Genomic DNA, 1,093,548 nt, shown 5'->3' with positions numbered 1-1,093,548 from the left:
GTAAATTAACCACGAGACAGGAGTCCAGCTCAAATCTGTCCCGTGTGCTGGCTTTCATGCAGTCATTTTGCTAGAAAAGGTTTACGGAGTGGTCTCTGGGATTAATAGGTGATCAGTGGAAGAAAGGAGGTCTGTAAAGTCCTCAGGCATGCACAGTTGTTTTTAATGCTACCTCATGGATCGCACGTGCACATTTGTGGGGAGTTAGTTGAAAACGTGGCAGAAATTTGGGCTGTGATGTCAGCCAGCTTATTCTGTGCAAACTTCAGTTGGCAATATCAACTTTAATCCATTTTAGCCAGTTTTTTAATCTCACAAGCAGGGAGAGTTTTGGCATTTTAGCAAGTTATTGTTGTTGTTGCTGTTGTTTAATCTGCTATCCTGTAAACTGATGATCTGTGTTGGTCATTGGTTTCTTTAACTCTGGGGCATGGTTTCACTAATAATTCATTTTTAACATCTACAAAGTGAAAGTAAGTGTACAATAAATGTATGTAACTAAACTTCAAGGGATCTTGGGGATACATTATAGCACTTATTTTTCTGAAGTTAGTGAAGTTTAAACTTTTCAAGCACTTTTGGAACATACTCTATACACAAACACACATATACATCGACCTAAAAGGAAGAAAGTGAGACAAAATTATCATAAATAGAGAGCTCATCTGGGCCAAACTTGAGGATTGCAACCTGGGAACACAGATGCAAGTCACCCTAAATATACACTCCAATTAGCAGCAGTAACTAGCAGGTTTTTAGTCAAAAAATGGGGCTAGAAGTGGGCTGATACAAAGTTGTTATCAGGAATTCTCATTGGTTTACAAAGTGATATTGATTAGTGTTTGGCTATATATTGTTAAGTTATAGGGTATGGGTTATAGTGTCAGGTGTGGGGTTATTGGGTTAATATATAGCTACATGTGGCAATAGCAAGCAATTTCAAGAGATGAATACACAGCTCAAGGATAAAGTAGGGCTGTGATTGCTGTCTCATCTGAATGTCTGTCTAGGCCTGATAACTTAAAGGACTCACATTCCTCAGATAAAAGTTCTTTTCTTTAAAAACATTCCTACACACCCATCCTGTGACACATCAAGCAGTATTTTCAAATCCAGAATCGATTATTTCCTTCTCTTATTTCAATCTCATATTTGTCATTTTGACCCATTTTCTAACTCTACCTCAAATACAGAGTCCCAGCCCTCTACATCAATTTCATAACAAGTAAGCAACTCCCTTAAACAAGGAATAGATTACCATACACTAAGCTATTGTGATCTAAGAGACCAAATAGATGCCCCTTTATCAACTAAGACAGACCTTAGGGTTAAGGAAACAATGTTCCCTATAGGTCAAGGGTTCAGAGCCTGGATGGCATGGCAAATTTCTAACTTTCTATAACTAAAATCCCTTTAACCATATCAGCTCTCAGCTCTGACTGGACAGAGGACCAGCCTTACAAATGTTCTTTTCTGATAAGCTATTAAAATTACAGATTGCCAGTTTCTGCCAGCTTCTAAGAGGCTGCACACAAACCACCTTTGTATCCTGTAGTTCACCCTTTGTTGTAAAGAACCAAATTCTATCTCATTTTAGTGCTAAAACCCCATTCCAAAGCAAACATGGGATGTATGTTACATATGTTTACTCATTATGGTGAGCTCAGCTCCCATATAAATATGCATACTTTTCCCAAACGTGTTGAATATGTATGAATATGATTATAAATTGCAACCTGTCCTTCCCCTATTCCAACAGAGAGCAGCACCTTCATTCCACACTGGATTCCCTTCCTGGGTTGCAAACTAAGAAAAGCAATGAGGCTCTCCTTTTTACTATTAAGCCATCCTGCTCTTTTGGATGATACTACACATCTCAGCAGTCTTTCCTAGCAAAGGGGGACCCAAGCATATCAAAGCCTTAGGGCAGAAAGTAGTCTTAAGCAACCTCGCCTGATTACACCGTCGACCATGTAAATGTAATCTTTTCCTGAGTGCCTTGGCATCAAAAAAACAAAAAAAAAAAAACCTTGAGAACATCTGCTCTATATTTTATATGATCATCCCTGCAAATGTCCACATACCCACAACCTGTCATACTTTATTTGGGCTCCTCTTGTCAGGCTTAAATAATCCCAATATCCCCCACCGCTGACCCATCTTCCTACACGTCCTTTTCTAAACTCTTTATCATGACAGCTGTCCTCTGAACTGTCTCTTAATTTCTCATGTCTTTCTTAAACTATTGTTAGAGCAAAATAAATATGGCCTGAGAAGGACTCTTTACTTCTATATTTGCGTCCTGGCAGATGAACGGTAACCTAGCTTAATAGCCAGACAACTTGAAAACTCAAAAGTATGCACCTGTAACAATACCTGAGTTCTGGCCAATTCCAGCGGCCATACTTCAACAACTCATAGATTGCTGAATGTTCAAACTGCATTCATATAAGGCAAAGACTGAGTTGTAACCAATCTCACTCTTTCTGTATCTCACTTCCAATTCCTGTACGTTGCTTTACCCTTTTTGTCTATAAATTTGTTCTAAACACGAGGCACCCCTGTAGTGTCTGTGAATCTGCTGTGATTCTGGGGCCTCTCAAGTCGCTAATCATTCATTGATCAGTTAAACACTTTGAAATTTAATTTGGCTGAAGTTTCTTTTAACACTATAAAGCTCTTTATTTGACACCCATGGGCCATCATTGTTACTTGATCTCTTTGAAAGGGTGAGACAGCCTTTAAGCCAGGCCTGGTCTCCTTTCAATTATGCAGGAGCAGGTAACCTGCCTTGAGGTTAAAATCTGCCAAGAGATGCCACTTCCTCATCTCTTTAATATGGAGCCTCAGCCAAGTTTTCATCTAATAAATATTTACTGCTGCAAACTAGGAGACAGAATCATCTATAAGGAATGGGCTCTGCCCTTGACCTCATGGTGTGGTTGGAGCAATTAGTTCTACACAGCTCAAGAGCTACACAAACATAGAATAGAGGTTCCCCTGTTTCCCCGCATTTACAGTTGCCAAGCAATCTCTGGAATAGATACTGTGGAATAGATAACTCCTCAGACACATCATGCTCTTTAGCAAAAAAATACCTGCATGTGCACTCTCTCCAATTTGATTCTTTGAGGAGATGTTCAAAGAACAGCTTCTCTCTTTTAAAATGTTATTCATTGGCTAGTTATCTTTACAAACATATGTGTGCCTACAGTTAAAACCTGCAAGAAGTTTCAGTAAAAATGTTTTTCCCCAAATGTTAATAAGATTCCCTTTCTGAACATGGTTGAAGCTCCTTCAAAATTTAAGAAAACAAGAGACTAGAGATATATTTATTTTCTCTTTTTGCACCACCAAAAGTAAATTCCATTGACATTGAGTGGTAATGCTTCACAGCACTCATCCTTTCTGCACTAGCACCAACTATAAACAATAAATTTGCCCACTTTATAAAGAATTCCACTTCCAGCCATCTCAGTGCATTTTCACAACCTATGAGGTTAGCAGGTCAGGTACTGTGCCGATTCTTCTTCTTTTTCTATTTGTTTCTATTGTAACAGGCACTTAGATCTTCCTGTGAATATTGTGCTACTTTATCAATGAATGAAACCAAAGCCCAGAGAGGGGAGGAGACTTCTCTACATCAGACAGTAGTAAATATTAGAGCTCTAATGAATAAATTCCCTATATTCATGATGCACAATATTAATATGTAATTTCTTAAAGTAAAAAGCATGCCCTAATATTAAAATTACTTGTATCGTTAAGAATATTCATTTTGTCCACTAAATGCTGGCAAATTTGAGAAGTAACAAAAAGCTATCCTTGGTACTCTATCACCACTTAGATAACTTTTCCTTTCCACTCTTAGCATCAGTGTCTTCATAGTTTTTTTTCTATCCCCCTCTTAAAATCTGCTTTCAAGTACTATATTGTATATGACTCCCAGTCCTGTAATGTAAAAGTTTAAAATGTCATCCCTCCCAGGAAAACATTTCACACATTCTACATACATCTAACTCCAAGTCTTGTAATAAGCTCTTACCAAAGCATTTTAGGCAGCCTTTGGGAGGTGGCAGAGGTAGCTTCTGGTAGGGTGAGGCTGTCTCACCACCGGCCCCATGACATCTTCCCAATTTACCTACATCACCACCCGGAAGTCTGGTCTTAGATTTCACACTGCACTTGGTTTTATTATCTCCAGGAGGAGTCTTTTTAAAATGCTCTTAGAGTAATATGGTACCATTTGAGGATACTCAGCACAGATAAACCATTAGTTTAGGACTTTCATATGTTCTCAATTTTCTAGGAAGTTTCCTCAATGCTCACACCCTCACATCCTGACCACTGACCCTGCGATAAGCCACAGGTTTCCAGGATCCCCAAAAGCCTGAATAACAACAGATTTTTAAGGCAAAATCTTTTATAATTGTATTTTTAAATAGTAGTTTTATCCCAGCACTTAAGGATGCCAATGGGGGTGGATCACCTCCCTTTTGCAGATCGAGAGACCTGCAAAAAATACTCCTAGAAGTTATATATTAGTTCAGCGAAGTCAAAGGATACAAAACAAAGACAAAAATCTATTGTTTCTATATATTATCAGTGAGTATATAGGCAAGAAATTTAAAAATGCAATATCATATGCAATAACTAAAAAAATACTTAAGTGTAACTTTAATGAAACATGTACAAGACTTGTATGCTAAAAACTTCGCAATGCCAATGAAGGAAATGCAAAAGACCTAAATAAATGGAAAGCTATAGTATAACATGTTCATGGGTTGAAAGATTTAACATATTAAGATGTCAGTTCTCCCCAGATACAATTGTTTAAGACAGTTGCTATCAAAATCTCAGCATATTTTTTTATATACAAGACTATTCTACAAATTATACAGAAAGGCCAAGGAACAGGACTAGCTCAAATTTTGAAAAGAAGAATAAAATAGAAGAAATCAGTCTACCAAATTTTAAGACTTGCAATGTAACCACAGGAATCGAGACTCTATAGTGTTAACAGAGAGATACACACAAGTAAAACAGAATGGAAAACCCAGAAATAGACCCACACAAATATGCTCGATGAATTTTTGACAAAGTACAAAAAACAATTCAATGAAGTAAACATATTCAATTCAATCCAGTAGTGTTGAGTATATAGACATCCATGGGGAGAAAAAAAACCCTCTGCCTAAGTCTCACACCTTATGCAAAAATTAACTCAAAATGAATTACAGACTTGCATGTAAATACAAAACTATAAAACCATTAGGAAAAAAAAGAGAAAGTCTTTAGGATCAAAGACCAGGAAAAGAGTTCTTAGACATGACAACAAAAGCTTCTTTTCATAAAAGGAAAAATGGCTAAGTTGAATTTCATCAAACTTTAAAAATACTGCTCTGTAAAAGACTGTTAAGAAGCTGAAAAGCTACAGACTGGGAGAAACTCAACAAATCATCTCTCCAACACAGAATTAGTATCTAGAATATATTAAGAACTCTGAGAACTCGATAATACAAAAAAACAAACAATCCAACTAGAACATGGGCAAAAGACTTGAAGAGACATTTTACCAAGAAGATATACAGATGGAAAATAAGCACATGAAAAATGTTCACTACCATTAGCCATTCAGAAAACACAAATTAAAACCATAGTGAGATATCACTACACACTTGTCAGAGCAGCGATTTTTTTTATCCAAAATAGTGACAACACCAAATGCTGACAAAGATGAGGTGAAACTGGATCACTCATACACTTCTGACGGAAATGTAAAATGGTACTGCTACAGTTTGACAGCTTCATCAAAAACTAAATATGCAGCTACCACACGACTCAGCATTCATACTCCTGGTCATTTATCATAAAGAAATGAAGGTTTAACGTTACACAAAATCTGTACAGAAATGTTTATGAAGCTTTATTCAGAGCAGCCCAACACTGGAAACAACCCAATTGTCATTTACTGAGCGGTAAAGCAAACTGCAGTACACCCATCCCATACAATAAACTACTGATAAATGCAACAGCCTAAATGAAACTCAAAAGGTGAAACCCCGTCTCTACTAAAAATATAAAAAATTAGCTGGACATGGTGGCACGTGCCTGTGATCCCAGCTACTCAGGAAGCTGAGGCGGGAGAATTGCCTGAACCCAGGAGGCGGAGATTGCGGTGAGCCAGGATCGTGCCATTGCACTCCAGCCTGGGTAACAAGAGCGAAACTCTGTCTCAAAAAAAAAAAAAAGAATTAAGCTGAGGAAAAATAATTCCCCCCAAATCATGTACTATATGATTCCATATATGTAAAAAACATTACTGAAATGGCAAAAAATGTAACGTTGGAAAACAGATTAGATGAAGCCAAGAGAGGAGGGAAGTGGGTATGTCTGTAAAACGGCAACAATCAAACACCGCATGTTCTCACTCATAGGTGGGCGTTGAACAATGAGAACACATGGACACAGAGAGCGGAGCATCACACACTGGGGTATGTCGGGGGAAATAGGGGAGGGACAGTCGTGGGTGGGGAGTTGGGGAAAGATAGCATGGGCAGAAATGCAGATATAGGTGATGGGGAGGAAGGCAGCAAATCACACTGCCATGTGTGTACCTATGCAACAATCTTGCATGTTCTTCACATGTACCCCAAAACCTAAAATGCAATAAAAAAAAGAGGGGTATAGTTGCATTTTATTGTAGTTTTAATTTATATTTTCCTAAGTATTAATGGTATGAGTATTTTTTCTGGAATTAAATATACTTCTACTTTTATTTCCCATGTATTTCTTCTGTGATTGCCATTTCATGTTTATCCCTTTCTGATTGATTTGTAAACCTTAAAAATTCTTTTCTGGATGCTAATCTATTTGCCCATTATCTATACTAGACTGTAATTCTTTAGCTTTGATTCTGGTTTCTGTCCCTGCAGAAGTTTTTAATTTTCACACAATCAAAACTATCAATTTTGCCTTCAAGGTTAATGGCTTATATGTGTTACTTAAGAAATTATTTCTTATCTTTTTGTCATGAAGATATTTTTCCAGATTTTACTACCAATAATTTAATTTTTCTAATTTAGACCTCCATTTCACCAAACTTAATTTTTATGTGTTATGTTATATAGGTGTCTGTTTTTTTGTTTTCTATACAGAAAGCAACATCTCCTAATTCTGGTTATTCAACAGTGCTTCCTTTCTCACTGATTTGAAAAGCCACTTTTAAAATCTAAGAGTTTCTAAATATCCATGGACCTTCATGGGCTCTTGCTTCTTTCTCATTGGTCTATTTGTTCAGTTCTTTGCCATCTTCACATCATCTTAAAATTATTACTTTATTATATTATTACTTCTTGAAATTGAAAGGCAATTCCTTTTCTTTTTTATTTTTTAAATCTTGGCTATTCTTGGGCTCATATATTTCCATGTAGACTTTGGCATTTTTTCTAATTTTGACAAAACAATCCTATTGGGATTTAAATTTAATTAAAATTTATAGATTATTTTGGGTTCTTATCATATTTTAAATCTGCCTTAAATATTTCCACATCAAATAGCACAAGTATTCAGAAAAGTACTAGAGGTTAACCAACCCATCGATATACAGTAATTAAATTATAAATGCAAATTTATTTTAACTGTGATATGTTGAAAAGGAAGAGACAAGTGGAAAATTTTTGTAAATAGAGACTTGTTTTTGCATTTATTTTTTAAAATCTGAATAAATTAAACATCAGATCTCAAATGTTTCCATCATCTTGGATCTGACACTGGATAGTACACAAAGTCAGAATAATTTTATAATAAGAATTTAGAAGAAAATAATAATTAAATTATATCTGCTCACAATCAATCTACTTTAATCTCAGTCTTGAGCCTTATTCTGTAATACACAGAAGGTAATTTCAGAATTGCTAGCCTATACCATTGTGAAAAACCAAATCTACTGGAGTGAAATACATTTTTACAGTTCTTTTTTCCCTGTTGGCTAGAGATGCAAAGTCAAAGCATTTCTTTCTGTGTCTTGGTTATTTCACTTATCATAAAGACTTCTAGTTCCATCCATGTTGCTGCAAATTACAGGATTTTATTCCCTTTTATGGCTGAATAATATTCCTGTGTGTGTGTGTGTGTGTATACACACACACTTTGTTTATTCATTTACTAATGGACACTGGTTGATTCCATGTCCTGGCTATTGCAAATAGTGCTGCAAAATACATAGGAGTTTATATGTGTTGTACCTACTATTTTTATCTTCAATGTACTAATTTCATTTCTTTTGGATATGTATCCAGTAGTAAGTAGTTCTATTTTTAGTTTTTTGAAGCATCTCCTTACTGTTTTCGATAATGGATGTACTATTTTTATATCCTATCTAACAGTGAACAAGCATTCCCCTATCTCCACATCCTCACCGGTATTTGTTATTTTTGTGGTCCTTTTTGTGATAGCCATTCCAACTGAAGTGAGATAATATCCAATTGTGGTTGCTATTTGCACTTTTCTGATTATTAATAGTTTTGAGTATTTTTATATACCTGTTGGCTAATAGTTTTCTTTTGAGAAATGTCCATTTAGATCATTTGCCCATTTTTAATTGAATTATTTTGGCTTTTGGGGGGTCGTTTAGTTCCTTATGTATTTTGGTTATTAATCTCTTGTCAGATGATAGCTTGAAAATATTTCTCTCGTGCTCTCACTCATATGTGAAGCTAAAAATGTAGAACTCATGGAGGTAGAAAGTAGAATAGTGGTTATCAGAGGCTAGGAAGGGAAGAGAGAAGGGGAAGGATGAAGAGAGGTTGCTTAATGTGTACAAAAAACAAGTTAGATAGCAGAAATAAGTTCAAGTATTTGATTGTACAATATAGAAATCACACTTAACAAAAATTTATTGTGTATTTCAAAAGAACTAGAGAATAATGTTCCCAACACAAAGAAAAGACAAATGTTGGAGGTGATGGATATCCCAATTACTCCAATCCGATCCCTATACGTTGTATAAACCTACCAAAGTATCATATGTCCCCTCAAAATATCAACAACTTTGATACATCAGTTTGAAAAATACAAAAAGTCGGGCCGGGCGCAGTGGCTCAAGCCTGTAATCCCAGCACTTTGGGAGGTCGAGGCGGGTGGATCACGAGGTCAAGAGATTGAGACCATCCTGGTCAACATGGTGAAACCCCGTCTCTACTAAAAATACAAAAAATTAGCTGGACATCGTGGTGCATGCCTGTAATCCCAGCTACTCAGGAGGCTGAGGCAGGAGAATTGCCTGAACCCAGGAGGCGGAGGTTGCGGTGAGCCGAGATCGTGCCATTACACTCCAGCCTGGGTAACAAGAGGAAAACTCCATCTAAAAAAAAGAAAAAGAAAAAGAAAAGAAGAAAAATACAAAAAGTCATCTTTCCAGACAATAGCCATTTTGGATTTCTCTATTTCTTGAACTGTATTTTCTATAATTTTTGCTGATGAATGTACTCAAATGCCTATTTCTGACCGGTGAGGAAGCTTCATCATAAATTATTACTGTTAACCTCACTCCCCGAAAAGTTCTAAGCAATTCTGATTATCCCCAGAAATTGTTTAGTATCATGTAATAAAATTACATATCTGAAGACAAGCCAAAGCATTGCACTTAAAAATTCTTTGAGTTCAGTGTTAACAACTGAACGTTGTGAGGAGGTGGTGACACATCGTCTGGAGAGGGAAAAAGGGGCAGGTCACCATTGCCTTCTGCGCTTTGCCAAGAAGTGTGTACTCTGCTATTCTTTTTTCTGACACAATTGTAATTATACATATTTATCAGATATAATTTGATATTTCAATACATCTATATGTTGTATAATGATCAAATATGACTGTACCCATCACCTTTTGCATTTTCATTTCTCTTTTAGCAGAAAGCCTCTCTTCTGTTTGGTAATATATTATACCTTACTGTTAACTATTGTTACCTTATCATGCAATAGAACACCAGCACTTATTCTATCTAATTCTGACTTTGTGCCCATTGACCAACCTCTCTTAATCCTTCTCTCTCACTCCCCTCTTCAGTCTTGTAACTACTGTCCTACTCTGCTTTTATATCAAGGTGGGTTTATAAAAAATCTACGTATGAATGAGATCACATGGTAATTATCCTTCTATGCCTGACTTATTTCACCTAACATGACGTCCTTCAGGTTCATCTCTGTTGTTGCAAATGATAGGATTTCATTATTTTTGCCTCTGAATAGTATTCCATTATGTGTATACTACATTTTCTTTATAAGTATCTCTGAGAGCAGTAAGGATCCATTAAAGAGTTGTAAGCATGAGACAGACAAGCCAGACTGATGATTTAGAAAGATGACAGTGTGTAGAGGATTCATTGCAGAGGGTCAAGATTGGGGCTGGGAATACCAGAAAGACAGAGATGGGGACAGCAGTCAGTTTACAAAAGCATAATTTCTACCAATGGCTACCAAAAATTCTTAGGTTAATTATGAGTAAATTGGTTGAAATCAGAAGTCCTTCTAAACCAGGATAAGACACCATGTGGAGGAGGAGGGATCAGAGTGGTTTACTGGTGCCACCTTCACAGACATGCAAAAGTATATGTTAATATCCTATTTCTATGAAGGATATTCTTAAAAAATGGAATAAGAGAATGTGTTTTGAATCAAATATAGGGTTATTTAAAATATTATTTCTATCACCAAAGAATTGGGAATTATAGAATCTAATAGAAAAAGAAAAATTTCAGAATCAAATATAAGTTCATTAAAAAAAATATTTCAAAAGACAACCATTTCATAGCCATGTGGATTTGAACCTGTCACATGGTATGATTTTTTTTTTTAATTGAGATGGAGTCTCACTCTGTCACCCAGGCTGGAGTACAGTGGCGTGATCTGGGCTCACTGCACCCTCTGTAGCCTACATTTGTGCCTCAGTCTCCTGAGTACCTGGGACTACAGGTGCTTGCCACCATGCCCAGCTAATTTTTTGTATTTTAGTAAAGATGGGGTTTCGCCATGTTGGCCAAGCTGATCTTGAACTCCTGACCTCAGGTGATTCCACCACCTTGGCCTCCCAAAGTGCTGGGATTACAAGCGTGAGTCACTGTACCCTGCCTGAATTTTTAATTAAAGCCAAATCTATATTGTCAAGACAAGTGTAGAACATTAGAAATCTTTTGTTTATTTGAGGCAAACTAGCTTCTTAAAACATCAAGTTAATCATGGAAAAAATATTGAGTTTATTACTTGCATAACCTGATAATTGCCTTGCTTTCCTCTTGCATTTAGTATCTGAAGATATCACTTTAAAGCCTTTCATAAAGCTCAGAAGTTAGTAACATCAAATAATTTCCTTGGACTCCCATGACTGCTGCTTCATAAGCATAGCCACCTCACCAGTTCTGGAAGAAAAGAAGAAAGTAGGTAAAAATCCTACTCTCCTCAGAAGCGCACTGATGCTTTTAGTGTCTCCAGGGGCAGTTTGATGGAAAAAGAAAAACAAAGCGAAACAAAAACACCTTTCAAATTCTCTTCATTCTAAGCAATGTAGATAATTGTTTCTATTTTCCAAATAATCAACCACCCAGAGCCCTTTTACCTTTTAGTTTGCTGCTGTGTAACATAAAATGCCAGTATATGCCAAGCCCACAACATTTAGCAAAATTGCTTCTCAAACACATTTTTATTGATTGATTGAGACAGGATCTAGCTCTGTTGCCCAGGCTGGAGGGCAATGGCACGATCTCAGCTCACTGCAACCTCTGCCTGCAAGGCTCAAAAGATCCTCCCACCTCAGTATCCCAAGTAGCTGGGATCACAGATATGTGCCACCATGCCCGACTAATACTTGTATTTTTTGTAAATACGAGGTTTCACCATTTTGCTCAGGCTAGTCTCAAACTCCTGATCACAAGCAATCCACGCACCTCGGGTTACAGTGGTAGCCACCATGCCCAGCCTCAATCACATTTAGGAAGGGAGAATTATGACTATTCATGGTTTGGGGAAACTGGCTATCCCTTTTCTTATATAAAGTCTAATCTTTCTAAAATCCAAGAATTGTGTTTTTTTTTTTCGGTGGCTCAAGCCTGTAATCCCAGCACTTTGGGAGGTCGAGGCAGGTGGATCACGAGGTCAGGAGATTGAGACCATCCTGGTCAACATGGTAAAACCTCGTCTCTAATAAAAATACAAAAAATTAGCTGAGCATGGTGGTGAGTGCCTGTAATCTCAGCTACTCAGGAGGCTGAGGCAGGAGAATTGCTTGAACCCAGGAGGCGGAGGTTGTGGTGAGCTGAGATCGCACCATTGCACTCCAGCCTGGGTAACAAGAGCGAAACTCCATCTCAAAATGTATACATATATATATGTATACATTTTGCTTCTCAAACACATTTTTATTGATTTATATGTGTTTGCTTCTCAAACACATTTATATATATATATAAATGAGGCTACACTTCTTCCAGTAATGAGGTAACAAAGACTAAACCTGTAATGTGCTAAGAAAATTGAAAGCCGGGAATTTTTATCCAACGTTTTCTAAAGTAAAAGCAATACTTTAATATGCTTAACATTTAATCTTATAGATTACGTGTTAGTTGGACTGAAATGTTAAAATTGCATCTCTAAAAGCTAACAGTGCACACCAGTTTTATGTAAAGAGCATTTTGACTGTTTCAGGTATCTTTCTTCTCCAGGAGTTTCTAGGAATTTAGAGGTGTTTTGGAGTAGGATATAGGGAAGTCAGAATAAGTTCCTTGTGTTTTAAAGCACTATATAGGTGATACCTCTGCATTTATCGTATTGGAGGAGTCAGTGGTTTGAATGCTGCCCACAAAATGATTTTTCAGTCATTTGTTCAATTGAAAAGCAGGTGCTCTTTTTTTTCTAATATTTTTAAATTGGCCAATTGTCTGATACTAAGGTGGTTTGAATCAGCGGCAACTGATGTCTGGCTGTCATTTGTACTTGGGTTGCAAAAAGAAAAGAATATTTATGTTCATCAGTAAATTCCCAGTTAAGTGTTTATGACTTCACATATAACTGAATCCTGTTTCAAGGTTTCAATTAAATTGGTCAATATCCACTAAACCTTTAACAACAAATGTAATATCAAATATCCATGTTATTCTCTGCATTTCCCAGCTTCCCTTGCAGTTAGATTGGGTCGGGGTGATTGAGCTGAATGCAGTGGGTATCAGTAGAAGTGATGAAAGCTACTTCCAGGCCTGGAATTTTAAAAACATTCCACTCAATATTCCAACTTCTTCTCTTTTCTTGCCTTGGTGTATTAGTTATCATTGTCATGCAAAAAATTACTATGGAATTTAGTGGCTTAAACAATCTTGGCAATTTCTGTGGATCGAGAATCTGGGTATAATTTAATTGAGTCCCTCTCAGAAGACTATCTTCAAGGTCCAAGAAGGGATCTAAAGGTTCCACTGGGGGAAGGTCCACACCCAAGTTTATTGATAGAACTCAGGGCATCACTGAACCTTAGCTGAAGACATAATTCTTTGTTACATAGGTGTCTCCATGGTGCTGCCCCATCATGTCAGCTTTCTTCTCCCACAGCAACAAAAAGGTGAGAGAGGGAAAAAGAGACAGAGACAGAGACAGAGAGAGGAGAGAGAAGAAGAGGGGCAAGGAAGGGGGAGAGGAAGAGGAAGAGAGAGGGAGAGAGGAAGGAAGAGGGAGAAGACAGGATGAATAAAACAGAAGTTAGTCTTTTTGTAACCTGATCTTAAAATTGGCATCCTATCACTTTTTTCACCTTCTATTCATTAGAAATGAGTATTTAGATCCAGCCCATATTCAAAGAAAGAGGCTATGACAAGGGCATGAATATCACAAGATAGGGATTGTTGGGATCAGTTCTAGAGACTGTTGACCGCACATGGTAATCTTTAAGGTCATGTGTTCTAGATGGTGCAACTACAAGATGGAAGCAGCCTGGATTCTTGATACTCTGCTAATTGGAAAGATGCGAAGGACATTTCCCTAGTAAATGAGATTGTGATATGAGCAAGAAATAAACCTTATTGCACTAAGCACATGAAATTTTAGAATTATTTATCACAGCAGCATTATATAAAGTTTGGCTGAATATAATGCATAGATTTTTATTTCCTGGCTCCTTAAGTATATACAGTTCTTCATGGTTTTACAAAACTTTTTCTTCAAGTGTCAGTTTTCATTTTGATCATTGTCATAATGATTAATAAATTTGTATTATAATCTTGGTCTGTGTACATGCTAAGGGTTAAAATGGGTAATGTATTTCTTCTACTAGATTGGAAAACTCTTCATGGCATGGGCTGGGATGTATTTATACATTTATTCATTCAAAAATATTAACTTCATTTGTGTTTTCATATACTCTACATTTATCTTTATAAACCTTACAGCGTTTATAAAGTAGTCATAACTGCTGTAAACACTAAGAGTGTTTACTCACAGTAGATGGGAAAGTTAACTTTATAGAATGAATGAACTTAGAATCCAAGGACGTACTTGTTATCTTTGTCTGTATTTTTCCCCCTTATCTGTTTTAGATAATTATTTTCTTCTCACCCTTAAGGCCTTAGCTTAGCATTTTTTCAAGAAAGTCTTCTGAAAACCTCAAAAACTGAGCTGGGTGCCTTTCAAATGCTCCCAAAGCACACTGAGCTGTGTCCTGTTGTAGGCCATATCACACTCTATGGCCATGGCTTGTCTGCCAGCATGACTTCTTCTCTAAAGCATAAATTGGTGACTTGAAAGCATTCTTGTTTTCCTAGCACCTAGTACGTACATAGTAGAGATGCAATTATTTTTAGTAAAAGGATAAATAAATGAATATGCTGAATAGTAGAGACTCTGTAACTTCCCAAGAATGTCTTTGTAAGTGTCTCAAAGATGAGGACATTGAAGCACCTTGAATCTGACCAATTGATAAATTTTTTAACCAGGCCACTGAGATTGTGATAATTTTTCTGATCACTGAAGTTGATTAAAGGTGGTTTGTGTTTCTATAATTTAAGCAATGGAAGAGGCAGGTAAATGAAAGAAGAGAGGCAGATATTAGCTATTAAGTGGTATTGATTCAAAGGATGAAAGCTAAACCAATACAACATGGACCACCCTGCTCTTAAAGACAGAATAGATATGCATGTAGAGATCTCAGTTTATAATGAACGAAAAGCTGTGTACATATAGGTCACAAGCGTGGGCATTTACATGAAACGTCCACAAGAGGCAAATACATGGCAACAGAAAGTAGTTTAGTGGTTGTAAGGAGATGAGGAAAAGGAATGGGGAGTGATGCTAACAGGTATTAGGTTTTCTTGTTTTTTGCTTGTGAGTATGCATGTTTTGTTTTTGTTTTTGTTTTGTTTTGTTTTTACAGAGGAAGTGTGATGAAAATATTCTGGAATAAGATAGTCATCCTGATGGCACAACTTGTGAATATAAGTATAAATACCACTGAATTGTATATTTACAAGTTGAATTTTGCATGAATTATATTTCAATTAAAAAAACAACTGATATAGAGAGTGATGGGTGGTAAATAAACAATCCAAGTTTTTAACAGCACTCTAAAGCACTTTATAGTTTTCACACTGAAAGAAGAGAAATATCTAAGTTAATAGCAGAAATTAAATACTCTCTGGCAACTACTCTAATAAGTAAACAAGGTTTAGCAGGCTCTGGTTTATTTTCTATAATCTATTTTCAGGCCTGGACTTTGAATTATATCTGGTCTACAGAAATGAATACTTGAAAGAAATTGGCACATAATATCTTATTACAATTGGTTCTTTTTTATAGATATGAGTTAGTTGGTCATCCTCCTTTCTAAGCTTTTTCTCTTACCCTGCCTTTCAAGCATTGAGAATTGCCTTTTTGAAAAGAAAAGTACTTTGTGGCATCTCCCTTCATTTTCTCTTCTCTTTGGAATATTAAGTTTTAAAAAATGGGTTTTTGCTACACCATATTGAGCAAAATCATTTCTGCTATGTTTCAAAGCTGTATGAAATCTCCAATCACTCACCAAGATGAGAGGCCTCTCTGTCTGTGACCCTCTGATGAAGCATCCTTTCTATCATTTGGGAAAACTTAGTTCTTCTTGTCCTTTATTTTTATTTATTTTTTTTTAACGAAAGAAAAAAAAAGGAGTGAAGGAGAGGAAAAAGAGGAAGAAAAAGAGGGAGAGAAAATGGGAATGTAGCTTTATTTTAAAAATGGGTATTAATAATGGCAGATCAATATTTTGTATATTTAAGGTGGAGAATGTATATTTTGTGTATTTAAAGTGGAGAGCTCTATAAATATTGAGTTTACTTGTTTCAGATCTGAGTTCAAGTCCTGGATATCCTTATTAATTTTCTGTCTCGTTGAGTCTAAATCTCTTTATGAGTCGTATGCATCTGGGTGTTAGGATTGTTAGCTCTTATTGTTGCATTGATCCTTTTACCACTATATCTTTGGTGCTTTGAAATTTTTATCAGATGTGAGAATTGCAACTCCTGCTTTTTATTTATTTATTTATTTTTGCTCTCCATTTGGTTGGTAAATCTTTCTCCATCCCTTTGTTTTAAGTCTTTGTGTATCTTTGGATGTAAAATGGATCTGGATGTAGCATACTGTTAGGTTTTGGCTGTATCTTTTGATTGGGAGATTTAGTCGACTTAAATTTAGGGTTACTGCCATTTGATATTAACTGGTTATTTTATCCATTCATTGATGTAAATTCTTCTTTATGTTGATGCTCTTTACTTTTTGGTATATTTTTAGAAAGGCTAATACTGGTTTTTCCTTTCTATGTATAATGCTTCTTTCAGAAGCTCTTGTAAAGCCAGCCTGGTGGTAATAAAAATCTCTGAGTACTTGCTTGTTTATAAAATATTTTATTTTTCCTTCAATTGTGAAGCTTAGTTTGGCAGGATATGAAATTCTGGGCTGAAAGTTCTGTTCTTTAAGGACGTTGAATATTGGCCCCCACTCTCTTCTGGCTTGTAGGGTTTCTGCTGAGAGATCTGCTGTAAGTCTCATAGGCTTCCCTTTGTGGGTAACCTGACCTTTCTCTCTGGCTGCCCTTAGTATTTTCTCCTTCATTTCAACCCTGGTGAATCTAACGATTATGTGCCTTGGGGTTGCTCTTCTTGAGGAATATCTTTGTAGTGTTCTCTGTATTACCTGGGGCTGAATATTGTCCTGCTTTGCTAGATTCAGAAAGTTTTCCTGAATAATATCCTGAAGAGTATTTTCCAGCTTGGATTCATTCTCTTCGTCATATTCAGGTACACTTATCAAACGTAAATTAGGTCTTTTCACATAGTCCCATATTTCTTGGAGACTTTGCTCATTCCTTTTTTCTCTACTCTTGTCTTCTTGTTTTATTTCATTAGGTAGGTCTTTGACCTCTGATATCCTTTCTTCTTCTTGATCAATTCGGCTATTCAAACTTGTGCATATTTCGCTAAGTTTTTGTGTTGTGTTTTTCAACTCTGTTAGTTCATTTATATTCCTCTCTACATTGTCTATTCTTGTTAGCATTTCGTCAAACCTTTTTTCAAAGTTCTTAGTTTCTTTACATTGGGTTAGAATAAGTTCTTTTAACTCCCAGAAGTTTCTTATGAAGCCTACTTCTGTTAATGGCACACAGTCCTTTTCCATCAGGGCTTGTTCTGTTGCTGATGAGGAACTGTAATCCCCTGTAGAGGGAGAGGGGTTCTGATTTTGGGTATTCTCAGCCTTTTTAGGCTGGTTTCTTCCCTTTGTTATAAATTTATCCATCTGTCATCTTTACGATTACCGCCTTTCTAGTTGGGTTTCTGAGTGGACACCCAGCTTATTGATTTCCAGCTCTGGAATCCGAGCCACCCACTGCGCCGGCCAAAACAGCAGCGATAAGACTGCTGGTGCTCTTCTGCCCGGGAATCTCCTCCCATTTACTCTGCATGAAGAGCTGCCACGCCAAGGCGCCAGCAAAACCGCTGCACCAGCCACAGGAGTGGTGCTGGCGATCCGTGGGGCCCCTCCACTGGGAATCTTCTGGTCCATGAGTGACAAAAATTCATCTGAAAGTGTGGCGTCCTCTCATTCTCTGCACTTTCACTGGGAGCTACAATCCCAAGCTGTTAGTGATCAGCCATCTTGGATCTCATCCCTTCTTGTCCTTTAAAGTAATGACTTTGAAACTTGGAGTCACAAATAGGAATTCTATTAAAAATACATTGTGGAAATAATTTATCTATCATAAAATACCATCAAATTTAAAATGTACTTTAAAAGGAAGATGATAGTGTAGTTTCTGAAATTCACCAAATGTTCTCATTAAGAGAGACAGAGGAATAAGGATAGTAAAACAAAAACTCATTGACTCCATCTAAAAGAAAAACTAGTGATAAAGTAACCCCATAAGCCCCTAAATATGGGCATGTAGGGGAAAGAAGCATCCACAAAACCTTCATAGTGTCAGCATTTATGTGTGAGGAAGCCCAAAAAATAACATGAAATGCTAACAAACCCAAGAATGGAAGAGCCCCAATATCTCTGACCAGTATACCAGCAGTTGAAAATTAGAGGGTTTAAGACCAGCAGTTGAAAATTAGAAGGTTTTTTGGTACATTTCACAATATATTTAAGATGAAGAAACAACCAAAAAAACCCTGTAAGTCCTGAACTGGAATTGAAAAAATTGGCATATATTAATGATCCATTTCATCTTAAAATCATCGGTTGCAAGGATCTCCTTCCTGGAAAGGCCTAGAAATACTGAACAACTCAGTAGCGATAAACAGCCTTAAAGTTTTTTACTTCCAAAAACATTTTTCATGAAAAGGAAGTAATTTACATAATATAAATTGTCTGATTCCAGGTTCTGGAGCTGAAAATGTACAAAATAAACCCAGAACATGTTGTCATAATGATAACAAGGGAGTGATCAAAGACTACTGTGTCAAAAGGACTTGGCAACCAATCAGAGGAAGATTCTGCTGAACAAAAATGGGGCAATTTGAGCATCAATAAAGACAGCAACTGCAATTAAATGAAACAAAACAAATATGGTTCAATCAGTAAATTCATATTGAGATACTACCAAAAAGAAAGAAGGTGGGAAGGAGATGTGGAAAGAGAAAAAGAAAAGAAAAAGAAGGAGGAAGGATGGAAGGAAGGAAGGGAGGGAAATGTAATCAACTGCTAGTGAACCTACTTATTACTTGACAACTGCCAAAACATTTTCTTTTTCCTAAATGAACTGTTCCACTGGGTAAACAAATAGTAGATGAGAGCAAACTTCTTTTTATAGAAGTATGCCAGCTAACAGTTGAAGAAGACATAAAAGAATTAAAGTATCTTCATTTCAAAAATGCAGATTAATTAGTGGATCTAGGTATTAATCATCTACAGCTGCTAACATCATGAAACAATATCCAACAACATTTTTTGTGGTAGTACTCAACACTACCTGTACATAGTTGCTAAAACATCAAACCTCAATCTGATTAAGCTTCTAGATCTAGTGACCAGTTTACAGGAATCACAGAGGATAGAAGAACATGTTAAACGATGCCAGGAATATGCAATCAGCAAAATCCAGAATGTAAGAAACTGCAAAACAGGCAAACCAATTTAATTAATAATTACAAGAGAACAGAAAAGAGATGGAGGGGTTATCAATTTATTGAAAGAGACTTAGAAAGAAATATAACTCCAGAGAAATGTGTTTCTTCATTCATATCAACTTAAAATTATATTTTTGAAGGAAGTAGAGATTGGAACATTGTATATTTAATGGCATAACAATTTTTTAAAATTTTTACTGGAGGGGACTCAAGATGGCGCTGTGAGAACAACCCAGGATTGGAGCCCGCGTTGAATTCGCAAACGGTGAGTCAGTGCTGCATTTCCAGACTGATCTTTGTTGCCCACAGAACGGGGAAACTCCCAAGTATAAAAAGACACGGGACGCCAGGCAGTAGGTCTGCCTGGCGAAGCCGGCAGCCGGGGCGGCGGCGGCCGGCCCTACCCAGCAATCCCCACAGGGCGCGCTTGTCCGGGTGCCTTGTTGAACCGGCAACCTGAGACTTGAGAGGGCTGGACTTGAGACTGAACGAGACTTGCACTGTAGCCCAGCCCAGGGGATTGCAGGGACAGATCGCTTGGGATACCCAGTGGGACGAACAAAACCGCGATTTCAAACTATCCCGGGCAGACGGTCCGAGACGCTCTATGGGGGAGGGGCGTCCACCACTACGGAGGCAACCTGCCCCAACTGAGATACACGCCCACTGCTGAGGCAGCCAGCCGTTGCCGAGGCAACCCGCCCCAACTGAGATACACGCCCACTGCTGACGCAGCCTGCCGTTGCCGAGGCAACCCGCCCCAACTGAGATACACGCCCACTGCTGACGCAGCCTGCCGTTGCTGAGGCAACACGCTACAACGAAGAGACTCCGCCGCAGGGCGTGGCGGAGACCACAGCAGAGCCGGCAGGAACAGCGCGAATCACACAACAGCAGGGCGGAGCCTCGGCAGCCAAACAGTGGCTAGTCTGCCTTTGAGCTGGGCAGGACACCTGATCGGACATCCAAAAATAAAGCCCAAACCCCTCAACACAGAGCATTTGAGAAAAAAAAAAAGGTTGTTTAATGAGCTGTGTTGCAGCAGAATCAAACATAGCAGCCTAACAGCCCTGAATGAACAACAGAGTGCACAGCTCAGAAATTAAACCCCTATAAAGTACAAACTGTCTCCTCAAGCAGCTCCCTGACCCCTCTATATCCAAAAGACTGTCATTAGGCAGGCATCATCCTGGGACAAAGAGAGCAGAAAAAGAAACTGGTAGCATCCCTCGCTGTGCCACGGCTACTAGAGGTGCACCCCAGACAAGCAGGGTCTGGAGCGGACCTCAACAGTCGTACGCTAGACTGGTAGAAGGAAAACCAAGCAACAGAAATACTTCATCATCAACATTCTGGGTGTCCACTCAGAGACCCAAACGAAAAGTCAGCAACTACGCAGACGACCAGCGGACAAATCCACAAAGATGAGAAGAAACCAGCGCAAAAAGGAGGAAAACACCCGAAACCAGAACACATCGCCTCCTAGAAAGGACCAAAACTCCTCACCAGCAAGGGAACAAAGCTGGACGGAGAATGACTGTGACGAAATGACGGAATTAGACTTCAGAAGATGGATAATGAGAAACTTTTGTGAGCTAAAAGATCATGTATTAAATCAATGCAAAGAAACTAAGAACCTTGAAAAAAGATTTGAAAAAAGATTCGAGGAAATGATAACAAGAATGGATACCTTAGAGAGGAATATGAATGAATTAAAGGAGCTGAAAAACACAATACGAGAACTTCGCGAAGCAAACGCAAGTTTCAATAGCCGAATTGACCAAGCAGAAGAAAGAATATCTGAAGTCGAAGACCTACTCAATGAAATAAAACGAGAAACCAAGATCAGAGAAAAAAGCGCAAAAAGGAATGAACAAAGTCTCCAAGAAATGTGGGACTATGTGAAAAGACCTAACCTACGTTTGATAGGTGTACCAGAAGGGGACGAAGAGAATGAATCCCAGCTGGAAAATACTCTTCAGGACATCATCCAGGAAAATTTCCCCCACCTAGCAAGACAAGCCAACACTCAATTGCAGGAAATACAGAGAACACCACAAAGATATTCCGCAAGAAGAGCAACCCCAAGGCACATAATCGTCAGATTCAACAGGGTTGAAATAAAGGAGAGAATACTAAGGGCAGCCAGAGAGAAAGGTCGGGTCACCCACAAAGGGAAGCCCATCAGACTCACAGCAGATCTCTCGGCAGAAACACTACAAGCCAGAAGAGAGTGGGGGCCAATATTCAACATTCTTAAAGAAAAGAACTTTCAACCCAGAATTTCATATCCAGCCAAACTGAGCTTCAGAAGTGAAGGAAGAATAAAATCCTTTGCGAACAAGCAAGTACTCAGAGATTTTGTCACCACCAGGCCTGCTTTACAAGAGCTCCTAAAAGAGGCACTACACATAGAAAGGATCAATCAGTACCAGCCATTCCAAAATCACACTGAATGCTAAAGAGCTTCAATATAATGAAGAATCTACAACAACTAACAGGCAAAACAGCCACTTAGCATCAAAATGGCAGTATCAAATTCACACATAACAATATTAACCCTAAATGTAAATGGACTAAATGCACCAATCAAAAGACACAGACTGGCAAATTGGATAAAAATCCAAAACCCATCAGTGTGCTGTATCCAGGAAACCCATCTCACATGCAAGGATACACAAAGGCTCAAAATAAAGGGATGGAGGAAGATTTACCAAGCTAATGGAAAGCAAAAAAAAGCAGGAGTTGCAATTCTCATCTCTGATAAAATAGACTTTAAAGCAACAAAGATCAAAAGAGACAAAGAAGGCCATTACATAATGGTAAAAGGATCGATACAACAAGAAGAGCTAACGATCCTAAACATATATGGACCCAACACAGGAGCACCCAGATACATAAGGCAAGTTCTTAATGACTTACAAAGAGACTTAGACTCCCACACAATAATAGTGGGAGACTTTAACACTCCACTGTCAATACTAGACAGATCAACCAGACAGAAAATCAACAAGGATATCCAGGGCTTGAACTCAGACCTGGAGCAAGCAAACCTGGTGGACATTTACAGAACTCTCCACCCCAAATCCACAGAATACACATTCTTCTCAGCACCACATCACACCTACTCTAAAATTGACCACATAATTGGAAGTAAAGCACTGCTCAACAAATGCAAAACAACTGAAATCATAACAAACAGCCTCTCAGACCATAGTGCAATCAAGTTAGAACTCAGAATACAGAAACCGACCCAGAACCGCACAGCTTCATGGAAACTGAACAACTGGCTCTTGAATGTTGACTGGGTAAACAACGAAATGAAGGCAGAAATAAAGAAGTTCTTCGAAACCAATGAGAATGAAGACACAACGTGCCAGAACCTCTGGGACACATTTAAAGCAGTCTCTAGAGGAAAGTATATAGCAATAAGTGCCCATATGAGGAGAATGGAGAGATCCAAAATTGACACCCTATCGTCAAAATTGAAAGAGCTAGAGGAGCAAGATCAAAAAAACTCAAAACCCAGCAGAAGACAAGAAATTACTAAGATCAGAGCTGAGCTGAAGGAGATTGAGACACGAAAAACCCTTCAAAAAATCAATAAATCCAAGAGCTGGTTTTTTGAAAAGATCAACAAAATAGACAGACCACTAGCCAGATTGATTAAAAAGAAAAGAGAGAACAACCAAATAGATGCAATAAAAAATGATAAAGGGGAAATCACCACAGATTCCACAGAAATTCAAACCATCATCAGAGAATATTACAAACAACTCTATGCACATAAACTAGTAAACCTGGAAGAAATGGATAAATTCCTGGACTCCTGTGTCCTCCCAAGCCTAAACCAGGAGGAAGCTGAAACTATGAATAGATCAATAACAAGGTCTGAAGTTGAGGCAGCAATTAAGAGCCTACCTCACAAAAAAAGCCCAGGTCCAGATGGGTTCACAGCCGAATTCTACCAGACACACAAGGAGGAGCTGGTACCATTCCTTCTAAAACTATTTCAAACAATCCAAAAAGAGGGAATCCTTCCCAAATCATTTTATGAGACCAACATCATCCTGATACCAAAACCCGGCAGAGACCCAACGAGAAAAGAAAACTTCAGGCCAATATCCATGATGAACATAGATGCAAAAATCTTCAATAAAATATTGGCAAGCCGATTGCAACAGCAAATCAAAAAACTTATTCATCATGATCAAGTAGGATTCATCCCAGGGATGCAAGGCTGGTTCAACATACGCAAGTCTATCAACGTAATTCACCACATAAACAGAACCAAAAACAAAAACCACATGATTATCTCAATTGACGCAGAGAAGGCATTTGACAAAATTCAACAGCCCTTTATGCTAAAAACCCTCAATAAACTCGGTATCGATGGAACATATCTCAAAGTAATAAAAGCTATTTATGACAAACCAACAGCCAATATCATACTGAATGGGCAAAAACTGGAAGCATTCCCTTTGAAATCTGGTACTAGACAAGGATGCCCTCTCTCACCACTCCTATTCAATATAGTACTGGAAGTTCTAGCCAGAGCAATCAGGCAAGAAAAAGAAATAAAGGGTATTCAAATAGGAAAGGTGGAAGCCAAATTGTCTCTATTTGCAGACGACATGATAGTATACCTAGAAGACCCCATCGCCTCAGCCCAAAAACTCCTGAAACTGATAAACAACTTCAGCAAAGTCTCAGGATATAAAATCAATGTGCAAAAATCACAAGCATTCGTCTACACCAATAGCAGACTTAAAGAAAGCCAAATCAAGAGCGAACTGCCATTCGCAATTGCTACAAAAAGAATAAAATACCTTGGAATACAACTCACAAGGAACGTAAGGGACCTCTTCAAGGAGAACTACAAACCACTGCTCAACGAAATCAGAGAGGACACAAACAGATGGAGAAACATTCCATGTTCGTGGTTAGGAAGAATTAATATCGTGAAAATGGCTATACTGCCCAAAGTAATTTACAGAATCAACGCTATCCCCATCAAGCTACCATTGACTTTCTTCACAGAACTGGAAAAAACCACCATGAACTTCATATGGAACCAAAAGAGAGCCCGCATAGCCAAGTCAATTCTAAGCAAAAAGAACACAGCGGGGGGCATCACACTACCAGATTTCAAACTATACTACAAGGCTACAGTAATCAAAACAGCATGGTACTGGTACCAAAACAGAGATATAGACCAATGGAACAAAACAGAGGCACCGGAGGCAACACAACATACATACAACTATACAATCTTTGATAAACCTGACAAAAACAAGCAATGGGGCAAGGATTCCATGTTTAACAAATGGTGTTGGGAAAACTGGCTAGCCATGTGCAGAAAGCAGAAACTGGACCCCTTCCTGACACCTTACACTAAAGTTAACTCCAGATGGATTAAAGACTTAAACATAAGACCTGGCACCATAAAAACCCTAGAAGGAAATCTAGGCAAAACTATCCAGGACATAGGAGTAGGCAAGGACTTCATGAACAAAACACCAAGAGCATTGGCAACAAAAGCCAAAATAGACAAATGGGACCTAATGAAACTCCACAGCTTCTGCACGGCAAAAGAAACAGTCACTAGAGTGGATCGGCAACCAACAGAATGGGAAAAAATTTTCGCAGTCTACCCATCTGACAAAGGGCTGTTATCCAGAATTTACAAACAACTCAAGCAGATTTACAGGAAAAAAACAAACAAGCCCATTCAAAAGTGGGCAAAGGATATGAACAGATACTTTACGAAAGAAGACATATATGAGGCCAACAATCATATGAAAAAATGCTCATCGTCACTGGTCATCAGAGAGATGCAAATCAAAACCACATTGAGATACCATCTCACGCCAGTTAGAATGGCGATCATTAAAAATCTGGAGACAACAGATGCTGGAGAGGATGTGGAGAAAAAGGAACACTTTTACACTGTTGGTGGGAGTGTAAATTAGTGCAACCATTGTGGAAGACAGTGTGGCGATTCCTCAAGGCCTTAGAAATAGAAATTCCATTTGACCCAGCAATCCCATTACTGGGTATATATCCAAAAGACTATAAATCGTTCTACTATAAGGACACATGTACACGAATGTTCATTGCAGCACTGTTTACAATAGCAAAGACCTGGAACCAACCCAAATGCCCATTGATGATAGACTGGATTGGAAAAATGTGGCACATATACACCATGGAATATTATGCAGCAATCAGAAATGATGAGTTCGTGTCGTTTGTAGGGACATGGATGAATCTGGAAAACATCATCCTCAGCAAACTGACACAAGAACAGAAAATGAAACACCGCATATTCTCACTCATAGGTGGGTGATGAAAAATGAGAACACATGGACACAGGGAGGGGAGTACTAAACACTGGGGTCTATTGGGGGGAAAAGGGGAGGGCCAGTGGGAGGGGGAGGTGGGGAGGGATAGCCTGGGGAGAAATGCCAAATGTGGGTGAAGGGGAGAAGAAAAGCAAAGCACACTGCCATGTGTGTACCTACGCAACTGTCTTGCATGCTCTGCTCATGTACCCCAAAACCTATAATCCAATAAAAAATTAAAAAAAAAAAAAAAAAAAGAAAAATGGGAAAAAAAAAAAAAAATTTTTACTGTGATCATAATGGTATCATGATCATATATGTATCTGTATATTTAACAGAGTCATATGTTTTAAAGATACACATGGAACTATGAGAGATGAAATAGTAGCTGAGATTTGCTTTGAATAGTATGGAAGAGAGAACTGAAGAGAGATAGAAAGATGAAAAAAGATTGGTCATAATTTGAAAGAATTATTAAATCAGCATAATGATACATGGGAGTTTATTATTGTATTTGTCTATTTCTGTTTATGTTTGAAGATTTCCATACTAAAAGAGTTAAAATACAGTATAATAGAAAGTATACTAAAATGGAATATGAATGATAAGTTCATAAATAGTAGGGTATTTATCAATGCTGTGATGAAACTATTTTATGCAAATTGCTATTGAAAATAGTAGCTAAAGTCATTAAAGTGAGCAGTTGAAAAATTCAATAAAATACCCATTTCCTTCTTCAAACACTGCTGGAAATGGCTTGTCGTCTGGAATACTGAGTCTTTCATCTCTCCCTGAATATTTGTATAAACACAAACAAACTACCTACTGCTCTTTGCTGTGCAAACAATTGGAGGGCTTACTAATGAAATGAATCAACCTCTAGTTAAATAAGTAGTCATATTGTCACTACATCCCCCTAGAAAACTGGAGGAAAAATAAAAATGGAGTTAACAATCAATGATATGGTTTGGCTGTGTCCCACCTGAATCTCATCTTGAATTGTAGCTCCCCAAATTCCATTGTGTTGTGGGAGGGACCCAGTGAGAGATAATTGAATCATAGTTGCAGTTCTTCCCATACTGTTGTCTTGATAGTGAGTAAGTCTCATGAGATCTGATGGTTTTATAAGGGGAAACCCCTTGCACTTGGCTCTCATTCTCTCCTCTTGCCTACCACCATGTGAGACAGGCCTTTCACCTTCCACCATGATTGCGAGGCCTCCCCAGCCATGTGGAACTGTGAGCCATTGAACCTTTTTTGTTTTGTTATTTTGCCCAATCTCAAGTATGTCTTTATCAGCAGTGTGAAAACACTAATACAATCAATAAACTGCACATTTTATAAAAGTAAGGATTGTAACAATTTTATTCATTGCTATATTCACAATTCCTATAACAATGCCTGGTACATAATAAATATTCTCAAAGCTGTGAATGAGTGAAAGGATGGACAGGTAGATACATAGACGGATGGATAGATGAAAGAATTTCATATACAAAAATTTCATGTAAATGTAAATAAATCTCAATACAGTCAGACTATGAATATTTATATCTAAGTTTCAACTATTTTTAGGCAACAGTTGCATTTCTCTACTGGATAAAACAGTGCTTCTCAAAGTTTAGCATACATAAGAATCACCTGGAAGCCCATTAATAGATTTCTGATCCCCACTGCAAATTTTTGAATTTGCCTTTCAAACAAACTCCCAGGTGATACTAATGCTGCTGATCTGTGGGACATACTTAGAGTAGCATTAATTAAGCCAGATTTTCTCACCAACCATCTTTATCAGAATGATTGGAAATTTTTAAAACATTCAGATTCCTAGGACTCCCCTGACACCTACTGAATCATAATTTCTGAGAGTGCGTCTCAGAAAAGTGAATTTTAAGAAGTCATTCCTATGTACACTCAAGTTTTATAATGGCCTAGATGATGCTGTGCACTAGAACTCTCCACAATGATGAAAATGTTCCACATGTGCACTGTCTAACACAGTAGCAATTAGCCACAGGTGGCTATGGAAAATCGAAATGTGGTCACTGTGACTGAGCAACTGAATTTTCAATTTTAGTTTATTTTAATTAATTTAAATCCACACTTAAATTGACATGAGTAACTAGTGGCTACCATATTACATAGACAAGGTCTGGATTTTCAAACTTTCCTTCGTGAATCTAGAGTTATCTTTAGTGGTGGCAGAAGGGGGCACCCAGAGTATAGGGTTCCTAGGCTCCTACTATTTCCACCAGAGAAACTCCTCCTTAGTTACCTTAGGATGTCATTTGACATTCTGGCTTCTTTACCAATTGGAGTCGGTGCCGTATTGGGACATCCCTAAAGCTTCTATGAAAAAGGAATCTTAAGTGTTTTGACACACTTTTGAATGAATTGCATGCAGTTAACTTGATGAAGTCATTATTTATCTGCCAAACAATTAGGCTTTGAGTCAATTTTAATGCTGGCTTCTCAAGAGAGTCTTAGTGCAATCACCATCTTATTATTTCATTAATCCTCATAATGACTTTGTGAGGAGAAAAAAGGAATCAAGCTATTATCCCCATTACACATGCAGAAAAACTGACTCTTAAAGAAAGTGAAGGGCTTGCTGATGCCTCCCTCAGCCACTGCCAGATAAGTTGTTATTTTTCCAAGTACTTATCTCTTTGAATAAGTGATTGAGGTCTCTATACTCGAGGACACTTCAGTAGTACTTTCAAAAGCAATTTGCTTTCTGGGGAAACTACCTATCCATGAAAAGGAAACTTAGGCCCTTGGTGAAATGGAACAAACCAAAAATGGACTCAGACATCTTGGAATTAAAAGGCAGGTCATATACTATAAGTATATCATACTATACTATATTGTAAGTATAGTACAGTAAATTATACTACATATTATATTATATATAGTATTCTATATTTATATTATAGTAGAGTATATTATACAGGTGTAATTCTTTACTATACTGTAATACTTATAAGTATATTGTACCATATTATATCATGCTATAGGCTGCAAAATAAATTAATATGGAAAGATGGCCACATAGGCATAGCAACACACACATTAATTACATTTTCTTTCTGAAAGTCACAATTGGGATAGAAGGAATATTTTGGGTGGAGCAAGAGACAGGAGATTGCAGATGGAATAATAAGAATCCTTCTCCAAATGACAAATTTCAGGTCTTCCCCAGGCGATTTAGTTTTATAGCAAGATTTACTCCTGGGGCACATCTTCAACTAGATAGATTGAGACAAGACCATAGGCCATCACGAAGTCAAAGGCATAAAATTTGTAATTAGCTACAAGTAGCCCAAGGAGACTTGAGAATGCTGTCAAAGTCCACAATTTGCAAAGCCAGCTGTGGCTTTACTTTGCTTTACACAATGTAATTTGAGTTATCTACAAAGCCTAAAGGAAAGGAAAGCAAACATCTCAGAGATGAGTTCACCCTGCTTGGAGGAAAGAAAACCCACTCTGACTCCTCGGTTTCTTTAAACCAGAGTTTCCTCCAAGTAAGAGGTCAGGTGAGGAGATTCTAGTGGATGTTAGGGGGTGGAAAGGGAGAAGTTAGAGGGAGTGGAGTGCGTGAAATCAGGATAGTATCCCTTGTGTTTAAAATGGAGAGCACCTCCAAGAAGAGAGACCCTGGGTAGACTTTATTCGCTTAATAGGCTTTAAGTGCCTGAGGACACAGTACAAACTTGTATCACATTATCAGACAGGCCCCCTCACGGCATCAGTGTCGGCAGAGACTCATGAATATGTAAATACTATATGTATCTTGGAAACATGCTTGACAAGAGAATACCTAAAATGAACTGATTCTAGTTATAAGCCCATCAGCCTGCCATTCTTTATGTTTGAACAGGCAGGCTATTGCTAGGTGACAGATCATTAAGGCTATCTACTCAGTCAGCGGAAATGAAGAAATAATTTGTTCCTAATAACCTTCAGATGACCTCCCAGGCAAAAGGGAGTCTTTAAAGTACTGTCTCTGCTGATACATGTCAGGCGGGAGGGTGGGGTTCTTCAGGCCCTGCAGTCAAAGCAGCGTGGCTGGTGAAACAGATTAATAAACACCTACTGACAGGGACATAGTGGGAAAAGATCTCATCACCTGCCATTATCGGACTGATGAATAATTCAGAGCTCTCCATCAGAGTTGAGAATTTCAGGCTACACTGTGCTCTACACTTGCAGGGACGGGGAGGCATGAAGGCGCTGATTGCTGGGATGAAATGGGAACCCAGGAAATTCGCTTCTGCTCCAGACTGTGTGGGTATCACAAGGGGTGGGGAAAGCAGGCATGAAAGAAGATTTGCCTCTTTGAAATGTAGTCAAGCAGGTTTAGGGGCCAAGAGCCAGCAGGAACCTCCTCAAAGACTCCTGACTGTCATGAAAAGTTTGGTGGCCAGTGCAGACCCCCTGGCACTTGTGTGTCAGAGAAAGAGGCCACAGTTCTTATTTCCTTGCCTGTTGGTGGGTTCCAAAGGAGCAGGTAGGCCAGTCTCTTGATGTGCCCCTCACTCCTCGAGCACTTCATTGTACCCCTTTTTCTGCTCTTTCCCCGTGTATGAGGAATATTTGCACTGTGATCCTTGTGTAACAGATTTGGGGCCAACTGACTTTAATGTGGAATCTCAGGATGGTGTCTAACCAGCAGCTGTGTGATCCTGACCATACTCTCTCCTTTCTGAGACTGTTGCCTTGTCTGTAAAACGGGCTGAATCATGTCTGACTCAGAAAATTATTATAAGGATTAAAGAGAAGTATAAGGCCTAGCAGAGCACTGGAACCAAGCACATGCCCACTTCATGATGGAGACAAATGGCTGCCTCCACCTACCCATCTGTTTTTTGACTTGGGACAAGGCAGGAACTAGACCGGACATGCAAATTTGGCAATTCAAGGAGTTAAATAAAGGAACACACTTTAGCAAACCAACAAGGGATAAGAACATGCCCTGGGACTAATAACAGCAGGGATCATTTAGCCCTGTTAGGCCTCAAGGAGCAGGACAAGGAAAATTTGCTACTTGACAGAGCCTTTCATAAAAGGTCACAGCCAACCATGGTGACCTGGCAGGGAGGGAACACAGGACACATATCCCCACTGTGCTTTTCTCCTGCCCCCAGTCTTCTGCCAAGGCTTCCTTTTGGCTGAACTCAACTGGACGTCAGGCAAGAGGCCTGTTGGTGGGTTAACAAGCCTCCGGGGCACAGAGCAAGGTGAAAAAAGGTGGGAATTGAATCTTGAGGGACAAGTGGAGGAGCTGCAACTTACCATCAGAGTGATGCGACAGTTGGCATTTCTCCATCTGTGGTACCTTTCAAGGTGTGTGCAATGAAATAAAAACAGCAAGAGAAGGGACAGGGTCCATGCATTTTAGGAACCTTTAAACCAGTTGAGAGTAGAGGGGGAAGGAAAAGAATGGGAGAGAGAAAGAGAAGAAGGGAAGAAAGAAAGAATTTGAATAGTTATAATTTTTAAAAGTACTGATTTCAGAGTCAAAAAAATTTAGATTATCACTTAAATCATTGCATATCTTTTATTTACTAAGATGTTTCTCCACATTTCTGGTTCTATCATGTATAAAACAGAAAATTCAGAGGACATGATCTCACAGGCCTTTCTTAGCTTGGAATTCATGACTTCAAGTGTGGTCATAGGGTATTTTCGTCAATACTTTCCCTTCCTCAGCAGCTGAGGCAAGCATGGCATGAAAGATGAAGATTGTCATTCCTCAGAACTCAGAGTCACACATCTCTTTCTAAATTTGAAATTGATTGAGAGCTCAGCATGCCTTTGGTGAAATGTGTATGTCATTCAAAGACTAACAGTCCCATCTAGTCAGCCCAGGTTGAGCTTTGCTGAGCTGTAGCTTATTTGTATTAGTCAAGTGGTAGGAGAAAAATGTGTTACCCCATTTCTTAGATAAGCTGAGAAAAGCCTCTGGCCAAAAGCTAGACAAACTGTGGATCTTATTGAGAGTCGGTCATCTCTTATGGAGCACTATTTTAAAGAGTATTTTTAAGTGGCTTAGAGATAAAGTACCTTTTCAAAAACATTTGGTTTCAAGAGAGACAGTGAAAATTGGGAGGTGTTAAGTAATTGGAGGGTTGAAAGGAGGCAGAAAATGAAAGCAAAGCAGGTACAGAAATGAGCAGAATTGGAAAGGAGGAGGCAGAGCTGTGTTAGAGATAGACCAAGCACAGCAGGAGAGGACCCTAAATAGGATGCAACAGAAAGTCTGAATCATCCCAATTTTTATCCATCTGGATCATTCTCGTTCCTAATTCTGAGTACAATTGATCTACTTTTGTATTGCACCCTAAACTATGAGGAATACAGCATGCTAGAGAAAGACTACCAACAGCTTTCAGATAGCTTTAAAGAATGCCATATTTAGTTATTTGATTCAGGAATAGCATGAAATTCATTCACTCATTACTTTGTATTTTCAAGATCTATTTATTGAGTACCTATTAGATTCCTTAAAATCTTCTGGAAATATATTTATGACCTACATGAATATGATGGTCAAGGGAAGTCTCTGAGTCTTAAATGATAAAGAAGAGCCAGCCATGAGAGGATCAGCAGAAGGAGCATCCCAGGCAAAAGGAGAAACACATGCAAAGGTTCTGGAAGCCTGGTCAAACTTTGCCTGCCATGGTCACTAATTATACTCATTTGAGTATATTTGAAAAAAGTTCTTTCTACATGGTAGAGTCCAGAGGCAAGATTTAGTAAGAAAAAACCCACTCCCAAAGAAAGCAGGTATCTTCAGATAATAAGCAACATGGAGAAGGTTGCATAACCCAAACAGAAATAGCATCTCACCTGCTCACATGGCCCTTCTTTTCTACATGGCTTCTATCTGCATGTGGATTGGAACTTGAAGAGAACACCAGAATGTTTTCTGGGCCTTTGACATTTTTTCTCATGAGTTTGTTTCCAGTACTTTCAAAAACATTGTCTCTCTTCTGAATACAGAAAAGAGGATGGCTTGCTTCTTTATGTCTGAGTCTGGATGAGTGTGTGTACTTCTGGAGAAATTCCACTGATCATTTCCATTTCTGTTTGGGCCATGCAATTTTCTCCATGTTGCTTATTACCTGAAGGTACGTGGTTTTGTTTGTTTGTTTGTTTGTTTTTAAGTAAAGCTTGTCTCTGGGCTCTACTATGTACCAGTAACTTTTTAAAAATACACTCTCATCAGTATAGTTAGGGACCATGGCTCCTTTAAACAAGTCAGTTATTTGAGGGAAATAGTTAAACTTGAAAGTGATAAACAAAGAAGTTTAGCCAAAGAAAGCAATGAGGGAAAAGAATAAAGATGAAGATGAATTTATAAAGGATGTCACAAGGGCGAACTGTTTTTTCTTCTTCTTCCTCTTCTTCTTCTTCTTCTTCTTCTTCTTCTTCTTCTTCTTCTTCTTCTTCTTCTTCTTCTTCTTCTTCTTCTTCTTCTTCCTCTTTCCTTTCCTAGTGACAAAGCTGTGTCATTTGAGAGAAAGATGAAGAGCCTATTACAACAATGGGGTTAAGATGTCTATTATAAAGGAAAGTGATCCAAGGCAGAGTCAGGGAAAACAGATCCTAAATAGGGCTATCGTTTGTTCTGGTTTGCTGGGAAAGTCCTAGTTTCCACCTGTTGTCCTGGTGTGCTTGCTAACAATGTTCTCCCTTTGCTTTCAAAAGTGTGCTTTTTGAATCATAAATAATATGGTCACCCTCACCTTAACTCTGCCTCTTCTACTAAGCAAGAGAAGAGGGTAAATCTGTAAGTTTCTGAAGTCTCTGGACCTCAGTGTCTCAAGAGTCTGCATGACATTGTGACTAACATGCTTTTTAGCCTAATATTCTATCGTTCAACTAAGGCCAAGAAAAGAAAAGTTAGAGCTTGTGGAAAGGGATGTGGACTGTATTTGATTTGAATTAAGGAATATCAGTGAATTCTGAGGGATATATTTACCTCTTTATTTAGACTACTTATTTACACCTGCCTCTGGCTTACCCCATGATCCTGACCCTGTGTAGGCCTAGACTCGTGTATGTCTGTGTCTAAGTTTTTAACTAAATAGTTTAAAAAGTAAAAAACAAGAAAATAGTAATAACAAATTTTAAATATAGAAAGAAGCTTATAGAGTAAGGATATTAAGAAAATATATTTTGGTAAAGTTACGCAGTGTGTTTATGTTTTAAGCTAAGTGTTATTACCAGAGTCAAAAAGTTAAAAAGATTACAAATTTTAAAATTACAGTAAGCTAAGGTAAATTTATTATTGAAGAAGAAAAAATATTTTAATACATTTAGTGTCATCTAAATTTATAGTATTTACAAAGTCTACAGTAGTATACAGCAATGTCCTAGGCCTTCACATTCACTCACCAGTCACTCACCTCCTCACCCAGAGCAATTTCTAGCTTGCAAGCTCCATTCATGGTAAGTGCTCTACACAGGTATACCATTTTTAATCTATTACACCATATTTTGACTGTGCCTTTTCTATGTTTAGATATGTTGGGGTACACAAATATCATTATGTTACAAGTATCTACAGTGTTCAGTACAGTCACATGCTATACAGGTTTATGATCTAGGAGCAACCTAGTTAGATTATGGACCCATCATCTGGGCCATACCATCAAGCCTAGGTATGTAGCAAGCTATACCACTGAAGTTTGTGTAAATACACTCTGTGACAGAATCACCTGCAGATGCATTTCTCAGAACATAATGGACACATCATTCAACAACATGACTATACTTCTAAGCAAAATTTCATAGAATTAAATGTACATTTTGATTACATGTCTTCGCTGCTTCATTAGGCTCTTTGTTAGCCATAGACTTACTAGCTTATCTCTGCAGAAAATGGTTTCTTTCTTTCCAAATAAGCAGGTAGAACAATATGGGTGTAAAATACTCCTAATCCAGTCGTGTCCCTTCTCTCTCTCAGAAGGTCTTTGCTGTATGTACTGTACAACCAGGAGATGACAGTTCAGTGAAGGAAAAGGTGTGTTTACCTCAGGAGAGACTGTCTTTATGACACTGATCTGCTCTGATGAATCCACTAATGTGAAATTTCTGACCCAATAGGCAGTGATTGCACAGCTCTGAGACTCCTCTCATTATTCATGAAATATGTGCCTCATGGCGTCAGTGCTCTCCCTGCAGACTCGCTGCCAAGCAATTACTCATTTCCATCACTTAGCTTTTTATTATTATTATTTTTCAGTGGGTGTCTATATATTCAGCATACTTCAAGAAGCAAAGCACAGTCCCAGAATGAAAATTATGCTTGTCTTGTTTGATTTTAAGTAGAAAAGCACTTTCAAATCCTTAAAAATTGATGTTGTTTTAAACTTACAATGAGCAGTAAGGGAAACTGGTAGCTGCAGAAACAAATGGAAAGCAATCAGGAGTATTTCCACCATCATACATATTTGCTACCAAGAGCTGCTGGAGGGACTATCTATAGGTCCTAATGTATTCCGCTGACTTCTCCTAGGAACCCTGAAGAGGAACAATGAAGCAGGAAGGGCGACAGAGCTCTTAATTGTGCTTTTTTGCCAAAGGCAGAGTACTCCTATGCATTGCAATGTTCCATGCTTCAAAAAGGGACAGGCTCCAGGAACTGTGTCCCCTTCTCATCACAATGTTTGCATGTTAAGTCCTTGCAGAGATGAAGTCTAATGTGAAAGAATGGCTGTCTTCGGCTGCTATGTGATAAGATCTTTGCAGAGCACTTGCCTCCCTGTGATCATCACCGTGGAAGAATAGTCCAACCCTAGAAGTTGTCCCAGAAGATTTTATTTTTTATTTTTTTGGAAACTGACAAAACTTTATTAAACGTAATATCGTCAGTTGTAGACTCCAGTCCTCTTCACAGTCCCTGTGTCCAGCCTTTCCCACGTGAATGTGTAGGTCCTCACTGAAATGGCAAAGTTTCTTTCTCCATCTCTCCAATGTGAAGTGGTCTTATGACGTGCTTGGCCAATAGCATGTGCAAAGGAGATGGGCAATTTTTAAGCCTACACCTCCAAAGTTCTTGCATATTGCCTCTTGACCTATCTTGGACCCTTGCTGTTGCCATGGGAGCATGCCCCGGCCTGCTTGCTAGAAGACAAGAAACATGAAACAGCTCATCTGCTCTAGTTGTCCCAACCAAGACCAGAGAGAACAACTGACCCCCTAAATACATGAGTGAGTCCAGTCTAGGTCAGCAGAGCCACATACCTTGCTAGTCTCCCCAGCTGACCCTAGACATGTAAAACGTGTCTATTATTTATTATTATAAGGTTTCGTGATGAGAAGGTGTCATACGAATAACAAACTTATATCCCACCAAGAAATTATTACTTTCCTTTTTTCACCATTCCCACCACACCTCACCCTGGTAGATTTTGTTTGCTTTGGTTTTTTCATTTTGCTTCAGTTTCTTTAATTTTCTCCACTTACTATTAAGTACATATCACTGTGCTAGACAACATGGTTAATACAGAGACTGGAAAATCAGAGAACTGTCTCTCAAGGAGTTCTCACTGTTACATAGAAATTCTCAATACTTTTTATCTTGACACTTAATGGATGGCATTAATATTTGCAACACATTCTCAAGAGCAAACTTGGAGTTATGAACAATTTCTGATGCATTTGCTTTTTCTATATCCATGTCTCCTGTGCCTAAGAAATTGCACTTGAATGATAGTGAATGAAAGCAGCATTAAGGAATTTGAAACATATCATAGATGTCACCCTGAATCATTTGTATATTGTTATTTTGCCTACTATTAGTTATAAATTACTTACAACCAACTTCACTGCTGATTGCTACATCCTGGGTTTTGATGTCTGGGATGAGAACAACTGGCCTAGTGAAAGGAGAATGCTGACAATCCGAGGCATTAATTGCAATCCACAGCAGATTGAAAGAAGGGTTTAGCAGAAATACTGAGAGGGCATGCAAAAAGGCATAACACATTTTGGCTTGGGTATAGGGAGGCTTCCCAGAAGAACTGACATCCATCCGACCTAAACCCAAGGTTAGAGATTAAATCACTTCATTAGTAAGAGAGCACTCTTTATCCTTTCCTCCAAACCCCAATGTTCCCCAGTTCTTTGACTGGGCTCAGTGGAGGCTGACATTTTAATTAGAGCAAAGAAATTGCATGTGATTGCCACACCTTCCTAAAACAGGTGATAGGAAGGTAACCCTTCAGAATTCAGTTTCCACGACTCTGTCACTGTGTCTCCTCCAAAAGGATAGTCAAAGAGTCAGCCTCCCTCTCTTTCATTTCTGGACAAAAGAATAAGTCAGGCCAGATCCACCAGTTCTCTATCATCTGTCAAATGGCAGACACGGAACAAACACGGTTTGCTTCTCCTGGCCTAATATTCTTTCAACTTTATTGAGTGTGTGATGACCTTTAGAGGTCCCTTCTAACCTCGGCTTCTGAACCGTGTTTTCTTTTGAGGTCTTGACTGCCAGTCTAAAGGAAGGATTTATAGATACCATTCCTCCCATCTCTGCATCTTAGTCAAAGCTGCTCTTTCCAGAGGTCTTACAGATTCCAGAGGACTCTTATTTTAAGAAAAGCTCTTTCCCTGTTTCCTCCTCTCCTGTCTATTCTAGCAAAGTGTGATCACTGGGTTTCATTCTACTGCACGGTTTTCCAGAGTGGCTTTTCCAAATTCTGTGATAGCAGAGGAGTAGGAAACAGCTCCCCACTGAAAGCAATGGTGCCACAATGAGAGCAATAAAGTTCTACAGAATAGTATTGTATAAAGAAGATGGCTTGGAAAGGTGTGTTCTTTCATGTAGGTTGAAAAAGGGAGCTTCACTGGCAGATAGGGAAGTTGTGTGGAGCCTTTGCTTCTGTCTAGGAAAATCACAGTAAAGACTTTTAAGGTTTAGAAGTAAAGCTAGGCCATCCTCTGCAGTTAACTAGTCTTTTGAGAAACAGCTGCTGGCTTGCTGCTCAGCTCTATTAGGGACTAAATGCTTGATGACAAGCTGTAATCTGCAGATTTACAGATTTAACAAAGAATACTTTGTTACCATTACGACATTGCACATCACAGTGCTTCTGACCAGGAAACTCATGAGCAAGGTGCAGTCTTACCCTCCAGCATGTAGTTGGAAAGCCACAGAAGCATCGCATCATCAAATGGAAACAGTGTATATGAAACTGGTCATCAGCTCATGACTCACAGTTCCTACTCTTGCTACATTCCCTCTGTTCTCTTAACTCACCCCAATGGCTTCATTACAAGTTTTCTCTGGCCAGCTGATAACAAAAGCAAAAAAATCCCAGGCCTGGTTTACAGATGGTTCTGCAGGATAAGCTGGCAGAACCTAAAAGGAGATGGCTATTACACTACAGTCTCACTTGGGGGTGGCCTAAAGGCAGTGGTAAGGGGATGGTCTGCCAACAGGCAGAACTTCCAAGCAATGCACCTGATTCTTTATTTTGCCTGGAATAAGATAGAACAAGATATAGAACCATAGTGATGAAAAGTAAGTAACTAATGGTTTGGTTGGAATGCCAGGGACTTGAAGGAATACCACTTAAAAATTGGTAACAAGAAGGTCTGGGAAGATGTATATGAATAGAGCTCTCATAATAGGCACAATGTGAAAAGATGTTTGTGTTTCACAAAAGAGGAACCTCAGCAGAAAAGGAATTTAAGAATCAGATGGGCAAGATGACCTATTCTTGCGGGGCTTAGGTGACCCATGTTTTGGGGTAGATATCTGCCAGCCTCTTTTCTGAGCCACCCTGCCCTTGCCCATTGAGCTGAAAAACACAGTAGTCATATCAACAGACATAGAGGTTATGAATGGACTAAACAACATGGACTTCCACTGACCAAGTCTACAGCTCCCGCTCCAGGCCCTCTTCCCATTGCTGGCTGTGCACCACAGAGGCAGTAGCCATGCAGGGACAATGGCTCTCCGTACAAGTTTCTGGAGTACCCTTTATTGTCCCACTGGAATAGTAGGATGATGTGTGGGCTTCTTATCTTTCTCTCTAAGCTCTGACTTCAAGAGCTTGCCAGCCTGCATCACATATATTAACAATCCTCTTTCTGATTCTTCAACTTTAATTTCCAGATCTTTGCTTCCCCAGCAGGGGGACACGTTTGTATAATGTCTAATTCCCAAAATAATCTCCTAGTTCCATAATATTAGTGGGGGCTTTGTTTCCCTGACTGGAATCATGGCTGATAAAAGGGAACTAGGAGATGGGAATAACATGCATTTTTATCCAAATGAGTTCAGTTACAATTGCTAGTTTTTCAGGATGCAACCTGTATGTGCAATTTGTCCACAGTCTTGAAAGGAAGGAGTAGGATGGAATGGGATCCCTATGCATAGAATGAAAAATAAACGCTGGAAGAAAAAACCTCAAATCCAAAATAATAATAATGACTTCCTTATGGTGGCAAGATTGTGCATAATTTATGTGTTCCTTTTTTTTCTGCTATAGAATGTCCAAAGTTTTATAATATATGTACTTTTTAGCAGAGAAAATAAACTTAATTTTGAAAAAATTTAATGTACAGATTACTTGATGACATATACATAGAATAGATCATAACACAACATCTATTGGTTGACTAGGGTTGAATTAATAACTTTGCATCCAGTGTATACTTATAGCAAGGTTACCCATTCAAAAAAATTTAGTTTTCAGTATCTTAAGCAATAAATAAAACCAATTTGGTTAGTGAGGCTCTTTTGACTACAAGAGGCTTTCTAAGTCTCAAAGTATGGGGATTTATTGTAAGGACACATATTACCTTAAGATTGCTGGCATTTTTAATTGCCCCAAATTTAATGGAGGTGCAGAGTACAGAGGGGCCCCTTAGAGCCCGGGTCTGAATTAAGGGTCACTCCGGCTCTGAAAAGTCTCTAGGGAACTTGAGAGAAAGTTATGGGTCTTTACTCAAATACTGTACTAATTAATAGATGATTTGGCTTTTCTCATGTATTTCTCTGTGTGTGTGTGTGTGTGTGTGTGTGTGTAAATATGTGTGTATTTGCTAATGAAGAAAATTAGATCATTTCTTAGAATACCTTACTTCTTTGCATATTACCAGTACTTTATCTAATAGACTGTGGGGAGCTATGGTGGAGTTCGAAGCAGGAAAGTTAACTATTCAAGTCTGAGGTTGGGATTAATAATTAAACACCCTGGTAGCAGTGTAAAAAGAGAAAAACTCATAGGCAGAAAGTCCACCTAAGGCGTTACTGTGGCAATCTAGGCAAAGGAATAATAGTGAAGTGACTCAAGGAGCCTGCAAGAAAATCTAAGAATTATGCTGGAGAAACTGATGAAAGTATCATATTAGCATAGTCAAAATCATTTGTTTGACTTTAATAAAAGGCTACAATGTTCTGGAGAAGGGCAAAGAAAGATTTGCCTTGCTTTTAGCCAGGCTAAGAACAGATTGCTTCCTACCTATCTGACAAAGCAACTTCATGATACATGATAATATGATTACTACCCTTGGATGAGGGGGACACATTGATTGACTGAATGCATGAATCACCTTAGACTGGATTGCACTGCAGTAGCAAGTAACCACCAAATCAAGGCTTAAAAGGACAAGGCTAATTTTTCACTCACATTATAGTCCATCATGGGTCAGCTGGGAGCACGGCTCTTCGGCAGCCTTGTGCTCCACCATAAGAGCTGCCACCATCTGCCATCATTTGCCTTTCACTATGGTAGTTGGAAAGAGAGAGTGACCAGTCACATGCCAGCTTTTAAAGCATCTGTCTGGAGTGGAATACCCCACTTCCACTTACATTCCATTGGCCAAAGTAAATTATATGGCCATACCTGACTTCAAGGGGCAGAGAAGTGCAGTACTACATGCCCAGTTAGAACCAGAAATCTTTCTGTGAACTGATGCTAATGTCTATTCCCATTGGTTGTAGCCTCATGAGTAGTATTACATCAGCTGCCTTGAATCCCTTGAACTACACAGAGATAAGGAAAAATATTTTGAAGACTCTACCCACAGCAGCAGGCAGTGATGCTATTAATTCCCACAAACTTAGTGAGGAAGCCCCAAGGTCTTAACTATTTATAGTTACAAACCCCCAAGACATTTCCTGATAGATTATGGATATACAGTACACTAACAGCCTTAGTACAGTTTCCGTTCTGGCTTCTGTCTTGTCAGAAATCTTCCCTGCGGTCTACCTAGGGCCTCCCAAGCCATACTGAGGGCTTGTTCTTTACCTTCTGCCCTGCTATGCACAATAAGTATTAAGCAGCTGTCCTCTCCCACCTCAGGGAGGGCTGTGCATCCACAAGGCATTGTTAGTGTAGCAGCATATGTTAGTGGAGCGCTTGGGATGCAGGCTGGATGGAAAACAGGGGCTTAATTGAATTAGATGCACATACTCTGGATATTTTGGTCTGCAATCTTTATAGCCTCCTCTCTGTTTGCCAGGGAAAAATCTGCCTACTTTCACATGATCTGCTAACATTTGGAATTTGTTCCCCACACCTTCTACTAAATGCAGTAGCCATGTCTTATTCCCTTGTATTCTCACATTCTATAAACCCAAGCAAAGAAAGCCTTTAACAATAGCTCTCCACTCTTCATCAGAAATAGACATGAAGTAGTAGTTCTGAGAATGAAGAAGGGCCTGAGGGCATCCTGCATGCTGCGTTCCACCTTGCTTTGCACCTGCCAGCCTGGTAAGCAAGTGGCCTCACACTTTCCCGATGATAGGAGCAGTCGGGGTGTCATCAAAAATCCAGATTACCCAGCCTATCCTGGGGAAAATATAAATCAGAAGGTCTCTGTAGAGCCCAGATATTTATAAACATTTGAAATGAATCTTATTGTTAAGTGCATTTAAGAAACAGTGGCCAGCGTTTGTTCCTTCTTCTTAGAACTCTTGAAAGTCTCCCAACTTCAAAGCTTCAAAACTGGAGAATGATACCACAAAACTACTTGAATAACCTCAACCCAATATACTCTCTTCTGTTAGGAAACTTTTCCAGCCTCTATGCAAATCTGGTGTACTTTCATATACGTTTATATTGTACAATATGGAGCTACTGTCTCCAGTTGTTTCACCATATGTTTAGTTTCTACCTAACAGGGCAAATTCCCTAAGATCAAGCCTGAGGCCTCTACTTGATTTGTCTTTTCCCTTCTCCCACATCTACTTCGGTATCTATCTTGTCCATCTGTCTAAATCTACATATATGTTTGTATCTATGTCTAGAACTATAGCTATATCCATCTTCCTGTTAGAATGTAAATTCCATGAAATCACAAGTCTTGGCTTGTGGGTCCAATTAGAGATAAAGTTTTGAACACCTCTGAGACATCTCACTGTCTATTGAATTACTTTTTAAAATGTAATTGCTGCTGCCTGCCTTCATTGTGCTTTACCAACATGATTATTCCCTGGTTCCTTCTTTTCATTCTCTTTCCAGCCCCTGTTCTGTGTTCCCTGTCTAGACCCCCCTAATGAGCATTTTTCTAGTACAAAGGATAGAAAACAGAAACAGAGCTTATGACACATAGTGTGCAGTTTTTATCTTTGGCTGTCCACATCTATTCCTCCGAGTTTTGTTAACAGCAGCAAAGAACCATCTCAGTGTCTGTATGGCAGGAAGATGGCCCCAGACTTGACAGATGAGCATATTCCTTTGCCTCAAGGCGTTTTTTCAGGACTAAGGATACAACCGTGGTTCTAATTAGGGTTTGGGACTTTTGCCCAGACGTCGGGGAAAACTGGCTTTTGAATTGCTGAGGTTGCTAGCTGGCGAATATGAGCGCAGGCTAGAGTTTCTGGGAACGCTCATGTGGAGACGCCAGCCTGACAATAACAGAAACACAGAGGAACAAAGTGAGGTGCTGGCCAGAGAAACAGGCAGGTATGGAGAGTCAGGGCAGCATTGCTGAATGATGGGACCAGGCCTTGTGGTGCATGTTCTTTTTTGTCCATACATTGACTGTGGACAAGGCTGAAAAAAGGCGGTCACAGCAGACTGAGTTTAAAAATCTAAATGGCAGGGGGAGTTTTCTCTGCAGGAAATATGCTGCCCCGGTGTTCCCTACACACATGGCCAGGTAACCTCTTGTTTCCCTTTATTGATGTCAGCCAGAGGCTTTCCTATATGCCATCCCATTCTCTTTTTATACACTGCACTTACTTTACTATGCTGTCTGCAAGCGACTGTCTTCTTCTATAGTCTGTGAGATCCTCGAGAGCCAAGGTCAGATTTTTCATGCCTTATACCCCTTATACCTAACACCATACCTGGAGGTGCTCAATACACACGGGCTGCATGATGAAGTGAGTGCATATAGTAGATTAGAGAGTTCAACTCAGGGTTTCTTGACCTGCAAATCCAAGGCACATGTCTCCAATAAATATTAGAGCAACTAAGGCAAAAATGCTTCTTGCTTTCTTGACATTGCTCATGCAGGGAAGAGTCTAATATGAACTGAAGTTGTTGGCCCCGCTCCCTCTCCACTCAGATGGCAGCCTCTGGCCAATTTGTGAGGAGACTTGCTGCTGAGAGGCAGACAGCAGCTCTCAAGCTCCTGCCAGCTGGGCCATTTCTCCCCAGGTCTCTAAGAGGCTGGGAGAGATGGGGCATGACATTGAGCCAGTCCCGCTGCTCTGCTTATTGGAGGATGCTAAAGGCAGCTCCAAAGCCCCACTGCACCCTGTGGGAGGAAGAAGGATAGCATTTTTGTCCCCAAAGGGACAGGACAAGAGGATGTGAGAAAGAGAAAGCAGAGAAGGCTTTTGTTTTAATTTTATTTTTAGCATCTACCCCCAAGGTAACAGGCAACAGCCATCTGTCTGTAAGTATATAGAACCACTAGATGGAAATGCGGGCTGAGGCACCAGTACCTGGCTTCCTTCTTTTTATTTTCTTCTTTTTTTACCTCATGCAATAATACTACACTCCAATTCCTAGAATAAGTTGGTAAAATAACTGTTTACATTTGAGAAATATTTTGAAGAGAACAGTCAAAAGGCCAGTTTCCCCCAGTAACCAATTTCTATTACAAAGTAAGATTCCCACAAGGTTTTTCTTCCCAAGGGGTGAAGCTGACCTTACACTACTTTACAGAAACCCAGTTGGCGGCTATCAAATCACCACATTACCTCCTATCTTCTTTTTAGCTCGGCTACCTTTTCATCTGTCAACTTATGTTAAGGTTGTGTCCAAAGTATATATAACCTGTTGCAAACAGGATTGTGGTCATGAAACAAATGTTGTACCTAAAAATAAATGAACACAATTCAGCCAAATGGATGCAAGTTTCTGTCCTTTCAGCAAGCATTTTGATGAATAAGATCTCTTCTTGGGTAAATCCCACTTTCCCCCGTCATCTTCTCAGCTCTACTAGGCTTACTTCCTTTTACTGCCTGTCTTGAGGACAAAATCTAATAAAAGTTTATATGTAGCAAATCAAAATATAAAAAAGTTCATAGGATATGGAAAAAGCCCAGCTCCACAGCACTGAAGAAAGAGGTAACACTTGTGCAAATACAGTGCAAGATCAGCTCCTCTGATCCAGCTCTTGAGGAAGAAAAGATAAATAAGAATCCTATCAAGTGTGCCCGGTACTTAAAGGTCTAGCATCTCCTTCTATTCTCTGGAAAGTATGCTTACAAAATGCAAGCTAATCTCCAAGGGGCACTTGCATGCACTACATGAATGTTAACAATTTTCTAATCATTGCTATGATGTTCATATAATGGCTTCCATTAGCAAAACAACAAATTTTGCAACAGTGCCCTACAATTGTTTGATGCCTCTTGGTATTTCCATCTCATGACAGTGATGAAAAATGGTTGCATATTTTACTTGATATTTTGAGGTAATTATATTCAGTTGCTATAATACAAACAGTTGACTTTAATGGAAATTCCATTAATAATGACAACAATTTGTACCATTTGATCTTGGAAATAAGAATACTGCTTTTGTATGTTAATGCAAAATTTGCAAAGTGGCATTGACATTTACTAAAATGTGCATTCCAGAGATATATGGAATTAAGCTATGTGAAACCTGCAACAAATGGCCAGTTTAGATCATACACGCAAGTCTCACAACTTGAGTGGAAAACAAATGGAAGGTGTTGCTATCGCTGCTGATCTGGTCATATGTATCTTCCTTTCCCTCCCCTACATAAAATGTTCCTCAAATGGGTAAATTGTAGCATTGGCTAAAATTTGTGCTTCACAATCCAACAAATACAAATATCAATGGTAAACTGTACATTTATCTTATTTTTGTCATTTTTACTTTTAACTTTCTTTGTTATTGATGGTGATAATAATAATGAATTTTAGGCAATTATGTAGCAAAATATTAATCCTCATGACACATGATTAAGTAGGTATCATCATTATATCAACCTAATGAATGATGACATGGAAACAAAAAGTTTAGAAAGAAGGCATAGACAGAGATATTGTCTGACTCACACCAGCCTGCAAGAGCCAATCGCGTATATCTCTCTCAACTTTGTGTTCAGTTAAATCATACTGGTAGTTTAAAACAGGACACCATAAAAGTATTTACAGCACAGAAATTGGCAAGTGCTTTAAATCAGCATGTCCCCTGTATTAGCCCACTCTCATGCTGTTATAACAATCTGCCTGAGACTGGGTAACTTATAGAGGAAAGAGGTTTAATTGACTTCCAGGTCTGCATGCCTAGGGAAGCCTCAGGAAACTTACAGTCATGGCAGAAGGGGAAGCAAAGCAAGAGTGACCTTTGCTCCAGTTCCTAAGAAGTTCCTCATCTCCGTCTGAGACCCTCTCAGCCTTGACTTCATTGTCCATATCACTGTCAGCATTTGCTCAAAGCCATTCAACAAGTCTTTAGGAAGTTCCAAATCTTCCCACATTTTTCTGTCTTTTCTTGAACCATCCAAACTATTCCAGCATCTGCCTGTTACCCATATTTTCACACTAATACAGGCTGGCCATATTTTACTGAAGACCCTGCTTCATCCAGGCTGGCCATATGTCTTTTCTCAGAAAACCTAACATGATTTGCCTATTCTCCTCTGGTCTAATGAGAATGTATTAGGAAACTAGAGTTCTCTGGAAATATAGAAAGGATGAAAATGGCCCTGCAGGATAGAGGCACTGAGTTCTATTTCAGAGAGAGATGGGAGGCAAGTGGGAGATATCATAGCCTGTGCTCTGTGCTGAACTGGTTCCAAAGGAAGAGGAAGGTTATCTTTCTTGGGAGACACCAGATGTTACCCCTTCTCAGTGAGCCTATAAATATGGAGCTTTTTCTGTTATGGCATGTTACGTTAGTTGAGAATTTCCTTTACCCATTCTTTGCACACCCCAAGTATGAATGAAAAGTACATGGCCAGTACACTTGAATATAAGATGTTTATACCATTTTTGGTTTGTTCAGCAGATTGTGCCAGGTTTCTGAATGAGCACTGAGGCCAAGTATAATGCAACACGATCTATTTAATCACATAAATCACTGATGCTATGGGAAACTATGACACATTGAGAAATTTCTTTATAATTCTGCATTATAATTCTGCATGAAATCTTAATGTGCTATAGAACTCTAAATGTTTTCTCTTCTGCAAAATATCCACATATAATGTAGGAATTATTGCTTCATTATATCTACTGGGAAATGAAGGCATCGATTAAGTGACAGGCCCATTACTAGTCACTGTATCCCTCATGCATTGAAATAATGCCTCATTGCATGGAGACAAGAGTTGGTTTCTAAGAAGTTTGAAATATTACTTAGTGTTGCTTCCAAAGAGCCACATTGCACATGGTACTCAGCAGGTTTGGGATTTTGGGGGTTTTATCTCCTATGTAATGAAAGCCTGTATTTTAAAGAATCATTTTTATATTTACTCCTTATATTTTAAAATGTAATTCTAGTTATATTAAGGAACAGGTAATCCTAACATGGAATAGTTAATAGCAGTTTTAATAATCATTACTCATAAAATCTCAGCTGGCTTTGGTGGGCAACTGGTCATCATTAGAGAGTTGAATTTATCAGACAAATTATTTTGCTTAAGTAACTAACTGGCAGGGTCTTTCTTACTGAAAAACCATTAAAATCGTCAAGAAAAGTCTCAAGAAGATGTTGATTGGACCATTTTGTCATTGTTTTACCAGGTATCACTAAATTCCCACTTGCAAATCCTAAAAGTTAATTCAACTTCCAAGACCTTCTACAAAGGTCTATAACCAGCTAGTCATGTAAACTGAGGGAAACTTGACTAAAAGTAACAGAGCAAATCTGTATCCTAGGCATTATTTTACATAGGGGAATTCCATGTTTTTTAGTATAATGCGTCTTTAAATATGGTTAGCTCCTCATATCTGTAAGTCTCATCATAGGACAAGTATGGTCTAATAACATAAGAATTCCCATCTAGTAAATGTACTCCAAGTCATCCCTTGGTAGAGAAGAGGCCTCAGAGATTATAACTGAATTTTTAATTGAATGAATACCTACTGTTCTTCCATGCAGACACTAATAAGCTATAATTTGGTGGTATGTTCATGTTTTCATATTATATTAAAAGCAAAAAGAGTGTAACATCCTTAGTCTCGTAGTTTTAAAAAAATGAGTGAATCATTCAAAATATTTACAAAGAGATTAGCCCTAGAGTAAATGGGCAAGGTAAATGATTGGTTTAGTGGAAAATGCTAGGGCAGAAATCTGGAATGCAATATCTTACTCCACAAATACTAGGGGTCCTGACATTTTAATAGGCAGTTCAAGTCTTTCTCTTCTGGTAATGTCCTTTTACCTTATGCCGGGATAGAAAGCTGAATTCCAGTCTTTGAATTCAAATATTCCCCAAGAATCCTGTGGAGGCTGTCCACAGTTCATAGGTCTAACAACTCTATCAGGGAGGAAGAAACAGTGATAATTGGCTCCCATGAGCCTGCACTTGCAAGAGTCAAGGAATGGGAGATAAACCGATTGAGCTCTGTGACCAGGCAACCAGATTTGGGAACACAATTTGGCAGAAAACAACCAGAGAAAAAAGAAAAAGAGTCAGCCCCAGAGACTTCCAAATGCATGGTTATAAGTATGTGTGCACATACACAATGTAGCATGGGAAAATTTCAGGTAGAAAATTTTCAACACACTAATGCTTGCTTGCAATGAAGAAAGATGTTATAACTCATGCCTTAGACAGGCTTTTTCTTAAGACCTGCAGCCTGATGAAGTCACAAACCCTGCTGGCCTCTCCTCATATCACACTATTTTACATAAGCTGCCTTATCCTCTATGTAGCAGAATTTGTTTTAATGTTGTTATTTCCCTCACCAGGGCCTCCTGCAATAAATAAATGAAGTTGACTAGAATCTTGGAGCATCAAATTCTAAAGCCTATCTTTATGTGCAAAAGCAACATGATCCTGGAAGAATGGGAGGTTTTCACGGATTTTAACCAAATCATAATAACATGATTTATTTTTCAATGGCAGGTAGATTCACAAGATATGCTTTGCCACATCATAATCTTATTAACAAAAAAGAAATCACAAAACTTATGGATCTGGACCGAAAATATCTTCTGTGTCTTATTAGTTATATGTCAGCAGATCCAAAGGGAATGGGCTAAGAGTCCTAGTCTCTCATTCAAACTCCCACTAACATTTTTCTGTATTTGGGCATGCTGGAAGTTTTCTGATCCTCAGGTTTTTTGATTTATAAAACGTGGGGAATGGAATACAAAGGAGTTCATTCTGCTGCAACATCTACTTTTTGTTGGCCATAGTTTGCAATATGTTGAAAAGTCCCCTATAGCTGGAGGTGATTTTGTTTAAGAATAAACTTAAAAAGAGAAATTTGGTAGCCATGTTAAATACCAACCACAGAAGAATGGTTGTGAAGTGTGATGAATATAAATTAACCTCATAAATGCCAAATACTCAGCACTTCCCATCATGGGCTTCCATGAGCTTTATTGGTGTAATAGAGCAAGGAACTGTCATTTAAAAACCATACTGTCTTTAACACTGTGCTTCATTCGTATCATGAGATGGTGAATCTATCTATTGTGGCTTTCCTCTTTCGGACACTCGTAGAGGAAAAGACATGAGAAGGTTGATATTTCAATGTCTCTTCCAGGGCTACAAAAGTGAGACTAGTTTAGAGTTATTAGTGCATTGTTAGATAAGTATATTTTAGATTTGCCTTTTCCTTAATTGATATATAATATGTGTAATATTAATGGGGTACAAGTGAAATTTTGTTACATGCATAGAATAGATAATGATAAAGTCAGAGTATTTGAGGTATATGTCACTGAGTATTAATTAATTTATTTAAATGTGTTTATTTGTTTGGAGACAGAGTCTTACTCTGCTACCCAGACTGCAGTGCAGTGGCATGATCAGAGTTCACTGTGGCCTCCAATTCCTAGGCTCAAGTGGTCCTCCTGCCTCTGCCTCCTGAGTAGCTAGGACTACAGGTACACAACACACCTGGCTTATTTTTTTAAAAATTGTAGAGACAGGGCTTTCTACAATTTTGACTAGTCTCTGTTGCCCAGACTAGTCTTGAACTCCTGGCTTCAAACAGTGCTCCCACCTCTGTCACCCAAAGCACTGGAATTACAGGCATGAGCAACCATGCCTGGCCAAGTATTTACTATTGCTATGTGTTGGAAACACTTCAAATCCTCTTCTAGCTATTTTGAAAATATAATACCTTGTTGTTACCCTACTTTGCTATGGAACATTAGAACTTATTCCTTCCATTTAGCTATATGTTTGTATCTGTTAACCAACTTCGTGTCATCTTCCCCACCCACACCCTTCCCAGCCTCTGGTGTCTACCATTCTACTCCCTGACCTAAATGAGATCAACCTTTTTAGCTCCCACATAGGAGTGAGAATATGTGATATTTGTCTTTCTGTGCTTGGCCTATTTCATTTACTACAATGACCACTGGTTTCCTCCATGCTGCTGAAAATGACATGATTTCATCCTTTTTTTTTTTTTTGAGACGGAGTTTTGCTCTTGTTACCCAGGCTGGAGTGCAATGGCACGATCTCGGCTCACCGCAACCTCCGCCTCCTGGGTTCAGGCAATTCCCCTGCCTCAGCCTCCTGAGTAGCTGGGACTACAGGCACGCGCCACCATGCCCAGCTAACTTTTTTGTATTTTTAGTAGAGACGGGGTTTCGCCATGTTGACCAGGATGGTCTTGATCTCTTGATCTCATGATCCACCTGCCTCGGCCTCCCAAAGTGCTGGGATTACAGGTGTGAGCCACCGCGCCCGGCCGATTTCATCCTATTTTTAATGGCTGAATAATATTCTAATGTGTATATATACCACATTTTCCTCATCTGTTAGTCAATGGATGCTAAGGTTGATTCTGTATCTTGGCTACTGTGAATAGTGCTACAATGAACATGGGGATTTGGGTATCTTTTTAATATACTAATTTCTTTTCCTGTGGATAAATTCCCTATAGCAGGATTGCTGGGTCATATACTAATTCTTTTTTCAGGTTTTGGAGAAATATACATACTGTTTTCCACAGTGGCTAGTTAACATTCCCATCAACAGTGTATAAGAGTTCTCTTTTCTCTGCGTACTCTCCAGCATCCATTTTTTTTGACGTTTTAATAATAGCTAAGAATGAGCTATTCTTAAAAAGACAAAAAATAACAGATCCTGGTGAGATTGCAGGAAAATGTAACACTTATACACTGTTGGTGGAAATAGAAATCAGCTCAAACATTGTGAAAAACCATGTGGTGATTCTTCAAATTTTTTAGCTTCCACATATGAGTGAGAATATGTGATATTTGTCTTTCTGTGCCTGGCTTATTTCATTTTATACAATGATTAAAGCTTTCCTTTCAAAGGTCTTTCACCTCCTTGATTAATTTTTTTCTAAGTCTTTTATTTTTATAGTATTATAATTGAGATTTTTAAAAATGTCTTTCTCAACTAGTTTATTATTGGGGTATAAAAACATCCCTGATTTCTATATTTTGCATTCTGCAACTTTACTAAGTTTATTTATTAGATCTAAGAGTTTTTTGTCAGAGTATAGGTTTTTCTAGATGTAATATCATGTCATCTGCAAAGAGGAACAATTTTACTTCTTCTTTTCCAGAAATCGGATGTCTTTTGTGTCTTTGCTTGATTGATCTAGCTAGGACTTCCAGTACTATATTGAATAGGAATGGTGAAGGTGTGCATCCTTGTTTTGCTCTATCTCTTAGAGGAAATTCTTTTAGATTTACTCCATTCAGTCTGAAGTTAGCTGTGGGTTTGTCATATATGGCTTGTACTATGTTGAAGCACGTTCCTTCTATGACTAGTTTGTTTTGTTTTCATCATGAAGAAGTACTGAATTTTATCAAATGCTTTTTGTGAATGTATGGAGATGATGATATGGCCTTTTTCCTTTATTCTGTTGACCTGATATATCACATTCATTAATTTGGACATGTTGAATTATCCTCGCATCCCCGTAATAAACCCCACTTGATTATGGTGTAGGAAACCTTTAAATGTTTCTTGTATGGTTGGTCTAGTAGTGAGTAATTCCCTCAGCTTTTACTTGTATAAGAAAAACCTTATTTCTCCTTTATTTATAAGGGGTAACTCTGCTAGATATAGTATCCTTAGCTAGAAAATTTTTCTTGTAGCAATTTGAATGTATCATTCCATGCTCCCTGAAGTGTAAGGTTTCTACTGAGAAATCCTGTTCGTTTGATGGGAGTTCCTTTATAAGTAACTAGATATTTTTCTCTTGCTTTTTGAATAATGTATTATTTGTCTTTGACTTTTGACAATTTAGAGAAAACCTTTTTGAATTGTATCTATTTTGGGATTCCTGAGCCTCCTGTATCTGGAAGTCTTCAATTTTTATTAGAGTTCTAATATTTTCAGTTATTATTTTGTTAAATAGGTTTTCTATTTCTTTGGGTTTTTTTCTCTTTGACTTCTGGGTTATCAAAAATTTTAATATTTGGTGCTGAAATTCTATTTTCTGCTAGATCTAGTTTATTATTGAAGCTTTTGAATGAATTTTATATTTCATTCAATTAATTCTTCAGTTCTGGAATTTCTGTTTGGTTCCTTTTTTACAATGATATCTATCTCTGGTAAATTTTTCATTCTTATTCTGAATTGTTTTTATAATGTCTTTGTATTGTTTGTTTGAATTCTCTTATATCTCACTAAGCTTCAGTATTATTAATTTGAATTATTTTTCCAAGATTTTATGAATTTCCTTTTCATTGGAATCTGCTGCTGGAGAATTACTGTGTTCCTCTGGACGTGTCATATTTTCTTGTTTTTTTTTTTTTTTGTTGTTGTTGTTAGTTTGCTTTTGTTTTTGTTTTTGTTTTCATGTTTTCCATATCTTTACATTGATACCTGCCAATGTGGTATAATAGCTTCTTCTTCTTTTCAGAATTTGCTTTCAAAGGGGAGGACTTCTTGAAAACGTGTCTATGGTGTTGATTGAGTTGCATATTTTGGCTTTGTTTCTTTCTGTGTGTGTTTCCGTATTATTTATTTGACATTAAGCAGCACCAATGGTTTCTGTGATATCCTCAGTGGCTCAGGGTATGGTTGTTATTGGAGGCTGTGGTGAAGTTTTATGGGGACAGAGACATCAGGTAGGCCAGACCTCAATACCCAGTGGTGGTAGTGGTGAGCCAAGCATAACCGTCCTTTGGCCTTAGGATGGTATAAACTGGTCTTAATGTTAGAGTCCAGGCAGGTCAATTCTTGGGCCTCTAGGCTACTTGTTTCAGTGCTGGCTGTGGCAGCAATGGGCCAGTTAGGCGAGCAGATTCTTGGGCCCCAAGGCAGCAAATGCCATGTGGATGACAGCAGTAGCACTAGAGTCACAATTTTCTGGCTCCCAAATAGTTTGCACTGATGGTGACGATGACAGGTTAAGCATGTCAGACCCCAGGCCTGCAGACAATGCATGTAGGTGAGTGCCAGCTGTGATGATAGTGACAGCTTGTATGTCACTGACCTCATGCTTCCTAAGAGGAATGCTCAGGTGCCAATGGTAGTGGAAGGGACAGGGCATCCACCAGGTCCCTGGATGGTGTGCTTGGGCACTTGGGGATGAAGCCAGGCCAGGTGGTGCTGTCCTCAGGTCACATACCAGGTGGTGCATGTGGGCATTGGCTGTGGTAGGCAGGGGCCAGGTGGGCCTCACGCCCCTAGCAGAATACTCAGGTAGGGTGTCAGCAGCTTCCCTAACTGCAGACACCTGCTGCTAGGAAATTGGAGTTGGCTTTAAGTAGCAGCAGCTATAAACAAGAAACTGGGGAATGCATGCTTTAGCCTCAAGTGATGGCTGCAATCACAGCAGTCTTTTTTCAGTGTGCTTGTAAATGCATGGTAGCCTTGCCACTCGGGGTAGTGGGGTCACCGCCAATGGTTCATACTTTGGCCTTGGTGACAGCAACCAGTAGTAGATTCTGGCTGCAGGTACGGATGTCAATGGGGTGCCAGGAATGTGGAAATTAATAAGCTGTTGGGCCACATGGCAGGATGATCTGGTGGGGACGAGGCTCTCAAAAGGGTAACTTGCTGCAGCTGCTTAGGATTCAGGGAGGGTATAGAGCCTACGGCAAATTCTCTCTGAGGAGCAGTGCTGTCATGCAGTCTCCAGGAAGCTCTATACAAGTCTCAGGGCCCACGTAGGTGGAGGAGTTCTTCCATGGCTAGGATTACAGGAGTCCTCATTGGGAATACAGACCACTGGGAGTCACTCACTTACTCTTTCCCTACACTGGGGAGACTCTCAGGATCCCAGCTGATCCCAGCTGAATAGGCTTCCTTGTTTCTTTCTCCTTCATTGCCCTAGGTATGTCACTTTTCTATTGAATTCCAGCATTCTCTTTTAGGGGATCTATTCAAAGTATGATTATCTACTCATTATTTTAGTTCATCATTGTGAAGGAGGTGAGTACCAGATGCCTCTAGTCAGCCATCCTGAGGCCTTTCAAACCTGTTAGGTAAGTTTCTGATAGGCCTCTAGACCTAATGGAAGGAAATTTAATAAGCTAAGCTAAGGTGTTTTCCAGAAAAATCAAGCTTGAGGGCTCAGATAAGTTAAGTGAGAGGGTGACATAAGGGATAATGTAAAGCTAGAGAGTTTACATTATGGAATATGCTACATATGGAATTTGCTACATATAAATGTCTTGTGTGAGCAGAAGGGTTCACATTCTACAAGTCAGAATGAAGGCCATATAGAGGGTAGACACCAGACATGAGAAATAACTAGAATTCAACAGACACTGAATTCCAGACACAGAATTGACATAGCTATTGTAGCATCACATGGAATTAACAAAAATATTGAGCAAGTCTTTGATCTTCACATACAACAAGGAATTGAAAAATATCCCTTATGTGGGATCTAAAAATACAGGAAAACTTCAAACAACCTCACAATATTTTATTCCAAAATCTTACAACAATCCTGTAAAGGCCATATCATCATTCCCATTTTACATCTTTCTATTCCATCGTGGTTCAGATGAGAGACTAACACCATGGGTTAGGAATAAAAGCAAAGAGCATTTGGAACTTACAATTCTTTTTCATGATGTCAACCAAAAAAGCCACAGTCCTGGTGTCTAGGATTATCATTTTGGGAGATAGGTGACATAATGTTGCCCACCATTGATTTATCAAGGTAAAGGACAGTAATAGAAGTGGATAAGATGCTCTCTCTGTCTTTAACTAAGTGGAGCTAGGGAGTGGGATTTCAAATTAACATTTTTATGTTGTTTTTCACTCCTGTGACTTTCTGACCTGAGCAGCACAATTCTACATGTGGTTGCAGTGTGCATAGTATTGGTGGTATATCTTTGATCATATCAGAGCTCCTTCAAATATCAGGAGAGGGGAGCTTTGTGGTTGATTATAAAACAAAAACAAATTAAAAAAATAATTTTCAGCCAGATGCAGTGGCTCATGCCTGTAATCTTATCACTTTAGGAAGCTGAAGTGGGAGCACTGCTTGAGGACAGGCATTTGAGACCAGCCTGGGCAACATAGTAAGACCCCCATTTCCACACATACACACACAAAAGTTAAAATTTGGTCAGGCATGGTGACTGACACCTGTAATCCCAGCTTCTCAGGAGGCTGAGGTGAGAGAATTGCTTGAGCCTAGGAAGTTGAAGCTACAATGATCTGTGATTGCACAACTGTACTCCAGCCTGGGCAACAGGGGGAAACCCAGTCTCTTGGGAAAAAAAGACATTAAAAAAAACACCACCACCAAAAGTGATTCTCGAGATTTTTTTAGGAATATTTTTTCTTACTCTGCTTTTCCACCAAATAAGAAATAAGTGATTTTGCCCTTTCATAGGATTTATGACCCCATCAAGTAAATTTTCCCTCCAACGGTCAATACTAAATGTGATCCTGATGACTTTAAATTTATTATATTTTATATGGAGAATGAAAGCAAACCTTCAAATTAGTTCCTTACAGTTGTTCTGCAAAGTGTCAATTCTAACACTGAAGTTTGTGTTTATAAAACTCTTTATCATATATACGGATAAAAGTGCTCAGAAAAGGAAAAAGTTTATGTCAATCCACCCCATTTTTACTTTTTCCCATTCTGACTATTTGATCAGGATTCAGGATGAATTCAGTGTTCTTGGGATGAAACAAAACTAAGAAACACATGATGAGCTCAAAGCTGCCATTTAGCATTAATGATTTTTATCCACTCAGTTATCTGGTTTCTAAGACCTAAGACCATCTGATGAAGGAGAGTTGATGAATTCAAAACTACATACTCTTGTGAAAAGAAATATGCAAAATGAAGCCAGTTTCATTTATCTTAGACTCTTAGGGTGATAGATGAAATTAACAGTTTTTTTCTAACCATAAAAGTATTAGAAGCTCACCACAGAAAGTTTGAGAAGTTTTTAATAATTTAAAGCCACCTATTATACAATAACATTTGACATACTTTTCTGTGTGCTTTTAATGTATCTGAGGTCATGATTTATGAGCAATTGAATACACTGTCTTTTAACATATAATTTAAGAGTCACATTATGATGGTTGCCAGGGGCTGCAGGATTGGGGAAATGGAGAGAGGTTGGTCAATGCTACAAAGATTAGATATGTTGGATGAATAAGTTCTGGAGATCTAATATGCAGCAAGCAAACTATAGTTAATAATACTGTATTGTATAGTTGAGATTTGCTAAGAGAGTAGATCTTAAAAGTTCTCACCACAAAAACTAAAAATGATAACTATGTGAGGTGAAGAAGATATTAAATAGCTTGAGTGTGTTCGTCATTTCACCATGTATACCTATGTCCAAACAGCACGCTATACATTTTAAACACATAAATTTTTTATTTGTCAATTACTCAGTATATCCAGAAAGAATAATTTTTAAAAATAGAGTCAAATTAGAAGTTCTCCATAAAGGTAAGTGATAAAATCAACTCTATTGTGAAGGTAAATCATGATTTATGAATGGCCTACATAGAATATTTAAAATTTTTAATTATTTTTACCAAGTGTTACTGTGATAATGTGGATGATATTTAATAGTGTCACATGTAAAATCGGATTTTTTTAACATGGTGATAAAAATTACTTAATTTAGTTATATTGCACTTTCCACAGAAAGACTGGTAGGAAAGCAGACAGAAATGGCACTGCTTTTAAGGCATGGCAATCACATCTTTTGAATATGTATGTCTGCACTTTGCATTTGACCCTAGTTGGAGCAAGTAAAACAAAAAATCATGTTTCTTGTGCTCTAAGCAATAAACATGACCCAGAGGTGAGGAAGATCCAGTTCTGAAAACACACTGCTATATTACTGGCCTCTGAGCTCATAAATAGTCTCTTTTTCTGCTGTTCTTCTAACTTTTACTGTTTCCTATTGTATTCGAGCATAGTTATTACAACTACTGCCTAGGTATTTATATTTCTTTTGGCCTGCCCAGTTCTTGTTGAAAGATTATCGCAATTTTGATTTTTTTTTGAGAAGAGACTTCAACCAACTTCCCACTTCGGCAGCTGTGGAAGTTAGTAGCTGATTTTGTTTTGCTTGTACGCTGCGGAACATTTTCTTATGTTTCATTGTCTCCTTTTCTCTTTGTTTTTTTCTGTGCAACTGTCAGGTGAGGGAGGGTTCATTTTCCACCCAAATCCCCAACATTGTTTCAGTGCTCTGTTTTCTTCTTTACAGATTCTTTTATCAATATTTTAATGGATTCACTATGAAAGAAGACCTTTGCATTGCTGCTGACTCCATCAAAATCTCATAAGTCTTCCTGCATCACAGAAGGGGACCCAGACAATTAGGACATGGAAGGCCCACTTCTTATAGGCACGAGGCCAGAAGACTTGTCCTAATGCCAAAACATTGTTCTGTTAATGTGTATCTGGTGCCCAGTATTTCTTATTAATAAGGCACTAAATAAGGGACAATGCAGTGTTTCCATTGCCAAAAGAAAACATCTCCCTTTTAATTAATCAATGTAAATAGCCTTTTACTGGAAAATAGAAGGAAAGTATTTCTAGAACATAGGATATAATGTTACATTGGAGGATATCATGCCCTCTTTTTATTTTAAAGTGGAGGTTGTTGTTTTTTTTTTAATGCAGAGACACTAGGTCTGGACTAGCTGAGAGAGAGTTCAATCACAAATTATTGCACAACGTGTGCTTTTTGGGTAAACTCAGGACTTTAGTTTTCCTGTCCATTTTGCTACATCTCATTTGCATTCAATCCAGTGGGAGCTCAGATCAGGAAAATTATCTGGATAGAGCAATTTATAAAATAAAAAATAATATATCAAAATCTACTTCTTCCTCATTTCTTTGTATCTTTGCCTCAAGGACCAATGCAATTAACATTCAGTCAGGGACTGACATAAATATTGATCAGAACAGAAACACCACAAGATTACTGCTTGACTTCACTTCACTTCAACTTGCTTCTCCTTATCGTCTTTGCTGATGCAAAGGTTAATTCTTCTTTCATTTCTCAGTTCCTTTTTGCTTCAGGTTTTCTCTGAAGACAATCTAGCTTAAAATTGATCCAGTTGGATTGATCCAAAGCTACCTAATTTTCCCTCCAATGTCGCATAGTCTATTATTTAATGTAGACATTTATATACTATTATACACTATGTAAACCAACAGACATGACTTAAGGAAAACCAAGAGAAGCTACAAAATGTCAGCATTTGTCTCCTTTCTCCCACAAACTCATAATTGCAACTCCTAAGAATGAAGGGAACCAGAATAAAGAAGTCAGTAGATACAAGAGCAAAGCAATTCTTGAAGAATGGGATCTCTAGAAATGTGAATCAGATTGCCATCAGATTTTCTTTAAATCAGAACCAGTATATACTAAAAGGTGATTCTGTACCTCAAATTTTGGAGGAAAAAATCATTTAGAACCTAAAATTCTAAACCTGGCCAGTTTTTAAATTGGTTGTGAGGGCAAAATGAAGTTCTTTTCAGAAAGACAGCATCTTAAAATGCCACTTCTCTGGAACACTGTTTGAAGAGAATACTTGGAGTTGAACTCCAGGAAAATAAATATGAGCACCAAAAATAAGAAATGAGACCAAGAAGCAAATGAGATAACCCACAAGCCCCATGAAGAGAAATCTCAAGGAAGTGGGCTGAAAGTAGAAACAGACAAAATCACCAGAAGGATAATTTGCTGAACAACTGAGAATATTTTTTGAAGCTTCTAATGCGCTCCAGCCATGGCCCTTTATCTGATTGGGTGTGATTTCTGTTAAATACAATTCACTGGGGTGTTTTTGCTGACTTACATTCTTCCCCTCTGCTGCCTTGGTCTTAAATGGATAGGACATAAGTTCGCACAAATAGAAAAGCCAGTAAATAGTGTTAATGGGAAACTCCATTTATTTATTCCTTTATAAAATGTTAAAAGTAAAAGCAAGGGCAAGACAAGAACAAATATTAAGCTTTCAGAAAAGAAATGAAAATTTCCTGAATATCGGCTATTCAATAATTTGAATATTTGGCAAGTTGATCAGGGCATTGGAAAGCAGAGGGAGTGAGCTTCAAGTATGATCACATCATGACTTCACATTTCTGTAATTCCTGCTGCTTTTCCTTCTTCTGCCAGCTGAGCTTTAAGGCTCGCTTCCTTCTCAATTTAAAGATGGCTGCCTGTAGCAATGTAGCCTCATGTTCTTGGGTCATTCCAGAAACAATCCTTCTGACAAGGGTACTATGTCCTGATTGGCTTAGGGATGGATGATCATTCTACCCAAGCCACAGGCTGCTATGCAATGAGGAAGGTTTATGGAGAGGCAAACACAACATGCAACATGTATTAATTTCATGGCTTTTTAAAACTTTGTAAAGAGATATGCCTTCCTTTCAATTTACCTTCAGGATTTAGAACTGCACCATGCAATGCAATAGGCATTAACCATGCATGTCTATTCATATGCAAATTTTAATTAATTACAAAAAAACTTTGGTTTCCCAATTGCATTAGCCACATTTCAAATGCTCAATAGCAGTGCATGGTTAGTGGCTACCATATAGGACAACATACATCATAGAAATGTCCATCGTCACAGAAAGTTCTATTGGACAGTGCTAGGCTAGAGCATAAAATGCATTGATTTGAGGATACATGTGTTCAGTGAAGCATCCTCCTTTTTGGATGTACTTTAACAATGCCTGTCTTCTCCTGAAAGCTTTCAGTAGAAATAACAGACACAGAGGATTTGTATCGTATGTTAATATTTCTTCTTTTCGTACTTACTTCAGGGAAAGCTTTTTCGGGGGACAGGACAAAGATTATGAAACAGACTAAGTTTTTATCCCTTTAGCATCCTTTTATGCTTTTCCCTTTATCCAAATCTTCCTTCCATGCTCCTCTTCCTAGATTGTGCTTTATTTCATATTTTCCCCCTCAAGCAGTAGCTGAAGCTTAGTGGGGACAGTTATCATATCACTTGGTTTTTATATTGACATTGGTTTTAATGTGCTTGGGCGTGTAGTAAGGGAGGGTAATATAAGCAGGGATATAAAACTCAGCTGTTAGCAGAGAAATAATTCAACGGTAATTGAGTTGCTAAATTTAGTAACTGATTGCTAATATAATTTTTTTCCTGATTAGGTACGAATTATCTTGGGGTGCTAGAAGAATCTCATCCTTATAGAATATACAAGAGGGAGCTAAAGATGGTGTGGAGTAAACTGAGTTCTTCGTTGTTTCTATTTCTACAACAATAAAAAAAAGCTTTTAAAACAGTGAGTAATGCGGGTGGAATACTAAAGGTTTACCAGCATTAACAAATCAGCTAAGACTTAATAAGATAACATGACTAGCATTTACTGAGCACTTAATATACACCAGACACTTTTAACTATAATATTCCATTTATTATTCCCAACAGCTCTGTGAGATAACTACTACTGTTATCCCCCATTTCACTGATAAGGAAATTGAAGGGCTGAGAGGTTAATAACTTACTCTAGGGTATCAACGCCATTAAGTGATCCCATATCAGAGAGCCAGAGTGGTGATTCAAACCAAGGCAGACAATTTCTGTAGTTTAATCATGATGCACTGGCTTGAGGAAGCCACCAACAATTTGCAGCATCAGCGGTGGGATTGCATCCTACTATGGGCTTTGAATCTTTGCCATACCTGTCCATCAAGAAGCAAACACAGGCAGGAGCTCTAAGGTTTGTTGGTTAGTTTTATGAATTCCCCAAAGCTGAAAAGATTCTAAATAGCAGGGAGTAGGAAATCAAAGTCAAGTTAAGCAGCAATAGATAAAGTGGAGTTTAGTGGTAAAATGTGTTCAGCATTTAGATGCCTTCATTCATTTAAATCTTGCCCTATATTCACTTAAATTTATTTTATGCTAATAATTAGAGATTGTTAATTATTTTCAAATAGTCCTAACTTTCTAAGAGAAAAAAAATTGACTGGATTATGTGCTTGCCTTGGTGTCTACTAACACAGTGGTTCTTAGTCTTGGCTGCCCAGTAGATTCACCTGAAAGAGCTTTAAAACTTCCACTACTCTCTCTCCTATCTATCTATCTATCTAGCTAGCTTTCTTTCTTTCTTTATCTCTCTCTCTCTTTCTTTCTGCAAGACTTGGGAATCAGTATTTTTAAAGTTCCTCAGGTGATTCCAATGTAGAGCTAAGTTAAACTATGGTTCTAACAGAAGCATTCTTCACCTAGAACAGTTACGAGAATGGTGGGTACAATTTCCAGAAACAAGTAACAAGAATTCATAATTGGGGTTTTAAATCTTTTTAAATTGTGGTGCACATTTGGATATTTAGGCAGCATAGTTAAAGTAAAGTGGACTAAATACTTCCAGTGTTGTTCCTTTGCTTTTCCTTCAATGTTGTCTCACAGTTTACTTCTATAATCTCATACACATAAAGGACAAAATATGTATTTCATTAGGCATGTCATTTTTAATATACCATTACAATAAGTTGTATTCTGCACTGTAACATTTCTCATGACTAACTCAGCTTAAGATCTACCTAACAGGGAACCCCATTCATGTCTTTCTTTCAGTGTGATGCCAACTGACTTCAGCCCATTTAGTCATTCACAATTGTCAGGTGCTTTTGGCAAACTCTGGCTATATTTACTCATTAGAGGTAGATGGAGACTATTTGCAGACTACCATTTCTTTCCCAAACCTTGTTACCAGGAATTCTTACTCCAAATTCTGCCAGTCATACCGATTTTATTAGCAAATGTATGAATGTAGTTGTACAATCTATGCTTTATGCTCAGAAAAGTCTCCCTCTCAGTCTCTGCAAGATTCTTTACAGAAAGTTTTACTCTTACACAGACTCAGGATCAGAGCCAACACTGAGGTTTATGGAATGTGATGGAATCTCCGCAAGCGAACCTATAATCATAAATGACTTTGAACCTAGAAGGCTGAAGATTAGACTGACAAGCTTCTTGGACTGTGCATCACAACCATTATGTGGAGTTCTTGTATGCTGATATACACACCTCAGGGTGCAGATTTTGATAAAAATACTTGAAATGCTTAATTAGATGGTTCTGGAGTGGCTTCCTGAATGGAGAACTTCAACTTCTATCACTAAGACATAGATTAAAATTAATTCACATGTACAAACTGACGACAAATGATAATATGTGTATTCGTATCATCATGAGCAGCAACATTAAATTTTGCAAATTTACACAATTTTGGAAATGCAGATTAGAAGAGATTCTTTGTATCCTGGTTTGGCAGGACACACTCATTAAGAGCCATACTGCTGAAAATGAAAATTAATATTGAATCTATTCACTCACAGCAAATAATGTGTGTGTGTGTGCACGCGCACATGTATGTGCCCATGTGTGTGTATTCTCCCTAAACCCAACTTGGTAAACTTCGCAGACTCTCTCTGACCCAATAGACATTAACTGATTACATTAACTACTCAAATTCAACCTAGTCCCACTGAATATTCCTTATCTAAAGACTGAATTTTAAATTTAACCTCCAGTAGCTTGTATATAAAACTATGAGAGAAAAATGATTACTATATACAATGAAGACACACATATAACCAGCAAAAATAAAATATGCAAATCTATTATATTTCTCATTTCTGTAATTGACCACAAGATCATAAATGATATCAATTGCTTCCTACTTCCACTAATTATTCTCCATTTCTTAACCCTCAGCTAGAGCCTCAGCTTGTCAGAGTTCTCTACTGATGTCGAATTACATTTATAGAGAGTTTGAATCCTCAACCACCCTTTGGCATTATATTTTTTGCATTAGTATTCATCATTGAGCATCAAACACAGAAGCACATCAGAAAATTCACTGGGTTACAGACACAGTCCAGTGGCAAACCAGTTTCTCTTTATTAATGAAGATCAAATTAAGATTAATCTCTCCAGCTAATAGAGTAATTGTTTTATTTTGTGGGAGGGCATGGGCTGTTGGTTAGGTAGCATCAAGAGCCCAAGATAACCAAGTGACTGTCTTGTCTTCCCATGTAGTAGAAACATTTTTGTATCTTTAGGTGGAAGCATTTCCCCCCAGGGAACTAAGACTGCTAAACCAGCAGAGTTCAAAGTTGCCAGGACAAAAAGAAAAAATTTTGTGAGTCGGTTATGAGGTGTAACAGTGGGATTTGCCCCTCTCCTGCCACATCTCAATTCCCAGAGCCATACATAATGGCCTCTGATTCAAAGCATGTACTATATCCTGTAAACCCCATTCTTTTGGGGCATTTTTCCCAAGTGGCACCATAACTGAGTCTTCAGTAGTCTTATATTTTGGCAAGTCCTTCACCTTTCAATTAGGTGAGCTGCTTCCAGGTGATGGGATATGTGATGAGTTCATTTCATAGACTTAAGTACATGGCTTCTCTTACTTTGCAACTAAATTATTTTATCATATTCTGTGCTGTGCAGAATGCCAGGATGGCAGGAAAGCCATTTTTTTGAGTCAATAAATAGTAGTTCTGAAAAAAGTGTTATGGCAAGGGAAGACACTCTACTGAGGACCAATCTCTGTTCCCCTCACAATGAACAAGATCTACTGTACTCATCACTGTGCCACCAGGCTGCTGACTGGGGCCTCTTGGGTTTGTGCTAAGTCTCTGGATGATTGTTGCTCACTGCTCTTGACTGAGTTTCAATTAACCAGGTCAGCCTTGGTGAAGGCAAGTCCATGATAGCTTCCGTCCCTGTCATGATGGCAACTTTGTTCATGTATCCTTGTGCAAGCACTGGGTGGCTGTTACAAGAAGCCAACTGATATTTAGTCAGCATGTCACTTCATCCACCTCATTATTAAAAGCCTCCTCTGCATTGACTGTCATTTGGTAGACATCCTTATGGAGTACAAATATGGACCACAGTCTGTAAAAATTGTATTTTCTCAACTATTTTATAAAATTATAACTGTTTATTGGACGAATTCAAGTCAGATTTTTGGATATCAGAGATAGAATTTTCCCTGTGATTTCTTGTTTTTTTTGCAATACTCTAGTAGGCTGCCCATCTAGTTTCTCAATTATCCACCGAAACATGGCAGAGAAATCTTGATTGCTGATATATTCCTGCTGTCCCTATGATAGGTGTGCCACCTTGTCTTTGGTGATTAAGTACTGCTGCTTGGCCTCTGCTCCTATGGGTTCCCCTCAGCCTCACTGAAATCAGGGAGCCCATAGCCACAGTCATACGAAAGACAGCAATGACCAAACTTTTCAAGGATACAATCGTTCCCCCTACTAACACATTTTTAAACTCAAAAGGGAAGGGCATATTTTCTGGGCTCTCTCATGAAACATAATTGGGGAGTAAATGCGCAGATCACACATAACAAATCCAGTCCATCAATTCCATTATCTCCAAAATCTTTGAGTTGTCTTCTCCACAGCATTTCAGGGAAGGTCTGGAATCTCAGTCTTATTAAATGTAGACTACCATTGCATTCAAGTTTCTGTAAAGCTGTTAGAGCTACCCACAACTGCAAAACTAAAACATAAATCTAAAGTCTCTAGTAAGCGCATCGTACCAAAGAAATTCAGCCAAATCTAGGGTTGTATTTTATCATCTTTGTTCAAAGACCCTTAGAAATTTTCTGCAGATTTTTGCTGATATATGTTCGAAAAGTCAATGCCTTCATAATGTAAGCCATCCCTTCCTGGGCTGTCCTGTTTTCACTGTCTCCTGTAGCGTGGTGATATGTTACCCTAGCCCATAGGTCTAGTAGCAACAGGAGGTGGTTGTGATACATCTGGAGGAGGATATGGTGTCTTCTCCCAGTGAGGTTATCACGGGCTTTTCATGCAGAGTAAGGCTAGTTTCCTCAGATCTTGGAAGGCAAGCTACTTCCACTGATGAAAGAAACTCAGAATGACTTCTGTGGCCAAAATTACTGGGGTTTTTTCTGAGCTCAGCCATATGTACAAATTACAAGATTCAGGACCTCATTATTTTCCAATCAATGTTCTAACATTCACATGAGAAACCTGACCAGACTGCGAAGTCAACTGTTACTGTAATTCAGCAAACTGTACACTAAATTTTATGTTTGGTTTTCAGTAATATTAGTTCTGAGCCTAATAGTGGTTAGACAAATTTTAGGGCCATTATGAAATCTCCACAGTTCTGAAACTGTGACTTAAGCTGAGTGCTAAGGAACCTAAGATTATCTTTTTCCTGTCTTAGGTACTCAGGTTCAATCAAAATTAGTCCCCCCATACCACAGTCCTTGAAGTTGTCATTATTATCATCCTTGTCAACTCAACTGCAGCCTCCTGAGCATCCAAGACACTCACTGTAGTTCACATTTCATGGCAATCTACCACTGGTTATAGTATGATTGATTATGATATCCCTGCATACCATGAATTACTAACATCCCACTTTCTATTAGAGAAGAGCTCAGCTTTGTGCTCATGTCCAAGGGCAAAACCAAACCAATTTCAAAACCCCATCTTTGCAAGTCTATAAACTGGGATTACTCTCCATCTCAATACCAATTCTGTATTAGTGTAGAATATCAGAGTGACCAAACAAAAGGTTGACCTTGCAATTGTAATTTAACAGGAAAAGTTTAATGTAAACAATTATTACCTATAGCAGGTAAGTGACTACACAGGAGTAAAGAAAACTAAGGAATATCTCAAGGTGAAGGAGAAGAGAATACCCAAGAGAAGAACAAATTTGGAAGGAGGGCCCCACTCCAAGTCTGAGGTTCAGATCTTGTTGGAGAAGATACGGTCACAGCTGACTGGATAGTGAGGAATTTCATTGGTGTTCCTGAGCCAGAGCGGGTTCATAATCATGGGGCAAGCAAGAAATATTCTTCCAAATACAGACTGGCCACGTCTAGTGGGTACTATGTGGATGGAGTTAGAGCATGGGGAGCTCATTGACCTGCATGATGGTGTGAGGTCTGCAGTACAATATACATTGTCTGATTCATGAGGGCCATGAGAAACAACCTCCTGGAGTGTAGGTGAGCCGAGGAAGGGGAGCATTGGAGTATCAGTAGTTCACTTATTGGCTGGGTAGCATGAAGCCTGGAAAACACAGTGTTGACCTTGGAAAGATCTCAAAAGCAGACTACTAGGCTAGGGCTGAGATTTCAAACTCACTTCAAGCACACAATTGGGCAGAGCACTCCTGGCTGTCTCCATCTAACATGCCACTGCCAGCCATGCATTGAGAAAAAACACAAATGGAACCAAGAAGAGGAGGAGTCCCATCCTCCTTCACTGTCCCTCCACTGCTCTCTTCTGACAAAGCTTAATACCATGCCCACAGCAAAAGAAAAATGCTTAAAGGGTAAAGCTCCATTATCGCAAAGCATGTAACAAAGGATGACTTTGGAGCTCAGAAGTAATACAGTAATGAGTGGCACAGTTAGTCTTAGAGGGTTGTGCTGAAAATAAGAAAAACGTTTGTAATTGTTTAGTGCAAAAGAAAACCTGAAAACTGGCCCAAAAATATTAAATCAACAATCATCTCAAATTTTCAAACTAAGCTGTTTGCAAAATTCTGCTTGTAAAAAAAAAATCAGCTGATGAAATAGACATTCGGGCAAATTTCCTTTGTTCTTTGTTAGGGGAAAATTGTCTACATTTCAAAAATACTTCAATAGCTTTCTAATTTTTGTGCTGTGACATTGCATTCAGTCAAACCTGAAGTGTTTTTTGTCTTTGTTTTGGGGTGTGACTGTATAAATCTGTGCATTTCACACAGAGAAGAAAGAAGTCTTCATGAAAGACAAGAAAACCTTTCATTACATGCTAATTACCTAATTACCAGTGTGGTCTGCTCACTTGCTGACCCCTGTCACCCCAGGACACATGAATCAATACATCAATTGCCCCTCAAATTTGTGTTTACAATGAAATACATTTCACAAATTGGTGGGAAATGGTAGTTCTATGACTAGATGGTGAAGGAGATATTTTGGGGAAAGGAGAAAGCTTTCTCCCTTTCAGTCTACTCTTCTAATTTACTAATGGATGAGATGAATTTGAGAGTCATACAGAATTGGACTCTGACACAGGCTGGGAAGCATGACTAGGCTAAGAGACCAGTGCAATTATTCCAGTTTTTTTCAAGACATTTCCCTTAGGGAATACACTACTGTGCCTATTTGGTCTTTATCAAATGCTTCCTAAACACTTTAAATGACTAAAATTTTAAGACAATTTTAAAAATAAAAAAAATTCTTATGAGTAATTAGTTTATCACAGATGCAAAACTTAATACCATCATGTCAGTTTTAACAGCTATCATGTATATTGTGGCCCTTAATCCTGAACACCCCCTAGTAACAGAAGTGTTATTATTCTTATTTTAGAGATGACAAAACTGAGATCCAGGCAGGTTAAATGACTTATCCAAGTGAGCAGGTGCAGGACTCAGTCATAAAGCCAGGTTTACTTTCTTTGAGGTTAATATTTTTTCTATTCTCTTTTTGTTGGTGGTGGTGGTGGTGGTGTTTTTTTTTTAACTTTTTTATTTCTAACTTTTATTTGAAGTTCATGGGTACATAAGAAGGACTGTGCTGGTTTGTTACATAGACAAACATGTGCCATGGTGGTTCGCTGCACAGATCACCCTATCACCGAGGTATATTTTTTGCCTCTTAATAACAATAAATCTTCTTAAAACTTTATCACCTTAATAAAATCTTTTTAGAGTCTACACAAGGAAACCAAATCAATGATGGAGGATACTGGAACAAATGAGACCTATGGTAGGAGAGGGATTTACAGTTATGTAGGTTAACTGATTGCCCATTTTACCCAACATATTTTAACAGCTCTGCATTTCTTTCTTTTTTCTTTTCCTTTTCTTTCTTTCTGTGGGGAGCTGGAGAAATATAAACACACAACATCCAAAAATACAATTTCTCTCACAGTATTTATGGCCTCTTTTCTTCTGTGTAGTTTTCTAATTGTAACAGGGTCAGCTTCAATTTGCCATATGGAAACTTAATTGAAAATGAGTAGATAATTCAGTCCACTAAAAGGTCAATCCTGTAAGGAGAGAAAAATAGGTTAAGTTGATAATTAACATCATATAAGATTTATTGCCTTTCTTATTTTCTAGACATTTATACTAGGCTTTCATAAGTACTGGCTGTGACTTTGAGAACTGCAAAAATCTATAAACCACTGAAGAAGTCTGAGGCTATCTGCTTTTCTTATAGGAAAATGTTAATTGAATTTGATGGCATTATTAAGAATAATATTGGTTGAAAAAATGCATTATTATGCATGACCCTAATATATAAAAGAAGTATTAATGAAGACTGGTGTTTCTGTGAGTTTCCTCACTTTTTTAGTTGTATAATATTGGGTAAAAAAAAACTTACACATTCTCAAATCCTGTGATTTATGACTTTTAACAAATGTTTTTCCAGCAATGGACACCTTAAAAGCAAAAATTGGAGACCCGGTGTCTTGAATGCCCCCTTCCTTACCCTCCTTATCCCCTCAGATAATCCCTAAAGAGTTCTTACACACACACACACACACACACACACACACACCCCTCCAAACAGGCTTCAGGCTTCACATACATTGTGCCCGTTAGTCTCCCAGTAACAGAAGTGTTATTAGTCCTGTTCTAGAGATGACAAAACTGAGGTCCAGGCAGGTTAAATGACTTGCCCAAGTTAGTAGATGCAGAAATCCAGGTTTACTTCCTTTGAGGTTAATAGGTATATTTTTTTGTCTCCTTTCTTTTTGTTTTGTTGTTGCTGGTGGCGGTGGTGGTTTTTTTTTTGTTTTTTTTTTTTAACTTCTATGTTCAGGGGTATATAAGCAGGCTTCAAGAAACAGCTCTAAAATCATGAAATGGTTCAGACATGGAAAGGTACTGGGATGTGAAAGCCTGAAAATCAGTTTGGGGTTTTTTTTACAGGTAGAAAGAAGCTCAGGGCACAGATCGAATGCCTAAAATGCCAATCCTTGGACTACACTGCAGGGACTCCATCATAGTGTACTCTCTAGGGGCACAAAGTTACTTTAATATTTTCCAAAGTAGTTCACTTTAATAAGACATTGCAGAGTCACCTTACCTGAAGAATGAAAATTGTTAATTAGATGCCCATCAGCTCAGGGCCAGAAAATAGCTATCAACTCTTCAGAACTTGCTTCCTACCCTGTGTCAACAACCTTCTCTATCTCACCTGCTTTTATGTAGATGCAATTTAGATGAGGCTTCAAAGTAATTGTTCACTAAAGAATCTTAATATTTTGATTGCGAGATGGATCACCCAGACTTATAACTCGTTTATAACAGTCAACTTATTAAATATAATGTGCGGACAATAAGTCACATCCATTTAAGATAGAAGATTTGATGAGTTGTGATGGTTTGAACAACCACCATTGTCGTGAGGCAGAGCACTTCCATCAGCCCCAGAAGACTCCTTGGACGCCTTCATACTTCATTCTTCCATTTGCTCACAGTCCCAGACAGTGCTTGGTCTACTCTTTGTCACTACAGATTCGTTTGCATGTTCTGGACTTTCATACAGTCTGAAGTCTTTTGTGTCTAGTTTTTTTTTCGTCCGTGTTGACAGTTGTTAGTTCTGCTTTTCCCTCAGAGAAGTGTTTCATTGTTGAATGGAGGGTACCACATCTGGTTTATCAATTCAATTGTTAGTGGGCACTTGGCTTGCTTATCGTTTGGGGCCATTACTAATAAAGCTGCCTAAACATTCATGTACAAGTGTTGGTCTGAACAAGTGGTTCATTACTCTGCTGTAAACATCTAGGAGTAGAATGACAGGGTTGTATGGTAGATGTATGCTTATCACATTAAAAAAAAATGTCAAATGTTTTCCAACATGGTTTACCATTTTGTATTCTCATCAGTGGTATATGAGAATTCCATATTTTTGTCAGCACTTGGTATTGTCAGTCTTATTAATTTTAACAAGTCTAATGGGTATCCGTTTCTTATGATGGTTTTAATTATTATTTCCTCAATTACTAATGATGTTAAGCATCTTCATGCTGGATATTTATATGTCTCAATTTTTGATGTGTCTGTTCAACTCTTTAACTGAGTTGGATATCTTATTATTAAGTTGTAAGAGTTCTTTGTAAACGTATGATACAACTACCTATTTTAGGTATATATTTTTTTAATCTTTCTCTCTCAGAGTCCTTGCCATTTACACCATGGAACCACTAATGGTTCTTAGAACACATTTTGCAGAAAGACTATGTCAATGGCAAAGTTAAAAAAAAAACTAACAATACATTATTCCAAAATTAAACTTCAAAAGATGCGTTATTCACTTATTAGTAGTGATTGCCTTCTCCTCAGCCCAGACTGTAACCATGTACTTCACAGTCTTATTATTTTCTCTGAAAAGCAGTACATTAAAGTTAATGTACTGGGCTTTCCTTGCCACAAATATCCCTGCTGTTTTAATATCTACTAATACACACACTCATGTACATACACACACACACACACACACACACACTGCAATTAAATGACCCCAAAGCCATAATTGCCTGTTAAGTATGTCTTCTTATATAAATCGATCTTTTTCCAGATGTGAATATATCTGCTTAATAATAGTCTTATCATTAGCCCACAAAACAGCCCTGAATATTTATTAGGAAAACAAAGTAGACTCAGCTCATCCCCAGCTTGAGATGCTAAGCATCCAGCTGCACCCAGAAGAGATTTTACACCCAAGTGATAGAGCCTGAAAATGGAGTTTTCCACTGGTAATGCTGAGAAACCCTTGAGTATAGAACCAGGCACTGCGATGATAAACATCTGACATTTTCATTTGCAAGTGTTCATGTTTTCTTTTAAATAATGTTCCCCTATTTGCTTCTTCAGCAGCAATGCCTCAGATATCCTACAGTGCAATCCTTCTCTCAGCACTTATCAATGAACTATGAAATAGTACTAAATAGAATTAATTAGAAGTTTTAATGAATCATGTCTGTCCTCATTTATTACACAATGTAATTTTCAAGGAGTGATTAATTACAAGTTACAGATGAGTGAATGGTTAATGTAGTTTGTTAACCTTACTAAGAAATGACTGTACACAGCAAGCTGCTTCTCCTCTGTTTATTAGCACGTGGTTATGTACCACCATCAGTTTAAGTGAATGAAAAGGTTTTAGTAACTTTCCAATTAATGTGCACTGTCAGCTGATAATTTACTCCCTTATTTTCTTTCCTGTGCATCGTGTGAACACTGTTGGGACTCAAAGGTAGAATGTAGCCATCTTCATTTTGGTGTGTCTCTATATAGCTATTAGTTTGCAGCTATGATGTTCACCTGCGCTGCAGAATTATTTTAAGTAGATCCCATTTAATACAAGGTGGCTTGTTGGAAATGAATCTCCCTGCATATTTCCTTGAAGACTATATCAATTTACCACATCATTACTGTCATTATCTAAAAAGTGGCAGCTGGCTGCCCTTCATTTTCAATTTTCTTACATATACCTTTCAGAAGCCAAATAATGCCCATGCTGACAAAATGCAGTGGCTAAATGCAAAGTAATTCTGTGGACAGAAAGTTGAGATGGGAGTATGGGAGTTCTAAAAGCCTTTTTGCCTCACCAACGGACACACAAAAGACCATGGAATCCTTGGGGATAAGTCACCATCTTACAACAAACTAGTCTCTGCTCCCTCCTTTTACAAAGACCAATTACTTTGGTTCCTGGAGGTGCACATTTTTGCTGTGCAAAGCAGAAACTGAGTTTTCTGAAGCTAGATGGCTCTGTGGGGGTCCAGCTAACCTGAGTAGAAAAAATAACCATACTTATATTGTATGATACATAGCAATTTTTAATTTTTTTCAGATATTATCTCAATATATGTATGTAAAACTCCCATGAATGAAGCAACTATTATTATAAAATGGTATCTGACTTATTCAAGCTCCACCAGCAGTGAATGCATAGACAGGCAAAACATCCGTAATACAACAGATATTTATTGAGTGCAGCTGTGGTCTGACTGTTGGCGTTCCCCTACCCCAAATTCATGTTAAAACCTAATCAAGGTGATGATATTAAAAAGTGGGGCCTTTGGGAGGTGATTAGTTCATAGAGATAGAGAGAGAAATTTGTGCTTTTATTTTAAAAAACCCAGAGAACCAGCCAGTCCTTCCAACTATATGAGGACACAGTGAGAAGATGCCATCTGTGAAGCAGAGAGAGCTCTCTCACCAACAGTGAATCTGCTGTTGCTTTGATCTTGGACTTTCCAACTTCCAGAAGAGTGAGAAATAAATTCCCATTGTCTCTAAGTTGCCCAGTCTAAGGTATGTTATTAGAGCAGCTTAAATGAACTATGACAAGCAGATAATATGAGGCATCTCTATTTGGCAGGGAACTGACGTTAGAGTCTGGATATATTCGTCCATTTTTATGCTGCTGATAAAGACATACCTGAGACTGGGCAATTTACAAAAGAAAGAGGCTTGTTGGACTTACAGTTCTACATGGCAGGGGAGGCCTCACAATCATGGTGCAAAGTAAAAGGTATGTCTCACATGGCAGCAGACAAGAGAAGAGAGCTTGTGCAGGAAAACTTTCCTTTTCAAACTACCATTAGATCTTATGTGACTTATTCACTATTACGAGAACAACAGGGAAACGACCCACCCCATTACTCAGTTACCTCCCACTGGGTCCCTCCCACAACACACAGGAATTCAAGATGAGATTTGGGTGGGGACATAGCCAAACCACTTCACCAGATGAGACAAAGTCCTTTCCGTCACGACCCTTCAATATCAGCAGGGGAAACACTAAATGAATAGAGACAGCGATAAGTCCTGTAAAGAAAATAAAAAAGAAAGAGGTTAGAGAGAAACCGGGGCTGAGGGAAGTTATTTTAGACAAGGTAGTCAGAGAAAGCATCTTTGCTTTTTTTGACAAAGAGAAAGAGAAGAGATGTCATATCATATCAACTGACTGATGAAAAGCAGTCAGTTATGTCAAGAGGATGTTCCAGGCAGAGAGAACAACAAAAAAATGTAAAGGTCATAGCCTTTGGTGTGTTTGAGAAAGTGCAAGAGACTGATGTAGCTGGAGAGAAATGAAGTTGAAGAGATAGGCAAGGATGAGATTGTGTAGTTCCTTCTGAGGTCCTGGAAAAGACTTTTAATTTAAACTCAAGAGATAATGGATGCTGACAGGGATTTTCCAATCCAGTTCTGCTCAGAACTTTTAGGACATGAGAAGTGGAAGATAATGTGCTAGAACATCAAGTAGTATTTTAGTTCTCAATTCTCATTATAAGGAAGAAAAGCAGAGAAAAAAAAAGAGTTTCCCCTAGAGCCTAGAATTTGAAGCTATTAATATAAAAGTATACTTATAATGTACTGTCTTCATTAGGGGACTCATCTTACAGACAAGCAATGCTCTTTAAAGTCAAGGGCTATGTCTTACGTACATTTTGTTCTGTACTGCACACAAATCAATGTCTTACGTTTCCAATCAGTGCTTCGTGAAATGAACTGAATGGCCTGATATCTACTGCTCTGTCCAACCCAAGTCTGCAAAATCCTGATAGGAGATGCCATGGTATTTGAAATCGCTGTAACAGAACAGAAGGACTCAGAGAGCAGCCCTCACAAGCACTTGGCTTCACAGAGCATGTGCTATAGATCCAGGCATCCAATTTGTCTGTAGTGGGGTATTGCTAATCCCTGAAGAAAGTGTGTAATAATGCGGTTATTTTTGCAATGCATTTTCTTTGTTTAAATCTACATTTTCCCTTGTACTTCTCCAAAATCTCTAAGGGATCACACATGTTAATCCTCTAGGGAATGCTAAGGAAAATCCATTTCGACTTCTCTAATTAGACTCAGAGGTGACAAACTCAGATTAGCGAGTAACATCAGTTTTTGACACAGGAGTTGGATTTTACCCAAGAATCTCAACTATAAGCTCCTAAGAGAGAAACTTTTTTATTAATGATTTTTTTAATGATCCATATCAAAGTGCATGCCAGTAATGACAAAAGCAAATTTGCTCTAGAATGCTGCATGAAGTAATGGTGTCATCTGAAATGCTAATGATTCTTCACTGACTTCACCATGGCCCAATTTGACAGGAAGGTGGGAGTCCCAGTGAATGAGTCACTGCAAATACAGAAGCACAAGTGGTAACAGTTATTTATTGTTCATATGACTCGGCACATTAAAAAACGTTGTAAATCCTTGTTATATATATATCACTTGCAAATTCACAGACTGAGAAGAGAAAAAGAAAATTGTCTGCAAGATGTTGGAGCTGGGATAATTTTTCCATTTTTCTATCTTTATAATACATCAATTTGCATGTCCAATGTGACAGCCCTAACCATATGTGGCTAATGTCCATTTTGTGTCGCTATAAAGGAATACCTGAGGCAGGGTCATATACAAAGAAAACAGGCTTATTTGGCTCACAGTTCTGCAGGCTGTACAAGCATGGTGCCAGTATCTGCTGGGCTTCTGTTTAGGGCCTCACGAAGCTTTTACTGGCGGCAGAAGGAAAGAAGAGCCAGCGTGTCACATGGTGAGAGGGAGAGCAAGCGAGAAAGAGGGGAGGAGGTGCCAAGCTCATTTTAGTAATCAGTTCTCTCAGAAACAATAGAGTGAGAATTCACACATTACTGTGGGGAGGGTACAAAACTATTCATGAGAAATCCACCCCCATGACCCAAACACCTCTCCGTAGGTCCCACCTCCAACAATGGATCACATTTCAACATGAGATTTGGAGGGGACAAGTATCCAACCCATATTAGCTAACGAGCACTTCACTGTGACTAGTCGAATGGGGAAACAAAATTTTAATTGTATTTAATTTCATTAATTTAAATCTAACAACAAATGCCCAGTTCCATGATTGTAAAACTGTCGGTATGTTTGGAACATCTTGGTTATGTGGATCTACTTTTTTCCACCATTCAACAGACACTTACTGAGACCTATTTTGTGTCTGACTACTAAGCCTTCCAGTTACTAATTCAAGCGAGATCTAATCTCTGCCTTGGAATTGCTTAGCGCCTAGAGGAAGACAGAGAAACAAATGATTATACAGAGATTACATGCGGTTTGTGAACACAGGCTATGAAACAAGATTCTGGACTTGGTTTTGAGTTTACACAGTAGCTGACAAGACTTAAAGGGAAGAAAGAATTTTCAAAATCAAAAGGCATTATGCAAACTCTAGACTGCATTATCAAACATTAAGTTTGTCAAAAGTTATAGTGTCAGAATGGAAGTTTGAGGAGAAAATTCACTGGTCAGTTCATAATTTAATTTTTAAGGGACCTTATATTTTAGAACAGTGTTTAGGTTTACAGCAAAATGGAGTAAAAAGTACAAACCCTCTGCCTCCACAGCCTCCCCCAATCAGCACCCCTGCAGTGGAGTGGTACTTTTGTTACAATTGATGAGCCTACACTGACATATCAGTCAAAATGTAGAGTTTGCATTAATCACTCTTGCTGTTGAACATTCTATGGGTTTGGACAAATGTATAATGACACATGTTCACCATTATAGTATCATACTGTAGTTAAATATGTAGAATCATGTCTCTGCCCTAAAAATCCTCCGTGCTCCAACTATTCATCCCTCTGTCTCCCCAGTCTTTGATCTTTTTACTTTTTCTATATGAGTCTACTTTTTCAACTGTATCTTTATGAAATGTAAAAACAGATGAAGTAGTTACGATGAACTCTTAGCATTCATCATAATATTTGATAATTGATATTTGTTTTAAGTGTAATTACAGATCAGATTTTGAAGACAGTAGGGGGAAAATTTTTCACTTTGATTACATGCTGAAATGATAACAGTTTGGCTATATTAGGTGAAATAAAACATGTCCTTAAAATTAATTTTATCTGTTTACTTTTTTAATGTGGCTACAAAAATTTTAAATTATCTTTGTGGATTACATTATATTACTGAACAGTGTTACTTTAGAGTTATGGTAACTAAACTTCAGAAATATCATTAACAGGAAGATCAATCATTTTCCAGACATTATGAATAAACTGTCTTCCACTCTATTGCATTAAGTTAATATTAGATAGAATTTAAGAAATTTGCCTGAGTAAATACAATTAACTGTTGGCTAACATTAAATCATCATAGGTTGATGTGTGAATTCAGTAAAGCAACATAGGGAAATTCAATATTTTAAGCGTACATCTATAATATAAGTCCCCATTTTTAATGTGATAACCATGGACCTTATAATCGCAAACCCCATTTTGCCCATAAACATTACCCCTCATGTTGTCCCCAGTACTTTGGTGTTCATCTTCCTCCATATGGGTCCTCAATCTGATACAAATGCCACAATTTTGCCCCCAGAATGAAAGTAGGCAGATATTAACTAGTTTATTATTATCCTGAGCTTACAGCACTTTCTCTTCTTTCTACCTGTCAAATATTAAATATGAAATCAGAAGGGAGGGGGGAGGAGAAGACGCTGTAAAGGGTTTTTGGAGAGCGAACAAGTGGGAGGTTATACACCTGCACTCTCTTCCTTCCTCAGTTCTTAGATTCACTGATGCTTCAAGGGGGAAATAACACTTAAAAGTGTTGTATTGGTACTCACGCTCAATCCATAACTCTCCTCTCTCGTCTGTGTTTCTGCAGTGCTGGGACTGGAGGCAGAGGCAGTAATGGAGACTCTAAAAGTGATCTTTTCATGCTTACTCAGCTCTCTCCCAGTTCCTGTATCCTGCATGTGACATGCAGAAGGACATGAGGAAGGCTTCACTGAATTCTGAGCAGCACATTATTATTCTGCTCCAACACAGGCTCTTAGACCAGCTTTGTTTTGGCATGTCAGATGATTTTCATTAGATATTTGAAGTAATCCATAACAAAATAGCAAACCTATTTCTAGATGGGTACAGAGGTTGTCTGCCCACAAAAGGAGAGCTAGGACATGTTCCCACGGTATTTATAATTTAGCTCTCTTGTAAAGTTCTGTTAAGATGTGGGGTCACTTCCTGGTCCTCCAGTGCACTATGCTAGTTCTCGCTTTATGATGGCTCCTTGTCCGGGATACTTTTCCCATCTCATGCTTACAGCTCCTGCTCTAACTCATCTTCATCCTTCAAGTCTAAGTTTCAATGCCATTTTCTCAGCGAGGCTAAATATAGAATAATATAAAGTTAAAATTAAAATAATGATTGAAACTCTAATTTCTTAAAACTAGTGAAAGTAGTAATGCTGAGAGACAGTGATAAAAGGGTTGAGTCATCTATAAGTACCCCGATCTCCAGGGTAACTAGAGGTACCCTTCTAGTGTACCTGAAGACACATTTGCAGATTTGCCTGTACTTATTCATAACACATAACACAATTATAATTACCTGTTCAACACCTGTCTCACTAGATAGACTATAGGTAAAAAAGCAAAGAGGGCCGGGCGCGGTGGCTCATGCCTGTAATCCCACCACTTTGGGAGGCCGAGGTGGGTGGATCACGAGGTCAAGAGATCGAGATCATCCTGGTCAACATGGTGAAACCCCGTCTCTACTCAAAATACAAAAAATTAGCTGGGCACGGTGGTGCGTGCCTGTAATCCCAGCTACTCAGGAGGCTGAGGCAGGAGAATTGCCTGAACCCAGGAGGCAGAGGTTGCGGTGAGCTGAGATCGCGTCATCGCACTCCAGCCTGGGTAACAAAAGCGAAACTCCGGCCGGGCGCGGTGGCTCAAGCCTGTAATCCCAGCACTTTGGGAGGCCGAGGCGGGTGGATCACGAGGTCAACAGATCGAGACCATCTTGGTCAACATGGTGAAACCCCGTCTCTACTAAAATTACAAAAAATTAGCTGGGCACGGTGGTGCGTGCCTGTAATCCCAGCTACTCAGGAGGCTGAGGCAGGAGAATTGCCTGAACCCAGGAGGCGGAGGTTGCGGTGAGCCGAGATCGCGCCATTGCACTCCAGCCTGGGTAACAAGAGCGAAACTCCGTCTCAAAAAAAAAAAAAAAAGCGAAACTCCGTCTCAAAAAAAAAAGCAGAGACTGTCAAGTCAGAACAAAATAGTCTCTGTGAGGGAAAATATCGATCAGGACGACTACTCCCAATGCCTAGCATAGTACTTAGGTACTGAATAAAGATTTATTGAGTAAATGAATAAATAGACGCCAGAATGAAGAAAGTATGTGTCATGTTCATCAGTAAGGTTTTACTGACCACATACCATGTATATCTGGAAAGAGAGAAATCAATAAATAGGGTATCTCATTTACTTTTCAATATAAAGCACTTCAATATCAAAAGTCTGAACTTGTTATTTAACCAGCTGTTAGATATGGTATTGTGAGCTTTATCATTATCTATATAGCAGGAAGTAATTTTAAAATTCCAAAGTTAATAAATCAATCATCCCTATGTGTGTATAAGTAGGATGTACTATTACCATTAGGAAAAAAGAAGCAGGCTGGGCATGGTGGGAGTGTCTTTTAGCATGCTAATGCATTATAAATAGCACATAATGAGCAGTGGGGATTACCAGAGATGGTTTTAATTGCCATCTGGGTTTTGTTGGGTTGTTGGCTGACTTTTTGACCACATCTCATTTTATCAGAGGGAATTTTGTGGCCTGTATCTTGTGAAACCAGTAATGCTGACTTCCTATCTCATCCTGTGACTAAAAATGCCTAACTCCCTGGGAACGTAGCCAAGCAGGTCTCAACTTCATTTTCATCAGCCCCTATTCAAGATGGAGTCGCTTTGGTTGGATCACCTCTGACAAAATGAGCCTTGTTTCTAATTTAATTTTCATTTATCTTTCACATTCTCTAACTCTCTAAAGAGTCCATTATTGTAAACAACCTCACAGCTTTGGGTATTGTCCTAGTTTCTAATTAAGTGAATATCTTAAGAACATATCATCAAGATACAAGAATTAACAAATAATTCTCCGTATAGAAACAGCCTTAAGCATATTGGTGTTCTCACTCAACACCATGACTATGATTCCCTTTAAACATCCAAGGAGTCTACATGATAATCCAATGCAATAAAAATAATAACAAAAATAATAATGTTACAGAATGTTTGAGGCTATCTCAATAGTTACCCATAAAATGCCATACTGTATAATATTATAAAGTCAAAATTAAAATAATGATTGAAATATTTTTACTTTTTAAAACTCATAAGAACAGGAAGAGCCTGGGAGAAAGTAATAAAGTTTTAATTATCTATAAATTCAATGAAAAGTCTGAGTGATCAGGCTATTTGTTGCTTGTTAGAATCATAGTATCGTATAATCATATAATCCCAGAGTTGAAAAGAGCAGAAAATGAGTCATTTTTTCCAATTTCCAGTGCTTCTCAGCTTTTTGCTAAAATTTACCAACAAATAATCATCCTGCCTGTGTTAAATACTCTTTCCTGATAAGATTCATAGTGACTCTGAAATGTCCTAACTTTCAGAAAATTTTCCTTTGTATTGAGACAAAACTATGCGTAACTTTCATGGGTTGGTATGACCCATTAGAACTACCCAGAAAAAAGCCAATCCTCATTTCCTATTAGAGACTTTCTAACATTTGAAGACTTCTTTTGTCCTTCTGAGTCTTATCCTTCCTCTTTACTCAATAAGGTTGCAGATATCCTCCAGTAAGGAAATCTGCCTTTAGAAACCACATCCTCCTATCCATAGTCTCATAAGTACTGTGTTATTTATGTCTTCAAGAATGTCTTTTACTTTGGGTTAAGTTTTAAAAATATAGGAAGAGTTGGAATATCAGACATAGAGATCCTTGTCATAGAAGGAAGCCTAAGAAAAAGAAATCTAAACATTTGTGCTTGGAAGGAAATCCCTAAATGAGGTGATGGCTTCCAAGATTGAGAGTTTGGGAAACAAATCCAAGGAAATCTACCCTTCCTCTATCTACACTAAGTTGTCTGGAGAAGGAAGTTAACTTTTTTTTTTTTTTTTTGAGTTGGAGTTTCACTCTTGTTACCCAGGCTAGAGTGCAATGGCGCAATCTCGGCTCACCACAACCTCCGCCTCCTGGGTTCAGGCAATTCTCCTGCCTCAGCCTCCTGAGTAGCTGGGACTACAGGCTGCGCCACCATGCCCAGCTAAATTTTGTATTTTTAGTAGAGAAGGGGTTTCACCGTGTTGACTAGGATGTTCTCGATGTCTTGACCTCGTGATTCACTCGCCTCGGCCTCCCAAAGTGCTGGGATTATAGGCGTGAGCCACCGCGCCCGGCCATGAAGGAAGTTAATTTTTAAGTCCCACTGCATAGAAGCTCTGAATTACCTTCTAGAGCTATGAGTACGAGATCTAAGCAGCAGCAGCAGACCGAGCAGATGGGAATTGTGCACACTTAAAAAAAAAATCTTTGTCATTTTAATAGCTTATTTTTTGTTCCCCTTATTGCATGACTTAGTTCTGAGGCACCACTTAGTCTTGCACATTTTTATTCTACATGAATTCAATTGTTGACCTTCCATGACCGTTTCCCCAGGCTTTGAATTGCAATGACCCTGTCAGCAACATCACCTTTGCCACCTGTCTGACTGCCACTTTTGCATATGCACTGGGCCAGTGGTCTTATTAATAAGTTCTCCTCCCATTATTTCATTAATACCTTGCCTTCATTAAACTAGTCTCCTCATTTCAAGATAAAGAGGTATCTCATGGGGGAAAGAACAATATTTTGAGTGCTCACGGAAAACTAACTCAGTTTTAAAATTCCATGCAAATTAATTTTTTTTTACTCAACTCATATCATTATTTGTACCCTGAAGATAATCAGTGTGAAAACTGTCAAAACCTTTGCTTTCCCAGCTTCTAATTTTTAGAAACAATGGTCTTTCAGTGAGGGCTTTTTAAAGCAAAGGATTCAAATTTAGAGTCTTGTCATTTTAAAGAATGCAGAGCATTGTATGAAAAAGTCAGTTATTCTTTGGACTTCTATTTCTTATTTTGTTGAAAGCATTTCAGATGTCTTCTCAGAACTAAAAGCATACAGAGACTATTCAAATATAAGAAAAAATTCATGAGCGCTCACAGAAACCTTGGGCTAAACCAAAAGTGGGACTCAAATTGAAAAGTGACATTGATGTCTTTCTTGAAATGACTAAATTAAGCCCTAAAATTTTATTATTCCCAAGTCATCACCTATGTTCACATCCATTTTATTACAGCCATATTCTAGGTAACTGTCAAATTCCAATTTGGTTTGATTTTTAAGGTGGAGGGGGGCTAATATAAAATTTCAACCTAATGGAAAGTACTTGGGAAAAGCGGAGCTATCTTTGTCCGGATTGTATTGATAAAGTGAAAAGTACAGAGCTTTACAAACTACTACACAAGTCATGTGACTGTTGGCAGCACTGATATCAATAAAGACATTACAACCCTTAAGTCTCAGAATGTGGCTCAAATCACCTGCACCTGTCTCTCTGGGGAAGCTTGTTAAAAATCCAGATTCCTAGATCCACCTCAGCTACATGTGAGAAAGAATCCATTCAAAACAAAACCAAGAACTTTCAGATGTGTGACACGTGCAAAATTCTGCCGTGAAACCCCAGTCTTACAATTCCCTTTATGAGTTGGTCATCTACTAAATCTTTCTCTTTTTACATTTGATTCCCAATATTTCAGGAAATGATCTATCCCCACTTCCTTCACACACCTGTCTCAAAGTCCCCTCACAGGTTGCTCTGCAGATGATAATGCAGATGTCAGTGACTTCCCTAAAAAGATCTCAGAATGGATTTTATCAAAAGGTATACGCTCTGGGTTTTAGAAAGGGATTTTATTTCAGGCAGTGGGAAATCATATACTGTAATTTCTGACCCGCATTAGCATCACAAAGTCCAGGATCTATTTCTTCTTACTCTCATCTTTGGCACGTTCAAGTGTTTTTCACTTACTTTGCAATATGCAATCTACCCCCTCTCCATTGCATCTTATTGTTTGCCTCTTGCTGTTTCTTGAAAATGAAAAGAACAATTGTTGATTGAAGTAATAAAGCTCCCATAAAATGGGGACTTACTGACTGATTCTCTCCATTAACATTATAATTCTGACTTGTGATTCAACACTACTGCTTCAGAGTCTCTTCGATCAGTTTCTAGGATGGCACAATTCAGCATTTGAATTCTCAGGAATTCATAAATTACCCAGAAGTACTTAACTTATGTAGATCTGAACAGTGTCTGAAACTGTGCTTTGGCAGACTGTTCAAAAAAGCTAAGTCCAGTGACTTCCCCAAGCCTGGGTCATCCTACTTTGCAACTCAAAGTCTGCTTGGCATATAATCAGTGAAGTCAGGATTTGAAAGCTATCCATTTGCTCAGAAATTTCCATTCTTTTTTTTTTTTGAGACGGAGTTTCACTGTTGTTACCCAGGCTGGAGTGCAATGGCACAATCTCGGCTCACCACAACCTCCGCCTCCTGGGTTCAGGCAATTCTCCTGCCTCAGCCTCCTGAGTAGCTGGGATTACAGGCACGCACCACCGTGTCCAGCTAATTTTTTGTATTTTTAGTAGAGACAGGGTTTCACCATGTTGATCAGATGGTCTCGATCTCTTGACCTCGTGATCCACCTGCCTCTGCCTCCCAAAGTGCTGGGTTTACAGGCATGAGCCACCGCGCCCAGAAAACCATCCATTCTTTTAGTAAGCCTGCCCATAACCCTGGCATCAACTTGGAATTCGAATATAAGTGCAATTTATTCAGGCTCCTATTATATAACAAGTAAAAAGAGAAGATGGTACAGAAAACTCCATGTGTTAATATGTTATCAGATTAGCTTGTCACCTTGTGATAAAGAGGACAAGAGGCAGAGGACTTGGCAATTTTAACAAGGTACCAAGGTGCTGAACATCAGTTTATGAACTCCTTGAAGAAGTGAACACAATTGGTATATCACTCGTATTTAGTGAGTATTTGTTGAAACATACTTGGTGGGAGAGCACCAAGAGGCAAACAAAATTTTTGATGTGCTTCCTACCTTGGCTTCTGTCACTAGAACTCAGTAACCTTGACCTAAACTTATTGCTTGTTTACATTTTATTATCCTGACGTTTATTCCTCTGTGTGTGAGTTTCAAGTTCCAAAAGTTTTGTTTCTGACCATCTTATCCTGGAGATAAAGAATAATAAAGCAAATGCTAGCCTGTGTGTGTTTGTGACAGCGTAAGTTGGGAAATTCTAGACATATTATTTATGATCATCTCCCTTTGGAAAAGAAGGAAAAATTATTCATAATATGCAGAGGTTTAGACTGAATATATTGTGATGTAGTATGTATGGTACTTCATAGAGGCAGCAGTGACAAAGCCTGGGCTTTTAGTGTAATGGCCACCTGAATAATGCACATTGTACTCATTAAGTAATTTTTCATCCCGTATCCCCCTCCCACTATCCTACCCTTCAGAATCCTCAAAGTCTATTATTCCATACTCTATATCCACGTGGACACATTATCTAGCTCCCACTTACAAGTGAGAACATGTAGTGTTCGACTCTCTGTTTCTGGATTTTATACTTAAGATAATTGCCTCCACTTCCAACCATGTTGCTACAGAAGACATTATTTCACTCTTTTTTATGACAGAATAATATTCCATTATATTAGACAAAGAAAATGTAGTATGTATACACACATTTTAGTTTGCATTTCCCTGATGATTAGTGATGCTGGGCATTTCTTAGATGCTTTTTGGCCACTTGTATATCTTCTTTTGAATACTGTCTATTCATGTTTTGTCTGGGGGGCTTTAAGAATAAATAAACCAATGCAAATGAAGCTCCATTTCCAATGTAGCTGTGGGGAACTGACTGTGTTTTGGTTAGGAGGAGTGGGAAGTGGGTGTAAAGGGGGCAGAGGGATGGACATGGCTTGCCATAACAGGAGAATGTCCTGCCTGGGGTCCAGTATAGGAAACTGCTGCAGACAGGATGGCCCCCTCAGAGAATGTGCTGAGACCTCCATCATTCATTTGTGTTTGAATGGATAGAGGTGTGGGATTGGATCAGTGTAGCCAATAAAAGGCCCTAGAGATATCCCCCCTACTGTTACCACACTTTTCTAGGGGCGAGAGTGAATGCTAGGTGTCTATATTATCCTGGCCTGAGTTAGACAGTGAGGCAATGTAAACTGGATCATGTTTTGCCATTTCCATCTTTGCGCACAGTAGTGCCACCACCAACAATAATCAAATATGTTACTGAGTGGTTTATTTGTGACAGATACAGTACTAATAAGTTACATGGATCATCTCTTTTACTACTTGACAGGCTATGAAGGAGATGTTATTTTTACCTTGTACAGATGAAGAAACTGAGGCTTAGAGAGAGACTAAGTGCCTTGTACAAGGCCACCAAGCTACTAAGCACTGGGGCCAATATCTGAATTTGTGTACTGCTGAATCCAGAGGCTGAACACTTAACCTGTACAGCTCTGCCATCCCATAGACCTTCCCTGTTGTGTGTGTTAAATCCTAAGTTGTGTGTGCTTTATTTGCAGAAGTGGACCATGGAAAACTGGAATGACTGTTCATTTCCTGGAGCTGTCTCAACAGCCATCTGGAATCAATATGTCCCTAAAGAAGGATATCACTCAATCTACAGATCTTTGAGGAAAAGAGCAAACCTGGACACATCAGATTTTGAAAATGTGTATGGAGCCCTTCTTAGATCTCATCGATACACCACAATTTCCACAGAGAAGAAAGAAATCATAACTAGCCCAGTTTAACCAGATACAGAGGCAGTGACTGGAGAGTGAAAAGGCATGCTTACTGTATTCTCTTTCTCAGATGTCCTGTATCTCAGATAGTTTTTGACTAGCGCTAGAAAGCGATCAATGGGAAATTGAGTTCTTTGGTGACCTTTAAAAATCAACGTATTTTGTATTAACATTCAACCTATATGTGTTGAATCCTTACCAAGGAATAGTAGGTAACGATTTTAATTTTGTTTGGGGAGTTCTTGCTGTAAAAACAGGATCCTGCATATGTTTCCAGGGTGTCTTTCTAAAGGGCTTGTCTGTAATCTGCTTTAAGAGCTTCCCTGCCTTCAGATTTTGGTTACAATTCCTTGCCAAGGCTCACAAAGCCTTTTTTAAACCACACTTTGTATCATACAGAACTATTTGCAAGCCCCAAAATGTGCTTACCCTCTCACCCTTTTGGTCATGATGCATACTGATCCTTCTGCCCCAAAATGGTCACCTACTTGTCTACTTGGCCAATTCCATTTAACTCCACCCAAAATGTTCATTTGTATTTGCTTGTTCTTTGTCAAGTCTCTGAATCATCTTCTCCATATTGGATGAAAAATATGGGCTCATGCTTTCACTTGTGTCTGCAGCCCCACAGTTCATCAAGAGCTCAGTCCTGCTGCCTTGTAGTAGGGTTCCAACCATCCTTCTGCTACCTCCTGAGTCATTTTCAAGTAAGTTATTGACTTCTATGTGTCTCAGATGGGATGTACAAAATGGGATATGAATAGTATCATACTCAAAGATTATTATAAAAATTAAATAATGTCATAAGTAAAGGACTTAGCATAGCACTTGACTCATTGTAAGCTCACCATAAATATTAGCTGATAATCATACATTAGTAAACTGAATTGTTTTGGCATATTAATTGTCATTATCTCTCTAAACTAAACAGCAGTTTGAGGTCAGGAACTGATGTTTTGTCTTTATTTCTCTTACACTGAGCACATAGCGGGTGCTTCATAAATATTTGTAAAATGAGTGAGAATTAATGATCATAAAGGTGATAAATGAATGAACAAGATGCTCATGCATAAATGTAACAATTGTTTAATTATTACATTAAACAGGGCTTATGGTTTAAAACTCTCCTAAGGACTCTTCACCTGCTGGATTTTTGACTTGCTGCACTGAGTATAAGCACATTCATAACATGTAAGAGTGAAGTGTCCTCTTTATTAAACACTGTAAATCCATTAGACGTGGACGCAGAGGACAGCTTCAAGATTAGAGCCTGTAGATGGAAAGAGATCATATAAACGTGATTCTCAATTATTTTTCTTTTTTCACTGCTCCATGTGAGATGGTTTCTGCTACCACCAATCAGCATGCAGGGCCCCAGAAAAGACTCCACTACCCCTTGTTAAAACTCTACCTCAGATGTGGACTAAAATCCCATTCCTTGCACACATTTACAATAGCTATCCTAAACTTTCAATAACATAAAAATGACTATGTTTCTCAAGCACAAGTTTATGGCAGTGAAACTAAGAAGTCCTAACATCCTGGTTCCCCTTCATCCACACATGGAAGCTATGGTCAATTGGTCCATTGCTTCAACAACTGCTCTAGTTTCTGTGCTAGAGAATGTAGAAAGATACCAACTACATTTCCCAAATGTTCTTGCAGCTGGTTGCAGATGTGACTTGGGTTTTCCAATGACATGCACTGAATTAAATGGGGAGAAAGTAGAGTGAAAGCAAGAGGATAGGGCAGCATCCATTGTGCCAGCAGGGTTCTCATGAGTGTGTGTGTCCTCCCTCAGTCCCAGACTACACCTGGAGGGCTGGTGTCCTACAGTCAGCACTGGGGTCAGCGGTGTTCTGAGTCCCAAGCGCTCATGACAGCAGAGGCAGCTGCCACCCATCTATGCTATTTCTGCAACATTGTGTTTAGAGTTACTACTAGGACACCCAATCTGAAGCTCACTTTTTCCAGCATGACCACAATTCCGTAAGCACCTAAATCTTGGTATTAAATTTTCATCTGCTGAAAATAACTGGATTACTATTTCACAATCTCTTTTCCAGTCCTTCTTTGCAGCTTTGTTGTTGTGCTACGGTTGTGTTATTCTCTAGCCAGTATCTCCCTTGTTCTTGGCTCTCCTTTCTTGTCCCTTCAAATCCACCCATCCTGCTCTGGAAAATGACTTAATAATAATGTTGCCTTTCTCCAAACAGGAAGTCCAGGACCATATTTCTTGGCTCTCAATTCCATATTGAGGTTTTAATCTATCCTGCTCAATTTGCTTGTAAGCCTAAGTGTTCAGCTTCTTATTGGGAGGTACACTGCTCTTTATAAGCGATTTCAGATGTGATGCAAATGGCCTCAGACACCTGTAGAGTCCCAGTGAATAACTGGTTCCAAGTGAGGGCTTCTGGATCTACCTTCTTGGAAAAAAACTTTCCCACTTTCCCACTTTCCCTACTCTCGAATGGCTTTACCCACTACAAGCTTTTCACAGAAGAATACCACAAGAATACAAACCTGAAAGACAGCCCAAGAGCACAAACTCAGTAACAAATAGATCTTGAAAACTGGCACACATAAAACCTTGACATAGCCACAGAAACAGAGCCCCAGCTTGCACATATTACAGTATACTTTAAACAATAAAAGCAAAGACTTGTGCTTCTGTCTTACACCTTACTCCTTTCCTTTCCTTTTTTTCTCCCTTTGATTGCTGTTTTTAAATTTGTCCTTAAAAAAAAAATTTAAATAGAGACAGGATTTCACTACATTGGCCAGGTTGGTCTTGAACTCCTGAGCTCAAGCAATTCTCCTACCTTGGCCTCCCAAAGTGCTGGGATTACAAACGTAAGCCACCACGCCTAGCCATTTTTTCCTCTTCCTAAGAGAGGAAGTTTACTATCTTATGCTAAGATCATATTTTCAAAATGATAGCAAATTACATAACCAGGTCTTGAGCTCTTTGAGAATGAGAACTGTTCTACCCATCTATCTCTTTTTCTTTGAGACAGACTCTCACTCTGTTGCCCAGGCTGCAACCTCCACCTCCTGGGTTTAACTGATTCTCCTGCCTCAGCCTCCCAAGTAGCTGGGATTACAGGCATGCACAACTACATCCAGCTAATGTTTGTATTTTTAATAAAGACAGGGTTTCACCATGTTGGCCATGTTGATCTGAAACACCTGACCTCAAGTGATCTGCCCTCTTCACCTTCCAAAGGGCTAGGATTACAGATGTGAGTCACTGTGCCTGGCCCATCTCTCTATTCTCAGTACCTAGCATTGGGCCTGGCCTACAGTTACCATATACATTCATTTTAGCAGCAATTCTGTGACACAAAATGGGTGTCCTATAATTCAATTATATTCTAACTAACTTCCCAGAGTTAGCACAGTCCCTACAGGGTAAGAGGCTTAGTCTCATAAGACTGCCTCCTTTTCAAATGCCAACTACATGTCCCAGGTATCCCCAAGCTTCTTTTACTTCTGCCCAACCAGCTACAACTTTGGGGGTTCTCACAGCTTCCTTCAGGTTTGATAATTCACTAGAATGATTCATAGAACTAACTGAAAGCACTATACTTACATTTACTGTTTATTATAAAAGATATAACTCAGTAATACCAAATGGAAGGTAGAACAGGTTAAAGTCTGGGGAAAGAAGGATGCAAAGGTTCTACGCTCATGGAGTCAGGGTATGCTACCGTCCTGGTATATCAATATGTTCACCAACCTGGAAACTCTCTGAGGCTCATGTTTCTTCACATAGGTTTCACAACAAAGGCATGACTGATTAACTCACTGGCAGTGTGTTTAAATTCACTCTCTACCTTCCTCCACTCCCTGAAGGTCAGGGGTGGAGCTAAAAATTCCAACCCTCTTATCAGCTGCTTGGACTTCATGGCATGCCCGGATATTCCCTTGAAACTAACTAAGGGCCCACCATGATTCATCTTATTAGCATAAATGTATAGTGGAAAGGAGCTCATTATGTATAACAGAAGACACTCCTATCAGGAAAATTCCAAGGGTTTTTGAAACTCTGTGCCAGGAGCCAGGAACAAAGACCCGCTATATTCTTTATTATATCACACCATCTGAGACACATTTGCCAAATTGAGTTGAGTTGGCTACCTCCAGGTTCCCATTAGTCACTTTATAAAAATTAAATTAAAGGATCTTCTGCAATTCTAGCATCAACGTGCTCCCACTGGAAGTAATGTTCTTTAAGCCCTTCCTTGAATATTCATTTAAAACACAGCTTAAATAACCTCCCAGTTGAAAGCCGGAATTTAAGTCCCTTTTTAACTACAGGTGATAGGAAATGAATCTCACCACCCCAGATGGGCATTTAAGGCTTGAGTATATTTACTACTAACGTTTTTATATCACCTAAGAAGTTGCTATTGTAGGGATATCAGATACCATTATGGCCCAGACTCTGGGTGAATATACTGCTCTGACAGCCAGAGTAAATATCAACCACTTTAAGTTTTATCAAGGTAAGCACACTGTAGAATAAAACACTCCTTTGTGCATCTGACTAGTGTTGTGTTTTACTATGAAAACTGAATAAGAGAATAGAGATGTACAGATACTGTGTTTCAGTGCTTATATCACCTTGCTTAAGAGAAGAAAAGTTGCCAGGAAAATGCTTGCCTTTCTATGAAAGGAAAGTTTTAAGTAAATAGATATACATATTTACAAATATGTATACATATGTACACATAAGAATATGTATTTGTACAAATTTATAGTAGTATAAATATATGTGTGTTTCTACAAATACACATGTTCTTATGGGTACATATGTGTGTGTGTATATATATAAATGCATGTATTTTAATATACAGTGACTCAGAAAGCTTTTTTCTATAAAGGAATAAATAGCAAATATTTCAGGCATTGTGGTTTCTATTGCAATTAATTAATCTGCCCTTGTAATGCAAAAGCATCCATAGGCACATAAAGGAATGGCCATGGCTGTGTTCTAATAAAACTTTATGAACACCAAAATTTACACTTTATTTATTTTTATGTGTCACAAGATAATATTCTTTTGATTTTTTCAACTATTTAAGAATGTAAAAACCGTTCTTCACTCAACTCATACAAAGAAAGGCAGCAGCCATAGTTTGCTGACCCTTGTTATAGACCAGTAACGGCAATCTAGTGATGACGTCTAAGCTTAGGTCACATGATCTGAATGAACCCGAATTAGCTGGGGTTTCCAAGAAGTAAGTTATCTGAACTCCATTGGCTGTAAAAAGAAATCTTTATAAATAGTATCCCTCCATCTCTCAGCCCACTCTCACCCTTCTCTCCTGTCTCCCTCCTCTGTCTCTGTCTCACTTCTGATAGACAAGAATGATTTAATGGGAAATGTGCCCCAGCTACTTTCAACACTGACTGCTTATGCTATTAATATCAAGGTAGCATAGCTAGTGACAGCTTCTTTCATTGATTCATAATTCATGTCTCCGTTAAAAAGTATCTGATCCTATGAGTTATACATATTTCACTCTGAATATGCTAATTTTGTCAGTTTAAATAAAAGTTAGACCACAACTTATTTCTTCCCTGATTGGGGAACTAAGGGAGAAAATGTCTCTGTTGGTAGTGGGGGGAATCCCAAGACCTGGAAAATACCTCTGACTCTGAAAGATCAAATCCTGTTCAAACTACAGTCAAAGCTCCTCTTAGAGATTCTTCCCAATTCGATGGTGGGTGTCCTATGGCAGCATGGCAGTATTTCAGATGTACTAGCTTCATAGAGTTTCTAGAGATAGCTATTCTTGGAAAATATATTTCAAGAAGTAGTTGTATTTTCTAAAGTGTTTTTTAAAACTCTCTGTTTAAGTGAATAGGTTCATCAATCAGAAAACCCAGAGGCAGGTGGGGGGAAAAAAAGGGCAACGATTTTTTTTATTGTTATTAAAGGAGAAATTATATCTGATGCCTGAAGCTCAATTTGTGAAGAGCATGATCCACAGGACTCCTGTTAAAGTTAGGCTGCTGCTGAGACACTTCAAAAGATCATCTTTATTGCAGAACAATTGCCTGACCCAGTTTCCTGGTCAGCAATATACTTTTGTAGAAACTTCAGGAGCTGATGAAAAAGCTCAGCAAAGTTAGCATGGGTACTTTCATCTGTGGCTCTCGGGAGGGGAAACATGAAAAGGTTTTTAGGTCTCCTGGATTTAGCACTGCCAGGTCTACTGGCATAGAAGCAAAGAATGAAACAAAAGATATGAACATGTTATAAAAGGCAGTATCTAACTTCTTGGCAAATGTGCTTGCTATTATGGTTGCTGGAACACAGAGGTCTTTCTGTATTCATAGTCTTTTGCCTGTCAAAATATTTTGATATTGTAATAAAACTCTACTGTAAAATACATCTTGCCCATTGAGTAAGGTTTCACTGCTTTGGTATAAAAAGATATTCTCTGCCCATTCTTAGGTCTCCTTGAGAAGTAACTCTTGGTGCCCAAGCATCTAAACAATATTTAATTTGGAATTCCTACATGCATCGTAAAACTAGCATAAAGAGCAACAATGTATGTTTTAATGATTTCAAAGGGGAAAACACATTTCCACAAATGGCTCTAAGTTAAGTTCCATTCATTGCTTGCTGGAAAATATGACATCTTTAAGCAAAGCACTCTTCAGCTTTTTATTTTAAGCATCTGTGCACTTATATTTATCAATAAGAATAATCTTTCAAAAGAACTATTCAGTTTTATAATTTCCTCTTCCGGTTCAATTTATTTTCCCTTTAGATTTGATTTTTAGAATGTCTTCTTAATTCATTTTTAACCTTACTTCTTGTGTAAGTTTCCTAGGGCAATTGTAACAAGGTAGTAAAGCCCAGGTGGCTTAAAACAACAGGAATCTACAGTCTTACACTCCTGAGAGATAGACCTCTGAAATCAAGATGTTCTCGGGGTCATGCTCTCTCTGGGGGCTCTAGAGGAAACCCTTTCTTGCCTCTTGCTAGCATCCAGTGTTTGCCAGCAACATCCTCTGCATTTCTGTAGATGGATTACTACAGTTACACCCCGCCATCCTCTCCCTGTGGGTCTTCACGTCGTCTTCCCTCTATGTGCCCGTCTTTGTCCAGATTTCCTTTTCTTATAAGGACATCAGTCATATCGGATCAGGGCCCACTCAAATAATCTAATGTTTACCTGATTACCTTTGTAAACACCTTACTTTGAAATACGGTCACATTCTGAGCTACTGGACGTTAGGATTTTAACATATCTGTTTTAGGGAGACACAAACCCATAATATATATACTGTTACGCATTTAATAGAATAAATATGGTATTATTTATAGGGTAAGTAAATAATGCCACTGGCTAAGGAAGTTAAACAGCACCAAAGAAGGTGATAGGATCCTAAAGTTATTTCCAGTCATCTTAGGCCTTCACAACTTGGGGTGTTTTCCCACTTATTCCAGCTTGATCTGGCCCATGCCAGTATAACTGCAGGGGGGAGACAGGTCTGAATCTCCTTCTGGCAGGGCTTTTCCTAGGCACTATTTCTGACTCTCTGTTAGTATTGACTCCAGGAACCTCCAGGTGCCACCAGCCACCGTTTCTTTACAAATGAGGCAGCACCAAGGCAGTAGAGAAGCCCCAGATGCAATCACTGTGCAATTCTTCTGATGTTATCATCACTCCGGGCTGGTGTGACGGCATCGGACAACAGCATGGCTCAAAGACCTCTCAAGCCCTTTGCATTTGAGTGCTGGGAACAAGGGCTTCAAAAAGAGAAAAATGTTAGAGCCTAGAGCAATGGTTCTCAATTTGAATCACCACAGAGATCTAAAAAAATCCTGGCAATGGAGCAAGACTTTGTCTCAAAAAAAAAAAAAGTGGATTTGCCTCTGTCCCTTTAGATGCCTGCCCTCTGCCGATGCCATGGGCCCCTGCAGGTGACTTCTCTCATCTAGGTTCTGTGCTTGCCTCCTATTGATGTATTCCTCATACTCTTTATTCACAATCAGAAGAGAATGCCTTCTGAGGCACAAATGCTCTAGGTGTTGATGCAGGGATGTTCTCCTAAGAGCAGCATGATGCTGCATTAGTCAAGGTTCTCCAGAGAAACAGAACTAATAGCAATACAGAGATACAGTATAAGAGGGTTTATTATAAGGCATTGGCTCACCCTGATTATGGAGGCTGAGAAGTTCTGCAATCTGGAGAACCAGGAAAGTCAGTGTTGTAATTCAGACCAAGTCTGAAACTCTGAGAACCAGAGGAACTGAAGTCATAAGTTCAAAAGCTCAAGCTGTAAAGTCTAAGGGAGGAGAAGATGGACATCCCAGCTCAAGAAGAAAGATCAGAAACAAAAAGAGAAAGATTAAATTCAGCCTTCTGCCATTTTGTTCCATTCACATTGGTGAGAGTAGATTTTTTTAACTCAGCGCATTGATTGAAATGCTGATCTGTTCCAGAAACACCCTTGCAGACACACCCCAAATTAGTGTTTTACCAACTATTTAAGCATCCCATATTATAGCAAAGTTGGCACATAAAAGTATTCATCACAGATCGGGTACAGTGGCTCCTGCCTGTAATCCCAGCAAATTGAGAGGCCGAGATGGGTGGATCATCTAGGGTCAGGAGTTCAAGACCAGCCTGGTTAACGTGGTGAAACCCTATTTCTATTAAAAATACAAAAAATTAACCATGCATGGTGGCATGTACCTGTAATCCCAGCTACTTGGGAAGCTGAGACAGTAGAATTGCTTGAACCTGGAAGGCAGAGGTTGCAGTGAGCTGAGATTGCGCCATTGCACTGTAGCTTGGGCACCAAGAGTGAAACTCTGTCTCAAAAAAAAAAAAAATTAATCATCATAATTGCTAAAGGCATCCTGTGCTGAGATTAGTTGGAAGTTCATCCTGAACAGAAACACCGAGAGAGCTTTTCAGAGCTCTTCCCTGCCTCCTCAGTCCATTGGCAGTTCTGTCAAAAGATTCATGTCCCGAAGCTGCCCTAATTGAAAGCAGCTTGCTTTGGGGACCAGCTACAGCCACGAGTGGCCTCTCAGGCCTGCTCTGCTACCCTGTACTTCCTCACAGTGAACACAACTCTAGAAGGTGTGTCTCTCACAGAGGAAACCCTGAGAGAAAAAATGTTGGAAGCTAGAAATAGCATAGCAGACAGGAACGAGAGTGATTTAAAAACAAATGATTTTTTTGTTGCTATTGTTATTGTTGTTTATTGGTTTGGGTTGGGTCGCTGCCCTCGGTGACACAAAAGAGAGGAAATAGAGAGTCCCAGGCACAATACATGAGAGAGGCATGAGAACTAGAGAAAGTCAGAGAAACCCAGTCAAGCCAGAGGTACCTTTAATCAAGCAGATTTCATCTTTCATCAAGCAGATTAAAAAAAGATTCCATCCTTCTTTCCTTGTTTAACTCATTCAAACACTGATCAGCCTTAGGTGAGAGGATGATTCTCAGAACTAGAATTAACATTTGCAAAGCCTTTTGTAGATAAATGTAGTCAGATTTTTTTGTCTCATTTAATCTTTTTTAAAGTCTGATCTTATTTATTTGTTACTCTTAGAACATCCTATTTTCGACTGGACTTGGAAGCCCTCACTCAGCGAAGACAGCCCCCATCTCCTGGCAATCCATTCCTATTCTTTTATTTTTCTTGGGCCTTCTTTGGTCTCTTGGGCAAAGTTTATCATATTCTGCTGCCTAGTCCTTTTTTTTTAGTATGTTGTTTGTTTAGAGCAATGGGCTCACATCTGTATTGCAGGACATGCTGAGTAACAAGACACTGAATCTCTAGTACTTTGGTCCTGAGTTTCTTACCGTCTTTGTTCAGGAGGTTTCTCATGGCAAACTGGTAGACATCATCTTCTTTAGAGAGATGGAAAATTGGCAGACACTGCTAGCTTTTCCAGGCCCCAGAAGATGAGGCACAGTAGTAAGGCAGTCCAAGAATATCTTCCTCTTTAAAAAAAAAATAAGCAAGTTGAGAACACACAGATTGGCCTCCACAATAAACCCAGAGCAGATTAGCACCTCCTTTCCTCAGCCCTCCTTGGTCTGTTACAGGAATGCCCCTGCTCAGCAGCAGCAGACGTGGCCATGGTCAAGATACCCTGCTTTGTGAGGAAAGCGTGTTTGTTGTTCCCACTACTGATTTTGTACACATAACCCTTCCACTCTTCACTCAGTGTATCAGCAGCAATTTCTGCGGCCATACACTTCTCACAAAGGTATGAGGTTTGCCATCATTATCCACTTCAATGAGCTTCTGGCAGCCGGTAGCTGGGAAGGAAATGTGTAGCTTCCTCCTGAAATAGCTGATCATACCCAAGGTGCCACAAAAAAGAGGTTGCCTCATTAATCTTTACCACAATCTTCTGTGCATTATTTTTCCAAATTTTTATATCTAAGGAAACAGAAACAGAAGAAAAGTGAGATTTTTCTCAAAATTGTTCATTCCATGAACAGTAGAGGCAAGATCTAAATGTTTCCAATATCCCAGACACAAGGAGACCGTTACCTTTAAATAAATAGATGGGGTTGAAACAAAGAGTCTCAACTGTTAAAATGCCCCAAATTCACATAGCTACCGAAAAACAAAGTCCGGATTTGAAGGCCATTCTTTCTGACTCCAGGACCTAAAATCTTAAGCTCTTTGATGCCTCAGGTTTCTAACTCCTTCCAAATAGGTAATATTAAATGTATTATGGGGAGGGTATTATATAGATTTATATCTACTGAGAGAAAATGGAGGAAGAATTATTGATCTTCTTAATTAAAATAAATCCTCCTGGTATGCAGGGTCCCTGGTGTGCATGGCACAAATTACAAAAGAGCCCAGACCCTCTGTGATCACTCCAGCCTTGTGTGTATTGGGGGTGGGGATGGAGCACAGATGCTCTGCTCTGATGGGGACAAAAATGCTGACGTCAGGAGACACGTCTGCCTCTAGTACCTGATGGATGAACACAGGCAGATCATCCCAGTGCAGTCCCATAAGATCAGAAACCAAGAACTGGGTTGAAAATAAGGCAGAAGTTATAGCAATAACCAAAGTTGGGGAGAATGCTTTTTAAACCTTTATATACTATGGAGTAAACATCACAGCCTCTAGTTTATGGATGAAGAAACTAGAGAGAATTCAGACACCTCATCCACGGCCATAGAATCAGGATGTGAGAGCCAAGGTTCAAACCCCAAACGCTTGGGTCCTACAGTAGTAAGATGAGCTTCCATGCATGGGAGGGTTCAGGTGAATCTAGGCTATCTGGAAATACACCAAAGTTCATTGAAGGCCAGTTGCCCTTAGCATGGCCTGAAAGAGGAAATTAGACAGTAAAAGGAAGAAATTTGGTCCTGGCAGAGACACAACTAGCAAAAATCCCAGTGAGCTTCACATGTGGCAACATATTCCCTGCCCTACCATCCTGCCTCCCTTGACAAACTGACTCAAATCAGAAAAAAGAAAGTGGGGTCCCCTCCTAACTTAGCAGAGCAGGTCAAATTTCTAAACATAAAAGGAAAAACTGACTGCTTATGTCCTTGAGTAACACCTTCCCAGGTCATTGAAGTGAGACTCTGGCATAACCTGATAAGGACCTCACCAGGTTCAGCTGCCTGACAAGAGGCACTCCAGCACAGACCTTTCACAGACTTTTACCTCATTATAATCTCATTTTAATACTAAAATCGCCAGCCAAGTAAGGGCTTATCTGCCATTTTCTGTACATGGGATGCATGTTAGGACATGACACCTCACTGCACAGGTGCAGAGAAGACCCCACTCAAACATGCTTGCACCTCACTCCTTTTTCCTGCCTCAACTTCCTTAAAATGACAGGAGCTGAGCCCCTCGGAGGGCAAGCGCCAGGATCCCTTTTCTGCATGCATCTCCCTAGTGCTGCTCCAGCCATAAGCCTATTAAACCTTGCCTGAGAAGACTTCTTCTTGGCCTGGTGTTAATTTACCACTTACAGGGGAGCCAAAGAGCTCGGGACTCAGGGTGTGGTGACTGAAGTACTCAAAACCCAGCATCCAGCAGTCATATTCTGGGAGAGGAGAGATTACTTACTTTTAAATTAAGCCATTTAGCTTTCAGGATGTGAAAAAAGGAAAACAAAACAATAAGTTAAAAGCTTTAATATCTTAGGGAATGCTCAAATAAACAGTTGCAGGAAAAAAAAAGGCAAATGAAAGGTGAAAAGGAAGAAAAGAAGGGAGAGTGAAAGGGTGGTAGAAATGGGAAATATTAAAGAAAGAAAAAGATGAAGGGAGAGAGAAAAGAAGGCAAGGAGAAAGAATGGAATGAAAGAAAGAAAGAAGTTTAAAGCACATGTGATCCACCACAAACTAGAACTTCCAACAGTGAAATCATAGTCAACTGTGACTAAAGATTATTTTCAGATAATGAAATTAAATGCACCAATCTTCTGCGCCCCTGAGGATCATGCGTTCTGGGAAACCATGGTCTATAGTGTATATAATTTTGATAATTGTCCAAAAACTTGGAGAGCAATACTGTGCATACAGTGGGTGTTACATAAATAAAAGGTTGACATTGATTGATAGTCCCTTCCCTAAAGGAAATTGATCTCCAATTCAAATCTCTACATAACACCAAATAAGGTTAATCTTCATATCCCCACTGATGGAGACTAATGGGATGGGTCTACGTAGGCAGAAGTGCATCAGGAAACCAAATTGGGAAATGATAGCTATTGTCACCCAGGGAATTGCTGAAGGTGGGTGTCACTTATGGCTCTCAACCCTAGTAACTGACAGTTTTTCCCCCAGAGTTATCAATAGACTAGTGAAAGAAGACTGATAATGAAAAATGCATGTAAATAAAGTTTTAATAAATTATTGAAAAATGGTCATGAGCAACTCTTAATTAATTGCTTTGAAAAAAGAGTAGCTGCTGCCATGCTTAAGGTAGGGGAAGAACAGATACTTCTCTATGTCCTCAGACCAAGTCTCAGACAAAATGCTGCCACATATGGAGGTCTGCCTTAAACAAATATGCCCTAGCAAAATGGCCCAGGTACTTAGCAACCAAACATCCAGTAGCAAGCTGACACTACACAGTTACCCAACCTGTTCTGTAAAACTGAAGAATCCCCAGCTCTGTGGTCTTTGAGGTACTTCTGAATATTTTAGCCAACCCACATCTCTTAAATGCCATTAATTTTACCAGTGACAGCCCATTTTGAATGCCGATTATGCTGATTATAAGTTACCAGTTTCTACAATAAAAATGTATTTCCAATATTCATTATGCTCATTAACAAAATTACTAGTGTAAATAAGAAATATGGATACAAAACATGACTTTAATAGTTACCTCTGAAGAGTGGTCTTTCTCATATAATGCTGGGTGATTACTCCCAAAGTGTGAATTTCTATGTATAACAACTAACTGCTGCTTAGTAGTAAAACCAGCACATGCATTTATCTTACACTAGTTATGTGTGAGTATCATAAAGTATGTAACAAGCATCACAACATGAATGATGAACCATATTTAAATACTTTTCTCTTTTAAAGTAATGATTTTAACAGTTGACAAATAAATGCATTTCTAGATATATAGAAAATATATTCAATATCCTCTTTTCACTGAATGTGAGAGAATATAAAAGACACAGTTGCTGATTTTTCATATAAACATAAGAAAAACCAGCCAGTCTGAGATAATTTCATACCCTACAATATGATTGATATACTATTTGGAGCTGCAACTATCATGCTTGTCTTTTCAGTCAAGAGAACACATCAGCTGGTCACGCTGCTCTCTAGTTTCTAGGTGTTTGGCTCAAACTGCAATTCCTTAAGTCTTTTGTTCTCCAGATGACTGCTAGCAGTTCCCAGAGGGCCTAAGAGTCACATGTTCACTCAGGTAGAAGGCACATGAAGCTCTAATCCTGGGCTCATCATAGTAGTTTATGGTCTTACCTTCCCATGTGCCCCAAACCTTTCTCTCATCTTCTTAACCTCAATCGGGAATTTATTTCCTTTCACTGATTTTTCAGAACATGCACTCACACTCACTCACTCACCCATTAACTCACTCACTCACTCATTCAAGGTGTGGCAAAATTGAGCACTTTATATTTCCAAAAACAAGAAGAAAAACCCTAAAATTTAACAGAAAATGACTTATTTTGTCCATTCTGCCTCACAGTCAGTGGTCCTCCTGGCTGCTTGATCGTCCTCTGCCACATGGAGTTACTGGCTTCTTGTCATATTAGTCACACTACTTTGTAGAGCAGTGTTAGTTCCTTTCCTCCAACATCTCTTCTTCCTTACCCCTGGTGCTTTCGAAAACTGCACAATTGGATGATTTCATTTTTCCAGCTACACAGGCATTTCAGAATTGAGAGGAACAACAAACGTCAAAGATAATCAATATAATGACCACTTTAAAGCCACACTGTGTGAGAGAAAGAAAGAAAGAAAGAGCAAAAGCAGTTAGATCCCAGCACCTTTACCTAAAAATTTCTAACACTCCTTTTCCAACTTTTGATTTCTGAGTCATTAACATATAAGAACTATTATCAGCAAGGGTCATTTTTCCATTCTTCTCTTCTAATGAAACAGTGTATTATTATTTTTCCTACATCTAATTTTGTGATATATGATCTTTCTTCAGTTTTCTAGAGAAGAAAACACGGTTTTATTTCCTCTATGATGGAGATCCTATTCTCCCAGAGACAACTTTTCTCATTCTATTTGACTCTCTGAAGATGAAAAACTGACCCTTTGAGATTATAAAAATAATCCATGGATATGTTTATATTCCCCCTGAGGTCTGAAATGTAAGGTGCTAGAGAAACAGGCTGGCATATTTATTACCAATAAGCTTCCCATGTTTGTTCCCTTTATTATTATAACAAAGATAAATCTGGAGTCCTTTTTGCCCATGCAAATGCAAATTAAGAAAATGTGGGCCTCAGAGTCTCCTGATGCCTTACTACTACAGAAACCAAAGAGCTTTAACCAAAGTGGTCACATATATCCGCCTTCAGAGCAGTCCTGCCCGAGTGACGTGAGGAGTTTGGGGAGTGTGGATTACAAAGACTTACATTCCGGATGATTTAAGTATGTATAAGGTATGTAAAGGACAAGAAGCAGTGATAAAGCAAATCCATAAATATTTAATGTGTAAAGGAATTGCCTGGAATTTTATTAAAGTACAGTTTCTAATTCAACACATCTGGAATCTTCGTTTCCAACAAGTTCCCAGTTGATGTCAGTGTTGCTGGCGCCAGGTGAGTAGCAAGTCATTAGAGACAAGCAGACGTTGTTGTATGGATTCTACAGGATAGTTCAAATACAAGATATTTTGAGTTTTAGATTCAATATTACTTAAGACTTCTAAATTATATATTTTTAGAGTGCTGAATAAAGGCATATTGTTTTACATTTGTTTCTGTTGAAGTATATAGTATATGTGAAAACTGAGTAAATCATGCTTCATAGATTTTTTTTGCAAAGCCATTTAGCCACCACATAGAATAAGAAATAGAATATATTACAAGCACCACAGAAGCCTTCTCACTCCTGGTCTAAATTACTATGCATTTCTATCACTTTCTTAAAGGCAACCACTATACAGACTCATAAAAGCAGAGATTAGTTTTTCCTGTTAAAAATTGCACTTGTTTTGTTTCTGGTTTCCTTTGTTATTATGTTTTCTGATATTCAGCCACATTATTGTGGGTCCCAGTCATTTGTTTTTCACTCCTCCATAGCAAAGGTTGCCAAACTTTTTCTTTAAAGAGCTAGACGGTAAATATTTCCAGCTTTGGATGCCATAGGGACTTGATGGCAACTACTCAACTCAGTTCACATAGTTGAAAGCAACCATAGACAATACATAAATGAATAGTCATAGCTCTGTTCCAATAAAACTTTATTTACAAAAGCAAACGTGGGTCAAAGTTGACCTGTGAGCCATAGTTTGCTGACCTCTGTTCTATAGTAATGCATTGTAAAGATGTACCATAATTTACTTATCCATTTTGTTTTTAATAAGCATATTTGTTTTATATTACTGCCATAACAAATTACTACAAATTTAATAGCTACAAACAACATAAATTTATTATCTCACAGCTCTGTAGTTCAGAAGTCTGGGTAGGCTCACTAGTTTCTCTACTCTGAGTCTCACAAGGCTGAAATTAGCGTCAGCTGTCCTGGGATTTCATCCAGAGGCTTTGGGAAAGAAAACTGCTTCCTAGCTCATTCTGGTAATTGGCAGAAGTTAGTTCCTTGTGGTTGTGGGACTGAATGCTCTATTTCCTTGCTGGCTGCCAGCTGAAGGGTGCCTTTAGCTCATAGAGGTCTTGCTTGGTTCTTGCATATGATTTCTTCCATCTCAGGGCCAGCAAAGGCACATCAAATCCTTCTCATCCTTAGAATCTCTCTTCTAGAAGTGTCATTGTTTTACATTTAAATATACACTCCTCCTCAAGTGATTTAGGATATGGTCGGAGAGAATGATGAAACATCATTCTTTTTTCTTTTCTTTTCTTTTCTTTTTTTTTTTTTTTTGAAATAGAGTCTCACTCTGCTGCCCAAGCTGGAGTGCAATGGCATAAATGGCTCACTGAAACCTCTGCCTCCCAGGTTCAAGAGATTCACCCACCTCAGCCTCCCAAGTAGCTGGATTACAGGTGCACACCACCACACTCAGCTAATTTTTGTATTTTTAGTAGAGCAGAGTTTCACCATGTTGTCCAAGCTGTTCTTGAACTTCTGACCTCAGGTGATCCGCCCACCCCTGCTTCCCAAAGTGCTGGGATTACAGGCGTGAGCCACTGCACCTGGCCCATTTTTTTTCCATGCAAATATTCAATTGAGCCAGCACTGCTCATTAAGGTTATTTTTCTTTACTATGCAGTGTCAAATTGTCAGCAATCAGTGTGAGATACATATGTGTGTTTACACTCACACACAGACATGCACAAACACACACACATATGAATTTATGCTTGGACTCTACTTATTCCATTGGCCTAGTTCTCTATTATAAGCCATCTGATAGTGTAAATCTTTGAATTTTGCACTTTAAAATTGTGAGTCTGGCAGTTTGACCTGAGATAGATTTTGAATAATGTGCCACATGGTAGGGAGCTTGCAAGAATGGAAAATATAGCTTCCATCTGCCTCTAATTACTGAAACTACCAATGCTCTTTAAAAAAAAAAATCCAGTGCTCACTGAATGACTCAATTGGCTAAGGTCAGTTTACTACGCATTGCTAAATAATTTTGAACTTTATTTTGAAGGCAAATAGGAGACCCTGAAACAATTGAAGCAAGCAACTAAATTTTTGTACCCCTTTTCAGTAAAGAAACCAGGTGGAAACAACATAAACAAGTTTTATGGTTAAGTCTTGTTTTAAACCAACATCACCATCATGAAGAAATGGACTGTGAATCTGGAGTTTATTGAAGTGGTCGAGGCTAGAGATGGCAGAGCCTTGAGATAGACCTGTGACAATGGAGTTGTACAGCCGACAGTAGACTTTAGAAAGATTTAAAAGACGCTACTTGGAGATTAAGATACCTGGTGTGCTGACTCCCAATGGTGAGTGGCTTGATATCTAGCAATAGTACTGACGAAGAATTCAGGAGGAGTTAACTATAAAGATGATGAGTTCAATATTGAGATTAAGGTATGTGCAACTAATTGGAAGTGTTTATCAGAAAGATAGAGGTGCTGGTGCTCAGCAGAGGAATCAGTGACAGAGGTAGGTCTGGAGGAGTTTTCTATATATAGGAGCTATGACTGGATCTGGTCATTCAGGGAATGTGTACAATGCAAAAAGAAAAGAGTACTAGTGGTAGAATCTTGGTGAATTTCACCAAGGGATATTAAGAGAGAGAAAGAGAGAGACAGAGAGAGAGAGAGAGAATGACTTGTAGCAATAGGAAAGGAACCAGCAACAAACAATATCTCTTAGATCTACGTTATATAATAATTTACTCTGCAATAAAAGAATTATCACCATCCCCAAATAGCAACTACTCTACTTAAAATATATAATGTTTCACAGAAAAAATGTTAACCTTGTCTTTGCCCTTTTCTGTAAGAATCCATCAAAATTGTCTTTTCTATAGTTGAGGCATTACTTATACTGTTAATCAAATTATATGGCCACACCAGAGATTAAAATAATAAGAAAGGCCTTCATAAATGATAATAATTTTCATAATGCAGTGAGGTAGCCTCATTTTACTTTAATTAAAAACAGGTAATCATAGAGAAATGGAAAGAAAAACGTCTCAGCTAGAATCACGTGCTGAGGATTACAAAGAATAAAGGGAACTTTTCTTGCATCGTGGAGATGGCTATGGTGAGGTGGTTAGACTGAGAGGAAACTGGTGTATCTTGATCTTTAATCCAGGGTTCCATTGGCAGTTGTCAGATATTACCAGTTTCTGATTGCAAGGTTGGGAATTCCTAGTGATCTACCTGCAATTTTCTAGCAGGATCCATACAGTGAAATGCCTTCAATGTGGATAAAAGTGAAAAGCAAGGCATACTGGGACAGGAAGGCTTGGATCCAGTGTCAGCCCAGCTGTCCTCAACCCGTGAAGGGCCTGTTGCCCTCTGGGCTCTTGAACACAACAACCAAAAGCCATCAGTTCACTGATTCCATGTTCATTTTATCCAGTAAACGAGTTGCTTCATCCACAGGGCAGCAAAACAATATAAAATTAGAGGAGGGAATCAAATCAATAGCCAGTCCAGCAGGAGACAGTGTGTGTTCTCCTTTGAGCTGTTAGCAGGTGCACTGGGTGAATACAGATAAGTTGATAAATGGCTGATCCGATAGACTGGTAGCAAACACATGCTTCGCCAGAGATGACTTTTTAAGTCACCATACATCAAACAGACAGTGTCAGCCTTTGAGGATAAACCTGTGAAGCCTTGTTATGCTCTTTGAACTACCTCTGAGACCCAGAGACTGAAAAGGGGCCTGAGTGTTCCTCTGAATCCATTGGGAGGACTGAAAGCTTCAAAGAGGAGCGCTATCATATCCAAGGGGAAATACATTGATTGAAGGAACCAGTGTGAAATAGTCTTTAATAATTACCAGAAAGCTGGAATCGACTGGTGTTTTGCTGAGCTATATTTTATCTTTATTGGATTAACTGTGACACAGTAGGTTATGTCAAAGGGAATCTGCATGAATATTAAAAGTAAATGTGGTGTGAATAATAGATAACTTACATTAGATGCACCAGCATGCAGTAATTTTTATTCACCTACATAATTAGATTAAAACAAATCTGCTGAATAAAATACATTGTCTTATTATAATCTGGTTTGAAAACACCCAAAAGTTATGGCCATGAGGGTGTTTGCTAGTGCTTTACATATAAATACATAATTAACCCTAAGAAATGTTTTCCGATAGGTTTCTGGTAGTTACAAGAGAGGATGATTATGAATATTAACAGCCGAGAGCCAGTAGGAAATAGCCTTAAGGTCAAATAAGACCCTACAATGTTGATACCATCAACATGTAAGTTTTATGTTCAACTCAAGGAAATTACAAGGGACAGTAAACGACCTAGGGAAAACTTACCCACAAACTGAAAGCACACTGCGATTCTTTTCATTTGTCTATTTTCTTTTGCCTATTTCAGTGCTGCAAAATAAATTTCACTTTTAAGATAAGCTACATTGCTCTTTTAGGCTGGGTAGATCTCAAAGCTTCTCTGTCTTTATTTTCCCACCTCCCACCATCACCTCCCCAGCTGCTGCTGTTTCCCATTGCTGAAGAAATTCAGCTAGAATCTGTTATAACAGGAGGTGGGTTCCAACACAGTCTAATTCCATCCAAGTATGGATGCTGGGGACTCCCCCATCCATATGTCTCTCTCTCCTCCTGGAGGTTTCTGAACGTCCTGGCCATTGACAGAATGTCCATGTGGGGAAATTTGAATGTGGCTCAGCAAAGTCTATGGGACAAGTGGCCACCATGGCTGCTGGATGATGCACAGGCAATATGCTGGCAGATACAGGTGGAAGGCTCTCCTCAGAGGGCTACATGGCTCATCAGGCAGGTGACAAGTGGGGTTGACTCTAGTGTTGATGGATGCCCTGCTGGTCCTTTGTGGTCTCCCACAGCCCTCTGGTGCTGGCAAGAGATGGTGCTGGGCTCTTTCTACTGATCCTGCTTTCCTCCAAGTCATGCTCCAGGTTTCATTCCTCTCCCACATCCAGCTCCTGTTCCCTTTTCCCAGCCCAATGCACCTTGACTAGATGGCCACATGTCCTAATTTGCCCAGGTCAGTCCTATTCTACCTGTTAGGACCCAGGAAAATGATGTATTATGCTTTCTTTCACTCTCAACATGAAGCATTTGTACCTTAGGTTATGTGGTCACCCTAATCCTGTCCATTCTTGGCAGGAAGGGCATTGTCTGAATCTCCCAGTCTTCTTTTGTCATCTGTTGCTACAGCAGAAACTTGCTGCCTTCTCTCCTAGAGGGCTTTATGCTTGGATTCTTAAGAGCACTTCCCTTCTTTTCTCTTGATGTCACTCTTGCAAATGAAAAGTTTTGGCTATCAAAGCTGGTTTGCTAGTTTCCGAGGCTGGCATCCCAACCTTATTTTGGAGGCCCCAGATGGAACATTAGCTGCTTTGCTCTCTCACCTTATGTCCCTGCCTATCCTCAAGACAATGTAGATGACAGAACTCTGGAAGGCCTCCTGTATAGTGATGTTTAGAAAGTGACCCCAAGAATTTGTATTCAATGCTATTTCCTCTGCATTCTCTCACTTCCAAACCCCCATTTGCAACTTGCAAATCTCAAGGCATGCTCTTCACACCTTCTGTGCCTAGTGTAAGTTTTGTAGAAAAAAAATCACGATTGTTATTAATTGCTACTAATTAGTGGCATACAGATTATCTCCTATACCCCCTCTTTCTCCCCAGTTAGCAGATATAGTGCTGGATGCATAGAGAAGTTAACTCACCTGTATAAGATTACAAAAAGTGCCTGAGCCAGAATTTGACTCCAGAGCTCATGCACGTAAAACAAAAAAGCTCCTAAAGGTGCAAAACTTGAAGATCTGTAATTTGGCAGATTAATCAAACTGCAGTCGAAATTTTTGTTCCTGAGAGAGTGGAGGGTATGGTAAATCCAGTCAGAAATGCTTTATCATTTGTGTAGTTTTCCTCAAATGACTCAGGATCTTCCCAAAAGCAGCTTCCAAAGCACCTTTGCATCTTTCCTGCTGACAGGATGGGCATAAAGCCTCCTCTCAAGAATTGCTCTCTCTCCACACTTGTTCACATCTGAATGAGTTTCAACTCTGAGGCAAGTCTCTGCATAGAAAGAATCACCTAAAAGCACCCCCTCGTCCTTCTGAACAGCAGAGTGTGAAGTGGTACCTGAGCTCCACCTACTGTGCTCCTTGAGGTTGCTTTAAACCAGGGAGCCCAGCTGTCCCAGAACCCAGATGGCTCTCCACTCTACTCCCTGTGTGCCAGATGTCGGCTCTGCGACCCCAGCTCAGTGACCGGGCCATCAAAAAGGCTGCCAAGATCAGACAGACTGTCTTCTTTCACCGCTCTTCACAGGAAGCAAAGGAGTTAAAGGAAATAATGACAGAGGTAACCTGCAAATGTAACTAGAGGTATGTATTTTAAAGGATGAATAAAAACAAATGACTACGTTATAGAAATCTATTTCAGCATGTATGTGCGTCAGAGTAGAAATCACTTATTTTCCTGGATCTCTCATGAGAGTTGATATTACAGTGCATACATAGAATAACAGCCATTATAAATGTAGAGTGCTTTAGGACTGTCAAAGCAATCACACTGAAATTACCCCAGTGATATCTAATCTCCATCATGCACTCAATATGTGCATGGACCTATACTGATAAGATGGAATTAATATCTCAAAGGCAAGAATTTTTTTCCCCTGATGGAGTCAGGTGTTTTGCAGTGATGGATGAGGTCAAACAGAATTTGTCGGAATTAACACAGATGTTTCCGCATGTGGCGTTTGGGATGCAGTTCTCATTCATGGCTTTTATTGTTCCCTTCTCCACATTTCAGCACAATGGCAGATGTTTTCTAAGTGTATACCCCTCGTATTACTTTACATCCCTTGCAGGATGATACTGGGCCATGGCCTCCCATGGGGTGACAGGTAGTGAATCTTGTATAAAATATTTTTCCTTGATCAATGTAATGTATGTGTGTAGTAGAAAATAAAATAGAATAAAATAAAGCAAGAGTCTGTCACCTCCCCACTTTCTACTCTCCAAGGGCAATCATGTTTAACTATTTCTGTGTCTAGTTTTTTTGAGTGTTACATACTGATCTTGATGATCTATTTTTAGGGCTAATTCTTGATGTACAGACTTTAGCTATTCTCAGTTTAATGTCTTGCTGATTGAAAGAATACTTTTTAATATCTTCTTCCCCTCTTCTCAATTTTTGATGGCTATATTGCTATGTTGTTGTGCCTCAAATCATTACTTTTGTAGCTAAAAATGAAATCCATAAGCCTCATTTTGTATTCCATACATTTTTTAAAATATAGACTGAATTCCCAACTTGTAAAACAAGAATTTTAAACGCATCTATCCTTCCATCTCCCTCCCATCTTCCAATCTATTTTAAACATTTAAGTGTAGCTCTTGTTGTTACTACATATTGATGATAAAAGTTGATAGGCACTAAATATCTTAGCAGGATTATAACTATATAAATATTGCTCATTGAAAAGTCAAAGAGTATGTCACAGTCACATTTCATTGTCCGTGGCTCCCAGTCACATTTCACTGTCCGTGGCTCCCAGTCACATTTCACTGTCCGTGGCTCCCAGTCACATTTCACTGTCCGTGGCTCCCAGTCACATTTCACTGTCCGTGGCTCCCAGTCACATTTCACTGTCCGTGGCTCCCAGTCACATTTCACTGTCCGTGGCTCCCAGTCACATTTCACTGTCCGTGGCTCCCAGTCACATTTCACTGTCCGTGGTTCCCAGCCACATTTCACTGTCCGTGGTTCCCAGCCACATTTCACTGTCCGTGGCTCCCAGTCACATTTCACTGTCCGTGGTTCCCAGCCACATTTCACTGTCCGTGGCTCCCAGTCACATTTCACTGTCCGTGGCTCCCATACCATCACCCTTCCTTCTGTCATTTAAATCACAATGCTCCTAGCATCAGTTACTGTCTCTAGTAAAAAGTACAGTCCCTGGTGAAATCCCTGTTTCCTTTCCCTGTACGTGCATTAAAATCATTCCATTTGTATTTGGGCCATGATTGAATATTTGTGTCCTGGAATTTCTTACTGTCTTTCTTTATTTATGGATGAAAGAGTTATAACCTATCATGGTGTACCTAATGCTTTTGCAGGCTCTTCTGATGCTCTTTTACTTTATAAACATCTCCATCTTTTAAAGATATTTTACTTGCATTCCACTAACCCCACATTGTAATTTGGACAAGCCATTTGGTGAACCTGCTGCTTAGCTGCTGTCTTGGGTTTCATTTTATTGGATTCATAATTTCCACTTTTCCCCCATTTGGTGCTGGACTATCTGCTTGACTAATATCCTCAGAAAGAGTGAATAAAAAGTAAACTTTCAAAGTTTTGTTCAATTTTGGTTTGCTCAAAATATGACTCTGTGTGCATATGTGTGTGTTTGTGTGCATGTGTGCATGTTTCTTAAATTCATCCTTAGTTATAGTTTTGTTTTGTTTTTTTAGATGGAGTCTTACTCTGTCGCCCAAGATCTGGAGTGCAGTGGCATGATCTCAACTCACTGCAACCTCTGCCTCCTGGGTTCAAGCGATTCTCCTGCCTCACCCTCCTAACTAGCTGGAATTACAGGCATGCCAACACAACCAGCTAAATTTTTTTTGTATTTTTAGTAGAGATGGGGGTTTCACCACGTTGGCCAGGCTGGTCTCAAACTCCAGACCTCATGATCTGCCCACTTTGGCCTCACAACATGCTGGAATTACAGGATTAAGCCACCGTGTCCAGCCGTTTTTTTTTTTTTTTTTTTTTGAGACAGAGTTTTGCTTTGCTCTTGTTGCCCAGGCTAGAGTGCAATGGTGTGATCTCGGCTCACTGCAAACTCCGCCTCACAGGTTCAAGTGGTTCTCCTGCCTCAGCCTCCTGAGTAGCTGGGATTGCAGGCATGCGCCACCATACCCAGCTAATTTTTTGTTTTTAGTAGAGACAAGGCTTCACCATGGCCAGGCTAGTTTCGAACTCCTGACTTCAGGTGATCCACCTGCCTAGGCCTCCCTAAGTGCTGGGATTACAGGAGTGAGCCACTGCCCAGCATTGGGGTTTTTGTCCTGTTATTTCTCTAATAGTTTCCTCCTCTACATTCTCTCTGCTTATTCTCTCTCTGGACTGATCTTCTGTATCTTTTCATTTTTTTCCTAGTGTTCTCTTTCCATTTCTTTTTTGCTTCACATTCTGAAATTTATCAAACCTGTAAATATTATTATACCAATTACGTTTTCAAATTCTAAGAATATTTATGTCTTCTCTGTTCATTTCTTAACAATCTGTTCTTGTTTTATAGGTGACATACCCTTTTGGCTTTCTGAGAATCCCAATCACATTTTTTTCAAGAATATTTAAAAATTAAAATGTCCAAAATAATTTGGATTCATCTGCAATTGTAGGAAATGACACAAAGAGATCCCAAGCACATTTCGTCCAGTTTCACCCCAAAATATTTGCAAAACTGTAGTTTAATATCACAACAAGGACACTGACAATTCACTCATCTTACTCATATTTTCCCAATTTTAAGTGAATGTGTGTGTGTATCTTCAGTGTGTCTTTAGTTCTGTACAATTTTATCACGTGTGGGGTCGTGTATCCACTACTACAGTCACGATGCTGAATCACCACAAGGATCCCTCACGGTGCCTTTTTCAATCTCCTGCCTTCTTCCCAATCCCCTCCATCCCTACCTGACAGCCACTAATCTGTTCTCCACTCTATAACTTTGTCATTTAAAAATGTTATGTGAATGAAAATTGCACATTTGTACATTATGTTACATTTTTGAATTTGTTTTTTTCCCCACTCAGTATAAATTTTCTGGGAATTCATTCAAATTATGTATATTAATATTTTGTTCCTTTTTTTGTCAAGTGATATTCCATGGTATGTATGTAACAGTGTGTTCCTTTTTATTGTTGAGTACTATTCCACAATATGTATGTAGCACAGTATTTAACCATTCACCAGCTGAAGAACATCTAGGGTGTTTCCCATTTTTATTATTGTGAGTACCGGCAAGAACATTCACGTACAGGTTTTGTGTGAGCATGTTTATTTCTTGCATAAACACCCAAGAGTGCAATTGCTAGGTCATGTGGTAGTTGCACGCTTAGTTCTATAAGAAACTGCCAAACCATTATGAGTGATCTCATCAGCATTCTGTGTTGTCACTCTTTGCTTATAGATGTGTATAATATCTCATTGTACTTTTAATTTGCATTTCCTTCATGACTAAAATGATGCGGGGCACTTCTATCTTGTGCATATTTGACATCTGCATATCCTCTTTGGTAAAATATCTCTACATGATTTTTGCTCATTTTCTAATTGGATTGTTGGTTTTTTCCTGCCGAGTTTGAGAGTTCTTAAGATTTTCCAGATATTAGTCTTTTATTGGATAGATGATTTGCAAATATTTTCTCCCAGTTGGTAGCTTCCCTTTTAGCCTCTTTATAGGGACTTCAGAGAGCAAAAATTTAAATACTGATAAGGTCCAATTTATTAGTTTTGTTCTTTTTCCCTTTTTTTAAAATGCTCTTGGTGTCAAGCCTAAGAAATTAATGCTAGCCCTAGATCTGGAAGATTTTCCCTTACGTTTTCATTTTTTTTTAATTGTATATGTCTACATTTTACATGTAAATCCACCATCCATCTCGAGTTAATTTTTGTTTAATGTGTGAGGTTTCATTTGAGGCTTTTGGCGGGGGGGCCTGGGGGAAGACCATACTTCTTTTAGTGCATTGCTTTTGAACCTTTACCAAAATCAGTTGGACATATTCTTGTGGGCCTATTTCTGGGCACTCTATTCTGTCCCGCTCATCTATGGGTCTCTCCCTTTTTCAATGTAATACTATCTTGATTACTGTACCTGTATAGTAAGCCTTAACATGTGATAGAGTGACTCCTCCTACTTTATTCTTCTTTATCAAGGTTGTTTTGATTATTCTAGGGCTTTTACCTTTCCATATAAATTTTGTAATAAGCTCATCTATATCCATAGAAACCCTTGCTTGGATTTTGCTAGGAATTACATTAAATGTATAGATCACTTCAGGGGAGAATTGACATCTTTACTATATCTAGTCTACCAATTTATGGACACCACATGTATCTCCATTTATCTAGGTCTTCCTTGACTTATCAGCATTTCATAATTGTCAGCGTACAGAGCCCATATATAATTTGTTAAGTGTATTTCATTTTCTTTGGAGAGATTGTAAATGATATTGTACTCTCTATTTTGATTCCCACATGTTCATTGTTAGAATATAGAAATACCATTGGTGTTTTGTGTTTATTTCATATACTGTGACTTTACTGAACTTAGTTGTAGGTATTCTTTTGTGGATTCCTTAGAATTTTATATATAGACAGTCGTCACCTGCAAATAAACACACTCTTCTTTTCCATTCTGTATGTCTTTTGCTTCATTTTCTTGATCCACTTCAGTATCTAGAACTGTCAGCACTATTTTGAATAAGAGTGGTGGAAATGAACATTCTCGCCCTATATGTGAACTTGGGGGAAAGCATTTAGTCTCTTGCCATTAAGTCTCATGTTAGTTGTAGGATTTTGGTAGATGTTCTTGATAAGGTAATTCTCCTCTGCTTTTAACTTACTGAATTTTTTTGTATCATTACTCCATGTTGGATTTTGAATAATTTTCTGCCTCAATTGGTATGATCATATGCCTTTTCTTATATAGCTTATTGATATGATAGATTATGTTAATTTTTGAATGTTGAACAAGCTATACATACTTTCAATCGAAGGTATTAGAATAAATTCAATATTCAATTGAATAAGCTCAATTTGGTCATGGTGTACAAGTCTTATTTTATATATAGAGTTGGATTCAGTTTGTTAAGTTTTTCTTTTTATAGAGAGATTAAGAAACATCTTCCTGACCTGGTGCCGTGGCTCAAGCCTGTAATCCCAGCACTCTGGGAGGCCGACGCGGGTGGATCATGAGGTCAAAAGATTGAGCCCATCCTGGCCAACACGGTGAAACCCCATCTCTACTAAAAATACAAAAAAAAAAAAAAGAAACACCTTCCTTCTTTTTAAAAATTTCTTCTTATTATTATTATTTAAATAGATATGAGGTCTTGCTATATTGCCCAGGCTAGTCTCAAACTCCTGGGCCAAGTAGTCCTCCCATCTTGGTCTCCCAAAGTACTAGGATTACAAGTGTGAGCTACTGCTCTCAGCTTTCCTTCTTTTTAAAGCACTAATTGGTAAACTCTTCTACTACTTCATTTATAAATAACATGACACTTAAAACTTTACCTTTATCTCTGTCATTAAGGTCCTCCCTTCCACTCTCACCCATGTGAATCTAGTGCCATAAGCCTGTGTGGTGGCTATGATGGACAGCTAAGTCAGTCCAGCCTCAGCCAAAGGTAAAATGAGACTCAAAGGAGGAATGTGATGAAACTTGAAAAGGGCCCGCAGCAAGGTTTTCAAATGCCAAAAGCCTCATCCATCAGATAGGCTCACAGAGCAGGCAGGACACAAAGAACGCCATTTTCCTTTTAATATCAAAAGGCTTTCTATAGCCAGGCAAGCACCTACTGTGTAAATCTCAGGAAGGAATCCATCTTGTGTAATGGAGTGTCAGGTCAAATTTCCTTGAAGCATACCCCACAACAGGGATTTAAATGCACGTGATGAACTGAGGGAGTGCTCCTAAGGAAAACTCCTGCAAAGCGCAGGTGAAGCAGGATGAAGAAGGGGCAATGACTGAGCATGGATGTGGTCTCACATCCACAAGGACTCTGAGGCATAAATTGTACAACAGAGCCATATTTCCTTATGGCAAGGCTGACCCTGTGTGTGTACTCTCATGTCACTCATCCATTGGTTCTGACCTTCTTTGGGATGGAGGATGATACTTAAGACCTTGTCAAATAAAATCCATTTTGATAGAGTAGAAGGCTATCTGTGAGTTGTTACAGCTGACATTCACAGCGGCCTGCTGGAGGATGTTGAATGGGCACCAAATAATGTCTAACATAGTCCACCCCTTGTACTGCTCAGATCCACTTGTTTCCTTCATTCCGTTCTCCCCAGCCAGCATCCAATGCACAACTGTTCCAAGACTCTGTGTTCATAATTCCTGGGGTAATTGACAGTAGGAGGATTTGTGGGTTAAACTGCCGGACCTGGTAGTCCAAACAGGTCCTGATTAAACTACTAGGACCCAAGACCAAAACCATAGTTGGACTCAACAATAATAGATGATATTATTATTTCCATTCCCTATCACCTATTCTAGGTTTTTCTCTCAGCTCAGACTTCAGCTGTTCCAGTTTGCTTTGTTTGGTGGGATGATCCAGATGCTCATCACTGAAAGAGTCTGAGGCCTTTAAAGGCCATGGTTTCTGCACTTAACCATTTACAGTTAACAGTGAGCATAGTAGTACCAAGAGATGTCCTAGTAGACTATTTTAATGCCAAACATATTCTTCTCTGCCCCGTTATTTATCAGCATTTGTACTACTTAAGCTAATCAGAGCCAATTACTCCTGCCTGTGTGCTAAATCTTTTCTGTACCTTGTAGCAAGCAGCAGACTTCATTTTAAATTGATTTAGACTCTGTGTCCTCTGGTAGAAGTGTCTCCCTGTCTGGGAACTGGCACCATCAGACTGACAGTCTATAAGTTCTAAGAATAAGAAACACAGATTCCCCCAAAAAAGTCTCTGAATGTCATAAAGAGCAGGATGACTTCGACTTCTACTCTTTGGTTCACAAACTTGCATAATCTATCTACTTGGGACTCAGTTTCACACAGGAACCCCCTCCATCTGTGCATTGACATTCTGAGAGGCCATGGAACTCAGATTCAGTGCTGGGGAAATTGGGAACAGGAGTTTCTTAGGCTGGTCCCTGAGATAAGGATCTGAATGTAAGAGGTTTATGTCGGTGGCGAATATAGGAAGCTCTCATACAGGAGTTGGGAGATGAAACAGGGAAAAAGAGAAAGCCAGTACACAGGCATTAATGAACAAGTTCGTGCTGTGGGCAACTTTCAACCAATCCCAATAAGGACCTATGGATAAAGTGGGGGTATACCTTGGTGTTTCCAACCTGGGGGATCAGCAAACTGGAGCATTAAGTGTACAATTCCAACCCAAAATTGGTTGAGAGCTCCTCTTTAGCACCTCCATTTTGCCCTGCATGAAGGTGAGAGAGAGAAAGCCCTCGGGTAGAGTTGTAGACACTGTTGGTAGTACCTGGGAATAGTGAATGGCAAGGGGATGTGGTGGGGGCACTTACAGCACCTACTATAGGTAGTTACTCTAAATACAGTGAAATTATGTTTCTATCACACTATGCAACAAGAGCTTGTAAGATATTTTGCTTGAGTTATTTAAGGAGAAAGATATATCTTATATACTGAATTTTGTGGGTGGACATTTATATACCTTACAATTGCATTCATAGTTCACTTCCCATTTTCATTTGGGAAAATCAATTCAGAACGTTGCTATGTACACCACCAGAGCCATGCAGAGAATGGCTGATCTGGAGCTGAGGAGTCACAATACAGCTCCCATTGGACCCTGTTTTCTTTCTTGGTAAAAAGGCAAATACCTAATTCCAAGTTCAGTTTCTGTAAAAAGCATTAAAGTTCTAGGGTAGGAGGAACCATAAAATGACACCATAAAAGTTGGCAGATCTCAATTTACCAGTGAAGAAGGACAAATGGCACAAATCAGAACAGTATTAGACAGGATCATGTAATTACAGATATCTAATAAAATGAATTTAATGACCAATAATTTAAAATTTTTAAAACACCTGTGAGGATCAAATAAAATGGAATACATTCAAAGAGTGTTTCAAACTTTTGAGAAAATTATGGGGTAAATGATTTCTGCAGCAACCATACAACAAGCAACCCCTGAACGGAGTCTGAAACTCTAAGGCAAACTAGACAGAATATTCCATGTTTAAGGGTATATTAATAATTTTAGTTTGCTTATCGTAGAGGAATAAGCACAAAGAGCTCCAACAAAGACAGTGATATGGTATAATGGAGTGAATACAATACTTAGAAGATCTGGGTTTTTGATCCTATCTTCAGCACTTACATAGCTTGGATAACTTGAGAAGGTTTTTAAATCACTGAACCTATTTCCTGGAAGTAACAATGATACCTTTCTATGTACACGTATTAGTCCATTCTCACATTGCTATAAAGAAATACCCAAGCCTGGTGCGGTAGTTCATGTCTGTAATCCCAGCACTTTGGGAGGTCTAGGTGGGCGGATCACTTGAGGTCACAGTGTAAGATCAGCCTGGCCAGCACAGTGAGATCCCACCTCTACAAAAAAAATATAAAAATTAGCTGAACGTGGTGATGGGTGCCTATAGTCTCTGCTACTCAGGAAGCTGAAGCAGGAGAGTTGCTTGAGCCTGAAAGATGGAGGTTGCAGAAGTCACACCATTGCACTCCAGCCCAGTGATAGAGCAAGACTCCATCTCAAAGGAAAAAAAAGAGGTTTAATCGGCTCACAGGTCTGTAGGCTTTACAGGAAGCATAGCAGCATCTGCTCCTGGAGGGCCCCAGCGGGCTTACAATCATGACAGAAGGTGAACAAGGAACAGGCATGTCACATGGAAAAAGCAACAGCAAGAGAACAAGGGAAGAGGTGCCACACACTCTTAAAAGACCAGATCTCATGAGAACTCACTCACTATCATGAAGATGGTACCAAGTAGGATGGTGCTAAATCATTCATGAGAAATTGACCTCCATAATCCAATCACCTCCCACCAGGCCCCACCTCCAGCATTGGGGATTACATTTCAGTATGAGATTTGGGCTGGGACACACATCCAAACTGTATCAATGCATATTGCAAAGTTATATAAACTGAGATAATATAATTAAAAGTACTTCATCAACCATGTATGTTCAACATGATTAAGGCCTCAGTTTATGTTTCAATGATAAAAGTACAAGTACAGTGTGGGGATAACTCCCAGAAACAACAAATAAAATTTTATAACATGCAATAAGAATATAAAGATGGGTTCTGAGTAGGAAAGGTAATTTTGTGTATACTCTTAATAAAAGGAAGTTTGGTTTGAATCACTGAGGTAGAGACTTCCAGTGCTTAAATCTATCCCTTCTCTTCTTCTCACAGTCATGTAGGAAGATTATCTTTCCCTGATGTCTTGGGATTGAACAGAGCTTTGTGGCTAGTCATAGGCCAATAGGCTGTTAGCAGATATGACATCTAACACAACTAGGCTGCAGTTTGAAATACCAGTGCACAGCCTCCAGAATTCCTTCCCTGCTAAGGTGACTGAGAAGACCTCAGTTAAGATGGAGGGGAAAAAAAGATTCAGGCAACTTGAATAACTGAGGTCCTATTTGGGAGAACATTGTCCCAGAGAGTCACCTGGACCCACGATAGATTTACATGATCAGACAAGAAAGCTCTATGACACCCTGAGTTTATTTTGTTTTTGGATTTTGTTCCTGTAACATAACTCAACCTGTCCAGACTAGTATAGTCGTGGAGATTATCATCAGGATCTCCTATGCTCCTACATATGACACAGTTACAGAGTTCTGCAGACATTTAACTTTGGGCATCTAAATATCATAAATGTTGCTAATCAACATGACTTTTGCTATATTATTTTCATTCAATCAATTCATTAACTTGTCTTTAGGCTATGTCTTCACAATGCTAGAAAAATTGGTTTGTTAAGTCATTAAACAAGAGAAAAAGTTACCTTTCTTCACTCCCACGTGTGCTTCCACAGATGCAATCACAGTCACTACCAAATGTTTCCACTTTCCAAAATTTATTCTAAATTATTTATTAAATATGTATGTGGTAAAATGCACCTGGCTAAATTGCAGTGTGGTTTTCCAAGACAAGAAGATGGCAATGACTTTGTCATTATTTATTTATGATCCCATGTTCTTCCAAAAGAATTTGGAACATAAATGATGAATTATTCTCCAATTTCCTTAACTTGTCTTATTCCACAGCAAACCACATTGCTATGAAACTATCACAAAAATATTGGAGTTAAGTATAATGCATTGGATCTGTCCTTTTATAAATATTATAAAATAATGAATTATATGTCAGTGGAATACATACCCAGAAAGATATCTCCACCATTATCTCAAAATATCAATGACTTTGGGAAGATTATTACATTCAATTAACGTTTCTGTATCTTTATAATTGGGAATGTGTTGGTCATTTCAAACATACTATATTGGGAAAATAAGTAGCATTGGGAAAGGGGAATTTATTTAGGAAAAAGAAACTCCGAAAGGCATTAAGCTCACTAGAAAAAATAAAATAGAGACTTGCAAAATAAAATAAAGAATATAAATTAAATTGCACTAGTGCATCAAAAATCTACATTTGATTTTTAACATATTACATTTTTAAAGAACTGACTCAGAAAGAATAACCACCATGTGGAGAGAATCCACTTATTCAGTTTCTGAAGGGGACACTTTCCTGTGTGGCTTTGGATCCCCTCTTATAAATAAAAAGCACTGTCACTAATTTTTGAGACATGGTTCTGTTGCTTGGAGTTTTGTTTTTGATTTTTGTTCACAGTAAAGACTAAAGGAGTTGCTGCCAAAATGTGGTACTCATACCACCAGCAGCAGCATCACCTAGGAACGTTTTAGAAACATAAACTCTGCCCTATCCAGCCTATTGAATCAGAAACTTGGGGTGTGGTGGGGCAAGGCACAAGGCCATCTGTTACAACAAGCTCTGCCTGCTGTCCAAACACATGCTAAAGTTTGAGAAATACTAGACAAAACTCTTGCCTTAGAAATTACAAAAAAAACCCCACTTTGATCCATTAAATTTAGACAACATTCAAGGATCAGATATAAACAGCACACCTGTAAGACCTTTCCTAACATTGAAAATCTATATTTTCTGACTCTCTTAGATCGAGATATGACACCCTAAGTTTCAAAGTGAGCCAGTTTTTATATTCAAGTAATAAACCCTTGAAAATATGCAATTTATATTGAAAGTGCTGGCGCAATCTTAACGATAGCATTGCAAATGGCGATGCTATAATTAAGCTTCGATCTCTTTTGAAAAAAAGGGAGAGAGAACGTGAAGAAGGAGGTTACTGTTCAATGAACTGCTCTGTCATTTGCCGCGGTGATTCTTAATTGTGTCTCATTACAGCAAGATGATCATTACTCTACTTGTCTGTCTGATTTAGAGACCACTAAAAGTGTCTTGTAACACACAGCCATCTCCCTTGCAACAGTCCTTTGGCTCTCACCCTCATTACTCAGAATCTGTCCAATTATTTGTCATTAAAGTAATAAAAAGGACTGCAGCACAAAATGTGGGAGGTAACTGTTGGAGGTCTGCCCAGAGAGGAAAAAAAATGCAAACTGTTTTCAAGGCACTGGGAAGGTGACATCGTTAATTAAGTGTTAGGGAATATGCAAATCAGTCCCACTCTCAAGAGACTGTAATAAAACTGAGAAAACATTATTATCAGTGCAAGTAAAAGAAGGCCGCATTACCCCATCTGCAAGACTGTGTCATTTTCTGGTGGTGACTTCAGCAAGGAGGGGAGGGAGCTGGGAAAGAGATAAAGAAGGTGGAGTTTTTCCGGGCCATTGAGTGTGCTCCGGTTGTTAAGAGTTCAGAATTGGGCCGGGCGGGGTGGCTCACGCCTGTAATCCCAGCACTTTGGGAGGCCGAGGCGGGTGGATCACAAGGTCAAGAGATCGAGACCATCCTGGTCAACATGGTGAAACCCCGTCTCTACTAAAAATACAAAAAATTAGCTGGGCATGGTGGCGCTGCCTGTAATCCCAGCTACTCAAGAGGCTGAGGCAGGAGAATTGCCTGAACCCAGGAGGCAGAGGTTGCGGTGAGCCGAGATCGTGCCATTGCACTCCAGTCTGGGTAACAAGAGCGAAGCTCCGTCTCAAAAAAAAAAAAAAGTTCAGAATTAAGGTGTCAACATGGAGGGCCAATGGATTGCAACGTTTAATGAGGGATGTTTGTCTTATCTCAGGATCTGCACACCCAATTTCCTCTGCAAAATGACTTACAACTCATCAGCAGGCAGTGTTCTTGTAGGTTACAGGAAGGGGAGAGGAAGTAAGGGGGAGGCTGGCAGCTGGCGTAGCAGGCGGCTTGGGTGTTGTTTTAAAGACGGTAATGAAGCAAAGCACTTAAAGGGCCGTGGATTCTTGTTTATTGATTACAAATATCCCTAGCACAGAGACCACTAGGCCTTTGCTCAAGTTGAAACTTCTGCATGGAATGCCTTTCTCCAGTCCTTCTCCGTCTTGTTAACCTGACCAACTCATTTATCATCTTTTAAAGTTTATAGTGTTAATTCCTCATTAAAACTATCACTGATTCCCACCCCAGAGAAGTATACCAGAACAAAAAATCATGTGCTTTCTATACAAACTCAGCTTCAAAGCAAGTTCTCTTTTTTTTTTTAATTGTATTTGGGCTCTGGGGTACATGTGCATGTCTTGCATCCTGCAGGATTGTTGCATAGGTACGTTACATGCCATAGTGAAAAAGGAACACTTTTACACTGTTGGTGGGAGTGTAAATTAGTTCAACCATTGTGGAAACAGTGTGGCGCTCCCTCAAGGATCTAGAAATAGAAATTCCATTTAACCCATCAATCCCATTACTGGGTATATATCCAAAGTGCTCTTGCTTTCTTTTTCCATCTAGGTTACAGATATTTATACATAACCTTTCTACATAAAAATATTGAAGCCACCTGGGCATGGTGGCTTACACCTGTAATCCCAGCACTTTGGGAGGCCAAGGCGGGTGGATCACCTGAGATCAGGAGATTGAGACCAGCCTGCCCAACATGGCAAAACCCCATCCCTACTAAATATACAAAAAATTAGCCAGACGTGGTGGTGCACGCCTGTAGTCCCAGCTACTCAGGAAGCTGAGGCAGGAAAATCACTTGAACCTGGGAGGCAGGGGTTGCAGTGAGTTGAGATTGTGCCACTGCACTCCAGCCTGGACAACAAGAGTGAAACTCCATCTCAGAAAAATAAACAAAAAACATACTGAGGCCATAAGCGACCCTGAAGTTTCTCAGACAGACTTTTTTTTTGATCACAAGAAAATTAGTCTTCCTCAATAACCTGCAGAAAAAGTCATCTTGCATACTGCATCAGCTAACAATTGGTGCTAAACAAACCTCCCAAAAGTTAGATACTTAAAATAATAGCATTTTATTATTATCCTCGAGTCTGTATGTTTACTGGGCTTACTTATGAACTTTGATCACCTGGAGGTTGGCTTAAGTAACTCTGGTATTGGGTAGACTGGGCTTGGGCACATATTTGGGTGTCTGCTGCCTCAAAGTTGGCCTGGGAAGGCCTTGGTTTGTACATCTTGGCTGTCCTTCATGGGGTCTGAAGCTCTCCAGTAGGCAACAGGGTTCTCAGAGAGAACGCAAGCATGCAAATCCTCTTAAGACAACTTTTACAACCAGGATATGCTGAGAATTTCTCAAACCATTGAGTGTTGGTTGCTTTTTGTCTAACAGTTTCTTCCTCAATCATTTTCCCTCTTGTAATTTACTATAAGAAGCGAGAAGAAACCAGGCCACACATTGCTTGGAAAGCTCCTCAGCTAAGTATCCAAGTTCTATTGCTTAAAAGTTCTATATTCCACACAACTGTAGAACATAATTCAGCCACCTTTTCTGTTACTACGCGACAAGCATTGGCTTTCTTCCAGTTTCTAATAACATATTTCTCATTTCCCTCTGAGACCTCACGAGCAGAGTCTTAACAACCAGATTTCAACCAATAGTCTATTCAGGACAATCTAGACTTTTTCTATCATGCATCTCAAAATTCTCCCAGCCTCTATCCATTATCCAATTCCAAAGTCACTTTTGCAGTTTTTGGTATTTCCTATAGTAGCACCCCACTTCCAGTACCAAGGTCTGTATTAGTTTCCTGAGGCTGCTCTAACAAATCAATACAAACTCCATGGTTTAAAACAAAAGAAATTTATTCTCTCACTGTTCTGGAAGTTAGAAGTTCAAAATCTAGCAGGGCCATGCTCCCTATGTGGCTTTTTGGGAAGAATTCATTCTTTGTGTCTTCTGGCTTCTGTGGTTCCAGGCATTTCTTAGCTTGTGGTCATATCACTCCAATCTCTGCCTCCATGACCACAATGCCTCCTCTTCTGCAGCTTATAAGGACACTTGTCACTGAATTTAGGAATTATGTAGATAATTCAGGATGAAACCTTCATCTCAAGATTTTAGCTTAATTAATTTGCAAAGACCTTTCCCCCCCGCCCCAAATAAGACCACATTCATGAGTTCTGGGGATCAGTATGTGGAAATACCTTTTTTAGGGCCGCCATTTATCCCAAAATACTCGCCATCACCTCATGGTTGTAGCTGACTCAACTGTGCTGCTGGTAATAGCTGTGGTCCTCCTTTTATGCAGATGGAAAAGCATAAGTCTGGGAAAATGGTAAATGCAGGATTCCAAACCAGGACTGCAAAGCATAGCAGCTTGGTTGCTAGTTTCATGTTCTCTTCCATTCCTGCCCTACTTCAGTCAATGGCTTAAACTGGGAGAGGATATAAGGAAGCTGCACTTTACTGCAGTGTTGTGAGAACTCAAAAACCATGGGCAGAGAGTGACTTTGAAATAATTAAATCTTGTCCCACATGGCCCAGCCCACACTAATTCATGTAACTTCCCTTTTAGTTCTCTTTTGTTGCATAACAAGGCAATGAAAAACTTAATGACTTAAACAGCAATTTATCTTTTTCCATAAATTGTTGACTATACATTCTTGTATTTCACTTGGTGTCAGCTGGCTGGCTGTTGACACTGTCTGGGAGCTCAACTAGGGCTATGGCTAGTGGCCACGGTTCTTCATTTGGTGGACCGCTTCTCGCAGCTGCTGTCCTTCCTTACAGCATAGTGACTTGGTTGCAAGAAGAAACGTCTCAAAAGGAAGAAAGGAGAAGCTGATGGGTCTGGTAAGGCCTGGGCTTATATATGTTAGACTATTAGTTCACATATTAGACTAGTTCACAGCATTCTACTAGTCTAAACAGTCAGAAGACCAACCCAGATTTAAAGGGAGGAGAAGTAAACTCCAATTCTCAATAGAAGAACAATATGAATATACAGAGATTGGAAGAATTGCTGACAGCTATCGTTGAAGGCCATTTACCACAGACTTCCTATCTCTACTCTTCCAGTAGAGTTACTGTGATGGCTGCGCAAGGATATATGGCTGGCTGAAATCCAGCTCATGTTCCATTTACCAAGCCCTTGTTTGGCTGTGGCAGGCTGGTTCCATTCAGGAAAAAGAATGCCTTGTCCATATTTTTCCTGTGGAGTCATTGTAGTTCTGTCTACCAGTAGATCCATAAGTTGGCACTATAGTGTCCGCTATTATCATTCAATAAAACCAGGATAGCTAGTACAAGGAATTTGTAAAAGAGATGCTGGCCTTGAGTCCAGAAGTCCTTTGTTTCAGACCTTCATGTATTACCTAATAGCCAAGGAGGTCTAGATAACTCACTTAACTCTTTGCAGTGGAATTTATTAAACTATAGAATAGAGAATAATTCTTGCCCTTTATCACTCCCACGGTGTGGAGATGGTCAAATTAAATACATGTAAGACTACTGTGTAAAATATAGGGTACCATAGAAATGTGAGTATTTATCTATAAAATATGCTCACTCCTACCTTCTTTTGCTGATGTCAGCTTCTATCTTCACTTGGGAACTGAGCACAGATCAAGGGCCATGTCACATTGGCCCAAAGAAATCTTCCTACCAGGAACTACCTACTAGAGAAAATTAGTAAGAATAAGCCATCTTTTTGTGATGACAAGAACTTCAAGTTGAAACGAAGATAGTAAGATATTATTACTTCTGTACCACATTTACTGGGTCCTCTTAACTATCAAAAATGAGGAGTTAAGAATCTGTTCTTGTTCCTACACTATTCTATATTTATTTTCCAAAGCTCTCCAGGGAAAGAATATCACCTGCCCACTCCAAATGAGTGCAAAGCATGTTGAAAACACAAGGCACAGGGTAAATGACAGATAATTACCAAGTGCACACTGACATTCTGGCATTTTTTGGTTCTACGCTCTGACATTTTTTTGTGCTACAGCCTATGGAACTGCAGCACTCTGATGACCAAATAATGAATTACAGTCCATTTATGAAAGCATTGTGTGTTTAATGCTAACCTCCTGTATCTCCTTAACACCCTGACCATGACAACTTGTGCAAGCACAAGGTGGGGCTGAATAAATACAATTTCCCATTTTTATAGCTAATAAATATGTTTTGTAGAATGATGTCTCCAAGAATAGTTTTACAATATTTTTTCAATGCAAAAAGAATGTATCTGCAGAGTGGCCTTGTCATGAATTTGTGTGGTAGAGAATAATATAGGTGCCAACAGAGAGCTACATTTACCCTTGTGGAGTAGAGGTAGAATTTGTCGTTCAGCATCACATTAACGCAACATGATAGGAGCTGAAATACTGCAGTGTTGTACTTATTGTCTTTTGTTATTAATAATAAACTGCTACTTGCTATTTACCAAAACCTGTGCCCTCTATTTATTTATTTATTTAATCCTCACCTTAGCTCCTACAACGTAGCTCTTTCTATACCTGCTTTATAGATGAGGAGTTTAAGGCTAGAGAGTTCACCTAGCCTGTCCAATGTGACTCGGAAAATAAGTGCTGGAACTGGGGTTAGAATCCAGGTCTCCCAATCACATGTCCTTATATAGCTCATTCTGTAGTACTGGCTTCTGGAAAATAATGTTAGTTGTCCCAGTAAGCTTTTTTATGGATTGGTAAACTCCATGATCTTTGGGCCAAAGGAAGTAGTAAATCCCATCAGTCCTATCACCCCACACTCTACCTCCAGAGGAGTTCTGGCTTTTACCTTTCGTATGAATTTCAGAAAGTAAGCACCTGTGACTTAGACTTTACAGTCCAAAAGTACAAAAAATTATTCAGAGAAGTAGTGAGTGTCTAAAATGTGCCAGCCCATTGGAGTTGTCTTTGTTTAGACTACTCAAGCCCACTTTCAAACCACGTTCTGTAGTATGTAATATGCCAGAACAAGCAAATCCAACTCCTAAAGTATTAGCAAGTTGATAATTTTTATGGTGATGGAAAATTCACACCACACATCAGATGGCAATAACACAAAAAATTATTAGACATCTGTTTCCTCCTTATCATCCAATTTATGCCTACCTTCTCTTTTCTCCTCTATAATCTCTTCAAATCCCCTTTATCAAATTGGTTCTTCTCATAGTTTAAATATCCAGCTCAGGAAAATAAGACTTCATTGGAAAGGGGAGCTGGCTAATAAATAACAATTTTGATTTGGTCTCTCTCATGTAAGTTAGCGACAGTGTCAAGGCATTCCAGAAGGCACATTCACATTTATTGAGTGTGTGCTGTATGTTTAGGTGTTTTTGTATAAATCAACAACTAAAAACTAAGACACAAGATCAATACTGTATTTCTAGCCTCATTTTTACATGGGATGGAACTGAGTCTCAGAGAAGTTTATTTGTTCATGTTCACACAGTTAATCAGTTGAAAAACCAGGTGAGGCTCCATCAACATACATTTTTGACTTAACACAAAGTCCTCTATAGAAAATCAAAATATTTACTAACTAAACTCATACTTGGTACAAATGAACTTAAAACCTGTGCTAGAGTATTACAATCACTTAAGTAAGTAGGTGAGTACTTAAGGATAATGAGAAAAACTGCAATTGGGCTGGGCACAGTGGTTCATGCCTGTAATCCCAGCAACTTGGGAGGCTGAGGTAGGCAGATCACCTGAAGTCAGGAGTTCTAGACCAGCCTGGCTAACATGCAAAACCTTGTCTCTCCATAAATACAAAAAAAAAAAAAAAAAATAGCCAGGTGTGGTGGCACACACCTGTAATCCCTGTTACTGACACATGAGAATCACTTGAACCTGGAAGGCAGAGGTTGCAGTGAGCCGAGACTGTGCCACTGCACTCCAGCCTGGGTGGTGGAGCAAGACTCTGTCTCAATAACTAAATAATAAATACATAAACAAACAAAAAACTGCAATTATAAGAGATAAATTGTGTAATATTTGGTAAATGCAAACTCCTTTAAGAGAATTTGAAGGCCAAAACTTCAAAGGGAAAGAAGTAGATCAAGTTTTAAATGTGCAGAATAAAGTAAAAAACATGGCCCTCGTTTTGAACACTTTGAGTAACAGTAGTTATCTTTGGCCTTTCCCCATCACAGACAAAAGGGGTAAGTTCTGTTTGCCTTCCAAAGATACTGCTGTGAAGAATGGCCTGAGACTGGGTAATTTATAAAGAAAAGGGCTTTAATTGACTCAGAGTTCTGCATGGCTGGGGAGGCCTCAGGAAACATTCAATCACGGCAGAAGGGGAAGCAGGCACATCTTACATGGTGACAAGTGAGAGAGGAAGAGTGCATGAAGAAGGAAGAGCTCCACACTCATCAAACAAGCAGATCTCATGAAAATTCACACACAGGAGAACAACATGGGGGAACCACCCCCATGATCCAATCCCCTCCCACCAAGTCCCTCCCTCTACACATGAGGATTATGGGGATTACAATTTGAGATGAGATTTGGGTACGGACACAGAGCCAAACCATATCCCTCCTCCATCCCTGTTTCTTTTTCTTTACGGCTGTACAACTAGGCAGTAGTTCTCAGACTCCCACATGATTGAGAGGGGAAGGCAGTGATATCTGCCACTTCCAGGCCTGCCCATTGACATCGCCCATACAGTTCTCCACACTTACATCTTCTCATGGAGGATTTAGAGGATAGAAAAGCTGTAAGATGGAGTGAACCTGTATCTCTGGATATCTTAGCTTGGGTTTCCTGAAAGTGTAGCCTCTGAAAGGGACTTCAGTACAGGTTATTTAAACAGTGATTTCAGCAAACAGAATGAGGAAGCAGAAATGATAACGTGGATGAAGGATGCTACTATAAGGGTGAGTTATTCAGGTTGCTGCTGTGAGCAAGGAGAGCATAGTACCTGAAATCCCCTGAGAGGCATGCTGAATATCCCAGGAGGGTCTTCCTAAAGATGGAGGTCAGAGCATCTGTGCATCAGCTCTCATCAGCAAAGGTCTGCCTTCAAGGGTGTTAATCCTCCTGTCCTTCTAAGCTGCACAAGCACTAGGATTGCATGGACACCACCTATGCCTCCTTGGGGAACTATGGAGTCCAAGGTGACCCAGGGAGAGAAAGAGGAAGAGAAGCATTGTGTGGCAGAAGGTGAGATGCTGCCAGCAAGAATTGTTCATACCTGTCATAGCTGGAAATCAGAGGTCAGGTCCAAAGGATTTAAATTGGGGCTCACAGTGTGTCTGCTGACAAACAGTGTGAGCAGAGCTCTCCACCCACCCCCTACTCATCAACCCAACCCACAGTGGACCATGATATGAGTGAAGAACAAGCTTTTATGGCAGCAATTCAGAATTTTAGGGCTTTTGTTTTGTCTTGTTCTGTTGAAATGTCTGTTAGCCTGATTAATGTTGATGGAAGACTGGACAGCCCAGAACCTATAAAGTTTTTTGTTTTTGTCTTAACCATGACAGATGTTTATTCATCATTATTAGATATTAGATATTCAGAATCTTAGAGGTAAACTTAAGAAAGTAAAAATTATTTTTCTAAACTCATTGGCCAATTCTAAATATAATATAAATTTCAATTACACTGAAATTTTTATGTTTCAAACAACCAAGGTTTTTAAAGAACAATAATATTCACAATACTGAAAGAAGGCTGACAAAGTAGTTGTATACAACAATGTTATGGGAGGATAAACTGGTAAACGTTTCTATAAATTCATTTGGAAATACATGTCAAAAAATCCTAAAATATCATGTTGATATTCTTAGATTCTGAAGGTACTTAACTAATCTATTTAAACCTTGCCTTACCCAGGAAAGTATTCAACATTACTCCTTTGAGCCTCCCAGTAAGCATTTCCTAAGAAAATAGCCATAAATTCAGACAAAGATTAAGGCATAAGGAAATAATGCACCATTATTTATAATAGTATACAATTGGAAATGAACTAAATGTCCCACAATTGGAGATTCATTAAATTATAGAACATCCATATAACAGACTATTACAGGCTCATCATAATTCATGACTTCAAAAATACTTAATGTCCTTGGGAAGCGTTCATGCATAATGTTAAATGAAAAAAGATACAAATTTGCATATGCAATACAGTATGTAATGCAAAATATATATACATAAAGTAAGAATTGGAGAAATGTATTAAAACATTAACACTATATCAACATTGTAACAATATACCTGCTAGCAATAGAATTAAGACTAATTTTAATTGCATTGCTTTGCTTTATTTTCTAAATTTGCTATTATTAGTATATATTTCCATTACTATTATAAAATTATTAAAATGTTTTAAATTGCATTTCCGCAGTATATTTTATATGTAATGATGGGTCTACTTTGGGTACAGGTTAGGTGTGTTAAAAAAGTTGCCCTGAGACAGCTGGAGCTTTTTGCTAACAAAGCTTGCCACTGGTGGACAAGGTTGTTTAGGCCTGCTCTCCAGCCACAGTGATTCTCTGGCAGCTTTGTGCATGCGTAGCACTACCTCAATGCCCTCAGACAGCTGTGCTTAGAAAGGAACAGGAGTGAGTGAGAAGGAAGCATGAGACAAAGGAGGAAGAAGAGCCAATATGTGGGCACATCATCGTTACTGTCCTCAGCCATGACACTTATTACCCGGGTACCTCCTGAGAAGCCAGCAGGAGGTCTCCCAGATTTTTCTACCCAAAGTACAAGAGGAAAAATCATTTAGCCTTCACTCTCCGTCTTCTTTTGGTTAAGGGTGACCCCAGGGGTGATAACTCCTTTGCATGTCTAAAGTGCACACCCGCTGCAGCTGCTTCCTTTCCCTCCGAATCCCCTGAACTTATTCCTGCTTACCATTTAGGATTCACGTCATAGTTTGTTTAGGAAGATTCCCCTGATCATCCCTCACACCACTCTCCAACACTCTCTTAGGTACCCCTATTCCAAGCACCCTTACCATAATGCCTTCCTGTAATAAAGATAGTATTGATTGCCCATCCTGTAAGTACTGGTCTCCTAAGCTTTCTCTCCCACTATCAGCACTACAAAGGAAGGAAATAGGTTTTTGGTGTTCATTTGTTTGCTTGTTTCCATTTCTGTATTCATGACTGTGTTCTGTATCTACATAGGACCTGGCAATGATAGGCACTTAATAGGTAAATGTCAGTTGAATGAATGTAATAGGCAGTGATATTCTTTTAACTAAGCGTAAATATTATGACAGTGTCTCTTATATTGTCTTCAGATGGCTGACTGAGTTGTTGCTGACTTCCTGAGCCACGTCTTTACAAGCTCTACTCCGATAGGACATCTCGTTGAAGTCTTAGATAAGCTGCAGAAAGCAGAACTATATGAAAGCCTGTGTCATCTGTTATTTGTGTCCCAACATGGACCACATCCTAAAGAGCACTTAAGCAGTAGAGTATGTCATTATTATAAATTCATTCCAAATCTGCCCCTCTTCTTAGCTTTGCAATTGTACACACACACACTCACACACATCTCCTCCTTTCTACCAGCCTAAATTTGTTATCTCAGTCAGTCCTGCTCTCTGACTTCATCAGTAATAATCCTTTTAGATCCCTAACTCTTCAATTCCGAATTTTAAAAGCTACTTTTTTCTTTTATTTTCTTTATTTTTTTCTGAAACAGAGCCTCACACTGTTGTCAGGGCTGGAGTGCAATGGCACGATCTTGGCTCACTGCAACCTCTGCCTCTCAGGTTCACATGATTCTCCTGTCCCAGCCTCTTGAGTGGTTGGGATTACAGGCTCGCAACACCGTTGACTAGCTAATTTGTTTGTATTTTTAGTAGAGATGGGTTTCACTATATTGGCCAGACTGGTCTCAAACTTCTGACCTCATGATCCACCCGCCTCAGCCTCCCAAAGTGCTGGGATTACAGGCGTAAGCCACCGCACCTGGCCTACTTTTTTCTTTTTTTTGACCTCTTGGTGCTCTATAAGGGCCTCTACTCAAAATGGTCTGAGATTTACTTTAACTTCCTCAATATGCTTTACATATTTTGTTTATTAAAAATCCAAAAAGGTATTTTTCAATGTCTTATCAATTTTTATTTGTAAAATGACAGAAAGACAATACTATGTTCCTGATTTTTACCCAGAGTCATTCAGTCATATTCTTAGCAAAATCTGTTAAGTTTCTGTCAGGAATTCTTGACAGGGACCTATTCTCCTCCTCCACCACGCAGCACTCAATCTTTCTGCACAAAACATATTGAAAGCATAGTTAAAGAAGATTCATTTGAAAAGACAACAAATTCTTAGCTTTTTCAGAGTACCCACAGTTGTAGTTCTGAATGAGCACTCTAACTATACTATGTTTTGGTTTTCAGCGAATTTCTACTTTCTGTACATAGTGGCATGACCAACTGTCTTTGCAATCTCAGACATCTTATAGGTCACTGATGACTTACAGAAAGACAATTGCAAGTATCCAATGGCTTTTGATCTTTGAGAAAATGAGATCAAAGTTGGAACCATTGAATGCTAATGCTTTTCTTAATCCATTAAACATTCTTTGCTCATAAACATACTGCTACAAATGACATTCTGTCATCTAGACCACAGGTCAGCAAAGTTTTTCTGTGAAGCATCAGATAGTAAATATTTCAGGCTTTGTGGACCATATAGTCTGTTGTAACTACTCAACTTTGCTGTTGTAGTGCAAAAGCTATAACCACAAATGAAAGGGGCTGTGTTTCAATAAAACTTTATCTATAAAATCAGATGGTGGACTGGATTTGGCCATAGACTGCAGTTCGCCAATCCCTAGTCTAGACAAATAGCTATTATTCTAAAAAAATCTAAAAAGTTAAAAGCAAGACTACTATTTTCAATAATTAAACTTATTTACAAGGATGACATTAGCATGACTATTTCTTTTGTCAAAGCCACTGCATAAAATTAACTTGACCTCCTGCTGTAATATAGAGTGGCCATGGAAATGCATGCAGCATTCAGGCTGCTTGGCTCTTTTGCAGTTCTACTGATTGAGCTCCAGGGTGAGTGTGTGTGTGTCTGTGTGTGTCCGTGTGTTTTCCAGCAACACGCAGCAACCCACAGCAAAATTTATGCTAAGTAAGGAAATCTAATTATGTTCGAATAATCAGAATCTGTATATTTTGATTAAAAGTAACAGGAAAAACTAATTTGATTTCCTAATGTGATACACAAAGACAAACTTCCTGTGTCAGGGACTCCCTAGTAATCCTGCTGAAAGGCTGGGCCACTCCAATTTGACATCTGCTTAAAGTAGAAGGAAATGATCCTCCTGAAAAATACAGCCAGCAGATTGTTTAAGTATCCGCCCTCCTCTACCTTTCCTTGTTCAGGTCATTTCTTGCTGAAACTGGATTTGTACTGATTAGAGGATTATAGGATTATATGTTATAGTTTTCAGAGAAATCAGGATAGAGGCTACTATGCAACCTTACAAGGAATAAAGCTATTTCCTATTCAGAGTTGGTTTCACTTGAAGAAATGCAAATTAAACTATGACTCAGAGAAACTTGAGTGCATGAAAAAATTATACCAAAGGATGGTAGACTGGGGTAACAGAGTATTTGAAGACTTTGTTACTCAGAAGTACACTCAATCATGACAGGTGGGTTCCTCTAGGCCAGATGCTTTCACTTGTCTAAATTCACTGGAATCAGTCCTATTTACAATCTTTTCCAGACAATGGTAAGGAAGAATTAATCTTTTATATCAACTGACACTGAAAACCAGTTTGCAAATGTAGTTTACTTTAAACAGAAGTAATGCATCTGATTCTATTAGAGTAATTCAATTTCGGATTTGCATTCTAAGTTACAGGTTTTTAACCTTATTAGTAGTCTGATGATGACTATGGATCCTTATCAGAATAAGGTTTTTAAATTCATAAAGTAAAATACATTAAAAAATACATGTGAATACAAAGGGAACCAAATTTATTGAAATTCTATTGTAAAAGTGTGTTAGCATCTTTCTCCCCTGCTGTCTCCACTCCTTCATCTCTTCTTTTTTCACCTCCTTGCCATTCATTGGTCCCTGATTAAATAGAGACTGGATAGTTAAAAATAATCTTTTAAAGAAACCAAGAGCTTCTGCCTTTCTATGATCCCAAGTAGCTTTGAAGTGAAACTGCCAGTAACAGAAGAATGCTAATGAGGTGAGTCCATGTTTTACCTAGAACTAGATTCGGTGAAAGACATTTAGCATGTTCTCACCTCACATTCTTGGCATAGAATGCATCCTGTTAGTGTAGACTCTAGGCATTATTTTCTGATTCTTCCAGCCAACACACCATATCTGAGGACCCCTGCCCACACTCTGCATCTCAGCTCAGATAATGCAACACTTCTGGGAACCGTCACTGGCTCCCAGGATTTTGGGCAAGATTGCCATCCTCTGTATGCCAATTGTACATTGAACATTAGAGAACTCTTCAAGCTTTATAGTAATTCCCTATTTATATGTAAACATGTCTATCCCATACATTGGTTTTCTCTCAATTCCTTAACATGTGCAAAAACCTTGAACAAATAAAAACTATTTGTTGGAAAAATCCTAAAAAGGCAGCCCCCAGCCTCAGCCAGCTCTTCATTATCATTCCTTGCTGTTATACCAAATGGATATTCCCAAAAAAACTCTACAAGGTGGGTGGTGTAAGATGTCTTTTTTAGGATAAGAAAGAATTCACATTAATGACTAAGTTGCAAAATTACTGCTTGAAGCCCCAAGGTTTTCTTTTATAATATATTATCACCAGTACTTGGCCTTACACTAAAGCTGGAGTATAAGATAGATTTCAGTCGCCCAACAATTCATGACCTCATGAATATTCATGCCGGGAGAACTCATAATACCTCCAAACTAGATACTACCTAAATGCCCAGTGAAGGTAGAATGTGTGAATAGATTATATAGATTACAGTACATTCATTTAGCAGAATACTAGAGAACCATGAGAATAAAGAAATTGCTTGCAAAGATATGGATGCAATGGATCTCACAATACAATTTGAGTGTAAAAAGCCAGCAAAATATGTACATACTAGATGAGTTAATTAAAAAGAAGATAAGTGGAAAAGAATAGGTTTTTCCAACAAATGGTGCTCCGATTACTACATATTTACATGCAAAAAAGTAAAATAAAATAAATTTGGACTCCTGCCTCACACCATATGCAAAAATTACAATTAAATAAACCACAGATCAAAATATAGGTATAAATACTTACGATCCCAGATTGGGTGATTTTTTAATGTGATACCAAAAGCAGACACACACACAAATAGATCAACTGGACATTATCAAAACTGTTTCAAAGGAAACTGTTAAAAAAGTGAAAAGAGAATCCACCAAATGGAAAAAGGGTTTTGTAAATTATTATCTGATAAAAGACTTGCATCTAGAATATATAACAAATTACTGCAATTCAATAATAAAATGGCAAATAATCTAAATTAGAAGTGGACAAAGTACCTGAATAGAAGAGTTTCCAAAGAAAATATACAAATGACCAACAGCACATGAAAATATGTTCAACATCTTTTCATTAGCCATCAAGGAAAAGCAAATAAAAACCACAGTGAGATACCACTTCACACCCACTAAGATGGCTGTAATTAAAAAGACAGACAATAACAAGTGTGGACAAGGATGTGGAGAAATCTAAATTTTTTTTTTACTTTAGGTTCTGGGGTACATGTGCAGGTCATGCAGGGTTGTTGCATAGGTGTATACGTAACCAGGTGGTTTGCTGCCTCTCTTCCCCCTTCATCTGTATCTGGCATTTCTCCCCATATTGTCCCTCCCCACCCTTCCCAGCCACCACTGTCCCTCCCCTAGGCCCCCACAACTGCCCCCAGTATGTGATGCTCCTCTCCCTGAGTCCACTTGTTCTCATTGTTCAGCACCTACCTACAGTGAGAACATGCATGTTTGGTTTTCTGTTCTTGTGTCAGTTTGCTGAGAATGATGGTTTCCAGATTCATCCAAGTACCTACAAAAAACATGAACTCATCGTTTTTGATGGCTGCATAGTATTCTATGGTGTATATGTGGCACATTTTCTTTATCCAGTCTATCACTGATGGGCATTTAGGTTAGTTCCAGGTCTTTGCTATTGTACGTGGGGCCACTATGAACATATGTGTGCATGTGTCTTTATAATAGAATGCTTTACAGTCCTTTGGGTATATACCCAGTAATAGGATTGCTGGGTCAAATGGAATTTCTATTTCTAGATCTTTGAGGAATCATCACACTGTCTTCCACAATGGTTGAACTAATTTACACTGCCACCAACAGTGTAAGAGTGTTTCTATTTCTCTACATCCTCTCCAGCATCTGTTGTCTCCAAGTTTTTTAATGATAGCCATTCTAACTGGCATGAGAGGATACCTCAGTGTGGTTTTGATTTGCATTTCTCTAATGCAACATATGAAGGGGAGGGAGAAGCAGACATCTTCACAAGGCGGCAGACGAGTGATTTGCATTTCTCTAATGAGTGGTGATGATGAGCATTTTTTCATGTGTTTGTTGGTCTAATATATGTCTTCTTTTGAGAAATGTCTGTTCATATCCTTCACCCACTTTTGAATGGGTTTGTTTGTTTTTTTCTTGTATATATGTTTTAGTTCTTTGTAGATTCTGGATATAAGTCCTTTGTCAGATGGGTAGATTGCAAAAATTTTTTCCCATTCCGTTGGTTGCTGGTTCACTCTAATAATTGTTTCTTTTGCTGTACAGAAGTTCTGAAGTTTAATTACATCCCATTTGTCTAGCTTGGCTTTTGTTGCCATTTGTTTTGGTGTTTCAGTCATGAAGTCCTTGCCTATGCCTCTGTCCTGGATGGTTTTGCCTACATTTTCTTCTAGAGTTTTTATGGTGTTAGGTTTTATATTTAAATCTTTAATCTGTCTGGAGTTAATTTTAGTGTAAGGCGACAGGAAGAGGTCCAGTTTTTGCTTTCTGCACATGGCTAGCCAGTTTTCCCAACACCATTTATTAAACATGGAGTCCTTTCCCCATTGTTTGTTTTTGTCAGGTTTGTCAAAGATCAGATGGTTGTAGATGTGTGGCATTACTTCCCAGGACTCCGTTCTGTTCCATTGGTCTATATCTCTGTTTTGGCACCAGTACCATGCTGTTTTGATTACTGCAGCCTTGTAGGATAGTTTGAAGTCTGGCAGTTTGATACCTCTGGCTTTGTTCTTTTTGCTTAGGATTTTCTTGTGTGTTTTTTTTCCAGTTCTATGAAGAAGGTCATTGGTAGCTTGATGGTGATAGCATTGAATCTATAAATTACTTTGGGTACTATGACCATTTTCACAATATTGATTCTTCCTAAACATGGGCATGAAATGTTTCTCCATCTGTTTGTGTGGTCTCTTATTTCGTTGAGCAGTGGTTTGTAGTTCTCCTTGAAGAGGTCCTTCACAATCTTTGTTAGTTGTATTCCTAGATATTTTATTCTATTTGTAGCAATTGTGAATGGGAGTTCACTCTTGATTTGGCTCTCTGTCTGTTATTGGTATATAGGAATGCTTGTGATTTCTGCACATTGATTTTGTGTCCTGAGACTTTGCTGAAGTTGCTTATAAGTTTGAGGAGATTCTGGGCTGAGACAATGGGGTCTTCTAAATATACAATCATGTTGTCTGCAAATAAAGACTTTTTGACTTCTTCCCTTCCTAATTGAATACGCTTTATTTCTTTTTCTTGCCCAATTGCTCTGGCTAGAGCTTCTAATACTTTATTGAATAGGAGTGGTGAGAGAGGGCATCCTTGTCTAGTGCCTGATTTCAAAGGGAATGGTTCCAGCTTTTGCCCGTTCAGTATGACATTGGCTGTGGATTTGTCATAAATAGTTTTTATTATTTTATGATACATTCCGTTGATACCTAGTTTATTGAGAATTTTTAGCATGAAGGGCTATTGAATCTTGTTAAAGGTCTTCTCTGAATCTACTGAGATAATCATGTAGTTTTTGTCTTAGTTCTGTTTAAGTGATGGATTGTGTTTATGGACTTGCATATGTTCAACCAGCCTTGCATCCCCAGGATGAAGCCTACTTGATTGTGATAAATAATCTTTTTGATGTGCTGTTGCTCTCAGTTTGCCAGTATTTTATTGAAGATTTTTGTATTTATGTTCATCATGGATATTGGCCTGAAGTTTTCTTTTTTATTTGATTCTCTGACTGGTTTTGGTATCAGAATGAGGTTGGTCTCATAAAATGAGTTAGGGCGGATTCCCTCTTTTTGTATTGTTTGGTATAGTTTGAGAAGGAATGGAACCAGCTCCTTTTTGTACAACTGGTAGAATTTAGCTGTGAACCTGTCTGGACCTGGACTTCTTTTGGTTGGTAGGCTATTGATTGCTGCCTCAACTCCAGCCCTTGTTATTGGTCTATTCAGGGTTTCATCTTCCTCCTGGTTTAGTCTTGGTAGAGTGCAAGTGTCCAGGAATTTATCCACTTCTTCCTGGTTTACTGGTTTGTGTGCATAGAGTCATTTGTAGTAATCTCTGATGGTTTGTATTTCTGTGGAATCAGTGGTGATATCCCCTTTATCATTTTTTATTGCCTCTATTTGATTCTTCTCTCTTTTCTTTTTTATCAGTCTGGCTAGTGGTCTATTTTGTTGATCTTTTCAAAAAACCACCTCCTGGATTTATTGTTTTTTGAAGAGTTTTGTGTATCTCCATCTCCTTCTGTTCAGCTCTGATCTTAGTTGTTTCTTGTCTTCTGCTAGCTTTTGAGTTTCTTTGCTCTTGCTCCTCTAGCTCTTTCAATTTTGATGATAGGGTGTCGATTTTAGATCTTTCCTCTCTTCTCTGGTGGGCATTTGTTCCTATAAATTTCCCTCTTGACACTGCTTTAAAGGTGACCCAGAGATTCTGGCAAGTTGTGTCTTCATTCTGATTGGTTTCCAAGAATATTTTTATTTCTGCCTTCATTTTTTTGTTTATCCAGTCAACACTCAGAAGCAAGTTGTTCAGTTTCCAACTAGTTGTGCAGATTTGAGTAAGTTTCTTAATCCTGAGTTCTAATCTGATTGTGTTGTGGTCTGATAGACTGTTTGTTATTATTTTGGTTCTTTTGCATTTGGTGAGGAGTAATTTGCTTCCAATCATGTGGTCAATTTTAGAGTAAGTGCAATGTGGTGCTGAGAAGAATGTATATTCTGTGGATTTGGGGTGGATTGTTCTGTATATGTCTATTAGGTCTGCTCAGTCCAGTTCTGCATTCAAGTCCTGGATGTCCTTGTTAATTTTCTGTCTCATTGATCTGTCTAATATTGACAGTGGAGTGTTGAAGTCTCCCACTATTATTACATGGGAATCTAAATCTCCTTTTAGGTCATCAAGACCTTACTTTATGTATCTGGGTGCTCCTGTACCGGGTGCATATATATTTAGGATCAGCTCTTCTTGTTGCATTGATCCTTTTACCATCATGCAATGCCCTTCTTTGTCTCTTTTGATCTTTGTTGGTTTGAAGTCCATTTTATCAGAGATTAGGATTGCAACCCCTGCTTTTTTTTGTTCTCCATTTGCTTGGTAAATCTTCTTCCATCCCTTTATTTTGAATCTATGTGTGTCTTTGTACATGAGATGGGTTTCCTGAATACAACATACAAATGGGTCTTGACTTTTTATCCAGTTTGCCAGTCTGTGTCTTTTGATTGGGGCGTTTAGGCAGTTTTACATTCAATGTTAATGTTGTTATGTGTAAACTTGATCCTGCCATTTTGTTACTGAAGAAACTCAGTTTCTTCATTGCATTTTTGGTCTTTGCCATTTGGTGTCCATTTGCAGTGACTGATACTTGTTCCTTTCATGTTTCTCTTTCAGGAGCTCTTGTAAGGCAGTTCTAGTGGTAACGAAATCTCTCAGTAATTGCTTGTCCATAAAGGATTTTATTTCTCCTTCACTTATGAAGCTTACTTTGGCTGGATATGAGATTCTGGGTTGAAAGTTCTTTTCTTTAAGGTTGTTGAATATTAGCACCCACTCTTTTCTGGCTTGTAGGGTTTCTGCTGAGAGATCTGCTGTGAGTCTGACTGGCTTCTCTCTCTGGGTGACCTGACCTCTCTCTCTGGCTGCCCTTAGCATTTTTTCCTTCATTTCAACCCTGTTGAATCTGATGATTATGTGCCTTGGGGTTGCTCTTCTTGAGGAATATCTTTGTGGAGTTCTCTGTATTTCTTGGATTCAAATGTTGTGCTGCCTTGCTAGGCTGGGGAAGTTCTCCTGGTTAATATGCTGGAGCATGTTTTCCAGCTTGTATTCATTTTCCCCATCATATTCTCATATACTGGTCAAGCATAGATTAGAGCTTTTCACATAATCCCATATTTCTTGGAGGTTTTGCTCATTTCTTTTCACTCTTTTTCATCTTATCTTGCCTTCTCTTTTTATTTCATTGAGTTGATCTTCAATTCTGATATCCTTTCTTCTGCTTGATTGATTCAGCTATTAAAACTTGTGTTTGCCTCACATAGTTTTCATGCTATGTTTTTCAACTCCTTCAAGTCATTTATGTTCTTCTCTAAGCTGGTTATTCTCATTAGCACTTTGTCTAACCTTTTTTCAAGGTTTTTAGTTTCTTTGCATTGGGTTAGAACGTGTTCCTTTAGCTCAGAAAAGTTTGTTATTATCCACCTTCTGAAGCCTGTTTCTGTCAATTGTCACACTCCTTCTCAGTCATGTTGTGTTCCGGTATTGATGAGGAGTTGTGATCTTCTGAAGGAGAAGAGGCATTCTGGTCTTTGATGGTTTCATCGTTTTTGCACTGGTTTTTTCCCATCTTCATGCATTCGTCTAGCTCTGATCTCAGGGAGCTGCTTGATGAGGTCGCCTGTCTGCCTGTGGAGGCACTACTGGGTTTCTAGGGACTCCTTCAGGTTGCTAGGTAAGCTTCCTGTGTCTTTTTTGTTTACACTGTGAGGTTAGGCCCGCCTCTTCCACTGACATGGAGGCACTGCTGGGTGATCAAGAACACCATCCCATTGCTACTTAGGCTTCCTGTGTTTTTTGTTAAAACATGGAGCCTTGTCCTGCCTCCTTAATAGTGGGTTGTGTCTTTCCTCCCTGCGGAGCTGGATCATTCAGCGTTCAGTTCAGACTGAGGCACTGGCTGCGGAATCCGGTAGAGTTAGTGCTTCAGCCCTCTGGAGTTTGTGGAGGAGGGTAGAGACCCACACTGCCCCATGGTCTGTCTCCCCGCTTTCAGCTCCCTCTCTCTCCAGTCATGGGGGAAGGGCCTGTCCAGCTGCTCAGTCTGTCTTCCGCTTTCAGCTCTCTCTCTTTCCGGGCAGGGGAAGGGGCCATAGCTCTGTCTACAGGCTTTTCCCCAGGCAGCTTATGGGCTTATGCGTTTGCTTAGATCTGTGCAACAATCCAGGACACCGTCCTGAATTATGATTCAACTCTGCACTTCTAAATCCCAGCACTTGACTGGCAAAGATCCCCTGTTCTGTAGATTGCTGAGGCTTTGGGGGAAGCACTGTATCTGGAACTGGGTGCTGGAAGGGGAGCCTCCAATTCACCAGTCAGATGCACTTTCTGGGTGAAGCAGCACCCCCCTACCTGCTTCAGTTTCCCCTGTCTGGGCTTTGCTCACCATCCGACCAGACCCGTTGAAATGCACCTGGTACCACAATTGGAGCTAGGAGATCTCTCAATTTCTGCATCTCCCTCACTGAGTGTTGTGCACCAGAGATGTATCTATTTGGCCATCTTGTTTCCTCCCTGTTTCACAGTTTTTAGAATTCTAAATTTTTATACACTGTTGGTTGCAATATAAAATGGTGTCACTACTTCGGAAAACATTTTGGCAGTTCTTCAAACATTTACATATATAGTTACCATATGATCAGCAATTCTACTCCTAGGAATATGCCCAAGAGAAATGAAGACAATGAGAAGACACATGTACACAAAACTTATTAATGAATATTTATAGCAGCACTATTCATAAAATTCAAAATGTAAAAAGAGCCCAAATATTCATTTATAGATGAATGTATAAATAAAAATGTGATATCCCCATACAACGGAATATTATTCAGCAACAAAAAGAATTGAAGCATACTATGACATGAATGAACCTTGAAAATATTATGCTAAGTAAAAGAAGGCAGTCATAAAGAGCATATATTTTATTATCTTACGTATATGAATTGTCCAGAATAGGCAACTCTATAGAAAATGGATAATAGATAAGCAGGAACCTAGGGCTGAAGGTAGGGTGGAAGAACGGGTTGAAGAGTAATGGTTAAGGGGCATAAGGTTTAAGGTTTTAGTGGGGATAATGAAAATGTAGAATTGATTGCATAACTCCTTGACTGTACTAAAAGCTGTTGGATTGTACACTTTAAATTGTTTAATTGCGTAGTATGCAAATTATATCTCAATAAAATGGTTTTTTAAAATGGTTGAAACTAATTCATGGTGTTAAAAGTCATAAGAGTGGTTACCCTTTGAGGAGGCCAGTGGTGACTTGAAGGAAGCTCAAAAGAGATTTCTGGGATGACAGTGATGTTCTGTTTCTTGATCTGAGTCCTTGTTTAAAAGTACATGAGTATGTTCACTTTGTGAAAATCCATGATCTGTACCCTTACCACTTGTGTGCCTTTCAGTGTGTATGTTTTCACTCAACATTGTTTTAATCTGAAAAACCCTGGCCAGATGTGACGGGCAGCAAAATAGTCCCCAAGACTCTCCACCTCCTAATCTCAGGAAGATGTGACTCTGTTACCTTATATGGCAAAGGAAAATTAAGGTTGCTGATGGAATTCAGGTTGTTAATGAGCTGATATTAAAATAGAAAAAAGATCCTGGATTATTTCTGTGATCCCTATGTGATCACAAGATTCGTGAAAGTCAAAGAGGGAATCAAAAGAGAGATGAGAATGATGTGATGTGATGTGATATGAGAGTACTCAACCTACCCCTGCTGGCTTTGAGGGTGGAGGAAGGTGCCACAAGAGAGGAATACAGCAGGCTCTGGATGCTGAAAAGGCAGGGAATACATTCTCTCCAGAGCCTACAGAAAAACACCTGCCAACACCTGACACCTTGACTGTAGCCCAAAGAGACCCATGTTAGACTTCTGACCTGCAGAACTGTAAGCAAATAAACTTGTGTTATTAAATCCACTAAGTTTGCGGTAATGTGTAAGGGCAGTCATAGAAATGTACATACTGGTAGACATCAACTTCTGAATACCTATTAAACCAGAATGGGGTAGAACTAAAAAAAAAGAGAGAAAGCAAAAGATAGACTTTAAGCAATATAGAAGAATTGCAGACAAAAATCATATCCCCTAACTATGCAGAATAAACGTGCAAATGGGCACAGACCCAGCACTGATGCAGAACTCTCATGTGTCCCATCCATGATCAGTGACAGCAGATTCCACTAAAGCAGAGAGGCAATGGCTAATATGTCCCCCGGTGACCCAAATCTTGGCAGGTGGCCAGCTTAACGAGATGTTAATGAGTAGGCAGATAAATCTGGAGAGCTATAACAGAAAGGAATGGCAGCCAGAAAGGCAAATGAATGCAAAAGTCTTGAAAGTTCTTGAACTCACAGCTTATGGCAATGGGTGGTTGAGCTGTTTTCTCCAACTTTATTCAAAACTTCAAAGCTGAAATCCTTGATGTGATCTTTAAGTAACAGCTAGACTCTGATCCACAACACAAAGGAAAATTAGAGGAACAATTCTTCGAGTATAAGTATACTGAAACCTTGACTCTGGTTCCACTTTACATATGCAAAGATAGTGACTAGAATACAAAATAAGCCTGAATAAATGGTAAGAAAAAATAGTAAAAGGACAGTTATGAAACATGAAAATGATTCGGTGACCACAATTTTAAGTGTATTCAAACAATGCTCCTAAAATCCTAAGACCTCTGCATCATTTTCCTTTCTCTTTAAATAGGAAATATTCAAGTTATCCAGTAAAAGTTATCCTCTCATTCTCTCTCACTCAAAAAACTCAAAAAGGAAATGTGTGAGTGCATTCACGGGCACAGTTTCCTCCTTGATTTTAATGTATAACATTTTACCTAGAAATTAAACAGGATCCCCTATCATATACTCACTATTAGGAGTAAGTAACATTACTGTTTCTCCCCTCAAATTAGAATACTCCTCTACACATTATGAAAGTGCTCTTCTGATTCAGTACATAATATTCCATGGTAAAATGAATTTCTAGATCCAGGGTGTAAACTTAATTCTTATTGCTACCACTGTATGATTCCACAAGAGAATGATTCAGTTTCATCTTGAGACATTTGGCGGATACCAGAACAAAACCCTGGAACCATAAACTTTCCATCAAGGTCAAACCACAAAACTACAAGGGATTTGTAAAACTACAAGAAAGAAAGGCCTCTGTGTTTTTTTCTGAAGCATGTAAGAGGCTCTTCTTGGTTGGAGATATAAATTACCTCCCTCTGTGCACTCTTTAATTTTCTATCCTCATATATTCAGCATGAGAAGGGACCTGAGAAGGTTAACTGAAGAAGGTTAACCCACACACAATATGCATTACCCGTTGCCCTTTTCTGGTTTCAAATTAAGTATATAATTAGTAAAAAAGGAAATCCATGCCTTCTGGTGATGAAAAATTAGGAAATCAATAGGGGGTTGCCTCAGTGGAGACTCCAGGGAATTCAAGGTCGTCATTTGGGGCTGCCAGTTATAATATCTAATATGGCAACACGGGCATCTTCTTCAGGCCTCAAAGCACTGAGCACATGCCCCAGTTCTAGGCTGGCTGGCTCTGAAGATTTGCAAAGAGAAATGCAAAGATGACATTGATCTGTTAAAATGTTGGTAACCATGCAGAAGAAATAAAATTGCCTTTTTTACCGCCAGAAAGCTTGGAAACAAATGATTTTTATGCGTTTTTTTAAAGATTCCAATTAAGAGAAGTGTTTTTCTCTGATTTTTTTCTCCAACCACTACAGATGATGCATTTCTACCGTTGTCTCTGCTTCATACACCACATGGCATGTCTAGGAAGTTGCTATGTGGCTGCCCTCTTAGGTGTTGGAGGATATATGGCAGTTTTTACCCTTAATTGTGTGTTGCATTGATTTTACGACCTGCTTGCACAACCCAGAATTCTTTTAGTGCTGTTTGGGGGATGGATGCATTTATTGATGTGCAGAGCTTTCTGTGTTCATAAACTCCTACATATGGGGACTTGAATCAACCTTTTTGCGTAAATTTCTTCAGTGACACTATCCTTTTCTAAACACTGGAAACCCACAGCCAACTGAAGAAATAAACAGTTGGATTCGTGTGTTTGCATTCAGTCTATCTTCTGTGTTGTAGGTTATGTGTAGGGTACAGTTTCAGCTCTACATAAATAAACCATTGTTGTACTCGTTCTCTAAGGTTTATGAACAGCAGAATACTAGAATTGTTTTGTTTCACTCCAAGCCTCAATTATTGCTTTTAGAGAAATACACTGTTTAATTAGCACCATTGGATTTCCTCCCCAAGATAGATGTAACATCTCATGTAGCAATTAGTATTTTGGAATTGTGTTATAATCTGTGCTATAAAAAATTAACCTAGATTGAGATCACAGGTGTTCTTTTGAGGTATTTTTAACCTGATTTCTTTAAAGTTAAACATAACTGCTGTTCCTTTCAAAGAGCATACCAAGAAATGCTCCTCCTTTAGCTCTAGTTGAGCATTTAAAAGCAGGAGTTTTGGAGGAAGCAGGGCTTGGATTCTACACATAGTTCACTCTGCATAACTCTCTGAACGTCAATTTCACCACGTATAAAAGAGGATTATTTTCCCTACATTTTAGGGTAGTTGTGAGGATTGAATATAATACACTTTGCCAATAGACTGACTTATACTGCCCCTCACATGTCAGATTTATCTCGAAGCCTTTCCATGACCTTATCCCTGGGCAAGGTCCCCACCTATGTGTTTCCATTAAACATTCTGTGTTCTTTATCATACTGCTCTGTATTGTTTATACACATCTGAATCTATTGCCCACCACTTTCCCTCCCCTTCCCCTCACCCCTCCACACACTACTGACTGTAAACTTGCTGAGAACAGAATGAGATCTAGATCTAGTTTGCAACAGTCATTTAAGCAAGTGACCAAATGGGTCCATTTTTTCACCTTTCTGACCACATGGTGGAATAACACTTCCTGACACCTTGTGGGTGTGGTGGACCATGTGGCCATTGGACTAATGAATTGTCAACAGAAATAACAGGTGTTGCTTTCAGGGCAGAGTATGTCATTGCTGGTTTGGTATATTACAAGATCTTTTGCCTTCCATGACTGGAAACTCTCAAGATGGCAACCACTCAGCCTGAAAGATGACAATGAGCAGAGCCCTCCATGTGTCTCTGATAAACACATAAAATCAATGAGAAATGCACCTATGTTGATTCAGCTACCTTAATTTTAAGCTCGTTTTTGTGATTGTAGCATATCTCAGCCCATCGTGACATAATAGATATATATCCAGTCCTTAACATAGTGACTAGCCATAGTAGATTCCTCATAAGCTATTAGTACACATTGTTCCTCATCAAACATGGTGATACTAAGCAGGGTGCACATTCATTAGCATGGTTCATGATACAACATCCTTGCTTTCTTTGTATTGCAAGTTCTCCAGAATTTAGGAGGCTTTTATAGCTTCAAGAATGAATGGCCCATCCTCATGTAGGATATGGCCAGTTCTCCAGGAATCGTTGTCTATAGAAAATGTCTTTTGGGTCCTGCCTTCAACCTTGCAGCAGCAAATCAAATTAGGCAAAAAGTGGTGAGATGAGATGAATATCCAACTACCTCTTGTAAAATAAACTAATATTCCCCTAAACTTTATGCATCAAAAGAGAAAACCCTAGCAAAAGTTAAGAAACAAATTCACTAGTGTCACCACCAAAATCTGAATAATGCATTTTCTTCAAAAACCCAACCTATCAGCCAGGCATGGTGGCTCACACCTGTAATCTCAGCATTTTGGGAGGCAGAGGCAGGAGGATTGCTTGGAACCAGGAGTTTGAGACCAGCCTGGACAACATAGGGAGGCCCTCGCTCTACAAAAAAAAAAAAAAATTTAATTAACAAAAAAAATTAGCCAGGCCTGATGGCACATGTCTGTAGTTTCAACTACTTGGGAGGCTGAGTCAAGAAGAGCTCTTGAGCTCCAGAAGTTTAGGTTGCAGTGAGCCACAATTTCAGCACTGCAATCCATGCTGGGTGACAGAGCTAGACTCTGTCTCAAAAACAAAACAAACAAAACAAAACTAACCCCTCATGATGAATATAAAAGTATTTTTTTTTCTTGATTTCCTGTTGTTTTGAGGACCTTCGTGGGTCTTTAAGCTGCTTAAACACTTGATATACTCAAGAATATTATTGCTAATGATAGAGACTTTAATTAACAATAGTGATTTTTCTTCATCTTATTTCAAAGATTTTATAAACCAATAGACATACAGATAGATGGAGCACTAAATCCATGCAAAAGGCTTTGGGACTGTCATCCTGGTGGTCTTGTATAGATGACCAAAGGAAAAAAGTTCAGGAAGAATAAAAGAGGGAAAGAAAAAGAACATAATATTATAGAAGAAAAAATAATGGCTTTGGGAAACCAAAGCAGAAAACAGGAAATCTGGTGATGAAATTATTAAACAAGTGAGCAATGAGATAGAGCAGGAAATGAGTCATATCCCTTGGATTCTTAAAGTGAACTCTGTTGAAGGTACCAGTTTATGGTGGTCAAATAGGTCAGGCAAGTACAAAAAAAAAAAGCTCTAGAACTGAAGACCAAAACTCAACGATAAAGAATAAAAAGAAGGTAAGTACTACATCCCAGTTAGAATGGTAATTAAGGCAAGAGGGGAGAGATTTTTGCATGAGTTGTATTGAGAATTTGCTTAATTATTTGGTTTTACCCATGTAAATCTATCCCAGGATATACTTATCCCCTCCTCTCTCTCTCTCTCCCAATGCCCACGATCATGGAATTATATTAATACATTTTTGTTATCTTCTACTGGGGATATGCTCTTTGCCTTTGAGCTTGGACTTCTGAAGCTCAATGTCTGCTGACAGACCCAAACTATAACTTAGTTAAAGAATCAATTGAGAAAAAAGAGGAAAAAAATAGCAGGGTACAAGGAGGACCACATACATTTTTGGCTGCAAGATCTTGCTTCCCACCTCCCCACTTTTGAAGATCCACGAGCAGTTTCAGAAAAATAAGCTGCCAGAATATTTTGGAAATTCACAAACCCATGAAGTTCACAGGAGAGTGAGACAGAAGAAGAGAAACAAGACAAACCAAGGATGGTGTGAGTTAAACAGGTTTTCCTTGAGGTGCTCCAGGAGGGAACGCTGTTTGGCCATAAAACAAAGACAGTTCATCTTTATGCATAACTACTCCTGAACAGAGCAGAGTGTTTTTCAAAATCTTTTGAAAGAAGCTTCAAAAAAAGAAAGAAAAGTTGTTAGAAAACTCAGTCACATTGAATCGGAAAATATATGAGACTGAGGTAGAACCAAAAAAGGCTTAGATGCCACACAAAGAGGTGTGGAGAATAAAGCACTAAGCAGAACCAGTCGTCTCCGACTCTAAGTGGTAGAAGATTAGGTTAGCTCAACCATCCCCATATTCTGCTTCTTCAGCAAGAAATTACAACTAAATCCAGTTCTGTTTCTTTTATTTTTAATAATAGTGTATGTATGTGTTTGCATGTGTATGAGTGTGTGCACATGTGTATGTATGTATATATATATGTGTCTGTATATATGTGTATGTATGTGTATACATATACACATACATATACTTTTTTCCCAGAATAGATTAACTATTTTGAAGAATTGTTCTTCTCAGACCTTGAATAACATATTTCACCCAGAAAGAAGCACACATAAAAAGTTTACATTTATAATTCATAAAAATAAACTTGGTAAAGTGAGCTTCATGCAATCAAGGACATCCAAAACGTAGTACCCAATAGGTGCACAATAATTGTTTGTTGACTAAATAACTGGATTGCAAGTTTATGAAAGGAGGTAGTGGTTAGTTATTAGCTGCATATGCAGTGAAGGACTTAAGTGTCTTCAGAAGTCTTTATTTGCTATTTTCATGATCTTCTATTGAAAAGTCATTGTCATAATTTCCAGATTAAAAATTTTTTAAAAATGAAGAGACAGGTTGAAGAGAAAAATCACTGATTCAAAATTATCTAGTAGTGATAAAGCCCAGAGGTGTGTGATATTTGAATATTTGTCCCTGACCAAATCTTATGCCAAACTATAATCCCCAGTGCTGGAGGTGGGGCCTGGTGGACGGTGTTTGGATCATAGGGGCGGATCCCTCATGGCTTCATGTCTTTCTGATAGTGAGTTCCTGTGAGATAGGTTATTTAAAGGTGTTGTGGCACCTCCCCCTCCACTCACTCTCTTGCTCCTGCTTTCACCATGTGACATATCTGCTCCCCCTTCACCTTCTGTCATGACTGTAAGCTTCCTGAGGCTTCCCTAAAGCTGAGCAGATGCCAATATCATGCTTCTTGTAAAGCCTGCAGAACTGTGAGCCAATTAAACCTCTTTTCTTTCTTTTCTTTTCTTTTTTTTTTTGAGACAGAGTCTTTCTCTGTTGCCCTGGCTGGAGTGCAGTGGCACTATCTTGGCTCACTGCAACCTCTGCCTCCCAGTTCAAGTGATTCTAATACCTCAGTCTCCTGAATAGCTGGGACTACAGGTGTGTGTCACCACACCTAACTAATTTTTGTATTTTTAGTAGAGACAGGGTTTCACCATGTTGGCCAGGATGGTCTTAATCTCTTGATCTCATGATCTGCCCGCTTCAGCATCCCAAAGTGCTGGGATTACTGGTGTGAACCACCACACCCAGCCAAACCTCTTTTCTTATAAATTACCCAGTCTTGGGTATTTCTTTAGAGCAATGCAAGAATGGCTTAATACAGTGTGATTTCTGATGCCTATAAGTATATTCTTTATTCTATTCTTCTCCTGAATCTTGTTTGGCACAAGAGCAGTTTGTAACCTCACTGAACTTGACTTCTTATCTGCAAAGTAAAATCGATGACTCCTCTTCACTTTCACTGGAGCCAACTGATAGAAATGTCAGAAGAGGGAATTAGAGGGATTGGAGCTCAGAATACAGGGATTGAGCAAGCCAATTCTACGCCATTTCCTGAAAGCAAAACCTTCTAACTGTGACTCTCCAACAGGCTATTAATGGTTACATTATCCCATCACACATCAGATATTGAGGAGTAGACACAAACTCATGGAGAAAGCAAAAGAAGGACTTCCATAGAAATACCAAATGAGAACTCCTTATTCCATCCTTTTGGGTGGAAAGCAGAGTATTTCTGCTTTAAAGAAACAAATCAATGGGTCTAGTATCATCTCTGCAATAAAATGATAAGGGGACATCAGAAATATTTGTGAATAAAGCATTGGGGCTAGTTTGTCCCCAAGTATCAAAGACAATGTGTCCCTAGAATTCTTGTTAGAGAGAGCTCACAGCATGGAGGATGGGCAGGGGAAAATGAAAATAAGAATCAGGGGATCTGGGATCCATCCCGCACCTTGAAAGGGAGCCAGGCTTCTAAGATGCAGATAAGGGCTAGGGATGATATTCCAGACAGAATAGGCAGAAGAAGAAAAGGTAATAAAGTGTGAGATGCCTTCGTCATGTGTCAAAAGTGGTATTTGAATTATCCACCCAGTTAGAACTCATGGACCTTCTGAGAATGGAGTAGGCAGAGATAAGGCTACAAAAGCAGGGTCTTATAGGGATGATACCAATGCTAAGGTGATTAATTTATTTTTAATTGTCAGAGAGAAAGTCAACCCATGCAAAGCTCTCACATACAAACTCCTAGTCCTGATGGCAATAACTAGACTGCAAGTAATATAGCCAGGATCCAGCTAAGTTAGTTTTACCTATATCATTACCTTGAACTACTCTCACCCCTAAAAGTGTGAAATTTGGAATTAACCAAAGATAATGTGTGATGGCTCGATCCTGAGCAATGAAAGTAAATCCGTGGACTATAACATATAGACACACAGTTTTTTAATGGATTAATTTTCATTGCAAGTGTGCATGTGTTATAGTACTACCACTCATCAAAATTCTACAAGTCATTTTAATATAACAGAAACTAATTGACCCTAGCAGACTGGGCAGGTAGAAATGGGCACCGGAAGTGGCAATGACACAGGTGTGTCATCTTCTCTTCTGCCTTGGAAGAAGGTGTCGTTTACACTGTTAAATGAATGATAGGAAAGAATGAATGGCTTCTCGAGGAAGATAAACCAAATGTTAATTTTATATGTCTAAGATGTATGAGGCTTGTAAAGTGTCTTCGTTTTCTCAAAAATAGAGCTCTTAAAGTCAAACCCAGGGTGAGATCTAAAGCTGCTTAGAGCGCTGATGCCCTCATGTGGGAAAAAAAGCGCAGTTAACAAAAATCTCAAGCTCTAAGAAGTATGTGACACCAGGGGAAATTCTACATGCTAACACTAGAGAAATAAAGGGATAGTTTATGAAATGATTATCAAATGAGTACATCTGGAATTTTCCTTTTTCATTAATGCTCTGTAAGCATCTTGGTTGAATAGTAAAGACTGCTAGGAATTACATGGTTTGGTGTATCCTTCTTATAATCAAATGTATAAGAAAGTTTCAGCTAACTTCCAGTTAACAAAAAGTGTAATATTTAAAGTTTTGGAAAAACAGTATTAAATGTGTACCGCAAGGTACTCTATTCATTATACCTAATTGACCCTAGGTATAATGACCCTAGGTATAATTGACCCAGTTCCAAAATGTTGATTTATTAACACAGGACTATACGTAATCTCAAAAGCTTTGCAAACCTCAAGCTATGTTACAGCCTAAAGAGTCTATAGCCTAATGACCTGAAAGAAAATCCATCTGTAATTAAGAAAATTGACCCTAAATTCAACCTGTTCCCTTCACTGTGCAAAAGTACTATCACAATTTGCTTCACTGGTGAATATTCACATTTTGGGAGCCTGAAAAAAAAAACGAGGTCGCAACAAAGTCAAAAAAGGGAAGGTTGGAGGAGTAGAAGGAAATCCAGACTATTTCTAGTAATCCTTGTTTAGTTATAGACACTCCCACCTAGTAATATGCCCCAGGGTGGAAAGACCCAGAATGTCATACTGATGTTGCAGGCAGACACTACCTTCCCTAGGCCTGCCTTCACAGATGTAGACAGAACTTTGGAAGTGTCATGAGAGAGGAAGTACAGCAACTGAATGTTCTCTACCCAAAGCCCAGGGGCAGCCTCTGCCAGAATGCATGTTTGTTTTGATCATAGAGTTGTTCTAAAACCACACCTCGAATTGTCATATATGAGTGCTGTCGGTTTTTCTGTCTTGAATCACTTTCCTAGCTTTGTCATCTCCTGTTCTAGCCTGTTTCAGGTACGGATGCCCCTCACCATGTAAAACATACTATTTATCAATGATAAACTGTATTTTTGCTGTAGACAGTTCTGTATGGTCTCTTTGTTATTTTCTGATTAGCCATCTTTGAAGGAATTGTATTTTTCTGGACCTGCTATTTGCTATCAAAAACTTTAAGAAAATAGAAAAATAGGAATATTTATTTAAGGTGGCATACCTCAACTAGGGCCCACTAACAGCAAAAATAAGGGAAGAATGTTTATTATTACCATTATTATTTCACTCTTTTGCAATTACTAACTAGTTAAGAAAAATAAAATACTATTTAATCTTGAAAAAGGCAAGGCAAACATTGTGTTATTTTCAAATTACTTTATTACAAGCCTATAAAATCCCAAAAGAATCATCTGAAAAAGCAACACAAACAGAAAGAATTTGATAAGATGTCTAATGTCAAAAAGACTATGGAATCACTATATATTTCTTCCCAGTATGTGAAAAATACCCAACTAACACATTTAAGGAATTATGAGAATAACATTCATTATTTTAATGTAAAGAGAGCAGAGGGTTTTATTTCACAGTGCAACCACTAGTTAACTAGGAACAGATGTCAGTGGCCCTGTGTTGAGAAGAATTCTGAGGTTGCATCCAGGCTCATTTGAAAAATATACTGGAACTGGGTAATAATGCCTCTTATGAGTATATGTGTGTGTGGCTGTGTAGGGTAGGCCAGGGTAGGGCCTGTGGCACTGATGCAGTTCGGATTTTGTTCCTCCGCAATATACACACAAGGCTACACCATTCTCTTAGTTGCCTTAGTCTTTCTGTTTCCTAGTATCTTCTCTTCCTTTCTTTAACTGATTTTTCACCCTTTGAGACTCAGCCCACATGCCCCTGCATCAGTTATTCCCTCCTCTTTATTCTCATAACATGCTGTTTACATAAGTATACTCTTGCTCAAAATTATAACTTTTGACATATTTGTATTTATATGTCTTATTAAAGTTTTTATCTCTGGAGCTTAAAATAGTGTCTGTTGAATAATAGGCACCAAATCTTCCAGGAAGAAAGGAATAGAAAGAATGAAGAAGATAGAGGTGTTCTCTCTCCCAGGAGTATGTGCTACTTTGCTTGGTATCTGAGGAACCAAACTTTTATGTCCCGTGAAATGAATTTCAAACATCAGAGAAAATGGGATAGTTCAAGAAAGAAGCACTTTCTCACCATGGGGTATAACACTCAAGTCCCTTGATCAAAGTGACATGGTCTAGCTCTGTGTTCCCAACAAAATCTCATCTTGAATTGTAATCTAAACTATAATACCCACAAGTTGGGGAGGTGATTAGATCGCGGGGGCAGTTCCCCCATGCTGTTCTCATGATAGTGAGTGAGTTATCATGAGATCTGATGGTTTTACAAGGGGCTTTCCCTTCTTCACTCTGCACTTCTCTCTCCTTCCATCACATGAGGAAGGACATGTTTCCTTCCCTTTTCCCACTATTATAAATTTCCTAAGGCCTCCCCAGCCATGCTGAACTGTGAGTCAATTAAACCTCTTTCCTTTATAGATTACCCAGCCTAGGGTATGTATTTATAGCAGTGGGAAAATGAACTAATACACAAAGCAAGACTGTCTTTCATTTTTATTTTTTCTCAAAATTTTGGTGATCCTGTATTGGTATGAAATCATTGATATATGTCATATTTGCCTCTTTACCCTCAGATCATTCACTGCTTTCCCTTGCTCTGGTTGGAATTTCAGAGAGTGGACACCTATAAAATCGTATTTTCAGTAGGGTTCAGCCAGTGAGAGACAGCAGCAGATCAAAGCAAGAGGAAAGAAGATACCAGGTGCTATGAATGTTTATGTCTCCCCAAAATTCACATGCTGAAATTCTAAGCAAGGTATTGGTGTTGAGAGGTGATTAGTTCATGAGGGTGGAGCCCTCATAAATGGGATTTGTGCCCTTATGAAAGCAGCCAGAAGGAGCTCATTCAGCCCTTCCACCATGTAAACAGGACACAGCAAGAAGACACCATTCTATCAACCAGGAAGTGAAACCTTAGCACATGCTGAGTCTGCTTTTATCTTGATCTTAGACTTCTCAGACTTCAGAACTGTGAGAAATAATTTTCTGTTGCTTAGAAGCTACCCCAGCTTAAGGTATTTTGTTATAGCAGCCTAAATGAACTCAGACACTGGCATATTTCTCTCTCTCCCTTTCTCTCTGCCTTGGTCAGTGTATCCAGTAGTGGCTGTGGCTCTGCATGGCCCCTACTGGCTCTGAGCAATGCCCACTGTGTATCTACTTCTCCATGAATGGGCTTTTCCTGGCTCCTGGACTCTAATCCTCCCACCTTGAGGGTTCTGTCCAGGGACCAAGGAAACAAAAAATGAAAAGATGTTATTTTGATAAGATTAAGGAGTAAGACACAAGAAAAATATGGCACCTTAAATACATATTTATAAAAATTTTCCTATGCTCTATAGGACAAAAAGTTGGGAGAATGGAACAGAAAGGGCAAAAAAAAACCACTTTATTTATGTAAAAATTTCTCAAGACCCCATCCTCCTGCTACAACTTTTTAGAACAGTGGCTTATTACAACCCAAAGTGGACCATAGGGTTCCAAAGGGGGAACTCCAGAAGCATCACAGACCTTTCTCACTTAATTGCACAGTGCCCTGGTATACAAAACAAATTCCAGAAGGAAGTCCTTTATGTGTCTCATGTTTTCCTGCTTGCCTCCAGATCTCTGGGCAGAGGGTCCCTCGGCTGGGAATGAGACAGAGACGGCACCTATTGCTGTGTAGAAGTTGCATAAGGAGAGGGAGATAAAACAACTTAGAGTTTCTGCCAGCCCCCATCCCAACTGACAGTTAAGACGGGGAAGGAGAGAAACCCCGCAGCAGACAGCCTGAGCCCTATTTGATTGCTCATACTAGGTTTCTAGCTGAAGGGGCAGGGTCTGGAAACAAATGTAATTTGCAGCTGAATACCAGAGGTGATTGAAAGGCTCATGCACAAAATGAAAAGCTCAAAAGCTTTAGAACCTCATTCTAACTGAAATCATCATTAATATTGCCAACCAATTCAGGAGCAGTGCAGCTACACAAAATCAGAATAACAGAATTTTGTTTTCTTTTAAATGAAACCTCAACATCCCATTCCACAATTTTTATTTTTTCTAGATAATAGTATTATTATTTCTAGCATAGCTGTAAGCATGCTTATCAGAAAATTCATTCTTTCATCTTTAAAGCAACATTTTTTCTCATATTTTTTATTTTTTGGGGGGTTCCTTCATTGGTCCTCTTTTTCTTTTTTAGACATACCCAGTATACATATTTTGGTTTTCTGCATTGTTTGTTATAATCTATAATTTCCTCCAAAATTTCTTATATATTTTTATTCTCTTCTTGCTCTTATTTTCAATTCTTTTAAGCCTGCATCCACTTTGTTGGTTTAAGTTTTTTGCCATATGGCTCCCTTACTGCTTCTTTTAAGTTCTGTTAAGCAACTATTTTCTCTCTACTTTTTTCTCTTTTGGTTTCCTTCATGTCTCGTTCTGCTGCAGTTTTGCTATAGATAGTTTTATTTGCTCTCTTTGTTATTTTCTGATTAGCCATCTTTGAAGGAATTAAATTTTTCTGGACCTATTTGCTATGAATAGGAAAATCAGAATATAGGAAATAAGAAAATAGGAAATATAAGAAAATAGGAAAATAAGAATATTTATTTAAAGTGATATACTTCAACCAGGGTCCATTAACGGCAAAAAATAAGGGAAGAATGTTTGTTATCATTATTACTTTACTTTTTTTTTGCAATTATGAATTAATTAAGAAAAATAAAATATCTTTTAATTTTGAAAAAGGCAAGACAAGCATTATTTTTAGACTACTTTATTATGTCTATAAAATCCCCAAAGAATCATCTGAAAAAGTAATACAAAGAATTTGATAAGATGTCCAGTGTCAAAGAGATATAGAATCACTATATATAGCTTCCGCAGTATATGGAAAATATCCAACTAACACATTTAAAGAATTATAAGAAGAATGTTCATTATTTCAATCACATTTATTCATTAGTAGCATATGAAAGAAAAACCAACCTTAAACAATAAAGGGAGTTTATTGACTCATATACCCGAAATGTTCAGGAGTAGAGCAGCCTTCAAGTGATGTTCAATATAGTGGCATAATGATAACAATTACCCTGTTTCTATCTGTTGGTTTTCTTTTTCTTTTATGCCCTACAGGAAGGATCATCCCTCTGAAGTTCTGGGCTCTCTAATTGCTTACCTTGGGTCAGAAACTTACCAACAAGTCATAGTGACAGAGGGCATTCCGTGTTTTATTGGCTTTGACCTGGATTATGTGGCCATCCTGAACCTGTTACCATAGCCATTGGGTAGAATTATCTTCCTTTGAAGTCAGAGAGCAATCCCAACCAAACCCACTCCTTCATGATGGGATGAGGTGGAAGGGTTGTTAATGAGGCAACTGTAATTGAAGATGGTGACGGTAGTGAGAGCAGGTTTGGAAAAAAATCGCTGCACCTTTAAATCTGGCTGGCCGGCGCCACGGGTTGGGGCCTGGATTGGCGACCACGCCCGCTGGGGACCTCCGCACTCCCAGTGTTTTCGTTAAAGTTTAAGTGAATATCGGACCCCAAGAATTTTGCAGAAAATGATTTATTTAAGGAGAGAGAGAGAGAGAGAGAGAGAGAGAGAGAGAGAGAGAGAGAGAGAGAGAAAGAGAAATAGAGACAGTGAGAGAGCTCCCATGTTGTCCTGGGAGGGAATCCCCAGAGGGAAAATCCGCCCAAGGAAGGGGCGGGTTTGTTTTTTAAATCTGGGACTGACTTCTGCCCTGTTCAAGTTCTGGTCCATTGAGAGAGTTCCTTTAAATTTCCATTGGATTGACTGATCTTTGAATCTGACATCTGATTGGTTGTTTGGCCCAGAGTCCTCCCATAGTTTTTCTCCAGCTTTTCTAAGCAAAAGAAGCTCATCGGGCCAGTCTACCTTTCCGCAGGTGGGAAAGTTAAACAAAGACCTCTAAGTTCCCAGATGCAGACGTGAAAGAAGGCAGGTCAGGCATGTCGCCATTAAAAGAACGCCCCTTGTGAACCTGGGAAGTTAACACATTTCCTCAGTAGTAATGATGCTTATGATGGTCATGATAATGATGATAGGATGATCATGTTGTTGATGTTAATAGTACCAACAGCAATGACACTGAAACTGTATTGTGTAGTTAACATAAGCTATTGTGCTAACTTTTTTATCAGATTTAAATTCACTAACTTCATTTGGTTCTTGTGTAAACCAAATACTATTATCCACGTAAGGTGCTTTCTACTTAACAATAATAATAATGATAATAATAATATAATAACTTTCATGCAATATTAATAAGATAGTAGTCATAATAGGAAAAAAAATGATAGTGGCAACAATATTAGCAGCAGCAATAGTGATAGTATTGGGTAGATGGGTACTTTCCTCCAAATTATATAGATGGAGAAACAGAATTAAAGAGGTTACATAACTTTTTGGGGGCAAGTAGCAGTTACATTAGTTTAAGATAAGTAGAAGAGCTAAAATTCTAATACTGGTCTACCTAGGTCAAAAGTCAGTTCTAAAAGAAATATGCAGAATTTATATATGGAAAAATCAAGAAATATGGTTTAGAAACAAAGGAATGCTGGACTAAATGAAAATTTGTATCTTGTACTTGAACAGGAAGACCCTATATTTAAAACATTAAGCAATCCTAAGCAAAAAGAACACATTACCAGACTTCAAACTATACTGCAAGATTACAGCAACCAAAATGTCAGAGGCATGTGAACCAGAACAACTCCATCTTGAATAGGAGCTGGGTAAAATAAGGCTGAAACCTATGGGACTGCATTCCCAGACAGGACATTCTAAGTCACAGGATGAGATAGGAAGTCAACACAAGATACAGGTCATAAAGACCATGCTGATAAAACAGATTGCAGTAAAGAAGCCGGCTAAAACCCACCAAAACCAAGATGGCCACGAGTGTGAACTCTGGCTGTCCTCACCCTTACACTCTACTACACTCCCATCGGTGCCATGACAGTTTATAAATGCCACAACAACATCAGAAAGTTACCCTATATGCTCTAAAAAGGGAGGCATGAATGATACACCCCTCGTTTAGCATATCATTAAAAAATAACCATAGAAATAAGCAACCAGCAGCACTCAGGTCTGCTCTGTCTATGGAGTAGCCATTCTTTTATTCTTTTACTTTCTTAATAAACTTGCTTTCACTTTGCTTTGTGGATTTGCCCTGAATTATTTCTTGTGCAAGATCCAAGAACCCTCTCTTGGATGGAGACCCCTTTCCTGCAACATATTTCTCTGTCCTGTAACAAGAACAGCATGGTACTGGTACATAAACACACTCCTGAACCAATGGAACAGAATAGAAAGCCCAGAAATAAAGTTGAATACCTCTAACTATCTGATCTTCAATAAATTTGATGGAAAAAAGTAATGGGGAAAGGACTTTCTATTCATCAAATGGTGCTGGGGTTATCTATTTGGGGTTATCTAAATGGTGCTGGGGCTAGCCTTATGCAGGATATTGAATCTCAGTGCCTTGCTTATACCATATACAAAAATCAACTCAAGATTAATGGAAGACTTAGAGGTAAAACCTACAACTATAAAAACTCTGGAAGATAACCTAGGAAATACTATTCTGAACATAGGTCCTGGCAAAGATTTCATGACAAAGACACCAAAAGTAATTGCAACAAAAAACAAAATTGGCAAGTATAACCTAATTAAACTAAAGAGCTTCTGCACAGCAAAAGAAACTATCAACAGAGTAAACAGATAACCTATAGAATAGGAGAAAACATTCGCAAACTATGGATGCATCTGACAAAGGTCTAATATCCAGAATCTATAAGGAACCTAAAGTAACAAGCAAAAACAACAACCCCATTAAAAAGTGGGTGAAGGACATGAACGACACTTTTTGTTCATGTTTGGGGTAAATTTCAACTATGAATATTACCCTATTAATTCAGGGGCTCTTTTAAACTTTCAAGCATATTTTAGAAACTGACGTTTTTCAAAGTTGTAATATGTTACACTCTTATTACCAGTTTGACAGTCCTTTTTACCAAACCCTCCTCAATCTTGGGTCTTAGTCCTATTAGTCCTATTCATTAGTCTTAGTCCTTAGTCCTATCCATTTAGCATTCTACAGCATTCACTTTTCAAAATTTTTCTACAGTGACACTTTTCAAAAGAAGATATACATGTGGCCAACAGCATATGAAAAAATATTCAACATCACTAATCATCAGAAAAATGCAAATTAAAATTACAATGAGATAATACCTCACACCCGCCAGAATGGCTATTGCTGAAAAGTCAAAAATAGCAGGTTCTGGTGAGGCTGCGGAGAAAAGGGAATGCTTATACACTGCTGTTGGAAGTATAAATTCATCCACTGTGGAAAGCAGTTTGGAGATTTCTCAAAGAACTTAAAACTACCATTCAACCTAGCAATCCCATTACTGGGTATATGCCCAAATGAATGTAAATCATTCTGCCATAAAGACACATGCATATGTATGTTCATTGCAGCACTATTCACAATAGCAAAGACATAGAATCAATCTACATACCCATCAATGATAGACTGAATAAAGAAAATGTGGTACAGATACACCATGGAATACTACACAGCCATAAAAAAGAAAAAGATCCTATCCTTTGCAAAACATGAATGGAGCTGGAGGTCATTATCTTAAGCAAACTAATGCAGGAACAGAAAACCAAATACTGCATGTTCCTACTTATAAGTGGGAGCTAAACATTGTATACACATGGCCACAAAAAATGGAACAGCAGACACTGGAGCTTACTTGTGGATGGAAGCTGGGAGGAGTGTGAGGACCAAGAACCTTCCCATTGGGTACTATGCTTATTACCTAGGTTATGAAATAATTTATACATCAAACCCCTGTGACCTGAAAATTACATTTATAACAAATCTGGAAACATTCTCCTGAGCCTAAAGTTAAAGTTTAAATAAGAAACACAACGAATATCTAAGATAAAAATTTTAAAACTTATAATGGCCATAAGAAGGAAGGAAGTATTGAGTTATGCTACAACTTGGATGAATCCGGAAGACATTATGCTAAGTAAAAGGACTTTAAAGTTCATGCTAATTAAAGTCCACGTATATTATTTTATTTATATAAAATGTCCAGTACAGGAAAATCTAGAGACAGAGTAGACAACTGGTTACTAACATCTAGAGGAGAGGGTGGGGTAAGTAGGAGGGTAACAACTTAAGGGTACAAAGTTTCTTTTTGAGGTGATAAAAATATTCTAAAAGTCAGTCTAATGTTGCCTGCATGTACATGTGAGTATATTAAAAAAAATTGTATTGATCACTTGGTACACAGATTGTAAGGTATGTGATTTACATCTTAATATATTTTTATTTAAAAATATAAACAACTTTTAAAAAAAGATTAAAACATGATTTTGCTAAAATCACAGTGAAATTCCCAGTGGGAATGTGTATGCACATGTACGTGTGTGTTTGGTGTTTTGTTCTGGGAGTCTAGGGGGAAACTGTAAAGCTCCTCAAAAATACTGTTTAATCCCCTCCACTCCCAGCTCCCCTGAGGTGAGGTATGACTAGGTGACAAGTTCTGGATCTATGCTGTTCCATAAGGTAGCCACTAGCCACATGTAGTTATTTATTTTGAACATTTAATTAATTTTTCCCCAAACCTAAAATTCAATTCACGAGTCACATTAGCCACATCCCAAGCAGTCAATAGCCACACATAACAAGTGGCTACTGTACTGGAGAGTGCAGATTCCAGAACATTTCCATTATGGTAGAGAGTGCTACTGAATGGTTCCATGGTAGACAATACATGGGTCTCTTTCATCCACGCACAGTTCTCCAGCTGCTCTCCCACTACTCTGGTGACCCGGCCACTGAGGAGATGACATGTTCTGGGTGGTGGCGCTATAGAGTGTTGAAGTCTAGGTCAGCCTCCTGAGTAATTCTGTGGACAAATCCTCTGTCTTGCCCCACTCACATCCAGCCACATAGGGCATAGACTCTGAGAAAAAAATTAACTTTTGCTGTGTGAACCTGCTTAGACTTGGGAGTTGTTTGCTATCACAGTTTAACCTACCCATTCACAGCTAAGACAGGCAGCCAGTGGTCAGATGGATATTATTCAAAAGTGCAAGTATAAGCAGAAGAAATGATACCACTAAAATTCTAGAAAAGAAGAATAAGATATTTTATTCTGATATTTTAGATATGAAAATACACTGCAAATTTACAACAGGAAAGATTGTAGGAAGAGGCAGACAAATCAATGAAAGAGAAGGGATGTGAGAATAAATGAAAATTTAGTGCGACATAAAGGTGTTGTCTGTAAGTGCCTGTGTTCCTATACGCTAGCCAGAGTCTTAGAGTGAGATGGAAGCACTTCGTCTATTCTCTCCCAGAAGACTTGCCCTGATACAGCCATCCAGGCACTGGGTCCACCAACACAATTTTGTAATCCCTTGGTCCCATGCTCAATGAAGTCTGTCTCCACCTTGTTTTCTCCTTAATTGTAATTGCCCCAGGCATTCTATTAACTTATTGTCTGTTATCATTTTAATTCCTCAGAGCCCCACCCACAAGGCCAATCCTATCTTATCAGCCTCACAGTTGATACTTTTTGAATGAAGCTGGAACTTAATGCCTCACTTAGCACATGCTTAAATTGTAATTTATCCTCTTAAACCTAAATCTTCCTGTCTGTGGTTGCTCTCTTGTCTATACTGCGGAAATAGTTACTGTAGTACATAGATAACATGCTCTAGAGTTTATTATCTTGTTAATAATTTATAAAATCTAAATTTAATGTCTTCTTTCCAGCTATTTCTCATGATCACACACATCTAATAATAAATTTTATATACTAATAAATTCTCCATTACCAGGTAAAATTATGTTCACAATCCCATTAACAATGTGGCTCCCCAGTTTCTTCAGGCATAGTCTAAATCTGGCATCATCTACTAGTTTAACAATATTTTTCAGTTCAAATAATACCTGAATGTACATAAGTCTGCTTCTCCAGTGTTCTTCAGAGAGAGAACAACTAGCCTTTGGTTGAAAAACTTTGAATTTTCACATTATTCAGTATATGCAAACAAGTACTAGATATAGTAATTTCAATGTTAGAAAATAAAAACACTAGAGTTATTAGAAGAGTAAATGAGATAATATTTCTATAATCTAGAGAAAGAACTTCCTGTCACACTGACGCTAAAAGCAGTCAAGAAAAACCTTAATCAATTTGACTGTGTACATTTAAAATATAAAGAACACCAGCAAAAACAATACAACCAAAAAACTCCATAAAGACGTAATATGGTTTAGTACATAAAAGTTAAATCACCCTAAATAAAAATGAGAGAAAACAATTTAAGTACATATGAAAAAGGTTAGATATTTTGTAAAAACTAAACAAAAACTCAGAAAAAAAGATGATCATCTCCATAGATTTCTGGACAAAGGACATAAATAGCCAAGACAGAAGACTTATAAATGACAAGAAAGACAGAGAGAGACAAAGAGAGAGAGAGAGAGAGAAAGAAAGGAGAAAGAAAGAGAAAGAAAAAGAGAAAGAAACTCAAGTACTCAAACAATCAAGGAAATGCAAATTTTAAAAATGATGAGGCATTTGCTTTTCACTTGTCTGCAGAACACCGTAGAATGTTAAGTGGATAGGACTAAGATCCAAGGATGAGGAAGATTTGGTAAAAAGGACTGTCACACTGGTAATAGGAGTGTAAAATATTACAACTTTGAAAAGGTCAGTTTTTAAAATATGTTTGAAAGTTTAAAAGAGCCCCTGAATTAATGGGATAATAACAATAGTTGAAATTTACCCCAGGGAGATAATCCCAGAAGTGTGCAGCAGTACTGTTTACACCGGCAGGAGTTTGTACCCACTCTATCTGTACATCAGAAGGGGGCTGGCACATCAGTGCTAAAAACTTACAATGCACTATTTTTTTCATCATCTAACATGATGATACATGCCTATTTTCATTCACATGGAAAAAAAGTCCAGAACATATTATTGAGAGAAAAATGGGTTGGTTATGTATCTGGATGTTTATACGAATCTCTTTATGTAAAATTGTATATTGAAAGCTATGTGTGTGTATGTGCACAATAAGATGAATAAAGGAATGTTAGATGAGCTTGTAATTTTTATCTCTAGATGGTAGGAGTTCAGATGAACTTTACTTTCTCCTTTCTATTTTTCTCTATTGTTTTTAAAAATCTACAGTGTATCTGTATCTGCTATAACAAAAATAATTTCACAGAAATAAAAAACAAAATGACAGTTACAAAAATTTATATATAGCAAACTGGGAAAATATCTATAATACTTTATGATAAAACAATCACGAAAGTATTACATCTACACTATGCTTGGATCTCCAAAATAGGCTTACTGGCAAGGAATAAAAAGAACAAAAATAAAAGGAAATTACTGATACACTGTTGAATTGACACAGTTGATTTTTCTTTTCTTATAAAAGAGTCAGCTATTGTTCTGTTACTTGCTCAATAAACATATTTGAATTAAATGTAAGTATCTTAATAGGATAATGTTAGATACCAGAATATGTCACCCTAAAATATGCCAAATACTTTGTTATCTTGATTGTCTTAAACCAAAGGCTAAAAACAGCAAATTCAGGGAAAGGTGGATTTCTCTGGACTTCTCTATCTGCCTAAAGACAGATCCTTCAAAGGAAATCAACTTTTCAGGAGTTTCATCAACCAGGTAAAATTAACTCTTATTACAGGAGGAGACTAGAAGTTGACACCATATCCAAACTTTGTCACAAACTATTATATCCCCCACTTATTTTTCTAAGGGTCTATTTCTCTTTCCTAAAAATCATTCATTCTCTTCTAAGTGCCCTGCATTTCTTTTTCCTTCCCTAAATAAGACGCTCTATAAATTCTAAAATCTTATTATTTTGGGGGGTACTCATTTTTCCCTTGTGACGTCCCTCTAAATGTACTATTAAAAATTAATAAGTTCTAATACCTTTACTCCTGTTAATCTGCCTACTGTCAGTTCACCTCTACGGACTCAGTAAGAGAGGAGAGAAAAAAATCTTTTCTACAACAGATAGAACCAATAAAGGAAGAAAGACAGACTACGAGCAGGAATTGGTGGTTTGGTTGTTGAAAAGAAAAAGCTATCAGAAGAGAGTTGCAAAATTCCAGAAATTTGGAAGACAGATGTGGCATAGTTACAAACCGTAAAGCTCCCACCACACCCCCAAATCAGTCTACAGGAAAATTTCATTCTGAGAATATTGTGAATACCATTGATATAGAGCAGAAATGGTAAAAGAAAATCCCAACTTTGTAACCTTTATCTCAGCCTCTTAGTAGAAAATATTCCCAATAATGGGCCGGGCGCGGTGGCTCACATCTATAATCCCAGCACTTTGGGAGGCCAAGATAGGCCGATCACTTGAGATCAGGAGTTTGAGACCAACCTAGGCAACATGGTGAAACCCATCTCTACTAAAAAAATACAAAAATTCGTTGAACGTGGTGGTGCATGCCTGTAATTCCAGCTACTCGGGAGGCTGAGGCAGGAGAACTACCTTGAAGCTGGGAGGTGAAGGTTGCAGTGAGCTGAGATGACACCATTGTACTCTAGCTTGTGACAGAGCAAGACTCAGTCTCAGAATAAGAAGAAAATATTCCCAATAATGATAAGATGACTGAACATAGAGTAAACACTGCATGTACTCCTTTAAGTTTATGTTAACATGAAGCTCTTCAACATAGCCTTGACTTTGCAGTTAAAACTCACCATGGATTTTTCCAGTCGAATTAAACAAGCCCTGCCAAGGTAGTCTCCTGTATGTCCACACTGGGTAACTCTGTTAAGGAATTATCCACAGAATGTCCTTACATTATCTAGTAGCATTTTGAATTCCTTATGTTCAAAGGCACCTTGGGATGGGAGGAAGAGCTTCTAAATTCTCATTGAAAAGATTATCTTGAAGTTTTACAGGCATAGCCTTCAGAAAAGGGTTTGTCCTGGGCATAATAATTCCTGCATATTTTAATCTTAGGAGCCTGGGAGGGTATCTGAGGATGCCTCAGAAAGAATTCCAGGTTCCTATCCCCAGAAAGATGCTCCTAGTGTCATGGGAGCCCAATGAATTGCTGCAGTGAAATGCTAGCAACAATGCTAGGAAAATGCATTCATCTCTGATGGCTTTATCTTTTGCCTCCAAATGTGAAAACCAGAAAATTGCAGAATATTAGCTATGGAAGCAAGGAAAGATCATATAGCCTGCACAGTCCTAGGAGCTGCCTCAAGGGCAGCTGTGGGTGAGCTTTTCTGGAATTTTTTTGGTGGGTTATTGAAGCAAATTGACAGGAGCTCTCTGCCCTCCCCCTGCTTCCATTAAAGCAGTCACACTTTACCTGTCTTATATATTGTACTTCCTGTGGGACTTGGTTTAAGGTGTGAGGAAAAATTGTGAAGAACTGAATTAGACCAAAAGATTACTGAATAGCTTCAATGGGAAACAAGCCATTGTTTAAAACACCCTCTGAGTTATCTGATTCTGTGGGGACTCTAGGCCTTTCCTTATCTTTGAGCTATTTTCCAATTTTGTAGGTTGCAATACAAATGATATTTATACGCACATGCAAATTCTGTCCAGTGGAGGAACAATTCAACAGACCTCCCCCCAAAAGAAAAATCCATTTCTGCATTCCTGATTCAACTATACAGGTGTGATACTTTCAATTCTTTGAACTAGTTGTAACATCTTACTGGTTTTCTCATAATTTATTGAGTTAAATAAAATCTTTGACAAATATTCATTTTATGCTTGTATGAGAGTCATGATTTTACACTTAAAAATCCTTTGAAAGAAAAAAATTAATATATTGATACTGAGTCTCACCCAAATCCCCGAATTCGACAGATGAGAGAATTGACGCCCAGAGAGGTGAAGTGATGAGCCCAGATTCCAGCTAAACTTTTCTCACAAAAAATATACTCCCTGCTAAATGAACATGAGTACTGTGTACCATATTGCTATTACCGTATTGCAGCTTTATCATCTATGCTAGTCTAAGGCACTGTTTGCTTATAAAGAAGTTGTATCTTGAAATGTACTAATATAAAATGCAATGTTTCTAAGAATGTCTACATGTGGTTAATAGTATGAATTATGCGACCACATAGCAAGATTCTTCTGTAATTTCATAACAATTTGGTAAAATCTAGAATGTGTCATTAATTTTCATCATAAAAATTTATTTAATAAATAAGGAATAACATATCTCACCTTTTACATACGACTGTGATACTTAATCACTATGTATTTTACTCCATATTTCACTCTTTAGCATTCCCTACCAGCTTCCACCAGTGCTAACACAGAGTAGGTGTTCAATAAACATTGTAAAGTAACCTAGAAACTGTACATGGCATTTGAATACCTACTGGTAACCATATGCAACTGTGACCTTAAAATGAGAACAGGAGCTCGGCATTTGTTCTTCATGTGCGCAGGGATGCCTAGTGTTCACTTTTAGTTCTTTCATTATTGTTCCTCTGCCCTAAACTCTCATTGACTCTGCAATTCTAGGATGTTCTATAATTAGAAGCCAGTAAGGCATCAACTACTTCCTCTGGGCAAGTTTGTGCCTTAACACCTCTCAGTGACCTTCTGTGCTAATTAAACTACGTGTGAGAATAAAGAACATTGGTACTTAACTGAGATAAAAAGCAATTAAGTGGAAACATTTGGAGATGATTGTATGTTAATTAGAAATCTTAATCAATGTGTATACCTATGAGACTAACTGAAGCACCTTTAAAGAATTCACATTTTCTAATCAAACAAAATACAAACTTCCTTGTTTCCTAAGATATGCATAAGTTCCCAAAGTCTTTGATTTGTTTCACAGACAGAAGGGAAAATTACTGTGCTCTGTTGTTTTCTTTGTAGTTTTCTGGAAATCAGTGAGACATCCCTGAAGCAATTTATTTTCTCTAACATATTAATTGAGAATATTCCAAATTTTATTCAAGAAATCTAGGCTTGGTTTATGATCTTTCTAAATCTTCAAAGCACGTTAGTAATTTATATTCTAGGTGAAGAAATAAAATACATTAAACACAGAAAGTTTAGATCTGGGGTGCAATCACAAGCCAAATTTGACACTGTATCTTTCTGTACAGCCCAAGGCCTACGAATGTCTTTCACGTTTTTAAAGTACTGTGTTTAAAATATACTTAGAAAAAAAAAACAGAAAAATGTGTTATATGGACCTTATGAAGCCCCAAAAACCTAAACTATTAACCATCTAGCTCTTTTTAGAAAAAGTTTGCTAATCTTGCATTTCAATGATAGTTCAATCTGATAATATTAATACTATCCAAGTTCATAAAACAATCCTAATTCCAAACACATGAAGTTAAAAGCCTGGATTAAGGAATTTAAAATTTAATTTAATTTACTCATTAAATAATGAATTAATTCAATTACATATTTCATTTGAATCATGTGCCAAGGAATTTTCACACAGTTAAGTCACTTACTTCTCAATAATGCCCTAAGAGGTACTCCTTATCCCTATTTTTATGTGAGAAAACTACAACCAAAACTAGTTAAGTAACTTGCCCTATGTCACCCCAGGCTTGTGTTACCAGTTGGAAAGTCTTAACTGTGGATTTTCTAGGTTAATGGTGCATTGAACAAAGAATTGAACAAAATGCACAAAAAAAGCAGCAAAAGAATGAAGCAATAAAATCACAGATTTTTTGAAGCAAAAGTACACTCCATAGAGTGAAAGGGGGCTCAGGCAAGTAGCTCAAGAGCCCTGATTGTAATGTTCTTTAGGGTTTTTATCAAACTAAAATAATTTGGTAACACCCATAAGTACCCTTCAGAGGCTGCCAATTGGCTATGCTCTATGCAAATGAAGGCTTGGTTCATGACCAATCAGAGGCTGAAGTGGAGGTGTGGCCCATGACCAATTAGATGCATTTCTCCTTTGTGATGTAGGGGAGAGGGGGTTTTTGTAGAGGGAGGGGCCTCTGGCCTCTTGTCACTTGGGCAAGCAGAGGTGGGGTTTTCCTTTTGGTCCAGTTCCAAGAAGTAAGCCATGGGCTGCCCTGAGGTTCCCTGTCTCCAGACCCGATTTTCCTGCCTCAGCTGAAGCTGATGGGTCTCTGATTTCAAAGCCTGAGAAATTTTAATTATATTATAGCAGCTTTGCTACTGAAAAGAACATTCAGGAATGTAGTTAATAACCACTGGTGTTCAAAGACCTCAAATGCATTCATTTTATGTTTAACTTTTAATATAAAATGAATGCATTTGAGGCACTGAAAATAATTTGATTCCTAAATAAGACAATCTCCACAAGTTTTATACATTATGAATTATATTCAAATATTCTCCCTCTTCTAGTCCTCAGACACTGAGGGGTATATGTCAACCCATTTTACAAGGGTCAAATTAATGCATTTCCTGAATTATGCAATCTAAATTAATGAGGCTATTCAAATAGACCACAAGAATTTCAGCAACTTTTTCTATTTTTTAAATTTGTGCGTTGGCTTAAATCTTTTCTCTTGATCTGTCTTTTAATTCATTACCCCTATTTTCTGGTGTGTTTAATCTGCTGTTAAATCCATTTATTGAGTTCTTAATTGTGGATATTGTATTTTTTCAAGTCAATTACTGCCATTTGATTACTCCATACCGATTTAAACTCACCAATAAAATAATTTATCTTCTGCTCTATTTTCTTGAACATAGTAATCACAGTTATTCAAAAGTCATTCTGTAATAATTCTAATACCTAGCTCACCTATGAGATTGTTTACATTATCTTTCTTATTTTGGTCTTGAATTTTGGTTGTATAGTCCTATCAAATCACAAGACCAGTCACTTTTGATTGAATAATAGACATTGTTTACAACAATTGTAAAAGCTCTGGATGATGTTATCCTTTTCATCTAAGTTCATTTTTTTCTTTTCTAGACAAAGCGAGAGCAAATCCTCTTAATTCAATGAAGGATTGAACCAAGTCAAGGCTGAGTGACTTTTAGCTGATGCTCAGTCCATTTCCAGCTTGCTCTTAATCTACAGTTTCCTGCCCCAGGCCTTTCAGCTCAAAACCTAATTTGTTCACCAGGACCCCAAACCCTGGAAGGTCCTGAAATTTAACTTCTGTGTTCTGTGAAGCTGAAACATTTTGATCTGCATTTCAGATGTTTTCAGATTTGAAATTTTCAAATGTGGAAATTGTCTTGGAAGGAAAAGTGATGTGGGTTTGGAAATTCTCAAGAATCTGGTTTTGTCTCTTCAGCCAGCTTAGACTGACAAATGGTATGATACCTTTGTCCTCCAGAAAGGCCCTTCTCCTGCGCAAAGCTTACCTGTTCTCAGCCCCTTGCCTGTGTCCAGAATCAGCAAGTTCTGAGAACACTAGTTACAGATTGTCATCTGCTGACCTCTCTATAGCTATATTCTTCTCTGGAATCTTAGACCCTGTACCCTAATTTCTTCAGTAGTTCACTGATGCTTTAAATATAGAAGTTTCACATTTTGTCTGGATTTTTTAATTCTTGAAAAGATCATTAGTGTACAGAAAATTACTCCATCTTATCCAGATACAGAAGTCTCACATCTGTGGGCTCTTAAAACAAGAGGTTGATAGAATAGAATTTCTATTTGCCAGATAGATTAAAGAAAAGAAACAAACTGGGCAAGATGGAAGAGACCTAAACCATGCTGGCAGAGGCAGAAATTAATGGAAATATAGAATTCTAATTGTGTTATTTTTAATCTTTATAAAAGCTCCAACGTAGATGTTCTCAGCCTCACTTTACAAATTAATTTACAAGATGTGCATTATTGTATTTACTATCCCCAAAGCCTAGGTGTCTTCTGCGTGGTATAGTGTAGCTTTGTCCAAAATGGCCTTGACATCACTAAGCCTCAATTACTCAGTCTATAAAATGAGAATAACAATATTTATTTCATAACTCTGGCCATTGAAATAAATACATATGAAAGCAACTCATTAACTAAAAATGGGTATATATTTTAAGGGCAACTGGGATACATAGAAATAAATGTCATAAAGGAAGGCATTTTGTTATTTTTCTTTTTCTTTTAATAAAGAAATGGGGTCTCATTGTGTTGACTAGGCTGGTCTCAATCTCCTGGCCTCAAGTCATCCTTTTGCCTCGGCCTTCCAAAGCACTGGGATTATAGCGGGAAGAGGGTCTTTAAAAAAAAATTCGCAGATCCTTGGAAACAAGAGGCACACCACACCACACCACACAGGGCTACCCAGGGAAATGTCAGCATTGGTCAGAAGACAGAGGGAGCAAGGGGAAAATGCAGCAAACAGCCTTTATTGTGATTTCCCAGGGAAGGAACAAGCATCGCAGGGGTAACAGATTTAGGACTGGCAACTTTGGATAATTTTTGCAGGCCCTGGAGCACTGGTCCCTTTCCTAGTTGTCAAGTACCTGGCCTTGGAATGATTAGGGCAGCGGAATAGTGGGTCAGAGTGTGAGACCCAGTAAAGTAGGTGGTTGGGGGTATGGACTCTGGATAGTTTGGTTTACAAATGACAGATACATTCCCTGGAAAATTGTTTGCCATCTCTAAAAATTAGCTAACTCCAGATGAGGTAGTCCCTCTAGTATCAACAAGCCCCCAAAATGCCCAAGCATCAAAACACAGCAGCAAAAGACATGATTAAGACAGTCTAGAAACATAAGTGGTGGTTATCGTTCTTAAATACCAATATTCTACTAATTCTGAGCTCATGGAGAATAGTAAAAGATGCTATCATATTTAAACCCTGCCTTGGTTTCCTATAATGAGATGTATAGAAAGACCCTTAGCTCTTTAGGGAGACACCCTTAGCTAAGGGGTGGCGGGGGGAAGAAATCTTTGTGTCCCCTCGCATAAACATTGTATGTGTAATAGTATCAGTGACATTTCATCCACTAAGTCAATGCTACTTATAAAATCTCTAGAATGTGATGTTAAAGGCAATGGTATTTCAATTAATAATTTCAAAATTCTGAATTTAGATATTTCTAAGTAGCCGTTGCTTGTTATGAGAGTAATATTTTCTAAGAAAAAAGTCGTACCAGAAGCATAATTTTTGAATATACCACATTAGACAGATTATCTCCATCGTTTCTTATTGAATTCGCTACCCAAACTGCAAATGCATTTGTCATTTGGGCAATGCTTAATGGTGTTCAGAACTAGCACATAAACTTCCTTCTCCAATATGGGTGCTTGTGAGGGCAGGAGTTTTGGCAGTGTGGGAATCTGTTAGTTCCAGATCTCTTAAGAGAAGGAAGATCCTCATGCTACACAATCTACTTTTCCTGAAAGGTGGGCAAGTAAATGAGACAGTTTCAGAAATGTGTAATTAATTCATGCAAAACCAAACTAAATCATAACATCAGGAATTCTATTCACATTATTGAATTCATTTTTGCTAAGACTACAACATATTTCCATAGTGGCTTAAGCTATTCTTGTATTGCTATAAAGAATTACCTAAGGCTGGGTATTTTATGAAGAAACTAGGTTGATTTTGCTCATGGTTCTGCAGGCTATACAGGCATGGTGTTGGCATCTGCTTAGTTTCTGAGGAGGCTTACACTCATGGCAGGAGCAGGCAAGTCACACGACAGGAGCAGAGCAACAGAGTGAGGGTGAGTTGTCACATGCATTTAAACAACCAGATATTGCAAGAACGCACTCACTATCACAAAGACAGCACCAAGCTATAGGGGATCTGCCCCCATGACCCAAACACCTCACACCAGGCCTCGCCTTCAACGTTGGGGATTACGTCTCAACATGAGATTTGGTGGGGACATTCAAACTGTATCACATGGTAAACAAATTTATCTTTCTGGCAGGAGGAGTAGAGAATGAGCACCTATTAATACCGCTTATTTCTCAAATATTCCTCTTAAATCTGTGTACTGAGGAGAAATATTTCTTCCATATCTTCTGTTTCTTCCACATAGAGAGGTCATTTAGTAGAACTCCTGGCTTCCCTCTGCACCTTTCCTTATTCTACTCTCTGCGGATCTCAAGGGCAGCTACATTGATGAGTAAATTTGGTAATAATACTTGGGTATTATAAGCTCAGTGCTGCTCTTTCTCCTACTTGGTACTAAGTCTCTGGCAGACAGCCCAGTTCTGCTCCCTCTTCTATACCAAGAGTGTCAACTGGGCCAGCCCCTCCACCAAGAAGGAGACCTGCAACGAAATGTACAGGCTGTAGGTTCTGGGTTTATTCATCAGGCTAGCCTGGCCATGGCTGGTATTAAAGATGGATCTTCATCTTTATTCATTATATCTCAAATGCTTTGGAGCTGGACAGGGAATTGGGATGCTATTCACTTGGAGACCTCTGTATTACTCAATCCACAATGCTATGGTTTGTCTGTGTCCCCACCCAAATCCCATCTTGAACTGTAGTTCCCATAATCTCCATGTGTCATGGGAGGGACATGGTGGGAGGTAATTGAATCATGGGGGCAGATTTTTCCCATGCTGTTTTTGTGATAGTGAATAAATCTCATGAGATCTGATGGCTTTATAAAGGGTAGTTTCCCTACACACCCTCTCTCCTGCTACCATGTAAGATGTGCCTTTGTTCCTCCTTTGTCTATGCCATGATTGTGAGGCCTCCCCAGCCATGTGAAATTGTGAGTCCGTTAAACCTCTTTTTCTTTATAAATGACACAGTCTTAGGTATTTCTTCACAGCAGTATGAAAATGGACAGTACATACCTCCCCATTGCCCTTGCACTATACAGTGCACACACATTTCCATGGTCCAGGGTTTTTTTGTGCTCTGGCACTTACAAATGAACAAAGAAAACCAGTTTGTTCCATTTTTTTCCTTGGACTATTTGTTAGCTTGAATAATAAACTAAGAATGTGTATTTATAGTGGTAGTTTCCTATCGGGGGTCTTCAAAGGCCTCAGGTCCTCCAGAGTTTTCAGATATACTTTAGAGACGATGCTGAGTCGAGTATGGGGTGGGGTCAAGCGTGTGGGAGAATGAGAGGAAGTAAAGTAAGAAGATCAAGACTCCAGGAACCTCATTTCAGTTTCCAAAAGAACAGTTCAACTTTTATTTGTTTATTATGCTGGGCTGCCATAAAAGCGTACATTTAAAGAAAGAGTTTCCACTACTTAAAAAATAAAACAGGCAGGTTAAAAATTACTATTTACTATCATCTTTCCTGATTAGGCAAATATTTAGCAAGTTTATTATTGTACAAATTATTTTATTCGTGACAAAAAGTTGTTTAGTCTAGAAAATTTTCTCTCTTCCTAGTATGAAAGCCACAATCTAAGAAACACAATTCAGGGTTATAAGAAGTCAAGCTGGGAACTAGCACCTTGGGGTCAGAGAACTTCTCCACATAGATGCTCAGTTTAGAAATTCTACCATCCCTTTTAGTGACCATTCTTTTGGTTATTTTAGAACTTCTAAAGTCTGATCACAAGACAACATGGGAGTGAGTCTCCTTTCCTGAAATGTAATGCACAAGATTTCTAAAGTGTTAAGTCAGATCCAATGAAATCTCGATAATTATGGGTTGAATACTAAGTGAAAATCTGGATAATAAAAAACTCTTCTATTAGCAGGAAAACGTTTGCTCTGCCTGATCCTTCCCAGAAGTTGCTTTCATCAGCTTCAGAAACAATCAGCCCCAGTTGCCCACCTGCTGACCACAAACTGTAGCGCCTATCTCCTACTCTCCTATAGGTCATTATGTCTTTAATCCTATTTTACTGCACCACTCACAGCAAACAAACACCCTTTGGCTTCTTACTGGAAGCTCACATTGTAATGTCTACAAGTTTACTATCTTGTAAAACCAATGAGGCAGCTGGAAAAGTTCCTGGCCGAAGAGGCTAGTTAAAAGAAGCGATAATCACTAAGTGACTTTTTCTTATAGCAAGGAAAAGCTAAATTCCAGTTGATAAATACTGCTTCTGCCTGGAATCCACTTGTATCACATGAAACCAATTTCTAAGAACTTAGCAGTATTTTTGTTTTAATATTCTGTGTACCCAACAAAAATAAAGCCGAAGCAGAGTACACCTCAGGGCTGGCTATGTAGTTTGCGGGAGATAGTGCAAGATGAAAATAAGGAGCCCCTTGCTTAAAAGTATTTAAAATTCCAAGAACGTGATAGCAGAACATTAAACCAAGCACAGGCACTTCTTCTAAGTGCAGGACCATGTGTGACTGCACAGACTCAACGCTGCAAAGGTAGTCCTTCCTATGCTCACACCTATCCCGAAAATATCGGAGGCCACTGTCAAGCGGCACAGACACAATGGAGCTTTCCTGATCATCTTACTTCCTTATCTGCCATTTGGTGAACTCTTTCACATTCTCCATCTCAGCCACTGCCAAAGTAGACATTTTATCCTTTATTTGTCCAAAATTTCCATTTTGTATATAAAAAAAGGATTTTCGTTGGTCTCATCATGCTGGTCATGAGAACTAGCAGTCAGTTCACTTTTCAGGGCCCACCACGAAACCAGGTGAGTGGAAGGTTCATTCTTCTCCTGGACACCTTGGTGGGTTTGGGAAAGCAGGACTGAGGGCCAAACTGAGGGTGAGCACAACTGCTCTGTGTGAAAAGGGAGAAGAATTTGACATCTGAGGGATGATCTGGGAAGGACAGATCATGGAGAAGACAAGAGGGAGAAGAAGCAGGGAAGAAGATCTGTGATGTCCATGTGATAATTTCTTTAACCTCCCAGAATGACTGGTAAAATCTGTGTGACTGGGTGTTTTGAGAAACTCAGAGTGCCACCCTGGGTCTTTGGCCCAGAAGAGCAGCTACAAATGCAAAAGGAACAGAAGGAGGCAGAGGGAGGGAGAGCAGGCAGATGGAACCTCAGAAATCAGAATCTTAGATGGCAAAGTGGGGAGGGACCTTGAACTTCACAGGCTGTGGAATTAGAGAAGCAAAGTCATATTTCCTAGTTCTGGAGGCAAGGGGTGTTCCTAACTCCCAAGCTATTCTCACATTAAAAATAATGAGTCTTACTACAGACCAACTACTGTGATCACTATTTTCCACATCAGTCCATCTGGTTATCCCAATTACACTATGAAACAGGTATTGTTTTGCAGACGCTCAAAATAAGATACTAAAAGATTACAGGATTTTTCCAGGCTCTTATCTACTAAGTACTGGAGCTGGGACTGGAAATCAGACACTTTTCAAAACCAGGGATCTTGAGCATTCTAAATTCTATCTTCCTAGATTATCTCATGTAACCCTGTGATCCAGGAAAAGTAAATGCTGTTATTCGGACTTTACAGTGAGAGAACCAAAGGTCAGAAACGTTAAGCAGTTGATAAAAAAGAGACTAGTAAGTGGCAGAACAACAATACAAACAGAATGGAACCAATTCCACATCTTTGCTTTACCTCTAACCCTTATTGCCTCCTCTGAAAATGGAGCTCGATTCAGATTCTAGCTCTACCCTCTACTATCTATATTACCCGAGCAAATCCCTTAACCTGCTGGCTTCTTCATTTCTTCATCCTCAATATTTCAATTATAACTACTTTGAAACATAGTTCTAATGAAATATGAGATACCACACAGGTGAGCTGGAATGCATTATGCAAATATAAGGTATATTTACTGCTGTTATTTTAGAATGCAAGGACTGTACTTCCCATGATGCTTTTCCCTCTCCTATTTCTTAATATTCACCAAGGAGAGAAGGAAGAGATGTATCTTTGGAACAATGTTAATTTCATCCTACGGCTTTTGATTATTCATCCCTCTGAGTGATCCAGTCTCATTACATTCAGTCATTCGCTCTAAATGCTTGGCAGGCATCCAAACAGTTATTTGTTCAACTCAATAATCTAAGTTTATGTCTTAAATAAATCACACCTGACAAATAACTCATGCTTCAAAATGATCTTTAAAAGTGGGTGCTAAAGGGACACCGTCAATTCCAAAAATCAGGGGTGATGTTAAGGCTTTTAACAAAACAACTTAAAAGCTTGACATTTTAATTTATTGCTGTACTGCTTTCTTTAACTGTACTTTGATTGGTTTCCATTCCTTCCTAAGCAGTAATTTTTTTCATGTGAAATATAATTTACACTTTAAAAGAGATCAGCTATGAGCAGTGCATATATGAGCAACATAAATATAAAACTCTTCTTGAAGGACCAAGGCTTTGCTTCATTAAATTTTCACATTTTTAAATGTTAATATCAGTGGTCACAAACATATAAAAAGCTGGATGTACTTAATTTCCATAAAGTTATATTGGAAATTCATTTGTGTAATTTTGGAAGCACATTGGGGAATGTAAAAAATAAATTTCTCATATATTATAAAAATGAAAGAAAAGCAGATTAATAATATGATCCCAATTATCGATAAGTTCTGCACTTCAAAAGCTATACTTCGAGAAGATAAAATAATAAAATAATGTCTAATCAATATACTTGAATAATGGAAGACTAAAATAAGTCAGTAAGTATTCAGGAAATGTTTATCACTTCAATCAAGTCAAAGTTATATGTTTTAGTGAAAAATGTATTGGCATGAGTAACCAAAAAGTATATTATCCAAACAATTTATATTAAATATATTAATGTACACAGAAATTTAAGTTTATGTGTATATTAATAATATTAAGTTCTGGGAGCAATTACATTTTGTGTATGTATATTGCAACTAACGAATGACTATGTGCCAAAAATGTCCAATTAAGGAGAATTTGTAAAACTGAAGCAATTTCCCATTGTATTTCTCAGCTCACTGCTCAGCTTCCTCTATAATAGGAGAGAGAGCAGGGTATGGTTAAGCCAAGGTATTAGCCTAAGACAAGCCTGGCTTCTTCCCTAGATTTCATGCTAACCATCTCCTTATCTGATTAGACGAGGTCAATATAAAGCTTAGTAAGGTCGTTTAAAAGCTTCTTTCTTTGATCTTCCTTCAAATGATCATTACCTTCATGCCCAGAAAATATAGAAATAAAGCAGATTTAGTAGCAATGTAAAGACATTGAAAATAAGCTATTCTGTAGCTTTTATACCAGTAGATAATTGGAAACAGAATGTATTGTAATTAAACATAACACATCCATATAAAGTGTTATGTTTCAGTAACCATATTTTTTAAATACACCAACTTGATGCAAAACGGTAGCCATTAAATTACTTAGCAACCTACTAATAATATTGAACTTTTTGTTAGCATCCAGATAGTGATAAATTGACTTATACTTTGTATTATATTAAAAATCTAATATTAACAAAAAAGATTTTCAACATCTTTCCCCAATCAAAATTTAATAACTAAATTATCAAATACTTAATTGTTTATATAATAAAAATAATTGAATGTTACCTTAATATCTCATATCTATCAACTATTTGATTATTTATATTCAATCACCAACAGGAATGTCTGTATTGTTTTCAAAGTCATAAATGCACTTCTGCCACTCAGGGGTATTTTGGTCACCCTTCAAAAGTCAGATTTCAACAGATGACACAGTTACCTGGTACTTTGGGGACTATCTACCCAGAAAATTGAGATAACTTAGACAAATACATGGATTTCTTCTTTATTAAAAAAATTTTTTTAGCTTGAAATTATCAGGTCAGCTCAGTGCAAGGTTCTAAAGGCATCAGCTAATTAAGCAATGTTCTGCTTCCCTAGGGCTATCTGCAGATTGCATTTGAAAAGTAACCCATGGATCAAATCACATAAAACTACACACATGCACACAACATGCACACACACATATGGGTAAATGAGTACATGTAAAGATGAGTCAAAATGAATAAGATATGGAGTCTAGTTAACAGTATTCTATTAATGTCAGTTTTCTCCTTTTGATATTATACTGGAGTTATATAAGATGTCACCATTTGGGAGAAGGTGGTTGAAGGGCACATGGGACTCTACTATTTTTGCAACTCCCTGTGGGTCCATAATTATTTCAAAATAAAAAGACTTTTTTTGAAAAAGTAACCCATAGACAATTATGCCTCAGGGCACTGATGCACTGCTGTGTGTAAAATGCTGAATCAGTAACACAGAAGAAAGTTGAAAATAGAAATTATTTTAAAATAATGAGACATTAGTTTGTTGTAATTCCCATCATAATTTGATCCAAAAACTTACAAAGAAATAAGTTTAGGGTAGGGTAAGGGTTATAATTAGTGGTATGCTGGTAGATGTTTCACAACCAGTTCTTGAGTATGGAGCTCTGATTGTAGTATTGGCTAATTTGCATACTGTCAATCTTCCAACAGTGGCAAATTTCAAGCTATAAATGTAACATTGACACCTCAGTAAATTCCTGATAATTTAGCAATCAGTTTTCACACAGAATCCATTTCATGAAGGAAGGGAACGGACTCTGAGTGGGTATACTTGTATGGCCCACCCAGCAGAACAAGGCCTCTAGGATTTAGGTCCTCTCTTGCCTGGCCCTAAATCCTCATTCTATATGTCAACCTCATTCAACTAGCTTTCTTTCTTCCATTCACTTTCTATTTGAGCTGGGATTCAGCCAAAATCAGAAAGAGCCGGAAAGGACATGCTCATTAAGCATTTCTGTTTGGGATAATTCTCATTTCATTAGTTTTCCCTCCACATCATATACCCAAATCATGCTATAATGTACCAATTTGTTTATCACTGATTTTAGAGGAGCAAAATGTCTTCTTTTATTAGCACACAGTATATTTCAATAATCACTTCCACAAATGGATGATGGGAGCTTATTTGGAGAATCTGTGCTCCTAACTAAAAATCCCTTTCTCTTCTCTCGAAGAGGAACATGTGTCTCCTTTTTGGGGTGAAACAGCAATGGAGCAGTGGAAGAGAATAAGGCTACTTAACTGGGGAACCAGATTCTTGTTCATATTGATCAATGGTGATTGGTGCCATCTTATAACCCAATCACAGCTGACTGGTCCAGTATATTCAGTACATTATGTTCAATACAAAATTGAATAACATCACCAAAACTGTAATACAGTTCACAATGATTAACTTGATAGCAGATTTTAAACAATAACTCTGAACTTTAAGATAGCAAATTTTAGGATAACTGAGAAAGATGGGATTACTTTAATTTATTTGGACACTTGATTTGCTTGCAGTCATTCCAAACAGTAGTCTTTAGGCAAACTATGAGTGGCCTTATTCTTAAGAAGGAGATCGCATTTGATATCGTTGCCATATTTATCTCTTCCAGATCATGTTGAAATTTGAATCCCAGTGTTGGAAGTAGGGTCTGGTGGGAAGTGTTTGGGTCATGGGAGCAGATCCCTCACTAATGACTTGCTGCCATCCTCAAGGTAATGAATGAGTTCTCGCTCTGTTAGTTCCCATAAGAACTGATTGTTAAAAAGATCATGGCACCTCCCTCCTCTCTTTCTTTCTCTCTTTCCATGTGATGCCTGCTTCCATTTGCATTGTATCATGAGTGGAAACTTCCTGAGGCCTCACCAGAAGCAGATGTTGGTGTCACGCTTCTTGTACAGCCTGCAGAACCGTAAACCAAATAAACCTCCTTTCTTTATAAAGTACCAGCCTCAGGAATTTTTTTATAACCACACAAGCAGATTCAGACACCAGCCTATCCATAACTGGCCTAATTATTTTTGAATTACCCTACTCAAGCTCCCCAGCAATGTATAAACTTTGCTTAAATCACCATGATGGTTTTATATCACTCATTATTGACTCAGTTCAAGTTTCCTGTGGTCTCTGATTAGATTGAGATAAAATTTAAATCCATTTTCATGATAAGATCATAGATTCTTTTGTTCAGACTGTGGATAAAATTAATTTAGTGAATTACAACTGACATTGTATTTTAGAATGCAGTTGAGTGGAATAGAACGGAATGGAATGGAAAGCAATGGAACAGAACGATATGGAACAGAATGGAATAGAATAAAAAATAGTAGAGTGTCTATTTATTAATACTAAGTATTAAATAGGAAGCTGTCATTCAGAGTTGCAATCTAAAAGGTTTTTTTTTTTACTACTAATAGTAAAAATAAAATAAAATAAAGTAAGTTCTGCAGCTCTAATGGCCTACCCTCCTCTCCACCCTCATCACCCTGGCTCTGCCACTTTTGCATCCTTTTAAGTACCTCAGGTTCACTTTGGCCTCAGGATCTTTGCCCTTACAACTTTGTACTTCTGGAACGCTCTAGGTGCAGAGGTATCTCATCCCATTTTAGTCTGATTTTCCTTGATAGTTAATGGTATTGGGCAGTTTTTCATGTTATGCTTGTTGCTCATTTGGATATCCTTTGAAGGTAAGTGCCCCTGTGAGTCTTTTGCCCATTTTGATTTTGAGCTGTTTGTCATCTCTAATGAATTTGTGGGAACTCTTTACACATTTTGTATGTGAGACCTCTGTTGAACATTTATACTGGAAACTCCTTCTAGCTTGCCTTTTAACTCTCTTAATTGTGTCAATCAATCATGAAGCCGATGCGATTTCTTTGCTTTGGTTTGTACATTAGCATCTTCTTTCAGAAATTTTCACCTGCCTAAAGTTATGATAATTTTAACCTTTGCTTTCTTCAAAAAGCCTTATTGTTTGCCTTTTAATTTTAGCTCAATTATGCACTTCAAATTAATTTTTGTATAAAGTTTGAGGCAAGGGCCAATTTACACTGTGGTTTTTTCCCAGGCGGATTTTCTACTGCTCCATGCTCAGTTCTTTCCTTTCTAGGTAGTGGCATCTCTGTCTGACCTGAAGTGACTGTATGTGTGTGCGTCTATTTCCGGGCCCTCTAGTCTGTTCCATTGGTCTACTTTTCTGTCGCTATATGAACGACACACTTTCTTAAATATTGTAACTTTATTAAAGTCATCCTTAACGTCGTTTTTCAACAATAAAAATAAATGAACTATTAATGTATTCAGCGACTTGGATGGCTCTCAAGAAAATTATGCTGAGTGAAAAAAGTCAGTCTCAAAGATTGTATACTGTAAGATTCCATATGACATTTTCAAATGGACAAAATTAGGAAGAATGAGTTCAATCACTATAAGCTAGTAATTGCCAGAGGTTAGAGATGGGGGAGGAGGTGCGCGAGGCAGATGTTAGAAAGAGGCAGAGAAATATATGGGATCCTTGTGGAAATGAAACTACTCTGTATCCTTACAGAGGTGGTGATTACATAAATCTCCATGTGTTAAAATTGCATCAAATTAAATACATAAATACATATACAAACATATACATACACGTACACACATGCAGTAGTACACTTAAAATGGGAAATCTGAAGAAGATTACTGATTTCTGTAAATACCAATGTGCTGATTGTGATATTGTACTAGATTCATATGAAATACTACCATTAGGTTGAACACTGTATGGAGTCTCTATAGCATTTCTTACAAATGCATGTGAATGAACTCAAAAGAAAAAATGGTCTGAGTTTTTGCCCATGTGGATAAAAAATGTTTTAGGATAGCACTCCATTAGTTATTTCTTTAAAATTTTCTTTCAGAGATATTTTATAGTTTTCACTGTAGAGATGTTGCACATTTTTGTTAACTTTCTAGGAATTTGAAGTTTTTTATGTTACTGTAAAGAATACCATTTTAAAATTTTATTTTCTAATTGTTCATTGCAAGTATATCAAATACAACTGACTTATGTATATTGATTTTTATATCCAGTAATCTTGCTACATTCACTTAAGCATAATAGTTTATTTTTAGATTTTTTCACATAAGCACATCTATCATCTAAGAATAATGACAATTTTAGTATTTCTTTTCAAAGCTTATCAGTTTCTATTTTGTTTTCCGATTTATTGAACTAGTTAAGATCTTCAGTACAATGTTGATTAGAATTGGTAAGAGTGGATATCTTTGTCTTTTTCACAAACTCATGGGAACATGTTCACTATTTCAAAATTGAAAAAGTATTAGCTATAACTTTTATCAAATGTTTTAATCTATCTCTTTAGATGATTATATCATTTTTCTCATTTATTTTATTAGTGTGGAGTGTTGCACAAGTCTCTTATACAGTCATATGCCACACAACACCATTTCGGTCAACAGCAAACCACATATACAATGGTGATTCCATGATATTATAATGGAGCATATACAGAAACCTGATATAAGACACATGATATTAGCATTGCAGATGAAGTAAAGGAAATGATTAATATTCGGTCATGGTAACGGGGCATTTGATTTTCTCCTGTGAACTGTATTGTGTGAGTACGCTCTATGACGTTCACAGATGATGAAATAGTCTAACAGAACATATCCTTGTCGTTAAGTCACATGACCATATTTTTTTCTCATATTTCCTGTTGAGTAGTTGTTGAGTTTGCTCAACCTATCTTCTGCTATGTCCAGTCTACTCTTAATCCATCTAACAAGTGCTTAATTTCACAAATTATATTTTCTAATTGTTGATATGCATTTGATTCTTTTTTAAGCAGATTCCAGTTCTTTTACAAGGTTCTCTAAATTTTCATTCATTTTGTTCAAGTTTTCCTCTATTTTAATATACACTTAATAGCTGTATTGAAATACTTATCCCCAACTCCGAGATTTAAATGATGTTCTGTTGATTCCTATTTTTTGTTTTATCAGTCATATTGTCCTCCCTTTTAATGTACCTGGTAACTTTTTATTGTATGCCAGAAATTGTGAATGAAAAATCATAGAAATTGAAAGTGATGTTATTTTCCCACAGGAAGGGTTCACTCTTCTCTCTGTAGGGCAGATTGAGTGAAGAACTGCATTACCTTAATCCAGTGATGAGTTGAGCTCAGTAAGAGTGGGGCTGAAACTTCAAGAAGACTCCCTCCACTTCTGGTCTTATGTGTCTTTAGCATATACTGAGCCTCTATTCTGGGTCTCTCTATCAAGTGGACTGGAGACTGTGAGATAGCTGATCGTGACTTTCTAACCTCTATCCAGCACCCCATCATGCTTCAGAACTAAACAAATTTTCCACAGAGAAACTCGGCCAAATGTTTAGGGATCCTCTCTAGTTCATAATGTCAGTTGACACAAAAATCTCTGCTGGTCTTACTTTCTCCGATTGGAGTCTCTATTTTTATGGCAAGGTCAGTCCTTAGTCTGTGCTTAGACCTGCACATGCCCCAAGGCATCCAAGTCCCAGCTTATCAAAGGAGGGCTCTTCAAAAAACTGGACTAAATGGGCAAAGGACTTCAATAGACATTTATCCAAGTAGGGTATACAAGAGCCAACAAGCTTGTGAAAAGATGCCCAACATCATTAATCATCAGAGAAATGCAAATCAAAACTACAATGTGGTACTACTTCACACCATTAGGATGGCTGTAATTTAGAAAGAGGAAAGCAAATGACAAAGATGTTAAGAATTTAGAACCCTCTTCCATTGCTGGTGGGAATGTAAAATGTCTTAGCCACACTGAAAGGAATTAAATGTGGGTACTTAAACAAATACATGTGTATATATGTAATAGCAGCACTATTCACCAGAGCCAAAATATGGGGACAGCTTAAATGTGCATCAGCTGATAAATGGATGAACAAATTGTGATATATGCATACAATGAAATATTATTCAGCCTTAAATAGCAAGGAATACTTATAAGCTATAATGAAGACGAACCTCAAAACATTATGTTAAGTGAAGGAAGACAAATAAGGAAAAATTATTCTATTCATGTAAAATATCCAGAATGGGTAAATTCACAGAGACAGACACAGATTGGTGGTTTCCAAGAGCTGGCAAAATAAAGGGATGGAGAAGATTGCACAGTGGGTATGAGGTTTTCTTTTGGAGTGGTAAAAATGTTTTGAAACTAGGTAGAGGTGGTGGTTCTGAAACACTGCAGACCTACTAAACACCATTGAATTGTTCACTTTTAAAAGGTTAATTTTGGCTTTGTGAATGTCACCTTATTAGAAAAAGAAAAGACTTTTTCCCCAGGAATGTTTAGCTTATATACCCTTCTGTGTTTCCATAACTCTACAATGTCTTAAACAATTTAAAAATATATCCACTTCTTTCTAGTTGTTGCAGTGAAAATAATGGCCTACCTAGAAGTAAGTTCCTATGAACATTACATTTTTGAGTATTTTAAATCATGTATTACTCTCTGAAATTATCTTGTTGATTTAATTCATTTCCTTCTTTGCTGTCTAGCTATGGCGATCCTCAGCAGATTCTGCTATGGAATCTGTTATAAAATGCTCCGAAGAATGGGGACTTTTGTCTTTCTTCCTCACTGCTATATTCACAACACCTAGCACAGGCCCAGTTTACAGCAAGGTCTCAACAAATACTTCCTGAATATATAAAAAGAAATGTTTTTAGGAGAAGCAATGTACTTGTTCTCTTCTAATAGTAGTTCATGGAAAACTCCTATCTTTGTCCTTTAGCTTATTGATAAGTCTGTGATTGCTGAGGGTTTATTCCTTTATTGTCACTTAAGTAAAAACCAAGGGCAGGAAAGGAGAATAATATTTCAAGTCTGGGACACAAAATGAATCATAAAGGGAAATTCATTAACACCAAAGATTCACACACAAACCAAGTATGCTGAATAGCTACCAGATGCAGCTGCAGGAAAGGTAATTTGCTATTGTGATCCTAAAGTATCATAAGATCCTTGAAACCCGTGAATACTCATTTTTAAAAGACATATTGCTCTGTTGACTAGACCTCAGCATAAACTAAAGAAGTCCATCAGGTAGCATCTTTACCAAACAGTTCTTGAAATCAGAAGGTGATAGGTAATATTTACTTACCTGTTCTCAATGAACTTACCAAGGTCTGAAGTACCAAAAAAAAAGACCATCTCAGTCAATGAATCCACTCTGAGCAGTGGCTTTCAATGACTTCCCAGTGCTCCTTTAGATCAAACTGCAAAATGAAAACAGCACCAGTGATATTCACCCGGCTCTCCTGCATTAAATGTTATCACCAAATTTAGATCTCTCTTCCAGTGTGTGACCTCTTAGGTTTCTAACCAACCTTGACAATTTTAGAATTTATATAACAAAGTTTCATTGACTTAGTGGGAAATGGTACTTAATATTTTAAATTAAGTATGACTTAGTGGGCAAGAAAATGGATAAGGAGTCTTCTTGGAACTCAAATAGCTCTTTTAAAAAATGAAAACAGCTTGCATGAATTTAATCCACTCTTGAAAAAGTGGCTGTAATATAAAATCTTGGTTTTTCCCAAAATCAAAATTCAGGTTTCTGATCTTTATTCATCTTTCTATCTTATACAGCCAATGAAAGCTTAACCAGGAAGCAAAGGCTTTGAAATTGTCTCATATCTTCCAAGATTTGATTTCTATGTAGCTCACACTAAATACATTTTTCTTTATTTTCTCATGCTTTTAGGAATATATTTTACCATTCTCTATGCCAGTTTTACTTACTCCAGGTCTTTTGTACCACAAATACCCAGCAACACAAATATATGTGCCTTCAGAACAGTATAAATAGATTACACATGGTTATTTCTATTTATACCAGCAACGATTCTTTTAGAAGGTGTGTTGCTTTATATGTAACATTTTACACATGAAATACTTATAGTAGGTCAATATATTTACCCTACCATTTTAATATTACTCATTTCTTTATAGAGTTTTTATTTATTTTTATAAAGCTAGGATCATGTCACATGGATAATATGCATAAAAATTATCTGTTTTAATTCAATAGACAGTTCAATTTCTTCACAGGCTAAGGACTTAACATTAAATAAACCCTTGAAATCCAAAAATAATGATAATCATAGAAAATAATAAAATTATTTAGCTTGTTTCTTTCCTTTTCTTAAGAGAGATACACCTAACTGTTTCCCCAAATGACCCCAATGTCTTGTAATCAATATATCTGATTTATAGGTCCTCTCAAAACCATATCCTTCAATATAAGAAAGTACCTTCCTAACACTGGTGCAATTATTTTCTCTTTAACTCCCATGTGTTCCTGGTCATCTTCACTGTGTTAGAAAAAGAGGTATTGATCTTATCCACAGCTTCAAAAAGTAATTGTAAAGTCCCTCAATTTAACCCCTTTTGACACACATTTCTCATTTTAATTTCTGAATGGCCTCTGCATGTGTATAAGCATTGGAAGAAACTAGTCTCAAACTTTGAATATTCCTGGTGGCACCAGTATACTGGTGGAAACATAACTTATAATATAAAACATTATTAAAATTATTTATAAAATGCTCAGCTTGGAATCAGCTCCCAGTGAATTTTGGGTGGACAGAAGACTTCTCAGATGTCTAGGGGCTTTGGAGAACAATGATCAAGAGTATTTTTCACTTCAAAGTGTTCTCAGGTGGGTAGATACTGCAGGACAGGAGTTAGTGAATACACCATCCACCCAGGGGACCACCAAGAGGCCACTGAGACAGAAGGAACAATCATTTCTGCAAAACAGCATGTCGTGGGTGGGAGGGCTTCATAAATCTAATGCACTAATTTTCTCCATTGAGCCTGATAGTCTGTAAAAGGCACTGCATCCCCTCTAGTAAACAGCAAACTTGTTTCTCAGGCACAGAGGCAGTGGGTGCTGAAAATCATGGAATGCCGTCCCTGAGCCTGTCTATCATGAGCCTTTTGTCAATCATGAGCCTTTTAAGGCATACGCTGCTGGACATTGTCCCCCTCTAAACACATGTCGATTTTCCTTGTACCTTTATTTCATCTATGGAGACAGTTTCCTCCTCTGTTCCCTTATATTTTTTTTTATAATGAGTTGATCCAGAAAAACGTTTTCTCCTCCTCCAGAGCTTAAATTTTTGTTCTAATTTCTCTTCTAGAAGCTCTTTTCTCATTTCTGATTTCTTGTGACACTTCTGTTCTTCCAATGCAGAAAAGCAATATATTTGATAATAAGGGACTTCCCCAGACTTCCCTAGAGGTGCCAGGTAATATATGTTTTACTACCTTTCTAAAATTGGAAAAAATTATAAATTTCAAGAACTTAGGGTTCGTGGGGCCTTCTGCTGGTTTGTTTTAGCCTTCTGTCTGAGCAATAAGGAAACCTGTACTTATTCATGTAGATTTACATGTTATTCCGATTCTAACAGATGTGGTTCCCAATCCAAAATCTTAAGTTGTCAAAAACACTGTTTTTTTCATACATTATTAATTTATATCCACTAAATGGCATGTGTTAACTTTGTTAAACAGGCTAAGTTTAAAACCATTTGTTGCTCTTATGAAACATTTATTAAATAAACCTTAAAATGAATTATTTAAAATATGCTAATCCAAAATACTTTTAATTTAAATGATCTAATTTAAAAGGGGATTTAGGCATTGTGTATTACTGGTGAAAAAGGTGAAAGGTGAGTTGATGGTCCCCAAGGTTCCTTGCAACCTTGGTAGTCTAGATGCTGCTCTTTGAAGAATGCCCTGGGCAAAGGGTGCCCCTGGCTGCCACAAGTGACCCTTAATCTAAGAAGTTTGTAAAAGAAGGCCAGCTGGGAGCTTTAAGCATCAGTTTTGTTGCATCCTAATAATTTGCCCTTCAGTGATCTGCCAATGTTATACAGTAATTCTCTCTTTTTTTTGAGATGGAGTTTTGCTCTTGTTACCCAGGCTGGAGTGCAATGGCACGATCTCAGCTCACCACAACCTCCACCTCCTGGGTTCAAGCAATTCTCCTACCTCAGCCTCCTGAGTAGCTGGGACTACAGGCATGCATCACCATGCCCAGCTAATTTTGTATTTTTAGTAAAGGCAGGGTTTCACCTTGTTGACCAGGATGGTCTTGATCTCTTGACCTCGTGATCCACCTGCCTCGGCCTCCCGAAGTGCTGGGATTATAGGCGTGAGCCACCGCACCTGGCCTATACAGTAATTCTTAAGAAAATTACTACCTGCCTTAGCTTATAGCACACAGGAAATTCAGTGGTGGATAAATTCAAAGAGGATTCTCTGTGTAGAAATGTCATTGCTGGTATAAGAAGTATTTATTAAGAAACATCATGGTGCAAATTTGACTACTTCCTTTTAAAAGTGATTATACTGAATGAGACAAGGTAAGTGGAAAGGTCTTTTTTGCTCAGAGTAACTGTGAGATCAAAGGAGTGTTTCAATGCTCAGGTACATTGGCCCACTGATTTCCTTTCCTCTGAAATCTTCCCTGCTGAGCTATGTCAAGTTCACAAGTGTTGAGTCAGCTCCTATTACTTGCCCAGCCCTACAGGGTAGTTGTTTTGAGCACTGCCAAAAAAGTTTGGAAGGCAAGTTTTAATTAGATAGCAATAATCATAAAATATTCATAACTATACAATTTCATGGCTAGAACATTTATTACAATAAAATAAGCATAGATGTGTGCAAAGATTTTACTATCAGTATTTGAAATCACAGTGTTACTTCCTTTTTAACAACAGCAGTGAAAAAACTTAGCATAACTTAAATATCCAAGAATAAGAAATTGCTTAAATTAATTTTCAAGGGAATCAAATGGAGTCAATGATAACAGTTAAATGCAAGGCTTTGGAGCACAATTTAGTAGGACTGGAGTTGCAACTCTAGTATTGACTAGTTTTACAATCCCGGGCAAGATACTTAACTTCTCTAACAATTATTTCCTCACCTGTAAGACAGAGATAATAACTACTTTATATAATGACAATTTGAAAAAAAATCAAACTATGTAATGTAGGTATACTATGTAGCACAGAATCTGGCATATAATAAGTATTCATCATATAATGAACAGTTATCATGGTAACAATAAAACTATATGCATGTATTACATATATGTTGCAGAATATTTTGTTATGAGTAATGCTCATGATTTATTGCTAAATCAGAAAAAGTAGTAATGAAGTAGAAAATAGTGAATAATCTTAATTTTAAGAGACATAGCAGTTATGCAGCTGCCTGTTGAGGGTTAGCGGGAGGGGCAGCCTCAGGATAAAGAGCTAATTCACACGGGGCTTAATCACTAGGTGATGGGTTGATAGGTGCAGCAAACTACCACGGCACACATTTACCCGTGTAACAAACCTGCACGTCCTGTTCATGTTTCCTGGAACTTAGAATAAAATTAAATTTTATAAATAAAAATAAAGAGCAAAGATCATTGTAAAAAAAGAATAAATTACAAGAAAAAAAGAAGAAACTTTAGTAGTATCTAATTCCGGTGACAGAATTATGAGTAATAACTTTTTTTAATTCATGTTTTGTTTCAATGATTTTATTATATATTGAAAACTATTCATATTTTGCAAATGTGTAAAAAGGTGACTGCTGCCATAAAAATAAAAACAAAATAATTTGCTCTAAAAGTCAGGAGAGAGCTAAGCATTATGGCTCATGCCTGTAATCCCAGCTCTTTGGGAGGCTGAAGTGGGAGGATTATTTGAGGCCAGGTGTTCATGACCAGCCTGGGCAAACTGGTGAGACCCTATCTCTATGAAAGATTTGTTTTTAGTTAGCTGGGCATGGTGGCGTGTACCTGTAGTCCTAGCTCCTTGGGAGACTGAGGGAGGAAGATAACCTGAGATCAGGATTAGTGGTTATAGCGACTTTGATTGCACCACTGCACTCCAGCCTGGGCAACACAGCAAGACCCAATGTAAAAAGATCAAACAAGCCGGGTACGGTGGCCCACGCCTGTAATCCCAGCACTCGGGAGGCCAAGGCGGGTGGATCACAAGGTCAACAGATCGAGACCATCCTGGTCAACATGGTGAAACCTCGTCTTTACTAAAAATACAAAAAATTAGCTGGGCATGGTGGCGCGTGCCTGTAATCCCAGCTACTCGGGAGGCTGAGGCAGGAGAATTGCCTGAACCCAGGAGACGGAGGTTGCGGTGAGCCGAGAATGCGCCATTGCACTCCGGTCTGGGTAACAAGAGCAAAACTCCGTCTCAAAAAAAAAAAAAAAAAAGATCAAACAAAAATAAGCAGGATATATTCCCTCCAGGTGGGTGGATTAGGGGAATCTGCATAGAAGATATCGCAAATGAAATAAACCCCACAATATATGCAAGATTTGGCCATGCATGGATAAGAGGGGCACTTCTGAGGAAAAGAATAGGAAGAACAAAATGCAAAGATATAAATGTTTGAAACTTGTTTAGGGAACAAAACATAGAAGTTGAGTTTCCCTGAACTGCAAGGAAGGATTTTCTGCCTCCAGATCGGAGACAATTTGAAGGCCCAGGCTACACATTTGAACATTGTTCTAAGCCCAGCAGCCTGTTAATAAAGCTCCTGGAAGAAATTTTTCTTTTAAAGGATTTATAGTCAAATAAAAAAAATGTTTCACGTTTTACCCCCTTCAGAGATTCTCCATGTGACTTAGTGTATTTAAAGCTTGGTCAAATTATACTTTTAAAAATTATTTAAAAATTTTTTATTACATTTTATTTTTTAATTGACATAATAATCATGTACATTTATGGGGTACATAGTGATGTTTTGATACATAATATATAATAATCAGATCAGGTAATTAGCATATTTATCATCTCGAACATTTATCATTTGTGTTGAAAAAATTCAATATCCTCTTTCTTACTTTTTATTATTTTTTATTTTTTTTTGAGACGGAGTTTCGCTCTTGTTACCCAGGCTGGAGTGCAATGGTGCGATGCCCAGCTAATTTTTTGTATTTTTAGTAGAGACGGGGTTTCACCATCTTGACCAGGATGGTCTCGATCTCTTGACCTTGTGATCCACCCGCCTCGGCCTCCCAAAGTGCTGGGATTACAGGTTTGAGCCACCGCGCCCAGCCTGTTTCTTGCTTTTTAAAACAACGTAATATACTATTGTTGGGCCGGCTGGGCATGGTGGCGCGCGACTGTATCCCAGCTACTCGGGAGGCTGAGGCCGGAGAATTGCTTGAACCCAGGAGGCGGAGGTTGCAGTGAGCCGAGGTCACGCCATTGCACTCCAGCCAGGGGAACAAGAGCGAAACTCCGTCTCAAAAAAACAAAACAATTTACGGGCCGGGCGCGGTGGCTGTGAGTTCCATGAGAGCTAAGAGCAGGAAAATATCTACTTCAAGTTTCAACCAGGTAAACAATGCAGTTCCTGCTCTTAGCTCTCATGGAACTCACAATCTTGTAGAATTACTTTTGAAAAATACGTCCCAACAATATCACATAAATAAGCAATTCGCATTGAAAATAATTTACGGGGCAGGGTGCGGTGGCTCACGCCTATAATCCCAGCATTTGGGAGGCCGACGCGGGTGGATCATGAGGTCAAGAGATCGAGACCATCCTGGTCAACATGGTGAAATCCCGTCTCTACTAAAAATACAAAAATTAGCTGGGCATGGTGGCACGTGCCTGTAGTCCCAGCTACTTAGGAGGCTGAGGCAGGAGAATTGCTTGAACCCAGGAGGCGGAGGTTGCTGTGAGCCGAGATCGCGCCATTGCACTCCAGCCTGGGTAACAAGAGCGAAACTCCATCTCAAAAAAAAAAAAAAAAAAAAAAAATATATATATATATATATATATATACACACACACACACACGTATATATATTATTGTTAGCTATAGCTATCCTATAGTTATAGTTATATAATAGTGTTATAAAACATTTATAATTTATTCCTCCTATCTAGATTTTTTAATTCTTTACCAAATTATACTTTCAAAGACGGGAAAACAAATCATATTTAATATAGGTTAAATTTTACATAGATCAAAACATTATATCTCTGTGCTAACTTAAGAATGGGACAAAGGACAGATGAAAATTATTTTTATTTATTTTTTAACTTTTAAGTTCAGGGTACATGTGCAGGATGTGCAGGTTTGCTACATAGGTAAATGTGTGTTTTGGGGGTTCATTGTACAGGTTGTTTTGTTGCTCAGGTATTAAACCTAGCACCCATTAGTTATTTTTGCTGATCCTTTCTTTCCTCCCACACAGCACCCTTCAATAGGCCCCAGTGTGCTGTTCTCCTCTCCGGGTCCATGTGTTCTCAGACAGATGAACTATGATAGAAGAGAAGGAGAGGAGATTCAGGCCATGGCAACCCTGTCCCTGGAGGAAAATCATGATTGAATCATTTCGGGAATGTTTTGGGAACACAAGAAGCAGAATGTTGGAAAGGAACATGCCAACAAATGAAAGGGAGAGTGCAAGACCCACTTTTCCTCCTTCTCAGTGCTACCTGGGCTGATCTTGTCTGCAACACCATGATCCAAAGACTCAGTGGTGAGAAACTAAGTGAGAAACCTTCATGGAATAAGGTACAATGGGAGGCTTTGAGGCAGTGAGTCTAGGATGAGGCCGCACACATTCTGATCCCAGTTCATCCCCTCATTTCTAGTCACTCACTAAAGGTAATGAAGGAAAGCAAAGTCAACAGCCCTTCCACTGCTGACCAAGCTAAGAAGCTGTGGCTGCTACAACCCACAGAGCTCTTGGTGCCCCTTTTCCATTGGGCCCTCTTTATACAATTACTTTTATTTGCATGGTAGTTTTCACACATGTTAATTCATTTCATAAACATAACTCCATTGAAGCTGGTAGAGCAGATATCCCCAGTTTACAAATGAAGTTTATTGAAGTTATAACTAAAATGAGTATAGTCCTAAGGAGCCCTCTATCACACATAACCACAAGGCCCCATTGTAGATGATGAAATACTGGAAGCATTTACTAATTATAATTAGTAAATACTAGCAAGCATAAACATCCAACATGAAAATACAAACTTAAAAGCCAGAAAGAATAAACATTACTTTAAAGAATACCCATGTTTACCTCTAAGATGAGAATTCTGGGATTACACATATAAAATGTTTAGAAACAGAGTATAAAAAGTATGGAAAAGTTTGGCACACATTAGGAGCAATCATGAAAATGTGTGCATTGATCGCACCAAAATCAAATGATTTCAAAAATAAGCCTAATTATATCTTAAATTTAAAAACATAGTAAAAATGACTATTCTGAAATTACCTCAAATTATAGAAATACTTTATGCATTTTAGCTTTTTAAATTATGCAACTACCACTGTTCTAACATATCTTTCTGGTTTATTTCTCATTGCATGATTCAACAAAGTCAAAATCCATTTTAGAGAAAAAACAGAGACCTGGGAAACCTAACAGTCTTGTATCCCATGCAATATCCTTCTCTAGAGATAAATAGCAATTTATTAGATTAGTATATAAATTATAAAACTGCATAGGTCTCAAAGATTCTTCGCTGAACTTTTTGTGGAAAGAAGCTAAGGTAATACTTTGACTAAGACATAGGGGAAAGGAGAATTTAGGATTTGAATTCTGATTTGTTAAATTATTAGAGAATGACTTATTGTTCCACGGAAGTTATGAAGTTGAATTTCAGCTGATTAAAAACTAAATTTTGCCAAGTCCACTTCTAAAACATTATACATGCTAATCCAGGGCAAGTGACCATAAACTAGAAACACTTAAGTAATGCTTAAAGATAGGGAAACCAAATTTATTAGGCCTCATCATAAGCACATTTTGTAATAACTTTTATAAAGAGCCCTCTAGAGTTTAATGGGCACTTTAAGATGGGATTAATTATCTAATTTCAGGTATCTGTGACAAAGAAAATGGAAAGCTCCCCACAGCTAAAAATGAAATTCAGATTTCTAGACCTTAATCTCTGGATGTGTGTGTGTGTGTGTGCATGTATGAGTGCATGCGTGCATTAAGAGAGACACAGATAAGAAAGAGAGAGATGGAGAGGGAGAAGAAAAGAGAAGTGAAAATTGAAAAATTGGTGGAAACAGTAAAGACATATTTCCTTTTCTTCAAGACACTATCAAAAATCAGTTCAGAAATATATTTAACAGGTTATTTATTACTTCTAAATTCACTCCATCGGTACTTGAAAATAATTCCTTAAGCCATATATTATAGCGTCCATTTTTGTCAGAGTTCATAGAATCTCAGGAGGTTTTAAAAACTCATTAGCTAATAGAGTTGCACTAAATCGGGAGGCTCACTAATAAAATAAAATTCTCTAGTGTTTAACTAGCAAATTGTATTTGATAATTGGTTCTTTGTAAATTGCACTTTCATGGCTTTTGTCCATAGCTTATTTGATGGAGGGGGAAAATATATGCGTGTGTGTAAATTAAAAATCCAGTATCTATATACTTATACTATGAAGTTGCTAAAATACTGTGTCTTCCAGACATGGCAACATTTTAAGTAAAATAGAACTATACAGCACTCAAGTTTGCCTATGTGAAAATGTGTCTTTTAAATATTTGTATGCCAAGTATTTCTTCTCTTAATTTGTATTTTGGACAATTTACATCTCTACTACTTTGGTAAAGAGTCAAACACAAAGGCCTAAATGATCTTGAATGAAGTGGACCTGATTTGATTCTCCCCAATGTACCTCCAATTCTCTCATGAAATCAAGAGATGATTCCTAGACATTTACAAACTTTTATTGACTTAGAGGAAATAAAGCTACCTTTTTGCTATTAAAGAAAATTTGATGTGGTCAAAACACAATCCTCACCCACCTAGCAAGTTTGACTCTTCAATTTTAAGTGCTTGAAAGATAAACATGTCATTTCTGTTTTTTTGTTTGTATGTTTGTTTGTTTTGAGACAGAGTGTCACACTGTCACCTGGGCTGGAGGTCAGTGCCGCAATCTTGGTTCACTGCAACCTCCACCTTGTGAGTTCAAGCAATTCTCCTGCTTCAGCCTCCCATGTAGCTAGGATTACAGGCACCTGCCACCACACCCAGCTAATTTTTTTGTATTTTTAGTAGAGACGGTGTTTCACTATGTTGGCCAGGCTGGTCTCAAATTCCTAAACTTGTGATCTACCTGCCTCAGCCTCCCACAGTACTGGGATTACAGGCCTGGGCCACCGTGCCTGGCCCATTTCAGTTTTTTTACTTTCTCACAATGCATTCTATTTTAACTTGACTAATTTATACAGACTTATCACCTATCACTGAGTATTCTGGTTAATTTTTTATGAATAGATTCTTTTTATCATAAAAAAGAGAGTGTGGTTCTCCAGATCAACATTTACCAAAATTTATTTTCATAATTTCCAAATGATGCAAGGGAATCCACATGTGGAGAACCATTTAAATCATGAGAAAATCCTATATTTAGAAAAATCTAAAGGATGGTTTTCCCTCAGATATTGACATGTGTCAATATTTATAGTTTAATTGTTATATATATGCACATACATAAAAATACATACATACATGTACATGCATATTTACATTTAGGTATATATGAAAATATAATAATCACATGCTCACCCACTGATTATCAATAAAATATGTATATTTTTAAAGATAGAAATTGAAAAGCTTTTTCAGAGAAAATGACTAGCCAACAGTAACATTTGCTTTTTGTTTTTTGTTTTTTATTTCCTGTGTGCAGGCAGGAAGAGCAGGTACAGACTGGAAAAAGGAAGCTGAGGAGATGTAGATATTTGATATGCATTATTGAATGCCATTCAATAAGCATTTATTAAATACCACCCACAACCAATGTAGCAATAAGCTTTACTGTTGCAGAATGTATGAAGGAGATAATATAAAGACTGATTATGCAAAAATACTTAGGAGACTAAATCATTCTTGACATTTAAGATGACTATAGTTAAACCTACTTAAGCCCTCAAATACATTATCTTCAGTCTTTTACTTTTAAAATGCAAACAAAATTTAAGATTTTCTTTAACCTGCCATTATAAACATACTATCTTGTAATTAAAGTGATGTTTTCAGGATTTATTGATACATTCAAGAACTACCTGGCTTTAAATTAAGTAGTCCAGGCCCTCTAAAATATGTGTGTGTGTGTGCCCCCCGCAGGCACACAGGCTTCTTAAAGTTTTTCCGTCTCCCTTCTTACTTTCAGAGTGCTAATTATCATCTTTTACTGCTGTGAATATTCCTGCCTGTTGCAGTCTTTTTCCTGCCTTTTACTTCTTTTAACCTAAGTGGCTTTGGAGACCAGGTAATAAGACTTGCTAATGATGTTTCTAAAGTAAAGGCAAACAGGCTGAAAGGAAGCACCCGAGGTTCTGTTTCATGACACTAAAATAAGTGGAATTGGTTGTCAGATTGGGTGATAAGCTGTAAGGGAACTACAATGAGAAGGTGCAAAAATATCAATCGATTATATTTATTGGCAAAATTTTAATAAAACCACAACTTTTTGTAAACTGGAAGATATAAATTATATCTACTACACTTTTGGAATTGAAAAGGAAGCTTTCCAGACAGAATGTTTAAATTTTCAGCTGGTTTTTACAAGAGGCATACAAAGATAATAACAGAATAGAGAACCCAGAAATAAAACCAGGTACCTACAACCATCTGATCTTCAACAAAGTTGACAAAAATCAGCAATGGGAAAAGGACCTTCTATTTAATAAATAGTACTAGGATAACTGGCTAGCCCCATGTGGAAGAACCAAACTGGATCCCCCTTTCATCATTTATAAAAATTAACTCAAGATAGATTAAAAATTTATATGTAAGACCTCAAAAAATCCTAGAAGAAATTATTATTTTTTTTTTTTTTGAGACGGAGTTTCACTCTTGTTACTCAGGCTGGAGTGCAATGGCGCGATCTCGGTTTACCGCAACCTCCGCCTCCTGGGTACAGGCACGCGCCACCGTGCCCAGCTAATTTTTTGTATTTTGAGTAGAGACGGGGTTTCACCACGTTGACCAGGATGGTCTCGATCTCTTGACCTCGTGATCCACCCGCCTCGGCCTCCCAAAGTGCTGGGATTACAGGCTTGAGCCACCGCGCCCAGCAGCAAGTATTTTTTAGAATTTCTTCTAGGGACCGGGCGCGGCGGCTCACGCCTGTAATCCCAGCACTTTGGGAGGCCGAGGCGGGTGGATCACGAGGTCAAGAGATCGAGACCATACTGGTCAACGTGGTGAAACCCGTCTCTACGAAAAATACAAAAAATTAGCTGGGCATGGTGGCGTGTGCCTGTAATTTCAGCTACTCAGGAGGCTGAGGCAGGAGAATTGCCTGAACCCAGGAAGCGGAGGTTGCAGTGAGCCGAGATCGCGCCATTGCACTCCAGCCTGGGTAACAAGAGCGAAACTCCGTCTCAAAAAAAAAAAAAAACCAAAACCAAAAAACTTGCGCACGGGCCTTGCCAAAGAATTTATGGCCAAGTCCTCAAAAGCAACTACAACAAAAAACAAAAATTAGTAAGTGGAATGTAATTATGCTACAGAACTTCTGCACAGCAAAATAAACTATCAACAGAGTAAACAGACAAACTACAGAATGGGAGAAAATATTCTCAAACTATGCATCAAACTAGGTATAATATTCAGAATCTATAAGGAATTTAAACAATTCAGCAAGCAAAAAACAAATAATGCCATTAAGAAGTAGGAATCACACCTGTAATCCCAGCACTTTGGGAGGCAGAGGTGGGCAGATTACCTGAGGTCAGGAGTTCGAGACCAGCCTGGCCAACATGGTGAAACCTCGTCTCTACTAAAAATACAAAATTAGCTGAGCGTGGTGGTGCACGCCTGTAATCCCAACCACTGGGGAGGCTAAGGCAGGAGAATCACTCGAACCCGGGAGGTGGAGTTTGCAGTGAGCCAAGATCGCACCATTGCACTCCAGCCTGGGCAAAAAGAGTAAAGCTCCACTCAAAAAAAAAAAAAAAAAAGAGACATCTCTAGACAAAAGATACACAGGTTGTTTATAATTTAGAGTGATAAAAGTGACTTAGGCTGTGTGTTATTTTTAAAAAGGATCCTGGCCTCCAAATTTCCTACAGTAAAAATACTATTTTAAAAATTGCTCAAATGGTATATTCTTCAATGCCCTCTTTCAAATTCATAAGGAAAAGGAAGACATCCCAGAGATGTGTGGGCCGTGCTGCTGTCAGTCAGCATAAAAGACCTTACAGTAAAGTAACAGATTGTAGAAAACATAGATTAGATTCAACTGGAACATGATTTGGAAGAATCTCAAGGTGTTCATCTAGTTAGTTTTGTAGCAACAACAAACCACAACAAAAACAAGTTGCTGCAGCTAAAGAGCTCATTAGCACCATACAGAACATATTACTCCGGTGCTCTAAAAGAGAAAAGGTAACATGACCACCCACTTACAAACACAGATTGTTCAGTAAAATTAAACTTTAAATAGCGTTTGTTATTTATGGGCTAAAAAACTGAATGGAATTGATTACATTTTCATCTAATCAGCAGCACAGCAAGTGCCTCTATAGACTGCAGACTGAGCATCACCAATATCCCTACAATAACCCTAAAATGATGCTAAATCCTTTATGAATGTATTGATTATTCTCTTTGTGTCAAATTTAAAAAGCATTGCTACCCAGCTGCCAGAAAATGTTACTGTAGCAAAACATTGCAGAGAGAAAGATGGCTCTTAGCCAAAGTCAGAATCTTCATCATTTGCTCATAGACTTGCCAGAAAAACAACAATAACAAAAGCAGAAATCTTTTGTATTACTTTTATTTTTTCTGATTATATTTAATTTGAGACTTTTAATTATGGGCAATTAAAATTATGGCTTGGGGTTTAATTTCTCCAAGTATAGTGCCTCCCTTCTCTGGAACAACCTTGCTTATGCTTTGCTCACTAAGCCACTTCAATTGGTTGGATATGTAAGTCATTTTATGTTGCTGGATATTTTATATTTCAATAAATTGAAATGAATTTGGGCTAACAACAAACAGATAAAAATATAGTAGCACTTCCAGACATGAATGAAAGTTTGTATTGTCCTAGTCTTCTGACAATTGTGAAAGAAAATGAATCTTGGGACCCCAAAATCACTAAGCCAAGAGAAAAGTCAAGCTGGGAACTACCATCAGGTACCCTCCTTCCCATTTTATTCCTAAGTAAGATAGATGCAAATATTAAAAAAAAATTACATACCTCCACAATTTGCCCACAGGAAAATTCTTTGTCAATATGAAGATCTTTACCCTACAATTGTTCTATTGAATTTGACCCCGGCAATGGAAACTGATAGCTTATCTTCACACGTGTGAGACAGAAAGTCATCTTTCTGCTCACCTAACACAAATGCTTATCTGATTGCTTCCTCTGCCCTATTGTTTATGTAAAATGCAAATTCACTGAGCCAGGCTAAATTGTATATTCCATGCAATACTGATCAGAGACTCAAAAGGAAGCCACTTTTCGTCTCTAACTATGACCTGGAAACTCTTTTGCCTCTTCTGCTTCTCTGCCCTCACCTCCCTTCCCACTTTGAGTTGTCTCATGTTTCCAGAATGAACCAATTACATCTTACACATATTGATTGATGTCTCACGTCTCCCTAAAATATATAAAAGCAAGCTGCAGTCTGATTACCTTGGGCACAGGTTAGGACCTCTGAGGCTGTGTCATGGACACATCCTTAACTTGACAAAATAAGCTTTCGAAATTGGTTGCGCCCTGTCTTAGATACTTTGGGATCACACTATAAACAACTAAATTTTATAAACAACAATTTTATCCAGTTAAAATGTGGATAAAATATGAAGCAGCTATTTACTGTTTTTGATGATAGGCAGCAAAGGACTTAAGTTCTTGAGAAAAGGTAAGCTAACAAGGTGAGCCCCAAAATCTCCCAATTCTCTGCTCAAGCGCAATTTCCTAACCGTAGCATGGAAATATTTAGCAAAAGTAGAGCATGATGATTCCATGTAACTGAAAAGCCCCAGAACAGAGCCTAAAGGCACTGAAGTGACTACTGTCTACTGAATAGGGCCCTGAAGAGAAGGAGCTGTGTGGAAAAGGGAGATTCAGGCTTCCAGGTAAGGTTTTCCAATGCATCCATGACTGAGGACTAAGCTGGCATGTACAGGGCATAAACACACCTACTGGACTTACCTGAGATCTGTCACCATGAGACCTAGAGTAGAACACTGATTCTAAAGGCCAATCAGTGCCAGAAGATACTGGAGTTCTAGGACAGCCTGAGTAGATAGATCTCATTAACACCTTCCAACTAAGACCCCCAAAAGACTATTCCTTAGAAAATAAAACTATAACTGACTGAAAGGTCTATTCTATACCTGCCCTAAAAAATCTTATAACCAATTTAAACGTAATCCACATAGGAGATAGAATTAGGAGGTTGAGACCCACCAAGGTAGAAGAACTTGAGAAGTATCCTGAACTTTATGCAGATCCATTCTAATAAAATATAAAAGTATAACTTAACTTCACAGTTATAACACAGTAATTTAACTGACTACTAGAACAAAAACCAACACACTTCCTCCAAAGAAAATAACAAAACACAATCCAGTATACACATAAAAAATTACTAAGTAGCCAAAGAAACTAGAAATGTGACTCATAAACAAGCAAAAAAAAAATTAGCTAAAAGATGCCAACACCAACGCATTAGATTTAGTAAATAAAGACTATGAAGAACTTATAATACAATATATAACTTAAAAATTAAATGTATTAATAAATTAATAGCATTGAAATAGAAATAGATAGATCACATAAAGGGAATAATAGCAATTATACTTGATTTCCTAGCAGAATAGAGGCATACCTTGGAGATACTGTTGAGTATAGTCCTTATCACTGCAATAAAGTAAATGTCACAATAAAGCAAATCTCGTAAATATTTTGTTTGCCACTACATATAAAAATTATCTTTATACTATACTGTAATCCATTAAGTGTGCAATAGCATTATGTCTTTAAAAAGTACATACTTAAGCCAGGTGCGGTGGCTCATGCCTGTAATCCCAGCACTTTAGAAGGCTGAGGCGGGTGGATCACGAGGTCAAGAGATTGAGACCATCCAGGTCAACATGGTGAAACCCCGTCTCTACTAAAAATACAAAAAATTAGCTGGGCATGGTAGCGCATGCCTGTAATCCCAGCTGCTCAGGAGGCTGAGGCAGGAGAATTGCCTGAACCCAGGAGGCAGAGGTTGCGGTGAGCCGAGATCGTGCCATTGCACTCCAGCCTGGGTAACAAGAGCGAAACTCCGTCTCAAAAAAAAAAAAAAGTACATACTTAAAAAATACTTTACTGCTTAAGAAAGTGCTGACAATCATCCGAGCCCTCAGCAACGTATAATCTTTTTGCTGATGGAGGGTCTTGCCTTGACGTTGATAGCTGCTAACTGATAATCATGGTGGTTGCCGAAGATAGAAGTGATTGTGGCAATTTCTTTTTTTAATTTTTTTTAAAGTAAAAGCAAGTTTACAAGAGAAGTAACAAAACAAAAGAATGACTCCTCTATAGGCAGAGCATCCCAGCTGTGGCAATCTTTTAGTATAAGACAACAAAAATGTTTGCCATATTGATTAACGCTTCCATTCATAAAAGCTTTCTCTGTAGCATACAATGCTGTTTGATAGCACTTTACCCACAGTAGACCTTCTTTCAGAATTGGAGTCAATCCTCTCAAAACTTGCTGCTGCTTTATCAACTAGGTGTATGTAATATTCTAAATTCTTAGCTGTCATTTCAGCAATGTTCACGGCATCTTCAACAGGAGTAGATTCCATCTGAAGAAACCGCTTTCTTAGCTCATCCACAAGAAGCAACTCCTCACCCATTCAAGTTTTATCACATCTTCAGCCTCCACTCCTTATTCTAATTTCTTGCTGCAATCTGCAGTTACTTCTTCCACTAAAGTATTTAACCTCTCAAAGTTATCCATGACGTTGAAATCAAATTCTTCCAAACTCCTATTCATGTTGATATTTTGACCTCTGGTGATTTACACGTTTTTAATGGCATCTAGAAAGGTGAATTCTTTCCAGAAGTTTTTCAATTTGCTTTGCCCAAATCCAACATGTATTCAACTAATAAGACTTAAAAGTTTAATAATAATTTGACATTATTCAACTAATAAGACTTGAAAGTTTAAATTACTTCTTTATCCATAGGCTAGATTTATTAACAGTCTTAAAAACAATATTAATCTCCTTGTATATCTCTATCAGATCTCTTGGGTGACCAGGTTCATTATCAATGAACAATAATATTTTGAAAGGAATATTTTTTTCCCAAGCAGTGAGTCTCAACAATGGACTTAAAATATTCAATAAGCCATGCCGAAAACAGATGTGCTCTCATCTAGGCTCTGCTATTCCATTTACAGAGCACACGCAGAGTAGATTTAGCATGATTCTTAAGTGCCCTAAGATTATTGGAATAATAAATGAGCATTGACTTCAAGTTAGTCACTAGTTACATTAGCTCCCTAACAGGGGGTCAGCCCTTCCCTTGAAGCTTGAAGCCAGGCATTGACTTCTCTTCCCTAGGTACGAAAGTCCTAGATGGCATCTACCAACGGCAGGCTATTTTACCCATGTTGAAAATATGTTGTTTAGTGTAGCCACTTTCATCAATGATCTTTGCTAGATATTATGGATAACTTGCTGCTTCACCTTGCACTTTTATGTTATAGAGATACCTTCTATCCTTAAGCCTCATGAACCAAACTCTGCTAGTTTCAAACTCTCCTTCAGTTTCTTCACCTCCCTCAGCCTTCATACAATCAAAAAGATTTGTTTGGCTTGAGGGAATGTTGTAGCTGGTTTGATTTTCTACCCAGACCACTTAAACTTTCTCCAGATCAGCAAGGCTGTTTTGCTTTCTCATCTTTTGTGTGTTCACTGTGGTAGCACTTTAGATTTCCTTCAAGAACTTTTTCTTTGCATTCACAACTTGGCTACATGTTTGCACAAAAGGCCTACTTTTTGCCCTCTTTCAGCTTTCAGCATGCCTTCCTTACTAAGTTTAATCATTTCTAGCTTTTGATTTAAAGTCCAAAATGTGCAACTCTCCCTTTGACTTGAACACGTTAAAGACCATTAATTGGTTTAATTTCAATATTGTGTCTCAGAATAGGGGAGCCCAAGTAAAGGTGAAAGACAAAGAAAGGAATGGCCAGTCAGTGGAGTAATCAGAACACACATGTTTGTCAATTAAAGTTGCCATCCTCTATGGGCAAGATTGTGGTGCCTCAAAAGAATTACAATAGTAACACCAAATATTACTGACCACAGATACAATACAATAACAATGAAAAATTTTGAAATATTGCAGGAATAACAAAGTATGACACAGAGACACAAAATGAACACATGCTTTAGGGAAAATGGCATTGACAGACTTGCTCAACACAGGGTGGTCACAAACCTTCAATTTAGAAGAAGCACAATATCTGTAAAGAACAATAAAACGAGCTTTGCCTCTACATCGAGGGTCAGAAGACAATGAAGCAACTTCTTTAAAATTTTGAAAGAAAAAAGTGTCAGTCCAGAATACTATACAAAGGTAAAAAAAACTATTTATTTGTTACCAGCCCACCTATATTGCAAAAAAAAAAAAAAAAAAAGCTAAAAGAGATTCTTCTAGCTGAAGAAAATAAATTTCAGAAGGAAACGTGAACATATGGAGAGTAATGAAGATACAAGAAATGCTAAATAAATTAGCGACTTAAAAAGACAGTGTTTCTTTTATTTTTTAAATTTCCTTAAACGATCGTTTAAAGGAAAAGCAACAATATTTTAAGTTGTAATTGATAATACACAGAGAAATACAAGACATAACAACAAGAGCACAAAAGAGGAAGGAAATACATAGAATTATGCTTTGGCTGAGATATTACAGTGTAAATTTGGAAGTGAAAGTGGAAACTGAAAGATCTGAAATGTAAAATGATACAACATGAACACTAACTAGGCTTTGATAAGTTCATAATGTGTATTGTTAGTACTAGTTCAACCAGTAAGGAAAATAATCAAAACAGTAATACCTATAAAGCCAATAGAGGACATAAATGTGCATATAAAAAACTGATAAACCCAAAGATGACAAGAAAAGATGACCATAGAAACAAAAATAAAATAGGTAAAGGGAAAACAAATCGTATGATGGCACACTTTAACATGACTATGTCAGAAATTACATTAAAAATATATATATAAGAAACATCCCTATTGAGATAGAGTGATTGTCAAACTGAATAGCAAACCAAGACCCAACTACATGCTTCCCACACACACACAAAAAAACAAATTTTAAATGTAAAGACACAGTTAGGGTGAAAGTAAAGGATGAAAAAAGATGTAGCATGAAACCAATAGATATAAGAAAGCTGGTGTGGCTATATTTGTATAGGAGGGATTAGACTTCAAAATCAATAGTATTACTAGAAATCAGGAAGATATTTCATAGTGATAAAAAGGGAAATTTATCAGTAAGAAATAACAGTTCTAAATGTGTATACAACTAAAAAATTGGGTTCAAAATACATGAAACAAAAACTGACAGAACTAAGGGAAACATCAAAACATTCAAAATTATTTTACCTATAGATTTGTAAATTAAATGGCAGCTTAGTAAGAATGTAGACAATCTGAACGCTATCAGCTAACTTGACCTAACGGACACTTGCAGAACACAACATTCACCACCTGCAAAACACACATTTCTTTCAAGTGCACATAAAAAATGTTCATCAAGATAGACCATATGCTAGCCCATAAAATATGTCTCAATAAATTTCAAGGATGGACATTTTGCACAGTATGTTTTCTAACCACAATGGAATTAAATTCAAAAATCAATAACAAGGTTTATATAGTAATTCCCAAAATATTTTGAAATTAAATAGCAGATCCATAAATGGTAAATCATTACAAAAATGAAAAGATATTTTATACAAAATATTAACAGGAATATGACATATCAAAATGTGAAGGATGCAGCTCAAACATTGCATAACAGGATGTTTATAGTCTTACAAGAGTATATTAGAAAGGAAAGGTCTAAAGTAAGTGGCTTACATTTATACATTAGATAACAAAAAGCAAATTAAACAAAAATATTAGAAAGATCACAAATAAATAGAAGATATATCAGAATCAAAAATATACTAGCAATAAGAGAAATAACAAAGACAAAGTTAGTTCTTTAAAAGTATTAAGAAAATTGATAAAACATATAAAATACTCATCAAGAAAAAGGGGAAACCACAAATTTTCAAAATTAGTATGAGAAATATCATTATAGATCCTAAGGACACTAAAAGTATAATAAATGAATAAAATAAAGAATGTTATACCAATAAACTTGATAACATAAATGAAACCGACAAATCTTTTGAAAACAACATTTAGTAAAACTAACAATAAAAAGTAAAATGGCAAATAGTCATGTATTTATTAAGGATAATAAACAGAAATTCTTCTGACAGATACAACTCTAGGGTTAGATGGTTTTATTAGTGAATTTTATCAAACATCTAAGGAAATAATACTAATATTACACAAAATCTTTTAAATATTAGAGAAGATAATGCTTTTCAATTTTTTTAAGAGGACAACAGAACACTGATAACAAATCAAAATGCATTACAAGAAAATAAAACTACAGATCATTGTTCATCATGAATATATATGCAAAAATCCTCAGCAAAACATTAGCAAACGGAAGTTGTCAACATCGAAGACAAGACTCCATAATATGCAGTGGGGTTTATCCCAGAAATGCAAGATTATTTAAACATTCAGAAACAAACCAATGTAGTTCACCATATTAACAGAACAAACAACCAAATTAATACAAGAAAGAGAATTCTACAGCTATTTCAGAAAAAAGGTGTGAGTAATAAGACTATGAATTGAAATAGTATTTCAATTTTGGTTCGAATGTGCATTTTCATGATGAAACATTGTTTTATCAATTCTGCTTCTACTGTGCCAAAATTATGTGGTTCTAATATGGTTCAATAAAACATTGTTTCATTCAATTTCACTTTTTTTTAAATAGTGGTAAATAGCTTTCAGTTTTAGAATCATTTTTTTTTTATACTTTAAGTTCTGGGATACATATGCAGAGCATGCAGGTTTGTGACATAGATATGCATGTCCCAGGGTGGTTTGCTGCACCCATCAACCCGACATCTACATTAGGTATTGGTTCTAATGTGAATTTTCATCATAATAATGTTTCATTATATTTCATGATAAAATTGCACATTAGAACCAAAATTGAAATAACATTTAACATCTACTTAAGTAATAAAAATTAAAAGCATAACAATTCTAACTTTTGACTAGGAAGTAGAGCAAATGAGCTCTCATGAAATTCTAGTGGGATTATAAAATTGCACGACTACTTTGGAAAGGAATTTGGCAGTTTTTATAAAGATAAACATACACTTATCACATGATTTGGCAGTTCCATTCCTAAGTATTTACCCAAGAGAAATGAAAATATATGTCTACCAAAAAAAAAAAAACAAGTATGTTCATAACACCTTTATTTATACTAGCACCAAACTGGAAATAAATTACATGTATATGAACAAGGAAATAAATTTTTAAAAACTATACAATGACTATAAAGTGGCATCATAGTCAACAACAAAAAGAAACAAAATAACTGCTATAAGCAGCCATGTGGAAGATTTTTTAAAATATATGTTAAATCAAAAGAAGTCAGACAAGTTCTAGGACACGAAAACAAGTTCTAGAGAAAGAAAGTCAGTGGTTGTTTGGTTCCAAGAGGGAGGTGGAGTCATAGATTGCTAGGGAACACAGGGAACCTTCTAGAACAATAGAAATGTGTGTTTTCAGAGATGTAATGGTAATCTAGGGGCGTGCATTTGTCAAAACTCATTCAACTATACACTTACATGTAAATATTTGTATATAAATTGTAGTCTAGCAAATTTGATTTAAAAAGAAAGAATCACTCTAGCAGGTTTGTTGAAAATAAATAATCAGAGAGCAAGGACAGAAAGAAAAATGTCATGAGGCACACAGTGACGAGATGGAACTTACTTTCCCTCTTTTGCAGGGGACAGGAGAAAAATGTTCCTGTTACTGGAATTCTCCATCCCCAGGTAACAACTGATAAGAATGAAAGACCCTTTCTAAGACCTCAGTCCAGCTCTTGGTAGAACAGACATTTTTAAGTTTCTCATTAGAAATAAGAAGTAGACATGAAAAGGTAAAAAGTCCCCACACTCTTATTCTAGTAGGCACTCAAGTAGAAGCAGGGAAAAGGAAATATTAATTAGAACATTAACATGGCCCATTGGTCTCATGAGAAGTAGAATGCTATTTCCTGCTTAAGTTATGAGTGAGACTGTATAGATGTATTTACTTTTTCTTTCTGTATTTTTTTTTAAACAGGTCCAAAAAAAAAAAAAAGAGCAAGATAGTCACGGTCACCCTCTGTCACCCAGACTGGAGTGCAGTGATGCAGTCATGGCTCACTTCAGCCTCAGACTCCTGGGCTCAAGCAATCCTCCTACCTCAGCCTCTCAAGTAGCTGGGACCACAAGCACAAACCACTGTGCATACTGGTCGTGAACACCTAGACTCAAGCTATCTTCCCAAAGTGCTAGGATTACAGGCGTGAGCCACTGTGCCCGGCCTCTTATATTTCCTTTTTTCAATATGAGTTTAGATTAAATTGTTCTGAAGAATGGGAGAGCTGTGAACCTACGTGTTTAATGTTAAAGAAACAGGTATTCATGCATCTCTAGATGGAGGAGCATTGCAGTCTTGAGAGACTTCTAACCTGGAGACCGAAGTATTCCTGGAGGACCCCTAACCTGGAGGACTCCGGCAGCCCTGCATTAGCGTTTTCCCCACTCCCACTCCTTTTTCTTTTATAGGTAGTAAGAGTGTATAGTCACCAGTGATCCCATCTCCCAAAGTCCAGACCAAATAGCCTAGATTTGTACATTTAGTGTGGAAATGGGAATATTTACAAGTATTTAGTTTCCTCTGAGCTTTGACATGAGGATTCTAAGGAAGTGGGTTAAGATTTGTCAGGAGATGAGAAGCTCAGATAAGGGTTTACAAATGACCACGTACCTTGGGCAACTCACTTTGGACTCCACAGGCTAAGGCATATTTAGCAAGAACTTAATTTATCCTCCTGCCCCATCATTCCCATTGCAAACCACTTCAAATCCTCAGTGAATAGCTGTGCAAATTCCTGCAAAGTTTGATGGGTGATCTTGGAAACGCTGAAGGCACAAAGTCATCCAGGAGAAGTCTACCACTTCTGAACTTCACGTGGCCTCTGATAGGGGACTAGCGTAGATCTAATAGGGTGTCTTGGATTACATGAGTTTCATAGCTAGCTCAGCAAACCTGAAGGGAAAAAGGATTAAAGAGAGAAGTAGAAAGCATGAAAGCAAAATGTCAGCATGTGAAGAATAAAAAGAGGGAAGAAAGATATTCTCAGGCAATAAAAACCAATATATATATTGTGCTCTACAGTGCACCTGTGCTGTTCCAAGGCCTCAGGGCATAAGGGCCTTTTCAGTTTTCACAATTGCCTTAGAAATCGGTATTATCATTCTACTTATAAGGAAACTGACGTTCAGAGGGTTCCAATAAGTTGCCAGAGGCTATATAACTTGTAATGGTTACATGGAGTCAGGACTAAATTCAAGCCTGAATGACTCTGAAATAATAATTAAAACAAAAAAAGGGAGAAGGTTACAGAATTGGAAGGGGAAAAGAACCGAAGCTCACAAAGCAGAAGAGAGGGGATAATGTCTGTAATATTAGCTCGGTAGTACAATGAAACCTCCGAGAAGGACAGCTGCTCACTCATCATTAACATTGTATTTAGCTGGCTTTTCCACATTGTCCTGATTTGATCATTACACAATATGTACATGGGTCAAAATACTACGTTGTACCCCATAAACAGAATTATTATGTTTCAATTAAAAATAATTTTTTTTAAAAAAGATCCTTCATTCTTAAATCTTCAAACTAGCTAAAAGATTTTTTTTTTTAATCTAGGTTCTCAAAGTGCAGTCCCAGATCAACAGCATAGGCATCATCTTCACCTGGGAATTTGTTAGACATCCATATTCTTGGGTCCATCCCCAGACCAACTAAATCAGAAACTCTAGGAGTGGGATTCAACAAGTATGTTTTTTGTTTTAGTCAGTTTTGTTTTGGCATAAAACAACACAGACTGCTTATCTTACAGTTCTGTAGTTTAGAAGTCTGACATGAGTCTCACTTGGCTAAAATCAAGGTGTCCACAGGACTGCGTTCCTTTCTGGAGGCTCTAGGTGATAACGCGTTTTTCTGTTTTTCTAACGTCTAGAGGCTGGCCTGCTCTCCTTGTTTCATGGCCCTTCCTTCCATCGTCAGTGCCAGCACAGCAGGCCAAATCCTTTCTGTATCTTATCACTTTGAACAATGCCTTCCTCTTCCACTTTTGACAATCCTTGAAAATGTATTGGGCCCATTCAGTTAATTCAGAATAATCTCCCTATTTGCAGGTCAGCTGACTAGCAGCCTTCCATCTGCAACTTCTAGACCCCTTTGTCATGAAAGATAACATATACTCTGCTTCTGCACATTGGGGTGTGGACAGCTTCAGCAACTGTGATTTCACAAGCCCTGCAGGTGCTGCTGGCCACTTGAAAGTTTGAGAGCAAATGCAGTAGGCCACAGCATTTGCCATCAGTTTGGACCCCAGGTTTCTCCACACCACACACATTAAAATACCAGGTCCCAGGATCTGAAAGAAATTAGGCCACTGCTAATAGTGCTGTGTACAAATGATAATTTTATTAGGGTAAAAACACAACCAATAGAGACTGCAACAAACTTTTCCAAGCTATTGAAGCTTGTCACCTTCAGAAATATCATCATTAAGAACCTGGATGGTATTCAAGAGCTAATATAATTTACTAAGAGCCTATTAAACAAGGCAGGCCTGTGGAGTTCTTCTGCCACATGCGCATTTTTCACTGTAATGATTAAGCTGAGAAAGAAAAGAAACCAGCTCTCCTATCCAAATAATTTAGCTGAGAGAGGTCTTTTCTCGGATACTTCTATATCCATGACAAAAAGCTTACACCTGCAATATGGGCCCTGGTTCCTGGGTCCCTGAATGTTCCTTTATATTTCTAATGTTAGAAATGACAGAATTTGGATATAGGAGTAGCACATTGAATTCACTGATGATACTCTATCTTGGTGGAAATGTTCTGCCAAAGATACTGTGCACATTTCCAGCAATGAGATTTTCCTGATATATTCTTGTGTACTTTTCTTTCCTTTTTTCCCCCCAAACTTGCATCTGACCTTACATTCACCTTTGTATTTAGTTGATGCCGACTGGCATTTTTCTTTCTTCCTTTCTTCCTTTTTTAATATACAGTGTTCATAAGAACGTGTTTTAAGAGTTACACATGAGCAAAAAGGTTAGTGGAGCCAAATTAAACCAAATTACAAGTAACAAAAGAGGAAATAAAATATTTCATTAAAACGATACATCCTTATTATGTATGATCATGTATTTAATCTACGACTCTCTATATATCAGAAGTGTGTTATTGCTATTCGTATTTGGGGTAGGAGAATAATGAAAATAATATTTCATTCTGTAAAAGTAAAGTGGTTTTTATGAACAAAATTTGAATGGAAAACATTAAAATTGAAAAGCAAACCTGAAAATCTTTAACATAATGTTAGGCTAGGAGGGTTGAGGGGTGGTGATACTTGAAAGAGATAAGGAAAGAGATATGAGCAAGAAAAAGTCAGTTCCCATTTTCTGGCAGTAGGTCTGAGTTTGTGAGGGATCAAGCCAGCCTCACAAACAAACCAGGGTTTACTTCAGCAGGGGAAGAAACAAACAATAGAACACCTACCTATGGTCAACACATGCACATTGGGGAAGATGGCAGTTATGGATAGAAAATGTATTAAAAATAAAGCAAGAAGGGAGGGATGACAGTCTTAAGGGGATTCAGAGCATGGTAGCCAGAAGCTGCAAACCAAATGAAGGTGCTGCACTGAACTCACCCCAAACAAAGCAAAGGTGTCTTGACAAAGCCCATTGCTTCTTCTTGAGCCCTGGGGGCTTCCTTTTCTCTGTGCACATTGGGATAGCTCGGAAAGTCTGTATTTCCAATGCGCCTGCAGATTTCTTTTTACTCATAAATTAGAGCAAAAAGAGCACACACAAAATAGTTAAAGAAACCACAATACAACCATATTAAAGGTGTTTCAGACTTACGGGATGTGTGCAAGACACATAAACACACACAATGTCCACACACCTTAACTAAAATCAAGCACTGCCTGAATCACACCAAGCATGTTAAGCAGAGGTAAGGTATATTGCCTTCATTTGTTCACTTTAAATGACTCGAGTATAATTCGCTCTGAAGTTGCTATGAAGAAGAAATGAGGATAGATTAACCTTTCGGTGCCACACCTGGTCTCTGGATTTCCCAACGTGTTAATGAATTTTCTGAGATGGGAGCGTCAGAGCTGCTGGCAGTACATTAATCTGAGGAAGCACGAAGCAATACATCCTCCAAACTCAAAGGTGGGTGAACCAATTTGGAAAATGTTAAATCAAATCCAAGCCATTCCCTAAAGACAGTTCCAACCTGTAAAGCCCAAAGACATCTGGAAAAGTCACTCTTGCACAGCTCTCTCTAAGTCACCGCTGAGGTTCTAACTTCATGTCTTTATCTGTGTTCAGGAAATAAGGTCTATGCCCCTGCACCTCCTGAAATTCCTTCTGGTAAAGACACCTGCCAGGGGACCTATAAAAACAACAAGCCGTCTCTCAAATGTGCCCACCCATAGCTCAGCATCGCCTATTCTAGTCCGTGTTTCTGCAGAGATACCTATGTTTGAAATGAAAGGACTGACAACAGAGAGGAATTTTTTTTTGAGAGGAATATTTTTAAAGGAGGTATTTTGTTGTTAGGAGTAACATAGTAAGGGTGAAAACCCACTGGGAAGTAAACATATAAAATAATTTTAAGAGATCATTTTAGTGGTGGAGTTAACAAAATGTTTTAAAGCAAAGCTGGTAAAAATGATCAGATAAGAAGACTAGGGATATACAGAGGACTTTCATTCTAAAAATGTTTCCTGGATTCTTAGGAGTGACATGGCAAGATGGCCAACTAGAGTTGCATGAAACTTGTCCCCCACACAAAAGAATCAAAACAAAAACTAAACAACTATAATTTGACTGGAGTGACCGAGAAAGTATGCTGAAGAGCACTGGGGAATGGTGAATTTCCTGTGGAGCATGAAAACATAATCAAACGAGGAATACCCAGTACTTAACAGTGCTACTATGTAAATCTCTCAGTCTTCTAGAATGAAGGTTAAATGTTTCAAAATAGTCAAAACAACATCAGCTATAGTTAGTGGCTGAGGAACAGATAATTGATAAAGATGTAAATTAAGGTAACAAAAATATAAATTGTGCACTATAGGGGAAACGTCTAGGGTAGTACTTCAATGCAAGCAAAGTAAAGTTGTAATCAGCTTAAAATAGTCTACTCTACTACAAGACTCCTTTGATAGCCCACAAAGAAAGAAGTTACAGCAAATACACAACCAAGAAAGAGAAAGGAAACAAAGCACCCAACAGCAAACAAGAGGAAAAGGAACAAAGGAACTATAAAGCAATCACAAAACAAGTACAAAATGCCAGGAGTATGTTCATACTTATCAAGAATGTTCATTGTAAGTTGATTACATTTTTCAATTAAAAGATAGGGAGTGGTTGAATGGATAGAAGAAAAAAAGAAAAAGCAAGACCCAACTCTCTGCTGCCTGTAAGAGACTCCATCATCATTAAAGATAAACATAGACTGAAAGTAAAAGGATGAAAAAGGCTATTTCAGGCAAGAAAAACCAAAAGTAAGCAGAAGTAGTCATGCTTACATCAGATAAAAGAGACTGTAAGTCAAAAACTGTAAAAAGAAACAAGGAGAGTCATTATATAATGATAAAAATCAATTTAACAATAAGATATAATAATTGTAACTATACATGCAGTCAACACCAGAGCACCCAAATACATAAGAGAAATATTATTATATCTAAAGGAAGTCATAGACTGTAATACAATACAGTCTATTTGTAGTAGGAGACTTCAGTGTCCCCACTTTCAACAATAGACAAATCATCATGAAAAAAAATCGACAAAGAAACATTGGACTTTAACTGCTCCATAGACCAAACGGGCTTAACCTTCATTCCAACAGCTGCAGAATACACATCCTTCTTAACTACACGTGGAATATTCTCTAGGATAAATTATATGTTAGGCCACAAAACGAGCCTTAACTAATTTAAGAAGACAGAGATCATGCCAAATATCTTTTCTAATCACAATGGTATAAAACTGCATATTAACAATAATAAAACTTCAGAAACTTTAAAAACACATGGAATTTAAGCAACATGCTCCTAAATGACCAAAGGTTCAATAAAGAAGCTAAAAGAAAAATTAAAATTTTTTGAGGCAAACAGGAATGAATATACATAATGTTATAACTTATGAGACCCAGCAAAAGCAGTTATAAGAGGAAATATTATAGCAATAAGCAGGTACATCAGTAAAGAAGAAAAATATTCTAATAAACATAATGTATACCTCTAGGAACTAGAAAAACAAGAACAAACTAAGCCTAAAATTGATAGATGAAAGCTTGGAGCAGAAGACACAGAGACTAGAAAAATAGCTCAAAAGATCAATGAGATGGAGCGTTGGTTTTCAGAAAGATAAAACAATTGACAAACCTCTAGATAGATTAAGGAAAAAAAGAGAAGATGCAAATAAAATGAGAGATGAAGAACATATTACGGCTGACAGAAATACAAAGATAAGAAATTACTATGAAAAACTATATACCAACAAATATGACCGCCTACAAGAAATAAATAAATTCCTGCACACAAAAATGTACCTGAGTTACACTGCAAATAAACAGAAAGCCTGAATAATGAGGAACAAAATTACATCTATAATAAAAAGCCTTCCAAGAAATTTAAAAGCCAAGGACTTGATGCTTTCACTGCCAAATTTTACCAAACTTTTGAAGAAGAAATAATATAATTTTTTCTCAAATTATTGCAGAAAATTGAAGAAGATGGAATACTTGCATACTCATTTTACCAGGCCAGCATTATCCTGATACCAAAACCAGGTAAGAACACAAGAAAATAAAGAAAACTACAAGCCAGTATACTTGATGAACATACACACAAAAATTCTCAACAAAATACTGGCAAATAGAATTCATCATCAGATTTAAAAGATCATTCACTATTATCAGTAGAATTCATACCAGGGCAGCAAGGATGATTTAATATATGCAAATTAATAAATGCGGTACTCCATTTTAACTGAAAAAATACTTTTAAAATATATAAGCATTTCAATAGATGCACAAATGCATTTGAAAAAATTCAGCATGACAAAAACTATCAACAAATTAGGCATAGAAGGTATGTACTGCAACATGATAAAGGCAACATATGGCAGACTCACAGCTAACGTTGTACTGAATGGGGAAAAGCTGAAAGCTTTCCCTTTAAAATCAGAAACAAGACAAGCATGCCCATTTTCAACACTTTTATTCAACATAATACTGGAAGTTCTGGCCAGAGCAATAAGACAAGAGAAAGAAATGAAAGGTATCCAAATTGGATAGGAAGAAGTCAAATTGTCCCTTTTTGCAGATTACATAATTTTACATATAGAAAACCCTAAAGGTTTTACAAAAATGCTGTTGAAACTAATAATTGAGTTTAGTAAAGTTGCAAGATACAAAATCAACATGCAAAAATCAGTAGTGTTTCTATACTAGCTGAATGTGGACTTATCTAAAAAAAACAAGAAAACAATTCTGCTTATAGCTGCTACAAAAGAAAATAAGATACCTAGGAATAAACTAATCAGGAAGATAAAAGGTCTCTCTACACTGAAAACTACAAAACACTGATGAAAGAAAGTGAAGAAAACACAAATACATTGAAAGGCATTTCATGTTTATGAATCAGTAGAATTGGTATTGTTTAAAAGGCTTATTACCCAACGCAATCTACAGATTCAATGCAATTCCCATCGAAATACTAATAGCATACTTCACAAAAATAGAAAATATAATCCTAAATTTATATGGAACCACCAAAGACCCAGAATAGCCAAAGCCATTCTGAGCAAAAAGAACAAAACTGGAGAAATCACATTACCCTGACTTCAAATTACACTGCAAGATTTTAGTAACCAAAACCACATGGTAGTGGCTTAAAACAGACACATAAACCAATGAAACAAAATAAAGAGTGCAGAAATAAAGTCACTCACCTAAGGCCAACCAATTTTCAACTAAGGTGCCAAGAGCATGCATTGGGGACAGTCTTCAATACATGGTACTGGGAAAACTGGATGGCTACATGCAGAAGAATAAAACTAGTCCCCTATTTCTCACCATATAAGCAGAAAACAACTCAAAATATATTAAAGATTGTAGTATAAGACTCAACATTACGAATCCACTAAAAGAAAACATAGGGAATGCTTCATGACATTGGGCTGGGCAAGAATTTTTTAGATAAGACTTCAAAAACAGACAACAAAAACAAAATAAACAAATAGAATCACATGAAACTGAAAAGCTTTTGCACAGCAAAGTAAACAATTAAAAGAGTTCAGAGACAGCCTATAAAATGGGAGAATATATTTGCAAACTATACATCTGACAAAGGGGTTAATATCTAGAATATGTAAGTAACTTAAAAATTGCAACAGTAAGAAAAAAAGAAACCCCCCAAAATAGTAATTCAATTACAAAATGGGCAAAAACTTTAATATAATAGACATTTCTTAAAAAAAAAAGACATACAAATGGCCAACAGGTATATTTAAAAAATGTTCAACATTGTTAATCATCAGAATGCAAATTAAAAGCACTGTGAGATATACCTTATTCTAGTTACAATGACTATTGTTAAAAAGACAAAAAAAAAAGTGTGTCGAAAGTTGTGTAGAAAAGGGAACTCTTACACTCTGTTGCTGGCAAATTAGTATATCCATTACAAAAACAGTATGGAGGTTCACACAAAATGAAAAAAGAAACTATCCTATGGTCCAATAATGCCACTGCTGGGTATATATTCAAAGAAAAGGAAGTCAGCATATGGAAGAGAGAGATATCTGCACTCCCATGGAGATTCCAGCATAATACACGATAGCTAATATATGGAATCAACATAGTGTCCACTGATGGATGAATAGATAAAGAAAACATGGTATATCTACACAATGAAATACTATTTCACCATAAGAAAATAAAATTCTGTCTTTTTCAACAACATAAACGAGGGTAGAGGACCTTACATTAAGCAGAATAAGCCAGGCTCATGTGCGGGTTCTACAAAACTCATAGAAGTAGACCTCATAGAAGTAGAGGGTAGAAGAGTGGTTGCTGGAGACTGGAGAGGAGCAGAGAGAAGGATGGGGAAAGGTTAGTCAATGGGTACAAAGTTACAGTTACATAGGAGGAATGAATGCTGGTGTTCTATTGCATAATCAGGTAACTGTGAGTAACAGTAAGGAATTGCATATTACAAAATAGCCAGAAGAGAGGTTTTTTGAGTGTTCTCACCACAAAAAAAGTGATAAATACATGACGTGATGAATATTCTTACTACCCTGACTTGATCATTAGGCAACATAAACATGTATCAAAACATCAAATTGTACTCCATAAATATGTACAATTATAATGTGTCAATTTAAAAACTGTTTAAATAACATACAAAATATTTCACTGAATTTAAATATCTGAGGTCAAGTCCTGTGTGATAAAACTGAAGGCCCAGTTGGGCTGTGCTGGAAAATGATTGGGCTGGGGAACCCTCACAGAAATTCTTTGGTATCTGATGTAGAAGATTCCTGTCAGGTTGGAAACGGAAAGGAGGACAGGATCCTTGGGATTTAGGATTCAGATCTAAGTGTATACACCCAGAGAATGAAAAGCATGGGAAAAAACGTGCAGATGGTCCAGAGAAGATCAGAAATGTAACTCTCTCAGGCACCGCTGCAGAGCTTGGATAGCAAGCCAGGTGAATAGCTCTCCAGGACAAACTTTCTAGCCACATCACTTCCTTTCCACATCCATCCCCCTATGGCCTCTGTCCACCATTAACCTGTTTCTCTATTACTATAATTTTACCATATCAAGAATGTTTTACAAATGAAATTTTTTTTTCTTTTTTTTTTGAGAAAGGAGTTTCGGTCTTGTTACCCACGCTGGAGTGCAATGGCGTGATCTCAGCTCACCGCAACCTCCGCCCGCTGGGTTCAGGCAATTCTCCTGCCTCACTCTCCTGAGTAGCTGGGATTACAGGCATGCGCCACCATGCCCAGCTAATTTTTTGTATTTTTTAGTAGAGACGGGTTTTACCATGTTGACCAGGATGGCCTCAATCTCTTGACCTTGTGATCCACCCGCCTTGGCCTCCCAAAGTGCTGGGATTACAGGCATGAGCCACCGCGACCAGCCTACAGATGGAATTACATAATACTGATAGAGGCACGTGGCAGAGAAATCTTAGGCAGACCAGGTGCAGACCCCAACGAAACCCCACCTTCAGGCAGAAAAGCCTAAAACCTGCAGCCCAAAGTGAGAACTTCTTGCCCTGTTTGCCTCACTCTCTCCCAATTGGTTCTTTCTGAATAACGTCTTTTTTACCAATCAAATGTTGCCTTTTCCAAAACTACCTAAGGTCCACCCCATCCCCCTTCCTCTGATTATAAAGACCCCAGACTCAGTAGGTAGAGAGAGAGAAGCAGCTTGACTGGGGAGAGGCAAATTGACTTCAGAGGGACAGCTGGACTTCAGAGGAGAAATGGCTTAACTTCAGAGAGACAGCTTGACAAGAGAGAGATGGCCGGACTTCAGGAGATTACCTGCCTGTCCTGTTCCCTCTCCAGCTCTCCTCTCCGCTGAGAGCCATTTGCCTGTTCCCTCTCCAGCTCTCCTCTCCGCTGAGAGCCATTTCCTATCACTTAATAAAATTCTCTGTCCTCAGTGGGTCCCTAGCTCTTGTCTGGCATCCAAGAAGAAAGACGACAACCAAAATCTTTTTATCAATTACATACCTTTTTCTTCTTGGATGCCAGACAAGAGCTAGGGACCCACCAAGTGCAGGCACCCAGAAAGGCTGTCACGCTGACCCTTTGCCCTTGCAAGGGGGTTGGGGGAGCAGCCGCCCCATGTGACAAGGCAAGGGGCCCACTGAGCTGATAACACACCACTCTCCATGGATGGTGAAGATAAAAAAGCATTGTAACGTGCTCTCTGGGCTTTGGGGGTCACAACAGACACCCCCACCTGGGCTCTGCACAGCACCTGTTCCTGCTGTCATTCAAAGTGGCCAGATCCTGCACTCACTCACCCATGTGTTTCCTCCAGAAAGGGGTTGAGAGCCATGGGCCAAGTAAATGGGGCACCCCAGTCACAAATCTAATGAAGGGGTTGAAAAAATTCGACATCAATATGTACCCTTTTGTGATTGGCTTTTTACACTCAGCACAATTCTCTGGAGATTCATCAAGGTTGTTACTGGTATCTACAGCTTATTCTGTTTTGTGGATGAGTAGTATTTCCATAGTAGGATCCGCCGCAAGAAACAAACCTCTCAAACACCAAACTGAGAAGGAAGTGGTGATTTATTCAGCCAGCAGCAAGGTGGCCTTACTGCCTAACAACCAAGCTCGTCTAACAGAGAAAATCCCTGCCCTTACAATTCCAGAAATTACACATGAAAGGGTCTTGGGTTTAGAGCTTTAGAAGTTACATGTGCAAAGGTCTTGTGCTTACAACTCTAGAAATTACATGTGAAAGGATCTTGGTCCACAGAGTAGGTGTGGGGTATGTGGCTTTGGTAGGGGTTTGATCTTGTTTAAGTACAAACAATGCCTTCCAGAAAGATTCCTCCACACCATGCCTGCGATCTATAGGAGGGCGATTAAGGTGGCGCCTGGTCTGCCAGCCTTTACTCCTATTGAAATGCAACGTGGAAGTCAAGAGGGTGGTGGTCTTAGATGCTTAGGTCTCCTTCCTCAGTACCACAATTTGTTTAGCCCTTCACTCATTGAAAGCCATGTGAATTTTTTCCAGTTTGGGGCTATTACAGCATACAACTACAATATGATGTAGCAATTGCGCTCCTAGCAATTGCAATAAGCCCCCAAATGTAGGCTTATTGGTCACATAAAACTTATTGTTTACATACAAAAATGTTCATGGAAGTTCTATTTGCCCCTCACTGGAAACAAACCTTATGTCCTTCAAGGGGTGAATTTTACTTGAAATTATTTCTTTATTTTTATAATATCTTTTTATCAATGCTCTGCGAGTTTTTTAATTAGTCATTATTAAATAAGTTGGAATTTTATGGACCAATATTTGCAAGGAATTTCCGTAGATAGGGAGGAACAAGGGTAGTGCTCCAGGCTTAGCTGGTTTTGCATTGCAGAGATTCTCTTTACTTCAGCTGCCACAAGCAAGACAGTGTTTACAAATAATACTTATTCCTAATGTTGCTTTTGTAAAACTAAACTTGTTTTTGCATCCTTTACAAATTATTTTACATTCTCTTTTCTCAGAAGATGGAGTTTGTGTTTTTGTTTTCCCATCTCTTTGTTGCTTGCCTTTGGTTGGTTTCCTGGAGAAGATGGGGATTAATAAATTCATATAGTCATCATCCTGGAAGTTCTCCACTAGAAATTATGCATCTTATTGTTAAAGAGATGGTATCAATTGTATAAGCCAGCCATTTAACTGATGCTTGAATCCAGCACTGTTTTATTCATTCCTGTAACTTGGGTGCTGCAGAAATGTGACAAGTTAGGATATGATTAATCTGGGTGCCTCCAAAAAAGCTCTGGGCCAAGAAAATGACGGACCTGATTTTTAGTCTTAATTCTACTACTGTATGAGGAAAAGGAAGACAGTTGTGACATGGTAATTGCCCCATAAACTGCATACCTCGACCACACCTCCGCTTACCATTGAAACTGCTCTCTGTAACCCTAATGTGACAGGCAAGCAGTCCAAACCAACCATTTTGGCTCCTGCGCCATTTTAAGAAAAACTAAGACTGGTAATAATAAGTAACTAAGGTCTGTAAATTCCACCCTACTCAGACAATGTGTAAACTAAGGCTTATCTTGCTTTCTGTGAACCACTTAAGAAACAATCGGAATGTCCAAAGCCCCCTGGTCCTCAGAAAGTCCAAAGCCCCTCGCCCTCACCACCGCCCAGGAGATGGTTTACGGGCATGAAAGGTCTTGACACCCTCCTTTCCAGGCCACGGGTTAGACAGACCCAAGTCCTCCGTGGCCCGGCAATAAAGACCCTGTAATTTGGCCTAGTCTTTGTCTCAGTGGTGGTTTTGGGCTTGCTTGGTTACGACACAGTTATCTGTGTGAGCCTCCAATTCCCAACTGAACTGGTTGAGATGATCACCACCAGCCCCCCTTTTTAGAAAGGCCAGCAGTTTTTGTAAATATTATGACAGATTTGAAGCATAACAGACTTCAGGAAATAACAACCTAGATTGTAAAGATTACATTATATGTAATAATAAATGATTTATGCTAAGCCAAACTTCGGAAAGAGTCCTCAATCATTACCCTTTACTCCTTTATTTTACATCTTGTTAGGTCCAAACCTTTAATTTGGCTTTTTCAACAAATGTAATTTGAAACTGTGGGGAAATGTTTTCCTTTTTGCCTATATATGGCATTTTAATTATTAAATTCTTTTTTAAGTTAAATTTTAAGTTCATAAGTCATGTTACTGTCTAATAATTTAATTTGGAAACCAAATTATATGTAATTTCCTCGACCATCTGAAATCTGTAAACCGCTAAAAGGGGGGCAAATCACTGAACAGCGTGATTATTAACACTTATAAAAAATAATTATATTTTCCACTGGAAATGTCTAAAACTTCATGATGATTCTTCATCTCTCTTTCTGCTTACTGACATTAGGAAGAGAAAACAAGTTTGCTTCACTTAAAAAAATAATAACTGAAAATTTTCTTAGTGATCATATCCCATTGAAAAACTGAAGGTTCTAATATCAAATCTGTAAAAAGAATTGTCCGTCTTAATAAAACTGCTGAGGTTAAGACATAGAGTTGTAAATGTTCTAGATAAAAATGTGACTCTCCCAATGTAACTTAGAGATTGGGGAAGTGATAAGCTTTGTTACTAGTGAACAACTAGGTTTTAGCACACATAACCTGAACATTAGCTACTAAATCCTATTAGTACCTACTTTATATTTGGTTATTAGCTTATTGGCATCATATGTGACTTGTTATGAAATAAAAGACTCTTTACTTTTATTTTCCTTTTGATAAATAAAATGCTATGTCAGATTCTGTTTGCAAATAAAAGGCCTCATATGAAACTTTAAAATAGAAGCCTACTTGGAAAAAATATTCTTATTACGATGAATACGTTAGCCTAAAATGAACAATGTAAAATTTGGCAGGCTGCTACTCCCATTGTTCATTTTAAAAATTCAACTTTGATTTATCTGACTAGTTTGTTTGACAAAGCAGGTACGTAGCATAAACTACTGGGTAAGTCTTGAATATTGTTTCTGCCACTTGTAAAACCCTTTGAAAACAGATATATTACAGGTTGAGCATCCTTAATCCAAAAGTCTAAAATCCTGAATGCTCCATAATCCAAAACTTCCTGAGCACCAACGTGATGCCACAAGTTGAAAGTTCCAGATCTGACCTCATGTAACAAGTTGAAATCAAAACACTGACACATAATAAACAAGTTATTTGGCATCCCCAAAAGAAAAAGACCCTCCCTCAGCCTTGTTTAGCTGTGATGTATCTTTTCTAAGCATGCCCAGATTCCCTCAGACAAACATACCACAAAGGATGATAAAATGGTACATGTGCAGGTTGGACACACCAAGAGCAGGGTCCTCACAATGCCTCCCATGGAGCCAAAACCTACATGCATTACTTACTGTGGGTTTATTTCTGTGTGCATATTCTCTGTTCTGTGGTTCTGTGGTGTAAAAATATTGTTGAAAATGTCTAAAACACCTGCAGATGCTGCAGTAGGTAACAGTGATAAGAAAAAGGGAAGTATTTATATTTCTCTACTTCACAGAAAGTCAAGCTGTTGGAGAAACTAGAGAGTATAGTAGAAGTGTGAAACATTTTATATGGTGTTGGAATTAACACCATGTATGACCTGAAGAAATAGAAGGATAAATTATCAAAGTTCTATACTGAAAGTGATAAACAGAAATTAATGAAAAATGGAAAAGTGGGCCGGGCGAGGTGGCTCACGCCTGTAATCTCAGCACTTTGGGAGGCCAATGCGGGTGGATCACGAGGTCAAGAGATCGAGACCATTCTGGTCAACATGGTGAAACCCTGTCTACTAAAAATACAAAAAATTAGCTGGGCATGGTGGTGCGTGCCTGTAATCCCAGCTACTCAGGAGGCTGAGGCAGGAGAATTGCCTGAACCCATGAGGCGGAGGTTGCGGTGAGCCGAGATTGCACCATTGCACTCCAGCCCCAGCCTGGGTAACAAGAGCAAAACTCTGTCTCAAAAAAAAAAAAAAAAAAAAGGAAAATCACTGCATAAGGCTGAAAATGAAGATCTCAGTCATGTATTGAAAGGATGGCTCCATCAGCTTCTCAGAGGACACTTACCACTTAATGTTATGCTGATCAAGAAACATGCAAAGATCTATGGCAATGAACAAAAATTGTAGGGAACTGAATATTCAACAGGATGGCTGCAGATACTTAAGGAAAGACATGGCATTAAATTTTAAAATATTATGGTAAAGCTGATCACCACAATTTGCTGATCACAAAGCAGTAGAGAAATTCATTGACAAGTAAACCAAGGACATTGCTGATGAAAATCTGATGCCAAAACAAGTCTATAATGCTGATAAAACATCATTATTTTAGTGTTATTGCCCTGGAGCAACATTGACTACAGCTAAAGAGACAACTCCTACAAGAATTAAGGATGCCAAGGACAGAATCACTGTGCTGGAATGTGCTAACGCAGCAGGCGGACACAGGAGTCAACTTGCTGTGATCGGCAAAAGCTTGCGACTTCACAGTTTTCAAGGAGTGAATTTCTTACTAATCCATTATTATGCTACCAAGAAGGCATGGATCACCAGGGACATTTCTTCTGATAGACTTCACAAACATTTTGAACCAATGGCACATGCTTACTGCAGGGAAACGTGACGAAATGATGACTGCAAAATTTTGTTATTCTTTGACAGCTGTTCTTCTCATCCTCCAACTGAAATTCTCATCAAAAATAATTTTTGTGCCATATATTAATACTTTCCCCTAAATGCAACTTTGTTCATTCAACCATGTAACCAAGATATTCCTAGGTCAGTAAAGAGTAAATATAAAAACACTGTCTTGAGCAGTGTGCTACCAGCAGTGAACAGATGTGGGTGTGGAAGGTTTTCCAAAGTTGAGCATGAAGGATGCCATATATCAGGTTGCCAACACTTGGAATATAGTGACTGAAGACACCATTGTGTATGCCTGGCCCAACCTCTAATCTGTGACTATGTTCAGTGATGATAAACAAGGCGGTGACTTTGAAGGATTTCTGATGTCAAGTGAGAAAAAGTGATATTTGACTTGCTTACATATGTAAAAAATGTATCTTCAAACTTCATCAGTCAGTGGGAAGAAGTGAATATGAAAGACGTTTATACCACTGGTAATGAGGCTCCAGCTGTTCATTCTTTGACCAATAGTAAAATAGCTGAAGTGTTTCTGAATCAAGGTGATAATGATAATAGTTATGATGAAGATGGCATTGTTAACACTGTAGAAAAGGTGCCTGTAGATGAGAGGGTGGAAATGTGTGAGGGGCTTATTGGAGGCCTAGAGCATCATGCATTCATAACAGAAAAAGAAACTATGTCAGTTTATCAAAGAGAGACTTATATGATAAAGACTGTTTTTGTTTTGTTTTGTTTTCTGAGACAAAGTCTTGCTTGTTACCCAGGCTGGAGTGCAGTGGTGTGATCATGGCTCACTGAATCCTTGACCTCCCAGATTTAAACAGTTCTCCCATCCACACTCCTCTATGTCCAGTTAATTTTTGGTTTTGTTTATTTGTTTGTTTGTAGAGACAGGGACTCTCTTTGTAGCCCAGGCATTTCTTGCACTGTTGAGCTAAAGCGATCCTCCCACCTTGGGCTTCCAAAGTGCTGGGATTACAGGCATGAGCTACTGCATGTAGCCCCTGCAAAAACTGTTGTTAATGAGGCAGATGACTCTGAAGGAAACATTTTTTTAAAGCCATCCAGCAGAATGCCTCCTCAAACCTGGAGGACTCACTTCCTGGTCACCCAAGGCTTCTGAGGTTTTTCTCAGCTAAAAAAATAAAATTTACTCTACAGTAAAGTTTTAATCAGAACAGCATTGTCGATAGAGACTAAGAGTCTGCTGTTGCTCATTGCTGCTGTTGTTTAACAGCGGGTGTAGGTATTCTGGGGATGCCACTGTGCTCACTGTGCTGCTTAGTTACTTTGAACACATTAGTTCTTCGCCATATTTATGGTATGTTATCTTTTCCATGGTTATTTATGTGTGAACAAGTATAAGAAAATGACTGCCTATCAATAGCATGTAAGTTCACAGTCAGGAATGATGGCGATGCCAAACAACCACAAATTATCCACATGGGTGGCTGAAAGAGTGACACCGTGACTTTCTGGTAGTTCAATGTACATAAGCTTTGTTTCATGCAAAAAAAAATTAATATTTTATGTAATTGCCTTCTGCCTATGTTTCTAAGGTGTATAAAAACCATAAATTATTTTTCTGTTTAGATTTGGGCCCATTACCAAGATAGCTTATTATGTGTATGCAAATATTCCAAAATCTGAAAAAAATATGAAATTTAAAATGCTGTGATCCCAAGCACTTTGGATAAGGGTTTTTCAACCTATACCCCATTTTATAGATGAGCTATTCAAAAGTCAAAGAGAAAAGATAGGAGCTAGAAGTAGTGGAGCTCAGATTTTAATCTAGAGCTGTCTGACTTACTCCAAGCCACAGATCTTTCTATTTACCTTGGTATGCACACATTTAAGCATTTTCTTAGGAGCTCTTGGAAATGCCCTTTCCCGAAGTGCAATTCTACAATTGGAATTCCATAATTAAATACACAATTGAAAAGGGAAGCTAGGTAGGTTTTAAAAGTTTCTGTCAATAGTGACAGATGCCACTTCCTCACATGTGTCATTCACCAAAGCAAGTCGCACCTTCCTGCCATGTGTTCAGAAAAAGGAGGGATGGAAATAGGTGGCTGGCAGTACTAATGCCTGTGGAATTTAGTCTGGCAGTTGTGTGTGGGGGTTATGAGTCTCCTAAAGTCAGTTTGTCTATACTTTGAAAATCAGAAACCATTGAAAGTTTTGAGCCAGAACATACCATAATTGGTTGAGCCACAGTCTGAACTCACTAAACAGATATGGACTGCCAGACTCCCAGACTCATTCCTTGATTATTGTTGCAAACCAACACACCATTCATGCTTTTTCTCACTTCCCAAAGCAGAACCTGCTGCATGCTTCCTCAAGCCAGCTTCTCACTTCTAAGAACGCAGAGGATATGCTCTTTTAACACTAAAAAGAGAAACTATTATCTGGCACTGGGTGAAGGGTCCTGCTGACACCACTTCAGGTGAATTGTAGTTGTATCCAACAGGAGGGAGATCGAAGGCTCTCCTGAGGAGAGCAGCCTGCTCCAGGGAACAGGTACAATCACACAGCTGTATAATTGAACTTGTTCCTTTTATTTAGTGGTAAAACTTTAGAAGCTCCCTGTCTAAAGAGGAAAATACATACAGACTCACACAGAGACCAAAAAAAAAGTCTTTACCACAACTTACCTAGTTCTTTTCAGGGCAAACCCAAGGTTTATATTTATCACTGCAAAATGCAGTTGTGTCCATATCCTTGAGTAGCCATGTGGTTGCCACTTTATGTACTTGACAGAAACATTATTTAGAAACTGGCTGTATACACAGTTCTTTTATAATGTCTAAGACAGCACCATATCAAATAAGATGCTTAAGGCTATGAGACAATATACCTGTATATCTGCCAAAGGATTTGCATGTAAAATATATATAGTCTTACAAGTAAAAAGAATTAATACAATAAAAATGGAAAAAACAAGACTGAAACAGACACTCCATCAAGGAAGATATATGACTAGCCAATAAGTGTATTTTTTAAATGCTCAGTATCACTAGTTATCAGGGAAATGTAAATTAAAACTAAAATGAGATTCAAGCATACCCATAGACAGATTATAAGACTGGCAGTATCAATTGTTGCCAAGGATGTGTAACAACTAGAATTCTCATCCACTGCCGGTGGGAGTACACAGTGTACAACTGCCCTGGAACTTTGGGCAGTTTTTTATAAGGTTATTTACAGCCACACTATCATCCACTCGAAGCACACTAAGCAAATTAAGACAAATATCTATAAAAAGACATACACAGTAATGTTCTACTGGGATTATTCAAAATAGCCCAAACTGGAAACAACTTTAATATCTATGTATTAGTCAGTTTTCACGCTTACAATTCCACATGTGTTTGGACTTACAATTCCACATGTGTGGGGAGACCTCACAATCATGTCAGAAGGCAAGGAGAAGCAAGTCACATCTTATGAGGATGGCATTCACTATCACGTAGAACAGTATGGGAAAGATCCACCCCCATGATTCAGTCATCTCCCACTGGGTCCTTCCCACAACATGTAGAAATTATGGGAGATACAAGATGAGATTTGGATGGGAACACAGAGCCAAACCATCTCAGTCCATCAAGAGGTGAATGAATAAACAAATAATGGTTTATTTACACAATGGAAAACTACTCAGCAAAGTAAAAGAACAAATAATGACTTTTCCCAATAGCATAAATGAACCTGGACTCAGAAACATTCATACTGTATGATTCTATTTATACAAAGCTCTAAAGTAGGCACAGTTACTCTATGTTGATAGAACTCTGAATAATGGTTGCCTATGGGGTAGATGAGTGCATATTGACTGGAGGCAGTGTAAGTGAATTTTCTGGAGTCATGGAAATGTTCAATATTGTGATTAGTGAGTCAGCTACACAGGAAGTATCCATATGCAAAATTCATTGCACTCTACACTTAATAATATGTACATGTCACTGTATAAATGTTCTTCAAAATATTAAAATTAGATATTTAATAAAGGTGTCTAAATAATGACAGCTGGAATTTCTTAGAAAAGCAGAAATCTTGATACAACTGCTGTACTTAGACCTGCTTATTTTGGAAATTTCCAACATGCAATGTGGTGTAGTGGAGGAATCACAAGTTCAAAAACTGCAATAGCCAATAAGCTAATGTAAATCAGTGAAATGACTTGGATACATGACAGGAAGGAGTGGCAGGGCCTCTGGTGAACTGTAGAGAGAATGCCACATCTTGCAAAAGTCGTCAGATATTTTTTTAATCTAGTCATTTTTGCTTCTTGGAGAAGTTGACCCAAAGTCGCCAGATGTCCTGTTTTTTGAAATAAATCAGAATTTATATATGTAAGTGAAATATTTGGCATTTATATTTTGGCAATTAGTTTAATTATGTAAATGTCAAGCCAGCCAAATAGTGTTACCTGTTTTTATGTAAATGCCAAGCCAGCCAAATAGTGTTACGTGTTTTTATGTAAATGCCAAGCCAGCCAAATAGTGTTACATGTTTTTAAGATGACTTAAAATGACACTAGTTTCCTTAACCCTACTACTTAACTGCAGCTATCTCACTGTGCGTTGCTTTCCAAGAGCAAAGGGTACATGGGGAAATAATCATCACTCAGAAACTTAATGGCAGGCACATTTCCTTAACCAGTCAATCCCAGGTTCTTTCTGGTTGGTAACAGAGGGAGAATATCAGTACAAAAACAACGCATGGATCTCATTTTCAATTTTTATTATTCAGCATTTTTTCTTCATCTTGCTAGGCTAAAATCCTTGAATCGGGCCTCACTAAAGTATATAAAGCAAAAAGAATATACAGAAAGTCAATCTCATGCTTGAGTTTCAGTTAACTGAATTGATTCCATGATCTTTGGCTTATGCTGTCTTACAGACCACTGCATCTTTCACTAGATCTTACATTGTCCCCCAGATCAAAAGTAGGATGACCCAACATCCAAGCTTTCTTGGGATAGTCCTAGTATATGCCAGATTTTTTGGCATAATTATTAATGGCTTCACCTTTCACTCTCATAATTGCCCTACTTTGAAAGATAAATTTTATGATCACCCTAGTCAAAAGTAAACTTTTGCTCAAAGCATGGAATAACTATTGAATCTAGACTGGAAGCCTACAACTACTAGTAAAGAAAAGTCCTTTGTCCACTGTCCAAGGCTCATCTTTTATGCCGCATTTTATTATCCAATGAATCTTCAGAAAACAATTCTACTTTGTATCTGAAATGATTTAAAATTTCACCATAAAGTAGTATTGAAAGTTGATGGACATGTGTTTACTTCAAAGCTAGGCAAAGCTTGAGTGTTCAAATCCTTGATTTTAATATGACTAAAGTATGTAAAATTGAAACCATAATAAATTTGGCGAGAAACTTGATATTGTAAAAGCGAGTTTTCTGAAAGCAAATGAAATGGAGTGATAAAATGAAGAAGGGCTAAGGAGATGAAAGCATTGTGGTGTCTTTGAGAAAGGATATCTTGTTCCACCGACAAAGTCACAGCCCTGGGTGAAGTTAGTTGAAGGTTAATGAAAACATTACATAGGTCTCGGGAAGTACCAGATCAGAGAGTGCCTGTGCCTCATATCTCAGGGCATAGCCAACGGAGAGCTACAGGCCTTAGAGAGAAACCTTGTATATCCGCTGTAGTATCAGAACTGCAGAGTATCAAAGGCTAAGGGAGGGTCCAGGTAGGCTGGTGTGGGCAAACTTCAAAGTCTTAGACAACCCAGGTAAAGTGCATAGAACATCAGAAAACCTCCAGGACCCCACAAGAGAGGCTCACATATGTCTGAGAGATGGCTCGTGAACCAGCAACACCTCATGAGTAGCTCAAAGAAGAAACAGATGGCCTGACATGACCAGAGGCCATGGCTGTGAAGTCATCACAGTGGATATCAGTCATAGACAGAGGACAATGAACAAATGACCAGCCAGCATAAGACATTCCTCTGCGGACAGAGGACAATCATGAGCTAGGTGCCCTCTTTTCTCAACACCGTGAAGCACCAAAGCCCCAGGAGCTTAGCTGCTATGCTGGGGAATAGAAATGGGAGTGTAAGATACCTGGTTTTCAGCATCTTTCTCTAAAAAGGTTGAAAAATGAAGTTGACAGTTTGTCTTAAATCAGCATGAACGAGTTTTCTGCTTTCAGCCAAAAAGGGGTATGAATTAGATGCTAAATTTAGTTTTTTTCACATCTGAGTCCATGGCCTGTGAAATTCATACCCCCTACATTTTATTTCCCCAGATGTTCTAAAGGCTGTTTGCTGTTGCTTTCTGTCTGACAACATACAAAGCACAAAAATCTTAAAGAAAAGCAGGTTAGTGACTAGATTTCACTGAAAAAAAAAAAAAGTATTTCAATTCTATTGAACACCTAAACAAGCCATAAATCTGGACTACGGGTAGCATTTCAAGTAGTTGACTCATTATCAATAACAATGGCCCCACAATCGGGAGATCGGATTTTTGTCATTTTTCAAACTTTGTCCCCACCAAAACTTTAACCTGCACCTCCAAGAATAGCAAAATTGACAGATTTGTGATTCAGTTCTCCATATCCCTTTGTTTGATGGATGTGTAGATTAGCAGTGAAATGGCCCAAGACTAGCAAGAAAACGAGGGGGAAAATCTGGTTGTGGTTTCATGACAGAACTTTGCCACTAGGCCTTGCAGCCTCCTCTATCTTGATCTTTGTTTTCAACACACATGTTTGCACAGGCACGCGTGCGCTCACACCCACACCCACACACACACGCATACACACACTTGCCCACTATCTATAGAATCTGTCACAGAGCGAGACTCCATCTCAAAAAAAAAAAGAATCTGTCATATTATCTGCCTAACATTTTTAAAACAACGCCAGTTTAAAATTGGAATAAATGGTTTACACTTTTAACTTTATTTACATCCACCCACTTGTTGCTGCTGTTGTTGTTTCATCTTAGGAAGATTCACCCAAAGAAGAATTATCTTTGGCCTCCAAAATCTTTTTCAACCATGTGTCCACACTGTTCTCATAAAGGCCACATACAGAACCACTTCTGAGCCCTTTACCTTCATGCAACAACTTCTCTAAAACTGTATAGATCTTCCACCCAATCAGTCTTCTTTCTTTCCAAGCGCCCACATCAAGTAACAACCTTACACCTTTGCCATTGCCTTTTGCATGTCATTGTGGATCCTGGAATGCAAAGGCCTCCCATGGCTCAGTTCTAACCCATTTTCACAGATCAGATGCTCACATAACCAGACCTTAGTCACCATACCCCAAGGACACTGCTCCCTCCCTCTTTTCTCTGACCATAGCTCCTTTCCTCCCATTTTACTAATTCCTGCACTTTCAATGAATGATACTGTTTTATTATAATCATTATGACCTCTAGGTCTTTGAACTCTGCTATCTCTCCTAGGGGCTCTCTTCTGGACTCTCTTGACTCTCTGATTGACCTTGACCCAAAGGCCAGTCATTTTTCCGATCCAATCATCACTATAATAAAATAATCCCTTCCTCTTCTGATATTCTACTGCCTTACCTTCAAACATACCCCAACATTTTGCTTCCCCTCAAGATACATCCCCATACGTGCTGACAAGCATTTTATAAAATGCACTTCTACAAATGGAACTCGATGAACCTGAAGTGAGTTCCCAAAGCTGCCTGAAGATCTCTTTGTCCACTGTTGGATCTTTTACATACTCCTTGGACAGGGATTTAAAATTTCTTTATCCTCCTAAACACCCACATTTAACCCTATCAGAGACCCCTCAATTTCACCTTACCAAGATTAATTCAATCAAATAGGAGCTTCTTCAACTTTCCTTTACTTAGTCTCAAACTATTTCTCTAATATGCTACTTAATTCATCCCCTCCTGTTATTCTCAAGAACTTTTTTCCCTCTCTGTATCTCATTTTCAACCTGTCTCCCAAAGCTCTTTCAATGCAGTTTAGCATCAGGCTAAATTTTTCCACATCCTAAAACATTTCCCTCCACTCCAATCAAACTATCATTTCTTGTCTTGCTTTTTGCTTGCTCTTTAGCTTCACCTTCTTTTTTTTAACCTTTTCTTCTCTTTATTTTTACCTTCTCTTTTTAATTATGCGCAATATGAACCCAGAAAATCTGAGACAAGTTTCAATTAATTTATAAAGTTTATTTTGCCAAAAATGAGGATGCACCCATAACACAGCCTCAGGAAGTACTGACCACATGTACCCAAGGTGATTGGGGCACAGCTTGGTTTTGTACATTTTAGGGAGACATGAGACATTAATCAGTATATGTAAGAATTACACTGGTTAGGTCTGGAAACTCAGGACAACTTGAAGCAAAGGCAGGAAGACTAGAAGCCAGAGGGAAGCAATGAGATATGTATCTATCTCAGTGGGCAGAGGGGTGACTTTGAATAAAATGGTTTGCTTTAAGAGGTTTCCAGATTGAGGTTTCCTTAGTGAGTTTGGGGGGGCCCAGTGTATTTTACTTTCACAACACTTTGTTGAACAAGTATTCTAGTTGCTGCCCTGCCTTTCTGCTCACTCCTAAGCCCTTACAATCTGGCACGAGCCTTCTCTTTCAGTGAGCTAATCTCACTGCCTGCCCTCTATCCCTTCTCTGTAGTATCTCATATTGTTGACCCCAGTCTCATTGAAGCTTCTCTCTTTTCACCACTGAAACTGGCTCTCCTCATACCTCTCTGCTCAATCTCTGTTCCATTTGTAGCTCTGCTTTTTCCTTCTGCTCCCTCAAGTGCAGGCAGCTTCCTGACTCTGTTCTCACCCCAGGACTACGCTCTTTACAGTCTTTTCTTCTGTGAATGCATCACTCCTAACAGTCTCAATAACCTAGATATGTTCATCTGAGCATTCCATTTACACCTCAAAATCAGTAGCTGCAAAGTTGAACACAACTGCTCTGCTCCATACATCTTCTTTCCCTGAATTTTCCATTGTGTTAATATTCTTTCCCATCTTTCAAGCCATGCAAAGGAGTTATCAAGCCGTATATCATCTTTTGCTTCTAGGTCCAGGCTTCATCTAACAGCCATTATCTTCCAAATTCTATGGCTCTGTGTGAAGCGACACTTGCAGTCACCCCTTTCCATTTTATTTCAAACTTACTCTCTAACTCTTAGAATTGCGATATTACCTCCCCTCTCATTTTATCCTTTTTCCAAATAATCCCAGATACTTCTATTGGATGACTCTTGCTAAAGTGTAGCTCTAACAATGCAACTTCTCCTACTCAAAACGTTCAGTGGTATCCCAATGTCTAGCTCATTACCTGCAAACTCTCCCATCAGCACTCAAGAACTCCTAAATTATGGCCCCAGCCTGTTATCCAGCCGTCTGCTCTACTTAATGCCATGCTCCAGTAATCTGAAGAAACTGGAAGGGAAATCGTGAGACGAGTTAAAACTGAAAACCATCTTTCTTTCCATCTGTATCCCTTTTATAAAGGTCACTTTACCACTTAAAGTTACCTACTTAAACTGTCTATCTACGCTAATAGATTGTTTTATATTTCAATCTCCTACTCTCTGGGAGGAAGACACATAAACACATTTCTCAAGAAGCCAATACACTCAGTTCCTAAATAATATTAGAGCAAAATTGTGTTACAAAAAAAAAACTTAATTGGGTTAAAATTAATTGTGTTAAAATTATAAGGCAATGCCAGCCCTAAATAAATGGTAATCATTATTATGGCTATTATTTAGTCTAATCTTTCTGTCCTCAAGAAGTCCCATGCTTTGCCTTTTAGTAGGTTACCATCTTGTTGGGGTACAAAGACTGGCACATGAATTATTTACAACCAGTTGTATCTTTCTTTTTTTTAAATGTAGAACACACACACACACACACACACACACACACACACATATATATATATATATAAATTTTTTTTTTTGAGATGGAGTTTCGCTCTTGCTACCCAGGCTGGAGTGCAATGGCACAATCTCGGTTCACCGCAACCTCCGCCTCCTGGGTTCAGGCAATTCTCCTGCCTTGGCCTCCTCAGTAGCTGGGATTACAGGCACGCGCCACCATGCCCAACTAATTTTGTGTATTTTTAGTAGAGACTGGGTTTCACCATGTTGACCAGGATGGTCTCGATCTCTTGACCTCGTGATCCACCCACCTCGGCCTCCCAAAGGGCTGGGATTGCAGGCTTGAGCCGCCGCGCCCAGCAAACCTATACATTTTATAACTGAAAAAACTTTCCTCCTTGCTTTGTTTACTAGGAAACCCAGTCAAATTTGTGGCTTAACTCAGCAACTGTATAGGACCCCATGTATTATATATTTGTTTGTTATTTTTATTTATATATTTATCACATTCTTGGTCTTATTTTTTTATCTGATTCTTTCAATAATTTATTTAATCCTCTTATTTTATAAGTTGCTTCCAATTCTTTGGATATAAATACTATTAAATACTGATACACAAATCTATGAATAATCAAATTAAAGTAGAGAGTTTGGTATTAAGGAACAGTATCAAGATAAAATAAATTCAGACTCAAGTAAGCAGAGATTTCATTTTAAAAGACTATTGCAATGGGGAGAGGGGAGCTCTTGTGATGAGGTGATGGAGGCACTAATGCAATAAGGAGAATGCTCCTTTGGGAAGATGTGCAGGCACCTTAAACGTTACAAAGAAAAGGTTTTCTTTACACAGGGAAGAATGAACAGGCTGGAAAGAATCATGTGTGGGGGTCTGAGCTGAGCGGGTGGCATAATCAGCTAGTTGATATGAGAGTATTTTTTTCCTGAAGACAATAGGAAGTAACAGATCTGGAGAGCTGTTAAGGAGATGTTGCTCTGTGTCCCATGCTCAGGAATAAACCAAAGTTCAGGGACGCAGGACAAAGAATGGCCCTAACCAAAGTTTGGTCAAGTCATATTAGTTTTTTGTCCAGATTGGTCAATGGGGACAAATAATTCAGCTAATCATTTATGAGACAAAGAATAGGAATTTTGAGAGCCTCTCTGGCCTTGTCATGAGTAGACAAGGGGCTCATTTGCAAGTATTATCCAAGTCATATGGGGAAGAATGGTTCTTTGCAGTAAGTTATTTCCTGGAACATGAAAGATTAGGGAAATCTTTTAACCATTGCTGTTTTTCAAGAGCACAGGGCTCAGGTAAAGTTCAGCACTGTCAACAGATTGAAAGTAAAATAGGAATGCAGAATAAAGGGAGACTGGTGATGGAATCTTGGAAGAAATATTATCAGGGTCTTTTGCTTAAAGGACTATTAGGATTTCAGTGGTTGAAACTATAGCTTAAGAAAACTCGGGCTAGAGTGGGAGCACAGGCTAAAGCACAGAGAAAATGAACATGTGTGTAGAGAGGTAGGCACTGAACAGAGTGACTAAAGCAGAGGTCTGGTTGAGGAGGGGAGAGTAGAGGTCACTTAGCAAGTGAATTCAGTGTCAGAATTCCTGAGAGTTCAGTGGTGTAGTGGCATGTGGTGTGTCCCATTATTTCCAAATCTAAAGATGATTAATCAAAGCATAACTGGATATCCTTTCAAGGGAATGTCAGAACACTCCAGGTATTATCTAAACATATAGGGTTATATGCCTTTGTTTTTGGCTAGGCTGTTCATAATTCTGTAGAGGTTAATTTTAACTTTTAAAAACCAATAGCAATGCAAACAATTCTTATCTATAGACATGCAAATTTATTTAAATCCCCACCACTGCAGTTTTAAATGCATTTGAAAATTCATTTCAATATCCCTGATCCATAAATGCATCTGTTCTTTGGGTTTTCCTTTGAACTCGTCCTAACATCTTATTAGTTCCCTCATTTAATTAATGACTTAAAATCTTTGAGATGTGTTCATCTTCTATAAGAATGCTTTTTCCTTTTTCCTTTTTCTTTTTGAAAAGCATTCTTTTGTAAAATGAATGTAGTTCATTACTCATACCACAACAACCACCAGAGAAAAAAGCTTTCAAATCTGGCTGCCACCAACAGAGAGCATCAGCAGTCACTCTGAAATTATAGAAATAAAGCCTACTTAGCCTTCTGGCACCCATTATGTTTGCAAGTAAAGGAGCTCCTGTACTCCTCATTTCCTTGGGAGTTATGATGGGGTGACATCTAGTTACCCTGGAGGTGAATACAATATTTAGGAGGGGCCATATCAATGTCCCAGGAATTGGCACACAGTGTTTCTGAAGCCCCAAAATGTGTGAAAGGAATGACATACTCTGGGAAGAATCTAGCTCAATATGAGGAAAGACTTTACAGATAAAAAGGACTGAATTACAAAAATAAAAATAGCGAGTCTTGCCAACACTAAAAAGCAAGCAGGTGTGAGAAATGGAGTGGTATAGGTTTGTGACTAGGAATGCCCAGCACGAGGTGTGCAGGCCATGTGCTCCACCTGAGCCATCCTCTAGTCTCACTGAAGCAAGCAAAGATCAGAAATACTCACATGGGGAACCCACTGGTCTTTCCAAAAATAGACATCTGTTGGGAAGAGCTGCTGCTGCAGCTGAGCAGAAAAATAAGAAGTCCTACTCCACCAAGACTGAGCAAAGGACGATCTAGATGTTAGTGCTTCCCATTCACCAGTCAATCCATTATCACTTCCATCACTACCCTGGGAAGCTGGGGGACAGGAAGCATGTCTGCATTTGTTCCCTGTATGTCTAAAGGATTTTCTAAACATTTGGCCAGAAATGGGCTAAAGAGAGCACTGTGTACCGGCCACTTAAGTGCCTTAATCTTTACCCTATCAGGATGACAGTGCTCTGGGTACAGCTCACACACATGGCCTCTTCTAAATTGGGCAGTTGCTAAGGATGCTGTCAGCAAGTCCAATTTTAGAAGTTACCCCAGAATGATAACATTTCTGGGGTATAAAAGATAAAATCTTTCATTGCACGTCTCTCAGAGTCACTTAATTTCCCCTTTTTCTTATTAATTCACATTATAAAAACATTGTTTTAGTTTAGGTAGAATTTTTTTTCTGCTCCATTACGCTCGGCTTTTTTTTTTTTTTCTTGGACTTCCCTCCCTGGTATGTGCAATGACTACACACCACCTCCCTTGCAGCCTCTCTGCTTTTAGCAATAATTTGCACATAATGGAACAGCCAGAGGGGGTTTGATCAATGACCTCTGTCTCAGAGATGCTGTTCCTAGGGAAACACATCTGCCAACATAAAGTATTGGAGCAATCACAGCTCAGTGAACGCGGTAATAAGCAACTGTTACTCTGGCGCCATCAGTCATGTTCAGTTACAGACCTGAAAGGAAATGGCACCTCAGGGAGCAATGTCCTTCCATAAATTTGGGCAACAATGAAGAATGATTTGCAATCAAGTAATAAAAGGCCCAAAAAGGGTCCACCATGCATACTAACATCCAGTACAGCTGACAAAGGAAATAAAAAACCTTGGCATTGTTTGCTCGTTATGTAAACTACACAGCTGTCCAAGCAATTAAGATATGATTTTGGGAATTCTCTCGTAAAAATTTGCAAACAGTGCTTCCACTTGTGAAAGTGACATTCTTCTTTATCAGTAAAGCGCATTTCATTAAGGTAATGCAATTTCATCAAGCTTATTAGTAGAAATTGCTTAACCTTATGGCAAGAGTATATAAACAATATAAAATTAATGTCGCTCCTCGAGTGGGAGATAGATTTGCATTAGTGGCAGTAATAAAGAAAGCCTATATAGATTGTTCAGGTCCAGGGGCAAATAGCGGCTCTGTAACTCACATGTTGGGAAACTGTGCTGGCAATAAAACAGTTAAACCTTAACTTCCATGAAAAGCATTGAGCTATAAGGAGAAAACAGATCTAATTACTAAAAATATGTTAGAAAAGTGCTTAATTTTAGGACAAAACAAGACACCTCCCTTACTGAGAAGGAGCATGGGCTTACTTAGCAAGCAAAAGAAAAGGAAAGTTAACTCTTGACCCAAGCCCCAAACTTCACTGGCCAAAGACAAGTGACCTTGTCAACCTATTCTACACCCCATAACCATTATCTTTTATATGGGAGGTCTTCTCTGGAAATAGGGTTGTGGCTGGTAGAAGGAAGTACTCTCTAAGCAGGGTTCCATTTGACCTCTTTTTCTTTCCACCATTTATTTCAAGCCAAGCCAAATTTACCCTCACTAAAACAAATGCTATTATAGAGTTCTCATAGCATTAGTTCTCATAGAACAGTTAGTGCTCAAAAGCCATCTCGACTCCAAAGACATCTTTTATCCTTGACAAGTATTAGCCTTATCAATATATGCTTTCATCGGAATTGTTGATGATAGATGCAATTGATATATTTCAAATCCCTTCCTCTAATCTTGCATCCATAGCAAAGGAGTGGGTGAGGATGGCAAAAGAAAATAGTTTAGAATATCCCATGTTGAATTATTAACCACCAAACAATTGCATATTCATCCTGCAAGCAAGACCATTCATCAGTTGAACACACAGTCATTGTTCCCTACCTTGTGGAGGACTGATTTCCAGATCTGAGTAAGCAGGAAGCCCGCACTCAGGGAACAACAGCCTGATAAGGAAGACAAGCATGCAAATAAGAGGAGAGAAAGTCAAGTGAAATAAGCAATGCTTCGGTATTTAATCTGCTATCAAGAGCAGTGAGGAAGGCGAGTTTAATTTTGACCCTGGGGTGGGTTCAAGAGTCTACATGAACAAGGTAGCCTATGTTGCCCTTGAATGATGAGAAGGACTCATGAGTAAACCCTTTCAGAATATGACTCCATCATGAGGTCCTCTGAAAAGAGGGTAGAGATTGTGAATGAGCTTCACTGACAGATGTGGCTGGATTAAGAGTTTAGAACCACGTCATGGAGAGTCTTGAATGACATAGGGGCCTTAGAAAGTCAGATGATACATTCAAATGAAATAATCAAGGAAAGTTTAGTAAAGAAATATTTACAAAGTTGTGGGCAGGATTAAGGGAAACTAACAAGGAATAGAGTACTGTAGGGCTAGCAACGACGGGGAATTTTATCGTCCTGAAGATTGGGGATGGGGAGGCTCAGAAACCTAGAGAAAAAAATGGTAGCTATGGCTTTAAGATTGGGCCATCAATATGAGCTATGGTCTCAGGTAGAGGGATACAGTCTACACCAAGAAGGATACAGCTCAGCAAGGAGGGAGGCAAAGGAAAAAATACTTTGATCTCTCTTTCCCAAAGGGTAAACTCAACCAGAAGGCAAGGGAACCCTTTGATCCAGTAGTAAATGTCAGCCCCAAGGACACAAAGCTGGGGAGTGGGGAGGGGTAGAGGAGGGGAGGGATGTCAAGGAGCAAACAGAAAATACCTAGCAGCGCTAAATCACCATGATAAGATACTTAGACATGAGTTAACTTTTTGGTTGTATATCTGGTAATAATTCTATGGAATAGGACCGTCAGATACCCCATTTAGATTATGAACTACTTGAAAGCAAGGAATGGGTCTTTATCATACTATTGTGCCTTGCCTACACTAACTGTATCCCTTGTATCTAGCATAGATGAGGCAAATGTCGCAATGTGAGAATTTAAGGGTCTAGCAGTTAAACAAGATTAATATAGTTAGGCCTCAAATATCAGGAAAAATTTTAGATTATGGTTTTAGGAAATGTACAACTGTCCCTTCAATAAGAATATCGGGAGATGGATGTCAAAGTGCATGACTTGAAATCGATACCATTTTAGGTCAGCCCTGAGTAGATGGACCAAATCTTGAATGAGGCTGGAGTTTCACCACAGCCGTAAGACATCTAATTGCAAAAGAAAGACTCAAAATGTGTCACTGGAACTCAAGGTCCACTGAAATTTTAAAATCTATTCTATGGTGTGCTGGGCATAGGTTGGGTTCACCAAGAAAGGATAAAGCACACCATGCTGGCTTCCTTTGCCTGCAGACAGCTGGATACTGGAGAAATCTTTCAGGGGCACTTTACCCTGGGGATAAAAAAGAAGGAATTAGGGTGGCAGCTGTTTTAAGAAAACGAGCCCTGGGCCTGGCATGTGCAGACCTCGGTTTGAGGCCCAGGCACGCTAAGCATGGCCGATGTGACTGGCGACAAGTCTCTACACCTCAGTGAGCCTGAGCTGTTCATGGGCTTGGGGGAGAGAATTTCTATATCTCAGGATTGGTATAAATGAAACGCTGTATGAAGAAGTGACTTATAAAAGGCAACACATATATATATTAGGTGTTATTCTTGCTGTTACTTCCTGGCATTCAACAATTGTTCAGCCCACAAAGCACGCAGTAGTGTCTTTGAAAGTGAGCCCTATGCAATTCTCTTTTCCCTATAAGACATAAAAGGGTAAATCTGAACAGTTTGAGGGATGAACAAGTTATTTTATGACACATTTTTCATGAATTTTACAGCACATAGGGAAGAATAATCAGTTTTTTGAAAGCAAAGTTAATTCTTAAATCTATAGCAAAGCCAGGAAGAGCTTTTATTTGTTTATTTGCTTATTGTTTGCTTTATTCAGGTTACTGTGTCGGCTTTGCAAAAGTTTTTTTCATCAAATGCACACTGTCACTGAATAATCACCTCTTTTAAGTTGATATGTATCTCTATGGAATGTATGACATTAACATCCTATACTAGTCTTCTCAAGGCAGTCAGAATGTTGGAGGTAGACAATACAAATTTAGCCATGGGAGGTAATTACACTGCAGAAATTTCATCAGGTATGCTGAATGATGAGTGCACTAGAATGTTAAAGCTTTGGTGGTTCTTTGTCAGGAGTCTTCAGTCAACTGTTTTAAATTCTTTCCCCTTCATAAACTTCTATCTCCACCATGGCCATAAGCAGTCAACCTTTGATAATGGCCAGATCTGTTGGACTCTCTTTTTTCTTGGTATCTGCCTTTGAGAGACAGCATAATGTAGTTTTAATAACACGATCCCTGGACAAGGATGACCTGGGTTCAAATCCTAGCTCTGCCATTACAAGTGATATGACCTAAGGAGAAGGTTACTTAACATCTTTATGCTGTCGTTTTCTCTTGTGTCAAATGGAATAATGTGTACCAACTTCATCGGGTGTTACAATGCCTGGCACAAGGCTTTATACGTTTTTTTAAATTAAAAGTTAATGGTGATTTCAGAAAATAAATGAGTCTTCTATTTGACAGTGTTCTTGACCTCTATGAACAATTCCTATTTTTCCAAATAAGAACTTGGAAACCACACCTTTTCTTTCTAAATCAGTGGTTTAATGCGTAGTTCTTCAGATAATGTTGCTTTCAAGCTAACATTGCTTCTAAATCTGTCTGCAGATTTTAATAAACATCATAAAAGATTATTTCACCAAACCTAGAGACTACTGTATCGAAAGATCTAGACTTGAGTGCCAAGATCTCTGCAACAGGATGTTGGGCCACTAGCCATTTGGGTTATATGAGAAATGTACTTAGCTTCCTTACGTTTAAGTGTCCCTACTGGAGCTGCAAGAGGACATGCTGGGATTTGGGAACACAACTCCAGTGTTTTAAGGGATAAGGACATGCATGAATGTGTCCAGGGAAGCCAACGGGGTTTTGGAATTCCTTTATACACATTCAGCAAGACATTCCTGCATTGCCGAGACCTGCTAGGTAGAACAACTAGTTCAGCCTCACACCCAGGAATTCAAAAAGGAGTAAAAAACACAGGGCGAGGAAAATGGCCCGAAGAGCCCTCAGATTGTTCTTTGGGCCTCAGCAAGCAAAGAGAAACTATTCACTATGAAATAGGTATCATGACATCCCTCTCTGAAGATCCCTACACTTTAAAAGGATAGAGAAGATCCCAAGAACACTGTAACTGCTTTCAATGATGAAAGCAGTAATGTAGAAGGATGCAAATACCAGAAACTAAGAATTAACAAACATAGATATCTTCAGGTTTGTGCTTCAGCATCTATCTACATTAGCACTTAAGATACCTCTCACTATAGAATCTTGTTCCTGGGCAGCTCAAGCCCACTTAACAAGCAATCGTGATTTAAGAGAAGGGACACTGGGCCAAGGCTCAGAAGACCTGGATTTGAGGCCAGTCTCATAAATTCATAGAGTGGAAAAAGATTTGTTAGAAAATTGAACTGTAAAGACTATGAATAGACAGACCCAGATGTGAAGGTTATGCAGCTGCTTATCTCACAAATATGCCTGAGGATCTGTGATCCTTGCTGGCTCAGTTAATTCAGAGGAATCTGTGATATTGCTAGTCCTACTCTTAATAAAAAATGAGAAACGGAGACACAGAGGTGGGACAAACTACAAGCTCCCTATCACTGAAATCCTGGCAAAGGTGAGAGGCACTCATGGGCTTCTTGTGGCAAGGGGATTCAGGCTTCTCTGGTTTTAAGGAGGCTTGCGAATAAATGTTTTGCATCAAATAGGACCTCCCTCTGGACAGAGGACTTAGATCTGTGCCTGCAGATAGATGAGACATCTTGAAGTTGCCTACACAGTGGCTACCCAGTTGTGTTAGCTTCCTATTGCTTTTGTAACCAAACTGCAACAAACACATCAAAACAAAACAAGTGTACTCTCTAAGTTCTGGAGGTCAGAAGTCTGGGATCAAGGTGTTGGCAGGGCTGTGTTCCTTTTGGAGCTTCAGGCAAGTACACAAGGCCTTGCCTGTTCCAAGAGGCCTCCTGCCTGCCTTGACTCATAATCTCTTCCTCTATCTTCCAAGTGCTTCACTCCACCTACTAGCCTCATCACCCATCACATGTCCTTTCTGACTTAGCCCCTCTTGCCTTTCTCTTGCAGAGATCTTTGTGACTGTACTGCGCCCACCTGGATAAATAAAGATAATCTAGCACTCCCGAGAACCTTAATTTAATCACATATGTAAATGTTCCTTTGCCATGGAAGTTATAGTCACATGTTCTGAGGATTAGGATGTGGATACCCTTGGGAGACCATTATTCTATCATACCCATGGTGCTTTAGGCTGACGGGGACATTTAATTATCTGTCATAGAAGATATAAGAACATGCCCAGTGGGGTTCTCTCCACAAGTCAGGCTACCAGCGGGAAATGACTCTCCTGCATAAGGATCCACCAACTGGCTCTCACATTCCTAGTCAAGACTCTCAGAACCCTATTACTTGCAAAGAATACGAAGAATTCCTAACAGAAGGATTCAGAGAGATTAATATCCTGAAGGTGATAAATCAGGCCACTAGCCTTAGGGGCACATATTGAGTTGGGTTTGTAGAAACTGATTAACTCAAATGACACCTCCTAGGAAATGACACTAGACAAGATAATGGAAGAAGATAATCTAGTCCATGATGGACTGGATTAAAGACTATTCCCTTGGCCTTGTGGTGTCATTGTTAACACTTGTTTTCTTATTCAACAGAAACTATCAAGTGATATCAAATCAATGACATCCTGTAGGGTCATCACAGAACCAGAACTCAATACTCAGTGTTTAATAGATTTTCAATAAGTATGCAAAAGATGCTGAGTCAATGAATGAATGAATGAATGCATGAATGAATGCTATTCTGGAACCTTGTCTCTCATAATTACCCAAATAATTATAATATTTTATTTTACATAATATTTTTATAATTCCAAAAGTAGAAACTTGATTTAAAATGGAGATCAGTGGCCATAGGGTAAAACATATGCTATACACCAATAAAGTTATATGTTCTCATCAAGGGATAATGTATACATGCATGAGGGATGTGTGTGTATACTTTTTGGCATTTTATGGTATCATTATCAGGAACTGAGGAATGCCTAATTTCTGCTCTGCTTTATAATAAGTGACAACCACATCTGCAAATTCACACACCTACAGAGCGCAGACAAGCAACAAATGAGGGAATCAGGTAAAATGAAAAGTCAAATTGGTAAGTGATAATTTCACAACCAGGACCAAGCGAGTCTCAACAGGATTCACTTCACAGACTTGTGGAAAGTGTATGCAACCATTTAAAATGCTCTGGTAGCCAAATAAAATAGCCAAAAGAACATTTCCATGGACTCTATAATAAACAACACTGCACTGTTTCCTTTATTCAGGTCAGGAGAGGGTTGATGTCTGCGATCCTCCCCCAGACATTCTGTGATTCTAAAAAGTAAAGAATTCTGTCCATGCGGAAGGCAGCAGAGTTACAAGGGAAGCTATAAGACAGGTGATTAGTTCTTTTAAAAGCAGTAAACCCACAAAGCTAGGGGAAAACAATCCAATCTGTATTACCTAATGGCCCACTGCTGAAATGGTAGTGATCTATTATATGGGAGTGGAAGTAGAAAATAATGAGACTTGTTTTAATTATGACAATATAATTTCTACAGGGTAATAAAGACCATCAAATAAAACAATTATCAAGGCATGTGTGCACATATACTCAGTGTCATTAATTTGTATAATGATACAACACTAAGAATTACACTTTTCTTGAGGATAGAGACATTTGTTTTTTTCCTATAATTTTATAATTCAGGATATTTACAATCTGGGTTCTGAAGTTAAGTTTTTAAGTTATGGCCAATGCTTCTGTAAATATTTCTAGGCCATATAAATCATAAAGTCATATATTGACTTGTTTTGTAAAATACGTAACTAGAGACCAAAATTTCCCAGGTCTCTGTGTCTACATGAAGGAAGATAGCTGAAGGGTGGGGCGGTGAGAGGATTATTGCAAATTTGCCCTGAAATTATTCATTCACTGAGACTTAATTTTAAGCTACTACTCTGCTTAAAGAATCGAATTTAACCAAAAGGTGGACTTTCTTCCCACAGTATTACCAATTTTCCTATACTATATCTTTTTATTAGAGACAAATTAGACTATAGAAAAATAAAGTCCACTTTACTTAAATATTTGATCCTTCAACAATGCACATGAGTTTCTAGAGGCCTCTCCTTGAGGTACAACGCAGTGTTTTCAACTAACTTGGCATCAACATAAGTTGTGAGACTGGCTGTTGGCTTTTTTCCTATGACAAATTAGCAAAACCTGAAACAGGAAAGTTCTTTTGCTAAGACCCCATTTTGAATTTTAATGCCCACCACTCCAAGGCATTGTGCCATGAGTTCCTCTCCTTGGAACTCACAGCTAAATTTAAAGTACAGCATTTGGAAAATGATTAAAATTATTATTTATATGTTTTCCACCAATAACTGCTTATGACTCACCCTATATCCATGAGATAGGGCTCATCCTGAAAGTAAACAAGAGCAAAAATTAAAACGAAATTAAAAAAAAAAAAAACAAGAGTAATGTGTTAGAAGAGACAGTTTAAAACACAAAGCCTAAACACACACACACACACGCGCGCGCGCGCGCGCGCGCGCGCATGCACACACATACACACACACACACAAAAGAAAACAATTAATACATCAGAGAATTCTGCCGGGGTTTTGTAGCATTACGGGGTTTCTCAGCTATAAAGAAACATATTGAATGTTTAGAGCACAGCCCCTTCCTCGCTGCTTCAGTTGTTTCCTTTTGTTTACAAGTCCCTGCCATCCTTCTTTGTGAATTGAATGCTAAACTATCTCTGGAGAGATGTTATATTGCTTACAGAATGCTTCAGCAGATGGTGCTTCCTGTTGTAACAGAAGGCTGTGATTATACCTGAACTCTTCAAGAACTCTAACACTGAAAAACAAGATAAATGAAAGTCTTCAAAAGTTTTATCTCTTCCATTACCAGCCATCTAGATGCTCAGCTGCCCACTGGCCCCGCTCTGTCACTACAGCCAATAGAGGTGATTCTCCCCACCCTATCCTATCTCCTCCCAACCAAGGACTTTTTAAAAAATGGCTTACGCATCCCATCAGCAGAGTTAGTTTAAGAATTACTGAGAGTATTGCTCATTCGGATGCCTGGTCACTGTGCATTCAGATATTCGAACACCCCATTATAAACAATAAGGAAAAGAGAATAGATCTTCATCAGGAAGTGTCTATAAAAACAAATCGAAATACGGAGTAGGCCACCTGGTGCCAAAAGTTCAGGGTTATAGAGAAATGTATCTCCACACATTTTGAGAGAAATTGTCCCTTTCAAAAGACCCTCCACGCACCCTTCGCAGCATTGCCATCATCTTTGAGGCTGAACAGCGCCTCTTGGTGAGTCTCAAGCACTTGCCACTTTACCCCTGAAGCTCTTTTCTATTTTTCGCTTCCTAAATCTCTGTCCTGCATTTCCTGCTATGATCTGTTGAGTTCACTGTCCAAAGCAAAGGGTAATTCCTTGTCTTATTTTCTCTCTGCATACCAGGGAATCATATAACAGTATAACAGAAGAGGTCACAAAAAATGAAAAAGAAAAAACAACACATACACACGTAGTCCATAAATATAAATGGGAAAATAGGCAGGGTTCCTCTTTACAGCCCTACCATCACACGTGGCATCCTGAAGCTTTAAGTTTTTACTTTCTGTGATCCCCAAATCTGGCCCTCCAATATCCCAGTGATTACACAGAAAGCCAAAGCCTCTCTCCTGTTTTAATATGCTCAGCACTCAGTCATCTCATCATACCATAATGGGTGATAAAGTTTCAAGCAGTTAATAGCCAAACTGATATCTGACCCTCAACCTTTTGAAGAAATCCACAACATGGAATTTTAGAACCAGACTACTCAAACTGCCCTCTAGTTCAAATCCCTCATTTTTCTAGATAAAACTAAACTCAAAACTTTCCTTGAGCTGCTTAAAACCATTAAGTCAACAGAACTCTAGAACTTGAGTCTAGTTATTAAACACATTATCAGCCCTGTTGTTAAATATGCAAATCTTATAAGCACTCAAATAAGTAAAACACTAAAAACTTCATTTGGTCTCTAGACTTGATCTTGGTTGCATCATGATGTCTAGCCACAATATAGCATACAGGTGTTCAGAAAATCAACCAGTGGCAGGTATTTATTAAGTGCTTTACAACCTACCCTGCATCCATGGTCGCTGTCAAGGTTAGGCACTGGGCTACATCTCCATTTATGTACCAGTACCATGTTTTGATTACTGTAGCCTTGTACTATAGTTTGAAGTCAGGTAGTGTGATACCTCCAGCTTTGTTGTTTTTGCTTAGGATTGTCTTGGCTATGCAGGCTCTTTTTTTGGTTCCATATGAAGTTGAAGGTGTTTTTTTCCACTTCTGTGAAGAGGGTCAATTGTAGCTTGATGGGAATAGCATTGAATCTATAAATTACTTTGGGCAGTATGGCCATTCTCATGGTATTGATTCTTCCTAACCATGAGCATGGAAATGTTTTACCATCTGTTTGTGTCCTCTCTTATTTCCCTGAGCAGTGGTTTGTACTTCTCCCTGAAGAAATCCTTCACATCCCTTATTAGTTGTATTCCTAGGCATTTTATTCTCTTTGTAGCAATTGTCAATGGGAGTTTGATCATGATTTGGCTCTCTGTTTGTCTGTTATTGGTGTATAAGAATGATATAGACCAATGGAACAGAACAGAGACCTCGGAAATAATGCCACACATGTACAACCATCTGATCTTTGACAAACCTGACAAAAACGGGCAATGGGAAAAGGATTCCCTGTTTAATAAATGGTGTTGGGAAAACTGGCTAGCCATGTGCAGAAAGCTGAAACTGGACCCCTTTCCAACACCTTATACAAAAATTAACTCATGATGGATTAAAGATTTAAATATAAGATCTAACACCATAAAAAACCCTAGAAAAAACCTAAGCAATACCATTCAGGACATAGGCATATGCAAGGTCTTCATGATTAAAGCATCAAAAACAATGACAACAAAAGCCAAAATAGAAAAATGGGATCTAATTAAGCTTAAGAGCCTCTCCACAGCAAAAGAAACCATCATTAGAGTGAACTGGCAAACAACAGAATAGGAAAAATTTTTTGCAAACTACCCGTCTGACAAAGGGCTAATATCTAGAATCTACAAAGAACTTAAACAAATTTACAAGAAAAAAACAACCCCATCAAAAAGTGGGTGAAGGATATGAACAGACACTTTTCAAAATAATTTACAAATATGAGAAATTAGCTTGCTTGCTTGCTAGTTTATTTTCTGTTTCCTACTAAGCCACATGAGGACAATGGCAGTATCTAAATTGATTACCACTGTATCTCCAGTACCTAACCTTTTTAAATTTTTAAAATTATACTTTAAGTTCTGGGGTACATGTGCAGGTGGTGCAGGATTGTTACATAGGTGTACCTATGTAAATATTCCAAAGAAAATGAAATTGTGAAATAGAGTGACTGGGAAGTAGGCAGCATTGAGCTGGGGTATACAGGGAAGCTTCTATGAAGAGATGACCTTAAGCAGAGACAATAATGACAAGATGGAGCCTCCCACACAAAGATCCAGAAATCAAACAGGCCAAAGAGTCATTCAGATTATTAACAGGTTGCTCTTTTCTTTTTAAACCCACAAGAAACTGTGTGTTTCATTTAAGAGGAGCAAAAATGAAATTCCTCAGTTATCCTTCCTCCAGAGAAATCGATTTCTGGATCAGACATACAAAGCAGCCCAGCCAAACTCTCAGCCCTTTCTTAATATTTAATCTATATAAATAACATTTTCTATATTTATATATGCATAAATAACCTAATATATAGTACATACTCATATATAAATATAAACCACGTGATAGATATCAACTTTCAACTTTCAGATTTATCTCCACCAGCATTTTTCAAAAGAAAGAAAATGTGAGTACACGTGTAATTTAAAATATTTGAGTAGACACATTAAAAACTCAGAGAAATCAGGGGAAGCTAATATTAATAACATTTTATTTAATCCATTATATTCTGAATATTAATATTTCAACATGTAACAATATAAAAAATAATTGAGATGTTTTACTTTTTCTTAACTAAGCTTTCAGAAATCTAGTGTGATTTTAATATTTACAGCAAATCTCAGTTCAAACTAGCTGCCTTTCAAGGACAAAATAGCTGCATTTGGCTAGTGACTTCTGCATTAGACGGTTCAGGTGTGTAGTTTGAATAGCATATTGCCTAAAATCTACAACTTTTCTTTACAATACATTTCTTCGTTAATAATAAAATAGCCAAATATTTTTCTCATGTCTTTTCTCTTTCCTTTGCTTCTCCCGATATGTCCTGGTCTTATGCCACTTCCTCTTTTAATACCATATTGAGAATATTTAGAAATTAAATTATTTATTATTTAATGATACAAAAATGTTGCTCCCTTATTTTTATCATCTCAATAAAATGAAAGGCTTTACATTTCTTTTCTTTTTTTTTTCCGCCGGGGAGTAGCTGAGTTTATTTGGGGCACACCCGGGCTGGAGCCCCACACCTAGAAGAAAGTGTTGGGTCTCTTGGTGGTGAACCGTGGCTTGTGCTGAGGGCGCAGGACGCGGTGGGTCAGCGGAAACTTGAACTTGGAGTCGTGGAACTGCCTCACGGACGGCCGGCGGCACTTGCTGGCTACGATCTCCACCACTTTCACGATCTGGATGGAGTGGGCCTGGGCGCGGTGCCGGGCGCCCACGTCTCGGTAGCACTGGGTGACAGCGCCAGCGGTGGTCATGTCCCAGTATTCCCGGTACATGTTGTGGGTGCCGCTCTAGGAGTCATAGCGCAGCCAGATACCGAAGTTCTTCACCCACAGAGGGGACTTCTCGAACACCTGGCCAGAGTAGACAATCTTCCCTGTAGACTTCTTCGTCTTCTTCAACTGAGACACGAAGTACCAGAAGCGAGACTTGGCGACGACGCGATTAGGCGCAAAGATTCGCTTGCGGTAGAGGGGCGGTGTGTGGCATTTTGGGGTGGGCAGCCATCGCTGCTGGGGTGGGCAGCGACCCACCACCTTGTACTCTCGTAGTGTGCTCGAAGCCTTCATGGCGTTCTCTCCACGCTCGCTGCCACCCGCAAAAGGAAGTCAAGGCTTTACATTTCTAATACCGTGCATTTTACACCTTCTATCCTTAAAAATGTATAGGCCAGGGCTGGGCGCGGTGGCTCAAGCCTGTAATCCCAGAACTTTGGGAAGCTGAGGCAGGTGGATCACGAGGTCAAGAGATCGAGACCATCCTGGTCCACATGGTGAAACCCCGTCTCTACTAAAAATACAAAAAATTAGCTGGGCATGGTGGCGCACGCCTGTAATCCCAGCTACTCAGGAGGCTGAGGCAGGAGAATTGCCTGAACCCAGGAGGCGGAGGTTGTGGTGAGCCAAGATCGCGCCATTGCATTCCAGCCTGGGTAACAAGAGCGAAACTCCGTCTCAAACAAAGAAACAAACAAAAATGTATAGGCCAGGTGTACCTGTGTTGTCAAGCAGATTCTGTGCCATTAGAGACAGAGCCAATAAAAAGAAAGTTTATTAAGAACAAAAGGCAACATGGCAGAGGGTAGAGGCTAGATTCATCCAACTTGGAAACTAAAGACCACAAGGAATGTCTTAAATGTCTCCAAACTATACAAGCGGACTTCCTTCTGCTCCATGGTTCACGTGTGCCGCTGACTGGATGAAGAAAACTCTAGAGTGGTGCATTAGTGAGGGAGCGTTAAGCTAAACTATCTGCATTCATCCAAACTGCAGCATTCTAGAACAAGATGCTGTTAAATATTTTTGTAGTGAAGAGGGAGCAAGGGGGGCGTGAAAAATACGACAAAGAGAAAGGGAGTGAGTAGGAAAGAAAGAAGGAGAAGAGGAGAGGGAAAGAAAAGAAAAAGAAGAGGTATAGAAGGAATCATGGATCATGAAGCAGACACAACTCTAACTTAACCTTTAAAAAAATTCTCTTTCTAGTACTGCCACCAGGCAAGTGGGGGGCCTGCCCTCAGCCCTGATGTTTAGAGGCCCTGCTCTGTCACTTCTCCAAGTGTGACATCTCTACAGGGTAAAAAGTCTGAGGATCTAAAAGGATAGCCCACCCCACCTGAAGCCTGTGCCCCCTTTCCCCCTACAAAGCATGCTGTGGATACTTGGGCACCTGGAATTAATTCCCTGCAAATAGGATGCCTGCTGGCCTGCCAGGCTTGTGAGGACCTCTTCTCCTTTCCATACTTGTGAAAATATGCTGAGCCACCTGAGGAGTGTCCAAAGAACAGCTGACTGGAATGGGGGAACGTAAAGGGAGGTTGGCAATTGCAGGCTGCCCTGTCCATCAGCATGCATTGCAAAGTCCCTCACGGCTTGGGAGAAAGTCAAAAGTGAAAAAAGAAGGGGGATTTGGACAGAGAGCCTCCTGGCATCTTCTTGTTCCAGGCTCCACAAATGTTAGGGTGTGGTGGACTTTCTCATGGAAGGCAGTAGGTTCAGTCACAGCAGCTATTCTACAGCTCACAATAGGCGCCAACATGTTGGATTAGGACATCTGGTAACATCCTCCATGGAAAGGTCATTCTGTCAGTACAGCACTTTATAATCAGTGGTTGCCTAATTCATTGAGACTGCTATTTTTAACTTCAATACACCATGGGAATAGTGAGCACCAACTTCCTTGCTTCTCTAGTCCTTGTTAGTGCTAGAATTTACGCAGAAAGCAGGAGCACAGCCAGGAAGCATTTCTGACTTGAGAACCTGAAATCATAATCAAAGAGCTATCTGAAGTCCAGAAGAGCCCAATCACAGTAGTCAACACTCCTCAGGGCTCCTTCAGAATGGAGCTAGAGGGGAGTAAAAGTCAAAACTCTATGAGGCAAATCTGGAGAAACCACTTAAGAGATTCCAAAAGAGAAAGGACTCTCAGAATGAGACTGAGAAAACTTAAAGACCCTTTTCACTTGGTAAGTTACTTTGGCTTTGGGATACAAAAGTAATCAGAAAAAGAAGCGTTGGTGTCTTCAGCATAGGAAGTCCTGAGACATGCATCCATTTTAGGGTTCCCCACCCCGGTAGTTTTGGAAAATTTTTCCTAGCAATTGCTTGCTTGATGGAGATATGAATTATGCTTGCTGAATAGTGATGAGCACATTTAAAAGGGTTCAGGGCTGAATGCATGAATACTCAGACAGTCAGCTTCTTCTTCCTAACTCATAATTCCAGCTTTCCCAAACATTAAAATCAAACGAGTAGGCTTGAAAGAATAGGGATGCATAAAATAGAGTCAAGACTTCATTCCAATTTGGGTTAGGCCAGGCATATTCCAGAGCAGCATCATAAAACAAAAGATCAAGGCAGAAGGGACCCTCAAAAATATCTCAGGTTAACCAAGTTAAGATCACTGGTTAATGTTTCTTAAATAAGGCTATTAATCACTAAGAAATAGCAGATAATCTACAAACTAATTTGTATGAAACCACTAAAATAGTGTCTAACATTTTCACTCAGTTACTTATTTTTTTCTCCTCTAAGTTTCATATGAATTAAAGAAAAACAGAGGTCAAAGGGAGTGAGAGATATCAATTTCTTTAAATACCAACTTCAGCTTTTTGTTTTTGAGACGGAGTTTCACTCTTGTTACCCAGGCTGGAGTGCAATGGCGCGATCTCAGCTCACCGCAACCTCCGCCTCCTGGGTTCAGGCAATTCTCCTGCCTCAGCCTCCTGAGTAGCTGGGATTACAGGCGTGCGCCACCGTGCCCAGCTAATTTTGTGTATTTTTAGTAGAGACGGGGTTTCACCATGTTGACTAGGATGGTCTCGATCTCCTGACCTCGTGATCCACCCGCCTCGGCCTCCCAAAGTGCTGAGATTACAGGCATGAGCCACCGCGCCCGGCCCCAACTTCAGCTTTTTAATCCAGTTGACATTCAGTCCAAATCGTCCTTACCTACAAAAGAAAATTAGCTTACCCCTTATTGGCAGCCTAAAGACAAAATTTTGAATGTCATTTGTATCTCTCTTATTTTCTGGCAGTGTATGCTTGTGTGAGTGTGTGTGTGTGTGTATGCATGTGTGTATGTGTGTGTATGTGTGTGCGTGTATATGTGCATATGTGTGTGTGCATGTGTCTGTGCATGTGCACGTGTGTGCATATATGTGTGTCTGTATGTGTATGTGCGTGTGATGTGTGTTTCTGTGTGTCCGTGTGTGCATGTGTGTGTATGTGTGTGTGCGCGTGTCTGTGTCTATGTATGTGTACGTGCGTGTGTGTGTGCGTGTGTGTGCATGTGTGCATCTGTGTGTGCGCGTGTGTGTATGTGTTTGTGTCTGTATGTGTCCGTGTGTGTGCGTGTGTATGTGTATGTGTGTGTGCGTGTATGTGAGTGTGTATGTATGTGTGTGAGTGTGTATATGTGTGTACGTGCATGCGTGTATGTGTATATGTGTGTGAGTGTGTGTATGTGTGTGTCCGTGTGTGTGCATGTGTGTGTGCGCGTGTGTATGCACACGTGTTTTGTACATGTTCCTCTACAATCACTTGTGTTTCCTATTTTTCTTAAAGTCTCCAAGAAGGCATGGATGCCTCAATGCAATCAGAGAGCATTATAAACTCTTCTTGTGTGTGTGTGTGTGTGTGTGTGTGTGTGTGTGTGTTTGAGTGTGTATTTTTAGTAGAGATGGGGTTTCACCATGTTGGGCAGGCTGGTTTCAAACTCCTAACCTCAAGGGATCCACCTGCCTCGACCTCCCAAAGTGCTAGGATTACAGGCATGAGCCACCACGGATGGCCAAATTCTACTTCTTATCTTTACACTAATATAAAGGTTTTTTTTCCATTAATTACTAAGTGCTCCAACAACCTAACTGACCTCAAGCTACATCTATACTAACTCCAGGCAACTAAATGTGGACAAATGGGTATTATTGTATGGGTCAAATGACTGACTCCAGTCAGACAGGAAGGAGAAGTACTTGATTTAGGGAATAGGGACAGAATTAAGGAGGCATTACACACTTCATGGAGTTTATTTGGTTTCATTATACACATCTACAGTTAGTCACCCAGGGAGAAAGGAATAAAAGAGGAGTGTGAGTTAGGTGTTTAAATTTGTTCAAGTATTACAGTAATGAGTTCCACAATTTACCCAAAAAAGTACAGTAAAGTGCTGCTCTAATAGCACAGCAAGCCCCATTAGTCACTGTGGGGAAAGCAAAGTGCTTTAATTCCTTCCCAACTGTCAAGAAGACAGGGAAGAATGGAGCTGTTGAAAGTGCCTTTGTCAAGGGTGTGATTGTTAACCCACCTTGTAATAAAGGTGGCATTGGCTGGGGGGACATCAAAAAAGAACCTTTTCTTTTGTACTTCATATCACCACTAACCTCGACCCAGGCACACTTTGGGACACTGTCCAGAAAGTCCTCACTTACCATCATCCATAGGTTATTAGAAGCTGCAACTTTAAGTGAAACATCTACAGCAGGTCCCCAAAGTCCTTTTGTTCAGCATTGTTTAGTTATAAACAATGAAAAAAAGAAATGTTTTTGTTATACATTGTTTTGATTGAAGTTGTAGTTTCCAGGAACCCATCCACGATGTTAAGTGAGGACTTACTATATTAATTTCCTACGCCTGCTGTAACAGAGTACCACACGCAGCTGGGCGTGGTGGCTCACGCCTGTAATCCCAGCACTTTGGGAGGCTGAGGCAGGTGGATCATGAGATCAGGAGTTCAAGACCAGCCTGGCCAAGATGGCTAAATCCTATCTCTACCAAAAATACAAAAATAAGCCAGGCATGGTGGCACGTGCTTGTAATCTCAGCTACTCAGGAGGCTGAGGCAGGGGATTGCTTAAACCGGGAGGCAGAGGTTGCAGTGAGCCAAGATTGTGCTACTGCACTCCAGCCTGGGCAACAGAGCAAAATTCTGTCTCAAAAAAAAAAAACAAAAAACAAAGTACCACAAGCTTAAAACTACATAATTATGCTCTTACAGTTCTGGGGCCAGAAATGTGTAATGGGTTTTACAGGGCTAAAGCAAGTTGTTCCAAGGGCTCCCTTCAGAAACTCCAGAAGAGCATCCATTCCTTTCTCCTTGCACCTTGTAGGCACTGCAGGTTTTCTGTGGGTGGCCACCTCACTCCCATCTCTGCCTCTTCTTCTCTTCTCTCTCTCTCTCCCCCCCTTCTCTCTCTCTCTCCCCCCCTCCCCCCCCCTCTCTCTGTGTGTGTGTGTGTGTGTGTGTGTGTATTAAAGCTTCCTCTGCCTCTGTCTTATAAGCACTTGTGTGATTGCATTGCATTTAGGGCCTACCTGGACAGTACAGGATAATCTCCAATCTCAAGATTCTTAACTGAATCATATCTGCAAAGACCCTTTATTTACCACATAATGTTTGATTCACAGGATCCAGAGGTTAGAATGTGGATATCCTTTTTTTTATTGGGGAGGATGCATTTTCAGCCTATACAGACACGATTAAATTGCATCAATTAGTTTTGAGATTAGTTTATGTCAATAGTCATCAAAGTATTAAAGATAAATGGAAAATAATTACCTTGTCACTGAACCACAATAATCTTAACTGAAAGGATGACATAGGAGAGGGCAAAAACCCAAATTCTTGCTCACCCCGTCCTACTCTGCTTGGCCCAGTGTGATATCTCATGTTGCTCTATAGGGTTTCAAACAAGTTCAGGTTTTCCTCAACTTGTAAAACCACCTCTTGCAATGATGCTCCTTCATACCACTGTCTTACTTCAATCCTCATCTTCAGGGGTTATATTTTGCCAGCACTCACACCTCCTGAGTCTCTAAGCATATCTCCCCCTTGCCTTCATCCCTGTACTGAAATGTTTCCTTCTATGTCTGTGTCCATGAAGAGTGGCAGCTCTTCTCCCTCTTTTCTTTGCACAGCCCTGATCCCTCCTCATTTCTGAAGCTGCTCGTCCCTTTTCTACACTCCTCTCTGGCTCACCTCTCCAGTGTGAGTTGAGATCTCACAGTTCTCTTGGGCTACTGTTTCCCCTCTGACAACTCAACATTTTGTGGCTCTTGAACTGACATCTTTCCTGCCTCGAAAGCTCTAAACCAGCAGTTTTTAAATAGTGACCCAGAGCCAGGGGTGGTGGTTGGGACCTGTAATCCCAGCTACCCAGGATGCTGAGGCTGGAGGATCACTTTAGTCCAAGAGTTCAAGGCTGCTGTGACCCTGTGTCTAAAAACAAAACAAAACAAATAGGGACTCACGAGTATCACCTGGAAATCATATTAAAATGCAGATTCCTGGGTCTCCCTTGGATTTCCTGGCTCAAGTGATTCTGATGCATGTGGTTCCAGAAATTCTGCTCTGAAACCATGTTACCAGTTGCCTCCTGAAGCTGTTGAGATGTTTCATCACCATCAAAAACTAAACTTGCACAAATTCAAACACAGCCTTGTCAGACTTGGACTTTTCCATTTCTCTTGGTGGCATTACCATACTTCCAGGTATCTACAAGGACCATTTGGACTCCTCCTACCCCGCTGCGTCCAGGTTCCAATCCACAGCTAAATTTTCTCATTGAACACCCTTTAGGTCAACTCTTGTGAATCAAAGAATGAGGATTCTGGAGAAAAAAAAATCTAAGAAGTAATCTAGCTCATAACCAGTTTTTTCAATTTAAAAAACAGAAGCCATAGACACCTCGGGCAGCTGTTGGGAGGAGACTGGTGAGAGGTTCATAAAATGAATATTACAGTTCAAGGGTTCCAAACAAGCAGGGACTATGGAGCCAGACTCCTTGGGTTTAAATCTCTCACTCTGCCATCATAAGGCTCTGTGACCTTAGGAAAGTAAACTAACCTCTCTGTGCCACCAATGAAAATTGGGATAATGGTAGTTTCTACTTCAAGACAACGGTTTGTTATGAGAATTAAGGGGTCAACATGTGGAAAATGCATAGAACAATGCATAGGAAATACTATTTAAGTGTTGGATATGATGTTATTATTATTATAAAAGCCACCAGGAGTATCCCTTAAAGCATGACTTCTGTCCCTGATAGCCATCTGCTACCTCTATGCATTTAAGTCACATGTATACTGTCTTTAGCTCTAAAGATATCTGGAGACTCCAAAGGTCTCCAGATTCCCAGGCATCCCAAGTTTTTTAGAAATGAAAAGCCACAGGTGTCAAACACTGAGATGTATTTCCACCATTTGCCTGAAAATAAAGTTTATCTATGACACATACTAGATAGCTGGCATGCAGCTATTATTATAAAATATTTATCGGCCACTACAAAGTGCTGTAGGCATTGCACAAAATATAGAATACAGTCTCTCCAGGCCCTAATTGATTATGGGCCATATATTTTTAGGGGAAGATGCTACTGAATTACTTAACACAGAATGAAAGATTCCAGGCTTTCAGGCAAGGGAAAAATTATATCATTTTAAGGGATGGCGATGATTTATGGTGTTTTCAGGGGTTCTGTCTGTGTTTCTTCTTCGGCAGTGCCACATCTGAATTTTCCACAGCATTTATATGAAGTACATGTGGTGCTGGTCTTTACACTGACCCAGGCACATCTTCCAATAAGAAGATTATTGCATGAAGATCTCTCTTACTCGAGAGCAGTCACAGACATGAGATGATGTTGTATGTTATAAATATCAGACCACAGTCAAGAGGCTCATAAGTTTCAACTATGTTAACTTGAGATGGACTGGAGAAGAAGAAAATTTGCAGTGGAAATGAAATGAAATAAAGTGTTTGAAAAGAGCTGTCTTTTTGGAATTTCAAAGTCAAATGTTTTTACACATTGCATCATTAATACCAGGTATAATAGAATAACTCTTATTTTCTCCAAACAGGGGAAACACCCTCAGGATGAAATTCTGTTTAAATAATAATACAAGAAGACTCAGGATAAGACATTCAAGGCCTAATTTTTTAAAAATAAAATCTATTAGACATGAAAAGAGAGCTTCTTTTAGCTATCCTGAAATGATAGCAACCCCCCAAATGAGAGAAAAATTCTTATTTGGACAACATAGTCTTTCAATAATGCATATATATGCTGTGCTCTATAATCTTAAAAATAGCTGATACTAAAAGAAAGTAAATGAGGGGAGAAATGCTAAATATGAAACAGTGTTAGCAGATTAAAATATTCTCACCTGTCTTCTCTCTTCCTTTTTTATTCTTTCATTCAGTAGAAGTTCACACAGTGACACCTAGTGCAGCTGGCAAGGCTATGACAGCCTGGAAGAGTGAGTGAGATCAGCTGCCTGGCAAATTCCAGTTAAAATAAGCTAATTCAGTAAAGCTGAAAGGCTCACATTTTGTCTCAGACCCCAACGTGCATGCATAACCTAATTATCATTTGAATCTATTTAAAAATGTATCATGCTTATAGACCATAATTCCATCTCAGTTCATTTCCTAACAGTTGGAAATGCTGGATCATTAATATCCATAATGAAGTAGAACTGCAATTAAGGGACTCAGTGAAATATCTGCTCCCCTCTCCTTGCCAAGAGGCTTCCAGGATGGGTTCGGCAGTCTTGGAGCTGCCCTTTCTAAACATTTCTTTGACATTTCTACCTCTAAGGTGACATCTAAAAGACTTCCTATGGATTCTGTTACAAGAAACCTCCAGAGACCTGCAGAAACTGCACATTACTTTCTGTAAAGCATCCTTCTTAAGATATTCTAGTCAAATGATCTCCAATTCAAATGACTTCCTATTACAAAATCGTTCAGAAATCCCTTCAGCTTAATTAGATGCCCTTTAAGAACCAAGCACATGCCTTCCTAACCTTGGTGCTGCCCAAATAGCCACACACTTCCTCACACAGAGCAAGTGCTCAGTAAAGATTCGTTGAGCGAATTTTGTTTTGTTCTTTTTCCACTAAGAGCTGCATCTTTAACTTTTAATGTCTCCCTTTCCCATATGTCAATCTCATCTACAGTATTCTAAATATACTGCTTGAAGACTTGATAAGAATGAAGAGAGAATCCAATGGCAAAGGTGTAGCCCCTTCAGAGACATATATTCCACACCTGTATGCTGAACTTCTGCAGTTGGGCAGGAGCATTAGTCAAGGTTGCAATACTCCTATGGGTCCAAGATGAGACAGTTTTCCCAATTCCTACTTGGAGTTGAGCAGGGAAGAGGGTTTGGCTGAGGAAGATTTATTTTAAAAATATCATTACCCACAGCTCCCCAGCACCAGGCTCACAAGAATTAGCCTGCTCTGGAAGATGAAAAGAACCAAGCTTTGGAACTTGGAGTATTAAAATCCAGTGGGAGTCACTCAGCCTTAAAGAACCAAAAAACAGGACTGTTTTAGAAAGTAAAAGCCATGTGAAAACTGAGGACACCAACCAAGATGTCACTAAGAGCTAACACCCCAGCAGGAACAGAGAGTAAATGGAAAACAGTAATGGAGCTAAAACAGTTCATGTTTACACTTCCCAAAACTAAGATGCTTCTGTAAACCAGTGATATTTATGAGAAACTTTCAATGGTATTGAAAATACTTATATTTATCACAACATAAAATATTAAATGGAAAAGAATGTATTATAGAGATAAATGAATAGACAAATGATAGAAGATAGGCAAGGGAGGAAATATACAGTGTTAACCAAAGTTATCTCCAAGTAGTGGAATTCCTGGTGATTTTATTTTCTTCTCTATAATTATCTGGTATCTATACATTTAAGGCAAGGATATACAACTCCTGAAATTAAAACAAGATGCTGTTTAAAAAAGATCAAAAAGCAAATAAAATAAATGCCAATCTATGTTCTAGTTTTAAAAATATAAACATCAGCCGCACCCCCTCAACCCACTTGCAAACTGGTCCCACTCAGGATGATGACTGACAAACCAGACACCAACACCCCTGAATATCCTCTGTTCCTCTGCTTAAACATCAGAAAAATAAAATTCTCACAGAGACTGCCCATCTATCACTCAATGATTTGTATTAAATGGAATGTTAAAAATAAATTAATTAATGGGGAAAGAGCATCAAAGGAAAATGTCTTAAGCTTCTATTGCATTTCATTAATCATGTTTTGTTAATAATGCAGCCAGTCCTGTGAGGGAGGTAGGAATTAGATAGCAGGCCATTTGCAGAAGGTCTCCATTGAACAAGGTGTTTCAAGCCATTGTGTTCCAAAGACACATTCTTCCTGTGTCTTTGAGAAAACTTAGAGACCTTGAATCCCTCAATCCTAGACACGACAGAAGCAGAACAGTGCAGTGGTTCATATGGACACAGCTCTGGAGTCAGTTCAGCCTGGGTTCTAATTCAAGCTGTTACATGCTGGTTGTGTAACTTGAGGTAAATTGCTTCACTTCTCTGTGCCTCAGTTTCCCCACCTATAAGATGGAACTAATGATGATGCTATTGCTATCTACTCAGATTTGTCTTGTGGTTGAAATGAGTCAACATATTCTTGGAAGAGTATCTGACTCTGAGTCACTGCTACAAATGATCCTTATGGAAATAATTGAACCAAGGACTCCTGATTAATAAAAGATGGTCTATTTGTTTGTTCTCACACTGCTTATAAAAGCATACCTAAGACTGGGCTATTTATAAAGGAAAGAGGTTTAATTGACTCACAGTTCCACATGACTGGGGAGGTCTCACAATCTTGGCAGAAAGTGAATGGGAAACAAAGTCACATCTTACATGGCAGCAGGCAACAGAACATGTGTAGGGGAACTCCCCTTTATCAAACCATCAGATCTCAGGAGATGTGTTCACTATCATGAGAACAGCACAGGAAAAACCTGACCCCATAATTCAGTTACCTCCCACTGGGTGGAACCCACACATAACAAGTGGGATTATGGGAGCTACAATTCAAGATATTTGAGTGGGGACAGAGCCAAACCATATCATTCTTCCCCTTCCCCCTCCAAAATCTCATGTCCTCACATTTCAAAACATCATGCCTTCCCAACAGTCCCCCAAAGTCTTAACTCATTTTAGAATTAACCCAAAAGTTCAAGTCTAAAGTCTCATCTGAGACAAGGCAAGTCCCTTCCACCTATGAGCCTGTAAAATCAAAAGCAAGTTAGTTACTTCCTAGATACAATGGGAGTACAGGCATTGGATAAATACATATGTTCTGAATGGAGAAACTGGCCAAAACAAAGGGGCTACAGGCCCCATGCAAGACCAAAATCCAATAAGGCAGCCATTAAGTCTTAAACTTACAAAATGATCTCCTTTGACTCCACGTCTCACATCCAGGGCATGCTGATGCAAGAGGTAGGTTTGCATGGTCTTGGGCAGTTCCACCCCTGTGGCTTTGCAAGATACAGCCCCTCATCCTGGCTGCTTTCACAGACTGGCATTGAATATCTGCAGGTTTTCAAGGCACAGGGTGCAAGCATATCTACTATTCTGGGATCTGGAGGATGGTGGCCCTCCTCTCACAGCTCCACTAGGCAGCACCCCAGTGAGGACTCTGTGTGGGCACTTTCACCGAATATTTCCCTTCCACTCTGCCCTAGTAGAGCTTCTCCTTGAGGGCTTGCCCCTCTAGCACACCTCTGCCTGGACATCTAAGCCTTTCCACACATCCTCTGAAACCTAGTCAAAGATTCCCAAACCTCAGTTCTTGACTTCTGTGCACCCACATGTGGAAGCTGCCAAGGCTTGCAGATTGTACCCTCTAAAGCAAGGGCCTGAGCCGCACCCTGGTCCCTGTTGGCCATGGCTGGAGCAGCTGGGATGCAAGGCACTAAGTTTCTAGGCTACACACAGCAGGTAGGCCCTGGGCCTGACCCATGAAACCATTTTTTCCTCCTAGGCTTCTCGGCCTGTAATGGGAGGGGCAGCTGTGAAGAAGCCCTCTGAAATGTCTTCGAGACATTTTACCCATTTTCTTGGTGATTAACATTTGGCTCCTCATTACTTATGCAAATTTCTAAAACCAGCATGAATTTCTCCTCAGAAAATGTGTTTTTTATTCTACCACATTATCAGGCTGCATATTTTCTGAACTTTTATGCTCTGTTTCCCTTTTAAACATAAATTCTCATTCCAAACCATATCTTTGTGAACACATAAAGCTAAATGCTTTTAACAACACCCAATTCATTTCTTGAATGCTTTGCTGCTTAGAAATTTCTTCCACCAGATGCCCTATATTATCTCTCTCAAGTTCATGGTTCCACAAATCTCTTGGCAAAATGCCGCCAGTCTCTGCTAAAGCATAGCAAGAGTCACCTTTGCTCCAGTTCCCAATAAGTTCCTCATCTTCATCTGAGACCACCTCAATCTAAACTTTATTGTCCATATCACTATCAGCAGTTTTGTCAAAACCATTCAACAAGTCTCCAGGAAGTTCCATACTTTCCCACTTTTTCCTGCCTTATTCTGAGCCTTCCAAACTGTTCCAGCCTCTGCCTGTTACCCAGTTCAAAAGTTTCTTACACAATTTCAGGTGTCTTTACAGGAGCACCCCCTTCTACCAGTATCAACTTACTGTATTACTCTGTTCTCATGCAGCTAATAAAGGCATACCCAAGACTGGGTAATCTTTAAAGAAAAGAAGTTTAATTGACTCACAGTTCTACATTACTTGGAAGGCCTCACAATCATGGTGGAAGACAAAGGAAGAGCAAAGGGATGTCTTACATGGCATCAGGCAAGAGAGTATGTGTAGGGAAACTGTCCTTTATAAATCCATCAGCTCTTGTGAGACTTATTCACTGTCATGAGAACAGCACAGGAAAAACTTGCCCCCATGATTCAATTACCTCCCACTGGGTTCCTCCCATGACAAGTGGTAATTATGGGAGCTGCAATTCAAGATGAGATTTGAGTGGGGACACCCCCAAATCATATTAGAAAGTTTCCCTTTATCCAAATAATAAACTTTTCCGGTTATTCTCTATTACTCGCTTTAGGGAAGTTCAGTGACATTAGCAGATTTATCAGAGAAAGGAAATTCAGAAGTCATGGGTTCTAGAGCCATACAGTGATTACTGTCATTGTCATACAAGTGACAGAGTCACCACTTAACAGTGCCTCAGTTTCCTCATCTCAAAAGTGTGAAGGGAATATAGTCACATGCCCTGCCAATTTTATAAGGCTGTCAACAGTAGCAAATGAGAAATGCTTTGAAAAAGTACAAAGCACTATATGATACAAGTAATCTGAAGCAGACCAATAATTAAAATATGAGGATAAAATTCAAATTGGTCCTTCCTACTCTTTGGGAAATATCTCTACAAAGGGTTAAACTCTAAATTATATCTGGATTTATTTATTCCATGCTCTTCTACTCCATATTTGCTATTGATAACTCCAAGATGAATACATCTGCTTCAATGAAAGAAAGATATGAGATATAAAATGTCTCATTAACAAGTTTTATATAGGCAACATGTTGATTTTTTACACTGGTTGCATGTGGAATTGATTACATGTTGGATATATTAAGTCAAATACCTGATTTAAATTAATTTGATGTGTTTCTTTTTACTTAAGTACTTATTACTTATATGCTTCTTTTTTAACATAAATAATACAACACTTTAAATTATATGCTTCAATGCTTTAGAACTGTGCTGTCCAATGTGGTAGCCACCAGCAACATCTGGCCACTGATCATTTGAAATATAACCAGTCCAAACTGAGATGTGCTGCATGCATAAAATATACACCAGACTTTGAAAACAATATGATGGAAAGATTTAAAAGTTTTATATAGGCTACATATTGATTTTTTAATGTTGATTGCATGTTGTATTGATTACACGTTGGATATATTGGGTTAAATCAAATTTATGATTTAAATTAATTTGATGTGCTTTTTACTTAATTATTAAGTACTTATTAATTTGATATGTTTCTTAACATGATTAATAGAAAAACTTTAATTACATATTTGTCTCACATTATATATCAGGCATTGCTCCTTTAGACCACAATAAATCCACTTTTAAGAAGGACTTGGAAACACGGTCTCTCTAAATAAGTACCTGGAGGTATGTGAGATGGGAAACAGTAGGTTTCCTGCACTTATATTTTTCTGCATCTTCCTGTTGTTACAAGTTGCCTCAGTCAACATTAAAGCAGACAAGTAAGGTAAATAAAAATTCTGGCCGACCAAAACGTAACATTACATTATATGACCTTTTCACACAACGAGTTGCTGGGAAAGAACTACAACTGCAATAATGAGAGTGTACTTGTGGTTCCAGTTTACTTTCAGTGGGAGCCTGGATAAGACAGCAAAAAAGCCCCCAGATGAGTCCAATGTTTGCCTCAACTGCTGAAAAGCCTGCTTGAACAAACACAAGAGGTTATTTGAACCAGACATTCATAGGCTACAAAAATCACAAGCCCTTGTGGCACTTTTCATAGACAGCATGGTCTAAGAGATGTCTGCTTCATACAACAGAATTAGAAAACTACATGCACTGTGTTCAGTACTAAAAGAAACTTCAGAAAGAGGAGACAGAGAGTGGCAAGAGAGTCCATTTCTTAACTTACTCTCTACCTGCACTGACGTTTCTGAGGTTTCCAAACCACAAGTAAACAGAAAATAAAAATAAATTGGCATTAGTCAACCAAGATCCTATGGCCAAATAGCCAGTCATTTCACAATTTATGGTTACAGTTTATGTTTTGTGCTGGGCCACGTGAGTTCAAAGCATGGCCAATAAATAAGCTGGGGATGCCTTGGCTATTTGCCGTGGATGCATTTGATGCCATCTGCATGATGCATTGATGAGAAGAAGAGAAAATGTTCCATTACAATATGAACCTGTTTTATAGTATTTAATGTTCTGTTCATTTCCATAAAAGCAGCAGGGGGAACTAGAATTAGTAATGAACGTTGATTTTTGAATATTGGAGGTTCGAAGGGAAGAATTTAACAATTAAATGAGAAGGAAATATCACTTTTTACTCCAGCATAGACCTAATCTCAACAGAAAAAAATGCACACAGAGCAATTATAAATATAAATTCAGTATATTTGAATTTCAGTATGTTTTAAATGTTCACTCTTGACAGCCACTTTTTAAATATTTATCAAGGCAACATCTCTCTTGCTCATAATGAAACAGGCAATAAAATTTGAATAGAATTCAATTATACCTTCAAATATTTAGAATGCAAACAGAAATAAGTGACTGTTAAGAAATATATCTGGCCTCAAAACACTGAAGATAAAAGTTTTAAGAATATCTTTAGAATAAAATTCAAATGAAGTTTCTTTCAATACTCTTCTACTTTAAATTCTTAGGTTTCCATGAAAAGCAGATGAAAATAAATTGCAAATATAAGAGTAAACAGGACACCATTGTTGTAGAACTTGCGAGGAGATCATTAAGAAGGGAAAAAAGCTTTGGGAAAGTTATTTGAATTTGTGAAGCTCTTCAGCAAGTTGAGTCAGTCTATTTGTTAGTTTGCCCCAATTTTTCTGCGCGTTTGCCTGCTCAGGATGCATGCAGGAATAGTAAATAGATTTCTCCACAGAGACTGTCCAAAGCTCTGTGTTGAGAAGGACACTGAGGTCATGTCTGAGCTCACGCTCAGCAAGAAGGTGCCGCTGACTAGTGATGTCTGCCTACAAGCGGGAATGGCTATCTTTGTGCACATCTTTGCTCTTCCCATGATAGAAAGTATAGCTGTTGAAACTCTCTTTCCTATCATTCTGCTCAGATAACATTCAAAAGATGTCATCTCACAGGTTATCAGTCAGATTGCTGTACTCAGAACAGTGTAGGAGACATTACTTCCTGGACCCACTTTTCTAGACACCTCGAACCATCTCTTCTTCATATTTGGGGTACTTGTAATTGTTCTTTATTACCCTCTTTTAAGAGCATATTAACCCCTTCCTTCCACCTCCAACACAAAGGTTTCATTCTCCAACATGTGAAAATGTCTGTGCTGTGCCTAAACTATGGAATGACAGAAATTCTGCAAAAGCAAAGATCTTCCATAAAACAAACAAAAACCAGTTTCATTTACCATCAAAAGGAGCCCTATAATGTTCTCCCTCAAATTATTCAGGCTTAATTTTTTTTTTAGACTTAATTAATGCTAACCCTGCCCTTTTAGCTCACTGCCATCTGCCACAAGTCATCTCCCAGGCAGAAAGGTCATGATGTCGAGCTTCACAAAGGCACCAGGGAACACGCTGAATCCAGGATTCCCTCCTGGATGTCATTCACCTCTCTTGCACCAGCACCAGCCAGCATCAACTATCGCTATCAATGTCAGAGAGTCACGTATCATCAATTAGAGATGGCAAAAGCTCAACAACTTCTGAGCTTGGCTTACAAAGAAAAGCGTCCAGATGCTTGTGCCCATTTGGCAAAAACTTCCTAAAATCTCTATGAAGGAAAGCACATTTTTTTGCAATTAAAATGATATCTGTTAATGTAGAGAGCAAAATAATAGGTTGAAAGATCATTAATTATCAGCAATTCCATATGGTTTGAACTACCAGAGTTTAGATATTCATCTGTACAAGAACCGGTATTTCCTTAACTAGGACTTTATGAGTTTGAAACCTGAGACATGTGTAAGAAGATAACTGAATAGCTCGGAAACATTGCAAAGTGTCAATTTCTATATGTAAGGAAGTGTATGTATAAATCATATATTTCTATTCTTGTATTTCCCTTTGTCATCCATTTATTGCATACCTATATCAAAGTCTGCTATGGGAGTTCCATGTAACCCATATTCTGGTAAAACAGACAGACTTGCAATGGGGGCTATAAGAGAGGGAAACTGGTTTCGTGAGTAACAACATATCAGACATCTGCCCAGCTAGACCGGAGGGGTCCAGGCAGACTCTTAGATAAGATGGCATCTTGGATATGTGGAGACAACCAGACACAAGTTCAAGGGTCTGTGGAATGACGGGAGAGGGTGGTGAAGACAGAATCAACTTCTAGGTATTCCTGGTTCCAAAAATGTTTGGCACAAAAAATTTCCACGTGTACCATCCCTGGCATGTTCCCGCTATTCTGATTTATTGTAACACTGTCTTTTTCAACATTAACTAGGGCCAGTGACTGCAATGAATAAATAGAAATCCTAGATTATCATCAGGAAAGATTTATCATATTCAGCATCTAATTGAGGAAGGAAAACATATGAAAGCTCCATAGATGTTTCTATTTAGTCTGCGGACAAATGTCATATTAATTGACTAGATATGTCTTGAGAGGCTCAATCTTGCTCCTAATATTTTAATTCCTTATAGTTTCATGCACATTTTCCCCAATCTCTGGTCACTTAGAACAGTATAAAACAGATCTAAAATCCACCTTAAGAAAGAAAAAGGTATGCAAGTCATGAGGTTCAATCCTGTAATAGCCTTCTTGTTGGGGAGATTGCCATTTAAGATTGCCCAATGTGGCATCTGATTCCCAAAGCATGTGAAGTCCAGTCTTGCTAATTTAGGTGCAGGTCAGCCCTCATTCTGCCTTAGAACAGCATTAAAGGAATTGTCTTCTCTGACTGGTAAAGGCCACTGGAGGCTGAGTAAGAAAAGCAAAGGGTGTCCTCCTCAGAGAAGACACAAAATGCTTAGATCTTTCATGTTGAATTACACTTGTTGCCCTGAGATGTGTGTCGCTGACATTAACCACCCAATCTGCAGCCGTAAAAGCCTCCCCACGCAGAATCCACAGTGAGCATTTGGCTGCAGCAACCCAGGAAGAACATCAAATACTTTTTCTACATCTCACTATCAAAGCAAAAGCTAAACAGTAACTGCCAATTCAGCTTATATATTCAATTCAGTAAGCTACATTGCCATAATTCTTTTTAAAAAAGACACAAATACATACAAAGAAGGGTGCAAATTATATGTGCACAGTGATTAGTCCTGTGGAAACAGCACCTAGAATAAGAAACAGAACATTACCCTAGAATGTTCTGTCCTGACTCCTAACACCATGGATTTGCTTTAACTCAAATTAGCATACCTTTAAAAGTCCCAGTCGTTATGCTGGGAAAACAGGCCTACAGCAAAACTCTGTGGCAAACCCAGATCTATGCTACCCTACATATTAGTCACTTTCATCTGTTTCTCAAGGCACTTTACCTAACCCCCATTCTGATGCTTACCACATTCTGCATAGTTGCTACATTTGCAACAAGGCTACTAGAGGTCAATGTCAAGTCTGAGTCTTCATGCTTTTTTCCCAGTACTGTAAGGTAACTGTCTTGGGCTCCCAGGGGCTAAACGAAGGATCTAATGATCCTATTGGCCAACATTTATGTTTGCAAATTTCACGTCCCTCATTTTCAGGCTGGGCAGAGAGTGTATCCCCTTGTCTCTATCCTGGCTTGATGACGAGATTCTCTGGAGGAAGCTTTTGTCTGAGGAAAATCTCCCAACAGCCAAGAGTCTGTGTGGCCCCTTCCCACAGTCAAACCATCACAAGACCTGTAGTGTTCAGCTAGTCCTGCTAGTTCTCATGCATGTTTCCCCCACCCTCCTGTTCTGTGCAGGGAGGGAGGCACATGTGAATACACATATGTTTTATTCTTCATTTTGCTGTCACTGGTCTATGTTAAAACAAAAGTACACCCCCACCCCCGCCCCTCCATTCCTTGTACCCACCATTTGACCCGCAGGCAAATGAAGCCATTCAAATATTTGTTCATCATGTCATCTGTTCCCATCCGACCTTGCAATTCCTGACATGCCCTGCATGTCAGTTTAAAGCATAACGTCATTAATACCTCCAGTGCACTAATGGATGCTTCACACATGAACGCATTAATGAAATGTGTTATTGTTTTCCCTCACAGGACATTAACAATCTACCTCATGCTGTGTCTCCGAAGCCCCGCAGAGCTGCTGAAAACCACTAGCTATCAAATGAACCCTCAGTTCCGCCTCAGTAACTTTAAGTTCAAGTTTATCACTGAAGCGTCACTCATGTGAGAAGAAGATACAAGCCTCTGAGGGCTTTGGGGCCCAGCTTCAATTACCATAAAGAGAAACAGGAGGCAATAGCTGCAGGAAGTGGGAGAGGGAGAGCACAGCATTGAAACAAAACCCTGTCAAGATGAAATAGGAAAGATCTGGGTGTCACCAGGATGATTTGTTTCTTGTTTCTCCCGTTGTCTATGGGCTGATGGTTTGAATAATGAAGACTGTATTGGTTTTCTTCTCGAGTACACCAGCACAGGAGGTCTGCTTGTCTGATGGCACAGCTGACATATTAAGAGGGATTAAAGTTTCTGTACACAGGCAATGTTTAAATTAGCTTCCTTAAGCCCCAAAGAAATCTTTCCAGCTGATTTGCAAAATGAACCCTGCACAGGCTGCCTAAACAGAGCGGTGGTTCTCCGTTTGGCCAGCTGTTTTGCAAAATAAGAAAAAGGGGAAAGGTAATTCCCTTTCAACGTCGCCTCAGCCAGTATTTCGTCTGTAATTAAAATTGAAAGCTTTCCCCAACAGGTTCTCAAAAGCTCTCCTGGAGAAACAGATTTCTCTTTTCCTGTGTAATTAAACGCAAATTGTAAGGTGCTTGGCTTTACAGCAGAGGAGCAATGAATGGTCAAAGGTGTTCCATCCAAGGCTCGGGGAAGCTTTTGTGTTTGGTTAGCTGTTAGGAAATGCTAATTTTTTTTCTCTTGCCATTAGGCACGAATCCCCACTGTGATGGAAGTTTTTCATAGGTTGGGGCCAGAACGGTGAAGGGAGATGTACAACAGAAATGCCATAAACAAAATCACCTGTACCGGTGAATTGTAGCCTGGCCAGAAACGTGGTTGTTTGCCCAGCATTTGTGCCAATAACACACCCCACAATTCCTTTATTCATGTCTCAGAGAGCAGGCTTAAGAGTAGCTACTAATGTGTCCCTGAATGTTTCAGGTCACTAAGCCTATACCTTAAACATAAGCTTCCAATCACAATTAAGCATCTAATCAAAAGCTCCTGGCTTGGGAACGAAAGTCAGGGCTTAACCCTATCCGTGGCAGCTGATGGCAAGAAGACAGTTGCTGCCTTCCTGTAGGAGCCATGTGCCCCAATCTGCTCCTCTAAAAAGGACAAAACACACAGCTATTTCCCCAACCCCTGTGACACAGCCTTCCCAAACAGCTCAGTGAGGCTGCTCCTTAAAGGGTGCCATTACACTACTCACAAACACAAGGAAAGCAAATGGGGCTGGAGAGACACTGCCCTTGAACATAGGACTCCGCCTGGGTAAGTTTCATCCCAGAAATGTCCCTTACTTTGGAAAGAAATAGTTGGCTGGAATTGTAACCACAGATGACAATTAGTTTTCCATATTCTTTTTGCCCTATGGCAAAGAAACACTAGGGTGGCCCAGTGATTCTTGCCCCTGAACCCTGGTGTTCACAGTCTGTGTAATCCACCCCTCCCTTTTGGCATAGTAGGACCTATGACTTTTTTCTAAACAATCAAGCATGGCAAATGTGAAGGGGTTTTGCTGATGTAAGGCCCAAAGCAGTTGATTTTGAGTAAATCAAAATGGAGATCATCCCAGATGGCCCTGGATTAGCCAAGTGAGAGCCCTGAAAAGAAGGACTGAGCCCTGTATGCCGACTTGGTGAGGGGCAGCGATGTGGAAGGGATCACATGGCGAGCAACTGCAGTAGGTCTTGAGGAGCTGAGGTGGCCTCCAACTGACAGCCAGCAGAAAGCTGGGGCCCTTGGTCATGCAGAGGCAAAGAAATGAATCTGCCAACAAACTGAATGAACTTGGAAGCAGATTCTTCCCCAGCTCGGTGTCCTGATGAAAAAGCCGTCCACTGACACATTGATTGGAGCCTGGTGAGACCCTAAGTAGGGGACCCAGTTAAGCTATTCCTGGATTCCTGAACTGGGGAACCTATGTGATAACAACAGCCTGGGTTGTTGTATGCCACTATGTCTGTGATAATTTGTTACACAACAGTAAGTTATACAATCCCTAAGCATTCAGATCCTCTATTTTGCAGTTAATGGTGATTCATTTATGTTGCAGCCATGATCCTCACCAATAATATCTTTGAATCATCAACCAATGAATCAGCCCCTCAGTGTATTGTCCCTGGGGTCCATCATGCACATTTTTCTAGACTATTGGCTGAGATATCCTGTCAATCATTTTATGTTGCTTCTCAGCCTTGTCTTTTTTGTCACCGTAGCAGCCTTTGTTGCAAAGAGAGATATTAAAGTGAGCAGAAAACTACACTAAACAGCTATGAGTCCTATGCTCAACACACACATTAGAAAGATATATTCTTTCTTAATCAGGCTAAGTGTTGCTTAAAAATGCATGTAGAGCTGGGCATGATGGCTCATGCCTGTAATCCCAGGACTTTGGGAGGCCAAGGCAGGTGGACCACCAGGGGTCAGGTGTTCGAGACCAGCCTGGCCAACATGGTGAAACCCTGTCTCTACTAAAAATACAAAGATTAGCCAGGCGAGGTGGTGCACATATGTTGTCCCAGCTACTTGGGAGGCTGAGGCAGGAGAATCACTTGAACCCAGGAGGCGGATATTGCGGTGAGCCAAGATCGTGCCATTGCACTCCAGCCTGGGTGACAAATGAGACTCCGTCTTAAAAAAAATGCTTGCAGAAATAAAGAGAAAACTGTATTTTATTCCTGTTTATCTCAAGCTTCAGTCTCATGCAGTCTTCAGGTTATAAACTTCCAGAAAACTTTCAAAGTTCTCAAGAAATTTGTCTTCCATTTCAGCTCCTTTTAGAAAGCCACTGCCATATACCAACAGGATTTTGGAGGCTTTGTTTTTCCTCCACTGAATTTGACAAACTGAATCTAAAATGTATACGGAAGAGCAGGCCAAGAAAGGCCAGGATAATTTTGAAGACTTCAAATGCCAAATATCAAGAATTGTTATAAAGTTACACTAGTTCAGACAGTGTGATATTAGCACAATGATTTAAAAAGGTAATAAACCAACAGAAAAAAGGGGCACACAACACAGGCCCACTCCTGTACTGAAATATGCTATATAGAAGACATGATATTACAAATCAGAGGGAAACATTAAATAGTGCCCACATGAGCTTCCCAGTATTTTTTCTTGGGAAGGGTCAGGTAATTAAATTCCCAAATGAAGATTTCTTTAGTTTTCTATTATGTAACTAAAAAGGAAAGAGGAGAAAAAGAGAGATAAACAAAGATAGAAGCCAGTATTTTTAAACTATAAAAAAATACATAGTTATATAAATCGTGTGACTTGATTGTATTTTGACACATTTCTTTATCATTTTTAAATATAGCCAAATAGGGCTGGCTGATTTTTAAAAAATATGTTAAATACTACCAATGATTCAGCTCTTGAACATATTTCCTTAATTTGTGATTGAGAGAGGTGGTTCATTAAACAATTATTCTAACATACCTTTCACCTAACAAAAGCCAAATGTTAGAGGATATGGTATTTGGGATGTATCTCAAAGTAATAAGAGTGAAGAGATTGAATGGAGGTATGAAGCTAACAAGATTGATCATGAATTGACAAATGTTGAATCAAGATAATGGACATTTATGGGGTTATTATACCATTCTCCCCCCTTTGGTGTGTGTTTGAAACTTACCATAATTAATTAGCTGAGCGTGGTTGTGGGCACCTGTAATCCCAGCTACTGGGGAGGCTGAGGCAGGAGAATTGTTTGAACCCAGGAGGCAGAGGTTGCAGTGAGCCAAGATCCTGCCATTGCACTCCAACCTGGGTGACAAGAGTGAAACTCCATCTCAAAAAAAAAAGAAAAAAAGAAAGGCTTTTTTTTTTTTAAAGGAAAATATAGCTAAGCTTTTGATCAACTACAATGTTTGGTTCAAATGTCTCTTCAAGCATCTCAGGGAAGAAGGTAGTTATACAAAATTTGTGTGCTATTACTTGCAAAAAACATACACACATGCATGCATATATATTTATGCATATATTATATAGGTATGCACTTTATATATGCATATATATAAAGCACATTTGGAGCAGACAAATCTGTACCCCCACACCTTCATGTCATAGCTGGGGAGTGATTTCTCATTGATGGTTATCTTGTTTGTCTCTCTGGGTCCACTCTCCATCCCTCTGGTGACCTGCATGGGTGTGATCTACTGTGATCTGGACAACAGGGAGCACCAGAGAGATTTGAAGGAGAAAAGAGGACAGTGGGGTCACAGCATTTGTTTTCTGGTTCTCTCTCTGCAAAATAGCCTCAAAGTGGGCCTGCCATATCTCTCCACTAGGAAGCCGCTGTGCCTCTCAAGAAGACCAGTTTTACAAGACATTCTTCCTTCAGGATTCAGAAATTGATTGCTCTCTGTTTCCCTTTGGACACAGAAGTTGTGCCAGCTCAGCTGCTGCTATCCCTGGATTCCTGTGCAATCCCTTGTGGGAAGATTGTACTCACACCTTTGTAAATAGTTTTGAGTGCCATCTGCTTTCTATTAGAATTCTAGTTCACCACCCTCTTCATTAAACAATAAATGACACATAGTTATTAGAAATAGATATGAGGAGATTATTATACTCTCTCTGTATTTATAAATACTTCTGATGCTGCAGTTACATCTGAGGTGAATTCTATACTTAACATAGCATAAACAGGCAAAAAAAGACAAGAGAGGTGTGGAATGGGGCTTACCAGTTGGCTAGTGGTCCACAAACCAGCTCCCCTTTGCTAATAGACACAGAGGAAGCTGAGAGTACAGTACTTTCTCTGAAAGGCCCAAATTGTGAGAGTAGCTCAGTTCTGCACATCCAAAGCTAGACTCAGTGCTCTATTGCTGTAATATGGCATATCAAACATTGCATTACAATTACCTGAGTACATGTAGTTTATATCATACCAGATACACAAGAAATGCGGTTGAATTAATAAATGCCTGCTTGAATAAACAAACACCAGTGTGTCCAGTATGTTCTATAGCAAAGTCTCTAAACTGAGAGCCTCTCACCTTCTAGTCACCATCTGGCTTCCAAAAGCAGCACTGAATCCAAATATGACCTTGGTACCCTAGAAAGAGTTTTTCTAATCTGAATTGCTCCCATCTGCCTGGCTACAATCAACATAAGGTCTTGAAGCTGAGACACACCTTCATTTGTTAAGGGGGGAAGTGGGGAGCAGATGGTAAATTAAGGTACTAATGCTCATTAATTCCTAATGGAGGCTTCCTCATGGATGTAATTAGAACAAAAAGAAGGAAGAGCCAAAGGAGGGGTGTTTGGGAAATAAAGTAGGCAGCTGGAAGAGGTTTATGAAAGGTATAAACCCTCAGGGAGCTTTCCATTAGAGAGAATAATAACATCCACACTTCACAATTGCATCTTTCTTTACAATCAGCAAAACATTTCTACACACAGTATTCCAGTGGAGCCTCAGAAAATAATTGTGATACATGGAGGAGAGGTCTTTTTTTTCTCATTTTTGCAATGATATGATCACTACATGACTGTAGTTGAAGAGGGTGACCTTCAGACCAGTTGTAAAGATCAAGTGCCAGTCCACCTGGCTGAACTATCACACAGCACATTGTCCTTTCTGCTATTCCCATTACAAATCACTTAAAGCCCCTCCCATGGCCTTCTATTCCTGATTGGCAGGTGGGGCATAGACGTGCTTGTGAGCCTAGGGTTTTTATTTCCTTATGCCCTCATGGAAAAGTGTAAGCTGGAAAGCAGAGAACTCTTCCTGTAAGGTCTGGTTAATGTCATTCTCTTTCTTCCCACTGTTCCCAACACAAAATAAATGTATTCACACATACAGTTCCATAGAAATTGAGAATTAAGTACTGTACTTTGATCTTCTAAGAAGTGTGCAGCATAAATCTGAGATATTAGCATTAAATGTGGAGACTTCATTATTAAGGACTTGATAGTAAGCCTGGGTATTCATATGCAATGTCGGTCTATCCAAAAAGAAGTAAATTACTTGAAAAGTGACTGCATTAAAGTAAACTTGCTCCTTGAAGCCTTCCTCCTCTCTCAAAGGCATATAGCTGACCTAATTCAGAAGTGAGTAGAAAAAGAGTGAGGAAGATATTCTGTTTAACCAACATCAATTGCTTGTAGCTATCTACTTCTCAATATCTTTTTGCCCCCAAGGAAGCATTCAGCTAACATTTTTATTGGACTGATGCCCAGATATGCTCCATTAATTTATGCAACTACCTCTGTTGGAATGCTCCAGGCATTATCATCCATGAATCCATTGAGCATAAATATATTTCTAGAAATATGATAATTTGCATTATATATAATCCTAAAGTACTTTCATAAATTATACCTTCATAGTGAACCAGAGAGTACTGGATGTCTCTTACTATTTTAGTCATCTTAATTTCACCAGATGCACTGTCTTTTACGGCATAGGTAATGTAACAAAATTGATCTTAGCAAACTGAGTATTTCGGTTTCATCAGCATCATCATAGGGCATTTTTGATGATGTGTGATCTTTAAATCTGTATTGAGTGTCTTTCTAATCTGTGAGTTTCATTGTTTCAAACTTGTCTTCCAACTGTGCCTTCCTGAAATGTATTATGGCTGTGATGGAGGCTTTTGGACTGCAGTTTATTTCTGGTATTGTAACTATCAAGAGCCACCCCCCTCAAAAAAAAAACAAAAAACAAAACTAATTCTAAATGTAGCATGAAACCTACTCATTTTTAGACGTTTGGTATAGAAATAGACAGTACTTAATTATCAAATTAGTTGCCTTTTCCTTGAAAAGTATCAATATTCCAGCAAGATAATAAGAGAGTTATTTCTTAAAATACTATTTGATTTCAAACCAATTATAAAGTAACCACTGTTTTCTCCCCAAAGTTTCCAAGAAATCTTTAGTAGAAATGCATGTTTCAGAGGAGGATTTGAATGAATGAAGAATTATTCATAGAAAGGAAAGAAATACTTTGATCTACTACACTATTTTCAAAAGGAAAATAGAACCATAATGCATATATAATGATATCCTGGACTGAAAATGGTTTGGGACACAAAAAAATTACTATTATCTGTGAAATCGTGAGCAAGACTCCTTTCTCTGTTGCCTGCAGACAGAAAGCAAAAATGTTATTCAGCTATTAATATTTACTTGTGGCCCAGATACTGGAACTGATTCTGCTTTCCATGAAGACAAGGTGATCTATGAATAAATATCACTGTGGTCATTATCATCGGCACATGCAGATAACAAGTGGCTTGCAATGAAATAGTGTAAGAAGCAATGTGGATCTGCAGAAAGAAAATTTGTCTAAAGCATGATTGGGGGTAGAAGATTTGCTGTGGATAAATACTCCTGTAGCCTTGAAAAACTTGACAATCCTAAGATGAGGAAAACTTGCAATCAAACATGACACTTTTCATGAGACTTCTAGAACCTTCGAACCTCAGAATATATTTGGGCCATCCTCTTCTCTTCAAAGGTTAGACTGACACAATCTTGGAAATAGAAGCATGAAGCCTACTCTTAGAGATTTTCAGAGAAGAGGAATTTCAGTTTCCTGGGTTAATCATGCTGCTTCTATCTAATTTATTTTGCATAGCCACATTTATCATGATGAGAATTCAGCCCAGGTCCACCTGTTTTTCTTTTAGCAACAGTGCATTTATTCATTCAATAATTTTTATTCAGTGACTCTTCTATGCCTGCGCTAGCTTGGGAGCTGAGATTCAACAAAGAACAAGAGGCAAATATTCCTCCATTTATGGTCTTTATTATTCTAGCAATAAACTGTTAAATTTTTAATAACATTATTATTTCTTATTTTAAAAAGGGGTCTAATTCTTTGATTAAAGCTAGTTTTGGTTTTGTTAGATTTAATTCCTTTGACAAAACAAAATCAGCTGCATGAAGAATCAACATGAGGTTTGTTCTCACAAATTGACAGCGTTATTGGCCAATTCTTTTATACCATTTTTCCTTCCCACATTCCCTGGAAATGTACCTTAAACTGAGGAACAGTTTTTCTCGATCCTGAGAGGACATGCTGTTCAACCACATATGTATCCTTGGAGCGGCACCTAGAGTGTGAAGGAAGAAGGGGACTTAGCCAGCCACACTGCCCAATGCCCAATCAACCCTGGAAAACAACAGAATTGTCCTCACATCATGTTTCCTAGGAAGGAAAGAGAGACCAGTCCTGCTAATTTTTTTTTTTTTTTCTAATATGGAGTCTCCCTCTGTCACCCAGGCTAGAGTGCAGTGGCACAATCTTGGCTCACTGAAACCTCCACTTCCCAGGTTCAAGTGATTCTCCTGCCCTGCCTTGACCTCCCAAGTATCTGGGATTACATGTGCCACCATGCCCAGCTAGCTTTGTATTTTTAGTAGAAATGGGGTTTCACAATATTGGCAAGGCTGGTTTCAAACTCCTAACCTCAGGTGATCCACCCACCTCGGCCTCTCAAAGTTCTGGGATTACAGGTGTGAGTCACCACGCCTGACCAGACCTGCTCATTTTTAACCACTTGCCACCACCACCACTGTACTTTGGCTTCATAGTCGTTAGACCATTTAGTCTCCACAGCAGTCCCAGGGGAACAGATGAGTGAGCTGGAGCTGAAAAAGAATAAGTGGCTTGTCTAAGAGCTCGAGCAAATGGTGATGCAGGAATTCATATTTGGGTCTGTCTGATTCCAGCTATTGTCTTCTTATGAAAAGGATATAAATGTATTGATCTAATGAAATCATAGAAAGGATTTATTCAACATAAGCCATCATTATTTCATATACCACAGAATGGGAGGTAAAGAACGTAAAGGTTTTGAATATCACCCGGGCATTCTCAGTTCCTTATCTGAGACTTACCTTTGGAATAAAGTCATTGTTTTTGTCCTCAAATAAACAGTCCTGTATAAGGAAGACCTTCCTATTCATGCCTGTATTAATGAAAGTTAAAGGAAAGAAATATTCAGTACTATTTAGTGCAGGTGTCTAGTTAGATACTTCAAGAAAGGAGCTTCAGGTGCTTCCACTTCCGAAAACAGAAATAACAGACAGAAAAGAAGTTCACTTCAGTTTGTTCTAGGAGGAGCAAAGACTCACATCTCTTGAGAGTGAAGAAAGAATCAGATCTTTTCAGTATACTGAATTTTAATTAACTATGAAAATGTTTTTGCAACGCAACTATGTACAATTAGCTAGAAGTCATTGAGCTAAAGACGGTCAAAACAGTGATTACAATCAAGATACAATTGTTATTGCACGTCGTTTTGATTTGTTGGAGTGACTTTTTTTTCATGTACTTTTCCTTATTAAACTTTTAGAATTTAATGATTCATCAGTGTAAGTTTGGTCAAAGAACAAGTTAATTTAACATTATAGAAAGCATATTCTTTGTAAAAATGTAAATCCCTGGATCCTTAGTCTTTCAATTTCCCTTTTCCCATCCTAGTCCAAAACTGCCTCTGTCTAATACTGAGCCAGAAATACTGCCTTGCTCTATGGAACAAAACAAAACACAAATTATCTAGTGGCAGCAATTTGAGTCAGGACCTTGACTAGGGGACAAAAAAGTGTCATTGAACCCCAAAATGATAGAACTTCATGCCCTAAACCACTCATTTGATACCATCAATCCCTGAGTAATATTACTTGTCTTTTCACATTAAGTTTCATAAAAGCTTCCTGAACGTTTCCATGTGCGAAGCACTTGTGCTAGATATTTAAGTACAAGAGAGTGAATAGATAACCAGGCTGTCTTCTCTGTGATCTGTCACAAAAGAGAAAGACACATATGCAAATAATCCTGACATAAAGTAGTAAATTCTTGGATAGAGAGAAAAATAGTATGTTGTAAAGAGTAATCCTAACTTGATATTATTATCTTTTATACTTTCTACTTTTCATTGTAAACTTTTGGAAGCCAGAAATTTATCTATTATCCAGAATCTTTGCATGTAATGAGTGTTTTGGTCAATCATCTTTTTTAGTAAGGGGCAGAAATTCAACTTCCATTGGGTTAAAAAATATTGTCTTGTATATTCTTAAGCCTACGAGTAGCCTGATATCAGCTTCAGGCAAGTTGAATCAGGTTTTCTCAGGGGGACATAAGAATTTCTCTCTTTATCACCTGTCTCTGGTTTTCTCTGTATTGGCTTCATTCTCCAAAGACTCTCTTATAGTAGGATTAAAGATGCCTCCAGAAATATCGCACTCAGTAACACCAGCAGAAAGGGAACTTGTCTTCTCCATAATGTTAGCAAAACATCAAGAATTTATTCTTAATGGCCTAGCTTAGGTTGTGTGATCAGCTGATTTACTATATTCAGCATATGAGTCAGTGGGGCCAGAGGAAGAATGGGATGCCATGACGGGCTGCTCTAAGTCATGTGCCCACCAGTGGAGCAGATGGGGACCAACTTATTTTTGTTAAAATAAGTCAACAAAAGGGAGCTGCTTTGGATTATTTGCACGGTTAGTGAAGAATTAGCTGAGTCAGTGATCAGTAAACAATCCTGGGAGCTTGCTCTGGTAAGGGCTGCATTCTTTTTTTTTTTTTTTTTGTCTGCATTCTTTAAAAATGGTGTCAAAGGTATCAGGAAGTGAACATGGTTAACTGTCTATAATCATCAAAAGACAAGAAAGGAAAATAAATAAAATAAAACAGAAATTGTGAAAATTAGCCCTTGAATCACATATTAATCAGAAATTCTTGTATTACAGTTTTTTAAATTTCCCTAAAATGCCACAGGGAAATGGGCCTCTTATTTGAACTATGGAGTGATCTTTATTGCCAACAATATATGTATCCTTTGAATGAAAATAAATTAGTCCTATGAAAACAATGTCTATGCAAACATGCTTAAACTTCATGTATTATACATTAATACATTATATTTTCAAGGTATAGGAACCTGTAAAAACATACCAATATGATTTTTCTTAAGTGCCTTACTTTACATTATTTATTTAAGCAATTTTAATCAACTCGCTAAAAGCTTTGAGTCGTTCTTACTTCACCAAACCAGAGGACAATCATGTTTCAAGAAGTCAGTGAGTGACAAGCCTCCAGGAAGAGCCACACCACAGCATCATAAGCAGCTGTCCTCATGTCTATCTTGGCATCTCACAATTCACATCACTTGCCCAACTCCTGGGAAAAGTCTATTTTTACATGGAAACGAATCTCTATTTGCTCCTGATTACATGGTTAAATAAGCTGGCCATTCCCAAATAATTCTGAGTATGTTCCCTCAAAAAGATTATGCTTTCATAATTGTTACTCTTAGGAATTTTCTAATCATACCAAAAGCAAGGAAGATGGTGTTTTCTATTTTAAAAAGTTGCTACAGACCAATCATTATCAACTGATTTATTATATCTGGTACCAAACTAGGGAAACTACTTTTTGCCATGACAACATTGACAGAACGTAAACATTTTTTCCCAGTATGAGGAGCAGTAGCACTGAAATGAATGTCATCATGAAGAAAAACAAAAAGATTGAATGGGAACAGTTTGTATAAAAGCATACACTGGACATTTCCAGCATAGTCTTAGAGTTTAAGAGGATGTCCATCAATGTAAATCAATTCAAAGGTTGAGTCTGACTTCCTCCTCCCTTGAGGAATGATTTGCCCATATTGGCTGGCCTTTTGTTGGCCAGCCAATGACTGTTACTTCACATTGTACTTGTAATTTGTCTTATGAAATGCTAAAACGTATTTCTTTTCCAGTAAGGTTTATTGAGGTACAGTTTATAGTCAGTAAAATTCACCCTTTCTGTGTACAAGTCCTAGTTTTCACAATTAGATACCGTCATGCAGCCAACACCAAAGTCAAGATTAAGAGTGGTTTCCATCATCCTGAAAAGTTTCCCAGGCTCCTTCAAAGTCAACCACTGGCCCCTGGCAACCATGAACATGTTTTCTGTCCTGATAGTTTTACTTGTCCAGAAAGTTATATAAACATAATTAGAGGCCGGGCGCAGTGGCTCACGCCTATAATCCCAGCACTTTGGGAGTCCGAGGTGGGTGGATCACGAGGTCAAGAGATAGAGACCATCCTGGTCAACAAGGTGAAAGCCCGTCTCTACTAAAATTACAAAAATTAGCTGGGCATGGTGGTGCACGCCTGTAGTCCCAGCTACTCAGGAGGCTGAGGCAGGAGAATTGCTTGAACCCAGAAGGCAGAGGTTGCGGTGAGCCGAGATCATGCCATTGCACTCCAGTCTGGGCACCAACAGCGAAACTCCATCTCAAAAAAAAAAAAAAAACATAATTAGAGAGTATGTAACATTTTGAGTTTGTATTCTTTCACTTTAAGATTAATCTGTGTCGATGGGGAGTGGTGACTCACACCTGTAATCCCAGTACTTTGGGAGGCCAAGGTGGGTGGATTGCTTAAGGTCAGGAGTTCAGGACCAGCCTGGCCAACATGGTGAAACCCCATCTCTACTAAAAATACAAAATTAGCCGGTTGTGGTAGAAGGCACCTGTAATCCTAGCTACTTGGGAGGCTGAAGCAAAATAATTGCTTGAACCTGTGGGGTGGAAGTTGCAGTAAGCCAAGATCATCCCACTGCATTCCAGCCTGGGTGACAACGCCAGGCTCCCTGCAACCCCAAGAAAAGATTCATCTATGTCCTTATGTGTATTAGTCATTCAAGAAGTGTGGATTAGGATATTTTCCTTTAGAGTCTCCATTATTTTCTAAAGTCAAAGTCAATATGAAAAACCTGAGTCTGGCCATTTATAGTGTTGTCCTTAGTTAAGAAGAAAAGAATGTACGTATGGCCGGTTCCTTTGGCATGCCAGAGTGAGTAAGGATAAACACTCAGGACATAATCATAATCTGTGGTTATCGCAGGCACTAAATCTTATGCTCATAAAATCTAAGCCTTTGTTAGTCAAATGATTGGGCACTAAAATTAGGAGACACCAGGCAGAGCTTTGGTATGGTTTCCGTTATTTTTTCTTTATAATGATACTTCCATATATATATGGAATGTATAATGATACTTACATATATATATATATATATTTTTTTTTTTTTTTTGAGACGGAGTCTTGCTCTGTCACCAGGCTGGAGTGCAGTGGCACAATCTTGGCTCACTGCAACCTCTGCCTCCTGGGTTCAAGCGATTCTTCCACCTCAGCCTCCCGAGTAGCTGGGACCACAGGTGTGTACCACCACGTCCAGCTAATTTTTTTTGTCTTTTTAGTAAAGATGGGGTTTCACTGTGTTGGCCAGGATGGTCTCGATGTCTTGACCTCATGATCCGTCCACCTCAGCCTCCCAAAGTGCTGGGATTACAGGCATGAGCACCGAGCCCGGCCAGATACTTCCATATATATTGATGACTTCATAGTACAACACGTTAGATTTCTTATCTGACCTGCCTTTCACAAAATGAATTACTGTCGAAGCAAAGGAATCAGCAGATAGACCTCTTAACAGGAGTAGGGGACAGTGGATAGAGGCTCCTGTTTCTCAAACTTGAGTCATTCAGGTGCCACTTTCATGATTTGGGTTCTACCCACATACTAACTAGTATCATTATTTAGCATTTTATATTATACATTTCACAGTTTTACTATAATGTTTCTTTTTAAAAGGACTTTTTCCCATACTATTGTTAATAGGAAACTACAGCAATTTAAGAGCTCTCCCTGTGTGAGTTCATGTATCACCCCACATCAAGCTGAGTTCTTGAGTATGAGTAGGGGAGTGCATACACACACACATACATGCTTTTGGAAACACTGCAACTACAGTAGATGTTTTTGGTTGAGCAAGGCAAAGGTCAGTGAGATTCAGCAACATTCTCCCTCCATTAGCTTACAGTTGTCACATGGACTGTATCTCCTTACGTTAGACTAAAACATGAACTAAAACTTTAGCCCCAAAAGACTTGAAGATTGTATTCACAAAGGACATATTCATGTATTTGTGCTAGTATAATATAATCTGAGGGCTATTGTAGGAATCAGGACAGGGAATCACTCTATTTTCTAAGAAAATGCATCTTTGGACTCTCTTCTGACCCATGGTCACTGTGCCCTTTGACAACTGACCTTCACAATGTTAATAGTCTCATCTCTTTAAAAGGGACTGAAATTCTTGTTCCATTTATTGTTTAATAAAGCTATCAAAAGGATTAATGAGAAAAAACCTCTAGAATGCTTCAAACTCCAAAAAAGCAGCAGTAAAACAGCAGGTGCCTCTTGTGAACACACATTTGTCTTCTTCCCATAAACTCATCCTGAAGGACATCAGGCTTCCAGCTTCTATTTAATTGGCTGATTATGTTGTCACTCTTGAGGCTCCTTGCCAAGTTATAGGAAAGAGTTTTCTTGGAAACGGTAGTTTCCAAACTTTCTCCAGCTATGCAGTTTAATTACATCAAGCAAAATGACAACAGAGCTCATAATTAGCCTGGAGATTAATTACTGCCGAATCAGCCCAAACATCACAGCTACCAAATTCAACACAGGTGCTTAGGCAAAGAGAAAAGAGTTTTCTCACTACCCAGCAGAAGGTGGACATGGAAGATGTGCTTTATGACTCTCTTCCCATGAGCTTAAACATACAACCTGTGCAAAATGCTTTGTGCCTTTATTGCCAGGATGTCCCTAAGTATTTTTAAAAGAACCAGATCCAAAAACACTCCAAACAGTGATACCATTGATACTGTAATGTACAAGGCCTGAAACAAATCTTTTTTAATGCAATTTCTGCAACCTAGAGCACTCTTTCCCCTTCTCATTTCTTACCTGATTATTGAAGAGTCTAAAAATCCTACATCATTCATCTGCTGCTTTCAGAATTACAAATGAAAGAGCAATAGGAAGATGTGGTTCGATTGGTTTACAGTTTCAGTTATCGAAGATGAGTAAGTTCTAGAGATCTGCTGTACAACATAGTGCCTGTGATTAACAACACTTAACTGTGCACCTTACAGTCTAAGAGGGTAGATCTCATGTCAAATGTTCTTACCATTAAAAAAAAGGACACAATAAAATGTTTGGAAGTGATGAACGTATCTGTTACTTTGATGGTTTCATGGGTGTATGAATATGTCAAAATTCATCAAATTGTATACATTACATATGTACAGTTCTTTAATATATCAATTATACCTCAATAAAGCTGTTTAAAAAAAATAAAGAGAAAAGCCTCGTGTTCATCCTGTGACCCCTGAAAGTGCCTATAAGCCCTAGAGTGAGCCACCATGCTGCCACCCAGAGTGCTGAAGCAACGCCAGATCAAACACTCTCAAGCCAAAAACCACACACCTGGAACCTTCTATTGCCTCTCTGAGAACTGGAAAAGGAAAAGGTTGCGTTACAAAGATAGAAGGAAAAGGAAGCTGCTTTTATTTACAAATGCTCTCCATTTCTTATTTCCTTTTACCTATAAGTCATTTGAAATACCTTTAAATATATACAAACCTAGGATCCAACAATGACAAATTATACCCCCAAGTGATTTTACGGTGTGCCTAGAGTTGAAAACAACTGGTCTGGAGGAGACTCGAAGAGATTGGCCACTTTATATAATTGTATTATATTCAGGGGAACAAGCAGCCATGCAGTGAAGTGGGAAGGAAGAACGAGGCTGGAATGTAGGAGACAGAGAGAATGAAGAGACACAAATCAGGGTCCCAGAAGCTTGTACACAAAAGAAATTAAAGGTGTGTAGTAATACACAAATACGTAATTCTTAAACCATGTAAGAAACAAGCAAACTTGTTTCTGAATCAGAAGCTGATGAGGATTGTGAAGAAGCATGTTAATGGGTTTATTGGATACATGGATTTGTTATTTTGATTTTCAGCTTGCTTATTTATTTGTGCATTTGGAGGAGTGGGGATTTCTTTGTTATTTTTTAAAACCTAATATTGACTAAAAAGTATAAACTGTGTTCATACATCCCAAAGAGAAATCCATGGAAAGGAAAGAGGACACGAAATTTGGAGGAGACCTTGTGGAATGATTTAAATAAATGAAATGTCAGCACATGCATAGGTAGGCCTACTGCTTGTATCCTAGCCTACACGGAGATGTGAGGGAAGCTGCTGCAAAGCCATTTGCTTGCACAAGACTGGAGGAGAGAGTACATGGCTGCCAGGAGAGGAATGTTGTCAGAGCGACTTCAAATGAGCACAGCCAAGCTCTTCAGCGCTGAGAGGCCGACCGCTGTGCAACCAGCCGCACCGCCATCTGCCCAGGCTGCCTTCTCGGTGCTGGGCCAAGCCAAGAGTGGCTCCCCCACCCCACTTAAGAGGAACCAGAGCAGGTAGTGCTCTAGAACAAAGTTCTGCTGAAGGAGTGCAGGGGTGGGAGGCCCCAGAGACAAAGACCTCCTGGGATAGCCTCGCTGTGTTCAGGCACACATCCCCACATCCATGTGTGTCCTTGCTATGGTAGGGACTGATGCTCAGTGAGGATGTGTCCCCTGTCCCCTTCATATTCAGATCTCTGAATCTCCAGGTGAGATGGCTCAGGTCTGCTTGGTGTAGCCATGACATGAAATCTGAAGCTAAGCATTCGAAACTCAACTCTACATCTTACTTGCTGGCTGATCATTGGTAAATCATTTCATTTTTGTGAGACCCAGTTTCCTCACTTGTAACTAGGGCAACGTAGAGTAGCAAGATTCCTCCTTGTCTACCGTATCCTTTTACAGTTAAAAAAAGTGAGAACCAGAGAATACAAAGTGAATTCCCAACTTCATCCGGCTAACTGACTGCTACGCAGAATTAACACCCAAATTTCCTGGCTTGAGTCACTTTCTTCCCCAGCTGTCCTCCTCCGCTTGAATATCTCCACTAACTCCGGTTTAAGAGATGAACTTAGGAGATAGTAAGAGCTTATGGTTTAAGATAGTGGACAGACTACACACATCATCTCCTTTGCCTCCCAAAAGCCTATTGGATTCATGGAAAAGATTTTTAAGAGGAGACAGGATGGGAAGGGGGAAGAAGTCACCAGCTATGAACCACAAAGTTTGAACAAAATGTGGAAGGTAGAAAGAACATTGAGATTGGATTGATGGAGAGAATTTTTTTTTTTTTTTGAAACAGAGTTTCGCTCTTTTTTTTTTTTTTGGGAGGAAGGGAGGAAGGCAGGAAGGGAGAAAAGGAGGAAGGGAGGGAGGAAGGAAGGGATGAAGGAAGGAAGGGAGGAAGGGGGAGGGAGGGAGGGAGGGAAGGGAAGGAAGGAAATCAAGCAATGAGAGAGACATTGCCGACCTGGATCTAGAGGTTTACAAGTTGATTTTTTTTTTTCTTTTTTTTGAGAGAAGGAAAGAAAAAAAAATGAGTAAAGGAGAGGAAGAAAGAGGACGAGAAAGAGGGAGGGTGAACGGAAATATTGCTTTATTCTGAAAAAAATGGGTATTAATAATGGCCAATCAATGTTTCATTTAAACCTATGAGTAGGTGTGATGTGGTATTGACAAGAATGTATATTTTGTGTATTTGAAGTGGAGAGCTCTATAAATTTTTATTAAGTTTACTTGTTCCAGATCTGAGTTCGAGTCCTTGATATGCTTATTAATTTTCTGTCTCATTGAATCTAAGTCTCTATGTATCTGGGTGTTAGGATCATTAGCTCTTGTTGTTGCATTGATCCTTTTACCACTTTATCTTTGTTGCTTTAAAATCTATTTTATCCGATACGAGAATTGCAACTCCTGATTTTTATTTATTTATTTATTTATTTTTGCTCTCCATTTGGTTGGTAAATCTTTCTCCATCCCTTTGTTTTGAGTCTTTGTGTATCCTTGCATGTGAAACAGGTCTGGATGTAACATGCCGTTGGGTTTTGGCTGTGTCTTTTGATTGGGGGATTTAGTTGATTTAAATTTAGGGTTACTGCCATTGGATGTTAACTGGCTGTTTTATCCATTCGTTGATGTAAATTCTTCTTTATGTTGGTGCTCTTTACTTTTTGGTATATTTTTAGAAAGGCTAATACTGGTTGTTTCTTTCTGTGTGTAATGCTTCTTTCAGAAGCTCTTGTAAAGCAGGCCTGGTGGTAATAAAATCTCTGAGTACTTGCTTGTTCATAAAAGATTTTATTTTTTATTCAGTTGTGAAGCTTAGTTTGGCTGGATATGAAATTCTGGGCTGAAGGTTCTGTTCTTTGAGGATGTTGAATATTGGCCCTCACTCTCTTCTGGCTTGTAGAGTTTCTGCTGAGAGATCTGCTGTAAGTCTGATAGGCTTACCTTTGTGGGTAACCTGACCTTTTTCTCTGGCTGCCCTTAGTATTTTCTCCTTCATTTCAACCCTGGTGAATCTAATGATTATGTGCCTTGGGGTTGCTCTTCTTGAGGAATATCTTTGTGGTGTTCTCTGTATTACCTCGGGTTGAATATTGACCTGTTTGCTAGTTTAGGAAAATTTTCCTGAATAGTATCCTGAAGGGTGTTTTCCAGCTTGGATTCATTCTCTCCGTCACATTCAGGTACACCTATCAAACGTAAATTTGGTCTTTTCACATAGTCCCACATTTCTTGGAGACTTTGCTCATTCCTTTTTAACCTTTTTTCTCTAATCTTGTCTTCTTGTTTTCTTTCATTAAGTTGGACTTTGACCTCTGATATCCTTTCTTCTGCTTGAACAATTCGAGTGTTTAAACCTGTGCATACTTCTCGGAGTTCCTGTATTGTATTCTTCAGTTCCATTAATTCACTTATATTCCTCTCTAAGTTGTCTATTCTCAACAGGATTTCATCAAACCTTTTTTCAAAGTTCTTAGTTTCTTTACGTTGGGCTACAACATGTTCTTTTAACTCACAGAAGTTTCTTATTATCCATTCCTTGAAGAGTGATTCTGTTATTGGGATGCACTCGTTCTCCATCAAGCCTTGTTCCATTGTTGATGAGGAACTGTGATCATCTTTAGAGGGAGAGGCGTTCTGATTTTGAGTATTCTCAGCCTTTTTACGCTGGTTTCTTCCCATCATTGTAAATTTATCCTCCTGTTGTCTTTGAAATTACCAGCTTTCAGATTAGGTCTCTTGAGTCGACGTCCAAGTTGTTAGTTTCCAGGGCCAGAACAGTGGCGTTAAGATTGATGGTGCTTTTCTGCCCATGATTCTCCTGTCTGGCTTCCTTCTTGTGTCCGTAATAGGCGCCTCTGGCTTCCCGGGGCTCCAAACCTCGGTCAGAAGGGGAACCAGTCTTGTTTACTCTGCTCCGAGAGCTGCCACGCCGAGGTGCAGTCACAGCCGCTGCACCGGCCTCAGGAATCATGCTGGGGACCCGTGTGGGTCCTCCAAACCTCAGTTGGAAGGGGAGCCAGCCCTGTTTACTCCGCTCCGAGAGCTGCCACGCCCAGGTGCCGGTGAAACCGCTGCGCCGGCCACAAGAGTTGCGCTGGCAACCTGTGTGATTCCTCCACTGGGGTTCTTCTGCTCCGTGAGTGACCAGAATTTGTCTGAAAGTATGGCTTCCTCTAGTTCTCTGCACTTCCACTGAGAACTACAATCCCGAGATGTTAGCGATCGGCCATCTTGGATCGTTCCTCGTGTTTTGCTCTTGTTAGCCAGGCTGGAGTGCAATGGCGAGATCTTGGGTCACCGCAACCTCCGCCTCCTGGGTTCAGGCAATTCTCCTGCCTCAGCCTCCCGAGTAGCTGGGATTACAGGCACACGCCACCATGCCCAGCTAACATTTTGTATTTTTAGTAGAGACGGGGTTTCACCATGTTGACCAGGATGGTCTTGATCTCTTGACCTTGTGATCCACCCGCCTCGGCCTCCCAAAGTGCTGGGATTACAGGCGTGAGCCACCGTGCCTGGTCAATGGAGAGAAATTTTTAAAAGCAAAAAATAAAACAATTGATTTAAGTTAAAAGGGGTAAGCTCATTAATAAGAACTTTATTGATTATATATTGTGTATAGATTATGCATTAAATAAGATATATATTTTAATACTAAATTTATTAAATACATATAGTTTATACAGTACGCAATATTACATATACTATAGTTTATAGATATGATAGACTACCGTGAAGGCTTTGTAATACATAGCAGTGAAAATCTTTATATACTGGCATGAAAGGATGTCAATATAATGTCAAAAGGAGAAACTCAACATTAAAACTATGTGAATTACACAAATATACTTGATGTGTGCATTTGTGTAGTAAAAATACAAGTACTTACAAAGTGCTTGCTATGCAAATGCCTACAACACTGCCATTACCACCATTATAAACAGAAGGAAATTGAGACACAGAGAAGTTAAGCAAGTTGCCCAAGGTGACAGAGCTACGATAAATAAGTGAAAGGTCTAGAACACAAATCAAGGCCATCTGCTCCTGAGTCAGTGACTCCCAGGTGACTCTCAGCTTATCAGCAGAGCACAGAGAGCTCTGAAAGAGTGCACCTGTCTGACTTCCCAGAGAGGTGATGGATGAAGCATTTCTTTTTCCTTTTATATTTCCCTATTGTTTAATGGCCTTCAATAAGAATGTCTTTTTTAATTTTGTTTTTAAAATTATTATACCATGAAATTAGCTGTCTCTGTATGCACAGCTCTATGAATTATTGCACATGTATGGATTTATGTGACCACCAGAATAATCTGGATACAAGGCTGATTGATTTTGCCCAGAAAACTCCTTCTTGCTCTCCTTTAGAGACACACTGCCCTCATCCCAAACCCGTGCAAACACTTGACTTCTTGAGAATTTCATGCAGTATGTAGTCTTTTGAGATTGGCTTCTTTCTCTTAGCATAATGCCTTTTACTTGAAAATTTCTCCAAGTAATTACAGGAACCCATCATGTGTCTCTTTGCATCACTGAGTAGTATTCCATTGTATGGATGTACCAATTTGTTTCTCCATTCACCAACTGAAGGACCTCTGGGCCGTTTCTAGTTTTGAGTGATTATGGATAGAGCTACTATAAGCATTTGTGTATAGGTTATTGTAGGAACATGTATTCATTTCCCTTGTGTAAATGCCCAAGAATATGCTTGCAAGGTGTTATAAGTGAAAATTTAACTTTGTGTGAAACTGCCAAACTGTTTTCCAGAGTTGCTGTACAATTTTGCATGTTCATCAGCAATGGATGAGGCTTCCAGTTGTTCTACATCTTCATCAGCCCTTGGGGTCTTCAGTTTTTTCATTATAACCATTCTTCTAGGTGTGTAGGAAGAATGTATTACTTTTTGAATTTTAAAAAATGTGAAAGAGCTGTACATCATTGGCAAATATAAGGCAGATAGTTTATATCCTAAGCTGCTGGTAGACGGAAATATAAGTAAGAATTATATTAAAAATTTCATTCATTGTTAAATATTTTAAGCATTAATATGTGCCCATTGTGCTCCTCATATGCGTTAATTTCAGAGCTTTCGGGATAGTTCATTGCTTTATAATTTTTCTTTTTATTTTGTCATCCCCATTTTCTATGTATTTACAATGTTCTGTTTGTGCAATGCAACACTAAAATGTAATTTTAAAAAGAGTAGAGAACAGAAAATGTAATATATTTAATTCTAAGTAATTATTATTTATATTAATAATTTGTTATTCAGGAAAACCTTTTCCTCTACGAATATACAAGTCAAGATAAGAGGAAGCTCACATAGAGCATACTCAGTTTTAGAATTTTGGCTATTTGCTCCACCTTGAACCCGTCTTTGTTTTGTCACATATCAAAAGTACTGTAACAGAAAGAAGTGTTAGTTTACTTCCTACAAATGTCTTGTGAGTGCTTGACAATGACAAATTAATTAGAGAAGACATAAAGTCCAATTGATTTTCTAGCTGCCAGTTGTCCACTTTGCAGATTATTTATGGAGCCAGAAAGAAAATAGAAAGAAGAGTAAAGAAGTGTGCCTGGGCTAGAAGGTAGCAAAGGGGCTGCCCAGGAATTCAATTACAGTCCCCCCTGTTGGTTCAGGATTTCCACTGTGTCTTTGCCATATCCTCCTTGCCAAACCTGAGCCACATGGGCCAAGCAACTACGACTGGAATGCATCAACATCCCAAGGACCTCTTTCTCCTGATTTTGTGTAGATATCCAACAGCATCTTCAATGCTATAGAGAGCAGATACAGGAAATCACCATTGCAAATCAAAACCCATAGTACAAACAGGCTAACCAACATGGCCCCAGTCTGAAGAAAAACAGGAATTACTCTCAGAAATTACATTCACCTAAGGAACCATTACATTCAAGGAAAGACTTGCAGTTCTACCCTAGGGCAGAACTGTTAAGACAAAACAATGTCAGGGCAGAATCATGACGAGAAAAAAATCTTTCACGTAACTAGTCCGCAACATGGATCAAATTTATTTATTTCGCATATTTAGTATGCCTCCTGAAGGAAAGTTATTAAAATGCATTGCTTTGGGAGATTACTGTCATCATCCAGGACAAATCATTTTTGTTTTTTTGGTTTTTTTGAAAGGCTGAGTCTCACTCTACCACCAGGCTGGAGTGCAGTGTTCCAATCTCGGCTCACTGCAACCTCCGCCTCCCAGGTTCAAGCGATCCCCTTGCCTCCGCCTCCTGAGTAGCTGGGTCTATAAGTGCGCACCACCATGTCCGGCTAATTTTTTTTTTTAAATTTCATTAGAGATGGGGTTTCATTGTGTTGGCCAGGATGGTCACCGTCTCCTGACCTCGTGATCCACCCACCTCGGCCTCCCAGAGTGTTGGGATTACAGGCGTGAGCCACCATGCCCAGCTGACAAATTATATTTCGTAATGACGTTTCTTGCAGAAATACCACTCAAGAAAGAAAAGGTGGGAAGAGAAGGACAAGGAGGAGGAAGAAAAGGAGGAACAAGAGGAGGCAGAGGAGGAAAACCTTCAAAATGCATATTAAAAACTACTGCAAAGTGATTGGGTCAAACCGTTTTTGATTAAAGTTGTTTTTAAGAATAAGCTCTCATTCTTAATGAATTCCAGCTGATCCTAAAATTTTCACAGTTTCACCATATCTTAATTGTATTCTAGTATTCTTGTCATATGAAACAAGATGCATTATGCAACTGCAAATTAATTTCCATTCCTCCATCAAAGTTTTAAAGGATGAAATTCAGCCACTCTGCTTTGGCTATTACTATTTATCTAGGAACAACTGATGTGAACTTGGCCTTCAAAGTGAGTGAGAATAAAAGAGGATCCAAGAAAATGGCTGAGACTTCTGGAAGCAAAGATAAGTAATGGATTTTCTATTTCCAAAGAGTTCATTTCTTGGCTGTATGAAAATACATTTAAGTTCATTTATAACTACTTAAATCCTATCTAATACCCATAATTAAGGTATGGAGCACCTAAAAATAATACATCCTGATGTGATCTGTCCTCTCTGGGTACTAGCAGAGTGACCTCAAATGCTGGTAAAATTGTCCTGGTTCAGCTACCTCTCCTTAAAATACCTAAATGGATACTTTTAGTTTAGGATTTCATAAATAATAATTAAAACTAGTAATTCTTAAGCCTTAACTTGGTGTCAAGCACTCTTTTAAGTGAATAATGTGTGCTAGTTCCTTTAATTCTTGAACCCTATAAGGTAAGCACTAATGTTATCCCCCTTTTACAGCTAAAGAAACTGAAGCAAAGGAGGCTGAGATACAGATGGTCAAAGCTCACAGCATATAAAGTGGAGCAGGCAAATGAGCCTGTGCTTGTGAAAAAACAAAACCCATTTATGGATGAATAATGTAGAGTTTACTAAAGAGTTAATTTAAGGGCATACATGAATAGATAAGGATTTTCAGTAAATTACAAAGTTTTAGCATGGCTAAGCATGGTCTGGTTTATTGTTAACTTCACTTCACTAGGCTTTTATTAGAGCTATTAGCAAAAAGTGAATAGAAGACAGATTAGAAGACTCCTGTCTTCTCGTCTGGTACAAATTCTATTTCTTCTTCTTCTAGTAGCTCAACATCTGATACTCATTCATGTCACCATTGTTTGCACAGCTCTTTCATATCAAGTATATCTATTGTGAAGCATTTTAACTCTTTTTTATTATTGCACACATTTCAGTCTTTAAAAGAGAGAGCTTTGTTGTCTTAAATCTAAAAATTTCATGTGAATTTCTATTGCATTTGCTGTTAGGTTGGTATATAAGTTATGGCAGTTTTTGCCATTACTTTCAATTTGCACCAACCTAGTATTCACTTCTGTCTTCACCAGCATTACCTGTATAATTCCTTTAACTGCCATGCCCTCCGCAAATCCTGCTGAGAACCTCTGAATCTCTTCTGGGTTTTATGCATCTTCCTGGCTTTGGATACTCCCTGAGTATCACTTAGTTTAAAGGGCATACACATACCAGAGCCTCTTAAACTCTAGCATTTCTGTATCTCACCTGCGGATTTCATTGAACTGCAGATTCTGGGGCCTGGGATTCTGAATTTCTAACAACCTCCCAGGAGAAGCTTATACTACTTCAAAGACCATACTTTGAATAGAAATGACCTAAGAGATTTGTCATTCCTTCCTAACCAGTTTCTTGTATCCTCCCATCTCCTGCCCCAGCTGCAATACCTGGTTATGTTATTTTCACATGCAACCAAGGTTTTCTCACTAAGTTTTTGAAGTTTTTTTCCTCCATATCTATGGTTACTATCGTGTATGTTTCTATGTTTTCCTAAGGACCAGATAATCTAGAAATTTTCTCAAGGTAGTAATTCAGGGTAAGGTATAAGAATAAGAATAATAACACCTCTGTTGCCCTTATAAATCTTTAATCCATAAATAGGATGTGAAGTTGCTCTCACCTCATTTTGTATTTATCCTTCTCTAGCAGCTGAAAGTAGAACTCAGAGGAAATGGAAAATAGATGAGGGGAGGGCTTTGCCCAAGACAGACTTCATCAGTAAAGTACCAAAGTAATTACTGCACCTGACAAATTTCTACTCCTTGTTTTAGCCCAGTTTTAATAAAAGAGAGATTCAACAATGGTTTATATTACCTGGCATTACCTTTAATTTTATCAGGCTCCAATATGAAGACTCGCCACATTTACACTAAAACTGCTTTTTCTCCTGAAGTTCATTTGTGAAGGCAGCCACTGGGGCTTTAATCATCTTTACTTCAATCTTTCATTTCTAACACACTGTGATTGATAATGGCTCTCCCAGGCCCCCCTGTGAACCAGGCAAATTCTCCATCATGTCAGACCCAGGTAGTCAGTGGTAGAGAAAGCATCCACTAATTAAGAACAGAAAGGCCATTTCAAATACTCTGGCTATAAAGAGTTAGCATTTCACATTCACAGTGGGCTGCATTCAAAGGTAAGGTCCTGTGACCCGATGGACCTGGCTATATTTCACCAAGCTTGGGAACAGTAGACAAACCCTTGGCATTTCAAAAGTTCTGTTGAAATCTACGGTAATGAAATGCTACTTGTGTTTGAGAGCTCAAAGCCCTTAGAATAACCTTGTCAGTATTAAGCAGATCACAGGAGTTCAAATCTCAATCACTAAGGTGCCATTGTCTCAAGGAGGACTTAGGAAAACCTTGAAAATGTTTTATGCCTCCAGGATAACTCTTTTAGCATTCATCCTACTTCAAAAGTTCATTTCCTATTACTTTCTCTAAAATCTATAGCTTATCATTTTTGGATGATTTTAAAGGAGTCTAAAAACTGAGTCTAAATTTGTGGGCAAGATGTTTCAAAATCTATATTGCAGAAGTATGAGTCAGTAATCAAAATGCATTTGAAACGTGACTTCCATGTATATGACATAAAAATACTCAAATGCACCTCATTACAAAATACTAGGACATAGTAGAACTGTGCCTAATAGGTTTTTATAGAGCTGCTTTAGGAATTGTGGCTGATTGCTGATGTAAATCTCCTAAGCCAGGAAGCTGGCCAGACCCTAAGGCAATGTTTCAGACCTCTACTTTCAAAGTATTGGGTTCACAACTTTGCACACCAAGGATAGGAATGACCCCTACTAAATGTTCACGTCCAACCAGGCAAAAAAAAATCTCCCTATTCCTGAGGTCTGATACCAGGTGTTTTAGTGAAATACCAAAGAATGAGATAGGAACTAGATACATCGTCTCCGAAAAATCAAGGTGAGCAGGAGCACGGGATGGCCACAAACGGAAATCACCAGAACAAAGAACTGTAAGGATGCTAGCAAAGAAGAGGCAACAGGAGTTGCTTTCACAGGACTGATGACCATACTTTAAACAAACACTCATTGGAGAACTATTTGGATAAGGTCAAGAAATTCAACAGTTGGTATCCAACATATATACCTGGCCAAATACATCCGTCAATTTATAGTGCCTTGAATTGCCTTTGGTTTCTGTTTGCAAGCATAAATAAAAAAACTGTTGGTAAGCAAAAATTTGCTGATTTATTACAGCTCTGTCTTTTTGGAGCACTTTATTCTATTTTTGCACATGTGAAATCTCCCTAGTACTTTCTGGGTATCCTTGGAGATATCTTGCCTGGGTTTCAAACACAGGCTTCATTTGTTCTTCCACTGTGGCAGCCCCTGGAATGTCAGGTGTCACCAAAGCTGTCTGAAGATGGCTCTGCAACCTGGAAGCTGCTCCTGTGCCCTTCTTGAAGACAGCCACCTCCACTAGCTCTTAGTCTTCCAGGAAACCAAGAGTGGTTCATGCCCTGAAGATGACAGAACAGTCCTGCATGCTCCTTCCTCTCGTTTGAGCCATGTGCCACACAGAAATGCAGAGATGCTCTCTCTCCCTTTCCTTAGGACACAGAGCTAGCATCAGGGGCTGAGCTGAGGAACCAAACCTTTTTGCCACCTCCATTTCTGCACTGCTGCATCCAGGTATTTAAGCAAAATCATTCCAGAATCCAAGTGCATTTGTGAAACGCATACATGTGATTTTGAACTTGAAATTAAGAAAGTAGATTAAAATTTTCTTCTTAGAGTTTAAATTTTGGGAGAGCTCACCATAATGGAAACTCATATAAAGATCAATGGACTTGTTTTCAAGGTTAGTGGACAGTTCTATTTGGAGAAGTTAAAAAACTAGTCTTCAGACAGTGTAAAAATGAAATCAATTGAGTACTGTGTAGCAAGGAGCACAGTAAGGCTTAGCAGGGCCACATGCACAACCAGACAAGAAGAACATATATGCTTTTTAATCCTATTTTCTTTCCTTTACAACATGTAGAAAAATTTGCAAAAGAATGTGAATTATGAAGTGTTCCTTGAGGCAAATGTGCTGTACATTTTCATATTTGAATATAATGTTAAATGTATTCTATACTTAAATTCTTTCCTAGATAACTGAACACAAATCCATACCCATGCAAAATGACAGTTGAGAGCAGCTCTCCCAAGACAGACACTAACTCTGGAGAGTGCCAGCACCTAGCCTTCACCTGGGATTGCCATGTACTGACTGGCAAGATATTCAGGAATGAGCAGGGAGTGAAGATGGTAGGGGAGGAGGTGAGACTTCTCCCTCCTGCTCATGACAAAGAGGGCTCACCAATATGTGGGCTTTTCTACAACAAAAACACCTACCTATTTTCTAAAAGGTATTTAGTGACTGAGACAAAACCTAAACATTTCATGTGACCAAATTATACATATTCATAAACAAATCCCTAAGAAGAAACAGGACCCTCTGTAGAGCAAATGCCCTAGCACCACCAGCAGATTTTCTCATCTTCATTTCAAGTGAACACGGTATTAACAGTTGTATTGTTGTATCAAGAATCTGAACATAAAGAGAGTACAGTAATAAACAATGCATAGTCTAACACTTCTCAACAATAGCCATCATGAGACTTTTGGCCTCCTGGCAGCTTGAATCATTAATTGCAATTATTATATATAACGTAATTCTGTGCATCCGTGCCTTTTGCCATGTGACTTAGAATTCTTTCCCTGCTGTAGCTGTGTTGAGCTTGGCCATGCAATTGCCAATGGGTTGTGGGTGACAGACAGTGAGGGAGTTGAGGGGTGAGGCCTCTGGTGGTGCCATTTGTTTCCATTTGCCCTCTTGCACTCCTGCTATTTGTCGTATGCAGGGTAGGCTCTGGATAGTTGCTGATCCAAAGAGGACGAGAAACTCACAGAGCTGACCCAAACCCAACATGTGCCACAGCCTGGAGCCTGGATCCCAGAGTCTAGCCTCACCCAGTCAGAGTGCACAAGAGCCGTAGACCTGTGAGCAAATTTTAAGGATGTTCAAAATGCGAAATTGCTGCAGAAATAGCTGAGCATACACTCCACGTGCCTGTTCCTGGTGTGGACATACGTACATACACATGGTTCTTCACTACAAGTGGTTGAGTTCATAGAGTATAATTGGAATCTATTGATGATCAACCTAAAACAGTCTAGAAGCATCTTTCTCAATTTATGCAGCAGTGGGCAACGCCCTAGCTTCTTTTTTCTACAGCACAAACTTGCAAAGTGGTACAGAAATTTCCCATATAATTGTCTATTTGTTTCTACTCTGTGCCAGGATACAGATTTTCTTCATCTTTCTCTTACTAACTGATCATGAGATTACGTGACCACTTAGCACATCAAGTCTTCAAAGAGGGCAATTTCAATTACATGGAAGCCTCCCAACATTGTCATTAAGAAGGAAACACAGTAGGCGGCCAAATCCCAGGCTAGACATGCATACGGGAGAACTAACGACTACCTCCAAAGTCCACATTTCCTTAATTATAGCATCATGTTCAGTAAAGTTAAGGCTTTGTCAGTCGTCTGCTAGAATCTATGCGCTTGAAAGGTTTATGTATTTATGGGGGAAGGGAATCTGTATTATTTGAAATTGATATGTAGTACAAGGGGCGGCTACCATCAAAACAGAATGAAATAGATTACACAGCAGTCTTACTTTTTCAAATAACACATTCTTTTGAAAGAGAGAAAATAAATAGAAGAACAAATCATCTCTATCATTACATGTTTCTAAATCCTGCACTCTTATGGTACTCAAATGGAATTCACTCTACAGAGTGTACATTCAAACAGGAAGCAGCTTGATTGCTAATCCTGACAATTGCGTAAATTAGTAACCACTCTCCACGAAAAAAAAAATGATCAAATTCAATGATGTTTCAAAACAATGTTTAATTTTTTTTCAGGGCCCAGATAAGACAAAATAAATAACTCCAGCTAGTGTTTCTTGAGCTAGATATGACAAGCTATGCCCTTAAATGAAAAGAAACACTCTTCTGTGATATTTTTTCTCTGAAGGATAAAATAAATCTAATCTAATCTTCTACAAACTACTGTATTAAGCTGGGTTCTGTTGCTCAGTAAGGAAGAGGGTTGATGCATGGGACTGGGGGATGAGAGAAGAGAAGGAGGGAATAAAAGGAAGGAAATATACCTACTGAGAACGATGGGCATGAAAAAATTATTCAGTCATTTTTGGTAGTTCCAGGTGACCCTGTCACTCAAATGGTCTATATTTTCCTTCCATGTTTGTGAACAGAGTAGGAAATGAGAGAAATATTTGCCAGGGAAAGGATTCTAGCTGAAGTAATATTAGACAGTGTAGTTCACTGGAAAAGGATATCAGACTGGGGTGGAGAAATCTTAGTTCTTATCCTAATTTCACCCTTACTTTTCCCTGGAGCTTTGGAAATGTCAGAGCTTTTAGACTGACCAAGGTTATTAGAATGACAGAGGTTCAAACCAGCTTCCAAGTCTCTATTTTATCACCTGTAAAACAAACAACACCTAAACTGCCTATTTCTATTGATTGTAGATAACCAGTGCTAAAAAGACATGTAGGCAATGCTATGCAAACAATATTATTATTTTCATGGCTCTATTTGTATTTATGATTTGATCACGTATTTTATTAATAATATGGTAGGTAATACTGGCCAAGAGGTGAATGAGTTACTCTAAATGGTTCTAACTATTGCTTACCAAAAACTATTTTTCCAAAACAGATGCCAAGTGAGTTTTACAATCTGCCTCTATTTAGCTTTCTGGAGTCATTCTTCCAAATCATTCACCACATTTCTAGTTACCACAGGTGGTTGTTATACCTCAACTATTTACTTTCTGTACTGGTTCATGCTGGTTTTCCTGCCCAGATCCCTTCCCTATCATAGTCTCTGACAAAAGGCACTGACAAAAGGTCATGGGAGGGTATCCTGTCCCATGATACACTTATTGAATGCTTCCTTCTGTCTTACATTCCCCTTGCTCCCCAAATCCTCTCTCAGCTTCTCCTGTAGTATCCTCTTGAAGTCTTCCCTGTGAATGTCACCAGTCCTCTATCGGGACACATCAAACTAACTCCCACCCTGCCACCCACCCACAGAATGACAGAGGCTTAGATCAGCTCATTCCATGTCCCTTATACACAAGTGCCTTTGGCTTCACCTTGTACCAATGGAGGCTTCTGAAGACTTGGTCTGGGTAGAAAGAGTGGATTCTCCTTCGAAGGAAGAGTGTGATTTAACTCTGCTCACCTCCCTCCACCAGCTTTACTAGACGGGTGAAGAGGTGGGCATGGCGAGTAGTAGTTCTTCCTAAGAAACCCAGAGGCAAACACAGCTGATCTCCATGGCAAGTCATCTTCTGGAGTATCTGAGGACTGCTCTCCCTACCCACACCCAACCCAGGGAACAACTCACGGGACTGATCTTATAAACCTAACTTCAACCCAACACGCGATGATAACTCCTCCTGATCATATTATTCTGAAGGCTCATTTGCTGTCTCTCTGAGTCAGCTTTTATTTTACAGAAATCAGTGTAAACTACTGGTGCAAACCATCTCTCCGATTACCAAGTTTCTGCCCTGGTGGAGGGGGTGTGGGGTTCATTTCATCCCACTAATAAGGAATCACTTTGCCACAAATGTGTGTTTCATAAGAAGCACATGACCACAATGAACTGCACATATAAACAAAATTTCCCAAGAGGTAAAAAAAAAAGACCTGCTTGTGAATTCTCATAAGAGTACTTGATGAATTGAGAGTCCCAGTAGGTTCATTAAGGGTGTGAGTATCTCAGGAGAATCTGGATAATGTGATTCACCTTATCTGACTCTTTCCCATCCAATTAATGGAGGATTTAATTTAGATTGTGAATATATAATCAAAATATTCTTATGCACAGACTGATCCAATAAAAATAAATTCATTGCTACATCATACAGATCTGAGATAGACAACTCTAAACCTTTTTATGGACACTGTGCCCATGATCACAGGAAGAAAGAGGGCAAAAGGAATATTTCTGTATCTTTCTCAGAGAATGGAAATAGATGGTTTACACACAGGCATTTCATAAGAAGTACCTTCTTCACAGATATGCAAATGTAGGCTCAATGGTGAAGGGGTTAATTATCTCTTTACTATCCCTGTTATATACTTACTTTGCCTTTCTAACTTTGTCATTTTGTCTCTCTTTTTTTCTACTACAAAAATTCAATCTTTGGAGTCCCAAAATATGAGAATCTGTGAGGCACTGGCAAGTGTCCTGGACTTTCAGGACTCGTTTTTAATGCTTTAGGACAGAATTCATCTGAGATAAAACTCCCCAATCCAGACTTCATTGTTAACCACTTCCAACACGTGATCCTGGGTACATCACGTGCCCTCTTGCTGCCGTGTTTCTTCATCTGGAAAATGAAGACACCATAATAAGGGATCCCTGCCTCATAGGGCTGCAATGAAGGGTCATGATTAATTCATTTTCCACACGCAAAACCAGAATCATACGGCACAGTAATAAAATAGGAGCAATGAAGACACCGGTATTTTAGGATCCTTAAACTAATGAGATTTATTTTATTTATTTATTTATTTAGCTTTCAAATGCAATGGAAGACATATTTCAAAACTTGGGTGTTACTAAACTTTAAACTGGAAGGCAGATACTCATGGAGAGAGCATAGAGTCTGGCATTCTAGGAGTCCTGACCTCACTATTGCCTTCTCATCACCAGCTGACTGGATGAGCTTGGGGAAGATGTTAACCCTGCCAGTCTTTCACTTACCCCATGTTCAGAATGATGAGTTGAATTTACTGTCACTAAGTTCCCTGCCATGCCAGCAGCTCACAAATTTCTATTATGGTGAAAGTTCTCCTTTCTTCCATAAACATCAGTAGACATTGCTTCATTTTACCTTATAGCTCATATTTCACTGTCCAGGTATGCAATGATAGGCCAGAATTGTTTCTATATATACCAAGTTGGGACTCATTTTGAAATAAAATATTTTTTTTCACATTATAAAATAAATTCTAAAATAAAATTATATGAAAATGTTTTTAGAAAGAGGGCAGTAACCTATTATTTTACTTACCTTTTTGACAAAAATTTGGTAGTTTCCTTCATAGTTTTATGAGAATATAAACTAATACATATTATTTTTACCATTAATATTTTAATAAACACAGGTTTGCAGTATATATACTGTATTAGTCTGTTCTCACAGTATCTCCTTAAAAAAAGATATTCGATACTGGGTAATTTATAAAGAGGTTTAATTGACTCACGGTTCCACATCACTGGGGAGGCCTCACAATCATGATGAAAGGTGAAAGAGGAGCAAAGTCACATCTTACATCTTACAGGCAAGGGGACATGTGCAGGGAACTCACCTTTATAAAACCATCAGATCTGGTGAGACCCATTCACCATCACAAGAATAGCACAGGTAAGGCTCTCCTCCATGATTCAATCACCTCTCACCAGCATCCCTCCCTCAACATGTGGAAATCATGGGAGCTACAATTCAAGATGAGATTTGGGTGGGGACACAACCAAACCATATCACATACTTATCATGAGACTGTCTTTGTTTACAGAAATCCTTCCTAGCCAGCAAATATAAATTTATTTTGTTCTTTTTTTAGCAGTTTTATTATATTCCATTATGAGTCTCTACCTTAATATGGGCATCCTTTTGCCACATTTTTGTATCTAATTTTCCTCAATCAAAAATGTTCTGTTCAGGGCCAGGCGCAGTATCTCACACCTGTAATCCCAGCACTTTGGAGGCCAAGGTGGGTGGATCACCTGAGGTCAGGAGTTCAAGACCAGCCTGACCAACATGGTGAAACTCTATTTCTACTAAAAATACACAAATAAGCTGGGCACATTGGTGCATGCCTGTAGTCACAGCTACTCAAGAGGCTGAAGCAGAAGAGTCACTTGAACCAGGGTTACAGTGATCCACTGCACTCCAGCCTGGGTGACAGAGTGACACTCCATCTCAAAAAAAAAAAGTTCCATTAAGAGCTTGGACATAGAGTGTGTAAGGATGGTTACCAACGGCTGGGAGGGTTAGTCAGGAGCTGGAGAGGAGGTGAGGATGGCTAATGGGTACAATAAAATAGAAAGAATGAATAAGACCTATTTGATCACACAACAGGGTGGCTATAGTCAATAATAACTTCACTATACATTTTAAAATAACTTAAAGAGTGTAATTGAATCATTTGTAACCCAAAGGATAAATGCTTGAGGGGATGAAGGCCCCATTCCCTATTATGTGCTCATTTCACATTGCATGCCTCATGCAATGTACCCCATAAATTATCGCATGTAGCCCGTAAATATATACCCCTAGTATGTACCAACAAAAATGTTTTTAAGTTAAAAATATCTGTTTAGAATATCCTTATACCTACATGTTTACAAATGTAAATGACCATTGCAGAATAATTAAATCAAGACAGTAGTTTGAAATCATATTTTGGGATGTGTTTTGGTTTTTTAATAAGCCTACATATCAGTATGCACGACTTATTCAAATATGGCCCAAAACCCCGTCCTAGAAGGCAAATGAGCAATGTATAGAACCTAAGTTATTATATATGATAAAAAATTAGCCATTTGCCTCAAAATGATTGTATCTTTTTAAAAATGTCTTCCTCCTTTGTTTGCTGTAAATATTCATTTAAATACATAAAATATACGAAGCAGCACTTTGTCTGCAAATTCATTGAGGCGTCAGGGCTACATAAGCAGTGGGGCGGAAGACCATGCTATTACATGGATAAATGCTCCAGAGTCACTGAAGCAAGACCGAAACAATCGCAGGAACACGGGGTTCAAAATATACTGAGGCATCCATGTTTGTGGGCCCGTGTAAAGGAAAGGAATTGCTCATAACTAAGAAAGACAGGGATCCCATGATATTCCATAAAATTAAGTTCAAGTGTTTAGTTTAATTCAGATAAATCATTCCTGTTATGCCATCTGCCTATCAGATATTTTATATTCATCAAGAAGCCATGGCTGTTGAACAGACGCATATAATGGAATGCTTTATAGGATGATTTTCTTTTAATCACCCAAAGGTCTAATAGGGTGCTTGGCCTGCTTCCCTAATAAAATTTAAATAGCTTTTGCCTCAGGTCAGAGTGAAGTCATCTGTCCTAAGAGGAGTTCATCTGTGACATGCATAATAGCTGCCCAGTCTCAAGAGGCGATGTGAGATTACTGCTTCTGTTGGGAAAATAAATAATCACACACACACACACACACACACACACACACACACACACCAAAGGCATTGCCAGCAGCAGTTCACTAACGAAAACAAATTGCAGCCTCTAGTCCTGTCTTTGCCCTACTAAGGCTCGAGAGAGCAGCACAATCTGCTTATCTGTCCTCTCGGCCTGGCACACCTCGTGATTCTTTCCTCTCCCACTGCAGAAGCAGAGTTGCCCTGTGAAAGAGACCCCAGCCAGGCTCCAGCAGCTCAGAGACTCTACAGGCTCCTTTCTTAGCCCTCAAGCACTCAGGCTGTGTCCTTAAATCTCTAGTGTGGTTCTGTGGCTTCCCTCCCATTTCCTACTACTCTGCAGCTTCATCCATGCTTCTGTTGTATTTTCTGTTTGGCTTTTAGCACTGGCTTCAGCCTTAAATTCTGACTCGGGAGTCACCCCTCAGCCCCATTCTCCAATGCTGAGCCCAGATTCCAGGTCCCAAGGCCCTTATCTGGAAGGAGATTGGGCCTCCCAGGTGAGGAGCATCTAACTGGCTATCACATAACAGAAGTGTATATTCACACATACACACAAGTTAATACATGTTTCTAATTATTTATGGTTGAGCCTCCCCAGTTACTTTTACAAGTAAAGTTCAAAAGATTTCCCCAGGACTTGCCTCCTCTGCCTCCACATCTTGGATCTGTTTTCTCATTATGAATATCTTTCTACCTTTGTGGCAGTAAAGTTTGATGTCTAAGGCTGCTCTAGTACTTTTGAGTTCAAGTCCAGCATGGAAAAGTCTCTCTGTGTCTGTTCCTAAACTCCAAGGAACATATTTGATTGCATTTTACTGGCTTTACAGCTATCTCATGACACAATTGGAACCATAAAATTCTGAAAATTTTTCATTTTCGGAAACATTGATATCTCTGAATTTCACCTGAAGCACATGGATTTTAAGGATTGGAGAGACTCTCCAGGGAAACTCTAGATGTGTTGCTGGAAGAAGAGAGGTTGACTGATGAATTGCCTTATATTTTTGTGCCAATTATTTAGATTAAGAAATAGTTCAACCCAACAGTTCCTAAGGCCTCACAAAATCAGATAGTGAGAAGCCTGAGCAGTCATCTAGCTCCTGGTTATTCAAAATGTTCCTCATGGACCAGCCACAATAGCATCACCGGGAAGCTTGTTAAAACTGCAGCATCTCAGAAACCCTGAGACCCAGTGAATCAGAATCTGCATTTTATGAAGGTATCCAATATATACAGTAAAGTTGAAAGCTAATGATCCAGATTTAAATCTCAATATACAGCTTCGAAAACTGGAGCGAGGCTAATGAACAGGGTTGCTCAAAGTCATACAACTACTAAGTGGTAGAACTGGCACCAGAAATAGAATCCAGGTCTCCTGTCCTTTAGCGGCGGTTCCACTTTAAGTTGGAACATTATTTGGCACAGTGAACTTTTTTCAATTATGATTTTTTAATAATGTTTTTTTTATCAAGACATGCAAATCAGGGTATAAATCATTATGCATTTAGCATAGTGGTTCTAAAATACAATCAAAGAGGCCTGAATTTGAATCTCAGCTTTAGCATTTGCTACCTCACAAATTTGGGAATGTTATTTGACCTCTGAAAATACAGTTCCCTTATCCACCTGCCTCAAAAATTACTCTAGGAATTGAAAGAGACAAGGCATCTATGTATAATATATACATTTGAAACTTGATTAGCATCAGAGCCCATAAAGCTAAAAAATATTATTATCATTGTTTTCCATAGGATAACATTTTTCATCATTTCATTTTTCTTCATCCATATCTTTTTGGGAATCAGCAATACAAAATAAATAAAACTGATTACCTCCTATCAAGGAGAGTGTATTCTTTCAGAGGAGACAGAGGAGCTACAAATTGAGCTGTGACAAACCTAAAGCCAACAGCACGAACATAGCACCTACAAAGCACAGAGAGGATGCAATTAATTTTGTCTAGAAAAGGAGACTAAGACTTCACAGAAAAAAATTACAAGAGCCGGCCGGGTGCGGTGGCTCACACCTGTAATCCCAGCACTTTGGGAGGCCGAGGCGGGTGGATCACGAGGTCAAGAGATCGAGACCATCCTGGTCAACATGGTGAAACCCCGTCTCTACTAAAAATACAAAAAATTAGCTGGGCACGGTGGCACATGCCTGTAATCCCAGCTACTCGGGAGGCTGAGGCAGGAGAATTGCCTGAACCCAGGAGGCGGAGGTTGCGGTGAGCCGAGATCACGCCATTGCACTCCAGCCTGAATAACAAGAGCAAAACTCCATCTCAAAAAAAAAAAAAAAAAAAAATTACAAGAGCCTGCCCCTTGATGTGAGCTTGGGAGTTCTTCAAGGTATTCCATTACATTTAGTTTTTGAGGAATTAACAAGCATTTGGTGTTAGGAGTTGGAAGCATTAAAAAGTTAATAAGATTGTCCCCACCATCAGAATCACAGAATCCTAAAATGCAGAGCTAAAAGTGACTTATGATGGAGGATGAGATGTCTGCCTGATATTTCCCCACTCCCTTGCAGTGAAGTGAGGACCTGTCACTAGTTGTCAACGATGAGCTGGGGACAGAAGTGATGTGTATGGGTCCCAGAACAGAATACAGAAGAGAAGAACTCTTATTCTAGATGGCGCACTTACAAGATGATAGCACTTCAGTGACAGTGGGCAACGTAGTTACCCACGGCCCAAGTCAGACAGGCTGTGCAAATGAGAAGTGTATTCTGGTGGTGTTCAGTCATCGAATTTGGGGCTCACTTGTTGTCGTAGCATAATGCGGACCACCCTGACTTAACATCTGATGTTAATGTTCATGGAAAGTGACTCTTCATTTTACAGCAGAGGGAAGGATGGCCTAGAAGAAGAGGGGAGAAAGGGACTGGCCTCAGATGAGGTGGAGGACCTGGGTTGTTGCTAAACCAATCTGAATATTTTACTAAGCAGCAATTTATAATAATATTTTACCTACTCACACAACAGTACTTTTTAGAATGTAATCTTGAAATCCTCATAAGGACATGCACTCTGGTGTGGCCCATGACACTTTAGCATGTCATTGGGTCATAGTGCATTTCAGTATTACAAAAACAGCTATGAATGGCCTTAAGCAAAAGAGACCCATCTGTGTGTCTTTGCATGCTACTTCAAAGCCACCCAACCATCTAAAACCAAACTTCTCAGGAATAAATAGGCAACAAGGTTGAGTCCCAGCAAGTGGCATTTTTAACCTCCAGCAAATCTTCACAGCTGAGTGGTAAACTCCTCCCAAACAACAATTCATATGGGAGGCTGACAGACTTCTAACAAAAGCAGTTCCAATGTGCCACTATAATAACCTACTTCTTTTGATTGCATTTATTGTTAATGATTATTTTCCCTGTATGCCAATCCAACCTGTGCTGCCAACCCAGAGAGAGGGGGAGGGGAGGAAACCGAGGACTCAGCACGTTGTCTTGGGCTGCACTGCCACCTAGAGGTACTAGGATAACCAATCTACTGCTGTAAGAGTAGCGGCAGCTGTGGCGTTAATAGCGGACCTGTCTTCCATTGCATGGGGCTGGGTAAAATAACTCAGTTTCACTTAAACAAAACAGATTATGAAATCAAAAAGCATGACCATGGGTATGCTCGTGACAATTATTACTGGCCTTAAAGTGGGAGGTCCTTTAAGGAACGGTTCTAGGGGACAATTGGAAAAGGGTTTTCTCTGCAGTTCTTTTCATTACAGAGGTTAGATCTGATTTGCAGCTTGAACTGAATTGGCAGAAAATCATTTGGAAATGGAATGTTACAAAAGTCTGAATAGGTCCATATGGTCAGAACTGCAATCAGATTGCAAAAATAGAATTTATTTGAAAGTTACTAGGGCTCAACTCATAGGACAAGAAGTATTGTGGGGACAAAAAAATTGACAAGACCATTGACAACTTGTTTCATACTTAAGTTCTGCAGATGACAGAATTGGACAAATATATTCCTGATAATTGTCACTATCTTGAGGGCAAATTCAAAAGGGTTCTTATTGATAAGGTCTTTGACTTTCTCCTCAGGCAATGTCAACTTGTGCGCAAATGCAGACTATTTTAAATAAACATGAGAAATTTTTATTTCATGAAGAAGTGACTTTAACAGTATTAATACAAACACAAGTTCAGGGAAAAGATGATTTAGGCAGGCTTTTGGAAATATAATCATTTAGTCAGCATTATTAATGATACTTACAATAAGAAATAGGTTAAAATTTGAAACGAATCATACCTGACCTCAGGGGTTTTCAGCTGCAACCTCTTCATGACATTTTAAGCCAGTAATGTGGCTCCACTTGAACTTAAGGAGCGCATGTACATCAGTAACACATTCCAGGGACTACAGACCATGTGGCTGCCTTTGTTTGTATAAATTCTGTGCAGACAAAAAATAATGTGGAAAGGACAACAAAGCAAATCCACTAAAAAGGAAAAAAAAGTATTTTGCAGTGCAAAAATTTCAAAGAACAAAATTCAGAACTAGGCAAATTAACAATCCCACTCCTTGGAAGACATGGTCATTTTCAGAAGGGCAAAACTTGCCACAGTTAACTGTTTGTATTTTTGAGTACTCACTAGGGTTCTGGTGCCAACTCAGTGCTTTACTCATTTTGTTGTGAAACAATCACATGTGATGAATCCTATGGTATCCCCATCTTACAGATGAGGATTGTGAGGCACTGAGAGGCTAAGCAAATTTGGAGGTAAAGCCTGGATGCAGACCCAGGTAGGTAATGTGTCTCCGGAGTCTCTATATGTTTGTTTGTTTTAGAGAAAAGTCTTGCTCTGAAAAAAATAGCCAGGCTGGAGTGCAATGGCGTGATTATAGCTCACTGTAGTCTCAAACTCTTGTTTGGCTCAAGCTATCCTCCCACCTCAGCCTCTTGAGTTGCTAGGACTACAGATGTATGACACCATGCCTGGCTATTTTTTTTTTAATGTTTTAATTTTTGTTGAGACAAGGTCTCATATATTGCCCAGGCTGGTCTCCAACTCCTGGCCTCAAGAAATCCTCCCACCTTGGCCTCTCAAAATGCTGATATTACAGGTGTAAGCCACCAAGTCCAGTCTCAAGTCTGTACTCTGAAATACTAAATTTAACACTGTGTCATTAAAAAATATTTTCTGTAGGACGAGTTAAGAGACTGTAATGCTTTTTTCTGTCCAGTTGTTCAAGATGGTGCCTCAGAAAGGTGATTTTATGAAGGTCATTGCTCATATTTGCTGCCACTCTAGTTTCTTTACTTCTTGGATTCCAGTTCAGGTCAGGTTGTCTGGCTGGTAACAAGGGCCATAAACTTTTATCAGTGTTCTTCGGCCCAGTGATTTTTTTTCTCCTGGATCCTTCTCTGCTTAGAGCTGAACTAACCCATTTTTTAGTCATCCCATGAGGAATTTCTTTTTTTCACCCAGAATTCCTGTACACTTCCCCCTCCCAGGCTTGGGCAAAGGTGACTTTTCTGAGGTCTAGTGTACCAGGTCTGAGATAGGTGTTCGATAAATATTTGAATAGAATCAATGGAGGCATTTCCGAAGTTTAATCAAGCCAGAGGCATTTTTCAATATTGATGGGGTGCCTGGCAGCACTTGTAACCTCATCCTGGGTCCATGGTGGTTGAAGATAGAAAGTGGTCAATTGGCCAAAGGCATTCATTGTTCTCCCCAAGGTGCCCTTTGAAAGAATTGAAACCCTGAAAAGACTCAATAATAAGAATTTTACTGATTCAAAAAAAAAAAAAATAAGCCAAGGGAAATAAGGCGCATTTGCACATGTCATTAAACTGAATGCTTCTTTGTTGTACCTTGTAGATCTTTCTAGCTAGTGAAGGTTAAAGAGAGGTCACTATGACTCCTCAAAGTTGCCACTGTTCATACAACATATTCAGTTGGCAAAAAGTTTAATTATTGCCTCATGCTATCAGGATATAATAAAATTAATTATCCATTGGGTTGGAGAATAGGAACATAGAGGAATATGAAATCTGGAGGTATGCTCCTAATATTAATCCCATTGGACTGTAGCTTTTGTTTCTCTCATTCAGAAGTATAGACTGAATCACTAAAAAAATAACTAACCAACAGATAAACCAATAAGGAAACAAGTAAATGAAGAAACCAAGATGTCCTGGGTCAATCAAAGGTAAAATGTTGCTATAGGCAGCCCTGCTTGTACCTCTTTGCAATGGACAACCAAGTAGACCATTTTCTCCTTGTACATAGGCAGTGTCTGGAGCCAGAAGGTGCATGCTAACTAGTGATCTGGCTGGCCTGGCCAGGAGTGGGTGGCTCCAGCAAGCTGAACTCCACAGAGCACAGAGCCAGAGAGCATTCATAGCCTCGTGTCCAGGAGAGAGTGACAGCGAGGGAAGCCAGAGGCACGTGTCTGCAATGAGTCATCAGGACAAAGGAGGCTGGTGGTATTGGAAGTTAACCGAAAAAGCCAAGGTGAGGATCCAAGAGGTTAGAGAGCCACAGAAGGTTAGCCAAGCAGATTAGAGCAGGTGGGCAGTCTGTGTCAGCACTGGAGACCACAAGTATTTTGCTTGACTGGGCTTCTTTTCGGCTTTGTGTTTATTTTTTAAATGGCTAATACATGTACATGGAGTCAATCTCAGAAGTTTCTAAAAGGGATACCAAGCAGTAATCTCATTCTTACTCTTGTCTCCCAGTTCACAAATTCTCCTCTCCTGAATTTCTTCTGTAACCTTCCATATATAGCCTATGCATAACTAAGCATATATGTATTCATATCCTTTATACCACAAACCACATCATAGTATACATATCATTCTGTATCTTTCTTTTTCACGTAAAAAGAAAGTACATCTTAGACATGGTTCCAGAGCAGTATATGTGGAGCTGGTTCATTCTTCCTGATGCTGCATTATACTCCATTGTATAAATGTAACATAATTTTATTTAACTCATTTTTAAATGAATATTTAGGTTGTGTTTCAATAATGCTGCAATGATAAGGCATTTTGGATGTGTAGACATATATGTGCAAGTGAAACTGCTGAGTTCCAGATATGTGCACCTTAAATTATGATAAATATTGCCAACTCATCCCCCAAATGGGTGGTATCTATTAATACTCCAAACCATGCATGTGCCTGTTTCCCTAAATACTTCCTGACACAATTTACTATCAAACCTTTTGCAATTGACAAGTTAATCATTAGGAAAAGTGATATATCATTATAGTTTTAATATGCATTTTCTTATAATGTATGATATTGAAAAACTTCTTATGATAAAAATTGACACAGATGAAAACTGATTAGGACCCATTTGAGAGGTCTCCAATCTAAGGAGCCAGTATTCTGGAAACCAAAAGACCTAGGTTTGAATTTTGAGATACTGTTTTATTGAGGAAGCACCTACAATGTGCAGATATATTTGCTCCTCAAGTAGAATTCTGGTCTTCCACAATGCTGTTATTTATCAGAACAGATCTGATTTACTGATTTTTCTAAAGCTACCTTTCTGATAAGGGGAAGAGTTAGATCCATGTCTCAGTTAATTGTACTCCACGCCCTGTGCTTTTTCCAAGACCTGGTTTTACTAACTACTACCTTGGAACCAAAAGACCAGTGGATCTGAGATCAGAAAACCTGGGTATGTCCACCAGTCTGCTGCTCTTTGGTGGGGTCTCAGTTTTCTCAACTAATTTGTCAAAAACTTGGAGTTGTTACCTTAAAGTTCTTCCATGTCTCAGACTTTAAGACTTTGTAATATGGCAAAAATTTTGATGTCTTATGGGTAAAGGAAAATCAAATGTCCTGGATTATCCAAATGCATCATCACTCCATCTCCTAGAAATTGAGAGCTGATCTATTTAAACACCCCATTTAGAAAATAACTACCGCCTTAATCTCCTTCCTAGATACCATCAGCACTGGGAAGGGAGCATTTTTTGCTTTTGTTCATCTCTTTAGAACTGTTCCTCTATCACTCTCTTTTCTCTTTTTTTGCTTTTTTCCCAGTACTTATGTACAGAGTCACCTTAGGCTAAGGAAACACAACTGAAAAGGAACTAACTTTCTTCTAGATTACAGTTCATCTGAATGTTGTTTGTTTTTAACGTTTTGAGGTGGTCTGCAGCCTCCTTTCCAGAGTAAGGAAAGGCCGGTGAGAAGAAGCAGAGACAGAGCATCCCAGTGGTCCAAGCCTTTCAAGTGAGCATATCCCTTTAGACGATAAAGTTGTCATGCTCTTTATCAGTAAGATTCTTTAAGGAGAAAAAAATATCTGCAAATTAGTTGCTCACATTTGTATCACTCCTTGACCTAACTAGCACATAACTCACTTCATCTGGTGTCTATTTGGTGTTCTATGCGGAGAGGCGGGGAAACAGCCTGGCAAATAACTAGAAAGAACATCCACTCTGATCATGAACAAGGTGTCAAGCAATGTGCAAAGCACTTAACTTTCTTTACTTTTTAATGAGCAAACTAAAACTCAAGATATGTTTTGTGAGTTGCCCAAGGTCACAGAATTAGGAGTGTCGGAAGTGGAATCCAACACCAGGTCTATCAGAGTCCTAAGCCTAGCTGTACACAATACTTGGTACAATGATCTCTGTTCCAACTAGGCAATTCCTAGGTCTTGGAAGTCCTCTAGACATGAATTCTCAAGGGGGGTGATATTGTGCCCAAGGGGGAAACATTGTTTCTCTAAGTGGAAGGTGAGAGGGACCTTACTTTTCAAATGCATAAAACACAGCTATGACTGGGCACAGTGGCTCACGCCTGTCATCCCAGCACTTTGGGAGGCCAAGGCAGGCAGATCATGAGGTCAAGAGATCGAGACCATCTGGCCAAAATGGTGAAACCCCACCTCTAATGAAAATACAAAAATTAGCTGGGCATGGGGGCACACGCCTGTTGGATTTGTATGTTTTAGTTTTGCTTTTACCTTTTCTTGCTTCCTCAGCCAGCATTCATAACTCTAAAAGGGCTAACTAAACCAGAGTGGTTTCAAGGCAGTAACAAGGCAGGAGGTGGGCTGAAACATATTCCAGCAAGGGCCATATTTTACTTGATCTTCAATACTCCTGGCAGGCAAGAATTGCTGGCCACCTGCATTCTTTTTCTTCTGTGACATTTATCTCCCATAGTGTTAGCACCATACTCCCCTTGCTTGGAGCCTTGAGGGGAGTGTACCAGTAAAAAGAGATCAGCGTAGAGTAAGGTGGACAAAGCAGGAGGACCCAGCCCTCCTTCCCCCAGTGAGCTTCTAGGCTGCAGCAGATGATCCGAGCCGGAGGAGTGAGAAGACTTGGCACCACCAAGTCGGGCTTGGCATTTTGATTGCTACATGGGAATCCTCATGTGAATATATATGTTTGCAACTTAAAAATAATATGTTTTTAACTCAGAGAAGATAGGAATTCCTATTTCTATCATGTTTAGGAAAAAAAAATTACCTGTTTATTTTCACTAAACTCTAACAACCTTCATTTAATACGAAAGGCTGGCAACTAAACCTTGGTAGTATTATCAGTACCTGTGACTATGTGACCAAGAGAAATCACAGACACTTACAGTTCACGTTAGAGTCTTGTAGATGTCTTGAAATACTGTTCACCTTCATCCCTATGTCATAATCATGGTGGCTTTAAGACCTATCACCAGATTTTGTAGTTTCATGTGCCATTAAAGCAACAGTAATCCTGCTAGTATCACCAATTTCAAAAGCATTTTGGAAACAGTCTTTCAATATCATTGGTTTGCTTTATAATACTATATTTTATTTTATTCATTCGACAACATGATTCTGAGATGTTCCGGGGCTTCAAACAGGTCTGTGGCATAGAAATCTAGAGGAATCAGAAAATCGTGAGTCTGCTGAAGTGTGTATTCATGGAGGAGAAAGTTTACCCCCTACTCAAAAAATTATAAAGGAAGGCTGGAATCACTGGACATGCCAGGCACACAAGTGAATTGATCATGACAACCCAGTCTAATAAAGTGCTGTGATGGGCACTGGGGAAGATATGCATGGAAGGGAGGATCTGGCTCAGACTTCGGAGATGGACATAGCTGCTGGAAGTGATCTCTGAATTGAGGTGTGCAGGATGTACAGAAGTTGGGTAGGGAAACTCGAGTGGACAGTGGTATTCCAAGCAGAAAGCAAAGCCTAAGTAAAGGGCTAGAGGTGAAAAAGAGCATGGGGTGTCTAACAAAGAGTTTCCTATGCCCCAGTGTAGACTTTTGGTTGGAGAAATGTGGGAGGAGGCAGTATGTGGATCTTCCTTTTGTTTACAAGTTTGTTCTCAAACCACACCAGAATGTAATCTCATTGACACTCTGTCTTATCCACCGTGTATCTCCACTGTCTAAAACAGTACTCAGGACTAGTATAGTTGGGCTCAGTAAATATTGACTGACTTGGCGAGTGAACAGGCAGGAGCCAGATCACAAAGAGCCTTAGACATCATGTTAAGAAGATTTTAGATTTTATCTAAATGGTAAAACATCTGTTTCTGAAATGATTGAGCAAGAAGAAATTTGCGGCAAATTAAATAATTTTACCCCTAAAATCAAACACGAACTACTTGTAAGACTCTCTTTGAAAAGGTAATTATCCAGATCTCAACTTCTACTCCATACCCAGCAATGGGAAAATGTGCAAGAAAACTTGGACTGAAAGATATTCAGAAAGCCAGCATCCTAAGGACAATGAGGAACTCTGTAAATCTTAAGTCAAATGCTGTGAAATGTGGCTCAGGAACTACCAGTCAGACAGATCACAAGTTAAAGGACCTACGACTAAATTCTCACCTCTGCAAAAAATTAGTATAAACTCACAAATAAATCTTATATGTGGATGCAAAAATAATTTCAGGAAAAATAAAGAAAATGCATATTCCTAGAATTTTGCATATGAAAATTTATCTTACCCTGTTACTTCAAGTTGAAGTATTTTTATCTTTTTCTACATTTATAGCTATGGAAACATATTTCAATGCTGATATCTCGAGGAGAAAAGTTTTTTTTTTAATTTTAAATCTTGCAAAATAATATGCTTTCCTAGAGATTCATTCCCATCTTGTGGATTTTGGAATGTATCTACAGGCAATCTTTCTTTTTCAACAGACTATTTGTCACATTATAAACATAAAGGTCAGTTTCCATTTAGTTAAAGAACTCCATCATCCCACTACCATTTTCACTATCATTTAGATTCAAAATCCCAGTCAGGGCCCAGTATTTTCCTTATTCCTTCCACTACTTGATCCTAGCAGCCAATCATGATTCCATTCACACTTTTCCTAATTTTCAGAACCTTCTTTCTCTCTCCTTCTTTATTCCTCTGTTAATCCACCCTACACAATAACCTAACCTATATGATACTCCAACTTTGTGTGCATTGAAACACCAAGAATGTACATGGAAGGTAGTCAATGAATTTATGTCAAAGAGAATCTTCTGAAATGTTCTATCCCCCATGTGACCTGGCATACTCCTGGAGTTCTGTTATTCATTGGTGGCAGTACCCAGGGGTCTTGAACAAGACCAATGCAGCCAGTGGTGCTGCAAAATGTCTGTTTGTTTAATAGAGGGCAATCAAAGGGCCAGGCACTATTCAAGCCCTTTACATAGATTAGCTCATTTAGTTTTCAGAACAACTCCAAAAGAAAAGTACTGATATCCTTCTTATTTTACAAATAAAGAAGCTTAGATACACAGAGGTTAAGTCCCTTGCTCATAGTTACCCTACTAGGTCTGAGGCCAGGTTCAAACCCAGGCAGAGTGGCCTCAGAGCTCATACCCACGGACATTAAAATATACTGCCTCTTATTTACATTGTCCATCATCATCATGTATGTGTGTCTATGTGTGCATTTGAGGGGGGAGTGTTTGCAGAAACTCTTTGCAACACCTTTCTTATTTAACCACTTAATTCTCTGATCATCCATTCAACAATTAGTACTATTAAAGTATCAAGCACTATACACAACAGAAGGGAGGTAGCAGTAGACAAGGTGGCTAAGGGCATCTGTCTATGTAACAAGTATAAGGGCAACAAGGATGTTGACAAATTTTAAAAGGTGCTACAGGAGTGACAGCAGGCAGCCTCAGCCTATTTGGGGGTGCATGGAAATATGAAGGTAGAAAGAAAGGCGTGAGACTCAGAGAAAAGATCTAACTGTTCAGAAGACATGAGGATGGCCAGAGCACTGACATTCTTCCACAAAAGCCTCACTAGTCCTGGCTGTCCTGCCCCAAGCTGGTCTACTGCCGCCCTGTTGGCCAGGATGACTTGTCTGTGCCACAGCACTGAACACTGAACACCAGGCACGCATTCTTCTCTCCCAACACTCAGCTCGCCATGGCCAGAAAAGACAAGTGTTTTAGAGGCAAACACATCCTAGAATTAATATTACTTCAGAGATATCTGCAATAAAGCTGAAGGAAACACCCCAAAGGCCAAAGGAAGCAAGCTTTATTGAATTTACAATGCAGAAAATATTTATAGTCCTTAGACATTTGCATTGCTATAAAATTATACTTTATGGTATAATTATTAATGGTTTGAAGAGAAATAAACAGCATAAACAAAATATGGCCCATACAATGAAAATGTAAACCATATAAATCAAAATCATAAAACAATTATTCAGTACTCAGAGGCCTACTTAACATATACATATGAAATTTCTTTAGACACATACAATAAAAGCCCACAAAAACCATCACTCTGAAGCCGATCACTGTACAAATATGAAAATAAATCTTTATCTTTAACCTCAATTTTATCTTCAACAGGAGGGCTGTGCAACTTGGGTTTATGTGAATCACATCGAGTATTAAATAATCAAATGTCACATGTGTCATATAAAGCAGCAAGTGAAACAAATAAATTATGAAACTGCATGGGCTAAAAGTTAACAGTGAAAAATATCTCCTTATCCAACATTATTTTCCATAATGAAATTAAAATATTTTCCAATGTAGCAGGATGCATTTAAAAATGGAGTGTAGTATAACTTTGATTTTAAAAGCTCTTAAAGAAGAACAGAGACAGGGTAAATAACCTCCATAGTAATATGCAAATGTATCAAGTTAAGTCTAAGGTAAAAATATTAAATATGTTTGTCCTTACTGAAAATGTGCTTTAAATTTGAGAACCCCTTCATAAAATCAAAACGTCGGTAATCACCATGATCTCCCAGCATTGCAGCATACAGAGCTTTACATAGCTTCTCTGATTGCTAACCAGAGCTCTAAGTCTCTAATTTGGATTACATTACCATAATATTTATCAGGGCTCAAATAGTTAAAGACAATTGGCTTGTCTATCAAAGGCACCGATGTAATCTCATCAACTTGGGTATACTGACACGACAATCCAGAGGTAAAGACCACAAAAATACTTCTGTACTACAGGCATACTCTTATTTACAGATTGTAAAACCAATAGAAAGAGACACTTTGGAGAAAATAAATAAAGGCAACACAGTAACATACAAATTAACACAGTTTTGTGCAACTGCACTAAAACCTAAACATGTGTCCCATATATCAGCAGATATATATCAGACCCAATCTCACCCATCTCATCAAAAGATGCCACGAAGGTAAACAGCCATGGCAAAACTTCTGTTTCACCATGCCACATAATACTCCCCTTATTCTGAAATATTTCCCATAAACAAGGCATTCTATATGATTAGAAATGTAATCTTTTCTTTTTCTGGAACCAAGAAACAGGGATTCATGGTAGAGTTACTGTGGATAGATCCAACTTTCCAGCAAAAATATCAGATGTCTTCAATAGGGAGAAGCCGTGTTTATAAAAGTTAAATGATGATGTAGCTACTTAGAATCTTTGCATGTAATACATCGTGTAATGCCCATTTTTTAAAAAACTGAAGCTTGGGGAATTTAAGGTTCTATCACAAACACCATGAACAGAAAAATGATTGCTACATGGAATTGTTTTAGTTCAACAAAAATAAATGTTTTTAGCTTATATAGTACAATAAATAAGTTCCTTCAGCAAACTACTTGGAGCCTGGACCTATATGAAGCAAGATAAATTAGAGTCTTTTGTTGCAGTCCCACCCTTGACTCCTTTGGCTCTTAGAGACATTTCACTGGGGAAGTCTGGGAAGCAATGCAGGTTCTGGAAGAAGAACAAGCCCAAGCAGATCATTCGTGATGATAAGCCACCAGTCACATTAAACAAAGGACCCTGGCTCACCTTTGCTAATAACGATTCTTCTTTCAAAGACATTATTTCCAAATTACGCATAGTATTTCTTTCATTGATTACTACTGAAGGAAGTTAATGTTAGCAACTAGAGAGTTAGGGGACTTGCATTACATTACAGGTTATGCTTCTAAACCATGGGACGCTTTGAAATCAAAGGGATAGATATTTTCATTTTGCAAAATGTTAAATCACTCTCAGCACTAGTATACTTTTTTAGTGAGATAATTCACACCATAAAATTCACCCTTTCAAAGAACACAATTCAGTGGTTCTTAGTATATTCAAACAGTTATGTAACTATTATCATGATTCCAATTCCAGAACATTTTCATCATCTCCCCAAAGAAACCACACACCCATTAGCAATCACTCCTTTTCCTCCCTTTCTCAGCCTCTGGCAACCACTCCATCATGGATTTTTTTTTTCTTAGTGAAGAGTGACAACTTTCCTGGGCATTGTGCTTTCAGTAGCGTGTGGCTTTACATGTTTTCATTAGAATTTTAACACCAAATTTAAACAATGGGCTTTATAAGTATTCTGAGAGTATGAAATACCCTCTTTTATATACAACTATTTTTGTCTCAAACATGTTTCTTTATACATAAAATAATAGATGTTTTCATGTTTTTCTTTATTAAATTCTGTCCTTAATTCAGAAGTGAGAAAAATCAATATTCCAATATTAAAAAAGCAGGAATAACCACAGTTCTTCCTTCCTACTGCTTCCCACAGAATCTGTGAGGTGCCGAGGGCTGCAAGGCCTTGGAGGGCAAGCTGCTCACTTCACAGGTGAAGAAACAGATGCAACATGGGCTGGTGACATCTCCAAGATCACAAGGCCAGTGAAGAGAAAAGCCAGGATGAGAACCCCCTTTTAACAAAACTTTAGTATCAAATATTTAAATGCAGTCTTAGGTTACCCACAAAGTCAGCAACCACGCGAATCTAATTATGACAGTTTCCTCTACAGCTTTGATCTGAGCATGTGATTTCCTTTTTTAAAACCATTTTAAAAACATTTACGTGTTATTTTTTTAAGACCTGTAAGGACATGACTAGTCTATTTAACCAGAGAACCCAAATCAGTCATGGAGACAAAACAAAGAAGAGACAAAGTTCCAGAGCGACCTGAGAGCAGGGTTCAGGTTTCCTGTACTGCAACTCTCCATATGACAGTGTCAGTAGGATGCACCACTCGATTCAGAGCCAAACAAGTCACACAGATTCAGTATGCTGGAAATGGAGACTTCACAGGCCAAGGATGTTTGGGATTTAGCCGTTGCAACAATTCTTCATCTGTGGTGACCTTTTGGAATTGGTCCCGGTCAGATTGGTAATGGATTTGCTGTCATCCTTGTCAGTTCTCTTTTTTACTTCTCTGAGAGAGAAAGGAAGAGAGAGAGAGGATTACTGAGGTATAAAAACTAAGCCACTGATGGCACTGTAGAAAAGAAAAGAGCCATACTAAGTGTCTGCATGGCCTTCTAGACACTATTCTAACTGCTTTATAAGTGTTGACTTAATCTTTATAAAAACCATATAAATACGTTGTGCCCCATTTTGCATGTGAGAAAATGAGGGCAAAAAGAGCTTAAGACAGTTCCCTTAGGTCAGATGACCACAGAAGTGGGATTCAAACCATACAGTCTGGCTCCAGCACCTGTTTTCTGAGCTGTTTCTGAGGACACAGGCACAAACACACACACACACCCCTCGTCCCCTCACTCTCTCCTGAGGTTTCAGGATGCTGTAGAACCTGTGATACACATAGCATGCTCCTTAACACTCTGGAACCTGGTTTCCAGCTTCCTGTAAGGCTTGCTGAGCTTAACAAAAGCAGTGGTGATTTTATAACCATTCTTTAATTATTCATGATCATGGAGGTAACAATGGATTTACCACCATCCTTTTCTGTCCTTAAGTTTGTTCCAGTATTAACTGCTAGAGGCAAGACTCACAAAAAATGTTTTACTCTCCAAGATCTTATGAAAAACCCCTAGGGAAGTATCCTTCTAGGTGTAGCCCCTGCAGATGCTTGTGAAATATGAAGACCTGGAAGTCTTAGACAAGCTGAATGGCTATCTCTGTGGATGACATAAGTGCCTCCCTAAGATGGCTCCAGATAATTCTGCTCTTTTCAGTGCCTGATGCCTCTCCCATCAAGAGGTGAAAGTTTCCCCCACTACCCTCTTCGTCAGGGCTGGCTCTCTACCTGCTTGTAATGGTGTTCTGTGACTTCTAAATGGTGTTCCATGACTTCTAAACCCAAGTGTTTACAATGCTGGGCTGTATCAATCTCTACCCCCTTCAAAGTCCAGGGTTCAAGAAGTCCAGGGTTCGTCAATGAAGAGAGGCCACCAGAATGGCCCTGGGGACTGAGATGCCAAGTGGAGTGAAGCCACAAGGAGGAACATCCTGGTGGCTGACATCCAGCCTGAGCTACAGCCCCAGTGTAGCTGCAATGTAGGAGACACCCACGCATGAGCAGTCCAGAAACTTTCCAGCTGAGATCCAGCCACCTCTGCCACTTGTGAGAAATAAAAATTGGTTGTTGTTTTGGGGAACCAAGTTTTGGGATGGTTTATGATGAAGCACTTAACTGAAACTACCGGGAATCCATGTGCCTCCAGCAGAGCTGCGCTGCTTAACAAAAATACAATGGAATCCATACATGTCAGTTTGAATTATTTAGTAGCCATATTTTTAAAAGGTAAAAAGAAATAGGTAATATTAATTTTATTAATATATTTTATTTAACCCAGTATAGCAGAAATATTGTCATTTCAGCATGTGGTCAATAAAAACACTATTAATGAGATATTTTATAATGTGGAGAAGGCCTTCAAAATCCACTCTATATTGAACACAGTACATCTGAATTTGCATTAGCCACATTGTGAGTGGCTAGAGGCTACCAAATTGGCCAGCACAGCTGCAGAAGGTGCTGATAAATCTTACCTTTTGAAAACCACTGCACTGTGAGTTGGAAATAAGACATCTCAACCGGGAAAAAAAGGAACTAATTCTAGCTGTAGGCTAGCTGGTAAATGCAATATACATGTTTTTCAATATTTGATATATACCCCAAACACCCACACCTGACAGGAGATGGGTAAGTAGTATTATCCTCACCTCACAGATAAGGCATCAGAGACTCAGGAGAAGAAAGAGGAGACACAATTCAACCCTAACACCCAGGAAGATGCATTTGAGACTTCTGATCTCCAAACTTGTCAGATAAGAAATCTGCATTATTTAAGTCTCTACATCTGTGGGAGTTTGTTACAAGGACAACGGAAGATTAATACAACTTCCAATTGCAAAATCTCAGTCATTCTGTCATTGAATAAATACCCAATTTATGCTAGGCTCTGGGACCTTCAGCTAGTGAGTTTGAGGGAAGAGTCAAATGTCTAAATAAATAATCTTGTGGTCCTGAGAGAGCAGCTGCCACACATGCACAGTGTGTTGTGGGTTTCACAGAGATGGGGCTTCTTACAGACTCTGACATTGGAGAGACCTTGTGAAAGAATAGAAAAGAGATTCCAGGTGCAGGGAACAGCATGCAGAAAGGCAGAGGCATAAAAGAGCTTGGCCATGATTGGATGCAGTTTGCTATGTCTACAGATTATCACTCATTTGGGAAAAAGAGCTAGAAATTCAAAAAAGGTAGTTGAGGTCAGACTGCATATTAGTTTATTTACATGTTGCTGATAAAGACATACCTGAAACTGGGAACAAAAAGAGGTTTAATTGGACTTACAGTTCCACATGGCTGGGACACCTCAGAATCATGGCAGGAGGCAAAAGGTACTTCTTAAATGGCAGCAGCAAGAGAAAAATCAGAGCGAAGCAAAAGCAGAAACCCCTGATAAACCCATCAGATCTAGTGAAACTTATTCACTATCACGAGCATAGCAAGAAAGACCAGCCACCATGACTCAATTACCTCCCCCTGGGTCCTTCCCACAACACACGGGAATTCTGAGAGACACAATTCAAGTTGAGATTTGGGTGGGGACACAGCCAAACTATATCATGCTGTGAAAGGCTATCAGCCACATGCTAAGGAGCTGGGACTCTGTGTTGTCAGTAGGATACCAATGTAGGGTTGGATGCAAGAAAGTAAATATTAACTGGATCTTTATTTATAAAGATTATCTGATTACAGGGTAGAGGATGAACAGATATTAGAGAAACTCTGAGGCAGAAATTCTTGCACTAGCCCAGGTAGGGAATTTTGAGGCCTGAATCAAAGCAGAAAAACGGAGAAAGTGAGAAAGATGCATGGATTCAAAAGAGACTGAAAGACTATCTTCAGAAGCCCCTGGAGGCAAGGGATAAAGCAAGAAAGAAAAAGAATCAAGACTAACTCCAGGTGACTTGTTTAATTATAATTTTGGTAGATTCCTGAGAAAGGGAATACAGATTGGGGAACACGTTTAAAGCCACATAAACACAGTAGGATTTGGATATGCAGGGTCACCATGACTATGGAGCTTCCAGTGGAAGGTTCACTCCATGCTTTCAGGATTTTAAAAAGAGGTGGGAGTTAAAAATACAAAAACTGAAAGTCGCCAGCTAGAGATGGTTCCAGAAGTCATGTGGATGGAAGACACTGGGCAGACAGAGAACGAAAAGGAAGAGAGGACGGTAGAGACCCTGAGATTATCAACATTTAAGCAAGCCAGTTATTCAAGTTGGTGAAGAGTCCCCACTTTGCCACTTACTAGATGTGTCACTGAGCAAGCCGATTAAGTAATCTAATTTCTAATTTCCCTAACTGTAAAATGGGCACAATAACTATAGTATCCTTACAGAATGATCTACATCTCTCTCTTCTTGCCAATGGCCTCTATCAGCTACCTACCATATGGCTATATGGCCATCTACTGTCATTTTTTTTGTTTTTCTGTAATGTTAAATTGAAAGGTCAGTCTTTATTCCCTTGATGTCTCTATTGAACATAGTATGGGGCCATGTACACGCTAAGTGCCCATAATGCAGACATTATTGAACCCGAAAGCAAATATTAAGGGGGAAGGTATATACCCACATTTTCATCTGGCCTTCAGCCTCTTTAATCCACCAAAAAGGCAGGCATGCTCCAGTTTAAGGAAATTATACAGATATAATTCCAGACATCTAAAACAGATTTAAGGCTGGGAAAATTAAGTCCCCTCACCAAAAACTACCATATGCTTAACAACTGCAGTTTAAATGACTCAGTCTTATGGACAGAACCCACTGGGCTCAGCTCTGATGCTGAACTGGCATGTTAGCCTAAGTTTTTTGAGGTTTTTCTCCAATTTCAGGCAGTTGATAATTAAATGCCTCTTGAACTTGAATCCGTTGCAAAGTGTTTAAAGGCTGTGGTTCTGGAATGGCAAATTTACTTACTAATGTGACAATGATTATGAAAGATGACCTATCAGCACTAGAGGGAAATTGCATTTCTAGGAGAAACTCTTCCTGGGGTTGAGAGATTTTCTAAGAAAATACAGAGTAATTCAGGTTGTTAACCAAACATTTATGGCCTCCCTTTAAAAATAAATTGTTTCAAACAGTGCAAACCCATACTTTCTTCTAGTTTTATGACATGATATGATCTCAACCTATGAAATCTAAACTGAAAACATACATGTTTTGCATTATACATACATTTCCCAAGGTTGTAAAACTTTTAAAAATGATAATTTTACCTGTGGAGACTATAACATTTCCTTTTAAGGGTTGGGAACTTTGACAAGCAATTCCGAATGCTGGGTATAAGGCAATTAAATTCTTCATATGTTTGCTTTATTTATATATTTTATATTTAACACATCACTAACATCACTAGAAGCCCAAAGCCTGGCCATAATGCAATAACAATAAAACAGAAACCTTTATGATAAATGATTCGCAAGAAGCTTATCTGATTTCTTGTCTAAAGCTTTAAAAAAAACAACTATAACCTGTCCATTATGGAGCTGAAATAACCTAGTTATGAAAATGCCTTTGCACACCAGTTGTTTTAAGTAAACATATAGAAGCTGGGGTCTAAGCTTTACTGTAAGCAGGTCCAATGCCTGGCTGACCCAACATGCCACATAGGAGCAGAAGGGAGGAAAGGCACAGGAAACTTACAGCCTCACCCATCTTTATGACATAATAAAGAGAATCGATTCTTCACTCTGGGTGTGACCTGGGCACTTTGGAGCCATTTAACTTTAATATGACCCCATAAGATAAACAGAGCATTAAACAGTGATTAAGATATTCAGTGGAGTACAGGCTGTCATATACAGAGTCACAGACTGTTAGAATTATAAAGGATCTTTGGGATCATTTCCTTCAGCCCCTGTCCTCATTTCATAGATCAGAGTTGCCAAAAGAAAGACAGGGACTTGTTCAAGACCTCACAGCTATTTGGAAGTATATTTAAAAATCGACTTTGAGCCTCCTGACACCACAATCCTCCAATATGCTGGGCAGCAGCCAGTATCCATATGCAAGGCTTGACCTGCTGCGTCTGTTACTGCTGCATGGGAGCAGCAATAATGTACTCTGCTGACCAAGGCTAAGGCACCCCAGTGATGCTCTGAAGACCGCAGATCCTTCCCTGCCGCCATCTGCCCAGCCACTGTATCACTTCCATCCAGCAGTTCTCAGCAACATATTAATGAAACACCAGCACAACAATTTGAAAAATAAAAACCTGACAATTCAACAGTTATTTGATCTTTAGTAAATTCAACTTCTGCATTTTACTGAACTCTCCCCTCTTTACTGAATGTAGCTCGTTTGGCCAAAATAGCTGGCGATTCCTGTGCACCCACAAGTGCATGGAATCTGTTAGTCAACCCGACACATAAAAGTTTTACTCTGACTCTTTTTTCACAAATGTGATAATGTGATTATCAGCTCATGATTCTCCTACTATTCACAGGCAAAAAGAAACAAAGAAACAAAAAAAAACACATAATTTAGTTGAATGTATACATGTTCAAATATCGTTTTCTTTTCTTTTAAAAGGTGAAATGGTTTGGAGGTTTGTCCCCTCCAAATCTCATCCTTCAGTGTTAGAGGTGGGGCCTCCTGGGAGGTACTGAATCAAGCAGGTGGATGTCTCAGAAATGGCTTAGTTCCATCCCCTTGGTGATGAGTGAGTTCTTGCTCTGAGTTCATAGGAGATCTGGTTGTTTAAAAGATTGTAGCCCCTTCCCTTTCCTTGCTCCCTCTCTTCTCATGTGACACGCTGGCTCCCCTTCACCTTCCACCATGAATAAACGCTCCCTGAGACTTCACCAAAAGCCAAGCAGATGCCAGCACTAAGTTTCCCATAAAGCCTGCAGAACCATGAGCCAATTAAACCTTTTTCTTTATAAATTGCACAGTCTCAGGTATTCCTTTATAGAGATGCACAAAACAGCCTAATGCAAAAGAAAAAATGTTCTAGGTCACATTCAAGGTTAGGACTGTTTTTCCTTTAAATAAAAATGACTCCCAGTGATGTAAAGGGAGATGGCTATCTCTCCTGGACTGATGTCAAAGAGGAAAATGTTCAAAGACTGAGTGTGAATACAGGACATCTGCCAAACCTGCCACAAACTAATGTCACGCAGGCCCCCCAAGTCCATTTCCTGATTCTTTTAAGTGAGGGCAATAGTCTATCCCATAGTCCTAGTCTAAGCATTCTATTAATAGAACTTTATTTTATTAAGCACTATAAATGCCAAATCATTAATGTGTGTGTGTGTGTTTGTGTGTGTGTGTGTGTGTGTGTGTGTGTGTGTGTATCTCTGTCTCTCTTCTTTTTTATTAAATAGAGACAAGGTCTCATTATCTTGCCCAGGCTAGTTTCAAACTCCTGAGCTCAAGTGAACCTCCTGCCTCGTCTCTCATAAAAATGAGTTTAAGGTAACCACTCAGGAATTAAATATCCATCAAGAGTCTGCTTCCTCTTAGCTAGCAGTTAACATACCCTCCACCCTCCTTCCTGCTAACTTTTCCTTACTGGATCCAGCAGCCTCCATGTTGCTGAAACCAATGGGATCTGCTGGGATTACAGGTGTGAGCCACTGCACCCAGCCCTAGGTTATTCATTGAAAAACAGCATTAAAGATATTGCAAAGTATTTTAACTATCAATGTTCACTAGCAGAAGAAGGCAATTATCATACTAAAATTAAGATTCTTATAAAATTTTACAAATAAGCAAAAAAAGAATGACATGCCTAAAGTTATATTTTAACTGTCTGCAATTAAAGATAATTGCTCTGAATTTTGTAATGCACATTTTGATTTTTTTCCTTTTTTGATATTTAATCCCTCTAGGCCAGTAAAGAATAATTTTTCATTTATGGCAGAAAACTAAGCAGAAGGGAAAAATCTAATGTATAATATTATTTCTTAAGAATTACTTCAAGGATTAAAACACATACCTGTATATCCAAGTTCTTTAGTGATTCCATTTTCATTCTATTGTACATCCAAAATGTTATTTATTATTAACACTATTGCCTTAGCTTAATAATTACCTAGGTAATAATTCTGACGAAGTGTTTCCAACTGGCATGACATACAATTTGCTTTGTTTTTTTTCCCCTTTTGCCCGGGAAAATATCATAATAGATAGTTGCATTCATAATAGTCTCTTGTGTTTAAAATCTGGTTCCTGGAAATGATTCATACACATCGACTATTAGCTTTGCGGTGACATTTTTCAGAAATGTCAACACCTCAGAAGCACCTCTTTTCTTTGGCAGTAAAGATATTTTGCCAGTGTTCACAGCAGCACTGACAGTTTTTATAATATACATATATTTATTTCTCCCACCATGACTGAAAGATAAGAGTGTTTTCCCACATACATTCTATCTGTACATTAAGGACAAGAAATGTAACATATGCAACAAGTGAAAATTCAGTCCTCCATCCATTTTCCCAAGCTTTACCGAGCAAGGTGCAGAACGGCTTCCACTATGTTAGAACCATCTTTGGCACTTGTTTCACAGAATAACGCCCCATACGTCTGTAGAAAAGAAATATACACAATTAAAAGAAGCCCTTCATTGAGGTTCCTGGAATTTTAGCTTTTAAAATCAGTAAAATAAAAATATGTTCCTATTGAGCATGCTAAGAGTAACTAATAGCTAAGAAACTGAATTCAGAGTTCTAATACTTACAAAGAAAATGGTTAAAGCATAGGTACTCCAAGAACAGTTCCAAGTTGGAGGATTTTTACTGTACATTTAAAAAATAGATAAGTTCATGTTTTAAGGTTTTTATTTCCAACAGTCAAATGCATGCTACCAAATGTTCTTTATCAAATATTCTGAGACAAAGATGACTTTAAGGTAACCACTCAGGAGTTAAATGTCCATCAAGCGTCTGTTTCCTCTTGGCCAGCAGCTAACACATCCTCCTTCCCGCTAACTTTTCCTTTCTGGATCCAGCAGCCTCCATGTTGCTAAAACCAATGGACATGTTCTAGTCCTCCATCATTCAACCTCCCAGCCATAGTGTATAAGGTACCATGTCACATTCTTGCTTCAAACTTTCAATGTCTCCCATTCCTCCTCAGCGAATGTGTAAATGTTTTTCCAGGGCCAATGAGGCCCAGCTTCACGTGGCCCCAGGAAAGCTCTGAGCTTCACCTCCCACCTTACTCATCCCTCCTCACTCAAAGAGCTACAGGCTACAGTTACCCCAGTCTTCCTCTAGTTCTCCAATGTCCACAAAGCCTTCTTATCTTGAGACCTTTGTACCTGCTCTTCCCATAACCTAGGTTCTCCCCACTCTCCACCAGTCTGACACCTACCTACTTTTGGGATTTTTAGGTAATCCTTCCTTCAATTTAAGATTCAGTAGTTCTTAACCCTGAAAAGTTTATATTAGGATTTTCCATCATAAATCTTCATAGCACTCTGTGTTCTCCCTGCATAGCAGTTACCACAAGTAATTGCTCAAGTTATTTTTGTGTGCCTCTGTCTGACCAGCTGGACACTTTCTCTTAAAAAAGTAGAACTAAGTGTTGTGGGCCTGGGTGTGGGTAAACAGTCCTGTGTGGGATAAGGGAAGGAGGAAACACTTGCTCTAGAACAGGGAGAATGAGAAGAGCCAGGAAATGGGGAAAGACAGCACAATGGGACCTTTACCCATGAGCCCCGAAATCCATGGAAAATCCGTAAACATCAGAAAGCAAATGCATTTCTGATAGAAACAGTCAGTGCTCCCGCTGACTTCTATATCCAGGATGTTATGGGGTGAAACAGAGACTGCCTTTGAGGATGCAGGAGTGTGGAGGTCATGAGATACATAAGGAAGCAAACTTTGGGAACTCTGTAAAATCATGGAGAGGGAATCAAGCCAGCAAGCTGCCAAGAATAACTAGATCTCGAAGTGGCTGTGTTGAAAGTGCCTAGCATGTAGATTTCATGATTTTAACATCTGTCTCCCCCAGATAGTAAACAACACAAGGGCAAGGAATACTCTCTCAGATAGTAAACAATACAAGGGCGATGAAACAATGTTTGTTTCATTCTCTGCTCTTGGTTCAGCACAAAATGAAGTGTTTTTTACATGGTGGACACCAATAAATATGGGTTGAATGAATCTCTTCTGCATTTCATTGCCTAGTTTTGACATTTATCACATTTGGTTTGCAGTTCTAAATTTTAAAACAAGAATGATTATTCTAGCTTAAAATATTAAAACTGAAACTTTTTGAAGTTCACATACATATGCTTCAGAGTAGTCCCTTCCTGGTGCTGACAACAGACAACACTATCAACATCAAATCAGACGGCTGCAATATGAATTTATTTGACCCACGGTGCATCTGACTACTTGTCTGAGTAAGACAGGTCAGAAGAGAGCCAGGTAGCATTCTGACACAATGACAGATGACACTGATGGGAGAACAAACACTGCCCATGACAACAATCTAAATAGGAATGAGTTTATTTCTGTATACAAATGCATATCCCAAAATACATATGCATTTGTATATGGGAATGATTTTTTATATCAAATAAGCACAAATCTTAGAAAAGAAGTCTTCCAACGCCCTTCCACACAGGTGAGACACTGTACCATCTTCTGCCCTTGGCATTGTAACCCTCTGAAACCAAAGCCGTCTTTTCAAACTAGGACACCATTTTCTTCCTTTACTTGGATTCCAGGACTAGAGAAGGAGTCTAGGAAGTAGGTAAGAGGGAGGAGGAAGATTATGGGATTATTTAGGTTCCCATTTGTCAATGATACTCAATGGGAGAAAATGACTATGAGCTTGTTTTACTTTTGTGAGGGACTTAATCCTTGGCATAATTACTTACACTTGTAAAAAAAGGTAGAAGTCATGGCAGTTCTGCCTGTGTTAAGAAGGACAGACGCCTCAAACCGGGGAGGTTTATTAAAGAACCTCTCAAGCAAAGGTAGACAAAAGTGAACGGTACTGACTTCAAAGCCACTAAACCCCTATGTTCTCTTCCAATTCCGAGGCATCTTCACTCTTACCATGGCCAGTTTTTCTCCAAAGTGCCCTGGGACACATTTTTGTCCCTCTCCAGCAGCAGTGTCACGAAGGTCAGCCTTGTTTCCAACCAACATGATGGGAACACTCTCATGGGCAGCATCCTACGAGGAAGGGGAAAAAAATGGGGCACACATCAAATCTGGACAAATTATGATGACCACATCAACAATGGCAACAACAATTACCATTTCCCTTTGCCCCTTTTGTGCCAAATCCTTTATAGAGGATATCTTTAAACCTCAAAGTATCTCTAAAAACAGCCATACATTTTCCCATTTACAGAGAAGAAAACTGAAATTCAGAGAGGTCAAATAAGAAGGTATAAGGGTCAGGGCCTGGGTCCAAACTAACTCCATAACCCTTGCCTCTATATAATGCTCCATCCTTAGGTTAATGAAAAGGTTAAAAGGCACTGGGATTAATCAGTTTTATGGCAAAGGAAACACATACCTGTTAATTTCTTATCTTAAGCACACAGAGCACTACAAGCCAATATAAACCCAGAAGGCATGACCAGAGAATCATATTTGGCTGTGGTGCCCACAGAATTTTCTACAACTGTTACTTCAAACAATAGTGATCACAAGTCAAGTTCATTATTACAGTTACAAAATACACAGTAATTTTTCAGCTATAATGAAACAAAATGGGCATTTGGAAGTTCCACACTCACTGCTCTCCGGTTTACAACAAAAGCAAAATATAAAAGTCCTGAGGTCAACATTTTTCTGAGAAAGTACCAATCTTTCAAAATAATAGATTCTAAGATAAGGCTCCTAAGTCGGCCTATGCAATTGTCACAATGTCCTACAGTCACAGTGGTGCTCATGGAATTGAGATGTCAGTGGCAGAGTCAAGTCTGAGACCCACCCCTCCACCAGCATGACCCACTGGCGGTGTGAGATCAGGCAAGTCTCTGCAGGTTTCTGCTCCAGTCTCCCTATCTGTAAATTGAAAGATTTAATGAGGGCATATCCTATCTCAGCAGGCTATGATGTGAATACAGGAAGATAACCTGACTGGCACAGAAACACAGGTTTCTGGTTCCTAAATAAGAGAAGTTGCAGCCCTGATGAAAATGTGGAAATTACTCTTTGCAGTGACTAAAGATACCTGTGTACTCATTCGGTTTGGGGCTATTCCTGATACAGGATCACAAAACGTGCCTCAACATGAAATTGTAAGTAACTTCCTTTCTCTTCAGACAATTTTCCTTGGACTGAAGGCTCCAGAGTGTAATAAAATCAAAGGAAAGAAGGGAATGAATGATCCTCTCCAAAATTAAGGCCCTCATTAATTGGGTTCTTTGTTGATCTCTGGATGCAAGGGGCATCATCTGAAAGTTATTAGTTAAACATTCATTTCAGTAAGCCCAAGAATCCAGGCATCTAAATGACTTCTCAAAGCCATAGACTTAAGGGACACCTTCTTTAAGTCTCGACTTAAGTATCTCCTTCACTGTGAGGCTGCCCTAATGAAAACTGCAGCCCACTTGCTCACCGCCAGGCCTTTTAACCTGCTCTCTTTTTGTTTCTATAACATTGTCACCTTCCAGCATATTATTTCATTTTGTCTCCCCCATTAGAACATATGCTCCATAAGGATAGGGTCTCTTTTCTTAACAGATATATCCTGAGAACCTAGACTACTACAGAAGAACAGGCTAGGTACCCAAAGAATATTTTTGAATGTGTTAAAATTGGGAAGAGATCTTAATATCTCAAGTATCTCCATTTAGCCTTTTACCCAGAAAATTCGATCAATAAAATATTCATGACAGGTACATAAATGGCTATAATTTTCCTTTATCCATAATTCTATTACAAGATTTTTAAAAACAGTTTTTCATCAAAGTGTACCAATTATTAATTTAGAGGGTCGGTTCACCACTGACAGTCTACTGCTTCTCAATCCTCTGGCCTATTCCAGTGATCGCACCATTCATTTCCACCCATATTTACAGTGGCCATATAAACCGTCCCTGTAGAATTTTCTTTCTCAAATTAGAAACAGTAAGCCACGGAGAACCTTCACTGTGCCCATCCTTCTCCCAAGGTGAAAGTCAAAATGCCATTGGTAGTATCTAATGTAGTATCATCCATAACAAAATTTAAGAATTCATCTCTTCTATAGTTTTCTTCCTTTTCAGACCCTATGAAAAGGTGATACCAATGGTGGAAATGGTGGAAAAGATGACAGCGTGTGAAGAGGCTTTGCAAATTACGGCAGTGGGCCACTTTACATAAGGGTTATTTCACTGTGGCTGACCTTGCCTTTTGTGCCTCCTTTTCTTGAGCATAACCCAAAGATTTTAAATAAAGACTAAGTCCAAAATGTCAATAGCCAGTTCTGCTGTGGCTCTTAAACACTAGTGTGGATGAGTTAGTATTATCTGTTATTTTCTGGACTTATTGCTGTATCTTAGGGATCTCCATTTGTTCACTTCAGTAGCCACTGCTCTTTTATGCACTAATTATATCTTGGGATTCTTTTTTTTTTTTTTTTTTTTTTTTGAGATGGGGGTCTCACTCTGTCACTCAGGCTAGAGTGCAGTGGCACAATCATGGCTCACTGCAGCCTCGACCTCCTAGAACTCGGGTGATCCTCCCACCTCAGTTTCCCAAGTAGCTAGAACTATATGTCCATACTAACAAGCCTGGGTAATATTTGTATTTTTTGTAGAGATGGGGGTCTCACTATTTTGCCCAGGCTGGTCCCAAACTCCTCAGCTCAAGCGATCCCCTGCCTTGACTACCCAAAGTGCTATAATTACAGGCCTTAGAATCCCTTCTTGATATCAGAGGCTTCTTCATGTAATCTGCCGAGTCTGGTCCTTTACCAAAACAGAAACCACTCTTGAATCAGGAGGTTTGGCTTGATCCCCTATTCTACTCCTTACCACTAAATAACTCTAAGCCAGTGCTACCTATGCTTCCTATGGCTCAAGTTTCTCATATAAAGTTAGGATAATATGTTTCTTATTTCATTTCTCAGATGCCAGAGAGAGGACTATAACACAGGGAAATTTCGTGTAGTAAAAATGTTACATAAATGTAAATACACTTTCATTGTGTTTATAATCATTTTAAGTCATAAGTTAATAGAACAGAGTGTATATTTATTTATCACTGTCAAAGTCTTACTGCCAATTGGAGTCAGTCATTTCTCACATTACTACTTTCGTTAGAAAGAGAACATTAATGCCAGAAGCTAACTTGAGATCAGACAGCAACCAGTCCTCTGTTCAGCCACTATTGCAATATAATGCCTGCTTAAATGACAGATAATATGCTTACTCGAAAAGCTGTATTAGCCTCTACTTTATTTTTCAAGAGTGCATGCTGAACCATAACTTGAACTATAGTGTTATGTTAATAACTGTTGACAGTATGCTAAACGTGGTCAAAATCATTTCCTATTTTTAAAAATTATTTACCATGAAATTAGAGGACAGGAAGGTTTCTCAAGTGAAAGACATCACCTTATTTAATCAAAGAAAGCACAGAAGCTACGCCCATGTTTAAAATACCAATTGGTATTTCAGTAGTATCTTGAGACATCTAAAGATCCAGAATAAAGTTGAGAAGAGAGCTCCCATAGAAGCTGAACCTTGACACATGCTCACATCCAGGTGGTGTTTCAGCTGTACTTCCTATGCCCATGGACGCCCCTACATGCCCCCAACCACATTACACACCCAACCACACCATCTCCTTGTTGGTAAGAGCTGATACTCAGGCTACCTGAATTTTCACTTACTTACAATGGGATTCTGATTTTATCTATAAGAAAACCTACAAGTTTTATTCCCCAAAGCTCCCTTCATTAGCGTCCTTGGCTTTGGGGAAATGTGCCCAAATCCTGAGCAAGAGATAAATGCTGCCAGTTCTGCCTGTAGTATCCAATTCTTCCTGGTGGCTTGGATCAATGGTTACTAATCAAGTTCACTCTGACGAAGAAGAACAACATTTTCCAAGATGGCCTAAAACGTCCTAGTGTAATTTTCGGTTTCTCCATTGTGATTTCTTACCTCAACCATATCTACCCATTCTCGTACATTAAGAAAGCTTTTCTCACATGTAACATCATACAGCAGCAAAACACCATCTGCCTTTCTGAAGTAAGACTTGGCAATACTTCTGAATCTGAGAAAGAGAAAACCATACAGTCAGTCAGTTTGTGTTGCCTCATTCTTTTTCTCTTTTATGCTCTTTTCTCATCTTCTAAAATCAACCCCAGTTGAGAATACTCTAATTGCAATATATGCCTGTGAAATAGCCATTTCAAAGGCCTCGAATGACCCAATGAAAGGTAATGGGATAAGAATCTGGCTGACCAACTTAGAACATCCAATCCTTTCTCTACCAAACAACCCAAGAATGTCTACAAACTCCAGAGCATAACCAGGGCAAGATTGAGAGCACAGTTTCCAAAAATTTCAACTTCAGCAACAAGCTACCAGAACCCCCATGTGGGACACAGGAGGCTGGAAAGAGGTACAAACTACAGAATACTTATATTTGGTGGTGGTGTTTAGGGAGTGTTGATGGGTGGAAAAACTATCAATGTGGAATGCTGTAACATACCAGGACTGCACATACATGGGGGTCAAGGGATTCACTTTGGGAAGAGCACACCTCAATGCACATGCCCTAACTCAAAACCCAGTGCAATCTTTTATAAGTATTTTAAATATTGTCAACCACAAATATTTTTTAAATGTCAAAATTCCCAGTCTGCTAGAGAATGTGAGCACCATGGGGGCAGGCATTTGTGCCTTTCTGTTCACCCCTGAATCTTAGCATGCTGAATAATGCCTGGTACAGACCCAGGCACCCCATACTTATAGGTTAAACAATTGAATAGGTTTTGTTCCCAAAGAGTTAGACAGGATTAAAACCTGTGCTTAATGCTCTGCTTATCGGTAATGAACACAAGGTAGGTGCCATCACCAGCTGCAAGTTTGCTATGTGGTTTGTGCCTCTGCCCTTAAATCAAGGGGAGCTGACTGGTTCTCTTCTCCATCATTTATTATTCTACAGCCAGGGAGCTCCTGGGGCTGTCACTGCACTGAAAAGTGCTGCCTCTCTCTGTCTCAACTGAACATCGGCTCAAAAGAAGCTTAAAGATCTTCTCACAGCAGTCATAGGTAAATGAAGAAGGAGAAGATGTGGGAAAAGATAAGCATTTTAAAGTTATAATACTCTTTATAAATATGCATATAATTATAAAGTATGTTATCATTATATAATTTTGAGTATGAAGAACATCAACAGGCCTGCAAGGCTTGTTAATGCAAACCCAGGCAGAGACCGCAGCGCTGTGGAAAGCACTTGCCTCTCCTGGCCAGCTGTATCCCAGAGCTGCAGAACTGTTCGTTCTCCATCCACAATGAGGGTTTTCATTTGGAAATCAACTCCTGAAAAGGAACATGAGAGTGGAGAGCATGATGTAAATAATTCCATTGGATTTTTATTTTCAAGCACTCTTTAGATGAGGCAAAAGCTGATAAGCCACAGCTCAGCCACGGAGGGAGGAATGAACATGACCTTTAAGGAGAGTGACCTTCAAATAGAAATGACAAGTCAGACCACACGTGTGTGCAGAGGCCCCATCTGCAGTTGGCTGACTTGGGGAATGATTTAATTTATGAGCCAAGGGAAAAATCTATGTTCTATTTTCCCTGATGACTGGATAAACTCAATCGTGTGTGTGTGTGTGTGTGTGTGTGTGTGTGTGTGTACGCATGTGTGTGAATGTATGCACATGTACATGTACATGTGTGTATGAGTGGGCATGCATGAATGTGCAGGTGTATATGTGTGTATGTATATGTATAGGTGCATAGTACATATATGTTTTGTGTCTCTGCATGTAAGTATGTGTATATATAGGTATATGTGTATAAATGTATGTATGTATATCTAAACATGTATAATATGTAGGTATACATACACACAGTAGTGCATACAGACATTTACACATATATACGCATTATGGTCTCTGGCAACTGGACCAAATACTGTATGTAGTCTTTTTATGAGTCGAATTGAAGTCAACTTTCAGCTTTATTATCTTGAAGAGTGTATCAGAAAACCATAAACTTGCAAACACACCCATTGGGAAAAGAACAATCAATCTGTTCTAATGTTTCAGGTTATCAAAATAAGAACTCTTTAGACAAAGAAGAAAAATAAATGATAATTTACATATCTTCAACTCCTTTTACTGATTATTATGCAAATTGGGGCAATCAGGATACTACTTGCTCTATTGTTCCGCTGGGAAGGTGGGGAACAGCACAGAGCATATCTGGCAATGATTTTGACCATAATGACAAAGTCGCAATCCATATTGTTACTTTGTCAACATCAAATGATACCTTAGCCAGAAGGGTTCTCCTGGCCACCCTGTGTAAAACTGCACCTCTCCCTAAACCTCTTTTTTGTGCCTTTTTCCTCCATTGGGATGTAAGTGCAGTATCCTTTGCACCTACAACAGCATCTTACTTTTAATGGGACTTGGGAAACACACTCTGAATAAATGAATCTGATATCTCAGGCTCTGAATTTAATTCAATTCATCTGACTGGCTAAACAGATTTTTTTTTTTAAGTGGCAGGGTCTTATTCTGTCACCCAGGCTGAAGTGCAGTGGTATGATCTCAGCTCACTGCAACCTCCACCTCCCAGGTTCAAGTGACTCTCCAGCTGCAGCCTCCGAGTAGCTGGGATAACAAGTGCCCACCATCATGCCCAACTAATTTTTGTACTTTTGGTAGAGATGGGGTTTTGTCATGTTGTCCAGGCTGGTCTTGAACTCCTGACCTCAAGTGATCCACCAGCCTCGACCTCCCAAAGTGCTGGGATTGCAGGCATGAGCTACCGCACCTGGCAAGATATCTGTCCTTTTAGCCTTCCTTTCCTAAAAGTAGGCCTTAGGCAAAACAAGAAGGACCTTTCCATAGACTAGGATACACATATACACACACACACACCTATATATATGTATATATACAGAGAAAGAGAAAACTGTTTATCTGAATATCTGTGTATGTAATCCCCAAAGAAGAGAAAATCAAGCTAAGGAAGGTCATTTTCCCATTATCAACCAAAATAGAAGCCATACCGAGGGTGGCGCTTGTATTTCCCCGAAATTCATTCTTGCAAAGTCTCATGAGGAAACTAGACTTCCCAACTGCAGCATCCCCAGCAAGCACAATCTTGTAAGCCTTCTGTGAGCTAAAAGATGTACCGTTGTCATCTACCAGGTCTGTCTGGGGGGGAAAGCCACAGTGAATGATGAAGGTATTGCCAGTTTTCATCCTAGTAAGTGACATTGCACAGGAAAGAAAGCAGTGTTAATGAGCAGGAGTGTCTCAGAAACCACCTACCTGTGGGGAGAGTGCTGAGATGGGCTTTCTTGATGAACTAACAATGCTGCCTTCACTAACAGATCCTTGGGGCTTCCAGTCTAAGATGGAAGCCACACCTTCTGAACCATAGGTCTCTTCATCCCTTATGTCAGGAACCTATTTTTTTAAAAAAAATGTCAGCAGTAAAATTAACAAATGTAAGCAGTTAAAAAAAAAAAACAAAGTCTAAAATGTATACGTTATGGATTAAACAGAAGAAAAATATGCAGCTGAATCAACAGTCAATGCTATTAATATTAGGGAACAGAGTGGCACTGAATGGCAGTCTATGAGAATTTCTCCCTAACTGTGGAGAAAAAAGCATTTTACTAACTATGCTTTGTATTTAGGACCTTGAAAACAGATTTCCGTAACAGATAGAAGGCAAATATGACAGATTTCATCACGTAGAAGACCTAGGAGAGCAGTGGTTTCTGGGGCTTACATCTGTGTCTGAAGCATCACCTCCAAAACTCTCCTGTACCCCGCGTGACCTCTGAAATCCCCTCTGGTGCTTGTATTCCACTTCTGAGTCATACTCATTGGGATCTCTCAAGGTAGACAAGCCACTGTCAAAGCAGCAGCTTTCAGGTAGGCTGTCAACTTCACAGTTTGTCCTCTGCAAAGGATCACAGAGGGCCAGGGAGTCACAGTCCTCATCCACATAGGAAAAGCGGGATGACCTGGTAACAAAGGGAAGGACCAATTTACCTGAGGACTGGAAATGCTCAAGAACATACAGGCCATAGATCACATGCTATTAGATGGAATCAAGTAGACAAAGATTCTCACTTTTGCTAAGAGCCACATGTATTTCATGACTAGGCATTAGGGAAAATGAAATGCTCAAAAAGCATCAGTTCATTCTATGCAGTGATCAATTAAGAGAAAGACCCTCCGGTGGCTCACGCCTGTAATCCCAGCACTTTGGGAGGCCAAGGCGGGTGGATCACGAGGTCAAGATATTGAGACCATCCTGGTCAACATGGTGAAACCCTGTCTCTACTAAAGATACAAAAAATTAGCTGGGCATGGTGGTGCGTGCCTGTAATCCCAGCTACTCAGGAGGCTGAGGCAGAAGAATTGCCTGAACCCAGGAGGCGAAGGTTGCGGTGAGCCGAGATCGCGCCATTGCATTCCAGCCTGGGTAACAAGAGTGAAACTCCGTGTCAAAAAAAAAAAAAAAAGAGAAAGACCCTCACATTGAACACTTAATAAACAAAGCCATTAAAAAATCACATTCCTTATTTCCTGATACAAAAAGAATTAGAGTACCTAAGACATAAACACAATCTCAAGTTGTATTCATAAAAATGTATAAAGAACCTACAAGCCTCTTTACTCTAATGCGATCAGACCATATTCTGAACATTGTGTCCATTTCTGGATACCATCTCTACTTAAAAGGGCTGCTGAGAGCCCAAAGGGAAAAGGCAACCACAATTTCAGACTCAAGACCCTCAGGTCTGAAAAATAAGGTTCAGTGTACTCAACTTAGGTCTTAATGTTTTCTCTTTTCAAATACTTGAAGAGCTGATACATGAAGAAGACCACATCCTCTCAGGTTGCACAAGACAAAATAAGATAAGCTTTGCTGGGTGTCATATTTCTAATTAACGTGTTGACACACCATCTGGAAACACCCCTTTGGGAGATGTTTCATAGGGAGGGAGGTGCCTCAGATAAAGGCTAGAACTCAGGAGGTCTACAGATCTTACCATTAATGAAACTCTGAAGATTTTATAAATAAGGAAGAAATTCACATCAAATAAGAGAATCAAAAGAAACTATACATTCCTGTTTACTTTTGCTCTTCCATTTGATTTCCATAAGAATCTAAGTTTACCAACGATGGTTATGACTTATTTAGCACCCACTATATCCTGGGCACCTCCTACCCATTTGCTTACATGAATCACTGGAAATGGAGAATGGGCACAATACACAGGTTTTCAGATATGAGAGGTAAGAGGTGGATATGCTTAGACAAGAGAAGGTGAGCTTAATAAAATTATAAGCCATGTAATTCTGAGAAGTCAAAGTATTTTTATGCCATTAGCACATTTTAAACTTAAAAAGATGATTTAACTAACTTTCTCTCTCTCTCAATATACTGATTAATTATAAAGTCTTTACTCTGAACCAACAATTTTATATCATATCTCAATCTATGTTGCTAGCTAGGTGTGCACGTGTGTGTGTGTGTGTGAATATATTTTTGTATTATTTATAAAACTCTTCTTCTGAAACCGATTTTAGGTCCAACTGTAAAGTACATAAGAAAACCATTCTAATTATAATACACTACAAACTACTTCAGCTCCATATCTTCATTACTGGTTATGGTTTATTTTAAGCCTACTTGTATTTTGATAAGGAGCAAATAAAACATGAAGTCCTGAACTGAGAATTCACCTGAATAAACATCTACACTCTGAATTGAAAATATAGGCCCACTCAGTATTATATAATATACCCATGTTAATAAACCTGCACATATACCCCCTGAATCTAAAATGAAAGTTGAAATTATTTTTTAAGTAAAAGTAATAAAAATACAGGTACAGATCAAACTTTGTCAAACTCAACTGAACTGCATATCCTTTTCAAAGTCAACCATCTTGCCAATCCTCAATATTTTCATTATAATTAACTATGTAAAAGTATAAAACAAATTAAATTTTTGTTAGAGTTCTTGCAAAAAACAAAGCCAAAACAAAATTTTTAGTTAAAATCCAATAAAGCTATAAAAACAATAAAATTAGATGTACAACATGCTTTTATTACATTTTTGTATTAGCATCAAAAGGAAAATAAAATGTCAATTTCTTATATCAAATGAATCACCACACCTCCCCAGAAAGGTCATGATGTTGAATTATGGTGGCCTCTCATTACAGCTGAAGGAGGTAGGCACATGAGTGCCATATTCCTGTCACTCAAACATGCTGGGGACGTGATGACTTTGTCCCCTAGAATCTTTTGTTGAGGAGCTGTTAGTCCAGTTCTTCTGAGCCTCTCATCTAATCTTTTCAAAATGAATCATGGTGAAATTTCTAAAATACTTTTCAGTTGTATACTTTTCCCCCATTTGCTTAGAATCAATTTTAAATATTAATCAAAAATGACATCACACATACACATTTTAAAAAATCTATTATTTCTCAATAACAGAATAATCAGCTATCTGTAAATCAATCCATTAAAATTTTTTATTGACCAAATCAGTGAACAGTAGAAACAACTTACACCTGGATAGAATTTTCTTAGACATGATCACCAATAAGCCTTAGTAACAGGTCTTCCTCAATGGCAACCTGACCATTTTCTAACACCAGGATGTTAAGTACATTATTCTTTTTGCCAAAGTTCCTGAATGAAAAGGGATGAACATGAATCTAAAAGTCACAAAGAAATAGAGATTTGGGGTGGGCGTGGTGGCTCATGCCTGTAATCCTAGCACTTTGGAAGGCCAGGTGGGCAGATCGCGAGGTCAGGAAATTGAAACCATCCGGGCTAACATGGTGAAACCCCATCTCTACTAAAATTACAAAAAAACATCCAGGAGTGGTGGCACATGTCTGTAGTCCCAGCTACTCAGGAGGCTGAGGCAACAGAATTGCTTGAACCTGGGAGGTGAAGGTTGTAATGAGCCGAGATTGTGCCATTGCACTCCAGCCTGGGCAACACAGAGAGACTCCGTCCAAAAAAAGAAGAAGAAAAACAGAGAATTGGAAACATTTTGTTTTTGCTTTCAGTTCCAATTTCAATTTTTTGACATATTACAAAATTAACTTTTAACTAGCAACACTGGACATATGTGTATAACATACACATACACTCATGTAATCTCTAAGTGATTATTAGTTCTCACATAATTAAACCTCATATTTCAGTTCATTTGATTAAATGCAGGGCTAAATTCTGACTTTTGGCAAGCCTCTGTGACTCCTTCAAAACAGCAGCTTATGAGGCTCTACTAGCCATATTTATATTTGCTTTGAAAGTTTCCTTTTTCTGCAACATAGCTCACATAATATGATGCTGAGCGATTAAATATTTACAGATCATGCCAACAGTTTCAACATTATACACCAGAAATACTGCAGCATCAAATACCATAATTCTACTGGTTTCCCTGAAATATCTCTTATTGAGTTACTTCTAAGAAATAAGACATGATTAGAGATGAGGTAATGGTGGGCATATATAAAATCAACCCATAACATCTTCAGGAAATAACTTGGCCCTCTCTGATACACTTTTAATTTTTACATGATTCATGTTTCAGAACTTTTAACATCATAGAAAATATAAATCAGTGACCAAAATATATTCTATTATTTTAATCCACCTCCAAGGAAATTTACTTTTCTTTTAACTGTGATCCTAAACTCAAACAAAAAGTGAGGACGTGTTAACATACCTGTCATAGCCTAGAGGTTGAGGGGAATGACCAATGAATTTGGGACTGCTTCTAGAAATTGTATTCCCAGGTGAGATATTATTTATACGCTGTAATAGAGAAGTAATTATTTGTTAGTTCATATGATTTTCATGCAAACATTTTATATACACATAGGCACACACAAACCTACTTTTTAAAACTATAGCACATGATTCAAACTTCTAATGTAACTAAAAGTTTGCTATACTACCTGAGCAAACATGAGCATAAAAATCAAGGGAAACATTGCAACAATGATGACTGCCATAGTATGCTTTCCTCCTCATTCAATCTTAAGTCCAAACCCTACTGCACATTCCATAAAGTTTCAACATTATACACCAGAAATGTTCCGGTTCCCCACATTGCCAGGACCCTGCAACACCAACTTCCTTGAATGTGTCTCTTCTTGAACCATAATTTGGCTTAGTGACTGACTCCTCCATATCCTAATATGACCGTGGAATCGTACACATGAAGCTAACTTCCAAAAGTGGGATAAAAGGCCTTATGACAAATGCAGTCTGGGAGACGACCTTAAATTCCAAATAAGCTAAGCTGATTTCTGTAGGAGGCTTTGAAATCCAAGGCTCCCATTCTGAGCATCTCACTGGCATAAAGAATACTCACAAGTCTAAACTCACCCCTCAGACAGAAGCACCTTCTCCCCAACCTCAAATGGGCAGTATTTTATTTTTACCTACACGGGATTCTCCTAACTATGCGTGTCCATCTTAACTTCCAAATACATGAAAAACTCTTTCAGGCTGAAGATCACATCTTTCACACCTATCTCTAGATTCCTAGAAGAGTTGGTTAACATCTAGACATTTTTTTTCCCAAATCAATAGGTTTTTTATTGCATTATTTAAATATCACAAGTAGGTCTTAGGAATCATCTGACATCTTGTTTCTGTAGCTGGACAACTGCTTAGATCTTATTCATCAGCCAACAGTCTAGATACTTATTTCTTCAGAGGTGTAGCATATTTTTTAATTTGGAAAAACGCCTCATTTTATTTTATGGAAAGCTCTTCTCATTATTATAAGGACTTACATGAAGTTCTCCTTTAAGAAATTAAATAATTTTCATCACCACCAAAATATTCCACTACTAGAAAGAATGATATACGTGATAAAACTATGTGGCATACCAAAGATCTGTTGAACTTGCTGTAACTGCTTTCAAGGGCACTTCTAAGGCCATCATTACTGTCATGTAGCTTCCGGTTAGCTGTTCTGCAGAGTAAAGCAAGCAGAAAGAGAGACAAGGAGAGTATCAGTGGGGGGTCGGTGTCACCACTTTCTTTACTGGCTGTAACATTTAGAGTGTGGAATAACTTATCTTCTTCAACTTTCCACCACTTCCCTTCAAACCTCATAAACTGAGATAAATCATTACTCAAAGCACAAGAACTTAATCGATTACTCATCTCTCTTTAAAGGTCTCAGGGCTTTGTAGGAGTGAATTGCTATGTTATGGAACTCACTCTTCCTTCAGGTAGCCCCGCTGATTGAACAGATTCCATGCAGGTCTTTGAAAGCTCCCTAAATGCCTGAACGTACGCAGCCAGTTCCTGCATCTCAGAGGTCAGGGACGAATGCCATGTGTTACATCAAGCTTCATGCTCCTGGCAGCTCCTGCATTCTATGCATGGCCTGGCACTGTTCTACCAGGCACCATCATGTAGCAGGTAGACATTTGGAGAATGATCTCTGTCAGATCTGGGTTCAAGTCTCAACTCTTATTTCCATATGACTTAACAGAAGTCATTTAAGTTGTCAGAATGCCAGTGCCCTCTTGTATAGCACAGCTAGGATTCCACAGCTCCTACCCCACAGAGTGGCTAAGCTTCCCCAGCTTAAGGCTGATTCACCCTTTGCATCTTAGCTCAATCCTCACTTCCTCCAGAACACTTCCTTGACCTTCTTTGATAGACCAAAGCTGCCCTTAGGGGACATGTACCTTTCTTTTGATGCAGCTCTCTCATTTGGCCTTTTATGTTTATTTCTATAATTAATGATCCATTTCTGTCTTCTTCCCCTAGACTAGCCCCATAAGGAGAAAGAGATTTTTCATCCACTCCCCACTCTATCCTTGGCTTCTAGCATACCTGGCCTGTCAGAGGCGCTAAGAAATCTGTTGAATGAATGAATGAATGAATGAATGAATAAATAAATAAATAAATAAATAAAAGAACTCAAAGGATTAGTAAAATAAATGAACTCTACAACTGCCAAAAGTGAGACTATAATAAGCATTCAAAAATGGTGGGAAAAAAAAGGTCAAACCTGACCTGACTTCATTTGGAGGAACTGAAACCAGAAGACAATATGGCATTGGTGGAAAAGAAAAAAAGGGGAAAGAGAGGGGTAGGTTTTGTGGGGAAGCACCTCAGAGGATGGAACAGCTGCAACCTAGTTGTAAAGCTGACAGATGCATATATTTCTACCTGGGGAGAAGAAAAAAACCTAAGAAAAATATACTTCTAAGTAAACACAACAAACGGAGAAAGAATGATTGTGGAGACAGAGCCCTGTGGCCCCACTAAGAGGAGAAGCCTGAAAAACTCGCGGTATAGAGCCCAGAAAAAGCTAAGCGCTCAGGGCCGTTCCTCTTTATGGAGGCATAATAAAGACACACTGGACAGAGCCTCTGACTTCCAAAGACGTTTAGCAATTTATACTCTATTCCCCACATCCGGATTATTCAGGATTATAAGCATCAGAAAGCTAAGCAGAGATGCCGAGTGCAAGCCCTGAGAAGAAACACATACTGACCTGCAAACCTCATCTTCAGAACATGGCAACTCATGTCATATGTGTTATATCTTTTATTAACAAAAAATAAGTGAAATGTAAATGTAATGAGCATTTGATATGAGAACTTACTGGAGTATTTCAATTTGCCTCTCAAGACTATTTCGATCTTCTGTGTATTCTCGGATTATTTCCAGATCCCTGTAAAATTACATTTTATGTTTGAGTGAGAATTAGGTGTTAAGTCCTGCCTCACCTATACCTACCCTCCCAGCCTCTTTTCCACCTTTTTCAAAGACAAGTGTCCTTGACCATGGTTTTCGACATTTCCCGTGGTCCTCCTCTGGGCCTCTGTGGCCTCAGCAACCTCCTCTCCTTCTGCGACTCCACAAACACACTCACATTCTGTGCTTTCTCCTGTGAGGCTCTGCCCCGCCTCTGACATCACAAGCCTAGAGCTTCTCCTGCTCAGCCCATCACGGCATCCACCAGCTCTTCCATCCCCACCCTCGTTGACCCAGCTTTGTTCTCCATGGGGACTAAAACTCCCAAGTCCCCTCTCTCCTGGGGGTGTCTCAGAAACTGTGCCTTCAATCCTCTGAAACTTCCCTGCTCATTCAAAGCTTTATATAATCCTGCCTCCATCTATTTTCTCCTTTTCTGTGATTCCTTCCCCTTTCCATGTTTCACCTTATTCCTGCTCTCCCTCCTCTCCTTACCCTAAACCACAGAGATCCCCAAAGAACCAGGCTGGCTAAGCTCACTAGGCACTCACCCTGTGACAATCCCTCTGTTGCTTTATGATGGAAGCTCTGGCTTCTTCCCTAAACTGCACTCAGAGCACTGGCCCTTGCCTCCAGCCCCTATCCCCGTAAGCACACAAACCTCACCACTAGCTTTCCAAAACACCGAGGCTGTCAAGTTTTGTCCACAATAACCTGTACATTTGCTCCCTGGATAATAAAAGTAAACATTTCCTAATTGTCTATAGGAACTGAAGTTCCTTAACCCAAAATTTGGGGCCCCTATATTATAACCTTAAACTAGCTTTTAAATTTTAAGATTTTTTTCAACTTTTGCTTTTCTATTTTAAATATTGGGTATATACCCAAAGGATAATAAAACATTCTACTATAAAGACACATGCACATGTATGTTTATTGCGGCACTGTTTACAATAGCAAAAACTTGGAACCAACCCAAATGCCCAAAGATAGACTGGATAAGGAAAATGTGGCACATATACACCATGGAATACTATGCAGCCATAAAAAAACGATGAATTCATGTCCTTTGCTGGAAACCATGAAGCTGGAAACCATCATTCTCAGCAAACTGACACAAGAACAGAAAACCAAATATCGCATGTTCTCACTCATAAGTGGGTGTTGAACAATGACAGCACATGGACACAGGGAGGGGAACATCACACACTGGGGCCTGTTGAAGGTGGGGGGAATAGGGGAGGGATAGCAGACAGTGGGGGTATTAGGGAGGGATAATATTAGGAGAAATACCTAACATAGATGATGGGGGTATGGATGCAGCAAATCACCAAGGCACATGTATACCTATGTAACAAACCTGCATGTTCTGCACATGTACCCTATAACTTAAAGTATAATTAAAAAAAAAAAAAGAAAATGTCTCTTTTTGCCCTGTGGTCTCACCTTTCCCTAAGCCCTATCCTTCCCTATGTTCTGGCCCCTGCTTTGGTTACTTCCTCACCTGGAACATCTCTGAGACTCTCTTTTCCCATCTGTAAAATGGACATAATAAAGTCCCTGTCTCATTGGGTGTTCTGTGGACTGAATCAGTTAATGCTTGTGAAGGACCAGGGCAGTGCCTGGCAGGCAGCAGTGACACTTGCTCTGAGTTGCTGATGTCACCATCCTGGCTGCCTCTTCCCCCTTTCCCAGCACAGAGCTATCTTTCCACCTAGGCTCCCCTCCAGCAGCACCTCTTAAATACAGTTCTTCGCCTTTTCTGAATTAAAACAAAACCTCTTCTGTGATCATACAGCAATTAACCCAAACCATGATTATGTTCTTGGTACTACTTCTGATAGTTTTTAGCTCCTCTGTCGTTAAACCCTATAATCTTTTTGCTTTTTTCTCCAATTAAATTCACGTAACATATATATTATATACATATTATGCAATATATATTATATATAAATATATAAAAAATATATATTTATATGTTACATATTTACATATAATATATAAATTATTATATATATTATTTGGGTTATAATGTATATAATAATATATGACATATATTATTATATATATTAAAATATATACATAATAATATGTATATTTCTACTTGGGGAGAAGACAGAGTGGGTATATTTCTACTTGGGAGAAGAAAAAATTATATATAACATATAAAATATAACATATATTATACTATATATTAATATACTATATAATATATAGTATATATTATTATATATTATGTATATTTATTGTATTATATATTAATATATAAAATATACTATGTATTATATATTAATATATAAAATATACTATATATAATATATATGTAACATATACATATAATATATAATATCTATATACATATATATATACACACATTCTCCACTCATAACTCTTTATCTAGTTCAGAGATTGTATGTAGTAAACAATAAGTATTCCACTGTTTTCTTTTATAAGACCTTAATTCTGATTAAAGTTTACAGACAAACCCAAAAAAAGGTATTTTTCCCAAGTGTGCATGTCCTAGGGGATACACACATACACACATATCTATGCATTTTATATTTACCAGCCAGATAAAAATATACATGTCTATGTTCCTTATATATAAATACATGTCTGTGAGTGTATGTGTGTGTATTAGGTCTTATGGTATTAGCACAATACTGCAAAACTAACACCCACAAAAATAGACTTGTCTACTTTTTCCTTTCTTATGTTTTATGGCCAGGATTCCTGACTTCAAAGCACTTTAATAAGTACTGACCCTTGGCACTGTAGGCATGTTCTAGCTCCCAGTTAATTCAAACATTTATTAAGCCTTGCACTAGCCTAAGCAGACAATAATTAATTATTCTGTTTGCTTGAAAAAATTAAAAACATAAAAAACACTAAGAAATCTGATATTCAAAATAAAATCATTAGAAAGTAAGAAAGATATTAGGAAAGTTACTATCTCTTTATTATTCCATAGCTGAGTTTCTTTTGCCTGATCATCTCAATATTCTACTCAAACTAACAAATAAAATGTAAAGTTCATACCTTTCAGTATTCAGACTCTGATCAGCATAATCACTTTTCAAAGCATCTAATTCACTCTGAAGAAAGGCTATGTTTGTCTGTGCTTCTAAAAGGTCTTTCTTAACTTTCTGATTTTCCTGGATAAAAGGAAAAATGAAGGTCATTAGATTCAGATTTTCCTCTGCCTGGGAGAAATGAAGTAAAGTGTTGTGCCACCCTCCACCCCACTCCCATCCCTCCACAACTCTTCAAATCTCAGTGTTCAAAGAACTATTTGTTAACTCAAGGTAATTTGAAATCATTATAAATTAAGTATCAGAAATCTAAATTCTCAAAGTTGTTCTTCATTTTCTACACTTGGTATCTGATGCCAAACTACAACAGTCCAGAGTTTATCATGACGTATCTCAACACAGTATTGGCAAATTAACTGACAACAAACATTTGAATTTCTGCTTTATTTAATGAGAGCTATATAATTATTGATAAATATTTTGTGGAATCAATAGTACCTGTTACCAGATACACTGGCTACTTTTTACAAATAAATTATATCATTTAATATTTTAAGTCTTGCACTTAAAAATAAAAGAGTGCAATTCGAAAATCTCTATATTTTCTTAAAACAATATTGGAAACATCCCTTTAAGATGATGGATGGAGTATGTGAATTTGTCTCTTATGCCTCTCAAAACCTCATTAAAATGAAATGCCAAAGGAAATGAACCAATTACAATTACAGGAATGGAAAAGGGACCCAGAGCATTCAAGTGACTTAAACACACTTCTGGAAAATGGAAACTAAGCAAAATGTTCTCCCAAAAAGAAGAGTGTGGGGGAAATGGAAGTCTAGAGGAAGTGTGTTCAAGGTTTTGACACAGAACCCGGAAGGAGACAAGTGGCCAGGCTGAACCCCAGAAAGACAGAACCAGATATGGGGTTGGAAAGAGAGATTGAATCTATATAATAAGGCACCCCTCCCACCAAGCCCATCCCATCATTCCCTAGAAAATAATAGTAGAGAGCCAGAGTGGATTCCAAAGACAAAATGGAGGTTATCTTCTTAAAACTGAGTGGCTCCTTTAAGGAAAGCTAAGGCTTCTCTCTGAATATCCCTGTCCCACTCATGCTGGTCCCAACCGGGGTTCCTTTCCAGCTTCACACACAGAGCTCCTATGAAGACATTCTCAAGGGAGAGAGGCCTTGAGGTGAGCAGATCTGTTCACACAGTCCCACAGGACTCCTATGCCAGTTACAAGTGACCAAGCTAGTCCTTCACTTTAAAACATGAACAGATCACCAAGAACTGCCAGGCATTTGGGAAAAAAAAAATGGTACCTAGAAAGAATTAAATTAATAAGTCCTGGAAAAGCCTATTTATTTAAACAAACTTAATAAATTGTGAGGGGGAATGTAGACATTCTCAAATATTCAAAAACAGAAAATTTTTCCCTCACATGTTCTTTCTGAAAAAGTTTCTTAGGATGTGCTATGGCAAAATGAGGATGAAACCCTCTCCCCAGTCAAAAAAATTATAATATGCAAAATGCTGCAATTCAATGAAAGGCCCAGTGAAAAACTGCAGAACATATGGGTAGCAAGTTTAAAAAACAATCAGTCTAATAAGAACTGAAATTTTATAGACTCCCAAATTAATATCTTCAGGGAGAAAAGCTAAATAAAGTTCATGCATTGGAAAGAATAAAGGAGTCTTAAGGTATCAGTGATATCATGAAAGTGGTAGTTTCTTTTTGCAACAAGAAACCAAAAACTGAACCAGAAAATCCAAGAAAAGCAAATAACTCTATAAGGATATCATTATCCAAATAAAAAGCTGACTAAGATGTTGAAAAATTTGGAACTACTGATTCATTTGACCATGAAGCTGGGAAACTTCTTTTAAGTGAAGGAGAGATAATGAATGGAGAGAAAGAAATGCGAGCCTCACTCATTTCTTAGCTCTGCAGTGAAAACATAGAATCATACTAAAGAAAATATTCTTTATTTGCTTTTAAATTTGGGAGTTAATCTAAAATAAAATAAATAAAACATAGCAAAGATAACGGAAAGAGATGTAAAGGTTATCAATTTTGTTGGTACTAAAATAAAGATGTGCTGGCATAAGGTGGAAAAGGGACAGAAAAGAAAAAACTTGGAGGAAGGGGCAAGGCATTAATATCCTCATCACAAAGCCAGGGATACAGACCAGAGCTGATGCTTGAAGAATACAGGATTAAGTATGTTATCTAAAATGTAAGCATTATGCCTTCACTACTTTGTATGAAAAATAAGTAAAAAGCTTTCATAGTAAGTGGCACATTATCGAGGAAAAAAGCCTGCATAAATAGTATCTTTGATCAAAGGTATTTTAAGGAATTTTTCTAACTATAGTATTAATTTCTCTTTAAGCTGCTCTTCCTGGAACACTAAAATAAGAGCATGACTATGCAGTCTAACCGGAAGTGCATTTCTGTAAGTAAAAAGATAATTCTTACCATTGATAAATCATAAATTTGTTTTTTCAATGCAGCCACATCTTCCTTTTGACTTATATGTTTTGACTGTTCTTCAAGCTGAAAGAGCAAATAAAAGTTGTATGCTTACAAACTCACTCTGGATTGCTTTGGTTAAGTTTAGGACTACCCTTGAATATACATATGAGAATTCTAGAAGCCATCAATTTTCAATATTATATGACTTTATAAATCATTAAACTACATAAAATCCATAAGGATTTGAAATTTTGTTCTAAATAATTTAAACATTTGAAAAGGGGGTTTTATTGTGAAATGAACTTTCTTGGAAACAACTGAAAAGCCCTTTCTGGAAACCATTCAATTATTAAGCAATCAAATTCTTGCTTTTTTTAGTCATGCTACATTGAATCAGGATCTTTCTATTCTCCTTTGTATTATCTGCTTTTAACACTTTCCATTCTGCATATAATTATTTAGAAATGTCTTACCTTCCCTCCTTAAAGATTTTTTTAAGAGCAGCGTTAGCGTCAGATGCATCTATGTTTTCTTCAGGGTGCGTTCAATAAATGCTTATTAAATAACTAAAATCAATAAAATCAGAGTGGTGGGATCTCACTATGTCGCCCACGCTGGTCTTGACCGCCTGAGCACAAGCAATCCTCCTGCCTCAGCCTTCCAAAGTACTGAGATTACAGGCATGTGTCACCATGCCCAGCAAGGATACTTCTTTTTTAGTTGTCCATTTTCATTATAGCTAGGGCATTCCCATTAGTTATGGGAAAAACAAAAACAGATGCAAGAACTGTGTCTAGTACAGTGCTGGAGCCAGCCTGTACTAGCAGGTGAGAGTCCACTTTAAGCATCTCTTCTCAACCATAAATTCAGTTTGGTAGCATGAAATCAGTAATGACAGGTGTATTTATACCACAGAAATCGACAAATGATATACATCCTCTTCTCCCCCCACTGCCTACAGAGCACTTGCTAAACAACTGCCAGAGCATTACTGAGTAAAACAGAACCTGCTCATTACAAACCAGAGAAAAGGCCCAAACCCAACCACATTAAAAAAAAAAAAAACTAATCACAACTTTGCTCACACTCAACAAGTTCTGGTCCTCTTCAAAAATTGGTGACTCGTGGTGATCAGGGTACCCTAGATCTGAAATTTTCTACTTAGAAGAGCAATATTCATTTCATTATATAAATATTCCCTGAATACTTACCATGTACTTTGCAATAAGCTAGGGGTAGGGACCTAGGGATACTTGACATGAGCAAGAAAAACAGTCATGAAGCATGCAGTCCACTAGACACAAGGGATTTAAGAGTACTGAGCTGGTGAAGACCAAGGAAAGAAAACTAAAGTTTTATGGACAACAGTTGAAGGGATCAGAAATATTTATTAGATCTGTGCAAAAGACAGGTGGCCCTTGGAAATAGAGGAGGAACCTTAAAAAAGAGCCCCTTAAAAAAGGTCTTTCAGGCTGGGTGCCGTGGCTCATACCTGTAATCCCAGCACTCTGGGAAGCTGAGGCATGCGGATCACCTGAGGTCACGAGTTTGAGTTGATCCGTGTCTCTACTAAAAATCGAAAAATTAGCCAGGTGTGGTGGCATGTACCTGTAATCCTCAGCTACTCAGGAGGCTGAGACAGGAGAATTGTTTGAACCCAGGAGGTGGAGGTTGCAGCGAGCCAAGATCATGCCACTGCACTTCGGCCTGGGAGACAGAGCGAGACTCAGTCTCAAAAAAAAAAAAAAGGTAATTGCAAAAAGTTCCTTGATTCTGAAATCTGATCTATCTGCCAAATGCTTTTGGTTGTTAATAGCTTAGATACACTTAGACGCTGAGGCTGTTCCCAAAGTCCAGGTGCCACTTGCCTACCTTTCTCAGCTTTTTAATGGTCACCTGCAGATCTCCTACTTCAGTTTCATACTGACGTCTGAGGTCACTAAGGGCTTCCTCAGCTTTGCGTTTTTCCTAAAAGGAAAAAAAAAAAGATTTTGTTCATTTAAATAGGTTCACCCTCTTAAACAACCTTTAAAACCCGACAGGTGAAAAATATTTTGTGTCAAATTAAGGCTGACCTCAGTTCTCCTACACAGGGAGGGTGAGAAGGGATATTGGAAAGAAACCAGTGACTTCAAATGTACAGCAGTTTTGGAATTGAAACCTACAAAACCAAAGTGCAGAATCCCACACCTACATACACACCTCACCCGGGAGGGACACCTTTAAGATTATTACTCAAATTGTGATAGAGGCCGTAGCACATCAATCAATTAATTCATTATTGCTATAATTAGTTACAAGACATGGCGCCGTGAAGGGCTGCCCTGCTGGCCGGAATCCTATCATGTCATTAGGACTCACAGAGGCAACCCAGGTGCAACCTTTTCCCTAGAGCTGACGCCTTATCTAAATCCCAATCACATCACTGCAAATTTCTATGCAAAGTGCTTCCCTGTGGACATACTTCTTAAGAAGTGTCCCTTCCAGTTCTTCTGGAGCAGAGAATGGCAATAAGGTATTCCAGGAGGTCAAGGGACTGCCATTCAGAAGCTCCCATGGGCTTAAACATCTTTAAATTTCCTTTCTCTTAGTAAATTATATAATTTTATATCCTACATTCAGTATTCAAATAGTTTTATGTTGATAGCCAGTAAAATTCAGTGTACAAATATTCACTGATCACCTACCAAAGGTTCTAGGCACTGGGGACATGGAGACAGAGGGGGACAATAAAACTGATGTTCTCATGCATTCTAGTGGAGGAGACAGAAAAAAAGAATTTCAGGAAATGATACAAAAACAAAAAGAAAAAACAGGGAGATGTGATGGGAAATCAGTCTGCTAGAGGGTAAGCTAGGGCCTCTCTGCAGCATGCTCCCAAATATGAATACCTGCCAGAGGTAGCCTGTCTTACTGCCCACTCATTGGCTGTGGAGACTGAGCAGGTTGCTAAACTTATCCATACCTCCATTTTCTTTTTTACCTATTGTGAGGATTAAATTAAATAATACAAGTTAAATAATTCATATAATTAAATAATCCATGTAAAATGCTTAGCAGAAGAGCAACATCTACCCTTACGGTCACTTTTTAAAAAGGGGCTATCTTGACTTCATCCAGCTTTATGGGTGAAGCAACAAGTATTGCCTGCCTCACAAGTGGATGAAGACACAGAGGCCTCACAATTAGATGCCAATGAGGCAGCCTTCCTGGCCAGGAAGAGTCTCTTCATTAGGTCCACAGCCACAAACCCAAACATAAACATTTTAGGGTTTAAAAATACTTTATCCAGAGCTCCATAAAGGAAATGATCACTAGCCTATTTCATTCCCAACCTGCGACAGCTAGATGGTGAGAGATCAGATAAGAAATTGTTACAGTAATGCAAGTGAGAAATGGTAGTGGTTCAGATCAACTCTTCACAAACTTCCAGCAAACTGGAATGGAAGGAATATGTCCCAACTCATTCTATGAGACCAGAATTTCCTAGTCGCCAAAATCAGACAAAGGTGTTAAAAGTACAAACCAATATCTCTTCTGCATATAAATGCAAAAATAAGTAAAATTCAGCAAACTATAAAAACGGTAATACATCATAACTAATTAGGGCCTATCTCACATGCAAGTTTGTTTTAATATTCAAAAATCAATCAATGTAATTCACCACATTAACATTCTAAAAGAGAAAAAATATTAACTATAAGTAATGACAGAAAAAGTATTTGACAAAATCCAACATCCATTCCTGATTAAAATAACAGCAACAACAATAATATTCAGCAAACTAGGAACAGAAGGAACCTACTCCACTTAATAAAGGCATCTATGAACAATACACCACTAACATCACATTCAATGTTCTCATCTCCTTTATTCTTCTAACCAGTGCAATAAGGCAAGAAAAATTAAAAGCACCATCCAAATCAGAAAGACAAATAAAACTGTTTTTAGTCATATGTTTCATAATTATCACCGTGGAAAATCTAACAAAATCTACTAACAAAAAGGCACTGTGTATAAGCAATGTAAGTAATGCTACAGAATTCAAGACCAACTAATACTCAAAAATCAAATGTATTCCTATACATTCACAATGAACAATCAGGAATTAAAATTTTTACAAATACTATTTATAATTTCATCAAAACATGACATACTAAGAGTAAATCTAAGATGTACAAGATTTTGTGTTATTGAATAACACAAAACAGTGCTGAAAGAAGACATAAATAAATGGAGAGATAAATCATATTTTCAATATTGTTAAGATGTCAATTCTACCCAAATTGATCTATATATGTAATAAAGTTCAGTCAAACTCCCTGCTAACTTTTAGTTTTTGTTTGCTTTTTTTTTTTTAAAGAAATTGACAGGCTGATTCTATGGAAATTAAAGCAATTAATATAGCCAAAAAAACCTTTAAAAAGTACAGTTTAAGAACTAATACTATTTGATTGCAAGACTTATTATAAACCAATAGGTATCAAGACAATGCAATATAAGCATAATGATAGACAAATCAATCAATGGAACAGAACAGAGAGCCCAGAAATAAACCCACACAAATAGAGAAAACTGATTTTGGATAAAGTGCAGAGGCAATTCAGTGGAAAATGGTTAGTCTTCTGTTTAATAATGGTGCAGGAACAATATGAACACTGATCCATATCTTGGCACCAAATACAAAATGGATCCTAAATGTAACCTAAAACAATAAAACACACAGAAGATAACATAAGGAAAATCTTTGTGGGATTGGGTTAAAGATTTTTAAATACCACATGAAAAGTATGGTCCGTGAAAAAAATTGATAAATTATAATTCATCAAAATTAATAAATTATACTTAAAGATACAGTTAAGAGAATAAAAAAGGTCACAGTGTAGATGAAAGTATTTGTAGACTTGCATTCGGAATATATAAGGAATCTCAAAACGCAGTAATTTAAAGAAAACTGTATTTTTAATGAGTCAAAGATTTTAACAAGATACTTCAGCAAAAAAAAAAATTATACACGTGGCAAATGAACCCATGAAAAGATCCTCCACACAACTAGTCATTAGAGAGATGCAAGTTAAAACCACAGTGAGATTCCTCTACACATCGATTAGGAAGCTAAAAGAACAGGATTATCATACACTGCTGATTGAAACATACAACTGAACAACCACTCTGGAAATCATGTTGGCAATGTCTTATAAAAATACACATTCATCTACACAGATGATCAACCCAATCCACCCCAGGAGTTTACTTAAGAGGAATAAAGTATATGTCTATATGAAGATGTGCCCATGCATATTCACAGCACCTTAATTTGCAATAACCAAAAACGGGAAATAACTCAAATGTCCTTCAACAGATGAATGGCCAAACACTGTGGTACCCCTATATAATGGAATACTACTCAGCAATGAAAAAGAAAAACCTATTGATTACATGAATAAGTCTCAAAATAATTATGCTGTGTGGAAGAAGCCAGACAAGAAATAGTAATATATACTGCATGATTCCATTTCTCTACAGTTCTGAACACTTTAAACTAATCTACAGTGACAGAAGATAGAACAATGATTGTCTGGCAGAAAGGGGCAAAAAAAAAAAAAAAAAAGGAGGAAGGAAGGCTTGTTATACCTTCAAGGGGTAGGAAGAAACTTCTAGAGTGGATAGTTATGCCCATGATCTTGCCTATGGGAATGGTTCCATGGTATAGACATATGTCCAAACTTCACATATTCTGCAGTTTATGTGCAGTTTGTTGCATGCCAATTATACCTCCATAAAGCTGTTACAGATTTTAAAAAAAACTGAAAGAATGCAATATATGCTGTATTATCCCATGGTAGTCAAGGTCAGGAAGAGGTGAATGTGACTAGAGGAGCAGGGGAGGGCATGAAGAACAAAGTGAGGATTCCTCTGAACTTTGCAGAATTTAGGAAGGAGGAAAGGAGTGAGGAGCCCATCATCAAGGCAAAGAAAACAGCTGGAGCCAACGCAGAGTTATGCACAGTCAGACCACTGGGCCAGAGCTGGGAGTGAAGAGCCTGGGGGAGCTGAGGGGAGCTGTGTAGAATGGAAGAAAATTAGGGAAAATCTTAGACTGGCCTGGGCATGTCAGTCCATAGAAGTTGTGTTTAGAAAGATGTGAGGTGGACACGAATGGGCAGGCAAACAAGGTTCCTCACAGTGCCAAAGCTTCTCTGCTGCCAGTGAGGTCCTGGATTGGCATGCTGAGGTTCGGAGACCATGTAGATGTAATGACTGACTGGCCACATGTGTCACTGCTGTGGGATAGAGAAATGATGCCGTGGATGCACAGGTTTGCCCCCTCTGGACTGAAACCAAGGAAACTAAAGAAGATGTTGTCAGTAACAACATGAAGTTATAAAAGGTGGGGGCCATGGTAATATCCCCATTACCAACAACAAATTTGGGAGGCAGTTACCTGGAAGAAGCAATGAGATATCATGACAAAATAACACATGTGCTTGGTAAGTGTTTGATGAATGAATGAGTGCACAGATTAAACACAATAGATGGAGAGGAAAAAAGGCATAAAAATGATTTTACTCTTCCCTTTTTACAAAAAGGAAAGTACTAACAGAAGAAGGGGTTATCCATTGCTCTGAAGCTGGACCATGAACCTTGAGCCATTTATGTGGTTGAATATGATGTCCAGCTTCTATTTAAACTTTTTATGAAGAGACAGGACGATAAAAACACCCCAGAGCATATGTGTGGTAAAGCCATTTAAGGCAAAAAATCTAAAAGGAATCAAGAATACACAGAGCCACAGGAAAGAGCAGGACAGTAACAACCAGGGTGCAGCCACCGCATCGCAGGCACTGTGCCTAGCACTTTACATAGATCATGTTTAACCCTGTGAAGGCATGTAGATCGCAACATCCCATTTTAGAGATGGAATAACAAAGGCTCAGAGGTTAGGTTATTTTCCTAATGCCACCTAGATAAGATCAGGGCCTGGATGTAAACGAAGGGCTCCCAGACGCCGATGTTCAGGCCACTTGCACATTTTGCTGCCGCTCAGTGTTAACAGGGCAAATGAATAGACAAAAGTGGAATTTTTAACCTAACACTGTCTATTTTCTGTTTTTAATAAATAGTAATCACCCACAAATATTTTATAAGAAAAAATTCTTTCTTCAATGGAAATCACTGAAGGTAACATATAACTTTCAATTTTAAAGGGTTCCTATAATGCTGAATAAAGGTAAACAGTCGGCCAGCCCTTCACATCCACAGGTTCTGTATTTGCTAATTCAACCACTGAAGATTGAAAACATTTTAAAAAGCAGTAAAAGTGATGCAGATAAAGATATAGTATAACACCTATTTAAAAAGTATTTATATTATATTAAATATTAGGTATTATAAGTAATCCAGGGATGATTAAAAGTATACTGGAGGACATGTGCAGGTTGTACGTAAATATAGATCACTTGTATAAAAACTTGAGCATGCAGATTTTGGTATGTGGGGTTGTGGGGGGGGTCCCGGAACCAATCCCCTGCGGGTACCAAGTGATGACTATATTCCATTATAAAACACCGAAGTTTGAAGACAGAATTTTAATTTCACTCTAATCTAGATTTAAAATGAGCAGTGGGTGTGGGCAGTGAAACAGATATGGAATGTCAAGCCACCTTCTCTACAGAGGCTGGCTCTGCCTTCTCCCAAGGCCTCGTCTCTGATGTTACTCCTTTAAAGAGGCCTCTAGCCCCCAACCTAAGCAGCCTCCTCTCCCAGTCACTATCACACAGATTGTTTCTTTATTGCAGTTTTCAGTCTGAACTTATATGCTTTGCTTGTTTATTTGATTATTATTTCTATTTCTTGTTACCCCTCCCCCCAAAAAACACCACCAGTAAAAATTCCTTTGCTGGGTGCCTCTGTGAGAACCTGGACTTGCTGTACCCATGTGTGACACCCAGAAGAGTGCCTGGGCCCTCTCTATAGAAAGCACTCCACAGAGATCTGCTGAATAATGGTCAATCCCAGAAACTCACATCTTTCCGTGTCTTATGTTCCGCAGCCTGAATCCTCTGATCCATTTCCTCTTCCAACTCACTCAACTGCATAGCTGCCTTGTCCTGGGCTCTGAAATTCAAAAGGATGCATGCCTTTTCATTATACTCTTGAACTTGAAACATGAAGAGAAACTTCAAAGTCATCTATTTTAAGCCCCATATATTACAAAGTCATCTATTTTAAGCCCCATATATTATAGATGAAGAGAAACACACCATTCAAAATGGTATTCCCCATTCCTTCTACATAATAAAATGAGATTGGCAATTTTACCATTTTGGTGTAAAATGATTTTAAAACTAGATACAGTCATGCATTCCTTAACAACTAGTATACATTCTGAGAAATGTGTCTTTAGGAGACTTTTGTCATTTCGTAAGCATCACAGAGAGTATTTACACCAACCTAGCTAGTAGAGCCTACTATACACCTAGGCTATGTGGTATAGCCTATTGCTCCTAGGCTGCAAACCTGCACAGCATGGAACTGTACTCCATACTGGAAATAACTGTAACACAATGGTCAGTATTTGTGTTACAGCTATTTCCAGTATAATTCCAGATCCAGTATGATCTTACAGAATAGATACACTAAAAATTTACAGTTATATTCTTATGGGACCACTGTCATTTACATAATCCTTATTGACCAAAACATTGAAATGCAGTACCTGATTATATTACATAGATGAATAAATTGGATAAAGTGATATTAAACTAGACTGTGGCAAAGAATAAAGATATCCAGGGCTGAGAGTTTGCTCTCATGACTGAGTTACAACGCTGGATTAAAAAAAAACTCCATGACAAAATGATGTTTAGATATAATTTTGAAATTTCCCTATATAAAACTCACAATGTTATATGTTAAAGTCAGAAGGGAAAAAAGATCTCAATCATTATTTCTTATCTCTCCCCTACAGTTCTAGAATGTAGGTAAGGTTACCTTTTAGAAAAATTCTGTTTCTGTTACGAATGCAATTATAAATCACATCTCAATGGAGGAAGAGCACATTGATTTACATCTAAACCATGAGCTTTAGAGGTGATTCATTTGGACAAATGACATGTTATTAATAAATGATAGGGCTTAAATATAAGATATTCTGTCTTCTAGTTTGATGGGTCTCTGCTATAGCAACCTACCTGCTTTCGACTTATTACTCCCTCACAATACAATTTATTCATGTGCTAGTCCAACTACCACATAAAATTCCAAGGAAATATTGTGGGGGTGGGGAAGACCCTGAAGTAAAATTTTCAGTAACATTATTATCCTCTGTTCCTATTTACTTCTTCCTCATTTTACAGCCTGTCCAAGGTTATGTTAACCAAGCTTGGAAGGTCAGTTCATTTCTGCTTATAAATACCTGCTATTTGAAGTCTAGAAATTGTGTATCTCCATAGCAATGTTTGGTAGTTATTTTGGTCAACTCTGGGACTGTAAATGACTCAGCCACATATCCTTTCTCCCTTTGTTAACATCATTTCCCATCTACTTCTTCCAGATAACCAATCCCAAACATCTGGGACTACTCCTGAACGGACTCTCTCTGACTTTTTCACTTCTGAGCAACATTTTTCCTCTTTTACAAATCAGGGTGATGCATAATGATAGAGTGCTTGCCTCAGCGATTTCTAATTTGTAATGAAATGTCTGCCCACTGTGACCTAGTCTAGGATTCCCATCAGGACACTGGGAACCCGTTCTTCAGGTGCAATACAGAGCAAAATGGCTGAAACCCTCCCCCAGTCAAAAACAGAAGTGAGGATGCATGGCTAAGAATGCAAGGAATGGTTTACAAGCAGTCATTTAAACACTTCCTGAGGTCTTTTATAGCTAAAAGGAGCCTTTAGGAGATTAGGCTCAGCGGAGAGTCTGGCTCTGGATCTCCCCAGTAGCAAAGAAGGGAGTGGTTGGGGACTCCAACACAGCTCGAATTAGTACGGTGTGCTCACTCCATTATGAGAAAGCAGCCTCGCTGGTAATGAGAACCTCAAGCACGCCAGTCTGTTTTTTTCCCTCGTAGGTTTACATGGTATTATCTTTAGATGGGGGACATGTGTATGTATGTGTGTACCCACATATCTTTGTGTGGGTCTTATATGTGTACCTGTGTGTACCTGTGAGTTTGTCTGTTTCAATATTTATTGGATGCTCTGAGGAATCAATGTGTGTATCTGCTTGTCACACCTGAAAGCAGGCCAACTCTGGGATTCAGAGCCACACTCCAGTATGCTCTACAGAATTTGGAGCTGAGGCATTTGGAGCCCTTTATCCTATTGGAAGGCCCCTAGGAGGCTAACTTGAGACAAAAAACATCAGCCAGGTACTGAAAATGTTCATAAGAAATCCCTTGTGAATACATCAACTTTTGCTTGAGTTGTGTAAGAAAGGTCCTATTTAGTATCAAGAATTTAAAGCATTTCCTTTCCTACATTGTAATGTCCATCAGTTATTCCAAAGGTTTAACTAGATAGTTTCAGTATCATGTGGATGGGAAGGATAAAGAAACAGTGGAGTTGAAGATAATTTGGCCTGTAGCCCTCACTTGCCCCTATGCAGACAGGGCAGCCCCCCAATTAAATGGGCTATGTTTACAAGCTCCAGGCAGAAACCAGCAGGGTACATAGTGTCTTGGGAGCTCCTGGTGGAGCACATGGCAGCAAGGTGCATCTGTGGGACACAACACACAAGAACTGTGACAAGTACAATGCCCTCTCTTTCCCAATATATGTTAAAGGAATGTAGTTCTTCCAGAGAGCAGAAAGGCTGATGTTTGAACTGCAATACATATAACTTCTTTTTTTGCATGACATAGCAGTTAACACCAATAGGATATCCTGTGTAAGCTGGCTATGGCTTATATGAATTGTAATATAGTAAGAGTTCAATAGTTTTTTGGCTTTCAGTTCAGAGGCGGGTGGGGCAGGTGAGGAGGGCTAGAGAGTAGAGAGAGCCAAAGCAGCACTGTTGAGCACACACCATGTGGTGGGCAGTGTGAAGGACTCACTCATGACATCGTCCACTAAGTCTTAACAACTGGAGGACATGAAGATGTTCATCCTCATTTTGCAGATGCAAGAATTGAGACTCAGGGAGATTAAGTAACCTGCTTTCAAAATCTCATACATGTAGGTAACAAGGCGAGGCTTCAGTGTTCTATACTCTTCTAGATAAAGTTTCCTGTGTTTTAAGTAGTTGGATGTAAGATAAATCTCTTAATTGTTCTGTATCAATCATTGATCCTGAAGAGTTTATATAATAGGATCATGATGACCTCCTGAGTGATTGGTAGCTGACCTACTTCTCCAGTGCTAGCTTAATTTTGAAAGCTCTAGGCTCCTGAGGCTCAGGAAGTCCACCTATGTCATAGTGTGACAATGCAGTTCAGTCCATTTGCCACCCAGGTCAGAGAGCAAGTTAAAGTACCCACAAGCCACTTAAAAGGAAGGACTTCAATACCTCTTCACTGCAATGGCCAAATTTTCCATTTCTGTGCTTTGAAGTCTGATCTCGCGGATGAAGTTCTTTATAACATGTTCATATGGCTGAATTAGTCTTGGCTCCACAAGGTTGATATTTTGGTACAAGGTACTAACTTGCTCTTTTCTGCCAAATAAATAAACAAAAATTAAGCCAATTACAAATTTTAAAAGGCAACTCTGCAGGGGACTTTTAAGAACGAGAAACATAAATGAAGAAGGAAGGAAAAAAAAACCAGCAATCATTGAATTATATAGCTGGATTTTTTTCCACATTAAGAAAGGGGGAAATTTCATTTCTACAGTGAAAATGCACAGCAAGGGAACAAAAAGGGAGGATTTTGTTGTTGTTCCTGCTGTTTTTTAAAAATTATTTTAATAGGTAAATTAATTTACAGAAAAATTAGGTAACATTAAATCAGTTGTTTAATTCCATGTTTCACCCACCCCTAATAAGACATGTTTCAGCCTTTATGGTCATAACAATGGGTGTATTAGTCCATTTTCACACTGCTATTAAAAAAATACCCAAGACTGGGTAATTTATACATAAAAGAGGCTTAACTGACTCACAGTTCCACATGACTGGGAGGCCTCAGGAAACTTACAATCATGGCAGAAGATGAAACAAAGATCTTCTTCACATGGCAACAGGAGAGAGAAGAGTGAGGTGTGAAGGAGGAAGAGCCCCTCCTTAAACCATCAGATCTCCTGAGGATTCATTCTCTATCACGAGAACAGCATGGGGGAACCACCCACATGATTCAAGCACCTCCCAACAGCTCTCTTCCCAGACACGTAGGGATTACAATTCAAGAAGAGAATTTGAGTGGGGACACAGCCAACCCACATCAATGAATATGCCTATTATGTTATGGTCAGCTAAAAATTACTTCATATAAATTTACATTTTTATATACATTTGCATTGATAGTCACAATTCTTCTGACACCAAATGTGTCGATTTTTTCTTCATACCAACCAATTCTCCAACATTTCAGATACCAACCGAGTGTCCAACAGTCCAATTCCATTCTGACACTGCTCGGAGTTAGCACAGACCCCAAAGGTTAGGGGATCAGTCCTATAAGACTGCTCCCCACTTAGATGCCAGTCACAAGTTCCAGGCTGCCAACTACACTTCTGACCAATCACCTATAAATCAGGGGTTCCTGTGACTCCCTTTTCAGATTCCACACTTTGCTTAAATGGCTCACAGAACTCAGGAAAACACTTGACTTAGGTTTACCAGTTTATCGTCAGGGATATAACTCAGGATGGCCAAATGGAAGAGATGCTTTGGGCAAGGTATGGGAGCAGAGGGTGGGTGCACAGAACTTCCACGTCTCCTCTGGTAACAATATCCTACCGGCACCTCAATGTGTTCCCCAACCCAGAAGCTCTCCAAACCCTATTGTTTTAGGGGTTTTGTGGAGATTTCACTGCATAAACCTGATAGATTACTTCACTGGCCACTGGTGATTACCTCAGTCTTTAGCTTTTCTCTCTCCTCCCCAGAGGTCAGGGATGGGGCTAAAAGTTCCAAGCTTCTAATCATGTCTTAGTCTTTCTGGGGACCAGTCTTCATCTTGAAGATTTAGGAGCCTCCAGCTACCAGTCTTCTCACTACCATACAAGACACTCATCACTCTGGAGATTCCAAGGGTTTTAGGAGCTGTACTGCAGGAAGCTGGAACAAAGACCTACTACATATTTCTTAGTGCATCACAGTATTTATATGTGACAGTCCTCAGAGTTATTATTTAAAACCTTTACTAAAAGATAGATACATATTTCCAGAGGCATTTCAAAATAAAAATTAACCAGATTCTGTAGCTGATCTGATAGAGGATAAAGGAGCTAGTTGGTGAGGCTGGTGGTGTCCTTGACTCATAGTTTAAGAGCTAATTCGCTTAGCAGAATCTCGCATGATCTATGAATAATATGCCTTTTAGGTCTAGTTAATGAAGCCTGTGTAACTCTTCTGTTATGGATGGATGCGATAGCCAGGTGTAGACTTAATAAGCACACTATTCCCCAGCATATCCAAGCGTCTCTGGATTGATGGGCTGCATACTGGCCTCCGTGAACAGCTTCTATCAGAGACCCTGCAATCTGGCCTTCTTCTTCTGACCCTGGTGGATCCCTGCTAGCTAGTATTTAACACAGCCTATGACTTGGTTGTGACAGTAGCAGTAGTTTTTTAAAGCAAAGAAAATTTATACCAGTTGAAACAAGAAATACCAAAAATTCAGAGAATAGTCAATTCTTTGGGAATGAGATGATAACTTACCATAATACCAAAATCAAATAATTCTATCAATACTCGTTAAGTCTAGAAATGTTAGGGACAGCTAATAATTGCAAGAAAGCCAACCACTTTGACATATTGCCTGATTCAAAAATTACCTCCAATGTTTGGATAATTCTAATATTTGGTGATCTGGTTCTGTGATTTTATAGTTACTCCACTGACAATGCAAAAAGACTTCTGTCTCCTGCTCCTGACATGGAGAGATTACTCTTCTCCACATGCTTGTCTAGCTTTTAGAAACTGGGAAGGCCACTCCAGGAACCGGGAAGGCCACTCCAGAAACCAGGAAGTCTGAGAGCATTTTACAACCATCTGTGCTGTGACACCGTAGTGACACCAAAGTGACAGCCACAGAAGACCACTCAGAAATCCTGAGCACAAAATTCAAACCCATCCACTTGACCAATGTTCCTTGAGCTTTTGCCCTATTACTCTGTTGAAGTCACTATTTTAAGATGCTATGAGGGCACAAGAAAGAGGACAATCATCCCAGGTCTCAGTAATTGAAAAGCCATGCAGAGAGCCATCTCACGGCTGGGAAAGAAGACACAGTCAGATAGAATTCAATTTACAATTGTACTAAAAATACTTACATGTAGCAAGTACTCACCATAGTCCAGGTAATGTGTTAGGAAACGTATATGCATCCTATCTTCAAACTCACAACATAATGAAGTACCTTTATTATCTCAGTACTTCAAAATGTGACTGAATTTGGAAATGAGTCTTTAAAGAGGTAATTAAGTTAAATATGGTGATTAGAGTAGGTCCTAATCCAATCTTACTGGTCACTTTATAAAAAGAGATTTGAACCCAGACACACACAGAGGGAAGATCACGTAAAGACATGGGAAAAGAGACAGGCCCTGGAAGCAACCAACCCCGCTGATACCCTTCATTTTAGACTTCTTGCCTCCAGAACTGTGAGTAAATAAATTTCTGTTCTTTAAGCCACGCAGCTTGTGATGCTTCTTACCACAAACACCTAAGCAGCCCCAGCAAACAAATACTGTATAGGGCCCATGGTAACATAGTGGCTAAGTGGCAGAATAAGTATTCTAACTCAGTCTCACGCTGCAGGCCACCTAATCAACCATAAAATCATATTGCTTCCCTATGTGTTAAATAGCTAAACTCTGGCAGAAGAAATGGGATTCAAAATCAATCCACAGACCTAGGAAACACTGTAAAACATAAGGTACATATTAACTCTGAAGCTTAGTTAAGTATGGCCCAAGGTGTGGTCATGCGACAGTAAAAACTGTCCCAGGTTTCTTTGTTTTTTTTGTTAACCTCCACCTCCCAAGTTCAACCAATTCTCCTACCTCAGCCTCCTGATTAGCTAGGATTACAGGTGCCCACCACCATGCCCGGCTAATTTTTTTTTTTTTAATTTTCAGTAGAGACTGGGTTTCATCATGTTGGCCAGGATGGTCTCAAACTCTTGACCTCAAGTGATCCATCCGCTTCGTCCTCCCAAAGTGCTGGGATTACAAGCATGAGCCATTGAGTCCAGCCCCAGATTTGCTCTTATAAACAAACTACTTGATCTATACAGAGGCCAAACAGGATTCAAAAGAATTGCTCAAGAAAACATTATTAATAAACCTGCAGAAGGCAGTCTCTTCATTTGGTGGTATAAGACACAGAAAACTGCCATTATCTTTCCCTTCAGAGCTGAGTACAAATTCTGGTTGCAATAGTGAGCCACATTCATTACGGGGCAGTAAAAGAAAAATCTCTACCTTAGATTGTCCCATGTAATTTCAGTAGATCATTAACTCTTTGCCTTTGTCATTTACTGACAACTAGGAAAGTGCAAAACATAAAAACCTGCTCTTTAATAGAATTCTGCCTGTCAGGGGGTCATTAAGATACCATCACCTAGACCTGGTGTGGTGGCTCAGGCCTGTAATCCCAGTAGTTTGGGGGGCCCAGGTGGGTGGATCAACTCAGGCCAGGCGATCAAGACCATCCTGGCTAACATGGTGAAAACTGTCTCTACTAAAAATACAAAAATTAGCCAGGTGTTGTGGCAAGAGCCTGTAATCCCAGCTTCTTGGGAGGCTGAGACAGGAGAATGGCTTGAACCTGGAAGGCGGAGGTCGCAGTGAGCCAAGATCATGCGATTGCACTCCAGCCAGGGCGACAAAGAGAGACTCCATCTCAAAAACAAAAACAAAAGCAAGACACCGTCACCTAGAATCCTTGTTTGCTGGCTATCTGCACAACATCAAAATGTTCAGAAGTAGATGTCTTAGTAGATTCCCTCACTTTCTGCAAATTTCTAAAATGAGAAAGAAACACAATGATTTATAAATTCTCTTGGGTCATTTGTTGGTTCTGGAATTCATTATGGATAATTTCAAAAATAGTTTATATTGAAGTATACAAACAGAATAATTATAGAAAATGTCTGCCACTAACAGAAAATATGACACATGGTTAACTGTTGTGCCAGGACTGCCCAGAAACTCAACTATCTTGCTTTGTATTATAGGACACATAGGGAGATCTGATTCCCCAGAACTCTTGGTTGATAGGTTGGAGCCCTGTGACTAGTTCTAGAAAATGGAGTGGGTACAGAAATGTTATGTGTTCACCACCTCCATGCTTGACCTCTAAAATTGCTTACAAAAATCTTCAGCACATTTTCTTTCATTCTTTTTTCTTTCTCAATTTCTTTCTCTCTCTCTCTCCCCTTCCCAGCTTCTCCTTCTTTCTCCCTTTCCCACCTTTCTCCCTCATCTTCACTGAAGTGAAGTGAAAAACTCCTATATGGCTAGGCCCTTGGTAGAATGTGCTTGGATTTTTGAATCACAACATGGTGGAAAACTGCTCAGGAGAGCTACCTACCACCTTGATTTGTCAGATACATAAGAAAGAAATGTCTGCATTGCATGAAGCCACTAAGTCTTGGAAGTTCTTTGTTACAGTCAGCATAAGTTTAGAAAGTTGGCATTATGATTTCCTACTGGGGTATTTTATCATCTTCTTCCATATTAAAATACTTCCTTACCTCCTCACTTGACAGCTTCATACATTAACTATTAGAACTTTAATGACCAGGTAATTCTCAACAATCACCTACCCACTCCTTTTTAGAGGGGAACAAAAGGCTGTTTTGAAGCATTTGTATACTGAAGCAGACATTGATTCAGCACTTTATATACGTAGTCCAGGTGCTGATTTAAGCATTTACACATATTATTCCTTTAATTCTCTAGACAACTCTATGAAGACGTTATCACTCACATCCTATTTAGTGAGGAGGAGACTTAGGCAAGTGAGTCTTTTTAGCAGAGCTAGGATTCCCACTCAATCCACCTGGCTCCAGAGTTGGGTTCTCTAGGGAAGAACTACCTCTTCACCCCAAAAATAAGTGCTAAACCATTTTCAGGGGGCTTAATTACATACCTCCATTTAAGAAAATGTAATATAACAAGATTTTTAAAAAATTCCTTTAGAAGAGGACATCTTTTATTGCTACAAGGGTTACCCACATTACAAGAGGACTCCTTAAAACAATGAAAGCATGAATATGATAAAAATGAGATAACCTTATACAATTTAGTTTACTTAAAGCTATTTGGGGGAAGGACAGCTACATGCAATGGGCACAGCCCCACCTTCCACCCCTGCCCCCGTCTGTCTGTGTGCTTCGCTTACTATGGAGATGAAGCACCAACTGTGTTATGGTGAGAGAGACTGTATGTAACATAAGGTGCTCTTGTATTCTCACACCTGATAGAAAAAGCAAGCAAGCAAACAAACAAACAAACATACATCATCATAGCAAGATATAATACCTGGTCTCTCTATGTAAGATTTAAATGCTGTGCCTCTGCTGGGCAGCTAAATACCCATGGATTCTCAACTCAATAAACTTGGCACCATTACTTGGTGCCAAGATAATCTTTTGTTCCCTTCCAAGAGTGTAGTAGTTACTGGCCTCTTCCAGTGTTCTAGTTTCTGACGTCAAAGGTTAAACAAGCAGAAATGACACAATGGCCACACACACAACTCTGATTTCTTCTGGTCCTGACCCAGTTGACACAAGTGAGTGCTGAGAAGGGTGCCTGGTAGGGACAAGGCTTGAAAGCATTTTGAATTCATGAAGGACCCAGGGCCTCATCTAAAGCAATTACAAAATACTTACACTCACAAATACCATGCAGATCTGTTTACAGGTGTACTTGGCAAACACTAGGTAAAGCAAGATTCAGGATCAAGTCCTAAGCATTAGTCAAGACAAAAGCAGTTTCTACTTCTGTGTTGAGAGAGCAACCAATACTAAAAACTCTAATTTGTATCTGAAGATATCAAGTGAAATGCAATGAGGGAAAAATGTACTTGGAATTATCAAATTTTTAAATGTTATTTACCTTCTTTTTTTTTTTTGAGATGGAGTCTTGTTCTGTCACCAGGCTGGAGTGCAGTGGCGCAATCTCAGTTCACTGCAACCTCCACCTCTTGGGTTCAAGCAATTCTTCGCCTTAGCTTCCTGAGTAGCTGGGAACACAGGCATGTGCCACCACGCCTGGCTAATTTTTTTGTATTTTTAGTAGAGACGGGGTTTCACCATCTTGGCCAGGATGGTCTCAATCTCTTGATTTAGTGATCCACCCACCTTGGCTTCCCAAAGTGCTGGGATTACAGGCATGAGCCACCGGGCCAGGCTATTTATCTTCTTATTCAATAAATTATATAAGATTTGTATGAATGACAGTAGCAATGGCTAATTACTGACAAAAACCTCAGAACTTAAAATTTTTAAATGATCCCTGAGAAATAAGAATTGTAAGTGGCAAATATTCCCATTGAAGCAGAGAGGGAAATTATATGTACTTAAAGAGAAGACACGTATACTTAAGATGCATAAACATTTTTTTTCTATTGCATTTTAGGTTTTGGGGTACATGTGCAGAACATGCAAGATAGTTGCATAGTTACACATGTGGCAGTGTGATTTGCTGTCTTCCTCCCCTTCACCCACATCTGGCATTTCTCCCAATGCTATCCCTCCCCAGCTCCCCCCTGCATTGTCCCTCCCCTATTCCCCCCAATAGACCCCAGTGTGTAGTGCTCCCCTCCCTATGTCCATGAGTTCTCATTGTTCATCACCCGCCTATGAGTGAGAATAAGCAGTATTTCATTTTCTGTTCTTGTGTCAGTTGGCTGAGAATGACATTCTCCAGATTCATCCATGTCCCTACAAAGGACACAAACTCATCATTTTTGATTGCTGCATAATATTCCATGGTGCATATGTGCCACATTTTTCCAGTCCAGTCTATCATCGATGGGCATTTGGGTTGGTTCCAGGTCTCTGCTATTGTAAACAGTGCTGCAATGAACATTCGTGTGCATGTGTCCTTATAGTAGAACGATTTATAGTCCTTTGGATATATACCCAGTAATGGGATTGCTGGGTCAAATGGAATTTCTATTTCTAGGTCCTTGAGGAATCGCCACACTGTCTTCCACAATGGTTGAACTATTTACACTCCCACCAGCAGTGTAAAAGTGTTCGTATTTCTCCACATCCTCTCCAGCAACTGCTGTCTCCAGATTTTTTAATGATCGCCATTCTAATTGGCGTGAGATGATATCTCAACGTGGTTTTGATTTGCATCTCTCTGATGACCAGTGATGATGAGCATTTTTTCATATGATTGTTTGCCTCATGTATGTCTTCTTTTGTAAAGCGTCTGCTCATACCCATCTGGAGTTAATTTTAGTGTAAGGTGTCAGGAAAGGGTCCAGTTTCTGCTTTCTGCACATGGCTAGCCAGCTTTCCCAACACCATTTATTAAAAAGGGAATCCTTTCCCCATTGCTTGTTTTTGTCAGGTTTATCAAAGATTGAATGGTTGTAGATATGTTGTGTTGCCTCCGATGCCTCTGTTCTGTTTCATTGTCTATATCTCTGTTTTGGTACCAGTACCATGCTGTTTTGATTACTGTAGCCTTGTAGTATAGTTTGAAGTCCAGTAGTGTGATGCCTGCTGCTGTGTTCTTTTTGCTTAGAATTGGCTTGGCTATGCGGGCTCTCTTTTGGTTCCATATGAAGTTTAAGGTGGTTTTTTCCAGTTCTGTGAAGAAAATCAATGGTAGCTTGATGGGGATAGTGTTGAGTCTGTAAATTACTTTGGGCAGTATGGCCATTTTCACTTTATTGATTCTTCCTAACCATGAACATGGAATGTTTCTCCATCTGTTTGTGTCCTCTCTTATTTCACTGAGCAATGATTTATAGTTCTCCTTGAAGAAGTCCCTTACGTTCCTTATTAGTTGTATTCCTAGGTATTTTATTCTCTTTGTAGCAATTGTGAATGGCAGTTTGTTCTTGGTTTGGCTTTCTTTAAGTCTATTATTGGTGTATAGGAATGCTTGTGATTTTTGCAAATTGATTTTATATCCTGAGACTTTGCTGAAGTTGCTTATCAGTTTCAGGAGTTTTTGGGCTGAGACGATGGGGTCTTCTAGGTATACTATCATGTGGTCTGCAAATAGAGACAATTTGGCTTCCTCCTTTCCTATTTGTATACCCTTCATTTCTTTTTCTTGCCTGATTGCTCTAGCTAGAACTTCCAGTACAATATTGAATAGGAGTGGTGAGAGAGGGCATCCTTGCCTAGTGCCAGATTTCAAAGGGAATGCTTCCAGTTTTTGCCCATTCAGTGTGATATTGGCTGTTGGTTTGTTGTAAATAGCTTTTATAATTTTGAGATACATTCCATCAATACCAAGTTTATTGAGGGTTTTTAGCATAAAGGGCTGTTGAATTTTGTCAAAGGCCTTCTCTGCATCAATTGAGATAATCATGTGGTTTTTGTTTTTGGTTCTGTTTACGAGGTGAATTATGTTTATATACTTGCATATGTTGAACCAGCCTTGCATCCCCAGGAAGAATCCTACTTGATCATGGTGGATAAGCTTTTTGATGTGCTGTTGCAATTGGCTTGCCAGTATTTTATTGAAGATTTTTGCATCTATGTTTATCATGGATATTGGCCTGAAGTTTTCTTTTCTTGTTGAGTCTCTGCCAGGTTTTGGTATCAGGATGATGTTGGTCTCATAAAATGATTTGGGAAGGATTCCCTCTTTTTGGATTATTTGGAATAGTTTCAGAAGGAATGGTAACAGTTCCTCTTTGTGTGTCTGGTAGAATTTGGCTGGAACCCATCTGGACCTGGGCTTTTATTGTGTGGTAGGCTCTTAATTGCTGCCTCAACTCCAGACCTTCTTATTGCTCTATTCATAGTTTCAGCTTCCTCCTGGTTTAGGCTTGGGAGGACACAAGTGTCCAGGAATTTATCCATTTCTTCCAGGTTTACTAGTTTATGTGCATAGAGTTATTTGTAATATTCTCTGATGATGGTCTGAATTTCTGTGGAATCTGTGGTGATTTCCCTTTTATCGTTTTTTTATTGCATCTATTTGGTTATTCTCTCTTTTCTTTTTTATCAATCTGGCTAGTGGTCTATTTTGTTGTTCATTTCAAAAAAACCAGCTCTTGGATTCATTGATTTTTTGAAGGGTTTTTCGTGTCTCTGTCTCCTTCAGTTCTGCTCTGATCTTAGTTATTTCTTGTCTTCTGCTGGGTTTTGAGTTTTTTTGATCTTGCTCCTCCAACTCTTTCAATTTTGACATTAGGGTATCAATTTTGGATCTCTCCACTCTTCTCATGGGGGCACTTATAGCTATATGTTTTCCTCTAGAGACTGCTTTAAATGTGTCCCAGAGATTCCGGTATGTTGTGTCTTCGTTCTCGTTGGTTTCGAAGAACTTCTTTATTTCTGCCTTCATTTCATTGTTTATCCAGTCAACATTCAAGAGCCAGTTGTTCAGTTTCCATGAAGATGTGCGGTTCTGAGTTAGTTTCTGAATTCTGAGTTCTAACTTGATTGCACTATGGTCTGAGAGATTGTTTGTTATGATTTCAGTTGTTTTGCATTTTCTGAGAAGTGATTTACTTCCAATTTGTGGTCAATTTTAGAGTATGTGTGATGTGGTGCTGAGAAGAATGTATATTCTGTGGATTTTGCTTGTTCCAGGTCTGAGTTCAAGTCCTGGATATCCTTGTTAATTTTCTGTCTGGTTCATCTGTCTAATATTGACAGTGGAGTGTTAAAGTCTCCCACTATTATTGTGTGGGAGTCTAAGTCTCTTTGTAAGTAATTAAGAACTTGCCTTATATATCTAGGTGCTCCTGTATTGGGTCCATATATATTTAGGATTGTTAGCTCTTCTTTGACCATTATGTAATATCCTTCTTTGTCTCTTTTGATCTTTGTTGCTTTAAAGTCTATTTTATCAGAGATGAGAAGAATTGCAAATCCTGCTTTTTTTTGCTCTCCATTTACTTGGTAAATCTTCCTCCATCCCTTTATTTTGAGCCTTTGAGTGTCCTTGCATGTGAGATGGGTTTCCTGGATACAGCACACCAATGGGTTTTGGCTTTTTATCCAATTTGCCAGTCTGTGTCTTTTGATTGGTGCATTTAGCCCATTTACATTTAGGGTTAATATTGTTATGTGTGAATTTGATACTGCCATTTTGATGTTAGCTGACTGTTTTGCCCATTAGTTGATGCAGATTCTTCAGTTTGTTGATGCTCTTTAGCATTTGGTATGTTTTTCGAATGGGTGGTACTGGTTGTTCCTTTCTATGTGTAGTGTCTCTTTCAGGAGCTCTTGTGAAGCAGGCCTGGTGGTGACAAAATCTCTGAGTACTTGCTTTACGCAAAGAATTTTATTTTTCCTTCACTTATGAAGCTCAGTTTGGCTGGATATGAAATCCTGGGTTGAAAGTTCTTTTCTTTAGGGATGTTGAATATTGGCCCCAACTCTCTTCTGGCTCGTAGGGTTTCTGCCAAGAGATCTGCTGCCAGTCTGATGGGCTTCCCTTTGTGGGTGACCCGACCTTTCTCTCTGGCAGCCCTTAGCATTTTCTCCTTCATTTCAACCCTGGTGAATCTGACGATTATGTGCCTTGGGGTTGCTCTTCTTGCAGAATATCTTTGTGGTGTTCTCTGTATTTTCTGGACTTGAATATTGGCTTGCCTTGCTAGGTTGGGGAAATTTTCCTGGATAATATCCTGAAGGGTATTTTCCAGCTTGAATTCATTCTCTTCATCACATTCAGGTCCACCTATCAAACATAGATTAGGTTTCTTCACATAGTCCCACATTTCTTGGAGACTTTGTTCATTCCTTTTCGCGCTTTTTTCTCTAATCTTGGCTTCTTGTTTTATTTCATTGAGTTGATCTTCGACTTCTGATATCCTTTCTTTTGCTTGGTCAATTTGGCTGTTGAAACTTGTGCATGCTTCGCGAAGTTCTCGTGTTTTTCAGCTCCTTCAATTCACTCATATTCCTCTCTAATTTGTCCATTCTTGTTATCATTTCCTCAAATCTTTTTTCAATGTTCTTAGTTTCTTTGCATTGAGTTAGAATGTGTTCTTTTAGCTCACGGAAGTTTCTCATTACCCACCTTCTGAAGTCTGATTCTGTCATTTCATCACACTCATTCTCCATCCAGCTTTGTTCCCTTGCTGTTGAGGAGTTTTGGTCCCTTGTAGGAGGCGAGGTGTTCTGGTTTCGGGTGTTTTCCTCCTTTTTGCACTGGTTTCTTCCCATCTTTGTGGATTTATCCACCTGTCGTAGGAGTAGTTGCTGATTTTCAGACTGGGTCTCTGAGTGGACGTCCAGATTGTTGATGATGAAGTTTATCTGTTTCTTAGTTTTCCTTCTAATTGTCTGGCCCCTCTGCTGTAGGACTACTGAGGTCCACTCCAGTCCTGCTTTCCTGGGGTACACCTGTAGCAGCTGTGGAACCGTGAAGGTTTCTACCTGTTTCTTCTGCTATTTTTGTCCCTGAATGATGCCCGCCAAATGTCAGTCTGATCAGTCCTTTGTGAGGTGACTCTTTGGATATACGGGGTCAGGGAGCTGCTTGAGGAGACTATCTGTACTTTATACTTGAGGAGACAGTCTGTACTTTATAGGAGCTCAAGTGCTGAGCTGTAAGCTCTGTTTTTCATTCAGGGCTACTTGGCAGGTACGTTTAAGTCTGCTGCAGCAGAACTCATAAAGCCCCTTTTTTTCCTCAGGTGCTCTGTCCCGGGGAGTTAGGGCTTTATTTATGAGTATCTGTTGTACTGTCCTGCCCAGCAAGGAGGCAGTCTAATCACTGCTTGCCTGTAGTGGCTATGCTGAGCTGAGGTGGGTTCCGCCCTGTTGTCGTGGGCTCTGCCCTGTTGCTATGGGCTCCGCCCTGCTGCCGTTTGTAATTCCCTGTAGTCCTGTTTATATGGGTGTGGTTAGAGCTGCCGTGGTGATGATGGCCCACCTCTGTAGTGGTGGACTCTCTCCCCAGTCCTTTTTTAAGGCTATCTCTGACTGCACAGTGGGGATCCCGCGACCAGCGCACCAGACTCCAGCAGGTGGTCGCCCTAGATGTATAATCATTTTTAAAGGTCAAGCATTTTAATAAGATTAACATTTGACTCAGAAGATCACATACATATTTATGTTTATATGCCTGGAAGGCAGCAGGGCTGGTATGTAGAATACTCGGACACTGTTGATCTCAGAACATCTCTGGGAACCAGTTAAGGACAGACAACTTCACTCCACACTAACAAACACAGTGATCCAGTAAGGTGCTTAGGAAAACTGGCCCTTAATTCCCAAGTCTTGCTAATTTAAGCATTAAAATAGGGAGCTAAATTATTAAAACTGTATTTTCATACATCTAAAATCCAGTTTTTGTAAACAAAAGTACACGGTATTAAATGCCAGTATCTTTATCCTTCTACACTAAGGAATGCCACAAGAAAATTGATGCTAAAATCCTACCATCTGAACAGCAGACAGTAAAACATGCACGCAATCCAAGGGGCACCATGTGAGATCCTGAAGATAAAATGCTAGGAAGCCAACCCAGTTCCTTTCTGCATAAAGCTCACACATGATTGAAAAGTTCTGTGAGTATTAAGTACAAGATGCGATGACAGCATAGAACAGGGTAACCTGACCAGTCCTTGGGGTATTCCCTGAAGCATGCATAGGTGTCAAATAGGCAGAAAGGGGGTACAGTAGGAGGTGATCTTTTCCAGGCATCAGTAGCCACAGGCTGTGCAAAGCCTCAGGCAGGAGAGCTGGGGCTGGAGAAGTTAGCAGGAGGCAGTAAGCACGTCCACAAGGACTGAAAGCACGTTGAAGGGGGTTGGCGGGGATGTCCCAAAAGGATGGTAAGCCATGGAAAGATTTAAAGCAAGAGATGACACGATCAAGTTTGCATTTTCACAGTTCTGGCTGAAGCAAAGAATTAAACAAAGGATTCTGAAATAAATGTGCAGAGATAAAGATAAATCTAAGGCCATTATCATTCAATCCAGAAATGTAGAACTTCAGGAGTTGTCATTAGCTTTTCTTCTAGAATAGGTAAAATTATAGACAACTAAAATCTGATAGTATAATTATTTCTCTTTTTGGGTAAGAACAAGGAGTATATTCTTAGTATGTAATACCAGTTAACCATATTGGTTTGATGACCTGAATGAAATCACAGTTGTTTAGTCAGTAATCGCAAAGGTGTATTGTTTTTCTCCCATACAAGTTAAGTAAAAAGTACTTTTTCAAAAATGTACTTTGATTACATAGTATACATGCTTCCAGAATTAACTAGAAAATAAATTCTAAGGGCCAAATACAGCTATGCTACTAGAACAGAGCAATATTAATTCCTCTTCTGAAGTTTAAGACTTGCTTTCTAGACAGGATGACCTCTTCCCACTAATAGAGTTGCCTAGGACTGGCTGTGGTCTCAATCTCTGTACAGAATGGCTATCTAGCTCTCCAATCTAGATAAAACAAACAATGGTCTCTTCAAGTTGGCCCAGCAGCCAGCAGACTTGGAAAGACAACCTGGTCCAGGGACTGAGGCTTCTCTGGCTTCAGTTTGGCTGCTGTCTGATCAGGGGAGTTTCTAATCCATGTATTAAACTGCCAATGCCCTTACCCAAATACATGTCCTGCAGGTAAAATTCTTTCTTGGTTTGTATCATCTTGAAAAATAATTACTTAACTAAGTACCTACTTGGGTAACATCCCCAAAAGGTATTAAAATGGAAATTTCCTGGAAGATGAGAGAGTTAACCAGATCCATTCAATACCTAGAAACAATCTAGATTGCGAATTGCTTCCTATTTTCAATCACTGATATTTAGTTAGTGGGAGTCCACCAATGGAGGCAGGAAGGTAAAAACAGCAGGAAGCACTGTGCTGAAGGTTTACTGCAGGCACAGCCTCAAAGCAACTAGGGCTTCTGAAGTCATAAATGAATACAGCACAGGATAAGTGGAATGCCTGGACAGATTTAAATGCTTTGTCCACCACATCTAAGCTTTATGATCCAGAGCCAAACACTTTACTTTACAAGCTTCAGTTTCCTCAACCATAAAGTGGATATAACAATAGAACCTATCACCTAAGGGTAGTTGTGAGGTACAGTGCATGGTACAATGTTGGTAATCAGTAAGTGCCAGCCATTGTTTCTATCCATTATTACTCTTGACTCCACTCTCCAACAGAGTTAAAAAGAAATAGATGGTTGTCTCCTGTCCATGACTGTGTGGTGTTTCCAAAGGGGCACAAAGGAAGAAAACCTCGTAGTATTGGAGCCCCATGGACAGAAATGTCTTATGCGTGGCAGTGCTCTGGGAAGTGAAAAGGGATAATTAAATTAGGTCATGTTCAGGGTCAGTCTGCAAAAATTATAGTCCCAAATTACCCAAATATAAGTTACCCAAATATAAGAAAAGATAAGTAATATCTTTTCTGTGAAGCACCAGGTAGAAAATACTTTAGGGTTTGCAGGACATACTATCTCTGTTGCAACTATTTAGCCCTATCACTGAAGTGTGAAAGCAGTCTAGACAATGCATAAATGAATAAGCTTGGCTGTGTTTCAATAAAACTTTATTTACACAAATAGGCAGAGGGACAGATGAGCCTTGCTGTGCTGGCCCCCATTACTGTCTCTCAGCATAAGGACCCAAGCTTAGCACTGTGCATGGGGCAATGAGATCTCACCCTTCCACACTCAGATAAACAGACTCTTAGTACTCCTGTCTCAGGTCCAGATCAAAATTTTTTCATATAAGGAAGTTCATTCTGTTGATATTACAGTATTTATGTGCTATATGTGTATACATGTATATGTAAGAATATACTCTTATATTTAAGAGCACTTGTCTTGCAATGTGCATTTGCTCTCCCAGTATTTCTCTTCTATCAACTTAACCTGAGTCAAAAAAAAAAACCAACACAAACTTAACCTGAGGCAAGTTAAATGTAGGCATAATCTAGTAGTGTTAGCACAAGTAGGTATATTATAGGTATTTTTCATGGAAAAAAATATTTCTACTTTGGCCAAAAAAAAAGACAGGAGCTGAGGAGAAAATAAGCAGTACAATATCAATTTTTATGTAAAATTTCTCTTTAGATAACATCTGTCACCTTCCAAGATTTAGGGCAGTCCCAGTTGATGCTCGTTGTCCTGTATCCTGTCCACGTTAAGCATCTAACTAGAATTTCCCTTTCATTTTAACCAAAAAGTCACAACATTTATTACCTGTCATTAAACTGTGTACCAACTGTGCACTTAAAGTTATTAACAGATGCATTAAACTAATCCCAGGTGAGTTTGTTGTATCTCTATTTTCACCTATTAGTGTGTGAGACATCATGCAGTGAAAAGGTAGAATAATAAGTGGCTAAATCAGAAGATAATCAGGAATAAACCATCTCTCTGATCCTTTCCAGACACAATGTAACTAAAACTTTCCTTTCAGGGTCAGGAAGCAGAACACTCACTGATAAACTAAGCTTGGACAAGAGAAGCCGGAGGCAGAGAACTCCGTCAGGACTCAGATGGTGGTGGAGAAAAATTGGAAGCAGCTGTCTCTGCCAACCACCTGGAAAGTCAGCCAGCTGTGCTCCTACCTGTGAGATGTGTGAAATGCTGCCAGGAAGCCGTGTGGTCGAGTCAGTGGGAAATTGGAAAATTACAAACATAGTGCACATGAAATACCTACAGAAAACACAAATTGGACAGGACTGCCTCAGAGCGATGGAGAGTACCTGGAATGCTCTTGCTACAGCGAGTTGACCTTTTTTATACGGTTTAAGTGTATTCTAGTTATTTTATTGGATGGCAATGTTTTCATATTTTGCAGTAAACTCTTCTGGGAGCAACAACCTCAAAAAACGAACAAAAAATGGTGTGCGCTTAATAAAATGTTGAGTACTCAATTTCCTTTCCTCAAGAAAGTAGATAAATGCATACCTGCTCCAAATGGTTAACTGCCATAGCCAAGAGGTGCATAAGGAGACATGACAACAAAATGGAACATGGTGTCCTAAATGGATGCTGGAACAACAGTGAGAAAGGGACTTAGGGGAAAATCAAGGAAATCCGAATGTCGACTTTATTTAATAATAGTGAATCACTAATCAGTTCATTAATTGTAACAATTGTACTGCAGCAAAGCAAGATATTAATAATAAGGAAAAGTAAGTACAGGTACACAGGAACACTATACTATCTTCTTTTAAAAACAAAAGTTTGTCAATATTATCCTCCACCATGGTGCCCTACAGTGATATCATGATGCCCCATAGTGACATTATTAGCCACATGAAAACCAGAAAAAAGATATCTCCTGAAGAAGCAACAGGATCTATGTCTTTTAAGAAAACCATGTTCTTCAGAGTCCAGAGTTTTATTCATGCAGCTGTAGAAGACTGACTTACATATCACCTGTGAAACATGACTTTTTTCTTAGATTAATACACTGTTGTTCCAAATTAATTCTGCACAAATTTTTATTACAGATTATCTTGTATAAATGCAGAGGGAAATGATAGCAGTGTATAGGTCTGCATTAGCAGAAAAAGAACTCCACAAAGGGAAATGAAGCTAGTTTCACATCAGTGCAATGAGATGCTTAAAAAAAAAAACAGCTGCACCAATTCTAGTAATGGTTTTTTTTTCACATCCACTGAATGGAATCAAAGTTCAGGAATTTCATTCTGTCAAAGATAAAACATCCAATCTTATTATCACAAGTGCTATTATAAATTCAGTGAAAAATAAAGGAATAAAGCATGCAGTAAAAATTATATTTTTACCAAATTAAGAAATCTGTGAAACAGAAATGCACCTGGAATTGGTGGCACATATAACATATATTATGGAAAAAATTAAGCATAATATGAAACATTATTGAAAGAAGATGTATTCTTCAGAAATGTACCAGCAATTTGGCAGTAGAGAGAGATATTGGTAATTAACATTAAAATATTTTAATATGTTCCAGTACTATTTTTCTCATGCAATTTTTAATGTTCACATAGTGGTAAATTTTTTGCTTTACGTACATACACCTTTTATATATTTTACAAATAACTTACTTTTTAAATTTTTTGACTAGACCATTATATAGAAATATTTATATAATAAAAGCAATTTGCCAGATAATAAAATAATATTTTGAGAAAATTATATAATTTAAAGTACATTAGCTCTCCTCATTTTGTTCTCATACAAGTCCTGGTGTGGGGAATCAATTCTATGGCCACTCTAGTTTCCTATCTCATTGCTTCACTCTTTTTCCATCCTTAGGTGCTCAATGTCAAGTATTTTGTAGAGGGCTCAACACGAAATACATAACTTTTCAACAAAGGAGACAAGGTTCAGATGAAGCATGTTTTCTTGACTGATTTCATATCATCCCATATCTTAACTGTTTGGTGTTTGTTTTGTTGTTGTTTTTCAATTTTGGAGACTGGAGGGCTGACAAACAAATTCTTCCCTCCCTGATCAAAGTACATTTTAATCCCAGTCTTTGATCAAAATTTAAGCCCTTCATACACACTATTTAGAAGTCAAATCTGTGCTCACTTCGGCAGCATATATACTAAAATTGGAACGAAACAGAAGATTAGCATGGCCCCTGAGCAAGGATGACACGCAAATTTGTGAAGCGTTCCATATTAAAAAAAAAAAAAGAAGTCAAATCCCACACATCCAGCCAAGGCTTTCCTAAAAGTCACCTCTGAAAGTCAGCCCTGAATACTTCAGCCACAGGAAATCCCTCCCGTCCTATCCCCTGCCATACTTCATCTGAGTTCTGTGTATTGAGTTTTCCATAGATAGATGTTTTACCTTCTCTGTCACCCTATCAGTCTCATATCCCTTGCAACACCCAGCACCTATAAGTTTGACCTGCATTACCTCATTAATGAATGAATGAAGCAGGCAGGAGGTCTGGAGAAGAAGGGCTGAACGTGAGCTGACATGGAGAAGGTGGAGTTTTGTACTGGATCTGCAGCAGGCTCAGAATTCTGACTCAGAGAGAATAAAGAGAGCAATGGCGAGAAGGAGTGAGCAGGTGAGCTTTGCCTGCACAGGGTTAGGGAGAGGACAAACTATGGGAATTTGTCCATATGATTACCAAGCTGAAAAGGATCTCCCCTGCTGAACACAGTGAGAAAGTAGGAGATTCTAGAAAGCACACCAGATTCCATCTGAACTTTTCATGCATGAGCATGCACTGGCCTTCAGTGGGCTGCTGCCTTCTCCACTAACTTTTCCCTTTTCTCCTTTCACATTGTTTTCAATGGGGATGCATCCACTATTTCCTATATAACAGATGCTAAGAAAGCTGAAAATAAGTCCAACTCAAGAAACTGTCTGAATTGCTGATATCTGGAACTACTTCTGGTATGCAGAAGCCCCTTTATTTTGGGGCCTCTGATATGGTTTGGCTGCATCCCTAGCCAAGTCTCATCTTAACTGTAGCTCCCATAATCCCCATGTGTCATAGGAGGTATTGGTGGAAGGTTACTGAATTATGTGGGCAGGGTTCTTCCTTGCTGTTCTAGTGATAGTGAATACATCTCAAGAGACCTGATGGTTTTATAACGGGCAGTTCCCCTATATACACTCTCTTGCCTGCCCATGACGTACCTTTGCTCCTCCCTCACCCCCCAGCCATTTGGAACTGTGAGTCTGTTAAACCTCTTTTTCTTTATAAATTACCCAGTCTCAGGTATTTTTTTCAAAGCAGTATAAAAATGGAGTAATACACTTCACCTCAGATTTGTGTTTTTGTGGGCTGAGGGTGCTGAAATCTCAACATCAGCTGAATGGCTAAACCAATGTATTAACTCCTGAATATATTTTGAATATACTTCAAAATATATTTTTAACAAAATATAATTTTTAACAAAATATAATTTTTAACAAAATATTTTTAACAAAATATAATTTTAAATTAAAATTATTATAGTTTATTATATTATATTTTATATAATATATAAATTATATTTAACAAAATATAATTTTTAACAAAATGATATTTGTATTTGTTAATAGCATATATGAGTTCCAAAAATAAATTAAGTTACATGATTCTATGGAGATCAACAGACATTATATTGCATACATAGATATTTCACCACTAGCTTCTACAAAAGATAAGAATTTTCTTGTCATTCTAAAATTTCCAAATGATTTTTTAATATGCTACAGGATCATGAATACCAGTAAAGAACACATTTTTTTTTCTTCTGAAATCAGTACATTCTGGACTATGTAGGTGCATTCTACTTTTTCATTCAATAGCAAATATATTTCCTGAATTAGCATTTATTATATCTTGAATACCTACCACTGACTATTAAATGCTTGGCATTTAACTCAGAATTTGCTAAGTTTGCTATACAGTTAATGTAATTAAGCATGAAATTATTTTCTATAACATCTTCGAATTATGTTAAAACTATTTCTATATGTGATATTTGTTTAGTTACTGTCCCAAAAGACATGTCACAGAATTTTATAATTTACTTTTAAGAATCCCTGATTTTTACCTGTCTACCTTGCTACCTATCAATCACAAAGGTAAATCAATAACACTGTTCCAGTCTTTCTGTTTTATGAAAAGATACAAAAAAACAGATAAAAAATACCAAACTAAGTAAAATCAGTTGTCAAGATTTTCTTGGGACTTTTCTTAAACACATTTCCCCTTTGAAATAAAATGTTGCTAACAGCTCTAATTTGACATTTCAACAGTTAAGACCCTTTGAGGCTCCTGGTCTCACTCAGTGGTGCTTGGGGTACATTTTCCATAAGGAAAATGGGGGGAGACGGAAGCCTCCTGAGACAGACCCCACTGCCCATCATCTGTTCACTCCACTGCTTTCCCAGCAAACTGCTGTAAAATTTCATTACTTTTTCATTTGATTTTCTGCAGAATAAAGGATGATTTTCTGAAATTTGCTTTAGAAAAAAAAAAGGCAGCCAAAACTCTCATTATAATCTGACTTCTGCACATTATTCAAGGATCAGTTGTCCTGCCACTGGTCTACTTTTGTGCTCCCAGAGCCACAGTTCACTAAAAGGGCAAACAACCTCCAGATCTGCAAACACCATTTGCCAACGGAGTCTGACCTCAACCCCCAGGAAGAGTCAAGAAAAGAAAAATCAGTCTTCCCTTAATTGAGTCATCATCTTAACTCACTGGTTCATCAGATAAGGGAAAAGCAATTTCAGTAAGCTGTATATTTACATTTATCTCAGTTTATATTTTTTTATCCCAAACGTTTAACATTCCATTGGTTTCCAGTTGTTTCTGGATGTGGTATGAACTGAATTCCTCTCTCACCTGCTTGGATAATAACATACCCCTCTGGGCAGCAAAACAAATGCAAAGCTACTACGGGAAATGGAAATAAATGCCTGCTTGTTGCATTAAGTCCAAGTACTGTAACGAAAGTTGTCATACAGTTATTACAACAATTTGCTTGGGTAGACAAGGAGAATCCACAAAGCAGTAGTATTTGTTTACCCTGGTGTGTAGTTTTTTAAGCATTCCCCTAAGACTCAAAAGAGAAAGGATTAAAAATAATTTCAGTGACCAACTACGAGGCTGGAGCCCAAGACATGAGGTGACTGACAGACTCCAGTGGGTTTCTTCAGCGTGAACCATGCCCACTCCTGGCTGGGCACCTATGTATTTGTGTTCAAAATAATATAACTCAATGTTTTGTGCTTATCTCTCTAAGTGGCTGAATTTCTAAAAAGATAATTTAGAACTACAGCATCTACTTGAGGAACCTCCAATATAAACAAAACTGAAAAAGGAGTTAATATATGAATTAAAATGGAACGGGAGTAAAACTACAAATAATATTACAATTTCAAAATGATGGCAGCACTCCAGCTATGTGAAACTCAGGTATCTGACACCAAGGAGAATCCAAAAGGAGGGTGGAAAGTCAGAAAAAAAAAGTAAAACAGCCTCTGAGACAACTCTTCATGGTACAGGAATAATCTACATTCAAACAGGGCCTTTAAAACACAATTCTAATGTACCTGATAATTTGTTTTCCAGAACTTCAACAGACAAAAGACCTAAGAAGGAAGGAAGTACTGAGAATAATAGAACGTCATTTGCAGCCTGACAGCAAGGACAAACACTCTACAAGAGAACTTAAAAAGTCAAGCTGAACTACCAACTCCACAAATCCCTGGGGATATCATTCTACTACTACCTCCCAGGATAAAACTAGACTTCATAATGATGGCCCTGAGTTAGCAAGGAAAGCTTCAGTGATTTTACAATTTTTCTGACCAAAGCATTGCCCACGTCCATATGGTTACCAAAAGACTTGTGACAGATGATTACTGCAGTACTACGTGTGACAGCCATGAAGTCGAAATTATGCAAACGGCCATTAATAGTAAACTGGATAAATAAACTGTGGCATTTTCACACTGTGGAATACTCTACAGCAATGAAAAAAAAAGTTTTAAATTACAAGCTCCGAAACATCATGGTGACTGAAAGAAGCCAAATGCATTTTATGGACCTATGCATGTAGCATCAAAACAGAGGTAAAGGACAATGACTCCTCTGCAAAAGAGGGGTCTGCAGTGATTGAGGGGGGACCCTGGGCTTTTGCAATACAGGAAAATGTTCTGTTTCTTCATTCTGATTTATCCAAGTGTTTCGTCCGAAAACTCAGCAAGCTATATACTTATGCTCTGCTTTATTGCATCTGTTTTTGTCTTTGAAGAATACATTCACAAAATACACGAAATATATGATAGAGTATAAATGACTGTATCCTCAAGGTAAATTCAGTCATGAATGTCTCAAAATTCAGATATCAAATAAGCAGAAGCATCCCAAGGCAAAATTTTGAAATCAGCAAAGTTTGCTTTTTCTATCTCAGTTCAGCATGTTTTTTCTGGGTCTTTTCTGCCTTTTTGAAAACATCTGCCCAGCAGATAAGACATACACAAACCATTCGGGAATTCTGTTAAAATGCAGATACTTCCAGGAGTCTGCAGTGGGACCTAGGAGTTTGCATTTCTAGAAACGCCTTGACTAGTAGAGAGATGTGATTTAACACCAGTGCCTGCTGAGCTGCTGGGAACTGAATTATGAATCAAGCAGCTCTCTTGTGGCTGCGTTGGGACCTATACCTGGTGGAACACTTCTGGCTTCCCTGTGCTCTCATATTATATCCCTGTTAGTAACTTCCAACTCACGGAAGATAACTAGAAGTTGGGCATAGCAGATAAGAACCCATTCCTAAAAAAAAATTTCTTACTGTTCCTCATTAAAATGTCAGCCTTTGGACTTCTTGGCACCATGCCTTCCTTTCACAGAGCACTTGCAGAAGGAGGGAAGGAAGGTGTGAGAAGGAAGGAAAAGAAGAAGGGAAGCCAGCAAGCAGTGAATTTGCCCAGGAAAGTCCAGCAAAGCAAAATGTTTGTGTGGCTTGCTGGATGGCTAAGGCTGCTCAAATCCAAGATGTATCTTCTCCGATGTGCTCAGTTTGAAGTTATGAATATTCTGATGAGAGTGGCATTGTAGGGTGAGGATGGAGGGGTAGGAACAAGGCTGAATAATAAGATCTCTTCTCAGAGCAGGAGCATCTCAGAGCCATAAGCAGATGTAGGGCAAGCCTTTTCTTGAAAGACTAAAAAAAATTAGTAACTTTAAAGTTGCCTTAGAAATTTGGTACTTTTGGGTTGTGGAGTGTTTAGGCATTTGGAAGGTGAATGGATATAACATATGTGTAGGAGTTTTTGCAGATTCAAATAGTTTAAAATTTTTCTGTTATTTATATTATAAGCTATGAGCATTCAAAAATACTCTCTGATCTTCACAAAACTGAGAATATCTGAAAAACTCCCTTCGTGGCTATGATGGTGAATTTTATTTATGTCAAACTGGCTAGGCCACAGTTGTCAAATACTTGCTCAAACGTGTGCGTATTTTGCTGTGAAGGTATTCTGTACATGAGATTAACATTTAAATCAGTAGACTTTGAGTAAAGTAGTTTACCCTCCATAATGTGGGTATGCGAGCCTCATTCACTCAGCAAAGACTTTAATAGAACAAAGACTGACCTCCCAGGAGGAAGAGGGGAATTCTGCTAGCAGATGACTTTTTCACCTGGACTGCAACCTCAACCTCTCCCTCTGGGTCTCCAGCCTGCTATCCCACACTGCAGAGTTTGGACTTACCAGCCTCATGACTTACAGTCACATGAGTCAATTCCCTAAAATCAATCTCTCTCTCTCTTTCTAAATAACATGTAAAAAGATATGTGTGTATATATATGGTATATACGTAACACATATATGTATGTATACATACATGTATGCACACGCGCACGCGCACACACACACACACATCTTATTGGTTCTGATTCTCTGGAGAACTCTTAACAAATATAAATGTCTTAAATCACTGCACTTTCATTGGAGCTAATCAGTGTAAATCAATGTACCAGCTTCACAGTGAATGTATGCTAGGACTGATGAAAGAGCTGAATAAAAACTTTGTTACTGATAAGAACCTTAATTTTAAACATCATTCAACATTGTAGGTCATTTCTCAAGGCTCCAAGTGCTCAGCTATCCCATCATATTTTAATTTTAGCTACGGTCATTAGGACTCTAACAACCTAATAGATTTCTGAATTGTGTGGACTAATGGACTTTTATTGTCCTGAAGATAGCTCATTCGCTATAATCTCTTAGGAGAGAGGTGATGTATCATCCTATTAGACCAACACGAAACCCTGAATCTGTATACACAGAATCAATCTGACATTCATTTCTGCTTTGTGCTTTGCTAGAGCTTCCCATGAGTTCTGGTACTCAAGATTTTTTTTAGTACAATGCAGGTACATGCAGACGGACTGTAACTGTTTTATAGAAATAAGAATTATGAGGTGACTGTGTCATGCCAGGCAATGAATTGGTAGAGTCCGCCATGCCTAAGCAGACGGGCATGCTATCCATCAGGAAATGCCACCTAAACCTCCCATGAGCCCTCACCCTCTCACCAGGTAGCTACTACAGGCAGCTAACAATAGGTGATACTTTCACCACTGCAATCGGACTTCACAATAAGTAACTCCTTTTGTACTGTTTTGCTTTCTATCTAGTTAATTAAAAGGTATACTTGATCAAAGATACCATTATGACAAAATGGCCGTCTGAGCATGTGCCATTCTTTTTTTTTTTGAGACAGAGTTTCAATCTTGTTGCCCAGGCTGTAGTGCAATGGTAAGATCTCGGCTCACCACAACTTCTGCATTCCAGGTTCAAGTGATTCTCCTGCCTCAGCCTCCCGAGTAGCTAGGATTAAAGGTATGTGCCATCATGCCCAACTAATTTTGCATTTTTAGTAGAGATGAGGTTTCTCCATGTTGGTCAGGTTAATCTCAAACTCACAACCTCAAGTGATCTGCCCACCTTGGCCTCTCAAAGTGATGGGATTACAGGTGTGAGCAACTGCGCCCGGCTGTGCTATACTTTTATAGTTAACTGTAAATGATCACACAGGTTACCAAAGCTGAATATTCCCATAAGACATGCAAAAACTAAATTTAAAAAATTGAAATTGTGTAATCCCAGCATTTTGGGAGGCTGCAGCAGGTGGATAACAAGGTCAGGAGTTTGAGACCAGCCTGGTCAAGGTGGTGAAACCCCATCTCTACAAAAAAATACAAAAATTAGCTGATGTGTGGTGGTGGGTACCTATAATACTAGCTACTCAGGAGGCTGAGGAAGAAGAATTGCTTGAACCCAGGAGGCGGAGGTCGCAGTAAGCTGAGATCATGCCACTGCACTCTAACCTGGGCAACAAAGCAAGACTCTGTCTGAAAAAAAAAATTGAAATTGAAGATAGTGGCTGTTCTTGGTGTGCATGTGGTGGGAAGGAGCTCTCAGAACATGCCATTATCTTGAATGTTTTTGCCTGGTCAATTAAAAATGGACAAAAAGGCCACATACATGTGAGAACACTTAAGGAACAAGCTTGACTGAATCTGTATGAGACTACTCCAAAACAAAACAAAAAAAGAAACAATGAAAAAACCAAAAGAGGAAAAGAAACACAGACACACGGCTTTTGTGGCTATTCAAATTTCTTAGCCCTAAAATATAATTTTTGCTTAGTGGACAAAGAATTCCAACAATGAAAGAAAACAATGCTACAATACCAGAAAATATTACCTCTCATAACTAAATTCCCTAATTTTTTTTTATCACAAATCATTCTATTCCAATTGACTTTTTACACATCTTGAAATCTGTGACAGCCAAGTACTTCCAGCTTCAGATGAAGAGAAAGAAAAATATCAGAGTAATAAGTGTTCTGGACATCTCAATGCATTCATAGCTCAGCCCTCCTCCCCTAGGACATACCCATTAGGGCAGCATAACCTGGAAGTAAAAAAATATTATACAACAACATCTGTTGAGCCTGAGCAAGATAACTCTGCAAAGTACAATAACATCTAAGAGCATGAAAGTAAAGATAAAAGGGTTAAAAGGGTATCCCACAAAATTGGAAGGGAAATAAGTAGCGCCATTAAAGTTCTAAGTTAGGATGACATGGAATAACACGCTGGAATCAACAGGGGTCTTCGAAATGAGATCAAACCTAACACTTGAATTAACCAGGACACATTCACAGGTAGGAAACAGGCTTGCACACTGGAAATGCTGCCTCCTCCACCCATGTGCTTTGAACTTCAGAGCGATGCAAAACTGAAAATTTGCACTTAAAATCCAGCATAGCTATCAACATTGAACCTGCATCCTGCACGGCAGCTGCTGTCCAGAGCTGAGAAGTGGCTGAGCTAAGTGGCTGTCCCCCCAGCATATGAAGCAGAGGCTCTTACTGGCCATAAACTCAGTATCAATAGGTTAACATTATCTGACTGGCTGTGGAGGCCTCCATGTTTGTGTACCCTTCTCCATTGCATCAATCACAGCCCATGGTGTAGTAAGAGCAGAAGGAGCCTGGAGGTCATTTGACAAGGACCTGTAGTCCTATTGATGCAGGATTACGAAAGAAAGTTCACTTTGGCCTTGCAAGGGAAGGCATGAAGGTGTCACTTTTCTGTGGTAGAGAGGAGGAAACTCCCCAAGTGTAGCTGGTCTGTTTGATTTCTGACCATCGGTGAAAGCTGGACATGGGCCATCTACCTCGTGATTCTTGCCACTCTATATCCTCACTGATATCGTCATCTTCTGAATACAGAGAAACCAGCCAAGCAACTTTGGCTTTTGGCAGGAGACTATTCTAAGTACTCAGGGCCTCGTGCAGTCCTGGGCATACAGTGGATACAAAAAAAACATGTTTGTTAAGTTAAGGAATGAATGAGTAAATAAATGAATGGATGGATGGATGAGAAAATAGGAAAAAGGGTGAGAAGAGTTTCTTCTGTGGGAAAACAACACAGATATTCCTTGTATAGGATTGGGAAATTTGAGGTTTACTTTTTCTACAGTGTTATGCCCTCAATTTAAATGACAGAAGAGATAAACACACATTGAGAAATGAAACACTCATGTTTTCAATCCTATACAGTTCTTGAGGATTTCAAATATCATTAGAATAATACTTCTCACACTTGATTAACACATAGATCTTATTAAAGACTCCTGTGAGGTTGGTTGTGGTGGCTCACTCCTGTAATGCCAGCACTTTGGGAAGTCAAGGCGGACAGATCACCTGAGCCCAGGAGTTCAAGATCAGCCTAGCCAACGTGGTGAAGCCCATCTCTCAACTAAAAATACAAAAATTAGCTAAGCATGGTGGTGCACACCTATGATCACAGCTACTCTTGAGGCTGAGGCAGGAGAATCACTGGTACCCAGGAGGCAAAGGTTGCGGTGAGCTGAAATTGCACCACTGCACTCTAGTCTGGGCAACAGGGCAAGACTCTGTCTCCAAAAAAAAAAAAAACGACTCCTATGAATTCCAGAGTTGACTTAAAAATTGCTCATAACTCATTACCCTTAACTATGAACAAACATAAATCAGATATAAACTCATACCAACAGCATCAGAACCGACACACGTTTACAAAATCGATGACATCAAAATTAGCAATAGTCAGCTGATCTAACAGAAGATGCAGTTTTCCAAGCTGAATCTCCACAGTCAATGTCAGTGTGGGACTGGCAGCTCATATGTAGCAATCTTGAGCACACTTCTATGATCAAAACCCTATTCTCCCAACTCTTTTCTGTTGAGACCACAGAAAATTCCACACCCTGTCATCAGTCACCTTTGGTTTATGTGAACAAATGGCTCACACACAGAGCCCACCTTTCTGCCTTTCTTGTCAGCCTGTGACAATGCACAGAGTGCTATGGGACACCTCACAAACACAAAGGCAAGTTTTGAAACTGTGTAGCCAAATCAGTAATGCAAGAGTCATCCAAATCTGTAATGCAGGTGATCTGGAATGAGCTCACATCAATTTATTTTACATTATTGCCAAAATGTAAATAAGAATATTTGGTCTTTTAAAACTCCCAAAGATATATGTAAAGAGCCCAAAGGGTCTATGGCTCCCAGTTTGAGAAACATTCTATGTGAAACATCCATAGTCTAGAATGAGTGGCATTTTGGTGCACCGGGAAGAATTTTCTCATTCATTATTTCGCATTCCAGGTCCTTCAGGTGTCAGTAACTCCTGAGTATTTAAGAAGGTGAGAAACAAGGTCAGGGTCAGGTGTGTATAGTGCCTAGTGAGATGTCAAGGCAATGTCAATACTGGATGAACTAGAAAAAGGATCAAAGAAACATTTGCACTCCTGGAGCTGTGTATCTTGTTTTTATAAGACAGACAGACTACGGCCTTAAGGGTTAAAATCCATTCTTCTTTTCTTATGACTCTGACAAAAGCAATTATCATTTGGAAGACCCTGAATATTTACAAGTTGAAAGAATGAACTTGTTTGACAAAATAATTCTAAAGAAATCCTATGTGTCATAGATAAATTCCACCATTAGAACCTTCCTCTGGGAGACAGTGTTTACTTTCCATTTTACAACCTCACATGAGACTAATACTGTCAGGTGAGGCGGCCCTGAACATGCAGAATAAATAATCTCTTCCCATTTCTCCCTTCTGAGTACACACTGCACTCGAGTGCTACCTAAACTGTAATATGTTATGCATGAAGCAAGAATGTATACTGTATATACCCTCTTAGGAGAGAAAAAGGATTCAAAACGCACTTGGAATCACCATGGCACACTAACCTTTCCTGTATATGATACAGCTACTTTCTTTTTACAAGTGAAAAAAGATTGGATAACTTGGGCAGAAAATAAGAAACAGATAAAGATTTTTAAGTGCTTACAGAGAGGGGTAGTACAACTGAATTTAACAGTAATTTTGGAAAAGAGTAAATCACAAGTTCAGGTTCGAGGAAAAGCTAGAGAAGAGTCTGTAGTTCTGGGAATACAGTCTCCCCGAGAACACTTAAGTTTTAAGGACTATAAGGACAGAATAAATCATCTTTCTTCAAATTCTGAGAACAAAGCTCTGAGCAATCAGTGAATTATCAGAGTCACAGCAGGCCACTGCCCAGATGGCTAAAATGGAGAGCCTTCTAAGGACCAGAAGGTCACAATACCTTTCCAAAATCTGAAAGCCAAAAAGAAATTACTAACTTGAGATTAAATTCAAATATCAGAACCAGAAGTGGCCACCCCCCTCCAGCAAGTAGAGCCCATAAAACCTAAGGCATGCACAGATTCACACAAGGCCCAGGGGGAAGGATTGAAGGTTCATTTCCTTTAAGATCTGGAGCAAGGCAAGGACACCCGCTCTCACCATTCCTACTCAGTACAGTACTGAAAGTCCTAGCCAGAGCAAAAGAAAGAAAGAAATGCATCCAAACCAGTAAAGAGGAAGTCAAATTACCTCTGTTGGCTAAGAATATAATCTTATACCTAGAAAACCCTAAAGACTCCTATAAAAGACTCCTAAGCTTTGATAAACTATTTAATTCTCAGGATACAAAAATCAATGTACAAAAAAATCAGCAGCATTTCTATACACCAATAATGAGCTGTAGTTATTAAGAGACAGGTTTCTCCCACTCAACAGAGTAATGATACACATTAACTGTGAAGGAGGACACATTAAAGAGAAAAAGCAAAAAGCTCCACAATAGCAACAGTTAAAAAACAAGGAGATACAGATACAGAGGGAGACAGAGACACAGATGTTAGGATCCCGGTTCAGAATCCAGAAAAGGTAAATAAACCTCCAGAAACCCTACGGTGAGGACACTGTAGATCCCACAGCTGGTACTCAAGGTAAATGTCCCATACAATCAAAAGAGCCCTTGGACCTCATCTAGGACTCAGGTGTAGCCCGCCCTATGTTGTAAGGCTAGAACACGTCTTCTCTTCTTGGATGAGAACCAGACACAAGGCCATGAACACGAAAAAATACATATATATTCATCTTTAAATACCACATACACATCCCAAAACACCAAGATGCTCACATGTGGAAGATACTGAAGAGCTGAGATCAAAGAAAGAAGAGCTGATTTGCCACTCTCATCTCAAGTGGCTCAGGGTCATAGGCTCACTGAGTGGAAAGAGGAGAAACTGAGGCAAGATGGAATCTACCAGTCTCTCTCCCTTTCCCCTCCATCTGATCACTGTGTTTCACTCCCTCTCTGGTGTCCTGCTCTGCCACTCTTATCTCTGGCCTTCTCTCTTGCTCTCTGGCTCACTCCTGATGTGTTTATGTCTTTCTCTGCCTGTCTCTCCTCTCCCTTTTCTATCTTGTCAACTACTGAATCATGTAAATCAAGGGAGCTGTGAAGCAACTACACTATTACTCATTCTCACATGGGAAACTAGAACCCAAGAAGGGGGAAGGGAAAAGCAGCCCTCACCAGTACTGAAACTATGCCTCTGGCTACTGGCAGATACTTGTTTATAAAAATTTCCCAGTTAAATAGGATTGCTGTCCAATGGGTTAGCTTTTCCTCGAGTTTAATAAGGTAAGCCGATTTGCCAATCTGTATACAACTCAAATATGGAAAGGTTTTGTTCCTCTCAGTTAAATTTGTTTTTATATTACCAAATAAAAGAATCCCCTTCAACACTGCGCATGTAGAAACATCATAAACCATGTGAAGCAACTAACGGCACTGATTTTGACATCTCAACAAATCCTGGTCTAGCCCTGCCTGGCAGGTCACCCATCACAGATACCTGTCACACAGCAGGCGCCTGAACTGCAGCTGTCCTGGCTTTGGCCACTTTGAGGATACCTGTGTCCACTCACAGACCCATGATGGTTCCAGTGCCAGCTGCACCCTCAGGTTCCTGTTTGTGAGAATGTGGGGTTCTAAGTTAATTAATTGGCATCAATCAATTCCCAGATAACACTCAAAATTGCTACACATGGAGTTGAGAAAACACTGAAAAGCTTCAGCCCTATCCCTCCTCTCAGTCCTCTATCAAATGCTCAATACACACACACACACACACACACACACACACACACACACCTTATTTCCTTCTCTTGGCAGTCTCTGAACACCAAGATGACCTCACAACAGTAACTGGAAAAAAAGAAAACATGACAGAATGTGCAAAAGAAGTGGAGACAATGCTCACAGCTTAAACCAACTATACTCTCTCTCAAAATGCAGATATATGAAACAAGAATCAAAGAATACTGATTGATTCCATTCATTTGGCAAACATTTACTGAGTGTCTCCTGGGTATGAAACTCCCTTTCACCAAGACAATGACCCTGGCATCAGAAACTAAGGAGGCTCCATTATAAGTTTGCTCTCTGTCCGTCCCTCCACCCTTAACACCCACACATTTTCTTCCTACTTCCGTGACTTTTCTAGTGCTGGTAGCACCTGCCCTCCCAAATTCTCTTAGGTAACCACATCACATTGTCCTGCTGCTTCCACCTGTTGGCTGATCTTACCAAACTGACCAGGAAGTGGTCAAGCCCCATCTTGACAGTGCAGACCCTTCACACCTGCCAGATTCAGCTTTCCAGGTCACAAAACTCCTTGGACACTCCTTCCCCAGTCTTTAAAAGAAAAAGGCCCTCAATTTTCTAAGAGAAAATGAACTCAAGAATGACACACATCCCAAAGGCCACTTTCATCCATCCCTTAATGATGCAATATTATCTTCCCTCTAACATCACAATTATTGATAACTGGGGATTGAACCCAAAATTGCTTAATATTTTGATTGAAAGATCCTTGAAATGAAAGTCCTGTCAACAGTACCATGCTTTGCCTTTATAGGAACCAAATGTTTTCCTATTTAATATCCGTTCTTCTCAAACTGGATGTGAACATTCCCCAGGATAGGCCCGGGGCAGGCTGTCAACAGGGATAAGATGGAGTGCCAGGTGGGAAACAATGCCACAAGTTGGAATAGCACACAATCCTAAAAAGACAATTCTCCCTTCAGAAGAAACTCTATTTTATATTAAAACAAGTTCCCAAATATTCTGTACTAAGATGAACAACTTAATGATTTTTTTTAAAGAAAAGCTCAAGACTTCAAAGAAAATTCTTGCTTGCAGCCATCTGTTGGGCTATGTCCACAATACAGGGAGTTACCTACAAATAACCCTTTTGCCTTTAAATGTTCTTCGATGAAATCATTGGAAAACTGTTTCACCCACACCATGAGCATCTTGAGGACATAAACTACATATCATCCTTCTCTTTGTCCTCAGCAACCTAGTATCTGGCATATAACAGGTAACTAGTAATGTTAGTGGAATAAGTTTGGCTGGAATAATGCCAACAGTATTATCAATAACAAAAGATGTTTTTAAATCACATTTGGATGGCAGGAAAGGAAGTTGAACAGCTGTATGAGGAAGTGAAGTAGAATTAATCCAATTTACCAAAACAGCTGATGGCTGCCATAGCAACAATCTGATGCAGCAACTCAGTTTAGATGTCTTCCACTTGAACATGAGAGAAGACAAATATTGTACTTGTTAGTATCACATCAAGAGGTGAGACTTAGGACACAAGTCTACCACGTGACACCAGTGCCCATTAGAGGTAATAATCTCTGAAGAGTTTGGAAAAGCAACGTGATAATAACAATGCCTCAATAACACCAAGTCCTGGTTTGTAGACTGATCCAGGTCATTTCAATCATTTAAGGCTGTGTGTGAAACATGTTGCTGAGATTAGAGAAGTGCAAAGAACAGTTCCACATGTATGCATACATAACATCCGATATGATGTGGACTCACCCTGCCTCATTCCTAAAATTCTTACTTTTTTTAACCAGCTGTATGCAGACTAAGTTACAGATGAAAGGCGACTAAAAGCAAGAGTATAGGTTGTAGGAATGTTTAAATTTTGCTGCTTCCCTGGTGGGAAGGTAATTCATTTGTAAATGATAGAAAAGATACTTACACACCCACTTTCTCTACACAGTGAGTCACTCTCCATACCCAGTATTCCCCTTACTTTCCATGCTGGTGGGAGAAACTGGGAGGAGGAGGAAGTGAGGACTTCCAGCCCTGCCAGTCTAAGCTGAGAAGCAGTGAACAAGCACACTGACTACCTTCCAGGGATACGTCCTTTTCAGACTTCCCTCTCAGACGTGCAAACTGCTAACCAAAATGATGCCTTTCAGAGCGTCTTAATAACCACAGCTAGCACTCAATAACATTTCAGATAAAACCCAAACATAAAGCAGAAAAACACGTACAGCACTGAAATGTATGTTTCGCTGGGGAATTAAGTGAAAAATAGAAGCTGGAGACGCGCAGGTACCAAGGGATGGACAAATGCAAATGAAGCTCAAAAAAGAAAATCTGAGCCTCTCTCTCTCCAGGCCCTGAAATCCCACCTGTAAGCATCCCCTTACCTCCTGATAATTAAGTCAGTAACTTGATATGTTATTTCTATCGGAGCAATAAGAGTAGAGTATATTGTGTCATTTTATCATTTTATTCCGTCCTATAAAAAGTGAGTTTTTCAGTTCACAAGATGTGGGGTTAACGTTCACATCTTGAACTGGGCAAGTCCCTTAAGGTCTAATTTCTAGGTCTAAGTTCAGAAATAAGCGAGCCTACCTTCTAGGGATGCCCTGAAAATTAAAGGTGTGAACTCTGTAAAACGCCTAGCAGGTGCATCAATGAATATTTGTGTCCAACAATATAAATGCCCAACAAAGCTTCCTTTTCTACAGTCTTAGGAAAACAACAAATCAGAAAACTATTACAGAGGACGCCAAACTGGCAAACAGCCTGGGCCCCAGCCCTGGGGTAGAAGGTGACGTAACCAGGACGCGTTGAGATGGTGGGGCGCGCGCCTAAATCCGCGCGGGCCGCCAGCGGCTACAGATTTCAGGAGGGCTTCAGTATTAACTGGAGCCCGGTTAATTACAGGCTCAGGATTCAACGCTTAAAACTTTCGCCCCAGGCCGGGCGCGGTGGCTCAGGCCTGTAATCCCAGCACTTTGGGAGGCCGAGGCGGGTGGATCACTTAAAACTTTCGCCCCAGACCCGGCGCGGTGGCTCAAGCCTGTAATCCCAGCACTTTGGGAGGCCGAGGTGGGTGGATCACGAGGTCAAGAGATCGAGACCATTCTGGTCAACATGGTGAAACCCCGTCTCTACTAAAAATACAAAAAAATTAGCTGGGCATGGTGGCGCTTGCCTGTAATCCCAGCTACTTAGGAGGCTGAGGCAGGAGAATTGCCTGAACCCAGGAGGCGGAGGTTGCGGTGAGCCCCGAGATCGCGCCATTGCACTACAGCCTGGGTAACAAGAGCGAAACTCCTCTCAAAAAAAAAAAAAAAAACCTTCGCCCCAAACACTGACTCTCTGATTAACTTTTCTTAACTCTAGGAGATCTCGGGAAAGTCAAAGCAAGCACCTCACAGAGAAGAGTAGAGTGCATTGGATCTACACACAGGCAATTAAGTGCCAGAAAGAAAGCAGGAAGCTCCAGGATCACCTCCCGCCCCTAGCCCACACTCGCACCTGGGGATGAACTTGGCTTCCTCCCCGAGTCGCGCCTGGAAATCCTGCCAAGCCCGGCCGGGACTCTCCGGGCCCCACGAGGTGGCCAGCGCCGCCGCCGCCGCCGCCGCCGCGTCCTCGTCGCCCTCGTCCTCCTCGCCGTCCGGTGTCTCCAGCCCCGCCTCGGCCACCGCCGGCGCGGGATCCCGCGGACTGCAGCCCCGGCGGAGGGCCCCGCGGAAGCCGCGCGCGAACTCCTGGAAGGTGATGGCGCCGTCGCGGTCGGCGTCCAGCCGCTGGAATACTGCCTCGGCGTCGGCCGGCCGCACCCGCAGCTCAGCGCACAGCGCCCCAAACTCCTCGCGCTCCAGGCGTCCCGAGCGGTTAGCGTCGCAGGCGGCGAAGACGGAGCGCAGCCGGGCCAGCTCCTCTCCGTCCCCGTCCGCCTCCATCCCGCCTGGCGGGGGCGGCCGAGAGGGCTCCGGAGCGCCACGGGGCGCACGGCCCTCCCGGGAAGTCCGGGGCCACCTGCTGCCGCCTGGAGGCCCGGCGAGTTTGGCTCGTCGGGCTGGTTTGGTCACTTGAGGGAACGTCCGGGCGGGGCCAGAACGTCGGGGGTGGCCGGACGGCTCCCTTCGATGCCGGTGCGTGCAGGGCACGGGAGCCGTGAGGTGCGCTCGAGCTCCGGGCACCTCGAAGCAGCCGCTCCCGCGACTGAGCGCCCGCGCGCCGCGGTAGCCCTCACTACTCTCGCGGCAGGTGCGGCTCCGCCCAGCCAGGGAGGAGGAGCGCGCGGCTCCGACTCTCTGGTCCCCACGCCCCGGAGCCCGCCGCTGCTTTCCGGGCAGAAAGGGGAGACCAGGCCGCAACGGGGGTGCGGCGGGAGCGTTGCCCTTCGGGGTAAGCGCTGCTCGGGTAGAGCCCAGCGCTCCGCTTCCCCACACCAGGCGCCGGCAGTAACCGGACAGAGGGAGATAAGGTAGGTAAGGTTAGGATTCCGAATGGGTTAAGTGCATTTTATTCTCCTATTCCCGAAAACTGGTCAACTTCTTTATATACAATTTTCTTACAAATCAAAGTACAAGATTTACCGGAAGACCCCATTCTCAATTTTACTGGCTTTTGTTAACGCATTTTTGTGCGTCTAATGTTAAGGTCCCACTGCTTAATTAAACACAGATCTTCCAGATCTCCAAATCCACATTTTTTTCTCAATCCTCGTCTCCTAAACCTGAGAAAAAGTAAATTAAATCGCTTGGCAGGCAGCATTGTGTAGACAAAGACTGGGGTGGTTTGGGAGGTTTTTTTCTTTAAACAAACTTTAAATTATTTTTTTGTTGACATCGTTTCTTTAACACTGACTGCTTAATGGATAGGAGATTTTAAAAATCTATCCATTTTGATCCTTTTAAACACTTCTGTCCTTCAGTTTCTAGGAGACCCTCAGTCTGTCATATGGCTTATGTAACCGTGCCTTTAGGTGTTTCTCATGACCTGTAAAGATACATTTGGGTCATTTTTACTTTATTCACATTATCCATTTCCTCCACATTTTAGACTTTCTGACTCTATATTTTCCTTTCATCTCATTCTGGATTCTATTTATCGTTTATTACTTTGATTTCTTAAAAATATGATCATTAAGTAAGGGCTACTACTGACACATTCTCCCCAGGCTACTGGTCTTGCATATAAAGCTAAGTGCTAAACATCTGAGGAACTGTTTCCTCTTGAATTGTACAATAAACATGATCAACGCTAACAGCTTCTATTAAACTGTAACTACTGCTGATAACCCCCATCTGCAAATTTAACTGGTAAATTATGAGAGGCATTCCGTTGGAAGTCCTGGTCTTGGCAACCTAATTGGTAAGTGAATATGGTTTTATACAGTTCGACAGCTAATACATTGAAATGAATCTTATCGGCTGGGCGCGGTGACTCAAGCCTGTATTCCCAGCACTTTGGGAGGCCGAGGTGGGTAGATCACAAGGTCAAGAGATCGAGACCATCCTGGTCAACATGGTGAAACCCCGTCTCTACTAAAAATACAAAATATTAGCTGGGCATGGTGGTGCGTGCCTGTAATCTCAGCTGCTCAGGAGGCTGAGGCAGGAGAATTGCCTGAACCCAGGAGGCGGAGGTTGTGGTGAGCCGAGATGGAGCCATTGCACTCTAGCCTGGGTAACAAAAGCGAAACTCCGTCTCAAAAAAAAAAAAAAAAAGAAATGAATCTTATCATTAGTGCAATGTAAGTTGTTATTGATTTTGAGCTTATGTGCTTTCCTATTTTAAAGATTGGTTTTTCCATATGAATTAAAAGGTGGCCAGCTTGATGATGCCTTTAAAACTTTACAAATATACTTATTAAATTAAATATTTGAACTATTATTATCTTTATATTGTTTGCAATTAATGAATATGACTTTCAAAACAGATGAGTTCTAATGTTTTTAACTGCTTAGGCAGAAGTGCTTTTTTGAAGAATGCTTGCACAACTTTATGCCTAAATTTTCACTCTGACCTTTGTGCTCATTATTTCTGAATTTTTATGTTCTATGACCTGCTTTGCCCTTTCACTAAGCCCCTTCATTGAAGAGTCATCAAGAAACACAAATTGGCTGGGCACAGCAGCTCACACCTGTAATCCCAAGCACTTTGGGAGGCCGAGGTGGGTGGATCACTTGAGGTCAGGAGTTCGAGACCAGCTTGGCCAACATGGTAAATCCCCGTCTCTACTAAAAATATAAAAAATTAGCCAGGCGTAGTGGGCACCTGTAATCCCAGCTACTCGGGACACTGAGGCAGGAGAATCGCTTGAACCCAGGAAACAGAGGTTGCAGTGAGCCAAGATCACGCCACTGCACTCCAGCCGGGGTGACAGAGCCAGACTACATCTCAAAAGACAAACAAAAAAACAGGAATTATTCCAAATGTCTTATGCATGCATTTTCTTATTTCTACCAATATTAATATACTTCAGACCTACGGTATCAGTTTTTTATCACTGCATAATAACAATAGTGATTTTAAAGAATTACCATTTTATTTGTTCATAATACCATTATCGTCAATTTGGACAGGGTTCAGCTAGGTGGTTTGTCTGCTAGCTTACCTGGGATCTCTTAGGTGATTTTCTTGTTGACTCAGCTGGAGCTGGATGCTTATAGAGCCTCACTCTTTTTTTTTTTTTTGAGACGGAGTTTCACTCTTTTGTTACCCAGGCTGGAGTGCAATGGCATGATCTCGGCTCACCTCAACCTCCACCTCCTGGGTTCAGGCAATTCTCCTGCCTCAGCCTCCTGAGTAGCTGGGATTACAGGCACGCGCCACCATGCCCAGCTAATTTTTTGTATTTTTAGTAGAGACGGGGTTTCACCATGTTGACCAGGATGGTCTCGATCTCTTGACCTTGTGATCCACTCGCCTCGGCCTCCCAAAGCGCTGGATTACAGGTGTGAGCCACCGCGCCCGGCCTGAGCCTCACTCATTTTTTTGGAAGTTGGTGCTGGCTGTTGACGGAGCCATGTGTCTTCAGGAAGCTAGCATGGGTTTTGTCACATGGTGGCAGTGTTCCAAGTGAGTTTAAGCACCAGTGCACAAGTATTTTTCAGGCTTCAGCTTGTGTCATATTTGCTGATATTCCATTGACAAGTTTCATTGGCAAGTCACATGGCCAAGCCCTAAGTCACTGTGGGAAGGGACTACAAAAAAAACAGGGATACAGAGAAATAGAGGCTCTTACTGTAACAATAGACAACACCTAGGGTAAAGGGACAGCCTCTGATATATTCTGCTAGACTCTTGTCCTGCCGTCCTCCTGTTTATTCTACACAACCACAACTGGGCAGTCCATCTTAAACACCAGTTATTCTATCTTTCTCCAGCTCTTTAATTCTCAATCAGGTAATAATTTTGTTTCCCAGGAGACATTTGGCAGCCTGATGACATTTTTGGCTGTCTTAATTTGAGAAGGGGGAGATGCTCCTAGCATCTAGTAGATAGCTACAGGGATGCTGCTGACTATCCTACAATGCACAGGCCAGAGCCTCCCCTCCTTCCCATTACAAAGAATTATCTGGCCAAAAATGTAAATTGTGCTGAGGTTGAGGAAGCCTGTACCCTAACTCATAAACCCCCAGTGGTGCTCCAATACAAAGAGAACTAAAGATAAATGCTTCGTCTGAGCATCCAAAACTCTCTGTAATTCGGTCCCACCACATAGATCAAATATTTCACACTTTAGTCTCCATCAGGGCTTCTACTGTCCCCAAATAAGCCACACTTCATCACATGATTAAGTTAATAGCTCCTCATTATCAGGAAAAAATGTAAATATCAAGCAGATCTTTTAGCTTTTCTCTCTTCTGTCTAACCAGACCATTTCCCAGCTTCAGTAAAAGAATTGGATCCTGCTTTTCTACAAAAGTTTGCACAACTGCATTGTGACCTGCCACTCACAAATACATCACTTAGCATGTATGTCAGTTCAGGTATCAGGCAGCAGGAATGTTTTTTAATAACCCCGGCAACATACTCAGGGGATAGCCACGGTCATATAATCTGTCTCTAATTATTTTCAAGAAATAGAAAAGACAGAAAAAAGAAATAGGAGGTACTTCTTTTTTATTTTAGCATTCAGAAGCAGCTAGCCAGGAACTGGAGATAACAGAGCAGCCTTTGAGAGCCAGTGAATTAGTAGGTAAGGAGAGCTTGCCCATGGTTGTCAGCATGACTTAAAAAGATCAGCTTCCTCTCTGGCTGCTCAGAATTTTAAGAATCAGAGATAATCTTGTTATAGCCTGTTTTTCAAAGGAGTGGAAAGGTATCTTTGGAAAAAAATAGTTTTGTCATCAGTTACATTTGTAAAACACAAATAAATTTGAGAAAGAATCCTATATTCTTTTGAAACAAAGCTGTTCGATCGAATACTTCCTAAATGTATTTGACTATGGTAACTTTGACTTTTGGGTTTTGGTTTGGTTTGGTTTCAATTTCCATGAGCTTTCCACAGACTTAGTGCACTTCTTTAGGAGACCTCATGTTAGACAATGACTAGGCTGGTGAGTCATGAGAAGTGATCCCTTGCCACTACACCGTAAATTGGACCAACTTCCCATAATGGGAATGAGCACACCACTTTAACCTGCTTTTCATCTGGTAAGTGGGAAAAGCTTATAGTGGAAGCCTATTGTAATCCACCCTGTAAGATTTCCTTCAGGAGCAAGAGCGTTCCTCAGAGCATGACTTAATACTGCAGTTACTTTGCCCCAGAAAGACCCGAAATGCCATTTAAAATGGAACTAGAGATCTTAGTAATGGCATACCACTGAGGCACCAGCTAGGAGGTTCAGAAACACTCTGAAACGTACATAGCCCTGTAAGACCTTGAGTCTTAGTTTTCTCATGAATATATATACTCAGGACTTACCATTCCTAAGGAGGTTACAGGAAAATTGTTGGAGATTTTGCAAAAAGGAATGTGTCAGCAAACTTGTATCATAGTGATCTACTTTCCCTTTATGTAAAGCATGAAAAAAGAGAAAGTAATAACATATATTCCTATCCATAATTAGCAAGTTTGAACATCCTGTCCTGTTTGCTTCCGATCTATTTTTTTAAAGAAAGCATCATAGACCCAGTTGAACTTCCCCTTTGCTGCATATTGTTTCTATAATTAATATTTAGCATTGTTGTCTATGTGTTGTGTTGGCAGTTATCAGACTTTGGTAAATCTTTCATTTGAGAAAATTATGTATTTCTGTAATGCTCCAAACAATATGAAATACCATTTCATGTCTTGAACCAGAGCAGAGTTGGCATTCATTATTAGAACTGAGCAAGAAGTGTTGCATTTCAAACTTCTGATCCCATTTTGTGATAACTAAGCAAAACTCATGTCATTTTTCCACATGAGCAAACTGTGTGTCTCGTCCATCATGCTCCTCTCAGTTAAGACAAAAGTCTGTGTTTTTAATTTATTAATTATTGATGTATTTATTTTTTGTAACAGGGTCTCACTCTCATGCAGGCTGGAATGCAGTGGTGTGATTACAGCTCATTGCAGCCTCGACCCCCCTGGGCTAGATGATCCTCCCATCTTGGCTACTGGAGTCAATGGGACTACAGGCACGCACCACTATGTCCCAGCTAAATTTTCTTGTATTTTTTTGCAGAGTTGGGATTTCTCCATGTTTCCCAGGCTAGTCTCAAACTCCTGGGCTGTAGATTTGCCTGCCTCAGCCTTCTGAAGTCCTAAGATTACAGGCATGAGCCACCATACCCAGCTGCTATTTTATATTATATATGCAAGAAGTAGAGAAATCAAATCTAATAAAAATACATGAACCTCAGTTCACTTTTGGACAGCAGAAAAAGCAAATGGTGGTAAGCAGAATTCTACCCCATTCCTAGGCACCCCAGTTCCTACCCCTTGATGTACATGCTCTGCATAATCCCCTTTGAAGTGAACAAGACCTGTGAACATGATGGGATAATCACTTCTGTGATTACAGTATGTTATATGATTCCATTTCCCTCCTGGCTTTGAAGAAGTGAGCTGCCATGTCATGAGAACACCAGGTGGCTAGAACCTGAAGATAGACCCTAAGGAGCTGAGGATGTTACCCTGCTGACAGCCAGCAAGAAATGGGTACCTCAGCCCTGTAACTGCAAGGAATTGAAACCTGCCAACAACCTCTGTGAGCTTGGAAGAGGACCTAAGCTTGTGATGAGAACACATCCCCAGCTTGAAATCAGATCTACATATTGATTTTAGCATTGTGAGCTACTGAGCTGAGAACCCATTTCAGCTGTTTCTGGATTTCTGAACTACAGAACTAAGATGACAAAAGGGTAGTGTTTTAAGTTGCTAAGTTTGTGGTCATTTGTTTACAGCAATTGTAAACTAATACAGAAGTGTACGTTTGTTTTCTTAAGGGAGAAGGAGGTAAGTGTTGAAGGATCGAAACTCTGACAAAAGGCTGGTTGCAGAACATGACAGGTTGTTGTGCAGGAAACTATCATGCAAGTTTATGTTAAAATAGAGTAGCTTTTGAGGACTTTCATTTTTGGTATTGTAAACATAAGTCATTTAATATTGTCTAACTGTAACTGATAATACCTTTTGCAAAAAGAAACTGTAAAACTTTCGTTTTACTCAGAAGTAATGGTGCAGCCATAGAGATGGAGAATCCTCAGTTCTAAGAAAAAAAAAAAGATGAAAATAAAGGAACACAGATTATCTGGAGTGGATACAGCTGAGCATGGATTCTAAGCATGATAAATGCATGAAAAGTCTTTCAAATAACCTGGACTATGACTAGTACTTATTGTTTCTTAAAGGAGAAATATAGTATCAAACGCGAAATTACAAGTCTGTTTTTAGAATTTGTCACCTGTCTGTGTTTAGTGAGGGGATGTTGAGAATATCTAAAGTTTAAAACCAGCTGTATTCCAAAGGAAAGGATGTTGGTCCTTTGAGAGATACCAGATGTCAGTAAATCCAGCCCACCACCCACTATTGTAGGGCCCATTCACTGAAATGCTTTTTATGTTTTAAAAAAAGCAAAAGAAACATTTTAGAATATGTGAAATTATATGAAATTCAAATTTCAGTGTCCATAAAGCTTTATTGTAACACAGTCACACTCATTAGCTTTTATGTTGCAAGAAAATGGCTGAGAAGCTGTGACACACATATGGCCTGCATAGCCTAAAATATTTCCTCTCTGCTCCTTTACAGAAAGTTTGTCAACCCTGCAATGTAGGAAGAAGGGAAGGATGAACACATTTCATGTATTCTTATAGCACAAGCTAACTTTATGTATTGGCAAGGAATCTTTTTTTTTTTTTTTTTCTTTTGAGACGGAGTTTTGCTCTTGTTACCCAGGCTGGAGTGCAATGGCACCATCTCCGCTCACCGCAACCTCCGCCTCCTGGGTTCAGGCAATTCTCCTGCCTTAGCCTCCTGAGTAGCTGGGATTACAGGCACGTGCCACCATGCCCAGCTAATTTTTTTTTTTGTATTTTTAGTAGAGACGGGGTTTCACCATGTTGACCAGGACGGTCTTGATCTCTTGACCTCATTATCCACCTTCTTATTTTCAAACCAGTCTTTTACCTGCAGCACCTCTAAAATGTGTTTAAACCAGTTAGAAACATAGTAACCACATCGTAGGGAAAGAAGTGATCACAAGGAAATGGTGGTAGAATGCCAGAAGACTGGAAATTCTATTAATAATAACTTACTTAAAATTTTAAAAATAAGTAAATACCAACTGACCATCATCTGCATAACCTTATGCAATTTTGTCTGATTAAGCTTTTCAGTTTCTTAATATTATAGATGGATCCTATGATCAATTCTCCTTAAGGAGTATTAATTTTGCCTTTGTGAAGTATTGGTAGGCCTCTTTTTGGATGGCAGAAAGGACCGTGATGTTTATTTTGTTCCCCATGTTGCCTTACCTTCCAGCAAATTCCAACTTACAGTCTGAATAGAGTCTGTATAGACGTCTAGTGTTAAACAGCGTTTCTCAGCTTAACCCCAGTTCTATTTATATTCTTTCTCTAACTGGCTTCCAATCAACTTTTTCTTAATATAATTTTGAATTGCTCAGTTGTATGTGGGTGCATGTATATGTTTTTACCTATAAAAAGTCTCAAAGTCTTTTTGAAAGTAGCCAGGGTTTAAACATTATAATTATAAACAACTCTTAGGCAGTTATGCTCATTTTAATATTAGAACTATTGGAATGATAGGCATGGCAGCGTTCCCTTGTTCTTGATTTACTATTTTATGGCTGCTTAGGACACACGCACTCTTTCTTAAGCACATATTCTAACTAAAGACAAATTATATTCTGAGACCACAATAGATTTCTTCTTAGGAAAGCCTATTAATTTGATCAAAACACTCAAAAATTTATTTTAACTCTAGGGGATATAATATATACATCATTAGATCAGAGATACATTCATAGTAATTCAAAATAACGGAGAAATATACATTTTCTATGTGACATGAAAGTAGTTACCAATGCTATAAGATGGAGAGATGTTAAAATAGTCAACTATTTTTTAGACAAAAAAAGATTAAAACTCCTGTTCCCAGAAGTACAAAATGATACAAACTAGGTAAGTCAGAAAGAGATCTAAAAAAATTCTAAAGCCATTCCTAGTCCTTTGGAAAGCATTATATAATTCAGTATTTAAAAGATGAGATATTCAAACAAATCTCTTTTTACCAATACCTTTGAGTCTTAGATTAACAATGAACCAGGACAGTAATTTTTCACTAATGTAGTAATTAGAAATACAGAATCAAGGTTTCTAATGATATTACATGAATTCCTTGATTTTGCAAGTCTTTAATATCAAAGAAGATAGGTGGATAAATGGAGGGCTAGTTAAAAAAATAAAAAAGAGGAAGAGGTCACATTTGCCACAAAATGAAGTCGTAGAAAAAGACAGATTCTTTCCCTCCCAACATATTTTGTTGAGAATGCCACTGATTTTTAAAGACAAGTAGATTTTATTATGTCCTTTCAGTTCTCAGTTGATGTTTTCCAGCAATAAACAAATTATTGGTTAATTTTTCCAGATGACATTTACAATTGACAAACCAAATTTTCTCAAATTGTTCTATTATTTTGTTTGTTTTGAAATCTAGTAAGGCCCAGAGTGCCCTACAGAAGTGTTTGCTCAATGGATTCCCCAATTTTATGAAAGATTCATTACAAAAGCCTCAGATTTTACTCAAAGAGTCTAGATTTCACAGAGCAGAGTAAGACTACTCACATAACTTTTGAAATATAGTATACCTGAAATGCTAACATCAACTTTGACAGGTCCTGAATTTTTTCCCCATTAGCTTATTGTATAATTCTGATAAATGGTATTCCAAAATCAAAAGTCACCCATGACTGACAGGTTTTTAGTTTTAATTTTTTCCAAATATTTTTCACTTTGGAATTTTTACATGAATTCCAAAGTACAGAGAAACTAATGTATTTTATGCTACTGGAAAAGTCATGACAACTTGGTTTATCCTTAAATGAAATACCAGAAGCTATATTCTGGGAAATATTTAATGATTGCTACAACTCTGTGTTAATAAAATGGAAACAACCATGAGGGCTTATGAAGAAACACAAACCAGTACACAGCGAATGTCGGGGATCCTCTTCGCTTTACGATGACATATAAGACTCAAAGGGACACAAGTGGGCACAATCAACATTCTCTTACTGTCTACAATTTTTGCAAAGTTTTTCAACTGCATCCAGGGTGACATTCTTACAGAAACTGAGTTTTACATATTCCAAACAAGTATGACGATAAGCCACTGAACAACCTCTAAATAGGAAAAAGAGGATGAAAAAGTTATTAGAATCAGTCATTAAATATACTTTTTACAAATAGTTTCTTGAATTTTACCCTCAAACTTACCTTAGCCCTGACATATCACAAACCTTCCCCTCCCCTACCAGAGTGAAAATACAAATTGAACTTACTAAATACACGTTTTAAGACATTTGATAAAATGTCCCGACTGCAAAAATCAGGCATAAAAGGAAAACACTGGGGAAAAATCAAGCAGAAAAAGAGACAACGATCTAAAGACATCTGAGTTTCATTTTGAGATTATTAAAGAAATATTCCAGAGAATTATTACAGTGTTATCATTGTGATGTGTATTTAATAACGAGGTGAAAATAATCATTATCTTAACCTCTGGCACCAGAATTACTCATGGGAGGGAACCATCTGTTTTGGATAATACTGTGACACGTTAATTTTGCTCACAAATGAACTAGAAGAGCCTGATTAACATTAACCAGGTAGGAGGGAACAGCAGCCCAGGAAACAAGGGAGGATGGTGGGGAGAGGGAGACAGGAGAACTAAGTCCACTCCAGAATTTGTTAAAATCAGAGACATGGAATTTTGATCCTCTTAAGCAAATGTTTACCTTTATTTCGAGTCAAAAAGGCCTCTTTTGGGATAAGGGATCTCTGTATAACCTGAATCACTAGTTCTCAAAGGATATTTCCTGGGCCAGCAGCATCATCACCACCTGGGAAATTGTTAGAAACTTCGAAGTCTCACCCTCAACCCACTGAATCAGAAACGGGGGGGCTCACTAATCTGTGTTTTAACAAGTCCCCAGGTGATTTTTGATGCAGATAAAACTTGAGACTCACTGACCTCAAACGATAGTTTGCAGCTGTCAAAGTAAGTTAAAATGGAGGCCAGGCCTGAGGAATCCCCAAGCAGGCAAAGCCAGTTAGTCCTCATAAGTGACCTCGGCCTTCCTTGATTTGCGAATATAAGCAAAACCTAACTTGAGCCATTTCTTGTAAACACCTGTGTTAAACAGAAATGAGGCCAGGCACAGTGGCTCACACCTGTAATCCCAGCACTCTGGGAGGCCCAGCACTTTGGGAGGCCAAGGCGGGTGGATCACCTGAGCTCAGGAATTTGAGACTGGCCTGGCCAACATAGTGAAACCCATCTCTATAAAAATTAGTCGGGCGTGGTGGCATGCATCTGTAGTCCCAGCTACCTGGGAGGCTAAGGTGGGAGAATCGTTTGAACCCAGGTTGCAGTAAGCAGAGATTGTGCTGCTGCACTTCAGCCTGGGCAACGGAGCTAGACCCTGTCGAGAGAGAGAAGGGGTGGGGGGAGAGAGAGAGAGAGAGAATGAATAAAACTTCAGGCTAACCAATAAGAAGCTGCCAACTAACTTTTAGCTATAGTACTAGAAATTTCCCAGCGGGTTATATTTGCATTTCTCTAACAATCAGTGATATTCAACTTTTTTTCATATGCCTGTTGGCCACATGTGTGTCTTCTTTTGAGAAGTGTCTGTTCATGTCCTTTGCCCACTTTTTAATGTGGTTCTTTGTTTTTCTCTTATATTTGGTAAGTTCCTTACAGATGCTAGATATTTGGCCTTTGTCAGGTGTATAGTTTACAAATATCTTCTCCCATTCTGTAGATTGTCTGTTTACTCTGTTGTTAGTTTCTTTTGCTGTGCAGAAGCTCTTAAGTTTAATTAGATCATATTTGTCAATTTTTGCTTTTGTTGTGGTTGCTTTTGGTGTCTTTGTCATGAAATCTTTGCCCAATCCTAGGTCCAGAATAGTTTCCCTAGGTTGTCTTCCAGGGTTTCTATAGTTTGGAGTTTTACCGTTAGGTCTTTAATCCATCTTGAGTTGATTTTTGTATAGCGTGTAAGGAAGAGGTCCAGCTTCAGTATTCTGCTTATGGCTAGCCAGTTAGCCCAGCAACATTTATTGAATAGGGAGTCTTTTCCCATTGCTTGTTTTTGTCAGTTTTGTCAAAGATTTTAGATGTGTGGCCTTATTTCTGGGCTCTGTATTGTGTTCCTTTGGCCTATGTGCCTTTGTACCAGTACCATGATGTTTTGGTCACTGTAGCCTTGTAGTATAGTTTGAAGTCGGGTAACACTACACACTTAAACAACCAGATCTCTCAGAACTCACTCAGTATCAAGAAGACAGCACTAAACTATTGAGGTATCTGCTTCCATGACCCAAACACCACCCACCAGGTCCTACTTCCATCATTGGGGATTACAGTTCAACATGAGATTTGGGCATAGACAAATATCTAAACTATGTCAACAGTCTTGTGATATGATGATTAAAAAAATACTCATGTCAGAGAATCATCCTCAAAGATCCCACCAACCTTAACAAATTATATGTCTAGCAACAAATTGTTTAAAATAAGTGTATAGGTAGAAAGGTTAAAAATCTCATTAAGCAACATTTTTAATTTGCTACTGGTTGGATTTCCTAAAAATTATAATTCTGAATAAACAAAAGGCATATTCAGTACCATATCTGTGCCCTCCAAAAGCATGAGCATCTAAAACTCTTCTGTTAAGCTAGTTACCAAAAATTATGGAGCTGTAGGAAGACAGGTGAGAGTGGAGAACAGGAAGAAAGTGATAGAAATGAGGGGAAGTAGGTTTGTACCACACATATTTCCACTTCCCAGACCTGTTATATAAAGGAGACAGTCATGCATCACAAGTGGTAATAATGGAAATATAAGAGAGTCCCATACAGATATGGCTGTGCCAACATCAAAGGCAAAGGAACTTTCATAGTTAAATCCTATGTATGATGACCTTTGCCCACCCCTGCAAGATGATAGAGCCAGATAGTATAGTGGCCCATACACACTGTCAAAGATAGCCTGGGTTAGATTTTGAAAATTTCACATAGCATACTATGGAGGGTACTTCATAAAGGTGACAACAGCATGGAAAACTTCCAAGGACTTTCCCTAAAAGAATTATTCAGGTGTCAGTAATAGAACACATGTATCTAATAAGTCTATTCCTCTCAATGCTAAAAATAAATTATACATACATAAAACATTTCTTTCCCATCTTTAAAAATGGACATTTTCTTTAATTTCTGTTAATAACAGAAAAATTTCATGGTACTATCTCTAAGTACTGAAATTCTGGTATCTCATTGGGTTCCAGTGAGTCATTAGACTGGTGCAATCTGGGAAATAAATCTTCCCTGCAATAATTATGAAAATACAAAATTCTTGGTAGCAGAAAGTGAAACCCTAGTGGTCCAGACCAAGATCACGGTTGGGACTAGCTGGCTAAAGATGAAGCCTCGGACCAGAAACACGGTGGCGCAAATGAATCCAGACACATTTGTCTACAACTTTTATAATAGACACATCCTTTCTCATTGGAATAACATCAGGCTGTGCTATGAAGTGAAAATGAAAACAAAGGACTCCTCAAGGCCCCTTTTGGTTGCAAAGACCTTTCAAGGCGAGGTCTATTCCAAGCTTCAACACCACCCAGAGATGAGATTCCTTCATTGGTTCCTCAACTGGAAGCTGCATAGCGACCAGGAGTACAAGGTCACCTGGTTTGTATCCTGGAGCCCCTGCCCAGTGTGTGCAAGGAATGTGACCAAGTTCCTGGCCGAGGACAGTAAGGTCACCCTGACCATCTTCGTGGCCCGACTCTACTCCTTCTGGGACCCTCATTACCGTGAGGAGCTTCACAGACTGTGTCAGAAAAGAGACAGTCCGCATGCCACCATGAAGAGCATGAATTATGGCAAATTTCAACACTGTTGGGACAAGTTCCTGTACAACCAAAGATTGTACAAGCCTTGGAATAAGCTGCCTAAACATTATACATTACTGCGCATGATGCTGGGGGAGGTTCTCAGACACCTGATGGATCCAGGCACATTCACTTACAACTTTACCAACGACCTTTCAGTCCTTGGACAGCACCAGATCTACCTGTGTTACGAGGTGGAGCACCTGCACAATGGCACCTGGGTCCTGCTGGACCTGTACAGAGCCATCATACTCAACAAGGCTTCAAATAATTCCAGTTTCCCTGAAGGCCACCACGCAGAGCTGTGCCTCCTGGACCTAATTTCCTTTTGGAAGCTGCACCCAGCCCAGTGCTACAGGGTCACCTGCTTCATTTCCTGGAGCCCCTGCTTCAGCTGTGCCCAGGAGGTGGCTAAATTCCATCAAGAGAACCCACACATGAGCCTTTGCATCTTCTCTGCCTGCATCTATGATTATCAATGAAGATATAAAAAGGGCCTGCACAGGCTGGACAAAGCTAGGGTCCCAATTTCCATGATGAAATACAATGAGTTTAGGCACTGCTGGGACACCTATGTGGATCACCAGGGACACGCCTTCCAGCCCTAGGAGGGACTAGATGAGCACAGTCAAACCCTGAGTGGAAGGCTTCAGGCCATTCTTCAGAATTAGGGAAACAGATGGATGAGCCTCAGTGTCTAAGGAAGCAGAGACCTGGGTTGAGCAGTGGTATAAAAGATCTTCCAAGAAATGCAAGCAGGCCATTCACCACCATCTCCAGCTGATCACAGATGCCAGCAAAGCAATGCACTCCTGACCAAGTAGATTCTTTTAAAAATTAGAGTGAATTACCTTTAATCAAAAATTTATGTGCTACAGTAGTAAGACTGTGCTCAATATACTCAGAAAAGTTTCAAGCCTACTAATCCAGTGACAATTTGAATTAGTGTTATATGTAGAATAATACAATCAAATACTAAATATTTTCATATATTAAAAAAAAGGACAAATTCTTCATAATGAGTTTACTCAAACTTTTTTTGCTTTTTAAAAAATATATTAGTAAAAGAAACAATAACCACCTTTTCTTAAGTTAGTACATGAGCTTATGTACAATAAATAATGCATATTCTTTGGAATAAAGAAAAACTCAAGAGCATTATGAAAAACAATGCCTAACATAGAATGCTGTCTCTGTGCCAGGCCCCTAAGACCTTTTCTGTATTAGCTCACTTCATCCCCGCAATCATCCTAAGGCAGGTGCTATCATCTTCATGTTACTGATGAGGAAACCGAGGCACAGAGAGGCTTGACTGACCTATCCAAGGTCACACTGACAATTAAAGAGCTGGACTTGGACCAGGGACTCTGTCTCCAAAGTTCACATTCCAAAGCAATTCTTCTTGTCAAAGTAAATAAAACAGATGCTTCAGACTTGTGCAAACTTGAAATGAGTCTTTTCCTGAACATTTTAGTTAAAAATCATATTGCTTCACGCTGAAAAAAGTAATTTGCCTCTGATTCTTGATAGTCTGTTAGTAAATAAGTAGACATGACTGTTTTTTGTTGTTGTGTTTTATAATTGTTCATTTCTGGCCTAAACAATAGTATAAAAATCTTGCGATGGCACCACAGGATGGAGACGCTGGTTTCTATTGAGTATTTTTATGAACATAAGAATGATGTTCCAGGTTTTCTTCCAAGGAAACCAATTCCGTCATGTGAGGAAGGCCACTAGGAAAGGCTTTATATATCTGTAATACATTTCTCTCAAAGTATTCAACCACCACTGGAAGTTCCCATCACTTTTAGAATAGAACATTCTTTTCTTCATAATAGAGTAAATCCTGCTAGGCCAGCCAAGCTCAGGAGGTATCATTGCTCTGCAAGTTTTAGTAAAACAAGGAGATACTAGCATCTCCAAGTACCTGTCATGTATTTACCGACATGACCACCTCTCTATAAATTAAATTCCTGAAGTACAGGCTTGGGCACAATAAACAGTGCAATGTAACTGGTTTTGAATTCATATTCCAGTCAATTAAATGTTGTATGTAAGACATGGAATTAAAATGTAAATGGAAAATACTGAGGAGGCATAAGTCACATAATCCTATAAGAGAGTGCCAGGAGAGCTAACAAAAAAATGGGGATGTTGCCATAGTTACCAGGAAATGTAGCCTAGACACCAGGGTCAGTAAGAGATTGAAAATGTGGCAAAATAAGCTCTGAAGGCTGGAGTTATTCTCTTTTCTGTACTTAATTAGTATGACCTTGGCCCTTGGACCCAAGCCAGGATGGAAAAAACAATTCTCGTTCTGCTGGTTGGAAATAATCCATGCTTAGGAAGTTTTCTTTTTGCAGCCTCTGCTGCACTTCAGTGTAGAGACACAGCCTCCTTCTAAAATGAAGATAATTTCCTAATTAGCGAATGAACCTGACCTATCTGTCACTCGTGAAGCCCACTACCGTTGGTATCCCCTGGAGAACCATGGTTCTAGCTGAATAACAATGCTTGATTAGCCCTATGTCACCCAGGGGAGCTACTATTATCCCAGCAGATGAAATTGGTAGTACAAATCTAACAGTAGTTTTATCATTTGCACCAGTACGTCCTATATCACTTTTTTCTTCATTGTACTTCAGTCAGATTTAAAAGTGAAATTCAAATATTTGTAGTAGACTGATTAAAGGGATTATAACCAGAGCTTTTATCCAGATATTTCCAGATGCAAGACAAAAGGAACAAAGGCAGAAAGAAAGAGAGAGAAACAGGCAAACTTTGAACTGTAACAGGGTTTAAACACAGGTAAGAAGTTAGGCCTAAATTAAAACAGGACTTCAAGGCCACAATGAAGTAAAAAGATTATATTTCCCTTTCTATTTTTTTTGACAGTTTTTCTCATATAAAAGTTTACTGGACTCTGTCAAGTTTACTGTGTCTACCAACTGCTACATAAATTATGAAGGTGGTAATGAATAGAACTGTTAATTAGAAAGAGGGATGACATTGGTGAGTAGAAAACAAAGGCAGAAGCTTGTGAGGTTGATAAATCTAAGATCATGGGCCCAGTGATCTGTAAATACGGAGGCATATATATGTAGCAAACATACCTGTAGTAAATGAGCAGAAATTACATGGGTAGTTCGAATTCATACCTATTCATTATTGCCCTACTTCCATTCAGATCCATTTCTGTCCCCTCTGTCTAATATGTATGTAGTACCCCAGCAAGAAACCAGAACAATTGTTATATTTTTTTCCTAGAACACCAGTGGGTTACACATTACAATTCTGCCCTAGAGAAGATGAATTCCACAAAGGGGTTTGTCTATGACTCTCCCAAACTGGTAAATGGTCTATGGCCATACTACCATGAACACACCTGATCTCGTCCAGATTGGTACATGATTGTCTTATCTTTAAGAAGAGCTTTGTATGTCTCACTATAACACATTTTGAAATGCATACATTTTGTACACATTCAATTATATTCTATCTTAAAATATCAAGAAAACACAGGAGAATCAAGTGAAAAACTTTACATAAAATGATATACTTGAACAAATACCTACAAAATATTTCAAAGACCAAGTATCAGTATCATCGTATCTATAGACTGTTTGCAAATATATGAAACAAGAGGTATTTCAACAAAAGGGGCAAAAAACTTACATATATACACACACATGAAGTACAAAAGAAATTAAAAATGCGAAATGCCATGAAGAATACTAAAATATTTCGATGTCAAGAATCATCAACAAAACCATAAAATAAGACACCCCCTACATAATGGTGGCTACATATTTAAGGGAACCCTGGATTTCCCTCTGGTGTAACAAGAGAGTCACTTTTATACACTAATATTGGAAGAACAAACTAGTTCAGCCTTTCTGAGAAGAATTTAGCAATATTTATCGCAATCATTAAGAATGGTAATTTCATAACTTTTGAACTAGGAATTCTATTTCTAGGGCTTTACGCCAACGAAACAATCCAAGATACAAATACCTATATGTAAGGATAGCTATTACTTGCTATTTTTACTAACTAGAATTGGAAGAATCTCTACGTTCAACAACAGGCTAATATATAAATAAGTTATTTTATATTCATATAATAGAATATTATGCAAGCATCAATATATTTTTGAAAAAATGATAGATAACAAGAAGAACATGGCATAAGTTTAGATGTAAAAGACACAGAGATGAAATTGTACTTACAGAATGAGCCATACTTAACTGTATTGTAGTGGTGACATATCTTTTTATCTTATTTCATTACAATAAAATATTTATTTTTTACAATAAGTTTAAAATGTTTTATTTGAAACATTATGAAGATCCTAAATTAGTAGTCAGCATACCTTTTCTTACAGGTAGCAAATATTTTAGTCTTTGCAGGGTTTAATTTATATTTAATCATAGGTCAAGGGGAACAATCAAAAATATTATATAGGTTCTTGTATAATTATTTAAAATATAACCACTTTAAGTTGTAAAAAGCTGGCAGCTTGCTACCATTTGCCAACCCATGTCTTACATGAATTAACTCAGAAAGATCTGAGGTAGCTTTCTGACTCAAAGTGTCCTATTTGGTAGGTGGGAATAATCATACCTGTTCTAAGCACTTCAAAGGATTATGGGGATAACTTGATGCATAGGGAAGCTACTGGCAACTGTAAACTGTTAAAAAAATATATCACGGTGTGGGACAACGGGATAATTTGCTCTCATCTGGAGTTCCTTTTCCTTTTTCTCACCCATCTATATCATTCTGATCCTTCAAGACTATCTGAGGTTAAACTGTTTTCCAGGAAGCCACCCCCACTCTTAGAGCTACATACATCTCTTTTATCTTGATGTGTGTATGCCATTTAGAGTTTGCAAATATATATGATTTTTTTTCCTCAAATTAGATGATAAGTACCTTGAGGGAAGAACTTGTCTTGGGTATTTTTTTTCTATCCCCATTTTTTTCTATGCTCATTAAATTAAATGACAGGAGCTGTACTCCTGCATCTATTTCAGGAATACTTTGCATTGTGATTCCAGGAAATGAAAACTTAACCACAAAGAAGTCCTTTATTTATTTGAAATTTTAAAAACATATATCCCAATAAGAACAATAGGTACAAGAACATCATTCAGTGTTCCCAGGAAAACAAAACTACTTCCAGTAAGCCACAGACATCACCATACCCTCCCACTTCACTTCAACCTAAAAACAGTAATAGTAATAATACCTGGAAACCAGGAGGCCATCAACTTCTTATAATCAGTCAGACGTGAATTCTCTATGAATTCTGTTATTCTAAATCATTGTCATTTTATAGACATAAAATCTCAATGTCCATGACATGATATCATTTAAGCATTATAAAAAAGATGTCGCAGGCTGGACACAGTGGCTCACGCCTGTAATCCCAGTACTGTGGGAAGCCAAGGCATTCAAATTGCTTGAGCTCAGGAGTTCAAGACCAGCCTGGGCAACATGGTAAAATCCCATCTCTACCAAAAATACAAAAATTAGCCAGGCATGCTGGTTGCACACCTGTAGTCCCAGCTACTTGGGAGGCTGACATGGGAGGATCACTTAAGCCTAAGAGATTGGGGCTGCAGTGGGCCCTGATTGTGCCACTGCACTCCAGCTTAAGTGACAAAATGATACCCTGTCTCAAAAAAAAATATGTGTCCCGGTGCATTGGTTCATGCCTATAATCCCAGCACTTTGGGAGGCTGAGGCAGGTGGATCACCTGAGGTTAGGAGTTTGAGACCAGCCTGACCAATATGGTGAAACTCCATCTCTACTAAAAATACAAAAATTAGCCAGGTGTGGTGGCATGCACCTGTAGTCCCAGCTACAGCCAGGAGGCTGAGATAGAAGAATAGCTTGAACCCTGGAGGCAGAGGTTGCAATGAGCCAAGATGGCACCATTGCATTCCAGCCTGGTTGACAGAGCAAGACTGTCTCAAAAAAAAAAAAAAAAAAAGAAAAGAAAAAACGGTTACAAAACTTCAATCAGTAACCATTGCTGTGTATATGATCCTTCACACTGCACACATTCAAAACTGAGACTTTTTCTCTGTTCTTTATTTCATTATTTCTATCTTTAAAAAAAACATTCAGATGGCTTTGGCAAAGAAGATGCCTTAAGCAATCAACTACCTAGTGATGTGCAAAATGTGCTAGATATTATGGGTATGTGAAAAGGTAGAATTAATACCTTAAAATCAGAGACTATGTATATAGCAGCTTCAACTATTTGGAAAAGATCCAAGAATAAGGTAACAAGAAAAATAAAGATTTTAGATTCTTTTTTTTTTTTTTTTAACAAGGAAGCCACTCAGAGCTCAAGAACATATTTGTTAAAATAAATATCCATGAAGAGGCCAGATTTGATAAATGGGCTCAAGCAACAACTGTCTGGAGTTCATCAATATCCTGCTCAGCAAGCCAGAATATTTATACTGAACACTTCTTAGTGTATATTAGTAGTTATCTGATGCATGATAAGTTACCCCCAAAACTTATAGCTTAAAACCATAACTATGTCTCATATAAATTTATATAAAATATATATAGTATTATCTATATGTATAAAATTATATATAGATATATATATCTATACATAGATATTATCTATATCTATGTATAGAGATATATACTATATAAATAGAGAGAGAGAGGGAGAATATCTGTAGCTACATATATCTATCTATCTCACTAGAGAGAGAGAGATAATATTTGAACTGTCTTGGTTAATAGTGTTGTTCACATCTTCTTTTATCTTGCCGATCTTCTCTTTAGCTGTTATATAATATTGACAGTGAGGTATTGCAGCCTCCAATTAATATTGTTGAATTGTCTATTTCTCCCATAAATTCTGTCAAATAAGCTTCATGTAATTTGGACCTCTGTTTTTAGATGCAAATATGCTTTTAAGTGCTGAATATTCTTGATAGATTGACTCATATTATAAAACATCTTTGTCTCTAGTAAAAAATTTTGTCTTAAAGTCTATTTTGTTTATGTTACTAGCTACTAATCTACTAATTACTAATTACAGTTATTCCTACTCTCTTTTGGTTAGTGTTTGCATGGTACATCGTTTTTCATCCTTTTAGTTTCAATTCATTTTTTTTGTCTTTGAATCACAAGTGAGTCTTGTCTTAAAAGGAAACAATATTAAGGAAATCTAATGAGTTCTCTCTTTTATACTATATACACCTGACTTTTAAAAGATAAGGAAATAAATCTGTAAATTCCCCGAGTTGATAAATGAAATACAGGTTTTGAACTGCTTTCAGATAATGACAAGAAATTCCCAGGAAGGGTCTAGAAATGTATTTCCAATAGAAATATAAAAAAATCCACATGCATACTTTAAAATTTTCTGGTAGCTACATTAAAAAATAAAATGAAACATGAAAATAATTTTAATAATATATTTTATTTTAATCCAATGTATTTGAAATATTATCATTTTAACATATAGTCAACATAAACCATATTCTTTTTCTTTCATTTATTATTCTTTTGCTTTTACCTTTTTTTTTCATACATGCCCCAAGGAGTGCAGCAAGTCAGAGTTCTGAAAAAAGTTGATTCTGGTTATTTTTTCTAGTTTTTTAATTGCTATGATGGATAGGGATATTTTTGAAAGTCCTTACTCTGTCATTTTCACCGACCCATCTTGTAAAGCTTCAGTTATCATGAAAATCTTCAAATGTGGACCAATTATGTTCCTTCCAGATAAAAATATGTTCTAGTCTGAGATCGCATCTAAAATGTATATTCTACAGAATGATAGCTTCATAAATGTTAGTTGAAAGTCCCATAATCAAGGAAGTTATAAGACATTGGGTTGAACAACGTTTAACAGAATTCTTTATTGCAAGACTTCTTGGTGACTTTGATATATGGATCATCTATTATAAATCTCTATTCAGAAGATAATGTGCAACATTTCTCACTTTACTTAACCATGAAACTATTTGTTCCTCAGAGTGCTTTGTGGAACTGGTTTTCCAATGATTAAAATGGAACATACTATCATGAGATGTCATTCCTGTTCCACAAGATCCTATAGTTTATACTTGAACTGTCTTAATACCATAGCCATTAGCCATATGTGGCTCTTGATTACTTGAAATATGGCCTGCCTGAATTTAGATGTGCTGTAACACTTAGTACAAAAAAGAATATAAAAGATCTAATTAATATTGTTTATGTTGACTACATGTTAAAATGACATTTCAAATATATTGGATTAAAATAAAACATTATTAAAATTATTTTCATGTTTTATATTATTTTTTAATGTAGCTACTAGAAAATTTTAAAGTATGCATGTGGAGTATTTATATTTCTATTGGAAATACATTTCTAGACCCTTCCTGGGAATTTCTTGTCATTATCTGAAAGCAGTTCAAAACCTGTATTTAATTTATCAGCTCGGGGAATTTACAGATTTGTTTCCTTATCTTTTAAAAGTCAGGTGTATATAGTATGAAAGAGAGAACTCATTAGATTTCCTTAATATTAAGTTTCCTTTTAAGAAAATTCTGATAATCAGCATGAGACCAAAATACAATAAGGATATTTAAAAAGAAGAGCCTGGATAGTATACAACTTCTGCTCTGGGGTTGGCACTTCTGATTATTAAATGGGACAGTGATACCTAATTATATATTGCTGTTTTAACAAGGGATCTGGCTAATTAACATTACTTACAGGAATGACATGCACCTGATAGTGATTCTTACACTACTTGCTTCTCTTGTTTCTCACATTATAGTTTTTACTTTACTCAACAATAATTAAGGCAGCCTCATGTCCAAGCATAATGGGAATCTCCCTCAGATTGATGAATGTAGGGAATCAGAAATTACTGCAGTAATCCCCACTAGAAGAGTGGTCTATTAGTTGTAATATCCTGGGAAAGGACAATTAAACACATGATTTGAGAATGTAAAAGGAGATGCTACCTGGGGAGAAGAAAGATGGCAGTTCTGGAACCACTAGTTGTCAAGTGCCAGACCAGTTGTAATCAGTCAACTAATATCCTAGAATGTAGATGTATATGGGAATTAAAGGAATTAAACACCAGTAGTTACAGTTTTGATACCTCAGTCTTGGGACACACTGCTTGTAACTGAGATAGTGAGATGAATCTCAGTGAACCTGGTTGGCTCAAGTGAAGTATCACTGAAGCAGGGGACTCTGGAATCTGGTGAATCATGAATCTAGCATCACCCCTATGGCAGCAGGAAGCAGTGGCCAGTAGTAGACTAATGAGAATTCAGTTTCTTCACTTGGGTGAAGCTGAATAGACCCTCCCCGCCTTCTTAGACTGTGTGGCCCCCAGGGTTCTAGTGTAATTAAGTGAGAAGATAAACCAGAGAGGAAGAAAATGGATTTCCTATAAATAAAGTAGGAATTGCCTAAGTAAACAATTAATTATAAAAGTAAAGAAATAGGACCATATTTTAATTTGAAGTTTATAGAGCCGTTCATACCAGACTATACAAAATACATAATTTGTATATATTCACCTTACAAAATAACTTTCCTTACAATTGAGTGAATAAATCTCCTTTCTTCATACTTTCATATATCATGTATTTTCTCAGTTTATGAATCTGTAGATGTTCCTTTGACCTATCTTATAGTCTATAGACTCACAGGTGCACATAAAATGATAACCTGAAATGGATAACTAATTCATAATCCCTTTTCTTAAAGCAACTAGATTAAAAAAAAAAAAAGATAATCTGTAAGTTTCCTGCCCTCTTTTGCTTATCTCTGTAGAGCACAGGTCCAGATACTTGAGCTGTTGACAGCTCCATGCCAGTGCATGGATTCCTGCATTGGTAATCTGTCAGCAACCACTCACATCGAGATACCTGGAGTGTAAATAAATGGGACTTACTAGAGGCTTTCCACAAGTGGGCACACTTAGCTTCCCTTCTCCTATCTGTAGGACAAGAATTGGACAGCTAGCTGAGAGGACATTTCAGTGGAGTTTACTGTTATAAAGAAGAAACATATCAGTGCAATAAACTCCACTTCTTTATAACAGCAAATTCCAGTCACATTGTGCCTTGTACCAAGTCTCCCTTTTCTAAGCAAGAAAATAATTCTGTTTTCTATCCTTCCCACATCTGCTTGGTCAAACACCGTAAGTTCTAAGTGTCTAGAGAAATTTAGCCTTCCCTAGATTTTCATAGAATTTTCTGATCATAACAGTGATCTAAGATTATAAGAATGATCTAAAAAAAGACATTAAAGATGACATACATAAGATTTCTATGGGCAGAGTTCAAATAAAATTGAAATATTTTTGCTGCTTTCATTTATGTATATTCTGAGTATCAAAATCAGGAAAAATAATCAAGAATTTCCTAAATGAAAACTATTTCATAATAGAGAAGAGCTTGTATATAAAAATCTATGCAGCTGTACTAATAACTATATTATTACCTTTTCATTCTTTATATCTGCCAGGCTTGGATGGGACTCAGGAGTAGGAACCTGTAACAAGGGGTGGAATTTCCTGCCTTTTATCTCCTTTTCCTTCTTCTAAAGAAAAAAGGCCATTTTGGGGGAATGGAGAGTTTATTAGGAGGGTTCAGGTTCGGGTTCAAAAGAGCTCTGCAATGCATTTCAGAATGCAATTCTCTTCCCTCTTTTACTATTACATGCAAACTTTTATAGCAGCAGAGTACCCTTACCTTAACAATATTGCATATTAAAGATTAAAACAGTTTGCCCCTTGAGGAAAGAAAAACAGGATACGATGGAAAGCCAGATGACTTGATGTTGAGGCCTATACTGCCATTTACTAATTAGCCAAATTTGGTCAAGTTACTTAATTCTTTTGAGCTCTAGTTTCCTCTGGGGGGAAAAAATGAGAATAAGTGCTTAACAGTTGGAGATTTTTATGATTTGTGTCTAAACTGCTAACCAAATAGAAGGAAAAATTCTTTGAAAATGCCTTGTCTAAATTCCCAAACCACAGAATCATTGAGTCTAATTGAATGGTTATCGTACACCACTAAATTCCTGCATGATTTGATGGGCAGCCACAGAAACAGGCTAATTATGCTACATCATATAAAATATGAGGTTCTTTCTTCAGTGTCCTTTGCAGCTCTATATTTTTGGATTATAAGAAAGTGAGGGAAAAGTCTTTAAGATGGGAATAAATTAAGCAAATCGTTTTGTGGCTTAGACCCTTTAAAAGAACACCTTTAAGGCCGGGCGCTGTGGCTCACGCCTATAATCCCAGCATTCTGGGAGGCCAAGGCGGGTGGATCACGAGGTCAAGAGATCGAGACCATGCTGGTCAACAAGGTGAAACCCCGTCTGTACTAAAAATACAAAAATTAGCTGGGCATGGTGGCGTGCGCCTGTAGTCCCAGCTACTCAGGAGGCTGAGGCAGGAGAACTGCTTGAACCCAGGAGGCGGAGGTTGCGGCGAGCCGAGATCGCGCCATTGCACTCCAGCCTGGGTAACAAAAGCAAAACTCCGTCTCAAAAAAAAAGAACACCTTTAATGCTACACCTTTGGTGCATACACACGAGTAAGTGGGCTTCTGTTGTAGTGGGCATTTCCTCTACGACCACTCTGCCATCATTTACCTTTTCACATCATCCCAGTTCTTGTCCTTAAGTGATTGTGAAAGGAAGAAGTGGTTAAATCATTTATTGATATTGCAAGATACACCCATTAGGAATATAGAATGGTCGCAGTGCTTTTGTTGAAGCTACATTATAAATCTTCCTTCAAAAACCTTCCTTTGGTCAAAGAAAATGTCACATATCCCAAAACTCCTGTCTATTTTTCCTAATTCATTCTATTCCATTCAGTATTGATAGGTTGGGTCACTTCACAGAATGATGGTGGCTGCTCAACGAAAACAAAAACCGATCAGGCAGAATCTCAGCTGGCTTCTACACCAGTGACCATTTCCAATTTACCCATCAAACAGAGAGTATTGGTTATCTAAGTGATTTAAACAAAGAAAAATCAAAATGCCAAACCCATCGTCTTAAAGAACAATGGGATAATTTTGCTGGGGTCTGGCTAGGATGCTTACACAGTAAAATGTACCTGATGGCTCGCAGATTAGTGCCAGTTTCCACCAAGCTCATGTGTGTTACTTGAGGGCAGGAGCTGAGGACTAGACTTCCAGTTAAGGACACTGTGTCACAATAAGATGGGTGAACTCATCCCTCACCTACAGGAGGAAACAAACAAGGACTTGTTTTCAAGTCAGGTCTTTGTGCACACAGAAGGCAATGAGTCAAGTGTGTTAGGGACATAACATGAATTTGTTCCAATGAGTTAGCATTGTCATCATCGTCATCATCATCATCATATTTATAGCTCCCAGTCGAGAAGTGCCTAAGTATATCAGATTCCCAGGTAGGCCTTTTGTAGGCACTAGTTTTAGTGTTTATAATAATTCTATAAAATAGATGTTAATATCCCCGCTGTACACATAAGAAAATTGTGGGTCTGGGAGTAAAATATCTCATTGAGATTATCCCTAAGTAAACAACAAAGCTATCAATCAAATCTAGGGCTGATGGCTCCAGAGTCCATACTAAATTAATTTTCACTTGAGAGCTAAACTAATAAGACTCAGTCATCTTATGCAAGCACCCAGGTTCTCTATTAATACAATCAGCAAGTAAGTAAGACCTTGATGAACTTATGATATAAAATGGAGTTGGCTATAAGATTCTAAGATTAATAACAAGTTTAGGCCTAATAGGTTTCATTTGCAGTTATTATTAGTATAAAATGAGTTATAAAACACTAAGAAACCGAAGTGTTATTAAAAGATCAAAATATACCAAGCTGGAAAATTTTAAACATAGGAAAAATTAAATCTAACCTATGATTAATCCCAAGATTTTATGTGATTTTTCTGCTTGGTTTAACTACTGTTCACTGTGTTTTTATTTTTAACCCTCATGTTTATAACTACTTTCTACTCTTTTGACAGGAAGATTTTATTTATCTCCCTATCATTATAATCATAAAATTATTAAATGCCTTATTGCAACTAAGATTGTGTATTAGTCCATTCTCATGCTGCTAATAAAGACATACCCAAGATTGGCTAATTTATAAAAGAAGGAGGTTTAATTGACTCACATTTCCACATGGCTGGGGAGGCTTCACAATCATGGTGGAAGGCAAGGAGGAGCAAAGTCACATCTTACATGGTGGCAGGCAAAGAGGGAGCTTGTGCAGGGAATTCTCAATTATAAAATCATCAGGTCTTGTGAGACTTATTCACCACCATGAGAACAGAAGAGAACCCCCATGATTCAATTATCTTCACCTGGCCGCATCCTTGACACATGGGAATTATTACAATTCCAGGTGAGATTCAGGTGGGGACACAAAGCCAAATCATATCAGATGGTTCTAGAAACTGAACACAGACCCAGAGTTTTTCTTATCATAATTTATAATAGAGGAGGATCTAAGAATACTGGCTTATTGTAGATGTACACACCCACAGAGAAAGGATAATCAAATCCTTTATATCCTTAATCCACCCTTACATCTTTATCTCTGTCTTTCCATATGTCTATATTTATATATGTTCTATCTATCCATATATGTATGATGTCTCATTATTATTCTGTAATATTCCCTGTACCTGTTGTAGTCTGATTTAAGTGCACATGTATATACTTATGCTCTCTACGTAAGTGACTACAAAACCCACTTTTAGAACCTTAAACTCCAAAGGCTGAAATCTCAAGGGCAAAGTTAGCATGTTTATCTTCCATGACAACTCTTTTAAGAACTTACTGGAAAGCTTGACATTCAGAGAACATCACAGAAAGGGTCTGATTTTCCAGGGCATAAAAAGATGAAAATTACAGGTGAGATCCTATTCACCATACCGTGTTATGCTAAGTTATTTTCTCATATATTCAGGTGATCTACCCTTTAAGGAAATTTTATGTAAGAGAAAGTCAAACAGGAAGTAGCTATTCATTTCACAAATAATTTGAAGCATAGTTTCTAAATATAACAAACCCTCACTCAGTAGTTAAAATGAGACTTGATTCACAAAATTTCAATTTATGCATAATTTGCAATGAGACGGCTTTGATAACCTGGTCTCAGCCTAGTCCTTGGCACAAATTTATGAAGCACTGACCATATACCAGGAACTATGCGTTGCTTGATGAGTAGCACCTAGAGCACCCACAAAGATATTTGGGGACCAGCTTCTAAATTTGTGAGCTTGCATATATTGGTGCCAGAATCTGCAGAATCCCCATTGGAAGATAAAAATCAGAGAGTCATGGAAGTGCTTATCCCATATTGTACTTAGAATAACTAAGTAACCTCAAATATTGTGGTGATACAGCATTTATGAAACTAGATGCAAATAATTTAAGCAGTAAGCAATAGTGCAGCATCCACCATCTTATTTAAGATGTCAATCAATCCAACATATGTACATATCATTAATTTAAGGTTTTTTTATGCATTAAAAGTGAATGTCTAGAAATTGAGTAAGATTAAGCTATTGTTGCTGTGTGATTTGCAGTTTTGAGTGAAAACAGACTAAGAATGTGAGCTTATTTCCCAGAACTTTGATATGTGAAAGACTTCCCCAAACATCATCTAGCAAGCTGAGAACAGACTTTCAACTTTTAATGAATAATTTCTTTCAAGTACATGACATTTCTATTAAAAAGAAAAAGAAATGTAATATTGTTCTCTCATTGCTTATTCAGAGAGTATTCAAGGCAAGAACAGTTCAGAGCCCAAGATGAAGCTGGTAAAAGATAAAACTGAGCTCATAAAATTTTTCATTCAGCTGCTTACATCAGAGCATCTTTTCACTGGCTTTCAACCAACCAGTATCACACAAAGCTTACAAAAGTCACATGGTGATAATCTGTTCTCAGCCAGAAATACTCTCCACTCTAAAGGCAAAGACTGTTCTGTAAATCAATACTCAATTTATGAAAATCAGCCCATCCCATTGTCAAATCATTTTTAACTAATCATATTTAGAAGAAATATACCCCCTTTCCTTCCATATAGAAGGAACCCAAAGGGATTTCGTGATAAGAAATCAGAAAGCCTGGTTCCATGCTTACTACCTTTGCGACCTATATCATACTTTTGCAACTCCTAGAACCTCAGTCATTCTACCTGCAAATTGGAGATAATGTTACTTCTGACACAGAGAAGAGAGGAAGTTAATGAAATAATTATGTATAACAAGTACCTTGTACAGTTCCTGGAACATAGAATGGGTTCAGTAAATGATAGCTATTATCATTGTTATTATCTCTTATGTTTTCAACAATTTTATTGATTCCTGTAAAGGTTAGTTCAGTTACAAAAATGGCAAAAGATCCAGTTGATTAGTCAACTATTAGGTATATTACCTACTAAACAGCAATGTTTCCTTAGGAGAATTATATTTGCTCCTCCAGTTACAATTTTTTTCTTTGTAGTAGTCATATTCCAATGTGCAAGCCCTTCCTATCACACAGATACTAGGAGATTCTGTCCCTTTTTAAAGTGCATTTCAGTTCATTATTTCATGATGACATGAGAAAGCCACCAAAGCATTACTAGCCTTATATTCTGGCAATATAGAAACATGGAGACCACCGATAGAGTCATTCTGAATCCAGAGAGTCTCACCATTTTGAAGACAGCAACATTAAGCACAGTTACTTCTCATAAATTTTCCAGGCTCCTGACCAGGCAGGCCTCAGAAACCTTGGGGACTCTCCCGATGTTTAGGGTCTGTAGGTGAGGACACTGCAGGGCCAAGGACCCTACACTCCTGGTGGTAAGAGTAAGGCAGCCAAATACTTATATTTTATAAAGGCTGATAAAAAAATAAATTGCAAAATATCATACTGTGCACCCTGATCCACTATGCATGAGCAGATCACTAAGGTTACTTGAATAAGATTTTTACTTTTCCATGGTGGAAAGCCTGCATTAAAAAGTCACATTTGAGAAGTGAATATATAGTGCCGATAATGTGAAATGAGTGTGTAAATTATTCAATGAATGGATAAAATTCTCTAGGCATATTATCTTCAGCACATACACACCACCACATTGATTCTCGTTATTGATGGCAGTTAACCTTCCATAACATTGCTGCAGACACTGAATTAGCGAATACTGCACCATTGCTCTTAAGGGAAAAACAGTCAAGTTCTTGCAAGCTTCTGGTCACAGTTTCAGCAATCAATGAATACATAACCTTGCTTTATGTGTGTTTCTGTCAAGTGGCCATTTATTTAATATATCTTGTTGATTCGCTAACACTGAACTCAAGGCCAACGGCACTATAGCTCATGCCTGAGGGAAGCTTCTCTAACACACGTATTTTCTCTGTAAGGCACCTCACAGCCTTCTTGCACTCAGGAACACCTAGTACCTCGGTACTATGTTTTGGGACCATTTTAAACAGTGAAATCACAAACAAAAAGCACAAAATGTGAAAAAAATGTGGCACAAATGTGAAAGAGGCATTTCTTTTTGAGACAGTTTCACTCTGGTTGCCCAGGCTGGAGTCCATTGGCATGATCTCGGCTCACAGCAACCTGCGCCTGTGGGTCAAGCAATTCTCCTCCTCCGCCTCCCAAGTAGCTGGGATTACAGGCACCTACCACCATGCCTGGCTCATATACTCGTCGCTCCTAAAAGGAGAGGGCATGATACACCACCCTGGGCTATACAGGGAACCACCAGTGTTGGGCAGGAGGCAGAGGGAGCAGGGGAAAAACTAGGCAAGAACCTTCTTCGTGGTTCCCACTGGAAAGCAGACACGGGTGAGGCAGGGTAAGTAGGCTTAAGATTGGCTAGTTTAGTAATTTTGCCAGACTCTGGGGCACAAGGGCCATCCCTGGTTGGCTGGTATCCAGCCCTGGAGTGATAAAGGTAGGTGGGTAGTGGCTTGGAAAGGTAAAAGCTAGATAAAGGAGGTAGTTGGGGGGTATGAGCCTTGGACTGGTTGGAAAAGCACATTTGCAGGCAAGTCATTTGCTATTTCTAGGAATTGGCTAGCCCTGGGAGGGACAGTATATTCAGAGTCAGCATGACCCCAGATGTCAAAACATCAGAATAAAAAGTCATGCTTACTATACATCTGCACTGGCCACTTCCCTCTAGCCTTCCTCAACCTCCTTCAGTGGAGCCTCAGTTATCAGAAAACCAAAAGAAGGGATCATATGCTCTGAGCATTTGAAGTTAAATACCCAAGGCAGCAGCCTTTTGCTTGACATGGTCACATACACTGCAGAGTGTAAAGCTGAGTGAAGTGTCTGTAGGAGGCCCACACTTGAAACCCTTTCAGTAGTCCCTGAGAATGTCATTTAGCCACTTGGAATCTCTAAAGTTCTTGTTAAAAATCTGCTCAATAGTAATGATAATATCTACCGAATTTTTATGATAACTAATAATGAGATAAGGCACTTTAAGAATGTAAAGGAGTAGATAAATGTTAGTATTTATAGTTATTTTAACAGCATAAAACAGATTGACAGAGGTGAATACTGGAGTGTCTATGAGTAAAATAACACATTTGGGATTTGCTTTAAATTATTCCAGCAAACAGACAAAAAAGTGAAAGGGATTGATTTTTCAATATTTGAAAAAATATTCATTATTATTAAAGGTGTAGGATCAGTATATGGGAATTCATTCTACAATTCTCCTTTTGAGAATTCATGAACATTTGCATAACAAAAATTTCTTTATGCAGTCTGAGAGATACAGAAAAAAGAGATATTAGATATTAGCAATTGTTGGAGAATTACTATTGTATAAAAAACCCAAATACTATTGTATAATACTTATTTTTATGATTGTGAATCAAAAGCTCATTCTCTTTTCTTAGACTCCTGGATTACTAAGATGACTTGATCTTTTCTGTTCCAAGTATCTACAGGCTAATATTGACTTAGGTTAATCAAATTCTTGTTATAATACATTTGTGTTAAGCAATAGAATTCCTAATGGTAAAACTATAATCAACATGTTATGACTACTTCATGATGAGAAGTCCTATTCAATTAGGGAATTTCCCCAATCAAAGGCCCTTCACTCTCAAGAGAGCTTCACTGAATAGCAAGTGGAGGCTGCTTAATTAGTGAGGTTAAAACATCTTTCAGAAACAAGGTCAAGATGACATTTTCTTTCTGTGCCAAGCAATGAAAGAATCCTCCACACACAGTCCTCAGAATTCTTGGTGAATCTTGGAAAATTCCTGTAAGACTTACTGACTGAAGAGAAAGGAAAATATATTGATCTTAATATCAATGAAGTTTTCTTTAAACATGTACTAGATATTGGCTTTACATAAGAATTTCCTTAAAATTTCCATAAAATGACTGACTTTTTGCTTGAGAAAACTCTTTCTCCACATTCATTATTCTTCTTTGAACAAATAAGAATCATAAAAAAACTATGAACCATAATTGTAAGTCAATCAACAGAGAAAATGTTAAAGTCAGCACTTCTCTGAGAGTCACCTCGTCATGGTATTTTTACGGTAAAGACACTGAGAGAGCTTGCAAGAAGCATTGAGTCAGTCCATGCAATAAATAGAGATGGACAATGTAAGAGATCCTTTAATCAAAATGTCTTATGCAGCCACAGAGCACTCAATAACCAATGTGTCTGCCACAGAAAAGGACAGGAGATGAAGCTACATAAATATACATGGTGGTATCAGTCCATCTGAACTACAAAGTATGATTTCCTTTTTCTTCCCATAAAAAGAAAATCTCAGTGACAAATCCTGAAAAAGTTTTGTTTTTTCATTTGACCAAATTATCCTGCATTTCCCAAGTGATTACATTCTTGATAGGATATATCAACTTTCAAACCCCTCACTAACTTTGTGTACTTTAATATAGCCTACAATTATATTAAAACATTGTTAGTTCTCTAAAAACATTTAACTTCTGACACTAGTATCAGAATATCCAGAAAATGTGAAATACAACAGGTCACATTATTTAGCACTTACCAGGACCAGTGGGCTTTAAACAAAATACCATTTTACCTTCCTTCTACACTTCCAAACCTCACTTTGGCGACAAGAATAAAGAAATATAGATGAGCTAGGAGGAAGAAGCAAAGCTTCATATTTATTGAGTGTCCATATTGACTGTACAAGTTAAATAACTACTCATAATTTTCACTGTTAACTAAGAGGAAAATATCATTTAGGAGTTGCTGTATTGCCTACTCAAGGCTGGGTAACTGCAAGAGGCTAAATTTCAACACCTCATGCTCTCTCCACCTCCTTTTGCTGCTCCCAAAGCCAAACTGAGGCTTCCATTAGCAGTGAAATGTTTGAAATATCTGCCACCCCTTCCTACCTCAGAGTCACAAAGTCTAATGAGATAGTATAGAATCCTATACTGAGCATCACTATGTTAAAAGTGAACAAACAACAAATAAATAAATAAAAATATAGACAGCAGCCATTATCAAGTCTAGAAAATGACAGGAAGACCTACTTGAGAAGATTAGTTTCAGCTACACTCATTCAGGGTCACTGAGAATCGACACAATATACCTTGCCTGTCACTCCCCAAGTTCATTTATCAAATCTAAATTCCTCTCAATGTGTTTGCGTTTTCATTTGACTAACAAATTAATCTAATGAAAGTGCTTCACTGAGAATAGAATTCTTTTTTATTTACCTGAATTTTTCCAGAATAGCAAATAAACTAAGAGAAAATTGTTGCATTTATAAAAGGAAAAATGCGTGGTATAATATGGGATCATGTACTTGACAATAGATTGTAAACTGTTTTAAGGCCTGTGAACACTATGAAAATGTGTGCTTGTATTACTACAAGTCCCAGTCAACTAATGCCAAGTGAGCATGATGCTAAGACATAAAAGCTGAAAATAATAATAGCCAGGAATTTTGGTTATAAGGCTCAATAATAATAGGATTTTTACATCATCCCATGTGTCGGCTGCAGGATTGCAGCCTAGAAGAACACCACCCAAGGCCAAGTGGCTATGGAAATAGCTAATGAGACCAACATTATCTAAGCCAATAGAAGTCATCTGAACATGAGGCCCAGTGTCCACTCTCCTCAAAGACATTAACTGTAAACAACCATGTGTTTTCATCAGAACGCCCACAGTGTAAGTCTCTGGTCAGTCACATTTCCTTCACCTTCACCCTACATACCTGGTACTTCTGAGCCCTAGATCCAGCCTGTTCCTTCTCTACCCATCTAAATCCTTGAGCTAGCTCTCTGGAAATGCTGCTCCATATATTAATTTTCTATGAATGTATCTGTTTCTTTGCTTAATCCCTCCACCTCGTTTTAGGAGACCACTTGTGCCCATATCCCTCACAGGTGAACACTGTTTATTCTTTCACTGTGAAAGTAGCTCAAAATCAGGACATAGAGTTTTTTTCCTCTGTGCTTCCCATCACTCCTTGACAGCAATGATCATCTACCCCTACATCATGTGTGACAGCTGCCATCTGCCTCACCACTTCCCTTTTCTCCCAGTCACCACCATTCCTGGGAGACTTCAGCACATGGTCATAGCCATCCACTCCACCTCAAGTCCTCTCAACATCCTGGGTGACTTCAATAACCAAGTAGATGATGACCCATCTAATACCTTGACCTTCGGCTCTTGAAGTCCTCATCAGTAATGACCTGACCTCCTTTGTGTCCCATCAGCCACCTACTCCACTAGGATGGCTTTAGACTTTGTCATACCCTGAAATTACTGATCAGGACATCTCTCATTTAGACTCTGTCTCCTTTCCTTCCTGCTTAGAAACTATTTTATTAAATATTCCCATTGTGACCATTCTCCTTTTCAGGGCCTCCAAATAACTGTCTTCTTTACTGTCACTCCTATCATCAGACTTCTAAATTTCTTCATATTCATTCTCTTCCTGCTTAAATTCCAGACCCACCATTTCGGTGATAATCTGGCCACTATCCCAAAGTCCTGTCATATGTGTCCAGCATAGTAGAGTCCACGTGACCACTGTCCATGTTCTCTGTCCACATCACGCAGCAAGTCGCACAACATACTTACATTCTAAACAAATAAGCAGCAACCTGTTACACTCATCTGGTCAACATACTGCCCTCTCTAGAATGTTGACTCTGAATCTATGGCACCTCTCTCTAGTCATGACCTTAGAGTGCCAGTTTCTTCTTTCCTCAGAGCCAAAGACCTCACCTCCTACTTCACAAAGAATGTTAAAGCCCTCCATAGTCTTCTGCACATTTTTTTTATCTTTCTCCACTTCTCTTACATTGTTTAACATGTCTCTTCCTTTCCAAAGCCCATTCCTAATCCTTGGATCCCATCTACTCCAGCCTTTTCCAGAAACATACACTCCTGTCATCTATTTTTCTTATCCAATTGTTCCATCTCACATGAATCTTTCCCACTGGGATTGGAACACGTTCAAGTCTCATCAATTAGAAAGCAAAAAGCTCCTTTGGGTTCACAATCCCATGCAGTCATCACCTCCTCTTTCTTTTTTGTCCTCTGGACAAAACCTCTGTTTGCTATCTCCATTATCTTATTTCCATTATCTTATTTTTCATCAATTCATGGCAAGTGGATTTTTGACGTGTCGCTCTCCTGTAACAACACTTATGAAGATCAGTAATTATTGATAGAAGCTAAACCAACAGACATATTTAAAGCTTTCTTTTATATACCTTAGGCATTCCTGAACACTGTTACTGCTGTTCATTTCTTAAACCATTCTCCTCTTTGTATTTGAAAAATAAAAAAAAAAGAAAACACACACAGACACACACACACACTCCTCTGATTTTCTTCCTATCTCTTTGGTATTTCCTCTCAGTCTTCCTTGCAAATTCAGATTACTCTGTCTGACCATTGACTATTGAAGTTCTTCAAAGACAAGGGCAAGATTCTCCTTCCTTCCCACTATGGTCTCTCTCTATATGTCAGTCATGGCCATATTCTCAGATTTATCTCTCCAGGCAGACCTTGCTCTGAGCTCCAGAACTCTATCTCCTAACACCTACTAACATCTCCACTTGTAGATTTCCCCAAACACTTCACTCAAATCTTTCCTCCCCAGATAACATTCACTTCCAAGTTTGTCACTAAATGCTACACAATTTATCTAGCTATATAAGACAGACTCCCAGGAAACAACCTTGGTATCTTCTTTTTCTTTTTTTCCTGTGCTGTTCTGGTTTCTCAGAAACTTCTGTACATTTTAATTCATACATATCTTACTTGTCTGAGTTTTCACTGCCATTGTTCTAGGATACTATCATCTCTGTTCTAAACAATATGAAAAAGGGTTACTAGACAGGAGCCCTGCTACTGGAAGCGTGTTCCAGGTGGGAGCAGCACCAGCACTACATGGGAATTCGCCAGCTGTGCAGATTTTCAGGCAGCACCCCAGACCAAATCTCCATTTTTAACAAGACCTCCAGGTGATTTATATGCATATAAAGGTCTGAAAAGCACCAGACTAAAGGACATTAGAAACTTCTTCACACTTCTATGAACCAATGGTAGTATAAAAGCAAATTAATCTATACTGATCTGAAGATAGAGAAAGAGACCTCACTCAATATTTTTAATCCTTTAAATTCTCCAATGAGAAGGCATTCTCAGAGTTTGTTTTAATTTGTTGATGTTATTTGTAACTGAGGGTTCTTAAATTGAGATTTATGTGTTTATGGTTTAACTCCAAGTAATGGGAGGGTGGAGAAAGAAATATTCCTGCCTCTTATTGTGGCTCCTAGTCTGGCACTCCAAACACCAAAAGGATCAATAAACTCTTGTTGTTTAAACAAGCAGTGTCTTTGGAGACAACAATATGAGTGGCCCAGGACACCTGTTTTAAAAATCTGTCTGTTGAAAAAGACAGATGAATCTTAAAAACATTACATTGGGTAAAAGAAGCCAGACTTAAAAAGTACACACTGGTCTAATCCCATTTAAATCAAGTTCAAGGAAAGGCAAAATTAAGTCACGGTGATATAAAAGAGAAAAGTGATTACTTCCAGGGGTGGGGGGCAGATTACAGCTAGAGAGGAGCACAAGGGAGCTCTTTGGAGTGATGGAAATGTTCTATATCCTGATCTGGTTGTGGTTACATGGGTGTGTGTATGTGAAAAAAAATTGTCAAGTACATAGCAGATGTGTTCATTTTACCCCAAGTAAATCATACCTCAACAAGAAAGAAACAACAAAATTAAATAAATATGCCTTATGTCAGATACAATCTATATAAAAGGGAAAACTTGGGTGCACTTACTTGAGCACTTAAGCCAGAAGTCAGAGAATCATGGCCCCCTGGACAACTTTTTTTGTAAATAAAGTTGTATTGGAATACAGGCACACTCATTTGTTGACAGAACTGTAAATTCTTCAAAGCCTTTAATATTTACTATCTGGCTCTTTTCAGAAAAAGTTCATCTACTCCTGATCTAAGCCAATGGTTCATAATTTTTTTGCATGGGTTCTTTGATCTCTTAGAGAATCCAAGGAAGGCGAAGGGATTATCTCCCCAAGAAAACACATGGCTTCTTAAATATAAAATGTGACATAATTTTAGGAAGTTCATGTACTCTCTGAAGCACAGTCATGGAACTCCAACTTAAGACCTTCTGTTTCCAGTTTTTATCACTAATTACTAAACCACTCTACCGAGAACCATCCATAGGTTGGCTCTCTTTTCTTTGAACTACATCTGATTGAACTTGTATTTCACACCGTTGCTTGCTCCACAGAACTACTCATGGTGATAGCCAATAACCGTTATCCAGATCACAATATCCCATCCTGTATCAGTCAGTTTATTTTGTTCTCCCTCAAGGGAACAATCTATATACAACCTAACTCTGAGAAGCCTTTCTGAAAATGTATGTAGTAGTTTGGTGCCAAGATAAACCAAGAGAACCAGAAATGAGGAACTGGCAGTCTCATCAATACTGAAAAAAACACAATGCGATAGCTTACAAAGGAGTTCGTTAGCAGTGTCACATGCAGGAAGAATACTGGCACATATATGCAATTCCACAGTCTCAATATAAAAGAAGGAAAAATGTGTGGACCAAACAATGGAGTGTACTTGGATATTGGGAGCACTTTTACAGCAGGGCCATTCCTGTGCATCTGTTTAGCCCCTGTGGTGCCTTGCACAATTGCAGGAACCTAAAGAAATGGATGAGTTAAACCAATTTATAAAAACAAAAGTCATTATTTTATAAATGGTTTAGGCTTCCTGGGAGCAATGTGATAGTTGGATTTATGTTTCACTCCAGAAAAAGACAATTATGTGTAGAGAACACTCCCTGTGTTTCTCTAACTCTGATTTCACATTAATGTGCTCACAAAACATATATCAAAGGTCTACTTGGTGGGAGGCCTGTTAACTTATTAGCACCATTTATTGTCCTGAAAGAAAGCACTCGCAGAAGTCATTTAATGAGGACATGGCATGTTTTGACCAATTCTTGAATAATAAGAAAAACCTATCTTCACACAAAATGAGAATACTCCAGTCAGCGTGATCACTGATTTAATGCTAATTTTACAGTTCTTCATTACTGTTTTCCTAGCTGCTGTAAGAACAGTGGGTGGCATCTACAAAAGCTGATTAATGCTGGGATTTAAGTTGCTGAAAATTGAAGGAATGTGCCCCATGCTGACAATTTGTTAATCAAAAATTGTCATTTCTACCACCGTGCAAGCTTTAGCCCATTTTATAAAAGCCATGTATATTTCCTCCCAGATGCAGTGTTATAAATTCCCCCCTCAAAAAGACTGAATTACTTTTCCCTAACAGTTAAAGGTTTTATGGGTTCACAAGACGCTAAATCTCTCCAATTACAATGAATTAACTTCTAAAGTGGAAGAAACATATCATTTCAGTTCATATTTTCCACTTTTTGTATCAATTTGTTTGCTAAGAATGCACATATCCATACTGTCATTGAACTATTATAAGTTTATCAAAAAAGCATGTTATTACTTAGACAATTCTATTTTTAAAGCAAATCAAATGACCAAAACTCCTGTTGTATTCATTTTTAGTAGTTAGTATTATTAAAGCCTCAGAGCAATTAGCATCCCTCAGCCTATGCAAAGCGACGCTTTCAAATGAAAAGATGATGACCAGCAAAGCAACCATGTTTTGGAGCCAAAGAAACTCAAAAACTATGAGGCAGACATTAGTTCCTCTGGTTCCTAAACCACAGGGGACACTGAATGAACTCTCCTAGTCGTTCTTATCACCCCTTCCCAATTGGCTTGAGGTCAAGCAGGTACTTCCCTCCCCCTTCAAAGTAAACCAATAATTTATTTTTTTTAAAATCCCTTCTTCAAATTCTTCAACCTCCACCTCCCAAGGGCTGAGAATAGATGTTTGCCAGTGCTGACAAACCTAATATTATAATCTCTTGGCATGACCTATGTGGATGTCTAGCACCTTAACTTAGAATGAAAAGGTGGGGACTTGTTTCAAACTTTATATTTGAAGGACACCACAAAAGACAAACTATGAGGCCCAGAGTATGCACAAAGAGGGGAGTCAGAAGAGAAGCGTGCACATGGAGCCAAGGCCTTAAGTGGCTTCTTCAGTGAAAGAATACACCATGTTCATCCCCAAAAGGGAGGCACAGTAGAAACTGTCTGTCTTCCCTGACCTGATTACTCACAATCAGAAGCTGGTTCTCATGCTGTTGGTGGCCTTAATTTATACCACCTATTTGGTATGAAAAGCCCCAAGAATTTCTTTCACAGTAATTCTGGGTTAGCTGTGTTCTAGGAACCAGGGAAAAGAAAAAGCAAATCCTTACTAGAGAAATGTACATTCACCCAGTCCTCCAGACATTCCCCAAAAAATATCAATCATGAACTTACATTAAAAAAAATCACAAACCACATGACACCATAAGCAAGAACTGCAAGAAACAACCAGCAGCAGAATCAGATGCACAAAGCCTGCAGATGCTAGAATTTTTAGATGCACAATATAAGATAAAGATGTGTAATGTCACTAAAGAAATGACAGTATTGAAAGTATGAGCAAAGAAGAAGGAGCAATCAAACTTGGTTAGACAAATTTCGGGGAAAAATAAAACTTCCAAGAATACAATGTAATAACATTTAAAACTCAATTAATAGATTAGCAAATTACATGCAATGAAATAATTAATGAAACAAATAAATCTGAAGACAATGTGCAGGATTCAGATGCTGATAAGACATTAATTCTTCCAAAAATAACTATAAGAGCATAGAAGGGTGGTTACCAGGGTTTGAGAGAACGTAGAAAATGGAGAGATGTTCCTCAAAGGGTATAAACTTTCAGTTTTAGGTGAATAAGTTTTGGAGACCTAAAACAGAGCATGGTACTATAGTTAATAGTAATATACTATAGGCCCAGTGCAGTGGCTCACACCCGTAATCTCGGCACTTTGGGAGGCCAAGGCGGGCAGATCACCTGAGGTCAGGAGTTTGAGACCAGCCTGACTAACATGGAGAAACCCTGTCTCTAGTAAAAGTACCAAAAATTAGCCGGGCATGGTGGCGCACGCCTGTAATCCCAGCTACTCAGGAGGCTGTGGCAGGAGAATCGCTTGGACCCAGGAGGCAGAGGTTGTGATGAGCTGAGATGGCACCACTGCACTCCAGCCTGGGTAACAAGAGCGAAACTCTGTCTCAAAATAATAATAATAATATACTGTATACCTGAAATTTTCTAAGAAAGATTTTTAGTATTCTCACCACAAAAAAACAAGTAACTATGTGAGGTGATGAATATGTTTATGTGCTTAATTATGGTAATTATTTCACAATATATACATATATCAAAACATCACATTGTTCACCTTAAATATGTACAATTTTTATTTGTCAATTATACCCCAATAAAGTTGGGGAAAAAAGAATACATACAATTGTCATATTTTCTTTGTGCCTTTCTAGTTTCCAAGAATAGTACCTTAAGAGTTAGTTGAGAAAACAACACTGAAAAATAGAAAAAAAAAATGGGTGAATATTTAAATAATTTCATATTAAAATATTTAAATAATAAAGGGGTATCAAAGCCTTTTAAGTTAAAAACAATGGAAGAAAGCATAAAAGAGATTAATAAATTTTTTAATTCTGAATACATTTTTTTAACTATAAATGATAAAATTTAAAAATCCTTGTAATAGCTGTGATAGAGGTTAATATCCTCTATGCTAACAGCTCTTAAATAAAACTATTGAGATATTTAAGTATTAAAAGAATATGAACATGTATTTGAAAAGTAGAGGCAAATAATCTATAAACTTATAAAATAAATGTATTAATAAATGTTCAACTTTGCTATTAAAGAGCAGCAGCAAAGCAAAACATATTGTATAATTATATCTATCAAATGAGCAGATTCTTATTTAAAATCATATGTAATAATACTAGCAAAGGAGGTGATACTGACACTTTCACATTCTGGTGGAGTAAATATTTTACTACTTTCTTGAAAGTTATTTTGCAATATATATGTTCGTGTTTGTTAATCTAGAAATTATACCTCCAAGACTCTATCTTAAGATTTTTTCATCATATTGTTTAAAATTTATTTATTATACTTTAAGTTCTTGGATACATGTGCAGATCATGCAGGTTTGTTACACAGGTATACACATGCCATGTTGCTGGTTTGCTGCATCTATCACCCTGTCATCTACATTAGGTATTTTTCCTAATGCTACCCTTCCCCAGTCTCCCCACCCCCTGCTATTCTTCCCCTAAACTCCCACCTCCCAGGCTCTGGTGTATGATGTTCCCCTCCCAGTGTCCCTGTGTTCTCCTTGTTCAACACCCACTTATAAGTAAGAACATGCAGTGTTAGGTTTTCTGTTCTTATATCTGTTTGCTGGAGAATGATGGTTTCCAGTTTCATTCATGTCCCTGCAAAGGACATGAACTCATTCTTTTTTATGCATGCATAGTATTCCATGGTGTATATGTGCCACATTTTCTTTATCCAGTCTATCATTGATGGGCATTTGGGTTGGTTCCAAGTCTTTGCTATTATAAATAGTGCCACAATAAACATACGTGTGCATGTGTCTTTATAATAGAATGATTTACAATCCTTTCGGTATATACCCAGTAATGGGATTGCTGGGTCAAATTGTAATTCTATTTCTAGGTCCTTAAGGAATCACCATACTGTCTTTCACAATGGTTGAATTAATTTACACTACCACCAACAGTGTAAAAGTGTTCTTATTTCTCCACATCCTCTCTAGCATGTGTTGTCTCCTGATTTTTTAATGACAGCCATTCTAACTTGCGTAAGTTGGTATCTCAATGTGGTTTTGATTTGCATTCCTCTAAGGACCCAGTGATGATGAGCATTTTTTCATATGTTTGTTGATTACATATATGTCTTCTTTTGAAAAGTGTCTGTTCATACTCTTCACCCACTTTTTGATGGGATTGTTTGTTCTTTTTCTTGTAAATTTGTTTAAGTTCTCCATAGATTCTGGATATTAGCCCATTGTCAGATGGGTAGATTGCAAAAAATTTTCCCATTCTGTTGGTTGCCTGTTCACTCTATTGATAATTTCTTTTGCTGTGCAGAAGCTCTTAAGTTTAATTAGATCCGATTTTCTATTTTGGCTTTTGTTGCCATTGCTTTTGGTGTTTTATTCATTAAGTCCTTGCCCTTGCCTATGTCCTGAATGGTATTGCCTAGGTTTTCTTCTAGAGTTTTTATGGCATTAGGCCTCATGTTTAAATCTTTAATCTATCTAGAGTTAATTTTTGTATAAGGATTTTTTAAAAAACCATTATTTTGTGGTTTAAAACACTATATTTAAAATTCCTCTTGATTTAAAAGTCAATTTTCAACACACATATAAGAAATAACACATTAATATAATAACCTGATATCCAGATAGAAAAGAATGTTATCGTAAAGTTAGTGAATAGAATCTGTCACAAAAACCAACATATCTTCAAGGAAACTTGAACACAAAATTTACAACTGAAGAAATACAAAAGTTAATGTATGGATAAAGATCACTTGAGGTCAGGAGTTTGAGACCAGCCTGGTGAACATGCTGAAACCCCGTCTCTACCAAAAATACAAAAAAAAAAAAAAATAGCTGGGCATGGTGGCACGCACCTGTAATCCCAGCTTACTCAGGAGGTTGAGGCAGGAGAATTGCTTAAACCCAGGGGGCAGAGGTTTCAGTAGGCTAAGATTGCACCACTCCACTCCAGACTGGGTGATAAGAGCAACATTCCATCTTAAAAAAAAAAGAAAAATAATGAGCCTTCTTTTTATAAAGACTTTTTACTGCTGATATAATTTTGTAAGACATAGGATCTATATCAGCCTTTTTTATTTTGTGCATCCAATGAGTCATATCAAAAACACTGTGGCTTTTATATTCCATTATGTTTTTTACATAACAAATGTTATGTAATACTTGTATTTCATTTGTCAAGTTTTAGCTAGAGCTTGGCTTAGTGGTGAGCAAAAGGTAATCTCTATAGTGGTCATAATGTCATTGTATGCTTTTCTTATTTTATCTCCCATTAGAACTGTATGGCTTAATAACTTGGTGGTGATGATGGAAACTATACTTTAAATGACCACGCCCAGGAATATTCCATATCCCTCATTCAGCCATATCCCTGGGTATCTCATATGGACACAACCATATGGATACAACCAAAGCTTGGATAAAATAATTTGAAATGAAAATATGTTTTCTATGTAGGCAAACAATCAAAGCAAAGGAAAGAAATACAAGAAATAAAAATATGTATTTATGCCTGACTTATTGACCCACTCATCCGAAAGTTGATCCATAAACCAAATTTAAAGTGAATTAATTACCAAAATAAAATCCCTCTTTAATTATTTTTGAGGCTATTTTTAATAACTAATGAACTGCAAGCTTTGGGTATAAAATCCTTATTTTTAAAGAACAACATTACTGAGATACAACTTTCTTCTGAAAACTTTCAGCCTTCAAGAACTCTCCATTAATGGATGTCAGATTACAGAAAAAGCCATTAAAGCTTTAGGTAAAAAGCATGGAACTGGCCGGGCACAGTGATTCACACCTATAATCTCAGCACTTTGGGAGGCCGCGGCAGGTGGATCACAAGGTCAGGAGATTGAGAACATCCTGGCTAACACAGTGAAACACTGTCTGTACTAAAAATACAAAAAATTAACTCGGTGTGGTGGCTTGCACCTGTAGTTCTAGGTATGAAGGAGGCTGAGGCAGAAGAATCACTTGAACCTCCAGGAGGCAGAGGTTGTAGTGAGCCGCGATTGCACCACTGCACTCCAGCCTGAGTGACAGAGTGTGACTTCATCTCAAAAAAAGAATAAAAAAAGCATGGAACCACATAGTAATGTAAAACTTCTCATTTACATGTTATGCATCACCTTACATTTATGCATCACCTATTAGCCCATAGAGTGCATTCTTATATCTTATTTGTATTACATTATTTGCATTTTATTAATCACCCTTTGGAGTAGGCATCATCCACGTTTCTCAGTTGAGCAAACTGGGGCTCAGAGACATTAAGTGATCTACTAACAAGCAGAAAATTATAGAAGTTAGACTTTCCAGTTTCAAACATAGCCAAACTTGAAGCAAACATCTTGAAAACATTTCTACTGTCTCCTCAAGTTCTGCACCACATTTATCATAGAGAAAAGCAAATCACGAATAATTACAGACTTTCCCCAACATGATTTGATTTCCACTGTCTTGGGCTGAAAAAGTTATACCATGTATTTACTGCACCATTATGGAAATGTCATTAAATGACTGTATCTTCAGGAGTTATCATTCTCCCAAACTTGGGGGATTTATTCACCCACTACGGTAGGATGATCACTACCATATGGCACCTGCATGAAGGCACTCTAGACTTACAGGATTCACAAGAGACTGATAAGATTTGACTTCTAAACCTGAAGGCTTATCAAGCTGGGGTTTGAGAAATCTTCAGATAAGGTGACATTAGAGACCCATGTGTGGTGTCAGAGCAGCTGCTGTTGCTCTTACACTCTGGAGGAAACATCTAGAAAGAACCTTAATGGAAAGCACTGTGGGCTTCTTTTGTACTTCTGAGGTGGAATAATCCTGAAGTTGAAAGATTTTCATTCATCTAATTTGAGTCGGCTTCTAATCTGTGGTCAACCCAAAAGGAGTCTAATAAATTTGGCCATGGTGGAGACCAAGGCTCTATGCGTAAACAACCCCTGGGCAAACAGAACTTTTGTCCCTGTCGTACCTCAGTAACTAACCCTCGGTAGAGAGATACTGTCTTCTTCTCTTCCAGTTTTTGTTTGTTTTAAAATACAGGGTTCTCCAGGGTCCCCAGGGTCCTCAGTCAGGGAAAATGTAATTGAATAGTATACTACCTGGTGATGATACACTAAAAACAAAGCAAATGATGGCCCCAACAGAGAGTTCATTTATTCTCAAGAATTACTGTGAAGTGTCCTTACTTCAGTCAATGCTCTTCTTTATAATTTTTACATCATAAGGCATAGAAGTAAGTTGATATTGTGTAGCTGAAGAGTAGCATGGGAGACCCTACATACTGGCTGAAGACTGTAGTTAGTTTAATGCCTTAGACTTTCTACTTTATAAAAGGAAAACTATTCTACTAGATGAACCAAAGTAATTGGTCAACTTGTTACAAGGAAGAAGTGTAGAATAGATGATAATTTGCTTACAGAAAGCCTATCCTCTTATCCACTATGACATATTAATCATTTTCTCCCCTCAGATCCTTCTCTTTAAAGCTATCTTTGAGGTAACAGAAAAAAAAGTGGGAATTATGTAAACCTGTTCATTATTTGAGTTTGGGAAATTTGTGTAGTTTCTGAGCCCAAGTTACCTTATTTAGTAAGTATGGGCCATGATGATCAGGGAGCGCTGTGGTGAAAATTCAAAGAGATATTGTATATGAAACCTCTAGTGACTAGTACTGAGCATATACTCGATAAATACTACTTTGTTTTCTTCTAGCCTACTTTCATTATACCCTTCTTTGAATGCCTGTAGCACATACTGTTCATTCCCCAGTATTTCTATAAAGATAACCCTGTATCCTAAACCAAGTTATAAAGCAAGAATACCTTATATACCTGCAGGATTTGGCACAATGCAAGAAATAATTTGGGGAAACACCATGAATCCTCCCAAAGTCAATAGCCTGTGAATTATGTAAGAGCTTATTTGGTAGAAAAAAATCACCAAGGAGTGTGGCCCATGTCATAAAAAATGCTGCAGCTGGCTAATAAAAACCTCATCAAAGTGAATTCTGATTGGCAAAGTATACAAGTAAATGAAGAAGGCCAACATTTCTTAAATAAATTGGCAGCCAAGTTGTGGCTTCTCCAAAGTATCTCAAGTCTTTTGAATCCCAGTTCTTGAAGAATTTTGACATAAGTCAACAGTAAATGGGATAATCAAACTGGAAATGAAGTCTTGACAGGGAGTTCCAAGAGTCTCTGTTGCCATGATTTCAAACCTCAGTTTCACTCATATTGGAATATTAATGCCAATGCTTTGGTTCAAAAAAGCCACTCTGATCCCTGCTCTGGCTGATGTTCCATTTAGAAACCTGGCACTCATGGTTGTGAACTGAGACTAACAAAGTTCACTCTACAAAAACCATGACTCTGTTAGAGTTAAACATCAAATCAAAAAGAAAAGTCCTCAGTATTTTGTTTCTGCAGGAAACAGACCTAATGCAGAGGGCAATCAGACTCTGAAATCCCATCATCTAGGTTCCCACAAGGGCTCCCTCTTACCGCAGGTATGAAGTTAAGCAAGTCACTTAACCTTGCTGTGCCCAAGTTTTCTTATCAGCAAAATAAGGAAAATAAGAAGAAAACACACCTACCTTGTAGAGTTCTTCTGGGATTTAAAATAATGCAGATACAGTATTTAGGAAGCGCCTTGTACACAGTAAGAACAAGAAGTGTTCTTATTTTTTAAAACTTACTATCCTTTGGGAGGCCGAGGCGGGTGGATCACGAGGTAAGGAGATCGAGACGATCCTGGTCAGCATGTTGAAACCCCGTCTCTACTAAAGGTACAAAAAATTGGCTGGGCATGGTGGCGCGTGCCTGTAGTCGCAGCTGCTTAGGAGGCTGAGGCAGGAGAATTGCCTGAACCCAGGAGGCGGAGGTTGCGGTGAGCCGAGATCGCGCCATTGCACTCCAGCCTGGGTAACAAGAGCGAAACTCCATCTCAAAGAAAAACAAACAAACAACAACAAAAAAAACGTACTATCAATTAATGAATTGGGGGAAGGGAAGGGCGAATTTTGGCAAGGTACCTTGAGGCTCCTTGTACAAGAGCCAGCATACCCACATCCATGGCTCTGGACCAGCTCACATCCACTGCTGTCAGTCAGCTGCAAAGGGCCCCAGCGTGGAGCAGGACCTTGGCCCCGGCGAGCCCGGGACCACTGCAGCTTGTCATGTTCGGCTCCTGTGTGGTTAAAACCAAGCGAGCATTCATTAAAAATGTTTCCGGATCTCTTGTATCATCAAAAGGGGATTTAATGACTAATGAGATAATGAGTGAGGCAGTGAGAGAAATCACCATAGAAGCAAACAGCCCAGGCATAAGCAGCTCAACCAAAGGAGGAGGGAGAAAATGTCCAGAGCAATTAAAGCTAATATGTTTCTCTGTAGGCCAGCCCGTCTCCCTCCACGCCTGTGCACTGGCTCCGCTCACCTTCTGAGGGCCAAAGATTGCGTTTGTGGGGGAGGTACCTCAAGAGCCATTATGGGGCTATAGGAGCTTGTCCAAACAGCCAGCCATTATGTAGCAATTAAAAATTAGGTTTATTAAGAGCTTTTAATTAATTGAGAAAACAAGTAAAAGTAATGACTACAAAATGTTTTACATATTTTATCATCTCCATTATGTTTCTTAAATGTTATTTTAAAGTGCTCTTTAATAAATATGTATTAATTTTATAGCCTAAATAATGTTCTTTGCCAGCAAGGCAAAACCAATTTATAGTGCAGAAACACAGCAGTGATTTCCTCTGGGGGACTGAGTGGGAAGAGATGCATGGCAGCTTTTTAGGTAGTGACAATATTCTCTATCTGAACGGGGTGAGATATATGTACTTGTTAAAAAACAAATGGGCCAGACGTGGTGCTCACACCTGTAATCTCAGCACTTTGGGAGGCTGAGGTGAGTGGATCACCTGAGGTCAGGAGTTCTAGATCAGCCTGGCCAACATGATGAAACACCAAATCTGCTAAAAATACAAAAAATTAGCCGGGCATGGTGGGGGGTCGGTGCCTGTAATCGTAGCTACTCAGGAGGCTGAGGCAAGAGAATCACTTGAACCCGGGAGGCAGAGGTTGCAGTGAGCTGAGACTGTGCCATTGCACGCCAGCCTGGGCAACAGAGTGAGACTCTGTCTTAATAATAAAAAATTTTTTTAAGGCAGCTGAAAGACACTAACAGGAATAGCATTCCCCCAAGGTCATGCCTATCTATAAGATGTCCTAAAGACTGCCTCTCTAGGTGACTACTGCTTTCTTACTAGTGATGCCCCAGACCCGTTTTGCTGTTCCCATCTAACGCTGGGGAGACCCACCTTGCTGTTCCCATCTAATGCTGGGGATACATACCCAGGTGTCCAATTGCCCATGCCTTATACAGTACCCGTCCCTGGTTAATCCTCACTTCTCCTTATCTTGCTTCAGAAATAGCAAACGATCCAGAATTGATCCTGCTTCCTCAGCCCATCCTCAGAATCATTCACAAGGAGCCCAAACCCTCTAACAGATGCTTCCCTTCTCTTCCCACTGAGCCGAGCTTTGGCAACGCCCCCACCCCACCCTCTGCTATTTCAAGTCAATAAATCTGACTTCCTTAGACTACAGGCTGGTTCCTGGTGCTCTTTAACTGATCAGGCTTCAACACTATCAGCATAACAACAAAAACAAAGTCTTTTTTTGTTTGTTGCAGTAACATGTATGCAACATGTCATCATTCTACCATTTTAAGTGTACAGTTTGGTGGCATTAAGTACAATCACCCTGTTGTGCAGCTGTCACCACTATCCATCTCCAGAACATTTCACAATTCCAAACTGAAACTCTACCCATGAAACACTAACTCTCCCTTCCCCCGCCACCCTGCCCTTGACAAACACCATTTTACTTTTTGTCTTGTGAATTCGACTACTCTAGGTACCTTATGTCAGTGGAATCGTACAGTATTTGTCCTTTTGTGACTGGCTCATTTCATTTGCATAATGTCTTCAAGGTTCATGATGTTGTAGCATGTGTTAGAATTTCCTTACTCTTTAAGGCTGAATAGTATTCCATTGTAGGTATGTACCCCATTTCATTTCTCTATCCATCTGTTGATGTACCCTTGAGCTGCTTCTATCTTTTGGCTATTGTGAATAATGCTGCTATAAACATGGGTGTACAAATATCTGTTCAATTTCCTGCCTTCAATTCTTTGGAGTATTATACCCAGAAGTAGAAATGCTGGATCATATGGTAATTCTATTTAAATTTTTTTTAGGAGAATGCAGTCATTTGACCAAATTTAATACTATTCCATATCATATAAAATGGCCTCAAACCCTCCTCCGGGATGTTACTTCAATATAAATGAGAATATCTGTGAAGGCTATAGCTGTTCTCAGCTAATCAGAAATGCTTACTGGTGAGATTTCAGGGTTAAGATGGTTAAAGCCGCCACAGTTTCTCCCTCCTTGAAGATACATTACTATGTACAAACTGAAGAGTCTGGCTCAGAGAGGAGCAACTCAATATCCAGGGACTCCAAAGTACTCTCTCCCTCCCTAAGCCCTATTGTAAGTCAGTAAAATTCTGAAATGTATCCATTATTACACAACACTGGAGAAAAGCAAACTGAACAATTATCTTTTTCTTTTCTCTGACAGGACAGCTTTGGAAAACATAGATGGGGAAACGTGAAAGCGAGGAAGGGAACAACAGATCTAACAGTCTCAACCAAAAAGCAAAGGTGGCAAAGATCCTTGCTGAACTCTGAACTCTGAACTCCAGGATGCATTCCAAACCCAGGGGTAGTTAGAAAAAGCTCTGTGACAGACCATTAGCAAAACCTGGGAGCAAAAGTCAACCTGAGGTATTGTGAAAAGATTACAAACAGTTGTGTGATAGCATCTCCAATTGCTTCTCTTCCTCACTGCCTGCTCCGTGATGTCACATCGGCAGGGTGAAATTGGCAAGGATAGAAGTATTTACACTTCAGCAAATTGGCAAATTCTACAAATATGCCCTGGTGTTTTGTTTTGTTGGGTTTCTGTTTTGGTTTTGGTTTTGCTGGAGTTGGCAGGGTGATGGTGGGAAGAGCCAGCTTCCTGGTACCGTTATAACAAAGATTGTGCACTACTTCAGCTGGGCTCTCCTCCACACATCACCAGCCAGATTACAGAAACAGTGGACAAACAACATCCCACCCTCTAGGAGCTGGACAGGGCATGAAAACAATTTTCGTCTAGTGCTTCCAGAAGGATCACAGCCCCGTCAGCACCTTGATTTTACTCCACTGACACTGATTTTGGACTTAGAACTCCAGTAATATAATACATTTGTGTTGTTTTAAGTCACTCAGAATATGGCAGTTAGTTACAGCACCAGCAAGAAACTGATATTGGTGGCTTTATTTCCAAAGCACCACAAATGGGGTTAGTTACAACCCTAGTCCTGGGTCTTTGGGTGGGACAGGCAGTCCTTTGTCTGCTAGGAGCTCTGAAACAGGATATTAACCACAAGGACGTGGGAAACCTAGCAAGTCTACCAAGATGCATGCTCCAGAACCTGCAGTAGCCATTGATGCCAAAACAAATTAGGGATGATTTTTCTAATTCTTCATGCATTTCAACAACAATCAAACCTGCTAGTGATGGACAATATTTCCCATGACCTTTCTTAGATGAGATGATATTTGTTCCTATTCTTTGATCTAAAACTCAAGAAATAGAATCAGGAAACACCTGCTACTACAAAGGGGCTTTTTCTTTTTATTTTGTTGCAAAAACTGATTGAATGGTATCCAACTTCTACTTCTACTCTATAACTTACAGAAGGACATACTGCTTGAATAATGAAGCATCTTAGCAATTCTAAAACTCTTCTTTAAAAATAATAATATTGTAGTTATTATTCCATGTTATTTTGTTCTTTGAATTTCATACTGATTATGCCAGGAAAATCAAGGCAAATCAAGGCAGTCTAATGCCTAGGCAGATGGGGCAGGTCCCTGGTGAAACCCAATCTTCAAGCTGAAGACAGTCCTGGGTAAATCCTCAGACAGGATTGAGAAATCTCTTCCCATTTGGAGGCTTTCCTCTGATTGGTCCCCACCCTTCACCTATTTTACATATATCTACCCTTTCTTAATTGGATTTCTACACTGTCATGCCTACCTTTGAGTGGCACCTTTGTTTTAGCCTTTTGACTCAGCCACACTGGAAAAGAAACTACCTGATTTTGGGTAGGGGACCAACTCTGTGTCCCCTCTCTGAGGGGACTGTTTCATCAGTGAGAGCTGTTCCATCACTCAAGAAAATTCTTCTCTGTCCTCCCCACCCTTCAACTGTCAGCATATCCTCATTCTTCTTGGACACAGGACAAGAACTCAGGAACCACCAAACATGGGTTTAATACAAGTGGGCTGGGGCATGCCTGGTCCAGTCGTGGGCTGAGCCAGTGCACAAGCCAGGCACAGCTCAGGCAGGCTGAGTGGACAGGCCACCTCCTGTGGCAGGTAGCATGGCTGAGTGAGACCAAGGCAGAGACACAGCCAGCCAGAGGTTTCCAGGTGGCAAAGTGATCAAGAAAAATCCTACATTAATACACTAGTATTGGTCAACATTTCAACAAAGAGCATGATGCATATTCAGAGAAAAATGTTCAAATCAATTAATTTTATCCCCATATAAGTCAGTTATCTTTAAACAAAAGCAAAGATTAACAATTCCATTTATCTTCTATCATAAACTATATACTTTTATAGATGATTTTGTCATATGACTTTCAAATAGTGCCTTTGGGGCCAAAATGGTTCTGCAATAAAACAAAAAAAAAATCTATCACTAGTGTGAGAAAGAATCTAAGTAGCTTTATTTAAAGCCAATTAAAATTAAATAATTTCTGCTTTAAGTTTTTGTTATAAAGAGGGAGTATATATTTTTAACAGAATTGCACTCTTCCTGTTTTAGCCAAAACTTTATACAGGAGTGTGATATTAAATAGAAGCTTGATTGTTAGTTTTAGAATATGTGTCCCCTCCTTAGGCCAGGCTTAACCTGAAAATAAGCATTTATGGAGAATATATGGAATGAGGAAAAATATCCAGGTGGCCATTGAAGCCACTGAAAAATTCTACCCAATTAATGCCTTCCTCTTCAAATCCTGAACTCTCCAAATGGAGTCACAGATGAGAGCCAAAGGCTACAGTACTGGTTTTAATTACTGAGTAAAGCCTCATACAACCATCAAAACAGATTGACTCAGAAGAAATATGCAACACAAGGAAACAGTGTATCCTTAGGTGCCTAATAGATTTGATTTTGTTATATGAATGACTGGAAGTGCTTGGGGGTTTTTTGTTTGCTTGTTTGTTTTTAATAGGGAGGAAATGAGTATGGAAGGCAGTTCTGCAGTATGTGTCTGCTGTATCCATGAAGTTCCAAGGCATGGTGTGGCCAAATGCCTCCATGTCACCAAATGCCTTCATCAATATTTTGGCTCAGAAAAGTCAGTTGCCTTGGTGATACAAAGTGAAGAAAGGGGAAATGAGTTCCATGCCCAGAGATGACATTCTTTAGAGATTACCTTCCTGGGAAGTCAGTCTTTCTATTATTATTACCCATGGTGCATGGCATAGAATATATTCTCTGGTTTTCCTTTTTTTCTGAATGTCAAGTCACAGAGTGAAATCATAGATGACAGAGGTGTCTAAATAAAGTTAAAATCAATGAAAGAAAGTAGAGATATTGTGCTTCATGAAAAAAACTTGGAGTAAAGACTCAATGGTAACCTGGAAATATTTTTTCTCTCTTCATCTAACAATATTATACTTATCCATGGGTTTCATTTATGAACCCCTACCTCAAACCATACACGGTTCATTTCCACATGGATTCATGTTCTGAAGCTGAAGGGAACACAATAAAATATTCTCATAAAGAAAGATTTCCTAACCAGTACAAAGAAAGGAACAATTCAGAAGGAGAATTTAGTTAGTTTATATAAAAAATGATGAATTCTGTGTTTCAAAATATACCATCCAGGAATTAAAATGCAAACCAAGTATGGAGAAAAATATTTATCCTAACATATATACAATAAAATACAAGATATGTGATTAACAAATGTAATAAATAAAAGAAAGTGAACTTCATATAAAATTGGGTAAAATATTTGAACAGGCACTTCAAAAACTTGGCAGCATCAATAACTGGGCAATTATGAAAAAGGGATGACTTTTAAGAGTCTTCAGAATAATAAAAATCCACAAGTTGAATGACAGGCCTCCATAAAAATTAGCAAAATTTAAAGACACATAATATTGTGTGTTGTCAAAGATAAAGAGTAAATGAAAGTTATTCATGGCTGGGGGATGTAAACTGAAATACTTTTTGATTTCCCATTTTACCTGTGAAGCTGAGATGCCTAAATGGCTTTTCTGGACAATCCCATCTTTTAAAATACTTTGTAATCTATCCTTGTAATTTTTAAAAAAGATTTTATCTTTTTAGCGTAGTTTTAGGTTCATAGCAAAATTGAGTGGATAGAAAGTCTAGAGACTTTACATAAACCCTTAGCCCCCACATGTTCATGGCCTCCCCAATTATCAACATCCCACACCAGAATGGCACATCTGTTAAAACTGATGAACCTACAGGGACACATCAATATCACCAAAGTCCATAGTTAACATTAGGGTTCACTCTTGGTGCTGTATATTCTATGAGTTTGGACAAATCTTAGTAATTTTCTATTCAGCAGAATGAAGTCACATTTTCTCCTGAGAATCCATTTGATAAATACCACACTGACACAGTATTGAAACCATCAGACTCACATGGGAGCAACACACTACCTTTTATTCATTCAACAAATCAATCATTTGTTCAATACTTATTGAGTGCTTGCTGCGTGTTAAGCGCTGAGCCAAGCAGTCAGCATACAAGGAAGCAAGTATAATGTTACTGTCTCCAGTGACTCACAGCCTCATGGAAGGAAACCAGTACCCAACCCAGAGAGCTTACAAATGCACAGGGTGATGAGCAATGTTTATATAAGTGCTACAAAACACTGACAAAGGAGCAAATACCTAGGTCATCCCAGTTCCTCCAAAGCTGGCAGGACCATTCAAGAATAAAAGGGACCAAATCATCTTGTCACCTAACATTTGTTGGAGGCTTACCATGTGCAAGACATTGAACAAGTGCCCTGGACTGGCAGCCTAAGTTGTGGGTTCTGGTTTTAGCTCTAACACTAGCCAGCTCTGTGATGTTTCTATAACACTCTACCTCTAACTCCCAGTTCCTCATCTGAAAAAAAAATGAAAGAATTAGACAATGTGATCTCCTGGGTCCTTTCTAGCTCTGACCCTAGGACATTTGTTCAAATGACAGGTTTTGTCCACAAATGACAGGATCAACTATGTATAAAATATTTTAAATGAACAAAACAGTCATGTGGCTAATAAGCAATTATAGAAATGTTACAGAAAACAAATACTGTACATGACATCATATAAATGACAATAACAGATAAAATAACTTATTTTGCATCTGAGGGCAAAAAATATGAGTTAGGTTGTTAGAGAAGAGGAAGGATATTGTTGGACTGAAAGGAAACAATTTATCCAAAAGGCTGACTTGAGGACAGTGTCACTCAGCAGGAGGTATCCTCTAACACTATGTACCAGATGAAGACATCTTATCACACTGAACCATAATCTCAAAAATAAAAAGCTATTGATAAGTCTCTCCAAACATGGCTACACTACCAAGAAGCCATTCAATTTCATAAGGACTCCTCTCACTTGGTGAAGATTTTCCAGGGTCATTCTGGATTGCAGTGGATCACTTCTAATCTCCTCCAGTCTAGATATATAAATGCCAAGAGACTCCACACAACCTGGGTTCAGTCATTGGCACTGATGTAGGAGTTACAGCCTTAAGTCTCTCTGATCCATGAAAAGTAAACATCTAAATTGGTATACTTCTAAGCTATAGAATTTTAAATAATGGTACCGTTTAATATAGTCAAGCCAAATCATCCCTTTGTGGCTTGCATACATGGATGTCTCTAGAATTTGTAAAGACAAATCTTTTTTGATCAGTTCATCTTACTATTTGGAGGCAGCTCTGATGATAATGGTCTAAAACAACATTCCCAAAACATGTTTCACAGAACCAATATTAAATTTAAAAAGAGCATTTGATGATAGAACACATTTTCCAAAGATGGTATTAATAACACTATTTCCAATCCTACATGTTCTTCTAGAACTTTTCTACTCCCTCAACAAGATGTAGATTTGAATTCCCCTGTTCTTAAACCTGGGTGGGCTTGTGACCACTTGTAATAACAGAATATACTTAAAGTAGCAGTGCCTAACTTCCAAGATTATGACATAAGAGTCATGGCAGTTTCTACTTGGTGAGTTGCCATACTGGCATCAGTACTTGGAGCTACCATGTAATATCTTACCCGGATAAAGCCATGCTGTGAGGAAACCCAATGTAGCCTACATAAAGAAGCCACAAGGAAAAGCTCTAATGTGGCAGGAAGAGAGATGACCAGCAAGTCTCTAGTGGCTCTTGCCACTTGCTGTTTTAGGACAGCCACCTCCTAACTACAATGCTTGAAAGACCCTAAGCCAGAAGAAGCACCCAGGTGAATCCTTCCCAGATTCCTGACCCATGAACACTCTAGGAGATATTAAGTGATTATTGTCTTATGCCTCTAAGTTTTGAAGCAATTAGTTTCACAGCAGTACTAAGAGGTCTCATAACAAAATTTGGGCAAAGCTAGGTTAAACCAAACTCTATAGATTTTTGCTTTCCCCTTCAGGATTTTTCAGAGCCTATAATATGCTAATGAGCATGTTCATCTCCAAGATTGACATTAGTATGCAGTATTTCCCAATATTTACCCAAGCAACTATTTCTATAGCTATTATCAAGGGATAACTTTGGAAAATGCTGGGCTAAATTAATATTCTCTTCCCATTTGTAGATTTCTCTCTTTACAGTGATCTGAGCTACAATAATGAAGATTGAACTTTACCATGGTAATAAGTTGAACAACAAACATCTATTGGCCAGCCCAGAAAGAGCCTCCTCTTCGTACTCTTGTGTGTGTGACATAAACTCATTCCAGCAGTATCACAGAGCAAACAGCATAAACGCTGAATGTCACTCACTATTTGCTTTGCCAATAATAGTTCCAGGATGTGCTGTTCTTCCAGTGGGTTTAACAAACATTTCAATGCACTGAAATTTTCATAATCCTCTGGCTCTTCTATCTCACTTTCAAACTGAAAAACCCTAAGAAAAAAGAAAGGAAGAGAGTGAGAGAGAGATTTTGTCCCTAATCTCTTCGAGAGAAATGAAAGAATTACACAGAAAACCTTACTCCCGTGTAATTCCTTACCTGGCTTTAAAATAGAGTACTTTTCCTTTCCAGAAAATCCTGGAAGACCAAGGAAAAGGGCTCAACTGCCAGTGATTAGGAAAATTTTGCTCACTTTGTACTTGTTTAAAAAACAGTGACAATATTGAAAAATTTAGAAATCATTCATTTTTAATTCAAATATGTGAAATGGTAATTAAGCCAAAGGAGTCAAACCTTAGTAAATATATAACTAGGGAGTATCACTTACTGATTTGATAAAAGAACAGGAGTGAGGAGTTACTCATCTGATTCGCAATTACTCACTACATGAATGCGTCAAATGAGCTAACCTATGACTCGGTTTCTCCACAAATAAAATGCCACTTTGTTTTCTAGCCCCTTTACCTAAAGTCTAGTCAAAGTTAGAGCTAGGACTTGGATGAAGACAATGAGCCACTCCCAATCAGTACAAAATTTAAAAGGACACCAAAAATCTCATAGCTAAGGTAAATAATATTTAGTGCAATTGTTTTTAAAAATCAAAATAATGCAAACAAAATCTATGGTTAACAAAAGGTCAAAACTTTCAATAAAAAAGTATCAATAATACTGATTTTCCCTTTTCCCAGTATGGCTCAGAATGGTACTCTTACTGAGCCCTAAAACTCACAGAAATTGAGTTTCACCAATTCATCACATATACAGTAATTATGACAGATAAGACACCAATAGTTATTTATTTTAGGTTCCCCCATGCAATTCAGAGGTTTTCTTTTACATATAGATCACACTTATCTATTTATCAAAGCAAATCATGTCAGGACTCTGCACTAGTCCAAATTATGATAGTCAACTTCACCAGATATCAATATAGGTATGGGTATACACATAGATATACATGTAGATATTTATATAGATATAATTATTAACATATAGATATATAGGTAGACACCAAATGTACTGAAATGAAATTTTCCTATGTACATCCTGGCTTTCTCATTCTTCTTTCCTACACTCCTCTCAGCCATCTGATCAGCAGAGATGGTTTTACTGTACTTGAACAGATAAGTGTAAGAGAATACATAGAATAGAAATTCAATGACTTATCCAGAAAATCCTGTGAAGAACATTTATTCCACACTTTTACTAAAGAGCTTTCTCATTTGATCAAACTGACTGTGAACAGATTCTTTCCCCCAACAATTTGTTCCTCTTTGATCACAATAGCATTATATATATATATATAAAATGCAGTGTGTGTGTGTGTGTGTGTGTGTGTGTGTGTGTGTGTGTGTGTATACACACACCTATAATATATACTGCATAAGATAGGGTCTTTGTTCAGTTTTAAAAGTTTGTTCAGTTTAGAGACAAAGATGGTACCAAATGAAATAAAGCCTCATTACATCAGGCTTGTTACCCTCAAATCAAAGCTCATAGATTTTTAAAAAATGACTTCTTTCTAATTATTAATTGAATATATGTTCAATACAGAAGAATAAGTAAACAAAATAAGAAAGTAAAAGCCACCTGCAATGGAGCCATAAAATAGTGGCAGCTGCTTTAGAAAACAGTCTAGCGGTTCCTCTAAATGTTAAACACAGAGTTACCATATGACCCAACAATTCTACTTCTAAGTGTACACCCAAGAGAACTGAAAACAAACACGTCCCCACAAAAACTTGTACATACATGCTCGTAGCAGCATTTTCACAACAGCCAAAACGTAGAAACAACCAAAATGTCCACTCTATATAATGAAAATATTATAGAGAAATATATTTTCACTCTATATAATGAAAATATTCAGCCATAAAAAGGAATGATGTACTGATACATATTACAATATGAATGAACTTTGAAAACCTTTTGCTAAGTGAAAGAAGACAGACACAGAAAGCCACTTACTATATGATTTTACTTACATGAAACTTCCCGATTAGGGAAATTCATACAGACAGAAAGTAGATTCATGATTGTTAAGAACTGGTGGGGGCCGGTGCAGTGGCTCATGCCTGTAATCCCAGCACTTTGGGAGGCCGAGGCAGGCGGATCACAAGGTCAAGAGATCCAGACGATCCTGGCCAATGTGGTGAAACCCCGTCTCTACAAACAATGCAAAAATTTGCTAGGTGTGGTGGTGCACGCCTGTAATCCCAGCTTCTCAGGAGGCTGAGGTAGGAGAATCACTTGAACCCAGGAGGGCGAGGTTTCAGTGAGCCGAGATCACACAACTGCACTCCAGCCTGGTGACAGAGTGAGACTCTGACTCAAAAAAAAAAAAAAAAGAACAGGGAGAGGGGTAATAGGGAGTAGCTTCTAGAGGGTACAGGGTTTCTTGGAGTAGTGAAAATATTCTAAAATTAGATAGTGGTGATGGTTGCACAACTCCATGAATATACTAAAAATGCTGAACTATATACTTTAAAAGGGTGAGTTTTATAGTATGTAATTTATATCTCAATAAACCAGCTATTTTTAAGGCCACCAATAAATTTGAGACATAAAAATAAGTACAGTTAATATTTTCAATGTTGAAAATTATCTACTGATGAATAATCACCAGTGAATACACTTGAAAATGGTCCCATCTGTTACTGATGCTAACACATGCTGAATGTCTCTAAGCCCTATTCTCTGTATGCAGGAACCAATCACCTGCTTCGTGCTTCACGGGTATGTTAGAAGAGAATAGACTTCAAAATAATTTCTTCCAAGGATTTCTTCAAAAGAATTGCTTCCCTTGAACCTTAGTTAAAACTGCACTTCCCATTCTCTTATAAATATTCAGTAGCAAGTATATCAGTGCTGTTAGTGAAAAGTCTATTTATTAGTCAATAACTAATTATTACAGTTTCCCTCGGAGAACAACAGCTTTACTAGGCTATGAGAATATAAATAATATTTGCATATATATGTATATATATATACATATATGTGATATGTAGTAGAGGGATTGCTTTATATATTTTAATTAAAGCTATAATATTAAAAATAAATAAAACAATAACAGTAAGACCATAAGTCTACCACCCTCATAAAACTGCTTTCATTTCTGTTGGTATGCATATTGTTTTCTATGAAGTTATAGGCTTGTTTATAGTTACAGTCATAATATATAATAATTTGGATTCTGTTTTTACTTAAGAAACAGTCATCACATTTCTTAAGAATTTGTATTATTTGCATGGTTCCATAGCATAACCTTGTGTAAAGTGAAAATGCATATAACCATTCTCCTAATAGTATTGCAGATAAAGTTAGATTGAACACCTTTGATGTAGAAATAGATACTGAATATGGAAATGTTCAATATTTTTATCATTTAATGTGTGCATATGACCTATTTAACCTTGGCTACTTCATTAAGATAAATTTATGCATGGGGGTTATTAGCACTTATTTCAAATTATCATATTACCTTCCGAAAGGTACAAACCAATTTAAAGACCCACTTCAAGAAATGTATACCTCACTGGTATTATATGGTATAAATTAACAATGATTTCATTTGGCATATTTGAACTGTCCAGAGTTTATTTCACATGTTTATTTTTGCAAAGACAAGCTTTTAAAAGTGTGCTTTCTATTTGTTTCCCCTTACTCATTTAATTATTCATGTTACATATCTACTGTGTGTAAAATACAAGAAAATTGTTTTTCTTGCAGAGCTTAAAATTTATTTATCCTTTAAATTTTGGGTGTCTTCTTTATAGGTATACAATTTTTAAAATGTGAACTATGTCAGTCCCTTAGGTTTTTTTAATTATATAAAATTTTTAAACATGCCTATTTTTGAAGCTGTCGGTCATCCTTTAACAATTTCTTTTACTTCTTCAAAACTAAAAAAGTTATTTTTCTTCCACATAGTGAGTAAATGTTCTATTCTTGGTCAATTTTTATTATAATTGGGTGAGATTTTTATTTCTTTATTCCATATAGATTAATTATGAAACATGATAAAGTAGAAATTCACCTTGATTATTTTACAGAAATGTAATAGCCTATATTAAACAATTCTTTCTTCTTTCATCTCTTTAAACATACACAGTTTTGCCTACATATAATCACCCTATATTGGTATTCTCCAGTCTATGGTATTAATTAGTATTCCTATTTTTATGTAGCAAAATACTCTTTGGGGAATTGTTGGTTTATGGACTGAACCTGATAGTAGATATTTAAAAAGAACATAGTCACTGGATGCAAAATGAAAGAATAAAATAGTAAGTATGTAATAAAAAGATAATAATCATAAAAACTGGTTAATTTGGGGAAGAGAGTTCAAAGTTATGAAATATCTGTATTAAAAGTTAATCTTGAAAACTGTGGGACATCATTTAGCATACAGAAAATAGGACAATGGGGCCGGGGTGCGGTGGCTCACACCTGTAATCCCAGCAATTTGGGAGGCCGAAGCGGGTGGATCATGAGGTCAAGAGATCGAGACCATCCTTGTCAACATGGTGAAACCCCGTCTCTCCTAAAAATACAAAAAATTAGCTGGGCATGGCGGCGCACGCCTGTTATCTCAGCTACTTGGGAGGCTGAGGCAGGAGAATTGCCTGAACCCAGCAGGCGGAGGTTGTGGTGAGCCGAGATCGCGCCATTGCACTTCAGCCTGGGTAACAGCAGCGAAACTCCGTCTCAAAAAAAAAAAAAAAAGAAAACAGGACAATGGTAAATGCTGACAAAGAAGAGAAAGAGCTAGATGCAGCAAGACAGTAACAGGAAGGGAGAGACAGATGTGGGTTAAGCTGGCAACAAATTGTTATGTTTCTTAAAGAGAAAGAGAAAAGATTCTTAAAAGATTGACTTCCTTGGTAACGAATATACAAAACTTGAACTTGGCGTCAGAAGGAGCTGATCTATTTTGATATAGGTACAATTTAATTTTTAGATACTTTACAAATACTAGATAGTAAGATAAATTAAATAACAGCAATGATTTGTTCAAGTCTACAGAATTGATGTCAGTGGTACTTATGTTAATCTGCTTTTTCCAAACACCTATGGTCTTTAAAACATCCTTGGTATGTTACTTTTGTGCCTGAATCTGTTGTCCAAATAATCCCAGCAAGCTAGTTTTAGATGACACTGTTACTGAAAATGCCACTATTATCTTTCTTTTACATGAGGTTCCAAGTTTACTTTTTAGATATTTCCAAATAAATGCTTTGCAATTCTTAGCCACACATAACCCATAAACTGAAATTGTCAACAACGAGAACAGTTCTCTCAAGAAAATATTAGAATTAGAAAGTAATCGTGCTGTGGGAGGGGTCTCAAAAATGGTTAATATCAAGCAGACAAAAGAATAAAAGCAATCTCATTCTGAAAATTAGTTCTGATTTAAACCTGACACCACAAAAATGCCCTAATTTGCAAACAATGAATTATAATGGAATCTATTTTTGTGGTATAGAAAACACAACATGTCTTGCAAATCAGTAAGAGCATTTTTATTGAACGCTAAAGCATCAAGTCAGCTGTCATAGAGCAGAGCTACCTTCTTAAAAGCAGATCACTCACTGTCTTTTCCCATAGCTCCAAACACGCACTTGGCTATTTTCCTATTCAAAAGACAGCGTATTTGTTTCAAAACCTCATGGAGCTTCGAGACTTCTTGCTCTAGCCAAGGCCTCAAAGGACTGTGAATTTTTAAGATGTCACCTGCTATCAACAAACCCCACTTCAAATCCTTAGAAGCTTTATAAAATTAAAAACTTATGATTAGTGTCATGAAAATGATAAGACTTATCTGTGGTTGCCACCTCCTTACTCTAACAGTCTCCTCCCAGATTAAAAAAAGCCATGAGTGTTTGAACATGAAATGACACACAATTATTGACAGAGCAATCATTTGGTGACAGTTTTTCCTTTGGGAGTAGGGGTCATGAAACACCAGGCTCTCTGTAAGCCTGGAAATGGCAGTGTTGCAGAATTTTCCCAGTTTGAGTCTTCCTGAATGGCAATCAGACCAAGAATGACTGGATACAGCACCCCAGTTCTTCTGTCACCTTCCTTGTCATAAGAGCAGGGAGCTTGTTAGACAAGCAGGATATGCTTCTTAACAGGATCCCAGAGGATTGATGCACACATCCACATTTGAGAAGCACAATACATAAAAAATTTGAGACTCACCGTTCTAGTATACATTCTTCCAAAATATTACTCTCTATACATTTGACCCTTGAACAACATGGGGGTTTGGGCTCCAATCCCAGTCCCAACATAGTCACAAATCCACATATAACTTTTAACTCCCTAAAAACTTAACTATTAATAGCCTACTATTGAGCAGAAGCCCTACTGATAACATAAATGGTTGATTAATACATATTTTATATGTTATAGGTATTATCTACTGTATTCTTACAATAAACTAGAGAAAAATGTTAATAAAATCATAAGAAAGAGAAAATATATTTACTATTTATCAAGTGAAAGTGGATTACTATAAAGGTCTTCACACTTGTCATCTCACAGAGTAGGCTGAAGGGGAGGAGGAATGGAAGAAGTTAGTCTTGCTGTCTCAGGGGTGGCAGAGACTGAAGAAAACCCATATATAAGTGGACTTACACAGTTCAGATCTGTCTTACTCAAGGCTCAACTGTGTAAACTAGAGCAGAAAATGTATTTTTCTGAAATTTGTGCTAAAAATCTTAAAGGTCATGGAAAACACCTTCCCTCTGAATGTGAAAGCATTTTATCAGTTTAATCAATATTTGGATATTTTTAGTATTTGCTAAAATACAAAAAATTGTATTGGTTACTAATTTCCCCTTCCAGTTTAAAATATCAACATGGAGGAAAAATCACAATAGCAGTGGAAAACTAAGGATATAAATCAATGATGTTTTTAATGACTGGGAGGAATTAGTACTAACTGTAATGTAGATGGGCTGTACTAGGTAATGTCTTCAGTGAGCTCATATATGGGTCTCTGAAAGAGAGCAACAGAGCCAGGAAGGTTTACCATGATGCTAGAGACCTATTTCCTTGAAGGGGATCTTCTTTTCTGAAGGAATTCTTCCCTGAGAATTCCTCAGTGCTTCATTACTAGATTGATGTTGAAGCCTGTAATACCCAGTCACTAAACTTGGTCATTCTGTGAGTGTACTGTGGCCTGTGAGGTCAAGTCATGTACAGGTGGGGATGGAAACAGGAAGCAGTCCATGTTAGAGACTGAATGAAGTTCCCCACATTCTACCTCTAATGCAGAAGGATCTGCATGCTGATTCAAAGTTTTTCGTCATAACTACACTGGCTCACAGTTAGAAAACTAGGTAATGGGAAGAGAAGTAGTCTTGCCTCTTCAGAGTAGCATTGAATGGGATAAAAGTCTTCCAGACATGAAAAACTTCAACCTATGTGCTTGTGCATCTGTTTGACTTCCAGCTTATATTCTGGAAAAGGAACTCTGATGGTACCTTACCAGACAGTGAGAGAAACCAAATAGAATATGTGGGTCCTATCAGCTGGCAAACACCAGAACAGAGTCACACTTTACGCAAGGTTGAGTAATCAGGAAAATTATATAAATACAACATTTGACATCAAAGAAAGAAATTATTGCTGTAAAGATGCAGAGAAAATTATTCTAATTAATACTAAGGAATCAGGATAAAAATTAGAAAGCACTTTTATTTTCAAAAGCATGAAGAAAATAACATTATAAAATGATGGAAATAGAAGTAACTGAGGTGCAATGTTGATATAAAAAGGTAGATGGGGCCAGGCATGGTGGCTCATGCCTGTAATCCCAGTACTTTGGGAGACCAAGGCAGGTGGATCACCTGAAGTCAGGAGTTTGAGACCAGCCTGGCCAACACACTGAAACCCCATCTCTACTAAAAGTACAAAAACTAGCTGGGTATGGCGGTGCATGCCTGTAATTCCAACTACTTGGGAGGCTGAGACAGGAGAATCACTTGAACTTGGGAGGCAGAGGTTGCAGTGAGCCAAGATCACACCATTGCACTCCAGTCTAGGCAATAAGAGTGAAGCTCCATCTCCAAAAACAAAATAAAAAAAAAAAAACAGGTAGACAGCAAAGACACAAACAAGTGTAAAGAACTAAATAAGTGTAAAGAAACTAATACTGCAACAGGTAGTGAAAATCCTCCTCCAAGGCAGGATAGGGCAGAAGATACATCCCAGAAAGAGAAAACAGATTAAGATCACAAGACAAAAAGAGATAGCAACAGACTACAGGGCACAAAGATCTCATCAGTTGGCCACTGACATCCTTGAGAAAAATAAAGAAGAAAAATTAAGGAAGAAAAGATCTAACATACATAAAAAGGTGAGTCTTCTGGCTATGGCTGACTGAAGTCAGCAAAGCCTCTTCCAAAAACAGTTGTAAACAAGAATCTTGAAGGATCTATGCCTTAAAAACAGCTGAAGTTCAAGCAAAAACAGTGGGAGTCTGAGGAGTCCTTGGCTAGGGCTGCTCCGGTTCTTTCCCCAGGCTTCTCCAGCTCAGTGTCCACAACAGTCTGCCCAGGCAGGGGATAGGCTGTGAAGATAGGCAGCTGCTATTTGATTTGAAGTGGTAGAGATACACCTGCCCAGTGGTATTGGTGAAGGTGATGGTCTTGGTGATTAGGGAGAGGGAGGACCAATAACTCAGCTGGCCAGGGTTGTGGTCATGTCTGGGACAAGTACATTCCTGGCTTGGACTTGCATAGAGCTAGGGGTTGGGAGTAGGGAATAACTTTAAATAAGCACAAAGGAACTTTTGGGGATGATAGAAAATTTCTGAAACCAAAAATCAATGAAGTGTACACTTACCACGGGTACATTTTATATGACATTTATATGCCAATAAAACTGTTTTTATAAAACTATGTACAAAAGGGAAAACTTTCCAGGATGAAAGAGAGTTGGAGTTTACAGCTCACTGTGTCCCTGGCAAAAACGAATGTTGCCCAGTCTTAAACCTGTCTTGGCAATAGTTTTATTTTCATGATAGAAATTTTATAAGTGATATGATCTTATTCATGCAGGAAAGAAAGCCAGACAAACAGATTACTTGCAAAGAAAAGATGATCACACTGAACCCAAGCTTTCCCTGCAGAAAAGTAAATGTTACACTCATCAAAGGAATAAATTTTTGGAGAATTTTAACAGAACAAGTTGAGATCTCAGAATTAAATGCCAAATTAAGATGTAGGTCTTGTCAAAGCAATAGACATATAAGCAGGTATGCTTATTTGATGTACAAAAGAATTTACAGTTGATTCCTCTGATGCATTACAGATGATTCCTCGAAAACTAAATGCATTTTAGATAAAGTTTGATTTGTAAACATTTTTCCCATTATATTTCAAAGAAATAAATCTATTGCACAAGTTAGAGCCTGAAGTTTAACTATCTTCAGTGACAGTCAAGTAACATCAATGAAGTGAGAAGGCCAGGTGTATGAGCATGATATGCCAGTCAGCATTTCTGGGTTTGAGTGCTGCTCTTGATATTCATCTTTTGCAACAGAGAAACTAAAGGGAGTGGTGAGGACTGCAGCAAACTGGAGAGGATTCTAGGAGCTTAACACTTTTCAAGGATGGGAACCTGTGTGGGTGGATCCTTTCATTTTTTGAGAGAAATCAGATATCTCTATTTTCACATTTTAAAAGCTTCAGCTTACTCATCTAAAATAACGGGGCTTATCAAGAATCAGCGGCTTTCATGCTGTTTTATGATATAGAAGTCTTTCTTCCCATACAATTCTCCATAGAACACAAAAATTTAAAACAGAATCTCTCAGAATTCTCTGTGATGTTATGGAATCCTGAATAAGAGTTGGTGAAGTAATTAATGATCTGTTATTTAGCTGGTCAGTACCTTTAATTTATGCTTATTGAACACATTAAGTTAGTTCAATTTAACATGTATTAAGTGATTGTTAAGGAATACATTCTGGGCTGAAGTCATGATCTGTCCTTGAAGGATTGTGCAAGCAGGATGTGCTTCAGCCTCTGTGCTGCTGTTCACTCCTGCCTGAATAAGAGCAGCACAGAGGGTGAAGCAAACCCTGCTTGCACAATTGCAACAAAAACAAAAATTGACAAGTGGTACCTAATTAAACTGAGAGCTTCTGCGCAGCAAAAGAAATTATCAACAAAGTAAACAGACAACCTACAGAATGGAAGAAAATATTTGTAAACTATGCATCCAACAGAGGTCTAATATCCAGAATCTGTAAGGAACATAAAGCAACAAGCAAAAAACAACCCCATTAAAAAAACAGGCTAAGGACATAAACAGACACATCTCAAAAGACGAATAAAATAGCCAACAAACACATGAAAAAATGCTCATCATCACTAATCATCAGAGAAATACAAATCAAGTCCACAATTTAATAACAATACTTAACTTATTGCTAATAATATTTAGCAATAGCCATTCTGTGAGATATCATTTCACACCAATCATAATGGCTATTATTAAAAAGTCTAAAAAACAACAGATGCTGACAAAGCTGTGGAATAAAGGGAACCCTTAGACACTGCTGATGGGAATGTAAATTAGTTAAGCCACTGTGGAAAGTAGTTTGAATATTCCTCAAAGAATTTAAAATAGAGCTAGCATTTGACCCAGCAATCCCATTACTGGGTATATACCCAAAGGAAAGGAGGTCATTATACTAAAAAGATACATGTGCTCATATGTTCGTCACCATATTCGCCATAGCAAAGACATAGAATCAACCCAGGGCCCATCAGCGGTAGACTGGATAAAGAAAATGGGTACATAAACACCATGGAATACTATGCAACTGTAAAAAGAAAGAAATCCTGTCCTTTGCAGCAACATGGCTGGAGGTAGAGGTTATAATCCTAAGCAAATTAACTCAAGAACAGAAAAGTAAATATGACATGTTCTCACTTACAAGTGGAAGCTAAACACTAAGCATACATGGACATAAACACGGCAACAATGGACATTGTGGATTACTAGAGGGGAAAAGGGGGAGCAAGAATGGAGACAGGGGAAGGGCGGCATGGAGCTGTAGCTTGAAAAACTACCTATTGGGTACCACACTCACTACCTGGTGCAATATACCCATATAACAAATCTGTACATATATTGTCTGCATCTAAAATAAAAGTACAAAGAAAGAAAGAAAGAAAGAAAGAAAGAAAGAAAGAAAGAAAGAAAGAAAGAAAGAAAGAGAAAGAAAGAAAGAAAGACGGAAGGAAGGAAGGAAAGAAGGAAGGAAGGAAGGAAGGAAAGAAAGGAGGAAAGAAGGAAAGAAAGAAAAAGCAAATGAAAGGAGAGGAAAAGAGAGGAGAGGAGAAGAAAAAGAAAGAGAAACGGAAGGAAGGAGGGAGGGAAGGAGGGAGGGAGGGAAGGAAGGAAGGAAGGAAGGAAGGAAGGAAGGAAGGAAGGAAGGAAGGAAGGAAGGAAATCCTGCTTGTAGAGGAAGAAGGGGAAGATGTCAGGCAAAGTTACATTTCCACTGTGTTTTAAAGGATGGGTCAGATTTTTCCAAGCAGAGATAGGACTGGAGGTGGGTATCAGGAACAAATGTGCAGGTTGAAGAACCACACACAGGTGTAAAAGAGCACAGTACATCCAAGGAAAATGAGTCAGCTGGTGCACAAAAGGAAACAGCACCCAGAAATTAAGAATTTACTTGTTTACTGGTAAGTAACTGAGTTACACTAACAGTCACTTCTTAGAGTATTCAGCATGGAGGAAGAGATAAACCAGGGCTCAGAGTGGCAAGAACTAAAATATGGGCTTACAAGTACAAAACATTTAGTCAATTATACATTTTAAATCATAATCACAAGGATAATCTGTTACTTTAATAAGCCAAGTCCTATAAAATAGTACAAATACCTAAACCAAATATGTATACATTTTTACACAAAATATTAATATCATGGATTTTATTAACGTCTCTAGTCTTAATTCTGAATGTTTCTAGGATTAGTACATTAACTTGTTTTAAAATTTTTTTTAATTATCACAAACAATATTGAAGCTACCTTTTCAAGGAATCTTTGGAGTTGTCTCTTCAACTTGCTACACACAAAAAAAATCTTAACAAGATAATGACTAGTTGGAATGTAAACTGAAATCTTGTTTAAAATACAGAAGGACAGAACCCTATTTAGAGCTAGAACAAGGACTATAAAACGTATAGAAGAAGGCTGGGTGCCGTGGTTCATGCCTGTAATCCCAGCACTTTCGGAGGCAGGTGGATCACAAGGTCAGGAGATCGAGACCATCCTGGCCAACATGGTGAAACCCCGTATCTACTTAAAATACAAAAAATTTAGCTGGGCATGGTGGAGCACACCTGTAGTCCCAGCTACTCAGGAGGCTGAGGCAGGAGAACTGCTTGAACACTGGAGGCGGAGATTGCAGTGAGCTGAGATTGTACCACTGCACTACAGCCTGGGTGACAGTGCAAAAGTCTGTCTCAAAAAAAAATACATATATATAGAAGATAATCAAACATCCACATCTCTGGAGTGGAGTTACACCATGACAGAATTTTCAAGTCAGATTTGAGCTCAGACTCCCATCCAGAGTTACTCTATCACTTAAGAATTTTGGATTAATTTCACTCTTATATTTTTAAGGAATACTGTATTTTTAATATGTATTACATATGATATTTTCCCATTTAGCTGAAGAGACCTTAGAGCTCAAAATAACCCTGATTTCATTTCAATTTTATCTACCTGTAGGTCCCTAAAATTTATTTCAATACTAAAAAGACAGCTATGTAGATTCTCCATCATTCTAACTTGTCTTACCACAACTTCTAAGGTTGGTCTATTGACAATGCCTAGCATGTTTTAGTGTTAAATAAATAATATTTCCAGGAAAGATTTTAAGCTTAATATTAAAAAGTATCTCATATGACTTTAAAATACCTACAATTCAGTAAGATAAAAATAAAGAAAAGAGAAAATAGAAATAAAGAGGGGGTATTGGGTAGAAAAAATAAAATAAGGCCTCGGGTTAGGTTAGTTAATTTAATTAATTAAATATAATTAAGATGTTTAATTTAACAAATTTGAGTCTGTATTCCCTAGTGGCCAACACAAAGAAGAAAGTAGAATCCTACTCTCCATTATGTAATATCAAACAAGTAATTCAAGATAATAACAAATATCTTTAGGTCTGAGTTTTTTGAGGAATTTATTTTATAGGTCCTCATAAAGAAAATAATTAAAAATGTAGTTATAAAGAAGGATCTGCCTTAAAGTTTCATAATCTGTGATATTTGAAGCAAATAAATGAAGTGCTAAAAAAGCCAAAAATAGTTTTTATGGGGCTACTCCATGGAGAGCCATCTAGTGGCTCACAAGGTAAGTCCTCAAAAGACATCCCTATAAAAACGCAAGTAGTTTTGCGTTTTTTTGTTTATATATATATATATATATATATTTTTTATTATACTTTAAGTTCTGGGGTACATGTGCAGATCATGCAGGATTGTTACATAGGTATACACATGACATTGTGGTTTGCTGCCTCCATCTCCCCGTCACCTACATTAGGGATTTCTCCCAATGTTAACCCTCCCTAATCTCTCCACTCCCTGCTATTCCTCCTCTAGCCCCTCACCCCCAAACAGACCCCAGTGTGTGATGTTCCCCTCCCTCTGTCATGTGTTTTCATTGTTCAACACCCACCTATGAGTGAGAACATGTGGTGTTTGGTTTTCTGTTCTTGTGTCAGTTTGCTGAGAATGATGGTTTCCAGATTCATCCATGTCCCTGCAGGGAACATGAACTCATCCTTTTTATGGCTGCATAGTATTCCATGGTGTATATGTGCCATATTTTCTTTATCCAGTCTATCCTTAATGGGCATTCCAGTTGGTTCCAGGTCTTTGCTATTGTAAACAGTACCACAATGAACGCAGGTGCGCATGTGTCTTTATAATAGGCGGATTTATAATGCTTTGGGTATATACCCAGGAATGGGATTGCTGGAGTCAAATGGTATTTTTATTTCTAGATCCTTAAGTTTGTTTTTTATAAGATCTCTCAAAATAGGGCAAGGATATGAATAATCACCAGCAATTCAGTTAACCTCTGAGGGCCTCAGTGTCATCACTTGAAAAAGAGGGAAATATAAACAGGTGGAATAGCCTAGATCATCCCTAAGGGTCCTTCTAGCCCTGAAAAAGTGTGATTCTTAATTAAATCTTTATTAAGCCCCTATTATGCGCTGTTTCTGTGGATTAAAAAGATTTCTAAATCCATACATGCACACATATGACCCTTTGAGTGTATCATCATTTTGCTATTTTGGAGAGTAGAAATGCTGCCACTTGCTTGTTATTACAGCAAAAAGAATCCAATATTTGCAAACCAATTGATCCATGAATGTCAACAGAGAGCACACAGCCTCTGCCCTCCTAAATTGTTCATCTGTGAAAGCGGGTGAAAGCTGAAAACTCTTATCGAATATTCAAATCTCTTTCGACAGCTTCTGTCTGATGGAAATTTTCAAATTTAATTGTATGGAGGCATATGCTAAACAAGGTATTAGACTGAACTTAATACCCCACTGTTTTTAAAGAGTCATTGTATCCAAACTCTCAGGAACTTTTCCCACCTCTACAAATCCTTAACTGAAGACGCAGGTATAATGTTGGGCTTCTGAAACCTCATAAACAAAATTAGGCAGAGGAGACAGAGCCCCAAGCAATTGGATGAGAATGATGGATGTGAAACTAACAAAAATTCACAATCTTAGTAGGAATTTTAAAAGGTGATAGTAGAATCTTCAGAGCATTTTAAAATATGACTATGCTTTGTACCTCCCAGGAGCCACAAACATGTAACTTTATGCATATACCAAATGTTTGTATACATACATCATACATACATCCCATAATATTTTTGGAGGAAATATCGGTAAACCTGGATTAGAACATTTTGTAGTCACATACTTTCCACCTCCAAAAGAACAATTATGTAACAAAATGCATTTTCACATCATTTTTACAGTAGCAGGAGCCTGGTATTTTTAGAGTGCTTTAGGTGTGCTGTCTTGGTGACAAAAATACTATACACAGTGCTACTGATGACATGACTTTCTAAAGACACAAACAACTCTTGGTGAATTTCCCAACATAAGAAAGCACACTATTTCTGCAGTAAATCTGGTGGCTGTGAAAAAGTCAGTGCATATTAAAACTGTACAAAAATTAATTTGAGTGTATATGTAAAATACTGTTGAAATGGAAGAGTTCCCTAACCCCCTTACAGGACATGTTACAGGGGTGTGGCTTATGTTCAGCTGCCATGCTCTCAAACCCCATATGGGAGGGGCAGCATGCAGATGGGCTGGTGTAGAAGCCAGGGTGAGCACTTTTGGGCTCTGGCACCATGGTAGCGTCTAGGGATGGGTGCTTGCGACTCCCAAAGCCCCAGTGGGCATGCATTACAGTGCTCCTTTAGCTCTGCCATCTGCAGACAGCTTAAATGTTAACCAGCTCAGGGCCCTCTTGGTACCCAGGTTCTTGTCCAGCATCCAGGAAGAATCAGGTTACACACAGACTTGAAGGACTGTTAATTCAGGAGTTTTTATTGAGTGGTAGAGGTGGCTCTCAGCAGGATGCAAGGGGAGCTGGAAAGGGAATGGAGTGGGAAGATAATCTTCCCCTGGAGTTTGGCCATCCCACAACCAATCTCCTCTTTGACCATCTCCAGCTGAACTCCTCTCAACACTCAGACACTCCTTCTCTGCTGTGCCGCTCTTCTGTTTCTCTGCTCATCTGCTTGTGGAGTCTGGGGTTTGAGGTTTACATGCGTACAGGATGGGAGGCCACGGCAGGCCAAAAGGGAACACTTGGGTGTGAAAACAGGAATACCTGTTCCCATCTAGGTCTGTGGGTTTCCAGTCTTGAGGGTAGTGCATTTGCTGGGGAAGTCCCCTCTTCTACCCAGTATTTCCTTGCCTCCTGTCTGTATCAGAGTTACTGACTATGCTCAGACAATCATAAAGTGTCTTGTGCCTGCACAAATGTCTAATCAGACATTAAAATATCATGTAAAATATGTGTTATGGACTAAACTGTGATCCCCAAAATTTATATTTTGAAGTTCCCAGTGCCTCAGCATGAAAGATGAGAGAATGTTGGAGTAGGGTGAGCCCTTAATCCAATATAACTGTTATCCTTTTACGAAGGGAAAATTTGGATACAGGAACACACACACAGGGAGAACGCCATGTGAAGACAATGAAGGCAGAGACTGAGGTGATGCTTTACGAGCCAAAGAATGCCAGAGATTGCCCACAAACCACAAGATGGAAAAGAGGCTTGGAACAGGTTCTCTCTCACAGCCCACAGAAGGAACCAACCCTGTCAGGACCTTGATCTCAGATTTAGCCTCTGGAACTGTGTGACAATACATCTCTGATGTTTATGCCACTCAGTTTGTGATTCTCTGTTACAACAGTCCTTGGAAACTAATACAACATGGGTTAGAGTGAGACTTCTCAAATGATATCTTTTTATATCATGTTAATTTTTTATGCCAAGTGAATGTAGTACTCATTCAACATCCTATATTTTTTATGCAATCCCATGCTAATTAAATACTGTTTCATGGGGAGTTATGGGAAAGATAGGGGAAAAAAACATTCAAATCCAATCCACAAGATTCCCCTGGCAATGAGAGCAGAGGTGTCCTATAATGTGGCAGTGCTGAGTACCTGAAGAACATCCCTGCATTGCTGGAAAAGCCTCTTCAGCCCACATTCTGTCATGGCTTGGCCACGCATAGCAGCAATGCAGAGTGAGACAGCAGGACTGATGACAAGCCACAGCAACCAGCCCACCATCTTCCAAGACAAGGAAGTTGGTGATATGAATCTGCCTCCCTAGAAATTGGAAAAACAAAAACACAGTGACCTTACAGTACTCCATTTGTTAATTCCTCCAGGAAAGGACCTGCTCCCAGTTGTCCTTTCATTGGTCACAAAGATTTTGGAGTACCAGTGGGACAAGCATTGAAGTCCCAGTGGAAATACCACCTTATAGATATTGTGCTTGTCCTCAGGCTACATAGAATCTAGCTGTAGAAGGCTGACAGCAGTCAAATGGTCCCATGTTTAGTGGCCCTTGGTTAATGCTAAAGAAATACAGCATGTGGGGAGATCATAGGGAGGCTACATTAGGGAGCCAGAGAAGGCTTTCCCCAGGAAGAGATACTCCATTTAAGTAGGAAGGAGGATGGGAAATTACAGGGTAAAGGGGAGTATGGCACCCAGGGAGACTGCCCCAGGCAAAGGAAATGGTGTGTGAGAGGGTTTTGAGGCAGGAAGTGGTGGCTTAGACAGTGAGGGAGGAGTGACCCAAGATGAGGCAGCAAGGTAGGCAGGGGCAGGCTATGTGTGGCCTAAGAGGCCACAATGAGGGCTTGAACCCAATGGCTTTAAGCAAGGATCAGACCTGAGCTTTTAAAACTCTCACTGTGGCCACTGCACCATGGTACTCGACAACCATGTTGGGTACTCAACAGCCAAGCACAGCAGATGGTTTTTAATACCCCCTCATGTATAGGGCAGTGAGTCATTTTTATTCACAACATTTCTAACACCGAATATTAGGGATGGTGGGGGGTTCCATACCAATGACCAATTCCTGAACTCTTTAACACCAACAAGGTGCCTACAATTTAATTCAATTCTCACACTAACTACCAGGACTTCACATTAGACTCCATACATTTAAGAGTTGTCTCACAAGAATATCCTCATTTCAGACACGATTAGTGAGTACCAAGTCCCCAGATTAGCCATACTTCTGTCTGACTTGGCTACAAAAGGGGAGTTCCCACATCCCTTCCCCCAAGCTCGATAATTTGCTAGAACTCGTGCAGCACTTTACTTACTATCCCAGGTTTATCATAAAGGACAGAGCTCGGGAGCAGCCAAATGGGAGAGATGCACAGGACCAGGTGTAACGAGGGAGCGTGGAGCTGCCTTGCTCTCCAAATGTCACCCTCCAAATCCAGAAGTTCAGAAACCCATTGTTTAGGGGGTTTAATGATAGTTTCATCACACAGGTGAGATTATTAACTCAGTCTCGAGAGCCTCTCCCCTTCCTGGAGGTTGAAGTATGGGACTGAAAGTTTCAGGCTTCCAAGTTTGGTCCTTCTGACAACCACCCCCATACCGAAGCTATCTACAGGCCTTACCAAGAGTCATCTCACTAGAACAAAGGACACTTCTATCACTCAGGGAATTCCATGGATTTCTAAGGACTCAGGGATTTTAGGAGCTGCTCTGTGTCGAGAACAGGAGGACAAAGACCAGATATATATTTCTTGATATACCACAAGGGCAAACTGTTTCAGTAATAATCATTATTCTTTTGAATTATTTGGTCTTAAAATAATAACTTTTAAAAAGAAGATTCTCAACTTTAAAAGCATTATTCAAATTTAGTAAATCACTTTATGCATGAAGTAAAATGAGCATACATCAAAGATATTAAACCTCATAGTTTCACCATAATAATTTTAAACATACAAAGTCTCTGTGGTCACATGAAATAAATTCGAGTTCTGTTTATTCATCTTTGCAGTCACTCTATTCACATTGTTTATTTAGGATCTACTAATTAAATGCTCGACTGTGTAGTTCCAGAACTGGAGACAAAAAGGTCTACCAAAGTGAACTCCTCTGATCTCGAAACCATCATGAACTTAACTATCCATATGAATGTGTATAGCCAAGTTTACACATGTCAGGGGCTGCTATGTAACTGGGAGCTCTCTAAGTTAATTTCCATGTAGAGTACAATGTATATTAAAGGGTAAGTATTAAAAATGAGCTAATTTGAAACTGGTATATTATTAAAACTCAGTAGCAACTGCAGTAATTATATAGAACTTAGACCATCAAAAGTTTTTTTTCCCCCAGGGATTAGTACTTTACTGCTGAAATTGTTGAGAATTGCCAGTGCATAGTGATAATAAAAAAGACTGATTTTTAATAGGGTTTATTATTGCTTTTAAATTATTTACAGCAAATGCACCCACCCTGGATAGACCTCTCTTCCAACCCAGCCCTTGGGACACCACTGATATGGAGAATGAATTGAAAGAGAGCAAGGAATTTCCAGGAGGCTTGTGAGGAAATTTAGCTGGTAGGATTTGGTGACTGACTGAACATGCAGGTGGGGCCAGAAACAAGCTGTGTTAACCCCCAGCTTTCTAGACTTTTTGGTATGCAGATAAAGACTGAAGCCAGAAGAATGCATGCCATTTCCTGGGAAGACAGTGTCATATAATAGTTCTAAACCTAATGAACTCCAATATTGAAAAGAGGATACATCGGCAAATATTATCTTCATTTTGCAACTGGAAAACCAAGACACTTAGTAGTTACGTCACTTTTCCAAAGCAAGTTAGCAGAAGATCCAGGATTAATTTTTGGCCTCCTGATGGGCACCCAGTTATTTAATCTAAAAGCATTTTAAGAAGACATCATCCTTTCTAAAACCTCTGGGGATACCGAAAAGTAACTCAAGGGCCTATGGCTTTGCTGTGCCAGAGAAAAGCTTCCTACAGACGTCAGTCTCTGACAACTGGAATTCAGACCTGAAAAGTAGGTAGTATGAAGGAGCAATAGAGACTTTTCTTTCCTCTAGATATAGAGCATTTCTTCCAGGAAGTCCCAGAAGGCTGCCAGAGATGTAAAAGAAAGCCCATTTGCCATTTGCAATACATGGCGTTGCAAAACAGAAAGGGGAGGATATTTGAAGGACCAGAGGCTGTTTGTGCTGGTGTCTGTCAATATCTGCCCAGACAGTTGTCTTCCCTTGCCTGGTAAGGCTATGATCTCCTTGAGAACAGGACTGAATTTTATGCCTTCTGACATTGCCAGGGCCTAACCATAGGGAGTCACTTATGGTAGGCGCCCAATAATTGTAAGAGGATAAAATCAGATGGGACACTAGGCTTGGAACCAATTAACTAAATCTTGACCCTGCTCTAGGAAATCCTAAGTATGTGGCCTTAATCAAATAGTTTAACTAATCTGAGGTTGGTCCAAATGTCTTCTTTTAGTTCTAAAATTTTACAGAATGGATGAGCAATTCCTGAATAATTAACATTTTGCTCTTCATTCACAAACATAAAAAGCTGGAAGGGAGCTTATATACCATCTTTCTTCTTCTAGCCCCTCATTCTAAGGAACCCCAGGTTGAAAAAGAGACCACACCTTGGTGAAGATGAATTAGAATATGATATGCATCTTCTCTCTCCCAGGCCACTACTTAAGCTTAGGCCCATTGATTTTCTTCATGTATGGAAATAAAATGAAAATGTTGTAGGGGGGTTTCCAGGCTTCTCTCTTCAAAAATACCAAGTGTTTCCTTCCTTGGAACTCCACATTCCTGCTCTAACATACTGAAAATTATCAATGAAGGCTACTTGATCCTCTGAATATGTATGTGTGTGTGCATGTGCATGCACACTCACACACACACACACACACACAAAACTATAACTGAAGCCCAACTCATAAAACCTACTTATTTATTTTCCATTGGTCTCTCAATACTGATAGTGCCAACTGTAACCAAGAGATAGCTAGGAAAACTTCAGGCACTGATGACAAGACTAATCCTTTCTAGTCACAGAAACCCCTTCTATGGCAGTTAGTGACTCTACACTAAGACCAAAATAAAGCATATCGTTGAAGAACTTGGCACAGCAATGTCTTCTAAAATAAAATATTCTGTGCTGCTTAATTTTGTAATGAAGAATCACTTCAAAAAACTTGTTTTTGCAGATATTTATTTCTTTTTCTTTTTCTTTTTTTTTGAGATGGAGTCTCAGTCTGTCACCCAAGCTGGAGTGCAGTGGCACAATCTCGGCTGACTGCAACCTTCATCTCCCAGGTTCAAGAGATTCTCCTGCCTCAGCCTCCTAAGTAGCTAGGGCTACAGGTGTGTGCTACTACACCAAGCTAAGTTTTTAATTATTTATTTATTTATTTTTTTAGTAGAGACGGGGTTTCACTATATTGGCCAGGCTGCTCTTGAACTCCTGACCTCATGATCCACCCACCTCAACCTCCCAAAGTGCTAAGATTACAGGCATGAGCCACCACACCCAGGTGCAGATACTTCTATATAACAGAAAACACAGTAGGAATTAGAAATGTTTCATCAATTTCAACTCAGCTATAATGATTTTAGTTACGACATAGTTTAGCAGGTCCCATTGATTTTCTCTCCTAAAAGATACATTATTAAATCATCATTTCCCTTATACACCATGTATATTCATCTTCTCTCTCTCTCTTGTTTTCACTCTCACTCTCTCTGTCAACTTAGGACATATTGCTCCCTCTACAAGGCATTTATTAAATGGTGTATATCTCATTAAACACATTTTCTTTTTATTTTTATATGTTACTGCTTATATGAAATTTCTTGTTCCTTGCACATTCAAAGGAACCCACCATTTGTATTGTCCAAAACCCTATAAAATTGTCACTGAGTTTAAGAAGAACTTCTCTAATGCTATCAAAACCTCAGAAAAGATCTACATCAATAGAAAGTTACCAGAGTCCCTTTTCCTTTGTTTCTCCATCATAGGGACCCTGAGCTGCCTTCTTTCCTTGTTGGAAGTTACAGCTTTCTTCTCCAACCCATTAATTCAGCTACTTGTCAAAGACTTTCAAATGCTACTGGCTTCCAGTGGAGTTCTCATACCAGACCCGTTGCATGAGGCTGTTTAACACTTCTCTTCTTTGGACATTCTTTTCCAGTCCTCAGTACCTGGGGAGCCTTAAGAAGGGAAATAAAATGATAGAACTCCAGAAGCTTCACCCAGCCATACAATGGGGACTATGTGACACATTTCCTGGGGTATGGTAGGCTCAGGTGTGTCACCTGCTGCCATGAAATGTCACCTCACTGAGGCCAGGACATTTTTCCCAGCCCTGCTGAGTGCCTGACAGTTGTCAAACAGCATTTCCAACACCCACTTGGGAGGCCGCATGGAATAGTTGAGAGTGCAAAGGGTACAGAATCTGAACATCTGGTTGAGTCTGGTTCTGCTACTTACTGCCATGTGACCTTTTAGAAGTTGCTGAACTTGTCTGGGCCTTGGCAAATATATACCCCAGACAGCTGGAGAGTAAAGAGTAGATTAAGATAGCAGTCCCAAGTTCTAGTGTTCATTCTGCCACTAACCAGATCTTTGCATCAATGTGGTCCAGATTCCTTAGTTTAAAAATGAGGACAACAATACATGCCCACTTTGTATAATGTCACTGTCAGGAGGAGAGGAGAGAAGGGATGTGGAAAGCCCTGTGAACTACACAGTCTTCTGCAAATTGGCTGGCACCCTTCTTTGGCCTCTTTGCCTTATCTATTTGATTGTAAGGTCTCATTTGAAAGTTCAAACTTTTCTAGAATCCTTTCTTCCCAGCACTGAAAGTACCATTCACAGTCCTTATTTTCAGTCATGTAATTTCAGACAGGCCCATCACTTCTGAATATTAGATTTCTCTCTGCATGAGTCACAGTGAGAAAACTCACAGCTGGGCAAGAAGCTGGTCTCCTCCTCTTCTCTGCCCTCACCCTGTGTTCCCACTCCCTGAATGCACCTGATGGCCTTTGAAACACTCAAAAGTCAGGAACTTCTAAAGCACAAAGAGCCAGAACATGATTTCCACAAGCTCTCTACTTAGGCTGGCCATTCCTTTTTCTACCCCACGGTGATGTCCTTGCTCACAATCCACTTTTTCTAAAGCCTGACTTTTCCTCTCTTTACATTGGCATACTATTTACTATTTTTCTTCCTGCTTGCTTTTAAAATAAGAATACTTGCCTCATTGCATTAATAAAGTGTTGTCATGTAGGTGAAATAAATACTTTATCGTGTTCACAACTATCTAAGGAAATAATGGGGGAAGGTATTTTCATTCTTACTTTAGAATGAAAAAATGGAGGTCCAGAAATCTTGTGTGGCTTGCCGCAATATCATGCAGGAAATAAGTAGCAAAGCCTAGCCTCATCCACTGGCCTGCTGAGGCAGAGTTAATCTTCTTCTTACCACCTCTTGTGGGTTAGTAAGAAAAACAAGAGGCACAGCCAAGGGAGAGCACTCATGCTACCTAGTACAAACAGGTAGCCTGAATCAAGTGGTAAATCAGAAAGGAATAAAAGGCAAAGGCAACTGAGTCCAAGAACAATGGGCAGCATTTTGGAGCCATTCACTTCCGAAGTCAAGGTTAAAGGGCCATAAATACATTTTAAACTCTTTAGGATACCTGGATGTCCTGTGACCCTTCTTCTCTCTGTGTATTGGTATTTTAGTTCATTTTCATGCTGCTGATGAAGACATACCCAAGACTGGGTAATTTGTAAAGAAAAAGAGGTTTGGAAGAACAGAAGATGGCATTGTAGGAGCAGCTCAGGATTGCAGCTCCCAGTGAAAGCACAGAGGGTGAGTGGATGCCGCATTCCCAGACGGATCTTTATTGCCCACAGACCAGAAGATTCCCAGGTGGAGAAGCCCCATGGGTCACCAGTGCGGCTGTTTTGGCCAGTGTGGCTCTTTCAGCCAGTGCAGCTGTTATGGCCGGCACTGCAGCACAGCGGCACTCCGTACAAAATACACTGGTCTGGTTGCCCTGTTAAACCGGCAATTGGAGATCTGGGAAGGCAGATTAGCACATTCATCTGATTAAATGGGACTTAAACATAAAGCCAGGCCAGGAGATTCCCAGGCAGCGACGTTGTTTCAGCCAGTGCAGTGGGTCACCACACGAGAAATCAAATGGATCCCAGAGCCCTTTCAGCAGGCGACTGGAACACCTGGGAAAGAGTCAACCATTTGACTTAAAAAAAAGGGCTCTGAGGAAGAGAGCCAGGTGATCAGGCTCAGTGGGTCCCACCCCCACAAAAACAAACAAAAAAACTGCAATTGAAAACGCTTGGGGTTGAGAGTTTCACAGCAAGCACAGCTGAACCCAGGATGGTGCAGCATGGTGGGGGAGGGGCATCTGCCATTACCAAGGCACTCCACCCCTACGGAGATACTCTGCCATTGCTGATGCAGCCTGCCATTGCCAAGGCAACCCGCCGTTGCCGAGGCAACCCGCCATTACAGAGGCAGGCCACCATCGCCACAGCAGTTCTAACCACACCCATATAAACAAGACTGCAGGGAAATACACACGGCAGCAGGGCAGAGACCACAGCAGCAAAGTGAACCCCAGAACAGTGCAGCATAGCCTCTGCAGGCAGGCAGTGACTAGGCTGCCTCCTTGCTGGGCAGGACAGTACAACTGATACTCATAAATAAAGCCCTAACTCACCGGGACAGAGCACCTGGGGAAAAAGGGGGTTTTATGAGTTCTGCCGCAGCAGACTTAAACGTACCTGCCTAGCAGCTCTGAACAAACAACGAAGCTCACAGCTAAGCACTTGAGCTCCTATAAAGTACAGACTGTCTCCTCAAGCAGCTCCCTGACCTCGTATATCCAAAGAATCACCTTGCAAAGGACTGATCAAACTGACATTTGTCAGGCATCATTCTGAGACAAAGATAGCAGAAGAAGAAACTAGTAGCAACCCTTACTGTTCTGCAGCTGCTGCAGGTGTTCCCCAGGCAAGCAGGGCCTGGAGTGGACCTCAGCAGTCCTACAGCAGAGGGGACAGACTGTTAGAAGGAAAACTAAGAAACAGAAATAACTTCATCATCAACAATCTGGACGTCCACTCAGAAATCCAATCTGAAAATTAGCAACTACTCAGACGACAGGTGGATAAATCCACAAAGATGGAAAGAAACCATTGCAAAAAGGAGGAAAACACCCGAAACCAGAACACCTCATCTCCTACAAGAGACCACAACTCCTCACCAGCAAGGGAACAAAGCTGGACGGAGAATGAGTGTGATGAAATGACAGAATCGGACTTCAGAAGGTGGGTAATGAGAAACTTCTGTGAGCTAAAAGAACATGTTCTAACTCAATGCAAAGAACCTAAGAATGTTGAAAAAAGATTTGAGAAAATGATAACAAGAATGCACAACATAGAGAGGAACATGAGTGAACTGATGGAGCTGAAAAACAAAACACGAGAACTTCGTAAAGCATGCACAAGTTTCAACAGCCAAATTGACCAAGCAGAAGAAAGGATATCAGAGGTTGAAGATCAACTCAATGAAATAAAATGAGAAGGAAAGATTAGAGAAAAAAAGTGCAAAAAGGAATGAACAAAGTCTCCAAGAAATGTGGGATTTTGTGAAGAGACCCAACCTACGTTTGATAGGTGTACCTGAATGTGACAGAGAGAATCAATCCAAGTGGGAAAATACTCTTCAGGATATTACCCAGGAAAATTTCCCCAACCTAGCAAGGCAGGCCAATATTCAAGTCCAGAAAATACAGAGAACACCACAAAGATATTCTGCAAGGAGAGCAACCCCAAGGCACTTAATCATCAGATTCACCAGGGTTGAAATGAAGGAGAAAATGCTAAGGGCAGCCAGAGAGAAAGGCCGGGTAACCAACAAAGGGAAGCCAAACAGACTCACAGCAGATCTCTCAGCAGAAATCCTACAAGCCAGAAGAGAGTTGGGGCCAATACTCGACATCCTTAAAGAAAAGAACTTTCAACCCAGAATTTCATATTCAGCCAAACTAAGCATCATAAGTGAAGAAAAAATAAAATCCTTTGCATAAAGCAAGTACTCAGAGATTTTGTCACCACCAGGCCTGCTTTACAAGAGCTCTGGAAAGAGGCACTACACATAGAAAGGAACAACCAATACCAGCCATTCCAAAAACATACCAAATGCTAAAGAGCATCAACAAAATGAAGAATCTGCATCAACTAATGGGCAAAACAGCCAGCTAGCATCAAAATGGCAGTGTCAAATTCACACATAATGATATTAACCCTAAATGTAAATGGGCTAAATGCACCAATCAAAAGACACAGATTGGCAAATTGGATAAAAAGCCAAAACCCATCAGTGTGCTGTACCCAGGAAACCCATCTCACATGCAAGGACACAAAAAGGCTCAAAATAAAGGGATGGAGGAAGATTTACCAAGTAAATGGAGAGCAAAAAAAAAAGCAGGAGTTGCAATTCTCATCTCTGATAAAATAGACTTTAAAGCAACAAAGATCAAAAGAGACAAAGAAGGACATTACATAATGGTCAAAGGATTGATACAACAAGAAGAGCTAATGATTCTAAATATATACGGATCCAATACAGGAGCACCCAAATACATAAGGCAAGTTCTTAATGACTTACAAAGAGACTTAGACTCCCACACAATAATAGTGGGAGACTTTAACACTCCACTGTCAAAATTAGACAGATCAACCAGACAGAAAATTAACAAGGATATCCAGGACTTGAACTCAGACCTGGAACAAGCAAACCTGATAGACATTTACAGAACTCTCCACCCCAAATCTACAGAATATACATTCTTCTCAGCACCACATCACACCTACTCTAAAATTGACCACATAATTGGAAGTAAAGCACTCCTCAGCAAATGCAAAACAACTGAAATCATAACAAACAGTCTCTCAGACCATAGTTCAATCAAGTTAGAGCTCAGAATTCAGAAACAAACTCAGAACCACACAGCATCATGGAAACTGAACAATTGGCTCTTGAATGTTGACTGGATAAACAATGAAATGAAGGCAGAAATAAAGTTCTTCGAAACCAACAAGAATGAAGACACAACATACCAGAATCTCTGGGATACATTTAAAGCAGTCTCTAGAGGAAAATATATAGCAATAAGTGCCCACATGAAAAGAGTGGAGAGATCCAAAATCAAAACCCTAACGTCAAAATTGAAAGAACTGGAGGAGCAAGATCAAAAAAACTCAAAACCTAGCAGAAGACAAGAAATAACTAAGATCAGAGCAGAACTGAAGGAGACAAAGACACGAAAAACCCTTCAAAAAATAATAAATCCAAGAGCTGGTTTTTTGAAAAGATCAACAAAATAGACAGACCAATAGCCAGATTGATAAAAAGAAAAGAGAGAACAAGGAAATAGATGCAATAAAAAAATGATAAAGGAGAAATCACCACAGATTTTACAGAAATTCAAACCATCATCAGAGAATATTACAAAAAACTCTATGCACATAAACTAGTTAACCTGGAAGAAATGGATAAATTCCTGGACACTTGTGTACTCCAAAGCCTAAACCAGGAAGAAGTCAAAACTATGAATAGGCCAATAACAAGGTCTGAAGTTGAGGCAGCAGTTAAGAGCCTACCATACAAAAAAAAGCCCAGGTCCAGATGGGTTCACAGCCAAATTCTACCAGACACACAAAGATGAGCTGCTACCATTCCTTCTGAAACTATTTCAAATAATCCAAAAAGAGGGAATCCTTCCCAAATCATTTTATGAGACCAACATCATCCTGATACCAAAACCTGACAGACACTCAACAAGAAAAGAAAACTTCAGGCCAATATCCATGATGAACATAGACACAAAAATCTTCAATAAAATACTGGCAAGCTCACTGCAACAGCACATCAAAAAGCTTATCCACCATGATCAAGTAGGATTCATCCCAGGGATGCAAGGCTGGTTCAACATACGCAAGTCTACAAACATAATTCGCCACATAAACAGAACCAAAAACAAAAACCACATGATTATCTCAATTGATGCAGAGAAGGCATTTGACAAAATTCAACAGCCCTTTATGCTAAAAACCCTTAATAAACTCGGTATTGATTGAACATATCTCAAAATAATAAAAGCTATTTATGACAAACCAACAGCCAATATTATACTGAATGGGCAACAACTGGAAGCATTCCCTTTGAAATCTGGCACTAGACAAGGATGCCCTCTCTCACCACTCCTATTCAATATTGTACTGGAAGTTCTAGCCAGAGCAATCAGGCAAGAAAAAGAAATAAAGCATATTCAAATAGGAAAGGAGGAAGCCAAATTGTCTCTATTTGCAGATGACATGATAGTATATCTAGAAGACCCCATCATCTCAGCCCAAAAACTCCTGAAACTGATAAGCAACTTCAGCAAAGTCTCAGGATATAAAATCAATGTGCAGAAATCACAATCATTCCTATACACCAATAACAGACTGAAAGAGAGCCAAATCAAGAATGAACTGCCATTCACAATTGCTACAAAAAGAATAAAATACCTAGGAATACAACTTACAAGGAACATAAAGGACCTCTTCAAGGAGAACCACAAACCACTGCTCAATGACATAAGAGAGGACACAAACAGATGGAGAAGCACTCCACGTTCATGATTAGGAAGAATCAATATTGTGAAAATGGCCATACTGCCCAAAGTAATTTACAGATTCAACGCTATCCCCATCAAGCTACCAATGACTTTCTTCACAGAACTGGAAAAAACCACCTTAAACTTCATATGGAACCAAAAGAGAGCCCACGTAGCCAAGTCAATTATAAGTAAAAAGAACACAGGGGGAGGCATCACACTACCGGCCTTCAAACTATTCTATAAGGCTACAGTAATCAAAACAGCATGGTACTGGTAACAAAACAGAGGTATAGACCAATGGAACAGAACAGAGGCATTGGAGGCAACACAAAATATCTACAACCATACAATTTTGGATAAGCCTGACAAAAACAAGCAATGGGGAAAGGGTTCCCTGTTTAATAAATGGTGTTGGGAAAACTGGCTAGCCATGTGCAGAAAGCAGAAACTGGACCCCTTCCTGACACCTTACACTAAAATTAACTCCAGATGGATTAAAGACTTAAACATAAGACCTAACACCATGAAAACCCTAGAAGAAAATCTAGGCAAAGCAATTCAGGACATAGGAGTAGGCAAGGACTTCATGACCAAAACACCAAAAGCATTGGCAACGAAGCCAAAATAGACAAATGGGACCTAATCAAACTCCACAGCTTCTGCATGGCAAAAGAAACAGTCATTACAGTGAATCGGCAACCAACAGAATGGGAAAAAATTTTGCAGTTTACCCATCTGACAAAGGGCTGATATCCAGAATTTACAAAGGACTAAAACAGATTTACAAGAAAAAAACAAACAAGCCCATTCAAAAATGGGCAAAGGATATGAACAGACACTTTACAAAATAAGACATACATGAGGCCAACAAATGTATGAAAAAATGCTCATCATCACTGGTCATCAGAGAATGCAAATGAAAACTACATTGAGATACCATCTCACGCCAGTTAGAATGGCGATCATTAAAAAATCTGGAGACAGCAGATGCTGGAGAGGATGTGGAGAAATAGGAATACTTTTACACTGCTGGTGGGAGTGTATATTAGTTCAACCATTGTGGAAGACAGTGTAGCGATTCCTCAGGGACCTAGAAATAGAAATTCCATTTGACCCAGCAATCCCATTACTGGGTATATATCCAAAGGACGATAAATTTTGCTACTATAAGGACACATGCACACGAATGTTCATTGCAGCACTGTTTACCTTTGCAAAACCTGGAACCAACCCAAATGCCCATCAATGATAGACTGCACTGGGAAAATGTGGCACATATATGCCATGGAATATTATGCAGCCATAAAAAACTATGAGTTCGTGTCCTTTGTAGGGACATGGATGAATCTGGAGAACATCATTCTCAGCAAACTGACACAAGAACAGAAAATCAAATACCACATGTTCTCACTCATAGGCGGGTGATGAACAATGAGAACACATGGACACAGGGAGGGGAGCACTACACACTGGAGTCTATTCGGGGGAATAGGGGAGGGACAGCGCGGGGGGGGGAGTTGGGGAGAGAGGGCATGGGGAGAAATGCCAGATATGGGTGAAGGGGAGGAAAGCAGCAAATCACACAGCCACATGTGTACCTATGCAACTATCTTGCATGTTCTTCACATGTACCCCAAAACCTAAAATGCAATTAAAAAAAGAAAAAGAAAAAGAGGTTTACTGGACTCACAGTTCCACATGGATGGGGAGGCCTCACAATCATGGTGGAAGGGGAAAGGCACACCTTATATGGCAGCAGACAAGAGAGAATGAAAACTAAATAAAGGGGATTTCCCCTAATAAAACCATCAGATGTCATGAGACATATTATTCGCTACCACGAGAACAGTATGGGGGAAATTGCCCCCATGATTCAATTATCTCCCACCAGGTCCCTCCCACAACACATGGGAATTATGGGAGCTACAATTCAAAATGAGAACTGGGTGGGGACACAGCCAAACCACATCAATGGGTTCCCTACATTTCCTTCAGACTTCAAAGACAAGGGACTTCTGGTGAGAAATCACAAAGCTTCTTCATTTTCCATTTAGAGCTTGAATGGGTTGGGGTGGAAGTATGAAAGTTCTAATGAGAACATTCTGGAACAAATAAAATATAATTTTCTTCACTTTATCTGTTTGCTGCAATAGACATACAAGACAGAGCCAGCATGGTGCTTAGCTTTAGCAGTCAACTGCCGTCATGATTTGGTTTCAGAAATTCCAGGACAGCAGTTTGGTGCAATGAAAAGAACACCAGCTCTCAGTCAGCAGACTTGAGTTTCCATCCCAGCATCTGCCACTTAATAGTTATATGGCCCTGGGATTCTGTTAACCTGCTTGAAAACATAAGAATAATATATCTTTTGAAGATTTCATAGACAGCAGGTATCACAAACTATGGCCCATGCATTATATCTGGTCAACAGAGATAGTTTCCTTGTCTCGCACAATTACAAAAACTATTCTAAAAAATGTCTTTAGAACAGGCCTGCCTTCTCCTATCTGGCACATGCATGCTCTTGTCTCTGATCTTATATTGATCTGCATCAGGAGTTTGTGTTCCCTCCTTGGGCCCATGGTCACTTAATTTCAACCTCTTCTTCAGGAATCCCACAAAAATGTGAAAGCTCCTAGCAGATAACAAGCACTCAGTGAATATTCCAGTTCTCTGAAATCTGAGCACTGTCTGCAACCTGATAAAGGGACATTCTACAATTGGAGTTCTGGCTTTCAGTCTCTGTTGCTCTTTCCTCATGTTCTTTTCCCTCAAAGTGCTGGAATGCCCCAGCCATAGATCTTGAGCCCCTCTTCTTTCTGAATTACACTCATTCCCTTTAGTGGCCCCATTCAATCTCGACTTTAAATATGATCAACTTACTGATGACTCCCAAATGTGTAGGTCTGGAACAGACACCTCCCAGAAACTCCACACTCATTTATCTAACTGCCCCTTTGACTGCTTTCACTTAATTAATAGTGAGATAATCATCCATTCCAGTTTACACAGAACCTTCCTGGCTTGCACAGAACAATCCTGGGTTGTGCCTATGGTCTCAGCAGCAACCCATCTGATTGTTGTTCATCTTTAATAAAGCATTGTCTTTGTTAGTTTAATTATGCTAAGTTGGGATGGGTTAGTGAGACCTCCACTTTGTACTTCATGGTCCTATCATGGTTTTGTCTAATATATATATATATATATATATGCACACACACTCACCTGGGGTAGGTAAATAAATTATAAAATTATGCTTGAAGCTAACCTTGAAGTTTATATGCAAGGCAGGATATACTTGCTCTATTTGATATACCTCATTAATCAAATTTTAGGAGAGCTTGCACCTTTAACAACTACTTTGTAAATTAACCTAAAGTGTTCTACATGGACATTGAAAATGTTATGAACAAGTCCTCTAAGTTTTGGTTTGTTCAGCATCATTTGAAATATTTTAATCAAGTATGCAATGAATGAAGTATAGAAAACTTCAGCTTTTGCAATTTGCTTTGAAAAGCTCCAATTATAAGAACAAGGCTTATGAATATCCTATAAAAGCAAGGGAGAAACTTAAAAACATTAAATAATTAGAATTCTTATGGTAAACAATATTTAGCTTTGAAAATTTCTAATTGTGTTTGGAATATCAACTTACTGAAAAACATTTTATGAAGTGCCTATTTTTTAATTGCATAATTTTATATTCCACATTGATATGAAATACACTGGAGAAAACTTACAAATTTGCAGCATTTATATTTGAAAAAAATATTTAAAATAATCACAAGCAATTTATTATATAAGTTTTGTCTTACAAAAATATTTGCTGAATGGCACTGATATGGTTTAGCTGTTCCCACCCAAATCTCATCTTGAATTGTTACTTTCTCAATTCCCACATACTGTGGGAAAAATCCAGCCAGAGGTGATTTAATTATGGAGGCAGGTCTTTCTTGCACTGTTCTCATGATAAAGAGCCTTCAAGATCTTATGGTTTTATAAATGGGAGTTTCCCTGCACAAGCTCTCTTCTCTTGTTTGCTACCAAGTGGGATGTGTCTTTCACCTTCTGCCATGATTGTGAGGCCTCCCCAGCCACATGGAACTGTAAGTCCAATAAACCTCTTTCTTTTATAAATTTCCCAGTCTTGGGTATGCCTTTATCAGTAGGTGAAAACAGACTAATACAATAAATTAGTACCAGTAGAGTGGGGCACTGCTGAAAAGATACCTGAAAATATGAAAGAGGCTTTGGAACTGGGTAACAGGCAAACATTGGAACAGTTTGGAAGCCTCAGAAAAAAGACAGAAAAATGGGGAAAGTTTGAAACTCCCTAGAGACTTGTTGAATAACTTTGGCCAAAATGCTTATAATGATATGGACAGTGAAATCCAGGCTGAGATGGTCTCAGATGGAGATAAGGAACTTGCTGAGAACTGGAGAAAAGGTTACTCTTCTTATGTTTTAGTAGAGAGACTGATGGCATTTTGCCCCTGCCCTAGAGATCCATGGAAGTTTGAACTTGAGAGATGATTTAGGGTATCTGGTAGGAAAAATGTCTAAGAAGCAAAGCATTCAAGAAGTGGCTTGGGGGCTGATAAAGGCATTCAAGTTTTATAAGGGAGGCAGAGCATAAAAGTTTGGAAAATTTGCAGCCTGACAATGCAATAGAAAAGAAAATCCCATTTTCTGAAGAGAAATTCATAATGGCTGCAGACATTTGTGTAAGTGATGAGGAGCCAAATGTTAGTCCCCAAGACAATGGGGAAAATGTCTCCAGGGCATGTAAGAGGTCTTCACAGCAGCTCCTCCGATCACAGGCCCAAAGGCTTAGGAAAAAATGATTTTGTGAGCCAGGCCCAGGGTCCCTGTGCTGTGTGCAGCCTAGAAACTTGGTGCCCTGTGTTGCAGCTGTTCCAGCTGTGGCTGGAAGGAGCCAACATAGAGCTTGGGTTGTGGCTTCACAGGGTGCAAGCCCCAAGCCTTGGCATCCCCCATGAGGTGTTGAGCTTACAGGTGCACAGAAGTCAAGAATTGTGGTTCTAGAACCTCCACCTAGATTCACAAGATATATGGAAATGCCTGGATGTCCAGGCAGAAGTTTGCTCTAGGACCAGGGCCCACATAGGGAACCTCTGCTAGGGGAGTGCAGAAGGGAAATGTGGGGTCATAGCCCCCCCACAGAGTACCTACAGAAAAACCACCTAGTGGAATTGTGAGAAGAGGGCCACTGTCCTCCAGACCCCAGAATGATCCACTGACAGCTTGTACTGTTTGCCTGGAAAAGCTACAGACACTCAATGTCAGCTCAAGCAGCCTGGAGGGAAACTATAGCCTGCAAAGCCACAGGGCCAAAACTGCCCAAGACCATGGGAACCCAACTCTTGCATCAGTGTGACCTGGATGTGAGACATGGAATGAAAGGCAATCATTTTGGAACTTTAACTGCCCTGTTGGATGTCAGACTTGCATGGGTCCTGTAGCCCCATTGTTTTGGCATATTTCTTCCATTTGGAATGGTTGTATTTACCCAATGCCTGTACCCCCATTGTATCTAGGAAGCAACTAACTTGCTTTTGATTTTACAGGCTCATAGGCAGAAGGTACTTTCCTTGTCTCAGATGAGACATTGGACTGTGGACTTTCAAGTTAATGCTGAAATGAGTTAAGACTTTGGGGACTGTTGGGAAGGCATGATTGGTTTTGAGATGTGAAAATATGAGATTTGGGAGGGGATGGGGTGGAATGATATGGTTTGTCTGTGTCCCCACCCAAATCTCATCTTGAATTATAACTCCCATAATTCCCACGTGTCATGGAAAGAATCCAGTGAGAGGGGATTGAATTATGTGGGTGGGTCTTTCCTGCCCTGTTCTCATGATAGTGAGTCTTATGAGATCTGATGGTTTCAAAACAGGAGTTTCTCTGCATTTTGTAGCCATAAAATGAAGCTTTGAAGACGAAAACAAAACAAAGTCAAAGAAAGTCACATAAAAAATTACATTGTTCAGAAAACTGCCAGAGATGATATTACAGACAGACATGAAATAATTAAATAATGTGACTGTGTAGCCAAGACAATAATTTCTGTCTTCTATTTGGTAAATACAGATATAAATTAGTATTTACCAAAAATCTTGTTGGTAAATAGTTTTTGAATAAAAATATTTTGCAGGTCTACAAATATAAAAATTAATTTGTAGCTATAGGACTTCTGGCTTCCAGTCCAGCATGTAAGAAGGTTGAAAGTCACTACTCCAAACAATAAGTAGAAAGTTGAAAGACTAAAAAACCAACAATTCTTCTTAAGTCTGTAGGAAAGATGAGGACACAAGGAACACTGCTGCCCCCAAGACTAAAGAGAGAGACAAGTACAGGGGAGTCCCAGTTTCTTCCAGTAGACACTCACGAGCAGAAACCACAGCAGGAACCACTGCCAGGCAGGAAAACCTAACCTATAATTGGCAATTTGCTTTCAGCTCATTGTGGACAAAGTTGAGAGTTAATAATAACTCCAGGGGACCCAGTCAGAAGGGAGACCCCATATGTGGTTGAGCTTTACCTCCAGGAACTTGACAAGGTTCTCACAGTAAATATTAAAAAAAAAATTCCTTGTGCTTTAATTAGGAGAAGGGGGACTGTAACCATTTTGAAATATGCCAGTGTGCTCTGTTCTTCTTAGCAAGAAAACAGAGAAACTATTTAACTAGATCCTAAAGTAGTATTGTTTTATCAGAGCCTTAGTGACCTGGGAGAAAAGAAACACCCAACTCTAGCCCATTGTATTCATCCTATCCCACCTAAGGAGAAGGAAAAATACGTACACACACTTGTACAATCCACAGTCCATATGCGTAGCCTCATAAAAGACTGAAACCTAATAGTAGGACAATAAAGCCCTTCTCCCCAACACACACACATCTTATCACCACATTACTAAAGGCATGTCTACAGTAGTTCCTTTTACCCAGTAACTCATGTCCAGAAACCAAGAAAAAATGACAAGACATACAAAAAGACACAACAGATAGCTTGAAGAGATAGAACCAGACTCAAATATGGCAGGGATGTAGGAATTATTAGACTGGTAATATAAAACAACTATGATTAATATGATAAGGGCACTAATGGAGAAAGTAGACAGCATGCAAGAACCAATGGGCAATATAAGCAAAGAGATGAAAAAAATCTAAGACAACCAAATAGAAATGCTAGAGATTGAAAACATTGAAATGGAAATGAAGAATGCCTTTGATGGGTATGAGTAGACTGGAAACTACTGAAGAGAACATCTCTGAGAATATCTCAACTGATGACTCCAAAACTGAACATCAAAGAGAAAACATACCAAAAACAAATATCCATGAACTGTGGAACGACTGCAAGGTGTGGAATATATTTTAAAGGGAATATCATAAGGAAAAGAAAGAGAGAAAGGAGTAGGAAAAATATTTTAAAGAATAATTTCCCCAAAGTGATGTCATAACAAATCACAGATCTAAGAAGCTCAGAGAATACCAAGAAAAGAAATGCTTAAAAAATTACACCTAGGTATATAATTTTTAAACTACAGAAAAAGATAAAGAAAACACCATTTTTAAAAACAGAGAAAACAAATCTTACTTATAGAAGAGCAAACATCAGAATTATTTCTGACTTTTCCTAAGAAACCATGCAAGGAAGAAGAGAGTGAAGTAAATATTTAAAGAGTTGAGAGGAAAAAATCCCTATCAACCTAGAATTCTGTAACCGGCAAAACTATCCTTCAAAAGTGAAGGAGAATAAAGACTTTCTCAGATAACCAAAAATTGAATGGATTTGTTTTCAGGAAAGCTGCCTTTTAAGAAATGTAGAAGAAGTCATTTAGAGTAGAGAGAAGGAAAATTTTATATGTCAGAAAACCATGTCTATCTACATAAAGGAAGGATGAGCATGAAAGGAGGAATAAGTGAAGATAGAATAAAATTTATTTTTCTTATTCTTAATTGACCTAACAGATAATAGTTTATTCAAAAAAATAGTGCCAATGTATTCAAATATATATATATATATCTAATTGTGTATATATAAGTGAAATTAATGACAACAATGATATCAGGGACAAGAGGGAGAAAGTGGTATTATCTTATTATAAGGGTATTCACACTACTTGTGAGGTTTATAGTGTTTTTTTGAAAGTGGACATGGATTAGTTGTAAATGTATATTGCAATGTCTAGAGCAACTAATTTTAGAAGTTAAAGGCCAGGTACAGTGGCTCATGCCTGTAATCCTAGCACTTTGGGAGGCCAAGGCAGGTGGATCTCCTGAGGTCAGGAGTTCAACACCAGCCTGTCCAACATGTTGAAAACCCCATCTCTACTAAAAATACAAAAAATTATCCAGGTGTGGTAGTGCATGCCTATAATCCCAGCTACCCAGGAGGCTGGGACAAGAGAATCACTTGAACCTGGGAGACACAGGTTGCAGTGAGCTGAGACTATGCCATTGCACTCTAGCCTGGGTGACAGAGCAAGACTTCATCTCAAAAAAAAAAAAAAGGTGAAAGGAAAGAAGCATAATTGGTATACTAAAAAGGAGAAAAAATCAAATTAAAACAACTAAACATAGAAAAAAGGGTAGAAGACTAAATTAGGAGCAAAGAAAAAGGGTAACAGACAACAGTAACACATATGGAAACTATTGATACAATGATATCAGTAATTTTAAACATCAGTGATCTAAATATACCAATTAAAAGAGATTGTCAGAAATATCACAAGAACAAGACCAAACTCTATGTTGTGTATAAGAAACACACTCTAAATATAAAGATTAAAACTAAGTGAATGGAGAAAACTATACCATGTTTATACTAATCAAATAAAGTTGGAGTAGCTATATTAATTTTAGAGAGTAGATGTCAGAGCAAGAAAAGATATGAATATAATAAGACATTGCATGATGATAAAGGGGTCAATTACACAAGAAGACATAACAATCTTTAGTGTGTATTTGCCTAACATCAGAGAATACATTAGGCAAAACCTGACAAAACTACAAGGAAAAAATTAAATAAAACCACTATTATAGTTGGAGACTTCAACACCCTATATTACTACTGAACAGATCCATCAAGTGGAAAATCAGTACAGATGTAGTTAAAATCAACACCACCATCAATCAACTGAATATAATGGACATTTATTAGCTACTTCTCCTAACAACAGCAGAATACACATTCTTCTCAAACACATGTGGGACATTCACCAAGAATAGACCATATTCTGGGCCATAAAACATACCATTAAGTTAAACGTAAAAGAATAGAAATCACACAATGTTTGCTCTCAGACCACAAAGGAATTAAACCAGAGATTAATAACAGACAGCCAGAAAATCCCAAACCTCAGAGATGGCATAACACATTTATAAATATCCACAGGTCTAAGAAGAACTCTCAAGACATACTTTAAAATATTTGAAATGAAATGAAAATGAAAAGACAATTTATCAAATTTTGTTAGTTGCAAACAAAGCAATAAATGGAAATATATATTAATAGCACTGGATGCCTATATTAGAAAAGAAGAATTCTAAAATCAATTATCTAAGCTCCTGTCTTAGGAAACTAGACAAAGAGGAGCAAATTAAAGCAAAACTAAGGAAAAGACATGAAATCATAAAAATTAGAGCAGGAATCAATTAAATTAACAATGGGAAATCAATACAGTGAATCAGTGAAACCAAAAGCTGGTTCTGAGAAAACTTCAGTACAATAGATAAGCCTCTACCCAAGCTAACTAAGAGAAAAGTGAGATGACATAGAGAACGATCCAAGATGGCTGATTGCTAACATCTCGGGATTGCAGCTCCCAGTGAAAGCACAGAGAACGAGAGGATGCCACACTTTCAGACAAATTTTGGTCACTCACAGAGCAGAAGATTCCCAGTGGAGGAGCTGCACGGGTTGCCAGTGCGACTCTTGTGGACAGTGCAGCGATTTCACCGGCACCGCAGCGTGGCAGCTCTCAGTGCAGAGTAAACAGGACTGGATCCCCTTCTGACCGAGATTTGGAGGAGCCACACGGGTCGCTAGTGTGACTCTTGTGGCTGGCACAGTGGTTGTGCCAGTACCTCGGCGCAGCAGCTCTTGGTGCAGAGTAAACAGGACTGGTTCCCCTTCTGACCGAGGTTTGGAGCTCCGGGAAGGCAGAGTCGCCTATTACGGACTCAAGAAGGAAGACGGCCGGGCGAGGTGGCTCATGCCTGTAATCCCAGCACTTTGGGAGGCTGAGGCGGGTGGATCACAAGGTCAAGAGATTGAGACCATCCAGGTCAACATGGTGAAACCCCGTCTCTACTAAAAATACAAAAAATTAGCTGGGCATGGTGGCGCGTACCTGTAATCCCAGCTACTCAGGAGGCTGAGGCAGGAGAATTGCCTGAGCCCAGGAGGTGGAGGTTGCGGTGAGCCGAGATCACGCCATTGCACTCCAGCCTGGGTAACAAGAGCGAAACTCCGTCACAAAAAAAAAGGAAGCCAGAGGAGATTCCTGGGCAGAAATGCACCATCAGTCTTAATGCCGCTGTTTTGGCCAGCACAGTGGGTTGCCCATATTTTGGCCCTGGGAATTAACAACTTGGACGTCTACTCAGAGACCTAATTTGAAAGTTGGTAATTATAAAAACGACAAGTGGATAAATTTACAATGATGGGAAGAAACCAGCGTAAAAAGGCTGAGAATACTCAAAATCAGAATGTCTCTCCCTCTAAAGAGGATCACAGTTCCACATCAACAAGGGAACAAGACTTGATGGAGAATGAGCACATCCCATTAACAGAATCAGGCTTCAGAAGTTGGATAATAAGAAACTTCTGTGAGTTAAAAGAACATGTTGTATGTAGCCCAATGTAAAGAAACTAAGAACTTTGAAAACAGGTTTGACAAAATCCTAATGAGAATAGACAACTTAGAGAGGAATATAAGTGAATTAATGGAACTGAAGAATACAATACAGGAACTCTGAGAAGTATGCACAGGTTTGAACACTCGAATTGTTCAAGCAGAAGAAAGGATATCACAGGTCGAAGTCCAACTTAATGAAATAAAACAAGAAGACAAGATTAGAGAAAAAAGGATAAAAAGGAATGAGCAAAGTCTCCAAGAGATGTGGGACTATGTGAAAAGACCAAATTTACATTTGATAGGTGTACCTGAATGCGATGGAGAGAATGAATCCAAGCTGGAAAATATTCTTCAGGATATTATTCAGGAAAATTCTCCTAAACTAGCAAAGCAGGACAATATTCAACCCCAGGTAATACAGAGAACACCACGAAGATATTCCTCAAGAAGAGCAACCCCAAGGCACATAATCGTTAGATTCACCAGGGTTGAAATGAAGGAGAAAATACTAAGGGCAGCCAGAGAGAAAGGTCAGGTTACCCACAAAGGGAAGCCTATCAGACTTACAGCAGACCTCTCAGCAGAAACTCTACAAGCCAGAAGAGAGTGGGGGCCAATATTCAACATCCTTAAAGAACAGAACTTTCAGCCCAGAATTTCATATCCAGCCAAACTAAGTTTTACAACTAAAGGAAAAATAAAATCTTTTATGAACAAGCAAGAACTCAGAGATTTTATTACCACCAGGCCTGCTTTACAAGAGCTTCTGAAAGAAGCATTACACATAGAAAGAAACAACCAGTATTAGCCTTTCTAAAAATATACCAAAAAGTAAAGAGCATCAACATAAAGAAGAATTTAAATCAACGAATGGATAAAACAGCCAGTTAACATCAAAGGGCAGTAATCCTAAATTTAAATCGACTAAATCCCCCAATCAAAAGATACAGCCAAAACCCAATGGCATGTTACATCCAGACCCATTTCACATGCAAGGATACACAAAGACCCAAAACAAAGGGATGGAGAAAGATTTACCAACCAAATGGAGAGCAAAAATAAATAAATAAATAAATAAATAAAAAGCAGGAGTTGCAATTCTCGTATCTGATAAAATAGATTTTAAAACAACAAAGATATAATCATAAAAGGATCAATGCAACAACAAGAGCTAATGATCCTAACACCCAGATACATAGAGACTTAGATTCAATGAGACAGAAAATTAATAAGGATATCCAGGACTCGAACTCAGATCTGGAACAAGTAAACTTAATAAATATTTATAGAGCTCCCCACTTCAAATACACAAAATATACATTCTTGTCAATACCACATCACACCTACTCATAGGTTTAAATGAAACATTGATTGGCCATTATTAATACCCATTTTTTTTAGAATAAAGCAACATTTCTGTTCTCTCTCCCTCTTTTTCTTCCTCTTTCTTCTTCTCCTTCACTCCTTTTTTTCTTTCCTTCTCTCAAAAAAAAAGTGAGATGACACAAACTACTAGTATCAGAAATGAAATGAAAGAGGGGACATCACTAAGGTTGCATGGACATCAAAAGCATAATCGATAAATACATTTTAAAAAAACCCTATGACCACAAATTTGATAACCCAAATGAAATGAGCCAATTCCTTGAAAGACAAATCATCAAAACTCACAGAAAAAACTGAATAATCTGAATAGTCTTGTATTCATAGTGTTTGTTTCAGTAACCTTCTTATTATTTCTGGTTCTCTTCATTTATTCTTACTGATTTGAATTACCATCTTTTGTCATTTTCATTCTTGTCATTTTCCTACTCCAATATAGCTTTATTCCCATCACCTTCTCTGTGCATTTATTAGTATATTTCTACATCTTTTTTTTTTTTTTTTGCCAATCAGTTTGAGCTTATAAGCTTGCTCAGGTTAGCCTTGAACTCATGACCTCGCCTTCGCAAGCGCCACGACCTCCGGCTGGAGCCACTTTGGACCTCCAATATTTCTACATGTTATAGATCCCACAATACAATTATATACATATTCTTTTGTAAAGTTGCTTTTTAAATCAGTTAATGAAGGGGAATAAATGTGCATTTTCATTGTCGTTTATAATTACATAATTACCTTTACCAGTGTTCTTTGTTTATGCACATGTGAATGAGTTCAAATTATTAGGTTGTACAAAAGTAATGGTCGTTTTTTTGCCATTAAAAGTAACAGAAAAAAATTGCAATTACTTTTACCAACCTAATACTGTCTAGAGTCTAATTTCTTTTAGTATTTCTTATAAGGTGGATTTGCTATGTTAGCAACAAATTCTTCATTTTTGTTTATCTGAGAGTGTCTGTATAACATCTTCATTTTTGGAAGATCATTTCCTGGATATAAGGTTCTTGGTTGACAGGTGTTGTCTGTTTTTACTTTTAGAACTCTGAATATGTCATCCCATTGTCTTCTGGCCTCCATTGTTTCTGCTAAAAAGTTTCTGATAAGATGTTAATCTTATTAGAATTCCTTTGTATGTGATGTGTCATTTAGTTTTCTCTTGCTGCTTTCAAGATTTTCTTTTTATCTTTGACTTTCAGCAACTTTACTATGTTGTGTCTGTGTGTGTATCTTTTTGTTTTATCCCTTTAGAGTTTGTTGAGCTTATTGGATGTGAGATGAATATTTTCTCATGAAATCTGGAAAGTTTTTAGCCATTATTTCTTCTAGTTCTTCTTCTAGTTCCTTCTGTCCTCTTCTAGCACTCCCAATACATGTGTGCAGGCATGCTTACCAGTTTTCTTCACTCTTTTCTTTTTCTCTGTTCTTTGTATTGCATAATCTCCATTAATATTTATTCAAGCTTACTAATTCTTTCTTCTGCCAGTAAAAATTTACGTTAAGCCCCTGTAGTGATAATTTCTAAAGAGTTTAAATAGTTGTTTGTTTGTTTTGTTTTTTATAATTCTCACCAGCAATTGTTTTTCAATGGGGAGTGAGTTCTTAGAGTTATTCATGCTGTCATTTTAGAAGTGGACGTCTCATCTCTGCTTTTTATTGTTTACCTCTTCAGGGGTAAAAATCTCTTCTCTTCTTTAGCCAATTTACTAGCAAAAAAACCACATATCTTACACCAAGGTACTACCCAGACACCTGATAATTGACAAATCTTGTAGATAGTTCTTGCTTCTCCCTTCTGGCACTGTGGCTCACATTAATTAATACTTGAAATTCTCCTCTCCCATCATTTCATTATTATATTCCAACCACTCCCACCCATAAAATGGCTGTCTTTCTTTCTACCTACTCTTAAGTCCTGCTGTACTGATAAAGGCGTTTTCACTGTCTCTCTTCTCTTGGTGCTCAAGATGCCCTGGAAGCCTCATCCACATCCATTGCTTCCACTGCCATGAGTGTCTTCTAACCACCAGGGTATACCTCCAGTCAAAAGCTCCTGTTAAGCTCCAGTGCCACAAATCTAACTGCCTACTAGACATTTCTGCTGAACTACTCACAGACATCTCGAATTTAATAAATACATCTAAGATCAAACTCCTCTTTTTCTCTAAAGTTCATTAGTTTCTCTTATATTTCATATTCTAGTTGATTATATCTCAGTGTCCAGCCACCTAAACCAGGAATTGAGGACCTTTTCTCGGGTCCTCCTCCCTTCTCAACTCACATTATATTGTCTTTAGAGCTGGGTTTTCTTCCACAATGCCCCTGCCTAGTTAAAGCCTCTACTGTTTGCCAACCAGGCTAGCATAACCTTCGATATTCTGCTCCTGCCAATCCAGTCTCTACACAGCAATCTAAGTGATCTTTCTAAACGACAAATCTGATTATATTACCCCTCTCCAAAACTTTTGCATTAGCACCAACATTATCTACAACTATGTTCCCCACCTGCAGTCATTTGATTACTACCTTTGTGACTTTTGACATAAAAACTGTCATCATGTTTATTTGCATAGTACCTATACCATTATTTACATACTTAGATTTATAACAAAAGAATATGTGATCTTTGAATTTGAAAAATCAGTATCACTTGTCATAGTGAAAGTATAAAAATAAGTACATAGCTATTAAAACAAAAAGTGTTTGTCTGTATACCACTAATAGCTTTTTGCATCACAGCATTAGTACACCTACCATACTTGAGAACACAAAGGCCCAGAGAAAAGTCATAGGAATTATACATACAGTAAAGACTCTCAAACTTTATCTCCAACTCCTTACACCCTACCTCTAGTCCCATTACAGTACATTTTATGGTTCAAGCACCAAGCTGTTTCCCTCCTGTGTACCTTTATACATACTACTTATTTATATCAAGGAATGAGTATTATTTTGTCATTTGTTTTTTTTTTTAAAAGAAAGCCTTTAGTGTCTATAGCATCAAACCAGTTCAATGAAAAAGAATAGCCAACATAGATCAAATTGCATCAAGGCAAGAACCATGTGTCTTTTACTCACCACCACATATCTATCAAACACAGTGCCCAAGGTGTATTGGATGCATAATATTTGCTGAATAAATGTATCTAAAAACAAGACATACTGTAATTGCAAATAAGCTTCTCTGATAAATATTTTATATTTAAAAGTATCCAGATACTTTGCTAAATAAAAAAGCAAAGCATAGTGTGTACAATATGCTACCATTTGGGCAAAACACACACACATACACACACACACACATGCAAACACATACAGTGACTTCCTAAAAATGCAGAGTAAAAGTGAAGACTACCTAAAAATGATAGTAAAAGGGTGCTTAATAATTACAATGAGACAAAAAGTGTAAGCAGGAACCATTTCAGGGCAAACCAACACATAAGCTCTCCTGGCCAAAATATTGCTTGAATGTGTCAGAAAATGAGGTAGATAAACTCTGAGCAACAGAACTGCACATACACTCTTAGAGAGTGCATTCATTCTTGAGAGGGTGAAAACTCTTTTTCACTATATGCCTGTTTATATAGCTTAAATTTTTATAATGCATATGTTAATATACCATATGCAGGTGTATTTTAACCCCTAGCCAACTGCCTACATCAGGAGGATCAAACAATTGGAGAAAATCTCAGGCACTAAAACTGAATAAAATTCATACCATGTTAGTAGTGCCCCCCAGGGTCTGAGCAGATTCAAATAAAAGCGCTTGCTGGTAAAGGAATTATAAGCCTCAAATTGTTCCACAAATAATTATTCAAAAACAATGTTCCACATACAATTAAAGGAAACCAGACTTATAAGGAGATGAGATAACATGAACAAAATACAGGACAAATAAGATACAACAGAAAGAGGCCCAGTATGTTACTATGTTTCATATACATAATATACACTTTAATACTATATGTATGTACTTTAAAACTATAGATACAGAGACTTTAACTACATATATAATTTTTAAAGTCTTAGAATATATCTGGAAAATTTTACAAATAGTGTGGCAGATTCGATTGGAAATAAACAGAAATTCAGAACAGAAGGATAAGATTAAAAAAAAGAACTCACTAGACAGGATAACACACCATGATGTCACTGATTTTAATATCAAAATGGAAGGTTGGATTAATATTCTAAAATCAATCAATGTGATTAATCATATTTACAGAGTAAAGGAGAAAAGTATCATCATTTTACTACATGCATAAAAAGTGTTTGACAAAATACAATATCAGGTCATGATGAAAAACTCTCAGCAAACTAGGAGAAGAGTACTTCTTCAATCTAATAAATGTCATGTATGGGAAACCTACAGGTTAACAGCCAACATCATGGAAACTATTTCTCCCTAACATCAGGGGAAAGGCAAGAATTTCTGTTCTCACCATTTCTATTCAACATTGTCCAGAAGGTCCTAGGCATTGTATACAGACAAGAAAAATAGTAGGCAAAAATATCAGGAAGGAAGAAGTAAAACTGCTTCTATATTGAGGTGATATTATTACTTATATCGTCAAAAATCTAGAAAACAAATATTAAATGTAAAAGTGAACTCAGCAAGATAGGATACAATGTTATAGAAAATCAATTGTATATTTTATGCTAACAGCAAACATTAGAAACATAAAGTTTATAAAAACTATTCCATTTGTGGTAGCATCAAAAAACAAAACACTTAGGAATAAATTTAACAAAAGAACTGCAAACCTCTTCAATAAAATGCCTATGACACAGTCAAAAATGTTATTTTGAAAAGTGAAATAGAGAAATAGACCATGTTCATAGATTGGAAGAGTCAATCTTGTTAAAGATGTCAATTTTCCCCCATGTGGATGTCTAGATTCAACACTATCCCAATCAAAACACAAACAGGCATTGTCTGGACATTGACAAGCTATTATAAAATTTAAACGTTAACATAGACAAACTCAAATAGCCAAAGCAACTTTGTAAAAGAAAAGCCAATTAAAAAGGGTCATACTATCTGATTTCAGGACTTACTCTCAAGCTACCATAATCAATCTATATAGACAGATAAGAACAAACGTGTTGATAAGAACAAACATAGAGATCAATGGAATAGAATAGAGAGTATAGAAATAGCCCCACACTTACACGGTCAGTTTCTTTTTGATAAAGATATTGAAGCAGTTCAGTAAGGAAAGGACAAATTCTTTAACAAATGATACTGGAAGAATTGGATGTGCATATGGAGAAAGAAATAAATATTCAACATTACTTCATATCACTCAAAAAATTAACTTAAAATGAATAAACTACCTAAATGTAAAAGCTAAAACTATAGAAATTCTGTAAGAAAACATAGGAGAAATTTTCTGGCTTAATAGTAGGCAACAATTTGTTAGGATATAAAAAGCACATACTAAAAAGGAAATGTTGACTTTTAAAAGTTCTGCTGGGTTTTGTTTGGTTGTTTGTTTTTTCAGAGCTAGGGTCTCGCTCTGCCATCCAGGCTAGAGTGCTGTGGCACAAACAGCTCACTGTAGCCTCAAACTCCTGGGCTCAAACAATCCTCCCACCATGACCTCCCAAAGCACTGGGAGTACAGGTGTGAGCCACCAGGGCCCAGCCACATTCTGCTGTTTTAATGACAACATTAAAGAAAATGAAAAGACGCCAGTAATCTCTGCACTTTGGGAGGCCAAGGCAGGTGGATCATGTGAGGCCAGGAGTTTGAGGCCAGCCAACCAACATGATGAAACCCCATCTCTATTATAAATACAAAAATTAGCTGGGCATGGTGGTGGGTACCTGTAATCCCAGCTACTCAGGAGGCTGAGACAGGAGAATCACTTGAACCCAGGAGGTGGAGGTTGCAGTGAGTGGAGATCGTGCCACTGCACTCCAACTTGGACAACAGGGCGAGACTGTCTTGAAAAAAAAAAAAAAAAGAAAAGAAAGAAAAAAAGAAAATGAAAAGACAAGTCACAAACAGGGAGAAAGTATTTGCAATATAATTGATAATATACAAGGAACACTTACAACTTGATATGAAAAACTAAAGAAAAACTATTTGAACAGACACAATAGAATATCTACAAATGACCAATAAATACATAAAAAGCTGCTCAATATCATTAGTCATTGAGGAAATACAAATTAAATATACAACAAGATATCACAACACACATCAGAATAACCAAAAATAGAAAGACCAATGATAACAAGTGCTGGTAAGAATGTAGAGCAACAGGAAGTCTTATATACTAGAGGCGGGAAAGTAAAATTGTCCAACTGTTTTTTTTTTTTTTTTTTTAATTTTTTATTGGATTATAGGTTTTGGGGTACATGAGCAGAGCATGCAAGACAGTTGCGTAGGTACACACATGGCAGTGTGCTTTCTTTACTTCTCCCCTTCACCCACATTTGGCTTTTCTCCCCAGGCTATCCCTCCTCACCTCCCCCTCCCACTGGCCCTCCCATTTTCCCCCCAATAGACCCCAGTATTTAGTACTCCCCTTTCTGTGTCCATGTGTTCTCATTTTTCATCACCCGCCTATGAGTGAGAATATGTGGTGTTTCATTTTCTGTTCTTGTGTCAGTTTGCTGAGAATGATGGTCTCCAGATTCATCCATGTCCCTACAAACGACACAAACTCATCATTTCTGATTGCTGCATAATATTCCATGGTGTATATGTGCCACATTTTTCCAATCCAGTCTATTATCAATGGGCATTTGGGTTGATTCCAGGTCTTTGCTATTGTAAACAGTGCTGCAATGAACATTCGTGTACATGTGTCCTTGTAGTAGAACGATTTATAGTCTTTTGGATATATACCCAGTAATGGGATTGCTGGGTCAAATGGAATTTCTATTTCTAAGGCCTTGAGGAATCGCCACACCGTCTTCCACAATGGTTGAACTAATTTACACTCCCACCAACAGTATAAAAGTGTTCCTTTTTCTCCACATCCTCTCCAGCATCTGTTGTCTCCAGATTTTTTAATGATCGCCATTCTAACTGGCGTGAGATGGTATCTCAATGTGGTTTTGATTTGCATCTCTCTGATGATCAGTGACGATGAGCATTTTTTCATATGATTGTTGGCCTCATATATGTCTTCTTTCGTAAAGTATCTGTTCATATCCTTTGCCCACTTTTGAATGGGCTTGTTTGTTTTTTCCTGTAAATCTGTTTGAGTTCTTTGTAAATTCTGGATATCAGCCCTTTGTCAGATGGGTAAACTGCAAAAATTTTTTCCCATTCTGTTGGTTGCCGATCCACTCTAGTGACTGTTTCTTTTGCCGTGCAGAAGCTGTGGAGTTTCATTAGGTCCCATTTGTCTATTTTGGCTTTTGTTGCCAATGCTTTTGGTGTTTTGTTTATGAAGTCCTTGCCTACTCCTATGTCCTGGATAGTTTTGCCTAGATTTTCTTCTAGGGTTTTTATGGTGCCAGGTCTTATGTTTAAGTCTTTAATCCATCTGGAGTTAATTTTAGTGTAAGGTGTCAGGAAGGGGTCCAGTTTCTGCTTTCTGCACATGGCTAGCCAGTTTTCCCAACACCATTTGTTAAACAAGGAATCCTTTCCCCATTGCTTGTTTTTGTCAAGTTTATCAAAGATTGTATAGTTGTATGTATGTTGTGTTGCCTCCGGTGCCTCTGTTTTGTTCCATTGGTCTATATCTCTGTTTTGGTACCAGTACCATGCTGTTTTGATTACTGTAGCCTTGTAGTATAGTTTGAAATCCGGTAGTGTGATGCCCCCCGCTGTGTTCTTTTTGCTTAGAATTGACTTGGCTATGCGGGCTCTCTTTTGGTTCCATATGAAGTTCATGGTGGTTTTTTCCAGTTCTGTGAAGAAAGTCAATGGTAGCTTGATGGGGATAGCGTTGATTCTGTAAATTACTTTGGGCAGTATAGCCATTTTCACGATATTAATTCTTCCTAACCATGAACATGGAATGTTTCTCCATCTGTTTGTGTCCTCTCTGATTTCGTTGAGCAGTGGTTTGTAGTTCTCCTTGAAGAGGTCTCTTACGTTCCTTGTGAGTTGTATTCCAAGGTATTTTATTCTTTTTGTAGCAATTGCGAATGGCAGTTCGCTCTTGATTTGGCTTTCTTTAAGTCTGTTATTGGTGTAGACGAATGCTTGTGATTTTTGCACATTGATTTTATATCCTGAGACTTTGCTGAAGTTGCTTATCGGTTTCAGAAGTTTTTGGGCTGAGGCAATGGGGTCTTCTAGGTATACTATCATGTCGTCTGCAAATAGAGACAATTTGGCTTCCACCTTTCCTATTTGAATACCCTTTATTTCTTTTTCTTGCCTGATTGCTCTGGCTAGAACTTCCAGTACTATATTGAATAGGAGTGGTGAAAGAGGGCATCCTTGTCTAGTGCCAGATTTCAAAGGGAATGCTTCCAGTTTTTGCCCATTCAGTATGATATTGGCTGTTGGTTTGTCATAAATAGCTTTTATTACTTTGAGATATGTTCCATCGATACCGAGTTTATTGAGGGTTTTTAGCATAAAGGGCTGTTGAATTTTGTCAAATGCCTTCTCTACGTCAATTGAGATAATCATGTGGTTTTTGTTTTTGGTTCTGTTTATGTGGTGAATTACATTGATAGACTTGCATATGTTGAACCAGCCTTGCATCCCCGGGATGAATCCTACTTGATCATGATGAATAAGTTTTTTGATTTGCTGTTGCAATCGGCTTGCCAATATTTTATTGAAGATTTTTGCATCTATGTTCATCATGGATATTGGCCTGAAATTTTCTTTTCTCGTTGGGTCTCTGCCGGGTTTTGGTATCAGAATGATGTTGGTCTCATAAAATGATTTGGGAAGGATTCCCTCTTTTTGGATTGTTTGAAATAGTTTTAGAAGAAATGGTGCCAGCTCTTCCTTGTGTGTCTGGTAGAATTCGGCTGTGAACCCGTCTAGACCTGGGCTTTTTTTGTGTGGTAGGCTCTTAATTGCTGCCTCGACTTCAGACCTTGTTATTGGTCTATTCATAGTTTCAGCTTCCTCCTGGTTTAGGCTTGGGAGGACACAGGAATCCAGGAATTTGTCCATTTCTTCCAGGTTTACTAGTTTATGTGCATAGAGTTGTTTGTAATATTCTCTGATGATGGTTTGAATTTCTGTGGAATCTGTGGTGATTTCCCCTTTATCATTTTTTATTGCATCTATTTGGTTGTTCTCTCTTTTCTTTTTAATCAATCTGGCTAGTGGTCTGTCTATTTTGTTGATCTTTTCAAAAAACCAGCTCTTGGATTTATTGATTTTTTGAAGGGTTTTTCGTGTCTCTATCTCCTTCAGTTCTGCTCTGATCTTAGTTATTTCTTGTCTTCTACTGGGTTTTGAGTTTTTTTGATCTTGCTCCTCTAGCTCTTTCAATTTTGACGATAGGGTGTCAATTTTGGATCTCTCCATTCTCCTCATATGGGCACTTATTGCTATATACTTTCCTCTAGAGACTGCTTTAAATGTGTCCCAGAGGTTCTGGCACGTTGTGTCTTCGTTCTCATTGGTTTCAAAGAACTTCTTTATTTCTGCCTTCATTTCGTTGTTTACTCAGTCAACATTCAAGAGCCAGTTGTTCAGTTTCCATGAAGCTGTGCGGTTCTGGGTCTGTTTCTGAATTCTGAGTTCTAACTTGATTGCACTATGGTCTGAGAGGCTGTTTGTTATGATTTCAGTTGTTTTGCATTTGTTGAGCAGTGCTTTACTTCCAATTATGTGGTCAATTTTAGAGTAGGTGTGATGTGGTGCTGAGAAGAATGTGTATTCTGTGGATTTGGGGTGGAGAGTTCTGTAAATGTCCACCAGGTTTGCTTGCTCCAGGTCTGAGTTCAAGCCCTGGATATCCTTGTTGATTTTTTGTCTGGTAGATCTGTCTAGTATTGACAGTGGAGTGTTAAAGTCTCCCACTATTATTGTGTGGGAGTCTAAGTCCTTTTGTAAGTTTTTAAGAACTTGCCTTATGTATCTGGGTGCTCCTGCATTGGGTCCATATATGTTTAGGATCGTTAGCTCTTCTTGTTGTATCGATCCTTTTACCATTATGTAATGGCCTTCTTTGTCTCTTTTGATCTTTGTTGCTTTAAAGTCTATTTTATCGGAGATGAGAATTGCAACTCCTGCTTTTTTTTGCTTTCCATTTGCTTGGTAAATCTTCCTCCATCCCTTTATTTTGAGCCTTTGTGTATCTTTGCATGTGAGATGGGTTTCCTGGATACAGCACACTGATGGGTTTTGGCTTTTTATCCAATTTGCCAGTCTGTGTCTTTTGATTGGTGCATTTAGTCCATTTACATTTAGGGTTAATATTGTTATGTGTGAATTTGATACTGCCATTTTGATTCTAAGTGGCTGTTTTGCCTGTTAGTTGTTGTAGATTCTTCATTATGTTGATGCTCTTTAGCATTCAGTGTGATTTTGGAATGGCTGGTACTGGTTGATCCTTTCTATGTGTAGTGCCTCTTTTAGGAGCTCTTGTAAAGCAGGCCTGGTGGTGACAAAATCTCTGAGTACTTGCTTGTTCGCAAAGGATTTTATTTTTCCTTCACTTCTGAAGCTCAGTTTGGCTGGATATGAAATTCTGGGTTGAAAGTTCTTTTCTTTAAGAATGTTGAATATTGGCCCCCACTCTCTTCTGGCTTGTAGTGTTTCTGCTGAGAGATCTGCTGTGAGTCTGATGGGCTTCCCTTTGTGGGTGACCCGACCTTTCTCTCTGGCTGCCCTTAGTATTCTTTCCTTTATTTCAACCCTATTGAATCTGACGATTATGTGCCTTGGGGTTGCTCTTCTTGCGGAATATCTTTGTGGTGTTCTCTGAATTTCCTGCAATTGAGTGTTGGCCTGTCTTGCTAGGTGGGGGAAATTTTCCTGGATGATGTCCTGAAGAGTATTTTCCAGCTTGGATTCATTCTCTTCATCCCCTTCTGGTACACCTATCAAACGTAGGTTAGGTCTTTTCACATAGTCCCACATTTCTTGGAGACTTTGTTCATTCCTTTTTGTGTTTTTTTCTCTAATCTTGGTTTCTCGTTTTATTTCATTGAGTTGGTCTTCGACTTCAGATATTCTTTCTTCTGCTTGGTCAGTTCGGCTATTGAAACTTGTGCATGCTTCGCGAAGTTCTCGTATTGTGTTTCTCAGCTCCTTTAATTCATTCATATTCCTCTCTAAGTTATCCATTCTTGTTATCATTTCCTCAAATCTTTTTTCAAATCTTTTCTCAAGGTTCTTAGTTTCTTTGCATTGATTTAATACATGATCTTTTAGCTCACCAAAGTTTCTCATTATCCATCTTCTGAAGTCTAATTCCGTCATTTCGTCGCAGTCATTCTCCGTCCAGCTTTTTTCCCTTGCTGGTGAGGAGTTTTGGTCCTTTCTAGGAGGCGAGGTGTTCTGGTTTCGGGTGTTTTCCTCCTTTTTGCGCTGGTTTCTTCCCATCTTTGTGGATTTGTCCGCTGGTCGTCTGCGTAGTTGCTGACTTTTCGATTGGGTCTCTGAGTGGACACCCTGAATGTTGATGATGAAGTATTTCTGTTGCTTGGTTTTCCTCTACCAGTCTAGCCCCTTCGCTGTATGACTTCTGAGGTCCGCTCCAGACCCTGCTTGTCTGGGGTGCACCTCTAGCAGCTGTGGCACAGTGAGGGATGCTACCAGTTTCTTTTTCTGCTATCTTTGTCCCAGGATGGTGCCTGCCTAATGTCAGTCTTTTGGATATAGGGGGGTCAGGGAGCTGCTTGAGGAGACAGTTTGTACTTTATAGGGGTTTAATTGCTGAGCTGTGAGCTGTGTTGTTCATTCAGGGCTGTTAGGCTGCTATGTTTGATTCTGCTGCAACAGAGCTCATTAAAAAAACCCTTTTTTTTCTCAAATGCTCTGTGTTGAGGGGTTTGGGCTTTATTTTTGGATGTCCGTTGAGGTCCTGCCCAGCTAGGATGCAGACTAGCCACTGTTTGCCTGCTGAGGCTCCGCCCTGCTGTTGTGAGGCTCGCCCTGGCTCCGCTGTTCTGCTGTTCTCTGCCATGCCCTGTGGCGGAGTCTCTCTGTTGTAGCATGTTGCCTCGGCAACGGCTGGCTGCGTCAGCAGTGGGCGTGTATCTCAGTAGGGACGGGTTGCCTCGGCAACGGCTGGCTGCGTCAGCAATGGGCGTGTATCTCAGTTGGGGCGGGTTGCCTCGGTAATGGTGGCCGCCCCTCCCCCTCAGAGCGTCTCGTGCCGTCTGCACGGGGCTTGTTTGAAATCGCGGTTTTGTTCATCCCACTGGGCCAATCCTAACGCTCTGTTCCTGCAATCCCCTGGGCTGGCCCACTGTCCAAGTCTAGCTCAGTCTCAAGTCCAGCCCTCTCACGTCTCCGGTTGCCGGTTCAACGGGGCACCCGGACAAGTGCGCCCTGTGGGGAGCGCTGGGTAGGGCCAGCCGCTGCCACCCCGGCTGCCGGCTTCGCCAGGCGGAATATCTGCCTGGCGTCCCGCGTCTCCTCTTCACTTGGGAATTTCCCCGTTCCGTGGGCAACAAAGATCAGTCTGGAAATGCAGCTCAGACTCACCTCTCCACAGACACAATGAGAACTCCAATCCTGGGTTGTTCTCACAGCGCCATCTTGAGTCCTCTGTCCAACTGTTTTATGGGGGCTTTTTCTTTCCATTGATGGACCATTGCCCATCCTGGTCCTCTAATAAAAAGGGTCCTTCGCACCATCATTCACTATGTCACTCAAACTCAATCTTCACTTCAAAGACCAGTAAAGCCTTATTTCATCCTGTGTTTCTCTCTAAAGACCAAATTTACCCCAAACTGTCCCACCCCGATCTATACCTTGCTAGGCATTGCCCTTTTCTCTAAGTTAAATGTATTTGACATCCCTGCAACCAATCAGAAAACTCTCTCAGGACAAGGAACATATCACCCCATAATGTGCAGTTTGGTGCCAGCTGCATAATAAGAATTAAAAAAAAAAAAATCTTGGTTTCAACCTTAATTGGCAGGTTACTAATATATAATCGACAATTGTTGTTGAGGGTTTATTTATTATATTGGTACACAGGCAGTTCCAGAACCTGCAGCATCCAGCATCCCCTGGGAATGTGTTAGGAAGGCCCAGACCTAGGTCCTGCCCCAGACCTGGGGCCAGAAATCTATTTTAAAACAAGCCTCTCAGGTGACTCTGATACATGGTCAAGTTTACAAACCACTGCTTTCTATAAAGCCTGAATCCCAAAACAAGTTCAAGGCAGCTTATAAGGGTCTGTAGCTAGCACAGTGATCACTTTGGCTGGGTTTTTTTTCAATATTAACATTTTTACAGATATTCTTCCCTAGACATTTTCCCAAAATAAAGAAAAACATATGTCCACTCAAAGACTTGTATACAGATGTTCATTGCAATAGCCAAAGCCCAGAAACAACTTAAAATACCTATGAATGGTTGAATGGATAAACAAAATGTGATCTGTCCATACCATGAAATGTATCAGACCTTACCAATGAAAAAGAATTAACTGCTAATATATGCAACAAAAGGATGACTGTCAAAATCATCATCCTTTTCAGGATGACAGACACAAAAGAGTACCCATAGCTTTCATTCCATTTTTATTGTCTAAGACCAGGGGTGAACGGTGGGATAGATCAAAAAGGTAAACAAGGAAACTTGGGAGAATAACTGAATTAAAATGTTCTACATTTTAATTGTGATGGCAGTTCCATGAGTGTAGCTGTCAAAATCCATCAAACTCTATTCTATAGCCAATGGATCCTTTGAATGAATGCATTTTTCTTTTGTGAATGGTACTTCAATAAAGTTTAAAAAGAAAAACATTTATAAAAGGAATATAAATTAGATCACATGGATATACAGATTTGTGTATTTATACACAAATGCGTGTTTTTGTGGAAAACAAAATTCCTACATACTCTATGTATATGGCCAAGTAGTTACAATTTTACTAGAAAATAAGCAATATATTTCAAATCTTTGAACAATACAGTATTTTTAGATAAAAGTTCCTAGTAATTTTTCCAGTTCTTCCTATAAGAAAGTATATAAACTAGAGATGGAGTGAACAAGGCATTAGAACACTTTTGGCATGAAGATACTATAAATGAACATGATTTTTAGAAAAATGAAATTAATCAGCAGGGTTTTTCTTCCTCCTGTTAGATAGCTTGACTTCCCATTAAATCATTATTATTATCTAATTTGTTACAGTAGTCCAAAGCATTCATTATCTGTGTGTGAATTATAATCATTTTTAAAAGCAGTCAGGGCATTCGTACTACTAATAAAGTCAGTGAAATGTTAAACTTATGGAGAAAACATCCTCATTTTATTTTTAAAGCAAACTGCTGAGGAAATTAAAACTGTTCATCTTGTAAGAAATGTAAAATCTCAGCTCTTAAAATGGATGTTTAGCAATTAGAGAACAGAGAGCAGCCCCTCTGGGAGGGCTTTGGTGGCTATGTGTTAATAATTACCTTTCCTCATACCATAGCATGTATTAGAATCACCCAGAGGGTTTGTTAAAATTCAGGTCTGGTGTGTTTTGTTAAAATTCAGGTCTGGAGTTTTCCATTCAGGTCTGGTGTGGGGCATATTTACGCTTCAAAGGGTTCCCAGGAAAGCTGATACTGCTGGTCTTTTGACCACACTTTGAGAACAGGAGTTGCCGCAGAGGAAGAGCAAAGAAGAAACTAGAGTTGACAGAGGATAAGTGAAGCTTGGCCACAAGTCATGGGGGAAGGAATCATGTCCTTGTCAATGCAAGCCATTAGCTAATCACTAAGGTAGGGGTTGGGAGGGACCAGGAAGCATTTTTACAAAGTAGTGGGTAGCATTTGAGCTGTAACTTATGAGACGGTAAAGATGGGGGGAAGTGTACATTGGTGAAGGAGACACTGGGGGAAAGGAATAGCCTTAGGAAATATAGAAGGGAACAATGAAGGATCCGATCAAAGGGAAGGCAGGGTAGATGAGATAGGAGGGCGGTGTTAGCATGTAGGGAATAGCCCTCTCCACGGCTGTGGAGGGCGTGCTGCTTTGTGGAGTGACAAGTTCCATCTTCTGCATCACACAGTCCTACGTGGTTTTATGGGGGCTTTTTCTTTCCATTGCTGGACCATTGCCCCTGCCCTCTAATGAAAAGGCCCTTCTCACCATCCTTCACTGTTACTCAGTCTTCACTTCAAAGACCAGTGAAGCCCTATTTCATCCTGTGTTTCTCTCTAAAGACCAAATTCACCTTGAACTGTCCCACCTGTGATCTACACTTGCTAGGCATTGCCCCTTTCTCTAAGTTAAATGTATTTGACATCTCTGCAACCAATCAGAAAACTGTCTCAGCACAAGGAATATATCACCCCATAATGTCCAGTCTGGTGCCAGCTGCATAATAAGGATTGAACAAAAAAACCAAACAAACCTTGGTTTCAACCTTGATTGGCAGGTTACTAATACATAATCGACAATTGTTGTTGAGGGTTTATTTATTATATTGGTACACAGGCAGTTCCAGAACCTGCAGCATCCAGCATCCCCTGGGAATGTGTTAGGAAGGCCCAGAACCAGGCCCTGCCCCAGACCTGGGGCCAGAAATCTGTTTTAAAACAAGCCTCTTGGGTGATTCTGATACATGGTCAAGTTTACAAACCACTGTTTTCTACAAAGCTTCAATTCCAAACAAGTTCAGGCAGCTTATAAGGGTCTGTAGATAACACGGTGATCATTTTATGACTATGTTTAATGATAAAAATAATTTAAACAGGAATAAAAAATGCTTGGAAGACAAAGCAAGAATAGGAAAACTTTACAGAGCCAACACTGTGCTTGGTGCAAAATAAATACTTCCAAAATCCTTTACACATGTCAGAGTGGTCCATTACAGGGCCTCTGTACATTTTTTTTTAATTTTTTTTGTGGAGACACTGTGGTGTTCAGGCTGTTTTCAAACTCCTGGGCTCAAGTGATCCTCCAGCTTTGGCCTTCCAAAGTGCTGGGATTGGACTCTGTGCTCTTTAAAGAAGCAGAGTCAATTATCAATTCAGTGCCATGAGAAGAAAAGTCACTTTGAAGCAGTTTCTGGTAGTGAGACCTCCTGGAGCATCCTCATAGAGAGATGGCTGTGGAACCTAAAGTCTGATATTCCCAACAACAAACACACGAGTCTTCCCAAAAATACCATGAGTCTCCCAAGGCTGTTTCTCAATCTAAGCTGATGATTGTCACAGGCCAGATGCAATGCCTCTGAGGGGACTAAAGGCAGGGAGACAGGCAGTTCCTGAAGATCCAAACTCAATCCAGGGGCATAATCCCAGGTGCCCAGAGGAAGAGATGAACTGCAAAGCCTTAACCACTCCTCCATAAAAACTGTCTCTCAGCTGGACTTCTGACACTGAACAGCAGCAACCCCGAGATTCTAATTCCTGATTTATTCCTGCATTGTCTCCCTTTTAACTGAGTGAGTGTGAAGCTACAGTGTAAGTGGAGGCGGCTGCCTGAGTAACCGTTTACCTAAGAAAGATCTGCTGAAAGAATTATTCTTTCATAACAGGGAAGAGTTATTCTGTTTCCACACCTCAAGTCATAATCTTAAAATGACCTTTAATTAAGGTTGGCCACAAATTAGCAGGTTTGCTTTTATTATTTGCTCTACTGAAAAAAAAAATTTTAATTTGAGGACTCAGTGTGCACACTGAGATTATACTTACAAATACATACGAAATGTGCAACATAAAAAGATAAGGAGCTTGTAACTCATCTCTAACAGGTTCTACTATTTAACTGATTTGCATGATGGGAGAACAGGCAAATAAAACAGAATTTTATTTTATTCAATGTTGTTTATTTTTTTAAAAAATTGTTTTTCAAGAAAACTTAAATATCACAAGTACTATTTAAGCCCCTAAATCTCAGGCCCAGGAGCAAAAAAAATCCACAGTATTTTTCTGCCATAGAAATTATCCTGGAAAAAAAGAAATCAGGCAGAGTCTAATGCTTTAGTCAGACATCAGCAAACATTTTCTTTAAAAGTTTTAAAGAGGGCCAGGCATGGTGGCTCATGCCTATAATCCTAGCACTTTAGGAGGCCAAGGTGGGAGGATGGGTTGAGCTCAGGAGTTTGAGACCAGCCTGGGCAACACTGGGAGACCCCCCCCCACCCCATCTCCACAAAAAAAAATCAAAGAAATTAGCCGGGTGTGGTGGCATGTGCCTGTGGTCCCGTTACTCAGGAGGCTAGAGTGAGAGGATTGCTTGGGCCCAGATTAAGGTTGCAGTGAGCTGTGATTGTGCCACTGCACTCCAGCCTGGGTGACAGCATGAAACTCTGTTTCAAAAAAAAAAAAAGTTTTAAGGAAAATTCTGTGGGCCATATGGTCTCTGTGCAAATTACTCAACACAACCATTACAGCAGGAACGCATCCCTAGACAATATGTAAACTAATGAGAGTGGCTGTGTTTCTGTAAAATTTTATTTACAAAAACAGGTAGCTTCTAAATTTGGCTCATGAGCTAAGTTTAAAAACCCCTGGTTTGGGGAGTTCTATAATTTTCCTGCTGCCTTAGGGGGAAAGCGAACAATAAACACCCAAGAATAAGCTATTTAAAAAAGCAAAGTTATCTAAATTAGAAAACTCCTTCTTCACACATCACCTCATCCCTTGTTAGAAATGCATCCCTGCAATTCATGTTGCTTCCAGACTGATCTTTCCAGTCATTTCCTGCTCAAAATCCTTTAAATGTTCCCTGTTCTGTGTTATTTAAAATCTAAGCTGCTTAGTATCATATTTAAGGGACTCCGTCCACAGCAAGGCCCTAGCCTCCTCCTGCATGCTGTTCCTGTACTACTTTGCACACACAGCATGCTCGCTCCTCCAAGCATTTTTCCTGCCTGCGGCAAGCACTGCTAATTACCTGCCCAGTATCCTGCTCCTCTTCTTCCTAACAGAATCCCCATAATGTTGGGGAAGACAATAGACTCACATAAAAAAAGCCTGTATTTCCTAGCCTACCACGTAAATAGGGGTGACCAAATGGGACACAGAAAGTCATTGACTGGAAAATGACTTATTTTTTAAAGAAAACATTTTCTCTTAAATTTAAGGAAAAACAATCTTTAAACAGAATATACTGGATATATTTTTATTTTCAATATATTATGATGTTTTGACATCTTAAAAAAATCATTTCTAGCTGGGAAGAGACTGACCCCCACCCCCAACACCTTGGCCAATTCTTAGAGGTGGCAAAGGGTCCAGCCCCAGCATGCCCCTGATCTGCAAACTAACCAACCCAGAGCCCCGCGCCCCTCTATCTGGCCTGTATACCCCAGAAGAAGGTATTCCTCTGACTAAATCATCCCAGAGCCAGGCACCAGGCAACTAGAGAATATGTCCATAGCTTAGAGCCCCTCAGATTACTCAAACTAGCAAACCCTAAACTGTTCACCCAGTTTTGCCTTGCCCTTCCTATATAAACCCCAATAAAGGCTCTGGTCTAAACTTTCTGTCTTCTGTCTTCTGCTTCCTGACTATCTGGTATCTTTCCCATGTAGTCCTGTCTGGCATGCCTCACCTCTTGTCTCTAAAGGCAAGTGAGTGCAATATACTTTTATTTTCCGGTCTCCTCTTCTGGCCACTCCTGTCTGCCATCAAATTAAAAAAAAAAAATAGAAAATATAGGATTTACTCAGATGGTAGTTGCCCTTTTGCTCTTCTCTGCTTTTTTCTTACTCTCATTCTTTAAATCTTCTTTCTGGAACTATGGCACGATGGCTGGAGTTACTAGGGCCACCTTGCTGCCTCGAAGTGACCTTGATAATAAAAGTCATGATCTAAGGATGGCATAACAAAAAGAAGAAACTGGCTCTTTGATGACATTGAGTCAATTAAGTCAGTCCTGGGCTACCTTGGAATTTCATGCCATGTGAGAGAAAAACGAAATCTTTCCTAGTTTAGGTCACTGTTATTTCAGGTCTCTGTAACCAGTTAGCCAAATGTAATGTCCAGCTGATAGGACGGCCCTGTGTTTTCCTCATGCTAGTCAGTCTCTTGAGGATGCCTTTGTTCCCTCTACCTTCCATTTCTCCACTTTTCTTTTTATTTTTTTAATTGCATTTTAGGTTTGGGGGTACATGTGCAGAACATGCAAGATAGTTGCATAGGTACACACATCGCAGTGTGTTTTGCTGCCTTCCTCCCCTTCACCCACATTTGGCATTTCTCCCCAGGCTATCCCTCCCCAGCTTCCCCCCTTGCTGTCCCTCCCTTATTCCCCCTAATAGACCCCAGTGTGTAGTACTCCCTTCCCTGTGTCCATGTGTTCTCATTTTTCCTCACCCGCCTATGAGTGAGAATATGCGGTATTTCATTTTCTGTTCTTGTGTCAGTTTGCTGAGAATGATGGTCTCCACGTTCATCCATGTCCCTAAAAAGGACACGAAACCACCATTTTTGATTGCTGCATAATATTCCATGGTGTATATGTGACACATTTTCCCAGTCCAGTCTATCATTGATGGGCATTTGGGTTGGTTCCAAGTCTTTGCTATTGTAAACAGTGCTGCAATGAACATTCGTGTGCATGTGTCCTTATAGTAGAACGATTTATAGTCCTTTGGATATATACCCAGTAATGGGATTGCTGGGTCAAATGGAATTTCTATTTCTAGGTCCTTGAGGACTCACCACACTGTCTTCCACAATGGTTGAACTAATTTACACTCCCATCAGCAGTGTAAAAGTGTTCCTATTTCTCCACATCCTCTCCAGCATCTGTTGTCTCCAAATTTTTTAATGATCGCCATTCTAACTGGCGTGAGATGGTATCTCAGTGTGGTTTTGATTTTCATCTCTCTAATGACCAGTGAGGATGAACATTTTTTTCATATGTTTGTTGGCCTCATGTATGTCTTCTTTTGTAAAGTGTCTGTTCATATCCTTTGCCCATTTTTGAATGGGCAGTTTACCCTTCTGACAAAGGGCTGATATCCAGAATTTACAAAGAACTCAAACAGATTTACAGGAAAAAAACATTTCTCCACTTTTCAAAATGCTACTCAGTCTTCAAATTGTGGCACAAATGCCACCTCCTCTTGAATTATCTCCTCCTTCTGCAGCTACTCAATGCTTTGCTTTTCTGCTGTGTAACAACAGCACAAGAGCTCAACGATAGAACTACTATCCACCAGCCATGAGATTCTAAGCACATCATTAATGTTTCCAAGGCTGACTTCTTCATCTGCAAGATGGGGTAGAGAAAATTCTGATTCATATTGTTATTGAGATAAATGAAATATAGTACATGAAACAGTGTAATACCTGACACATAACTAAGTCCTCAATAAATGCCTCTAAGGGCTATTATTATTATTATTGCCATTGAACTTGTGTCTCAGTTCATTGATTTTAGGTCTGTCTGTCTCCCTGATAGCATAAAAGTACATGACAATGATTCATTCTTCTCATATTCCCCATATTCCCAGCATCTAATTTACAGGTTAGATGGATTGATAAACAAATGAATAAATGGCGGGATTGTACTAACCAATGGAATAATGGCCAGGAAGGTGTAATGCACTTGCCAGAGGACTTTCTTTAGACAAAAGAAAAATTAGAAAACAAACTTGACAACAATGTATGAACGTATTCCCAGTAATAGCCCAAATGTTGTTTTGTCTGCTTACAGAGGCTTTTGTCACTTGCAAGTTGGTGGAAGTGATGACACACTTATGCAACCTAAGCAAGCTCCTTGTGCAACAGAGGGAAAGTATGCAAATCCATATTTCACCGGGTGGTAGTAGCCACTGTGAGAAATCGGCGTCTCGAGAAATCAGCATCTCTATTGTGTGCTTGTAATGGAAGAAGAGACAATGTGCAATTAAAAGGCTAGTGCATCAGGGAAAGATCACACATTTCTGAAAGAAAATAAATGAAATGCACCGCATTTGCACAAAACACATGAGAACCACACAAAGAACAGGATCTCTCTCTTCCCTTCCACCTCCCTCAGCCCAGCTCACCCATAGCACAGTGTCCATACCCCAATGTTTCTAAACCAAAATGAAAAACATCAATAGAGAAGCCCAACTTAAAATGTTTAAACCCCTCTGGGTTCACTACTCCGTGCCATCTTACCGGTATTCATCAGCCACAGCTCAAGGTCTTCCACATTTGTCTCTAGTGTGATACCATTCACAAATATTACTAGTGTCTGGCAAGGAGAAACCCCAACCGCAGTTCTCTGGCTCCCTGTTTGACTATGTCCCCCAGCCATAACCCAGCCCACATGAGGGGAGGCAGCCTCAGCTGCTGGTGCTGGACAAGACCCTCGAATTGAACAAAGCATCTTTGTCACCAGCTGATATGGTTTGGCTGCATCCCCAACCAAATCTCATCTTGAATTGTAGTTCCCATAATCCCCACATGTCATGAGAGGGACCCAGTGGCAGTTAATTGAATCATTGGGGCAGTTACCCCCATGCTGTTCTCATGGTAGTGAGTTCTCACAACATCTGAGGGTTTAATAAGGGGCTTTCCCTGCTTGCCACTTCTTGCTGCCGCCATGTGAAAAAGGATGTTTGCTTCTCCCTCCAGTATGATTCTAAGTTTGCTAAGGTCCCCCCAGCCATGATGCACTGTGAATCAATTAAACCTCTTTCCTTGATCAATTACCCAGTGTTGGGTATGTGTTTATTAGCAGCATGAGAACAGACTAATACACAAGCTTTCTTGCCCCTCCCAAATCAGACATCAGGAAGTTTTTCAGACTTTCGCATTTTAGAGATCCCTCATAATATCACACAGAACTGGGTCTCCACTGGGAACATCTAGTTCTAAACCATGTATTCTCTGAAAAGTTGTAATCCCAATTCAATATGGTGCCCTTCTGGGTTTCAGAGTAATGGACAAAAAAACGATAATGTTTCATGTTTTATTCTTGGCCACTCTATAATCTTATACACTACAAAAATAAGGAAATGTGATAAACTTGTGCTCTTGCCTCAATTCTGGAATAAATCTGAAATGCTCGCTTTCAATCCAGGATCCCATATGTTAATGTAGCAAAAAATGTAATTATGTCTTTTCTAGAGCCTGTCCCTTTATTTCTCATTTAAATAAACATTAATTCAACCATCAAAAATAAGCAGCCATTCAAATATTTACTGGAGTCTTTCAAAAATATCCAAGGGAACCCAATTCCAATACAATATTTAAAACTTCTGCTTCGCTGTTTCTGTCTCTTTCAAACTTCTCTCACTCTGGAATGGCCTAGGCTGTTCTCGCCGTTCTCTCTGAGCTGCCTCAAATATTCTCACCCACTTTGCTTCACTCCCCCTGCATTCTGGATTAATTATTTCCTTGTACTAGTTTTATTCCTTTCTAGTATAAAATCTTAGTGGCCTATGCTTCCTTTAATTCACCAGCACTTTCCCAACAATATTATAATTATCAACACAAATTTCTAGGATTCAAGAAGCCAGAAAGGCCATATGCAGTCCTATATTTAAAATTTGTCATCCTTGTTACATGAAGCATCTAAACTATATGTACAATATAAGCCCCACGAAAAACATGCTCTTTAAATAGCAGGGAAAGTACACCATATTTTTTTTTAAACTAAACCATTTTAAAATATATTTGTAAATCATAAAAGTAAGCTATGAGTTATCTATTTCATTCTAGTGAATCAATGGGCATTTGTAACATTCACAGAGACACACAAGAAAACATCTGTTCTTTGATGAGCCTGCCTCTCATTTATGTGCTATCTTGAGTTTTTGAGGATTCAGGTTTATACTCTTAGCTTTTTATTTTACTTATGATTATGGATTTCAAAACACTCAATATTTTTACTTTATGAGAGCTGTGCTTTTTATCTCAGTGCTTAATGATGCCAACTTTGCATATTAGAATTTTATAAAGGGTGTCTAATAAGAGCAGAAACACCTGGAAAAGGCATGGCTGTTTGCCAAGGTTCCCACCTGCATTAACTCATTTGTTAATATACATAATTGCCAATGATGTACTTTAAAATCATTTTCACTCCAATTACCATGACTCTGTTGAAGCAATGACTAGTGAAGAAAAACTCTAAAATCCTCACCTGGCTTTGGGAAAAAAGACACAATTCACAAACTCAGCTCTCCCATCTACTATGTCCCATGCCCAAGTAATAATTACTAAATGACTTTCCTTCTCGAACAAGGTCTTTCCCTTTTGGAAATGCTAGGATTATTCAAAATTAAATAATAACGAGACTAGGATATTGATGATTCACTCAATGCATGGCCTGGGTACCTTATTTTCTCTCTACCTATCTTGAGGGACATTCTTGCAAAGGAATTTTTCAACAGATCTAGAAGAAGAAAAGAAATGTATCACTTAAGGCTAAACAGAGGAAACCAAACAGTGACATGTCCCTCTAGTCTAATGAGAAAATATCCCTGCTACCCTAAGGAAGCTATAAGTAACCACATTCAATTCAAAGAAAGGAAAACCTATCCTGGGAAGTTGTGACAAGTCTGCAGATTTTAAACTTTCAATCGTTGAGAAAATCAATTTGCTAACAAAGACACCAGAAAAGATCATGACCTTTCAGCAAACAGAGGACATCTTAGTTTGATTGTGTTTTCCTATTACAGAGTGATGAACTGGCAGGCACCAATTACAATACACTAAGGAATAGCCTCTTTCACTTCATAGCTACCTCTTCATATTTCTTGACAGACTAAGGATAAAAGAATGCCAGGTGATGAAAACAAGAAAGCCACTGGATGGATTCTCTCATTTCATCTGACAGCTGTAAGGCATATATTGGTCAGAATATTCAGGTATCATTTTTTAAACACTTACAGTCTATGGAAAAGAACCACATGGTCTATGATTAGTTATATCAGACTACAAGCCCTCTTCCACACCCATCCTTGGAGGAAATGGAAGCTCACGATGCTTAAAAGCCTTTACTTTGACCATTCTTTTTATTTGAGGAATTACCAACTTCAAAGTATCAAATTGCTGTTTACTTCCTCTCACCTCCCTCACCCCTGTCAAAAACTGTTTTGTTTACAGTGACTTGAATGAAAACATTATTTAGAGATATTAACGTTAGGGAAAGTTGGATGAGTGGTATACAGAAACTCTCTGTAGTATTTTTGCAACTTTTCTGGAAATATAAATTATTTCAAAATAAATTTTTTAAGTTAGATATATGGCCAAGAGGCATATGAAAAAAGCTCCATAGAGAGCTTTAGATGATCATTAGAGAAATGCAGATCAAAACCACAATGAGATACCATCTCATACCAGTCAGAATCGCCATTATTGAAGTCAAAAAACAACAGATGCTGGTGAGATTGTGGAGAAAAGAAAGTGCTTACACACCGTTGGCGGGAGTGTAAATTAGTTCAACCATTGTGGAAAGCAGTGCTGCGATTCCTCAAAGACCTAAAACCAGAACTACTTTTCAATCCAGCAATCCCACCACTGGCTATATACTCAAAGGGATATAAATCATTCTATCATAAAGACGCATGTATGTGTATGTTCATTGCAGCACTATTCACAATAGCAAAGATATGGAATCAACCCAAATACCCATCAGTGGTAGACTGGATAAAGAAAATATGGTATATATATACCATGGAATACTATGCAGCCATAAAAAAGAAATAAGATTATGTCCTTTGCAGGAATATGTATGCTGCTACAGGCCATTATCCTTAACAAATTAATACAGGAACAGAAAACCAAACACCATATGTTCTCACTTGTAAGTGAGAGCTAAATGATGAGATCATGTGAACACAAAAAGGTGTACAACAGACCCTGTGGCCTACCAGACAGTGAAGGGTGGAAGGAGAGAGAGGAAGCAGAAAAAAATTACTATTGAGAACTAGGCTTAGTACCTGGGTGATAAAATAGTCTGTACAACAAACTCCCATGACACAAGTTTACCTGTATAACAAACCTGCATATGTACCCCTGAACCTAAATTAAATGTTAAAAAAATTCCATTAAAATACTATCTTCACCAGAAAAAAAAAATGACAAAAGTGATCAAGATTGCTCACTACATCACAAGTGAGGAAAGCTAATTGCTCTGGATTGACTGAAGCAATGATGAGGGCAAGTTCATGCTAAAGTGCAAACTGATGTTTTATTACTATATCTTACAAAAATGCTTTTATTGTTGAAAACCCATACAAATGTGTGTTGACCAGTGTGCCCAGGATTCTAGTGAAACACAGGTTATAAGCTCCAGCAGTTAAAGAAATACATCCACTTCTTAGAGGTTTGAAGTACAGAATGGATATGTTTGTGTGCAGAACTGTTGGGATACTTTGTGAATAAAGCACAATGGGACTAGTGGCCAACAACAGGAAATGGAATAGAGCACCATCAGACTGAGCTCCCCACTCCTTCCTAGCAGGCAGTGGCAGTGTCATGTCCCTCCCTGCCTGTCCCAATATGCCATAACCAGAATCACACTCCTCACGTAGTCCTACACTAGGGCAATCCTTCCCTGCAATGAAAGATGAGAAAAATGAAGAATGGGTTCACATTCCTGTCTAATGTATAACTATCTGCAGCTATGTAAAATCAGAGAAAGAAGAAAATTTACGTACTGTGGGCACTCACCCCATGAATATCTTTTCCCAGTATCACTATGACAAATGGAATTTAATGCAGAAAATTAGAATGCCAGTAACTCTGAGTACTTCAATGAGTTATACAGACAAAATCCATTCCTAGAATAAGCAAAATTCAAATACTCTCCATAATTTGGATCAAATGAAACTACACCTAGCACAGCTCTTGGTACATAACAGGCAGAAAAAAATGGTAGTTTTCTTCCTCTAAATTGCCTCAAAAATATGGAGATACATATTAATATCTAAATACATGCTTGTTTGTGGTATTGAATGCAGTAACTGAGACTAGGAGAATCACATATATCTTCGAAAATAAGGACAGAGAATATAAATAAGGCAATAAAGGCTGAAGACCAATGAGCAGGGACTGAGGGTTATGGCATTTGCATAAACAGGTGAAACATCTAGAATAAAGCCTGATAAAATCAAAGGTATTTTATATGGGGTCTATTTGACCACATTGAATAATGTTGTTTGAGGGTAAATAAGCTTAGGTGGACTACAAGTGAAAGAGCTTACGAATTCTTCACTTTTTGTAATAAACTTTTTCTTACAGAATAATTTAGATTTCAGGAAAACAGAAAAGGTAATACAGAGAGTTCTTGTATACCTCTCCCTCCATTTTGCCTGTTACCACGTTACGCTACTATGGGATATTTGTCATTACGAAGGAACCAACGTTGGCAAATTCACACTACCTCCATCCTGTATTCAGATTTTAATAGTGTCTTTTCTAATGTCCTCTTCTTGCTTCAGGATCTTATCCAAGATATAACATTACCTTTAATCTTCATGCCTTCTTAGGCTCCTCTCATCAAGGACAGCTTCTCAGGTTTTTCTTGTTTTTCATGACCTTGACTATTTAAGGAATGATGATCAGGTATTTTGTAGACTGTTCCTCAATTTGGGTTTGTCTAATGCTTTCCTCATGATCACACTGGGGTTAGGTGAGGGAGGGAGAATGCTACATAGGTGCCGCGCCCTTCCCCTGCACGACGGGTAGAAGCTTTCAACACAACTTGTTGAAATGTTAGCCTCAGCCACCTGGCCACCACAGTGTCTGCTAGGCTTCTCCCAGGAACATCACTTTTCTTCTCGTACATACTCTAATAAGACACTAACTACAGCCCACACTCAAATCAGAAAGAACTAAGCTCTACCTCTTTATCACACATATTAATAATTAATACATAAAATATTTGGGACCCTTCTGTAGGGAAGATTTATGTCTTCTCCCCCATTTATTTAATCACTCATTCAGTCATTTGTATCAGTGTGGCCTCAGGGATATTTATTTTACATTTTCAGGTATAACCTAATATTACATTTTTTATTTTATGCTCAAATTGCTCCAGCTTTGGTCAGCTCTTTCAGGATTACTCCCATGCCCCTCTGATATACCCCATTATTTCGCTGTTTGAACAATTCTTTACTTGCAGATACTACAGGAGGTTATAGATCATTTTGTACATTCCTTGCCCCAGCTCTAGAATGGCCATCTCTCCAAGGAGACCTGGTTTCTTTATCAGAGAATATTATTAGAAAACAAGACCTGTGCGCTGAGTGCTGCCCCTCACATTTTGTGCTCATAGCTCACACTACAACTGTCTGTGACAGGCTTGGCCTTCCTCCAGAGCATGGCCTTGGGCTGTCAGCATCTTCTTATTGGATTGAGGTCATCATGTGTCACACACAACCTCTATGCCTCTGGCTTCATGCATTTATGTGGCAGAACTTCAGTTCGTGTAATTTTCCTGCCTTCTCTCACACCCGTCACTCACCCGTGAGAGGTAGTGTGAGTTATCTGCTTGGGGATTTTGAAAGAGGAAACTGAGTTTGTCCAACCCCTTCAGAGCTCTCTCTTTCCAATGTGCCTGACAGAAGAGCAGGGCCAATGGTCAGCTGTCTGACAGTCCAAAGGGTCTGGAGTATCTAATAAGCTGACAATCGGGTGGGAAAGACAATCTCATTTATGGGTGGAGACCTAGGAGGCCCACTGTGGCCATGCTGCTAAGTCAACTAATCATTGAGTCATTTGTGTGTTCCTCATTCAACAAATGCTTACTTACCTCCTCCACATGCCAGGCACTATTCTAGGCGCTAGAGATATAGCAATGGAAAAACTAACAAGCAAGAAACAGATTTCCTGCCCTCGTGGAGCTTTAATACCAGCAGGGAATACAGATAATAAGGAAACATAGATATGTAAGTGATACATATCTATTTTTGTGTATATCTGAGTAATATAAAGAAGCAGGGCAGGTTGGCTGGGGAGAGCCAATACAGAGGGTAGGGAGCACCTGCAGAGTGTACCTGGGGAGGACAAAGGCAGTGAGGGCCGAATTCTGACAGCCACTGACTCTGAGGGAAAAATGGAAGCCATTAGATGACTTTGAACACGAGAATAATATACTTCTTCGCCTTTGTTTTTCGGAATCAATTTGATTGCCAGCCATATCCAAACAGCCTGCTTATATGAGTAGTGGACAGTGGGAATGCAAAAGGCAAGGATGAAAGCAGGAGCCCAGCTGGGCGGCTCCTGGGATAATCTAGGTTAGAGAGAATGGCAGCTTGGACCCAGTAGTAGCAGTGGACATAGCACATGAAAGAGAAGAAACCTCAAATTACTCCAAAGTGTTTCACCTGAGTTGGACTTCACCAAGATAGGAGAATGACAAGAGGAGCAGGCTGGAGTGGAAAGGATCAATTGGATCAAGTGGAATTGAACATGTTCAATTTGAAACACATTCAGTGAGCAATGGAGAGGAAAGGGCTAATGTCAGGCCTGTACCAACCTGGTCTCCCTAATATTTCCTAAGAAATATCAGAGTTAAGATAAGTGGAGAGTGTTTCTTCCACCGTTTGCTGAGTGGCTCTGAACCTGGGATGGGGGAGCTGTGGGTTGGCATGCAGGTCTTCGAACTGCAAATGACTTGAATAATATAAAACATTAATGAGAAAAAGGAACTATGGCTTCTATGTGTCAAGGTGACCCCACAAACCCTGACTCTCATCCATAGCAGCTTTGTACACCCCAAGTGGAAGACAGGGCAGAAAGGGCTGGTATGTGGGTCACTGCTGGGTCCCTTGATAAGACAAAGATGCTGTGCTTGCTCTATCTCCTGCTGTGTATCTTGCTATGAAGCCATCTTATTTGTGAACCATGAGTCTGATGCTGACTCGAACCCATAACCACAATGGTGATGCTGCATAATAAAGCAGCCATTTTAATCTCTCCTGGTTTGACTGTCTGACTCCTTTAATTCTAAAACTGGGAAAGGAAGAGAATAGTATTAATTTATTAATCACTGACTTCCTAAATTTCCCCATCTCAGTGGGAGTTTCCTTCAGGCTGTAATTTGTGCAAATTAGTTGTATTTTTTTGTTGTTGTTGTTATTGTTGTTTGTTTGTTTTTTGAGACAAAGTCTCACTCTGTCACCCAGGCTGGAATGCAATGGTGCAGTTTCGGCTCACTGCAACCTCCACCTCCCAGGTTAAAGCGATTCTCCTGCCTCAGCCTCCTGAGTAGGTGGGACTACGGGTACCCGCCACCGTGCCTGGCTAATTTTCATATTTTTAGTATAGACAGGGTTTCACCATGTTGGCCAGGATGGTCTCAAACTCCTGACTTCGTGATCTACCCACTTCAACCTCCCAAAGTGGTGGGATTACAGGCATGAGCCACCTCTCCCTGCTGCAAATTATTCTTTATAGTAACTCAGAAGGCAAGAAGCTAACTGCAGACATGAAAACCCAGCACTGTCAGAATCATTAAATCTTTACGCAACACTTGGAACCACAAAATGTCTCTCGTGCTGCTTTTTTAATAATGAACACATGGTTCCCTAAACAGAAATAAAGAGTTGTTCAATGCTGGTGGTCACCAAAAACACTCAACGAAATGGCCCATGGCAGAGGCCAAGACAGACCACAGACAATGGTCCTATCCTCTCCCTGGAAGGCTGTGTTCTCAGTAGGGGCAGAACAGTCCCTGCTCACAGGAGTCACTTTACCGCTTTATGAATCATCTCCCCTACTATCACATCAATACAGGCCATGGAAACCACAGAAAGACTGATCTGCAGAGAGATTTTGCAGAGTTCTGATGGGCATGCTGATCCCTCATCACACACAGCTTTAATTCTAGAATTGATCCAGACACACTCCCTCCTTCCTCAAATGTCAGTAAGAAGAGGAGTAAGAGTGTATTACAAAAGGTGATGCAGGTGCCATTCAACCACGGTTCTGTAGTAAGAAAACTCTGAAGTCGTTTTAAAAATTGCTCCTGAGACCACAGATGTCCTGAGTGCTCTTCCAAGAATGAAGCTAACATTTGAGTACTTGGAGAGTCACGGCTCTCAGCCCTAATTCTTCACTCCTCCTTATCAGCTCTACCTGGATTTTACATTTTAATAGGGGCTAACACATGCAACTGTTCCCTTTTTGCTCCCTTTAGTCTGACAGATTAGGCCAGTTGGTTTATTAATGACTTGGCCACCTATCAACAGCATAAGTACCAGGATAAATCCCAGTGGAGGGTCTCTCTTCTGCTTCTGCTGTGCTTGGTCTTGAAATGCTTTGAGATCTACAGCAGTAAAAGCACAGGGAAAAAATGTAATTGCTCAATGGTAGCTTGGCTTTGCACTTGCCTATCAGAGAGAATCATCTTTTGGAAATGAATGTGTACATCTCAAGGCCATGACAAACTCACAAAATCTCATCTCTCTGGTCTGAGAAATATGCCTAGAACAAAATGACTTCTTGGAGCATTTTATTTATTTCACTTAAGAGATCACAGCTCATCAGTCCTTTAATACATATCTACAACATCAGAGACGTCCCAAATAATGTTTTCCTTGCTAAATTCACCCCAAAACATATAATTTGGAAATAAGGAGGCACCTGAAAACTATGACTACATAAGATTTATCCTCAAAGGAAACAGACAATCTACCACACAATTTAGGGAAAGACTACTCAACAGAATTTACCCCTTTCTCTTTAGTGTCTACAAAATGCAGTGGCAACAGTACTGTCCCCTTTGCCATGCGTAAGGAAACCTCTTTCCTTATGCATAATTCAGTGCCTTTCACCTCCACTATCCACATGTCCTTACACATGGATGGACCACCTGGCCAGCTGTCTGGATGGCAGACCCCAGGGAGCGGCCCCATTTTGTCAACTCACTGGACTGACTAAGGCAGCACCACATGGAGATAAGGAAGTCAATCAACAGGAGGACAAACAGCCTCAGGTTTCCTCCTAGCACTTAATGCGGGCTGTTCACCTCAGCCCAGGAACATTTCAGGCAGTCTGAGTTCTGCTTCATGGGCCTGAAAAACAGAACTGCTTCCACTTTCAGCGACCACTCTACAGAGCACACTGCAGCTCCTGAGCAAGCAGAGATACAGGACACAAAGCCGGGAGAGATGAGAAAAGGCAGAAGGTGTAGTTTTCTATTCCTATGCAATTTAAAAAATTATAAATAGATGAAGCGGAGGGATAAATGTAGAGAAAACATTTACAATAGAAAGAAATACAAATCTGGCTGTGTGCAGTGGCTCATGCCTGTAATCCCAGCACTTTGGGAGGCCGAGGTGGGCAGTTCACGAGGTCAGGAGATCGAGACCATCCTGGCCAATATGGTGAAACCCCATCTCTACTAAAAATAAAAAAATTAGCCGGGCATGGTGGCAGGCGCCTGTAGTCCCAGCTACTTGGGAGGCCGAAGCAGGAGAATCGCTTGAACCCAGGAAGCGGAGGTTGCAGTGAGCTGAGATTGCACCACTGCACTCCAACCTGGAGACAGAGCAAGATTCCATCTCAAAAAAAAAGAGAAAGAAAGAAATACAAATCTTAAATATTTAGACAATGAAAGAAGCAAAAAGAAGTGTCACAAAACCACTCTACATATAGACTCATACAAGATGTGTCAACTGTCTAGTAACTATGCTAAGCAATGAATGCCTTCATCCCTAATTACTTTTGCTATTAATTGTAAATTCACAAAAGGTTTCCAAGGCCTTCCACAAGAGAAAAAAGATGCAATGCTTTTTCAAAGTTTGCCAGGATTTTTAGGTCAGGAAACAAACTGGTTTGCACATTCGGAAGGTGGAAGCTAGAAGGTGACATTTCTCCTCACATATTTTGGAGGCATCTGGACAGCCCTAATTTTTTTTAAAGCACCTGACCTTTGAAAAGCTCATAAGACAAAGTTAGCTTTATTTTCTGTTAGATATCTGCTAGGAAGAGATAAGTATTTTTAACAAAAGAATGTGCATCTGTAGCTATGGAATTGCTCACAGCATGGCAGCCTGTTTGTGGCAGGAATTATTAACACGGCCAGCCTGCATGTTGAAGCAGCATCATCCACTAGAGGCCAGAATGAGACTGTCATGTACAGGAAAATCAAACAGACTTAGGAAGCACCAGAGCATCAGGAAGTGACACCAATACTGTAGGTGACATGCTGGCAAAATGCATTTCTAAATCCTCTTGTACAGTTTCCTTCCACATCTAAATCAGTGGGTAAATGACATCTGTCAGCAAGATGCTGACACTGTACTGAAGACTCAGAAACTGGAACAAAAGTGGATCATTCTTTCCTGAATGGAAGGTGAGAAGGAAGAAAAAGAGCAGGCAGGGCATGGGTGCTGGTGAGACAGAGGCCAAGACACAAATGTGTATCTGATATAAGAGGCAGGAGAGGAGAGCAGAGAAATGGGCAGGGAAAATGTCTCTGGAGTTTCTGGACTTGTAACTGGACAATAAGCTAGCTGCAGCCTTGTGCATCAGCGGGGAACTGTTAGAAACACACAACACAGGTCAGGCACAGTGGCTCACGCCTGTAATCCCAGCACTTTGGGAGGCTGAGGCTGAGGCTGAGGCCTCAGGATCACCTGAGGTCAGGAGTTCAAGACCAGCCTGACCAACATGGAAAATCCCGTCTCTACTAAAAAAAAAAAAAAAATTATATATATATGTAAAATTAGCTGGCCGTGGTGGCACATGCCTATAATCCCAGCTACTCAGGAGATTGAGGCAGAAAAATCACTTGAACCCAAGAAGCAAAGCTTGCAGTGAGCTGAGATCACACCACAGCACTCCAGCCTGGGCAACAAGAGTGAAACTCCATCTCAAAAAAAAACACCACACAGCACAGGCACATGATGCTGCCACCTAAAAACTGAAGTAGACCTGTCTGTTGGTTTGGAAAGACCTCTGAGACATGCTTAAGTAAGGAAGTGGTGGACAGTATGCTCTCTAACAATGACATCTATGTGAATTTGTCAAGGATGCATATGCACACACATGCACATAAAATCCTTCTAAAAAGATGCACAAACAAAAACAGGAAGCCTCCCAATTAGAGGCCTTGCACTTGCTGCTGGCCCTGCTCAGAAAGGTCCTTTCCCAGAACAACCCCCACTGAGTTTTTCACTCGTTTATCATCTCAGCGAGACACCCTGGCCACCGTATTTAAAAATCAGTGCCTCCAATACTATTGTCTCCCTTTGCTGCCTTATTTTCCTCAAAACGCCTGTCATCTGGCACATTCTGTGGCTCATTTATTTGCTCATGGGCTTTGTTTTATGTCTCACTCCACCGGAATGTAAGCTCCATGAAGGAAGAGGCGATTTTGCCTATTGTGTTGATTGCTGTATCTCCAGGGTCTAAACCGGTGTCAGCTCATAGCTGGGCCTCAGTGAGCTTGTTGCATGAATTAGTTAAGTCATAGCCTATGTTGTTATTCCCTGAAGTGAGAACAGAGCAAGGAGTCACTCGGGTTACCAAGGAAATGATGCTACGTTAAGGCTGCTAGTCTGGACATGACCTCCAGCTGACTTTCCTACAAAGGTGAGTCCAAGCACTCAAGGGCATCTCCCTTCTCTTAGGTCATAGATCAGGATTTTGTACCTAAAGACTTTCAGTATCTGGAGTGCGTTTGACCAGAGGATCTAACAGAGAAATGCAGCTAGTGTAGACCTGTGAATGCAAGAGGACTTTCCTTCTCCTGGAAAGGCCATCTGCTCCAACCAATGATACAGATTTGGGAGAATACAGGAGAATCCTGGAGAAACCAGGGAAGAAGGACGCCTGCCTAGCAAGTCAGACCAGGCTGCTCTGCCCTGGCTGTTGATGGAAGAACAGCAGTCACAGCCAAGCTGCCCATGTGTCCCTGTCTGGAATGCAGTTCTTATCCACCCAGTCCACCTCATTCAGCCTTAAACCAAAAAGGTGCAGGCAATAACAAGCAAAAGCCCATCCAGGACTCTTAGCAGCACGGAAAGCATATTCCTATCATCACATTTTGCTGAAATAATTTTGAATTACGCCTTGGATATAGAGGATGCCAGAGTTGGGATATTCTCTTTGCAGAGGTCTTGTTAATGGAGGAGACACTCCCAAATAGTAAGTGGATTCTGGGGCAATTACTTAACCAATCTAGCTCTATTTCAGAATTTTTAAAAAACCTAATTGTGAGAAGTGTTTTTGGAGTGACACATGCCAATATGGCAGTTGGACTCAATGCAAATATTAATGGGACTTTTTTCTATTTCTCCACTCCTCACTACAAATTTGCTACTTACCTGAGATCTAATTTTACTTAATATATAGGTAAGGAATAGTGCTTGGCATGATTCTATGCTTGAAATATGTAGGTAAGGAAAATTGCTTCGCATGATTTCATACTTGGTTTGTTTTGTCTTCAGTTCTATTATCAAGTAGTTTAGCATTTCGTTTTAAATGTTTTAGCTCCTAAGGGCATGAATATATACAATAATATCTCTCTTCCCAGATTATCAGAACTATGACTCGTTCAAGCACCCAGAAGCCAGCCCAGGACATAGATGAAAACACTAACATAAAACTGCATCATACGGATGATTTGAAAACATGGTGACTGAGAAGTGGCTTATCCCAGAAGGCTGTGGGGTCAAATCCATCCCCAGTCATGGCTCTCTGGGCAAGTGGCAGGCCCTGTACTCGTGAGGGCTCCCATGTGCTGCTCCCTCCTAATGCCCACCAATAAATCCTTCCTTTCAAAAAAAAAACCCAAATCACCCATCATAGAAACGTGCACTTCCCTCCTTAAGCTCTCATTCGAAGACTTATTAACTATTATTTAACACATAAGCTTAATAAGTATGTTTAATTAATTTCTAAATCCAGGCAGATTGAAAAGAAAATTGGCTTAAAAAAAATGAGTCAAGCAGCTGCAATGACTCAGAGATGTAATAGATGATGATAACGAAATGGCAAACAGAACCATAAATACTGAATATTCATAATGAAAAACATTGTCAAGCTAATATTTTTAACAACAACTAATAAACACGATAATGCTAGAAAGTTTCCAATGTACTTTAAAAGGAATTTAAACAGAAATGGCATTAAAAGAAAGCAGTACTTTTTTTTTTTTTTTAGGTGGAGTCTCACTCTGCTGGAGTGTAGTGTCGTGATCTTGGCTTCCTGCAACCTCCACCTCCCAGGTTCAAGCAATTCTTCTGCCTCAGCCTCCCCAGTAGCTGGGATTACAGGCATCCACCACCGCATCCAACTAATTTTTTTTTTTTTTTGAAGAGATAGGATTTCACATGTTGGATGTTGGCCAGGCCAAACTCCTGACCTCAGGTGATCCGCCCACTTCGGCCTCCCAAAGTGCTAGGATTCTAGGCATGGGCCACTATGCTCAGCCAAAAGCAGTACTTATATGTATAAATTACTAAGAGATTAGAATTTTTTTTTAAGACAGAATCTTACTCTGTCACCAGCTGGAGCACAGTGGCATGATCTCAGCTCACTGCAACCTCTAACTCACTGGTTCAAGTGATTCTCCTGCCTCAGTCTCCCAAGTAGCTGGGATCACAGATGTGCCACCACGCCCAGCTAATTTTGTATCTTTAGTAGAGAGAGGTTTCACTATGTTGGCCAGAATAGTCTCGATCTCCTGACCTCGTGATCAACCGGCCTTGGCCTCCTAAAGTGCTGAGATTATAAGTGTGAGCCACTGCGCCTGACCAAGAGATTAGATTTTAGTGTTCTCACCACAGACGAGATAGAGGTACTACATATGTTAAATACCTTGATTTGGCCATACCACAGTATACATATATCAAAACATCATGTGTAAACCATAATATATATAATTTTTACTTGTCAGTTAAAAATAAGTAAATGGAAAGCAGTGCTTAAAAGAAAGAGATGTATTTATTTATTCTTATACGGACCCAACACTTAATTCTTAAAGCTAGCAAAATGGAAGTTATTGTATATATGAAACCTATATGTATGGATATTATATGTCCCATATATGTGATCAATAGATGATAGACAGCAATTCATTAAAAATTATTGTGGCTTCCTACAAAATTTACGTTTATTTTTACATTTATTTATTTATCCAATAACAAATATTGAATACTTATAGTTCCATTTCTTAGTGAGCTGGACAGACTTGGTGTCCTGCCCTTGTAGATTCTCCTTATATTCTTTTTTTTATTATTTTTTTGAGATAGAGTCTCATTCTGTCACCCAAGCTGGATGGACTGCAGTGGCACGATCTCAGCTCACTGCAACTTCCACCTCCCAGGTTCAAGCAATTCTCCTGCCTCAGGCTCCCAAGTAGCTGGGATTACATACGCCCACCACAATATCTGGCTAATTTTTGTGTTTTCAGTAGAGATGGGGTTTCACCATTAAGCCAGGCTGGTGTCAAACTCTTGACCTCAAATGATTCAACTGTCTCAGCTACCCAAAGTGCTGGGATAACAGGCATGAACTACCACACTTCGCCTATTTCATTACATTTTAGGAAAGTTCCTTGAAAGTGAAAAATAAGGTACCTTGAGAGAAAACAGAGAAGTAGACCAGATCTGTTCTGAAGGTGGTAGAGTTGGGGGCTCCCCTCCCACTCCCTTGGGGTCCTAAATTTCAGATCTGAAGAGTGAGTATCACTTCAGTAAGTGAGGAGCAGGCCGTGGTTGGGCGCTGCAGTCAGGGGAAAAGCAAATGCAAAGACTCTGGGGTGAGCAGGAGTGCATGATGCTAGTGAAACTAAGGGAGGCCCTACGGCTGGAGCAAGAGGGTGAGAGGCAGGGGTAGAAACACTCGGAGTGCAAAGCACATGCTGATGTAAATGATCTTTATTCTACGGGCAGTGGCAGTTCACTGCTGAGTGACCTTCTAAGATGTTTGAAAAAATCATTTTGATGGCATGTGGAGAACAGATCAAAGTGAGAGTCTGAGTATCTTATTGCTTAAGAGGTACAAGGTAGGAGATATCAAAGTCCTTTAGGGAGAGCTGATGGGAAGAAGGTGAGGATGAAGATGAACAGCTGTATTCAAAAACATTTAGGAGGTAAAAGTGGACAGGATTTAAAGATGGACCAAGTATGGAAGGTGAGGAAGAGGAATCGGTAAGAGATGGCCTTGGTGTTCTGGCCTGGGCAGTTGGGAGCATGGTGCTGGCCACTAGATGGAGGACACCACACAGACACAGGGATACCACGTGGGGTGAGGCTGGGACTGATCACTTGTTTCAACTTGACAAGCTTGGAGTCCTGCAAAACATTCAAATGAGTATGTCAATAAAGGTGTATGTATGTTTCTGAAGTCCAGAGGCCAGATCTGAGTTCAAGATATAAGGTTCAAGCCCTTAACTTACACTGGCTATGGGTCCTAAGAACCTACAAGGACAATAGACTTCTATTGCTAAGCTCTTCACCAGAGGGGGAAAAAAAATGTTCCCAGGGAAAAGTGCTTTTGATAAATTTTGTTTCAGAGAATTAGACCACTTATATTTTCCAAAGACATTGGATGAAACAAGAAAAATGGATTCCATGTCATAAAGCTCAAAAAAACAATACATACATGTCATCTAATGGTACTTGATGATTGTAGTATGAGAAAAAATTAGCATGCTTGGCACACGTGGACTAAGTACATAATAAACATTCACTGATTTGACAATGCTGATACTGATAACAATGATGACATGAGACTGTTTTACAAATGGGATATAAACATATGCTAAAAAGATCACATAGTTCTAGGATAAGTTGCTATGTACCAAATAGCCATATCGTTAATACTAGTTTTGCCAATTATAACTTACATGTGTATAGTACTTTATAATTCTCAAAGATCTTCCATATACTGTATTTATATAATCTTCAAAATCATCCTTTAAAGCAGGTGAGACAAATATTACATCCATCTTACAGATGACAAAACTAAATCTCAAAGAGCTTAAGAAACTCAACCAAAGACACTCAGTTAACAAGCGGCAGGGCCATGATTCATCTGAATCTTTGACTTCATTCTCTTTATTCCAACATTGGTTAAAAGGATCCCAGAAGAAACACAAAATGAAGTTGATAAAATATTTAGAGGAGTTTACTTTAAGAAATAGATCTATGGAAGATTGCCTGAGGTCAAATATACTATGAAAGATACAGAGGTTTTTTGCCATCTTGGAAGGAAAGCAAAGCAAAGAAATGGAGAAAAGTTGAGTACTGAATTGATATCACTGTGCAGAGTTGCTAGATGAAGCCTGAACAGATTTTCAGAGAAGCACGCCACACATTTTTCTGTTGCCCCACTAGTCTGAGTAGCGCTTCTATCACTTGCAGCTAAAATAATACCTAAAAATAAAAGCAATGACATTGGACAACTCACTATATTCTCAACAAAATCCACACAACCTTGCTCTATGACCATGCTCATGCTATTTCTACAAACTGGTATTCCTTTTCTCACCTGTTGAACTCCTAGCCATCCTTCAAACACCCCTCACTATGATTTGCAAAATGAGGCCTTTGCTGACTCCACCAGGACAATCACTTCTCCCTCTTTTGCTCACCAGCACTTTATTTGCACTTTTCTTACAGAACTTCATCCTCTGGACTAAGTGTCTCTTCTTCCCCTGGAACAGTATCTTACACATGGTAGACCTTCAATATATAATCAATTTTACCACACTGCATAAACTGGAATATTAACTAACTTCTCAGAAGATTGCCAATGTTGACACTTGGATGTTTAAAATGTTAGTATTATATGAAAAAAGAATGGTCAAGCCTTCGCTTCACCTCTGCACGTATAGTCAATGAACACACCGTATCAGACATTTCTCAGGACTCCCTACAGCTGATTATTCTGAATATCATTTTGGGGGCAGTACAATGTAACCACCCTAAAAATATGAAACAAAAAGTTGCAAATCCTTCACATTTCATATTAAACACACAGATTTCATATTAAGCAGATATATTCTGTTAATTGCACTAATAAAAGGCATATCTCTCCACCTTGCAAATCTCTTAAAATTATAAGCATATTTTAATAATCTGTATCTTTTATGATTTCAGCTCTTTCTCAAAATATCTTTGAAATGTTATATTTCATGTAACCTAGTTCCAAAAATATAAGGAAAGCAAATTCAAATAAGAATATTTTTTTGTAAAGATCTAGTAAACTGTTTTATATTCCTAATCCGGGTTTATTCTATGAAAGAAAAAGGAATTACTCTTTTTTTATCTACACAGCACTCAAATTGGAAAGGCAAATTTCTATTTTCGAATGCTGGATTATTAAAATATATTTCAGATGAAAGGCATAAAATGCTTATTTTCACACAAACTACAAGACAGCAAAATGAATAGAACCATCATGCTCATGGAAAATGCCAGTACCTCAGAGAGAGGGCAATCATCAGAAAAATGCTATAGCTTTTATCTTTCAGAATAACTATTTACTAAGATTTCTTTTAACCAGCTAATGGCTTTTGGTCTGACAAAATACAACAAATACTGGCATAGCATCTTACAGTATATACTGTATGTTGATAATCATCCCCATTTGATATTTATGGAAAATGAAGCCTAGAGGTCTTAATGACAGTGAGTACATGATAAAGCCAGAGGCCTGTATCTCATCCCCAGTGGCCATGTGACAGATTATACAAATGCCAACAAATTACTGCTCATGAGACTTTTTTGCTCAGCTCGAATTTCATACCATAGTTGCCTTCAGGTTTCCAGAAACTGTTCACCTCCAGAGCTGCCTCTTCCACCCATCCTCCTCCTTGGGGTTGGGTACTCCCCTCACCTTCCATGGCAGCTTTGCTTCTGCTCCCATCTCTCCACTGTTGTATCTTCCCGTCTAGGCCAGTGCATTCAGACCTGCCTTTCCCTCCTGGAGATGTGATAACTGACTCTGATTCAGATAGTCTAAGTCCCTGGAAAGGTAAAGAGGAGTTTCCTTCTTCTAAAAACAGACCCCTGATCTTGCTCAGCACATGCAAATAGCAGAAATAGTTCTCCAGTACACCAGCACCATGCTCTGGTTTATGTGATAGGTCATTACTCCAAGAGAGGCTATCACAGTCATCCTGAAATGGGAAGGATCCCTTCACACCAGTTGTGAAAAAGTCCCTGGAAGTGGGGTGAACTGAAGGCAGGTGCTTTTCCTTTTGCTCCTGAGTTATTTCCTTGGGTCTTCTCTTGGGGTATCTGCACTGATCTGTCCATCCTAGGTGGTGACAACTGGTGAAACCAAGTACTGCCCTGTATGTACCATATACATCTGCAGTGGGTTCATGGAAGGTATCAGAGCCTAAATGTACACGAAAGGTCACATTCTCCAGGGGGCCCTCTAATATATTTAGCGCACTCAAGAGGGTACTTGAGGGGCCCAATAACTTTCAAGCTGTACTAGATCAAACTGCCTTAGAGCTATCACAGGAGGGCTTTTTTTTTTTTTTTTTTTTTGACAGAGTCTTGCTCTGCAGCCCAGGCTGGAATACAGTGGCATGATCTCAGCTCACTGCAACCTCCACCTCCCAGCTTCAAGCAATTCTCCTGCCTCAGTTTCCCAAGCAGCTAGGATTACAAGTGTGTACCACCGCACTTGGCTTATTTTTACATTTTTAGTAGAGATGGTTTCACCATGTTGGCCAGGCTGGTCTGGAACTCCTGACCTTGCGATCCACCCACCTTGGCCTCCCAAAGTGCTGGGATTACAGTGCATCTGGCCAAGGGCTGCTTTTAACAAAATTCTGCACACAACTGTTCTTACCACCTCTTGGTACTCTCCCCATCAGAGTCTCTCCTTCTCTCCTTGTAGTGGCATGTCTCTATTGGAAATAAGAGCTTGGAGTGGCAAAGAAAACAAGCACTCAAATAAAGGATTTCTCAGCAAGGCAAACTTACTTCTGCAGAAGGGTGCTGCTTATTCTGGTCACTGAGAGAGCACACCGAACAAAGGAGGGAAGCATTTTTATCCTTAGTCAGTCCCTTCTACTGTGTCTGGTACCCATTGGGTGGGGTCATCTCACACAATCTAAGCTGATCCCGATTGACTTCAAATGGAGGAGGGGTGGGGGCTACAGCGACAGGAAGAGCAGTTTCAGAACTAAGGGCACCAAATAAGGAACAGATATGGGTTACAGATTGGGAATGAATGTAGTTTACAGATTGGGAACAGATGTGGGTTGCAGATTGGGAAAGGCTGGAAGGTTGTTTACCATAACTAGGGGCAAGGAGACAAGGAAGTTAGGCTTTGAAAATAGAGGACAAGCAGAAGTTTTGAAAAGAAACTCACTGTTTCCAACATCTCCATTCATTTTTCTTGTTAATATCAGTCTTGGGGGGACCATAATTGAACCCTGTATTGTCTGATTTGTTTCTCCCTCTATTAGAGCTGTTGCAGTGGGGTGTACATTGACCCTCAGGCAGTCTCTGGATGGGGTCATGCCCTCTGCAGTTGTCAAACAGACATCCTGCTATGGCACCCTTGGGTGTCCCCACAAGCTTTACTCTGAACTCTGCCCTGACATCCTCCTCCACAGTGTCTTTCCAGGAGAGGAAACATCACTTTCCAGCACAGTGATTTTGGCACCAGTGTGCTACCCTTTGTGGGACATAAGGAAATTCCTGGAAACTCTGCATTTCCTGCCTAGAACACCTCTTCTGAGAGTTCCCTTCCCTCCCCCAGATTCATCTAAAAGCTCCTCCTCTGAGCTGTCTGTGGATTCCAGAAGTAACCATTTCTGGATGGGATCTGCCCAGTGTCCTCTAAAATTTTGCTATATACGTAAGTGTGTCTGAGTTGTCACTGAACCCCAACCTCTCAGGAAACATCTCATCTGCACTGGGGTTCTGAATATGTCTGTTTCCTGCTCTGTCTTATTTTTGTTGAGCAGAATCTTCTTGCTTAAGACTGTTAGCAGGGGGCACGGCAGCTCTTCCCTCCCTCCCTAACTACAGTTAGTTAAAAAAAAAACTATAGTTTTTTCTTTTGTTGTTGTTGTTGTTTTTAATTGCATTTTAGGTTTTGGGGTACATGTGCAGAACATGCAAGATAGTTGCATAGGTACATAGATGGCTGTGTGATTTGCTATCTTCCTCCCCTTCACCCACATCTGGCATTTCTCCCCATGTTATCCCTCCCCAGCTCCCCCCCGCATTGTCCCTTCCCTATTCCCCCCAATAAAGCCCAGTGTGTAGTGCTCCCCTCCCTGTGTCCATGTGTTCTCATTGTTCATCACCTGCCTATGAGTGAGAATATGTGGTATTTCATTTTCTGTTCTTGTGTCAGTTTGCTGAGAAAGATGTTCTCCAGATTCATCCATGTCCCTACAAAGGACATGAACTCATCATTTTTGATTGCTGCATAATATTCCATGGTGTATATGTGTTACATTTTCCCGGTCCAGTCTATCATCGATGGGCACTTGGGTTGGTTCCAGGTCTTTGCTATTGTAAACAGTGCTGCAATGAACATTCGTGTGCATGTGTCCTTATAGTAGAACGATGTATAGTCCTTTGGATATATACCCAGTAATGGGATTGCTGGGTCACATGGAATTTCTATTTCTAAGGCCTTGAGGAATCGCCACACTGTCTTCCACAATGGTTGAACTGATTTACACCCCCACCAGCAGTGTAAAAGTGTTCCTATTTCTCCACATCCTCTCCAGCATCTGTTGTCTCCAGATTTTTTAATGATCGCCATTCTAACTGGCGTGAGATGGTATCTCAATGTAGTTTTGATTTGCATTTCTCTGATGACCAGTGATGATGAGCATTTTTTCATATGTTTGTTGGCCTCATGTATGTCTTCTTTTGTAAAGTGTCTGTTCATATCCTTTGCCCATTTTTGAATGGGCTTGTTTGTTTTTTTCTTGTAAATCTGTTTGAGTTCTTTGTAAATTCTGGATATTAGCCCTTTGTCAGATGGGTAAACTGCAAAAATTTTTTCCCATTCTGTTGGTTGCCGATTCACTCTAGTGACTGTTTCTTTTGCTTTGCAGAAGCTGTGGAGTTTCATTAGGTCCCATTTGTCTATTTTGGCTTTTGCTGCCAATGCTTTTGGTGTTTTGGTCATGAAGTCCTTGCTTACTCCTATGTCCTGAATGGTTTTGCCTAGATGTTCTTCTAGGGTTTTTATGGTGCCAGGTCTTATGTTTAAGTCTTTAATCCATCTGGAGTTAATTTTGGTGTAAGGTGTCAGGAAGGGGTCCAGTTTCTGCTTTCTGCACATGGCTAGCCAGTTTTCCCAACACCATTTATTAAACAGGGAATCCTTTCCCCATTGCTTGTTTTTGTCAGGTTTATCAAAGATTGTATGGTTGTAGATATGTTGTGTTGCCTCCAATGCCTCTGTTCTGTTACATTGGTCTATATCTCTGTTTTGGTACCAGTACCATGCTGTTTTGATTACTGTAGCCTTGTAGTATAGCTTGAAATCCAGTAGTGTGATGCCTCCTACTGTGTTCTTTTTGCTTAGAATTGACTTGGCTATGCAGGCTCTCTTTTGATTCCATATGAAGTTCAAGGTGCTTTTTTTCCAGTTCTGTGGAGAAAGTCAATGGTAGCTTGATGGGGATAGTGTTGAGTCTGTAAATTACTTTGGGCAGTATGGCCATTTTCATGATATTGATTCTTCCTAACCATGAACATGGAATGTTTCTCCATCTGTTTGTGTCCTCTCTTACTTCGTTGAGCAGCGGTTTGTAGTTTTCCTTGAAGAGGTCCCTTACGTTCCTTGTAAGTTGTATTCCTAGGTATTTTATTCTCTTTGTAGCAATTGTGAGTGGCAGTTCGTTCTTGATTTGGCTCTCTTTCAGTCTGTTATTGGTGTATAAGAATGCTTGTGATTTCTGCACATTGATTTTATATCCTGAGACTTTGCTGAAGTTGCTTATCAGTTTGGGCTGAGATGATGGGGTCTTATAGACAAACTATCATGTCATCTGCAAATACAGACAATTTGGCTTCCTCCTTTCCTATTTGAATACCTTTTATTTCCTTTTCTTGCCTGATTGCTCTGGCTAGAACTTCCAGTACTATATTGAATAGGAGTGGTGAGAGAGGGCATCCTTGTCTAGTGCCAGATTTCAAAGGGAATGCTTCCAGTTTTTGCCCATTCAGTGTGATATTGGCTGTTGGTTTGTCGTAAATAGCTTTCATTATTTTGAGATACATTCCATCAATACCGAGTTTATTAAGGGTTTTAGCATAAAGGACTGTTGAATTTTGTCAAAGGCCTTCTCTGCGTCAATTGAGATAATCATCTGGTTTTTGTTTTTGGTTCTGTTTATGTGGTGAATTACGTTTATAGACTAGTGTATGTTGAACCATCCTTGCCTCCCCGGGATGAATCCTACTTGATCATGATGGATAAGCTTTTTGATGTGCTATTGCAATCAGCTTGCCAGTATTTTATTGAAGATTTTTGTGTCTATGTTCATCATGGATATTGGCCTGAAGTTTTCTTTTCTTTTTGAGTCTTTGCCGGGTTTTGGTATCAGGATGATGTTGGTCTCATAAAATGATTTGGGAAGGATTCCCTCTTTTCGGATTATTTGGAATAGTTTCAGAAGGAATGGTAACAGTTCCTCTTTGTGTGTCCGGTAGAATTCGGCTGTGAACCCATCTTGACCTGGGATTTTTTTGTGTGGTAGGCTCTTAATTGCTTATTGGTCTATTCATAGTTTTGGCTTCCTCCTGATTTAGACTTGGGAGGACACAAGTGTCCAGGAATTTATCCATTTCTTCCAGGTTTATTAGTTTATGTTCATAGAGTTGTGTGTAATATTCTCTGATGATGGTTTGAATTTCTGTGGAATCTGTGGTGATTTCCTTTATCGTTTTTTATTGCATCTATTTGATTATTCTCTCTTTTCTTTTTTATCAATCTGGCTAGTGGTCTGTCTATTTTGTTGATCTTTTCAAAAAACCACCTCTTGGATTTATTGATTTTTTGAAGGGTTTTTCATGTCTCTATCTCCTTCAGTTCTGCTCTGATCTTAGTTATTTCTTATCTTCTGCTAGGTTTTGAGTTTTTTTTATCTTGCTCCTCCAGGTCTTTCAATTTTGACATTAGGGTGTTGATTTTGGATCTCTCCAGTCTTCTCATGTGGGCACTTATAGCTATATATTTTCCTCTGCAGACTGCTTTAAATGTGTCCCAGAGATTCTGGTATGTGGTATCTTCGTTCTCATTGGTTTCAAAGAACTTCTTTATTTCTACCTTCATTTCATTGTTTATCCAGTCAACATTCAAGAGCCAGTTGTTCAGTTTCCATGAAGCTGTGTGGTTCTGAGTTCGTTTCTGAATTCTGAGTTCTAACTTGATTGCACTATGATCTGAGGGACTGTTTGTTATGATGTCTCTTGTTTTGCATTTGCTGAGGAGTGCTTTACTTCCAATTATGTGGTCAATTTTAGAGTAGGTGTGATGTGGTGCTGAGAAGAATGTATATTCTGTGGATTTGGGGTGGAGAGTTCTGTAAATGTCTACTAGGTTTGCTTGGTCCAGGCTTGAGTTCAAGTCCTGGATATCCCTGTTAATTTTCTGTCTCGTTGATCTGTCTGCTATTGACAACGGGGTGTTAAAATCTCCCACTATTATTGTGTGGGAGTCTAAGTCTCTTCGTAAGTCATTAAGAACTTGCTTTATGTATCTGGGTGCTCGTGTTTGGGTGCATATATAGTTAGGATTGTTAGCTCTTCTTGTTGCATTGATCCTTTGACCATTATGTAATGTCCTTCTTTGTCTCTTTTGATCTTTGTTGCTTTAAAGTCTATTTTATCAGAGACGAGAATTGCAACTCCTGCTTTTTTTTGCTCTCTATTCGCTTGGTAAATCTTCCCCCATCCCTTTATTTTGAGCCTTTGTGTATCCTTGCATGTGAGATGGGTTTCCTGGATACAGCACACCAATGGGTTTTGGCTTTTTATCCAATTTGCCGGTCTGTGTCTTTTGATTCGTGCATTTAGCCCATTTACATTTAGGGTTAATATTGTTATGTGTGAATTTGATACTGCCATTTTGATGTTAGCTGACTGTTTTGCCCGTTAGTTGCTGCAGATTCTTCATTTTGTTGGTGCTCTTTAGCATTTGGTATGTTTTTGGAATGGCTGGTACTGGTTGTTCCTTTCTATGTGTAGTGCCTCTTTCAGGAGCTCTTGTAAAGTAGGCCTGGTGGTGACAAAATCTCTGAGTACTTGCTTGTTCGCAAAGGATTTTATTTTTCCTTCACCTATGAAGCTCAGTTTGGCTGGATAGGAAATTCTGGGTTGAAAGTTCTTTTCTTTAAGGATGTTGAATATTGGCCCCCACTCTCTTCTGGCTTGTAGGTTTTCTGCCAAATGATCTGCTGTGAGTCTGATGAGCTTCCCTTTGTGGGCGACCTGACCTTTCTCTCTGGCTGCCCTTAGCATTTTCTCCTTCATTTCAACCCTGGTGAATCTGACGATTAAGTGCCTTGGGGTTGCTCTTCTTGCGGAATATCTTTGTGGTGTTCTCTGTATTTCCTGGACTTGAATATTGGCCTGCTTTGCTAGGTTGGGGAAATTTTCCTGGATAATATACTGAAGACTATTTTCTAGCTTGATTTCATTCTCTTCATCACATTCAGGTACACCTATCAAATGTAGATTAGGTCTCTTCACATAGTCCCACATTTCTTGGAGACTTTGTTCATTCCTTTTTGCACTTTTTTCTCTAATCTTGGCTTCTCGTTTTATTTCATTGAGTTGATCTTTGCCTTCTGATATCCTTTCTTCTGCTTGGTCTATTCGGCTGTTGAAACTTGTGCATTCTTCGTGAAGTTCTCGTGTTGTGTTTTTCAGCTCCTTCTATTCACTCATATTCCTCTCTAAGTTGTCCATTCTTGTTATCATTTCCTCAAATCTTTTTTCAAGGTTCTTATTTTCTTTGCATTGAGTTAGAACATGTTCTTTTAGCTCACAGAAGTTTCTCATTACCCACCTTCTGAAGTCTGATTCTGTCATTTCATCACACTCATTCTCCATCCAGCTTTGTTCCCTTGCTGGTGAGGAGTTGTGGTCCCTTGTAGGAGGCGAGGTGTTCTGGTTTTGAGTGTTTTCCTCCTATTTGCGCTGGTTTCTTCTCATCTTTGTGTATTTATCCACCTGTCGTCTGAGTAGTTGTTGATTTTCTGATTGGGTCTCTGAGTAGACGTCCAGATTGTTGATGATGAAGTATTTCTGTTTCTTAGTTTTTCTTCTAACAGTCTGGCCCCTCTGCTGTAGGACTACTGAGGTCCACTCCAGGCTCTGCTTGCCTTGGGTACACCTGTAGCAGCTGCAGAACTGTGAGGGTTGTTACCCGTTTCTTCTTCTGCTATCTTTGTCCCAGAATGATGCCCGCCAAATGTCAGTCTGATCAGTCCTTTGTGAGGTGACTCTTTGGATATGCAGGGGTCAGGGAGTTGCTTGAGGAGACAGTCTGTACTTTATAGGAGCTCAAGTGCTGAGCTGTGAGCTCCGTTGTTCATTCATGGCTACTTGGCAGGTATGTTTAAGTCTGCTGCAGCAGAACTCATAAAGCCCCTTTTTTTCCCTCAGGTGCTGTGTCCCGGGGAGTTAGCGCTTTATTTATGAGTACCCGTTGCACTGTCCTGCCCAGCAAGGAGGCAGTCTAATCACTGCCTGCCTGTAGTGGTTATCCTGAGCTGCTCTGGGCTCCGCCCTGCTGCCGTGGGTTCTGCCCTGCTGCTGTGTGTAATTCCCTGTAGTCCTGTTTATATGGGTGTGGTTAGAGCTGCCGCGGTGATGATGGCCCGCCTCTGTAGTGGTGAACTCTCTTTGTTATGGCGGGTTGCCTTGGCAACAGCGGGTTGCCTCGGCAATGGCAGACTGCGTCAGCAATGGCAGTGTACCTCCTGAGTGCCTCAGTAATGGTGGACGCCCTCCCCCTCCGAGCTGCACCGTCCTGGGTTCAGCTGTGCTTGCCGTGAAACTCTCAACCCCAAGGGTTTCCAATTGCTCTTTTGTTTGTTTTTGTGGGGGTGGGACTGCTGAGCCTGATCACCTGGCTCCCTGCCTCAGAGCCCTTTTTTTTTGTTTAAGTTGAACAGTTGACTCTCTTCCAGGTGTTCCAGTTGCCTGCTGAAAGGGCACCGGGATCTGTGTGATTTCTCATGCAGCGACCCACTGCGCTGGGTGGAACCACATTGCTGCCTGGGAATCTCCTGGCCTGTCTTTCTGTTTAAGTCCCGTTTAATCAGATGAATGTGCTAATCTGCCTTCTGAAATCTCCAATTGACAGTTTAACAGGGCAACGAAACCAGTGAATTTTGTATGGAGTGCCGCTGTGCTGCGGCCCCAGCCCAAACAGCCACACCAGCCCAAACAGCTGCTGGCAGCCCATGCAGCTCCTACACCTCCTACACCTGGGAATCTCCTTGTCTGTGGGCTATAAAGATCCGTCTGGAAATGCAGCATGCACTCACCATCTGCAGTTTCACTGGGAGCTGCAATCCTGAGTTTGTCCTACAGCGCCATCTTCCCCTGTTCTCCAAAACATTTTTTTAAAGTAGCTGAGTGTTGGAACAACTTGCTCAAGAAAAAAAAAGTAGCTGAGTGTGATGGTACAAACCAGCAGTCCCAACTTCCTGAGAGGCTGAGGTCTGTTGTTGTTTTTTTTAGACGGAGTTTTACTGTTGTTGTCCATGCTAGAGTGCAATGCTGCAATCTTGGCTCACAATCTCCGCCTCGAGTTCAATTAATTCTCCTCCCTCAGACTCCTGAGTAGCTGGGATTACAGGCATGTGCCACCAGGCCCAGCTAATTATATATTTTTAGTAGAGATGGGGTTTCTCCATGTTGGTCAGGCTGGTCTCAAAATCCCAACCTCAGGTGATCTACCCACCTCAATTTCCCAAAGTGCTGGGATTCCTATCTGTAGTTTCTTGCCACCCACAAGACTGATAGCCAAGAAAATCCTTCAGGAAAGAATTTGAAAATTACGAAGACAAGGCCATTTCTGACAAGTTATTCTGGGAGCTTAAAGAGAAGCTATGAATATCCATTTGCGTACTGGACTGGTCTCTGAGCAGAGGGGGAGGATCAGATGATCTCAAATAAGCCTTTATCTTACTTCCTAGAGCCTTTGAACTTTGGCGAAGGTTAGACCAATGAAGTCCTACAGAAGTTTGGGGACTTTTCAATGTGTGCTCTTCAGGAGAGCTGGAGGAGAACTTCTGGAACCAATTTATAACATGACTCAGCTTCTGTGTCTCAGGGACCAAGGCATCAGCCAACATATGGAGATGCCATTCAGTCGGGCAGCAATTTCTCTTGGGCCCCCACTGGGTTCTCTGGTCCCAGTATTGTTCTGCTTCTCCAGGAGTCACTTTGGACACTTCAAGGAGCAGAGGTTTCTTTCCATTTGCTAAATAATGAGGTAGCGCTGAGGGCCCTTCAGCCCAAAGGTCTGATGTTCTGTGGGGTTCACATGGGTGTCTTGGAAAGCCATCAACACTGATTGGCTGCCATTTAAGGAAGAATCACCCTCGAGAATCACAATGCTTTCATAATAAGTCACAGGCTTGGCTCATAAGAGCTGTAGGCCATGGGATTGTGGTATATCTGCTTCATTCTGTGGAGAATGTACAGTCTGTGGGGGAGTTAATGGGTTCATCTGCAATATGTTTAAAAAGAGACACTTTTTAAACACATGATGCTTCAGGCAGAATAGCATCTGTAAAGGCTTCCAGATTTTAGCCAGAAGAAACTGGCCCAGGCCAAGGGCTGCAGACCCTTGGGGGTAGAAAGAGTCACAGTTGCTCCAAGTCATTGGAGAATCCTTATGTGAACCTAAAAGTCTGTATAACACTGTAATTCAGAAAATACATATTCATATGCAAATGACTTCTGCACTCACAGAAGCCTTTTGACATGTGTATTTTCTTAATCTTTATACTTAAAGTATAATGACAAAAAGTGTAATGACTGTCATGTCACTTTTGGAGGAAATAATTTCAAGATGAAACCACAACCTTACATTTAAAAAGACATGTTCCATGTTGGCCTAGACTTAGCCTACTCTCTCCCCCTTCCCTGACCCCAGTTTAGTGTTCTCAGGCTGCATTTGACCCTATGCCCAATAGGAAATCAACCTCATAAATAAATGCATGTTTAGGTGTTGCTAAATGACAAGAAGTTATAATCTTATACACATAATGCTGATACTAAACAACACCAAATAGAACCTTTCTCTGAAACATGTATTTATGTACTTTGACAAAAGTAATAGATATTTGCATCATGGAATTTTCCAGGAAAAAAGGAGCCAACTAGCTTAGAAGGCAAAGGAATGATTATAAATGACTAAGAAATCCTTTCTAGCCCAGTGGCTTTCACAATGCATTCTGCAGAGCTTCGCACTTGCAAGGAAAATCAGAGATCATGACAGAGGGGGCTTGGAAGAGGCCTAGGGGACTGCAGGATTTGGAACACTTCACACACTTCAACTAGAACAATTCCAGCACATTTTAAATGATAAGACTTCCTTTAAGGAAAGGATTCAAATGCCAAGAGAAAGCATTTGAAATCTTCTATACAATATTCTTACCTTGCAGATGAGGGGACTGAGGCTTAGAATGATTAAATAATTTCTTCAAGGCAAGCCTGGTTGAGAACAGCAGGGCCACACATGACAAGGGCCCTGTCTCCATTGCACCACAGTAGTGGGACATACTCAGTCTGGCAGCACACCTGCAGCCCCTCATGTAGTATCATCTACCATCTCTGACAATTCCAGCTTACCATGAATGACACCTTCTACCAATGATACCACTTAGTGTCTGTACATCGCTTAGTAACTATCAGGTATTGCTTCTTTACTCATGCTTATTATATTGGTCATTTAATTTTTATTTCTTGAGTTATATAAATTTTTACAAAAATTATATTTACTTTGAAACGACTCAAATTCACAAAAAGATTTGCAGGTATAGTATAAATAGGGTAACCAACCATCCCTATTTGCCTGGGATTGAGGGATTTCCCCTGACACATGGCCATCAATGCTAAAACTGAGACTACCCCAGGCAAACAAGGATGGTCAGTCACCCCAAGCAAAAAGTCATTTTATCCCCTTGAGAGTAAAATGTTGCCAACCTAATAGACCATCATCCCTGAATAATTTAGTGTAGGTTGTCTACAAACAAGGACATTATCTTTCATACTTTACAATACAGCCTGCAAAACCAGGAAAGTACCATTGACGCATTATGACCATCTCATCCTCAGATTCCACTCAATATTCATCAATTGTTCCAGTAATGTCTTTTCCAGCAAAGGATTCAGTTCCAATTAACCCACTGCATTTAGTTGTCATGTCTCTTTAGTCTCCTTCAATCTGGACAGAGCCTTGGTCTTTCCTTAATTTAATGATGTATCTACTTTTTAAGGTAGCCACATCTAGTCTCTCTGATTTAGGACACACATAGTACGTTACGGGGTTTTTTCTTTTACATTTTTAGAGCACCATGAACATTCTGAACCTTGTAGAATGTGCTTCATAAATAACTGATCAACAAACATCAATCAGACTCCATAACTGAAGGGAGCCATGATTCCACTGGGATATTGAACTGGTTGTTTTCAGCAACAACTTGAACTCCCAAAGAGTCTGGTTTTCACACTCTAGCAAAGCCAAAGAATGAGAAGCCTCTTTATTCTTCAGTTATTCTTTGAAGCCAAGAACATTTCTTTCTAGGTTGGCCCCAATCAATATCCTCAGCAGACTGGACTAAGTCATCAAGGAGTGAGATACTGCGACTGTGGAAACTAGTCCGAAGACCCTTCATGGTCTCAACTTTTTACTCTTTTCAACTTTTTACCCAAGATTAATAGGAGTGGGGGAAGGATAGCATGAATAAAAGCTCCATTAGGGAAAAAGAAAATTAAGCTAAATTCAAAGAACTAAGTGTGAGCATAGAAGCCAGGTTCTGGTTTCACGCTGAACTTCTGGACTCTACCACTGGACAAGTTTCTGAAATTCCCTGTGCCTCCCTTTCTTCTTCTACAAAATGGTGATGGTAATAGATGGTAACTCTTTGGGTTACTGTGAAAAGTAAAGCAACACCCCCTCTCCATCTTTACTCACCCAGCATATCAACCAGTTTCCTGAGATGTCCAGATTTCCATTTGGCTTGAATAGCCAATCTGCCCCCAAGAAAACACCCCGAATGTGAGGTCATCCAGAGTCTTAGGAATCCATTATACCACTCCAAAAATAAAAGTCCATAGACCCTGGGGGTAGGAGCTGACTAGCTGAAACATGCTGATCAAGCTTCCTGAAGCACCTTTGAAGTATGCCCAGGCCTCAGGGTTGTCAAGCAGAAAAACCAGCACCTCCAGCCAGATGTGTCTCTCTCATAAAGAAAGCTGATTGGAACAGTTCTTCCTGCTTCTGAGTGGCAAGCTCACCCCTGATGCTTCAGAGAGCACAGCCCTTGTATTCCTACCAGGCTATCTGAGGACCTGGCCTCTCTCGTGTGGATTCAGCTGAAGCAGCAGTCCTTGGAGAGAAAGGTAAGAATGAACAATCAAGAAAGGGACAGAGGCCAGGGCGGTGGCTCATGCCTGTAATCCCAGCACTTTGGGAGGCTGAGGCAGGCGGATCATGAGGCCAGGAGTTCAAGACAAGCCTGGCCAACATGGTGAAACCCCGTCTCTACCAAAAAATACAAAAATTAGCTGGGTATGGTGACTCGTGCCTGTAATCCCATCTACTTGGGAGGCTAAGGTAGGAGAATTGCTCGAACTGGGACCTGGGAGGTGGAGGCGGCAGTTAGTGGAGATTATTGGCCACTGCACTCCAGCCTGGGCTACAGAGTGAGACTGTATCTCAAAAAAAAAAAAAAAAAAAAGGGACAGAAAGTCGACAGTCTGGAAACTACCCCAGCATGGACAGTTACAGAAGCCACATACTTGTGTGTCCTCATTGCTCACAGGAGGACTGTGCAAAGGCCAGTTGCTAGGCAGGCAGGCCTCACAGATTCTTTCAGCCAGGCAGTCGCCAGTTTGGCCAAAGCATTTGAATCTGAAGATAAAATGTTAAGAAAAAAATTCTAGAAAAACGTGTCACACATATTCTCTCCGCCGAACCAAACAAAAACAACAAAGAAACACTTAAAGTTCATTTCTAAGAATGGGCGTAAGAAGTACTCAAAGTAATAAACAATAATAATAATAAAAGTTACCTCTTAGTCTGATTGTCCTGGACGAGAATCCCCTCCCCGTTCGCAGGTGGGAAGCTGAGTGCCTGGAGAGAGAAGTAGCTCCCCCCGACCCCTCCCTAAGGCTGTAGAACGCAGCGCTATTTGGTCGCCATGGAAACCACGGCGGGTGGACGGATCCCCGGTAGGTTGGCCGAGTCGGGCTGCTCCGGCGACGCCAGAGATGCAGCTGCAGGCTGCGCGAACGCAGAGGTAAGAGAGCAGCTCCTGAGTTTCCTTGATTCGCAAGCGCTTAGCCCTTGCCCGGGTTCTGGGAGAGTGAAACAGAAAGTCGCCTTCCAGCGCAGAATAAGCAAATTTGTCAGATGATCAGCACGCCGATTTAATGCCCAAACTCTCCCTAGTTTCCCACTCCTGCTCTGCTAAATCACAATCTCCAGCCAGGACCCGGAATCCGGATTTAACCGGGGGTAGTTTATAGAGTCGGGAGATTGGTAGATACGAAGTTCTCCTATTCTTATTTCTCAACGCCGTACCACCACCAATTTACATAATGATAAAAGAATCTGCAGCCCGATTTCCTCCCCAGCGGCTCTTGAATGGAGTACTTGGAGCTGGAAATAGCCCATTTCTCTCCTTGCAGTACTTTAAGGTGTGAGCTGATCGGCGTCGCTGTTTCTGTGGGTTTCCCTCTGGGGGGCAGCCTAGTCCTTCGCTCCGATTCCTCCGCAAAGCAGTAGCCCACAGTGTGGTTTCTAGCTAATTTGGGCTGCAGCCTGTTTAATAATACAAGCACTTCTAGAAAGCGGAGCTTGGATGCAGAGCTGTAAATGGAGGAAGCTCTCAGCCCCAATTCCTGGTTTACAGTTAGGGTTTAGAACAAAGAATCCACGCTTGTAAAGGAATAATGTTCCCCTTGAGGATAATACACGTGAACTGAAGGGCTCGTTTCTCAGCCCCTTTAGCTTTATCTTTTATTGGGCAATCAGGTGGGACTCCAGGATTGATGCAGGCTAGCCCTAGCCTTGGCTGCATCCTGGGTAACGATAAGCCTCACCTGACCACCTTCAGGAGGCAGCAAGATGGTGAGACAGGACTTGCCTCTGCCCTAATGGGGATCTTCATAGCTTCAATGACTGTAAAATCAGGACCTGTCGTATCTGCATAACCTCTCTTAGAGACTCAGTAGAGTGGGATAATCTCAGCTCAGTAGAGTGGAATAATCTATGGTTCTCTAGTACCCTATGCATTTACTATACCTTATTTTGATAACCCTTTTATAGGTCTGACTTCTATTATTTCATGTATAGGCATTGTCAACTTAAAATCATAAGATCTTAAATTTGGAAAGGAGACTTTATTTCTTATAAGGAGTTGCAGCTTGCAGGGTGGCCACCGGCAAGGGAATCTAGCCTCTGGCAGAGACCAATAGCAGGTACTTCAGAGACAAAAATGGAGAGGTTAGATTTGTGCCCAAGGAAATTAGCTATATATACATATTCAGTAGGTTATAGGAGAATCTTATGAATATTTATGAAGGAGTCAATACATGTGCACAGAATGAACATGTATGTAACATACAACCCATGTTCACTTTGGGGTGGCTACAACATTAAGATGCAGTAAAATTTAGGCCGCACACATCAAAAGGTGAAGCAGGAACATGAAAGTCATCAGTGCTAAGCCTCTATAAATCAGCCAGAACCGGTCTGTGGTCTCTTAGAAGAAACTTACTGCAATCAGTCTCTTGTCCAATCAGAGCTGTAGTTATGCTTTGTGGAGCAGGGGGTCAGTTAGTCAGAATCTGGTGGTTGGTGAACTGCAATTGTTTCAATATTGCTTCTCTGGAGACCAGAGCTTGTTTGCTGCTAGACAAAAAGAAAAACCTTGTGGCAGTTAGAAGGTAGTTTATTCTTTAAGTCTAGGGGCTGTAGGACTTAACCCTTGCCTACCACCACCTTAGGTCTTGTTTATAATTTGGTATCTTTTTATCACAAAGAGTCCATTCTGTCAGCTTATGGTCTCTATTTTTGCAACATGTAGTAAGAGCAGCTTTCTTTACATTAGTGTAGAATGCACTTCCTCCAATTCAAACTTTCAAATCATGAATTATTGCTAAAAGGAGGTGAAGGGGCTGAGAAGGTTAGGACCAAGTGAGCAGACCACAGTATATCCTTTGGGAAAATAAATGTTTTGTATAAGAAAGAGATCCATGGTCAAATAAGTGCGTAAAATACTTGATTAAATATATTTCTTTACTGCAGGACATTTTTCAGAAATTTTAGAAAACAAATATAAATTGTGACTCTTCAACTTAAAGCTGCACTTAAAGCATTTCTCACATTTATTTCCCATGAAACCTTTTAACTACAGTGACTTGCAGAGCAACTATTCCACAGAATATACTTTGGAAAACACGAAACTGAATACCAATGACTTCCCCAAGAAGTCTCCATAAGGTTGAATGGTAGACAGCTGTTGGGTTTTTCAATGTGGCAAAATAGATTTGGGCTTCCTCAGGAGAGGATGGGAGTGTCCTTTTGAAACACGGTAGATAAATAATTAATTTGGCACAGAGGACATACTTACATTATGTTTCAGATGCTCAACGTTATTTAACCCTCAAAACTGTTCTCTCAAATAGATACCGGTTATCCCACTTTATAGACAACAAAATTGACATTCATGAATTAATCAGATGCCACCTCCAAGCTCACATAGCCAGGAAGTGACAGCACTGATATTTGGAACCAAATCTTCTTTAAGATAGTACAGTGAAGAGCCCAAGCCCAGCAGCAGGGCAGCCAGCAGGGGTTGAGGAAGAACTGATTTTGTTTTCATGGTCACTTGAGTAATTAATGATGAAGCGTGAGAGTAGCGGGTGGTCTGTTCTCATATAGTGAGCGGAAGAAAGTCCCCAGTATTGTCTTTTGATGATGGGCAGGGGATAATCATTATTTGAAAGATATATGGTCAGGAAAAATTGGGAAATTCATTTTGCTAGAAGCTCAGTTGCAAATACAGACATACCTCAAAGATGTTGTGGGTTCAGGTTCCAGACCACTGCAATAAAGTGACTGTCGCCATAAAGCAAGTCAGGCAAATGTTTTGGTTTCCCAGTGCATGTAAAAGTTATGCTTACATGACACTAGTTTTTTTTTTCAGTGTGTGGTAGCATTATGTCTAAAAAAAGTACATACTTTAATACAAGTAATTTCTTGCTAATGATCATCTGCGCCTTCAGTGAGTCATAATCTTTTTGCTGGTGGAGGGTCTTGCCTCAATATTGATGGCCGCTAACTGATTATCAGAGGGGTGGTTGCTAGAAGTTGGAGCATCTGTGGCAATTTCTTAAAATATGACAACAATGAAGTTTGTTTCAGCTATTGACTGTTCCTTTTATGAAAGATTTCTCTGTTGGATAGCATTTTGCCCATGGTACAACTTCTTCAAAATTGGAGTCGGTCCTCCCACATTGTGCCACTGCTGTATCAACTAAGTTTGTTATTTCAACAATGTTCACAGCACCTTCCCATCTCAGGAAATCGTTTCCTTTGCTTATACATAAGAAGCAACTCCTCATCTGTTTAAGTTTTATCATGAGATAGCAGCAATGTAGTCACATCTTCAGGTTCCACTTGTCATTCTAGTTTCCTGGCTCTTTTTTAACATATCTGCAGTTCTCTTCCCCACTGAAATTGAACCCAAAGTCATCCAGGACGGTTAGAATCCACTTCTTCCAAATGTATGTTAATGTTGACAATTTGATCTTCTCTCATGAATCACAAATGTTCATTTTTGTTGTTATTATTTTACTTTTAGATTCAGGGGTACGTGTGTTTGTTACATGGATGTATCACATAATGGTGAAGATTGGGCTTCAAGTGAACAAATCACCCAAATATTGAACAGTCTACCCAATAGGTATAACCCATGAAATCAACTCTCACCAACCCCTTTTCCACCCTCCCCCATTTTGGAATCCCCAGTGTTTGTTGTTTCCAACTTTATGTCCATGTGTACCCATTGTTTAGCACCCACTTATGACAATATACAGTATTTTATTTTCTGTCTCTGAGATATTTCACCTAGGATAATGTCCTCCAGCCCCATCCATGTTGCTGCAAAGGGCATAAGTTTATTCTTTTTTAAGCCTAATGCTTTGTATATACCACATTTTCTTTATCCAATCAAGCACTGAGGCCGGGCATGGTGGCTTGTACCTGTAATCCCAGCACTTTGGGAGGCAGAGGCAGGCAAATCACGAGGTCAGGAGTTTGAGACAAGCCTGGCCAACGTGGTGAAATCCCGTGTCTACTAAAAATACAAAAAATTAGCCAGGTGTGGTGGCAGACACCTATAATCTCAGCTACTCGGGAGGCTGAGGCAGGAGAATCACTTGAACCTGTGAGGTGGTTTGCAGTCTGCCAAGATTGTGTCACTGCACCCCAGCCTAGGCAACAGAGTGAGACCCCATTTCAAAAAAAAAAAAATGGATAGACATTTGGGTTGATTCCATGACTTTGCTATTGATGAACATAAGTGTTCTCAATAGCTTCTAGAATGGTAAATCCTTTCCAGAAGGTTTTCCATTTACCCAGATCCATCAGAATCACTATTCCATGGCAACTATACCCTTCCAAAGTTTATTTATTAAATAATAAGACTTGGAAGTCAAAATTACTCCTTAATCAATGAACTGCAGAATGGATGTAATGTTAGCAGGCAAGAAAACAACACTGATCTTCTTGTTCATCTCCATCAGAGCTCTTGGGTGACCAAGTGCATTGTCAATGACCAGTAATATTTTGAAAGAAATCTTTTTTTCTGAGCAGTAGGTCTCAACAATGTGCTTAAAATACTCAGTAAGACATGCTTCAAACTGATGTGCTCTCATCCAGGCTTTGTTGTTCCATTTATAGAGCACAGGCAAAGCAAATTTAGCATAATTATTAAGGGCCCTAAGGAACTTTTAAATGGTAAATGGGCATTGGATTCAACTTAAAATCACCAGCTGCATTAGATCCTAACAAGAGGGTCAGCCTGTCCTCTGAAGTATTGAAATCAGATATTGATTTCTCCTCTCTACATGTGAAAGTTTGAGATGACATCTTCTCCCAATAGATGGCTGTTTTGTCTACATTAAAAATCAGTTGTTTAGCATAGCCACCTTTATCAGTGATCTTAGCTAGAGATCATTAACACTTGCTGCTTCACCTTGCACATTTATGTTATGGAGACTGCTTCTTAACCTTCATGAATCAAACCGTCGCTGGTTTTCAACTTTTCTTCTGTAGCTTCCTCACGCCTCTCAGCCTTCATAGAATTGAAGATTTAGGTCTTTGCTCTGGATCAGGTTTTGGCTTAAGGGAATGTTGTGGCTGGTTCGATCTTCTATCCAAAATACTAGAATTTTCTCCATCTCACCAGTAAGGCTGTTTTGCCTTCTTAACATTTGTATGTTCACTGGAATAGCACTTACAATTTTCTTCAAGAACTTTTTCTCTGCATTTACAACTTGGCTAACTGGTGCAAGAGGCCTAGCTGTTGGCCCCTCTCAGTTTTCAACATGTCTTCATCACTAGACCTAATCATCTCTAACTTTTGTTTTAAATTGATAGATGTGCAACTCTTTCTTTCACTTGAACACTTAGAGGCCATTGTAGGGTAATTACTTGGCCCAATTTCAATATTGCTATATCTCAGAGAATAGGGAGACCTGGGGCAAAGGAGAAATGTGAGGGAATAGCTGGACAGTGGGGCAGTCAAGACACATACAACATTTATTAAGTTCACTGTCTTCTGTGGGCTTGGTTAGTGGCTCCCCAAAACAACTACCATGGCATATCAAAGATCATTGATCACAGATAACTATAATAGATATAATACTAATGAGAAAGTTTGAAGTATTGTGAGACTTACCAAATGTGACACAAAGACACCAAGTGAGAACATACTGTTAGAAAAATGGCACCGACAGACTTGCTTGACACATAGATTGCCTTCAAGGGAAAAAAAAATCTGCAAAGCACAATAAAGCAGAGCACTGTGGATAAAGTATGTCTGTAAAGGAAAGCCATATGCAAGCCAAGAGGCAGAGATCAAAGGGAGCCAACCTTACTTAAATAGTAATATCTAAGAAGATAGGACATGTCCCTTTCTCTTGTCCTTGGAGCTATTTCTGGAACTCCCCCCTGGAGGAACATAGACTCTTTCCTTTAAGCTAGAATTAGCATGTCTGCAAAAGTATTTAGATGATCTGCTGCTGGTGGAGGAGTAGGGCAGCCCATGTGGACTCCCAGGAAGGGAGCAATTTGCACTCAACTTAAATTTGATCTGGACATGACAAGCCAAACTTCTGGAAACTTAATCCTTTGGCAGGACCTGTGGGCTAGGGGCCCAAGACCTGAATGGACATGCTGTTTAGAGAAGCCAAAAAATCAGCAGTTGAAAAGAGAAACAGACTTTTGATGTGGTTGGTGCCAAATCAGTGGACCATGCCAAGAGGCTCATGGGATGGCAAACAGCTGGTCAGAGACAGGATTCTGAGGCTATGTGTCAGAAGAATTGGATGCTTGCAGCCAACGAAGATACATAAAATAGTAGGATGGAGAGAAGTCACACCCAGAGTAAATAGGGTCTTCCTAAAATGAGAGCCCCTCCTGCCATGGGGGAGCTTAGAGGGAGGCATTTGGTAGCAGCAAAAAGCCTGGGATCAAGACAGATGGATGTATTTTTATTGTAAAAACTAGAAAGCAGAACACTCTGAGAGACCCTTGCTTAGTCATTTTGTCCCACATTGAAGGACTTAGCATTATTCCAACTCTGAAAAATTAAAATCCAAAGTTAGCATTGATTATTCCTGGGGAGCAAGATTATGGGCGTTTTTTATTGTGCTTTTTGTAACTTTCTTTATCAAGCTTACTGCCATGCATTTGGATTCTTTTCATCTTCAGTTGTTTTAATTGGAAAGAAGGCAGAGCCTTTTTTTGTAATGAAAGACTCAAATGAAGTGAATTTTAGGGAATGAGTGATAGAAATGTCTAGCCTTTTAATTGTGTGTGTGTGTGTGTACTTTAAGTTGAATCCAATGCCCATTTACCACTTACTGTGTACACGCACACACATACATAGAACGAGAGGGAAAAAAAAGAAAGGCAAAGAACATCCTGCTCAGGAAGACTTAGCACATCCCAGAAAAATTATCCCATGGTAGAAGAAGGATGTTTCAGGGCTGGTTGAACCCTCCGAAAAGTGCCAATAGGGAAAAGTATTTGAAGATGGCCTTGGCTATGTTTTCTGTTCTATGGTCTTCTATATCACTTCTCCAACTCATGGGAACCAAGTCACACAGCCAAGATACAGAAGCTAAATTTGACTATGCTCTTTCTCCCCCTAAATTCCCTTCTTTGGTACATCCCCTTTTCCAAAATCTTCACTATAGTTCCTTCTACTTAAAGCCACTTCCTCCACCCAAGAATATGTTTACCAAGCTCCTTGTTCAAAGCAGGGAAACCTTTATCCAATCTTTCCTAGGCCCCATAGTTGACTGAATCTCTATGAGACCCAGGATTAGCCCTCTACCAGCAATCCTTACCACACGCTTAGCAGCCTGGCGGCCACTGGAATGTCCCTGCCCCTGTTACCCTAGCTTGGGCCTTCCTCCCCTTTTTGAGGTAGCTTTGCCACCCCCACTCCCCCTCTCCTCTGCAGCTCAACTCAAAGGCCAGAGCAGGTAAGATCTGCAGCAGTGTCCCAGTGAACAGATATGAAACTGGAGGGCACAAAGGATTCTCTGTCCCCTGACCCACATAATCCACTGCCTAATTGACCCTAACTCTGTGGACAGAGGCCTATCTGGCTATTGCAGCTATCCCAATACCACTGATGTCCATTCTGCCTCTGTGCAGACTCCCTCCTCCTGTTCTGTACTCTGTGCTCAGGAGGGCTCTCCTGCCTGTTGAGTCCACAATGGCCCGTTTTTGTTCTTCAAACATTTCATCATGCTCCCCCTCAACCCTGGATGCCAATCCACCACATGCCCACACAGTTGACCACTCCTGCACCCCACCCTGAGGTATTTTCAACCCTCATCCCCTCTTTCTGCCTTCCCCCGTTTTGAAATCCCCAGTGTCTATTGTTTCCAACTTTATGTCCATGTGTACCCATTGTTTAGCTCTCACTTATAAATGAGAAATACAGTATTTTATTTTCTGTTTCTGAATTGTTTTACTTGGGATCATGGTCTCTAGCTCATTGAAAAAGTGAGGCCTCCCCAACCACATGCTCCAGCACTTCTCTTCCCCATCCTCACTTGTTATTTCTCTTTTGCATTTATCACTATCTGATACTTTTCTTGCGTATTTTTTGAGTAATGCTTTTTTTAGGAATTTCTCATTTAGTTATTGTCTGTATCCTCCCACTAGAATTTAAGCTCCATGATAGCTAGGATTTTTATCTGCTTAGTCACTGTTATATGTTTTGCACCCAATGGGGAATATATATATATATATATATATATATATATATATATATATGTATATGTGTGTGTATATATTATATATAATATATATAAACATATATAATATATTTAATAAATATATATTGAATATATTTAAATTTAATGTTTATATATTGAATATATTTAAATATATTTAAATGTATATATTATATATTTATAATATATAAATATAAACATATATAATTATATATATTATATAATATATAAATATGTTTATATATTTAATATAGAAATATAGAAATATATATAAATTTATATTTTAATATATTTATATAAATATATAAATATGTTTATATTATATATTATAAATATATAATTATGTTTATATTATATATTATGAATATATAATATATACATTTAAATATATTCAATATATAAATATTCAATTTAAATATATTCAATATATATTTATATTTATTAAATATATATGTTTATATATATTATATATAATATACACACATGTTATATATTTAACATATTAAATATATAATGGGAATAAATATATATAACATATATAATGTTTTATATATAACATATTATATATATATATATATATATATATATATATATATAAAATGTTTGCTTGCACCCGGGAGGCAGAGGGTGCAGTAAGCCAAGAGCACACTACTGCACTCCAGCCTAGGGGACAGAGTGAGACTCCAACTCAAAAAATATGTATTTATATGTGTGTGTGTGTATACATATATATATATACACTTTTTTACATATATAAATATATAGGAATAATAATTATATATATGAAATATATATATGTTTTAAAAGGCCATAGCAGTGCTTGTTTACTGCTGTATGTTTTGCACCCTGTTAGGCACAGAGTAGGTGCTCATTCGGTGTGGGTTGATGACTGCAGGATGAATGAATGCCTACAGGGGTAAATGGATTTGGAGGGCTTTTTCTAATATCAAAAGCGTTTCCGGCCGGGCATGGTGACTCAAGCCTGTAATCCCAGCACTTTGGGAGGCTGAGGCAGGTGGATCACGAGGTCAAGGCATCGAGACAGAGACCATCCTGGTCAGCATGGTGAAACCCCGTCTCTACTAAAGATACAAAAAATTAGCTGGGCATGGTGGCGCGTGCCTGTAATCCCAGCTACTCAGGAGGCTGAGGCAGGAGAATTGCCTGAACCCAGGAGGCGGAGGTTGCGGTGAGCCGAGATTGCGCCATTGCACTCCAGCCTGGGTAACGAGCGAAACGCCGTCTCAAAAAAAAAAAAAAAAAAAAGCATTTCCAGGTTCAAGTACCTGACTTGCAAATGACTTTTGGAATAAACTTTTTTGAAGATTGGATACTGTTTGTTATAAAGAGTTATTCAAGTCCAAGGTGTCAGATATTTTCCAACTCTTGCTTGTTAGTCCTTGAAGCCACACATGAAAGCAGCAGCCCCAGGTACTTTACTTTCAGCAGCTGACTGTGTGAGCCTTGCCCAGCTTCTCATCTTTGATCCCCACGTTTTGTTTGTACTTCTCACTCGGTTTCACACAGTGACGCTGACTGCCGGGTAACTGTCTCTCAGGACATTTGTTCTTTGAGTCTGTGCAACTCTGGACCATTTCTGCAGGCTAAAAGATGTGCCTGTTGTTAAGAGGAGGAGCCCTGCAGCAGGAATCTGGTGCCAGCTGACCTCAAAGCAACCTGACCCCCAGAAAGTGTCTTTGTTATACTCAAATGGGCCTTCCAGATGAGCCCTGTACAAATATGCATGATAGCAAAAGCTCAGGAGCAAGCTCAATGCAGAGCCTTTTTATGTTACTGTTGTTCTTAACTTTTGATTTATTTTCTTTCGGGATCCAGCCTTTCATTGACTATGAACCCAAACATAAGAAAGAGAAGTTTCTTGGGGCCCCAAAAAAACATAATGCTTTCTGAAATTGAGTTTTCTTCTGCTTCTGGAAACTGAGTCTTTGTGCAAAGAAATTTCTCTGTTTTCTTGATTCTCATCTTGATTCTCTATTTTGAAGATAACATAGGTGTTGCTTTGTGTCTATGTAGAGTGTGGCAAAAAGAGAGGAAACAAAAAGATCAAAGGACCATCTCTCTCACCTTTAAAATCTCTTTTCCTTAAGGTATCCTTAAATATCTGTCTTCATTGTGCCCTAAAACATTTTCTCTACAGCTGACGCTATCCAGTCAGTGGTTTTTAGTGGCACCTGTGATTCAAATGACTGTAATCCAGGATCCAGCCTTAAATACACACCTGAGTTTCTAGTCCAACTAAACATCCCACAGGTACTTCAGGTTCACTAGATCCAAGCCTAACTCATTATCTTTGCACCAAAACAATATTTTTAATTAAACATTTTTTAATAATGATAAATAAAAAATGTTGGCTCTCCTGGAACTGAGCCTGACTAATGGCATTATTTTTTCCCACTCACCCAAACTAGGCATTTAAAAATCAAACTTGACTCCCCACTCTGACTCTGCAAATTCTGTCAGTCACTGAGTCACTGTTTGACCCTACTCCAAGCTTTCAAATCTTCTCATAAACCATGGTGATATCAGGGCTGGGTCCTGTGGAGTGTCTAATACCTATAACACTAAAAGGAGTAATTTTTTTGACACCTCTCTCCACTATACAACCAAACTATTTTCTAAATGGCCATGAGTGTGATGATAATTATGTCTTTATAACATATGTAATTTATAATATCATATATATAAATTATATATATTTATAAATAATACTCAAAAAAACAAAGCAGTAAAAATGTTCTTTCTTTTTTTTTTTCTTTTTTGAGACAGAGTCTCACTCTGTCACCAGGCTGGAGTGCAGTGGTGTCATCTCGGCTCACTGCAACCTCCTTCTCCCAGGTTCAAGTGATTCTTCTGCCTCAGCCTCCCAAGTAGCTGGGAATACAGGTGCATGCCACCATGCCCAGCTAATTTTTGTATTTTTAGTAGAGATGGGATCTCACCATCTTGGCCAGGCTGGTCTTGAACTCCTGACCTCGTGATCCACCTGCCTTGGCTTCCCAAAGTGCTGGGATTACAGGTGGGATTCACCGTGCCCAGCCAAAAATTTTCCATTAAACTAAATATGTATAATTTTATAATATATTAGTCTAAAAAATAATGAAAAGGAAATTCCCACAACTATTTTTTACTAATTTTTATATCTACCTAAATGACTGAACTTTTATCCTTTGGTTACAGTCTGATATATTAATAGTTATATAAATGGCAGTCCAATAACTAGTTTCAATAAAGCTAAAATATCTGCAGAAGTATAGTTTAGGCAATTACTTTTGATATTTTTTGGAGTCTTACTATGCTCCCAACTCTGCCTCCCAAAGTGCTGGGATTACAGGTGTGAGCCACTGCACCCGACCTCATTTAGGCAATTAAAAATGTGAGATTTTGTTTTCTTACTTGTCTTTTTAAGATAAATAATTAACAATTAAAAAGAATACATTCCAATTATTTTATTTTTATTTTGCATTTATATGGTATACTTTTATTTGTAAAGGATTTTGCAGTCAGCCTTATACATGAATAACCTTATACTTGGATAGATAAAAGATGAAGACCCAATGTAGGTGACAAAATTTAATGGTAAACATGTTGCCTGATAATCAGTGAAAACTTGTTTTAACCCACATTATGGGTTAAAGAGAACATTGCCAGGAGGGCTTAACTATTCTAGAAGAACACATTGAAATATTATTCATATTTAGAAAAAATATTTTATGTATGAAATAAAATTTGTACTTATAAAACAAAAATATTACACTTCCCAGTTGGCAAACATTTTACATTTTAAATTAAAAACTTTTTAATTGTGATTGGGTGACACTGAATGGTGAAATTAAGTGAGTTCAAATTCTTTTTCTTCATCTTTGCAACCACTGTGTTATCATTGTTTCTTTCTAATCTATATAGGAATATGTCCCACCACAGGGGTTAAGAGTGAACTGCACCCAAAGCAAGATCCAGTGTTTCCAAACTGTTAGGAGCTCTTGAAATGAATGTGGGTAGCTAAGGCTATTGTGCCAAGGGTTCTGAGAATCAACTTCCACATAGAACATTACTTGTGCTGTTGCCTCTGAGGCCTCTGTTGTGTTCCATTGGTCTATATCTCTGTTTTTTGATACCAATACCATGCTGTTTTGATTACTGTAGCCTTGTAGTATAGTTTGAAGTCTGGTAGTGCGATGCCTCCAGCTTTGTTCTTTTTGCTTAGAATTGACTTGGCTATGTGGGTTCCCTTTCGGTTCCATATGACATTTAAGGTGTTTATTTCCAGTTCTGTGAAGAAGGTCATTGGTAGTTTGATGGGGATAGTGTTGAGTCTGTAAATTACTTTAGGCAGTATGGCCATTTTCACAATAATGATTCTTCCTAACCATGAGCATGAAATGTTTCTCCATCTGTTTGTGTCCTCTCTTATTTCGTTGAGCAGTGGTTTGTAGTTCTCCTTGAAGATGTCCTTTACATTCCTTGTTAGTTGTATTCCTAGGTATTTTATTCTCTTTGTAGCAATTGTGAATGGCAGTTCGTTCTTGATTTGGCTCTCTTTAAGTCTGTTATAGGTGTATAGGAATGCTTGTGACTTTTGCTCATTGATTTTCTATCCTGAGACTTTGCTGGAGTTTTGGGGCTGAGATTTAGGGCTGAGATGGCGGGGTCTTGTAAATATACAATCATGTCATCTGCAAATTTAGATAATTTGACTTCCTCCTTTCCCATTGGAATACCCTTTATTTCTTTTATTTTTGCCTGATTTCTCTGGCTAGAACTTTCAATACTATATTGAATAGAAGTGGTGAGAGAGGGCATCCTTGTCTAATGCCAGATTTCAAAGGGAATGTTTCCAGTTTTTGCCCATTCAGTATGATATTGGCTGTTGGTTTGTCATAAATAGCTTTTATTATTTTGAGATACGTTCCATCAATACCTAGCTTATTGAGGGTTTTTGGCATAAAGCGCTGTTGAATTTTGTCAAATGCCTTCTCTGTATCAATTGAGATAATCATGTGGTTTTTGTCTTTGGTTCTGTTTATGTGGTGAACTACATTTATAGACTTGCATATGTTGAACCAGCCTTGCATCCCCAGGATGAAGCCTAGTTGATCATGGTGGATAAGCTTTCTGATGTGCTGTTGCAATTGGTTTCCCAGTATTTTATTGAAGATTTTTGCATCTATGTTCATCATGGAAATTGGCCTGAAGTTTTCTTTTCTTGCTGAGTCTCTTCCAGGTTTTGGTATCAGGATGATGTTGGTCTCATAAAATGATTTGGGAAGGATTCCCTCTGTTTGGATTGTTTGTAGTAGTTTCAGAAGGAATAATACCAGCTCCTCTTTGTATGTCTGGTAGAATTTGACTGTGAACCCATCTGGACCTGGGCTTTTTTTGGGTGGTAGGCTATTAATTGCTGTCTCAACGTCTGCCATTGTTACTGGTCTATTCAGAGTTTTGACTTCTTCCTGGTTTAGGCTTGGGAGGATGCAAGTGTCTAGGAATTTACCTATTTCTTCCAGGTTTACTAGTTTATGTGTATAGAGTTGTTTGTAATAATATCTGATGATTGTTTGTATTTCTGTGGAATCTGTGATGATATACCCTTTATCATTTTTTATTGCATCTATTTGATTATTCTCTCTTTTCTTTCTTTTTTATTAATCTGGCTAGTGGTCTGTCTGTTTTGTTGATCTTTTCGAAAAAGCAGCTCCTGGATGTATTTTTTAAGGGTTTTTTGTGTCTCTCTCTCCTTCAGTTCTGCTCTGATCTTAGTTATTTCTTGTCTTCGCTAGGTTTTGAGTTTTTTTGATCTTGCTCCTCTGGCTCTTTCAATTTTGACAGTAGGGTGTCGGTTTTAGATCTTTCCTTGCTTCTCATGTGGGCATTTATTGCTATGTATTTTCCTCTAGACACTGCTTTAAATGTGTCCCAGAGATTCTGGTACATTGTGTTTTTATTCTCACTGGTTTCGAAGAACGTCTTTATTTCTGCCTTCATTTCATTGTTTATCCAGTCAGCGTTCCAGAACCAGTTGTTCAGTTTCCATCAAGCTGTGCAGTTCTGAGTTAGTTTCTGAATTCTAAGTTCTAACTTGATTGCACTGTGGTCTGAGAGACTGTTTGTTATGATTTCTGTTCTTTTGGATTTGCTGAGGAGTGCTTTACTTCCAATTATGTGGTCAATTTTAGAGTAGGTGTGATGTGGTGCTGAGAAGAATGTATATTCTGTGGATTTGGGGTGGAGAGTTCTGTAAATGTCTACTAGGTTTGCTTGCTCCAGGTCTGAGTTCAAGTCCTGGATATCCCTGTTAATTTTCTGTCTCGTTGATCTGTCTACTATTGACAATGGGGTGTTAAAGTCTCCTACTATTATTGTGTGGGAGTCTGTCTCTTCGTAAGTCATTAAGAACTTGCTTTATGTATCTGGGTGCTCGTGTTTGGGTGCATATATAGTTAGGATTGTTAGCTCTTCTTATTGCATTGATCCTTTGACCATTATGTAATGTCCTTCTTTGTCTCTTTTGATCTTTGTTGCTTTAAAGTCTATTTTATCAGAGACGAGAATTGCAACTCCTGCTTTTTTTTTTTTTTTTGCTCTCTATTTGCTTGGTAAATCTTCCCCCATTCCTTTATTTTGAGCCTTTATGTATCCTTGCATGTGAGATGGGTTTCCTGGATACAGCACATCGATGGGTTTTGGCTTTTTATCCAATTTGCCAGTCTGTGTCTTTTGATTGGTGCATTGTAGCCCATTTACATTTATGGTTAATATTGTTACGTGAATTTGATTCTGCCATTTTGATGCTAGCTGGCTGTTTTGCCCGTTACTTGATGCAGTTTCTTCATTGTGTCAATGCTCTTTACCATTTAGTATGTTTTTCGAGTGGCTGGTACTTGTTGTTCCTTTCTATGTTTAGTACTTCTTTCAGGAGCTCTTGTAAAGCAGTCCTGTGGTGATGAAATCTCTCAGTACTTGCTTGTTGGCAAAGGATTTTACTTTTCCTTCACTTATGAAGCTGAGTTTGGCTGGATATGAAACTCTGGGTTGAAAGTTCTTTTCTTTAAGAGTGTTGAATATTGGCCCCAACTCTCTTCTGGCTTGTAGGGTTTCTGCTGAGAGATCTGCTGTGAGTCTGATGGGCTTCCCTTTGTGGGTGACCCTACCTTTCTCTCTGGCTGCCCTTAGCATTTTCTCCTTCATTTCAACCCTGGTGAATCTGATGATTATGTGTCTTGGGGTTGCTCTTCTTGAGGAATATCTTTGTGGTGTTCTCTGCATTTCCTGGACTTGAATATTGGCCTCCCTTACTAGGTTGGGGAAGTTTTCCTGGATAATATCCTGAAGAGTATTTTCCCGCTTGGATTCATTCTCTCTGTCACATTCAGGTACACCTATCAAATATAGATTAGGTCTTTTTACATAGTGCCATATTCGTTGGAGACTTTGTTCATTCCTTTTTGCACTTTTTTCTCTAATCTTGCCTTCTCATTTTATTTCATTGAGTTGATCTTCGACCTCTGATATCCTTTCTTCTACTTAGTCAATTTGGCTGCTGAAACTTGTGTATGCTTCATGAAGTTCTCGTGTTGCGTTTTTCAGCTCCATCAATTCACTTATATTTCTCTGTAAGTTGTTTATTCTCATTAGCATTTCCTCAAATCTTTTCTCAAGATTCTTAGTTTCTTTGCATTGGGTTAGAACATGTTCTTTTAGCTCAGTGAAGTTTCTTATTACCCACCTTCTGAAGCCTGTTTCTGTCAATTCATCCCAGTCATTCTCCATCTAGCCTTGTTCCCTTGCTGGTGAGGAGTTGTGATCCCTTGTAGGAGGAGAGGCATTCTGGTTTCGGGTGTTTTCATCCTTTTTGTGCTGTTTTCTTCCCATCTTTGTGGATTTATCCACCTGTCCTCTTTGTAGTTGTTGGCTTTCAGATTGGGCCTCTGAGTGGAAGTCCAGTTGTTTGATGATGACAGTTATTTCTTTCTGTTTCTTAGTTTTCCTTCTAATATTCAGGCCCCTCTGCTGTAGGACTGCTGAGGTTCACTCCAGGCCCTGATTGCCTGGGGATCACCTGCAGCAGCTGTACAACCATAAGGTTTGCTGCCAGTTTCTTCTGCTGTCTTTGTCCCAGAAGGATACCCGCCTGATGTCAGTCTGAGCTCTCCTTTATGAGGTGACTCTTTGGATATATGGGGGTCAGGAAGCTGCTTTAGGAGACAGTCTGTCCTTTATAGGAGCTCCAGTGGTGAGCTGTGAGCTCTGTTGTTCATTCAGAGCTGCTGGGCAGGTACGTTTAAGTCTGCTGCAGCAGAACTCATAAACCTCCTTTTTTTTTTTTCCCCAGGTGCTCTGTCCCAGGGAGTTAGGGCTTTATTTATAAGTTTCTGTCATGCTGCTGCCTTTATTCAGGGCTGCCCTATCCAGAGAGGAGGCAGTGTAGTCACTGTCTGCCTGAGGAGGGTTTCCTGTGCTGCCATGGGCTCTGCCCAGCTGCTGTGAGAACTTCCCTTCAGTCCCTCCCCACTTTTGCTGGAAGCTGCAATCCTGAGCTGCTCCTAATCGGCCATCTTGGATCTGTCCTATACTCCCTGCTTTGAACAACTTGGAAAAAACATTTCTTTCTTACAAACACAATTTCCTCCTGAAAGGAATTTTGATGTATTCTATTTTCTGAAATCTTACTATTTTGGATGTAAATATGGAAACAAGGTGTTTTGTTTATAAATAAATGTAGAAGAAAAATAGATTTTTTTTTAAGAAGCAAATAGTGGTTTTTGTTATATCTTCTGAAACTTCCAAACCCAATTTGGTTATACATTGCCACCATAATGCTGTTACTGCAGTAGTAATGCTCTTCCTCAAAGAGTGAAATCATTACCATGAGTCTAGAATGTCCTGAAGGTGCCAGATTATGTACCTTAACTCCCAGCATTTCTCAAGCAGTTGCTACATGTCCAGAACTCTGTAAGGGTTTTGCAAATTAGAACTTATTTTTCCATCCCACAACAGCTCTCTGATAAATGCTATAGTTAAACATTATTTTAAAGATGAGGAAGTCAAGAATTCAAGAGATTAAATGAGTTATCTAAAGTCACACCTAAGAACAGCAAAGATGAGACCGGAGCTGAGGCCATCTGGCTCAAGAGCCTGAGCACTTAGCCATCATACTACACTGACTTTCTGTTCCAGATGTGCCGGCTACTTCTATACTTTAGAAGTGCCTCCTAGGCAGCAATTTTATACTCCAGCCTTTTGTCATTTGTACTGATGCACTAAGTAATAATGATGATAATGCACAAAATTATTTTGTGTAAAAAATTAAAATTTTTGTTTTTAATAGTTTTTGTAGAATGTATTAAAATATTCATGTTAATAGTTACTTCATAACAAAATATTAATAGTTACTTCATAATGGATTAAGTACCTATTAAACATAAAAGATGAAAATTTATTAAAAGTAAATATAAATGAAATTATTCTTTATGGACAAATATTACTTACGAAACTCAGTTCGGCATCACGTATTTTTCATTTTGATAGAATTAAGTACTGATAAAACTGCTGACAAAGAGAAATGGAAAGGCTTGGCCAGGCACAGTGGCTCATGCCTGTAATCCCAGCATTTTGAGAGGCCAAGGCGGGTGGATCACCTGAGGTCAGAAGGTTGAGACCAGCTTTGCCAACATGGTGAAACCCCATCTCTAATAAACATACAAAAATCAGCCAGGTGTGGTGGCAGGCGCCTGTAATTTTAGCTACTCAGGTGGCTGAGGCAATAGAATCCATTGAACCCCCCAGAAGGCAGAGGTTGCAGTGAGCCAAGATCGTGCCATTGCACTCCAGCCTGGGCAGTAGAGCAAGACTCTGTCTCAAAAAAAAAAAAAAAAAAAAGAAGGAAAGGCACTTGGTTATAATAAAGGTACTCAACTCACACTCCTTATAAAATATGTTAAAGAAGGAAGGGACTCAAGATGGCGCTGTGAGAACAACCCAGGATTGGAGCCCGCGTTGAATTCGCAAACGGTGAGTCAGTGCTGCATTTCCAGACTGATCTTTGTTGCCCACAGAACGGGGAAACTCCCAAGTATAAAAAGACATGGGACGCCAGGCAGTAGGTCTGCCTGGCGAACCCGGCAGCCGGGGCGGCGGCGGCCGGCCCTACCCAGCAATCCCCACAGGGCGCGCTTGTCCGGGTGCCTTGTTGAACCGGCAACCTGAGACTTGAGAGGGCTGGACTTGAGACTGAACGAGACTTGCACAGTAGCCCAGCCCAGGGGATTGCAGGGACAGATCGTTTGGGATACCCAGTGGGACGAACAAAACCGCGATTTCAAACTATCCCGGGCAGACGGTCCGAGACGCTCTGTGGGGGAGGGGCGTCCACCACTACGGAGGCAACCTGCCCCAACTGATATACACGCCCACTGCTGAGGCAGCCAGCCGTTGCTGAGGCAACCCGCCCCAACTGAGATACACGCCCACTGCTGACGCAGCCAGCCGTTGCCGAGGCAACCCGTCCCTACTGAGATACACGCCCACTGCTGACGCAGCCTGCCGTTGCTGAGGCAACACGCTACAACGAAGAGACTCCGCCGCAGGGCGTGGCGGAGACCACAGCAGAGCCGGCAGGAACAGCGCGAATCACACAACAGCAGGGCGGAGCCCCGGCAGCCAAACAGTGGCTAGTCTGCCTTTGAGCTGGGCAGGACACCTGATCGGACATCCAAAAATAAAGCCCAAACCCCTCAACACAGAGCATTTGAGAAAAAAAAAAGGGTTGTTTAATGAGCTGTGTTGCAGCAGAATCAAACATAGCAGCCTAACAGCCCTGAATGAACAACAGAGTGCACAGCTCAGCAATTAAACCCCTATAAAGTACAAACTGTCTCCTCAAGCAGCTCCCTGACCCCTCTATATCCAAAAGACTGTCATTAGGCAGGCATCATCCTGGGACAAAGAGAGCAGAAAAAGAAACTGGTAGCATCCCTCGCTGTGCCACGGCTACTAGAGGTGCACCCCAGACAAGCAGGGTCTGGAGCGGACCTCAACAGTCGTACAGCGAAGGGGCTAGACTGGTAGAAGGAAAACCAAGCAACAGAAATACTTCATCATCAACATTCTGGGTGTCCACTCAGAGACCCAAACGAAAAGTCAGCAACTACGCAGACGACCAGCGGACAAATCCACAAAGATGGGAAGAAACCAGCGCAAAAAGGAGGAAAACACCCGAAACCAGAACACATCGCCTCCTAGAAAGGACCAAAACTCCTCACCAGCAAGGGAACAAAGCTGGACGGAGAATGACTGTGACGAAATGACAGAATTAGACTTCAGAAGATGGATAATGAGAAACTTTTGTGAGCTAAAAGATCATGTATTAAATCAATGCAAAGAAACTAAGAACCTTGAAAAAAGATTTGAGGAAATGATAACAAGAATGGATACCTTAGAGAGGAATATGAATGAATTAAAGGAGCTGAAAAACACAATACGAGAACTTCGCGAAGCAAACGCAAGTTTCAATAGCCGAATTGACCAAGCAGAAGAAAGAATATCTGAAGTCGAAGACCAACTCAATGAAATAAAACGAGAAACCAAGATCAGAGAAAAAAGCGCAAAAAGGAATGAACAAAGTCTCCAAGAAATGTGGGACTATGTGAAAAGACCTAACCTACGTTTGATAGGTGTACCAGAAGGGGACGAAGAGAATGAATCCAAGCTGGAAAATACTCTTCAGGACATCACCCAGGAAAATTTCCCCCACCTAGCAAGACAAGCCAACACTCAATTGCAGGAAATACAGAGAACACCACAAAGATATTCCGCAAGAAGAGCAACCCCAAGGCACATAATCGTCAGATTCAACAGGGTTGAAATAAAGGAGAGAATACTAAGGGCAGCCAGAGAGAAAGGTCGGGTCACCCACAAAGGGAAGCCCATCAGACTCACAGCAGATCTCTCGGCAGAAACACTACAAGCCAGAAGAGAGTGGGGGCCAATATTCAACATTCTTAAAGAAAAGAACTTTCAACCCAGAATTTCATATCCAGCCAAACTGAGCTTCAGAAGTGAAGGAAGAATAAAATCCTTTGCGAACAAGCAAGTACTCAGAGATTTTGTCACCACCAGGCCTGCTTTACAAGAGCTCCTAAAAGAGGCACTACACATAGAAAGGATCAATCAGTACCAGCCATTCCAAAATCACACTGAATGCTAAAGAGCTTCAACATAATGAAGAATCTACAACAACTAACAGGCAAAACAGCCACTTAGAATCAAAATGGCAGTATCAAATTCACACATAACAACATTAACCCTAAATGTAAATGGACTAAATGCACCAATCAAAAGACACAGACTGGCAAATTGGATAAAAATCCAAAACCCATCAGTGTGCTGTATCCAGGAAACCCATCTCACATGCAAGGATACACAAAGGCTCAAAATAAAGGGATGGAGGAAGATTTACCAAGCTAATGGAAAGCAAAAAAAAGCAGGAGTTGCAATTCTCATCTCTGATAAAATAGACTTTAAAGCAACAAAGATCAAAAGAGACAAAGAAGGCCATTACATAATGGTAAAAGGATCGATACAACAAGAAGAGCTAACGATCCTAAACATATATGGACCCAACACAGGAGCACCCAGATACATAAGGCAAGTTCTTAATGACTTACAGAAGGACTTAGACTCCCACACAATAATAGTGGGAGACTTTAACACTCCACTGTCAATACTAGACAGATCAACCAGACAGAAAATCAACAAGGATACCCAGGGCTTGAACTCAGACCTGGAGCAAGCAAACCTGGTGGACATTTACAGGACTCTCCACCCCAAATCCACAGAATACACATTCTTCTCAGCACCACATCACACCTACTCTAAAATTGACCACATAATTGGAAGTAAAGCACTGCTCAACAAATGCAAAACAACTGAAATCATAACAAACAGCCTCTCAGACCATAGTGCAATCAAGTTAGAACTCAGAATTCAGAAACCGACCCAGAACCGCACAGCTTCATGGAAACTGAACAACTGGCTCTTGAATGTTGACTGGGTAAACAACGAAATGAAGGCAGAAATAAAGAAGTTCTTCGAAACCAATGAGAATGAAGACACAACGTGCCAGAACCTCTGGGACACATTTAAAGCAGTCTCTAGAGGAAAGTATATAGCAATAAGTGCCCATATGAGGAGAATGGAGAGATCCAAAATTGACACCCTATCATCAAAATTGAAAGAGCTAGAGGAGCAAGATCAAAAAAACTCAAAACCCAGCAGAAGACAAGAAATTACTAAGATCAGAGCTGAGCTGAAGGAGATTGAGACATGAAAAACCCTTCAAAAAATCAATAAATCCAAGAGCTGGTTTTTGGAAAAGATCAACAAAATAGACAGACCACTAGCCAGATTGATTAAAAGTAAAAGAGAGAACAACCAAATAGATGCAATAAAAAATGATAAAGGGGAAATCACCACAGATTCCACAGAAATTCAAACCATCATCAGAGAATATTACAAACAACTCTATGCACATAAACTAGTAAACCTGGAAGAAATGGATAAATTCCTGGACTCCTGTGTCCTCCCAAGCCTAAACCAGGAGGAAGCTGAAACTATGAATAGACCAATAACAAGGTCTGAAGTTGAGGCAGCAATTAAGAGCCTACCTCACAAAAAAAGCCCAGGTCCAGATGGGTTCACAGCCGAATTCTACCAGACACACAAGGAGGAGCTGGTACCATTCCTTCTAAATCTATTTCAAACAATCCAAAAAGAGGGAATCCTTCCCAAATCATTTTATGAGACCAACATCATCCTGATACCAAAACCCGGCAGAGACCCAACGAGAAAAGAAAACTTCAGGCCAATATCCATGATGAACATAGATGCAAAAATCTTCAATAAAATATTGGCAAGCCGATTGCAACAGCAAATCAAAAAACTTATTCATCATGATCAAGTAGGATTCATCCCAGGGATGCAAGGCTGGTTCAACATACACAAGTCTATCAACGTAATTCACCACATAAACAGAACCAAAAACAAAAACCACATGATTATCTCAATTGACGCAGAGAAGGCATTTGACAAAATTCAACAGCCCTTTATGCTAAAAACCCTCAATAAACTCGGTATCGATGGAACATATCTCAAAGTAATAAAAGCTATTTATGACAAACCAACAGCCAATATCATACTGAATGGGCAAAAACTGGAAGCATTCCCTTTGAAATCTGGTACTAGACAAGGATGCCCTCTCTCACCACTCCTATTCAATATAGTACTGGAAGTTCTAGCCAGAGCAATCAGGCAAGAAAAAGAAATAAAGGGTATTCAAATAGGAAAGGTGGAAGCCAAATTGTCTCTATTTGCAGACGACATGATAGTATACCTAGAAGACCCCATCGCCTCAGCCCAAAAACTCCTGAAACTGATAAACAACTTCAGCAAAGTCTCAGGATATAAAATCAATGTGCAAAAATCACAAGCATTCGTCTACACCAATAACAGACTTAAAGAAAGCCAAATCAAGAGTGAACTGCCATTCGCAATTGCTACAAAAAGAATAAAATACCTTGGAATACAACTCACAAGGAACGTAAGGGACCTCTTCAAGGAGAACTACAAACCACTGCTCAATGAAATCAGAGAGGACACAAACAGATGGAGAAACATTCCATGTTCATGGTTAGGAAGAATTAATATCGTGAAAATGGCTATACTGCCCAAAGTAATTTACAGAATCAACGCTATCCCCATCAAGCTACCATTGACTTTCTTCACAGAACTGGAAAAAACCACCATGAACTTCATATGGAACCAAAAGAGAGCCCGCATAGCCAAGTCAATTCTAAGCAAAAAGAACACAGGGGGGGGCATCACACTACCGGATTTCAAACTATACTACAAGGCTACAGTAATCAAAACAGCATGGTACTGGTACCAAAACAGAGATATAGACCAATGGAACAAAACAGAGGCACCGGAGGCAACACAACATACATACAACTATACAATCTTTGATAAACCTGACAGAAACAAGCAATGGGGCAAGGATTCCATGTTTAACAAATGGTGTTGGGAAAACTGGCTAGCCATGTGCAGAAAGCAGAAACTGGACCCCTTCCTGACACCTTACACTAAAATTAACTCCAGATGGATTAAAGACTTAAACATAAGACCTGGCACCATAAAAACCCTAGAAGGAAATCTAGGCAAAACTATCCAGGACATAGGAGTAGGCAAGGACTTCATGAACAAAACACCAAGAGCATTGGCAACAAAAGCCAAAATAGACAAATGGGACCTAATCAAACTCCACAGCTTCTGCACGGCAAAAGAAACAGTCACTAGAGTGGATCAGCAACCAACAGAATGGGAAAAAATTTTCGCAGTCTACCCATCTGACAAAGGGCTGATATCCAGAATTTACAAACAACTCAAGCAGATTTACAGGAAAAAAACAAACAAGCCCATTCAAAAGTGGGCAAAGGATATGAACAGATACTTTACGAAAGAAGACATATATGAGGCCAACAATCATATGAAAAAATGCTCATCGTCACTGGTCATCAGAGAGATGCAAATCAAAACCACATTGAGATACCATCTCACGCCAGTTAGAATGGCGATCATTAAAAAATCTGGAGACAACAGATGCTGGAGAGGATGTGGAGAAAAAGGAACACTTTTACACTGTTGGTGGGAGTGTAAATTAGTTCAACCATTGTGGAAGATAGTGTGGCGATTCCTCAAGGCCTTAGAAATAGAAATTCCATTTGACCCAGCAATCCCATTACTGGGTATATATCCATCGTTCTACTATAAGGACACATGTACACGAATGTTCATTGCAGCACTGTTTACAATAGCAAAGACCTGGAATCAACCCAAATGCCCATTGATAATAGACTGGATTGGAAAAATGTGGCACATATACACCATGGAATATTATGCAGCAATCAGAAATGATGAGTTCGTGTCGTTTGTAGGGACATGGATGAATCTGGAAAACATCATCCTCAGCAAACTGACACAAGAACAGAAAATGAAACACCGCATATTCTCACTCATAGGTGGGTGATGAAAAATGAGAACACATGGACACAGAAAGGGGAGTACTAAACACTGGGGTCTATTGGGGGGAAAAGGGGAGGGCCAGTGGGAGGGGGAGGTGGGGAGGGATAGCCTGGGGAGAAATGCCAAATGTGGGTGAAGGGGAGAAGAAAAGCAAAGCACACTGCCATGTGTGTACCTACGCAACTGTCTTGCATGCTCTGCTCATGTACCCCAAAACCTATAATCCAATAAAAAATTAAAAAAAAAAAATATGTTAAAGAAATAACATAGTGAACCATAACAATATAATTTTTGCTAACAGCTTTGATGAGATATAATTAACATACCATAAATAATGTATAAAATTAATTGGTCTTTATTCACAGAGTCATGTGATCATCACAACTACATAATTCGAAAAAAGGTATCATCCAAAAAAAAAACTCTATACCTATTAGCAGTCATTCTTCACTCTTTCTACCCATGGAAATCACTAATCTACTTTCTGTCTGTAGAGATTTGCTAATTCTGGACATTTTATATAAATCAAATCACGCAATAGATGGCCTTTTGCTTTTGGCTTCTTAACATGTTTCCAAAGTTCATCTATGATGTAGCATGTACCAATACTTTATTTGTTTTTGTGGAATGAATACACTACATTTGTTTATCCAGTTTATGAATCAATGCACATATGAGTTGTTTCCACTCTTGTGCTATTATTAAAAGAGCTGTTATGAAAATTACCCATTTTTGTGTAAATATATGTTTTCTGTTCTCTTGAGTATGTACTTAAGAGTGGAATTATATGGTAGCCTTTGGCTTGTATACCTTAGGCTTAACTTTTTGAAGAACTGCCAAACAGTTTTCCAAAGTAGCCGCACAATTTCACATTTTTACCAGGAATATATGAGGGTTGCAGTTTCTCAACATCCTCACCAACAGTTTGTAGCCTGTCTTTTTATTACAGCCATTCTTGTGGGTATAAAGTGGAATCTCACTGTGGCACTGATTTGCATTTCTTTAATGACTAATGATACTGGACATCTTTTCTTGTGCTTACTATCCATTTGTATATTTTCCTTACCAAAATGTCTATTGTGATAATTTTACCCACTTTAAAAATTGGTTTTATTTTTATTACTGAGTTATAGGTATTTTATATATTGTGGGTACAAATTCCTTATTGGATATATGATTTAAAAATATTTGAATTCCTTCAGTGTTGTGTCTTTTCACTTTTCTTGATGGTATCTGTTGACGCACATACATTTTTTAATTTATCTGTTACTATCCAATTTACCCATTTTTTATTTTGCCACTAGCGTTTTTGCTGTGCTAAGAAACCATCCTCTCTAATCAAAGATTAAAAATATCTACTCTCGTATTTCTTCTAAAAGTTTTCTAAATTGTAACATAAACAAGGGCTATGATTTATTTTGTGTATACAGTGTGAGAAATTGGTCTAATTTTATGATTTTGCTCATAGATTCCAGTTGTTGAAAAGACAATTCTTTCCTCTTAGAATTGTCTTGGTATCTTGTCAAAATCAATTGTTTACAAATGCATAGGTGTATTTCTGGACTCTCAGTTCTGTTTCATGGATGTATATGTCTATCCTTATGTTTGTACCACACTGTCATGATTACTGCAGCTTTGCATTAGATTCTGAAATTGGGAAGTGTAAGTCCTTCAACTTTGTTCTTTTTCAAGATTGTTTTGGTTAGTCTGGGCCTTTTATATTTCCATATAAAATTTTAGGATCAGTTTATCAATTTCTATGAAACAAGAAGCTGATACCTGCTAGGGATTGTCTTGAATCTGAAAATCAATTTCAGGAGTATTGCTATCTTAACAATATTATGTTTTCCATCCATGAGCATATGATGTCTTTTCATTTGTTTCAGTCTTCTTTTTTCCAGTGAAGTTTTGTTGTTCACAATGTACAAGTCTTGTTACAGTCGGTAGCTAGTCAGACATGAACAGGGCAGGAGACACCAGGAAGGTCAGGCAATCATCAGGTGATCGTCGGGCAGTTCTTAATTGTTTCTCTGAAATAATAATCAGTCACAGCCAGCACCAAGGAAAGACAACCTCTCAATAGATAGAAAAAACCCAGAACTGGGTGACCAGCAGCTTCCCAAAAACATCTCAGGAGTTGGGCAAGTGGGCTTAATCATGCACAATAAGAGACAAAATGGCGGTGTTCAACTGGTACATGACCTTCCTCTAGAAACTGGTAAGGGAATGCCTCAAGTGAGCATGTGCACAATTTCAGTAAACATGCTGCACAGGAGCCACACTGTGCATGCAGATAGCTCAGCCCAAGGGAGGAATCAGGGGAGAAGTAATGCAAGAACCTAGACGTATGCCAATGTATAAAAAAACCCAAGTCAAAAGGTCAAATGGCACACTCGATCTCTCAAGTTCCCTGCTTGGCCCTCTTCCAAGTGTACTTTACTTCCTTTCATTCCTGCTGGAAAGCTTTTAAATAAACTTTCACTCCTGTTCTAAAACGTGCTAGGTCTCTCACTCTGTCTTATGCCCCTCAGTTGAATTCTTTCTTCTGAGGAGGCAAGAATTGAGGCTGCTGCAGACCGGCAGGGATTAGCCTCTGGTAACAGTCTTACATTTCTTTTGTTAGATTTATTGCTAAGTATTTTATTGTTTCTGACACCTTTTTAAATCCAAGAAACATTTATAGTCTATGCTCTCTAAAGCCTGCTACCTGAGGGCTTCATCAGCACGATAAGAACCTTGGTATTCATAGTCTCTTATCCTTATCCAGACATTTCCTTTCGATTGATTTCAAGTCCAAACACTTCAATCAATTACCAATGAGAAATTTTTTGAATCCACCTATAACCTGGAAGCCCTCTCATATTCTTTCCACTTGTCCAGCCTTTCCCAGCCACACCAATGTACATCTTACTTGTATTGATTGTTGTCTTATGTCCCCCTAAATGTATAAAATCTAGTTGTGGCCTGACCACCTTGGGCACATGTTCTCAGGGCTTCCTGAGTGCTGTGTCATGGGCCATGGTCACTCACATTTGGCTCAGAATAAATCTCTTCAAATATTTTACAGAGTTTGACTTTTTTGTTGACATCTTGTATCCTGAAACCTTGTTGAACTAGTTAATTGGCTCTAAAACTGCTTTTTGAAAGCCTTTATATATATATATAAAATGTTATGTTATGGGCAAACAAAGATAGTTATTCCTTTCCAATCCAGATGCCTTTTATCATGTTTTCTTCCTTAATTGCTCTTATTGAAATTTGCAATACAATGTTTAACAGAAGCAATGGAGAGAAAAATATCTTTACCTTATTCTTGCTTAGGAAGAGAGCAATCAAGTATGATAACTCTGGAGTTTTCAGAGCCTTTATCAGAAAAATATTCCTACTTTGTTGTCTTTTTAATTATGAAAGAGTATTGGATTTTGTCTAATGCATTCTCTACATCTATTGAGGTAATCGTGCAATTTCTGCTCTTTATTCTACTACCCTGGTATATTTCGTTGACTGACTTTACTGTGTTAAATGACCTTGCATTCCTGAAATAAATCCCACTTGATCAAGGCATATAATCCTTCCCACATGTTGCTGGATTCAGTTCAGTTGTTTGTTGTTGCTATTGCTGTTGTTGTTGTTGAGACAGAGTCTCACTCTTGTTGCCCAGGCTGAAGTGCCATGGTGTGATCTTGGCTCACCACAAGCTCCACCTCCCAGGTTCAAGTGATTCTCCTATCTCAGCCTCCCGTGTAGCTAGGATTACAGGCATGTACCACCACATCCAGCTAATTTTTTATTTTTAGTAGAGTTGGAGTTTCTCCATGATGGTCAGGCTGGTCTTGAACTCCCAACCTCAGGTGATCCACCTGCCTCAGCCTCCCAAAGTGCTGGGATTACAGGTAGGAGCCACTGCACCTAGCCATAATTTTTTTTGTGAGGAATTTTTTTCATTTAGTCATAGGATACATTTGTCTGTACTTTTCTTTTCTTGTAATATCTTTGGTTTTGGCATCAGAGTGATACTGACCTCAGAGCATGAAGAATTACCCCCTCCCTTCCGTTTTTTGGCAGTTTGTGAAGTGCTGTTTGTTTTTTTAAAGTTTGGTATAATTTGCCAGTGTAGCTATCATCACCTGCACTTTTCACTGAAGAAATAATTTTTTGTTACTAATTCAACCTTTTACTTGTTATAGATCTATTGCAATTTTCCATATCTTTGTAAGTTAGTTTAATCTGTGTCTCTCAATAAGATTTTCTGTTTTGTCTAAGTTAGATAAATTGTTAATATACAACTTTTCATAGTGTTTCCTTATATTCCTTTTTATTTCTGGAAGGTATATAATGACATCCTTTATTTCATTCCTGGTTTTAGTAATTTTAATACACTCTTTTTATCTTGGTTAATCTAGCTAAGCCTTGTTCATTTTATTGACATGTTTAAAGAATCAACATTTGGTTTTTGTAGATTTTACCTATTGTTTTTCAGTCTTTTAATCCCCAGTGTACAAATCGAGAGGTGGGAACTTTAAAAGGTGATTCGCTCCTGAAGGCTCTGTTCTCAGGAATATATGCATGTTGTTATAAAGGGAGTGGTTTTCTGATAAAAGGATGATTTTGGCCCTGTTCCCTTCTCCATCTCTCATCCATGTGATGCTTTCCACCATGCTAGAAGGTCCTCAACAGATGTGTCCCCTCAATATTGAACTTGCCACTTGATCATGGTATATAATCCTTTCCACGTGTTTCCAGATTCAGTTTGCTGATTTTAGCCTCCAGCACCATGAGCTAATAAATTTCTGTTCTTCATACATTACCCAGTCTCAGAATTCTGTTACAGCAACACAAAATGGACTAAGACAAGTGCTGTGCTCCACAAATTCATTCAAGGTTCTAAGTTTCTGGCAGCTCTAACATCCTCAGCTGGGAGCATAAAGGACACTATAGGTGTTGACGTTCAGTGATGATGGAGGCTGACACCTAGTCAAAGGCTTGGAAGCAATATAATTACTTATTCAAATTCTATTGGCCAAGACTCAGGGATATAGCCATACCTAACTAAATAGAGTGGAGGAGAATTTGGAAATGTAGTCTCATTTTATAGCAGGATGAAGAGGAAATGGTTTTGATGATTGCTGCCAGGCTGTGCCATAAGAAATTTGCAAAAGTGGGGGATTTTGAGTAAAATGTGTACAATATACACATGTATCTCCAGGCTTCCTGAGAGAGGCAGAGATGTGGGAACATCTGGCCTGTTGGGGCAGACTTTCTGAAAGGCAGCTTTCTAGTTGTGATTCTTTGTATTCATTCATAGCATTTGGTTCACATTACAGCTTATGTTCTGGGAAGAGTGTGTATGGAGCATTTGGCATCAGACAAGTGCCCAGAAGACTGACACTTCTCGTTATAAATGATCAAGTTGGCTTTCTGTGGAACTAAGTCTTCAGTGTGTATAGTGTGAATCAGTTGCTCACAGTTAAGCTGATCATTAGTGTTCTGTACGTGCAGATCATAAATGCCAGATTCAGCAGCATGAAGGTAAAAACAGCATTGAGATTATCCCATCTTCCTACTTCACATTAAACAAGAAATTAAGTATTATTAATGGTAAACAAATTAAGGCTGTGCACGGTCTCTCACACCTGTAATCCCAGCATTCTGGGAGGCCTAGGTGGGCTGATCACTTCAGGTCAGGAGTTCAAGACCAGCCTGGCCAACATGGTGAAACCCCCGTCTACTAAAAATACTAAAATTAGCTGGGTGTGGTGGGATATGCTTGTAATCCCAGCTACTGGGGAGGCTGAGGCAGAAGTATCACCTGAACCCAGGAGACAAAAGTTGCAGTGAGCCAAGATTGTGCCATTGCACTCCAGCCTGGGTGACAGAGCAAGACTCCATCTCGGGGAAAAAAAAAAAGAAACTAATGTTGGTTTGTGTGTGCTCTCAACCTTGAAGGTTGGTCTCCTAAAGACAATGATCATAATCAAAATTTTGTGGGTGAGTGGAATCAGGCAATTGGTGTTTTCTGGAGAAGCTGCTAGAATTTTCAAGCAATGTTTCAATACTTGGTACCCAAAGAAAGCATACTTTTGTCCTATTAAGAGTTTTCCTTTATAACAATGAAAATGGCCTTGGTTCCCTTTCCAGAGAGATATTTGGAACAAGCGTCAGCTAAAAGTAAAGAATAGGGATGTGTGATTCCAACCAACTCTCTGTTCTTTACTAATAATAACTGATATTACTAGTAAATGATAACCAATTGGCAAGAACTGTCAGGGCTGATGTCAGTGACAGACCATCCTCTGATGCCTGATTTTCAGCCAGAAGCATCCTTCTCCATTCTCTCCTTGCTTGTAACATTAGAGGTTGCAGAGATCCAAAATATTCACTGCCATCCCTGCCCCTACCCCAGTTCCCAGTAAATAATACAGTGGCCAGCAGAGGGTTAAAATCAGCTTTATTAATGGATTGGAGAGCACAGCTGGGATCTGAGGCCTAAGAGAGGTTCCTTTCTTCTTCTTCTCTGAAGTGACGGCTCCTGAGCCCACTGGGTTGGGCCTACTGAACTTACGCACCCAGTCACAGATGGAAGCTGGAACATGGAGAGCCGAGTCCTGGCTGAGCTCACCACGGGCATGTTCTGCTGGGTCTGTTTACTGCATGGAGACTGGAAGCCCAAATGCAGGTCCAAGAGAAAAGGAGAGAGAGAGAAAAGAAGCAGGAGGACAAGTAAGCAGGGACCTTTAGCACATTATTTCTGCCCAGTAGAGAAAGATGGCCCAGAGGGACTCAAGCCCCACCAATCACAACCACCCCAGAAGTCACCCAAGGGGTGGAAGCCTCTCCCCAGTAATTTTTCTCCAGGGTGGGAATGTTAGTTGGAGATTCTTCCTCTATTTGGCTAAGGAGAAAATGTGGAAATAAAGCAAGAGTTTCCTCCATGCAGTGAGGTTTGGTCAGGAGTTCAATGAACTACTCAATGAGTAAGTGGCCAAGTGCCATTTTGTGTGAGTCTTTTGGGTCAGCAGATGCTATACCAAACAAAGGCACTGGCTTGAGATGTTGGAGCCAGAACTATAGTTCCATAGGATACCTCACACTTGAATGCTAATTACTGAATTCCTTTTCTTGCCTGCAGTCTACAGCCTGTACTTTTAAGGACTGCTGAATAAAAACCTGACACACAAGAAGCCACCACAGCGGAGGGCTAATTCTGCTTGACCTCTATTATATTCCTACAATTAAGAGAACTTCCCCCCATTTTGTTTCACTCCAGGTAACACATTGTGGTTTAACTGTCAGGTATGGAGTTGGTAGTTCTGCACCAAAACCTAAGCAGAAGACATGTCAAGGCTACACTGGGCAGAGGGGAGAACAGAAGTGGAAATGTGAGATCCTTCCAGGGCACATAAACGCATAGAGAAGTTTAATGGCAAGCGTCGCAGAGTTGAGTCTGATGCAGCTCTCTCCTGCGCAGGAGACCTTTTCTGGTCAGTGGTCATATTTTCTTAAATTGCATTTTAGGTTTTGGGGTACATGTGAAGAACATGCAAGATTGTTGCATAGATACACACATGGCAGTGTGATTTGCTGCCTTCCTCCCCATCACCTATATCTGGCATTTCTCCCCATGCTCTCTCTCCCCAACTCCCCGCCCCACACTGTCCCTCCCCTATTTCCCCCCAACAGACCCCAATGTGTGATGCTCCCCTCCCTGTGTCCATATCTTCTCATTGTTCACCACCACCTATGAGTGAGAACATACAGTGTTTGATTTTCTGTTCTTGTGTCAGTTTGCTGAGAATGATGTTCTCCAGGTTCATCCATGTCCCTACAAAGGACGTGAACTCATCATTTTTGATTGCTGCATAATATTCCATGGTGTATATGTGCCACATTTTCCAAGTCCAGTCTATCATCAATGGGCATTTGGGTTGGTTCCAGGTCTTTGCTATTGTAAATAGTGCTGCAATGAACATTCGTGTGCATGTGTCCTTATAATAGAACGATTTATAGTCCTTTGGATATATACCCAGTAATGGGATTGCTGGGTCAAATGGAATTTCTATTTCTAGGTCCTTGAGGAATCGCCACACTGTGTGCCACAATGGTTGAACTAATTTACATTCCCACCAACGTGTAAAAGTGTTACTATTTCTCCACATCCTCTCCAGCATCTGTTGTCTCCCGATTTTTTAATAATCGCCATTCTAACTGGCGTGAGATGATATCTCAATGTAGTTTTGATTCACATTTCTCTAATGACCAGTGATGATGAACATCTTTTCATGATTGTTGACCCCATGTATATCTTCTTTTGTAAAGTGCCTGTTCATATCCTTCACCAACTTTTGAATGGGGTTATTTTTTTCTTGTAAACCTGTTTTAGTTCTTTGTAGATTCTGGATATCAGCCCTTTGTCTGATGTGTAGACTGCAAAACTTTTTTCCCATTCTGTTGGTTGCCAATCCACTCTTATGACTGTTTCTTTTGCTGTGCAGAAGCTGAGGAGTTTGATTAGGTCCTATTTGTCTATTTTGGCTTCTGTTGCCAATGCTTTTGGTGTTTTGGTCATGAAGTCCTTGCATATGCCTATGCCCTGAATGGTTTTGCCTAGATATTCCTCTAGGGTTTTTATGGTGTTAGGTCTTATTTTTAAGTCTTTAATCCATCTGGAGTTAATTTTAGTGTAAGGTGTCAGGAAGGGGTCCAGTTTCTGCTTTCTGCACATGGCTAGCCAGTTTTTCCAACACCATTTATTAAACAGGGAATCCTTTCCCCATTGCTTGTTTTTGTCAGGTTTGTCAAAGATCAGGTGGTTGTAGATGTGTGCTGTTGCCTCTGAGGCCTCTGTTCTGTTCTATTGGTCTATATCTCTGTTTTGATACCAATACCATGCTGTTTTGATTACTGTAGCCTTGTAGTATAGTTTGAAGTCTGGTAGTGTGATGCCTCCAGCTTTGTTCTTTTTGCTTAGAATTGACTTGGCTATGTGGGCTGTCTTTTGGTTCCATATGAAGTTTAAGGTGGTTTTTTCCAGTTCTGTGGAGAAGGTCATTGGTAGGTTCATGGGGATAGCATTGAATCTGTAAGTTACTTTGGGCAGTATGGCCATTTTCACGATATTGATTCTTCCTAACCATGAGCATGGACTGTTTCTCCATTTGTTTGTGTCCTCTCTTATTTCATTGAGCTGTGGTTTGTGGTTCTCCTTGAAGAGGTCCTTTACGTTCCTTGTTAGTTGTATTTCTAGATATTTTATTCTCTTTGTAGCAATTGTGAATGGCATTTCATTCCTGATTTGGCTCTAAGTCTGTTATTGGTGTATAGGAATGCTTGTGATTTTTGCACATTGATTTTGTATCCTGAGACTTTGCTGAAGTTGCTTATCAGTTTCAGGAGATTTTGGGCTGAGACGGTGGGGTCTTGTAAATATACAGTTATGTCCTCTGCAAATTGAGACAATTTGACTTCCTCCTTTTCTATTTGAATACCTTTGTTTCTTTTTCTTGCCTGATGGCTCTGGCTAGAATTTTCAATACTATATTGAATAGGAGTGGTGAGACAGGGCATCCTTGTCTAGTGCCAGATTTCAAAGGGAATGTTTCCAGTTTTTGCCCATTCAGTCAGTTTGTCATAAATTGCTTTTATTATTTTGAGATACGTTCCATCAATACCAAGTTTATTGAGGGTTTTTAGTATAAAGGGCTGTTGAATTTTGTCAAAGGTCTTCTCTGCATCAGTTGAGATAATCATGTGGTTTTTGTCTTTGGTTCTGTTTATATGGTGAATTACGTTTATAGACTTGCATATGTTGAACCAGCCTTGCATCTCTGGGATGAAGCCTAGTTGATCATGGTGGATAAGCTTTCTGATGTGCTGTTGCAATTGGTTTCCCAGTATTTGATTGAAGATTTTTGCATCTATGTTCATCATAGAAATTGGCCTGAAGTTTTCTTTTCTTGCTGAGTCTCTGCCAGGTTTTGGTATCAGGATGATGTTGGTCTCATAAAATGCTTTGGGAAGGATTCCCTCTGTTTGGATTGTTTGTAGTAGTTTCAGAAGGAATGATACCAGATCCTCTCTGTATGTCTGGTAGAATTTGGCAGTGAACTCATCTGGACCTGCACCTTTTTTGGGTGATAGGCTCTTAATTGCTGCCTCAACTTCTGCCCTTGTTATTGGTCTGTTCAGGGTTTTGACTTCCTCCTGGTTTAGGCTTGGGAGGATGCAAGTGTCCAGCAATTTATCTTTTTCTTCCAGGTTTACTAGTTTATGTGCATAGAGTTGTGATACTCTCTGATGTTGGGCTGTATTTCTGTGGAATCTGTGGTGATATCCCCTTTATCGTTTTCTGTTGCATTTCTTTGATTATTCTCTCTTTTCTTTTTTATCAATCTGGCTAGTGGTCTGTGTTTTGTTGATCTTTTCCAAAAACCAGCTCCTGGATTCATTGATTTTTTGAAGGGTTTTTTGTCTCTCTCTCTCCTTCAGTTCTGCTCTGATCTTAGTTATTTCTTGTCTTCTGCTAGGTTTTGAGTTTTCTTAATCTTGCTCCTCTAGCTCTTTCAATTTCCATGATAGGGTGTTGATTTTAGATCTCTCCTTCCTTCTCACATGGGCATTTATTGCTATATATTTTCCTCTAGACACTGCTTTAAATGTGTCCCAGAGATTCTGGTATGTTGTGTCTTCGTTCTCATTGGTTTTGAAGTACATCTTTATTCTGCCTTCATTTCATTGTTTATCCAGTCAACATTCAAGAGCCAGTTGTTCAGTTTCCATCAAGCTGTGCAGTTCTGAGTTAGTTTCTGAATTCTGAGTTTTAACTTGATTGCACTGTGGTCTGAGAGACTGTTATGATTTCTGTTCTTTTGGATTTGCTGAGGAGTGCTTTACTTTCAATTATGTGGTCAATTTTAGAGTAGGTGTGATGTAATGCTGAGAAGAATGTATATTCTGTGGATTTGTAGTGGAGAGTTCTATAAATGGCTATTGGGTTTGCTTGGTCCAGGTATGAGTTCAAGTCCTGGATATCCTTGTTAATTTTCTGTCTCATTGATCTGTCTACTATTAACAATGGGGTGTTAAAGTCTCCCACTATTAATGTGTGGGAGTCTAAGTCTCTTCGTAAGTCATTAAGAACTTGCTTTATGTATCTGGGTGCTCGTGTTTGGGTGCATATATAGTTAGGATTGTTAGCTCTTCTTGTTGCATTGTCCTTTGACCATTAGGTAATGTTCTTCTTTGTCTCTTTTGATCTTTGTTGCTTTAAAGTCTATTTTGTCAGAGAAAAAAATTGCAACTCCTGCTTTCTTTTGCTCTCCATTTGCTTGATAAATCTTCCTCCATCCCTTTATTTTGAGCCTTTGTGTCCTTGCATGTGAGATGGCTTTCCTGGATACAGCACACTGATGGGTTTTGGCTTTTTATGAAATTTGCTAGTCTGTGTCTTTTGATTGGGGCATTTAGCCCATTTACATTTAGGGTTATATTTTTATGTGTGAATTGATACTGCCATTTTGATGCTAGCTGGCTGTTTTGCCCATTAGTTGATACATTTTCTTCATTGTGTCGATGCTCTTTACCATTTGGTATGTTTTTGAAGTGGGTGATACTGGTTGTTCCTTTCTATGTTTAGTACTTCTTTCAGGAGCTCTTGTAAAGCAGTCTTGGTGGTGATGAAATCTCTGAGTACTTGCTTGTTTGTAAAGGATTTATTTTTCCTTCACTTATGAAGTTTCATTTGGCTGGATATGAAATTCTGGGTTGAAAGTTCTTTTCTTTAAGAATGTTGATTATTGGCCCCAACTCTCTTCTGGCTTGTAGGGTTTCTGCTGAGAGATCTGCTGTGAGTCTGATGGGCTTTTCTTTGTGGGTAACCCGACCTTTCTCTCGGGCTGCCCTTAGCATTTTCTCCTTCATTTCAACCCTGGGAATCTGAGGATTATGTGCCTTGGTGTTGCTCTTCTTGCGGAATATCTTTGTCGTGTTCTCTGCATTTCCTGAACTTGAATATTGGCCTCCCTTACTAGGTTGGGGAAATTTTCCTGGATAATATCCTGAAGAGTATTTTCCCGCTTGGATCGATTCTCTCCATCACATTCAGGTACACCTATCAAACGTAGATTAGGTCTTTTCACATAGTCCCATATTTCTTGGAAACTGTGTTCATTCCATTTTACCCTTTTTTCTCTAATCTTGCCTTCTGGTTTTATTTCACTGAGTTGATCTTTGACCTCCGATATCCTTTCTTCTGCTTGGTCAGTTCAGCTGTTGAAACTTGTGTATGAAGTATGCACAAGAACTTGTGTATGAAGCATGCACAAGTTCTTGTGCTGTGTTTTTCAGCTCCATCAATTCACTTATATTCCTCTCTAAGTTGTTTATTCTTGTTAGCATTTCGTCAAATCTTTTTTCAAGTTTCTTAGTTTCTTTGCATTGGGTTTGAACATGTTCTTTTAGCTCAGTGAAGTTTCTTATTACCCACCTTCTGAAGCCTGTTTCTGTCAATTCATCACACTCGTTCTCCATCCAGCTTTGTTCCCTTGCTGGTGAGGAGTTGTGATCCCTTGTAGGAGTAGAGGCATTCTAGTTTCAGGTGTTTTCATCCTTTTTGTGTGCTGTTTTCTTCCCATCTTTGTGGATTTATCCACCTGTCCTCTTTGTAGTTGTTGGCTTTCAGATTGGTCTCTGAGTGGACGTCCAGTTAGTTGATGATGAAGTTATTTCTTTCTGTTTCTTAGTTTTCCTTCTAACATTCAGGCCCCTCTGCTGTAGGACTGCTGAGGTCCACTCCAGGCCCTGCTTGCCTGGAGATCACCTGCAGTAGCTGCAGAACCATAAGGGTTGCTGCCAGTTTCTTCCTCTGCTATCTTTGTCCCAGAAGGATACCCGCTAGATGTCATTCTGAGCTCTCCTTTATAAGGTGGCTCTTTGAATATATGGGGTCTGGAAGCTGCTTGAGGAGACTGTCTGTCCTTTATAGGAGCTCAAGTGCTAAGTTGTGAGCTCCGTTTTTCATTCAGAGCTGCTGGCCAGGTACTTTTAGGTCGCCTGCAGCAGAATTCATAAATCCCTTTTTGTTTTTTCCCCAGTTTCTCTGTCCTCGAGAGTTAGGACTTTATAAGTTTCTGTCATGCTGCTGTCTTTCTTCAGGGCTGCCCTGCCCAGTGAGGTGGCAGCATAGTCACTGCCTGCCTGCAGAGGCTTTGCTGAGCTCCGTCCAGGTGCTGTGTGAACTTCCCTGCAGTCCTTTTTATATGGGTATAGTTAGAGCTGCCTCAGCAATGGCGGCCCACCTCTGTAATGGCAGACTCTCTCTGTAATGGCGGGCTGCCTTGGCAATGGTGGCCCACCTCTGTGATGGCAGACTACCTCTGTAGTGGTGGACTGCCTCGGTAATGGCGGACGCTCCTCCCCCACAGAGCTGGACCATCCTGGCTTCAGCTGTGGTTGCTGTGAATCTCTCAGTCCAGAGCATTTCAAATTGCTGTTTTGTGGGGTTGGGACCAGCCAAGTGTGATCACCTGGCTCCCTGCCTCAGAGCCCTTTTTTTTTTTTTCAGTTGAACTTGAGACTCTGTCTCCCAGGTGTTTGTAGCCTGTTGAAAAGGCACCAGGATCTGTGTGATTTCCTGTGTGGCGAGCCACTGAGCTGGCGGAAACAGCTGTGCTGAGATTCATGGTGCTTTTTTGTCTGGGAATCTCCTGGCCTGGCTCCTTGTTTCATTCCCTTTTATCAGTTGAATCGGCAACTCTGTCTCTCAGGAGCTCCAATCGCCAGCTAAAACGGTGCCTGGACCCGTGTTTTTTGTGCAAAGACCTGTTGCACTAGCCAAAACAGCCACGCTGGTGACCTGTGGGGCTCCTCCACCTGGGAATCTCCTGGTCTGTGGGCAATAAAAATCCATCTGGAAATGTGGTGACCACTCACCCTCTGTGCTTTTGCTGGGAGCTGCAATCCTGAGTTGCTTCTAATCTGCCATCTTCAACATATTAATTTCTAGCACTTTGAAATCCATGCTCCTATCTGTCAGTCAGAATACCCATCTTCTATTTTTTCTATTTCTCTGGTTAACTAACTTAATATGAATTAGATCAATGTTTCTTTTATGTTTGAGCACATTTCCAATGCTAGTATTCTTGCTTTGAGCCTGGATGGCTTTTGCAATGGGTCAATCTAATCCATTACTTGGGATTTTTTTTTTTAATACTATCACCATTATATGTTGACCTCATTTCATTGATCCTAGAAGGAATCCTTTTGTAGTTTCCTGACTATACAACCTTACAACTATACAACCTGACTACACAACTTTACTTTAAATAAAACTGAATGATTGCAAAAAATTTTACCCCAGAGTCTTTTTATTAGGGATTCCTGCTACCATATTAACATATAAAACAGTCTGGATGTTGACATAGAAATGCAAATTTCACTATACAAAGATAAGGCTCCAATCACAGTAACATGGCCCCCATATCTCTAGTATTTCAATGAAATGAACTCATTGTGAATTCACCCCGAGTTTTGTTTATAAATATTAGACAAACCACAAAATAAATTCCAAATACATAACATTTTACAATACTGTTCAAGCACAGACAAATACATACTTTACCTACATTGTTTTCATGATCCAACTTGCATTAGCACTAAAGGCAAGAACGTGTGTGTATATGTATTTGCCATATAAGAGAGTGTGTGTGTGTGTGTGTGTATATATAGATCCACAAATGAACATACAGTGGCATTCATGGAACATTTAACCCTTTCGGGCCATGGGTATTATCCACCACAGTATCTGGGAGGGAAAAGAAACAATAATATGTCACAAATTCCTCAATTGGGACAAAATAAGCACAATTATTTATGAAAAGCATGTATGTTGTGTCTATTCAAAGACACATATATACAGATTCATATATAAACACACACACCAATAATATGGAATATACATATACTCACACACTTGCACACTTGCTTTAAACTCTGTATCTCACTATATTATATACTGTCCATCTCTGGAAGAAGTCTTTTCCTCATTCGATTCAGGCAACTGGTGACTATCTTCTAATACAACTTAAATGTATATTTCTAAAAGACTAATTATATGCCAAGCAAATGGCATTTCAAGATTCCAGTTTAACTTTTGATGGCTGTTTAAATTCAGCAGACCCTATTCTGTCAGCTTCTTCACTTAAAAACATTTCTATTCAACAGTGAAGTTTCCACCTAAGAGAAAAGAGATGTTAGCTGGAAATGTTAAAATAATATATTTATCACTACTTAATATAAATCTGTATGTTTGGATTACATGTGATATTTATCCTATCATATTTTTCAAGGATTTTACAATGGAAAATATATTATTTCCATAATTTAAAAAATACTATATATTTTTTTGAAAGCGTGAGGGCCAGATGATTTGTCATAGTTAGAACGTCAGAGAAATTTATATGATACATGATCAGAAGGGGACTAATTTTGTGCAGACTACACTGAAGCTAGAAAGCCTTATGTTAGAAAGGCTGACTTAGAAGTCTTATGAGAAAAGAACAAGAAAAATACAAATTTCAGTTTCAAAGCTAGCCATCTGCAAGTTTCCAAAATAAATTGTTGAGGCTTCCAGTCACAGAAAATATATTTCTACATCAGTATCAAATTTCAGGTAGTAAACAATCTTTACTGAAAAGCAAAATAAATCACTGAAAGCACACGAGAAAGGAAACCCCTCAAACTTAATGGCAAATATATATTGTCATTTGGTCAACTTCAGGCTTCATGAACTGACTTTCAAAACTTATTTCCAAAATTAAATGTCCAATGAAGCATTCAGAGCTCCACTGAGTGAGTGGAACTGGAATGCCCAATTTAGAAATCATGCTAATGATAAGGTTGGAGGTCATTAGTTAGATAACCAGTGGGCCCTGTATCTTTGTACATTAAGGCAGTGGAATGTTTTCAATCCATGGAGAAGCTGTATGCTCCATGCCATAAGCTCTAGACTCTTTTCTTTCTCCCACATAACACAGTGTCAGTGGGTAGTCTGCATGAGAAGGCATCAGTACCTTGCTGATGGTGCAATGCTCTAACACCTTTTTTGATACCATTAAATCCTTTGATTAAATCCTTTCCATCATGGATTTAATGGTATCAAGGAAGGTACTAGAGTATTGGTCCCCTCTACAGTCTGGTCAGAGAGTCATGTCACTACTTTACCCAGACTGAATTGGTATATCATCTGATGAGCCCTCTCCAGTTTCTCTATGGAAGTCAGATCTTAAAACAAGTGGGAAAGGAAAGGAGTACAATGACCACCACAAAGCATGATCATGGACATGTATCAAAAAGCCAGTCTCTCTCTTTCTCTCTCTCCTCTCTCCCTCCCTACACACACACACACACACACACACACAAGTACTCTTTGAAGTTTCTTCTATAGAATCACAACAAATGGCATAAGGGATCAAAATATTTCCTTTAAAGTTACTCCACTTTTATTTCGATCCACTTAAGCATGTTCACGTTAACTCAGACAGCAAGTACACTGCCCTCCACATCATCGAACGCTGGCATTACCATCACTTTCATAAAATAGACCATTTCCCTGCCATTATTTGCCTGCCAGCCTCACCAGAACTCTTTTTTGCCACTTTTCATTTCTCCAGTTCCTATCTGCTTTCACTCTTGGGTTAATGTACACTGATACACAACTGACTGGCACATCTTTTACCTTTTTCCTTGTAAAACATCTGCTTCCCCAGCCAAAATATATGGACAGAATATAATGAAAATAACAAGTCCTCTTGTCCAAATACTTTGAAAAATGGACCACCCTATGTCCACTTGATGCTCTCAGTTTCTACATCCTCCAGTTCCATCCTCTGTTTTAGCAGCTTACTTACTATAGTGTCTTTCTACCCATTTTCTATCTCCTATGCAGATCATAACAAATCATGGTATTATTCAGCCAAAAAATATTTTTAAAAACAAAGCCAAAACATTAAAAAATTTCTGATATACCTTTTGTGCATTAAGTCTTACAATCTATACATGTAAATAACTCCAGGAGGCTTTTTTTTTTTTGCTAAAAATTTACCAAAATAGTTTGAACACATAAAAATATTTTTAAAAAAACAAAACCAAAAACCCAGCATAAATTTAGTTGTATAGGCATTGGTTAGAGGACACTGTTTGCACTAAGGATTATATTCAACAACTTTCTCTTGGGGTTTTTACTAAAATTCTGATTCTGAACCTTATAGCCTATAATAGTGCCAACTATTAGAGATGGGAAAATCTAATTCAGTCCAATGTATTATGTATTATGATATAATAGACCAAAGGTATACCTATACTATAATGAAAAATAAACATATTTTTGGTTAAAGACCATTTCCTAACCTGTAACTAAAATAACTGTGTTTGATTCAAACTTATTTAAGTGTAGTGCTTAATTATGAAAAGCTAACTTAAAGATTTGAATAATCAATTATGGGTAAGGAACACCTGTTAACAGCCCCGTAACCCTTCAGAACCAGGCATTTACTGAAAAAAAAATCACTAGCATTGAATATAGCCCTTAGTCATGTGAGAGATTAACTTCATGAGCAACCCAGCATGTAGAGGATGAGGTGGACTTTCCCAGCCACCCACTCCTTGAGGGGACAGTAGTATTCATAGTGAAACTGCTCAAACTCTGGGGTTTGGCGGATTTCGCATAAGAAGGAGAGATCAATACCTGACTCCAAAAGGAGGAGTAGCAGGGGAAATACAAAGAGCAGCAGTCCCAGGCCCACCACAAGGAGCCTGGAAAAACTCTTGACCAGTGGGTTCACCCGAATATGGCCAGTCAGAATGTCATAGCTCCATGATAAAGCACGGCGAGCCTCCTTCAGCTCCTCTTCTTCAGCAATCAAAAAGGCATTTTCATCTGCTTCCAGATCCTCAAATGAATCTGTGTCTTCTCTTTCCAACTCAAGTCTGGACGGACAGTCAAAGAGCATGTCAATCTCATCGTCATCCACAGGGGTGGGGAGCAGGCTGGCACTTGGGTTGTACACTAATTCAGAGATGGTTAAGGGCTCTTCTTTTATTTTATCCTCCTCTTCACTAGGGCGATCTTCATACTCCCGGGCTGCCTTCGCTGGGGAGCTGGAGATCAAGGGAGCAGAAATGTTGTCCTCTTTAGGCAATGGAACACCTGTAAAGAGACATTTTATTTTCTAAAAATTTCAGATTTTCCTACAAAAATCTGTAGGAAGAAACAGAAAAAGAAATCTAATGGCATTCAAGCAATCTATGAAATTATTTGGTGGTATCCTAACTTTTAACAAAGTCCTATTATAGTAAAAGATATTGTACCATAAGTTAAAAGGTGAACATGCTAATCTCAGACTAACCAATCAACACTTCTCAAATGGTAAGCAATATTTAAAACATTCAGGTGTGCAATTTTGATCTGCAAACTTCCAAACTTGTTTGTGTTTGCAAGAATAAAATGACAATAAATCACTATTATAATTATGAGCAGTGTTTTTTTAGAGGTCAATACTATCACCCAATATATTATAGTAAAACTACAGAATCTGTCATTCAATGATAATCTACTTATTATTCTGCCTTCTAGTCTTCATTCTAGACAGAATTTTGTGTTCTAGTTTTATATATATATGCAATCATATTGTATACCCAAGCTTAAATCTTACTCCTTGCATTTAAAATTTTAACATAAATATTTTCTATGTTTAAACATATTCCCATTGGTACTATTTATAAAAGCTCCAAATTTTTTATTTAGTTATGCAATTAAATTAGTTGCCTATTGGCAAACATTTAGATTGCTTTGCAGTTGTAAAAAGAAAATGCTGTAAGAGACATCTTTACACAGAAGGCTTCTTTTCCCCTCATTTCAGTTCATTTGCTATAGATAGATGCTAGAAGGGAAATTGCTTAGTCAAAGGGTATGGACTTTTTTTATGTTTATTGACAGAGAAGTGTTTCTGAATGCCTCATTTTACTGATAGGAAATTGAGTCACCTATGGTCAGACCTAGGGCCAACTCTGCTAATTTTGAGTCTTGGGTTGATAGTAGGAAATATAGTTAGCAACAAGAAAGTGTCCCCCAGGATGGATCTATCATACAACCAAAATGGCAGCCAGGTGCATTAGGGAACTGTAAACCAGCTTTTAATGAAGCTATTGTGTGATTTTTCTCTCTTCAAGGTGTGCAGGTATAAATTACTGGTTTTATCATTCAAAAATCAACAGATATTTCATGATAGCTCTAGTCTGATAGCACTGAGCAGTCCACATGAAAAATACCATAAAAATACAAGCAATATACAAAAGGTCAACAAGCACATGAAAGTATGCTCAACATTATTAATCATTAGGGAAATGCAAGTCAAAATTGCAATAAAATGCCACTTTATGCCTACTGAGATGGCAACAATGTTTTTTGAAATGGAGTCTCCTTCTATTGCCCAGGCTGGAGCGCAGGGATGTGATCTCAGCTCACTGCAACCTCTGCCTCCCAGGTTCAAGCAATTCTCTTGCCTCAGTCTCCTGAGTAGCTGGGATTATAGGCATGTACCACCATGCCTGGCTAATTTTTGTATTTTTAATAGAGGAGGGGTTTTACCATGTTGGTCAGGCTGGTCTTGAACTCCTGACCTTGTGATCCACCCACCTTGGCCTCCCAAAGTGCTGGGATTACAGGCGTGAGCCACCATGACTGGCCAACAATTTTTTTTTTAAACTGAAAATAACGAGTGTTGGTGAGGATGTGAAGACATTAGAACCCTGCATTTGCCAGTGAAACTATACGTGGTTGTGGCCATTGTGGGAAAGATAATTGATAGTTCCTCAAAAAATCAAATATAGAGTTACCAGATGACCCAGCAATACCACTCCCAGGTGCATACTCCAGAAAATTGAAAACATGTACTCAGAATGCTGGGACCCAAGAGGGCCGATTAGAGCAGCTGTGGTCGTTGTTGCTCATGGAGATGAGTATAAAGGGGCAAGTAAATGCATTACTTTCAACTGAGATACCCAGGTTCTTGCACTGTGACTGACTTCATGAACAGCTCAACCCACAGAGAGTAATAAAAAGCAGAAGAGGGGGTGACAGCCCACGTGGAAGAGGCACAGAAGCAAAGGAACCCCCACCCCCAGCCAAGAAGTGGTGAGTGATTGTGTGACCCCACCCAGGAAACCATGCTTCTCCCTTGGATCTTTGCAACCTGTGGATCAGGAGATCCCCTGGTGAATCCATGCAACCATGGCCTTGGGTTTGATACACAAAACTGTGTGGAATATCGGCAGAGCAGCCACTCAGGCACATACAGAGACCCAGGAGTTTTACATACTCTGGCCTCAGGATCCCTGGCAAGGCAGGAAATCCATCTGTACATATCCCTAGGAAGCGGGCTGAATCCAGGGAGCCAAGTAGCCTCAGTCTGTGGTCCTCACTACCATGGCACCTCACAAGTTAAGACCTGTCTTGGAATCCCAGACAGCTAATGGCAGTAGGTTAGAGTCTGCTTAAAATGGCTCTAAGTGCAGGGGAAAGGGATGGTCACCATCTCTGCAGCATAGGTGACTTGGTTGCTCCAGCCTGCTGACTGTGGAGAACAGAGACAGATCAGATGAGGAAGGGTACCACACAATGCAGGACAGCTGCCTCCCAGATTGTGGCCAGACTGCTTCCTTAAGTGTGACCCCAATCCATTTCTCCTCACTGCATAGGACCTCCTTGTGGGGGTTTTAGCCATTCTAGGCAGGATTCTACAAACTGAGCTTTGATCTGTCCTTGGGATGGAGCTCCCAGGGGGAGGGGCAGCCACTACTGTAGTTTGGTCAACTCAGCTGTTCCAGCCTGCTTGCTTTAGAGAAGAGAGGCAGTATGAATGACAAAGGGTCCCTGCCAATGCGGCACACCTGCTCTACCAAAAAGCAGCCAGACTGCTTCTTGGGGTGGATCTGTGATCCCAGTCCTCCTGAGTGGAACCTCACAATGGGGGTTTCCAGCCACCTCATACAGGTGCATGAAGGCCACCAACAAGTCTGTACCCCCCGGGAATGGAACTTCCAGTAGAAGCAGCTGGCTCCATCTTTGCTGTTTCATGGCCTTCACTGGTGATACCTACAGGTACAGAAGAAACTAAGGCAACTGGAGTCTGAAGCACAGACCCAGCAAACTGCAGCAGCCCTAGAGTAGAACAGCCTGAGTGTTAAAAGAAAAACAGACAGCCGGGCGCGGTGGATCAAGCCTGTAATCCCAGCACTTTGGGAGGCCGAGGCAGGTAGATCATGAGGTCAACAGATCGAGACCATCCTGGTCAACATGGTGAAACCCTGTCTCTACTAAAAACACACACAAAAAAAATTAGCTGGGCATGGTGGCGCGTGCCTATAATCCCAGCTACTCAGGAGGCTGAGGCAGGAGAATTGCCTGATCCCAGGAGGCGGGGGTTGCGGTGAGCAGAGATGGTGGCATTGTACTCCCACCTGGGTAACAAGAGCGAAACTCCATCTCAAAAAAAAAAAAAGAAAAAGAAAAACAGACAAACAAAAAACAACAACATCAATAAAAAGGATGCCATGCAAACCTCATTCAAAGGTCACCAACCACAAAGATCGAAGGTAGACAAGCCCACAAAGATTAAAAAAAATCAGTGCAAAAACACTGAAAGCTGAAAAAACCATAATACTTCTTGTCATCCAAATGACCACAGCACTTCTCTAGCAAGGGCACAGAACTGGGCTGAGGCTGAGATGGATGAACTGACAGAAGTAGGCTTCAGAAGGTGGGTAATAATGAACATCACTGAGAATGCAAAGAAGCTAAGAATCATAACCCAATGCAAAGAAGCTAAGAATCATAATGAAACATTACAGGAACTGACAGCCAGAATGGCCAGCTTAGAGAGGAACATAATGGACCTGATACAGCTGAAAAACACAACACAAGGACTTCACAATGCAATCACAAGTATTGATAGCAGAACAGACCAAATTGAGGAAAGAATCTCAGAGCTTAAAGACTATCTTTCTGAAATAAGACAGGCAGACAAGAATTGAGAAAAAAGAATTTTAAAAATGAACAAAATCAAGAAATATGGGATTATGTAAAGAGACTGAACCTATGCCTGAATCTGACTGAGGTACCTGAAAGAGACAGGGAAAATGGAACCAAGTTAGAAAATATACTTCAGGATATCATCCAGGAGAACTTCCCCAACCTAGCAAGACATGCCAACATCTAAATTCAGGAAATGCAGAAAACCCCAGTAAGTTTCTCCACAAGAAGATCATCCCCAAGACATATAATCAACAGATTCTCCAAGTTCAAAATGAAAGAAAAAATGTTAAGGGCAGACAGACAGAAAGGCCAGGTCACTCACAAAGGGAAGCCCATCAGACTAACAGCGGCTCAGCAGAAACCCTACAAGCAAGAAAAGATTGGGGGCCAATATTCAATATTGTTAAAGAAAGTAATTTCCAACCAAGAATTTCATATCCGGCCAAACTAAGCTTCATAAGTAAAGGAAAAACAAGATTCTTTTCAGACAAGCAAATGCTAAGGGAATTTATCACCACAATACCAGCCATGCAAGAACTTGTGAAGGAAGTATTAAATATGGCAAGGATAAACCATTACTGGCCACTACAAAAACACACTTAAGTACACAGACCTGTGATACTATGAACCAATCACATAACAAGTCTGAAAAATACCCAGCTAGCATCATGACAGAATCAAATTCACACACAACAATATTAACTGTAAATGTAAATGTAAATGGGCTAAATGCCCCAAATAAAAGACACCGAATGGCAAGCTGGGTAAAGAGCCAAGATCCATCAGTATGCTGTCTTCAAGAGATGCATCTCATGTGCAAAGACACACACACACTCAAAATAAAGAGATGAAGGAAAATTTACCAGCAAATGGAAAACAGAAAAAAGGCAGGAGTTGTAATCCTAGACTCTGACAAAACCAACTTTAAACCAACAAAGATCAAGAAAGACAAAGGAGGTCCTTACATAATTATTAGGAAAAGCTAACTATACTAAATATATATGCACGCAATACAAGAACACCCAAATTCATACAGCAAGTGCTTAGAGACCTACAAAGGGACTTAGACTCCCACACAATAATAGTGGGAGACTTTAACACCCTATTGACAATATTAGACAGATCATGAAGACAGCATATTAACAAAGATATTCAGGACCTGAACTCAGCTCTGGATCAAATGGATCTGGTAGATATCTACAGAACTCTCCACCCAAATTTTAAAAAGATACATTCTCATTGCCACATGACACTTATTCTAAAATTGATTGCATAATTGGAAGTAAAATATCCCCAGCAAATACAAAAGAACTGAAATTCAAACAGTCTCTCAGACCACAGTGCAATTAAATTAAAACTCAAGATTAGGAAATTAACTCAAAACCACAAAACTACGTGGAAATTAACAACCTTCTCCTGAATGACTCTTGGGTAAATAATGAAAGTAAGGCAGAAATCAATAAGTTCTTTGAAACTAATGAAAACAAAGAGACAATGTACCAGAATTACTTGGATGCAGCTAAAGCAGTATTAAGAGGGAAATTTATAGCACTAAATGCCTACATTAAAAAGCTAGAAAGATCTCAAGTTAACAATCTAACATCTCAACTAAAGAACTAAAGAACCAAGAGTAAACAAACCCCAAAGCTAGCAGAAGACAAGAAATAACCAAGATCAGAGAAGAACTGAAGGAGATAGAGACACAAAAAACCTTCAAAGAGTCAATAAATTCAGAAGCTGAATTTTAGAAAAAAAATTAATAAATAGATAGACCACCAGCTATACTGATAAGGAAGAAAAGATAGAAGAGTCAAATAAACACAATCTGAATTGGTAAAGGGGATATCACCACTCACCCCACAGAAATACAAACAACCATCAGAAAATACTACAAACACCTCTATTCACATAAACTAGAAAATCTAGAAGAAATGGATAAATTCCTGGACACATACACCTTCCCAAGACTGAACCAGGAGGAAATTGAATCTCTGAATACACCAATAATGGGTTCGGAAATTGAGGCAGTTATAAATATCCTACCAATCAAAAAAAGCCCAGAACAAGAAGGATTCGGAACTAAAACTGAATTCTACCAGAGGTACAAATAAGAGCTGATACCATTTCTACTGAAACCCTTTCAAAAAGAGGAAAAGGAGGGACTTCTACCTAACTCATTTTATGAGGCCAGCATCATCCTGATACCAAAACCTGGCTGAGATACAACAAAAAAAGTAAACTTCAGGCAATTAATTCAATTAATATTGATGAATATTAATGCAAAAATCCTCAATAAAACACTGGCAAACTGACTCCAGTAGCAGATCAGAAGCTTATCTACCACAATCAAGTTGGTTTCATTTCCAGGATGCAAGGTTGGTTCAACATACCTAAATCCATAAAAGTGATTCCTCACGTAAATAAAACTAAAGACAAAAAACACATGATTATCTAAATAGATGCAGAAAAGGCTTTCAATATAATTCAACATCCCTTCATGTTAAAAACTCTTAATGAACTACATACTGAAGGAGCATACCTCAAAATAATAAGAGCCATATATGACGAACCCACAGCCAATATCATACCAATAGGCAAAAGTTGGAAGCATTCCCCCTGAAAACCAGCACAAGACAAAGATGCCCTCTCTCACCACTCCTATTTGACATAATATTGGACATTCTGGCCAAGGCAATCAGACAAGAGAAAGAAATAAAGGTTTTCAAATATGAAGAGAGGAAGTCAAATTATTATTTACTTGCAGATATTTACTCCCCATCATCTCAGCCCCAAAGCTTCTTAAGCTAATAAGAACTTTCATCAAAGTCTCAGGATATAAAATCAATGTGCAAAAATAGCTAGCATTCCTATATACCAACAACAGGCAAGCAGAGAACCAAATTATGAATAAACTCCCATTCAAGACTGCTGCAAAAAGAATAAAATACCTTGGAATATAGCTAACAAGGGAAGTGAAGAACCTCTTCAAGGAGAACTACAAACCACTGCTCAAAGAAATCAGAGCTAACACAAACAAATGGCAAAACATTCCATCCTCATGGATAGGAAGACTCAATATTGTGAAAATGGCCATACTGACCAAAGTAATTTAGAAATTCAAAGCTATTCCCATTAAACTACTGTTGATATTCCTCACAGAATTAGAAAAAAACTAGTTTAAAATTCATATGGAACCAAAAAAGAGCCCAGATAGCCAAGACAATCCTAAACGAAAAGAACAAACCTGGAGGCATCATGCTACCCAACTTCAAACTATACTACAAGGCTATAATAACCAAAACAGCATAGTGATGGTATAAGAACAGACACATAGACCAATGATACAGAATAGAGAACTCAGAAATAAGACTGCACACCTAAAGCCACCTGATCTTTGAAAAACTGGACAAAAACAAGCAATGAGGAAAGGACTCCCTATTTAATAAATGGTGCTGGAAGTGCTGGATAGACAATGCAGAAAATTGAAATTGGACACCTTCCTTATACCATATACATAAAATTAATTCAAGATGGATTAAAGACTTAAATGTAAAATCCAAAACTATAAAAACCCTAGAAGAAAATCTAAGCAACACCACTCAGGACAGAGACATGGGCAAAGATTTCATGACGAAAATGCCAAAAGCTATTAGAACAAAAGCAAAAATTGACAACTGGGATCTAATTAAACTAAAGAACTTCTGCACAGTGAAAGAAACTATCATCAGTGTAAACATATAACCTAAAAAATGGGTGAAAATTTTTGCAATCTATTCATCTGGCAAATGTCTAATATCCAGAGTCTACAAGGAACTTAAATAAATTTACAAGAGAAAAAAACAAACAACCCCATTAAAATGTGGGCAAAGGATAGGAACAGACACTTCTCAAAAGACATGCCTGTGGCCAACAAACACATGGAAAAAAAAAAAACCTCAACACAACTGATCATTGGAGAAATGCAAATCAAAATCACAATGAGCTATGAGATATCTCACACCAGTCAGAATTGTTATTATTAAAAGGTAAAAAAATAACAGATGCTGGTGAGGTTGCAGATAAAAAGAAGGGCTTTTACACTGTTGGTGTGAGTGTAAATTAGTTCGACCATTGTGGAAGTCTATGTGGCTAGTCCTCAAAGACCTAGAGGCAGAAATACTATTTGACCTGGCAATCCCATTACTGGGTATATACCCAGGGGAATATAAATCATTCTATAATAAAGATACATTCATGTGTATGTTCACTTCAGCACTATTCACAATAGCAAAGACATGGACTCAAATGCAATGTCCATCAATGATAGGCTGGATAAAGAAAATGTGGTACATATACACCATGGAATACTATGCAGCCATAATAAAAAGGAATGAGATCATGCCCCTTTGCAGGGACATAATGAAAGCCATTATCCTCAGCAAACTAAACAGAAAACAAAGTAGCAGAAAACCAAACACCACATGTTCTCACTTATAAGTCAGAGCTGAATGATGAAAACACATGGACATATCAGGACGAACAACACACACTGGGGCCTGTCGGCAGCGGGCTGGGGAGAAGGAAGCATCAGGAATAATAGCTAATGGGTGCTGAGCCCTAGATGATGGGTTGATAGGTACAGCAAACCACCATGGCACACTTTTACCCATGTAACAAACCTGTACATCCTGCACATGTACTCCTGAATTTAAAAGTTGAGGGGGGAAAAACATCTTGAGTGCAAACTGTAAAACTCAAGCCTTGAAAGTATTTTGAAATTAAAATATAGCTTCTTTTTTATATTTTCTGGTTGCTAATTCTGCATAAATTAATCAAAACTAAACTTTTCTCTCTCAAAAAAAAAAAAGTCCAAAGATACCAAAATAATACATTAGTAAGACTGTCTACACTGCTTCACTAAATTTAATTTACTCCATCCAAGAAGCCTCCTGAATATATGCAGAACGCTCAGTTGGTAAGTTTGATCATTTTTTGTTTTAGAAGTGAAATGGCAATGATTTAGAAAAAGGAAATTGCTATCAAAGTTATGTAATTATGCATCCCAATTAAAATTAGATAATAGCTATCAAGTTTCTTGCCCATAGAAAACACTCCATGTTAACTATTATTACCTTTTAGTATAGCAATATAAGTATGTTTTTATACCATTGTGAGCATTTTTTAATTTGAAGAAATACCATATAAAATGAAATTGCAGTAATCAAAAGATATTGATGGAAAAGAGAGACCGTTGATGTCAGACAGAATGCCTGCCATGTACAGTCAAGCAGGTTGCACGCTGCTCACTCCCATCAGCACCACTCATGTAAACCCCAATAAACAGCATGCCCTAAAGATATGCCAGGCATCACAACACAACCTACTAGGCAGCTACTGATAGATGCTATTACTAGAAAAGCTATTCTTCATCTCATTACTGAAGCAAAATATAGACCCTTTCAGTGCACAGCAAAATTAATTGTAACTTAAAATGGAATGAGCAGTGCTCACAGTTACATTCAGAAGCCAGCCTCTCTGTTAACGCTGAGCATATTTGCAACAGAATCCAAATGCTACAGCTGAGGTTTCCAGCAGCTTGTATGTATACACAACAGCTAAAGAGCTTGGCTAACAGCCCTTGTCTAGTTTGCCTGTGGGTGGTGATCTCTATGGTGCAGGCAATGCCATACTGGGTGTCAGCAGAGCAAATGCCTTAAAATGAGGATACTAATAACCCTTAACTATTTCACAAGGCTGTGGAAAGGATCAAAGTGTGAAGAAAAGAAAAATGAGAGAAAGCACTTTGGGGACAATATGGTGACATCAGAATATAATGAATCATCTGCAATTTGCATTTAACTTTGCTAACTTCCTAAGCAAAGACTGGCATCTGGGTTCCTTGGAGTAACTCTAAACCCACATGGCAATGTCTTTCCTATCTGAAATCTGCCACTGTCATTGCTGTTATATGGCTGAAAACAAACTGGTTCACTTTGCAGGAGACATTTCTTCAGCCTTACTTCCTGCTCTGATGCTCACCCTGTGAGCACGAAGCCTACCTTCACCCTAGGAGGCTTTGGCAGGTGGCGTCGTTAGGAACCACCACACTAGTTCCCTTGGAGGCACGCTGAGACAGCCCATACATAGCCCAACTATGTAATAATGCCCATTAAACCTCCAGAGCAGGGGTACAAAGAAAGCACCACCATTTGGAGGAAGGTGTTTTAGAAAATCACAGAGGCTTTTGTAGATGTCACAATGATTGGAGGGGCTAGTGTCATTTGATGGGCAGGAGTCAAGGATGCCAGACATGCTGAACTGTGTAGGATACTTTCACAAAATGAAGAATTATTTTGTATACCACAGAACTTTCAAATGTCAAATGTCAGATATTACCCATATAGATGAAACACCTACTTATAATGATCTGAATCTAGAATCTACCTCTGTTTTACCTTTAAACCTAAAGCATTTGGGGTATGATTTTAACATATCTTAAATTTTTCAGAAATGCCACCACTGGGTAAACTGAGGGAAGATTTTTGCTGAGAATTTAGAAGTTGAGAATATCACATCTCATCAGGGATGCTAAGGAGTCGAGTTGCCTGCGTCACAGCACATATTACCACCCCTAGTCTGTTGGGTGGTTCCCTTGATGCCCATTTTCCCCTATTCCAAACATCTCACATTTTGATTCTGCCTCCTGGTGAGTCATGCTTGAGAAAAACCTTTGGAAATTCTTATTATTTTATTATAAATGACTTTCTTCTAATTTTTCCTTATATGACATAGCATTATTTTGACTTAGCTAAGTGTAGGCAGACTGTGTTTTCTGAAAGTTACACCTCAGGATGCTAGTGAGAACATTCCAAGGTTTTTGTTTTTACAGGGAGACACTGGACCTCAAAGTGTGACAAGCACAACTCAAGTGCATGTGAAGCTGTCAGGTCTCTATAGACATCTCGTAGCTACTGTTCCTAACCAGAGCCATTCCCCCTGAGTAGGCTAAACTGAGTGATCTAATGTTGATCATCTTGGCAATACCACTCCACTTCTGGAAAATATGATGGAGTGAAAAAAGCAGTGGCCTAAGACACCTGGAATCAGTTTTCCAGCGAAGCCACAGCTATCTGAGCAACATTAGGCACACCACTTCAGTTTTATAGTCTTGGGCTTTTTACCTGCAAAATGGACCAGACCCTCCCCAGTACAGTATTCTGTGGCTCCAGCTTAGACTATGTCTGTCGCCAATCTGTCCTACTTAAAGTTATATGTAGAAAGAGAAAAGGAGACAAGGCCATTAAGATTTTTAATAACTGTCTACTTGGCTGGATACATTAAAGTATATGAGCATGTGATACTCATAAGAGTCATAAGAAAAATGAAGCATAGGGAAGTTAAGGTCACAAAGCTAGAAAGCAACAGAGCAGGGTTTGTATCCATGCCTGTCTGATTCCAAAGCCCATGCTTTCCCCGAACTTACCATGTTGGCTGAAGAGGAGGAGATCTGAGAGGCCCAGAAAGACCCTCACTTCTTAACTAAGGGGGAAGAGGCTTCTCTGTCATTGGCCCCATTTCATCTGCTGAACCCGTGATGACCTTATATGTAGGGTCCCCATTCATCCCCATTTGCCTGGAGCCGTCCTACTCTATGTCTGCTGTAGTGTCAGTATGACAGCATTGTTAAAATTCCCTTTTCACTCTCAAATTTTATGATCACTTAATTACATGGAACCTCTCCTGTGATAGTATCATAGCCAAAACAGAAGCCACACATACACAAAAATCACTGGCTGCTGTGGGGCTTAATGACTTAGGTAAGAAACAAAATAAACTTTAAATATCACTATATTCTCTACATGTTCTATCAGTCCCTAAAATGTTTTCTATTCACATTAAGCAGAATGCAAACTTCTAAAACTTAGGAAGATAATATACCGTTAACCTCACATGTGACTCCTCTATCTCTCCTTTTTGGAAGATAAAGTTTAATACTTCAAGAGAAACTCTTGTCCCATGGGTTTAAAGAAAAATCCTAAAGATGACATTTACTTTTCCAGATGAGAGTTTTTAGTTTCAGCAATGAACACCGCAGAAGATCTAATGCTACAAATGTTCCTGGTGCCTCTGAACATATTTGGGAGTCACCAATTCATTCTATTTAAAACCTATGAAGAGTCATCCCAGTGACTCAGGAAATAATGCATGAAAGGAAACTTACACACACACACACACACACACACACACACACACACACACACACACACAGCAGATCCTAATACTTTCCCATTGCTGCTCCACTCTGAAATCTGAAACACTGCCTCCCATGTAAACATCTTCCAGAACCCAGGACTGCCAGCATTGGCTGGCATTCAGGTTCTTTCTCCATCCTTAGGCTTCATCCTTGCAGACTAAACTCTCTTCTCCAAGTGGCCATCATTGCCAGCCTTGCCTCTTGGTTATGCCTCTACTTTTGCTGACCATCTTGACACCCATAGTCTTACCATCATCTTGGGTGACTTGAGTGAATGTGTAGAATTCCTAAAGATGATTCATGCAATCCTTGTCCTTGCTTTCCATGGTCAGTTGCTTCCCCCACCCACTGAAATGGCTCTCACAAAGTCTCCAATGATCACCATATTGCTAAAGACAATGAGTGTTTTCTTCCATCCTCCTACTGCTCACTTGACCTCTGAGGTTCTATACTCCCTTGGTTTCCATCCAATGATTCTAAGCTACCTCTGTCTTCATAATCTTTTCACTCTATTTGTGATGGCCTCAACTCTCTGCTCTTCTTACTCTATATCCTCTTTCTTGGCATTTCAACCATATTTATGGCTCCAATATGCTACTACAGTATTGTTCAACCTGCTACTACAGGTCACCAGTGTCCCTTAAGGTTCTGCCAGCTGTCCCTTGAGTGTTCCCTCGTCAGCTAAGTTTGGGAAACCTTGCACACTCTATCACCTTTTGAATATTACTATCAAGATTAAGTATACAAACTCTGAAGTCACCTTTCTGGGTTTGAATCCTGGCCTTGTACTCATTGCCACTGACAGTTTACTTAATTACTTAATTGTGCTATTCCAGGTTTTCTCATCTGTAAAATGGCAAAAATTCCAGGACATGCTGCATGGGGATATTGTGTGGAAAGGAATATGAGTTAATACACATAAAGTGCCTGACACACGGTAAACACTCAATAATATTACTACTAGCATATACAAATGTCTGCAAGGTCGGGAATAGATGAAATCAGTTTTATGTAACTCAATATTTCCCAAATATATTCTCCCAGAGAACATAGAACATAACTTAGTTTGGGAAATCTATGTTGCTGAATTTCTGGGCCATCTCAACTCAAAACTCTTCAGTGAGATTTACCAGGCAACTGTGCACAGGACAACTTCAATACATCCAAACCCAAATGCATCATCTCCCACCCAACTCTTTCCCTCCTGCACCACTCACTATGTAGTATATGGCACCATCTTTTCTTCAGTCTCTTATATCAGCAACCCAAGGATTGGCCAAAACTATTACTTCTCACCCACTGCTCACATCTGTCAACTTCTGCGAATTCTGCCACCCTCTTCATTTTCAAAGCTGTCCCTGCCTCTCCATTCTTATCACTTCTTAACTATATGATACCAGTGGCCTCCTCACTGGTTTCTTTGATTTCAGACCAGCTTCTTGTAAGTTGCTTCCAGAATAATCATTTTTAAAGGCCTAATTAGTTATATCAATCCTCTTGTTAAAAGGTTTCTCATGCCTTTCAGGCTAACTATTAAACTCTTTAGCTTAGTACAAAAAGCTCTACTCTACCTCATATGCTTCCTCCATGCCCACCTAGTGAGGGGTTCCCATATGTGTCACATTATGTCATGCCTCTGTGTCTTTGCACAGACTGCCACCTCTTCCTGGAATGTCCTCTGCACCCGGATAGCTCTTACTCATCCTCGAAGACCCTATGTGTTGTATCCTCTGGGAAGGCTCTCTTATCCCTTCACTCCCAGTATGGGTTATATGCTACTTATCTGGTACTTTTCATTGTTGACTCCTTATGGCCCATTTATGCCCAAATGATTAGTCTAAGCCAGTCATGGTAATTCCAGTCTTTTGGTCACATTTGGTTTTAAAATTGGTATATGGGCCAATTGGTATATGGGAGAAGAAGAGAGGTAGTGGGAGGGGGTCTGAGGGAGGGATTTTTGAGAAAGGTTTTTACTTCTAAGAAGAACATCCTGGAAAGGTACAGACTCCTTATCTCTCGACATTGTTGTAAGTGAAGGAGGCAGCAGAAACTGGCAGCTGTCCAATGGTGCTGATGGCAACTGCTTGAGGGGAAGCTTGGCTGACTGAGAAGAGCAGTGTAGAGATAAAATGAAACTGGTTCTCAACCCTGGAATCCTCTCTAACTCTGAACTTGTCTTGGATAATAAATCACCTTATTATTTAAACCAGTGCTAATTAGAATTCTTCGTTACTTGCTGATGATGGCATCCTAATTGATGCAGCTGTCATACCATCTTGTGGATCTCTTTGCAATGCAAACTATCACCACAGTCAGTCATTACACTGTGCTGCAGATTTTCTATGGGTTTTTCCATTAAAATTTTATGTCCTGAAAGGCAAGCACCTGAAATATCGGCTAGAGAATTGTAGAAATCACTACGTGTGATGGCAAACATTATATAATAGCAAAACTTTGGAAGAATTCCCGCCGAAGTCAGGAGCATAACAAAGAATTATCACCACACATCAGTATCGGCCCTAAATAATGCAATATGATGAAGACAAAAAATAAGAAGTGTAAATATTGGAAAGTAAGGCACAAAATTCTAGTTCCAGGTAATAGAATTATCTACATAGAAGAGAGATGACAATGAAACAGGACACCAATAAGAATTTAATAAGGTGTTCAAGTGCAAGACCAGGATATTAAAGCAGGTGACTTAGTGCATATAGCAGAGACAATATAAAAAATAATGGAAAATATCATTCAAAATAGCCAAATGCATATATTAAAATAGCCATATATATCCATGAATATCCACAACAAGAAGTCTGAAAAACCTGTATAAGGACAATGTTAAAATATAACACAGTAGCATAAAATAAAATCTCAATAAATTGAAAAACATAATGATGTTCCTGAATAGGGGACCTTGATACACTGAAAATTCAGCTCTCCTCTCACTAATCTAAACTTTAATGCAATTTCAATAGAAATCCCAACACAATTTCAAAAAAGACAAATGGTAAAAGTACACATGGATAATCAAAAACTTCTGGATAATAAATCAGTGAGCACATCCAGATAATGGAAAACTATAGAGGAACCTTATATGTATATTACTAGGTGAAAGAAGCCAGTCTAAAAAAGCTGTATATTGTATGATTCCAACTATTTGACATTCTGGAAAAGGCAAAATTATGGAGACAAAAAAAAAATAGTGGTTACTAAGAATTAGGGGAAGGGAGGGATAAACAGGTGGAACACAGAACTTTTAGGGCAAACTATTATGTATGATACTATAGCGGTGGAGATACATGTCATTAAACATTTGTCCAAACCTGCAAACTAATCAACTTTGCAAACTATCAACTTTGGATAGTCATGATGTCTCAATGCAGACACATCATTTGTAACAAATGTACTTCTCTTGTGGGGGATGTTGATAATGAGGGAGGCTGAGCATGTGTAAGGGAAATTCTCAATATGTGGGAAATTCTGTGCCTTCCTTTTAATTTACTGTGAATCTGAAAATTGCTCCAAAAATATAATTTCTTTAAAAAAAATGCAATGCAGGGGAAACTTGGCCTACCTGATATTAAAACTATACCGTATAGTTATAGAGCCAGAATAATAAATAAAATTCAGAAATATACCCTTGAATGTAATGGAAAATTTGTTTATGAAAAATAGTTTTGTAAAATGTGGCTAACCAATTGTGGGGTGGGGGAAAATCCCTATATCCCTATGGTTTATCCCTATATCCCATGGTAATATCCCTGTACTATGTCATGCACACATAAAATTCCTAAGGAGATAAAAGGTTAAACTAAAACAAAATTAGGTACCACATGAAATTGAAATTGCCCATTTTGAAGGTCATAAGCAGTTATTACCAGCAATTTCATATAGTTTAAGTAAATGCATTAATTATTAAAAATAAAAACAGGAAATACTTTTATAATATTGGCATAGGGAGAATTAAGATAAAAAAGAAATAAAACCTAAAATATACAAAAAGTAAGTAGCCTGCATGTATAGAAGTTCTCTGTGCCTATAAAAAGTGCCTGCGTCATAAAGTTAACATTAAATATTAGTTGAAAACCAAGAACCAATTGGGAGAAAAAAATTAACATTTGTAAAATACAAAGAATTAATACTCAGATTGAAAAAGAAATACTACAATCTATATGGGAAGGACAAAAACACAACAGAGATGTACTAAGTAAACAAATAGGCAATTCTCAGAAGAAGAAATGAAAATAGACAATTATTTGAAAAGATCCTTATCCTCACTGACAAATAGGGATATGCAAATTAAAACAATGAAGTCTCATTTTCCTTTCAACCATTTTGCAAAGCTTTTAAGAAACTGTGCATATCAGGGTTAGTGATTATGTGGGGGAACAAACAACCTCGTACTCACGTTGTTAGTATCTGCTTTTAGAGGATAATTTGTCCATTTCCATTAAAAGTTAAAATTTACATATCCTTCAACCCAACAATTACACTTTTAAGCATCTATTAAAGAGAAATGCCTCTGTACACATATGCATTGCAGTACCATCTGTTACAGACAAAAAACGAGACATAACCATTTCCAACAATAATTTGATAATTAAATAACTGAGTTACTATATCTCTATTTACTTAGTATTATCCAGCCATTTCTAAAAAGGATGTATATTAACATGTATGGATTTGGAAAGTCCTTCAAGTCCTATGCTAAAGTGAGAAAACTAATTCTACAATACTATATCGCAAACAATCCCATTCATGACAAAAAACGTCCTATATCCTATATGGCAATATTCATAGATCAACTATTGGGAGTATTAAAGGAAAGCATCTATATATTTGTTCTTTTTAAAATCTTTTACAATAAGAACACATCATATGTTACTTATGTCATTATACAAATAGTTAATTTAATCTCAATTCACTTTTAAGTCAGTTCCACACGTGTGCATGAGAAATAGCCAATTCCAGACATTTCCCAGGTGTATTTTGTTTTAATCAATTGGTAAAAACCATATGTACACATATAGCCACAGTTTCTTTCTTGCTGTAAGCTCTAACTTTTTAAGTTCCTATTTCAATTCCTATTTCCCCCAAGGACCATAAAATATCAAATATATTTACACTGAAAGGGCAATTGGCAGAAGGTCAGTTTGATTGCAATTCTTCAGCTGATATTTTGAGTAAAGCTATGTCTTGAGGATAAAGTGGAGCTCTGCCTCACCCCAGCAAGCAAATCTGAGATCTGACCCTTTCAACAATGAAAGGAGGGAGAGCATGTTCTGATCATCCATTCTGCCTTCTCCATAATCTTCTCATATTATTGAACAATCTGGAGGAACACACCACCACTGCCTCCCTCTCCCTCCTAACTCACCCACTGCTGACTAGGGTGTAATTTGTATTTATGACAACTTTATATCATTTTTCTTGTACAAGGGAACACACCCTCCTGTTTCTCCTTTGCACTGACTTACTTGCTCACACTCCTTGTCTCTGCTTTTCTCCCTCCCTCTCTCTCTTCTCACCCTTATCAAAAGCCTCTGACACCAAGATCACCCTGGCCTTCTCTCCACCAGCAATGAGCAGAAAGCTGAAAGCCCGCACACTTCAGACACAGGATGACAGCCCAGGGCATGGTACATACCAGCGTTCCGAGCTGTGACCTTGGAGCCGAGTCTCAGCAGACGAACAAACACGTTACTGTTGCAGTGGTTCACCATGTGCAATTGGAGGCTTCGTCGAGTCTGGATCTTGACCAAGCATTTTGCCATACTGGTTATTCCAATACCCTTGGTCTCCTCGGCCTGTCATGGCCCAGGGCAGCCTTTCCCTAACCTTCCATTCTGTTTTTAAGGACCTAGGCAGGACCCACTGAATGAATCAAATGTCAGGTTCCTAATGCGGCCAACAGAAATAACTCATGAGGGATGAGCATTGGGAGGGGAGGAGGGAGGGGACGCTATTTTTAAACTCTCCACTCACCACTCTAACAAACAATGAAAGATTAGGCATCAGCCCTACTCTAGCCTTTCTTAACCATCCGGAACAAAACAGAGGACCCTGTCCAAATGCCTCATAGTTTCCTAAGAATTAAATGCCCCAGAAGATAACAACTGAACCGTTCAATAAGGGAGAAATAACACACCTTTTCTTCTAAGAATTGTTCCTTGAGCCTTTATTATATTCTAGAGCAGTACTGTCCAATAAAATTATAACATAAGCCATTTCACAGAGGGAAAAGAAGCCTTTAAAAAGCAAAATAAATGTATTACAATTAATTTTAATAATATGTTTTACTTGAGGTCAAGATATCCAAATAGTATCTCAACGTGTAATGATATCAACATTCATTAATAATTATAAACTCTTATTAATAAAGAGTTTGCATTCTTTTTTGGAACTAAGCCTTTGGAATTAGCATGTGTTGCACACTACACATGTTTAGCACATCTCAGTTCGGACCAGCCCTATTTCGAATGTTCAGTAGCTACATGTGGCTGCTGTTGTGATCAGCTCAGCTCTTGACCAAGTGCTGAATTCCTCCCCTGCCTTATCTGCATCCCACAACAATGCTAATATTTTCTTCACCTTAAAGATAAGAACAACAACTTACAGTAATGGACCTCATGACAATCGTGAAGTTAGTAAGTGCCAAAGCCATGATTTGAACCTTGGTTTCCAATTCATACTGGCTGACTAAAGTTAGGGTTTTAAATGCAGGTGCCATGCAACCATTACATTCTGACTCTTAGCACTTCGAAAGTCCTGCACCCTTACATCTGCAGTATAAAATGTGCTTGCATCCCAGGGGGTGCATTCAGGGATGCAAGCTGCTTCAATGTGTTTTTTAAGACATGCTAAAAAAAATGTCTTTTTTAGCATGTTTTTAGCATTTTTTTGAAAAAATGTCAACTGATTAATAACTGCCTCCTCATTCTATCTTAAAGCTCTATTTCTTTGGTTGTACATTTTTTTCCTCATCCTTCTCTTCTGAAGGATGAAGGGGATGAGAAGAAAAAATTTTCCTCACACAATTTCACCAAACCTGCATACATTTTTCTACTTTAAATATCTACTGTCACCAAAAGATAATTTTCTAATAATCCTTTATGAAACAAAGGTTTATTAAGAGCAGGCAATTGAAATTCTCTGTTGTTATGTGTCAATATAAAATTGATTTAGCATTTCTGGGAAGAAAATTAGCAAAATATATGCAGTTTTATAGCTGTGGTATTCTTTGAACCAGAAATTCCACTTATGTGAATTAACCCTGAGGAAATAATCAGAAATGCTGACAAAAATTTTTGGATAAAGATGTTCATCAGTGTATCATTTATTATAACAAAAAATGTTTTTAAGTCAATCTAAATTTCCAGTGGGAAAATAGTTAAATACATGTGATGGAATATTGCACAGACATTAAAATTCATGTTTAGAAGAATTTAATAATGTTTGAAAATGCTTGCTATATACTACTAAATGAAAAAAAGCATCTTTATATTAACAATGTGGCGTCAACTATGTAAAGCTACACACTGGAAAAATATAAGTTCAGACAATAAATCTTGGAAGAGAAAAAGCATGTTGCCAGCCATGCACTGTGGCTAAGGTGGGGTAGACCATTTCCAGGGGCCTCATGGGGCCTCCCACTGCCCTCTCCTGATTGAGCAGTCTCTGGTATGGCAAGGAGTTCCTACTCTCACAGGAGTTACTCAATTTTCAACCCTGAAGCTTGAAAGGAAAATATCCCTAAAAGTTCTCAAAACCTTCAACCCTTTGCAGTTTCCCGGATGACATAATTTTGAGCACAATTCCCATGTATGAAAGAGACAGACTGATGCAAAGGTGGGGCCCAGAAACCGTACCTACTATACCTCCCTCACTAGTCACCAACAGTGGTTCTTGAAGAACTGCTAAAAATCTTTAGGACATGGAAGAACAAATCTGAAAATCACTGTTCGTGATAAATTGTTACTTTGCAGTAACACATGATGAATTTCATAGATTAATGAGGGTTCATTTGCATGCAGTAGACCAGCGTTCAATACTGAGGAAATCTCCCTTTGGCCTGTCTGGAGGGAATATAGATAAATCTTTATGTTTATCATCATGTTAAAACAACATGTGACCTGACAGCTGACTTGAAACAAACAGACCTTCCAAAAACAAAACAGGAAGCAAGTAAAAAACATGAAATAAAACCATCACTATACTTTATGTTCTTTTCTACCAGAATAGTCATTCTCCCTAATTGTCAAGCTTAATATCTCACCATTGTTTCAAATGCCTCCTTCCTGCCTTTCATTTTAAAAGTATTACGATCTTTGGGAGACCGAGGCAGGCAGATCACTTGATGTCAGGAGTTCAAAACCAGCCTGGCCAACATGGTGAAACCCTATCTCTACTAAAATTACAAAAAAATTAGCTGGGCATGGTGGTAGGTGCTTGTAATCCCAGATACTTGGGAGCCTGAGGCAGGAGAATCGTGTAAACCTGAGAGGCGGAGGTTGCAGTGAGCCAAGATCTTGCCACTGCACTCTAGCCTGGGAGACAGAGTAAGACTCCATCTCAAAAAACAAACAAAATATTATTGTTGTTATTTTAACTATAGCCTGTCAGAATATTTAGCATTTTACATTTTTCACTGTTCCCTCCCAAACCTGCTCTCGCTCTCTGTGCTACTTTTCAGAGATCATAAGTAGATTCCTCTACTCTTGTTATTTTATGGATCTTCTCCTTTTATGGAGAAAGACAAACTAGCAAGACAAGCATTCTAAATTGCCTCAGTCATTTCTCTCTACCTTGTCTCTGCCCAAAGCGGTGGGTACCTTTCAAGAGTAAGAATAAAAGAGAGGTGGGAATATGGAACCAAGCCAAAGACTCTGCAGGATCCTGCACTGTAAGCTTTGTTCTGTTTTGGGCCACTGTGCTCAACTGAACAGTATGAGAAGCACATTTGGATGCCCTTGAATACTGTTTCTGTTTTGATTTATTTGTTTGAGAATTGAAAATGCACGTCTGGGCAGTGACAAGAGGCCAAAGAAAGTGGAAGATGTGTGAAAAGGAGAATCGATTTTCCATAATGAGATGTCACAAACATTGCTTGCTAAGTCAGCCTGAAACCAAAGAAGAAGAATGGCGTTCAGTGATAAGAACTGTTCATGGGCCTGAATTCCATGGCTGCTCCTGCACAAACCACCTGAAACAGATCCGAGGAAAGGCCACAAACTTGCCTCTACTTCGTGAGTGGCTGGAAGTTACTGGACAACTTGGAGCCCTGGCCCCTCGACTGTAAAATGGAGACAACAACTCCTCTCACGGTTGTTACGACAAGGAAATGAGATCTACATATCAAGTGCCTAACACAGAGCTGGTTCCCATGAACCAGAACTTATTAAGCAAGATTTAAAGCATGGACTCTGGAGCAGTCCTTGGGTTCTAATCCTGGCTGCACCATTTATCATCTCTGAGCCTCAATTTCCATATCTGTAACATGAGCTTTCATTTTACAGAAGTAAAAGCAGTGTGTGCCTCCACGGGTGGTTGTGAGGATTAGCTAAGTTAATATACGTGGCATTCTCGCATCAGTGCCTTGCACAGCAATTTACTCAATAAATGTTAGCAATTTTTTTCACCACATGGTCTTTTTTTTTTAGGTCTCTTTTTTTTTTTGAGATGGAGTTTCGCTCTTGCTACCCAGGCTGTAGTGCAATGGCGCAATCTCGGCTCACCGCAACCTCTGCCTCCTGGGTTCAGACAATTCTCCTGCCTCAGCCTCCTGAGTAACTGGGATTACAGGCACGCGCCACCATGCCCAGCTAATTTTTTGTATTTTTAGTAGAGACGGGGTTTCACCATGTTGACCAGGATGGTCTCGATCTTTTGACCTCGTGATCCACCCGCCTCAGCCTCCCAAAGTGCTGGGATTACAGGCTTGAGCCACCGCGCCCGACCTTTTTTCGGTTTCCTTTAACTGCTCAAGAGGAAGACAGTGAGGATTTTAAATAGCCTGGATTCTCTTCCTTCTGTCAACCATCTGTCTCTTTAACATGCTATTACTAGTTACTCCTCCCCAGGAGTAGCAGTATTGCTGGTTGTAAAGTTAACTCGACCATGCCTATTATCTTGGGAAACCTACGGAAGCCTGCTGAAATTCAATTTTCTATCTGCAAAATGGTACTGGGTGCTTACATGACAGGGAGTCTGACATGGAATAGGCATTTGATAAATACTAACTATAATTATACCATTGTCAATATGCCATTATCTACCTTATTAACTAATATTTGACAAGTAGTGGAGTCAGCCATTAGTTAAAATAATTTTGGAGATTCACCAAAATTTTAGCTAACTGCTAACTCCAAGTGGAAAGATAATGAAATATTATTACATTCATTAAATGTTCTTTGTAATCAGGTAAGATGTTAGGAATCCATTACAAAGAGTCCTTAGGACTAACACATACCTCAGAGGACTTTTAAAGATTGTATTCATTTAATAAAATATATAAACACTGGGGTCTATTGGGGAGAAAAGGGGAGGGCCAGTGGGAGGGGGAGGTGGGGAGGGATAGCCTGGGGAGAAATGCCAAATGTGGGTGAAGGGGAGAAGAAAAGCAAAGCACACTGCCATGTGTGTACCTACGCAACTGTCTTGCATGCTCTGCTCATGTACCCCAAAACCTATAATCCAATAAAAAATTAAAAAAAAAATAAAATAAAATATATAAACAATAATTTTAATAATATATTTGTGATAGGAGGGTTATATTCTTGAGTATAAAAAGAGAGGGAAGCTGTTGTCAGCATCGCTGAGAGACAGGACCATATGGCCAGGTAATCAACCATCTGTATAATTCAATTTTTCTTGTTTGGAAAGTGAGATAACAGTATCTGTTCTTTCCAATTCAAAGAAATGGTCATGAGTATCAAATTATGATAACTTACATTAAAAAAATACAGAAAGGCATAAGATGCTTTGGCATATTGAACACTGTTCCTCTTATGATTTTCCCTACCAGATTGAATGTTTCCTGCCTGTAAACTCAGATTACTGCTCTCTGGGGTCCAGCATCACCTTGTAGAGTCAGGGAAAAGGTGAATAAAAATCCTCTGGAGAATACAGTTGCAGACAGAGTATCGTCCAAGCAGCAAGCTGGGCTCTGTTCAACACTACTCTTCTCAGTAGCTCTAAGGCCTCCTCACCATGAGTTACTTCCTTGTATTTTTCTGACTCCCCAACTTATTTATAAATGGGAAAGAGTAGATAATTCATTCAAAGCAGTCAGTTAACTTGGGCAAGGAGAATCAAAAAGCATGCTTGTAACTCAAGATAGATGTTCTTGTGAAGTCACTGCTCCTATGTTATAAAGAATGTATACAGTTCCTCACCCTCTCCAAGAAATTGACTGATTTATGTACAAACTGGCTAAAATTATCATATTCTGCTCCAATAGGATAACATTTAAATGCTTTTAAAAATAAAATTAGAGCAAAAAATACAAAAACATCACTTGTTTTTTTTTGTTTTGTTTTTTTTTTTTGAGACGGGGTCTTGCTCTATCACCAAGGCTGGAGTGCAGTGGCCCATCATAGCTCACTGCAGCCTTGACCTCCTGGGCTTCAAAGTGATCTGCCTGCCTCAGCCTGCAAGCATCTAGGACTATAAGTACACACTGTCACACTTGAATAATTTTTAAAAATTTTTAGAGAGATGGTGTCTCACTTGTTTCTCCAGGCTGGTCTTGAATTCCTAGCCTCAGTGACCTTCCCACCTCAGTCTCCAAAAGCGCTAAGGATTATAGGCATGAGCCACCATGCCTGGCCCATTTGTTCTTTTTAAATGCTATAAAAAGCCTGATGCATTATATATATGCACAGTACTTACTATGAGTTCTCAATGGAAGCAAATTAGAATTCTGGATTTTGTATTTTACTCCACAACACAGGACTTGTATTTAATCTTAGGGTTTCAGGTCAGGACCAGAAGAGTCAGCTAGATTGAGTTCCCTCACTTCAGTCATCTATCCCTTACTGAGCAGTCCCTAAGGACAGGGCACCCAGTTAGGCCAGACATTCAAACCGATAGTTAGAAACAGGTGTTTCAAGTACCTTGATAAAGAAATAAACAAAGGAGAAAACTATCAATGCCACATCAGGAGCCAAGAAATATGTCATAGAAAAGGAGTCACCTGAAAAATCAGTATCAATTTACCGGTGCAGAAAGGAAAAGAAAAAAGAACAGCTAGAGCAAAGGAACCAGTGTGGGAAGGAAGGAACTGGCACAGACAGGCAGTGGTGAAAGGAGCAGCTTTGTCTGGAGAGAGAAGGATGAGAGGGTCAAGGCAGGATGAAAGGCCTTGGAGGGAACTAAGGCTGGAGAGGAGAGTGGAGGCCAGTATGTGAGGAACAATTGGCCCCACTGTGTGAGGCTGGACTCTCCATGCAGTCAATGGGCAGGTTCCAAAAACTACTTCTAGCAAAGACTGTAGCAGGAGTTCTGGGGATGGGCTACAGGGAGATCAATAAAAAAGAGGTTGTAATGTTCCAAGAAAAAGAAGAAGGGATAGCAGGGGATAAGTGTTCAGGCTTCTTCCGAGAGAGAATTCAGAGGACTCTGGTGGCCAATATGTGGAGTGTGGGGAAGGGTCACAAGGCAAGGGTGGCTTCTGGACCTCTGGCTGGGACACCTGCATACATAGTGATGTCATCAACAGAGTCAGAGAAGGAGCAGGTTTGAGACTGGATTTTGGAGAAAGAAGAAGTCATGAGGGGAGTTGTAAACACATTAAGGTGATGTGTTAAATGTGAGCTGTTGTGTGTGTGCCTTCTGGGTGGAGGTGTCCAATAAGCAGCCAAAAGCACAGAGCAGTAGCATGGGACTGAGCCCTCTGCATGGATGTCATGATCACAAAGAGGCGGTCTGGATCACTCTACTTTGTGAAAACCCTGAGCCTGAGATTCCGACTTCCTTCTCTCCACTTCTCTGTCTTATCTCTCCAAATACCAGTAAAGAACAAAAATAATATTTTGAAATACTAATCAATGTGCTTCTCTTTCCATTTGTGCTTACAAAATTCCTGAAGGTCTTCTAATGATCCCCAGCCTAGGCAGCAAAACTAGCCCACCCAAAAGTAAAACAATGACCATGAATAGCTGATCATCAATTTCACAAGTCATTGCTCCAAGGCAGAAAGTTCTCTTCCCTGACCTGCAGATGGGACAAAAGAATATGAAGGAGCCACAAGTAGAGGAGATGATGAGGTTAGGGACCCCCCAACCTCTAAGGATCAAGCACTATATACTGTAAACTTCATTATGCAACAAGCATCCCACAGATTATGCAGCAAGATAATCATCCATCTCCTCTCTCATTTACCTACTACAAGAAACACGCTTATACTCAACAGCACATGGTATGCTAAACCCTGATGAATAAAACTAGAGCCTGAATACCTCTGGTTACTCCAACTATAGGGATGGGAGTAACATGAAGGACAACTTTACACAGCTGTCTATGGATGAAACCAGCTGTCTCCCATAGAGACCAGACATGGAATTTCACAACTATAATGTGTTCTTCAGAAACATGCATGAGGAATTCTCTTGTAGTATAATTTAAACTATCTCAGCTTTGCACAGTGGCGATATTGTAGCCAATGACGCTTATCTGAGGATCAATTATTGGCTAATTAAACTATCTCACTGACCAAGGCTACCTATAACTCAGATTCTTCCTTCTATATAAACAAAGTGTTTTTCCTTTATCTTGGTTGAACCTAGGGCCTAAGAATTCTCTGATGCTCTATGACTTGGATACATCAAGGCAATCTATTGATGTTGAAGTTTTATCAGGTGCCAATGTATTCTCCCAAGGTTTCCTGGAGGAGATACAGATGACAACACTGAACTTACTGGCTCCAATTAGAACAGCCTCTTTCGGTTTCTGTGTAATACTCTCAGGCAAGAGTGTACTTCCTTTGTCCCCATGCAGGATGAATTTGTTTCTCCATCACTTCTGCTTTTTTATTTCACTCGCTCCAGACATAAGTCACAATGAAAGATAAAGCATTTTTCTCTGAGTAAAGGAAATTAAATTATATTACATAAATAAATGAAGTTTAAATTTTGTTCTCTATATTTCTCAAGAGCTTTGCAGATGGTATTAAGAAACAAGGCATCTGTATCTCCCTGTGGGAAAATCCAGGATCTTCTGGAACTGTGGGCTCCTTGTGATGCTGTCATGTAATCAAGAAGCTAGAGGTAGCAGAACCCAATCCTTCCACCCAACACACTAGCCAAGGGCATCTCTCTCTTGCATCTAGCTGTGACTCAAAAAGAGAAGAGCAAATGGTCACTACGTGCAAAACAAATTGCCAACTACTGTAGGCTTTGTCTTTCAAATTATCAAACACACACATATATATATTTTTGAGATGGAGATTCACTCTTATTGCCTAGGCCGGAGTGCAGTAGTGCAGTCTTGGCTCACTGCAACCTCCACCTCCCAGGTTCAAGCGATTCTCATGCCTCAGCCTCCCAAGTAGCTGGGATTACAGGCACCAGCCACCATGCCTGGCTAATTTTTATACTTTCAGTAGAGACAGGGTTTCACCATGTTGGTCAGGCTGGTCTTGAACTCCTCACCTTAGGTGCTCCACCCACCTCAGCCTCCCAAAGTGCTGGTATTACAGGCATGAGCCACCGCAGCAGCCAAATTATCAAATATTTTTAAAAAGTGTTATATCCAGTTTTTGCAAGGCTACAATGAGAGACAAACTCATATACAATTTGGTGGGATGTGTGGAGGAAGGATAGTAAAAAATATTTTTGCATATTTATGTGATAGAATAATGTATGTCCATTAAATATAAAATTATAGAAGAATATTTAATGTCATGGGAAATATTTTTTATGTTGTGAAGTGAATAAGTAGATTATAAAATAGCATCTCTAGTATATTTTTGTTAAAAATTTTTTAAATTGTCAAAAATATATAGACGGATTCTACACATTTATAACACAGTTTGAACATCAGGTGGTTTTTAAATTTTATTTTTATTTTTTCTCACTTTTCTACAATGACTGGTATTTTTTTAAGAGATGGAGTCTCACTCTGATGCCCAGGCTAAAGTGTAGTGGTATGATCATGGCTCACTGCAGCCTCAAATTTCCAGGTTCAAGTGATCCTCCCACCTCAGCCTCTTGAGTAGCTGGGTCTACAGGCATATGCCATTACACTTGGCCAATTTTTTTTTTTTTTTTTTGGTAGAGACAGAGTTTTGCCATGTTGCCCAGGCTCGTCTCAAACTCCTGGGCTCAAGTGATACTCCTACCTTGGTCTCCTAAAGTGCTAGGAGTATAGGCATGAGTCATCATGCTTGGCCTAGTATTTCTTTTGATTTCACACTAAAAAAATAAAATAAAAGAGCACGCTTGACTTCTGGCAAACCCTAATCCCAGGAGAATATTCTTCTTATATGCTTTATTTTATATAAATAAATGCTGTTCTGGTTGCATTTAGAATCCATACATTCATTCATTCATTTATTAATTTATTCAGCAAATATTAGTTTAGCTCTAATTTGTGCCAGAACACGCCTAAATGCTGGGAATCATGAGGGAAACAAGGTAAAGTCCTTGCTCTTTTGGAGCTGGTGTTTTAGTTATGGAAGGCAGTCAACAAACAGGAAGACAAACAAATGAAAAAGTGTTTGATAGCACCAGGTGCTCTAAAGAAAACAAAACAGGGTGATAGCATGAGAAGGAGCAAACAGGTAGACCAGAAGAATTACTCAGAATTAGGCATTCAGGGAAGATATTCCAAGGAGCTGAAATCTGAGCTAAAACTTAAAGAAAAGAAATAGCCATAGAAAGACCAGAGAGAAGATCCTCCTGGGTGGGGGAAACAGCTCCTGCAAAGGTTCTCAAGATTGCAATGAGTTCAGCCTTTTCAAGGGAGAATGGGAAACAGTCTGAGGGGTGGGCAGGAGGCAAAGCAAGCAGAGCTTTATAAGCTACAGGAAGGAGCTGAGATTTTATCATAACTAGATGTGAGCTCCACTTATCAAAATAATCCTCTGTCTACTATAAGGAAAATATGGATGGGAGGAGGGGGATAAGAGTGGAAACAGAGAGAGCCCCCTCAGTCAATAACTATAGCATCCTGTAGATGAGATGAGGGGCTGCACACAGCTTGGGTGGCCATGGAAATACATCTGAGTTATTCTGAAAAGGTTAAAGTGAATAGGATTTTGCAGATGGATTTGACAATTCAGTATCTTATGACCACTGGGCAATGGGAGAAGTTTGACAGGAAAGGCAGGCATGTATAAGTCTGACTTTACTATTTAGGCAACTGTTAACCAAGAGCCTGTTCTAGAAACAGAACATGTCCCCAGGGGACACAAGATAGGAAGGGAGACCCACGCAGACTGTCCATCAGCAAGAAGGGGTGTGTCCCCAGCCACATGGTCAGAGTCAAGAGCATGTCTAATTCCAGGGACAAGGGCCATCAAGATCCTGGGGGAGCAGAGTGCTGAGGGGCCAACAGGGCAGGGACACAGGAAAGGGAGCAAGGCAGGCATGAGAGTCAGACAGCACGACAGAGCAACAGAGAGAGCAGACCAAGGACCCATCAAAAGGGCTGGGCTTGGGCTTCTCAGTTCCCTCCCGGGTAAGGGTACAATTGGTCCTAGAGCTGGGGTGGGACCAAGCCTGGATTTTAGGGCCAATTTGTTCAGACAGGCCAAGGGGGCTGGGCAGGTATTTGAGAAGACCACAGATCGCAAGGAACGCTCTATTTTTTAAATATGGACACCCCTTTCTTTAATGACAAAATTTCCAGTCTATGTTTTGGTTATCAAGTGAGTCATTCTGAAAACCCTATTTATTTCTCTTTCAGCCAAAGCATCTGCCCATTATAACATTTCTAATGTTGCAGTGGTAATATAAGGATTTTAAAAGTACCCAATTGGACGTCTGTCTCTAAAGGAAGGAAGTGAGGGTTCTTTTTTTTTTCTTTGAGACAGAGTTTTGCTCTTGTTGCCCAGACTGGAGTACAATGGTGTGATCTTGGTTCACTGCAGCCTCTGCTTCCTGGGTTCAAGTGATTCTCCTGTGTCAGCCTCCCAAGGAGCTGAGATTACAGGCATGAGCCACCACACCCAGCTAATTTTGTATTTTTTTGTAGAGACGGGGTTTCTCCATGTTATTCAGGCTGATCTCAAACTCCCAACCTCAGGTGATCTGCCTGCCTAGGCCTCCCAAAGTGCTGAGATTACAGGCATGAGCCACCACACCTGGCTGGAAGTGAAGGCTCTTTCAAGTGAGAAACACTCATTTTATATTACCTTTTAAGCTAGCTATTATTAATTTTCAATTTTATGCCAGGAGTTTGCAATTCACAAAAAGAAAGGAAAAAACATTTAAAAAGAAGATGGCACCATTTGACCCAGCAATCTCATTACTGGTTATATACCCAAAGGAATAGAAATCATTCTATTATAAAGATACAGGCATGTATGTATTCATTGCAGCACTATTCATGATAGCAAAGACATGGAATCAGCCCAAATACCCGTCAATGATAGACTGGATAAAGAAAATGTGGTACATATGCACCATGGAATACTATGCAGCTATAAAAAGGAACAAGATCATGTCCTTTGCAAGGACATGGAGGGAGCTGGAAGCCATTAGCCTCAGAAAACTAACACGGGAACAGAAAAGCACACACCCCATGCTCTCACTTATAAGTGGGAGTTGCACAATGAGAAGCATGGACACAGGGAGGGGAACAACACACACTGGGGCCTGTCAGCCGGGGGTGGGGGGAGAGAGAGAATCAGGATAAATAGCTAATGTATGTGGTACTTAATACCTAGGTGAGGTAATGGGATGACAGGTGCAGCAAACCACCATGGCACATGTTTACCTATGTAACAAACCTGCATGTCCTATATATGTATCTGGAAACTTAAATAAAAATTTTTTAAAAAGTAAAATAAAACTGTCTTTCATAGAATAAAAATCAAAAAAGAATACGGCTATACCTTTTGCTTCCAAAAGCAATGGCCAATGAACTAAAACCATGTAAATAAGAACAGCAGCAATTTGGGGTAAGAATGATTAAAGAACAATCAGAGTGAGGAAGAAACTCAGAAATAATCTCATCTTATTTTATAAAAGAGAAAATAAGATTTAGGTGATATCAATGTCCAGCATGTGCCAGATAAGAAGTGAATGTTTATCAAGTGAACAAATGAATGAACAAAGCCCAGCCCTCTCACTCTCTGTCCAATGCCACTGGAGAATCCTTCCCGCCACCAGAGAATCCCCATTAATATTGTATTCAGTGTCCACTCAAGTGCAGTCCAGCACCCGTGTATATTGGGGACTTGGGGGGTCACCATATGACGCTTAAATGAGAGTGACATAGCACCTTCCAAACAGCTTGGCAAGAGCCTTGACTGTTTGGGTGACTCATCCTGGTTTACCGGAGTGATAGACCCAAAGCATGTAAAATGGCATGTCACCACTGTAACTAGAGCAGACAGTTCTCACATCTATTTTGGAATCTGGGGCTTTGGCATGAACAGGGATTTCAGAGTTTCAAAAACACACTCCCGCCCCGCTTTCCTTTTGGTAGACTCATCTGCAAGATCTAGAGCAGCTGTTTCCAAATCTTCTTTTGGGGAAATAAATATTTGTACATATAAATAACTGCATATTTATTTATAAATTAGATACATATATATCTGTCATTCTATATTATGTACATTATAAAACCTATACAATAGAAATTTTATAAAGAGGTAGGAAAAATAAAATATCAGTAGAAGTCTGAATAATTTCTTCCCCCACCCTAGCAGATCACTGTATGTACCCTGCTCTGGAAGCCACGGCTCTAGGACCTCCAATTCATCATCTGCCAAACCAGGAAGGAAACTGCACTCCTCTGTTTATGGCATTGAGTCGACTGACCAGAGCCTCTCTTCTGAACCATGCCTGCAATGCCTCAGACCTACTATAAAGAGCCAACCTAAAAGAATGATACCCAGCACACACTGCCCAACACTTTCTCCCATTTAAGTGGCACTGGATCTTAAGCGAAGAGAAAGAGGGAGAGGCTACGAGATCCTGTCTCAATTTAAGCTTGGGGATTGCAAAGAACATCTACTTAACACTCACTACCAACCCGCTGAGAAAAATGCAAGAAAATAGAACCCCATGCATCTAAAACTCAGAAAATTCTAGTTTCTGCTCTCTAGCAATGATAGGCTTAGTAATATTTTTCACCTTTCCTCTCCTGCGGTTTCTTAGGGAAGTAGTGAAAGTGTTTACTTGTCTAAGTGCCAAGCAAAATGTCTTCCCCTCTGCAGACCACACTCTGGCTGTCACAGCTGGTCACACAACACTCTCCTCTGGCTCAAATCCCAGCCCTCAAGGACTATGATAGATTACTTCCCTAGGACACTTGACTGACTTCTTTTTCCACCCTAGCCAAGTCCTTTGAAGCAATTAATTATTAATAAGTGGGGCAGCAAAATGCTCACCTGAGCAGGAGCAACGATTTGGGAAACTCGATACTGAATTGCTTCCACTAAGACAGTCACTCTTAACACAGATTGTAAGCAAATGAGTAATTAGAATTAGCCTTGGAGTGAGTCATTCCTTATTTAATGAATTCAACTTCAAAATCAGAACATGATTCCCAGAAGGAAGCAAGCTTCCCATGGGAAGTCTGTTTCCCCTGCAGCCTGGCTCTACTAAGAATTCTGTTCACTGCAAAACACTCGATCCCCAACCTTCTCACCACTCTTTCTAAGGTGATAGAAGTCTCTGAGGAGTCAGCAGGTCCTGGCATGCTGTGCTGAAAAACCAAAGCCTTGCACGCTGTCCCGCATACACAGCAGCTCTTCTCACTGAATCACAGAGATCACCCATACTTAAATAAAAATGTTGTCTCTTTTGGTAATTCATCTGCTATAATTGAAAAATAGATGTAGTTCCTTAGTTACTTGTTCTGTTTTAGCAAGAAGGAGTTGAGTCATTTTAGCTGTGTTCAATGTCATCTAAGATAGCTGGGCCAGGAATCTGAGAGTAAGGATGTAATCTCAGCCTTCCGGAATACTTACCCAACAATGTGATGTGAGGAAAATGTTCTCACCTCCCCAGGCTTTCCCATTTGTAGAAGAATTTTGAGGGTATGTGCTAGATTAGAGGCCAGCAAATGATTTCTATGAAGGCTTAGATTGTAAACTTTAAGGTTTGCTGGTGAAATTTTAAAGTTAAAAGTTGAAGTTAATTCAAAAAAGGCAAAAGGGAGGATATTATATAAGTACTTATATCATCATCTAAAGCATAACTGTTCACTGGAAGGCCAGAAATAATGGTTCTGGGCCCACCACAGACTATATGTTGCTGACCCTGTTTTAGGCCTTCCTCAACATTCCCTCTAACCCTCAAAAGCTATGAAAAATACTCCTGTCCCCAAGTTCCTATTCTCAAAGTAAAAAGACCTCAAGCCGCAATCTTGGATTTTTTTTTTTTTTTTGCCTTGATATTCAGCAAAAGAATCAGAGTTAAGAGCTAGAAAGCACCTGAGTGATGCTCAAATCCAATCTTCCTGTTTTATGGATGAGGAAAATGAAGCTCTGAAAGGTAGACAGTCTTGTCTGTGGTCACCTGGCTGCTTGGCAGAGGAGCCAACACCAGAGTTCATTTGAGACATTAATGCAGAAAGACAGCAGCCCCCTGAACCACTGCTGAGTTTACACTGCAGAATTTGCTGTGTTTCATAAAACGAACTATTTGTGGAGAATTAGCCAATTACAGAATTGAAATGATGCACACTGTTGGTGTCTTAAGATGTAAAATACAAAATCTCTGCAAGATAAAATGCACTGACTTTGCATCAGGAACAAGGCATTGAGCTTCCTTACAACACAGTAAACACTTAAAACTTCAAAGTCCTCTTTCAAGTGATACAAACTTCTTATGAGTACTTGTCAGTAAATCCAAAAATATAAAAAACCCAGAGTTCCAAAGATGAGAATAGTTCCAAAGAAAAACACAAAAGAAAGTATAAAGAGCTTTTGAAAACACTGCAAAAATGGGAATCTGCAGAGCGTGCTCAGGCCTTTATGTCTTGTCCTCTAAGCTCTCCCTGGCATCTTCTACCCCAGAGGAGTTGCCGACCCAAACTGTAGTGCTGTCTTCAAGAATTCAATAGTGATCATTCATAATTTTTATTTTGCTAGTCCAATACTGCAATTATAAACAAAAACAGGAGCGGCCTTCTGCTCTGTAGAGACCTCCTAGTTCCTGCAGAAGCAAGTCCAGCTACTGTGTGCTTATCAGCAGCTGGAAACTATAGATGTCAGTTCCATTAATTCACTTATATTCCTCTTGAAATTGTCTATTCTCATTAGGATTTCGTCAAACCTTTTTTCAAAGTTCTTAGTTTCTTTACAGTGGGCTACAACATATTCTTTTAACTCACAGAAGCTTCTTATTATCCACCTTCTGATTTGGAACTGAAGAATACAATATGGGAACTCCGAGAAGTATGCACAGGTTTAAACACTTGAATTGATCAAGCAGAAGAAAGGATATCAGAGGTCGAAGATCTACCTAATGAAATAAAATGAGAGGACAAGAATAGAGAAAAAATGATAAAAAGGAATGAGCAAAGTCTCCAAGAAATATGGGACTATGTGAAAAGACCTAATTTACATTTGATAGGTATACCTGAATGTGACTGAGAGAATGAATCCAAGCTGGAAAATACTCTTCAGGATATTATCCAGGAAAACCTTCCCAACCTAGCAAGGCAGGCCAATATTCAAGTCCAGGAAATACAGAGAACACCACAAAGATATTCCTCAAGAAGAGCAACCCCAAGGCACATAATTGTTAGATTCACCAGGGTTGAAACGAAGGAGAAAATACTAAGGGCAGCCAGAGAGAAAGGTCAGGTTACCCACAAAGGGAAGCCTATCAGACTTACAGCAGATCTCTCAGCAGAAACCCTACAAGCCAGAAGAGAGTCAGGGCCAATATTCAACATCCTTAAAGAACAGAACTTTCAGCCCAGAATTTCATATCCAGCCAAACTAAGCTTCACCACTGAAGGAAAAATAAAATCTTTTATGAACAAGCAAGTACTCAGAGATTTTATTACCACCAGGCTTGCTTTACAAGAGCTTCTGAAAGAAGCATTACACATAGAAAGAAACAACCAGTATTAGCCTTTTTAAAAATATACCAAAAAGTAAAGAGCATCAACATAAAGAAGAATTTACATCAACGAATGGACAAAACCACCAGTTAACATCAAATGGCAGTAACCCTAAATTTAAATTGACTAAATTCCCCAGTCAAAAGATACAGCCAAAACCCAACTGTATGCTACACCCAGACCCATTTCACATGCAAAGATACACAAAGATTCAAAACAAAGGGATGGAGAAAGATTAACCAACTAAATGGAGAGCATAAATAAATAAATAAATAAAAAGCAGGAGTTGCAATTCTTGCATCTGATAAAATAGATTTTAAAGCAACAAAGATATAGTGGTAAAAGGATCAATGCAACAATAAGAGCTAACGATCCTAACACCCAGATACATAAGACCCATAAAGAGATTTAGACTCAACGAGACAGAAAATTAATCAGGACATCCAGGACTTGAACTCAGATCTGGAACAAGTAAACTTAATAGTTATAGAGCTCTCCACTTTAAATATACAAAATACACATTCTTGTCAATACCACATCACACCTACTCATAGGTTTAAATGAAATATTGATCGGCCATTATTAATACCCATTTTTAGAATAAAGCAACATTTCCATTCTCTCTCTACCTCTTTTTCTTCCTCTTTCTTCCTCTCCTTCACTCCTTTTTTTCTTTCCTTCTTTAAAAAAAAAGAGAGAAAGAGAGAAAGGCCAATTTTGGGGCTTGCAACTTAAGACTCTTTGGGATATGACCTAAACGTCATTTTTCAACCTTACACCCCTATTACTTCCTTATATTAAAAAAAAAGCCTCCTAGACTTTATAATGGTCTACAGAGAGGGGGTTGTGAATGTGCCTAGGAAGGATATCTAAAACTTGTATACAAGTCTAGGAGGCTTTTGTATAAGTCCTTTTGCATGTACAAAGAAAACATGCAACCCCTAATACTATAGACAGGTACCCCCCCAAAACAAAGAAAAAAGAAAAAAATAGATCCAAGGAATATCCATGCATTCAGAATGCTGAAAATAGGTGGACATAAAGTTTGTTAGGGGAAAATGCATTTCACATTAAATATCTATGTTTCCATGCATTTCCTAAAAAAAAAAAGAAAGTATAGATGTCATTAAATAAGAATATTCAGAATATTCCGAGAATGTGCAATGCTAAAATGATGCTTAAAACAGCGCTTTGTATGAGATCCTTCTAATTTAGGACATCTAACCCATTTGTCTGTGTTTGTGTTAAATATGTTTCCAATTCATTGTTTGATCTTCAGTTCAATTTCTGATGTGTTTTCATGCACCAGTGTTTTCAACATTAAGCAAACGAAGCAGGAATTTTAGGAATTTAATATACTGGATAACTGCAACTGCATTAAAATGCATAGGGAAGAAATTGCTAATGCATTAACACTGATTGCCTCTAGAAGCAGGGCAAGCTGGAATGTTATTTTTTTTATTTTTTTGCTCATTTATGCTTTTTTTTTGTGATTTCTAAATTTTTAAGATGATGTACTAGAAAAATGAAAAATAAAGCAAATAGCAATCGCAAAACCCTGTGGTAGGGACAAGTCTAATTAGAACTGGGGCAGAAACCATAAGGGGAAAGGTGATTCCACAGGACAGCTTCTGTTTCATGGGACATAACAAAAGAAATTTCAAAAACACCAGTGCAGGCTGGGCCTGTGATCCCAGCACTTTGGGAGGCTGAGGCAGGCCAATTACAAGGTCAAGAGATTGAGACCATCCTGGCCAACATGGTGAAATCCCATCTCTACTAGAAATACAAAGATTAGATGGTTGTGGTGACGCATGCCTATAGTCCCAAGTACTCAGGAGGCTGAGGCAGGAGAATTGCTTGAACCTGGGAAGCGAAGGTTGCAGTGAGATCATACCACTGCACTCCAGCCTGGTGACAGAGCGAGACTCTTTTAAAAAATTAAAAAAAAAAACAACAACAGTGCATTGCTGCTAATGCATATGTTCTGACACATCTGAGCCAAAGGGAAGAAATGGCTTAGCATCTGGGGGAAAATGGTGGGAAGAAAGACACCAAAGCCGTGAGAAAAGGGTAAATTTGTCTCAGCCATGGCCATGGAACTCCACAAGGGAGAAAAGAGGGAAGTGAATGTTCACATCAGACAGTCGGGGAGGAAGACTAAATGTGGTAGAGGGTAGGATAAGGAACTCACCATTGTATAACCACAGCAGCCTTGGGCTGTCAGAGGCTTCACAGTGATGGATCAGAGCAACTGTGTAGTGCACGAAAGGCATACACATGGATAACGCAGCAGCCCCGCCAGTCACCTGTTATGCTGTTATGTGTTCGGGTGGAAGGTGGGTGGGACCAAGAGTATGGCATGCCTGGTGGATGAGGACAATGCTCTTTTTACATGCGCAAAATACCTTTGCATGTTCACACACAGACTTTTGAGAATTTCAATGAAGCCACCTTAAGCCATCTATAGTTAAGGCTAGACACTGTAAGCAAACCTTGAAAGACCCCTGTCTCTGCCTTCCACACACACTTCCCATCATATCCACAACACATACATGCATTCACATATACACTTGGCATGCGTGCACACACGCGTGCACGCGCACACACAAACAGACACACACTCTGTTACAGGGATGGTGCTAAAGGGTGGCTTGTGAGAGTTTTACCATTCTCTTAATTTCCATCTGTTCTTCAATAAAGACACTTCCTTGATCATATGCAAAAGCAGCTTCACATGACCCTTTAATCTAACACTCATTGCCACCCCCAAGACCCTCCCTTATAGAAATTCTGGTGTCTCCCCTGTGCTTTCATTTTGCCATTAAGGAGAAAAACAAACATTTTCAACTCTGACTTATTATAGTTGTACCTACCATACATGGCTTTTCTACCATGTTTATGCCAGCCTGCACCACTCCTATGGCAGACACCAGTGATCTTCAGTGTGTGTCTGTAATTGCCAGTTACCAAGTCTCACATGATTAATTTCACTCTCATTCTCTACCACAATCCAACACTCTTCCATAATGAGAACATATACTCCACCAATAAAACACATAAGCACGGTGCTATCTACAGAACCTCCTCCATTTTACATGTGAATTTATTCAGATTAATGACTCCTTAAAATGTCATTTTCACCTAGAACAATTCCCACTCTCAATTTTTTCTTCTGAAATTCTCATAAGCTCTAAGTGGCACTCTTCAAATGGTTTGACCTTCTCATCTGAAGTTTTCCACAGCACCAGTTCTCTCGGATCCTGTAACCGAGCAACTTTTGGGTGAGCTTTGAAAATGTTCCCGTTGCCTAGTGGCGCCTAGGAACTGATTTTGTTTTTTCCTCCACCCTGACACAGCCAACTTGCGACTGAATCCTCCAGCTGTCACACGGGTGAATGGGGTCACACGATTTCCCAGAACACCACTGCATTAATCTGGGCAATAATACTCTGCCCAGCTGTCTTAGAGAAACTTAAAAAGAATGGAAAAAGCTTGTCTGACAAATGGGTGGTCATGACCCCAGAGAGCCATGGCAGCAGCAGAGATGCCCCCACCAATCAATCATACCATCTAAGACAAGGTGCCAGGACATTCTCATGACCTCACAGAGAGACATTCCATAAGTTAAGACTTTCTTCTCCCAGCCTGATTTTTTTAAAAATTTTAATTGGACAACACTTTTTTTGAGACGGAGTTTCACTCTTGTTGCCCAGACTGGAGTGCAATGACACTATCTTGGTTCACTGCAACCTCTACCTCCTCCGTCAAGCAATTCCCCTGCCTCAGCCTCCCAAGTAGCTGAAATTACAGGCATGCACAACCACACCCAGCTAATTTTTGTATTTTTGTAAAGACAAGGTTTCACCATGTTGGTTAGGCTGATCTCGAAGTCCTGACCTTAGGTCATCCGCCTGCCTCAGCCTCCCAAAGTGCTGAAATTATACGTGTGAGCCACTGCACCTGGCCATTAGACAACACTTTTAACAAGGCTCAAGCTGTTAATCTTGACCAGTTTATAAATCTAGTCCAAATTATGTGATTTGAAAACCCCAGACAAGAATCTGAACCAGCATATCCAGATGGGAACAATGATAAGAAAGGTAAGTGGTGGTGTCAAGTCTCCACCACTCTGTGTTTGAAGCTCTGAGAAGCAACAGTAGTATGTAACTCTCTTGATGGCTTCAGCAATTCAACAAAATCATGCTTGGCCATGGACTCCCTGTGTGATGCTGACATACCACTGAAATCTTCCTGGGTCTCTGCAGTCCCATCTTTAACAAAAAGAGGTTGAAGCGTTTTCAACTCAACGTCCCTGAGACAAGGACAGGACCTGGTTGGTAGGAGTCCACACACTATGTTCCTAACCATATAACCAGCGACCCTGTCTCCACAACTCTGCCTCTGACTATGCCTTAAATCCACAGCCTCCTCCTTAGTTGCATTCTCTCTGCCTGCTTCAGCCCTTGCATATCTATTCTCTCGGCTCCTCCAGTGGTTCCTCTGTAGCCTCCAACCCAGTTGTTTCTAACCAGAGAACTCTTGTGCTCCCCAAAAGGAAACTTGGCAATATCTGGAGACATTGTTGGTTGTCAATATTGGTGGAGTCCTTCTGGCATCTACTGGGTAGAAGCCAAGGAAGCTACTAAACATCCTACAATGCACAGGAATCCACCAAAAAGAACTGTCTAGCTCGAGAGGTCAGTAGTTCTGAGGTTGAAAAGCTCTGCTCCAGCCATGTCTGCATCCAATCCATTCTCTACACATCACCAGTGATGCAAAAGACAATCCCCATGCCATTGACATCATTCCCATACCTGAAATCCCTCAATCCCTCCCAGTTGCTCTCAGGTTAAAGTCTCAATTCTCCTGCAAGTCTTAGGAAGCCCATAATTTGTTCCTCTCCTAACCTTCTGCCTCACCTTCAGCATCCTCCAGAACCTCTTCCCTGAAACCACACTCACAGTGGGCTGTGAGTCTCCAGAAAAGAGCATCTTCATGTCTTCATCTTTATAGTCCACAGCAACTTGGACATGGCAAGTGTGGTCTACAGGGTGTACAACTTGTATTTGTCACAATTGTTGCATTAAGGAATGAATGAATTCCTAGCCTCTTTACATTTGGCTCTAGCTCAGAAATAAAAAGAAATGAAATATGAAAATATAGAGATGAAACAAAATTCTTCATACTGCATGTGCTCAAAAGCCCAGAAATAGGGCCCATTCACAAAGGCGGAAACATCTTTGTTTAGAACTGTAATCTGTCTCTCTTCTTTTTAAAAATCTGAGAAGTGTGAATCTATAAAATAGGTATCTATCTCATGGAATGCCTGAATCCCATTGCCTGACACTCAAAGATAAGAGCTGTGAGGAAGAATTTAACTAGTAACCGAGTTACAATGGTATGCAGAACACAGAGCTACATCTGTGGTGGAAATCGCACTTTGAATTTTGTAGTACCTAAGATAATTTTGCTCTTACTCTAAGTTGAGAGAATCATTGCATTTTTTGAAAAATTAACAATAGTGTTGTTTCTACTTCTGTTGCTTTTTAATTGAATCTGTATCCTGAAAGTTGTTATGAATTGCCTGAACTTTAAAACCCACAAAGATATTCTAAAGGGGACAAATCTCCTGGAGAAAATAATTTGATTTGACATTCATAGAGATACTGTGGACTTTTTAGGAGACTCGTCTATCAGTTTGGCTTTACAGCTGGTGAAGGAATTTAAGATGGTTCTTTAAAACAACTGGGAAAACTGAAAAGGTAACTTATGCATTCCTTTCCTGTCATGAGAGACTTTAAAATTTTTTTTGCAGTTAATTATAATGGTTTGTCTATTGTCCATACAGTTGCTATGTTAAAAACACACCTAGTATTTACCAGTAGAACCTCATTATAAGAAAATGGAGCAAAACAGATGTTCCTAATAGATAATGGGATGCAGAGTCCAGAGGAAAGTTTAACCAGGTTCCCTTTCACATCTTGGGCATCCTAAGGCAGCAGGGCCTAGGCTTTTATATTTTCCATTATAACCATTCAACTTGTCTGGGTCTCCAAATTGAATTCCCATCTAGGCTTCCATCTTTGCAGACAAGGTACGGTCACAATTCCAGTTATGAGCTGCCCCTTCTCTTTTCTTCTCTATTAGCCACACCCTCCTTCATTCAAACTGGGGATAATTATGACCTTCAGAAAAAGTGATTTTCACTCAAAGCAATATTCCAAGCATTTAGGAGGAAACTTAGAAAACCATTAGTGACCAGAAATGAAAATTGCTTTCATTTGCAAAACACACAAAAACAGATAATCTGCTGAAAAACACAGACAAGCAACATGGACCCAGAGGCCCTAAGGCCAAGAAAATTAATTTGGCCTGGAGCTTTCAGAGTTCATTGTTAAGATAGACAGCAAACGCCATTTATAACAAGTGTGTTCTCATTAGCATCATCTCTTGTAATCCAGTTGAAGGCAACTAGTGTCTTCTAAGATACCATCTTTCATATTTTGCACTTTCCCTCCAACCATGGAATTTTTGGCATCCAGTTGCCAAATTCTTCTTCTAACCATTAAAGCTGGCTTTCAGAAAAGATTTGCTAGAATTTTTTACATGTCACTGCAAATTGGTTGCTACTACCTATCTCAAGGTTATCTGCATTCCTAGCCATACCATTATGATAGACTAGAAAGTTTTCATCCATGAAAGAAATTCTTGCCATGAGCTGGAGGTGAAGGTGATCTTTTGGGGGCAGAGTGATCTGCCCTCCTGAAACTGCCTAGTATTCAGATTTTCATCACCAAAATCACATGAAGTTAAGAAAAAGCATGTTCATATTCAAAGGTTCTAATAACTATTTTGTGTGCATTTGTTTTTGATTTAATTAATTAAATTAATTTAATTTAAACAAATTTTTGAAATTAATAAGAATGTGAGATGCCTGAAGGTGTCTGCAGCAAGCAGTGTGGAGAGATTCTTCCCTGAAGTCAGAAGAGTCCTTAAAAACAAACAGGATGCCTAGACACACATATATTATCTTTAAAAGTATAACACATTTGGGGGCTGCAGTGGACATGCCACTTTTTTTTAGCTTGTTTCAAAACATGTAAATGAAGGAACAAGAACAAGAAGGTTGGGGGCATAAATGGGATGATCAGTGTAAAGATACTTGTGGAGAATTCTTTACAGCCACTAATTTAATTGTGATTACAGCGGCAAACATCACCATCCAATAGAGCTTTTGGTGACAAAGAAAATGATCTCAGTCTCAGTGCCCAATATGGCAGCCACCAGGCACATGGAGCTACTGGGCATTGCGAATCTGGCCAGTGTGATCGAGGAAATGGATTTTTAATTATAATGAATTTAAATGTAGTTTAATACAGCCACACATGGCTAATGGTTACTGTACTGGACCGGTGTAGGTCTAACAACATTAGTCCTTTCATATTTAATTTTAGAAATACTTTATACCAGTGAACTCTTTATACCAGGAGAAACCAATAGAGTTCCCAGTATAACACAGCCTTCCAGCTGCAAAAAATGTATTTACTAAAAACAGTTTACAGCTCACTCCACTTCATACACTAATCCATTACCCATTATATGCAGAATTGGTGCCTCCCTTGTTCTTTCCATAGAAGGCCTACAGCACCAGCCTTTGGGATGAAGAGACTGACTTACCCTCACCCAGAGGAAGTTCCTCTTCTTGCTCGCTGGGGGAAGGAAGCAGGGGCTGCAGGGGCTCCATATTAATAATGAGCTGTTTGTTCAAGGAGTGTGAACTGCGGCTCTGAGAAATGTTGGCTCTGAAAACAGAAATAAGCCAGACGAGGTTGGTTTCCATCACAAACACTGGCCCCTCCATCTCAGTGGGCTGTCCAGACTACTTCTCTGCGTCTAGAGGGAGCTACCTCTAGACACGGAGTGGATTGAGCGAGTAGTGAAGATGACATAACTTTCAAGACAAATGGCCCTTTCTGGCTTGACCAAGTGTCCCTATGTTCTACTGCAATCCAATAAAAGAAAATACAGTTCCTCATATGTCACCAGTCCTGAGCATGCCAGATGACAGTCTGGGCATTTTTTTAAAAAAAGAGAAAGATGAAACAAAAAGACACGGGAACTAGCTATCACCAAACTAGATATGCAGAAAGGTGAATGAAGGGCATGGCTCAGCGAAATGTAATAACCACAAACAAACAAAACCAAAAATCCCTGCCAGACAGATACAGCTATAACCTATCTTTGTGTTGTTGGATGTCCAGTGTTTAATATCAGTGTTTAATATTCTCAAAGTTACACCCTACTCACTAACTGGCTGTGGCTCTGTTTTCTCCTTTGGCAAGGAGCATGCAAGGTGTGTTGGTGGCTGAGGCCAGCAGCAGATGGCAAGGAAACTGTGCAGGTATCTCATTAAGCCTATTGGTTGGCACTGGGGCACCTGCTTGCACTACCTGCTGCAGAGATACTAGATGCTTGCCCTAGTGTGCCTGCAGGTTTGAGCACCCTTCCCCACTCCCCATACTTCCTGTCAAAACCAAAACCAGTGCATACTTTGAAAAGAAGTCAAGTGTTTCCTTCCCCTGGAAGCCTTCCAGGATTTGCTCCTCCCAACACACACACTCTCAGTCTCTCTCTCTCTCTCACTTTCTCTTCTTGCATAACTCACTGTATTTTTCACCTCGGTCTCTCTCTAGTTATTGGTGTACTGATCATCCCCACCTTGATAAACACCTTAAGGACAGAGACTGAGCTAGCCATACCTGTGCATCTCACTTGCCACCTTATGAAAATGTGTTCAGGTTTGAAACTGAAGTAAACTGAATGCAGTCCTGGCTTGACATATGTTGCCATTTCAGCCTGGTCACAGTGTTCCCTAGGTGGGCTGACAGGACTACCTTCCAGCCTGAGTGTTTCCATGGCAAGAGGAGGGGGATCAAGATGCCTGCTAGCATCTTGAATGAAAAGCTCCCATGGCTGGCACTGGCTAGAAAGGAAATTTATGAAGACTTGCTTAGCATGGAGTCCTTTTCTTCATTATTTCATTTTATAGCCATTTACTCTGCAGCCGCTATATACATATTGGATATTCTGCTTCGTTCTAGGGAACTGTAGTCCTCACTGTAAGTAATTCACTGTCCAGAACCATGATTTTCAAACTTTGTGGTCTGACACCTACATTAAGAAATACATTTTATATACTCTCCCTGTACCCAAACACACAGGAAGAAGCACAACTGAAATTAATGTTTTATGTAATAATAGTTACATATCTATGTAGAATTCACTATTTTTTAAAAATTCTACCTCATTTTAAGTGCTGGTCTTGATCATTACTACAATCTTCGCCTCCTGGGTTCAAGCGATTCTCCTGCCTCAGCCTCCTGAGTAGCTAGGATTATAGGTACTCGCCACTGCGCACAGCTAATTCTTGTATTTTTAGTAAAGACAGAGTTTCACCATGTTGGCCAGGCTGGTCTCGAACTCCTGACCTAAGGTGATCTGCCCACCTCAGCCTCCCAAAGTGCTGGGATTACAGGCATGAGATACCATACCTGGCCTCATGGCTCCTTAACATGCTATAGTCACAGCTGGAACACCATGTCTCTCATGAAGGTGACTGATGGCCTGGGTCCCATGGGAACACAAAGGAGGGGACCTAATCCTATGTGAGTGAGGACAAAGCCAGGGATGACCTTCCAAGAGAAGCAATGCCTGCAGCATATTCTGGTGAACACAGTGCTTTTTACAGGGAAAGAATCATAAATAGAGAAATCTTTACAGAAGGAAGGAGGGGAGGGAGAGAGGGAGGGAGGGATTAAAATTTCCCATGAGTAGTTTCCTCTTTTATTGTGAAGAGTTCTCAGTTTTCTAGCTCTCCTGGGATTTCTTCTGGCCATGACTCATGACTATGATTCCAGCTCTGCGAAGCACAACATATTGTCATTCCTGTTAGCTTTCTGACCTCTGAAAAGCCCATCCATCCATTCTTACCCAAGCAATTCTGAATTGATCTGCTCCACCTCTGACTGTCCATGCCAGCTAAGCCGGCTACTGTTCCTATCCCAAGGAATCACTGCTTATGCCCCAATGATGAGCCCTTGGTGGGCCTTTATGAGCTTATTTTGCTCCCCATAAGCCCTCCTTCCAACATTCTTCAGCTGGAGTTACCAAGCCATCTTACTGCCCCACCCACAACTAGCAATGTCCAGACAACTGCATAGCTTTAAGACAGGCTGGGCTCACCAGGCTGATACCCAGGAGTGAGCCTGCCTTGGCACTGGATGGCCAGAAGGATGCCAGCTCAGCCTCTACATTCACAGGCTCCTGCTGCTCTGTCATAGCAGAGAGCCATGGCCAGGGACAGGGGCATATAGGGCGTGCCTCATATTAGACCAGATGACTCCTGCAGTGGATTACAACTGAGACTCTCCAATAATATGACTCAGAGAAGAACATTTCTTCCCTGATAAGTATAAGACTCAGTTAAACCCAAACGTGGATACAACTAGGAATTTCCCTGGAGTGCAAAGAATCCAGGGCTCCAAGCCCAATGTCAGACCCTTTGACAGCATGGCAGAAAGAGTCAACAAAATTAGAAAACAACATGCCAAGTCTCCCACCCTTCCCTATGTGATGGCCTGAGTGTCTGTATCCCCTTAAAATTCACTTGTTGAAACCTAATCTCCAGTGTGATGGTATTAAGAGGTGGGGCCTTCAGGAGGTGATTAGGTCATGATCACATGAATAGAATTAGTATCCTTATAAAAGGAGTCTGAGAGAGCTTGTTCCCCCTTCTGCCATGTGCAGACACAGCAACAAGGCACCGTCTATGAGAAACCAGGCCCCTGCCAGATATTGAATCCACTAGTGTCTTGCTCTTGGACTTCCCACCCTCTATAAGTGTGAGAAATAAATTTCTGTTGTCTATAAGCCACCCAATCTACAGTATTTTGTTATGGCTTCCCAAATGGACTAATAAATCTACCAACTCCTTTAAACTAAGAATTATACCTTCTTACCTAATTCTCTCCTTAAACATTTTTAAAGGTGCCAACTGATCCTGGCTTCTTTCATTTAAAGCAAGAGCCCGCCAGCATTATTGAACTAATGACAAATATAATATCAGAATTTGAATGGCCCTCTACTTTTCACTTGCAAAGTGGTTTGTATATGCATTACCTCATTTTGTTTTTCTCAGTGTGTCTTGCTCTAAGATAGGCAAGGTAAATATCATATTTGCACATGAAAAACTGAGACTTGGGGAGCTTACGTAACATGACTAACGAGGCTTATATGGGCAGATTTAGGACTCAAAGCCAGATAATCTGATTCCTGGCCCAAAGCTTTTGCTGTGCCCCACACTGCCTTTCTGTGTGATTTAGCCTGCAATGTCCCAAAGGAGACTCTGCTCGCTGCCCCTACTATCCTCCTGTTTCTGGCTACATGAGGTCCCATTATGTCAGGCACTTTTTTTTTTTTTTTTTTTTTTTTTGAGATGGAGTTTCACTCTTGTTACCCAGGCTGGAGTGCAATGGTGCGATCTCAGATCACCGCAACCTCCGCCTCCTGGGTTCAAGCAATTCTCCTGCCTCAGCCTCCCAAGTAGCTGGGATTAAAGGCACGTGTCACCATGCCCAGCTAATTTTTGTATTTTCAGTACAGAGGGGGTTTCACCATGTTGACCAGGATGGCCTCGATCTCTTGACCTTGTGATCCACCCGCCTCGGCCTCCCAAAGTGCTGGGATTATAGGTATGAGCCACCGCGCCTGGCCATGTCCGGCACTTTTTAAAATACATGCAGATGTAACAGACAGCTTCCACTCTTCGCTTCCATGTGATGTCCTGAGGTAACTGTGTTTACGCCTGGGGTCTCCCCAGCTCAGGCTAGGATACATGCCATGTTTCTCCAGTCTCAGAACCCATCTATCAGATGATGCAGCAAAAATGTCTGGCCCACTTTGCAGCCCACTCATGCATGTACTCCCAGGACAGAATGGTCTCCAAATGAACCTGCTATTAGGAACTCTGTTGAAGCAGAAAAGTTTCCTTTGGGAACCACAATTATATTCTAATATTGGCAAATGTGGTTTGGATATACTTTACCCCATTTGTTTTGCTCATTGTGCTTATAAGATAGGCAAGAAAAATACCATATTTACAGGTAAGGAAACTGACATTATGTAACTCAACAAAAAGATGCTTATAAGGGGACACTCAGGACTCAAAAATGGTAGCATAAAACAGTGACTAAACTGAGACTCCAGGACTTCCTACATCTCTCCTTGGAATAAAAACAAGTAGTACCAGCCTCTATAAACTCTATCTGGGGCCGGGCGTGGTGGCTCACGCCTCTAATCCCAGCGCTTTGGGAGGCTGAGGTGGGTGGATCACAAGGTCAAGAGATAGAGACCATCCTGATCAACATGGTGAAACCCCATCTCTACTAAAAATACAAAAATTAGCTGGGCGTGGTGGTGCGTGCCTGTAATCCCAGCTACTCGGGAGGCTGAGGCAGGAGAACTGCTTGAACCCAGGAGGTGGAGGTTGCGGTGAGCCAAGATCACACCATTGTACTCCAGCCTGGGTAACAAAAGCGAAACTCCGTCTCAAAAAAAAAAAAAAAAAAAAAAAAAAAACAAGAAAACAAACAAAAAAAACTCTATCTGGGGGATTTTAACGTCAATGTATCTGTTATATTCCAGTTTTCATTTCTGGATGAGAGATGGCAATAATATTGTCACCACCTCATATTTGTATGGCACTTTATAATTTTTAAAGCACTGTATTTTAATACTCATAACAAAGCCTAGAAGTTGGGCAAAGTGATGTTGTAAATCTCATTTTATAGATGAGTAAGCCCATGATCTGAGAAGTGATTTACCCAAGACCATACAGCTGGCAAGCAACACAGCTAAGATCAGAACCCACTCGTGACCTCTACACAGATGCTTGTGTCAAGAACAAATGCTGCCTTGGAATGTTTCCTGATGGTGGCTGCTATGCCCAGGTGGCTCACACAACCATCCCTGGGCTCACCAAGTGACAGCTCTCTGCCTCACTGGGCCCCTGGAATGGGCAGATGATTGTCACCCAGTGGCCAGTTCAGGAGAGTTTGGCTTGGGGATCTTGTCATTAATCATGACCAGCAAGATACCATCAGAGTTAGCTTTTTCTCCTCTTTTTGAAGAAAACGAAAAATTCTGAGAAAGTGTTCTCAGTCTGCTTGTTTCTCCACATAAATACACACACATCTCAGCAGATGTAGGTGTCTGTGAACTTGCCATTATTTGAAGAGTAGAATCTCAGAATGTGAAGAAAATTCACCCATTAAAGCCTTACCATCACCATTCTAGACTCATGATCATCTCTGAATGCCCACCACAAGAGGAGAGCTTATTACTACATTCTCACTTTTGACCAGCAACTTCAAAGAAGCCAAAATGATTTGAAAATAAAACAGTTGTCCAAGAGGAACAATTTCTTACCACACAACCAGCTACTAGTACAGAAGGAGGACTTGCCTGCATGAAGGTTTCACACATCACTATGGCTCTGACCACAATGCTGTCTCTGGGGAGGTTGAGGTCCCAGGGGCAGCACCTTGGACAGATCTCACATCAAATAAAATGAGAGGTGCTGCTGTCCTCCAATACTCCTAGTTCATGCATTCATTCAACAGGTATATATTGACCTCCACTATGTGCCAAGCACTGTGTTAGGTGCTAGGGGACATGGAGATGATCAAGATAGACACGGTCCTTTTCTCCCAGTGGTTGCTTTGCAGCATTACATTAATCAAATTCTTCCTGGTGTTGTTAGAGATTTGAGAGATGCTGCAAAGAACCACAGAGGCATCCTAAGGATGTGAACTCAACAGTCTTTCCTATATCTGGGGGGAGGTAGAAGAGAAAGAGCATGCAAAGCAGGTGTCAAGCCCCTAAATCCTTGTTTGCAGTAATGTCTTGGGAGATTTTAGAAGATTGCAGAAAAGGGAAACTATGATTTGGTGGATGGATGCCTCAGTATGTGTCCACTTTCCTCCCACTCTGGGGTTCAGTCCACTCCAAGAAAAGTGTTTCATTCCAGCAAGGCTTCTCCCTTCACCCTTCCACCTGTTACCAAGAGCCTAGCTGCTCAAAGTGTGGCCCATGGACCAGCCACATGGCCATCATCTGAGAACATGTTAGAATTACAGACTCTGAAGCATTAGTCCAGGCTTCTCGAATCAGAATCTGATTTTCACAGAATTCCAAGGTGATCCCTGTGCAAGTTACAATTTGAGGAACCCAGGGCTAAAAAGCCTTGGTTTCCATAAATTATTCAAACCTCAATTTACAAGTATTTTTAAAAATTCTTTATTGACCTCATTAACCATCCATAGATGGTAACTATGAGACTCAAAAAGCCTTATTTTTTGGAATATGTTTCTCTGAAAGTTTCCTGCTTTGTAAAAAAAAAAAAGTTTCCTGCTTTGTGTTTGTGATATCAGGAGAACTCCCTCAACATCAAGTATTTAAGATCAAACATTTGACCTTCAACCTGGAAGAATAAAATCCATGCTGACTCACTTGGGGTAGTTCTGCCTCTACTACCAGCTTCTAAGAAAATGCCAGGTGCTCTCAAGGTGCTACAGAGAAAAAAGCTGAGAATACAGCAGCAGGACACTGGAGTTCTAGGCTTAGGTCTGCCATCAAAAAAGTCAGGACCTTGGATAAATGACTTAACTTGTCTGAGACTCAAGTTTCTTTGTCTACAGAACAGAACCATCAAACTAGGCAATCCCTGAGGTCATTTCCAGTTCAAAGATTCTGAAAGGGATGAAATGATATGTTTTATCATTTCCTCTTCATTTCTGTTGCATTGAATAACTACAATTTGGGAAAGAGGAGGGAACCATGAGACTTTTCTCATTGGTGGACAGGCTGTAAGACTTTCAGGAATTGCACCAACGTGCCTGCAGCCAAGGTGCTCCAGCCTCTCTCATCCTGTAATCTTCTGCTTCTTAAAGTGCAATAAACTGGTTTTGCAGACTTTTATGTTACAGCTCCTCACTAGGTCACCCCAAAGCAGGAATGATTTTCTTCTGTACACATCTACATGAGGTATTGTGCCAACTGCACTTCTGCTCCTCAGTGTGGGAGAGAAGTGCCATCTGGATGCTTCTCCAGGCTGGCTCAGCCACACTTCTGTGGGATCAGAGCATCCTCCTGCCCAACAACCCCAAGGGACAGGGTGGAGAGGCACCCAGCCCACTTAGTCACCCTGAAAATGGAGGAAACTGGACAAATCCAAGCATTAAAAAACTACCTCTGGGTTTCAAAGATAAGGAAGAAATGGAAGGTGCAAACCAATGTGTGTGTGACTTCCTAAATAATTTAGCTCATGGTGATCTTTCCTTAAAAAGTGGGAGGCATCATGATGAGAATGTTCAACTTCATATATGCAGCATATTTGAGGTTTAGAATGGGCAACGATTTGTGTGAATTGTTGTAAAGTCCAACATGGCAAGAGAAGATGTGATTCTTAAGAATTACTGTATATTGTCACCTTAATGGAGGCGTGTACTCTTAAGCCAGCAATGACCAAATCCTTCATTCCTCTGTGTGGCCATAGAGAGTAATGGCCCCATGAAAGGTAAGCCTGAAGTCAGGCCAACAGGAAGCAGCCAAATATGATGAACGCAGTCAGGAACAGAGAACTCCTAAGAGAATGAGATGACAGTTTTTGGCCAGGCGATGGCACAGCATCCTGCTTGTTCAGGTGACACTCCAGACCTAATCAATGACTCTCCACAGAGCACATAAAGTGGAGCCCAGCTGTGCTCATACCCCGGCCCAGCCAAATCTGAGTGTGATGTCTAAGGAAGTGAGTATGTCCTTCTCTAACGCCAGATGTCACTGGGAATGTTATAGAGGATTTGGAAACGCCAGCTTTTAAAGCCACCTGGAACGCAGAGTGCTCACTCACTCACCTGTGCACCTCAGGAGGCTCCCTCTGGATCTTGGAACTGGCCTCCACCACCTCTTTGGCAACTTTCCCACTGCAACAAAACAGAAACACAAGTGTATGCACACATACTCAAGGAAGAATGGGAGGAGTATGCACAAGTGTCTTTGTTAACTTCACAGGGGTCTGACCCAGCTACAGAAAGCATGAGGGGTGCCCTGTGAGCATAAGAGAGCAATGGAGCGGAAATAGAAGACTCAAATAGAGGCACAAGCCAAAGGCCACTTATTTACAAGTGAAATTTTAAAATGAAAGTGGCTGCCCCATCCCCACCCCATCACTGAAATGGAATCATTGGTACCCACCTATATCGAAATCTACTTCCTTTAAAAAATATCTTGCTACTCGACACAGTCTTGATCTGACTGGATTTTGCATACCTTTAAGAAAAAGCAAAGCACAGGTGTAAGGACACTGGGAATTCCACTTACAACATGCTATAGAGTTGTGGTGATGGGGTATTTTGACTGCGAGAAAGAAATGTACTTTACCTCGTGACTCAGCCCTGATTTGCACACACAAACTAAAAGAAAAGCTTCACAAAACAATAGTTACTTTCACTATGTGTATTGCATTCTACTATTTTCTATCCTATTTCCTTTCATTCTTTTTAAATTCATGACCCACAAATTGAGTTTCATTATTCATTAGTGGGTCACAACCTGCAAAAAAGACTGGGCAGTGATGATCAGAAAGAATTTTCCCCTAATTTCTATCTGAAGATATGGAGAAGAGGGAATTTTCTGACGTGGTATCGGTAAGTTCATGGGTATTAGGGCACTTTGCTGCCTTATCCTGTATCCACAGTGCAGCAGAAAACAGCTTCCTGGCAACAGAGGTCACTATGCCATGAAGAACTCACTGCGCATTGCCCAAGTGAGGGAATGAGGGTCCTGCATCACCATGGGAATGGTCACTGGCTTCTGTGTCACCATGACCCAGTGCCCTTTAAAAGAACCCACAGTGGTAGATGACTAAGATACACGAGGCAGAAGCTGTCCAGCCAAGAACTGATTCAGCACCTCTGAGCCTTACTCATAAATAAGAACAAAACAACAACACTCTGAAAAGCAATCTAGAGCCTGGGCTGCCAGGATGATGCACACAGGGCACTAAATTACTGTGACAGCTGAGGATGGCTCTACAGCAGTCACTTTAAGCCTTGTACAATTAAATCCAACAAGTTAGAACAGGTCTCAGAGAGTTCGGCATCATTTAAAATATTGATAGTCACAAAATCTTAAACGCACACAGACAAAATCAATATGATCTATAGCATCCTGAGCAAAGACATGCACAGAGCCAGGGAAGTTTCAGTGTAGTGATCCCCACCCATGAGTCTCCTGAAGCGTCCTTTATTCAGTCAGCAATTTTTAACTGAGTGCCAACCCTACTCCATACACCAACGTAAGTATGAGAAAGATACATGGCTGATCTAGCCTGGGGGCCAGAAAAGGTACCCTGAGGAAGGGACAGCTGAGCTGAGATCCAGGGCTGGAAGGTGTTAACCAGGGCACGATGGTAAGCTGTGGTGGATATGCCCAGCAGAGAGCCAGCAGGCACAAAAGCCATCAGCCTAAACATCGGGGGAACTAAAAAGACAATTATTCTAAGTGAAGCAACTCAGGAATGGAAAACCAAAAATTCTATGTTCTCATTCTAAGTGGGAGCTAAGCTATGAGTACATAAAGGCATACAGAGTGATATGATGGACTTCACAGACTCAGAAAGGGGAGGGTAGTAGGGGCCAGGGATAAAAGCTACACATTAGGTGCAATGTACGCTAACTGACAGGTGCACCAAAATCTCAGAATTCACCACAATATAATTCATCCGTGTAATCATCAACTACTTGTACCCCAAAAGGTATTGAAATTTTAAAAAATAAATGAAATAAAATACATTTTAAAAAGACTCAATGTACATTTCCCCATGTTATTATACATACACATGCACACACATGCACACACATACACACATTTTTTTTCTTTTCCTAATAAAGAAAAGTTAATGTACAGATGTACAAAGTAGAATTAGGCAAACTTGGACAGAGAGCCAGAATCCGATTTCCCAGGATTGGACCTTAAATGGTCCCTGTTAAGGATCTTGATCTTTATCAGAGGACCAATGGAAAGCCATAGTAACAATCTTTTGCAAAGAAGCCCCTTACCACACACCTGTGTAAACAGCCCAAGATGATACAGAAGGGCGCTGGCCACAAATAATAAGCAGGGAGAGTAAGACGGACAGGGAGAGCACAGGCCTTGGCAGGAGGATCCTGTCAGGGATGGACCCAGAGAAGACAGTGCGAGACCCCTGAGGACCCACAGGGGCACATGAGAGCCACACCTTGAGGGGTCCCTGCAGTGCACTGGCCAGAGCTTCCTTCCAGACCGCACCAACTCAAGAGGCTAGAAACCCCCACCAAGCCGCACTGAGGTGGTCCCAGTTGTGCCCTCCTCCTCCTATGAGGAAATACTCACTCTTGGCCCATCTGTACCCACTAAGACTCCTCACCAGCTCTACAGAGCTGTGGGCCTGACACTATCTACTGAAGCCTGAGAAAAGGATAATCACCTCTGCCCTCTCCCCATCTTCTTGGCAGGGTTGCTCCCAAGTCCTCAGAGGTAGGGAGAAGAGAAAGCTTTAAAGAAGCTTCTATTATTATTATTATTATTAATTCCAAGTTACTAAAGATCCTTGAGACAAAGTGGTCAGCTAAAAAAAAAAAAAAAAAAAAAGGTTGAATTCCTTAATTGGGTTTTTGAAATTCAAACTGAACACTGTTCCCATTCTACAACACTGTGCCAAGTGACACATGAAGTCAGCTCAGTCATTAATCAACCTCCTGGCCATTCAGGGCCTGCAGGGCAGAGGGGGTGGCTCTTTGTCACTAGTTTGGCCTCAGCTCTGGCCCTTTCAGACCCCAAGAGGAAGCCACTATCAACCGCTCAAACCCAGACTGGCCTTGTATTGGGAAGTCTCAGTCTCAGCACTACTTCCCAAAAGCCCTCAAAGTGACTCAAGAGAAGCGGGTCAAAAGATACAATTCACAAAGAAGGCTGGTAGCCATCTGCTCAGGATGAGCAGACAGAAAAGACTGCTTCTTTCTGGCAGTGGGTTCCCTTGGAGTAGTGTCTGCAGGTGATCTAATTTTCTCAGACACTTTCCTGAGGGCATTCCCACAAATCCTCTCCCCTCCCAAATGTCCAGGTGAACTCCCAGAGTGTTTTTGTTAAGATAGTCAATGGAATTTTAACAGGGAGTTTATTCTGAGACTGTCAAATGACATACATACACTGTGAATTGGGAAACGAGGCTGTATGTGGGAGGAGAGTGAACAGGGGATACAGAATGGTGGCCGGGTTAAAGTCCATGAATTCCAGAGTACCAGCTCCCAAACCTGACTGGGCATCAGCACACCTGGAATAGGTATTGAAAACACAGGCTCTCAGGCTTGATCATGAGAGATTCTGCTTCAGTAGGTCTGACTTTAATCAAGCACCCTAAGGAGATTCCAAGAAGTTCACTTGCATTTGAGAACCTCTGTGCCCCCAAATTCTCCTTGGATGACCCAAGAGGTGAAATTTCACCTGAAAGACCAGTGGTCCAGATTCCTATTCACGTCTGGTTCTGTGACCCTGGTCAGGTAGCATGGCTTTGCTGAGCCTCGGTTTCTCTGCGTACTGTTAAAGGAGGAGGGTGTTACAATATTTCATAGTACTCTCAGGAGGGTTACACAAGAGTAAATGATTTGAAAGCACCTAGTGTCATAGCTGATCATTATATAATAGTTTCCCTCCCCGCCTTCCTTCCCATCTTCCTCCCTCCCTAACATCAGTCTTAAACCTCTTCCTTGCCTTCTCCCTATGAAGCTACCAAAGCCAATCCTCTAAATTATGTAGGTTCCAGAAAACCATGTTAAACACTCTGAAAGCAAATAAAAGAGCTCTAACTCTAGCCAAAATGTTCTGAGCACTCTGTTTACCAGACTCTCCCATCAACAGCAAGCCCAGGGAAGAGTATTCTTCCCACAGAAAGCAATGAATTCACAGCCTCACTGGAACATCAATTCGCTCAGCTACAGCCTTCTCTTCCTTTCCACCTGCCCTCTCTCACTTCAACCTCCAGCTCCCATCAAAGTCCCAACACAAGAAGTATGACTATGCTCAAACATCTGACCTCACAAACAAATCCAGATCATCTCCACAGGAGCACGCCTCCCCTCTCCCCAGCCTGCAATTTCTCCTCCAAAACCTGCTATTCCAGGGGCTTGGATAAAGGTCAGGATAGCCACTGAGGGGAGACTGGGTGGTACTTCAAGAGGCCACCTATAGAATTAACAACACAATTTCCCATTGAAGTCATGGTTTAGAGCTCCTGGAGCAACCATAACAATAACAACAATTACTACTGAGCCTTTAATACGGGCAATACCCCATCCAAAGCACCTTTAATATGTAATTCTTTTAATCCTCACGGCTCTGTACTAGGAGGAAGGAATCCACATTTTCACACAAGGAAAATAAAGCACACGGGGGCTCACTCACTTAACCATGGTCCCATGATAGAAGCTGCAGGAACCAGGCTGCAAATCCAAGTCTGTCTGATTTCAGCACTTAAAAAATAATGCTCTAGTTGTACTGGCTCTCAAACCTGAGTGAGCAACAATCACCTGGAAGGCTTTTTAAAACATATGTTTGTGTCTCTGATTCAGTAGATCTGGGGAAGAGCCCAAGAATCTGCATTTCCAACAAGTTCCTGGGAGTGCTGATGCCGGTCCAGGGACCCTGCTGGGTGAATCATTGAACTAACACAATATCTTAACCCCTCGACTGCAGGTTAGAAGCAACTGGGAAGCTTTTAGCACTGCCAACACGTAGGCTCCTCATCCCAGAGTCAGGATTCTCAAAATGACAGCTTTGTTGAGATATAGTTTACATACCATAAAGTTCACCCTTTTAGACTGTACACTTTGGTGGGTTTTAGTATAATTCAAGAAGTTAAAAAATAGATTACAAAAGTCAGTCACCACTATCTAATACTAAAACATTTTCATCACCTCCGAAAGAAACCCCGTCATCGCAATAGGTATTGGCACTTACTCCCTGCTTCCCCTCCTCATCTCACCTACTCCAACCCTAAGCCACCACTAATCTGCTTTCTGTCTCTATTTTCCATTTTAGATATTTCATTTCAATGGCCTCATGTAATACGTGGTGCTTTGGAAATGTTTTCTTTCACTTAGCATACTGTTTCCAAGGCTCAGCCATGTTGTAGTATCTATCAGTTCTTCATTCCTTTTCATGGCTGAATAATACACCATTGTATGGAGACACCATGTTTTGTTTATCCATTCATCAGCTGATAGACATCGGGTTGTTTTCGCTTTTGGCTATCATGACTAATGCTGCCATGAATGCGTGTACACAAGTTTCAGCGAAGATCCAGATTCTGCTTTAATTGGGTCTGGGATAGGAAGCAGGGACCCATAGCACCGGTATTAATAGTTTTTAAAACCTTCCCCAGGTGATGGTAATGTTGTCAGGGTTCAGAACTGCTGGTTTAGAACCCTATTACTTGGAGTGTGGTCTACAGACCCACAGTACAGCATCCCCTGGAATTTATTTAAAAATATGGACGCAGCTGGGTGCCATGGCTCCCGCCTGTAATCCCAGCACTTTGGGAGGCCAAGGCAGGAGGATCACGAGGTCAGGAGTCTGAGACCAGCCTGGCCAACATGGTGAAACCCCATCTCTACCAAAAATACAAAAAAATAAAAATAAAAAATTAGCTGGGCACGGTGGCACAACTCCTGTAGTCCCAGCTACTCGGGAGGCTGAGGCAGGAGAATCACTTGAACCCGGGAGGTGGAGGTTGCAGTGAGTCCAGATCGTGCCATTCCACTCCAGCCTGGCAACAGGGCGAGACTCCAAATCAAAAGTAAAAAGAAAAAAATATGGACCCTCATGCCCACCCCAGACTTTTTGAATCAGAATCCACATGTTAACCAGCTCCCCAGCTCATTCATATGTGCATTAAAGTATGAGAGGCACCTGTTTAGGAAGCTAGTCTGGGTTCTTACCTACCAAGCATAATGCTGTTCCTTTGACAAAATGTACACTAAACTCTGAATAAGAAATGTATTAGGGACTGCTTTTATGCCCTGCACATAATTCCATAATAAACTGGAGACAGAGAGTGTCATATCAGCCTCAACCATGCATCCAGTACACAGCAAAAAGCAGATGTGAGATAAAGATGCTGTGCATGAAAAACATCAGTAAGCCACTGAATCTCTCAATGCATTCAGAGTGCTTTCAGTGAATCAGCACCCAGAAACAGTGAGCTCTGGGGTTGGCAGCACCACAATAGACTACACATGGTATAAAGGAAGCTCCTGGATGGTGAATAAGACTGTGTTGGAGATCCCCTGGGGTCTGGAGTAGGCGGGAAAAATCAGAGTTTCTGCATCTGGGCTACATTCCCAGGCAGATCTCAGAGCCAGGGCTTTCGAAACAGATCTGTGGCTCTGGGCCAGCTGACCACCAGCCGCGCATGCACGTCCTAAAAGCACACTGGGGAATTTGCAAGCAGGGGCCCCAGGGACTCCCCACTCCCATGCACGTAAAGTAAAAATGGAACAAACCATCCAGGAAACAAGAGTGGGGCCTTGCTCTGACAGCTGAAACCATTAAAATGCAGAGCCAGAGAGACAGAGCTAGAAGCAGAACCTCTGCCAGACCTCCGCCCGGGGAAGGGTGGCCACAGTGAGGGAAGCAGGCATACCCCTGAGGTTACCAGAATCACAGCCTTCCAAATGAAAAGGAGCGGGCTCTTCATCCAACTGGTGCTCAAAATACTCTCATCGTTAGGAGAGGGGGCAGTAATAGAGCAGCAGCTTCTGCTTATCAATGGTTTATATGCTTGACAGAACTGAACACAGCAAGGCAGGTAATTCAACCTCATTTCACAGATAAAAAGAAAGACGGGGCTCTGAGAGATTAAGAACTTTGCTCCAGGCCACACTGCTATAAACAACAGAATCAAGATCTAGAACCAAGCCCATTGACTTCCAAGCTCACATTAATTACGCTGCACCCCAGTGGTGCAAGCAAATGCATTCAGGTAAGTCCCAGGCCCATTCATTGTATGGGGGAGGAGGCTGAAGCCAGACAATGCTAAAGTGAACTGGCCAAAGTCCCATAGCTGGGCCAGAACAAGTGATATGTCCCCTCCTTCCTCAGGAACAAGGATGGTTATGGGATAATGGAGGAACGAAACATTCAGGCAAATCTCAGATCACTACAAATATTCAGATTTAGAAGTCGAATGAGAGGCAGGGTAGCTTGGCTAACTATAGCCAACGTGCCAATGCAAAGACCTGGTCAACTATATACAGTCTGTCATTTGCGCTCACAGCTAAATCCTCCAAGTCTTCTGAAGCACCCGCAAGTGACTGGAAGGGACTTCTTTGACATGTAGAGTTGACCTAGTTCATGATAGAATTATCAGAATAGCTTCCTTACTAGCTGCCAGCTAATCTGCTTACACAAAATGTGCAAAACACATTTCCCAGATTGCAGGATTTTCTCTCCCTCTCTCCTCTTTTTTCAGTTTTGTTTTTGCCTTTATTTAACTCCATCTCCCAAGTGACTTCCTCGCATATGATGAAACAAAGTGTGTGAAATATCAAATAAAGGTCTCCAAGTTATTCTTTGATATGGACCCAGTAATTTCACTAAAGGATCTTCAAGGCTCTGCCAAAGTCCTTCCAAGCAAGACTTGCCATGTGGCTCTAAAGGAAGGCCTGTCTGCTGGGTGTTCTCCTGTACCACCCCTCCCATAGGCCTGTCTGCAGGTCAAGAATGATCAACCACACCTACTGCACCTCTGTTGCCTCTTTTGCACCAGTCAAGTCCTCCATGTCTGGCCCCAAGACCTCCTGGTCCCTTATCACCTCTTTTTCTACCTCATCTACCCTCTGCTCCAAACTTGTAGCCACTCATGCCCCCCAAAATGCATCTTCTACATTCCTGCCATGGTACCTTACTGGAGCTGAGATGCCCTTCCTCCACCTAAAAGGTGCTTCTACCTCCTAGCTCCCCTGGTAGCAAGACTCACCACCCCCCTCTGGAGTCCTCTCTAGCTTTTTTTCCCTCCCTCTTGGTCTCCTACATGAAATAACAATCTCCTGAAGATAGGAACCACGCCTTTTCAATTTGAGCTAGTAAGCATGTTTTCAACGCCTGGGATCTCCAGGAAATAAAAAGAAAAGCAGAACCTAATTCCTGCCCTCAGAGAGCTCAAATCTATTACAGATCTGACATGCTGGTATGTAAAAATCTACACTCCAATAAAGATCTTGGAGAAAGGAACAAGGGAGAAACTGCTCAATGAGTATATAGTTTCCTTTTGGGAGTGATGAAAATGTTTGGAAATAGATAGAAATGATGATTGGACAACATTCTAAACATACTTCGCCACTGAACTGTATACTTTAAAATAATCAATTTTATTTTATATAACTTTGACCTAAATAAAAATCACAAATACAGGTTAGAAAAATAGAGATCAGATCTAGTGTGTGTGTGTGTGTGTGTGTGTGTGTGTGTGTGTATATATAATATATATATAATAAAATCATGTTAATAGATTGTTTTTGCCTTGTTGCTTCACTCCATTTATTCCCTCATATGCAAGAAAATATTCATTGAATATAACTAAGTGAACATCTCTAAGTTATCCTTTGACAGAAACCAGATGATTTCATTAAAGAAAGGGCAGAAGAGTTTCATTGCCCAAAAGCTGGGGCAATGAAAACAATGAGTCAGGTCCTCAAAAAGCTAAATACAGAGTTACCCTATGACCCAGCAGTTCCATCCTAAGTATATGCTGAAGAGAACTGTCCACACAAAAATGTGTATCCAATGCTCGTAGCAGCATTATTCACAGTAGCTAAAAAGGGGGAACAATCCCAGTGAATGGATAAACAAAATGTGGTCTGTTGAATCAACACAGTGCCATTCAGTCATAAAAAGGAATGAAGTACTAAGAGATGCTATAATATGGGTGAACTTTGGAGACATTTGTGCCACAGGCACAAAAGGCCACATTGCTTATGACTGCCTTTATATAAAATGTTTATAAGAGGTGAATTCATAAAAACAGAAAGTAGATTAGTGGTTGCCAGGGGCTGGGGAGAGGATGAAATGAGAAATGTTTGCTAATTAGTATCAGGTTTCTTTGGGGAGTGATAAAAATATTCTGGACTTAGATAGTGATAATGGCTGTATCACTGTGAACCACACTAAAAACTATGAAACTGTGTACTTTAAAGGGGTAAATTTTATAGCATGTAAATTAGATTTCCATTTTTAAAATAATTTTTTAAAAACAAAATAAAAATAATTCAGGCTCCAACTAAAGACTAAGAGCATCAAACCCTCTGTGTGCATTTTGTGGGTCATCTCACCCAGAGGTGTTCAAATTATGCTCCTGGGTTTTCCCAGGACTGACGGGTTTCCTGGGACACAAGGATATCAGTGATAAACCTAGGAAAGGCACAGGCAACCTGGACAACTGTTGACTCAAGCTCCCGAAGAGCCACAAGCAATGGGTAAAGAGTCTTCAATCTCCAATCCCAACCAAAGCCCATCTACAACCACAACTTCTTTTACATACTGGGCTTTGCCTACACTTCAGATTAAGGAAACGTATTCTGTGGCTAAAACTGGTTTCAAAATCATTATCCAAGCCATTATTCTCCCAATGGTTCTTATCAGCCAAAGCCCAGGAGGTTCAGAGACAGCATTTTCAGTGAGATGAGTCTAACAAGCAAGACAGAATCTCAATGTGAAGGGCAGGGGGACTGAGCAAAAGCCACCTAGAAGAGGTCCAAGGGTGTACAGTGCTGATGGCCTGAGCGGGGCTGGACTAGGTTCCTAGCTGCATCCACTATCACTGCCCTTCCGGTCAGCAACTGTCTCTCAGAGGGGAAGGTGGAGCTCCATGGACAGATCTCAGTTTGAACTTCTTTTGAAACCTGAGAGCTTTATGGATGGTTTCTCAAGTCTTGTCCAGCACCTATTTCTATCATCCTAGGCTCTGGCAGCATTCACCCATAAACCTTTGGCTCTGTTTTCAATACACTGAAGCCTTCTTACTATGAACACAGGTAATCCTCTGCCATAGGCCTCTTTTTCCGGTTGTGAAAGCACATCCAACCCATACTCAGAGTAAGCCAGAAGTATCAGAGAGTATTAACTCTGGCCCCCAAAGCAGCCTTCAACCAATATGAATGGGGAATTAGTAGATAAACAGCCTCACCTCTTTGCCCATCAGCAGGAGAACTGTGAGGTATATTATACCATGTCCCAGAGTTCCTAAGAAGGTCTGAGCCCAGTTGTCCACAGTAGTGACCTGTTCAATAACGTACCTTATATTGCTTCCCGATCTCACTCCCTCACTCCCCTACTGGTAGGTCCTTTGATTACATCCCAGATAAGCTGCTTGCACCAGACTCTATCTCAAGGTCTGCTTTGGCGGAGAGGAGGAGGAGGAGGGCAACAAAAATTGATCCTGTGACATATTTTGTGGAAATAGCAATTTGAAATATACACACACACACAGTGGCCCACAGTCATTCTACAGGAAACATTCAACAGAGCTCAGGACTTGGTCAGGTCAACAAGCCAACAGTCACTGGACGTCACCCTGAACAATGCATAAAAGTTTAATTTACTTGAACATAATTTTAAAAATTGCATTAAAAAATAAATATGAGGCCATTTGCAAAACATAAAGAGTTCCATGGGTGCTTTTAAAAGCTATAATTAAATGAACAAAACCCACTTACTTATAAAAGGCCTGGTTTTCCACTCCACACTTCCAAAGATGTTTGCAGGCAGCTGGTGTTGAAGTATGGAATGCCAACATGGCTTTTTTCTAATTAAAAAATAACAAAACAAGAAAAGGCACGTTCAACACTGTTTACATTTTCCACGGGGTTTCTTTTTCAGGTGTTTACCTCTTTGTATCCTGCCTCCTAACACACAGACTTGAAGTAACAATATATTGCTACGTTCCTTACAGTGTTGCTGACATGGTATTCACCCCTCCCTCACCTTTGCAGATAGCACTAATGTATCTAGGTCCTGTTTCTGATAAAAATCAGCCTCACAATCTCTCTCAGTACTCCAGGCATCATCCACCTCTCTATCACACTTGAATTGGCCTTAAGACATATTTGCCATCCTTGAGGAACTAGTACTTGGGTTGAAAACTAATGTCAAGAAAACCTGCAGATTTCTAGAGCTAGCTCTGAGGCTTAATCTTTTGTTAATGGTCTCCCCACAAATGCATTCTCTGGTGCACCACAACCTATATCTAGTAATTCCCGTATTTTAAGCCTCTCTGGACTAATAGGCTCTAGTTATAACAATCGAACAAGCACAGGTTGTTGATATTTAGCTTTGTAAGTATTCTTTGTCTCCTGTGTCTGTATCTTGGCAAAAAGAGGTAGAGAGAGGTTTCATCTTTTATTTCCAAAGTCTATCCCAGTCTGTTCTGCACACAGGGGTGTACAATCAGCATTGCGTACTGATTTTATTCTTCAGTGCCCAAACCCAATACTCATTTGTTGACCTCTAAAATATTTTGAACATATAGCTTTTATTATCATCATACACTTCAAAGTCATGGTCTTCAGTGACTACAATACTAAAGGCATATTTTATTCCTGAATCTCTCACGCACACACAATAACAGGCAGTTAGAAAGAGCAGTATCTGACCTCCTTCTGGATGCCAATCACATAAAATGTCTTCCCTTCAAACTTCAATTTGCAGACATCTGGCCTAAGAAAAGAAAATCTCTGGGTGAGAAGAAAAAAAGTGGCAGCTAACCAAGGTACCTGGCTTTCCCATAGGAATCTGACTGACTCACAAGTACCAAGCAGACTGCAATGAAACAAGATATTATCTTATCATTGGTGAAGGTCTAATGGGCAGCGAAAAGCCCCAAGTGAATTACATAGCAATTCTCTTCCCAAGAGAGGATCCATACACAGCTCAGAATTATTCTATTTACAGTCAGGCTGCATCTTTCTTCCAAGAAGCTCTAGTGTTCGTGAACATAAGACCAAAACAATATTAATTGCCCAACCCACTTGGCAAGGTGGAAAGAATGTGGTTATTTCAGACTCAGTTAATGAACTAATGTGGATTCACAGTATCCGACTTTCCCCTCCTTCCACATCCATTTCCAGGAAGCAAATCCACTACACTGCAAAATTTTCACTCCTGTTTTCCCTGTTTACAAAAGAATTGTGTTCTTTTATATTGGAACTCCCACTCTTTTCAGCAAGGACTGGTTTAAATAGAAACATGTGACCCAATTCTGTCCAATTAGGTATATAGGAAGTCTCCTACAGGGCTTCTGAAAAAGTTATCCTTGTTTGAAATGGGAACACATAGAATTGTCCCTCTGGGCATTGCCATGGGGAGATGTGCAGGCCAGTCGCATGCATACCCATCTCAGGAGCAGGAGCCTCAGGACCAATGCCCCTGCCCGAGGATGGCAGAGAAAAAAAAAATCAGACCTAAATCCTTCCTGGCATTTAAGTTAGCAGACCATAGAACTGCTCCATGTTTGCTTTGTGAATTGATTAGTCCTCTTATTTGTAAGCCAGAGTAGACATTTCTGTACCTTTTGCCGAAAGCATCTTCATGGATACCCTGGATAACAAAGGGTGAGTTTGCACCCAGGATTCAATAGAGGAGTAGAGTGGAAAGAAGTGAGTTGGGGAGAGTGGGTCCTTAGTCATTCATGGGAACTCACACCTTTACCCTGCCCTGACCCACCCGTGTGTCCCCCTTGGCCAGCAGTAGAAGCTACTGGTAAAGAAACACTGATACTTCTCTTTGAAGGCAGAGCCCCTGAGCCCACACCTCCTGAGTTGACTTCTCAGCTTGGCAAATTCAAGTCCCCACCAAAAGCAACCTAGATGTTACATCCCTTTATGATGAAGCTCCCAGGCAAGGAAATGGATACCAGGCATTCTACTGACACTTGCCCAAGAAGCCAAAAAGGGGATGGAGGAATCAAGATTAAGAAAAATGGAAAGCCAATATTCCAAAGAAGTACTCACCATTTTATCAAATGGATTCTCTTATTTCCCTGGAATACCACAAAGCCTGCAGCTGTGAATCCTAAAAATGTTGTTGTCCCTGTTGAATCCTGAAAAAAAAATAGAAAAACCTGTTTAGATTGAGGAAAATAAAATAAATGATAACCAATATACTTATTTATCCTCACCCTAGGTTAATTTCAGATTAATTCCAATGATTGTAGCAATAAACTAAGTTTCCGAGATGGAAATTAAGAGCAGGCCTTTCAAAGTCTGGGCAAAGTCCAGGAATATGTATCTTTTCCCTTTAAGGAATGGAGCTTCTGCCCTCTAGGAACCTCCTGGAAAAATATAAATTAGTCCCAAATCACTATGTCTACCTCCAAGCGTCTTCTGGGGCTGTGTTCTAGGTCTGCTTTGTAACGTGAGCAAACTGTTCTTGGTTGCCATTAGCACTCTAACATGATAAAACCAAAGCCCTGAGCATCTCATCTTGATTTAATCCCTCACAGGATTTCTGGCAATTTCAGTATAAAAATATCTCCAGAAAAGCTTACTGTGCTTCCAGCCTAGACCAGGAAAACTAAGCATCTTGTAGATAAGTAAAGGCAAAGGAATAACAACACAAAGATAAGTCAGTCTCCAAGAAATAAATAAAATAGAGTTCACATTTCTGCATAAAAATTAATTCACTGAAATGAATAATCAGATTAATACCATTCTAGGAAAGGGCCGCTGGTAAATATTCCAACACATTGTGTAGGTAGAACCAGAGGATGCAAACGCCGGTACAGACAAGTATCCCTCGCTCTCCACCTTCACCACACATTAGAAACATCTGGGGAGCCTGGGCTCCACCCCCGCAGATCCTGATGTAATTGCTCAGGAATGTGTTCTGGAAGCAGGTGCTTATGAAGCTCTCCAGGTGCTTCCAATGGGGATCCTGAGCTGAGAGCTACAGGACTAATGCGTTACCAATACTATTAGGCAGTCCAATCTGGGAAAAGAGATGTGCCACTAAAACTCAAAAACTTATCTTTAAGAGCCCAGCTGATATAAATGCTTACTTCAGGATTAGGAAGTAATCCAGGATTAGGAAGACACTAGTGTCTTGCTGATGCATAGTTAATCGAATATATGGAAAGAAGAACATTGCTTTAATGAAACATTTCTGGAAAATGTATCTACAACTATCACCTTGGAGCTTGATAATAAGGCAGATTCCCCAGCTGTCCCCCAGAATTCTGATTTAGTAGCTCGGGATGAGGCCCAGGTGATTCTGATATAAGCAGTCTGTGTTTCATCCTTGAGAGAAACGCTGTCAAATATGAGTAAAGGAAAAAATAAAAGCAAGTGCTCCTGATGCCGAAATGCAACTTGAAATCTTTCTTTTTTTTTTCTTCCACTTTCTCGATGTTTAAGACTGCATTGTTTCTGGCAATGGCCTTGAAAGTAAATGTGTCAGGGACCTGTAAATCCTCAGGGGCCAAACCATCCATCAGATGAGTGCATCCATGGATGTTAATTTAGGAAAATGAGGCTACTACATAGCAATCAGTGAGCAACCGGAAGACTCCAGTGGAGAAAATCAGCTGCCAAAACATGTAACAGCAGCCCACTGTTGTCCCTTCCGATGACGGACTGTGGGCCAGGCTGTGGGAAAGACCTAATAGGGCTCCTCCAGGCCTGCACACAGATGAACTCTCTTTGGGGCAAAACAATCATGATATGGTGACCTGCTGTGCCGTGAGGAGCAGTTACCTTGCACGGGTGAGGATCCACCCCGTAGGTTTCCAAAGTGTGAGCTTTCAGGAGCAAGTTAAATTCAGCAACTGGTGGGTTCTGCCCTCTAAAATCACACAAGAAAAGTTCAGGAAGTTAAAATGGAAAAGAATAGAAACATGGAATCCCTTCATTCAATAAAGTATGGTGTACTAAGCTAAATAAAAACCCTCACATAAATAGTAACCAGTAAGACTGACTGTTATTTCTCACCACAAGGAGTCCTTTGAGAAGGAACCCAAGATCCTGTTCTCTAGCTAATTGTTCCAAAACAAACCCACACACACTGAGTACTCCAGTGACCTGTACAGTTAATCAAGGTTATCAAGTTACCTTTAAGTAGGCCCTTGCAAATTCAATCTTAATACAAAATAAAACTCAGCATCTGTTCTTTATGCTCATTTAAAAACATTACCCAGGGTAAATGGCACGCCTTCTTGCTTAGGGTAGAAAATGCACAATCCTGTTACCCCATCAACAAGCCTAAACAGAGCCATCAGGTCCAAAAGAATTGTCAACCATCCCACAAAAAGCCCTGGATTTCAAAAGGAAATCTCAACCACTAGTCCTAGCACTGCCCTCCAAAGTAGTAAACAAGGTCTTGGCCTCAGGGAGAAAAGGGCTACAAATATAGATGACCATGAAGCCCTTTCAGGGCTAACATCGAAAGGAAGATTATGCAACATTTCAAAGACCCCACTTTGACTAACATGAATATCCTATGCGTATTTTAGAGAATCTCAATCATTCCCCAAGGATAATTATGTAATTTAACAACCAGAGTTTGCTAAATAAAACAACAGGAATTCATTTTATTAACAAAATGTAAAATGATATTGCAATATTAAATCTATCTCCACTTAACTTCCACCCCAGAGATAGATTGTCCCCAAACCCCTCCAGACAGCGAAGAGTCCTCATGCGTCTAAATCAAAACAGTATCCCACCTACTTCTCCCTAAAGCCTTTCACAGTCTCTTTACCTTTAGAGCACTGGAGTTACACTGATACATCTGATGTCACTGTGATGTGTCTAGGGAGAATCTTTATTTATTCATCATAATCAGCACAGTGTAGATTCTTTTAATCCAACAATGCATCTTTGACTATTTCTTAATTCTTTTCTTCCCTTCCCCACTTCCTCCACTACTCTCTCTCATCTCCTTTGAGAGGCCCTAGTAAATGGGTTTTGAAACTCCTAGGTTGATTTTCCATGTCTTTTAACCTTTGTTTAATTCTTGATATCTCTCTTTTGATACTATGTTTCAATTACTTAATTCAAATGGCTAGCCTGCTAATTTATTCTTCAGATGTGCACATTCTGCTGCTTCTCTCGTTGATATGTTTTTAAAAAAATATCAGTGAAATATTTCATTTCCAATGTAGTATCTATGTGATTTTTGAAATAACACCCTGTTCTCAGCTCATGATCATGAATTCCTCTTATCCCTCTGAGGGTACCACTTCCTTTCTAGTAAGGCCCAATCTTGTTGGCTGCATTAATGCTGCTTTGCTGGTGAAGGTCATTTTGTATGCTGATTCAAGAGTCTCTAATTCATGGAGCTGTTTTCTTAAGTGTTTGGTGGACTCTGTTGGACTTTCATTTTTATATTTGATGTATCAGCCTCCAGAGGTTGAGGGAAGAATGGGATATGCCATGGAGAAGAGCATATAATATGATTTGGATTTGTGTCCCCACCCAAATATCATATCGAACTTTAATCCCCAGTATTGGAGGAGCGGCCCTGTAGGAAGTGATTGGATCATGGGGGAGGATTTCTCCCTTGCTATTCTCAGGGACAGTGAGTGAGTCCTCACAAGATCTGGTTGTTTACCAGTGTCTAGCTCCTCCCCCGCTCTCTCTTTCTCCTGCTCCAGCCACCTAAGATGTGCCTTCTTCCTCTTTGCCTTCTGCCATGATTATAAGTTTCCTGAGGCCTCTCCAGCCATGCTTCCTGTTCAGCCTGTGGTACTGAGTCAATTAAACCTCAACATTACCCAGTGTCAGGTAGTTTTTCATAGCAACGCAAGAATGACTAATATAGCATGTATCAGTAACTTGATTTGGGGCCTAAGGTTCTAGTTCTAGGCACACACAGGGTACCTTCCACTCAAGCCTGCTACTGCCCATGTCAGCACAAAGGCAGGTCTTTCCTTGCAATTCTTGTGATAGTGAATGGGTCTCATGAAATCTGATGGTTTTTAAAATGAGAGTTCCTCTGCACAAGCTCTCCTTTTGCCTGCTGCCACCCATGTAAGATGTGACTTGCTCCTCCTTGCCTTCCATAATTGTGAGGCCTCCCCAGCCACATAGAACTGTTAAGTCCAACAAACTTTCTTTGGCCAATTGCCCAGTCTTGGGTATGTCTTTATCAGCAGTGTGAAAACAGACTAATACAGCATATATTACTGCAGATTTCTGCATATTGATTTTGTATTCTGAAACTTTATTGAATTCATTTATCAAATCTAAGAATCTTTTGGTAGAGTCTTTAGGGTTTTCTAGATAGAAAACTATAACATCAGCAAACAGGGATAATATGACTTCCTTTTTCCCAATTTAGATGTCTTGTTTTTCTCTAGCCTGATTGCTTTAGCAAGGACTTCCAATACTATGTTGAAAAAGAGTGATGAAAGTGGGCATCTTTGTCTTGTTCCAGATCTTAGAGAAAATGCTTTGAACTTTTTCCTGTTAAACATGATGTTTGCTGTGGAGTTGTCATTATGTTAAGATATGTTCCCTCTATGCCTGGGTTGTTGAGGATTTTATCATGAAGAGATGCTGAAGTTTATCAAATGCTTTTTCTTCATCTATTGAGGTGATCTTGTGGTTTTTGTCCTTAATTCTGTTTGTGATGTATCACATTTATGGATTTATGTATATTGAACCATCATTGCATCCCTGGGATAAATCACATCTGATCATGGTGTATTTCTTTTTTATGTGTTGTTGGATCTGATTTTCTAGTATTTTGTTGAGGATTTTTGCATTTATGTTCATCAGGGATACTGGTCTGTAATTTTCTTTTTTTGTTGTATCCTCTGTTTTGGGTATCAGGGTGATACTGGCCTTGCAGAATTAGTTAAGGAGAACTCTCTCATATGCTATTTTTTACAATAGTTTCAGAAAGATTGGTATTAGCTCTTCCTTGCATGTTTGCTAGAATTCAACTGTGAATCCATCTGGTCTTGGGCTTTTTTGTTGTTGTTGTTGTTGTTGTTGTTGTTTAGAGACTTTTTTTGTTACTGACTCAGTCTCACTATTCATTATTGGTCAGTTCAGAAGTTTTATTTCTTCCTGGTTCAATTTTATGAAGCTGGAATTTATTCAATTCCTCTAGGTTTTCTTGTTTGTGAGTATATAGCTGTTCACAATAGTCTCTGATGATCTTTTGTATTTCTGTGATATCAGTTGTAATGTCTCCTTTTCACTTCTGCTTGTGTTATTTGGATCTTCTCCTTTTCTTGGTTAGTCTGGAGAATGATTTATCAATTTTATCTTTTTTCAAAACAAAAGAATCAACTTTTTGTTTGGTTGATGTTTTGTATTTTTTCTTGTCTCCATTTCATTCTGCTCTGATCTTTGTTATTTCTTTTCTCCTGCTAAGTTTGGGTTTAGTTTGTTCTTGCTTTTCTAGTTCCTTGAGGTACAATGTTAGGTTATATTGTGATTTTTCTACTTTTTTGATGCAGGCATTTAATGCTATAAATTTCCCTCTTAGCAATGCTTCTGTTGTATTCCACATGTTTTTGGTATATTGTGTTTTATTTTCATTCATTTCAAAAAATTTTTTAATTTGTTTTAATTTTCTTATTGATCCAGTGATCATTCAGGAGAATGCTGTTTAATTTCCATGTATTCATGTAGTTTCAAGCATTCCTCTTTGTACTGATTTCTAGCTTTATTCTGCTGTGGTCTGGGAAGATATTTAATTCAATTTTGATTTTTTTTAACTTCTTAAGACATTTTCTGTGGCCTTATATATGGTCTGTCTTGGAAACTTTTCCACGTGCTGATGAAAAGAATGATTTTCTGTAGTTATTGGGTATAATATTCTGTAAATGTCTAAGTCTACATGGTCTAAAGTCCAACTTCAGTTCAGTGTTTCTTTTTTTTTTTAAGACAGAGTTTCGCTCTTGTTACCCAGGCTGGAGTGCAATGGCGGGATCTCAGCTCACCGCAACCTCCACCTCCTGGGTTCAGGCAATTCTCCTGCCTCAGCCTCCCGAGTAGCTGGGATTACAGGCACGCGCCACCATGCCCAGCTAAGTTTTTGTATTTTTAGTAGAGATGGGGTTTCACCATGTTGACCAGGATGGTCTCGATCTGTTCACCTCATGATCCACCTGCCTCGGTCTCCCAAAGTGCTGGGATTACAGGCGTGAGCCACTGTGCCCGGCCCAGTGTTTCTTTATTAATATTCTGTCTTGATGATCTATCTAGTACTGTGAGTGGGGTGTTGAACTTCCCACTATTACTGTATTTCTGTCTATCTCTTTAGGTCTAGTAATATTTGCTTTTTTGAATGGGGTACACTGATTTTCTGGCATATATATTTAGAATTGTTATATCCTCTTGAGTTTCAGTCCACTTGAGTCCTTATCTCAAAACAGCCCCTAGCAGGGAAATGGGTATTGTCCTGGGCATGAAAAAGAGAGCCTAGTTTCCTTGTCCCTTCTCAACCAGACAGTGGTTGCAGTCATGACAACTTGAACTCAGCCCATGATGGAGTGCAGCTCAGTGTTAAACCCTCTAAATGACATCTATGGCTATGACCAGGGAGAGCAGGGCTCTTCTCAGGCAGGAAGTGTGGACAAGAAGCTCTGGAGAGCATGGTCCACTCATATCTCAGTCTCACAGTAGCCCATTGCAGGACAGTGGGTATTGTCCTATATATGATAGGAGAGCCTGGATTCCCTGCTCCTCCTTGGCCAGGTGGCAACTGCAACCACATCAACCCAGACAGTCCAAGGTCAAGCGGCAGCCCATCATTAAACTCTCAGAATGTTGGCTTGGGCCTGAGAACAGAGAGGGTGGGATTTCTCCCAGGCAAGCAGTGCAGACAAGAAAGTGTGAAGAGTGCAGTCCATTCGCATCTAAGTCTCAACAGCAGCTCACAGCAAGACAGTAGGGATCCTCCTAGGGGTGTGTAGCAGCACCCATTCTCCTCTCCCCTCCTTGCAGCAGCACAGCAGCAGCAGCCATGTCTGTAGATCTCCAGTAGCTAGGCTCTCAAAATGTTGCCCAGCTCAAGCTACTCTAGGCTCGGATGCCTGTGGGATTCCATGTAGATTCTCTTTCTGGAGCACTGTCTCTGTGCAATCTTTAGGAGCAATGTCTCTGTGCAATCTTTAGGCAGCTCCACGTGTCAAGCACAAGGCCCTAATGGGTCAGAGTTTCTTCCATAGCCAAGATCATAAAAGTTGACCCCTGGAGGTTTCTCTCTTACTGTTTCCCCATGTCCAGGAGCCTCTCCTGACTATCAGTCAGTTCCCAGCTAGGCACTGCCTCGAACCCTCTCCTTACTTCTAGTGCTTCCCATCTCCTCTCTGGTAAATCCTAGCAGTCTCTCCTAGATAATCTGTTTGAAATGTGTCTACTTATTATTATGGTTCCTCTCCGTGGAGGAGGCACATACTCCTACATCTAGTCAGCATGTTCTATGCTATCTGAAAATACAAATTAAAATTATGAGAAACCACTAACATCTCCATCTGGTAGCTACAGTTAAAAAGACTAACAAAGGCAAGCACTGGTGAGAATGTACAGCAAAAGAAACCCTCATAGACTTCTGGGGGATATCTGGTAGAACTAATCTGGAAAACTCTTTGGCATTATCTACTAAAGTTGAACATGTTTACCCTATAATACAGCAATTACACTCATAGTTATATATGCAACAGAAATTAGCGCATGTTGCATCAAGAAATATATAGAATTTTCATAGTGATGCTATTTGCAATAGCAAAAACTAGAAAACAACTCAAATGTCTATCAACTAAGTGGAATGAATAGACAATGAAATATACAGGTATGAAAATTGCTGACTTAAAGCTACATACTACAAGATGAATAAATATCACAAAAATAACATTGAATAAAAGAAGCCAAATGCTACTGTTTAAATATTTGCCCCTTCCAAAACTCATGTTGAAACTTAATCTCCAAAGCCACAATATTAAGAGGTGAGGCTTTTAAGAGGTGATTGATTTTAGGAGGGTTTGACTTCATGAATAGATTCAGATGCTCTGCTCATGCCCTCTTGTCATGTGCTGCTTTACGCCACTTCAGGACTCTGCAGAGAGTCCCCACCAGCATGAAGGCCCTCACCAGATGCAGTCCCTAGACCTTAAACTTCCAAGACTTCAGAACTGTAAAAAATAAACTTCTTTTCTTTATAAATTACCTAGTCTCTGGTATTCAGTTACAGCAAGACAAAACAGACTAAAATATCAGATATAAATTGATATACACTGTATGATTCTCTTTCTATGACTTTCAAAAATGAGCAAAACAAAACTAATGTGTTAAAAGCCAGAGACATGATTACCTCTGGGTTAGAGGGAGAAAGGGCATAGCAGGGGCTTCTGAGATGTTGCCAATTCTCTATTTGACCTGGGTGGCAACTTCATACGTGCTTGCCTTATAATAATTTATTGAGCTTTACATTTGCAGACTTCTCTCACCCCATGTCATACTTCCATTTTTAAACGTTTAAGAAAAAAATTAATGAAAGCAGAAAGGATATGAAGCACTGGGAACCCTGGGAACTCTCACCTATTATTGGTGTGAACATAAGGCAGAGCAACTGCTTCAGCAAATAAACTGCCATTTCCTAGAAAAGTTAAAGTGCAAACTCTGCAAGTTCCACACCTAGGTTTGTACTTACACTAGGGAGTCCTGCACATGTGCCTCAGGAGAATTATTCAAGAAGCCATAGGAACTCTGCCTGCAATAGCAAAATCCTGGAAGCAACCCAAATGTTCAGCAACAGGAGAATGAATACATAAAACATGGGAAGTTCATATGATAGAAAAGTAATTACACAGAAGTGAAAATGAAGGCCTATGGCTGTATGTATCAATGTGGAAGAATCTCATAAATACAATGTTGATGGGGGAAAAATGAGACACGAGAATACAGTATAAGTCCATTTACATGAAAGTGAAAATAGGCAAAACTGAATCAATATATCATTCACTAATACATTTATAAAAGTGAAACAAGAGAATAAGCAACCCAAAATTCAGAAGAGCGTACCTATGGGAGGAGAGGGGGAGGTGGTCTGGGAGGGACACATAGGAGACTTCAGAGCAGCTGGTGATGATCATTCACAAGCAGTGTTAGGGGATCATGGATGTTTTTTAAATCACACACATATTATATATACTCTGAAAATGCTCTTTTACACATTATATATTTTGTAATGATGAAAAATACATACAATTTCTGCCTTTTCAATAAAGGAATCATTGGATGAAATATTATCCAGCCCAAAAGGACCCCAAGCTAGAGTATTGATCAGGAGGATAATAGATACATGTCCAGAGCTATCTTGTACTAAACTCTGCAATTCAAATCAGCATAACAATTTTTATTGCCAAGTAATATACATATTTTTTCACTTATCATTCAGAAAGTTGAAATCCTTATCTTCATTTTGTGGATGAGAGTTCTGACACTCAAAGAGAAAAATAACTTGCTCAAAGTTATTGCTCAAGGTCAACTTGCTTTTGCATCCTGCATTTGCCCTTAGTAGCCATGTATGAGCAAATGCAGGATGCAAATGCAAACTGACCAGGTTCTAGAGTGCTTGTCAGGGCTGGAACCAACATCATTACCAATATCTTATGGTCAAGAGCCATCTGCCTGCTCTCCTGCATGCCACGGCACAGCATTTCAAAATGACATGGTTTCTATCCACCTTGTATGTTTTTAAAAAGTAAAGCAGATGGAACTGGACAGAAAGAGAAAGTCAAATACTACACATTCTCATTAATAAGTGGAAGCTAAATAATGTGTCACATGGACATAGAGTGTGGAATAACAGACACTGGAGACTCAGCGGGTGAGAGAAGGGGAGGGTGAGGGATGAGAAATTACTTCATGGGTACCATGTACACTATTCGGGTGATGGTTACACAAAAAGTCCACACTTCACCACTGTGCAATATATCTATGTAACAAAATGCACTTATACTTGCTAAATCTATCTTTAAATTTATTCATTTATTTAATTCATTTATTTGAGACAGGGTCTCACTCCATTGCCCAGGCTGAAGTAAAATGTTGCTATCTCAGCTCACCGAAGCCTCGACCTCCTAGACTCAAGTGATCCTCCCACGTCACCCTCTTATAGCTTGGAATACAGGAGCATGCCACTACATCTGGCTAATTATTGTATTTTTTGTACAGATGGGGTTTCACCATGTTGCCCAGCCTGGTCTCAAACTCTTGGGCTCAAGTGATCCTCCCATCTCAGCCTCCCAAAGTGCAAGGATTACACAGGTAAGCCACTGCAACCCACCTAAAAAATTTGTTTAAATTAAAACTTTTTCAAATTCTAAACATTGCAACTTATCAGTAATAAGGCAATTCAATCCAGGTGACTGATACTCAGATCTGATTAGAGAACAGTGATATCTCCATTTTATTTTTTTAGTTTTAATTTATTATTTTTTTAATTGCATTTTAGGTTTGGGGGTATGTGTGAAGAACATGTAAGACTGTTGCATAGGTACACACATGGCAGTGTGGTTTGCTGCCTTCCTCCCCTTCACCTATATCTGGCAATTCTCCCCATGTTATCCCTCCCCAACTCCCCACCACCTGCTGTCCCTCCCCTATTTTCCCCCCACTGATCCCAGTGTGTGATGCTCCCCTCCCTGTGTCCATGTGTTCTCATTGTTCAACACCTGCCTATGAGTGATAACATGTGGTGTTTGATTTTCTGTTCTTGTGTCAGTTTGCTGAGACTGATGGTTTCCAGGTTCATCCATGTCCCTACAAAGGACACAAACTCATCATTTTTTATGGCTGCATAGTATTCCATGGTGTATATGTGCCACATTTTCCCTGTCCAGTCTATCATCGATGGGCATTTGGGTTGGTTCCAGGTCTTTGCTATTGTAAACAGTGCCACAATGAACATTCGTGTGCATGTGTCCTTATAATAGAACAATTTATAATCCTTTGGATATATACCCAGTAATGGGATTGCTGGGTCAAATGGAATTTCTATTTCTAGGTCCTTGAGGAATTGCCACACTGTCTTCCACAATTGTTGAACTAATTTACACTCCCACCAACAGTATAAAAGTGTTCCTATTTCTCCACATATTGTCTATACATGCTGTCAAGCTGCAATGATAGTAGTTACAATGAAAACTGTATGCTCTAGAAAGCCTAAAATATTTGCTAGTTGACCCAGTATAAAAAAAAAAAAAAAAAAAAAAAGGTTTTCTGAGCCCTGATCTGGGTCCAGAATACAGGAACAGGAAATCACAGAAGTCATGTCTATTTGATTCTACAAAATGAAGGTATTTCTGTAAAAACAGTACCTACCTCCAAGATTTGATGCAAAGATTAAGCAGGTAACAGATGTAAAACAGTTAGACTAACGCCTAGCACACACTATGTTCTGTCCTTGCCCTCAGACTACCATGTGTTCCGTTGCTAGCCCTGCACACAGCTGAAGTCAGAAATACTCTGCTGAAGGGAATGTCAGGCAGGATGTCGAGATATTTACCACAGAGCAAAGGCCCATCTTTAAAATAATTCTCAAGTGAGCATTGTTTGCTTTGGGATTAACCCCAGATCTGGCTACGCACTGGCTAAGCATTTAAAAGACTTAACTGAAAAAGTCATACACAGGGAAAAGCTAACTGCAATACTCAGAAAAGGCAAAAAGAGCAAAACCAAAGGAAAAAAGGCAGGGACCCTGATAGGACTGGAGACTCCTGAGGCCCAGACTCACCAAGAAGAAACCATTTAATGATCCATTTTTTCAGGAAAACACTGAGATCAATTAAATAGAAATGTTGGGGTTTTTTCTTGAATCTCCCACTGGGCATCTGTTTCTGACAAAAACTCTGGTAATGGAAAATAATGATTTTCTATCTTTCAAATATTGCCCCAGAAAATGTTTTGCTCAAATTAATAGTGTCTCTAATGAGACATTTGAAGGTAGAGACCAGTGATTAGTTGAATTCCTTTCAAAGAGCTAACAATTCTCCAAAGATAGCTTTTCTAACATATGAGGTCAAGTAATTGTGGATGTAGCTATAAATCTCCCTTCTGCCAGTCTTGAGTACTTCTGGACAAAAGGGAACAATGTCCTTGGCATTGACTCTGTTAGCATACCATTACATAAAATACAAGACCAGACAACATCCCAGGAATAAATGCCAATTATTAGTTGACATTAATTGTGAAATAAGATGTGAGCCTTGACAGAAATGAGTGGAACTGTTTGGAACACAGTTGGCAGGGAAGGGGGTGGTTCTGGCTCCCTCTGACCCATCTGAGCCTACGATCTCTAGAATTAAACTCATGGGCAGAAGACCAATGTAATGGCATAGAAAACCAACATAATGGTCAGAATTCTCAATTTGGCTTAGATTACATTTTGCTGCAACTTGGTTGCAACTTTACTTAAATTTAGCTTTGTTGGAAGATAAGATTTTCCACACCAGTGGCTTCATATATTTGGGAGTGCTCTCAAGACTTGCCCTTCAGCAGGGCTTGGGACCTCAGCACTCAGAGACTGCAGGGAGCACTCTATGCTTTATAGCATTCCTGTGGACTATGGGCTGGAGAGACATTTTTTTGCTCTTCAGTCTCATCTGGGTCTCTGGACTTCAGAAGACCTTTCTCCTCCCTGTCATCCTGTCTCCTGCCATCAGCAACAGCTGCCCCACCCAAGGCTGAAGGTCTAGAGCGCCTCTGGGGGATTTCACTCAGCAATCATTCTGGTTAAACGTTTGCCTAGTTGCCCTTAGCCTTGACTTACAGCATAATCAGCCTCCTCCTATCACTCCACCAGAACTTGACCACAGAACTTGCTTTCCACAGTGAAAGCAGCTGTGGGTCTCTACTCTTCTAAGAAGGACATTCTGGATTTTAGTACATTTAAGTCTCTTTGCATCTTCAGCTCTCAGATGGGTTCAGAAAATATGATTTTGTAATTTATCCATCTTGTTGGTGTTATTTTGGTGTTGGGAGAGATCAATATCTCATGCCTTTCTACATCCTAAATAGAAAGGAAATGAGAGTTCCTAGTCTGTCATTTCCATTCTTTTACTTAGAGAGGGGCATTATCTCTTGCAAACCCTTTAGGGACCATCTCTATGCAGAGCATTAGATAAAATGCTGCAAATGTGGGTAGCTGCCATGCTATGAGGGATAGTGGTAACACCCTGGGGCCATGCAGGGACAAGGCTTATAGAAGAGCAGCAACTTAGAAAGAGACTAGAACGCAGGGTATGGAAACGCAAATTTCAGGTCAAGTTCTACTGCTTCATAATTGTGTAGCCTTGGATAAGTTAATTTCTCAGAACTCTGTTCCCTTATCTGTAAAAAAAAAGAAAATGGTGGCTGCAAACTCAATGCGAGGAGAAGGTAAACTGGCAGAGCAGGGTTGGTGGCAATTCAAAGGATTCTTTTTAAGAGGCACTGCTGCTGACTGTTGCCACGCTGAAGTCAGGGAGCCATGTGACCAAACCCCCCAGTTGCAATTAAAGCCAGAACGTTATGGCAACTGGTTCTATCTTTTAGAGCTATTATTTGGCTCCAATTACATATATCTGGGTCATAGTGTAGTCCAAGGACTGTCAATTTCTAACTCCTGCTTGGACTCTAAGGATCCCTCAAGCATGGAAACTGGCTCTCAGATTTCTTTGCTGTTGGTTAATGACCTCTTGATAGTCGAAGGCCCTAAATGGTAGTCAAAACTGTCTTTGACTAATAAAAATTAGGAGGAAAATTAATTGTTTCTTCAAGAATTATTTTGTAGATAAAATCTTTCGAATCATGAGGTCATGGGAGAGTGTGGATGATGAAGGAGACCCGAGCTTGGGGATGAAATGGCTGAAATCTGGTTTTAAGCCATCCCATACTACTACAGCGCCCCATGCAAAGCTGCCCCTTCAATAAACATTTGTTGTATAAATGGATGGATAGAAAGATGCATGGAGGTATGGATGAATTATAAATGGATAGAAGGATGGATAAATATCCTCTGGATAAATACACTGTTATACATTGAAAGTTCAAAGCATCTTTGGCTCTATGCATAAGTTAGAATCACATGTGAGCTATAATCAGAGAATGTATTAAGGAATGACTGACTCCTACTTTTAATAATATAACCACTCTCTCCTTCTGGTGTGTGTTTTTGTTTGTTTGTTGGTTTGTTTGTTTGTTTGTTTGTTTGTTTTGAGGCAGAGTTTTGCTCTTGCTGCCCAGGCTGGAATGCAATGGCACAATCTCGGCTCACCACAAACTCCACATTACAGGTTCAAGCAATTCTCCTGCCTCAGCCTCCCGAGTAGCTGGGATTACAGGCATGTGCCACCACGCCTGGATAATTTTGTATTTTTAGTAGAGACGGGATTTCTCCACGTTGGTCACGCTGGTCTTGAACTCCCAACCTCCATTGATCTGCCCACCTCAGTCTCCCAAAGTTTTGGGATTACAGGTGTGAGCCACCACGCCCAGCCTACCCCTCTCTCCTGATTCATGGCCACATTACACTTTGGTAACATCGCTTTCTCCACCTTATGGTCACAGTAGCTAGATTTCACCTGTATAAAAAACATTAATAGCTTGGATGTATACACCACTTGTCCCAGGCCATCTCTCCCTAGAAATGTCCCTTACTCAAGGCCACAAAATGCAAGGACTTCATTTTTACAGCAAATGAATTTGATGCCAAGTCAGCCCATCTTCCCCCTTCCTAAGAAAGGTGCTATACCAAAAACCAACAAAAAAATAGAAATTGATTTAATAATCTACCAAGGAGAGAGATTCTATGAGTTTGGAAGGGACTTGGGAAGGGAAATGATACAGGGGGAGGGAAGATCAATGACAAAGAGAAAACACATCTTAAGAAAGATTGGGGTTGTAAAATAACTAGACATTTATTTCTCATCTTCTTTTTACACAATAAACACACTTCTCAAAAATGACAAAAACATTTCTTAAGAGGGCACTTGTGCTCTATTCATCAGAAGCAAAGGTAGAGGATATATTTCATGTAAGGGAATTTACTTCTAGAAAGCTAGACATGTTTAAACTGATAACTCCATTGTTTTATACTATAGCCATGAAACATGATTTACAGAGAATATAACCTGTTTAAAAATCACACTGCATCATTCTTGCTTCCAACACAAACCTCACTGCCCTGGGTCATTACAGTGGTGGCTCGTTGGATGATTTTCCTGTTCCGTAAGGGCAAAGATTATACTTCATCAAAACTGCTTTACTGCCAATTGAGCCTTTTGAATATTTAAAAGCTGATGACCTATGACTGAAGTTAATGCAAATGTCTCTGTCTCTAATGACAAACCTGATAAACTGATGATGAGAGGAAGACTAGCTCAGTAGAAATTCTAGGAAATACCTCCAGCAAAGCCTATCAGGGTTCTTTATGGTAAAAGCAATCTTATTCTTGATCTTCAACCCCCTCTGCACACCCTCAGGACTAATGGAATGGGTATCTCTTCTTACCCCAGATGGCTTTGATTAAAGCTGTGGAAAATAGAAAACAAGAGGGACAAAAACAACAGAGGACCATCAAGTCCACAGGGGTTGCAGCAATGGCTTCCTCCAGCCACTAGAGGGCTCTACAGGGAGGAATAACCTATTTCCTTTTTTCTTTTTTTTTAATTGCATTTTAGGTTTTGGGGCGCATGTGAAGAACATGCAAGATAGTTGCATAAGTACACATGTGGCAGTGTGATTTGCTGCCTTCCTCCCCTTCACCTATATCTGGCATTTCTCCCCATGATATCTCTCCCAACTCCCCACCCCCCACTGTCCCTCCCCTATTCCCCCCAACAGACCCCAGTGTGTAGTGCTCCCCTCCCTGTGTCCATGTGTTCTCATCGTTCAATACCCGCCTATGAGTGAGAACATGCGGTATTTCATTTTCTGTTCTTGTGTCAGTTTGCTGAGAATGATGGTCTCCACGTTCATCCATGTCCCTACAAAGGACACGAACTCATTATTTTTGATTGCTGCGTGATATTCCATGGTGTATATGTGCCATATTTTCCCTGTCCAGTCTATCATTGATGGGCATTTGGGTTGTTTCCAGGTCTCTGCTATTGTAAACAGTGCTGCAATGAACATTCGTGTGCATGTGTCCTTATAGTAGAACGATTTATAGACCTTTGGATATATACCCAGTAATGGGATTGCTGGGTCAAATGGAATTTCTATTTCTAGGTCCTTGAGGAATCGCCACACTGTCTTCTACAATGGTTGAACTAATTTACACTCCCACCAAGAGTGTAAAAGTGTTCCTCTTTCTCCACATCCTCTCCAGCATCTGTTGTCTCCCGATTCTTTTAATGATCACCATTCTAACTGGCATAAGATGGTATCTCAATGTAGTTTTGATTTGCATTTCTCTAATGATCAGTGATGATGAGCATTTTTTCATATGTTTGTTGGCCTCACGTATGTCTTCTTTTGTAAAGTGTCTGTTCATATCCTTTGCCCAATTTTGAATGGGCTTGTTTGTTTTTTTCTTGTAAATCTGTTTTAGTTATTTGTAGATTCTGAATATCAGCCGTTTGTCAGATGGGTAGACTGCAAAAATTTTTTCCCATTCTGTTGGTTGCCAGTCCACTCTAATGACTGTTTCTTTTGCCGTGCAGAAGCTGTGGAGTTTGATTAGGTCCCATTTGTCTATTTTGGCTTTTGTTGTCAATGCTTTTGGTGTTTTGGTCATGAAGTTCTTGCCTACTCCTATGTCCTGAATGGTTTTGCCTAGATTTTCTTCTAGGGTTTTTATGGCGTCAGGTCTTATGTTTAAGTCTTTAATCTATCTGGAGTTAATTTTAGTGTAAGGTGTCAGGAAGGGGTCCAGTTTCTGCTTTCTGCACATAGCTAGCCAGTTTTCCCAACACCTTTATTAAACAGGGAATCCTTTCCCCATTGCTTGTTTATGTTGGATTTATCAAAGATCATATGGTAGTAGATATGTTGTGTTGCCTCTGATGCCTCTGTTCTGTTCCATTGGTCTATATCTCTGTTTTGGTACCAGTACCATGCTGTTTTGATTACTGTAGCCTTGTAATATAGTTTGAAGTCCAGTAGTATGATGCCTCCTGCTGTGTTCTTTTTGCTTAGAATTGACTTGGCTATGCGGGCTCTCTTTTGGTTCTATATGAAGTTTAAGGTGGTTTTTTCCAGTTCTGTGAAGAAGGTAATTGGTAGCTTGATGGGGATAGTGTTGAATCTGTAAATTACTTTGGGCAGTATGGCCATTTTCACGATATTGATTCTTCCTAACCATGAACATGGAATGTTTCTCCATCTGTTTGTGTCCTCTCTGATTTCGTTGAGCAGTGGTTTGTAGTTCTCCTTGAAGAGGTCCCTTACGTTCCTTGTCAGTTGTATTCCTAGGTATTTTATTCTCTTTGTTGCAATTGTGAATGGCAGTTCATTCTTGATTTGGCTCTCTTTAAGTCTGTTATCGGTGTATAGGAATGCTTGTGATTTTTGCACATTGATTTTGTATCCTGAAACTGCTGAATTTGCTTATCAGTTTCAGAAGAATTTGAGCTGAGACGATGGGATCTTCTAGGTATACTATTGTGTCATCTGCAAATAGAGACAATTTGGAAAGGAGGAATGCTTTCCTATTTAAATACCCTTTATTTCTTTTCTTGCCTGACTGCTCTGGCTAGAACTTACAATACTATATGGAATAGGAGTGGTGAGAGAGGGCATCCTTGTCTAGTGCCAGATTTCAAAGGGAATGCTTCCAGTTTTTGCCCATTCAGTATGATATTGGCTGTTGGTTTGTCATAAATAGCTTTTACTATTTTGAGATACGTTTCATCAATACCGAGTTTATTGAGGGTTTTTAGCATAAAGGGCTGTTGAATTTTGTCAAATGCCTTCTCTGCGTCAATTGAGATAATCATGTTGTTTTTGTCTTTGGTTCTGTTTATGTGGTTAATTATGTTTATAGACTTGCGTATGTTGAACCAGCCTTGCATCCCCGGGATGAATCCTACTTGATCATGGTGGATAAGCTTTTTGATGTGCTGTTGCAATCAGCTTGCCAGTATTTTATTGAAGATTTTTGCATCTATGTTCATCATGGATATTGGCCTGAAGTTTTCTTTTCTTATTTAGTCTCTGATGGATTTTGGTATCAGGATGATGTTGGTCTCATAAAATGATTTGGGAAGGATTCCCTCATTTTAAATTATTTGAAATAGTTTTAGAAGGAATGGTAACAGTTTTTCTTTGTGCGTCTGGTAGAATTCAGCTGTGAACCCATCTGGACCTGGGCTTTTTTTGTGTAGTAGGCTCTTAGTTGCTGCCTCAACTTCAGATCCTGTTATTGGTTTATTCAGGGTTTTGACTTCTTCCTGGTTTAGGCTTGGGAGGAGGCAAGTGTCCAGGAATTTATCCATTTCTTCCAGGTTTACTAGTTTATGTGCATAGAGTTGTTTGTAATATTCTCTGATGATGGTTTGAATTTCTGTGGAATCTGTGGTGATTTCCCCTTTATCATTTTTTATTGCATCTATTTGATTATTCTCTCTTTTCTTTTTTATTAATCTGGCTAGTGGTCTATTTTGTTAATCTTTCCAAAAAACCAGCTCCTGGATTTATTGATTTTTTGAAGGGTTTTATGTGTCTCTCTCTCCTTCAGTTCTGCTCTGATCTTAGTTATTTCTTGTCTTCTGCTAGGTTTTGAGTATTTTTTATCTTGCTCCTGTAGCTCTTTCAATTTTGATGATAGGGTATCAATTTTGGATCTCTCCACTCTTCTCATGTGGGCACTTATTGCTATGTATTTTCCCTAGAGACTGCTTTAAATGTGTCCCAGAGATTCTGGTATGTTGTGTCTTCGTTCTCATTGGTTTCAAAGAACTTGTTTATTTCTGTCTTCATTTCATTGTTTATCCAGTCAACATTCAAGAGCCAGTTGTTCAGCTTCCATGAAGCTGTGCGTTTCTGAGTCAGTTTCTGAATTCTGAGTTCTAACTTGATTGCACTGTGGTCTAAGACTGTTTGTTATGATTTCCGTTCTTTTGCATTTGCTGAGGAGTGCTTTACTTCCAATTATGTGGTCAATTTTAGAGTAGGTGTGATATGGTGCTGAGAAGAATGTATATTCTGTGGATTTGGGGTGGAGAGTTCTGTAAATGTCTATCAGGTTTGCTTGTTCCAGGTCTTAGTTCAAGTCCTGGATATCCTTGTTAATTTTCTGTCTGGTTGATCTGTCCAATATTGACAGTGGAGTGTTAAAGTCTCCACTATTATTGTGTGGGAGTCTAAGTCTCTTTGTAAGTCATTAAGAACTTGCCTTATGTATCTGGGTGCTCCTGTATTGGGTCCGTATATATTTAGGATAGTTAGCTCTTCTTGTTGTATCCATCCTTTTACCATTATGTCCTGTCCTTCTTTGTCTCTTTTGATCTTTGTTGTTTTAAAGGCTATTTTATCAGAGACAAAAATTGCAACTCCTACTTTTTTTTTGCTGTCCATTTGCTTGGTAAATCTTCCTCCATCCCTTTATTTTGAGCCTTTGTGTATCCTTGCATGTGAGATGGGTTTCCTGGATACAGCACACCAGTGGGTTTTGGCTTTTTATCCAATTTGCCAGTCTGTGTCTTTTGATTGGTGCATTTAGTCCATTTACATTTAGGGTTAATATTGTTATGTGTGAATTTGATACTGCCATTTTGATGCTAGCTGGCTGTTTTGCCCATTAGTTGATGCAGATTCTTCATTTTGTTGATGCTCTTTAGCATTTGGTATGTTTTTGGAGTGGCTGGTACTGGTTGTTCCTTTCTATGTGTAGTGCCTCTTTCAGGAGCTCTTGTAAAGCAGGCCTGGTGGTGACAAAATCTCTGAGTACTTGCTTGTTGGCAAAGGATTTTACTTTTCCTTCACTTATGAAGCTCAGTTTGGCTGGATAGGAAATTCTGGGTTGAAAGTTCTTTTCTTTAAGGATGTTGAATATTGGCCCCCACTCTCTTCTGGCTTCTAGGGTTTCTGCTGAGAGATCTGCTGTGAGTCTGATGGGCTTCCCTTTGTGGGTAACCCAACCTTTCTCCCTGGTTGCCCTTAGCATTTTCTCCTTCATTTCAACCCTGGTGAATCTGATGATTATGTGCCTTGGGGTTGCTCTTCTTGCGGAATATCTTTGTGGTGTTCTCTGTATTTCCTGGACTTGAATATTGGCCTGCCTTGCTAGGTTGGGGAAGTTTTCCTGGATAATATACTGAAGACTATTTTCCAGCTTGATTTCATTCTCTTCATCACATTCAGGTACACCTATCAAATGTAGATTAGGTCTTTTCACATAGTCCCATATTTTTCGGAGACTTTGTTCATTTCTTTCTGTGCTTTTTTCTCTGATCTTGCCTTCTCATTTTATTTCATTGAGTTGATCTTCAGCCTCTGATATCCTTTCTTCTTCCTGGTCAATTCGGCTGTTGAAACTTGTGCATGCTTTGTGAAGTTCTCGTGTTGTGTTTTTCAGACCCATTATTTCACTCATATTCCTCTCTACATTGTCCATTCTTGTTATCATTTCCTCAAATCTTTTTTCAAGGTTCTTAGTTTCTTTGCATTGAGTTACAACATGTTATTTTAGCTCACAGAAGTTTCTCATTACCCACCTTCTGAAGTTGGATTCTGTCATTTCATCACACTCATTCTCCATCCAGCTTTGTTCCCTTGATGGTGAGGAGTTGTGGTCCCTTGTAGGAGGAGAGGTGTTCTGGTTTCAAGTGTTTTCCTCCTTTTTGCACTGGTTTCTTCCCACCTTTGTGGATTTATCCACCTGTTGTCTTTGTAGTTGCTGATTTTCCGATTGGGTCTCTGAGTGGATGTCCAGATTGTTGATGATGAAGTTATTTCTGTTTCTTAGTTTTCCTTCTAACAGTTTGGCTCTTCTGCTGTAGGACTGCTGAGGTCAACTCCAGGCCCTGCTTGCCTGGGGATCACTTGCAGCAGCTGCAGAACAGTAAGGGTTGCTACCAGTTTCTTCTTCTACTATCTTTGTCCCAGAATGATGCCCGCCAAATGTCAGTCTGATCAGTCCTTTGTGAGGTGACTCTTTGGATATACGGGGGTCAGGGAGATGCTTGAGGAGACAGTCTGTCCTTTATAGGAGCTCAAGTGCTGAGGTGTGAGCTCCGTTGTTCATTCAGAACTGCTAGCAGGTACGTTTAAGTCTGCCACAGCAGAACTCATAAACCCCTTTTTTTCCCCCCAGGTGCTCTGTCCCGGGCAGTTAGGGCTTTATTTATGAGTTTCCATTGTGCTGCTGCCTTTTTTTTTTCAGGGCTGCCCTGCCCAGCAAGGAGGCAGCCTAGTTACTGTCTGCCTGCAGAGGCTTTGCTGAGCTGCTGTGGGCTCCATCCTACTGCTGTGTGAACTTCCCTGCAGTCCTGTTTATATGAGTGTGGTTAGAACTGCTTCAGCCCACCCATTACAGAGGTGGCCTACCTCTGTAATGACGGGCTCTCTCCATTATGGCAGGTTACCTTGGCAACGGCAGGCTGCCTCAGCAATGGTGGACTACCTCCGTAGGGGTGGAGTGCCTTGGTATTGGCGGATGCCCCTCCCCCACAGAGCTGAACCGTCCCGGATTCAGCTGTGCTTGCTGTGAAACTCTCAACCTCGAGCATTTCCAATTGCTGTTTTGTTTTGTTTTTTGTGGAGGTGGTACCCACCAAGCCTGATCACCTGGCTGCCTGCCTCAGAGCCTTTTTTTTTTTTAAAGTTGAACAGCTGACTCTCTCCCAAGTGTTCTAGTCGCCTGCTAAAAGGCACCAGGATCTGTATGATTTCCCGTGCGGTGACCCACTGCACCAGCTGAACAACGGCCCTGAGATTTGTGGTGCTATTTTGCCTGGGAATCTCCTGGCTTGGCTCCCTGTTTGAGTCCCCTGTCTAATCAGATGAATGGGCGAATCTGCCTTCCTGGAGCTCCAATTGTCAGCTTAAAAGGGCAACCAGACCAGTGTGTTTTGTACAGAGAACCACCACACCAGGGCACTGGCAAAACAGCCACGCCGGCCAAAACAGCTGTACTGGCAACCCGTGGGGCTCCTCCACCTGGAAATCTCCTGATTTGTGGGCAATAAAAATCTGTCTGGAAATGTGGCATCCACTCACTCTCTGCACTTTCACTGGGAGCTGCAATCCTGAGCTATTCCTAAATGGCCATCTTGCTCCACCCAGAATAACCTATTTCGAAATCAGTCCCAGGTAGGACCTCATCTCTGCACACCAAGCTTAAAGTCTGAAAATTACGAGAGATTCTTTTTCACATATAGTTTTAAAAACAAATATGGCTCCTGATAACTTAAAATTATCTACAGAGGCAGGAGAGTGAAGTAGAAATTGATTCCATACCTGCTCTACCATGTGTTTAGAACAGGAGTCAGCAAACTAGGGCCCATGGGCCAAATGTGGCCTGCCACCTCTGTTGTCAATAAAATTTTATTGAATCATGGCCCACTCATTTATGAATTGTCTGTATCCACTTTTGCTTTACCAAAACATTAGTAGCTGCACTAGAGACCATATCACCCAGAGAGCCAAAAATATTTAACCCTTACCTAGAAGAATCATTCACCTCAGTGGGTTATATAAGTGATATATTTCCATATCATCTAGTGCACATGATATTAAAAGGACCAAAGATGCCTCTATAGAAATTTTCTCAATGAAACTCTATTAGCTATACATCTATTAGACAAAAATCCAGAACACTGACAACACCAAACGTTGGCAAGAATGTGGAGCAACAGGAATTCTCATTTATTGCTGGTGGGGATGCAAAATGGTACAGCCACTTTGGAAAACAGTGTGGCGTTTTCTTATAAAACTAAACATACTCTACCATATGTAGAGCGATCATGGTGTGTGGTATTTACCCAAAGGAGTTGAAAACTTATGTGCACACAAAATCCTACACACAAATATTTATAGCAGACTTATTCATAATTGTTCAAATGGAAGCCACCAAGATGTCTTTCAGCAGGTGAATGGATAAACTATGACACATACAGACAATGAAATCATGCTAAAAGGAAATGAGCTCTCAAACCAAGAAAAGACATGGAGGAAACTTAAATGCAAATTACTAAGTGAAATAAGCCAATCTGAAAAGGCAACATTTTGTGTGATTCCAACTATGACATTCTGGGTAAGGCAAGAACTATAGAGACAGTAAAAATATCAGTGGTTGCCAGGGGTTAGGGGAGGAGGAAGAATGATTTTTAGGACAGGGAAACTACTCTGTATGGTACTCTAATGGTATTGGTATTGCAGTGGAATGACACTATACATTCGTCAAACCCATAGAGCATACACCAGGAGTGAACTCTAATGTCAACTCTCAACTGTGGGTGATTATGATGAAACAATGTAGGTTCATCAGTTGTAATAAATGTACCACTCTAGAAGGGATACTTGATAACGAGGGAGCCTATGCATGTGTGAGGCAGGGGTATAGAGGAAATCTCTGTGCCTTCCTTTCAATTTTGCTGTAAACCTAAACATCTCTTTAAAATAAAAAATAAAAAAGTCTCTTTAAAAAAGAAAAACAACTCTATTAGTCAATGAGGTTGTAAAAGCCATTAAGGTTTACCCACTGTTTCCACTCTTTCCAGCTCATACTGCCTTCTGAACACCATAGAATTGCACTTCCTTGATGCCGGGTGACATCCTAGGACTGGTCCTGATCAGAGAGTTGTAAGTAGAAGTGATATGAATCACTTCTGAGATGAAGCATGACCTTCCAGAGATTTATTCCTTGTGACTCAATATCTGGGAAATCCAAGTTTTTGACTTCCCTGAGTGACAATGATAGGCAGAGTCCCCCAGCTGGCCTCTGATGGGCAGGGAGCAGGGCAAAGAAGCAGCTTTTCTTGCTCTAAGCCACCAGGCTTTGGGGGTTTTTTTCCTCAGCAAAATCTAATTGATCTTGACTGATATAGAGATAAGCAAAAACTGTAATATGCTACTATAATTGTACAACTGTAACTTCTCCCTACCCTACCTCCTCCAGTACAGTCAAAGATTCAGAAGAAGAAACACTGATCCAAGAATGAAATTTTACCTTCAGTCTTCAGTCATCAATCTAATTTAGTTCATGAAAACTCTTCTTAAAATCTTGGTCTTCTTAAAACTCCAAGGAAGAATCAATCTCTCTCTCTCTCTCTGTCTCTCCTCCCCGCCCCCAAATAACTCTGTTATTCATGCCTATCTATCAGGCCATCTTGGTCTGACCTTCAAGCAGTGTGTAGCCTCCCACAGAGGAAATTTCTTCTTTCTCTCTGATTAGTTTTCTGCTAAGAATGGCAGCTTTTGTTCCTTTCTCAGAGATCATAGGAGCAGAATAATCCTAATCAATAAAAAGGCTGGGAGAAGGTTGTGAAACCACCCCCTCCCCAGGCAAACATGTTGATCTTCTTGTTAATCATCATTTCTGCTAATATTTAAGCACCTATTGTATTTTATTTCTCTGCCGGTTCGGAGACCAGACAGGAAGAAGGAGGTTATTGATTGGTTCTCTCAAACCCCAACAAAAAACAACTGGAATCCTCTCAGGAAGTCTTCAGAACAGCAGTTCTATCCACCCACCACTATCCCTGGCTGTGTGGGAGGGTCACGAGTGTTGTGGTGATACTGGAGAGCAGGATGGTGGCGCAGCCTCGCGCAGGTCTCCTCCATCCATGACCCCTTCCTGGCGTGCTCAGGTTTGCAGAATAATTCAACCAAGGCCCAAATCCATATACAAGATGCAAAGCACTTTCTTGACCTGTGTGTGAAGGGCTGGTGGCACCCCCAGAGCACCTTCAGTCTCTGTAGCAGGTTCCCATCAGATGCAAGAAAGCTCCTCTCACTTGCACTGTCAGCTTCCTCTGCTCTTCTTGTCTTACCCTCCAAACCAAAAATATCTCTCTGCTGCATTAATGCTGAATTAAATTCAGGACTACTTAGAGAGAATGAGCAAAAATACACAGGAAAATACCCCCTGAAGCTGTCCTTGCAATGCAGTCTGATTCCTGACAGGTTCATCCTTCAGGCATATAATTTGACCTCCTCAAAAAGGTTTTCTGAATGTTACAAACATGCAGGACCACATATGCCATAGAACAGCAGCTTTGATCAAACCACGGAATTTACTTCCAGGATTTATAAAGTGTGACTGAGTGATGACCCTCTGTCTACCTTGAGTGCGTGATGACCACTTCCAAGGATATCCGTAAACCCAGATGCGGCCCAGGATTCAAGCTACAGCTTTCTGAATGTTAATAACACAACCTGGAATCTTCTTTGATTCACTCATTTTCTCATGAAGCTGTGGATCACCAATTCTGGCTGTTTAACACCTCTCATGACTCTCTCCTTTCCATTTCCTTTACTCCTACTCTTTCTCAGGTCCTTACCGCTTCTTGTATGAACACCAGAAATTACTAACTGGCCGTCCTGCCCTGGTTCTCCATCCTCAGGCACCGCTGACATGGTGATCACCATGAAACACCCACCCGACTACCTGATTCCCTTTAAATACTCAACAAAGGGATAAGAGCACGGGCATACCTTGAACCAGGTAACCCAAGGTTCAAGCCCTGACTCTACTATTTGCTCAGCACAAGTCCTTTAACCACATCAGCTTGTACCTTCCTCATCCCGTACTAGAAAGAACAGTAGCAGTCATCTAATAGAGTTTGGGAGAACCGAGTAGGATAATGCACCTAAAGCTCTTAGCATGATGTTTTGGCATCTAGTAAGTAAATGTTCAATACATGTGTACTATTATCATATGTTCCAAGCATTAGAGGCACTGCAAATGCAGGGCACAGAAAACCTTTCCATTCTCATCTCCTACCAATTCAAACATTGGCTGCAACTCCTTCATCCAAGGGTTCTCACCCTGTGCTCTTCAGAACACTGCTTTGCCACAAACCCCTCCACAGAAGTATTGGAACTTTATTGCTACCTCTAGCATACTTGTCTCCAAAACAGCAAGAGTAGTGAGAATTTCATGCATCTTCAACAAGGCTTTTCATCAGGAGACAATACTCTAAAGTTACCCACATAGATGGCATGGTGCTTTCTGAAAGAGGTACAGTGTTTTGATATCTAATCATCTTTATCTCTAAGAATAATCATCATATATTCCCAGCTGAAATAAGCTACCACCTTGAATGCCCTCACATATACTCTTCCCAGATTCACCAGTAGGGGGCGCGCCTGCATAAAGGCGGGAGCTTGAGCCATTGCCTCACTCTGGGACAGTTGTCTGTTCCAGAATGCATAATTCAGTGATGCAATTTTCTTTAAACTTACCAGAGGCCTAGAAGATGGAAGCATCTCAGCTCTTGCAGTTTTTCATCAACACTTGTCATAACACAGCCCATGCTTGTTGCTATTACCAAAATGATTTTTTTTGGCAGTTTGCACAGTATCTAAAATAGTTACAGACTGGACTACGTGAGTTACCTGAATTCCAAGTTGGCAATGATCCCTACACACATTTCATTTTATTCCCAGAAGTCCATGTAGAGAGTAAGCATCACACGGCGCTTAAAAGCACAGACTCTAGACCCAGGCTGCCAGAATTCAAATCCCAGCTCTGGTACTTAGTACTTGTGTGACCTTGGGAAGTTGTTTAACCTCTCTGTGCCTCAGTTCCCTCATCTGTAATATGGGAATAACCAATAACCTATTTCCTAGGTTGTTGTGGAGATTAATGAGTTAATACGTGCAAAGTGCTTGGAACAGTGTTGGGTACATGGTGAATGCTACATGCAATTTTGCTACTTCTACCACGTCTCCTGCGCAGCTATAACCAAAGCACTGCGAGTGAGAAAAGGAGGATGAGACACTAAATCTGTCTTCTTGACAGCAACTCTGCAAAGGGAATCTTGCCAATGGATTCGACTCTACTTGGAGTCAATGCTCCCAGCAACAGACACAGGTGGGGAAAAGACAATACAAAATTCAAATCAGAAAGGTTTACTTATTTACCTTGGATTCCACTTTCAGAAGCTCAGGGTGGTTAGAAATCCCTATGTGTAAGAAAATATATGGCTCTAATAACTACTAATGCTTCATAAACAGCCACTCAGGGGACTCCACACTATTGAGATTGTTACTGATGAAGGACAATAACAATCCTTGATGTTTCCCAGAAAAAATGGTGTCCTTGATGGTGCCCAGAAAAATTGTGCTGCCACCCGAAACAGCCTCCCCATACATCACAAACATTCCTCCCTCACAATGTGACTTCCACATTCCCTGCAGTAAGAATACTTGCTCACCTTTATCATTTTCACAAACATCTACCCAGATTACCTCAGTTCATTTTTATGGATTTCCACTATTTTTCTTTCCAGCTTCTGCGACTGCTTGGGGAAAATCTCAAACTCACTGATGTAATTCTCGGGATGCTCATCAGGATCATAATCACCAAGCTCAGCTGTAATGAGTGAAAAAATAAAGAGAAAGATTAAAAACAATAACATGAGCAGGGTGCATATGGAATGCCTCCTGTCATCCAAAAGAAGAAGCTGGAATAAGCTCACAAAAAAATGTATCTGTACCAGAGAAAGCCTGAGTGTCTAGAAGCTCATATTACAGTTCAGATCAAACTGTGTGAGCGTGGGGCTTCAGACTCTTCTCTGGGTCTCGCCTTCTTTGTCAGTATAATAAAGGATTTAAATCACTCTCAACGGGGGCACCACTGGCATTTTGGGGACTGAGCAATTTTATTTTTTCAGATTTTCCAAAGAACTGTAGGACATTTAGTACCTCTACCCTTCGGGTACTAGGTGTTAGCAGTTTATCCAGGCACTGGGACCATCAAAACTGCTCTCTCCCAGAAGTTAGTCAAAGAATACAGAATTTCAGTTAGATAGAAGGCATATCTTCAAGAGAGCACTGTACAACATGGAGACTATAGTTAGAAAGAACATATTGTATACTTACAAACCACTGAGAGGGTAGCTTTTAATTGTTCTCACCACAAAAACAAATGATAAGTATACGAGGTAATGTATATGTTACTAAGCTCAGTTTTACCATTTCACAACGCATGCATATTTCAAAACATCAGGTTGTATACCATAAATATACATAATGTTTGTTGATTTAAAATGTTTTAAATTAAAAAAAATTAATACCCTCCCCCCACAATATTTCCAAATGCTCCCCAGGATAGGAGGTGGTACCACTTCTAGATGGAAACCAGTGGACATTCCTTGGGGTTCCATTCACAGCCAATATCCTCTGCATCCAGGAATTCCCTGACTGGAGCTGCCTGCTCTGAGGCTTATGCTTCAAGGAAAGATCACAACAAGAAGGAACCCAGCAGGATTGCACTTAAAAACAAATTGATTGCTCTTCAAATTAAAGAGTATGCATCTAAGTCGGAAGAGCACACCAGATTAAAGCTGTCGCTGGAAACTAATGAGACATAAAAATAAAATCCTAAGCTCCCTGACAGACTGAACACTGCCCACACTTGGCCAAGAGACCCCAGAGAACCCTTAAAAACTGAGTTCCCAGACATGATGAGGTCAGACCTCATTATACCCCCTCTGTCATTAATTGCTATTAGGTTTCCTACCCTGAGGGTTAAACAGAAATCAGTCCTTTGGAAAGACTGCACCACTGATATCAACCAATTGCCTGATGCTGCCCCTCTCTTACGTGGTTTTGACACAGCAACTGACCAGCATTCCTTCCTGGTAAGAAACTACTGGCCACAAAGTGGTTCTGGCCAGTCTATGGAGGCTGTGCACAGAGGGCCTTTGTGTCCTCTGCTTCACCTTTTGATGTATAGGCCTTAATCATAACACAATTAAATGTTAAGTTTCCACCCAAAAGTGAACATGGGATGCATGCTGCCTGCGTGTTAGCCTACTCTGCATGCATTTCCCTTTTGCAAATATTCCTAGCTCCTACTATAACCTGTTGAATATGTATACTTGGCCATCCCATTCAGCATAAATCCTTGTCTTATTCTTCCCACCCTTGAAGTGCTTGTTTCCAGCTTCTGGCCAGAGGCTACATTTCCCCACCTGACAGAATGGTCATCCTGCAAACTGCAACCCTTTTTGAGAAAAAAGCTCTTCTTTCCAAATTTATGTGCTTCATGATTCATCAGCTGACACTAACAAAGGGCACATCCAGAGGATCTTCAAAGGTAAAAAGAGAAATGCCTATACATCTGTGAGCACCCAGAAGGCCAAGCAGAGATGGGTGTGTGAACCACAGCAAAGGTGCTGGCTGGCACCAGGAACACTTGCTATGGGTTCCACGAGCATACTAAGGAAAATGAGCCAGAAGAAGGAAGTGTCGGGAAGAAACAGAAGATACGGCCTGGGAAAGCAGATTAAGATAGTGGGAAAACTGTATTAGAAGAACCTGATCACCAATATGACTTTGAAGAAGAAAAAAATTAGTATGCCTTGAGTGCATTTGAAAATTACAGCCAACTCTCTAATGTGTATCCACTGCCCCTTCATTGTCACATCATCCAAAGACTGGGAAAGGATCTAACCAGGAGAAAAGCAAAGCTCTTTAAAGCTTCTGAAAACATTCAAATTACAGAGTTCTTAAAACAACCTAGAATACACACCACAAGTAGGGAAGACTTCCAAAATAAGACTCAAAATAATATCAGTCACAAAGGGGAAATTGATTAATTTGATCATATCAAAATTAATTTCTGTTTATTAAAGGACATCAGAGTCAAAGTAATGGAGAGATGACAACTTGAAAGACCATATTTTCACAATCTAGAGCTGACAGGGACTAATATCTAGAAAAAAGAAGAAATCCCTACAGATCATTTTTCTAATGGATAGGAAGACCAATAGAGAAATGGTCAAAGGATACAAACAGACAATTCAAAGAAGAGGAAACCCAAAGGGCCAGTGTAGGGAGAGATGCTCAAAGGCATTAATACTTAGAGATGTGCAAACCAAAACAAGATGTGACTTTATAACATTGGCAATAAAACTAGGAAGCTGGCAGAGACATGAGAAAACAAAAATACCTGTGCACTGCTGAAGGGTGCTAGATGCACACTGCTCCTCTAGAGAGTGAGGTAAGGAGTATTTAGTCAAATATTATGACCAAGCAACCCCATTTCTGGGCGTTTTTCCTACAAAAACTCTGGGTGCAAAAAAGGACATGTTCAAGGTTTTTTATCACGGCATTAATCATAATAGTCAGAAGACGGAGGCGACCTGGGTGTTTATTGTTGGTGGGACAGATAGATAAGTAAATCGTGGAAGACAAACCCCTTTGGACACTCGGTCACAGTTAAAAATCAACACAATAGAAGTATGTCCAGCAATATGGATGGATCCCAAAAGCAGTGTTCTGAGTACAAGAAGGAGGGCATACAATGAGTTCTACAGCATCATTTAATTTGTAAAATTTAGAAGTATGTAAGCACGAAACAAATTAATTATTTTATAAGAATGGATACAAAAACAAAGATATACATATGAATCCAGGGTTGCCCTTAGGAGTGGAAATGGAGAATAATGGAAAAAGGGAAAATCAATCAATCAATCCATGAGCTTGAAGGGTCCAATGATGAGAGTGGGCTGTAAACCGATGATTAACTCAACTCATGCTCCAAAAGAAATACACATAACATACCCACCTGCATACACATACACGCTCATGCCCCAGTGAGCTAGCTGCAGACATTAATATATAAGAGATAGGCTAACCCAGTGCTTCCATTTTCCAAAGGTGATGGGATAATGGACCACCAACATGAAACTGGGTCATCTTCAGTGCAAATGTCAGCTTGCAGAGTGGTTGGCGAGGTAGGGGGTTGTTAGTAGGGATGCACTTTTCTTTCCAGGAAATCTAATAAGGTATTATAGACTTGCAATGCTAAACACTGCAAATGTTAGAAAAGTTAGAGAAGAAATGCCATGAAGACTGCACTGGGTACTGGGTCGCTGAAAAAATAAAGATTAACACTGCCCCCATCACAGGCCCTGCTCTCTGATCCCTTAAAGCTTGTCTTTAACTCTGACCTCTCCTTAAGCAGAAGTCATTTTTTTTAATGAATAAAGACTTCTAGCTATTCATACCAAGAGGCGTTGGGTAAGCAGCTGTGGTTCTCCCTCCTGCACATGACTTGCAAGTTGAAGTTGTGACAAATGACATACAACTGTAGGCCCTATGGTTTGAAACCAGCTCCAGCACTTTTCTAAAAGAATTCCATTCTAAGAGAAAAATCCAATGAGTTTGAAGTGAAAGGATGAGTAAGATCAGAAATGGTAAGTTTAGAAAGCAACAGCCTTTCCCCCAGTTTGGAAAGGACACAATCCAAAAGCGTTTGAGAGGCAGGACCTTCATTTAGCTCCAGAGCCAGCCCTTTCAGGAGCCTTCCCTGACCCACCCTTGCTGAGTGAGGAGCCCTCCTGGGACACTCATAGCAGGGACTGGGGCTGTGTGTCCCTCTATCTCGCCACCAACGCAGGTCACAGTGGCCTGTTTCCTTGTCCATCTCCCCACAGGAACTTGATATGGTCATGTGGCCTCCTCGCAACTGCTCAGGAAATGTTTGGAGAACACATGAACAAATGAATGAATGAGGTAGCGATACCATCCCAGCAGGTGACCAACCAATCTTTCCCGTGGTTAAATGAAACCGGCACAGTCATTTAACTAAATGTTAAATTTAACTAAACATTAAATGATTGTGCCTGATTCATTTAACTATGGTTAATCAGGGCACGTTTTAAGCTTTGGTATAGTCTAAGTTTATTAAAAACAGTCAATCAAGCCGGGTGTGGCGGTATACACCTGTAATCCCAGCTACTTGGGAGGCTGAGGTAGGAGGATTGCTCGAGGCCAGAGTTTGAGACCATCCTGGGTAACAGTGAGACCCTATCTACAAAAAATACAAAACCAATCAATCACCTGGAGTTCAGGCAAGTGCCCTGATTCATTTCAGGCAAGTGCTCTGATTCTTTTAACATATTTAGTGGAGAACCTGCTGCGTATCAGACACAGGAAGACCACTGTGAAAAAGCACCCAGATCCTACTTCCATGGAATTAGATTCTATATAGGAGGAAATGCATAATAAGCTCCAAAACAATTCAAGCTGTAAGTGCTTGCAAGAAAACAAAACAGGGGTCTGAGAAAAAATGACATGCAGGAGGGAGCTACTTTAGCTCGAGTGGTCCAGGTAGTCTTATCAGAGGAAGTGACTTCTGGACTGAGTTCTGAATAACCAGCAGAAGTCAAGATTTCTACAGGAGTTGAACACACCAGGCAGAGGAGATAAGTTGATTTCCTCTCTGTGGTGCTGTTTTGTAAAAGGAACAGGAAATAAAGATATTTTTATCAAGAAAGAATATAAATAGATCCCAAGGATTCTGTGTTTGTTTTGCAATTTGTATTATGAAAGAAAATGCAGTGCATGTCTTGAACATGCTTGTTGGATTCAGTTATGTGCAGGCAGCAAAACTCCATGTGATTGACTGGTTTTGTATTCTTTGTAGAGACAGGGTCTTGCTATGTTGCCCAGGCTGGTCTCAAAGTCCTGGCCTCATGCAATCTTCTTGCCTCAGCCTCCCAAGTAGCTGGGATTATAGGTATGCATCACCACAGCCAACTTGATTCACTGTTTTTGGTAAACTCAGAATAGATCGAAGCTTAAAACATACTCCTTGAAAGAGCATTAGCAAACAAGATGATGAGGAATGACAGTGCCTCTTGATTACCAATCACTTACTCCCTCTTCCCTGTTACTCTGTAGGAATAAGCAGTTCTGAAAAGCCCATCTCTATCTGCATTTGTGAATGACCTGCAGAGCTGCCAAAGTGCTCACCCAAGAATCAGACCTTTATGAACCGCTTTTACTGAATTTGCTATAAATGACCACAGACAGCACTGCATTTGAGAGCCAAAAGGTCTTGAGGTCTGCCTGTCCATTTCCCACTCTACTTTCTCCATAGTGTCTCTCTGTGTCTATCTGTGTGGGCGGGGGGGGTCACTGATAATAGTAATGAGGGATAAAATAGGGCCCTGATCATGTGGATGGAGACTCCGTGGCTTTACCCCAAAAGAAAACAGGATGGCAAGCTTTCCATTATAGATCCATACTGGGCTTGTCCTTGGAGAATTGATGGTAATTCACTGATGCCTACATGCATTCTGAAATCCTCATATGCTGGTCTGTTGCTTAGATTAGTATCGATTCCCTTGTCTCTTACCTAAGACAGTGCATTCTAACTCAGGATGTGTGGCCTTCAACATGGAGGAAGGGAATTATGGGATTTACAGTCCTTTCACTCCAAGGTAAGAGAGGCAGCTTTCCGAAGCACATTCTCTACCTCAGTGCTAATGAAAGGGCTGTTTCCCATCACAGTATCGACCATAGTGTTTAAACAAGAAAATATGCAAGGGTTTTAACACCTCTGCCAAAATCTGCTACCCAGGATGAGGCTGTTCCCAGGGAAGGGGGCGAAAAACAGCACCCACACCCACTCACTTCAGCATGCTCAGAGAGACCCAACACAACTGAGAAATTGATCAAAGGAAGAGGATCATAGCACAGAGCACTCCACAGGGAGGGCAGTGAGCCAAAGGGGAATCTCCAGGAGAATGGTGGGTTTCTCAAGCAGTGACAAGCTCAGTGTTGTGGTAGGCAGATGATCATCACTGATGACCAGCTAATGACCCATCAGACTCTCCTGTGTTATTCCAGATCCACTGGAAAACTGGCATAAACATCTCTCTTGCTCTGTCTTCCCCCACCACCCCACCTTCTCTCTCATAAACATGCTGTTAATGTTTATGCTACAAACAGCTGGATCATCTGAGTCCCTCCAGCTGCCTCTCCTGGTCCAGGGGAACAGAGCACCTGAACCATCTTCACTTGGGTGTTTGGCCCATCCCTGGCCATATGATGCCTCAGGCCCTGGAGGCCTCCTTCTCTCAAACCACTTTCCTTATTAGGTGGAAACATCTAGAACCCAACCCACATCAATACATTCGCTGTTTCCCACTGCTCCCACACCCCCTGGGGTTTGTTCAACTGGAAAAAGAACAGTAGTCACTTCTAATGTGTCTGCGCTACCCCTGGCCTGGTGCAGAGTGGTCTCATGAAATCACATGGCCAGGAAGGGAGGATGACTATCCTATTTAATAGATGAAGAAACTGAAGCCTGAAGAGCTTAGGTAACTAGGCAACTTATCTGTGGTAAAACATCTAGGAAATGGGAATTATGAGACTTGTGCTCTCCTCACCACGCCCATAGCTAAAAGAGCTGAGGAATTAGATGTAATAGTCATGTACACATGTATACACATACATACACCAATAGATAGGAAGGAAGGACGGACAGACGGACGGACGGACGGACGGACGGACGGACGGACGGACGGACGGACGGATGGACGGATGGATATGTATAAAAATGCTTCCAGTAATGACCCCTTTGTTTAACACGTATCTTCCTGGATGCAGACTCCCCCCTCAAAATGTCCATTAGGCCTCTCACCTAGCATTTGGCACTGAGAACATACAACACCCATTTCCCTTCAGAGTTTCTCATAAATCCACCCATTCCACATTCCAGCCCCTTTGAAAGAGAGCTTCTGACCCTGATTCTTGGGATCTTAAGGGACTCTGTTTTTGCAGAGGCCCCTGTGAGCATCTCAGCCCAGCCTTCCACCAGAACTCCACTCACTTGGGAGGGTAAGTGAGTAGGGGTTCTGTTGCTACGTACCCAGCCCTACCTGGCCTCCAGCCACAGACACAGGCAGGATGGCCATGGGTGGTAAAGAAGGGAGACTCGAAACAGCCGGAGCTCCACAGTACAATGGTGGTGTGGGTGAGCTGTGGCCAGACTTACCTTGAACGATACAGGCACCCAGGTAGGCAGCATCGGAAAAGGAGCACAGCAGCCGGCCATGAAAAATATCCCTTTTAATCTGAAGGTACAAAAGGTACCTGCAATATAAAAGGAGAAATGGTCACTCTAACTTTTGGCTGAAGTCTGGAAGAAGTATGATTGTTCATGCTTAGCTCCTACAGTGACCAGAGCTTTTCCCAGCTCCAGGGAGTGGCTTAGACATGCCAAGCCCTTTGTAGAACAAGCAAAGGAAAGCTGAGACAGGCCCTCTGAATTCAGAAAATCTGAAGTGTCTGCCGAGCAGATCTTAACAGCTTCCAAAGCTGAGTAGCCTCGGCCTTTTCAAATAGGCACGAGAAGAACTGAGGAAAGCCACAGGACCCAGTGGCCAGAGCTCCTGGCAGCAACTGCCGTGTGAGGACAGCTATGGCCACCGTCATCACCACCTGCATCTCAGGTACGTGCTGCCCAAGCTCTGTTTCAAATGAAGAGCCAGGAAACAGACTCAATCAGTACATCAGGCCAGCCCCCACCATTTCTCAGGGGTAGACAGACTCATTAATCAATCTCAGACAGACGTGGTTTATTATGAGGTCAGAAAGGCAACTAACTGATTCACAACCAGAGCTATCATCTGTGGAGAGTCTCCCCTCTCCAGGATGGCACACTCAGATGCCTCTTGAGGCCAGGCACACGGTGGCCTGTGACATGGGCAAGTCACCTGTGCTGATGCAAGAAGTGCTGAAAGCAGGATGAGACACAGCAGCTCCCCGCAAAGGGGGCAGCCACCACACCGCTCCAGCATAGTGCTGCCACTGGAAAAGCAGACCAAAGGTGTGCAGTTCTTCTTTTTTTTTTTTAATTGCTTAAATTATTTTTATTTACAGAAAACTACAATATACATTTCACCCCACTCAGTTTCAAGTTCTTTAGCCTTTGCTTTTTCCAGGCTTGGCGATGTGAGCCAGACTTGGGACCCAGGTGTCCAGTTTTTCTAGAAAAATAGCAAGGGGAAAGCAGGCGGCAGAGCAGGGTACCAGTTTGCAACACCCAGCTCAGGCTCATTTTGCCCCTGTCCTTTCTGTTCCTCCACACTGATCAAACTGTCTTCCAATTTCTTCATCTTCTCAAGGTTCCCTCATTCCAGGCTCAGGCCTGGGGTCTGTTGTTTCTGAGCAGAGTAACTTTACAGATGAGTGCAGACTCTTTCTGTGCTTACTTTATAAAGTTTAACTCACAGAAACCAATTTTTTTTCCTTCCCATCTTCTTGGGGGTTAGGGGGAAGCATCTCTTCCCAGTTATCACCTTGTGATACTGGATTGAGCCATGGGATACCCAGATACCTGGTTCAATGTTTTTTCTGGGCGAGGGTATTTCTAGAAGAGATTAGCATTTGATTTGGTGGACTGAGTAAAGCAGATGACCCTACCCAGTGTGGATGGACCTCATGCAATCCATTGAGGGCCTAATTAGCACACAAAGGCAGAGGAAGCTGAATTCACTTTGCCTGACTGCTTGAGCTGGGACATCAATCTTCTCTTATCCTCTGCTCCTGGTTCTCAGACCTTCAGACTTGGATTGGAATCTACACCATTGACTCTCTGGCTCTCAGGCCTTTGAACTACATCACTGACTTCCCTGGGTCTCCAAGTTACAGAGAGCAGGTCATGGGATACCTTGGCCTCCATAATCAAATGGGCCAATTCCTTATAATAAATCTCATTATGTATGGCTGGGGGAGGGGCGGTGCTGTGTGTGTGTGTGTGTGTAGCCTATTGGTTCTATTTCTCTGGAGAACCTCAACTAATACACATCTCTAGTGCCCAAGTAATTTAGTCTTTACTCAGCCATAGAAAGAGCAACGTGTGTAATCCCCATTTTAAAGGCAAAGAACTAGAGAATCAGAGAGGGTGATTAATGTGCAAAGGTCACAGGGACACTGTCAGCCCCAGAGCACTGGAGCGCACTGTTTCCAGGCACTGGTTCACTGAAAGGACACTGGGTGCACTGAAGGATTCTGTGGCTCACTGATGTTTTCCTTCGCTGTATCTTTGTCTAGCATCTGCTTTATGCTATGCACTGTGCTGTGTGGGCACTGGGGGCATGGTGGAGGTTCAAATGACAATCTCTGTCCCCAGTTTAGTATTAAGTTGTGTGTGGAGGATAAAGGCAGTGCCTAATAAGTTGCTAATTTGAAGTTTGGTATGCATTCTGTCCAAGGAACAATATTACACTCAATGGGTAAGGACCCGGACTAGCTACCTGAACTAGTGCCTCTCACACTTTACTGTGCACATGAATTACTTGAAGAGTTTGTTAAATTTGATTCTGATTCAAAAGGTCTGGGATGAGCTTGAGATTCTGTATTTCTAATAAACTCCAGGGGGACTAGGCACAATGGCTCAAGCCTGTAATCCCAGCACTTTGGGAGGCTGATGAGGGTGGATCACAAAATCAGGAGATTGAGACCATCCTGGCTAACACGGTGAAATCCCATCTCTACTAAAAATACAAAAAATTAGCCAGGCGTGGTGGCGCAAGCCTGTAGTCACAGCTACTCAGGAGGCCAAGGCAAAAGAATCACTTGAACCTGGGAGGTGGAGGTTGCAGTGAGCTGAGATCACGCCACTGCACTCCAGCCTTGGCAACAGAGCAAGACTTCGTCTCAAATAAATACATACATACATAAGCTAAGCTCCAGGGCTCCAGGGGATGCTGTGGTGCAGCTCCATCAGTCACATTTTGAGAAATAAGGGTCTCAATTGTGATGTAAATTAGCATTACTTGGTGAGGGGAGCTTTTGAAAAATACTAGTACCGTAAGTCTCTGGATCCTACCCCAGACCCAATTAAATCAGAATCTCACCAAAACTTGTACATGAGTGTTCATAATAGCAATATTCATTATAGCTAGAAAGTGAAAACCAGGTGGCTCACGCCTGTAATCCTAGCATTTTGGAAGGCCAAGGAGAATGGATCATCTGAGGTCAGGAGTTCAAGAACACTCTGGCCAACATGGCAAAACCTTGTCTCTACTAAAAATACAAAAATTAGCCAGGCGTGGTGGCTTGCGCCGGTAATTTTAGCTACTCGGGAGGCTGAGGCAGGAAAATTGCTTGAAGCTGGGAGGCAGAGGCTGCAGTGAGCTGAGATTGTCACTACACTCCAGCCTGGGCAACAGAGCAAGACTCCATCTCAAAAAAAAAAAAGGTAAATACAAGACAAATGTCCCCAGCTGATGAATAGACAAAAGAAATAAGGTATATCCTTACACTGGAATTCATCCAACCATAAAAAATGAAATGCCAAAGATGCTACAACAGGAATACAGTTTGAAAGCATTATCCTAAGTGAAAAGACACCAGACCCAAAATGCTACACATGGCGTGCTTTGATTTATATAAAACAACCAGAATAGACAAATCTATAAAGACAGAAAACAGATGAGTGGTTGCCAGGAACTTGAGAGAAGAGAGAATACTGGATGCCTGCTTGGGTACAAAGTTTCCTACTGGGCTGATGAAAATGTTTTGGAACCAGATCATGGTGTTAGTGGCACAAATCTCTGTATACGCTAAACTAAACTGTACATTTCAATATCTGCCAAAAGAAACGAATATTTTGAAACTTCAAATTGTGTTAGAGTGGTGGGTCTCAACATTTGGCTCAGGATTACCTGGAGGCTTATGAAAATACAGACTGCTAGACCCAGCCCATGGGGCTTTCCGATTCTGTATCTCTGGGGCAGACACCAAGAATCTGCATTTATAACAAGTTCCCAGGTGATGCTGATGCTGCTGGTCCAGGGACCTCACTTGGAGAACTGGCCCGAGACTATGCTTTAAATGATCAAATCTTAGCCCTTTTTAAGGACCGTAAACTACCAGGCCAAATACCATGAAGTTTTTTTTCTGTATATTGCATGTATGCATCAAAAATAAAAGCATTTGTTTCTACTTTTTGATGAGTTTGGCAGTGAAAAATAGTTTCAAATAACTATTCATTGGTAAATGAGAGGCTTGGGTTCTAATCCCATAACTCAGAAATCAATTTGGCAAGAGCTTCCTGAGCAAAGAAAAGCAGCTTTCACATCAGAGTTGGGGCTGTGCCCATATCGGTGATCTCTAGAGACAATCAAGGATTACTGTGGATTCAGCATAATCCACAGCCTTATAAATGGCTTCACATTCAGGATGCTCATTTTTTAAAAATATAATAGCTACCAAAAAATAATGTGTAAAAGATTAAGCAACAAAAATACATGAGGGTCTGGGCCATAAATTATTGTGCTATAATTAATGACATTGCATTTCTATGTGTGTTGGAAGATGGTTCTTACTAAAAAAAATTAAAATCAACATACTTTTGGTAACATTCAATTGGATAGAGCAGTTACAAAAGCCCCAGAAATCCAAAGGATTATAAGATGATTGCTTAAATGGAGAGATAAAGAAAGGAAAAAAAGAAAGGATGAAAACTGATTTTAAATATCATTTTTTGTTCTTATTGTTATTATTTTGCATTTTCAAATTTGCCTTTTTCTTAACATTTCTTTACTCTTAAGCATGGTCATGAATATGATCTTAACTTCTAATATATCAAATTCTTCTCAAACTTTAGATTAATCCCATAATAAAATAACAGTTCATCATACAAGAAAAACCAAATGCCTTCAAGATTCAAACCATAAGTACCTGGGGCATTCCACAGTTTCTCGATTAGTTTAGAATTCTAAGGACTGTGTTGACTAAGAAAAGTCCATTTCTACTTGTGTAAAAGCAGTGGATCATCTTAATTTCCTTTGGAAACCAAAAGGTCACAATATTCCACTATTCATACCTGAGCTATTTAGTCAAAGGTTGGAAAATGTTAACTAATATAATTGAGAGGTGCTAAGCTATTAACTGAAATGCTGTATTATTTTACTTTCAAATGGAACTTTTCTCAACAACAAAATGTACATCCCTAATTTATGTTGTGACACATACTCAATTTTTATCCTCCAGGCAAAATTACAAAGAGAACAAATGATAAAAGTGAGGCATTAGGATTTAATTTGATCTTCCTAATTACACTGTTAGCACCCTAAGGGCAGGACAAATAGTGTGCGCTCGCTCTCTCTCTCTCTCTCTCTCTCTCTCTCTCTCTCTCTCTCTCTCTCTCTCTCTCTCTCTCTTTGGCAGCGAATTCAGCCCCTGCCCCCTGGGTAGTAATACCAAGTGAGAACAAATTTATCAAATAAATAATTAAAATTTTCAATCCAAAATTAGACCAAGGCTACATACTGTACCATTTCATTTATATGGAATGTCTGGAATGGGCAAATCCATAGAGACCAAAAGTAGATTAGTGGTTTCCAGGCACTTGGATGGGGGCTGGGGTGGAGAATAGGGAGTGACTTCTACGGGGTACATGGTTTCTTTTGACGTGATGAAAACTTCTGGAACTAGATAGTGGGGAGGGTTGTCGAACACTGTGAATGTACTGAATCCCACTGCATTATACACTTTAAAAGGTGAGATAAAATTGTGTCATGTGAATTTTACCTCAATTAAAAAGAAAAAGCCAGGCCAGATTGCAAAATCCCAACCCCTGCTTTTAGCGTCCATTATCTATTAACCTCGTTTCCAGACACACACACACACCTTCTCTCCCCATCTCCCACCCTCAGCACAAACTTTACTAAATGACTGTGAGCAAATTAATAATGAAGTGCAGAACCATCTGCTCCCTCTTAAAGTCACCTCCACGCCACTGTGGTCAAGCTTACCTGAGACCCTGGATAATAACAAGGAAGCAAAATATCCAAGAACCCAAAACTTCCCCCTGCCAATCATCAGAGCAGATTACACTTGCTTTTCTGTTGCATCTATCTGTACCTAAGCAGCTTATTTTGAGAGATGATTACAGCAAGTGATTTTTGTGGTCATCATGCCAGAGCCTCATCTAGAACTAAGTATGCAGCAGCTCTCTCTCCCATCCTCGTGGGGTCCTGCTCACGACATGTGTCCAGGTTATTCGAGGAAGCCAAATCCCCTGAAGGTGCACTGAAGCTGTAGCCCCATCAGAGAAGGATGAGAAGGGAGGAGGCCCAAGGACTCAAACATTCAGGGAGTGGGGCAGAGAAGAGCCTAAGGAGTGGAGGGAAGCCTGCCTTTCAGTGGGTCATTCAGCCAGCAGAATGCAGGATGACAGACAGCGCATTCTGTCAGGGATATTTTCCCTCCCAGAAAAGCTGAGATCCGAAAGATAGACTAGGTACTGCACCAGGTATAAATTTGCCCATGTCTCGAAGACAGACATCTCCTATTTATTTTTAGCACCCCACTATCAGATGTTTTCAGAGAACACCTCCCCCATCATAGCTATTGCTTTTTTCTGCAGTTAATTACACTCCCAATGAAAATTGTTTTAAAACAAAATCCCAAAGCAATTCATGGTTAGAGAAGCATTCTGAGCAAAAACACTGAGTTCTGAGCCTGCGACACTGAGTTCTGAGTGTGCAACCCTAGACAGGAGGCCCATCTAGCCTGCAAGACCAAAGAGGTCCTGGCTGGTTAAAGGTGCACGTTAAACATACAAATAAACAAAAAATACCTTGTGAGCTCTTCTTTAATCTTCAAGGGTTCATGTGGGTAGAATTTCACTCTAAAGCACATGGTGTATGGTGGATGAGCTGAAACATCATAAAGAAAAGGCATGAGAAGAGCAGCAAAAGACCATGGGCTCAAACACACACAGGAAAGGCAGCCGTGCAGCCTGACACACTAGCCTCGGGAGTGGGGGCTGGGAGAGGGTGATTGTTCTGGAAGAAGCAGATATGAGGCCCAAGAAAACAAAGCAGCAGCAACAACAAAACTCAAAGAAAATGCCTGACAGGACGCCCAGAGCAAATGTAGATACCAACAACCTAGTCAGTGAGCTCATTTTTCCATATCACAGCTCGCCTTCATTCCTTCATTCTCTCCAGGTCACAGCTCCAGGGAACACTTCTCTCCTGATCCTTCCCACCCCTTGTGACAAATAAATTGCCCATAAGCAACATTCAGGTTGCTGCGCTCACAAAAGATTTTTTTAGCCTGTGAGGTGGGAAAAAAAAAAGTCACTGCACATGACTAGTTTTCCCAAAATGATGCTGCCTCTGAATTAAAAGTCAGATTTAAAAGATGGAGTCAGTGTTGCACAGATCCTACTTTGCAGAGTCTTCGTATTATCTATCTATACGGCAATCACCTGTATGAAAATCAACACTTTTGTAACTTCCTGGTTTCCCTGAAGGGAAAACGCTATGTAGGCTGCAATTCTGGTTGAGGTTCAAGATTCTGGAGTGTTCTAATTTGCATGAATATCCAGAACTCATCCAGCTAATGGGGACTCTACAGGACTTCCAAGACCTTCATTTATAAGATCACCACCAACTTGCAGTATTACTCTGATAAATGCATACGACTGTAGTAGTGCGGTGCATTCAGATTTCAGTTAACATATATAATGAACATCTTAAAATCAAGTAAATAAGATAGTTAGCATTACTATTTCCATGGATCGGACATACCACTCATTTGCTTCTGTATCAGTAAAGCTATGTGGGATCAGCTCTCAGTCTACATCCAAATGTGAATATCAAACAACATTCTATTTTATCCAAATTTCTCTTTCAAGATACGTAGGGGTTAAACTGCCATTCATCTCTATACTGTCTGGGCTACTCCAGATGTAGACAAAATCCTTTGCATAGAAAGGATCATAAGGGTCTTGAATATGAATGTAAAATGAGAATAATTTAATATGAAAAACAATTATTAAAAATAATTCGATGGCATCTAAATTACAAAAAAAGCAGCATCTTGCTGATGATCTCCACAGAGAAAAACTGATCACAACACACACAGGCACACACACACACACCCACACACACACACACACATACACGTTAGAATTCTTTTCATTCAACACCCTACTCCCCTACCAAGAACTAGCAAAATTCTTAACTGAAATGAGTGCTCCTAACCTGATCCTATGTTCCCTAGATTTAAGAACTTTTTTCTTCCTGAAGCACTAGGAGAAAATAGATACCTTCTACATAGCAAAGAAAAAGCTGAGAAAAATACAAATGATCGTCAAGTCATTCATCTTTAATGATATCTAGGAATTCAATTATAATTCAAAATAATTTATCTTTAAACAGTCCCCATATTTCTTTTTAGTTTGTTTAAAGTATCATCTGTAATGCATTAAAACTAATGTCTTTTTCTTATATTCAAACCGCTGGATTGTCTTAGTGAAAGGTTGAGACAGTTCCTATAAGAGAGCAACAGATCCAAAGAGGATTAACATGTATAACAAGAGAAAAGGAATTTTCTCTTCTTTTTTCTTTCTTTTCTCTTTTATTAAAGTCTGCTAAGTAATATGTATTTAAGTACCACCGATGAAGATAAATAGATAAATAGAAATACAGATTGATAAACAGAAGATAAATAGATAAATAGGTGATGGATAGAAATGACGGATGGACAGACGGATGTAAAAATACATAGACAGATGATGGATAGAAGGTAGGTAGGTAGGTAGGTAGGTTGGTAGGTAGGTAGATAGGTAGGTAGGTAGGTAGGTAGATAGATAAAGATAGACAAGCCATCCCACTTCATTCTTCACTTTGTCTCTAATCCTGCCCCATCTGTCTCAGGATCCTACCCAACTTCATCCCACCCCAAACTCTAACTCATGTTAACAACTTTCATCTATAGTCTTCTACTCCTTTTGCCATCCTCACATAAATATATGCCAACATGATTATTTTACATATGTGGAGGGATTTTTAATTTATTTAACAAAATAAGATCATACTGTGCATGTTTCTCTCACTTTTCTTACTTAACTCTATATCCTGCCCATCCCTCCAGGATAGATAGAGATCTAACTTAATGTCTATAGTAATTAGAGAATACTTCGTATTATGAATACAGCAGAGTCTACTCAATTATTCCCTTTTAATTGTCATTCTGGTTGTTTTCACATTTTTGCAATTCAAACTCTTCTACATCAAACCCAATCCATCCTTGTGTATAGATAGCTAAGTGCTTGCATTTTTATTTATATAATATAGACTTTCAAAAGTGGAATTGTTGTATCAATAGGTATAGGAAAATGTTTTAAAGAGAGCAGAAAAATAAAGTCACCTAACTAGAGGCAATTTTTAAAAAGGAAGATCACAGAAAATGGCCCCAAACTCGAGCTGTCCTTTCTTTTCTACCTGGATAGCATTAACTTCTTAGTGTCCTAAGTTGGCTTCAATAAGCAGTGCAGCTCTTCACTTACAAATAGTGACTCACACTTGTTCAAAGGATCAGGCAGTCAGGCCCAGAACAGCTCCCCAGTGGCTCTCCTTGACTATGTGTGAGTGTAGGAAGCCCTCTCACCCAGTTCTCCTCACTCCGAGCTCTGAGGCGTCAGGAAGGCCTAGTGCTTATCCCACATGAAGAGTCCTTCCATCATCTGAAGATGGCCCTTGTGGTCCTTCTGAGTCTTCTCTAAAATAAACATCCCAGTCCTCTTCATTTGAAGCAGTTCTGAGTGGGCTTCCCCAGTCCCTCTGCCCTGAGTAGATTCTTGTCTGCTCTGTGCTTCCTCAAGCCTGGAGCCCCAGGGTTGCCAGCCTCATTCTGGACATAACTGTTGTCTCCTTTCAAGAGTCTCCTCTCAGTGTTGATTCACCCTGAGTTTGCAATAGGCCCACAGTCTTAATTCTTTTCATATTTGCTGTTGCTAAGTCACACAGAACAAGCCACTACGTTCCTGATATCTCCCTCCATTCGCTGGGATGTGATCACAGGAGAAATCAATACAAGGTGGCTCAAGATATGCTCACTATTGAACCCCTTGTCAGAGAAGGGATGGGAGCTGGCAGCAGGAAAAACAAGAGGAGGCGCTTTTCAAGTTGAACATTTTCTGTTTTATTCTACCATCATATGTGTCCTACTGTGTTTTTCTCATATCTAGCCAACATCACTGAACCCACGTCACCAATAAAAGAAAAGCTTCCCTGTAAATTGGAAGGCGCGCTCATTTCTGTCACAGTGATCCAGGAGTAGCCCCAGGGACCTGAACTGATGAGGAGGTCAGTCTTATCACCCAGGCCTGGAAAGGCCACTGGGGTGGGGACTTCTTCCTAAAGAAAGTTGTTTAAGGTTCTATTAATAGATGCAAACTTTATATTACTTTATAAAGTAGTGCTGCTAAAGAATGCTCCTTCACAAGGTTGGAACAGGCTGAAAAGATAAATAATTTCCCCCAAAATGCTGATCTAGTTATGGATGACAAGATGCATGAGGATATAGAATAATATATCTTGTTCAGCTTTTTATCCCCAGAGCTGATTATTGATAAAAGGTTGATTCTCCGAGCATGTGGATAAATAAATTGGTGAATGACAAACCCCAGGCTTGGAGGCAGACCTCCGAGGGAACACTGAGGCCCTGCCATCACATTCATCCCTTTGTCCCTCTGGCAGAATCAAAATACAGATCTAGAAAAGTTCGTCATCTGGATCACTAGAGCAATTCTTCGAATTTATATTTTGAAGCCTCTTTTCTCAGCTTCTGTTCTTCCCACTCAACAACTAGAATAAATTCAGGGACTCTGAAGTTGGTTACAATAGCTACTTCTAGAGGGAGGATTAATTCAATCAATAATTATCTATTGTTATCTTATAGATAACGGGCATAGTTTTAAATGTTGTGCAAATATTTGTTGCACAAATGTTAGCAGCTGTGAACAGACACAATTTCCATGTTTTTTTTTCCCCCGAGATGGAGTTTCACTCTTGTTGCCCAGGCTGGAGTGTAATAGCACGATCTTGGCTCACTGCAACCTTCACCTCCCAGGTTTAAGCAATTCTCCTGCCTCAGCCTCCTGAGTAGCTGAGATTACAGGTGCCCACCACAATGTCTGGCCAATTTTTTGTTTTTAGTAGAAAGAGTGTTTCACTATATTGGCCAGGCTTTTCTCCAACTCTTGACGTCAGGTGATCCACCCACTTCGGCCTTCCAAAGTGCTGGGATTACAGGCGTAAGCCACCCAAAATTCTGTCGTATGAAGTCAACCTAAGTGCCCATCAGTGGTGGACTGAATAAAGAAAATGTGGTATGTAGACATCGAGGAATACTATGCAGCCATAAAAAGAACAAAATCACATCCTTTGCAGCAACATGGATGTAGCTAGAAGCCATTATCTAAGCAAATTAACACAGGAATGGAAAATCAAACACTGCATGTTCTCACTTGGAAGTGGGAGCTAAACCATGGGTACTCGTGGACATAAAGATGGAAACAATAGACACTGGGGACTACTAGAAGAAGAAAGTAAAGGGGGCAAGTGTTGAAAACTAACTATTGGGTACTATCCTTAGTACCTGGGTAACAAGATCATTCATACCCCAAACCTCAGCATCATGAAAAATATCCAGCTAATTAATAACATAGTAACCCTTGAATCTAAAATAAAAGTTAAAAGGAAATCCTGTCTTCATCAGTGGGGGCCATGTGTGTACCTATGCAACAATCCTGCATGATCTGCACATGGACCCCAGAACCTAAAGTACAATAAAAAATAATAAATCAAAATAAATATGTGAAATACCAGGACATTAGAAGGTCATATGTGCTATGGAAAAGAATAAAGCCAAGACTATGTAACGAATGAGAGATGACTGCCACTCTGCTTCCTCTTCCCATCCCTACTCCAATCAAACCCATAAAGTATGTGCAATTCTTTTCACTTCCTTGCAAAAAAAACAAACACTCAAGAATCAAATCATTTAAAATTTTAAGTCATTGAACAAAGAGTTTGGGGGGTCATCCTTAACCCCAAGTGTGGTGGCAATGGTTTGGAGTAAGAAGCCCAGCATTTGAGCACTCGTGCACCCACATTAGCTATATGACTGCTGGAAAAGGAGCCTTCTCAGATGCAACATGGAAGCCACTATTTACTCCCTGGGACATGTCCCAGGTCCTGAATCCCCTTGTACAGCGATGACCACCCCCTTCTCCAAGCTGCTAAGTATCTGCACAATCTAGCTTCCATGTGTTCTTATTCTTAAACTACAGGGAAAGGGGAATGACGTAAAGAAATATCCTTATCTGTGCCAAACATTTGGTGCAGAATCAATGAGGAAACGTCTGATGAAACAGCTATCTGCACAAACCCACAGCCTGCATTGGAGCCCTCTCCTGACAGTATCATCACCAACAGCCACTGTACATCTTTACCAGACTGGGCAGCATGGCCACGCCACAGGAGAAGATGTCCTGGTCCCTATCTAATGTGGTACTCAGGCTTCAGCACCCTTGACAGGGCACACAGGGTGGTGAAACCCCCAATCCTCCAGAGGATGAGCCCCTGAGTTTTGAAGAGGATGTCCAACAGTGATCTTGAGCAAGCCACCTAATTTCTCTTTCCTGCTCTGCATTATTTAAATGTGAGATTTTGTTTTGTTGAGATAAACACTCCTACCAGAAGAGAAGGAAAGTGGGAGGGAGAAATGGGAGGGAGGAGATGGGGAAAACTGAATTAAACTCAACTCAACAGCTGAAAAGCATTTACTCAGCCATGTAAGTGCTAAAAACAGAGCATACCACCAGAGTAGCAGAGAAGAAAAAAATGTGAAATCCACTTTTAAATGCCAGGAGCATGTAATTGCACTGAGAACAACAGGGCTCCTCTCTCACAGCCAACTGATACCTGCCAGACAAGGGCTGGGGAGCCAAGTATCTCCTCAGGGCAGCTCAGTGGTCCCTTTCGCATCAGCAGATCCTAGGGTAGCATCATTTTGCTGATTTGTTAACATGAGAACATGGAGAGAGGTACAGCTGTTTATAAAGCAGAGACAGAATTTCTCATCTCCACATTGAGCCCTTGCCCAGAAATGGAGTTGAGGATAGGAAACAATTGAGCATGATCCTGGGTGAAAGGGAAAAGGGGACTTTCTTTCATTTTCTAACCAAAAACCTCAGTAAAATCTTTTAAAGACCAGATAGGATTCTGTGAGAGACAAACATCACTTAGCAGCCTTTTTTTTTTTTAATGCAAAACGTTTTCCTCCAGTCATCATAAAGAATCATAGGGAAATTAGAAGCATAAGTTCAGGAATATACATACAAACTCATAATGTTTCTCATATACATTCTGCTTTACAGCTAGAAAAAAATCTCTCCCATTTCCTTTTTAACAATTTTTTTATTTTAATAGGTTTGGGGGGAACAGGTGGTCTTTAGTTACATGAATAAGTTCTTTAGTGGTGATTTCTGAGATTTTGGTGCTCCCATCACCCAAGCAATGTACACTGTACTCAATGTGTGGTCTGTCATCCCTCACCACCCCCGCCCTTTCTCCTGACTCCCCAAAGTCCATTCCATCATTCTTATGCCTTATAGCTTAGCTCATTGCTTAGCTCCCACGTATGAGTGATAACATGCAATGTTTGGTTTTTCATTCCTGAGTTACTCAATCAGAACAATAGTCTCCAATTTCATCCAGGTTACTGCAAATGCCATTAACTCATTCTTTTTTATGGCTGAGTAGTATCCCATGGTGTATGTGTATGTATATATACATATATAGGCATTTGAGCTGGTTCCATATTGTTGCAATTGCAAATTGTGCTCTATAAACATGTGTGTGCAAGAATCTTTTTCATATAATGACTTCTTTTCCTCTGGGTACATACCCAGTAGTGAAGTTGCTGGATCAAATGGTAGATCTAGTTTTAGTTCTTTGAGGAATCTCCGTACTGTTTTCCATGGTGGTTGTACTAGTTTACATCCCCACCGACAGTGTAGAAGTGTTCCCTTTTTTACCACACCCACGCCAACACACATTCATTTTTTATTTTTTTATTGTGGCCATTCTTGCAGGAGTAACACATCACATTGTGATTTTGGTTTGCATTTCCCTGGTTATTAGTGATGTGAGCATTTTTTCATATGTTTGTTGCTCACCTGTATGTCTTCTTTTTAGAATTGTCTATTCATGTCCTTAGCCCACTTTCTGATGGGATTGTTTGTTTTATTCTTGCTGATTTGCTTGCATTCTTTGTAGATTCTGGATATGAGTCCTTTGTCGGATGTATAGATTGTGAAGATTTTCTCCCACTCTGTGGGTTGTCTGTTAACTCTGCTATTTCTTTTGCTGTGCAGAAGGTTTTTAGCTTAATTAATTCCCATATATTTATGTTTGTTTTTGTTGCATTTGCTTTTGGGTTTTTGGTCATGAAGTCTTTGCCTAAGCCAGTGTCTAGAAGGCTTCATCTAATATTATCCTCTAGAGTCTTTATGGTTTAGGATCTTACATTTAAGCTTTTGATCCATCTTGAGTTGATTTTTTTATAAGATGAGAGATGAGAATCTAGTTTCATTCTTCTACATGTGACTTGCCAATTATCCTGGGACCATTTATTGAATAGGGTGTCCTTTCACCACTTTACATTTTTGTTTGCTTTGTTGATCAGTTGGCTGTAAGTATTTGGCTTTATTTCTTGCTTTTCTATTTTGTTCCATTGGTCTATGTGCCTATTTTTATACAAGTTCCATTCTGTTTTAGTGACTATGACCTTATAGTACAGTTTGAAGTCAGGTAATGTGATGCCTTCAGATTTGTTCTTTTTGCTTACTCTTGCTTTGGCTATGTGGGCTCTTTTTTGGTTCCATATGGTTTTTAGAACTGTTTTTTCTAGTTCTGTGAAGAATGATGGTTGTATTTTGATGAGAATTGCACTGAATTTGTAGATTGCCTTTGGCAGTATGGTCATTTTCACAATATTGATTCTATCCATCCATGAATATGGGATGTGTTTCCATTTGTTTGTGTTCATCTACGATTTCTGTCAGCAGTGTTTTGTAGTTTCCCTTGAGGAGGTCTTTTATGTCTTTGGTTAGGTATATTCTTAATATTTTATTTTTTTGCAGCTATTATGAAAGGGATTGAGTTCTTGACTTTGTTCTCACCTTGGTTGCTGTTGGTGTATAGCAGAGCTACTTAAGGCACCCTATATTCCTGTTGTACACATGCAATGCACAGTGATGCTAATGGATTCATCTGTGCTGCATTCAATAATGAAATGATTCGAAAGCACAAACTCCCTCTGCACATATGCAAAATGACGCTTGAGCACCTAAAGGGCAGAACATTGTTCACTCATTCTCCAACTGTGACTCTAGAAATATGTGTAAATAAGCCAGCTACAGAGAGTGCAGGCTACATTCATGACTGCTCTCTTCTGCTTGAGAATGATTATAATTATTAAACAACAACTGTTACTATCAGCGTCATCAACAGTGACAATTCTTCCCCCACTCTTACTGAAATGATAATCACTATGTTTCCCCAGCTTCCGAAGCAGAGACAGGTTTTTAAAATCATGTTTAATTCATCTTCCTCTCGTTATAGTTTCCTCCCGTGCTTCTAACACACACAGGCATGCCCACACACACGTAAGCTCTGACTGGAGTCACTCAGAGAACTCTCTGAGGGGAGACTGCAATGCTGAGTGGTTGCCTCACAAATCCTCGGTCTCTGAATTCACTGCCTGCCTATGCTTGCTCAGGAGAATCTCGAAAAGAGTCTTTGGGGTTCAAGATTTCTTATTTCAGGTTCGTCATTTGAACAAATTGCTGTGGTCAAACTAACTCCCTGCCTCCATTTCCTCATCTGTAAAATGGGAATAATAATAGAATCTGCCACAGAAAGCAGGAGATTAAACTTTCTCTCTAAAGGGCCAGAGAATAAATATTTTCAACTTTGGAAGCCTCGAGTTTTCTGTCTCAACGAATCCACCCAGTTGTCGTGGTAGAGAAGCAGCCACCACCAATATGTAAACAAATGTGTATAGCTGTGCTCCAATAGAACACTGAAGTTTGAATTCATATCATTTTTGTATGCCGCAAAAATTTTACATTTCTTTTGATGTTTTTCAGCCATTTGAACATGTGAAACCTATTTCTAGACCAAAGGCCATATGAACACAGGTGGTGACTAGGTGTGGCCTGCGACACCTCGTGGAGACCACGATGAGGATGATGTACGTTCGTGCCTACAGAGCACCCCGAAGCCTGCTGAGACCTGCAGACTGAATGCATGGAAATTATTGTTACTCTCAAGTGCAGGGAAGAAGAAACCAATATGGTTAAAGTCAACCCCTTCAATGTTACCTTGCCTTTTACCTTAGTTGAAAAGGTGAGGGGGCACTGTCTTCTTCCAGGGAGTGGTGAGAAAGAAGTGGGCATGGGACAGGTGTGTATACGAAGAGAGATTTGGCAGCCCTGGCATCTAAAGAGCAGCTTTGCTGCCTGAGTCTAGGGTACAGTGACCTGAACATTTCAGCCAACAAGTTAGCAAGAACACATGGAACTGAAAGCAAGAGACCCAGGGACCTGTTTGCTGCTGATGTTGTGTAACTAGCCAGACCTTTGGAGTTATGTTGGTAGGTGTAAAGCAATATGTAAAAATAACAACTGTAACAGCCAAATTCAGCTACTTATAGAACTTGGTATTGAGATTTTATACTATAAAGTTGCATCCAAATATCAGGCATTATGAAGGCTCTCCCACTACAGGGAAACATGAACAAAGCCTTCCTACCCACTTGGCCCACACTTGAACTACCCCTAGTACTCACATACTGAGCATGGAACCTTCTGCCCATCATGGTTATCATTCAGATGCTCATGCTGCCAACATGTGTAGTTCTGAGTCATGTGGGTGGACTCTTATGAAAAAATGAGGGCATTCCTGACAGAAGAAGAAAACGCCTGCAAGTACTGCCCCAGATATACAAGAGCTTCCCCGAGGAGAGGCTCCTATTCCCTATTCCTCCACTACCCCTGTTACACTACCCTCCTTCCAATGAGGAGTGCTCGGTACTCCCTGAAACCCTGCACACATCACTGCACCCAATCAAAATAATGTCAGTGTTGCCACCAACCATCGCACAAATATAAAGTCAAAAATTAGAAATCATGGTTTGTCAAATGTGCACATCATTTAGAACTGCATGCTATAAAATTAGGAGTTTTTGTTGTCACTATTGTTACTGTCTTCTCATTCCACATTGGGAAACAAAGAGCACAACATAGAAACCATTTATAGGCTCAAATCGCATTAACTTTCTGGGACAAGAATCAAATATAAAACTTTTGATGACATGGTTGAACTTGGGACAATAAAAGACAGCTGGACCAACCTAATGAGCTATCTCTAGAGTAAGGTAAAAAGTTGTCCAAAGCTGGAGACCCTCCATGGCTGAAACAAAAATCACAGCTGCTCTTCCTGGAAAGAAGCAATGGGAAGAAGAAAACTGGGAAGAACAAAGGCATCTAAAACTGAACCACAGTACTTGGGGACTTAGTACTTTTTGATTTATGTAATGAGCTGTGTTGCATTGTACATTTTGCTTTCTTTTGTAAAGAAAATGACATTTGGACTTCCACCTGTTCCCTAAAAAGAGCATTTCAATCCTAGTCAGAAAGCATTTATTATGAAAATAACATACGTAACCTCTTATGCTAAGCCATGGAGCAGGTGGAGAAATTTTCCAAACCCAGTGCTGGAGATTACGATGAGACAAGTATGGATAAACCAGTGAGGCTGGTGGGATAGGCTGCCCCTAGCTCTGGAGGCAGGGTTGCAGCCACAACAGGGATTGGAAGCAGCGGATTGTGCAAAGCTTTATTGTCAAAAGAATGTGACCAAGGTCAGCAAAAAAGAGCAACATACACAAAGAAGGCTGGAGGTAGCAAGTCACAAAGAAAAGGAATGAAAGCCCCCAGAGGCTAAAGAAAAATGCTGAGTATGGGAGGTCTAAAAAAAACCCATGTCCACCTAGAAGCTCAGAATGGAACCCTATTTGGAAATAGGGTCTTTAGAGATGTAATTGATTACTTAATTACAATGAAGTCATACTAGATTAGGGTGGTCCCTAAATCCATTGACTGATACCTTAAGAGAAAAGAGAATGAGACTTCGACACAGGGGCACAGAGAAACACAGGGAGACACCATGTGAAGATGGAGGCAGAGTGTGGAGTGAGACAGCTACAAGCCAAGGCAGGCCAAGGATTGCAGGAAACCAGCAGAAGCCAGAAGAGGCAGGAAGCATTCTTCCCTAGAGCCCTCTGGGGTAACGTGACCCTGCTGACCCCTTGGTTGCAGGTTTCTGGGTTCCAGAAGAGTGAGCAAATAGACTCCTTTTTTTTTTTTTGTACTGTCTTTATTAGGCTTTCTTTTTCTTTATTGCATTTTAGGTTTTGGAGTACATGTGCAGAACATGCAAGATAGTTGCATAGCTACACGCATGGCAGTGTGTTTTGCTGCCTTCCTCCCCTTCACCCACATTTGGCATTTCTCCCCAGGCTATCACTCCCCACCTCCCCTGCTGTGCTGTCCCTCCCCTATTCCCCCCAATAGACCACAGTGCCTAGTACTCCCTTCCCTCTGTCCATGTGTTCTCATTTTTCACAACCCGCCTATGAGTGAGAATACGTGGTATTTCATTTTCTGTTCTTGTGTCAGTTTGCTGAGAATGATGTTCTCCAGGTTCATCCATGTCCCTACAAAGGACATAAACTCATCATTTTTGATTGCTGCATAATATTCCATGGTGTATATGTGCCACATTTTCCCAGTCCAGTCTATCATCGATGAGCATTTGGGTTGGTCCCAGGTCTTTGCTATTGTAAACAGTGCTGCAATGAACATTCGTGTGCATGTGTCCTTATAGTAGAACGATTTATAGTCCTTTGGATATATACCCAGTAATGGGATTGCTGGGTCAAATGGAATTTCTATTTCTAAGGCCTTGAGGAATCACCACACTGTGTTCCACATGGTTGAACTAATTTACACTCCCACCAACAGTGTAAAAGTGTTCCTTTTTCTCCACATCCTCTCCAGCATCTGTTGTCTCCAGATTTTTTAATGATCGCCATTCTAACTGGCGTGAGATGGTATCTCAATGTGGTTTTGATTTGCATCTCTCTGATGACCAGTGACGATGAGCATTTTTTCATGTGATTGTTGGCCTCATATATGTCTTCTTTCGTAAAGTGTCTGTTCATATCCTTTGCCCATTTTTGAATGGGCTTGTTTGTTTTTTTCCTGTAAATCTGTTTGAGTTCTTTGTAAATTCTGGATATCAGCCCTTTGTCAGATGGGTAAACTGCAAAAATTTTTTCCCATTCTGTTGGTTGCTGATTCACTCTAATGACTGTTTCTTTTGCTGTGCAGAAGCTGTGGAGTTTGATTAGGTCACATTTGTCTATTTTGACTTTTGTTGCCAATGCTTTTGGTGTTTTGGTCATGAAGTCCTTGCTTACTCCTATGTCCTAAATGGTTTTGCCTAGATTTTCTTCTAGGGTTTTTATGGTGTTAGGGCTTATGTTTAAGTCTTTAATCCATCTGGAGTTAATTTTAGTGTAAGGTGTCAGGAAGGGGTCCAGTTTCTGCTTTCTGCACATGGCTAGCCAGTTTTCCCAACACCATTTATTAAACAGGGAATCCTTTCCCCATTGCTTGTTTTTGTCAGGTTTATCAAAGATTGTATGGTTGTAGATATGTTGTGTTGCCTCCGATGCCTCTGTTCTGTTCCATTGGTCTATATCTCTGTTTTGGTACCAGTACCATGCTGTTTTGATTACTGTAGCCTCGTAGTATAGTTTGAAGTCTGGCAGTGTGATGCCTCCCACTGTGTTATTTTTGCTTAGAATTGACTTGGCTATGCAGGCTCTCTTTTGGTTCCATATGAGTTCATGGTGGTTTTTCCAGTCCTGTGAAGAAAGTCAATGGTAGCTTGATGGGGATAGCGTTGATTCTATAAATTACTCTGGGCAGTATGGCCATTTTCATGATATTGATTCTTCCTAACCATGAACATGGGATGTTTCTACATCTGTTTGTGTCCTCTTATTTCGTTGAGCAGTGGTTTGTACTTTTCCTTGAAGAGGTCCCTTACATTCCTTGTAAGTTGTATTCCTAGGTATTTTATTCTTTTTGTAGCAATTGTGAATGGCAGTTTGTTCTTGATTTGGCTCTCTTTAAGTCTGTTATTGGTGTAGACGAATGCTTGTGATTTTTGCACATTGATTTTATATCCTGAGACTTTGCTGAAGTTGCTTATCAGTTTCAGGAGTTTTTGGGCTGAGGCGATGGGGTCTTCTAGGTATACTATCATATCGTCTGCAAATAGAGACAATTTGGCTTCCACCTTTCCTATTTGAATACTCTTTATCTTTTTCTTGCCTGAATGCTCTGGCTAGAACTTCCAGTACTATATTGAATAGGAGTGGTGAGAGAGGACATCCTTGTCTAGTGCCAGATTTCAAAGGGAATGCTTCCACTTTTTTCCCATTCAGTATAATATTGGCTGTTGGTTTGTCATAAATAGCTTTTATTACTTTGAGATACATTCCATCAATACCGAGTTTATTGAGGGTTTTTAGCATAGAGAGCTGTTGAATTTTGTCAAATGCCTTCTCTGTGTCAATTGAGATAATCATGTGGCTTTTGTTTTTGGTTCTGTTTATGTGGTGAATTATGTTTATAGACTTGCGTATGTTGAACCAGCCTTGCATCCCCGGGATGAATCCTATTGATCATTATGGATAAGTTTTTTGATGTGCTGTTGCAATCAGCTTGCCAGTATTTTATTGAAGATTTTTGCATCTATGTTCATCATGGATATTGGCCTGAAGTTTTCTTTTCTTGTTGAGTCTCTGCCGGGTTTTGGTATCCGGATGATGTTGGTCTCATAAAATGATTTGGGAAGGATTCCCTCTTTTTGGATTATTTGGAATAGTTTCAGAAGGAATGGTACCAGCTCCTCTTTGTGTGTGTGGTAGAATTCGGCTGTGAACCCATCTTGACCTGGGATTTTTTTGTGTGGTAGGCTCTTAATTGCTGCCTCAACTTCAGACCTTGTTATTGGTCTATTCATAGTTTTGGCTTCCTCCTGGTTTAGGGTTGGGAGTACACAGGTGTCCAGGAATTTATCCATTTCTTCCAGGTTTACTAGTTTATGGGCATAGAGTTGTTTGTAAAATTCTCTGATGATGGTTTCAATTTCTGTGGAATCTGTGGTGATTTCCGCTTTATTGTTTCTTATTGCATCTATTTGGTTGTTCTCTCTTTTCTTTTTTATCAGTCTGGCTAGCGGTCTATTTTGTTGATTTTTTCAAAAAACCAGCTCTTGGATTTATTGATTTCTTGAAGGGTTTTTCATGTCTCTATCTCCTTCAGTTCTGCTCTGATCTTAGTTATTTCTTGTCTTCTGCTAGGTTTTGAGTTTTTTTTAATCTTGCTCCTCTAGCTCTTTCAATTTTGATGATAGGGTGTCAATTTTCGATCTCTCCACTCTTCTCATATGGGCACTTATTGCTATATATTTTCCTCTAGAGACTGCTTTAAATGTGTCCCAGAGATTCTGGTATGTTGTGTCTTCTTTCTCGTTGGTTTTGAAGACCTTGTTTATTTCTGCCTTCATTTCATTGTTTATCCAGTCAACATTCAAGAGCCAGTTGTTCAGTTTCCATGAAGCTGTGTGGTTCTGAGTTAGTTTTTGAATTCTGAGTTCTAACTTCATTGCACTATGGTCTGAGAGACTGTTAGTTATTATGTCAGTTGTTTTGCACTTGCTGAGGAGTGCTTTACTTCCAATTATGTGGTCAATTTTAGAGTAGGTGTGATGTGGTGCTGAGAAGAATGTATATTCTGTGGATTTGGGGTGGAGAGTTCTGTAAATGTCTATCAGGTTTGCTTGTTCCAGGTCTGAGTTCAAGCCCTGTATATCCTTGTTAATTTTCTGTCTGGTTGATCTGTCTAATATTGACAGTGGAGAGTTAAAGTCTCCCATTATTATTGTGTGGGAGTCTAAGTCTCTTTGTAGATCGTTAAGAACTTGCCTTATATATCTGGGTGCTCCTGTATTGGGCCCATATATATTTAGGATCGTTCGCTCTTCTTGGTGTATCGATCCTTTTACCATTATGTAATGACCTTGTTTGTCTCTTTTGATCTTTGTTGCTTTAAAGTCTATTTTATCAGAGACGAGAATTGCAACTCCTGCTTTTTTTTGCTGTCCATTTGCTTGGTAAATCTTCCTCCATCCCTTTATTTTGAGCCTTTGTGTATCCTTGAATGTGAGATGGGTTTCCTGGATACAGCACACTGATGGGTTTTGGTTTTTTTATCCAATTTGCCAGTCTGTGTCTTTTGATTGGTGCATTTAGCCCATTTACATTTAGGGTTAATATTGTTATGTGTGAATTTGATACTGCCATTTTGATGCTAGCTGGCTGTGTTGCCTGTTAGTTGATGCAGATTCTTCATTTTGTTGATGCTCTTTAGCATTTGGTATGTTTTTGGAATGGCTGGTACTTGTTGTTCCTTTCTATGTGTAGTGCCTCTTTCAGGAGCTCTTGTAAAGCATGCCTGGTGGTGACAAAATGTCTGAGTACTTGCTTGTTTGCAAAGGATTCTATTTTTCCTTTACTTATGAAGCTCAGTTTGGCTGGATAGGAAATTCTGGGTTGAAAGTTCTTTTCTTTAAGGATGTTGAATATTGGCCCCCACTCTCTTCTGGCTTGTAGAGTTCCTGCCGAGAGATCTGCTGTGAGTCTGATGGGCTTCCCTTTGAGGGTGACCCGACCTTTCTCTCTGGCTGCCCTTAGTATTTTCTCTTTCATTTCAACCCTGGTGAATCTGATGATTATGTGCCTTGGGGTTGCTCTTCTTGCGGAATATCTTTGTGGTGTTCTCTGTATTTCCTGGACTTGAATATTGGCCTGCCTTGCTAGGTTGGGGAAATTTTCCTGGATAATATCCTGAAGAGTATTTTCCAGCTTGGATTCATTCTCTTCGTCACATTCTGGTACACCTATCAAACATAGGTTAGGTTTCTTCACATAGTTCCACATTTCTTGGAAACTTTGTTCATTCCTTTTTGCGCTTTTTTCCTCTAATCTTTGTTTCTCATTTTATTTCATTGAGTTGATCTTCGACTTCTGATATTCTTTCTTCTGCTTGGTCAATTCGGCTGTTGAAACTTGTGCATGCTTCGCGAAGTTCTCAGATTGTGTTTTTCAGCTCCTTCAATTCATTCATATTGCTCTCTAAGTTGTCCATTCTCATTATCACTTCCTTGAATCTTTTTTCAAAATTTTTTTCAAGGTTCTTAGTTTCTTTGCATTGATTTAGAACATGTTCTTTTAGCTCACAGAAGTTTCTCATTACCCACCTTCTGAAGTCTGTTTCCGTCATTTCATCACACTTATTCTCCATCCAGCTTTGTTCCCTTGTTGGTGAGGAGTTTTAGTCTTTTGTAAGAGGCAAGGTGTTTTGGTTTCGTGTGTTTTCCTCCTTTTTGCACTGGTTTCTTCCCATCTTTGTGGGTTTATCCATCTGTCGTCTGAGTAGTTGCTGACTTTTCAATTGGGTCTCTGAGTGGACGCCCAAATTATTGATGACGAAGTATTTCTGTTACTTAGTTTTCCTTCTAACAGTCTATCCCCTCTGCTGTATGACTGCTGAGGTCCACTCCAGGCCCTGCTTTTCTGGGGTACACCTGTAGCAGCTGCAGAACAGTGAGGGATGCTACCAGTTTCTTCTTCTGCTATCTTTGTCCCAGAATGATTCCACCAAAGGTCAGTCTGGTCAGTCCTTTTTGAGGTGACTCTTTGGATATACAGTGGTCAGGGAGCTGCTGAGGAGGCAGTCTGTACTTTATAGGAGCTCACGTGCTGAGCTGTGAGCTCCGTTGATCATTCAGGACTGTTATGCAGGTATGTTTAAGTCTGCTGCAGGAAAACTCATAAAACCCCTTTTTTTCCCTCAGATGCTCTGTCTCGGGGAGTTAGGGCTTTCTTTATGAGTATCCGTTGCAGTTTCCTGCCCAGCTAGGAGGCAGTCTAGTCACTATTTGCCTGCCGATGCTCCACCCTGCTGCCGTGGACTCTGCCCTGCTGTCGTCGGCTCTGCCCTGTTGCTGTGGGCTCCGCCCTGCTGTCATGGGCTCCGCCCTGTTGGCGGAGTCTCTCTGTTATGGCGGGTTGCCTCGGCAACGGCAGGCTGCGTCAGCAATGGGAGTATACCTCAGTAGGGGTGGAATACCTTGGTAATGGCAGACGCCCCTCCCCCACCGAGCTGCACCATCCTGGGTTCAGCTGTGCCCGCAGTGAAACTCTCAACCTTGAGCATTTTGAATTGCTGTTTTGTTTGTCCCTTTGGGGTGGGACCTGCCAAGCCTGATCACCTGGCTCCCTGCCTCAGAGCCCTTTTTTTCTCTTTTCAAGTTGAACAGTTGACTCTCTCCCAGGTGTTTCAGTCGCCTACTGATAAGGCACCAGGATCTGTGTGAATTCCCATGCAGTGACCCACTGCGCCGGCTCAAAGTTCGCTTCCCGGGAATCTCCTGGTCTTGCTCACTGTGCAAGTCCCATTTAATCAGATGGATATGCTAATCTGCCCTCCCAAATCTCAGATTGCCGGTTTAACAGGGCACCCAGACCAGTGCGTTTTGCGAGGCGTGCCACTGCTGCGCTGCGGCACCGGCCAAAATGGCCCACACCAGCCGAAACAGCTGCGCTGGTGTCCCCTGTCTCTCCTACACCTGGGAATTTCCCCTTTCAGTGGGCAACAAAGATCCATCTGGAAATGCGGCCTGCACTCACCCTCTGCGTCTTCACTGAGAGCTGCAATCCTAAGTCGCTCCTACCACACCATCTTCGATTCCTATTGTTTTAAGCCACCAGTATGTGATAATGTATTATGGATGTCCAAAGAAACTAACATACACAGCAAGGGGAAAACAGGAAGATCAAATTGAGCTGAGAGTCAAGCATCCATGCTGGCTCATGAATATGAGTCCTGTGGCTTTACACCAGAGCAAAATCAACACTCTTGGTTCCTCCCTCCCTCTCTCTCTCTCTCTCTCTCTCTCTCTCTCTGTGTGTGTGTGTGTGTGTGTGTGTGTCTCATTCTTAATTTTCTACTAACAAAAAAATCATTCATTAGTAAGAGAGCTCTTTGTAAGATTAGCCCCAAGGGCAATGCTGGAAAGCTAAGGAATGAGAAGGAAACATGAAGTACCAAGACTATCACCATGAGAGCCAGGAATTCCACACCATCCCAGGTTTCCAGGGAGTGCAACCATAACTTCTGAGAACCACTGTCCTCAGCCAGCAACAACTTGACTCAGTACTGCTATTATGGCTGAGTTGTATGCATGTGCTATACAGAGGCTGGGTGGGGGGGGCATCCTTCCTACTCTGATTTGCATGCAGGAGTCATTTCCAAACACCCCTGCCCCTTCAGGGTGCTTGGCAGCAGCACAGTCTCTGGTAAACAAGGCAAGAATAAGATCTTAACTCCCTTGCTCTGCTAATCAGGCCTCAGACAGGCACCAGTCAGGATTAAGTAGAAAGCTTTAAACAAGCTTTAAATGAAGAGTAAGTGAGTTTTCTTTCTTCTAGGTCTCTGTTTCTATAAAACATGCTTAATGCATATGCACCCTGATTCTTCCTTCCTTCCTTCCCTCCTTCCTTCCTTTCCTCCTTCCTTCCTTCCCTCCTTCCTTCCTTTCCTCTCTCCTCCCTCCCTTCCTTCCCTCTTTCCTTTCTTCTGTCCTTCCTTCCTTTCCTCCCTTCTCCCTTCTTTCCTTCTGTCCTTTCTTCCTTCCTTTCTTCCTTCCTTCCTTTCCTCTCTCCTTCCTCCCTTCCTTCCTTGTTTTGCATAAAGCTTTCTCTCCTTTTGTTTATTTTATTTTTTATTACCAAGTGATATAAGAATATATTCTCATGGTATAAGATAAGAGTGTAACATAACTACATATACGAAAATGCAAAAGTCTCACATCCCTATATTCCACTCTCTTCCCCAGAGGTAACCGCAGTTAAGTACACATCTTTCCAGTCCTCCTTCTGCACACTATATAGTCAGACAAAACATTCTGTTTTCATATAAAAGCATCATTCTTTATGTGGTATTTTAATCTGATTTTTAAATTCAACCATATATCTAATTGAAAATAATAAATAATGGACATATCTTCCCATGTCAGTAATATATGTCTGCCTGTTTTTTAAATGACTTTGTATATACATACAATTTAGCCTTGCCAAAATTGCTGGCCTTTTTAATTGCTTTCTCAATATTGTAAGCAATGTTGTAATGAACATTGTTGCATAATAGACACCTGTGTGTGAATAAATTTTTGCTCTCGATAGATTTGTAGAAATTGACTTGTTGGACCAAAAGACAGAGGCATTTTTAATCTTGAAAGATACAACCAGGTTACCCTCTAAAGTGGCTTTATCAGTTTACACACTCTCACCAGAAGTGTTAGCCTCATTTGCACCAACTGGATATTATCAATAATTACAATTTTCTTAGTATAGTAAATAAAAATATCTTATTCTAATTTGCATTTCTTTTGTAACTAATGATATCAAGCAACTGTTTGTGAGCTTCCTGGTTATTTATTTTCCTTTCTTTTCTGAGTCCTTTGCATATTTTTATATTTAGTGTTTCGTCTGCTGGTTTGCAGCATCATACATAATACATTCTGCATATTACTACTTGTTAAATGCTTGGCAAACGTTCTTCCCATTATTTTGCCTGTGCTTTAATTTCCTTTATAGTCCTTTATTCAACAAACATTTACTAAGAATCTGTTCTGTGCAGCAAAGTATTCCAGTTCAAAAGTTTAGCTTCTACACAAATTTGTCAGGATTTTGCTTCATTGTCTCTGGGTTTTATATTTTCCTTAGGAAGCCCTGGACTACCCCATGATTATAAAACATATTCTTAAATTTTTACCTAAAACATTTATACATAAAAAAGCTAAACATATTAGGCTTTTGAGCACCTCTAGAATTTATCCTGTAAATTGTGTGAGCAATATCTGTAGCTTTTCGCCCGCAAGTGGAAAGATAACCATCCAAAAATCATGCCTTAAAAAAATTCCTTGAATAAAAATTTATGTGCCCTGGTATGAAATACAATCTTTACCATAACCCATATTCCATCAATAATGGATTGGTGTGGGTACTGGGAACTGCCTTCTTTCTGTTCCACTGATTATTTTCCCATTTCTGGCTCTGTCTTCATTACTATATGTGTTTCTAACTATGTCTCCTTTCATTGCTGCAGCTTACATGCCTTGGTTTACTAACAGAACAAGGACCAACTAGTGGCCCTTTTATATATTTATTGGATAGCACTGAGCATATTTCTTTTGCAAATGAATCTTAGGAACACTGTTAACCGCCATAAAGAATCTCACTGAATTTTTAATTTGAAAATTATTGAATGTATATATTAATTTCTGAAGAATTGACTTTTTTAAGAATATTAACTGAAATAGGAGATGTCTTCATTTTTTGAGCTCTTTCTTATCCACTCTACAACAATGCCACAGTAGGATTTCACAGTTTTAGTCATACAGATCTTGTACATTTCTGTTAACATTTATTCGTAAGAAATTTATTTTTACTTGTTACTGTAAATAATAGCACTTTTCCCGCCTTATATTTGAAAAACAGTTGGTGCTTGTGTATCAAGCAGCTATTGTTTTAGGATATTGATCTCATAACCAAAGAGAAAAGGCATTCGTGGTGGGTAGAGCATGGCTAGGGAAGGCACGTGGAGAGCCTGGAGAGATTTAGAGAGGACAAAACCAAGTATAGGACACCATTTGGGTCTCTGAGAAGGATCCAGCATCCCTCAATACTATCAGCTTAGCTGAATGGAGTGAGGTGTAGAGGACAAGACGAAAGGAACCCCAGGGTAGTTGCAGGAAACTCTTCTGTGCAGAACTCTGGGAATGCAGAAGAAATGGTGGCATAGTGTGTTTAGGCAGAGAGGAAGCCTTAGATAGCATACACAAGTTTCCTTGAGGCTGAGCAGTTTCTCCCTGTCCCAGAGGTGAATATAGATGTGCTGAGTGCCAATGAGAAAGAGACCCAGAGTAGGGACCACAAGAGGACAGTGTCTAGAGACTTGTACCCTAAGGCCATGGCAGGAACCACACCAGCACTGGCCTCAGCAGCACACACACCAGCCCCACTCAAAGGCCATGTGGGACCAGTTTCATCCCACCTGGATGCAGTGGGGAAAGATGCCAACAGCCTGAGACATACCAAGGAAGACTCAGGGAATGTACATGAGAATGTACATGAGAGAGAGGGAATGTACATGAGAGAGAGGTCACCCTTACTACCCAGACGGTACATATGCTTCTCCAGCCTCATGATGCCATTCTGAGGTGGAAAGAAAGGAAGGAAAAACAAATATGGAGTAGGGTTTTCAAGCAATTACATTTAAATTATGTAGTGACTGAGCAATTTTCTGAAAGTGATCAAATTCTACACTAGCAGATCCTAGGCCGGGTGCTGTGGCTCTCTCCTATTATCTCAGTACTTTGGGAGGCTGAGGCAGGAGGATCACCTGAGTTCAGGAGTACAAGACTAGTCTGGCCAACATGAAGAAACCCTATCTCTACTAAAAATACAAAGAAATTATCAGAGCGTGGTGGTGGATGCCTGTAACCCCAGCTACCTGGGAGGCTGAGGCAGGAGAATTGCTTGAACTTGGGAGGTGGAGGTTGCAACGAGCTTAGATTGTGCCATTGTACTCCAGCCTGGGTGACAAGAGTGAAACTCCATCTCAGAAAACTAAAACTAAAACTAAACTAGCAGATCCTGAGTTACCCTGAAGTGACAAGATTAAATGCTTTGCCCTAAGAGAAAGAAGAAAATCACAAGCAAGTTGAATTTAGTCATAGGAAAAGAATACTGCATTTCTGCACAACTGAGTCATAGTGTGTAACTTTTAAAAATTGTTTATGCTAATATAATTTGAGCAGCTACAAAGATCCTGTAGAACACACAATATCTGTCTTCTTGATGTATGCCACTTCATGTGTACACATTAGGCCACATGCCACAGTTATGTAGTCAAGGCTAAAAACTCTAAGTGATAGCAGGGTGTGGCGGCACGTGCCTGTAATCCCAGCTACTCAGGAGGCTCAGGCACAAGAATCGCTTAAATCCAGGAGGTAGAGGGTGCAGTGAAGTGAGCCAAAATCACGCCACTGCACTCCAGCCTGGGTGACAGAGTGAGATTCTGTCACCAAAAAAAAAAAAAAGCTCTTAAGTGAGAAGTCACTGTTATGTTGCATAGCAACATTCCTTCATGAAAAGCAAAGACTCTGCAAAACCAAACATTCAAAAATATACAATTCAGTTAACACTTTGTTTGCAGGCAATCTGTTATCTGAGTACTCTTAAAGAAACAAAAAACTGGATCAATATCTCAGTCCACATTTGTACCTATGGACATGGCAATGGCATAGGGAGATTAGACAGGTATTCCCTCTGCACTGCCCAATCATGAAGCCCACCTGCATTTTAACCTAATAGACAAACAATAAATAAAAGTTTGATTTTAAGGTTCTAGTTCCAGGTAGAATGGGTTAATTGCATTCCACCTTCTCTCTCTCACTGAATGCAGCTACAAAAGCTAAGCAGAATACATGCAGTCGCTATTAAAGGGCTCTGAAAAGAAAATAGCAGCAAGCAGATTGGAAGGGAAGATGAGAGCGCAAAGGACCCAGCTAACCAGTGGTGAATTCACCATGATTTTCCCTTCCGTATCCTCTGGACAGAACCCAGCAGACACCTGGAATCCGACATCAGCTCCTAAAGAAAATACTCCAGAAGCAGCTCCTAATTAAGGCTTGAGGAGTAGAAAGGGAAGTGCTGGTTGCAACAGTAGCAACAGCAAGGGTGCTGGAGATTTCTTTTCTGAAAGATCTTAAGCCTAATTTCTTTAATAGTTACAAGACTACTCAAATTATATAGTTTATTTGGTGTGAGATTTGGTAAGTCATGAGGAAGGATCTGTTTCATCTAAGCTGTCTGTGCCCAGAGTTGTTCTGTGGGATCTGCAGCAACGTTCCTTCTTCTGTTCCTGATATTGGTAATTTATGCCTTCTCCCTCTTTTTTTTCTCTCCTCCATTTTGCTAAAAATTCAGCAATTTTATTGATATTTTCAAAGACTATTTTCATTGTCTTCTTCTATTATATACTGATAAACCAGCAACTTGGATCAACTTCAGAGTTATTATCCTGTGTTTAAAAGCTGATCTCAAAAATTGTATCCTGTATGATTCCATTTAAATTATATTTTTTAAAAAGAAAACTATACTGGCATGAAACAGACCAGTGGTTGTGAGTGGCTAGAAGGCAGTGATATCCCCACAAAGGCACAGCACAGGCAGATTTTGGGGTGATGAAAACCAGAGCACTGTTCCTGTTTGGCATCCTGTCCGTGGTGGTGGTCATGAAAATCTATGAGTAAAGGCTCACAGAATGGCACACAAAAATAAATCAATTTTACCATATGTTAATTCAAAAATTAAAATATTACCATCTCTTCTAAGTTAAGAGTAGATAAGATTTTGATTTAAGAAATTCCTTAATGTAAAAATGTATGCCAAATTAGTAACTGTGTAATTAATTAGTTTTTCAAGTAAACAGACCGTTCTCTTCCTTCATAAGCTTGAAATTGCCCAGAAAAATAAATTGAATTATCCCTATTTTCAACAAGTTTTGTAGAAGCAAGCATTCTCAGGTAACATTTATGGGAGTTAGACTGTGTCATTAGATTTCTTTATAACATTTTGTGTCATTAAATTCAAATGGCTACAAGCTCCTTGACTAGATATTTATCACCAAAAAATTTTAAAATGTATGTATCTTTAGATCTAATTATTTCATTTCTAGAAATTTCTAGCACAGATGTACTTTTACAAGATGCAATAGTGTATACAGCAAGTTTATTGCAGTATAATTTATAATAGCAAAATACCAGAAACCACCAAAACCACCTTTATGTCTCTTAATCAATACATTAAGGGATTACACCTGTAATCCCAGCACTTTGGGAGGCCGAGTCAGGTTGATCACCTGAGGTCAAGAGTTCAAGACCAGCCTAGCCAATATGGCAAAACCCTGTCTCTACTAAAAATACAAAAATTAGCCAGGTGTTGTGGTGCATGCCTGTAATCCCAGCTACTCAGGGAGGCTGAAGCAGGAGAATATCTTGAACTAAGGAGGCAGAAATTGCAGTGAGCCAAGATCACACCACTGCACTCCAGTTTGGGCAACAGAGTGAGACTTTGTCTCAAAAATAAATAAATAAATAACATACATGCATACAATTAACTCAGAAAACCATTTTTAAATCAGGTCAATAATCAATTACTAATATTTTAAAATTTCCACAATTAGTCAAGAAAAAATAACAAAGTGAAGAATAATATACAGAGATTGGTCTCATTGCTGTTAATCAAGGACTTACATATGTTGGGGGATTGTATATATTTGTAAAAATTCTGGTCGGGTGCGGTAGCTCACACCTATAATCCCAGCACTTTGGGAGGCCGAGGCAGGTAGATCACAAGGTCAAGAGATTGAGACCATCCTGGTCAACATGGTGAAACCCTGTCTCTACTAAAAATACAAAAATTGGCTGGGCATGGTGGCGCGTGCCTGTAATCCCAGCTACTCAGGAGGCTGAGGCAGGAGAATTGCCTGAACCCAGGAGGTGGAGGTTGCGGTGAGCTGAGATCATGCCATTGCGCTCCAATCTGGGTAACAACAGCGAAACTCCGTCTCAAAAAAAAATTATTGGAAGGATACACAAAATATTGTTAGCAATTGTTATTTCTTTGGGGTGAGCTTGCTATAGGGGGAGGAGCAAGGAAATAGTTTTTGTCTACATTTTAAATCTTTCTAAACTGTTTGAAAAAACATACATGATATTTTCTTAAAACTAGTAAAAAAATAATAATGCCTTTGTACAAGGTTTGTTAATCAGGATAGCTGACCTTCAGCCAATGCTGGGAAACATCATTCCTGGGAACACCCATAGTCAGAAGGATCTTAGAAGGGTCAGAGAGAAGGACCTGAATGTCCATCATCCTCTGTAAATGAGAAACAGGTCCTCCAAGGAATTCTGCAGCCATTGCCTCCTGAATGGTGATATGAGCATAAAAGGAGGACGCCACTGGGCTCTGTGACCAGACCCTTTTGCTAAAGTCATGAATGAGTCCCTGAGGTTGAACGTGGTTTCTCTGGATTAACAATATAAAAGCCTTAGTTTAAAATTTTTCTAATTTAGAGTAAAGTTAATATTTCTAGGGCATATGTACAAGAACACAGAAATTCTTCATAATCATCAATAACACAATAAACCAGGTTTGGGATCTTGAGAAAATTACACAATTTTCTGATCGGTAATGTGTTCAGCAATACAGCAGGGATTGGGTAATGGGTAAGATCCTTGCAGTTCTAGAATCATTGAGTTACCCTGTCTGGTTCAGACACTGAATTTTATACAATTCTATTATCCAGATTGAGATTTCATTTGTCATTAGATTAAAACTGGCCAGCAGTCAAATGCCAATCTTTATACTGTTCTAACAAAACATTATGCATTTTAGGGTGGGTGGAATGGCTCACACCTGTAATCCCAGCACTTTGGAAGGCCAAGGTGGGCAGATCACGAGGTCAGGAGTTCGAGACCAGACTGGCCAACATGGCGAAACCCGGTCTCTACCAAAAATATAAAAATTAGCCAGGCATGGTGGTGTGCACCTGTAGTCCCAGCTACTCAGGAGGCCGAGGCATAAGAATTGCTTAAACCTGGGAGGCAGAGATTGCAGTGAGCCGAGACTGCACTACTGCACTCCAGCCTGGGTGACAGAGTGAGACTCTGTCTGAAAAAAAAAAAAAAAGTCATTATGCATTTTAGTTGGTTGTTCAGATTTGCTGTATTATAGAGACAATGCTCTTAAACACTGAATTTCTCACAAAGTTTAAATTTTTGCTTCTGTTAAGTATTGAAATGCCTTTAAAGATAAATTTCTATTTCAAAACTGGGTATGGCTTAAGAACGAAAGGAAAATACTGCATGGCATTTATTTAATAAGAATCAAAGTCAAAGAACAATTTAATATACTGGAAAACAGTCTAAATATTTTCAAATATATAAACAAAAATATCAACATTTTGTAGTTAAAGGACAAAAGCTAGGAATCAGCTATTTTCTCTCAAGCGTTTTAGCTCATTTTCATTATCCTGCATATCATACCATATGCAGCCTCCTGGGACCTCTGTCCTACGACTTCTGTTTGGATGCACATCCCAACTCTGTTCCAGTCTTGCCCCAATTCTGCTCCTGCCCCACCCCAACTCTGTTCCTGCCTTGCCCCAGAAGCCTGGCCTCCATGGACTTCCCACGCCCACCACTGCACTTGTGCAATCTGAACACTTACTAGCCAGAGTTTTCTCTTAAAGGATGGAAGAGGGAGGAGAAGGAAAAGAAAAGGAACGAGGGAAGGAAGAATGAGAAGGGAGGAAAAGTGGGAGAAAGGGACAGAGGGGCAGAGAAAAAGAAGAAAGTTAAAGAAGAGATACGTTGGCCACAAGTTTGTAGTCCATGTTCAGTTTCTTCCTTCTTTCACCTGAAAACCCTGCCCAGAATAATTTCTTCATATTTGAAAAAGGAAAGAATCCCTTGAATGATGACAAGTGACATAATATGCACTAACTGGATCTCTGATGAGAAACTGATTTATCACCTGCATTTCAGAGCCCTGGGAAAGTAGATGTGGAGGGACAAATGGATTTGGGGCAGGCAATAAATGTGCATTTCAGAAGTTCTCCTCCAAACCATAAATAAAAGCAGGTTGGCTACAGCCTACCATGAGAAGCCAGAACAAAACATCATGTTACCCAGGACCACCAATCAACACCCTCCTCATAGGGTCCGGGTCCCAGGTGGACAACTAGAGAGATGTTGTTACCCAAGCCAATTTCCCCAAGAGCTCACTGGTAAAAAAAGAAGAAGAAGAAGGAAGAAGGAAGAAGAAGAAGGAGAAAGAAGAAGAAGAAGAAGAAGAAGAAGAAGAAGAAGAAGAAGAAGAAGAAGAAGAAGAAGAAGAAGAAGGAGAAGAAGAAGAAGAAGAAGAAGAAGAAGAAAAAGAAGAAGAAGAAGAAGAAGAAGAAGAAGAAGAAGAAGAAGAAGAAGAGGAAGAAGAAGAAGAGGAGGAGGAGGAGGAGGAGGAGGAGGAGGAGGAGGAGGAAAAGAAGAAGAAGACGAAGAAGAAGAAGAAGGAGGAAGAGGAGGAGGAGGAGAGGAGGAGGAGGAAGTTGTTCAGAACACCAGAGATTTAAAACAATTACCCAGGAAAAATAAATGTTTTTATTTCATTTTTGGGAGTTCAAGGAAGGGAAAAGGATGATACAGTCTTCAGCAAAGTTGTTAAGATTTTAGTTTCCAAACACATCTGCTTCTCCCATCTCCCTTAATACTGCACCCCCTCCCACCCTTAACCACTGACTAGCAACCCTCATAATCAAAAGGAACCCGATAGCTGGTGATTGTATTTAAGAGATATTTAACCATCCAATTCCAAAGCCCCTGTTCAAATATCAAATATAAAGGCAAGATGGTGGGGAGGGGGAGAGGCCCAGGAGACTACAGGAATAGTGACTTCTGGTGCAGATGAGGGTCATAGAAAAAGAGGGGAGAAGATACAGAGCTCTCCCAGGGAGAGAGAAGCCCCCACTCCCCCCAACACCTCTTCAACTCTACCTAGTTTTCCCCTGGCAGGAGAAAGTATTTCAGGAAACAGTATCTATCTTTGGACACATTGTAGCAAAAGTAAAGTCACAGATTGACACTTACATTTCATTTGCTTGAAGATGGACTTGTTAGGTTCAAGCCAGTGCTAGGGAGGGAAAAAAAAGCAGAGATCAGGGGTCAAATTGCAGGACCATACACTGCATACCTAATAACTAAAAGGAATTCCAAAGTACAGCCTCAGTTTCCATAGATACTTCAGCATTCCACACCCTGAAGACCAACATAAACAACTTGGCAATAATCATAGTACAGACAAGGATATAAATTACAGAGTCAACATTTTTCAAGTAATATGTGAGTCAGATAGTTGCTAGGAGAGAGGGACAAGAGAGAGAATATGCACTCAAATGGGATGTTCTAGTACCCCTAATTGACTCCTAAGTGATTCTTTGAGCTCCATGATTCAGTGAAAGACTTTTAGCACTTGACATCCACGACCTCAAAGAGTCACAGTCCAAGACAGCATCAGCATCCAGTCCTGCTTCCAGGCCAAATTCCCTTAAAAGGAATATTGGGCCACTCTGGCACTATCCCTACCACATGCAGAGGCAATTCTTCATCTACAGTAGGGAGGGGAAAATGATCTTAAATATCTCATTTTCAGAGGCCTGAGGTCATCAAGAAGAAAAATCAGCTCTATCAGAAAACAAAGAAGTCAAAAGACCAGGAGAGCTCAGAACCATGTTACTGACAGGCATTTGAAGTAGGCACCACACTGGTCCCGGTGGCTGGCCCTCTCCACGGCCCATACAAAGATCACTTTGACATGCTGAAAGCCAGGCAGCTCTTGAGATCACTAACCATGAGGTCCCTGAAACTGCTCACAGAATGTCAGTTAGAGTCACGTTATACACCTGTAGTTTAGAGATGATACAGGGGGTATCCACCCTGAGGTCAGGGACCTCTCTCTCGAGGCACCCCACCTGCTTGATGCCAGAGAGGAAATCAGAAGAGCAAACTTACCATCCATTGAGCTTTTGTACCACCCCCTTTGTGTTATCCAGTAAACCTCAGGTCCTGCATTATCCATATTCTTTGATGTAAATACATAACCATAATAAGAGCTAGCATTTGTTGAGTGCTTACTAAATGTCAAGTGCCATTCAAACATTTCCATGTGTTTTCTTATATAGTCCTTTCTACCACTCCACTTATAAATGAGAAGCCTGGGGCTCAGGGTGTTAAACAGCTTGCCTAAGGTCGCTCTGCTAATAAACAGTGAAGCCAGCCATGCAGCAGGATTCTAGTGCACGGGCCGTTAACCTCTCAGCTGCATGGCCTCCTAGCTGATCACTTGCTATAAAATGTACATTCTTCTTGGTGAACACTCCCTACTTTCTCAGGAGCTGAGAAACTGAATCATCAAACTAGTGGTTTCTCATCTAGAAACCACTGAGGGTGTCAGATCTCTGAAGTCTTCAAAAACAATAATGGGACTCTTATAAGTGTCTCAACATTATGGAAAGTCTAACCAAAAAAACACCACATATTTACCTCTGACCAGGTTACACAGACAAACTGAGAAAGCAAGTCTTTTTGCTTCTGGTTAATATTATATCAACTCATTTGGCGACCCTCGTTCTCTCCTTCAAATCAGAAGTTATACAGTTATAACTGAACAGTGGAAAACTCATTGATTATATCACTTACTAGCTATAAACTTGGTACAAGATGCTTAATCTCTCTGTGTCTCGGTTTCCTCAAGTATACAATGGGAACAGTAATCACACCCCACCTCATAGGGCTGTTGTGAGGATTTTTAAAGTTAACAAATGTAATATACACAGTGCGTGATGTGAAAATAATGAAATGCTTGTTGGCTGCTGCAGCTGTTGTTATTGTTATTTAATAGGTACAGTTTAATTGGTAGACCACATCTTTTAATATATGTACTTCATGGAGAAGAAGAATAAGAGGCCCCTGGTGATTAAATTACTGTTCTAGAAATAAATAGGAACATTTATAACTAAAATAAGAAAACAAATAGCAGCAAGAGATCAATACTTACTGCTATTGCTTTGCAGAGGAGAATCACCAGTCATTTTGCTAATAAAGTCCAAAATATAAATATGTTTTCAAAATTCTTCTTGCTTGGCATTCTTTGAACTCCTCAGCCCTTTCTTGTCTAACTTCAACCTGCTTCTCCAACTTGTCTCTGAATCCAGGGGTGAAAAGTCATTTTCATTATGTGTACCCATACCAGGGCTGTGAAGAGGATACCAAAACCAGGTGCAGGCTCTGAGAGAATGAGTGCCATGATGGATTGGCTTTGTCTGTCATGCCACTATAGATTGGCTATGTCTGCCACGGAGGGAATAGGGAACATGTAAGGCATGCCTGCAAGGTATTTGCCATCTGTGTCCTAAATAAATTATTTCCTCTAATTAAACTGGCCTCTTTGTTGTCCTAAGAAATACACCTTGCAGTTTCAGATCAGTTTCTATCATCCTTTTCCTTTTAACCTATTCACAACCTACCTTTGCCTTTCGGGCCTGGTGTGTCTGTTACCCACTTCTACAACGTAATCATTACACATTTTTCAGGACAGCTATTCTCCCCCAGAGGGATAGTCAAGGGCATAGAGTACTAGGAAGAATAAGCCAGCAATAATAATGTTTCAAGGAATGATAGGAAATCAGTTATTCAAAGAGGGCCAAGTTCAACTTGTTAGTATTCATTAAACCACTAACACAGGAACAGAAAACCAAATACCAATACCATATGTTCTCACTTATAAATGGGAGCTAAATGATGAGAACATATGGACACATAGAGGGGAACAACACACACTGGGGCCTACTGGAGGGTGGACTGTGGGAGGAGGGAGAGGATCAGGCAAAATAACTAATGGAAACTAGGCTTAGTACCTGTGTGATGAAATAATCTGTACAACAAACACCTATGATGCAAGTTTACCTATGTAATAAACCTGCACATGTACCCCTAACTTAAAAGTTAAAAGTCTAGACACAGTGGCTCATGCCTGTAATCCCAGCATTTTTGGAGGCCAAGGTGGGCAGATCACTGGAGGTCAGGAGTTTGCCACCAGCTTGACCAACATGGTGAAACCCCATCTCTACTAAAAATACAAAAATTAGCCAGGCGTGATAGCAGGCACCTGTATTCTCAGCTACTCAGGAGGCTGAGGCAGGATCAGGCCAAGATCATGTCATCACGCCAATATCACGCCATTGTACTCCAGCCTGGGCCACAAGAATGAGACTCCATCTCAAAAAAAAAAAAAAAAAGGAAAGTTAAACAAAAAAATCTGACAGGCATATTGTCCAGTAATTTCTTTATTCTCTAACACACCATGTGAACAAAGAGGTACCCAACAAGAATTTTCACTGCAATATTATATAAAATTACAAAATATTAGAAATAACATTAATGGCCATCATCAGGAAAATGGGTACACAGACTGTGGTCTGTTCGTATTCTGGATGATTCTGCAGCAGTGTTTTATGTGTAACATGGACAGATCTCTAAGGCACACTGTGGGATAAAGAAAAGGAAACTGCAAAATTTATCACTATAACTACAATTAGTTCTCAAATTGTGCACTAAACCGCCACAGAGAAACACAACCATAGTAGATGTCAGTCAGTACCATGTGAATTATGAACTCAAAGGAGTACTCAGTTCCAATATTAGATTTTGCAAAATATATATATATATATATATATATATGGAGAGAGAGAGAGAGAGGCAGGGCTTCTTATGTTGCCCAGGCTGGTCTCAAATGCCTGGGCTCAAGAAATCCTCCTGCCTTAGTCTCCCAAAGGGCTAGGACTACAGGTGGGAGCCACCACATCTGGATGTGCTATATTCCTCTTGATGTCAAATATACATATTTGCAAAGCTTGGTTTCTACCAGTTGCTGTGATAATAAGCAAGTACCACACAAAAATAGATGTGCAACAAGCAATGAGCATGGTGGTGTCCAATATGATCCTAGGGGTGCCCAATAGGCACCCATTATTAATAAATGTGGTTGTTTAAGAACGAACTGAAAATACTATTTTCCTTGCAATGTATATGTATAATGTTTTACATAGCTACTAAGCTTTTAGGACATAACTACTTGTTTGTATCTAACTCTAATTAGATGAAACTGTTAGGTATTCTCCTGGCCTATGGAGGCCATGAAATAATCACTAAGATACTAAGAGAGCCATTAATTGAGAAAATCTGGGAGGTTTTGAACTACTTTCATATATTTAATATATTTTCTTTTTAAATACAAAGTACAAACATTACCATATATTTAAAACTACGTAAGTAAGCATCTAAATATATTTTTAAAGATCTGAAACGATAGTAAAATACGACTAATGGAAGAGGAAAATAGAGGTGGGAACAGCAGTTTAGGAGTGTTAGCCAAATAAAACCATGTCTCCAGTATTTTCCGTGATGTTTGAACTTTAATTTGTTTAATGATGTTTAATTTGTTACATGTACTGGTGCATAATACAGTCTGGATGTGTGTCCCCAACCAAACCTCATGTTGAACTGTAATCCTCAGCGTTGGAGGTGTGGCCTGGTAGGAAGTGCTTGGATCATGGGGGCAGATTTCTCGTTAATGGTTTAGCACCTTCCTCTTGGTGCTGTCCTTGTGATAGTGAGTTCTTGCAAGATCTGGTCATTTAAAAGTGTGTGGCACCTTCCCCCCTCTCCTGCTCCTGCTCCCACTGTGTGAGATGCCTGCCCCTGCTTTGCTTTGCTTTGTAAGCTCCCTGATGCCTCCCCAGAAGGAGATGCTGGTGCCATGCTTCCTCTACAGCCTTCTGAACTATGAGCCAACTAAACCTGTTTTCTTATCAATTACCCAGTCTCAGGTATTTCTTTATGCAATGCAAGAACAGCCTAACACAGTACATTATACAAATAATTAAAAATCTATTTTTTAAAAAATGACAGCTAATGTCTACTCAGAGGATGAAAGTGATTTCATGTAAATTAGCCTGAAGGAATTTACGCATGACAGGCAGATACAAAACTCAGCTGAGCACCCAGGGTTGACACTGTGGTCAGACTCAGGAGGCAGCAGGCCTCGATTCAAATCCCAGCCCTAACACTGACAAGCTGTGGACTTTGAGCAAATTCCTTGGTTTCCTCACCTTCAGCATCATGGGGAAGTTTAAATGGATTAATTCATGAAGAAGGCCTTAGAATAGAGCTTGGTGCAGCATGTAGGCTCAATAAGCAAGCACTAGCTGTTACCACCTTTATGCTCCATGAAAGAGACTTCTTTCTTACTTTGTGCCATGGCAGTTTCCAGGAGTCTGTGTCCTTCTTTTTTTCTTTTTTTTTTTTGGACACAGTCGCTCTGTCACCCAGGCTGGAGTGCAGTGGCACAATCTCAGCTCACTGTAGCCTCTGCCTCCTGGGTTCAAGCAATTCTCCCACCTCAGCCTCCCAAGTATCTGGGACTACCAGGTGCAGGCCACCATGCCCAGATAATTTTTGTACTTTTTTTTTTTAGTAGAGATGGGGTTTCATCATGTTGGCCAGGCTGGTCTCAAATGTCTGACCTCAAGTGATCCACCTGCCTCAGCCTCCCACAGTGCTGGGATTACAGGTGTGAGCCACCATGCCCATCCTAACTTTGTCCTTCTCTTCCTCCCCATTCCCCAACTCACTTTCCCTTCTGTTCCACATGAGGAGATTAATTGTCTATACAAATGAAATGCCAGCTGTTAGCCCTTTGCGTCTCTCTTCATCCCCTTTCTCTCTCTCCTCTCTTTTCTCATTCTTCCAATTAGAGTTATGAGTTGGCCAGTGAAGTCGAGTCTGGACTACACCAGTAACTCCTGCTATTATTGGAGGTACAGATGGATTACACTTGAGGGAAAAAATAACCACCATGATGTGGCATGCTTGGTAATTAGATATAAGGCTTAGAAAATTTATTGCATTGCTTTTTTCCTTTTGATTGCCACTTACCATATATGCTGTTCTGATTTTTGTATTTTTTTTTTTTTTTTTTACTGGAAACTGAGATTCCTAAGAGAGGAAGAAAGGAAAACCTGGTAACGAAATATCTGAATTTGTGGCTAATTTACTGTAGCCAAAATCTTCTTTTTCCCAACTCTCATTTAGAATAAAAATGCCAAAGGCTATGGAAGCAAAGACCCCATCATTGATACTACAAAATGAACTAGGGGAGTAAGATGAACCAATGGATGCATTCCTTAGTATGATTTGAAGGTACCCCTGGGAAGATACTGTCAAGGTGCAGCAGCCTGATGCTTTTTAGGAAGGCTATCTACCCTCAGTTTACTAGAGTCCACCACAGGGTAGAGAATTGAAACTTCTTATCCCACCTTACCCTCCACAAACCAGGGTAGGTCTTAACAATGACTATCAGATGTGGTAGTATAAATACCTCTGCTCCCTCACCCCCTTGGATGGGACAGTTCTAAGGCATGGCCTACACTGATTCCAGAACTCCCCATGGGACTGAGCCTAAATTACCCTCTACATGACTTTGCCCAGCATTAAACACTCATTTGGCCTTCTTCCCTTCCCTGACCTAATCCTCTACTCTCCTACAAGTCTTTTCCCGGAAACACTTCCTAACAAATCACTTAAATTTTTATCTCAGGCTCTGCTTCTTCAAACCAGACCTAAAACAGCCTCCCTAACTGTCCACCAAAAGCTGTCTTCCATAGTGCTTAAAATCCTTTCCCTGGGGTTTATCCCCTTTGCCTTAAGCTTAAACCCTGGAAACCTGCAAAGCCCCTGTGAAAGATCCCAGGGTTTGTTTGTTTTTTTTTTTTTTTTTTTGAGACGGAGTTTCGCTCTTGTTACCCAGGCTGGAGTGCAATGGCCCAATCTCAGCTCCCGGCAACCGCAGTCTCCTGGGTTCAGGCAATTCTCCTGCCTCAGCCTCCTGAGTAGCTGGGATTACAGGCACCCACCACCATGCCCAGCTAATTTTTTTTTTTTTTTTTTTTTAGTAGAGACGGGATTTCACCATGTTGACCAGGATGGTCTCAATCTCTTGATCTCGTGATCCACCCGCCTCAGCCTCCCAAAGTGCTGGGATTACAGGCATGAGCCACCGCGCCCGGCCAGATCCCAGTTTTTAAAGGTTTTCAGAATTATTGCAATCTACCTGCCCACATTTCAAGACTATTCTTAGAACAAATTTATTTTTATTGAGAGCAGTTTCAAGGAAAAGAAGATGAGCTACACAAAAGGGGTGAAAAGCAGAGAGATTCCTAAACCTTCTCTATGTTTTGATTTCCGTATCTGTAATTTGGTGGAGATGGTGGGAGGCTGATTCTAGAATTCCTGAGATTCCTTGTTCTAACAGTCTATATTCTGTGAACCTGAAGGATGAGGCTATTGCTAATGAATGTGTCTTTCTTTTTTATCTTGCTAGGCCCAGCTGCACTTAGCCCTGAGAGATCATTTTTCTCTACCTCATCATACAAATGGTGCATATCTTTCATATATTCTCATTTTGGCTTGGTTGTGGAAAAAGAAAAAGAAGGTGAGTATGAGGTGGTAATTTGTGACTAAGAAGACTGATTTTTAATTTGGCCGCTGCTAAAACAAAACAAAAAAAATGCATCTAAAAGTAAACAATATAGCACTTCGTTATCTTCAAATGCTTGGCTTCTGTTGAAATCGATTCAGCATATGATTACAGAATAAATTACACACTTCTCTGTTTACTTTCTCAAAGCCTTTTGTATGCTAAACCAGAGTAATTTGTAGCCCAGGGAAATACATTAAATAACCCAGGGGAATTTTAAAAAGAATGAATGCACCTCCCCAGACAAGAGATTGTTTTTCACCTCAATAGTAACCTGATCCAAAATCTGACCAATTCCCATGATGAACCTAAAAAGATGGCCTGATTCTCATATCCACCTAGACAAAGCCCCAGAGTAACTTTGTCCCTGCATTATCATGCAGCCAATTTATGTCATTCCCAGCCCCTTTGGCCTCTTCTGGGGAAAAAAGGAATGCCGTCTTATGAATGCAGTCTTATCAGTGTTCCAGATTATAAGGCTATAGCGAGGCCTAGTTATTTAGCTGCCAATAATCAAGGTTTCTATTCCAGTTTCAAGGAAATCTATGACACAACAACAACAACAACATCAACAAACCTATAGATCTGGAATGCTCAAAATTGTTTGTCCATTTGGAAATCAATCTATGTAAGAATATCCACTGGGTACAGTGGCTCACGCCTGTAATCCCAGCACTTTGGGAGGCCAAGGTGGGTGGATCACCAGAGGTCAGGAGTTTGTTCCTGGCCAACATGGGGAAACCCTGTCTCTACTAAAAATACAAAAATTAGCCAGCCGTGGTGGTTTATGCCTGTTGTTCCAGCTACTCAGGAGGCTGAGGCAGGAGAGTTGCCTCAACCCGGGAGGTAGAGGTTGCAGTGAGCCGAGATCGTGCCACTGCACTCCAGCCTGGGAAACAGAGTGAGACATTCAGAACTTATCACTTTTTCCCAAAAACCTGTTTGTTCTCTTTCCTGTACAACTTATTTGGTAAGTGGCTCCACCTATACTTGGAGCTCTAAGCAGCCATGTAAGAAGTTCAAACACCATGCTGGAGAGGTCATCCGGAAAGGGCCTAAATTGCATCAGAGGGAGGGGATCCCTGAGCCCCACCTTCCAGCCCTCTGCATCAAGGCACCAGGCATATGAATGAAGATGTCTTGGATCCTCCAGACCAGACTAGCCACCAGCTAAACACTACTGAGTGATCCAGTCAACACCATGTAAGGCAGAAGAATCTCCCAGCTGAGCCCTGCTCAAATCCCTGACCCACAACATGCTGTGATATAATAAAATTATGTTGTTTTAAGGCACAAGCTTTTAGGAAGCCTTGTTAAATAGCAATAGATAATAAGAACTACTAGATCCTCATCATTAACCTCTGCACATGTAACATACAACTACTACTGAACCTTGAAGGAAACAAAATAGTCATTTTCTAACCTATACTGCTTTTATTTCTCCAAGTCATGCATCATAGCTATTCTTATCTTCCCAGTTAGACTTAAAGTTATCTTTAAGGCTACTTTGAAACTTCCAAACCTGCCGGTCTCTAGTCAGCTCTGTTGCTCTTGCCTGCTGGAAGCCTCCAGTGAGTACTTGACTCTCCAGCCATACCACTTAACCCATTTTCCTGACTGATTTCTGCCCAGACTGTCCCACCACCAACAGAGGAAAAACTTCCTACCTTGGAATCTTCCCGATTTTTCCTGACTCAAACAAGGAATGGCATTTTCCCAGCCCTTGCCTTCTGGCTCAAATGAGATAACCAGGTCATGTGTTTGCCCCTCCCCTTCCACTAAAATGTGGACATCCCTGCTTGCTACGGGACTTCCAGGTGGCACCATTCTATCAAGCATCCAGTCCCCTACTCAGGAGAGGTTATCAGATGTAAACAGAGTCAATTATGAGCCATCCTTTTAGTTAAAGACCAAGTTCTGCTTTCTGCTGCAGGAATCTGACAATTTCCCCAAATGCGTCAGTGTTCATACCTTGAGCTACAATTGAATCACTGACAATATATCCCATTTTCAAGATGTCACGATAGTACTGTCTTACTTTTACTGAGTGCCCAAAGTCCTTTCCCTCAAAGCCAACTTACTTGTACATATCTGCCCTCGACACACACACACACACGGACACCCAAGAAGTCTTGATCTTTAATACCTCTTGACACGTAAACAAAAGAGGACTCATTAAGCAGACAAATTTGTGATCAGTGACTTGAGGTGGCCACACAATGTTTTCCTTCAGTGCAGGGCTGCCCTAAATCTTAGGTACCACTCTTGCTCCTAGTGACGAGCATCTGTGAAGCAATTATCCTGAGAAGCAGGAAGCAGCCTCTCAATGGCAGGAGCAGCTGGTGGGACATAATGCTGTCTGGCTTCCTGGCACCATCCCCAGAGTGAAACCTCCAATCACTGGGCCTGTTTTTATTCCATTCCACGACCTCCCCAAGGTGCCTCTAGAAAAAGCAAATTGCTCTAATATAGACAAGGTCTTTTCCTGTTATTAATAAAACTCACTGATAGGCTCACTAGTTCCTTCTGGCTACCAACATAAAAGCCTCAGGGCTGAGAGGGTGGGGGATCAGGGCTGAACGTGACCTTGCATCCGTGATTTCCTGCTCATTATCAGAAAACCTACTAAATCCTCTGGTGTCTGGTAGACATTAAGACAGAATACCCTATCACTGGGCACTCGAGGAGTGTACCCCAAAGATATAGATTTCCAAAGTGAATTCTGTGTCTTTGGGTGTGAGTCAAAATTAGAAAAGTCAACAACACTAATGCAAATGGGTTAAACAGATAATTAGTGATTCGGAAGTTAAAACCAAAAGCATCGAGTACAACCTCCCTCCAGATTGTAAAGCAGCATCCTACAACCCAGTTCTAGTGCAATTCCTCCCCCCGCTGGGCTGGGAGCTGGGGCACTCAACTCTACGGCACAAGGTGAGGGGTGACTTCCTTAGCTGGATTTAGGGAAAGAAAAAGGGTAGAAAAACAAAAGGGGAAAACCCAGGAAATAGACATTTCAAACTGTAGCCATGGAAACTAGAGCTAAGAAAACCAGCTAATTATTTCAAAAACTTCATCTTTCCAAAGGGAAGTTACCCAAATGCCTGAACAGAAGTGGCAAAAAGAATATACTGGCGTAAAAAAAAAAAAAAGAAAAAAAAAAACATCTAAACTTAAGCCAAGTACTACCTCCTTCTAGAATTACTTCTAAACTTATTGTCCCAGTTTTCTCCATCAGTAAAATGGGGAGAATGCCACCCACCTTTTCCCTAATCTCAGGCAACTAAGATTATACATGTTCCTTAGAAGATGAATGTCGTAGAAACTGAGGGGATTTTTTATTGGCCAGAATTCAACCTATCCTTCCCTATATCAAATTTAAAAAATAATAATGGAAATGCTGGGCCCTTGACGATAAAATAGCAAAAGATAGTCGTCACTTCCTGACTCAGTCTTTCCCAATTCCAGAGCATCTGGGGCATGAGACATCTTGCCAAACATATGGCGTTCCAAATGTAATTGTGCTAAATATTTAGTATTCAACAATGGTTTACTGTAAACGGAGTTGTAGGCAAACCACCAGCCCCAAGGCAAAGGTAACTTTCACTTCAGCTTCTCTTGTTCACTTGATTTTTCTCATTTAATTAGCTTTCTATCCAAATAATTCATCAGCTTCACTTGTCATTAAGAAAAATGCAGAAGCTGGTGAAAAAAAAATGTTGATCAATTAATATCTGCATAAAATGTCCATACCAGCATGTCTCTGTTTGTGTCTTTGAGTCCATTCTTTTTAATTATCCAAGGCCCATTTTCTTCCTTCTCTCTCCAAAGATCTTAATAGTAGTGCCTCTTGCCTTTAAAAGATGTTCTTATAAACATTTCTGAGTTTTAGAGATGCTAATCATGACTGTGTTTCCTCATGTCTCACCTAGACCTAGCCAATGCATAATTGTAAGCATCATAATAACAACTAAGAGTGAAAATAACACATACCATGTACCCAAGGTATACCACGTGCTAAGCATTGATATACCTTATCTTTCATTCTCATATCAACTCTACAGGTAAGTATTGTTACCTGCTTTATCCATTAGGACAAAGACTCAGAGGGCTGCATAGCTTGGTCAAGATCACACGGCTTACTAATCAGGACAAATGGGATTTTTAAGTCATATCTTTCTGAGTCCAAAGGCCTTGCAGTTGTGTGTAGTAACTACCCTGCAACCCAAGTGAAAGCTACATTCACATTGTATTCTCAAAATCAAAAGGCTATGACAGCTGTAGGATGCAGAGAAAAAAGGGAAGCATTCAGGAACACTGCCAAGCAATTTAGTAGCTACATCAGATAAGGCAGTTTTGTTTTGAGGGTGGCGCCCATTCTTTCCTTTACTACCCAAATCTGGGTAGTAAAGGAAACATTACATTAAATACACACGTGTACCTATGCAACTATCTTGCATGTTCTTCACATGTACCCCAAAACCTAAAATGCAATAAAAAAAAGTAGTATTAAAAATATATTATGTTAAATAGACTAAAAATATAAAGAACAAGAAACAACCTGAACACTTCTCTTTTATAACTTTATTTTAAAATTTTAATAATTTTAAACATATGAAAAAAGTTACAAAAATGGTAAAGTATAACCTTCAGTCATCTTCCCCTAATGTTAGCATCCTGTGCAATCACAGTACAATTATCAAAATAAGAAGCCAATATTAGCACGATAGCATTAATTAAACTACAGACTTTCTGTGGAGTTCACCCAGTTTTCCCACTACTATACTTGCCTATGTTTCAGGATCCCACATTTCCTTGAGCTGATGTGTCTCTCCAGTCTCTCACTGTGAATCCAGTTTGTCCTTCTCTTTCATGATCTCCACACTTTTGAAGGTCACTTATCTTGGAGAATGTCCCTCGCATTGAATTTGCCTGATGTTTTCTTAATATTTGATTGAGGTAATGTATTATTGGGAAGAACACCACAGAGATGATATACACTTCTCAGTGCATGGTATCAGGATGTACTTGATGTTAATATGTCTTCTTACTGGTGATGATAATCTTGGTCTCTTGATTAAAGTGGTATCTGCCATGTTTCTCCACTATAGAGTTATTATTTTTCCCTTTGTAATTAAAAAATGCCTTGGGAAGGAGGGGATACTTTGAGACTATGCAAATTTCCTCTTTCTCCTTAAACTTTTACACACTAATTTTAGCTCTTGCCTGTAATAATTATTGCATACGGTGATTTTATATTTCCCTCATCTGTCTACATTTATTAATTAAAATTCTGTGTGGAAGAGCTGACCCAAGTCTTCCCTTTAACTTTGATTCCATTAATTATTTATAACAGTATGGACTCACAGATATTTATTTTATTCTATGGGTTATAATCCAATACTATTGTTATTTTGTTACACCAATTGTTCCTTAATGTCTTGCCTTATGTAAGCCACTGTTCCTCTCTGGCCCTTCCTTAAAGGCTTTTCAGCAAGACGAGACTACAGTGAGTAAAATTCATGGCACATGATAGATGTTCAACTAAATAGTAGCTAGAATTACTTCTGCAGGTTGGCTATTCATCATTTAGAATTGAATTTTGCACAAAATAACCTGTTTGCAGTGGTGATTACAGGACTTATATAGTCCAGAGTTTATTTGGTCCACAGGGACTTTGATCTAGAATCCTAAACTCAAACACTCACTCTACCACTTACTAACTGTGAAACCTGGGACAAGTAACAGCTTCTTTGAGCTTCTTTCCCTCTCCTACAAGTGTAATATCTTCATAAGCTATTAAAAATTTTGGCTATGAATGTTTTTATGTTATGGTCCCCAGACCAAAGCTGGCTTGGCTGCATCAAAATTAGAATAGGAATAGGCTAAATACATGTTCCTGGCCCTAGCCCCATGGGTTCTGATTTAGGAGGTCTGGAACAGGGTCCACACTATACATTTTAAGCAAACAACTAAGGTATTTTCTCATGGGGCCAGATCTGGGAACCAATGTTACTCAGTAAACACCACATGCACCCCTTCCTCCCTGACATCATGTCAGCCCTACATGCCCACCACTGTCCTGCCACCTTCCTCTCAACTCGGGTGAATTCCTGGACCATCCAAAAGTTACTGCAAGTACTACAGGAAACCAAAATCCTTCTGAGCTGTAATACTTCATTGCATCCCTTCATAGAAACTTGGGTTCTTAGGAATCTAAGAGCAAACTAAGATTCACTATGTTTCAGATGCAAATCTAATCTATTTCTTAAATACCCTCTTCTTTACAGAGACACACTCCGTGAGCCTTTCCTCATGGTACTGGGTCAGTAAATACTAAACTAAGAGCCAGATGAGGTGCCAGGGAGAAAAGAAGAGACAGGAAGAAGATCAGGAACATTGAGGAGGAGGAGAGCAAATTAAAGGTGGCAGAAGGGTCCTATCCTCACTTCCAGGCCACCCCCGGGTGACCCCTTCACACCTTGCCCTGCAGAGACCCGAGTGTGTACTGAGCCTCCAAGCCCATGGCTGAAACCTCTGAACCCATGACTGGGACCCACCCCAGGAGCTAGGGTGGAGATTCCCAGGGGTCTTTGGATCTGAAGAGCACACATCATGTGGTTCTGGCATATGCTACACTGAACACATCTTGGCTGCTATACCAGTCAAAAGGTGAGACTCTCCTGCTCACTCTTACCCACCAACAGATACCAGAAAGGGTAGGTATCTCCAGGAGCAAGTATAAAACAGGGGCTTTCACATTTAGTGGTACCCAAGGAGCAGCTTCTTAAGTGACTTAAACGCTTCCTCTCTCTAAACTTTGTTCAAAAAAACAGAGGTGAAATTCACATAACAAAATTAACTACTTTAAAGTGTATATTTCAGTGGCAACCACCATCAGTATGAAGTTTCAAACATGTTCATCCCCCCAAAAGAAAACCCTATATCCATTAAGCAATCACTTCTCAATAATTCTCCCAACCAATAGTTTTTTTTTTTTTTTTTTGAGACAGGATCTTGCTCTGTAACACACACTGGAGTGTAGTGGCCCCATCACAGATCACTGCAACCTTTACCTCCTGGGCTGAAGCTATTCTGCACCACCTCAGTCTCCCAAGTAGCTGTGACTATAGGCACATGCCACCATGCCCAGCTAATTTTTTTATTTTTTGTAAAGGTGGAGTTTTGCCATGTTGCCTGGGCTAGTCTTGAACTACTGGGCTCAAGTGGTCCATTCATCTAGGTCTCTGAAAGTGCTGGGATTACAGATGTGAGCCACTGAGCCCAGCCTCAATAGCTTTTCATTTGTTTTTGTTTTGTTTTGTTTTGTTTTTTTGAGATGGAGTCACACTCTGTTGCCAGGCTGGAGTGCAGTGGCACAATTCCAGCTCACTGCAACTTCTGCCTCCTGAGTTCAAGCGATTCTCCTGCCTGAGCTTCCCACGTAGCTGTGACTACAGGCACGCACCACCATATCCAGCTAATTTTTGTATTTTTTAGTAGAGATGGGGTTTCACCATGTTGGCCAGGATGGTCTTGATCTCTTGACCTTGTGATCCACCCACCTCAACCTCCTAAAGTGCTGGGATTACAGGCATGAGCCACCATGCCCAGCCCTCAATAGCTTTTTATAGAGAGGGGGATTGATTTTTTCCATAGTGAAATTTTATGTAGCCATTGTTTGAAGGACTTTGGGAAACTCTGGGTTCAAAGGGCACAGGGACATTTTCTCTTCTAAGCAGGTGGGAACAGCCTTCTAGAAAGGTCTAGGGTAACTTTTCCCTTCTCCTGCTCCACCCACTCCAGTGAGGACAGTGCCAGCCTTTTCCACTCACACAGGGTTTCGTGTGGCCAACAATCTGTGAGAACAAGGGCATCACTACGGCTTTGAGAGGAACCCCTACAGTGCCCCACAATCTGGGTCACTCCCTAAAAATGGCTCCAGACAGAAATCAGCTCTTACCCTTTGCTTCTCTGGGTCCACATAGCGAATGCCAAAGTAGTCCTTCTCCAGCAGGCTGTAGTAGTTGCAGATGTGGTCAATGAGAAACTGTCCTTTGGTTTCCCTCTGCAAAAGAAGCACATTTAAGTCTCAGCCAGAGCTCACCTTGTGCATTCATATCCACAGGGAGCCTTGTTCCCCACCATGGGACCATCCTCCGAAAAATAAATTTGCTCACTCTAGTACCTGAAGAAGGGGCTTCCAAACTCTTTTAACCACAAGTCTTCAATGAGAAATACATTTTACATCGTGAGCCATTACACACGCGCGCGCGCGCGCGCATACACACACACACACACACACACACACACAGAACTAAAAAGACCCCAAAAGAGGAGCCAAAAGTAATACATGCCATTTAATTTGTTTAATGCTATTTATGACTCAGAGTACTAATTTTACAACCCAATAATTTGTGGAGGTCCACAGTTTGGAAACTCTCATGTAACACATACTGTTTGTTCTAATTGCTTGACACATATTCATTCATTCAGTTCTCACAAAAATCCTACCAGGAAGGTTCTCATTTTATATCTGAGGAAACTGAACCACAAAAGGGTTTGGTGACTTGCTCAGTCACACAACTTGAATGGAACAGGGCAGGATTTGAGTCAGGCCCACTGGCTGCAGTACGTGGGCTCCTTCCAAGCCACTTTGACTCCCTGGAGCATCCACAAGTCCACTGCGGCTCTGCCAGGAAACAGGGCCTGGTGAGTTTGGCAATGGTGTGAGTGGTATTTAAATTCCCTGGCTCTCAGCAGGAATGGTGGGGAAACTGCTTCCTTGGGCCTCAGAGCCACTGTAGTCTTTCCATAAACCAACACAGAAAGGCAGAGTGGGAGATTCAGGGGAACCCAGGACTAAGATCCAAAGACAGGCCTGTGTGACCTTAGATGTTTCTACTTTGGTAAAATAAGATGGTTGGACTAGATAATTTCTAAGTTGGTTATGTTATTTTTCCTTCTCAAATTCTGCTAGTGAAAGATGTATCAGCCAAATCTGATTAAGATAAATACCACTACAACAAAAACCTCTTTATAGTAAAGACCCCTCTAAGCCCTCATCCGGGTGTCTGATAAGATTAATTTCTGCTTCAATCAAAGTTGCTGACAGACCCATGAAACGTTTTAGGATGTGACCTACTGAAATAAATGAAGAAATTAGAGGCATTAAGTGAGCCACTTTTTCAATCCACTAAAAATAATTTTGAAAGATCAGTTTGGTCTGTGTTACATAATGATCTTTCTATTAAAAACCTCTACCATCAACTCAGGAAGTTGGCTAGGAAAGCCACACCCTCCAGCAAAATCTCCAATGACTACTCAAGACCCTGAGAGAAGAAAATGTGGCTGCTGATGATGCAGTGTGTTAAGGCAACGCCAGTGTGGCTGGAACAGGGGTCACTGCCCCCCACAAAGCCTGGGAAGCGCTGCACTAGGTGAAGGACTGGGGCTTATAAGCGCAGAGCGTGATATGAAACCTCTATTTTCCCGAAATCACTTTCAAGTTGGATTTTGAGTGAGCTTCAAGTTTTTAACATCCTTCCTGAGAAAATGTCTGATGTAGCTCAAAAGAAACAAAACATAAAAATGGAATTTGTTTTTAAATTTCTGCAATTGTTTTTTAATCCAGGAGGCTCAAATGACAATGCTATACCCCACAGCTGACTTCAATGCCCAGAAAATAATCAATGGCTTTAGTTCCTTTTACACATACACTCTGTAATCCATTCCTCTTTAAAAGGTTGCCACGTTATCCACTCACCAAACGTAACATATGAGCTCATTGTTTTATGACTGAATGGCAAAGCTCTCTTCATTAGGATTTACTATAGGGAAGTATTCCCTACCGTATTCAAGATATGTGGGTCAAGGCAGTGCACTGTAATAATATGGGATTGAGCAGGCCTTGATTGTTCAGGACAGATCCTGCTGTGTTTTTGCCCTGAAGAAGATGTACTCAACAGCACAACAAAGATTTTTTTAAATGATTAAATACAGCAACCAATATACAGCCTTCAGCAAAATCTCCATTGACTATTCACAGCCCTTGAGAGAAAAAAAATGCCACTGCAGACATCGCAGTGATTAGAGTATGCAAGAGTGGCTGAAACAGGGGTCAACGCTTCCCAAAAAGCAGGTTAGGCCAGTTCCCATAATTCCAGGCCACCAGGTGGGTCCTAGGTCTTTCTATTCAAGGTACAGCCAGTGGACCAACACTATCACAGAGCAGCAGCCTCAGTCTCACCCAGCAAGGAGCCTGTGGGAAACAGAATCTCAGGCACTGCTCCAGCCCTGCTGCATGGGGTCTGCATTTTGGCAAGATCCCCAGGTTATGCACATGCAGTTTGAAGTTTGAGAAGCATTGGTCCAGGAAGATTCCCCAACATAGGAAAAGCACAAAATGTTACCTGTCTCCAGAGACCACCACAAAGAAAAAGAAAATATGCCCCTTCTACCTTGCGAATTATCTCTTCCTTGACTCAGAAAAATCAGCCCTTTCCTGCCTCAGGCACGCAAGCTGCCCCTGCCTTTGTCAGGGGCCATCAACAGCCCTTTGCAGTTCTGCTCCTGCCTCTGCATGTTCCCCAGCCAGCCTCTCCACCCTGAGACCCTCCATGTCTCACTGCTTGGTGCCAAGGAAGCCAGCTTACAGCCCACATTCTCCTGCCTGAAAATCCGGACAAAGTTTGTAAGCCATTTTTAAAGTTCCTATTGTCATATTTGTGTACTAAGCTCAGTTCTTGCACTAAACAAAAGTATGCATAGGCCCAGTACCAAAGGCTGAAAAAGACTGTTCAGGGATCAGGCGCATGAGGGGCAGAAGTCCAGCTACTGCCCATATGCCTCACTTCAGGAGAGAGGCAGGGAGTGAACAGTGGTTATGACCCGAACCTTCCACACGCTTCCTCCTGAGTCTCCCAAAGATAGAGGTTCCTTCCCTGTGGCCTAAACCAGTGCCTGGCATGCTGGATGTTACCAGATGAATAAGAAGGCATTACTTTCTTCTCATAGAAAACCTGAGGTCAAGGAACAAAAGGAACCACTTCCCACAAGCCCTTTGGACTGTATAGCTCTCTCTCTAAGAGAGAGCCCCAGGCGAGACAATAGTGTCCTGGTATTGGCGATTCTGCAAATGTAGTGGAATTGGCCAACTTTCATGCATCTCTCTCAAGATCTGTGTGCAAAAGTGGTTATCAAAGATTGCAAGTAAAAGGATTTCTTTTTAATGTCAGACTTTTGTTGATTCTCCCACAGGATAGCAGCTATACTTGCAGTACTGATTGAGTAGAGGAAAAAAATCAAGCAGCTAATTTAAATTCTTCAGAGTCGTTACTTAAATTATGTTTTATTAATCACAACACCATTTAATACATGCGAAAAGTAGTAAGATATAAATGCGTGAGCAGAGTCTAATACAGAGGTCAGTAGCATTTGATAATCTGTGCTTAAAACTCTTGTGTGCATAAGTACAGACTTTTGATGCTGGTCTCTAAATGAGGTTGTGTGGTCTCAGAAATGCACTGACAGGGCTGAAAGATTTGTTTAACTACACAACTAAACCTGTGTCTCAATAGTATATTACACTGTGAATTGATTCATTTTATAAATACTGTACTAAAATAATGTGAAGACAATTGCAATACTTTTAATGCATTAAAATCTATAAGCCAGTGTTAGCCACAGTGTGGTCCATGGACTGTGCCAGAACATGAACAGTGCGTGACTGATCCTCCAAGACAGCAGCCCCCATCCTTTTTGGAACCAGGGACCAGTTTCAGGGAAGACAATTTTTTCAAAGACAGGGTGGGGTATGGTTTCAGGATGATTCAGGTGCATTACGTTTACTATGCACTTTATTTCTATTATTATCACGTTGTAATATATAAGGAAATAATTATACAGTTCACCATAATGTAGACTCAGTGGGAGCCCTGAGCTTGTTTTCCTGCAACTAACTGGGGGTAATGGAAGATAGTGACAAACTATCAGGCATTAGATTCTCATAAGGAGGATGCAGCCTAGATCCCTCACCTGCACAGTTCACGATAGGTTTGCACTCCCATGAGAATCTAATGCCACCGCTGATCTGACAGGAGGTGGAGCTCAGGTGGTACTTCGAGTGATGGGGAGAAGCTAGAAATACAGACGAAGCATCTTGCTTGCCTGCAGCTCACCGGTGCATCTCAGTTCCGTGGCCCAGGAGGGTTGGGGTCCCCTACTCCAGAAAACAACTGCAAAAATTAAGAGTAATTTAATTCTACTGTGTTTCTTACAAATCTTGGTCCAAAGCAGACTGGAGGAATGAAAATCTAATACTGGTGTCTCCCCACAGAGAGTTAGAGACTCTCTGATACAAACTGTGCCACCAGGCTTGGGAGATTCTGTTCGGGATTTCTTTAGTCCACAAGCCTCAAAGTGTGAAGGGGGTTACGTCCTCTCTCCCACCTTCTCTGCCCATTTTTCAGACAATTTTAGTATGTATGGATCCCTGAACCCCTGGCAATAATCCCGTCTTCCCTCAAAGTCTTCTCCCACTGGGTGGAAAGTGCTAGTCTCCTGGGTATGGAAGGATACTTGGCTTACCTCTGGGCATCTCAAAAGGCAAATTCTCTCACTGGGCTAAAGACTCATTGATGTGGCAAACTAGGATCCATTTCAAAAGAATTTGTGTAAAATAACTACATGTCTGATTAGGGAGGGCTGGGTAAGTATGGGTTAACCCTTTCGAGACAGTGAAAAGATCATTTAGTTGCTCTGAATCTCTATTTCCTCATCTGTAAACTCTAAATAATGCCATCTTTAATGGGTAACCTGAGTATTACAGACAATGTTTATAAAATATCTTGTTGGACACATAGTAGTTGCTCAATAAATGACAGCTATATACTACTGTTGTTTGTAATATGATTATTTCTTTTCTTCTGATGCCCATGGTACCTTCTGTTCGAAGGATGCTGAATGGACCAGGGTCGGTAGTAAGTCCCACCAAACACAGATGACTGGAGAGCTTATCATTCTCTCACAGAATGGGTTGGATTTACTTCCTAACACCCTATGAAGCCTAATTTTTATAATTACAAACTAGCCTACTTGTCAGAAAAGTCAACCTTTCCTCCCCACCCCAAAGTATGTACTAGGAAAACAGAAAACACCACTGTGTTCTAATCTTGTTTTCACCAATTATCAGCTAAGTGGCCGTAAGCAAGTCACCAAATCTCTCTGAGACTATTTATCCTTCTACAAAGGAAGAATAATGATGGTAACTTCCAGATGTATCTTCACTAAGACATTTTAAGGCTCATTCACGTATTTGTTAAACACCTATTATGTTCCAGGCATTGAGATAGGGATTAGAAATAAACAATGAGTGAAACATAGAAATTTATCTTCTGATAGATCTTAAAAACCCTGCCCTTTGTAAAATGTGAATGAATTTTGTAAACTGCAAAGTATTATACCAATGTTAGATGTCAATATTAAGAATAATCTTAGTCTTAAATCTTTGTCTGAATTTTACAGATCATTTTAGACATAAGAAAGTTAAGTGGAATAGTATTTGCCTCCAAGAACTGTCCCCTGTAGGTTAAAAAAAAAAAGTGAACAAAAAGACAAAGAACTCAATTTTTTAAATTTAATTTTTATTTTACATTCATGGGTACATGTGCAGGTTTGTTATACAGGTAAACTTGTGTCATGGGGATCTGCTATACAGATAATCTCATCACCCAGGTAGTAAGCCTAGGACCCATTGGTAATTTTTTCTGATCCTCTCCCTCTTCCTGTTCTCCACATCCCAACCAGCTTCCATGTCTGCTGCCCTCCTCTTTACATCCATGTATTCTCATCATTTAGCCCCACTTATAACTGAGAACAGGTGGCCTTTGGTTTTCTGTTCCTGCTTTAGTTTGCTTAGGATAACGTTTCTTGATTCTCTGCAGCCAACTGCTGATGATGCATTTATTTCAACTCCCACGTTCAGAGGCAAAGTTAAAACAACAATAAATTGTGCTTAAAGAAAAAGAGCAAAGAACTCAATTGCCTAAGTCATCAATAGCTTTTCTTCAATAAAAAGTCTGGCAGATTTCAGTCCCCAATTCCTAAAACTCTAAGTGAAGTTTTGTTCAGTCTTTTAGATATTGGTTAAGTGGGAAAAACAGTACCAAACCCAAAATACGGAATATACTGCTAAAGTAGTTTAGAGTTTGAATAGCTACCTTCAATAATGAAGGTATGAACATAGTAACAGGAACTACTATTCATTTAACACTTCCTGTATACCAAGAACTTTGCTACATAAGTTTACATTTGATCTCCTGACAACCCATTGGGATAGTTAATATTCTCCTCATGTTACAGACAAGGAAAAATGAACTCAGAAATGCTATGTCTCTTTACAGGGCTGTCAAACTGAGGTCTGACACCTATGCCAAAGCTGTTCTAGGAACTCAGTTGGCCTATGTGCCCCCATTTTTTATGTGGAGATAAAGGAAAACAACAAGATGAGGATTTGGGAGCAACGTCAAGCTCTCCAATTACTAGAATTTGGACGCTGGAAGGAAGGAGCACTGGGTTAGCCACCACAACACCAGGCGGGGAAAAGGCAGTTTTATAAAATACAAAGCCAATTATAATACACTTCATTAGCTGACTGCTTAGCAACCATACATTCCTTTGTCTTTCCTTTTTTTTTTTTTTTTTTTTTTTTTTTCTTTGAGACGGAGTTTCGCTCTTGTTACCCAGGCTGGAGTGCAATGGTGCGATCTCGGCTCAACCGCAACTTCCCCCTTCCTGGATTCAGGCAATTCTCCTGCCTCAGCCTTCTGAGTAGCTGGGATTACAGGCACGCGCCACCATGCCCAGCTAATTTTTTGTATTTTTAGTAGAGACGGGGTTTCACCATGTTGACCAGGATGGTCTCGATCTCTTGACCTCATGATCCACCCTCCTCGGCCTCCCAACGTGCTGGGATTACAGGCTTGAGCCACTGTGCCCTGCCACCTTTGTCTTTCCTAAAGGAACCCAGATTTTGCTCAGGTATGCATACGCATGTATGCACATGTGTACACCCACAGTACAGGCATGAACCTCAAGGAACTATGACCCAACCGCGTCTCAGGGCTCTGGCTTGGTTGGTATGAGGGACCCGCCTCTCTTGTCTGATTGGTTCAGTAAAGGACACATGACCTAGCTTAGGCCAGTGAGACACGAGGAAGACTTTACAGGGTATTCTGGGATAATTCTTCTTTACTCTTCTGAAGGAGCTTCAAGAAGACACTTGCCCTTCCGTCTGGATCATACACTGAGGTGCAGCGGGTTTGAGGGTGAAGCCGAAATATTCACAGAGAAACGGAGCCTGTGTCTCCAGACTGTCAATCTGTTCATGTAAATTTCCTTGGGGATATACATGAAATTCCGTGTTATTTCAGCAAGTACAAATTGGATTTGTTGCACCCAACATTTTCACTCGGGAGAGAAGGTAAATCAATGCCTCAAGCCAAGAAGAGCTAAGAGAGAACAATAGTGCTGGTGTGAAGCCCAGTTGCAGAGACGGCTGACTGATGAGCCCGAGAGCAGTCTGTTGCCTCTGCTCTATGTTCTGCTGTGTTCTATTCCGTCAGCATAGTGTTGACTGAACTGCTGATGGCTGACTGAGGAGCCCGGGAGCAGAGTCCATTGACCGCTGTGTTCTATGCAGTCAGCATAGTGTTTTGGTGCTTCTGAATGGGGAGACTGCACATAAAAATCTGGATGCTGGCTGTCATTGAAAAGCTGGAGGGTTTGGAAGCTAGGCCGTAAAGGTCTGGTTGGCTTCTCCTTTCCCTGGAAAATGAACTCTGCAGTCCACCACATTTCTACCTTTCCTGTTGTCTTCTGCTTCTTCCATTTCCGTCAATTTCCTGATCGCTGGAGGTATTTGAGTTTACAATCCCTAATCTGAGGCAGTAACAGAGGTCTCAGAAAGCCATCTTTGAAAGAATTTTCTTTGGAAGTACAACCTCAGAGCCAGGAAACATCCTCAGTGGGCACAGCTTTGGGCTGCCCTCTATACTTGCCCAACACCTGAGGTCCTAGGACCCACTGGAGGAAGAAAGACCTAATACAGAACATTGACATGGGAGAGGCACTGGGAATAAGGGAAGCAGTCAAGGGCAGAGGAGTTGGAAGCACAGCCCCAGGACACTGGGGACAGTTTGTTCTGGGGTTGGCACTGCTCCTCCAGGACCCCTCTATGACAAACAGAAGTGGAAGCTATGAAGCCTCCTTTCCCATTTATGAGGGTTGTGAGGTTTTTGTTAAAAGGGATCTGTTGTTTGGCATCCTATGTCTGCAGAAGTTGCTTTTGAGAAGACTTCATAAACATACATCTGGGAAAAAACAGAATTGTCTCTGGTGATTCCTCTACCTGGAAGGAACAATCCAATCATCTGAATGCCCAGAAACTCCATGAGGAGCTTCTAACCAATCACAAGGCCCTTAACAGCAACTAAATGCTCGGTTTGCTGCTAGGATTATGTCTTCTAGGGACAGATGGCTACATTTCTCTGGTGAATTAAGGGCCTTGATCCATTTACCTTCATGGGCAGATGAATAAAGAACAGTAATAAGAAACTGGTGAACTAAATAGTTTTCCTTGTATTGTGAAGGACAAGCATTTATTAATATACAAAAGATTGTAGTTTGATTCAACAACATAAAAATGCTGTGTTAATATTCTGCTATAAAAAACTCAAGGCTATTTGTATAAACTCACACATTATGTTAGTGACCACAGCTTTAACCAAAACTGCATCTCTTTAATAAATTAACCTTTATTAGGCTGGGCACAGTGACTCACACCTGTAATCCCACCAGCACTTTGGGAGACTGAAGCAGGCAGATCACCTGAGGTCAGGAGTTTGAGACCAGCCTGACCAACATGGAGAAACTATATCTCTACTAAAAATACAAAATTAGCTGGGCATGGTGGCACATGCCTGTAATCCCAGCTATTCAGGAGGCTGAGGCTGGAGAATAGCTTGAACCCAGGAGGTGGAGGTTGCAGTGAGCTGAGATGGCACCATTGCACTCCAGCCTGGGCAACAAGAGTGAAACTCTGTCTCAAAAAAAAAAGAGGGGAGGGGAGGGGAGGGGAGGGGAGGGGAGGGGAGGGGAGGGGGAGAAAGAGAAAGAGAGAAAGAAAGGAGGAAGAAAAACAGGGAGGAAGGGAGGGAAGGAAGGAAGGAAGGAAGGGAGGAAGGAAGGGAGGGAGGGAGGGAGAGAGGGAAGGAAGGAAACCTTTATTAAACAGCAAGTGATGTATCGCTTTGCTAACAGTAATTGGTACTGTTGCAAACAGTAACTGGTATTCTTCCCATTGCAAACAGTAACTAATATTAGATATTGAGCTGTAACATATATTCAGAAAATTGCATCATCCCAAGAATATGAGAGTAATATTAAAGCTATTTAAATGAGAGATCAATGTAAAGAAAAACAAGAATAGAGGAAGCTATCATGGTTGAATCTGTGGTTCTCACACAGAAATTTAAGTTTTCTTTGATTTGTGTTATCCAAATATTTTCAAATGTATGGAAGGTAAACCCAAGATTTGGGAAAAATGAAATATGTACTTCTGAATACACATCTATTTTAGAGTAATAATCAGTAGCGACAACTAAGATAATTGAAAATATAGGATAATTTTATTAAAGGCATTTTGTGCCCAGTAAGTATCCATGAGTTGGTAGAGGATTATGACTGTAGTAGTGACCTAAAAAACAGAAAATAACAACAAAACAAAACCAGGGCCAGCTACCCATGAGGGGGAAAAAAAAAATCAATAGTTGCCTGAAAGTGAGGACTAGCTTTTATAAAAGCAAGACACAAGTAGCCACCTTGCCCAGTCAGGCCTTCTGGTAGAGAGTGAAAATTGAACTGCTTATCTAAAGCCCCTGGTAGCCCCTACACACTATGAGAAGATGGAACTACACAGTCAACATCACAGCAAGAGGCTTAACCATATCAAGGTTAGAGAAGACAAGAGTCCTAAGGAAGAAAGACAAAGAAACAGTGCATCCATGAGAGGATGAAGCAACCAGAATAGGTTGGTCACTTTATCATCTGGGTCCTAAAGAGTGCCTTCTGAAGGAGTGTCACAGCTGAATAATCAGTCAAGGTGGCTTGGAGTTAGTAACATTTGCAGCATTTTTGTTTTTCTTCTGGGTGTTCTCTGCTTCCATTGCCTCTGCTGCATTCCATGGCTTCCATTCTAAAGGACACCTTGTGTATCTGTTCCTAGTCATTGGGTCATTTTTGTTCTGACCGACACAAGGTCCTTCCCAATGCTTAGAGAATCATGTTTGATTTATCAGCTCTTCTTAGCAGTTTTTGCCACAACCTAGCACTCAAAAGTTTCTTCCTTCTCCATCTTTTTCTTTTTCTTCTTCCTGTTCAGGATTTTGTGCCAGGTCCAGTTCTTGAAAGCGCTCACATCAGAATAATCTAGAAGTTTTCCAAGTCTAATCTTTTGTACGATTTTAATAAAGTGAGGTTTTTTTTCCTTCATGCTAAGGCTAAGGCTCAAAGAAGCTAATTAACCCCAAGTTAACATAGTTAGAAACTGGCAGAGTCTATATTTAAACTTGGGTCTGTTTATTTGATTATTATAACAAAAATTTTAAATTGTGATAAAGAAATAACTACCTCAACTTGATAAAGAACGCCTATTAAAACCCTACAGCTAGTATCATACTTAATAGTGAGAAACTAGATGTGTTTTCCTTAAAATAGAAAACAAGGCCAAGATGTTCTTCCTTACCACTTCTTTTCAACACCATACTGGAAGTCCTAGCTAATGCAACAACACAGGAAAAGAAAGAAATGAAAAGAAAAGAAAAAAGGGAAGGGAAGTGGAGGGAAGGGGAGGGGAGGGGAGAAGAAGAAAGGGGTAGGGAAGGGCAGGGCCCTTTTTAGTAAGTTTATAGTAAGTCTTGTAACTTTATAGTGAGTCTTGAAGCTGGGGAGCATCAGTCCTCTGACACTGTTTGTCTCATTACTGTGTTGGCCACTAAATCTTTTGCCTTTTCGTAAAGCATTAGAATATGATTGTCAAGATCCCACTGGGATTTTGATTGAGCTTGCATTGAATCTATAGATTAAGTTGAGAAGAACTGACATTTTAACAATATTGAGTTTTTCTATTCTGTTCATGGATACTGGAATATCCATTTATTTAGATTTTTTATTTCTTTCATCCAAATTTTGGTAGTTTTCCTCATATAGATTATGTATATATTTTGTTAGAGTTATCCCTAAGTGTTTCATTTTTTTGGTGCTAATATAAACAGTCTTTTGTTTTTAATTTCAACTTTTAAGTGTTCATTGCTGGTCTATTGGAAAACAATTTACTTTTGTATGTTAGCTTTATATCCTGCAACATTACTATTATCACTTATTAGTTTATTAATTCCAGGAGTGGGTTTTTTTTTTTTTTGGTAAATTCTTTGGTATTTTTTACATAGACAATCAGAACATCTGATGTCATCTGCAGACAAAGAAATTTTTATTTCTTTCTTCCCAATTTGCATACTGTCCCTTTCCATTCCCTCCCCTGCCCTGCCCTACCCTACCCTTTTCTTCTTCTCCCCTCCCCTCCCCTTCCCTTCCCTTTTTTCTTTCCTTTTCATTTCTTTCTTTTCCTGTGTTGTTGCATTAGCTAGGACTTCCAGTATGGTGTTGAAAAGAAGTGGTAAGGAAGAACATCTTGGCCTTGTTTTCTATTTTAAGGAAAACACACCTAGTTTCTCACTATTAAATATGATACTAGCTGTAGGGTTTTAATAGGCGTTCTTTATCAAGTGATCAAGGCAATGCGGTATTAGCAAACGAATAGGCAAACAGAACAATGAAACACAATAGAGAACCCAGAAATAGACTCACACAAATATAGTCAACTGATTTCTGACAAAAGTCTCCAAAGGGGAAAATATATATATATATATATATATATTTTATCTTTTATATATATATATTTATCTTTTAGGATGGAGCAATACTTTATTTTTCCACACTTTGACAAGGAGGTTTTCCATAAACAACCTTTCCAGTGGAGAACAGAGAACATGAAAATCGGCTTCCAGATATCAGGAGCTGTGTCTGCTCAGGGCCGAGGCTCCCCTTGCCCATGTGGTGAGGTGGAGAGGTGGACTTCCCTTCCTTCATCAGTTTTTCCTGTTGCCTCCAGATGGTATCCATACATTTCATCACTTTTTTCCAAAATATACAATCTATGAAATCATCATATTCTATCTTGCACTCTTTCTCTGCCTGGATAGTACCGATTCCATGTGCACATTCTAGCCATTCTTTGTCAAAAGCATGGCATCGAGTGGGAAACTTGTAGGGCTGCTCAGCACTTTGGATTGTCCACCACCGATCTAGGTTAATGCTGAACCTTTTCTGCACATACAAGAAAGGCATGGCTGTAACTCTGATGCTCTTGCCCTTGTCTCTTCTCTGGCCTCTGCTTCAGGATGACCGAAAATATATATATTTTAAGTTATCCTGACCACAGTGGCTGAGACAAGATTTTAAGCAAAGTGCTTTCAGAAATGAGCTCTGTTTATTAATCAATGCTTCCTGAACTTAAATACATCTTCATTTAGTACCTGCTTCTTTTTCTTAGTCTAGCCTATGGTCTGCAATATTGGCTTCTCTAACAAGCCTTGTGAAACAGAAAGGCCAAACTCTCGGGGCTTCACCATCTCCCTGAGCCATACCAGGAGACGCCAGCATCACCCCCTCTTCTCAGATTCCTAATTAGCAAGCATTCACTTAGAACTTCCTTAGTGCCTGGTGCTACGAACTATATTTAGATTACCTCAACTATTTATCTGATTTCATTCACATAAGCCCCAGGAGCTAACTGCTTTCCCATTTTCAAGGAGAAGATGATAAAACTTAGGGTGGCTGAATAACTTGCCCAATGTCACACGGCAAGCAAATGACAAAAATGCAGGTTTGAATTCAGGTCTCTCAGAGTCCAAAAAGAAAAGATTAGAATTATTAAAGTTAGGGAGCAGTAAAACATTCATATTTTTAAAAGTAGAATCACAGAATGTTGGAGTTGGAAGGTACTATAGAGAGAATCTTATCCAAACTCTTCATTTTAGAAATGGGGAAACTGAGATGCAGGAATTTTAGATGAAATAATACAAACTAGTGTTGGAATTGAGATTTCTTCAAGAGCTGGAGCCAAGATATATTAGTCAGGATAGGCTAGGTTAAGCTGCAGTACCAAAGAATTCCAAAATGTCAGTGAGTTAACACCACAGGGGTTTATTTCTCACTTAATATGCTAGCCAATGTATATTGGCAGGGGAGAACCCTGCTCCTAATGTCTTTGAGATTTGAAGGGATTAAGGACTCCTCCAGACAGCTGCTTCAACAGTCAACACAGCAGCAGGAAGGAAATGTGGTAAGTCCTACACTGGCTTCTAAACATTCTGTCTGGAAGTGACATGCACCACTTCAGCTTGTTGGCCAAAATAAGGTACATATCTTGCCTAACTTCAGAGAGGTAAGGAAGTAAAATTCTACCATGTGCTTACAAGGATGAAATAAAGAATGCTTATGAATAATCCTAATACCCATCACACCAGTGCTCAGTCCAACACTGGGTTTAATTAGCATAACATACTGGATTGGCCCTCCACAAGACTGTTTTTCAAATATGCACCTAAAATAATGTTGTTACCTACTTTACAATCCTTACAAATATGCCTCAGGCATTTCTATAATTAATCCTAAACTATTTTGTGGATTTTAAGGCATTCTATGCGTTTAGAGTTCATGGTCTAATTGGAATCACTTGTGGATCGTATTTTTTTAATGATTTGTGAGTATAGGGCCCCAAGAAAAATATAGCAATAGTCAATTAGGAGCTGCCATTCACATCCAGAGAGCAAAGAGATGATTTCTGCTTGTGGAATTCTTAATGCACCAGGAGCCTAATGAGGAAGGCAGAATACCTCCTAAAATTGCATACAGGATGGCTACACTGAGCTCAACAGTCAAGGAAAACAAACCAACCAAACCATGGGTCCAATTAAACATATAACCCCTGCACACTCTATCTATCAAGAGCCTTGGGCTAAGGAATTCCCCAGTTTCTGAGAATCATCTGGCAATAAAGCTCTTTGCCCCGCTAGGATGATAGGGCCAAGCAGCCTGACCAAGAGCTGCTGAATGGTTTGTGGAGGAATGTAGAAATGCATTACCATTTACACAGTTAGCTAGGCTTTGCTGGGGTAGTGGGGAAATGTCCTCATGCTAGGCCAATAAGAAAGGAAAACTACAAAAGGAAAGAGAAATGAAGATAAGAGAAGGGGAGTATATACATGCAGCCTTAAAATAACCATGGTAGTCCACACGGATCAGCCAGCGGGACTCAGACACGTTTTTAAAGAGAAACAGGTCAGCAGCAAAAATACTTGAAAAGAAATTTAAATCTTCATTATTAGTTTTCAAGGAACATTAAAGAGAGCCTAAGGTCTAAGCCAGTAACATTCCTCAAAAGCTCTTAGCGAATTCAAATTTTCTCGTAGCTTTGAGATGTTATAGAGACTCTCAATTTTCAAAAACTCTAAATTCCTCCCCCTAGACCAAACACACCAGGCACTATCCTCTCTCTCCCCACCCCTAACTTCCCTAATGGTAGCTTTTTTTGCAATAAGAAATCATCGTTCCTCTCAAGGAGACATGGGGAAGGAGAAACGAGACAGGCAGAGGGTGGCTTGAACACACAAATGTGTGCTTGAAACTGCTGGGGAATGTTTTAAAGGGGCTTCTGGAGTGGCCCAAAGCACATCACAGTTATACTCAGTGTAGCTTGCCTAGGAAGCATCCTGAGAAGGCTGGGAGTGTAACAGGCTGAGAGGAGACACCACTAGATGACGGGGCTAGCTCCAGAATGTCTTCCACTTCATTGGTATACATGTGGCTAGACACAGCCACATCACAGGAAATTATAGTCTTACTGTATTTCACATAAGTAATATGGCAGAGGCCATAGCAATAATAGGAATAACAGCTGCAAATTACTGAGCACTAACTATAAATGAGGGCTTGTGCTAAATGCTGCACAGAGATTATGTCATTTACCCTTCCAACAACCCCAGCACCAGCCTTATTTGGTCAAATGGCCTTCTAGAAATGTGTGATTTCCACCCACATTTATTTCTATTTCTAATTCCTCTAAGCTAGTTGTTTTCCCCCCTCTCAAACCCTATTCCTTATTTCCAGCCTAGCATGGCCCACAGTTCCACTCTGTGAAGGCCTTATGTCTCATTTCAGTAGTGTCATTCCCGAAGGTTCCCAGTAGTCAGGCAATTAGCAAGCCTGTAGCCCACGCAGCTCCTGAAATTCCTAAAACAACTGCTCTGTGTGCAGCAAGAATTCCTGCATACACACACACACACACACACACACACACACACAGGCAGGCACACACACAAAAACGATTTGTCACAAATATTTAAAGACTGGAAGATGTAGGCTGGGCTCCCCGGCTATCACACCTACCCCTTTCTTCAAGCGATTAGTCACTAAGGAGGAAAAACATCTCGGTTATATTTACATCTCTTCTGACTACACAGCAACCCAAGCTGAGGGTGTTTCATTTTTATGAAACTAAAAATGTAGAGGATGATTGATGGGAATTTTAATCGCCATTATCAGCTATTACAAGCCAGCTTTCTTCTTTAAGCCTCCTCTGCCTTTTTTTTACTCTTTGAGGCAGACGGTGGCTTCCTGAAGGAAGGAACATATCACATCCAATCTACCAGCTCTTTATTGCTAAAGAACATTTGCACCCTTTGTTTAGCAATGCATCATGGCAGAGCCTGATAGCACTGCATAAACCCATAAGAATGCACAGAAATGCATGCTAAAAATGTCTGTGAAAGTGAGAGCCCCTCTCAGGAATTTATTCTTAAGAAATTACATGAAAATATTCAAGAGAAATAGAAAACGAAAAAAAATCAAACAGAACAAACCATTTTTGTAATACTCAGACGTTTTACATTTGTATGTATATTTATATGCACATACACATACATACATATACATATAGACAACATGTAAAGATTTGAAGGCTAAAAAGCTAAACATGCATAGAAATATTTGTGAGAGATAAGAGGTTATTTTTAGTTTTCTCTTTGTGCCTTTTTATTTGCATTTTCTAGCTTTCCTACAAACAACAAGCAAAGGTAATGTGTTTCTCACAGGACACTGGCATTCTGAAGGGACACACAGCCTATATTCCCATGGACTGATGGACTAGAGGTACCCTTAAGTCTCACAAACCAGAATTCCAGCTCTCATGTTATCTAGAAGTACTGCTTCCTTTTCATTTCGGAGAGTAGAGAAGGAAGAAACGATGGGCAGAGTGATGAAAGACCATCTCTGATCTTAGAGCCCCATTTCTGGGACCCTTTGCAGAGGCCCCTTTGAAATATTACCCCAGTAGTTTTAAGTACAAGTGCATGGTAGAATCCCCTGACCCAAGCTGAGGCAGTTCTAGGTTTCCACAATGCCATGTTAGCAGAGCGCCATCTTGGCTTTGTCCCAGGGCATACAGTGATCCGCTTACATCTGAACCCAATCAGCAGGGTCTCCAAAAAGTTGCATCACGGGATGAGGGCAGAGGCGGGGTGGGTTCTGGGATACAGAGAGAAGGTCTTGAAAGTGTCCACCATCTCCCTCCAAGCCCATGCCTACAATGAGGGTGGGACCAGAGCTGGCAGACGTTTTTAGTTTGACAGTTTGTTGGAGTGGGGCTGAGCTGCATAATTGGTTCTTATTTCCTTCCTGATGAAGATTCTGCCAATTTTACTCGGTCACAGATTAAATCAAACAGTAACTTATGTTTCATTTCACATAGGCAATTTCTTTTTTTTATTTTCAGTAATTCTATCACATTCCATTCTCCCTACTTACTCCCCCCAACATATACACTGAGAATTTGGCTGTGCCACCAATGTAAGGCAGCTGGGGTTAGGAATCAGGGAGCAGATAAACAGCATTGCTGAGGAGCTTCAGGAGTCTTCGGATCTCCCAGAGCACAGAAAGTGGTCCTCTGAGTCTTCTGCCTCATCACCTAACACCAATCTCCCCTGATTCTCCCTCCCTCCATCCAACCACACCTCCTAGGTCCCATCTCTTTCTCTGAAGGAACTCCCAATCTTTCCTTCCCATCATGCTGGCCAAAAGTTGGAAGATGAGAAGGAGAAAAGTCAAAGGCTACCAGTGTCTGGAGGACCAGTCAAACAGCCTTACTCCAGGTCTCCATCGCAGAACTTACGCATACATGCTTTGTGCACATAATGAACCAGTTAGGCCTCTTGGGATGGAGGAGAGTTCCCACAGGTAACTCACTGGTTAATTTTAAAGAGCTCAGGAAAGGAAGAACGGTGGCTTTTTCTCTTGTGAGTCAAGAAAAGGTCCTGATGATAACCCTCCCAGATCAGAACGCAACTTTCAACCCGTGAGTGCTGCTCCCCAGGTTATATGTGGCATCTCAGAGTCGGTTCCTTGCCATTGGGCAATGAATATGGTGCCAAAGGGTCCTTATATGGTGGTCAGTAAATGTGAGCCAGCATTGGAGAGGACACAGCCCATAGAAGAGAGCAGAGAAATCCAGAAATAGAAACTGTATGTATCTCTTCAAATTGCTGGGTTTTACTTTGCTATTGTTGTTGTTTTCTGCTTGATTTGTTTTCCAAATTTTCCTCCAGTTTATCACTTAAAATACTCCACAAAATGCCGTACCACCATGGCTGATTTCACTATGCCATTTTTCTGTGCAAACAAACCCCTTCTCTCCACCTATCAAAGTTTTGTTATTGGTGTGTTCACCAACCCTGGCAGGGAATTTGCGGCACATCCTGCTTCTGCATGAGAGGCTCACAGACTCCCCATACCCTCAGTGAACTCTCTGTCCTCTGACCGCATTTGGAAATGAGTAAAATACTGTCATGGTCATTTCTCAGGATGATGTAATTCCAGTTTTATCACTTCTTTTAAGCTCCCTTTTCTCAAGTGAACTTATTTTTCATTAAATTTTTTATTGTGCTTTCCAGGATAATTTGTACACAGTAAATATTTGGTACAAATATTCACTAAGCCATAATGAAGTATCATTTTTACCTATCCATTTCCCAAATCCAGGAATTCTAAAAATGGCCAACCCCAACAGGATACAGTAGTGGAACTGAATACTAACAGAAGTCTCAATCATGGGATCAAATTGTGTAGATATTATTTAGGGAATTTTTAATCTCTATGTTTTCCCCTAGCCTCCACTCCCACTTTAGAAAGGTATTAGGCTCCACAATCCCTACCCTCCTTCCAGGATGTATGTAGCAGAGTGAAAATTAGTAGGTGGTGAGGTCTCTTGGATTTTCTTTTCAAATGTCTAAATCCACTGAGAATAGAATATGAGAAATGTTCCAGTTATCTATTGCTGTGTAACAAGCCACTCAAAAACATAGAACAAAAAATAAGTATTCTCTCATAGTTCTTTGTATTGACTGAGCACAACTGAATGGGGCTTGTCTGGGTTCCTCTGTATTATTTCAGTCTGATGTGGAAGCAACTGAAAATTTCATCACTCACGTATCTGGTGTCTAGGCTATGCTGGCTAGAAGAGGAGGGGGCTGACCCCCACCCCCTGTTCTCTCTCTGTCTCTCCCCCCGCCACCTCCTTTCTCTCTCCCTCCCCTTTCTCTTTCTCTCCATGAAGCCTCTCCATGTGCATAGCTAGCTTGGGCTTCCTTGCAGCATGGCAGTCTCCAGGAAGCCAGACTTCTCCATTGGCAGCCTGCCTCCTGCAAGATGAGCATTCTCTCACACACTGTCACTTCCACTGCATTCTACTGATTACAAGTGAGTCACTAAGGCCAACCTGGATTCAAGGGAAAGGCAATTAAACATGTCCTCTCAATAAAATAAAAACAAAGAATGTATGACTATCTTTAATGTGTCACAGGGGAAAAAGAGAGACTTCTTCCAGATCAAAAAGAAGAAAGGAACAAGCTGTATGAACCAAGCTTGCACCCTAGATATGCTCTGTGTTGGCACAAGGATATTCAGGAGGAAAGATATGGTCTACCTAGAAAAACAAATCACGGCTGGGCGCGGTGGCTCATGCCTGTAATCCCAGCACTTTGGGAGGCCGAGGTGGGTGGATCACGGGGTCAAGAGATCGAGACCATCCTGGTCAACATGGTGAAACCCCGTCTCTGCTAAAAATACAAAAATTAGCTGGACATGGTGGCGCATGCCTGTAGTCCCAGCTACTCAGGAGGCTGAGGCAGGAGAATTGCTTGAACCCAGGAGGCCGAGGTTGCGGTGAGCCGAGATCGCGCCATTGCACTCCAGCCTGGGTAACAAGAGCGAAACTCCATCTCAAAAAAAAAAAGAAAAACAAATCACAAACACAGGGTTTTCTGGCCTCACCAGGTTGCTATGTCCTAAGAATCCCCACTGGGCTCAAGGGAAAGGCTGATGTGCACATCTAGCCAATAATATGCCTTCCTCCCATTTCTTTGCACCCAGTGAGACTCCAGAAACTGGGCACAACCCCCAGGTGGGGGAAAGTTCAGAAAAGACACATGAAAATTTTCCAACTCCAGGGGGAAAGGGGCTTGGTATCAAAATTAGGTTGATTTATGGAAAATAGATTACCATATCTCTTCCAGCCTGTGATTGGGAACTGACCTTGGTGTCAACCTCTAAATTTTATTTCTTCTGACTTGACTCTTCAGTGAAGTCATTCTGCCTCGACTCTTCAGTGAAGTCATTCTGCCTCTCAGGCTGACCCTCTGTATCCTCTCCTTTCATCACTAATTATCAGAGCAGAGTTAAGCTGCTACCACAGGCACCCTCAGACACAGTCCACGCGAAGCACATGAACTAGAAGATTAACTATTCAGATGCAGGGAAGATGGTGGGGAGACCATACACAGTTCAATTTGGAAATGGATTTCCCATTCTCTCCTGAGAAAGAGGTGAGAAGGAAGAGAGCAGCAACCCAGCCAGAGCCAATATAATATACAGTCCATTGTCCTGAAAATCTACCCAGGCAGCTCAAAGAATGCTGTGATAAATTACGCCTCTCTCTTGCCCCCAAAGAATCAGTTCTGTGCAGGTCAGCAGCACACTCGGGAAATGCAAACGTTGTTCATCCCCAGGCATGGAAGTCAACCTTTTCTCCACCAGCTTCCCAGAAAGCAGCCTCATTTGAGGTGGGATGTGAAGCAGAAGGACAAGAAGGAAGCAAGGCGCATGGAACTGAATGCTTGCTGTCAATATTGCATGCCACTGGTTCAAAAATGGGATCAGCTGCCTGCTATTCCTGTCCTTAACTTTCATCTTCCCTTCTAGCATTTATCAAACTGGTCTTTTTTTTTTTGAAATGGAGTCTCACTCCTGGATCACTGCAACCTATACCTTCTGGGTTCAAGCGATTCTCCTGCCTCAGCCCCCTGAGTAGCTGGGATTACAGATGTGTGCCACCACACCCATATCATTTTTTTGTATTTTTTAGTAGAGATGGGGGTTTCACCATGTTGGTCAGACTGGTCTCGAACTCCTAACCTCGTGATCCGCCCACCTCAGCCTCCCAAAGTGCTGGGATTACAGGTGTGAGCCACCGCACCCAGCCTGGTCTCTTATTTATCAAGCTCCTAATTGCTCTCCAACTGTGGCTCTCTGCCTTGTAACCCAATTTCTGCCTTCCATCAAAAACAAACCAAAAAACCTCACTCCATCATCACAGGGAAAGCTTGACTAGTTTTTCCCTGTGTTGGTTCAGAGAATGGACAAAAACTTTTGAAGGAGAAAGAGAATATGAGACTCTTCAGAGGAAACTGGCCACAGAACATGCTTGTGTATGATTACAACACAAATTTCTTAATAAGAGCAAACATTTTTAACACATATTATGTGCCAGGCACTGTGCTGAGTCATTTCCATATACTAGCTCATTAATACAGTCTCTCCGGTAGATAGTAAGATTATTATTCCCACTTTGCAGATGGGAAAATATAGGTTCAAGCAACAAATAAGAGCCGGACCCAAGACATGAACTCTCTTCTGCGCCTCTCTAAAGCTTCTGCTCTTTTCCTCCAAGTCACTGGTCCCCAAACATTGGTGTGCATACTCTGAGAACACTTCTTTTTCAACAAACTCTTCTGTTTCCCAGCCAACCAGTCTGTCACAGTTTTCCTGAGCATTCCCTGGATCAAATGTGAAACTGATGGACAGACGCATGCCCAGCCCAGCTCTCAATGACTCCTCCTAATCTTGTTTTCATCTGACAATGGGCAAAATCATCCCTGTGTCTTTCTGTTTAGCAGTATCCTTTCTTTCACACATGGAAGAACCAGGAAACCCTAAATTCTCTCTTTCTTAAATTAATTAATTTACTTTTAAAAAGGATTTCTACTTCTATTTTAGATTCTGGGTTTGTTACCTGGGTATACTGTATGATGCTGAGGTTTGGAGTACAACTGATCCCATCACCCAGGTACTGAGTATAGTACCCAATAGGTAGTTTTTCAGCCCCGCCCTTCTCCCTCCCTCCCCAACAGTAGTCCCCAGTTTCATTGTTGCCATCTTTCTGTCCATGAATACTCAATGTTTAGCTGCCATTTATACATGCAAACATGCAGAATAAGATAATGGCCTCAAGTTGCACCTGTGTTGCTACAACGGACATGATTTTCTTTTTTATGGCTGCATAGTATTCCATGGTGTATCTATATGTATCACGTTTTCTTTATCCACTCCACCACTGATGGGCACCCGGGTTGATTCCATGTCTTAGCTATTGTGAGAATAGGGCTGCGATGAACATACAAGTTCATGTGTCTTTTTCGTAGAATGATTTATTTTCTTTTGGATATATACCCAGTAATGGGCTTACTGGGTTGGATGGTAGTTCTGTTTTAAGTTCTTTAAGAAATCTCCAAACTGCTTTCTATAGCAGCTGAACTAATTTACATTCTCACCAACAGTGTATAAGTGTTCCCTTTTCTCTGCAGCCTCACCAGCATCTGCTGTTTTTGACTTCCTAAATTCTCTTTCTTAAAAGCAACATTTTAGCTCTGACTCCTCCCCTCCTCACCTCAACTACAGACCAGAATGAGGCCAGGCCAGCCCAGAAAAGTAAGTTGCTTAGTAACTGGAATCACACATCCCTGTACCCCAGAGGCAAATGGTACATTTTGCTGCCCCTCAGGGTGTTTTGGAACATAACCCTGAATGACACAGTACCTTCCCAGAGTACCACAGAATGTTTGGAGCAAGAGTGAAGATCCTCATCTCTCACCTTCTTCGGGGGCTGGAACATCACCTGCCCTTTAGAGACCTGGAGTATTAAACAGACCATTTCCATCCATGCCTAAGGCTGCAGGCCATTTCCTGTCCCAGGCATTTCATAAAGTCATTTGGGAGAAGGTAAGTTAGGGCTAACTTATCTTTCAGTTAATGCATTAGAGGTCCACCTTCTTGGCACTAGCCTATTTGCCCTGTGAAAATGTATTCATCCTCATCTTGAACTGAATTCTGAAATATCTTAATGTGTAAGTCAGTCCTTACTGATATGGAGAGACAATAGCTAGAGAGAAAAGGAGGGGAGATTCTATGTTTTTAGCTCAATCCACACCAACTGATTCACTCTAAAGAAGGTCTATCCCAACTCTTGGCTCACCCTAACAATGGTTTGAAGTATTATCCACCCATCCCTCAGGGGAAGGAAAAAGGGAAGAAGTCTTCAAAAGCATAGACTGTGACTGCTGCATACGCCTTTGTAAAACCAGGGTGTCGGTGTCTAATTGTCTAGGTGAGTGGAGTGGGGATTCCCCCTTGGTTGTCAGGGGTAGTAGGGTGGCAGCTACAAACCTGAGTCTCTTCATGTAATAACTTAGATGAGAAATAAGCAGTGGTAGACACAGTATTTCAATACCATCACTATTATACATCACTATTTTATCTCATCAAAGAGGACTAAAAATTTTCGAAGTATGCAATTTTCACCTCATTCATTTATCTATGTCAAACTTTGAGTCTATACACAGAAAGTCCCAGTGAGCCAAACTATCCATTCACAGTTTATTTCTGGTTATTCATGATTCTTCGAAATCTGCACCATTTCTGGAATCAGTCTGCATAGAATTGGACTTTCATCAGAAAATTCTCAACACATCAGGCAGAAATGTTCTAGCTGCCCATCTTGTTTTTAAGGAATGATATAATATTCAGACAGTAAAGTAGACAAACCATCCCTTTCAGTTATTATCTCCCCAGAAGGTACCCACTACTCTGATTTCTGTCTCAAACAGTTTTCCCTGTTTCTGATATTTAAGTAAATGGGATCCTTCACTTAAATATCAACAATAGTGTTGTTCTTTGTGTCCTGCTTCTTTAGTTTAAAATAATTTCTGCTAGTCATATGTGTTGTTGTATAAACAGTCATTTAGGTACATTATTGCTGTATAGTAACTATATAACCTTTTGCATAAATATATAATCATTTATACAACCATTGTATAAATGGTGTATAATATACAAATATCTATACAACCATTATATACAATCCATTTGTCCATTCTACTGCTAGGTAGTTTCCAGTTTTTAGTAACTGCAAATAAAGCTGCTAAGAACATACTTGTACATATTTTTGCTGAACATGCATAAGTATTTCTGCTAGGTATATACCTAGGAGTGGAATTTTTAAGATACACAGCATGAATTTCTTTATCTATAGTAGATATTGCCCGAGAATTTTCTATAGTGGCTGTATGAATTTACACTCCCACTAGTAATGCATCAAAGTCTTTTTGAAACATTTAATTAATATAACTTTTGGATAAACTGGATACTATTCCACTATAATACTATTAAGACAAACAAAGGCAACTTTCCTTATGCCAGTGATATGGCTTTTGCTGCAACCAACCAGAGGAGTAGCCTTTGCAAGCAGCTGAATTTGTTGACTAAAGGATGCTTTTAAAATTCTGCATCAAAATATGGTCCTGGCTGGGCACAGAAGCTCATGCCTGTAATTCTAGCACTTTGGGAGGCCAAGGTGGGTGGATCACCTGAAGTCAGGAGTTTGAGACCAGCCTGCCCAACATGGTGAAACCTCGTCTCTACCAAAAATACAAAAATTAGCTGGGCATGGTGGCTCACACCTGTAGTCCCAGCTACTCAAGAGGCTGAGGCAGGAGAATGGCTCAAACCTGGGAGGTGGACGTTGCAGTAAGCCAAGATCATGCCATTGCACTCCAGCGTGGGGAACACAGTGAGACTCTGTCTCAAAAAAAAAAAAAAGAAAGAAAGAAAGAGAAGGAAAAAGAACTATGGTTCTAATAAAATAATTGCATTTGTAAGATATTCTTCACTATTTAGTGGGCTACAGGTAACTCGACCCAGCAAGGCAATTTGTTCTGCTATGTTGAACCATATTTTGAAATTAACTGATCCTATAAGTACATCAAAGTTTAAATTCATTTCTTGAGATGGCCAGGTGGTAACAATTCTTTCAAAATCAGGTAGGCTCCCCAGATCATTTTCTCTTAAACTTTATGGTACAGAAATCTAAAGAACCATCAGCCATCTATTTTACTAAGTTCCTGAGCAGAATGGAAGGTCCTATTAGTAAGGCATGTTGGCCCTTCTCACTGTCCCCCAGCATTCATACACAAGGGAGTCATGTGCCAACATAGATGGGCAGAAATCTGTGCCCATCTACAAGGATACACCAGGGCCCCTAAATGTCACAACAATATGTCACTTCTTTCACCTGCATGGCTGGTGGCTAGATACAGCATACGGATCCTACTTTTAGGAAATGATACTGCTTTTCAGCACTTTGGGCAGTCACCCCTCAGAGAATCCAACTGTGAAAATTACTGTGATCTGGCCTCACCAACAGCCACTTGAGATTCACGGTATTTAACAGAACTATGCTGCCTGCCCCTTCTGTAGCTTTGTTATGTTCTTCTATTTTATCAATTTAGATCATCAGAAATCCATGGGCATAAATCTTAATATTGTAGCTTCTTACAAAACTGCCTTCACTAATCTCAACTAGGTGACAGACTCAACCAGATGACAAATAATTTCTTAACTCTTAGCAAGAGGCAACAAAAATAAAACTATTAGAGATTTCTACATCTCGCCAGAATATAGCCAAACATTGTCCATTATATTAACCAAGAAACAACAGAATTGTAGTCCTAGCAGGAACCAGCCAGGGACCATGCAAAGCTTTGAAATTCCCTTTTTGTTTCAGCCTCCAGAAAGCTTAGAGTTAACATTTGTGTTCAAATAAAATAACTATTCCCCCTACTCCCCCCACCACACACACACACGAAGTTGAAAGGCAAATCTATAGAGACAGAAAGTAGATTAATGGTTGCCTGGGGCTAGGCATAGAAAGGGGCAATGACTGTAAATGGGCACAAGGTTTTTTCCTGGGTGATGGAAATTTTCTAAAATTAGATTAGTGAGATGGTTGCAAAACTCTGTAAATTTACTAGGAAATCACTGAATTGTACTCTTAAATCAGTAAATGTAATGGTATAACTTAAACTTCAATAAAGCTGTTTTTAAAAAATCAATCCAAGATGGATTATCAACAAAATGTGAAAGGTAAAACAATAAAACTGGAAGAAAATATAAGAGTACATCATCATGAGCTCAGAGTAGACAGAGATTTCTTAAACAGGAAAAAAAGCATTCACTATATAAGAAAAAAATGATAAAATAGACTTAATTAAAATTAGCATGTCTGTTAAACAAAGAATATCATTAAGGCAGTGAAGAAGCAAGCCACAAGCTGGGGAGAGATATCTGCAATACTTACATCTGATAAAAGACTCATGTCCAAAATATATATATATATATTTTTAAAACTCCTACACATAAGCAAAAAGAAGAACAACCCAATTTAAAAATGAGCAAAAGACTTGAACAGGTAGTTCACAAAAGATAGCTATCCAAATGGCTGATAAATGTGTGTACCTTTTGGTACACAAATATCATGGTCACAGCTCTCAATTTCTAGTTCTGTATCTTCATGCCTCCCAATTTGTTTAATGCTTTTTTATCCTTGTTATATATTTTGATATCTGTTCTTTTGCCAGAGTCCCAACAGGAGGCAGGCAGTGTGTGCAATTTAGAATAATTCAAGAAAGGTTTCTTTTCAATGGGACTGTTTTATAAGGGTCTGAGTTAAATGGAGGGGAACCACCAAAGGTGATCAGGAACCAGGTGAGAAGCAGCAGAAATGTCAGTCCCCTCAACAGCTACAGGCAAAGGGCTGGGGGAGGTGTTGGAACCCATTGGAGAGGGTCAGGCAGAGAAGCTGCCTCAGAAGGAGTGATTGCTGAGCCAGGAATAAAATCAGCCTCAGGCAGCCTCCGCTGAACACAGGGGATTCAGCAAGGAGCCAGGGGAAAAATACTCAGATCTTACTCTCTCTTCCCTGTGATCTCCTTGCTGGGGCTTTCATTGGTTGAGCAAAACTGAAAGCCAAAGGAAAACATAGCTCTTATTCAATGTCATCCATCAGGTCAGCCCTCTGGGGCAGAAAAGGCAGAGAGTAGCTCTGGAGGAGCAAATGGAAGAGATACAGAACATCATCACAAGCTGCCTGGAATCCCTTTTAAAATGCACAGGAAAATAGATAAGTGAACAATTACCACAACCAGTAAAACTATGCTCCTGAGACCAAGAAAGGAAATTATTTACAGATATTACATTAGCTTTTTATATGTGATTTGTGAAGCAGAAGGAAGAGGGGAAACGGTAGTGGTTCATTATCCTATATCCAACCAAGATAATGCCCTGCATAATTTGTTTTCTATTGATTGGACATGGTGCTGACTCCTGTCCAAAAGTGAATTAGACATCCTTAGTAGTAAATGATACAGCTTCTCCAAGGGGTTTCTTGCTCCACAAACTCTCAGAACTGGCATCTGGACACTTGGGAAAGGTTATTTTCCCATAGAAATATAAAGTAAATCTCTTCTTCAACAGGTACTTCTTGGTCTGAACAGCCTGTAAGGGACCTTCAGCTTTTCCTCTCATTTCTCCTCTAGCACAGCACACTCCCAGAGCTGCCCGGTCCACTGCCATGAGCCAGTTCTCTCCATCTTGTCACTCACCTTTACCCACTTCTCAACCACGTTTCCATTAGTGCAGGATCCAAGATGTTGTCTACACTGATTTTCTTAAAAGGTTTTAAAAGTATCAGTCAAGAAGCACACTGAAGGATTCTTCCGTTTCACAAGCCTCCATCAGCAGGTTGAGCTGGGACACTGAATACTCACTCGCTTCCTATTGTAAACCTCTCTCTATTATGGCATAAATCAAAACCAAGCTGTTCTATGCAAGGGCCTTCTCTGAATCTGAAATAATAACCTCATATATTTATCAGTTTATTTGCCTATTGTCTCTCCCACCAGAACAAAGACTCATGTGAACAGGAATCTCACCTGTCTTATTCAGAAAATATCCTTACAACCCAGCAAGGGGGCTGGCACCTAATAGGTGAAATGTATGCTAAATAAATAAACAAGCAACCGCATGTGACTTCCTTTCTTTGACTTCTCCTTTGGTAACCACCTGGCCTTAAGTCTGCCATCCTCTCTAACGCAGTCAGCTTTATAGTAAGTCCACTTGTGATACTTAGAGACTACAGCGTGTCCCTAAAACATTCCCTCTCTCTCTCTCTCTCTCTCTCTCTCTCTCTCTCCCTCTCTCTCAAAAGCTAGCTGGCCAGCAGCAGGAGAGGAGTAGTGTTCACTATCTTGCTTTCTTGCTTACATCACAAACTCCATGTTGTGCTAAGCCAGACAGTGAGTCCAATGCAGCCACCTGAGCACACTATTTCATCCAGCCCACTGCTTCTTCCCAGCCACATTCACCAAATTCTGGTCCTTTTTCCTTTCACCTAGACCTCTCCAATGTTCACCACACAAGCAAAAATACCAAGAGTTCTGCCATAGACCTTAACTACTAATAAAATTGAACAACAGAGCATTGAAAAAATAACAAAATCATAAATTTATAATTTTTTAAATTGAAAAGATCATTAGAGGTCACCTGGTCCAATAGCTTTCTTGACCACAACCCACAGTAGGATATACACTTTACCTCCCAAATGAATACACACTCATTCTTTCAGCAAATATATGTTGAGCCAGTATATGTCCAAAGCACTGTTCTGGGTGCTAAAAATAAAAGAGTAAACAAAATAAAAATGTAAACCCTGCCTGCCCTCACAGAGCTTATATTTTAATGTAAACTAACTCACCCCTGTGTGTGTGTGTCTGTGTGTGTGTATCTTTTGTTTATTTGCTTGTTTGTTTTAATGCTATCACAACCCTCTAAATTATTTCCGGACTCACTAATGAGTGATAATGCATAGCTTGAAAATTTCTAAGCCTGTCCTATATTTTCCTATGCTTCCTATATGGAAACAGTTCTATAGTCTATAGAGAGTGAAAACAGTGAGTTTGACTTTGCACCCCTTACCTGGAAGTGGTTGCAGCTAATCAAGAGAGACATTTAAATATACAGATGTGAAGCTCCAGAAAGACGTTTAGAATGGAAAGACAAATCTGAGAGTCAACAAGTTGAAGCCATGGAATGAATTGAACATTGCAAAGAAAGTGTATAAATTCTTTCTTTAAGAGTCTTCTGCGGGATGCCCAGGGGAACACCAATATTTAAGGAATGTTAAGGAAAGAAGACCAAGACATATAGACAACCAAGGAAGAGAGGAGTGAAGGAAGTTCCAAGAAGGGTCATGGTGCTCACATTACAAAGAGGTAAATAAAAATAAGACCAGCAAGCATGCATTAGCTCTGGTAATTAGGGACATCTGATGACCACTGCTTCCTAGAGAAGTTATATTAATAATTTGACATGGGCAGAAACTAGGCTGAAGACAACTGAGAAATGAATGGGAGACATTAAGTGAACACTGCAATTCTGATGAGCTTACCAGAAAAAGGAAGGACTGAGCAGCCAGAACAATAGCTGGAGAAGGGAGAGAGACCCTGAAGTGGGGGAGGATATTTCAAATTAGAAAGAAGGGCACATGTTCACAAAGCTAAGGGAGAAAAGCCAAACAATGTTGGAAAACTCTTCTTGACATCAGCCTAGGCAAAGAATTCATGACTAAGACCCCAAAAGCAAATGCAACAAAAACAATAAATAAATGAGACCTAATTAAATTAAAAAGCTTCTTCACAGCAAAAGAAATGATCAACAGAGTCAACAGACAACCCACAGAGAGGGAGAAAATTGCAAACTTATGTATCCAACAAAGGACTAGTATCCAGAATCTATAAGGAACTCAAACAAATCACCAAGAAAAAAACAAATAATCCCATTAAAAAGTGGGCAAAGGATATGAATAGGCATTGTTCAAAAGAAGATATATAAAGAGCCAGTAGACATGAAAAAAAATGCTCAACATTGCTAATCATCAGGGAAATGCAGATTAAAACCATAATGAGATATCACCTTACTCCTACAAGAATGGTCATCATTAAAAAGTGAAACAGTAACAGATCTTGGCATGACTGTGGGGACAAGGGAACACTGTTACACTGCTGGTGGGAATGTAACTAGTACAACCACTATGAAAAACAGTGTAGTGATTCTCTAAAGAACTAAAACTAGAACTGCCATTCAATCCAACAATGCCACTACTGGGTATCGATGCAGAAAAAAAGAAGTCATTATATGAAAAAGATACATGCACATGTATGTTTATGGCTGCACAATTCACAACTGTGAAGACGTGAACCCAAACTAAGTGCCATTGACTAAGGAATGGAGAAAGAAAATGTGGTTTTCATACACACACACACACACACACACACACACACACACATACATACCATGAAATTCTATTCTGCCATTAAAAGGAAGAAAACTGTCTTTTTCAGAAACTTGGATGGAGCTGGAGGCCATTATTCTAAGTGAAGTAACACAGGAGTGGAAAATCAAAAACCATATATGCTCACTTGGAAGTAGGAGCTAAGCTATGAGTACACAAAGGCATACAGAGTAATATGATGGACTTCAGAGATTCTGAAGGGGAAGGACAGGAGCAGGGCCGGGGTTAAAAACTACACATTACATACAATGTACGCTACTCTAGTTACAGGGCACTAAAATCTCAGAATTCACCACTATGAATTCATCTGTATAACCAAAAATTGCTTGTACCCCAAAAACCACTAAAACATTTTTAAAGGTTTCCCCCAAATAAAATTAACTGTAAAAAAAAGAAATATTTGTTAGGAGAACTTTTATCAGGCATTATGATGGTTTCCCAATATCTAAAGCAAGTTAGGTGGGAGAGAAGTCATTATAGGCATCATGATCTTGAGAGGCTGCTGTGTGTGTGTGTGTGTCTGTGTGCTGAATGTGTGTTCATGTGTGCTGACTGCGTACGTGTGTGGAATGTGTGTTGAATGTGTGTTCATGTGTGCTGTGTGTGTGTTGAATATGTGTTCATGTGTGCTGTGTGTGTATGTGTGTGGAAGTATTGAATGTGTGTTTATGTGTGCTGAGTGTGTCTGTGTTGAATATGTGTTCATGTGTGCTGAGTGTGTCTGTGCGTGTGTGTGTGTGTGTGTGTGTCTGTGCTATGTACTGGGGTACAGAACAGGAAAAAGCTGGGAGGCACGCTTTCTATTCTGTGTTCATCTAATTCTAACAAAAACCAAATCAACCACCCTAACTCTACACCTGAGTTTGTTTTACAATTTTGGTTGTTATTACTGTCATTATTATTCTTTTAAAGCGAAGATTCATCTTTTATAACAGCTCTTGGAGGCAATTCTCTTTCAGAGATGTGAGAGAGTAAGCTGAACTATGCCACAAAACCACCTCAAGTAGACCATGGACTAGGAACCTAGGAACCTTGCAAATTGCCTGCAGCAAAGATTTCTCAGTGGCCTAAGATGGAAATGTACATCTCTAATTTTTCTTTATAAAACAGAGCAACATTTGCCAAAAACATGGTTCCTTCACGGCTGTTCCAGAAATGATATGTCCAGCTGGCACTTAGATTCCTGTAATATCGTGTGCTCTGCTACCCTGTAAACTCTACTGCAGAAATGGAATTCTAGCAGGCAGATGGGAGAGCCTCATGGATGATGATAAAAAGTGGGAAAGTAAGTGAGGAAGAGAATAATCCCCCACATCATCCTGAACTCCCTCAAAAGGCTGAACGGCAAAAAGGGGACCAGTTGGCTTCAGGGACGTGGGTGTCAGAGGATTTACACTTCAAGGAATCAGACACTATAAACAAACACAGTTATACCTCCTACACTATTCAAATTAACAAATATACATATTCCATCATCATTCTCAAAGCAGCTCAGTGCTAGGCTTTCCCAGGAATGGTGATTCCCATCCCTCTCCTAATGGTAACAGCAAACCTAAAAGATGCCTTTGGATCTAGAAAGACACAGGTCCTCAGCAGCTCTAAAATGGTTGGCAGAGAATAATGAAAATTATTATCATTGATATGGTTTTGATATTTCACCGTCCAAATCTCATGTTGAAATATGATCCCAATGTTGGAGGTGGGTTCTGGTGGAAGGTGTGTGGGTCATGGGGACAGATCCCTTATGAACAATAATGAGTGAGTTCTTGCTGTTAGTTTCAGTGAAATCTGATTGTTAGAAAGAACCTAGCACCTCCTCCACTCTCTCTCTCACACCTCCTGTCTCACCATATGATGTCAGCTCCCTTTTACTTTCCACCATGAGTGGAAGCAGCCTGAGGCCCTCACCAGAAGCAGATATTGGTGCCATGCTTCCTGTACAGCCTACAGACCATGAGCCATCTTTTCTTCATAAATTACCCAGTCTCAGGTATCCCTTTATAGCAACAGGAACCGGATAAGGCAATAGTGTATGGAGGTTCTGCCGTGTGCCCTGCACTCTATTCACATTCGTGCATTGAATCCTCATCATGGCCTTGCAAACAAGCATTACTATCCCTATATTTTTATATGTGGAAACTGAGATGCAGAAAAAAATATTTGCTAGTAGTCACACAGAAAGGGGGTAGCAGAGCATAGCTCCCAGAATAGATCAGCAGGCTCCAAAACCCATGGATACCATGCAATGAGCCACACTTCAAGTAAGAAACAGCCCTTCCATCCCCTGATTCGTAAGATGGCAGCTGAGAGTTATTTTTCCTTATAATAACTGACGGCAGTGAGGTAAACGTTCTTGCCCTCTTCTTCCTGGAGCCAGCAGTTGCCAATGGCAGAACAGTTTGTTACAAAGTTATTTCCCAGGAAAGCTAACTTTTCTGAATAGCATAATTATGCAGCAAATGTTCTGTAGGTCTTATCCTAAGTGTAAGGAGTTGGAGGTTCAAACTAACCGCTAAAGTCTGGGGAATTCAAAAAAACAGCATGTTGCAATTCACACATGCTAGTGGACTCTGCCCCGACACTGAGTGTACACACAAAACTGCTATAATTTTAGGACCCAGCCAGGTGTAGTGGCTCACACCTGTAATCCCAACACTTTGGGAGGCCAAGGTGGGTAGAACACCTGAGGTCAGGTGTTCGAGACCAGACTGGCCAACATGGTGAAACCCCATCTCTACTAAAAATACAAAAATTAGCCAGGTGTGGTGGTGCATGCCAGTAATCCCAGCTACTTGGGTGGATGAGGCAGGAGAATTGCTTGAACCCAGGAGGCAGAAGCTACAGTGAGCAACGATCGTGCCACTGCACTGTAGCCTGGGCAAAAGAGCAAGACTCCGCCTCAAAAAAACAAAACAATAAAACGTTAGGGGCTCATGAACCCCCCGAAGACCCTCTAGAGACCTTTAAGTCAAAAGATACAAATGCCTAACCTGCATCTTTCACCAATTCCCAGAAAGCTCTTCATTCCTCCCTACAATTAAATGATCACTCCAGCGCCTTCCCACTCATAGGGTATGTCTAAGTGTGGGTGTCTCTTGATCAGCAGCAATATTTAAGGACAAAAATAAATACAAGGAGATGACAAGCTCCTCTACACCTGATGCCAACACATTTCTAAAGTGTAAACAAATGGACATTTGTCAATAAATAGTTCAATATTAGAATAAAAGTTCTTTCCTCTCACAGCAAGCATCATTTTCCTTCACCAAATGGCTCTTCAGTCCCCCTCACCTTAGCAGAACCCCAGGATCGCATGGGAGGGACAAATGATCACAGAACTCCACTTGGTAAAATATGAGAGTGACTCCAACCAGAACAGATGTTTGCTTCATCACTTCACTGTGTATCACCAGTGAACAGCTGGGAAGTGTTTTGTGTTGCCAAATTTGATCTAAAGAGTTTTAAGTTTGGAACAATGATTAGAGATGATCAGCATGAAGAGGTGAGAAACGGAGGAGTCTTAAAGTTACAGAACCTGCTTAAACCATCACAGTAGCAAAGGTGATGTTTAGGTAGTAGAAGCTCCCAATGGAGCATTGCTTAGGCCACCACGCCAGGGAACTAATGATTGAGCAAAGACCTAGAAGCAAGAGTTTCTCAAGGCCCCTTCAGGGAACAGGAACAAAAATTATTTGAACTAGAGTTCTCCATAGGGATGGAATAATATTAAAGAAGAGTAAAGCCAATAAAATAGCACCGATTTATATATTTTTAAGACATATATTATAGATGGAGCAAGGTAGAGCAGTATGTCGTCTGATCTTCAGAAAGTTGTGGAATAATAAAAATAACACAATTACACAAGGATAGTTTTGAATGCTTTGCTTTTGTTTAATGCAAGTGTCTCACTGTCAAGATTTTTCCTAATTTTGAGGCCGACCAGCTGAAATTTTCCCAAGAGGAAAGCAAGAGTGTCAGGAATGCTGAGGCTCTGCACTCATCCCAGGGACTGTGCACAGAGCCACAGTCACAGATGAGGACCTCAGGACATGCGGTGGTATCCCTGGGCAGTGCAAGGAGGACTGACTGCCTCCCAGCAGGGATGGGGCACCAACAACGTCATCAGGAGAAATCCCATAAGCAAAGCCTGCTAGAGTCTCTCAGGGTGCTGCCCTTTGGTAGCCACGAACCATGTGTAGCTATTTAAATTTTAATTTAAACTTCAGTTCCTAAGTTGCACTAGCCCTGTTTCTTTTTGTTTGTTTGTTTGTTTGAGGTGGAGATTTGCTCTTGTCGCCCAGGATGAGGTACAGTGGCGTGATCTCGGCTCACCAGAACCTTCGCTTCCCAGGTTCAAGAAATTGTCTGGCCTCAGCCTCCTGAGTAGCTGGGAGTACAGGCATGCACCATTATGCCCAGCAAATTTGTGTATTTTTAGCAGAGTCGGGATTTCACCATGTTAGGCAGGCTGGTCTTGAACTCCTGACCTCATGTGATCCACCTGCCTTGGCCTCCCAAAATGCTGGGATTAGAGGCCTGAGCCACCATGCTAGGCCCCACTAGCCTTGTTTCAAGTTCTTAGCCACATAATAGCTAGTGTCTACCTTATCAGATGTTGCAAAGGTAGAATATCTCTATCATCACAGAAAGTTCTATTGGACTATGCCAGTCAAGAGTAACACTTCTTGAATGTTAATGTGCATTTAAACCACTTGAAGATCTTATTAAAATGCAGCTTCTTATGGAGTAGTCTGGGGAGGGGCCAGAGTCTTCATTTCTAACAAGATCCAGGTAATGAGGAGGGTGCTGGGCCATGGCCCCTGCTGAGAGGCTCAGGAGGATGCACAATGACCCCGTTCAATGCTGGCCTTGAGCTGAAAGGTAAATGTTTCTCCTGTTCTTACACAAAGAGCACCTTGTACATTCAAACTGCAATTCTACAGAACAGTAAATGTTAGACAACACAGAATCCCTTTCCCTTCTCTACCCTTCCACCTTTATTCTTTATGATCTTCAAAAATCCCAGAACTCACAGCAAAAATGTGCAGACCACTGAATCTCTATCTTCACTACACGTCCACTGTCTGTAATGGAGATTTTTCTTAAGACAAACCCTGCCCAACATAATTTAAGCAGCTGTGTTTCCAAAAGATAAGAGCAGCCTTTGTAAATTCCGGACACAATGATATCTTAAAGAGAAACAGTCAGGCATGTGCAAAAATCAATGTGGCTGCATTAGCACAACATATTTAGAGTAAAGCAAAGGAAGAAAGAAGCTCTCCAAGCTTAAAAACAGAAAATTGCATTACAATACAAAAAAAATGCCGCAAATAAATACACCAAATAATGTATCTGTAGCATTGCCACAGGTTCCAAACAGAAATAACTCAGTGTTTCATCTTTAAAAACAAGAAGACAGACTTATCTGTGGTGTACATAACCCAACATTTCCAAATGATCCCAATTAATCATATAACTATCCACACAAAGTAGGTCTTCCTGTTTTCATTTTTACAGGAGTGAATACCAACTCTCAGAGGAATTAAGAAACTGCCTGGGGTTCATCTAGCCCTAGCTGGCTTTGCGACTCATACTGGTTTTATTGTCCTGGGCTATTGCTCTGACTAGTATGAAAAACTAGTTTACAAGTAGATGAGAGGAGGGTGATGACACCCTGTAAGCAGAATAACCATTGCAGACTGGAAGCCTCTTCTCCCAGCTAGCTACAGTTTACTCACCTACAAGTGGAATGGCTCACCCATCTGTCCATTAAAGGATTAATCTAATCATTAAGAGATTTCTGCTAAAAGCACTGAAGGAAAACATAAACCCATGTGTTCATTATTTAATCTTGCTGGGTTTTACAGGATTTACAGTAATTATAGGTTAATGTAGATATATATCCTAGATTAGAGAATAGCCATCCAGAGAAAAATCCAAGAGGGAGCTGGTAACAAGGTTCCCTTCATGTGAATTAGCAGCCAGAGTGGAAACTGGGACATGACTACCAGTATGAGCATGTTTTCACAACCAAGCAAACTGACTGAAAAGGGAGCATGAGGTTGTGGGGAGAGGTTGGAGCCATCAGACATTCATCCTCCTTGCTTGCGAGAGTGAATGGGGCACTCACAGACAACAGGAGTAGGCACAGACTGGCCCCAGGAAACCTGTCCAGCAGGCATCTTATTTGGAAGCCTTGTTTGTTAGAGAGTTGGATTTTTCTCTGAAAGGAGAGGAAGCCACCAAATGAGTGACTTAATCCAACTTTGCATTTTAGAAAGACCTTCCTAGCCCTTGCAGGAGAACAGGGCTAGAAGAGGAAGAGATCATTAAACCTCAGAGGCTTATTCTGTAAGGTGCGCATGTATGCTCATAAGCATGAGCAAACCATCCAAAGAAAATTCAGAATCTTGGGCTAATTTTAAACCTGCTAATGTTGACCTAAATTAGACACACAAAAAAGTTGAATTATTCCTGTGCCAAAACTAACCACCCACTCACTTCCCCCTCCCCAGCAAGGTAAGCTACATGGGAAAGTGAAGCCAGCCCTCCAGGCCAGAGGGCAGCACCTGGAAAGCAACAAGCCATTGGCCTCAATAGGGAAACAGTCACCAACAGCAAAATGCAGCCAGACAAACATCTGTCTGGATTGTTCCAGTCATGTGTTGAGCATCTTCTACTTAAAGATAACCGAGGCAAACACCTGCCATTAAGAAACATATGGACAGACAAGGCAGTTGTTCTAATGCAGTTTGAGAAGCATGGCAGAGGCTGGCCCCGGTGCTAAGAGCACAAAAGAGGAACAGGTGATGCACACTCTATGTCTTAATGTCTTTTGGCACAAAATGTGGTTCCCAGACTTAGCAACATCCTTCATCACCTGGAAGCTTGCTGGAAATGCAGAAATCTCAGGCCCACCTTAGACAAGTTAGCCAAAGGAGGACAAGTGGGAGGGGGCATTTAAAAGAGAGGAAATGGTGGAAGCAAAATGACCGGTGTGAGATGATTGCACATTACCAGGTTGCAGAGATCAGCATGCCTGAAGCACAGAATAACAGGCACAAGGTGGTAAAAGGAGAATCTTTGAAGGGGTGGAAAGGAAGACCAAGTAGAACCTTCTGAGTTGCAGGTCTGAAACACGTCATTGTGCTTGGCAGAAGGGACACCAAGGAGATCAGGTGGTCCAGACCAGCTTCAGGCTGGAGGGAGCCAAGAGTTGTCTGGCACAGGCTTAAGAACTTGGAGAAGGGAACATAGCTGGTTTTGCGAAACTAAACAAACTTGTTTCTAGAGTCACTGTTTCTCTGTAATGATATTGCTTCCCAGCTAGATCTGTGCCAAAGAGGAAAAAGAAAAGCACTCAAAGAACCTTCCCCACTGGATCTTAGTCCAGGCACAGGGCCTGGGGAGGGTTTCCCAAAGTCACCTAAGTATAGGAATTACCTGGAGCATTTGTTTAAAATTCAGGCTCCCAGACCCCAGTGCAACCTGTGGAATTAGAAACCCATGTGAATAGCCTGAGGAATATAGGCTTGGGAAGCAGCCAGGGTGATTCCACACATCAGGAAACCTGGCCCTCTGGGTGAGGGATGGAGAGCACCTGACTCCTATCACTGTGTGTGGTCAACAAATCATAGCTCCCCTCCCTCCCTGTCACAATAACCCAAGAGGTTGGAAGGCGCTGACTCCACTCAATGCACTCTTTACAGAGGTTGTTCAAGTCACACATCCTTTAGGGGACAGAGCATGAAAAACAGTCTTGTTCGGTACCTGACCTAGAAAGGTGTCATTCTTGATGTGCTGATCTTACATCTTTAATGGTAGACTTGTTCCTCTCTCCATATTTGATTCATTCAATAATTCATCATTTGACACCTGTTGTGTACAGGCACCTAACAGCTATAAGCAAGAAACTTGAGTTTTCTGACAGATGAAAGTATCGGTTAATGTTAGTATGGATTGACTCTTGAACTTGGGCAAATATAAATATTTATATACATATGAATATATATATGTCTGACTCAATGTCTTTATACCTTTTAAAAAGATGAGCCTAGAAAAAAAGAAAAGCAAAAAGCATGAATAAGCATTTCACAAAAGATAAAACTTAAAAGGCCAGCGAGCATATGAAAAGATGTTCAACTGATCAGTAATCAGAAAAACACTAATTAAAAAACAAGACACCATTTCCTACTCATGAGCTTGGCCAGCTTTTTAGAGTCTACATTTCCAAGGTTTGGTGGGATCCAGAGAAACTGGACTGTGTCCTACACCACTGATAGGAGCAGAAGTGAGCACAACCAGTTTAAAACAAAATTTTTCATTACCTACCAGAGGTGATGATGGGCATAGTAAGCACTTCCGCTTCTAGAAAGAAAGCCCAGAGAAGGAGAGGCCCACATGCACTGGAAAAGATGTGTAAGAATGTTTATAGGCTGGGCATGGTGGCTCACGCCTGCAATCCCAGCACTTTGGAAGGCCGAGGCAGGTGGATCACCTGAGGTCAAGAGTTCGAGACCAGCCTGGCCAACATGGTGAAACCTCATCTCTACTAAAAATACATAAAATCAGCTGGGTATGATGGCACATGCCTGTAATCCCAGCTACTTGGGAGGCTGAGGCAGGAGAATTGCTTGAACCTGGGAGGCAGAGGTTGCAGTGAATTGAGAACATTCCATTGCACTCCAGCCTGGGTGAGAGAGTGGAGACTCTGTCTCAAAAAAAAAAAGCATGTTTATAGTAGCATAGTTTGTAATGGAATAAAACTGAAAACAATTCACACATCCATTGACAAAAGAATGGAAAGATACCTTCATATGTACAAATATATACATATCCACACACACAAACCACACATACATACATACATATATATACATATGTGTGCTCATGTTGGTCTGATGTATTTTATAAATATTTAGTCCTCAGTTCATTTAATAATTATAATAATTTTTATTATTTTTACCATGTATTAAGGCATGTGCTGGGCATTGTTTACATATCTCTATTCATCATAAAAACCTTTAAGGTATAATTTTTCTGTCACAGTTGGAGAAGATAAAGCTAAGGAAGGCCTTTAGCCCAAAATCACACCACTTGGAAATATTGCAGCTCAGATTTGCACCCATTAACTCCAAAGCTCAAGTTCTTTCAACCATATCACAGGGAGTTCTTTCCAGAAAGATCTTTAACCCAACAGTGTATGTTATACCATTATCTTGATAATGATGTAAGCATGAAAACGTTAATTCCTCCTAACCTTGCGCTTGGTATGTAGCCCTACTCTTCATTAAAGCTAAAACACACACACACATGCAGGCACACATGCATGCACACACGCATGCACGCACACGCACACACACAGCTCATAGGTATTAGCAACAAATAATGGATGGCATGGTCTCCTTAGGAAATAATGAAAGCTAATTAAAATAATCTCTATTTAAGAAACTAAGAACTTTGAAAAAAGGTTTGACAAAATCCTAACGAGAATAGACAATGCAGAGAGGAATATAAGTGAATTAATGGAACTGAAGAATATAATACGAGAACTCCGCGAAGTATGCACAGGTTTTAACAGTCAAATTGATCAAGCAGAAGAAAGGGTATCAGAGGTCGAAGACCAACTTAATGAAATGAAATGAGAAGACAAGATTAGAGAAGAAAGAGTAAAAAGGAATGAGCAAAGTCTCCAAGACTTTGTGGAAAGTCCTGGGACTCTGTGGAAAGACCTAATTTATGTTTCATAGGTGTACCTGAATGTCATGAAGAGAATGAATCCAAGCTGGAAAATACTCTTCAGGATATTATTCAGGAAAACTTTCCTAACCTAGTAAGGCAGGACAATACTCAACTCCAGGTAATAAAGAGAACACCACAAAGATATTCCTCAAGTAGACCAACCCTAAGACACATAATCGTTGGATTCACCAGGGTTGAAATAAAGGAGAAAATTCTAAGGGCAGCTAGAGAGAAAATTCAGGTTACCGATAAAGGGAAGCCTATCAGACTCACAGCAGATATCTCAGCTGAAACCCTACAAACTAGAAGAGAGTGGGGGTCAATATTCAATATTCTCAAAGAAAAGAATTTTCAACCCAGAATCTCATATCCAGCCAAACTACGCTTCATAAATGAAGGAAAAATAAAACTTTTCATGAACAAGCAAGTACTCAGAGATTTCATCACCACCAGGCCTGCTTTACAAGAGCTTCTGAAAGAAGCACTATGCACAGAAAGGAACAACCAGTATCAGTCATCCCAAAAACTTACCAAAAGGTAAAGAGTGTCAATATGAAGATATTCATAATGAAGAATCTATATCAACTAATGGGCAAAATAGCCAGCTAGCATTAAACAACAATACTAAACTCACAAATATCAATATTAATCCTAAATTTAAATGGATTAAATGCCCCAATCAAAGACACAGACAGGCAAATTGAATAAAAAGTCAAAACCCATCGGTATGCTGTATCCAGATCCATCTCATAAGTAAGAACACACAAAGACTCAAAACAAAGGGCTGGTGGAAGATTTACCAATCAAACCGAGAGCAAAAAAAAAAAAAAAAAACAGAAGTTGTAACTTTTGTCTCTGACAAAATAGACTTTAATAGTAACAAAGACTAAAAGAAACAAAGAAGGACATTACATAATGGTGAAAGGATCAATGCAACAACAGGAGTTAATGATCATAAATATATATGCACCCAATATAGGAACACCCAGACACATAAGACAAGTTCTTAATGATTTATAAAGAGACTTGGACTCTCGCACAATAATAGCGGGAGACTTTGACACCACATTGTTAATATTCGATGTATCAACAAGATAGAAAATTAACAAGAACATCTATGATTTGAACTCAGACCTGGAACAAGTAAACTCAGTGAATATATATAGAATTCTTCATCCCAGGTCCACAGAACATACATTTTTCTCAGTATCACATTACACCTATTTTGAAAGTGACCACATAATTGGAAGTAAATCACTCTTTAGTATTTGCATAGCATTTCACAGACTTAAATGAAATATTGGTTGCTGTTTGTTTGTTATTTTCTTCCTTTATTCCTTCCTGTCTCCGCTGTTAAGTACAATTATTGGCATAAAAGAGGTTTTTAATACCTATTTCTAGATTGCTTTCCAGCCTGGGCAATAAAGCAAGACTCCTGTTCTCTCTCCCCCTTTCTCTTTTTCTTTCTTTCTTTCAAAAAAAAAAAAAGAATTAGAGAAAGCAAAGAAAAAATAATAATAATCTCTACTTAATCTAGGCTAGATTTATTTGTGCTGAGGTTCTATAATTTGTGAGAATTAATGTGAATGATCCGTAGAAGATAGTCACATAAAAAGAAAATAAGCAGTTAATACTTCTGTTCATAGTCGTGCCATAGCAAGTGGCCATTGGCTTCCAGAGCTGGTGCCTCCCATCACGTCTGAAGATCTCTTACTGTGATCTCACCAGTGCTTGGGGCTCTGGTACTCTGCACAACGAGAGCTTCCTTTCAGGTTGCTGTCACTCTGAAGATCCATCTTGATCCTGGCTCCAGCCCCCTGCTTGGCAACTCAGCCCTATGAATTATTAATCCATCTCCAGCTTTCATCGCCTGTTTCTCCCTCTCCGATTGATCTTTCCCCTCAGCTTACAAACATTCTCCTCAGGACATCCTTAAAAATGCCCTTTGCTTTCACTCTGATATGCCCTCATGCACCAAGTTCTCTCCCACTCCCTTCTCTGCCCACCTTCTAGAAGGAGCCCAGCCTGCCCCAAGGACCCACATCCTTGCCACCCTGTCATCATTTAACCCTGTTTCCTCATCTATAAAACTAAGACAATCGTGCTTCTTCCTGGGCCTTTGTGAGGCTTCTGTGAGAATGTGTGCATGATGCCAGGTGCTGAGTGGGAGATTATTAGTCTTCTTCTTAACAATTTTTCTCTCTCTCTCTCTCGGATTCCATTTTGCCCCTTATTCTTTATCCTAGTCCTGGGTCTTTGTCTCTTGTCTCTGTCATTTGTTCAGGGATCTCATTTAGCCCCCTGGCTCCAACTCTGACCTCTACGCAGAGATGCTCATGACTCTCAAACTCAATATCCAGACTTGACCTCACAAGTAAGTCAGCAGGTCCCACACCAAACCCGATCACATAGAACCCACTACTCACAAACTGCTTCTCACCACCACCATTGCCAGTTTCTTAGAATTGAGATCTCGTAACTATCATGAACTCCTTTTTTTCCCCCTCACTAATCACTTACTAAAGGGCTGTCTTAGTCAGTACTTTGCATAACACTTGAATCAAGGCCTTTTTGATCATACTTTATCCCTAGTCTTGGCCTCAACACCTCTAGCTGAAACAACTTCAAGAGACACCTGCCTAACTCTTTCCCTGCTCCTCGATCTCTTCCCTCCTCTTTGTCCTACAAACCAGGGCAGAGAGACCTTGCTAAAACACAACCGTCTTCTCACACCAGCCCCTCCTTCTGCAGCCTCCTGCATCCTCCAAATAAAACCCCAATATTGGCTCCATTTGATAGAAACTCCATTTGGTGGAAGCTGAGTGATCTGTACTAGCTGCCACATTGAGAAATTTGTATTTCTGCACATGTGTATATGTACATGTAAATAAATACAACGTGTGGGTTTAGATACATGCAGATGACAAGGACCTAACTCAGACTAATGCTCAGAGCAGAGAAGAGTACTTAGAAAGCTGGCAGATCATAAATCTCTCCACATATTTGTTCCTTACCTTGTTAAAATTATAAAATGATGACCATGATAAAGAAAACCTTTTTATTTTCATAAAATGGCTTGCTTCTTTTAAGAAATGTCTTTCATTTCACACCAATGAGCCAGCAAACATTCACCTATTTTCCTCTGAAGTTTAAAGCCATTGGTAGCCCTACATCCATGTATTTGATGTTTAAAAACAAATGTTTAAAAATTACAAGATTTGCCTAAAGTCTTAAAAGCTGGCCTCTCCTGAAAACTCAGCTGACCGTGTGGCACTGGCTCAGCACGGCATCACCCCCGTAGCAGGGACCTGGCTAGAAGAGAGTAACAAACGGCTGTCCCTTTTGGCCAGGCCACCCACCCTGCTCTGCACCATTTAGTTCCTTTAGATTACATATCCGACCCCTCTAGGAATTTGATGCTTTGACCCCTCATATAAACAATGAGGTCTTATTGTAATTCATATAACATGGTATTGGAGCCCTGTGTTAGGCAAAGCATGTCCAGCAAGCTCATTCTGAGCAAAACATCCTTTTAGGTGACAGACCCATTGGCCCCTTATTGAACCCATGGAAGGAGCATGTTTGTTTCAGATTGTGCATTTCCAGCTTCTTGGGAATGTCCAATAGCATGGATGTTTGAGAACATCAGCCACTTTAGATACACAGCTTCCCTCATCTAACTAGTCTCCAGCCATAAATGAATATGACATTGGTATATTTCATGTTTTACAAAATGAAACGAGCACCACATGTGCTTCCAAATGCTCATTATTCCCTTGTGGATAATTTATTCTCTACATTTTCAGGGATATGAGTTAGAACGTTTTATGTCCTCCAGAATCATCTTTCTTTTCTTAAAAATGCTAGGACAAACTGAATTAAATTCTAAAAATTTAAATTTATCTTAATTAGTACTCTATCCTTTCCTTCCTTATTCTATTCTGATTTTTTCCCTATTCTATTTTAACTTTTTACTTTGTATTTTACAAGGTATAATCTTAAACAGTTTTGTGGTTTAGTTTAGTTTTTTGGTTTGGTTTTTTTCTTTTAATGAGATGAAACATTTGACTTCTCTGCTATTTTAGGTCTCGGGAGTAACAGCTTTTCCTGAAGATATAAAGGTGTCAAAAGTGTCACATGTCCTCCCCTTTCCTCTGATTTGTTGACGGTAAGGCCCTTTTTAACATCCCCAATCACAGCTCCCTTACTATTTTGTCTTCTCAAGTTTTGTGCCTGCACTTGGTGTTATTTTTCCCTACTCTCACCTCCTGACCTGGCCTGAGTTCTAGTTGGAAGTTTCCATTTTCCTTTCAGGAATGAGCTCTTATCAAAAGATCACTGACTCAAAATAAACATGCTTGCTTGCCAGCCGCTACCACAGCACTCCGCAGAGAGAGGACAATTAGTTCAATGCGGGGCTTGGGCTTCTTCAGAGAAACCCCAGTACTCTTCAGAAGGAATCCATGGCATCTCTAGGTATAGGCAATCCTCATTAGGTGTCCAACATTTTGTTAACTAAACCCTTCACCCAACTCCCTTCCCTCATTGCAATCCCAATCTGGTGGCTGGAAAGGAGCAAAACAATGGACTCAAAACACGGCATTGCAAAAGTCTTCCCCATATCCTGCCCTCTGGGTGCCTAGCCTTGTCCCAGGATGCTGGTTAACATGTACGATGACAGGGAAGGATGGGCTAGAGTGGTATTTTAAGTACACTCTCCACCATAAACCACTTCCACAGCTCTGGTCTTGCCACTGAGCCAGGAGCTGAGTCTGCTCAGGTCACTATGCTTCCCTTGCACCGAGGAATCCAGGAAAATACCAAGAGCACTGCCAGATGGCAAGCAGCCACCAAGCCTGCTGGGTGGCCCGGGAGGAATGTGACTGTGTGCCCTTTGTGTGGTGTGGCCCCCCTCCCACAGCCTGGCCAGCCTCTGCTCCCCAGCGGTCCACGTACATTCCAAGGTTTTATGTGTGCATCTCATTGAAGCCAAGCACCCCACCACAGAAAATGTCACCACTGCCCCAGCCCTCTGGGATTTTCAAAGCTTTGAGCCCAGCAGGTTAAACGTTTAAAACAAAGGTCATAGATCACTCATCCAAAGCCTGAAGAAATATCTGTTTGCAAGTTCAATATAAAATGAATATAAGTTCAATATAAAGGAATTCTTTCATTATTTTTTTCTTAAGTATATTTAATAGATTTTTAAATTTTTTTATTTCAATAGCTTTAGAGGTACAAGCGGTTTTTGGTTATGTGAACAAATTGCACAGTGCTGAAGTCTAGGATTTTAGTGCACCTGTCACCTGAGTAGTGTACATTGTACCCAAAATAGTATTTCATTCTTTTTTTTTTTTTGAGATGGAGTTTCACTCTTGTTGCCCAGGCTGGAGTGTGATGGCACCATCTTGGCTCACCACAACCTCTACCTCCCGGGTTCAAGCAATTCTCCTGCCTCAGCCTCCCAAGTAGCTGGGGTTAAAGGAATGTGCTACCACAGCCGGCTAATTTTTGTATTTTTAGTAGAGACGGGGTTTCACCATGTTGGTCAGGCTGGTCTCGAACTGCTGACCTCATAATCTGTGCACCTCAGCCTCCGAAAGTGCTGGGATTGCAGGCATGAGTCACCACTCCCAGCCTGGTTTTTCATCCTTTACCCTCCTTCTGAGCCTCCAATGTCCATTATACAACTCCGTATGCCTTTGCATACCTATAGCTTAGCTTCCACTTATAAGTGAGAACCAGGTTTTTGGTTTTCCATTCCTGAGTTACTTCACTTAAAATATGGCTTCTAGTTCCATCCAAGTTGCCGCAAAATACATCATTGTTTTCTTTTTAGTGGCTGAGTAGTATTCCTTGGTGTATATATACCACATTTTCTTTATCCATTCATCAGTTGGGGGCATTTAGGTTGATGCCATATGTCTGCGATTGCTTTTCATTCTTAAAATCTTTCTTTATAATATAAAAAAAAAAACCTCAAGAGGCTATGAAAGCAATTAATGCATGCTTAGTACACTATATTAATAAAGAACATTGGTTGAAGCGAAACTTCACCACATCATAAAATTCTGTATGCTCTGGGATCATAGTGGAAGCAGAAGGTTAAGACACCATAAGAAAAGGGGAAGGGGAATTAGGCCTTCCCACAGAACTATGCCTTGTCCCTCTCTTGTTTCCCTCACAGGCAAACTCTTTAAAGTAGCTCTTTAAAGTGTTTCTTCTCCAACCTTTTTGGCACCGGGGGCTGGTTTCATGGAAAACAATTTTTCCGTGGACCAAGGTAGAAGTGGGGATGGTTTGGGGACAACTCAAGCACATTACATTTATTGTGTACTTTATTTCTATTATTACATTATAATATATCATGAAATAATTCTACAACTCACCACCATGTAGAATCAGTGGGAGCCCTGAGTTTGTTTTCCTGCAACTAAACAGTCCCATGTGAGGGTGATGGGAGACAGTAACAGATCATCAGCCATTAGATTCTCATAAGGAGCATGTAACCCAGATCCCTCACATGCGCAGTTCATAATAGGGTCTGCACTCCTATGAGAATCTAATGTGGCCACTGATCTGACAAGGTGGCAGAGCTCAGGTAGTAATGCCAGCTATAGGGAGTGGCTGCAAATACAGAATAAGCTTTGCTTGATCACCCACCACTCACCTCTGGCTGTGCAGCCCAGTTCCTAATGGTCTGTGGCCCAGGGATTGGGGATAACTGCCTTAAAGGATATGTGTCAAAAGCCTCCATCTTGCTCTATTCTGCAGATTCCCTCTTGACCACATCCTCTTTATTGCAGCAGGAGCTTCCTGCCTGGGGTTCCAAGGCTGAAAGACATCTGCAGGAAGGCAGTTTTCTTCATAAACTTCCTTCCTCAAGCTCACAGGCTTGGCAATCTGCCTAGTAAATATCAAATTCTCCCCAAACTAACAAATAAACATTGCTCCTGGCTAGGTGTACCTTGACCACTGGACTCTCAGTCCTCTGCGCCTCAGATGGAGTTTGAGGTCACTTTTAGGAGGTCATGCCACTGGTCTCCACAGGGCAGAAGAAAAATAATGTGGCCTGTTCTTCAAGGCAATGATGTTAGACAAAATGGAACTTGAGCTCACATCCTGGTCCTGACCCTTCCTGATTCTGTCACCTGGGAAATGTCGCTTGGCTCTCTGAGCCTTGGTTTCCTCGATTATGAATGGGGACAAATGTCCAACACTAAAAAAGAGGCACGTGAAGCTCTCAGCAGCCTATCTGGCCTATGGCACTCACAAGCCCAATAAACCTAAACTCAGCCGTCCCTTCCTGCTTACCCAGCAGTAAAACAGTGGATTTTATGGATCATTAAGTCATTTTTTACAAGCTTTTAAAAGCTAACTAGCTCAAACCAAATGAGACACAACCCATGTTTATCAACAGTCCTCTTCCAATGACTGAGACATAAAGCCCAGGGATTCTTATGGTTTCCAGTGGAGGGCAAGGAGAAAAGAAGTGTTGTAACATGACAGGAAATATATGGCCTCCCCTTTAAAGAGGAAACCATAATTAGCAGAAGATGCCAACATCTAGATTCCCCAGGTCTCGCTCTGTCACCCAGACTGGAGTACGGTGGCACAATCTCAGCTTACTACAGCCTCTGCCTCCTAGGTTCAAGTGATTCTCCTGCCTCAGCCTCCTTGGTAGCTGACCACAAGCACACATCAACCACATCCAGCTAATATTCATATTTTTTCGGTAGAGACAGGGTTTCACCATGTTGGCTAGGCTGATTTCAAACTCCTGAGCTCAAGTGATCCGCCTGCCTCAGCCTCCCAAAGTGCTGGGATTACAGGCGTGAGCCACCGCAGTGGGCCTGAATCCCTTATTTAGTGCGCCTTGCTCAGTGTTTCTCCAGCTCTGCAGCCACCCATGTGGAAACTGGAACCACTCTACTACACACGTGGACTTCAATTTCATTTCCTCTTAGTCAACACAGTGTGCACTGTGCTTCTGAATTCAAATATACAAGCCCACCCAGCAGATCCTTTGGTCCAGCCTAGTGTGGAAAAGGGAGGATCTCATGAAATCAGGTATCCTGCTTAAGAGAAAGTTTGTGCCTTTCAAAAGTGAGCTCTAAAGCCACTGCAAACCAGGAAGCCAGCAGGGAGTGCTCGGGGTTTCAGATCAAGAACTCCCTGACCACTGGCCTCGCTGGGGCATCATCTGGAGTGGAAAAGACCTTCCTTAAACCACAGCCACCATCGAGAAGGTGCAGAGTCCTTCCCTAAACCAGACGCCATCGAGAAGGTGCAGAGTCCTTCCCTAAACCACAGATGCCATCGAGAAGGTGCAGAGTCCTTCCTAAACCACAGCTGCCCCAAGAAGATGTGGTGTCCTTCCCTAAACCATAGCCACCCATCAAAAAGGCTGTCTTTTAGTTGTTTACTTCTTGGTATGGATTTTTTTTAATGTGGATAGCTTAACAAGAAGCCATGTTGATTGTAATGAAAGAAGCTTTGGTTTTGGTTTTATTGGGGTTTGAGGGGCGAGGGAGGTTAAAATTAAGACAATATCCACCTTGGTGATTTGAGGATGACTTCGTTTAAAATTGAGATTTTTTTTAGGAGCTTGTTTAAAATGGAAATTCCCTCAGCCATCCCCAGATTCTGATTCAGTAATATGAGGTAGAAACCAAGAATATACCTTTTTCTATCAACCCTCTGCCCCAGTGACTTTAACATGGTCCTAAGACCACAGTACAGAGAAATTGGATCAGGCTGTGCCACACAAAAAGCCCTAGAACCTGAATTTGGCTTGAGACAAAAGTTAAAGTCCCATAAATTAATTATTTAAAAGGAGAGCCCAGAATGTGCACAAGTTCAGGAATCAGAAGCAGGAAATTCCTAGTGCACCAAAGCCTCCCTAGCAGCCCCACACAACACAGATTCCCTCCACCCACGGTCCTAGCTTCACTCTTACTCCTGCTCACCTTGGCCCCATCCCAGCAATCCCTCTCCTAAGATTCTGATTTTGGACTCTGATTTTGTAGCATCTACCTTGAGATAAGCAGCTCCAAAAAAATAAATGTCTGAAAATCCATTAAAACCATTTGATGTTCTCTCACATTGAGGGCCAAATCATAGCTTCTGAAACATAATTAAATAAAGTCATTGACACATAAAATTGTCTGCACAGCAGGCTTTGTAAAAAGCTCAAAGGGCTTTGCTATATTTAGCTTTTGACTAAATAAGTATCTAGTATGTCCAAATTAATCACACATTTTTCTTTTGCAAAATTTAAATTAATAAGAGTGTGAGTGTGTGTGTGTGTGTGTGTGTGTGTGTGTGCATAAGAGATCAACTAGCAAAGAAAATCCTGCTTCGGGAAGCAATAAAGAGATAATTTGAAATATTTCAATTCAAAAAAAAGTTGTTGCTTATAAACTTGATAAAGAGTCATTTCTTATATTGAAACCAGTTACTTCACAGGATTCATTTAAAATTCTGTCCTGGACATAGATAAAAATACAATTTTGTTTTTAAATTATGCCATCCCAAAAATAATCATTCCATTTAAAGATATACATTTTTACTCTGTGGCTGAAGTTTTCCAATCTGAACCAAGGGAAGAAAAAACAAGACAGACAGAAAAAGAATATCGATCCAGATGGCTTACCTAGGAGCCATCATCCCCTGAAAATGGTCACAACATATCACACTGGAAAGAAAGAAATTAGAGCAAAATGGGGGCAGTGCCCAAGCTACAGATGCCCCTGAAATATATAAGTCTTCAGGGTAAACATCAGCCAAGACAACAGAAAACTGTTCAGATGTTGACCACAGCAACCTCATCTGCAATGGTTCCACCGTGTATTGTCAAGAAAAACTATCCAAAATTTGGAAATAAGGCAAAAAGACAATGAGGTACCCTTTCAAGGTGACACAGAGTCTGATTTATCAAAGACACATAAGGGTTACCTGATGCTTTTGGGAAGCAAACTTGGCTTGACTTAATATTTGCTAATCTTTAAGGTCTAGACTGTAAAGTTAGATGCTAACTTGTAGAAGCTGCAAATAATTTATGTCCTACAGTGTAAGCAACTCAAGATTTATGGTTTTATCACCTATGTCCTTATACACTTCAATTGTGTCTCAGCAAATTTTATTCCAGCATTGTTTAGTTTCATCGACTATATACACTTATCATATGTTCCTTTAAACCAGCTTTGCCATCCTGCTAGTTCCCTAACTGATGAATTAAATAAATTTTTGACTTGTGCTCACTCTATATTTGTATGACAGTCATACTTTTAATTTATAGAAAATTATACCTTAAGACTTCTTTATCATTTAGTCCACCTAGCTCCCTGTCCTGGCGCTGAACTCTGAGCTTTAAAATTTGTTCCAAAATATCACAGAGCCTAGGAAGGTTCCATTTGCCTCACATAGTTGTCATTAATCCATCATCATGGACCACAGTCACAGTGCCCTTCTTCCAACCAACACCAAACAGATTCCACCATTCTCTGACCCAGCTGAGATTCAGCCTATAAAATACAGACTTGGGTCTTCCATGGAAGTAGAATAAAATGCTAAAGAAAATAGAGACAGGACACATGTGCATCTTCCTAATCCCAAGTACTCCATTTCTTTTTTGCAGCAGGGCATAAAGTTTGTATGAAACTTGTCATTTTAGAAGAACATGTGTGTCACTGGCAGTGAGAGAACAAAGCTAAGCGAATGAAGCAGGGAGATCCTCAAGAGCAAAAAGAAAGCACAGGATAAAAACAGAGAAGGGGGCATGTGAGGGCACGTGCGGGAAACACACTCCATTTTGCAGAATCAGCCTCCCCTCCCACACACCGGCTGTTCTGGTGCTATAAGCAGACGCCCAGGGAGGCTGGAAGTGCCAGTAAAAGACTAAAAATTTCTGCTAAATTACTATTAAGCATACCAAGAAAAGATCTAACTCAAGGAAATACCTTATTGGACTTTCCCCAAAAAAAAGAAAAGAAAATGTATTTTCCGAAGCAAGCCACAAAGTATGGGGTAGTGAAGTGCATATAACATTACTCCAGAGAAACAGAACCCAGGAATTCCAGCTTTTAAATTGCTGAAATAAACACTTAGTGACTATTTGGAGAAAATCATACTTGTCACTTACGGATGATGTCCCAAATGGGTCTTGACATGGTACTTAAGGAAAGTCACACACTCTTTCTTTCTACCCACTCCACCTTTCTCTGAAGAGTTCTGTTGTTGTTTTTTGTTTGTTTGTTTTGTTTTGTTTTGAGATGGAATCTTACTCTCACCCAGGCTGGAGTGCAGTGGCCACAATGATGGCTCACCACAACCTCCGCCTCCCAGGTTCAAGTGATTCTCTTGCCTCAGCCTCCCAAGTAGCTAGGATTACAGGGCCCATCACCACATCCAACTAATTTTTGTATTTTTAGTAGAATTGGGGTTTCACCATATTGGACAGGCTGTTCTCAAACTCCTGACCTCACTTCAGCCTCCCAAAGTGCTCAGATTACAGGTGTGAGCCACCGTACCCGGTGAACAGAATTTCTCCACATCATCCCCTGTTTAGTCGATGAAACTAAACAATGCTGGAATAAAATTTGCTGAGACACAATTGAAGTGTATAAGGACATAGGTGATAAAACCATAAATCTTGAGTTGCTTACACTGTAGGACATAAATTATTTGCAGCTTCTACAAGTTAGCATCTAACTTTACAGTCTAGATGTATGATCAGGTCTGACTCAAGGCACAGCCCCTAAATTAGGCCAAACAACCTCTCTGGGTACAATAGGTAGAAACAGTCTTTCTTGCTTTGTGTGTTCTGTGTGTCCCACAGCTGAGAGGGCCATGAGGAGTTGTTCCTGCCTCTGTGCTGTGTCTCAGCATAGCCTTCCTCCCACACAATGAATGGCTGCTGTAGGTCTCTCTCCAGACAAAGAAAACCCTTCTGGAGGAAGGAAGGAGACGCCGGAAACCCTTTTTGTGGGAGGTACACCTCCATACGCATGTGAACTTCCTTTACAAAGACATCTGTGAGGGGACACTGCTCACCTGCACATGCCTATTCTGAGTCCCAGAATCTTGATACTCATACCAAATGGGGGCCACACCCTGCCCAGGAAACTACATATAATAATTTATCTTTGACTTAACACCTGATGGACACAGTTAAATATTATTTGGGCCATGAAAGCCATAAAACATTTAATGTCCATAAATGGATAGGATCCACACAGCCTCCAGAGAGAGTCAGGACATTGGTTTCCAATTCTTCATCCTTAAGGACATGGTAACAACCCATGACCAAAGGCTAAGGGACACTCCCTGTAATGAGTGAATCTAGAGCCTTTTCTCTCAGTTACCACATGGAACATTTCTCCCTCACATCTGGTTTGCTCTGAGGAGTCTACTGGTGGCTTACGATAGGCCAGAGAAAACAGTCTTCATTGGTTACAGCCAACTGGATGGTTACAGAACACCAAAATATCTGCCTGCCTAATGTGACCCTTCTATGTCCGCCATCTTTCTTGTAGTTGGCTTCTTTATGCAGCAACAGCATATTGCTGAGTGGGGAGGAAAGACAAAACCCCATCTTAGCAGAAATTCTCACGTTCTGTTTGGCAGGCAGTTGAAAAAGAGTTCTCTGTTGTGCAGAAACATACTGAACACATTATTAGGTACGTATTGTGATTATTTTATTAGTATATGCAGACAAGATCACAAAGAGCTACATGCCTTGCCAAAGTGTTTAAACTTTCCCTGTGCACAATGAGAAGCCATCAGAAGACATTTAGCCAGTGAGTAACAGTAAGTTAGCAGTAAATAAACAAAGATAATTCTAGCAATTGTAAAATACAGTAAGAAGAAACTAGTAGAAAGACTAGATAGAATACTAATCTATATTAAATATATTTCATTATATTCAGAATTTTTTTCAAGCAGGGAACTGCTTTTCAAGATCCATCTGAAGGTCTCAAAACACATACTTCCAGCTTGATGGCACCACCTCCCTGACATTATATAAACCAGAAGACGTAGTCTTGGGCATCAGTAAGTTTGTTGGTGCGGACTGCTACCCAAGAGAATTCTCTGGTTTCTAACAGCAGAGGAAAACAGACCCAATTTTTCTGTAGCCAGTGGCCCTATAACTGGGTCATTTCTAAGGTCAGAAGAGCACTTCACCGATACTGTAATTCTCAAATCCAAGTCATATTCAAGGAAATTATTGGACAAAACTGTCATTTATATTAATAGAACGCAAAACTCCCCTCATAAATATGAATGTAATCAATACATCAGTGATCTGTAGAATAGTCGCATGGTAGTTACCACAATCCAATGTCCAAAGAGAGTAACAGCCCAGTTTCCAACTGGCCCAGTGGATCCCTAATTCTTCTTCTGTCACTTCTGGCCTCTAGGCTCACCATGTCATATCCCTAGAGACATTATTCAGTAGACCAGCTCCCAGCTGGACCACTCCCACAAGGCCATCAGCAACTGTCACCTCCAGCCTCCAGGGCAATATACACCACCACATAAAAACTGATCACAGGAAGAGGGTCAGTGTTAATATCCAGGGGAAATTTTCAGTTGGGGAAGAAAGGGAAAGCCTAAGCTCTCAAAGGCAGTATAACAGAGAGGGAAGCACATTCATTTTGTTAGCAGACAGACTGGATTCCAATGGAAGCCTTGTGTTTCCATGGGCAATTCACCCAACTCTCTGAATCCATTTTCTCGTCTATCAAATGGGAATAGGAGCTTGTGGCTTACAGAATTGGGGTAAAGATAACAGATGGTATATATGAGGCACCTAACACAGAGTCTGATGCCAGGAGGTATGGGAGCCATTAGAGTTGCAATCTGGTTCTCCTCTCCCTCAGGCACAGGATGGAATTGTACTTTCCAGCTCCATTTGCAGTAGGCCTTGGCCGTGAGACTTGTTTCGGCCAATGAATCTTACAAAGCCAGTGAGACTCACAACATGGCCTTCCCTCTACTGTGGTGGTCATGGTAGTGTGCAAGATAAAGCCTCCATCATCCAGGGTCACTGTGTGACCAAAATCAGAAGAATGCCCCAACAGACCCTCATGGGACATTACAGTATGAGCAACAAAATAAATGTTCTACGCAGCTACTGAGGTGTGAGGGGTTCTGGTTACCGCAGCATGACCTATCCCACATGCTGACCGAGAGAGTAAGTACCCAGTGAAATCTAGATAATGTGAATTTTGTTTTCGTTATTTCAAAATGTCACCTGTGAAAAGAAGGTGGGAATGCCTGTGAAGTCAGATTCCGACTAAATGGATCCCAAGGCTGATCCCAAGGCAATTCAGCAGTTGAGAATCCTGATACATTAGTTATTTAGACTTAAGAGGAGAAAAAATAAACAATCTCAGCTCCTGAATCTAAATGATGCCTCTGTGAATCAAGGATTTAAAAGGTCACATTGAGCCGAGTAGATAAATACACAAAAGAGTCTCTACAGATTAAAAGCTCGAGGGCACTAGACCCTAGCCAGAATGATCATAATCCAAGAATCAGGTCAACAGCCCTGGAAAATTACTCCTAAGTATTTCCAGCATTTAAAACTCCTCAATGGACCAGAAAACATCTGTTTCCTAATCTACTGGGGAAAAAACCTCATTGCTAAATAGTAGTCGGCACCCCCAAGCATGACCTCATTGTCATTTTCCTGGGCAAAACCAAACAAACACATTAACCCTCCCTCAGTTGTCATCTGCAGATGCCACCAGCTTTAGATGCCACAACAGCAAGGGAGACAATGTATTCTACCTGGCTTTACATACCAACAGAGAACAGAATGCTTTGCTTGCCTTGAAACTGCCAAAAAAGGTTAGTATAAACTCCAAAGCACCAGCATCCATTTCTTTACAGACATTTGATGTAGAACATGAAATATGTTGGACTATTGAACAAATATAATCAGTTTCCTTTGACACTGACCCTAGTACAGCATAAAGAACATGGGCACCAATGCCCAACATATCCTTCAAATTGACAGAATTCGAATCCTGTCATTACCACTTACTAGCTGGGTGATCTTAGACACATCACCCTCTCTGAGACTCAGTTTGCTAGATTTGGAATAATAGTGACAATAACAGCTACCACTGGTGAGAGTCTACTAGTGCCAGATACAACAGCTTTGTGTACATTCAATCTTTAAGTCCTTACAAAAACCACATAAAGTGTGGTTTATACGGATCCTTTTTTTTTTGAGATGGAGTCTTGCTCTGTCGCCCAGGCCGGAGTGCAGTGACACCATCTCGGCTCGCCGCAGCCTCCCCATTCTGGGTTCAAGTAATTCTCCTGCCTCAGCCTCCCAAGTAACTGGGACTACAGGTATGCACCACCCCACCCAGCTAATTTGTGTATTTTTAGTACAAAAGCGTTTCACCATGTTGGCCAGGCTGGTCTTGAACTCCTGAACTCAAGTGATTTCACCCACGTCGGCCTCCCAAAGTGCTGGATATTTGGATCTTACAGAGGAGAAAAATAAGGTTCTAAACTAATAGGGAGGAAAGCCAATGTGTAAATCAGCCCACCTATTACGGTAATAGAAATCAGCGCATGCAGGCAAAACCTCAGCACAGTCCCTCCCACAGAGTCAACACACACCCGGTGTCAGTTTTCTACCTTTCTTCGCTCCCTTTCCTACCTATCTCCTTCTGTTCCCTTCACATCTCTACCTTTTTCCAAATACTTTAATGTTCCTTCTAAACCTAAAATCTCCAGTAGTCATAAAAAGACTTCTGGACGTGTCTTGATGTTCATACTAAACTTCCCATTAATTTATGGAGATATGGATATCAACACAAAAATGTATATGGCCTTAGATGTGTATATATAGATATAAATATAGAAATAGTGGAAGGAAATGTTAACAGTGAATATCACTGTATGGTGGAATCATGAACGATTCTTACTATCTTTTTTTGTATTGTGTCTGATAAGAGTATGTTTTTTTGACAAGCAGGAAACACTAGCTATTTCCAGATATTTTTCAAAACCATGGAAGGAGACCATTGTACTCTTTTTAATTTTTTTTTCAATATTTGTATTTGTTTCCAGAATGAACAAGTGCCATTCAGTCACTAAAATTATATTTCTTTTAATTTTTGTTACTTTTTAATATGTTCAAATGCTACAATTAATGCATAGAAAAAAAATCTAGTTCACACTTGGTGCTGATGATGTTCCTTCAACGTTGTGAACAGGCAACTGTAGCCACAGTGGGCCTGTGATAACAAGCATTACTCCGGTGTGAGACAGGGAGACCCAGAGTCAGGGCCAATAGACCTGTTCATAAGGGAGATGGGGGCTGAACCTAGGTTCAGAGCCAGGCCCAGCCAAGCTCCTCCAACCAGCCAACCACCTCCCCCACCCCACCCTTTCCCAAAGTGACCATTTTTACACAGAAAACCAAGCTTAGGTCTGGCTTGGTTCCCTCATCCCTAGTAATGGCTGGTGATTATCTCAGACAGTCAGGGCTGCCCAGATTGCCTTGGAAAATTCATGCCAGGAATAAGCTTAGTCTCCTCCTCTTCAAATCTTCCCAGGCAAAATAGAAAGCCTATGTGCTATCTTCAGAGTTTCCTTCAAAAATCATGTTTCTTTTGGCTCCACAGAAGTGAAGTTAGTTCTCCCTGTCCCAAAACAGAACCAAAACGGCCACAGAATGCTGTGTACTTGAATCACATTGACCCAAAGGTGATCACCTTCCAGGTTACCTCTGACATCAGCTTCTAGAGGTCCTATGCCCTCAGCTTTAAGCAAGAACCTGAAAAGTAACAACAGGCTAAAAATTTGCTTCTGCTTTTGCTGTAAGACGTTGTTGAGGCTGCTGTTGATTCTATCACGTATTTTCTTGTACAGCCCCAAGTTGGAGTTAAGATTGAGAAATCCTCGTCTTCCACAGGAACTGATGGATTTTCTCTCTCATGAGTAAATTATATTTCCCTCTTCAAGTTGCTTCCAGGAAGTTCAAAGCCAAATGCACGGTCCTGCAACAACTATGTCAAGTCAGACAGCCTGAGTACCTGCAGTCGGCGCTCTCCCATCGTCTCAACATTCATTACTTTAGATTTACCCTTAGTCTTACTGTGTATTATTTCTTAAGACTTTATTCTTCACTACCTATTAGCCAACTCAAAGTCTGTATAAAAATCTATCAGATATAAATTAATAAGGCCAAGCTGTATGTTTCCAGTGGCTCATGCCTGTAATTCCAACACTTTGGGAGGCCAAGGAGGGCAGATCACTTGAAGTCAGGAGTTCCAGATCAGCCAACGTTGTGAAACTCGTCTCTACTAAAAATACAAAGATTAGCTGGGTGTGGTGGTAGGTGCTTGAACCCAGGCGCGGAGGTTGCAGTGAGCCAAGATCACGCCACTGCACTCCAGCCTGGATGACAGAGCCAGACCCTGTCTCAAAAAAAAAAATGAGTAAGACACTGCTGGCTGACACCAGCCACACCAGAGACATGCCATCCAGAAGATATGCTCCAAAGGGCACCAGAAGGGACCTCTCCTTGCCCCACCCCAGTCTCAGCTACATGACAGCTCACATGTTAAATTCATTCATCTAGCAAAACTGGTTATCTCCCTTTCTTAGGAGTTAAAGCAAATATACTTAGGAAGGATGCCTCCCTATTTATCCTTGCAAATAAGTGCATTTTGGTCTTGGCTAATCATACATAGCTAAGCACAGGTGTGGATTTAGGAAAATCAACACTAACAGAAAGAACAATTGAGTATGATGAAAGATTTAAGTGGTGTTTGAGGATTAGGAATGTTTGCACTTTGAGGAATTGCCTTTCTGAGACAAGCAAGCTTGTAAGTGAAAAGGCTACTGGATACAAGAAAACAGGGGGAGAACAGGCTAAAACTCACTCTACCTACTTCACAGTTTGGAATAAACACCCAAACTGAAGCCCAGGAGTCTGTGGTGAGGGTTTGCTATGTACAGTAGCCAGCATCTCATTTCATAGTTCACAAGGAGCTCTTTTCAGATATCTTATTTAATCTTCAGAACGACGCTGTATGTTTCCAGTATTCTCCTTATTCCATAAATATGAGAACTGCAGCTCAGAGAGGTTAGTCACTTGTCCAAGAGCACACAACTATTCAATGGCAGAGGGAAGATGAAAACACAGGTCCCTTCCACTAGAACATGGCCACTAGGGCCGACCTGAGCCACATCCGTGTCATGTGTACGGAGCACACCAGCAAGAAAGAACAGCTGTGCTGCCCCAGCCTCCAGCTTGCCTGGAGATGGAGTGTGTGAGATCTGATTCCAGCAGCCTTCTGCCAGAGCCCAGCGGCCTTCACACCACACAGTCTGCCTTTGGGTAACCCTAACTAACAGATCGCCAAACAAAACTGTAATTGACTGTAGAAAGCGAAAACCTCTGTCTGCTGCAATGTCCATGCTGAAGAAAAGATGAGCTTTGCCAAGTAGAAAAGAAAATATTTGCCAAGTAGGAAAGTCTGTTTCCTGTATTTTACACCAATTGTTCCTCTTTTACTCTGCATGTATGAAAGTGTTTCTGGGGCACTTGAGTATGGGGTGCTAAATTTATGAATTCTAAATGTTCTAATTTATTTATAATCAAGTATATGTGAAATTAGAAGAAAATGCAACTCTCAACAACAAATTACACCTCCCTCCCCCACCACTTATCAACCTGGAAGCCCTCCTCACAGATAGCAGATCAGGGTTTCTGTGTGTGTGTGTGTGTGTGTGTGTGTGTGTGTGTGTGTGTGAGAGAGAGAGAGAGAGAGAGAGACAGTCTCACCCTGTCGCCCAGGCTGGAGTGCAGTGGCATAATCTCAGCTCACTACAACCTCTGCCTCCTGGGTTCAAATGATTCTTCTACATCAGCCTCCCGAGTAGCTGGAATTATAAGGCCTGCCATCACACCCAATTTTTTTGTATTTTCAGTAGAGATGAGGTTTCACCATGTTAGCCAGGCTGGTCTCAAACTCCTGACCTCATGATCCGCCCACCTCGGCCTCCCAAAGTGCTGGGATTACAGGCGTGAGCCACCATGCCTGGCCAGATCAGGGTTTCTAAGTCGCCATGTTTGAGGAGCTCCTGCAGTGACAGCAGAAAAGCTGCCCTCCCATCCACTGTCACCCTGTTCGGGGCAAGGGCCCTAGCAAGCACTAGCCAGAGATAAATCCAAACCTCTAGGAAACCCAGTAGGCAATCAGACCTTTCAGAGGAGCCAGGCTGGATGCAGGCCAGCCACAGGACCAAGGCACTGTGATGGCTCAGGTGAGCTCTGTCATGGGAACAGTGAGGAGACCTGCAGTCAGAATTGGCAGTGACCCTGGCCACCAATGACAGCCTGGAGCTCAGTAGGTCAGGGTCAGCCCAGAGCAAACAGACAGGCCCAGGGAGGGCACTTGTTTCCATTGGCAGTGGAGGAGACCAGAGAGGGCACAGAGACCAGAAAATCTAGCAATGGTTTTTCCAGCACAGGGCAGGAGCTCCTGAACTAAAAGACAGAAGTCAGGGTGTCAAATCCTAGCACCAACATGTTCTGGTGAGTAACCCCAAATATTTGTCCTTGGAGTTTGAGACCAGCCTGACCAATATGGTGAAACCCCATCTCTACTAAAAATATAAAAATTAGCTGGGCATGGTGGCAGGTGCCTGTAATCCCAGCTACTCGAGAGGCTGAAGCAAAAGAATCACCTGAACCTGGGAGGTGGAGATTGCAGTGAGCCGAGATCACACCATTGCACTCCAGCCTGGGAGACAGAGTAAGACTCTGTCTCAGAAAAAAAAAAAAAAAAAAAAAAAAAGTCCTCATTGTGCCCAAGTTTCTTGATTTAAAAAATAGAAGTAAGAGACCGACTGCACAGGATTACTGTGAGAAGTGAATGAGATAATATTTAATAAAATGCCAATGCAGGCATTATCTGGTACATGATAGGTGCTCTCTAAATGTGTCTTTTTCTCGTAAGACTCTACTGGAAGTCTCAAGGGCTCCATGCCCCAAACTAAATACAATGGCAGATGTGGATTTGTTTTGCTTCTCTTCTTTTCTTTGTTAGTTAGAGTACCTAAAAGTTGGTTCTTCAGTATGTGAGAGTTCAATTTCAATGTTATTCCCCTCCCCCCACATCCTTCACACCTTTCTAATCTTCCTATAGGCATTGTTAAATACACTTCTCCAAGAAACAGTAGATTACATACTTGAAAATATTATACTATTCGATGAAGGGCATACCCACCTCTGCCACAGTCACCACCACTCCCTGTTGTCTCACTCATGGCCCTATCTGCACAGAGGTGAAGAGCAACAGCACATACAGCCCACCCCAACCCTATCATGGCATCAGACCGCCATGATTCCATGATGGCTATCCTACTACTGAGGTTAAATACAGTTCCTTGGCAGCAGAGTCTAACTCAGCAGAGCAGCTGTAAGTTCTCAGGTGGCATCAGGCAAGTGGTAGCCTTGGCAAGATGGGGAGGGAAAATGGAAGTACATCTGGAGCCTTCTGGGTATGGCCAATACAGGTAGCAAGTCAGCATCAGCTCAGTTTCCAAAGCTCCACTGTATCTTAGAAGAGAAACAATTACTCAAGAAAATCAAGGCCTGTGAGCCACTCTTCATTTCCCTCCTTAAGAACACAGAGGGGGAAATAATGCTTGAAAGCAGATCTGATTTTCAAGCTTTCACTCTGCTTTTGCTGAGATGACTTAAGCTATCCAAACCTCAAAAGCCTCTAGCCTCCATGAATTCCAAATTACCTTGGCAGCAGTGGGGAGACCAGTGACCAAGTTTCCTCTTCGAATTCCTTTAGCTTTATTGGTACGGTTGGAAGGAGTCAAGGCAGAGCACACCTAGACAGCAACTGCATTTCAAATTCCCAGGCCTCCTTCAGCCTGTGGCCTCAGCTCACTGTGATGTAGCTGAATGGGCCTTGGGGGTTTTATCCGTATGAAACATGCTGTGTTTGAGAGTTGACAGCTTGCTGAGCCATTGCAGAGGGCAGGAAGATCAGGAAGGAAAACCGTGTTCATGGAGGAGTCTCCCTGGAAGCTCTCAGGGGCTAGAGATGACATCCAAAATATTTAACAACAACAAAGGAAGGCAAGAGAGGACCACCAAATCAAAATGATTGCCCCACCAGTCCAGACCCCAGTGTGTTGCATCAACAGCCACATGGAGAAAGTAATGTTATTATCCACATTTTACAGTTTTGAAAACCTAACACAGAATTCATGAACAGCTCTACAAGCTTCCATCTGGTCTGCTGAGAGGCCTGTCCACTGCCTCTGGGAAGACAGAATGAGGCCAGTGAACAGCTGTAAAATATCTTTTAGAAGAAGGACATCTGGTCTAGTCCTGGAATCACATAAGCTTCCTGGTTAAACTCTGAGGTCATGGGGTTTATTATATTTACACAAAGAGCCATATTTTCACCAGATTCACAATGCCGTCGAATTGGAGGTTAGGAGTTCAGAAATCACAGTGAGGTTTCTGCAGGTTAGTGACAGAACTGAGTCTAGAACCCAGGCCTCTGGTTCCCACTCTGAGAACTTTCAGGACACAGATGCACCCTTGTTCAGGCCCTTCTGATGTCTGTAGCATTGCATGGCTTGCCAAGCTCAGCTTTGCCACAGGTGAAAACAGGTGCAGCGGCATCTCAGCTCTAGACTCACGTTTCTTGATTGGAAATTATAATCAAGTGATAGACTTGATCCCAGAAGCTCCTATGAAGATTCAAGAATTGAAAGTTGGACTAAGGGTGAGGAAAGGCAGTATGTTAAGACTGGAAACTCATGTATTTTCAAAATGATCAAATTAAGGCACTGTATCCTGTAGTGCATGGAAATAGTCTCCTCTTGATCTGGCTGTTCAATTAAGAGAGTGCACTGGAGGCACTTTACTGGGTGCATTTCATGCCTCGGTAACTTTTTTAAAAAAAGAAAGCAAAGCCATAATCTGTTTTTTCTTCACATTGAATGCCCCTCTAAAAAGCATAAGCTGAAATTTAAAGATATTTACAGAAGCGTCATAAAGAAAAATAACCAAGTCTGCTGCCACCCAACTGACAGTTTTTTAAAGCTTAAGCAAGAAAATTATATGGCAAAGCCTGAAATGCCTGCCCCACCTCCAGGAGCACGCACACACACACACACAGACACACACGTGCAGTTCCAGCTCCTCAGATATAGTCAGCTGCAGGCCCACAAACCTCTTTCCTGGATATATTGTCACAGCCACTAAGCTAATGAGATCCCAACTGTCACCCTCAGTTTTTACATCTGTTTTTAGTGTTTTCATTCCAAGACTGTTGCCCAAAAGGCAGTGAAAGGCAAAATGCATAATATCAGCCTTCTTCCTCCTCCTCTTTGGAATAGTAGAGTCCCCATGTGGCAGCCTGGAACAAAGACCCTCTGCTCCCTGGAAAGGGAAGGCTCTGACTCAAGGAAGATGGCGGGGCTAGAGTCTCTGTGCCACTAGCAGCAGTTATTGATAAGTGACCATAGCAGCTAGGCAAGGGAAACAAAACTGTTAAACTCTCTAGAAAAATCCCGAGCTGCAAATCAAGTGCCAGAGCAGCAGCCGAGACACCTGAGGGCCTGCACTGATGGAGTAATTCAAAGTCAGAGCAGTGTGAGAAAGACGCTATTTCAAATTGAAGGAAAGGTAATCTTTCCAACTGGATAAAATGAAGGAAATGAGGCTTTAATGAATGTTGTCTAATAAGTCCCCAAACGTGAAGTATGTATAGATGCTCTGAGGAATCAGCAATCCACTGCAAAATTACCTTCAACCTGAGAGCAACAAACACGAGTCCCTAAATCATGACCAATTTGTTTTTATGACAAAAACAAAAATGCCCCTTTTTTTTGGCCAAGTCAGTGGAATTTTTCATAAAGAATTTTTAAACACTGGACGGAAATATGCTACTTCAGTGATTATGCTGAGGTGGGGGCTTAAAAAAGGTTAGACTGCATTTTCCATAACACACATGTACTTATTAGAAAAGGTAGTTTTTTAACTTCTTTTCAGAGCAGTAGGGAACAGGAAACAGGCACATTTTTTTAAAGGAGCAATAAATAGAAATGTTAAACTGCTCCACTGCACACACGCACACACACACACACAAGCACACAAATACATACATCACACATACACACACACACACACACACACACACGGAAATACCGACTAGTCCTTTCCATTCTGTCTTTATTTTAATGGGGAGCAATGATTACCTACCCAGGCGATTGTCTGCAAAACACCATGCTGGGTGACACTGCCACACTGCAATTTAGCCAGGGGCCAAACAGCCTGGCAAGGATGCTGGCATGAATTTTTCATGGATTACCCATGGCTAGCTTCTTACAGGATGTGCTGTGACATCAGGCTGAAGGCATGTCCAGCCAAGACAGTGAAGTGGGAGCTGTCAGGGGAGAGGTGAGAAGAGTATTATCCTCTCACCCACCCAAAATGAGCTGGTCAGAGGACCAGTCTCGGCCAAGAGCACTCAAACCAAATCTTGGTCCCTTCTCTACCTCTCACTTTAATAGATAAAACTGATTATGAATTATTGAACAACTATTAATAATCTAACAATTTAACAATTGATAACTACTATAACTAATAACTATTTAATAATTTAATAGTTCATAATAGACATCTGCAAATTATTCATAACTGTCAAGCATCCCAGGTAGATTCTTGGTGGTTTGTGAGTTTAAGAGGAAGAACTAATTCCATTTCCTATAAAAACCCCAAGTGTCAGGACTTGATTCCTCTTAACAAGATATCAACACAGAGAGACTGGCAGGCTATCAATTCTTGCCCCCTTTTCTTGACCAGAAAAGCTCTTAGAACTTTCCAGCAGCCATGCTGATGGGGAAACAAATAACTGTGGCCTTCCTGCAACAGTTCTCTTCTAGCTAACTCAATCTTTGATGCAACAGACTCTCCATATGTACACACTACTGATATCCTCCTGTGTGAAATGGGAGCTGTCAAAAATCTGGAACCAAATCTATACTCAGAATTAGTTGGCTCGATCCTTTTGTAGTTCACAAGCACGATGATTGAGTGCTCAAGCCCATGTGTGAGGCATGCCTCCCTCAAACCTTGTTACAATGTCGGCACAGCACCATCTGACATAAAAAGGAAAAAAAATTGGCCTAATTTCAAATCCTCCTGGTTTATGTTCAGTAACTAAATTACTCAATCACTTATGAACTAATGCTTGAGATTTTGAAACCATGGATTTATATTTTTCATATTTCCTTAAGTTCAATTTGATTATTTGTGAATGGACTCTTTCCTCTTTTTCTAAATTTATTATATTTTTCTCTAAAAACTGGAAGATATTACTTCTTAGATCTTTTAACCTGAGCTTAAGAATACTTGTGAAAGAATTATCTAAATTTTTATTGCATTTCTTTTTTTTTTTAGAGAGTCTTTCTCTGTTGCCCAGGTTGGAGTGCAGTGGTGGGATCTCGGCTCACTGCAGCCTCCGCTTCCCAGGTTCAAGTGATTCTCGTACCTCACCCTCCTAAGTAGCTGATTACAGGCATGCACCACCACACCTGGTTAATTTTTGTATTGTTTAGTAGACATGGCGTTTCGCTATGTTGGCCAGGCTGGTCTCAAACTCCTGGCCTCAAATGATCTACCTGCCTCAACCTCCCAATGTGCTGGGATTACAGGCATGAGCTACCACACTTGGCCCAAAATTTTATTACCTTAAATCTCAGATCTTAAATTTGAGTTCTCAAAATTAAGTGCATCAAAACAGCTGAAACATTCAAAAAACTAACTTCACACAAGACAAGATATTCATTTGTTGTATTAGTTTATAATTTCTTGAGTGCAAGAACATGTCTAATCTTTCTTACTTTTCTTAAAAATCATACTGACAAACAGATGGTCAGAATCGTTAAAAAAAATCTAACATAGAAATTTATGAATAAGTTCTAACTCTACCCTGTCCAATAGGGTAGCCACTATCACATATAATGGAATGGTTTGGATATTGGATATGTGAATCTACTTTTTCAACTGTAAATTTTATAAAATCTAGGTACAGATCAAGTACTTCTAATGAAAATTTAGCAATCCTATTGAGTATATAAAATATGCACAGAATTTCAAAGACTTAATCCAGATGAAAACAATATAAAATCTCATTCACAATTTTTTAACATTGGTTATGTATTGAAATGAAAATATTTTAGGTTGGATTAATTCAAATTAATTTCCACCTATTTCTTTTAATTTCTTAATGTAGCTATAAGAAAATGTTAATATGCGGCTCATGTTATAATTTTATTGGCCAGCACTGCTCTAGCTAGCTAAATATTGAGGGGTAATTAACAACAATAGCATATTATTCATTTATTGTCAACATGTATTAGTACATCTTTTGTAGCCATTGTAGGATTACAATGTTAATTAGTTTCCCACACTCCTTTCATTCTATGTCTAAATATTAAACAAATATGGGAACTGAATGGCTGATGGCTATCCTAAGAAACAAAGGTGATTTATTCTACTACTGCCAGTGGGCAGTAGTAAATGTCAGTCATTCCAATCACTCCCATACAACCTGGCTCTTGGCTGGGCACAGATACATAAAAGACAGCAACAGCATTGCTAAGGGGAATCAAGAGTTACACCCACATTAGCCATCTTAACCAAATACATAGCATTCACAAAGGGGGCCACTGAGTATGACATATGAAGACAAAATCCCAGTCTTACTGAGGGCCATGAAAAGGCCTTTTGCAAATGTTGTATTCTGGAGTACAGGTAGCATCTGAATTTTATTATAGACCCAGTCACCTCTATATTTCATCTCTATTTCCGGTTATTGAGAAATTCCCAGGTTCTTTTTTCTTACCCATCAGAAAGGTTATAGACATCATCAGGTATGTCCCCTTCTTCTCTTTGAGTCCCATTACACAAGATGGCACACCAGTACATCACACAACCCACCAGCCACCACTTCAGAAGCTTGCGGGGCTTTTATGCCTGTTTATTCATCTTGGCAAATATTTTTTAGGGTCTACCCTCTGTCAGGCTCTGTTTTAGGTACCGGTATGATGTGACAGAAAATAAGGAAAATACAGATCATTGACGCTTATACTGTTTCTGCATCTTTTTATGATTTCGCAGAACTCTGTCATTTCCTGAAAACAAATCAGTAGCATGTACTAGCTTTTTAATTACGTAATGTTTGAAATATGAAAGAAGATATAAAGAAAAATGCAATGAATAATCCTATTTCTTCCCACCTTGACCCCACTAAATTAATGTCCATTAGGTCTATGCACTTCCTTATGCTTTTACTACATAGCCACATATCCCTAAGCAATATATGGTTTGAAATGTTTTTAAATTGTATATTGATAGGGTTTGGCTGTGTTCCCTCCCAAATCTCAACTTGAAAATTGTATCTACCAGAATTCCCACGTTATGGGAGGGACCCAGGGGGAGGTAACTGAATCATGGAGGCCATTCTTTCCCGTGCTATTTTCATGAGTGAATTAAGTCTCATAAGATCTGATGGGTATACCAGGGGTTGCCACTGTTGCTTCTTCCTCCTCTTTTCTCTTGCGGCTGCCATGTAGGAAGTGCCTTTTGCTTCCTTGATTCTGAGGCTTCCCCAGCCATGTAGAACTGTAAGTCCAATTAAACCTCTTTTTCTTCCCAGTCTTGGGTATGTCTTTATCAGCAGCATGAAAATGGACAAATACATATATACATAAGTGTGTTTTGAATAGGTGTTTTTAAAAACTTACCAAAGGTTGAAATAAGCAACTGTCTCTGACTATATCAGAAACCTCACCAATTTACCAAGTTTGCTGATAAAAATATATTTTCCTTTTTACTCACCACCCAAGTGACATATAAATGAGTATAAATTTAAATATTGAATATGATTACATATGTGCATGTACATAGCAGACAGAGTTCACAGCTAGAAAAATAAAATAGAAGTTCAGTGTGTTCCATAATTATTAAAAATATTGAACTTGGAAATCACTTGCATACATGGGGGCATTTTTCTCAACTAAACTTTAAATTGGAATTTTTGAATGCTGCAAAACACAAAAAGGTTTACGATGAAACGTAAGCCTCCTCCTGTTCTCACCCACAAGCCTCTTGGTAACCTCCCCACAGGTAACCAATATAACTTCTTATGTATATATCCAGAAATATTATACACAGACAAGCAACCATGAATATATTAATATTTTCATCCTCTGTTTAATAGAAATGGTAGTACCTTGTTATTTTCATTTGATAGTATAGCTTATAGACCTTTTTATATTGATACATATAAGCTGCCTTGTTCTTTTTAATGGCCACATCCACTGTATAGGCGTGTCATGCTTGACTTAGCCTGTACCATTGATGAAGAGGTTGTTTCAAATAATTTGAAACAAACAGTGCTACTGGGAAGACTCCCTGTATGCATTTCACAATGTTCAAGAATATCCACAACACATACCCCTGGAAATGGAATTGTTGAGTCAGAGAGAGGTAGATAGAGATAACATATTTTGGTAGCTATTACAAAAGTGTCCTCCATAGAAGTTACACAATTTAACTCATACCAGACATTTATAAGAGCATCTTTTTCCTCCACCCCTTCACCAATGTAACACACTATGTGTTATGCTCATCAAACTACGTAATAAATGGTATCTCGATGAGGTTTTAATTTACAAATTTGTTTAAGTGCTTAACAAATCCTGAATTTTAAAAGGAATAAGCATAACTTAAAACAATACAGGCAAGGCATAGTGGCTTATACCTGTAATCCCAGCACTTTGGGAGGCCAAGGTGGGTGGATCACCAGAGCTCAGGAGTTTGAGACTAACCTGGGCAACATGGCAAGACACTGTCTCTACAGATAATACAAAAATTAGCCAGGCATGGTGGCATATGCCTGTAGTCCCAGCTACTTGAGAGGCTGAGGTAGGAGGATTGCTTAGACCCAGAAGGTCGAGGCTACAGTGGGCTGTGATTGTGCCACCACACTCCAACCTGAGCAATACAGTAAGATCCAGTCTCAAAAAAATAATAATAAAAAAATACAAGCGAAGAGATATAAGAAGCCTAAAGAATGAAACACTGAGTTTGTTAAAAGGAAGGTGCTATAAAATTCAAGGCATGACACTATCCCATAAAGAGGTTTATTAGTTTCATCTGGGCAATAAAGACAAATATCTACTTACAATATTGTCAACCTCAGATTGTTGACACACATACACGCCTTATAAAACACACATACACGCCTTATAAAAACTTAGGGTAGGTTCTCGCATATAGAGAGAACCACCCAGCGCTGGTCTGAAGTTCAACTACTTGGAAATATCAATACTATACATGAGTGGCTGATGTAGGCTACATAGCATTCCTAGACTTAACTGGTAAAAAAGATGAAGAAAAGAAAGGAAGGTGAAGGAAAAATTAAGGGTAAAAGAAAGTGGTTCTTTCCAATGTCACACACACCCTCATTGACCCCATGATTGCCCCGTCCTTCGGATCGACAGTGGGGGTGGATCCTGTGGATACCAAGATCAATGAATGTTCATGTCCCTGACATAGAATGGCATGATATTTTCATATAATTTGTGGACATCCTCACATAGACTTTAAATCATCTCTAGATTCCTTATAGTACTTAATATAATGTAAATGCTATGTATATTTATATTGTAGTATTGTTTACATTGTATATTATTTACATTGTATATTGTTTAGGGAATTATGAAAAGAAAAAAGTCTGTGCATGTACACTATAGAGACGATTTTTTCTATTTTTTACCCATGGTTTGTTGATTCCACAGATGCAGAACCCATCGATATGGAGGGCTAACTGTATTCTTGACATTTCCTAAGACCTGATCTTGAGTGTTCTCACCACAAAAAGTTGTAACTATGTAAGGTGATGAGTATGTTATCTTTATTGTGATAATCATTTCACCATATATACATATATCAAAACATTGCATTGTATGCTTCAAACACATATAATTTTTATTCTTTATACCTCAATAAAGCTGAAAAATTAATTACATAAGTAACCATAAAAAAATAAAAAAAGGGCCGGGCACAGTGGCTCAAGCCTGTAATCCCAGCACTTTGGGAGGCCGAGGCGGGTGGATCACAAGGTCAAGAGATCGAGACCATCCTGGTCAACATGGTGAAACCCCGTCTCTACTAAAAATTACAAAAAAATTAGCTGGGCACGGTGGCGCGTGCCTGTAATCCCAGCTACTCGGGAGGCTGAGGCAGGAGAATTGCCTGAACCCAGGGTGCGGAGGTTGCGGTGAGCCGAGATCACGCCATTGCACTCCAGCCTGGGTAACAAGAGCGAAACTCCGTATCAAAAAATAAATAAATAAAATAAAATAAAAATAAAATGAGCTACCTCTCAAATAAATAAATAACAGTGGAGGTAGAGTTGGGTCACCCAGATCCTAAACCAGGGCTTGGCTCAAGTGGATCCTGTCAAGTTGCTTGAGCCCTGTGGCCTCTGGCTCCTTGTCTATTAAAATGAAAAGGTTGAAGTGGAGTTTTAAGGTCCTTCCCAGCTGAAAGACACCACTGGTACTATTGTTAATAGATGATGAGTGGCTTTTCCAAGACTGAAAAGGCTTCGCTCTCCTTCATTCTAACATGCATTTGCTGGACACAAGGCTATAGCTTGAGGGTGCTCAATAACCACTGAAGCCAAAGAACAGAGATTTACACAAGCATTAAGTAAAGGCACTGTAACCTCAGGATCTGGCCAGAGTCCACTGACAGGCATATCTGTTTGATCACATACCGTGACTGAGAGGGATGAGACAAAACAATTTGAAATCTGGTGTCAATAAGGTCGACAAGGATTAAAATCAACGGGACAAGAAACTCACTAAGCTTAAGACCCTTGCAATGGAAGTGGTTATTGCACATCTAATCAGACCTACCATAAAGCCCAAGAGAAACCCTCCACTAAATGAGCTACAAAGCCTGTGATGGGGCAACTGGTCCTAAGGATGCCCTGCAGAGGTGTACATCCACAGGAATGAAAAGCAAGGAGGTTCAGAAAACAAGAAGATCATATCTAGAACTCAAAATCCAGCAAAATGGAAGTCACCAGAAAATATCCAAATCAAGATACAGGCATAATAATGGTCATTTTTATCAAATACAGAAATTCCATCAGCCGAAAAACAGACACTAAATGAAAAAAGGGACTTGGTGCAGAAAAAACGCTGAAGAAACAAAACTGAAGACCTAAAATAAGAAAGTAGTCAGTTGGCCAAGCACCATTTTCCACTTAGGAATTAATTATTCATTTGCTTAATACATGTTTATTATTGTAGACATTTTGTTATACTTAGCTACCTTCTTGCTACCTGTCATCAAGTTATTTTATTATTCATTAACTGGTTCCACCCAAAAGAGTGAACAAAGAAAAAAATAAAAACTCCTGGAAGTTGATCTTACTCATGTAAGTAACAGCAGTTAAAAGATCATGTGACATCATGCAAGAGGCAGGAAGAGGAAAAACTGAAATTGAGTCTTGTGGAGAATCAATAGATTCCATTTGTCCATCATTTAAGAGCCTGTGTGGCTGTTAACTCCACTGACACTCCCTAGAGCTCTGGTCACTTGACCTGGCCTTAACGTCCCACCGAGGAGCTGGCTTGTTCATTTTCAACTTCCTACCTCTGGGCCTCCTGAACTCTGATTCCCCACCTGGAACAGGTATCCACAAACAGACATGTCTGGTACCGTGACACACACGCTCTCAGTCTCACCCCTAATTTCAGCCATGTCTGGGTGGACCATTGTGTGGTCCAAGAGGCTTCGGCTCACTTCAAGATGATCATATGTTACATATACCTCACAGCCTCAGTTCTTCCCAGGGGCGTCCCCAAGACCACAGAGGCTGCTGAGAGATGCCTAGGCCTGTCCACATGTGCAGTTCACAAGTGCAGGAGAATGAACATTCTCAGGGCCAACACCTGACCAACAGGGGAGACAAGCTGATGGCAAATGCTGTCCTGGCCTCCTGGCCTCCTGGCCTCCTGGCCTCACTGCTGACAATTCTGAAGTCTCCTCAGAAGTCAGCTGGGTTTTACTGCCATGGCCCACAGCAGTGACCTCAACCATGCATCTGTCTTAGTCAGCTCAGGCTGCCATAACAAAATACGACAGACTGGGTGGCTCAAAAAGCAGAAATTTATTTTCTCACATTTCTAGAGACTAGGAGTCCAAGGTCAAAGGCGGCAGGACAGGGGCCTGGCGGGGGCTCTCGGTTGTCTTGCAGACAGCTGCTTTCTCACTCTGGTCTCACATGGCCTTGCCTCAGTGCATGCACATGGGGAAAGAGAAAGAGGAGAAGCTCTCTGGTGTCTCTTCTCATGCAGACATTAATTCCACTGGGCAGGGCCCCACCCTCAGAACCTCATTTAACTTTCATTACTTCCTTAGAGGCTCTACATTGAGGGGTCAGGACTTCAGTGTATGAGCTTGGTGGGGACAAATTCAGTCCATAACAGCATCCTTACTCCTTCCCTGCCTCAGCTGTACTCTTTCACTGCCTCAGTCTCCCCATTCCCTCACTCTGACTTCCTAGAATCACCTCCCAAATAAATCACCTGCACATAAAGCTTCTCCTTGGGCTCTGCTTTGAAGATCCCAGCTAAAATAGCATGTCTCCTGACATTGCACTCTGATGCCACCCAGCCAGATGTCCTCTGCCAATCTAATACTAATCCCCTCCCCAGGCTCATCTTCTGTTCTCAACCCCCTCCCAATTTAACCCACTCATCACCTAGACTTTAAGTTCACCGTCAAGTTATTCAACACATACATTTACTGGGTTCCTATTACAAGCCAGGATCCTAGTGCAAATGCTCACAGGTCTCAGGCAGTTAACGTGTCAGGGGTTAATGTGCCAAGTGGACCAAGGTCCCTTGTGTCATGTGCCGAGTGGCACCAAGTTCCATAATTTTCAATTAAAAATGGGAATTTTTTTATTTACCTTGAAAAAGGGATCCATTTTTATTTTGTCGCATTTTAACTTAACTTTGTTTTATAATGATATAAAACATGTACATGGTTTCCAAGTCAAATATACCAAAAAGGTACATTCAGAAAAGACTAATTTGTATCCTTTCCACCTGTTTTCCCTTTGCCCTTCGTGGGTAACTATTTATTAGTTTTTTTGTTTATTCTTCCACTTAAAAATATATAAGCAAAGTATCCCAATTTAAATGTTAGTAACTAATTTAAATCTATTCATCATACGACACAGATCATGCCATCATCTTAGAGCTTCTAGTTTGACACATCTATACAAATTTCTGGGGAGGCAGCAGGAAACAAACACAGCCCCTAAGCTCTCACTCAGAGCTCTCAGCCAGAGTGAGAGGCACTTACCACACAGCATGACAAGTGCACCAATAGAATGGGGGGAAGAGCAGTGGCCCCAAAGATGGCTACATTCTTATCCCTGGAACTTAGGAATGCTCAAGGGAGAAGTGAAGGTTGCAGCTGGGATTAAGGTTACAATCTGATTACCGTGGATCATACACAAGGGCCCAATGTAATCACTGGGTCCTTAGATGTGGAAGAAGGAAGCAGAGGAGTTCCGAGTCAGAGAGACATTTGAAGATGCTCACATTGAAGATGGAGGAAGGGGCCACAAGCTCCTTTAGAAGCTCTAGAAGCTGGGAAAGATAAGAAAAGAGGTTTTCCCCTAGAGCTTCCAGAAGAAACACAACCCTACTGACACCATGATTTTTAGCCCCCTGAGACCCACTAAGTTTCAAATCACTAAGTTTATGCCAATTCGCTACAGCATCAATGGGAAACTAACACATGGGATAAACCCAGGATGCCAGTCTTGGGGGAATACAGGGTGTCAGGAAAGGCTTCCCAGGGAAGATGACATTTGGCCAAGTCCTAAAGGTTGAACCAGGTTTGTAGAGTGGGAGCTCCAAAAGGAAGTATCAAAAGGTCTTGTGGTATTCAGGGAATTTTGAGGCATTTAAAAATGGCAAAATCTCAATTCCTTCAGCAATTTTTTTTGTTTTTTGAGATGGAGTCTTGCTCTGTCACCCAGGCTGGAGTGCAGTGGTGCAATCTCAGCTCATTGCCACCTCTGCCTCCAGTGTTCAAGCAATTCTCCTCCTGCCTCAGTCTCCTGAGTAACCGGGATTATAGGTACCTGCCACCAGGCATGATTAATTCTTGTATTTTTAGTAGAGAAGGGTTTCACCATGTTGGACAGGCTGGTCTCAAACTTCTGACCTCCAGTGATTCAACCACCTCAGCCTCCCAAAGTGCTGGGATTATAGGAGTAAGCCACTGTGCCCAGCAGCAATTTCTCAAATGATTCTCTCAGGAATGCTATTAGCTCATTTGCTTCATTTTACAGAGCCTGAATAAAAGAGACTTGGAGAAGTTGAGAAACCTCAAAAAGTTACACAGTTCTGGATTTCTCTGTCTTCATTTGTGAAATAAGGAAGTTAGATTAGGTGAACCATAAGCCTATCCATGACTACTTACCAGATAAACTCAAGATATGTAAGAAATATAACAGTTCTCATTTTTGCCATATAAATCTGGCTCTGGTCCCCCATACCACTGGGCTAGAAGGAAATTTGATCTTGGGTATTACTCATACATATACACACCTTGTACCCTGGCCAACATTATGCCAAGGTCCTGGGGTCTCTGAAGCATCTATGCATCAAGGAAGCCCCTGGGGGCTTATCCCCTGGTTCTCAGTGATTACAGCTACGATGTCCATTTTCCCAGCTGGCATTAGGTCCAGTGGTTCTGATGCCTCTAGGGTCTTATGCTCTGTGGCAAGGCTGGGAGTCCATATTCCCAGATGCATCCTCAGTAGAATGAGCATGGTGCCATCTCCTTCACGGTACCACCACATCTCAAGCACATTGTTTCCATCGTAACTGCTTTCCAGGTTCCTAGAATCTCCCTCCCATTACTCCCCTCTGCATCTCAAAGGCTCTTATTTCCATCCATCAGGAACACTTGCAGACATCTCTCTGTGGAGCTTCACCTTTTACAGAAGAAAGGAAGAACTGCCGTCTTCCAGCAATTTTGTCTGCCTCCCTAATCAGATCAGAGAGGACAATAGGGAATAAAAGAAGACTACATCATTAATATCTCAATGAACTATCCTGGCACATTTATGTTGCAGAAACAGGGATGATAATTTTTGTTTTCTCTCAAGAGGGAAAAACACTACTTCAGCATTTATGGCCATAAAATTAACTTATTAAAAAAAATTATACCCAAAGTAATAATAGTCTCTCAGTATTATATAATCCAAATACAAGGTCATGTCTGCTTGGTGGTTGGTGAGCCACAGAAATACCCTAATCTTGCTAGATTGTGTGAAAAGGATATAAAAATGGCACCATGATGTTCTGGGGATTCTCTGATAGCAAAGGGAAGGAAAATAATTGAGATCAGAATCGGGGAACTCAGAGTCAGTCAGCAAGCATTTTGCTTTGAGGACTTTTCTATCTTGCTCAAGAAGTTGTTAATGTTACACACTGAAATATTCAGGATTCCTTCTTGGTGAAACAATAACGTAGTTTCTCCCTGTCTCTCAAAATAATAATTATAATAATGATTGTATTAGTCTATTCTCATGCTACTAATAAGACATGCGAGACTGGGTAATTTATAAAGGAAAGAGGTTTAATTGACTCATGGGTCCACAGGACTGGGGAGACCTCAGGAAACTTGCAATCATGGCAGAAGGGGAAGCAAACACTTCCTTCTTCACATTGTAGCAGAAAGGAGAAGAATTAGTAAAAGGGGGGAAAGCCCTTCATAAAGTCATCAGATCTCATGAGAACTCACTCACTTTCATGAGAACAGCAGCATGGGGGTAACTGTCCCATGATTCAATTACCTCCCACCGGGTCCCTTTCATGACACACGGGGATTATGAGAACTACAATTCAAGATGAGATTTGGGTGGGGACACAGGCAAACGATTTCAATAATAATAATAACAACCATTTTGCTCTTGCCAAGCAGATCTATTCCAGCTTAGAAAGAAAGTGCTCTCCCCACTCCCCATTCAGAATAAGCGCAACGTTATTCACAAAGCAGCTCACCTCTGGTAGAATGCTTACCTGCCGCCCACCCCATAAAGAAATTGGGCCCTTGCCCATTGATGGCCAGTGTCCTCATCTGAATTTTTACCCTCTGCCAGGTAGAGCAAGGAGAGAACATGTCATCTGACATGTAGACACCTCTGCCTGATCACCATATCTCATAAGAATTGATTAAGCCTTTTCCTCCTGTTCCTCCCAGCCCTGCTGCCATCCCTCCTTGTTTCAGGATTCCTGAGCTTTTCCCTGATACTTGGCATATACGTCCAAGTACCCAACTCTAAGTACACACCCCCTGCATGAATGTTCATTATTCACTGGCAACAAAGTCTGTCAAACTTCCTGCCATCACCTTGCCAGGAGTAGCCACCACTCTTTGAACTTCATATCGGAGCATTCCCATTGTTAATGCTGACAGTAAGCCTCATGAATTATTCAACAGCTTCTTTATCTAGACTGGCAAAGAACAGTGTGTTCTGATCAGAGGCTGTAGTGTCCTGATCAAACAGGACTCATCCACCCATTGTCTTCCAAATTCTCTATGGGTACCAGCAGTCGCCTCCAGATATAAGCCCAAATCCCTGGTCACAGCTGCTGGTTCAGGAACCAGCAATTTCTCCCAAGGGGGCCAGCCAGGTTCTGGCTCATGCTCTATCCCACTAGATGGCAGAGGATGGTAAGGGCCACCATCATCCCTCTTTGCTCTAAGAGCAAATCCTCTCGCTCACCCAAAACGTCCAGAATTGCAGTGCTTAGCATTTCCTGGGGAGGGAAGACTTGAGAAAGTTGAAGCAAGCTCCCCAAACACACCACAATCTGATTGAAACCCATGATCTGTGTCAGAGTGGCAATTTAGTGACCTACAGTTCTTTCTGGTGGCGATCATGCTCCTGGTTTGTGGGTTTTCATTCACTGTGAGAGGGTCTCTCCCACTTGGACATTTAAACTGGTCAAAGATTAATGAGGTTCCCAGCCGGGCACAGTGGCTCACACCCGTAATCCCAGCATTTTGGGAGGCCAAAATGGGCAGATCACCTGAGGTCAGGAGTGCGAGACCACCCTGGCCAACATGGCAAAACCCCATTTTTATTAAAAAATTAGATAGGTGTGATGGTGTGCACTTGTAATCCCAGCTACTCAGGAGGCTGAGGAAGGAGAATTGCTTGAACCTAGTAGATGGAGGTTGCAATGAGCCAAGATGATTGCACCACTGCACTGCAGCCTTGGTGACAGAGAAAGACTCTATCTCAAAAAAAAAAAAAAAAATGCTTAATGAGGTTCCTTCAAGATGGAACTAGCAGCCCCTAGGGAATCTTTTAAGCTGAACTGGCTCTTCATTCTGCATTTTACACATATCATCCATTCAATCTCATTAACAACATGTGAGGTTCACAGGGCAAGACAGAGATGAACCACATTTCACAGATGAGGAAACTGTCATAAGCCCAGGAGTGCGTAACAAGTTCATGACAGCCGTGTCCCAACTCCTGTCCCAATGCTCTTCCCAGAATTCCAGTGCCAGCTGGGTGCAGTGGCTCATGCCTTTAATCCCAGCACTTTGGGAGGCCGAGGCAAGAGGATCACTTGAGCCCAAGAGTTTGAGACCAGCCTGGGTCAACACAGTGAGACCCTGTCTCTTTTTAATAAATAAATAAATAAATAACAAAACTTCAATCCCCCTTACTTCCTTCCTTGGTTCTCCTTCTCCAATACAGATTCCACGCAAATCCTTCTCCAAAGTACAGAAAACATCAGGCCTTTTTGCTTGATTTTCCTTTGTTTTTTGTTTTTCCAGATTTCTGTACAATTTACATTCTCTACATGCCTGAATTTCTCAGAGAGGGCAAATCTGCACATAACTCACAGAAATAAAGGTGATATAAAACTCATATAAGAACCTAACAATGGGACCTGTATGCAAGTTACACCCTGCCAGCCAGCTACCTCTGCTGGACTGAAATTATATCTCTCAGCTTTAAAATCAGTAGATGATAGGGAAGAAAGTACTAGAAACTATTGTTTATTTTTCATCTAGTCTATTGGAGCTGTTTTCAACTCATTTAAAAAACTTTTTAATTTGAAAAAGTCTTAATCATGAGCTTTAAACTGATCAACAACAAAACTCACAATTAGGCTCTTTAGATAAATCAGGAAGTGCCTTTAAGGACCCATCTACTTAGATCACTCTGGGACTTTCAACAAGAAATAGTTACCACTCGGAATTTCCTCATCTCCTTTCACATCCACCGACAATCTTGCTTCCTGCAGCACCTGGGTTCATCAATACCCCATAACATGAGCACCATGAGCATCCAGTCCAAAAGGGAAACAAAAAGAAAGTAAGAGAAGATAAGCATTGCTATCAGGACTCTGGAATTCAGTCTGGCCCTTAGTGGCCTTCTCTATAATCACCGAGGGAAGCAGAACACCTGTCTAGGAAATTACCATGATCAGTAGAGGTGGGTTTGGTTTTCCTGCGTTTTACTTCTTTAAGAATTTGCACTTTGGTTTAGGGAAAATCCCTCAAAAAGACATGAGTTCTTCTTCCGGCAACAAAGACTGCCTACCAGGGTGGGAAAACTGTTTGGTTTCAAATTCCTGTTGCAAACAGGAAGGCTAGGAAGCTGAGTTTCACAGTCTTCCTGAGCCCGAAGTCCTGAGTTTCAGTCGCACCTTTTATGCTACACATTTCTGAGAAAGGAATCTCAATATGTTCATCAGGAAAAAGAGCAAGTTTAAGCACCGTGTGCTGAGTGTTTGCCTAACAGATGCTTGATTCCACCAAGTCACTCTCTCAGAGCCACCTTCCTAGGTACCCTAGAAAAGACTGTGAAGGAAATGTGTGCCAGTTGGTGCAGCCAAATAATGAGAGCTCGAAACAGTGCCTGGAGGTGTATCATTTCAAAACAGACCTCTGCCATGTTGAACTTCAATTGTGATTCCCTGTGAGCAGTTTAGAATACGGAAATCCCAACATCTCTCTACCTTTGCAGGTGCACCTGTGTACAGGTCATGTGTGAGAGGTTAACTACAAAATGTCCAGTTGCTCAGTAAGACAGAGACAGTGAATGTCTGGGAGAATGTTTAAAATAGTAGAATCTGGACCACCCCAAAAGATGCTAGTTCTGCCTAAATAAACAAGAGGAGCTAGAAATATCACATTGCACATTGACAGGCAAGGCTCCACCTATCTTTTCCCTCACTGCAAATAAGTAACAGATACCCAGACCTAGGTCTGACAGAGGAACTGTTAGCCTTGCATCTTAATATTGAGCAGACTCAAACAATCAAAAGAATTTCAAATTTGTTAATCCTTTGGGAAACCACCAACCTATTTGCCATGCAGCTAACAGAAAATAAAGCATTCATGGTAAAAAAGATTTCTCGTACAAATTATGGAGAAAATTCCATTTGTGATCCAAACCAAAATATGTTGCCTGGCCAATTTTAAATAATTACATCTTGATCTTGACCTCAGCAGGAAGCCCAGGGGCAGAGAGCCTGTTCTCTGTGCATTGGTCAGGAAAAGAACCACCTTCAGAACCATTATTACCAAAGGAATTTAGAGAAATGTTCCTCTAAGGGGAAAGATAATAAAACAGAAAGCTCTGGTTTGGTTTCTTAAAAGGCCATTAAGTGGAACTAAAAGGCTCCTCTAAGATACCTGTCAGAAGCTCTGCAAAAGAGACCTTCCTGAGTTTCACATCTCCTTCTAATTCGTTTCAGTGAAAAGAATGCAAAACATTGCAGAGTAGCCCATGACATGCATTATGTTAAATAAAAGTACACCTGAGTTGATTACATTTTAGCTGACTGACACATACCTTTGAAAGCTGCACAAGCAGGCCTCCTTGGCCTTGCCAAGACAGAAGGGATTTGTGGTGCTGTGATCCGCTAGTGCCTTAGAATACCGCCATCTCGTCTTCTGTCTCTGGGAGCTCTAGGGCTCCAATCCAAGCTTGCCGCAGTTTGAATACTGCATTGTTTACCCATAGAGATCTTTCTGCCACCAAATTCCTATTTCCTAATTTCTGTCACAGTAAATAGTTTGATGTTTTTTTTAAAGAAGTCACAAACATGAGATACTTTTAATTGTTCAAGAACCTGCTGCATATTAAGATGCAAGCTTTTCTGTTTCTCTATCAGACATTAGACAAGGATGGATCATACTTAGGCCTCATTACTAGCAACTCTTAGGATAATTCTAAAAAAAACAATCAGTGGAAATAAAGACATCACCCAAAAAATGAGTCCATTGTCAGTAACATATCTTGTCAGACAACAGGCTACAATGGCATTGCATAGAGCTAAGCCCAATTGATTAAATATGGATATATAAGTTGATTGAATCAATTCTTTAAGAAATTAAAGGTTTTCTATTCATTTGAAACCATTTCTATAAAAAATTGAAAGTTAGATCCAAGGTCAGTAACCAGTCCTTTCTTACAAACTTGATCTATATAAAAGAATAGATTTGACATAAGTCATTCTATTTATATCTTTTCTAGGAATATCACCCACCAAAACCATAACAACCACTGGAAGCTGCATTTTCTAATTATGTTAACTGAGTCCCTGCTATATGGAGAGAAATAATAAAGCCAGGAATTTCAGGTCGGCAGATATCAGAACCAAATGACTCAGGAAGCATATGACCACAAAGAACAGTACAGTGAGGTCAATCAAGTCAGACAAAACTTCAGATTCCTAAAAGGTTCATTTTTTCTCATTATTAACCATGAGGAGTTAATTAAGCTTATGGTCCAGACAAGTCAAGTCCTGCTGGATTTAGTTCTCAGCTCTGTCACCAGCTCTTCAAATCGCTACTGTCCCAGATTCCTCAGAAAATCTGAGGCTTGATAAGTTGCTCCCATCCTTCCTGATAGCAGGATTAGTAAACATGTCCATGGAAACTTTATGGCAATTAACAGAAAGGGAAAATACAGCATTTTATCACCATAAGCCTTTATCGGGGAGAAGGTAAGGACTAGACAGCCCTGGCAACACGGAATCTGGGAGGAGAGTGGAGAGGAGCAGGGAGGTTCCTCTTTGGAGCCAAGCCCATGACAGCAGCCAACTAGCCGTATCATGGCTGTGGCTTTGACTTCCAGCTCCACCTTGAAACCCTGACAGCATGATAACCAAATGAGTGTATCCAAACATTCCAGTCACATAAAAGGATCAATACTGGAATGCTCAGAGCTGGGAGGCAGCTACCACGAAAGCTAATCCAGATATGCTGCCCCAATGTGTTCTACAACGGCCTGACTACCCAGCAAAGCATTCAAAGGAGGTTAAACTAAAATACAGCAAGATATGGATGAGAGCAGGGATAAAGACTTACACTGGCTGGAGACAATCCGTCGCCAAGCAAATAAAGCCACCTAAAGCAACAACAGAGGCAAACAAAAATTAAATCTCATCACCATGATGGTAAGTAGCAGTTCACTGCTGAGGGTTCACTACTATTCAGGTCACGCTAACAGAACTCAACTGTGCCAGAATCAATCCAGTAGGGATTCACTCAAAACCTGACAAAGCCACTTCTAAGAAAGCCAGATGCTTCATAGACAGTCGTTAGATGGTATATCTACAGGTCAAGGGCCATGGAGAATTTGAATTGTCAAAATGTCAAAGTCAAATGACAGAGTACAAGGGCAGCAGGGAAGTGCCTGGTCAGAAAAAGGAGTCATCTCTTATTCATGAGGCTATCACTCACTTGTGGAGGAGAAACTTAAAACCTTTTGCACCTTTTAAAAGTCATTGATAAGAATACATGAACCACCTCATGGAAAACATGGAATTAAATAAGAGCAACAACATCCTTTTTTATTTGAGAGAGAGAGAAAAAAAAAAAACACATTAAACTGGAGGGGAGGGAAATTCAAAGCTGAGATGGGAATTAGGAACTAGCTATTGTCAGGTAAAGGCTCCATGGTCATAAATAATTAAAACTCATGCAGCCAGTGGCTCCTTACCAATGTGAGGTCTCAGAAAATTAAGATGGGGGGTGGGGAGAATGCCCGAAAGAGCAGCTGCTGGTCCACTAGTTCTCAAACTCTGATGCACATTTGAATCCCCTGGAGTTTTATAAAAGTAGAGATTCCCAGGCTAGGGAACTCTGTGGGTAGGACCCAGCCATTTGTACTTTTTAAAGTACAGCTGATCCAGGGTGTTGAAACCATTAAATCTGGCTGAGAGGAGCTATGCACTCATAACCATTTCCAGTTTTCCAGGAGAAACAGATGCGGCAAATTTAAAAGATTTTTTTTTAATGAGAATTTCTATCACTCAGGGAACACCTAAGCAGCACAGTCCCAGACTCCAGCGGCTCCAAAGCTCCATCTGTAGCTCCCTCTCCACTGGAGCACATCTAGAAAAGCCCAGAGAAGGCTCTTGATCTCACCTCACTGCACTTACTGAACTGAACCCAAACTTCCCGTTAGAGATGTAGTGATGGGCTCACACACTGAACTTAGTGTTGATCTGGGCTCCAGTCCTTACCCTGCCATTTCCTATATAAGCTTAGACAAGTTCCCTAACTCATCTGAGCCTCAATTGTCTCAGATCTCTCTCAGAAGGTTGTTTTGAGATTTAAGAGAGAATACATGTATCATCTAGCACAGCGGCACACAGGGCAGGGGACTAGTAAATGTTTATTTGCTCATTTGTTTAAGGGGCTATGCTACTGCCAGAGACTAGATTTGAACTGTCAGCCTCAAAAATCCCCTTGCCTTGTGATAGCTTTTCAAATCCTCTGCACACCAATGCGTGCCTAACCCTGAGGCTGACCTTTGATGTCCCAGAAGGGTCCCAATCAGAAGGTCCGGATTCATGAATAGAATACACAAGCTAATCTGGTAGGATGTGATACAATGATTTTTGATGTCAAAGATCTTTCATGGTGCCTTGCACATTGCAGATGAATAATAAATGAATGTTTGCAGGCTGGATTATTCAAAGACGACTTGGAGATAACCTGTGAATTTCATTTTAGGGTGATTCTCTTTTGCCTTCACATGCAATAAAAGTGACTGAAAAATGTGATCTTAGACAAGTTGGAGCATTTTCCTCCATCTGTTTAGTTTCTATGTCTTTAAAACTAATTAATGGTTACTAATAGAACATAGAAGCAAACAGCAGAGTGCAGTTTAATAGTCCTGCCTCAGTGCTAGAGGAAAACTGCTCACGGCTAACTCTATCTCATAAAGCTCCAATTTTAGGGGGGAGAAGGTGGCATCCTTCTGCTTCTAGACAAGTGAGAGGAAATTGAGGATGAAAGATGGATAACATGCACTCCCTCAAGATGATAGGCTCAGAACAGATTTGACAGTGCAGAGAACAGCTCTGGCCTTCTGCTCTGCTGGCCAAACTGGCACAAGTACTGAAAAGATGAAGCAGGAAAAAGGAACTGAAACATTCTAGGCAACTCATAAATTCCTAGGTCTATCAGGGAGTCTAACAACCCATTAGGCAACTGGAAAAACAGGCAATTATCTGCACAGCTCTGCTTCATTTTCTCATGTCAATATCCAGCCTTACACAAAGATGCTCGGCAGATGACTGAGTTCCTCTTTCACAATTTTGAACAATCATTCACTCAGACGGGCATGAGGACACAGTCGCAGGTCAGTGAGGGTGGGTGGAACACCAGCTGGGGAAACTGAGTGCAGGGAGGCAAGCCTGGCTGAGTAGGTCCAGGAAAGCCCACAGTGCTCAGCACAAAGGAAGAGAGAGCATCAGGAACTACAGGGACTCATCCTCTTCCTGGAAAAGGGCTGAAAACCAATTACCGCGAATTTTGTGTTCAAAGCTTCTTTTGTGACCACAATGGGCTAGATGGTCTCTGAGAAGACCTTGGAGGTTTATTTTACTAACAGAAACACTTGTATTTGTTTAAGTGGTAAAGCATGAAACCTCTGTGATGAAACAGCTGCTGTTCTATTGACTGAACCCAAAATTCTCACCAGGGAGGTAGCAATGGCATTCCACACTGGACTTGGAGTTGACCTGGACCCCGCCTGTCATTTCCTAACAGTGTTAACTTTGGACAAGTGTCCTAACTCATCTAAGCCTTGTTTCCTTAAATCTACCTAAGTGGCTTGTTGAGGTCTGAATGTAAGAATACGTGTGAATCACCTTGTATAGTGACAGCACAGAGCAAGGGCCTCGTGAATGTTCATTTGCTCATTCATTTAAGGGTCTAGGGTACTACCAGAGATGCTATCAGAGATGGAAAATGGGAAAAACTCCACTTCCCAGCCCTACTTTCCCCAGAATTCACCACCCAGATGTTAGTAAGTGTAGTGCAAAAATAGCATTCCATGGTCAAGTACGTAGAGGAAAAGCTGGAGTCAACAACACTATACTAGTCTGTTCACTTGCCCAACTTGCAGAGCATAAATAAGCTAATGTGTGCTATGAGCTTCAGAGAAGACTTAGGGTGAGGGAAATAACACCTGCAGCATTCCTAAAGCATAATTCTCAGGAAACACTCATCAGGAATAAAGGTTAGTAATACATGGGAGTAAGTGGCTTACCCAGTGACCCTATGGGATCTGACATTTCCAGATGGCATTTACCTAGGTGGCAGAGGAGACATTCTGGATCCAGAAACGATGATTACGCTATCAGGAAAGTAGAATACCACCCAAAGGAACGCCACAGCAGCGCAGCCCAGCTCCTCTTACTAGGGGCCAGCACAATATCCATTCAGTGCCTTTTACTTCAGGAGAACGTATCTCTAACTTTAAAAAGCATTGTGTCAACAAAAAGTCAGATTTTCTTACTTAAAAAATCACTTTTTGTGTGAATGGATCAATTTTTCAAAGTGTGAAAACCTGTGCCATGACAGATGACTCTAACACAGATGAGAAGAAAGGATTGGGGATTATTTCTAAATTTTTCATATAAAATATCTTTGTTGATAGTTTTATGCTGGACTACCTCAAATACACACAATTTGCATTTACGTAAAATGCCAATAGGCCTTCCTCGTAGCCAGTCAAATCATGAGCGCTCTTTCAAAACTATTTATTCTCTCATCTGCCTCTTCATTTCCCTTCCACAGTCACCAACCCTTGCCACACTTACCAGGACTGTCACAAAACCTCCCAGGCTCCATGCTTACAATATTTCCCCTTCCAACTCTTTCTGCATCCTGCCAATTTAACCTCCTAAATTAATCATTATATTCCTCATTCAAAGACTCAGATGTTCCCCCTTTGTATATGGAATAGCCAAACACAACCTGGCAAATGGCATTTGAAGGCTCTCTCTCCACCGCAGGAGTCCAGCCCCTAGACTCTTACACTAACATTCTCAAGCCCCTGGCCCACCTTGCCCCTTCCCAATCCCCCACCCCTGTGCACTCCAGTCTCCCTGCCAAGAATGTCCACCTGCTCTTGCCAACTCTAAATCCGTAAGAACTCCCAATACTCAGGTCCACAGAATCATTCCACATGACTCCAGTTCAGTCCTCCCTTCATCTACCTTCTATAGCAGGTTCTGTGCATTTCATTTAGCCCTTTGTCTTTTATTAACTTCTGTTACTATTTATTGTTTCCACTGATATTTCAATGTTCATGTTTATTTGACTTTCCCCACAAGTAAACTGCAAGTTTCTTGGAAACAGAAAGCACATCATACACTTTTTCTATCTTAGAAATGGAAAATGCATCTTACACTTTATTCTACAGGAAGAATAATGCAAAGGTTCCAAAGGTTCTTCTGGGATGAGCAGGTATCATACACTTTTGCCAACAAGAATAACAAGGAGAGGAGGAAGAGGGCAAATGGATGGGCTAGTTAGTGAACTGAAGTAGGGAAATTCACCGCCCCCCAAAGGAAAGCACTCATGCCAACGTCCAAAGAGCTGGGGGCCCTCCCTCATAATTACCACAAGGAAAGCAGCTTGGCCTCCTTCTAGTTCCAGGTTCATTGCTGGCAGAGAAGGAAGCAGAAAAATAAATAAATTGGGGCAGATGTAACTATACCAGATAAGACAGTAAGATGATGAAATCTTACAGCCATAAACTGCTCAGGTTAACAACTTCTGACTTTAAATTTTCTTTCCTTTCCCTGAGGTTATGACTGAGGAAAGCTTAGGTTTTTGCATTCAATACTTTTCTGGCAAAAGGGGATACAAAACAAGGGGCTGTGTACAATGTGTGTGTTTAGATACATACACGTTATCTATGCATATATATCAAAAACAACATGAAAAACACGTCAAAAAAATCACTACCACATCTTTCAAATTTGCAACCCCTCAGAAGTACAGAGTACAGCAAACATATCAGCATGATAAAGCCACTAGAAATCATCATGGCCTTCACCTTTTTTGTGGAAGAATCACTGTTCTTCCTTACTATCTGGAAGATCAAAATAGGGATCTGAGCCTCCTGAGTTACTGTCTCTATCATTTATTTAAATCTGCTCCCTGCTAAATAAAACAACCATTCTACATCTGATATCATAAATAATATTCAATGCACTAATTTTCAAGTTTCCTCCTCAGAATGCAAAGCAAAACTTATGAAAAATCAAAGGTTCTTGTGGGATGAACAGGTAGCAGACTAGACTGCAAGTCAAACAATAATCTCTCACCTGCACACCTAACTGACAACCTGTTTTGGGGCACTCTGATGAATCAGAAGGAAATCTCATTACTTACATTTTAAAGCCTAAAAAGCAAAGAATACAAGTTCTCATTCCAGCCATAATAGACAAGCATATTTTAAAAACTGGATAAAATTTAGAAATAAACATCGCTTTGAAGGCATCTAGGAGTTACCAAGACAACCAGAACCTGAAAGTCCAAACTCCCAAAGTAAGGACACACAGAAGCCACTCAACACACTCTCCCCACCACCACCACTGAGGCATTTACTGATGTGTAAATTTCACAGGCAGAAAGAAGGGAAGCAAAACAGAAAACAGCTTCTAGAGGGATGATAAACTAAGCAGAGCTGTCCCCACTGATGAAGATATAGTAATTGGAGTTCAGGGCCTACCAAAATGGAGAGACCTGGGTATCCAATATGGGCTTTCACCTAGGTAAGGAAGGGCTACACCTAGGTAAGGAAGATTGAACTGAGATTATAAAAATTTTAACCGCCTATCAGAAGCTCAAGAAGAACACTCCTCGGTGGAAGAATATACCATCAAGAGTCTCCATCATTTTTTATTTATAGTGCCCAACATTCAATTAAAAATTACCAGGCATACCAAGACATAGAACCAACAGGAAAAAAGCAGACAATAGAAACAGACTCACAAGTAATCTAGATATTGCATTATCAGGCATAGACTTTAAAATAATTAACATGTTTAAGAAATAGATGACAAGATAATTTCACCAAAGAGCCAAAATATATATATTCATATATATGAATCAGATAGAAATTCTAGAACTGAAAAAATACAATGTAACAGAAGAAATTAAGAATGCTATCGATGGGTTACAGCAAAAAGACTGAGCTGAAGAGAGAATTGGTGATATAGAAGATGACAGTTCAATAGAAAATGCCCAGGGTAGAACATGAAAAGGAAAAAGACAGGAAAATACAAAGCAAATCAAAACAGAATATTTGAATCTATGAAAGGGAACTCATATGTATTGAGTACATGATGCAGGCTAGACACAGTTGTTTTAAAGTAACTAAGCTTCATTTCATCAGATAGAATTTATTAATACATTTTCCAAAATTGAGGAAAAAACATTCATAGCTAATATTTAAGAGAGTTTTTATTTTTCAAACATTTTTATAATATTAAGAGTTTAGAGATCACTTAACCATGTACAAGGTATGAAGCCTAGCAAAAGAACATGATGTTGTCTGCAACTGGAAAAAAAAACTAAGTTTATATGCTGTTATCACACACTCTCTGGACACTCTACAAGCCTCAATGAAGTTCTAGAAAGCTATTGGGAGGAATAAATGAGCTAAGGTACATAAAATATCTAGCAAGAACACACAGACAAAATGAGTGACAGGTCCTTTTCCTCCTCCCCCCAGGCCTCACTTATGTAAAACAACATACACTGAGTGTCTACAGTGGGCTATTTACTCAACTTAGGTCACCTGTGAATCAAGCCAATGAAATATACCCCTATTTCAGACCCCATATGAAAAATAAGTGCTGTATCCTTGGACCAACAATAGTAAAGTAGTTAAAAGAATATGTTGGCTGGGCACCGTGGCTCACATTTGTAATCCCAGCACTCTGGGAGGCCAAGGGCGGGGCATGTCACCTGAGGTCAGGAGTTCAAGACCAGACTGGCCAACATGGCAAAACCCTGTCTCTACTAAAAATACAAAAATTAGCTGAGCATGGTGGCACACACCTGTAATCCCAGCTAATCAGAAGGCTGAGGCAGGAGAATCACTTGAACCTGGGAGGTTGCAGTGAGCAGAGATCACACCATTGCACTCCAGCCTGGGCAACAGAGTGAGACTCCTACTCAAAAAAAGAAAAAAGAAAATGTTGAATTTTGCCTCATTGGTTTAAAGAACAGTGATGACACTGTCAGAAATATTGAAGAAGTACTGGTTTAGTGAAGAAGGTGAAGAGTTCCCAGAATATTTTGGGTTTTAGATGCTGGCATGTCTACTAGTTGGAGACATGCCTCAATAATTAGAAACCTGAACCTAGAGCTCAGAAAAGAGGCAGAAGTTGAGATCTAGTAAATAAAGAAAGCCAAGGAATGGCTGAGGCCACCATGGGAAAATGTACAGCAGGAAAGAAGGGTCAGTACACTAAATATATCCAGTGCAACTGGAAGAAGTCAACAGGTTCCCACAGCCAGAGTGAGCATCGGAACATAACATGGGTCTCTTGGGGCTTTCTTTATCCCATGAGTCGTAAGCATGTCCTACTAACTAGATCAAGGCTCTCTATCAAAGGATTTCATAGAAGCCTACATTTTTCCTTTGTGGCCCTTACCTTAATTGTATTTAGGTAAGTTTTCAGTGAATAATGGGTTCATTGCCTTTTCTCCTAGATTTTATGATCCTTGAGGGCAGGGGATGTCTTTTTTGTGTCCACAACCACATACCCACTACCTAAGCAGCACAGTATCTTGCAGGTAGTAAGCACCTTTCAATAATCTGATGAATAAAACAATAAGTAAAATCAACTCAGTGGTTATGAGCCTAGTATGCACATAAAAGTTTGAAAAGTACTGGCTCAGTGTAGGCACTTTTGACAAGTAGGCCAAGAAAGCCTTCCCCTGAATGAGTGGAGGGAAATGGAAGAAATGATTCGACTCAGCAGCCTGGTTTCCACCAGGTTCAAAATTATTTGAGAACCAATTAGGATTGTATAATAACTATCTGACTGCCTGCCCCTAAATCAGAGGTTCTCACTTTGGCTGCATTTTAGAGTCACCTGGAGAGCTTTAGAAAATACTGATGCCTAGTTTCCATCTCCCTCCACAGAGATTCTGATTTAATGAGTCTGGAGCCTGTCTGAGCCACAGGGATTTGCAAAGCACCTCAGGTGATTATAACAAGCACCCAAGGTTGAGAACCACCTCTCCAGATGATCAGCTCCTGCAATCACCAAGGCCTTCCCAAATCAAGTTTCTGTTACTACTGAAGAAAAGATTTTTTGTCTCACACACTAGGATTAATTGATTGATCCTATAGAGGAGGAGTATTCTCCCTTGCTCCAGTGCTTCCAGATCTCATCCATGACTTACTTACTAGCTGCCTGGCCCTGAATCTCCAGTCTTCTTTGCCTGGACTTCCCATCTCTGCTATCAGGCTACCCACACTTTCCTCACTCAGCTTAGACATTCTAAGCCTTAGACCTTGTTTGGACCTTTCCTTAGAAGAATTCACATATGACTCACCCTTTCCCAGTATGGTTTCAGCTCTCGATTTGAGAAAAGGCAGCAGACTCTCGCCTCCTTACAAGGGTTCATCCTAAAATACCAAACGTTTGCCCTGCTCTGTTGTTTAGACAAACTTCTATTGAACTAGAACCCTGTTCATTTTCCCAGGACTGGCTTCCCTTCTTTCTCTTCTCACTCACCCCAAAAACTACATCATGAAGAACAAAAGCTCCTGTGTCAAAAGAATTATATTTCAATTTATAATGGTCAATTTCTCACACATCTGAACAAACTTTAAAACCATGCAGTTCATTCTCTTTATAGCAATGGCTTGGGGAGAACGACCTAACCACAGTGTTCCTTCCAGAAGAAGGGCTCGAAACCTAGGTCAATTGTTCCCCTGTGGGCTTCAGGGACTTGTGATGCCTTCCCCTTAGCTGTTATGCAAAATATGGTGAACATATCTATACTTTTCTATCCAGAAACCCATAATTTTCAGGAGATTTTCAAGAGTCTTGAGACACATGAAATGATGCTCAACATCACTAATCAACTGGAAAAATGCAAATCAAAACCACAATGAGGTACCACTTCACCCCATTAGGATAGCTACTATGACAACAATGACAGAAAACTGCACGTGTTGGGGAGGGTGTGGAGAAATTGTGCATTGCTGATGGGAATGTAAAATGGTGCAGCCACTGTGGAAAACAGTATGGTACTTCCTCAAAAAATTAAACACAGAATTACCATAGGACCCAGCAACTCCACTTCTTGGTATATGCCCAAAAGAATTGGGAATAAGAACTGGAAAAGTTCCTGTGTACAGGAATGTTCACAGCCTCATAATTCAGAAAAACCAATAAGTGAAAACAACACAAATATCTACTGACAAATAAAGTTTGAAATGCAGTATACATATACCATGCAGTATAATTCAGCCTTAAACAGGATTGCCTTCAAACAGAGTTAGGCATCTCCCTCAGTTTCCCAGGGTCCCTTGGACAGAGCTTCTGCATATTATGTTGTAATTACTTATTTGTCTGTACTAGAAAATGAGCCCTGGAATACAGAGTCTGTACCTATGCGCTACGGGTCCCTAGCACATGGCTTAATCAATAATTATTAAATGAGTAATTGAATAAAAGAATAAACAAACAGATTATTTTTAAATTATATAAAAAACTATACATTAATAAAAAAATACAAAAAACACAATAGCAAAATGGAAACTAGACACAAACAGGCACGTAATAGGAGAGGAAACAAATATGGCCAATATAAAAAGAAAAGCTAGCCAGTTACAGTGGCTCACACCTGTAATCTCAGCACTTTAGGAGAATGAGGTGGGGGATCACTTGAAATCAGGAGTTGAAGACCAGCCTGGGCAACAAAGAGAGACCTTGAAGCAAGAAGGGGAGGGAAGTGGAGGGAGGTGGGGTGGAGGGGAGTGAAGTGGAGAGTGGTGGGGTGGAGGGGAGTGGAAGGGAAGGAAGTGAAGTGGAGGGAAGGGGAGAGGGAGGGAAGAAGAAAGGAAGAAGGGAAGGAGGGAATGAGGAAGAGAAAAAGTTAGCCATGCATGGGAGTGCATGCCTGTAGTCCTAGCTAACTTGGGAGGCTGAGGCAGGAGAATCCTTTAGCCTGGGAGTTCCAGACTGTAATGAGCTATGATTGGGCCACTGTACTCCAACCTGCGAGATTGCAAGACCCTGTCGAAAGAAAGAAAAGAAAGGAAGGAAAGAAAGAAAGAAAGAAGGAAGGAAGGAAGGAAGGAAGGAAGGAAGGAAGGAAGGAAGGAAGGAAAAAGAAAAGAAAAGAAGGAAGAACTAATCACAATCCGTAGTGAGTAGGAAAATGTAAGTCAAGTCCACAATGAGATATCACCTTAAATGATTCAATAAGCAAAAATATTGAAGTCTGACAATACTAAGTGTTGGAGAGATGTTGAACCACAGGATCTTTTACATGCTGCTGGCAGGCATATAAATTAGTGCAACCTTTGAGGAAATGTTGTGATATTACCTCCTAGAATATTTTCACTCCAGCAGTACCATTCCATTCTTAGATATATGCCACAAGAAATTATTGTTGAAGTACAACAGGAGACATGTACAAAAATATTCATAACATCACATTCACACAGTAAAATCCTAGGAACAATCATGATGCCCACAAACAGGACAGCAAATGAATAAACTGTGGTCCATTAACACAACAGAATATTATTCAGCACTCAAAACAAATGAACTAAAACAATATGCAGCAATGTGACTGAAATGTAACAATATATTGTACAGGCAGCCCTTCATATCCCTGGGTTCCATATCTATCAATTCAACCAACCTCCAATCAAAGATATTCTAGAAAGCAACACTATCACAATAAAAAATATATAAATAAAAAATATAGTATAACAACTATTTATATAGCATTTCCATTGTATTATGTTTTATAAGTAAACTATAGATGATTTAAAGGATACAGGAGAATATGCATAGATTATATGGAGATACAATCTACTTTATGTAAGGAATATAAGCATTCTTGGATTTTATATCTTCAAAAGTCCTGAAACGAATCCCCTGCGGACACTGAAGGACAACCGTAATACTAAGTGAAAAAAGGTAAGTTCCAAAAGATTACATAGAGTGGGATACAGCCATTTTATAAACTGAAAAACAACTAAATATTTTTAATGATTTACACGAAAACACATAGATGCAAGAAGACTAAATAGAAAGAAAAGCAAAGGAATGATGAACTCTGAAACCAGGATGATGGTCCCCAGGTAGGAGGAAGCAGAAAGATGGGATTGTGGAGGGCACAAATAGTTAGATGTCACTTTACTGTTAAGCTCCCAGCTTTTGTATTTGGCAGTAGGTTTCTAGATGCTCATTACATTATTATAAACAAATAAGTAAAAGGGAGGCCTTGCATATTCCAATGATGCAAGTGTGTCATGAACTAAGGATTATGATCAATTTAATTCTGTAGCTAGAGGGATTTTAGGGAAAAATATATAAAGAGGAAACATGACTTCTCCAGGTAGATTGTTTCAAAAGTACAGTTCTCTCTATAAAAGAAATTCTGCTTGCAACGTTTTTAGAATGATGATTAAAGAGATTTTTAGAAAGCTATCATCCATATACAGGCAAACCATATACTACAATAGCACCATGAAAGAGAAATGAACATAAGATCATATAGATTACGTTTTTTAAAATATGGAAGAGGGTACTATTCACATTAGAAAGAGTCCAATTCTACATTTTCTAAATGGTACTATGGTTTATTTAAACCCGAATTCCATGTATAAAACTTTAATTTGCCCAAAATATCCAGGGCATTCGATTTAAAAATATTTTTATGGGACAGTCAAATGTAACATGAAAAAGAAAGGGCCCCCAAACTAATAAGGAAGGGAAACTCTGAAGGCTGAAAAAAATTATTTTAGTTTCTTCTTTCCAGCAGTTCTTCTCTGAGCTCCTCATATGCTAATGTGCACTGTGATCTCCAAGAAGGGAGCTGCAGTGTTTCCCAAAGGTACTTGACCACAGAACTCTTTTTTCACTGAGCGTCTTGAGAACCAAATACGCATAGAAAATTCTGTTTTATTTTTTTAAAAATCAAAAACAACAAAGTAAGTTTACAAGAACAATGAAGGGAAGCCTATCAAATTAAACATAAAACAAAAGACAGCAAATTATTTTGCCAGGAAATCTTCTTTCATGGCTCTTTGCTGTCTCCATGATTACTTGGTCCTCAGCCATCACTGACAAGGCTTATGCACGAGGAAGGCGTTCATTTACAGGAAACTCCTACCGGGTACATTTTTGGAAGTAGCATCCCATCTGTTTGAAAACTTTGAAAAATATTTATTTGCTCAATTCCCCACAAGATGATTTCAACAAAAAAACTGGAAAGCATTTTACAACTGTTTACAATTCACAAAATAATAACGGACAGAGTTTTTCTTTCTTGAAGACATTGGTTGCTATTCTAATGTGTCTTTGAGGTGGTCAAGAGCATCCATTAAACATTTATTTAGAATGCCTGAGACAGCGGGTAGGATTTTCCAAGAAAAATCAGACTCTGCACTTTTAGCCATTATATTTCTGTATCACTAACAGCAAATATATATGTGTGTGTGTCATAAACAGTAAATTCCACTAGGTTTAGGGAATGAGGCAGGTGTACAAAGTGGGATTACAAGCTACTCAGTAAGATAGGAAATGTGAATTTTTAAAATTATTACAAGACAATGATTGATAGACACAAGAAATATGGTAGGAAATTATGGAATAGAAAAATTCTTGAAGCCAGAAGCTGCTGAGGATGAACTCTTGAAAAAAGTAAGTCATCTACAGACATTTACAGAACTCCACCCCAAATCCACAGAATATACATTCTTCTCAGCACCACATCACACCTACTCTAAAATTGACCACATAATTGAAAGTAAATCACTCCTCAGCAAATGCAAAAGAACAGAAATCATAATAAACAGTCTCTCAGACCACAGTGCAATCAAATTAGAACTCAAAATTCAGAAACTAACTCAGAACCACACAGCTTCATGGAAACTGAACAACTGGCTCTTGAATGTTGACTAGATAATGAAATGAAGGCAGAAATAAAGATCTTCTTCGAAACCAACAAGAACAAAGACACAACGTACCAGAATCACTGGGACACATTTAAAGCAATGTCTAGAGGAAAATATATAGTAATAAATGCCCACATGAGAAGCAAGGAAAGATCTAAAATCGACACCCTATCGTCAAAATTGAAAGAGCTAGAGGAGCAAGATTAAAAAAACTCAAAACCTAGCAGAAGACAAGAAATAACTAAGATCAGAGCAGAACTGAAGGAGACAGAGACACAAAAAACCCTTCAAAAAAAATCAATAAATCCAGGGCTGGTTTTTTGAAAAGATCAACAAAATAGACAGACCACTAGCCACACTGATAAAAAAGAAAAGAGAGAATAATCAAATAGAGGCAATAAAAAACGATAAAGTGGATATCACCACAGATTCCACAGAAATACAAACCATCATCAGAGATAATCAAAAACAACTCTATGCACATAAACTAGTAAACTTGGAAGAAATGGATAATTTCCTGGACACTTGCCTCCTCCCAAACCTAAACCAGGAAGAAGTTGAAACCCTGAATAGACCAATAACAAGGGCAGAAGTTGAGGCAGCAATTAAGAGCCTACCACCAAAAAAAGCCCAGGTCCAGATGGGTTCACAGCCAAATTCTATGAGACATACAAAGAGGAGCTGGTACCATTCCTTCTGAAACTATTCCAAACAATCCAAAAAAAGAGAATTCTTCCCAAATCATTTTATGAAGCCAACATCATCCTGATACCAAACCCGGCAGAGACTCAGCAAGAAAAGAAAACTTCAGGCCAATATCCTTGATGAACATAGATGCAAAAATCTTCAATAAAATATTGGCAAGCCGATTGCAACAGCACATCAAAAAGCTTCTTAATCCACCATGATTAAGAAGGCTTCATTCTGGGGATGCAAGGCTGGTTCAACATATGCAAGGCTGGTTCAACATATGCAAGGCTGGTTCAACATATGCAGGTCTATAAATGTAATTCACCACATAAACAGAACCAAAGACAAAAACCACATGATTATCTCAATTAATGCAGAGAAGGCCTTTGACAAAATTCAACAGCCCTTTATGCTAAAAACTCTCAATAAATTAGGTATTGATGGAACGTATCTCAAAATAATAAAAGCAATTTATGACAAACTGACAGCCGATATCATACTGAATAGGCAAAAACTGGAAGCATTCCCTTTGAAATCTGGCACTAGACAAGGATGCCCTGTCTCACCACTCCTATCCAATACAGTATTAGAAGTTCTAGCCAGAGCAATCAGGCAAGAAAAAGAAATAAAGAGTATTCAGTTAGGAAAGGAGGAAGTCAAATTGTCTCTATTTGCAGCCGACATGATTGTACATTTAGACCCCATTGTCTCAGCCCAAAATCTCCTGAAACTGATAAGCAACTTCAGCAAAGTCTCAGGATATAAAATCAATGTGCAAAAATCACAAGCATTCCTATGCACCAATAACAGACTTAAAGAGAGCCAAATCAAGAATGAACTACCATTCACAATTGCTACAAAGAGAATAAAATACCTAGGAATACAACTAACAAGGAACATAAAGGACCTCTTCAAGTAGAACTACAAACCACTGCTCAACAAAATAAGAGAGGACACAAACAGATGGAGAAACATTCCATGCTCATGGTTAGGAAGAATCAATATTGTGAAAATGGCCATACTGTCCTAAGTAATTTACAGATTCAATGCTATCCCCATCAAGCTACCAATGACCTTCTTCACAGAACTGGAAAAAGCCACTTTAAACTTCATATGGAACCAAAAGGGAGCTCACATAGCCAAGTCAATTCTAAGCAAAAAGAACACAGCGGGAGGCATCATGCTACCTGACTTCAGACTATACTACAAGGCTACAGTACTCAAAACAGCATGGTACTGGTACCAAAACAGAAATATAGACCAATGGAACAGAACAGAGGCCTCAGAGGCAACACCACACATCTACAACCATCTGATCATTGACAAACCTGACAAAAACAAGCAATAGGGAAAGGATTCCCTGTTTAATAAATGGTGTTGGGAAAACTGGCTAGACATGTGCAGAAAGCAGGAACTGGACTCCTTCCTGACACCTTACACTAAAATTAACTCCAGATGGATTAAAGACTTAAACATAAGACCTAACATCATAAAAACCCGAAAAGAAAATCTAGGCCAAACCATTCAGGACATAGGAGTAGGCAAGGACTTCATGACGAAAACACCAAAAGCATTGATAGAAAACAAAAGCCAAAATAGACAAATGGGACCTAATCAAACTCAACAGCATCTGCACAGAAAAAGAAACAGTCATTAGAGTGAATCGGCAACCAACACAATGATTAAAAATTTTTGCAATCTATCCCCATCAAGCTACCATTGACTTTCTTCACAGAACTGGAAAAAACCACCATGAACTTCATATGGAACCAAAAGAGAGCCCGCATAGCCAAGTCAATTCTAAGCAAAAAGAACAAAGCGGGGGGCATCACACTACCCAATTTCAAACTATACTACAAGGCTACAGTAATCAAAACAGCATGGTACTGGTACCAAAACAGAGATATAGACCAATGGAACAAAACAGAGGCACCGGAGGCAACACACCATACATACAACTATACAATCTTTGATAAACCTGACAAAAACAAGCAATGGGGAAAGGATTCCATGTTTAACAAAAGGTGTTGGGAAAACTGGCTAGCCATGTGCAGAAAGCAGAAACTGGACCCCTTCCTGACACCTTACACTAAAATTAACTCCAGATGGATTAAAGACTTAAACATAAGACCTGGCACCATAAAAACCCTAGAAGAAAATCTAGGCAAAACTATCCAGGACATAGGAGTAGGCAAGGACTTCATGAACAAAACACCAAAAGCATTGGCAACAAAAGACAAAATAGACAAATGGGACCTAATGAAACTCCACAGCTTCTGCACGGCAAAAGAAACAGTCACTAGAGTGGATCGGCAACCAACAGAATGGGAAAAAATTTTTGCAGTTTACCCATCTGACAAAGGGCTGATATCCAGAATTTACAAAGAACTCAAACAGATTTACAGGAAAAAAACAAACAAGCCCATTCAAAAGTGGGCAAAGGATATGAACAGATACTTTACGAAAGAAGACATATATGAGGCCAACAATCATATGAAAAAATGCTCATCGTCACTGATCATCAGAGAGATGCAAATCAAAACCACATTGAGATACCATCTCACGCCAGTTAGAATGGCGATCATTAAAAAATCTGGAGACAACAGATGCTGGAGAGGATTTGGAGAAAAAGGAACACTTTTACACTGTTGGTGGGAGTGTAAATTAGTTCAACCATTGTGGAAGACGGTGTGGCGATTCCTCAAGGCCTTAGAATTAGAAATTCCATTTGACCCAGCAATCCCATTACTGGGTATATATCCAAAAGACTATAAATCCTTCCACTATAAGGACACATGTACACGAATGTTCATTGCAGCACTGTTTACAATAGCAAAGACCTGGAATCAACCCAAATGCCCATTGATAATAGACTGGATTGGAAAAATGTGGCACATATACACCATGGAATATTATACAGCAATCAGAAATGATGAGTTTGTGTCGTTTGTAGGGACATGGATGAATCTGGAGAACATCATCCTCAGCAAACTGACACAAGAACAGAAAATGAAACACCGCATATTCTCACTCATAGGTGGGTGATGAAAAATGAGAACACATGGACACAGAAAGGGGAGTACTAAACACTGGGGTCTATTGGGGGGAAAAGGGGAGGGCCAGTGGGAGGGGGAGGTGGGGAGGGATAGCCTGGGGAGAAAAGCCAAATGTGGGTGAAGGGGAGAAGAAAAGAAAGCACACTGCCATGTGTGTACCTACACAACTGTCTTGCATGCTCTGCTCATGTACCCCAAAACCTATAATCCAATAAAAAATTTAAAAAAAAAAAAAAAGAGAAAGTGGAGGAGGAAGAGAAGACAATTTACACAGTCATTACTATGTCCTAGGAACTAGGCTATGACTAATTAATGAGTTGTTTATATATATTAGCATTTTTTAAAAACTCACACAATAAATATTATAATAATATCTAATATTTATTAAATACCTTTGAGTGCCAAACAAATATTAAAAATGTTGACTCATCTAACTTTGACAATAAATCCTATGAAAGAGGAAAAAAAAAAAAAAATTTTTTGCAATCTACCCATCAGACAAAGGGCTGATATCCAGAATCTACAAAGAACTAAAACAGATTTACAAGAAAAAAACAAGCCCATTCTAAAGTGGGCAAAGGATATGAACAGACACTTTACAAAAGAAGACATACATGAGACTAATAAACATATGAAAAAATGCTCATCATCACTGGTCATTAGAGAAATGCAAATCAAAATTACATTGAGATACAGTCTCATGCCCATTAGAATGGCGATCATTAAAAATCTGGAGACAACAGATGCTGGAGAGGATGTGGAGAAATAGGAACACGTTTACACTGTTGGTGGGAGTGTAAATTAGTTCAATTGTGGAAGACAATGTGGCGATTCCTCAAGGGCCTAGAAATAGAAATTCCATTTGACCTAGCAATCCCATTACTGGGTATATATCCAAAGGATTATAAATCGTTCTACTATAAAGACACATGCACACAAATGTTCACTGCAGCACTGTTTACAATAGCAAAGACCTGGAACCAACCCAAATGCCCATCGATGATAGACTGGACAGGGAAAATGTGGCACATCTACACCATGGAATACTATGCAGCCATAAAGAAGGATGAGTTCATGTCCTTTGTAGGGACATGGATGAACCTGGAAACCATCATTCTCAGCAAACTCACACAAGAGCAGAAAATCAAACACCACATGTTCTCACTCATAGGTGGGTGTTGAACAATGAGAACACATGGACACAGGGAGAGGAGCATCACAGGCTGGAGTCTGTTGGGGGGAAATAGGGGAGGGACAGCATGGGGTGGGGAGTTGGGGAGAGATAGCATGGGGAGAAATGCCAGATATAGGTGATGGGGAGGAAGGCAGCAAATCACACTGCCATGTGTGTACCTATGCAACAATCTTCCTTGTTCTTCACATGTACCCCAAAACCTAAAATGCAATTAAAAAAAAAGAAAAGAAAAGAAAAGAAAAAGTAAGTCATCCTAGGCTATGCGCCAAGGGAGAGATGATGGCAGTTTAACCAGAAGGGAAGAAATAAAGGTGCTTCAGTTAGCTAGAAGGGCATGACAAACACACAGGCAGAAGGAACACAGATGTCACCAGCCAACCAATCTGAGTCAAAGAATCTGGGCATGAATACTGGCCAACACCCTCCCCCAGGAGCCATATTAGCAGTGTGTTTACAAGTTTAGAAGGTGGCAGAAGGTATGATTCCAGACCAGGAGCTTTTGCAGGGGCATCCTGGCATGGCAGCCAGCTCCTTGATGGCAGAAGTGGCAGCACCTTGAGTAATCTGGTTCTGGAGTGTGGTTTTGGAGTCTGATTTGGTTTGGCTCTATGGCCCCACGCAAATCTCACGTTGAATTGTAATCTCCACATGTTGTACAGGGGGTCTGGTGAAAGGTAATTGAATCATGGGGGCACACTTCCCCTTTGCTGCCTTCCTGACAGTGAATTAGTTCTCACAAGATCTGGTTGTTTTTAAATTCTGTAGCATTTATCCCTTTGCTCTTTTCCTCCCATCCTGCCATGCGAGGAAGGTTCTTGTGTCCCCTTTGCCTTCTGCCAGGATTGCAAATTTTCCATAGAGCTATGTGTCAGTTCAACCTCTTTTCTTCATAAATTACTCAGTCTCTGGTAGTTCTTTAAGCAGTATGAATATGGACTAATACAGAGTCATTCCCAAGAGATCAGCTCAGGATCTGCATTTTCAACCCCACCAGTGAGTCTGTGAGCTGTCTAAACCACTGATTAAATCCTTGTGTGTTTAAATGAGCTATTGTGGATTATAATGTCTGCAACTAAAACCTTATCTGATACAAATGTAACTTGTGGCACCATAGATAGTAAGAGGATATGGCAATTTGAGAGGCCAAGGTGGGAGGATCACTTAAGATCAGGGTTTGAGACCAGCCTCGGCAACGTCCTAGGACCACATCTCCACACACACAAAAAAAAATTAGAAAAATTAGCTGGGCATGTTGTCATGCACATGTAGCCTCAACTATTCAAGAGGCTAAGGTGGGAGGATCACTTGAGCCCAAGAAGTTGAGACTGCAGTGAGCTGGGATCATATTGCTGCACTCCAGCCTAGGTGACAGAGCAAGATCTTATCTCAAAAATAAAAATAAAAATGTGTTGGTTATAAAGAATCCAAGGGCATGTTCTGAGCCTGTACACTCCCCCATGGGCCATGGGAAAAGTGTTTCAAGAAAAGCTTCTGGGCCAGGCGCGGTGGCTCAAGCCTGTAATCCCAGCACTTTGGGAGGCCGAGGTGGGTGGATCACGAGGTCAACAGATCGAGACCATCCTGGTCAACATGGTGAAACCCCGTCTCTACTAAAGATACAAAAAATTAGCTGGGCATGGTGGCGCGTGCCTGTAATCCCAGCTACTCAGGAGGCTGAGGCAGGAGATCGCACCATTGCACTCCAGCCTGGGTAAAAAGAGCGAAACTCCGTCTCAAAAAAAAAAAAAAAAAAAAAAAACAAGAAAAGCTTCTGATTCTAAGGATAGAATCAGATCACCGTGATCACCAAGAAGGGAGCTGTAGTGTTTCCCAAAGGTACTTGACCACAGAATTCTTTTTTTCACTGAGCGTCTTGAGAACCAACATCCTATCTATAAAATACACATAGAAAAGTCTGTTTTATTAAAACAAAAAAGCAGCAACAAAGTAAGTTTACAAGAATAAAGGGAGGCCCATCGAATCAGACCCAAAACAAAAAACAGCAAATAGGCCTCCTGAGGCACTAAAGAGAATCTGCTCAATTCCTCTCACTGCAAGAGAAAATTTCTGATAAAAATTTCAGAGATTAAGGATAAGTGTTTATTCCTTAAAAGAATACATTTAAAGGTCAACTTAATAATCAGTTCAAATCTTTCCTCTGACATCCTTTATCAATGTCTTTAAAGAGTTTATTCAGATCAAGTGTTCATTATATGCTTCCACACTAGCTATGAGGGGATCTTATGGAAGTCTACGACACACATTTGAGCATGTTTCTAAATAACATTCCTTGCCGACATATAGAATACAATGTAGGGACTGGAATTTTTCTGAGTTATCAAATTCCCCCAATTGATTAAGGGGAAATGTGGCAAGAGACAGGGAAAGACAAATTGTGAGTCCTACATAGACACAGGTACTTTACAAATGTGTTGCCCTTTTTTTTTCTTTGTGGCAGGGTCTTACTCTGTTGCCCAGGCTGGAATGCAGTGGTGCAATCTCAGCTCACTATAACCTCTGCCTCTGACACTCAAGCCATTTTCATGTATCAGCCTCCAAAGTAACTGGGATTACAGGCACACAACACTGTGCCTGGCTAAATTTTGTATTTTTAGTAGAGACAAGGTGTTGCCCTGTTGGCTAGGCTGGTCTTGAACTCCCAGCCTCAAGTGATCTACCCACCTCAGCCTCCCAAAGTACTAGGATTACAGGCATGAGCCATTGTGCCCAATCATTGTTGCCAATTTTAGAGAGGTATGAAATACCAATGATTAGACTTGTAAGAGTATCAAATCTACCAAAAGAGAAATTATGCCAGCTTAGGCAATATTATCTGCATCCTAGTAAAATCAAGGAAGTTGTAAAAGGAAACAATACAGAGAAACACTCCATCTTATAGACATATCGGTCTAGAGATGCATATAGTATGATAATCAAAAAGGTAAACATGATAGAAAGTTCACTGCTGTGGATATTAAATAAATACATGTCAATGCCTTAGCTTCCATGTGTACTGGAGGTCTGCTGTAATTCTGTCCCAAAGGCCTCAACCAGAGAAACAAGTACTGATCATAGCTCTATTTGGGGTTTTCACTAATAAATTCTCTTAGAGACAAAACCAGACAGTTGAACCCAAATCCAAATTCCACCCAGAGGGGCTGAGAAAGTCTGTGCAGAAAACAAATCTGAGTTATGCTCCTGCTATTGGCTCCCTGGTATGTAGAATTCCATGTACTTATAGTTGAGAATTCTGGTGTTGACATGTCCTTCAGTAATTTGATGTGGAAAATCAGCTGGTTTGCCTTCAACACGAGCATCCATCTTATTAGACCTCAGAGTAATTCGTAAATAATTTAGCAAGCACATGACTGATTTTCCAGTTCCTTGTTGATCTTAAGATGAGAGATCTATAAACAGTGCATCGTTCTTTCCTGCTGCATAGCACTTAATTAAATTAAGTGATTTCATTAAAACCAAGAAAAATAATTTGCAAGCATTTAAGTTCTCCCAGTCATTAAATTCTGAACAAGAGACACATCATGTCTCACACCTAAAGCTGGCTTTCCTGTCAAGCCCCTTGAATTTCCAGTGCAACCTGCACTGATGCCCTACTTTGGGAATAGAGAGAAATTATTGTCTGGAATCACTAAGTGCTTGTTTCCAGGATTCCCATGACCCAGACATGACTCAGGTCAACCAAAGAAGGGCAAAGAAGGAACAGGTTAGTGGGAAGTAGTAGAAAAAATGCTAGGATAAACATCTGAAGACCCGAATTCCAACCCCCATCCAGACACTGAGGTACTGTGTCATTCACATACATTTTGCACACACATGAAGATCGCTTATCTGCAAAAAATTAGGTGAATTTAACCAAGAGAATTGAAATTCTCTTCCAGGTCAATGATTCTTAAACACCTTCAAACAATTTTAGGAAAAAAAGAGCTATTTTACCAGATTCTAATATATTAATGTGTATGTTATAGATCATACATACATACATACATACATTTTATGCATGTATAAACATATATTATGTATATATATTATACATACACTATGATATATCAATATGAAATACAATATATTAATAATTCTGCAGCAGAGAATACCTCCTTGCACAAGAAAATATTTATTTATGTTGATCAACATTAAATAATATCCTATAAATACAGTCACTAAATTTCACCCAGAGGCACAATTTTGAAATTTGAGATCAATGGAGCTATAAAAACCTACTTTGCCTACTCATGATGCTGAGAAGTCACCAAGGATGACTGTCACCAAGCATCTCTTCCAAACTGTCCACATTACAATCACCTAGGACTTGACATCAGGGCCTCTATTGCCCCTTGGAAGCTACATTTGGTGGCCAGCAGGCAGCAAGTCAAGAGTACTTTCCCAAAGATGGCACTCTAGGTGGTCTGTCATTCAAATAGCCAAGCTCTTCGCCAGCCCATCACATCAGTTTACGTATTCAGTTTATGTCTTTTAAAATGACAGGAGGTACCTTTCACCATATACAAAAATGAACTTAAGATAGATTAAAGATTTCAATGTAAGAACACAAACTATAAAAACCTTAGAAGAAAACTTAGGAAATACATTTCTCGACATAAAACTTGACCAAGATTTATAGCTAAGTGCTCACGAGGAATTGTTAACAAAAAAAAAATTGACAAGGGTGCCTAATTAAACTAAAGAGCTTTTTCACTGCCAAAGAAACTATGGGCCTGGTTCCGCTGGGCCATAACTTTATTTCTAAGCCATGAAAATGTGTAACATAATGGGGCTTATTCTGTTCCATTCCATAAGAGAACATTAATGTTTCGACTCAAATGTGCACATACACACACACATATGCCCCACTAAGACCTTGATAGCAATGACTGAATATTTAGCTCTACACCTCAGTTTAAAAACATGAAAAATTAAAATCCTGCATTAACAGTGACATCTGGAATCAGCATGAAGCCATAAACTGATTATGAATATTCTCCCATGAGCTGCTGTAAACGTGTTTTGTCCAAGCATTTGGTTAGCAAAGATCCTTGTAATGCTGCTTACACAGCAAATAGCATTATTTCCCATGTAACCCCTGCCATTCATTTCACTTCTTGACATGCTATTTGTTTTCAGCAGAGCAAGGAAGAGAATATTCGTGGTGTCACCCAAGTTATCATTACCAAGAAGTAAAATGCATGCCAGTAGTCACAATCCTGTGTGGAAAAAATACCACTAGCGATGGATTATAAAAGGCATTGAAAAGCCACCTTCCAAAGTGAATCAGGCAGGCTTTGTTAAAAGTGTTTCTCATACTTCCCCTGTTCCTAAAAACAAGGAGTTTACCACCACCCTTCCCTCTCCCCAAAACACAATCCTATCTCAAAGAATAAGAAAGAGCTTAAGACTTCCTTATTACAGTTCCTTCTACTTGTGGGAAATTTTATCTTAATATAAACCATCTTTTCAACTTTATTTTAATATGAACCATAGGGCTTCAGAAGACGTTTTAGCAGATATCTAAGATGAAATAAGAGATCTCCAAGATACTGCTGGAGTTAATGAACTTTAAATGCTACAGTAGTAACAGATTCAATACAACAAATATTAACCAAGTGCGGACAAAGTGCCAGCCCTAGCCAGTCCCTGGGGATGCAGACATACCAAGAGAGCCCTTATCAGCCTAAAGGAGAGGAAAGAGATTTAGCCACATATTACCCTGTGGAACATGCAACAATGAAAATGTGAACTAGCACAGAGGAGAGAACTATGAAGAGCCTCAGGAAAATCTGAGAAGATGTCCCAGGGCTAACTACACATCAGAGGGCTTTGGAAGATGAATAGGCTTGGGATGTTAGGGTAGACAAAAGGACCCAAAAACCCAAAATAATAAAAATTTTTCCAAAATGTCTTTCCTCGGAACCTTATCACAAGTTAACTGCCCATCACTGACGTAAGTCTAGCTCAAAATAAATTTCCATTCAATTTCCATGCAAAAACATTCAAGACTACATGTTTACCAATTTTGGGTTACAACTAGAATAGAAATAGACCCCCAAAACTTTTAACTCCTACGGTTTTTCCTATTTGCACCTACTATGTATCACATCTGGATACATCCAAATATATACTCCTCTGGCCTCCTTTCAAAAAAAATTACTTAACCAGTAATGCTTGTCTGCAATCCTATTACGGCTACGTAATTTATATACAACTAAATAATTGGCATGGAGGATACACAGCATCTCAGCGATATGCTCCCCTTCAACCTCAGTTCCTCAGAGAAAATGCAGTAATGCACAAAAAAAAGGACAAAAATATAAGCATTTTATTCATTTTAACACTGCACACTGTATTTTGTCCTGAGCTAACATGTGAATCTCACACAGTTCCATTGATTTGGCCATCTTTAAACGAAAATTTGGTCATGGGTGCCACTGAAACTCAAATGAAAATTGATCAACAGTGAAAGGAAACACCCAACTGCTTAAAACTATGGATTTGGAAAAGTGGGATTACAAAAGATGAAGTCATAAACAGAATGTCTACAATTTAGAAAAGGGAACCCTGTTTAAAAAAATCAGATGCCAATACTTCCACTTTTCTAATATTTGAATTAGTCACCTCACTTTATTTCACACTCAAAATTCACTCTCTCCACAAAGACCTCCCTGGCTAATCACAAGTTTATCCACTCAATGGTGAGATTTTTAAGAAGAGGGACCTTGTCTTATTCATTGGCAAATCTCCTTCAAAGTTCCCAGACCTAATTGGAACCATCAACACCACCCCATTAAATGTTCTAATTAATTAAAGAGCATGAATGAAAAATGACTTTAGACATTGTCCATGAATGGAGAAAACATGACAAGAAACATGGGGGAAATAAACTAAGTAGGCTACCAGAGGCTGAGTTGATTGCCAAGTCATCAGAATATATCCCATTTTCCCCTCAGCTGGAGCTTGGCCCCCAGGCCTGTGTGTGTGTGTGTGTGTGTGTGTGTGTGTGTGTGTGTGTGTTTAAAATTACAGGTGGTATCTTTTACCATATACAAAAATGAACTCAATTAAAGATTTCAATGTGAGACCTCAAGCTACAAAAATCTAGCAAATACATTTCTTGACATCAACCTTGGTAAAGATCAAAGATTTATGGTTATGTCTTCAGAAGAGACAAGTGGGACCTAATTAAACTAAAGAGCTTTTTCACAGCAAAAGAAACTATCAACAGAGTAAACAGACAACCTACAGGATAGGAGAAAATACTCTCAAACTATGCATCTGACAATGACCTAATATCTGGAATCTATAAGGAACTTAAACAATTCAACAAGCAAAAAACAAGCAACCCCATTAAAAAATAAACAAAGGACACAAACTTACACTTTTCAAATGACAACATAGCAGCAGCCAACAAACATATGAAAAAATGCTCAACATCACTAATCAGAGAAATGCAAATCAAAAGCACAATAAGGATACCATCTCACACCAGTCAGAATGGCTATTACTAAAAGTCAAAAAATAACAGATGCTAGCAAGGCTGTAGAGAAAAGGGAATGTTTACACACTGCTGGTGGGAATCCAAATTAGTTCAGCCTCTGTAGAAAACAGTTCAAAGATTTCTGAAAGAAGTTAAAACAGACCGTTCAATTCCAACAATCCCATTACTGGGTATATATCCAAAGGAATATAAAGTATTTTACTAAAAAGACACATGCTCTTACATATTCATCACAGCACTATTTACAATAGCAAAGACACGGAGTCCACCTAGGTGCCCATCAATGGTGGATTGGATTAAACGTGGTATATATCCACCATAAAATACTACACAATCATAAAAAAGAATGAAATCATATCCTTTGCAGCAATATGGATGCAGCTGGAGGCCATTATCCTAAGTGAATTAACACAGGAACAGAAAACCAAATACCACATGTTCTCGGTTATGAGGACTAAATAAGTAGGAACTAAACATTGAGTACATGTGGACACAAAGATAGGAGTAACTGACACTGAAGTTTGCTGGGGGAGAGAGGAAGGGAAGGGGGTGAGGGCTGAGGGACTATTGGGTGCTGTGCTCACTGCCTAGGCGACAGGATCATCTATACCCCAAACCCTAGCATCAGGCAGTGTTCCCATCTGACATACCTGTACATGTATCCCCTGAATCTAAAATTTTAAAAATTGAAATTACCTTTTAAAAAACTCAAAATGAATGGAAGACTTAAACCTAAGGCCTGAAACTATAAAACTCCCAGAAGAAAGCATAAGGGAAAAGCTTCTTAACATTGACATTGGCAGTGAATTTTTGGATACAATATCAAAGCACAGGCAATAGAAGAAAAAAATATGTAAGACAAATAGGATCGCATCAAACTAAAAATGTATTCACACCAAAGGAAATAAGCAACAAGTGAAAAGTCAATGTACAAAATGGAAGAAAATATTTGCAAACCATATACTGATATATAAAATACAAAAGGAACCAAATAACTCAACAGTAATCAAACAAATAACCTGATTTTAAAAATGGACAATAGGACTGGACAGATATTGGTCCAAAGAAGACATTCAAGTAACCAACAATATATGAAAGGGTGCTCAATATCACTGATCATCAGGGAAGTGCAAATCGAAACCACAAGAAGGTATCACCTCATGCTTTTGAGTACGGCTATTATTAAAAAGACAAAAGATAAGTGTAGAGAAAAAACAAAGATGCAGAGAAACAGGAGGGCTTGTTGGTGAGTATGCAAATTGTATAGAAACTATGAAAAAAGTATGTATGTTTCTCAAAAATTACAAATAGATCTACCATATGGATCCAGCAATTCCACTACTGGGTATATATCCAAAGAAAATTAAATCAATACGTCAAAGAGATATTTGCATGGCTATGTTCTTTACAGCATTATTCACAATTGCCAAAATGTGAAATCTAAAGTCCATTGACAGAGGAATGGATAAAGAAAATGTGATATAGATATATGGAGATAGAGTGGAATATCATTTAGTCCTAAAAAAGAAAAAATATCCTGCTATTTGCAACAGCATGGATGAACCTGGAGAGCACTGCTAAGTGAAATAAGCCAGACACAGAAAGAAAAATATTGCATGATCTAGCTTATATGTGGAATTTAAAATAGCCAAATTCACAGAAGTAGAGAGTACAGTGGTAACTGTCAGGGGGTGACAGGGAGAAGGAAATAGGGTGGTGATGAGTACAAAGAGTACAAAGTCTCATTTATGCAACATAAACAAGTCCTTAAGATCTACTACCACACGGCATAGTGCCTACGTCTAACAGCATTGTACTGAATTCTTGAAATTTGCTAAGCAGGTAGGTCTTATGTTAAGTGTTCTTACCACACACAATAAGAGTAATAATAATAACGGATAGAAGAAACTCTAGGAGGAGACAGATGTGTTTATGGCCTTGATGGTGGTTATGATTCCAAAGGTATGTGCTTATCCCCAAATTCATCAAGTGGTAGATATTAAATACATACAGCTTTTTACATGGGACTTGTCCCTCATTAAAGTGGCTTACAAAAAACTTACACAAACAAAATTGCTTTGGCTATTCTAATTGCTTTGGTTACTCAAATTTTAGAACAAAAAATTAATAAATAAGTAAAGCACAGGAGGAAAACGCAAACTCTGCTCAAGCCACCAGCCATTTCAGCAATCCTCTCAAGTGGCCCTGCAGTGACCGAGCACAGCAAAAGCCCACAGGATCCCATACAAAGTAAGCAGAAGTGGAAGGAAAAAAAAGGATTCTAACTGCTGTAGGATGGGATCTTGGCACCACATTTGGGGGCCACTTGAAAGACGGGCACTTGGAAGAGTAAACTAAAATAAGCTCAACATGAGACTCAGCAAAACCACCTGGACTGTCTAGCTGCCCACCAGGATCAACAACACAATGCCATTTCCCTTTGAATCAGACACTTACAGGCAGCCATACTGAACTCAACACTTTTAAGATTATTCTTTTTGAATCAACCTCAAATATCTATAGAAAAATGACTTTTAATAGCTGTTATTCCTGGCCATTATCCTCAGAGTAGGTAATTTACTAAGCAAAACCTCATTCAATATGGCAACCAGTATGATAAACACAGAGAAATGAAGGACCCATGACTTTTGTGCAGCCTCGCAAGTCACACACACTCAGTCAGCCAGGTCACTGAGATTTCAAACACAAGAAGGCAACCAAGTTTTATTCTAATCCTAATAAATATGACGTGTGTTTCCTGCCCTAGAGAACTTCAATTCCCCCAACTCTAATATACACTGGCGCCCAGCCCCTCCTTTCTGTTCTATCACATTGCTTTTTATCTGCTAATTGTGCCTTCCCCCATAGTCATTACAGGAATTTTCTCAGGGCTTGCTCATCTCAGAAACAGAACTACAAATCTATCAAAAGCACTAGACCATTAGCAAAAGAGTCCATTCAAAGATGGACACCCCTGGGGAAGGTTGCAATGGAAAAACAAACAGGGATTTTTCTAACTTCCGTTTGTAGTCCTACATTCTTTTTTTTTTTTTTTAATTTTCATTTCTTGGGACAGAGTCTTGTTCTCTTGCCCAGATTGGAGTGTAATGGCACTATCTCAGCTCACTGCAACCTCTGCCTCACAGGTTCAAGTGATTCTCCTGCCTTAGCCTCCTGAGTAGCTGGGATTATAGGTGCCCACCACCACACCCAGCTAATTTCTTTTATTTTTAATAGAAATGGAGTTTCGCCATGTTAGCAAGGCTGGTCTTGAACTTGTGACCTCAAGTGATCTGCCCACCTCAGCCTCCCAAAGTGCTGGGATTACAGGCGTGAGCCACCACACCCAACCTGTAGTCTTACATTATTTTATGGAATTAACTTTTAATCTACTTGGCACAAAAAAAGATTTGGAGAATATAGAAATTCTCCAAAATTTGGATACTAGAAAAACAGAATCCTTTAGGGGAGGAAATGCCTTTAATGAACTTTCTATAATATATAGACTGATAGACTATTAAACAACTTGTAAAAGATCCAGTGTTTTACTCTCTCTCTTTCTCTCTCTCTCACACACACACCGGTCCTTGTCAGTACCAATGGCAGCCATTTAGAAAGCTAATATAACAAAATGAAAATGTAAGGAAAATCAAATATTTTAATCCAGCCAATCCCAAAGTATGTCCTGAGCTCATGGTTTCATAAGATGCTTCATTTTTTAACGAATGACTTTGATAACCAACACACGTATATTTCATTCTAGGATAATCACAATAAATATTAGCTTATGGAAGTCTCTGTGACATCCTGCAGCTGTTGTTGTTGTTTAATGAGTTTAGTTTATTTAACCCTAAGTCTCCCATAAAAATCTCTTTTTCTGTGTAGTACCTAGAACACTTCCAGAAATGCAGTTTCACCCAATCTGCCTCCTCTTAGCTACCTTGACTGTGACATTTGAGTATCAGAACTTGAGATAAAGGAAAACCCAGTAATTAGTTTTCTTTTCCACTATGGGTAAGTAAGAAGGATGGGTTCCAATAATAAAGTAAGTCCTGATCAAGAAAAGATCATCAATGTGATTAGAGACAATATAAAAATAGTGCTTGCTGGATTTTCTTACTCCGGGCACTTAATGTTCTCTGTCAGGGACCTGGGCACAGGGAGCACACTGGAGAGCCTCCTCTAGCACACACCTGGGCCCTGCTGTGCCCTGGCTGAGTAATGAATCCTCAGGACACAGCCAGCCACACGCCTTTTGACCACTAGGAGACAGATGCCACATGCCCAGGGGCCAGCATGGGGCTCTTTTAAGTCTGTGATGAGCCATCCGGAGTCATTTGTCTGAAAGATTCTGCCACACTGGCAACTCCACAAGCTTTAGTGACCCTTGTCCTTCCATAGAAATCCTCTCAGGGCCAGCACAATGGAAAAAGGGAAGGTTAGCCAGGAAAACCACCTCGGAGGCCTCCTGACCTGATCCCTGGTAGGAAAGGGATTATGTTACACTCGGTCAGGAAGTGGTATTTTGAGCTCTTGTCTATTTAACTGGACAAAGTTGCCTGGAAAAGTTGTCCTCCTCAAAGTGTATTACTGTGATATGCATTTGCAGCACCAAATTCAGGATAGCAGGTAACCCTGGGGAAGGGAACATAAGAAATGAGAAAAGACAGGTGTCCACAGGGGGCTCCTGATGGTGTTTGCTAACTCCTTCCCAAGACGGATGGCAGTTCATGGTGTTTGTCATTATCTACTCTTGTATGTATTTGTAAAATATACAATCTAATTTTCAATGTAAAAATATGTGTGCATCACACCCTGGGCCCCCAAAGCAAAAAGTCCTGTAGACGCTAAGAGTGAATCAGGACTTCCGTCACACCATAGGTCATTCCGGGACACTTCACCCTATATTCATTAATGTCCTAACAGAGGATGATTTGATGAAAGCCTCTTTCCACTAGAACCTAAAACTGATAGAGCTGACAGCGTTAAGATTAAACTACACCACGAGGTCTGGCTGATACAGAAATGCTGCATGGAGATAATAAGGCACATCATCAAGAAATCTCATTCATAACAAAAATATTATGAACTATTTTTAAAAAGAAATCTTGTCTTATTGGGCTAAAAATATGGCATGAGTTTAGGGGATTTAACCCCAAAACTGGCCCCAAATGTACTGCATCACCACCACCACCACCCACAATGGTCGCAGCACAGAATGGAGGGGTTCCTTCCCACCTGCGCCTCCTTCCCGCCCTTGTTCCGCTGGGGCCAGGGCAGGCAGGAGGAAGTTGGGAGCAGGACTTGCAGCCCGTTTTCTCTTAGTGGCTGCTGTTTATCCACCTAACCCTGTCTGGCCACCAGGGCCTCTGGGGGGCAAGTGCCTCAACTCAGCATTAATGCATTCCTTGAAGGGTTCTGCAAGAGTCTCCTCTCCACTCAGTTCCAGCTGTGTCCACTTCGACCCCCAGTTCCTCAGCCTCCACCACCCATATTTTGCAAGGGTCCCTGGGCCTCACCATCAGCTTTCTGATGGGGTAGCAACAGCTCAGCTCAAGGTTGCTGACGACCATCAGAGTCACCATATGGACTGATGAAAAATTTGTCGAGCTCATCCTCACGGCAGTTGTTTCTTCACCCTCTTCCATTCCCGTCTCCTCTACTCAAGGAGCACAGAGGTGGGGCAGCAAGTCCAGGAGCTGAGATTTTTCTCCAGGAAAATGAAATACCAGTCTCCCCTCTTGCAGATGCCCCCAGCTTCACAAATGATCCTTCTAGAGTCCCTCCCTTGACTTTGGGGAGAAGTACCCACTGCCTTTTTCTCTGCCCATGAACACTGCCCTCCCCAAAAAGCTGCTGACCTCATACGCAAAATGCCCACACACCCCTTCTTTCCATCACCTCCTTACAGTCCCAGGAGTTGGAGGAGAGGAAGGAGCACCAGGGGCATGTTGGTGTCAGGGCCCCTTTTCTAAACTAACACTTTTCAGTAAGACCTGCAGGGAGGTGGCTGGTCCCCTCCGCCAGCACTTCCTCAAGCTTAGGAAATGAGGAGCTCAATATCTTTTACCCTCAGCTTTGTTCCCCAGCCCCAGGTCCAGAAAAAAAAGGTGGAATCTCACTTGTATATTGTCACAAGGGGAAATAGGTTATCTGTGCATTCCTCTAGTCCCTGCCATCCTCTGCTCTCCAGCTAACCTAGCACTTCCCAAAATGTGTCCCACAAAACACTGGCTCCATTGGATCCTTACAGTTCATATCTATGAAGAGGGCCCCAGTGGCCAGATACTTTTGGGAAATTCTGAGTTAAATGTAGTTAAGTAGTTGATAGCTAAATAGGTGGTTTTGTTTGTTTGTTTTAACTTCAGGACTTCTCAGAGCTTTTAAGATGTAACTGTGACTTGAGAGTTTCCAAGACAGGGATAGGACAGGTAGCAATTCTCAAACTTACTGTTCACAGAACCCCCAAAAACATCTCCAGGATCAGACATTGAGAAATGATGCTCTTAGCCAATCCAATTAATCCCTTCACACCCAGTTCAAGTCTCTCCCCTCAGGGAATCTTCAGGAGCCCTTGCACCCAGCCTCCCCATCCCCTCCCAGCCAGGCCATAGTCACGCTCTCCTTTGTGAGGTGCGTGCTATAATGGCACCTCCCACCAGTCTTAGTAAACTTATAGGTCCTGCTGCATAGATCTTCTGATGAGCTACACTTCTCTTCCCCTGACCCAAAAGCCACTTCCAACTCCTCCCTTGTCATTTCCACTATGGAGGCTGGAAAAACCAAATAGCCAATATCCTAGCCTCCTCATAGAAGGGTCCTTGGGGGGCCGGGTGTGGTGACTCATGCCTGTAATCCCAGCACTTTGGGAGGCTGAAGTGGGTGAATCACCTGAGGTCAGGAGTTCGAGACCAGCCTGACCAACATAGTAAAACGCTATCTCTACTAAAAATACAAAAATTAGCTGGGCATGGTGGTGAACACTTGTAATCCAAGCTACCCAGGAGGCTAAGGCAGGAGAATTGCTTGAGCCTGGGAGGCAGAGGTTGCAATGAGCCAAGATTGTGCCACTGCACTCCAGTCTGGGCAACAGAGTAAGACTCTGCCTCAAAAAAAAAAAAGAGTCCATAGGGTAGCAATGCCAACAATGAAATGGGTGTGAAAGTCAGCAGGGGCAACTGGGAAAGGTCTCGGAAAGGCAAAGCCAACCTCCATTCTTCCTGCCTCACTAGTAACACATAAACGTGGGAGAATGGATGAGATGAACACATTTCATCGTTCTCAGTTCTGCACCCTGTGTGGAGGTGGTGTAGTACTTCTCAGTTACTTGCATTAATGAAATGGAGCAAAATATTCTAAGATAGTGAATATTCAGAAAAATGAAGTTTTTCCACATGGATTTTTCTTCTCATATTAGATCAAGAATGTACATAATATCCTTGACGTTCATGCCAATATGATTTTTTTTAATTAAAAGATGTGATTCAGAAAAATCTGGGTCCTCTGCCATACTCTTCCCTGGAAATCCACTCCATCTGAGGTCTTTCTCAGATTTTTGCAGATTTTGCTTTCACTCTTTTAAAAAATTATTTTCTTTACAATAGTAACGTGTTACTGTTGAGAATGTTTTAGAATAGTTAACATCTGGCTGGCACAATGACTCATACCTGTAATCTCAACACTTTGGGAACCCAAGGTGGGAGGATTGCTTGAGTCCAGGAGTTCAAGACAAGCCTGAGCAACATAGTGAGACCGCCATCTCAACAACAACAAAAAAAATTTTAATTAACTGGGTGTAGTGGCATGTGCCTGTAGTCCCAGCCACATTTATACTGGTCTTTTGTCTAGGCATTTATGTGTGTGTGTATGTATAAATATATATATAATTTTTCACAAAATCATATTGTATACACAGTTATATACCCTAATTTAATAAAACAAAAGATCATAAACATTTCCAATGTTGTCAATTTTTCTTAGAAAATATGTTTCACCAGTTGCACAATATTCCACCATGTGAATATGTTTATGGTTTATATAACCATTCTCCTGCTGTTTCCAATTGTTTATGCTACAAACTTCCCTCTACATATATCTTTGTCATGACTGCACTGTCTTTGTCTGAGTCCAGCCCAAGAATGAGCTGAGGAGACAAAGAGACTGGGAAGCAGAGTTGGGGGGTACTTCGGGGAAAGAGGAAATTCCAGCAGCAGGTAGTCCTGGAAGCAAGAAGAGAACAAGTTTCCAGGAGGAGAGAGTGGCCATCTGTGTCCAAAACTACCCATGGGTCAGTAAGATGAGATCCAAGAACTGACCGCTGCACTGAAGAAACTGGAAGTCGCTGGAGCCCTTGGTATAAAGAGACGGAGCCAGACTGCGGCAGGTTAATAAAATGTAGGGAGAAGAGAAATCATCTTTCAAAAAATGTTGTTATAATTGGAGGCAACTGAGGGGAAAGTGCGGTCCAGGGAGGGTGTTAGAATAATGGCAAATACAAGAAAATAGAAAGGAGGTAGCTGTCAGTTAAGCTAAAATTATTACATATTATTTCAAATTACCAAAAATGTCAACAATGAATACATTTAAATTTACCTCACTGAAGCTTCCACGAAACACAGAAAATGTTCCCTGTCTGGACATATTAGACACATGTACTTAGTGATAAGTATAGTATCTTTTCTGACACAAAAGTCATGGTGAATGGACATAGTACTTACGAAAAGAGACCAAAAAATACGGCCATTTGAAACAGTATGTTTAGTCTGTGGTTACCATAAACACAGAGCTGAATGTACACAGCTCAAGGCAGGACTAACACATGAGTAAATTCACAAATTACAGTTGTAATGACAATTTATTATCAAGTCTGAGTATTTATTACCATTACCAAAAACATTCTGCTTTGATTAAGACTACCAATGCCTGAAGATTGAATATAAATTCTTGAACCTGGGTAAGCATGGTTGCCTGTCTCGAGCTTACATGGTATACACAGTTCATTCAACAAATCCAGAAGCTAGTACTTTAGATGCATGAGACCTTCTTACACCAGCATAATGAATTATTTTACACCATGTTCCTTAAATCTGGTGCCTGCTCCACATGAAGTATCCAAAATTTTTATAAGTGACACACAAACGTTTTAATGGTAAAGTCATGATTTCACATGATATTTCAAATTCAAATAAGCTGATCTATGAGAATGAAAAAATACTAAATAAGTAACTCTAAATAGTATGAGACTACTGCAAAAATCGTGAAAATGGCAGAGCAATATCTAAAGTTTGGGAAGCTGATGAAATAGAACCTCATTCATCAACCATTCTTCATCAAGGGCACGAGCTGGTGTTTGGTCATTCACCTACTCATGTGACAAGAATCCTACTCCCCACCACTCAACCAACTTGGTTACCTTAAAATAAGATGAAGTTCTCAAACTACCCCAATGTTTTAAAAAGTCACCAAGGAGGACTTGTTAAAATACACATTCTTAGACCCTGTCTCAGATCCAATGGCAACAAGGACTCTGCACTTTTGACAAATGCCCTGGTGATTTCTAGGACTAGAGAAATCTGGAATATAATGACAGAAAGCATGTCCATGTAAGTTCCCTTTGAAAGCAGAAAAAAATGATAGCTGATGAGAGAAGAGATTAAGGAAAACTTAAGTGGTTTCTCTATGCTTGCCACTTTAAATCTGGTTATTATAAATGAAGACCGCTGTTTCCCCAGGGTCTGTAGTACAAGGGTTATACAAAACTAAAAATAAATAAAACAGATGAGTGTACTTATAAAATGTCAGAGTAGGCCAGGCACGGTGGTTCACGCCTGTAATCCCAACACTTTGGGAGGCCGAGGAGGGTGGATCACCTGAGGTCAGGAGTTCAAGACCAGCATGACCAACATGGCGAAACCCTGTCTCTACTAAAAACACAAAAATTAGCCAGGTATGGTGGCAGGCACCTGTAATCCCAGCTACTCAGGAGGCTGAGGCAGGAGAATCACTTAAACCCAGGAGGCAGAAGTTGCAGTGAGCCAAAATCATGCCATTGCACTCCAGCCTGGGTAACAGGAGTGAAACTCTTTCTCAAAAATAAATAAATAAAATAAAACTAATTCTCAGAGTAACACTGCTGAAGGGAATCATGCACGATACTCTTTCCATTTGTATTTCAGTTTACATCCCAAAAGATGTGAACTAAAAATTGTTCAGATGGATAATGAAATTATTACCATAACTTTTTTATTTATGAGCACCTGTGCTCAAAGGATCTCAAGGTAAATTAGCATTGTACCAGCCAATGTTCAAAATGAAATAGAAGTGAAAATTACTGAGAAATAGGATATCTGATTAAATTTCAAACTGAGACTAAAATTTAGAAATAAGTATTTTGAACAACTTCCCAAATTACTTCTAAGTGGCTAATGGAAGTAGTTTAAAATTTCAAAATTATTCCAATATATTTAAATTTTTTTGAGTGCTAAGGATTGGGTATGAAAACTACATTTACTACTTACCAAACACCCATGGGTTCCTACACATTCCCCAGCCCCCTTGCAGCTGGCAGGGCCATCTGTCATGTACAACCAATGGGGTGTGAGCAGAAGGGACTGTGTCATTTCTGAATCTAAACATTTACGAGCTGGTGTGCAACCTTCCACTTTCTGTTTCTCTTTTGCAAGGATCTCTGTGGCTTCCATGATGAAGACAAGATGGAAACAGCCAGGATAGCCGAGTGACTGCCTGGAGAACAACTGCTCTTCACAGTTGCCCAGTGGCACCAGATGAGCCTTCAGGGTGTTAAGACGTTGAGATTTCACAATGAATTTGTTGGCCAGGAGCAGTAGCTCATGCCTGTAATCCTAGCACTTTTGGAGGCCGAGGTGGGTGAATCACCTGAGGTCAGGAGTTTAAGACCAGGCTGGTCAACATGGTGAAACCCTGTCTCTACTAAAAATACAAAAATTAGCTGGCCATAGTGGTGCATACATGTAATCCCAGCTATTCAGGAGGCTGAGACAGAAGAATCACTTGAACCCAGGAGGCAGAGGTTGCAGTTAGCAGAGGGAGAGGTTGCAGTGAGTGGAGACTGTGCACTCTAGCCTGGAAGACAGAGCAAGTCTCCATCTCAACAAAAAAGAGGGAGACTTTGTTGTCACAGTATAACCTAGGCAATCCTAACTAATACACTTGTCAGTCACTTGAATTCTCTGGTTTTCAACTCAGAGTCTCTCCAGAGCAGAGGGAATTCATTCAATGGCTCTTCCCAGGTCACACCTACTCATGTTGAGATCAAACTTGACATAGAAAATCAAATCAGGAAACATTTTTAAGGAACCATCTCAAATTCCATGATGTAAGATAATAGGACAAAGGTTTATCCAGTTTAATTTAGTTCCATCTTCCATAAAATCTCTATCATTCTGCCAAAGGAAGGAGTGTGTAGTCAACAAATATTTTGTGTGCTCACCTACACTTCTCAGCCACTGGCTACCTGGGGCTATTTAAATTTAAACTAAATAAAATGAAAAATATACTTCCTCAGTCATACCAGCTGTATTTCATATGTTCAAGACACAAGTGTGACTGGTGACTACCATCTTGGACAGGGCAAAATATCCCCATCATCATGAAAATTTCTATTGAACAGCTCTAGCTTAGAATAAATACCCTTCCAATATATACCCTCAAAGTCACTACCCCCTTCAAAAAAAAATCCATATAATCAAATAAAAAACAGTGTATTTTCCACTGAAAACAGCTCTTGGTCAAGACTTTCCAGCCTCTTTCCCAATTAATATTATCATTAATATTAATGATATAAAACTGAGAAAAGCAACACTTGAGAGAAATATCTGTTAGATAAAGAAAGGCTTTACCGTAAGATCTACCACATGATAATTGCTCTTCCAGCTTTCAAGATGAGGCATGACTGCAAAATGAGTATGTGGCGATATGCTTGTATTGGGTCTTTGGGTTTTGTCATCAAGATACAAAAATCTTCCTGAAACAGGAAAAGCTGGTGAAGCTAATGATCATAACTGTTGTTGGCACTGGCTTGCCAGGGCACCAAAGCAAACCCAGCTGAGAAAATGGCATGGGAGTGTCTATGTCAACAAAAATTCTGGATGCAGTACTATCCAAAATGACACTAGGATACACCTGACAGTGAGATGTTTTTCCTCTGAGGCCAAATCAGCTGCAATCTCACCATACTGACAAGAAGATGAAAATTCCAACAGGGCCAGTGCTTTCCAACAGAGGAGCTGTGAAGGAAGAGGCTGTAGAAAAAAGAACTCCATATGAACAGGACAGCTGATGAGGGGGCCTCATCAGCTGTCTGACTCTTGACTGAAAACATCTAACTTAATGAGTAAAAATGATGATGAAAAGTATTTTCTGAAATGTATGGGACCCAGAAACAGAATGCCTTAGTATGCCATCACTTTTCACTCCTGCCTATCTGGGCAGTGCACTTATCATGCTCAAGTGCCTCAGTTGACTTGTAAAATTATCCTACAACACAAAAACAAAATCCTTCAATGAGACACCATTTTACACCATTTTGTCTAAAACCCAGAATGCTGACGCCACCAAATTCTGGTGAGGATCTGGAGTAGCAGGAGATTCATTCACTGTTGGTGGGAATGTAAAATGGTTTGGCACTTTCCTACAAGCTAAAAATTATCTTACCATATGATCCAGCAATGAATTAAAATGTATGTCCACATAAGGTTTTTAAACCTACACATGAATGTTTATAGAAGCCTTATTCATAATTGTCAAAACTTGGAAGCAGTGAAGATGTCATTTAATAGGTGAATTGTTACACAACCTATGGTACATCCAGACAATGGAATATTGTTTAGCCATCAAAGGAAATGAGTTATAAGGCCACAGGAAGACCTGGAGGAACCTTAAATGCATGTTGCTAAATAAAAGAAGCTAGTCGGAAAGGCTAGCTTTTGATTCTAGCAATACATTACAGAAAAATTAAAACTATGGTGACAGTAAAGAGATCAGTGGTTTCCAGGGGTCCATGGAGAAGAAGGGAGGGATGAATAGGTAGAACACAAGGAATTTTTAGGCCAGAGAAACTATTCTCTATAATCCTGTAATTGTGGATACAGGACCTTATACATTTGTCAAAACCCATAAAAATGTACACCACCAAGAGCGAACCCTCATGTAAGCTATGAACTTTAGTTAACAATCGTGTATTTTTAACAGTTTATCAATTGTAATAAATGTATCACACTAATGCAAGATGGTAATAATAGGAAAGGGGGTAGATGGGAATCCTCTGTACTTTCCATATACCTATATACCTGATATTTCTGTTACCTACAACTGCTCTTAAAAATATGGTATTAATTTTTTTAATCATCTTGAATGTCCATTTCCTACTCTAACATATTCCAAGGCTATAAGCCTGCATAGAGTGCATAGGCATGTATGTACACACACTCACAAACACACACACACACACACACAGTCAATATTGAGGAGTGGCCTCACTTTGAGAACCATCAGTCTATAGGTTCATTAAGGGCAAGGCTCTTCTATCTCAAATAGAGCTTTATTTTCCCTTCATCTCCAGCACTCCAGTCTAGACACCAGGGAGGCCCAAAGCTTATCTGCTGAATGACAGATTCAATTAATTAGTCAATGCAATGGCTAAAAAAAATGTTGATGAATTAATACATCCTGTGGACTCTAACAAGATGCAAATATCTAGAGACAGCAAAATATTAGTTTGGAGGAGAGGAAAAGAGTGGAGAATAGGGGTTAGCTTCTCTCCAGCACTTTATAACTTATAGTTTAATGCTTTATATAATCATCAGCCAGTTAATTATTAGGCACACTCTTGGGAGAGATAACAAAGAAAGAAAGAATTAACTGAAATTCCCTGCCTAGAAGAAATGGCTCTACTTTAAAAATTAATTTGCATAGTATATGTGAAATACATCATGTCCAAATCAAAGTTGCCAAAACAAAGAAATTTAGTTATTCTGATGTTTATCAAACATCAGAATTTTAAGAGCAGTTGTAGGTTAAATGCTAAAAGTCAATAAACAATTGTTTTCTATAATTGCTTTTCTATAGATCACATATAATACAATTAGAGATTTTTCATTGAAACTCCTACTTAAAAACTACACTTCTTTGCATATAGCAGGAATCAGTATGTATCTGTTGAAGGGAGGAAAGATAAATGTCATAAAGACACGGCAAGACTCCTTATATACATGTAAGGTACCCCATTAATTTTTCAGATAGCAGAGCTATACTCTGAAATTTTTATAAACATGGAGTGTTCTTTCACTAGAGCACTGTAATACATTCAGGCTATAGAGCTGAGCTACGAAACCAGGGATATAACTTGCAATTTCTTACAGATATAATTACCTACATTTTTTTCCACTGAAAAATGATACAAATGTGTTGAGAATTACATTATACAAAACTATGCATTTTAAACTGAGCCAGAACATTAGAATATTACAGCAAATGCACACCATGAAACCCGTATTTGCTGCTCTAGGTAACAAGATGATTGCTATGTAACAAGGCAACCACATCTCCTATTTTTTCTTGAGAGGAATTTCTTATTGCTAGCAGGGCTTCGTTTTCATCCCTGCAGCCAGTGCTCACATTAGGAGATACATCTGATTAAGTGACTCCATGCATTTGAGTAGAGAGGGAAAAGGAAAGCCAACTCTACATTTAATATCCTTTTTTCTCTGTAATGAATTTACCTCCTCCTCTCTGCTGCAACTCTAAATGAAGTACAATTTAAGTCAAGCACCAAAATTTGTTACTTGTGGAAGCAACTCCTTTCAAGTACCTGAATCATTAACTTGTTTTATTTATCTATTTATACGCCTTGTTCTGGAGCAAATGTAAGACAGAAAATATTAACTGTTTTTAGGTAGGGACCTGGGGTGGATCACAAGACTGGGCAATGCCAATTAGGGACAACATACAAATATCTAAGCATGGGCCACTTCAACTTCAGTTCCAAAGGATGATTGCATCCCAGTTAATAAATATGCACTGGTCCCTGCTATATATCAGGCACTGTGCTAGGAGCTAGGGACACAGTGGTGAGTACAACAGAGAAGGTTCCTGCCTTTTTGATGGACAGGAGATTCTTTTTAATATATACTTTAAGTTTTGGGATACATGTGCAGAACGTGCAGGTTTGTTACATAGGTATACACGTGCCAAGGTGGTTTGCTGCATCCATAACCCTGTCACCTACATTAGCTATTTCTCCTAATGCTATCCCTCCCCTATCCCCCAACCCCCTGATATCCCTCCCCTAGCCCCCACCCCCTGACAGGCCCTGGTGTATGATATTCCCCTGATGGAGGGTACATTCTAAAGGCATGTTCCCAGTACCAGAAGTGGAGGTGACATGCCCAGTGCCTGCTAAAGCTGAAGTTTAGTTTGTAGAAGAGATGTCCTGAGACTTCATATCTGCCTCTTAATATCTGAATCACCATATTTTATAAAAAGAAAAGACTTATTTGTTACAGCTATAGGCCATAAATGGATACACTAGGCAACAGTCAGAAGGAAATGGACATGGGCCCAATAGAAGAAAGAATTTATTAATAAATGGGGCTGCTAAAGAATGGAAGAAGTCATGGGAGGTGTTCCAGAAGAGGTGGGCAGACACATCAGGATGAAACCTGGAAGCTGGCTGTGACGGGGAGAAGCAGAGGTAAAGGGCAGCAGAGTTTACCTCCAACTTTGTGATTCAGGGGACTCCAAATCAAGCCACAGAAATGCCTTGAATATCGCAGCCCTCACAGTTTTAGCTTTAATGAGAAGCTTTAATGATCATATAATGATATCAATGGCCATCATTTCCCCGGTCATCTGTCATTCAGAGTCAGACAGAAACACTAAACACTGATTTCTGATGGCTATGCTGGGTTCCTGTGCACCACGTGGCTTCAGAATGCCAATTGCCTCTGTGGAAATGGAGAAACTGGGGTTCTGGAAATAAAAGCACGCTATCGTAATGACTATGAGGGCAAAGATAGACCCTCATGACTGACTGACTTTGGTAATTACTGCAGTGTAATTAGCAGTAGTACTGCTAACACTACTGATACTGGCTGCAAAAGACTATCAGAAAGGACATAATTTCTAAAATGGCCCCTTAATGATGTCCTTCCCTAACCCCCAGAACCTATCAACATGAGACAGCGCTCCCATGATTGTGCTATGCTACATGGCACAGTTACTATGCTATGTTACATGGCACAACTGGCCATCAGATAGGGAAATTATCTGCACTATCCTGGTAGGTCATATACCCTATAGCCGTTAAAAGCAGAGAGCTTTCTCCAGCTGATGAGAGAAGAGAATTCAGAGAGATTCAGAGAGAAGGATTTCATGCATTGCTGCTGACTTGATGTTAGAGGGGTACACATGACAAGGACTGTGGTGACCTCTAGAAGGTGACAACGAGGAAGAAAATAGAGACGTCAGTTCTACAACTGCAAGGAATTGAATTCTACCACCAACCTGAACAATCTTGGAAATAGATTCTGCCTCCGGGCTTTCAGTGAAAAGCCCAGCTCTGCTGACACCTTGAATGCAGCCTCATGATACCCCAAGTATAGAACCCAGCAAGCCTGCCCAGACTCCTGGTCTACAGACTTAACTAAATGGATGTTGTTTTAAGCCACTGAGTGTGCGATCATTTCCTACACAGATAGATAACCAATGCAGAATCCAAAGGGTGATCATGAAGCACTGTAAATTAGACATAGGATGAGAATGGCCAACACTCCAGGACCACATCTCCACCAGACAAGGGGAACAGATGAGTCCAGATTCAGAGATGTCTGAGGAAAGCAGCGCCCCAGTTGAAATCATGGATGGAAAAAGCTCCACTCATTCAGGCAAGGAAAGGGAAGCTATAGCTTGAGGAGGTCCTGTGTGATTAACACTAGCTGGAACTCTCCTGCAACTCAGGGGAACCAGCTGCCCTGTAGTTGGTAACGCGGCCAGGAGTGGGGAGGTGGTAATGGAGGAGAATACACTCAGGATCCTGCTATAGTTTGGGGTCTGCACTGAGTGCTGCTGACACTGGATGCCACATGGCCTTGGGGTTTAAACTGCTCCGGGTGATAGCCCTTGGAAAGGAAGAGGGGCCGGCCCTTTCCAGCTGCTCCTCTGAGGGCAGGACACGGCTTATCATCTCCTGAGCTTCACTTTCACACAAAAGGAAAGCACCACAATGACCATAGACATGCAAGTGGTCTTGGACTTCCTAAAACTTCTCACCACCCAAGGGCACATTTTTCACCTCCTAATAGGTTTCCCTGCATTTGCTCTTCTCTCCCTAGAGCCTATTCTCAACACAGCAAGTGAGTGATCGTCTTTATTTTTTTTTATTTTTTATTTTATTTTTTTTTTTTTGAGACGGAGTTTCGCTCTTGTTACCCAGGCTGGAGTGCAATGGCGCGATCTTGGCTCACCGCAACCTCCGCCTCCTGGATTCCGGCAATTCTCCTGCCTCAGCCTCCTGAGTAGCTGGGGTTACAGGCACATGCCACCATGCCCAGCTAATTTTTTGTATTTTTAGTAGAGACGGGGTTTCACCATGTTGACCAGGATGGTCTCGATCTCTTGACCTCATGATCCACCCGCCTCCGCCTCCCAAAGTGCTGGGATTACAGGAGTGATCGTCTTTAAAAACACACAGCAGACCATGCCATTCTCCATCAAAACCTTCCAAAGGCTTCCAAAGCTCTTCAAGTGACCTATAAGACCCTGGGGTGGTTTGCCACCCCCTCTGTGGGCTTCTCTCCTAGTTCTGCCCTCCTCCCCTACGTTCTTCCCACTCACTAAGCTCCCTTCCACCTCAAGACCTTTACATCTGTTCTCTTTATGAAATGTTCTTCTCCCAGGTATTCACTTGACTCCTCTGCCCCGACTTCTTTCAGGCCTCTCCTCAAGTATCACCTTATCAGAGACACCTTCCCTGACCACTTCATAAAGAACAGTACCTCTTGCCCACCTCTTCAACCTCTAATCCCCCTTACCCAACTTTATCTTTCTACACAGAACTCATCACACCACCTGTCATAATTTATATCTGTATGAGTGTTTGCTTATTGTCAACCTCTCCCTGCTAGAATATAAGCTCCATGTATGTGTGTTGTTTACATCTGTATTTCAACATCCTCTCAGGGTACTTTGCACAGTAAATAGTGATAAATGAATGAATTAACTAGAGGAGATCTTCTGGGAGATGTTGGGGACTCAGACTGAGTCAGCTAACACGAAACAACATGCAATACTGGGTTTGAGGTCCCAAAACAGTGAGGTGTCAGAGTTGCTACTTTCTTGACTCATTCTTCTGGCAAAAAATTTTCATGTATTTACTCTGTGCCATGTGTCTATGCCTGTCATGAGATTTTCTTCCACACAGCAGAAGGAGAGTCCCTCTCCTATAACAATGCACCAGGTAAAATACCAAGGGGTGTTTTACAATGATTCATGTAGAAGCAACAGAACAGTCTAGAAATAGCCACTCTAATGTGAAATCTTGTAAAATACAGTATAAATCTGTAAACAGGTGAGAAAGCTCAGAACTGGTACTCAAAAGACTGACTTCTCTCTTATTTTTTCCACCCTACTAATTTTCTTTATTTGTGTACTTGAAAGTGCTCAAGAAGGACACTGAGGCTATTAAGCCCCAGTTGGCGAGTCCTCTAAGATCAGCCAAGTGCTGAGGCCACCAGATTGGCAGCTGGGGCCCTTTTGTTTACTAAGAGGATTACTTACAGATGGGGGTGCTGAGTAGAGAGACGATAGGACAGGTGGCCTGAGAGAGCTGGGAGAAACAGGAGAGCCACCAAGGTCCTCCTAACAAAGTGATCAGATTTCCACCTCCTGACTCCACAGCTGCAAAGTGCACCTGGCCTGCAGGTTCAGCACAAGAACTGTGCTTCCAGACAGGTCAGCTTCAAAATCATCAAAAAGTCACCTGCTCATGGTGCTGCCTGAGCACTCTGAAGAACATTCACAAACACGATTTTCCCTTCTATAGGTAGATTCCATCTTGAGCTGCCTAAATAATTAAGTTCCCTTCTAGGATGAGGGAAGAAAGTGTTGTGGCCTTAGCATATTTTGCTGCATCGCATGTTTACAGATTTGAAGAATGAAGATCCTCCACAATCCTGGAGATCATGGCTGCAGAAGGGCTCTTGAGAGTCCAGAGGCCCCTCCACCTATGAGCTTTGTTCTGGAACTGACAGACAAGCAACTCTCTGGAATGCAAAGAGGAAGACGGAATCCCCCAACAATGACTTGTGTAAACTGCACCAGCTCCCCATGAATGCCCACCGCACAGCTGGTCAGCTCCACTGGTCTGCTCTGAACTCTTGAGCTGCAGTAGGAAGGGTCAATAACTCCATCCTTGGATGAGTCAGTTGTTCTCACACATTTGCAGTTATTTTTCAAAAATTCCCAAAGCCTCTAACTATGGCTGGCACTGTACATTTGAGAGTTTATTATTTTTTTAAAAAAACTTAAAGCTAGCAAAGCAGTTTGTAATAGCCCAAACTAGAAGCAAACTAAATGTCTATCAAAAACGTTTTAAAGAAACTAAATAATGAAATGCAGTCATGTGTCATTTACCAAGGGGATTACATTCTGAGAAATATGTTCTTAGGCAATTTCTTTGTTGTACAAACCTAGCTGGTACAGCCTACTACACACCTAGGCTAAGTGGTAGAGTCTATTGCTCCTGGGCTACAGATGTGCATAGCATGTGACTGTATGGAAAACTGTAGGCAATTACAACATAATGGGAAGCATTTGTGTATCTAAACATAGAAAAGGTACACTAAAAATGGACTTAAAATGACTCCCCTGTCTAGGGCACTTACCATGAATGGAGCTTGCAGAACTGGAAGTTACTCTGGATGAGTGAGTGATGGATGGATGTGAAGGCCTAGGACATTACTATACCCCACTGTAGACTTTATAAACACTGTACACTTAGGCTACACTAAATTAATTTTTAAATTTTCTTTCTTCAACCGTAAATTAACCTTAGCTTACTGTAACATTTTTACTTTATAAGCGTTTGGATTTAACTTTTTGACTTTTATTAATAATACTTAGCTTAAAACAAAAATACATTGTACAGCTGCACAAAAATATTTTCTTTATGTCCTTATTCTATAAGCTTTGTTCTATTTTTATATTTTTTAACTTTTTTATTAAAATCTAAGACACAGATACATTATCCAAGGCCTACACAGGGTCAAGATCATCAATATCACTGGTCTTTCACCTCCATATCTTGTCCCACTGAAAGGCCTTCAGAGGCAGTAACACACATGAGGCTGTCATCTCCTATGATAACAATATATCAATATATCTGTTGGGCACAGTCACTCAAGCCTGTAATCCCAGCACTTTGGGAGGCCAAGGCGGGCAGATCACTTGAGGTCAGGAGTTCAAGGCCAGCCTGGCCAACATGGTGAAACCACATCTCTACTAAAAATACAAAAATTAGTTGGGCATGGTGGCACACGCCTGTAATCCCAGCCACTCAGCAGGCTGAGACAGGAGAACTGCTTGAACCTGGGAGGCAGAAGTTGCAGTGAGAGAGATCACACCACTGCACTCCAGCCTGGGCAACAGGGCAAACCTCTGTCTCAAAAAAAAAAAGAGAAAATTTCTGGAATACTTCCTGAAGGGCATCCCAGGGACTGCTTTACAGTTAACATTTTTTATATAAATAGAATGAGTACACTCCAAAATAATAAGTATATAATGGTATATGTATTTATATTAAATACATAAACCAGTAACATAGTCATTTATCATTATCAAGTATTATGTGCTGTACATAATTGCATGTGCTATATTTTGTATGACTGGCAGTTCAATAGGTTTAACACTATGTGGGTAACACATTGAGCTACAATGTTACAGCATCCTATATGCAGTCTGGTGCCTGACTCATTTTGAGAATCTACTCCCATACATCAGTGAGAATTAAAGAATTACGACTACAAGCAATTAGGATGAATCTCATCAACATAATGTCGAACACAAGAAGCCAAATGCAAGAACACAAAAAGGCATATATTGCCCAATGCCTTTTACATAAAATTATATTCAACAACAGGAAGCACTAACCTATGATGTCAGAAGCCAAGACAGTGGTTACTCTCAGGAAGTGGTGCCTGTGAGGAGGCACAGTAGGGGCATCCCAGGTGCTAGCCATGCTGTGCTCCTGGATCTGGGTGCTGTAATCGAGAATGTGTACTCTATAAAAACGTATTACGCCGCACACTTACAACTTTGCATACTTTTCTGTATGCACATCCTACTTCAACTGTTTAGCAAAAAAGTAGTTCATAAATTTTTCTTTTGACTATTTTAACAAAGGGTTTGTGAGTTCACACTGGCCTATAAACTCCTGTAGAATTATACCCAATCATCTCTCTGACCTTACCTCCTTCTACTCTGCTTGTTCAATGCTTGACTCTCTTCCTGTTCTTAAAGAAGCCAGCCACAAAGCCAGCTCAGGTCCTTTGCACTGGCTGTCTCTTCTCTTGTAATGCTCTCCCTGCCCTTTCCCTGGCAGACACCACTGTGTCTGGCTTCTCATCTCCCTTGCAATTTTATTCTAATACAGGGAATGGCAAACTGCAGCCCAAACCCAGCCTTCACCTATTTCTGCAAATCAAGTTTTACAGGCATACAGCCACACTTGTTCCTTTATGCACTATCTGCAGCTGCTTTTGCACTACATGAATTGCTGAGTAACTGGCTGGCCAAATCTAAAATGTGTACTATCTGGTCTTTTACAGAAAAAGCTTGCCACCCCCTGCTCTAACGTCCCATTCCAGGGAAGTCTTCCTTGACCACCTCATTTAAAGCTGGAATCATCCCCACTTCCTTTCCTTTTTCCTCCCTTTCTTGCCTCCTCTCCAACTTTTATTCAAAGTATTTACCAACGACAGACATACTTCAGTCATTCATTCTTGAGGCAGAGTCTCACTCTGGTGCCCTGGCTGGAGTTCAGTGGCATGATCTCAGCACACTGCAACCTCCGCCTCCAGTTTTCAAGAGAGTCTCATGTCTCAGCCTCCTGAATAGCTGGAATTACAGGTGTGTGCCACTATGCCCAGCTAATTTTTTTTTATATATTTTTAGTAGAGATAGGATTTCACCATATTAACCTGGCTGGTTTCTAACTCCTGATCTCAAGTGATCCATCCACCTTAGCCTCCCAAGGTGATGGGATTACAGGCATGAGCCACCGTGCCTGACCACTAATCAGTATAATTTTGAAAGAGTCTTTATCTAAGAAAGACTGTGGGGTAAATACCACATCAAAAAAAATTACAAGCTGGGTTGCTGGCACACACCTGTGGTCCCAGCTACTTGGGAGGCTGAGGCAGGAGGATTGCTTGAGCCGAGGAGTTTTGAGTCTAGCTTGGGCAACACAAATAAGGTATTGCTCTGTTGCCTGGGCTGGAGTGCAGTGGTGTGATCATAGCTCACTGCAGCCTCCAACTTCTGGACTCAAGTGATCTAAGCCTCCAGAGTAGCTGGGACTACAGTGGTGCTACACCAAGCCTGGCTAATTTTTTGTAGATTTAGGGTCTTGCTATCAAAAACTCAAGCAATCCTCCTCCTCAGCTTCCCAAAGTGCTAGGATTACAGGCATGAGCAACCATGTTTGGGCTCATTGTAAATGTTAATTTTCAGGGTACAAATTTTGTTTCATTCTTAGTAGTGAAGTAATTTTACTATGGGAAGAGTGTGAAAAAACAAAGTCACAGTTTTATGTCTAACTGAAGTCTGTGTCTACAGACTTTATTTTGAAGGTTAAAGTTTGGGTACCATTTTATCATTTTATGTCTATTAAAGACATGTATCATATAGGCATATATGTATGTGGATCAACTGGGACAATGACATCAAAAACACTATTTTAAATATATTGCTTTTAAAACAAATTAACTGACATGGTAATTCTGCAATATCTCTGTAAACCAGAAATTTCAGGTTTTCTCACCAAATAAATTTACATTGGGAATTTATATAGCACTTTATTAGAAATATAATGTCTTGGCCAGGCGTGGTGGCTCACGCCCTGTAGTCCCAGCACTTTGGGAGGCTGAGGCGGGTGGATCACGAGGTCAAGAGATTTAGACCATCCTGGCCAACATGGTGAAACCCACTCTCTACTAAAAAAACAAAAAAAAAAATTCAAAAAGTAGCTGAGTGTGGTGGCGTGCACCTGTGGTCCCAGCTACTCGGGTGGCTGAGCAGGAGAATTGCTTGAACCCTTCAGATGGAGGTTGCAATGAGCTGAGATCATGCCACTGCACTCCAGACAGACATACTTTATATTTTACCTGTTTGTTGCCTCCCTCGGGAGAATGTAAACTCCATGAAGACCGGGATTTCTGTGCATTTTGTTCCCTAGCTGTATCTCTAGCACCTTGAGCAGTGCCTAACACGGAGCAGATACTCAGTGGATTGTGTGTCGAATTGATGAGAGCACCAACTCAGGTGATATACCAGGTGCTACGCTGACGCAGTTTACAATCTTTAGTTCATTTACATTATTTGCCTCATTTAGAATACTTTGTTTCAATATGGGTTAGGTTTAAAATCAAACGAGATCCTTGGCAGGCTCAATTTCCTTCAAGTCCAATGAAATAGCAGCAGCAGCAGCCGTAGTCATAGCAAAAAAAGACGCAATTTAGCAAGAGGGAAGGGAAGAGAAGGGTAGCATTGTTAGGTTTGAATACTTTAAGCTGAAATAAATTGTAAACTGAACAGCTGCTGTCAATAAGGAGCCACTCCCCAGGAGCAGCTCGTTTGATTGTTTGATCCTGTGGTCCTTTATCCTGGGAAAAAGCAGGGAGCTGATGGCAACAGAAATAGTTTGGAATCCTGGCACACTTCCAGAGTTATTTTCCAGTCCTCAGTAAGTCTTTATTTTCTTCCACAACAAAACAGTTCCAAGGATGGGATCTCTCAGCATTGCTTCTTACAACTGCATGTGAATCTACAATTATCTCAAAATAGAGTTTAACTGAAACACACACACACACACACACGGCGAGAGAAAGTTCCAAAGATTGGGCTCTACTCATTCTTTGAGATCCTAGAAAAGGTGGAAAACACATTCTCTGTGCTGTTGGCTTGGTGTACAGTGTCTTAAAAAAAAAAACTAGTGACCTTAGAAACTTCCGTGACTTAGGTTGTAAATATAACAGAGGATGACATCTGTAACTGCCTTTCAAAAGCAATTTGCTTTAAATATTCATTTTTCATAAGGATTGTATAATAATTAAAAATGGCCGCTGGAAAGCAAGAAACCAACTTTGAAGGTGTGAAGTTTGTGGCAGTGGTTTGGTCACAGTGTCCCCCAGCCCCACAGATGAGAGAGGTTCAAGAATGAAGGATGTCCCATAGTCTCAAGACAACTTGGGAAGAGGAGGGCTCCGGAGAGTCTTCTCACTCGTTCAAATGTTAACCCCCAAAAGACCTCCCAGCTACCTAAAGAAAAAATGTATAGTCAAGATGCAGATGGAAGTTTTCAGAGAAAGGCAAATCCAAACCACAATGCCAATCCACTTTACCAGCAAAATGCACTAGGATGACTACACTCAAAAACTCAGATCAGTGTTACTGATGGGGATGTGGAAACGTCAGGATCCCTATGCATGGCCAGCAGGTAAGGTAACATTGTGCAGCTGCTTTAGAAAGCAATCTGGCAGTTCCTTAAGAAGTTAAACATAGAGTTACCACATGCCCCAGCAATTCCCCTCCTAGCTAGGTAAATGAAAGCATATGTCCACATAAAAACCCATACACAAATACTCATAGCAGCACTATTCATAGCAGTCAAAAAGTAGAAACAACTGAAAATTCATCAACCAATGTAGTACATCCATGCAACGAAATAATATTTGGCAGTAAAAAGAAATGAAATACTGATAAACACTAAACATGAGTGAACCCTGAAATCCCTATGTAAATGAAAGAAGCCAGTCACAAAGACTACATATTGCAACATTCCATTTCTATGAAGTGTCCAAGAAAAACAAATCTACAGTAATGTAAGGTAAATTCTTCCCTAGGACTCGGGGAAATGCACAGGGTGGAGGGAGTGACAATAAGAGATACAGGTTTCCTTCCGGAAGGATTAAATGTCCTAAAATTGACTATGTTGATGGACACACAATTCTATGAATATACTAACCACCACTGAATTACACACTTTAGGTGAAAAATTGTATGTTACATGTATTAGATCCCAATAAAGCTGTTCAAAAAAGGGATGTGGGAGGATCCCACTCACAGACTCCCAACAGCACCAACCTTCTTTAAGAAGAGATACTTGGTCCCTTTCAGAAGTATTTCCCTGGCCAGGGCTAACTCATTAAGCTAAGCCTGGTGGAAGTTACCAGTTTCTCCTTCCCTATTTAGTGACTTACTTTGGAAAGGAAACGACTAATAAACAGAACCTGAGTCATTTTACAAAATATAATGTGCTGTATACATTCACAATAATAGGTTCTGCTGATTTCCCCAGTAGCCTAACAGCCAGAGAGAAAGCAGTGAAGCTCAGAGAGGACCCAGAGAAGGAGAGAGGCTGAGAAGGAGGCAGTTAGCTCAGCCCAGGGTGCTTGTTAGGCCTCTCCTTTCTCTCCACTTAAGCCTTCCTGGTAGGAAAATGGATCAAACGGAGTGCTCTCTGGGTACCCAGAGTGTTGAAAATGGCTCTCAGGTATTTTGCAAAATATGATATCATAAAAATAAAAATACTCACAAGCACTAAGGTGCCATTTGGAGAGCTAAGAAAGAGTGCCAAAAAGGTGAAGTATCTGGCTGATGGCTTCAGGGTTGTTTTTTCTCCCCCATTCATTAACAGAAAGTAAATAAATAAATAAGTAGCTGCTGTACCTCTTGGCTTTCATTTCAGCACAGTTTTCAGTTAGAATTCAATGCAAGGAAGCATGTCTGCCATGACACCTAAATCATTCACAACTGCTCAAAATACCAGGGGCCCATGTCAGGGAGGAACCCCTCCCAGAACCATGTTGACAGGGTTGTGGGGGTGTCCCCAGCTGAAATCCAGAGGAGCAGGTGGTGCCTGGTTTGCTCCCAACCGTCTGGCAACTCACCTGGAAGGCAGAAACCTGCTTCTTTTGCAGGGCCCCTTTCTGAGGTGACTGTTCAGATTGGCAGCTCTAGAAATTATACCTTAATATGTTAAATTTCAAGATCTTGGACAGACTCAGGTTCAAATCTCAGCCTACCACTTACTGGCTGTGTGACTGGAGACGGCACTCAACAGTTCTGGTGCTCGTTTTCCAGACCTGTAAAATAGGGACATCAATTCCCACTTCCTACGACTGCTTTTGAGGATTAAATGAGATGAAACGTGTTTAGCACAGGGATTGGCACATACTAAGTGCTCAACAGATTGCTGCTATTATGATGATTTGGTAAAATGTGATCATTTATTTATTTTTTCAGCTAACCAATATTTTTATTAAGCCCCCACAGTGTTCCAGGCACTGAGGATGTTCTTGAGATGCAGGAACATCCCTGCCTTTATGGAGCTCTCAGCCTGTGGGGAAGACCAAGAACAAACAGGCACACAAGGAATGAACAATTTATCAATAGCCATAAAAAGTGACAGACAGTAATGTGGTGGAGGGTGGTTGCGAGTATCACTTTAGAGAGAAGACTCACATAGTGGGTGTGTTGGGGTATTAAAACTTTGATGGTCTAGTAAATGCTTACTGGCCAATCAATTACTTATCGCAGAACCTTTCTAAACTCATCGGCAGAAATGACCACAGGGACTACTATGGTCGCATATACCCACGACACCCTCGGCTGCGTGTCATGCTCACATACCACCTGAGCAAACAAATCTCCAGCCCTTCCCTTCTGCTCACCTCTTCTTGAAGGCCAGCACTCCTTTTGCCTGACCCCCACCCTCTAGAGTCCCCTGGGATCTGAGAAAGTCACTATTGAAAGGATTCTCACACTTCACATATCTTTCAGCATCTCTGACTGTTCTTCACACATCACTGAGATGGTGGAATTTTAAACAGAGCCCTTGGGAGGAAGGTCCACTCTGAAGACATCCTAAGTCTGCAAGACACAGAAGTGAGCAGAGAAAGGGGAGCACACAGAAGCTTCTTCGTGAATTCACAGTCACACTGCACAGCAGGGAAAGAAAATAACACAATGAAAGAAAGAGTAAAGACACTCTCCCAAAACCAGGAGTGACTATCAACCATCTGCTGCAAATGCAAGCCCACCAGAGAGAATAAGGGTGCTTAGAGAAACAGAAATATCAAGTGGGCTCCCACATTCATAGAGGCATTCAGAGCCTGAGACAAAAACCCAATGGGTCTTACCTCCAGCTCTGGAAGTGTGAGCCAACCTAGCACTACAAAGCATTTCTTCAGGTCTTTTGGCCACACAAACTACACCTCAATGGAGTTAGTATTACTTGCTACTAACTGGTAGCCAATATTGTTTTCTGGAAGGAAAAATGAAATTCTGAAAGGTTGCACCCAAAATATCTGCAGATAATATTAACCTCTGAAGGGCACATCTAGGGTCAGATGTAGAAAAATGATTTAATTTTCATTGGATAATCTTTTGTACTATTTGATTTTTATGTGTTTTATAATTATTATCAAAGGGAAAGATTTTATCTTCAAAATAAATGACAGAGAAAAACTGCTAATTGAGAGGTATCATTAACTTATCAATAAGTTCAAATAATTAATTTTCTTTTGCTTAATCATTATATGTCCTCTATTTCTTGATACAAAGAGGAAACATCACGATATTAACAAAAGTCATATAATAATGCCTTATAACGAAGTAGAAAGAAATATGAAAATGACATTCTCAGCCAAGATGGCCAAATAGGAACAGCTCTGGTCTGCAGCTCCCAGCAAATAAACACAGAAAGCAGGTGATTTCTGCATTTCCAACTGAGCTGCCTGGTTCATCTCATTGGGACTGGTTAGACAGTGGGTGCAGCCCACAGAGGGTGAGTAGAAGCAGGGTGGGGCGTCACCATACCTGGGAAGTGCAAGGGGTCAGAGAACTCCCTCCCCCAGCCAAGGGAAGCCATGAAGGACTGTGCCATGAGGAACAGTACATTCTGGCCCAAATACAATGCTTTTCCCACAGTCTTCACAACCCACAGACCAAGAAATTCCCTTGGGTGCCTACACCACAAGGGCCCTGGGTTTCAAAAACAAAACTGGGCGGCCATTTGCTGCAGGAGGTTTTTTTGTACCCCAATGGTGCCTGGAATTTCAGCAAAACAGAACTGTTCACTTACCTGGAAAGGGCGCTGAAGCCTGGGAACCAAGTGCTCTAGGTCAGTGGATCCCATCCCCATGGAGCCCAGCAAGACAAGATCCACTAGCTTGAAATTCTCACTGCAAGCACAGGAGTCTAAAGTCAACCTGAGAGGGTCCAGCTTGGTGGGGGGAGGGGCATCCACCATTATTGAGGTTTGAGTAAGCGGTTTTTCCCTCACAGTGTAAACAAAGGCTCCAGGAAGTTTAGACTGGGCAGAGCCCACCACAGCACCACAAAGTCACTGTAGCCAGACTGCCTCTCTAGATTTCCCTCTCTAGATTCTCCTCTCTGGGTAGGGCATCTCTGAAAGAAAGGCAACAGCCCCACTCAGGGGCTTATAGATAAAATGTCCATCTCCCTGAGACAGAGCACCTAGGGAAAGGGGTGGCTGTGGGCACAGCTTCAGCAGACTTAAACATTCCTGCCTGCCAGCTCTGAAGAGAGCAGCGGATCCCCCAGTACAGTGCTTGAGCTCCATTAAGACACAGACTGCCTCCTCAAGTGGGTCCCTGACCTCTGTGCCTCATGACTGGGACACACCTCCCAGTAGGGGTTGACAGATGTGTCATACAGGAGAGTTCTGGCTGGCATCTGGCAGGTGCCCCTCTAAGACGAAGCTTCCAGAGGAAGGAGTAAACAGCAATCTATTCTGTTCTGCAGCCTTCAGTGGTGATACCCAGGCAAACAGGGTCTGGAGTGGCCCTCCAGCAAATTTGAGCAGACCTGCAGAAGAGGGGCCTGAGTGTTAGCATCAACATCAACAAAAAGGATGACCATGCAAAAACTCCATCCAAAAGTCACCAACAGTAAAAACCAAAGGTAGATAAATCCATGAAGATAAGAAAAAAACAGAGCAAAAAGGCTGAAAATTCCAAAAACAAGAATACCTCTTCTCCTTCAGAGGATCACAACTCCTCACAAGCAACGGAGCAAAACAGGACAGAGAATCAATTTGATGAATTGACAGAAGTAGGCTTCAGAAGGTGGGTAATAACAAGCTCCTCCAAGCTAAAGGAGCATGTTCTAACCCAATGCAAGGAAGCTAAGAACCTTGAGAAAAGGTTAGAAGAATTGCTAACTAGAATAACCAGTTTCGAGAAGAACATAAATGACCTGATGAAGCTGAGAAACATGGCACAAGAACTTCATGAAGCATACACAAGTATCAATAGCCAAATTAATCAAGCAGAAGAAGGGATATCAGAGAGTGAAGATCAACTTAATGAAATAAAGCATGAAGTCAAGATTAGAGAAAAAAGAATAAAAAGGAACCAACAAAGCCTCCAATAAATATGGGACTATGTGAAAAGACCAAACCTACATTTGATTGGTGTACCTGAAGGTGAAGGGGAGAATGGAACCAAGTTGAAAAATGCACTTCAAGATATTATCCAGGAGAACTTCCCCAACCTAGCAAGACAGGCCAACATTCAAATTCAGGAAATACAGAAAACACCATAAAGATACTCCTTGAAAAGAGCAACACCAAGACACATGATCTTTAGATTCACCAAGGTTAAAATGAAGGAAAATATGTTAAAGGCAGCCAGAGAGAAAGGTCGGGTTACCCACAAAGAGAAGCTTATCACACTAACAACAGATCTCTCTGCAGAAACCCTACAAGCCAGAAGAGAGTGGGGGCCAATATTCAACGTTCTTAAAGAAAAGAATTTCAGCCCAGAATCGCATATCCAGCCAAACAAAGCTTCATAAGTGAAAGAGAAATAAAATCCTTTACAGACAAGCAAATGCTAAGGGATTCTTGTCAGGCCTGCCTTACAAGAGTTCCTGAAGGAAGCACTAAATATGCAAAAGAACAACTGGTACCAGCCACTGCAAAGAAAAACTAAAATGTTAAGACCATCATCACTATGAAGAAATTGCATCAACTAATGGGCAAAATAACCAAGTAGCATCATAATGACAGGATCAAATTCACATTAACCTTAAATGTGAATGGGCTAAATGACCCAATTAAAAGACACAGACTGGCAAATTGGATGAAGAGTCAAGACTCATTGGTGAGCTGTATTCAGGAGACCTATCTCATGTGCAAAGACACAAATAGGCTCAAAATAAAGGGATAGAGGAATATTTACCAAGCAAATGGAAAGCAAAAAGGCAGAGGTTGCAATCCTTGCCTCTGATAAAAACAGACTTTAAAAACCACAAAGATCAAAAAAGACAAAGAAGGACATTACCTAATGGTGAAGTCATCAATGCAACAAGAAGAGCTAACTATCCTAAATATATATGCACCCAATACAGGAGCACCCAGATTCATAAAGGAAGTTCTTAGAGATCTAAAAACAGACTTAGACTCCCACACAATAATACTGGAAGACTTTAACACCCCATTGTCAATATTACACAGGCCAACAACACAAAAAATTAACAAAGATATTCAGGACTTGAACTCAGCTCTGGACCAAGCAGACCTAATAGACATCTACACAACTCTCCACCCCAAGTCAACTGAATATACATTCTTCTCAGCACCAAATAGTACTTATTCTAAAATTGACCACATAATTGGAAGTAAAACACTCTTCAGAAAATGCAGAAGAATGGCAATCTTAACAAACAGTCTCTCAGACTACAGTGTAATCAAATTAGAACTCAGGATCAAGAAACTCAACCAAAACTGCCCAACTACATGGAAACTTAACCCTGCTCTTGAATGACTACTGGATAAATAATGAAATTGAGGCAGAAATAAGGGACAAAGACACAATGTACCAAAATCTCTGGGACACAGCTAAAGCAGGGTTTAGAGGAAAAATTATTGCACTAAATGCCCAAAGGAGAAAGCGGGAAAGATCTATAACTCAATGCCCTGACATCACAAAAGACCTAGAGAAACAAGAGCAAACAAATTGAAAAGCCAGCAGAAGACAAGAAATAACTAAGATCTTGGCAGAACTAAAGAAGATAGAGACACAAAAAAACCCTTCAAAAAAATCAATGAATCCAGGAACTTGTTGTTTGAAAAGACTAACAAAATAGATAGACTGCTAGCCAGACTAATAATGGAGAAAAGAGAGAAGAATTAAATAGACACAATAAAAAATGATGAAGGGGTTATCACCACTGATCCCACAGAAATACAAACTACCATCAAATAATACAAACTACCATCAAAGAACACTAGAAACACCTCTATGTAAATAAACTAGAAAATCTAGAAGAAATGAATAAATGGCTGGACATACACACTCTCCCAAAACTAAACCTGGAAGAAGTCGAATACCTGATTAGACCAGAAACACATTCTGAAACTGAGGCAGTAATTTTTTTTTTTTGAGATGGAGTTTCACTCTTGTTACCCAGGCTGGAGTGTAATGGCGTGATCTCGGCCCACCACAACCTCCGAGGCAGTAATTAATAGCCTACCAACCAAAAAAAAAGCCCAGGGCAGATGGATTCACAACTGAATTCTACCAGAGGTACAAAGAGCAGCTGGTACCATTCCTCCTAATACTATTCCAAGCAATAGAAAAAGAAGGACTCATACCTAACTCATTATATGAGGCCAGCATCATCCTGATAATAAAACCTGGAAGAAATACAACAAAAAAAAGGGAAAATTTTAGACCAATATCCCTGATGAACATCGATGCAAAAATTCTCAATAAAATACTAGCAAACCAAATCCAGCAGCACATTAAAAAGCTTATCCACCAAGATCAAGTTGGCTTCATCCCTGGGAAGCAAGGCTGGTTCAACATACACAAATCAATAAATCTAATTAATCCATAAACAGAACCAGTGACAAAAACCATGATTATCTCAATAGATGCAGAAAAGGCCTTAGATAAAATTCAACACCCTTCATGCTAAAAACACTCAATAAACTAGGTATTGATGGAACATATCTCAAAATAATAAGAGCTATTTGTGACAAACCCACAGCCAATATCATACTAAATGGGCAAAAGCTGGAAGCATTCCCTTTGAAAACCAGCACAAGACAAGGATGCCCCCTCTCACCACTCCTGTTCAACAAAGTATTAGAAGTTCTGGCCAGGGCAATCAGGCAAAAGAAAGGAATAAAGGATATTCGAACTGGAAAAGAGGAAGTCAAATTATCAGTTTGCAGATGGCATGATGTTACATTTAGAAAACCCAATCATCTCAGCCCAAAAACTCCTTAAGCTGATAAGCAACTTTAGCAAAGTCTCAGGTACAAAATCAATGTAGAAAAATCACAAGCATTCCTACAAACAGAGAGCCAAATAATGAGCAAACTCCTCTTCACAATTGCTACAAAGAGAATAAAATACCTAAGAATACAACTTATAAGAGATGTGATGGACCTCTTCAAGGAGAACTACAAACCACTGCTCAAGGAAATAAGAGAGGACACAAACGAATGGAAAAACATTCCATGCTCATGGATAGGAAGAATCAATATCTTGAAAATGGCCATAATGCCCAGAGTAATTTATATATTCAATGCTATTCCCATAAAGCTACCATTGATTTTCTTTACAGAATTAGAAAAAAAACTACTTTAAATTTCATATGGAACCAAAAAAGAGCTTGCATAGCCAAGACAATCTTAAGCAAAAAGAACAAAGCTGGAGGCATGCTACCTGACTTCAAACTATATTACAAGTCTACATTAACCAAAACAGCATGGTACTGTACCTGGGTCCCAATCTGTCTGTCACTCACTAGGCTAATCCCTTCCCTCCCTGGACTTCAGATGCTCCCTGAAAAAGATGCAGGTATTGGATTAAAAATCTAAAATCCTCTCCAACTTTCTATGTTCTCTCTGAAAATAAAGGCACATGTATTTGCTGAAAAATTTTTATGGTTTTGAAATTATGAAAGTAACACACCCTTACCAAAGGCTCAGTTGACACACATGTATGTAAGGCAGAGCTTTCCTGCACTGCCCCCACCTTTACTGACTTCCTCTCTGCTTCCAGAGTTAGCCACCAGTAACAGACTATCGCTACACTGTCCAATGTGGTAGCCACTAGCATGTGTAACTGTGTAAACTCAAATTTTAATGAATTGAAATTATGTTGCTGTGAAAATTCAGTTCCTCAGTCATCCTAGTCACATTGCAAGGGCTCGATAGCCATGTGAGGCTAGTGGCTACCAAACTGGACAGCACAGATACAGAACAATGTTATCACTGCAAAAGTTCTACCAGATGGTACCAGTCTACTGTGCATAAAAAATGCCTTTCAATACTGCTCAATACTTATTTCCTGGAATTTCTCCCATTGCTTATAACAGGTCCTCTCTAGCTCGGCTCAGGACTACTCTAACAGCTTAATGGAGTAAGTTGCTTTGAAAAGGTCTCCAGCCAGGTGTGCTGGCTCATGCCTATAATCCCAGCACCCTGGGAGGCCAAGGCAGGTGGATTACCTAAGGTCAGGAGTTTGAGACCAGCCTGGCCAATATGGTGAAAGCCTGTCTCTACTAAAAATACCAAAAAAAATTAGCAGGGCTTGGTGGTGGACATCTGTAATTCCAGTTATTTGGGAGGCTGAGGCAGGAGAATCACTTAAACCTGGGAGTTGGAGGTTGCAGTGAGCTGAGATCATGCCACTGCACTCCAGCCCAGGTGACAAGAGCAAGACTCTATCTAAATAAAAAAATAAAAAAAAAGGAAGGAAGGAAGGAAGGAAGGGAGGGAGGGAGGGAGGGAGGGAGGGAGAAAGAAAGAAGAAAGAAAGAAAGAAAGAAAGAAAGAAAGAAAGAAAGAAAGAAAGAAAGAAAGAAGAGAGAGACAGAAAGAAAGAAGGAAAGAAAGAAAGGAAGAATGAAAGGAGAGAAAGAAAGAAGGAAAGGTCGGGGGACTTCTGAAGATGGCGCTGTAGGACCAACTCAGGATTGTAGCTCCCAGTGAATTCACAGAGGGTGAGTGGATGCCGCATTTCCAGATGGATCTTTATTGCCCACAAACCAGGAGATTCCCAGGTGTAGGAGCCCCACGGGCCGCCAGTGCAGCAGTTTGGGCCGGTGCGGCTGTTTGGGCCAGGGCCACAGCACAGCGGCACTCAGTACAAAATACACTGGTTTGGTTGCCCTGTTAAACCGGCAATTGGAGATTTTGGAAGGCAGATTAGCACATTCATCTGATTAAACAGGACTTAAACAGAAAGCCAGGCCAGGAGATTCCCGGGCAGCAATTTGTTTGAGATGGCGCAGTGGGTCACTGCACAGGAAATCACACAGATCCTGGCGTCCTTGCAGCAGGTGACTGGAACACCTGGGAGAGAGTCAACCGTTCAACTTAAAAAAAAAAAAAAAGGGCTCTGAGGCAGGAAGCCAGGTGATCAGGCTCGGTGGGTCCCACCCCCACAAAAACAAACAAAACAGCAATTGGAAACGCTCAGGGTCGAGAGTTTCACAGCAAGCACAGCTGAACCCAGGACAGTGCAGCTCGGTGGGGGAGGGGCGTCCACCATTACCGAGGCACGTGACCCCTATGGAGGTACTCTGCCATTGTAGACGCAGCCTGCCATTGCTGAGGCAACCCGCCATAACAGAGAGAGTCTGCCACTACAGAGACAGGCCACCATCGCCACTGCAGTTCTAACCACACCCATATAAACAGGACTACAGGGAATTACACACAGCAGCAGGGTGGAGCCCACAACAGCAGGGCGGAGCCCACGGCAACAGGGCAGAGCCCACGGCAGCTCAGCATAGCCACTACAGGCAGGTGGTGACTAGACTGCCTCCTCACCGCGCAGAAAAGTGCAATGAATACTAATAAATAAAGCCCTAACTCCCCGGGACAGCAACTGAGGAAAAAAAAAAGGAGGGGGCTTTATAAGTTCTGCTGCAGCAGACTTAAACGTACTTACCTAGCAGCCCTGAATGAACAATGGAGCTCACAGCTCAGCACTTGAGCTCTAATAAAGTACAGACTGTCTCCTCAAGCAGCACCCAGGACAAAGATAGCAGAAGAAGAATCTGGTAGGAACCCTCACGGTTCCGCAGCTGCTACAGGAGTTCCCCAGGCAAGCAGAGCCTGGAGTGGACCTCAGCAGTCTAACAGCAGAGGGGCCAGACTGTTAGAAGGAAAACTAAGAAACAGAAATACTTCATCATCAACAATCTGGACATCCACTCAGAGACACAATCGGGAAATCAGCAACTGCAAAGACAACAGGTGGATAAATCCACAAAGGTGGGAAGAAACCAGCGCAAAAAGGAGGAAAAGACTTGAAACCAGAACACCTCTCCTACAAAGGACCAAAACTCCTCACCAGCAAGGGAACAAAGCTACACGGAGAATGAGTGTGATGAAATGACAGAATCAGACTTCAGAAGGTGGGTAATGAGAAACTTCCGTGAGCTAAAAGAACACGTTCTAAATCAATGCAAAGGAACTAAGAACCTTGAAAAAAGATTTGAGGAAATGATAACAAGAATGGATAACGTAGAGAGGAATATGAGTGAATTGAGGGAGCTGAAAAACACAACACGAGAACTTCGCGAAGCATGCACAAGTTTCAACAGCCGAATTGACCAAGCAGAAGAAAGGATATCAGAAGTCAAAGATCAACTCAATGAAATAAAACGAGAAGCCAACATTAGAGAAAAAAAGCACAAAAAGGAATGAACAAGTCTCCAAGAAATGTGGGACTATGTGAAGAGACCTAACCTACGTTTGATAGATGTACCTGAATGTGACGAAGAGAATGAATCCAAGCTGGAAAATACTCTTCAGTATATTTTCCAGGAAAATTTCCCCAACCTAGCAAGCAGGCCAATATTCAAGTCCAGGAAATACAGAGAACACCACAAAGATATTCCGCAAGAAGAGCAACCCCAAGGCACATAATTGTCAGATTCACCAGGGTTGAAATGAAGAAGAAAATGCTAAGGGCAGCCTGAGAGAAAGGTCGGGTCACCCACAAAGGGAAGCCCATCAGACTCACAGCAGATCTCTCGGCAGAAACTCTACAAGCCAGAAGAGAGTGGGGGCCAATATTCAACATCCTTAAAGAAAAGAACTTTCAATCCAGAATTTCATATCCAGCCAAACTGAGCTTCATAAGTGAAGGAAAAATGAAACCCTTTGCAAACAAGGAAGTATTCATAGATTTTGTCACCACCAGGCCTGCTTTACAAGAGCTCCTAAAGGAGGCACTACACATAGAAAGGAACAACCAGTACCAGCCATTTCAAAAACATACCAAATGGTAAAGAGCATAAACAAAATGAAGAATCTACATCAACTAACGGGCAAAACAGCCAGCTAACATCAAAATGGCAGTATCACATTCACACATAACAATATTAACCCTAAATGTAAATGGACTAAATGCACCAATCAAAAGACACAGACTGGCAAATTGGATAAAAAACCAAAACCTATCGGTGTGCTGTATCCAGGAAACCCATCTCACATGCAAGGATACACAAAGGCTCAAAATAAAGGGATGGAGGAAGATTTATCAAGCAAATGGAGAGCAAAAAAGAAAAAAAAATGCAGGAGTTGTAATTCTTGTCTCTGATAAAATAGACTCTAATGCAACAAAGATCAAAAGAGACATAGAAGGACATTACATAATGGTAAAAGGATCGATACAACAAGAAGACCTAACGATCCTAAATATATATGGACCCAATACAGGAGCACCCAGATATATAAGGCAAGTTCTTAATGACTTACAAAGAGACTTAGACTCCCACACAATAATAGCGGGAGACTTTAACACTCCACTGTTGATATTAAACAGATCAACCAGACAGAAAATTAACAAGGATATCCAGGGCTTGAACTCAGACCTGGAGCAAGCAAACCTGATAGACATGTATAGAACTCTCCACCCCAAATCCACAGAATATACATTCTTCTCAGCACCACATCACACCTACTCTAAAACTGACCACATAATTGGAAGTAAAACACTTCTCAGCAAATGCAAAACAACTGAAATCATAACAAACAGTCTCTCAGACCATAGTGTAATCAAGTTAGAACTCAGAATTCAGAAACCAACCCAGAACCGCACAGCTTCATGGAAACTGAACAACTGGCTCTTGAATGTTGACTGGATAAACAATGAAATGAAGGCAGAAATAAAGAAGTTCTTCAAAACCAACGAGAACGAGGACACAACATGCCAGAATCTCTGGGACACATTTAAAGCAGTCTCTAGAGGAAAATATTTAGCAATAAGTGCCCACAAGAGAAGAGTGGAGATATCCAAAATTGACACCCTATCATCAAAATTGAAAGAGCTAGAGGAGCAAGATCAAAAAAACTTAAAACCTAGCAGAAGACAAGAAATAACTAAGATCAGAGCTGAACTGAAGGAGATAGAGACACGAAAACCCCTTCAAAAAAATCAATAGATCCAAGAGCTGGTTTTTTGAAAAGATCAACAAAATAGACCACTAGCCACACTGATAAAAAAGAAAAGAGAGAATAACCAAATAGAAGCAATAAAAAACGATAAAGGGGAAATCACCACAGATTCCACAGAAATTCAAACCATCATCAGAGAATATTACCAACAACTCTATGCACATAAACTAGTAAACCTGGAAGAAATGGATAAACTCCTAGACACTTGTGTCCTCCCAAGCCTAAACCAGGAGGAAGTCAAAATTATGAATAGACCAATAACAAGGTCTGAAGTTGAGGCAGCAGTTAAGAGCCTACCACACAAAAAAAAGCCCAGGTCCAGATGGGTTCCCAGCCGAAATCTACCAGACACACAAAAAGGAGCTGGTACCATTCCTTCTGAAACTATTCCAAATAATCCAAAAAGAGGGAATCCTTCCCAAATCATTTTATGAGACCAACATCATCCTGATACCAAAACCCAGCAGACACCCAACAAGAAAAGAAAACTTCAGGCCAATATCCATGATGAACATAGACGCAAAAATCTTCAATAAAATACTGGCAAGCCAATTGCAACAGCACAGCAAAAAGCTTATCCATCATGATCAAGTAGGATTCATCCCAGGGATGCAAGGCTGGTTCAACATACCCAAGTCTATAAACATAGTTCACCACATAAACAGAACCAAAAATAAAAACCACATGATTATCTCAATTGACGCAGAGAAGGCATTTGACAAAATTCAACAGCCCTTTATGCTAAAAACCCTCAATAAACTCGGTATTGATGGAACATATCTCAAAATAATAAAAGCTATTTACGACAAACCAACACCCAATATCATACTGAATGGGCAAAAACTGAAAGCATTCCCTTTGAAATCTGGCACTAGACAAGGATGCCCTCTCTCACCACTCCTATTCAATATAGTACTGGAAGTTCTAGCCAGAGCAATCAGGCAAGAAAAAGAAATAAAGGGTATTCAAATAGGAAAGGAGGAAGCCAAATTGTCTCTATTTGCAGACGACATGATAGTATATCTACAAGACCCCATCATCTCAGCCCAAACTGATAAGCAACTTCAGCAAAGTCTCAGGATATAAAATCAATGTGCAAAAATCACAAGCATTCCTATACACCAATAACAGACTTAAAGAAAGCCAAATCAAGAACAAACTGCCATTCACAATTGCTACAAAGAGAATAAAATACCTAGGAATACAACTTATAAGGAACGTAAGGGACCTCTTCAAGGAGAACTACAAACCGCTGCTCAACGAAATCAGAGAGGACACAAACAGATGGAGAAACATTCCATGTTCATGGTTAGGAAGAATCAATATCGTGAAAATGGCTATACTGCCCAAAGTAATTTACAGACTCAATGCTATCCCCATCAAGCTACCATTGACTTTCTTCACAGAACTGGAAAAAACCACCATGAACTTCATATGGAACCAAAAGAGAGCCCGCATAGCCAAGTCAATTTAAGCAAAAAGAACACAGCCAGAGGCATCACACTACCGGACTTCAAACTATACTACAAGGCTACAGTAATCAAAACAGCATGGTACTGGTACCAAAACAGAGATATAAACCAATGGAACAGAACAGAGGCATCGGAGGCAACACAACATATCTACAGCCATACAATCTTTGATAAACCTGACAAAAACAAGCAATGGGGAAAGGATTCCCTGTTTAATAAATGGTGTTGCGAAAACTGGCTAGCCATGTGCAGAAAGCAGAAACTGGACCCCTTCCTGACACCTTACACTAAAATTAACTCCAGATGGATTAAAGACTTAAGCATAAGACCTGTCACCATAAGAATCCTAGAAGAAAATCTACGCAAAACCATTCAGGACATAGGAGTAAGCAAGGACTTCATGACCAAAACACCAAAAGCATTGGCAACTAAAGTCAAAATAGACAAATGGGACCTAATGAAACTCCACAGCTTCTGCATGGCTAAAGAAATAGTCACTAGAATGAATCGGCAACCAACAGAATGGGAAAAAAATTTTGCAGTTTACCCATCTGACAAAGGGCTGATATCCAGAATTTACAAAGAACTCAAACAGATTTACAGGAAAAAAACAAACAAGCCCATTCAAAAATGGGCAAAGGATATGAACAGACACTTTACAAAAGAAGACATACATGAGGCCAACAAACATATGAAAAAATGCTCATTATCACTGGTCATTAGAGAGATGCAAATCAAAACTACATTGAGATACCATCTCATGCCAGTTGGAATGGTGATCATTAAAAAATCTGGAGACAATAGATGCTGGAGAGGACGTGGAGAAATAGGAACACATTTACACTGTTGGTGGGAGTGTAAATTAGTTCAACCATTGTGGAAGACAGTGTGGCGATTCCTCAAGGACCTAGAAATAGAAATTCCATTTGACCCAGCAATCCCATTACTGGGTATATATCCAAAGGACTATAAATCAGTCTACTATAAGGACACATGCACACGAATGTTCACTGCAGCACTGTTTACAATAGCAAAGACCTGGAACCAACCCAAATGCCCATTGATGATAGACTGGACAGGAAAAGTGTGGCACATATACACCATGGAATATTATGTAGCAATCAAAAACTATGAGTTCGTGTCCTTTGTAGGGACATGGATGAATCTGGAGAACATCATTCTCAGCAAACTGACACAAGAACAGAAAATGAAATACCGCATATTCTCACTCATAGGCGGGTGATGAACAATGAGAACACATGGACACAGGGAAGGGAGCACTATACACTGGGGTCTATTGGGGGAATACGGGAGGGACAGTGCGGGGGGGAGCTGGAGAGGGATAGCATGAGGTGAAATGCCAGATGTGGGTGAAGGGGAGGAAGGCAGCAAACTGCCACGTGTGTACGTATGCAACTATCTTGCATGTTCTGCACATGTACTCCAAAACCTAAAATGCAATAAAAAAAAAGAAGAAAAAAGGAGGAAAGGTCTCCCAATTTCCTGGTCTATAACTAAGAAAGACTTGCTTCATCACTGAAGGTCACAAGTTGTGAAACTATCACCATCCCAACAGTACATAGACATTTAAAACCTTAACTAAAGAACCAGCAAATTCAGCCTAGGCAAATAGCAAAACTGCTTCTCTACAAATAAAAGTTAAATAGAAAATTAGCCAGGTATAATGGCAGAACTTTTAGTCCCAACTGCTCATAACGCTGAAGCAAGAGGATCACTTGAGCCCAGGAATTCAAGGCTGCAGTGAGCTATGATGGCACCACTGCCCTCTAGCCTAGGTGACAAAGCGAGACCCTGTCACCACCCCTCCAATTAAAAAAAAAAAAAAAGAACTGGCAAACACCAGTGTCCCTCAGGTTGTGGCTTTTCAAAAAGCATTAAGGTATTCAAAGTCTGAAACAAAACACCCAATGAGTCTTGCCCAAGTGTGAGCCAAGCTAGTCACAAACCATGACTCAGTGGAGTTGTCTTAATTATTCCCTAATAAACAGAGGCCAACATTGTTTTCTAGACTCTGACCTCCACTCCACAGTCTGCACAGTCTGAGCAGATAATGCCAACTCCCCACTGCACAGTAAGGAACTCTTTCTTGCTGTATAAAAATATAATGCATTTCTTTCGGTCTTCCATAAATGCTGTCTTCTCTGCTCAACCTTTGCTAGAATGTCCCTCTTTCCCTAACTGCACCTTTTCTCAACACACTTCCCCATTTATTAGCCAGACAATGTGTACTTTTTCCTTAAAGCTCATCTCAGGCATCAGCTACTCCAGAAAATCTTCTTGGCACTCCCAGGCTGGATTAAGGCCCCGCAGTGGCTGCTCCAGCGTATCTATACAGGAGACACGCTAAGGGTGAGTGTCTAGCAGGAAGCAAGGAAGCGGGTGTGGGACTTGTCTTGAAATCACATCTTATAGCAAGGTACAATTTTGGCTGAGATATTTGCAAGAAAAAGAGCAACGTTTTTAAAGATGCTCTTATTCACGCTTGAAATGTGAGTGAGAAAATATCAGTGATCCATTTCAAAGAACATCTTTTTTATAAGCAGTAACTTTGGAAGGTGATTACAGTTGCACAACCTGAATTACTTAACGCCACTAAACTGCACACTTAAAAATGGCTAACATGGTGTCCTCTTGAGCTTTGCCCACCCAGGTTCATCCTCTGCTCGCGGGGTCCAGAACCGAAGGGCCTTTGGCGGCTGGGCGGCAGGCAGCTGTGCCTGTCCCAGGACTGTGTGAGGCACAGGCACCGCAGAAGAAAAGGATTTTTTAAATGGCTAATATGGTAAATTCTGTTATATACATTTTTTACCACAATAAACATAAATAAGGAGAAAGAAATAAACCACAAATAATATATATTTTTTTAAATAGTAACATTGGAGGAGAGCCACTAGAGATTAAAGAAAGGTGATGCCTTCCCCCAAGCCAAACTCCGGCTCTGCTATTGGCCCCTTTATGAACTCCAATAACGTCCTAGTGTTCTTCTGTCATAATAGTGCTACTTTGAATCTGTTTATGTGTCTGTCTTTTCTACTAGATTGACAAAGACCTATTCAATTTTTTTGTATCTCTGCTACTCAGAACAGTCCCCAACAGAGGTATTCAATAAATGTTTGTCTGGTGGATGGATGGAGGATGGATGGATGGATGAATGGATGGATGGAAAGACTTATGAATGAATGGATGGAAGAGTGGTTGAATGGATGGGTAAGTTGGTGGATGAGTGGAAGAGCAGATAAATGATGAATGAATTTATGGATAGTTGGGTGGATAGACAGATAGATAAAGATATTTTCTTAAATCTTCAGTTCTGTCTTCAGACTAGAAGCTAACAATCTCTGTTCTCTATCTCTTTCTGTCTCTATCTCCATTTCTCATAACATCAAAAAAAGTTTTATCTTTAACAACTGTTCAATACACTACGAGAGAAGGCTGCCATTTCTTACCCAGTAAACATACTAAAGAAAGGCTGGCAAAAGGAAAAAAGTAATCTTTAACAATATATATTGGATAATAGCATTAAAAGCTATCCTTTCTCTAAAGGAGGTACAATTTGGAGATAAACTTAAACCACCTTCCTCTCTGTGGCATATGATTAAAATCTGCTTTGTTCTTCTAATTTGCTATTCTCAATTTACCACACTGCTGCTGGCACTGCAAACTCAGGCTTCACAGCTGCCCTTGAATTACTGCGTAACTTTTCCTCCTTTTTTTTTTTTTTCCTTTTAATCAGCACTGAACAAAGAAGGTGCCATCTACACATGGTGGGAAAACTAAGTCTTCAAACCTGGAGGCAAAGGGTCTCACACAAGGTGCCCCCTTGTGTCAGGATGACTCTCAGCAGAAATACTTCTCCCCTGAGGTTTAGGAACACAGGAGGTGAAGTTATCCTTAATGAGGTTCCAGGTGGCATAAAATAACCTGAAGTGTATTTTCCATCCCTACTCTAAAGAGTTTATCACTCTTCCACCTAAGCCTTCAAAAGAAATAGAGCCTGACATGGCAGTAGCTAGTGCCTAAGCAAAAAATAATAAGAATAAAATGCATTGTTTTCCTATATTTCTAAAAATCCTCTAAATACCATGTTCTGCATTGCTAGATTTTCACTTCCAGAGTCCATCTCAAAACTACAAGGTAAATTACCTTAAAATTTTATTAGCATCACCATTCCTTTTTTTCTTTTGACAACTTCTGGGGAGTTAACTTGAAATTTCAAACTACAAGCAATATTTATACCATGCCAAACATGTAAAAGGAAAACGGAGGTAACTTTCAATTATCTAGTTATGTTAGATGTCAAAATGCTGATATAACCATAAACTGACTGCAATTTTATTTGGATGTACATTCAGCCACAGGTTACAAAAAGAACGTAGACAGGGAAAGAATTTAAACTGTGTCCTTGGATGACAGTTCTAAGACATCAATGTGCTTTTTCTACCCAGAGGTGTGATCTGTGTATGGCTTCTCTCTTGAGCTATTAAAAAAATTGTCAGTGAAAATGAATTACATCATTTAGACTACTGAGAACATTCAAAAACAATATAATGGTAGTATTTAGTGTAATAAGAGTGAACCTAAAACTCAAGACACAATACCCCATCCTAATCTTGCTAAATATGAGACATTGGACAAATCCTGTAACATCTCTGTTTAAAGCAATCTCCATTTAATCAATTTAATACATATTATTCTTATACTCAAGATATCAAGAGGACTGAAAGTGTAGAGAAAGGTTGTTGCTAAACAAAGAACCTATAAATACTCAACATCTCATATCACTGTAGGCAATACCTACACAAGCTACAGATGACAAAGACTAGCATTATTATTTTCAGAACAATGGACAGTAATATGAGTACAGACCAGCCAAAAAAAATTTGCTAGAAACATTAAGGAAGAACTATTAGCCAACTTGTTAATTAGGTGTTTGTCCTCTCTTCTATTAATAAGGCTAACTAGCTACTGATTTTTTAAAAACTGCTTGATTTTATCATGATATTCATTTAGTAGATAATACTGTTTGGAATTTCAGTTTATATATAAAGCCCTTCAGTTAATCTTGACTTTCCAGACGAATGTTTAGCATCAAGGACTAGAGTTTTAAAGCAACAAATTGTATTCCCAAGGTGAGAGATTATAAGGCAAACCCTGATCTGTTAACATGTTAATTGCTTTCCGCTGCTACAGAATAATCATACTTCAAACGTTAGCATAATACATACATATATTCAGATAAAACTCTATTGTACATCTAAGATTCAGGTCATTGCATTATTAATATTAGATTATTATTTCAGCAATTTTATAGAACTTGAATTAATTTTAATTAATATTTATAATAACCCCCTGAAAACTACATAAAAAACAAAATTTGCCAGAAGAGATATCTGAGATATAAATAAATATTCAATCAAGGTAAATGATTACAGCACAACCTGCAAAGCTGTTCCTCATATAACATGTTTAATTTTCGTAGCATGTTGATAGGATTTTAAAATGTATTAACTACTTAATGCTCATGACACTATCTCAAAGGGCAACTTCCCTAGAAAGAAAATTGTATGTTCTGAAACTCAGAACTTAAAAACCAAGCAAGGTCTTTTTCATTTGGAAGTCTAAGCCAGGACATGAAATTTAAGAAAAGAAAAATGCTAGTAGGCAAAGACTTCATGAACAAAACACCAAAAGCATTGGCAACAAAAGCCAAAATAGACAAATGGGACCTAATCAAACTCCACAGCTTCTGCCGGCAAAAGAAACAGTCACTAGAGTGCATCGGCAACCAACAGAATGGGAAAAAATTTTTGCAGTTTACCCATCTGACAAAGGGCTGATATCCAGAATTTACAAAGAACTCAAACAGATTTACAGGAAAAAAACAAACAAGCCCATTCAAAAATGGGCAAAGGATATGAACAGACACTTTACAAAAGAAGATATATATGAGGCCAACAATCATATGAAAAAATGCTCATCGTCACTGGTCATCAGAGAGATGCAAATCAAAACCACATTGAGATACCATCTCATGCCAGTTAGAATGGCGATCATTAAAAAATCTGGAGACAACAGATGCTGGAGAGGATGTGGAGAAAAAGGAACACTTTTACACTGTTGGTGGGAGTGTAAATTATTTCAACGATTGTGGAAGACAGTGTGGCGATTCCTCAAGGCCTTAGAAATAGAAATTCCATTTGACCCAGCAATCCCATTACTGGGTATATATCCAAAGGACTATAAATCGTTCTACTATAAGGACACATGTATACAAATGTTCACTGCAGCACTGTTTACAATAGCAAATACCTGGAATCAACCCAAATGCCCATTGATGATAGACTGGATTGGAAAAATGTGGCACATATACACCGTGGAATATTATGCAGCAATCAGAAATGATGAGTTTGTGTCGTTTGTAGGGACATCGATGAATCTGGAGAACATCATTCTCAGCAAACTGACACAAGAACAGAAAATGAAACACCGCATATTCTCACTCACAGGTGGGTGATGAAAAATGAGAACAGATGGACACAGGGAGGGGAGTACTAAACACTGGGGGCTCTTGGGGGGAAAAGGGGAGGGCCAGTGGGAGGGGGAGGTGGGGAGGGATAGCCTGGGGAGAAATGCCAAATGTGGGTGAAGGGGAGAAAGGAAGCAAAACACACTGCCATGTGTGTACCTACGCAACTGTCTTGCATGTTCTGCTCATGTATCCCAAAACCCAAAATGCAATAAAAAATTTTAAAAAAAAAAAGAAAAGAAAAATGCTTTTCCACTGACGACCCTGGTTTGGCTGCCCCATTTGTAGAATAAAATAGAGACCAGCTCTGGTTCAGGTCAGAGCAGCCTAACAAAGGAAAAATGTTTAAGTACTATTGGAAACAATTTCAGAGCTCACAATTCATTGATCTGATCTACAAGCATGTCCCAAGCAGAAATACAGACAAAAAAGGAAGATCTGTCATGGTGGTTTTGTTCATACCACACGGTTTCTGCCACCACCTGCAAGGACATTGGCCACACCCTTTCTTGTCTCTCTATGTCAGACCTGTGTCTGGTAACTTTCATCTCTTATATCCAACTGTCTATTGAGAAGTCTCCACTCAGATGCCCTACAGGCACTTCAAAATCAACATATCCAAAACGGAATTCATTCTCTCTTCTCCCAACCTGCTTCTCCTCTAGTCTCTCTCTTCAGTGTCAGCTTCTGAGAAAGTGTCAGGTGTGCGACTTGCACATTTGCTCAGGGACCCGTGCCTTGAAGGGCCCTGTACTTGGCTTAATGATCAGCTATTACCACTTTGAAATTTTTAATGATTTTTTAACAAGGAACTTTACATTTTCATTTTGTACAAACCCACACAAATTATGTGACCAGGCCTGTCTCTCCTGGAATGGCATTGCCATTACCCAGTCACTGAAACTAATCTTGTGGAACTCATCCCAGGTTCTCCTTTCCTTAACTCCCACATTCAGTCATCCTGTTTCATGCCTAGGGTTTTACACCAAGCAAGCAAGAGATCATTTTGCTTGTAATGCCCTTTTCCTCCTTCTGGTAGAGTTTACCTCCACTTGTCCTTCAATTATTAATCAAGATTCACCTAGACCAGAGATACTTACTGATGCCCCAGCCTGATTTGGTGCCTGCTCCTGCTCCTCTGCCTGCATTTACCTGTCTCTACATACGTTATTCTATCCTCGCATCACTATTCTCTCTTCCCCCAACTGACTGTGAGCCTCTTGATGGCTAATTTTGTTTCCTTTTGTATCTCCACTTCTCAGCTCTGTGCTAGGAATATAGAAGATATTTAACAAATGCTTATTGAATAGGATTGACATTGTTTCAAGAAACTTTAATTTACTTTTCAAAAACGTAACGACTTCATCAATACAAATGCTCTTCCTTTTTAGGATAAGCTGCTTCTTTTATATCCAAAGTGGTCCTCTCCTTTCCATTCTGCACCTTCAGAGAAAATCGACATACCAAAAAGCTCAGCTCCAGAGCTAAAGTTACAACTGGAATGCATCTTGCCCTGACATCCAGGGTCATTGTCCCTCAGAGTCACTTCTGCAAATAAGAACAGCTGGGGCCCCTATGCCTCCAGGGGCTTCCAGGCACTGCTGGCTTATACACAATGACTTGTTTGTGCTGAGATATTGCCAGAGCTTTTCAGAAATACCACCAGGATTCCAGGGTACAGAAAAGCAAGAGTGGAAAGCATGACCCAGAGGGACAAGAAGGCTGTCACTAACCCCAGCTCCATGTGCTTTCCTGTACATGCAACACTTCATCAGATTTGCCATGGGAAATCCTGTTCGAAAAAGCAATCTCTTGATTTGATTGGAACAAATAGTCAAACGGAATCATTCCATGCCCAGCAACGGTGTCCAATCAGCACTCTTTACACCTGTGACAGGCACACCAGGATGGATGTCTTGATTCATTCACTCACTCACCCACACTCATTGAACATCTACTGAAAGACACGCACCCAGAAAGGCATAATTGAGGGAGATAAAGGCCAAAAAGGAACATACCCACCCCCACTTGAGGAGCTTAAAAATATTATTAGGAGAAAGGTAAATTCCACTAATGTCTATTTCAGATGTGGGCCACAGACCAGCCACATAAGCACCACCTGGAAACGTGCTAAAAATGTCAAATTTCAGGGCCCTTCCCAGGACTACGTGAATCAGTCTGCATTTGAACAAGAGCACAGAAGATCCACAGAAACATCTGACCAAGAAGCACTTACACACCTCTCCCAGAGCTCAATGTTGAACTTGACTCTTCCGAGACTGAGTCAAGTTCAAACCTCAGCTGCAAAATCTGCCCAAATGGCTCCTCACCCTAGTCCCATTAGATTTCCCATCTCTGGATTCCACATCTGGCTCTCTGCTACTTCATAAGAAGAGCAACTTGAAATTCTCCATCACAGAGAACTAAAAGAGGGCCATGTTATCTTCCCAATGCCTAACACTTATGCCATGTGAATCTCAGATTCTCGTGGGATAAATTCTGATATTTCTATTCCTACAACATTTTTCCATTTTCTCAAAATGCCTACTCAGAAAAGGAAGTAACAACTTAATAATTCAAATGACTAATGGGCCTGATTCAAATGGTTTACTGTTTAAACACTTCATGTATAGCTGTATATTTTCCTTGATCAAAAGAAGGGTCTCAAAGTAAGACACAGCTTTATACAATTATTAGAGTTTAAAAAGTTAAGAGTCAGTTGGAGAGGGCAACTAGAAATGTTTATTACAGTAGAGCCAGTCTTGTCCTTCTACTCTTAATATTGTTGTAAACACAGACACACACACACACAGGCACACATAGTTACTACTAAGAATTCCAAATATAATATACACATTTTCTGTGAATGCACAGTATTTTTTATTTAATTGGCATTTGAGATACTTGTAACTTATTATCTTGGAGGCACAGAAAATGTATGTAAGTTCTATTTTGTTTTACTTAGGTTTGGGCTTTTTTTTTTTTTTTTTTTTTGTCCAGGAAGTTCAGTAAATGGACAGTCACCTAAACCAGGAATTTTTATTTATTTATTTATTTTTGAAACAGGGTCTGTCACCCAGGCTGGAGTGCAATGGCACAGTCATGGCCTATTGCAGCCTCCACCTACCTAGCTTAAGCAATCCTCAGCCTCCCAAGGCATGGAGGCATGCGCCAAGCCCAGCTAATTTTTGTGTTTTTTGTAAACACAGGGTTTCACCATGTTGCCCAGGCTGGTCTCAAACTCCTAGGCTCATGTGATCTGCCCACCTTAGCCTCCCAAAGTGCTGGGATTACAGGCATGAGCCACCACACCCAGCAATTCTTCAGCATGTTGGCCTCAAAACTCCTTTACACTATTGAGTATCTGTAAAACCTTTATTTATATTATATTATACATATGTGTGTGTGTATGTATATATATATAACTATTAAAAATATTCAATTATTGATTCATTAAAAATGACAATAAACCCACTGTACACTAATGAACATATTTTTGTTTAAAAATAGCTATATTTTACAAAATAAAGTAGTAATAAAAGTAGCATTGTTTTACATTTTTGCAAATATCTTTAATGTCTGACTCAACAAAGAGGTGTATTCTCACATATCTTCTTCATTCAATGTGTTGTAATATCACACATCTTGTAGCCTCTAGAAAACTCCAGTGTACACTTCTGAAAGACTGAAAGTGGAAAAGGTAAACAACATCTCAGAAGAATGACAAGACAATTCAATGGGGAAAAGAGTTGTTTTCATCAACAAATAGTACTGGGACAACTCGATATCCACATACAAAAGGATAAAGTTAGACTCCTACCTCACACCATACACAAAAATTGACTCAAAATGGATCAAAGATAGGGAGTGGCTATTAATAGGTAGAGATTTATTCTGAAGTGATGAAAATGTTCTGGAAGTAGGGAGTGATGATAGTTGCAAAGTTTTATGAATATATAAAAATCAACTGAATTGTACACTTTAAAATGATAAATTTTATGATACGCAAACCATGTATCAATTTTAAAAATGGATCAAAGTCTTAAGTATAAGAGCTAAAACTATTTAATGAAAACCTAGGTGTAAGTCTTTATTACCTTAAGTTGGGCAATAGTTCTTAGCTATGGCATCACAAATACAAGCAACAAAAATCATATATATAAATTGGACTTTATGAAAATTAAAAACCTTTTGACCCTATCAAGAAAGTGTTTTTTGTAAACACAGGGTTTTTGTAAAACACCTTTTTACCCACAGAATGGGTAAAAAAATATTTGCAAATCACTTCTTGTGTAAAGGGTTTCCATCCAGAATATATGGAGATTTTTACAACTTAATAATAAAAAACAACCCAATTTAAAAATGAGCAAAGGGTCTAAATGAGCAGTTGTCTGAAGAAGATATGCAGATGACCAATAAACACATGAAAAGATGCTCAACATTAGCCATCAGAGAAATGCAAATCAAAACCACAATGAGATACCCCTCCATACCCACTTAGAATGGTTATAATCAAACATACAGATAACAACAGGTGTTGGAGAGGATGTGAACAAATTGAAACTCTCATGCACTGCTGGTGGAAATGTAAAATGGTGCAGCCACTTTGAAAAACCGTTTGGCAGTTAATCAAAAGATTAAACACAGAGTGACCAAAGGACTAGTAATTTCACTTACAGGTATACATCCAAGATAAATGAAACTCGACTAGAGAGCAACTCTTTTAGGAATGTTCATAGCAACATTATTCATGATAGCCAAAAAAATGTTCATCAGCCCAAATGTTCACCAGCTAATGAACAGATTAACAAAACGTGATATATCTACACAATGGACTATTATTCAACAAGAAAAAGGAAGGAAGTACTGACCCATGCTACAATGTGGATAAACCTTGAAAACATTGTACCAAGTGAAAGAAGCCAGACGCAAAAGTTCACATATTTTATGATTCCATTTTTATCAAATCCAGAATAGACAAATCTATACAGACAGGAAGTAGACTAGTGATTGCCTAGGACTAGGAGGTCTGTAGGGAAATGGAGGTATGACTGCTAAAGGGCAAAGGTTTATTTGGGGGATGATGAAAATATTCTAAAATTGATTGTGGTAATGACTGCACAACTCTGTGAATATATTAAAAATTGTATACCTTAAGTGGGTGTGTGACATGGAATGTGAACTTTATCTCAATAAAACTGTTATCCAGAAAGGTAAACAGTATCTTACTTAGTATTATTTTAAAAACAGTTTTAACAGCATGGATTCCTTGAAAGGATCACAGGGACTTCTAGAGTTCTACCGACCACACTTTGAGAACCACTTACCCTAGACAAAGCATGTAGAGTAGATATTGTGGGTTACCTTTTTAGGAGCCATTTCCTCTTTCCTCCTACCTGATTTTAGGTGTTCATTCTTCCCCACGCAGAACATCACCACAGGGGAAGTGGATCCCGCCCTGAGTGCCAGGGTGGAGCTCTGCACCTTAAGCTAATCAGCACATTCTCTTCCCCTGGTTATAGTCACTGCCCCAGGGGTGAGCATGTGACCTGGGAGGTCCAAGCAGAATGACTGCACAACTTCTGCTTGGGATGCTGAATTGGAAATGACTGCTCTCTTCCTTTGGAGGGTATTCTATGAAAATGTGAGAACTGGCACTGCTGTAACCATTTCACTCCCGGTCTGAAAATGGAGCCATTTAAAATGGCAAGAAGAAGCAAAGGAACCACAGAGAAACAGAGCCACGGTCCTTGAATTAAATATATAATTCAAGACTTATGAACATATGAGTCAGTAAATGTCCTTAATGTTAAAGCCAGTTTGAATCAGAATTTGTTGATGTAGTTTAAAGAATTCTAGCTGACACACCATCCAAATAATGTGCAGCTAATGGTATTGTATTCTCCCTGCAGTCAATACACTTTGCCTTTGCTTTGAAAATACCAAGAGATAAGATCTTAGCAGACCATTGGAATAACATTACATTTTTTTAGGATGTACTTAACATAAAGAGTTGGCCCATATAATCTAAGCCTAAAAATGTCAGAGCTAGGCCACAACATTTAACAAACTACCTCTCCCCTCTATTCCTTTTGTGTCTGATTCTCAGTAGACTCTGAATGTCATTCTAGAAGAGCTTGGTAAAGTGTTGAATTGTCCTTACTTGCAGAAAATTGTGGCTGCCAGCTGGACCTAGCTTGGATTTCACCAGCAGGATCATCATGGGGCCTGATATTTAGCACAAACAGAGGTTTGCACATGATAATATCATTCCCATTCCAGCAGATAAGAAGCTATTGTTTCTTTCAACTAAATTGATTAGAATAGTACTCTGTATTTGGGTGATATTTTAACATTTACAACATGCTTTTACATAAACCATGCCGACAACCCAGTGGAGGTTGGCAACTGAAGAATTATTACTCCCATTTTACAGATGAAGAACAGGAGGCCCAGCGACTTGCTTAAGATCTTGCACCATTAGAAAGTGGTGGAGCTTAGGCTTAAAGTCATTTGATTCTAAGTCAAAGCATGCCCACTACTTAGGGTTACCTCTAATATATCTTCACAAAGCACCAACATAACAGTGACTGTTTTTTTCAGCTCTCACTATGCACCAGGTACTAAGCTAAACCCTTCACATATAATCCTTATTTAATCCTTACAAAAAGTCCATGAAGGCTATGTTATTATTTCCACTTTATAGATGAGGAAACTGAGGCCCAATGAGGAAAAGTGTCTTGCCCAAAGACACCTGGCTAGTCAATGGCAGAGCCACGGTTCAAACCCAAGCAAGCAGTGCTCCAGAACATATGCCCTTGGCCACTTTGCCACCATGCCACTTGAACAAGCATAAAGTTTATCTGCTGTAGGGAGCTGGGCTTGCTCCAGACAAGATGCCTTTTAGCTGCCCAGAACCCACCAATTCCATAAGGGCAGAAATGATATTTAACAACACACACCACAAAGGACTGTATCATAATTTTTCTTGTTCTGGAATTTGATCATATAAAGATTGCCTTAAAAAAGCCAGGACTGAGATGACATCTTACTAAACTCTCCTGAAGGGTTTATTGTAAAAATAATTGCAACCCAATTGACGTATTCTGAAAGACACTCCTGCTTGATTAGCCAACAGCTGTTCCTCCGCACCACACACATGTGCATGCACACACACACATAATTCCATTCGTTCCATAATGGCAAAGCCACCTCCCATCAAAGAGAGGAAAGATGCCAGATGCATATATTCCTAGGCACTTTTGCAGCTAGGGCATGGGCATAAAATCCAATCCAGGCCAATGGAATCTGATGGGGAGACTGATGGGGCCTCTGGGAAAGTGTTCCTCTGTGATAAAAGGAAATGCACAAGGAAACACCTTCTCTTAGACAGTGGATGTGGTAGTGACTGACTGACATCTAAAATTACTGCAGCCACGTCATAATCATGTAGACTATCGAGACATAGTTAAAGCACTGAAGATGACAGAGTGAAAAGATGGGAAGCAGCAACTGAGTCCGTGCAGAGCTTTGGAACAGCCCTGAAGTTGCCCTCCCTCTGGACTTTTTGTCACATTAGTAAATGTCCTTATTATTTAGGCCACTTTAACTTGGCTACTCTTTTACTTGCAACCAAAAGCAGCCTAATCATCCAGTCCCAAGAGGCAGAGCTCCAGAAATGAAAATGCCCTGGATTTTGAGTCAAAAGACCTGCGTTCTGATCCACTTGTTTGCTTGGTTACCCAAATTGCTAACCTCTCTGGATCTCATTTTCCATATCTAGTAATAAAATATTGAGATAACACTCCGTAGCACAACAGCATCCATAAAATGGAAATAATGGATAGTTATGAAATTCTTATGAGATAATATGTACACTACCGCTTTGTCAATAGCAATGCTTCACTCAAATGTAATTTATCTAGTCAATAATAAGACCATGGACTTTTTAAACTGTAGAATCCATTTAACCAAATTCTTTTGTTTCACAAATGAAAAGAAAACTGACTCCAAATGTCAAAGGACTCACTCAAGATCACACAGCTTGTTGGTAACATAACTAAAGCATACATCTGATTCCCAATCCAATGCTGGCATGCAACCCTCATGTTGATGGGTAATGAGCTAGATTAAATATTAGGAAGGCTAGCACTCATCCATTCAACTGGTGTTTAATGTGCACATATTACACTGTATAGAATAGCAGGCACTATTCTAAGTATTAGGGACTGTGTGGTGAACATCAAAATGTTCCTACTCTTGTGAATTGAACAGTCTAGCAAGGAAATTATTCGATCTGCATCTATATTACTATGGTCCTACTGTATGCAAAGTACTATGCTATGATTTCTAGTCAAATACAAATACAAATTTTCAGCCAATTCCAACTATGTCAGCCATGTCTGCCAGGCTTTGCCAAAGAGTGAATAATGTCAAAAGTCTGTTACCCAAAATGTCAGTATTAAAAATGGCAAGTTCATTAGCAAGAGTTGTGAATAACAATGCCAGCATCTAAAAAAAATGGATAGAAGATGGCTAGGACTCCACTCTAATTGAAGTAGCAAGGCTAAATGAAGAGTTAGAGCCAAACCTCATCCTCTACAACAACCAGACTTCAAGGGTTGGCTCAACTGGAAAAGCCCAGTGAGGAGCATTTGGCAACTTCTTCCCTTCCCTAGGCCCCTGTCTGGTACCCCAAACTCCCCTTTACTCCCTGTCCATTTGGAATTCCTCTATCTTCCACTCTACCTGAGCAGTCACAAGCAAATGATAAGATGGGACAGCATCCCAGACCCTGTGAAAAGAGAGGCAGTGACTTCCCATCTCTTATTGGAACTGACCACCAGTCTCCTGAGACTGTGCCACTAGGTTGTGTGTTTGAAAGTTTTCATTCCCAAACTATATGACTTGGAAAAGAAATATTTAAAAACTGTTATTTTGCAAAAGCTCTCTCCTATCCTCTATCTGGTGGTAAATGCAAAGATCCTGGGGATGGGGGAAGGAACAACAGGGAATACTCTGTCTTCTCCCCTTTGTGGAAGGCACACTGAAGAGGAACAAATACACGTGCCCCTTCACCATCACTTTCTGTAATCAGAGCACAACTAGGCAATTCTCCCTTAGTTTCTGGCTTGGATCAGGCTTCATCTTTTGATGCACAGGCATAATTCGGGACTACTACCGTCTGAAATATAAGGTCACAGTGTATCAAATCTAACAAAACATTTATGCATATAGTTTCTTTAAAGGCAAATACCATGCTTCTGGGGTGAAGGGTGGAAACGGTTCCCAATAACCTTTGGATTGTGGGATACCAATCACCTCTGGGAGATTGTGGGATACCAGCCTTCCTGGAAGATTCTGGATACATTAAGTTGGCAAACTGGCAGAGAGGGGTCGCTTTGTCCATTCAGATTATGAATCCCAACTGGCCTTCGGTCACCAATTTAAACCCCCATACCTTGGACTTACCTCCTTCCATGTCTGGAAATTTCACTGAAACTTCAGCTTTTTTAACTATGAGATAATCTGTCAAAGACTACGTGAGCTCCGGATCCAGACAATTCTGGACTTGAAGTCCAGCTGGTTACTCATTCTCTTTTTAGAGATATGTCCTTGAAAAAGTCACTTACGTTCTTAGCTTCTCTGTTTTCTTATCCAAAAGAAGGGAGTAATACCCACTCAAAGGTTGGTGGCAGAGATCAGATATAATGAGTGAAAAGGGCTGGCACATGAGCGATGCTCAAGAAATGGCACCTAAAGCTATTCACGTGGTCTCAAGCAATACGTCTGAAGGTTTCTATCACCCTTGCATCTACCACATGCAGCCACCCACGAGCACCTGGCTAGAGAAGACTGTTTGAGTGGCTCATTTTTCTTTCAATTTGAATGCTCACCTACTAGGGAACACAGACAAATGAGCTCCCAAGGATGGGTGGCTTGAGTTTTTCAGCTCCATAGGCACTCCAGGAGTGAACAACTAACACATGTCCAAGAGTTCCTGCTGCTCTTACAGAGCCTTTAGATCAAGCTTGTCCAACCCATGGCCCACAACAGCTTTGAATGTGGCCCAACACAAATTCATAAACTTTCTTAAAACATTATGAGACTTTTTGTGATTTTTTTGTTTTTTAGCTCATCAGCTGTCATTAGTGTTAGTGTATTTTATGTGTGGACCAAGACAATTCTTCTTCCAATGTGGCCCTGGGAAGCCAGAAGATTGGACGCTCCTGCTCTAGAGCCAGGCAGACACCAGGGATAAGAGCTCCTGCTCTAGAGCCAGGCAGACACCAGGGATAAGAGCTCCTAACTCAGGCAGGCAGATGTGGGCTTCGGAGAGAGGGTGACATTCTATAACAGTAAATACAATCCTTTAACTTTATAGTTCTATGGGAGGAAGGAAGGAAGCAAACACAGATGGATTCGCCCAAACAAGTGCCAGTGATTCCAAACGGTTTTGTTTCACATTGTTTTTCAATCCTTTTGTTCTCACTCTAAGCAAATGGGAAGTCTTTGTAACCCGATACCTGGAAGAGCAATTTTAATTACTGGTCTAGAGTACTCTAGGAAAGTTTGAGGTCCAAAGTTATCCAAATAAAATCTTTTAATTCATTTTAATTGGTTAAATAATAATCATTATTTGGGGCAGAAAGGACAGGAAAAGATGAATCACAAAATGAAATATCTAATTTTTAAAAAATCAATGCCCAAGCCAACATTTTGAAACATAACATTTTAACCTCTTTGGCACTAGTTGAGTCATAAGCCCTGGAATTTCTGAAACTGTTGTTAGACTGGCAACAATTTATTGTTTCTCAAAACACGTGACAACAAATCCATGTCCTTTGGGGAATATTTATCTATTTTAAGGAAGGCTTCATCCTGAGGGAGGGAAAAAAATATCAACACCAAGCAGGACAGGGCAGAAGAGGGCTGAGAGACGAAGGAGACTTCAACAGCCTCTCTCCCTGATGGCCCCAACATCATCTACATATTTATGATGAGTTAAAGGACCTGCACACCCACTTTAGGACTTAAGGTAAACTCCACAATGCCACACTCTTTGGATCACAAGACTATTAGTATATGCCAAATGCTTCCGTGCAACACTTGTGGCAGTAGAAACACTGCCTATCCTGCTAATCCTTTTATTATTAAGTTTAGCAGTGCTGCTTAGCTCAGAATGAAATTCAAGATCCTCCAGAAAATTTAATGGGAGCCTACTTTCCTAGGAAATCATGGGGCATCACATTCCTACCTTAACACTTATCCGGCTGTCAGATTACAAATTAATTGCAACTGCCCCCAACATGTCACACACTCCCGCTAACCAAAATTAAATAAAAATAAAACAGGGAAAGTTCTTTCATTCCTTCATGGTTTGCACAGCCTAGAAGCTGATTCCTACTCTGGGAGATGCTGCCCCACTCACCTCCCACTGACATGGGTGGTGTGCCTGTATTTAAATTGATGTTAAAAGAAAAAAAAAAAAAAAAAAAAAAAAAAAAACCTCAGTCCCAGAGCCTCAAGATTCACTAGAGTAGGTGAGAAAGGAAATCCCAGAGAAAAATAGTTAAATAGATTTAAAAGTCAGAAGTTAATTGTGCTGAGCCCTGACACAACCTTTCCTGATTGTGCGCACCGAGTGTGGCATCTTTGGGGTCCTGGAAGAGGGGCTCCCACCTGCCTACATATACACGCACCGCAAATGCGCACACGCACGCGCACGCACACCTTTGCAGCTCACACTAGCTCTCCTGACAGCCCAGAGGCAGTCACTACCCGAGGACAGGGCTGCCAGCAAGGCTGCCTTCACCCAAACAACTCGCCTTCTCCTCCAACTTGGGCGACAGTGAATGTCCACCAGGAGTCCACGGGGCGCTTTTTCCCAGGACCCAGGTTCCTGCAGGGCTCCCCACTTGGTAGCATCACAAGCCCTTTTCCTTTCTCTGAAACACTCAGACTTCACACGTTCCTTTCGAGGTAGCTCCAGTCCGACGCAGCGCGCGCTCGATCCTTCAAGGCTGGCGCCCAGGGCAGCCCAGCCTCTCTCACTCTGGGGAAACTTCGCCACCGCCCCACGCGGAGAACTAAAGACTACCGGTGGAGGGTGAGGGGGGCAGAGGGTGAGGGAGCAAAGAGCAGGTTCCGGGACTGAAGGCATCTCCGGAGCCTGGGCGCGGGAGAGAGAAATGAGTGAACTTGGCTGGTGCATGCCTTCTCCACGTGGAGGAAGGGAGGAAATACGAGTGGGCGACGTGCAGGTGCCCCTCTCAGCCCTCGGAGCTCCCATTTCCTGGCCGAGTAGGGCCCAGAGACGCCAGAGTCCCTTCGGAGGCAGCTGCCCCGCGCCCACAGCCTGGGCACAGAGAGCGGCGCGCGCAGGATGCATGCGAGGGGAATGGGACTGGACGCGGGTAGCGCGTGCCTGGCCCTTGCAGGGCACCATGTCCCTCATGCCAGGATAGGGCCCCCAGCCTCAGAAGGCTAGGAGTCGAAATCTGGCTTTCTAGCAGTCACCCAATCCCCTCCAGGAGTGGGTTCCTTGTCCTCACATGCCCACCGCAAAGGCCCCCCACCCTGCTCCTGACATGTACCCCGCGCCCCGCGCCCTCACCCAGTTCCACGCGCACCTGGATGTGGCAGGAGATCTCCGAGTCGTCCAGCAGCCGGATGGTGCATTTCATCTCCTGGCTGAGCGATTTGATGCTGGAGCTCCGAAAGTGGATCATTTTCATGGTCCTCCTCCCTCTCGGCACACAGTGGCAGGAGGCGAACATGCACCGCAGCCGGTGGGAGCGAGCTGGAGGCTCAGGGCCGGCGCGGTGCTCACCCGCGCAGACACACAGGCGCGCGCACACTGTCCCGGACACCTGGGCGCGGCTCAGCCCCGGGACAGCGGCAGCGTCGGGTTCCTGCGGCCACACATGCCTGGCGGCGGGGCGCGGCGGGCGGGTCCCTCCCTCCTGTTCGCTCGCCTCCGCCTCGCCCCCTCCTTTCCCCGCCTCCTTCTGTCGCGCGCGCTCGTGCGCCTCCCTCTGCACGGGCTCTCTCGCAGAGGATGCCCACAGCCTGAGACCCCCGGCGGGCACGCGGCGCACTCACTCCCACGCGCGCCGAGCAGCTGAAGAAGGAGGCGGAGGGATGGCTGGCCCGGGTGCCCTGGTGGTGGCCTGCTCAGTCGCAGCCGCCGCTGCGTCAAGCTGGGCCCGGCTGCCTTCCTCAGCCTCGCCGCCTCCTCCCTCCCCTGGCCGCGGTCGCTGTGGCTCCCGTTTGTGCCCGCCCCGGCCCCGGCTCCCCCACGCGCCCGACAGCTCTCAGCTCCAGGGACCTGGCGCGGGTAGGGCATGGAGAGCGATCCTGACCCACACCGCCAGGGGGATTCCGCCTTGGGAAAGGATTGTTGGGCCCAAGGCGAGTGACAGACAGGGTGACAGCCCTGACACAGCTACACCAGGAATACCGCTAATAGCAACAATCTCTGGTACTCGTGGAGATTGTTTAAGCCATTGTTTTATTTAATGCTAGCTAGCATTAAATAATCCCCTTCTCCAAAAAATTCAGAGCCTTCCTTGTGCAATTCCTCCTTTAAATCTCCCAAAATCTTAGTGTGGTCTTTGGAAGCGTACCTTAGACCCGAGCAAGAAGGGTGGGTTCCTATCCTACTCCCCCGCTTTAGAGACCTCCTCCAGCTCCCGGTTACTCAGGAATTGAGAGGTCTAATGGCAAAGCAGATGTGCCCCATCCCGTTTTAGTCCAATCTGTGGGTACTGAGGACTCCCGAATTCCCCACGCGCCTCCAGGGTGTTGAAGGTAGGGGGTATCCTAACTCTCTGTCGTCCCCAAGGTGGCTCAAGCCACTGTGTCATGTACCCTAGGCCCTAGAGTGGCCAGGGGCAGCTGTGGGGTCAGGGGTATGGAGCTTGAATGTGAGCGTGCTGGAATGTTCCGGAGTCGGGAGAGATGGAAGTCCTCTCACCCTGCTGCCCTAGCCTGAGCAGAACAGGTCGTCAGGAAGGAACATCTGTTAGAAGAAGGAGATATTGCCAGCTGTCAACTTTTTGAAGCTTTGTGCCTGCATAGAGCCCCCTCATCCGAAGATATGCCCTGTCCCAGGAGTGGAGGAAGAGTGGCACAGAAATTGTATCTGCCTTGGACAGTCTGGTGGGCCATATATTCTCTAGGACACCTCGTGGGGTTGGCTGAGGTTTGGTGGAGTCCATATTGTGTTTGGACTTCTCTCTGCCTGCCTCTTCCTCCTGTCCCTGTTGGTCACTAATAAATACCAAACTCAGTCTCGGTATCGGCTCCTGGAAACTCCAAATTGCAGCAATTTATCAAGATACAAGAATAAATGTTTCACCTAGCACTCAAGAGCTGACTATTGCTTATGAATATTTAGATGATAGTATGGGGCATTCATGTATGCCCTTGCCTGGGCCCTTTTGAACGTTGAGGCAGAGCCTTATGGAGATGTCAGCATTGAGGGTATGGGAAGATGTGCGTTTTTATTCTTGGCCCAGCTACTGGCTAACTCTGGAGATCTTTGAAAAGTCTTTTCATTTCGGGAGAACACCTGTTCTCTTCTTTGTTCTGTCTATCCCACAGGTGGCTAGGAAGCTGGGATGAGACCAGGTCAGTGGAGGACATCTTACAGCTGTAATCTGTAAGTCCCCATTTGCAGATACGAGGTGGCAGGGATGGGACCTGCCCCAAGTTGAAAACTGGATCATCTCTGCTATCCAAAAGAGCAGCTAGCCCAGAGATTTAAAAAAAAAAAAAAAAAAAAGTCACCAGCAAACACAGTCTATGCTTTTCTTTTAAGACCACACATATACTTGTCCATCCTATTATGGTGACTCTTAGGCTCCAAAAGAGCCAGATCAATATCCAAATATTGTTATCCCAAATTTAAAGGGAGCAAAATAAGACAGTAGGGAAAAAGAATGAAGATCACCCAATGTAGGACTGTAAGAAACAGAATTTTGAAGAAATGAGAAGAACCTGTGATTGGTTGTCTGGCCTGATTAGGAATCAAGGCTGAGAGATTCAGCTAGTATGAAAATACAGGCTCTGGAAGCACTTGGCATAACCACTAGGTAAATTACCAGGTATGGTCACCTGGATTGAACTACCCACTGAAGACAGGGCTTTGGGAAACCTAGTGGCCATTGACAACAACAACAATAATAATAATATGAAGACTAGGAAGAGCTCATAGAATGAACTCAAGGGATGAGTTTAAAACTGGCCCACTTAAAGAAAAGCAGTGATGCGCTGAGTTCTCAATTCTCAGCTTAAAACTTTTAAACATCTGTATGTTTACAAAGAGCAGAGCTAAAAGGATATTTTGTTAATTGAGCCACAAAGCTAAAACTGAAAAACTAAATTCACAATTTCATCAACAAATTGCCAAATTACAAAATCAATCTAATTATCAGCCTCACACGATTTTATATTTATCAGCAGGAGAATAAGAATAGGACTATAAAGGAAAACCAGAATGATTCCAAACCACTCAAGCCCCCCAGACTACCTTGGCAGCAGAAGCACGCCCTCTTCCTTATGTAACAAGGCTGTTCCTGCTTTCTTTGAAGATCCTCTTAAGAACTCACCTAACGCAGTTACCTTGGAAAAGGAAGCCTATCTCCTCCCACCCCTCTCCCACCTCCTCTGATTACTCTCACACATAATGCTTGAACCAGATCCAGTCACACCCTCAGAGGCCAACTATGAAGTCAACCCCAAGAAGAGAAAGAATTGCAAAATTCTGCTAATTTAAACTGACGGGTATCTGTGTGAATAAACCTGAATTTGTCCATTCGAATTCATTTCCCAATGACTCTGGTTGCAATGTACTATCTAAATTGACTAACTGACTTCTGGACTTAACTAAATGAAGATGAGAAAAAGGAAATTCCCTGGCACATGTACAGGAAAAGATCCAAAGAATCAAGGAGATGGAAATATTGCAGTGTATTTCCATATGTGGCCAGCTTACCTCTCTTTAACAGTGTCCCCTCAGGGGACCTCCACCAAGATTTTCAAAGAATGATTGGTGAAGGAAGCACTGTCATCTTTGAAAAGTAGCACAGTGGCTGTTCTTTGTGGCCAGAGATGGTTGTGAAAGACATTGCAGTAGAAAGGAGCTCCCTGACTTAAATGGGAAGGATGGGAGCCTGGGCTGGCAGAAGACAAATAGTGGTACATGACTTAATCCTCAGTGCCAAGGAGGGCTTGGTACAGACATAAGCAGTGGTACCCAAGTAGACTTCAGAGTGGTGTGACTCATGGGAATTTTTCTGGTGGCCAAGCATCCAACTAGGATTCAGTTTGAACTGTAGGGCAAACAAAATTTCTAGGCCTGGTAAACCAAAGACAGATAAAATCCCCCTACAGATAGTCCCAAATCTGAACCAGTCCCCAAAGACAACCAGAGACATTTTTTAATCGTTTATTATTATATTTTTTACAGATGGGTTCTCACTGTGTTGCTGAGGCTGGTCTCAAACTTCTGGCCCCAATCAGTCCTCCTGCTTGAACCTCCCAAGTAGCTGGGATGACAGACAAGAGAGACATTTGAGTATAGGAAAGATGGCTCCACTTGAGGCATTAGAACATCAGCTATAGCAGCGGATGCAATGTCCAGTACTTACTAAAAAAGTATAATAGGAGAGATTAATTAGTGTCTCATGCTCAGTGATAGTAACTGATACTCTTTACCAAAAAAATTCCTAATCAATGGGTTATAACACTTTGGAAAGCTACAAATAGTAACAGGTGGCCTGCCCACAAAAGATTGATGGTTGTAAATACTGCATCTTGATTTTTTTTTATTTTTAAGCATTTTTACATCCATTAAAATAGACAATTTAAAAAGAAATATTTAGCTATAAATCTAACAAAATATTCACAAGATCTGTATGAAGAAAACTACAAGACTCTGATGAAAGAAATCAAAGAACTAAATAAATGGAAAGATATTCCACGTTCATAGATAGGAAGACTCAACACCATTAAGATGTCAGGTCTTCCCAAATTAACTGAATAACTGAAACCCAAGTCAAAAACCTGAGCTAGTTATTTTGTGGATATCAACAAACTTTTTTTAAAGTTTATATCAAAAAGCCAAAACCCAGAGTAGCCAACACAATAGTGAAGAAAAACAAAGTAGGGACAGCTGATATTACCTGACTTTAAGACTTAATATAAAACCAAAATGTTCAAGGCAATATGGTACTGGCAAAAGAATAAACAAATTGATCAGTGGAGAAAAATAGAGGGACCAGAAAGAAACCCACACAAATATAATCAATTGATATTTGACAAAGAAGCAAAGTAAATCCAATGGAGAAAGGATAATCTTTTCAATAAATGGTGCTGGAAAAACTAGACAATCACATGCGAAACAAATGAGTATAGACACAGACCACACACTGTTCACAAATTTTAAGTCAAAATAAATCATTGACTTACATGTAAACTATAACATTTCTAGATAATAACATAAGGGAAAGATCTATGTAATCTTCAGTTTGGTGATAAAATCACCAAACATCAACACATCAAAAGCATGAGAAGTTGGACTTTCATCAACATATCAAAAGCATGAGAAGTTGGACTCAGTTAAAATGCAAAACTTTTAGGGCAGTTTCAAGATGCTGACTGGAGACATTGATCACTGGATCTCCCCAGAAAGGAAGAACCAAAGTTACAGGTGAATAATCATAACTCAAAAGATTAGGAGAAGAGTGTCAGGGTCTATTGAAAAATTCACAGGCAGAAGCTAGGGCACAGAAAAAAGGAGGCGGCAAGAGTTTGGCAGAAATTGAACCCTGAGGGACTTGGGGTCCCATGAAAAGGGTGAGTGGGAATGTTCTGGGCTCCCCTCACCCCTGTGACAGATTGCTGGTTTCCAAACTGTTAAAGAGTTCCTCTGCCTTCACAAGCTCATGTATTGGTGTGGGCAGCAATTTGGGAATTTTGAGGGCATTGCACTGGGCTGTCAGCAACCCCCAAACTTGAGCCATGGTAGCAGGCACCACACTGGGTGTGTACCGTTGTGGGACTCTGTCCTGCCCAGGGAATCTTTGTTCCTATGGCTCCACATCACCAAATCCCCTGCAGACATCTCTCACCACCCACTGAGATTGTGTCAGCCACATGGAGCCAGCTGGACCCAGGAGAGCTGAGGATCTGACCCTCAGGGCATGCTTCTCCTAGGAAAAGGCAGAGTGTAGCATGCCAGGGGAACACCCGTTATGACAAAGGAAACCACAGAGTGTGGGCTCTCCTATTCTGAGAGCTCCCCACTTCTGTACAGAAAGTGACTTCACTCCTTTCAACAGAGACATGGGCACTGTGCTTGGCTGTGTGGATGAAGAGTGTGGTTCTGCCATAGCAGCCAGGTAGCCCCAGTGCTTGGGCCTGGTAACAGAGAGGAAGACTTATACTCCCCCAATAGCTGCTGCTGCCAGGGTTTGGCTTAAGCACACCTGTAGACAGCCATTCCAGGGCTACTAAGGATGATTGCATCCTTACTGGCAGTCTCCCCACTGGGCCCTAGCTTGTACAAAAGGCAGGGCCCTTCTGCCTCTCTACACACAGTGGCAGCATGCCTGCAGCAAGAACAAGTGAGCCATAAAGCTGTCTATCTGGGGCTGAGGGAAGAGACTCCACACCAAAGCCATTTCAGCAGAGAGCCACAGGAAAGGCATTGTCCATGGCTCTCAGCTACATTATGGACTAAAGATAGAAGAATCTGTCTGAACTGAGTCATGAGCCCTGGGACAGGGGCATGATGGGGAAGAAGACTGTGTTTCTCTATGCCCAGGACATGGAGCTGGTGCAGCCCCCTGACTGTGGGAGGAAACCTTTGTGCATTTCACCAGGAGCTTCCCTAAGTACCCCATCAGGATGTGTGCTTGCGCTTGGCATTGGGTTTTCCAAGAACAAGCTTGGTTATCCAGCCTGACTCAGCTTTGTCCACACCCCAAACTAGGGCTGAGCAGGAAACTCAGAGAATGATGTATTGCACAGGCCAGATTATTGCCTGTGACAACACAGAGCTTCTCCCAGTTGAAAGAAAATCTGCTTCTCTCTTAACTTCAAGTGCCACCTACTGGTCTGGAAGTCAAACTTCACAACCTAATACAAATATGGCTGACTCAGTGAACAGCACTAGGGATTGAGATAAGTTTCTGAAGACCTCTATCTCCCTGTCTCTACAAGAGATTGAGAGCCTACTCACATGCTCAGTACACCACTACTACAGCCAGCATTTGACAGAACCACCATACTAAGGGTATCTATAACCAAGGAATTCATACAGAACCTTAGCCCCCTGAAAGCACCAAGAAGCAAAGCCAGACAACCCTATTCAACATACATTACAATCATCCTCAAAGAGGAAATAAAAAGTCCTCTCCAAACAAAAGTAAATTCAAAAATAAGAAGTGACACCTCAAAATAAGAAAGGACCAACACAACAATTTCAGCAGCATGAAATAACAGTGTGTTATAGTAACCTCAAAGGATCACACCCAATATCTAACAATGGATCCTAACCAAAACAAAAATTCTAAAATATCAGATAAAGAATTAAAAATATAATTTGCAAAGAAGCTCAATGAGATCCAAGAGAAAGTTGAAACCCAACATAAAGAAATTGGAAAATAATTCAAGATATGAATGAAAAATTTGCTAATAGACTTAAAAAATAAAAGAACATCTGGAAATGAAACATTCATTGAGGCAATTACAAAATACAGCTGAAAGCTTTAACAATAGATTAGACAAAGAGGAAGAAAGAATTTCAGACTTGATGATAGGTCTTTGGAAGTAACCCAGTCTGACAAAAATAAAGAGAAAATAAATTTTTTAAATGAACAAAGCCTTTGAGAAATATGGGATTATATAGGCCACCTAAACCTACAAGTCATAGGCATCCCTGAGGGAGAAAGAAAAATTTAAAAGTTTGGAAAACCTAATCGATGGAATAATTGAGGAAAACTTTCCGCCTTGCTAGATTACACATCTGATACAAGAAGCTCAGAGAACTCCTAGGAGATACATTGCAAGACAACTATCACCAAGGCATACAGTCACCAGACTATCCAAAGTCAACATGAAGAAAGAAAATTCTAAAAGCAGCAAGAGAAAAGTGTCTAATCACCTATAAAGGAAATCTCATCACACTAAGGGCAGACTGCTCATTAGAAACCTTAAAGCCAGAAGAGATAACAGCATACGGCTCATCAGAAACCTTACAAGCCAGAAGAGATTAGGGTCCTATTTTGAGTCTTTCTAAAAAAAAGAATTAAAGAAAAGCCAAGCATGGTGGCTCACACCTGTAATTCCAGCACTTTAGGAGGCCAGGGTGGGTGGATCACTTGAGGTCAGGAGTTTGAGACCAACCTGGCCAACATGGTGAAACCCCATCTCTACCAAAAATACAAAAATTAGCCAGGAATGGTGGCAAGCACCTATAATTCCAGTTACTCAGGAGGCTGAGGCATGAGAATCACTTGAACCCAGGAGGCAGAGGTTGGAGAGAGCCAATATTGTGCTACTGCACTCCACCCTAGGTGACAGAGCAAGACTCCATCTAAAAAAAAAAAAACAAAAAACAAAAACAAAACTATCAGCCAACAATTTTACATCCTGCAAAATTAAGGTTTATAAGTGAAAAAGAAATAAAATATTTCCCAGACAAGCAAACAGTAAGGGAATTCGTCACCACTAGACTGGCTCTATAAGAAATGACAAAGGAGTTCTAAACATAGAGACAAAATGTCTTCATCATAAAAACACATAAAAAGTATAAAACTCACAAGCCTTATAAAACAATTACACAATTTAGTCTATAAAGCAACTAGGTAACAATTGACATTATGACAGGAACAAAGCTTCACATATCAATATTAACCTTGAATGTAAATAGTATAAACATTCCACTTAAGAGTATAGATTGGTGAAATTAATTTTAAAAAAATAAGATCTAACCATATGTTGCTCACAAGAAACACATCTAACTGGTAAATACATTTCAAGACTCAAGGTAAAGGCTTGGAAAAAGATATTCCATGCAAATGGAAATCAAAAGCAGATGGGGTAGCTATACTTATATCAAATAAAACACACTTTGAATCAACAATAGTAAAACAAGACAAAGAAAGTTATTATTATATAATCAATATTTTAAGACAACTTTAAATCAAATAAATTTAAAGTTGTCTTTTTTTACTGTTTGTCCCTATTATTAGAAAATAAAGGGATCAATAAGAAAAGCAGTATACAGCAATGAAATAATAGTGGGAGACTTCAGCAGTTCACTGATATCACTAGACCAATTATTGAGGCAGAAAATCAACAAAGAAACTCTGGACTTAAATCAGACTCTAGGCTAAATGGACCTAACAGACATTTATACAACGTTCTACCCAACAACTGAAAAATATACATTTTTTTCTCATCCTCAAATGAACAATTTTCAAAATAAACCATACTTTAAGCCAAAAAAACAAGTCACAATAAATTTTTAAAAATCAAAATTACATCAAATATCTTCTCAGACCACAGTGGAATAAAACTAGAAATCAATACCAAAGCAGATATGCTGATGGCAAATAAGTTTATGAAACAATACTCAACATCATATCTCATTACAGAATTACAAATTAAAACAACCCAAAAACTGACATTCACAATACCCAATGCTATTGAGAACATGGAGCAAAGGAACTCTCATTCATCACTGGTGAAAATGTAAAATAATACAGCCACTTCAAAAGACAGTTTGGTGGTTTCTTACAAAAATAAACATAAACAGAAGCTTACCATATAATATAGCACCTGTACAACAAGGTATTTATGCAAATGAGCTGAAAATCTTTTTGTCCATACAAAAACCTGCACTTGGATATTTATAGCAGCTTTACTTGTAATTGCCAAAAATTGGAAGCAACCAGATGTCCTTTAATAGGTGAATAAATGCATGAACAATGGGATAGTATTCAGTGATTAAAAGAAATGAGCTATCAAGTCATGAAGAGACATGGAAGAACATTAAATGCATATCAGTAAGTGAAAGAAGCCAATATGAAAAGGCTACAGAATGTATTATTTCAACTTTTTTTTTTTTGTAAGATGGGGTTTCACCATAATGGCCAGGCTGGTCTTGAACTCCTGACCTCAGGTGATCCACCCACCTCGGCCTCCCAAAGTGCTAGGATTACAGGCGTGAGCCACCGTGCCTGGCCTATTCCAACTTATAACATGCAAGGAAAGGCAAAACTACACAAACAGCAGTCAAAAGATTAATAATTACCATGAGTTCAGGAGAGGGGGTGAGATGAACAGGTGGAGTACATTTTCAGAATGGTGAAACCATCATTCTGTATATACTCCAGTGGTGAATACCTAAAACTATGCATTTGTCAAGGCCCATAGAACTGTGCAACATACATAGTGAACCCTAATATAAACTATGGACTTTATACTACACTAATGCAAGATGTTAAAATAGCGGAAACTGAGGAAAGGGGATCTGGAAACTCTTTGTACTTTCCACACAATTTTTCTGTAAACCTAAAAATGCTCTAAAAAATAGCCTATTATCTGGTCTGAGTGCAGTAGTATTTACAACTAATTGATCACAATTTGTTACAGATTTCTTTTTATATTTTAGGCTTTAGGGTACATGTGAAAGTTTGTTACATAGATAATCAAGGGTCATGGGGGTTTGTTGTACATGCTATTACATCACCTAAGTACTAAGCCCAATACCCAATAGTTATATTTTCTGTTCTCCCTCCTCCCAACCTGCCCCTCAAGTAGACCCAAGTGTCTTTTGTTTCCCTCTTTGTGCTCATAAGTTCTTCTCATTTAGCTCCCACTTATAAGTGAGACTATGCAGTATTTGGTTTCTGTTCCTGCATTAGTTTGCAAAGGATGATAGCCTCCAACTCCATCCATATTCTTGTAAAATACATGATCCTGTTCTTTTTTATGACTGCATAATATTCCATGGTGTATATGTTCCACATTTTCTTTATCTAGTTTGTCATTGATGGGCATTTAGGTTAATTTAATATCTTGCTGTTGTGAATAGTGCTGCAATGAACATTTGTGTGCATGTGTCTTTACTGTAGGTAGAATGCTTTATATTCCTCTGGGCATACATCCCATAATGGGATTGCTGGGTTGAATGGTAACTTTAAACTCTTTGAGGAATTACCATGCTGCTTTTCCAATGGTTAAACTAATTTATACTCCCACCAACACTGTAAGAGTTTCCTTTTCTTTGCAATCTTGCCAGCATCTGTTATTTTTTGACTTTTTAATAATAGCCATTCTGACTGGCATGAGATGGTGTTCCATTGTGCTTCTGATTTGCATTTCTCTAATGATCAGTGATATTGAGCTTTTTTTCATATGCTTTTTGGCCACATGAATGTCTTCTTTCAAGAAGTGTCTCTTCATGTCTTTTGCCCACTTTTTAATAGGGTTCTTTGCTTTTCTCTTGTAAATTTGTTTATGATCCTTATAGATGCTGGATATTATCTTTGTCAGATGCATAGTTTGCAAATATTTTCTCTCATTCTGTAGGTTATCTGTTTATTCTGTTGATAGTTTCTTCTTTTTTATTTTTTAATCTTTTTGTAATTGTACTTAGGTTCTGGGGTACATGTGCAGATCATACAGGATTGTTGCATAGGTACATACATGGCAATGTGGTTTGCTGCCTCCATCCCCCCCATATCTGGCATTTCTCCCCATATTATCCCTCCCCAACCTTCCCACCCCCCACTGTCCCTCCCCTAGCCCCCCAACAGACCACAGTGTGTGATGTTCCCCTCCCTGTGTCCATGTGTTCTCATTGTTCAGCACCACCTATGAGTGAGTATATGCGGTGTTTGATTTTCTGTTCTTGTATTAGTTTGCTGAGAATGATGGTTTCCAAATTCATCCATGTTCCCACAAAGGACACAAATTCATCATTTTTTATGGCTGCATAGTATTCCATGGTATATATGTGCCACATTTTCCTTGTCCAGTCTATCATCAATGAGCATTTGGGTTGGTTCCAGGTCTTTACCATTGTAAACAGTGCCACAATGAACATACATGTGCATGTGTCTTCATAATGGAATAATTTATAAACCTTTGGATATATACCCAGTAATGGGATTGCTGGGTCAAATGGAATTTCTATTTCTAGGTCCTTGAGGAATCGCCACACTGTCTTCCACAATGGTTGAACTAATTTACACTCCCACCAACAGTGTAAACGTGTTCCTATTTCTCCACATCCTCTCCAGCATCTGTTGTCTCCAGATTTTTTAATGGTCATCATTCTAACTGGTGTGAGATGGTATCTCAATGTGGTTTTGATTTGCATTTCTCTAATGACCAGTGATGATGAGCATTTTTTATATGTTTGTTGGCCTCATATATGTCTTCTTTTCAAAAGTGTCTGTTCATATCCTTTGCCCGCTTTTGAATGGGTTTGTTTGTTTGTTTGTTTTTCTTGCAATTCTGATTTAGTTCTTTGTAAGATTCTGGATATTAGCCCTTTGTCAGATGGGTCGATTGTGAAAATTTTTTCCCATTCTCCTGGTTGCCAGTTCAGGAGTTTAATTAGATCCCATTTGTCTGTTTTGGCTTTTGTTGCCAATGTTTTTGGTGTTTTAGTCATAAGTCCTTGCCTATGCCTATGTCCTGAACAGTTTCGCCTAAGTTTTCTTCTAGGGTTTTTATAGTGTTAGGTCTTACGTTTAAGTTTTTAATCCATCTGGGGTTAATTTTATTGTACGGTGTCAGGAAGGGGTCCAGTTTCTGCTTTCTGCACATGGCTATCCAGTTTTCCCAACACCATCTATTAAACAGGGAATCCTTTCCCCATTGCTTGTTTTTGTCAGGTTTGTCAAAGACCAGATGGTTGTAGATGTGTGGCTTTGCCTCCGAGGCCTCTGTTTTGTTCCACTGGTCTATATCTCTGTTTTGGTACCAGTACCATGCTGTTTTGATTACTGTAGCCTTGTAGTATAGTTTGAAGTCAGGTAGCACGATGGCTCCAGCTTTGTTCTTTTTGCTTAGGATTGTCTTGGCTATGTGGGCTCTCTTTTGGTTCCATATGAAGTTTAAGGTGGTTTTTTTCCAGTTCTGTCAAGAGGGTCATAGGTAGCTTGATGGAGATAGCATTTAATCTATAAAGTACTTTGGACAATATAGCCATTTTCAAGATATTCATTCTTCTTACCCATGAGCATGGAATGTTTTTCCATCATTTGTGTCTCTCTTATATCCTTGAGCAGTGGTTTGTAGCTCTCCTTGACAAGGTCCTTCCCATCCTTTGTTAGTTGTATTCCTAAGTATTTTATTCTCTTTGTAGCAATTGTGAATGGAAGTTCACTCTTGATTTGGCTCTCTGTTTGTCTGTTATTGGTGTATAGGAATGCTTGTGATTTCTGCACACTGATTTTGTATCCTGAGACTTTGCTGAAGTTGCTTATCATCTTAAGGAGATTTTGGGCTGAGCCAATGGTACCAGCTCCTCTTCAACCAACAGAATGAAAAAATCTTTTTGCAAGCTACCTATCTGACAAAGGGCTAATATCCAGAATCTACAAAGAACTAAAACAAATTTACAAGAAAAAAACAAACCCATTGAAAAGTGGGTGAAGGATATGAACAGGCACTTTTCAAAAGAAGATATTTATGCAGTCAACAAACATATGAAAAATGCTCCTCATCACTGGGCATTAGAGAAATGCAAATCAAAACCTCATTGAGATACCATCTCACACCAGTTAGAATGATGATCATTAAAAAATCTGGAGACAATAGATGCTAGAGATGATGTGGAGAAATAGGAACACTTTTACATTGTTGGTGGGAGTCTAAATTGGTGTAACCATTGTGGAAGACAGTGTGGCAATTCCTCAAGGATCTAGAAATAGAAATACCATTTGACCCAGCAATCCCATTACTGGTTATATATCCAAAGGATTATAAATCATTCTATTATAAAGACACATGCACATGTATGTTCACTGCAGTGCTGTTTACAATTGCAAAGACTCGGAACCAATGCAAATGCCCATCAAGAATAGACTAGTTAAAGAAAATGTGGCACATATATACCATGGAACACTATGCAGCCACATAAAATGATGAGTTTGTGTCCTTTGTAGGGACATGGATGAATCTGGAAACCATCATTCTCAGCAAACTGACACAAGAACAGAAAACCAAACATCACATGTTCTCACTCATAAGTGGGTGTTGAACAATGAGAACACTTGGACACAGGGAGGGGAACATCATACACTGGGGTCTGTTGGGGGTCTAGGGGAGGGACAGTGGGAGATGGGGAGGTTGCAGAGGGATAACATTAGGAGAAATACCTAATGTAGGTGAAGGGGGGATGGAGGCAGCAAATCACCATAGCATTTGTACACCTATGTAACAATCCTGCAAGATTTGCACATGTACCCCAGAACTTAAAGTATAATAAAAATAAAAATAAAATTTTAAAAATTTAAAAATTTAAATTAAAAAGAAAATGACTGAGATGATAAGCCTAAGGAAAATTACAGAGTAACACTGCTCCCAAAGGAGTACAAACAGAAAAGCAGAATTTCCGTTTACAAATGATGACCGTACCATGACAGCTCCCAGAATTAGCAGTAAGGAGCACAACTCTCCAGGTTCATTATACTCTGAGCACAGTATATGTTTCTTCTTTTCTGAATTTCAAGGTAATATGACATTTGCTTAATGAATGAAAATTCATAGTATAGAAGATGGAGGACCTCAGTAAGTATTTAGATATTAGAAGACAGGAACAAAGTGGCCATTTTGGAATTAGACTTTTATCAAAAGTTATCCAAGTCTATTTTTCATGAGAATTACCAGGCTATTATCTGCAGATGAAAATGCCAAGCCTCCTAATCCTCATAACTATCAATTAATTATATTTTCCATTCCTCTCTCAACAATTTCAACTTCCTGTTTTGAGCAAACTCATCAGCTGAGACAGATTTATCAACATCTTGTTTTAAACCCTTCAAAAAACATTATGAATAAAGAAAATTTAAAACATTTTTCAGCTAAGACATCCTCATTCTCAAATAAGAATACTTACTTAATTTAGAGTTTCTACACGGCTTAAATAAAATAGTTTTAAATATCGAGTTTTCCAGTCATGGTAAAGGGCTGGTGCACAAAAATGTGATTCTTTTTCTTAAAAATCCACTTAATTTGATATCAAATTAGGGAGAAAGATAGTTACTCACCTTGGGCTCTTGTGCCAATAGCCCTTGTATGTATGTACTTACAGTTTTCTCAAGTATGTTCTAAGCACAGAAGTTTCTCAACGGGGCCAAAATGGGATACTGAGTTGTTTTGTTTTGTTTTGAGACCGAGTTTCGCTCTTGTTACCCAGGCTGGAGTGCAATGGCACGATCTCGGCTCACCGCAACCTCCGCCTCCTGGGTTCAGGCAATTCTCCTGCCTCAGCCTCCCGAGTAGCTGAGATTACAGGCACGCACCACTATGCCCAGCTAATTTTTTGTATTTTTAGTAGAGACGGGGTTTCACCTTGTTTTCCAGGATGGTCTCGATCTCTTGACCTTGTGATCCACCCGCCTCGGCCTCCCAAAGTGCTGGGATTACCGGCTTGAGCCACTGCGCCCGGCCAGAATACTGAGTTTTTACTCATGGTAAAGGGCTGGTGCTAACTGACCTCTTCCTTCCTTGCAAGGCTAACTGTGGCACCCAGCAAAATTACTAGCTGGAGTTACTGGTGCAATGAGCAAATGTGGAAGAATTTGTTTCTCTGTGATACTAACTGGATTGTTCAAGTTTTGAAACTGTGACCCTAGTCCATTAGCACCATGCTTTACTCAAGTGAAACAATCAAGCCCCTATTGCTATGGGGGGAGTTGTATAGGGTAGGGTTAGAGGGGGATTGAGGGCAATTATATACATCATTAAGATATACAGTGAAAATGTAATTTGTTAATATACTATATTTGAGGTTTGAAAATCACTGATCACAGCTATTAAATAACAATACACCAGAGTTTTATAATATTTGAACCCCTGCAAATGTAGAGCTTTCTGGTATGATCCAAATTTGAATACAAATGGAAGTTCATTAAGTGTTAGGCTTATCAGTAAACCAGAGGAAATAAACTACATACATTTTACAGGTAGCCACCTATGCAAAAAGTGGAGATTAGGTAAAAATTTAGTGAAATTATGCATACACTTAGAGTTTCATCTTTCTCCTGGGAAAGCCCCAAAACAGGCCTCTGGAAAACCAACTTATATACATGTACAAAATGGCATCTGCTCTCATATAGATATAGCTTTCCCTCAATGGTAGAGAAGTCACAGATGTATCTCAAACATTCATTTTCATGCATAAGGATTTTTGTGACACTTATTCCACTGAAATATTTTAAAGGAAGTCTACAAACCACTTCTAGGAAAAAGGCACTTCACTGTGAAAGTTGGATTTAACTACATGAAAGTTGGGAAGACTAGGATAGACTCAAATTTCAGTTTCATTTTTGTATTTATGCATCTAGAACAAATGCCTGTTTAGAGAAGACAACCAATAACATTATAAACAAACCAAACATATTCTTGACAAATTTATGACATTTCTCCAAAAAACTAGCCTAGTTCTAAGTTCAACAGTAAAAAGAAAAAAACATCACCAACAGTTGCTTCTTTAGAGCTCAAGACACTGTTTTCAATAGAATTTCACATCTGCAGTTTGGTTCTCTGCTTCAGACATGAACTGCTTTTCAGATGAAAAACCTGGGGTGCCAGAGGTGTGTTTGTGTTGTGGAAGAACCCAAGGCAGAAAAAGAACAGGGAGTAACAAGAGGCGCATTTCTCTGGTCAGACAGCCAAGTGAGGAGGCAGTTATTCTGAGAACTTCTCAAATAGAGAATACTGTACTAAACTACTGAGAGTTGGGGAAGTAGCAGGAGCTTCTCTGTGAGACTGAAGATAGCAACAGGAATATTTCTCCTCCAGGGAAGTCAGGACCAGGGTGTCAGTGCAGCTTGAAAGTGACTCTTCTTTAAAAGTATCCTGTTATATCACCACACATGGCAATCCCATACAACGCTGAGTCCCATCATCTCTGCTGTTGGTGTTTTTTCACTCGGTACTAGCATATTTCTCTTACCAGTATGTAAAAAGCATCTTCAGCACCCTGTCTGGTCTTGGCTGAGGTTTCAATTAATGGAATCCCATTACTCTTGGCCAGTTCATGGGCTTGTTTTGTATCAACTGTCCTTGTTGGCAAATCACACTTGTTTCCCACTAGCACTATAGGTACATCATCCGAGTCTTTTACTTGCTTAATCTGCTCCCTATAGAGGTTAATATCCACAAATGCCTCACTATTATTGATGGCAAATACACAGAGAAAGTATTCTCCTGTCCTCATGTATTGGTCTCTCATGGCACTGTACTCTTCTTGTCCACCTGTAACCAGTATGTCCAACAGACAAGTTTCACCACCTATAACCACCTGTTTTCTGTAAGAATCCTCTATGGTGGGATCATACTCATCTACAAAGTGGTTCTGGATTAGCTGGATGGTCAGCGTGCTTTTCCCAACATCACCAGTTCCAACCACCACCAGTTTGTACTTAGTCATTTACATGAGCAAGAACTCAAGCTCCACTGCCTCTGCTTTGGACAGATTTAGAACCACAGCCGAGAAAAATGTTGGAAACCCTGGAACCTCCATGAACAGCCCCCATCAGGGAGAAGCACTTCCGGCACCCTTTAAAACATTCTTAAGAATGAAGATGACTTAAAAATATATTGATCAAAAGATATTCTGACGCTATGAAGGCCTCTAGTCTCATGGAATATTTTGTATTTAAATATTTACTTTTTATATGTATTTATGAAAAGTTTTTTAATTAAATGTTAAGGGCTCTCAGATTCATAAGACAGACAAAGCAATTTAAAACAAAAGGAGTTTGAATTACTAATTCAGTAATTTATAAGGGCTGTCGCAAATGTTGATTTGTCTTCTCTGCTCTGATAAGTCTACTCTTCCAAGGCATCATATTTGTAGTTATCAAATGAAGCAATGGCACCATGCAAACTACACCACCACCTCAACCCTACTTCTACATATTAAACAAAAAAAATTTTTGTGCATCCACATGTACAAAATAATAAATAAACTTTTTTGAGAGATTGCTAACAATACCAGAGCATGGTTACAAAGTCATGAAAATAATTGCTGAAGCTAAAATGCCACACAAACGCAGAATTGCACTGTTTACCTACCTCGATGGAAATTGTCAACAGCCTAATTGGGACCCTAAAAGCAAAAGAAAGAAACAGAAAGGAGTGCCCCATCAGATGATACTATTAGTGGACACATGGATGACATTTCATATAATGTAGAAACCACACTAATTCAGAAGATTCAGAAGATTATCAATTGATTGGTATAAGTACATATATGAGTAACTCTGTCCATTTATAGCACTAATTACAAGGCACAAAGAGAAATTATTTGTTCCAGAACCAAAGTGCTAAATGAAACTATTGCAGATTAATTATTTGAGGTAATAAATGTAGATCGGGGGGGGAAGAAAAGAAATAGGATGGAAACACTGCAAGGGTTTGTGCACTCATGATTTGGTCACAATGTCAGGAAGATGTGAAGCCCTATATAACATGAATTTTATCTGAAACCCTGAGATTCAAGTAACACATGTTGTTTATTCATAGACAAGCTCTCATATGTAAATGTTTGCCTGTGGCTCTAAACTGCACATTGAATGATGAAACTAAAATGGTGAATCTAACAAAATACAAGCTCTTAGGGTCCATCTGGTTTCAGTTTCCAGTGAAGCATGAGATCAGAGTACCACTGTTTTTTATATCAAAATGTATTGGCATTCAAAAGAAGAGAGCTGTCAAGAATATATGCACCAAAATAAGGACTTTTTGCAAACAAATCTCACCTTGCAGATTTGTTGAAGGAGAGTCTTAGCTTAAATACAGTAGCTTAACTAGCTAACATTTTTGTGCACCTGCATTTAAATTAAAAATTAAATTTTTTTTGAATTTAAAAATACATAAGATGCATGCACGTGTGTGTATGCGTGTGTGTGTGTGCATGCATGTGTGTTTGTATGAATTAATCCTTTGTTAGAAAGAAATAAAGTCAAAATGGTTCGCATGTGATGATTAGTCAATTTTATTAGTGAATTGTTAAGATGAGTATGCTGACATCTGTATGTGCTGAAAAAAAGAGCTTTGACTTTATTTTTAAATACAAGCATATTTCAGTTTATTGCTCTGATGGAGATATATGCGGAGATGAATGTTGCTTTCATGCCTCTTTAGACAACGTCCATTCTGCCATTCATGGATCAAGGAGTAATTTAGACTTTCAAGTCTTATTATTTAAGAAATCCAATTTGTAAGGCTATTGCTGCCGTACATAGTGATTCCTCTGATGGATCTGGAATAATAAACTGAAAACTTTCTAGAAAGGATTCACCATTCTAGATGCCATTAAAAACATTTGTGATTCATGGGAGGAGGTCAAAATATCAACATGAACAGGAATTTCAAAGAAGCTGATTTCAATCCACATGGATGACTTTGAGGGGTTCAACACTTCAGGGGAGGAAGTAACTGCAGATGTAGAGGAAATAGCAAGAGAACTAGAACTAGAAGTGGAGCCTGAGCATTGACTGAATTGCTACAATCTCATGATAAAACTTGATTAGATGAGGAATTGCTTCTTACAGATGAGCAACAAGAAAGTGGTTGCTTGATATGGACTTGACTTCAGGTGAGGATGTGTGAACATTGTTGAAATGACAAAAAGGATTTAGAATGTTACATAAAGTTAGCTGATAAAGCAGTAGTAGGGTTTGAGAGGATTGACTCCAGTTTTAAAAGAAGTTCTGTTGTGGATTAAATGCTATCAAAGAGCCTCGTGTACTACAGAGAAATCTATCGAGAAAGGAAGAGTCAATTGATGTGACAAACTTCATAGTTGTCTTATTTTAAGAAATTGCCACAGCCACCCCAAGCTGTAGCAACCACCAGCAAAAAGATTATGACTCACTGAAGGCTCAGATAATCATTAGCATTTTTTAGCAATGAAGTATTTTCAGTTAAGGTATGTACATTTTTTTAGACATAGTGCTATTGTACACTTAACAGACTACAGGGTCCTGTAAACATAACTTCCATATGCACTGGGAAATCAAAAAAAATTGTGCAGCTTGCCTTATTGCAATATTTGCTTTATTGCAGTGGTCTAGAACCAAATCCACAATATCTCCAAGGTATGCCTGTACTTGATTAGATAAAATGTAATTGTGTTAAATTGAGCCATGTGTAATTGCCATTTTCTAAGTGAAGGATGGCCTCATTTTGGCAGTTCCATGTTTCAACATATTTAAAATCTATCACTATACATGACAAATTTCCACAGCATTTGAAAGTATCCATTTCAAGTACAAATCTTGTTATCTAAAAGATGTTATACATAAATTTGTCAAAAGTCATAAAATTATACACTTTAAATGACTGTATTTCTATGTATACATTATGCCTCAATAAAATAATTCAGATCATAATAGCAAACTCATTTCTCATTAAAAATTAAAAATATTTTATTTAGAAGTTTAATACTTGTTCAATATTTAATATATTTTCTAATATCTTATATTTGATCTATCTTATTATAATCTCATTATAAGTATACACAGAGTTTTATCAAGAAGTCCCATGCTGATGACCACAAATTCCTTCCAAGTCATCCCAGTGTGCTATACACATTCTATGAATGACAAGAAATGAAAAGGTCAGATGTGGCAGAGATTTCTAGCTGTCCACCAAAATACATTATCCCCTTCATTCATAAGATGTGAGTTGAATAGTGGTTCCAGATTATTCATACTCTCCCTGTATTAGAATTACACACATATCTTTGCTGTGTCAGTTTGTAGCATCTCCCAGTAGAATAGACAGCATATTTTCCCTGCCTATTGATGTTGGTCATGTGATATGCTTTGGCCATTGGAATTTAAGTGAAAGTGACATGTGCCATTTCTGGGCTGAGTCTCCAGAGGCATCAAGGCATCTCTGCTTATCCTTGTGCACTTCTATTATGAGAAGAACATGTCCCAAAGAGACACAGCCCTTTCAATCTGGGCCCCAGAACAAATATACATGGAATCAAACCAACAGCCTGGCACCATGCCCAACCAACCTGTAGCCTTAATCAGAGCCTTCCAGTTCAGCCTAGATTAGGTCAGCTGAACAGTAGCCAATATGCAAATTTGTGAGAGTGAAAATAAATGTGTGTTGTTTAAAAGATCCAGGTTTGTAAGTCATTTATTACACAGCATTAGTGCATTGAGAACTGACTTACACACATTCTAACAGAACTGTTGTTGGATACATCGCTGCCTCACCAGACTACATGTCCCTCACAGTTAGGTGTTGACATGTGACTAACTTCTTACCAATGAAATATAAGCAGAAATGTTACATGTCACTTTCAGATTTCGGCTAGACCATTAATGTGCCTCTTCTCTCTTCCCATTGGCTAGGACCAAGATATGGAAGCCAACCAGCTTTGATAACCTATAGGATGACAATGCCCTTAGGGATGATAAGAACAATGGCTCTGAAGATTCTTGTTCCCTGGATGACCACAGACCTAGACTGCTCACCTTAGAACTGAGATGAAAGAAAAATAAGTCTCTATATTCTTTGAGCCACTATATATTGAATGTCTCTTACACCCATTTATTTTTATCCTTAAGAATGAAGTTAGGAAACACTGCCTTCTCTTAAAAGTTTCATGGTATTATTCTTGAAAATTTAACCCAAAGTGTGCTTTTCTAGCAATGACTCCCCTGCCCAGTGATTTTGTGAACTACCCAATATCTTTTTAATGTCACTTCTTTTCTGGCTAATCAGTGGAGTAAGGTTCTGGTGACATAACAAGCAAACAGAAAACATAAGGAAAGATGGAAGCACTGTGACGGAAGCACTTTAAAGCTTCCTGTCAAATTTAGCTTTAAAAGCTTCTAACGTGTGATGGCCAAGCTCTTACTGAATTTTTTTTACATAAGGCCTTCTAGACACCACTGAGCCTCCCTTCCTCATTCTCTCTTTCTCATTTAAGCTAATGTAATCCCTTCAGCTCTTCATTCAACAAACATTTAGAGGGTGGCTGCTATGCACCAGACACTGGGGTATAAAGACAAATGAAAGTGTATTGGTCAGAAGTCATTAGGTATGCTACGGTAACAAATAGCCCTGAAATTTCCATAAATCCTAAATAGCCCTGAAATCTCCAGATCCTTAACAACCATTTATTTCTCGAGTATTCTACATGACGATCACATGTCAGCTTCCATTCAGGAACCAGGCCAACAGAATAACCTGGAATACTTGCTAGTCATCATGGCAAAGGGCAAAAGGAAAGAATATGGCAATCCATATGCTGGCTTTTAAAGCTGCTGACTCAAAATGATTCATATCACTTAATGAGCCAAAGCAAGTCTCATGGAAAAGCCTGACATGAATAGGGTAGGGAAATAGAGAAGAGCATGTATATTTATGCAAACAAGAACACAGTCTGCTGCAAGAGCCCAGCCTGCCCTCTGTGCCTCTGTGCCACCATGCATCTCTTAGATACTTCTCTATCTGCACTCACTATGCTACACCACAGTTCGCTGTGTATGTGTCCATGCCTCCTCCAGTGCCAGAAGCTCCCTGAGGCAGGGATCATAGCTTATGCATCATCCAGCCCAGCACGTTGCCTGGTACAGAATATATAGTTTATTCTACTCTGTATTTGGAGAATAGAGTAATGAATGAATGGAATCAAATTGCTCTTGGTCTTGGGAGAGTATGAGATAGGAAAGTGAACACTCACAGAACAAGCTAGCTGGATACTTAGGGAGTAAAAATGGAAGAATGACAACTTAGATAGGTTCCTTCACCCAGAAGACAGAAGATCACTCACGAATTGGAATTAGATTGTTTATAACAAGTAGTTTTTCTTATGTGTGATATCCTTGACTACTTGAAATTTGTCGCCAATCTTTGAAGAGGTAGGGGAGAGGGAAAGTGAAATTGCACTAACTGTGCAAAGATGGAGATGTGAGAAGCTGACTGCAAAGCCCAACTCACCAAGGTGGCTGTAGCAGCTGGGAGGACTCTCCCTTGGACACGCAGTCAGCAAGCTTACCCCTGGAAGATGATTTGAAAGCTTAACAAAAATGGAACTCCTGAGCAAACTACCGAAGGCCGTTCAAAAACTACGCCCAAGGTGACTTCAAACAGAAATAAATGCAGGAACGTATGTCTCCACAGCCAGGCCACCTGGGACTTGCTTCTGCTCTACACCTTAGCTGTCCCGTCCACCACATGTGGCTCCAAATTGCCTTTAGCCACTTCCAGATATTGAAGCTAATCTCTCAGGGCAAGAATTTGCTATCATCAAGCAACAGTCTCTGTGAAAGAGGGGTTTTACCCTTTTTTATGACAAGATAACGGTGTTAAACTTGCGATACTAATAGAATTATGAAATGTCAGAATTGGCGGAAACTTAAAAGCCAAAGGCTTACATCCCTTCATTTTGGAGCTCTGGATTCTAAGTTCCTTGAGGACAGAAACCATGTCTGATTGTATGGCCAATGCCCCCAGCACAGAGTTTCACCAGAAAATGGTGGTTGGTAAATGTTATTAAATGACAGAAGAGCTGAAAAGTAGTAAACAGTTGTTAAATGAAAAAAAAAATGAATGAGAGGCTGAATGAATAAATGCAATGTGGAAACTGAGACCCAAAGATATGCAGTATCATGCCCAAAATTACAGTGACTTAGAGCCGCAATTAAAAGCCAGGTCCTGGCCAGGCGCGGTGGTTCACGCCTGTAATCCCAGCACTTTGGGAGGCCGAGGCGGGTGGATCACGAGGTCAAGAGATTGAGACCATCCTGGTCAACATGGTGAAACCCTGTCTCTACTAAAAAATACAAAAAATTAGCTGGGCATGGTGGCGCGTGCCTGTAATCCCAGCTACTCGGGAGGCTGAGGCAGGAGAATTGCCTGAACCCAGGAGGCGGAGATTGCGGTGATCCAAGATCGCGCCATTGCACTCCAGCCTGGGTAATAAGAGCAAAACTCCGTCTCAAAAACAACAACAACAACAACAAAAAATCAGGTCCTCTGGCATCTAGGATAGAGCCTTTTAATGCAGAAGGAGAATTAACCACCTTCCCAGTTCAGGGGCTTCCCAAGTTGTTTTCTTTCAGCCCTCTACCCCTACACTTCCCAGGATAGGTCTGGTGAATTTCCCTTTGCTCCACCCTCACCTGCTGTGTGTCTGAGACTCCACACCACTTCCTTCAGGCATGCAAGTGTCCTGGGTGAGTGCAGAGTGGGGGACTGCTCTCTCAGTGCGACCGTCCTGCTGGGCAACCTCTGAGTAAAGGGTTGGTGACAATGGAAGTGGAGCTTGACTAGACCCCAATAAAAAGCTGGGTTAGCCTAGCCCCTGGGCTAGCGTGTGGATGCTGTTTGGTCTCCCGGCTGGCTTGTGGGTGCTCAGACCAAGCCCACAGTGCTCTCCAGTTGGCCTTCACAGGCAAGATCCTTCCCTCCTTTCTGTTACCGTCTGTTCTCTTAACACCTCCCACTCCCTCCTCCAGCTAATCTAAGGACAGGAATCCCTCCTCGCCCTCTCAAACATTTTACATTTTATTTTATTTTTTATTTATTCTTTTTTTTTTTTTTTTTTTTTTTGAGACGGAGTTTCGCTCTTGTTACCCAGGCTGGAGTGCAATGGCGTGATCTCGGCTCACTGCAACCTCCGCCTCCTGGGTTCAGGCAATTCTCCTGCCTCAGCCTCCTGAGTAGCTGGGATTACAGGCACGCGCCACCATGCCCAGCTAATTTTTTGTATCTTTAGTAGAGACGGGGTTTCACCATGTTGACCAGGATGGTCTCGATCTGTTGACCTCGTGATCCACCCGCCTCGGCCTCCCAAAGTGCTGGGATTACAGGCGTGAGCCACCACGCCCGGCCTATTCTTTTTTTTTTTTTAACGGAGTTTTCGCTCTTGTTACCCAGGCTGGAGTGCAATGGCGCCATCTCGGCTCACCGCAACCTTCGCCTCCTGGGTTCAGGCAATTCTCCTGCCTCAGCCTCCTGAGTAGCTGGGATTACAGGCACGCGCCACCATGCCCAGCTAATTTTTTGTATTTTTAGCAGAGACGGGGTTTCACCATGTTGACCAGGATGATCTCGATCTCTTGACCTCGTGATCCACCCTCCTCGGCTTCCCAAAGGGCTGGGATTACAGGCGTGAGCCACCGCGCCCGGTCCACATTTTAACTATTCCTTGAATCCTCTCCAACTCATGTAGGGCATGCTTTTGAAATCTAAAGCCAGGAAGAAGGCGTCTTTCTGCTGCTTTCTACTAAAGAGGAAAAAAATAAAGATGGGGCTGGGGAAGACTAGTCAATACCTCAAAACATTATCCTACCACAAGATGCCTGGGGATGTTCAGAGCACTCTCACCTGCATTACTTTACAGGAATAAAAACATATCTTTAGACGGTGACAACGTCCAATCATTTTCTTGTATAAATTCAGATATGTTTCCTTAAACTTTGTCTCCTGGCAGTATTCTTCCCTTGCAGTGCCAACTCAGTGTACCCGCCTCATCTCCATGGACCCTTCCTTCATCTTTATCAGCATAAAGTTTGTTGCCATGACATTTAAAGTTTGTTGCTGTAGGAAAGGAGTGTTCAGATTTCAATCCCATCTTGTCCCTCCAGTAGTCCCAGTGGCTGGCCTCTGTCTAGGCCAATCCTCAAGCATCTGGTAAGTATAGTGGCCATATCAAAGTGGAGACCACTGAGAAAAGTTTATTGACTGACTTTCTGAGAATATTGACAATTCATCCCATTTAAAAAAAAAAAAAAAAAAGAAGAATCCCCACTGCTGTACAAACCTCCAACTATCTCCACTTATTACCTAAGTATTCCGCCCTCCCCAGTTGTACTCCACCTAAGTAGGAAGAAAGGGGAAAAAGGAGAAGAATTTTCTAAGTCCCTAACATATGGCAAGCTCTGCACTTTCCTAAGGAAGTCACAAATGTCAAGGCCAGCAGCCTCACTCTCTCCTTGTTGTTTGCATACTTACATGAATATTAAATTCTGATTACAACCACACTGTCTCAACCTGACACCTGAATATGGAAAGCCCAACTGAGAACAATATGTGCATGTTTTCCAAAATAAAGCAAAGCAAAAAACTGAGTCCATTACTCTGACACCTCGGGGAAAGACTATCTCTAGTCTGCCTCAATGATCAAACCTTCTTGTGATGTGGTTCATGTTGAACTGCCAGATATTGGTTTGTAGAGGGACATGTATGCCCACATGTCCATTGTCCATGCTCAAGAGCTAGCCCTTCAGTCACAAGTTATCTCTGATGGCTGGCACAAAATATAAGTGTTTCTTAAAGAATTTCTGCTTATCTTGCCAAGGCAAGAGGGGAGGGACCTGTATGAGGTGCATCCCAGGAAACATGCAGAGCCCACCATTTGCTTTTTAACCTCAGGAGGCCATAAGGTGGAATAGGCTGACCAAGCTGGGGCCATTGAGCAAGAAAGTTCAAAAATAATCACCTAGAAAGGCAGTTGGCAGTTGTCAGAAACATTCGATTGAATGCTTTTTGGCTGCCTGGTGGGTGCTAACTGGCAGTCAGGCTGTCAATGCCAGTGATATTCAATTTAATTTTTCCCATGAAAACACTGTGGGGACTCATTAATTCAGAGAGCCCATTTCCTGGGAATAATAATAATAATGAGATTTTACCAGGTACACAATTACTCCAGTTGCCTCCCTTACTTCAATATTCACTGCAGTATTCCGGAGACCGCTGATGCTATTTTTGATTTGGAAGTAAGAGGCAGAGTCCACTAAGCCAATCACATAGGGAACCACTCCTGTCCTTAAAGTGTTCTCTGGACCCTGCTAAACCAAATCATATAAAGCAGATAAGACTTAAAGTCAGAGAATTTCTTGGTTTTTGTTTGTTCATGTCTTTGAGACAGAGTTTCGCTCTTGTTGCCCTGACTGGCACTGGTGCGATCACGGCTCACCACAACCTCTGTCTCCCGGGTTCAAGCGATTCTCCTGCCTCAATCTCCTGAGTAGCTTGGATTACAGGCATGTGCCACTACGCCTGGCTAATTTTGTATTTTTGGTAGAGATGGGGTTTCTTCATTTTGGTCAGGCTGGTCTCAAACTCCCGACCTCAGGTGATCCACCTGCCTCAGGTTCCCTAAGTCCTGGGATTACAGGCATGAGCCACCACACCCGGCCTAGGTCAGACAGTTTCCATTGATGTGGATGCCACTTTGGTTTGCTAAAAACACATACTATAGTTTCAGAATAAGATTGTGCAGAATGACGGGAGCTAGAGGAAGTTGTTTATCCAGAGCTGAAATGTAAAGAAGCCAGTTTCAAGGGTGGGACACCTACCCTCAAAACAAGACTCCTCTTCTTCTCAGAGTCTCACTGTTAGCCATGAATCTTGGAAACCTCAGTGGCCCCAGTCACCCAGGGTTCCCTGGCCTGAGACACATTTGCATCTGCAAAGATACTGCCCCTAGTGCCCTGTCAAAACCTGACTGTTCCAGTCCCATTTCTTCAATGTCTACCTGGTGACTGAGAAGTCAATCAAATACTCTAATTAGTAACAGAGAATTAATGGGTGATAATCACTTATTTGTTGTCCTTCCAAATAAAAATAACATGGACTCAGTTGAAGTGTAAGTCTTAACCAGAATTTTTCAATTATGGGAATTTTAGGCAATACAGCAGGCCAAAGGAGAAATTTTGGGAAAGAGTTAGGAAATGGTCTCCTTTAGCATCAAATAAGTCTCCAGTTATTCTGTTAACACTTAGAGCTGGTTCTGCATATCCCATATTGGAGAGGAGGAGAGTCTATTAAGTTGGGTGTTAAAGTATTATTTACAATAAAAAGGCCAAAAAAAATGAAATGGCCATATGTTAATCTTGGAAAATCTTGCACAGTTACTGACGTTATTATTTGGAGTGCATTAACCTGTTCTCATGCTGCAGATAAAGACATACCCTAGACTGAGAAGAAAAAGAAGTTTAATTAGACTTACAGTTCCACATGGCTGGGGAGGCCTCAGAATCATGGTGGGAGGTGAAAGGCGCTTCTTACATGGTGGCAGCAAGAGAAAATAAGGAAGAAACAAAAGTAGAAACCCCTGATAAAACCATCAAATCGGCCAGGCACAGTGGCTCAGGCCTGTAATCCCAGGACTTTGGGAGGCCCAGGCGGGCGGATCATGAGGTCAAGAGATTGAGACCATCCTGGCCAACATGGTGAAACCCCATCTCTACTAAAAAATGCAAAAATTAGCTGAGCATGGTGGCACATGCCTATAGTCCCAGCTATTCTGGAAGCTGAGGCAGGATAATCATTTGAACCCAGGAGGCGGACTTTGCAGTGAGCTGAGATCATGCCACTGTACTCTAGCCTGGCGGCAGAGCAAGACTCCATATCAAAAAAAAAAAAAGAAAAATCAGATCTCGTGAGACCTACTCTCTGTCATGAGAACAGCATGGGAAAGACCAACCCCTATGATTCAATTACCCCACCCCGGGTCCCTCCCACAACACTTGGGAACACTTGAGATTTTGGTAGGGACACAGCCAAACCATATCATTCTGCCCCAGCCTGTCCAAATCCCATGTCCTCACATTTCAAAACCAGTCATGCCTTCCCAAGAGTCTTCCAAAGTCTTAACTCATTTCAGCATTAACCCAAAAGTCCATAGTCCAAAGTCTCATCTGAGACAAGACAAAGCCCTTCCACCTATGAGCCTGTAAAATCAAAAACAAGCTAGTTACTTCCGATTTCAGATACAATTGTGGTACACTATTGGGTAAATACAGCCACTCAAAATGAGAGAAATTGGCCAAAACAAGGGGCTACAGGGCCCATGCAAGTCTGAAATCCAGTGGGGCAGTCAAATTTTAAAGCTCCATGATGATCTCCTTTGACTCCAGGTCTCACATACTGGTCACACTGATGCAAGAAGTAGGTTCCATGGTCTTACACAGCTCCACCCCTGTGGCTTTGCAGGGTACAGCCTTCCACTGGGCTGCTTTCATGGGCTGTCATTGAATATCTGTGGCTTTTCCAAGCACGCAGTGTAAGCTGTCAGTGGATCTACCATTCTGGGGTCTGGAGGACAGTGGCTGTCTTCTCACAGCTCCACTAGGCAGTGCCCCAGTAGGGACTCTGTGTGGGAGCTCCAATCCCACATTTCCCTTCTACACTGCCCTAGCAGAGGTTCTCCATGAGGGCCCTGCCCCTGCAGCAAACTTTTGCCTGGGCATCCAGACATTTCTATACATCTTCTGAAATCAAGGCGGAGGTTCTGAAATCTCAATTCTTGATGTTTGTGTACCCACAGGCTCAACACCACGTGGAAGATGCCAAGGCTCAGGGCTCCCAGCCTCTCAAGTCACAGGCAGAGCTATATGTTGGCCCCTTTCAGCCACAGCCAGAATGGCTGGGACACAGGGCACCAAGTCCCTCAGCTGCACACAGCATGGGAACTCTGGGCCCAGCCCACAAAACCACTTTTTCCTCCTGGGCCTCTGGGCCTGTGACAGGAGAGGGTGCTGTGAAGTTCTCTGACACTGCCCAAAGATATTTTCCCCATGGTCTTGGGGATTAACATTAGGCTCCTTGCTACGCATGCAAATTTCTGCAGCTGGCTTGAATTTCTCCTCAAAAAATGGGTTTTTCTATTCTTCTGCATCATCAGGCTGCAAATTTTTCAAACTTTTATGCTCTGTTTCCCTTTTGAAATGGAATGCTTATAACAGCATCCAAGTCACATTTTGAATGCTTTGTTGCTTAGAAATGTCTTCCAAATTATCTCTCAAGTTTGAAGTCCCACAACTCTCTAAAAAAGGCTTTTTGCTAAAACATAACAAGAGGACCTTTGCTCCAGTTCCCAACAAGTTCCTCATCTCCATCCGAGATCACCTCAGCCTGGACCTTATTGTTCATATCACTATCAGCATTTTTGTCAAAGCTATTCAACAAATCTCTAGGAGATTCCAAACTTTCCCACATTTTCCTTCTTCTTCTGAGCCCTCCAAACTGTTTCAACCTCTGCCTGTTACCCAGTTCCAAAGTCATTTCCACATTTCAGGTTTCAGTAACGGCCCACTCTACTGGTGTCAATTCACTGTATTAGTTCATATCCACACTGCTGATTAAAGACATACCTGAGACTGGGAAGAAGAGTTTTCATTGGACTTACAGTTCTACATGGCTGGGGAGGCCTCAGAATCCTAGCGGGAGGCAAAAGGCACTTCTTACATGGAGGCAGCAAGAGAAAATGGGGATGAAGCAAAATCAGAAACCCCTGGTAAACCCATCAGATCTCATGAGACATATTCACTATCATAAGAATAATGAGAAAGACCAGCCTCTATGATTCAATTACCACCCCTTGGGTCCCTCCCAAAACACATGGGAATTCTGGGGGATACAATTCAAGTTAAGATTTGGATGGAGACACAGCAAAACCATATTAAGGAGTATGTAGAAATATAACAAATTATATATTAAATTAATTGAAGAAATCAAAATAACATCTATATTAAAATTGGAGCTTTTTAAAAACACATTTCAAGTACTACTTGGCCTTTAAAAAGAGAGAAATCTTGTCATTTGCAACAACATGGATGAATCTGGAAGTTATTATGCTGAAAAAAATATGCCAGGCACAAAAAGACAAATACTGCCTGATCTTAATCATATGTTGAATCTAAAAGAAGGTGAACTAAAAGTATTAGAGAGTAGAACAATGGTCAACAGATGCTGTGGGGTGGAGAAGGAGGAAATGGAGAATTGTTGACCAAAAGGTGTAAAGTTTCAGATAGACGGGAGGACTAGGTTTATTGCAATTAGGATTACTATAGTCAAAATAATGTGTTATATATTTCAACATAAGAGTAAATTTCAGATGTCTCAGCATAAAAAATGTTGGTAAGCCAGTTGATGGATAAGTTAATCAGCTTAAGTAGATCATGCCACATCAATCCATATATCAAAATATCACATTGTACCCCATAAATGTGAACAACTGAAACTTGTTAGAAAAAAATACATATATGTAGATATAGGTAATAATTGGATACAATATTGGAAAATGATGTCAATACCCAATATGAATAAGGAATAGAATTAGCCCTACAATTTCCTGGAGAAGTCTAGATAAACTTTTCTTTACAAAGATAGAAGGCTGTAAAAAAAAAGAAGAGAATATGGGCACAAATGATATTAAAGTCTAGCCTGAATGTTTCAGAGACTCTCTGAAGGTAGAATAAGAAGATATCTCTGCTCAGGTACCATTCTCTGCTGAAGAAAACACATAGATATTTAATGCCATTTTTTAAAAACACATACCATCTACTTAACAAAGGACATTTACCTTAGATGGACTGGGAAAGTTCAATAACATTGGAAGAGAACTCTCCTCTTGCAGATGGATCTCATTTTTGATAAGCAGACTCTCCCCCAACCCAATATAAAGTGTCCTAGCCCATCCACAGGTGTCTACCTGGCCCAGGAGCTGAGGGTGAGAGCATGCTGCCCACAGAAAGGTGGACTTGCTGCCTAGTGCTGAGCCTGTTCTCAGAAGCTGCAGCTTCCTTCCTCCATCCTGCTGTTGGCCTCAAATTGAGGAAGGAAAGTAACCATTCAATTGCCACTGTTTCCACTTCCAGCTGTCTAAATTTAGCTACCAGACTTTTTGACCTGGCCATCTGAGGCCAGGCATAATATCTTCCAGATTCATCCATGATGTTGCAAATGACAAGATCTGTCTCTTTTTAAAGCCAAGTAGTACTTGATACATGCTTTTAAAATGGCTGCAATTTTAATATAGGTATTATTTTGATTTTCCCACTTAATTTAATACATAATTTGGCATATTTCTGCATACTCTTGATATGATTTGGCTGTGTCCCCACCCAAACCTCAACTTGAATTGTATCTCCCAGAATTCCCATGTCAGGAACTTTCCATGTTTCTATTTCAGTTGTTTTGTGTTGAATCGAAGGCATTTCGGCACAGAAACTGAAATTCTCCAGAATGTCGGATTCTGGAAACGCCAAAGTTTAAAGTTTAAGGGTAAGTACAGAGCTCCTGGCTTTTTCAAGTTCCCACCAGATTTTTAGGTTGACTTTTTGTCCAACAAAGTGGTTCATGCTGCTCCAATTCCCATCTCCTCCACCTACCTTCCTTCACTCATGCCACATTTGACAAACATTTACTAAGTATCTACTATTTGTCAAGCACTCCTCTAGATACTGGGACAGCATGAACAATGCAATTAAAGGTATCTGCTTATCTTACTGTGGGAAGAAACAGCTTATAACCAAAATACATAAATAGTAAACTAGATGGTGATCCAATTATTTGAGAGGAAATAAACAGGGAAAGAAAATGAGGGTATCAGGAGTAAAGATGATTGTTGCAATGTATTAGATAGAATCACAAGAAATTGCCATTTGGGAGGTCAAATATTACTTTTGAACTACTGGCAATTTCATATGATTCAGTCTGCATTGGTTTTCTATTGTTGCATAACAAATTATCACACAGTGTTCTCAGCAAACAATGCAGTGAGTGCAAAGATCCTCAGGCAGTTATATGCTTGGACTGCTGAAGAGCCGCCATGAGGTCTTAGTAGCTGGACTGGAGATGGAGTTGCAGGATTCAAAGTCAGACAGCACTGTGAAGTAAATAGATCACCCAGGGGTCAGTAGGCAAAGGAAAGGATTTGACTTTTACCCTGAGAGAATTGGGAACTCAATAAAGATTTCTGAGCAGATTTTGGCGTGATCTGACTTACAAACTTAACAGGATCACTTGCTGCTGTGTTGAGAACACATGAAGAGAGGCAATGGCAGAAATGAGGAGACCAATTAAGAATCGGCTTCTATAATCTAGGCAAGAAATGATGGTGATTGGGACCTGGGTAGCAAAGGAGGTGGTGAGAAGTGACTGGATTAAGAGTATATTTTGAAAGTAGGACTGAAAAGACTGCATGTAAGGTAAGAGCAAAGTCAAAAATGACTCTGCTATGTTTTGGATTTAGTCTTTTCCTGCTCAAACTCATGCTGAAATTTGATTCCCAATGTGGCAGTGTGAGTCATATGAACTAGTGGGAGGTCTTTGGGTCACTGGGCGGGGGAGGGGGGGATTCCTTCATGAATAGATGAATGGTCTCCCATGGAGCTGAGTACTTTCTTTCTCAGGAATGGATTCGTTCCTGCAAAAGATGTCCAAGAGGCCTTGATTGTTAAAGAGTGATATTAGAAACCAAGATCTGGGCACTAGGCATGCTTATTGCTACTGGGATATCATCACTCCTGGCCCCCTGCCCCCAGCAGACAGGGCTAGGAAATATGTATATGTAAACTCACCCATGTACACATATCTATCTATATCTATATACATTCAGTGAAACATAAGGTAATACTGACGTCTCTGACCTTAACCCAGTACCACAGAGTTCATTCTAGCCTTCCTGTCTTGCTCATCTGTAACTTTACTTTCTGATAATGAGGAACGTCTTCCCACCGATGGAGAACATTCTTGACCTTGACAGAGCAATTTCTGTAGAATAGGGGAACCTAAAGCTTGGCTGGAATGGGTTTCGAAGATAATGAGAGAAGAGAAATTGAAGTCAACAACTATTTCTAAACAGTGGTTCCCAACATTCGGTATTCATCACAATCACCTGCAGGCTTGTTAAAGCACAGATTGCTGGGCCTACACCCAGAATTTTTGATTCAGTAGATTTGGAGTAAGGCCCAACAATATGTATTTCTTACAAGCTCCCAGGTGATGCGAATGCTTCTGGTCCTTATACCACACTTTGAGAACCACTGGACTCATGGAATTTTACTTGCCAAGGAAGAGAAAATGCAGCAATAGATAGAGGGTAAAGTGGATCAAGAGAAGTTTTTGGGGTGTGTGTGTGTGTGTGTGTGTGTGTGTGTAAGCAAGAGGTAACAGCGCATTTGTAATCTAATTAGAAGAGTCCAGTAAAGAGGAAAAGAATCATGTATCAAGAGATGGGGATAGTGGAAATGGTAGGGAATTGCTAGAGAAAGATCCTTAAGCTGGTGAGAGGAAAAATCCTTAAGCTGGCACTGATTCTTAAGGATTTAAGCTAGAATCAGTGCCGAGAAAGGACAGCCTGAAAGAGCAGCATGTTCAATTCATTCTTAGTAACAAGAGGGAAAGCAGAGTATATCAGAACAAATGGAGGTAGATGAAGAGAGGTAGCACTGGGGCCTTATAAAGTCTCTTTTCATTGCCTCTCATTTCTCAATGAAAGAAAATGTAGTCATCCCCTGAGAGAGAGGCTGGGGGAGGCAGCCTCAGAGTTTGGAGGTTAAAGAATGAAAAGAATCACCTAGAAGGGAGAATGAATAGATTAGAGAAATACAGAACGATTGTTGTGCAGCATTGCGGGCCTTCTTGGAGTGAGTGGTCAGGAAGTGAAAGTGAGAAAGGCATGTGTGGCTGTTTTTCTTCCAGCCTGGTTCAGCAGCACATGAACAGGTGTGGAGTAGGAGCAGAGTTGGATTTGCGCGGGATGTGGTTTCACAGCAAAAGGCAATGAAGCAAGAGAGGAGCCAGAGATTTGGCTTGTTGACTATAATGGAAGCACTTTCCATTTCTGTTTGGCCTTGTGAGATATTTAGTAAAAAATACTTTCTACATTTATCTTTTCCTCTTATTGAATCAGCAGTAATAACTGCAATTTTGAAGGCTATGACCATCATGGAAATGAGTTTATGATACACTGTTACTGGACACAGGTAGGACACAAAACTGGATCTATCCTGGGATTGCAAAAAAATAAAAATGATGAAAGTATGTGGACGATGATGAGTCCAGAGATGATTGAAAAAGGTTTTATTCATGTAATGATGAGATTGTGGAGGAATTTCTTTCTTATTTTCCTATTTATTTATGTTCAGTTTAGGTCAGTAAACATTAACTGAGACTATTAATGCCCATCATTGTTATAGGCTCCAAGAGTACAAAAAAAAAAAAAAAAAAGGAGGAAGATTCAGAAAAGAAGAAAGAGGAAGATAGGAAGAAGATGGTGGAGAAATAGGAGAAATTACAGTTTTCTTTTTCACTTAAGAAGCCTACAGGCTAAGAATGATATTGCCATGTTCTGTTATTAAACTAAAAATATTATCATAAATGTGGCAAATAGAATGTTTGTCTCTTTAACAGACTACATTAGTTAATATTCTTATGGTTATAAGTAGCAGAATCCTACTAAAATTAAGTCAAGTACAGAAAGAGATCTTATTGTAAGGACTGGATCACAGAACCTAAGGACAAGAAATAGTGGGACCCCAGGAGCAAGCTAGAAGCAGAGACCTGAACACAGCTAGGCTCTCTGCCTCTCATCTCTACTCTGCTCTGAGTGTTACCCTCATTCCTTTCTCTTGCTGCATACCAGCTCCCTCTCCTCCTCAGTCTATATGGCAGAAAATGATGACCTTGAATACCTTTACTTGTTACTCATCCAGTAATTAGGAAACAAATTATTTTCTCTCTCTCTCTCTCTCTCTCGCTCTCTCTCTCTCTTTTCCCCCACCTCCCACCTCGCCATTCATAGATTTGCCAGCAAAAGGTTCCAAAACAGGGATTTTGATCAAGTTTGGGTCGGATGTCTACCTCTAAACCATTTGAAAGTGACAAAAGAGCTGTGTAAGCATGTGAAAAAAAAAAAAGAGGCTATTCTAAAAAATAGCAAGGCTACTATCCCAGTAAGTATACATTCCTTCTCTTTTCTGCCCAACACATATACGCTCTCTTCTGCTGCACATGAAATTCCAAGTAAGAGCTTACTTAACATAATACAACCATCTCCCCAGTGGCAAAGCCACACCCAGCTGCTGCACCAAAAGGAGATTTCACAGAACCACTGCTCTTCATTCAGGATCTTCAGGTAATGTCCGTTATTTCTTCAGTGCCATTTCAGTCTGCTCTAGGTATGACCCTTTCTGATTTTACAACTGGCAAACAAAATGATATATGTAATCAATGTAACCAAGTTCTACCCTATATACAAATGTGGAAGAAACACAAAATACCAAAAAAAGATCCAAACGGGTACTAGCCAAACATATATATTTTACTCTTTTATTAGAGACAATAAACTACATGAAATGACTAGTGTATTTCATGGGTCACTGGTAAGTTCCATTAGAGAGAACTCTGTTTAACATCCTCTGTCTCCATGACACAAATCTTTTCATCATCTTTAAAGTCCTATCTGCTAAATGGTACTTCGGGGACAGGGCCGTGACCATGAAGCTTGTTTCTTAGCAGAAACACTGAGGAATCTTCCCATCCCTGTTTATCTAGTTCAGGAGCTTGGTTTGGGGCCATACATGGCCCCAAACTATTAATAGAATGTGGGGCAGGGCAACAAGGTGGCTTTCCCCTCAAATTTCACTGGACAATTGTCTCCATACCTAAGGCTCAACTTTGGTCCAGGAACCTGCATCCCTTAGTCCAACAGAGGACTTAGAAAAAAGGGCATCAGGCCGAGCATGGTGGCTCACGCCTGTAATCCCAGCACTTTGGGAGGCCAAGGCGAGAGGATTTTGAGGTCAGGAGTTCAAGACCAGCCTGACCAACATGGAGAAACCCCATCTCTATTAAAAATACAAAATTAGCCCAGCGTGGTGGCATGTACCTGTAATCCCAGCTACTCTGGAGGCTGAAGGAGAATCACTTGAACCCAGGAGGTGGAGGTTATAGTGAGCAGAGATCATGCCACTGCACTCCAGCCTTGGTGACAGAGCTAGACTCCATCTCAAAAAAGAAAAGAAAAAAGAAAGAAGGAAAAGAAAAGGGGGCATTAGGGAACCCAGGTCCTCTAAGATTTTTCTTCCTAATTGTAGTTCTCCAACTTCACCATAAAAAACCTCAATCTTGGGAATAACAGAGAATCCAGCTATTATTATATACCCAGACATGATTTTTCTAGCCCAGTCTCAGGTCACAGGCTACTAACAGGGAGGATGTTTCTTCCTTGTTACATCCTTGATCTGTCATTCTGTGTCTACTTTCATCCAGGCCCCTGGAACTGAAGCTCGCCACTGACTGCAACATCCCCCTGAGAACACAGAATGTAGCCTTGCAGCCTCAAGTTGAAATCATCCCTTAAATTCTGTTACTTACAATGCCTGCTCCCCAGGACCAAGTTCTCTATTAGTCAAGATTCTATTCGTTGTATTTGAAAGATATCCTCTCAAAGAACTTAAGAAAAAAAAAAGGTTGTGAAAGAGAGAAACTATTAGTAGGAATATAACCCAATTTCAATAATGAACTAGAATTAAAGGTTTAGTCCTAATTAAACTTCTACCTCCTATATGTACTCCTCTAGTCAGCTTCACTGATACTCTTGCTGCAGAATGTTTTTCTCTACTTTTCAGGCAATATGATGTCAAATGTGGCTGCTGAAAGCTTCTGAGTTAATGGGTTACTGGCCCATGTGACTGGAGGAAAAACAGCTCTTTCTCAATCCCCAGTTGGTCAGATGGATCAAGCAAGGGTAGTTAGGAAGCTCAGCTCGCTCCTTATAAATGTGGGTGGGGAATTCTGCAACTATAAACTACAGAGAACAGAGGTGGGAGAGTTCTCATACTAAGAGAAGATATACGTATTCAATAAACACACAAAATTGTATGCCAGTGAATTATATAGCTTAGGTAAAATAAATTCCTAAAACGATGTAAACTACTGAAACTGATGAAAGAAGAAATAGACAAATCTGAATAAACCTATAACAAATAAAGAGATTGAATTCGTAGTTTTTAAACTTCCCACAAGGAAAAGGCTCAGATAGCTTCATTGATGAGTTTTTTCAAATGTTTAAGGAAGAATTAACACCAATTAGATTAGGTACAGAGGAAATGTACTTTAACACAGTAAAGGTCATATAGTTAACATAATACTCAACAGTGAAAAGTGGACAGATTTTCCTCTGAATTCAGGGATAACACAAGGATGCCCACTTTCATCATTTCTTTTTAAAATAATACTGGAAGTCCTAGCCAGAGCCATTAGGCAAGAGAAAGAAATTAAAAGCATCCAAACAGAAAAAAAAAAAAAAAAGTAAAATTGTTTCTGTTTGCTGATGACATGATCAAATACATAGAAAATCCTAAAGGTTCCACCAAAAAACTTCTAGATCTGATAAACAGATTTAGTAAAGTTGCAGGATACAAAAACAACATATGAAAATTGGTCATTTCTAAACACTAATAACAAAATTATTCAAAAAGGAAACAATTACATTTACAATAGTAACAAGAAAAAAATTTAAAACTTAGGGGTAAAGTTAACCAAGGAGATGAAAGACCTGTATACTGAAAACTATAAATCACTGATGAAATAACAGGAGGAAATACAAACAAATGAAAGATATTCCATGTTCATGAAGCAAAAGAATTAATATTGTTTAAAATGTCTATACTACCCAAAATTATCTATAGATTCAATGCAGTCTCTATCAAAATCCCAGTGTCAGCTTTCAGAGAAATGTAAAAAATAATCCTTAAATTCATATGGAACTACAAAAGAACAAAGCTGGAGATGTCACACTCCCTGATTTCACAGTATGTTATAAAGCTATTGTAATCAAAACAGCATGGTACTGGCATAAAAACAGAAACATCAACCAATGAAAGAGAATAGAAAGACCATAAATAAACCCACATATATACAGTCAATTGATTTTTGGCAAAGGTTCCAAGAACATACAATGGAAAAAGGACGACCTCTTCAACAAATGGTGCTGGGAAAACTAGATACCCACAAGCAAAAGAATAAAATTAGAACCTTATCTGACATCATGAACCAAAAACAACTCAAAATGAATTAAAGACTTAAACATAAAACCTGGAACTGTAAAACTACTAGACAAAAGCATAGGGAGAAATCTCTACAACATTGGCTTGGGGGTGGTGGTTTTTTTAATACCACCCTGAAAGCTCAGGCAACAAAAGCAAAAATAGACAAATGTAATTGTATCAAACTAAAAAGCTTTGACACAGCAAAAGAGTGAAGAGACATCTTTGCAACTATACATCTCATAAAGATTATTTAAAATACATAAGAAACTCAACTAGTGAAATTCTCAAATAGTAAGAAAAACAAAAACCCCAATTTAAAAATAGGAAAAGAATCTGAACAGACCCTTCTCAAAAGAAGACGCACAAATGGCCAACAGGGCCATGAAAAAAATGCTCAACATCGCTAATTATCAGGGAACTAAAAATTAAAACCATAATGAGCTATCATGTCGCCCTTGTTAGAATGGCTTTTATCAAAAAGAGAAAAGATGACAAGTGTTGGTGAGGATGCTGAGAAAAGGGAACCCATGTATGCTGTTGGTGGAAATGTAAACTGGTATAGCCATTATGAAAAATGGTGTGTAGGTTGCTCAAAAAACTCAAAATAGAATTCTATAAAATTCAGTATTCTCATTACTGGGAACATAGCCAAAGGAATTGAAATCAATGTATCAGAAAGATAGCTGTACTCTCACACTCCCAATAGCCAAGATAAGGAATCAACCTGTGTTCACCAACAGACAAATGAATAAAGATAATGTATGTATACACAATGGAATACAATTCAGTCTGTAAAAAGAAATTCTGTCACTTGAAACAACATGGATGAATCTGGAGGACAGTATGCTAAGTGAAATAAGCCAGACACAGAACAACAAAGACCGCATGATCTCACTTATATATGGAATCTTTAAAAAGCTGAATTCGGGGCCGGGCATGGTGGCTCAAGCCTGTAATCCCAGCACTTTGGGAGGTCGAGGTGGGTGGATCACGAGGTCAAGAGATCGAGACCATCCTGGTCAACATGGTGAAACCTCGTCTCTACTAAAAATACAAAAAATTAGCTGGGCATGGTGGTGCGTGCCTGTAATCCCAGCTACTCGGGACGCTGAGGCAGGAGAATTGCCTGAACCCAGGAGGCGGAGGTTGCCATGAGCCGAGATCGCGCCATTGCACTCCAGCCTGGGTAACAAGAGCAAAACTCCGTCTCAAAAAAATAAATAAATAAATAAATAAAAATAAAAAGCTGAATTCATAGAAGTAGAGAGCAGAATGATGGCACCAGAGCCTGGGAGTATGAGGATCAGGGAATGAATGGGGAATTGTTGGTCGAAGGGTACAAAGTTTCAGCTAGACAGGAACAATAAGTTTTCAAATCTACTACACAGAAGAGTGACTACAGTCAATAATGTATACTTCAAAATGACTAGGAGAAGAAATTTCAAATGTATTGCCACAAAAAATATCAAGTAAGGTGATGGTCATGTTAACCAGTTGATTTAATCATTTCACATTACACACATATATTAAAATACCATAATGTACCCCATGAATGTACACAATTCAATTAAAAATAATATTGACCTTGGCTCACACCTGTAATCCCAGCACTTTGTGAGGCCAAGGCATGTGGATCATGAGGTTAAGAGATTGAGATCATCCTGGCCAACATGGCAAAACCTCATCTCTACCAAAAATATAAAAATTAGCTGGGCGTGGTGGTGTGTACCTGTGTAGTCCCAGCTATTTGGGAGGCTGAGGCAGGAGAATCACTTGAACCTGGGACACGGAGGTTGCAGTGAGCCAAGATCACACCATTGTACTCCAGCCTGGCAATGGAGAGAGACTCTGTCTCAAAAAAATTTTTAATTTTTTAAATGAAAAAAACTTCAGAAAAAAACAAAGCATAATGGAAAACAAAAGTGTTATGGAAAGGGAAGATAGATCAAACAAGAATGGCAAATTGTTGAGGCTGGGTGCTAAAAACAAGGGGATTCATTTAATTCTCATGTTTGTCTGAAAATTTTCATATTAAAAGTTTATTTCTTAAAGATTAAATGTTAAATAAATAAAATACATTTTAAAATGCTAAAAAAAGTTAACTTTTGTACTTCAGTGGACACCATTAAAAAAGTGAAAAAGATAGCCCACAAAATGAAGAAAATATTGGCAAATTACTCCTGTTAAGGAAATTGTATAGCAAGTATATAAAGAATTATTACAACTCAATAATAAAAAGGCAACCCAATTTTAAAATGAGCAAAGGATTTGAATAGACAGTCCTCCAAAGATACACAAATGACCAATAAGCACATGAAGAGGTGCTCAACTTCCATAATCACTGAGGAAATGAAAATCAAAACAGCAACAAGATTTACTTCTCACCCACGGGGATGGCTATAACCAGACAGATAATACCAAGTATTGTCAAGGATGTGGAGTAATTGGAACCCTAACACACTGCTGATAGGAAGGTAAAATGGTGTGGCTGCTTTGAGAAATTGTTTGGCAGTTCCCCAAAAGGTTAAACACAGACTTACCATATGATTCAATAATTCCATTCCTAGGCACATATCCAATAAAAGTAAAAGCATATGTCCACACAAAAACCTGTGCAAAAGTCTTCACAGAAGCCTTCAAAATAGCCACACAAAAAGCAGAAACCCAAATATTTGTCCAAACTGATTAATGGATAAATAAAATGTGGCATACTCATACAATAGGATATTATTTGGCAATAAAGAAAAACTGAGGTGTGTAGATACACTAAGTGAAAGAAATTAATCCCAAAAGACCACATATTGTATGAATTTATTTAAGTAAAATGTCCAAAATAGCTGGCAGAGTGGTTGGGGAGAGATGGGGAGTGATGGGTACAAGGTTTCATTTGGGGATGATGAAAATGTTCTAAACTTGATCGCGGAGATGGTTGCATAACCCTGTGAATACACTAAAACCATTTAATTATACACGTTTAATTGTGTGGTATACAAATTATATCTCAATAGGTTATTATAAGTAATAAAAAGTAATCTTCTTTTTCTTTAGAAACAGGATCTCACTCTGTCACCCACGCTGGAGTACAGTGGCACAATCATAGCCCATACAGACTGGAACTCCTGGGCTCAAGAGATCCTCCCGCCTCCACCTCCCAAAGCACTGGGATTGCAGGTATGAGTCACGGCGTCCAGCCGAAAAGCAATATCTTAATCAAGTCTGAGAAATACCCAGATCAGAAAATGTTGCAATTGGAAGAATTCCAGGTTTCGTGAAAAGATATTCAGTGGATTTTCGAGAGAATTTCCAATTCTTAAATTCAGTTAATTAAAGTGATATTATTTAGTTTAAAGCGCGGTTGCTCAAGCCTGTAATCCCAGCACTTTGGGAGGCCGAGGCGGGTGGATCACGAGGTCAAGAGATCGAGACCATCCTGGTCAACATGGTGAAACCCCATCTCTACTAAAAATACAAAAAATTAGCTGGGCATGGTGGCGCATGCCTGTAATCACAGCTACTCAGGAGGCTGAGGCAGAAGAATTGCTTGAACCCAGGAGGTGGAGGTCGCGGTGAGCCGAGATCGCGCCATTGCACCCCAGCCTAGGTAACAAGAACGAAACTCCGTCTCAAAAAAAAAAAAAAAAGGGGGCGGGGATTTAGAGTATATTTGCTCTTAAACTTGCTTTATTAGGGAACTTAGTATCTGTTTTACTGTGGATGTTTTAATAAAGAAAGATCTTTTTATTTTAAATTCTTGGTGTAAGAAAAGGTAGTAATTACCATTATACTTAAATACTTCCAAATCACCAACTTGCAACATATAACAGTGTGCTCTAATTGCAGTCTTGGATGAGGTATAAAACTCTCCATAGCAGAATCTGTTAACCTAAACAAGCAAAAACACCACAAAAGTTACTCACTTTGTATGTCCTTGATAATAAGTGTAATGCAAATTTGGAAGACGAATGAAATATTGGTGAGATGCTATATTTTTACTTCAAAGCCCTGGAATTAGCGCTTGGAGAGGTTCCCAAACATTATTTATGATGTCAGTGGCTCTGTTCTCAAACCAAAGTGCAATTTGAGTGAAGCAGCTGGGGAAATTTTTCAAACACATCCAGATAATCAATTTCAAGTTGTAAGAGACATTGCAATTTGGGATCGATAAGCCTCTTGAACATGAAGCACATCTCATAATGAATCAATGTGTTTTAAAAACTGAAGTTATTCCACTAAACACAAGTCCTCTTCAGGTGATATTTAAGGTCTTCACTAACCATGACTTACAACTCATTTCCAGAGCCAAGAGTCATATTTTCCATCATATTCTGTAAGCTTTTCAGTCTCTTCTATTTTTGAGAATTTGCTTTAGAAAAACTATTGTTTCCTATTTTTACTGTCTTTTCTGCACACAATTTTTTTCTGGTAAAAATTTAGTTTGCTTCAAAAAAAAAATAACATGCTGACTACATTTCATTATTTCATTTTGGAAAACTTCAGTGTTAAGAACGACTCCCTACTCACACTTCATTCTTCTAAACATAGAGCCAGGCATGTCCCATTCCTGCCAGCAGAGGGAGGAGGAGAAGCCCTTTCTAGCAATATTATCAGCAATTTGTAATGCAAAAGCCTTCCCCCAGCCACCACCAATTTTCTCACAATACTGTACTGGGCACATTTCTATTATATTTTTTCCAAAGGAAAGTACATGTCTACCATTTTACTCAAAATATAATTAAAAGTGGCTCTGTTCTCAAACCGAAGTGCAATTTGAGTGAAGTAGCTGGGGAAATTTTTCAAATACATCCAGATAATCAATTTCATCAGACACACTTTACCAAAATGGCATTACCAAATCCATCAGACACACTTCAGTTTACATCCCTTATTGAAAAAGAAAATATTTGAGACAGGGTCTCACTCTGTAGCCCAGGCCAGAGTGTGGTGGCCCAATCATGGCTCACTGCAGCCTTGACCTCCCAGGCTCAAGCAATCCTCCCACCTCAGCCTCCCAAGTAGATGGGACTACAGGTGCATGCCACCATGGCCAGCTAATTTTTGTATGTTTTGTAGAGACAGGGTCTCACTATGTTGCCCAAGCTTGTCTCAAACTCCTGGGCTAAATTAATCCACCTGCCTTGGCCTCTCAAAGTGCTGAAATTACAAGCACGAGCCACTGCAGCCAGTGGAAACTTTTTCTTGTCTTCCCTGAACCTACCTGATCCTGGTTTTCCTCCTGCCTCTCTGGCTTTGCCTCTGCAGTCTCTTTTGATAGTGACTCCTCTTCTGCCTAATTTCCAAGTGTTTGGCTCCACAGGGTCTATTTAAAATAAGTCTCTTAACCTCCCCGGATTATCATCCTCATTGTTTACCTCCTCTTCCTCCCCTTCCTTCTCCTCCTCTCTTCCCTGTCTCAACCAGGAGCATTTTCACTTCTTATATTGTTTCCACATCCAATCAGCCTCCTTCCTAGTCTTCAGTCTTTCATCTCCATTGAGTTTAGAGTGAAGATCCAGAAAGGGGGTGTTTGTATTGTCATTCCATCTCTCACCTCACCTTTCAGCCCCTCAGCTTCTTCCACAGAGAAACTTGTCATGGACAGAAAGTTTCATTTCTTGAAACCTGTGTCTTATGAGATTTCAAGCAAATTTCACTTTGCTTTTAAAATTGTGCCACACCTCTTGTAATTCTCTTTGAGAAGCTATTAAGAGGGAGAACCAGCCCTCCTCTCAGGGGATAAGGGTGCAGACTCAGGAGCCCAAATGCCTGAGTTCTAGTCCAGACTTTGCACCCATTGCTGTGGGACTTGATTTCTCTGTGCAATAGTTGTCTGATCCATGAAACAGATTGATAATAATACAAATGAGGTGTCACACAGTAAGTGTTAGCTCTGATCATTATAATAGATCTCTATTATTGAATTAAATAAAGCCTCACAGGGGCTTGAAAGACACGAAGGACAGAGGCTGCCAGGGAACAAGAATAAGCATTTCAACTCACCTTTCGTTTAAGTCCGAGGTTTCTTAAACTAGAGCCTCATTAAAACCCTAGGAACATCACTTTCCTCATTTGGAGCTTCTCATGGAGACAGGCAACCCCTGAGTCCCACTCTGTCTGGGTTGTAAACTTTGTGGGGGGTGGAAGCAGCCGGGCCAGCAGAGCAGGATTGCCAGGGAGCCAGGAAACCCCAGTGCAGCCCTGGGGGATGACACAGCCACAGCTCAGCCTCATTCCATATGAAGTGGAGCCTGCTCGGCCAGGAGGAACAAGGTGCTTCCTGCAGCAAAGCAAGCAGCCAGGACCGAAGGCCTTAAGACCCAAAGAACACCACCAGAAAGGGGGAAGTCTTGGAAGAAATTCTAAACAGAATGCAGCAACGGAAACTGTTATTTGCTACTCTGACATTCATTGTTTTCTTCCTCCCTATTCACATAATCCCGCTTTTTACCTGGGCACATTACCTGAGTACATTTCCTGGGATCCTTTGGGGTTGGCTGTGGCTATGCATCTAAACTTTAACCAATAGAGGGTAAGCAGCAGTGAGCTTACACTCACCTCTCTTCTTCCTTCCTGCTGCCTGGAATGCAGACATCATGGCCAGAGCTCCAAGCAGCCATCTTGGGCCAAGAAACCTGAGCCATGCAGAGAGGCAGAGAGACAGGAACTTGAGTGCCCTATGATTCTGTGCAACCACCATCCACAGAACTGCCTATTTTCAGAGTTCTTTCTGCAAGTGAGAAATACTTCCGACTTATTTAAGCTACTGTTATTTTTTGGTGTTCTGATATATGCACACCAATATGATCCCAAATGATGTAGAAATTCCACACAAGTATTATCTAATAAGATTTTTTTTAAGTTTATGAGTACACAGCACAATCAGGGACACTAAATACTTCATATTGGCTCCTTAGAAAGGGCTAGTGAATATCCCAAGTGAAAAATTAGAGATAAAGAGATACCTTACATAATAATAAAAGAATAATGTCCACAGGAAGATTTTTTTTAATCTTAAATTTGTGTGCACTTAATACGGCAGCTTCAAATTATGTAAAGCAAAAAGCAACTAAATTGGGAAGAAAGAGAGAGACAATGAAAGTTGGGGATTTTGGCTGATTACAGTGACTCACGCCTATAATTCCCAACACTTTGGGAGGCCACGGTGGGTGGATCCCTTGAGGTCAGGAGTTTGAGACCAGCCTGGCCAACACGGTGAAACCCCGTCTCTACTAAATATACAAAAATTAGCCAGGCGTGGTGGTGAGCGCCTGTAATCCCAGCTACTTGGGAGCCTGAGGCAGGAGAATCACTTGAACCTGGGAGGCAGAGGTTGCAGTGAGCCAAGATTGTGCTACTGCACTCCAGCCTGTGCAAAAAAAAAAGGTTGGAGATTTTAACAACCTCTCCTCTCTTAGAATAATAACTGTTATGAGCTGAATTGTGCCCCCCTACCAAAATTTATATGTTGAAATCCTAACCCCCACTCAGTCCCACAGAGTGCAACTGTATTCTGTATTTGGAGACAGAGCTTTTAAAGAATTAATTAAGCTAAATGAGGTCATTAGGGCAGGCCTAATCCAAGTTTCACGTCCTTTTGGCCTCACCTCTGGGTCACAAGTTCTGTGCAAATTCCAACCAGCTTTTTGTAGGTGTATCTGACATTAACTCACCTCCCCTATACCAGGAGCCTTTCACTCCCTGCCCAAGGGCTCCTCTGCTAATGCCACAGCGTGAGACACTCACTGGACATTCACACATGCAACCCTGAAGTGCAAAGGAATTGACTCTCTGAACAGCCCTTGACCAATGGAAAATAGAAAACAGAGCCCGATGTGCTTCCCTGGGGATAGTTCTGGGGCACTTTCCATTGTTCTTAGCCAGGGGTGGTGACCAACATGATAAGGCAGCATGCATTGGCACTCTCTCATTCCCTGCTTCACTCCCCAGTCCTTCGCCCCTGCTCCAGGGATCACATTCCCAAATCAGTTGCTCAGACTCAAGCCCAGGCTCAAGCTCTGCTTTTAAGGGGACCCAGGAGCATGGGCCAGGACAGCATGTGATCTGTCAAGGTGTCAAGGTATCTTTTTTGATAAAAAGATACCAGACGCACACTCAGTCTGTATCTGCTGTTAGCCAGTCACACCAACTCTCCTGCTCAAGGTGTCTGCTCAAAGACATAGTTTTGAAGGCTGAGGCTGGAATCTTATCCACCCCTGGATGTGAGGTGTTGTCCTCATAGACATCCTGAAGTCTGTCCCTTCCTCCATGAGCAACCTGACCTCCAGTTCAAACCTTACCACCCAGAGCAGGGACCAGGGGACATATTATTTTGTCCCTTTGCAGACTGTCTTCAGTGAGCCCTCCTTGTGCCTCCTGCCACTGCCTGCTACTGGGGGATGCTTAACACAGAGCCTATGAAAATTGCTATTGAGTCATCTGTGATGAGAAATAGATGTCCTCAACATCTCACAGTGTTCCCTATGTAAGGTCCAATGGGGGAAACCTCTCAGGCCACAGAGGCAGGAATGGATATGCTCTTCTAAGAATCCTTTTTGGGTTTACCTTACAATAAATGATCGTGTTTTCCCCTCTGCCCTAGCTGCTAGGGGGCCCACAGCAACAGCAATGCGAGAGGGTTATTGAAATGTGCTCTGCACCCTCACCCCACCCCTGGGCTTCATCTTATTCTCCTCATTGTGCTTTCTTTTATCCAATTTTCTCAACTATTCTGTCTTCTTATACATATCCTTGGAAGCTGCCACAAGTCCTCTTTAAGGATCTATATAAGGCATAAATAATTAAGAAGGGATATGAATGAGGGAAGCAGACCACTGAGATAGAGTGCAAAAAAATAAAGGCTGAATAGACATTACTCCAAAGATGATATACAAGTAGCCAACAAGCATATGACAGGATGCTCAATATCACTAATCAATGGAAAAATGCAAAACAAAACCACAACATCACCCTACACACATAAGCATGTCTACTATTAAAAACAGAAAACAAAATAACAAGTGTTGGTGAGGATATAGAGAAACTGGAACCCGTGTGTGCTGTTGGTGGAAATGTAAAAGGATGTCATGAAAACAGTATGGCACTTCTTTAAAACACTAAAAATAGAATTACCATATCATCTAGCAATCCCACTTCTAAGTATATACTCAAAATAATTGAAAGTAGGGTCTCAAAGAGGTATTTGCAGCCAGGCACAGTGGCTCAGGCTTGTAATCTCAACACTTTAGGAAGCCAAGGCAGGCAGATCACATAAGGTCAGAAGTTCCAGACCAGCCTGGCCAAAATGGTAAAACCCTGTCTCTACTAAAAATACCAAAAAATTAGCCAGGCATAGTTGTGCACACCTATAGTCCTAGCTACTAGGGAGGCTGAGGCAGGAGAATTGCTTGACCCAGGGAGGCAGAGGTTGCAGTGAGCCTAGATCATGCCACTCCACTCCAGCCTGGGCAATAGAGTGAGACTCCATCTCAAAAAAAAAAAAAAAGAGAGAGAGAGAGGGAGAGATTTACACACCCGCATCAAGAGATGGAAGCAACCCAAGTGTCCATCAACAGATGAATAGATAAACAAAATGTGGTACATACATATGAGGGAATATTATTTAGCCTTAAAAAGGAAAGAAATTGTAACATGTGACAACATGGATGAACACTGAGGACATTCTACTAAGTGAAATAAGCCAGTCACAAAAAGACAAATACCATAAGACACCACATATACGAATTATCTAACGTTGTCAAATTTATAGACACGAAAACTAGAAAGGTAGTTACCAGTAGTTGGAAGGATGGAGAAATGGAGAATTGTTGTTTAATGGGTTTCAGATTTACAAGATAAAGGAGTCTGGACACTGATTGTACAACAATGTGAATGCACTTAACACTACTGAACTGTATACTCAAATGGTTAAGATGAAAAATTTCTTAATATATTTAATCACAATTTTTTTAAGTAAAGGCAAGAAAGACAAGCTTATTCTTTCACAATTTTGCCCAGCATACATCCTGATATCAAGTTGAAAGGAGCCGATGGTTTCATTTGGAATCTGTCTCATCCCCACCCCAGCCTTTCAGGAGAGATAGGGAGTATTTTATATCCAATCAGTGAGAGTAAAAATAATCACCTAGCTTGGAGGCAAATAAATAGTCAGGACTTGAACAAGGAACCTTTCACTTGGATAATTATTCTTATGTGTGCTTTTTCCTAAGTAGGATTGCCCCAAAACTGTAACTACTTTTCTTAATATGTAATCAGAACCACATTTGTGAATTTGTTTTCTTTCAACTTCTCTCTCAACATCTACTCTCTTGTTCTAATCTGCTTATGACAACGTACCTCCCACAAGCAACTAAAGAAGCAAAAATGTCATGCAAAGTGTTTTATATTAAGCATTCAGATTACTGAACAGACTGTGTCACTAAAGTATGTTAATAGTGTAAGCAGAGTGGAATATAGGTTAGTGAGTCAATGCATTTCTAGTTCATCAGAAGCCAAGCAATCTTTTCAGATGATTCATGTTTTATTCCCTTTTGTTGAGTCTTGGCTAAGTGATTCTTTGTTTTTCTCCCAACCTAAAGGCCATGCTAATGGGAGGTTTCCATGCCATGGTTTTTGAACTTTTATATGACGTTAAAACAAAGATAAGTTTCATTCAGATGTCTGCTGTTAATGTTACATGATAGAATCTGGAGCTAAATCAAGAAATGAAATCAAGTATAAATGTATAAAGTGAGTTTTCTGTGAAATTAAAAAGTGAAGAATGGCTTGCTACACCCAGCACATCACCTCACACCCAAGTGTAAGAACTGAGCTAAATTTAAGTGGTGATCACTTAATAACTTGCCCTGTGACCCTGGGAAACCATTTGACTTTCATCTTATTTTTCCTACCCATAAAATTACTATGAATAAGACCTACTTCTGATTTAAGACATACAATGCTGTTCAAAGGAGAGATGAACCAGGAACTCTCAAAAGCCTTAAAGTTACTGTGCAATAGACTGGCAGGCTGGGAAGAGCCTCATTAACCAGTTCTACAACCATGGCAGTCAAGATGTCTTCTCCATTTCAGCCCATGGTGGGAAAAGATTCCATTCCATTCATGTGGGGCAGTGTTTATACAAATGGTCCACATGCACAGGTGGTCACCAACGGTCTATCAGGCAGTGTTTAATAGTTCAGCCATTTCACAGGAAAATGTGATCAAACAATTTTGTTTACACAGATCTTAGAAATTTGAAATGGAATATTAAATTCTGTTGACTTTCACAGACATCATATTACATCCTTAATAGTCATTAAGGATGTGACTTTTTCTACATTCTAAAAGTTGTATGGACCAGGCATGGTGGCTCATACCTGTAATCCCAGCACTTTGGGAGGCCAGGACGGGTGGATCACTCGAGGTCAGATGTTTGAGACCAACCCAGCCAAAATGGTGAAACCTATTCTCTACTAAAAATACAAAGATTATGAGGCAGCAATTAATAGCCTACCAACCAAAAAAAAGCCCAGGTCCAGAAGGGTTCACAGCTGAATTCTACCAGACATACAAAGAGCAGCTGGTACCACTCCTTCTGAAACTCTTCCAAACAATCCAAAAAGAGAGAATCCTTCCCAAATCATTTTATGAGACCAACATCATCCTGATACCAAAACCCAACAGAGACCGTCTCTCTCTGTCACCCAGGCTGGAGTTCAGTGGCATGATCTTGGCTCATTGCAACTTTTGCCTCCCAGGTTCAAGCAATTCTCCTGCCTCAACCTCCAAGTAGTTGGAATTACAGGAGTGCACCAACATGCCCAGCTAATCTTTGTATTTTTAACAGAGATGAGGTTTTACCATGATGGCCAGGCTGGTCTTAATCTCCTGGCATCAAGTGATTCACCCGCCTTAGCCTCTCAAAGTTCTTGGATTACAGGTGTGAACCACCACACCTGGCCAACTGAAAGATTTTTATCCACATGTTTCTTCAAACTTTGTATGAAGGGCCTATAAAAGGAACAAAATTGAGAAATACTATATAGAGGTTAGCAAACTAGGTCACAGGAAACACTCATTTATCCACGAGATGGACCAACATGTTTTGCACTAAAATACTACAATGACAATTCATATTTTACGAATCCACATAATAATAATGTTTATAGATAGAATTTTCTCAAGATGATGTTTTTCTTCCATACATTTTCTAAATTTTTTGATACCTGCCAATCTTGTCTGCAAATGAGCATCACTAGTAAATGAATAAAACAATAACCTGATAACAAAATAATATTTCCTGAATATTTTAATCATGTGTTTTCTCAAATATATATAAGTATAAAACATTTTTCTCTGATAAAATTATTCCTAGTTGACACAACAGAAATAAATGTCACTGTATTTTCGTGTATTCTATTAAAATGCTATGATGTCTAGTTTCACTTAAAAAAATTATTCTAGAAATTATGCCAGGCAAAAATCTTAACCATCTCCCGGGCAAAAAGAAAATACTATAAATAAAGTAACAAAGGATAAATTGGGAGGAAATCACAAAAAATATACGAAGAGGTTTTTATAACTCAGTGAGAAAAAAAAATGAACCAATAGAAAAAAATGGAGAAGGACATGAATAGGTATTATTATCCAGCTACAAATACACAAGTCTTCAGTGATTCCTGTAACAGAAAATAGTGAACTCGACAGAGCAATGGTGATGGTTCCTTAGAGTCTTTCATGGCTTATGGTAAATACCTACTGAGCTCATTCAATTCCTTCTCACTCTAAATCCATGTCCACCAAGCAATCTTCTGATTTCTACATTGTTTTCTCAGGTTTGTGGAACTTGAAATGAGATGATTTGGATTGTAAGTCACAAATACATAAATTATCTCTGAGACTTATACATCAATCTTATATTAAAATAACACTTTGTACAGATACTTTCTTTTCTTTTTCCTTTTTTTTTTTTTTTTTTTTTTCCTGAGACAGAGTCTTGCTCTGTCACCAGGCACCAGGCTGGAGTGCAGTGGTGCAATGTCGGCTCAATGCTGCAACCTCCGCCTCCTGGGTTCAGGCAATTCTCCTGCCTCAGCCTCCTGAGTAGCTGGGATTACAGGCACGCGCCACCATGCCCAGCTAATTTTTATATTTTTAGTAGAGACGGGGTTTCACCATGTTGGCCAGGATGGTCTCAATCTCTTGACCTCGTGATCCGCCCTCCTTGGCCTCCCAAAGTGCTGGGATTACAAGCGTGACCACCGCACCCTGCTGTATAGATAGTTTTAGACAACAAAATACTCCTATCTATTGTGAGTCTAGTTTTGAATCACTTATCTAGGCCTGAACAACCTTAGATAAGCTGATAGAAATCAAGTTTATAGACTTCCAAAGCCAAGAATCAAAACTTTTACATGTTGACTTCAAAGATATAAAAACCACTAACCAGTAAAAAATGACTGATAAATTGGACTTCACTGCAATTATATGTAAAGACATATACAAGAATGTTTATAGTACCATTATTTTTATTAAAACCCCAAACTAGAAGCATCTGAAATGCCCATCAAGAGTAAAATTGTGCCAGGCATGGTGGCTCACCCCTGTAATTCCGACACTTTGGGAGGCTGAGGCGGGAGGACCACTTGAGCTCAAGAGTTCAAGACCAGCCTGGGCAACACAGCCAAACCTCATCTCTATTAAAAATTTTAAAATTTAGCCTGGCATGGTGGCCCATGCCTATAGTCCTAGCTACTCAGGAGGCTGAAGCAGGAGGACCACTTGAGAGCAGAAGTTGGAGGCTGCCACCGCACTCCAGCCTGCACAACAGGGCAAGACCCTGTTTCAAAAAAAAAAGTAAAATGGATACATTGAGGCATAGTCATACAGTGAAATGGTACACAACAACGAAAAAGAAGCCATTGGCCAAGCGTGGTGGCTCACTCCTGTAATTCCAGCATTTGGGGAGAACGAGATGGGCAGATCACTTGAAGTCAGAAGTTCAAGGCCAACTTGGTGAAACCCCGTCTCCAGTAAAAATACAAAAATTAGCCAAGCATGGTGGCACATGCTTTTAATCCCAACTACTTTGGAGGGTGAGGCAAGAGAATTTCTTGAACCTGGGAGGTGGAAGTTGCAGTGAGGCAGGATCACACCATTGCACTCCAGTCTGGGTAGCAGAATGAGACTCCATCTCAAAAAAAAAAAAAAAGAAAAGAAAAGAAAAACCATTGCAACTCACAGCAACAAGGACAACATACTGCTGATCAAAAGACAAAAGATTTCTCTTATATATTTCCCCAAAACAGACAAAAATTAATCTGCTATAAGTCAGAATAGAGGCAATGTTTTGGGAGGTAACAGCTTTGAGAGGGGGCATAAGGCAGCCCATTGGAGGTCTAGAAAGGTGCTATGTCATGATCTGAGTAGTGGTTACAGGGCTACATCCATATATAGATTTTCATTAAGTTGAGGAGGAGGCCCTAGACAGAAGCAGCAGGACAGAGAGGGTGGGACAGAGAGGGAGGGATGCACTCAGGTTTGGTGGAAAGAAGCGAGGTGGTTTTGTTTTTTTGTTTTTTGTTGTTTTGTTTTTTGTCTCTGCCCATGGAGGAACTGAAGGAAGTTATCTGTGGAAATTGAAGGAGGCTCTGGGTGGAGGGTGACCTGAGACTTGAGAAAAAGTGAGAAAGTGTGGGATGATTTCTATAGGAAACAGCAAATGTGCTGGAAAGAGAAGGGGATAGTGCTCTCCAGACTCCTCTAAACTTCCTGGCAGATGTCCTTTCTGATGCCACTGCCCATGTGACCTAAAGCCACTGGCCCTCATGCTGTCCTCACTATCCCAGAGCCAGGCTAAGATTCAGGCTGAGATGGGATGAGGGTCCCCCCACTAAGACCCAGCTCAACTCTGTCTGAGGACTCAGGTCCAGTCCTGGAAGCCTGGGTGGGACACATATGCTGTGCTTCCCACCACCTCCTTTGTCTATTACCTGAGCCGCCAGGCAGAGCTCCTCCTAGTACAGCCTCCCTCTTCCCATGCATGTCAGCTCTGGCAGATGGCAGCCTCGAGAGAGGGCTCACAATCCAGCAGTTCTGCATATATAACTGGACTCTGAATTCAACTTGGGCTTAATCTGGATCTCTCCTGCTCACAGGCCAAGGAATGTTCTCCTTGCCCATACTATGGCTTCTTCTCCTGGGGGGGTGCCCTCAGATCTCTTTATGCTCCAGAATCCTCTCTTCCTCATTTTTTATCAGAACCTGGGAGGGTTGGGGGGCGCACAGGAGTAATCATCAAATGTCATGCAGTCATGCAGCTACAGTGGTGTTGTCTGTTCAGGGAACACTTATTCCCACAGCACCTCCTCTGTGCCAGGCACTGTGCTGACAACGAGGATACAATTTTAAGGAAAACAGATATATCAGGATCCACATAGAGCTGGCAGTCTAGTAGGAGACAGGCATTAAGCCAAACACACAAAATAAATGTCTAAGTATAAATCCTGAGGAGTGCAATGAAGGAAAAAAGAGCAGGTTTTACGATCAGGAGAGATAGGGGAGGGGCAGTCAGGGAAGTCCTGCCCAAGGAAGTGACAGAACTCCCCGGTGAGCTGAGACCTGAGGAGTACACCCGAGTTAAGAGGAGTTGGTGGTGGGTCAGGGAGAGCAGCAGGTGCAAGGGCCCAGCAGAGAACACACTTGACAAATTAAAGGGCTTGAACTAAGGCCAGAGCATAGTGACAATAAAAGACAGGGCTCAAGAGGTGGGTAAGGGCCAGATCACATGGAAAGTTGCAGGCAATGTTAAGCACTTGAATTTAATTATAAGTGTGATGCTTCCCCATCCAAGGGTCTGGAGCGCAACAGCAATGGTTTATTTCTAAAAGATCATCTGGACGCCAGATATAAAATGGATTGTTAGAGTGGAGAGACACAGGGTGCACTAAGAGTAGACACAGGACAAGAAAACGAGGCAATTGCAGCGATTCAGAGGGAACAGGAGGCTTGGACTAGAGGTGGTGTGGAGATAAGGGAAAATGGACATTTGGAGAATATGTTTCTCCATATGCACAGAAAGGCATGGAACTAGAGGAAGGACAGAAAGAAGAGAAAACCACCCAGCACTGAGTGTTCAGGAGCCCCGACACTGAGTGACAAGAGTCAGGCTGTGATAAGGTAAAACTGGTAACAATGACCATAGTCCACAACAATACTGAGCACTTGCCCTGTGCTAAACTCTGGGCTAAATTTTTACACGCACTATCACGTTTAATATTCTATGATCCTATGATGGAGCCTTGGTACCCAATGACCATGGAGCCTCCCACGCCAGCCTGCGATGGCTAATTCCAAAAGCCTTTGACATGAAAAGATACAAACCTCTGTCTTATTTCAGGCACTGTTTCCAGCCTGTTACAAGTAGCTGCACAAAATCTAAACCAATAGGGAAACATGTTGGGATATCTCATGGAATCCACAGAAGAAGTAAGCCTTCAGGTTTCAAGATGGGCAAGCACTAGGACAGTTTCGGTGCCTCAACAGGAGGCCTTGGGCTCTAGAGCACTGCCTTTCACCTGCCTCGGCTTGGGGATCTCCCACAGTCAGCTCCACAGTCCAAATTCCCAAGAATAATCTGATTGGCTCAGTCTGGGTCACATGTCCTTCCCTGGACCAATTGGCCATGGTCTAGGGGGCAGGATTGCTGCTGGGCTCCCCATTACCACCGAAGTCCACTGCTAAGGGCTAACAGAGTGAACACTGCTAACAACTAAGAGGGTGGTAGCAGTGAGGCTCTGCACAACCCCCTCGGGGCCTTTGAACATGCCCCTCCTCTCTCTGGGTCCTCTCCCCACTATTCCTTTCCTGAGTAGCTCCTCTTATCTTTCTGATCTTGCTAAAATTGTCACTTTTTCGGGGACACCTTTCCTACCCCACTCTCAATCCAAATTAGGTCCCTATGTTACAGCTTCTTATTCTCTCCCTTCACATGCAGGAAAATATTTCTGGTGTGCTTTATTTAATGGTTAAGGCCTGCCTTCTCCACCAGGCTGCAACCTCCTAGAAGGCAAGAACCACATTTGGGTTTCCCCCGCTCTACCTGCCAAGCTTTGAACCTAATGTCTAGCACATAGTCTTCATGCAATAAGTATGTGTTGATTGAGTGAACTAGAACAAACATATCACATTTTCAACATTCTTGATTATCCAGAGACTCCTTTCTCAAGTACAGCCTGACACCTTCTGCCTGTGGCCCACACGGGCCTGTTCTAACTTTCCTGGATGCCTTAAATTTGTGTCAGGGAGGAGTCCCGTAGGGTAGGAGAAGCTCTGAACAAGCCAGCAGGTGATGGGGTTTGGGCCCCAGCTCTGACAATAAGTCACTTCCTTCAGTTGAATAACAAGTTTCCTCATTCACAAATGAGGTTTTTGGATGAGATTGTTTGCAAGGCTTCTTTAGCACAAATGTCTGAAATTCTTCTGATAACAATTCAATATTCTGTTCACGGTTGGAATTGCCCTGAACATGTGACAAGAGAGAGATGTAAAGTGTTTATGGAGAGAAAAAATATGTTTCAGACAAAATCCACACTGGCTAGGTGTTCTTTAATGGCAATCATTATAGGTAGAAAGTGGCTAAAATTCAATAAAAGTACAGAGTTGAAGATAATGAGAAAATCTGCCCATAAATGGAAAAATATGGGTTCTTCTAGTAACATAAAGTGAAAGTCCCAGGGACCTGAGTACCAGAGTGTGCAGAGTTCAACCTTCATCCTTTTGTAGAGGGATGGGAAGGAAAGGGGTGCTCCCTCCACCCCCATAACCTCCCAACTATCACCAGTTAGCAGAGCCTGCACTGAAACAAACCTGTGTACCTGGAGTCCTGATTTCTTAATCCAATCTCAGATTGTGGCCAACAGCCAAGTAAGTTACTGTTGAGACCCACATCCTCCCCTAAGAGATGGCCAACATGAGCAAGGTTTTGTGGCTATTCTATATGCATGATATATTGAAAAACAGTGCCACATAAATAATGAAATGGCACACTGTAGAAGCATGTCTCTCCTGAATTGTTTAGCATGTTCTTTACCTTCGTAACTCTAGCTCTTTGTGTTAAATGTAAAATCTTTGCTAACATAATCTTGCATTTACATGCATATTTCTCCCTTCAATTGCATTTAGTCATTTAAAAAAAATAAGGTGTATATTGTTAAAAAAAAATGGACTTTGAATTGTCCATGCCAAATTTGTAATAAGACACTATTAAAATCAAGGTCCTAGTGTAAATCATCTTGAATCATGTGATGCTATGGTTAAAATGAAAGGATTTTGGATTTTAGCGTCAGGGAAGCATTTGTTTCAGGCCCCCAATTCACCATTTATTAAGTAGTTCTTTAACCTCTCTGTGTCTGTTTTCTCATCTGCTAAATCACAATCTTACAAGGTCACTGTGAAAAGTAAATGAGTTGATGTATTCAAGTGCCGTGCCCTGCATCTAAACCACTGTAAGCTTCTCCTTCTCCCTCTCCCACTCACCAGGTGGTGGTTCAGGGGTCAGTCCAATAGCTAGAGGCAGAGCCAGGTGTCCCAGAACTCCAGCTACTGTGTCTCATAAGTGTAATAACGGCTCAAGCCAAAGAGGGGTCTTAGGAATCATCACTGACCCTCTCCCCTTGATCTAACAGATTAAAAAATTGAAGCCAACAGAACTGATTTCCTTTTTTATCTTATTTAACCAATACGTTTATTTACGCATTTGTTTGTTGAACAGGTGCCATGAAAGACACTGTGTTAGGTCACTGACATTCAAGTACTCATTGTGAATTCAGTAGTGCGCTAGGTACTATGAACATAAACCATATTGTGGATTAAATATACTAAGAGACATGCCAGTCTTCTCAAAACCCCAGTCCTGGAGGAAGTTGGGAAGGAGGTGCAGAGGGTCAAAAGAAAACTATGGAAAAGGTTATAAATGATCCTTTAAGAAAGAAAAAATAAACTAATCATCAGTACATTGTATTAAGCCAACATTATTGCTAATCACGATGAATGCAACCATATTGAATCCATCACTAACAATCATGAACCTTCCCATTGCTAGTCAATAAGTACCATCTTGCACAAAACATCACCATGGCAAACACTTTACCGCAGCATATTTAGTGGATGTTCTGCAGAATGTGACTCTGCTCCCCAGGAAGAAAAGGAACATTCACTGCAGTACCAGTTGCTTTCCAGAAACCCTGTGTGCAGACACTCTTGAGGGATTTTTCATGTCTGTAATTCTGAGGGACTGTTATTCTTTTCCTGCTTATCCTCAGTGAAGAGACTACCTCTGGAACCTGCTGCAGTCAACTCAAACAGTAGACAGGTGCCATGGTAGTTCAGAAGAAAAACCGATGATATGTGAGTGTATTCGGGAACCCATGGGCAGAGGTCAGAATGGGAAAGGGCAGAACATCAGTTTGTATCAAACAACCACCAATATCGGCAACACCCAACATTCAGCATTTACTTCTCACATGGCTGTGGGTTCTGTCCTCTCAGCTGAGCCCACCCAGGTATCTACAGATTGATCGGCAGTTGCCTCAGCTGGGCAGCTTGGCTTTAAGGTAAAGATCTAACTGGTTGGGCCTATCTAAAATGCTAATAGTGATAATGAACAATAAGGTCCTCATCTGCTCTACGTGTGTCAATTCTGGGGGGCAGGGGACAACAGTTTCATGGGCAACATCAACTGAGGGCAAACTCTTCTCAAGGTGATGGCAGAAGTATAAGCAGACAAGCAGAAAAAGTGACATTTCTTAAGGTCAAGGCTCAAAACTGGCACACTGTCACTTTTGCCCTCATTCCATCAGCCAGAGTAAGTCAGATGGCCAAGCCCAAAGACAAGGGGCAGAGAGCTACATACAGAGAGCTGCAGAGTCCCATGGCAAGGGCAAGGGATGTGGGTACAGAACAGAGTGAAGAAAGGGGCCACTAAGACAGTAGATCATAGACAGGCAAAAAGAATAAGTATCTAAACCAAACAGAGCACAAAATCAGTGTGATGTCATCTACCAGTGTCTGATCAACAAGAAATATAGCTGTAAGAAAGTATCCATCCTAGCCAGAGCAATCAGACAAGAGAAAGAAATAAAAGGCATCCAAATTGGTAGAGAGGAAGTCACGCTGTCACTGTTTGCTGATGACATGATCATATACCTAGAAAACCCTAAAGACTCATCCAAAAAGCTCCTGGAACTGTACATGAATTCAGCAAAATTTCAGGATACAAAATTAATGTACACAAATTAGTAGCCCTGCTATACACCAAAAATAACCAAGCTGAGAATCAAATCAAGAACTCAACCCCTTTTACAATAGCTGCAAAAAAATAAAATAAAATACTTAGAAATATACTTAACCAAGAAAGTGAAAGACCTCGACAGGAAACACTGCTGAAAGAAATCATAGATGACACAAATAAATGGAAACACATCCCATGTTCCCAGATGGGGAGAATCAATTACAAAAATGACCATACTGGCCCGGATGCAATGGCTCACGCCTATAATCCCAGCACTTTGGGAGGCCAAGGCAGGTGGATCACAAGGTCAGGAGTTTGAGACCAGCCTGGCCCAGGGGGTGAACTCTGTCTGTACTATAGCTAGGCACATTGGCAGGTACCTGTAATCCCAGCTACTCGGGAGGCTGAGGTAGGAGAGTCACTTGAACCTGGGAGGCAGAGGTTGCAGTGAGTTGAGATTGCACCATTGCACTCTAGCCTGGGCAACAGAGCAAGACTCCATCTCAAAACAAACAAACAAACAATAAAAAATGACCATACTGACAAAAGCAATCTATAAATTCAATGCAATTCCCATCAAAATACCACCATCATTCTTCACAGAACTAGAAGAAAAAACATCCCAAAATTTGTATGTAACCAAAAAAGAGCCTGAATAGCCAAAGCAAGACTAAACAAAAAGAATAAATCTGGAGGTATCACATTCCCTACTTCAAACTATACTATAAGGTCATAGTCACCAAAACAGCATGGTACTCATATAAAAACAGACATATAGACCAAAGGAACACAATAGAGAACACAGAAATAAACCAAATACTTGATTGAAAGGACACCCTGTTCAACAAATGGTGCTGGTATAATTGGCAAGCCACATGTAAAAGAGTGAAACTGGGTCCTCATCTCTCACCTTATATAAAAATCAACTGAAGATGGATCAAAGACTTAAATCTAAGACTTGATATAAAGATTCTAGAAGATAACATTGGGGAAAAAAACCCTTCTAGACATTGGCTTAGGCAAAGACTTTGATATGGTTTGGCTGTGTCCCCACTCAAATTTCATCTTGAATTGTATCTCCCAGAATTCCCACATGTTGTAGGAGGGACCCAGTGGGAGGTAATTTAATCATGGGGCCAATCTTTCCCATGCTATTCTCGTGATAGTAAATAAGTCTCAAGAAATCTGATGGTTTTATCAGGGGTTTCTGCTTTTACGTCTTCCTCTTTTTTTCTTGCCACTGCCGTGTAAGAAGTGACCTTTGCCTCCCACCATGATTCTGAGGCCTCCCCAGCCATGTAGATTTAAAGTCCAATTAAACCTCTTTTTCTTCCCAGTCTCAAGTATGTCTTCATCAGCAGTGTGGACACAAACTAATACAGTGAATTAGTACCAGTAGAGTGGGGCATTGCTGAAAAAATACCTGAAAATGTGGAAGCAACTTTGGAACTAGGTAACAGGCAGAGGTTGAAACAGTTTGCAGGGCTCAGAAAAAGGAAAATATGGGAAATTTGGAACCTCCTAGAGATTTGTTGAATGGCTTCAACAAAAATGCTCATAGAGATATGAACAGTAAGGTCCAGGCTGAGGTGGTCTCAGATGGAGATGAGGAACTTGTTGGGAGCTGAAGCAAAGGTGACTCTTGTTATGTTTTTGCAAATAAACTGGCAGCATTTTGCCCTTGCCCTGGAGATTTGTGGAACTTTGAACTTGAGAGAGATGATTTAGGGTATCTGGTGGAAAAAATTTCTAAGCAGAAAAGCATTCAAGAGGTGACTGGGGTACTGTTAAAATCATTCCATTTTAAAAGGGAAACAGAGCATAAAAGTTCAGAAAATCATCAGCCTGATGATGAAATAGAAAAGAAAAACCCATTTTTTAAGAAGAAATTCAAGCTAGCTACATAAATTTGCATAAGTAGCAAGAAGCTTAATGTTAATCCCCAAGACCATGGGGAAAGTATCTTTGGGCAATGTTAGGGAACTTCACAGCACCCCCTCCCATCACAGGCCCAGAGGCCCAGTAGGAAAAGGTGGTTTTGTGGGCTGGACCCGGAGTTCCCATGCTGTGTGCAGCCTAGGGACTCGGTGCCCTGTGTCCCAGGCACCAACTGTGCCTGAAACAGGCTAACGTATAGTGAAGTAACTCAGGAATGGAAAACCAAACATTGTATGATCTCACTCATAAGTGAGCTAAGCTATGAGGACACAAAGGCATAAGAATGATACAGTGGGCCCGGCATGGTGACTCATGCCTGCAATCTCAGCACTTTGGGAGGCTAAGGTGGACGGATCACCTCAGGTCAGGAGTTTGAGACCAGCCTAGCCAACATGGTGAAACCCCACCTCTACTAAAAAATACAAAAATCAGCTGGGCGTGGTGGTGGGCGCCTGTAATCGCAGACACTTGGGAGGCTGAGACAGGAGAATCGCTTGAACCCGGGAGGCAGAGGTTGCAGTGAGCCGAGATCATGCCATTGCACTCCAGCCTTGGTGACAAGAGTGAAACACCATTAAAAAAAAAAAAAGATACAATGGAGTTTGGGGATTCCCCCCGCACGGTAAGCGGGGGGAGGGATAAAACGACTACACATTGGGTACAGTGCTCAGGTGATGGGTGTGCCAGAATCTCAGAAATCACTATTAAAGAATGTATACATGTAACCAAACACCAACTGTTCCCCAAAAAATCTATTGAAATAAATACATTTTAAAAACTGGTGGGTAGGGGGAAGAATATACCCTATTTTTCAAGATGAAAAAGTTCTGGAGCTCTGAGCTCTGTTGCATAACGATGTGAATACACTTAGCACTATTCAATTGTCCACTCAAAAATGGCTACGATGTTAAATTTTGTTATGTGAGGTTTTTCTGTATAAGTTTAGGGGGTACAAATGCCATTTTGTTAACATGGAAATATTGCACAGTGGTGAGGTCTGGACTTTTGGTATAACCATCACCTGAATAATGTATTATACCCACTAAGTAATTTTTCATCCCTCAGCCCCTCCCACTGTCCCACCCTTCTGGATCTTCAATGTCTATCATTCCACACTCTATGTCCATGTTTACACATTATTTAGTTCCCACTTATAAGTAAGAACATATGGTATCTGATAGTTACGTGGGCTTTTTTTTTTTTACTACAACTAATAATGTTTTTCAAAAGGAGAATTTACTCCATTATAAATTCTGCCTGTGGTAGCTCGCCTCCAAGACAAACCCCCCAGTAATTCCCACTTACTGACATTCATACTCTTGTGTAATTCCCTCCCATATTATTCCAGAAGTGACTATGACACAAGATTAGGTTACAAAAGGTTGTGGCTTTCATCTTGGTCCTCTATTTCTGTTTCTCTCTCATAACTCACTCTGGAGGAAGCCAACTACCATGTTGAAGCCACTCAGGCAGCCAATGGAGAGACAGATGTAGTGAGCAGCTGGGGTCTCCAGCCAACAGCCAGCAAGAAACTGAGGCCTCCGACAATGTGTGAGTATACTTAGGAGCAGCTCCTCCCCAGCTGAGTTTCCAGATGAGTCTGCAGCCCTACTGACAGCTTCACTGCCAGTCCGGATTGCTCACTCCCAGAAACTGTACTATAATAAATGTTTGCTGTTTTAAGCTGCTATGCTTTGCGGTAATTTGTAATACAACAATAGGTAACTAAAACCCTATGTGATAATCATTGATATTTATAATGACTTAGAGCACTTAAATATTCTGAAATATTTTCTTTTTATATATATATATATACAGAAAAAAAGACAAGGTTTTGCTATGTTGCCCATATTGGTCTTGAAATCCTAGCCTCAACCAGTCCTTCCGCCTTGACCTCCCAAAGTGCTATGATTATAGGCGTGACCTCTGCAGCCCAGTCCTGACATGCTTTCTGAATCTTCAATAGAAGATCCAACTGCAGAAAGTTTTCTAACATCACTGAAGACTTAGTATATTCAAATTCCCTGTGTGACAATAAGTATGACTCTCAGCCTACAAGGAAATTTGATTGAATTGAAACCCATATCCCTCTACCCTTTCAGGGTAACTAAGAATTTATTATAGGGAAGAAAAAAAGAGCATGAGAGGCCAATAATAAGCAACTTAGCCATTTTCTTTTATTTAAAAATTGACCTTAAAGGAAATTTAGAAAATGTACATCACATGAGCCAAAGTTTTGAAAAGCTGGCATACTTTGTATTGACCCAAGAATAGTCAACTAACTTTTCTTCAAGACAATAAAGAATAAAGAGGAAGAGCTGGGAGCAGCGGCTCATACCTGTAATCCTAGCATTTTGGGAGGCTGAGGCAGGCGGATCATGAGGTCAGGATATCAAGACCATCCTGGCCAACATGGTGAAATCCTATCTCTACTAAAATACAAAAAAAAAAACTACTAAAATACAAAAAAAAAAAAAAAATAGCTGGGTGTGGTGGCATGCACCTGTAGTCCCAACTACTCGAGTGGCTGCTGAGGCAGGAGAAGTGCTTGATCCTGGGAGGTGGAGGTTGCCGTGAGCCAAGATCATGCCATTGCACTCCAGCCTGGCGACAGAGCAAGACTCTTTCAAAAAAAAAAAAAAGAATAAAGAGGAAGCTATTTTTATAAGGAATAATTGTGTCTTTCACTCAAAGAATATTTGGAGAAGCTTAATTATCTGGGGAATTTGTACTTGTAGAAACTATCATCATTACTGTATAGATCAAAGAATGAGAGAAAATGTACTTGAAGTGCATTAAAAAAAGATAATAAGTAATGTATGTCATCATTTAAAGTGTTACTTGAATCAACTGGCCACTATTAGAGGAGATAAGGGCATACTCTGTCAAAGATACAGAAAGTGGGGGTATTTCTGTTTTGTTTTAAAGAGGATTTAATTTTTTTAAATAAAATGTAACTCCAATTTAGACGCAAGTATTCCTATACTAACACTAGTGAAGGAGCATTATGCAATGTCATTGGTGTCCGAGATAGTTACCAGCAAGTGCAATGACAGCAGAAACACTAGCAGCCAGTTAGGGAATAAATCAAGCTGGAGGAGATGAAGGTCGAGATCAATTTATATTTCCAGCACACCAGACATTATTCATTCCTGCTTTGCCAGCATGGGGGCTTTCCTGGGTGTCTCTTGCTGCTGGCACCTGTAAATTAGGCAGGGAAGATCCCAGTTATGTGTGTGTGATATATTACACACATAGAAGTATATAAAATCTACATGTGCAGTTTGAAATAAAAGAATAAGATAAACACCTGTGTAATCAATATGTAGGCTAAGAAATAGAACATTACCAGTTCACTAGAGGACATTTTGTGTCTCTTCCAACACCTTTCATTTTTAATTTTAGGTTAATAATCCTTTTCTTTTCTGCATGGTTATATATATATATAAACTACAGTGTCATATTATATTAACTACAATGTAGTATATTATATATATATTATATTAACTACAATTTAGTATATTATATATTATATTAACAACAATGTAGTATATATATTAAACAACAATGTAGTATATATATTATATATATTAACTACAATGTAGTATATTAACTACATACATTGTATTTAATATATATAATATATATATTCAACTACACACATTACTTAATATTTATGTTAATTATTATAATATAGCTATAATATTTATACATATTAAGCAACATTGATATATAGAGAGAAATATATATATATTAAGACAAATACCTAAAGATACACATGTATATATTTCAACTACACACGTTGCTTAATTTTCTTGTTTTTAAACTTTCTATAATTAAGGATCATACAGATTTTATTCTTCCAATTAGCAATATGGTTTTGATATGCTTTTGTAGCTATAATTTATTCATTTTATTTGTTGTACAGGGTTTCATTGTTTCAATATGACATTACTTATAAAACTTCTTCACCATTGATGGACATTCAGATTGTTTCCAATTTGGGAGTATTATAAACAAGACTTCTTGAACATCTGCATACATGCTTCCTGGTGTATAAACCTAAAAATGGAATTGCAGAATTGTACTAGATTGGTGCAAAAGTAATGGCAGTTTTTAGATACATAGACCAATGGAACAGAACAGAGAACTCATAAATAACAGCACAAATCTACAACTCTGTAATCTTCGACAAACTGACAAAAACAAGCAATGGGGAAAGGATTCCCTATTTAATAAATGGTGCTGGGAAAACTGGCTAGCCATATGCAGAAAACAGAAACTGGACCCCTTCCTTACACTTTACACAAAAATTAACTCAAGATGGATTAAAGATTTAAGTATAAAACCCAAAACCATTAAAACCCTAGAAGAAAACCTAGGCAATACCATTCAGGACACAGGCATGGGCAAAGACTTAATGACTAAACACAAAAGCAATGGTAACAAAAGCCAAAATTGACAAATGGAATCTAATCAAACTAAACAGCTTCTGCACAGCAAAAGAAACTGTCATCAGAGTGAACAGGCAACCAACAGAGTGGAGAAAAATTTTGCAATCCATCCATCTGACAAAGGGCTAATATCCAGAATCTACAAGAAACGTAAACAAATTTACAAGAAAAACAAATAACCCCATCAAAAAGTGGGCAAAGGATATGAACAGACACGTCTCAAAAGAAGACATCTATGCAGCCAACAAACATATGACAAAAAGCTCATCAACTCTGGACATTAGAGAAATGCAAATCAAAACCACAATGAGATAGATACCAGCTCATACCAGTTAGAATGGCGATCATTAAAAAGTCAGGAAATAAGAGATGCTGAAAAGGATGTGGAGAAATAGAAATGCTTTTACACTGTTGGTGGGAGAGTAAATTAGTTCAACCACTGTGGAAGACAATGTGGCAATTCCTCAAGGAGCTAGAATCAGAAATACCATTTGATTCAGCAATCTCATTACTGCATATGTACCCAAAGGATTATAAATCATGCTACTATCAAGACACATGAACATGTATGTTTACTGTGGCACTATTTATAATAGCAAAGACTTTGGAACCAACCCAAATGCCCATCAATGATAGGCTGGATAAAGAAAATGTGGCACATATACACCATGGAAAACTATGCAGTCAAAAAAAGGATGAGTTTCTGTCCTTTGCAGGGAGATGCATCAAGCTGGAATTCATCATCCTCAGCAAACTAATACAAGAACAGAAAACCAAACACTACATGTTCTCACTCACAAGTGGAAGTTGGACAATGAGAATACATGGACACAGGGAGGGTAACATCACACACGGGGTCCTGTCAGCAGGTGGGGAACAAGGAGAGAGAGAGTGTTAAGACAAATACCTAATGTATTCGAGGCTTAAAACCTAGATGATGGGTTGATAGGTGCAGCAAACTACTATGGTATATGTATACCTATGTAACAAACCTGCAAATTCCACACATGTATTCCAAAACTTAAAGTAAAATTTTTAAAAAGTAATTAATTTTTTAAAAAAATAATGGCACTAACCTAATAGGATATGTGCATATTCAGTTTTACTCTATGAGGCAAAACTACTTTGCCAGAGCAGTGATACCAGTTTACATTTCCTTCAGCAGAGGACGAGTATCCTCAGGCTTCATACCCCAGCCAGCATTTGGTACTGTTCGACTTTTTATTTTTCCCAGTCTGCTGGGTATGTACATGGTACCTCACAATTTTATTTTGGTAGTTTGTTTTTTGTTTTTGAGACAGAGTCTCACTCAGTAGCCCAGGCTGGAGTGCAGTGGTAGGATCATGGCTCACTGCAGCATCAACCGCCTGGGCTCAAGTGCTCCCCACAGCCTCAGCACCTGTCCACCCCCATCCAGTAGCTGGGACTACAGGTGCAAGCCACCATGCCTGGCCTTCATAGTCTTAATTGTATTTCTCTAATTACTAATAAGGTTAAGATTAAATATTTTTTCCTATGTTTACAGACCACTTGTGTTTGTCTCTTATGAAATTCTTGTTTCTATATTTACTGTTTTTTTTTAAATTTTCTGTCTTTTTAACATTGATCTTATGAGACCTCTTAATAGTCTCAATACCAATCCTTTTGGGGAGGTGGGAAGATCTCTAATCCCATTCTGTGACTTCTGTTTTCCTACTATATATGGCAAGGTCTTAAAAAATTTGTATCCATCTTTTCCTTTATGGATTTTGCCTTCTGCATCTTGTTTAAAAAATTCTTCACTATCCTATACTCACCTATAAGGTCTAATGTTTTAATTTTTCTTTCATAGCTAAGTCTTTAATCTACCTGGACTTGTATAAGATATGGGCAGTGTGATAGAATGCACAGATGTCTGCGATTATTTCCTTCCCTGTAACCATCTCCCTTTGTAATGTTACTTTTCAGTTTTTCCCATCAAGAGACAGAGCCTACTTTCCCAACTCTTCAAAGTGTTGCTGTACTAGTTTTAAGTGTGGACCTCAAAAAGCCTATACAATTACTCCTGATGTCTTAGAACTCGTCCTCCACCATGTGAATAAGCCCAGATTAACCTGCCAGAAGATGAGAAACCATGTGAAGCCAAAACAAGATGTCCTGGGTGAAGCCATCTCAGTCCAGTCAGCCCCTACCTGACCCAACAGTGGACCACAGATGCATGAATGAACCCAGCCAGGACCAGAAGAACCAGGTAGCTAAGCTCAACCAAAATTGTTGACTCATAGAAAGAAGACCTAAATAAATGCTTGTTGTTTTAAATCTCTGCCTTTTGGAGATAGTTGTTATGCATTAAAATGCGAACAGATATAGGTAGAAATTCAATTTCATATTTTTCCACATGGGTAATCACCTGTGCCTGAATCATTTATTTATGAATCTGTCCTTCTCCACTAATCTGCAATGCCACTTCTCTCAAATAGCAAATATCAATATGCGGATGGGTGTGTGGGCTTTCTGTTCTGTTTCATTGGTCTGTATGTCTATCCTGAGGCCAGTGCTACAGTGTGTGGTTTACTAGACTTTTATAATGAAATGTATCTATTTACTTATTCTTTTTTTAAAGACAGGGTCTCACTCCATCACCCAGACTGGAGTACTGTGTCATGATGATAGATCACTGTAACCTTGAGTTCCTGGGCTCAAGCAATCCTTCCACTTCAGCCTCCCAAGTAGCTAGGACTACAGGCACATACCACCATCTCCATCTATTTTTTTTATTTTATTTTATAGAGACAGAGTCTAACTATATTGCACAAGCTGGTCTTGAACTTCTGGACTTAAGAGATCCTCTAGCTTCATCATCTCAAAGTGCTGGGATTACAGGCATGAGCCACCATGCCTGGCCTATAATAAAATTTAACATCTGGTAGAAACATTCTTTCCACCTTGTTCTTCTTCATCAAGAGTTATCTCTTCCTATGCCTTTGCATTTTTATATAAATTTTGAATTAAGCTTCTGAATCTTCATGGAATATCTTATTAGAATTTTGATTGAACATGCACTGAATCATTAAATCAATTCTGAGAAAACAGACATCTTTACAATATTGAATCTACTATTAAAGAACATGGCATACCATTTATTTGGTCGTTGATGCCTCTAAAATTTCTAGAATTTTCTTCATCAAGATCTTGCATACCTTTTGCTAGACTTATTTCTAATTCATTTTCAGTAATATTGTAAGTAGTATCTTTTTATAAATTTCATTTTCATTGCTGCTGCCCTTCAGATCTGCTATTATCTTTTATTTCTAACAACTTTACTGAGATATAATTCACAGACCATAAAATTTACCCAAAATATACAATATAATGATTTTAGTATTTTCACAGCATTGTGCCATTATTACCACAATCAATTTTAGAATTTCTCATTATTCTAAAGAGAAACTTCATATCCATTGTCATTCCCTTCCCATTTTCCCCCAACAGCCACTCTTCCTTTCCTGACATCTACTAATCTACTTCTATCTCTACAGATTTGGCTATTTTGGACATATCAGGTAAAGGGATCATAGAGTATATGATGCTAGCTGGGTGCGGTGGCTCATGCCTGTAATCCCAGCACTTTGGGAGGCTAAGGAGGGTGGATCACCTGAGGCGAGGAGTTTGAGATCTGCCTAGTCAACATGGTGAAACCCCATCTCTACTAAAAATACAAAAAATTAGCCTGACATGGTGGTGCACACCTGTAATCCCAGGTACTTGGGAGGCTGAAGCGGGAGAATTGCTTGAGTGTGGGAGGTGGGGGCTGCAGCAAGCCAAGATCACACCCTGCACTCCAGCCTGAGTGACAGATACTCCATCTCAAAAAATAAAAAATAAAAAAAAGAATTAATCATCAGTTATTATTCATATTGATTTTTCACCCTTCTTTTGGTGAAGTCTCTTGCTTTTTATTTTCAAGATTTGCAAGGGTCTGAGTAAAACTGGCCCCTAACCCTCAATAACTACAAGGGGATAGATTTTTTTCAAGTTTTTTATATAGTCAAGTTTTGTGGATGTTACTGACTCTCCTCTTATGAGGTAACCAACCTATCTCCCTCTCTTACTTGAGCAATATGGCTGAAACTAATGAAATATTTAAGTACATTATACTCAAAGAGGAGGAGTAGTTGCAGCATATTTTGCATTTTGTAGGGTTTTTTAATTTTATTTTGTATTTTTTCTTCCTAATGCTTAGTTTTCTCAAGCTTTTTACTAAAAGATACTTTTGAGTTGGTCTGAGAGTTTACTCTTTATTTCTAGATGTCAGGATTTCAGTAGTTCTTTAAAAAATAATCAGTTCTACTGCTTACTCTGTGATTAATTATTTTCCCTAGGCCACAGGATCATTCGGCTCAGCAAACAAATACCACAGGAAGCAATGTTACTACATCATCTGCTCCTAATAGTAACTCCACATCTGGTTCTGCTACTAGCAACCCTTTTGCTTTAGGTAAGTGTCTTCAGTCATTCCAATAAGGGATGAGAAAACGTATTTCTTTTCCTTCCTGGGTAGTTTCAGATAAAATGAGTAAATAAAGCATTATGTCACTTTGACAACAAAAATTTTAAAAAATAACTTACATAGTCCTATAATTGTAGATATTAAGAAAGTGGAGATATAAATGTTCTGGGTTAGCTTACATTGAACAAGTAGTCAATAATTGACACGTTTCTTTTTAATAATGAAAAAGATGTAGTGTATGTATACCTGATCTGACTACTACATAATTCAGTATGGGTAAGATTAGCAATTGTTCATCATAAGCCAGCGCCCCTGAGTAATAATTTTCTCATTTGTAAAACGAAGGGATTGGACTGCATTAGTTATTTTGTAACTGTCCTGAATACATAGAAAGACTGGGGCCTGGGAAGCCAGCCCAGCCTAAACTGCTTTTGCATTTCTTATATTAGTTTTTTTTGCTTGTTGTTTGTTTTGTTTGTTTGTTTTAAGAGAGGCAGGATCTTGCTCAGTTACTGAGGACAGAGTGCATTGTTGCCGTCATAGCTCACTGCAACCTCAAACTCCTGGCTTATCGGATCCTCCTGCCTTGATATCCCAAAATGCTGGGGATGTGAGCCACTGTGCCTGGCCTATATTAGATGTATATAATGAGGTTCTGTAGAAGATTTTGTTGAGAATAAAAGTATTCTGAAGTTTAACCTAAGTTGAAGTAAATAGATTAATGGCTTAATGCCTCTTTTGATTCTTGTATGACTCGTATAGCACCTTGAAATGGCATATTTTATGTGCAGAGTTTTTACATATCAAGGATCATTGTTTTATCCCTCCCATAAGATTAATTCATTTGTGCTGCGCCAAATATATGTTAGAGGCATTTAAGGCATGGCATGGCTTGACACAGGTTCACATTCATTTTGTTTTAAATGTTTCCTGCCCTTATTTTCTAAAAGGATCTTGTGATTAGTCTTTTGATTGAGACAGGTGTGTTTTACTTGTGAAAATTATTCATATGAACAGTCTAGAGAGATTTGTTTAAACCTATGAAAGGTATGGTTGAGTTAATTCTCCACTGTCTTCCTTCATATTATAGGTAGAGATCTTGAATCAATGTCTGTGAGGCTCCTTTTATGTGAATATCTGCCCCAACCCAGTCATCTTTGTAGATGATTTGCCTCCCATCTACTAAATATGGAAGTGCCTGTGTGCATTACGGTGCTCGTCGCTAGGCTCTGTTTAACCCCTGTGGCAATGGGCAGCTTTATATAGGAGCACAACCGTTTCTGTTTGAGACTTACAGTGCATGCTGTCCTGAATCTGGGAGTGATCTGGACTTGAGTGACTATAGCAATGCATGCAGGAAGCTGTGCCTCGCTAGGGATGGGGTTTCCAGAGTACCATGTGCTTCTCAGTACAACAGTTCTTGCAGGAGACCGGACCTAAAACCAGACGAATATTCAGCCTCTCGGTTGCCCCTTAGTAACAACTGGGAAGCACCAAGACACCAGGACCAGCAGGTGGCAGTCTTTGGAAAGCAAAGAAATGTGGAATTCAGCTCCTAGGGGCACCTCTGAAGTTCTGCTGTCCTGGAAGCATGCACAGGGTTTCACTGACACTGGTGTGCTGGGTATCTTTCATTGGTCCCTCCAGATACAATCTCCACCATTCTCTTCCCTGCTCTGAGCCCAGGAAATTGACATGCATGGGCATCCACGGACTCCCTAGTTCTCTACCTCCCAACTGGGTGTTGCAGGAGATCACAGGGCAGGAGGAGGGGAGGGTTTTTTTTATTCTCCTGATTACTTTTCTGCTGGCTCAACAAGAAATGTCTACCTCTCTTCCAAAGGCTACAGTCCTATCAGACACTTCTTTCTATATGGTCTATTCTCTCTGTCTCTCTCCTTCCATTCCCTTCCCTTCCCATATAAAGGCTTCCTCTCATCCACCCTTTCTATTTAAGAATGAAAATACTGGGCCGGGCGCGGTGGCTCAAGCCTGTAATCCCAGCACTTTGGGAGGCCGAGGCGGGTGGATCACGAGGTCAACAGATCGAGACCATCTTGGTCAACATGGTGAAACCCCGTCTCTACTAAAATTACAAAAAAATTAGCTGGGCACGGTGGTGCGTGCCTGTAATCCCAGCTGCTCGGGAGGCTGAGGCAGGAGAATTGCCTGAACCCAGGAGGCAGAGATTGCGGTGAGCCGAGATCGCGCCATTGCACTCCAGCCTGGGTAACAAGAGCGAAACTCCGTCTCAAAAAAAAAAAAAAAAAAAAAAAAAGAATGAAAATACTTCTCGGTTACTCAGACATGGACTCTGACCCTAGCTGCTTTTTTTGACCCTATCCACATCTCTGCAAATAGTCCCTTTGTTAAATCCTGTTCACCTGCCCCGATGTGAATGTGCTGGTTCCTGCCACCACCCAGAGCAGCACAGCGAGTTTAAGATCCTTGGAAATGTCTCGGAAAGGAAATCCAAGGAGAAGAACCAGATTTTCTGCTAATGATTCTGATTTAAACATGGAAAGAAATATGAGCTTTTTTTCATACTGAAGCTAGTGAAGCAGGCACGAGTTAGAGTATTTGCATAAACATTTATTCCTCTTATCAAGCTTGAGAATGCCTAGAGAGTAATATTTTAAATGAATATTAATATTATATTAACAAGCACTTGGTAGATGTTCAAGAAATGTGTATTGACCATAACTGAACTGTAAAATCTGTCTCTCCAAGCCTCAATTTCTTCATCTGTATAACCTCCCCAACCAGATTGAAATCTCACCTACTCAGACTAAGTTTATGAAAAACAAAACCAGTGCAGGGGTGATTGAACTATTTGTTAGATAAATGCTTTTATGTCACTTTTATTGTTTTTTGTTGTTGTTGTTGTTGTTTTATTGAGACAGTTTTGCTCTTGTTACCCAGGCTGGAGTGTAATGGCGCAATCTCGGCTCACCGCAACCTCCACCTCCTGGGTTCAGGCAATTCTCCTGCCTCAGCCTCCTGAGTAGCTGGGATTACAGGCACGTGCCACCACGCCCAGCTAACTTTTTGTATTTTTAGTGGAGACGGGGTTTCACCATGTTGACCAGGATGGTCTCGATCTCTTGACCTCGTGATCCACCCGCCTCAGCCTCCCAAAGTGCTGGGATTACAGGTGTAAGCCACCGCGCCTGGCCACTTTTATTGTTTTATAGGACGCAGAGTAATACCTACGACCTTGGTTAACAAAAGACCAATGGAGGTGATGCCAAATGTGGTTAGAAGTGCTTTTAATCAAATAGTTCAATCGACACATAATTAATACATTGTTTTAAAGCAAATGGGCACTTTAAAGGGGTGCTCCTTCCTTTTAAAGTCCCAACAAGAGCTGGATGTAATAGCAGAGCCCCACAGCCATGAAATACGCCGCTATGGTCAATCCTCAACCCCAAGTTTGACACCAAAATATGGCCGCCATATATTATTCTGACAAAAGGCCAGGTTACAAAACGCTGTGTACAGCCTGATCCCAATTTTACAAAATATTCATACCCATCTATCTACGCTGGGGTGGGGGGAAAGGGGTGTAGTTTTAGGAAGAGCTGCTTATTGCTGCCTGATGTGGGAAAGTATGAGTCTTATTTTCTGTTTATTCTTTTTATAAGAACATTTTATAAATGAGTGAGTGAATGAATGAATGCTTTCCATGGGTGGAAGAGGATCCAGCCTGCCAGGGTGAGGCTCCTCTGCATCCAAGAGGGGCCAGGGCAGGAGGACGACAGATGACAGGGCTTTGGGCGGCTCCCTCCAGCCCCTGAGACGCGGGCGCGAGACCCCGCGCGCGCCCCGCTTCCGGGAAGAGAAAATGGGGAGAGAAAGGGGTGGGGCAGGAGAGACAGGCGGGGAGGACGGGAAAGGGAGGCGGAAAGCATTGAAAAGGTGCGCGGGGAAACGTAGAGGGTGCAAAGGGCCACAGCCCTCACTGGCCCGGCCAGCACGGGAGCGGCTCCGCCTCTAGGGCACCGGGAAGGCGACGGGAAAGAGCCGGCCTCCGGACATGGCGGCGCCGGGCGCGCTGCTGGTGATGGGAGTGAGCGGCTCGGGGAAGTAGGTCCAGGAGACGGCGGGGGGTGCCCGGGATAGGTGTTGCGGGCGCGGCGGAGGCCTGGCGCGCCGCGGTCCCTGCGGTGGACTGGGGTCCTGGGGGATCCCCCGACCCTTACCTTTGCAGATGAAAAAACTGAGGCCTGCGGCTGCCGCGTGTTCCCCCCGCCCTCCACACTGCTCGCGGGGCGCCCAGCCTGGGACAGCATCCGAGCCTTGGGTTCCGGTTCTAAGACGGGGAGGCTGCCGCGACCGCAGGCTCAGGGGGGAAGCCGCTCGTAAAGAAGCGGCTGCGGGGCCGCGCAGGTGGAGGCCTAGCGGGCGGCGCGGGGCTCCGTTTCCGGGCGCCTTGTCTGGGCCAGGCGGGAGGGCGCACAGCCTCTAGCGAGAGGACGAAAACCGTGGCCCAGGTTTTCACAGACCTCTGGCCAACTGGACATACAACGGCCTCCGCCTTTGAGGCCCTGGACTCCTCCGATTCGATTTTGGAAAGTGAATCGTTTTCCCCTTCCTTTGATCAGAGTTTGTCAGCTTAACCTGGAAGGAGACTGCGTTAATATGGAGGGTGGCTCCTGAGAGTTTGGAAAGGAAGGAGAGAATTGTGGAAACCACACAGGTACTCTCCAGCCCAATGTGGCTAACTTGGAGACTGGGGAGTTAACATTTGTTTTCCTGCTTAAACCGAAGTCCAACTGTGCCCTTTATTAGAAAAGATAGCTACGGCAGCATTCGACCACAGGCAGCAAAGGACATAATTTGATCAACTAAAACATCATAACCTTTGAGCACCTATAGGGACCCTTCGAGAATTTTAAATCAGGAACGCCCATATAGTGGCCCGTGTAGTCAGGTGTATATTAAACACTTACTCCAGGTAGATGGGTTTTGCTTTCCAAAATTATTTTAGGGTTCTTGGCCACAAAGATAAGAAATATTGAACTGAAATTGAAATAAAACATGGAGCCCCCAAATCGCTAGCTGCTGTATGATTTGGATCAATTGGAGAATGTAAAATCATTGCCATGGTGTGATGTAACAGGAATGAAGAGCCCTAGGGCCTGGTTCTGTTGCTGTCTGGCTGTGTGAGCTTGAGCAATTCATGTACCCCTCTGAGTCTTGGATCAGATAAGGGGGGGTCTAATCCTTATGGTGTATAGCTTGGGATACTCATGTACTTAGTAATTATTGAACTCAATCCTTACTCTGTGTCATTGTCATATAGTGAACAGGACAGATAAAATCCCTGCCCTCAAAGGATTTACATTCTCATATGTGAGACAGAGTAAATGAATAAATATATATGTAGTATATGAGTTGGTGACAGGTGCTCTGGAGTAAGTGGAACAAAGAGTGCCAGGTAGAGTGGTCAGGGAAGACTCCTTGGTATATGAACAAAGACCTGCAAGACTTAAGGAATCAGCCGTGTGGATAGCTAAGAAAATGGCAGATACAAAGGTCCTGAGGCTTGGCTTTTTTTTTTTTTTTTTTTTTTGAGATGGAGTTCACTTTCGTTGCCCAGGCTGGAGTGCAGTGATATGATCTGGGCTCACTGCAACCTCCGCCTCCCTGGTTGAAGCGATTCTCCTGCCTCAGCCTCCTGAATAGCTGGGATTACAGGTGCCCACCACCACACCTAGCTAATTTTTTGTGTTTTTAGTAGAGATGGTGTTTCACCATGTTGGCCAGGCTGGTCTCGAACTCCTGACCTCAGGTCACCCACCTGTCTTGGCCTCCCAAAGTGCTGGAATTACTGGAGTGAGCCACCTCGCCTAGCCAAGGCTTGGTTTCTTTAAGGAACAGCAAGGAAGCCACTGTGGCTGAGAGGAAGCATGATGGGAGATGAAGTCAAAAACAATGCAGGTGAAGAGATGTGGTCATATGCTGGAGATATTTTGAAGATAGAGTCAGAAAGATGTGTTTGTGGACTAGATGTGGGGTGTGAGAAGGCAAGAGGGAGTCAAGAATGATTCAGGATTTTAGGCCTGGGTAATTGGAAGGAGGGAGTTGCCACAAACTGAGATGGGGTAGAGCAGATTTGAAAGATAACATCAGAAGTCCAGTGTGGGATATGGTGAATTGGATGAGCTGATCAGTCATCAAGTGGGTGGTGGTTGGATGTCCAAGTCTGAACAGAGGAAAGGGACTTTAGATCTAACTGTGGGAATCATTGGTGTGTGGGTGTACTTAAAGACCTAAAGGTGTTGGGATCACCAAAGGAGTGCGTGTAGATAAAGAAGCTGGCCAAGGGCTGAACCCTGGAGCCCTCTGGTGGCTTAGGGTCAGGAAGATGTGTCCAGTTATTGACTCTGAGTGACAAAAAGACTGAGACTTGATTATATTCATCATTGGATATAGCAACATCAAATTCTTTGGTGACTTTGTGAGCCCCTACTGGAGCCCTACAGGATTTTTTAATTATACTCCATAACGTTTAGAAAAATATTTGTCACAGCCTGATGGGTGAAGAGAACAGTAGTCTGAAAACAGAAAGACTCCATTTAGAACACTATTAAAACACAGTGACCTCAAGTACTAAGTTTGTTACTGTCTTCCCCTCCTGAATGTAAAGGATCATCTTTTTGGTTTACTGATACATGTGTTTAAAACAGTTCCTGGCCCTTCACAGGTACTCACTAAATATTTGTTGACTTAATGAATGGATGTATGGAAGATGGCAGGCATTTGAGTGGGTGGTGGTGTTGGTTTTCTTTATATTTTCACAATGCTAGTGAAGCCACCCTTAAGATCTCCTTCCAGGTTTCCTGATCTTCGCTGATGAAACAAGCTCAGCCCTTTTGAATATCTTTCTCATTGATTCTGCATCCCTTCATTCTCCCCCATTGGCCTGTGTTGTCTCTTTAAGTCCCTTGCTCCTGATTTGGACCAACCCACTGGGAGACATATGGACACCAAATCTTGATTTGTAAACCTGGGTCTGACCAGTATTTTTGGACTCAGCACTGTGCCTTATTTCTGCCAGGGTTTGATGCATATTGAGTCCAGATGTTCTCTGGTTTAGACAGACAGTGGTTTTTCTTTTCCCATCTTCTTCCTGACAGTCCACACCCACGTCAATTTAGCTCTACTTTCAAATGAGTGCTAGCTGGCATGTTCATTCATGGCTAATCTAACTTGGTCTCTTTTTTTTTTTTTTTTTTAGACAGACTCTCACTCTGTTGCCCAGGCCCAGGCTGGAGTACAGTGGTGCAATCTTGGCTCACTGCAACCTCTGCCTCCTGGGTTCAAGCGATTCTCATGCCTCAGCCTCAGGAGTAGCTGGAATTACAGGCGTGCACCACCACGTGCAGCTAAGTTTTGCATTTTTTAATAGAGGCAGGATTTTGCCATGTTGGCCGGGCTGGTCTCAAACTCCTTGCCTCAAGTGATCCGCCTGCCCCAGTCTCCCAAAGTGCTGGGATTACAGGCGTGAGCCACTGCGCCTAACCTAACTTGGTCTTAAGTGTGATTTCTGCTATGCACAGCTCTGGCTTCACCAGCCTTGGAGTTTCACCAGATGGTTTATTCATCTGTAGGCTACATGTCTCCCTGCACAGCCTTCAATAGAGTGAACATATGGGAAAGGTTTCAGTGCTCTCTCAATCCTTTGGTTACATCAAGGAGCAGATCTCAGTTTGATACAAGTGTGTCTAACACCCTCACTGATAGCTTTTTAATGAAAGAAAGAGAACCTTTGTTAGGCAATAGTATCCAGCTGGAATTTAATCACGTTCTGTTTTCATTATATACAGGTTTTCAGGTACCTTCTATTCAAGGCAAGTGATGATAGCTTCTTGTGTAAGGGAATGAAAATTTCCTTCTTTAACACATTTAATTTTTTTAAATGAAGCAATTAAATAAAAACATCAAAATGTTAAGGTGATGTGCAAAATTTAAGAGGGCACGATAAAATAGTATGGGGATAGATACAAATTATGAAGATGGTGCTTAAGTAATTGGCATTTGGGCAACACTTTAAAAACTGAAAGCAAGAAAGCACTTTATGGATCATTGTCTGCTGGCCTCTACCCCTATCCTGTGGTACTAGACTGTGTAACTCAGAATGGCTGAGACCGTATCTTAGTGAGCTCACCATTACATCCTGGGAACTGGTAGGTGCTCAATAAAGATCAGCTGAATGAAATGTAGGTGGATGGATAAATCATGTGGCTCAGATCCCTTATTTTGCAGGTGAGAAAACCGAGGTTTAAAGGAACAGGTGACTTGACTGAGAGCACTCAGTCATTTAGTGGCAGAAGGCAACTGTGGCCCCATCTCCAGTACTGAGACCGGAGCCCCTTTCACTAGCAGGTGCTGCATGGTGGAGGATAAATAGATAGTTACCAAATGCTCTGCACAAAGAACATTTAACTCCTAGTCTTAACAAATGCCAGTGATTCTTGAAACATTGACCTATACCCCTTATTTAGGAGCATGTCTCTTTTAAACCCCAAAAATGTTTTTATGCTTTTATGAGTTTCCTGAACTTTACATGGGTACTGCTAGAGATTAAATCCTCCATCAGACCCCTCCATCCAATGTTCTCAACAGAATTGTAACACTTTATGAATTCAGCATCCCCCACACATACAAAAAAATCTACACACAGGAACCAAAAACTGATTATTGAAGAAAAAACTTTAGGGGTTTAATGAGATCTTATATATTGCCTTTCGAGAAAGAAACAGTGTTACCTAATTATTTCTTCATTGACATTACTGGGGATCAGCTGAGGCCAATCTCTAGCTTCCAGGGTCAAGGGCAGCACTGCTTTAGGATTACACGGTGATTGGTATTTAAATTCTCGCGATAGGCGCCATCTCTTTCCCAGACATCCTTACACAGCAGGAAGCTCCATACATTGGGCAGGGGAGTAATGGGAACATCTGTGTCCTCTCCACAGATCCACCGTGGGCGCTGTGCTGGCATCTGAGGTTAGTAACCGGTCCTAATGCCTTCCAAGTGTGTGTCCCATTGTGTTCTGGTCTCCTTGCATCTCTGCCTTTCTTCTGGCCTATCGTGGTTTATACAGACACTTCCACTATGGCTTTGAACCCCATTGGAGCAATTTCGTTTTTGGTGATTACAAACAGTGATGAATTGAAGGAGGCTGCTGCAGCCCATTCACAGGGGTTGTGAAATGGCATGACAAGGTGCTTCCCTCCTGGGGGTTGTCGCTAGGGCTGTTGGGAACTAGGCGGGTACTATTGTTTCTACACCTGCCTATTAGTAACCCCATGATGACTGTTACATTGGCCCGTCTGCCTGTCACATACACCCTTTCACTTTGTTCTTAAAGCTGGGGTGGAAATTCTATGATGCTGATGACTATCACTCAGAGGAAAATCGAAGGAAGATGGGAAAAGGGATACCGCTCAATGACCAGGTAACAATTGCTGTCTGTATCCAACGTGCATATTCCACCTGGGTGACTTGATACAGTAGAGTTCCTGAGTCCTAAGGTTACCACAGAGGGGCTTTAAATAGCCAGGTACCCAGAAGATTTTCTACATATGTTAGCTCCAGTCCTGATCAACTGTCTGAACTCGGCCCCAGGAACAATGCCACCCTCTGCCCCAGCCTGAACAGGCTCTGCCAAAACACCTTGTTGTGGGATTTTGATCTCTGAAAGGGCAGAGGCTCCCTGTACCTCATACATGGGGAAGTCCTCCTCCTCTCTTCCCAGGTGCTGTCAGATCTGGCTCTATTTCTTCTGCCTATGACCCTGTAGTGGCTGCCCACTAACATCAGGATCAAGACCAAACATCTGCACTGCTAAGCATGTATGGTGTGGCCTCCGCATGGCTCCAGGCCCTTTAGGAGCTATGCACCACCCGCCATGTCCACGGGAACAACCTGGCCTCTTCCAGTCCCTCCCAGTGCAACACTTCTCCCACAGGGCCTTTGTATCCCTGTTCCCTTCTTCCCTGACCTAGCCCTTCTCATCCTTTGATGTCAGCACCCATGAGGCTTCCTCAGGGAAGTGAAACCTCTATGATGGACTCTCACGGTGCCATTTCACTGTTGCGCTTGTCCCTGTGGCAGCTCAGCAACTGACAGTCTGAGAATTTGATTCATGCTTGTCTCTGCAACTAGACTTTACCCCTAAAAGGGCAGGGACTGTGGCTGTTTGTGTTAACCATTGTACCCGCCCCCACCCCACCCCCACCCCCGGGCCTGACACACAGTAAACAACAGAAAATAGTTGTGGCATGTTTTCGAGTGAATGAATGGATGAATAGCACTCTCCTGTGTGCAGGCCGTGAGGCCATCCCCTAGAGTGTCTCACACCAGAATTACAAACCATCCTCGCTGGTATAACTGGCCGTAACTCAGGAGATATGAGGGCAGGTCAAAGGCTGGGACACGCACTAATTGGGTCCAAAGGGCAGGAATGAATGGAACTGGCCACAGGCCAACACTGTTGTTTTCACTTTCAGTGGGGCTGGGCTCACCCCCAGGTGTCCCTTCCCTAGGTCACTATCTTTTCTTTGTTGTGCCTTGAGCCATTAAACCATTATTAGGTCTATTCTAGAGCCCCCAAAGAGTGCACTTCTCTTTGTTATGGGGGTGCAGCTTGAGTTTGCAGTGGTTCAGGCCTTGAATCATCACAGGTTTGCAACATTTGATTTTAGAAGATAGGGCAAAAGATCTATAAAAGAGATAGAGAGTAATAATTTAAACATAATGTTGATATTAAACTAGAGATAATAAACATAGGCAACCTGGTTCCACCACCAGGCTTGTATGACCTGACAAAGGGGTTAGTCTCTTCCTATGAAGTAGGAATGGTAACGGGATCTATTTGACTGACTTCTTGTGAGTATTAAATGAGATAATACAAAACGTGCACAGAAAAGAACCTATAGCATTCAGTAAGTATCACGTTTTAAAATTATTGCTAACACACACACAACATAAATCATAGATACACAGCAATGATATAAACCATTTCTAAGGGAGTGTATAAAATGTGACTGTGCCAGTGTTATTTTAGGTTTCTCTTTGGTGACTGCAAATAAAAGGCAAGTTAAATAACAAAGCAACCAAAATTGATAGATTTTAAAACGCAATTTCTATAGTCTCTCCTTCACAAGCGATGCTTAAGTGGACTGTATGAACTGGGGGACAGAATTCAGAAGAGAAATTTATGCACAGGAGTAAAGATTACTGGAAGAAACACAAGTTACTTACTGCATTAAAAAAAACCTCCAGGCTAGCCAGACCTTAGAGAGAACCAAAACAGAGAGAGAGAGAGAGAGGTAGAAAGACAGATGGTTTACATTCTTAAGAGATACAACGACAGATGATTTTCTTTCTTGACAAGAATCCAACGAGTCTAAGACTGAAGATATGGGTCACAGCTGGGCTGGCACCAACACAGCTCCTAGTTGCCCTGGTAACCGGTCCCCACCCTCCTCATACTGCCCACATGCTACTGAGGTAAGGAAAACCCCCCATGGATGGATCAAAGCATGTCCGTGTCCAAGGCAGAGGCGTTCACCCTTGAAGAAGTGTAGGGAGGATGTGGGAAGCGATTTGTGTTCAGAGGGCTCAGGGCTGCAGTCTGAGTAGAACCTGTTAAGGGCTCCTTAAGGCTATTTAAGTGTAAATTAATTAGACCAGGCTCAGTGGCTCAAACCTATAATCCCAGTGCTTCAGGAGGCAGAGGCTGGAGGCCCTGAGCTTGAGACCAGCCTGAGCAACAGAGCAAGTCCCTGTGTCTACAAAAATTAAAAAAAAAAAAAAAGGCCGGGCACCGTGGCTCACGCCTGTAATTTCAACACTTTGGTAGACTGAGGTGGGTGGATCATGAGGTCAGGAGATCAAGACCATCCTGGCCAACATGGTGAAACCCCGTCTCTACTAAAAATACAAACATTAGCTGGGCATCGGGGCATAAGCCTGTAATCCCAGCTACTCAGAAGGCTGAGGCAGGAGAATCACTTGAACCAAGGGAGTCGGAGATTGCAGTGAGCCGAGGTCACTTCACTGCACTCCAGCCTGGCAACAGAAAGAGACTCTGTCTAAAAATAAAAATAAAAATAAAATCGGCAGTGCATGCCTGTAGTCCCAGCAACTCAGGAGGCTGAGGTGGGAGGATGGCTTAAGCCCAGGACTTCCAGGCTGCAGTGACCTATGATTATACCACTGCACTCTAGCCTGGGGAACGGAGTGAGACACTCTCTGAAAAGTATATGCAAATTAATTAAAATAGATAAAATGTAAAATCCAGTTCCTAGGTTGTACCAGCCACATTTCGAAAGCTCAGTATCGTGAGTGGCTAGTGACTGCTTTATTGGATAGCACAGCTCTAGAACAACATTGCGTACATCACCGTGTTGGACGGTGCCAGCCTAGAAACATTCTATGCAAGCTGCGATAAATTGTTAGTGTCATGATGATATCAGTAATAAAGAATTTCAAAGCTACCAGTCAGTGAGTCTCCCCTAGGGACCAGGCCCACAGTTTCCTATCTGAGCCTGCAATGGCACCTGAGTAGATTTCAACTTCAAAGTCTATTTTTAAAAGGGCTTTTTTGGGGAAAAAAATTTGATTGTAATTGTAATATTTGCCTCGTATACAAAATTTGGAAAGCGCTAAAAAGAAATTTCACAAAATATAACATCTTTCATGTCATCTGCCAAATATATCTATGAATTGAATTTTGGCCATCTTCTTCCTTCTTTCTTCTCCTCCTTCTTCCTGCTTCTTTTCCTCTTCTTCCCTTCTTTCTTCTTCCTTTTTTCTTCCTCTTCTTCTTTCTTTTTTCTTCTTCCAGGGGTCAGTATATAACAGTCTATATACTTAACTTTTGCATCAGGTAAAACACACCTATCTCCCCTTCATTCTCATCTCTCTCCTCCCATAATTCTACCATTATCTGTTTTCCTTTTACCCATCATCCCCTTCCAAAAGACATTTGATTTCTTGAGATGTTTCCATAGGCCAAGAAAGCTTTCTCTAGCCTCATGACATTCTGATTTAACTCTTGGTAGAGCATTCATTGTGCTCACCTCTGAGCACTGGGCTGGGAGTCGGGAGTGCTTTGCCTTCCCCATCCTTGCATGTAGACACTCTCTAGAGCAGGGATGTCCAGTTGGCGGGCCACATTGGAAGAATTGTTTTGGGCCACACATACCACACATAAAATACACTAACACTAACAATAGCTAATGAGTTTAAAAAAACATCACACACACACAAAAATCTCATAATGTTTTAAGAAAGTTTACGAGTTTACATTGGGCCACATTTAAAACTGCAATAGGGCCTGTGGGCTACAAGCTTGATCTAGAGTGAAAACCTTGAACATCAGAACCATAGGCAGAGATGCTAATTTGGATTCTCTCTTCTCTTTTCCCTTAGACTTTTGTGTGTGTTTGATTTTCATAATTAGAGCAAATTCCACAGTAACTTGAGGGCACCGAACTCAATGAATTTGCTCTAATATCTCCTTCTTCCAATGTCTTCACTGTAAAGAGATCTCAATTGCCTCTTTCTTCATTATAAACATAAGATTTGGAGCTCATGTGTCTAGGTCCTTCCTAGTAACCTTACAATAAGGTCCACACTCCTTAGCAGGCCAGTCAAGGCCTTGAACATCTAGTCCTGACAGTGTCTCCTGTCCACCCTCACATACCAGCTCCTACAACTCACACTCAACAGCACTAAGCATCTGCTTTTCCATGTACTTGAGCCTTGGTGCACAATCTTTGATGCTCCCAGTATTCGATTATTCCTTCCCTCTGCTTGGCAGGCCCTCTTCAGTTGAAATCCTCTTTATCCTTCCAGATTTACTCTTTCCAAGGCCTGATCAAGATTGGCCTCTCCTCCTGCTGTGTTATCATAGCCTTTCTTAGTTTATCTCATACAGCCGTCATCACTGGCCTACACCCCATGGGTGACTTCATAGATTGTTGACTCATTTGCCTCCTCCGTTAGAAGACAGAACCCACACTGTTCATATTCATCCCCAGTGCTCACTCAATATGGTGCTTTGCGTGTATTAACATTTAGTGTTGTGAAATTAAGACCCAGTGCCTCCCAAATTCATGAATTTAAACTGAAAAATTCAGAGTTGGAAATAAGTACTGTTTATTTCAACTGTTAAATCAACCAAAAAATAGTTTATTCCTTTTCTTATTTAAATCCCAAAGCAGCTCAATGAATTATATATAATCCCCACTTTACAATTGAACAGAGGCACAGATAAATTAAGTAACTTGAGCAAAGCCACACAGCAAAGGGAGTCTAACTTGAAAGATTATACTTTTCCTACTGTTTTAAAGGCCCTGTTCATCTATCCATTAAACAAATTATTCTCAAGAAGTTAATCAAGGTTGGTTAAATGGAGAGAAAAGGGTCAGAGAGCGGGTGAGAGTGACAGCAGGAATGAGAGGGGCGGTTCCCCACAGGCACATCCATGGTAGGGGTTAAGCCTTAAGCATGTTTGAGGCACTGACTTAAAGGGTGGTCATGATGGCCTGGCATGGTGGCCTGGCTTGAAGCAGGTCAGGTACTAGAACTTGGATTTCCACGCTGGCACTGCTTTGGAAAAACCCTTCTTGTGGACTCATGGGAGCCTCCAAGGGAAGTTTGTAATCATTTATTTATGACTTACTATATGGAAATTTCAGGAATAATGTTCAAAGTGCTGCTCTTTTATTTCCAACCCTCTCTGTTGTTTTGATGACTGATGGACATAGTCCTTACCAATGCATGGTCATTAGTCTGGTCTGCCGTAAATTCTGATAGGGCAGATGTCTAAAAGCACCTATTTTTGTTTCAATTGTTTTATGGTTCTGTTTATTAATTATGGCTTTCATACTTGAGATTCTGAAAAATATTATAAAATTTTTTATAGATAAAGCACTAGATGAAGCAATGTGCTTTATTATTGACGAAAGCATCCATTAAGGCACTATTAAAACAATGAAAAAGCATGTATTCAAAAAGCATGCATTTGAGTAAAGCTCTCTTTCTTTGCACACAAGATAGAAAGCTTGGCCGGGTATGATGGTTCACGCCTGTAATCCCAGCACTTTGGGAGGCCGTGGCTGTTGGATCACCTGCAGTCAGGAGTTCAAGACCAACCTGGCTAACATGGTGAGACCCCGTTTCTACTAAAAATGCAAAAAAATTAGCCAGGCATGGTGGCGCACACCTATAATCCCAGCTACTCGGGAGGCTGAGGCAGGAGAATTACTTGAACCCAGGAGGCGGAGGTTGCAGTGAGCCGGGATCATGCCATTGCACTCTAGCTTGGGCAACAGGAGTGAAACTCTGTCTCAAAAAAAAAAAAAAAGGATAGAAAACTTATTATCCAAATATGTTTTCTGTGATTTTTGTTTGTTTTATTCTTATGAAATATTTTAGGCACATAAATAGTCAACATTCAGCTTAACTAAAAGTATATCTGTTTCCTAAGCCATAAAACAATACAGAGATTGATCTCCATTTCCACAGCACAAGCAAATAGAAATATCTGTATAGATGGAATGGCGGAAATATATAATCTGAGCAAAAAAGCAAAACACAAGTTTGCCCCTCTGCTAATAAGAAAGAAGTTCTGATATTTAAACAAATTGTCCTCTCTCTTTGGTTCACCCCAAACTCATTATGAACATTTACTCATGCCAAAATATAATTAATTTTTCTGTGTATTCCATCTCTGAGTCAGTCCTAATTCATGGTTCGAATTGCCCCTTAACTCTAAGTAGATATGTGATCATGTGAATTAGCATTCGGCCCGCAAAACTTTCGAAACACTTCCTCTTCTAAAGCATTCTTCTTGCCGAATGGAAATTGGCAGTCCACAGCACTAGTCTTAAATAAAGTTGTAAAGTTCCACCCAGAGACTTCTACAATGGCAGTGACAAAGGGAGCACTGTGGAAAAGGCTGGTTGACTACCCAGCTGGGACTTCAGGACTGGCTCTCTGTCTTGCAGGCCCAGCCCCCTTGATACTGTCAACACATTGAACATGGATTCATCTCTCATGTGAGACCCCTACTTATCAGGTTTACAAGTTTCTGCATAAACCAAAATGCCAGCTGATTAATGTACCAAAGGAAATACAACTGTCATGTGGCATGCAACAATCACATTAATACACACATTTTCAGAAACCAACATACAATCGGAGGTTTCTTAGTGAGCATAGGAGAGCTAGGACCAAAGTATCTGGTGGTACGAGACCATGCATTACTAGGAAGAGGCTTGCTAATGAGAATAAGATGTTCAAAGGCCAATGGCCAATGCTCCGTGTCCACTGGACAGTGCTTCACATTTCAATCTACAGTGCCCTGCTCTGGCCTTCCTGCCCACCCAGACTGCCTGGAGCAGACATGTTTCCTCTAGGTATGTGAAAATACTAAGTTGGATCACAGTGATGTCTTGCTAGCCTGGGAGTCATTCTAACTCTTTTCACATGACCTTATACATCTCTGCCCCTTCCTTTAAGCTGTTGATCTTTAACCCTTAGAGAACAATCTTATTTCCTTCTTTTCCAAGTCCTTAGGAAAGCACCTTGCTGTGGCCCTCATTTTCTCTAAGAAGATAAATCCTTTGACTCATAGCTTTATAAAGTTGACATAATTTCTATGATTTGAAGGCAGTTGCCTCCATTTTCATGTAAAACCTATTCTGGGGTTAGAAATCAGCCCCCTAAATGCTTATTCTACCATTTTACCAAGTATGTGGCCACTGCTTCCCTTCCTGCAGGCCAGTAGGTGCCACATCTTTATAAGATTGAATCCCAGGTTGGGAAGTAGGACCTCCTACTAATTTGGAAGGCTTCAAGGCCCAGCGCCTTCTTTCATTGCAACTGTCAGTTAGAGGAGCTGTTTTAGAAAATATATCCAAGAGATTAAAAAAAAAAACTGATAGATAACAGTATTATCTTTTTCATCTTCATTAGGCCATGAATGTGGTAGAAAAGCTTGGCTAATTACAAAGGGAATACAAGAAAGAAAGGAATTTAGAAAGATGAGTTCAAATGGTACCTTAGGAATTAAACTTAGAGTGATCATGTCTAGGGTATTGGACCAAAAGCACCTGGAGCAGTGGCTGGGTCTCCCTACACACACAATAAGTACTTATAAATGGATAAATGAAAGCAGAAATCTAAATTTTTGCTTGAATGGGCAGCTTCTCCCCAGGGGCAATTTTCCATCAAAAATGCTGCAGAGCTCAGTCAATCCAGCTAATTATCCCTGCAACCTATAATCCTTGACAGCCTTCTTCCCCATTCCCCGCCATAAGCCCAGAAAACACTGATTTGCAATGGTGGTTTCAAGTTGCATAAATGTAGCCTGTCCAACTTTTTTTCTCTTCACAGAGTGTCCAGAACATCTAGTTTTTTAGTAGGATGTCCTAGAAAACCTTGCCAATAATAAGCATTAAATATATACACTCTTCTCCAAGAGTACATAAAGTTTCCTCATATATTCCAACATTAATAACTTTATTTTGTGCTTTATTAAGTAAAAAACAAAGACATTTTCTGACGTACACAAAGACAAAAGGGCAATCTGTCAACTTTTCAGTCTAATGGAGGAATTTCAAAAACCTTTCTTGAAAATTTATACATCAAGCAGACAAAAGAAATTATGAGTGAGGATATAGGTTTGAATAAATGCATCAAGTCTCACATAATCATTAATGAAAAGTAAATAATACTTACTATTTTCAAGTATATGTGGGACATTTATAAAAATCGACCATGTGGTCTGCAAATATGGAGCTGGTAAACCTCATCATCTTATATAACTGCATTTACAAAAAACCATACTTGGTCCACTAAATATACCCACTAGACAAGTGCTAACATAAACAGATGTTTCACTTGTTAAGTACATTTCAGCTCTAAGTACATATATGACAATAACTATTGTGATTTAAGTAATGATTTATATTAATTATGAAGCTATTGACATTTAGATTATAATTTGTGTAAATTGTGTGGCTATTACCATTTGATCTGTACCTTTTGTGAATTTTGTAGCTATTACATTTGAACTCTTAAGTGATCTCTGGTTAAATAGTGTGTGCATGGAAGTAAAATCTTAGCGTTCTATGATTAGTAAACTTACAGGACCCTCAGTCCTACATTAGTAGGATTAGTATGTGATACTTTAAAAATACTCATTTATTTGATACAAAAAAAAAAGAAATATTATTTCCAATTCTCCTCTTCCTTCTATGGAGGGTGGACCCTGGTAACTAAAGGGTTTTTGACTTGCTGAGCACAAAGTGCCCATTAGTAGAATAACCTTTCACTTACTGAAAATTAAATTACTCTGAATAAGAAATGGCCTGAGCCCAGGGGAGATACCCAGGAGCTGAAGGTGGTTACCCAGAGCTGGAGAGCTTAAGAGGCTCCTCCTGGAAAAGATCAAGGGAAAATAAAAATGGCCAAAGTCCAAAGCAAAACGAGAACATCTCATGTGCCAAAAATCAAAGTGTGGCAAGGCTGAACTAAACCATAATAACCCACTCCCCTACATTTTTGGACTGTATAAAAGCCAGGAGGGCGGGAGGGGGAGGTTTTGATGACCCTGTAGAGATGGCAGATGAGTTTGTAAGTCTGTATGAAGCCTAGAGTTGGACCTGAGTATCTTACATAAAGTCTTGTTGTTGTTGTTGTTGTTGTTAGCATTGATGTCAAGTGGTAGAACAGAAAGTCCTTATAGAAGGACTGCCTTTGAGACCGACTCAAGATGGCGCGGTGAGAACAACCCAGGATTGAAGCTCTCGGTGAATGCATGGAGGGTGAGTCAGGGCCGCATTTCCACATGGATCTTTGTTGTCCACAGAATGGGGAAATTCCCCGGTATAAAAGTGATGTGGGACGCCAGTGAAGCGGTTTTGGCTGGTGCAGCCGGCGGCCGGTGCGGCCGGCGCTGCAGCGCGGGAGCACTCCACAGCGCTCCGCACAAAGCGCACTGCTCTGGGTGCCCTGTTGAACCTGCAATCTGAGACTTGAGAGGGCAGATTGGCATATCCATCTGACTGAACGGGACTTGGACAGTGAGCCAGGCCAAGAGATTCCAGGGAAACGGCGTTTGGGCCAGGGCAGTGGGATAAACAAAACGGCAATTCCAAACGCTCCGGGTGGAGAGTTTCACTGCAGGCACAGCTGAACCCAGGACAATGCAGCTCAGTGGGGGAGGGGCGTTTGCCATTACCGAGGCAACCTGCTTCTACTGAGGTACACTCCCATTGCTGACGCAGCCTGCCATTGCCGAGGCAACCCGCCACAACAGAGAGACTCTGCCCCAGGGCGTAGCCGGTGTCAGCAGGGCAGAGATCGCAGCAGCAGGGCAGAGCCTGCAGCAACGGGGCGGACCTCACACCAGCAGGGTGGAGCCTCAGCAGGCAAATAGTGACTAGACTGCCTCCTAGCTGGGCAGGACAGCGCAACACACACATAAAGAAAACCCCAACCCCCCGAGACAGAGCATCTGAGAAAAAAGGTTTTTTTTATGAGTTCCACTGCAGCAGAATTAAATGTAGCAGCCTAACAGCCCTGAATGAACAACAGAGCTCACAGATCAGCACTTGAGCCCCTATAAAGTACAGATTGTCTCCTCAAGCATCTCCCTGACCCCTCTATATCCCGAAGACTGACATTTGGCAGGCATCATTCTGGAACAAAGATAGCAGAAAAAGAAACTGGTAGCATTCCTCACTGTTCCCAGTCGCTATAGGTGCACCCCAGACAAGCAGGGCCTGGAGTGGACCTCAGCAGTCGTACGGTGGAGGGGCTAGACTGGTAGAAGGAAAACCAAGTAACAGAAATACTTCATCATCAACAATCTGGGTGTCCACTCAGAGACCCAATCGAAAAGTCAGCAACTACTCAGACGACAGGTGGATAAATCCAGAAAGATGAGAGGAAACCAGTGCAAAAAGGAGGAAAACACCCGAAACCAGAACACCTCGCCTCATACAAATGACCAAAACTCCTCACCAGCAAGGGAACAAAGCTGGATGGAGAATGACTGTGACGAAATGACGGAATTAGACTTCAGAAGGTGGATAATGAGAAACTTTTGTGAGCTAAAAGAACATGTTTTAAATCAATGCAAAGAAACTAAGAACCTTGAAAAAATATTCGAGGAAATGATAATAAGAATGGATAACTTAGAGAGGAATATGAACGAATTGAAGGAGCTGAAAAACACAATACGGGAACTTCGCGAAGCATGCACAAGTTTCAACAGCCGAATTGACCAAGCAGAAGAAAGGATATCAGAAATCGAAGATCAACTCAATGAAATAAAACGATAAACCAAGATTAGAGAAAAAAGCACAAAAAGGAATGAACAAAGTCTCCAAGAAATGAGGGACTATGTGAAGAGACCTAACCTACGTTTGATAGGTGTACCAGAAGGGGATGAAGAGAATGAATCCAGGCTGGAAAATACTCTTCAGGATATTATCCAGGAAGATTTCCCCCACCCAGCAAGGCAGGCCAACACTCAAATGCAGGAAATACAGAGAACACCACAAAGATATTCCGCAAGAAGAGCAACCTCAAGGCACATAATTGTCAGATTCACCAGGGTTGAAATAAAAGAGAAAATACTAAGAGCAGCCAGAGAGAAAGGTTGGGTCACCCACAAAGGGAAGCCCATCAGACTCACAGCAGATCTCTCGGCAGAAACACTACAAGCCAGAAGAGAGTGGGGGCCAATATTCAACATCCTTAAAGAAAAGAACTTTCAATCCAGAATTTCATATCCAGCCAAACTGAGCTTCATAAGTGAAGGAAAAATAAAATCCTTTGCGAACAAGCAAGTACTCAGAGAGTTTGTCACCACCAGGCCTGCTTTACAAGAGCTCCTGAAAGAGGCACTACACATAGAAAGGAACAATCAGTACCAGCCATTCCAAAATCACACTAAATGCTAAAGAGCATCAACATAATGAAGAATCTACATCAACTGATGGGCAAAACAGCAAGCTAGCATCAAAATGGCAGTATCAAATTCACACATAACACTATTAACCCTAAATGTAAATGGACTAAATGCACCAATCAAAAGATACAGACTGGCAAATTGGATAAAAAACCAAAACCCATCAGTGTGCTGTATCCAGGAAACCCATCTCACATGCAAGGATACACAAAGGCTCAAAATAAAGGGATGGAGGAAGATTTATCAAGCAAATGGAGAGCAAAAAAAAGCTGAAGTTGCAATTCTCATCTCTGATAAAACAGACTTTAAAGCAACAAAGATCAAAAGAGACAAAGAAGGCCATTACATAATGGTAAAAGGATCAATACAACAAGAAGAGCTAACAATCCTAAACATATATGGACCCAATACAGGAGCACCCAGATACATAAGACAAGTTCTTAATGACTTACAAAGAGACTTAGACTCCCACACAATAATAGTGGGAAACTTTAACACTCCACTGTCAATAATAGATCAACCAGACAGAAAATCAACAAGGATATCCAGGGCTTGAACTCAGACCTGGAATAAGCAAACCTGATAGACATTTACAGAACTCTCCACTTCAAATCCACAGAATACACATTGTTCTCAGCACCACATCATACCTACTCTAAAATTGACCACATAATTGGAAGTAAAGCACTCCTCAGCAAATGCAAAACAACTGAAATCATAACAAACAGCCTCTCAGACCATAGTGCAATCAAGTTAGAACTCAGAATTCAGAAGCCAACCCAGAACCGCACAGCTTCATGGAAACTGAACAACTGGCTCTTGAATGTTGACTGGATAAACAATGAAATGAAGGCAGAAATAAAGAAGTTCTTCGAAATCAATGAGAACGAAGACACAACATGCCAGAATCTGTGGGACACATTTAAAGCAGTCTCTAGAGGAAAATATATAACAATAAGTGCCCATATGAGGAGAATGGAGAGATCCAAAATTGACACCCTATCGTCAAAATTGAAAGAGCTAGAGGAGCAAGATCAAAAAAACTCAAAACCTAGCAGAAGACAAGAAATAACTAAGATCAGAGCTGAACTGAAGGAGATAGAGACACGAAAAACCCTTCAAAAAATCAATAAATCCAAGAGCTGGTTTTTTGAAAAGATCAACAAAATAGACAAACCACTAGCCAGATTAATAAAAAAGAAAAGAGAGAACAACCAAATAGATGCAATAAAAAATGATAAAGGAGAAATCACCACAGATTCCACAGAAATTCAAACCATCATCAGAGAATATTACAAACAACTCTATGCACATACACTAGTAAACCTGGAGGAAATGGATAAATTCCTGGACTCCAGTGTCCTCCCAAGCCTAAACCAGGAGGAAGCTGAAACTATGAATAGACCAATAACAAGGGCAGAAGTCGAGGCAGCAATTAAGAGCCTACCACACAAAAAAAGCCCAGGTCCAGATGGGTTCACAGCCGAAATCTACCAGACACACAAAGAGGAGCTGGTACCATTCCTTCTGAAACTCTTCCAAATAATCCAAAAAGAGGGAATCCTTCCCAAATCATTTTATGAGACCACATCATCCTGATACCAAAACCTGGCAGAGACCCAACAAGAAAAGAAAACTTCAGGCCAATATCCATGATGAACATAGATGCAAAAATCTTCAATAAAATATTGGCAAGCCAATTGCAACAGCAAATCAAAAAACTTACCCATCATGATCAAGTAAGATTCATCCCGGGGATGCAAGGCTGGTTCAACATACGCAAGTCTCTCAACGAAATTCACCACATAAACAGAACCAAAAACAAAAACCACATGATTATCTCAGTTGACGCAGAGAAGGCATTTGACAAAATTCAACAGCCCTTTATGCTAAAAACCCTCAATAAACTCGGTATCGATGGAACGTATCTCAAAGTAATAAAAGCCATTTATGACAAACCAACAGCCAATATCATACTGAATGGGCAAAAACTGGAAGCATTCCCTTTGAAATCCGGCACTAGACAAGGATGCCCTCTTTCACCACTCCTATGCAATATAGTACTGGAAGTTCTAGCCAGAGCAATCAGGCAAGAAAAAGAAATAAAGGGCATTCAAATAGGAAAGGTGGAAGCCAAATTGTCTCTATTTGCAGACGACTTGATAGTATCCCTAGAAGACCCCATTGCGTCAACCCTAAAACTCCTGAAACTGATAAGCAACTTCAGCAAAGTCTCAGGATATAAAATCAATGTGCAAAAATCACAAGCATTCCTCTACACCAATAACAGACTTAAAGAAAGCCAAATCAGCACGAACTGCCATTCACAATTGCTACAAAAAGAATAAAATACCTAGGAATACAACTCACAAGGAACGTAAGGGACCTCTTCAAGGAAAACTACAAACCACTGCTCAATGGAATAAAAGAGGACACAAACAGATGGAGAAACATTCCATGTTCATGGCTAGGAAGAATTAATATCGTGAAAATGGCTATATTGCCCAAAGTAATTTACAGAATCAATGCTATCCCCATCAAGCTACCATTGACTTTCTTCACAGAACTGGAAAAAACCACCATGAACCTCATATGGAACCAAAACAGAGCCCGCATGGCCAAGTCAATTCTAAGCAAAAAGAACACAGCAGGGGGCATCACACTACCAGATTTCAAACTAAACTACAAGGCTACAGTAATCAAAACAGCATGGTACTGGTACCAAAACAGAGATATAGGCCAATGGAACAGAACAGAGGCATCGGAGGCAACACAACATATCTACAACCATACAATATTTGATTAACCTGACAAAAACAAGCAATGGGGAAAGGATTCCCTGTTTAATAAATGGTGTTGGGAAAACTGGCTAGCCATGTGCAGAAAGCAGAAACTGGACCCCTTCCTGACACCTTACACTAAAATTAACTCCAGATGGATTAAAGACTTAAACATAAGACCTGGCACCATAAAAACCCTAGAAGAAAATCTAGGCAAAACCATTCAGGACATAGGAGTAGGCAAGGACTTCATGACCAAAACACCAAAAAATATTTGGCAACAAAAGCCAAAATAGACAAATGGGATCTAATGAAACTCCACAGCTTCTGCACGGCAAAAGAAACAGTCACTAGAGTGAATCGGCAACCAACAGAATGGGAAAAAATTTTCACAGTATACTCATCTGACAAAGGGCCGATATCCAGAATTTACAAAGAACTCAAACAGATTTACAGGAAAAAAACAAACAAGCCCATTCAAAAATGCACAAAGGATATGAACAGACACTTTACAAAAGAAGACATATATGAGGCCAACAATCATATGAAAAAATGCTCATCATCACTGGTCATTAGAGAGATGCAAATCAAAACCACATTGAGATACCATCTCGCGCCAGTTAGAATGGCGATCATTAAAAAATCTGGAGACAGATTTTTTAACATAACAGATGCTGGAGCAGATGTGGATAAAAAGGAACACTTTTACACTGTTGGTGGGAGTGTAAATTAGTTCAACCATTGTGGAAGACAGTGTGGCGATTCCTCAAAGCCTTAGAAATAGAAATTCCATTTGACCCAGCAATCCCATTACTGGGTATATATCCAAAGGACTATAAATCGTTCTATAAGGACACATGCACACGAATGTTCATTGCAGCACTGTTTACAATAGCAAAGACCTGGAACCAACCCAAATGCCCATAGATGATAGACTGGATTGGAAAAATGTGGCACATATACACCATGGAATATTATGCAGTAATCAGAAATGATGAGTTCGTGTTGTTTGTAGGGACATGGATGAATCTGGAGAACATCATTCTCAGCAAACTGACACAAGAACAGAAAATGAAATACTGCATATTCTCACTCATAGGCGGGTGATGAAAAATGAGAACACATGGACGCAGGGAAGGGAGTACTAAACACTGGGGTCTATTGGGGGGGAAAAGGGGAGGGCCAGCAGGGGGGACGGAGCTGGGGAGGGATAGCCTGGGGAGAAATGCCAAATGTGGGTGAAGGGGAGAAAGGAAGCAAAACACACTGCCATGTGTGTACCTATGCAACTGTCTTGCATGTTCTGCACATGTACCCCAAAACCTAAAATGCAATAAAAAATTAAAAAAAAAAAAAGAAGGAATGCCTTTGAATGAGGACTAAAAATATTACCACCCACTGGACTCAAAGGGAGCAAAATATCTAGCTTCTCTCCTGGGCCACAGGTGGGAAAAAACAATCCTCTTTGAGAAACTTGAGCCCCTACTACACCCAAATTCACATTATATGACAAAGAGGCACCAAGCTTATAAACTGACATAAAACTGTTTTAGGATTGGTGAAACTGCCTGTGAAAGTATTTCCAAAACTTAGGACTCCCACAGAGGAAAAGCTGAAGATGAAACTACAATCAAAAACTATAAATCATGTGGGAAAATGGACCACTATGTGAGAGAATCAGCAAAAACACCAGTTGCTCTCCAATAATTAGACATAATAGAATCAAATGGAACACAAGAAAAGGAAAATTTGAAAAAGAATGAAATGCAGATTTTTAGAAATAAAACATAATCAATAGATGGATTAAATAATAAACTAGATACAGCTGAAGAGGGAACTACTGAATTAGAAGAAAAGCAGATTGGAGGATATTACCCAGGATGAAAAAGAGAGCTAAACAGAAAATATTCAAGAACAATGAAGAGATGTGTTTGATAAAATGTCAAACTTCCCATGTAGCTAAAAGGAACCCACGTAAATAGAATAAGTAAGAGAAAGGCAATATTCAAAGAGGTAATAACAACTTTCCATGGTATGAGTACTCACACTGAATATGCAAAATAAGTCATGAGCAGGACAAGAGTAAAACTGCAAAGTGCCTCAAAGACAAAGAGGCTTTTTCCTACCTAAAGCTACCAAAGATAAGATCTATTTTCTAAAGAACTGCCTAATACACTAAAAGAGATTTCTCAACATAAAGGCCCAAATAAAATGAAATAATTATTCAAACTATTGAGGAAAACTGTCAACCAAGAATTCTTCACCAACTAACAAAATCTTATTCATGAGTAAGCACATTTTCTAACATACAAAAAGACAGAAGGGTGGACTGTCAAATTCTCAGTCTAATGGAGGAATTTTAAATCCTTTCTTGAAAAATTGATACATGAAGTAGACAAAAGAAATTATTAAGAATATAGATGATATGAATAAATGCATCAAGCCTGACATAGCATTAATGAAAAAATGATATTCTTTTCAAGTACATGTGGGGCATTTATAAAAATTGACATGTACTAGACCACAAAGAATATTGCCACAAATTTCAAAGAATCAGTATCATACCAGCCACATGTTTTACTATGATGAACTGTAAATCAATAATAAAAGTTCACACACAAAATGGTTGGGAACTCTAAAAATAAATAAGCAAAATTTTTTTTTAAATTAACATTCATATAAGTCATTTCTAAGTTAAAAATCATAATGGAAATTATAGAATATTAAGTAATGTACAACAAAAGTACTATCAATTAAAATTTGTGGGATGCAGTTACAACATTACTTAGAAGGAAAGTATAGGCTTTAAATACATTTTTGGGAAATAACAAGAATAAAAAGTAATAAGCTAGTTGTTCAGTTCAAGTAGAAAAAAATAAATATAGGAAATAATAGAAATGAATGCTAGTGAAAACAAACTGGGCACATGTTCTCAAGATCTCCTGAGGGCTATGTCATGGAAAAAAATAAACTATGAACAAAAGCCAGTTGTTTGACAAAATAAAAATAGATCTCTGGTGAGACTGATCTAGAAGAAAGAAGCACAATTACCTGACGCCAGTAAATTTGAAGACTTAAACAAAATTGGATCATTTCAATGAAAAATACCAAAACTGTGGGGGAAATGGGGTTGAAAGGCAGTGATCTAGTGGCAGACGCTGCTTAGGGATACCTGCATTTTCCCCAGTGAAAATGTGACCTTGCTGGCGCTGCATTTGGATTTAGAAGCAAAAGGTCCAGAGAGCTGTATAATTTATAGTAAGGGCATGGATTGTTTATGTTCCTCCTTTGAAGTAATGATAAAGGTGATCAAAAGTGACTACCTCATACAGCAAGTGTAACCTACAGGTAAGAACTGTGTTCAGTGTTCTGGAGGCCTAGAAGCTGGGCTGAAATGAGCTGAATCTGCTCCTGCTCTGTGGCCGCCTGGCTTCCACCAATTTCCTGATTCCTTAGCCAAGTAAAAGGATGCAGCAAGAGACAGGAAGGGCAGGCAGGGAGGGTGGCTCAGCTGTCTTAAGTGTGGTCTCTTCCTGCCATCTACCAAATGTTGCAGTGACCAAAATTGAATCAAGAATAGAAAACCTGAATACAATACAATGCTCATTAAAGAAACTGAATCTGTAATCAAAGATCTCCCCTCAAAAAAGGCCCCAGACCCAGGTTTTTTAGATGAGTTTCATCAAACATATTATATACAAGCTGTTTCAAAGAACAGGACAAGAGAGAAAACCATCCTACTCATTTTATAAAGCTAGTAAAACCTTGATACCAACATTTAATATGGACCATATTTTTAAAATATAGGCCCATCTCAAGTATATAAAATCAGAAATTCTAAATAAAATGGCAGTAATCAAATGCCTAAAAACAAGGACTTAAAAACACATCACGTTTCTGGAATCAGCTTCAGAGTAATCTAGGATGGGATTATTTGGGGATGTGGGATGTAGTTGGGGGCATACATACAAGAAGACAAATCATGGGTTGAAAATTACTGAAGCCAACCCGTTGTGGTGGCTCATGCCTATAATCCCAGCACTTTGGGAGGCTGAGGTGGGTGGATCACCTGGGGTCAGGAGTTTAAGACCAGCCTGACCAACATGTAGAAACTCCGTCTCTACCTAAAATACAAAACTAATGAGCCAGGCATGGTGGCACTTGCCTGTAACCTCAGCTACTCAGGAGGCTGAGGCAGGAGAATCACTTGAACCCAGGAGGCGGAGGTTGCAGTGACCTGAGATTGCACCACTGCACTCCAGCCTGGGCAACAAGAGTGAAACTCTGTCTAAAAAAAAAATTGCTGAAGCTGGGTTTTGGCATACAGAGGTTTGCTTTGTACTGTTTTGTCTGCTTTTCAGTGTGTTTAAAATTTTCAATAATAGAAAAATTTTTGGTTCTGTTTTTCAATGCATTATGGCCAATAATCAAGATTTACGCTAGGAGGAGTTCTTTGTGAAACACTGTAGCATGTACTATGTAAATTTCCTGTCTTCTCTTCAGCAAAAATCTAAATTTCTTAAAATACTTTTATCTGAAGGGAGTTTTGTTCTTTGGAGGGTCTGAAGAATACAACCAGGGGACAGCTGTCATAAGGGTTTATGTGAATATCTCTCTTCGTATGAGATCAGAGCTACCTAAAGAATACATGCAGGAAGTCACACTGTGTCTGGATTTTTTGTTTTGGTTTTTTTTTTTCAGGACCGGATTCCATGGCTCTGTAACTTGCATGACATTTTACTAAGGTAAGAGACCACTGGGCCTTGGCATAAGCCAAAGACAGCAAGTAAAGAAAACCCTCAGAAAAGACAGGGAAAAAAATACACTCCTGAAATCACAACTGACTGATAGTAAAGAATTCTAGAAACTGAGTGCACTTCTATCAAGTAACCACAATGATTTCAACCAGCCACAGGCAGCTGGAGTTTAGTCGGGCTCTGGAGACAAATCTTTAGACAGGTCCACAGTTACTAGCTAGCAATCTTGATCAGCCACTTGATTTCCATGAGTCTGTTTCTTCAGTAAAATGGGAATTAACATAGTTCCTATTCAGAGATTATTGTAAGGAGTGAGTTGGTGCTGGGCAACAGAACAGTATCTAATACATAGAAACTGCTCAAAAAATGTCCACTGATGCCACTTCTGTTATTGCCTACCTCAGTCATCAGTTTTTCTTCTCTTTGCTTCAAGCTGTGACAACCAGGAAGGCCTGAGGTCGCTTGTGAGTGAACAGGTAATTAGTCACCAGGATTGGAGTCCATGTTGCCCAGCTCTGCAGCATGTCCCTGAGCAAAAAGGGTGCCCCCCACCCCACCTATCTGTGGACCTGACCGCAGTGGAAATCCTGGTTGGGACATGGAGCAGGATAAGGAAAAGGCAGGGAGTAGCTTATAGATCTTGCTTTCTAAGATGAAGTCATATTTTGTCCATCTAAAACCATCTGGGCCATATGAAGTTAGAATATACTTAAATGGTTAAAAATTCCATTTGCTTTTTTCACACCCTGTTTTGGCTGGCAGCCCTGTCTTTGCATAGGCTGAGTTTTGATTTAGGGGTTTACAGTTTAGGGTTTCAAGGTTTGAAAATGTCTGCCTACCTGGGTCTCTAACATAATAAACTCATGAGAGTCTATTTTTATAGTACTGTCATTTTGTAGTCATAAAAGGGCGCATGGCTTCATTTTTATATTTGCTAGCCATTTATTGGCTGGGAAAAAAAAAAAAAGGAGAGGCCCCTTCCTTCAGAACTTTCATCCTGAAGACAACTTTATGCTGGATCCCCAAGCCAGAATTTATGCACCACCTCCTAACTCTAGAGTCCTGTCCTGGCCCCACGATGACTGCCTCCCACACTCAGCAGCCAATTGGAAGCTGTGGCTCACTCTCCGGTGTGGTCTCTGGCACACTGGTTTCCCCTTATTGGTGCTGTGTCGCACTGCCTCTGTTTCTGGCTTGAGTTTTTTCCTTAGTGCATCCCTAGAAACCTCTCATATGCTGCTCACCTCGCCCACAGAGGGGCTGATGCTCCCTTCTCTCCTGCTTTCTCCAGCTCTGCACCTCTTCCCCAGATAGTGTAGAGTAGGAATGGGGAGAAGCCAGTTGTAGAATGCAGATCCGTGAACATCCTGCAAAGACCTGAGCTTGGCTGTTTGTATGGCACAGGGGCGTACCGGTAGCCCTGTGTCCACACGCTGTGATGTAGCAACGTCTTGCATCCATCGAAGCAGAATCAACACTTACTGAGCAAATCTGTGTATCAGAGATCTTGAACAGTGTTTTCCTTATGACAGTTCTATGGGCAGATACCCTGTGTAGCCCCACTTAAAAGATGATGAGGAACTGGCGCTCAGAGAGGTCGATGCCTTTGCCCAAGATTGTTCACTTTACTAGCAGAAGAGCGTCAACTCAATGTTAGGACTGCCTGATGCTTAACCACCATTGTCTAATGCCTTCCACTGGCAGGAATCTGCACCTAGAATTGACAGAGGTTATTTTAAATGTCTTCATTCTTTTGCCTCCTTTTTTTTTTCTTTTTTAAAACAGAGATGTAGCCTCGGGACAGCATGTGGTTCTAGCCTGTTCAGCCCTGAAGAAAATGTACAGAGACATATTAACACAAGGAAAAGATGGTGCAGCTCCAAAGTGCAAGGAGTCGGGAAGGGAAGCAAAGTGGGCTAAGATACAGCTCCTAGTGGTCCATCTGAGTGGGTCATTTGAGGTCATCTCTGAACGCTTACTCAAAAGAAAGGGGCATTTTATGCCCCCGGAATTATTGCAATCCCAGTTCGAGACTCTAGAGCCCCCGGCAGCTCCAGAAAAGTTTATCCAAATAAGTGTGAACAAAAATGTTTCCAAGATAATTGCTACAATTATGGAAACCCTAAAAATGAAGTGAGAATAATTTTGTATCAGTGGTCCAGATAGAATTAAGTATACATCCTTGTGCCATCCAAAACCTCATTCTAGCCTCCTTGCCCATATTATATTCTAAATTTTTAAGGCAAACAAAACCCAATGTATCAAGACAGATTTGTTTGGGTATAATTTTAGGAATTATCCTGGTTCATCAGGAAGCAGAGGGGGAGTTTTAAAAGTCAAGCTTAAATTGAAGTTTAAGTTCATCTGTAACCCAATTGAATGATCAGAGGAAATTCTGTAATTAACGCTGAAAATCATTACATTGTTTAGAACATTCTTGCTCGTGCCTGTATTTGCACAAATAAATGAAACTTGGCTGCCCTTGGCCTCCCCTGGAAATTGGTGTTGGGAGTATGAATATGTACATAATCCACCCACCATCCAGGACACCACACAACTCCTAATTCTCTCTGTCCTGGAGCAGTGGTTCAGAATAGTGGCTCTTAAGCTAATGTCTCAAAAGATTGTCATGGGAGAACAAGCAAACTTTGCTCAGTTCCTTAAACAGCATAATGCAAATATATTTACCAGCAGCTCAACTGCTTCTAGCCCTCCAGAGGCCAATAAAGCCACTGGTTCTCAGTGAGGAGGGCACCTCCTCCAAGGGCTGTTTTTAAAACTTGTGGGGATTATGGTGGCTCATGCCTGTAATCCTAGCACTTTGGGAGGTCAAAGCAGGAGGATCACGAGCCCAGAAGCTCGAGACCAGCCTGGGCAACAAAGTGAGACCCCACCTCTGCAGAAAAACAGAAATACTAGCTGCATGTGATTGGTGCACACCTGTAGTCTCAGCTCTTTTGGAGGCTGAAGCAGGAGGATTGCTTGAGCCTCAGATGTTGTGGATGCAGTAAGCCATGACCATACCACTTCACTCCAGCCTGGGTGACAAAGCAAGACTCTGTCTCAACAACAAATTTGCAGGGATGTTTTTAGTGGTCACAATGATGGCAACAAAAGGGGTGGAGGTGGAGGTATTGCACTGAATGGGCAAGGGGCAAAGCTGCCAGACTTCATGCAATACATGGGGAGTTCACACACACAAATAACTGAATTTTAAGGTGGGTGAGGTGGCACACAATCCCAGCTATGCAGGAGGACAGCGTGAGCCCTGGAGTTCAAGGCCAGCCTGGGCACCATAGCAAGACCCTGTCACTAAAATACAAAAAAAAAACCCCTTGATTTTCAAATATTCTCCTGCTAGATATTCATGTAGGACTAAATGACAAACTTGTTTATAACTATAGAAGTACAGAATCTATTTCATGCATTGAAAAAATAATTTTTGCAGTTTTAATATACATTGAAATTTCCCAGAATGCAACAATCTTGTAAATAAAAGGACAGCTGTATTCCATTTTATTATTTATTTATTTTGAGACAGAGATTCACTCTTGTTTCCCAGGCTGGAGTGCAGTGGTGCGATCTCAGCTCACTGCAATTTCCACCTCCCAGGTTCAAGTGATCCTCCTGCCTCAGCCTCCTGAGTAGCTAGGATTACAAGCGCCCACAACCACGCCTGCCTACTTTTAGTATTTTTAGTAGATTCAGGGTTTCACCATGTTGGCCAGGCTAGTCTCCAACTTCTGACCTCAGGTGATCCACCCAACTTGGCCTCCCAAAGTGCTGGGATTAAGCCACTGTGCCTGGCCCCCATTTTATTTTCTAACTTTACCATGAATTGTTTACCATCTTAGAAAAGCATGTGTTTGTCACCGACACAACATACCCACATGCGCTTGCATTCTTTCAGTGATGACCCCCTAATAGGCACAAGCATAATGACTCCATCATGTTCATTTAGTGTAGTCATGCTCAAGCAGTATACACTGAAAGTTTATTCATACTTTCCCTTTATGTGTCGTTTACATTAGAGCTAAGGCATTACATTTACTATTTGCTTAAGTGCGTTTTAATCTCACTTGTGATAGTAAAGAGAGCATTAGAAAATGGTTGTTAAAAAGGAGGTGTTAAAAAGAAGTCTGGTGGGTGGAGAGCATTGCTCTGATACTCCCAAACATCCCCAGGGAGGCCGAGGTGTGGACTGGTACTGCCCTCTGGTGGCCAGGGTGGGAGGGACACAGCAAGCACAAAGAACCCTGGGAAGAAGGGCCGGATGGTTTGCAGTGGTTCAAATTAGATGGAGATATAAGATTCCCCCAACCCTGTCAATACCACTCACCTTCTCCTCTACCAGGATTCTCCACCACCCCAACCCCCAGTCTCCATTCCCACCACCAGCGGAATTTCAGATGCAACATTTTTCTCTCCTATAAAATCAGGGTATCACCTGCCTCCTAGAATGAAGTCTTTTGGCTCTGATAGCTTAGCCCCACCAGGGTCTCTGTCTTTCCATCCCTTTCCCCAGTCCTTGGCCAGGCTGCATCAGGCAGGGTCTAGGATGAGGTCCCTGAAGCATAGGATGACCCAGCAATCAGCTTAGCAGCTGGCTCTGGAATAAGGATCAAAAAAAAACCTGGGCCCAAAGCACAGCACTGGCGTAAACTCTCTGGGAGACATAGATAAGGCAGCCCTAGGGATGTCACTAGATGCGGCCAAGGTCCAGTGCTCACATCCTGTGCCTGTCTAGTCTGCTCTGATGAGCAAACTATTTTCCAGTGGATGGAGTGCAAGAACCAGGAAGAAACTAAAACAAGCTGACTTTAATCAAAGACACCCTCCACCAGGGATTTTAATTTTCTGAAACTGTAATATGCAAGTTTGTTATCCTTTCACTGAACAGCACATCTGTTCATTCAATGATATATTCAAGATCAGGGTATTGGCCAGCAATTACCAAGGAATTAAGATCTGATTAGACATTCAGCCAGTAAACTGTGTTGAGCATCAGCATGTGGAGTTGTTTCAGCCCAGCTTCACAGAATCTCAAGTGTGAAATGGGAGCTGGTGCTGATTTCCTGATGATCTTCATTTCCTCCAACAGAGTTTCACCCCAGCAACCTACCCTGGATGCTGTGTAAATTGAACTCCACTTTGTGGGAGGTTAAAGTTACTGGTCATCACTTAGGAGGACCCCAGACCTGACGTTGAGTTATCTAACACATACCCTTAATCAGGGACCCAATCAGATGGTGCTGAAGGAAATGTCCTCAACCAATGACAGTCCATGGCAAGATGCAAATTTGAATGCCCAAAGAATGTGACCGACACTAGTGGTATATGAGAGACTGTGAAGACTGTGATAAAAGTAAAAATGCAAGCTCTATCTGAATAGGGCAACCACTGTGCAGCTCCAGACCAGATAATTCAGGAATACAATCCACACAGAACAAGTTGGGTTAACTGCTCACTGTATAAGGGAGCCCACCTCCAAAAACTCTGCAAAAGACTCAGTAAAATGTCAGAAAGAATTTAAGATTTGGATGAATATTGGGTAGGGTTCAAGGAAGCAGGGGTCTCTAAATGGAGGCTATCAGGAAGTGGGGGATAACTGGTTATCTTAAGAAAATAGGCCGGGCATGGTGGTTCACGCCTGATCACGAGATCAAGAGATTGAGACCATCTTGGCCAACATGGTAAACCCCATCTCTACTAAAAACACAAAAATTAGCTGGATGTGGTGGCACGAGCCTGTAGTCAGTCCCAGCTACTTGGGAGGCTGAGGCAGGAGACTCGCTTCAATCAGGGAAGCAGAGGTTGCAGTAAGCCAAAATCGTACAACTGCACTCCAGCCTGGAGACAGAGCAAGACTCCATCTCAAAAAAAAAAAATTGAGAAGGAAGTGAAGTTACAGCTATATCTGGTTAAGAACCACATTAACCAAGGCAGGGAGATGTTTGGTCATTTTTGCAACTGTGATGACATGACTAAAGAAATGTTCCTTTGTCTTGACCCACCATGGCTGCAGAGCAGTCTTGTAGGTGTCCTATGAAATTGTGTTTGCTCAGGACATGGAGGCCTAGCTTTTAATACCAGGCTAGCATCTGGATGACAAGAACTACCTTTTTTTTTTTTCCTCACTGGCAGATATCATTGTCACTGTCACTAAGATCTTTTGGGCCTCAATTTGAAAATTTGAGACACATTATCCTTTTTTTGAGATGGAGTTTTACTCTTGTTGCCCAGGCTGAAGTGCAATGGCACGATCTTGGCTCACCACAACCTCCACCCCCCAGGTTCAAGGGATTCTCCTGCCTCAGCCTCCCAAGTAGCTGGGATTACAGGCATATGCTCCCATGCCAGCTAATTTTGTATTTTTAGTAGAGATGGGTTTCTCCATGTTGGTCAGGCTGGTCTCGAACCCCGACCTCTCAGGTGAACCACCAGCCTAGGCCTCCCAAAGTGCTGGGACTACAAGCATGAGCTACTGCGCCCAACCAAGACACATTCTCTTTAGAATGACAAAGAGCTCAGATGGGAGGACTTAACTTCCCCTCTCAAAAAATTAGAATTTGGTAGGTTTTCCACCTAAGGGCCAGGTCATAGTAGTTCACTTCTACACCAAGGGCGGATGGTCAAGGGGCATGGACTAGTGGATTAACATCCCAGTACATATACCGCTTCCCCTTCCATTGCCTCTTGGGATTGACCTATGCGGAACTGAAGACCTTGAGAAATTAACCCATCTCACCCAACTCCAGCCAACGTATTTGTCCAAGGAGTACCCAAGGCCTACGTAAAAAGGTCTGTCCTTGCTTTAGCATGTATCAGTTACTTCATTCCTTTTTGTTGCTGAATAATATTCCACTGCACAGATATACCACATTAAAGAAAACTTCACCAGTTCATGGATTTTGAGGTTGTTTCCACATTTTGATATTAATAATAATGCTGCCATGAACATTTATTCACGTGTATGTTTTCGTGGGGATATACTGCTTTCATTTTTGGGGGGTATATACACACCAGTTAAATTACTGGGTCAAATGCTAACTTTGCAGTTAAATCTTTTGAGAAACTGCTTAATTGTCTTCCAAGTAGCTGCCCCATTTTACATTCCCATCAGCAATGTAAGAAGGTTCTGATTTCTCCATTCACACTTGTTTCTACTCTGTCTTCATGATTACAGCCATCCCAGTGAGTGTGAAGTGGTATCTCCTTAAGATTTTGGTTTGTATTTCCCTAGTGATGAACAGCATCTTTTCACATGCTTATTGGTAATTTGTTCATCTTCCTTGGAGACATGTCTATTCACATTCTTCATATTTTTTAAATTGTCTTTATTGTTGAGCTGCAAAAGTTATCAGATATGTTACTTGCAAATGTTATCTTGCATTCTGTGAATTGGACCGTCTTTGTACTTTATCATTTCCTTTAAAGCAAAAAAATTTCTAAGTTTGATGAAGTCCAAGTTACTTATTTCTCATTGGTTGTGCTTTTGGTGTTATCTCTAAAAAAACACTGCCTTACCCAAGGTCACAAAGATTTACACCGATGTTTTCTTCTACGAGATTTTCTGTAGCTTTAGCTCATGTCTTGGCTCCATTCTGTTTTACTTTTTGAATAAGAATATGCATTTTAACAAGGTCCCAGGTGATTTGTATGCACAATTGGAGCTAGAAAACACTGCCTTGAGGGAAGAGACCCCTTGGTCCTGTCTCTTGTCTCAGAGGAGGAGGAAGCAAAAGTTGAAAGTAGCAGGCATGAGGTCAGTGGCAAGGTCTGCTGGCGCTGCTGATCAGGCCTGGAGGTTAAAGATGAAACCCCCCACCCTAATCCCACTCCTATCACAATAATAATATGGAGAAATGCCTTCCATTGTTCTCACTCAATCTTGCTCAAACCCCTACCTCGTCACATGCCCCACGCCTATTTCATCAATCACGACCCTCTCATGTGTACTTTCTAGACTTGTAAGCCTTTAAAAGGGCTAGGATTTTGTTGGGGAGCTCGGTTCTTGAGACTCAAGTCTGGAGATGCTCTCAGCCAAATAAAGCTACTTCCTTCTTTAAATCTGCTGTCCAGGAGGTATCCTTTGCGGCTTGTCTTGCTACACCTAAGTCATACCCTGGCAGCACATTATAATCACTTCAAGAGCTTTGCTGATGAACATTTTCTGTAGCCCTCAACTAATTCTTAAATTTAATGAGGATGTCCACAGAGCTATCACTTGCCTCATTGTCTAATCATTGTTTTACATCTTTAACATCATTCACACATTCTTTCCATATGGATTTCACCCACATGCTTTTGTTAGGCTGGTTTGTACCCACTGCTTATGTGTGATGCTGACACTTCCAATAGTGCTACATTAAGATTGAGATCAGCGTTCACAGTGCACATAGTACAGGAGTATGAAGTAGGCTTAGTGTCTGGATATGACATAAATCACACCTTCATTAAGACTAGAGGATGGAAGTCATACTGGGTGGTAGTGTATGAAGGTGGAGAAGTGATAGGAATGAGAAGAGTAAGCATAAAACTTCAATACCAAGATTTCAGTTGGTCAAGAGCATGGTCTACAATCAGCAACATTTCAACATCTAGTTATCATGTTCTCTTCAAGGTAATTATTTGTCCTTGGTTTTTGCTTTTATTATTTTCTTAAAGGAAGAGGGATAGGAATGGGTTAAGACATTCTGGTCTTCTGTTTGCAAATCGAGAACCACAAAACCAATTACAAAATGGGACTCTCACCATAAACAAAAATATAACTCTGATTTATCAGTGACCCAAATAGAAGAGCTAAAACCAAAAAACTCTTAGAAGAAAATTTAGGGGGAAATGTTCATGACCTTAGATTTAGCAATGTATTTTTGTTGTTGTTGTTGTTGTTGTTGGGGGGAGACAGAGTTTCGCTCTCGATACCCAGGCACAATGTTGTGATCTCAGCTCACTGCAACCTCTGCCTCTTAGGTTCAAGCGATTCTCCTGCCTCAGCCTCCTGAGTAGCTGGGATTATAGGTACATACCACCATGCCCAGCTAATTTTCTATTTTTAGTAGAAACATGATTTCACCATGTTGGCCAGTCCGATCTCAAACCCCTAATCTCAAGTGATCCACCTGCCTTGGCATCCCAAAATGCTGGGAGTACAGGCAGGAGCCACTGTGCCCAGCCTAGCAATGTATTCTTAGCTGCAACACCAAAAGCACAAGCAGCAAAAGAAAAACAGAAAAAGACTTCATTTCTCCAAAGGTTGACAAATGGCCGATAACATATGAAGAGATGCTCATCATCATTAAGTCATTATGGGAATGCAAATCAAAACCACAATGAGGCCTGGTGTGGTGCTCAAACTTACAATCTCAGCACTTTGGGAGGCCAAGGCAGCCTCCCCTTGATCACCTGAGGTCAGGAGTTCAAGACCAGCCTGACCAACATGGTGAAACCAAGTCTCTACTAAAAATACAAAAATTAGCTGGGTGTGGTGGCACATGCATGTAGTCCCAACTACTCAGGAGGCTGAGGTAGGATAATCACTTGAACCTGGAAGGCAGAGGTTGCAGTGAGGCAAGATCACATCACTGTACTCCAGCATGGGCAACAGACAAGACTCCTCTCAACAAAAATAGAAGAAAACAAACCCACAGTGAGTTTCCACTTCACACCTAAAAACCTAAAACAGAAACAGGAATGGGAGGTAGAGGAGGAATTAAGTGTTGACAAGGATGTGGAGAAACTGGAACCCATACACCCCTAATGGGAATGTAAAATGGTGCAGTCACTATGGAAAATAGTTCAGCAGTTCCTCAAAAAGTTAACAATGGAATCACCATTATAACCCAGCAATTCTACTCCTACATTTATCCCCAAAAGAACTTGTGAAAGGAAAATAAATCTTAGGGCCCCAAAATTACTAAGCTAAAGAGAAAAGTCAAACAGGGGAGCTGCTTAGGGCAAACCCACCTCCCATTCTATTCAAAGTCAACCTTTTGGGTCACTGAGATAAATGCATATCTGATTGCCTTTGGAAAGGCTAATCAGACACTCAAAAGAATGCAACCATTTGTCTCTCACCTCCTTGTGACCTGGAAGCTCTCTCCCTGCTTGAGTTGTCCCACCTTTCTGGACTGAACCAACATACATCTTACATGTAATGATTGATGTCTCGTGTCTCCCTAAAATGGATAAAACTAAGGTGTGCCCCAACCACCTTAGGCACATGTTGTCAGGACCTCCTGGGGCTGTGTCACGGGGCATGCATCCTCAACTGTGGCAAAATAAGCTCTCAATTGAGACCTGTCTCAGATTTTGGGGGTTCACAAACTGAAAACAGTAACTCAAACTTGTAGGTCAAAATTCATTACAACATTGTTCACAACAGACAAATGATAAAAAGTGTACATCAACAGATGAATAAAACGTGGCATAAACATACAGTGGATTATTCAGCCATAAAAAGGAATGAGATTACACAGTACAAAATGGATGCACTTTGAAAACGTAAGTCAAAGAAGCCAGGCACAAAAGGCCATATATTGAATGATTCTAGTTATAGGAAACAGCCATTGAATTGTACCCTTTAAAATGGTTACAATGGTAAATTTCATGGTATGTATACTTCACCACAGTTAGAAAAGAAAAGAAAAAATAAAACACCCACAGGGGTCAAGCCTATCTCAATAACCTTGTGGCATGCTAGTGCCACTAGCATGCCTGCTTCCCTTTGGACAGTTTCCCAAAAGGGTTCATAGTTATGGTTAGTTCCTTCTACACTATTCACCAAGCAGCCATGTCACTTCTTCCCTTAGAAAGGGAAGAAGAGTGGAGAAGAAATGTTTACTCCTCCAACATTTTCCTCCTTCTGGGATTGTAGTGTGTGATAGATTAAGAAGGTCACAAATTATCTGACATTCTTCCCAATAAGCAGTGGGTTCTTTGACCCCTCCCCTTAAATTTGGGCAGGCTAAGATTGCTTGGCCAATAGAATACTGGAGATGTGACACTGGGCGAGTTTGGGGCCCAGAACTTTAAGAAAAAAAAAAAAAAAAAGCACTTTTCATTTTGCTTAAAATACTTACTTTTGAAATCCACCAGCCATGTTGGTAAGGAAGCACAGCAGCCCTATGAGAAGGCCCATGTGGAGAGAAACTGAGACCCTGAGTGCACTCCCAGATAAAAGCATGCACTAATTTAACACCCATGTGCATAACAAACCCTCTTCAAAGTAAATTCTCCAGACCTAGTCAAGTTGGTCCAGCTGTATTCACCAAACACTGCCAAAATTGTTCACTCATTAACAAAATGATTCTGCTCAAAGCCACCAAGCTGTGGTGAAGTTTGTCATAAAGCATTAGAGAACCATAACACAGTGGAAATTCCCTCCCCTCTCTGTTAAATATAAATAGAAAATGTGTCTGAAATGCCCTTTTTAAAAAATCTGACTTGAATACACAAGTGACTACTATATATCCCATTAAAGAATTAGGCTCCCACACTCAGCGTGATCTTTGAGGGAAACTACTGAGATCCTACATGTTTCTAGCCTTGTTCTAAGTACAAAGTGGTAAGCAAGACAGTCGATTAGGAAGTCAGAAATGTATTACCAGGCCTAGGCTGGAATTACAAAATGAGGTGTGCTTCACCACTGTCTGAGCTTAGAGGAAACCTCAATTTTGTTCTATGAGGTCTTTCCCAAGCAAAAAATGCTGGGAGGGGCACTTTTCCTCTACTTCAGAATGAACTGACCATGAAGTGGGGTTCAGATGTGCTGGACAGGTGCTCCATCTACTAGCAAGAAAAGGCAGACCCAGCTGAGGCAAATGATGGCTGGAAAGACAAACCCTCTCCCTCACACCTCAACCCATGTAACAAAGGTGCTGACTTTATTTTTTTAAACCTCTTCTGGAAATCAAAAGCTAGCAATAACTCCTTTCTCTCTGTAAATTTTGGTAGAAAACAATTAACTGGGCAAGTCCCCTCCCCTATGCCCCACACACTAGTCATTATAATCAAAATAAAAACATGTGGTAGTTTCCATTAAAAAAAAAAAAGGCAAATTTCTACACCTACACCACCACCACCACCACTACCGCCGCCGCCAACACCACCACCACCACAGCACCCTCCCCACAGCTACGGCCCCGTTTGTCTCTCTTTCCTTCCAAACTGTGCCTCCTGCCAGTCCACTCTAACCACAATTTTACCCCAACACACTAAACTACTAATCATAGTCATGAGGGTCCCTCCTTTACTAAATGCAAAGGGTTAACAATCCATGATGAAAGCTTGAGGCAGCAGTATATTGAGCCTTACCCACTTTCAGGACCTCTCTTAGCTCTCACCTTATGACCTATCTATCTGTTCCTTTCCTTTGCAGCTCCTCCACTTGCCTCAACATCTTCATTTAAATGTTCCATTTCAAGCGTATTCAACTTGTCAACAGCAAAATCCTGATACTCCTTTTCTCATGTTCTACCTTGTTTGCCTTGCTCTAAACTTCACACCTCTAATACATATACAGACTCTACCTTCAAAACATACCTCAAATCCAACTTCTTACTACCTCCAGTGCTACCAGCCCAGTCCAAGTCCTTAAGATCTCTCACTAGATTATAACCTCCTAAACAGCTTCCTTCTTTCACCCTGGTTCCTCTAGTGCAGTGGTCCTCACCTAGGAACTTGTTAGAAATGCAGATTCTTCCCCAACCCCAGAACTATTCATCAAAGTCAGGATGGCTCATAAAACTTGTGTATTACCTCGTCAAACACCTGAACCACCCCACCTCTCTTACTTCCTACCCTGCTTTTCCCTGCTAGTTCATCTTGCCCAAGCCATACTGGATTCCTTGTGTTCTACAAACATGCTGAGAAAGAAACCAAAGTTTTTACCTGAGAAATGCAAACCCCTTTAAATTATCTCAGAGAGGCATTTAAAATGTGACATCAGTCATGTCTCATTCCCTTGAGCTAAATAATTACCTCTTGAAGCAACTTACTATGTGGGCTCTGGACTGACAAGTAGCTATAAAATGTCATATAGTAGACACCATAACTTATACCCTATGTTCAACAGTGTACAGCCAATGGCTAATTAATGTTATTTCTGTAACCAACGAGAATACCTGTCAAAACTTTCTATCAGCCTACTCCTTGTTCCCCTTTGCCTTTAAAACCTGCTTGTACCAAACAGAGCATTTCCAGAGGCCACTTAAAGTGGGTCCCTGGCAGCTGTTCTCACTTTGGCTCAAGTAAACTGTTTTAAAATTGTATTTTGTGCCTCAGCTTCTTCCCTTTAGGTTGACATATATTCAGAACAGTATTTCAGGGCCTTTTCATTAGTTGTTATTCTTCCTGGAAAAGTTGTTCACCCCTCCAGATACACAAGTATCTGTTCAAATGTCACTTCCTCAATGAGCTGAGGCTTTCTCTGACTACCTTATATAAAATAAGAACACCACCTTCCTGACCTAGTCTCCTTACTATGCAGAATTTTTCACCAAAGCACTGATTACCTGGCAGGCAATCTGTATTTTACTTGCTGTCTCTTATATACTATGTAAGCCCCATGTGGACAGAATCTTGTTTTACTTGCTGCTATACTCTGAGCAATTAGAAAAGAACCTGGCACTCAGTAAATGTTCAATAATTTGACTTTCCAATAGTTGCCTATGGGAAAAGATACAAGGAACAACTGATGTTACTTAGGTTAACTGCCGAGACAATTTTAAAGCAGAAAAATAAAACAAAAAAAACTGCTACTAGGTGAGTGAAAGGCACAAAATGCAGCAATTGACAGTAAAGGGTAAGCATGAACAGTTAACAGTTAACCAAACACTGGATCAGCAAAGTTTAGGACATCTTCAGAACTGAGCCCAGCACGAATGGCAGGCTTTATATGAGCCAAAGTAGATAAATACCATGTGAAACACCAGAGAAGGGTAGATATACTAAATACAGCTTTTCCCAAAGTGTGTTCATTGCATACAGCATCACCTTAAAGAACAGTCAAGTAAAGAGATGGTCTAGTGAGACTGGAAAAAGCTGGATAAAACTTTAAATAGACTTCTTTAAGGTAAGACTTCCTGTTGACTGTAATATGTTTAGTATCAATCTCTTAAGAGAAGTACAATATGCGTATTTCCCTGTATGAATCACACCTTGTTATACATGTGTATGTCATTACACACACAGCTTAGCTTCACTTTTGTCACCAGCATACCGTTATCCATTGTTACATTTTGTTGTGATATGCCTATTAATATATTAAGAATAAAAGACTCTTTTTGTTATATTTAAAACAACTCTAAAACTCAAGATTCTAAACACACACAGAGGCCAGGTATCATTTACCTGATTTTTCAGTATTTGCTATACTTTGTTTAGGATATCACAAATGTTATAATTGGGAAATAAAATCCCAAAATTATATTTTCACTACTCCATTCTTTATTCAATTTGTACTAAATACTATCATTCAATATGAGAACAATTTAAGCCTACAGTATTTTAAACATCCTTTTAGTGCTGATAAGAATTAAGTATTTTGAACCCCTTAAGATGTAGATATTTATCTTTAGACTTAGACCCAAAGATAAATATATTAAAAACAAAAACCATACCACTGCAGCACCTTAAAGGTAATTTAGAGCTTATCAGCCAGTCCAGCATACCCTATAAGCCTCACCACATGTAATAATAAAGAAATCATGATGCCTCATTCAATGTCAAATAACTAGTCAAGTACCAAGATCAAAAGTAGAGCTCAAGTCACCTACCTTCCCAGTGTGCTCTTTTTATCACACCACAAAAGACCATGTGTGACATTTAATTGGAAAACTTGAAAAATAAAGAATGTAAAATATGACAAAATCTGGGGTAAATCAACTCCAATAGCCTTTAAAACACATGGTTAGCAAAAGATAGACATTTTTTTCTTTCTACAAAAGAGGCAAGACAAATCAAGTGTAAAAGCTAGAGATTTATTGTTATTTTGTGATTAATAAATTGTCAAATTAGTTATGACACTATCCCACACTGAATACCACCATTCACCAGTACAAAAGTTTTAAAATCAGACTGAGGCATAAAGCAGAAAGAGCAAATACACACGAATACTGTTCTTAACAATCTCCTCTACTCATGCCTCCACCGTAACCTTTGTACATGTTTTCCTCCTGGGGAAAGTGTCAGAACAGTGCATGGACTGATGGGTATAACCTGGCCTCTTAACCATTTTTTAATAGCAGGCAACTGACAGAAGTAATGGAATCAACTTGTATTTCCCTTGATTTTATTGGTCTGAATTCATTTTAGGTTACTTTAACATTTTAATTTCCTGTAACTGTACATGAGAGAATATAATCACCTAAGAGAATACTGAACCAGAGCCAGCCAAATGTATTACTGACCCTAAATTATGTTTTAATTGGTCCTAAAGGAATGTACCACCCCAACAGTTTGGGAGCTAGGCAAACAACTTCTTTGGGGAGGGAAGAAAAAGGCTATAAAACAGCCAAATGTACTCAACATCGTTAAAACGGCTCTTTGTTTTTCACCCTGAATGATACTTCTTTACTACACTATATGCACAGAAATCCTAACAGAATCTTGGTTGCCAGTATTATTTAAGCTGGCCCAATCCAGGATAGATTCCGCTGCCCCCCACCCCATTCCCCTTTCTCTGTGGCTCTGAAAAGCACAATATTTAACTATTTCTTAATAGAACTACCAAAACACTTCAGAAACAATTGGCTCACAACTCATTTTAAATTTGTGTATTGCCTGTGCATGAGAAAACATATAAACCCAAAAGATAGTTCTATCTTTATATGGCGATTAAAAATAACTGAAACATCAAGACACTTTCAGTGAAAGCAACATTTCAATTACAAATTTTAATGCCTGTTAAACTACCTATGGGAGAAGCTGAAAAGTCCTAGGCAAATGTATTTTGGGGTATACTACAGTGTTCCTTCAGTCCGCACATAGATTAAGGTAATTTACAATCAATCTGTGAATGAATGTTGAGACAATGTTACATTATGTTGTCTGTACAATTAAATGTCCTTAAAGAGATAACCAGAATCAACTTTTCTACTATATTCTCAACAAACCTGACTAACCGGCACTTTTGCTGGGAGATGTTTGTCAAAGATGCTGTAAGACTCTATACAATTAGGAAATAACTCAGCTTTAAGAGTATTTTCTTATCTTCACTTTTTTGGTTACAGGTGTTTTGCTCAGATAGCCTATTGCACTATGTTTCTAGAAATGCAGTCCAAAATGTGCATACTCTATACTGTATACAAATAAAGCAAAATTATCAGTAGTATAAATCTTACAGCATTTTGTTTGCAAAAATGCATGCCAAAGTCACAATAAGCAATATTGTACCACAAATTATAGAGTGCAAATGATTTGCTTCTTTTTAATGCTTTTATTCTACATAAATTACTACCATAGGCTAATGTTTAAAAAGCAAATAAACTGGACAGATGCAGGACGAAATCTGGTCACCCAACTATAAAAGGTGATGTTTTTAAAAAATTACAATAAATGCAGAAGTGATGCATGCAGTAGCCTTAAATGAAAAGCACTGATTCCCACTTTTCCAGAAAAGAAAAATACAGAAAAACCCACTCATCTTACTGTACTCCACCTTAAAATGCATCATATTGGGTTTGTTTAAACAGCACAGAATTCCAAGAGTCAAAATGAAATAAAGCAGGTATTTTAAAGTTATAAGAGCCGTTATCAAAAATAAATTACATTTTTTTCAAGATACAGAAATGCTGCTATGATGGCTGGGAGCCCAGTAACCTTTCAATAGCTGCATTGATATCACCTCCTGTTGCTATTAGAGCTTGCAAGTTTGCTTCACGGTTCAAAAATCCCATTGCACTGAGCTGTTCCAGTTGTTGCTGAAATCTGACTTCTGGATTCTGTAGCTATTAAAGGAAAAAATAATAATAATCCAACTCTAAAGGAAACCAGTCCATGTCACACCTGACTGACTTTTTAAATTTTTAATTGCTTTTTTTTAATAAAACATGCTGATCTACTGAGCTTTAAAAACACTGCCTGCTTCTTGAAATATATCCAACATACTTAAAAGTCCATTAACATTTTAAATAGTCTACTTTATACCTAAATACATGTCAAATAGATCAACAACTCTACTTTGGGGAGGAAAAAATCTTAATAAACATCAACCATTATTTTACAGTATCACGTACATGCAGAAAAACTTTAAAGTATATATACAAATAGTTCAGAATTAGATGATATGCGTAGCTACTGACCAATTGAGTAACTACAGAAGCCAATATCCTCATGCATAAAATTCTAAAGCTTCAATGATTGTTCGAATGAATGTGAGTTTAACTTCTGCACTGGCCAATTCTTAGAAAAGAGCTTCAGTTTCAGGCCCAAAATTACACTCTTAATTCTGACAATTCAGCAGCATCATATCTTTTTTCTTCAGAAATGAAGTTAAAAAAAAAAAAAAAACCCACATAAATGACCAATCAGTCCTAGCAGTCCTACTGATTTGGAGGCTTGTAAGTTAACTTATACAACAATTGATTCTAATACCCCAAATCCTGTTTTCTTATTTATTCTATGAATATTTACTGAGTACCTACCATGAGCCAGAAACTAGGGTATGCTAGGTATCAGGAATACAAACAAGCATGAAACAGACCCCACCCTGTTTATTATATTAAGCCTTGAAAACAGAAAGCAGGCCAGGCACAGTGGCTCATGTCTGTAATCCCAGCACTTTGAGAGGCCAGGGCAGGTGGGATCGCTTGAGCTCAGGAGTTTGAGACCAACCTGGGCAACATGGCGAAACCCCATCTCTACAAAAAATACAAAAGTGGGAGGACTGCAGGAGCCCAGGACATGGAGGTTGCTGTGAGCTGTGATTGCACCCAGCCTTAGACTCTGTCAAAAGGGAAAGGGAAAGAAAAAAAAGGAAGAAGGAAAGGCAACGAAAGGAAAGGGGAAAGGGAAAAGGGAAGGGGGAAGAGGATGGAGAAAGGGGAAAGGGGAGGGAAAAGAGGAAAGGGGAAGGGGAAGGGGAAGGGGACAAGGTAAGGGGAAAAGGGGAAAGGGAAAAGGGAAAGGGGAAAGAGAAAGGGGAAAGGGGAAAGGGAAAGGGGAAAGGAAAGAAAAGAAAAAAGAACAGAAAGCACCTAACAGACCTTTAAACATTAAGAAATTTGGGGACAACCTAATAAAATAGGTTTGAACTGGCAATCATCTTTATATAATGGCACATTATTAGTAAAGCCAATAAATGTTTGTAGATGCAAACACATTATTAGGAGTCCATATTCTTTAGCCATATTTGCAAGACATATATATGCAACACAACCTACTGAAGGAGGTGGTTTGATGGGTGGGGTAAGGTAGTTAGGACTTTTTTCCAGTCAAAAGACTAGAATACAGTTTTCCTGGAGGTACTTGGCATGATCAAGTTTCCATTCCTCCCCAAGAACTTTTTTAAAGCAAAACCTATTTCAAATGATTTTCAAATAGGAACTCCACATACAGAAAAGGCATTTTTAAAGGAAATTCCTAAAAATTAAGACTTTAGGTTGCAGCCTGTCTTTCCTACAGCCATAACAATGTTTCCTTTAGTGTCTTACATAGCACCAAAGTCAACAATTTTTGTAATGCTTGTTTCTTATTCAATACCCTTAAGACTGTATTGTTCATTAATCTAAACACCTAAGAACTACTGCTTTCCTTTTTTCCCTTTTCCTTCTTTTTGGAAATTTCTAAATTTCTAACATTAAGGAATATAAAACTTGAAGGGAAAAGAGCTGATACCTGAGGATTTACTCCAGCAAGAGCCTGTAGCATCTGTTGAATAAACTGCTGATGTCCAGGTTCAGTGGTTCCTGCTGTGGGGCTTGTGTTTTCACTAGGTGCAGCATTAGAGCCATTGGTTCCTGAAGAGCTTCCAGTGCCTCCTAATGCTCCCAAGCCAGGAGTAAACCTAGAGAAAGAACAAATAGGAAATAACCTAAGGTCTTGCAAAACCAAAGCCCAGTCAGTAAATCAGTTACATTTTAATATAATATAAGCTAAGTTATCTTTTTAAAATAAGCCTTCTCGGCCTGGTGCAGTGGCTCATTTTGGAAGACCAATGATCCCAGCAGCCCAGCAACGTGAGATCAGCTCAGGTAACACAGTGAGACCTCATCTCTTCAAAAAATAGAAACAAAATTAGCTGGGTGTGGTGGTGCACACCTGTAGTATCAGTTATTTGGCAGGATGAGGTATGAGGTAGGCTTGCATCCAGGAGGGGGAGGCTGAAGTAAGCTGAGACTGTGACACTGCACTCCAGTCTGGGCAACAGAGTAAGGCTCTATCTTACGAATTTAAAATATAATAATCGTTTTTAACTTTAAAAACCCTGACTTAAAAACAATCATAGCTTGGCACTGTGTCCCAGCTACTGGGGAGGCTAAGGTGAGAGGATCGCCTGAGCCTAGAAGTTCAAGTTCAGCCAGGGTAAAAGAGCAAAAGCCCATCTCTATAATAATAATTTTAAAAAAGCCAGATGCCGTGGCTCATGCCTGTAATCCCACCTTGGGAAGCCATGGCTCCTGGTTTGAGACCAGCCTGGGCAACAAAACCTTGTCTCTAAAAACGTGTGTGTGTGTGTGTGTGTGTGTGTGTGTGTGAGCTGGGTGTGGTGATGTGCACCTGGAGGGAGGCTGGGTGAGAGAATCCCTAGAGCCTGGGAAGTTGAGGCTGCAGTGAGCCACAACTGCACTATCACACTCACAGCCTAGGTGACTGGGCAACACCCTGTCTCAAAAAACAACAACAACAAAAAAAAAAACACAAGGCAGGCAGCATAATACTAACACTGAAATTCTCAGAGAAAGTAACCATTATGCACCTTAATTATCTTCCCCAAATAAGCCTACCCTGGAATAAGGCCCGGGGCTTCCGTTGCTAAAGTCTGTAAACCCTGCTGAATCTGTAACAAGGCCTGCATTGCTCTAGGGTTTGACATTGCTGATAGTGTATCAGGATTCTGCATCTAAGAAAGAAAAAAAACTAGTGGTTACAAAGGAATTAAAATCAGTGAAAGTAAGTTTTACAATCTTTGTTATGCTTCCGGAGAAAATCTAAAACCTTACTCCTAGACATTGGTATTTCTGTCCCCAAATAAACACAAGTATCTCCTCTTTGACAGCAAACCTAGTATGAAAATCTTTACTTGACCTCCTCCTAAGTCCATCATGAAAGCCATTTTCATAATGGAAGACAATCAAAAGCTACTCTGGAAGCCACAACTATTCCCCTTCTCCAATAGAAGATAAAGTATTATTTCTAAAAGACAACCTCCAAATACACAATTCTTACAACATGGTAATATGGTGAAAGCCACATATTCCACCTAACCAAGTGTTACCTGTTACTAATTTAACAATTTTACCAGTAAGGTACACTCTAAAACAACAGTTCCAAATTTGACAATACATGTATCCTGAATTTAGCTTTACTACTTCCAAATATACACCACCTGACTAACCAAAGATAGGCTTACATCATTACAATAGATCAAGGATACCAACTAACCTTGGAAAATGGTTTACAAGCCTGAGAGTCACTACAAAATATATAAAGCCCCAGAACTACCAGTTTCAAAACACCAAGACTGACTTCTCTTTTATCGTTTTAAATAATAAAATACCATGGCCAATCTCAAGTACTTGTTTATAACATAACCTTCCTTATATGACAACACTGACCATTTTAATCACTAATCCCGAGTTTGAGGAAATGAGATCTACCCCTTGGGGAAAAAAAGCATTCTATTAATTTGGAAGAAAACAACCTGTAAAATAGAATAGGGTAGCTCTTTCCTGTTACTCAAAATTAGTTAAACCATAAAGCGTAACATGACACAAGGAAGCACTTCAAAGTTAGTACAGTGAAAGGAAATGGTTTATGGTATTAACAAAGCATTCAAAATCCTAGGTCCTCAAAAGCAAAAACGAAATGGTTCTTTCCTCAGAATTTATGTTTGAGAAACATAAGCAAAAAGTCAGCAGTGAAATGGGACTCTGTTAAGATAGGGCTGAATTCTCTACGAATTGACAGCATTATCAGTCTCTATTCCATGTTTTGCTATCAGCCAGAGAAGAACAAGGAAAATGTTCATCATCAAATTTTTTCAAGCAAATCATTACCCAAGATAGCTAACATCTTGTCTTACTCACTTGTTGGAGGAAAGTTGGGAGCTGTTGTCTCATTTGTTCTTGAAGCTGAGGATTTCCAGCAAATAGGGGATTATTCAGCATCATCTATGGGGCAAGTGTTCAAACAATTTTTACTGGAAATATCTGAAACAAGTAATGTACCTTGTTTTATTCTACCTTCCCCCAAGTGCCTAAACTGGCACTTAAAAGGGAGGAAGGTAGAACATAAATAAAAAAGGAAAAGGGAAGATACTGTCCACAAGAGGGATCTCCAGAACAACAAAAACAAAAGCGATGCATCTTCTCTCTCAATGAGAATGGTGGTTATGGTAATGACATGCAATATCCTAAAAAATAAAAGCAATCATTTTCTTAGGCTTTTCCTTGAACAAAGGTCAATACTTGCCATTGAAAGAAAAATGAGAGTAACTGGCATTCATGAAGATATATTTTCTACTACACTGACAGAATAAACATAAACATCAATACATGAAACTATGTAACATGGCTTGCTTAGAAACCTCAACACACAAGTGGCAAGCACGAGAAAATCCAGATCTGAAAAGGACCACTACATCTACCTGCCTACTACAAAACTGCTAATATTAGGTCCAAAAAAATAACACCACAAAACAGCAACCAACTTGCCAGAGAAATGGAGCTGCTAGGTGAAAATCAGCCAGGCCTAGCACCAACAGTCCTCTGGGGAAAGTATTAAAATAATTTAAGACCTAAAAGATGTAAATCCATTTGAGAACACCAAGATTAGCATCTGGATTTCACCTCACTACCACCAGAGATGAGAAAAGTGGCATCTCCTAACCTTCAAATAAATGTTTAGAATTTAAAAATCAGAATCAGTATTAGTATGATGTCATATACCTGAAAATAAGATTAAAATACACAATCAGCATAACCAGAAACTAATAAATTCTCATAGCGTCAAAAGACACACTTTATATCATTTTCCCCAGAGTAAAAAGTCAACTAGCAAGGATTTACTGATAGCCTATTTACCTATCCAAAGTCTGGGGAGGAAATGATCCTCACCCTCAAGTAGTTAACCGTATTTAAGACCAATGTAAATGCTGGTAGAGAAAATTTGCCCCAATTCTTGCAAAGTGGATCTTTTAGTTAATTTTAATATAATAACCAAAGGAGAAGTCAGATGACCTTGCAGGAACATACATATTTATTTCAAAATGACCAATAAGTTCACAGAAAGTAATACCTGCTTAAGGTCAAGAAACCCGCTTCTGTAGTGGTTCCAGTTAAATACTTCTTTATTACAAACATATTAACAAGGTTATCACACATATCTTTTGGGAGTTACTTTATTTAATCTTAAAAAAGCATGTCATCTTAAATGTATTCATTCGCAGATGATCATCTCATTCATTAGGGTATTTCTTATAACTTACCTGAGTGCTTATACCACAAGTTTACACTCCAGACTCTTTGTAAATATTTAAAACTCAAAATAGAAAAACCACACATTTTAATCTGTTGATAATAAGAACGTTGTAATAGTTTTCTAAATTATGTGTAATAAGACATGCCAATCTAGTATTAGCAGCATTTTGCTTTAGAGTAAAAAAAACAGTATGTGAGTGCTCAAGTCACTTTACTACTATAATATTATTAAAAATTGCTAGGCATGTGCTTGTTAAAGTCAAATTTTAAAAGTACGATGCACATTCAGTATTAGCCAAATACACACTTAAAATGGCTATTACAGTAAACTAAGCCATTAACAACTCAGTCTGATAAGTTTCATATGAATAAATCAATTTTCCATAAAATGTACCTCCAATAAACAAAATCAAAGACACAAAAATTCTTCTTAAAATGTATTATTTCCAATTCCACAAATTTGGTGAGGGCTGAGAATTATACATCGAAGATACTTGAATCAATATACTTCTAGAATTTAGAAAATAAAAACCATTCATTTGACTTAAAACTTTTAAAATTTAAGGAATGGGATTAACTATAAAGTGTTTCAAATTCCTGACACACTACAGCAGTTGTTTCTAATAAACAGCAAATATAAACTACAGATGATCAAGGTTTATTTCATTCTCCGTGGTTTCTTAAGCCCTATGGTATGGAACCTAGACAGTACCTAGGGAACTTGAGGGGGAAGGGGTTTTCAGATGCAATTATATCAAAATCTCTAAGGATGGGGCCAAAGCATCAGAACTGTCTGTAAAGCTTCCCAAGTGTTCCTGAAAGTTCAGCAAACTTTGAGATCCCCTAATTTTCTTAGTTTTAGTCTCTTTAGAAACAAATTAGAAAAAGGAATACATTAATAAGGGATAAGCATACTATCTTCAGCAGGGGAATCAATAGTTGAAAGAATGAGAACATTGTTTTGACAAATTCCCATCTTTAATAAAGACTTCCTGCTATTTTACAACTGCCATTTTGAGCATGACTATTATAATCTTAGTGATCTACTAAATAAAACTATTTCAAATGTATTAACACTGCTATTACTTGCTTTCAAGATTAACATTTCATTAAATAGTGTATCTTCAAAAGAGAGGGCATTACAGCACTTTGTACTTGTCTCCTAACTCAACATATGTAGAAACAAAGTAAACCTATACCTCTTTCTAGTCAATGAATGACAGAGATAAAGTTGTTTTAATTATATATGAAGTATTTAATTACTACAAAGAAACACATGGTCTAAAAAAATTGGAGACACAGTTTACTTACTTTTCTAGTACATTAAGATATCATACACAACACAAATGTGCCAAAATCACAATTACTAGATTAGGTTCACATTGCACAGTCCTTTTCAATGCAAATACAAACTCACCTGTGCAGCAAGGTCAGGATTCTGGCTTAGTGACTGCATCATGCTTCTCATGTAGGGGGCAGACAACATGTTTTGCATAAGTTGTGGGTTTTCAGTTATTTGTTGCAACAAGCTCTGCATTCCTGGAGTGTTGAACATACTAGCTGAAAGTTTGTTTTAAAAAAAACAAAAGTTAAAGCTTTAAAATACAATATGCACTGTGTTTAATTTTACCAAGTACAAATGATTATATATATTATGTATCAACTAACTATGAAAGAACTTTAAAACTAAAAGATCTTTAAAAGGACATGCCCAACATATACCAGTAAAAGAAGACACGAGTTTAAACATTCTGGTTGCATTTACGGTAAAATCTTGTCTCATGAAGGACTAGCTTCTAAAGTCAATTTAAGGCAAAAATCAGATATGGTCAAAATTACTGCTGAAAAATTCCATAAAGTAAAAAAGACTGAGCCAACTTTTTCTCTAGGACTGCAAAAGATTAATTAGAATCATATTCTGCACTCAATATTGCTCAGCCTTATAAAAGAAGGAAGCCTTCACGCCCAAGGGAACAAAATATGTAATGCCTCCAGCCATTTTCACTGAGTACTGGCACTCACTAAGTAAAATGGTAGGCACATTTAACATTTGAAACCATAGAGCACAGCAACTCGAAGCAGTATGAGGAGCCTGATTACCTGAGTTCAAATCTAACCTAACCATGTGATCTTGGGCAAGTTATTTAGCGTCTTCATATTTCAGGTTCCCCATCTGTAAAATGGAGAAAGCAGTATCTACTTCATAGGGTGGCCATAAGAAATTGATGTATAAAGTACTTGTTATGATTATTGTTTTTCCTTTTTTGTCAAGGGCTACAGCTGAATTTACATGAATTCCATATGTGATGACAACTGTATATTTAGGCAAATTTTCTTTGAAAACTAAGTTAATTTGCTTGACTTACACCTAGATTTTCAACTGCCAAGTAGATACACTCAAACTCAAATATATTCTCAAACTTACTATGCCAAGGCAACTCATTAGGTTTTTCATCTCCCTTCTGCTCTTCCATCCAGTGTAGTTGTATCAGGCTTAAGACATCTGACTCTTGGCCGGGAGAAGTGGCTCATATCTGTAATCCCAGCACTTTGGGAGGGTGAGGGGGTGGATCAACTGAGGTCAGGAGTTCAAGACCAGCCTGACCAACATGGCGAAACTTCATCTCTACTAAAACTACAAAAAATTAGCAAAGTGTGGTGGCAGGCACCTATAATCCCAGCTACTCGGGAGGCTGAGGTAGGAAAATCGCTTGAACACAGGAGGCGGAGGTTGTAGTGAGCTGAGATCGCACCATCGCGCTCCACCCTGGGTAACAAGAGCAAACTCCGTCACAAAAAAAAAAAAAAGATTCTTCTCACTTTTCTACTTTATTATACTACTACTATTTTTAATAGTCCTTGTTTTTCCTATTTTCTCATGTTGTAAAAGTTTAATTTAGTGTTTTTCACATCCTAGAGCCCAACCTTGGAGACACCACGGGTTTGGTTCCAGACCAGTGTATAATAAAGCAAGTCAAACACATTTTTTGGTTTCCCACAGCATACGAAAGTTGTTTACATGATACTATCTATGGTCTATTAAGTATGCCACAGCCTTCCAAAAAACTCTGCACATAAACTTAAAAATACTTTATTGCCCAAAGTTGCTAACAGTGAGTCAGCTGGTGGTTGCTAAAGGTTGGGGTGGCTATGGCAATTTCTTAAAATAAGACAACAATGAACTTTGCCACATCAGGAAAACTTTGTTGCACTCAATGCTGTTTGATTGCATTTACCATGGCAGAACTTCCAAAATTGAAGTCAACCATCTCAAACCCTGCCACTGCTTTATCAACTAAGATTACATAACATTCTAAATTATTTGCTGTTATTTCAACAATGTTCACAGCATCTTCACTTAGAGTAGACTCTATCTCAAGAAACCGCTCTTTGCTCATCTATAAGAAGCAACTCCTCATCTGTTCAAGTTTTTTCCTGACATCGTAGCAATGCAGTGTTCAGGCTCCACCCCTTTTTTTCTTTTTAAAATGAGATGGAGTCTCACTTTTGTCACCCAGGCTGGAGTGAAGACAGTGGCATGAACAGAGCTTACTGCTGCCTCCAATTCCTAGGCTCAAGGGATCCTCCTGTCTGAGCCACCCAAAAGTACTGGGATTACAGGTATGAGCCAACATGCCTAGCAGGCTCCATTTTACATTCTAGTTCTCTTGCCATTTCCACCACTTCTACAGTTTCTTCCTCCACGGAAGTCTTGAACCACTCAAAGGCATCCATGAGGGATAGAATAAACTTCCAAACTCCTGTTCATGTTGACATTCTGACATCCTCTCCATGAATTAGGAATGTTCTTAATGGCATTGAGAATGGTGAATCTTTTCTAGAAGGTTTTCAATATACTTTGCCCAAATCCATTAGAGGACTCACTATCTAAGGCAGCTATAAGCCTTATGAAATGTATTTCTTAAAGAAGACTTAAAAGTTGAAATTGCTCTTTGATCCATGGGCTGCATGCAGAATGAAGGTTGTGTTAGCAGGCATAAACATTAATCTCCTTGTACTTCTCCATCAAAGCTCTTGGGTGACTACATGCATTGTCAATGATCAGTAATATTTTGAAAAAAATCTTTTCCTAAGCAGCGTGTCTCACCAGTGGACTTAAAACATTCAGTAAACTATGCTGTAAACAGATGTGCTATCATCCTGGTTTATTTTTCCCTGCTATGTTTAGAGCACAGGCAGAACAAATCTAGCATAAGTTTTAAGGCCCTAGGATTATTGTAATAATAATGAGGACTGGCTTCAACTTAGTCACCAGATGCATTAGCCCCTAAAGACTCAGCCTTTCCTTTGAAGCACTGAAGCTAACAACAAACTTCTCTCTAGAAATAAAATTTTTGGTGATATCTTCCTCTAATAGAAGGCTGTTTTTCACCTACATTAAAAATTGGTTGTTTAGTGTAGCCACCTTCTTCGATGATCTTCCTTGATGATCTAGATAACTTGCTGCCTCACCTTGGAATAAACATGGCTTCTTTCCCTAAACCTAAGCTGGTCAACCTCAGCTAGTTTTCAACTTTACTGCTGCAGATTCCTTACCTCAGAGCTGTCACAGAATTAAACAGAGTTTAATTGCTCTGGATCAGGCTTTGGCTTATGGGAACAGTGCGGCTGGTTTGATCGTCTATCCAGATCACTACAACTTTCCCCGTATCAACAATAAGGTTGTTTCACTTCCTCATCATTCATGCCTTCACTAGAGTAGCATTTATAATTTTCTTCAAGAACTTTTCCTTTGCATTCACAAATTGGCTGTTTGGTGCAAGAGGCCTAGCTTTTTGGCCTATCATAGTTTCTGATATGCCTCCCTAACTAAACTTAATCATTTCTAGCTTTTGATTTAAAGTGAGAGCTTCTTTTACTTGAATACTTAAAAGCCACTGTAGAGTTATTAACTGACCCAATTTCAATGTTGTATCTCGGAAAACAGGGAGACCCCAGGAAAGGAAGAGAGACAAGTGGAATAGCTAGTCAGTAGTTGAACAGTCAGAACACACACATTTAATGATTAAGTTCAACAGGTACAAGGTGGTTCCTATACACAATTACTAAAGTAACAGCAAAGATCACTGATCACAGAATCACCATAACAGAATAATAATGAAAAAGACTGAACTACCGTGAGAATTATCAAAATGTGACAGAGACATGAAGTGGGCACATGCTGTTGGAAAAATGGTACCAACAGACTTGCTCAATGCAGGGTCATCACAAACCTTCAAACTGTAAAAATCACACTACCTGTAAAGCACAACAAAATGAGGTATGTCTGTATTCTAAGACAGGTTGGCAAACTACAGCCTGCAGGACCAACCTGGCCCACATGTTTCTGCTCAGCCAATTAGTTTAAAATCGCTTTTAAGTTTCAAGGCCAGGCATGGTGTTTCAAACCTGTAATCCCAGCATTTTGGGAGGCTGAGGCAGGTGGATCATTTGAGGTCAGGAGTTCATGACCAGCCTGGCCAACATGGTGAAACCCCACTCTACTAAAAATACAAACATTAGCTGGGCTTGGTGGTGCACCCCTGTAATCCCAGTTACTGGGGAGGCTGAGAAGGAAGAATCATTTGAACCCAGGAGACGGAGGTTACATTGAGTCAAGATCATACCACTGCACTCCAGCCTGGGCAACAGACTCTGTCTCAAACAAAGCAAAACAATTTTTGGCTGGGTGCAGTGGCTCACACTTGCAATCCCAGCACTTTGGGAGGCCGAGGCAGGCAGATCACCCAAGGCTGGAGTTCAAGACCAGCCTGGACAACGAAATAGTGAAACACTGTCTCTACTAAGAAAAAAATACCGAAAAAATTATCCAGGTCTGGTGGTGGGTGCCTGTAATCCCAGCTACTTTGGAGGCTGAGGCACAAAAATTGCTGGAACCTGGAAGGCAGAGGCTGCAGTGAGCCAAGATCGCATAACTGCACTCCAGCCTGGGTGACAGATTGAGACCAGGTCTTTAAAAAAAAACATGCTTTTATATTTTTATTTTTAAATGGTTAAGGGGAAAAAAACAACGATAAATATTTTGTGAAATGTGAAAACTATCTCAAATTCAGATTTCAGTGTCCATTAATACCATTTTATTGGAGCAGTCATTCTCACTTAATATCTATGGGTGTTTTGTGCTTTTACAAAAGCAGTGAGTACTTGCAACAGAGACTATCTACAGTATAGCCACTCATGCATCCTGTCATTTGTTTTGAGATAGGGTCTCACTCCATCTCCCAGGCTGGAGTGCAGTGGTGCCATCACAGCTCACTAAATCCTCAACCTCCCTAAGTGCAGGTAATCCTCTCATCTCAGCTTCCCAAGCAGCTGTACTACAGCTGCATACCATGCCTGGCTACTTTTTGTCTTATTTGTAGAGATGAGGTTTTACCATGTTGCTGAGGCTGGTCCCAAACTCCTGGACTCAAGCAATCACCCACCTTAGCCTCCCAAAGTGCTGGGATAACAAGTGTTAGCCACCATGCCACACCTGGCCTCCTTCATACTGTTGTTCAGTATACTACTACAAAACACAGTGAATCAGTTATACTCATGCAACACAAAATCACTGCAGCATTAAAAATAATAATAACCAGTTAATACTAATCATGCCAAAACAAGCAAAAAGGAAGAAGGGGAGTCACAAATGTCAGGTTTTTAAGGCACAGTGGAATATATTTTATTAAATGAGATGGCAAAACTTGTGTTTCCTATGCAATGACACTAAAAGAATACAACATATAAGCATTGCCAGACCAACCACTCATCACAATACTCCTCACTCACAGAAAAACAATGGTCAGAAAAAATACCCAATTTAAAATTAAGTATCTCATCATAGCCACTTTTTCACAAAAAATAAAAATGAAAATAAGACTGCAGCCAAAGTTAAGTTTCCAAGTGGCTTGTTAGCCTGAGAAAGCCAAGTACTAGTGGTGACTAATTTAATAGTTAATTATATCTTGATTGCAGTAACCAAATGTGTCCGGAGAAAATAAACTTGCTGAGGTCTACTAAGCTCTCAGGAAGAACAGTTTTCCTCAGAGTTAAGGATATCAATATTCAATTTAAAAACAACACAAATGATTTTGAGTGCTGTTTTATACTTCTTGATAAGCCAACAGATGTTACTGATACTACTTAGTTGTGTGAAGAGTCAATGGTAAGTCTGAAGTGACTGAAAAATTAGCCTCTATAAATAATAGTCTGAATGGAACAACCAGGGCAAGACTATTTTCAAAGAAGTTGAGAAGAATCTGGTACAACTTGAAGTAGAATCTGCTAAGATATGTTACATCTCATGGCAGCAAAAATGTGTAGAATTAAAAGGATTTAGTTGGATAAATTTTCAAAGCATATAAAAAAAGAAAGGTATTTAAAGACTATAGTTATTCACTGTCTTATTCATCAGTAGGTACTCTGGAAAGTATTTTTATCTATCATGTTACTGAACCAGGAGTATTAATGAGAAGCATCGTTCACTCCTGTGAACTTAACCATAGTCAACTTCATGAATTTTCATTAACAATAGCTCAATATTCTGACTTATCTAACCACATAGAAGATTGATGGTGGCTTAGCAGTGGTAGTTTCACTGCATTATTTTATTAGCTCATGCCAAAGATTTAAATGTTGATGTGTGATCACCAAATTTTTATGTGCGATCATACTATAATAAAGTCACTTTGACAACTGAAATTGTTTGACTCACAAGCAATGTCAAGCTGCTTTACATACTTCCTGTACTGTCAAAAAAAAGAATCATAAGAAACAAGACCTCCATTCCCACAAATCTGCAGATTTAATTTTGAGCTCATACTACTAGCAACATTTTTTCAGACCTCACTGCAAGTGCAAAGGCAATTCACATTTCAAAATCACTTAACTGTGCAACTGAGGAGCTACTAAACCTTCACTCTGATTAATCTGAAAGTAATGGCATGCTAAAAACTATAAATGCCTTCCAAACCGATGAAAATGTTATTAAAATCAAATCAAATGCTTTTGGAATGAGTACAAATTTTGAATAAAGTCAATCAAGTCTCATTACCTAACAGTATTAACAGATGAACTTTGCAAATTTTTGTAAACAGAACACTGAACCCCAATTAAGCAAAATGTTATCTCCTCAACAAAGTCCCATTCCTCTTATCAGTAGATATGAGGAAAATATTGCAACTATTACCAAATTTTTTATTTTGTCAATTAAAAAATGTGTGAAAATTTGTCTCTTGATATAATTTTCTCTATTTTGCCTCTTGGCCAGCAACATCTAAAGTATTATCTGACCCTTCACATGAAAAATATGTCAACTCCTGCTCTAACACTTCATTACATTCTAGAGTAAGTGCTTATAGGACCAAAGAAGAGTCAAGAATTTCATCTTTACATGTATATGTGTGCATATATGTATCAAATGTCACAGCTGAGTAACAATCAATACTGCACAAATATGCTGGCAATATGATAGGCCAGCAGAGTAAGTACATTCTTGCTATTTCTTGTTTCCCCTTGATGGAAATATTAACATGAAATGTTAAAGTATCAAACCATTAAATTAAACGTCTGAGTAAAAGGTTGCAAAACTGATTTTTGGATTTTTAGATATAAGTTATTACTGTAGGCAACCATTGCAAGGGGAAAGAAAACAATAGCTTAACCAGTTAAGAAATAAGATTAAATCTTTGCCTGCTCTATATCCTTTAAAGTAAGAATGATGCAAACCTCTCAAAAGATTGTTAGTAAGTATCAAGTAAGGATTAAACAGAACACAGAATATTTGTATTGATTTGAAAATGTTATTCCTTCAGTTTTTACAAAACCTATATTATATGCATAAATCTCAAAATATCCATTGTATTCTAAAAAGAATATGTAACTGTGATCATTAATTACTCTTCTCATTCTGATTCTTCTTTTAGCAATGAATTTTAAAAAATTCTTCGTCCCAGAACCTCATCTTTCCACTTCCTCTGCCAAAGTACAGGAATCTTTTAAAACATATCTAGTCTGTCTCATCTTAGGGAAGTAAGTGCTCCCATGCCTCCATTTTTTCCTACTTATATGACAAGTATTAGGACTAAAACTGTCACTGTGGCTAATGATCTTGGACCTAATTCATGGACAAAACACTGACATGTGGTATCTGAATAGCTGAAAGGAAGACATTTACTGAGTCCAGTCTACAGAAGAGTGGACAAAAGTAAATTTCTAACCTGTTCACACGTGAGAACCTGCTTTACACAAACACAGAGCTTAACCCCACTATGAAAGATTCTGCTCCACAAAGTCTGAGGGTAAGATCTGGGACTTGATTTTTAATATACCTGGCAGGTGCTATGATGCAGCCAGTTTAGCCTTGACCTCAAGACTGGTGTTTGACAATCTACTGATCTAAAATAAAAAACCAGGCTAAAGCCAGCAAACGTGTTCTAACTACACAGGTAACTAAGTGTTCTCTCTACATTTAAAGCTTCCTTTATGTGGAAGCTTTGGTCACATTTTGGTCACAAACCAAAATGTGACCAGGTGCAGTGGCTCATGTCTGTAATCCCAGCACTTTGGGAGGCTGAGGCAGGTGGATCACCTGAGGTCAAGAGTTCAAGACCAGCCTGACCAACAGGGAGAAACCCCGACTCTGCTTAAAATACAAAATTAGACAGGCATGTGGCACATGCCTTTAATCCCAGCTACTCAGAAGGCTGAGGCAGGAGAATTGCTTGAACCTGGGAGGCGGAGGTTGCAGTGAGCCCAGATCATACCACTGCACTCCAGTCTGGGCAACAAGAGCGGAATTCTGTCCCAAAACAACAACAAAATGCAACAGGAAAAGACAGTATAAAAGGTACTCACCATACTCACCATACATACACAAAAAAGCACAAAGAATAAAAGTATAATCAATGTTTTAATTATGTAAGTGAGGAAAACAAAGAAAAAAGTCTGAGTTGTTATAAGCATACCTCCTACTCCAGGTACCAAATTTGGCATAGTAGTACTCTGCCCAGCAGTGCCACTGGCAGCACTACCAGTAGTGCCACCCACAGTGCTGACAGTGCCACTGGAAGCTGATGAACTCTGGGAAGTCTGTGGAGCCCATGGATTGGGTAGTGGATCTCTGTTTTCTGTACGGGAAGGTTGACTACCTTCACCTGAAGATGTATTGCTCACCAAGGAAGCAAATGGATTACCACCAAACTGTAATAGAAGACACACAAATCACAAAGAATGAGCTTTTGTTTTAAGTCATATACGAAACTTTTTAAAAACTGAAAACCACATTCCTCATATAAAAGCTACCCTCAATCACACACATATTTGTGTTAAAACAGAAACTACCCCTCGGCCTGAACCTTAGAGCCAGTGGATTACCTGCTCTTGCGCAGCACTCAGCATTGGTTCCTGAATATCTGTGTACATGCGCCTTAAAGCATTATATCCCCCTGGAATACTTTCTAAGTTGCTCAAGGCTCGGTCCTGGTTTCTCATCATTTCCTGCATCATTGCTGGATTCCTTGCAAGTTCCAATGTCTAAGAAAAAGATTTCCGAAAAAAAGAAAAAAAAAGCCACTGAAATACACATGAATTACTTTTACCTATTAACTGCCATTAAACAAAGTTTATGGGAGGCCACTGCTTTGGACCAGCCTCCTGCACTATGCCCCAGCAGACCAGACCAAACTTAAATGGAGCCATGTGTGCTAAGTGCCATTTAATCGAAGTGAACTATGAAAAGGGCCAGTTTCCCCTTCAAAACCATAGTAAGCTGCAGTCAACATAAGTCACCATAATAAGAAAGTTCCCTCAATTTTAACCCTATAAGGAAAGTAACTGTGAAATGACCAATCAGCTTTTTGTTCCAGTGTTTGCTTTCTTCAGCCATTTTCTGCCTATAAAGCCAACCTCTTCGGCTCAGCTAATGGAAACATCTATTTTATCAAATGAGGTGTTGTCTGATTCTAGAATCACAAAAACCAATTAAAGCTTTAAAGCTGTTGTAATTTTGTATTAAATATATAAGTCAGGAGATTATTTTAAATAATTCCTGGTATATTTCACCTCAAAAAAGCAACTGAGCATTCAAATAACATAAAGAAGCACTTTGTTACGAGTAAATTTCCCATCTCCAGCATTGGACTTTTTGATTCTTAAGCCTTTAAAATAAACTATTTATAAAGAACTTTCAAATGCAACAGAAAATTCAGAGTTCAAAATAGCCAAATTAGTGCTAAGTTTTCCTAAACAAAGATCAGTATTTCTCTCTTTAGCTTAACCATACATATAGGACAATCTCTTCCCGTAGAAAATTAAATAACAAATATATTAGCTAAACAAACTGAAAGAACTTTCCACATACTTGTCTCATTATATCTGGATTATTCAGCATATGACTAATCTCTGGATTTCTCTGTATCAACTGCTGCATTTGTGGATTGGCCATAATTAATTGTCTCATCAGGTCTGGATTTGAGAGCATGCTCTGAACAAAGGGATTTTCCATGATCTGGACCATCATTTCAGGGTTAGACAAAAGTTGTCGCTGCATCTGGCTCTGTAGTTCAGAGAAGTTGGTAGTATTTAAACCCAAGCTACTCAGACCTGCAAGTCCTCCAAGGCCACCTAAGAGGATAAAGGGCAAAACCATACAAATCAAAGTCAGAAAATTTATCATTAACATGAACATGCTAAAATATGAAGTTGCAAAATGTATTAGTTGACTCAATAGTCTATTACAAGAAATCATTTAAAAACAAATAGAATATTATTACTAACATTTAATTCCTATAACTGAAATTGGTCAAAAATTTACACTTTGGTTATTAAAGTAATAAAATTGGCAAAATTTATTTTCATGCATATAGTATAATATACAAACATATTTGGCCTTTCTCCTTGATTACTCAGTTACTAAAACCTTTGGAATTTTCTGAGTGACAAGAGTATCTTTTATTATTCACTACAAGGCTTTTAACCATTATGCTAATAAAGTGACTTTGGCCCCTGGATAGCCTCAGAAATGGCTGGTCACCAGAAAGACAAAGTGATTAAAGGGCTGAAACTTTCAGCCCCCCCCCCACCAAGAAAGTAGGGGAAGGGAGCAAGAGGTAGAGCTCTATGCAAACTCTTGAATAGTAAGATTAAGAAAATTCAGAATGAAAAGCACAGCTGAATATTAGGAGGGTTGTGCCTTGAAGGGACCTAGAACCTTTAAGCCCAACTTCCATCCTCCACATTAATAATTCTCTTCCAAGCATGTGTCTGTTTCTGAGTTGTAGCCTTTATAATAAACAGGTAAACATGTTTTCTTGAGTTCTAGGTGCCATTCTAGCAAATTACTGAATCTGAGGAGGGAGTCATGGAAACCCCCAATTTAGAGCTGGTCAATCGGAAGTACAGGTGGCCTAGAACTTGTGACTAGTATCTGAAGTAGGGGCAGTCTTGCAGGATTGAGTCTGCTAACTGTGAGACTGGATACTAACTATAGGTAGGTAGTATCAGAAATGAAACTGAATATTGGACATGGAACTGGTATTGGACAATTGGCTGATGTCAGAGAAAACACTCCAGAATATGCCAGTTAAAGGAAGAATAATAAATACACACACCAGACTATACTTCTAATAATCTCTTCACAAGTAAGTTTTATTAACAGGAAGTTGAATTCACCTACAAACTCTGAGTACAAGAGGGCTGATACTGCCAATCAACGAGAGAAAAAGCCAGGGAATACCTGGAAATAGATTTCTCCTTAGAAGAATTAAATCAAGGAGAAATCTAATGGAGCAACAGAGTGATTAAGTGCTTATCACGAAGTGTTTACTTTGTAAAATTACATAACCAACCAAATGCATTTATTCCTCACTTACTGAGTACTTTTATATATGACAGAGACTGTGCTACATACATATAGAGAATAAGGCAACAAGAAAGACATCCTCAGAACTCAATCTAGTGGGAAAGACAGACAAGAAAATAAATGCCTAAGAATATTCAGTAAAGAATATTCACAGGATACTATGGTAATATAACCTACTTGGAATGGCTTTCAGAAAAAGGGATGACAATGAGTTTGGAGTACGAATATGTTGGCAAGGAAAAGTGGAGAAGGTTAGGAGGGGAGGGGTACTAAATACTAGGCACAATGAACACCATATATAAAAAGCACAAGATAAATGTATTAATGCATCCTTGAAACCACAAAAACTTCAGTATGACTAACTAGAATGGCAGACGGCAGTGCTCACCAAACATTTCATTATGCAGCCTTATAATATTTCTTTTGTGTTTGGACAGGCCTATGTAAAATGCTAAAGGACTACAAGAAATTATATGTGCCACTCTGGCCAAAGTATAGCAGGTCAACTTAAGACCCTTTAACTGTCTCTTCTGCCATGTTCCAAGTGATAGAGCTATAAGATAGCAGAATGAAAAATGACTTTCATTAGCTTGAGTCTCTGAGGGACTATATGGATGGGCACCTCACAGAATAGTGAAAATTACGTAGCATGCAGAAAAACAGCAAGAAATGAAGCTTTGTGGTAATAAGCCACTGAGCTTGGCTATCATCAAAGGATAGCGTATCATGACTAATATAACTGTTGACTGAGATGGGTAAGAAATGACGAGGGAGAGATAGATAAGGGCTAAATCTTTATTTCAAGAGATTTAACAGGATTTTAAGCAAAACAGTCACATAAGCTGTTATTCGAATAGCTCTATGGAAAACATTAGAGATGAAAAAAATTGAAGGCCTGCATCAAGGCAGTGGCAACGAGAACTAATTACATGGGGTGGGATAGAGAAGAGGTCATAGATGAAGAGACTCAGTGGAGGAAAGGCAGCAGTTTTAAGAGAAGATAATATCGTTTTGCATGGGTTTTCTTGTTTTTCTGTTTCCAGAGGAGACACAGGCTGAATTACTTAGAGAACATCAGATAACATCGAAGAGAGTTGAATACAAGGAGTTGAATCCAGGAGTGGTGTGGACTGAGGTACAGATTTGCGAGTCATCAGGATATAATAATAGGTTAATGTCACTCAGAAAGAATAGAAGAAAAGAAAATCAAGGCAGAACTCTGGTGAATAATATCAACATAAGAAAGGGAAAAAAGGAATCTACAAATAAGACAGGAAAAAATTCATCAGAAATGTAATCAGAAAAAAAAAAACAGTATCATAGGAGTTAAAGAAAGAAATTTTCAAGTATATTTGTAAACATTCAGACTGATTTAAAATCTAAAAGGTGTCCACTAAATTTTGCAAGCTAAAAGGTCAATGGCAACCTTATCCAGGAATTTTTAGTGAAGTGACGGATGCAAAAAACAGAATTCAGTGAACTTACTGAAAGGAAAATATAGACAGAAAACAGATAGCTGAGGAAGAAGTAAAAAAAGGTAGTAGTTGGAATCTGTGCCTTTTACAATGGGACAGACTTAACAAGGCCAGCCAGCAGAAAAGAAAAGCTGAAAATATAGGATAAAGGGATTAACTGATGGAGAAAGCTGCAGAAATAGAAGGAGGGGTGGGAATGAGACTAGATGAAGGGATTTGGGGGTTGTGTAACCTCCGACAAAATAAAATCCTCTAAGATTTCAACAATATCTTTCATAGGTCTGAACACTAAATTATTTCATCCTAATTTCTCTAGATTGTTCATGTAAATAATTTTGACAACTAAAACACACCTGCCTCAACCAAAGACTTAACATAAATTCTTTTTAGAAAACAAGAGCAGGAAACATTGAAAATAAAACTAAAAAACAGTGAATGTGAGCCTAAGTCAAGCTATGCCACGCCTTAAATGTCTCTAACATATATTTGGCATAGCACGACTGAATCAGTCTTATGGGAGGGATAAAAGGTATGATCCTTGATATGTAAAAACTGTGCACATAAAATACTCCATTTCAAAATGCTATACTAGTCATACAAGAATCAAAAGAGGCACTGAGCATTTATCTATCTAGTTCAACTTCTATTAAGCTTCAGAATATTTTTATTCTCAAAAAAATTTTCCACAGAACCTCAATATATAAATCTAACATAGGCCAGGCACAGTGGCTCACATCTGTGATCCCAGCATTTAGGGACACCAAGAGCCAGGAGTTTGAGGTTGCAGTGAGCTATGATGGCACTACTATACTTCAGCCTCAGTGTCTGAGCAAGATCCTGCATCTCTTTAAAAAAAAAAAATTAATATAAGAAAAGCAAAAGCAGTTTTAAGCTGGGCTGGCTTACCAGACCCCAGCCCTTCCATGTGTTCAGGACAGTTACAAAGTAACTAATACAGTCTGATCCTTCCTTTTAAAATGAGAAAATTAGTATTCAAGGATGCTGGATTATGATTAATAATTAGCTAATCTTACTCATACTAAATTATGTGGTAGTCAGATCAGGTATACAAACTCTACATCTCTTTCATTATTAAAAAGAAAGGTGCCAATTACTGACCACTTATTAAATGTAAGAACATCCACATCCCAAACTACTTCCTTAATAGCTACAGTTATAGGACTATGTAAGTTATTTTTTTAAATTTTTGTTGTTAAAGTGACATAATTTATTTTTTCATTTTATCTGAAACTACCCAGGAAGGGAAAGAAATACGTTTTCTCATCCCTTATTGGAATGACTGAAGACACTTACCTAAAGCAAAAGGGTTGCTAGTAGCAGAACCAGATGTGGAGTTACTATTAGGAGCAGATGATGTAGTAACATTGCTTCCTGTGGTATTTGTTTGCTGAGCCGAATGATCCTGTGGCCTAGGGAAAATAATTAATCACAGAGTAAGCAGTAGAACTGATTATTTTTAAAAGAACCACTGAAATCCTGACATCTAGAAATAAAGAGTAAACTCTCAGACCAACTCGAATAATCATTTAGTAAAAAGCCGGAGAAAACTAAGCGTTAGGGAAAAAAATACAAAATAAAATACAATAAAATCCTACAAAATACAAAATATGCTGCAACTGCCCCTCTCTTTGAGTATAACATATATAAATTTTTCATTAGTTTCAATCATATTGCTTATGTAAGAGAGGGAGACCTCAAAAGAGGAAAGTCAATGACCAGTTATACTGACAAAGCTTGACTATGTAAAAAACTTTTTTATCTTGGCTGGCACGATGGTTCGTGCCTGTAATCTGAGCACTTTGGGAGGCCGAGGCAGGCGGATCATCTGAGGTCAAAAGTTCCAGAGCAGCCTGGTCAACATGGTGAAACACCATCTCTACTAAAAATACAAAAAATAGCCTGGGTACAGTGGCACATGCCTGTAGTCCCAGCTACTTGGGAGGCTGAGACAGGAGAATCGCTTGAACCCAGAGGCAGAGGTTACAGTGAGCCAAGATTACGCCACTGCACTCCATCCTGGGTGACAGAGCAAAACTCTGTCTCAAGGGAAAAAAAAAATAGCTTTTTTTTTTAATCTATCCCCTTCTAGTTCTTAAGGGTTATGAGCCAGTTTTACTCATATTCTTGAAATTCTTGAAAACAATACAAAGCCAAAAGAAGGCCAACAAATCAATATGAATAATAATTATTACTTTTTTTTTTTTTTTTTTAAGACAGAGTCTTGCTGTTGCGTGTGATCTTGGCTCACTATAACCTCTGCCTCTGGGTGAAAGCGATTCTCCTGCCTCAACATCCCAACTAGGTGGGACTACAGGCATGTGCCACTGCACCGGGCTGTTTCGTATTTTTAGTAGAGATGTTATTTTACCATGTTGACCAGGCTGCTCTGAAACTCCTGACCTCAGGTGATCCGCCGGCCCCGGCCTCCCAAAGTGCTCAGATTACAGGCATGAGCCACCGCACCTGGCCTGATTATTACTTACCTCTAAAAGGAAACAGGCCAGGCAAAGTGCCTCACACCTGTAATCCCAGCACTTTGGGAGGCCAAGGTGGGTGGATCACCTGAGGTCAGGAGTTCGTGACCAGCCTGGCCAACATAGTGAAACCCCATGTCTAATAAAAATAAAAAATTAGGCTGGGTGTGGTAATGCATGCCTGTAATCCCAGCTACTCAGGAGGCTGAGGCGGAGAATCACTTTAACCCAGAAGCAGAGGTTGCAGCAAGCTGAGATCGCACCACTGCACTCGAGCCTGGGAAACAAGAACAAAATTCCATCTCAAAAAAAAAAAGGAAATAAAAAACCCTTCCATATACCAGGTAAGAGTTTTGAACCTCACTCATTGTTTCCTTCCCTGAATTTAGCTAAGGCATACATTTTCCATTTTAACATCTCTGAAATCAGGATGTGTCTTATAATTGCTGAGGCATCAACTATATGCCTGCACATAGTCTACATGACTTCAAATGAATGCCTGGGTACATTGTTCTATCATACATGATGGGCTTAATTACCACATTAAGTGTCTTCATAAACATTACACCATTAATTGGCACTGAGAGAAGTTATCAAGTATTCAGAATAGCACAGAAAGAGAAGAACTATTTTCAATCAGTAAAGCAAGTATCTGTTGTTGGTGAAAACCAGCATAAAAACGAAACAAAATGAGTGTTAATGGCTTGGAAGAAAATCCTGGAGAAAATACTGGAGAGCTCTTTTAAGAAATGCTACACCACCAGCACTCTTGATAGAACAGAGTTTGATACTGTATAAAAAAATATGGACACTGACAACTAAGTCTTTGTATGTTATGCAAGAGTGCTATGATAAAATTCAATACCCAAGTTTAAGTCCTGAAGGAGCTCATTCAGTAAGTATAAAATAAACATTTTAAGTGACAAGAAAACATCAATTCAGTTAGCGGCATTCTTTCTTAGTGATACACAAAGGTATTTCTTTAAAACTGATGATGCCAGTTGGACACTGTGGCATGCACCTACAATCCTAGGCTGACATGGGAGCATCACTTGAGCCCAGCCTTGGCAACATGGCATGACTCTGTCTCTTTAAAAAACAAAAAAATTCCTTACATGTGATGAAATATGATTAATCAATTTGTGGTTTGCTAAGGAGATAAGTCACTCACGATCGTTGTCTAAAAATTTCCTTAAACCTAAAAGAAAAGCTAAAAACGTGCTGTTCTAATGCAAATAATTTAGATATAATAACTAAATACCAATGAACCTTGTAAAATGTTAAATGATTATCTGACAATTACGTAGACATTAACATCCAATCACTTCTTTTTTAAAAGATTATGTTATTGACAGCAAAGAATGAATTTTAACTATTCAAATATTAATGACCGGGAAAGTCACTTACAGCCAACACTAGTTATTTTTAGAAGTATGAACATTTATCCACACTTTAAAGCTGTACATCTTCCAAAACCATACCTGTTTTGTGTTTTGATGACAAGGTGAACAGTAAGTCCATCATGAATCCCATGCTGACTCAAGGTATCTTGATCTTTCAAAATTTTTCCAGCAAATATCAACACAAGTTGGTCAGTATGTGATTTAAAACGTTTAGAGATTTCTTCCTTAAACTAAATAAAAATAAAATGAGTATGTATTACAGTTGTTTGCACAGCCCCCTCGTCTAGTTTCTAGAAGTACCTTAAAGAGACCCCTACTACAGACACTACAATTCAAACACTGTAATCACAGTGTTCCCGGAGGCTGAGGCAGGAGAACTGCCTGAGCCCAGGAGTTCAAGGCTGCAGTAAGCTATGATCACAATGGCACTCCAGCCTGGGTGACAGAGCAAGATCCTGTCCCTAAAAACAAAATAAAACAAAAAATCCCCAATTCAAACAATATAAAGATGCATCCTTTTTGTCAATATCTTGATCTTAGTAAGAAATAAGTATCACTTCTTCTTTAACACAAAGGTCTTATTACAGGTGCACATATCCTATATTTGATCCTCTGCTAAGGCCTAACAATATCCTTACTCTTTTTATGTCAATGAGACCAAGCCACAATTAGCTCTTACATGTCCAAAATAATTTATTCCTCAGACTTCTATCTTCAGTCCTGCTCCTTTCTTTCTAGTTGCCAACCTCATACTCTTGGCCTAAGACGGTGGGCGGGGGGAGTATCTCTAATGCAAATACCCAAAATCTGAACTGACTAAAATCCAAAACTTTTTGAGTATCAAGGACACTCTAAGGAAATGCTCATTGGAGCATTTCAAACTTCGGATTTTGAAATTAGGAATGCTGAACCAGTAAGTACATAATGCAAATATTCCAAAATTTTTAAAAAAAAATCTGAAATGTGAGACACTTCTGGTCCCAAGTGTTCTGGATAAGGTATATTTAATCTGTATTATACTAACCATCCTTCCCACTTATTTTATTCAATATTTATTAACAAGCAGTACTATGGAAAATCAAAGATAAAAGACACAACTCTTTCCCTGAAGGTGAACAGTCCCATGAGAGTCAAGTAAAACCATGAAGTCCAAAGGAAGTATAGAGGGCAGTTACAGAAGGCTTTCCATTAAGTGAAGACTAAAGAAAGACTACAAAGTAGCCGATAAAACCTGAAGAAAGGCTTTCCAGGGACCAGACATGTAAAACCAGACAAGAGAAAAGAGTATCATGCTATAAAGAAAAATTTACTTCTACTATTTCTCAGATTTTTACCAAAATCACCAGTATGCTTAGGCTTTACCAGACTGTCCAAATAGGAAAACTTCAGAGTGGGCCCAGGAATCCACATTAAAAGACTGGCTCAGGCAGTCAGTCCAAATTTATAAAAGAATCACATCTTCAAACCACTCTTTCCTACTGCCGCACAGCAATGGGTCTCAACAGATGAGGGCACTGCTGCCAAGAAGGTGTTTTGGAAATATATAGGGGCATTGTTCTAATGGTCACAATAAATGGAAAGACAATAGAATGTCTGAGATTTTAAAAATCTTGTGGGGACAAAGAAGGGAAGGCATATATAAAAAACATAAGCTATATATCATTGTTGAAAATCAGAGATAGGTGCATGAAAGTTTATAACACTCTACATTTGTGTATGAATAAAATTTTCCATAATCAAGTTACAACAGCTAATGTAAACAACTGATTTTTTAAAAATCTATTTTACCTTTGTCAACTCCCATACACATTGCTAACATTTTGAAAAATACAAAAAAATAAAAAAATAAAAGTAACACAAAATTGTACTTCAGTAAATATTTTGAAACTTTCCATCTGCATTTTCTTTCCACTATTTGAAATCACATGATATATAATCCTTTTATCTAAGGCAAGAAATTTCCAAGTAACTAAGAGAAAATCTTTGTAGAACACCATTTGCATAATATTCTGTATCTAGGAACGGGTCAAATTTAACTATCCTCCCATTATTAGACATCTCATTTTTCCCTTTGGTAGCTATCCAAAATAATATTATGGATGGCAGAACAATGGTTTGTAAGGCTTAAATGTATATAAACACAAACATCAGGTATATAGGCAGTAGTCAATAAATGGTGGCTAAAAGTACTCAACAATTTTGTGAGGAAGACAGTTTTTAATCCTATCTCGGATGTAGAAAAAGAGGTTACAGATGTCTCCCTTCCCCAAAGTGACACAGCTAATAAACTAGTAGTTAAGATTCAAACCTAAATTTGCCTTCACAGACAAACCTTAAAAAAAAAAAAAAAAAATACAGACTAACTTATGTAAAATGAGAGGGTTAATCTAGATTTGTGTTTCTTAACCTTAAACTCAGAAATCCTTTCCAAAATCTCTGATATCCCTTATTATTCTGAAATAAATGACTTAATTATTGAACTTACAATTATGTAGCATTTTATCATATTTTAGGATTTGAAGGTAAGATGAGATTAAAGACATGCATCTATTCTTACATCTTTTCAAATAGCCACAAAAACAACAGGATCTTTTAAGCTTTACGGAGACAGAACTCACACCACGTAATTCACTCATTTAAAGTATAAAATTCAATGGTTTCTGGAGTATTCACAGATATGTGTTACAGTCAATTTCAGAACATTTTCATTAAAACCTATACCCTTTAGCTATTACCTCCCTGTGCCTCATCACTTCCAACAATAAGAAATCAGTAATTTATACTTTGTCTCTATACTAATATTTCATATAAATGTAATAACATATGGTCTTTGAGACTAGCTTCTTATCCTTGGCATGTTTTCAAGATTAATGTACGTCATAGCATGTGTCACTACCTCATCCCTTTCTATGGCCGAATAGTATTTCCACTGTATGGATATACAACCTATTTTGTTTATCCACTCATCAGGTGATGGGCATTTGGGTTGTTTCTACCTTTTGGCTATTATAAACAATGTAATACATTTATCTCAGAGAAACTGACAGACTAAATGGGCAAAAATGAATTAGTAAAAATAGAAAAGATATTAACAATAAACATATGACCTAACTGAGCATACACAGACCACCAAACCCAACAACTACAGAATAAGCATTATTTTTAAGTGCCTTTACTAAATTAGACTATCTATGCTGGGCCATAAAGAAAGTCAACATATTTCAAAAAATTTAAATCTTACCAAGTTGTATTCTGTGACCACATGCAATTAAACTACCAAAAAGACAATGAGAAATCAAGTGTTGTTCAACTGGAAAAGATTACCTAAGTGGGACACAAAAAGACCTAACCATTTTTTTTAAAGGGGCACCATATACTGAACTATCATTAGCAGAATAAAAAGAGAAAATTTGCAACACAACCAACACAGCTCAAATCCAGAATTCATAAATGTCTACATACCACCAAGAAACACAACCCAACTGAAAAATGGCCAAGAAATTTAAACAAGAATTTCACAAAATTGAAATTGTTTTCACTTAAATGGCAAACAACACAGGAAAAAGTGCTCATCTTCACTAATACTCAGGTAATTTTAAATTAAAACCAGTGACAAATGTACTGAATGGTTCAATTTAAGACTGTTAAGAGTGTTGCAGAGGATGCAGAGCAACTGGAAATCACATACCCTGTGGGTACAAGTATAAATAAATCAGTACATTTTGGAAAAGTATTTTGCAACAGAAGCCTAACATGTGCTTACCCTATGACCCAACAATTCAACTATTTACCAGATTACATGACAAATTACATGTCCACAACAAATACATCAAAAATACATTCAAGAACATTCAAACCAGTATTACTTGTATTAGCCAAAAACTGAAAACTCAAATGTCCCTCAACTATAGAATGAACTGTAATATATTCATTTAATAGATTACACCCAATGACAGCAAATGAACTACGGCCACATATCATCAAGGATACCTCAACACAGAGCAAAAAAGCCAATCACAATGAAGATAAATTGTATGATTGCATTTTTATGAAGTTTTATGTTGGGGACAAAATCCATGGTGTCCAAAGTGAGATCGGTGGTTACCTTAGGGAAGTTTGCAAATGACTTCTTGGGAGTTGGTATCATGTTCTACTTTCTTGGCCGTTAGACTAAAACATGGACCTGTACATTTATGATATATGTATTCTTCTATGCTGTACTTTAATAAAAATAATTTTAAAAGTTGACTGTGAATTTTTAAGCTGCAGCAGGGGCTGGATGTGGTGGTTCATGCCTGTAATTTCAGCACTTTGGGAGGCCAACTTGGGAGGACTGCTTGAGCCCAGGAGTTGAAGGCTGCAGTGAGCTATGATGGTGCCACTGTACTCCAGCCTGGGCAACAGAACCAGACCCTGTCTGAAAAAAAAGAACAGAAACAGCAGGAAGTCAAAACACAGGTAGCCGGCTCTCCTATTTCAATTTCAAATGATTCCCTTTCCCAAAGCTAAAGAATGCCTCACTGGGGCTGGGCACAGTGGCTCACATCTGCAATTCCAGCACTTTGGAAGGCCAAGGCAGGTGATGACCTGAAGTTAGGAATTCAAGACCAGCCTGGCCAGTGAAACCCCGTCTCTACTAAAAATACAAAAATTAGCCAGGCAACATGGTACATGCCCCTGTAATCCCAGCTACTCAGGAGGCTGAAGTTCAAGAATCGCTTGAACCTGGGAGGCATAGGTTACAGTGAGACGAAATCGTGCCACTGCAGTCCAGCCTGGGGGACAAAGCAGGACTCCCAACTCAAAAAAATAAATAAATATATGCCTCATCTTGGGCAAGTCAACTGAAAGAAAATGGCATGAAGATAACTCAGTTTTAGGTAGCAGACCAGACTGGACATAAGACATGAACATGACAACCCAAGGACAAAAGATGATCATCCATTAACATCATATGTGGCAGAGACAGTTAAAATCTGATACCCAAAACAGCTGTAATCTCAAAAAACTAATGGAACAGCACTGAATATAGCTCAGTTGAACCTCTGGTAATATTTAAAGACAGACGTCCTCCTAACCATGGGTTGTCAGTATCAGTACTTGAAGGATAATCAGGGCTTTCTTGACAGACCAAGAGCTTCTCTACAGTGTCCCAGATGCAGAAGAGTAGGACACATACAGTACACCTTCAAAAATTAATTCTATCATTTTATTATATAACTATGCTGTACCTGGCACCACAAACATATTTTCACATTCACTCTTTACAACCAAACCTCAAGAAACCAAACCAAAGTCCTGACAGACATGTGAGAAATGACATTCACTCACAAAATTACAGTGCTGTTGACAATTAATGTCACAGATACTGGGATCCTCCAATCTCATGGGACTCTTGGTTCTGGAGGGGCATCGTAGGCTTAAAGAAGGAATTTATGGCACATCATGATGAAAGTTGGAAAACATGTTAAAAATGGTGATAGCATACAACATAGTTCTAGGGAACTACAGAGAACTACGTAATGTGACTACCATTTATAATTTTTGCAGTCTACCCATCTGACAAAGGGCTGATATCCAGAATTTACAAAGAACTCAAACAGATTTACAAAAAAAAAACAAGCCCATTCAAAAATGGGCAAAGGATATGAACAGACACTTTACAAAAGAAGACATACATGAGGCCAACAAACATATGAAAAAATGTTCATCATCACTGGTCATTAGAGAAATGCAAATCAAAACTACATTGAGATACCATCTCATGCCAGTTAGCATGGCGATCATTAAAAAATTGGGAGACAACAGATGCTGGAGAGGATGTGGAGAAATAGGAACACTTTTACACTGTTGGTGGGAGTGTAAATTAGTTCAACCATTGTGGAAGACAGTGTGGCGATTCCTCAAGGACCTAGAAATAGAAATTCCATTTGACCTAGCAATCCCATTACTGGGTATATATATCCAAAGGATTATAAATTGTTCTACTGTAAGGACACATGCACACGAATGTTTATTGCAGCACAGTTTACAATAGCAAAAACTTGGAACCAACCCAAATGCCCATCAATGATAGACTGGACAGGGAAAATGTGGCACATATACACCATGGAATACTATGCAGCCATCAAAAATGATGAGTTCGTGTTCTTTGTAGGGACATGGATGAACCTGGAAACCATCATTCTCAGCAAAATGACACAGGAACAGAAAATCAAACACTGCATGTTCTCACTCATAGGTGGGTGTTCAACAATGAGAACACATGGACACAGAGAGGGGAGCACTACAGACTGGGGTCTAGTGGGGGGAATAGAGGAGGGACAGTGGGGGGTGGGGAGCTGGGGAGAGATAGCATGGGGAGAAATGCCAGATATAGGTGATGGGGAGGAAGGCAGCAAATCACACAGCCATGTGTGTACCTATGCAACAATCTTGCATGTTCTTCACATGTACCCCAAAACCTAAAATGCAATTTAAAAAAAAAGATTTTACTTTCCAAAACGAAAATTAAATAAATAAATAATGTCATGTTTTTATCTAAATGGAATTTGTCCTACAGCTAAAAATTCTGTACATACTTCAAATATCTTTAAACTTATACTCTGCTCCCTAAAACAGAAAAATAGTTTTCAGTTTACATTGTCTTTAAAATTTCTAGAAATTTTATCTCTAACATGTGAACTTAATTTCCATGTCTTTTAATCTATTTACAACAGGAAAAATCAGAAGCTAAATAGTACAGACATAGAAAAACTTAATTAGCAATCTTAGAAAATCTCAAAGCTGTTTAGACAGAGGTAGCTCACTGACACTTTTCCTCTGCAGAAAAAGAAAATTTATTACGATTACATAAAATATTTTCAGCCAGGCATGGTGGCTCACGCCTGTAATCCTTGCCTACTTTGGGAGGCCAAGGTAGGCAGATCACCTGAGGTCGAAAGTTTGAGACCAGCCTGACCAACATGGAGAAACCCATCTCTACTAAAAATACAAAATTAGCTGGGCATGGTGGCGAATGCCTGTAATCCCAACTACTTGGGAGGCTAAGGCAGGAGAATTGCTTGAACCCAGGAAGCCGCGGTTGTGGTGAACCAAGAGCTCACCACGGCACTCCAGCCTGGATGACAAGAGCGAAACTCCGTTTCAAAATAATAATTAACAAATATTTTCATCTAGGTAATAGCCAGAACCATAAAAGAAGAATTTTTGTGATTTCCATTAAAAAGATTACATAGATTAACTTATTTTTATCCTCAAGCCTATGTGGTCACTATTAACTCAAAATATAAGATACATGATAGAATGGGCCTCAAAGTATCCATAGTTCCTACAAATGTACATCCAACTCTGGTCTTGCACTGATAACCTATAATAACTACAGGCCAGAGAGTAGAAAGCTGAGAATTACTAAACTCTTTCTCAACAACCATTAAAAACCAAAATTCTAATGAACTTTGAGTAAACAGTTTAATGATTTCAAAATGAACACAGCATGAACAAAACAACTTTCAGTAACCCCTCATTTTTTCAACATCATCCAAAAGCCAGGTGTTACACATGAGTAGATTCTCCAGCTAACCCCGTGTGAGCGTCAAAATTGTCTTCCATTCTACTGAATGCAATTTTAACTTTTCGATTATGCTGAGTTACTGGTGTGAATATCAACTGCTGTTCTGCAATATAGTGATAACTGTTCCAGACTCTCAAGGTATTCTGTATCTGCCTTTTTTTTTTAACCAGACTGTCAGTTCTTATCTTGAAAGCATACCTTCTCTCTCCCTGAAATTTTCTATTTTTAATCTGAGGAAGAAGCAGCAAATAATTTAGAAAAACATATCAAATAGAATGGGCAAAGAATGTGAAATGCTGTCCTGAAATGAAAATGTGTAAGATTTAGTGTACCAACTTTTATGGTAGCAATCTCAGCTGTTTAGGGCTCTTTGCTTAGTCCCTGTTCTCAATTGTTTTGGGGAAGAAAATGAGACACACACATGGAGGGAAGAGAGGGAAATCAAGGTTAGGAAAGAATATTTTTGAAATATGTAGGCCTGAATTCAAATCTTGGTTTTACTGCATACTAGTGGTGTGACCTGGAGGATGTTACCTGTTTCTAAGCCTTGGTTTCTTCATCAGGAACAGACACTCTGCAAGGCTGATGAGAGAATTAAGACATCTATGGAAATTGCCTGGACACAATTCACTCACTAAGACATTCCAATATTGCTAATCTAATTATGCAAGGATAAGCTCTAAACTGTAAACACTTTTAAAATGGAGTTAATCTGACTTTAAAAGCAAGATTGTCACCCTTTACAAACATTCCAAAATCCAAACTTGCTTTTAAACAACACTTTTCTATCTCACCTTATTAAACATCCTGGGGAGTGGGAATTAACCTATCCAAAAGTAAAATTTATTTCATCTCTGAAGATAAAACATACACAATTTCATTTCCAGCAGAATCACATATTAACAGCATTTAGCAAGAATTCTCTAAATAGTTGTCTGAATTCTGTATTCAAATCTTTGCTATTTCAATATTTTAAAGCAGAGATCTTTCAAGAGTCTATTTTTGAATTAGCTCCTTACTCAATATTGCTAATATCATTTGAAAAAGTGTCCATAAATAATCCATATACATAGTTCTGTCAGTTATCTCTCCCCAAGAGTCTGATATTTAACCTTAAAATTAGTAGCCTTATTTAAAATACTGCATAACTCTTATACAAGGATACAAATTATGAGAAACAGCTACACTGAATATGTAACATATACAAGGGGCACTGCAGCCACAAATGCTACAGTGTATTGTTTATAAAATTTATTTTTTAGATTCTCTCTGATCTAAATCTGACTAAGAATAACAAACTGAATGTTTCACTATTCACATGCTATTGCAAAAACTTAAAACACAATTCAGTGGTGCACAAAAGGCTGTGGGGAAAGAAATCAATATAAGTAAATCATATAAACTCTGAGTCAGGTACTTTATGTATATGATGTCACAAAATCTTCCAAACAATCTACTGAAGCAGGCATTACATGAAATGTTAAAAATGTAGCCAGTGAGGCTGAGATGATTAAAACTTCTTACCCAAAATCAGATTTCTCCAATTCCAAGGTTCATGCTTTCCTTTCTCAAAATATTAATAAGCAAACCAAAACAATAAAACATAAAATTAAATAATGACCTAATGAAATAGTTCTCCATGGAAAGACTACCAAGGTAATAAAAGTAGAAAGAGTAAGATAAAGAAAACTGTGCGTGGTTGACCCCATAGAAGTCAAAACTTATATATGATTATGTAAACACCTTCTGGACAGAATCACCAAAACGAAAAAAGTTAACTTTACGTTTTATCCCAAATGACCCAAATGAGTACCCTCACCACACACACTTTTTTTTTTTTTGGACACGAAGTCTCACTCTGTCCCCCACACTGGAGTGCAGTGGTGCAATCTCAGCTCACTGCAACCTCTGCCTCCCAGGTTCAAGTGATTCTCCTGCCTCAGCCTCCTGAGTAGCTGGGATTACAGATGGATACCACCACAGCTAGCTAATTTTTTTTTTTTTTTTTTTTTTTACTAGAGAAGGAGTTTCATGTTGGTCAGGACGGTCTCTATCTCTTGACCTCATGATCCACCTGCCATTATGACTTTATATGTACATCATTTGTGAAGTACAGTATGATGTTCTGATATATGTAAATAATGTGGAATGATTAAATCAAACTAATACATCTATCACCTTTCTTTTTTGTAGTAGCAGCTGCTGGTACTGAAATAATACCATTAGACATTTAAGTTGCCTAAGAATAAATACATTTTTCAAGTAAATCACACTTAAAATATTACTAAGACAAGCCTGTCTGGGCAACATGGCGAAATCTTGTCTCTACAAAAACAAACAAAAGTAAAAAACAAAACAAAACAAAAAAGTACAATAAAAATGGCTGGGCATGGTGGTGCACATATGCAGCCCAGCTACTCCAGAAGCTAAAGTGGGATGACCACTTGAGCCCAGGAGGTCCAGGTCACAGTGAGCTGTGATTACACTACTGCACTTGAGCTTGGGTGACAGAGCAAGACTGTCTCAAAAAGGAAAAAAAAGAAATCCCAACTAGGTACAAAATACTGCAAATAAATATTTAAAACACTATTTGGTGATTCAATAAATACCTGTACTACTCAGTATGTGCTCATACCACAATGTTAGGCAACATGGGATTAGAAGGTAAGCAGAACAGAAACAGTCCCTACCCGTGAAGTTCTTACAGTATGGGGGGGCGTGCGCATGATGCAATGAAGGAGACAACCCATATAATTGCAAAATGGTATCAGAGATTATATCAATGATCTGATATAGACTGGTGGGTCCAATCACACCCTCTGATGAACTAACATTTAAATAAACTTTTAAAAAAAGATACAGAATCTCACTATGTTGCCCAGGCTGGCTTCTATTTCCTGGGCTCAAGTAATTCTCCCACCTCAGCCTCTCAAAGTAGCTGGGACTAGAGGTTTGTACCACCACACCAACTCTTAAATCAATTACTGAAGACTGAAAAGCCAGTCAAAGAAAAGTCAAGGCAGTTTGGGGCAGTGGCTAGGTGAGGCTTCCCAAGTTTGTCACTGGGTTTGAATCTAGTATCTACTACTTAATATGTCTATGAATTTGATCACATTATTAATCTGAGTCTCAGTATCTTCATTATTATTATTATTATTATTATTATTTTGAGACAGAGCTTCCCTCTGTTGCCCAGGCTGGACTGCAGTGTCAATATCTTGGTTCGCTGCAATTTCCACCTCACAGATTCAAGCATTCCTCCCACCTCAGCTTCCTGGGTAGCTGGGTCTACAGGCGTATACCACCACGTCCAGTTATTTTTTTGTATTTTTAGTAGAGACAGGGTTTCACTATTTTGGCCAGGCTGGTCTTCAACTCCTGACCTCAAGTGACCACCAGCCTTGGCCTCCCAAAATGTTAGGATTAGCGGCATGAGTCACCATGCCTAGCCAGGATCTTCATTTTTTTCTTAAAAAGGATAATAATAATGCTTTCAGCATGAAGTTCTGTGACATTTTTAAAAAATATAATGCATCTTGCCTGCAATAAATATCAGCCATTATGTCACTGTCATTAGCCACATTTGCAAAGGCCCAGAAAGAGCTAGAGATATTTGAGGGTAGGAGAAGAGACAATACAAACTGGCTGAAATACAATGAAAAAGGAGAAGAGGTAGGGGAGAGCACATCCTGAAAGCTGTATTAGCTGTGCTAATTTAGTAGTCACTAGCTACATATGGCTATTAAGCACTTGAAATGTGGCTACTTCAAACTGAAAGATATGCTCTAAGTGTAAAATACACAATATATTTCAAAGACTTAGTATTTTAAAATGCAAAATATTTTAGTTTTTTATATAAATTACGCCTTAAAATATTTTAGATATACTGTTAAATAAATCATATTAAAATTACAATAGCCAAAAGGTAGAAGCAATCCAACTGACCATGAACATATGAATAGATTTAAAAAATGTGATATATGCATATAATTGATTATTCAGTCTTACAAAGTAAATTCGGGCTGGGTGCGGTGGCTCACACCTGCATAATCCTAGCACTTTGAGAAGCCAAGGCGGGCAGACTGCTTGAGCTCAGGAGTTGGAGACCAACATGGGCAACATGGCTAAAAAACACAAAAGCAGCCAGGCGCAGTGACGTGAGCTTGTAGTCCCACCTACTTGGGGGGCTAAAGCAGGAGGATCGCTTAAACTTTAGGAAGTGGAGGCTGCAGTGAGCCATGATTGTGCCACTACACTCCAGCCTGGGTGACAAAGTGAGAATCTGTCTCCAAAAAAAAAAGTAAATTCTGACACTTGCTACAACATATATGAACCTTGTGGACACCTCACTAAGGGAAATAAATCAATCACAAAAGGCCAAACACTGCCTTACTCCACTTATATGAAATTCCTAAAGTAATCAGTCAAATTCAGAGACAGAAAGAGTAGAATGGCGGTTGCTAGAGGCAGGAAAATGCAGAAATAGGGAGTTATTGTTTAAATAGTACAGGGTTTCAGTTTTGCAAGATGATGAGTTCTGGAAAGGGATGGTGATAACAGTGGCACAACAATATCAATGTATTCAATGTCATGGAACTGAACACTTAAAAACGGTTAACATGATAAATTTTGTTATGTGTGAATAACCACTATCAAAAAATTAACTTCAGTCCTTCCTTTTCATTAAACTGGCTAATAAGAAAATTACATATGTGGTTCATACTGCTTTTTGTTTTTAAAAGACCAAGTCTCACTTTGTCACCAGGGCTAGAGTGCAGTGGTGCAATCAGAGCTCATTGCAACCTCAAAACTCCTGGGCTCAACCTTGCTGGACTAGCTGGGACTACAGGTGTGTGCCACCACACCTGGCTAATTTTTTATTTTTTGTAGACAGGGTTTCTGTGTTTCCCAGGCTGGTCTTGAACTCCAGGAGGTGGAGGCTGCAGTGAGCTATAATCACTGAGCCATGATGCTCAAGCAATTTTGCCACCTTGGCCCCCAAAGTATTGGGATTACAAGCATGAACTACTAAGCCTGGCTCACACTGTATAGAAAATAACATGGTAAAAGTTTCCAATGAGAACTGTTTTGATGAACCAGATCTATTAACAGGAAGCCCTAATACAAGGGCAAGCAAACTTTCTGTTAGGGGCTAGACAGTAAATATTTTTGGATCTACCAGCCACATGGTCTGTTCTGAAAGGAGCTTTAGATAATACATAAGCAAATGGGCACAGTTTGCTGACCCCTGCCCTAAGGCACCAATATAAACAATGACTCTTAAATTTTCATAAATTTTGTAAGCCAGTTTAATAACGGTATCTTGAAATCTGCCACAGTGAGACTATTTAGATCATGGAAATCCAGCAAACACGACAAATCAGTGTTTTTCCTAAAGAACTGGTTGGTAAACCAGCATTTACCAGCAAACCACTCACTATGTAATGAATTAACTTCTCTTCTACACATTTAAAATTGTATTTATTATGAACCACCTTCGAGAGAAATGGATAGCTATTCAAATCATTTTCTGTGCTCTGTGGTTCGGATGACAGTCTCCAGCTAAGAAAGGTGGTTCTACAAGGATAATGTTCCAGGGAGAGAAACAAGAGTGAACATCATGAGGTAGTCAAGAGTTGTGCTTGAGAGTGGTAACCTAGGGAAGAACAGCTTAAGAGGAAGCCTCCACAAGAGGGCTGGAAGCTATGAGATTATGTACATACTACACTTAGTAAAGGTTCAACAATTAGTAGTTGTTATTGAATATATTATTGTACATAATGTACTAGATTCATCTGTAGACAATTTATTAAGCCCTAGGCTCTGGTAACACAATGGTGAACAATCACAGCCCCTCTCTAAAGAGAATGAATCACATAAGTACACAATTTTAAGTTGTGATGAATTCTTACTAAAAGCAGGCTGCTGTAAGAAATGCAACAGGGGATCCCAATCTAATTTGGATAATCAGAAACAGGTGTTACCTGGAGAAACTGACCTTTGCGTTGAGACTTGAAGATAGAAGAGGAATGGGCAAAGAGTGTTCTTGCATTCTAAGTTGCAAGAATAAATTGTACAAAAGTCCTTAGGCAGGAAAAAAATGATGTATTAACAGGAAAATTGAGCCAAGCAAGCAAAGAAAGCAGGCATCCAGAGAATGGTGAGGGCAGAGAACAGTATTACATAGAGCCTCACTACCCCATCATATATTCTGAGACCAATAGGGAGCCTCTAGCTTTACACAGAGGATGGCATGCTCTGACCAACATTTTTCAGAGATCACTCTCAGAATGGCTGGTGGGAGAATTATAGAAAAGTTAGGCAACTGACCAGTAGGCTACTGCAGTTTCTAGGCAAGAGGTAATGGCAACTTAGTGGAGCTACTACCAAATATTTTAAGTATACACTTAATCTATTAAATGTGCCACCACAGAAATTTTTGCTCTCAGGACACCATTTTACAACTTTTGAACTCCAAAGAGTTTTTTTTTTTTAATTTAGGTTAGAGCTGTTAATATTTATAGTATTAGAAATTAAAATGAAATAATCTTTAAAAATAAATTCATTTAAAAATAATACGTTATATGTTAATATAACTAACATCCTTACGAAAAATAAATTTTCTCAGTGTTAAGAGTGGCATTATTTTACATTTTTGGAAATCACTTTAGTCCCGTAATAGAAGACAGCTTTTCATACCTGTTTTGCTATCCTAAATCTTAAAACCTCTGGCCAAGTACACTGCTAATTTTTGAGAAAATTGGACTGAAAAATAAAAATAACATCTCAGAATTGCTATGAAAATAGTTTCATCTCATGGTCCCCTTAACAGGGTATTGGGGACCCTCCCCAAACCACACTGAGATCTACTGCTCAAATAATACAGTAAATCTGTCTAGCTGGTTTTCCAGTTTTTCCCAGAATGCCCCCAGCAAAAATAATAATGAAAAAGCAAAGTAATCACAGTAATATAACATTTCACCATCAGTAGGATGGCTATAATCACAAAGACATTAGTAAGTATTACTGAAATGTGGTAATTGCTTGTGGGAATGTAAAATGGTACAGACACCTAGGAAAATAATTTGGGAGCTCCTCATAAAGTTCAACAGCTTTGACCCAGCAATTTCCACTCTAGATCTACACCGAAGAAAATGAAAATGTATGTCCCCACAAAAACTTATACATGAATGTTCAGAGGCATTAGTCATAATAGCTAGAAAGTAGAAATCACCCAATGTCCACCATGTGACAGAGAAATAAAATGTGGTATATACCCACACAATGGAATGTTATTCGGCAATAAAAAGCAACTACCTGCACATGCTTCAACAGGAATGAACCTTGAAAACATTATGCTAAGTGAAAGCCAATCACAAAAGACCACATGATTCTACTTAAAACAAATGTCCAGAACAAGCAAAACTATAGACAAAAAATAGATCAGTAGTTGCCTAAGCCTGGGGGACACAGGGAGAAATGAAGGGCAACTGCTAAAAGGGTACAGGGTTTCTTTTGAGGGTGATAAATATGTTTTAAAATTGACTGCACGACCCTGTGAATGTATTACATCAATTACAGACTAAAATGGTGAATTGTATGGTTTGCAAATTATACTTCGATTATGTTGTTTCTTAAAGAAAGCTAAATAATCTGTTAATCAAAATCATTAAATAATGAGTTTTTCAGCTGTCCAGTATTAGAAGAAAGCAAATTAGAGAACAATGATCTCACAGACTTTTTTTTCCTCAGATATCTCACTACACTGATTCAATCCAACCTTCTGGATAAGACGTTGTCCAGTAGAAACATAATATATATGAGCCATAAGTAATTTTAAACTTTTAAGCAGCCATACTGAAAAAAAGTTTTTAATAAAAGGTGAAATTAATTTTGATATTTTACTTAACTCACTATCTGCAAAATACTATTTGAACACATACAGTATATCAAAACTATTAAGATATTTAAGCTATTTTGTTCATATCAAAATTTCAAACGCTAGTGTAAATTTTACACTTAACAACATATCTCAATTCAGTTTAAGCACTTAATAATCACATGTAGGTGATGGTATCAAAGTGGACAGTATAGCTCTGGAACTACATCATACAGTACAATGTTAAATGATGTGTGTGATGGTAACCCTAAGGCAATTTCCCGTATCAAAGAAAGGCTCAATTTGACTCAACACATTTAAATTATGCCTAAGTACATTAATATTTTTCCAAACTAACAAAAGGCACTTTCTAAAACCAAAGTATATATTGCCTGAACATTTCAAGTACATGTATTTTGAAATTTCTACACATAACCTAGCAGTCTATGAAATCCCAAAATAAGCTAATTAGAAGTTATACAAAAATTTCCCTCCATTCTCTGCGCTAACATCTCACATATATAACTCTTCATTCTTCTAGATGTGATGTTGCTCATGGATGCTTGGAAATCCTCAAAGCTCTTTTCAATAGCTGATGACAAATAACAAAAAAACAACCTCATACACAGGGACTTTGTGCCATTACACATTCACCCTTATGTATCGCTTTACTTAGATACAGGCTGAGCATCCCCAATCCAAAACTATGAAATCTGAAATGCTCCAAAATCTGGATTTTTTAACACCATGACACCACATGTGGAAAACCACACGTGACATCTTTCCTTTCTTTTTTTTTTTGAGACGGAGTTTCGCTCTTGTTACCCAGGCTGGAGTGCAATGGCGCGATCTCGGCTCACCGCAACCTCCGCCTCCTGGGTTCAGGCAATTCTCCTGCCTCAGCTTCCTGAGTAGCTGGGATTACAGGCACGCGCTACCATGCCCAGCTAATTTTTTGTATCTTTAGTAGAGACGGGGTTTCACCATGTTGACCAGGATGGTCTCGATATCTTGACCTCGTGATCCACCCGCCTCGGCCTCCCAAAGTGCTGGGATTACACGCTTGAGCCACAGCCGACATCTTTGCTTTCTGATGAGTCAATGTATACAGTTTGTTTCACTCAGAAAAATTATTTAAAATATTGTATACAATTATCTTCAGGTTCTGTGCATAAAATGTACATGAAATAAAACTAAATTTCATGTTTACATTTAGGTGCCATCCCCAAGATATCTATTACGTATTTGAAATAGTCCAAAAAAAAAAAAAGGACAGAAAGAAAGAAAATCCAAAATCCCAAACATTTCTGGTCCCAAGCATTTCCTATAAGGGATACTCAACCTGTATCACGAAAATCCCTATTAATGAAAGCACCTTGGAATATACATAGTACAGTTTATATTCTAACTACCTGTAAGTGAAAATTTATGCTACTCAGTTGATTCTGAGTGCTCCATGAATAAATTTCACACTAAATTAAAAAAAAGAGTTTAAGCTTTATTAGTAACCTTGAACAAGTAACATTATTAAATACCAAATGTGTATGGCATGAATACATTAAGGCATCCTTTTTCTGCTTTTTGGTAGTAACGACCAGAAACCAATGGAAAACAGGATGTACTACCACCTTACAACCTATTTTACAATTTATCCAAGAAGTTTAACACAATTTCATCTAATCAATTATTACAGCATGTTCCTATAAATACCATTTTAGTATAATGTGTTAAGGAATCTACATTATATAGAAATACTAAAAAAAACTGTAACTTATAGAAAATGTAATTTGCCTGATATAGAGCATAAGCCTTCAATAGCATCCTCTGGAGGTCTTCTGCTTATTCTCTGACCCTCCAAAATTAGGTGCAAATTTTCAAAACTAATATTTCCCAATTTGTAACTGGACATTTTCAGTGGAATCTTAATGTCATTAAGTATTTTTTAATGACAAATTTTCATTTGTAGCAAATAGTTTCAATCTATCAAACCCTTCATAATTTTAAAGAATAAAATGGCTTATCTTTTTTTGTGCTTCAAGTAGATTTTACAAATAGGACATTTGCAAACTGCTTTTATTCTTCCACATTTTCCTGTATCTGTTTCCCTTGTATATACAAGCTCAACTTGCCTTCAGGTTCTTTGGTGTGGTGGTAAGCATCAATTTTTATCACATTTTCTGCTTCAACATAAAACAAAGATCCAGAATTCAAAAATTAACTGCCAAGAGAAAAGTTTACTTCAGAAAGACTTTAATTTTATCTATTAACAATTCACTTTAGGCCGGATGCGGTGGCTCATGCCTGTAATCCCAGCACTTTGGAAGGCCAACGCAGGCAAATCATGAAGTCAGAAGTTCAGACCAGCCTGGCCAAGATTCTCTACTAAAAACACAAAAATTAGCCAGGTATGGTAGCACATGCCTGTAGTCCCACCTACTCAGGAGGCTGAGGCAAGAGAGTCACTTGAACCCAGGAGGCAGAAGCTGCAGTGAGCCAAGATCACGACATTGCACTCCAGCCTCGGTGACAGAGTAAGAATCTGTCCCAAAAAAAAAAACACTGCTTTGGTTACAGCAAAGTAAAATAAAAGCATTCACAGAATTTATAATTTTAATTTTACCATCACAAAATCCAAAAAAAAAATCCTCAAAGCTATAACAATTATGTATCTACTGAAAATAATTTTTCTATTTGTAAAATATTGACTATTTTTAATCTTCTGCAGTAAAATGCTGAAAGCAGCCAGGATAGTGGAGGCATGAATTAGGAATCCTAGAAAAGAGACCCAAGAGCCTTAAAACTTAATATGGCTACACACCCACTAAAATAGCTAAAATTAAAGAAACTGACAATATCAAAATGCTAGCATGGATATGGAGCATGAGGAACTCCCTCCCATGTATCTTCATTTGATGGTATAGTAAAATGATACAAGCATTTTTTTTTTTTTTTTTTTTTTTTTGAGACGGAGTTTCGCTCTTGTTACCCAGGCTGGAGTGCTATGGCGCGATCTCGGCTCACCGCAAGCTCCGCCTCCTGGGTTCAGGCAATTCTCTTGCCTCAGCTTCCTGGGTAACTGGGATTACAGGCATGCGCCACCGTGCCCAGCTAATTTTTTGTATTTTTAGTAGAGACGGGGTTTCACCATGTTGACCAGGATGGTCTCGATCTCTCGTGATCCACCCGCCTCGGCCTCCCAAAGTGCTGGGTTGTTGTTTTTTTTTGAGATGGAGTTTCACTCTGTTGCCCACGCTGGGCCTGATCTTGGCTCACTGCAATTTCCACCTCCTAGGTTCAAGCGATGATTCTCCTGCCTCAGCCTTCAGAGTAGCTGCGATTACATGCACCCATCACCACAACCAGCTAATTTTTGTATTTTTAGTAGAGGCAGAATTTCACCATGTTGGCCAAGGCTAGTCTCAAACTCCTGACCACAGGCAATCCACCCACCTCGGCCTCCCAAAGTGCTGGGATTACAGGCATGAGCCACCGAGCCAGGCCCACAAGCGTTTTTAAAAACATACTTTCTCAGAAAATTAAAACACACAATTGCCCTATGACCTACTCAAACCAAATCTAAGTATATAACCATGAAAGATAAAAGAGTAAGTCCACAAAAAACTTGTATAAGACTGTCCGTAGTAACTAACTGGAAACACCTCATGTGACCCTCAACAGTGAATAGATTAATTATGGTATATACATACAGTGGAAAACTACATAGCAATAAAAAGGAACTACTGATATACGAACACGAAACTCAGACACATTATGCAGAGTGGGGAAAAAAAAAAAAAACACCTTACCCAGAAAAATACACACAGTACTATAGACTCCTCTAATTTACAGCACCAAAAAAAAAAAAAAAAAAAAGGCGAGGTGGTTGATGGAAGGTAAAGCTACTAAAACGACTGGGAAAAGGCAAGAAAAAACTTTCTAGTCAATTACAATGTTCTATATCTTGATGGGGCTTGGGTTACACAGGTGTAAGCATTTGTGAAAACTCATGGAATTACAACCATATGCATTTCATTGCATATCAAAATTAGGTCACAAACGTAAAAAATGAAGTTGAATATGAGCAAGTAAGTTCACATCGCTGAAGTGACATGTACTGTTGTCATCTACTGATACATGCAACTTACTCTGAATTGCTTCCCCAAAATAAAATGGACTTATAACTAATTACAATACAGTAAAATGCTAACTGTAGATGATGGCCATGTGTGTCCACTGCCAAATTCTTTCAACTTTTCTGTATGTTTGAAAATACAAAAATGGTAAGGAAAATTTTCACAAGCATTGGGAGACAAAAAAAAAAAAAAAGGTGATAATTCAGATGGTGGTAAAAGTTTCTGTTATTTGATGTTACACACCTCACTGCCTCACAAAACACACTACCTTTGGAATTCGCTAAACCAACACCCCAATCACTTACTATTCCTGAGGAAACTTATAGGTACGTTTTCGGAACTGTTTATTTCCTGTCACAAACTGTTCACATTGAGATCTTCAGCGATTAAGTCAATAATTATGGAAAATACGACATATTCAACAATACACTAAAATTATTTGTTAAATTCCACCAAGATTCTTAATTAACAGCAAGATTTGTATTCCTGAACAAAGCTTAAGTACCATTCTCCATTAACTCCAATTTTCTTTTATTTGGTTGCAACCGCTAATATCAACATTGCTCTCGCCCCTCTAAAATCAAACAAATACCTACCGAATGATTGGCATCTAAGAAACGACAAACATACTAAAAGGGAAAGAGCAAGTCATCATCATTCATTCATATTTCTCCTTAAACCTAGTACTATTACTATTAACAAGGAGCTAAAAACGATTTCTACGTCATAATTTTTTTTTTTTTTTAAGAAAGCTTTCAAGGTGGGAAAGATTTCAGGAGTTAAAATGCAGAACTAAATGTATACGTGCACCTCACCCCAAAACCTACCTTAACAAACAGGCAGGTAAAACAATGAGGATCCTATCCACCCTTTTTAAATAATTCATTAAACAAAATCGCAGCTTGAGCTAAGGGAACCCTCGCCCCCGCCCAGCCTCCACCCCGCCCGGAACCAGGCGGTGGGTCCCTTTCCTTTGTGAAGAGTTGGAGGGGAGGCGACTGAGGGAGAACTGGGGGAGGAAGCTGAGGGGCGACGGATGCTAGAGGAGGAAGGCTCCGAGAAAAGCAGCGTCGGCCGGTCCCACAAACAGGCCGCGCGGCAACGCCACAAACCACTGCGGTGTCCCAAGGCGCAAACCCACGAACTTGGGGTGTGATCTTATTTGGGACGACGCCCGGGAGAATGGCCGAGGGCACCTCGGAGGGTCTCCCCATACCCTTCCAAAAGGTCTCCAGAGGCTGCAGGCCGAGGTCCTGCCGCCACCCCCACCCCGGCCCGAGCCCCAGACGGCCTCACCTGCTGGACGGAGCTATTCTCGGGCACAGCAAATTCCTCCTTCTCCTTCGGAGTCTTCACGGTGACTTTCATAATTTTGGGCTCCGCAGAGGCAGCGGCCGCGGAGGCGCCGGCACCTTCGGCTCCGGCGGCGCTATCCTGGGAGCCAGGAGGGCCGCCGCTTTCACCACTCTCGGCCATGGCGGCGGCGGTGGTGGCGGCGGCGGTGACTCAGGCGAGCAGGAGGGAGCGGGTGAGCGAGGAGGAGCCGGCAGGCCTGGGCAGCGAAGAATGCAGAGCACCTCGCCTCAGTAGCAACGGGCGCAGGGCCACCCTAACGGGTGTGGGGCCTCAGAGCTCAGTGCAGGCTCTGGCGCAGGCCCGGGTCAGGCGCTAGGCAGCCGCGGTGTGTTCAGGCGTCGCTCGCTCACATCCACATCCGCAGCAGCCACCGCTTCCTCCTCCCTGCCCCTTCCCCCACGTCCCTCCACCGGCCCCGCGCGGAGCACGCCGGGTAACGCGTCTGGCGGCGTCGCCGAGTCATCCCCGTCTGGCACCGCTTTGAGCTCAGCCTACGTGCGTTTTCCTTTCCCGCTCCATTGCCCAAAGTGTAGGCGAAGCCAGCGTGAAGGACTGAAACCAAAATGGGGCGGGGTAGGTCAGTTCATTTTTTTTTTTCCACTCCCTTCACCAAAAACTAAATCACAGTTTGTAGTTAAGCACTGTAACGGCGCGCAGAGATGACGTCACGGTTAGCGAAATTACTAGAAAGAGACCACTGGGCTCTGCGGTCGCTGATGCGCTTGCGCGCTCGCGGTATAGGTAGTCTTCCTACCTTACCTCATGCCCGGCTGGCCCGTGCTCATCCTTCCGCGCCTTCACTGTCGCCTTGGCCTGCCTTGCCTTTCTGCGTACTCTGCGTTCCCCGCTGGGAGGAGGGTCTGGTGATAAAATAGCGGCGAGGTATTTTGTTATTTTAATACATTTAGAGTTTGATATTTGGAGGGCTCGTATTGCTCTGTGCGGGGGAGTTGGGGTAAAGGCCCTCAGCTCAACGAACGGAAAATGGCGTAGACGCCCGTGACTGCCCTGCGCAATCCCGCGGAGTCAATGCTTCATGGCCAGAGCTTATATACTGCCCTCAGGTCAGCCTGGTTTGGTCAGACGATCGATCAGGCGACCTGTATTGACAGTGGCCTGCTGCTGTCATGACAGCGACCTCTGCTGCTGTGATGACAGCTGTGCGCGAGCCCTCCCAGATTCTCTGTGAACTCGAGTTCCTACAGTGTGTGGAGCCGAACAGGGTGTCGAGGAGTGTCCACCCAACTGGGACAATTAAATATAGCTAAGGTGTTCACTTTATATTCTGTCAGATTAACTTACTGCTCTATTTCAGGTTTTAAGTGGCATTAAGGATATTTCTAAAATTATTTTCAGTGTAATACAGATAGAACTAAGAAATAAATTATATCTGAGAATCCTAATTTGAAATTACGTCATTTGCTTTTAAAGATGACTTGCAAGGAATGTACAAACCAGCACATTAACTATATTAACCAGTGTTGCACATTTTAAATCCTGACAGCCCACTGTGACCCAAATCCGCAAAGATGCATTCTGCATTTCTGCTCCTAAGCCGTCCAACCTTGTTCTGAGAATAAATACTGTTACATAAACACGACTTTTTAGCAGAGCTCTATGGAATCTGGGTCTAAGAGAATTCTGAGGATATCAATTTCAATATAGACATCATTTGATATCACCTAAATTTCTGGCAGCGTGGCTCAATAACAAGGCCTGCTGAATGAAGGATGACTACTTGATTATGTCTAGGTGTGAGGTAATCAGTGCTTCTCAAGGTAGAAAGTGTCACAACTGGACAAGCAAGCATTTGGAATTTCTTCCATACGTCTAAATAAAATTTTTCTTCAACTTCATTAGCTCCCCCATTACTTGTTATCCCCTGTCATGCTGTGTTTTACCTGCACACTTTTCCTAGGCTGCCTTCCTGTACCTAGAATGACTTTTCTCTTGCCTTCACCTGTCTAACTTCTACTTATCCTACATCACATTCCCCAGGAAGACTTCACTCCCTACCATTTAGAGGTACGTTTTTCTCTTGATTCTCCAGTAAATATTCTGTATGTGTGTGTGTGTCTCTCCCTGCATTTATGGACTTTGCAGTTACCTGTGTCTACATTATTGTCTAAAAACTTTTGATGTTTGTGACACCATAAGGTAATAAGATTTATCTGTAAGAAGATACTGTTTGTTTATTGGTTGCTGTGGCACTTTTTAAGATATAATCCTGACCTGTAAGAGACATTGGAGGTGAGGGGACTATGGTCTAAATCAGAGATTAGCAAACTGTCTGGGAGGACTAGATAGTAAATATTAGGTTGGTGCAAAAAAAAATTGCAAAAACCCCCGTTATTTGTGCAGCATCTAAAATTTTAGGCTTTATGGTTCACAGGATCTCAGTCTAAAATACTCTTGTTCTGCCCTTGTATCACAGAGGAACTGTAGACAATGCATACATGAATAATTGTAGCTGTGTTTACTGAAAACTGCTTGCAGAACAAAAACAGACATCGAATCTGATTTGGCCTACAGAAGAGAGTTTACCAACCCCAAGTCTAGATGTTTATTTGTGGCATTTTCTTCCGAGTGGTTTTTGTTTGTTAAATGGTCTGTCTGGAGAAAATTTTAAGAGCATATTTTATCACAATTAATGTCCCAATACTGTATAATATGGTATTGAATTGAAGAATAATAAGACTCAGTTTCTGCCGTCAAAAACTTAGAGTGATAGTTGGATGGTGGGGGTGAGGGATGGGAGGGAGATTGGCAGTGATGTGCTGGTAAATGACTAATGACCAATCCTCCTGAAAATAAGCTTCGATTTATAACATTTGCCAATTTCCTTGATGCAGTTGCTTACCAACTTGAGATCACCTGCCTCACAAAACACCTGAAACTTTACCAGTAAGCCCCCTCACAAGCCAGTATGAGCCAGCTCCAACTGAAGAAGTTTCATTTTGAGAAAATGTTATTCACAGTTCAAGTATATTGATAGGTTATTCACATGATAGAATAATTCTTTTTTGACAAAATGATTTGGTCAACTCAATAAGAATTCATTGAGTATCTTCTGACAAACTTTAATCCTCTAGTCCTGTCCAGGAACATACCTTTAATACAAGGTAGTACATATGTCATGTAAGTGATATAAATAACATGCTTTATCTTGTTACTACCTTACACAAAAATCTATCTTCAGTTTCCCACTGCCTAGAAAATAAAGCCAAAGCTTCTTAACTAGGTCTTCCACAGCTAACTCCTGGTGTTCACTCCTGTTGCTCTCAATATATACACTCCATTCCAGTTAAATACCTTTATTACCCTCTTTGGAAGCACTTGTACATTATACTTTTCTTACTTCTGAACATTCCTTCAAGTCACTACACCCACCTCCTTGTACCCATTATTGTCACCTGCTCTCTAAAACTGTCCTTGAATACCCAAGCTACAGAATCATTTCATTTGTCTGACATTCCGTCATAATTACCTGCACAATTCACTTGACCATTCATCACTTGTAGCACAGCTTCTGTCATCTTAAACCGTTTCTCCTGCTACAACACTTTACACCCTCATTAGTTCTGGCCTAGATTGCAGCAATAACCTCCTACTCATTCCTCTGCCTTAATCTAAAGTCTCCATCCTGAACTCTATTTTCCAGTGATGCCATATAGTATCCTAGAACAAAGCTTTGATCATGACACCTGCTTGAAAATTTCTAGTCACTCTCACGAAAGTGTTAGGAATAATGTCTAAACTTTGTGGCATGATGTCCAGGGGCTTCTGGGACCCAAAGACCTTGTTCTTCACTCATATTGTATTCTCAACCAAACTGGTCAACTAAGCTCTCCAAGCATGTCTCACACTTGCCAGCTTCAACTGCAAGTAGAAATTCTTCCCCCTTATTTTGACCCCATCATTTTACCCATCCCGCAAGACTCAAATGTGACATTCCCTAATAACTGTTTTTGGATCTGAAATAGTCTTTAAATCCCATATATTCCCATATAGCTTTATTACCTTTTTGATGTAAAAGTTACTACATTCTGCCTTGTATCATACTTCTGTGCATATCTCCTTTATTAAAGGCCTTGAAAACATGGATCAAGTCTTAGTCATCATTTATACCAGAGGTCCCCAACACCTGGGCCGTAGACCAGCACCAGTCTGTGCCTGTTAGAAACTGGGCTACACAGCAGGAAGTGAGTGACAGGTGAGCAAGCATTACTGCCTGAGTTTTAACTTCTGTCACATCAGCAGCAGCATTAGATTCTTATAGGAGGGTGATCCCTAATATGAACTGTGCCTGTGAGGGATCTAGGTTACGTGCTCCTTATGAGAATCTAACTAATGCCTGATGATCTGAGAAAGAAGAGTTTCATCCCAAAACCATCTCCCAGTCCATGGAAAAATTGGTTCCATTGGATGGAGACCCCCAGTCCATGGAAAAATTGACTTCCACAAAACCAGTCCCTGGTGCCAAAAAGGTTGGGGAACTGCTATTCGATGCAGAAGTAATTGTGGTTTTTGCATTGTTGGAATTTGTCATTTGATATTGAAATACATTCTTAAACAAATGTGGTTACGTTATACATCATTTTAATGTGAGTTTCTTTATTTTTTTGCTAATGACTTACTGCTGTTTATATTATTTTACACTGTGGAAATGATGTTAGACATAAAACGAATTCAAGCAGTTTTCTTTTTTCAAGTTCAAAATAGGTTATAAAGCAGCGGAGACAACTCACAACATCCACAACGTATTTGGCCTAGGAACTGCTAATGAGAATGTACAGTGCAGTGGTGGTTCAAGAAGTTTCGCAAAGGAGAGGAGAGCCTTGAAGATGTGGAGCATAGTGGCTGGCCATTGGAAGTTGACAACAACCAATTAAGAGCTATCATAGAAGCCAGTCCTCTTACAACTACACGAGAAGTTGCCAAAGAACTCAACGTTGACCATTCTGCAATCATTTGGCATTTGAAGCAAATTGGAAAGGTGAAAAAGCTTGATAAGTGGGTGCCTCATTAACTTAGTGAAGATTTTAAAAATCATCGTTTTGAAATGTCATTTTCTCTTAATCTACGCAACAACAGTGAACCATTTCTCGATCAGATTGTGAAGTGCCACAAAAAGTGGATTTTATAGGACGACCAGCTCAGTGGTTGGACCACGACACTCCAAAGCACTTCCCAAAGCCGAACTTGCACCAGAAAAATCTCATGGTCACTGTTTGGTGGTCTGCTGCGGGTCTGATCCACTACAACTTTCTGAATCCTGGGGAGACCCTTAATCTGAGAAGTATGCTCAGCAATTCGATGAGATGCACCAAAAACTGCAATGCCTGCAGCCAGCATTGGTCAACAGAAAGGGCCCAGTTCTTCTCCATGACACTGCCTAACCGCATGTTGCCCAGCGAGCGCTTCAAAAGTTGAACAAATTGGTCTACGAAGTTTTGCCTCATTCTCCATATTCACCCGACCTCTCACCAACTGACCACCACTTCTTCAAGCAACTCGACAACTTTTTGGAGGGAAAATGCTTCCACAACCAGCAGGATGCAGAATATGCTTTCCAAGAGTTTGTCGAATCACAAAGCATGGATTTTTATGCTACAGGAGTAAACAAACATTTCTTGTTGGCAAAAATGTGTTGATTGTAATGTTTCCTCTTTTGATTAATAAGATGTGTTTGAGCCTAGTTATAATGATTTAAAATTTACAATCCAAAATAACAATTACTTTGCATCAAGCTAATCACACAGTGCCCAATGTAATTTCTTGGCATGAGACCATTTATTGTTGAGCTGAATTGTTGAACTGTCATGTTTTCCACCAGAGTGGAAACTCCTTTAGAGCAATAGATCATATAAACTTTTGTCTCCCAAAGTTTATGGTGTAGTGACATAGATCGATGATTGATTAATTCAAAGAATGATAGATGTAGAACTTACTTGCTTTACAATAGAAGTTCAGAGGAAGGAAACATTCATTCACTGCCTGGGACAGGGGAAGGTGGAAAAGTAAGAGGTTTTCCTTAAGGAATGGATATGATTTTAAGTGTGTTGAGAGAGACAGTGTCTTGAAAAAGAGTTCATAATGGGAAATAGAAACTCTCCTAAAATACCAGTCATAGTCTAGGAACAATTGGAACACTTCATAAATATCACTAGGGCTACTTCAAAATCAAAGGGAATAAACTTCCAATTGTTTCCAAGCATTAGGGCTGCACAATAGGTGGTGGTAAAGAGGGGTGTCTATTAATTTGCCAACTAAAACTTTAGACACTGGGTAGGAGGTGCAAATATTAGATTGCTACAAAAGTAATTGTGGTTTTTGCCATATTTTAATGACAAAACTGCAGTTTCTTTTGCACCAAACTAATATATAGCCACTACAAACTTTGGATAAAAGTTTCTATGTAGGATCCCACATTTTTCTTAGTGCTGTGCCAAGCACTGCATAACACACAGAAGCAAAGAGGGGGCCGCAGCAACACAAGGTAAGGAGACATAGCAGCCTCTGAAGAACACACCTAGGGCTCTTATTTGTTTTTTCGCTTTTTATTTTGAAGTAATTTTAGGAAGTTGCAAAAAAGAACAGAGTCCTGTGGACCCTTGCTTCTCCCAGTGGTGGCATTTGATATTGTTGTATAATATCAAAATTAGGAAATTGACTTGACTACAGACCTTATTTGATTTTTGTCATATTTTAACCTGCATTCATTTGCACATATATGTGTATGCATGTAACTACGCAGTATTCCATGCATAAATGTGTGTAACCATCACTGCAGTCAAGATTCAGAATTATTCTATCACCAGTCTATTTTTAATCCTTCCTATATTAATTACAGGGATTTTTGACCTTGATACTATTGACATTTGGGATCAGATCATTTTATGTTGGGGGCGGCTTTTCTGTGCATTGTAGGATGTTTAGCAGAATCCCTACTCACTAGATGTCAGTAGCAGTCCCACCCTACCCCTGTCATGACAATCAAAAATGTCTCTAGACTGTGCCAGATGTCCCATGGGAGGCAAAATTGCCCCTGGTTGAGAACCACTGCTGTAGAGAGAGCTGGTGGAATCCTCCCTACCATCTGCATCTTTCCATAAGAGGAAAGTGGAGTAGCAAACGTTATCAAGTATCAAAGAATGATATTTCACTACAAAGTCTTTTTCATTCTGAGTTTATTGGAATACTCAAGATAAACTTCACTGTGAATTTTTCCCAGTAGATGCTGAGTATTCCCAGGATTCTATTATAAATTTCATCTTAGTTACTGCATTTCACCTGCTCATCTCTTATCAAGAGTCTGGAATTTACTCAGGTCTTATGAAAATGCCCGAAAATACTTCCAAGACTATTCTTTTTTGACCTCTCTTACAAATAGGTTACTGCTGATAACCTAAGAGACACAGTCCCTAAGGCAAGCAGAAGTGGTAAGACTAGTTCTCCTGGAAACATAAATAGAAGGATACATATTTTGATAAGTAGACTCAGGCTTGGTCTTTTTTTGTGTAAAACTCTAAGCTTAATGATTTCAGTGGACAAATTTTTTCAAAACATATTTGGAATGTGTTTCTTGACTTAGGAGGTTAGTTTATGTGAAGAGTCTGCCATCATGTATAAACTAAGTAAATGAGCCATGGGGAAATTATAGGTGCTTATTGAGGACAGAGAAAAGAAGCTTAGAAATGTTCAACATCTATAGTATGATGCCAGTCATTGAAGAATTCCCCAGAGTGCTTCTGGGGAAAAAAAAAAAAAAAAACTTCTGGAAGCTGAGGGGTGTTTTAAAAAGAATGTATTGTCTTCCCATCATTCATTGCATTTGAATAATTCTTACAGCCTTTGTTCCCATTTGAGAATAGTCAGTGAATTTAAAGGTCAAGGCAGAACCTGTAGCTTATCTGAGTTGTTCTGTAATCCGCAAAGAATTGTGAGGGATCTGGGTCTCTAATTACAAGCTATCTATTTCATGAATACTAGCAGAAAACACAAGATTCCTACATGAGAAACAAAGGTGTTTGTTACAGCAGTATCAGTGGCCAGCGTGTCAGCATTTTCTGGCATCATTACCCAAGCCCTAATTTCCACAGTGATACAAAGAGAGCTAGATGACACCTGTACACACAGTAGTTTGCATTATAGGAGAGGAAATTCAAACATGGAAAACAAATCTTTTATAATGGGCAGTAAGCATGACTTCCCTTTGCTCTGTAAGAAGATACTTAAAGTCTAAGACTGGTCACTATAGAAATATTCTTGGAAAAAATTCTAGGCTGGGTTTGGTGGCTCATGCCTGTAATCCCAGCACTTTGGGTGGCTGAAGCGGGCAGATTGCTTGAGCTCAGGAGATGGAGACCAGTCTGAGCAATGTGGCGAAATTCCATCTCTACAAAAAATGCAAAAGCCAGGTGTGGTGCAAACCTGTTGTCCCAGCTACTCAGGAGGCTGATATGGGAGAATTGCTAGCATGCAGGAGATTGAGGCTGTAGTGAGCTGAGATTGTGCCACTGCACTCCAGCTTGGCCCACAGAGCAAGACTCTATCTCAAAAAAAAAAAATTGTCCAGAAGAAAGACAATATATTAGTTTGCTATTGCTGCTGGAACAAGTTACCTTGAACTTAGTGGCTTAAAACGACACAGATTTATTAACTTCTAGTTCTGGAGGTCAGGAGTCTAAAATTGATCTGACAAGGCTAAAATCAGAGTCTATGTTCCTTCTGGAAGTTGCAAGGGAGAATCAATTGCTTTTTCAATTTTCTAGAGGCTGCCCACATTTTTTGGCTTGTGGCCACATCACGCTAACCTCTACTTCATTGTTATATCTCCTCTGACTCTCTGCCTCTTTCCTTCATGAGGATCTTTGTGATGATGCTGGGCCCACTCAAGTAATCCAGGATTCTCTCCTCATGTTAATATTCTTATTTGCATCCTGCAGAGTCACTTTTGCATGTAAGGTAACATATTTTCAAAGGTTTTTTCTTTTTTTTTAAGAGATAGGGTCTCAGTTACCCAGGCTGGAGTCCAATGGCACAATCACAGCTCACTGCAGCCTCAACCTCCCAAGCTCAAGCAGTCCTCCCACCTCAGCCTCCCCAGTAGCTAGGATCACAGTATATACCACCATGCCTAGCTAATTTTTTTCTTTTCTTTTCTTTTCTTTTTAAGAGATGGATTCTCTCTTTATTTCCCAGGATGGTCTCAAAATGCTGGGCTCAAGTGATCCTCCCACCTCAGCCTCCTAAAGTTCTGGAATAATAGCCCTGTGTCACTGTGCCCAGTCTCAAAGTTTCTGCAGATTAAAATGTGGACATCTTTGGGCAGCCATTGTTCTATCCAGTCTAGGCAGGCAGTGCCTCTATTCATAAGATGTGCAGAATCAGGAAAGACCCATAAAGAATTGTCATTCAACAATATCCACCCCTTGTTTCTGTACATTGTTGACTTCTGGCAAACTTTCCCATGAGTATGCCACACTGTTAGTCCAATGAATCTGAACCAGGGGCTGGGACCAAATCTTTTCAATTTGTTTCATACAGCATTAATAAGGCTATTGTCAATGAGACTCCTGGTAGCAAGATAAGGCCAACCTGCAATATTAATAACCATGCTTTCCACTGTTCCAGGCCCAGTTAGCCAAACAAATCTCATAAAGCATTAGGGTCTACTTTGGCTGCCTCTGTGGCATTGTTTATGTATTGATTTTTTCCACTTGGCCCAAGGAATAAATCCAAGTAAGTACAGGAAGATGTATTAGTATTTGCACATATTTTGTCATGGCCTGCAAGGAGGAAATCTAGGACAATTATATCAATCAACAACCCTAAACAGTAAAGTGAGGTGGATTTGAATCCCTTCCAGAGCCAATATGATGCTACTGATCATTTCAGCTAAAGTTAGGAAAAATTTTTTTCCACTCTTAATTGGCTGGCTTACATTGTAGGAATAATTGGCACAGGTGCGTACACATAGCAAGTCAGTTATCCCTCTGAGAAAATCCTCTGAGTAATCTAAAGTAGCCTCATTTGGATAGCCCTTCCAGTTATCTTAGGACAATGTGACTACTGATGGTGTTTCCTTAAACATTTGAAGCTTTCTTATGACCATCCCTATGGTGTAACTCACTGTAAAGTGTTTTGGGGTTTGGTTTTGTTTTAAGTTGAAGTCTTACTCTGTCACCGAGGCTGGAGTGCAGCGGTGCAATCTTGGCTCACTGCAACCTCCACCTCTCAGGTTCAAGCAATTTTCCTGCCTCAGCCTTCTGAGTAACTGGTACTAAAGGCACGTGCCACCATGCCCAGCTAATTTTTATATTTTTAGTAGAGATGGGATTTCACTATGTTGGCTAGGCTAGTCTCAAAAGTCCTGAACTCAAGTCATCTGCCTGCCTCAGTCTCCCAAAGTACTGAGATTACAGGTATGGGGCTGTCCCCAGAAAAAGATCATTTCCGCTTGGCCAATTCCTAGTAATGATGGCCAAGGGACAAAGGGGATGGGATTGGGTGGGGTGTGCGTTGCTTATAAATCTGCCTTGAAACTTCAGAATTCTACCCTGGAAATTCCTGGACATGACGCTTCTCTCTTTCCCATAATGGCAGTCACAGGCTGGCCCGGTTGGTACATCCTCTGGGTGGCAGTCCAGCCAAAAGGGGGCCTAAGGGATTTAATTCTGGTTCAGTTACTTATCTGTTGTTTAGCAAGGTTCCAGATCAAAAGGATAATGACCATGTGGTTGGAAACATTTCTCCCTAGGTCCCCCTATAGTGGCCCATGTGGACCAAAATCGGGGACACAATGAGTCTCTATAAGTTTTAGAAAAATGTCCTTTTGTTGTCGTTGATACACCTTACCTTTCTGGCTACAAGGTCTGGATGTGAGAAGGAAATGATTGGGAAAAAAAGGTGAAGCTATAGCTATTAGAAGTGGATTGAGACACTAATTTTTTTTTTTTTTTTTGAGACGGTGTTTTTCTCTATCACCTAGGCTAGAGTGCAGTGGTGCAATCTTGGCTCACTGCAAGCTCCACCTCCCAGGTTCAAGAGATTCTCCTGCCTCAGCCTTCTGAGTAGCTGGGATTATAGGCATGCACCATCATGCTCGGCTAATTTTGTGTGTGTGTGTGTGTGTGTGTGTGTGTGTGTGTGTGTGTGTCTATGTGTGTTCGTTCTTAAAAGAGATGTAGTTTCATCATGTTAGGCTGGTTGGTCTCAAACTCCTGAACTCAGATGATCCACCTGCCTCGGCCTCCCAAAGTGCTGGGATTACAGGCGTGAGCCACTGCGCCTGGCGTGGTAGTGGAGGAGGTAGATTAAACAACCCCAGCACTAAGAGAAGAAACATCTTAGAGCTTGGGAGGTACAGGAAAGGTAGAAACATTAGTATCTTCTATCTTTCAGAGCCATCACTGGATCTTTACTTATGAAGGAAAATAAACTGGTGAGGCTCTCCTGAACTAGCAAACACTTCTAATCTAACTGACTACTGGGTCTAACACATCCTGCCAGACAGCTCTGACTGCAATTGATTGCCACACTCCTTCACCTTAATAAGAAATCTACTGAAAAGAGCAGAAAATGGCCCAACTCCTGCATCTCTCATGAAAATAATCTGTTGACACCTCTGGATATCTTTCCCACTCCTATTCCTGTAAACTTTGCTAGTCATTCTATAGAGTAAATGAATACCACCTGGCCGGTGGCAAGGACAAATAGAATGGTATGTACTGAAGGCCCTCAGGCAGTTGGTTTCTCCATAAATAACAACTGGGCTCAATTATTCAAACTGTACTGGGAATCCTAAAAATGCTAATTGTAGGACCTACCTAATAGTCTTTTTTTCTTTTTCTTCTTCTTTTTTTTTTTCTAGATGGAGTCTCAGTTTGTTACCCAGGCTAGAATGCAGTGGGGTGTGATCTTGGCTCACTGAAACCTCTGCCTCCCTGGTTCAAGCAATTCTCCTGTCTTAGCCTCCTGAGTAGATGGGACTACAGGCAGGCGCCACCATGCCCAGCTAATTTTTGTATTTTTAGTAGAGACAGGGTTTCACTGTATTGGTCAAGCTGGTCTTGAACTTCTGACCTCAGATGATCTACCTGCCTCAACCTCCCAAAATGCTGAGATTACAGGTGTGAGCCACCTCACCCAGCCTCCTAATAGTCTTCAATTAAGTTTAGGGGGAATGCTCAACTCTTTATAAGATAAACTCCAAACTTTCTTGAAAGATTAAACATTCTATTTCTATTGTGTATAATCAAGGTGTAATATATATATTGACCATCTTAGTCTGTTTTGTGTTGCTATAACAGAATAGCTAGGGCTGGGTCATGTTTAAAGAATAGAGGTTTATTTCACTTACAGTTCTTCAGGCTGGGAAGTTCAAGGGAATGGCACTGGCTTTTGGCAAGGGTTTTCCTGTTATGTCATAGCATGGCAGAAGATCAGAGGGGGCAGTGGACATGTACACAGGGGGCCCAAACAGAAAGAAACTCACTTTGTAACAATATGCTCTTGAGAGAACTAATCCACTCCTCAAGAGTGAGAACTCACTTGGCATTAATCTATTGATGAGAAATCTGCCCCCCATAACTCAGACACCTCTCACTAGACCACACCTCCCAATACTGCCACATCAGGAATCAAATTTCAACATGATTTTTAGTGGGGACATACCATCATTGGCAGATGGTGTCACAGCTTGAGTAGAGTAAGCAAAAAGTTTATGTATAGGATTGGTAACCTAAATGTGGAAAGCAAAATTTAATAGCTTTTAGAAGCTAGGAAAGGATTTATTTTAAAAGATGCAAAAAGCACAAATTATAACAAAAACACTTACATAATTACATTAAAATTTTAAAACCCCATCTCTACTAAAAATACAAAAATTAGCCAAACGCAGTGGCCCGTGCCTGTAATCCCAGCTATTCGGTAGGCTGAGGCAGGAGAATCACTTGAACCAGGGAGACGGAGGTTGCAGTGAGCCAAGATCGTGTCACTGCACGACAGAGCAAGACTTTGTCTCAGAAAACAAACAACAACCACCAAAAAAAAAAAAAAAAAAAAAAAAAAACACTTCAATGGCTCACATCTGTAATCCCAACACTTAGGGAGACCAGGCAAGAGGATCACTTGAGCTCAGGAGTTTGAGACCAGTCTGAGCAACATAGTGAGACATTACGTAATCTCTACAAAAATTAAAAAAAATTAGCCAGGTATGTTGGTGCATGCCTTGTAGTCCCAGCTACTCAGGAGGCTGAGGCAAGAGTATCACTTGAGCCCAAGAGGTCAAGGCGGCAAGAAGCCATGATCACACCACTGCACTCCAACCTGGATGACAGTTAGACCCTGTCTCAAAATAAATAAAATAAAAATAAAAAACTTCTCTACGTCAAAAACTTCATAAACAAAATAAAAAGACAAGCCATACTGATGAGCAAATGTGGGAAACATATAAACAACAATTCACATCCAGAATATATCAAGAATGCTTGCATATAAATAAGAAAAAAAATACCTAAAAGGAAAAAGGGCATTTCACTCAAATGAAAACACCTAAGAAATGCTCAATCTCGTTGGTTTATATGTAAAAATACAAATTTAAACAAGATATTATTTCATCCCCATTATACTGGCAAAAACAAATCTGACAATAAGTGTTGTTAAGGATGTAAAGAAAAGGGAACTTTCACATACTGCTACTGGGAGTGTAAATTGGTATAGCCACCTTGGAAAACAATCTGACAGTATCTAGTAAAGTTGACGATATCCACGTCCAACAATCCCACAATTCTACTTCTAAGTATAGGCCTTAGAAAACTCCCTTACAGATCACAAGAGACATATACAAGAATATTTTTTGCAACACTGTAATAATTAAAATGGGAAATAACATAAATATTTACCTATCTTACTCATATAGCAGAATATGATACAAGAACTAACATGAGCAAACCCCGAGATATAGGTATCAAAAACATTCAGCAAAAAGAAATGCAAGTTGTATATCACTACACATAGTATATCATTAATATCAAGTTTTAAAATATGCAAAACAGTATATTATGGCATAAAAACATGTATAGGAATAACAACAAATAAATGAAGGTAGTAACCACCTTTGAGAGAGAGAAAGGGAATGGAATTGGGGATTAATACATGGAAAGATGTCCCTCAATTGTATCCGTATTACTTTATTCCTTAAGCTCAGTGAGATATACATAAATTGTTATTTCTTCCTACATCTGAAATACCTCATTGATTTAGACAGATTCTTTTTAAACTCTCAAAGTGAAGTAGTATTATTCTCCTTTCTCTTCCTTAATAATTCAGTCCTAAAGTCAATAGGTGGATTCAAGAGTGAAGGAGAAGGTGGCGGGGCATGGTGGCAGGCACTACAGCCAGAGCTGTGTCAGAGACTGAGCAGGCTAAGGGCATTCCCACAGTGGAGTGGAGAGGCAGCACTGATGGGAGATGGGTTATAAATGAGGACATTCATCAAAGAAATATAATTGATCCTCATTGCTTGTTGATTCCATATTTGAGAATTTGCCTACTTGTTAAAATGTACTTGTAACCTCAAAATGTGAAGCTTTCGTGGCCATTCACAGACATGCACATAGCAACAAAAACTTAAGTTGCTGGATGTACACATTCCCAGCTGAGGCTTTCTTGTTTCATTTCAGCTCTCATACTGTAAAGAAGTATCTTTTCCACAGTTTATTTAGTGCCAATTAAAAAAAATTTTTTTTTGCTTTTTGTGGTGATTTCACTGTTTAAAATGGCCCCAAGCATAGGGCTGAAGTGCTGACTAATGTTCTTACTCACAAGAAGGCTGTGATGTGCCTTACGGAGAAAATACATGTGTAGATAAGCTTTGCCTGGGCATGAGTTATAGTGCTGCTGGCCATGAATTGAATTTTAATGAATGAAGAATATATACTAAATAAGGCGTCCTTAATAAAAACACACATAAAAGAAGGTTATATATTGATTAGTGGATAGAAATGTTGTGACCAGAGACTTGCAGGAACCTAACCCTGTACTTCATCTGTGACCGGTTTTTCATCATCTAATAATTCAGTGTTCCTGGGGACTTTATAGAGTATAACTACTGTGAGTAATAAGACTCAATTGTAAGAATATTAAGGATAATGGGAGCCAGGTCTCTTATTGTCAGAGAAGAAAATTACAAATATGGTAATGGAGAAAACTAGAATGAAATTTACAATACTGGATTAGAATCAGTTGAACTCATGGTTTTCAATATAGATACAGATACAACTATAGATGGAAATCTGTGTATCTATGAGTGTGTGTATTCTTTTTCTTAAAATAATTTCAACTGTTATTTTAGATTCAGGGGTACATGTGCAGCTTTGTTACATGGGTATATTACATGATGCTGAGGTTTGGGGTATGAATGATCCTGTCACCCAGGTAGTGAGCAGAATACCCAGGTAGTTTTTCTTTCCTTTTTTTTTTTTTTTGAGACAGAGTCTTGCTCTGTCACCCAGGCTAGAGTGCAGTGATGTGATGTCAGCTCACTGCAATCTCTCTCTCCCAGGTTCAAGCGATTCCCCTGCCTCAGCCTCCCAAGTAGCTGGGACTACAGGCACGCACCACCATGCCCGGCTAATTTTTTTGTATTTTAGAAGAGATGGGTTTTCACCATGTTGACCAGGATGGTGTTGATCTCCTGACTTCATGATCCGCCCGCCTCAGCCTCCCAAAGAGGTGGGATTACAGGCATAAGCCACTGCCCCCATTCCCAATTGGTAGTTTTTCAACTCTTTCCATCCTCCCTCCCTCCCCTCTCTAGTAGTTCCCAGTGTCTATCATTGCCACCTTTATGTCCATGAGTACGCAATGTTTAGCTCCCACTTGTAAATGAAAACATGCATAATTTTGAATATAGTGAAAGGTGGTGTTGCAGGATCCTTGGGGTGTTGCTTTTCTGGGCAGAAACCTCTGTGGCTAATGGTGCCTGTTGCTCAGGCCTGCTGGGCTTATTCTGCCCACTGGGCCTGGCAGGTTGCCCTTAGCTCATGCTACCAGCCTAGGTCCCATGCCTGCCAAGGGCAAGCAAGGCATGGAGCATCAAGGGTTGTATGAGTGAGACAGCATGGGGTCTGGCCACTGTACACAGTCAGACACAGGCTGCTGCAGTGGGCCAGAAAGCTCCAGGTACCAGGATGGGCACCAGCTCTCTGCATGGTTGTGGCTGGAGCAGGCACACCATAAGCAGCTTCCATGGCTGCCACTGGGGAACGCAGTGGTGCCTGGAAGCTTGGAGATTCATAGGGCCCCAAAGAAGAAGTCACAGCCCTGGCGCAGCTTCTAGGTCTGGGCTCCCTGAAGGGCCACAGCTCTTCTCTCCTTCTCTTTACCTACAACAGTCGAGCAAGGGGTATGTTTCAGCCCTGTTCATATTGCAGCTCTTTCAGCCCTGCCATTCAGCAGGTTCCAAGTTCTTACCCTGTATCCAGGAAGAATGAGGTATGCAGACAAGTGGAGGGTGAACAAGGTTAAGAGGAGCTTTATTGAGTGACAGAATAGCTCAGAGGAGGCCCTGGAGTGGGTAGCCCCTCTGTAGCTATTCATCCCTATGTTTGCTCAGCTCTGGCTGAACCCTGAGATTTTATGGGCCTCAGAGGGAAGGAAGTACACACTGATTGGTCCATGGGCAGACCATGGGCAGGCCTGGAAAAGTCACCACAAGTTCCCACTCTGGTCTGTGGGACTGGCAGCCTGGCCCCCAGCCTTCAGGCCTTCCTTGGCCTGAAGGTGGGGCCTCACCAGAGACCCACCCAATTCCACCCAGGAACCTGTCTGCCTCCTGCTGCCATTCATGGCATCCAGGCTGTAGGTGCCAAGGGGTTCCTGCAGGTCAGTGCTAAGCTTCCCTAAGCACCCCCATTGGCTTCCCTCCTATACTCATTGTTGCCCAAAGTCTGGAGGGGGCCAAGGTGGCAGGGGGCTGGCAAGCCAGCACTGCCCCAAGTGTGTGCACACCTGGCCAGGTGTGACAGCTCTTGGGTTGGCCCCAACTGAGCTCTGAGATTGGAGTGGGAATCAATAGCAGGGAGAAGCCAGGCAGTGGGAGCAGACATTTCTGAGTCTGTGAGGGCAGTGGGGGCGTTCCCAGGCCCCCAAGAGTGCAAGGATCCATGAGTCCACAGCTGCAGTTTGGGCAGCAGCCCCTGTACCTTGGGCAGGGGGGCTCCTTCCTGTTCTTTCCACAGCCACAGCTTGGAGGCTCATATCCACAGCCACAACTTGGGTAGCTGTGGCTGCACCTGCTCCTGCCCCAACAACTTGGAAGAGGTGAAGGGCCCACTTATCCCTGGCTCCCAATGGCGCTACAGTGTGTGCAACCCTAGCCATGCCTCCCTGCTGCAACTAGCATGATGGCAGTGGCCACTCCAAATGGGTTGCTGCTGCTATCAGTAGCAATCCAGTTTCTTTCCTTTGCATATAGCTAGCCAACTATCCCAGCACCATTTATTGAAAAGAGAGTCATTTTCTCATTGCTTATTTTTGAGGACATTGTCAAATATCAGATGGCTATAGGTGTGTGGCTTTATTTCTTGAGTTCTCTATTCTATTCCATTGGTCCACATGTCTGTTTTTGTATCAGCACCATGCTGTTTTGGTTACTATAGTATAATGTAGTTTTAAGTTGGGTAATGTTATACTTCCAGATTTGTTCTTTTTGCTTAGAATTGCATTAGCTACTTGTGTTCTTTTTTGGTTCCATATGAATTTTAGAATAGTTTTTTCTAGTTCTGTGAAAAATGACATTGGTAGTTTGATAGGAATAACATTGAATCTGTAGATTGCTTTGGGCAGACTGGCCATTTTAATGATATTGAGCCTTCCAGTCCATGAGCATAAAATGTTTTTCATTGGTATGTGTTATCTATGATTTCTTTCTGAAGTGTTTTGTAGTTCTATTTTTCTTTTTCTTTTTCTTTTTCTTTTTTTTTTTTTTTTTGAGATGGAGTTTCACTCTTGTTACCCAGGCTGGAGTGCAATGGCACAATCTCGGCTCACCGCAACCTCTTCCTCCTGGGTTCAGGCAATTCTCCTGCCTCAGCCTCCTGAGTAGCTGGGATTAAAGGCATGCGCCACCATGCCCAGCTAATTTTTTGTATTTTTAGTAGAGATGGGGTTTCACCATGTTGACTAGGATGGTCTCGATCTCTTGACCTTGTGATCCACCCGCCTCGGCCTCCCAAAATGCTGGGATTACAGGCGTGAGCCACCATGCCCAGCCTGTAGTTCTCTTTATAGTGATCTTTCATCTCCCTGGTTAGATGTATTTGTAGATACTATATTTTTTGTGGCTATTGTAAAAGAGATTTATTCTTTATTTGCTCTCAGCTTTAACAATATGAATATATATAAATGATACTGATGTAGTACATTGATTTTGTATCCTGAAACATTACTGAAGTCTTTTCATCAGTTCTAGGAGCATTTTGGTGGAGTCTTAAGTGTTTTCTAGAAATAGAATCCTACTATGATGTTGTTAGCTGGTGGCTTTATAGTTTCTATTGTGTGGCTGCTTTGTAAGGTATGTGGGCTATGTACTGATGTCTGTTTTTTTGATAGTAGGTATTATTCTGTCAGTAGCCTGTTTAGAACTCCCTTAAGGAGCTCTTGTAAGGCTGGTCTAGTGGTAACAAATTCCCTTAGTGCTTGTTTGTCTGGAAAAGACCTTTCTCCTTTATTTATGAAGCTTAGCTTGGCAGGATATGAAATTCTTGCTTGGAATTTATTTTCTTTAAGAATGCTGAAAATAGGCCTCCAATATCTCCTGGCTTGTCAGGTGTCTGCTGAAAAGTTCACTGTTAGCTTGATGGGGTTCTTTTTGTATATGATCTGACCTGTCTCTCTGGCTGCCTTCTTTTCTTTCGTGTTGACCTTGGACAATCTGGTGATTATTTGCCTTGGGGGTGTTCATTTTGTATAGTATCTCACAAGTGTTCATTAGATTTCTTTTTATCTGGACGTCTACCTCTCTAGCAAGATTATGAAAATTTTCTTGAATTATTCCCTCAAGTACGTTTTCTAGGTTGTTTACTTTTTCTCCTTCTTTCTCAGGAATGCCAATAGTTGGTAGGTTTGGTTGCTTTACACATAATCCCATATTTCTCAAATACATTGTTCATTTTTAAAAAGTATTTTTCCTTATATTTATTTGACTGGGTTATTTCAAAAGACTATTCTTCATGCTCTGAAATTCTTTCTTCAGCTTGGTCCAGTCAATTGATAATGTTCTCAACTGTATTTTGAAATTTCTTAAGTGAGTTTTTAAATTCCACAAGCTCTGATTGGTTTCACTGTAAGCTGTTCATCTCTTCCGTCAGTTCTCGAATTGCTTTAGAAGTTTATTTGTGTTAATTTTCAGCCTTGTCTTGGATCTCATTGAGCCTTCTTGTAATCCATGCTTTGAATTCTTCTTCTTTTTTTTGAGACAGGGTCTTGCTCTGTCACCCAGGCTGAAGTGCAGTGGTGCAATCACAGCTCACTGCAGCCTTGAACTCCTGGGCTCAAGCAGACCTCCCACCTCAGCCCCTTGAGTAGCTGGAACCACAGGAAGGCACCACCATGCTCAGCTAATTTTTTGAATTTTTGTAGGAACAGGGTCTTGCTGTGTTGCCCAGGCTGGTCTGAAACTCCTGGCTCCAAGTGATCCTCCTGTTTTGACCTCCCAAAGTGCTGAGATTACAGGTATGAGCTACCACAAAGCCTTGTTATAAATTCTTTATCTGTCATTTCTGAGTTTCCATTTTGGTTAGGGACCATTGCTGGAGAGCTAATAAAATCCTGTGGTGGTGTCACTATATTCGGATTTTTATGCCAGTTCCTTCTGGTGCCAGTTCCTTTTTATGGTGCCAAAATTTTTATGCCAGTTCCTTCTCATTTGGAGACACTGGCACTTCTAATTTTTGTAAGTATTTGTATGAGGGTATGTTATTTTCCTATAATATTATTGGGTTCTTTTCTCCATTCCCTTCTCCAACCCTCCCCCCTGACCCTGGGGGTGTGACTGTAGAGAATGCTGGATAGGGTCTTTCGGCTTTGCTTCTATAGTCCTATATACTTCTTTTGCCAGGTTTTATAATGTGTTATATAGTTTGACCTACAAGACAGTAGATGGAGCTTATATGTAAGAGTCATCTGCAGGCAACACAGATGTGTATATACTTGATCCTGATTTACTGGAAGAAGCTCCCTGTTGCCTCAGGCAATGGGCTGATCTGTGGAGTGCACTGTGGTCCGAGCTCTTTGCTCAGTCCTGAGGGGGTGAAGCAAGATGGGCAGGGCCAGACAGGGCAGGCCCACGTACAGGTCCCTTGATGGCAAGCATAAGCATTAGCACCAAGGGAGTATCCAGTGGGTGGCCACAAGGCACCCGGAGGTCTACTTAGGCATGGAGCTCAGAAACTTCCTTGGTCCTAATTTATATGCATGGGGTAGGAGGGAGAGGGAACTAAACTCCTAATCTAGGATAGTAGGTATTCCAGGTACCTGGGTATCTGCCTAATTTTGGAGTGTAGTGGACCTTGCCGCACCATAATCTCTGCAGAGGAAAGGTGGGGTAGCTCAGGCTGCTAATCCAGGTCAATGGGTGTTCTAACTCCCTGGATATATGTATGCCTGGTTGTGGGGCAGAGAGGGGTCTGTTTCACCATAGTCTCCACACAGGAAGGATGGGCCAGCTCAGGCTACTGATTCAGACACATGGGTACTCTGCATGACTCGTATCTGCCTGGGCATGAAGTAGAAAGGCCCCTCCTGCACCAGGATCTCTGCATAGGAATGGTAGGGAAACTCAGGCTGCTAACACATGCAAATAAGTGCTCTGAATGCCTAAATCCTTCCTGGGTGTAGAGTGGAGAAAGCCGTGCTGCACCACAATTTCTGAAGAGTAGGCTGGTATACCCAGCAATGACATACAGACCAGGTCTAGGTCATCAATCTGGCCCTGACTGCAAGTCTTGTTTCCCAGGAGAAGCTGCAGTGGTAGCAGCTTTTTCTGCCCCAAGCCTGTCGTGGGGAGAGCTTAATTCCTTTACCTACTGTTGAGGCCCTTTCTACAATTCTGGCTATAGAGGGCCCTCATTCACTCCAGAGCAGGTTCTCCAGTCTTTGGCCTAAAACTAAAATACCTGCATGACCACACTGAAAAGTTACCAAAGAATGACTAATTTTGTACGTGCCTGGATTAAAAAATGGCATCCTGCTCCCAGCCCTAACTCTGAGAAAATGCCTGCAGCTTTTCCCAGTGTTGTTTCCTCTCAGTGCCTCCAATCACTCTCCCCAGGTTAGCTCCAGGGCCTGGGACAGACAACATGTCCTCCTTTGTCCTGGGTTGCTTGGATCCCCAGTAGAAAGGTGACATGGTTTGGCTGTGTACCCAACCTAAATCTCATCTTGAATTGTAGCTCCCATAATCCCCATGTGTTGTGTGAGGGATCCAGTAGGTAACTGAATCATGGGGGTGGGTTTTTTTCATGCTGTTCTCATGATAGTGAATAAGTCTTACAAGATCTGATAGTTTTATAAAGGGCAGTTCCCCTGCACAAGCTCTCTTGCCTGCCACCATGTAAGACATGCCTTTGCTCCTCCTTTGCCTTCTGCCATGACTGTGAGACCTCCTCAGCCACATGGAACTGTGAGTCCATTAAACCTCTTTTTCTTTATAAATTATTTAGTCTCAGGTATGTCTTTATTAGCAGCTTGAGAACAGACTAATACAAAAGGCAAGTCACAGAGGAAGATTCTCTGTCTCTCTCCCATACTGAGGCTTCACTCACTTTATCAGCCAGATGCCATCATGAGGGCTATTTGCTTGTGTTCTCCTCCCTGGGATCTCGGGTGTCCATCACGATTTTGGTAGATTCCCATTTTCCTTCTTGAATTAAAGCTCACAGTGCTGATCTTTATGTAAAATTTTGCTATTTCCAGGTGGCTCAGGCATACTAAAAGCCTCTAACCTACCATCTTGAAAAAATAACAAAAAAAAAAATGTGTGTGTATATTCTTAACTCTGTACACTGAAAGACCTAGGAGCAGCAGTATCACAATAGCAACAAGCATACCTAGCACACAGATCTTGGCTTTTAAATACCATTCTCTAATAAAAGAAACCAGGGCTCACTGGATAATTCCCAATTCACAGGGCTGATTAGGAAAAGTACATCTTTTTTGTTGTACCAGAAAGCAAAAGAGTAATAAATGAATTATGGGACATGTCAAAGGGGCACCAAAAACAGCTTAGGGAGGCTCCCAATAACCAAACTGAGGACAACTCGAACAATAAAATAATAGATTACAACTCACTGAATGAGAAATCATGAGTACACAAAGATATAAATAAAGGAATACATTAAAAATTTTGTTAAGATAGTATATTTACATAGTTTTAAAGGAACTGCCACAAAAAAAGTTATTATACAAAGGGGAAAAGAGTATATGAGAAAGGCCTGGCAGACACCATCTTAAGCCATCCAAGTTAACATCATCAGGAATGGGACAAATCTGTCTCATGCATCACTTAATATGATGCAGTGAGAGGAATGCTGCATCACAATTATGATTTTCCAGCCTAAAATGAAGAATTTAAGTCTAATAATGAGTAAACATTAGACAAATGTGGAGAGGCATTTTACTAAATAAATGGCCTGTGTTCTCCAAAAGTATCCAATCTATGAAAGTCTAAGAAAGCTGAGAAACTGTTTCAGACTGAGGACAGCAAGTGAGACATGACAACAAACTGCAACATGTGATTCTGAGCTGAATGATTTTGTAATAAAAGACATTACTGGCCAGGTACAGTGGTCAAGATTGCACCACTGCACTCCAGCCAGGGCAACAAAGCAAAACTCTGTCTCCAAACAAACAACAAAAACTTAACAAAATGAAGCAGTGACCACTAAAAGACAAATGAATTTGGTGAGAATATTGTATTGTGCCAGAGTAACTTTATTCACAAGTTTTGACAGAATAATTGGGCAATATCTGATATGGTTTGCATGGTTTGTCTCCTCCAAATCTCGTGTTGAAATATGACCTCCATTGCTGGAGATGGGTCTAGTGGGAGGTGTTTGGGTCATGAGATGGTTTGGTGCTATTATCGCAGTAATGAGTGAGTTCTCATTCTATGTGTTCACATGAGATATGCTTGTTTAAAAGAGCCTAAAACTTCCTCTCTCTCACTTGAAAGAAGTCTCTAGCATCATGCACCAGGACTTTATACTTGTACTGTATATTCTGTCCACAATTATTGTCAACTTGGGAGACATGAGTGATCTTGATCAAGTGCACAGATATATGTACAACTAATATGTATCCATAAAAATTAAAAATAAAAAAGTATAGAAGATAGCAGTTAGAAGACTAGCTAATATAGCAGATGACAGAATCATTAAAAAATTCTCTAATGTTAGGCCAAAGCAAATGTAGGAATAGTGAAGAGGCATAACTATAAATAATTTTTCACTTGGGCATACAAAACTAAACAAATACATTCTAAAGAGTTGATTTGATGGTAGTGCATTTAAAAAAATACTTGTGGGTTTTAGTTGATTAGAAACTTAAGTAGCCTCACTACCAAAAATAATTTAAGTTTAGGCTGCATTAAAATGAGGTTACTATCTAAGGCAAGAAAGTTTTTTTGTTCTATGAACTATTAAAACTACAGTAAAACGACTAAGTTCTGGGAGCCACTCATTAAGAGCAATAATGACAAACCAGAGTGTACCCAGAGGAAAATGATTTCAATGAAAGATCTATAAACTACATGAAAGACATCTAAATATAAATTGCTATTCTCTCAATGCTTACTATAAACTAGGTCCTGTCCTAAATGCTTTACATCCATTATCTGATTTTATCTCCTCACAAGGGTCCTATGAGGGTGTTGTTATGCTTAATTTACAGGTAAGATCATTGATGCTTAGAGAAGTTAGGTATCTTTTGTCGAATCACAGGACTAATAGTAAATGGTGTACCTAGGCGATAAGCCCAGGTTTGTTTTGATTTTAAAGCCTGTGTTCTTAAACACTACTACACTGCCTTCAAAAGACTGGGAAAGTTCAACTTGGAAAAGAAAAAAGTCTCAGTATGAACATAATTGTTTTTGAATACACTACTGCCAATTATGTGGTTCCTGAAAACAGAATTATGACCACTGAATGGAAATTAAAAAGAGGCAGATTCAGTCTATCTCAAAGTATATTATTCCGTTCTCACACTGCTATGAAGGAATACCCGAGACTGGGTAATTTATAAAGAAAACAGGTTCAATTGAGTCATGGTTCAGAATGGCTGGGGAGGCCTCAGGCAACTTAAAATCATGGCAGAAGAGGAAGCAAACACGTCCCTCTTCACATAGCAGCAGCAAAGAGAAGAATGAGCAAAAGGAGAAAAGCCCCTTATCCCTTATAAAACCATCAGATCTCATGAGATCACACTCATTATCACCACTAGAACAGTGTGAAGGTAACCGCCCCCATGATTAAATCACCACCCACTGGGTCCCTCCAGCAACACATAGGGATTATGGGAACTACAATTCAAGATGACATTTGAGCAGGGACACAGACAAACCATGTTGTTAAAAGGAAGGGGCTTTAATAATTAGAAGTGCTCAACAATTGACTAAATTTGCTGGTGAATGTTCATAAAAGCCAAATGAAAATATAGTATTACAAATGTTACAGAAGGACTCTCGTATTGGCTGAGCCTGACAGGGCCTGGCAACCTCCAGTACAATTCTCACTGTAAAATCTGGTGGAGAAAAAAGCAACTAAAATTTTTCAGCATAAATATTGTTTTTTCAACTTGAAAAGAGTTGAATTTCTCCTATGAAACTGTGAATTTTTTAAAAATCAGTATAAAAATACATCTAAGTGAACAGTGTAATTTGAATGTTATTCTAAATATAGGCTGAATTTTATAATTAAATGAGAATTCAGGCAGGCTAGACTGGGCTTACACCTATTTTTGTAGGATTTTAGATTCTGTAAAATATCTTACACAACAACTAGCCATTTTTTTTAGAAGACTGTATTTTCATATTCACTGCCAAGCAAGCCAGTACAATACAAGGGAAGAAGGGAGAGAGGAAACAAGAGGAAGAGGAGGAGGAGTAGGAACAGGAGGGAGAGCATGCTTTCAAAAGGAGTAGCTTTTCTCCAAAGTAGAAGCCAAATCTATTAGGTTCAGTTGTACTAAACACACAAGTTCAGTCATTGTGAAAAGCAATTTGGTGATTCCTCAAATAACTCAAAGCAGAATTACCTCTCAACACAACAATTCCATTATTGGGTATATGCCCTCCCCCAAAAATAAATCGTTCTACCATAAAAACACATGCATGTGTATGTTCATCACAGCATCACAAAACTATTCATAATAACAAAGACATGGAATCAACCAAAATGCCCATCAATGGCAGACTGGATAAAGAAAATGTGGTACACATACACCATGAGTACTGCACAGCCATAAAAAAGAACAAGATCATGTCCTTTACAGTAATGTGGATGGAGCCAGTGGCCAGTATCCTAAGTGAATTAACACGGGAACAGAAAATCAAATACCGCATGTTCTCACTGACAAATGGAAGCTAAACTTTTGAGTTCACATGGACACAAAGAATGAAAGAACAGACACCAATGCCTACTTGAAGACAGAGGGAGGGAGGAGGGTGAGGATCAAAAAACTACCTATCAGGTACTATGTTTATTAACTGGGTGTAGAAATAATCTGTACACCAAACCCCTATGATATGCAATTTACATATATAACAAACCTGCACATGTACCCTGACCCTAAAATAAAAGTTAAGAAAAAAAGAATAAAAGAAATAGATCACATGGCCCAAAAGTAAAAGGGACGAGGCTGGGTGCAGTGGCTCACACCTGTAATCCCAGTACTTCAGGAGGCCAAAGCAGGATTACTTGAGCCTGGGAGTTTGGGACCAGCCTGATCAACAAAACAAGATCACCACATCTAGAAAATGAAGAAGGAACAAGGAGGAGAAAAAGGAGGAAGAGGAGGAGAAGGAGAAGAAAAAGGAAGAGGAGGAAGAAAACATAGCCTTTACTGAAATGCAGAAATTATTTTTGTCTTGTTTGGAATTGGTCCATTAAATCTATTTTACCACTTTATGCTTCATCACTGCCCCTATTCCAACATGCTTCAAAAGATAAATGCAAATCTTTATGAACTATGTATTTCATAATCAACATTTTAAGTCTTAGAATGAAGAGAGTGAGACAAAGGACAACTAAATGGCTATCATCAGGTAAATGGTCAACACATCCAAAACATAGTCTGGGTTTTCTGAATTTTCATCCCATTTTCCTTCTTATTAGACATTCACTCACTAGAGGCTGCTGCATCTCACAAGTGTCTACTATCTACATTTCTCTTCAGAAGGGATAGTTTTCCAATTAGTGGAAAAGCTGGATAAATAATACTTCTGTATCCCTGAATAATGCAATAGCAATAAAAACTGTAAAGGCCTTTATTAAATAGCTTCAGGGAGCGGGGGCAAAGAGAAAAAAATTTTACATAAAATACTAACACATTAGCTCCAAATTTCATGATATTCCAAATGGGGAAACTGCCTCCATGTTTTTACCTCCAAAGAACAGAGGACAGTCTTATTTTTCTCCTAATACAACATTTGGAAGTAGAACCCAACTGCTCAGCAAAGTGCCTAAAAAGGAGACTATTTCAGTAATTTTTCTTTTTCATATTAGCAGCAAAATGGAAGGGGCATGGTCTAAGGCATGCCAAATTGTGTTTATTCTTCCATTTTTTTCTACACTTTAATTTATTATTTTCTGAGTTTTACATCAATTCAGCTCTCTTGTTAGAGATGCTTACTTTTTTTAGTCCTAAGAAATACTTGACTGCCTTGACAGAGTTGTTTGTCAAGCAGGTTAAGTTTCTCCAAAGATATAAAAACTAATGAAAAGAAAGTTTAAACTTATATTCAGAACTCTTAGTCCTTAAGCAGTGGTGTGCTGATAAATGTTTAACAAATGTCTGGGGTGGAGATGGGGGTGCATTTGCAGCTAGTATCATTTGCCAATTTCCAGGCTGTAAATATTCCACCATACTCAATTTCAAGCTATGAATATGATATGACATTACTGAGTATGAACTTGGGAAAAGATGCACACAATCAACGCTCTGGAGCAAGTAAGAGCTACAACCAATGCATCACTGTGATCTTAAATCACAGATTACTATCCAACATATAGTATTCTCATTTGTAGTCATGTATATTTTTTAAAGTAAACTTTTAAAATTTACATGGTGTTCACAAATTCCCCCTTTTGCTCATAATTTATTATTAAAAGGGCAAAATTGAGAGTTTTTAAAATCACAAAAAAAGGCAAAATAGGCATTTAGAGTTTTCCAGGGCCCCAGACATATCCATTGTCTTTAAGAGGGAGGAAAAAGCCTAATTGTTTCTTCCTAGAAATATTTAAATAGTTTATTTTATTTAAGGGTCTAGAGTGTAGAATTATTTTAGTTTTCTAACGTAACATGGAACTGCCTTATGGAGAGTATTTAAAATGAGAGATGCTTGCAAACAGTCCCCCTTTTATAAATTAATTTTGTGATATATATTACATGGTACATAAAGTACATCATATATGTAAATATAATTTACATATATATTAAGCTATGCATAAATATATAATTGTATCCAAGGTCAAGAAATAGAACCAGCAGCCCAGAAGATCCCCCTGGTGTGTTTCTTCCTATCATAATTCTCTCCCAGCCCCTAGAGGTAAACAATAAAATGACTTTCAGTATAAATATTTATTTGATTTTGTATGTTATCATCTGTAAAATATCAATATGCAATTAAATTATTTTTGCCTATTTTCAGATTTCTTATGTCTAAAATCACACTGTATCTTTTCTTTCTTCTTTCACATTATATTGTTTGAGATTCATCCATATTGTTACTATATAGGGGAGTCTTGTTAATCTATTTTAGATGGACTTCTTTTCTCCAGTTTTTTAATATAACAAATTATGCTTCCATGAATATCCTTACACACATATACATAAGATTCTCCAGGGTATATATACTTAAGGGTGGAATTGCTGGGTTATGGGATCCATGAATCTTCAGCTTTGCAAGTTAATGCTAAAATATGTTCCAAAATGATTGTAACAATTTACACTCCCACCAGTTCTGTAAGAGAATTTTGGTTGGCCCCAAATTTCACTAAACCTGGGTATTATCTGGCTTTTAAATTTTTTTCCATTTTGGTAGAGGTGTAAATAATTTCTCATTGTGGTTTGAATTTAAATGAAGCTAGACACATTTTAACACATTTAGACACATTGGCCATTTAGATTTTTCTTTCTTTCTTTTTTTTTTTTTTTTTGAACACATGACTACTATGTTTAATTTAACTGTTACATCCAATTCTGCCTTGGAGAAATAACGAAATGCTCCTATCAAAATGATGTTGTGACGTGAGTACAGGCTTTCTGTTTTGATACAGCTCTAGAAAAATGTTGGCACCAAATGCACTTAAAAAAAAGAGTTAAGGCTTAATACCAATAGAGAGACGAGTCATTTCTCAATGCAACTTTCTGGGTGAGAAGAGGATGCTAGGTTTTTCAATCTTCCAAATACAGGCAGTCCCCAATGTACAGAGCACCTCCCAAATGCAGATGACAGCCACACAGCAGGCTTGCATGTGCAGGAACTCCTCCTCTCCCAGTGACCAGACTAAGCACTGGGAAGAGAGCCCCATGGCCTCGAAGAGGGAAAGAAGGCAGAGCAGGCACAAGGAGAGTAAGGTGAGGGGCTCCTTCACAGCTGCCCAGGGGCTTTTGCTGTAGTTCATGTTTTCCTCATTCCCATCTCTGGTTTCTCCCATCATCCAGAAGTCCCTGCCAAGGGCAGAAGCAAAGAGCTTTTCCTCTCACCTAGTGGACAGCAGGGGCTGGGAGAGTCACAGGTCCCAGCACTGTAACGTCCTATTTCTTCCTGGCAATCTGATTTGGAATTCGTAAATCATTTTTTCTCAATTAAAAAACACTGTTATAAATGTTATTTCATTTCCAGCATTAAATTGTTTCAAGTGACCTAAGTGACTTTGAAGCACAAACCATTCGAAGTGTGTGTAGAGCCACAAAGTCACAAGACTTTGTTTCTTGGCTCCAAAGTCTACAGGCAATCAAAACGGGGAAAGTGTCTTTGGTTGACACAGCCTTGTGCAGACCCTCAATGTGCCAGGTGTGGGAAGGGGAGCTGGGCAGGCAGGCAACTCCTGCAGGTACTTAAGCAGTGAGGCGGCGTGAACCTGACTGAACACAGCTGCTGCTTTTCTAAAGTTAAACAATAATGATGTTTGTAGCACCAAGCATTAGCTTTGTAGGCATTCAGAGCAAAGCTGCCACCACGCAGACATTCTCCTGTAAACAGATGCCCACCCAAGGGAAGCATGAGAACTGAGCCTGCAGCCCTTTAGGGGGATGGGGAGGGGCTTCTGACAATGAAAGCAACACTACCTTTGCATCTCATTAGCTGGGTTATTGAAGCTCAGAGAATTGGACAGCTGTGACTTCACTACTCTACTCCTTCATCTCCTGGCCTAAGGTCTCTAGTCTCTTCTGGAACCTTGTTCGTCAGTTAAATCCATAAGTTCTATAAAGCTTTGCAGAGGGTGGCCTACACAGCTATTCTTCCTCTTTGGTGTACCTGAACAACTGACTTTTTTCTGAAAAGGTGTCAGAAACAGATCAGAGTCAACAGTCATTTATGTAAAGCTGGTATTTAAAATAGCTTTTTATATAGTATTAAAGAATCCAAACCTAAGAACACAAGGTTCCCAAGCATCTCTTCTTTCCACCAACCAATTCAGGAATAAAGGAAGACACAGGAAGAACTCAAATAAGCCACTTACTCGGATATAACTGGATAGATTTTTAAAGTCCTGCAGAGGTCAGTGGGCCTTATTTATGGGAAGAACCGTGGCTCGTGAAAGGAACTGTCTACATCACTGGCGAAAAACAAAACGCCTAGACTTAAGGCTGATGAAAGGAAAAAAGGAAGAATTCACAAGCAAAATTGACAAGTAATGGATCAAGAGGCCTGCTTCTTTGGCGCTGCCTTTCTCACCCGGTTCTGGTCCGGCTGGGATGCTCATCACAGCTTTAAGATTCGATTGGCCGGGCGTGGTGGCTCACGCCTGTAATCCCAGCACTTTGGGAGGCCGAGGCGGGTGGATCATGAGGTCAAGAGATCGAGACCATCCTGGTCAACATGGTGAAACCCCGTCTCTACTAAAAATACAAAAAATTAGCTGGGCACGGTGGTGCGTGCCTGTAATCCCAGCTACTCAGGAGGCTGAGGCAGGAGACTTGCCTGAACCCAGGAGGCAGAGGTTGCAGTGAGCCGAGATCGCGCCATTGAACTCCAGCCTGGGTAACAAGAGTGAAACTCCATCTCAAAAAAAAAAAAAATCCGATTTTGGTTCTCCTTCATATAAGAAAACATGGTCCTTGGGTTTGTTTGGGTGTGCCAAGCGTGAAGTGGCAGTGACCGGGGACCCAAAAATGTCGCTGGTCTTCCCTGCAGGTGGGGTCAGGTGCTGTCGAATCTGCATGGGGGTTGATTCGTCAAAGATACCGCTTCCTTTACCCACTGGGGGATTTGTCCTCTTGGGTAAGTTCTTTGGTTCTTCCGTTGGTCCAAAAATATTAGATACCATCCTATTAGGCCCGCTGGAAGGAGTAGCTTCTTCTGGACTTCCAAAAAGATTGCTCGATTCTCCTCCTGGGGGCTTCGTGGCCCTGGAGCCGGGGCCACCGCCCTCGCTTTCCGGGCCCTGGAACATGTCGCCCACCGCCACCCTCAGCTCGCCGCGCCTAGATTTTTCTTTATGTGAAGAGCCTAGTATTCTTTTTTTCTCTACTTTTTTATGGTAGGGAATACATATAACATAAAATTTATAATAATCATGTTTAGGTGTATAGTTTAATGACATTAAGTACATTCATACTGTTGTACAATCACCACCATTCCTCTCCTATCAGGTACAGAGTTTTCTTTCTTAAAACAAAACTTTGATTATTGATTCAATCTTCTTACTAGGTATAGGTCTATTAAAAACTTCTATTTATTTGTGGTTTAATCTGGGTGAATTTTCTGTTTCTAGGAATTTTTCTATTTCATCTAGGTTATCAAATTTGTTGGTATATAATTGCTCATAGTACTCTATAGACCTTTTTTATTTCTGTAGAATTTGTAGTAATGTTTCCACTTTGATTTCTGATTTTAGTAATTTGAGTCTTCTCACTTTTTTCTTAGTCTATCTAACTTCAGTCAATTCTGTTAATCTTTTTGAAGAACCAACTTTTGATTTTGTTAATCTCTATTATTTTTCTATTTTCGATTTAATTTATCTCTGCTTTAGTTTTTATCACTTCTTTCCTTCTACTAGCTTTAGGCTTAGTTTGTTCTTCTTTTTCTAATTCCTTGCTTTGTAAAGTTAGGTTGTTGGTTTGAGATCTTTTATTTTTTAATATAAACATTTATAGCAATTAATTTTTCACTTAGCAATGCTTTCACTGTGTCCCATAAGTTTTGGTATGTTGTGATTTTGTTTTCGTTTGCCTCTAAGTATTTTGCAACTTCTCCTGTAATTTCATCTTTGTTTCATTGGTTAACAGTATGTTGTTTAATTTCCACAAATTTGTGAATTTTTCTATTTTTTGACTTGAAACTGATATCTAACTTCTTATCTTTGTGGTTGGAAAAGATACTTTGATAAATATCTATCTTTTAAAGTCTATTGATGGAAGATGAGTCAGATGAGACAAAACAAATAAATGGAAAGTCTTTTGAGACTTAGCTTGTGGCCTAATATATGGTCTGTCCTGGAAAATGCTTCATGTGCACTTGAGAAAAATAGGTATTCTGTTGTTGTTGGGTAGAGTGTTCCATATGTGTCTGTTTGATCCGATTGGTTTATTCTGTGGTGCAAGTCCTCTATTTTCCTTATCTTCTGTGTGGTTGTTCTATTTATTATTGAGAATGGGATATTGAAATCTTCAACTATCATTGTAGAACTATTTCTCCATTCAATTCTATTAGTTTTTGCTTCATATATTTTGATAGTTTGTCATTAAATGCATAAATCTTTATTATATCTACTTGCTGTATTGAATATTTTGTTAATATATAATGTCTTCTTTGTCTCTGGCAACCTTTTTTGACTTAAAGTCTATTTTGTCTGATATTACGTAGCCACTTCTATTCTCTTTAGGTCTCTATTTCCATGGAATATCCATTTCTATCCTTTCACTTTCAATCTATTTGTGTCTTTGGATCTAAAGCAAATGTCTTGTGGAGAGCATTTAGATGGATCATGGTTTTCATCTACATCCATTTTGCCAGTCTGTTCTTTTGATTAGATTATTTGGTCCATTTACATGTAAAGTAATTACCAATAAGAGAAGACTTCTGTCATTTTGCTGTTTGTTTTCTATATGCTTTCTAGCATTTTGGTTTCTCATTTCCTGCATTACTGTCAGAAACACTTACATTCTTTCTGTGTATATTCTTTTTTTTTTTTTTTCTTTGAGACAGAATTTTGCTCTTGTTACCCAGGCTGGAGTGCAATGGCACAATCTCGGATCACTGCAACCTCCACCTCCTGGGTTCAAGCAATTCTCCTGCTTCAGCCTCCTAATTAATTGGGAATACAGGCATGTGTCACTACACCCAGCTGATTTTTTGTATTTAGTACAGATGGGATTTCACCATGTTGGTCAGACTGGTCTTGTACTCCTGCCCTCAGGTGATCCATCCACCTCAGCCTCCCAAAGTGCTGGAATTACAGGTGTGAGTCACTGCGCTCAGCCTCTGTGTATATTCTTTAGCCATTTTCTTTGTGGTTACTATGGGATTAGATTTAACATTCTAAAGTTATGTAATACTCAAATTTGAATTTATTTAAGCTTAACTCAACCTGCAGAATTCTGCTACTTTAACAGCTCTATTTCCACACCTTTCAGTTGTTTATGTCATAAAATTACATCTTCATACCTGTGTGTCCAAAATCATAAACTAGTAATTTTTTAATTGACTAGGATCGGTGTTAGTTCTTTTTTAAAATTTTTAATTAATTAATTTATTTTGATGTGGAATCTCACTCTGTCACTCAGGCTAGAGTGCAGTGGCATGATCTCAGCTCACTCCAATCCTGTCCCCTGGGTTCAAGTGATTCTCCTGCCTCAAGCCCCAGAGTGGCTGAGATTACAGGTACCTACTACCATGCCTGCTAATTTTTGTATTTTTAGTAGAGACAGGGTTTCACCATGTTGGCCAGTCTGGTCTTGAACTCCTGATCTTAAGTGATCCTCCCACCTCAGCCTCCCAAAGTGTTGGGAGTACAGGTGTGAGCCACTGCACCTGGCCTTAGTTCTTCTTTAAATGTGCAGTATAATCCAGCAGTGAAGCCATTAGATGCTGAGCTTTTCTTTGATGAAAGACTTTTTATTATGGCTTTAAATATTGTTACTTGCTATTGGTTAGCTGAGGTTTCCTATTTCTTCATGGTTCAATCTTGGTAAGTTGTATGTGTTCAGGAACTTATCCACTTCTGGGTTTTCCAGTACATTGGCATATTGGTATTCATAATAGTCTGTAATGATTCTTTATATTTCTGGGGTCTCATTGTTATGTCTTCTTTTTTGTTTCTGACTTTCTTTATTTGGATATTCTTGCTTTTTTTCTTCATAAGTCTAGCTAAAGGTTTGTTAATTTTGTTTATCTTTTCAAAAATCCAACTTTTGACAGGGCATGGTGGTTCACACCTATAATCCCAGCACTTTGGGAGGCTAAGGTAGGAGGATTGCTTGAGCCCGGGAGTTTGAGACCAGCCTGGGCAACACAGTAAAATGCTGTTTCTACAAAAAGTTATTAGCTAGGTGTGGTAGTGCACACCTGCAGTCCCACCTACTCAGGAGGCTGAGGTGGGAGAACTGCTTGAGCCCAGGAGATCAAGGTTGCAGTGAGATGTGATCATACCACCACACTCCAGCCTCAGCAACAGAACAAGACCCTGTTGAAAAACAAAACCACAAACAACAACAATAAAAACAAAAACCCCAACTTTTCCTTTCATTAATCTGTATTTTTTTTGTCTCAATTTCATTCATTTCTTCTCTGATCTTTTATTTTATTCTACTATTTTGGGTTTGATTTCTGGGTTACCTTGGAAATCACTGACTTTCCTTTAAACTGTTCATTCTTAGAGAGCTCACAATCACCATCTTGTTAGAGTCAGTTACAGATTTTTGCTTTGTCCTTTCGGGGAGGTTATAATTCTGTGTTGTATGAATCTATTTGCATTGCTATAAAGGAATATTTGAGACTGAGTAATTTATAAAGAAAAGGGGTTTAATTGTCTCATCA

General features: G+C 39.8%; 5 protein-coding genes, 3 long non-coding RNA genes, 2 other non-coding genes and 3 pseudogenes across 36 annotated transcripts; 6 read left to right on the top strand and 7 right to left on the bottom strand.

Annotated features, from left to right (window-relative positions):
- Window positions 1-62,916: 62,916 nt before the first annotated feature.
- Window positions 62,917-76,803, bottom strand: LOC118154486 (uncharacterized). Its single transcript, XR_008481253.2, has 3 exons — window positions 76,676-76,803; window positions 72,729-72,885; window positions 62,917-68,087 (listed from the first exon to the last, which is right to left on the bottom strand). It is a non-coding gene; the product is annotated as an uncharacterized LOC118154486 (long non-coding RNA).
- Window positions 76,804-246,503: 169,700 nt separating this feature from the next.
- Window positions 246,504-247,091, bottom strand: LOC100408099 (ribosomal protein L18a pseudogene; annotated as a pseudogene).
- A 65,751-nt stretch (window positions 247,092-312,842) lies between these two features.
- RASEF (RAS and EF-hand domain containing) lies at window positions 312,843-393,482 on the bottom strand. 2 transcript variants are annotated; one of them, XM_035303786.3, is made up of 17 exons: window positions 392,788-393,482; window positions 358,022-358,168; window positions 354,535-354,625; window positions 348,380-348,475; window positions 346,511-346,588; window positions 344,037-344,152; window positions 340,906-340,974; window positions 339,168-339,252; window positions 337,993-338,081; window positions 334,012-334,249; window positions 333,546-333,683; window positions 333,281-333,428; window positions 331,491-331,572; window positions 330,184-330,298; window positions 326,135-326,254; window positions 323,572-323,648; window positions 312,843-316,011 (listed from the first exon to the last, which is right to left on the bottom strand). In XM_035303786.3, exons 1-17 carry the CDS (start codon window positions 393,216-393,218, stop codon window positions 315,906-315,908), a joined length of 2,226 nt encoding a protein of 741 aa, XP_035159677.2. In that variant the 5' UTR covers window positions 393,219-393,482; the 3' UTR covers window positions 312,843-315,905. The 2 variants fall into 2 exon arrangements, with proteins under 2 accessions (XP_035159677.2, XP_035159685.2); XM_035303794.3 differs by lacking the exon at window positions 312,843-316,011 and adding an exon at window positions 323,163-323,291.
- On the top strand, window positions 376,322-376,426 carry LOC118148116 (U6 spliceosomal RNA). Its single transcript, XR_004734914.1, has one exon. It is a non-coding gene; the product is annotated as a U6 spliceosomal RNA (small nuclear RNA).
- An 11,367-nt stretch (window positions 393,483-404,849) lies between the features above and the next one.
- On the top strand, window positions 404,850-408,338 carry LOC103792496 (DNA dC->dU-editing enzyme APOBEC-3G pseudogene; annotated as a pseudogene). The gene has a single exon (XR_008475711.2). The product of XR_008475711.2 is annotated as a DNA dC->dU-editing enzyme APOBEC-3G pseudogene (transcript).
- A 31,649-nt stretch (window positions 408,339-439,987) lies between these two features.
- LOC144581878 (uncharacterized) lies at window positions 439,988-543,530 on the bottom strand. The gene is made up of 5 exons (XR_013533296.1): window positions 543,428-543,530; window positions 466,353-466,520; window positions 449,461-449,584; window positions 440,324-440,478; window positions 439,988-440,209 (listed from the first exon to the last, which is right to left on the bottom strand). It is a non-coding gene; the product is annotated as an uncharacterized LOC144581878 (long non-coding RNA).
- A 73-nt stretch (window positions 543,531-543,603) lies between these two features.
- On the top strand, window positions 543,604-575,480 carry LOC128929362 (uncharacterized). Its single transcript, XR_008475752.2, has 3 exons — window positions 543,604-543,655; window positions 574,516-574,715; window positions 575,263-575,480. It is a non-coding gene; the product is annotated as an uncharacterized LOC128929362 (long non-coding RNA).
- Window positions 574,427-973,161, bottom strand: FRMD3 (FERM domain containing 3). 14 transcript variants are annotated; one of them, XM_002742802.7, is made up of 15 exons: window positions 899,096-899,415; window positions 734,861-734,965; window positions 719,397-719,439; window positions 691,199-691,277; window positions 684,602-684,699; window positions 677,056-677,179; window positions 651,457-651,544; window positions 649,717-649,805; window positions 648,361-648,424; window positions 647,425-647,513; window positions 636,872-636,946; window positions 636,532-636,600; window positions 628,238-628,362; window positions 585,733-586,194; window positions 574,427-574,653 (listed from the first exon to the last, which is right to left on the bottom strand). In XM_002742802.7, exons 1-15 carry the CDS (start codon window positions 899,240-899,242, stop codon window positions 574,640-574,642), a joined length of 1,671 nt encoding a protein of 556 aa, XP_002742848.2. In that variant the 5' UTR covers window positions 899,243-899,415; the 3' UTR covers window positions 574,427-574,639. The 14 variants fall into 14 exon arrangements, with proteins under 14 accessions (XP_002742848.2, XP_035159716.2, XP_078223828.1 ...); XM_035303825.3 differs by lacking the exon at window positions 899,096-899,415 and adding an exon at window positions 869,076-869,361; XM_078367702.1 differs by lacking the exon at window positions 899,096-899,415 and adding an exon at window positions 813,613-813,730.
- LOC118148486 (small nucleolar RNA U13) lies at window positions 798,679-798,781 on the top strand. The gene has a single exon (XR_004735313.1). It is a non-coding gene; the product is annotated as a small nucleolar RNA U13 (small nucleolar RNA).
- Window positions 910,338-919,068, bottom strand: LOC108591807 (GTPase NRas pseudogene; annotated as a pseudogene).
- Window positions 972,570-999,727, top strand: IDNK (IDNK gluconokinase). 9 transcript variants are annotated; one of them, XM_078367775.1, is made up of 7 exons: window positions 972,570-972,620; window positions 973,307-973,401; window positions 977,686-977,716; window positions 978,082-978,168; window positions 987,441-987,556; window positions 997,191-997,234; window positions 999,032-999,727. In XM_078367775.1, the coding sequence occupies exons 5-7, from the start codon at window positions 987,446-987,448 to the stop codon at window positions 999,381-999,383; spliced, it is 507 nt and encodes a 168-aa protein (XP_078223901.1). In that variant the 5' UTR covers window positions 972,570-972,620; window positions 973,307-973,401; window positions 977,686-977,716; window positions 978,082-978,168; window positions 987,441-987,445; the 3' UTR covers window positions 999,384-999,727. The 9 variants fall into 9 exon arrangements, with proteins under 9 accessions (XP_078223901.1, XP_078223902.1, XP_054099439.1 ...); XM_078367774.1 differs by lacking the exon at window positions 972,570-972,620 and adding an exon at window positions 972,644-972,788; XM_078367777.1 differs by lacking the exons at window positions 972,570-972,620; window positions 987,441-987,556 and adding exons at window positions 972,644-972,788; window positions 978,469-980,225.
- A 12,484-nt stretch (window positions 999,728-1,012,211) lies between these two features.
- On the bottom strand, window positions 1,012,212-1,059,473 carry UBQLN1 (ubiquilin 1). Of its 4 annotated transcripts, XM_078367717.1 has the most exons (12): window positions 1,059,003-1,059,473; window positions 1,042,227-1,042,538; window positions 1,038,200-1,038,351; window positions 1,035,538-1,035,653; window positions 1,031,249-1,031,511; window positions 1,030,264-1,030,422; window positions 1,029,855-1,030,089; window positions 1,021,304-1,021,446; window positions 1,018,495-1,018,578; window positions 1,017,193-1,017,308; window positions 1,016,084-1,016,252; window positions 1,012,212-1,014,195 (listed from the first exon to the last, which is right to left on the bottom strand). In XM_078367717.1, the coding sequence occupies exons 2-12, from the start codon at window positions 1,042,266-1,042,268 to the stop codon at window positions 1,014,043-1,014,045; spliced, it is 1,632 nt and encodes a 543-aa protein (XP_078223843.1). In that variant the 5' UTR covers window positions 1,042,269-1,042,538; window positions 1,059,003-1,059,473; the 3' UTR covers window positions 1,012,212-1,014,042. The 4 variants fall into 4 exon arrangements, with proteins under 4 accessions (XP_078223843.1, XP_078223846.1, XP_002742842.1 ...); XM_078367720.1 differs by lacking the exon at window positions 1,018,495-1,018,578; XM_002742796.6 differs by lacking the exon at window positions 1,042,227-1,042,538.
- LOC103792470 (uncharacterized) lies at window positions 1,059,181-1,065,849 on the top strand. Its single transcript, XM_078345683.1, has 4 exons — window positions 1,059,181-1,059,234; window positions 1,059,297-1,059,635; window positions 1,061,061-1,061,087; window positions 1,063,775-1,065,849. Exons 1-4 carry the CDS (start codon window positions 1,059,181-1,059,183, stop codon window positions 1,063,952-1,063,954), a joined length of 600 nt encoding a protein of 199 aa, XP_078201809.1. The 3' UTR covers window positions 1,063,955-1,065,849.
- The last annotated feature ends 27,699 nt before the right edge of the window (window positions 1,065,850-1,093,548 follow it).

This window comes from Callithrix jacchus, chromosome 1, assembly GCF_049354715.1.
Source record: "Callithrix jacchus isolate 240 chromosome 1, calJac240_pri, whole genome shotgun sequence".
Classification (NCBI taxonomy): Eukaryota; Metazoa; Chordata; class Mammalia; order Primates; family Cebidae; genus Callithrix; species Callithrix jacchus.
This window is presented reverse-complemented; position numbering and strand designations above follow the sequence as displayed.

Excerpts from the sequence above, each read along its gene's own strand:
- LOC103792470 (XM_078345683.1), top strand. The coding sequence starts at position 1,059,181 with ATGGCGGCGGCGGTGGTGGCGGCGGCGGTGACTCAGGCGAGCAGGAGG. Across the intron at positions 1,059,235-1,059,296 it reads AGGCGAGCAGGAGGGAGCGG|CAACGGGCGCAGGGCCACCC; the intron begins GTGAGCGAGGAG and ends TCGCCTCAGTAG. Across the intron at positions 1,059,636-1,061,060 it reads TGAAACCAAAATGGGGCGGG|GAAGACTTCACTCCCTACCA; the intron begins GTAGGTCAGTTC and ends CACATTCCCCAG.
- UBQLN1 (XM_002742796.6), bottom strand. The coding sequence starts at position 1,059,182 with ATGGCCGAGAGTGGTGAAAGCGGCGGCCCTCCTGGCTCCCAGGATAGC. Across the intron at positions 1,035,654-1,038,199 it reads GTCATCAAAACACAAAACAG|GCCACAGGATCATTCGGCTC; the intron begins GTATGGTTTTGG and ends TATTTTCCCTAG. Across the intron at positions 1,021,447-1,029,854 it reads TTTGGTACCTGGAGTAGGAG|CTAGTATGTTCAACACTCCA; the intron begins GTATGCTTATAA and ends ACAAACTTTCAG.
- FRMD3 (XM_035303807.3), bottom strand. The coding sequence starts at position 869,243 with ATGGTGGATGCCCCTCCCCCCACCAAGCTGGACCCTCTCAGGTTGACT. Across the intron at positions 734,966-869,075 it reads GGCTTCAGCGCCCTTTCCAG|AGGGAAACCAAAGGACAGTT; the intron begins GTAAGTGAACAG and ends CTTCTTTTGCAG. Across the intron at positions 649,806-651,456 it reads TGGATCCTCACCCGTGCAAG|GATTCAACAGGGACAACAAC; the intron begins GTAACTGCTCCT and ends TTTTTTTTTCAG.
- IDNK (XM_002742800.6), top strand. The coding sequence starts at position 972,739 with ATGGCGGCGCCGGGCGCGCTGCTGGTGATGGGAGTGAGCGGCTCGGGG. Across the intron at positions 977,717-978,081 it reads GCGCTGTGCTGGCATCTGAG|CTGGGGTGGAAATTCTATGA; the intron begins GTTAGTAACCGG and ends TTGTTCTTAAAG. Across the intron at positions 978,169-997,190 it reads GGATACCGCTCAATGACCAG|GACCGGATTCCATGGCTCTG; the intron begins GTAACAATTGCT and ends TTTTTTTTTCAG.
- RASEF (XM_035303786.3), bottom strand. The coding sequence starts at position 393,218 with ATGGAGGCGGACGGGGACGGAGAGGAGCTGGCCCGGCTGCGCTCCGTC. Across the intron at positions 354,626-358,021 it reads TTGGCCATTGCAGTGAAGAG|AGCCCAGGACAAGGCAGCTA; the intron begins GTATTGAAGTCC and ends TTTGAATTTCAG. Across the intron at positions 331,573-333,280 it reads AAATACAAGCGCCACCCTCG|GAGTTGATTTCCAAATGAAA; the intron begins GTATGGCTTCTA and ends GTTCCTTTTCAG.